Below are 1153433 nucleotides of genomic sequence, written 5' to 3'. Positions count from 1 at the left end.
TACTTAGTTTCAGGTGTACAGCGTAGTGATTCAGTATTTTTACAGCTTACACTCCATTAAAAGTTATTACAAGATAATGGCTAAAATTCCCTGTGCTACACAATATATCCTTGTAGCTTATCTATTTTATACATAGTAGTTTATATCTCTTAATCCCATATCCTCAATTTGCCCCTCCCATTCCCTCTTCCCTTTGATAACCACTAGTTTGTTTTCTATACCTGTGAGTCTGTTTCTGTTCTGCATATACATTCATTGGTATTATTTTTTAGATTCCACATATAAGTGATAACGTACAGTATTTGTTTGGTTTCCACTGCCTGAGGAGACATATCTAGAAAGATATTGCTAAGAACAATGTCAAAGAGCATACTGCCTATGTTTTTTTCTAGGAGTTTTATGGTTCCATGTCTTACATTCTAGTCTTTGATCCATTTTATGTTAATTTTTCTGTACGATATGAGATAGTGGTCTAGTTTCATTTTTTTGTATGCAGCTGTCCAGTTTTCCCAGCACCGTTTATTGAAGAGACTGTTTTTCTCTGTTGTATGTTCTTTGCTCCTTTGTCATAAATTAATTGTCCATATATGCATGGGTTTATTTATGGGCTCTCAATTCTGTTCCATTGATCTATGCATCTATTTTTCTGCCAATACCATGCTGTTTTGATTACTATGGCTTTATTAAATAGCCTGAAGTCAGGCAATGTGATGCCTCCAGCTTTATTCTTTTTTCCTCAGGACTGCTTTTGCTATTTGAGGCCTTACATGGTTCTGTATACATTTTAGAATGTTTTATTCTATTTCTGTGAAAAATGTCCTTGAGATTTTGATAGGGATCACACTGGATCTGTAGATTGCTTTAGGTAATATGGACATTTTGACAATGCTAATTCTTCCAATCCATGAGCATGGAGTATCTTTCCATTTATTTGTGTCTTCTTCAATTTCTTTCAACAATGTCTTATAGTTGTCAGTGTACAGGTCTTTCGCCTCCTTGGTTATATTTATTCCTAGGTATTTTATTCTTTTTATTGTGATTGTAAAAGGGATTGTCTTCTCAGTTTCTCTTTTTGTTAGATCATTGTTAGCATACAGAAATGCAACAGGTTTTTGTATATTGACTGGTGTCCTGCAACTTTGCTGTATTCGTTATTTCTTTTTTTTTAAATTTAGTTTATTTATTTTGGGGTCTTCATTGCTGTGTGAGGGCTTTCTTTAGTCACAGTGAGCAGGGGCTACTCTTCATTGTGGTACGCGGGCTTCTCTTCTCATTGCCGTGGCTGCTCTTGTTGCAGAGCATGGGCTCTAGGCACGCAGGCCTCAGTAGTTGTGGCTCGTGGGCTCTAGAGCACAGGCTCAGTAGTTGTGGCGCACGGGCTTAGTTGCTCCACGGCATGTGGGATCTTCCCACACCAGGGATCAAACCCATGTCCCCTGCATTGGCAGGCGGATTCTTAACCACTGTGCCACCAGGGAAGCCCTCATTCATTATTTCTAATAGCTTTTTGGTGGAGTCTTTAGGGTTTTTGAAAGCTTTTTTTAACAGTGGGTCACTGACTTTCCATTGGAAACACACTTTCCATGGCCTTTTTTAAAACCCTGGACATGACAGAGGCCACAGCCAGAGGCAGGGGATGATAGGCATATTGTCAGCCACTCCCTCCTCCTCCCATGGGCATATCTCCCCAGCTGGAGGAAGGTCAGTGCCAGCTGCCTCAGCACACGGTCCGCTCTCACTCTGTGAGCTCTTCTGCGGCCCTGCTGTGTATTCGTTCCCTGATAAGAGGCTGGTGGTGGCCATTTTGTTAAAGGGCCAACTGGAGACATGGCCCAGACGAGGGAGAAGCGGCAGGGCATCCTCATGACACGCTACCTCATCCAAAGAGAGATGCAGCGTCCTTGCTGTGTGGGTCCATGGGACCTTGCAGAAGGTGGCCGCCTCCCCATGGAACCCCACAGAGCCCTTTCCAACGGGTCCTGCAGCTCATGCTGGCCTCTTCAGTCTCAGTCCTTTGGAACTCACGTGGATACAGCCCCACGGAGTCACTAAAACTGAGGCCAGCTGCCAGCACCCAACGCATAAACAGTCATGATGGCCACCTCCCCTCACACTCCCCAGAGAGCCTAGAGGGGCCTGCCTAAGGCCTCTACCAAGCAAGTCTCTCATCGTTGGCACCCTGATCAATCTTCCCCAGGGGGCCCCAGAGGAGGAGCTGAACCCAGGTGGAGGAAAGAGTGGGCCCCAGTGAGTTACGACGCTGTAATTCCATCAAGGGCTTCTGGAGAGATCATAAACTCACATCCCACATCTCCCCGTCCCCCTGGCCCTTTTTCTCCCCAGCATGATTTACAAGCCTATAATTCTGAGGCGGGACTGCTTCGCATTTCACATAATTCAAATATTTTCCTAAAACAACATCAGGCCTTCTCTTTGCCAAGGAGCAGCAGCAGCGCCCTCTGGTGGCTGGTGGCCCAGGTGGGCTCTTGGGCAGAATTTCCAGAGCTTGTTGGAAACCTGAGTCCTGCCTGAAACCCAGCGGGTATGAAGGGCCTCTCTAGGGTTCACGGTCATGCAGCTGTGGGCCAAGAGGGACTTACAAAGCACTGATTTCTGAGGCTCCACAGATTCAGTTGACAAGCATTTACTGAGCCCCGGCTCATGTGGCACTCCCTACAGACCCCACGAATCACATTGCCAAGCCGAGTCTTCTTTCGGCGCCTGTGTTTTGGCCCTTCACATCCTTTCAAATACTAAAGACTGTGTGTAAATTCCGCCATCGCCACAGCCCCTCCTGGCCCAATGCACCACCCCGAGGCCAGTGGAATGTACCAATACCTCACCTTGTGGTTTATGCTTTCATCATCGGTCTCTCCCATTAGAATATGAGCTCCGTGAAGGCAGGGACCTTCTCTGCTTGGGCTCTGCTGCATCTCCAGCATCTGGGACAGTGCCTGGCCCCGGGCAAGTGCTCTAGAAATGTCTGTTGAGTGAAGCATGAATGAAGGAATGAGGAAATGACTGAACACGTGAGGCAGCTGGATGGCCTACAGCACTGACCCCAATCGATGACAGTGGAAGAGAGGCTGGCCTCAAATCCTAGACCCAAGCTTGAGCACGAAGGCCGGTGGGGCTGACACAGGACCCTTCCTGCCACCTTTCCCTACTGCTAACTTTGCTTTGGGTGGAGGTCCATAGACAGCGGGCTGCATGGTGGCAAAAGAGGGTGACTCTTCTGGAGCTGCCACTGGGACAGGGCCAGAGAGTGGGACCCCTGAAGGGTAACCCACCCTGCTGCTGTGATGAAGGCCTCTTGTCGGCCTGCCTCATGTCCTTCCTGGGCAGCTGCAATGGCGGTATGCCATCACTAGGTTCCCAGGGCATCTGCCTCTGGGATCAAAACAACTTGAAGGCCTCAGCTATGTAAAGTGGTGGCCGCCCCCTCTGGCCCAGATTCCTCTGGGGCCCAGCATCCTCCCCACCTTCCTGACTTCCGCCTGTGCCTGGCTTTTCCCTTTAAAATCTGCTCATGTTCTCCTCGGTGGTAGCCGGTAACTATGGAAACTACAATTAGGCTGTTTTGCTCAGTGTCTCTAAAAATTGCCAAGTGCAGGCAGCAACAGCCCCTGACTTATCAGGGACCCTGCTCAGGCTCTTCCATACGTTCTTTTAGGACACACCCTCTGAGCATTTAAGAAAATGCTCCTCCAGCTACCTGAGATGAAAGGCCACTTTCTCTTTGTAAAAATTTTCATTTCATCGCGGTCCCATGTTTTTATAAAACACGATGAAAACAAATGAGAAAAATGAAAAGAAAAAACAAAAGTACAACTGACAAGACCCAATTTTATAATCGTAAATTCAGTAGTCATAAGAGGACTCTTTCTAATAGCTATGAAAGTTTCTCAACACTTACTCTCAATTTCCATCCTGTATCATCGTGGGTGAGCATCAGTCTGTGGACAGGCTTCAGTCATAGACTATGCTTTGAATAGCTCTGGCCCAGAACGCCACTCAGGGTCTCGCCCCTTCCAGACACATCTCTGACCAACCCTGCTGGCCCTGCTGTCCAGCTTGGGCCCGTACCGAAGGGTGCCTCAGAGTGGAAGGTGGGGCTTCACTGGGAACACTGACAACCCACGGAAATGTCTGCACTTGAACTTGAGCAAATGTGTGTGAGGGAAGCAGGTGCAGAGGACTTGCCATGCCAGGAAATGCTCTCCCAAAGCCAGGAACGGAGGCTTACTCATCCAGCCATGAGAGGTTTTCCATCGCCCTGGATTCTAGCGTGGGATCTGACGGCGCAATCCTGGGGTCGCTCAGAGATCTGGCTGCCCTGCGATTCACCAAATAACCCCACCACTGTCTCCATGCTTGCTCCTGGAATAACCCCACTGCATGGCCTGGATGGACATTCATCATTTTTTTCTACCTGACCTCTGAGCTTCCTTCCCCTTTAAAAAATTGAGCTATGTTTTGTACAGTAAATTACGCATATATCAAGAGTACAGCTGTGAATGTTTACACATGTGTACCAACCAGATCAAGATACAGAACACATGCATCTCCCCCAAAGGTTCCCTCATGTCCCTTGCTAGTAAATACTAACTTTCCTGCACCCCCCTGAGGTAACTACTATTCTACTTTTTATCACCACAGATGAGTTTTATGAGGTCAAACAGTGTATATTCTAGTTTTTTACTTCTTTCACTCAATATAACACCTGTGAGATTCAGCCACGCTGCAGCCTGGTATCATTGGGTTCTTTCTTTTTGCTGCATTGTGTTCCATAGTTGCTGTGAACAGTCTTGGACAGCTTTTCTGTGCACATATATTTCATTGCATTCAGATAAATATTTAATAGGGTAATTGTTGGGTCCTAAAGCAGGCATGTGTTTAGGTTTTTAAGTAGACAGAAAGTTTTCCAAAGCAACTGAACAAATTCATACTTCTGTCAGAAATGTCTAAGAATTCAGGTTGCTCCACCATCTCTGCAAGACTTGGTTTTGCCCTTTTCTTGTTACCCGGTGGGTGCATGATGGTGTCTCATTGTGGTTCGAATCTGCATCCGTCTGATGAATAATGACGTTGAGGACCTTTTCATATGATCACTGACCATCGGGATATCCTCTTTTGTAAAGTACATGTTAACTCTTTCACCCTCTTTTAAAAAATCAGATTTTTAATCAGATGTACAGGCATATGTCGGAGATATTGTGGGTTTGGTTCCAGATCACTGCAATAAAGTGAGTCTCACGGATGTTTGGTTTCCCAGGGCATATGAAAGTTATGTTTACATTATACTGTCATTTATTAAGTATGCAATAGATTAGGTCTAAATACCTTAATTTAAAACACTTTATTGTGGGCTTCTCTGGTGGCACAGTGGTTGAGGGTCCGCCTGCCGGTGCAGGGGACACGGGTTCGTGCCCCGGTCCGGGAAGATCCCACATGCCACGGAGTGGCTGGGCCCGTGAGCCATGGCCGCTGAGCCTGCGCGTCCAGAGCCTGTGCTCCGCAATGGGAGAGGCCACGGCATTGGGAGGCCCGTGTACCACAAAAAACATAAATAAATAAATAAAATAAAATACTTTATTGCTAAAAAATGCTAACCATCACCTGAGCCTTCAGCAAGTTGTAATCTTTTTGCAATAGTAACACCAAACATTAATGATCACAGATCTTAACACATATAATAATAATGAAAAATTCTCAAATACGGCAAAAATTACCCAAATGCGACACAGAGACACAAAGTGAGCAAACGCTGTTAGAAAAAATGGTGCTGACAGACTTGCCTGAGGCAGGGCTGCCACAAACCTTCAATTTGTAAAAATCACAGTATCTGCAAAGTACAGTAAAGCAAGGCACAATTAAACGAGGTTCGCCTGTATTGTGAATATCTTCTTCTCATCCATGGGTTACCTGTTCACTCTCTAAATGATGACTTTGATGGAAAAAGTTCTTATTTTAATGTTGTCCAATGTATTACTCTCCTCTTCCATGATTAGTATTTCTCTGTACTAAGAAAATTTTGTACATCCCCAAAGTCATGAAGATATTATTTGTTTTCTAACAGAAACCTTCTCAGATAATTTGGGGTGGTTGTATTACTGCTGTTGGTTTTCATGTTTTCACAAATGGAATGTTGCTTGCTTGCACTCAGAGGCTCTCTCAGTAAAGGGAAAACAGAACCTCTGAATATACAACTAAGGCAGAAATGACTACCTCATATAAGTCTGGTAGGCCCACTGGAATGAGATGACTTTGGGCCAGGATGGAGCCAGGGATGACCCAAGAGGAGACCCCCATGCCCAGCCTTCCTGCTAAGATGGGACGACATCTCCCTCTTAGCCCTGATCTATGCCACACTTTGGGGGTGATGTAACTGGTTATTAATTATCGTTGTTGTTAACAGGCAAGACTTGTACAATTCAAGAGGCACAAAAGAGCCTCCATCCTTCCCATGTTCCCCGGCCATTAGTTCCCTCCCCCAGGGGTAGCCGCCATTTCTGTCCATGTCTTCCTTTCCCAGAGACAGCCCATGCGAGCTCTGTGATGCAATTATTCAGTTGGATGTTTGCAGGGAACACAGGCTTAAACTCAGTAAACAACAGCATGAGTATCTAAAGGGTCTCTAGCTACATGTCAAAGCTCCAGAAGCAGGGGTTTTGTGGGGTTTTGGGGGGGGGCAGAGGGTAGGTATTTTTTCAAAGGAAAGAATGACAGGGCCATGGGAAAAGAGAGATAAATAAGGCAAGAGAGAGGGAATGCAAGGAGGAGAGAGCCTGCTCTACAATAAAGCAATCCATCTGCCCAGCGCGCTCCAGCCGGGTTCCAGATTCTGAGCCCTCTGCTGGTACCCAGGGATCAACCTGGACTTGGCTGGGATGCATGGAAGCCATCCGTCCACGGCTCAGGCCAGGACCTCCCCTGCTGCTTCAGTGGCTCTTCCTTACTCGTTCGCACTGTGCTCCTGGACACCTTGGACTTGCCTGACAATTTCTTCTTCTTTATTTTTTAAACATAATTATTGTATAGACTGGAATCTCCTTCCTCACAGTTTCATTGAGAGGCTAGCCCTGCCTTCCGGGACCAAGATGAGAGCCTGCACAGAGCAGGGCGGAGATGGAAGGGAGATACAGAACGAAGCCACCTTTCCAGTCACGGATATGTGAAAGCAGGGGAACATGTGGGGAGAGGCAGCACCCCTGGGTTTTGTCCCTGGGAAGTGTGCGAATGCAGGACCAGATATAAGAGGAGCACGTATACGGGCTCATTCAGGCCGGTCCTGCATGTGCTGCCAGCCCTGGACATGCTCCTAACAAAGGCTGTGACCTCAGAGACAGCCACGAAAGGCCACCTTGCTCCCACTCTACTTCTGGTGGTCGTCAGTTCTGCTGGTGGGGAGGAAGTTTGCCCGCACCCACCTCCCCTCCTGGCTGGAATGAGAGTCCCTATGAGTAGACCACGCCACAGGCAGAGTCAGCATCTGCTGTGCCGTCACACAAAATAGATGGTGTTCACGGCTCTGGTCATAGCGCAGAATCCAAGACCATAGAAGGCCTGGTCTTTGCCCTTCAGAGCTTACAGTATAACTAAACAGACCATAAAAGAGAGTAAAACAGATGACTTAACCACACTTTGATGATGGCAGAAAGAAGTGCTACAAGACAGTTCATGACTAATTGGTAAATGAGCAGGGTAAGTATACTTGCCATAGCTCTGTGGATGGAGCAGATGGCAGAGGGGAGCTGAGATTTGAGTTGCACCTTGGAGGGTGGATGAGTGGCAAACAGCTCAGAGGAAGGTCACTGAGGCACATCAGAGAAAATAAGCAGTCAGCCCAGAGCTCAGAGAACTGGTTCCCTGCCCACCCATATACAGTCAGGCCCTCACATCTGGGAGAAGCCGAGACCTTGCCCAAGGTCAAGAGTGGGAGCAGGCCAGGTAGCAGAGCTTCCGGTTCCCTGCGTTGGCCCCAACAATGCCCCCCCTTGCCCTTTCTGCTCAATCACCTACCCCCTGCAGTAGCCTGAGAGGCAGTGGCAGGCGGGGGTTGCAGCAAAGCCCTAGTGTGAACATCTGAGGTCCTCCCGCCCGGTTCCTCTTGGCCATCTGATGGTACCTCACCTTCTCGCTTGCCCATAGCTAAGTGGTATAAACTGCTTTTGCTGTTCCTTTTTTCTTCTTGTTCCCCCGCATTGGGGGAAAAGGGAAAAAAAAAAATCCCAAGACACAGAAGAAAATCGCTGCTAATGTCTCCTCCTCTCCCTCCATTAGAGCTGATGCTTATAAATATTGAAGAGCCGAGCTCCAACAGGCTCGGCGAGTACCGTCGTCTGGTGGCTGTTCCCTCCTCTCCTCCGTCTCCTAGGGCAACACATCCCTGGAGGTAGAGGGAAAGCTCCAGGAGAGTCACGGAGGCAGGCAGGCAGGGGCTGCCTGCATGAGCTGGGCCACAGCGGTGCAGGGGAGTCTAGTGCTATTGGGGTAGCTGGGAGCCCAGAGGGCGGGTGGCCAAAAGAGCTGCAGTCCCCACAGGGACACAGGACAGGGACAGGGACCCTGAAAGGGAACTGGGCTTCTCTGAAGACATGTGGGGAAACAAGTCACTAAAAATAAAAGGGCCCTGATGTAAAGAACAAAACAAAACTTGTTCACACTCACCACGCCCACCGACTCGCAAGTGAGATCCTGGGCTCAGGACTCAGGGTGCCGACGAACTCTGCTATTCTAAAGCTCTGAGGGAGGAAACCTCAATACCTGGGCATGGGGTGCTGAGCTGCTTGACACCCAGGGGTCCTTGACTCATATACCCAAACAGAGAAGCCAGAGCAGGACGGGGCTGTCAGTAGCCATGCCCTCCCCATGCAGAAGGATGGGACGAGGATGGGCAGACCCATGGCAGCTAGACCCCGGCAGCCCCTCAACATGCATCTCAGCGGTTTAACATAACTTTCTAATTATTCCACTCGTGCAAATTTTTCTGCTCAAAAAACCCAATGCCCTCCCCAGGCCCTCTCCAGAAGTGTTCCCGAGCCCAGCTGTGGCCGTCTGGACGGCAGCACATCCTTTGAGGGCAGGTGTGGAGCTGTCAGGACACGCACTGTACACCAATAAATCAGTGGTCCGAGCCCTAGCTTGTGCCCACGTTAGCTTGGAGTGGATTACCATATAAATTAGATTTTACTGCCATTTACGGTTTCCCCTTCCTAATTTCCCTTTTCTACTTCCCTCTGCCCCCGTGAACCTCTCTCTCAAAATTCTTCTATTCCTAGAGGAAAAGAAATCCTTTCTGTCTGGACTCCAAGTCTGCCCCACCCACAGTTTTGCTTTTCTCACCCGTCCGATCCAGAACGGTGATGCCTCTGGTTTGTGCCACAGACTTGATGTGAGTTAGCCTGGCCTGTCATTCTCGATGCCTCTGTATTTTGTAAAGTACACCTGCTGTCTGTTTTAGCATTCACTGCCAACCTACCGAAATCTATCTCCTCAGTGTGGGTGGTCTTCTTGACACAAACCGAAGCGGTTTGGACGCTTCGTTCTATACAGACTCAGGTTACCTAGATGTAGGAACGATCAGTGGGCGGAAGGATTTTTGCCCTCTACCACCTTGGCCTCTCCAGCACTATGCCATCTCACTGCAGCAACCAGCAGTTGCTAGAACCTTCTCTGCTGTAAGGAAAGGAAAATGGCTCTGAGTTGCAGATGGGTGATTGGAGGCTGGCACCAAGAGGCAAATGAGCAAGAAATACAATATAATGAACACGGGGCTCTGATGATTCCCGTTCAATGTCTTATCTTTTCCAAGCTGCCAGGGGCTTTCATTTTCTCCCCCAAAGACTGAAAACTGTCACTCAGACTAAGGCCCACAATTCAACTCATAGAACAAACAAGGGGAGACTTTGCCTATCGCCTACCACCTACCTCTTTCCTATTTCATCAGCTAGAAGATGCTGAACGTTGAGTCTGGGAGTCAAGGTCCACGGAGGAGATTTCAGTCCTGATCAAAAGAATGGCGAGCTCTCAAATGAGCAGTTTTTTTATCTTACTACGTGACAGCCAAGTCAATGCTTCCCTTTTTGCAACAACTCTGACTCTGACTCTGATCAGTTCACAGCTGGTGGACAGAGACATTTTTCTCCTAAAGCCATTTCCATGCTCTTGATTGGGGTTTCTCAGGAAAAGGAGGAGAAGACCCTGACTGCTTGGGGTCTTTCTGGTCTGGCTTCAGAAGTTATGATGGATGGTAAGGTCCCAGGGAAGCCACAGAGCAAAAGGATCTCTAGAAACTGGAGGTTACTATACTCTAGGAGAGAGATTCACCTTCAAACAAGTGGAAGCAAAGAAAGGAGCTTGGAGAAGGAACAGTAACTGAGTGTTTACCATGTGCAAGGTACTGGAAGGCAATTTACACATAGAGCGGGGCCAGAATGTATTAATATATTAATTTACCACCTCTCTCATTCCTCACAGCCTTCTGATCAACCAGACTGGCCTCTGATTACCCCCACCTCCACCTCCTGTGAACACACATACACTCTGAAGGAGAAATCTGCAACAAGATTCTCAGGTCTTTTGATGTAATCAGGAGACTGGGTGGTTAGAATCAAAGAGATTAGATACAGGGGGAAAGCAGGAGAGCTTAGCCCAAAAGATTAAGATCACATTATACACAATTAAAACACTAGAAAAGAAGAAGGCCAGAGAGAGTGAGAAAAGCCTGCAGGAACATGGCTTGAGAGAGAGTTTGGGAGACTGGTGGGTAGGTTCCAAAGAGGCACTAGATAGACAAGAGTAACGGGACAGAGGACGAAGAGCTCTCGAGGGTTGCAATGGGTTTGGGATTTGTATTTTCTTTAACGTTCTTCAAGAGATGCAGGTGAGGCCTGGAATTCCTTTTCAGTTGCCATTTGGCTGGCTTCTTTTTTCTTTCTTTTTGTTTAATTGAACTATAGTCGATTTACACTGGTGTGTTAGTTTCAGGTGTACAGCAAAGTGACATACACCTGAATATATACATCTTTTTCAGATTCTTTTCCATTATAGATTATTACTAGGTATTGAATATAGTTCCCTGTGCTACACAGTAGGTCCTTGCCGTTTGACTGGTTTCTACCTGTACCTCTTTAAATGCAGTTCTATACAAAGACAGAGCTATGAGGGTCCACAAGATTTACTCAGCTTGTATATCAAGACTCATTTTGAATCAAAGATGAAAAATTCAACTACACCTCAAATAACTATCCTAGACTTGAAAAAAGAGCACAGAGCACAACTTCTCCCTGCCTACTCAGCTACCAGAGTCACCCTGCAACGGGGGAGGGGCAGGTGGGTCAGGTATCAACCCGATGGGCAGAGCAGTTGCCCGGAATGAATCTGAACTGATCAGGCATGGACGTCCTCTTACTGCGCAAATATGATTCCAGTTTCTTAAGAAAGTCAATTTATTGAAGTTGGAATAAAGATGAATGTCTCAGCTTCATAGTGGGTTTTTTCTTTTTCTTCTTTTTTTTTTTTTTAAATATCTTAGTTCAGTGCTCTCACGTAATGCCACCTGGTACATCCTGTTCCATACCCTCTGTTCTCCTGTGAATTGCAACGCTGGCTTCATCGTCATCTCCTTGATTTTTCTGACTTCGAGGTTGTACTGAATAACCACAGGGGGTCTTGGGATTTCTTTTGGTTATGGATACCTTTATCCTTTAATGAGATGAAGACACAGTTTTGTCTTTAGTCTATTGTTCGTATTTGATGCTTTAAAATAAAATTGTGGCAACTGACCCTTTTGGATCCAGTGAAGCTGGGATAATTATGAATTAAAAACAGTTTCAGCCATGATACACAAAAATGGAAAAAAAAAAACTATAAAAGGACTTCTCTTTTACCTCAAGCTGCCCTGCCCCATTTTATCCCCACATCTTTTAAATGAAAAAGTCATACCTAATGCAAAGGTGACAATTTTACAGTGAACATACATATACCCCACTAATTTCTTCCATTAACATTTTACCTGACTTGCATTATTATGTTTCTGTCCATCTATCCTCCCTGTATTCATCCATCAACACACTTTATTTTTTATTTTACTACTTTTCTATTTTTATTGAGATAAAATTTGACATATAACCTGTGTAAGTTTAAGGTGTACAATATATTATTTAGTATTTTATATATTGCAATACGATTACCACCACAGCATTAGCTAACATCTCCATCACATCACGTAATTATCATTTCTTTTTAGTGGCTGCAATATTTAAGATCTAGTCTCTTAGCAACGTCGAAGTGTGTAATACAATATCGTTGCCTATAATCACTATGCTATGCATTACATCTCCAGAACTTATTTACCTACTAGTTGCGAGTCTGTACCCTTAAACAACATCTCCCCAATTCCCCCAGCTCCCACCTCCGTTCTACTCATTGTTTATATGAGATCAGGTTTTTTTAGATTCCAAATATAAGTGATACATACAGTTATCTGTCTTTCTCTGCCTGACTTACCTCACTTTGCATTGTGCCCTCAAGTTCTAGCCATGTTATTGCAAATGACAGGATTTCCTTTTCTCATGGCTAAATAACGTTCCATTGTGTGTGTGTGTGTGTGTGTGTGTGTGTGTGTGTGTGTGTATACTATCAATCTATCTTCATTATCCATTCATCCACTGACAGATACCTTGGTTGTTTCCGCATCTTGCATAGTGTAAATAATGCTGCAATGAACACGCGAGTACAGATATCTAATTTGATAGCCTGTTTTTATTTCTTTTGGGTATATACATAGAAGTAGAATCGCTGGATCATATGGTAGTTCTATGTTTAATTTTTTGAAGAAACTCCATACTGTTTTCCATAGTGGCTGAAACAAATTGCATTCCCACCAGCAGTGCATAAGAGAACGAAGAATGACTCAGTGGGTAAAGGATAGTCTCTTCAACAAATGGTGATGGAAAACCTGGATAACCATATGCAGAAAAATGAAATTGGGCCTCTAGCTTACACCACCCACAAAAATTCACTCGAAATGGATTAAAGACTTAAATACAAGGCCTGATAACATCTTATTTTGCATGTGCAACTATAGAATAACTTCTCTAATTTCTCTTATTTTTGATGCATTTCAGAGTAAACTGCAGACTGCAATGCAATTCTCCCTAAATGCTTCAGCATAGATGTCATTAACTAGATTTCAAGATCTGTTCCAGATTTCTTTTACTTTGAGGTAAAATTTACATACAAGGAAATGCACAAATCTTAAGTGTACATTTGCTAAGTTTTGACAAAGGAATACACCTATTGTAACCCTAATCCATATCAAGGTATAGAACTCTGCCTTCAGCCCAGAATGTTCTCTAATGCCCATTTCTCATCAGTTCCCTCACTTCTACCCCTCAAGGCAACGACCGTCCCAATTTTTTTCTGCCATAGATTAGCTTAGTCTGTTCCAGGGCTTCATATAAATGAAAACATACTGTATACTCCCTTCCACTTTAATTGCAAAATAAACTAACCTCTAGCTCCCTTCAGTGCAGGGGAAAACTGGGCATTTTTCCTTGCATGGATCTAGAAAATGGGAACTTTGCTCATTTCAGGGTTCTGTGGGTCATCAGTCCTCATGCCGGACGGTCACTGCGTGTAGAATGAAGTGGTTTAGTAGAACTGTTCAGAACAGGAGAGGCCCATGAAAACACAGACTCTCTACAGGTTGAACAAGCCTTGTGGTGGATTCCCGCAGCCCTTCACTAATCGGCGGGAAACGTTTCATGAGACTTCTTCAGTACCTGGATCTTCCAAAGCTTCACGGGACTGCTTGGGCTGCAGTGGTGCCCAAGGTTGGGAATCAGGGTGTACAATCCACTTGGGCTCTTATAAACCCAGCCTGGGTCTGATTTGCTTCATCTCTTTGGCGCAAGGGATTGCAGGCATCCGATCTTGGGTTCTCGGTCCTGGAATCAGAGCTAAGCTGTGAGGGTTCTGCAGAATTTGTGACACATGAGAAATGTCTTGTATTCCTCATGCTGTCTATGGGAGAGAGCAGCCAGAAGAAGGAGCTGTCTGCATTGCCTGTGGCGTAAGACCACCCGCCAGCACAAAATAGGAAGCAGAGGGAAGTAAACAGACCAAATTCTGAAGTGCGCTCATCAGCACAACCTGTCCTCTGAGCATTTTTGTTTTGTTTCGTTTTGCAGCGAGAGATGGTAGGACGCCACCAAGCGGAAGGAACTCATCAGCCCGCCTCGATGACAGCATTAAAGAGTGGGCAAGGGGCATCCAGACGGCGGTGTGAAGCCCTCACGGGTTCTCAGGGCAGGATGCTCTGCCTCGGATGCAGAGGGCTATCAGCCTCAGTCACACGGCTTCCAGGCACATGGAGGTTTTCCATCGGTCACTACCGCCTGGAGCGCCAGCACGGCGCTGCCGCGCGTCCAGTACTGAACGCGAGGGCGGCACAAACGGAAAATAGATGATGATGACGGTGGTGGTGGTGGTGGTGATGATGATGATGATGTAAAATGAGGCTGTACAGTAAGGATTCTTTTGAACCTCCTCTGCCTGTTTCTCAAAGGGGGGTGAGACTGGATATTCACCACAGAATTGTGCAGAGCTAACCTTGAGAAGACTAAACGTGCGGCCACATGGTCAATGAGGCAGGAGGCGGAGAAGGAAGTAGAGGAGAGATCCCCTCTCCCTGGCGTGGCTAATTCCGAATTCGTCTAATGTTCACCCACATCCTGCCTTAATGGGGCTGCAGGCATGGAGACTGCTGAAGGAGAGAGTCCACGGGTTCAGAGTTTCTGGTTTGGACCAAATAAGACGTAATTAGAGACCGACTGATGACCAAGGATGGATTGAGGAGTGCCATGGGTTGGTCTACATTAAAGCTTGAGGACCATGCGTCCGGGAAGTACGCACCAGACTGTGAAATCCCCAGCTTCTCAGGAGGGGGTGGGGAGGCTCGGGGTCCTGCGCACCCAGCCAGGGAGTGAAACAACTCCACAGCAGGTGGCAGCTGAGGAAGCACCCACAACTTCACCTAGAAGCTAAGGGCCGGCGGGAAAGCAAGAAAGATATTTTTTTCTATGTCTTCCTGCCTGTAAATCCCAATTTTGAGCCGTGGTCCTCCTTGGAAGCCTCATTCAGCAAATACACAATGACCCTATACCCTGTGCCAGAAAGCCCTTTGTCCTTCATGCTCTTGATCTAACTCAGGGGCAGTAGTTTTACCCCGTTTCTACTTCCTCGTCTGCTTCATTTCCTCCTCCCGCCCTGACACAAGAGCGGGAAAGAGAAGGGACCTGAATATTTTAAAAGTAAGGCAAAGGAAGGAGAGAGCAGAAATGAGATTACCCTGCCTCCTGTGCTCTGGATGTAATGAAACACACATGGCTACCACCCTCAAGGGACTTACTATCGAGGGTCAGGCTAAGAAACAAACTGGATGAACCAAAGGTTTTTCAGATGGGGCATCTGAGTTGGGGACTAAGGGACTACTCCAAGTTCCGACAGCAAATGCCAAAGCCAGGACTACTCCAAGTTCCGACAGCAAATGCCAAAGCCGTGATATATATCAAAATTTAAAACCCTCCAGAAAAACTTTCTTGAGAATTGACCCACCTGTTTGCACCTTTCCTCACCCAAGTCCCAGTCTCACGCTGCCTCTACGCTGGCCCCATCTGTCCCCAATCACACCCCTTCCCTTCCCCTGGGTGGTCCAGGACTCTCCTTCCTCCTGGGCCACCCCTTCATCGCACAAAGGGACAGCCTGGAAAAGTGCCCACGTGGTACCTCCCAGGCAGTTCTTTTTATCCCACATAAGAAGTCAGGGGTACCTCCTGACTTCCTACCATCCCAGCTCCAGCCCAGCTGTCCAGCTATCCAGGTGGAGTCCCATCCCAGCAAGAGCCCAGAGTCATCAATGCTTGGATCGCCAGGTGGTACAGCCACATGCCTCAAGGGACAGAGTCATGGGAAATGGCCTAAGCAGGGCTTGGTCCCTCCGGTGCCCCCAGAGGGTCTGCTGCATCGGCTCAGTGAGGGCTGGCCCCAGATGATGCGGCCAAGCTTCCCTTCCCCGGGCCCTCGTGGCCTGACCATCAAACGGCCTGTCAAGTTCATGTTGGTCACCCTGCCCCATCTACCTGTTTGTCTCTCTGTCCCTATTTCATGCTCCCAGAACAGTCATGGAGGCAGAGGTGACTCTGAGTGGGGTCTCCCTGCCCTCCCAGCAGCTGCAGTTCAAACCACCTTGCCTTCCTTGACAATTTAAAGAGCAAGAACTGTCATATCCCAGGTTTCTGTGCTCAGTGAAGCATTGCCCATTAAGTCTCCAGGGAGACTGTGTCTTCGGAGAGCCACTCACAGGAGGGCAGAGCCTCCAGGGCTGAAAACAAGGGGCCCCCATCTGGGGATGCTGAGGGGCCGGCTCCAAAGAAGGTTTCCTCGGGGAGCTGATGTTTTTTCTTGGGCCTTTCCAGAAGCCTGGAGACTAAGGTAAAACTTCCCCCTCTTCCAGGCGTTTGAACCCCTAACCAACCAGCACCTTTCTAACCACACACACACACGCACCCGTTTCTACTGTCCTAGCAGGTACTGTTATCCCCAGTCACACTTCACTACCTGAGACAGTTCACGACAAGACAATTGCCCAACAAAAAGCTACAAAAGAACTTATTTGTAATTCCTCAGTGTGCGACCACGTCTGAGTGAACTTGTCTATTTGCTTGTCCTTGTCAATGCCACCTGTCTACGGAGGATGCTCCTCAAGGGTCCTGACAGAGCTCTGCGCTGGGGACTCGGTGCCCACGCAGGTCCACCGGCAGTGATCCTAACGCAGCAAACAGGGATCCAGTCCTAAAAGGAACATCCCCCAAATCACACTGATTGGATTAAAGGTGGGACAGGATTTGGCACAGAATGTTATACTTAATATGAAAAGGGGTTTCAGTTCCCTGAGTGCACAGTGGCCCTTGGGATGCGGTTTGGGGGAAGGCGAGTGTACACGTGTGCTGCGAGGTGGGAAGGAAGCTGCCCTAGGACCAGGAGAAGCCTCCCGTGAAGGATTTCCCAGGAGGTCGCTGGGGGCTTCCCCCTGGCCTGTGAAGACAGGAGGTCCTGGCTGTGCAGTTTGGGGAACCACAGCAGCAGATCTAGGGGAGACCTCAGAAACGTGCTCTTCCAACCAATCCACACCCAGACGAGGACCCTGAACCCAAGGGGTTAGGACTTGATGGAGGTTACGCATACAAGGGCTGGGTCGGGACTGGCCTCTGCACGCCACACTTGCTGTTGCTTTCCCCACAGCCCACAGACACGTGACAGTGCACGGTTTTGCTCCCAGTAAAACACTTGTGGCAGAGCCTCCCTCAGGGTGACAAGTGGCAAAGGCTGATGAGTCATGTCTCCAACCCTAGGACAGTGAATAGGCTTCTCTGTTCTCCTCTGGACGGGGGGTCCTGGTGGTCACATCTGCACATCCTCTGGGTCCCCAGAAAATCTGTTTCCATAGCCTGCATAGTGTGACTCGTGAGAACGGTAGAAAAGAGAGTCCCTGACTACCCAGACTTGAAGTTATCTGTGCATTTGCCCCATTCTCTCCCACACACCGCCACTGCCACTATCCAAGCCCCACTGGACTGTCAGCTCCTCGAGGTGGGCACCACACACTGTGGTAACTCCAGGGCCCAATCCAGAGAATTCCACACGCAGGAGCCTGACGTATATTGAATCAAGCTGCACTGGACTAGCTGGTAAACAGTGGCTGGCTTTGCTGAGACCTGGATACACCAATGATGGCAGCAGTTCCTGGAGGTGGAGAGACAGCCCTCTGCCAGGTGACAAGGACAGAGAAACAGATTAGAAGGTTGACTCAGTAGTGGGCGGAGTGGCCTCACTTGAGCAACAATGTCAGTTCAAAGGAAATACAATTTAAAGTGCTGATGGGAATGTACAGGATACCTATTTGCCCATGTGTAGTTTAGAAGTGCTGTCGGTTGGATTCCCAAAACATGGCAATGGCCTTGGAGAGTCACGAGGCTTAAATCAAACAGATGCAGATGTGATGCAGATCTTGAAGAAGTTCAAAAATCCAGACATGCTGGGGATGGAGGAACCTCAGGAACCATCTAATCAAACCCTGTCCTTCAGAGGAAGGGACTGTTGGCAGGAAAAGGGCGGCAGATATGGGGTGGCTAATGCCCTAGTCCCAGGCTCCTGCCCCTACATCAGCAGCTCCTCCCCACGCCATCCTGCTGTGTAAGGAAAGGTCCCTGGGATAAGACAGCCACACGACTGAACTGAAGGTAACAGGGCTCAGGGATGGAGTCTGTGGAGGTTTGCCTGGGTTAAAGCCAAGTGGCCAGCTAACAACCCCACAGAATCCGAGCCGGACTTCAGAAGAAAACGCAGAGGACTGGAAAGGCCCAGATCTCTCTTTTCTCCCCAGTGCCTCCGCCTGAACTCCTCCAGCTCGCTGTCCCACTCTCCACCCTTCCACACAAACGGAGAGGAAGCCCGCCGAGCACAGAGGCAGACTGAACAGGAAGAGCAGGCTGAAGCAGGCCCTATAGAAAAGGTTCTCGCGCCAGCGGGGCCGAGCCCTGTGCCCAGGACTGGGGCGGCTGAGAGCAAGAAGGGACCCCCGTGCTGGAAGCTTCACCTGCAGGGCCCCTTAGTCCCTCCTCCTGTCCCCAAGGCAGAACCCTATGTTCTTCCCCAGGGTCCAGCCCACAGGCGCCCGGTGGCGGGGGGAGGACATGCAGCCGGGGGGATGGGGTCCTTAGCATGCCTCCTCCGGATGCAGCCACCGACCTCCATTCTGGTCAGCACAGCTCCGGCCCCTCACTGCAGGCAACACGAGCCCCACCTTAGGGGCCCAGGCAAGGGAGCAGATGGGCCTCCCAGCCGAGGGCAAGGCCCCCAAGGGGCTCACGAAGCATGGAAGAGAGGAGTGGGTTCCTGCTGGCTGGTTATGAGCACGCCTCTCCCCTCTGTGATCTCAGGACCTAAGGGGGTCCTGAGATCACCCTCCCGTCCATTTCCCCTCCAGCCCTCAGAGGATGCAGTAAAATGAAGTAGACAGAGCACTGCACTTGAAACTCCAGGTTGTCATGGGTTCTAATCCCAGCTCTACTCCCTACCAGCTGCTGTGACCTTGGGCAAGGTAGCAAAACTCCTTAAGCCTTTTTAGCTTCATCTGTAAAAGGAAGATAATGCCTCCCCTCTCAGGCTCCCGGTGAGGATAAAGGGAAATACAGAAACAGATGTGCAGATGAGCCCTGGCCCATGGAAGGTGCTTCATTTCCTTTCTTCTTCCTTTAATGGCCACTGGAAGGCTTGGCACCGCTCTCAAGAGCCCCTTTACCAAGCTAAGACATAATGAGAGAGGAAAGAGGGAGCAAATAATAATAATATTTACGGAGAATTTACAACAAGCCGGACACCACACTCACAGGTCATAAGGGTCTCCCACAGCTCTCTGGACACAGCCTGTAAGCAGGGGAGCTACGGCTGTGCTTTCGACCACTAGCAAGAGGAAGGCGATGAAGAAATGGTGCCCAAGGAGGGAGGCAAGTACCGCATGTGGGCTGCTTGGTGCACCCAGCCTTGCGCCTGGACGCTGCATGTGAGCAGAGGGTGGGGGGCAGGGACGCTCGGTTCCAGCCACCTCTGTCCCTCCAGGAGCCGGGCTGAGATTAAGCATGTTTGATGATGGATATTTATTATGGAAATTACCTAATGAGCTACAAGATCGTTATCTAGCACCCAAACAGTATTATCATAACTATTACAAATTAAATTAGGCCACCTTTGCTAAATCAAACAAATAATAAGAGGAAATGAAATGAAACGATAATAAACCAAAGGATTCCAGCCCGCCTGGTTCCTCAACACGTTCTTGTTGATTTATGTATTCACTTTGGACCATGTGGGCTGGAGACGAAAACTGATCCCGTCCTCTGTCAGTCCTGTTGTTTTCATGAAATTCTCCCTAGGAACGAAGTGAATCCGCGTGGGTGATGGGATGTGCAGGTCTGTAAATGAGAGAAGCGACTCTTTGGTTCCAGACTTCAAAGTGATGTCAGGCCTTGGTTCTTCAGCAAAATTACACCATTCTCTGCTTTTACTTGCACACAGAGATGGACTTCATTTTTGACAGTTTTATCCATAGTTTAAGAGAACATTTTCTATTGGGATTGGCTGCATGACCGAGATGGTTTTCTTTTATCATCATTAAAACGTTGAAGTGCTACTTTAATTTATCGCAGAAGAAACTGGTCTTCTCTCTTTCAAATACTGAGCGATCACCCTCTCTCAGTCTTCTCATTCAACCATCAATTGAAATAATCGATATTTTATTTTCGAACAAAAGCACTTAGTTTCATTTTCACCAGCCCAGCATTGATTGGATGGCACTGAAAAACTTTAGTTTTGAACGCACAAACTTTGGTTAAGATGATTCTGCAGAGACTTTGCTCTGTGCTCACTGCTGTTTCCTCTTTCTAAACACCAGGGAGGCTCTGTCTCCCAGGGCCCCTTGCAATAAGGCCGGGGCCACATGAATGAGCTCTGGCCAATGAGATGTGAGCAGAGGTGATGTAACCCACTTCTAGGCCTGAACCTCCACCACAGTGACCTCAGAGGCCAGGTGTGCCAGGTGCAAGATGAAGACCTAAGCGAAAATCTCTGTTGCACTAAACACTAATTACTGATTAACGCAATCGTGCTATGGCAGCTCAGACTCAGCTAGTATCTGTAGACCTTTTCTCATGTTCTGGGTGATCATATATCTGAGGGTGAAAAGCTCTTTGTGTCTATCCTCACCACTAACTCACCTAATCTCTCCAATTCTGATCCCACTTTTTGGTCAAAAAAGCCATCACCTTTTGTTTGTTTTAATAAAACCTCATTAAGAACATGTCCCTCTGGCAGTTCACTTGGCAATAAAGAAATAAAGCTTTTATCTCACATATTAATGAGATGGCAACTGGTGGTTTAGTACATCTCTCACTGTAATCCTCACGACAACCTAACAGATCAAGATTATTATCCCCATTTTACAGATGAGGCTATGGAGGCTCAAAGAAGTTAAATAACTTGTCCGAGGTGACATAATTGGGTTAAAAGAGGAGCCAGGATGTAAACCCAAACCTTTCTGATCTCATGCTTGTTTTTCCTTAAGCGACAATGTCTCTTGACTCTGGAATATTTTTTTTTTTGTTATTATTAACATAAGGTAGAAGAATTCACAACATGACGTGTTGAAGGGTCTCCTTTGTGTCTTCAAGCCAGACAAACGTTAGGCTGAAGATAAAGAAATGCACCTTGAAGGAGCTCACACACGTAAACAGGTCAGATTTGTTTTAAATTAACAGACCTTACTTTTAGAGCATTTTTTAGGATTACAGGAAAAGTGAGTGAAAAGTATAGTGAGTTTCCATACCCCCTCTTGCCCATCTTATTATTAACATCTAAAATTAGTGCGGTACATTTGTCACAATTGATGAGCCGATACTGATACATTATTATTAACTGAAGTCAATGGTTTACATCAGGGTTCACTCTTTGTGTTGTACAATTCTACGGACTTTGACACATGTATAATTACATGTACCCACCACGACAGTACGGTACAGAATAGTTTCAATGGAGCAAGAATCAGGGAAAGGTTCCACAGAAGGAATGGCATGTCGGACTTTTAAAAATAGATAAGATTTTCAGATGGACCAAGAACCCTGAGCAAAGCCAAAAAGGAATGCACAAGGCATTAGTCAAGAGGTCGTCATTAGATGTGGTGTATACATACAATGGAATATTGCTCAGCCATAAAAAATAATGAAATATTGCCATTTGCAGCAACATGGATGGACCCAGAGGTTATCATACTAAGTGAAGTAAGTCAGACAGAGAAAGACAAATATCATATGACATCACTTGTAAGTGGAATCTAAAAAAATGATACAAATGAACTTACTTACAAAACAGAAACAGACACACAGACATAGAGAACAAACATGGTTACCAAAGGGCAAAGGGGAGAAGGGATAAATGAGTTTGAGATTAACAGATACACAATACTATATACAGAATAGATAAATAGTAAGTATCTACTGTATAGCACAGGAAACTATATTCAGTATTTTGTAATAATCTATAATGGAAAAGAATCTGAAAAAGAGCATATATAATATATATATGTGTGTATATATATAATAATAAATTATATATATATATATCTGAATCACTTTGCTGTTCACCTGAAAATAACACAACACTGTAAATCAACTATACTTCAATAATATTAAAATAAAAAATACTTGCTTCAGAAAAAAAAGAGGTAGTGGTTTGATCAGTTTGTCTTAAGCAAAGAGCCCATATTTGGGAAAATAACAACAACAACAAGAATGAACATTTATTTGGCACCATTAGGTGTCAGGCAATCACTAAACATTTTACAGGGATTACATGGGTTACATGACCCACAGAACAATTTATAATATAGGTGCACAACTACCATTTTTTTGATTGTATGTTTTGTTTAATACTTGCATTGTTTCTATAGCGCAATTATAGCAATCTTTAAATTTGCTTTTCATTACAAATATTTGTCAAGGTTTTGTTCAGAAACACTTTTCCTAGTCTCTTGAACATGTACCCAGACACACTACAAAAAACTCATTCATAACCATAACTACCATTTTTAATAAAAGGTGTGCAAATTAAAACATGGAAGTGTTTTTAAAACCCTCCCTGAAGTGACATAATAGGTATTTGGAGGATCTGGTATACAAACTAGGCAGAATGGCTCTAAAAGAAAACCAAAAGAAGATAGCAGATAAATTAGAAAAGGTAATTTGGGGACCATTTGAGATTGACGTGGATGTCAGGCTAAAAAATTGTTCTCTTTCAGCAACAGAGTTTTCAAGATTAGCACATACTAATATTTCCTTTTGGTCACTGAAACCAGGAAAAAAGGACAGGTATGGATCCACAGAATTTGGTCTGCTTCATAACAGCTTATATAAGAAAAACAAAACAAAACAAAACCTCTGTTTAGGAGAACGACAGGATAAAATCATATTTGGGGATGTTATCCTGGAGGTGATATGTGGAGTAGATTGGGGAGAAGACTTAGAGCTAAAGAAGAATTAGTTAGAAGTTGACTGACATCCTTCAGGTGCTGGGCCAGAAAAATTTGGACATGAAATGGCAGCTGTATGAATTCAAATCAAAGGATGATTATGGCAGAAAATGTGAAGGGGGAATTGACCAGTCTTGGGGATGAGGAAGGTGTCTGGAAAATTAAGAGCGACTGGGAGAATGACAGAACTATTTTGAGAAATCCTAAAGGTTAAAGGAGGGGATAGTTTCAGAGGAAGAACACAAGCGTGGATTTCAGCTGACCAGCGGACGCCGTGGTGGATGGTCCAGCAGAGGGTTGGAAATAACGTCTGAAGTTCAGTGAGAGGGTCAGATGTTCAGTGAGAGTTACAGATTTGAGAGTTACCTTCATAATAGAGATGAGAGTGAAGGATGGAGAGGGAGAGACAGAAGGTAAAGAAGAAATGATTGGACCATGCGTGGAGGTAGGAAGACATCTCTGCAGAGACAGCAAGAGGCACTCAGGGAGGCAGCAGAAGAATCAGTAGGGCAGAAGAGTCAGGGTCAGGAGTAAGTGTCAGGGTCAGGAGTAAGAGGGCTTCAGTAGGAAGATGGGGACAAAATTGTCAGATGCTACGCTGAGACCAGAGGTGAACAGGAAAGGGCCTTTGGGGTCCTTCAACACAAACTGGAGAAGGTGGAGGAGAGAAAGAATGGAGAAGCGGATGGCTGGGGAGTGGGGAGCAGGGCCTGGGGATGCTGGAAGCGCAAGAAATACGTGACTTTTCTCTGGCATTGAAGACCCAACAGAGTAGATTTGCTTCAAGCTGTTGTTCAGATGCCAAGGAAACAAGCAACAATATCAGGGCTCAAGCGACTATGAGAAGAGCTGTTTGAAACCAAAACTGAGCAGCTGACTTACGGAGTCTCCGGAATGGTCTGCAGAAAGTACTGCAGTGGCGACATGGAGAGAAATGGGGGAACACGGAGGAAGGGAGACTGAATGATCACTGTATTGTATCTTTCTGAATTCCATACAATCATTACCCATTTGAACAAATTCAGTATTAAAATAATAAAAGGTGGCAGGAAATACTGAATAGGACCAAGAACCAGGAGTAAAAGTAGTCCCTGGGCTCCAGGGCAAACAGGTAAGGGTCAACATCACCATCATCCCCATGAACTAGGCTGCAGCAAGCTGGAGTCCGAGACTCGAAAGTTATACGTAGAAAAGGAGCTTTCCCCTCTGAGCAGAAACTGTGCAATAGGCTTAGGTCCTGAGGTCTGAATCCGCTTTTCATTCCTCCGCTAGTCGTGGCCAGAAACCGAAGCAAAGCTGAGGCTCCTCCCATACCACCTTTTTTGCCTTTTTGTCTTTCTTTCCCTCCAGTTTTTTTTTAAAGGTCTTTTGCATCATATGCAGTGGATTCAACAATGTCTAATAGCTGATTTTATCGTTCATTGGAAAGAAATGTCAGTTTTAACATTAATCCAAGGAGAGAGCCTGATTAGGAAGGCAAATCAGCTCCCGAGAATGATCAAATGGTACATTTCAAGAACACATGGTAATCATTTAGGGATTATCCACTGGCTTCAGATTACTCGTGCGATTGCTCACCTCCATCGGCACCACTAACCATGGTGCCGACGGACTGTGGAATCCACAAAATCCTTTAAAGCAAACGTCCCAGCCATCACCCAAAGCCTAGCTTTCCCCCCATGGGACTGATTTAGGCTGCAATCAGTCGTGTGTGTGCTCAGAGCGGGGGACGTTAGAGTTAGCAATCGCTAACAGCTAATCAAGAGTCCAGGGATATTTTGTTTTGAAACTGATTTTGTTCTCTCTCTCTCTATACATACATGCACACGCACACGCACACGCACACGCACACGCACGCATGCTGCAAATGTGGAGAAACCCAGGCTAACCTCATTGTTGAGTGCTGATGTTAATGATGGGATTACTCTCTTGAAATCCAAGTCTATGTGTTATAGCAGCCCTGGGCCCTGGGCCCTGGGCCCACAGGAAGGGGAAACCACTTCACTTGGTAATGATTAGATGCTAACTCTTTGCTCCTGTAGACATTTCTATTTTAGGTGTCTGATGTCTTCTGAGCTCCAGAGTCAAGTCCTTAAAACAGAAGAAAAAGGCCAGTGATGGAAAAGGCAAGCTATGACCAGGTTCTGCCAGTAGCTCGGAGCTGGGAACCAGGAGCTGGAGTGGAGACAGTATCTAACTCATCGGCTCCGTTTTCTAACCCCATCACGGGAGCCTCCCAAGGCCAAGGCAGGTGAGCTGGCCCTAGTCCTGGGCCAACTGGGGCCAGAGGAGGAGAGGGCAGGAGGCTGAGGTCCAGCTGCCCTTCGGGGTTCCAAAAGACGCCAGGACCAGGCTCCAAGTCAAGTACATGGCTTGTGGTCAGGCAAAGATTTTGTGCATGCTAAGTGTGAAAGACAGTCTTAGAGACACAGTCGTGAGCCACAGATTCCAGAAGTTGAGGGGTATTCTGAAGGTTTGTAAAAACAGTTGAGTAGCCTGTTTGACGATGCTGGCCTATCCCGGGCGCTTCAGGATGTTTGCTCATCCTCTACACCGAATTCACTCCTCACTCACCCCATCTGTATTTGACCTCATGGTTCCTGGGGGAGTTCCTGGCAACAGAGACAGCATCTACCAGTTACCTTTAGAAGTGAGCTCAGAAGCCCAGAAGGAGGCTTGGTCTTGAGAATTAGGCCTTCTTTGGGCAAAATTAGGCTCCTGTGTTTGGACTTATAGGGCTGGGTGTGGGACAGTCTGCTTCTTTGGATGACTCCACCAACTGGCGAGGAACCCAGTACCCTTCCTGACCCTGGGCAGCGGGATTGGGACTCAGGATGCTCTGCACATTCCAAGAGCCCGTGTGGCATAAGAACACTAGAGAGAGAGAATCACTAGTATTAATGTTTAAGATTCTGACATCCAGACAGGATCTTACACTCAGAGAGCTCTGGCCCACCATGAAGTAGACAGCAAGAGAGAAATGGGTCAGAGAGAGGGATTTGTCTCGCTCCCCAAGGAACCTGCAAACATCACTATGCTTATCTCTTGTAGGTGGACCTGGGGCACGAAGAGTTCCAAATTCCAAGATGGCCCCATGCATCAGGCCCAGGAGAAAGGAGCTGCACCAGAAGCACTGGGGTTTCAGCTTAACTGTCCTGCTAAACCTTGTCAGCTGTGTGCTCCCCAGAGGACTGTTTTCTTCTCTGCAAAAGGAAAGAACTAAAGACTCTCCCTCCAGAAAAAGGCTCACGGAGGTGCTTAGCACACACTTCTGCCCTGGCTGCTTGTACCACTGGGGCAAAAGCACCATCCTGCCAGAGGGTGCCTGGCAAGAGGTCAGCAACACATTGCCAGGATCCAGGTGTAGACCCCAGAAGGGCAGAAAAGGCAACCCAAGAGGGTGAGAAGCATCTGGAAGGTTCATGCCTCCCTTGAGGGTGTCAGGGGATAGGAGTTGTACCGTGTGGTGTCAGGCAGCCATGAACTACAAGGCCCTGGTACAGAACTGTCAGCCACTGCTGTACTGAGATGAGGAAGACAGAACCCAGGGATTGAGGGCAGGGGAACCGGCCTGGGAAGAAACCCAGAACCCCAGCCCAGCAGTGAGTACAAATTCAGGGCTTGAACAGACCCGACTAGGGGCCAGCAACTGGGGCCAGGGAATAAAATCAGGTGACTTGATGTTGAGTTGGGTTGGGGAATTATTGGTGTAGACCAAGATTATAACTTAACAGGCAAACACAGCACCAGTGGTGAACATAGAGGTTCATTCTTCTAACAGTCAACAACCTTTCCACACTCTGGGGATATAGATAAACAAGACCATTTCCTGATCTCCAAGGAGCTCATAGCAAGGTGGAGGAATACAGCCCTGTAAACTAGTAATTTTAAAAGAGTAGCTGGAGTGTGCAGCATACCCTCAGGGTACGGAGCATTGGAACTTAAGAGAGAAGAAGGGGTGGGTAGGCTCTCAAAGTGAGCCAAGACCAAGCCAAGGGATGTCTGTAGACCAGGTCTCCCTCTGGACCCAACCCACAGATGATGAGAGGCTACTGAGAGGCTGCTGACATCACTACACAATATTTGGTCATAAGCAACAGAAACCAGTTCTCGCTTAACGCAAGTAAGAAGACACATGTAATGGAAGTATGAAGGCTGCTCACCTACCTGAAGCACAACCAGTAGTTTAGGAAAAGGACTGAAAAAACCAGGGCTGCTCTGGGACTCCAGGGCTTCAGGGAGCTACCAATAGGGCAAATCAACTGTACCCCATTCCACTGGCAAGCCAGAGTCCAGCAAGAATCTGACACCAAGCTGCGGCCACATGCCTGATCCTTAATTGACAGTCCCACCAGCACCAGGCAAGGTGGGTGGCGCTTCCTTAAAGGGGAATCAGGGTTCTAGAGCCAAAGAAGAGGACTGACTCCCGGGTGGCCAAAAATTAATGGATAGCAGGCCTAAAGTGTTTACACTGGGGAGTGACATAAACACATCTACAGTTTGAGCCCTTTCTGTAAAGGGCCAGAGAGTAAACATTTTCAGACTTGTGGGGCCATATGGTGTCTGTTGCATGGACTCAACTCTGATGTGCAGCATAAAAGCAGACAGACAATACCTACGCGAATGGGTGAGCCCGTGCTCCTGTACAGCTGTATTTATAAAAAGAGGCAGTGGGCGCTCTTGACCGTACCGATCCCTGATTTACGCTAAATTAAAGTGAAAAAGAGCTACAGAAGGGGAAAGAAAAGGAAGCAAAGAAAATAAGAAACCGTCCCCTCTATGAAAATATGTCCTAGGCCGTTTTCTAGCTAGGAGCAGTCTATTGGAGAAATTTCTTCTTTGGGGGATAAAACGACCCCTAGGTAAAGAGTCCCTTTGCAAACTTTATTTTCATGAGCATTGTGTTTCCTCTTGTATTTAACTTGTTTCTGACTATTGTTTGGTATCTTTTGTAGCCTTTTTATTGTGGCAAAGGTAGCAGCCATCCCCCTCAGCAGGATACCAGCAATGCACTGCCTTTTCTGCCCCCTTATTATTGTACTGGAACCACGGGTTTCCCAGTGTGGTACACCTGTATTTATTTGAGTCAATTTTTTAAAATACAGCAACACAACCACATCTGCACTTCCTGGGTTGCCGTCTAGCTCACTGCTGGCAACCTCAGAGCCTTCGTCTGTATCACTTCTCAGTCATTACAGCTCAGCCAGGGAGAAGGGGCAGGGGACTTGGACATGGCATGCACAGTCATGGCAAGGCGAAAACCTAGCCCCTCTTTTGTAATCACCTCTTCAGGATGAGGCAATATGCTATGAATTTGTGTGTTCCAGGCCTGGAGTGGTAACATATGGTATATCTCTGCTCATTCGACATTAAATCCTGACATTTTGCAGCTGTCAAGATAAAGCTGTTTATATGAGTAACACTGTAGTTCGTTTATAGGGAAATAACGTGTGGCAAGTTATGATTAATCAAGGTGTCTAAAATCTGCTGGAGGCTTCCAGATAGATTTGTTTTCACTGTCGTGCTTTCTGTCTCCTAAATTAGGGGTTTAGTCACCCCCCCCCCACGCCCTGTGTACCTCACCCACTTCTTGGTCCTGTCTCCCAGGGCCACTGACAGGTTTGGTTGCAGAGGCAAGACAAGACAGGATATTGCATGGGGCTAAGTGACAGGAGGGAGTCACCCAAACTCTTCCGAACCCTAGAAAGCCCTTCGAAGAGCCACTGTCCTCTTCATCCCCATGTTTCTCCTTTGGAACCCAAATCTCCAACTGGACTGTTGTCATGAGAAGCTGTGAGCTTTTCCGGGGTCCGTGAAGTCACGAAGACGTAAGGCAATGTGGATTTCGGGGGGTGGGTATCTCAACTTCTAGAGGTTATTTGATCTCCTTATGCCTATGGTTCCTGGTTCAGATTTCCTCTTTGGAGGAAAACTGGTTAGAACCCACGGCTCTTGAAAGGAAAGATCCCTCACACAGTCTCTCGCTGAACTTTCCTCCAAATGCAAGAATCCTTCAGCTGAGCTGACAGCTGGTCTCAGGCGCTGCCTTCTCCCTCTCGACAGCCGGAGTGAATGAAGCCACTTGTATGACTGTGGGGAGGGTCAAACTGGGGGAGGAATCAGTCATCTGATCCTATTCTTCCTCCATCCTAGTTTCACCCTCAGGAGCAACTTGGAGCTGGCTGATTACTTTTCCACGTGAAAATCCTTCAAGATCTTTGTCAACCGCCACCATCTCCCCTCAGGCCAAAGCTCAGGGCTCCCCAGCAGTGCTTGTAGCACCCAGGCACCTTCCACCCTGGCCACGGTACCCCAGCACTTGCTGGTTTGTCTTTACTCACCCAGAAACACGGGCTCCAGAATGGACCCATCTCCGTGTCCAAGGCGGCAGGAAGCACCAGCTGGGCTTTCTTGCCCTTTCTCCTTCGCTCGCAGCTCACCGTGGGGGTGTGGTCTGACAACACCCTGAGTAACGGAGTCCCAGGAGAGTGATCATTACTATCGTCAGCCCTGACGTTTCTATACAACTTCTTAACATTGTGAAGGACTTTCCTTTTGTTTAGGTACAATTATGTCTTCAAAACAGCATCTCCCCATCAGAGTACCTCTTAGGTACTATGTATAGCTATTCTATGCCTTTGAGCCACATGCACAGGTATTGCTCCAAAATGAATCTCTGCATGCAAGATGCATGCTTGGATACACGCGCACCTGCATCCTTCAGTGCCGGGCATGCAGCGACCCTTGCCCCAGTGCTGGCCAGGTGGAGAGGTGAGAAGCCAGCTGCCACCAAAGAGGCATTCAGCAATCCAAGACACTATGGGGGCAGCTTCATGCAGGGACGAGAAGACGCATAAGCAGAGACACATTCTTGTGTCTCTGTTCGTGGTGCAGCGTTGAGGACCAGCTTCCTCTTTGGTCGTGGAGGCAAAGCCAGCAGTAGCAGCAAAAGGAGGAAGCACGTTGCTGTAGCCTCACAGCCCTGCTGAGTCTCCTGCTTTCCTAGGCATGCAGAAGGCAGCTGGTAGGAAGGCAGGCAGGAGGACAGGCAGGGCAGCTAGGAATTTGCTGCCTGAGGACGGGGCAATTCCACCACCAAGGACAGGACATCGCGTCATCACCAAACTCTTTTTCAGCAAATAGCCCACCCTCCTCCAGATCATTTGCATGTACTTCCAGAAGTGTCCACTGTGAATGTTTATAGACAAAAGTAGATGGCCCAGGCTGGAGTCTGAGGAGATGCCCCAGTTCAGAGTGGAGGGGAAGAAGTGAAGCCATTCAAGGAGTGGCTTGAGCAGGAATGGACCAAGGGGCGGAAGGAGACCATGAGCACAGTTTTAAGGATTAGCTAGGCACAGTCAGTCCAGAGACATGGGTGAACTGACCTTGCCGGGGTCCAGGAACTGAGCTTGCATCCAAAGGTACTGAGTCTAACATCACTGAGCCCTCTCTCCTGGGGTTTGGAGATTACTCCATCTAGTCAGTTTGGAGGTTACTTCATATCCTTAATCGGAGATCTGAGAGACCCCCTCCAGCCTTACCACATGGCAGAGAGAGAGGAGCATCGGGTCTCCTGTTTCACGTGTAAGAGAACACAGGAAGACGGAGTAAAGGGCAGAGCTCATCCAGCCAGGGAGGAAGGCTGAAGGAAGAAGGGATTACTGCAGAAGGTGGGGCCTTCAGAGCAGGCAAATAAAGAACGGAAACCAATCAGAGCCTCGCCGTCTCCCTCCACCACCTCCCCACCTTCCTTTGCCCGCCAGACAACTGATTGAGCCTCTTGTTGGAAATTAACGTCGCAAGGGACAGTTAATCAAAGCCGAACTGCACATCCCGCCACCCCTATGAGCGAGTGGTGCCCAGAGCTGAGCTGACAGCCTGGCAGGTGAAGGAAGAAGTGTTGGCAACCCTCCCCCAGCAGAGTCTATCTATGGGGGGGCGGGGGGGGAGAGGAGTGCAGGAGAAGCACAAAGCCAATTTCTTCCCATAAGAAATGACATGAGGGGAAAAACCGTTTACTGCACATTAGGATCCACGGTTGGGCCATTTGTATGTTTTACTGGGACGGTTATGTCACTAAGTGAAGCCTGAAAAATCCATCATGGGCAGGGAGCCTGACAGTGGCCTGGTCAGGGAGGGGAGTTGGGGAGGGGTAGATGTTGGTATTGTATCACACTCATGGTTAGAGAAAAATGTGACTAAGAAGCTCCTAGAAAGTTGGGGAGCAGGTATCCAGGTATCGAATGGAGTGGAATGCGGCAGGAGGGAGTCTGGGAAGGTCATTTGAGCGGGTGCTGTTAATCAGGTGCCCTGTTAATGAATGCCAGAGCTGGCACCTGAAATGCCAATTCTCACTTCCACAGCCCTCCCGTACCTCTCCCCCTTCCTCTGAGCACAGCGTCCGGCTCTAACAAATGGATCAGCCCCATGCAGTGTAATTCTAGGAATGGGGTGCCTTCCTGGCCTCCTTGCTATACCACTGACCCCCCGCCATGTATGACCCTTGGACTTCAGCGCCAGAAAAGCCAAGAGAATGTCTGACCTGAGCCCTTTGTTATCCAGGGGAGGAAACTGGGGCTGGTACCAGGACAGTTCTCCTAATTCCCAGCCCAGCCCTCCCTGCCCTGCTGCTGCTCTACAGCCGAGTTCTGCAAGCACAGGGAACCCAGAATCGCCAGCAGCCATCTTCTCTGACCACCCACGGTATAACCCCCCACGTCTTAGTCAGAAGCAGCGAGGACATTTGCTTAGAGCGCACAGCGTTCTCATCCCAGCCTCCTGCCCCGCCATCTCACTTTCCCTTTTCGTATCACATTGAGAAATAAGGACACAAACTGTGGGGACTGGTATACTACAAGCAATTCCCAGTGCCTGAAGGAGAAGGGCAGGAATGTCACAGATGCCAGGGGAATAGATGGGCTCCCTGATCCTGGAACCACAAACAGCCACGAGATGGATCCAGGACAAGATGAATGGAACAGTCAGTGAAGGTCCTTGACCATAACTGGAAGCAGAGTGCAGCAGCCGAGTGGACTAGCATGATGCCGATTTTTGTTACAAGTTCATCTGAGGACAAATCAGATGCTTGCATCTACACAGCATTGACTCAGCTCTTCGATTCATCCTTCCAGGTAAAGGAAATGGATGCCAGAAGGAAAAAAATCCCACATGTCGGGCAGCAAAGATGTGTGTTTACTCCTGACACATGCAATTTCCCGTGGAGTGAGAACAAGGCAAGGATCTCCCAAGGACCTGAGCCCCAGAGTAGATGTCCACAGCAGAGGAAAAGGAACCCCGTAGCTAGGAGGCAGCCTGGGACAGCAGGCAGACACGCAAACCCTGGCACGGGGCGGCCTGACTTTTAACGCTTGTTCTGCTAGGCTTACTAGATGTGTAACTTTGAGCAGTTTCATGAACCTCTCTCTGCCTCAGTTTTTCCATCTGTAAAATGGGGAGAATAATAGTGTAAGACAGCCTTGCTAGGCTGTCTAAGAATTTAATAGATTATTACATGCAAGTGTTCAGAATAGTGCGTGGCACGTGGTGAGTGCTATAGAAGTGTTAAGTGAAATAAATGAGTCTAATGTGAACCAAGAAAACCAAGTTTTGAAACAAAAGGCAGAAATATTTCTCAACCAAGGATTTCTCTGTAGGCAAGGCTGGAAGTGAGTGATGGGGACACCCCAAACACACACCCAGTGCCTGACAGGTTGCCCGAGTTTCCCCCAATTCCTGTCCCTTGTGTGCAGGTGTGCTCTGCAGCCTAAGAATGTTGCCTATGAAACAGGTTCCCCATGCATCTTATTTTCTTATTCAATTTCAAGATAAAATTAGGGCTGTGTCCCTTAGGGAGAAAATCTGCCCCCAAATACAAGAAACTTCCTAGAGAAAGCCTGTTAAAATCATGTATTAAAGGGACATCAATATTTTTCTGATGGAGTATTAGTAACAATAAATAAATCGCCCAATAGAACAGCAAACTAGGGAGATTGCTCAGTATTTGAGTGACAGTTGATGTCTCACGGGAAATAGCAGTGACAGCTTCACATATCACCAATGACATGGCCTCGACGGCACAGAACATGAGGGGCTCCTGCTGGGAGTGGGGCAACCCGGGGTGATGACAGCCAGGGCAGGAGAGATCCAGGCTGCAAGGGTGGACTGTCCACTGCAGGGTCACCCTGCAGCCCAGTGCCCTGTGTCCAGGCAGGGGCAGAGGGCAAGGTCCAGGGCTTGGGGCCATGGGGACATATCAAGGCCTCCCCAGCCTGGGGTCAATGACTCAGAAATTGACCTGAGTGGGGAGGGAGGACTAATCCCAGAAACTGCAGCTAGCCCTGGGCAAGGAACCAACAAAGGGGGGTAGAATGTTGGGGTCAAGAGGGGTAGAGCCTGCCCCCTGACATGCAGAGAGGAGAGGAAGAAGCAGGAGTGGGGAGAGAGTCTAGGTGCAGGACACCCAAACAGAAGGCCAAACTGTGGGGCTTGGGTGACGAAGCTGCCATTCTCAGGGAGACCACATCCAGCACAAGGGATACCGGCGGGGGTGGGGGAGGTCAGTAGGATGGTTGCAAACCTTGCCAGGTGGTGGGGCAAGGGCAGAATGAAGAGGGGATAGAGGGGGACTATGCAGTGATTGAACCCTTGGGTCTCGGAGCTTCTACCAGATTTTCATCATGGGCTGATATTATAATAGGGAAGAACAAATCTGACTCCCTTATAGATCTGTTTCTTTAACTTTAACCTTTGTTTTCTATTGCTTTGAGCTAAGAATGTTACCTATGGCCTGATTTTATATACAGGATAGCCCATTCTCAAGGCTCTAACCTTTATGGGTATAACACTTTTCCATTCCCATAGAGATAAAAAGTTGCCGAACAGAGAATAACATTTGGCTCGTGACCTGACCTACATGGACAGCTGCAAGAACAAAGGATTCTGACACCAAGAAGCCTGCAACAATCAACCACACGACCTCTCCTTTTCAGTATACAAGACGCTCTAATTCTGACTGGGGTAAGATGGAGCCATTGTCATAGCCTAAAGCCTGTCTCCAGGGATGCCTGTCTCCTGGAAGCAGCTGCATTTTAGAAGTGAGTAGGTCACCCTGGAGATGCAGAAATCCAGCCCAAGCCAAACATTCCTGACACTGAAGGAAGGAAACAGGTAGAGAGGCACAAACACTGGGACCTGATAGGAGGACACAAACTAAGCAGGGATGCTCTTCCCAACTCACACGGCCCAGGGCACCTGGAAAGGGCTTTCCTATACCACATCGACCAAGCAGGAGCATGTGACTAATCAGCTTATCCCTAGATCCCCAAACCTTGCTTATATAAATTGTTTCAAAATGTCCTGTGGACGTAACACTTGTTAATGGACTTTTGGTTGGGAAAGAAGTGAGGGACTTGATCACAGAGTTCAGGGGACCTTCACCTGTTATATACTTCTTCCATACTTTAAGTTTTAAAATAATCCTACCTTGCTTTTATAGTAAAAAGATATATTAGGGCTTCCCTGGTGGCGCAGCGGTTGAGAGTCCGCCTGCCGACGCAGGGGACAAGGGTTTGTGCCCCGGTCCGGGAAGATCCCACATGCCGTGGAGCGGCTGGGCCCGTGAGCCATGGCCACTGAGCCTGCACGTCCGGAGCCTGTGCTCCGCAACGGGAGAGGCCACAGCAGTGAGGGGCCCGCGTACCGCAAAAAAAAAAAAAAAAAGATATATTAAAGAATGTGATAGGGAAGACATGTAAGATTTTTTACAATAACTTCCGGAAAGCTTCTCTAAGAGTCAGTTTATATGCGTTTCTGGTATCTTCGCACAGTTGAAGCCATTGTGTCCGGAAACAAGGAAATTCTTACCAGTAGGTTATAAGGGGAACTGTACTCTCCCTCTCCCCGTCTTTCTGCCTCACCCCAGGAATTAGGAACTTGTACCCTTGCTGAGCTCTCAGGAAGACCCTTTTCACCCCATTCCATCCTGTCCCTTGAGTAAGCCCCGCCTGCTCTGAAAGAAGAGTGATGTATGACTGGACAGGCAGGCTTCAAACCCCCAGGAGCTGCTTCTCTCTGCCCAGCAGAGTTCACGTGTTAAAGACGGCACACACCTCGGGCCTCTCTGAGCCCCCTGCGGGATCTTTGCCCTTGCCCATGCAACCCTCCCCCAGCGCAAATCCGGGTCTAGAGTTGGGGAGAAATATTTGGAAGAGCGGTTCTTAGGTCCAGTTTTCTTTCCCTAATCCAGCTTTACCAGCAGTAAAGCTGATTTGTTTCATCTTTATCTGACTTTTGGTCTATTTCTGGAAGATTCAGAGCTCACAGAGGGAAGGATGGGATTAAATGCCACTTTTCTAGTTGCTCAAAAGCAAAAAGAAACCATCACTAATGAAGGTTGGCAAGGAAAGCGTCTGATTGGAGGAAAAGGTCAGGAAGATTTCTCACAAATAACAAATCAACACAACTACAATTAACATTTACTTATCGAGCGCTTACCAGAGGCCAGGCACGGTGCTAAGCACTTTACACAGTTTCTGGTTTGGTTTTCATTCGATTCTCACCACCACTTTCCAGATGAGGAAACCGAGGCTGAGGGAGAGCAGGAAGAGGGCTGGTGACAGCAGAGCTGGCGTTCACACCTGGGCTGACCCCACAGGCCACGCTCTTAAGTACCACCCACTATAGCTCTCTACCCTCCTGCCTTGTGGGAGGGCTGTGCATCTGCCTCCCTGGAATGGCTGGGTAGACAGCTGGGGTAGGTGGAGGTCACGATACGGCAGGCAATGCTCAGATGAGCAGAGAGGGTGCAAAGGGGCAAGGGCAGGATAAATAAGGACCAGTACGTGTGTCCAGCTCCCCAAATAGCGGGGCATAAGGTTCAAGACAGTCTGAGGAGCAGGACAGGCCTGCCCCGTTATTCCCAAGAGAATCACACAGAGGCAGCCCTTTGGGAGAGAAATCCCTCAGGGATCCCTCAAGCTTGAAGCTCAGGCTCACCCTGTTGGCTTTACCCATTCCCTACACCAACAAGGTTGTTAAAATACCCTCATTTCTTTTTTCCAGGCTTGGTCATAAAATCATGGACTTTGAACTACTATGAGTCTTAGAGAACTTTTCAACTCTCCAGTTTTAGAGATGAGTGAATGGGCCTGGAGATGTGAATGCATTGGCTGAGGTGACAAAGCCAAGTAGTGAGGGAACCCAGAGGTTCTGACTCCCCTTCCAGTGCTCTTTCCATAATACCACGCTGAGGCTTGGAACTCTGCCCCATATCTGGTCCTACCAACTTTTAGGGAACACCCACTTTGGATTAGGCACTGTGACACCCGAATGTGTGAAAAGCCCAGCGTTGATTTCCAATCTCAGCTGCAGATTTCTAGCACAGCTCATGAGACGGTGGCCGAGTTTTGGGATACCCCAAGTGTATGTTCAGCCCTTCGGACTGATAAACATAAACGTTGCAGGGTATAAACAGATGACAGAAAATGGGACAGAGGAATAGAGGATTGATTTTCTATGTCAAGAGCTACTCCTAATTTTTACAGTCTATAATTGCCAATATTCCATATCTTGAGAGACATCTATTCCAGCAGCTCAAGATATGATCTTATCTCCCTCTTCCCCCTCCCCTTCCCTAAAACACAGCCGTTAGACCGCAAAACGGCCTTTGAGAATTCAATGGTCTTTCCAAGATCACAGAACAAGCCAAGGGCAGGACAGAGAGACAGCACCATGTCTAGACTTCCCAGGTCTCAATGCCGGGCCCCCTCACCTTGCATAGATTTCTGTCACAAAGGAGAAAAGATCACTCAGTCAGGAACTTTATAAGTCACTGGAATAAGGAAAGACAAGGGTCTCATCCCCGGGAGGCCCAACGCAGGCAAACAGCGGTGCTAGGAAGTGTCCTCAGGCCAGGTAGCACCGATTTAACAAAGGTTTTATGGGCAATGACAAAAGAAGACCCCAAACTCCACCTCTCCCCTCAGCTAAGCCTCCCTGCTGTTCTTTTACTAGAAGCATTTTCTCTGCCTACCTCCCCTCCCTCCCAAAAAGCTCACAAATATGGTGTGTGAAATATCAGAACTAATTAGAACAAATGGTGTTCATATCTGTCACTGGTTTTTCTGGGGGAGAGCAGCCTGTGTCATGGAGGGAAATTCTGTTAACTAATTAAGGACAGTGTTTAGGGGAAAGTGTCACGTTGCTGTGGGAAAGAGGGATGGGAGGATTGGAGAGGGTTCTTGGATGGGCTGATTAAGGAAAACCAAGAATAGAGATTAAAACTGCAGTGAACGCAGGGTGACCCGGAAGATGACGTGGGAGAAAGGGAGGCACACGAGCGAGTCGGCCTCGTGGGAAGCCAGTTTCACAGTTCTTCTTATAGTCAAAAGAGGACACGGCTTGTACACAAGTATGAGTGCACTTGACCACACCAATAAACAAATCCGTAAGAAGGAGGCAGTTTGTCCAAAGTTGGTACTTCGCAGTTGTTAATGCTACTAATACACAACCGCAAAGACCACATCTTATTTTCTTTATATTTTCCAACTCTCAGTGCAATATGTGGTGTTGCCCAAAATTTGGACTGGAATGTGGTAAAGGAAGAACAGGAAGCATTTATATGAGTATACTTTGTGCTAGAGACAAACTGAGATCTTTTGATATTTTTGAGATCAAACTAGGACTGATTAGTAGAAGTTATCAGCAGGGGGACTTTGATCCAGGGAAGAACTTTTTAATGATTAGAGCTGCTCAAGAAATGAAATGGGCTGCCGTGTGATGGAGGTGGCACCCATGTTCCTGCGTGTGTGAGGCGAGGTTATATATGGCCTCAGGCAGAGATGTTTGGAAGGGATTCCTGCAGTGGGGCATTGACTTTGGGGTCCCTTAAGCATTGAGCTTCCATGAGTCTGTAGACTTTAAGCTGCAATAGGCTGTATATTTCAGTTGCATACAATGAAGACTATTTTGCATAAGGAAGTAATAGGGCAAGGCCCTGGGAAAGCCTTTGAAACCCTCTTCATACGTAAGTCTTTACAAATGGGAGGATAAACAGGAATCCTTCTGGAAATAGCCAGGTGTGGCATGGCTCAGGCACAAGGTGGGGTTGCAGGCGGACAGGGACATGACTTCAAGAGTTCTTCCCTCCTCTCACTTCCTCTGCAATGCCCACAGTTCCCAGGCAAAGGCATACTTGGGGGAGAAGTGAGGAACTAAAAGGTGTATTTTGTTCAGTTGGTGCTCAGACCCCCAACTGCTTTAACAGTCATCTTGACCCACACCTGTGCTACACGGCTGCCTGGGCAGGTGGTCTCCAGCACGAAAGCAACTACTGACGACTTTTCACTTAGCAGCCTGGAGGACCCACCCAGCTTGAGGAGGGGGCAAGGGGCAGAGGTAGGGGGAAGCAGACAGATGGAGAGGGCAAAAAGGTGAACCCAACCCTGGGCTGGATTCAAATTCTGGCTCTGCCACTCACTGGTTATGTGGGCAAATTTCTTGGCCAGAGCCCCCTTCTGCTCTTAAAAGGGGATGACACCGTACTTAGTTCATAGGATTGTTGTAAGGATCGTGAATTCATACGGCAGGTGGATGCTGAGAACAGAATGTGGGATACAGGAAGCGCTACATGAGTGTCCTGGTCCAGGAGGGCACTTAGTACTCTGCCCTCCAAAACGGCACCACTGCCCTTTGAAGGGACGACAGAGGCCACAGTGATCTGGGGTTCGAGGAAAGCCTCCTCAAGTGGCTAAGACATCATATGTAAAGGACTGTGCTGAGCGTGGAGATGGTGCAAACAAACTAAATTCTGAAGGAAAAAAAAACCAGATCAGGGAGTGAAGAAAGGAAGACCAGAGCAAAATGTTCCCTGGGGACTGGGGCACTGTCTGCATACCATCTCTTGGACCCTAGAGGTCACATGGCCCTCTGCTGGGGGTTGCAAGGGAGGTTTCCTCCAGCAGACAGGCTCCTCCATGGACCCACGCAGGCATCCTCCCACCAGGCTCTCTGCCAGCAATGCTTTTCTCCTAACAACTTGTAAGCACCTCCAAGATAGACTTTGCAACTCACATAACGGATGGGGGACCTGAGACAGGTAGCTGCAGCTCGCTCAGAGTCACAGGGTGAGTCTGTGCTGGGCCTCAGGCCAGAACCCCCTCCTGCTGCTGCTGCCGGGCCCCCTGGACATGGCTCCACTCCCTGCCTGCCTGTCTGCTCCACGCCCCCCACCAGCATCTGTTTAGCTGGTTTAATAACGCTGTCCTGCTCCTTGGATGTGCTTGCTTTAATATAGACAAAGATTACAGCTACATTCAAGAAGCCCAAAAATACCAAAGCAGAACTAAAGCAATTATTATAATGCAGCCTTAACAGCAGCTGTAATGAGACGGAATTAAACATACACCAGCATAAACACAATTCACTGTTCCCAATGACCTTCCAGAACTGCTTCCATTTGGAAAGTAACATCCAGTCCTGAGCTGTCAGATGAAAGGGGAAAATTCAATTGTGTCTCCCAGTGTGGCCTGGTCCCTGGCTACTGGGAGATCCGGCTCTTCTGTACCAAGACATCTGTCCCCTGGCTGACGCTACATGGTCTTATCCATTTGCTTAAGTGGGGGGCAGAGGGAAGGGACACAGGGGGCTGGCTGGCCTTCGGTGGCACACAAGGCTGGCTTCTGCCTCTTCCGTTTGTCACCGGGCCTGCCTGTTCCACCCTGGAGCAAATCCAGGTCTGAGCAGCAGCGTGCCCAGCTCACTGCATGTGCCACATGTTGCTGACAGAGACAACTCGCATTATTTCAGCTGATCCCCACAGTCACCCTGAGAGGCAGCTTCTATGATTTCCCCAACTTATGACCAAGGAAGCAGAGACTCAGGGAAGTGAAGTGACCATTCAAAGCCACGCCAGGTGGGTACCAGAGCCAGGACTCGAATCCTCACCTCCAGGCTCCAGAGCGTGAATCCTCACCCTGACTTCACGGAACTGATGTTCCAACAGAAGCAAAGGAGAAATCTATACAATACTTCATTTTTTTAAAAATATTTATTTATTATCATCTATTTTTGGCTGCATTGGGTATTTGTTGCTGCACACGGGCTTTCTCTAGTCGCGGCGAGCGGGGGCTACTCGTCGTTGCAGTGCACGGGCTTCTCATTGTAGTGCCTTCTCTTGTGGAGCACGGGCTCTAGGCACGCGGGCTTCAGTAATTGTGGCTCGTGGGCTCAGTAGGTGTGGCTCACGGGCTCTAGAGCGCAGGCTCAGTAGTTGTGGCGCATGAGCTTAGCTGCTCTGTGGCATGTGGGATCTTGCCGGACCAGGGCTCGAACCCATGTCCCCTGCATTGACAGGCGGATTCTTAACCACTGCGCCACCAGGGAAGCCCCTACAATACTTCATTTTGACGCAAGGGACCAGGGAGGGGAGGGCGAATGTTGAGGGTGAAAAGATGGAAGGAGACAGAAAGCACACCCAGCAGGAAAGTCTTCCCCAGGGAAGCCACTTCTGATGGATGGGTCAGGAGCATCCACGTAACAGAAGCACTTACTCATCTCTCCTTCCCCGGTTCTGTACGGAGAACTGAAGAAGGCAAAGTGCCAGGAGATAAAGGAGCTGGCAGAGGAGATGGGGGAGGACGCAGAGAAGGTACAGGCTCCTCTCCACAAGGATGCTTAGGAGCAAACACTAAAACGCGATGACATTGCCAAGCCTGCTCCTGACCCCAAACTGAGCTTTCTGGAGCCTCACCAAAGGCAAGCTGACCACTTCCTTCTGAGTATGTTCAGTTTACCCCAGAGAAAGAAGTTACCTGGCTATTCACTTGTGTTTGGTTTTCACAGAACTGCCTTCACATCTGCACATGTGGGATGGCTTGCATCTTGTCACACTGAACCACCAGCAGGCCCAGCAGGATGAATGAGAATGAGGCACCCCTTCCTTATCTTCCTCCCAGCTGAGCCAGCTGTGGTTCCGGGGAACAGTCAGCCCTCCTTCTCTCCCCCAGCCCCAGGCAGGTGGAGCCCTACAGCTTTGGTGCTGGGAAGATATCCTGAGGATTTCATTCCAGAAGACCAACAGCCTTGAACGTCTTCTGACATGTCAAGCATGTGTTGGGCGTACAGAGGGAAGCTCTCCCTCCAGCCTGGGCTTCCCCACGCTGCAACCTCTCCCTGGGGCCCACTCCCATCTGGATGAACTTTGTGAACTTTGCAATTTCCCCACCCTCGGTAAGAAATGGTAACAAAGCACTTTATGATTTGACGACTGCCGAAAAGTTCACTGCCACTTCCAGGAAGCTAGCTCAAAAACGTCATTATCAAGATAAACTATTTGCCACACCAACATTGCTGGTCCCCAGCTCGCCCTGCTTCCTGGGTGGGCAGGACCCCAAAATCAAGCTGCAAATGCTGGCATCATGGCTTGTCTTTGCTGGGAAAAAAAGAGTCCTTGAGAGAAGCCACCTCCTGTCCTTTCCTGTGGGCTGTCATCCCTCTCTCTGTGAAAGTCCCTCCTTCACCCCCAGCCCTATTTTCTGGAAAGAGAAATGACGCAAATAGAGTAGGATAAGGTGCATTAGTTAATGCTGGGGTAGAACAAACTGGGAGGGAAAATCTGGGAGAAGGTGAGAGGGCAGAGTGTCTCCAATACTGGTGGCCAGGTGGGGCTGCTGCTCCTTCATGAGAGGACAGAGGGGACTGTGGCCATGTCACGTCTCACTCCCCACTTCCAGGCCAAGGTGAGCTTTCTTGGAAGGCTGGGAACTTGAGAGTACAAACATGAAGGGATGAGGAAATAAGTGGGGGAGAAAATGAGGGGAATTGCTGAGGATGTGGTGGTCTAATCGCCGGCGTGGACAATGGGGCTTGCCTTCTGGAGGTGAGTGGTGTCCTCACTGTGGCAGTGAGCGGGGGTGTCTGTGAAGAGCACCCCCGACCTCCAGTCAGCAGCGGCCAACTATGGCGAGTCCAAGCCCTGAGGTCAGCAGAAGACACGACTCTGCTCACCTTTTTATTTTAATACTTCACAACAATTTATTTTTGTTTTGCTTTTTAATTTTTATCGGAGTATAGTTGATTTAAAATACTGTCTTAGTTTCTGCTGTACAAGAAATCATATTAAATCCCCAAGGTTCAGAGATGTGGAAGAGGTCTTCAAGCACTGGCTGGTTGGGGAATATCTGACTAAAAAAAAAGTGTCCTGCGCAAAAGGATTCAGGAATCTGATACTTTTTGTAAAAACTGACACACAAGGGAACAAATAAACAAGTCCAGCATCTGAAAGGCCTTTTGGAAGCTGAGCTCTGGGGCACCTCCCACTCCGTCCACCTCAGCTGGCCCGCACTGGCATCAGTCAGTCCGACACTTAGGCGGAGAAAGTGGCTGCCAGCCGCTCTCCTCCCACCTCCAGGCCCTAATGAGATGCAGGGAGGGCCTGCAGCCCCGATGGAGGGGGTGGCAATTTTTGTTGCTGTTGTTCGTGAAGACATCTCTCTCTGGGGCTCTGTTCGCAGCTTATTAGCACATGGCTTTGGAGAGTGAGAAGACTTTAGGCTCGCAAGATGGGGTAATGCCCTGTCTCAGCTTCCGAGGGGGTATTCTCAGGACACTTGTCCACAATGTCCCCAGACAGGTGCACCAGAGTCTCTCCAGCAGCCACTGTCACGTGGGCATCAGTCACCCAGGCCCTGTGTCCAGGGAGCCAGGTTTTAATGCCCACCACGCCCCCGAACCCAAAGTTTCTTTCCCCATCTGCCTTGCAAAGGTGTGAATGGATTTGACAAAGGGTGAGGAAAGAGGAAAAAGAGAAAGAAATTAACCGCACCCTCCTAATATCTCATCACTGTCACCAGACACACACACACACACACACACATACACACACACACACTCATACACAGACAGCCAGACATCTGCCAAAGTACAAAGTAGACTATGGCCAACACACTAAGACCAAGAGGGGAAGCTGGACAAAGCATTCTCAGTATGGTGTATAGTGTCTGTAAAGAGTAAGAAGGTCTGGATTCAGGTCCCAGCTCTGTCAAGAGCTAGCTGACCTTAGACCAGGCACCCGTCATTTCTCTGGACTGCAGTGTCCTTCTCCCCAACTGTTAGTGGTCCATGCTTTTCTAGAAAAGCACTATGATTGTTCCAGACCACCTGTAACAACACCCAGGGCCACAGAGGCTCATTTATTCATACAAGTCACTATAGAGTTGGAATTTGTTACAGATTTGGGGAGAAGAGGAAAACACAGGCTTTTATAGAGATGAGATTTTTGACCTTAGCCACCCAACACCAAGCTCTTAATCTGCCAATCACTGGGGTCCATGCTGTACTGATTTTCTCCCTTTGTTTATAAAGTCCAAGATACATATTTGAGTGTCTCAAACAGTATTTTACTTGTTTCATGCTTCATCGGCCACCCTCCTGTGGGGTCTATCTAAAGCAGTGTGTCCTTTATCCAGAACCCATTTCTGGATCACTTCGCATCAGATCCATTGCCCTCTCGTCTGAATTCCCAACACTTGCTGTTTGAACTTCTCACCTGACACTCATCTCATGCTGCCTTATACTGGATTTGACATTTTAAGGTTCCTCTCAGCTATACTGTTCTCTTTGTCAAAAGGTAATGAGGTGCTTCATTCTGAATTAATGTGGAGGGGTTTTTTTTACCTTAAATATATTTTACTTGCTGTTTATTTTAATGCATCAGTTTTGTTTTGTTTCGTATTTTCACAGTATGCCTTTCTTGCTTGCTACTGCTCTCAAATGTTCTGTATCTGCCTTCCAGAGGTGTGAATGGATTTGACAAAAGATGAGGAAAGAGGGAAAAAGAAGAGAAATTAACCACAACCCCCCCCCCCCCAGTATATCAGCATCACCACCAACACACACACACTCACACACATACACAAATACACACTCATATTATACAGGCAGCCAGATATCTGCTAAAGTAGAGTATGGCCAAAGACCAAGGCAAAAAAAAGCAAGCTATGTTTTAGGTGTTTCTTATGAATTGCATATTTCTTTAGACCCAAACTCAGAAATTCTGTCTTTAAAAAGGCAAATTTAGGCTTCCCTGGTGGCGCAGTGGTTGGGAGTCCGCCTGCCAATGCAGGGGACACGGGCTCGTGCCCCGGTCTGGGAGGATCCCACATGCTGCGGAGTGGCTGGGCCTTTGAGCCATGGCCGCTGGGCCTGCGCGTCCGGAGCCTGTGCTCCGCAACGGGAGAGGCCACAACAGTGAGAGGCCCACGTACCACAAAAAAAAAAAAAAAAATTAAAAAGGCAAATTTAATCAATTTCTGTTTATTGTGATTGCTGGTGTGTTTTAATTCATTTCTTTCATCTTGTTCTGAGTTTGGTAGCTGTAGAGAAAGCACTCTCTGTCTTGTTCCTGCTTCTCCATGTCTTGCTGGGTAAGCCAAGAAAGAAAGGCTCGGACTGCTCATTTCCTGGGTCATTTCTCAGGGTAGTGTTTGCATCAAAAAAATCTTGTAGCATGAGGTTAATGTCTCCCTTTAAGACACAGAGCAAGTTCACTGCCTGATAAGAGATGGATTCCCCAAGCACAGTGTTCCTCAGCTGCAACACAGACGTACCAACCTGCAACATCTATCAAGGTCCCTCTGTGTCCCCTTGCATGGGACTTAGGGACCAAGAGGAACTGAAGCACACGTGATGCTCATGGTGGTTGCCGAATGAGAGGATTAAAGTCCTTTGTCTCTGACCCCCGAGTCTCATGTCTCCCAACAGCATCCATGAAACAGTAACAGCTAAATTATCAGCTTGTAAGTAGGATTAATCAAATCCCAGACACTTCACAGACCTGATAATAATTACCACGGTTATTTTCTCCTACCATGCCTCCTATTGGAGTGATTCTGCTTTATTTCCTTTTTAGCCTCTACTGCTTTGAAAACTGTACATTGTATTCTGCTTTTAGTGGTTCCCCTAAATAACCACTTTTTTAAAATTCCTCAGGTTTAACAATGTTTAAAGGTAATCAACATCTCTATCGCCATCCAGGACAGTAAGTACACTTCCCCACTCCCCACCCCACCCCCATCTTCTGTGCTACTTACTGTTATCCAACATTTTATCCAATATCCAAAAACAATTAAAAACACTGTTTTTAATCTACTTCTTTGTTCCTGGTGTTATTCTAGTCAGTGCTTATTTAGATTGACCAAAATGCTTATCTTTCTATTGTTGTTATTTTTCTCACCATTGCTTCTGGCTTTCTACTCCTTCCATCGGGTTCGGTTCCATCTCACTGAGTTGTACCCTTTAGTTGTTTTTTCAACCAGGATCTGTGAGTCATAAATTCTCTTGGGCTTTGTTTGTATTAAAAACTCCTTTCCCTTCATTTTTGAATGACTTTAGTTAGGATTTGAATTTTAGGGTGCTAGTTATTGCTCTACAGCGATTTGAAGATATACTTCCTAATGTTATCTATTTTTACTGGTGATAAGTCTGCTTTTAGTTGAATTGTAATTCCTTTGTGTAATCTTCCATCTCTGAAACCCTTTAAAGATTTTCTCCTTATGTTTTATTTTCTGTAATTATCTACAAAGTGTCTAGAGGTGCATTTGTTTTTCTTTATTATTGATGGGACCTGATATTCTTCAATTTAAGAATTTAAGTTTATTTAAATTCTGGAAAATTCTCAGCCAATGTCTTTTTAAATGTTACCTCCCTCACATATTCTCTGTTCTCTCTTTCTGGTACTTGACTAGATGTATTCTGACTACACACCTGTTAACTCTCTTTCATATTTTTTATTTCAAATTCATTTCAAAGTTTCAATGTATCTTCCAGGTCACTAATTCTCTCTTTGGCCGTGTCTAATATACGACTTCACACATCTAATAAAATTTTTATTGTAATGACGTAGTTTTTATTTCTAGAAGCACTCTTTGTCTACTTTTAAAATCTATTTCTGTATTGCTCTGTCCTGTTCTTATAATTTTTATTCCTCCTTTTATGTTTTTAAAAAGCTTAAATATACTTAAATTAGAGTCTATTTAAGATTGTTCTATTTCCCCTAGATCTTGGAATGCTAATTATCCTGTTTACTGCTCCTTCCAAGTGTCCCTCATGATAGCTTGTGGCTTTCTGCAGATTCTAATTTTTATTGTGAGTTCATTCATCAATGGCATTAGTTTCCTTACAGAATCTCATGTCCTCTGTATACCAATGGTGGTGGTATCTCTCTACATAATACTGTATGTTTGCCTCTGTTAGCATCCCACTGGCTTTACTAGTTTTGGACCAGCATTTATGTTAGTTTCTAAGCATTACTTATGTGGTATACATTTGTACAAGTATTAGGGGCTTGCGTTTCCAATTACTGGTACCTGACTCTCTTCTACCCAAGGCCTTGGTGGATGGCAAACTTTGTTGAAACTTCCCCCAAACAGATCTGCTGAGTTTTCCTACTCCCCTCAGAAGTTCTACATTTAAGCCAGAAGTTCTCAATCCCTGCCTCTCAACTCACCTAGATTTGAGGTCTTAACTCCTATCCTTGGATGGATGTTAAAATATACACACTACTATACATAAAATAGATAACCAACAAGGATCTACTGTATAGCACAGAGAACTAAACTCAATATCTTGTAATGACCTATAATGGAAGAGAATGTAAAAAAAGAATATTTATATATGTATGTATAACTGAATCACTTTGATGTACACATGAAACTAACACAACATTGCAAATCAACTATATTTCAATAAAAATTAAAAATAAATTCAAACCTTAGGGCGCATGTCTGGGCCTTTACCCCCTTGGACTAACATGGCTTCAGGTTTCACCCAACACTCTGGCTTTGAGCTCCTCCCTCATCACTGACACTGGAAAAGTTCTCTCTCTTTCTTTGGAGTCCTATGTGTAATTTAATTTATTCTGTTATATTGTATGCAGATTTATATATGCGTGGTTGGAAGGAGCACCTTTCCATATCTCCTCAGTCCATCATACTGGCTGGAAGTCCTCAGTTAAATTGTGACTAAGAGCAGAAACCCTGTCTCGCCCTTCTGTGTGTGCCTATCCTATATGAGCCAGGCTTAGAATCATACGCAAAGTCAGAGCTCAAAAGAGGTTTGTAAGAACCTCAGGGTCTAACAATAGGGACTTTGTTAACTGGACCATGGTACAACAATGTAATAGAGTGTGATAAAGATATTTTAAAAGATACGGAAAAAAATTTTTCCATTTTAAAAGATATGGAAAAAAATTTTAAGTGATATGGGAAAACGTCATCATCATTTTTTTAATACTTTTTTTAAAATTAAGCGTACTTTAATTAACTAATTTATTTTTGGCTGTGTTGGGTCTTCATTTCTGTGTGAGGGCTTTCTCTAGTTGTGGCAAGCAGGGGCCACCCTTCATCGTGGTGCGCGGGCCTCTCATTATCGCGGCCTCTCTTGTTGCGGAGCACAGGCTCCAGACGCGCAGGCTCAGTAGTTGTGGCTCACGGGCCTAGTTGCTCCACGGCATGTGGGATCTTCCCAGACCAGGGCTTGAACCCGTGTCCCCTGCATTAGCAGGCAGATTCTCAACCACTGCGCCACCAGGGAAGCCCATCAACATCATTTTTAAGCGCAAAATACAGGTTAGAAAATAGTATGCACTGTCCCATGGTATAGAAAACAGACTGGAAGAAAATATACCAAAATGTTAGCATTATTCGATCGCTGTACAATGAGAGTATGGGCCATTTTTATTTTCTTCTTTTGATTTGTATTTCCTAGTGTTAACATGTATTTCTTATAGAGTAAGTGTGACAAATAAGAATTTAAGTTAAAAGGTAGTAAAACGCCAAATAAGCAGAAAATCTGAGATGCTCTCTTGAGTTCCTTCATCCTCAGAACATTTGTGGGTTTACACTGTCTCACAGGAACGTCCATTTGACATCCACACCAGGAAGTTGCTGCCTTCTGAGCCTATCGAAATGGCCCCAGTTCTCCCTGCCACTGGAGGATGCTCTCGAGCACGGAGCACGGGGCCTCCCCAGACTGGCAACTGTCCATTGGTCCTTTGTCACAATGCTTCCTTGGCTCATGTTCCTGTGGTAGCCCTCATGGAGGACGATCCAAGGGTGCCCCATGCCTGGAGTCCCTCTTCAGTTCCCACTTTCACCTTGGTTACACCCCCGCATACTCCCTGGGGGCACAAGTGCTGTGCCAGGTTGCCGAGTTTCAGCAGGGATTCTGACAGCAGCCACCAGCTACACACAAACCCGCACACCTCTGCCATCCTGGGCTCTTCCTCATTAGCCCATGTTCTTTCTTCCTTCAAGTTGTTTTTTGTTTTTTTTTCTGGACCCTCATTGTTCCCCGCTTCTACCAGGCCTTGATGGGATGCTCTCTATTCTATCTTTAACAGGTTTCCCTGGCTTTGAATTTCAGGAAGCAGGGACTGGGGTGTCTGTCTTCCCTATGCAGAGGGCCCTCTGTGCTCCTTTGGGAAACTAAGTCAACTTCTGCAGTGACCAGCCTTTCTGGTTCCAGTAGAGGCATCCTTGCTTGGGTCACAGGAGGTGTTTTTATACCCTGACTGCAGAAAGATGGCTTCCTACCCTCCATACAATTGCCCAATTAGAAGATAACTCAGATAACTCTATGCTAGACACAGGACAGCATTTCTTATATATATAGTAAGTTATTAAAATAATAGAGAACTGTAAAGTGGCTAGCCAGCATAAGGATTTGTACGGTGTCCCACAGATAAGGGTGGGATTGCAGAATGCAAAACCTATAGCCCAGGAAGAAGCCAGGTGGTGCTGAGGTTCTACCCTGGGAGCTCACCCCTGGCCCAGTTATCAGCCTCACCCACCTGCTCAGTGGAGGCTAACGAGCTATGTAGGAATCGGTAGTTTAGATTCTCCCTGTGGCAGATTCCTTCTTTTCCTAGCTCCATTTTTGGCTGTTTTAGTTCCCTGAAGCACTCTGCAAGCAGGGATCAATTAAAAGCAGGGGTAATGACCACACAGGAAGGACCGGGGAAAAGAGGTCTATCGGAGGCCCTGGAGTCCCTTTGTCTGAGAAATCATTTTTTCCCTACCTATCTCCACTTTCCTCCCACACCCAGTTCTTGCCTCTGGAAGTCAGGGAGGGGCAGACACTGAGCCAGGTGGCCCTGGCGGGTGCCCGAGCTAATCACAGGTTGGACAGGAAGATGTTGTCAGGATATGGGCCGAGGCTACACATGGCCCCGAGTTCCCGGGGACAGGAGGGGAACAGGCAGGAGCAGATGAACTGCTAAGCAACAGGGTTGGTAATTTCAACCAGAGAACTTTCCAGCGATAAGAAATAAGGGAAGGCAGCCAGTGGGGGAGCATGGAAAGGGAGGCAGAGGGACACAGTCGCCTGTCTCTGCACAGTGATGTCTAGACAAATGCAACACCAATAATAAAGAGAGGCACATCTCTGGACTGATGTTTCTGGAACCTACCATATGGCAGAATCTAGGGTTGATCTTTTATGTCTGGTATTTGATTGGACCATCACAAGCATCCTACAGTACTGATTTTACCCTTTATACAGATGAGGAAACTGAGGCTTGGGGAAGTTAATCAGCTTGTCCAAAGTGACATAAATGGTCACTGGCAGAGTGAGATTTCCACCCATGCCTGTCTGACGTCAGGCTGGGTACGGGAGTGGCAGGTGGTGTCCACGTATGTCCTGTTGCTGGGTGGTTACTCTTACCAGACAACTTCATGATAAAAAAGGCCAGAGGAAAGACTCCAAGTGCCAAGGTCCTGGGTGAGAATGTGCCTGGGGTGTTTGAGGAAGAGCCAGGACACAAGGGCAGCTGGGGCAGAGGGAGCTGGGGTGACAGGCAGGAGATGAAACCAGAGGCGGTGGGGCTGGATTCCACAGGGCCTGACCTCCAGGAGAGTTCTGGGAAAGCTCTAGGTTTACGCACCTGCTGATATGCCCATGGCTCAGCATGCTTCCCTCAACCCCTAGGTTTTCATGATATTTCGACACGAACACCCGCCAACTAGAAAGTTCTTCTGTTTCTCTTAGTACAAATCCCCCAGGGTGGCCACCTCATTGGCCGAGCCCAGGCTGGGCACTACATTAATTGAGGTCCTCGTCCCCTCGGCCAGAGGGTTGAGTGGACTGGCTGCCCTGTCCCTGGCTGGGCCTCTGCCTGGTCAGGCTGTGAAGGTATCCCATGAGGGGAAACTATGAATGGGACCTGGAATTATTCATGGGACCCAGGCAGACAATCCAGAGACGGAATCAGGTCCATGGGAGAAAGTCTCTCCTTCTGTTCTCTGTTCTGCTCTCATCCCTTGACAGTGCCTGCGAGAAGGGGCACTGGAAAGGAGCAGAAAGTCCTCTGTACACTGTGGGCAGGTTGATTCTAGTGAAGGATGAGACTAGGCAGGAAGACAATATCTTCATTTATTGATCTGCTTGAAAGTATGATGGGATGAAAAGACACCTTGATGGGCAGGAAAGATTCAGAATTAGATTTGCTGAATCTCTCCAGAACAATTTTTTTCTACTTCTTATCACTTGGTCTCTCGAAAACCTAGTCCCTGAGTTTTCCTCATGTAGCACACAATTATTTTCTAAGTATCAAGGAAAAGCTTCTGTGAACCCTAGGACTGAGTTCTCACCCTAATTTTCTCAGCTGGGAGACGGCACAGCCTCCTGCCTCTCAGATAATGCCAACTGACCCTCAGAAACCTCTACCGGCTGAAAACAAGAGACAGACTCCCAGCATAGAGGAGGGGGCTGGTGAAGGTCGCGCACGAGGCTCAGTCATTCCTGCCATCCCCGGGTCCAGGCCCTGGACAGGGCATCCCTACTCTGAGCCCCCCACAGAGACCACAGAGAAGAGAGCACAGCAGGTCAGCAGAAGGGCAGTTGCCTCATCTGTCCTCCTCCCGACCGGGAGCCCCCCTTGTCAGGCTGTCCCTGGTCTCCCTCCAGCAGTGCGGAAATCCATCACTTGCCACTCTGGTTTTTACCAGATCTTAATTTCCTAGTGTCAGGAAGTCTCGTGTTCTCCATAGCACGTTCACGTCTCCTTTCGTAGAGGGAAAAGGACTCAAGTTCCTCTTTTTCATACAACAGCTGATGTCTCTGCATCCGCTTTCTCCTTCTCCTGAGCACAGAGCCCAGAGGAATCATCATGGAAATGCAGTGCAATATGCAATAACCCCGGCTAAGTCCCACTGTCTAGTTTAAGTACTACTTGTGCTGCCCAGCTCATGTTCTCCCACCCACCTGGGCCCCGAGCCACCCACAGCTCTCCCCTCACTGACTTCTTAGAGTCAAGCCCAGAAGTTGGACCCCCAGCTGCTGAATAAGGAGCACAGTTACAGAATAAGGAGCTGGAGTGGGCAGCTGTCCCCAGGACATGGCAGACCTTTGGGTGCAGTGCCCTGAGTCCGAAAGGCCCAACCCCGGCCAAATGGAAAGACACCTGCCTCCCAAGTCTCTAGCCTAACTCTCCTGCTCTTTTCCTGGCCTCCCCCTCAGAACACGGAAGGTTTTGATACCCGCTGTGACATCCAGCCCTCACCGACTCATCCTCATGTAGCACAGGACTCTCCTGGCTGTTTGCATTTCAGGACATTATTGTCGAGTAGTGGAAGACCTGCTTTGTCTTGTATTAAAGGAATCGCAAGAGAAGTGAGGTAGAGGAGCTACTCTGAAGGAAAATTCTTTCCCCACAGTTACGAATAATTCCTTAAAGAATGCACACACACACACACACACACACACACACACATACACACACACACATAAATACACAGTATATTCATATACACAGAAATACATATATAAGTATAATACTGATTATCTACATAAGATAATTACCGAGAAGTGGAACTGCTGAAAAAAATCGCGTGTACATTTTTCTAAAGTTTTTGACTCATTTTGTCAATATTGTCAATAGTCCTTCAAAACGATTACACAAATTCACCTTCAAAGCAGCAGAATATGACAGTACACTTTCTCTCACAGCCTGCTAACACTGACTATAGTCAATGGAGTGTTTTCTCCTCTGTCTTTAAAAAAGTTTTATTGATGAATAATAATATTTTGCTTTAATGAGAATATCTTTCTTTACTTGTAGAGTTGAACATTTTTCATATATTTGCTGTATTAAATCTCTTTTTAAATCGCCTATTTATTTCCTTTGCTTTTTCTATTAAGATGATTCATCTTTTATTTAAAAATTAATTTTAGGGCTTCCCTGGTGGCACAGTGGTTGAGAGTCCACCTGCCGATGCAGGGGACACGGGTTCGTGTCCCGGTCCGGGAAGATCGCAAGTGCCGCGGAGCGGCTGGGCCCGTGAGCCGTGGCCGCTGGGCCTGCGCGTCGGGAGCCTGTGCTCCACAACGGGAGGGGCTACAGCAGTGAGAGGCCCGCGTACCGTAAAAAAAAAAAATTAATTTTAAGAGATCTTTTTATAGTAAGTATATTCATCCTTTATTTGATATGGATGTTACAAAAATGTTTTTCACTTTACCATTTGCCTCTTTATTTGTTGTTGATATTTCCACATATGCAATACATTTATGTCATCAAATTTATTAGTCATTTTCTTCAGGGTTTCTGCCTTTAGAATTATACTTAGAAAGTCATTCTACACCCTTAGATTATATAACCATATCAATATTTTCTCTTGGGACGTTCACTTTACATTTAAATCTTTAATCCATCTGGAATTTATTATGATAAATTATGCAGACAGAAATCTTATCACACACTAAAATCTGGTACATACATTTGTGACTGTTTCTGGGTTTTCACTGAAATCCACTGATCTGTTGAACTACTAATATGTCAGTATTACAATCCTCTATTTTGATGCTTTGAATAATACATTTTGACATGAGGCGTTACATTTCAAGAATGACAATAATAAACCAGAAAGCACTTAAAAGTGGAGTTAGAAAACCACTGCATACAAAAAATATTTTAAAAACTAAGAAAGTTTAACTTTGAGAAAAGAGGATTCAATTCCTGTCAGAAGTAGGAATTCGGTAAGTAACTGAAGGGGGTTACATCAGAGCTATTTTTCAAATAGTTAAAGATCTGTTATATGCATTGGAATAAATCTGGATGGCTCTAGAGGAAAGAACTAGGGCTAAGGGGTGGAAATTACTAGAGGAAAATTTTGGTTCCACAAGGGACCTTCCGTTGTTCTTCAAGAGAACAGGCCATCTCAAAGGAGGGTGGGGCCCCAGAAGTCAGATCCTCTTCACTGAAAAAGTTAAAACATAGGTAACTAATTTTTCCAGGATGCAATGAAAGGGACATTTGCAACAATAAGTGGCTGGGCTATCTGAAGGACATTCAAACTCTAAAATCCTGGCATCTACAATCGTATTATCCTAAAAAAAAAACCCAACAGCATAACTTTACTGACATCAAGACTCAGTCTCTGAGGAATGAGCATTAAGGGATCCTTAAGGCAGTCCAGCTAAGCCATTGTTTTCCAAAACCTTAGAAGCTGTGGTTCACTTTTTGTCTATGAGGTGGTGTGTGCAGGGCTGGGATTGGGCTGCAGGATATAGAGCAAATAGAAATGTATTACGTCCCCACAGAGCCCTCTTTTTCGTTTGCACTTTTAGGCATGTCCCAGGATGCCCTGGGGTACAAAGGGCCATTTCCCCAAACAACAAAAAAGTGGCTCCAGAACCCTGGGATCTCATTTTCATCCTGATTCTACAGACACCATAGCACCGAGCAGAAGTCTGTTCTGTCCCCTCCTCACCTCCATGCGGGGGTGGGGAAGAAAACTTCCTTTCATGCCTCAGTAAAATATTCTGAGGTCCCAGGAGCTGTCCTATTCAAACGCAGCGGATTTATCTATTATTTATCCCACGGCTTTTGGAGAGGAGATGTCTCAGTCATGCAAAGAAGAGAAGCAGATCTTTGAAGCAGCCCGCTTTGGGCCGTTTCCTTCGGAAGTACGCGGTAGCCCAGAACAGGAGAGCAGAGGTGTCTTCTCTCCGGGGCCAAGCATCCCCGTGTAGGAGATCTCACTGCTGAGGACATGAGCTCAGCAAGTGTCCAGTTACCTAAGTACCCTGGCTGTCATCTTCTGAAGACCAACAGGTTTGTTTGGGGTTTTTTTTAACATCTTTATTGGAGTATAACTGCTTTACAGTGGTGTGTTAGTTTCTGCTTTATAACAAAGTGAATCAGCTATACATATACATATATCCCCATTATCTCCTCCCTCTTGCGTCTCCCTCCCACCCTCCCTATCCCACCCCTCTAGGTGAAGACCCACAGTTTTGACTTCATTAAAGGCATAGGTAGACGGGGAAAGCACTACAGTCCGTCAAGGTCACCAAAGCCTGTCAGCTGCCTAAAGTAAAAATACTTTATGGGCAAAAGAGGCGAGTCATACAAGATGCTACAAACTATTAAGATGGATATAATTAAGCATTAAAGTATAAAGAGAGGAGTATATGGGCCTCATAAACATAATGTTGAGCGAAAAAAGCCAGACACAAAAGTTTTATATTAATCCATTTATATAAGCATGTCAAAACAAACTAATTTATGAAGTCAAGGTCAAATGGTTATCTTTGGGGCGGGGAGATGGTAGTGTCTGGAAGGAGGCACCCAGGGGCTTCTGGGATGCTGGTGATGTTCTGTTTCTTAAATGAAGTGCGGGTTACTTGGATGTCCTCAATTTGTGAAAATCCACTGAGTTATGCATTTATGATTTATGCACGCACTTGGATGTGTTATACCTCAATAAAAAAATTCCGAACAAGAAGGGAGGCAAAAAATAGATAGTTTTTCCGTAGGGTACTGATTAAATTGGCAAATACAACAAAAATGAGGAATTTTTAAAAATAATCCAAAACAAGAGGAAGGCGGTAATTGCCACTTCTCAGCACTGTTCTGAGCGCTCCCGTGGTTTTGTGCCATTTAAATCTCCTAGCAGTGTGAAGGTAGGGATGCTTTCTTCATTTCTGCAGTGAAGGGTACAGAAGCACTGAGCGATTATGTGATAGAGGAGAATCACATGATCTGAGTCTTCTGGACTCAAATCCTAGGCTCAGGTTTTCACTAAATATTTACAATGTAGAGAGCAAAGTTATATGCTCCCAAAACCCAAGGAGAGGAGAGCTCGATTTAGATCCTCTCCAGGCTTAGAAACTGAAATCCAAACACCAAGGAGACCTTGCAAGTCAGGGAAGAGTCCAAGTGCTCCCAGGGACCGACTGCTTAGGCTTGATGCAACACTGGAAATTCACTTTTGGGGGTCCTCTGTCATCAGACCATAACAATCCCTCCAGCTAGAGCAGCAGCTGAGTCATGGTGTTTTACAGACTTCTCCAAAGCCAGAAAAGGGGAAGGGAGTCGGGGAGAGAGGCAGAAAACGCAGGTGGCCTGTCCCAATTCAGACACTTAATCAGATCAGTTAAGCAGAAACATGGGCCTCCAACAAAATTAAATTACGGTTTCTTCATGCCCTAATGGAAAGTTCATTGCCCCAGGCTTCAGGAAACTGTTCCAGCAACTGGCTCTGCCATTAAGTATCTGTTCTAACCTCTCTGGGCTTCATTTTCTTCATCTTATAATGAGAAATTTAAGAGATTTTTCTCTGCATCCCTTCCAGCCCAGACTTATGACCTAAAATACTGGGGTTCAAATATCTGCTTGGGAAAGGATTCTAACCCCAGATCTGAGCACAGGATTTAGAGTTAGGAAACCTGAGATTACATTTTAACTCAAAGTATGGTACTTTGCAATTTCTTTGGCCTCAGTTTCCTATTCTGGAATAGGAAAGGACTGTTACCAAGACTGAATGAGCTAATGAACGGTTCTCAAACTTGACCTTGTACAGAATCAGATGGTGGGGCGGGGGGCAGTGAAGGGACGCTTATTAAAACACAGGTTGCTGGGTCCTACTCCCAGTACTTTTGACTCATTAGGCTTGGGATGGAACTAAGAATCTGCATTTCTATCGCATCCCCAGGTGATGCTGATGATGCTGGTCCTAGGATCACACTTTGAGGACCTCTGAGTTCATGTATTTAAAAGCTCATAATAGAGTGAATCTGAATTGTTTGGGCTTAATCTAAATGGGAAATGGTTTCTCGATGCTAAAAATGCAGCCATGTAGATGATTCATGTTCTTACCCGAGAAGCAGCTGGGATATAAACCAAATGCCCGAGGCTCTACCAGCCTGTGGGTTCTGCTGGGATAGTATTAACACTGATACCCCATTTTACTGTGTGTGCCGACAAATTCCAGACCAGGTATTTGGGAGACTCTGTCGTCTACACATGGATCTCATGTTCTTCTATGAGGTTCTCTCTTTGGTAGTGTTGTTCCTCCCTACACCCCAAACCACTTGATAGTGGTCCCTTGTCACAGCTGGTTTACTCTGGAGGACCACGCTTTCCTGACCAGGGGCTATTCTGCCCACAGTGCTGCAGCTTCAAAACCATGAAAGTGTTACATCTCCTCCAGCCTTCACAGAGGCATCGTTCACAGAAAAGCAAGAATGGCCTTCTGTTCAACCCTGTTGCCCTTGTCACCTGAGCCCTGATGTAACACTGTTTGTATCCTTCATGGAAATATTTCATTACAGAGACCATATTCGGTTCTCACCAAGTCCCTTTCTTTTCCTGTGACTGCATTCCAAGCTTCTCTTGCAATTAAGTTGGGGCCGCGTGACTAGTTCTGGTTTATAAGGGGCAATGATGTATGTGCAACTTCTGGGCCAAATCACTGAAAAGGGGCTGTGATTTCCCCATGCCCTTTGTTCCCTTCTCCAGGGATGTGGGTGCTACATGTTCCAAAGGCATAGTAGACACAAGTGACTTGGATTCCCAAGTCACTTATAGAGAGGAGCAGCCTTGGGGACAGACAGCCGACCCTAACTTGGTGAGAAATAAACCTTTATAATAAGCCACTGAGATTTTCCCCTCAACGCAAGTTAGTCCAACCTAAGACAGAGTTCCTTTAGTTTTGCTTACTAGTCCACGCCTTCTAGGGCTCAGCCTAAAACTAGGAGCGAGGCCAGAGAACAGACACTGTAAACTTCCCATTTTTCCCCTTAATACAATTCCTTCCTACTCTATGTAAATATCACCTACAGATAGTCCCAGGGGAACAGAGTCATAAGCCTACTGCTCAGATTTTAAGTCTGGTAGGAGCTTGGTGGTGGTGGTGATGTATGGGGGAAGAGAGTATTTCCTTGTTATTGGGGGGATGGAGTGATAATAGTACAGCACTGACTATAAACCACTCCCCAGAATATAATGCTGCCAGGTAGACCTGAGAATTGTCTGTGTAGAGAGCATCACCTTTCCCGGGGGGGGTGACTATATGGCTTTCTTTTGGGGATAATCCTACAGGGATAAAAATGTGTTAGTTCCCCTCAATTTGCAGTAATGAGACAAGAAGGGGCACTGAGATTTCTCACGCACCTCATTTCAACATCCTCCAATGGAAATGCCCTTAGAATGTTGCTGGGATCCTGGAACATGTGCCTGGATCCTATTTTGGTTCTCCTCCTAGTTGCTGGGCAAAAAATACACCCAGTTTGACAAATCTTTTGCCAGGTGGTCATACCAGTAGTAAAATGGTCTTCAGAGCACACACAGAAAGAATGCATGGCTCAACAGGAGAAATCTAAACTAAGGAAAGTGCAGCTAGTTATGACCAAGTACCATGGTCCAGTAATGGTGGTAGGGCCAGGAGAGATGTGTTGGAAGGGAGTATAGATTTGCCAGAGCTTGGGCTCACTATGGGTGGGCAAGTTCAACATTTCTGCAAAAGGTTGACAGACAGACCCGTCATAGTTGGGTCATATTTCTGCTCCGTCCTTACGTCAAGGAAGGTGGCAGCATCTATAAGACAGATAAACTTGAACTGCTGACACGTTTGCCTTGGGAATAAAAACTTTTCATCATATACAATGTTTCACCTTTTAAAATCGTGTCCTTCCTTCCCTTCAAACAATTTTTGCATGTCCTTGTTATATCCCATCCTTATAACTATGCTACCTGGTAGATGCAGTAAAAATGAGGGGCAAAACAGGAACCGTTCACCTGGTCTCCAATAATGCCAGGTACTGTGTGTAGGACAAATGGACTCATTTAATCCTCGCCATTTTCTTGTGAGAAATGCCAACTTCGTTGTAAATCAAGAAACTAGGACCCAGAGATGATAACTTTCCCACCGTCACATAGGTAGTAACAGCAGTACCCAGATTCCAAGCCAAGTATATATGAACTCAAAGCTCATCCTCTTTCCGTGGACGTTGTTATATCTGTTAACCAATGTCATATAGCAAATCCACAGTGCAATGAGGCCCAGGAGCGGCTTCTGCTAATTCCCCCTGACGGCTAGTTCTGAGCTTTGTTTGGTAAACCCTAGTGCATAATAGGGCCTGACGGGGCAGGGCAAGCCCCCGCCCACCTCCCACTGCTTCCCCACCCCCAACTCCACACGCTCCCAGTACCTAAGCAAGCTCCAAGGTACAGAACAAAGATAATTTAAGAGCACTTACAAAAAACTGCATCCAGGACCCAACTTTCAAGATTTACCAGTGACGCCCTCCTATTACACTACTGTAGTGCAGAAACAGTAAAATTAGGGACTAAAGTTGCTCTACATTTTTAAGTTAAGTGTTTGTACCCTGAATATTTCCCAGGTTCATTTGAGACAGTTTATGAAATGAAGTACTATATGAAGTAAGATAATGAAAAAAAAAGACATTCAAAAGTCACGTAAATAGGGGTTATCAAGCACTTGAGATGAGTTAATTATCACTGCTGAGCCTGAAATTTAGCTGTATTTCCTAGCAGGTAATGCATAACAAGGAAACATAGTTCTCATTATCTAATGATAATAATTTTTTAAATAATTAGTTTTAAAAAACTATGTATGTGGGCTTCCCTGGTGGCGCAGTGGTTGAGAGTCCGCCTGCCGATGCAAGGGGACATGGGTTCGTGCCCCGGTCCGGGAAGATCCCACATGCCACGGAGCGGCTGGGCCCGTGAGCCATGGCCGCTGAGCCTGCACATCCGGAGCCTGTGCTCTGCAACGGGAGAGGCCACAGCAGTGAGAGGCCCGCATAACACACACACACACACACAAAAATTGATAACTTTTCCATAGGACATCTGGGGTTTTTTTGTAGGAACAATCAAATAGTGTGTAAACAACAATTACATCTCTAAATTTCCAATTCTTATCCTCTCATTTTATTTTTGTTTAATTTCATTTGTTAGAACCTTAAACACAATGTTGCCACTAATGGTGATTGATAGTGGACATTCTTGCCTTTTTCCTTTAATCTATGATCTTTTATAATTAATTATATTTGCTGTAAATAGTAGATGCCAGTATTAGGTTAGGAGGCTACTCCTAATTTGCTGAGATCTTTTTTTAATCATGAATGCGTGTTGAGTTTTATTAAATCCTTTTCTCTGCATATATTAAGATGATCAATTTTTTCCCCACTTCATCATTGAAGAAAACAACTGCTGTAGCCAGGATAAATCATAGAGTATTAGATTATTAGAACTGGAAGCATCTTGAGATATCATCCAGTATTCTCAATGCGACTCCCTTGGCATCTAAGCCGGGGAAATCTTTACTGTTCGAGATTGCCCTACATATTACAGGAGGGCTAACAAGCCTGGTGCCCTTATAGGAACCCAGATGCACTCTTTAAGTCATCTGGAAATCAAAAGCTGTCCCCACATATTTACAAACGTCCTCGAAGGTGCCCCTGCATCACTTTGACACCACAGGGACCCACAGATGCCCAGGGACCTATAGGGACTGTCCTGAAACTGAGAGTTACCAAGTTCTCCCTTCAGACTCGCTTTAGAACTATTTTGACTACCCTGCTCTGAAATCTCCGCTTCTGCGCCCCACCCCCAATCCCTGCTAAAGAGTTGCTGAATGATTCTGACCCCTTCTAATTTCCTTTTGTTCCCGCCCTAAGCAATCCTTTCAGGATCCCTGTTTTCTCTCCCCGTAAGCCGCTCTAAAGACCCATCTCTTTTCCCCACTCCTGCTGGCCCTTCTCTGGACAGTCACACCTGACCTGACACCAACCAGTCCCACCAGAGGTCTTTGGGAATACGGTGGACCTCAGCAGTAAGACAGGAAAGAAGGGGACTTCGTGAGATTGAAGAAACCAATCTTCTGCTGCATTCTGCCCCTCTTCACTTAGCCATGGCCCTTCCAGTAAGAGAGCAGCCTCCAACAGCTCCAAGCTCCCTCCCCACCTTGGGCACACAGCTGGGCTGCAAGGCACAGTGCCAGCAGATACCCAGGGAGGCTCTGCCCAGTCTTCTGCAAGCCTGACCTCTTGTGGGTGTTGGGGGAGCAGCCCGCAGCCTCCTGGGTCCTTGTCATATGGCCTTACTTTCTAAACCACTCCAGCAGGGGACGGGACGTGGAGGCTCTGGGCTGGAGTGTGTGTGTCTGTTTGGGGGATGGTGGTGGTGGCAGGGGTGGATGGACAAAGCTCCGTCCAGAGGACAGACTTCATTGCCTTCCACTTGGAAGGAAAAGTCAAAGCAGCTAGTTCCATTCGGGATCTGAGAGCTTACCAGGAGCCTTGTGAAATCATTCTGTCCTCCCCAACCAAACCATCACATATACGTCAGAAGCATATCTTGGTCTTAATGCATTTTACTCCTGTCACTCAGACATTCAAAACATTTACTGAGTATCTGCTGTGCTCAAAGATAAATAAAGCAGTCCCCAAGCTCAAGTGCTCCCCAGTCAGGTGGGGAGAAACCCAGGAACATTTCAGGAGAGGGTGCCCAGTGTCCCAGCAGAGGTATGAACTAGAGTCTATGGGAGGGGGGCTCAGAAGGCTTCCCTGAGGGGAGTGACGCTTGTCCCTCTGTCTGAGGCTTGTTTCGGGAATAGGCAGGCCAGTACAGTCATCCCAGCAGACATGTGGGTGGGCGGCACCCATTCTACAGCTCTCCCGTTCCCACCACTGCCTGCCCCTCAGGAAGCTTCTGCTCCAGCCACATTGAGGCTCTAGACTCCACCCTTCAGTCAATAAGCAGGCGAGAAAGAGGAGGCGGGAGCAGCGTGACACAATCCCAGACACCTGCACCAGGGAAAGAAGAGGTGTGTGCAGATCTGGCTGGCCAGCTCAGCAATGGACAGCCAGCCAGAGATGGGTTCTGAGTCCAATATGGGCTTCTTTGGGCTCTCAAAATATGTACATTTGAATCACAGATGCAAGCAACTGAAAGACATTTTAGAAATTATTATTCCAATACTTTCTCGCTATAAAAGCTGCCATAACAGTTTCCTAAGTTTCAACTGTTTGATTTTTTGATAGTCACGAAATGAATACTGATTGTTAATGAGGAAGAGTAAAAAACAGAATTCCTAAACCCCTTGCTAATTTATATTTTGATGGACAGCGAAACACAGAGGGCATTCTTCTCCTGCCATTTGTTAGCTGTGTGATCCGATACAAGTCACTTAACCTCTCTAAGCCCTTTACTCATCTATAAAATGAGAATAAGGCTATATACCATGCATGACTGTGGTGAGGACAAAAACAACGTGCATTTGGCAGGTGCTTGATAAATGACAGCTAGTATTATCACTCCTAGGAACCAGCATGGAGATAGCTCCTGTGACTATCATTTCTAAGAATGATTTCTAAGCCAGAGCTGTAGTACAGACCAAACCTAGCAAGGATTACATTCCAGAGTAAATAAAAATGGGGATTCAGTTAACGAAATCTTGCCAGGTCAATAAGGCAGAGGGAAAGGTCACTATCAGTTTCCTTGTTATAGACCTGTCAGGAATCAACAAAGAGGATGTGGTACATATATACAATGGAATATTACTCAGTCATAAAAAAGAACGAAATAATGCCATTTGCAACAACATGGATGGACCTAGAGATTATTATACTAAGCGAAGTCAGTCAGAAAGAGAAAGACACATACTATATGGTATCACTTACATGTGAAATCTAAAATGGCACAAATGAACTTATCTACAAAACAGAAACAGACTCACAGACATAGAGAACAGACTTGTGGTTGCCAAGGGCAGGGCGGAGGTGAGGGAAGATTGAGAGTTTGGGGATTAGCAGATGCAAACTATTATATATAGGATAGATAAACAATAAGGTCCTATTGTATAGCACAGGGAACTATTTTCAATATCCTGTGATAAACCATAATGGAAAAGACTATGAAAAAGAATACTTATGTTTAACTGAGTCACTTTACTGTACAGCAGAAATTAACGCAATATTGTAAATCAAGGGACTTCCTTGTGGCGCAGTGGTTAAGAATCCGTCTGCCAATGCAGGGGACAGGGGTTCGATCCCTGGCCCGGGAAGATCCCACATGCCGCGGAGTAACTAGGCCCGTGCGCCACAACTACTGAACCCGTGTGCTGCAACTACTGAAGCCTTAACGTCTAGATCCACGCTCCGCAACAACAGAAGCCACCGCAATGAAAAGCCTGCACACCGCAATGAAAAGTAGCCCCCTCTCGCCGCAACTAGAGAGAGCCCACACGCAGCGATGAAGACCCAACGCAGCCAAAATATAAGTTTAAAAATTTTTAAAAAGCATTATAATCAACTACATGTCGATAAAATTTAAAAATTAAATAAAATTTTAAAAATAAAATAAAATCAGACCTGTCAGGAGACACACCAGACAACCATCCACCCATCCATCCATTCCAGGCAGGGAATGGCAATAAGAACACACAACTGCTATGAGTTCCTGGAGGTCACAACCATGTCCTATCATGGCGGACATAAACAGGACAGTCAACAAAAAAGAAAGAGAGATGACCTAATAACAAACTTAAAATATTTATTTGGACTTATTAGCAATTTAAAATCTATAAATAAAAAGAATACCAGTTTTTCCACCTAACAATGTAAGAAGTGTATTTAAAATGAGAATTCTTGGTGTTTATACGGGATCTGGAAACTAACACAATATTGTAAAGCAATTATACTCCAATAAAGACGCAAAAAATAAAAGTGATGCTGGGAATCCAGATTGTTGTAACCTTTCCAGTGGGCAGGGGGAAAGGGTGTGGGGGGCGGGGGGAGGTGTAGAGCAGGCGTCTCCTCCCCAACAATGCCTCTGTGGGCTGCCTGCTCCTGCCCCAAAGCAGATCTTCTCACCCCATAACAAATGTGTATTCGCTTTGACCTCACTGCTTCATTTCTAGAAACTTATCCTTGCAGATAACAATGGCATGTGCAAAACATACAGTTATAAAGATGCTCTTCAGAGCTCTGTTTGTAACGTTTAAAAGCCGGAAACAATCTAAGTGCCAGCAACGGATGCCTGGCTGAGGTAGCAACACATCACGGAAGCCAGTCCACTCGGGAGCTGGAGAGACTGCAGTGGGCTTCAAACCCCAGCTCTTCTACAAGCTCCCTGTGTGACCTTGGGCAAAATATTGCCTCCAAACCTGTCTTCTTCTCTATAAAAGGCAGACAGTAATAGTATTTACCTCACAGATTTGTGGCGAGGAATAAATTAGATGATGCGTGCAAAGCTTAGCCCATAGGAGGCATTTTATAAATAGCTGCTATTATTAAATAAATTATGCTATAACCATATGATGAAATTGATTGCAAACATAAAAAAATGCCGTAGAAAACTTTCTAATATGCTGGGAAATGTTTATGGGCATTGTTAAGTGCAAGGAGCAGGTCATATTACTGTATGATATCTGTTTTTGCTAAAAATATATTTTTTCAACATAAATAGACTCACAGACATAGAAGACAAACTTATGGCTACTAAAGAAGGGGGTAGGGATAAATTAGGAGTTCGGGATTAACAGATACACACTACTGTATATAAAATAGATAAACAACAAGGACCCACTGTATAGCACAGGAGACTATATTCAGTATCTTGTAATAACTTTATAATAGAAAAGAATCTGAAAAAGAATATATATATATGGATAGCTAAATCACTTTGCTGTACACCTGAAACTAACACAACATTGTAAATCAACTATACTTCAATTTTTAAAAGTTCTATTTTTTCAGAGGGAAAAAGAGTAAAATAATTTACATCAAAATGCTAACCGTAGTTATTTCTGAGTAATGGGATAGCAGGATATTTTGTTTCCTTATTTGGGCTTTTCTACATTTGCCAATTTTTCCTCAAAAAGGAGGCAGAAGGAGGGTGTCATTGGGAACGTGAATGTGCTTGCTATTCATTTTTTGATGATAAAGATGAACAAGAATTGTTTTTATCTGTAAAGACACTCTAGAAAATGGAGGTAGAGAATGGTGCCCTGCAAAATTCCCAATAAGGTGTCCCTGCCCCGTGCCCTTCCTGGGCAGAAATAGCCTAAGAAACTCCCTAACCCAGAGGGCAGCAGGTCCCCCAGCCTGTGAGCCCATCCTGAGGTGTCTCACCTGAGGCTGTGGGTGCCGCTGACCACCTACCCCCAGTCCACTTACAGCAGGAAGGCAGGTAAAGAAGAGAGTGCGGGGGAGGGGTGGGGACTGGCAAACCAGGTGGGGAGGAGGGGAGGGACCGGGCCAGGGAGGAAGGGGCAATCTCCCCCCTCACTTTACATGCCCCCCCTTCCCCTGGACCGGACCTTGCTATCCCCTTTGACCCAACTTGCACAGGGGCCCCCGTTTCCCCACTGGATAACGTTTTCACGTTTTTCTTGACCACGGGATCTCCCAGGGCAGAGCCAACTTGGCCCCAGTACCATAAGGGAAGGTCCAGGGTAGGTATGGCCATTTCCTGGCTAGGCCCCTTCCAGGTCAGGCCAGGGCAGGGTTGGAGGGGATAAAAGGGGGAAAAAAAGCAAGCCGAGGAACACAGGCATAACCTTTCTGTTGGACCAAAGAAAGAGAAGGTGGGTTTGGAGCGACTCAGAAATCAATTCAACTGGCCTCCACTCCTTTCTGCAAATCTAACCCCCAAGTAAACAACGTGTTCCGAGAGCAGAGATGCGGAACACCCACACCCCCAATACGAATGGATACAGAAGTAGCCTTCAGGTTTCGGTTTTTAGGCTGGAAGCCACGGCAGATGGGGAGTCCCGCTCGGTCCCGCGGGCTTTATCGTTATCATTCAGCATCTGTGCTGCATGGCCACGCCCACAGAGCACCTTCCCATCACATGTCAAAGGTGTTTGTGGAACTGCAGTGGCTTCCCAGCTACCTGCGATGACTCTCCAGCTCTCCTGGGGCTTGGCACACTTTGGGATGGCCTTCTGAGGAGGTTTCCTGGAGGGTTAACCTTTGATTGGGGTGATTTGGGGTGATGCTCCTAGGGTAAGAAAAAGCTTCTCTCCCGTGTCTTAAAATAAAAATGATAGTGATATTTGCTGACTTGCCAAAACCACAGGACTACTGGTGATGGATGAATGGGACTGTCAGAGAAAGACTTGAAGGCCCCCAGGAGAAGAGGTATTTTAACACAGCAAGGCCCAATTCTGTCAGATGGCAAAACCCTGCTCTTAACTGCTCCAGTCTACCATCTTGGGAATAACTGTAGCTTGCAGACTGAGCTGGCTGCCACGTCCCAGGAGACCCCAATTGGAATGACTGCATCATACTCATGGCCTGGACCTTTTCAGTTTTGAAAACTTGAAAGGCCAAAGTATTTCTTTCTGTACCATCTGTAGGCAAGAGCTTTGACTCCCACCTGCCTGATCCTTGGCATTTCTTGATTTCCGGGGAAAAGTGGCAAGGAATGCTATTTGGGGATAAAGATGGAAAAAGGGAAGGCATTCTGAGCAGGGCTACATGGGGCTGGTGGCAGCCATTCCCTTGGTGTGAAAAGCCCTGTCATTCTTCCCCTGCTGCCCACCCACCTTCCCAGCATTGGCTGGAATGCAAAGAGGGCATTACTGCATCCCACCCTTACCCTTGACTAACGCAAGATTTCTTCCGGGCTTCCCTGGTGGCAGTGGTTGAGAGTCTGCCTTCCGATGCAGGGGACATGGGTTCGTGTCCCGGCTGGGCCCGTGAGCCAGGGCCGCTGAGCCTGCGCTTCCGAGCCTGTGCTCCGCAACGGGAGAGGCCACAACAGTGAGAGGCCCGCGCGTACCGCAAAAAAAAGATTTCTTCCCCTGGGTGGGAGCTGTGTCTTTTGTTCCTGAGAGCTTAAGGCATTTTGGAATGCCCAACGGCAATGACAGAACTCTGAATAGCCCTACCTGGGACACTTTAGGAGTGAGTCATAAGCTGTGTTTGCCTAATTGAGTTAGGACCTGTCAGTCATCAGTTATGTTATAAATACACTGAGAGCTAGAAACTCGTCTCAGATAGGAAAATAATGGGCTATGCAAAGTGGATCTGGGGCTTGGAGATGGAACAGGTAAAAAGAGGAGGTAGGCAAACCAGCAGATGCCTGCATGACCTCCAAGGAGGCAGACATACCTACCCATCACCACAAGCCCCTCCTCCCCCTCCCCCTCCCCCTCCCCCTCTCCCTCTCTCTCTCTCTCCCTCTCGTGCACCAAGGTGAGTGCAGGATTCACAGATGAACAGGGACCTGTTCTTGGGCATGTTTGAGTCAAAGTCTTGGCAGATATGAATGGCAGGAATTTCCCATCATCCTCCCTTCCTCTTGTCAACTGCTGGAACTGTCTGAGCTGGAAGGCAGGCTGACAAGGTTAAGGGGAGAGAAGATCTGATATGCTATCATGCTTCTCAGGTCCCTGAGAGGCAGGCTTGTGTGGAGCGGGTCCATGGCCTCCCTCTGCTCCCCTCCCCAAATAACCCTCCAATGTGCCAATCAGAGACAAAGATAAGAAGCTAACTCTCAGTCCTCCTCCCAGAGCCTAAACCTCGAGACAATTATTTATGGGAGCTCTGCAGTGTCTATCAACCAGCCTCAAGCCTGGGGCCTCCTTTCCACGTGGTGCTGCCATGGAAGCTGCCGCAGTAGCGTGGACTGCATTCCGCAGGGGACGGGACGTAGCTCTTACACATACCTGTGAATCATCTTGGTCACCATCACTTGACAATGACAGCCATTGAAAGTTCAGGCCATGTCCATTGCTGAAACTGCCGGCTATGAGACAGACCTGTAATCTATGGACGGGGGTCCACACTCCCCCTGCAGGTCATCTAGACCAGGGCTACTCAAAGTGCGTATCAGGACTAAGCTGCACATTTTTTGTCACTGGTCCATAGTGAGGTAAGTACAGAAATCGAGAGCATTTGAAACCTTTATAGCAATCTGGCAGAGTAATTTAATGTGTTTATTCTAATAATTTAAAAGGGACTTGTATTTTTATCTTTGTTTCAGTTTCCCAGAAATGTATTCTAAAGAATACATTTTTTTAGAAAGATATATAGTATTAAAATATCATTCTGCAAGAAATTATCAAAGAAAAACCCTGTTCCTTCGTCGCAGATAGTTTGAGGAGCACGGATCTAGTTGCATCCGCTGCTGCATCGAAATACGATACGGCATCGAAAACTCCCGGCTGCTAATTATTTGATCTTTCACAGGAATTCTCAAAGTGAGCGAGAGTGAGAGCCTGAGAGAGGGAGACAGGAGGCAGCGGAAGGAGAGGGGTAGGCTGGAGGACGAGAGTGAGAGCCTGAGAGAGGGAGACAAGAGGCAGCGGAAGGAGAGGGGTAGGCTGGAGGACGGAGGGAAAGTGCGTCCTTGCCACCTGAAACATGAAAGTCTGCGCTCCAATAAACGGATGGGATAAATCCCGTCCTTTCTGGCTCTCTTTCCTGAGACGATGGCTGTGGAGCGAGTCAGAAGGAAGGCAGTACACCATAGATGTGGCCTCTCTGGGGGGCTGACCCAGGAAGCCCAGGGCAAGGGGATGCAACACTGGCAGGATGCAGGCGTCCTAAGCAGCAGCGCTCTCCTGGCCCGGCATGGCTGCCCCAAGGCCCTCTAGACTCTGTCTGCCTGTCTGGAGGTCCTCACCTCTACAGAGTACAGGTTGACAAGAACCCCAGCCCTGCCTATCATTTGAGTTGAGCAAAACTTCCTGAAGGAATTTTTCAGCTCAGGCAGGATACCCAGGGATTAAGAACAAAAGCATACAGTCAAACATCCTTGAGCCCGAGTTCTGGCTCCTCTGCTCCCTGCCTATGTGACATTCAGCACACAAGTACTGAGGCCTCGGTGTTTGCATCTACAGCATGGACACAGCAATACCTAGTATCTGTTGACGGTTACACTATATGCTAGATATTGGCTATTGGCTTTATCTGGAATATCTCAAAATCACCCTATGAGATAGATATGTTTATTCCCATTTTCCAGGTGAGCCAACTGAGGCTTAGAGAGGTTAAGAACTTGGCGATTTCACACAGTGAGTCAAAGTCAGGACTCAGTCATCTGCACTCTTCTTCTCAGAGTTACTGTGTTTAATCATGATGGGATACTCAAATCACAGGACTGCTATAAAGATAAACAGTGCATTTATCACAGTGCCTTTCTAAATATGAGTTGCTACTGCTTTTGGCATTATTTTCCCAGGGATATCCCAGGGCCTTTGAATGTCCCCTGGCTTCAAGGCTACAATGTAGGGCAGCAAAAGCTTGGCAAGCTCCAGAAGGAGCCAAGCCAGGGTTTCCTTGGCAGGTGGCCCAGCCTGCACATCCTTTAATAGTCCAGGGTCTCCTAAAAATATGCCAACAGCAAATCAGAGGCTCTGAAGCAAATCACAATAGTCACTCAATTTCAGGCTCTAAAGCATGTTCAGTCTTGCACCTTTCCCATCAGCTAAAATCTTCTTCCAAGCTCCCAGCTCCTGGATCCCTCTATCTCATCTTTCTAAATGCTGAGCCCCTCTCTGCAGAACACTCTAGATAGCAACTATTCAAAGAAGGGTGCAGGGCCAAAGCACAGGGAAGACATTTGGTGAGGTTGCCTGACTCTCTGTAAATATTTATGCCACTTGATGAGTCCGTGTTAGTGCCAGGACCCCCCACCCCCACCCCGAGTTTCCCAAGGAGGAATTTTAGTGCAGGATGAGGGTAAAGCTGAATTCTATCTGATTCTATCCCAGACATGCCCTTGAAAACCTCAGACCCCTGCTAATGGGTACCTTCCGTTGAGGGTTGGCACTGTGCCAGGCAAGGTGTCCTTGGTTATCTCTCATCTGTGCACCACACAGCAGTGTAGGGATTAGTGTTCTCATTTTACAGATATGGAAACTGAGGCTAGAACAGGTAAGTAGCTGGCCTGAGTGATACAGCCAATAAGTGGAGAGCCCAGCTCTGCTTAGCACTAGTATCTGAGCTCTTCCCCTCCAGGAGGCCCTGTGCGTTCTCCCTCTGGGACAGGACCCTGGGTCTCTACTAGGTCTTAGTCGGCTCTCCTCCTTCCCTCTTCCCTGAGCTCTAGGGAGGGCTGCTCCACTACCAGCACGCCGAATGGTCCCTCTACACTGCCCCGCCGGGGGTGGATGTGTACTCTCTTTACCTGGCCCTCTTTGCATCTCACTTGTTTTATTTCCAAGCTGGTGATATGGAGAGGAAGAGATCATCTCCTTTATTGGGCTGATGCAGGGTGATTGGAGCCCTTGCTTATCAGTGCTTAACTGCCTCCTGGTTTATAGGAGGGACTCATGTCAGAGCCCCTGTTGGAGGCCGGCCAGCATAGCTTTGTTCCAGGCTCACAGGTTTCTGGAAACACAGAGTAGAAAAATGTCATAGCCTTTGGCCCCCAAGGGGCAGTGATGGATATTGTCAGAGACACAGTCTAAGCCCCTGGGTGACTGTGTCCCATGGGGATGACGGCACAGTGCCCAAGTGCCACCACATGAGAATCCCACTAGGTGCTTGCTTGTTAAAACACAGACTCTAACTCACAGCACAGTCCGTGACAGAGGCCAGGAATGTTCCTAGGCTCCCGGTGATTCTGATGTTCACAGAAATTGTACAGTCTTTGACTTAGAGCGTTGGGTTTTGGATCAGAACCATTTGGATTCAAATCCCAACTCTGGGCAGGTTGACTAACTTCCTTGAGCTTCAGTCCTCTTCCCATTGTGAAATAATAATAATAGCATCTCCTAAGACACCGGGAAGAGACGGAGAGAAAGTAATTTAGTTTGTGGCAGCCAAAGAGCTCTTCAAAGTTGCCCTGCTTAAGAGTCCTTCCATCCAAAATTTGAGAGGTGGTAAGTATTCAAGAAATAACTTGGACTTGCTCTTGTAAGCCCGGCAAAATTGAGAAAACCCACTGATGAGATCATCACAGGGGAAGGAGAGTGATTAGAACCAAGCTCTTCCTAATTCTAAGCAATCACTCAGCACATCTGTAGTGAGCATCTGCTGGGGTTCAACATCACAGAACAACCAAGTTCTTACTGAGAGCAACTCAAATTTAAGTTAAGGAGATGAGGCAAAAACATACAAGTTTAAGTCAAATAACAAGTTACTAAATGAACAAGACAGTCATCCAAAGATGCCCCATGTTCATTAATTCACTCAGCATGTATATTCTTTCACTGCCTCTGGTGCACCAGGGACTGGACTGGAAACCAGAGATACAAGGTTGAATACTATGGTCCTTCCCTCAAGGTACTGAAAGTCTAGAGAAGGAGACTGAGGAACAAATCAATGCTCATGACTAATTCAGTCTCTTCTGGCTCTGAGTATTGAGAAAGGCCAAGTTTCACAGTATCTGAAATACTTCCTTCGGGGCCTGGGAGATCAGCTCTAATCAGCAGGAAGGTAGTCAAGGTCTGGTGACCCACCTCAGAGCATTCAGAGCTTCAGACCCAATGTCTAGAGACAAATATACTACGCAGACCATTATCAGAGTAATGACGGCAGGCAGTTTTGAAACTCTTGTCTAAACGTAGCTGTGAAGCATTAAAACAGGAGTAAATCATTTCAAAATGGTTAATCACAATCCAAGAGAAAGGGAAATACAGAGACCTCCCAGCCCACCGTTAATAACCCCAATGGTGTGAGGAGGCGCAAACAAAACTAGAGATGAGGGAATCCAATCATGGCCACACTTTCTGCAAAGCTCACAGCTTGGTTCCTTGAGGGGAGGAATAGCACCTGTTTGTTTACCACTAGGTAGCCGGCACCTATCAGAGTGGATACACATTAGGGATCTAATAAACATGTACTGGATTAATGAATGAATGAACAATGAAACTGTCCAGATCTGAGAAAGCAAAGTGGCCAGTATGCAGCCAACCACAAGACCAGTAGATTCGTAGCAGATAGCTCTCTTTAGAGTCCAAGCTTCTCTGAGTTCTAGACCTGTGTATCCAACTGTCTATTTGTCAGCTCCTCTGCAATGACTCCAAGTCACCTCAATCTCCGAAGGGATGAACTTGTGACCTTCCCTTGCTAATGTTTTCCTGCAGCTCCATAGCTCAGTGAATGCCACCACTCTCTGTCTAGTTACACAAACCAGAAACTAAGGACACATCACTTCACAGCCCTCTCCTTATCACCAATCCATCCCTCAGTGCTATCTATTTCCTTCCTAAAATTCCCTCAAACATATCCCCGCCATTTCTCTAATCCAAGCTAGCATCTTTCTCCTGGGCTCGTACAGTTGCCTCCTGGCTCATCCGTCCATGTCTTTGCTCCTTAGCATCTCTCCACCTTGCTGCTCCCTCCACCCTCAACAGCCTTTCTTCCCACGTGCTCATCATTAATACTTTCTCATCCAGTAGATCTCAGAGACACGTGCCCTCTCCTTCTGGACTATGCCATGAACTCTAACACACTTCTCTCCCATGACATGCGTCACAGTTACAATTTTACAGTCTACTGTCCAGAGGCCAGTGGGCGGCTCCTGACCCAGAGTGGCCGAGTATATATTTTATATTCATGCGCCTGGCAACAGGCAGGATGGTAGAAGGGAGACAGTTCCCAGAGTAGGCACTCAGTTTAGGCCAAAGTCTTTCTCCAAGAGAGGGAGAGAGAAAACAGTCATTTCGTGCTGCCAACAGTTTTGAAGGTTAAGAAAGGAGTGGGCCCCTGGCCCCTGGTCTGCTCGGCTTAGGGAAGGTGGTCGGTCCCCTCGATGAGAAAAGCGGGCTCAGGGGAGACAAGAGGAGGGTGGGGCTGGTGCACACAGAAAAGGACGGCCACCTGAAAGGCAGCTCCAGCTGATTTTTGCCCGGTGGGAACACCTGTACGCGGGTCTTATTTTATTTTTCCAAGAGAAGTCTGAAATCCAAATTTTATGTGAAGTCTCTTGATTTTTAAATGCTGGCAACTAATTTAGAAAAACAATTCCAGACCCGAACAAAACACATCTGTGTTCTGGGTTTTGCAGGCAGACTCCGGCTTGCCACCTGTGTGTTAGAGGAGCTCTGTTCTCCCCACCCCAGCCCGACACAGCCTCAGAATTAATTCCTCCGCCATCCTCCAATGACTTCCCGTGAACCAGACCAGCGCCGGCTGCTGGTGAGCACGGCATTAAGCTCCTTCATTTTGTCCTCCGTGGATTCTCCCCACTTGTCCCTCCCTTCCTCTCCCTGATCCTCCCCCACAAACGACGCTCAACTCAGTTCTCAAAGATCAGGCTGGCAGAAGTGAGCCCCCTTGCACCATGAAATTGATATCCGCAAATACCACCACCCGGCCATCCTCTAAACACAGTTGTAAGGGTGCTACTGCTTAGAACAGGGGAGGGTGGGAGCCCAGTGGTGCCCACTTCAGAAAGTGGGAGTTAACAGCAAAAGAAAAACGGGTGAGGCTCCAAACTGCCTGACATTTGTATGTCCTTCAGGCACCTCCCGATTTGCCCCCTCTATGCATTCCAAGGCCCCTGCCTTGTCCTCCTCTCCTCCCCATCTCCCAGGATGGCACCCCCTGTTGCCAATCGGACTCTTTTTTTCCATTACAGTTTATTACAAGATACTGAATATAGTTCTGGGTGCTACCCAGTAAATCCTTGTTGTTTCTTTTATATATAGTAGTGTGTACCTGTTAACCCCAAACTCCTAACTTATCCCTTCCCCTGCTTTTTCTTAGGTAACCTTAAATTTGTTTTCTATGTCTATGAGTCTGTTTCTGTTTTGTAAATAAGTTCATTTGTACTATTTTTTAGATTCCACATATAAGTGATATCATATAATATTTGTCTTTCTCTGACTTACTTCCCTTAGTATGCTAATCTCTAGGTCTATCCATGTTGCTGCAAATGGCATTATTTCATTCTTTTTCATGGCTGAGTAATATTCCATGGTAGCTATATATCACATCTTCTTTATCCTTTCATCTGTTGATGGACACTTAGGTTGCTTCCATGTCTTGGCTATTGTAAATAATGTCCCTATGAACATTGGGGGTACATGTATCTTTTCAAATTAGAGCTTTCATCTTTTTTGGATATATGCCCAGGAGTGGGATTGCCAGATCATATGGTAACTCTAGTTTTAGTTTTTTAAGTAACCTCCATACTGTTCTCCACAGTGGCTATACCAGTTTACATTCCCACCAACAGTGCAGGAGGGTTCCCTTTTCTCCACACCCTCTCCAGCATTTATTTGTAGATTTTTTTGATGATGGCCATTTTGACTGGTATGAGGTGATACCTCATTGTAGTTCTGATTTGCATTCTCTAATAATTAGTGATGCTGAGCATCTTTTCATGTGCCTGTTGGCCATCTGTATGTCTTCTTTGGAGAAATGTCTGTTTATGTCTTCTGCCCATTTTTTTGATTGGGTTGTTTGCTTTTTACTTTTGAGTTGTATGAGAAACCTGACTCTTTTGACAAACCACACTGAAACAGTCACTCAATCACCAAGTCCATGGATTCTATCCTCAGGATCTCCCAAATCCATCTCCTTTTCTCCATCCTCCCACCCAGAGCCATAGTTCAGGCCACGGTACATTCACCTAGACGACTGCTATCATCTTGCAGACGATCTCACTTCCTCCAGTCTTCCCCCCAAATAATCCCCCACGACGCTGTCTGAACAGTCTTCTAAAAACAGAAATCTGATCACAACACTCTGCTCAAAACCCTCCAGTCACTCCCCATCATCTTCCAAAATATAATCCAGACTGCTTAGCATAGCCTGGCCCCATCCTGCCCCAGGGGTCTCACTTCAGGCACATCTCCAGGTGCCCCCCACACTGCAGCCTTACAGGACTGCTGGCATTTCCTCAGAGTACACCCAAGCTCTCTCTTGCCACCACATCATCACACCTGCTATTCCAGCTGCCTCCAAAGTCCTTTCCCTCCCCTCCTTGTCGGCGTGATAATGCCTATTTGTCATTCCATACTCAGTCAAGGTGTCTGAATCTGCAGGAAGTCTTTCGTAACTCCCGACCCCCATCCACCTTTCCCTGCTTCCTTCTTTACAGGGTGACTTTGGATACTGTCATCAGATTACTTATCCCGTGATCCTGCAACACTCTCTTTGTGCATCTCCCACTATAGGCTATGAGGGACTCTAAGGCAGGGAGCGTATCTCAGGCACACGCTGGAAGCTCAGTGCCTAGCACAGAGCAGGCATTTACTGTAGGTGTGCTGAATAATTGAAACATTCCAGCTTCTGCATTGTGCCTGGGGCCGGCTGATCCCAGACAGCCCCTCTCCCAGCATGCACGGCTTATGTTTAGCGTTAGTAGTTTATCTCCGGGGGAAATGTGGTACCAGCTGTGGTCACCTGTCTGATTGCTCTCTGAGCTCTGCCTTTAACTGGAAATGAATTTGGATTACTTAAGCTTTCCTTGCCCAGTGGAGAAACTCCAGCTGGGTAAATCCAAAGCTGCTGGCAATTCTACTTTTTTCTGTTTAATCTCTTTCTCTCATGCGCCAACTCCAATTTTGTGCTTTCTGGCTTCCTCTCCCTCTCAGTGCACGTTTTAAGTCTGCCATCTGTGACCTTTTGCAGATGGTGACTCACCTTGGGTCTTCACCTTCCGACTTGCTCATCCCAGGGAAACTGAGGCCAGTCTTGCCAAGGGAGTCAGCCACATCACTTGGGAGCTCTGGAGCAGCTCTGAGAATGAAAACCAGAAGTGAGATTCCTGAACCCCAGTCCGCTCCCCTCTGAGCCCCAGACCATGCCTCGATGCCGAGGAAGGTCGGGGATCTTAAACACCAGCTCTTCAGCTAGAAGTTCTGACCATCAGCAAAGAGGGCACAGAGAATGGTAAGGAAGGCGGATGAGCACGGAACCTGGCTCTCACCAAGCCGCATTTTTGGTAAGATCGTGTCCTCCCCGACCTGCAGTATCCTAATGGTTTATGCCTAACTGGGAATGCTTCCGCTTCCCAGCTGACCCAAGAACCCTGATTATGCCCAGCTGTCTCATCCTTAAGGCTTTCTTTTCCCTGATCCCCCTCCCCCATCAGCCTCCTGTCCTGTTCTCTTGACAAGAGTCCATTCATACCTCACACAGGCTCCAAAAGCAAGACTGGCATGTCTCTGTTGAGAAAGTTTGCAAAAGGAGGGCTAGGGTAGGGGGGCACCTACTGCTCCCACGTGGGACTGAGAACCTGCCACGCACTTGAGGGAAACCAAGGACAAAAATCCGTGGTGAGTTTTTCAGGGCACTGAAAAGTTAAGGAACTTGCCCCAAAGCACACAGGAACTATAAGCAGAGGAGCCACCACCTCAAGGTTTTACTGTATGAAGAGCGAATGATTTTGTCCACACAAAGTTCATGGCCTCTGCTACATCACCCTGCAGAAAGTTCCTGTAACATGAATGTTCTTATTTAGGGAGAAGGTTCTGCAATGTCAGATCATATCAGAACTCCCTGCTTTGAACAACCAGCAGCTGCAAGACTTCCAGAGGAAGTCACGTGTGGCTACACTTAGGGATTTGACAAAGGTCTCCCCAGCACCTGCCTGAGCAGGGCACATTCTCCATCACAAGGTGCGCCTGCTCTCAGGGAGCTCACAGTCTTGTGGCGAAGATGACAGAGGCATAAATAGAAGTGCGAAATTAATGCAGAAGATTGATCCGTTAAACCAGGTTCCTGGGTGTAAGATTATATATAATTCTTTGGAATTCATAGAAAGGAACCATCAAGCAAATCAGCCACCTTGTCATTTTAACTAAAGTGCCAAAACCAGTTTTAGTTTTGAAAACAGAGAAATTCAAGCTTCATACTTGTCTGTAAGTATGCAAGGCAGTGTGCAATTTACCTTTGGTAGAATTAGCAGCAACAGTCAGAATTTGTAAATTCTCCTTTCATTTACATTTAAAAGAGAGAAATCCAATTTAGTCCAAATTCATTATTCACAAGTACATAAAACGTGCCCCTTGCTCCAATCTAGTTTTTTTGTTGTTGTTGTTTTCTTTTTTGGCTGCATTGGGTCTTCGTTGCTGCGCGCAGGCTTTCTGTAGTTGCGGCGGGCGGCGGCTACTCTTTGTTGCGGCACGCAGGCTTCTCATTGTGGTGGCTTCTCCTGTTGCAGAGCACGGGCTCCAGGTGCACGGACTTCAGTAGTTGTGACACGTGGGCTCAGCAGTTGTGGCACGTGGGCTCTAGAGTGCAGGCTCAGTAGCTGTGGCGCACAGGCATAGTTGCTCCGCAGCATGAGGAGATATGTCAACTGTACTGACCATGAGCTCATATGCAGCAGGAAAATGGAGAGAAAGGGGTCCCTTCTCGCTTGCTGATATATGTCACCATCCTTGCATGCAAACCTAACTATTAGGCAGAGTTCTAATGAGTCCCCATCCCCACGCCCAAAGCTCAGGAGAAACCAATAAACCCCTCCAGCAAACTGTGACAGAAGGAGTAAAAGCTAAGTGATAAAAATGCTAACTTGAATTTGCACATGTGCTGAAGTTCCTTAGAATGTCTTCTTAAAAGGTTGTTTTATCCTGGACCCTTGTGTTCCTGCTCGTCATCCCTTTTCATTTCCAGCCTCTAACTCTTCTGGGTGAAAAGAGGCATTTCTACTGACGGGGTAGATCACTGAACCCAAAAGAGGGTGAAAATCAGTGGCCTCGATTCGGCAACACCTGTTCAATGTTTAAAATGTTCACACCTTTTGACTCCAAAATAACACTTCTAGGAATTTACTCAAAGGAAATAGTTAACAATGAATATAAATATGCATCTGCAAATATTGTTTAAAATAATTTAAAAATGGAAAACAAATGTTCATAGATGCTGGCTTTATGTAAACTGTGATAGGCGTATACATTGAATTGAAAGTGATACAGAAGCTATAACAAGAAAATAATAATAGACTATATAAAAATAGGAACATTTTCTATGGCAAAAAAAAGCATTTACAATGTCAAAAGACAAATGGGTGAATTACTTGCAAGATATATGACAAACTAAATTACTCGAAATAAAAAGAATTCTTTAAAATCAGTAAGAAAAGAAAAACTCAATTTTAGAAAGGCCAACAACCATGTGAAAAGATATTCAACCTCACACAGTGAAAGAAATATAAACTGTATTAGTAGCAAAAGTCAACTTTTCATCTATAATCTAGGCAAAGTCCAATAATAACCCCATTTAGAAAAAAAAAATGTTCTCATTCTTCTTTGGTGGAAATGTAAATTTGAAGGACAATTTGGTAATCTACCAAAATTTTGAATTCTTAAATATTAAATTCTTTAAATTTTTCCTTATGCATATATAAGGGTATTTACAACAGTGTTGTTTGTAATATCAAATACCTGGAACAAAACAGATAAATTATGGTACATCTCTAATGGAACACTATGCTGTTGTTAGACAGAAGGATGTAACTCCATATACACTGATACGGAAAAAACACCCAAGATATACTGATGTACTGAATGCTAAGTGAATCCAGAAAGTTGAAGAATATTAGATATAAATACTGTCATTTATTATATATACATATATTTTTTCACATAAGCATAGAAAATGTCCTGAAAGATATAAACAGCAGAAACTTCTAAAGGATAGAACTTGAAGAGAAGGGAGATTTTATATTTTATTTCATAGCATTCTGACAGTTCGATTTTTTTCTTTTGATGATTATGTATTATTCTTTTTTTTTTTTTTTTTTTGCGGTACGCGGGCCTCCCACTGTTGTGGCCTCTCTCGCCGCGGAGCACAGGCTCCGGATGCGCAGGCTCAGCGGCCATGGCTCACGGGCCCAGCCGCTCCGCGGCATGTGGGATCCTCCCGGACCGGGGCACAAACCCGTGTCCCCTGCATCATCAGGCGGACTTTCAACCACTGCGCCACCAGGGAAGCCCTATGTATTATTCTTATAATTAAAACAAACTAGCTTGAACCATTAGTAGGACCTGATTAATCACCTCCTCTGCTACGGGAATTGTTTAGACACTGGGGCTACAGTGGGGAGTTGATATCTCAAGTCAAGAGATAGTCAAACTAGATTCTCTCTTCTCAAGTAGAAAATAATAACATGAAGTGAAAGAGAACGTTGCAATAAGTGAAGGGAGACCACGATAACAGAAAGAATGTTCTGACCTGAACATCTTTGAGATTCTAAGTCAAGCAGAAAAGGGCCTTACTTTTATAGGAGGAGTAAAGAACTGAGTGTCGCAGAGTAGGAGAGCAGGGGGCTGCATCAGACAGTGGTTGAGGGATGGCTTTTCTCTGGAGTCAGCCTTTTTTTTTTTTTTTTTTTTTTTTTGGTACGCGGGCCTCTCACTGCTGTGGTCTCTCCCGTTGCGGAGCACAGGCTCCGGACGCGCAGGCTCAGCGGCCCTGGCTCACGGGCCCAGCCGCTCCGCGGCATGTGGGATCTTCCCGGACCGGGGCACGAACCCGTGTCCCCTGCATCGGCAGGCGGACTCTCAACCACCGTGCCACCAGGGAAGCCCTGGAGTCAGCCTATTTTCAGGAGGGCTGTGAAGGAGTTCCAATGCCTCCAGTGCTGGTTCAGGCTGCGCATGGGTCAAAGTTCAGGGGGTTGGGAGTGCTAAATAAATTGGCCAAGACAAGTTAGCAAGTTAGCAAGTATTTTGTCCAGGTACCTCAGTGGGAACAAACAGTTCAGCTAATCATTTATGAGACAAAGAACTGGGATTTGGAGGGCCTGTGTCTGCCCTTGTCATAGGAAAACAAGGGGGTCATACCCGAATCTCATCTAAGTCATATTTGTGAGGGTGATTCTTTGCTGTACACCATTTCCATTGCTGTTTTCCAGGAGAACAAGTCTCAGATAAAGTTAAACATTGTCTAAGCCAATCACAGTCCTCAAAGAGCTTTAACTTGGAGGGGATTTAAGAATTAAACAAGCAAATAAGTAAACAAATGAAAGTTATATAACTGTCTCCGGGTGCTTTCTGACAGAAAGTGGCTCTTGGTCCCTGACGGGGACACATCAAGTCCACAGTTAACATCCTTGCTTTGCAGTTTCAAACATTCATCTCTATCTGCCCAGGACCAGACTGAGAGATCACTGTAATTGAACAGATGGCACTGAAATGGACCCAATTATGTACAAAGATGTAAGATTCATTACAGCTCCATGAGGGGATGAAAGGATTACCCAATAAATGTTGTTGGGACAATTATCCAGCAATTTGGAGAAACAGTAATTTTAGAACCTCACTTTATGTTATGTGCTATAATAAATTCCAATTGAGTGGAAGAGTTAAATGTGTTTTTGTTTAACATCAAAATCTCAGAATAATAGAACTGAATATTTTGCCAACCTCTAGAGGAAAAGGTAACTTTATAGGCTTAGAAGCAATACAAGGAATATAAAAGAGTAAGATCTGTAAGTTGGACTACAAAAAGTATAAAGCAGAAAAGCAAACATCAACCAAAACATATTGCAGCAAATGTAGCAAAGAGGCATTATATTTGGTGTTTAAGACGTCGTACTGGTCAGAAAAAAATTAAGACTCAGAGATAGAAGGGCAAAAGATACTTACAGAAGATGCCATGTAACTAGAAAACAATGATTTGAGATGTTCAGTTCCCAGAGAATGTAAATTAAAACAACAAGTTACCATCTCCTTTGTTAAATTAGCATAAATTTTAAAAATAATACCTCTGGGGCTTCTGTTTCTGGTTAGGATGTAGAGAGTCAGGAGTGACTGTGAAGCCTGCCCTAGCAATGAGAATGAGCTAAACCATGATTTCTTGTTTGTTTTTCTTTTGTATCATGATTTTTAAAACCATCAGAGAGCTCAGTATGTAAAGAAACCTAAATAAACTAAATTCCAGAAGCGACCAGCTCTTCCTAGGATCGAAGAGATCCATGGCTGCTTCGATCCATGAAAAAGTGGCAGCAAGGGGAGGAATCTGCCATAAAGTTGGGTGAAGAGCTATCAGCCAAACTTGTAACAACATTTAATGGCTGTTTGTGAGCTAATGTGACAGATTAGAATCCCAAAAAGCCGTAGCCACAGAGCGAGTCTATACCCACCCACCTGCCAAAGCTTTCATATAGTTCTCCATGAAGTACGCAGAAGTTCTAGACCAAAGGCTAAGGACAAAGCAGGAGAGCTGAGAATACCCCTGAGGCACGCAGGATCTTCCCCAAGTGCAAGACCTACTGGAGACTGGGAACAGGACAGAGAGCTGAGAGAAATCCCTTCAAGGACACCGTGCCTCCACCACGTGGAGCAGGGCTGGTTTCCCAAGTTGCAGAAACCTGCGGACAGGACCTAAAACCCAAAGCTGGCTGCTAGCAACAAAGCAGAGAGAGACCTTCCACGGTTCAGAAAGCTGACGACAGGGCTTTCAGACCTCTTTAGTCTCGCTGGTGCTCAGAGACCCAGCCCTGATGAAGGGAGAAATCCTGATACTTTCTCAAAATATTTGAAGCCGGTGGTGAACTGGATCAAACTGAAGCTGCAACAAAGCCCATAACTTGCTCAAATACAGCTTTAATTGTCTCAGACCCTCACATTAGAGGGACCATAAACTTTTCTGTGGGTAAATATTATTTACTTCATACTTCAGTCTCTACTGATCTTTTACACACAATATCCAACATAAGGAAAGAATTGATAGCAAGAAAATGTGATGGGGTTAAGAGAGGAAGAGTAAATAGAAGAAGACCCAGAGATGGCCCAGATGTTAGAATATCTAGATAGTGACTGTAAAATAAACAGAATAAAAGGAGAATATTAGCAGAGAGGCAGAACCCATAAAAAAGATCCAAATGCGAAAGTTATTAACTCTTTAAAAGACTATTAATATTGTTTAAAACAAAAATTATAACAATTGAATTATAGAGTTTACAGCATACATATCAGTAAAATATATGATAACAGGAGTATAGAGGGATGGGGGTGAGATAAATGCAATGATATTGTTGTAGAGTTTTTAACTTTGTTCACGAAATAGTATATTGTTATTTGAAAGTATATGTTCATAAATAAATGATTCATAGGGTAATCTCTAGATAAATCACTAAAAATTACAAATATAGGTATATTTAAAAAGTCAACAGAGGAGATATTAAATGATACAGTAAAATATTTAATTCACCTAAAAGAATACAGAAAAGGGGGAACAGAGGAAAAACAGACAGATGGGTCAAACAGAAAACAAATACCAAAATTCTAGACCTAAACTCAATCATATCAATAATTGTATTAAATGTAAGTCAACTAACTGCTCTAGTTTAAAAGCAGAGATTGTCAGACTCTATAAGAAATCAAGACTTAACTATAGTCATTTATAAAAGACACTTTAAACAAAAAGACACAGACTGGTTAAAAATAAAAGGATGGAAAACATATACCATGTGGCTATATCAATAACAGAGAAAGTCTTCGAGACAAAGATTATTATTGAAGATAAAGACAGCCACTTCATAATGATAAAAGGTAAATTCAACAAAATAACATAACTATCATGAATGTCTATACACCTAATAATGAAGCATTAATATACATGAAGCAGAATGACAGAACTAAAGGGAGAAATAGAGAAATCCAAAGTCATAGTTTAGGATTTTAACATCTCGGTAATTTATAGAATGAGTACACAAAATATTAATAATAATGCACAAAATTTGAAAAACAATTTGATATTTATAGAACACTGGCACCTTCTTGAAAGCTTCTTTCCAAATGGACATGAAATAAACACATAAATAGACCACAAATAACTCTCAGAATAACTCTCAAGCTACTTCTATGGATTGAAATCATACAAAGTATATTATTTGACCACAATAATAGGTTTAAAATCAATAACACTAGGATATTTAGGAGATCTCCAAATATTTTGTAGTTAAACAACACAAGTCTAAAAACACAAGTGTTTTAACTCATGCACAGAGAAGATATCAAAGGGAAATCAGATATATTTTGGACTGAATGGTAATAAAAACACAAAACATCAAAATTTGTGGGATGCAGTTAAAGCAATGCTTAGATAGAAATTTACAGCTTTCAATACCTATATTTGAAAAGAAGATATAAAGCCAATAATTTAAGCTTCCATATTGAGAAGCCTGATGAAGAGCAAAATAAATACAAAGTAGAAAAAAGTAAATAATGAAAATAAGAGTGAAAATCAAAGAATAAGAAAATGAATAAACAATAGAGAAAATTAACAGTCATAATTAGACACTTTGACAAGATTAATAAAATTGATGAATCTCTAGCAAATCTGATGAAAGGAAAAAAAGAGGATACAAATTATCAGGAATGAAAGAAGTGTTATCATTATGGATCTTTTCAAAAATTAAAAGGAAAATAGGAATATTATGAGCACTTTAATGTCAGTAATTTGACAACTGATATGAAAAGGATAATCCCTTGAAAAAATACTATTTTTCAAAACTGACATAAGAAAAAGTAGAAAATCTAAATAGTTCTAAATCTATTCTAAAAATTGAATTAGTGATTTAAAAAAACACACCAAAGAAAACTCCACTGCCACATGGCTTCACTGGTAAATTATGTCAAGCATTTAAGGAGTCATAATGCCAACTTTACACACTTTTAGAAATGTTGAGGAGGACGAAACACTCCCTTTTTTATTTCATAAGGTAAGCAGAACCCTGATACTGAATCCTGAAAAATACTTTACAAAAGAAAAAAAAAATCCTTAAGAAAATATTAGCAAATCAGATCCAACAGCAATGTATAAAAAGAATAAGATACCATGACCAAGTGAGATTTGTCCCAGGAATGCAAGGTTTGTTTACCACTCAAAAAATAATCAATATAATTCACCAAATTAACAGAGTATAAGAGAAAAACTATATGATTCTTTCAATAGATGCAGAAAAAGCATTTGCTAAAATTCAATACCCTGGCATAATTTTTAAAAACATATAATCTCTAGGATTTTTCTTAAAGCTGGGAATATAACAAGTCTTCCTCAATCTAATTTTAGAAAAGCATTTATAAAACCTACAATTAACATCCTACTTAATGGTGAAATAAGATTAGGAACAAAACAATGTCCAGTTTCACTACTACGGAATATTGTACTTGGGTCCTAACCAATGCAATAAGAAAAAGAAAGAAATTTCACACAAATTGTAAAGGAAAAAGTAAAACTATCTTTCACAGATGACATGACTTGTATGTAGAAAACCTTTAAAAATCTACAGAGATACTACAAGAAATAATTAGTAAATTTATTAAGGTTGCAGGATATAAGCTCAATATATAAAAATCAGTCTCTATATTCTCAGTGAACACTCTGGGTGAATAACTGAAAAATAAAATGATTGACATACAAAAAGCAGTGTATATTAATTCTTCCAATCTGTGGACATGGAATGTCTTTCCACTCATTTGTCTTTAAAATTTTTTTTCATCAATGTTTTGTAGTTTTCACCATACAAGTATTTCAGTTCTTAGATTAAGTTTACTCCTAAGTATTTTATTCTTTTTGATGCTAATATAAATGAGATTGTTTTCTTGATTTTCTTTTTGGATATTTCATTGTTAGTGTATAGAAACACAAGTGATTTTTGTATGCTGATTTTGTAACCTGCAACTTACTGAATTCATTTATTAGATCTAACAGTTTTTTCTGTGGAATTGTTAGGATTTTCTACATATAAGATCATGTCATCTGCGAACAGAAATTATTTTACTTCTTCCTTTCCAATTGGAATGCCTGTTATTTCTTTTCCTTGCCTAATTGCTCTGGCTAGGACTTCCAGGACTATGTTCGATAGAGGTGGCAAGAGTGGTCATCTTTACTTTATTCCAGATATTAAAGGAAAAGCTTTCAGTTTGTCACCATTGAATATAATGTTTGCTGTGGGATTTTTATATAATGATCTTTATGTGTTGAGTAAATTCCTTCTATATCTAATTTGTCAAGAGTTTTTATCACGAAAATGTGTTGAATTTTGTCAATTTTTTTTCCTGCATCTATAGAGATTACCATGTGATTTTTTTATCCTTCATTCTTTTTTTTTTTTTTCGGTAGGAGTTTATTAATTAATTAATTAATTAATTTTTGCTGTGTTGGGTCTTCGTTTCTGTGCGAGGGCTTTCTCTAGTTGTGGCAAGCAGGGGCCACTCTTCATCGCGGTGCACGGGGCCTCTCACTATCGCGGCCTCTCTTGTTGCGGAGCACAGGCTGCAGACGCGCAGGCTCAGTAGTTGTGGCTCACGGGCCTAGTTGCTCCACGGCATGTGGGATCCTCCCAGACCAGGGCTCGAACCCTTGTCCCCTGCATTAGCAGGCAGATTCTCAACCACTGCGCCACCAGGGAAGCCTATCCTTCATTCTTTTAATGTGATGTGTAACATTGATTGATTTGCACATATTGAGCCATCCTTGCGTCACAGGGATAAATCCCACTTGGTCATGGTGTATTAGCTTTTTAATGTGCTGTTGAATTCAGTTTGCTAATATTTTATTGAGGATTTTGCAGCTATGTTCATCAGGGATCTTGGCCTATAGTTTTCTTCTTTGTGATGTCTTTGTCTGGTTTTGGTATCAGGAGAATGGTGGCCTCATAAAATGAGTTTGGAAATATTCCCTCTTTATTTGGGGGGAGGAATTTAAGAAGGATTGGTATTGACTGTTCTTTAAATGTTTGGTAGAAGTCACGTGTGAAGCCACCTGGTCCTGCGAATGATAGCCCAAAATTTTAAACAACTCCAATGTTCATCAACGAAAGAATGGACAAACAAGCTGCCATAGTCAGTCAATAGAAAACTACTCGGCAATAGGAAGGAATGAAGAACCACTGTTATGTACAAAAACACGGATGGATCTCAAAAATGTTGTGTTGAACAACAACAAAAGCCAGACAAAAGAGCACTATTATTTACATCTATTTGAACAGGCAAAAAAAATTTCTTGGGTGACAACAATATTCTATTATCTTATTTTGGATGGTGGTTTTAAAGGTGTATGTAATTGTTAAACCTCATCCAACCGAATTCTAAAATACGGCCATTTCATTTCATATACCTTATACCCACTGAAAATTTTTAATAATAACACCTTTGACTGATACTCCTATAAACTGGACAGTGATTTTAGAAACCACTGTGGCAATAATAATCAAGAATTCTAAAAAGTCCAACCGTTTTAATTCAATGATTCATTTATGCAAATCTACTCTTAAGAAATAATTCAAACCAAAATGTAAAAAGCACAAAAATGTTGACCATAGTATTTGTGTAACTGTGTAATCTGAAGCACTTCAAATTTCAACATTGGGTAAAAATTAAACAAAGTGCAGTAAATATATTTTATAGAATATATTGAAGTCACTAACAATTATATTTATTATGACTACATAACAAGTTGAAGACATATTTATGCTACAATCCTTTACATTCTTGTAAAAATATACATATGGGAAAACACTAGAAGGAAATAAACCATAATGATAAATTGTTGTGTTGGGCTTGTGGGAGTTTTTTTTCTTTTCATCTTGGTTATCTGAATTTTTATATTTTTCTTTCCTTGAAAAATATTTTCAATTTACGTGGTTTTTCTTTTTTCTTGATATTTTTGCAATATTGTTCTTTTTATCCAAGAACAAGATATTTTCCTCCAGTTACTCATGTTATCATTTATGTCCTGCTATCATTTTCTTAGTTTAAATTGGTTTTTTATTGCACAAGAAATCCATGGTTACATCTTCATTGTAAAAGGACCTCAGTTTTACCCGATAGTTTCTGATTTCTAGAAAATAAATTTTTTAACTGAACTTTAATTTGTGACTATAACAACTGGTACAGGCCTTTCCAATGACCCAAATACTCATGCCTAATCACACAGAATCATGATATACAGCTAACTATTATGTTATTAGTATAAAACATTAAATATATGGATTTGAAAGTATTTGAAAATATTAGCAGTGGTTAGTCTCTGGGTAGTGAGATAAGGTTAAACATCTTTTTCCTTATCGTCCTTTCCTACAGTGAATATGTATTATTTTGTGATAAAAAGACATGGTAAATTTAAATCCCAATTTCAAGCCCTGGGCCCAATCCTGATCCAAGTCAGTGTCAGGGAATTGCAGAATTCCCTAGGCCAAAGCTTCCCCATCACGCATGTCATCTTGCTATTCATGACCCACTTCTGGTCACTTGACCTTGAACTTCCTCTTCCTGTGCTACCCTCTTATCTTAATAACCTGATGCTCTGGGGCTTCCTATTCTGGCCATTAGCCTTCCTCCTACCAGTCCCACTGTCCTCACCCCACCCACGGGATCAGGAAACCTGCTGAGTAAATGCAGGAAGCAGAAACCCTCAGTCTGGTCTCTCTTGGTCCTCAGATTCCTTGCTGTCAACACAGGCAGCTGCAGCAACAGCTACACCTACCTTCCCTCCCCAAAATCTCCAGCACCAGAGCCTGCTAAGCCATCCTAGCTCCCGTTCCTGCCAGACCTTTATTAAGCATGACAAGGGTTTGGAACACCTACGAAACATCATAATCTCCCCGTCTCCCTGTAGAAACAAATAGAGTTAAAGGAGGCTGTGAGGCTGGAACGGTGGCAGATGCATCCCTGGAGAGCCCAACTCCAGCCTCCCTCACCTGTCTTGTGTCCCCCCCTCCCGGCTCAGACCTTCTCTCAGGAGCCTGGCCAAGCCTGCTGAAGGGGAGCTAAAGAGGTGACTGAAAACTGAAATGAACATCCCGTTGAAAAGAATTCAGAGTGGTGATAAATAGCTTTATGGGCCCCTGGCGTATTGTGGACAGCAGAGGACTCTCTCTCCGCATCCGCCCCTGAGTATAAATTAGAGAGAGGTGTAAGTTCCTGATCGCTCTGTCCTTCGAACCCCTACAGTACTTAGAAAAAGATAGAGTGACCACGCCCAATGAGGAGGGGCACGGAACAGCTCAAATTAGAGGGAACCTTATAAAAGATGTCTCCTCATAGCTATTCAATCACTAATTGACTTTTCTTCCCCACTTCAATTTTGATGCTGGTGTCTTAATTAATAACTCTGTCACCAAAGCGCCAGGGTGCCAGAGCAAGGCTCACCAGGAGTTTATCTCTCTGCGTTCTAGTCAGTTTGACAGGTAGGCTCTCCCTGGCCAGCTCCCTGGGTAATGGCCTGCGCCATCTTGGTCCCTGGAGGAAACAGAGACGCATTGTAATTCTTTAAGCCACAGGGCCCAGCCGGCAGGAAGAGAAGCAGAAAACTCTCCCTCTCTGACAGCATCTTAAATTCCCTTCTCTCTTTCTGCATTCTCATATGTACACAAAGTTCATCACGGAGACTGCGGCCAGTGGGAGAGATGGATCACAAGTGTCGTTTCTAAGCCTCCCAGGAAATCATTTGTTCACTCACTCATTGATTCATACCGGTATTTTACTTGTTTTTGACTGGCCTGTGCTGGACTTGTGTGGGGGGGGGTGTGGTATGGGACAGGGGAGTTCCCAAAGAAGTAAAAATTGTGACATTTATAATTTTAGTTGAAGAGATGTGACATACTCATAAAAATAAAAGCCTGACATTAACACAACATTGTAAATCAACTATACTCCAACAGAAATTTTTAAAAATTAAATAAAATAAATTAAATAAAATAAAAGCCAAGATTTGTTGTTCAAAGAAAATACCCAGGTGGGCAAAGTCAATTGTCCTGGCTAGTATGTTGGTCCCTCCTCACTTCTGGGTCCCTCTGGCATATTTCAAACATGCAGTGAGGAACCACAATGGAACCACCACCAGGTGGACCTTTGGCAGGAGAAGTTAGAAAGTCAAGTTCTCTTCGTACGGCTTTCTCCATCCTCTCTCCTGGGATGGAGGGATGAGGGAGCAGTAGAAGGCACTTAAGAGAAAGGAAGCTCCCATTTCACCCCTCCTCACCACAGAGGAGGAAGATGCGTCTAAACTCATCACTTTGATAGTTTAGACTGGACTACCTGTGAGTAGAGCCACTCTGCCCTAAAGGTGGGCTGAAGGTCTGCAATCTGACCTACACTGCACTGGGAGCTCCCGGACATCTTCTTTCTCTTTTCTCTTCAGCTTGGTGGCAGAAGTGGGATACTGCACCAGGGACCCACCCTTCTCGAGCAAGCCCAACCATCTTACCCTCTTCTCTTTCTCCCTTCCATGCAGGAAAGAAAAAAGATTCATTACCAGGGATAGAATTTTTTTCTTATGAAAGCTTGTGTGGGAGGGGGAAAAAACACAAGCCACAGTTGTTTCTTTTTCCTCCAGCCTCACTTACAAAAGCCTTCTCCCTTCTCCAGGGGTTGGGGTCCACCCTCATTAGCAATGAGGTGCTATTTTATTTTCCACTTACAGATTTCATCACATACATCTTTTTTAGGAGACTCATAGAGAGGAATGCTATGTCTTGGGAAGAATCCCAGTATTCCAGGGTCCCCTGTCCAAAAACCATCAAAGAGTTTCTGATAGCTCTGTAAGTGGAGAGACTAGGAGGCCAGGCTATGCCAAACCATTTCCCCACATGGCTCCTGTAGAGATCCCTGTCCTGATAGTATTTTCAGGACTCTACCCTAATGGAGCTTTACCATGTGCTCACTATCTGGGACATACTTTTCTAGATTACCCTGCTTCTTATATCTCCTGTTTTCGTTCTTGATCTACTTTTTAACCTACCTTGGCAACCAATATTAATACCCTCTGTTTTAAAAAAAAATCCGAGTGACTTCCTATGAGGCAACCTACCTATGTGGTAGGTTGTAATGTTGATCTCAACATCTGCTGCTCGTCTCTGTGGAAGGACTGAACATGCCCAGCCCCAGCAGCATCACATTTAGCCACGTAATGTGCTTTGGCCAATGGAAGTGGCACATCCACTTCCATGCAGATGTTTTAAGGCCATCATATGGTCCTCTACCTTCTCTCTTCCCTCTGCTAGGAGACCAGGAATGTCCCAGAGAGGAGCTGTCCCATCTACCTGAGTCCTGGAGTGAAAAGCATGTGCAGCCAATCCCCAATGGGTATGGAGCATGAGTGAAAAACTTCTTTATTGTATACTACTGAGATTTTGAGGGCCATCTGTCACCATGCAGTTTATGCTAATCTGACTGATACATTCTACAGCGTGATCTGATAACCTCTGACCATTTCTCCAATCTCATGTCCTACCTTCCACCTCCTCTCCCACTACACTCCAAATATTCTGGGCCTCTTTCTCTTCCTTGAACATGCCAAGCTTATTCTGACCTCAAAGACCTTGCATATACTGTTCCCTCTGTCTGGATTGCTTTTCCCTGAAGTTTTCCCATAGCTGTCTCTTCTTCATTATTCATATCTCGGTTTGAATGTTACTTTCTCAATGAATGACTTCCCTGAACCCCTGCCTAACGTAGCCCCCAGTTTCTCTCTATCACATTATCCTGTCTTGCTTTGCATCTGATCACTAGTATATTATTTATTTTCCCTCCTTGGAATGAACATTCCATGAAAGCAGAGACCTTGTCCATCAAGGTATTGCTGCATCTCCAGACACCGGAATGTCACCTGACACACAGCAGACACCGAGGAAGTATTTGTGTCACGAATAAATGAACGTCTCTCCTCAACTTTAAACCCTTTTTCAACCACCAACTGGACACCTCTTCCTGGAGATCCTCAAACTCAACAGAGTTCATAATTCTGTCCTCTCTTTCTTCCCCTCTTCAACCTCCTCATCACCCTCTATTCCCTGATGAACGACACCAGCATTCACCCTGTCACCCAAACCAGAAACCTCAGTGTATTTTCCACTCCCCCTCTCGCTCACGGGCCCCACTCCCAATCAGTTACCAGGCTGAGTCTCTCTAATCCACTTCATCCTCATTCCCATGCATCTGCCCTCACTCAGGCCCTCATCATCGTTGCCTGGATTATCACAATCTTTGCAGAACAGGGTTCCCTGTTTCCAATTTTCTCCCCTCCCATCTGTGCTGCACACTACCACCAGAATTATCTTTCTAAAATCTGATAATGCCACTCCCCTGTTTAGAAGGATTGCAAAGGGGCTGCAAGACAAAGCTTAACTCCTTGGAGGCCATGAGATACCTTGGGGTTCTGGCACCTGCCAAGTGCCCAGGGTCTCTCCTACTACTCCCTGTCAGACCCTCATCCCATCCAGCCATGAGGGACGCACCAGGGCAGCAGCTCCACCAGGGGTCTGCACTCCTGCTCTCTCTCTCGGCCCTGGAATGTCCCCCCCCCATCAAACCTTCCCCCACCCCCAAACACACACACACACACACACACACACACACACACACACACACACACACACACATACAAACACACACACTCACACACACACGCACTGCTATCAGCATCCACCTACTGAGAGCTTTCTCTGCTGCTCTCCCGGTTCCCTCAGTTATGACTCCCTCTGTGTAGCCTGTCCCAGCTCCTCCCTCCCCTCCTCCTGTAAAAATGAAAATAGCTCTAATTATGACCTCCATCCTCTTGCATCCTTTAACACTTGGTGCAAACCTCTATTATAAGACATCGCGTGGCATCCTACGCTTTCTGGGTACAGGTTTGTTTGTGTATTCCTTAAAGGCCCAACAAGCAACCTTTCTTGCTTGAGTCCCCAGCACTTCACACAGTGCCTGATGGACACATAGTATATGCTCAATTAATCTTGTTTCAGTGAACAGATGGTATTGATTACAAAGAGAGAGAATAATAGATGGACTAAGTATATTACAAGCTGGAACCCTTGTTTGCATGCTAGAACCAGGAAACACAATGCAAGTGAGAGTGGAATCAACTCTCAGTCTCAGCTCTGCCCTAATAAAGTTACCTGACATGATGGAGTCTCACCTGGTACAACAGGAAGAGGACCCCGGAATTTAAGGAGCCCTGTGCACTCATGTTTGCTCCAGACCTCACTGTTAGGTTGACTTTAGCTGTGGCTCTTAAATTCCCTGTCCCAGGCCTTCTCATTTACTTCTTACATAGTTTCCTCTCACGTGTATATTACAAGAAAGCGCTTTACTAATGCTGCTCTCATTTTACAGATTCTAAAAGAAGAATTAAGTGATGTCCCCAAACCACACAACTAGTAAGCAGCAGAGTTAGAGCTTGAGCTCAGAGTCTCTGTAAACTCTGTGCCCTCCTCACCCAGCTGGGCTGTCTTGCCCTCAAATAAGAGCCTTAGTACATAGATGATCTCAAATTCTCACCACCTGGAAATGCTTTAATTCAAATACTCTCTTCCCCAGGCTATCTGGAATCGCTCTTCGCACCTAACCTCTCACAGTCCCAAGAGCCGAGCCTCTGGGGAGTGGGCCACGACCACCGGCTCCTCACCCAAGACGGGGAGGCTCCCTTCCGATGGGGAACAGCGAGATTCCCAGCACAGCCAGTCAGAAGCCTGCTGTCATTTTAGAATATTCAGGTTCCAACTTAATACTATTTGAGGCTCAAAATAACCCCTCCGATCTTTCTGCTTATTTCTTAAATGCAGTTCTTAACAGTAATGATGGCACCTGTGGGGGAGGAATAAGAAGGGATTTAGGCTGAGAGCTGGTTTCATGTCCCCTAAAAGGATTATTTTACACCATCAGAAAGATAATTCCCCTCCTAGCGGGGGAAGATGGATTAGGTCTTTACTTCAGATGGTACTTTATGAAAAGATTATTTAAAGATTATAGGACAAAGCAGATACATTTGACAACATCTGCTAGGGTTGGGTTTTTCTGGCTGCCTGAGAAGCCATTGTTATTTATGCAATTAGTAGACTGCTTGCCTTAGCAAGCAGTAGACTGGTGCTAATCTAGAGGCTGTCTGTACACAAAAGTCCACACACTCCTGCTGTGGAGTTTCCTTCCCCTTCTCCTCCCATCTTTCACTGAGAATAACACAAAATGCCACCACCTCCACAAAGTCTTCCCTGATTTCTCCACCCAGAAATGCGAAGTCTTGCCTCCTGACTCCCTCCCCTCTTCAAAGGTCTTATCACAGGCTGCTTTGTGCAGGACCTCTATCGGCCTGTGCCTTCTCCTCCTGGCCCTGAAACGTCTTACACACATTATTACTCAGGCCCCACAAGGCTGTGAGTACAACAGGCAGAGGGAAATGTAAATGCCCCTCTGTGCCCCGGTCTCAGCTGTCCACCCAGGCAGTGCAGGGAAGGAGAGTCTTGGAGGCCTCCAGGGCTCAGGAGGGCACTGGCGTTGCTTGGGGTGGGGTTCCACAGATCTGAATCTCACCATGTTGTTATCTGCACGGGGTGTTAGGAATGATGAGCACGTGGTGGGGTCTGTCATACTGAGGGGCCTCTAGGAGGCACTGCTGTCCAGAGCAGCTTGGTCAGACCCCCCAGGACTCCCTTATTTTATGATGGGGCAGTTTTGAGGAAAGTCCTGAGGAATGATCCTGCAGTACTTTTCTGAACAGCCCTTGGCACCGTATGACAGAAGCCAAGTCTGGGTTCACTCCTGCAGAAGTCTGTCTCCTGAATCTGCAGAAGGCTGTAAACGGCACCTATATTCTTTCAGACCATGCCATCCCCAACTGCTACTGATACTTCCAGCCTCTCTCCCAACACTGCCTCCCACCTGCACTCAACTAATGCCAGTCCTCATGCTTCATACTCGTTCCTGCGTCCAAGAAACACACAGTTTCTTCTGCCTGGACTGCCCTCCCCTCAGCCCTCCTCCATCCCATGAATTCCTCCTCCACTCCTTTAGACCCAGCTCAGACGTCACCTCCTCTATGAAGCCTGCCCTGCTGCCTCTGGTCCATTCAGGGTATCCTTGTTTTCCTAGTATTCATTATCTGAGGTATAGAGAAGCAAAAATCACCAATCTGAAAACATTCACTAATAAATAGACACTTGTCATAAAAACTCAATCAACGGCTATGTATTGAGGGCCCATTGCATACCAGGCACTGACCTCTGCACTTGGAATACAGCCAATGAACATAGCAGACAAATAGCCCCGCCCTTGCAGGGACGTGGCAGGGAGGTGGAGGGGCGGGGGGGGAGGGGGCGGGGGGGTTTGGTCAGGACATCAGTACACAATGAACACAGTAGTAAGTAAATTATATAATATGTTAGCGGTTGATAAGCAAGTGCAAAAAGGAAAAATCAGAGAAGGGTAAAAATGATGGAGAATATTGAGGCAACAAGAGTGTGGGTGGGGCAGGGTTAAGTGGGGAGGTCTTCACAAGTCTCGTGCAGAAGGTGACATTCAACCGAAGACGAGAGAGAGAAAGGCATGGTCCAGAAGATTTCTGTAGGAAGAACATTCCCTGCCCACTGTGACCCCTAGTTCAAATCCAACCTGCCACTTGTTTTTAGATGGCCCACTAACTAAGACGCTTTCTTACATTTTTAAATGGTTGGAAAAAATCAAAAGAAGAGTAATATCTCACGACACATGAAAACGACATGAAATTCAAATTTCGGTGCCCACAAATAAAGCTGCATTGGAACACGGCGACTCTCATTCATTCACGTATTGCCTGTGGCTGTCTGCAGGCTGCGACGCAGAGTTAAACAGCTGTGACAGAGACCCTCAAAGCCTCAAACATTTACTATACAGCCCCTGGCAGGAAAAGTGTACCAACTTCTGAGTTAGAGCAAAGAGCCCAGGGCAGGAGCAGGAATAGGAAGGAGACAGCAGTGCTGGAGTGGGGGGTGGAGGAGTGGGGGGATTAATGAACAGGGAGAATGACACAGGGGGAACAGGCTGGGGGCGGAGTACACATCGTGGAAGGTCTGTTAGGCCATTTGGTTTTAACTTGGGCAGTAGGTAGCCCCTGCAGGATTCTGATTAGAAAAGCCACACAGTCTGACTTGTCTTAAGAGAATGGCTTTAGCGTCTCTATGGAGAACAGACATGTCTTAGCAGGCTACTGCCGTTGTTTATCCTTAACAAAGGATAGTGGCTCAGACTGCAGTGGTAGCACTGAGTGTAGCTGTCAAGAGCCAGCTCAGGGACTTCCCTGGTGGTCCAGTGGGTAAGATTCCATGCTTCCAATGCTGAGGGCCTGAGTTTGATCCCTGGTCGGGGAACTAGATCCCACATGCATGCCATAACTAAGAAACCCACATGCAGCAACTAAAGAGCCTGTGTGCTGCAACTGAGACCTGGCACAGCCTAAATAAATAATAAATATTTTTAAAAAGGGGTGGCTTAATTCTTTTTCTTTTTTTTTTTGAAGTACAGCTGATTTACAGTGTTGTGTTAGTTTCAGGTGTACAGCAAAGTGATTCAGTTACACATATATATTCTTTTTTCAGATTCTTTTCCATTATAGGTTATTACAAGATATTGAACATAGTTTCCTGTCCTATACAGTTGGTCCGTGTTGTTTATCTTTTTAATATATAATAGTGTGTATCTGTTAATCCTAAATTCCAAATTTATCCCTCCTCTTCCGCCCCCTTTCCGTTTTGTCTGTGAGTCTATTTCTGTTTGTAAATAAGTTCATTTGTATCGCTTTTTAAGATTGCACATAAAAGTCATACCATATGATATTTGTCTTTCTCTGACTTACTTCATTTAGAATGATAATCTCTAGGTCTATCCATGTTGCTGCAAATGGCATTATTTCATTCTTTTGAAGAGGTTTCTACAAAGGAGAGAAATGGGACATTGGCGAAAGAGGAAGGATATGTTGATGAGAATAATCTAAGTGAGAGCAAAACACCGATGCTCTGGGAGAGAGGCACCATTTTCGCTAGAGCAGGGGAGACTGGATCAGACCATGGAATGTCCTCGCTCCCCATTGAACTCTAGCGCCCATCCATATTCACCATGGTAGGGACTTTGCCACTCTGTTCTATCTATCTATCTATCTATCTATCTATTTATTTATTTATTTATTATTTATACATCTTTATTGGAGTATAATTGCTTTACAATGATGTGTTAGTTTCTACTGTATAACAAAGTGAATCAGCTATACGTATACATATATCCCCATATCCTCTCCCTCTTGCGTCTCCCTCCCACCCTCCCCATCCCACCCCTCTAGGTGGCCACAAAGCACCAAGCTGACCTCCCTGTGCCATGTGGCCGCTTCCCACTAGCTATCTATTTTACATTTGGTAGTGTGCATATGTCCACGCCATTCTCTCACTTTGTCCCATTACTTATTCATTTATTTATTCATTCAATCAACTTTCACTGAATGCCCTCTACATGCCCGGTTTGGATCTAGGTACTGGGGATACAAAGCAGGGAAGAAGTCCGCTGGGTTCTGCTCTCTTGCAGGTTACGTGCTCATGGGAGATGTCTGTGGAGTAACTGAAAACCCGGAGTTCAACTAAATCAAAAGACCAGGACATTTAATACCTGCTATGGTGAAAGTCCAGATAAATGCTCACAGTTATGCCATTATCACATTCTTAGTCATCACAGACATGCCCTTATTATAGCTTTGATCAAAATGCATCACCATTGACTACTTATCTATGCCCTACTCCGACAGTGATTTTCTTTAAAGAGACAGTATTTACAAACCCAGCACCTACTGCAGCTTCTGACGCAGGGAAGGAATTTTTAAATGTTTGCTGAGTGAATACATAAAACCTGACAGATGGGGGGAAAATCCTGTTTTAAGTTTTTTCCATAAATATTTACCCCTGTGGGTTACCAAGCTACACTTTTCAAAAGCAGAATGTCCCTGTGAAGTCCAACACCTTTGCACAGTCATTCACACAGAAGTATGAATTAGTATCCTTGGATAATTGTAACAGCCAGATACGACCAACTCTCCCTTACCAATAGGATATTTCCATGGAAGGAGATGAAGTGGAGATCTTGGAGGGATAATTTGTAAACTGAGGCACTACCGGGAAACATGAGACTAGTTGTCCTACACAGATGTTGCTCCTGATGACTGCATGAGGACACCAAATACATACCATTAGAGGGGACATTAGGATGAAGAGATGGACAGAAGGGGTACAGAGGGAGAAAAGAGATGAAAGGGCTCATACTACCTGAGGCCTTGCCACTGGGAAGCCCCTTGGCTGACTGTCCTGACCTGCATCCCAAGCCATGGGGGGTGGAGTGGGGTGTTACAGGTACAAGTCAGAGCCCCATCTCCAGATTTCAGGAAACAAACCTTCCAATTTTAAATTTGGTCTTTCCAATTGTTTTAATTAGTAAGCCGTCTATCTCTGATTAATTTTCCATCGTTCCAAATGTTCCATCAGTATTTATATTCAGCCATGAGTGGCATCCTGTTTTCACTCGACAGTCTTAGCCTCGCCCACAATTTTGACTATTGATGGTGAAGGAAACTTGAATGTTATCTACCTCCCTTAATTGCTGTTCTGATGCTGCAGGATAGAGGCGGGTCTGACAAAGATTTTGGAACTTCTTCCAGGCACACTTGTGTGTGAATTTGACCTTATGGTTTCAGATGTCTTAAACTATCATTACAAATACAACACTCCGGCCATGTGAACTGAGAATTTTGTACTCTGGCTTGTGAGGTCATAGTAACAGTAATGACTCAAATTTCAATGGCTAGAGCTTATTCAGAAGCTCAGAAACCTATCAAATGCCTCCAGGCAAATGTTTCTGGAAATCCAGACACACAAGAATCATCCACGTGGACCCCATGTCCCAGAGCCACATGGGGATTTGACTGAAGTGCAAGTGGGGACAATGTCCCTTTGCTCCATTCTGGATACCCGGGGGACCCAAGAAGGACTGTGAGTCCCCCAGCCCCACAGAGTCCTTCGGGAGAACTCCTGTCTACACCTCCATTTTCCACAGTGCACAGACCCCAGTCTGGGGGTCTGGAGAGACCAACTCAAGCTGTCTGCCCGCATCCCCATCTCCTTCTTCTCTGGCCTCTACCCCTCTTCTGCTCTGCCTAATGTGGCTCCCGCCCACCTCCATCCACACTGACCAGTCAGGGATACTACAGTGCAAGGCAGAAGCCAAGGTCACAGGTTCTAGAGTCAAGACAACCTGGGGATCCATGACAACAGCACTAATCACAAACTGTGCACCCTTGGCCAGAGGACTTACCTTCATATGCTTCCACTTCCCCAAGCTCCAACTGGGGATAAGAATACCATCACTACAGACTCATTGGGAGAATTAAAGGAGGTCATGCAGGGAAAGGGTTTGGGATGGCAACTGGCATGTGGCAGGGCTCAATAAATGTTAACTAACCTTACTTTTATACTTTTTTTCTTGCAGTTGCTCCAAGCCTAGTTCCAACCTATTCTCATCACTTTCCAACCTATTCTCATCACTTTCACCATTAATATCTCAGAATAAGTCCCCATCATCTCTTGCCAGGTTACTCTAAGAGCCTCCTTACGTTCATTCCCGCCTCCCTCTGGTGAACTTGCAGACAGCAGAGAGAATGCACCTTTCCCAACATGGGTCAAATCATGTGTATCTTCCACATGAAACTCCCATCGCATTAGAATAAAGCCAGCCTGCTCTCCATGGCGCCTGCCCGTCCCATCTCCCATCCTCCTCTCCGCCCTCCCAACTTCCACCCAGCCTCCATGGCTATCGTGCTTTTCCCAGACACAGTATTACCCACCCTCCCTCATGGCCTTTTCCTTGATATTCCTGCTGCCTGCACAGATCTCCATATCACTTACATTTCTGCTCAAATGTCACCATTTTGTCCTTCTTGTCCACATTATTTCTAATAGACGTCCCTCCCCCAATGGCACTATCAACCCCCTTCCCCACTTTAATTTCTTCATAGTACTCGTTACGATCTGAATGTTTGTGTGTCCCCCAAATTCATATGTTGAAATCCTCATGCCCAGTGTGATGGTATTAGGAGGTGGGGCCTTTGGGAGGTGCTTAGGTCATGAGGATGGAGCCCTCATGAATGGGATTAGTGCCCTTATAAAAGAGACCCCCAGAGAGTTCCCTTGCCCTTCCCACCATGTGAGGGCCAAGCAAGAAGTCAGCAGTATACAGCCCAGAAGAGGGCCTTCACCAGAACCTGACCATGCTGGTGCCATGATTTTGGACTTCTAGCCTCCAGAACCAAGAGAAATAAGTCTCTGTTGTTTGTAAGCCACCCAATTGATGATATTTTGTTATAGTAGTCCAAACAGGCTAAGACAGTACTTTTCACCATATAAACTTAAACCACTTATGCATTTATTTAATGCATACTATTTATTTTGTACAATATTAATAAAATGCATATTTATTGTGTGCAATATTAATTTAATTCATAAAGTAATACCTCCTATCTCTTTATTGTACTTTATTCATCTGAAGAGCACTTATTACCACCTGACATGTTATGTATTTATGTTTTTTTTACCTACTTGTAGCCTGTCTATCTCCATGAGAATGCAGGCTCCCTAAAAGCAGGCATCTTGGTGGTGCCTAAAACAGGGCTGAGTATGGAGCAGGCCTTCAATAAATAGCTGTTGAATCAATGAATAAGTTCACGCTCACTTACAGTCTTCTTTCTGAACCACAAGTCACCTCTCCACATCTCTGTCCTCTGCACCCCAGTTCTCCCAGGATCCCCTCTGTGTTAGCGAGACCCTTCTCATCTCCGGGCACCAGCATCACAGGCTCATTTCAGGTCAATGTGGCCCATTACAGAGCAGCTGGCAAGGAAATTCCCTGCTTGTTCAGTGCTCTGAGTTCAGGGAGTGAAGTCACGGTCATCAGACATGGGCCAACCATGCAGATATGCAGTGTCATATGAGGGGCCCCTGAGGAGACAGCAGCCGCAGGCCAGTGTCCTTTCCTTGGTGTCAGGATCGCTGACTGAGGCAAGAAGGGCATGACAAGGCAGCCTGTGACCTCTCTGGACTCGAGACCAAAATGCCTGGTGCCCCCGTCTGCCCCGCTGCTTCTTGTGTACTTGACAGACTTGCTGTAGGGCTTCCTAGTCAGGTGTACCTGGGGCGGTGGCCTTAACCCCTGGCCAGTTCATCCTCTCCATTTTGAGCTATCAACACAAGGCACTCTCTCAGCCAGCAGGGTCACGCAGTTTGCTGCGTGCAAGTGTGTGTGTGTGTGTGTGTGTGTGTGTGTCTGTGTGTGTGTGTGTGTATCGGTGTCTAAGTGGTAAAACATACATAAGCTTTACCATTTTAACAACTTGAAGTGTACAGTACAGTGGCATTAAGTACAAACTGCTGTACAACCATCTTCACTATCCGTCTGCAGACTCTTTCATTCTCCCAAACTAAAACTCTGTACCCATTAAATAACTCCCACTTTCCCACCTCCCCCCAGCTCCTGGAAACTACCGTACTACTTTCTGTCTCTGTCAGTTTGACTACTGTAGGTACTTCATATCTGTGGAATCATACAATACTTGTCCTTTTGTGTCAGGTTTATTTCACTTAGCGTAATGTTTTCAAGGTTCATCCATGTTGTAGCATGTATCAGAATTTCTTCCTTTTAATAATATTCCAGAATAATATTGGAATAATAATATTATTAATAATAATAATATTGGAATGAATATAATTCCATTCTATGTATATAGCACATTTCCTTTATCTATTCATCCACTGATAGACATTTGGGTTGTTTCCACCTTTTGGCTATTGAGACTGATGGTCCTATAAACACTGATGTACAAATATCTGTTCAAGTCTCTGCTTTCAATACTTTGGGATATATAGCCAGAAACGGAACTGCTTGATCATATTTATAATGCTATGTTTAATTTTCTTTGAGCAACTGCCGTACTGTTTCCCATAGTGGCCACACCACTTTACATTCCCACCAGTGATGCACAAGGGCTCTGATTTCTCCACACCCTCGTCAACACTATTTTCTCAGTTTTTTATAGCAGCCGTCCTAATGGGTGTGAAATGGTGTCTCATTATGGTTTTGATTTGCATTTCCATAATGACTAGGGATGTCGAGCATCTTTTCATGTGCTTATTGGCCATATGAATTGCTGCTTTACTCTTGTAAGAAAAATCTGTGTATAACAAAACTGCTTAAAGTCTAACGAATTACAGAAATACTGAAGAGTCACAGTCTAACTTAGCCCCATTTAAGTCATCTGACTTGATTTTGTTCTCTCTACTTCACAAATCACCCTCTTTTTAACCCAAAGGGGTTTTAAAATAGACCTTCCAGGAAGCCTCAAGTTTCATCACACCAGAGGCAGCCTCCCAACACTTGACTTCGTTGTCACTTCTTTCTTGGTTCCTATAACATAATCCAAAATCTCTTCAAATGTCTTCGTCTAGGGTATCTCATCCAGACCAACCTCTCCCCATTCGTTCCTCAGCTGCCACTGAGGTGCTCTGTCCTTCAGAGGAGGCTGAGTTGGAAAGCACTGGTCCCAGCAGCCACTGCCCAGCATTCACCACAGCAACGACATGGCCCTGGTCTCCCTCTCTCCTGCATCCACTCATCCCTCACCCCGCATGACGATGACATGACAGTGACCGAGTTAGGTAAGATCAATGCCCTCGTCAAAGCAGACGGTGTACAGGTCGGACCTTCCTGGTCTGGCTCACCTGCAAATGCCCTGACCAAGGTCAACATCAGGAGGCTCATCTGCAGTTGGGGTTGGTGGCCACCGGTGCTACACCAGCAGGAAAACCACCCTAATTAGCTATATTTTCTATCTTTGCATTCTGTTCATTTCTTTCAGAGCATGGATTACAATTTGTGTCCAGTTGATCATTTAAAAATAGTTCTTTACACCTTCTTAATGTCAGACACTATGCTAGGCCCGGGGGATACAACTGCGAACAAAATCTGACAGCGTCTATAGTCTCACAGAGCTTTTAGTGTATTGGAGAAAACACATTAATTTCTTTTAAAATCACAACCATGGTTGTATAATATAAAGTGACATGAGTACTATGAAGAAACTTCTATTTCGGAATATAACCAAGAAGCTAGCACTGGACTGGGGTGGGGGTAGACTTCCCCAGAAAAGTGATGCTCCAGCCGGCATCTGAAGGATTAGTTAGGGGTTAACCAGACAAAGGGAAGAGGGTAGCTGTCCAGGCAGAAGGAAGAACATCTGCAAAGACCCTCAGCAAGATGAAGCAAAATGCTAGCAGACTCAGGGTGGCAGCTGCACAGAGAATGAAGTGGGGAGTGGAGCATGATGTGACTGGGAGCTATCAGGGGACCCCCATGCCAGGCCTTGTAGACCATGTGAGAGAACTTGGTTTAATCCCAGGAGGAAAAGGAAGCTGTTCAAGAGTTGTAAGTAGAAGGTAGGTTTGAGGTTGGGAATCACATGATCATATCCAGTTTTGCAGAAGATCATTCTAACGACAGTGTGGAAAATAGTTTGGCAAATGCACGGAAGAGCTGGGAGACCAATCGGTAGGCTTTCATGGCAGTCTGGGGAGAAAGGATGGGAGTGGATTGGAGGGGTGGCCATAGAGGTAGGGAGAAGTGGACAGACTGGGAAGATATTTAAAAATCAAATCGATAGGGATTTGTGATGGATTAAATCTAGACATTGAAGGAGAAGGAAATTTCTGGGAAACCTTCTAGATTTCTGACTTGAGAAAGTGAATGGATTGTGGTACCACTCACTGAAATAGGAAAAACTAAAATACAAACTCAGAAAATTAGACCTGAATCAGGCAGGGGCTCCCAGAGGGAGGGGGATCGTGAGCTTGGTCTTAGACTTGAGTTTGAGGTGCCTTTGAGAAATGCAAGTGGAGATACAGTAGGATTCAGAAAAGCAGTGGCAGAGTACACCTGGGTCAGGAACCCCGTAGAGAGGTATGAGCCATAGATCTAACCAAGGGGATCACTGATGTATATGCAAAGAACTGGATGTTTGCATCCCCCCAAAATTCAAGTATTGAAATTCTAACTCCCAATATGATGGTATTAGGAACTGGGGCCTTGGAGAGGTAATTAGCTCATAGGGTGGAACCCTCATGAATGGAATTAGTGCCCTTATAATTAAGGGTAACTCCATGGTTTTGAGTCTGAGGAACTGAAAGTACAGAGTTTACCTTTAGCTGGGATGGGAGAGTCTGTGGAAGCAGGAAGATTCTGGGTGAAGATCACCAGCTCCGTTCTAGCCTGTTAAGCTGAAGGTACCTTTAGAGCTGTTAAGAGGCTGCTGAAGTAAAGAGTTTTGAAGAGTCAGGGCTGGAGATGGAAAATGTTGAGCCATCAGCCCAGAGATGGTGCTTAAAGCCCATGGGTTCGGACCAGGTCACCACAAGAATGTGTCAAGGTTAAAAAGAGAAGAAGTCTGAGCTCTACGCCCTGGGATATCCCAAGGTTTAGAGGACAGGAAGATGGGAGAAGCCAACACAGGAGCTTGAGAGGGAGAGACCAGTGAGGAAGGAGGAGAGCCAGAAAAAAGGGGTGTTCTCGAAGCCAAGAGAAGAAATGCTTCAAGGAGGAGAGCGTGAACCATTGAATTAAATACAGCTGGTAGGTCCAGTTAGAGGAGAACCAAGGAATGGCCACTAGAATGGCCAGGTGGACATCACTGCTGGTCTTGTAAAGATTAGCCTCCTGAGTCTGGCAAAGGCTCAGGAGAGAATGGCAGGAGAAAGGTCAGAACCAGTAAGCACAGACAACTTAGGAGTTTTGTTGTAAAGCAAAGAAGATAAGTGGGGTGGGAGCTGGCAGGGAGAGTGAAGCCAAAAATGCATTTTAGTTTGTTTTTTTTTTAATGGAAGAAATAGCAACATACGTGAATGCTCATGGGAATGGTCAGCACAGTACAGGAATAAAATGAATAGGAGAGAACAGTGGAAATTGCTGTAAAAATGCTCTTGAGTAGCAGAGAGAGGAGAGCAAGTCCTCAAGTGGAAGGGTTGGTCTAAGGCTGAAGCAGGGACCACTCACCGCAGAGACAGGAAAATGTGGCCACATGACAATTCAGCAGCTCTAAACCCAACCAGCCTTCTGGGCTTGCACCCCGGGCCACCTGGCTCCACCTCCACACCCCCATCCAAGGGTGTGGGTGGATTCTGACATCCATTCCTTTCCCAGAATCACATTTTAGGTACTTCTTACTGTTTACTGTGTGATCACTGGTTGGGGGCACTGTATTAGGTACCACCTGTATTACGACTTGTATTCTTTTACAGTGAAAACACTGCAAAAAGAGTATTTTCACCCCCGTTTTGCAGAACCTGATGCATGGGAAGGTTATAACCTGCCAACATCACACAGCGAGTAACTGACAGGACTGAGACTGGAACCCAGTCTAATCCAAAGTCCTTGCTTTAACTGCCATTACATCACCTCTCAACTTCTTGCTGAAGAGCAGAACAGGAACAACTTCCACTAAAAAAAAACTCATAGTAATTATCATCTCCTTCTCTCACTGAAATTCCCGCAGAGTCAGTTTTCTCTAAGGTGATGTCTCAATCCAGCCTTGACAGGAGAGAAGATCTGCATATGAATAGTAGGTCCAGGCTGGAGATAACCAATTGAAATGCTAATGCTGCCACTGGTGGGAGGGGGAGGTGGGAAGAAAGATGAGGGAGGAGGGAAGTGAGGGACCACCGCTGTGGTCCAGGTGACCACGGTCCAGATGCTGTGTTCAGGACCCAGGTGAGAGAGGTGGAAAACTGGCACTGGAACCTCTGAGAGGGAAGGATGCTCCAGTCTCTTCCTCCAATGAGCTCCGCATTATTGTATTTCCCTAAATGTCTGGTATTTGCTACCCATGTAATAATTTATCTATTGCTTGCAACCTCAACTGAGATCTTGGTCATGATTGTTCCGGCAAAGCGTTCCACTTCTAACTGGTCTTGTCATGGCATGATGGCCACCCAGATCATTCTTCTCAGAACAGACTACTATTCAAAATTATCAAAGAGCACGACACTGAAAAAATAGGACAAAGGAGAGGTACACCTCAGCGGCAGGACTCTGGAGAATCCCAGAAGAGAGCCATGAAGGCAGTGCTTGGCTCTCCCAGGGGCCAAGGCAGGGAGAAAAAGGATTATTGAAATCCAATATTGCTTACTCTTCCCCAATATACATTTCCATGAAAAAAAAATCACATAACCTTTTGTGTAAACATATGCATTCGATTCCTTTTCCTGTTAAACTTAAGCCACACAACCTCAAATTCTATTGTATTTTCCGTAATTTTCTGTATTTCTGAAAATGTCTGCAATAACCATATATTGCATTTATAATGGGGGGGCGGTTAGATTTTCATTTGTTTTTCAAAGACAACCTGGAAATATAATGCCCAAGAAGGTAATGAAATGGTTGGTGTGCAGCAAGAAAGACATGGGCTCTAGCAGAAATGCCTCACCCAGGTTGAATGCCTTCTAGCTGGTGAGTGTGATATAAGAGCAGGTGCTGCAGCAGCAGTTTGGATCATTAGTGGAAATGTGCGGGGGACTGCACTATACTCAGAGCTTGCAGGAAAGGTATTGGGCTGGTCCTGGGGCTCCAGGAAGAGCAATGCCACTCATCTCAGGCTACTTAGCAAGGAGAGAATTAACCCACACAGGGAGGCAGCCTACAAAGGCGTGAATTAGTCCTTCCTGGCTCTCAAGGCTCTCTAAGAAGTTCCTTTTCTTTCAAGGGAAGTGGTAGATTTCCAGGCATCCCAAGGGAATCTTACTGGATTTAAAGAACATATATGCTCCGGATAAGTTGTTCTGGGTAAGTTAAATTTTCATATACCAAATCCTACTTTCCCGTCCTTTTTATTATCATGTTAAGAAACCTTCCTGAGAGAATACAGTCAATCCACTCTTGGAAATATGACACAAGCAAAAGGCAGCGCGCCTTTCTGTAACACGCATTTTTTTAAAAATGGTAAGGCTTATGAAGAACCTAGGGGCAGGACAGGAATAAAGACACAGACGTAGAGAATGGACTTGAGGACACGGTGGGGGGAAGGGGAAGCTGGGACGAAGTGAGAGAGTGGCGTGGACTTATATACACTACCAAATGTAAAATAGATAGCTAGTGGGAAGCAGTCGCATAGCACAGGGAGATCAGCTCAGTGCTTTGTGACCACCTAGAGGGGTGGGAGGGAGACGCAAGAGGGAGGGGATATAGGGATGTATGTATACGTATAGCTGATTCACTTTGTTATACAGCAGAAACTAACACACCGCTGTAAAGCAATTATACTCCTATAAAGATGTTAAATAAAAATAAAAAACGGTAAGACTCTCAAAATACAGCACAAGTGGTACGTTTCTGAAAATAAGTTACAAAGTATGAGCACAAGTAGACAGAAACATTTGTCTCCTTGGCTAGCAGCTTCATGGTCCAGAGGAAACTCCAGAATGATAGCTGAGCTGAATAAAAGACCAGAAGGTCTCTAGAAGGGTCTTCTAAAAAAAATCCAGAGCGTTTCGATATTAAGCTTTGGTCTCTCAGCCTCAAACTTACCCTTCTCTTCTGTGCTTTGTGACAGGAGGGCTGGGGCTCTGAGAACAGCCTTTCACCTTTGCCAGCTAGATCCCATTAGGCTGGGTGACTGGGGGTGCTGGAGGGAGGCTGGGTGGCTGGAGGAGAACGAAGGGACTTGATCCTTCATGCTTGCCGCCTGTCCCTGTCAGGGTCACCCCAGCAATGCTACTCCAGTCAGGAAGTGGCAGCTGGTTCCAATCTCCAGCTCCTTCCATGCTCCCAGAACTAGCTTCATTGTGCCCCCTTACTTGCCATGGTGTGTGGAAGCAAGCTTGCTTAACAGAACTTCAGGAATCTTGTGAACTAATGCTAAGCACGGTTACCCTTACAAATGAAGTTATACAAACCTACTGTATTAGTTTGTAAGGGCTGCGGTAACAGAGCACCACAAACCGAGTACCTTAAACAACAGAAACTTATCGTCTCAGTTCCAAGGTCCAAGATCAAGGTGTCTGCAGGAGTGGTCTGCTGGCGAGGGATGCTATGTTCCGTGCCTGTCTCCTAGCTCCTGGTGGTTTGCTGGCAGTCTTTGGCACTTCTTGGCTTGTAGAAGAATCACACGGATCTCTGCCTTCATGTTCACATGGCATCCTCCCAGGGGTCACATCTGCCTCCAAATCTCCCCTTTTTATAAGGACCCCAGTCATACTGGCTTAGGGCCCACCCTAATGACCTCATTGCAACCTGATTACCTCTGTAGAGACCCTGTCTCCTAATAAGGTCACATTCTGAGATACTAGGGGTGAGGACCCAACATAGCATTTGGCGGGGGGTGGGGGGGGACACAATTCAACCTATAATACTTACAAATAAGCAAACCATATTTAAACTTTAAAGAGGAGAACAGACAATGGTTGCCAGAGACTAGGGAAGGAGAAGGAAGGTGTGGCTATAAAGATGATAAAGAGGCAGCAGGGGGGAGTCTCTTTGTGGTGATGGGACACTTTTGTATCTAGATTGTGGCAGTAGTGGTTATAAAAATCTAAAATATGTGACTAAATGCCACAGAATTATACACGAAGACATAAAAAACAAGTAAACGTAAAAACTGGTAAGATCCAGGCCTGTAATTAAATTAATTATAGCATGCTAATCTACCACCCAGCCTGGATGATGTACAGGTGCCACTGTTGGAGGATGCTGAGAGATGGGCACAGGGGCACTGCTTCTGCAGCTTCTTGTAAGTCTGTAAGTATTTCAAAACAAAGAAGTTTTGACTGACCTAGAGATTATCAGACCAAGTGAAGTAAGTCAGAGAAAGACAAACATCACATGAGATCACTTATATGTGGAATCTAAAACATAGTACAAATGAACTTATTTACAAACAGAAACAGATGCACAGACATAGAGAACAAACTTACGGGTACGAAAGGGGAAAGGGGGAGGAGGGATAAATCGGGAATTCGGGATTAACAGATACACACTACTAGATATAAAATAAACAACAAGGATTTACTGTATAGCACAGGGAACTACATTCAGTATCTTGTAATAAACTATAATGGAAAAGAATTGGGGAAAAAAGAATATATATATGTAGCCAAATCACATTGCTGTACGCCTAAAACTAACACAATATTGTAAATCAACTATATGTCAATTAAAAAACTTTTTAAACCAACAAAGGTAATTAATACCCCAAACTCATTACTCCCTAATTATTGGCATTTTACTATCATCTGTGTGCCTGAGGTCCCAGCTCTGCAGGTCCCTTCTTCCAAGCTTCCAACTCCTTCCCCTGTTCCCCCAGCCCTAGGGATGGCAGCTGTTTCCTGCAGTTATTATCTCTGTGCTACCTCAATGTTCCCATTTTGCTTTTGCAGTTCCCTAACACCTGTTTAAGTAAATCCTTATATTAAATTCTCTCTGTTAAATTATGTTTGTTTTCCTGACTGAGGTACCAGTCAACACAAATATTCTCCAAATGATGCAAATGGCTCACATGATAGTTAGAAGGTAAAGCATTTTCATTTGCTAAAACTACAAAAGGCCCAGACCTACGTGCCTCTTCTGATTATCCCAGGATTTTATTTTGGAAAATTGGCCTTCCCAAAGGATGCTTGGGAAGCAGAGCCTGCTTTGGGCCGGAAGACAGCACAGGTGGTAGCTATCTAAGGAGCCTAGATACGTGATGCTAGAGCAATCTCAGAAAATCAAACTTCATTTTAAAATATTAATAATGATTTCCTTCCTGATTATAAAGGTAATCCATGCTTGTGTAGTACACTACAAAGAGTATAAATAGACACAATCCCAATATCCAGAGATCTATCACTGTTAATATTTTGATGTACTTTCTTCCATAATTCTTGTGGTATATAACATGAACAATCCATATCTGTATATATATACATATATACATATGCTTTTAAATATGCAAAGTGAATTGGGTTCATTTACAGATAATGAACCACAGTTTTGGTTCATCTAGCCAGTTTTTAAGGTAATTATCACTCTGATGAATAAACACAGGCTTTAGGTAAGGATTCCTCTGAGAGGAAGCTCAGAGAACATGGCTGGGGCTTGTGGCCAAACAAGCTTTCTAGTTCACAACCCATTCCCACCTCAGTCTTCAGAATGGGGTTCTCAAGGCAGACACCTCACCAGTCAGCTGCTAGTGGATGATCTGCTGCTCTGAACTCTCTGATCCCCAGAGCAGGGGCACAGCAGACCTTGGAAGGCAGGCCCGGCCCCACCTCCTGTGCACACACCTGGAGCGGGAGCAGAGCACTTCCCACCTGGGGCGGGGGGGGGGGGGGGGGGGGGGGGGGGGCAGACATCCTCCCAGCATCCGGTCTGTCCTTTCTGGGGAGCAGCCACTGTACATTTAAACTCCCCTAAAAGAGGGATGAGGGGCAGTGGGAGTCCGAGCCCATCATCTCACCAGCTAAGAAAACCATTCCTTCGCTTTTGCTGAGAAGCAAGTGAGGAAAAAAACTGGAAAGAAAAACTGAGTGTTTTCTTGCCGAAGTTCCCTCTTAGAAACATGAGTTCCAAGGAATAGGGAAACCCTCATCGACAGTGTTTGTATCTTGTTCTTTTCAGGTAATGCAGATTTGTGAGCATCTATCTGTCATCAAAATATCTTCAAAAACATGATTTTATACTTTTTGGTCTTATTTTGAAACAACAGGGGGACTTCCCTGGTGGTCCAGTGGTTAAGAATCCGCCTTCCAATGTAGGGGATGCGGGTTCGATCCCTGGTCGGGAAACTAAGATCCCACATGCTGCGGGGCAACTAAGCCCGTGTGCCACAACTACTGAGCATGCAAGCCACAACTAGAGAGCCTGTGTGCCGCAACTACGGAGCCCACGTGCTCTGGAGCTCATGCGCGTGCGCCACAACTAGAGAGCCCACGCGCCACAACTAGAGAGAAGCCCACGCACCGTAACGAAAGACCCCCATGCTGCAACGACGACCCCATGTGCTGCAACTAAGATCCGAAGCAGCCAAAAATTTGAAAAGTAAATAAGCAAATATTTTTAAAAATAAAAAATAAAAATATGTAGTCATTGTAGAAATCTGAGAAATAAGGCAGCTAAAGAAGAAAATGAGAAGCAGAGTAATCCTACCATCCAAAATAACTACTGCTAGCATTTCCCTGTAAATCCTTCTAATCTTTGTTCTATGCATACATATGCATTATTTTTTAACTGAATTATACAGTATATATTGTTTAGTAACATGGTTTTCATTTAATGTGTCTAAAACCCCTTTACATATTTACCCACTTCTCTGTTGCTGTGTAACAAACTATATGAAAACCTGGTGGTTTAAAACAATAATTTTATTTTGCTCATGATTTTCTGGATCAGGGCCCAACCACATTCCAGGAAGTGGAGAAATGGTCTCCACCCCTCAAAGGGAAGCTTCAAGGTCACACTGCAGAAGAACCTGTAGGATGGCAGATATTTTTATAGCCATCTTTGGAAAATACAATGTGCTACATATGTTATTAAAGAATCTTCTTCATAACTGTAATGGCTGTATAATATCTATTTTAAAATGTGTCATTATTGATTTAACAAATTTCAATGTTTGCAAATTTTAGAAACAATATTATAAACACTTCCATGATGAACATTCTGATACATAAAACTTTATCTGCATCTCTGAAAATGTGTATTAGGATTAAATACTAGAGGCAGAATTACTGGGGTAAAGCTGCTTGATATAAATGGCCAAAATAATTTCCAGGAAAACACTAATTTAGACGCACTACATTTAAAAATGTTTTACTCTCTGAAAGAAAAATAGTCCCATCAATGCTCTTCTTTAAAAATACTATTGACTATTTTCATCTATTATTTTTCCAGGTTTTTTTTTCAGATGTAAAAGTAATTCCCACTGAAGTTTTCACTGGAGATTAATTAATCCTATAAATGAACCTGGGATGAATGGGCCTCGCTTCAATATGCTGTCTTTTGGTCTGGAAGTCTTACTCTGGTTTTCCTCTATACTCAGGGGAAACTGACAACATTCATTGTTGAATTATTCCTAGCATATTATACTTCTGTAATTGTTTTAAGTAGGATCACTTTCCCAATCATGTATTTAAGCTGATTATTGATATTAAATTGGGAAAGTGCTTATTTTGTATATTTATTCATACTCAGCCATCTTTTTAATCTTTTATTAGTTCTAGTAGTTTATCAATTGATTCTCTTAGGTTTTCTGGGTAGAATATCATATTAGCTTCAAGTAGTGGCACTTTTGACATCCTTTCCAGTAGCCCACTTAATTTCTGTTTCCTATCTTTTTGCATTGGTTAGGATATCCAGGACAATATTAATTAATATAGTGAGACCAGACATTTTTATCTTATTCCTAATTTTAACCAGAATATAGCTGATGTTTTCCTTTAAATATGATATATGCTATTATTTAATCTAAATATTATTTATCATTAAAAAAATCCTCTATTTTTAGTTTACTAAATTTTATTTATTCAGAATTGATACAGAATTTTTCTGAAGTGCCTTCTAGACATCTACTGAGATCATGCATATTTTCTCTTTAGACTTACTAATATCATATTTCATAATATTAAGTGATTTTTGTATTCACAGAATAACCCAATAAAATCATCATGGATTATTTTTCTTATATACTACTAAAATTGATTTGTCAGTACTTTTATTTAGAAATTTTGTGTCTATATATGTGTGTGTGTGTGTGTGTGTATGTATACATAGTGAGAATGTATATATAATGAGAATTGTTTGTATTCTACTTTATGTCATATTTCTCAAAGTCCGTTACAGGATTGTACTTGTTTTGTAAAGTGAAATAGGAAGGTTTAATATTTTTCTCTACTCTAGAACAGTTTAAATGGCATAGAAATTATTTGCTCCTTTAAAAATTAAAAGCAAAATCATCTAAAAATGAAGTATGTTTAGATGTCAATTCTTTTACTTCTTAAGTATTAATCAAATCAGATTATCTAATTTTTCTTGAATTAGTCATTAGTTTCAGGTAGGTTTTTTAATATATTAGTATAAAGTTCTTTTGTTTAATTATTATTTGAAATTATTGGATCTGTTAACACATTTCCTTTGTAATGTAAAAATACATGTGTATTTTATATCTACATTTTCTTTTGCCATGATAATATTAGCAATAAATTGTTTTATGATTTATTAATTAAAAAATCATTTGGATTTGTCTAAACTATTTTTGTTTTAAAATGAATTCATTTTTTAATAAATTTCTAAATACTGATTTCTTTATTTACTGTTATTTTCTAGTTTCTTAAAGGTTATTAATTCTTTTATTTTTTTTTTCTTGTTTAATTTTTAAAAACACATTTTTAAAGCTATGCATTTGCCTTCAATTACAGCTTTGGCTATATCCCACAAATTAAGATAGTGTTTTTATTTTTGAATACTCTTCTCTTTTACCTAGTATTTTTAAATTTTCAAGTGCTTGAAGGATTTATGTGATCTCTGAGATTATTTCATTATAGTAAAGGAATGTGGACTATACAGTGCATGCTTTTACCAGTTTATTGATGTTTATTTATGATCTAATGCTACGTATTTTTTAAATGTTCTCAGCACACCCCTAGAGACAAGGATAAAGCTAGGAAGGCTCCTTTCCACCAGAGTATAAGTCCCTACCCCTCCACTCCCATTCCCTCTTCAGTGCCCACCTTAGAAAGGAAAGCAGATGCACAGGAATAGATGTGAAAGAGCAAACATCTCAAATATCCTGGGTTAAGTTATTAGGGTAGAATTACATTATTATTATGAAAATAATGCCATGTTGTCTTGTCTCCCATCTATTCCACACTTCTAGATGGCCTCAACTCTCTGAGGGAAGGACAGAGAGAGCAGTGGACTGCCTAGATCAATCTGAAGCCTTGAACAGAGGGCCAGGGGAGTGAGCATATGACTTTTCCTCATCCTGGGTTCCGGAGTATCCAGTTTTCTTCCAAGCGACAGCACTTAGAGATATAATAGGGATATACACTTTATATATGTTAAGAACAATAACTTCAACCAAATTCAGAAGAAACAGGTTAGCACTACTCAAAACACTATCTGGACTATATGGATTCTATATAGCATTCTTATACCTGAGCCATATTCTTCCTCTTCATGACATTTTGTTGCTGTTGTTGGTGTTATGTCTTCACTAGACCATTCTCCAAGGTGGAGCTAAGTAAACCACATAGAATCTATTCCTCCTTAGTGTAAAAACCTGTGGCTTTTCTCATCATAATGCCATTTCCTAAAGGCCATGGATACACACAGTATAGTTTGAAGGTGGTGCACAGACTTCTTTCTTGTTAAGACAGCACATGCTCCCTTCAGGATTTGCACCCAATATCCCTTCTGGCCATCAGACCAATATCTGGAGACAAGGCACAACACAACCCTGTCAGTGAAGTGCTGGTTGAGCTCAGAGAAGAAAGGAACTACACCTCACAGTAGTTGCAGGGCCTGATAGAAAGATGGTCTGCTTAATGCTCAGCTGGGGCCCAGCATGGAGACATTACCCTACCAGGAAAGGGTGCTGTGCTTCAGGGTACAGTGTAGACCTTAAATCGGTGATGGCCATATGGTGCTACGAGGTGCTGTAGGGTGCTACTGCAGGCTCTGGCCCACTCAATAACTGAAATACATAACAGTTTTTTGCCAGAGTTCTTAGCACTTTCATAGAGAAGCAGATTTTTGGAGGTTCTTACTCTTCCACTTTGGAAGTCAAAATTTTCTCCACCTTTCCCCCACTTTGTTTGACTGAGATCACTTGAGGATACTGATAATGTGTCTCTTCAGAGAGAATTTATATTAGCTTCTGGCAGGACACATGAGCACTACCAATCCCAGATCACTAGAACCCACTCAGAGACTGAGGTGACTCAAAGCTGGGCTTCAGCCTCTTCCAGACTATTCCTGGTTCACCTTATCCCAGGGATGTGACCATTCATGGCCTTAAGCCAAATCATGGTGCTTTCTCAGAGCTTCCCATCCTTGACAGGCTCCTGGCTCCCTAGGGCTGTTCAATGTTCTGCTTGTCATCTTAGCTCTTCAGCCGCATTTTCTGGAATTGTCAGACACTCTTAGGAGAAAACCGGCCAGAAAATCCAGGCTCACCTCGCCGGGTTTCCCTCTTGTTACAGAACTTGGCCCAATAATTCTTCGTTGACTTGTAATTTCCCTGATACTTTTAAACAGATTTTTAAAGATAGACCTCGTCTACCTTTTCTAGCCATCCTCAGCAGAGGAACGGGTCTGAACTGCCAATCCAGCTGCTACTAGAAACAGCACTGTGTCAGCTATCACATCTGCAGGGAGCATAAGGCAAGAGACATGACAAGAAGGGGTGCACCTCCCAGAGGAGTACGATACTTTGGGCACATCTTCTGGGTGGTCGATGTAACAGTTCTCCTGCTATCTCATTGCCCAGAAGTTAGTCACGTGGCCATGCCTGACTTCAAGGGCAGGAAGAAAATGTAGGCCATTAACATGTCATACTGCCACCCCAAATAAAATCTGGGTTTTAGTATTATGGGAAAAAAGAGAAGAATGGATAGTGGGTAAGCAATACAGTCTTTGCCACATTCCTCATCTATAAAATGGAAGTAATATTAATACCTAACTTATAAAGTTGATGTGAGGATTAAAGGATATAATGAAGGTAAGGTAAACCTCTTAGCACAGTGCCTAGTATATGGTGAACAGTCAATAAATGTTAGCAATCATACTATTTGTTACAGTACAGGGATTTGAATATAATAAATTATCACATGATAAACAGGGAAAAGAACCAATCCTTTGAACTTCATCTCTCTAGTTTCTCATAGTCACCTAAAGACTCTTATAAATTCAGTCAGATAAACTTAGGGGAAAAATTTCCACTACCATTGCTTTGTTTCAAATAGCTGAATATTTGTTTCATTTATAATAGCTGATTACAAATCTAGCCCCTAGGAGGTATTGAGACACGTGTAAGTTCTCCTTATAATTATACTCCGTATTATCCTGGACTGTCCACTTTGTTTTTTACATAGTTTCACTTTTTTCAACCTAACAAATGTATTAATAAATGTTTTTTACTTTTCAAACCTTTGTAAGACCCATCATATTACACAGTAATACAACCCACACTTCAAAACAAATCCTTTTGTCAGGTAAAGGTCCTGATATTTAGTTGCACGTATATATAGTACTCCCCATGTATAGCTTCTCATGATATTTGGGGGTATTTTGACAGTTCTCTGACCTTCTTTCTACTTCTTATGACAACCACACCCAGACTGTCTTATATATATATGGTAATGGATAAATTTTAGGGGTCACAGAACTTATCATCCCAACAAAACAACCACAGAAACGCTGACATCCACCTTCTTCCAGGAATCAGACAGAAGTGAGTGAGTAGGTGTGTGTGTCTGTGTGTGAGTGTGTGTGTTGGAACCCCAGCATGGGAGCAGTGTCACTGTTGGTGATTAGGAGGAGACAAATTACCGGAGTGACACAAATCACTAATTACTTTATTATGCAGTGAGAAGAATAAGAAGCTGGAAGTTGCTTCAGCAAATTCTATTTTTAAGCAAATAATTGTTGGGTTTCCAATGCTCCAAATTAAATAATTCTCCTCAAGACCTTCCTTAAGTCTCCCTCTTTGAACTGCAGTGGCTGGCAAAGAATTGCAGATGCCTCTGGGATGGGCTTCGAATTTCGTTTCTAATTTTTTTTTTTTTTCAAACGTGCTATTCTCAAAATGAGATAGCTTCAGGGGCGTTTTTCTTTCCCCTGTAATTAGGAGTTACTGGGTCATCCACGGCTTTTCCACGCATTCTATAGGGAGGCGGCATTGAGTAATATAAAGATATGGAAAAGAGAAAAAAAGAACTTGGAACCAATTTTAAAACCAGGTGCTGCCCCTTCCCTGACTGTGTGACCTTGGGGCATATCCTGTAACCTTCACTTGTGCTGAAGGAGGTAGGGTGCTTTTTAAACTGAGAAGCGCTGTGCATACTTATGCACTGTTACTAAGATGGCCGAGAATGGCAAGAGCAAGATAGCCGCATAATAAGAATTATAATAGTTCACATTTTTTAGGAGGTTTTGAGGATTTATCATATGCCTGGTGCTGGTCTAAGGGCTTTACGTGCATTAACTCACACACCCTCTCTACTACCCTTGGAAGCAGGTACTAGCGTTTCCCCATTTAACCCATCAGCTGCAGAGAGGGTGAGGAAACTGCCCAAGACTGCAGAGCTAGGGAGTGGCAGAGCCCGGGTTCAAGCCCAGACATCCTAGATCTACGGTCTACGCTCAGCTGTTACACGCCATCGCAGAAGTGACATCGGCCCACAGGCCTACACACGTGGGCTCAGTTCTCAGGCCCTCTGCTTTCCAACCATAGGCCGAGGCATCCTCTTAGGGCATCACAAAGATGTTCTTCAAGCAGTGACAGTTACAAAAGTGGCCAATTTTAGCCGGAGGTAACCGAGATGGAGAGAGAGGGTAGGAGAAATGATGTGCTTAAGTTGCCGGGGTGTGAGGTAGTAATAGTTAGACACTGCGCTGGTAAATAACCATACAGGAGCCCAGGGCTGTTCACTGCCCCCCAAACTCCCATCGATACCCTCAAGAGGGATTCAGGATAATGTACCTCTAATTCTTAGATCCGTTTATCTGGTCACCAGCAGACTCTGAAAGTTCAGAGAAACAGGGTAGGTAAGATTTGATAAGGGCCAGCGGGGAGGGGAATTTCTCAGTGGAGGGACAGACACTGTGGCCAGGCCGGGTTCCCCTGGGGGCAAGTGTGCTGGTCCGTGGGCAGCTCTGTGGTCTGGAGAAGGCCTGTGTGAAACGAAACGAGATCAGGGGATGGCAGCAGGCAGAGCAGACGGATTGAGAGAGCCTGTGTCCGCTCCAGCGTCCTGTCTCCATCAGATCTCAGAATCAGGAGCTACACGATTTCCTTAACAGGAGTCAGTAGATAGCGCCTAGGCCGGGTCGTGTGCAAGGAGGCTGTGAAGAGCCCTGTGGGAGGCACAGAGGAGAGAGCGCGGCCATGCGCACAGGTCTGGGTTAGGGTCTGTAGTTGGCCTTGGGTGCCTCACTCAATTTCAACTTCCCCTCTGTAAACTAAAGATAATTATCCCCGGACTGGCTGTCTGCACGCGGTGCTCATGAGTAGCAGGCGAGACAGCATACTCTGTAAACAGCATCGGGGAGCCCAGAGAAGACACTGACCAAGAGGGACGTGGTGGTCCCCAGTGCCTGGACCCCGGGGGGCAGCATTTCTGCCCAGCCAGACCTTAACCCAGCTGGCAAATTCAAGCTTGAAAGACAGAATAGAGGAACAATCAAGTGAGCAAAGCTGGAACACGTGGAAGATCACCTTGCTTGGATCCCAAAGTCAAGGGAGCAGAAGCCACGCAGTATAGTCCTTGCAACCTCCAGAAATGGGATCTCACTCAAGGTCGGCGTTAAACAGAAGAGGTGTTCCTGGGCCCCAGGCTGCTCAGAACCTTGGCCAGATTGGCAAATATTTCAGCAGGAGATTAGCAAAATTGATGTCAACTTAAACGAGCCTCCTTCGTGGCTCTGCAAAGGTCCGTGTTTGCTCTGCAATATTCTCCGTTGCTGTGTATAGAAGAGTGTCCAGCGCATCAGCAGTGCAGGCTTCAGTTAGCAAGCCCCCGAGACACAGGTGGGCCACGCGCAGAGAGGGGTGCTCTGAGGCAGTGGGAACACAGGTGAAGCTGGTAAACACTGGGAGAGCTGGGGAAACATGTCCAGGCTGGCAGGGCATCACGAGGTTGCACTTTTGCAATAATGTGAGTACCCTCAGCAGAGCAGCAATGCTGCTCAGAATATGAGATGAGGGGTTCCGATCCCAGACTGCCGAGGTTTGCATGAACGTGGGGAAGGCAGCTTCACCTCTCTGAGCCCCATTACCTCATGAATGTCATTAACATAAAAAACTTAATCCTGACCTTAACCCACTTAAAACATTCCTCTGGATAACGTGCAGATTCCTGGATCGTGTGATGATGGAGTGAGATGATGTCATGTGCTACAGCCTATACAGAGGATATGCTCAGTCATTCCTGGTACCCATGCCTGCCCCTGCCCTGACCACCGAGTGCTATCAGAGAGGATTTCTGACCAGTGACCGATGCTCTGACTTGAACAAAGTGGAGATACTCTGGAGGGAGAGGGGTGTGCTTCACACTAGCTTCCCTGGAGAGCCTCGACCCCAGGGGAGAGCTGCTGGCTGGGTGGGTGGGTGGGTGTGCAGGGACTGAGCTCAGCAAGTCCTGAGCCTCTTTCTCTGTGCTGTCAACCCTCTTCCTCAGTCTCAGTCACGAGGCCTGAAGGAGAAATGGAGAAGGACGAGGAGGGTAAGGAGACTCGGACTCTGGGGACCGCCAGAGGTTGGCATCAAGCCTCTGGGGGCTGAGATCTCAAGGGGCTTCTTAGCCAAGTCTCTGTCCTGAGGGCCCCCAGTGTGCAGACAGCCCTGGCCTGGGGTAGTGGAGGGACACACTGTGGAGTAGACACCCAGGCCAGGGACAGGAGACCAAGAGAAGGATCTCCACTTGTCTGCATTTCAAGGACACCCCACTTCCCACAATGTCACATAGCACCTTCACCTCCCATGCACAGTGTGTACTGTTTATAAGTAGCCCGCTCGAGAAAACTGGCAGATCGATGGGAGTGGGGACATGAGAGGGTGAAGGTGTGGACAGATGACTAGAGCTATGTACAGAACGAAACAATTTCTGTAAATGATAGAGCGTAGATGAAAGAGGTCATCGGGTGTATTTACACGGTGTCTATCCGCATCACAGACGTCCTTGGGGACAGGGGTCTGTAGTCCTAGCACCACCATCAGAACTGGAACATAGTAGGTATCAACAGAAAAATTCTTGAAAGAATGAGCGAACAAATGACAGACGCTCCTACAGCCCACTTATGGGTTGTGTGCAAGCTACGAAGCACCTGAACAAGGTTAAAGGTGGAGCAAATGTGGAAAAGGGTCAAAGGAAAGCCAGCCCCTCCAGCCTCTCTCTTTCCCTCCTCCCAGGTCTCAGACCTTCCTGCTCACCACTTCCCTCCACACTCACATGCCTAAAACACCACTTCATTCTGTCTCTCCCTGCTTGACAACCTTCCGTGGCTCCCTATTTCCTTCCATGGCTCTTAAGCCTTCGCATTCCCCTCTTCCTGTTCACTCATTCTGACAAGCCCTTCCCATTGGCCACCGTCCCTCCTGCACCTCCCCCATCGCTTCCTAACCTAACCCAAACAGTCTCTGAGATGCTACTTGTCTAACGGCTCCAGGTGCTAAGAATCTGCCTCGTCTATGAAACCTCCAGGAGTCCATGGTCCCGGCAGCACAATTCACCCGACAGATTGTCAGTCCCTATTCTCTGGGTTAGTCCTCCCTTACCATGGAGACTGGATTCCCAGAGGAGGGGGGAGTGTTCCCACATCTTCTATATCCCACCCCCAGAAGCCAGTTTGCCATTGACTGATAAATCATGTCTGAAATTATAAAATACTTAACAAGCACCTACTGGGCTCCGGGCACTGGGGACTCGCAGATGCGGAAACACCAGCTCCCTGGGGAGAAAGGAGGGACACCAACAGCCAGTTCTAACACGACGGTCAGCGCTCCAGTGGGGTGGGCGCTGAGGGGAAACACCCAGCTCACCCCCCAGAGCTTGAAGAGAATGTTCCTCCCAGGGCGGTGACAGCTGAGGGGACTCAGCAGGAGTTAGCAAGGCAGGACGTCCACAGGCAGGGGCAGGGATGCAAACAGAGCAGTGGCCAGCTGATGCGGTGGTCAGATGCCTCCCCTGTCCCGCCTCGGAGTTTTCACTTTACCCTGAAGCTTATGCGATATTAACAAGGGCAATGCACTCATTGGCAGATACTTGATTTACTCACGACTTGCAGAGGAACACGCCATCTCTTAGGGTTACCAGGAATAGTAACAGGTTTGTGGAAGAATACCCAGAAAAGGGTCTCTGAGCATTCTGTCCTCCAAGAAAGGAGTTTTCTCCCTCTCTAACTGATATTACTTTCTAATCTCAAAGAGCAAGCTTTACAGAAGGCAATCAGTTTTTATACCAAGACTGACCCCCCACCAAAACCGGGAAGTGGCCACAGACTCTCACAGGCCCTCTGGAGCCCCTCACACCACTCATGTCCAGCTCAGCCCCCCATCTCTCCCTCCCTCCCTGACCCAGATCAAAACTCCTACTTCTCCATCCCACAGGTCCGTCCCACAGGTCTAGTGTGGACAACTCGCATCTCCTCTGCTGGATTTGGGCAAGTTGCTTACATTACGGGGTCTCTATGACCTCATTTGTGAAATGATTATGACCAACCCAACCCTCATCTGAATCCTGACCCTAACCCCAGCCCTAACTGTGCTCTGGACAGGATGATGAGCCATTATCAGAATTATGTGATGCAATCCGTACTAACCCATGCCACACTCAGGACATGGAAGTGTCAATCATTATTGGTCCTTTGCCCTTCCCTACTCAGAGGGCAGCCCTGAAGCTCAGGGACCCAGCCTTGTTTAGCTCAGACTGGTGCTCAGTGTTTCTGGAACAAGATGTCCTGAGAGAGAGTTCTCAGCTAAGCAGCTGTTCGAGTAAACTGAGGTCGGTCTGCTTATGGACTGCAATGCCTAAGGCCCAATTAAAAATGTATGTCCAGATACAGATGGCCAACAGGCACATGGAAAGATGCTCAACGTCGCTAATTATTAGAGAAATGCAAATCAAAACTACAATGGGGTAGCACCTCACACCAGTCAGAATGGGCATCATGAAAAGTCTACAAATATCAAAAAAAAAAAAGTCTACAAATAACAAATGCTGGAGAGGAGAAAAGGGACCCCTCCTACACTGTTGGTGGGAATGTAAACTGATACAGTCACTATGGAAAACTGTATGGAGGTTCCTTAAAAAACTAAAAATAGAGTTGCCACATGATCCAGCAATCCCACTCCTGGGCATATATCCAGAGAAAACTCTAATTCAAAAAGATACATGCCTCCCAATAGCATGCACTATTTACAGTATGATAGCCAAGAATGGAAGCAACCTAACAGATGAATGGATGAAGAAAATGTGGCGCATATATATATATATATATATATATATATATATATATATGTATGTATGTATGTATATATATATATACACACACATACATATATATATAATGGAATATTACTCAGCTATAAAAAAGAATAAAATAATGCTATTTGCAGCAACACGGATAGACCTAGAGATTATCATACAAAAGTGAAGTAAGTCAGACAAAGAAAGACAAATACCTGATATCACTTACATGTTGAATCTAAAATATGACACAAATGAACTTATTTATGAAACAGAAACAGACTCACAGACGTAGAAAGTAAACTTATAGTTACCAAAGAGGAAAGGTGGGAGAAGGGATAAATTAGGAGCTTGGGATTAACAGATACACACTACTACATATAAAATAGATAAATAACAAGGACAAGGATAGCACAGGGAACTATATTCAATATCTTGTAATAACCTATAATGGAAAAGAATTTGAAAAAGAATATATAAATATACGTATACATATATATCACTTCGCTGTACACCAGACACTAACACAACTTTGTAAACCAACTATACTTCAATTTAAAAAATATGGGAACATAGAAAAAGAATAAAAAAAAAAAAGTATGTCCAGAAAGGAGAGACAATTAACTGCACACCTGCAGAGATGTCAAGGACTTTATGTAAATATTTTGGTCTAATCCTCCTAAGAATCATGGAAATGGTTATTACCCCCATTTAACAGATGAGGAAAGTGATGTTTATAGAGGTCAAGTGTGCCTCATTCAAGTCACTACGCCTAGCCGGGCTCATTTCGGAGAGTATGTGGTGTGCATATGTGTATACTAGTGGCCTTTCAGTGACCCTCAGGTCACACAGGACGTCACCGTCAATTCTGTCATTTCATGGGTTGGCTGTAAGACTCGGGACAAATTATGTCCCCTCTCTGTGGACCTCAGGGTCTTTCTTTGTTTGTTTTTAAACCTGTAAAATGGTGGAAGTGGAGTTAGATGGGGGGGAGCTTGGGGCAAGGAGGGGTGATATCAGATAAATGACCTCTCTATCAGCACCAACCTTATAGGATTCTCTACAAGATTTCCCCTAATTTTTATACACATCACATTTCTCACTTCCAGAACCAGTTTCTCGAAAGCCATCCTCCAAATCAAGCCCCGAGCCGTATTTCCTGGCTTTGCAGTCCACGCCTTCATTTATAACCCACCAGTGCTGCCCAAGTTTGTCAAGTAGTTCGCTGGTCAGGGCTCACTGCCTTATGACTGACCCCAAGGACAGTCATAAATGTCGAGAAAGGAAACAAAAAAGAGAGCACCAGGGCACACTAGAGCCGGGAGGCACTGCAGGGACCATCTACAATCCCCTCATTTTACAGGTGAGGAGTCGGGGTCATGGAGGAACTAAGATACTCACGTTGGCTGTACCAGCAAAGATGCCGCCCTCACACTTGCTTCTAGGCTTTTAAAGACTAACCATGGATCACAATTACATGGAAATTAGGTGGATCAACAGGCAGTGGGAATTGAATGTAGTGGGCTACAGGCATGGGGGCCGTCGAGAAAGAGACGCTCCACGTGATGGAAGAATGCTTCCTGAAATAAAAGTGTTGTGAAGCAGGCGCTGAAGTGTGAAAGAACATGGAGAAGTTTACTTGAAGGCTTTAAAGCAGAAATATATCTCAGAAGCTGTGGTGTGCCATTGTTTGGTACTAGTTGTCTCTGCCAATGTCTGAGCTCCTCTTCTTCCTTTGAAACAGACTTCCTGATTTTTTGCCGGGCACATGAACATCTGGAATGAAAACTACATTTCCCAGCCTCCTTTGCAGGCAGGTATGGCCAAGTGACTAAGTTTTGGCCAATGAGATCTAAGACAGAAGTGTTGCATGAAACTTCCAGGACTGAGCATAGCCTTTTCTCCTCCTATCTCTGCTGACTAGCACAGATATGATGATTGGTCCTGAGCAGATGTCCTGGACCATGAGGTGGCACGCTAACCATGTCAGAGCAGGTAGTTTTGGACTGCCTACCCCCAACTTCTTTACATTAGAACTTCTATGTTTAAGTCACTTATAATTGACCTTTATCCCCCCAACTGAATCTAATTCTAGCTAATACAGAAAGAGAAGAGAAATAAATTCAGACACCCCTGATAAGATCCAGAGACCTAGGGCTTCCCTGGTGGCACAGTGGTTAAGAATCCACCTGCCAGTGCAGGGGACACAGGTTTGGTCCCTGGTCCGGGAAGATCCCACATGCCACGGAGCAACTAAGCCCGTGCACCACAACTACTGAGCCTGTACTCTAGAGCCCACAAGCCACAACTACTAAGCCTGCATGCCACAACTACTGAGCCCGCATGCCACAACTACTGAAGCCCGTGTGCCTAGAGCCCATGCTCTGCAACGAGAAGCCACCACAATGAGAAGCCCACACACCGCAACAAACAGTAGCCCCCGCTCGCCACAACCAGAGAATGCCCGCGCGCAGCAACAAAGACCCAATGCACCCAAAAATAAATTAAAAAAAAAAAGATCCAGAGACCTAGACAGTGGAGCTAGCCTTGCAGAGTTAAAGTGAATGGAGAAGAATTCTGACACTGACATTCCAGAGGATCTAGTCAATGTTGTAGATAGACCAGTGGTTTTCAAACCCGACTGCATATCAGAATCACCTGGAGAGCTTCCACAGACTGCTGGGCCACACCTCAGAGCTTCTGATTCCGTTAGTTTGGGAAGCGGGGCCTGAAAATTTGCAAGTCTAATGAGTTACCAGGATGCTGATGCTGCCGGTTCAGGGGCCCACACTTTGAGAACCACTGTTCTAGACTTTTCAAAGATGCTCATCCAAACTCAGTATTCTTGGGTGGGTCTCAGCTTTGCATCTCTGACAAGGAGGTGTAATGACTGCCAGCTGCTTTCAAGAAGGAATGTGGGGATGCAGGAGAGCCTGGGTGAGCTGAGCATCCCGTGAAGAGAACATTTGTGATGCAGATGATTTACTGGTGCTCAGCTGGGAGCAGAAGGGATTTCTGTATGGTGAGCCAAATCGAATTCATTACCTGACAATTAGCTCCAAATTAATGCGAGACTGTGCTGCCCGACTGTGCTCTAAGAAAGAGGTTCCCTGACAGCTTCAGATGGGTAGGATCTGAGACCTCAATCTTAGCTGGATGCAGGCAGGGCTTTTCTCCAGTTTACAAGTGTACCCCGAGCTCAGAGGATGGCCAGCACCCGCCTCAGAGGCCCTCTCCAATTTCACCCCCTCCAGACTTGGCCCTTATTAACCCAACTCAACCCCATCCAAAATGGACTTGTCTCCCAATGCCCTTGCGCCTCCAGGTTTGTTCCTCGGGAGATTGCCTTGGGCCTGCACACAGGCTGGCTGCTAATTCTTCAGCAATGAGATGCTGCACGTTGAAGCTCATTATGTTTTAGGGGAGCAAACCGTTGGCATTATGTGAGTATATCTGACCTCCTTAACTGAAGCTGCAAATCCCTGGAGGATAGGAACAATTTTCCTTATTTCTTTTTTATTTTTATTTTTTTTTTGCAGTACGCGGGCCTCTCACTGCTGTGGCCTCTCCCGTTGCGGAACACACGCTCCAGACGTGCAGGCTCAGCAGCCATGGCTCACGGACCCAGCCGCTCCGCGGCATGTGGATCCTCCCGGACCGCGCGTGTGTTTGCACGCCAGCCTCACCTTCCACCCACCTCCACCACCATCATCATCACAACTGTTGAGCCCTCGGATCAAAGAGCTGTCCAGGAGAATAAAAAATATCAGGACCACATGATGTGCTCAAAATAGCATCTGATCAGGCAGTGTTCTCCAGAGAAAGCGAGCCAACAGAAGATACCCATGTAGGTGTGTATACATATGTGTGTATGTGTGTACCTGTGTGTGTGTGTATGTGTATATATATATATATATGTTTTGTTGTTTTGTTTTGTTTTTTTTACAGTTTTTTTACATCTTTATTGGAGTATAATTGCTTTACAATGGTGTGTTAGTTTCTGCTTTATAACAAAGTGAATCAGTTATACATATACATATATCCCCATATCTCTTCCCTCTTGCGTCTCCCTCCCTCCCACCCTCCCTATCCCACCCCTCTAGGTGGTCACAAACCACGGAGCTGATCTCCCTGTGCCATGCAGCTGCTTCCCACTAGCTATCTATTTTACGTTTGGTAGAGTATATATGTCCATGCCACTCTCTCGCTTTGTCACAGCTTACCCTTCCCCCTCCCCGTGTCCTCAAGTCCATTCTCTAGTAGGTCTGTGTCTTACCCCTAGGTTTTTCATGACCATTTCTTTTTATATATATATATGTTTTTTAAAGGAATTAGCCCATGTGATGGTGAGGCTGGTAAGTATGAAATACATCCAGATGAGTATGAATGATGAGCGACATCAGTCTGGTCCATTACATCATCACATCTGCCCAGGTCTGGAAGGTAACACGCTATGACCAGGACCACACTTTCTGGCCAGCAGTCCTCCTGCTGATGTCCCTTGGCATCTACAAGGCCTTTGTCATGGAGGCCTTCATCCCCGTCTGTTCCCTGGGCAACTGGACAGCACTGCTGGTCCGAGCATTGGTAATGGGCCCTATATTGTCAACAGGCACTCCTAGACTTGGTGTCCCGGACATTCACATATCTTTCCCTGTCTCTGGGTTTCACTGAAGTATTTGGGGGAGTACTGGGGGAAAAATTTTGGAAACTCAGGCAGGATTTGATGCTGGGACAATTCTTTTTTTAAGCTTATAAACAACATCAATTTTTTTTTCTCACATTTCTAGAATCTGGGAAGTCCAAGATCAAGGCACATGGTTCTGAGGCAGAATTTCTTCTCCAGAAAACCTCCGTTTTAACTCTTAAGGCCTTCAACTGATTGGACAAGGCTGACCCACATTATTGAGGGTAACATCCTTTAATTAAAGTCAACTGATTTCGGGTGTAGCCACATTTACAAGATGCCCTCACAGCAGAGTCCTGGTGAGTGTTTTATCAAATTAACTGGGTACTAGAAACTCATCAAGATGAGACATACAACTGTCACATAACACAAACCTCTGTCAAAGCCAGAAGAGCTCTGGGGACACAAAAGCACCTCTTCTTACCAGAAACCCAGAGATGGAATATGAAAACAGGGAGAATTCCCCTCTCTGTGACTCAAGGGGAGGGCGGTTACTTTCATCCCATCCTGCCAGGAATCTGACAAGCAGGTTCCTGCCAGGGAGAGGGATCTGGATAAAACTCCCCTTCACATAGCATTGGCCCCTGCACCCTCCCATGGGCGCCCTCATGACAGATATAGAGAAGAGGGGGAGAGACAGCTGCTACCAAATAGACCCAAAGACCCCGAAATCCGCTCACTGCCTAGCCGCCTTCAAATCCTGGAGCACCACTGAGCTAATTCCCCACACTTACCCTCGCCCTCCCGTGAAACAGTCACCCTGGGATTGATCTTCCTGATTAGCTTACTTCTCACATTTGATAAATAACACCTGCCCTGTTCCAGTGCCTTCCTCTGACTCTGTTTATTAACAATGTTCGAGAGATTTTTCTTCTCCCGTGATGGGTACTAAAGGCGCAAGATTCTAACTAATCATGTCGAGGGGAGGGCTCCAGCCATCCGTGGCTTTGCGCCAGGCAGGGACGTTTTATTTGTCAAGGGCTGACCGGGGCAGCGCAGTGTTACTGGAAGAGTTCTGCTTCTGGAGTCTGCTTCAGGGGGTGATCCTGGCCCTGCCTCAAGTGGCCTTGAGCAAGTTGGTAACCTCCTTGAGCTTGGGCTTGAAGATCATGTGAAAAGAGAGTTCTCCTGCCTATAAAGTGGGAATTGTTGATGGGACATTACTACGGAAAAGCACCTTTAAAGTACAAAGTGCTTCATGAACCAAGGGGCTGAGCCACTTCCATCCTCACTGTCCCAGATACCTTCTGAGCCTTGTCACCCACGCGGCCTCAGGCAGCCCTGCTTTGGGGCCGCTACTGGGCTATGTACGTACAACCATAAATGCACTGACATTAGCAAAAAACATTTTCTTATGCTCAAGGATTCTGTTGGTCAGGAATTCAAAAAGAGCCCAGCAAGGATGGCTTTCTTTGCTCCCTGGTGTCTGTGGCCTCAGGTGTAAAGAGTCAAAGACTGGAGTGACTCCTGACTGGGCACTGGAATCATCTGAAGACCTGTTCACTCACAGACCTGCTCTTGGCTGGGCTCACCTGGTACACCTGAACCCTGCATGGGGCTGTTGGGCTTTCTCATAGCATGGTGGCTGGGTCCCAGGAGCACGTGTCCCAAGGGAGCCAGGTGGACACTGTGTTGGCCTAGCCTCAGGAGACACAGCTGCACTTCAGCCGTAATCACACGTCCACTCAGGTTCACGGGTAAGGAATAGAGGCCACCACCTCTAGATGGAAAGTCCCACTGTAAGAACAGTGTGTAGGATGGAAGATATTGTTACAGACGTTTTTAGAAAATTCAGCCTACCAGGGGTCTGATGAATGAAAAAGCTGGCAGGTTAGAATCCTGGACCAGGGATGGAACTTGGCAGACGTAGTACCCCTCTACTCCTGGCCATTTCTGGCTCCAGGCATCCACTGAGACCAGCACAAACTGCACCCATCCCAGGAAACCTGGCCAGCACGAAAATCAAACCAAGAAGTGTCCCAAGGAGGGAGCAGGGCAGACGGCACAACTGCCCTTTCCACCCGCTCCTGACCTCTCTGCTTCCGCCACGGCCTGAGCTAGTCTTGGTATTTACGTCTCCCCATTTCCCAGAATGATCCCAGCCTCCCATTTCACGGGCAGTGCTCCCCAGGGTCGGCCTCTTCAGGGTATTTGTAGTAGACTCTCTCTATGTAAACTCTGTTCCAAGGAGGGCAGCAATGGCATTACCGGGGAACTTACTACAAATACAGAATCTCTGGGCCCACCCTAGATCTAGGGAATCAGAACCTGCATTTTAACAAGATCCCCAAGTGACTGTGATGTGATAAAAGCTGGAATAGCACCAGAACAGGAGAAAGAGAACTTGATTTGAACAACTCAGGCTACTGGGTGTTGCTTCTGGCTTTGCCTATTTAATAGCTGTGCCAACTCAAATTACTGAACCTCTCTGAGCCTCAGTTTCCCTAATATGTAAATTAGGTGTCACAGGCATGTATGTGTGCGTGTGCTTGTGTGACATTATGCCTCCCAGGGCTGGCAGTCAATGAAGTTCAACCCTGAGGGCCAAGCACAGCCATCAGCCCCCCGCCCCCTTCCGCTTGGCCAGGCCTGTCCTGAAGTCTCCCCTCTGCCATGGGGTGTGCGAGGAGCCAGCTGTCAGAGCGGCCCAGCAGCATGGTAGGCATTACAGGGAGGTGTAAAGCTCAGGGAACCCCTCCTGGAGACAGCAGTCTCCTTGAGAGGAGAGGGATGCAGGGCGTCTGCTCTCCTTTGCAGAACTTATTTATTTTTTCCAGCAGACACTGTTTATCGGCCACTTACAGGAGTTCTGACTGGGGCCTCTGTCGCCCTTTAGACTCTGGAAACTAGGTCAATCCCTTCCAGAATTTACTTGCGCTGGGAAACCTGCCTGGCTGTGGCAGCGAGGGGCCCTGACAGGGACCAGGGGCTTCGTGAGGATTCACAGAACCGCGGTCCCTGCACCCAGCGGCAATCCCCAAGGTCACCGAGCTTCTCCCGCTACCGACCTACCAGGCCTACCAGGCTCCCAGTGTGTGTGCAGGGGTGTGTATGGGGGGACTTTACATAGAAATCATGCTTCGGTACGATCTTGGAAAGCAGAAGAAGGGCCGGTAAAAAAATGTTAACAGGATATTCATGTACTCCAAGCCTTTGTTTAAAATGTACATCAAAACGATCCCACCCTTCCCCTATGCTACAAGCTTTCAAACGAAATTTTTAAAATATCATACGTAAAGATTATGAGCAGTCCTCACTCTATCAGTACTGCTAGCTGCAAGTCCTTCTTTAGATCTAACTTCAAGTCCTACTGCTTTAAGTGTCTGCAACTAACTGCTCAGCACCGTGAACACAGTAACTTCTCAGCAAGTACACAGCAGGTGGTTGCTCCGGAAGCCTATGGCCTGAGGCGGGTAGAAAAATCTCTCCATCTCTTTTGATTTCCCGGGAGGTCTGCTTCGCTAGGGTCAGATGGTCCAGGTGTGTTCAGGGTCTTGCTAAGTCCAGCTGGCCTCCTCCCCAACCAAGGGTCTAGACAATCAGCGATGCTCAAATTGCCCTTCAAAGACGGGCACAGTGCTGTGGGGACATTTGACTGTGTTTCGCAAAAGAAATCGGCATTGAGCTTACGTAGTGAAGTAAAATTAAAACTAGGGAAATACTGAACCACAGAGAGCAGGGACTTTCTAGAAGGAATATGTTATGGGAAATGATTCTGCTGCTAGTCAGCGGGATGACCAGGCTTTGGTCTCTCTTCTGGACGTCGGCCTTTATGTCAACATCTAACTGGCCTGTGAGCTGCCCTGTCTAGTTAGGAGGGTCACATCTGCACAATTCTACAGACACTGTCCTCCAAAGTCGTTTATTAGAAGATTTCAAAACATTTCAACTCAATGTGCAAGCGCTACAGACACGTTAATATAATAATTCTCTCACAGCAGAGCCACCAGAATTGAGCACCCTGGGAGGTCACCCGGGGGGTCCGTGGGGCAGGGATGCAGAGGTCCAAGCTCAGCCTTCTCTGACTCACTGTTTGGACAAGGTCCTGCCCCAGCACGGGCCATCCCCGCCCCCACCTGATGGAGACACGCCAGAGACAAAGTGATGTGCTTGGAAGCGGGAGATGCTGACAGCAGATCACACCCTGGCACGGCAGCTGCCCCGCGGGAGAGCCAGGCCTCCTCCACTCCATCTGGCCGATCCACAGCCACATAATCTGGTTAATACAGACGACTTCTGATGACTGGGTCCCCACAGAATCGTGTCAGGGCCAGATCTCCTGGCCAGAAATGGAGAGATCCGTTTCCATGGGAAGGGATCGCTCCCGGCCCTCACAGACGTGGGCCTGGCTTTGGACTTTAAAGGCCAAGGTCGAGGGGTCTCTGATAGTGGAGTAGGGGTTCTCAGGTCCCACTTGTCTCAAGGCAAGATTTGGAGGCCTTGCTAAACTTTCCTCCCAAACCGAGGGCTGATTACGGGCTACAATGTGAATGGATCAAATTGACCCGTGGATGACCAGGTCCCTTACCCAGAACTGCCTCTACCTTCTTGTAAATACATCCCCACTTTCTGACCAGAACTTCACTGCTCAGGGTCTCAGTTCCTTGGAGGAGCGCCATACAACCTTCCAACAAGCCAGCAGCCCTCAAACCTGGCTATGCATCTGCATGTGCCAGTAGGAAAGCCTCTTCTTCCTTCTAAGAGCTTGTCAGAGGCAGACAGGACAGAGAAGAGGACAGTGGGGGAGCCTATAGCATTAAGGACCCAGCGTGCAGTGGCTGGGAGAAGAGAGGAGAGGGATCCATGACAAACCCGGGGAGGTGATGTTTAGGAGGGACGGGGCCTTGCAAGGTGACGCCTGTTTCTCACAGATGCCAGGGCCAGACAGTTCAGGCGTCTGCAAGAGAAGCCGGCTCAGGGAGCCATCCTGAGAGCTAGAAAACCTCAGGCGTCATTTCACGTGTTTGTACATATGGGTCTGCCGAGGGGGCGGCACAGGAGGAAGGAAGTTCACACTGCCCACTACAAGAGCTCCCCTCCAGGATGTGCCCGAGGAGGTTTCTGGAACCCCCAACCTTGCCCACACTCCCGGCTGTGCCCCAGCTCTGCATTCTCCCCACCTCCCAGTCAAAACGCCCAGCCCTAAGTTCTCTGGCTCAGTTTTCACTTGCAGCTCTCCTTGGAGACTTCCTTCCAGGGGTCCCCGTTAGAGCAAGCTCGTGTACACAATAAACGGAGTCCCTCCGCAGCAGCTGGCGAGTGTTTTCAATGAGTTGGAAAATCAGGTTGAATGTATCATTAAATACGGTGCTTACGCCGAAGCCCAGACACGCAGGCTAAGTGCTTTGTCATTAGACCTCCTTTACCCACTCCCCAGCCCCCTTGCCTTCTCTTCACCTTCGTCTCTGCTTCTCCAGGGTTTTTAAAGTTAAAATCTGCCTAAGTATTCTATTAATATGTTTTAAGAGATGCTTCTTCAAGTAAACAGTTCTTTGCCTTAGGGGTCAATGTGATCTTTTGCTAACAGGAGGCACGTTGGCTTGTGTATGTACATGAGCTCATGAGTGTGTCCCTGTGTGTGCGGGGGCTGAATACATGTTAACCGTGGACACCTGCCCATACAAGTGTCATTGTGCCTGTATTTCTGTCCCATGGGCATCTGTGCATCTCACACACACACACACACAGGCTCCCAGAGCTGTAGGTGCTCTAGTTTCAGTTTCTGAATGTCTTGAGAGGCTGGAGTCTGTCTAGATGGATGGACAGAGGGCACTCAGACGGCCACCAAGATGTGTTTTCCTAGCTGACCAGGACCGCCACCCCACCCCCCATAGTCTCAGGACCTTCAGCCCAGGGGGGTCAAGTCTTCAAAGGTCAGCTGCCCGCTTCTGAGCAGGCATAAACCAACCCAGCACAGCCTTCCTCTTTTCCTTCCACCCCTGCCTCTCTGCTGTCCTCCTAATGGTATCTCTTCCCTCCCAGCCTCCTCCGTCTTCACTTCCCTTCTTCAAAAGGCCAGATGTTACACAAGCTTGACAAGGACCCAGAGAGCACAGACGTTGGAATGGGAAAGGCAGGGGAAACCATCTCCAAACTCTCACTTCATGGATAAGCAAACTGAGACTCGGAGGTGCAGAGATTTCTCCCAAGTGCCCAAGGAGGTAATGGGAGAGCCAAAACCAGAGCTCGGATTTTCCCAGCCTTTTCCACAACTCGGCCCTTGAAGGAGAAAAACCATTTCGTGGGCTCGTTTGCCGCCCCCCTCAAGCCCCACCCATGTCAGAGTGTCGGGATAGAGTGAGTGTGACCAGGGAAGGTCCCCAGTAAGGGAAGGAAGTCTGACCTCCTTCCGGGAGGTAAGGACTTCAAAGGGATTCTCTTCCCAGTGAGCGGGAAGGAGGGGGCGCTGAGACACGGAGGCAATGGCCCTGCTGCCATCAGACCTTTGGTGTAACTTTACAGGTGCCGCGTTGGTCCCCACACGCCCCCAGCTCTGCCACGTGGCCATCAGAGTGCTGGCACCGACCGGTATAACCGTGGAAAGAAACGAGAAAGTGCTGACGTGAATCCCAGCTTTTAGCCCTGGAAGGGGCTGGAGAGGCAGACGACCCTCCAGTTCAGTCCCTCGTGTTATGCAGGAACTCTGCACACGGGGACCGAGGACTTGCCCCAGTTCGCTCAGGTAGGTCCAGGGTTGCATCCCTAGAGCACCCTTCTGTTTACAGACCCTTCGCATCCATTCTCCCACTTGGAGCTGGTCCTGATGATGCTCCTATGAGGACAATGCTTGGCAAGCCTTGGATGAGGACACTAATTCGACATAACGTGCCCACATGGCAATAGTGTCCCCACAAGCCCAGCTCAGCTGTCTCTCCTCTGTCTACCACCGCCTACTGTTCCTCTGCTTCCCTGGAGACAGAGCAGAAGACAGAGGCACACGGAGGGAGGAAGCAGAGATCGGGGACACAGGTGTGCCTGGGACTCCCCCCAGAGCACTGCCCTCTGCAAGGCCCCCAAGAAGCCAGGCCGACGCGAAGGCTGAGGAAGGGGCGGGTGTGATTCGTTCTCCAAGGTCAGGGGCGCCCTCTGCTGTTAGCACAGTGAATTGCACGGCCCCAGCTCATGCTCAGAGACTGTCCATTGAAAAACCAGGCAACCGCCCTGCGTCCTGCCAGAGAGAGGAAGGGCTTATAGAACAGGGTCAGTGGAAATGGAACCAGAAGGCCTTCCTCTCCCTGGGTGTCAGAGCTGAGTCTATCCTCTGCGGACTCAGATGGGGAGGGTGTGGGAATAGGGGAGGAGAAAAAATAGGGGGCTGCCTTAATTCTCTGGGACCGGGGAGCCTTTTACTTGGGATTTAGGGCAAAGGTAGATGCCCCTCTCCCCTTCGTCCTCTCCATGCACTGATATTTCCAGAAGCTCCTCTCACTTATTCAAAGACCAAGCTGTGCCAATGGAGTGAAGAGCCCAACAAGGAGCCCAGAGGAGACACAGCATCCGCGAAGATTTTACTCAGTCACCCCCAGCCTAAAAGTTAAAAAACAAATGTCCATTTTGGCAGCTTTGAACCTGGGCCAAAGCGGAGTGTAGCAGCAGGAAGAGCACAGGACTAGGAAACCTGGGATCTGGTTCTATGTCTACCACTTATTACTTATGGTTGACTAAGGCTTGTCTCTCTGTGCCTCAGTTTCCTCTCCTGAAAAATGGGCCTTCTAATACGCTGCCTTACAACTCAGAGATGTGTCCTGGAAAATTCACTTAGGTATACATAGCAGCGTTAGCAAATGGTGCTGATGCTACCTTGCTCTGTTTTCTTTCCCATGAAATGGGCAGTTGTGGTGGGAAGGTGTGGACAGAGCCAGGGCCAACTTCCCTGCCCGGAACTCTTGACTTTGAAATGTCGCTGGTGGTTCCATCTTAGCCCTTAACCATGTCACTGGGCTCCCACCTTAAGGCAAGGCATTGCCAAGGTTGTATAAATAAAAATGCTGTTAGTGGGGCAACACAGTAGCCGAAAACTAGACAATCCCCTTAGCAGTCAGCCTCCTGGAAAGCAGGGGCTGCTCCCAGCTAGGTCCAGAGGATCTAGGACTGGGGGAGGGGAACTCTGCTCAGGAAGGCAACAGAGAGCAGGGGTCAGGTCCCAGCGACAGCATGAGGACCCTAAGATAGGGGCATGGAGGCAGGGAGCGAAAGGACAGCTTTCTCTGAGTTTAGGATCGTCCTGGGACCAGCCCTGAGTTGACTTTACCTGACAGAGAGGTCAGGAGCATTAGTGAGAACTCGCTGTGAGGTGGGGCTCCCTCTGTCCCTGTGCCCGGGACAGATCCTGGACTTCACTGACCTTAGCACCTGCCCCAGTGCAGGCAAATTGCTTCCCCAGGAAGCAGCACCCAGCAGGCGCACATGAAGTATTACTGTTGTTGTTATTGTCTCATCATCATTGTGATAACAGTCCTGGCCCTCTTATTTCCTGCACAATGTTCTCTTATTTGAATTTCCATTTCCTCATCAACAAAAACAAGAATCATCTTTGCCCCTCCTCAGCTCCCGGGGTTGCAGCGCGGAGAGGGAGAGAGGTATCCCAGGTGCATCTGCGGAGGAAGGTTCCAGAGGGACCCCAAATGCTATTATTGAAGGCTGGGTGTTCTGTGGCGAAGAGCTGCTGTAGCATCTCTGCCTGCACTTGATCTGAATGTGCACATTACTGAAATGTCCCAGCGCTGCCGTCAGCACCGGGAAGGCTGAGCTATTTGTAACCACGAGACGCATGAAGATCAAATGGTAGAGGGAAGCTCGTCTGGCTTACCTGAGAAAACAGGGCCGCTGGCTTTGAACACGACTGGCATTGAGGCGTGGCCACCTGCATCACATACCGCTGCCCAGGGCTTCCTGTGGGGAGGGAGGAGAGACGGGGGTGAGGAGACAAAGGCAAGGAGAGCATGCGTCCTCCGGGGGCACCATGAAAGAAAGAGAGAGAGGGAATCCAGTTATAATCCCACCCCCGGTGCCATTACGGACGCTAGAAGTCCTGTCTGCCTCCACCTGTGCTCTGAGAGCACCACCTGCCCTCCACAAAACTTCCTGGGCCCCTCAGAGCTGGGCTGAGTGCCTGGTCCTTGGTTTCAGCTATTCCTCTCCCTGCTCTCTCATCCAGAGCGACAGAGGACCCCAAGGCAGCCAGTCTCCAAGGCTCAAGTTGCAGGGAGGGCATGGCAGTGAGGTGATGCCCTGACTGGACTTGAGAAGCGGCCAGAGGTGGAAACCAATGGGCAGCACAGAATCCTGTTGAGACCCTCACGAATGTCCCCTCAAGGCTATGGCTGCCTTTTAATTATCCCCAGGCCTCTCCCTCCTCATGGTAGGTCCTCCCAACTTTCCCACCACGCCTCCCTCGATGTATATTTGCAACTGTTTCCAGTACTGGGGGGCGGGGAGGGTGGCTGGGAGGGATGTCATCTTGCCTAAACCTTACTCCCCATCGGATGGCCAGACACTCATCCCCCTTTTTCTTTTCCCTCCAGACCCTGGGGAGATCTCTGGGCCTTGGTTTTGTCATCTGTATGGTGGCAGTAGTCGTCAATGCTCTCCGAGGACCCAGGTCATGTCCAGCATTCTCACTGTCCTCATTAGGCCCCCCTCTCCCGACACCACGGGCCAGCAAGGCCTGTGCCCCTCGGCGTAGAGATTCTGCTTGGTCACCTCCTTCTCCCCTTCCCCCATCATACTAGGAATTTCCCCCCAGACCTGCTGCTTCATTTCACCCTTTGGTTATGACAAAACATACACATTTATCATTTTAGCTATTTGTAAGTATACAATTCGATGGCGTTAAGTACACTCACAATGTTTTATACTATTGTCACTATTCATACGCAAAAGTTTGTCATCATCCCCAATATAAACTCTATTCCCATTAAACAATGACTCCCCCCATTCCCCCGCCCTCATCCCAAGTAACCACTATTCTACTTTCTATCTCTATAAATCTGTCTATTCTAGGTGCCTCATATAAGTGAAATTATACAATATTTGTCCTTCTGTCAGACTTGTTTCATTTAGCATATTTCCAAAGTCCATCCATGTTGTAGCACATGTCAAAATTTTATTTCTTTTTATGAGTGAATAATATTCCATTTTATGGATATATACCACATTTTCTTTATCCTCCCATCTGTCCATGGACATTGGGTTGTTTCTACCTCTTGGCAATTGTCAACAGTCGTGTCACACACATGGATGTACAAGTATCTGTTTTGAATTCTCTCGGGTATATACCTAGGAGTGGAATTGCTGGGTCACATGGTAGTTCTCTGTTTAACTTTTTAAGGCGTTGTCAAACTATTTGCCCCAGTGACTGAACCATTTTACATTCCCACCAGCAATGCACGAGGCTTCCAATTTCCCCACATCCCCACCAACCTTGTTATTTTCAAGGTTTTTTTAATCATAACTATCCTAGTAGGTGTTAAGTGGTTTAATTTCACTCTTAAACCCCCTCAACGCCCAGGATGCTTGTAGTTTTGTATGACAATGGTCCTAATCTTGTATTCCATTAGGTATAAATAATCCAGTTTAAGAGGGGAAAGCTCACAGAGGGCAGGAACTGCTATGGTTCCCTCAAGACCACCATTTTCATTTTCATGTCTCACTAGGAGGTGACCAGGGTAGCCTGCAGAGGAAAACAGCTTTCTCCCTTAAGTCCCAGAGTCCAGCTGTGTCCGCCCTTCCCGCTGACAGACGCTGGAATGCCAGAGGCCTCAAGGACAGTCTTTGATGAACCGGGAGAAAAAGAAAGAAAAGAGAATAAGAAAGAGTTGGACGAGCCTGAGATAGAAAGGGCAGGGCCCAAGAGTGAAAGCAGGGAGAGGAGAAAAGACATTGAAGGGGGAGCTAATCACAGCATCCAATCTCCAGAGAAGCGGATTCCGCGGCTCCTTCCCTGCACCTGATTCTTCACCTCACGGATCTGAGCTGGAAAATTACAGAGATTCTGCTGTCGAACTCCCTGCCACCTCAGCCCCTGCCGCTGAGGCCAGAGACAGCCTCAGGTGCCCCCCCAAGGACGCCAGTCAGGGCCCAGGCAGACTGGAGGATCCAGCTGTTGTCAACACAGCTGTTGCTCTGGGCTTTGCCAAGGGACCTGTCATTGCGGGCCTTTGAGGGGTGCAGGTTACTCCAGGAGAGGGAGGGCCCAGGAACGGGGTGGCAGTGGGACCTGTGGGTGCGGTTGACTAGCCAGTGGCTACATCCCTGCTTCTTCTTGTCCAGACATCCATGGAAAGGCAGAAGAGATGCTGAGAGGCTCACTCACCCAAAGGGCAGGATAGGGAGATGCGTGGAAAGGGACGTGAAGAACCCCGGGGAGGCCAGGAGAGCAGGCCGGGGGCAGAGGGAGGCCTGGGACACGTTGATCAAATGTAAATCGACTAAAGTGGAACACTTTCCCCTCTCTCCCCATCTCTCCCCGTCTCTCTCCCAGTTACTATCAAGGCAAAATTTATGAAGGGCTTCAGGCACTGGATATTCCTTGTATTTCAATCTAACTTTTTGCAATCTCAAGTGAACAGCTTGGCTGCTTCTGCCTGTCAGGGAATTTAAATTGCAGATGGAATGGTGAGCCAGCCACCCAGGCAGGAGCAGCCCCTCCAGTGCGCACCATCATTGCCTAGCAACCAGGCTGGGAAGAACCTGACGAAGCTGTAGAAAGTTCCACTCCGGAAAGTGCCCTTGACCCAGGGCACCTCCTGGGAAAAGAGAGGGAGTTTCCCAGAGAGAAGAGACCGCCAGGTAAGAGGTCTGCTCAGTCAAGGAACGCAGCCAGGGAATACAACCAGTGCCACTGGTGTGTCCTTTCTGACATACATTATCTGGCCTCTGCCTGGTTTTTGACATTCCATTGTTTTGGAGATTGTTTTCAAACCGAAGATGCCGTCCTTCTTCTCTGTGTGCCCTTCACACCTCACACATCGACAATGTGTGGAGAGAGACGAGAATGACTAATCCAACACACACACACACACACAATCACATGCAGAGATAGGTAGGTGCTTATGCTGTTAACAACTAACCGTCAGCAAATACCCACAACAGCTAAAAGGAGGAGGAAACCTATTAAGTCTGCTCCCGCTTGGACCTCAGTTCTCCAGATGGAACCGGTATGATTATGGCCTTTGGCCTTGATCAGAGTTAGTGTTAGTAAAGTGTCTGCTACACTTAACATCCCAGGAAAGAGCACCCCAAATGCACTTAAGGCCAGAATCAAAGCATATGCTTTTACTTAAACAATTGGCTTTGAGAATAAAAATGTAAACAGTACCCCAGCGTGTCTGTCAAAGTTTACACATATTGGTGTCCCATCAACTTTGAGGCAAAACAACCCTCCACACACACTCATGGAAAACACACCCACATCACACACACCCTTTTCTACCGTGTGTCCCGGAGATGCCTAATGTATTTTCTGGGTTCTGCTCTGAGTTGAATTGCGTCTTTCCTCCAAAAAAAAGATATGCTGAAGTCCTAATCCCTGGTATCTCAGAATGTGACCTTATTTGGAAATAGAGTCACTGCAGATGTAATTAGTTAAGATGAGGTCATGGTGGATACGGTGTCCATAGGACTGGGGTGTCCTTCTAAGAAGTCACACGGGCCATGGCGAGACACAGAGACACGGGGAGGATGCGATGTAAGGACGAAGGCAGAGACTGGAGAGCTGCAGCTGCAAGCAAGGAGCACCAAGGACTGCAGGCAAACCAGCAGAAGCGACAAGAGGCCAGGAAGGATTCTCCGCTATAGGTTTCCGAGGGAGTGTGGCCCTACGACACTTGATTTTAGACTTTTAGCCTCCGGAACTGTGAGACGGTACATTTCTATTGTTTTAGCCACCCAGTGTGCAGCCCTAGGAAATAATACAGTCTGCTCTCTGTCACTCTGCTGAAGGGGACCAGAAAGGCCCATGTGCTGGCAGTGCCAGCTCGGAGTGAGATACAAGTGGGTCCGCACAGGAACAAGCCTGGGCCCTCTGGATGCAAATGCCGGCGTGGAGTTGAAGGGTTTCAAACTCTTTGAGACTTTGGGCAGAGAGCTGGATATTGGCTTTTTGGCTAAACTGTGATTTTTCATTACGGGTTTGTTCAGTAGACAATCCCATGGCCCTCGAGCATCCCGTGGCGGAGCAGTGTTTTCAGAGTGCTGAGGCCGGTGCCCTGGCCCGCATCTTCTTCACACGTGTCGACCCCACTCACTGGGCACTTCTCCACTGCTGCCTGGCCCTGTCCTTTAGCTTGTCCTGCCCCTCCAGGGGAGCACATCTTCCAGGGCTGGCACTATGCTGTGTCCTTCACTGGGTCATGCAGAGTGCTGTGCACTTAGTAGGTGCTCAATAAATGTGTGGGAATCAATGCACAAGGCATACAAATATGAAACCCATGATTCGCACAAAGACGCCTAGTGAGCCACCACCAGTGGAATTAGTGCACCAACCCATTCATGTCTGAGTTGTTATTATTGCTGTGTTATCAATACCCCATTCATGGTGTCTGATTCAAGTGTATTCCCTTCGGGTACCTATGTCTTCCTGGAAATTCTAGAAGGTAGGTAAAATGGGTGTGATCACCCCATAGGTCAGAGATGAGACAGAGGTAGGATCTGAGTACTGGACCAGTGAGGCAGCTGGACGTGGAGTGGGCCAAGAGTTGGGAGCATATGGTTCTAGACCTGCCCACTGATAGAACAAGTTACTTCACCTCCCCTGACTGAGTATCAGTGTCAGCAATCTGTTAAATGAAGGTAGTCATGCCTTAACCAACCTGCAAATGACTCTTTGGCCTCTGATTTCCCAATCGTGGTAGACACAGAAAAGTGCCACAGGTCCCCTTCTGTGGTCGAGGTCAGCTTCAGCGGAGGGCACTGAGCCCTCAGGGGGATGAGCGAAGAAGTGCGGGTATCAAAGGCCAGGTCCCTTTGCCTGATGAGTAGTCCTTAGGCCAGAGCCCCAGGCTTTGGGGCCCGCACCCCAGATTCAGTCCAACGTCCTCCTCTTCCCAAACCTACCTCCTCCCCCTTCCTTCAGAAGTGTGGGTCCCCAAAGTCACCCTGCAGCCCAAACTCCACTCCAGCATCTGCATCTAGAAGGCCCGACCTGCGGCACCAACTTGCCCCTCTGCAGACTTTTTAAAAATTGTGGTGAAATACACGTAACATTAAATTGATCATTTGAACCATTTTTAAGGGTACAGATCAGTGGCGTTCTGTACATTCCCAGTGCTGTGCAACCACCACCACCATCCATTCCCCCCATCTTTGCTGTCTTCCCCAACTGAAACCCTGCACCCATTCAACACTAACTCCCCATTCTCCCCTCCCCCAGAAACCACCATTTGACTTTTTGTCTCCATGAATTTGACTGCTCTAGGGACCTCATATAAGTGGAAGCACACAGTATGTGTCCTTTCATGTCTGGCTTACGTCACTTAGCATGATATCTCCAAGGTTCCTCCATGTTACAGCATTTGTCAGAATTCCTCCCTTTACGGCTGATTAATATTCCACTGTATGTACAGACCACATTCTGTTCATCCATCCATTCATCTGTCCGTGGACACTTGGGTTGCTTCCACCTCTGGCTATTAAGGATAACGCTGTGCATCTTTATTCCCAGCCTGCCCCTAGGTTCTTCATGACCACTTTTTTTCCAAAGTGAGAGACTGGCATGGACATATACACACTACCAAATGCAAAATCAATAGCAAGTGGGAAGCAGACGCATAGTACAGGGAGATCAGCTCGGTGCTTTGTGACCACCTAGAGGGGTGGGATAGGGAGGGTGGGAGGGAGGAAGATGCAAGAGGGAAAAGATATGGGGATATATGTATATGTATAACTGATTCACTTTGTTTTAAAGCAGAAACTAACACACCATTGTAAAGCAATTATACTCCAATAAAGATGTTAAAAAAATAATATAATACATGTAACATACTGTAAAGAAAAAAAAAGAGAGAGAATAATGCTGTGCAGATATATTTTTATCTCACGCCAGCTTATCTCCATATACAAATGGGCCTTCCTAGCCTCCTTCAGGATGACCAAGAGGTAAGAGGAATGGCAGACATGGTCAGAATTTCCCAATCATGGGGTTAAAAAGGCACAATTTCTCTAGCTCCCCTGGCCTCAAGGATGGTTAGCTGGGCAGTATCCTGGGAAGAGATGCTGGTGTAGACAAACAGACAAGGCAATATCTGTTTTCCATGGTGCAAAAACTGCACAAGGTATGGAAGTGAGGAATGACGGGAAAGCACTGGGGCAGCCCAGAAAGCGTTCATGTCCTCTGTCCTTGCTAGGCTATCTTTCCCTATAACACTGCCTGTGACATTCCCTGCAGAGAAGGAAGTGGGCAAGGGTTCCCCACTCTGCAGTTTGCCTTGCCCAGAACCCCCTATCCACACAGCCAGGGGGAGCCCCGGGAAGATGACTGTATTAGAAATAATAATCCCTGACCTCAAAGAAAAACATGATGGATTGCATTAATTCAGCAACAGCTTCTGAAAGCCCGACTGCACCGGGCACAGTGCTAGGCGTACGTCACTTCGCCACTGAGACCACCCTTCCAAGAGCTCAGGAACCCGTTAACCGGGTCTCCATATATAACAGCAGAATAATGCAACCAAGCACACGAAAACTGCCCTAATGTCTGTCCTCTTTGGGAGGAGACTGTCCCCGCTCCAAAGACCTGGCCCCTTGACCCTTAGGGCAATTCCCAATTCTTCTGCTCCATCTGTTCATTCATCCAGGCATCCCATGGTTGTCTTTTCATCTGCCAGGCACCATGTTGGGGAAGCAGAGGTCAAGAGTGCCTCCCAAGCGGATGAGAGGAGCCCCCGTCCACATACACGCATTGTGAGAAATATCGCTGGGGATGCATATGGGCCCTTCATCGCAAAACCAAAAGAGAGCCTCTGACCCAACTCTGGTACAAATGCAAGCACACTGTCCTCTGCCCACCTGGTCAGTAGTCAGTGGGTTTGGGAACAGCATCTCTGGCAGCTTTCTCTGTCAGAGACCTTGGGCTGATCAACCTTATTCAACCACCAGCAGAGCAGTGGGCCAGCCCTTACCTTCAGAGACCACCCCCCCCCTCCACTGCGTCCTTAATACCCACCTCAGCACCAAGTGGTCCCTGACGAAGCTTCAGGGACCAGCCATTCAAATAGGGACTTGGATGCCGGGTGTCACCTCAGGAAGGAAGGAAAAACCCAAACTGAAGGCACGTGAGCTTCCCCTCTGTGCCAGAAACCCTGCTGCCTGTCACAAGCCAGACATGATGTATAGGAATAATAAGGCCCCTTGAATTACCCATTAAGTACTGTCAGCAAATCACATGATTTCTTTTTTAATATTGCACATATCTGGCCCCTGGAAAATGATGATGATGCTATCTCCGCCGGCTGGATAATAAACAGAGCTCCCCCCGCCCAGCCGCCCCCATCCCCCCTCCCCCCACCGAGCCAGGGAGACACAGCCCCTCCTCCAAAGTCATATCAGACCAAAGGCGAGGAAAGGAAGAAGGAGAGACTCAGCCCACACTCCGGCTCCTGCATCTTGGGCTTCAAGCCAGCACTCTTCTGACCGCCTTCACGGATACAGGAGGGTTCACAAACTTCCCTACATTGTTCCTCCCTCCAGCCAACTTTCCATGGCTTCCCAGGGAGCATGGCTGCTGTGTAGATGTCACTTGCTCAGAGAGTAGCCATCCCTGACTCCCCTGTGTAACTAAACCAGGAACCCTCCACGATTCTCCCACCAAGCGCCTGTGGTTTCACTTCTAGCATCCCACCTGTTTGCTTGTTCAAGGCATCAGTCATGAGACAACATGCCCCGGGAAGGCAGGAACCATGGCTGCCTTGTTCACAATTCAGCCCCACTACTGGCACACAGTAGGACCTCAGGAACCACATGCTGAGTAACTTAGTAGTAAATGCTCAGTAAACCCTGCGTGACTGAACTGGGCCACATTTCCTAGAGCAATCAGCGCATGGCGAACTTTGGTGTGCATCAGAATCACGCCACAGGTTTTCTAAACCACAGACCGCTGGGCCCCATCCCCAGCTTCTGATTCAGCAGGTCTGGGGTGAGGGGAGGGGCGGCCTGCGGATTTGCATTTCCAACCAGCTACGAGCTGATGGCAATGCTGCTGGTCCAGGGACTTTGAGAATCACATCCTGAGAGAATCGCCCATAAATGAAGATACCCGTTTCCTGCCCTTCTGCCTTCTCATCAAATTTACTGGAGCTGTCCACATGAGTACAAGTGACAAGGACAGAAAACAGAGCTCTCTGGATCCAATCTGTCCTATGTAAATAAAATTCTTCTCATCCCTAATAGTGGGAAGGTAAACTGAGGCGAATGGATGCAAAGTGAGGTGGACTGTTCAGCAAGTTGGCACAAACAACACAGAACCCCGCACAGCAGATACACAGCTTCCTGTTCCAATCACTGGGCTGCACTTTTCTGACACCAACTGTAGAAATGAGTTGGCTTCCAAGTGGCTTATTAGAGAACAAATTATTCCCTGTTTTGCTACTCTTTCCATTTGAGTTAATCTGCAAGTCTAAAGTCCAAGCAGGTGCCAGAGTTATTCCTGCAACTGGCACCAAACTGCATTCAGAAGCACAATTAGCACTTCGTTAATGTGCCTCAGGATGGGATAATCTACATATTACCCAAAGGCCGCCTCAGTCCCCACTGCACTTCACCTTAATGTGCCAAAGTGCAGGTTGCCCTGCTCACAGGCCTTTACAAATCCAGCATTTGCCAGGCAGCTGTCCCGAGCTTTTCATTTGAAGAGAGCAGGGAGGACCCCCTGGTGACAGCAGTTAAGAATCCCAGAGGCAACCTCTCTTCTTTCTTCCTATTCTTTTTCTTCCTGAACTATTCAGGCCACAAACAAACGGGGGGTGGGGGGGGGGGTGCTGACGGGGGCGTCCTAGAAAAGTGGGCACCTGCGCCACAGCACTGGGGAGACACAGTGGCCCAGAGCCAAGTGTTGGAGCACAAGTGTGGAGAGGAGGACCCAACCAAGGGACAGCTCAGCTCAGGGTCTGGAGCCTGAACACTGTGAGAGGTTCCTGCATGGGACGAGGGCCACAGGGGGAGCCTGGTGTGGGGTGCTGGAGCTCCAGAGGGTAAGGACGGAGTCCCAGGAGGGGGCAGCCAGGCGAGGGGTATGGGTACCTAAGAGGATTGGGAGGGTCTTCCTCACCAGGTTAGGGGGACAGCCTGGGACAGGCTGGGAGGCCAAGAGGGATGAGGAGGGCATCTGTGCCAGGAAGGGGTGATGGTGGCAATGCAAGATTACATGAGGGGAGATTGATCAAATAAGAAAGATCAACAGGAGTCAGATTTCCCACTGTTAGAGACGGAAGCTACAGGCACAAAAAGGATGAAAACTAAAGTGAATCCTGAGGTGTTAGATTGGAATTTGGGGTATCTATGTGAACTGATGGTTTTTAATATTCAGTTAGATAAACATATAAATACACATGCCATTGTATGTACAGACATACATGCACATATTTCTCCACTCTGTCCACCAAGAGGGTCTGGGAGCCACCCCAGTACCAATGAGCACACCTAGCCCTTAGATCTTGGTTTCTAAATACCATTCTCCACCGAAAGGAATCAGGGCTCCCTGAAACATGGGCTGATTCCAGACAGGGGCAGGGAAAGTACAATACGAATCTGGAATATCTTACTTTACCGTAAGTAAGGAAGCACTCAGAGAATGATGGGGACTTGTGAAAAGGACACTAAAGCTAGCTTGGAGGGATTCCCACCAGGCAACTCTGAGACAATTTCAGCATCAAAAGACATAATAATAATAAGGTACAATCCACTGAATAAAATATGAAACACAAGTTCATCCTGATATAGATAAATGAATAAATTGAAGTTTGATAAGGAATGGGATATTCACCTAATCTCAAAGCATCTCCATACATGGTTACTTACAAAGAGGAAAAGAGTAACTTTGCCGTGGAGAAGGCTGGTGACACCACCTTAAACAAAAGTAATCAAAGTCTGTATCACCAAGTCTGGGACAAATCAGAATCATGGGATGCCTGATAAGGTGCAATAAGAAGGGCACAGCAACACTTCTACGAAACTCCTGCCGAAGACGCACAGCCTGAATCTAATCATGAGGAAACATCAGACAAACCCAATGGGAGGGACATTAATCAAGAGAGTTGGCCTGGAGTCTTCAAAAGTGTCAATGTCTATGGGGCTTCCCTGGTGGCGCAGTGGTTGAGAGTCCGCCTGCTGATGCAGGGAACACGGGTTCGTGCCCCAGTCTGGGAGGATCCCACATGCCGCGGAGCGGCTGGGCCCGTGAGCCATGGCCGCTGAGCCTGCACGTCTGGAGCCTGTGCTCCGCAACGGGAGAGGCCACAGCAGTGAGAGGCCCGCATACCGCAAAAAAAAAAAAAAAAAAAAAAAAAAAAGTGTCAATGTCTGGAAAGTTAAGAAAGGACCGGGAATCTGTTCCAGAGTGAAGGCGATTAGGGAGACACAACAACGAAATGCAGTGTGTGACCCTAGACTGGATCCTTTCACTCTAAAGATCATCACTGGGGCAGCTGGCCACACTTGACTGGGGTCTGAGGATTAAATGTTAGCAATGAATCAGGTCACTTCCTGCCTTCGATGATTGTTTATGGTCACGTAAGAGCACGTCCTTGCTTGTAGAATATACAAACTAAAGTATTCATGGGTGACGGGCATCATGTCAGCAACATACTCTGAAATAGTTGAGGAAGAAAAAGGGTTTTTGCACTGTACTTGCAGCTATTCGGTATAACTGAAGATTGTTTCCAATAAACCATTCAGGAAGCTACAGCAATGATGACAGCAACAGACCTGAGTCTCCTGCAGCCAGCATTATCTGGCCATGCTCTCAATGAGCTCAGTCGGCTTAGAGACACTGCATGAGTCAGCCTCTCGCCACCGGGGTGAGGTCATGGTCGTGCCTGCCATTTTAAACATCCTGAGTGGACGAGTGGCTTGAGGGGAGATCAGTGGACGCTGTGCCCTCCGGGAGCCCTGCACTGATGTTGGAAAGGATCCAGGCCACTCAGATTGGGAAGACGGAAGTCTATCGCTGATGTGAACGCTGGGTCTTTGGGGAGGGGAGCAGTGTCCTGGCTTCCGATTCCAGGTCTGGTCCTCATGGGTACTACTCTCTAGGGCTCTACCCTCAGAGGCTTTGCCTCCTCCACCTTTTCATGCGGAAGGCTGGCTGGGCAGGAGTGTCTATGCCAAAGCCTATCCTGGAAAGCAGATGTGGTCCTCTCGGGGGTCTGACCTGCTCGCCAAGGATGAGAAGCCTCCTTCAGTGTAGACTGGCGTTCACACCTGTGCTCCACAGTGCAAACACAGCAAAGACTAACTAACTGATTCACCCCTAGAACAGGGTGACCAGGTGGTGAAGGGTCTGACAACCACATCATAAGAAGAGAAGACCCAGCAGAGATGGAACATCTGTCTTTAAACGTTTGAGGAGGTGGCCCATGGAGGTGACTGGATTTATGTCACGTAGCTCCAGCTTAACACCTAGAACCAATGGTGGAGGATGAAAGGTAGTGGAGTCCAGCTCCACATAAGGAAGAGACTTTCTAATACTGGATCTAGCCAACGCGGGCCAGGGCCCCTGGGTGGGCTGGGATCTTGGAAGTGGGCAAGCAGACATTGAAAGGCCATCTGGGAGGGGAGCTGCAGCAGTGACCTCGTCAATGTTAGGATGGTTCCAGGGATGACCAGATTACCCTGTATGGCTCTGACTAGGAAAAGAAGCCAGAGCTTTAGTGAGCAGAATGAAGACAGCATTCCTGGGCTTTGCTTAGGCCAGTAGGACAGTTCCACCAAGCCAGAGCACCTCTGTCTCCCCAGCAGCTCACCTTCTGCTACCCGCCCCAACTTTTCCAGCATCTAAGGTGAGTAGATGCAACACAAATCCTGAGGAAGGACCAGGACCTCACGGCTCCTCAACGTTGTGTCTGGGACTCCGTGGCCTCCCAGATGTGTGGCTTCTCCACCACCACCACGGAGGCTGCCTCCCCACCCCGAGTCCAGCTTGGACCATAGTCCCACGTGTTCCCAAAGACCTCTGGCCCCTCCCAAAGGCAAGACGGCTGGCCTGCCTGGTGAGTCTCCTCCTTCCATCACCTGTTTCTCTTCCTTCGACCCTTGAGTCACTGTCCCTACATCACACAGGTGAACAAGCCTCAGGCTTCAGGTTACAAATCCTAAGCGGACCGGAGGGCTGTGCCCTTCCTCCCACTTTACCAAGAGCTGGTGAAGAAGAGGAAAGGTCATCGGAGCCCCCGGAAAGAAAGAGTAGGGTGCTGCAAGATTCATCATTATGCCAGTTCACCTGGAGACAAAGGTTAGGTCAGCGCGGAGAGTTTCCCACGGGCAAAGCCATCACCCACTGACGAGTCCAGCAGATACACATATACTGTACGGTTTCACATTTGTGTTCACTGCTCTGGTTGGATTTATTAAAAGAAAGAGACAGGGCTTCCCTGGTGGCGCAGTGGTTGAGAGTCCGCCTGCCGATGCAGGGGACACGGGTTCGTGCCCCTGTCTGGGAAGATCCCACATGCCGCGGAGCAGCTGGGCCCATGAGCCATGGCCACTGAGCCTGCGCGTCTGGAGCCTGTGCTCCGCAATGGGAGAGGCCACAACAGTGAGAGGCCCGCGTACCACCAAAAAAAAAGAAGAAAGAGACTGATTTTTTAAAAGGCAGAGAAAGGGGATTTACAATAGCACACAGGGATACTGGGTTGTTGCACTGGATGCATTATTCCCCAGGGGCCTGAATAAAGAATTAGAGCAGTGAGACCTTATTTGATGTTTCCATACGCCTGTTGAATTTTCAGCTTGGATGCAATACCAAGCAGACCCAGTAGCCAGCCCCTCCCTTCTCAGCACTGCCACGACAAGTTTTAAGGGAGACCAGTTCAGGCTTATTAGACACTTTTATTATTCAACTTATACCCCACCCAGATCCGTGGGCACAAATCACTTTTACATAACCCATGTATTCACACATATATAGTTAGCAACTTTGTGTCTCGGAGTTTAGCAGCAAACTCAAAGTTGAAAGCAACCGACAGCCAGACTTTTATTTTCACGGTACTGTTGATAACCCTGCTCCACGGGCTCATCTGCCCAGTGAACGTGCCATGGGCAAGAACGGACGGTGGGCTGGCACACCCAAGACCTGGCCTCTGCACTGGCTCTACTGCTAACTTACTGGTAGCCTTCAGAAGGCAGAACCTTCCCTGCCTCTGTGATCATACCGGCTCTATGTACTTCAGAGAGCACTGGGGAAGAGATCATAAGATCATGAAGAGGAAAGTGCTCAGGACAATAGGAAGTGCTTTAAACCTATAAAATTAGGTGCCATGTAGTCAGAATCAGGTTTAAAAAATGGGATCTGCTTTCCGCGCCTGACAGGGGTCCATACGGCTTTGCCCTGGATTCCCGTCGTAACTTAAAGGGAAACTTTCACAATGTCCGGAGCCTTGATGTCCTGCAAATGAAGGAGGAGGATGTCCTCAAATTCCTTGCAGCAGGAACCCACTTAGGCGGCACCAACCTTGACTTCCAAATGGAACAGTACGTCTACAAAAGGAAAAGTGATGGCATCTACATCATAAATCTGAAGAGGACCTGGGAGATGCTTCTGTTGGCAGCTCGTGCCATTGTTGCCATTGAAAACCCAGCTGATGTCAGTGTCGTATCCTCCAGGAATACCGGCCAGCGAGCTGCTGCCACTGGAGCCACTCCTATTGCTGGCTGCTTCTCTCCTGGCATCTTCACTAACCAGATCCAGGCAGGCTTCTGGGAGCCAAGACTTCTGGTCGGTGGTTACTGATCCCAGGGCTGACCACCAGCCTCTCCCAGAGGCCTCTTACGTTAACCTGCCTATCACTGCTCTGTGTAACACAGACTCTCCTCTGCGGTATGTGGACATTGCCATCCCACGCAACAAGAAGGGAGCTCACTCAGTGGGTCTGACGTGGTGGATGCTTGCCCGGGAAGTTCTGCGCATGCGTGGCACCACCTTCCGTGAACACTCATGGGAGGTCATGCCTGATCTCTACTTCTACAGAGATCCTGAAGAGGTTGAAAAGGAAGAGCAGGCGGCAGCTGAGAAGACTGTGACCAAGGAGGAATTTCAGGGCGAATGGACCGCCCCACCTCCTGAGCTCCCCGCTCCTCAGCCTGAGGCAGCGGACTGGTCCGAAGGTGTGCAGGTGCCCTCTGGGCCTGTTCAGCAGTTCCCCGCTGGAGACTGCAGTGCTCGGCCTGCCACTGCTCAGGCCACCGAGTGGGTAGGAACCACCACTGAGTGGTCTTAAACTGTTCTTCCACAAACTCTTAAAACGGAAATAGGTTGATGAAAGATAAACAGTTTCTTAAAAAAAAAAAAAGGGGATCTGAACACAGGGCTGTGAAACATACAGAGGTCTGAGTCATGCTCTGGTCCCACCCCTCATTTCACAGGTAAGAAAGTGGGCACCATGGGCGGCACAGCTACTCGCAGGACAACGGCAAGACCAGTCAGGTTTGGATGAGACAGTTAAGGTGCATCCCGTACTTGAATGCCCACCCAACGGCCACCTAGCCTCTGCTTGATTATCTGCACTGACGAGGAGCTCACTTCCTCAAAGGCAGCGCCTTCACCTCTGAAAGGCTTAGGAGACTTTTCAGAAGCATGAGGAAGGAGAAGCAATTTCTGTGGCCTTTTCTCTATCCATCATTTGGCCCAAGAGATACTAAAGACGCCCCACAGACTGCTTCTGCTCCCTCTTCTGTACAATGCCTGGTCAGTGGGGCTGTTCCCTATGATACTTCTCTCCTTCAGTGTGTGCGTCCCTGCATCACTGGCTCCTTTGTTCACTCCGCACATCAGTCTCTCTGCCGTCCCGGTTACCCTGCAATCAACGTGCTCTCATTTGCCCAGCACTAGCTCCCAGCTCATCTCTTTGGCGCGGCCACCCTGTCCTTGGCAGCTGACGGTCTGAACATTCAGGACCTCTTCGGTCACCTTGTGTCAGAGCAGCTACTGTCAGCAGCTCCTGAAACTGAACAGGAAGCTGAGGGATCAGGCCTGGACAAGCAGAGCTCCACGTGCTCCAGTCCACTGTTGATACCTGGCACAAAAATTAAGGCCTTGAAACAACCCAGAGAGGCGGACACAGAGCCTGCGGCTTGGCTAGGTGCTGGTCAAGGGCCAGTACTCCGGCAAGGAAGCCCCTGCACTACAGAAGATGGCAAGAAAGACCGTTGCCATGGTGACTGTCGGGCAGTCTAGACTGCTGCGGCCGGTGAGGAAAAGGCACTTAGGAAGGATCGTAGTGAGATGCAGGAATTCACCCACAACCACTACCCAACCCACCAGGGGCGTTACCGACTCCAGCTGTGCCTGGGCCGTTTCCCTTGTGGTCCACGAGGAGGAGGGGGCAGGGCTGACATTAATCACCCTATAGGAGAAGGGGAGGTCTTCAGGGGTGTGTGTGTGCATGTGTGTGTGTGATATGTGTATGTGTAATGTGTGTGACTGTGTAGTATCTGTGGTGTGTGTCTTTGGGGGGGGGGTCTGTGTGTGATACGTGATGTGTGTGATATGTGTGATGTATGTGATGTCTGATGTGTGTGTCTATTTGTGTGATGTGTGTGGCTGTGTATGATGCGTGTCTGTGTCTCTATATGATTGCGACGTGTCTGTGATGTCTGTGTGATGTGTGTGTAGTGTGTATCATGTGTGTGTAATATCTGTGATGTGTGTGTCTGTGTGGGGAGGATGTACTCTGTGTAATACGTGATGTGTGTGATGTGTGTGATATATGTGTGATGTGTGTCTGTGTGGTGTGTGTGTGTACGTGATGTGTGTTTGTGTGTGACGTGTGTCTTGTGTATGATTATGGTGTGTGTGTCTGTGAAGTGTGAGGTGTCTGTGTGTGATGTGTGTCTGTGCCTGTGTGTGATGTGTGTCTGTATGTGTTGTATCTGTGTGTGATGTCTTGTATCTGTGTGCTGTATTGTGAATGATGTGTGTGAGGTGTGTCTGTGTGTGTGATGATGCGTTGAGCTGACCAAGCAAGCATCAGTGCCGTCTTGGGCAAAGCCTCTTTCTTTTCAGGCCCAAAAGTACAGGAACTCTTGGAGCAGCTGGAGGGTGGTGACTTGAGGCTGAGCGAGTCACCCCTCCCCCGTGCCCCCGGGAGCAGTATGCATGCTCCTCTATTAGCATTAATTACAATGTGCTCTAATCATTTGTTTACAGGCTGCCTCCCCCACTGAAGGAGGGAGGAGCTCGAGCCCAGGGGCTGCGTCTCCTATTTCTGCCCGAGCGCCAGCACTACTTTGTGTCCTCGGCACATGGTAGACATCCAGTGAGTGTCGCCTGACTGAATGACTCTGACAAGGACAAGATCAGAGCATCTGCACTTCATACAGCAGTGCGCAAGATCAAGCTCATTCAAGGAGCAGCAGTGGGGCTCTCGCTCCGCTGGGCACGGCGCTGTGATGGAGTCTCCTCACCACGGAGTCCACGCAGAGCGAGAGGGACACTCAGACTGTGGCCCTCCTTCTCCTGTGGCAGGGACACAGCGCCAGAGGCAGGCCCACGGTACTGGTCAGTGGCAGCGCTGGAAGAGGTGCCCGGAAGACCTCACCACGCGGGCATCCACTCTGCAGGTTACCAAGGAAGGACTGGTCTTGTTTCACATTTATTTAGTTGCTTTTAATTTACATCCAGTCCACCTGCTCTTTTTGGTGTATAGGTTTACGCGTTTTGGACAAAGGCATAGAATTGTGTAACCACAATGAAGATACAGAAACATTCCCTCACCGATCTCTTTCGTTTTCTTAAGTAACCACCCATCTTTTTTCTGGCCCCGTTTTTATTTCATATCCCCTTTTAGTGGAGACGTGTTAACTGAAAACTGAGTCAGTTCCTTCCAGTAGCCTAGTCAGATCTGCCCCTCCTCTGAGCCCTATTTGACATTTCAAAGCAAAAGAGGGCAACACAGGAAAAAGTAAGGTGGGATGCACACCAACTCATCCTGAGAAAGAAGTATTTTCCTAGAGAATATCCCCCTTGAATCGGAAGGACACACAAGCCAGAGAAGGAACTCTGTGAGGACAGACTGTGCCACACACCACTGGTGCACTCCTGAAAATTAGGATTATACCTAATCCCAATTTGATCAGACAACCTATCGATCTTTGTCTCTGCTGGTCACCAATCCTCGGCTCTATTTCCGTCACCTTCCCACCTATCCACGCATACCCTTGGAGTTTCAGGGAAGCAGAAGATGGATAAAAATCACTTGCTGATAAACTTAAATGTCACTAGAGATTGCTATTATTTAGAAGGAAACTTTAAGAATATTTTTAAAGGAATAAATATTATCCTAGGAGAACGAGCACATGAGAGCATTTTTTAAAACCATAAAAGGCTGGAATCCGTCCGTTCACATTACGTTGCTCTTCGAAGCGGTTCTGTAGGATGCGGCTGACTCCTTTCAAGTTTGCTGTTATTACTCTGAACACTGTTGGAACTTTGCCTCTGAAACTGCCTTCAGAGTCAGCATATGAAGCGTTCAAGAAAACCAGCTTCACTTTTCAAGTCGCGTATGTTTTTGTCAAGTATATTTCCTCCTCCTTGATCCTTGCGAGCTAGTCTCCATTGATTTTCATTAACCTAATGTCCAACCTTGAGGCTGGGAATAGAGTCGTCAAGCATCATTAATTTGGAATCCACCATTTTGGAATAAGAAATAATTCAGACAGTAAACTTCAGCCATCCAATTGCTCTCTTCGAAGGAAGGAAGCTAATCGTATATGTAAATCAGAAGGAAACCATTTAAAGCTCCTTAAAAGAGTAAACTTCTCAAGCATTCTCGAGCACACCTTAGATTAAATCACCCTTTACCCAACATATTTGTAGGCTCATTATAAATTGCCTTTATTAACCAGACATCCCTCCATGGACTTGTAGAGACAGTATTTTTTTGACCTACTTCCTGTTACTGTCAGCGCTGGGGTGCAGGAAGGTTGCATGTCTTTAAAATGAGCTCATAATTCAGACTTTTTTGTGGCACTCCAGCAAATTCAGACCAACCTTCCTCGCATTAGTCTGAATTAACGAAGTTTGACTGTACTGGATTGAACCGTATGAAATCAGCAATATTCAACCATGTTTGACCTTTAAAAATGGTGATTTTATATGGTTCATTCAATGTAACATATTTCTTTTCTGGGACTCCTTTCCAAGGAACCAAAAGCATTCCCCATTTCCATGCTTTCGTCGTATACTTTAAAGATAAAAGTAGGAGAGTGGGATTGAACACTCAGCCCCTAACCGCCTGCCCCTCAGTTCACAAGTACAGAAACTGCGAGAGTAATAGAAGAAAATCACTCAAACCACAACTGCTTCAAAATGGGACGAAAAAAGTACTAAAACAAAAATAAACAACATCAGAGAACTATCACCACTGCTTTCCCATCACCCAAACTCTCGCCCTCTCCTTCAGACCAGTGTTCCCATCTGGAAATCACTTCGGGGACAAAATATACCTTGTCTACCCGTAAGTGTAATCCATTAGAGCCCAAGAGATTCTGACTGTGTGAAGAAAACTCCAATATCAGACTCCTGAAAGGTTTGGGATGAGAGGGGAGCAAATTAAAGTTTAATAGGATGGAACCTCAGGAAATGGACAAATGTAAATTAGGACAGAGAAACAGAAATTATTCTCACTTATACAAGGCTCCTCATTAACTTATTTGATAGCATTCTGAGAATCTGTTTAATAAATGTAGGGGGCTTCCCTGGTGGCACAGTGGTTGAGAGTCCGCCTGCCGATGCAGGGGACACGGGTTCGTGCCCCGGTCCGGGAGGATCCCACATGCCGCGGAGGGGTTAGGCCCGTGAGCCATGGCCACTGAGCCTGCGCGTCCAGAGCCTGTGCTCCGCAACGGGAGAGGCCACAGCAGTGAGAGGCCCACGTACCACCAAAAAAACAAAAAGAAATGCAGGGATGTGCAAACTCAGAAGAGTGTAAGATTGACTCTCTCTGCTTCAGGGCAAGGATTTGCACTGCAGAAAGAAAGGGTTTCTGATGAGTATTAAGAACTTCCTGGATTGTGAAGGCCAGGAGAAGCTGAGGAAGGAGAGGGTGGCAGACTGTGAAATGTCCTTGTCTGGGGGTATTATAGTGGAGGAGCCCCACTTTGCGAGACTGGGGTTGATTCTGTCTTCATTTGACTTGTTTCATCTTCTGCCAGAGCAGACTGGTCCCCCTTGGCCACAGGGTGCCTCTTGAAGGCTCTGTGACCACTGGGGCAAGCCATCAGAGGACCGTTTCCTCTGAGGGCTTGGGGGCTCCTCTAGCCCTCAAGGGAGCTCCTCCAAGACTATCATTCTCCAGCAAAGACCCTATTTGTAGGAGCCACATGAGGCTTGCTGCCACCAAAGCAACAAATTCCTGAAACAGAGAGGGAGAAACAGCTACCTAAGGGAGCATCAACTCTGCACTGAGGGGAGGGGGAGGGGAGCAATTTATGGTTAGCTTATTTTCATTTTTAATTTTTTGTTTTTAAAAAAGATGTAGTGACTGCATCTACTCCTTCATTCAACAGGTTTAACTGGTGTTATTGAGACTCCACAGTGTCATCAAGAGCACTGTTTCTTTCCTGCCCTCCCACAGTGTCACCTTCATCCAAAGGTCAATCCTAATTAAAGTCTCAATACCTCCCAACACTTCTGCAGCTACACGTCCAGACAGAGAGAAGTTGGGTCTCCTCAAGAAACACTCAGAAGGCTAAGAACATTTTTCCTGGTGTGTTTAGCTTATTTTTAACCAAGTGACACACAGGCATGGAGGAGGAGAATTCGAGCTGGGTTTGAAGCTACAACCTTTCCCGGGGGAGCTGCTACAAGAGGCGCTCTCCATGGACCAGCTTGGTCTCATATGCCCCATGTCACAGGAAGGGAGTATTTCCCACTCCTGCAAAGCCAAGCAGACCCACCACTTGAGTCTCCTTCTCCCACTGACTTGGGCACAGAGTGGTAGTTTATGGCAACAATTAATGTGGCTCTAAAGGTAAACTGAAAACGCCAAGAGGAGCAAATTTTCACATGAAAATGCAAATTGTTCCTTATATGGGCTGTTCCACAGACACTATGATTCATCATTGACTGTTCAACTGTATTTCCAAGTAAGATCTCAGTGAGAAGGACAGAAAGGCAGAGCCCAAGCCTGGGGAGATTTATAGCTCCTTTTATCCAGATGTAAAGCACACGGCGTTGCAAGGGAATATTAAACCTATAAAATCTCCATCTATCTTGTAGTCCTTATTTGAGGAGGGGCCAAAGGACACACAAGCATATACTTACATCCTCCAAAATCTGCCCTCTCCAGACATGCACACTCCTTTACTTTCACGCAATTCACCTTTACTTTCCCTTCTTACATGAAGGCAAACTCATCCATCCACCCATCCATCCACCCATCAAGGCTTTACTGCCAGCCACATACACAATTTCTGATGAAGAAAAGGAATCCAAGTGGGTTTTCCGACGTTCTCTTGTGCCAGCATTCGTAAAGGACGCTTATTAAACAGGAAACACCAAACTTGAGAACTGGACCAGGGCTCAGTGTGTGACCCAAAAGCAATCATCTAAAAGCTGGAACTCAAGGAAAGCTGTCCCTTAAGACGGGTCAGGAGGGAACGCTTACACAGCACTCTTGGTGTGCCAGCCCGGCTCTGAGTGCTTTATGAATATTAATTAATTTACTGAGCCCCGTAGATGAGTGTGCCCTGAGTGAAAGCCACTGGCACATCACACTCTACTTCTGGAAACTACCATGGAGAAAAATCACTTAAGCTCAGGGTGCTCGCTCCCTGAGGGGCCACACTCTGGGTCTTGTGTGGAGCTTCTGCACGTCCTATTGTGGGACAAACTAGGACCTGGGTGACTGGGCTGCCGAATGGGTGGTCTTCCCGGCCTCCCCAGGCGCCCAGATATCCTCGTGATTCTCTGTGTGTCTCTTCCTTGTAATGAGAAGCCTGACCAGTAAACAACCATGCAAAACATTATTCAAAAAAAACAAAAACAAAAATGAAAACAAAACAAAATGTTATTCCACAGATAACTTCCTGGGTACCAGGGTTTCAGGCAAAGAGTTCCTGCAGGGGAGGGGCGGAAAGGGAGCTAGAGCCAGCGCCAAGCCCTGTTGGTTTTTGAGAGCTGCTGCAACAAGCTAGGAGACTTAGAACAACAAAAATATGTCTCACAGTTCTGGAGAATTCTGAAATCACGGTGTCACAGGGCACCTAGTCCCTCTGAAGGCACTAGGGAAGAAGGATCTATTCCAGGCCTCTCTCTAGCCCCTAGCAGTTCCTTGGCTTATAGCAGCGTAACTCCGATCATCACATAGCATTCTCCCTGTGTGCATGTCTGTGTCCAAAGTTCCTCTTTTTCTAAGGACACCAGTCATATTGGATTAGGGGCTCACTGTACTCCAGCCTGAGGTCATGTTAACTCATTACATCTGCAACTGCCCTATTTCCAAATAAGGTCACATTCTGAGGTGCTAGGGGTTAGGACAACGACATAATGCAATTCGGGGGCATACAATTCAACCCGCAATACTAGCTAAAGGGTTTGAGCTTTACAAGAGAATGTCTTGGGACTGCAGCCTCCAGTCATGGCGCCCCTGCATTTGAAATTTGGCCTTAAAAATCCTTCTGCCATCCTTCAGCTTTTCGGATGTCTAAAAACATATTGAGGGGCTATGTTAGGGGCCTCCTACCCCAACCACCTGTGAATGTTTCAGCAGGAGAGACGCGACGATCGGCATTCCCACAGCTCAAATGCAGCTGGCAGAGTTGCCTTGTGCATCCCACTTCCCACCCCCAGCCCCATCCCTTTGTTACTCGATTTTAAGAAAGGTATGGAACTTCTCCTTGCCTTAAACTCACTGGCTGTCCTCCCAGCATGAAGTTGCACTGAGGATGAGTTTTTTTATTTTGGGGGGTTTTTTGGCCATGCTGTGTGACTTACGGGATCTTAGTTCCCCGACCAGGGATTGAACCTGGGCCCACGGCAGTGAAAGCACCGAATCTTAATCACTGGACCACCAGGGAATTCCTGAGGATGAGTTTTTGACCATCCTTCTCATGCAGAGATACACACTCCTCCCAGATGTTCTACCTCACTACCACCCACAAGGACCACTCCTCAGATACCCGTATTCTATAGCGCAAGCAATTGAGAGCTGGTTAGACCATCTGTGGAAGTCCATCTATACTTCCCTCAACTTTCTAAACCAGGCAGAGTAAGCACCTAATTTTTTTATCAGCTTTAATGAAGTGTAATTTATATATGAGAAAGTTCACCAAATTTTATATATAATTCAGTGAGTTTTGACAAATATACACAGACTGTAACCACCACAGTCACAATAGAGAATATTTCTGTCACCATAAAATTCCCTTGTGCGTCTTAGTCATCAATCTCCTTCCCCTACCTCTGGCAACCACTGATCTGCTTTGTCTCCACAGTGCTGCCTTGTACAGACGTGATAGAAGTGAAATGATAAAATATGTAGTGTTTTGTGCCTGGCTTTCTTCACCTATAGCACAATGTTTCTGAGACTCTTCATGTTGTTGCTCACTCCTTTTCACTGCTGAATAGTACTCCACTGTATTCATTTGCCAAAATTTGTTTATGCTTTTACCTGCCAACAGACATCTGGGTTTTGTCCAACTTGGGGCAATAAGAATAAAGAATGAAGATTTGAGTGTAAGTCTCTGTGTTGATATAGTATTCATTTGTCTTGGGTAGATAACTAGGAGTGGGGTTTCTGGAAGGAAGAGTAAAAGTATGTTTAACCTTATTAGAATCTGCTAAACCGCTTTCTAACGTGACTGTGCCATGTGCATTCTCAGCAGCAAGGTTCATGTTCATCAAAACTTAAAGTTGTCATTTCCTTAAGTTCTAGTGATACGGGTAGCTCACTGTGGTATTAATTTGCATTTCCCTAATGACTAATAAAGTTAATCATCTTGTCATGCATTCATTTGCTATTTATCTATCTTCTTTGGTTAAGTGTCTGTTTAAATCTTTTGCTTATTTTCTATCAAGGCATTTGTCCTCTTAAGTTTTAAGGATTCTGATCCATGAACATGCTATATATCTCCATTTATTTAAATCTTTAATTTCTTTTGGCAGTGTCTCATAGTTTTCAATGTGAAGGTCTTGCACATATTTTGTTAAACTTTCCATAATTATATCACATTCGTTCTCCATTAATTGTGATGATCCTACAGTTTTTCTTCTTTAGACAATTGATTTTCAAACGTTAAGCCAATCTAGTGTTGCTGGGATAACCTCACGTGGTCATGATATAGTTTTTGTATGTTGAAGGATTTGGATTTGTTAAGATTTTGTTAAGGAAACTGTGTCTACGTTCATGTGGAATATAGTTTTCTGTTCTTACGTCTTTGGTTTTGGTATCCAGGTAATGCTTCATAAAACGTGTTGGGAAGTGCTCTCTTCTATTTTCTGGAAGAGTTTGTGTAGACTTGATATTATTTTTCTTTAAATGATTGATAGAATTAATCAGTGAGACCATCTGGGCCTGGAGTTTTCTTTGTTGAAACAGTTTTTTGCTTTGTTTGTCAAAGATTTTAAACTGTGAATAAATTTCCTTAATAAATATTGGGATACTCAGGTTTTTTCTTTTAAGTGAGCTTTGGTAGTTTGTGTCTTTTCAGGAGTTGGTCCATTTCATCTAAGTTATCAAATTGACTGGTATACAGTTGTTTCTTTCTCTTTATTATCCTTTCAGTGTTTGTAAGATCTGTAGTAATGCCCCATTTCTCATTCCCATTATTGGTAATTCGTATCTTTTCTCTTTTCTCCTTGATCTGTCAGGCTAGAAGTTTATGAATTTTATTCATCTTTGTGAAAAAATAGGTTTTGTTTTCATGGATTTTTCTATGTCGTTTTTCTGTTTTCTGTTCACTGATTTTTGCACTTATCTTCATTATTCCTTCTGCTTACTTTGGGTTTAATTTGCTCTTCTTTTTCTAGTTTCTTAAGATGGAAGCTGGGACCTTTTACATGAAATCTATCTGCTTTTCTAATACAAGAAGTTAATGCTATAAATTTCTCTGTAATCACTCCTTTGGTTGTATCTCACACATCTTCATTTTCATCTTATTCAAAATATTTTTTAATTTTCCTTGTGATTTCTTACTTGATCCTTAAATTACTTAAATTACTTAAAAGCACATTATTGATTTCCAAATATTTGAGGATTTTACATACTTTTTGTGGATTTCTAGTTTAATCGTGTTATGGTCAGAAAAGATACTTTGCTATAATTTTAATCCTCTTAAGTTTATTGAGACTTGTTTTATGTTTCAGAATATAGTCTGCCTTGGTGAATATTCCATGTGCACTTGAAGAGAGTATGTACTCTGCTCTTGTTGGGTAGAATGTTTTTTTTTTTTTTTTTAAGAATAAACACAAGTTGAAGATTTTATTTAACTCATTCATAGAAAACAAGTGAAGTGATACAACTGGGTCAAAGGATATTATCAATAACAGACACAGTTATAGGTCAGGAATATGGAAAAGAACGTACAAATAGAGCCAAAACTGGTTTTTTGACTATTTCTCCCCATATAGAATTTGTTTGCATGTCTATAGACAAGAATTATTTGGCATTCCTGTCCGTTATCTACAGTTTACAGAATCAGAATCAGACAACCCAGGTTTGCTTTAAAATAAACACTTATAAATATTAATTAGGTCAAGTTTGACCTAATAGTGTTCAGGACTTCTAGATCCTTACAGAATTTTTGTCTAATTGTTCTATAAATTTTTGAGAAAGGACCACTGGGGTTTCCAACTGTAATTGTAGGGTTTTCTATTTATCCTTTCTGTCAGCTTTGCCTCAGATATTTTGAAGCCGTATTTTTAGGTGCCTATGCATTGAGGATTGTTATGTTTTCTTGGTGAGTTGACTCTTTCATCATTATGTAATCTTCCTCTTCATTGCTGGTAATTTTCCCTACTCTGAAGTCTGATTTGTCTGATATTATATAATAAAACCACTCCAGCTTTCTTTCAGTCAATGTTATCATAGCACATCTTTTTCCATCCTTTTACTTTTAACCTACCTTTGTCTTTATATTTAACTTGGATTTCTTATACGTGCATATAGTTGAGTTTTGCTTTTATTAATCCAACTGAACAATCCATTTATTTGGAATGTTTAGACTATTTACATGTTATATATGTAATTATTTATATTATTGAGTTTAAAACTACCATCCTATTATTTGTTTTCTATTTGTGCCATCTGTTCTCTTTTTCTTGTTTTTTGTCTTTTTTTTACTAATCCTATTTTTATGACACCATTGTATCTCCAATACTAGCTATAGTTGTTTGTTTTGTTTTGTGGTTGCTTTGGAGTTTGCTAACTTATCTCAGTCTGCTTTGCAATAACATTATGCCTCCCACATATAGAGGAAGAACTTTACAATAGTATACTTCCATTTCTCCCTCCCATCTCTTTTGCTATTAGCATACATTTATTTCAACTAATGCTATAAACTATAAATTATATATTTTTTGCTTATAACAATTGTTATGTAACACATTTTAAAATGAGAACAAATTTATTTTATATCTATTCATATATTTATAACTTGCAGAACTCTTCATTCCTCTGTATAGTCTAAATTTTTTTTTTTTTTTTTTTTTTTTTTTTTTGCGGTACGTGGGCCTCTCACTGTTGCGGCCTCTCCCGCTGTGGAGCACAGGCTCCAGACGCGCAGGCCCAGAGGCCATGGCTCACGGACCCAGCTGCTCCGCGGCATGTGGGATCTTCCCGGACCGGGGCACGAACCCGTGTCCCCTGCATCGGCAGGCGGACTCTCAACCACTGTGCCGCCAGGGAAGCCCTGTATAGTCTAAATTTGTATCTGTTTTCATATTTCTTCTCCCTGAAGAATCTAATTTTTTAAAAAATTCCATCCTGCTGTATTCTCTCACCTTTTTTTGTCTGAAAACGTCTTCATTTCACCTTCACTGTTAAAACATATTTTTTTAGGTTAGATTTCTAGGTTGAGAGTTTATTTTTTTATCATAAGTTTAAAATGTTGCTACATTACCTCTGGTTTGCTTGGTTTATGATAAGAAGTCTGCTATCATTTCTATCTTTGTCCCTTTATACATAATATGCCTTTTTTCCTTTGGCTGATTTTGTGGTTTCCTGATTATCTCTGGCTTTTAGCAATTTGATTATGATGTGCCTTGGTATGATTTTCTTTATATTTCTCCTACTTTGATCTTGTTGAAATTGTTGGATCTATGGGTTCATATTTTTTATTGTACTTTAGAAACTGGCTATTACCTCTTGAAACATTTTTCCTGTCTCACCCTTTCCTCTTTTCCTTCTGTGACACCAGTAACATACAAAAGGCCACTTAATATTGTATCATAGGTCACTGATGCTCTGTTTGTTTTTTTAGTGCTTTTTCTCTGTGCTTAATTTTGAATCACTTTTATACTATTTATTTCAGTCCATTGATCCTTACTTCTACAGTGTCTTAACCACTGTAATTCCATCCAGTATATTTTTTATTTCAGATACTGTTTTTCATCTCTGAAAGTTCCATTTGACCTTCCCTTATATCTCCCATTTCTCTCCTCATGTTCACATTCTCCTATACTTTCTTGAATATATGTATAATTTTTATAATGATGGCTTTAACATCCTTGTCTACTAATTTCATCATTTCTCTCATCTCCTGGTCTATTTCTCTTAATTGATTTTCTCAATTATTCACCTTATTTCCTTTTTTATGTCTTATAATTGTGTGTGTGTGTGTGTGTGTGTGTGTGTGTGTTGGGATTCTGCTCTCATGTATAGTGAAGTTACTTGGAATGCTGGATAATTTTGAGACTTGCTTTAAGCTTTTTAGAGCAGGTCCACAACAACCATTAGTCTAGTGTTTTGGCTCTACTACTGAAAAAATACCTCTTCTGAGGATTCTACCCAATGCCTCATTTATTAGGAGATCTTCCCACTCTAGCTGGTGGGAACATGAATTATTTCTGCCCCTCTCTGTGCTCTAGCAACTGTTCGGTCTACTGCTTTCTAGTGAGTTCCCCCAGTTGTAGTGAGTTTCCTCTCATGCATGTGCACATCAGTACTCAGCCAAAGATGCAAGGGAACTTCTGCAAACCTTCAGAGCGCTCTCTCTCTCTCTGTGCAATTCCATTCCATCCTCTGTGCTACCCGACCCTGCAAATTCCAGGTACCTTGGCCTCCCCAAACTGATATCTGTCTTCTCAAGCGAACAAGGTCACCAAGCTATGTGTGGTTCTCTCCATCCTCACCTCACACTGTGACCTAGAAACTGCCTCAAGGAGCAAGCTGGGACCATCTTAGGGTTCACCTCTCGTTTCCCTTCTCTCAGGGATCACCCTCCTGTGTTACCTTCTGTCCAATGACTGAAAACCACTGTTTCATACATGCTGTTTTGTTTTTTAGCTGTTTAAAGTGAGAACATAAATCTGGTCCCAGTGATTGTATCATGGCTGATGGAAGTCAATACCTATCTTTGAGGAATTTTGAAGGACAGATGTCCACATTTCCTGCACCGATCTATCCTACTGTCCCATTTAACCTCATTATTACCTCTTCTCTCCTGCATATTTTCTCTGGACTCTCTTTGGAACTGCCATATTTTAGACCTACTGGAAAGGACTCAACACAAGTTCCCAGGGTACTGCCAGAGCTTTAGCAACCTCAGGCGTATACTCACCAGGATGTAGAAAAACAGAAACTCAGCTTTAATACAATGGTCCCTTGATCTCCAGAGCGACTTCGCCTCTGTCCACTTTGACAGCCAGCACGGTGTCATCTTCCCCAGCCACCCCCTCAAATATTCCCCATAAATCGCCCCAGCCAACCACAAAGGAACCTTCAGCTACGCCTCAGATCGGCAACCTTACAAAAACCACCAGTGAATCTATTTCCAACCTTTCGGAGGCCGGCTCAATCAAGAAAGGAGAAAGAGAGCTCAAAATTGGAGACCGAGTATTGGAGACGCGGTTTTGATCCCTGGTCCGGGAGCTGAGGTTCCACATGCCGAGGAGCAACCAAGTCCATGCGCTCTGGAGCCTGCGCGCCACAACTAGAGAGAAGACTGCGCCGCAACTAAGACCCGATGCAGCCAAATAAATTATTTTTTTTTAAAAAAAAAGGTGACAGTCGCTCTGTCACCTGTTATTACAGAGACAGGTGAACTTGGTCAGACGAGCTGACCCTAATCAGCGAGGGAGCTGAATGGAGTCCTGGGCTGGAAGCTGAGGAAACCAGGTTCTAGTTCCATTCTGTGGCTTAGCAGCTGTATCCGTTTGGGCATGTCACTGAGTTCAGTTTTCTCATCTGAACATTGAAGGGCTTGAATCAGACGGTCTTTAAGTATCCTTCTAACTTTAAGGTTATGATCCTAGGATCTATCAACAAAGTAAACCTGACCATGGTCCCTTTCTGTTCCCTTGTCCACATGGATAAGTTATGCAAGAACCAGTCATGCCCTGGTTCTAAACACCACCACCCATCAGTTCTCTATAAGGCAGGAGAGGGTCTTCTGGGTTGGGGGACCCCCAGTGCGACCATCCTGCCTCCATGCTCTCATATAAGTGAATGCAGAACCATTATCTAACTGGGCCCACCCTTTATTTTGTTTACTCAGTAAGACATCCATGTGTCATTCCATTTGCCAGCACCTTCCTTCGCATCAACGGTGTACCATATATAAACACGGGTTCCACATCCCTGACAAATCTAGTCTTCACCCCCCTCCCCAAATGCCACAGGGCAGAGGATCCTTCCTTCCCCACTCCATCTGTTCCAACCTTATCAGCCACCCACTGGGTGCTCCAATCGTCACTGCACAACAGCTCTGGGCCCAGCAAGGGGAGTAAAGGAACGGTGGGGAGCCCACAGGGGGTTGCTAAGAGTATTACATCAGCCCAGTCTCCAATGCTCCCAAGGTCTGGGCAGTCAAGTCCTGAGAACACATTTTACTCCCAGAAGAAATCTAGTGCAGGAATCTCAGGAAGCAGATAGTCATCTTCTGGCTCTGGTCACTCCATCCTCTCCATCCTTGGGTGACCTTGGGCAGGCACTTTCCTTCCCTGGACCTTGGTTCCCTCCTATCTAAATGCGGGTACACCATTTCTGGAGCCTCCATGATCTCAGTGTTGTTGATAGGACAAATAAGATCCTAAATAAAAGGACAGAGTTTACTGAATGCAAGGTGGTGGCGGCAGTGCTGAGATAATTAGCTTTCCTGCACTGAGGAGCTGAAAATACACACACACAGGAGCTTTCTTTGCAGGCTTTCAGGCTGTTAAAAGATACTGTGGCTTCCCGTCTCACCCCTAGAGTTTCTCTGTGTTTTCCTGAAGAAAAAGACAGAGGAGGACTTCCCTGGTGGCTCAGTGGTTAAGAATCCGCCTGCCAATGCAGGGGACACAGGTTCGAGCCCTGGTCCGGGAAGATCCCACATGCCGTGGAGCAACTAAGCCCATGCGCCACAACTACTGAGCCCTCGAGCCACAACTACTGAAGCCCGCGCACCTAGAGCCCGTGCTCCGCAACAAGAGAAGCCACTGAAATGAGAAGCCCGCGTACCACAACAAAGAGTAGCCCCCACTCACCACAACTAGAGAAAGCCTGCACACAGCAAAGAAGACTCAACACAGCCAATAAAAAAGACAGGGGAAGGAGGTAGGAGGTTGCAGATTTACTCCACAGTTGCTGTTTTAGTCTCCAGAGGAGCCAGGCTTGTTGATTCAGAGAGACTGTTATCTCTCTTAGGGCTCAATGAAGCTCACCTTCAAACCAGATGCTCCTTTTCTCCTAGTGCTCAGTGCAGGCGGAACCTGGGACAGTAGTGGATCAAGAATGGGTAGGGGCTGCTGTGCAGATGATGCCCTGAGAGCTAAGAACCCAGCTGGGGGGAAGAGGGAAAGGAAATAAGGTGAGAGGGATTTTGAGTGCCACTTCCTGCAGTGGATGTAAGAGATGTCTGGGAGGAATCTGAGAAGTCATTTTTAATAACAATACCCTTGTCTGCCTTGGCTCTCCCTAGGGATACAGGCGGCTAACAGGGAGGGGAGAGTTACACATGGATGTCGTGGACCATTGGGTGCAGCCACTGCCTCAGAGGCGGGGGCTAAGGGAAGGAAGAGAGCCATCCAAAGAATTCCCAAAGACATGATGTTAGCTGCAGGAACAGAGGAGAACGAGGCCATTCAAATACCCATCCAGGCCCCGCTTGGCTCTAGGGAGGGAGGAGCAGTGCAACCCATGAGGGAATGATGGGCCCACAAAGAACAGACTTCCTAGGACAAGATCCGTCATCACCCACTGTAGAGTCCAGACCTGCGTGCCAATACCTTCAGGAAAGAAGAGACCAGGGTGGTGTCGTCCCTAAGGGACAGTCTAAGCCAGGCTCCTCCTCGTTACCCAGCCTTGCCCCTGTCATTCTCCCCCTCCCCACATATCTCTCTGTTCTGCCCTCTCAAGGTTCCCTTGGTGACCCACACGCAACCCTCTGCCAGGACAAATCACAGCGTGCCGGGCTCTTCCGAGCAGGCCTTTCTGGACCATCTCCATGCTCCCTGAGGAGCCTGTGTCTCTGCACAGAGCCAGCCAGCACGCAGAGAGTCCCCAAAGAGAGGGCTTTCTTATTGAAAGCAATGCAGTGTTTCTTTCAAGACCTATTTCAACCTTAAACCTGAGGACTTCTATCTCTGAAGCTCTCAGTGGGTCCAGGGATGGATCACGTTGGGGTGGAGAGTGAGCGTTAGTAAGGATCAATTCCAGTGCACTGGCTTCCATTCACTCCCATTTCTCTGGGCCTGGCCTCTGGGAGCTAAGGGAGAAGCTCGGGTTTTGTTTGTGGTTGTAGTGGCGTGTGTGTGTGTGTGTGTGTGTGTGTGTGTGTGTGTGTGTGTGTGTGTGTGTGTGTGTGTGTGTGTGTGTGTGTGTGTGTGTGTGTGTGTGTCTGTGTGTGTGTCAGTGTGTGTCAGTGTGTGTCTGTGTGTGTGTGTGTCAATGTGTGTGTGTTGGCAAGTATCTGTGTGTGAGCTCAAATTTATGTACTCACCTTGCCCCTTGGGTATCACTGGCCTTTACCCTTGGTACAATAATCTGTCTTTAACTACTCCCACCCCAAGTCAAAAAAGTGTCAATTTGGTTCTCCTTTTGTTAAATCTTAAATCCGTGTGATCCTCTCCTTTCCTTGGCTCGTTCAGTCAAGCTCATGTTTACCTCCCCTCCTTTTCCCACCTCCTCAGCAGGGACACCTGTGCCTGAGCAAAGGCACAGAGACGCTCAAGTGGAGGTTGATGTAGAGCCTTGGGGTTCGGAGAGCAGACTGATGGGGCCGCTAGGCGTCTCCAGTTTTCCCCGACTCTTGGAAACCCTGAGCAAACCAGCTTTCTGTATCACTGAATTCCTTGATTTCCTCAAACTTGCTCTTCAGGTGAGCTGTAATAAAGTGGACAGGCATGGGCATTAAGAAACAGACTCAGCTCCATCACTCGCTAGCCATATGATTTAACTTCTCTGGATCTCAGTTTCCTTATCTGTGCAATGGGCACAGTAACAATATCCTCGCTGCTTACCTAGGAGGGTTAAAGGAGTCAATACATGTAAATGAACATTCTGAACTGGGAAAGAGGCGGACCAATGAGAAGCCTGCAAGGCATGAAGGAACAGTCTGAGCTCTGGAGTCAGAAACTGTGGGTAAGTTACTTAGCTCTCAAGCTTCAGTTTCCCCACACACAAAACCAATGCTCCCTAAGCCTTGGGCTCACTGTAAAGGGTCAAATGAGACAGTGTACGTAAAGCTCTTGGAACACAGAAGGGCATCTCTGAATGTGAGGTCTCTTCCATAGCCACTTTCTCAGCATTCCTCTTGGAAGGGACTCTTGGGATTCCCTGAATTTTTTTTTTTTTTTTGAGTGGTGACCGTCTGAGTGTGCTTCTGGGCACAGGGGTCCTGGGAGTATTCATCAAAACTCAATTCAAGGCAAGTCAATTCATCACTTTTCTTTTGCCAAAGGGTGATGTGGCTTCCCATCAACTGAGTCTTGGAAAACCTGCTTTTGGCGAGTGAGCCTGCCTTCCGGAGGGATTCTCTGGGGGAACTGGGCTGATCCGGATGCAAGTTTCGCGAGTCCTTGGCTGAGAAGCAGGAAGCAGTCTGCTTTCAGCACCGTATGTTGGCAGCTGAGCCCTACACTCGGTGGCTGATGTTCTGTGAGGTCTCCTACGGGCTCTGCATTGTCACCAGGGCTCATTTATCGATACATGATCCCCCATCTAGAGATCAGGGGACGAGGGCTCCCGGCAGGTCCTGACTCACCCAGGCTCACACAACCCCCAAGTGGTGGTGACAGGCTGCCCACCTGTAATGGTACTTGCTTTCTTCACGACAGCATGTATGCCCACGTCTTAAGACTCATTAGCTTCTACACCTGTAACAAGTAGGTAAATGAAGGTTCAGGGGGAGCAGGTAGTTGACTCTGTGTCCCAACAAGGCAAGCCTTTGTGTTCCCTGAGGGGGCATGTGTCCTTCTAGCTCAAAACACTTCAAGACTTTGGTCTCTGTGGCCTAACACATGGTCTTCTCCCCCCAAATTCTAAGGATCGAGGACTTGCCTGTTGCCAAATTACCCTCTAGGATTATGGCTCCTCTAAGCCAACTCCCTAATCCATCTGAAGCTCTCAAATACAAATTGCCTATGGAAGCATCCAAGGCGACTGACTGATAGGCTGTGTCTAAGGCAGCCGATCAGACCAGCTCAGGGATCTGAGAGGCAGCTGTATCCACTTCCCTGAAATGCAAACCCCACCCCGAGCCACTGCAGCCTCCAGATCTGAGCAGCATCAAGTCCCATCAAGCGCTGCCTGATTTGCCTTCAACATCTGAAGGCTGTCAGCAGGGCGCGCGCCACCAATTAGTCCATCAGTGAGCGGGAATCAGATGTAAGGTTGCAATTGCCCTGGGATCCACATAAAAGTGTCAACACTCTAGAAGGAGACTGATGGGCCCAAGAGTTTATAAAGATTCTGGCTCGAAGAGAAACAGCAGTCGCTAGCAGAGAATACATAGTTCTTTAGCTCCTGGATGTCCTGCTATTAAGGAAACGACGTCCTATAAATTCCTTCTCTTAAATTCCTCGCCTCCTTCCCTTTCCCAAGGCTGCCCTGTGGGCTCTTCTCTCTGACTGCGAGAGTCTATCAACAGGCTCCTAAATGCTCAAGAGAGTATTTGACTTCCACGTGCCAACTGGGTGATCCATCCAAATGAAAGTTTGTTTGAAATTCCATCTGCTTAGGGCAGAGGCATGTATACACCCCAGGGAACACATAAGACGCACTGGGGTGTAGAAAGAAAAAAATTAACTTCTGCTAATTTTTCTAAGAACAAATTTAAAGAAATTAAGCTTTACTAATATATAATATTCATCTTGATACTTACACCCCTGCTCAGTCCATAGGGGGAGCAAGCAGGGGAGTGGAGGCCCCACAACTAAGGGGTTGACAGTGGTGTCCTCATTCAATCCTTCACTTTCAGCCTTTTTTGTATAATCAATCCAAGCTGCACTAAATCAGATTAATCATAATCCCGATCCATATAACATTTCATCATTAGACATTAATTCATTTATATATTTATATATTTTTAACAATGCAATAAGCACACATCAATCTACCACCCAACAAGCAGCTAGGACCTCAACAATAATTTCCACCCAGGTATGCAGCCATTCCCCATCCCATCCTCCTGCTGTCCCCACCTAAGGTAGCCACCATCCCGAATCACAGGTCCATTGTTCCTTAATCTTCTAATACAGTGCTAACTCATCTGTATGTATTCCTTAAAGGTGAAGATTTTCATATTAGTTGCTTTTACCACTCTAAAAAAAGGGGGGGCATTGTGCTGTATGTAATCTTCTGAGCCTTTTCTTCCTTCACTTAATATTACTTTGCTAAGATGCATCCATATTACTTCATGTCACAGAGGTTCATTCACTTTCACTGCTGTGTAATATTCCTTTATGTGCCTATACTACACTTTATTCATCCACTCTCCTGTTCGTGGGCATTTGGGCTGTTTTCATTAATAAAGTTAAATTTATTTTAAAATTAAAATGAAATGCAAATAGCCAGACAGTCTTGAATATATATATACGGCATATGTAAATGTATCCTCTGGAAGGACTCATGTACAGAATATGTATCCCTGGAATGTCTAAAAATACTGCTATGCTATTGCTGCCTTCATCAACTAAGATTTGCCTCATTGTTCTAAACCACCTTTTGTTAGTAAAGAGAAACCTAATCACAAGATCTGCTAAGTTAAAGAGGATGTGTACATGTCAAATTGTAGCCAGAGGTATTGCTGGGGATAAACCCACTGCAGATGTAAATTAAATAAAAACACTTAAGATGCAAAGAAAAAATATATATAAAGAATATCAAAATTAAGTAAGAGGGAAGAGACTCAAACACTTCATGAGGAAGAATATCCACGTGACCAATAAATATATGAAAAGATGCTCAACCTCGTTAATCTTCAAAGAAACTCAAAATAAAACCACACTGAGATATGACCTCACACCCAACACAATGATGAAAACTTGAAAGACTGACAACATGAAGTGTTGGCGCGGATGTGGAGAAACTAGAACTCTCACGCCTGCTGACAAGAGCACAGATTGGTACAACCACTTCAGAACACGGCATTGTCTATCAGAGTTGAACATACATATACTCTATAACCCAGCAATTTCACTACCAGATATACAGCCAAGGGAAATGTATACACATGTACACCAAAATATATGTATAAGAATGTTTACAGAAGTATTATTCATCAGTTTAGTACAACTTATAAATGTAAATTCTGCCCCAGAATTTATACATCCTTCAGCATACCTACGACAGGATGTAAGAGAGACTGGAACTTGCCTCTCCCCAAAAGGGTGTGTGATGAGGGTATTCCTGGGTACACTGTGCTATAGAGAGGTACCCCCCTCAACCTCCTTAGAAAAAAGTGACTGTCTTTCTAGAATATCAACTTGGGGATCCAGTACGAAATATCCACTTAACTTCAGTGCCAACATTGTTCCATGCATGGCCTGCTGGTCCACTCATTCATTCATGCATTCATTCATCCATTTTTGTTCATCCAATGCCAAATCTAGAATAATATAAATAACATGTCTGTGTGTTCCTCACCTTGGCTGGCCCTCTCTCAGTGCTCCCCACCTGTGCCAGAGATAACCATCATACTAAATCACCTATATACGTACGCCTTATATTATGTATCTTTTCAGTTTTAATTCTGAAGTTTAGAAAACAGGTATTGTACTCTATACAGCCTTCTAGGACTTGCTTTTTTCCCATTATGTTACTAAGATTCACCTGTGTTGTTACATGCAATTCATTGATTTTCACTGCTATAAAAATCTCCATTTTGTAAAGATATCATCATTCATTTATCCATTCTTCACTCTGTGGGCCTTTGGGTTGTTTCCAAACAGTGCTGCTATGAACACTATTCTTTTTTTTTTTTTTTTTTTTTTTTTTTTGCGGTACGTGGGCCTCTCACTGTTGTGGCCTCTCCCATTGTGGAGCACAGGCTCCGGATGCGCAGGCTCAGCGGCCATGGCTCACGGGCCCAGCCGCTCCACGGCATGTGGGATCCTCCCGGACCGGGGCACGAACCCATGTCCCCTGCATCGGCAGGCGGACTCTCAACCACTGTGCCACCAGGGAAGCCCTATGAACACTCTTATTCCTGTCCTAACACCCACCATTTCTCACACTACTGTTAAGGCTGTATTATGCTTCTGGACTTGTGTTTCTGGAAAGGTGATAATGATAATAATGTGATGATGACAACTAACACTTGTCTGATGTGTTACCCGTTACAAAGCACTCTTATCAATGTGATCTAATTCGACAACTCTAGACACAGGCCAGCCTATCGCAGGGTTGGGAAGTAGCTGAATCCACAGCCGCTGGGTCTTGTTTAATGAATTATTGTGATCCACGTTCAGGCATCAGGACTTAATTACCATTTCTGTCCCTGTAAAGACTAGTTTCAGTGCAATATGCTATTAAAAATGGGCGGGACATTTTATGTCAGTGGGCATTTGAGGAAACTGAGGCATATATTGAATACAAAGGCTATTGGCAAGCAGCCAGAGCTGATACCACCAAAGATTCTTTTCCCCTTCTCCAGCCAAAGGTGAGATGCTCCAGGGCCTGTGAGAGACCTGGGCTGTCTGGGAGGTGGGATTCCTCCTGGAGTCAGCCACCTGGTACCCTTTCTCCCAGGATGAGAGTGAGTTGCCCTTGACCCTTTCCTGGCTGTCTGTCCCTCCCAGTTCCCACATCCACTCCTCTCCTGGGAGGCCAGGCTTGGGAGCAGGATGCCAGCCCTTCTCTGCTCATCCCCTCACTGAATAATGAATACCAGCTAAGTGATGGGCTGGTGCCAGTGACCTCCCAGCAAATCTTCCCCTTGGAACTTGGATCAATAACACTTAGCTGCTCCTTTTCAGCTTGGAAGGTGGGCAGAAGGAAACCTAGCCTGGGCCCTTCCCCTCAGGGAGACACTGCTCTGACAACCCCCAAGCCCACCCTCACAAGGCTCTTACTGATCGCCAACCTCCCACGGGGTGTGAGTGCAGGAGTGAAGCAGTGTGTCCACAAAGGACTGATCACCCTTCTGTCTGCAGCCGAAGTCCCCCATCTCCCATTAGAATGTGAGTGTTATGCTCCATCTCCAGGAAAGGGCTCCTGTCCTGGGAGCTCTGGCCTGGGCAGCCACGGGAGCTCAGGGGAGACTGTGTTCTGGATCCTTTGGGAGCCATCAGCCATCTCATAACCTTGAGCTGCTTGGGTTGGGACTGGGGAGGATGAGAGGGAGAGAGGAGGCGTTTCTACATTGATGGTCAATTCAACAACCTTGGCTGGGCTCCGTGTCTGATCTAGGCACTGTCAGGTCCAGCCTGGATCTGGGAATCATACCCTCTCACACACTGAGAGGTCATGTTGCAGAGTTTGTACGGGTAAGAACAGCCAACACTCACAACGTGCTTCCTTTGTGCAGGCTCTGCTCCAAGCCCTTGGCTTATAACTCTTTGAATCCTCTGTTACCTACAAGGTGCACACTAGCATCTCCACTTCAGAGATGGGGAAACTGAAGTGCAGAGAGATTAAGTGACTTGCCCAGGGTCACAAGGCTAGTGGGCAGTGAAGCCAGAGATTAAATGCAGGCAGTCAAGTTCTAGAGTGCATGGTCTATGCCACTACGCCAAGCCTTCCATGACTCTACCACCTGGGCAAACAGGGGCTCTGGAGGCAGACGTTCCTGACTCTAAGTCCAGCTGTTATTTACCAGTGACATGATGGGCAAGTTTTGCAATCTCTCTATTTCCCTGAGTCTCTCTTTCCTTATGTGAAAAATAGAGATCATGAATACCTCCAAGGGCTGCTGTAAAAATAAAAATGAAATAATGTGCAGAGTAGGTGTTCAACAGGTATTAGTTTTCTGATTCAGAAGCTGGAGTCCCTTGATCCTCTTTGCGGAGGGAGGACTTCTGATCTGGGGCAGGAAGGCCCTGGCCCATGTTTGGGGTCCTGGTATCATAGCTTCTCCTTCTTCTCTGGTTGCTGTTTCCAGGTTCCTCTTCCCGACACCTTCCCAATACCCCAGCCCTCTTCAAGGGTTGGGGGAGGCGGGAAGGGCCTGTCACCACTCCCCTCCCCTGGTCTGCTGGCTCCTGCCCCCCTGCTAACCTCCCTGGCTGCAGCCCATACCTGGTTATGTGGACTTCTGAGGCCACTCTCCATAGTTGTGCCCTTCTCAAGGAAGGTTTGGCCACATCATCTGGGACACACTGCTCTGCTGATGCACAGCTTAGATCTGTGGCCAAAGAAGTTCCTCAAAGCGGCCTCCCCCCTTACCTCTGAATTAAATGTCTCATTCACAGCAGACCTGGTGCATTGGTTATTCAATGCTGTGTAACAAATTATCCCAAACTTAACAACTTCACACACCAGTGATCGTGTATCATCTCATGCTTCTGGTGAGTCAGGAATTTAGACAGGCATGTGGAGGATGCCTTATCTCTGTTCCACAATGTCTGGAGCCTCAGCTGAAGAATTTGGAGGCTGGGTGGCTGGAATCACCTGAAGGCTCGACTGGGGCAGGAGAATCTGCCCTCAAGGTGGTTCACTCATATGACGGATAGTTGGTGCTGCCAGGCTGCTTCCTCTCCACGTGGGCCTCTTCACAAGGTTGCTTGAGTGTTGTATTAGTCTGCTCAGGTTGTCATAGCAAGGACCACAGATTGGGGGCTTAAACAATAGAAATTAATTTTCTCACAATTCTGGAGGGTGTAAGTCCAAGATCAAGGTTTCGACAGAATCAGTTTCTTCTCAGGCCTCTCTCCTTGGCTTGCAGACTGTGCCTTCCCCTGTGTCCTCACAGATCATCCCTCTGGGCATGTCTGTGTCCTAATCTCCTCTTCATATAAGGACACCAGTCATATTGGATTAGGACCTACCCAAAATACCTCATTTTACCTTAATTACCTTTTTAAAGGCTCTATTTCTAAATACAGTCACATGGTGAGGGTCTAGAGGTTAGGACTTCAACATATGAACTGGGCAAGGGGGACACAGTTCAGACCATAACGAGTGTCTCTGTGATGTGGTGACCCCAGAGACCAAGAGGGCAGGAGCCACGTCTTCTATGGCCCGGGCTTAGGAGCCACACAGCATCGTTTCCTCGCTCTGCTGTTGGTCAATGGGTCAGTCCCATTCAGTGTAGGAGGCAAGCGAGGAGAACACAGGCATGAGAATAAGCTTCTGAAGGAGACCTGGAAGGCACACAGTCGCTCTGCCAAAGGCTCCCATCACCCTCAGCGGTCAGGACAGTGGCTCCAGAGAAGGAGTGAAGAGAAAGGGCTGGAAGCGTTCCTCTCAAACCATTACCTCTGGGGTAGTCAGTGTCACTGCCCCTGTGGAAACCTGGGACTGATGTCCCTGGTGTAGAGAGAGGTTCCATCCCGCCCTCTGGTTCATGCCTCCTGCTGTGTAGTGTGTGTACCCTGAGCAGCATCAGCCAAGTCTCGGGATGGAGTGGACACTGCCAGGTGGGCATCAATGAATGAGATTCACGCTGTTTGCAAGGAGCTTGTAACGCAGCACATGGCATAGAACAGGTGACAAAAGACTAACTACCAAGTCAGACTGCATTTGTTCATTCCCAGTTCACACTGGGCCACATCGTGGCTGAGGAGAGGGAGGCTCTACTCCTTTGTCCTGAGTAGACCGGACTTCAAAGCAGAATCGTTATTCTTTCTCCCTTATTTGTTTAATCCACAGAAAAACAGAACTGCTGCCGTCCAGCATCGGCTACATTTTTCCTGGGTCAAAGATCTGTGTCTGGGACACCGGATGATCTGCAGTCCATTTACTGAGTCCTCACTGGGTGTATGTCCATGGAGATATGCAATGAACTTGAGACTGGGTCCCAGCACAACCCTGACTTAGAGCCACTCAGCCCTGATGACCGCTGCCTTGTCCAAGTGGATGTGGACTTGCCACTGACCTGGGGCTGGACTCATAACGTACAGCTCTCAGTCCTGCCTTGGAGTCGGTCCCCCACAGGCCTGCCAGCCTTCCTCCCCCCCCTCGTCATATATCCCTGGGATTTGACACCAAAAGAGTCAATCCTCCCCACCCCACCTCCCCATCACCTTCCTTCTAGGCTAAAATCACCCAGCCCAAGTTCTAGGGGAGAACAGCTCATCCTGCGATAGTGCCTTCCCTTCCTCAGGATCTCTGGACTTGATTCAAACTTCCCACACTCCCCCCCAACCTTATTAGAGAAAGGGAGGATTCCTCCAGCCCCAGCTGGCCACATCCCTCATGCACCTCATCCATCATCCCGACAGATGGTTCCTAGAGAGAAGCCACGAGCAGGACAGGGGTAATTAGGATCCATTAAGGAGATGAGGCTGAGCTGCAGGGGGACCATTCATTGCCCAGCCCCCTCTTCTAAATGGGGTCATCAGCCACCGTGAGCTTGCTCCCCCTGCCCCCCAAGTTCCTGGGGAGGATGGGACGACAGTGGGTAAATGAGCACCTTGAGGACAGAGAGGCCGGGATTTGAGGCAAGGGACCACAGGCCACATTCCGGCAAAGGAAGCAGGACCCCCAGCAGGACCCAATGAAAGGGCTGTTCCTGAGCCAGGGCCTCAGCTTATGAATCCGAACTCTGCAGTCAAGGCTGCTTTCGGCGGCCTCCCCACAGGGCCCGCCTCTGCAGAGGCAAAGGAGAAGGTAGCCCCCAGGTGCCCGGTGGCTCTCGTGGAGCCGTCTGCAGAAGGCCCCCGCCAGCAAGCAAATGTGCTTCACGAGAGAAGGTTATAAATTAAACTCGCAGCGCTTTCATCAAACACCTTCTTCCCGATTCATGTGTCAGACTGGCTGCCTCCCTGAGAGACTGAGAATGCTCACAGCCAGCCCAATTCATTTTTTCTATTTTGATCAGATCAGAAATACGGGGGGGGGGGGGGGGGGGCAATGGCAGATGGTGATGGGGTGGAGAGTAGACAAAGGGGTCAAGTGTGAGAAGCACCCACTGCAGGGGAACCAAGATCCATGATCCCCTTTCTCCTAAACTCAGGCTTGACTCAGTCAGAGGAAGAGGGGGAGCGCTTGTCCCAGGATATGGGGCCAACCCTGGAAAGGACCGGTGGCCCGAAAATGCTCACACACCCCCTGTGCACAGATCATGACTAGAGAGTGGGGCTCCCAATCTTCAGATGGTGCCAGTCACCAGAAGCCCTCAGAACCCTCAGTAATAGTCTGGTTGTCTGGTCCTGGAGGCCCCTCCCTCTGGGGCAGTGAAGACGCACAGGAGAGCATCCACCGTCGAGATGCAGGTGCACAAAGATGAGGCAATGATTCCTAAGTCAAGGTGTGGTGCTCTGCCATCCACGACTGGCCCCATCCTCAAGGTGGTGGTAGCAACATTTGTCTCCATCTTCCCACCAGGAGACAGGCTCAGAGATGCGGAGTGACGTGCCAAGGTCACACAGCTAGTAAACAGCCAAGTCTGGACCTAACCAGCCCCTGTTTTCAGCAGGAAGTCCAGATTCTTAATACATGAAGACCTGTTTATATCACCTAAACCCTGACAAGTCATCCATACTTTCATAATCCAGTTCCTCCTTGGGGATCTGAATTCTTCACTCATTCGTTCATTCATTCAGAGCTGATAAGAAATTGATCCTATATGAGGACGTGGAGAAAAGGGAACCCTCCTACACTGTTGGTGGGAATGTAAGTTGGTACAGCCACTATGGAAAACAGTGTGGAAGTGCCTCAGAATACTAAAAATACAATTACCAAATGATCCAGCAATCCCACGCCTAGGCATATATCCAGACAAAACTCTAATCCAGGGACTTCCCTCGTGTCACAGTGGCTGGGATTCCATGCTCCCAATGCAGGGGGCCCGGGTTCGATCCCTGGTCGGGGAACTAGATCCCACATGCATGCCGCAACTAAGAGTTCACGTGTCAAAACTAAGGAGCTGGTGAGCCGCAACTAAGGAGCCCACCTGCTGCAACTAAGACCGGGTGCAACGAAATAAATTAATAAATAAATTAATTTAAAAACTCTAATCCAAAAAGATACATGCACCCCTATGTTCATAGCAACACTATTCATAATAGCCAAGACATGGAAACAACCTAAATGTCCACTGACAGGTGAATGGATAAAGAAGATGTGGTACATATATACCATGGAATACTACTCAGCCATAAAAAAAGAATGAAATAATGCCATTTGCAGCAACACGGATGCAACTAGGATTATCATACTAAGTAAGTCAGAAAGAGAATGACAAATACCATATGATGTCACTTACATGTGGAATCCAAAATATGACACAAATGAACCTATCTATTGATACAAAACAGAAACAGACACATGGACACAGAGAACAGACTTGTGGTTGCCAAGGGGGAGGGGCTTGGGGGAGGGATGGAGTGGAAAGTTGGAGTTAGCAGATGTCAGCTATTATATATGGAATGGATAAACAACACGGTCCTACTGTATAACAAAGAGAACTATATTCAGTATCCCATGATAAACCATAATGGAAAAGAATATTAAAAAGTATATATAGGTGCAACTGAATCATTTGGCTGTACAGCAGAAATTAACACAACGTTGTAAATCAACTATACTTCAATTTAAAAAAACTTTTTTAATTGGTCCTTGACACCTACATGCCATGCCCTTGGTAACAGTGCTCACGCAGTGGTGGGACAGCTCACAGCCTGAGCCCTGATCTACACCAGGCCATGGAGTTGAGGCAAAGTCTGGTTGACCAGGGCTCCACAGCATCACATTCTGTGGCCCAACAAGAGCCCAGAAACAAAACTTTCCCCCTTTGGTCATGTAGTTGAACCCCATACCTCTTGAGTAAAAAAGCAAGAAGATGTATTTTGAATATAATTCAATTTTTGGTGTAGCATATATGCTTTCTGAAGTGTGTTTGCTGGGTCTTTAGCAGTTTGCTTTTTGTTTGTTTGTTTGTGACATCAAGTTCCATGTCTGCTGAAAGGAGCAAGGAGAAATAGTGGTGCAGGACCACGGAGAGCGGCTCGGGAAACCGCTACCCACTATACCCTTCATCCTGCTGCCCGGGATCTTCTGGAAGGCACTTCTTGGCTTCCTCTTTCCCACGGCCCTTAGAGAACAGAAACGGATGAAACCTGAATCTTGGGGACCTGTGTCTGGCTGAGCTTCCTGCAGGGACTGAGCTACTTTTGCCTTTCTTTGCTGGTTTTAGTCAAGGTAGCAGTTAAGTCCACATGAGACCAGGAAATGGGAGATGACAATTACTAATGTGCTGAGATAGACTAGATGGGGAGATAGATAGATAGGTAGATAGACAGACAGTACTGACGCTTGATATTAAGTATAAGAGAGACTAATAATTCAGACAGGCAGAAACTTTGGAATCCACCTTGAGGCTTCCCAAGGCAGAATGCAGAGACTGGCCACACATCTGCATAATAGCTTTCTCATTGTTCCCTTTGTCCTTTTGTTGCTTTGACTAAATGCTTCTAAGCATCCTGTTATTTCTCTCATTCCTGTGAAAGGACCGAGCCAGGTGATTTGTAAAAAATGGTAACTTTCACCAGCACAATGCTGTCATACATTTGTAAATTTGGGAATATGAATGGACACAAAGCTCTTGATACCGTATGCCAACACATGTATATGGAATTTAAGAAAAAAAATGTCATGAAGAACCTAGGGGTAAGACAGGAATAAAGACACAGACCTACTAGAGAATGGACTTGAGGATATGGGGAGGGGGAAGGGTAAGCTGTGACAAAGTGAGAGAGAGGCATGGACGTACATACACTACCAAACATAAAACAGATAGCTAGTGGGAAGCAGCCCCATAGCACAGGGAGATCAGCTCGGTGCTTTGTGACCACCTAGAGGGGTGGGATAGGGAGGGTGGGAGGGAGGGAGACACAAGAGGGAAGAGATATGGGAACATATGTATATGTATAACTGATTCACTTTGTTATAAAGCAGAAACTAACACACAATTGTAAAGCAATTATACTCCAATAAAGATGCAAAGAAAAAAATAAAAAAGAACACCTTGACTCCAGAAAAAAAAAAAAGATAGTGCAAGGAACCACTCCTTCTGCCCCTCCAGGGAATGGGATATGACAGGTGTGCCACCTCTTCAGCTGTCCCATGCTTAGAAGGGCCCTCTGATTAGAAAGGTCCTATGCTTCCTTTAAAGCAGGGGTCCCCAACCCCCAGGCTATGGACCGATACCAGTCCGTGGCCTGTTAGGAACCGGGCCGCACAGCAGCAAGTGAGCGGCGGGTGAGCGTGCGAAGCTCCGTCTGCCGCTCCCCATCGCTAGCATTACCGCCTGGACCATCCCCACGCCCCACCCCCGTCCCTGAAACCGGTCCCTGGCGCCAAAAACGTCGGGGACCACTGGTTTAAAGCGTGCAGTCACTGTTTAGAATTTCTCTGTCATTTTCTAACAAGGAGCTCCACGTTTTCATTTCATACCTGGCCCTACCAATCATGTATGCTGCTCTCTCTAAGTCAACTTTGGCCGGGATATGGCGGAACTCCAATGGCAAGTGGGCACCATGTGACAAAGCCCCCCAATCAACGATCCACCACAGCATCTCTGCCTCCTCTGGGTCTCACCTAGCTCCCCAGCACCCTCGATGGCCGTGACCCAGAGCAGAGGGGCAAATCCCATTAGCCGGCACTCAGTCTGATGCCAGATTTCCTGAACTCAGCTGTCAGGCTAGCCCGGCTCATTCATGAAGAGATGGAACAAACAGAAGCACAAAGGTTGTTGTCTGGACAGGACTTTTAATAGCTGAAGTCACTTCCTTCGTGCAGAAAACCTGAGTGAGCTGGGAGTGATTCCTCTGGTCCTAGGGCTTCTAATGGTCCCAGTAAGAAGCTCCCAGTAAGGAGCTGCCGTGCTTACGCTGCTCATACCTGCTCCCTCCTCACTTCTGCACTGTTCCAGATAAACGTCATTCACCTGTTCCTAAAATAAGCATTACCAGAGTACTCCAGGCTGTCCTAGGCATTGGGGATCCACGTGTAAACAGAGAGACTCGTTCTATGCCTTGACGATCTTATGGTCTCATCCATCCATATACACATTCACGTGGGAAGGGCCAACTGCCACGTGCCTGCCTTGGAGCCCATTGTTATCCTCACTGGAGTGGCTGCCCCTCTTTTCTGACAGCTCATGCCTAGTGAACTGGATATCCAGAATCCAGCTCAAAACATCCTTCTATGAGGAGTCCTTCTCTGTCCAGCTGCATGCTGGTCACTGCTTTGTGCCGCTCCACTCAGCTGCCTCTGTGCTGCATCCACCTGGAGACCCAAGTGCTTCTGTGTCTCTCTTCAGTTCCTATGAGGATTACAGATTTCCTGGCTTGACAGGAAGTGCACAGATCTGGGGTCTGTTTCCCCGTGTTCCCTCATTACTGTCCCTGATGTAGCAGGTACTGTTTGCTGCCCACATAAACCCATTGCCCTCTTCTGCCTGGACAGTGGACCCCAATTTTGTTTCCATAGTCACACTTTTCTCAAGCCTATCTTGTTGGGAAAGGTGACCTTACCTCTATCCTCCTTCCCTAGGAAGATGAGGCATGAATCTTGATGGGTCTGTGGGGAACCCCTTCTTCTTCCATCATTGGATTCAAATGGGTCATGTGACCTAGTCTTAGCCAATGAGAAAAGATTTTCAATCAATAAAAATAGAATCCTGGGAGGAAATGGCCCCTTCTCTTCAGCTGGATCATGTCATGTCTGCATGGGATGCCTGGAACTATGGCAGCTATCTTGTGACTATGAAGGACAAGACCAACAGGTCGAGGATGACAGTGAACAATGATTGAGAGAAGCTGGGTCCCCAGATGACACAGCTGAACAGATGTTAACCAATCCGGTACCACCCTACCTACTTCCAGGATTCTTGCTATGTAACCTAAAAATTCTCTGTGTCACTTAATACATATTTATTTAGGTTTTCATTCTTTGTAGCTGAACATGCCCTAAATGATAAACAGGGTTTTGCCTGTAATATATGTGCCTTATGGGTTTTCTCTGACTAATTGTTAGGTACAGGGCAGGCAGGCAGGCAGATCTCCTTGGAACTAAGCTAATTAGACTGCTTGCGGGAAATGTGAGTGGCCCATCAGAAAAAGAATAAAGGCTTCCTGGTGTTTCTGAGGTGCAGTTCTCTCTCTGTCCCTGACTGTGACTTTGACAGGATGGAATACAGGAAACTAAGACACTGAGGAGGAAGGTCTTGACCTTGGTTGCACCACAATCTAAAGAAACTCAATTTAGACCACCTGCTTGGAACCAACCCCAAATACAATTGGGGCATGAGAAAAGTTTGTCTTTGGTGAACCAAGATTCTTCTATATAAAACTGCTCAACTCTTTGATGATAAGTTCATCCCAAGTAATTGTTCTATGAACCATTTTCTATCCCTTATTTTATGCTCAAGAAAAAAAAAGGGCCTACCCACAAATAGGAATGTTTGCATTTTAATTGTTTTAGAGATGATTTATAAAGCTGAAAGAATGGATCTCTAATGGTGGAATTTCAGACTTTATCAGTTCTAGATGATCTACTTTTAGACAGATTGATGTCCCTAAAATCCCATTGTATCAGTAGCCACCAATTTCTCCTGCTTGAAGGCAAGCCTTACCCCTGCCTTACTCTGCTATGACAGGTAAGCTTATCTTAGCTGTCTTATCTTAGACAGATTTTGGTTGACCCTACTGGCCAGTGGATATTTTTGTTTGCCCCAATTAAAAAGGTGAAAGGAAAAGAAAGGGGTAAGAAGACCTGCAGGCATGGGTCTGGCAGTCACCCATCCCCTCTCTACCTCTCAGAAGCAGGAAGAAACAACAACAACCACTTTAGCTAAAGCTGTGGAGTGGCCAGAACACTCTGGGCTGCCCCCAGCAGGGTAGAGAAGCTCACAGATAGAGCAACCTTCTTCAGCATTGCCCTGGCTTCAGGGAAAGAAGGTGGTCTTTGGCTACAGGTCCTATTTCTTCTGCATTTCCAAGTCTCACCTTGCTGAGAAAGTCCAGCCTTGAAAAGACCTGGGAGAGGGGTCCACTGAAGGGGCATAACTTCTGCCAAGGAGACAAGAGAACGGTGAGGGAGGGGCCCAGATCCTCTGACCACTGTTGAGCCTTCATAGTGGAAGAAAGGAAGGGAGGGAGAGAGAGGGGATATGGGGATATATGTATGCAAATAGCTGATTCACTTTGTTATACAGCAGAAACTAACACAACATTGTAAAGCAATTATACTCCAATAAAGATGTTTAAAAAAAAAATAAAGGCAGTTGATTTTTTAACTTGCTACTGCTTTATAGCTTTGTATAAAATGTTAATGCCATGTCATTTGTAGAACTATTAGATCATTTTAATGAAAAAGTAAAAAAAAAATTCTCTCTTCTTCTGATGAAAACTCTAATTCAAAAAGATACATACACCCCAATATTCATAGCAATACTATTTATAATAGCCAAGACATGGAAGCAACCTAAATGTCCATCAACAGATGCATGGATAAAGAAGATGTGATACACACACACACACACACACACACACACACACACACACACACACACACACGCAATGGAATACTACTCAGCCATAAAAAAGAATGAAATAATGCCATTTGCAGCTACATGGATGGACCTAGAGAGTATCACACTAAGTGAAGTAAGTCAGAGAAAGACAAACATCATATGATATCACTTATATGCGGAATCTAAAAAATAATACAAATGAACTTATTTACAGAACAGAAACGGACTCAACAGACATAGAAAACAAAGTTAAGGTTACCAAAGGGGAAAGCGGGGGATGGGATAAATTAGGAGTATGGGATTAATAAATACACACTACTATATATAAAATGAACAAGAAGGATTTACTGTATAGCACAGGAAACTATACTGAATATCTGTATAACCTATAATGAAAAAGAATCTGAAAAAGAACATATATATGTGTGTGTATATATATATATATGTAACTGAATCACTCTGCTGTACACCTAAAACTAACACAATATTGTAAAACAACTATACTTCAATTTAATAAATAAATAAATAGACTACGGAAAAAATATGTATAGTCTCTCTTATTCTTAGATTCCTGCCCAGAGCGACTCAGTTACGTGTTCCAGAGTTTCACAAGATCCTCTCCCGTAATCCTCTAGCCAGTGTCTCTGCCTCTCATTGTCCCTCAATCCTCCATCGCGATGGTGAGGGAACGGCAGCCACCGCTGAGTGGGGCACAGTGACCAGTGGTCCAGGCACAAGAAGAAATGTCCAGGCCTCACAGGAACTGGAAGGAAATGCGTCTGTTTCGGTGCTTTCTCAGAGACCCAGACACCTGGGCCTCCGTGGGAGGGCTCAGAGCCTGCACAGACCAGTGTGGACCAAACCACTTCCCACAGAGCAGGCAGGCAGACAGCACCGGGTGATTTTCTGTCTTAGCGCCTTAGAGACAGAAGGCACTTAGAGACAGAAGAGACATGGCCTTAGAGACAGAAGGCACTAAGGTGTAGGAAAAATAAGACTCCAAGCAGATGGAGGATGTGCACAGCTTAATAAAGTCAGGGAGAGTCAGGCATTCTCGTAAGAGGCTGGGGACGACAGGCTTGGGCTGCAGCAGTGGCCCACGAAGGGGCAACCAAGGGGTAGTTATAAGCTGAGAGGTCCGTGAGCTTTCAGTATTTTTAGGCAAAGAGAAAGGATCTGAGGCACCTGGTTCCAAGGCAAGAGTGGAAGCTACTGCAAGACCAGAGGAGCCCTTCCCAATGGCAGGCCCCTCAGAGAGATGCTAAGGTCACCCTTAGGGGACCCGCTCTGTAGCCAGCAATTTCCCTTCTGCGGGGCAAACCTGCCAGCAAGCCTCTCACCAGCACACAGGCCTCCTCCTGCTTCCAGGCTGAGGGACGAAGAAGCAGTGGGACAGTCACAGTCCCTCCTCGGGGATCAGCCAGGTGGGGCCACCCTCACCTTCAGTCTGGTTGCTCTGGGGGGAAGAGAGAAACCTATAGCCATATTGACTATAATAATCAAGGTAATCACAATGATTCTCCCCACCTGCACAGAGCTGTTTAGCTAGCAAGACCCTTGTTTCTTTCTTTACAGTCTTTTTTTAAATTAAATTTTATTTTATTTATTTTTGGCTGTGTTGGGTCTTCGTTGCTGTGAGCAGGCTTTCTCTAGTTGCAGCGAGCGGGGGCTACACTTCGTTGCGGCCTGTGGGCTTCTCATTGCAGTGGCTTCTCTTGTTGTGGAGCACAGGCTCTAGGCACGTGGGCACAGTAGTTGCGGCACGTAGGCTCAGTAGTTGTGGCTCACTGGCTCCAGAGCGCAGGCTCGGTAGTTGTGGCGCACGGGCTTAGCTGCTCCACGGCATGTGGGATCTCCCCAGACCAGGGCTCGAACCCATGTACCCTGCACTGGCAGGCAGATTCTTAACCACTGTGCCACCAGGGAAGCCCAACCCCTTTGTTTCTACTGTCAGCCCCCATGTCCCTGGGTAGCTGGCCGAGGAAGGAGAAGGATCCCCGCTCCATCCCTCATCTGCCCAGACTCGGGCCCACGAGAGGCCGTCCACGCAGGGTCTGGCCCTTGCTTCCACCACTGGCGCTTGTGGCCTTTGCCTGGCTGTGCCCTTCCCATTTTCTGGTGTGCGCCATGCTCCCATGATGGCCCCGCCCTGGAAGGAGGCACTGTCCACACTCCCTGGGGCTGGAGGGACCCTCAGAGGACGTTCAACAGCTGCTCCTGCCTCTGGGAAGGACAGGCAGCTCCTGAGTCATTGCAGGCAGATGGGAGCCCGTCCTATTTTTTTTTTTTTCAAAATATCCACAAGGAATGCCACCATCTGCTTAGGTAGTCAAATGTGTCTGATAATCTGACAAGGCCAAATGGGGAACCGCAACAGCACCATTCACTGCTGGGAATAGCAACCCGAGGAAATGGAAAGAAGCCCTTCTCTCAGAACAGCCATTTTCAAGTTTGCAACGCACTTTTTGGGGAGCTTTGCAGTTTTCGAGGGTCCTACCTATGGAGCTTTTAAAAGAAGCACTTTTTAAATGTGGGTCCCATCCTCAAGACTCGGAATGAGCAGGTCTGGGATGTGATCTGGTCTTTTGTGGTTCTGAAAAGGTCCACAGGTGATTCTCATGCACAGACAAAATTGAGAGCCCCTGGGCTGCATCATCTCATTACCTCCTCAAAGAAACAAAGGCTTCCCTGAAAGACTGGAGACACATAATGTTATTTTCAATTTGTAGATGAGAAAACTGAGGCTCAGGACACCTAAATGGCTGGCCCAGGCTAACACATTTAACTAAGCTTAGATCTAAGAGCAAAATCAGGTCTTGAGTCCGCTGGTCCATGCCTTCCCATCTCACCATGCTGCCCATCAGAAGGGGGAAGGTGAGGATGCTAGGAAGCTCTTCTCGCTCAAGAACGCACCTCCCAGGAGGGTGGAGCCTGTGAGTCACTCACACTTTAGTTAATCTCACAGTGTTCGGTCATGTCAAGTTTCCACATCACTGTGGGGAAACAGAGCAAACCAATGAAACGCAGGTTATCTTTCCCAACTCTGAGCAATGACAATGGAAGACCAGCCCCCCAACCCCCAGGAGTAGTATGTGTGCTCTGAAACTGTTTAAGGCACTTTCCAAACTTATCTGATGCTAAAAATCTCCTGAGACACTGCAAATTCTTTACTTAAAAAAAAAGAAAAACAAAAAGGAACTGAGTCAGAATCTCCACAAAAAGGGATGGAGAAAACAGCTTCCACAAGCTCCCTGGTGACCCTCACGGTCACAGAAGTTGGGGGAAATTGCTCTAAGGTGGTGGTTCTCCACAGCACAGCGTGGTTATTCAAGCATGACAGGACTCCCACTCAGCACTTCCGTCTTTAAAGCTGTCCTTGGGGCCTCTCAGGTGACAGGAAGTTCCATCTAGAGCAGGATTTCTCGACCTTGCACCACTGCCGTCTGGGAGCAGATCGTTCCTTGCTGGGAGGGGCTACCCCGAGCACTGCAGGATGTTTAGCAGCATCCCCGGCCTCTGCCCACTAGATGCCAGGAGCAGCCCCCACCCAGCTGTGCCAACCAAAAACGTCTCCAGACATTGCCAAGTGCCCTGGAGGACAAAGTCTCCCCGAGTTGAGAACCACTGGTCTAGCGGAAAGGGTGGAGGCTAGTGTGTAGACAGCCCAGCTGGTCACGGGCCGCTACTGGCACCGTGTGCACTGAGGTGACAGTTACAACTTCTTAAAGCCTCAGGTCCTCCATCTGTGAACAGGGATGATGTCTGTCTTGCAGCAATGTTGTGAAGACGGATTATGATCCAGAAAATAAGGGTTCTGATTAACTCAGTAAACGTCATCCAAAGGTGGAGGGAATTAGCCATGGGTCCCCTAAAGCATCCAGGATTAACACAGCAGTAAACCCCATAAAGGCCTTATTATGCACTAAAGTGTGCCCCCGCCCTCATAGGTTGAGGTCCTAACCCCCAGTCCCTCAAAGTGTGACTGTATTTGGAGATAGGGCCTTCAAAGAGGTAATTAATTAAAATTAGGCCATTAGGGTGGGCTCTAATCCAATCTGGTGGGTGTCCTTAAAGAAGAGGACATGTGGGGCTTCCCTGGTGGCGCAGTGGTTGAGAGTCCGCCCGCCGATGCAGGGGACACGGGTTCGTGCCCCGGTCCGGGAAGATCCCATATGCCGCAGAGCGGCTGGGCCCGTGAGCCATGGCCGCTGAGCCTGCGCATCCGGAGCCTGTGCTCCGCAACGGGAGAGGCCACAGCAGTGAGAGGCCCACATACCGCCAAAAAAAAAAAAAAGAAGAGGACATGTGGATACACAAAGAGACACCAAGGATGTGTGTGCACAGAGGAAAGACCACATGAGAACACAGCGAGAAAACAGCCATCTGCAAGCCATGGAGAGAGGCCTGGGGAGAAACCCATACTGCTGACAGCTTGATCACGGACTTCCAGCCTCCAGCACTGTGAGATAATAAATTTCTGCTGTTGAGAGCCTCCCAGTCTGTGGCATTTTGTTATGGGAGCTCCAGCAAACTAATCAGGCCTCTTCCTTGATTCTGCTACCAAAGCAGACACCTGCCTGAGCAATGATTCCAGATCCTGCTCTTGGCACATCTTCACCACCTTGTGGGTCATCTCTACTGGACCTCATTTCCCTCCACTCTTCCCTGGGAAGGGGTCAGGGGGTCAGGAGGGAACCACACAGCCCCTCACAAACAAATCCCAGGGTGGTCAAGGAACCTTCTGCGCCCAATACATTCACTCGCTCTCCTGTCCAAAGCCCTTTCGGGGGAGCTTAACAACGGCACACGGGGCTAATCCTCCAGCACAGACTCTGCTAAACACAGGTTTTCAGCTCAGGGTAATAATACTCTACATGCCTACACCACAGTGATAAAAAGCCATCTAGATGAGATGGTGTGCTTTCCCAGTGTTTAATAATCAGCATTGCAGTAGAAATTTGGCTAGAAATTTGATTTTCTGGAGAAGGCACCTGGGGACCAGGCTTCTCTTAATAATTTAAGGGCCATATGCCACATAGGCGACCCTCCACTGACACAGGACATATAAAGATATAGAGCGTGTCCTGATAATAGCTTTAACCTACATCGATCATGCTGGGGATCGGGCACGGTTATAAGTGCTGCACCCACAGGCAACCCTATGAATTGGTACTATTGTTATCTTCATCGTAAATGAGGAAGCTGAGGCACAGAGCCGTTATGCATCTTATTCAAGGCCCATAGCTAGGGAGCGGCCAGACCAGGCAGGAGCCAAAGCCAAGGAGTGTGGACGTCTCGAGGAAAGGAAGTGGTTCCTGTTCATTCGGGCTGCAGCCCCTCCGCACCCCTGCAAGGCCGAGCACAGACATAGCCACTTATGCTACCCAAGCGGTCCCAACACGAGAAGCACTGTGGGGTCATGGAAGGAGCATCAGCTTTGGAGTTCGGTGGACTTGGGGGGGGATCAAACAGCTTTGTGATCCTGGTCAGGCTACTGAGCTCTCTAACCCTGAGTTTCCTCGACTGCCAAAATGTGAAAGCACCTCACACGCTATTTAAAGGAAATATTAAGACAGTCTCTGTCATAAAACGCCTAGCGTGGCACCACGCGCTAGAGCTCCTCAGTCAACATTTGTTCCCTTCCCTCCCCCTCACTTCTTGTCAAAGGACTTTGTCAATGACTCCTCAACTGGGAGAAACCTTCCTCTCGTGTCAGAAATCATCCCTCAAGACCACTGGTGTCTCCAGTTTGTTCAAAGGCAGGCTGACCGGTGCACATAACCAGGGGCTTTTTACTCTCTGCGTTGAACTTGGTCCCCAACCTTCCCTCTACCCATACTGGAGTGTCTACCATGTGCCCGACTGTTCTAAGCCCTTGGATCCTTCAGTGAACAAGACAGAGATGGGCTGCCATCCTTACAGTGCACACATTCCAAACTTACAACGAACTGTGTCTGGTTGCTTGCTTAACTGCGGAGTCCTGTCTACAGGGTCATATTCACCTGGTTCTATCTCGAGGACTGCTCTGGCCCACAGCGAATTTGAGGGAAATTGATAACCACCCTTGGACCCATTCTTGGTTGGGGGATTCTTTTGTATGGTCTGGAGTTAAGCCCTTCTCAGCTGTTAACACCTGGGAGTGAAAGAATTTATCCAAGAAGGAACACCCTGTCTCCCATCTCCCAGCCCAAGCTCTACAACTGTGTCTCCCAAGTGACTGGGAGCAGGCTCACCATTTCTGTCATAAGGCGGAGGAGGACAGGAGAAGGGGGGAAACCAGAACCTTTGGGACCTCTACTCTGAAGTGGGTCTGTGGGGCATCGCTTTGGTGCCTCAGCCTCCACTGCCTTTCCTGGACCAGGTGAGAGCCGGGGCCCAAGCCCTCTCACTGCTGTGAAGCAGACATTTAAATTTAAGTTTTAGAAATGACTTCTTTGGAAACTGCAATGCCTCGCCCTGCTGTCTCCAAGGTCATGGATATGACAGAGAGGAGTCATTCCTTGCCCTGGGGAGAGAGAGAAATTGAATCTAGAGACATCCCATGGATCATCGAAGCGGCATCTCCTACATTAAAAAAAAAAAAAGAGCAAAAAACACCCCACCAAAGAGGCAGCGGCCAAATTAACTGTTTTCCTGATTAACAAAACACAATTAAGCCCCAAATGCTGCCGCTCGGGGGAAGGTTGTTCGCATTTTTTTCTGGGGACCTTTCTAGTCATCGAGCAATGACAGCTTCATTCTGATCCCAGCCAAGAGGGGCCGAGAAAGAAAGAACGCCGCAGACTCATTGCAGCCACGCTAATTCCTCTCCAGGGAAGCGAGACCCAGCCTGAGACGGAGGGACATGAAAGCAGAGGAAGCGCTGTCATTGGGCAGCAGTGATCATGGCCAAGGGGCAGCCAGCAACCCCAGGAGTGGGAGAGGAGGGAGGAGGTGGGTGTGAGCTGGGGCTCTTGGAGGACAGGGACCCTAAGAGTCAGGGGACCCAGAACTGCTCCACGCGGAAACTAGCCTCTCCTTGAATATCTGTTCGGTGGGGAAGGGAAGGAGGGAAGAAGGAAGGGATTGACTGATGTGCCTTTATGAAACCACAGACTGAGGACAATGAAGCATCCTCCCCAGTTCTGAAGGCAGTAATGATAATACTTATTCACTGAGCATCTACTTTGTGCCAAACCCTCTGCTGGAAGCATCCACTGTCTCATTTCACCTTCCCAACAACCCTGCTCATTTTAAATGCAAGCAAACCTAAGCTCACAGAAGTTGAGTAGCTTGTCCAAGACCACACCTGGGAAGCAGACTGACACCCAAGTCTCTGGGACTCAAGCTCACGTGCTGTCAGCCAGAGTCTTAGCAGCGTTTTCTCCTGGAGGCTACCAGCCGAGGCGGGCACCGACACTCTCAGGGGCAGGGCTCAAGGCAGCGGAGTCAGCTGCTCCATCTGCTTCACCAGCCCCTTTCCCCTGGGCCAGGGTTTCCATGGAGCTAAATCACAGCGGCTGGGGAACCCCTCAGGGCCCATGTCTGAAGATACCCTCCACGCTCATGTTGGCTTCTAAAGCTGGAGGTGCCTTTCCACCCACGGATAGGGAGCTAGTGGGGTGAGAGGCAGGGATGAAAGAGGGACGGACAGCCAAGGGCAGAGGAAGGCAGCGAAGCAGGGTGAGCTGGGCAAGCGATGCAGTTTGGGTTTTTGAATCAGCGGGGACCCAGAACATGCCACCAGATCCTGCCACACCACATTCCCTCCGGCCAGGGCTCCAATCCCTTCGGTGGGAGGGCTCAGAGCAGCACATTACTGTCCCCGGGTGCACCCCACCGATCCAGGGCTCACTTATCCAAAGTCCTCAGCCACGTGGAGAACCCCTGAGAGCCAGGTATGGAGCTGACAAAACCTCCCAGGGAGGAAACTATGGAGGTTTAAATAAAGTGAAGAACTCCAGATTCTCAGCTGGAGCTACGTTTCAACAGTGAAAAAGCATCTTAAGCTACGTGACTGTATCTTAGCTCTTCAGATTTTTTATGCATTAAGTAACAGCTAGATCTTAACGAAAGCTCGTTACATAAATTTGGGGAAAACAGCAACAAAAGCACTTCTTGCTTATAACACAAGACATCAGCTCCTTTATCGTTTCATTGCTCTTGGCAGGAAAGCAGGTTACTGAGAGCAAGTACTTCACTGGGCTACATAATTTTGGTATTTTTCACCTTACTATCAGGGCTAGTGACTCCGAAGATCATTTACCGTCAGCAAAGAACAATCCATTTCTGATATCCTTTTTTTCCCCGTCTCTCCATCTCTCTTTTTTTTTTTTTTTTTTTACTGATTCAACACCCATCAACTGATAGCGTGCATTGCTCACCTTTATCCACAGCTCTGGAAAACAACATGTGCTACAAAAATTACTTGGGCCACTAGACTCTAGCCTCATGAAAGTACCACTTAGAAAGTCAAACAAGGGAATTCCCTGGCGGTCAGGTGGTTAGGACTCAGTGCTTTTACTGCCATGGCCCAGGTTCAGTTCCTGGTCAGGGAACTAAGATCCTGCAAGCCACTCAGAGCCGCCAAAAAAAAAAAAAAAGTCAAACAAGGTTTTGTACAAATGCCATCATAAAGAAGCCCCAGGAAATGTACTAATATGTGGGCTCAGGGGGAGCAGTACAGTGTTGTGACTAAAACCCATGATCTGGAGTCAGACTGCTTTGGCTCAAGTCCTGGTTCTACCACTTATTGCTTGTGTTTGAACAGCATTAAAGCATCTTAAGCCACTTGACTTCATCCCAGCTCTTCAGATATTTTATGTATCAGAGAACAGCCAGGTCTTAGTGAAAGCTGTGAACCTGGGGCAAGCATCTTAAACCCAAGCCTCAGTTTCCACATCCAAAAAATGGGGTGGTAATGGTCTCTACCTCAACAAAATGTAGGGATATTAAATTAACCGATCATTGTGAGGCGCTTGGCACAGAAACCTCCTGATAAAAGTAAGTCATCATTATTGGATTTTTATTATGACAAAAAAATTATTGAAAATAACTGGGCTGATCAGTCAGGATTGTAAATGTTTACTGTTGTCATGAAATCCACGGCCAAGGTCAGTGGATAGGCACTGTCATGAATGTAATAAAATTGGCTTCTGCCCCTAAGCCTCCTGTGACATCACTTGACAAGAGCTGCCTCACTCACTCTGGGCCCTGCCCTGTCCCTCCCCCGCAAAGTGGGTTAGACTACCCACTCTCTGAGGGTCCTTCCAGCTCCAATGCTGTGTCCACTGTCGGGGGGAGGGTGACACAGGGAGGATCTACACCATCTGCACTTGGGAGAAGGGGAAAAACTCTGCTTGGAACTGATCTTCTAACCCCTGGCTGGCCAATTTTCATCTGATTTACACTCTCCCTCATGCATGAGGCTGCCCCAACTTCCCCTGGTGGGGCGTGAGTAGCCAGGATGATAGGATGAGGACCCACTGCCCCCTCCCCCCCACACACACACCCGTGCACATGTGCACACACACCTCCTCTTGTGCCCGATGCCTCGGTTGCAAAAGACAGGTTGATTTAAGTCTCCTCTGGGGGCAGTGTCTGCACCAGCTGGTGCCTCCGACAGAAGATGCTACTAAGCCTCCCACAAATGGTCTGGAGTGAGAACAGCTGGCTTCCTGGCAGGAAGAAGAAGAGAAAGCAAGCAGACACCCCACCCCACTGGACCAGCTCTCTTGCTTGGCCTTCTCTAACCCAGGCACTTAGGCCCAATCCAGGCTGATGCCTGCCGGGGCCCAGCTGGGATGGAGGCACGGAGCGTGCAGCACAAGGGCCCCTGACCTGGCAAGGCCCTGTTCCGCCTGGCCACCCTGAGAGATGAGCTGCTCACTCAGGAAGGGAGACTCGAGGGACTGAGTCCCAAACCCTGGCTCACTGCCATTTCAAGCCTCAGTTTCCCTAGTTGGGCTTCAAGCCAGCTGCTCAGGCCCTCCCTGATCACTGGGAGATCAAGACTGAGATACGTACACAGGTGTAAAAATGGTTCAGAGAACCGGCCCAAACCTCAAGATGAGATCAGAACCTGCCATTTCAAAGCCGCAGCACCTGCGGCTAATCCGCCATACTCAGTTACAGGATCTGAAGACAGATGCCTCCCCGGGGCGCTCTGCCTGCCCCATCGCTCCTCTGGGGCTCCCTGGGACGGAACTTCAGACCTTCTCCACAAAGCCTGCCAAGCAGCTCATCAGCATCTCCTTCCCTTCAGACTTGCCGAATCCCCTGCTCTCCACTCCCCATACCCACAGGCGCTGGCCCTCACCCCCTCCCCGGGAGACTGAGGCCAGGGGCTTTCCTACCCCAGGCGCTAAATCATGGGCTCTGATCCCTTGCTTGATAAACAAGCATGGTTGGTTTGTTTCCCATCCACCATAGCCTCCAGGAGCGGGAGCGGGGACCTCAGAATCCCCCATCCAGCAGAGAGAGCTGCGAGTAGTTTCCTGACTCGGGGCCGCCATGTGATCTGGGGTACGTCCTTAATCCCTCTCTGCTTCAGTTCCCACATCTGTAAAACATGGACACTCATCTCCATCCTGCCTAATTTCAAGGGATGTTCTGAGAAGCAAAATGAAGGCACTTTGAGTGGGAAGTAGTATTCAAATGTAAGCTATTTATAAGGGTTTTATAACTCTTTTGTACTACTTTTGTGTGTGATTAGTTGGAAGGGAGGAGAAGACCTCTTTAGGGGTTCTGCTTTCCTACTGGAAGCTGACGAACCAGAGAATAGTAGTAGTAAGACTCGGGGGGAAAACAAAAGCCCCCTCTGGAATCCAGGGACCGAGAGTCTGCGTGCCTCCTCTGGACAAAATTCTTCCTCTCTGGAACACTACCTTCATCACAGGGGAGGCAATGGAACGTAGGGGTCGACATCCTGCCCAACAGTCCCTGTAGGACTCACCCTCCTCCTTCTCATGGAACTCTGCCCACTGGCCTAGAGCTTGAATAAAAAAGCCAAGAAAATAGGAATGTATTAAGTCAAGTCTGTGCCCCCAGGTCTTAAGCATCCACTAAGAAAGCAAAGTCCAAGTGGTTGTTAAAATCCTACACTCTTCGGGACTTCCCTGGTGGTCCAGTGGTAAAGAATCCACCTTACAATGCAGGGGACACAGGTTTGATCCCTGGTCAGGGAACTAAGATCACACATGCCTCGGGACAACTAAGCCCACGGACCACAACTACTGAGCTCGCGCGCCTCAACAAGAGAACAGAACCCACGCGCTCTGGAGCCTGCGCCACAACGAGAGAGAGAAAACCCGAACACCACAACTAGAGAGAAGCCCATGCGCCACAAAGAAGATCCCGCATGCTGCAACTAAGACCCGATACGGCCAAAAAATAAACAAAATAAATAAATAATAAATAAATCTTTTTTTTTTTAAATCCTACGCTCTTCTGAGCTGTGAGCCATATGTCTCTCAAGCTAAAAGGAACTTCCAGAGAAGACGCGGTGTTGATGGTGAGGACAAGCCACTCTCATGACCAACACTTACTGAACAACTCACTTGACCTCTTTTAATGATAAGCTTTACAATCTCCTTGTAAGGTTAATAGTATTATCAGTCAGGGCAACAGTTCTCAAACGTAAGCATGTTCCAGAAGCACCTGGAGGGCCTTGGAACCCAGACTGCTGGGCCCCACCCCCTGAGTTTATCATTCAGTCGGTCTGGAGTAGGGCTCAAAACTTGTATTTCTAACAAATTATCAGATGGTGCCAATGTTGCTGCTTGGGAATCACACTCCAAGAGCCACCAAGTTAGGTGTTCAGGAGAGACTCCATTCAGATGAAGTCCTCTACCTGGGTCATCTATCCACAGCCACACAACCTAAAATACCTGCACTGAGATTCAAACCTAAGTCTACTGATGCCAAATCGTATACCAGCTCCTTGCTGCCTCGCTGTCTCTTGGGACTGAACCCAGCGGGGGTGAAGTGTGCAGGGTTGGCCCTGAAGTTACCTAGTGTCTAAAGCCTTTTGAAGAAGGTCTGAAGGTAGGGCAAGGAAGGCAAGTAGAACCAGATGTGGGAAACTGGGAAGAGGTCTGGCGGCCACTTGGGCCAAATTCTGCAGGAAGGAAAGGTTTACAGAAGTCATTCGGGGATGCTTTATTTCCATGCCCAATTCCACCACTTGCCGGACGTGGTCTTCATGGAGACCGTGTCTAAGATCCCAAGTCAAGTGGTCACCCCGTAAACTTGCTGTGAGGTCGACCTCTAAAACCCAGGCCAATACCATGTGACAGAATCAAAGTTGCCATGAAGCCAGTCCGACAGATGGCTGTGACTCAGTCTCCTTGTTTATTAAAAAGGAAAGTGAGTCCTGTCACCTCAAGGCCGCAGCACAACTGTGTAAACAAGCAGCACTTAAAAACAAATACCCAGCACTAACAGCTCTTCTGCGATGGGTGTTCTCTGAACACCAGCCGACTTTACCGTATCAGTGAAGTGGAGTGCGCTCTGTGAACTGGAAGGTTTGCAAAGCACTTTCCAAATGTGCTCCTCGTTGCTGATGTTGGCACGAGCTTTAAAAGATTCCTGGATAGGGCTTCCCTGGTGGCGCAGTGGTTGAGAGTCTGCCTGCCGATGCAGGGGACACGGGTTCGTGCCCCGGTCCGGGAAGGTCCCACATGCCGTGGAGCGGCTGGGCCTGTGAGCCATGGCCGCGGAGCCTGTGCTCCGTGACAGGAGAGGCCACAGTGGTGGGAGGCCGGCGTACCGCAAAAAAAAAAAAAAAAAGATTCCTGGATAGAAGCATTTCCTGTAGATTTTAACTCAATCCTCTCCCCTAAAATTTTTATTAAAAGAAAAAATAAAAAGACAAGTGTGCTTAGTGGCCATCCCATTTCAACTGCTTGTCTCCTGGACTCAGCACCCCTATGCCTGCTGCCACCAGAGGCCATGTCAAGCATTCATTAAAAAGAAATTGGGTTTTTAAAAATAGTGAGATATCTGCATAGAATGTTGTTTTACCACTACAATTAGGCAAACCGGCTTCTAAATCAAATGTGAAATCATTTCACGAGGATTTATAGTCAGCATAAGACAACAGTGCAAAGCAGGCCCTGGACAGGTCAGCTGCACCCTTGTACATCACCCAGTGAAGCTACTGGAAAGGGAGCATGAGGGGGAACTTGGCAGCAGCATCCCTGCTCTGTCCTCATCGTGTTCACAGTTTCTGTGACTCTGTGTGGGGTGATTCCTGGCTCTTAGAATCCAGCCTGTAGAAGGTAGGATCCTTTCATCTGTGTCCTGGGACCCTTCAAATCTCACCCAACAGGGAAGCACCAGTTTACTCTACCTGTGGGAAGCACCAGCCAGCTGCTTAAATCCTACCCCAGATCCATTCTGCCCCAGGTAAGTTTTCAAAACTCCAAAGGCAGTTTTCAGAGCCAATCGCATAGAAAGAAGGGGTCAGTGATCATTATCTATAAGCGCCTTATCAATGTCTCTTACGTTCATTATCCCCTTAAACAGTTAATATTCCCTTACAAAGAGGCATGCCTTCTTAAATCAGACAGCGAGATCTGCTCACCCATCTATTCCCCTTTTTTGCCATGGCTGCCAGACATCTCAAAACTAAGTTTAATATTCAGCCGCAATCACTTAACTAGCCTAGATTTTTAGTATAATTATCTCTGCTCCTTCTTCTCTACGGTTTTGAGCTTTTATTTTATGTCTTAATGAACACACACCAGGCTCAGAGCTAACATTAACCCTCCCTCTCAGCAGAGATGGAAAGGATCTTACAATGTTTCAGGGAGCTGGAAGTGGCCCAGATTCATTAATGAGCTGAGCCATAGACCAATATTCCTAATCAAGGTTCTTATGGTGTTAGAATGATCCCAAAAGGGAAGTGAAAAGAGAACTCGGATTCTATTTATCAAGTGCCTTCTCTGTCTCAGTCACCTGAAATATCTTATTTCATCTAATCCTCACCATGACCCTATGAAACCGGTTCAATCAGTTTCTATAACCTCAGTTGCCTCATCTGTAATCTGAGAGCAAGTTTCTTCTTCAAGTTCTCATGGTTAATTAATGGGGCTAAGATTAGATGCAAGATACATCTGACTTCAGAGCACACCCCAGCCCAGGCTACAAGGTGCTTTTGTGTAAAACAGAGTAGGACATACCTCTGGGAGGACACAGTCCTACAGTGACAGGGACACTGTCTTCATGCAACTAGTGTATATGCTATAGAAAGGGCCAGGTTTGAAGCCGCTACTTCATTCTCAGAAACAGCCCTGAGAGAGGCAGAGACCTCTAGTTCTCACCAAGATCCTTGTTCTCCTTCTTTTGGGGGCCATATTTCCCAGTCCCGAAACACCTAGGTGGGGCCATGTGACCACACCTGTTGAATAAAATGACAGCAGGCATCATATATGTCACTTCCCGGCTTGACCTGTAAACTCCTAGGCAGTCCCCTACTCTCCGTCAGCCTCCCCGGGCTGAATGGAACACCTTGAGGACAAGGGAAGGACGCAAGCACAAATTGGGTTCCTGAATGACTTTGTGGAGCTGAGCCCATTCCATCTCCTTCAAACTGCATTGGACTATATGATATGAATAAGAAATATAATTTCATTGTGTTTAGGCTTCTGAAATTTTGGGGTTATTTATCATTGGGGGTTATTTGTACTTCACTCACCCTACTGCAAGCCTAACTATCTTGCTTCCTTTTAACATGCTTGACTGAAAAGATTCCAATGACCTAAGTTTAAAAACTTGACCTCCTGATTCAAGAGGATGGAGGTTGTGGGGAGATGATTCCATTTCCTTGTTTCTCTAAGTAAAATTGTCCACAAACCACCCCTACTCGAAGGCCAAGCTTCAAGAACATTTCAAGTTAGTCTCACTTTCTACTCAGAGCTTCAGTCATACCTATGAATCATAGAACGGCAGGGTGTTTGAGCTGAAAGTCACCTTTGAGATAATTACTGCAAATTTGGAAGATAGGAAAACGAAAGGCAAGATGTATGGCTCACCTGGGGTCTCAGAGCTGAGGCTAAAACCCAAGGTTGGTGACTCTGGATCCAGGGCTCTTGCTCTCCCTGCATGGATGGAAGCCAGGCTCAGGCAGCTGAACAGATGAAGTAGCCCAGGCCTGCCTAAAAGCCCTCCTAGGAAAGCAGGGAGTGTTCAGAGGAAGGCTGCGCTATGGATGGAGTCCGCTGGCGCCCTCCACTGGATGGACACAAGTCCTCCACCTCCAGACACGTCCAAATTGCAGGACTCCTAATAAAGAGTGACAGAGCTATGGCAACACTCTCTAGGTGTCCATGGCCACAATCAGCGCTGTGTTAAAAGCCCTTTGAGATTGTGAGCTATTCACTGGCATGTCCCCACGTTTTCCTGTCAATGAATCCTGCCTCCAGTACAAAGGTAATGTCACTTCAGGCAGGGACACTTGAGTCTACTTCTCTTTCACACCAAGCGCAGGGAGCACAGCTTCCCGAATCACAGCCTCCTCTCTTCTTCCCTCTGGTTCACTGACGCTATGAAAACAGAGAATATCCTCCCTCTACGGTCCCTATCTCCTTTTTTAAAAATTTAGTCTCCAGTTCTCCATGAAATTAGCATTTGTCCTCTCATTGTGTTTGTGGCAGCATCGGAATAGGGAAGAAAGGAACCCAAGAGAAAAAGAGGTAATAAAAGCTTCCATCTAAATGACACCTGAGTGGAAAATGAGCAGCGGGACCCAGAGGCCAGTGGGCTTGTTGCAGCCTCTCTGCAGGCTGCTCTGAACAAAAGCTTGCTGGGGATAGAGTGTGGTCTGCAGCGGCCAGCGTGCTGAACAGGGACCCAGAGAGTAATTGTTCTCTATTCAAAAGGCAATTTTCTCAAAGACGGTGACAAGCCTCGGCCTGACACTGTGCCTCAATCTCCCCAGCTCTTTAAAGCAAATGATTAAATAACCGTGGAAAGTCAGACATGACATTTTATCTCACCAGTTCCCTTTGCAGAGGCACAAACCCAGGGCCAGAGAGGGACAGGACTTGCCTAAAATCACCCAGCTGAGAAGATCAGCCCAGAGCTCAGCCCTGCCTCCTCTTCCCTACACATGAAATGCAGCTCTCCGCCTGCCTTGGCACGGTCCTGTCCATCCCCAGAGGGACAGAACAAGCAATATTTTAGAGCACTTTAGCCATGGGATTTTAGGAATCAGGAGTTCTGGTGTACACTGAACATGCAGGAAGGGGCTGATTCTGGATGTCTCGGATGAACCCGGAGATGTAAGTCAGGGGACTCAGGGTTCTAGACAAATCTACCAGTAATACCCTTTGTGGATAATGGGCCTGGCCAGCCCGCTCCATAAGATTAGCATGAAAGATTTGATGAAAGAATATAATCCAAAATTTTATTTTGCTTTGTATCTAGAGAGGAGACCCTTAGAGTGAATCTCATCTGATTCCTTTATTTTCTTTTACAACCATTTTAGAAAAGCAGGACTCAGAGAAGGTACATGAAATGAACTTCAGGACTCTGCTCCCTAAGCCAGCCTGCCCCAGACGCAGGGGTCCACACAGGAAGCTGGAGACCCACAGACTCCAGGACATTCCCAGAGCGTAACAGGAGACTCAGTGCCCATCCCAAGGAGAGCGGGCGTCCAGGCTGCCGCGGGGAGCCACCTTCTCCTTGCCTGTGGCTCAGACGCGTGTTTACCCAAAGCCTCCTCCCGTGCCGATTCCCCTGATGCATCGCAGGCATTTGGCTAAAGTCCTAGTGGTCACTCTAAGATCTACCCCCAAGAACTGTTCACAGACCCCCTGCTCCAGAACCAACGAGGGAGTGTTTTTGCAGCTTTTAAGGCTTTATACCAGAGTCGCTGAATCAAATCTTCAGGAGGGAGGACCAAGAAGTTATGCACATTTATTCCTCCTAAACCAATAGCTTCCCTGCATTTAAAGTAAAATAAAATAAAATCCAAATGCCTTAGCCCCACCTGCAGGGCCCCATGGGATAGTGCCCGACACCCTCACCTCTCTCCACCGCTCTGACCCTCGTTGCAGACACACTGGCCTGCTTTGCGTTCCTCACGCCAAACTCATTCCTGCCTCAGGGCCTTGGCACTTATTTTTTCCTCTGCCTGGAGCAATTCTCTTCCGGATCTATTCATGGCTGCTTCCTCTTCATTATTTATAAAATGACTGTTTACTCAAGTATCATCCTCTCATTATCTAGGTCCCAGGCAGCTCCCTGATGGATGCCTGCCTTCACTATCCCATCTAATACTGCCTCCCGCCCACCAGGTACTTTCCTATCATCAGAATGCCGTGAAAACAGGACCTTTGTCTTTTTCCCTTCTGTATTCCCAGCAATGAGGACATCTAACATGTCACAGGTACTCAATAAATATTTGTGGACTGACTGAATGAATGGCATTACCCTGTTTTGTTCTAAGATTCTCTTCTTTGTCTATCTGTTACTATCCATCCATCTATCACCCATCTCCCCCGCTAGAATGTGAGTTCCCTAAGAGCAGACACCTGTCTGTCTTATTCCTACCATATCCTCAGTGCCTAGAATAATACCTGACCTGTAGTGGGTGCTCAATAAAGAGATGTTGGATGAATGTTGCAGAATCCTTGGACTGGGACTTCCGTTTGGGCTGGGGGACAAGGTGATTGTCTCAATCAACAAATATATCTCCCTCCAGTCACGTGTAAGAAGCTGGGATACTTTTTTTAAAGGTATAAAACATGTACCTTCGCCCCAAATTGCCCACAGATTCATGGGAGAGATAGAGGCCTGAACAAATTATTGCAAGTACCTCAATAAGGTGTGAACAAGATGTTTTGGAGGTACAAAGCAAGAAGCCACCTCTAATTCGGACACCAGGAAGTCTTCACACAGGATGTGATATTTGAATATGGCCTTAAAGTAAAGATGAAGTAAAACAGGGGGGTAGAGAGGTGGAAACAGACATTCAAAGAAGGAAGGGTTTAAAGGCAAATGCATGTTGAAGAAAGAGTCCAGTGAGTGGGGAGTATGGAGGGGATGAGGATAGCATTTCTGGTCCAGGCCAGGTCATGCTGAGAAGTTTAATTTTGGTCTATAGGCCGACAGTTCCCAAACTACTCAAGTGGGAACAGTTGCTCCCCATTTTAAAAGCTCTTCATAAACAAGCTGTGTGAAGATCAAATAATCATTCACACAGAACAAACCTTCAAAGTCCAAAAACCTATGAAGTCCATATTTTTACTCCAGAAACATAAAACAAAGATCAGCAATTACAATTTAAGAAACAAATAACTTCTGTGTTTTACTGGCCAACATTTGATAAGTATATTTTTTAAGTTGTTTAATTAGAAAACAAAGAAATGTGTAACTCTATGACACATGCGAGGCTTTTTAAACGAATTTATTTTGCACTGTGTGGATGGTCACAGCATTTACCTGTATGAAAAATGACACACGTGTCTCCTGGATGTACTGACAGTGCATGGAGTCCATGTGGGTTACTGAGCCCCAGTTCTCCGGCATGTCCTCTATAGATCGGAACCACTGCTAAAGGTAATGGGAAGCCTTAAAAGAATGGTGAGCAGAAGCTTATTTGGATGAGATTTGGGTGTTAGCCAGCAAGCAGCAGTTAACTTGCAGATGGGAGAAGGGTGCACTGGGGTACAGGAAAATCGCTGTCATCATCTGTGAAAGACATGAGTTTCTGAACAGACGCAAAGATCTCACCCCCTTTCTTTCTCCACATCCTACCCCAGCTCTGAAAAACCACCGACAAGTGATGGCCCACAGGTAAAAGTAAACCAAACTGCCCCCTCGTGCTAATTTTCAGCCACTGACCCCTGACCACCAGAAAGGGAGAAAATCTTAAACGAATCGTATGAGTCCTGCAGGCTGGGCCACACACTTCCAAGCACCTAATATTTTGGTGAATTTCCTTTTAGACTTTTCTCTGGGTGTATCAGGATCACACTGCCAGGTATCCCTTTTCTTCCCACTCTCTATATTATTCATACTGCTGTATCATAAAACATTTTTCTAAAAACACGATTTTTAGTTGTCACATAATATTCCACTCAAAGAATGTCCCATAATTTACCACGCTCCCATTGTTGGACACTTAAGAGAGTTTCCAATATTTCACTATTATAAATAGCGCTGTGAGGCACATCCTTGCACATAAATCTCTGTGCACATCTCTGATTATTTCCTTGGGGCAGATTCCTAGGAGTGTGATTGCCGGAATGTTTGCCATCTTGATGGATCTCACGTCGCACTGTTCCCCCTGCCTGGTGTCTTAGTGGCAAAAGATAAATACCCATGAAGGGATGCATGTGGGGAAAAAAATTGAAAAAGGAGCTCTAAGTGAGCGCCGGCTCATGCATCCCAGCAGAAGGGAGAGACTTCCCAAGGACTCATCTGGGTGACAGGCAAGGCTAGTTATTTATTCGTGACATGTAACTGACTCCTTCCGTCCAGAGGGGACTGACCTAGAGGAAGAAGAACTAATATATCGTATGAAAACATCAGGCGGAGTGGGGAAGAGAAGGATGCCAATGGTGCAGTGAGTTAGCTGCCCAAGACCCAAGGAGAATGACAACGGGGGGAATAAGGGGACTTTTCATTGTCTGTCCTCTGCCACGAGGATTGTCCAATAAAATACAACAGGCCCAATTAAATCTGAATTTCCAATAAACAACAAATAATTATTTTAGTGTGTCTCATGAAATATTTGGGACATAATATTACTAAAAATACATATATTGCTCTGAAATTCTAATTTAACAGGCACGCTGGATTTTTGCTGGCTGCATCTGGCAACCCTACCTGCTGCACATTACACAGGAGCTCTTAAGAGCAGCCACCACACCATTCGGAAGGCGAACACGAATTGAGGGGACATACGCGTGGTGCCCAGGAAACTGAGAGCACTAGTTAAAGGAAGCAGGGCTGCAGCTTCTTACCAACGAGGGGATTTACCGGGAGGATCTCAGCTCAAGGATCCCCGCCCCTGAGAAAGCCACAGAGAGATCCAGAGGTACTGAGGCCGCCCTGATTGCAGCCTCTTTGGGGCACAGGGCTCTCGGCGTGCACTAGGATTGCCCGGCAAAGGGGTGGACAGAGCACACCCGACTACGGTGAGGGAAGGCTGTGCCCGTGGCAGTTTTTCCAGGAGGAACAGGGGGGAGGCAGCCGCAAACAGGCTGAGGCTACAGACCCTGAAAAGTAGCTTCTCTCCCTGACCTCACTTCTGCCAGCAAACTGCTTTATTGAGAGAGGAGAAGGGAAAGAAAGCTCCCCCAACACACACACGCCCCTTCCTGTGGCCGTGCCTCAGCAGTCCCTCGCACAATATGCTCTAAATTAATAGCTTCAGGGAGATAATGGTTTATAAAACAGGAGTTTGTATGCAACCAGGGAAAATGCTCTGCCCCTTATTATACAGCTATATTTTTCTTTTGCAGTCAGATTATGGGCAAACAAGGTTAAATGCACACACAGACACACACACACAGAGGCAAACAGGCCTCAATTTTCTGCTCCGTGACCCACTGTCTCAAACGCCCTGCTTCGGCTTGGTTTCGGCTGTTTCTCTTGCTTCCACGTTTCTCCTTGCCCTTACATCCCTCCTTATTTTCTCCTGCTCATTATGTTTGCCCCGTGTTTATTTTCTTTTCCCCTTTTTCTTTTTCTATTTCTGTGCTTTCTTGGTTTTCTTATTCTTCATTCTTCGTCGTTCTCTTTGAGGCAGAAGAATGGCCCAGTCAAAAATAAATTTAAAAGCATAAAATGTAAGAACGAGAGGGTGTCTCAGCAATCATTTTGACACAAGGAAACCAAGGTTCATGAACGTGAAGGGACTTTGTCAAGATAACATGGTCTCTGAGTACTTAGGACTGGGGTCTGATCTCCTCTCTCCAAATTCAGTTCCCTTTCCACTGAATCAAACTTCTCCTGGGTCTGGCACCATTTGGTAAGCTGAGTGGCTTTCTGCTGTGGGGTGAGCGGTGTCCACCAAAATGATCTGTCCACACCCTAACCACTTCTCCCTGCACCTGTGAATGTGACCTTATTTGGAAGTAGGCTTGTAGCCGATGGAATCAAGTTAAGATGCGGTCATACCGGAGGAGGGTAAGTCTTAAATCCGATGACCGGTGTCCTTATAAGAAGGCTATGTGAAGACGCAGGGACACTGAGACACACAAGAAGAAGGCCATGTGACAGCAGAGGCAGCACTGGAGCAAGCCAGCTGCAAGCTAAGGAACACCAAGGGGCCAGCAACGGCCAGAACCTGGGAGAGAGGCGGGAGACAGACCCTCCCTCAGAGCCTCCAGTAGGAGCGAATCCCACCAACACCCTGAGTTTTAACTTCTCGCCTCCAGAATTGTGACAGAATACGTTTCTGTTGTTTAAGCTGACCATTTTGTGATAATCTGTTACAGCATCTGCAGGAACAAATGCACCTTCTCACGTTCACACTCGGCCAACATGGAGTGGACCAGGGTCTACAGTGTGGATCTGCAGCCCCTTGGTCCAGGCTCTCTTCCCTCCACCAAGAGATGCTCATCCAGAGAAAAAGTATCAAAGGAACACCTCCCATGGCAAGAGGCTGGACCATGTTTCCAGATTTGGACACCCCTCAGACCCTCCGGGGATGGCAGAGTTCAGGCCGAGCGGCCCATCATGTGGACACTTCTGTGAGCCAGCAGCTGCCTGAGGCCTGGATACGCAGGCTCAGAGCTGTGTGTCCAGAGGCTCAGGCCCGCCTTCCCACCTACCCCTGCTTGCCCCTGAGGAACCCAAACACTCCCTAGAGATGGCCTTGGCCTGACCAGGGCAAGTGAGGAAGGGTGGGGAGGGGCTTTAGGAGCTGTGAGGGGGGAGTCTCATGCTAGCTGAGGCCCCTCCTTGAACATCCACACACCCCAGGTCTGCATTTGGGCCCAGCCTCTGAGCCCTTTGGAGGTTGCCGTCGGCTCCCAGAACTGCCGAGTGGCTCCCCCAGGCCCAGAGGGGAGCTCTTCTTCCTGTGTGTGTTGGGGGCAGGCAGGGGGGAGAAGCAGGGGGGCGTGGCTCTTCCAAAGCTGACCATGGTGTCCCCAGAGCAGCAGAAAACAGGTGGCAGGACCGAGAGCTCTGGGCCCTGTTCAGTTGTGACTCTGGGTGACTTGCCTGTTCTTGGCTCCCAGCAAATTAAAATGCCTTTTATATTTGTAACAGGGACAATAATCCGCCTTAGGTTTTGAAGTCAAGGCAGAATAGAGTCAATTCTGCTCTCTTGTCAGATACTAATCTGACTCACTGATAATGAAGAAAGAAGAAGGGGATCAGAGGGGAAAACCAGGTTGGTCTGTGTAGTCAGAGGATTTGCAAGGGAAGGGGGACTCTGAATTAAAATTCAATATTAGGAGGTAGGGAAATCAAATGCAGAGAGACTGGCCTGAAAGTGATACAGGAGTTGATGGAGAAAGAGAGAGACAGAAACAGAGACAGAGACAGAGAGATTGAGAGAGAGAGAGGAAGAGAATGACAGCTGTACCAGCTTAGGCAGAAAAGAATTGGAAGAAACACAGTAATAATGCTGTACATCTGAAATCAGATTACAGCTTCCCCTCCTGAATTAACTGTGGGGAGAGTGCTGGGGGCGAGGGGAGGGGGTGCCAGATAACAGTGGGTATGCCACAAGCATTTAATTTTTATTTTAATTTGTCCATTTAGTTTGTGAGTTTAGGCTCTTCTGGGTGGGGAGGGAGGTTGGTAAAGCATTAAGAGCTAAAGGAGAGAAGCAGGGGGAACAAATGGCAACTTCCGTGCGTGGCTCAAGAGAAAGTTCAGAATCAGAGTAGGTTGCTTTTGCCCCAAGTCTTGAATTAAAAGGTTAAACAAAAAAGTAGTGTCTTTATTTTCTTTTCATCCAGAAAATGGAGAGTACAAAAAAAAAATGTTCTGTTCCCAAGTCTGAGTTTACACCTGGCATGTCCCTTTCAGTCAGTGCCATGGGTGTCTTTTTGTTCCTGTTTGGGGGAGGGGGGCAGTACAAGCTCTTTGAGATGCTCTGGAGATCCCCCAAAGTGAGATGTGAGTACATCGCACGCATCTATTTCAAGGCAGACCATCCCAAACATGCTTTCCAAATTTACCGAAAACTCATCTAGCTGTTTTCACGTGTTGTGGGAAAAATAAAAACCAGAAGTAATTTTATTCATATAAGTAAAAGCTGTGATATTGTCAAATGATTCTACTAAGTGTAAGAAAGTGATTCCTTCCACACTGAGCTTCAGCCCCTCACTTCCGCCCATTGGCTGTCATTTTCTAGACGAGAGCTGCTACCCTGCTGCAAGGTGCCTATCTTGCCCTGTACGTTTCTCCACGTTAAATAAAACTGGGTCCCTTGACTCTCCCTCACTGTCTTAGGCAGCTTGGGCGGCTATAACAAAGTACCATAGACTGGGTGACTTATGAACCACAGAAATTATTTCTCATAGTTCTGGAGGCTAGAAGTCCAAGATCAGGGTGCCGCATGGTCGGGTTCTGCTGAAGACCCTCTTCTGAGCTGCAGGCTGACTTCTCCTTGTGTCCTCACATGGTAGAAAGGGGGTGAGAGGCGTATGAGATATAAGTTAGAGCAAGACAAGGTAGGTACCAGCAAGGTTTAGATTGACAATAGATAGCACAGGACCAGGTAGCAGGCACTTTTCTGTCCTACTGGCCCTAGCAATCATCACCCAGCATTATCAATATTTATTTGCCTTTGGTGTTCCCTGCTAGACAGTGAGGCCTTGAGGACGGGGATGCTGTCAGGTAAGCCTCGGGTCCCCAGGATCTACCACCACATCCATCCCCAAGGCAGGAGGATCATGAGAACACACTCCCCAGGACTCGCACTCTGCCTTAGGCTGCTTTGTGCCCTGTTACTCTTTGATGTCTGCCCCACACAAACGATCCCCCCACCCCTCAGCTCAAAAAAAAAAAGTCCTCCCTGGAGAAAGCCCAGCTATTTATTGAGTGCCACCTGCCACATGGGTTAATCCAGGCCCAGACTCTTCCTTTATGGCCAAGCCCAACCCAACCACAGCTGATGTCCCATCTGACCCTTCAGAACTGTTGAGAAATGAGGGGCAATAAATCGCCGTCCACTGGCCCAGCCCTGGCTCACTGCCACCGCCACCACCTCTGCCTCCACACCTCGGAAGAGAGACTTACAGGAGCCACAGATGACGCCGAACTTCAATTAGGCCCTGTTGGCAAATTAGTCACGCAGCGTGACATTTTCCAATCATGGAACATTTAGCATCCTCCCTAATTACCAAATTGTGGAGCTGACATGTTTGGGAGCAAACAAGACCAGAGTTCTCAGCATCTCGAGTGTATGTGCAGAAGCACACGTGCCCAAGTGCGTGCACACACGCAGGCATATGCACGTGGGGCCACGGGGCCACGGGGCCACGGGACCTGCTTCTCCTCCAATGTCATTTGCATTTTGCTTAGAAGGAGAGTGGAAAACAACATGAAGAAAATCCCTAAAGCTCAGGGAGCATTTCTAAGAATTTCACAGATGAAGAGAATTGCAGCAAACAATGGCTGCAGTGCTAAGAGTATTAAAGCAGCCTGAGACGAAACAGTCTGCTCTTTCCATTCAGGCCTAGTAGCCAAGGGCACTCGCTCGGGGCTGAGATGCAGCAGGTTCACTCTGCCACTCGCCTACTCTGTGACTCCGTGGAACTCATTGGACCTAACCTCCCCTCCCTCACCTGTAAGACGGAAACATCTCCTTCTCCGAACTCATTCATTCAACAAAGATTTACTGAGTGTCTACTCATGCCAGGCACTGCTCGAGGCCCTGAAGACAGTGGTGAACGAGGAAGTATAAAGGCATCTGTACACATCTGCATGTGGCAGATGCTCTTACAACTTTAACGTGAGGGTGCCAAGCATCACGGCAGGAACACGTGTTGCCCAGTGGCCAGCAGGTGGCTGATCTGGGTTTTCTCTGGTTGCACGGGCGGCTCTTCCCAGGTCAAGGGTCTGTTCTTAGCAGCTCTCCCTGCTGGACCCTCCCAATTGGTGAGTATTAGATACAGCTTGTGTCACGGAAAAGGAATGAACTTTTAGAGAATGTAAAAAAAATTTAAGTGTATGAATGAGTAGATACAGGCATTTCCATATTAAAGGTGAGGGAAACAGAGAGAGAATAAATGACTGGCACATTATATTTATTATACATCTTTAAGATATATATAATATATTCACATATGTATATATGTGCGTGTTTACATAAATGTGTATGTTTGTGTATGTATATGTGTGTACATGAATGTTTATGTGTGCATGTGTGTATGTTTATATGTATGTGTGTATATATGTGTCTGTGTGTGTTTGTGTTTATAGGTGTGCGTGGATTCATACATCCACTTCACCATTCTATTTCAGAGTTACTTTAAGGTATAACTAAGCATGTTAACTTTCTAGCAAAGGGTCTAGCACACAGTGGAAAGCATTATCTATCAGTCCTCGTGCTGCCATCGCCTTAGGACGATCGGAGTTGATGACGAGCTGGCTCCTCCGTGCTGTACCATCCAGTACTGCACTTCTGAAGAACACACCTGCGCTTGCGGTTCTACTAAAATAAAGCCTCACCCGCACCCCACTTCTTTGTAACACCGCTGCCTGACCAGCCTGGTGATGCCGCCTGCCTCGCTCACAGCCGGATCCACCGTGTCCTGTTTGAGGGTGACACGGTTGGGTCAGTGGGGCAGAGACAGCCACCATCTCACCAGCAAGCCCAGCGCTGCCTCACAGCGAGAGTGGGGAATACAGTTACTCGTTTGGATTTACGCTTTGCACATCCTCCTTCCTCCCATCTGACGTCGCCTCTCTATCCACACTCCATCAGGGCACAAACGATTACGGGAGCTCTGCATGCAGTGGAGCTGGCTCAGGCTCTGGAGCTCCCTGGCCTTGGTGTCCTGTCTACCCACCATTGCTCCAGGCACAGCGGCTCTAGTTACCAGCCAGAGGCAGGACTTCTAGGCCAGTGTGTGTTTGACTTACTGCTCTCTCCCCTTCTGAGCTGCTTCAGAACAAAATATCCCAGAGAGAGCCCGGCCCCCTCCCCATGGCATGCTGCCAGCCATGAAGACATCACTGGAATGTCTCGTCTTTTTTTTTTTTTTTTTTAAATGCTTCTCCTCGTCGCCACAGATTGATCCGCCAGTTAAATATTTAGACGTGCTCATCTGCCTTTGTCATAAAACACCGCTTGACTTTGAACGCTGAACAAGGAGGCACTGGGGCTGTAGCTATTCCCTGCCTGGGACATGGGGAGAGAGGGAGGCTGTGACAGGAGGAGAACACCATTCCCTGCATCTTCACCTCTCTGCCCAAATCCAATTAACCCAACTTCAGCAAGGCCAGCACATCCAACCTCCAGAGCTTAAGAAGGGCCGAGAAGGGGGAGTTCCTATCCGTAGACGGCCAAGTTCCGGGGTTCTGCTCAACCAGATGTGCTGGCCCCTCTCAGTCAGTCTGTCCTGCCCCAGCCCTGCCGACTCTCAAATGGCTTTCGTGTCGGTTAGCTCATGTCATCTTCACAGTATCCCTAAGAAAGCTAAAAGTGCCAGCAATGGCGCACATTATCTCCCTTGTCACAATAATGTCCCGTGAGACTGATTTACTGTCCTGATTTACTACTGAGGCAGCTGAGGCTCACACAGGCTAAATGAATGGTCAGCCAAGGTCACTCAGGAGGGAAAGAGGGGTCTGTGACTAGAACTCAGATACCTCAACTCCCACAGACGTGTTCTTTCCATCAGACATCCACAGGCAGTCACCACCTACACGGACCCTCTAAATTCATGCTTGCCCACCTCAACCGAAAGTCCCCTTCGTTCCTCTGCAACTTCTGCAGAGGCACAAGATCCTTCCTGCGAAATCTGGCTTGTTCCTGTTTAGAGGAAGAAGTCAAAGGCCAAAGAGACTGAACCACTCAGCTCCCAGCTCGGACGTTTAAATTAGAAGGGACATTTCAGAGCCATGGCCATCAAAGCCCTGGGACCCTGCTCTGCGTTGACTGCAATAAAGTGGACTTCAGAAAATAGGGTGGGGTCATTAGAAACTCTTCAAGGGCAGCTCGGGTCTTGGGCAAGGTGGTCCCATGGCGGGCCACAGAGGACAGCACGGCGTGGAGGCTATTTAAATGTTCCTGAGCCCACAGTGCCTCAAGCCCAGTGTTTGCTCTGGTGGCAAAAAAAAAGTTTGCAAAGAAACCCTTCATTTCATTCCCATTTCCAAAACAAGCAGGTGCTCTTTCATCTAAGCAGTCAGCAGAGGAGGGGAAAGGAGGGGAAGGGTGGTTGGAACTGTCTGAGAAGAAGGCTAAGGTGAGTACTGCATGGGATCAAAGGCTCCAAGAAAAGAAGCGACCTCTGCTGCGAGTGTTCACAGGCTCTGCAGTGAATAACCGGATGGAAGGGAATGGATACTGGATCCAACTCTCTCACTTTCCGGATGAGAAAACTGAGGCTTCGAGAGAATTCTAAGTGCCTTACAGAGAATCCTATGCTTGTCAGTAGCAACAATTCAGATTTTCTAACTCCCAGTCCAGCTTGCTAGTTCTCTCTCTCCAATCCTTTCATCTCTCAACTCTGCTCCTCTCTGCGTGTTGACTCCAAGTTCTTTCCTACTGCACATGTTCTTGCATGGAATGGATAGGGGCACAGATGGCCCCATATTACACAACTCCCACTGGTGACATTCAAGAAGGAGGAAGACTTCTTTCTCCCGGTCCACAGACCAGCCTTGCTTGAGCCACATCCATATTTATTCGCTCAGTCAATGCATCCATGATGGGGGAGGCACAAATACCGGAATTAGCAGCCTCTACCAGAAGGACAAGAAATGCAAGAGAGGAAGTTTCCCAAAGGAAATGGCAGAGCCCTCGCCAGAAAAGAAACCAAGACAAATATAGCAGACGCCCACACACAAAAACAACCCAGCCATTCATGCTTCATGAGATTGGTTTTAAAAAAGAGCAGTCTCAGAATTTTCTACAGAATGTTTTCTATTTTAGGTTCAAGGAACAGGGAAGAGGAAGCCAAACTCGTGCCTCTTGTCCAATCTCATATCTTCCAAACTGCATTTTTTCAGAGAAGGCCTGCCTTTGGAGTAATCAGGAGCTTTGCCAAGCCACTACTAAAATGGTATGTTTTCCCATTTGACTACTGTTCCTGTGAACACCTTTCCTCCATCAGGAACCTTGTAGAAGCGGGAACCCTCTGTGCCCCACCACCTGACTATGACCAGTCATCTCTCTCCCTCTTGAACCTGTACTTGTAAAAGCCAGTGGAAATGATCAGGGAAGAAGACAGAGGAGAAGAGAATAAGGATGTGCAGTCAAGAGAGGCTGGCACGTGCTCCTACCTGGGAGGCAGACTCTAAAAGATGCTAGGCCAAGCATCAGGGCTCTTACCCACCACCCGGCCTCCACCCTATCTCTCTGGAAGGCTCTGTATTAGAAGAGTCTCACATTTCTCCGAAGAAGACATCCAGATGGCCAAGCGGCACATGAAAAGATGCTCAATATCGCTAATTATTAGAGAAATGCAAATCAAAACTACAATGAGGTATCACTACACACCGGTCAGAATGGCCATCATCAAGAAGTCTACAAATAACAAATGCTGGAGAGGGTGTGGAGAAAAGGGAGCCCTCCTGCACTCTTGGTGGGAATGTAAGTTGGTGCAACCACTAAAGAAAACAGTATGGAGATTCCTCAGAAAACTAAAAACAGAATTACCATATGATCCAGCAATCCCACTCGTGGGCATATACCCAGACAAAACTCTAATTCAAAAAGATACATGCACCCCTATGTTCATAGCAGCACTATTTACAATAGCCAAGACAAGGAAACAACCTAAATGTCCATCAACAGAGGAATGGATAAAGAAGATGTGGTACATATATACAATAGAATACCATTCAGCCATAAAAAAGAACGAAATATTGTCATTTGCAGCAACATGGATGCAACTAGAGATATCATACTAAGTGAAGTCAGTCAGAAAGAGAAAGACAAATATCATATCACTTATATGTGGAATCTAAAATATCACACAAATGAACCTATCTCTGAAACAGAAACAGACTTAATGGACCTAGAGAACAGGCATGTTGTTGCCAAGGAGGAGGGAGAGGGGTGGACTGGGAATTTGGGGTTAGTAGATGCAAACTATTACATTTAGAATGCATAAACAACAAGGTCCTAATGTATAGCACAGGGAACTATATCCAATCTCCTGGGATAAACCATAATGGAAAAGAATTTTTTAAAAAGAATGCATATATATATATATATATATATATATATATATATATATATACACACCTGAATCACTTTTCTGTACAACAGAAACAGAAATTAACACAACATTGAAAATCAACTACACGTCAATAAAAAAATAAATACATAGAAGAGTCTCAAAGACTACAGCTGATGATGTTGGTAATACTGGACAACAGTGTTAGATAACCCAGGGACCAGTGTTTGTCCCATCACTTTCCAGCTAAATGACCTAGAGCAGGTTACTTGGCAACTGTGATCCTGTTTCCTCATCTGTAAAACAAGAATAGTGTTTGCTACCTACCTCCCAGAGTTGTCTTGAGGAGTAAATGAGGCAATGTCATTAACACACCTGGAGTGGTGTCTGAGGCAACGCAAGCACTCAAAACAGTGTTAGGTGTGTTGTTGTCATTAGCAGTCATGTATCTGTTGAGTCCACAGAAGAAAAATTTTGCCTCAATCAGATATGCACTGTTGCTCAAGTGTGCTCCTTTAATGAATTAACTACAAACTCTTTGAAAACTGGTACTAAATACAGTGTCCCCTACAGTAACTATATGTTTTCTCAATCAGTGAGCGCTCAGAGTACAGCTACTCCCACAGTGAGGCTTCTTCTTTTTTTTCAATTAAAAGAATCCACATACTCAAAATTTTAAAAAAAGGGTGAGAAGTACCAGTACACATCACAGTGTGGTCTTTACAGTAACTTAGATTCTGTGGATGTTATTAACTCAGATCCAAAGCTGAGTACTGGATCTCTATTATTTTCAAAGAATGATGCTCTTTCTCTATTGCCCTTTACCACTATTGCTTACAAAGAAATTAGGTAGAACTCATGGCATCAGCAAGCATTAAATATCCCCATCTGTCCCGCTTACCCTAGGAGTTTTGCTCACCTGGATTTTTCTCTTCTCCCCATGATGGATGGCTAGAAGTCATACTGTCAGATTGACTTCCAACCCATAAATAGCTCTGCCATTTAGATGCCATGGGGATAACATTAATACCAAACACAAAGACTAAATAAAAAGCCTCTAGCAACTGAATGGCCCTTAGATTTCAGAGTTATTGATCCAGTGGAGCCTGCTAAGTTATTATGGCTACAGTTCTGCTCAGAGAAATCTGTTATCCTGAGGAAAGTTAGCAGAAGTCACAGTCACCTTTAACTACAAAGTACAGCAAAGGGACTGTGGGGACAGTTCATTGCCCCATCTCTAATGCTGTATTCCAGGGCCTGAATCCATTCCTCCACGTTCAGAGCCAGCCTGGGGAACAGCTCCATGACTCAGTTTCCTCAAACCAACAAGAACTCAAAATTGACAGCACTTCTGACTTTTGCTTTTCATCTCATAAAACCTCTCCAAGATGGGGTACATATCATTACACCTCTGTATATGAAGAATTTATGGGAGTGACTTAAGTGCTAAGTTTACTGACAGACCTGGGGCAAGAAGGGCAGTTTCTCCCAGGCTATGGAAGCCCCCAGATTGGCTCCTGGATTCAGTACTCATTTGCATCATCTCCTAAAGCCCTACCGGATTGAGAACTCAAGCTCCACCTGGCACTGAGAGTTGCGGTCACTTGGAATTATTGATGCCCCTTTCCCTTAATTATTCCCCCACACTCTAGGCTTGGGCTAAGTTTAACACACTACCTTGGACTTAGGGTCGAGCCAAAGGCTTGAGGTGAGCACCAGCCAGCGTTGCTTGGTGTCGCCTGGAGCTCGTGGAAGAAGGGGCCGGTCTTGCATGGGCCCTGCATTCTCTGAGCATCTTGCACAGAGGCAATGCTGGGGCTGGGCTGGAGACTGATACAGGGCGGGACTGTGCATCAGCAGAGGGACCCACACCCTGAGGTTCTCCTTTAATGGGGCAAGCATGACAGGGACCTTAAAAGTAAGTTAGAACCTGCCTGAATTTGGGTGCCAAATGCTCTCAGTTTGGGTACCAGCTATTCACAAGAGTCGCTGGGAATGCTGGCTGTGGGGCACCTGGACAGTATGGAGGCCGAGGAAGTCAGCTGCACACAGCTCCACCTGCTGATGCAGGAAGGCAGACCTGGCCTCAGCTTGTTACCAAACTACCTGAAGACACCACGGAGACATTCAGTGGCCAATACTGCTTGCTCTGAACACAGGGGATTTTGGACTGTCGAGCTCTCCCTATGGTAGGGGTAGCATAAAGAAGAAAGAGGACAGAAAATGCTTTCTAGGCTCCGGTGACCTTCTCTGTCTCTTCTTCCGGGGACAAGCTCTCCAATAGGCTGTACATCTTGGGCCATGTGATTCGTCATAAAGGCAAAGTAAAGAAACCACAATGGCACAAACACAAAGGGGTGGTGACCCACTCAGAGCGATCCCCCCTTGTCTGGGTGTCGTCCTGGAACATGGAGATTTGACCCTGCACCTGGCCATGGCTGAAGCATCCATTTGTAGACTCGGAAGTATACCTAGGCCAATTATGTTCTCTTTCCACTGGGGATTCATCTTATGGGGTATTCAGATCCCCAGCAGGGAAAGGCGGGCGCTGACTTATACAATGGCAGTGACCAGGGAGGCGGGGGAGGTCCAGGACCCTCATGGGGTCTCCAGACACACCCCAGGTCTTTCCCCTTTCTGGTCTTGGTTGTTTAACATGTTTCTTTGAGCCATGAGATTTCCCATTACCCCTCCAAAAAATTCCCCTTTTGCCTAAACCAGCCAGCACTGATTTCTGTTATTTGAAAACAAACAAGTCTCTTAATTAGTGTGCATGGAATAACTGTTTTCAAGCTCTCCTGTATTGTTCTCATGGGGAAACTATTCTGAAGGGGAAAAAATGGGTTCCTTTCATAAGCCTCTGGGACAAACATTTTAAAAAAATCAAAGACCTTTTTATACTCGGCAGAGAGGCATGATTTTCCAAAATTTCCATTAATGTAAAAGACATGCTGGTAAAGAAAGAGAAAAAAAGTTGCCTGGGAAAGCCCTGTCGTAAGCTCAAAAACTCAGCCTTTGAGGGATTTTTTTTTCTGTTTGCAGTGTGTGGGAGCAACCAAGGGAAGGCAGAGGCAGGGTGCGGGGAGTGGGTAGAGCTCAGGGACAGAGCACAGGGGGCAGACTGGGAGAGCCAGACTCGAATGCAAGCATCCCTCACCGGACTTGATCTGGGGAGGCGCTGTGGGGCATGGACTTGGTTGCCACTACTCAGCTATAAGGTTCTGGGCATCCTTACTGGCAGGCTATAACCTTTTCTACTTATGTCTGGATGCATGTACAGCGCCTGACATCACTGCCCAGTGGTTAAGGACGGGTTCTGAGCGACGCCACCCACATTTAAATCCTGGCTCTGCAAGGACCTTGAACAAGCTACTTCAACTCTCTGAGCCTCTGTATCCTCATCTTTAAAAGGGGAGTAGTAGTAACGTACCTCCCAGGATTTTTGTAATCATTAAATAAGATTTAAAATGTAAAATGCTTAGAAAACTAACTACCAATACGTAAGTGCTCACCAAAATGTTGGCTTCTATTATTATTACATTATATTCTAGCACCACTCTAAATTAGACAGTTAGCTAGACAGAAAGAGAAATAGGACACATTCTAGAAGCAAAACTTAAAGAAATTTTTTTTGTAAAATGGTTTATTTTTCTGAAGAAGCTGCTATTATCCTCTAGAACTAATTAAAGAAGTGATGAAACACTTAACACTTTGCCTCCTCCGATAAAACTTAAGTAGGGTTATTAGACGGATCAGCAGGAGAAGAGTTAGAAGTGATTTTCTGAAAAAACTCTGCACCAGGCTGAGGACATTTTTGACACTTGAACCACCAAAAGGAAGTTAAGTATTCTCCTTGTAGTTGAGTAGGGAGACCAAGATGAGGTTAAAGTGGTAATTAATGGCCTAAGAGGATGAGATGAAAAGGTACTTAATTTGAAGACAGACATTTTTATTTCTCTTAATATTGTTCTATATTGTTCCCCTTGTTTTATCTCATAATTAAGAACTGGTAGTTATATTGACAAAGAGTTATGTTTTTGTAGGAAAATGTACGAGAGGCTTGATCGAACAGTACATTTCTATTTCATTACAGTAACTCATGTGCTGGATCTTGGGGGTAAGCTGCACCGTTCACCTGGTGAAGGCTGATACTTTAGATATTTTATCATTTACTTCATTTCATGCCTTATTTCACTTCATTAGTTCACTTAATACAAACAACTCTCTATGGCAGGTATTACTGTCCTCATTTTACCAGAAGGAGAGCTATAAGGACTTGCATCAATTCACACTAGGAGGGCAGTAATGATAAAATCTAACATTCTAGGGGCTTCCCTGGTGGCGCAGTGGTTGAGAGTCCGCCTGCCGATGCAGGGGACACGGGTTCGTGCCCCGGTCCGGGAAGATCCCACATGCCGCGAAGCGGCTGGGCCCGTGAGCCATGGCCGCTGAGCCTGCGCGTCCGGAGCCTGTGCTCCGCAGTGGGAGAGGCCACAGCAGTGAGAGGCCCGCATACTTAAAAAAAAAAAAAAAAAATCTAACATTCTATTGAGAGCTTTCCATGTGCTAAGCACTGTGCAAAGCATTTTTTCAAATATAATCCCTTTTCATCTTTATAACAACCTATTATTTTTCTCATATTTACTTTTTACAGAAAAAGAAACTAAGGCTTATGTAAGTTCTGTAATGTATCAACTTAACACAGAGGTGGGGGCTGGATTTGAACTTGACTCTTTCATGACTTGATGCCAGTAGGACACGAAGATTCAAGTCCATGTCTTTAGTGGGGACCCTTCTCTCCAACTCCTCTGTGCCTCTCAGGTCCCAGCAGAAACAATCTTTCAGTATATTCTTAGTATTAAAAATGCTACTCTCGGGGACTCCCCTGGTGGAACAGTGGATAAGACTCCACACTCCCAATGCCGGGGGCCCGGGTTCAATCCCTGGTCAGGGAACTAAATCCCACATGCATGTCACAACTAAAAGTTCACAGGCCACAACTAAGGAGCCCACATGCCACAACTAAGGAGCTGGCGAGCTGCAGCTAAGGAGCCCTGGAGCCACAACTAAGGAGCCCACCTGCCACAACTAAGACCCCGTGCAACCAAATAAATAAATATTTTTTAAAAATAATGCTACTCTCATAGTAACTAGACTTATCATGGCAATCATTTTGAAATGTATAGAAATGTCGAATCACTATGTTCTGTACCAGGAACTAACACAGTGTTGCAGGTCAATTATACTTCAAAACCAAACAAAACAAACAAACTCACAGGAAAAAAGAGATCAGATTTGTGGTTACAGAGACAGGGAGTGGGGAAGGGGGAATTGGATGAAAGTAGTAAAAAGGTACAAACTTCCAATCTTAAGATAAACAAGTATTAGGGATGTAATGTACAACATGATAACGATAATTAACATTGCTGTACATTATAAATAAAAGTTAAGAGAGTAAAACCTAAGATTTCTCATCATAAGGAAAAAAATTTGCTTCCTATTTCTTTAATTTGGCATCTATATGAGATGATGGATGTTCACTAAACTAACTGTGGTCATGATTTCATGGTGTACGTTAAGTCAAATCATTATGCTGTACACCTTAAACTTACACAGTGCCGTGTGTCAATATATCTCAATAAAAGTGGAAGAAAAAATGCTATTCTCCAAGTGATGGCAAACAAAGCTGTCTTCAAAACAAAAATATTTCCAGAGTATTTTGTGAGTAGTTCATTCTGTTGCTCAGAGGAGCTTTCAGGGACCCTGAGCAGACCCTGGGCAGTGATTGTACGAAGTCAAGGGTACTTAGCAAGAAGCCCGGTGCTTCCACAGCCATCGAGTCCGCAGATGGGCCCCCACGGGCCTTGCACTTCATTTGCTTCCCCTTCAGGTCACCTGTCCGGCAACTGCAGCTGGAGCCAATCAGAGAATTCGTGTAGATCTGGGCCCCAAGGAAAAGAGCTGAGACTGCCTTTGCAGTTAATAAAAATCTTTAAAGGATGAATACGGAGGTATGAAGCTTTTTACACTTTGAAGCTAAGACCATAACAATAACGATGCTAATAATGCCAGTGTAAACTCAGGCTCTAGCGCAGCATTTAGTAGCGTCCCCCTCCTGAGATCAGCCCCCTTTCACTTGCATTTTCTTCTAATCTTGGCTCTTTATTGTGTCCCCTTATTGCCTCCTATGCCTAAACTAGTGTCCTGTGGCCTTCAACAAAGGGAAATGTTTTATTATCATAATGGTATACAAGTTGAATAGAAAATTAGGAAATGGGGAGGAGGAAACAAGCGTGTTTTACCGTGGATGCTGTTGGTGGGCATTGGTGTGGGCTCTGAGCCTCCGAGAGCTGCAGCAGAAGCCCACCTGTCACTCTGGCTGCCTCATGCTGGGAGTGGACACACCTTGAGAGCTGGCTGAGTGGATGGGAAGGGAGGCTCCCATGTTGGAGACTTTATACCTTCAAGGTCCCGAAGGCTGGATCTGTGGCACTAACTTGTACTTCACTGAGTGGGATGGAGAGACAGTTGTTTTTTTTTTAATTTCTCACTTGTCTGGCAGAAAAGTCCTTTGATCTAAAGGCCAAGGGCCAATGTCAACTGCAGCTGAGGCTACCAGCTATGACCCCAACAGAGTGCTCAGAACAAAGAAAAGCTTCCGCCCAAGATGGGCAGAACTCTGCAGCCCTTCCTCTGTCCCTTATGCAAAAAGGCACAGGCCAGTTAGCGCACCTGAAAACGGAACTGAGCAAGGGACGCATGACCTTCTGGACAGGGCGCTGAGTAGGTTCACAGGACACTGGGGTTCAGGGTCAGGATTTCTCCAGGATCCTGAGAAGCCACCACGTGCAAACCCAGCCTGTCCAGAAGCAGAAGCAACACATCATAGATGAGAGGGGGCGCTGACAGGTTAACGGCAGAGCTCTCCCCAGCACTCCGACACACATACACCCACTCACTCTCGCCCCCTCCCCGCAGGGTCTCTTGCTAATGAGAACAGATTTATAAGGCTGCTCCTGGGAGAGGACTGCTCAGCTGTCAACCTGGCTGCCCCCCAGGTTCTCAATGGGGCCTCCAGTTTCCAGAGCCAAGAGGCAGGGTTTGACTCACTTAACATACGGGAAGTGCTGACATGACCAGATGCTGTGCAGGATTCCCGGGACACCAAGAAGGACAGGTCTAGTCCCTGAGGAGCTCCCAGCTAGTGGGGAATCAGACATGTGCATGAATAACCTTCAGACCCGCCACAGTTGACCTGCCTGCCCCAGGCCGGACAGACATTCCCATGAGGCTGAGGACGTAGGTCCAAATCCCATGAAGGGGCTTCTCGCAAGGGCACCAAGTAAGTGGGCTCCGCTCAGCCCTTCACTGAGCCCCACTCAGATGTGAGCAGTTTGTTCAGCAAGAAACTGGGACGGCGAGACACAAATTAATATGTATAAAATGAATACGCAACAAGGGTATAGTGTACAGCACAGGGAAATACAGCCATTATGTTGTAATAAGTTAAAGGGAGTATAATGTATAAAAATATTGAATCACAATGTTGTATACCTGAAACTAATATAACATGGCAACCCGACTATACTTCAATTTACAAAGAGAGAAAAAAAAGCAATTGGGAGGGTGATGCTTCACATCTGTCCCCAAAGGCTAGTTTTTCAGTTGACACTAAAGCAAAAATTATGTATCAAAAAAGACCTGGTGTAAAACCGTTTCAATCAACTTGAACTAATTCAGATGGACGAGCCTCTACTGGCACTGAAAAATAGTAGGCCTGCACGAAACGATGAGGTCAAAGCAGACCGGTTTCCACACGATTCTCCCCATTTCTCAGAAAGGAGACAAAGGATCCCTGCTGGACCAGCCCCACTTCACTCCTACTCCCATCTCAGCAACTCCACTCCCAGAAGGACCCTCCCCTCCATCGGCCCCTCTCAGACTTAGCAGTGAGCGTGCAGAGATGGTTCTGATGCTAAGGCTGTGGCTTGGCGGAGGATGGAGAGAAGGGGGTAACTGATGTGCTGTGTGTGCATTTCCTGGGAGGGGCGGCGGAGGGGCCCCTGGAGCCCTTACCGGGGCAGAGTGGCAGGTGGAGCGGAGTGTTCAGGAAAGGCAGGCGATCAGTGGAACTGACAGACAGGCCACCGCTCATGGGAAGCAGAGCCTCCCCCATTGCATCGCCCAGACCTCCCTCTACCTGTCTCAACACCTCATATATTCAAGGTAGACATGTCATGCTACCTGGATCACTCACCTGCCACAGCCTTCTTCCAAATTAGGTCAATTAGTTTTCTATCCCATTATCAACTTCACCTTCACAATAACTTGGCTTGACATGTCAGGGAAGGACCACTTTCCTGAGGAGAGAAGTTATCTCATTTTATTGTCACAGCAACCCTGGAGGATGCTGGGCTTTTTGGTAGGTTATTCTCCTCTTCTGGCCAAAGAGGAAATTGAGGCACAAGAGGTTTTAAAAAAATAAAATAAAGGAAATTCCCTGGTGGTCCAGTGGTTGGGACTCGGTGCTTTCACTGCCGTGGCCCAGGTCCAATCCCCTGGTCGGGGAACTAAGATCCCGCAAGCCGTGTGGTGTGGCCAAAAAAATAAATAAAAATAAAATACAGTCAGCCCTCCATATCTGCGAGTTCTGCATCTGTGAATTCAATCAACCACAGATGGAAAATAGTCAGAAAAAAAATTCCAGAAAGTTCCAAAAAGCAAAACTTGAATCTGCCATGCAGAGGCAACTATTTACGTAGCATGTACATAGTGTCAGGTATTATAAGTAATTAAGTATATGGGAGCATGTGTGTAGGTTTTATACAAATACTATGCCATTTTCTATTAAGGGATTTTGGTATTGGGGGTGTGGATACCGAGGGACGACTGTTGAAATGATGTGAAATGAAATATAAAATCAAATAAAAGCAACTTTACAGATGCAGGAGTAGCACCTAGGTCTCCAGACTCCTAGCCCTTTGTGCTTCTCGTGGCCGTCCATGTACAGCCCACTCATGAAGATCATCTTTTACTCCTTTGCCTCTGTCCTCCCCTTGCTGAGCCTCAAGGATGGCTAAAGAAGTGACCCACATACCCCTGTGCCAGGACCCAACTCTTCATGAGGACCTCAAGGCTTTGTTCGAGTTTTTTACACAGACTTGCTGATCACTGTGGGGTATTCTGCATGTGGACGGACCAGGAGAGAAACTAGCACCAGTACCCAGAGGGCAGGACAGTCAAGACTCTGAAGATGGGGGTGAGGGGAAGAGCTGCACAGCACCTGTGGGCTCCCAAACACACCTGGGCCTCGTGGCCAGAAGGGCACGGAGAGGGGCCTGGAGCAGAGCTGCAGGGGTGGGCCAGGAGGCAGTCAGTGGCCCAGAGCAGGCCCTGAAGGGCCTCTCCGCTCTCTTCGGCTGATTTCTGGAAATGTTTGGCTTACAGCCCCCTCTTTGATTTTAGTACCCTATTCTCCCCAAATCCTTAAATGGCTGAGCTCACCAAGTAGGTGGCTCCAGGAGAAAAGAGATGGACGTCATCTGTGTTGCGGACAGAAACAGTCCCCCACAAGGTGGAAAAGACAGGAGAGAGAGGTGGGAGACAGACCTCATGGTGGCAATTCACGGAGAGACCATCCTGTTCCGGGCCTGGGCTGGACCAGGGTGGGACAGTAGTTTTACCTGACACTCAAAGAGTCAGAGACTGGGGACAGGACTGCTATTCCCAGAAAGGAGAAGCAGGTGTCCAGGCAGGACCCCCAGCCTGGAAGAACCAGGATATCTATCAGGAGACCAGCCAGGAGCTCAGCCCCAGAAGAACAAGCCTGGTCAACAGCGACTAGGAAAGGATCCACTCCTGCCAGCAGGACAGAGGGCACATCAGGCTGACCTGCTTAAACGTCTAAGCTCCCGGCCCAGGCTCATTCGGTCCTGGTGAGCAGACCCTGCCAAAGCCCTCCCTGCCCTTGTCCCTTCGACCTTGGCTGGGGGCCCCTGGGGCCAATTCCTGGGCAGCCGAGGCCTTCTCCATCTCCCTGCTGAGAACATCCTGCAGGAGCTTCCTCAGCCCCTTCTGAGGCAAGTGTAAGTGCCAGGGGCTTATGCTTTCCAAGTGACCCTCACCTGAGGAACAGGCACCCCACCTCCTTGCCCCCAGGGATAATTCCAAGGCCTGTGTCCATGGCCTCTCAGAGAATTCCAGAGGGACCGAGACCCCATCACCGACAGTGACAACCCACTCTTTACTGCCCCTTCTCCCTTGCCTGCATCCTGAGATCAGTCCCCAAACAAACTACTCGTGCCAAAATACTACTTGTCTCAGGGTTGGCTTTGCGGGGAATCTAAACAAAGACACCTCTTACGGATTGAACTGTGTCCCCAGAAAAGCTCTGCTGAAGTCCCAACCCCCAGGACATCAGAATGTGACCCTATTTGAAAATAAGCCCATTACACATGCAATTAATTAAGATTAGGTGATACAAGAGTCAGGCGATCCTTAGTCCAATAGGACTGGTGTCCTTATAAGAAGGGGAGAGTGACACAGAGGCAGAAAACAGGCATGTGATGACAAAAGAGCAGATACAGCGATACATCTACGGGCCACGGAATGCCAGCAAACACCAGAAGCTGGAGGAGTCGAGGAAAGATTCTCACCTACAGGTTTCACGGGGAGTGTGGTCCTGCCAACACCTTGATTTTGGATGTCTGGCCTCCAGACATGAGACAATAGTTTTCTGTTGTTTAAGCCACCCAGCCTGTGGTCCTTTGTTAGAGCAGCACCTGATGACAGAGTCTGAGGGGAGGTTAAACCTGAGTGTGGGGTTCAGTGGCTCTCGCTGTGAAGCTCAGAGGGGCACGTGGTCCCCCCGAGATGGTCACCCTCATCTCGGCAGTGTCCCCCTAAGTGTGAGGACAGGAGCTACTGCGCTTGCAACGAGCGGTAAGAAGCAAAGACAGCTACGGCTGTGTATGCAGGGGACTCTGTGGACTGTCTGTACCTCTCCCCGCTCCCACCTCCATCCCCCTTAAGCCTAATACCACAATCCCTTACTGATATTAAAAACTGACAAGGAATTTTGCCATCCGCACTAGCATTTTCATATTGAAAGGTTGTGAAATCTAATAAGAGCTACAAGGAGGTTGATGGGGGTGGCGTTATTTTTTTCCCCCTTTCGAGCTTCAATAGAACTGGGATTCAATAAGCAAATGTGACAGAATGTGTAATTTCCCCTTGATCCACCGCGGCCAGGCATTTCCTGTTTAATAACCTTACGCCAGCATTGTCCCCCCCAGAGGGTCCCCTCACCCCAAGCATCTCTTCCCGCCCTCTTATCAGAATAACCCTTCATTAGCCAGCATTGCCGCCCCCAGAGGGCCCCCTTCCCCCCGAGCATCTCTTCCCGCCCTCTTATCAGAATAACCCTTCATTAGCCAGCATTGCCGCCCCCAGAGGGCCCCCTTCCCCCGAGCATCTCTTCCCGCCCTCTTATCAGAATAACCCTTCATTGGAACGCAGCTCTGACCGGCACTTCGGTGGCACCTTAGCACCGCTTGAAGACACAAAGGGAACACGCTGAAATATTATTTTTCCCCTTTGTGGAAAGGTGTTAATGAGATCTTTCTGCCATCACCCTTCTTGAGATGGAGGGAGATCCCTGATCCCAGCCCTTACTGGTCAGATCCCAGCTTTGAAAACTGTCCATAAAAGAGCGTGTTCCTGGCCCATGCCCTGCCCAGACGAGGGGAGGTCAGGACAGAAAATTTCCGGCTACAAAGTGACAAGCAGTGGTAGAAGCCCACACCTGACCTGGGAGAATAGGCTTTGAGGGTCCCTGTCAGATACACATGTGACAATGACAGCAAGAGAGGGCAGCAGAGGACTCTGGGGAGGGGTCTGGGCAGGCTGACAAGCACAGAGCAAGTGGTACCCCAGGGAGGTGTCCTACAGCCTGCCGGGGCCACCTGCCCCAGTCTCTGAGTGGGGTCCCAGCAGGAGAGCGAGACAGGTGCTGAGCCTCTGCAGGGATGGAAGGAAATCCTTGGTTCCTGTTTCAGTTTTCTGGAGTAAGTGAAAGAGAGCTTTGCTAGTCCTCAGAAAAGAGATTCGAAGTTTAAGAGTGAAAGAGTCACTAACCATCTATTATGGGCTGGATTATGTCTGCCCAAATTTCATGTGTTGAAACCCAAACCCCCAACATGACTATATTTGGAGATAGGGCCCTTAAGGAAGTAACTAACATTAAACGAGGTTCAGTATGATCCAATGATCCAATATGACTGGTGTCCTTATAAGAAGAGGAAGAGACACCAGAGATGCACAGAGGAAAGGCCACGTGAGGACACAGTGAGAAGGAGGCCATGTGCAAGCCAGGAAAAAATGCCTCAGGAAAACCAAACCTTGACCTTGGGCTTCTAGCCTCCAGAACGGAGAGAAAATAAAACTCTGTTGTTTAAGCCACACAGTGTGTGGGATTTTGTTATGGCAGCCTGGGCAGACTAATATGCCATCCTTCATTCTTACTCCAATCCCCTTCCTAAAGCCCAGAGAGGATAAGTTACTTGTCCCAGGTCACACAACTTACTCATAGTAGAACCAGAATGAAAGCCCAGGGCCCAGCTCTCAGTTCCGTGCTAATTCTGCTACACCAGCTTCTCCACAAAAGAACAAAGGACTTGCATTGAAAAGTCAGCACTACCCATTAAACACGAACATACACACTCAAAAGCACCTTAATTTTTAATAAAGGAGTAAAAATCCCTAACCTCCACTGCTCTGAGTACTCCTAGGCAGAAATGATAGAGCTTCTTCATTCTCTGCTACACGAACCACCATGGTGAGGGTTTGGTATTTACTTGGATAAACAATAATCTCCCCTAGAATGGCAGCCAGCTTCTGAAGGTCACCTGACTGATAACATTTGCAGTTGCTATGTTACTCAGCTCCTAATTTGCTGTCATTTGCTACTTGGAGTTCCTGGAATTCCCTGCAAAGCTAAAAGAGGCAGACAGGGAACCACTCTGGCTGGAGTGGGCACTGCCAGGTTCCCAGCCAATTACACTCTGGCCCCGTGAGTGTCCCAGCCAGGGTCCCCAACTCTGATGGACAGCAAGCTTTCCCCACGCTTTCCCTGCTGGATCCCTTCTCCTTGGGCCACAAGGGGAAAGGCCGCTAACGGGTAGGGGAGCCACGGAGGTTGCCCCAGGTAGATAGAACAGAGGTGGGGCAGGGGAGGCAGACCAGAAGGCATCCCCTGAGGATCATCTAATGTTTAACATCAGTAGCCAGAACCTGGAGGCTACGTGGTGAATGGAAAAGAGCACTAGATATGAAGCCCAAAGACCTGGATTCGAATGCAGGCACTACTGAAAATAACCGTTTGCCTTGGGGAAATGTTTAGACCTCTTGGAAATTTGCTTTTCTCGCCTATAATGAGTTTATGGAATAATATAATGCCCAAGGGAGCTTTTAGCAGTGTCTGGTACATGATGGGCTCTAGGTAAATATTTGTTCCTTCTTCTGTGCTACCTGCAGGTGTGCCTTGGATGAGGGGCTGGCCTTCAGCTCTCAGAGGGCTGGGAAGGAAGAGTTAGGGATGATCAAAATGACGGAGGAAAAGAGAGAAGCACAGAAGGACAGAAGTCAACTATAAAGATAGTACCCAGGGGCTTCCCTGGTGGTGCAGTGGTTGGGAGTCTGCCTGCTGATGCAGGGGACGCGGGTTTGTGCCCCGGTCCGGGAGGATCCCACATGCCACGGAGCGGCTGGGCCCGTGAGCCATGACCGCTGAGCCTGCGCGTCCGGACCCTGTGCTCCACAACGGGAGAGGCCGCAACAGTGAGAGGCCCGCGTACCGCAAAAAAAAAAAAAAAAAAATAGCACCCAGCCGGTCCTGGAGTCCCAGGCTTTCTCTCTTCCTTGAAATCCTAGAAGACTCTTTCGAGGCAGAGAGTTTTCAGTTAGAATAATTGCTGGCAGATGCAGTGATAAAGCCAAGTGTGGGAAGTGGATGGGAAAGTGGCAAGGGGCAGATGCAGGCTCAGTTCTCCTCATGGCCTCCCCACTCCAGCCCAGGGGAGGTGTCAGCAGAGGCGTCCTCCAGCCCTGTCCTCCTCATACACCCTCTTCTGCAAATAGCCCTGAGAGCAGGGAGGAGGGATCTGAGGACGGGCTTGGGTGTTGGCATGAAGAATCTTTCTGATCTCCCCTGCCAGCTCTGGTAGAACCAAACTTGGACCAATAATGTGAACTGGCCCAGGTATAGCAAAAAGGCTCCGTGCAATTCTGATAAAGTGGATTACACGGAGCTCTCCTGTAAGGACCTCAATTGTCCACACTTTTCTGCAGAGCCTGTGGGGCTTCTGTCTACATACACATCTATACAAATATTTGGGAATAAGTTCAAGGAAAAGACCCTCCTCCCGGAAGAGTGTTATATTGTTTATAAGGTAATTTACTTTCAAACACTTCCTTATGAACAAGATGGGATGTATGCAAACTCTCTCTCAGTACACTTTAGAGGTGGTGAGCATTCAAGGCACCCTAAAATTAACACTCTAGGGTGGGCTGATCACTGTGGGCAACCAGCACAGAGATGCCCTTATCAGGAACCATCTTCCGCAGAGCTGATTATTGGCGTTTAAAATATCAGCGTCAAAAATCTGCTAAGTCAATTTGCCACATGAAGATTGCCAGAAAGCAGATGAGCCTGGCCATCTGCTTATGTAAGTGCCCATGCCTGGAGCAATAGCTTGCAGACTGGAAAACAGCCAGGTCTGATCAAGGTGACCACAGCAATCCTCGGAATAGGCGTGCAGCTAACGAAGGCTGTGATCTAATCAATGGCTTGGCAGAATGCTGCCATAAAAAGCCATGCTTCCTTTTCTAGATTCTCCACACAGGTATCACATTTCTGTGAACACGTCCCTCCTTCAAGGCTTCTGCCAACACTGACCAGGGGAGAGGGGCTCTGATCATGCCCAGGTGTTCTGGTCCACGTGGTGAGAAGACCATACAGAGATGCTGTAAAGTGTGGTGGTCAGGGACAAGCCCTGGAATCAGACTGGCTGCTTTAAATCCTGCCGCCCGCCCCATTCATCAGCTGTGGCCTTGGGCATGTTGCTTAACCTCTCTGTGCCTCAGTTAATCCAGGTAAAGGGCTTAGAATCATGCTCAGCAAATAGTAAGGGCATCATTAGGCAGCATTATTAATTATCACCCCATAGAGGAGAGTTGAACACCAGGCCGTCCAAGCTCCAAGACACCAGGTTTTACCATGATAATAACAACTAACTTTTAAAGAGAACCTTAGTCACTGTAAGCACACTTTACCAGCTCCTTTACACACATTCTATCAGTTCCTGAATTCTCACAACAGCTCTTTGGGGGTAGCTATTATTATCCCCTTTTTACAGATGATGAAGGTGAAACTTAGGTAAAGTAACTTGCTCCCTGCCACACGGCCCAAAGCAGGGTAACCAGGAAATAAACCAAGTTCATGTGACACCAGAGCCTGGGTTCTTAACCACCACAACCCCCACCTCTCCTAGGAACGCTACCCTCCTTTCTGGGAGTGGTTTTGCTCTCCACGTTGACTTTTCTACCAGGGAGAGAACTCATAGACAGTGGAATGGCTCTCCCGCTTGGCAATTCCATTTCCCACTTCTAACTAATACAGGAGCACGCGGGTGGGGTAGGGGTTCACAGCCCTGGCTGCATATTAGATTTAAAAATCACAACGCTAAGGCCAAACTCTGGACCAATTAAATCCAAATCTCAGGAACTGTGACCCAAGCATCTGTAATTTTACAGCTCCCCAAGTAATGAGGATGCTCCCCAAGGCCATGAACCACTGGATTAGGGTGAAACAGCAAAGCTGAATCTAACAGACTCCCGTTGAATTAAGCACGTGATCCTACAACATCCGGGACTCTCAGTCCAGTCACCATGACAAGGTGCACGCCCACTGACAACAGCACCGCCCTCCCAATGCTCAGAGCGGTGGGGGGGACACGGGACGGGACTGGACACAGGATAAACACTCAGCGCAACATCAAGGCTTTGCCTCCCTCCCCACAGAGAAAAGAATGGTCAATGGGAGCCTGGACTCTCCCTTTACACCCCTCACATCCTCCCCCAGCACCAGCCCCAAGCCCTGCCCTCCAGGCAGCTCACATCAGGCCCTTCACCAGTCTCCCCAACGCAGCCTCAGACACCACATTTGAATCTGGACACTTGATTATTATTCTCGAAATGAAGGATCAGGCTTTGCCTGGGACATAATGAGTTGAATACAATTTTATGGGTCTCTCTGGGAAGACCAGGTGGGGGGCTGGGGCAGAGGGGAGGGAAAGGGGAGGGCAGATGGGTAACAACTCCTGGGTCTCTCTCCAGGGGCAGATAAAAAGCCTAAAGCAGAATCCTCAGAAGATGCAGGCAATCAACGGCATTAGCATACAAACTACCTCCTCTGTCAGCTCCAGGCAGCCAAGGACCCACGGGGCATCAGGCTCTTATCCCTGCAATAAATACTTATGAAAGCTTGCTCATGCCAAACCTCCTGGGAGGCCTGCGGGAGGGGAGAGCGGCCCGGAGCTGAGGACTCGTGATTCGGAAAGGGTCAGAGAGAACCACGGGCTGAGGGTAGAGGGTAGATGGATGGCCATTCGTGGAGAAGCCAAGGCAGATAAGGGAACCATGTTTGCGCCCACGGACGATCTGGCTGAGGTCTGAAGACAACCCTGGCCTGCTGAGGGGCGCAGAGTTTGGTCCACCTCTCAGCACATCTGCTCCATAATGTCCGGGGAGAAAAGCCGCTGCCCCTAAAAAGATGCTAGAGCAGCGCGCCCTAAAGGCCTCACCTCCAACAGCACGTGTCTGAGACAGCCATAATGTTCCCTCTGCTTGGCTAAACTTCAGACAGGTTTCTTCTTGCACGCAACCCCAACCTCCCTTCTCTTAGAGCATTTACTCTAGAAAATGCTGGAAACTTGTAAACTCTTGTCAACTAGAAACCTGTAAATTCTTTCCTTTACCCTTTGAGATGTAAGTCTCCCAACCACCTGCCACTTTTACAAACCAGGAAAGTCTTTCTCAAGGGCCTGGGAGGCATCCTTTGAAATGCTATTTTCTAAAGAGAGAGCGGGCCCCTTTCTCTCAGTCTCCTTGGGACAACTACCTTCAGAAGCAACAACTAGCAGGCTTCCCCGGTGGCGCAGTGGTTGAGAGTCCGCCTGCCAAAGCAGGGGATACAGGTTCGTGCCCCAGTCCAGGAAGATACCACATGCTGCGGAGCGGCTGGGCCAGTGAGCCATGGCCGCTGAGCCTGCGCGTCCAGAGCCTGTGCTCCGCAATGGAAGAAGCCACAACAGTAAGAGGCCCGCGTACCGCAAAAAAAAAAAAAAAAAAAAAAAAAAAAAAAAAGCAACAACTAGCAATCACAGATGTTCCACTAGTTCATCCCAGTGCTTAAAACTCCCCACCTTTTGTTTCAGCAGAGTCAAGTTCAATCTCTCTCCCCTATTGCATTAGTCACGAGTAAAGTTTTCCTTGCCTCTTTAACTCTGTCTGGTGCAATTTTTCTTTGACACAAAGAAAGAAGTCTTTATGAAAAAAGCTGACATACCAGAGACCTTTGAACCCTGGGGATTGTGGTCTGGCCAATTAGCCTCTACAGACGCCTTTGGGGAAATGTGACTGGCCATGGATGTTCCTTCAGCAAAGGAATACGAGCCCTGGACGGTACCTCAGAGATCATCTAATTCAAACCCTACCTTCTTACAAAGGAGAAGGTGAGGTTCAGAGACACAGACCAGCTACACAAGATGCAGGGCCCAGTGCAAAATGAAAATACAGGACCCTTTGTTCAAAGAGCAGGAAAAGCACCATTTTCTTCTGCAGTCTCTTTCTCGGCCTGTCTTGGTTTTTTACGTGCTATTTAATGTCACACTCCCTTGGGCATTAAACACTCATGGGATGAAGACAGACCCTCCCAGTGTTGCGGGGGTATACACACCCAATGGTACCTCTCACTGCGCCCACACTCAGACCCCTATCAGGAGCAGAGGGCAGCAGCAGAGGTCACTGGGCTGGAGGGTAAGCAGGCAGCTGAGAACCAGTCCCAGAGAGGAAAGGACGTGAGGAGGTGGCAGGAGATGGGACTACGTACGAGCCAAGCCCCCAGTGCACACTCCACTGTCCCACAGACTTCACTTACAAAACACAAATTCAAAGAGAAACTTCTTACACATTTCAAGAGGGGGGCCACAGAGCATTAAGCTCCAGGCACAGGGCTCTGTGCTGCTGCGTTAATCACACACCCATGAAACCAGTCCCTCAGAGACCTTCAGTAGATTTGCTCATGGTCACTAAGCTGCTCGTCAGCAGAGCAAAGACTAGAACCAGGTCTCTGACCTCTAGTTCATCGCTGCCAGATCCTTCCCACTCTAGCAGGCAGTGCCTCACGTAGTCCTGGGCAAGCAGAGACTTTTCCCCCAGGCCCCGTGCCTGAGGGGTCCCCACTTTGGGGTGACTGCCTCAAAATTTTCTAAGTGCCCACCTGGGCCTGGTGCCTGGGGCTACTTAGGCCAGCACTACAGTCTGGCCAGGACACTCCGAGCCAGAAGCAGGACCCACATGGACTCCCCTCCCCACTGGTGCTCTGGAACTCATGCCTACAGACTGCTGTGTGACCAGGCCCCTGTTCCAGGAGCCTCCCGTGAGAGAGGCCTGGCAAGCGGACCACTCCTGTTGACAGATGCGACAATTCTTTCACATGATTGTATGAGATTAGGAAGCCAGAACGGTGGACCCTCCTCAGATCATCACAGGATGAGTTCCGGACTCTGGGGCGCCCATAATCTACCACCAAGCCCTGGGATGGAGCTGCATGTGGGGACCTGTGCATCTCCAGTCTGCCCCAGTGGGATGGAGTGACAGCAGGCATCCTTCACCCGGTGTGCCCTCGACACCGAGGGAGGTCCACAGGGGACCCAAGATGGTCCCTCCCCCTCTGCAGACTCCACATTATGTGTTAGGCAGTCCTTAGGCCATGGCAGTGCCCATCTCCTCCCAGGATTTTCAAGAATCCTGCTTCACAACACCAACAAGCCCTTTCTAATGGATGTGCTAATATCATGGTCTACTGGGTCAGCCCTAAGCCCTGCCAAAGCAAGATGGGCATTCTCTGCATGAGTGGCAATGTGGCTGGGGACAAAATAGGGATGGGCACCAGCAACAGGGGTTGCCACCACACCAGCGCCTCAGCTTCAACCCCACAAATCCTACTGCATGAACCGAACCCTCTGCTATTTTTAACTCTAAATTAATGGAAGGGATTTTTCAGGTGCAGCTTACAGATGTGGTCATATGACGTCACTACAATATAATTCTCAGTTATTATACACCAGGGAGAAGGGGTGGGGGGTGGATAAATTAGCAAATGGAGATTAACAGATACACACTACTACATATAAAACAGATAACACAGACCTACCATACAGCACAGGAAACTATATTCAATATCTTGTAATAACCTATAATGGAAAAGAATCTGAATCTCATTACCATATAATTCTCAGTTAATTATTATAGATCAGGGGAAGGGGAAGGGGGAGGGATAAATTCGGAATTTGGGATTAACAGATACACACTACTATTGGGTTGTCCAAAAAAGTTCGTTCGGGTTTTTCCGTAGCCTCTGACGGCCGGGAAAACTCCAACAAACTTTTTGGCCAACCCAATATACATAAAATAGATAAACAACAAGGACCTACCATAGAGCACAGGGAACTATATTCAATATCTTATAATAACTTATAATGGAAAAGAATCTAAAACTGAATCACCTTGCTGTACACCTGAAACACTGTAACTCAACTATCCTTCAATTTAAAATTTTTAATTAAATTAAATGGGAAAAACATTATTAGAGACCATTTTTGCTGAGGTTGGAGTTTTACTCCTCCAGGAGTCCAACTGGATGAAAAAACAAATACCTAGCGTGTTAAGGTATTTAATGAGAGAGTTTGAAACTGATACAATTAAAATAGCAAACTTTGTTTAGCACTTTCTACGTTCCAGCCACTATGCTAAACACCTTACACGGATTATCTCATTTAATGTTTTCAGCAACCCTATGAGGAAGGTACTAATAAAATCTATTATAGAAAAGAAAATTTTTCTTTCTTTTCTTTTCTTTCTTTACTCTTCTTTTAAGAGAAGTTGAGTGATTTGTCCAAGATCACACAATTAAGTGTCAAAGTCTAGATATGAACCCAAACAGCCTGAATTCATAATCGTTACACTCTATTACAATGCTCTACTGTCCCTGTCCCCTAGATTTAATTCATCTCTCCCACCTGAGTCAAACCATCTCTTCTTCTTGGCATCTGTTCATCTTGGGTTGCTTTTGCGAAGAGAATCAGCAGTATATAAAAGGTCCACTGTTTTACTGGACTCATCAAACAGAAGACTATTGGTCTATTGCTGGCATTCATACATTGCTATTACCACTCTCTCCCAAAATATCTTATATCAACTGTCCTATAATACTCTAATGCCCACATGGCTTGGATTTTCCAGAGTAATCCTGAGCTCAATATTGTGACCTATTTTCTAGACAAGCCATAAAAAATTAGAGGAATTATAATATATTCACAACCATAATAGATTCCCCACTCTGTTTCTCAAATCCAAGAGTCTCAAATTCCTTTGTCATCTTTCCTTGGTCAAAATCCTGTGGGTTCTGAAAACACGGCCCTGGCATCATGTTAATGGAGTTTTAGCCCACTCCTTACTCACGGCTGAGGCTATTTACATGTGAGCAAAGCCATTACGCCACGTGGTGTCATCACCACAGCTGAGTCAGAGCGGCTCCCAGCCACAAGCTCTGGTGTTTAATTAGCCTCCCTACATCTACTGACTGCAGTCATCATCACCGAGCCAATTCTTATTCACATGGACTTCTGGTGGTAGTACGACAATTTTCCAGCAGCCTGACTCTCTCCCCTAGAGAACAGACAGCAGACTGTCAAAAAGCACCGAAGCAAGTCCTTACCACTCCCCGTGTCGTGCTGCTGTGCCGGGCACCAAGCCCTGTATAAAGCTGGCCAGGTCTCACAGAGCCCTAATAGGTACCAGGAACACATGTGGTCAGGCATTCTGTTGGTCCTGGAATTTATAGACAGCACACACCCTCACCTACCCACCCATCCCATACACATGTGTTTGTACAACCCTCCTCTGTGTCATGTCCAAGAAACATGGAAAATATCCTTGGCCAAGAGCCATGGCGACCAGTGGTTCCACATTACTGATTCTCAACTGAAGGCAGGTAGAAGGCAGCCATTTGTATCTTCTAACTAACTATAATATAAGCCCTCCAGATAACCCCTTGGCCACTGAGCCTTTAATTGATGTCACCAGCTTCCTGAAAGCTGTCCCACCCTGTTGGATGGAGCACAGTGCTCATGACACAAGGGTCATTGTACGTGTGGCCTAGAGTACCAGCTTCTTTCAGCCACTCTCCAATAACTCATATATTTTGATAGATATGAAATTACTTAGCTCTTCGCTTTTGAAGTAAAGGAAGTTTATATTAAAATATTATCAGCACTTATCAAGGTATTCAATGAAAATCAAAGGCATTCTGTGTTGGAGTTAGAGGAAAACATAGACAGGGTCCAAGTCCTCCAGAGCAAGAGCTAAAAGCCTGGGGAAGGGAGGGTGGAGGGCAGACAAATGGTCTGGGGAGACAACAGATTGAGGCAAGCGTGACTTTATTTGGCCACCACGGATCCATCACACAGCTCAAGCAGGTCCATCTTCTACACACCAGGTGACCTGTATGGCCGCGTAGTAGAGCAAGACCACTACAAGCTGTCAGCACTGAGATGGGAGCAATGAAGGCCAGACCAGAAGGTGAACAGTGTGGTCAGAAACGCAGAGAGCGATAGCAAGATGTTAAAGCAGAGTGAAGTTCAGGGCATGGCCGTGGTTAGACACCGAGAGAGTAAAGCAAGAGACGCTGAATGCAGTAAGGGTGTAAGAGTCAAACCGGCACATCTAAGCAGGAGCTGGGAGGATTGCAAGGTATTATGATGGAATGGAAAGGCAGTCGAAGTCAATTCCCAGAGTCACTCTTGCGGGGGGTGGTCTCTCTCACCCCCCCATAAGCAGCCATTTCAATGTGTTAACGTGCCTCCCTCGATTTGTATATGTCCCTGGAAAATGCACACTGCGGTTTTGTGTGCATGCATTTCTCATGGCTGTGAATGTTACTGTGCTACAGATCTCATTCCCTTTTTCTGAACTCTTCTCCTGAGCACTCTGGGTTTAAGACCCTCCCCGCGCCGCTGTGGGTATATCCAGTCTCTGTTTCTAGCCACTCTGCTTCCAGTCCACGGGGAGTACCTGCCACACTGTGCTCTGCACTCCCCTGATGATGGTAGACGAGACTTCCTCCGACCCCCCACCGCCTCGAAACGATGGGGCTGCGAGCATCCTCACACATGCCACTAGGAACCCATGAAAAGAACTTCTTCGGGATCCGTGCCCGGGAATGAAATCGCTGGGTCATATGGAAAATACATTCTTAATTTAACTAAGTAGTGTGAGATGTCTCTCCAGAATGGTGCACACCCTATGCGTCCAGCAGGGCGAGGCAGTTCCCCTATCTGAGGGTTCTCTTTTGAAGGTCTGCAGCTCTGCCCCTTTCAATTCTTCTCTTTCTGTATCAGGCACCTAATATCAGTCAGACTGAAGCCCCAAACAAGAGGAGTTATCAACTTCTTCCCCAGGTGACCACAAAGTATCCTAAGAGACAATGCATGTTTGCCCGCAGTGATCTAATTCTTCCAGCTCCTCCCTAAATACTCCCTCTTTATTGTCAGGATGTCAAAGCACGAAATAACCAAGGCATATTTTTAGGCAATGTGTTTCTAGCCTGTCCCAAGGCCCTTGACCTACTGGCTCCAACTGCCAACATCAATAGACACCCATAATAAAGTGGCTGTTTAAAACTCTCTACTGCATCAACTATGGCTTTGTTAGTCCAGTAAGACTCAATGCAACACATCGTGCTTTACACTGGCGTTTCACTTAGTGTATTTTATTGTCTTTCTTATAGTGAGTTATCTTCTCGTGTCCTTATTCCGCCTTTGATATTTTTCTTTTATTATTCTACTTTCTTCTAATATATGCATATGTGTATATGAATCATTGCAGGATACGTAGATTTGACTTGGCTTCTGCTGCCAAGACCTTAAGGCATAAAACTATGTCTTAAATCTCGAGTCCTGGGGCATACAGCTTTTTTCTTACCTCTTTTTTTTTTTTAATTTATTTATTTATTCTTGGCTGCGTTGGGTCTTTGTTGCTGCACGTGGGCTTTCTCTAGTTGCGGCGAGCGGGGGCTACTCTTCGTTGCGGTGCGCGAGTTTCTCGTTGCGGTAGTTTCTCTTGTTGCAGAGCACGGGCTCTAGGTGCATGGACTTCAGTAGTTGTGGCTTGCAGGCTCAGCTGCTCCACAGCATGTGGGATCTTCCCGGACCAGGGCTCGAACCTGTGTCCCCTGCATTGGCAGGCAGATTCTTAACCACTGTGCCACCAGGGGAGCCCTCTTACCTCTTTTTATTGTACCTCTCTCTGACTGCATTCCAGCCTGCCTAAAAATGACCACCACCCTGCACAAAGGTGGAGAACCAGTGTTCTGCATTCCTTTTCATGTCTTTATTACAAATGAACTTGTTGCAGAAGCTTCTAGTTGTTCCCCAACAGCCATTCTTCATGTTTTCATGGAAATGGAATTTTTGGCTAGCACATGATAGCCCAGGTGAAGTCTGTACTTCCTAGCTTTCTTGTAGGTCGGTATGGCCCTGTGAAAAAATTACCAACGGGATGTGTATAACATCTAGGTCACATGCTTATAAGGAAGGTGCCTGTGTAACCCTTCCTTTTTGCCCTCCTCACACTGGCTGGAAAGGAGACGTGATGATGAGATCTGGGCACCATCTTGGATGATGAGATGACATCATCTTGGACCATGAGGATGACAGAGAACCCACAGGGAAGGACCCTGGGTCTCCAATGATTACTGAGCTACCCCCCAGAAGACCTGGAAAACTTACCTAGCTGTTCCAATGGGAAAAACAAAGTTTTCTCTTGCGGAAGCCACTATGTTACATATTAACCTGACTAACGCACATATATACCAGGGGCCAGATAGTAAATATTTCAGATTTTGCAGACCATACTATCTTCGTTGCAACTATTCACCTCTGCCTTCGTAGCACAAAAGCAGCCAGAGATAACTATGTGGCTATGTTCCAATAAAACTTTATAAAAATAGGCATTCTTTAATCAGATTTGGCCCACAGGCTACAGTTTGCCACCCCTGATATATAGTAGCATTCACATGTTTTTGGACTTTATGTAAATGGCATCACACTGTATGTATCCTTCTGCTACCTGCTTTCTTTGTTCAACATTATGTTTTTGAGATTTATCCATGTTATATATGTAGATTTAGCTCAATCATTTCTATCACCATGAACTAGAACACTGAATGAATGTTTCACAATTTATTCATTCATTCTTCTGTTGATGTTCATTCAGGTTGTTTCTAATTATGTCATTCTCACAGTGTTACACTGCACATTCATGTAAATGCCCCCTAATGCATGTGAGTTTCTCTAGAATTCACACCTGGGAATGAAATCACTGTATCTACAAGGTATGTGCATTTTCAGTTTTACTAGCTGTTCCCAAACTTTCTCTCCAAGACTGTACCAGTGAAACCTTCCATCAACATATGATGACTTCCCTTGCTCCACATTCTTACCCATACTTGCTATTATGAGATTTCCTAAATTTTGTAAGTGTGACAGGTCAGAAGTGTATCTCACCAGGGCTTTCCTGGTGGCACAGTGGTTGAGAGTCCGCCTGCCGATGCAGGGGACACGGGTTCATGCCCCGGTCCGGGAAGATCCCACATGTCGCAGAGGGGCTGGGCCTGTGAGCCATGGCCGCTGAGCCTGCACGTCCGGAGCCTGTGCTCCGCAATGGGAGAGGCCACAGCAGTGAGAGGCCTGCGTACCGCCAAAAAAAAAAAAGAAAAAAAAAAAGAAATGTATCTCCCCGTGATTTTTAATTTGCAGTTGCCGGTTTACTAATGAGGTTGAGCATTTTCTCATGTAGTCACTGGTCATTTAGATGTCCATTTAATAAAACTCTTCTCTGGTCATATCCTTTGTCTTTTTTTCTGCTACATTATTTGTATTTTTCATATTGATTTGTAAGAGGCTTTCTCATATTCTGGTTACTAATTATTCATCTTTTATAAGCTCTACAAACATCTCTTCCAAGCCTGTAACTTGACTTTTAACTTGTATTTTGATACATGAGTATTTTTAGTTTTCATATAGTCAAATCTATCAAACTTCTCATTTTGGTTATGCTTTTGGCATTTTGTTTAAGAAACCCTTCCTACATCCAAGGTCATGAAGATATTTCCTTGCGACTCCCCCAATATTTTGAAGTTTTCCTTCTCTCATTTAGGTCTTTAAAGGTCCTGGAACGTATTTTAGTATAGGTTTGAAATGGAAATTGAATTTTTTCCATTATGGATTACCAGGTTTCCCACTGCCATTTTTAAAATAGCCTATGCATTCCTAACAGAATTGCAGTGTACCCTGTCAAATATCAAATTCCCATATATTTGTGATTTTATTTCTGAGCTCTCTTTTCTGTTCCTTTGATCTCTTTGTCTTTTTCTGTTCCAAAACCAAACTGCCCTAATCACTTGGGAAATTTTGTAATAAGCCTTGATTTCTGGTAAACTGATGTCCCCAATTCTTGTTCTTTTTCCTCAAAACTATCTCGTGTGTATTCCTGGTCCTTCCTTTGTTCTCCCAGATAAACTTTAGAATCAGCTTACCAGGTTCTATGAAAAAAAAGTTGTTGGAATTTTGCCTTAAATTGTATTCAATTTATGGATTCATCTAGAGATAACTGACATCTTTACAACAGTGAGTCTTCCTAACCACTCTGTCTCTTGCACTCCCACAGCGTCCGATGATAATACTTTGGACAGATTTATGGCCAATTGAACTGCTGTAACCAAAGATTGCTAATTATGGTTCCATGTCAATCCAGAGAAAAGTTTTCACTGCTTTGCTACAGGATTCTGTCCTTGGCCCTGTCCCTTCCAAAATATGTCAATCAATTATTCAGACGACACCAAGCCAGTGGGGAGAGCGCATGCCATAGATGACGTAATCAAAATTCAGCATGATCTCAAGCCTAGAATTCACGCCCCAAGCCAAGAAGATAACATTTAACGAGTATAAATGCACAGCCCAGCGGCAGTCTCTGAAATTCACTTGCACAAACGCAGAATGATTGCAGAGGGAAGAGCGACCTGGCAGCGATTTATGTGAAAAGGATTTTGCGGCACAAGAGAGGCAGTTAGGTAGTCATTGATCACGATCCTAATATGCTGCAATAATGTGATGCGGCCATTTAAAGAGCTAAAGCGAACATACTAAAGTAGAATATCCAGTTCATGTGAATTACGGGCTCCCCGTGCTCTGCTGTAATCTGATCACACTCACAGCACTTGCTTCATCTTTGGATGCCACACCACCATATCTCAGAGCAGCTAAAGAAGGATCAACAAAATGGTGACGCATGTGGAAAGCTTCCCATTCAAGATCTGGATGAAGAGGCATCCGTGCTATGACTGTTCTTGTGGTGAAGCAAGAAAGTAAAAAGCTTCAGCTTTCCAGCCTGTGTAGGAGAAAGCTCTAAACTCACCCTGAAGATATCCCCAACGGTGGAATGGTCAGGTGTGCAGGACATAGTGAGTTTTCGGCTGCTGAAGTCATACTAGCAGATGCTTAGTGGCCATTTCCCAGGCAAGGTGTGGACAGGCCACCTGCACTGGGTGACTTTTCACTCCCTTACATGATCAGTGGCCAGGGCTTTAAGACCTCTCTCTCTCCTTTCTGCCTAGTCCCAAGCAAGCTTCTTAAATCACAGATTTGGGGAAGAAACAATATACATGTAGGCAGTAGGAACATAGAGTAATTACAAAATCCGTTTTTTTTTTGTCCAGATTAGGAAAGATTTCATTACCTTTTTCACTTAAAAGAATGCATCTATGAAATATTTCAAACATACAAAAATCACAGGGAATAATAAGACAAATACCCATGTATCCACCACAGAGAATCAACAACTGCTAAACCTTTCCATACTGCTTGAGATTTTCAAAGAGAAATAAAGCATGACAGGTATGGTTAAAGTCCTCATCCCTACCCTATCCCATTTCCTGTAAGAAACAAGTCTCTGAAATCGGTGTATATCCTTCTCCTCTATGTATCTGAGTCTTACTACACATGTTTCTTTAAAAGTATGTAGCATTATTTTATATGTTTTTTAAATTTATGGAAATAGCTTCATGCTATTTATAATATTCTGCAATTGCTTACTTAGGAGGCCACCAAGAACAAGGCTGAAACAGTCATCTTTGTACACATCTCCTTGTCTACAAAGGACGGTCTCTAGAGGACACACACCTTAGGAGTGGAAATGCTGGATCACAGAGTCTGCAAATCTTAATTTTTCCTAGATACTGCAGATCGGCTGTAACCACCAGCATTGTAAGAGAGTTCCCATTATCCCACATTCTTGCTGGTATTATCAAACTTTTTAATTTTTTGCTAAACTGAAGGATATGAAACGGCATCTCACTGTCGGGTTTTTTTGCTCTCTGGAAACTAGTAAGGTTGAACAGTTTTCATATATTTATTGGCTATTCAGGATTCTTCATCTGTGAATTGCTCCCTCTTTATCCTTTGAACATTTTTAGTGGCTTATCTTTTTCTTACTGATTTGTGGAATTCTTCATGTACTGTTGTCCCTCAGAATCCACGGGGGTTGGTTCCAGGACGCCCTGCAGATAGCAAAACCCACACAGATGCTCAAGTCCCTTACATTAAGTGGTGTAATATCTACAATATAGCCCACGCACATCCTCCTGTACACTTTAAATTATCACTAGATTACTTATAATACCGAATACACTGCAAATGCTATGTAAATAGTTGTAAATACAATGTAAATGCTATGTAAATACTTGCTGATGCAAATTCAAGTTTTACTTCTTGGAACTTTCTGGAATTTTTAAAACATATTTTTGATGGGCTTCCCTGGTGGCACAGTGGTTGAGAGTCCACCTGCCGGTGCAGGGGACACGGGTTCGTGCCCTGGTCCGGGAGGATCCCACATGCCGCAGAGCGGCTGGGCCCATGAGCCATGGCCGCTGAGCCTGCGCTCCGCAACACGAGAGACCACAGCAGGGAGAGGCCCGCGTACCGCAAAAAAAAAAAAAAAAAATTTTTGATTTGCAGTCAGTTAAATCCAGGGATGTGGAACCCATGGGTATGGAGGGCCAAGTATATTCTGGATATTCGTCCTTGATGGGTTTACATGCAGGGAAATATCTTCTCCCACTTATGACTCATTTTCTTTCTAGCTCAGCTCTGATTCTAGTCTCACTCCAAACTGAGCCATTCTTCCCAAGTCACCTGTAATGTCTGCTGTCACTTAGAACGCACAGTTTTACCAAGCAAGTCCTCTGGTGGTTGCCTGTTTTTATCTTTAGCACGAAGCTTGCAATTCTAGTAACTTCCGTAGGGAGTGCTTTTGTTTGTGGTGTGAGAATTCAAGGATTAGGGCATTGAGGGATTTTCCCCCCAAAGCAACCAATTCTGATTCTTCAACACCAATTAGGTGTCCAACAATTCAATTCAATTCCGCCACCAACTACCTGGATTTAGCCTCAAACTTCACAGAGTTAAGAGCTCTGTCCCAAAAGGCTGCCCCCACTTCAGACGCTGACCCTTCTCTCTCTCTGTCTCTCACTCCTACTGCCGCTCACTCCTGGAAACTCGGGGCAAATTTAAATTGTTCAGCACTCTCCCTCACCCTTTGTTTGGGAATCGCTGTCCTGAACCACAGGGTTCTGATGAATATATCTAGCCTGACCCCGATGCTGCCATTTAGGGATGCTCAGTCCTAAGATGCAAAGCCAGGCCCAGGAAGGACAGGGGCCCCCTGGAAATTACCTACTCTTCTATTGTTGTGCTTTGGGTGCCTTCTGTAACAGGCTGCTTTGTCATTTTTCATGGCTCTCCATATATGCTGTTTTTCACGTTACCCAGACATTTTTAAAAGGTCCATGCCATTAGAATATTATTCAGCCTTAAAAAGGAAGGGAATTCTGAATCCTGCTACAACACAGATGAACCTTGAGGATATTATGATAAGTGAAATAAGCAAGACACGGAAAGACAAACACTGTACAATTCCACTTATATGAAGTATCTAGAGTAGCTGGATTCATAGAAACAGAGAGTAGAATGGTGGTTGCCAAGGGCTTCGGGAGGGAGGAAGTGGGGAGCCTGTTGTTTAATGGGTATAGAGTTTCAGTTTTGCAAGGTGAAAATGTTCCGCAAGATCAGTTGTACAACAATGTGAATGTGCTTAACACTACTTAACTATACGCTTAAAAATGGTTAAGATGGTAAATTGTATGTTACGTGCATTTTACATTTTTTTTAAATAAAGGGTCCATGTCATCTATTTCTTTTGTAGATTTCCCCAGTAATGCCTAGCACCATGTACACGAATTGTACCCACTCTTCATCAAAACATTTTTATCAGTCATTGTAGACACTTCCACAGCCATTATCTTATTTCCTGTAATTTAATCCTCACAGTAACCTTGTGAGATAAGTATTTTACCCCAAGAAATAGATAAAGAAAGGGAGGCTTATCAACATTAGGTTACTTGCCCATAGCTAATAGGAAGCAAAACTGGGGGGTGGGGGACTTCCCTGGTGGTGCAGTGGTTAAGAGTCCCCCTGCCAATGCAGTGGACATGGGTTCGAGCCCTGGTCCGGGAAGATCCCACATGCCACGGAGCAGCTAAACCCATGTGCCACAACTACTGAGCGTGTGCTCTAGAGCCCGCAAGCCACAACTACTGAGCCCACATGCCACAACTACTGAAACCCACGTGCCTAGAGCCTGTGCTCTGAAACGAGAGGCCACCACAATGAGAAGACTGTGCACCTCAACGAAGAGCAGCCCCCACTCGACGCAACTAGCTAAAGCCCACGCACAGCACTGAAGACCCAACACAACCAAAAATAAATAAATTAATTAATTAATAAAAATAAATTTTAAAAAAAACTAGGGGGGAACCCAGGTCTCCAACTCCAACTGGGTATTATTTCCACAGTGGTACCTCAGTTTCCTTATTGACCTGGAGATCCAGAACTCAATTCCTCACACTCAGACTCCCAGGCAGTGTTCCAGAAGTTCCTCCAACATCAACAGCTGAGAATACATATTCATATGTCAACCACGGCTCAGGAAGTGACTGCTCATGTGTGCGTGCATGCGTGTGCGTGTGTGTGTGTGTGTGTGTGTGTGTGTGTGTGTTGAATACCACAAGAAAATTACCACTTCACGTGAAGGGAGGGAACACCCAAAAACTCTCAAACACTGAAGAAAGTGCAATAGTTCTCAAACACAGGTGTGACCCAGTCAGAGGAGAAGCGGCCTCAGAATCTGTTGCCATGGGCAACGTAACACAATTCAATCTTGTGTCCTTGGCATATGCGTGGCTTGCTGTCCTCACGCCTCATAGCCTGAAGCAGCTGAGCAAGGACCAGAGAGAGTTCTTCCTCAAGGAGCATCCATCCCACCCTTTTAGCTCAGGATGGAGGCAACTCTGAAGATAAAGCCCTGGAGCAGAGCCCCCTCTAAGAAAGCAGAGGGGAGAGACTGGAAGGCAAGAAGGAAATGGCGGCCGTGGGCCAACAGATCATGCTCGGATGGGCTGGAGTGCACGAGGCTCTGAACACTGGTGGAAGGGATTCTTCTAAGGCAGACAGTTCTGACGGAAACCCTGAGCTCCTGTTGCTGACACAAGAAGGTCACCCAGTCATGCTTCTGGGGCTCAGGCAGGAAATTCTAAAATTCTTCATGAATGGTATCTATTTCAGCATCTTATTTTTCTCTAAATACATAGTATGACTCACTGCCCTCCCCCTTCTCCTGGGCTCTTTCCCCTCCACCTTCCCCAACTCTGATCCTGTCTCCTGTCTCCTGTATCCTGGGAGGAAACCGTGGAGGTAAACTGGAGAGGAGCAAGGAGATGGGCCCCATGAGATGACAGAAGAACAAGGTTCCACCCATCCTGGAATCTTCTAGGCCTTCTCAGAGCCTGCCTTATATCAGAAAAAGTAAAGCAAAACCTCAAGTTTTTCAATTTCCAGGAAAAACCCACAGTCTTCATATCCCATATCCCCGTATCCTAACACGCATCCTCTTCTCTCTCACTCAACAGCGAAACATACGAAATCAGGGAAATATAACAGAACAGCAACGCTGGGATATTTCAATCAATACGCAAATCTCTTTGAAGTCCCTAAGTCCACCCATGAGGTACTTACACTAAGCTCTGGTAGACAGGATTGATGCACAAGAAGTATATCTTGTCCTTGTAACCATGTTATTAATGAGGTGTATCAGTCAGGATCCAATCAGTGACCTTAGGGAAGTCACATGATCTCCCTGAGCCTCAGGTTCCCCATAAATAAAATTGGAGAGGGGGGGGCTTCCCTGGTGGCGCAGTGGTTAAGAATCTGCCTGCCAATGCAGGGGACACGGGTTCGAGCCCTGGTCCGGGAAGATCCCACATGCAGTGGAGCAACTGGGCCTGTGTGCCATGGCTACTGAGCCTGCGCTCTAGAGCCCGTGTGCTACAACTACTGAAGAGCCCATGCTCCACAACAAGAGAAGCCACCGCAACGAGAAGCCCGCGCACCACGACACAGAGTAGCCCTCACTCACGACAACTAGAGAAAGCCCGCGTGCAGCAACAAAGACCCAACACAGCCAAAAATAAATAAATAAATAAATTTATTTAAAAAAAAAAAAAAATTGGAGAGGGGGGTGGAGGTGGAGAAAACTCTCCTCCCTCCCAGCCTGCAAACGCGCGCAGAAGCCCGCCTGGTGAGACCTGTGATCCTCTGTGTTGAGGTAAGGGCCACACAGGAAGGCCAGCCTCACTGCAGACGCACCTGGGGGCTGCAACTTGCCCCCCCTGTTTCGCTGCACTTTATTAAGGAGACCTCGACTGAACCCTCAGAAACGGCTTTTTAGCGGCTATTATTCCAACCAGAGCAGAACGAGGAGGAGGGGGTCTTGTGATACAGCATAAAGGGCCACCTGAAGGAGTGTCAAGCTGCCTGCAAACCTACAGATGTGTCTGAGGCTAGTCTGCAGGGGGTCATTGTAATTCAGGTCAAACAGCTAGTCATTTCTGTTCATCTGCCAGATAAGACTCCTAGGCAAGTCACGCTACCATGTTAGGTTCTGTTTTCTAGATGACAGAGGCATCAGAGTTCCTCACTCCTGGGGATGGAAGGGATGTTCCTGTGTTATTTAATCGTCCCCCCCACCCCTGCACCTGGCCTCTCAATGATGAGAATGGCTTGGGAACTATAGGCCTCAGGCTTTCTACCTGGTGGCACGTTTAGCAATGATCTAGATGAAAAGCTCCCCCCAAAAAGATACCAGTTTTTTACTTTACCTGGCGCTAAAAACAATAATAGCAGCTAACGCTTACACAGCCTTTACCCTGTACCAGGCTTTCTTCTGTTCTTCTTTCCATATGTTAACTACGGAATCCTCACTCCAGACTAAATGATGATTGCCCATTTCAGAGGGGGGGAAACTACTCCAGGATATTTATATTTTAGATTTTCAGAGAGGATTCTATGATCAAGAAGCCCATGAGATCTAAAGGAATAGGCGGCCAAGGGTGGAGTTCCGAGCTCCTTGCTAGGTACAAATGCTGATATATTTCAGGCGAGATGAATGGGGATGCTGAGGTGGGGTTATTCCCGAGCCCCTCCTGTATACTGTGCTGGCCAAAGCTAGCCCTGCCCACCGTGGCGTTTTAGGACTGCAGTGCTTATGCCAACATGGGTTCAAGGACATGTGTGTGCCCTGTGAGGGAACCAGTCCAAATGGCCCCAGAGTAAGGGCTGTCTACCTCTGAAGAGCTTGCTTCTAAGTCTGCACACTACCCACACGAACGTAATTCTTCCTCCGGGTGAACTGGAACAGCTCTTTGGGTTTCCGCTGTTCTGGGCTCACTAAGCTAGAGGAGCTGCTACCACATGTGGGGTGGCAGCCCACAGTACATCCGGGGGGCGGGGGTCATGCCAGCTCCCAGCCTACTGGCCTGTGGGCTGGCCAAAGGTCACTGGGTCAGAGGGGTAGCTGGGCAGAACGGGCAGTCACCCTGCATCCAAAGGAGGAAGGGAAGTTGTATTTCTAGCCTCAGGACCCAAGGTGTTTCTAAACAGGACAGTGTCAGAGACCAAGGGATTAACACAGCCCCGTGCTCTGTAGGCTGTGGACGCAGCAAGATGTGGTTCTCAGCTGGAGATGCACTGACAGCAGCCTGAGGGCTTCTGTTGCTGGTCTCTTTTTTTTTTAAGCTCTAGCACCCACTGCCTGCTCTCCAGACCCTGCCTGACTAGCTGGCTGGCCAGCTGGTCCTGGGGATTGAAAGGGACTTGCTGGGACAGGAACAGGTACCAATCGTGATCAGGGCACTTGGGAACACAGGTTCCCGAACTTACCAGGACTTTAAAACAATCACCCTGGTGTTTGTGTAAACGTGCACTCCCAGATCCTAGCCTCAGAGATCAGAATTCAGTAGGTCTGGAGCAGGGCCAAGGCATCTGCGTGTTAACACATATCCCAGGTGATTCTGATGCAGGCCGTCTGGGGACTCTGGAGGCAGCCTGTTGCCTGAAGGAGAGGGTCCCTCACTCCTCCAACGTGATCCGTGTACAAGCAGCATCTGCATCCATTCAAAAGCCCTGGCCCCACTCCTGTCCTACCGAATCTGCATCTCTGCTTTAGCATGACTCATAGGCACACTGCTGTTTGAGAAGCACGGCTCTGGATTCTCAAACGAGTATGAATCAGAATCACCTGCAGGGCCTGTTAAAATGCAGATTGCTGGGCCTCACCCCCATGGTTTCTGATTCAGAAGGTCTGGGGTGGAGCACAGTAATTTGCACTTTTCCCAGTTTCCCAGGGGATGCTGATGGCTCGGGGAACCACACTCTGAAAACCACTGCCCTAGTCTAGAGCAGTTTTTCTCAGCCTTGTTGCACACTACCATCATCTGGAGACCTCTAAAAGCTACTGCTACCTGGGTCCCACCCCCAGAAGCTCTGGTTTCACTGGGCCATGCCCAGGCATCTGGACACTTAGTAGCTCTCTAGGTGACTTTAATTGGCAGACAAGGTTGAGAACCATGGTTCTGGAGTCAGACAACCTGGATACAAATCCCAGCTCCACCACTAACCAGCCGGTGACCCGAGAAAACTTACCCAGCCTCTTCTGCTGCCCACAGCCCTGCCCCCACTCAGGCTGGTCTGCCTGGAGACGAGCCTCATTACTCTGCCCATGAACCTGGCGGATGGGGATGGCATGCATATTTAATGCACATGCTTCAAAGGGTATCAAACAAGATATCAGCAGGTGAATCTTTTTCCAGGTCCAGTTCATGAATATCTGGTGTCCTGCCTTCTACTTGTGTATCTGCCTGTTTCTCTTGCCAAATTTTAGCTCTGCATATCAAGATAAAAGTGACCCCTGAGCAAGTGCTCACCACGTGGCAAGTGCCTTAAGTGTATCGTCTCATTTAATTTAACCTTTACAACAGCCTTACAGGGTTGATACCATTATGTCCATTTTCCTGGTGAGAAAACTGAGGCTCAAAGAGGTCAAGTGACTTGCCCAAGCCAACATGTCTAGAAAGTAGAGTGTCAGAATGTGAATTTCGGATGGTTAGACTCTAGGGTTGCCTCTGCTGACCATTTACTACACTGTCTCCCCTCCCCAGGGGGTCTGCTGCTTCTCCACCTAGAAGCTTCTGCAAGGGATTGGGCCAGGGAGGTGGAGGTCACCCCCAAGGACACATCCTCCCCTCTCAGGTGAACCTGATGTTTTGAGCGCTCTACCAGCATGCTTGAGACTTGAGTTGATTTATCATCATTACCGGCCCAGGGACACAGTCCCAGACACAAATAAGGTTGCATTTCCCAACAGATACAAATGGATTTTTTTTTAAGACATCGGAACAAAGCTGCTCTGCTAAGCCCTCCATGAAGGTGCAAATTGCTAAAGCTGATCTGAATGTGTCACTGGTTTGCTTGGGCTTCCTCTAAAGGTTCTGATACAAGAGTCAAGGAATAATAAATAAAAGCTTCTGATATGAGTTCTACTCATACTTGAGCTTCAGATGAATTCTTAGTTGTCTGTTATGGGAGCCAATTTCTGTTTTAAAATGGGGTTGGCAAGCAAGACAAGACAGAAATGAACCAATAAAATCAAGAGCAGGAATTAATTAAGGTCCTGGAGTTTGCCGCAGAAGAGGGACAAAGGAAAGATGGTAATAGTGCTTCTTCTAAGAAAGACAAGTTGCATTTTTTTAAATATAGAAGTTCCTGGAGAGATAATTTCATTCTGAGACCATCTCCACAAATCGACTGGGCTTATCTTTCTCCCATGGAGAGTAAAGACTCTGCCCTTTTTCTGGCCAGAGGGGAATCTCATTTCCCCTCTCCTTATCATTTATTAGAAATCAAAATATTGTTTCAAAATGGATGTGTTTAATATTTCAGACTATATAATGTGTCCAGAACAAAAGGGCAACATTGGTAGGCAGGTGACAGAGAGTAGAGAGGAGATGAAAAAGGATTCCAAATTGCATGGCCAACAATTTCTCTCCAATCTCTCCCGCCTCATTCTATGAGGCTTGGCTCGTTGGCCATCTCCTTATTCTTGAACTTCCTTAATCCTGAAAACGGAAAAAATAACATGAGGATTTCCTTCCCCTACTCAACAGTATAGATGTGGTCCAGCAACATTGATTTTTAACATTTCCTGCATAAAACAAATTTCCAATGTCTCCAAATGGTTTTGGTTGTATAGACACCAAGATGTTTCCCACTGAAAACCCCACCCATAAAATAGGTTGAAAATTCTGACAACAAAAACTTATGACCTTGGTCGTATCTATGAGCACTATGAGCAGTATGGTCCACCTGAGTGGCTTATTTGTCCTTTGTGGCCTTGTCTGTATCTCAGAGGTCCCCTTGACCATCAGCTGACGCGTTCCCTCGCCTCCTCTCATATCTAAACATCTGATGGCGCGTCCCCCTAGGGCAGCTCCCCCGTTTGTCCTTTCTGGGTATTAAAAACGCCCGATGGAACCACCCTCCAGCTCTGTGCTTCACAGGTACTGTCGCCACTGAACACCTGATGAGCCCCAGACTCTGTGATCAATAAAATGTCATTCCTCCATGTCAGCAACATGGCAAGTTTAAAACCCAGTGCATCAAGTTTACATATGATGAGAGACACCTTCACTAACCCGCATGACGGGATCAGCATGAGGAATAGTGACAAAGCAGCCAACTCAATTACCAGGCATCCTTAGCGTGCGAAGTGCTATGTGAACGCTAAGTAATAATGTTATGGCTTCATCTGAAAAATGTGCGTGTCACCCAGGAGCGTCCGTAAGTCAGTAACATCATTTGCAATAAGTCATCATTAATTAACGCTAAATGACTAGACCCTGCCTGGGGAAGCCGCGTATTCAATTGACATCAGTATGTGAAGAGTTCATTATGGTTAATGTAACGAGAACACAAACTAAAGGACTTAATAGTGGATTAGAAGGTGTTCACGGGGCTTCCCTGGTGGTGCAGTGGTCAAGAATCCACCCGCCAATGCAGGGGACACGGGTTCGAGCCCTGGTCCGGGGAGATCCCACATGCTGCGGAGCAACTGAGCCCGTGCACCACAACTACTGAGCCTGCACGCCACAACTACTGAAGCCCGCGTGCCTAGAGCCTGTGCTCCACAACAAGAGAAGCCACCGCAGTGAGAAGCCCGTGCACTGCAATGAAGAACAGCCCCTGCTCGCCGCAACTAGAGAAAGCCCGCACAGCAACGAAGACCCAACACAGCCAAAAATAAATCAATTAATTTTTAAAAAAAGAAGGTGTTTATGTCCAGACACCTCAATGTGGGCTCCACAGCTGCTACACACTAGTAAAGATATTGGCTTGTTGCTAAGGAGGAGGATGGGAGACTCGGAGACTTAAGGAGAGGCTCTACCAGCATGGGATCAAGGGGTATTTAAAGTGCTGAAGAAAAAAGAGGAGAGGGAGAGAGCTCACCCACCCTTCTCCTCATCCCTTCTGTCTTTCACACTGTTTCCACCAGAGCCTGGGAGAATGAGACAGAAACAGTGAGCAAAGAGATGCAAGTGGCAAGTGGCACCTAGGGCAGGTGTCACCTGGGGAACAAGACCAGCATGGGTGTCAGGTGAAGGTGGGAGATGGGATATTCGGAAAACTCTTCAGGTGATTCGGTTTTGCCACCCTACGTGCCTACCTCTCCTCCCCTACCCCACCTACTGTCATACAGTGATCTTGCCATGTTTAGTATTGCTGCAAACTTTAAGGCAAAATGATCCTAACTAACGAAAACGTTTGAGGCACATGATCGTAAATCAACACCGCTATACCTAATATAATCACGAATCTATAGATACATTATCATAAAATAAAATGAAAGACTGTACGCGACACGAATGCTGATTCTCCACACTTCAGTAGCCATAAGAGGGATGGCAAGAAAAGAGTTCCTGATCCACACACAGCAGGACGCTGCACACTGTGGCTGCAGCCTCGGGGTCCTCCCCTTAATCCCCCAAAATGAAAGAACCTAGTGGCAAGTGCAGTTTATTCCCAAGTCTCTTTATTCAACCATAATATAAGTGTTTATTTAAAAAGAGGATCATTTCTTTTGCTACTACAAAACAGGAGCGGAAAGACAAAAATTACAAAACCTTTGTCTGAGATCTATTGCTTTTCATGCATTCATTCACTCACAGGCGTTTGAAGGGCACTTTGCTAGCTTTCAAGATACACAAAGGGGAGAGACAAAAGGCTTGCCCTCAAGGCACTTGCATGCTAGAAGGACACAGAGTCTAGGGCACAAATAAGCAAACAGTAACAATGGAGGAGAAGAGGGATCAACAGGTTGTGCAGAGCAGGTAGGGATGGAAGAGGCGAGGAAAGTGGCGAGGGATGGCCTCTCAGAGAAGGATACACGTGGGCTGAGGATCCCCGGCGGAGTCAAGGCCAAGGTCGTTCCAAGCAAAGGGAACAACGTACAAAGAAATACTAAGGCACAAATCCTACTACACCCTGGAGGAGGAAGCCCTTTCTACCACCAGAAATGACTGGACTGGGTGGATTCGAGTCTAGGCAACAAGGGGAGCCCATCGGTTTCCTCTTCTAGGATAACCAGACTAAAGGAACTGCCCGTCCTGAACCTGATAACTCAAGTGTCAAGGCTGCCATGTGGGGACATGCATCCAGAGACACAATCAGAGAAAGGGGTCTCTAGAGAGAAACAGTAGTAGGAAATAAGTGCATAGAGATAGGGAGCCCCAGGGAACTGTGTGATCTCAGAGAGAGAGAGGGAGACAGAGAAAGATGTCTTTCCAGGACCCAGTTCCAGACCTTTGTGAAGTTCAGCCATTCTTATGGGTCTTGAATTCTGTGAAGTACTCTCATTTCCTTTGAATAAAGTCCCTTTAATTTAAGACTGCGGGAGTGGGATTGTGGACAGGGCACATGTGAACAAGAGACACTGAACGGTCCTGGGTGGAAGCGGGCTAGCCTGCCCCCTAGTCTACAGCACTGCCAGGGTGATCGCACGCCCACTCGTGTCAGTCATCGTCACCAGAAGGAAGTCAGAGGACTGCTGGCAAAGGGATCGGATTAGGGACAGAGGGGCTGAGTTCACCAGAAGGTCTTCACACCTACTCATCAGCTTTTTATAAAGATAAAATCTCTGAAGCACTTGCAGTTTCCCTGAAGAAAGACATGAGATATATACAAGTTACTGTTAACAAAAGGGTCTCTCTTCTTTATTATAAAGCCATCAGAAAGGAATTGCTTTTCCAGGCCACAAGGGAGCTGCAGTGCTATCTCATCAGGTAACCTTGAAAATCAGACACAATAGCTGTCCCTTTGCTCAGTTCTTTCTTCCCTTACCCACCATCCCTCCAAAAGCACACTTCTCCATTAATAGCCTTTTTCCTGTAATGAGACTGATAACACCTCATCCTCTGCAGACAGAGCAATCACGGCTGCCAGCGGGGCTGCACCCTGCCCTGCTGTCGGCTCAGAGCCCTGCCCGTCCCAGGCTGCTGCTGGATTCTGGGTGGGAGCATGTGTGGCAGAGGAAGTGAGATTTCTCATCCGTTCTTCCACAAGGACCAGCCTCCTGAGCTAAAGGTTACCTATAGTAGCTTAAGGAATTCCGCTTTTGAAAGCACAGAGGGAAAGTCCCTCCTGTGTCGTATCACTTCTTCACAATTCTTTCTGTGGGGACAGGACGTTGGTGTCAATAAAACTGTACTTAAGTATTTCAACTGTATATTGTCAACCTGTAGACCTACAGATGGACCCAGATGAAGAAGAAGAAAACATCTGGTGTGAAGCAGAGGAGGGTGCCTAAGTGGAAGGCATTGGATACTTGGGCTTCATAGCTGAGGCCAAAGTTCAGGGAGCAGGGAATGGAGACCTGAATTGAAGAGCCCAGCAAGCATGTTCGCAGTATCCAGGATGCTTAGAGAAAACTCCACCCTGGGGCTGTAGCAGCAAGAAACTATCCTCTTGGGACATATTCTCTGACTGTCGACCTGCTCCCCAGTAGGAGAACCTCCTAATAGTTCTGTGCAATCCGTTGGGAAACAGGATTTTGAGGAGTCTTGGTTCATGGAGACCTGCGGAGATGCCCTCCCTGTGAAATAGTTTCAGCGAGTGGCTGGGCCACCTGAATGTTCTCCGGATCTCTAAGCCTAATCATGCCTGCAGCGAGACTTGGTGATGTAACAGTCTCCCGTGTCTGACTTCTCATCCCACGGATATTCCAGAAGACTGAAATATTCCTGAGGATATTCTTCTGGCCCACAGCAGCCACATGGGGCACCAGCCATAGGGGCTTGGCGTCCACAGCACATACTCAGGTTCACTGCCATTTGGAGTTGAGAAGGCCACCCGGATTCTCCAAGTGCAACCCTCTACAAATCCTGGATATAACAGCACAGGTTGAAACATTTGGCTGTCACCTGTGGTTCTCCACAACGGAGTCCTCCCTGTTTGCATTTTATACAGTTAGGCTGTCGCTGTTAGAACCTAACTTCTGTCCAGCTGGCCACATGGGAGACATGGCACTACTGAACTTGAACTTGCCCACCATACTGGAGGAAGCTTGGCCTAAACAAGTTCTCCAGAAGAGCTCCTTGGGTCACACCACCTCTTACACTTTGTTTTGAGGTGAGTCTGGGTTCTGTGCTTCAAAAACAGCATGATTTAGGAGACCATGTACATATTTATTACCTATTGTTGCCAAATTATCCCCAAACTGCATGGCTTAAAACAGTATCTCGCAGCATGTGGGGATCAGGAATCCAGGCATGGCTTCACTGGGTGTTTCTGCCTCAAAGTGTCACACAGGTTATAGTCAAGGTGTCACCTGGGCTGCGGCATCTCAAGGCTCAGCCAGGGAGTATCCCCAGCTTCCCAAGTTGATTCACGTGGTTGGTGGCAAGACTCATTTCCTCCAGACGGTTGGACAGATGCCTCAGCTCCTTGTTGGCTATTGGCCAGAGGCCTCCCCTAGTTTTGAGGCAGGAGATAGATGGGCCCCAGGCTGAGCAGCTGGAGTTGGTCCCCTGTGGACAGATACTCCAAGATGAAAAGGAGGAGGAGATAAGCCCTTTCCAGATAAGAGACCACACAGTTCTCATTCTCGAGGTCGAGGAGAACTTCCCAACTACACACGTGCAGAAAGGCTACTTGGAGGTCAAAAAGGGAGTGATGTCAACCTACCCATAGGCCTCTTGGCTAGAATTCATGTTGGCTAAGAGATGTGCACACACACGAGAGTACCCTGAGATAAACCAAATACAGACTCAGGACCAGGCAAAGCAAGATGATTGGCCAAAGGAAACCTGGAAGAAATGCCCCATATAAGTGATTCAAAATACCCCAAGCGTGCGACTCTCTCTCTCTGAGTCCGCCCATGTGTCTGTCCACACGTATTCTTTTTCCTTCCTAGTAAACATTTTACTTGCTTCACTACTTTCTGTTCTTGTGGGAATTCATTTCTGCAAAGCCATATGGGCCAGGGCCTTGTCACTAGCCATTGGTCCCTGGTGGTCTAGTGACTAGGATTCAGCACTCTCACTGCTGTAGCCTGACTTCAGTCTCTGGCCGGGAACCAAAATCCTGCTTCAGGCCGAGGCCACCCGAGATCAGTTTCTTGCCCACGGGGCCCCCACCAGAGGGCCGCTCACAACGTAGCGTTATTTCTATCAGAGCAAACACATGACAGCCTCGGAGAGGATTCAGGAGAGGGAAACCACAGGCTTTGGTAACCTAACTCAGAAGTGACATCCCATTAGTTGTGTTGTAGCCTGTTTATTAGAAGCCAATTGCTAAGTCCCTCCACGCTCGAGGGGAGGGGATTCACAAGAACACGAATCGCGGGAGACAGGGATCATTATGGGGCCACCATGGAGGGGGTTTACCACGGACCACCTTCCATCATACCATCTTCACTTACATGTCTCAGTTATGGGGATTGGCCAAACAAAAGAAACAAAAATACCTTTGACCAGATTCTGTCTATCTTTGAAGTATGCAGCCACCTCCACTAAGCTTGTGCTCAAGGGGTAGGTAGGCCCTGGTGGCCACGTCTGTATGCTTGACCTCCCTTCACACCACGTCTGCTAGGAAATCTGACCAAAGCTGGGCCAATCAGATTCCTCTCCAGGGAATGAGTCATTTAGATACAGTACGAAGTTAAACTGAATGGTCAAGCAGAAGTAAGGCCAGAGCCAGCAGGACGTACTGAACAAAGCCACGCTCAGACTGCAGTTACAAGAGGGTGGAGACCAGGCCTAAGCAGAAGCCAGCCTGCAAAGGAGAGGCCAGAGAGGCACATGTGCAGATAGGCAGGGGCAAGAGGTCATGAGGCCCAAGGCACAGACAGAAGCAGGGAAACTGCCTCGAGCCTGGCCTCCTTTTACTGTTTCCTATGTATTCAGTCCCTGCAGCATACCCCCGTCCACCCTTCTCCTGGGCCAGCCCGAGTGGGTTTTGTTTCTGAGCAATCAATCTCTGCCTCAGCCAAGCCCTCACCAGTCTGTTGCTTCTTCTGGAAAATGGTTAATATCATCAGTTCAACTTCATCCCAGAAACTGACCTCTGAGATATGAAATTGTGTGCAGATTCCAAGCAAAACACATTTTTATTCAAAGCACAGATGTGATTCCATTCATTTCCATAGGCCTGTATTGAGACAGGGGTTAGAGTTGTCTATGGGAATTAAGGGGGGAAACGTAATTACAGGAATGGGAATTTGACTTCTCCATCAAACTGCACAGGGGTCATTAAACTAGAACTAGAGAGCCACTGCACTTAGCCCTCAACACTCACAGTACTTTACCATGTAAAAATATGCCACATGCTTATACAAATGTGCATCTGTGTGCTCACATACATACCTGGCCACAGACACGCTTTATAAACTAGGAAATGATTCCCAAGCACATAGCAACCTCTCTTCACTTTTTGTGATGTATCACAAGACAATGTGCACCCCTTGAGTCAACTCCCATACGGGTTTGCTTTCCAGAGCACTTTTTCGAAGAATTCAACCGTCTGTCAATAGAGAAACTAACTCATAGAGTAGTTTACAGGACTCCCCCAGGCAATGCACGTAAATATTGCAAACAGCGAGCTTATACTGCCAACTCACTGCAGAAACCCAGAAGAGTAAGATTTTACACATTCTCTTCCCAAAGGAAATCAGACGGAAAACAGTGTTAGTAGCTGCTATGGTACTGCCCCGCTCCATAGATGTAGCCTGAAGAAACATCTTTTATTTTTTTCATACAACTCATGATTTTTTTTAACTCCAAAGATAATATGTGCTCACTGTGGGGAATTTTGAAATTCCATAAAGTACAGAAGAGAAAATAAAGCTGCTTACCACCAAGAGACAGCTGAGGTTTTCTTTTTATATATTTCCTTCTAGTCTTTTTTTCATACATATATGGAAATATACATATTTGAATAATATTTTTTGTTTTGCTTTTTTCCACCTAGTGTCATATTGCATGAGACGCATTGCTAACAGGTACAAGATTCCTTTTGGTGAGATAAAAATATTCTAAAATTAGATTACGTTGATGGTTCCACAAATCTCTAAATATACTAAAAATCACTGAACTATATACTTTAAACAGGTGAACATCATGGTAGGTAAACTACGTGTCAATAAAGCTGGTTTTTAAAAGCCCATAATGAGCTACCACTACATACCTATTAGAATGGCTAGTATTAAAAACAAAAATAGGGCTTCCCTGGTGGCGCAGTGGTTGAGAGTCCGCCTGCCGATGCAGGGGACACAGGTTTGTGCCCCAGTCCGGGAAGATCCCACATGCTGCGGAGCGGCTGGGTCCGTGAGCCATGGCCGCTGAGCCTGCGCGTCCAGAGCCTGTGCTTCGCAACGGGAGAGGCCACAACAGTGAGAGGCCCGCGAACAGCAAAAAAAAAATAAATAAATAAATAAATGAATTTTTTTAAACCCTAGTAAGGATGTGGCATAACTGCAATTCTCGTGGGAATGTTAATGGTGCAGTCACTTTGGAAAAGAGTTTGACAGTTTCTTGCAAAGTTAAATGTGTACCTACTATAAGGCTTGACAATCCTACTCTTAGGTATTTACCCTGAAGAACTGACAGCACATAGCCACACAAAAACCGGTACACAAATGTTCATAACAGCTTCATTCATTTTAACCCCAAACCAGCAAGAACACAAAAGTCCATCAATAGGAGAATGGCTAAACAAATCTGAAATGCTTACTCAATAGAACACTTTGTAGCAATGTAAAAGAGCTACCAAGAGCAGCCAGAGCACAGAGGAATCTCAAAAGCATTATACTGAGTGAGAGAAGCTCTACAGAAAATACAAAATACTGGATTGTTCCATGTATATGAAATTCTAGAAAAAGGAAATCTCATCTATCATGACAGAAAACAGATCAGAGGTTGCCTGGGCCTAAGAGTAAGGAAAAGCAATGGAGGGCAAAGAAGCATGAGGGCATTTGGGGGAGTAATGGAAATATTCTGCATCACAACTGTGGTGGTGGTTACATGACTATACACGTTTTTCCAAACTCATCAAATAGTATACTTAACATCGTTATATTTTATTTTTTAAATGAAATTTTATTTTTTTTGAAATGAAAACTCATCAAACTATACACTTAAAATAAGTGCACTTTTTTATGTAAATGGTACCTCAATAAATTTGAGGGTTTTTCTGTGGTTTTTTTTGGCTGTGCGGCATGTGGGATCTTAGTTCCCCGACCAGGGATGGAACCCACACCCCCTGCATTGGAAGTGCGGAGTCTTAACCACTGGACCCCCAGGGAAGTCCCGAAGTTGAGTTTTTAAAATGGAAAAAAAATGTATTGTGCTCATTTTCATGGGTCATTAAGTACTTTTCAAAAGTACCTTAGTTCTAGTATTATGCAGCGATACTATTCGATGTTATAGACGTGCCACAATTCAATTAGCCAGTCCACTGTAGCTGAATACTTCAGTTACTTTCTTTTCTTTTTGCCACTGAAAAGAACATCAAACATCAGTGTGCATGAAACTTTGTCTGTGTTTTAGATTCCTAGAGAAGGAACGACTGGGTCAAAGAGTAGGAATATTTTCAATGCATTTGGAAGAACATCTTCTTAAATTTGATTCCCTTAACTGTCAGGGTAGGAAGTCACAGTGATGCAGAGGTTGGTCACTTTTTCTACAGCTCCTCTAGCAGTGAAGAGAACTCTACATGGATTCCCAGTGAAAGGAGCATGGGGCTAAAGAGGCCATGGCTCTTTGTCCTGGTCCAGTCACTTGATGTATAACCTTGAGTCATCTTCCCTCTTTGGATACTGTTGATTTAATCTCCAAAATGAGTGTAGTGACTTATGGTAGGTAAATATTTCCTAAACAAAGCAAAAAGAGCACTAAACATAAAATAAATAATTGGTAATTGAAAATAAAAACTTGTGTTTGGGCTTCCCTGGTGGCACAGTGGTTGAGAGTCCGCCTGCCGATGCAGGGGACACGGGTTCGTGCCCTGGTCTGGGAAGATCCCACATGCCGCAGAGCGGCTGGGCCCGTGAGCCATGGCCACTGAGCCTGCGCGTCCGGAGCCTGTGCTCCACAGCGGGAGAGGCCACAACAGTGAGAGGCCCACGTACCGCACAAAAAAAAAAATCTTGTGTTTATGAAAAGACATTATTAAAAGAAAAGACAAACCACAGACTGGAAAAGGTACTCACAAAACATATATTCAACTAAGGACTCGTATCTAGACTTCCTAAAAGCAAGAAGAAGACAAATGAACAGAAAAAAAGTGGACAGAAGAGGTGAACATGCACTTCTCACACACATACACACACACACACACACACACACACGGATACATAACTATTCAAATAGCAAATCATGCAGATGAAAATGCTCGATACTGTTAGTCATATGGGAAATGCAAATTAACACCACACTAGATACCACTATATATCTAATAAAATGGGTAAAATTAAAAAGACTGACGACACCAATGTTTATGAGGAGGTGCAGCAACTAGCGCTCTTTTCCATTGCTGGGGGGAGTGTAAAATGGTACAATCACTTTGGAAAACCAGAAGCACCTGCTAAAATTAAACATCTATATACCCTTGAACTCATCAATCCTACTCCTAAATATGCATTTACTCTACAGAAATCAGTAAATCTGTCACTATAATGCATGTACAAGAAATTTCATAGCAGTTTGATTTCTAATAGCCAAAACCTTGAGAAACCCAAATGTCCATCAACAGGATGACAGATCGATTGTGGCATACCTATATAATAGAATACTACACAGCAAGAAAAAACAAACTTCTGCTCAGTGCAATAACACGGGTAAAGCTCTCAGACACAATGCCAACTGAAAGAAGCCAGACTCCAGAGGACACACATCAACTGTTAAGATCTGTATAAAGTCCAACAGGCAAAACTAATCTCTGGTGGTAAAGTCAGAACACTGGTTACTTCCGGCATGGATGGTGAGGGTGTGGGCTAAGCAGAGCCGCAAGGGAGCCTTCTGCAGCCGGGGTATGTTCTGTGTCCTGTTCCCGGTGGTTCTTACAAAGGTGTAGACGTGTATAAAACATCACTGAGCTGTCTACCCAAGGTGTGTGCACTTTCCTATGATTATGCTATAAGCTCCATAAAAATAAATGAATGCAAATTAAATAAAATGAAAGCATTGGACAAGATGACAGCTAAGGTTTTTCCAACCTTGTAGGGTCTCTTCACACCCTAATCTCTTTCCCTCTTTCCTTCTATTTCCCTCTTTCCCAAACTCCCCTACTCTAAAAGCTTCATCACGCCACCTGGTGAGCCCACGTGTTTGCATTTCTCTAGCAGAGCTCCGGGAAGTGCATTCCCTCTGGATGTGTGTGGCCTGCGCCTGACCCACACCACAACTTAAGCCAAAACAAAACTTAGCCTCGTCCTCCTCAGCCCCCACCAGAGTGGGCGTCAAGCAGTGTGGCTCCCTGGCTCACACTATGTCCCCTTCTCTGGGAACAGCCCTAACATTCAGGGCTGGGCCACCAGAGAGCAAGTCTGTAAGCCATAAATCGAGCCCCAGCCCACAGCTCCTGGCCCAGGAGGACGCATCTCTGCCAAGCTGGGCCAGATCCTCTCTCCTGTGATTTAAAATCTGCACTGACAGGGCTTCCCTGGTGGTGCAGTGGTTAGGAATCCACCTTCCGATGCAGGGGACACGGGTTCAAGCCCTGGTCTGGGAAGATCCCACATGCCGCGGAGCAACTAAGCCCGTGCACCACAACTACTGAGACTGCGTGCCACAACTACTGAAGCCCGTGCGCCTAGAGCCCGTGCGCCGCAACGAGAAGCCACCGCAATGAGAAGCCCGCGCAACGCAACAAAGAATAGCCCCCCCCCACCGCAACTAGAGAAAGCCTGCACACAGCAACAAAGACCCAACTCAGCCATAAATAAAGAAATAAATAAAATCTGCACTGACAGCCTAGAGGTTGCTGAGGCATTGAAGACAATGTCACAAAAGAAAGGTCCACAAATTCCTTTCGCCGATGTGTCAGAAGCTTCCCTCGGTTGTCCTCTTGCGAATGCAGCTCTTCCTGGTGGTTTGAAGGATTCCTACTCTATATTCGTGCATTAAATATCCTTTTTTACTTCAACTAGTTAGTGTCAGTTTCTGTTGCCTGCAATCCAAAGAATTTAACTAGGGCTTCCCTGGTGGCGCAGTAGTTGAGAGTCCACCTGCCGATGCAGAGGACACGGGTTCGTGCCCCAGTCCGGGAAGATCCCACATGCCGCGGAGCGGCTGGGCCCGTGAGCCATGGCCGCTGAGCCTGCGCGTCCAGAGCCTGTGCTCCACAATGGGAGAGGCCACGGCATTGGGAGGCCCGTGTACCGCAAAAAAAAAAAAAAAAAAGAATTTAACTATATACCCTCCCCAAAGCCAACCCTTGTCCTCAGGATTTACTCATGACTTTGCCTTCCTCCTGTTTACCTAGCTGTCAACTTGATTTCCCTCTGTTTCCAGTGAGTCCTATCTGACCCAACCTGCAACCTTTCTCAATTGGTCCTCTCCTTTCCAGGCCTCAAGACTGATGCCTACATTCAGGCCCCTGTCGTTGCTAATCTGAGCTAGTCTGAAGCACACTCCTCTCTGCTGCCTGCAATCCCTGACCTCTCCAACGCATCATTCACAGTTCTGTAAGAGGGAGCTTCCTAAAGCCCAGCTCTGACCATGCCATTTCCTGTTCATCAACCTTGCCAGCTCCCCATCATACACTAGAGAGCACGTGTGTAGGCTCCTTAGTGTGTGGCACAAGCTCTCCGCAACGGCCGCCCCAACTTGCCTTTCTAGTCTCATCTCAGGCTCTGTTATTCCTCCCAAGCCGTATGTGCCACCTTCCAATTGAACTAGACACTCACATACTCCCAACATGCAAATTCACACCTCTGGGCCTTTGCTAACTCTGTTCCCTTAGTTTCAATGTCCTACTGCACCCTTCCTACCCTCACATCCTCTGTGATGGTTGAAACCCCACCCCTTCTTTGAGGCCCAGATAAAACGCAGCGTGTATATGGAGCGTGCCCTTCGTAGACGTCATCATCCAAAGGGCTTTATTCATTCCTCTGTTGTGAGTATGTAATTCCTGACTTGGAGTGACAGCGATTTGCATCTGTGTTTGTCTGTCCCCTCCAGTAGACTTGCTTCTTGTGAGCAGGGACCAGACCTGTTTCCTACTGTAACTCTCCTGCCCACCAACAGTCCCTGGCATGGGGTCAGCGCTCAGTAAATGGGTGTGGAATTGAATTTTCTGAACCTGTGGTGAAAAACAAATGAAAATGGGAGAGGAGGGATATGGGCAGAGGTGTTGGGGACACAGCAACCTGAGAGAAGGAAACAACAGAAGCAGAGGGAGAAAATCCTTTGGAAATGGATCTCTCCTCCAGGACAATTTTATGATCAAAGGGGACCAATGCTGCCCAACTCATCTAGCTCCACCCTGACACAGGTACTAACGGGAGATGAAACAAGGTACAGATGCCAAAACTGAAAACAAAAGCACAGAAGACAGGCAAGGGGCTCCTGTTTCCCTAAGCCTGCCTCAGAAACACCAGGGCCCTGAGGCTAGAAGCACCACTTCAGCTGCTACCTGTCCTGAGGGACTGGTTTGCTCTCCTACGCCCAATGGCAAATCAACCAGCTCTTTTAAAAATCGGCAGGATAAAGCAGAAAGAAATCTTTCCATGGTGTTGCTACCCCTGGCAGAAAAATGACAGAGATAAAAGAAAGAAGAATGAGATGGTAAAGCTAATCTGAATCTCGGTAAAATGCCACGAGGCCTAAGACTTCCAGGTGACGAAGAGTCAGCAAGCACAGTACCAGTCTCCCTGGGAAAGGGGTTACAAAGGGAGAATTAAGAGGGGAGGGAATCGAATGGCTTTTTATAGCCCCTAGTATCTCTCCTGACAGTAGCCCTCAGGGCTTCCATGTGCCAGGACACTGGGAAGATGAATGGATTTGTCTTTCCGTTAAATACCATTACCCGGAGCACTGGGGAAAATGAAGAACAGGTTGCAGACTCACATCCCACCTTCCATCTCTTTTCTTCTAATTAAGGAAGAACTACCAAAACAACTCCCCCCCAACCCATCCCCGCTACCTACAACACACATAACCTCAGGGGAAATAGGTAGCCCACGGAGCTACAAAGTTTGCCTCCCAGTACCAATGCCCAGCACATAGCTGGTCCTGAGGAGCTGAAGCTCAAATCCAGCAAATCAGCATGGTCAGGTCCACACTAGGTCAATAACATACTTCAAGATCCATTAAGTCCCTTTTAGGAGGCTGTTATCTTTAGAGCCCATTAAGACAAATCGCAAGGGTTCCACTTGGCCACAGGTGCAAATGATTCTGCTTGTTGAGGGGACTCTCAGTTACCTGAGTGATCTGAGCCATCCACATACATCACAACAAAGGAAGAAAAACAAATACCATTAGTGGTCCCACCTCCAGCAGGGTTCATGATCAGAGTCTCCCAGACCAGTGGTTCTCAGCCTCACATACACTATCAGATTACCTGAGAAGCTAAAAAGAACACTGGTGCCTGAGCAAAAAATAATTGGAAAAGAAAATGATTTTAAAAGATTATTCACAGTAGCTTAAACAAAAAATACTTAAGGATAAATTTAAAATATGTGCAAGACCCGTACACTGAAAACTATAAATTTCTCACTGCTGTGAGAAATGTAGAAATATCTCATGGCAGGTCATGGAAATAATATGTGAATTTAGCAAGGTCAAAAAATACAAGGTTAATATAAAAAATCAATTGTATTCTTTTATATTAGCATCAATCAACTGGAAAATGAAATTTTAAAATAATCCCATGTAATAATAATAACAATAATCCCATGTAAATAGCACCAAAAACATAAAATACTAGGAATAAAGGAATAAATCTAGTAAAAGTCATCTAAGTCACCCCCCCAACTGAAAATTACAAAATATTGCAAAATAAATTAAATAAGACCTAAATAAATGGAGATGACCCATACTCAGTTTGGAACACTCAATGTTATTTAAGATATCAATTCTCCCCAAACTCGTCTGTAGCGTCAATGCAATCTCAGTAAAAATCCCAGCAGGCTTATTTTGTGGAAATTGTCAAGCTGATCCTAAAATTCACAGGGAAATGCAAAGGATATAAAAGAGCCAAAACAATTCTGAAAAAGAAGAATAAACTTAGAGGTCTTACGCTGACTGATTTCAGTATTTCCCATAAGGCTACAAAATCAAAGTGATGTTTATTAGTGTAAGTATAGATAAATAGATCAGTGGACCAGAAAAGTAAATCCAGAAATAGACCCAGATATATCTGGTCAATTGATTTTTTTTTTTTTTTACAAAGGTAACAACATAATTTAATAGAGAAAGGATGGTCTTTTCATAAATGGCTTGGGACAATTGGATATCCATAGAAAAAAATGAATAAACCTTGACTTGTCCCTCACACCATACACAACCTTGACTTGAAAAGTTAAACTATAAAACATCTGTAAGAAAATATAGGTTAAAACCTTCACGGTTTGGGATAGGCAAAGATTCCTTAGGACACAAAAAGCATGAATCTCAAAAGAAAAAACTGGCAAATTAAACATTATCAAGGTTTTTAACTTCTGCTCTTCGACACTGTTAAGAAAATAACAAGGCAAGCCATAGGAGAAAATATCGGGGCGGGGGCAGTATAAGTGTAAACGGAAATATATACCAGCCAAAGAATAATCAAGAATATGAAAAGAACTCTTGGTACTCAATAATACCAAAACAATTCCATTAAAAGAAAGACATGCCACAAAAGATATATAAATAGGCAATAAGCATATTAAAAGATGCTCAATATCATTAGTCATCAGAGAAAGGCAAATTAAAACCAAAATGTGCTACCACCCCACACCCACTAGAATGGCTAAAATTTTAAAAGCCTGAAAACATAAACTACTGGCAAGAATACAGAGTACTCTCAGACACTGCAGGTGAGAATGTAAAATGAATTAACTACTTTGGAAAATAGGCAGTTTCTTAGCAAGTTAAACTTGTATTTTACTGTATCACCTGTCAATTCCATTCCAAAATACCCGAGAAAACTGAAAATCGATGTTCCCACAGGGTCTAAACAAATGTTGATAGGAGTATATTCCTAATAGCTAAAAACTGGGGAAAACCCCAAATGGCCAACAACAGGTAACTAGCAAACACATGCATACAATGAATACTACTCATCAAGAAGGAGGAATGAACACAGTGAATCTCAAAAACATTTTGCTATACAGAAGACGACAAAGTAAGGTTTCATTTACATGGAATTCTAACAAAGGCAAAACCAATCTAAGGGACAGAACATGGATCAGAGGTTTCCTGGGAGAGGAAGAAGGCGGCCCAGCTGCAATGGGGCATGACGGAATTTTCTGGGGTGATGGAAATGTTCTATCTTGACCATAGTGGTGATGCTTTCACAAGTATATATATTCGTCAAAGGCCAACAAATCATATGCTTAAAAGGATACATTATATTGTATGTAAATTATACCTCAATGAATTAGATTTTTTTTTAAATATTGATATGTGAGTCCCGGTCCCATAGATATTAATTGGTCTGAAATGTGTCCTGGGCATCAAGATTTCTGAAACTTTCCCCCAAAGATTCCAAAGTATAGCCAAAGTTGAGAACCACCGTTCTGTGGGCTAAGGAGAAAAAATGAATGACCTAGTGTTCTAGGACTTAGTATGAGCCAACATTGGTTGGAAGTCACAGACTACCTGCCACTGTCACAGGCCGCTACCAGAGGACCTGTGGCTCCCTTTGGTTCACGGCTGGATAACACAACACTCTCTGCAGAGCCAGGTCGTGCAGTGGCATGGATCCATGGCAGACACTGCCTTCAAAAACCCCTTGTCTTGCCTAAGAAGGCACCCAGGCAAGCATCATGCCAGGTACTGGCTAGCAGTGCACATGCAGGCGTTAACACTGGGCTCCCAGTATGATACCAAACACAGACTGACAAGAAAACATTGGGAGGGCCTCTCAAGGAATGTACCCTGGGGTTCCCTCCTCTCTGACCTGGCAGACAAAGGAAGAAGGACTCCCAGAAGAAACTGGTGCACTGAGTGTTGTATTCGGGTCAACAGTCAGAGGCCAAGCTGGAATCTCCAGACTGGAGCTCACAGAAGTGGCCTTCCCACGTCTCACTTTGCCATCTCTAAAATTAATAGAAATGTCAGTGGCAAGTTCTGGGTATTTTGTTTGTAAACGATCAGTGGCATCTCTAAGGAGGATGACCCTTTTCTCCTGGTGCAGTGGAGACCATCTCAGACTAGAGCCATGGAACTCAGAACAAATCCTTTCTCTCCCCGCTCCCTGCAAATTATAATTTTACCCACCTGTTGACAAAGCCAGAGCTTTTCACCCGCCCACCACTCTCTCTGTAACCACCCAGGTTTGCAGTGGGCCACTTGAGACACTTTAGCCCAATGTCCCACCCTGTATCCCCAAAATAAGCCACCTGTTACTCAGGATGCTTGAGCTAGAATTGGCTTTCTGACTCCTGCTAAAAAAAAAGTCACCAGGTTGGTAAAACCAGTTGCTGAGCTTCAATACCAGCTAAGGAGTGAGCACTATGAAGGAGATACCAAAATGAATACAGTCAGCTGCCTGCCCTCAAGAAGCTCACAGTCTTGTAAGGGAACTGTGAGAAACAGACAAACCTTGTGCCATTGAGTGGATTGAGGTGGCGTGCTTGAGACATTTAGGCCTGAGGGGAAAGCATGCACATCTGCGTCGAGGGCCTTACCTCCTTTGGTGGGGCCCTGTGTCTCCTAGGGTAAAGCCCAGCTTCTTTAGCATGCGACCCAAGGGACTTTGCGACCCTAAGCTTGCTACCCCTCTCTGTGCATGCCACCCCAAACCACCCCCAGGCACCTGGAAATGGCACTCCCTTCCCTCCAGGACTTTGCATACACCTTCTCTCTCCAATAAGGTATTATCAACCTTCTCATCTCTTCTGTGTCACACTCTGAGATGAAACACAGGAGTATCTCACTCGTGAAGTCTGCCCCAATTCTCCCCTCACAGCCCTGCACAGAATCAGGCATTCCCTTCCCTCACTCCCATAACACACATACTTTCTTCTGTTAGGGCAGCCAGTGATCTGGTGCCTTCTAACACATCAGCCACCCCCACCAGACTGCCACCTTCCAATGGCAGTAACTAGGGTTGTCATCCATGTAGTTATTCACTTAGCTACTATTCAACAACTATTTAGTGAGGACCTGCAATGTGCCAGGCACAGTTCCAAGCTCTCAAGAGACCACAGGTCCTTGTTTCTGTGGAGCCTATATTATTGGAGGAGATGAAGATGGGCAGCAGACTTCCAAAAATAAGTTAGTTCTTAAGAAGCATAGAGTGATGAGTACTACGTGGAATATTATTTACAAATACGGTAACCTGAGAGAGAGTGACAGTATGGCTACTTTGTATGGGGTGGTTATGGAAAACTCTCTGAGCAGAGGTGTGAATGATAAGGAGTCACTCATTGGGAAAACTGGGGAAAGAGCTTTCTGGATAGAGTACAGCCAGTGCAAAGGCCCTGCTGTGGACTGAGTTGTATCTGCCCTAAATCATATGTTGAAGTTATGATTCATTACATTATGAATCATAATGTACATTATGGCTGTATTTGGAGTAAGGAAGTAATTAAGTTTAAATGAGGTCATAAGGGTGGAACCCTGACCTGATGAGATTAGTGCCCTTAAGAGGAGGGTACTGATCTCCCATGATGTGCTAGTTCTCTGGCTCCCTTTAGAGAGCAGAGAACGGAGTGGAGACTTGGCCTGAAAAAGAAGATGTAAATCATCTCTTTGTATGAGAGGATGATCCCTCCAGTAGCAGGTGCTCAGGGCCGTTTTCCCAGTAAATTCCCACAGCGCTCCACCTGGCTCTCCCTGCAGCCAGGGATCCACATTCCAAATCCCAGCATTCCAGAGGGAGCATCAGCCTAAGAGGTCTCCTCACCCAAATTTCTTTGACTTGTAGATGAGAACCCTGAGGCCTAGAGCTCCCTTGCAGTAGGAAGCAAAGCCTGTACTTGAAAACAAGGCTCCTAAATTCTGGTCCATTACTGTTCTACAGAACACATGGATCCTTTTTTTGCTTTAAGTACATTCCCATTGTTGTGCAACTATCACCACCATCCATTTCCAGAACCTCTTTCGTCTTGTAAAACTGAAACTATGGCCCCATTAAATGAGAACTCCCCATTACTCCTTACACCTGGTGCCTGGCAACCACAGTTCTTCTTTCCGTCTCTATGAACGTGAATTGCTCTAAGTCCTCATATAAAAGGAATCATACAATATTTTTCTTTTTTTTTTTTGACTGGCTTATTTCACTTAGCATAATGTCCTCAAGGTTCATTCATGTTGTAGCATTTGTCAGAATTTCCTGCCTTTTTAAGGTTGAATGATATTCCATTGCAAGTAGAGACCACATTTTGTTTATCCATTCACTTATCGATGGACACTTGGGCTGCTTGCAAGTTTTGGCTATTGTGAATAATGCTGCTATGAATATGGGTGCAAAAAATGAAAAATAGGTAATTCCCTGGCAGTCCAGCGGTTAAGACTATGCACTTTCACTGCCGAGGGCCCACAAGCAAACAGGATGCACTGAGGAGGAGAGGAGGTGGCTGTGAGACTTGAAAAGGGTGGTGAATTTCATACTATTTCAAGAGTCCAAGTAAGAAGGTCCAAGACCTTGAACTCTTCCAAGAGCAGTGGAGAGGATGGAAAAGAGGATTCGAGAGAAACTGACATGACTCACAACTGAATGGAATAAAGGGGAGAATATAAAACAACACCCACATTTCTGGTTTAAGTTTGTTTACCAGTTGCCACAGCCAAGGCAAAGAATGTAGGAAGTGGAAAAGGTGTGAAGAAAAGATGGTGAGTCTGATTTTAGTCATGGAGTCTAAGGTGTGTATAGGACATACAGAAGGAGATGCACAGTATGCAATTAGAAATATGGATCTGGAGCTAAGGAAAGAAAAATAAATCAGAAAAATAACATGGTAGTAAAAGATATGGGAAAGGATAAGCTCACTGGAGGAGGCTGGTTTGAATGAAAAGGAAGGAAAGCTGATAAAAGAACCTACATTTAAAACGGGAAGTAAGGGACAGGATGAAGCCCCAATAAGGGAGACTTTGAATATGAATGACCAGGGGTTTACCCAAAGTATGCCAGCATTTAGTCAGAATGATCAGACAGTGGGTAGGGCAACAAAACCCTTGCGGTCCAAGCCTTTCAGGGGAACAATGAACTAGAATTTCCTTTACACTTTCTGTAAAGGTAGAAGATTCAGAAGTTCCAATTCTCAGCTCCTAGGGATTTTGTGAACATGAATCAAGCCTCAAGAATCTTTTTGGGGAAAGGCCGACACGCGATGGATATGAATGATCCCAGGAGACAGAAGCCCAGAGGACCCCCAACTGTCTACTTTTCAGCACAAGACCCCAGAGACTCAAACACAGAAATGTTTCCCCTTTAATTCAGGATCAGTACTCACTTTTCCCTCATGGGCCAAATTTCTGTGTATTTTTATTAAAAAGGAAGAAAACTCAGCCCTGAGAACTGTGATTCACCTAAGTGTGAGCTCTGAAGCTTCGGAACCAAGACTAGGAAATTACCACCTCACACGTCTTTAGGCTTGATCACAGGGGCCACGCAGTGTCAGCATTACCGAGATAGTGACAATACCCGATGACCTGTAAAGTGTTGTAAGAATCAAAGTGTGTCCCCCAGTCGGTTATTTTATCTCCCGAATCAGAGAGCAAGCTGGTTAAAGTTCTTGGGAAGGGACAAGCAGGCCATTTTTCAAATGAATGACAGGGCTTCTCTTCTGAACAACTCAATTAAGAGGGTCAGGGAAACAAATGGGAAAAGTGATGAACATGAAACCCTCCTTGGTCCTGATCCAGGTCCTTGAAGGTACTGAGAAACCCCCATGCACACATCACCATGGATGACCTGTCAGAAACATCAGAAGCTGAAATGGAGCAGAATAGATGGGCTTCCCAAAAGAAAAATGGTAATAATAACAATCTCACACTCTATAAATCTGGAGCTAGGCTTTCAAGGAGTAATGTGTGGAGATGATTATTTCCCTGAAAAACACGCATGTGGCATATAGTTGGCCAGACTGGCATTGACATGGATATGATGTAGGATTACATATTTATTTGCAAAACACAATATACTAGAAATGGGCATCATACTTTGCATTTATATAGCAACGATTTCTCCAAGGACCTCAAAGGATTCTGCAGCCATTACTGGATTCATCCTTGTTACATGCTTGTAAAATGAAGGAGAGGCAAGGATTACTCATCCCATTTTATTAAAGAGGAAGCGGATGCCCCGAGAGGATACATGGGCTGGCCAAGGGCATATTGTGACTCATTTATTTGCTCAAAACCACATAGGGACTGAAATTAGTCCCAAATTGTCCTTCTACTTGCTGATTTCTACCTATAGAATTCTGAAGAGGAAATGATTCTGTTTCTCAGCCTTATCTTTGTGACTCAGACCACCAAATGGACAGTGGGGTATGAACTGGGGAAGGGAAGAGGTTAGTAAGCGTTTGACATTCCTCTTTTCTTCAGTGGGCTGCTGCTGGCCATGTTCTATATGGACAGACCCATAGTTCTTGAAACAAAGAGGGGGAAACCTTCCTGCTGTCATTACACTGGAACCAAAAGACACGGCTCCAAACAGTTGACACTTAACGACTGCCCACTATGCACATCTTTAAAGTCCACTCCAACAGATTTTGTCATTTATCGTACAACTGCTATGTAAGCTAGGTGTTATTTCCTTGTAAAGGTGAGAAACGGACTCAGAGAGACTGAATGACTTGTCCATGGTCTTATAACAATGAGCACATTTGTACTAATTTGAATGGCTGTGCACTTCCACCACGTTTTACCGACGTGACTTCACTACTGCACACAATGGGGGTCCTAGACCCATAGCCTGGAAATCTTTAAGAAAACGAGAGCCAACCTGGGGCTCCAGCTCCCCCCACAAATATTCCAAAGGACAGCCCAGGCTGAGTGTTGGTGTCACTCCATTCTCCCTGGACAGACCCACTGGATATGGCCTGGCCTCGGCCACTCTGAGCCCAAGATAGTTTGGGCCTCTCTGGTCCCAGATTCACACCTGTGTCTGCCCCAGACATGAGCCAGTAGCAGAGCAGGCTGGGTTTCATGAGCAGGAGAAGGATGGGAAGACGATAACCTGAAGGCTGCCCCAGTGCACCCTTTTCCCACCCACCCTGAGCACTGCTGCTTGGCATCTGAGAGTTCCAAGCATCACTGGGCAGCATGAGCAGGGTCTGTCTTTCAGGGGCCTCACCTTCTTCACACAGAGAGAAACTGAGGCACAGACTTGTCCCAAGTTACCAAGGAAATCGGAAAGTAAAAAAGCAGCAGGGACCATTCTCCCTGATGTTTTCTCTAGGTTTTGGTCACTAGAACAAGATATTGTAAGTGGTAGAAAAAGCCAGCCTCTGATAACAGGGGCTGGAAGCGAGAGGACCAGTGGCTTTAGTGGGACATCACTCTGCTTTACGCACTTCATACGCATCATCTCATTTATCCCCACAACTCAAGAGCACAGGCACTATTATCCCCATTCCACAGATAAGGAACGAGAAGCTCCAAGTTCAAATAGTGGAACTAATACATAACAACAAAGCCAGGATTCAAACGTGGATCTGCGGGGCTCGTGCCCTTTCCATTACGCCTTACTAACCTCTCAGGACTTTCATGGTATGCCCTTCCCTTGATGGTGGCAGGGAAGGTTCCAGCTCAACATGGAGCAAAAATGTGAGTCACAGATGCAGACAAAGCCAAGTGTGGATGAGACGCCCTCTTTACAAGGCACTGCAGTCACTGGGGGCTAAGACTGAGATGCAGCCTCAATAGCACTGAGACACTCAAGTTTGCTTTCCAGCTGGCAACTGATGGTATAGAACAGTGCTGTCCACAAATACAGGTCACATATACAATGTTAAATATACTGTGAGTCACAGATGCAAGCCACATAGGTAATCCTACAATCCTGGCAGTTACCAAAAATGAGTAAAAAAAAAAAAAAGATGAAGTAAATTATAATTATATATTTTATTTAAAGCAATACATCCAACAGATTATCACTTCAACATGTAATCAATACAAAAATAATAATGAGATATCTCACATTCTTTTTCTTTTTTGTATTAGGGCTTTGAAACCCAGAGCGTATTTTACACTTACAACACACCTCCAGTTGGACAAGCCACACTTCAAGAGCTCAATAGCCACATGTGGTTGGTGGCTGCCACACTGGACCTAACACATAGGTCTAAAAGGAGAATGCATGGATGGAGGCTTTGGGGATGCTTAGATTGTGGGTCCTGATTCTGACCAAACTACCAGGGTTGGACCCTGGAGTCAGACTTGCCTGTCTCTGAACGCCAGTTCCACCACATGCCAGCTATATGTCCTTGGCCAAGTGACTTAGCCTCTACTGCCTCAGTTTCCTCCTCTGTAACATGGAGATGATAACAATGCCTACCTCACAGAGTTCTGTGAGGATGGAACAGGAAGTCCTTACAACAGTAATGGGCACATAGGAAACAACATAAAGGCACTGGCTATTATTATTATTCCCACTGGGACTCACTTTCCTTATCTGTAAAATAAGGATGTTGAAAGTAGATGATTATTACAGTCCCTTCTTGCTCTGTTGTTTAACGGAAAACTGGGGTGGGAATCCAATGCCATGTCTTATCTCTGAGCATCAGTTCTGAAGCCTGCACCGGGTGGGGCCTCAGGTCCGGATTGTTTCTGTAGGGGAGACTTGTGAGATGCTCCTACGGCTGCCAGGGGATGGGGTGGGTAGAAGGACTTGCCGCCTCACTTGTCATCAGCGTTAGAAACTTGATCCCTCCATCCTGGGCACATGCTGACTTGCTCTCTGGACATACTCCACACTCTTCCAGGTGTCCTCCTCTGAACTACAAGAAATCCAAGTTGGCCTTGCAGTTTGGAGCAAAGCCCATCCTTTACCAGGTGCCTCCAGCACCAGCTAATAGAAAAGAATCCCCCAGGGGATGGTGACCCCACAGCTTTGCACCCCAGCTGTCCTTGGGGCTGAGAGATGAATGGGAAGCTGGGTGGTCAAAAGGCCAAACGTTTGAAAAGCTGTGAATGAAGATGCCAAAATCGTAGCAGTAGCTGTCCCAGGAGCTGCAGCTCAGGGAATCTAGCTGTCTGGCTTCTTTCCCCTAGAGACCAAACTGATGAGTTGTAGACATTCAAGGTAGAAACAGCCCGGCAGGTAAGACACCTCATCTCCAGGGAGGCCGGCAGGGCAGAGCGCGTCCCCACACTCATCTCCAGGGATGGTACCAATGCCTCTTGGAGGGACCTGAAAGCTGGCACCTCTGCTACTTCTCCTGGGGGCAGGAATCTGCAGCCTAAACGTATCAGCACCAGGAATTCTTCCTCCCCAGGATACCCAACAGAAGGATGACAGGGCTGCTCATCTCAGAGAAAGAACCACAACCACCAAACCACAGCCCCTCCTGTCGCACAGCGGTTCCTGGCCAGCTGTTCCTGCAGATTTGCTAAGAGTCGCATTCTCCCACATCGGCAAGCCCTCACCAAGACCTCACCCTGGAAAGAGACATGCCAAAGAAGTGGGAATCACAGGCCTACCCGTGGGAAAGGAGTCACGCACGGTCACTGGGCAGCGTAATGAGGACAAAACACCATCCTCAGCCCCAGAGGAAGCAGGAATAGGCCTCCGAGACCCTTGCATTCAGACACCTCTGGCTACTGGGAGCACCAGGACCTGGTCCTCTTCCTTCTCCAGGCTGGACTGAAGGGATTTTTTTGCACCTCTCAGACACATGGACTGAGTCTGAAATATCCCAATATCCTGGGCTGGTTGAGTGCCCTCGACGCCCATTGCTAAGGGGCCACGTTCTCCCTTTGTGACCTGCTGAGAGCACTGTAGCGGCTGAGCTGCACCTGTTAAGACCCCAGAATCCCACCACCTGAATCAGAGGGGCTGGTTCTAGGTTAACAGAGTGGAGTTGCCACCAGGCCTGGATCATATGAGTATCACCATCTCACACCCACCGACCTGGACCCACTTGGAGCATCTCCCAGATGAGCCAGACAGACAGGGCTTCCTAACTGCCACGGTTAAACAATGTTACCCCAAACCGGGCCAGAGGGAGTTTCCTGTCTGCCCCGTGAAAGAAAATGAAGATTCTACGGGACCTGGACCAGGGAGAACTGGAACATGGAGACAGACCACATGGGGTTTTTCCACACGGCAAGAAGAGCAAGAGCTTTCCACTCCGAGGCCACCCGTGGACCCCAGCTTCAGTGCCTCTCCAAGCCTGTTCCCCCGACTTGTGCCAACGCAAGGCAAGACATCAAGGACTGCTTAGCTTTCCCCACTGGCCCTGTCAATCATTCCAACGAAGACCATTCCTGCCATACAGTCAAGAAACGGGCCCCAGCGGGCCAAGGAACAGCTCTGTCCCGTAAATGTATTTACACGGCACAACGCTCGTTCTTCACGTTCGCCAGGAGCTCCTCTCTCCCGAGTGCCCCGGGGAAGTTTTATCACCTGAGAGGGCTCTCAGCTGCTGCTCTCACCAAGTCCCTCCTTGATCATCAGAACAGACAGATAGTCTGGCTGTGCAGAGATGCCGCCTCCCCCGGTGAGCCATCTCCGTGGCTGACAGAAGGTTCTCCAGCCGGCAGGGGCAGGCTGGGAAAGGCGGCCCCCGCAGAACATCCCCTGAATACTCTCTGTGCTCCCCTGGCTGGGCTGCTTCCTCAGGCTGTCTGAGATGCTCTCCTCAAGACGGAGGGAGAAGACGAAAGCTCAGATTACAACAAAGACTTTGTAGAAGGAAAGAGTGAACGAAGGAAGCGCTGCTCTGGGTGGGCCCTGAACTGCCCATGGCTTCCCTTGGTGCCTGTGGGTTTAGAGGTTAAATTCCTCTTCCTCCCTCTGATTACAGCAGATCTGAGCAACACTGACATGACACCTTTGTAAATCAATGTGCAAGTCAAACTGTGTCTCTTCTGCTCCAAACCCTCCAAAGATGGCCCATTTCTTGCACAGTAAAAGCCGCAGTCCTTCCTGCTGAGCCAGCAGGCCCTAGACAATCTTCAGCTTCACTTTCCTTCACCCCTTCCCCCTCACTCAACTCTTCTCCTGATGCGACAGCCTCCTTGCTGCTCCTCAAACATGCCAGGCAATTTCAACCTCAGGGCCTTTGCACCTGCTGTCCTCGTACCTGGAATGCTCTTTCCTCAATTGGCTCCTCCCTCACCTCCTGCAAAACTTTGTTTAAATATCACTTTCTCAATGAAGCCTACACTGGCCACTCTATTTAAAATTGTACCCACCTTGGCACTCCCAACGGTCGCCCTCTTGAACCCCCGCAGAGTATGCATCACCTTCTAACTTACCATGCTCTTCATTTATTTATTGCATTTGTCATATTGCCACATTATTAATTTCTGGTGTTTATTTGTTTATGTATATGGTGAGGGCAGGGACTCGGGTCTGTTTTGTTCACCTAGAACAGAGCCTGACTCACATAGTGAGTGCCTCATAAATATCTGTTGAATAAATGTACATGTTAATGTGGCTCCGTCTTGGGGCAAATTAGAATTGCCAATTAGGAAAGGCAGCTGACAGGAAAGGAATAGGGTAAGAGTCTAAAGTAACCAGCAATAAAGACAGAAGCATCCACGTAAAGTCGGATAGAGAAAACAGGCGTTCTGAGAGAAGACAGAAAATTAATGATCTAAATGTATGCTACACATTTCCCAGCCAGATGAGTAGACACATTCTCTATCTGTTCTACAGGCAAGTGTTATCATCCCAGTCAGTGGACGGGGAAACTAATTCCCAGGAATGGTGAGCCCAGTATCTCATATGGTCTTACTGAATGACTCAGAACTTGGCCCTGGCTCAAGGTCTCATAGCCTGAAAGAAGGCTTGTTTTCCAAACCAGCCACCACTGGGGTGATTGCCCATATTCTTCGACCTACAACTTTCTTTGACGGTGTCCCCTCTCCTGAGCTGCTCTTGTGCTACCCTTTCACCTATGGGTGGGCACTTTTCAAAGTAAGACCACCACGCTGTTGAAAGCAGGACAAAGGACGTAATATGAAAGTGCGTGGTCAGGTCCAGGCAATGTTCCCTTCCACTTATGTGCCTCAACACCCACAACGAAGGGATGTCTAGGTGACAATGGAATCAATTCTCTGTCCCTAAATCAGCTGGAAATGGTCTTTTTCCTCTCCTGCTGAATAATTTGGAAGTGATTTTGAAAATGAAATACAAGGAGGGCAGTCGTTTTTCTTTCTTCTCGCCTTGAAAGTACACACTGCTTCCCAGAGCCTGATTAATGTTAAATATGACCTTTTGCAAAGTTTCTTGGCAGGTTAATTTATGATACTTTCAGATCCTAATGTATCAGGCAGTGGCTGTTTATGTGTTTGATGAAGTATTCTTTGTCTGGAGTTGATATGTTTTACCAGAACTTCTGTAGCTCACTCCCCCTTTCTCTCTCTCGCTCTTGCCATCTCTCTTTTAGTCTAACTTTGGGTTTGGGTATTTAATCAATCTTACTGGGAAGAAAACATGAATATATTTATGAATTCTCAGTCCCTGAGTTGCCATGCTCACTGTATTAGCTTATTACTCTGTCTCCAAGTTAATTCTGCCCTCTCATCTCGCTACACCTGTGCTTTTGAGTTCAGGGACACCTCAGCTCAACCAAAATTACTTTTAATGTTTGGTTTGCTACAAGAGCTGCTTTGAGGGTCTCTGTCTTGAAAAGGTGTATCTTCTCCTTACATCCTTATTGCCTTTGCCTTTGTTCTTCCCTGTCTCAGAAAGAGAAATCTAGTGAATTAGATGGGAGCCCCAAGACATTGATTCAGCCCAAGAATATAACTAAGCTTAATGAGCATATAGATACATTCGTGCATACCAGGGATGGAGGGGACTTGGGAGGCACTCTACCCTTAGAATGGATGTCATGGATGTCAACTATGACTTACGTGGAAGTTCCAGGATATCCAAGATTTTAGCCTTCCCCCTACAGAGCCTAGAACAATGCTCAGCACACAGTAGGCACTTGACTTTCATTGAAAGAAAGAAGGAAGGTGAGATAGCAAGGGAGCAAAGCAGGCAAGAAGATGACGCTCTCTAATACAAAGACCTCAAATCCTTTATCAGAGGGATACGAACAAGAATTTGAGCCCATAAGGCAAGTTTTAGATTTTTATGATAGAGGACCAGGGAACTGCTAGCACCTCCTTGACTGTCACCACCTGAGAAGCTATTATTGATGCTGAGAACGTCCTTCCCCCAGACCTGCAGCTCCCTCTAAGCTGTCAAAGCCAGCATGTGTATTTGGACCAGCATTTCTGAACCCAGCATGGATTTCTTTACTACAACAGTGAAGATGGGAAGGAGCTGGTGACCAGAGCAGAACAAAAGGACCATGCAGCTGCATCAAAGGCCCAGATGAGGCAAGAGGACATGGATTGTGTGTTTTCTCCAGAAATATTCTGCTGCCTGGGGAATGGTTGAGTTTGCCTAAGGTCAAGAGTCAGCCAAGTAAGTGCCACACGGGCTCAAGAGGACAGGAGGCTGGAGCTAGACTGAACACGGGTCCAGGCTGCACAGAGGGGGCAGAAACCAGGGGCTCATGGTCTCACGTATCACTTGGTCCACAGGTTTTAGATTTGGGGATGTACAAATCATGGATGGGAGAGTTTATTTTCTAGCCGTTTTGGCATCCATTACACACATCCAACTTCTTGTCCTCCCAAGCAGAAAATGAAATAGAGCTGGGCCAAGCTTCCATTCACACTACGGACCTTCGGAGGCTGCTTATCCCGTGTGACAGTTCCAGTCCAGGACCCTAGAGCTGATGAGACTCACTTGTGAGAGAAAGAGACAGATGTCACCTCTATTGTGTGATTTGAAGGGCAAGGGGAAAGCTGCAGGACCTCCCTACCCCAAGCCTTCTGTCTGCCTGCCACAGTGCCTGAAATTTCCCTATTATTCACTGCTTAGGTTTACTGTACAGAAATACTAATAAGGTGCAAATTTTATCTGAAGGGAGTCGTGCAGCTGAGATGGTACAAAAAAACTTGAGAAACAGACAAAGCTGGGTTCAGATCCCAATTCTCTCTCTATAGCAGTGTGATATTCTGGCAAACTGCTTAGAATCCAAAGACCCTCTATCCTTATTTATAAAATTGTGAATTCTATCAACCTTGTAGGGCTGTTATAAGGATGGATTGACATGTAGAGAGCAACTAGCATGGAGGGGGACACACAGTGGGGACTCGTTCTTTTTACCTTTATTGCTGCGAAGGTATGGCAGGAAAAGCACTGGACGAGAGTCAGGAGCCATGGGTTCTAGTCCCTGCTTTTCCATTAATGAGCTCTGTGACCTTTTCAGGGTCACTTTACTTCTCTAGGCTTCGGTTTCCAGAGGAGCTTGAATGGATTCATTCATTCAACATTGTTATTGAGCTCCTGACATGTGGCAGGTACTGTTCATCTGCTTGCATGATCAATAAATTAATAAATATGTATGGGACAGGGCTTCCCTGGTGGCGCAGTGGTTGAGAGTCCGCCTGCCGATGCAGGGGACATGGGTTCGTGCCCCGGTCCAGGAAGATCCCGCATGCCGCAGAGCAGCTGGGCCCGTGAGCCATGGCCGCTGGGCCTGTGCATCCGGAGCCTGTGCTCTGCAACGGGAGAGGCCACAACAGTGAGAGGCCAGTGTACCGCAAAATATATATATATATGTATGTGACATAGTGGTAGTAATAAGCAGATCATTAAAATGTAGTCTTATGATGGAGAGGTACGAGTACTTTAGATTAAGTACTCAAGGAAGACCCACACAAGGAGGTGATTTTTTTTTTTTTTTTTTTTTTTGCGGTACGTGGGCATCTCACTGTTGTGGCCCCTCCCATTGCGGAGCACAGGCTCCGGATGCGCAGACTCAGCGGCCATGACTCACGGGCCCAGCCGCTCCGCGGCATGTGGGATCTTTCCAGACCGGGGCACGAACCCGCGTCCCCTGCATCGGCAGGCGGACTCTCAACCACTGCGCCACCAGGGAAGCCCCAAGGAGGTGATTTTTATACTGAGGCTTCCGAAAAGAAGGAGCCAGCCATGGGAGGATCAAGGGGAGGTGCTGAACAAGCAGCAGCAGCACAAAATGTGAAGCTCCCCCAAAGCAGCAAGCTTAGACGGCTTCTAACGTTCTCTTCAGGTCCAATCGTCTTCACCTTATGTTCTCTATGACTTTTGTGTATGACCCTGGGGTAAGTCAAATGACAGTTCTGTGGTGGGCTGATTACTGTCATTAAGAGGTGGAGAGTGATACCGTTAGACTAGCTCTGCTAGGGCCCAATTGAGCAATGGGAAAATTAGAGCCAAGACTGCAAAGAGAAAAGTATGGCTAAAAGGGCAAAGACGTAATTGGGTGGTGGGCTAAAGGGGGTCTTGTGGAGACTGAGGTCAGCTCCTTCAGAAGCAGCCTGCAAGTCCTTATCATAAGACCTAGAAAAACAATGACAGAAGCTGGTTGCTTGGACAGTTGCTTTTTTGAAGCCCCTTCCCTAAAGCTGAAGGAAGATGGAACTCAGTGAGGAAGAAACTCCTTGGATGAACCTAGAAGTAAAGGCCTAGGCTAGGGAAACTGGTCTCAGATGACAGACTAGAGATATTCATTCGTTCACTTACTCATTCACTCATTCAACAAATATTTATTGAGCACTCACTCCTTTAGGCCTTGTTCTAGCTGCTGGGGCTACATCATTGAACAAAGCAGACCAAAATCTCTAGCCTGCATTCCAGTGCGGGAGATAGATGGGTACTGAGAGGCCAAGATCTTTAACATGAACAAATCTGTGCCTAGTGCCAGGTTAGTTGCTGGGCTTTCTGTGGGCATGTGAACACATCATAACACACATTTATAGAGCGTTTCAATGCTCTCAAAGCACTAATCTCCTTTCATCCTCATACCACCCTACAAACTCACAAAAGTAAAGCGGCCTGCTCAGGCTCACCTCACAGAGAGGAGTCCAACCCAAGTCATCTTGTCTGGTGGTCTTCCAGTTATACCCTTTCTTACTTAGGACAGCAGATGTCTCATTCTGTTGAACTAGCCTATATGACCCCTCCCAGACTTTAAACTGGAAGAAGCACTGTGAAGAGGCAGGAGCTGGGAGACCCAATCCTGTTCGCGTATGGCAGCAGCTATCTCCAGTTTCCCAAGGCAGCACCCAGTGCTGGTGATACCTGCAGGGCAATCAGCAGTGGCAGCGCCACCAGTGGCATCTTTGCTGCCTTACTTTTGTTGCATGATCTGCAACATTATTCCCAAGCGTGTAGCCTACAATCCAGGTACTACAGGTCTGAAGTTATTTTTAACTACCCAATGTTCTTTTTAATAAATTCCCTTTCTGCTTAAATTAACGAGATTTGATCCCTGTTGCCTAAAACTAAGAGCTATGACTGCTACACTTACAAAAAAGCTTTGCCCCCATTTACCTACAAGATAGGCTAATTTTCCTTCAGTTGAAATTAAACCCTTCGTGACTTAAAACAACAGTGTTTTCTATCTTGATCACGCTTCTTGTACATCAAGTTGGCTAGATTTTCCCAAGAGAATTTTTTAAATATTTTGAACTGAATGAAGATACACTAACTTATCAAAATTTGTGGAATGAAGCAAAAGCAAGGTTTAGAAAGAAAATTATAACATTGAACGTATATATCAGAAGAGAATAAAGACCTAAAATCAATCACCAAGCTTCCACTTTAGGAAATTTGAGAAAAAAAATAACATAAACCTAAAGAAACAAAATAAAAGAAATAATAAAATCAGAGCAGAAATCAATAAAATTGTAAACAAAAAAACAAGAGAAAATCAACAAAACCAATAGCTGGTTCTTCAAAAGATCAATAAAACTGATAAACCTCTCGTCAGGCTAACCAAGAAAAATAGAAAGAAGACAAGAAGTATTAATATCAGAAATGAAAGAGGTGTTATCTCTACTGATCCTAATAACATTTAAAGCATAATAAAGGAATATTATGAACAATTCTATGCCCACAAATTTGATAACTTATATGAAATGGACCAATTCCTTCAAAGATATAAACTATCAAAACTCATACAAGGAGAAATAGATAACATGCATGGACCTATATATATCAAATAAATTGAATAACCTTCCAAAAAGGAAACTACCAGGACCAGATGGTTTCATTGATGAATTCAACCAAATATTTAAGGAAGAAGTGATACCGGTTCTCTATTATCTCTTCCAGAAAATAAGAGCAGAGGGAAAATTTTCTAACTCGTACTATGAGGTCAGCATTGCCCTAATACCAAAACCAAATATAAACATTACAAGAAAGGAAAACTACAGACAAATTTTACTCATGAACACAGATACAAAAATATTAGAAAATCAAATCCAACAATGTAAGAAAGAATTAGACAGAATGATTAAATGGAATGTATTCCAGATATGTAAGCCTGGTTCAACATTTGAAAATCAATTAATGTAATCAACTAATGTAAATATCAACAGGCTAAAGAAGAAAAATTGTATGATCATATCAACAGACGTAAAAAAAGCATTCGACAAAAATCCAACACCCACTCAAAATAGAAATCCTCAGCAAATTAAGAATAGAGGACAACTTGTTTAACTTGATAAAGAACATCTACAAACACCTACAGTTAATATTATACTTCATAGTGAGAAACTAGATGCTTTCCCCCTAAGATCAGGAACAAGGAAAGGATATCTCCTCTCAACACTCTATTCAGCATCAACCTGAAGTCCTAGCTAATGAAATAAGACAATAAAAGGACATCAAATGTACAGAGAGAGGAAAAGAAAAAATAAAACTGTCTTTGTTTGCAGATGACATGATTGTCTATGTATAAAATTCCAAAGAATTGACCCTACAAAACCCAAAAGACAAAAAAACACCTCTGGAACTAGTAAGCAACCACAGCAAGGTTTCAGGATACCATGTTAAATACAAAAATTGCTTTCCTATATACCAGCAATGAACAATTGAAATTTGAAATTAAAAACAGAATATCATCTAAATAAGCATCAAAAACTTTAAATACTTAGATATAAATCTAACAAAATAAGCACAGAACCCATATGAGGGAAACTATGAAATCCTGATGAAATAAGTCAAAGATCTAAATAAATGGAGATATATTCCACATTCACGGTTTGGGAGACTCGATATTGTTAAGATGTCAATTCTTCCCAACTTGATCTCAGATTTAATGCAATCCTAATCAAAAGTCTAGCAAATTACTTTGTGGATATCAACAAAATAATTATCAGCAAAATGATTCTAAAGTTTATACAGAAACCAAAAGACACAGAATAGTCAACACAATACTCAAGAAGAACAAAGTCAAAAGACTGATGTTACCTGACTTCAAGACTACTCTAAGGTTACGGTAATCAAGGAAGTGTAGCCCCGAAAGAAAAACAAACAAATAAATCAGTGAAATGTAACAGAATTCAGATATACACCCACACAAATATAGGCCACTGGTCTTTGACAAAGGAGCAAAGGAAATTCAATGAAGAAATGACAGTCTTTTCAACAAACGGTACTGGAACAATTAGACATCCTTATGCAAAAATTTAATCTAGATACAGACTTTCTACCTTTCACAAAAATTAATTCAAAATGGATCACAGACCTAAATGTAAAAGGCAAAACTATAAAACTTCTAGAAGATAACATAGAAGAAAATCTAGGTGACCCTGGGTTTGGAGATGAGTTTTCAGATACAACACCAAATGTACAATGCATGAAAGAAAAAAAATTGATGAGTTGGGCTTTACGAATATTAAGAGCTTCTGATCTGCAAAAGGCACTGTTAAGAAATGGAAAGACAAGCCACAGATGGGGAGAATATATTTGCAAAACACCATGTGATAAAGGCCTTGTATCTCAAATGGAAAAAGAGCTCTTAAAACTCAACAGTAAGAAAGCAAGCAACCCAATTTAAAAATGGGTGAAAGATCTAAACAGACATCCTACCAAAGAAGATACGCAGATGACAAACAAGCATATGAATACGTGTTCAACATCATATGTCATTAGGGAACTTCAAGTTAAAACAATGAGATCCCAGTACACACCTACCAGAATGGCTAAAATGTAAAAGAAACCAGAACAGGGAACTGTATTGAACATCTTGTAATAAAGTACAATGGAAAAGAATCTGAAAAAGAATATATATACATATATATATGTGTGTGTGTCTGTGTGTGTGTGTGTGTGTATATATATATATAATTGAATCACTTTTCTGTACACCAGAAACTAACACAACATTGTAAATCAACTACAATAAAATTTTTTTAAAAATCACAATGTAACTTACAAAAGAAAATAAATAAATAAATAAATGTTAGTTTGCTTATCCACCCTGCTCCCCCGCCAAAAAAATAGTACAGCCAATCTGATTAACGGGTTAGCAGTTTCTTACAAAGTTAAACATAGTTTTACCATATGATCCAGCAACTGCACTCCCAGATATTTACCCAATCAAATTGAAAACTTATGTCCAGGGACTTCCCTGGTGGCACGGTGGTTAAGAATCCGCCCGCCAATGCAGGGGACATAGGTTCGATCCCTGGTCCAGGAAGATCCCACATGCCGCAGAGCAACTAAGCCCATGCACCACAACTACTGATCCTGCACTCTAGAGCCCGCAAGCCACAACTACTGAAGCCCGCACACCTAGAGCCCGTGCTCTGCAACAAGAGAAGCCACCGCAATGAGAAACCCACGCACCGCAACGAAGAGTAGCCCCCGCTCGCCGCAACTAGAGAAAGCCCGCGTGCAGCAACAAAGACCCAACGCAGCCAAAAATTAATTAATTTTAAAAACTTATGTCCACACAACACCTGCGCAAGAATATTTACATTTGCCAAAAACTGAAAGCAACCCCGATGTTTTTCAATAGGTGAATGGATAAGCAAACTGCATTCCATATGATGAAATATTACTCAGTGATAAAAATAAGTGAGCTATCAAGACATGAAGGAAAGTTAAATGCATAGTGCTAACTGAAAGAAGCTAGTCTGAAAAGGCCACATACTGTATAATTCCAACTATATGACATTCTGGAAAAGGAAAAACCACACAGACATTAAAAATATCAAGGACTTCCAGGAGTTCAGGGAAAGGGAGCTAGGATAAATAGCTGAAGTATAGGTTTTTTAGGGCTTTAGGAAACTATTCTATATGATAGTAATAATGATGGATGCATGACATGCGTTTGTCAAAACCCATAAAACTGTACAACACGAAGAGTGAATCTTAAGGTAAACGAATAATACATCAGTATTGGTTCATTAATTGTAACAAATATACTACACTAATGTATGGTGCTAGTAACACAGGAAACTGTGAAGGGGTGAGGTTATATGGAACTCTCTGAACTATCTTCTCAGTTGTTTAAATCTAAAAACCGTGCTAAGAAATAAAGTCAACTGATTTTTTTAAAATACCTTAGTGGCTAAAACAACAATGGTTCCCTTTCTGCTCACACTTCATGTCCATACCAAGTTGGCTGCCCTTTTCTCACTGGGGACGGCCTGCTTCGCGGAGCCTGACCATCTTGAGTATCACCAGGTACCATGGCAAGAATAATGCAGAAAATCATGCAATGGCTTTCAGAGCTTTGCCCCGGAATGGGTGCATCAATTCTGCTCATGTTTCACTGTGATCAAGTAATTTAGCCACACTCACCTTCAAAGGGTGGATAATAAACTCTGACCATGTACCCAGAAAAAGAAAAATCAGAATACCAGTCATTAGTCCTACGGACTACCATTTCCTGCTTCCTATTCCTGTCCCCGCCCGATGTCATCAAAGGACACAGAGCAAGACCCCTGTGCACGGGGAACTTCAGGCCAGTGTGTAAGAAAACACTGGTGCTCTGAAACAGAGGCTCCGCCAGCCCTCTCATCCCTGCCGGTGGCATTACTCTACTTCAAGCAGGCTTCACCCACTTAATAGCTCCTTCACTCTGAAACCCCTCCTGAAAAAGCTAGGCCTTTATTACAAAGATCTCCCTCAGTTTCATATCCTCGGTGTCAATTTACAAGAGGGAAAAAGGCCAAAGAGAGACAGAAGGGAGGCTGAGAAAGTGTGTGTTTCAAAAGCCTTTGTAGGTGAGAAGATCAAGAACCTTGGCCCCAGATTTCACTGCACTGAGTCCTGCTCAGCAAGCGGCCTGACCTGTCTCTTCACCTGCCACCACCAAAGCAGATGCCAGGTGACAAAAGGACACATTAGTTGTAAAGAACTGTAAAGTTTGTTCTGTTCATGGTGGCCAAGAATGCCTTAAGCATTCTAAAGCCGAGATAAGTGGAAGAAAGGGTATTACTAAGGACTACTCGATGTGCATGTGACAAAAATTTAATTCCAACCACTTGAAACGAAAAAAGAATGAGCTGGTCTATGTAACCAGGAAGTCCAAAAGACAGGCCTCATTTCAGATATGTCTAGATTCAGGAATTGATTTGAACAATGTCATCAGATTTCTCTCTCTCTCTCTGTCTACTAACTTTGCTTTTCCGTGATTTCATTCTCAGGTAATTTTCCCCCATATGCTACAGAATTGGCCACCTGCACCCCTAAACTTAGGGAGTTCAATATATCTCAGACAGTTCTGTCAGGACAAGAGAGAAACAGAGACAGAGAGACAGGGAAAATACTTCTGCCACTGGTTCCGGCAAAAGTACAAGAAGGATGTTGATTGATCCAGCCTAGGTCATGTGGCCATCCTTGAACCAATTACCATAGCCACTGTATTTTTTTTTTAGACTTAATTTTATTTTTATTGTTTTGGCTATGTTGGGTCTTTTTTGCTGCAAGTGGGCTTTCTCTAGTTGTGGTGAGTAGGGGCTACTCTTCGTTGTGGTGAGAGGGTTTCTCATTGTGGTGGCTTCTCTTGTTGCAGAACACAGGCTCTAGGACACGGACTTTAGCAGCTGTGGCACTCAGACTTCAATAGTTGTGGCTTAAGGGTTCTAGAGCGCAGGCTTCGTAGTTGTGGCCCACGGGCTTAGTTGCTCCGCGGCATTTGGGATCTTTCCAGACCAGGGCTCGAACCCGCGTGCTCTGCACTGGCAGGCAGGTTCTTATCCACTGCGCCACCAGGGAAGTCCCATGGCCACTGTATTTTGATCTCACTGGATTAACATGGAGTAGACTTCTTGTTAGAAAAAGGATTTCACCATTCATAGGAAAGGACAAAAGGAAGAGACTAACGCTACAGCTACCTGAGCCTACCACAGTGGGGAGACGGGCTCAAGAAACACACAAACACCCCCCCACACACACACACACACACACACACGCACACATCCAGGCAGCCCTTCCATCCTCACACTGCCCACCCTGAAAATGGGTGATGGCTCCAGAATCACCTAAGGCTGAAAAAGACAGAATGGCTCCTCCAGAGCGGCAGCCCTGCCCCCATCCTCCATGCAGGTGGGACTAGCCGTGGACACGCTTTCAGCCTTTCCTTGGTTTAAGAGCTCTGACATATGCACACCCACCCCACGCCCCACCAAGAGCCTGTGAGGATCTTGAGGAAAACGCTGGTCTCTATTTTTCTTTGCATTCCAGCAGGTGGCTCAGGAGTAGTCATTCAACCAGTGTTGAATGGATGCCTGGATCTACGGATCCATGGATATACAGAATAAGGAGTTTCTAAGACAGTAGAAGACACGATCCCTGACTCTGATATCCTTTACTTTGTCAAGGACAACTAGAATACCTTTCAACAGAACAGAACAGATTTACAAATAAAAGCGGCAACAAGTGTAAATTAACTCCATGTGATCTGAGTCAGAGAGTGATCAGAGGACGCCTAGTAACAGAGTAAACAAAGGTGGGTTTCCACAGTTATGGAGTTCACTGAGACACAGATTTTGCTTCTTGTCATTTGTGCGCAAAACTTAATCACCTTCAGGGACTTCCCTCCTGGTCCAGTGGTTGGGACTCTGCGCTCCCAATGCAAGGGGGCCTAGGTTCGATCCCTGGTCGGGGAGCTGGATCCCACATCCCGCAACTAAGACCCGGCGCAGACAAATAAATAAATATTTAAAAAAAAAAAAAAAAAACCTTAATCACCTTCAGTAATGTGATCCTCAAGTGAGAGGGACACATGGTGGATGCAGAGAGCAGCTTGGATTTTAAGGGCCCACAGCGCTTTGATTAGTACAGAGGAACAAGCCCTAGGGCTCTAATTCCTGCCCAAGTCTAGAAAAGTCTACGGTACCTCCCTTCCTTGGCCGCTGGTGCCCCACTCATCTTAAACACCTTCCATCTGGGATTAGGAAACTTCTCTATTTGCAGGGAGTCGAAGTCCCTCCAATCCTCTCCTCCTCTGACATATGCAGTCTGCACATTAGCATGGAAATGCCTCATGCCATTAGTGAGTAACGTGCTGAATAATTAGGCTATGAAAATCTAACAGCAGGGATTTTTGTTTTATTAGCAATTTTCCATCCTATTGTGTTAATTTCAACTCATGTCAGCCGGCTTTCTGAGTAAACAATGATCACAGGCAGATATCATTTCCCAGCACATTGTACTGCCATGGGTGACTTAACAGATCAGAAAATGGCTTAAGTTGCCTTTTGTCTTGCAGTCTCTGCCTTCTGCTGATGTCACAGTATCCGTAGCCCCTGGTTTCTTACGGCCCTGGAATATTCATTTCCTTTTCATCAGTGTGTGTCTGCCTCCACCTGTCTGTTCTCAGTCTATCTCCATGCCCCTCCTTGTTTTTATTCTTCCTCTTTCTGCTATCTCCTCTCCCATACCTCTGTATGCCTACCTGTAATGATATTCCACTTGTCTGGAATCTTATTCTATTTAAAGAGTTTTCACATCCATCTTGCATTCTCTCCCTTCCCCCTTCATTTTTTCCATACACCTTCTTTCATTTCTTTCACCTTCCTCCCCAATTCATCTGCTATCTTCTCATCATTCCCTCCTCCTCGTCCCCACTTCCACTGCTCGTTCTACCCAGCTCCTGAAATGCTATCTCTCAGCCTCTCACCCCCTCTCCAACTCATTCTCTCCTTCCTGCTCGCTGAGACTGCTGGGTGACAGATGATTAATATTTGGCCCAGCCATGTTGGGAAGTTTAATGCTTTTTTCTGTGATATCCCCACAGACATCAAACATCTGCAAGTTTCTCCCAGAGCCGAGGAAAAGTCCTGTTACTGAGGACGTCGTTGCCATCCAAGTTACAAAAGCAGCGGCCAAGTCCCTGAGGAAGATGGTGGAGAAAGATACGGGCAGCATTTACCTGGGTCACATGTAGGACGGATCTGACAGGGGAGGGGTCATGCTGATAGGGAGCCCCTCCGCTCTGCTCCTTTCTCTCTGACTCCAGGAGGGTATAAATCTGAATTCCTCCAATGCAGCATAGTGCTAACTGGCTCTACTCAAATATCCAGGTCAAAGAACTAAAACAATGAGGTAGTATCTACTTTCTTTTTAATATGTATTGGAGTATAGTTGGTTTAAAACGTTGTGTTAGTTTCTGTTGTACAGCAAAGTGAATCTGTTATACATATACATATATCCACTCTTTTCTAGATTCTTTTCCCATATAGGTCATTACAGAGTACTGAGAAGAGTGCCCTGTGCTATACAGTAGGCCCTTATTAGTTATCTATTTTGTATATAGTAGTGTGTATATGTCAATCCCAATCTACTTTTTTAAAAAGGTATGGCTAAATGCCAGTTACTCAAGTGCTTGACCTACACATCCATAGAAGACCAATAACCTGACAGACTGCCATCTGGGACAGCAGTTTGAGACAAGCCAAAGTAATTCATGGTTTTCTTAATTAACCCACAAAATGAAACACAGTTACTCTGCCTGCTAAGAAGCACAAATACTATCCTTTTTGTTTTGTCCACCCTTGCATCCTCATCATTCAGCCACATTTTTTTATCCCTCCTCTATAATGCCCAATACATACGTGGCTATTTGACTTCTTAAAAAATCAACTGGCTTAACAGATGAGATTTTAGCCCTACAGAGCCTGGCGTGACTCTTGTGCAAAAGAAATCCAGGAAATGTACAAGGAGCTTTTGAAAGAAACCCAAGACCAAAAAGGATCTAATATTTTTGTGAACCCAGAACTGTGCAGTAAAGGTACAAAAGATATGAAGAATAACTTCTGTGGCCTCAAGAAAATGTCAATTAGACAACAGACTAGGAACAGGTGACTGTTAGACTGTGTGACATAAGCTACACATATAACTGTACTCCAAAAGAGAAATAGGTAATGTGTTTTCAAGAAGTCAACCGTGATTTAAGTCAGGTTTTAAACATTCCTGGATGGAGAAACAAAACAATCAAAGTCAAAGGTGGAAAGGTACATGGTCTGGGATAGCTTTGCTGATGTGAACAGTAATCACTACTGGGCAGTAGGAGGCTGGTGGGTGCCCCAGCTGTGATCCTGCACAGCCACCTAGCAACCGTCCAACCAGGACTGGACCGCTGAGACAATTATGTTTAGTTCACCGTGGACCAATCTTAGAATCAGAAGTGGACTAGCCACCCCGTACTCCTGCCACACCTTCCTTCTTTCAGCTCTCACCACCTGTCCACATCAATATCCTGCGTCAGGCCCACAGACATCCCCCAGGCTGACTGCTGCCCTAGCTAAAAATCACCAGCCACCGACATCCCCCGTGCTCAGCACATCAGCAGTCAGCACCACGGCCAGCGCCTGAGGCAGGCGAAGGGAGAGAAACCCAGAGGGGCAGCCAGGAAACTATAATCTTTCTCTTGCAGTCGGCCATGGGGCCCTCGGTTCCTTCCCTTCGTCTCTGATGCTTCTTCCCTAGTGTCCACTCCGGACCACTGTGTCGGGGTGTCCATAAAGACTGACTGTGTTATGCTAACATGTGCACTGATTAACCAGTAGAGGAAGAGAAGAGAAATCTACGTATATACATAGATCCCTCCCCTCCCTAAGAAGCTGATCGCATTGGGGAAGAGCGGCAAACCCCTCCCCATCCTCTTGCATTTGGTGACCAAGAGAGCAGGCCCTGGAGTCAAGCTGTCTGGACGGAGCTCCTCCATCTTGTAGCTGTACAACCTTGGGCAAGTTACGCAGCCTCCCTCAAGTGCAAAATGGAGATGATAATATTATCTACTTCACCGGATAGAGTGTCTGCAAACCACTTAGCAGAGTTTCAGGAACATAAAAAGTACCCCATAAATGGCTTTGCTGTTATTATTGTTCCTCTTGTTACTATTATCTGGCCACACTGGCCTCCTTGCTCTTGGATTACATACTTCTGCCTCAGAGCCCTTTCAGCTGCTATCTCCTAGGCTTCGAGACTTTCTCCCAAATCTCCACACGGCTTGCACCCTCACCTCTTCAGGTAATCAGTGAGGCCTTCCCTGATCACACCCTATAAAACAGCCCCTCCCTCTCTGCTAGGCCCTACCTTGCATTCCTGCTTTGTTTCTCTAACTAAAATATATCACATTCTGACATATTAAATATTATTTTTATGTTTTTTACTTTCTCCTTCCCTTTTTAGGATATAAGCTCCACAAAGGCACGGATTCTGTTCACTTCTGTATCCTAGAGCCATTAAAGGGTACTGGCATGTCACTGGTGCTCACACCTACTTGCTGAATGCATTATTATTATTAATAGCAAGATGATTATTTAGAGATTTTTTTTTTCTATTTTACATGGGAGCAAACTGAGACATAAAGAGAATGTGGTCCACCTACTAAATGCAAGTCAGTAGAAGACCAGAAGATAATGAGTTGAGAGCCAACCCTTCAATCTATTTCACCAGAACAATCCATAAGCCGACGTGGTGTTCAGACACAGCCCTAGAGGGAGGGCCCCTCACCTCCAGGAGAGTCCTTGGGTAACAGTTCCTCATCTCCACGCACACCCGGAGACCAGCCCAGGACTCCAGGGAGACTGCAGAAGGCTAGCAAAGCTCTAAGGACATCCTGGGAGGCACACTTAAGAATCCCTGCATTGCATGGGTCTGCCTGGCTTCAGACCTTTGACATGAAGACTCGTCTCAAGCTAGACAGGGCTTGGCACCGAGAAGGCCGTGCCAGCAGGGTTCTGATGTATCAGGGTTCATCCTCCCCTCTTCTCCTGCAGCAGACAGCGTCTCCATGAACCCCCGTGTCCATGAACCGAGGTGCTACCCTTCTGCCCTTCTGCCCTCCAAGGAGGAACCGTGGGTGTGAGACCTATGCTCCTCCCTCAGCCGGCAGGTTATCAACATGGAAGGCATAGGGCGGGGATCATTCTGAATCTCCTGCAAAGGAGTTTGCTTCCCAAATGGCCAGAGTCTTCAATGTAACCTGTTTATGTAGTAAGCCCTTGTGTCAGAGCCAAGATCAAAGAGGAGACAGGCCTGACAGGGAGGAACTGCCCTAGCTGACAAGGGACTCAGTGCAGACAGAAAAATCCAAATTTGGGCTGCTACAGCCAGCCTGGGCAGTTACTTTTTCCAAACTCTGAGCCTGGAGGTGAGATAAGAACACTCAGGGCGGGACAGGTCGGGGAAGAGATGAGTGACAGAAGCCCTGGTTCTGCTACGGGAAGGCCTTTAAAACCAGGCACAATCCAGAAAGACTGAGTCCTATGAGGAGCAGAAAGACAAAGTCACAACCCACGTCCCTCCCCCCATGCCACACGAAGGACACCTTCCACTAACGAGGAAGTCGAAGGAGAAGCCCCACGGTCCCAAAGCCAGGGCTCCGCATCACAGGAAGGTATGGCATGCTGCGAATTGCATAGCACCAACTGGAGAGCTTGTTCAAAATGCAGACCAGCTGAATCAGAGTCTCTGGGGATGGGCCCAGAAATGTGCATGTGGGTGCTGCCCAGACAATTCTCATCCTCTGAGTTCTGGAAGCATTGCCATAAATGGTTTGCCCTGTTGAAGCAGAGCAATTCAAATTACCCAGTCAACTCTTTGTGAGGTCTTCCAGGCTCTGGACTCTGTGCCAGCAGCTGACCTTCTTGGTATATGCAGTTTGGGAAGCTGGGGGGATGACTTGTGTGGCCTCCTATCCATACAGTGGTAGGGAGTAGACCTTAATCCGTGAAGCATCAGCTGAGAAGCTGTTGCTTAGTCCAGCAGAGCTGCCTTCCGAGTTAGAAACTGGCCTTGGCCTTGGCGTCAGACTGGAGCTCATCTTCAGTGCGCTGTGAGGGAGGCAGGTGGGTGAGAGGGAGAGGCCGGGTCACCCGGGGAACCTGGTACTGTCCCGCTCCCACATCTCACTGCATACATCACTTTCATACTTACCTCTCCCTTCCTTCCTACTCAACTTTTTTACAGATTCCCAGAAGCACAGACACTCGTGTGTAGAAGGAACATTAGAGGTCATCCAGCTCAGGCCCCACCTGATACAGTCCTGTCGTTCATTTCTCTGCTGTCTTCTTCTCCCTGCTAGATTGTGAGGTCTGCCCAGGGTCATCCCCAAAAGGCACACGCTTGTCTGTATTACATGGCAGCTAAAAGGTTGTTGATCTATATCCCAGAGCCAGTAAGAGCCACAGTGAGGATCTCGTATATCCAAAATCTGGCACTTAAATGGCCGGTAGAGCTGCCTCTACTTCCCCAGGAAGGCCTAAAAAGACTATATGGAAGTCCAGCCTCCCCCAGAGAATACTGGGAGCATGTTGCATCGCCTTACACTATGTTGATGGCATTCGATCTTGCTTTCAAACTTCGCTTCCCAAAAGGCACTAATACTGGAAGTAGAGTTACTTCTGATTCCAGCTCATCACCTCTAACCACCCTCAGGAACCATGGTGTCATAGAAAAGTCACTGCTCATGGCCCTGTTGGGGGGCGGTGCATGGAGAGGCAGTGGTCAGAGATCAAAGCCCGGCCATCTAGTCAACCTTGGTTTTCATCCCAGCAGGTATGTCTGATGTCCAAGTCATGTGCTCTTTCGTTCAGAGCACCCACTCACCAAGGGCAGGACCATATCTGTTGAGGTCATGGTTGGATCCTTTACAAATACTCAAAGAAGCCAATATGCAAGAGCCTAAGAGGTAGAACTTGGCAGTCAGGCGCAGCAAACAGTGCAGAAGCCACAGCTTGGACCAATTTCCCACCTGAGCCATGGAAGAAAGACTGTGAGCCACCAGAGTTGCTTCCACGACCCTCACAGACAACACCATCGTCATCTGGCACCAACAGCAGTTCAGCTCCCACCATGAATGAGAACCATCTGCTGTGCAGTCCCGGTGACACAGGGTCTCTTGAAAGAGGTTTAATTCAAGATTCTATTGAGTTAAGGCATTTCAGTGAAAGAGCAATGGCTTGCAACCAGAAACCTGATTTAGCCATTAACATGCTGTGATCTCCCTGGATTCTGTGTCTGAATCTGAAAAGTGGGGGGCTTAGCAGTGAGGATAAATGAACTCATGCCTTTACTGTTATCAGAGCTTCCTGAAGAAGAAACCTGCATACAAGGTTGTGATATTAATGACATACTCAGGTGCTTCCTAAGGTTTGGAACTAATATTAAAGGGCTGGCTGTTTCAACTCCTCAAGATTACATCAAGCAGAATGTCCTGGCATTAAAGGAATGCCCTGCTCTCATCTTTACCTGGATTTTCACCATTTGCATTGGCTTCCTGACGGCAGGAGCTATCGCTAAGTCACTTGGTCCCAAGGATATTAATTGACTTCCCAGTTTGGTGACGTTCACTTGCGCTCCCTCGCGCGCTCTCTCTCTCTCTCTCTCTCTCTCTCTCTCTCTCTCTCTCCCCCCCCCACCCTGTCCCTCCCCCTCCCCTTCTCCCTCTCCCCCTCCACTCTGTGGAGTTGATACAGGCAACACCTGAACAGCTGTTGCCTCAACTGCCGCAGCAGCAACAGACAACTGCAGCCTCAGCGGCAGAAGAGGCGGCGGCGAGCAGAGCCTCAGAAGCCTTCCCTTCTCTTCACTTCAGCAAGTGAGAAAAGCTACGCCAAGTGATGGGGAGGGGGCTGGCTGCTCTAGAACCTCAGCTCTCCTCCAGGAGCCTGGCACCGGGCACGGGAGTTGCCATGAACACACACACCAGCAGGGCGGCTTCCAGCTGGCGCGGGGAGTGGCACCCTCAGCGTTGTTGGGAGGAGCTGGGAAGGAAGGGGCCAGAGCAGCTTCTGGCTAGAGCTGAGAGGCAGCCATGACAAGAGGGGCGGGGGATCTCAAAGCCATAAGGTAGCACCGTGGAGATGAACACAACCCCTAACAAGGAAATCCATCTGGCTTTGAGACTCAGGAAGGGAGAATCCTTTCCTGAAGGTCACAGGGGAATGGAAAGGCCAAACTTTTCCAAAGGACCCAGGCTCTGCTTCAGAGAGTTGGAAACAGAGACGGTCGGTAAATAAACACAAGACGCCCAAGTAAACAGGTTCTCTCAGCCCTCTGAGCAATGCCAACCTGAGCCATGCTTCTGGACAAAGCACCCAGCCAATAATCCACGTCCTCACAGTACATAACATTTGGGTAAGACATTAGATTTGCAAACGCCTTTTAGACAAGGCTTTACGTGTCAGTACATTTGCTCAGGATTGCAGACCCTGCTCTCCACGGAAGCATCTCCTGTCAGTGGAAGCCCCAGTATCTCTTTGGATCAAACTGCTTCTCCATTCCTTTCCCCTACATCACACCCCTGGGACTTTGGGCTCCAAGAGTGGGAGGCCAGCACCCCCCGCAACCCAATCCAGACCGAGAGGCCTCCTCTCCTCTCCCAGCAGGCACTCGGCTAAAACATCTGAGAAGCAAGCACCCAGAGCAAGTGCAGGGAGGAGAACAGTGAACGCTGCCTCTGATAAACAAGCAAGGGGACCAACGCAGGCAAGAGTTAAAGCAAGCTCTGGACCCAGACGGCCTGGATTCAGAGCTGACTCCGTTCCTACCAGCTACGTATTCCTGCAGGTGTTTTTAACCTCTGCGCCTCAACTTCCCCATCCAGAAAACAAAGATGGTTACAGCAGCACTCACGCCACTGTTGAGGGGCTCGGGCGAAAGAGTACAGGGCGGGGCCTAGTATGTTCCTGGGCCCTAGTGAATGTGTAGTAACAAATGGTACTATAATGGGGCGGTGGGGTCAGGGCAGGTGGCATTTCCACAGGACAGGTGGAGACCTGCAGTCAAGGAGGCAATCTGGAACTGCACGAGGTATAGGAGACACGCCCTTCCTATGCCACTTGGTAAATTTCCGAAAAAGAAATCTGCCTGTGGACACACAACTTGCACTGACTCGAGGTTCCCATCACCTTATTGAAATGTCCCTTCTTCCTCTGGTCACCTTTTTTAAAGTTCCTGAATCCTAGCCCAGAGGGGCCCTCTGTGAGCCCTTCACCCCTGGGCTCCTTGGTGAAATGAGACTCCAAGAAGAGCAAGCGGGAATGGCAGGTGAGTCTCTCCTCTCCCTCACCCCTCCGCCCTCCGCCCTGAGCATCTTCCTCCACCAGGTCCCCGACACCTGTTGCGGTGAATGCCAAGTCTTCCCCAGTGCGCCCCTCCCTCCATCCTGGGATTCCCCCTCCCGAGCCCACACCTGTATTTGTTAATCAAGCCGTGGAGGACGCGGTAATTGCCCAGCAGAAAACACGGGTGCAGATGTTAGGATGCGCCAGGGCAAAAGCACTAAATGAGATTCTTGTTTTCCAAACAGAGCCCGACATTTAATTACAGCCTTTCCCAGTGCTTATTAAAAACCCTTACTTTTTTCCTTATTGTTTTCCTGCATGGCGCATATTGAATCAGCCACTGCTGTTGTCTTGTTTTAGGAACGTTCATAAAAAGAACTGATGTGGAAAATTGCAAACACAGATTGTACCCAAACAATATCTTCTCCCTTTGCCTTTCTTTCTGGTCTTTCTTCCTCTGAATAACAACACCGGAGCTTGTATGCAGCGCACATCCAGGCTCTTTCCCAACAGCCAACAGCCAAACGGGGTCTTTTCGACACGCAGACACCACCCCTGCACCTGCCTGAGAAAAGAGTGTGGAGGCGACTGAGCCTCGCTCTGAGACCAGGAGGGGCAGGAACACACATCCTGTGGGAAAGGCGAGGGGACAGGTGAGAGGGGGGCCTGGAATCACAGACCATCAAAGCCAAAAGGGCCCTCAGCAGGAGTGGCCATTAAGTCCCCAGTCAGGTGTGCAAACAGCTGGCCCACAGAGGGGAAGTGATGGAACGAGGACAAAACCAGTTCTCCTGCCCAAATGGACTGGAGAACTTTCCACTAAAATACACAGCCCCCTCTTGCTTCTTGGGAGACTTGTATCCAGAAAGACCCTTGGACTCTTCTTTTTAACCCACAAAGTTCCTCATCAGAAAAGCGGGGGTGGTTTCTGGATGCCTCCTCAAGTGGAACATCCCACCTTGGGAACCAGCAGCGCTTCCTGCAAGTCCCATCACTGTTCCAAGGGGACCAGGTCCAGGTCACAGCCAGATATAGTGCCACCCAGACGCTCAAAAGCTTAATGGCCCACTCACCTCTGAATGCTGCCGCCTTCTGAAAAACTAGCCTGTTTCCCAGGCCTTTCTGCAAAAGTCTCCAGGGACAAAGTCATAAGGACACACTGGGGAAAGACACTGCATCCCCGGGGGCATTCCCAGGTCTCCACCGGAGCACCCCTGCCACCTTCTCCTGCTTGCCCCACTCGCCACCACTGCGCCACCAACTGGACTAGGAGCCCAGTTTCTGAAGGGGCAGCGTCTCCTCACTCCCCGGCATCTTCCCTCCCTGCTGCTCTCCTGACAGGCGTGGGGAGGGAGGGCACAATTAGTGCCAATTTACAGGAGTGATGTAGGCACGGGGAGGTTTCTCACTGAACAAGGAATAAAATTCTCTTCCTTCTCCTGTCCCCTGTTCCTCCTCATAACTCACCAGCAGCATTCTGGTGAGTTAACTCACCCATCCTCCATTCTCCTCAATATCCCTCTCCTTGTCAGGAACGCAGGGGAGAGCAGGGGGATGGAGCTGGTCCCCGCTGTCCCTGCTCCAGGCAGAACACTGCTGAACTCACACTCTGCCACACTCTGCCCACCAGGACCCTCCCAGCTGAGGAGGGGCCTGTCTGTCCTTAGATAATGGGGCCGAGGCCTCGGCCATGTGACTACAGAAGAGGACTCTTGATTTCCTCCTGAAGTTCCTCCTAAACTTCTCGGTCCTCCAAATCCAATTTTTCAACCTCACACAAGGAGGATAGGAGTTGGGGCAGAAGGAACCACGGAAAGAGAAGGCAACCAGCAGGTTCCTCTCTGACCCTCCCACCCTCACAGAGAGGGGAGGTCAGAAGTAGACCTCAAGGGGCATCCGGACCCAGTGCTCTGGTGTGCACGGCATCTCGTCCCTTTGGGGCTGGGGGCCACCCAGGAGCCCGGGTGAAGTGTGGCAAAGCCAAGAACAACTTCAACAATCTGGTGTCTCTGCTGATAATCTCGCCAGCAGAATCATGAACTTTGGAGCAAAAGGGCTGGGCCAGATGCTCTAATTGATTCTCCATTTCACCTTCTTTCTCCAGAGCTGGCAAAGCTAGAAACTACACTTTCCAGACCATCTTGTAGCTCAGTTCACTTTCAGCCAATTAGATGCATTCCTGCCAGATTCAGAGAGAGGTGCCCGGGGGTCGGCATGTCTCTGCAGAGCTGTGGTCAGACAAGCAGGGCCAGGCAGACACAAGGGCTGGTGATGGCTGGGCTCCAGGGTCCAGGGTCACATGACTGGTTTCAAGGGGGAGGGGGGGTGGCCGTGATGGTGACAGCAGAGGCAACCATGATGGGGCAGTTTCCCTACCCATAGCCTTCAACTTCATTTAGCTCTTCCAGGGATTTTGTAAAGTCCTCATTCTCTGTATAAAATCCCTTTCTGCTTGAAATACCTAGAGTGGTTTCTGTTTCCTGCCTCAAAGACTGACTACAACATTACATACACATAGGGTCTATAGAGGTCTTTGTATCCATTTTGCATCTGAAGCCCAGAGAAGAGAAGTGACTTCCCCAAGGACCCACAGCAACTTACAAGAAGATCTGGGACTGGACTCAACCTTCCCCAGTCTAACCCAGAGCTCATTTCAGCAGCAGGTGACGAGGAAAATAACTGTCCCTTTAAAACAGCCTTTCTTCTCTCCCCTAAGCCCTGTCCTCCCAGCCCCCATGGGTGTGTACGTGTGAGTCCATGTGTAAGTTCACAGGCATAGCCACGTGTGTGCCCGGCACACATTAACGTAGCACACACACCAGTACTGAGGTGTTCTGTCCCTGGTGCCGCCGAAGTCCAAGTGGCTCAGCTGCAACCTCTGGGCTGTGGTTCTGCTAAAGTTCTTTCAGGGAACAAGCTTTCATTTCATGGACAATTCAGAGTCTCCATTCAGAAGAAATGATGTTTTGCCAGACATTTTCCCACTTGAGAGACGGTCAGAATTCACGGTAAGAGCTGATAAAGGCAATGTAAGTCAGCAGCTTAGAACAACAAATACAAATGCTGAACCGATGAGAAAAGTCTCTGAAAGTGATGCAGCCGAAAACGTGTCTCTCCCTGGGGATGCTACTAACAGTCTGTCACCTGGGGCCCAGAGCAGAGATCCACCAGCCAAAGACACACTTACAGACAGGGTTCACATCAACCGGCTCCCCGGAGCTGCGGGCGTGGGTTTTTCAGTTGGGCTCCACTGGGACTTTAGGAAGTTGTGGCCACGCCTTTGGCTTGGGCAGAGCTTCCTTCCAAGAATGGAAAACTCTTGGACCTTAGGGAGATGACAGTGGCCGATGGAACAGCAAACATGGGAAGGGCATGTGGAGGAGGAGGGGGAATGGAAAGAGATCCCCCCGGGGAGCAGTGTACTTGAACTTCAGAGCGTCCATTATTATTCTCCCCCTCTTCCAGCCCTCCTTTTCTGAGTCCAAGATGAGCTGCATTATAAGAATCACTGGCGGGGGGCTTCCCTGGTGGCGCAGTGGTTCAGAGTCCGCCTGCCGATGCAGGGGACGCGGGTTCGTGCCCCAGTCCGGGAAGATCCCACATGCCCGGAGTGAGCCATGGCTGCTGAGCCTGCGCACCTGGAGCCTGGAGAAGATTCCCCAGCTCTACCAGCCCTGGGGGCTAGGGCAGGCCAAGGGATGCCTTCCTGTCGAAGCCCTCCCCCATCCTTCTCTATACCCCACAGCTCGGTGAGCCACAGAGTCCTTTGCCCCAAAGCTGGTCTACAGACCTGGCCCACCCATGGGAATGCTTTTATCAGACTTTATCAAAATGAAAAAATAAAAATAAGGATCATACAGGATATATGTGTGTGTGTGTGTGTGTGTGTGTGTGTGTGTGTGTGTGTGTGTGTGTGTGTGTGTGTGCGCGCGCGCGCGCATGCGCGCACAAGGTTGCCAACTGTCCTTTCTTGGGCAGAGTTACCCTTCGTTCTGAGATTACTCCCTTCCTGGGAAGAGTCCCTTTTTCATGTTAAAACATTGTTTCTTTTACATATTGATAATAATAGTAACGGTAGTTTTGTTGTTGTTGTTGTTAAGTCAGTGTTTCTTATCCTGTTCTTTTTTAACATTCTTGCTTTGACAAAAGAAGTCAGCTCCCTCATGTTAGCCCTGCTTGGTTGGTTTTTTTTTTACTGGTCTGTGCAGTACAGAGGCCAACACCTCACCCCTTCCCTCCCCGTCACCTTTGCAAGACTCAGGCACAGAGGCCCAGCGTAGGCTCTGCCCTCCTCTCCTCTCGGGGGCCCCCCCTTCCAATGCAGCCAAATGAGCATGCAAAATGAGCCAAAGAGAGAACCATTCTTCGGGCACACACACGGGCACGGGCACGCACACACACACACACACACCCATCGCATCATAAACTGCAGCCCCTATCTCTGCAGGCCTCCACTCAGATTGTGCTCCCCCATCACCCCAGGCCACAGGAATGGGCTCTCCATACAGAGGGGCCCCCACTAACCGAGTTTTTTCCACCTTCATCCTGCAGCCAACCACCCCAGCAAGCTGCAGGCTCACCCACTACAAAAGGAGGAAACTGAGGAAGGAGGTGGGTTCCCTGTGGGTTGGGAATGGGAAGAGATTCGGGGACTTTTTTGGGGGGTTCTAGCCACTGTCTGCTTCTTTTCCCCAGGCTTTGAAACACTGTTGGGAAGCCTTCCCACCAGGTTGTCAGCATAGCCGGACAAGGGCCTGATGACCAACAGGGGGAACAAGGGAGAATGACACGGGGAGAAATCCAGCTTCGCCAGCAACCATCACTGTTGGAGCAGAGCAGAGCCGTGCACAAGAACAAAGGGAGACGTGGAGGCTGAGGAGGGAGGGCAGGGAGGACATCTTCGCCAGGACTCCATCCCGGAAGTTTACTAGGGAAGCAGCAGACGATCTGAGGAGACCCCACAGAGTCAGGGGCCCAGGGTGTCACGATGACGTGATCAGTGGGCAGCACTGGGGTGCCCCTCACAAACTCCCCAGCCCCCCCAGAACACTCTCTCCTGGCTCTGGAGACAACGCCTCATCTGTCCAGCACGCGCCTGCTGCCCATCCCTGGGCAGCTTCAGATCTCAGACCACAGGCCGCCCTAATGTACCTGCAGGTCAGGGAGAGCCTGAGCTCACTCTCCATGGAGTCATGCACTTCCGGTTACCATAGTTACCATAACCCCTTCTGACGCCTCCCACGGGTCAGAACTCAGACCCGGCTTCTCCCTCCCCAGCGGCCTGGCCTCCCTGTGGAGCCTGGCAGGTTGTCCTCAGGCATACAGAACAAGTCCCTTCTCCTCGGCCTGTGTTAGGGCAGACTCGGAGCCAAAACTCCTCTGCTCATCACAGCATTTTTGCCTCCATCCCTCACCTTCAATCTGCCAGGTCAAACCCAAACTGGCTCTGGGTTGCCATGGCAACTCATCCCGTAATCACATATGCCCTGACCCCAGAGCTAAGGGACTAGGATCTGTGCTTATAAATCTTTGGGGTGGCCATGGAAGAGGACAGTAGGTGTGGGGACACCGAGGCGACAGCACAGATGGAGGGGCTCTTTCTACAGTAAAAAATGAGCATACGCAGATGAGAAACAAGACGTTTCTTGAATCTGCCTACTTTTCTCTGGTCCTGACTGGCCTTAGCCCAATCCAGGCCACCAACTTCTCTCCCCTGGACTAAACTAGTAGCAAACAGGACCAGAGAAACATGGGAGCAGCCTCCTAGCTGGTCTCCCTGACTCCATGAGAGGCCCCTATAACCCACTCTCTGCCCGCAGCCAAGGGTTGTTTTATAACTAGGAAACGGGTTGTATCAGCCTCTACAAGACAACCTCCAGGGACTGCCTCTTGCCCTCAGGATAAAGTCCCCTCCTGGGGCCAGGCCCTTTGTGATCAGGCTCCAGCCACCACTCTGGTCCCAGCTCTCGTTTCATCCCTGAGCCCTCAAACCCTGCCCTGTTCTCTATGATCCAGTCACCCTGAACTTCCTGTAATTCCCCAAATGGACCTTTCTCTGCCCTCTGAGCCTTTGCATATGCTGTTCCCTCTGTCTAGACTGCTGATCCCCTTTGTCTAGCTAATACCTGTTCAGTCTTCATGGCTTACCTTAGTTACCACTTACTCCAGAAAGCCTTCCCTGATAACCGCACCAACTAAGCTGGGAGCCCCCGCATGTTCTCTCATGGCCCTTTATCCTCCCTCTCTTTGAGGATTATCATACGTATTAGCCAGTCTACCTCCCCACCCAACTAGAAGCTTCCCAAAGGCAGGGATGATTGTCTTTACTCGTATCTGTATCCCTAACACTAAGTCCCTTGCACAACACAAGAGCCAAGGAATTCAATGTGTGAATGAATGAATGAACGAATGAATGACATGAAGATGGGAGGGGAGCTCCTGTGTGTACTGTCAATATATCAATTCAGTTACAGAAAGCTAATGTAAGATATGCTGAATGATACCTCTCCAGTTGCCTTGGCTTGCAGAATCAGAGCTAAGGCCTCAAACCTGAAAATAACAGGCATGAAGTTACTTCCTACCTTCTTACAGAAGCTTCCAGAAACTTACGAGAAGGCTCTATCTCTAACTACTCTCACATCTTCTTCCCCAAACACAGTTTATATGAACAGAAGACAAGAGAGAAGTCAAGATAATTTTCAGAAATCCGGAGTTAAAGCCCTGGGGCAAAGAACACTGTGGACTTTTCCCCCCTTTCCCGTGGGGAGGGGAGGAAGATGCTTCCCTGAATCTGAGTCAAGAGAAGGCAGCTCCAACAGAATCAACTGTAGATGCCGGAAGTGCCTGCAAGAAGGAGATGCTGGATCTCATTCAACCCTAGCAGAAGGGTTGGGTCTGCCCCTGGTCCGTTTGGACACCTCTTTCCCCTCCTCCCCAGCCCCCAGGGCACGGACAGCCCAGAGCCCAGAGCGTATTCCTACTGCACTGCTAAGGACGAAGACTTCTGCTCCTAAGAGAGCAGCCCCAGCCCCTGACTGCATCGAAGCGCCTGGAGGAGAGCAGAGGAGCACTGACTCCGATGGGTAGCGTAGATGAAGGGTACACCAGACCAGACCAGGACCCCTTTATTTCCTCAGGGGGCCGGAAAGCCAGGGCTCTGTCTGAGCTGTCACTAGGGGATGGGAGGGGAGACTCGTCCTGTATCCCTCTTTGTATCCTTCTAAGTCCAGACTGTTCAATAACCCAGTTTCATCAGGAGAGAGGGTAATTTGTGCATTGTTTGGGTCTGGAGAAATAAGGGCACTGGGGAGTATAACCATGAAAGAGTTCTCCCCCAGGGCTGGAGAGGAGCTTCCAGGCTCCCCATTCCCCTGTTATTTCAATTATAAAAGATTCAGTTTCTGGATGAAGGTTGGCATTAAGGTCGGTCATGTAAATGCTGAATCTACACCAAATGCTGCTTCCAGACAGCCGGAGAAGAAGACAGGATGGCTGCAGCACGGGGTCCTGAAGCAAATGCAAAGCAAGCCCAACTCAGCCGCACACATGGCAGCCCCGGCTCTACTCAGCTCTGGACAAGAACAGAACTCACACCTCTGAATCCGGAAATCGCATTTCTTCCAAGCCAGCCCCCATCCAAGAGGAAAACTTCACCCCTTTTGGTTCCTAAAATGATCTGTTCTCCTCTCCCCTCCCCTCTTCCCTGCCTCCAGCTCCTTCGGTCTAAATATTCATGACGTCATGAGTCATTAACATGCCTCCCAGGGTATCTTTAATAAATACGCTGAGGGAGAAAGGCTCCTGCTTGAATATTAGGTATGAAATTTATAAGACAAATAATTCTCCTAATTAAGGTGAATTTAGTCTTGTGCATTAGATTAAGAGAAAGAGAGGGAGAGTAAAAAAGGGAGCAGTGGGCACCAAAAAGCCCAGGGACCCGGCAGCAGAGCTGAGCTCAGCCATTTTAAATTCTAGCAGTGCATCCTCTGCTCCTTGGGACAGACAGCTCTGCAGCATCTCTGGGGCCAGAGCCAGGTAGCCAGGCAGGGCTCAGAAAGTATTCCTTCTTCTACCCCATCCCAGGTCCCTGTACAGAGGCCAGACTCTAATGCTTGATGTCCATCCAGAGAAATGGGACCTCTAGATCATTCTAGAGGGCCTGGCCTTGCAACCCCCAACCCAAGGGTGAGGTTCCCCAGCCCTCAGCCAAGCCATCCTATCCAAGAGCCATCCTCCAGGACATTCATTCTCCATGTTTCCTTCCCACCGGTGTCCCGGGGTGCCTGTGAGTTTCTGTAGCTCTGGGTTGATTTCACGATGAAATTTGCCCAAAGCATTTTCACTGCTGTTACGGGCTGTTCACCCCTGGCCTGTTCATTATCCCCTAAAAAAAAGTCCCTCCCGGGACTTCCCTGGTGGCGCAGTGGTTAAGAATCCACTGGCCAATGAAGGGCACATGGGTTCGATCCCTGGTCCAGGAAGATCCCACATGCCGCAGAGCAACTAAGCCCGTGCGCCATAACTACTGAGCCTGCGCTCTAGAGCCCATGAGCCACAACTACTGAGCCCGTGTGCTGCAACTACTGAAGCCCGCGTGCCTAGAGCCTGTGCTCCTCAACAAGAGAAGCCACCGCAATGAGAAGCCCGTGGGAAGTGGCTGCTAGTATAAGCTAACTTTCACTGGTAATGGGAGAGAAAACAGCCTCTGGCCCTTTCTGCAAAGGAGAAAAGCAGAAAAGTGCTCTGAATTCCAAATGGAAAAACAGATCAAAAGAAGGTGGGGCATCCCTAAGACCAGGAAGAGGATGCTGCCTCTGCTCCCTGCGACACGGGATCCAGGAGATCCTTGCTGCTCAAAGCCAGGCGGGGACAGCACTGCGGCACTCAAGAATAAAACCAGGGAACAGAAGAGCAACAGCCCTCTTGGGGGCAAGTGAGTGCAGGCAGAGCTCAGCCAGATAAGGGCCTGAAGCTGATGAAACCCAAAGAAAATACAGATTTCTCAGTGCAGCAGAGTGATAGGCAGGATCTGATCTGGGATGGGGCTGCCTTAGAAGAGCTGGACCAATGTTCCAGGAGCTGAGGCTTCTCCGCACAAGACTTGCAGAAGGATGCTTCTCACGCACCTGTAATGCCCACCCAAAAGCAGCCTGGGTGAAAAGTGAAATCAAGAGTATGATCACAGCAATGCTTTATAAATATGCACAGAACACACTGGAAAGAAACACAGCTAGTGCTCACAGTGGTTATCTCTAGGTCATAGAATTGTGGGTGATTTTTATGTATCTTCCCATCAGCCTTCCCCCTTAATTACTCTATTATTCTTAAGCATCTGTATGCTATAAATCCTTAAGCCTGCAGGCTCCTGTTGCATTTTAAATAACCAGTCTGAAAGCATGTTGTCAATAACTTCCTACAAGAGGGTAAGGAGCAGACAGACACGGGCTGCAACCGTAGGTAGCAGCTCCAGACAGACCCACAGGAGACGAGAGGCTGGTGGCTGGACACAGGGCCAGCTGGTCAATACCCTTGGAGCCAGGCCCAGAGCTCTATACCTGGAGGATCGCAGGCAGAAATCACATCAAGAACGAGAACGGGGAGAAGCCAAGAAGGCCGAGAAAGCAAAACACTGAGATTAAGGAATTCTGCTTGAGGAGCTGAGCTCAGTCTAGACAGGGAATCTGGTTTGGGAGGGAGGGGAGCAGAGGGTACAGAATTAAAGGGGCACATGCAGAAGAGTAGGGTGCACCTGGCCTTGGTGGGGCACCCAGTAATTAACCCTGGGAAAGGAGAGCAGAATATGGGGGTGGGAAGGCCTGAGGCAGAGCTGGGGCATTCTCAGGTTCATCCATCAGGGTCAGGGACGTGCTCATTTGAGCTGGGCTGCGTGGGCGGCTGGAGAAGCCACCCGAGCCCTTCTGGCATTTCCTCTGGCGTCTGCATCCATTATGTTTGCTGATGTTCTCAGGAATTGGATTTTAGACTCCTGGGAGGGAAAGGACAGGGATAACGGGATTACAGCACTTCCTGGGCTTTCAACACACACACGCCATACAGAGAGTCACAGCAGGAAGGTGAGCTCCGGAAGGAGCTGGCTCAGGGCAGCAGCTGAGCCCCCTTCCCCCAGAGTCACTCCACCGGGGACACGTGAGTGGCCACCCTCCGAAGCTGCTGTGGCCTCTGCAGGCATCCTGCAGGACTTCTGACTCCTCTCAGCGCCCCCGCTCCCAACTTCCACCCCCAGGAAGCAGCTTCAACATACATACGATGGAAGGGGATGGGGGGGATGCCAGAGTGCACCGCCCACATCCACTCAGGACTGCAGGTCTGGCTTGGCTTGGATCCGTGGCACCCGAGAAAGCAAGCTTGCCAACTCCTCCTTCACCGTCAGAGATCACAGGGCAGGTATAAAGCTTTGCATTCCTTCATCCTACAGATTGTTACTGAGTAGCTAGTAGTGGGCCACAGACACAAAATGTCACTGCCCTCACTGAGCCTGCATTCCAGTGGAAGATGGAAAAAAACGAAACAAGCACAGACATGCACAAAATCTTATCTCCCCAACCTCCCCAACCTGGGACTGAGTCCCAGGGCTCAGTCCTTGGACCTCTTCTGTCCTCTCCTGTCCCCTCCTCTCTGCTTCCCTTGTCCTGTCCTCTCCTCCGCTCTCCTCCATCTATACCCACTGATGGCTCGCATATGTACATCTCTAGCCTAGGTGTCTCCCCTGAACTCACACCTATATCCTAATGTCTACTCGATATCTCCACTTGGATATACACATACAACCTTAAATTTAATATATTCAGGACTGAACTTCCAATCTTCCTCTCCCCACTAAATCCCCCATCCCAGTTCATGAGAACACAATCCTTGCACTTGCCCAGGCCTGAAATCTTGAAGTCACCCTTCACTACTCTTCTTTCTCACACCCCATATCCAGTTTGTCAAGAAATCGCATAGGCTCTACCTACAGAATTGACTCAGAATCCAGCTGTTTCTCCCTTTACCTCTACTATCTGAGGTGAACCACCACCACCCCTTCTCACCTGGATCACTGCAATGGACCCTCAGATGGTCTCTGCTTCCAGCCCTAGCCCTAGAGTCACTTCTCAACTCAGCACCCAGAGGGATCCTAGGTGGTGGGCATCACATCTCTGGCATTTCCCAGGCATGGACAGTCACCTGCCGATGGCCAGACAAACCAGGAGGGCTCAGGATCTAACACTAAATCCATCTAATGGGGCACAGCAGTCCCAGGAGAAAGTGCTCCTGTTTTAGGGACCAACAGAAAGAGTCCTTGTGTCCACAGGCAAGCTCCACATCTCAGGGACAAAACAACCTCCGGCAGAAGTCCAAATAACAGCAAGCAAAGGAAAGTCTGAGACAAAGATATGGGACGTTCTAGGGGAAAGAAAGGTACAACAATGGGACACTTGCTCGGGAGATTCTCAGCGGACAGAAAGCAGCGTGGAGTGGAAGAGGGTCCTCCAGAAAACCATCACCCTGAGACTGGAGTTGCTAAGGAAATCCTCTGGGTCTCTTTAATACTGACTTACTCAACACTGAGGGGAACCAAGATGCTCCTTCTGCCTCTGTCTCAAGGAGCCATAATCCAGACTGAGACCAAAGACACTATCAGGCCAAGGGGCTGCCGGGGGGGGGGGGGGGGGTGGGTGGGAATGTGATGTGGGAGGAGGTAGAAGTGAAATTCTGACACTTATTCTTGAGGACACGAGGGTCTGAGCCTCCTGGCCTTTCCTTTAAGATGGTTATCTACACCTGCTCATCCCTCAGCCCACCAAGAGGGCTGGTCATGAAATGGGCCCAGGAATTCCCCCAACTCCTTTTCCCATGCCCCACTCCCTAAAAAACTAAACAGGAAACAAGGTGGGCCAAAGAGAAAGGAGGTGTGAGCAGGAAAGCTTGGGCTTGGATATGAGGGAACCCACACCCACCTAAGGTCGGACTTGATTTCCTAGGACCTGGAGTTCTACAGAGGGGTTTAGGGCCAAATCCCTGTCATAGTGACCAACGGTACGTATTTGTGGGTTATACAGTCAACGTAGCTTTCCCTACTGAACCTGACATCCAGCTAGCTCTCTCGAGAGTTACAACTCATGATTGCAGTATAAGGCATGAAGAGTGTTTGGCGTGCCAGCAATCTGATTAGAAAACTAGATGATGGAGAATGGGTCTGCGGTCTCTTACTGCCTGACAGTCAAGGCCACATGCATTTGCATTGGTTTAAACTTCCCTCTGAAGCACCAAACGCAAATATAGAGACCCTGGAAACCACAGCTCCCGGCAGTATGTCTGCCTCTGTGAGTTAGCAGTAGCCTCCCCATGTCCACACCCAGCACCACCCACAGAGAAAATGCAATGTCCCTTTGCTCCTACTCTCGCCTCCAAGGTTCACCTCCCCTAACCCCCCACCCCCCAATCTCTCCAGCCTCTACTTGCTGCTTCTTGGGTTGCCCGGAGCGACACCATCGCATCCAGAAGCTGCCTCAAAATCTTCAACTCTCGAGCATCCTAGAGAGGACAGGCGGGTAGGGGATTATGTCTGGCAGCTGCCTGCTCTGTTTCCTCTCAAATCTCCACTCTGGCTGTCTTGGAAATTGCTGATTAACTCCCACAGTGGTTGGCAATTAACCAATGAGGCCTGGCAGAGCCTCAGTACTGGATGTTGCCTTGCTCTGCTTGGTGGGGAAGGGAACCCCATAGGAGGAGGGTGCAGGAGGGCAGGACGTCATGCAAGTGCCCACTTCCCAAGGCCTGTGTACACAGCAATGCCTCCCTTCTGGGCATGCAAATGCCTAAAGATAGCTGTAATTACTTTTCCAGAGGGGGAGCACATGTCTAATATACTCTGTGTGTGATCAAATATGTAAGCTCAAGGGTAGAGAAGGGGGCGTGGAACGCTGTTGTTAATACTGTTTGCCATGATCACGTTGCACTGGTATCCAGTCTACAAACAATAATGGAATCAGAATGTCCACATGGAGACTTGGCCCAGGAAAGAGGTCACCAAAATGGAGGGAAATAGCCTTGCTAGCCACCTGATTTTTTACCTATATGCCAACATCAGTTTGGATGTAAGGAAAGCCTTCACACTCACAAAGTCAGAAGAAACTTTTTTGTGGACAAATAAAAGCACTCTAATCAGATGTCTGCTTAAGAATAGTTTTTAGATTGGTTGAGACATTTTATTTATCGACGTTCAAAAGTGAGCACAGTCTTGAAAGAATAGCTAATGACATGCTCTAGATAAACTTCCTATTTCCTCATTTTTGAAACAATTATTGGTACTTTATACCCAGGCATGAGAAATACAAAGATAAATATGATGAGGTCCTTGCCTTCACTATTTTCAGCCTTCAAAAATATCAGTGAAAACTTTTTTTTCAAAGTATTCAAATGAGATATTGGACATCATATAGATGCTCCCTAAAAAAATGACTGAGTTACCATCAATTTCCAGCAACGTGAGAGATGAGAGAGCTGAAAAGCCTCCTGTTAACCAACTACTTAGAAATGCTGGATAAAATAAAACAAAGTGTTTAAATGCTTGGCTGATCTTTTAAGAAAGCAAGGAAAATCTCTAGAGGAAAAAAAAAAAAAGGAAGAGGAAGCTGAAAACCAGAGCGGGAGTGGGGGTGTGGGACATGGTGCTGAGGCTGTGACTGCATGCAGAGCACTTTCTGGTCTTGATTAAAAGAAAAATAAAGCATCCTGGGCTTGAATAGCCATCTAGGTACAAGAGACCAAAGCCATGGGCCGGGATGAAATGGGGAATCACATCTGAAAAACCATAACACTTGGAGGGCTATGGTCTTTGTGCAAGGGTGAACTAGAAAAAAAAAAAAAAAAAATCTATGCACTGTCAAAGGGAAGTGGCACAGAAGCCCGTCTCTCAGGGCCTGGGGGCTGGGTAGCCAAAAAATGTCTTCTTAAAATTTCATAACCACAGGCCCACCTTACACTGACTGCATAGTCTCCGAACCTCTCAACTGAGAAAGTCACATAGAGGGGGCCCCTCCGGCAATGCTCTGAGCCTGTGATGGAAACAAATGTCAACACCCTCCTCTAGAAGGGTACACTCTGATAAACACTGCACAGAATACCACTGACAAAGCTCCATTACATAAAAGCTGACAGACCAAATTACAAAACATGTGAGGAAACAGGATAAAGCAAACAAGAATCATTGGAAACAACAACCGACCCACAGGAGTTTTAGTTCATATAATTATTCGATACAGGCTTTAAAATCAAAAATTCAAATTCATTTGTAATATAAAATAAAGTGTCAGAAACAAGAAAGGAATAAGATAATGTTTTTAAATAGTGTGGAATTTCTATAAATAAATTTTGCAGTCATTAAATTTTAAAACTCAATAAAGTCTACTGTTTCCAGTATAAGAACTTGCAGGATTGTTGGATAGATTTTCCTTCTGAAAAGGAAAGAACTAAATGCTAGATAAGATATTTAAATTTTTCTTTAAGAATCTCAAAGAGCTGACAACTAAGGAACAATCAGGTCAAAAATCTATGTGACAAAGGGAGTCAAGAATTCTGAAGTTACATTTGTCCTGAAGGCATTTGCCAAAGTAAAAGGACTTGAACCTTACGTTTGCTCAGTCTCACAAGGCTTAGAAGACAAAGCCCAAAACCTGCCCAACATGGAAAGTCCAAGAGTGAACCTCCTCCCATAAGTGTGGGAACCCGAAAGGCTATACCCTCAAGATAAGGAGGCATAAGCCCAGCCCACCCTCACGCTCCCAGGAACTACAAGGAAAGTGGCCTTGGGACAAAGGAAAGCAAGAAGGAAAAAAAAAAGAACTGTCACAAGTCAGATTCGTAGCCCACTTGGATTGTCTAAATAAACTCAAACAATTAATTCAGCTTAAATAGCTTAGGACCAGTAGAGCCCACAGGCATATGGAAGAACTAAACAAAATCTTCTCTGGAAGAATGGATCTTTATCCTAGGACTCAGAGAAATGCCACAAATAAGTACCCATAAAAATACTGCAGCTTACAGTCAAAAATAACCAAGTAGGACTTCCCTGGTGGCGCTGCGGTTGGGAACCCGCCTGCCAATGCAGGGGACATAGGTTCGAGCCCTGGTCCGGGAAGATCCCACATGCCGCGGAGCAACTGGGCCCGTGAGCCACGGCTGCTGAACCTGTGCTCTAGAGCCTGTGAGCCACAACTACTGAGCCCTCGCAACCTGGGGCCCGAGCTCCACAACGGAAGAAGACACCGCAGTAAGCCCGCGCACCACAACGAAAGAGTAGCCCCTGCTTGTCACGACTGGAGTGGACCTGCACACAGCAATGAGGACCCAACGCAGCCAAAAATAAATAATAAGTAAAGAAACAAAAATGCTATAATAATTTAAAAAATAACGAACTACACAAGGGAGCAAAGCACCATGAATAAAAATAAGCAGAAACAAAAGGCAGCAGAAACAGACCTGCAAAGGCATCATATATTGAAATTATAGTGTTACATTATAGAAGAAATATGCATTCTTTAATAAAAGCAAGCTTGGGGCTTCCCTGGTGGCGCACTGGTTGAGAGTCCGCCTGCTGATGCAGGGGACACGGGTTCGTGCCCCGGTCCGGGAGGATCCCACATGCCGCAGAGCGGCTGGGCCTGTGAGCCATGGCCGCTGAGCCTGCGCATCCAGAGCCTGTACCCTGCAACGGAAGAGGCCACAACAGTGAGGCCCGCGTACCGCAAAAAATAAAATAAAATAAAAAATAAAATAAAATAAAAGCAAGCTTGAAAAAATCTGCAGGCTAACAGAAAACTATTTTCCAAATGACCAAGCAGATTTGAGAAAGAACCACATTGGGAGTCTAGAATTAAAGGTAAATTTGAATTAAAAACTCAGTGGATGGATTTAACAGCAGTGTAGACAAGCTGAAAAGGCAATGAGTAAAGCAGAAGATACATTAGAAGAAAGCAACTCCATGGAAAAAAGGGATCAAGATATAAACAGTGTACAGAGAAAAAAACAGAAGGACTACAGGATATCCTTTATCTGCCTAGGATACAGAAAGTTGGAAAAAAGCATCATTCCCAAACTTACAATCAAAAATCACCATGCAGGGCTACCCTGGTGGTGTAGTGGTTAAGAATCCGCCTGCCAATGCAGGGGACATGGGTTCGAGCCCTGGTCCAGGAAGATCCCACATGCCGCGGAGCAACTAAGCCCGTGTGCCACAACTTCTGAGCCTGCATGCCTAGAGCCTGCGCTCCACAACAAGAGAAGCCACAGCAATGAGAAGCCCTCACGATTTTTTAAAAATTGCTTAAAAAAAAAAAAATCACCAAGCAATCTGAAAATTGACTATTTTTGTTGAGCCCATCAGAGAGTTGAGGTCACAGGGTACAGGAGGCTTTAGGAAATAGGAAGAGCCTGACAAAAGGGTACAAATTTTCAGTTATAACATGAATAAGATCTGAAGAGCTAATGCATAACATGATGACTATAACTGATAATACTGTATTGTGTAATTGAAATTTGCTAAGAAAGGAGAACTTAAGTATTCTCACCAAAAAAATAAAAAATAAACATGTGAGGTGATAAATTTAGTAATTCACTCAAATGTGGGAATCCTGTCACAATGTATACATATATTAAATATTACAATTTTATTTGTCGATCATATCTCAGTAAAGGTGAAAAAACAAAGTATTTTTAACCAAAATAATTTAAAATGAAAATTGTTTTGACAATGAGAACACTACGAATCGAAAGTTCTGGAAACTGTGCCGGGGGGACATTTCTAGCCTTAAATGCATGTATTAGATAAGAAGAGAGGATGAAAATTTTATAACCACAAAATTGAAAGTCTAAATAAAATGTTTTAGCAAAATGTATAAAAACTGACCCAAGAAAAATAGAATATACACTAATTGTTAAAGTAATTAAATCAGTGGTTAAAACCCATTTTGGGGGTGGGTGAATCCCTGGGTCAGATTGTCTTATAAGCATATTCTACCAAACCCTCAAGAATAAATAATTTCAACCTTATTCAAAAGGTTTTGAACAAGAGAAAAAGGAATAAAACTCATCAACTTATGAGGCTTCCAAAACTTTGATTCCAAAATCAAACAAGGATAATACAAGAAGGAAACATTTCAGGCCAAACTCATTCATAAAAAGAGATGTAAAAATGTTGAATAAAATTTTTTTAACAAACTGAATCAAAATCATAACACATCACAACCATGTAAGATTTATCTCACAAAGGCAAGGAAAATTCAATACTAGAATATCTACCAACATAATAAATCACATTAAGAAAAGGTAGAAAAAGTACATAATGAACAAAATAGAGACATAAATCTTTTGATTAACAAAGCATTAGGTACTTCAAAAATCTTATCAAATAGAAATAGAAGGGACCTTCTTAATAGCCACCAAAAACTTTACCAAACATTGTTCTTACGGTGAAATAGAAGTATTTCTTTTTAAAATCAGGAACAAGGTATAAGAATACCACCTTCATTGTCTCTATTAAGCATTTTACTAGAAGTATAAAACCGTGATTATCCGCAAATAATATGATTTCCATATAGAAGATCCAAGACATTTTAAAAATAATTAAAATTAATAAGAGAATTCAGCTAAGTTGTGGGATATAAAATTATTATACAAAAAACAATCATAATCCTACACATCAACATCAAACAGCTAGAACATTTAATTTTAAAAATACAATTTACAACAGCAAATCAAACTACAAAGTATCTAAGACTAAATCTAAGAAGGTGTGCAAGATCCTTATAGATAAATTATAAAACACTATTTCATGCCATTAAAGATGATCTAAAAAACTGAAAAGTATTCAGTGTTAAAGGATAGGAAGACTAAATACCATAAAGATATTGATTTTCCCCAAACAAAAGTATAATTTAGTGAAATTCCCATCAGAAGTCCATAGAAACTGATAACTTCTAGGAGAAGTAAATGACCAAAAATAGTCAAAAATTTGAAAAAGAGAAATCAGGTGGATAGACTTGACCTCCCTAAAATCAAGACTACTAATAAGGTTATAAGGTTATAGTAATCAAGGTTATAGTAATAAGGTTACAGTAATCAAAACAATGTTGGCATAGGGAGAAACATTAGATTAATTAGGGAGAAGCAAGGGTCCAAAGAGAGACTTACGCATATAAAAATAACTTGATATATGACAGAGGTGGCACTGCAGATCAGCAGGGTAAGAATGGAATATTCAGCCAGTGGTCCTGGGACAACTATCCATATGGAAATATAATTGATCTAGTTGCTACCTCACATCTTACACAAAAAAATCAGTTGCAAGTGCATTAACACCTACACGTGAAAAGCAAAACTCTAAAACCTTTAGAAATATTTAAACTACGGGAAAACACCTTGTGACCTGTAGGCTGGAAAGAAATTTCTTAAGAAGACACAAAAAGCACAGACTGTTGAAGAAAAGACTGATAAATTCAACCAGGTTAAAATTAAAACTTTCAGGGCATCAGATAAAAACACTTAACGTACAAGTCACAGACACAGAGAAGTTACTTGCAATGCACGTAAACAATACAAAAATTCCATCTACAATAAGGAACTTCTACAAATAATAAGACAACCACCCAACAGACAAATGAACAAAGAATATGAGTAGAGCTTCATTAAAGAATATGCCAAAATGCTCAAAAAGCATATTTTTTAACACTCGACAACACCAGAAGACAAGGAACACACATTCAAACCACAATGTAATTCTACTTCATACCCATTAGATTGGCAAAAAATGTGACACTACTGGATGCTGGCAATGATGTGACCCAATAGGAGTTCTCTTAAGGTCCTAGGAAAATTGCTTTGAAGTACAATTGGGCAATACCTGGTAGTGCTGAAGATGCATATAACCATACCCATGGTCCAGCATTTCCAGTCCAAAATATATCCCCTAAAACTCTCCTAGGTGTGATCAAGAAGACTTATTAAAATGACTATTGTAGTATTGGCCATAATAAGGAAAAACTGGAAATACCCTAAATGTCCATCAAAGAAATGGATAATTGTGGCAAATTAATTCAGTAGAATACTACACCATTTTAAATGATTAAACTAAAGCTATGTACACTGATGTGACAAATCTCAAAAGACATATTTCAAGTGAAAAAAGGCAAGTTGTAGGGTAAGCCCAATTTGACAGCATGTATATAGTTCTAAAATATGTAGAACAATATTACACATTATTTAAGGATACATCTATTTATGGTGGAAGTATAAATATGAGGATGATAAACATCAAAATTAGGAGAGTGGTCACTTTAAGGAAGTGAGCAGAGGAAGGGGAATGTGATCTGGCGGCTGGGGGGTATCCATAGGGAGCTCTGTAATGTTTGGGGGCCTCTTTCATGCTGGGTAGCAGGCACACAGCGTTTTCTGTACTGTTCTCTATATCTTTTAGTATGGCTGAAATACTTTCTAGGTTTGCTTTTCTTTAACTTTTAATCTAGAAATAATTACAGATTCACAGGATATTGCAAACATGGTACAGAGAGGTCCCTTGTATTCTACGCTCAGTTTCCCCCGAATGGTTACATGTTACGTAACTAAAATGCAATATCAAAATAAGGATACTGACATTAGTACATGTGTGTTACAGTTCTTTGTCTTACCACATGTGTAGATTCAGGTAACCACCACTGGAATCAAGATACAGAACTATATTATAATCACAAAGATCTCCCTCACACTATCCCTTTAGAATCACACCTTCCCTCCCCACCCTAATCCCCAACATCCCTGACCCCTGACAACCACCAATTTGTTCTCCAATGCCTTACTTTCGTCACTTAGAAATGTTATCCGAATATACATTTTGAAATTGGCTTTTTTCACTCAAAATAAATGCCGTTGAGATCCACCCAAGTTTTTGTGTGTGTAAATAGTTCCTTTTCATTTCTGAGTATTATTCCATGACATATATGTCCACGGTTCATTTAACCATTAGCCTATTGTAGTGTATTTTGGCTGTTTCCAGCTTGGGGCTATTACAAACAAGCTGCTATAAGCAATCATATAGAGGGTTTGTATGGACATAAGTTTTTCATTTCTCTGGAATAAATGCCTAGAAGTGTGTGTGCTGGGTTATATGGTAAGTGTATATTTTTTTCTTTTTTTTTATTCTTTTCCATTATGGATTATTATAGGATATTGAATATAGTTCCCTGTGCTATACAATAGGACCTTATCATTTATCCATTCTATATATAATAGTTTGCATCTGCCAACCCCAAACTCCCAATCCAGGCTTCCAAGCCCCCCTACCACACCCCGCTTGGCAACCACAAGTCTGTTCTCTATGTCTGTGAGCCCGTTTCTATTTTGTAGATAAGTTTATTTGTGTCATATTTTTGATTCCACATATGAGTGATATCACATGATATTTGTCTTTCTCTCTACTTCACTTACTATGATAATCTCTAGGTCCATCCATGTTGCTGCCAATGGCATTATTTCTTTTTATGGCTGAGTAATATTCCATTGCATATATACACTATATCTTCTTTATCCATTCATCTGTCGATGGACATGTGGTTTGTTTCCATGTCTTGGCTGCTGTGAATAGTGCTGCTATGAACATAGGGGTTCATGTATCTTTTCAAATTACAGTTTTTTCCAGACATGTGCCCAGGAATGGGGTTGCTGGATCATATGGCAACTCTATTTTTAGTTTTTTGAGGAACCTCCACACTGTTTTCCATAGTGGCTGCACCAACATATTTACTTTTTTAAGAAATTGTCAAATTATATTCCAGAGTGGCCTTTTTCCTTTCTCACCAGCAATGTATGAAAGACCCAGGTTCTCCACACCCTCAGCAGTGTCTGACCCTGTCATTATTTTTTATTTTAGCTGTCCTGATGGATGTATAGTGATATATCATCATGGTCTTAACTGCATTTCCCTGACAACTACTGATGTTGAACATTTTTTCATGTGCTTATTTGCCATCTCTGCATCCTCTCTGGTGAAATGTCTCTCCATGTCTTTTGTCCATTTTCTAATTCTATTGTTTGGTTTTTCAGTGTTAAGTGTTAAGATTTCTTTATATAGTCTAGATATAAGTTATCTGCCAGACATGGGGTTTGCAAGTATTTTCTCCCAGTCTGTAACTTATCTTTTCATTCTCTTAACAGGATCTTACACAAAGTATAAGATTTTAATTTTGATGAAGTTCAATTTATCAATTTTTTTCTTTTATGTATAATGCTTTTGGTGTCACGTCTAAGAAGTCTTCGCCAGGTCCTATATTTTCTTCTAAATGTTTTATAGTTTTATCTTTTACATTTAAATCTGTATATTCCACTTTCAGTTAATTTTTGTATAAGGTGTAAGATTAGGTCAAGGTTCTATTTTTTTTTTTTTTGCTTGCCTATGGATATCCAATTACCCCAGCACCAGTTGTTGAAAAGACTATACTTCTTCCATTGAAATACTTTTGCACCTTTATCAAAAATCAGTTGGCCATACTTGTGTGGGGCTATTTCTGCGTTCTCTATTCTATTCCATTGATCTATGTGTCTACCCCTCTCCCAACACCACACTGCCTTGGTCACTGTACTATATAGTAAGTCTAAATATTGGGTTAGCCAAAAAAGTTCGTTTGGGTTTTTCTGAAACATCTTACAGAAAAACACAAATGAACTTTTTAGCCAACCCAATATACGCAAGAGTGGTTCAAAATTTAAAAGTCAATCAGTCAATGTAAATAATTCACATACAAACAGACTAAAGAAGGAAAATCACATGATCATATACATTGATTCAGGAAAGACAGTGACAAATTCAACACCTGTTTACGATTAAAAACTTTCAGAAGACTAGGAAGAGAGGGGAATTCCCTTGACATCTACAAAAAGATACAAATAATGTACATAATAATGAAAAACTGAGTGCTTTCCTTCTGAGATCAGGATCAAAGCAAGGCTGACTACTCGCACCACTGCTATTCAACATAATACTGAAATTTTAACCAGCACACTAAGGCAAGAAAAGGAAATAAAAGCCATGCAGACCAGAAAGAAAAAAATTCGGCTGTCCCTATGTGCAGATGACACGATCATCGGGGCAGAAAATTACAGAATCTACCAAAACAACAACAACAACAACAACTAGAACTAATGAGTTCAGCAAGGTCAAAGGATACAAGATCAACATATGAAAATCAACTGTATTTCTATATACCAGCAATGAACACATGGAAACCAAAATTAAAATTACAATGCCATTTACAATCACTCAAAAAGAAATGAAATACTTAGGTATAAATCTTTTAAAAACGTACAAGGGCTTCCCTGGTGGTGCAGTGGTTGAGGGTCCGCCTGCCGATGCAGGAGACGTGGGTTCATGCCCCGGTCCGGGAGGATCCCACATGCCACGGGGCGGCTGGGCCCGTGAGCCATGGCTGCTGGGCCTGCACGTCCGGAGCCTGTGCTCCGCAACGGGAGAGGCCACAGCAGTGAGAGGCCCGCGTACTGGGAAAAAAAAAAACGTACAAAACTTGTATGCTGTAAACTACAAAACACTAGCGAAAGAAATCAAAGAAGATCTAATTAAATGAAGAGACATACTGTGTTCATGGATTGGAAGACTCAATATAGTAAAGATGTCAACTCTCCCCAAATTGATATTCAGGTTTAATACAATTTCTACCAAAATCCCAGCAAGATTTTTTGTCAACGTTTTATAATTTTTAAAATCTTAGATCAACCAGTTTTTATGGATTTCAACTGAAAGAATGAATATCTGTGTGCATGTGTGCACATGTATGTGTATGTGTGTGATTAGGCCTTAGTTCAATTAGCGCAATACAACGCATTGCTGTGCTTGGATATTTATGAAGGGCAGGTGGGAGTGGGAGTCGAAAATGTCCTCCCCAATTAAGTTCAAGTTATATGAAATACAAACTAGAACCACAGGTGAAACAAAAAAGTACATGGACCACTGGATGTTACAGCTTTAGTCCAAAAACACTTTTACTTTGCCTTTTCTTTCTTCACTCTCATCTTAGGCCAAAATGGGAGGTATTTCTCTCCCTCTTGGCTGCCTTTCAGAACAAAGCTGAGCATGACAAGGTCCTCAATAAATTCCAGATTTGAGTCTTCCTGTAGCCACTTTACTGCATCACTTTCCTCTTGGCCTCTGCCAAGCTAAGAGAGATCCAAAATCTACTTGGGCCATTTTAGACCCACACAGCCCTCTTCCTTGCCTGCATCTTGCCCAGCCAGCAATGCCATGTATTCTCTTACCTTCCTCTAACTGTTGTTCTCTGCCTCTACATTCCCACTGGCACACAGGTGTCCCGGTCTCATTATGGAACACTCATTAATATTCACCACAGGTACCCTTGTGGGTGTCCTCCCTACCCACAGATGTGTCTAGACTTCCATGAATATCAGCACTGAGAAAGCAGATTAAAAATCAGTGGTGAGGGGACTTCTCTGATGGCGCAGTGGTTAAGAATCCGCCTGCCAAGGCAGGGCACACGGGTTCGAGCCCTGGTCTGGGAAGATCCCGCATGCCGCGGAGCAACTAAGCCCAGGCGCCACAACTACTGAGCCTGCGTTCTGGAGCCCACGAGGCACAACTACTGAGCCCACGAGCCACAACTACTGAAGCCCACGTGCCTAGAGCCTGTGCTCCTCAACAAGAGAAGCCACCGCAATGAGAAGCCCGCGCACCGCAACGAAGAGCAGCCCCCGCTCGCCGCAACTAGAGAAAGTCCACACGCAGCAACGAAGACCCAACGCAGCCATAAATAAATAAATAAATTTATTTATTTTTTAAAAAAACCAGTGGTGAACCAACAGGGAAGGCACAGAACTCTGAGGTGGGGCCCAGAGCAATGGGGCTGAGGGGGCATCTGTTGTGGCTTGACTATTATGCCACTCACAAATCAGTTTGACAGAAGATCCTACGAGAAAGTCAAATTACATTAAACAACTGCTCTTGGTAGTGCCTGGGAATTTGGTTGGTTGATAATCCAAACATAACTCAGCAGACTTCACTGTTCACACTTCCAATCCAGACATCTTGACGCAATATAAACTTAGCCCTGATTGGACCTCACTGAGTTCAACAACTCTGCTAAATTCAGGGCAAGCTGAAATGCTCTGCAATTGTTCACATGGTATTCATGGCCGAAACAATGGCTATGGCTTCACTGCCAGTGGTGGACAGGGTGACCTACAATTCACAAATCAATGAGTATCTGCTGCCTGAGCACCCTCTAAGTGCCGGGTACCATAATAAGCACATTGGCTGGTAAATGTCAAACCAGCTACGGCCTCTGCTTTCCAGGATCTTACAGTCTAATGGCAGGGAGAAGAGCCATCACATACGAAACTGAGACCTCTTCAATACGGTACTGATGGCTGATTTGCAGGTAGATTAAAAGGGGAGTGGCCAGAATAAACGGAAATATCAAGGAAGAATTCACGGCCAGGGCGAGATTCTTTTCTGGGTCTTGAAGGATGGCTAGTGATTCGGTGTGTGGAGAAGAAAAGAGAAGCTATTTGAAGCAGAAGGAACTCACCAGCCCCACAGAGGGAGCCAGCCAACCAGCTGCTGTGCCCACATCCAGAGCTACTTTGGGTTACCCTTCCACAGTGAGCAGGAAGTACCTGACCCAGATGGATGCCCACCTCACCAGTTCTCCCTGGAACTTAAGGGGACCAGCCACTGACACTTCAGAAAAGCACAACTTAGAGAAACGAAGTCTTGGTCGTAAGACCGACTCAAGTTCAAGCAAATTACTTTTACTCTCTAAACCTCAGTTTCCTTGTGTTCCAAATGGGAACCAAACTCACAGGATTGTTGTGAAGAATAAAATAATGCATGCACATTGCCTGAAACATAATATACACTTCATAAAAAGTAACTCTTGTGATTGTTTTAGTTCTGTATGGTCAGTATTCATGTAGATTTATTTATCTACCCCCTCACTCTTCATTCCTTCCTATATCCCTGTGCTTCCTTCTGGAATCCTTTTCCTTCTGTCCTAAGAATTGTTTTAGTATTTCTTTTAGGATAGGCCTGCATGTGAAGAATTCTCTCTGTTTTTGTTTGCCCAAAGATGCTCTGTTTCACTTTAACTTTTGAAGGGTGTCTTCAATGGGTGTCGAATGCCAGATTAGCAATTATTTTCTTTTAGCACTTTAAAGATAGCCTTACATTGTCTTCTGGCTTTCATCATTTCTGGTGAGAAGCCAGCTGTGGATCTTACTGATGTTTGTTTGAAGGTCACGTATATTTTCCCCTCTTCGGCTGCCTTTAAGATTTTTCTCTTTGTCTTTGTTTCTGGCCATTTTACTCCAAGGAGCCTAGATATATGGGTTTTCTTTGTATTTATCCTGCTTGAGGTTCGTGGTGCTTCTTGGGCCCACAGCTTGATGTCTTTCATCACTTTCATAAAATTCCTGGTTATTATTTCTTTAGATATTGTTTCTGCCCCATTATCTCTCTCCTCTCTTTCTGGGATTCCCAATGCATATATGTTAAACCTTTTCACCATATTCTTTCTCTTATACTCTTTTCTGAATTTTACACTTTTTTCTTTCCTCTGGATATTTTCTTCTACTTCCAGACCACTATTCTCTTCAGGTGTGCCAAACCTACTGTTAAACCCATCCTATGGTGCATTTTTCAGTTCCAGAATTTTTCTCTTTTCTGTTCATAGATTCCAGTTCTCTCTTGAAGTTCTCCATCTTCTCATGTAACTTCCTTTTAATGTCCATTTCTACTCATTCTGAGATCTGTATCTTCTATGGGTTTATTTCTATCGTCTCTTTTTATCCCCATGTTTTTGATCATGTGGTCTTGTTTCCTGAGATGACTCAATTACCTGAAGCCCCACAACTGCACAATTATCTTCCAAACAAGGCCCTCAACTCTACCCATTTCTCTGAATTTGGTTCTTAACCTCTCTCTCTCCTTACCGAGTGGTTCTAGAACTCTAGCAAGTTTATGTCCTGATCCTTTAAACATAGAATAACAATGCTATACTTATCTCCTCAGAGCATCCAAAGTAGTATTTGAGGCCCTCACAAATCAACCTAACTTTCCACCCTTCCCCTCATACATCCTACAATCCAATGAAGTAGAACCAGTTACCACGGCTGTTTCTTTCATTTCTACCCCAGTGCACATTTCAGCTATTTCCAGCAGGATGCCCCTTCGTTCATATCCAAACCCTACTATCTAAGTCCCAGATTAAATGGCATCCCCCATAATTAAACCTTAAATCCTCAGAATCGGTATTAATCTCATCCTTCTCTGAACTCCCAGAGCCTTTTACTGGAGCGTTATTTATGCCCAGGTCCTACCTGCAGCACCAGCTAACTGAGGGTGGTGGACAGTCCGTGTCTGTCTTCTGAGGGTCCACTCTCCCTCCTCATGGCATGGTCACAGGCCCCCTGACTCTCCCCCCAGCAGTCACCTCTCCCCACTCTCAGACCAGGTGGCTCCAGCAGAACTACCGCCCACCTCTGACTCCCAGGGCCTGCGAACTTCAGCCAGGGAACTGGTGTGGAATTTTTTAGGGGGGGGCTGGCTAAGCTGAAAAGATGTCACATGATGTCATTTTTCTGCTTCAAACCCTGAGAAGGCTCCCGTTTCACTTAGAGGACAAGCCGAGAAGGCTCTAGATATATCGTGCCCTCCCCTCGTCCTCTCTGACCTTTTCTCCTGCTGTTCTTCTCCTCGTGTCCACTTCAGCCGCACCGGCTACTCTGATACTCCTCAGACACGCCAGGCTTAATCCTGCCTTAATTCCTTTCTTCCATCTGGTCCTTCCACCCTGCCCACAGACATCAATTTGACCGACCTCAGATGGAGACCTGAAGGAGGCTGTGCAAATCTCACTTTCCTGGCAAGGCTCACCCTGACCCCCATTTACAAGTAGCACCCACCATCCAACACTCCTGATGCCCCTCTCTCTGCTTACTCTCTCCTTTCTCTCCTTCTAACAGACTGTACTTTTTGCTTATTCATACCTTTACTTATGTTTACCCCTCATGTATGTACACACTGGAATCCAAGCTCCCAAGGGCAGGAATCTTTGCCTGCTGGGCTGGTTGATCTCTCTCAAGCCCTAGAGCAGCGTCTGGCTCGGAGCTGGCACTGCGTACATACCCACTGACTGCTGCATCACCTCGGTGTCATCTCATTTCCATAAGCAGCATCCCTGCATGGCGCGCTCCATCTGGATACTGAAAGATGCCGATGCTCAGGTAGGGCGAGTGTTCTGTGAAAATTCCAACTTCAGGGGCGGCTATGTCGGCTCTCACGGGCGGGGACACCCCCCTGCCCTGCAGCCACCCGTGCCCCCCTCCTCACTTGGAGGGAAATTCTATTAATCAGGCAGAGAAATCAAGTCAGGGAAACACAGACTTCATATGGACCCTGGGAAGCAGAGATGGGGCTAAATAGAAACTCTTGGTAGAATAAATCTGTGGACGCACAGGAAAATAAATCTAGGGCCAGAGTATATCAGAGGCTCAGTGCAGCTCACACGGCCTCCTGATATCAAAATGTAAACATTCACCAGGGCTGTCATGCTTTCGCACTTCACAGAGCCTCTCGTATCTATTATTTTACACTCTCTTCAAAACGACTCTAAGAAACAAATCATTCGTTTCTTAGAAGTTGAGGAACTGGTGCTCCAGGAGAAAAGATACCTATAAAGCTGTCCAGCTATGTGGTGATGCTAGAGGACAGGTCTCAGGACTCAGAGAACAGAAATTGGCCTCTGGGGTGTTTGAAGCCCAGAGGGGCATGGGGGTGTGCCCTGGGGGCCTGAGGCCACAACGTAGACATGGCATGTCTCCCCAGAGCATCAATTCTATCCTGAGGTTCATCGAAATAAAAAGCGTTATTCTTACATTAAAACAAATGTGGGTTTTGTATAAAGCACAACGCAAAATATCTGCATGAATTATTAAGATTTTTAAAATTAGAATTAGCACAAATTTCCATATTTACAAAAGTCAGCTTCGAGCTCTGTAGCACCCTCCCCCAACCCCTACCTGCCTCTTACATTAACTAGCGTGTGACTTCGCACAAATGACTTTAACTTATCTGAGCCTAGTTTTTCTCATCTGTAAAATGGAATCATAATGCCTTCCTCATAGGCCAGCTGTTATGAAGATTAAATTAAGATACATACAAGATGCCCTGCAAACAGAGCCTGACACAGGAGGAAAAATGAAAACATTCACTTTTTTATCATTATTATGTTGCAATATTAGATATGAACCAAGGAGCCATCACCCCATTAAAACTCCCCAAACTCCTAATGTGTCCAATTTAAGGTTTCCCTTGAGAAGCAAGAACTGGAAAAGATTTAGAGGACAGAAACTGCAGAAATGATTAGGGATTAAAGAGCAAGAAGCTTGAGGAAAGGTTAAAGGAACCTGATTTTCTTTGAACTTGAGGAGAAAAGAGCTGAAAGAGAGAATCAGAAAGAACCTTCACAAAATAAAGAAAAAAGCTCCACAGCTGTCCACCTTCACCGGGGCTGGAAGGGGATGCCGCTCAGATCTCAGCTGGGGAGGAGGGGAGGGGGAGGGGGAGCGCCTTTAGGCATCAGGGCATCTGTGTGCTTATTAGGAACCTTAGAACCAATGAGAGAAGAGTGGAACCCACTTCCCCAGAGATTTCCTTGGACGTCGTAAAAATGGGGTCCTGATGCATGGATAAGGAGGACAGCTTGGCCATCTACAGGGTGGGGCTTGATGCCCCTTGAGCCCAGATTTCCCCCATTATCCTCCCACTGGCCCTGTCTGGCTGCCTGTGGTCCTGTTTTACTCACTATGTTGCCTTAAGCTATTTATGGCTCCAAAGAATAAACGCTACCTGGAAGGCATCATCCGGAGTCAGTAAGAGTGCTTAACACCAAAACTTATTAAAGTTGCTCCTGACAACCAGGAGAATACTCAGGAAAGGGACACAGAGCTAGTATGTTTTGAAACTTCGATGAGAGAAAGGCAGACAGAGCCTAGCTGAGGACCACCAGGGGAGGGGGCTGGCAGTGGGGAGCTCTGCTTGGAGCAGGGAGGGGCCAGAGGACAAACCTCATTTCGTCACCAACCCTGCACTCATTCTGCTTCTAGCTGGCTCTGGCCACTCAGTGGGAGCTCCCTGAAGGCAGGGGCTTTGCCTGTTGATGCCATTATTCCCAGAGCACCTGGTCACCCACCCCTGCACAGCACACGGACGAGCTGGCCATCAGGGATGCACGCCCCCCACCCCCCGATGCGGGCTGCCAGCCACTGGCGGCCAGCTCTGTGGCTGCAGCTGTGACCTCTAGGCCCCCGGAACCTGGGTCTGAACTGTGCCCCATCAATTCCTACTCAGGGATTCCAGTCCCAAACCTGAACTGCAGACTCTCTCCTGAGACCATGCCATCCTCTCGCCCCACACCCCGGGCCCCTCTACCCAGTGTTCCTCACTGCCTCTCCCCCCAGCCGTGCCCCTTGCCCCCTCCTCCCCGTTCCTGTCTCCTTCCCTCTCCCTGTCCCCAGATCGGCCAACCCATCCATCTTGTCTCCTTCCCCAGTCTGTCCTGCCTCTTACCCTGATCTGTCCTCTTCTCCCCCAACATCTGTCGCATTTCTTCTCCCTCCCAGTTCTGCTTTGCTACATACGAGCCCAGCTCTCTCCCCTGGCTCCGTCCTGCTCACCCCTCTATCCCCACATCTGGAGCCACAGCTGTGTTTCATTAGAAGAGAGCAGGGTGAGACTATTCACGGGGCCTGAAATGGGATCTCAATTCCCCTCCCTAACTTTAAAAAAAAAAAAAAAAGCACTTGGTGCATAGTAGGTGCTCAATAAATACCAATAAACCAGTGAGTGAGTGAATAAATGTTACCGAATGAATAATTTAATAACAGCAACACTGGAAAACATAGGAGTGGAGAAAACAAGACACCGTGACACCCTCATATCAGAATACTCCACAGCACCGAGTATTTCTCAGGTGTAAGTAGACAGTGTGTGATTCCTGCTTTCTGGGGAGATGGGCCCTGTGAGAGAGATCCCCCCATCACCCATGGGAAGCCAAGTGATTGCCAAGGTTCAGGACGTGACTGGCTCTTGTTTCAGATGGAGGAGGGAACAATAACAATGGGAAACACTGACACTACCTGCCTTAAAGCCCACCACCCCCCAGTCCTCAAAAACTCCCTATGGGCAAAACACAACAGATACACAAGAGCTGTGTTATTCTTCTTTCCTCAGAGGCCAGGAGTCCCTAGAAACCCTGGAACAAGTCCCCTGTGGTCAGTAAGCATCATCCTGCGACGTCATCCAAATGTTGGGCGAGGGGGGTAACTGCTGGGAAAGGAACCTGGTACCCACCTTCCACCTCAATGCAGCGGTGCCAGGAATGCAGAGGAGAGGAGGTGGCTGACTGCAGGAACCGGGCCCCCAGGAGCTGGGCCAGGAGGGGCCGGGGCTCATGTCAGGAGTGGAGGGGCCATGGGACTGGCCGCGTCTGGGGCGGGGGGCGGCGGGTAGGCGGGGCCAGCTCGCAGTGGCAGCTGAGGGCAGAGGTCTGGGCAGGGGGCAGGGGCCCAGGCCACCAAGTGACCCACCTGCCTGCTCCCAGCCCATCCTCTGTGCTCAACGGAGCCAACCCCGGGGCCCCTCCCTCGGGACAGGGTGCTCGGTGGACACAAGCAGCCGCTGAGGACGGCGCTGGGGGCCTCACCTCTGGTCAGCATCACCCAGGACAGCACCCCCCGAAGCTCCTGCTCCCCAAGGAAGTCAGCACTTGGTGCCACGTCTGGCTCTCGAGGTGGGCCTGCCACACCCACCGCACACGGCCCAGGTCAGGGGTTCACTCCTGACCTGCCTGCCGCACACACCGCTCGCTGAGGCGGGCTTCTGGCCCCAGTGGGGAAGCACAGGTGAGGGGTCAAGGTGCGGGGTGCTACTGCCCCCTGCTGGCAGCTTCCAGAACATTCCAGGCTGATGTCAAAGAAGACAGCACAGGCCGGAAGGGCGTCCTCCCTTCCTCCACTGGGCGCCACACCACGGAGCCCACTGGGTGGGTGGCTCCCACCGGGGCCGTGGGACTGGCCGCATCCGGGGAGTGCGCGGGGCCAGCTTGCAGGGCGGGCGGGAACAGGCAGCACAGAAATGAGAGGGGGACAGGGAGATGGAGAGCAGAGAGACAGAGCTCGCCAACCTCCCCCAGAGAATAACCATCACAGCAGCTCCACTGACACCCGCCTTCACGGGACACAGAGAGACTCACATACACTAAACGTCACCTCGAATCCAAACCACCTGAAGGGCATGACAGGGCAGCGACGGGTTTCCTGCCACTTCGCAGACGAGAAAGGACGAGGCCCAGGGAGCTGTGACCCTCACCCGTATCACACAGCCAGGTGGGAACTGAGACCCCCAACACGGGGTCTGCCTTCCTGGCCCAGGACTCTGACAGATAATATTAAACAACTGTTTCTGGGCCCCTGTGACAGGTCCCAGAACATCTGCCATCACGAGAGCTCATCGTGACAGACACATGCCCCAGCACCACCAAGACCGGGCTCGTGATCTGGCCACGGTCTGTGCTCTCTGTAAGAGGCTGCAAAGTACATTAATCAGGGATGAGCAAATACCAGAGAAGACAGAAGCATCTTAGAGCCTGGAGACGCCCCCAGCGTAGCGGGTAGACAGCCCGCAGGATGCAGACACGCCGGGCTAGTGGCTGCAAGGCCGGAGCGCCGACAGTCTGCTTGCTGGACAAGATGCTCCTGTTAACAAATGACTAGCACGGCCGTCACCAAGGAGGTGCTGAGCTCCTTAGGTAAAGGTAGCCAGGGCTCTGGGCTCTCCACAGGCCCGTACCCTCTTTGGTTTGGGAACCTTCTTCCTCTCCTCCCCTGGGGGGCAGAGCATCCCCTGGTCAGTGTCCCCAACCTTCTACCCCTCTCCCCCTTCCTCCCTGCTTTTGTCTGGTCTCCTTTGGCCCCTGCCTGAGCCGCTGCCCCGCACTGCCCTCCCCCTCCTCCTGCAACTCTCCCAGCTGCGACCAGGCCAGGGTCAAGGGCAGGGCTGGCCCTTCCAAGCAGGATTAAACCAATTGGAAAGAAACAAGCACATCCCTCATCCTTGTTTCCCCGAGTTGGCCACAAGCAACAGCAAAATGTGTCCCCTGGTCTGGATGGAGGAGCCGGTGACAAGTGGGTAACTTGTTCTTCCTCTGGACTTTTTCTTTTAGCTCAGAGAGGAGAGGAGGAATATTTATTAGTAAGGAAATGGGACTTGTCGGAGCCTGTGAACGCCCCACACACACATCCACTCTCCAGAAAGAAGGAAGACAGGTTGAGGAATCCAGGACGCTTGTGAGCTACGGAGCGGTCTCTCCTGTGCACCCAAGGGGCTGCAATCAAAAGCTCTCGCCAGCTAGAAAGGGGAACGGCCAGAGAAGAAAAGGCAGCCCAGCTCCCAGCACCAGCGGCACTGGGGCTCGTTTCCAGCCCTCGACTGCCTGCCTGGCCTACTTCTGCCATCCCTGACCCCTCCCTGCCACCCCGGGCCACGTGGCGTTACAAATGCGCCCAATCTGCTCTAGGAAAGCTTCCTGTGGGAGGTGCCACCTCCATGGGGACTCTGGAATCTTTATCCTCTGTCCTCAGAACATCCACCGTCTCAGAACAGGTCGGGCCTGGGCAGCAGCCTCTTGGCCTCATCCACTGCCCCACTGCGCCCTGTCCTATAAGGAGCCGGTGCTGACCAGGACGGCACTCACTGCCCACCCCTTCCTCAGGGACCGGCTTCCATCCACAAAAACAGTGCTCAGCCCCACAGAGGCAGAGGGATGGATAAGACCCTGTCCCTGTCCTCACAGAACTTTCATGCCTGAAACAGATGGTCAATGACATAAAATCACATTTCTGTACCACTTAACTGTTCAGAAAAGTGTTTATGCAATTATCTCATTTCAGATTCCTAACAGCGCTGGGTAAGAGCTGGTTTTCTAATCTCTGCTTCTCGGAAGCGAAAACTGAGTCTCAGAGAGATGAGGGGAGGTCCCAGCCAGAGCCTGACCCCAAGACTTCGGCTCAAAGCTCTCCCACTTGACTGCCCACAACTGGATGGCAGGACAGGGTCCTTCCGTGGTTTCCAGGGATGGGGAAGGGTTTGATTGATGCCGTGACAGAGACACGACCCCCCCCACCCCCGAGGTCCTGAGGTGTGGAACTGAGGATGCGGGGATGTCCACCCACACGAGCCTCTCTCACAAACCAGATGTCCTGACGCAGGAGCAACACAGGCCAAGGAGGGGGACAGGTCGTCCCCGCTTCTGAACCGCGGGCTAGGAGCAGAGCAGACAGGCGAGGAGGCCAGAGCCAGGTCCTCGCAGGTGCTGCCTGGAGTCACCTTCTAAATGAACCCTCTGCACGGGGCACCCCGTGTCACAATTTCCACCCAGCTCTGTAGAAGCCAGGGGCTGGGAAATGTCCGCCTAGTGAGTCTTTCTTGGAAAGAAGACTTGGGCCTAGCTTTTCCTCCCCATCCTTTCTCCCCATCTTCCTGACCTCCTAGCCCCTGCAGCCCGTGCTGTCCGAGCCTCATGCATGGGCCTCTCCTGCCCTCTGCTGGAAAGCCTGCAGCAGTGCGACCACATCCCTGTGCAACCCAAACGCAAAAATCACCTTTCCTCCCATCACCTCTCCAGTCTTTGCCCTTTTCCCACAGGATGCTGTGTCTGGGCCCTACACCAGGGCCAGACTGCTGGTGGGAGGGAGCCTCTCTCTCTGTTCCCGCATTCCTATTCCCCTTTCCTCCTCCTGCAGATGAGGACCCCTCCTTTCTGACCCCAGCACTCAGGGATCGTCTGGCTTAGCGTCCAGCTCCTTCCACGGGGCTCTGATACGGGTGGGCTTCGCCCGCACCGTGACCCCTTCTCCCCAGGTCTCCCTGCCTGGATCTCATCTCTTCCATCTGCCTGCCAGTCTGGTCTCCTCACCCACCAAAGGCTCTGACTTCAGATAAGAGCTGACTTGGCCCCAGATGCCCTTCTGTGTCACCATGGACCTCTCTGTGCTGGAAGCATTTGCTTCCTGGTCCATTTCCCTCATTTAACCAGGAGCTCCTTGGGGACAGAGACCATATTCATCTTTGGATTCCCACTGCCTGGTATAGTGTCTGGCATAGGATGGGTCTCCAGGAAATGTCACTGTGCAGGGTTTTCCTTTATCCTTGCTCCCCGAAACCACCCTCTGGCTCCCCCCTACCATCGCCCCACGCAGGTTCCACTGTCTGGGTTGCAGCTGTTAACTGAATCAAAAGCAAAACAAGCCAGCGATGTAAGGCAGCTTCCTGCAGCCGCCCCTCCCCGTGCTCTGACTCAGAAGTGCCACTGTCAGGAGGTAACCGGTTTCTGTATTCTTACTCCCCATTTGGGCAGAAAACAACATGAAGCAAGCTTTCTCAAGGATGGTTAACCTGAAATGTTCTGCGTCTTAAAATTTAAGTCTCCATTTCACAAATGATTCAGCCTTAGATGAAAGAAGACAAATGACACTGTTTGATGGAGAGAAACTTATGAAACACCACACACGTCAAATCTCCATATACCTTTTCCTCCTAATGCAGCAAAATGATACCTGTATCGCCTTTCAATCAAAGGCTTACCGAGGGAGATGCGGCTGTAGCGGTAATCATCGGATGTTTCTGGCAACCCCTCGCACCAATCTACTGCACGGCGTCGCCATTATAAACCCATGAAAGGCTTCCTCAATTTCACTCCTGTCCTCATCAGCCACAACAGAGATTGATTGACCGCCTGTTATACTCAGGACACTTTGCTAGGTGCAGGAAAGGAAAAGTTGGGGAGAGACTTCCGGAGGATTTTGAAAAGGGGCACATCTGTACCTCAGAAGTAAGTTATCTGCCTCTGAGATGAGTTGCATGTAAAAGGAGACAAATGCAGTGGCTTTTATGAAGAAAAATGGTCTAGACCAATGGGCACCGTCAGATTGCTCTGTGTGCAGTTTTGACCGAATGCAGAAAAATGATGCCATCATAATTATTCAGCTGCACGGTAACCAGGTCGATACGCTGCATCCATTTACCTCCTGCAGCCTTGCTCCGGCCCTGCCAGTGTGAGCCAGTGGGCAAAACGGTTTCCGCGATCCTGTTCTCCATTTGGTCACGAAAATGTGAAGACTGAATCTATCACTGTTTTGAAGTCAAGATGATCTGCACTTTTGAGAAGGGCTGCCTGTCTCCAAAATCAGTCACGCTGAGAATTAAAACAAATGTGACGCTTTTAGGGAGAAAAGACAGAACTCTATGGACCCAGAATCTCCACATGCCATTTTTAATGAGCATGAGAAAATGAAAGAAACATCATTGTCCTACAAATGCTCACTGAGTCACTCTGCAATATGAAGCCTTTATCTGTCTTTTCTGAGCATTTCTCAAAATCTCTTTCCACATTCCAATCACCTAGCATCATTATTAGCAAAATATTAAAATTCAACTGTTACTCATTTGTGCAAGAAAATGTGAAGGAAAATTATTCAAGATTTTGAACCATGGGAGTTTATATATTTGACATACACCATTTGTAAATCAAGAGTCTGTGTACTAGAGGGAGGTAGGCCTCTGTCCCCATTTAGAATGCAGAGCCTGGGAGAGACCAAAAAGCAATCTCATCACTCCAAAAGATGAGAAGACTGAGACCCAGGAAGGGGCACAACCATCACAGTCCAAAATGTGATGCAAGGGGCAGGACTGTCATACATTGACCCCAAGGCCCCACTCTGGGTTTCCTGGGCACCAAGGCAGCTGGAAAAGCCCCTCCCTAACTTCTCCCAGTGCAAAGTGCTGCACTCAAGCCCACTTCTCACTGGAATGGTGGGTATCCTCCCTCTCTACTCTCACCCTCTGCAGAGGAGCTGCCACTCCCGAGGAGCCCCAGATCTCCAGGGTCTGAGCAGCTGAAAACTCTCAGCAACAGCTGGAGCTGGAACCCTGCCTGTGCCAGGCAGTGAGGGCTCCCTTCCCTGGTATCAAGTCACTCTCACACTTGCCCCCAAAATGAGGCAGACCCCTGCCACTGGAATGCAAACCCACGCTGTGCATCCAGCAAAGCCCTGCCCTGGCATGGCTCCTTGGAGGGATGACGGGAGGGTAATGCCAACTCTGCTTTGCAGGCTCCCTTTCCCCCCACCACCCACAGAGAAGTCACGCCACGTGACATCGTGGGATGTGTACCAGTCCTGCTGCATAACAGATGGGTGCCTAGATGGGACCTCTCTGTGTGACCATGGTGATACTCACAGGACCACTCTGTGGCATGCAGAACCAGTTGGCAGCAACAGTGGGGAAGAAAATCTAGCACCCATCTCCCAATCTGCTACCTTGTTATAACTTACTTCACAATACTTCTGCACAGATGGCAGTACCTGTATTAGGGTTCTCCAGAGAACCAGAACCAATAGGAGATATATACATACATAGAAAGAGATAGAGAGAGAGAGAGATTTATTACAAGGAATAGGCCCACACGACCATGGGGGCTAAGAAATCCCAAGATCTGCAGGCAAACTGGAGACCCAGCAGATCCTACGGCATAAGTTCCAGTCAAAAGCCAGCAGCCTCAAGACCCAAGAAGAGCCCATTTTTCTGTTCCGGTCTGAAAGCAGGAAAAAAATCACTGTCTCAGTTCAAATAGGCAGAAGTTCCCTCTTTTTGTCAGCCTTTTTGTTCTACTCAGATCCACAACAGATTGGATGAGGCCCACCCACCTTATGGAGGGCAATCTGCTTCACTCAGGCTACTAATTAAATATTCAACCTCATCCAGAAACACCCTCATGGACACACCCAGACACAATGTTCAACCAAATATCTGGGCACCCTGTGGCCCAGTCCAGCTGGCACATAAAATTAACCCCCATAGTCACATATAGCATTGTTATCCATGGATAGCCCAGAGGAGGTTATTTAACCTCTCACGTTCCTTAACGGGGATACACAGTCCAGGCACAGGCAGTTAGCATTTGGAACACTCTCATGAAAATCCCACACCCAACAGGCAGCTACTGACAAGCATTCCAGCCAACTTAATCTCTGATCCACACTAACCACTTCTGTTAATTAGTAGAATGGATGTTAGAAAATATTTTTGTTGCTGAACTGAATGCTGTTCAAGATCCATGGATTGGCTAAAAGATTTCACAGGCATTCTCACCCATGTGTGAACGGAGCAGAAAAATCCACCGAACCCGGTAGCCCACGCCTTTCGGAGTAGCTCCCAGGCCTTAGGATTCCTCCAGCGTTTGTGGAGGTTTGTCACCTGGTTGCAATTAGATGGTTAGCTGAATCCTCTGCTCAAGCATTACTTCATCTACCCCGAGTATGCAAAGTGCAGAGAAGAATGCCCAAGGGACAGGGAGCGGGGACATCACGGAACTTACAAGAGTGCATTTAGTAGTGGGGCGGGGAAACATATCCTTCACCTATCTCTAAATAATAGAAGGGATTGCTATCAAAGAGAAAGAACCTAAAATAGTGATGACCCAATTGGCTTGGATGTCTGCAACACCAGTCACTCACTGCTCTTTCTCCTAAGCCGCCCTGTTCACCTTACACCATCATGCGTTGTGCTCTCCTCCTTAATGAACAGAATCAGGATTCAAAACCACTTGGACAAGCTAGAATATGGACTGTGGGCAACAAAATGAAATTTCACAGAGGTAAATGTAAAGTCCCATGTTCAAGGTTACAAGCTGTCCCCTGCAAAACTGTAACATGGGATGGGAGATGGGGTTTGCAGCCGACTTGCATCATAATCTGTGGATGGTGACTTCACAGAAGTTTACCGAGTCAACAGTGAGGACGCTTAGGAAGAACCAAAGTGTTTAGATGACATCTAAAGATCCAGGGAAAGAGCAATTTCACAGCATTCTGCCCCAGTCAAACCACATCTGGAATACGGCGATACAATCTGGGTACCATATTTTTAAAGTCATTTTGACAAATGAGAATATATCCAGAGGAGAGTGACCAGGAAAATAAGGAGTATTAAAATTATAACTTACGGGCTTCCCTGGTGGCGCAGTGGTTGAGAGTCCGCATGCCGATGCAGGGGACGCGGGTTCGTGCCCCGGTCCGGGAGGATCCCACATGCCGTGGAGCGGCTGGGCCCGTGAGCCATGGCCGCTGAGCCTGCGCGTCTGGGGGGAAAAAAAAATTATAACTTCCATTTAGACAAAGGACTCATGAGATTTATCCTGGAGAAGAGACAATAAAGGGAATAGGTATTTAAACATCAAACAGCTGAAAGCTTGTTATTAGAAAAGTGTTTTGTAGATGAGGGGATGGAAGACAGATGTTTGCCTAAACTAAGAAAGAGCTAAGTGTCCAGCAGTGGCAGGTACTGGCTATGAGATAACTGCTCCCTTATGCAGTAGGTATTGCTACCACCATCATCACCCCCATCACCATCATCATCAACATCACATCCCTGTTTTACACATGAGGTACCAGGACTGAGAAAAGCTAACTCACCCCGTAGCAGGTTGCTCATTTAAAAAGCCATTTCCAACACTACCGTTCTATTATTTTTAATTATCCAAGAAGCAATCTCTTCTCTTCTCTCCCTGACTGAAGAGAAGGGAAGAGGAGTCAGAGGGCCATCCTGAGGCCTCACTTTGCTGCTTTGATGTTAGACAGACTCTTTGGGATTCAGGCCCCAGTTCTACTATGTACCACTCAGGCACCTTTAAAATGTTCTTTGCCCGTCTGGTCTTCAGCACCTCACGTGTGAGATGGAATCAGTGAGAACAAACTCCTCATGGACTTACGTGTGGACTGACTGAGCTAAGGCAGGTGTCAATGTGACGGTAAACACACAATAAATGTTAGCTTATTATCATCCACCTTGAACTTGCTGAGCACCACCCAGACACAGATGTGGTCCCTATTCACAGAGCTTACAATCCAGCTGCAAAGCCCTCTTCTTCCAGGAAGACTTCCCTCAAACAAATGACTGAGGGTCTGGAAAACTCTCCAGGGGGTGCTCAGGCCTGGCAGTCTCAAGGGGAACCGTTTTCCATTCCAGATCCTCAACTTCCAAAAGCCCTCCCCACTAAAGCTGATCTACCTGAAAACACCTGCCGCAGAAGCCTCCCACTCAATTTCTGTTCTCCGACTTTACGAAAGAAAGGCACACCTCCCACCCACCCAGGATCTCAATGTGCCTCTTGATTCCAGGTGTGAAAACCTCTGGGGCGCCAGACCAAAGAGCAAGTTTCCAACATTTGTTTACGTGGTGAGAAAATAAGTGACTCCATTCACTTTTTGCAAGTCATGGTTTTTCAGTTCTTTGCTTGCTAGAAAATCCGAAGGGAACCTAATCAAACTGTTGACTAATAGGTTGTGAAAAAATTTTTTTGATGCTAGATCACCATGTGACCATGTGATTTGGGGCTTAAAAAATTAAAAGAAAATTAAAGAACTGAATAACAGGTAGAACAAAACTCCTTCTTTTCCAAATCCTCTTATTTATGTGAGCAAAGTTGTTCAGTGCTTATATCAATAAAAATCAAACTAAGAGTGGGGCTTCCCTGCTGGTTCAGTGATTAAGAATCCGCCTGCCAATGCAGGGGACATGGGTTCGAGCCCTGGTCCGGGAAGATCCCACATGCCACGGAGCAACTAAGCCCATGCGCGACAACTACTGAGCCTGCGCTCTAGAGCCTGCAAGCCACAACTACTGAGCCTGTGTGCCACAACTACTTAAGCCCACACACCTAGAGACCTTGCTCCACAACAAGAGAAGCCACCACAGTGAGAAGCCCACACACCGCAACGAAGAATAGCCGCAACTAGAGAAAGCCCATGTGCAGCAACAATGCAGCCAAGAATTAAAAATAAAATAAATAAAATGTTTAATTAAAATATGAGTGAAATATACTGACTCCTGTCTCATTTAAGCCACAGTAGTATTTGCCCAGAGAGACTTGACCGTCAAGTCCCCCTCATGAAATATTTCCATTATTTAAGTATTTATCAAATTTTGTAATGTATTTATTTTGAGCCATAGCCTATTCATAATAATTGCAAAAATAACTCAATCCAGAGAAATGTGTTCAACGCTGAAGGAGTTACGATCACAAGAAATAAAATGTAACTTTATGTTGCTTTGTGTTGCTGAGAAGTATAAGACAATTTAAAATACTTTTAAAGGCAAAACATTACATCATAAAATTATTTTAAATGAGTTCAAAGAGAAAATGATGTAAAGTCTCAAACGTTTAAAAAAAAGTTGTAGGGGAATTCCCTGGCAGTCCAGTGGTTAGGACTCCGAGCTCTCACTGCCGAGGGCCTGGGTTCAATCCCCGCTCGAGGAACTAAAATCCCACAAGTCACATGGTGCAGCCCAAAAAAAAAAAAGTTGTATGTGCATTTTGAATAAATGATGGTAGGTATCAAGCCACCAACATTTTAAAAAGTGATATAACTGTTTTTTTAAATGAAAATATTTCAAATACACTGGAGGTTATATCTTTTGCAATTATTTCAACTTAATTTGAAATTATTCATATGGGAACTTAAAAATGTGCTACAGGGCACACTGGTTTTCAAAATTCTTTTAAGTAAAAGAGGGTAAAGGCCACTGGAGTAGATGATATTCACCTGTTCCAAAAAGGCTACTAACACCTTAAAACAACCAATCTGGCACCCCTGGAGTAGATGATATTCACCTGTTCCAAAAAGGCTACAAACACATTAAAACAACCAATCTGGCACCACTGGAGTAGATGATATTCACCTGTTCCAAAAAGGCTACAAACACATTAAAACAACCAATCTGGCACCACTGGAGTAGATGATATTCACCTGTTCCAAAAAGGCTACTAACATATTAAAACAACCAATCTGGCCCTCTCTTCCCTTCTCTCTTATTCAAGAAGCATAACTCCTATTCGGTAGACAGGAGGGCCTAGGAGATTCACATTCCAGCAAGACCAGTAACCAGGACCATCATCTATTCAAGCACAGGAAATGAGACTTATCTGGTACAAGGTGGAAATTTGGAACTAAAATCCCCACATAAAGCCAGAACTCTCAAAGAGATGCAACCTCAATAAAGGGGTGGATGAGAAAAATTCATTCACTAGTACAGGGAGACTGCAAGGAAACTTATCTGTTTCTTCCTACTTTATTAGAATAAAGAAGTCTCTGCTGAGAATTCTAGGCACCAGGGCTATGACTCACAAGGGTTTGGGATCTGAAATTACACTATGGATCTGGGACCCTCCAAGAAGAGAAATTAACATGAAATGGATCCATGACAAGAGATAACCCAGGAAGCCCAGAAGAAGCAAATGCAAAACTTTCCGAAAGGAACGGGTACTTAACCCATAGATCAAGCCCCCTGAAGATGAGAGCTCACAATCCAAAATTACAATTCCGAATTATAAGGAAACAGTCACCTCCAGCAAGAACCAGCAGACAAAACAAACAAGAATACTAGAAAAAAAAATTTTTTCAGATAAAGGAAAAATTGACAAATAAAATCAGAATATTTAAAATAATGAGAGACTATAGAACACACATCCTGAAGATGGCGGAAGCGTAAGACGCGAAGATCACCTTCCTCCCCACAGATACATCAGAAATACATCTACACGTGGAACAACTCCTACAGAACACCTACTGAACGCTGGCAGAAGACCTCAGACCTCCCAAAAGGCAAGAAACCCCCCCCCACGTACCTGGGTAGGGCAAAAGAAAAAAGAATAAACAGAGACAAAAGGATAGGGACGGGTCCTGCACCAGCGGGAGGGAGCTGTGAAGGAGGAAAAGTGTCCACACACTAGGAAGCCCCTTCGCGGGCGGAGACTGCAGGTGGCGGAGGGGGGAAGCTTCAGAGCCGCGGAGGAGAGCGCAGCCACAGGGGTGCAGAGGGAAAAGCGGAGAGATTCCCGCACAGAGGATCAGGGCCGACCGGCACTCACCAGCCCGAGAGGCTTGTCTGCTCCCCGGCCAGGGCGGGCGGGGCCTGGAGTTGAGGCTCGGGCTTCGGTCGGAGCGCAGGGAGAGGACTGGGGTTGGCGGCATGAACACAGCCTGAAGAGGCTAGTGCGCCACAGCTAGCCGGGAGGGAGTCCGGGAAAAGTCCGGAGCTGCCGAAGAGGCAAGAGACTTTCTTCCCTCTTTGTTTCCTGGTGCGCGAGGAAAGCGGATTAAGAGCGCTGCTTAAAGGAGCTCCAGAGACGGGCGCAAGCCGCGGCTAAAAGCGCAGACTCCAGGTACGGGGATGAGACGCTAAGGCTGCTGCTGCCGCCACCAAGAAGCCTGTGTGCGAGCTCAGGTCACTCTCCACACCCCCCTTCCGGGGAGCCTGTGCAGCCCGCCACTGCCAGGGTCCCGGGATCCAGAGACAACTTCCCCGGGAGAACGCACCGCGCGCCTCACGCCGGCCTCTGCCGCGCAGGCACGCCCCGCACTACGTGCCCCTCCCTCCCCACGGCCTGAGTGAGCCAGAGCGCCCGCATCAGCGGCTCCTTTAACCCCGTCCTGTCTGAGCGAAGAACAGACGCCCGCCGGCGACCTACACGCAGAGGCGGGGCCAGATGCAAAGCTGAGCACCTGGGAGCTGTGGGAACAAAGAAGAGAAAGGGAAATCTCTCCCAGCAGCCTCAGGAGCAGCGGATTAAAGCTCCACAATCAATTTGATGTACTGCATCTGTGGAATACCTGAATAGACAACGAATCATCCCAAATTAAGGAGGTGGGCTTTGAGAGGAAGATTTATGATTTTTTCCCCTTTTCCTTTTTGTGAGTGTGTATGTGTATGCTTCTGTGGGAGATTTTCTGTATAGCTTTGCTTCCACCGTTGGTCCTAGGGTTCTATCCGTCCGTTTTTTTAAATTTTTTCTCTCTTAATAATTATTTTTTTATTTTAATAATTTTATTATATTTCATCTTACTTTATTTTATTTTACTTTATCTTCTTTCTTTTTTCCTTCCTTCCCTCCTTCCTTCCTCCTTTCTTTCTTTCTTTCTACTTCTACTAATTCATTCTTTCTACTTTTTCTCCCTTTTATTCTGAGCCGTGTGGATGAAAGGCTCTTGGTGCTGCAGCCAGGAGTCAGTGCTATGCCTCTGAGGTGGGAGAGCCAACTTCAGGACACTGGTCCACAAGAAACTCCCAGCTCCACATAATATCAAATGGCGAAAATCTCCCAGAGGTCTCCATCTCAACACCAGCACCCAGCTTCACTCAACGACCAGCAAGCTACAGTGCTGGACATCCTATGCCAAACAACTAGCAAGACAGGAACACAACCCCACCCATTAGCAGAGAGGCTGCCTAAAATCATAATAAGGCCACAGACACCCCAAAACACACCACCAGATGTGGACCTGCCCACCAGAAAGACAAGATCCAGCCTCACCCACCAGAACACAGGCACTAGTCCCCTCCACCAGGAAGCCTACACAACCCACTGAACCAACTTTAGCCACTGGGGACAGACACCAAAAACAACAGGAACTATGAACCTGCAGCCTGCAAAAAGGAGACCCCAAACACAGTAAGATAAGCAAAATGAGAAGACAGAAAAACACACAGCAGATGAAGGAGCAAGATAAAAACCCACCAGACCTAACAAATGAAGAGGAAATAGGCAGTCTACCTGAAAAAGAATTCAAAATAATGACAGTAAAGATGATCCAAAATCTTGGAAACAGAATAGACAAAATGCAAGAAACATTCAACAAGGACCTAGAAAAACTAAAGATGAAACAAAAAATGATGAACAACACAATAAAGGAAATTAAAAATACTCTAGATGGGATCAATAGCAGAATAACTGAGGCAGAAGAACAGATAAGTGACCTGGAAGATAAAAGAGTGGAAATAACTACTGCAGAGCAGAATAAAGAAAAAAGAATGAAAAGAACTGAGGACAGTCTCAGAGACCTCTGGGACAACATTAAATGCACCAACATTCGAATTATAGGGGTTCCAGAAGAAGAAGAGAAAAAAGAAAGGGACTGAGAAAATATTTGAAGAGATTATAGTTGAAAACTTCCCTAATATGGGAAAGGAAATAGTTAATCAAGTCCAGGAAGCAATGAGAGTCCCATACAGGATAAATCCAAGGAGAAACAGGCCAAGACACATATTAATCAAACTGTCAAAAATTAAATACAAAGACAACATATTAAAAGCAACAAGGGAAAAACAACAAATAACACACAAGGGAATCCCCATAAGGTTAACAGCTGATCTTTCAGCAGAAACTCTGCAAGCCAGAAGGGACTGGCAGGACATATTTAAAGTGATGAAGGAGAAAAACCTGCAACTAAGATTACTCTACCCAGCAAGGATCTCATTCAGATTTGATGGAGATATTAAAACCTTTACAGACAAGCAAAAGCTGAGAGAGTTCAGCACCACCAAACCAGCTTTACAACAACTGCTAAAGGAACTTCTCTAGGCAAGGAACACAAGAGAAGGAAAAGACCTACAATAACGAACCCAAAACAATTAAGAAAATGGGAATAGGAACATACATATCGATAATTACCTTAAATGTAAATGGAGTAAATGCTCCCACCAAAAGACACAGACTGTCTGAATGGATACAAAAAGAAGATCCATATATTTGCTGTCTACAAGAGACCCACTTCAGACCTACAGACACATACAGACTGAAAGTAAGGGGATGGAAAAAGATATTTCATGCAAATGGAAACCAAAAGAAAGCTGGAGTAGCAATTCTCATATCAGACAAAACAGACTTTAAAATAAAGACTATTACAAGAGACAAAGAAGGACACTACATAATGATCAAGGGATCGATCCAAGAAGAAGATATAACAATTGTAAATATTTATGCACCCAACATAGGAGCACCTCAATACATAAGGCAAATACTAACAGCCATAAAAGGGGAAATCGACAGTAACACATTTATAGTAGGGGACTTTAACACCCCACTTTCACCAATGGACAGATCAACCAAAATGAAAATAAATAAGGAAACACAAGCTTTAAATGATACATTAAACAAGAAGGACTTAATTGATATTTATAGGACATTCCATCCAAAAACAACAGAATACACATTTTTCTCAAGTGCTCATGGAACATTCTCCAGGATAGATCATATCTTGGGTCACAAATCAAGCCTTGGTAAATTTAAGAAAATTGAATAGGGAGGGTGGGAGGGAGGGAGACGCAACAGGGAAGACATATGGGAACATATGTTTATGTATGACTGATTCACTTTGTTATAAAGCAGAAACTAACACACCATTGTAAAGCAATTATACCCCAATAAAGATGTTAAAAAAAAAAAATAAAAAATAAAAAAAAATAAAAAATAAAAAAAAAAAAGAAAATTGAAATTATATCAAGTATCTTTTCCGACCACATCGCTATGAGACTAGATATCAATTACAGGAAAAGATCTGTAAAAACTACAAACACATGGAGGCTAAACAATACACTACTTAATAACGAAGTGATCACTGAAGAAATCAAAGAGGAAATAAAAACATACCTAGAAACAAATGACAATGGAGACACGACGACCCAAAATCTATGGGATGCAACAAAAGCAGTTCTAAGAGGGAAGTTTATAGCAATACAATCCTACCTTAAGAAACAGGAAACATCACGAATAAACCACCTAACCTTGCACCTAAAGCAATTAGAGAAAGAACAAGAAAACCCCTAAGTTAGAAAAAGGAAAGAAATCATAAAAATCAGATCAGGAATAAATGAAAAAGAAATGAAGGAAACGATAGCAAAGATCAATAAAACTAAAAGCTGGTTCTTTGAGAAGATAAACAAAATTGATAAACCATTAGCCAGACTCATCCAGAAAAAAAGGGAGAAGACTCAAATCAATAGAATTAGAAATGAAAAAGGAGAAGTAACAACTGACACTACAGAAATACAAAAGGTCATGAGAGATTACTACAAGCAACTCTATGCCAATAAAATGGACAACCTGGAAGAAATGGACAAATTCTTAGAAATGCACAACCTGCCAAGACTGAGTCAGGAAGAAATAGAAAATATGAACAGACCAATCACAAGCACTGAAATTGAAACTGTGATTTAAAATATTCCAACAAACAAAAGCCCAGGACCAGATGGCTTCACAGGCGAATTCTATCAAACATTTAGAGAAGAGCTAACACCTATCCTTCTCAAACTCTTCCAAAATATAGCAGAGGGAGGAACACTCCCAAACTCATTCTATGAGGCCACCATCACCCTGATACCAAAACCAGACAAGGATGTCACAAAGAAAGAAAACTATAGGCCAATATCACTGATGAACATAGATGCAAAAATCCTCAACAAAATAATAGCAAACAGAATCCAACAGCACATTAAACTGATCATACATCATGATCAAGTGTGGTTTATTCCAGGAATACAAGGATTCTTCAATATACGCAAATCAATCAACGTGATACACCATATTAACAAACTGAAGGAGAAAAACCGTATGATCAACTCAATAGATGCAGAGAAAGCTTTTGACAAAATTCAACACACATTTATGATAAAAACCTTGCAGAAAGTAGGCATAGAGGGAACTTTCCTCAACATAATAAAGGCCATATATGACAAACCCACAGCCAACGTCGTCCTCAATGGTGAAAAACGGAAAGCATTTCCACTAAGATTAGGAACAAGACAGGTTGCCCACTCTCACCACTCTTATTCAACATAGTTTTGGAAGTTTTAGCCACAGCAATCAGAGAAGAAAAGGAAATAAAAGGAATCCAAATCAGAAAAGAAGAAGTAAAGTTGTCACTGTTTGCAGATGACATGATACTATACATAGAAAATCCTGAAGATGCTACCAGAAAACTACTAGAGCTAATCAATGAATTTGGTAAAGTAGCAGGATACAAAATTAATGCACAGAAATCTCTGGCATTCCTATACACTAATGATGCAAAATCTGAAAGTGAAATCAAGAAAACACTCCCATTTACAATTGCAACAAAAAGAATAAAATACCTAGGAATAAACCTACCTAAGGAGACAAAAGACCTGTATGCAGAAAATTATAAGACACTGATGAAAGAAATTAAAGATGATACAAATAAATGGAGAGATATACCATGTTCTTGGATTGGAAGAATTGACATTGTGAAAATGACTCTAATACCCAGAGCAATCTAGAGATTCAATGCAATCCCTATCAATCTACCACTGGCATTTTTTACAGAACTAGAAAAAAATTTTCACGTTTTGTATGGAAACACAAAAGACTCCGAATAGCCAAAGCAATCTTGAGAACGAAAAACGGAGCTGGAGGAATCAGGCTCCCTGACTTCAGACTATACTACAAAGCTACAGTAATCAAGACAGTATGGTACTGGCACAAAGACAGAAAGATAGATCAATGGAACAGGATAGAAAGCCCAGAGATAAACCCACCCACATATGGTCACCTTATCTTTGATAAAGGAGGCAGGAATGTACAGTGGAGAAAGGACAGCCTCTTCAATAAGTGGTGCTGGGAAAACTGGACAGGTACATGTAAAAGTATGAGATTAGATCACTCCCTAACACCATACACAAAAATAAGCTCAAAAAGGATTAAAGACCTAAATGTAAGGCCAGAAACTATCAAACTCTTAGGGGAAAACATAGGCAGAACACTCTATGACATAAATCACAGCAAGATCCTTTTTGACCCACCTCCTAGGGAAGTGGAAATAAAAACAAACAAATGGGACCTAATGAAACTTCAAAGCTTTTGCACAACAAAGAAAACCATAAACAAGACCAAAAGACAACCCTCAGAATGGGAGAAAATATTTGCAAATGAAGCAACTGACAAAGGATTAATCGCCAAAATTTATAAGCAGCTCATGCAGCTTAATAACAAACAACCCAATCCAAAAATGGGCAGAAGACCTAAACAGACATTTCTCCAAAGAAGATATACAGACTGCCAACAAACACATGAAAGAATGCTCAACATCATTAATCATTAGAGAAATGCAAATCAAAATTACAATGAGATATCATCTCACACCAGTCAGAATGGCCATCATCAAAAAATCTAGAAACAATAAATGCTGGAGAGGGTGTGGAGAAAAGGGAACACTCTTGCACTGCTGGTGGGAATGTGAATTGGTTCAGCCACTATGGAGAACAGTATGGAGGTTCCTTAAAAAACTACAAATAGAACTACCATATGACCCAGCAATCCCACTACTGGGCATATACCCTGAGAAGAACAAAATTCAAAAGAGTCATGTACCAAAATGTTCATTGCAGCTCTATTCACAATAGCCCGGAGATGGAAACAACCTAAGTACCCATCATCGGATGAATGGATAAAGAAGATGTGGCACATATATACAATGGAATATTACTCAGCCATAAAAAGAAATGAAATTGAGCTATTTGTAATGAGGTGGATAGACCTAGAGTCTGTCATACAGAGTGAAGTAAGTCAGAAAGAAAAAGACAAATACCGTATGCTAACACATATATATGGGACTTAAGAAAAAAAAAATGTCATGAAGAACCTAGGGGTAAGAAAGGAATAAAGACACAGACCTACTAGAGAATGGACTTGAGGATATGGGGAGGGGGAAGGGTGAGCTGTGACAAGGCAAGAGAGAGGCATGGACATATATACACTAACAAACGTAAGGTAGCTAGCGAGTGGGAAGCAGCTGCATGGCACAGGGATATCAGCTCGGTGCTTTGTGACCACCTAGAAGGGTGGGATAGGGAGGGTGGGAGAGAGGGAGACGCAAGAGGGAAGAGATATGGGAACATATGTATATGTATAACTGATTCACTTTGTTATAAAGCAGAAACCAACACACCATTGTAAAGCAATTATATCCCAATAAAGATGTTAAAAAAAAAAAAGAAACATGGAATGTCTTGAAATAATAAGAAATGTTTCTAATTCTTTTTTTCTTTTATGACCTCAATAAAATTTTAGAGATATCTTAAAAAAAAAATTCTAGAAACAATAAATGCTGGAGAGGGTGTGGAGAAAAGGGAACCCTCTTGCACTGCTGGTGGGAATGTAAATTGATACAGCCACTGTAGAGAACAGTATGGAGGTTCCTTAAAAAACTACAAATAGAACTACCATATGACCCAGCAATCCCACTACTGGGCATATACCCTGAGAAAACCATAATTCAAAAAGAGTCACGTAGGGCTTCCCCGGTGGCGCGGTGGTTGAGAGTCCGCCTGCCGATGCAGGGGACACGGGTTCGTGCCCCAGTCCGGGAGGATCCCACATGCCGCAGAGCGGCTGGGCCTGTGAGCCATGGCCGCTGAGCCTGCGTGTCCGGAGCCTGTGCTCTGCAACAGGAGGGGCCACAACAGTGAGAGTCCCATCCCATGCAAAAAAAAAAAAAAAAGAGTCATGTACCAAAATGTTCATTGCAGCTCTATTTACAATAGCCCGGAGATGGAAACAACCTAAGTGTCCATCATCGGATGAATGGATAAAGAAGATGTGGCACATATATACAATGGAATATTACTCAGCCATAAAAAGAAACGAAATTGAGCTATTTGTATGAAGTGGACAGACCTAGAGTCTGTCATACAGAGTGAAGTAAGTCAGAAAGAAAAAGACAAATACTGTATGCTAACACATATATATGGAATTTAAGGGAAAAAAATGTCATGAAGAACCTACGGGTAAGACAGGAATAAAGACACAGACCTACTAGAGAATGGACTTGAGGATATGCGGAGGGGGAAGGGTGAGCTGTGACAAAGCGACAGAAAGGCATGGACATATATACACTACCAAACGTAAGATAGCTAATGGGAAGCAGCCGCATAGCACAGGGAGATCAGCTCGGTGCTCTGTGACCGCCTGGAGGGGTGGGATGGGGAGGGGGGGAGGAAGGGAGACGCAAGAGGGAAGAGATATGGGAACATATGTATATGTATAACTGATTCACTTCGTTATAAAGCAGAAACTAACACACCATTGTAAAGCAATTATACTCCAATAAAGATGTTAAAAAAAAAAAAAGACACATGCACCCCAGTGTTCATTGCAGCACTATTTACAATAGCCAGGTCATGGAAGCAACCTAAATGCCCATCTACAGACGACTGGATAAAGAAGAAGTGGTACATATATACAATGGAATATTACTCAGCCATAAAAAGGAACGATACTGGGTCATTTGTAGAGACATGGATGGATCCAGAAAGTGTCATACACAGTGAAATAAGTCAGAAAGAGAAAAACAAATATCATATATTAATGCATATATGTGGAACATAGAAAAATGGTACAGATGAACTGGTTTGCAGGGCAGAAATAGAGACACAAATGTAGAAAACAAACGTATGGACACCAAGTGGGGAACATGGCCGGGGAGTGGTGGTGGTGGGATGAATTGGGAAATCGGGATTGACGTGTATACACTAATATGTATAAAATAGATCACTAATAAGAACCTGCTGTATGAAAAAAAATAAAAAATAAATAATGAGACATAAACAAAATAGTTAAAAGTATAAAGGCAACACATACCACAAAAGAAAAATGAGAATGAGCTATTTTGGAAAAGATTCCAAAGAAAACTCATGCCGGAATGATGGGAAGTGCCTGCACACTGCCTGGCAACTGTTAGGGCCCGCAGTCGGATAAGACCTGCAGAGGGTCTAGAGAATGTCCAGCCAAGCAAGGGAAAAGCCAAATTGTTGCAAGCTTGTTTGTGCCGTGTAGATACCAGGGTGCACCAAGGCTGCCCCCCGGAATACATCCATCACTCTGCACTTTGGAGCAAAGCCTGGTTCCATCTAATGACCCGTCAGCAGTCCCTTCCTAGGTTACCTCTGTTGTTTGCAGAGTTAATAAGAAAAGCTGTGGCTTGTTGTTTTGCCTTGTTCTTAAGATGAATTGTGGGGCACACAGATTAGTTATCAGGATAGAGAGCCACAGTGCTGAGCCAGCAAAACACCGAGACTGAGAAAACTGTTCTGCAGTGCAGAATCTGCAGAGAAAACTTACAGACTCACCACGTGACAAGGGATCTTGGAGATCATCTTCTTCAACCTTTGTTTTCCATGAAAGGAAGCAGGCCCAGAAAGAAGTAACCTTCTCCAGGCTCTGCACCCAGTTTGTGAAAGAGCTGAAGCTCAGACTTGGGCTTTCCATCTCCGAGGCCACAGCAGAGCTGGCCGAGAGCAGTCTTGTGCCAATGGCCAACTTGCCCTTTCTGCTGGCTCCCTCTGGTGAAGTCCCTCCTTGACCTCTCTCAACTCAGAGCCCTGATGCTCTCTTCCTCCATCAGTGCAGCCATCTAAGGGGAGAGGAGGGGGTGACATGGGCAGGAGGGAAGAATTACCCTACACTGTAGTAGAATCATATGAGAATTCTGTGCATGTTTTTCAAATATGCTGTCTTCAGGGGAAAATCTGATAAAGTGTACTGATAAGACTTTACTTCGAGTTGCATTCCAGTAAAAGAACTAACCTCTAATGGTAAAACTTCCTAGGGACAAGAAGAGACGAAAGAGAAATCGGAGCACCCACCACCACCATCTTTCAGCCCACATTTAGCCTCTCAGCAAGCTAGCTCTAGTGAAAGAACCTAAGAGGGAGGGCTGGAAAGAGGAGGAAGGGGCAAAACAACACCCAGGAGATGAGGCAGTCAGGCAGCCTGCAGCAAGCCCACAGAGGATCTGGAAAAGAATGAGGCTAATTTAGGCTCTGAACATGACTCGAAGCCACCAGGAGCAGCTGTTACCCTGCTCTGCACCCTCCTCCTCTCCTGCCTTGCCTATCATTCACTCCCCCAGGGTCTGCAAAAGATTCTGTCTGCACCACGGGACCTGCTGGCTCCCGAGTAAGGGAGCAGCTCCTCTTCCCTTGGTGACACTTCCGTGTAGGTCGCTAATCATTCGTTTCAACATGCCATGCAGTACTGGGAAAAAAGAGGGTAAGGCTTGTTCCATGAGGACTGTGGTCCCACATGAGAGAGGAGGTGAACCAGAAACTGGACCAGAGATAGGTCCCACCCTATGCAAATGATCTAGGGATTGCAAAGGGGACTTGAAGGGCAATGATGTGGGACTGAAGGACACCTGTTCCACTAACGAGAACAGATGCAGTGCCGTGGTTAGCAGCAAGGGCTCTACAGATGGACAGACTTTCTGCTCATGTGGCCTCTGGTAAATGAATCATCTCTCTAAGCCCCAGGTTTCTATCATCCATAAAACAGGAACACGAACAGCAACCCCAAAGGGGTACTAAGAGGATTAAATGAGATAGTGCATATAAAGCACCCAGTGTGCCTGCATGCAGTAGGTACTTCATAAATGTTACTTCCCTTCCCTCTCCTTCTCCCCCAGGGGCCAGGTACCAGTGAAGATTTAAAGAATAAAAAAATGGTGACTGCAGAGAAAAGTTATCTGCAGAGGAGAAACACTGCAGCCCCAAATGAGGATTGGGCCAGATGGGTCAAAGAAGGAATAGCAGCTAGACAGGACCAATCTCAGCCCCTTTCACTAAAGCCCGGATAAACCTCAAAAGCATAACCGCAAGTGAAAAGGGCAATTTGCAGAATACGTGATGCTATTTGTGTAAATTTTTAAACATATACAGCATTGTTATACTACTGTTGATGGAAATATACCTAACTGCTTAGTTGGACGAGCAGGGCACATGGGTATGATCAGAAAGCAACTTTACTGTTGTCTATTAATGTTCCTTTAAGTTTAGTTGGTTAGGCATGGTCTCCTCCCACCCCAGAATGAACTCTAGGCAGTTCTAGTCAATAAAGAATGTCCTCCAGTCAACAGGGAATGTCTACCTTAGTGTAATCATCACAGTTCTCAACTTTATTTGGTAACTTCTTTTGTCAACTGCTGTCATAATGATGCCACATAATAAACCAGGCCAAAGCTCCGTGACACACAGAAATAGGCGTCTGTTTCTAGCTCGTAAGTAGGGGGCGGTTTGCTGATCCCAGTCAGGCTTGCTCCAGGCCGTGAGCACTGTTTGGGACTGTTCCACGTCTTTCATCCCTTAGGAAGTGCACTCTACCTGGGCCATGTTCTCCTGATGAGGACAGAAATGCAAGAGGAAAGTCCTCAGTGCAAGCATACTGCAAGCCTTTATTCACGTGACATTTGCTAACATCCCACTGGCAAGTCACGTGGCCAAGCCCAATACCAGCCCAGTGGGGAAATACACTCCACCACTGTGGGCAGGTGGCGGGTGGCAGGGGGATGTTTACAGAATCAGAGCCACTCTCCCCAGTGCCACAGTCGAGCCATCCAGTGGGGAACAAGGCTGGCTTCTTCCCCCCCGTCCCTCCCTGGTACTTTTGCCCCTCCTCCCTCACTTCGCCAGTCCTGGTTCCTGACCCCTCCGGGCCCAAGAAAAGGGAAGCAGGAGGAGAAAGGGGCAGGAGAGTTCTCAATTTATATGGGCATCACAGTCTCTGAGCCAAGAAACATTCCAAGGTGACCTTCACGAACACTCCCCAGAGTTCAGGGATCTAGAGTTCTAGGGCTCCTGGTGACAGCCAACACGTCTCATCTGGCTGTCACCTGCTCCTTCAGCCTCTGGGCATCTGGAGATGTCCCAGCTTCTATCTGCAGAAGACTCTTTCCCCCCTTCTCCCCAAGGCTCTCCTCTTGGCAGGTTTGGAGGAGCCCATGCACCTCTCCTGCACTTGCGGCTCCAACTGGGCTCATGTTCTTCACACCAACAAACTACGGGAGTGCAGGTAGCCCCCAGTGAAGCCACCTCTCCTTTGCTCCAACTTCAAAGCAACTGGTCATCACTACCTCCCTCACACCCTTTAGATTTCTCAAGTGAGAGGCTATCACCAGTCTACCAAGCACCCCAAAGTGCAGAGGACACTCAGCAAAGCTTGAGGTGAGATGCAGTCACCTCCCACCCCTCCCTTTGGAGTAGGGGAATGACTAGATGAGACTAACATGTAAATCAAGAGACTTTGAGGAAAGCAGATTGCCCTCCATAGGGTGGGTGGGTCTTGTCCAATCAGTTGAAGACCTTAATAGAAAAACACTGCCCTCCCACTATGAAGAGGGAATTCTGCCAGCCGACTGCCTTTGGACTTGAACTACAACATCGGCTCTGCCGTGGGTCTCCAGCCCGCCGGCCCACCCTGCACATTTTGGACTTGCCAAACCTCCACGATTGCATGAGCCAATTCCTTAATATAAATAAATAAATAAACACATACATACACATCCTTTTTTTTCTGTTTCTCTGGAGAACCCCAATACCAGGACTTCTCTGCAGATGGGCGAGATGAGCATCATAGTTGGGGGGAGTTTTCTCTTTTTCTTTGAAAACCTGCCGGTGCAGTTCCTGCCTTTTGCCACAGTGCATATTATCTCGGGGTCAAGTTGTGTTGCTTTTGGCCAAAGACCACTTGGAGACAAATGCATTCCTGGAAACTACGTTGTAAATCCAATTGTCAAAAAGTAAACTGGACTTTCCCATGGAAATAATGTTACATTGAATAGTAACTGCAGGGATAATACTCTGCACTTGTGTAGAACTTCCTACAGCACATACCCCGCTGCATTTAGTCCTGGAAGGCAGGCTCTGTGTTCTCTTCATTGCACAGATGGATAAATGAAACTCAGAGAAGTGTTTTGCTCAGGGTCACAGACTATTAGGGACAGAGCTGGGACTTGATCCTAATTCAGTAGCTTCTCCAGCATCTCCTTAACCAAGTAAGGTCTCAGCCTCAAGCGAATCAAACACACAACAAAAAGTTCTCCAAATGCAAAAACTCCAAAACTCTAGCCTCCACAATTGTTTAAAATTATAAAATGTTGCTCTGAAGTCACATAAAACAGGCAAATGGGGGCTTCCGTGGTGGCGCAGTGGTTAAGAATCCGCCTGCCAATGCAGGGGACCTGGGTTCAAGCCCTAGTTCGGGAAGATCCCACATGCCACGCAGCAACTAAGCCCGTGCGCCACAACTACTGAGCCTGCGCTCTAGAGCCCGCGAGCCACAACTACCGAAGCCCGCGTGCCACAACTACTGAAGCCCGCGCGCCTAGAGCCTGTGCTCCGCAACAAGAGAAGCCACCGCAATGAGAAGCCCGTGCACCGCAACAAAGAGTAGCCCCCGCTCTCAGCAACTAGAGAAAACCCGCGTACAGCAGCGAAGACCCACTGCAGCCAAAAATTAAATAAATGAATAAATTAATTCATTAAAAAAAACAGGCAAATGAGCGTAATGATTACTCAAGAGACCCCCAAACTTTAAAGCAGACATGTAACACGTAAATAATCATCACTATCACCAAGCTGCTAACCCGAGACTCCCACGCATCACCATTCACGGAAACACCTCCTGAGCGATCGTTCACGTAATTGAACAAATGTAACGAAACGCAAGGTTGCACAGGGGCCACCTGAATCTCGTTTTTCCAGTCTCTCCTTAGTGCCCTTTGTGTTATTTTGATCTTCCTGAAAACAGAATTAAAATTCGCAAACGGTGTGGCATGGGTCTGTCCGGGTTCGGGTGGAGCCAGCAGGGGCCAACCTGGTTAGATAAGGGCTGGGCTAAAGGCACCATCAAGTAGAGGCAGAGAGGATGTGGCTGGTGGAGCTGGGAAGAGGGGAAGGCCAGGCGGACCACCACCACCCCTCCGCTGGGGCTGGAGGGCTCCTGCCTTCCACCTCTAGCACTGCTTCCAGCCCCTTCAGGAAACATCCCTGATAGCTCCGTCTGCTCTGCCCTGTCTCAGCAGGGCTGCTTCGCTGGACCTGCCTGGCTTCCTCCCCTGTCACCTCTCCCTTGGCCCCTTGCCACGTCTGCAGATTCAGCCGGGTGCCAAGCTCTGGAGCACCCCTGTCCCTGGTGGGCCGGAAATAAACAAGACCCTCTGGAAGCTCAGCATCCATCAGTCTTGCTTCCCCCACCACTTCCCTCTGCAGGCTCCACTCCCAGTTCTGGTTCCTGCTGTGCCTCCGCGTGGAAGGAATGGCTGTGGAAGCCAGCTGGACTCTGGTGCTCCCAGACCTGGGGCCAGCGGCTCTCACTGCCTAGGGGAGCCTACAGTGGCCCTTGGCCTGCCACCTCCTGCAGAGACCATAAGTCACGGGACCGGGACTCCAACTCATCCGTGTTCCTGGTCCGGGAGCTGCCCAGGCTCTCTGCACCCCCAGCTCCGGATGGCCCCCCTGAAGCTAACTGCCTATGGGCGATAAGCCATCGGCACCCCCTCAGGCCACTGAGCTCACCCCCATGGGCTCCTTCCATCCTCACCTCCCTGTGACCCTAGGGCTGCCAGCACAGGCTGAGGGGTCAGGCACGGAGCTCCACACATCATACTCTGAAGGCATCTGAGACCCAAAATACCTGGGCAGTGACTCAGGAAAGCAGCAAGAAGGGAAGGAGGGACTCCGGTGGCTGGAGCTACAGAAGACCTAAAAACGATGCACGTAAAAATCAGATTTAAACCACCAGCCCCCAACCCAAGCCCACGGCTAAGGGAATAGAACTGCCTGGACTCTCAAATGGCCTCAAATTCTTGTCCTTATGTCCACGTGAATTTCATACATCCTGACACACGGAAGGGGGAACTCGGCACCTAGCGAAGGGGGTCACCTGGACGATCTCCTCCAGCCCTGGACGGTGAGGGCTAATTCCAGCATGTCTGGGATTCACCTGGTCTGTGCCTGTGAAATCAGCCACGTCCTCAGGACTGATCCTGGTCGAGGCGTGAAGCACACTGATTCATAGTGCTGCTTTGTAACAACACCCCAGAGGAGCTGGGGTGCTGTGGACCAGCTTGTCGACTTTGTGCTTTGGTAGCAATGAAACTGATGGTTTGCACCTGGTCTCGGGGAGACCCTGGAGGCTGTGCCACTGGGGGAGGTTGTGGAGTGAGGATTTGCCTGCATGCCAGCAGGTGTAAGAAACCCGGAAAGAGGCTCCCTCTTGGGGCTCAGAAGTGTCCTGTGCACACGTCAGAGGTTCCTGATTTGAGAAAGAGCACATCTTGCGCAGCCACTCACAGAGGGAGGCAGTAGGGACCAGTAGGGACCAGGATTTAGTTTCTCCAGACCCCTGCCATGAGCAGCCTTTGGCTGTGATGATATCTCCACTTTGATGTTATTGCTGTAATAAACTGTAGGTTTGCAAGCACCATCATTTTGGGCCTCTGAGCCTTCTTTAGTCATTGAACCTGTTTAGCTGCTACTGTTAGCGCATCCCCACTGTTATGGATTGAATTGGGCCTCCTCAAAATTCACATGTTCAAGTCCTAACCCCCAGTACATGTGACCTTATTTGGAAATAAGGTCCTTGCAGATGTAATTAGTTAAGATGAGACATTACTAGAGCAGGCATGGCCCCTAACCCAATATGACTGTCATCTTCTCTTTTTTTAAATAAATTTATTTACTTATTTATTTTTGGCTGCATTGGGTCTCTGTTGCTGCACGTGCGGGCTTTCTCTAGTTGCGGCGAGCGGGGGCTACTCTTTGTTGCGGTGCACGGGCTTCTCATTGTGGTGGCTTCTCTTGTTGCAGAGCACAGGCTCTAGGCTCATAGGCTTCAGTAGTTGTGGCACACGGGCTCAGCAGCTGTGGCTCACCGGCTCTAGAGCGCAGGCTCAGTAGTTGTGGTGCACGGGCTTAGCTGTTCCGCGGCATGTGGGATCCTCCCGGACCAGGGCTCGAACCCATGTCCCCCGCACTGGCAGGCGGATTCTTAACCACTGTGCCACCAGGGAAGCCCACGACTGTCATCTTTATAAAAAGGGACATTTGAACACAGGGAGAACTCCATGTAAAGACTGGAGCTAGGCTGCCACAACCAAGGAATTATCAGAAGCTTGGAGAAAGGCCTGGAACAGATCCTTCTCTAGTGCCTTCAGAGGAAGCATGGTCCCATACACCTTGATCTCAGGCGTCTAGCCTCCAAATAAATTTCTGTTGTTTAAGCCACCCAGTCCGTGATGCTCTGTGATGGCAGCCTTAGCAACCCAGTACACTTCTGAAAGGCTTTATTCCCTCCCTCTCCCACCTGCAACAAATGCTGTAGTCAACTCAGGTGCCCCGAGATCTTCCCCGTCCATATGGGACCTTAAGACTTTCATTCTCTTATCCTTAAGCAAATGTGTTCTCTTTTTAGCCACAGGATAGAAAGAGTCTGTCCATAACGCGGGGGAGTGCTTGCCCGGAGCCCTGCATACTCTGCAGTCCAACAAGACTAGAGAGCCAGGTTCAGAATCAAAGTTTCAGGGGGCTTCCCTGGTGGCGTAGTGGTTAAGAATCCGCCTGCCAATGCAGGGGACACGGGTTTGAGCCCTGGCCCGGGAAGATCCCACATGCCGCAGAGAAACTAAGCCCGTGCGCCACAACTACTGAGCCTGCGCTCTAGAGCCCGTGAGTCACAACTACTGAGTCCATGTGCCACAACTACTGAAGCCCGCGTGCCTAGAGCCTGTGCTCCGCAACGAGGAGCCACCGCAATGAGAAGCCCGTGCACCACAATGAAGAGTAGCCCCTGCCCGGCTCAACTAGAGAAAGCCCGCGTGTAGCAATGAAAACTCAATGCAGTCAAAAATAAATTAAAATATGTAAATTTATTTAAAAAAAAAAAGAAAGTTTCAGACGAGCCAGGGGCCTTAGGAGTCAGGTCATAAGCCTTAGAATTTACAGGTGAGGATGAGGAAAGAAGAGTAATTTAGGGTCTCACACACTGCTCATTACTAGGAGTGCTGTGATAACAGCCCAGGAATCCTGGTGCTCAATCCAGTGCACTTCTCATCAGTTCAATCCTAGATTTCTTCCCCAGGGAGGACTTTTGTCACCAGCTGCCCCACACCGTGGCTGTCTTGCTCATTAGAAGTTAACTGCGTTTAGAAGAGGGACCTTGCTGGAGGCATCTTGGTAACTTCTGTCCTCCAGTGTGAAGGTGTTGAATAAATATTTTCATTGGACTGATCAGAACACACTTTTCTGGGAACTCGCTGGTGGTCCAGTGGTTAGGACTCCATGCTTCCACTGCAGGGGGCACGGGTTCTATCCCTGGTCTAGGGTCTAAGATCCCGCAAGCCGAGGCCTCTGCTGACTTAGCTTTAAGTGATGCATTTGCAGCCTCCACTGCAGACAGAGCACTGAGGATTTCTGGGGGTGAGGCGGGAAGAGCTTTAAAATCCAAGATGCCTCGGCCCCGCCCTGACAGTCTAAGGTACTTGGTCTGAGTGCAGCTTAGGCCTGGGGATTTTTAAGAACTCCCCCAGGTGATGCTCTGTGCAGGGAGGCTTGCACCCATGGCTCTAAAGCTTTAAGAGACTTAAGCATCTTGCGTTAAGAAGAGGGTGACCGACTAGTGAGTTTGCATAGGACTTCCCCACTTTGAAAACTCAAAGTTCCGTGCCCCCTTCAGTTCCCGAAACACTGGGACTGTTGGTCACCCTAATAAAGACTTGCATCTGCATGCAACTGAAGATCAACGGGGATCAACGGGGCACAGATACGCCGTATTAAGCCTAAAGCAAAGCACTGAGGCTAGTGTTCCCCAGTTAGGAGCCCCCTCCCAACCCCACCCGAACTCCAGCTTCCCCATCCAGTTCCTTCCACGGAGAGGCCTCACGGGAGCTGTAGTACTGCTGCAGGGTGTGGCTGCCCCCGACGCTAGTCCTGGTTTCCTGATAACTCAGAAAGCATTTCCCTGTTGGCCTGCAGTTTCTGTTTCCTGTTCTCTCCCACACTATTTTTAGGCGCGGCAGACACTTCCTGCCTGGGCCTGCCCCACCCACCTCGGTGTCGATCCCAGCCCCCGGTGTCCAGCAGGGGGCGCCTGCAAGATGAAGGCTCTGATCCTGGGGCTCTGGGGCCCTGCTGTCCAAGGGGGCAGTGGAGTGCCCAGCAGGTGGTACTGCAGCCACCCCCACGGCCGGCTCTGACTTGGTGGGGTGCCCCCAGGCTAAACTGCTTTTCTTGTTGATCTTACAAGCTTTAAAATAGCATTTTCCCATTTCCCTTTCCTTAGGACTGGCTGTTGCAAGCTTCATACATCTTTATGCATCAGTCTACAGCCTAAAGGCAGAGAAACCCTACAGGAGGGCATAGGGGCTAACCCTGCTGCAGTCACTCAGGCTGGACAGCAAAGTTTCAGGCCCGAAGGGCTGTCTTGAGTCTCCGTTTGCCAAACACTTCCTGCGTGTTAGGCACTGTGCTCATCTTAGAGTTCACAGCAATCTCATGAGATGGTAAGAATCTCTGAATCTCTATTTCTGGGTCAGGAACCTGAGGTTCAGAGAGGTAGACAACTTACCGCAGGTCACACAGTGGCAGAACTGTCCCCTGACTCCAGTGTGGCTGACTGACAGTCTGCATGCCAGCATTTCCCAAACTTTTTTCATTACTGCCCTTCTAAGGAGACTTTTTAGTCATTTTTTTCCCCTAATCACTCCCATGAAATTTTAATACCACAGATATACTGTGTATCTATTTATGTACTATATGGCTATCTGTGCATAATACACAGAGGAAGATTTGCTTTCCTCTTCAAGAACCATTTCATCCCCTCGGGGGTGATATCACTCCTGCTAAGAATACCAGCAGGGGGACTTCCCTGGAGGTCCAGTGGTTAAGACTTCGCCTTCCACTGCATGGGGTGCGGGTTCAATCCCTGGTAGGGGAGCTAAGATCCCACATGCCTGGGGTCAAAAAAGCAAAACATAAAACAGAAGCAATATTGTAATAAATTCAATAAAGACTTTTAAAAAAAAAGAATACCAGCAGGGTCTCACGTCTGACTGATTCGTTCCCTTAGTATTGGATGTAAGTGGAGAAGAAGAAGGGTAAACCGGTAAAGAGGGTTCTCCCAAACTAATGTTCCCCAGAACTCTAGTGTGAAGAGAAGAGCTGGTTCACAAAAAGAGCTCGATGCCAAACATGACTGGAAAAGGCTGAACGCAGCATCACTCCGCCTCCTGGAAAGTCATCTTATCAAAATCTCTGAGTAGCTACTTAAAAAACACCAGTTTAATTATTTTTACACCAATACACATTAACGTAAAGTTGATCACAAACGTCTCCTCTCTCTCTCTCTCTGCATTTGAAATTCATCTTTACACATTAATATTTATAAATTTTTTCGCGTGTGCTTTTTTTTTCCTTTGGCTGTGCCGCGCAGCTTGTGGGATCTTATATGCCCAACCAGGGATTAAACCCAGGCCCTCAGCAGTGAAAGCGCAGAGTCCTAACCACTGGACCTCCAGGGAATTCCCTTATAAATTATTTTGAATTCATATTTCTAGAACATACTTTTGGAAATGCTGCCATAGATGCAGCGTTGCCTTCTTTCCTGAAGTGACTCTTTCTGGTGATGTTTGGCCCAGAAGGTCAACAGCTTTTTCTGTGATTCAGTCAAGCCAGGACAGCCGGTCCACAGAGCTCTGACCATCAGTTCCGAGAACACACAGTGCAGACCCAGACCTCTGTGCTGAATCTAGGCAGGAGCAGGCGACAGAAAGACATTACGATAAGGTCATCAAATCCTCGTTTATTTGACACAAACATGCAGCCCACTTACTTTGTGCCAGAGGACAGAGCTGCCATGGGCGGGGGCCCCACCATCTGTGTGGTGGTGGCTGCGTCCTGGTGTCACAGTGCCTGGCACATGGCGTGGGCACACTGAGCCTCCCAGAGGCAGGTCCAGCTCTGCATCACTGAGCTACCAGATCTTGAATGCCACCGCCCATGCCAGAACCCTATGGGGACCACAGCAGGGCTACAGCCTGGTCGGAGCACTTCTCCTCAAGTGGCCTCTCGGCTTGCTGGTCAAGACCCTCGGGGGCAGGTGTGTGTTTATTTATCTTGCTGTTCTCTGTGTCTAGCATGGTGCCAAGTGTGTTCTGAGCACTTAATAAATACTTGTTGCATCAGTAACCAGATGCACACACGAGTGAAAGAATCACCACCTGAGCAGGGCAGACACCAAGCCATTCAGCCAGCTGTGTCCAAAGGACCAGGACAGCTCTGTAGTGAGCAGGGAGCAGTAGTTAAAACCAGAACAACACCTGTATAGCACACCTGCCGTTAGTCACGGTGTTTAATTGTCTAGTAAATCTGCACTAGGTAATTTTGTTAGTCTCGAATAATTCCATTGTTTTTAAAATCCTTATCAGGAAGAATAAAGCAGCTGGGTATCACACGGAAATGTCTGCACCCCGTGACCCCTGTCACCCAGGCAATGCCCAAAGTGATGGAAATTCCACTGGGGTCCTGGAGGGACTGTTCCACAAACGGCCACCGGGAAGGCTGGGTCGCACGCTGGTGTCACACTGATTCACCCGGGGCCCCTCCATCCACAAAGTCCTTTCACGGCACCCACCGCCCATCATCCGTCTCATCCTCACATGGCGCTGGGAAGCAGGCAACTTTGAAGTTATCACCCTCACTTATGCTTGAGAAGTTTGGGAAACCTGGGGAGAAACCCAGACGCCTTGGGTACAGAGGCGGGGGAAAAGGAAGGAGAGGAGGCAGAGAACAGAGGCAGGCAGAGCAGAGCAAGAACGGGTCGGGGAGGGGGGGTGGGGGGGGTGGGCAGCGTGCCGGAACCACAGCCCATCACCCTGCCACACTCAGCCACCAGGGGGCAGGCCCAGGCCAACTGAGCTGACACGGTTGCCGGGTAGCCGCCAGCCCGGAGGGCAGCCTGAGCAGAGGCAGAGGGAAAGGGGTGGGGAAGAAGCCAAAGGACACACCACACACATCACACACACACACCCCACACACACACACACACCCCACACACACACCACACTCTGTGTACACATACACACACACACCCCCCACACCTACACACACACACACCACACACAGCACACATACACCACACTCTGTGTACACATACAGACACACCCCACACCTACACACACACCACACACAGTACACATACACCACTCTGTGTACACATACACACAGCACACACAGCACACACCAGTGTACACATACACACACACACCCCACACCTACACAACACACACGCCACACATACATCACACTCTGTGTACACATACACACACACCTACACACACACACACCACACACAGCACACATACACCACACTCTGTGTACCCATATACACACACCCCACACCTACACACATACACACAGCACACATACACCACACTCTGTGTACACATACACACACACCACACATACACCACACTGTGTACCCATATACACACACCACACACCTACACACATACACCACACAGCACACATATACCACACTCTGTGTACACATACACACACACACCACACACAGCACACACCACAGTGTACACATACACACACACCCCACACCTACACACACACACATACCACGCACAGCACACATACACCACACTGTGTACATGTACACACACACACCTACACACACACACCACACTCTGTGTACACATACACACAAACACACCTCACACCTACACACACCACACACACAGCACACATACACCACTGTGTACACATACACACACACACCCCACACCTACACACACAAACACCACACACACAGCACACATACACCACACTGTGTACACACACACACCTACACACACACACCACTCTGTGTACACATACACACCTCATACCTACACACACACACACCACACACAGCACACATGCACCACACTGTGTACACATACACACACCACACCTATACTACACACACTGCATACATACCACACATGCACAAACCACTTAGCACACACACACACCACACACCTATGCAACACACATACTATACACACCACACATGCATACACCTCTTGCCACACACACACACACACACACTATACCACATACCACCTACATAACACACACACTGACCACACACTGCACACACCACCGCTCACACCATTTGGTAGGTGCTAGCGTCTACTTTTTCCAGCTCTTCTACCCTCTTCTCCTCCCCCTTCCTCCTCAGTGTCTACAAATTCCAAACTTCTCGTCATTACCTTTTCCCAAACACTGCTGTCTTGTGCCTTTCTCTCCCCCATCCGCTCCCCAAGAGCAACATTCTCCTGCTCTCCACCACCCATTCCTCAGAGGTAAAACGAAGCCTCCCACCAGCAGAACATTTTCTGCTTTGTCAAGTGCTTTCTCACCTGCTCTCTCCTCTGCCTCAACCCTCCTACGAGGTCAATATTATTATTGCCATTGCAGAACCAGGAAAGAGAGCTTGAGGGCCAACTGCTCAAACTCCTCGGGTGTCCTTTGGCCTCTGCAACTCCCACAGCTGACACCCCATATTCTCACCTACCCCGCACCCACCTCCTGACACCCGGAAAGCCTGCCCTCCATGCGGAGATGGAGGGTCTCTGCCCCACAGGACCCCGCTCATTCGCAGGAGGGGAGGCTCCACTGAGAGAGGCCAAGAGAGGCCAGGCCTGCTTCTCCAGAGCCTGCACCCTCCCAAGGGCCGAGCTCAACTCTCTGGGGCCCATCATGGACGAAAGTAGAGAAGACCGAGAAGGTCACCTGAAACTTCAAATATGGGTGTTGCTGTTGAAACGTGTCCCGTGTGTTTATGCCTCAGCACAGAGGTCCCAGCGCACCCTGGCCACACAGCACAGAGGCCGAGACCTCCATCCCCAATTCCTGGCTTCAAGCTGTTGTCAATGCAACAGAGGGGCCCAAGCCTCCTTTTGGAAGCACGAGGCATCTGCATAAGCCCTGCCTGGACACGGGTTTCCTCGTCTGCATCTGTAGACCTTCAGGTGGCACCTCGCAGGGACGCTGAGAAGCAGGAATCCACACTGAACACCTGAGACGAGGACAGGCAGAGAATGGGGTCGACAGGCAACACTGCAGGTCTCAGGGCTCTGCCTCTCTCAGGAAGCCCGGCTTTCCAGGAGCCCGGCCTCCAGGGGCTTCCCCACTTCCAACCCAAGCCCCTCACAGGGTGAGCCCCTTCAGGGTGGCTCTCAGACCTTAGGGTGCAGACGGCTGTTCCTGGCCTTGGGGAGGCCTCTCTCAGGCTAGGCCTTCATCCCAGGGCCGGGGCTAGAGTGGGATGGGCAAGGCACCCAGGGCACAAACGTAGGGGTGCTCCCTCTGGGTGGGTGCTCGCTTCGGGCACCTCTCTTACGTCACCCTAGTCCCAGCCGAGCCCCAGCCTCACAGCCATCCTCTCGCCTTCCCAACCTTCCTCCTCCTGATCTGATCTCACTACTTCTATTTCCGTCTGAAAAATACGAGGCACAAATTTCACACGGTTGGTACGAGGACCAAATGAGACAAAGCTGAAGCTTCCAAGCCTTTTTTGGCTATAAAATTCATTGTTTGTTTTTTATTATTTTTATCTTTTGGAACATTTATCAAAGCACTACAGGTTCATGGCTGAATCCTTTGAGAGGCTGCTCTGGTGACACAATAGGGTTCTTAAGGGTCAGGAAAGTAAGAAAGAACAAAGACCCTACTTGTGTCCCTCTTCAGTGGACGTTCCCGAAAGCGAGTGAGAATTTCTTAATGATGGGCGTCCCACATGCTAACAGAGCCCTCACAGCACAGGGTGGGCACTCAGTAATGGCCAGTTAGATCGGAATCAGAATCTGAGCTGAATACTCCAGCGACAGAGGAATGGATAAACAACATGTGGTATATCCATACGACAGAATATTATTCAGCCTCTTAAAATGGACAACCAGTCACACACAGCAACGTGGGTGAAGCTTGACGACATCATACGAAGTGAAATACGCCAGTCGCAAGAAGACAAATACCGTCCGAGTCTACTCGTAAGAGGTCCCTGGAGCAGTCAAGTTCACGGAGACAGACAGCAGAATGGTGGTTGCCAGGGGCTGGGAGGAGGGGGCAGTGGGAAGTTGATGTTTAATGGGTACAGAGTTTCAGTTCTGCAAGGCAAAAATGTTCTAGAGACCTGTTGCACAGCAATGTGGAGATGCTTACTACTGAAGTGTATGGTTAAAATGGTCCCTTTTATGTGTTTAACCACAATTAAAAATGAACAAATAAAAATAAAAGAATCCAAGTCAAACAGGGGCCAAGAGAGTGCTGGGTTAGAAATCTAAGACAGTGCAGCCAGAAGCAGCCCCCATGCCCACCCCCCAGTCTCACCCAGCAGAAACCAAATTTCTAGAGACCACCACGCCAGCTTCAAAGGGAAAAGGAAGTCACAGAGCGCACTGTGGAGGAGGTGGAAGGGAGTTCGCTCACGGGATGCTTGAGAGAATTTATGAGTTAACGGTCTGTTATGTGGGTTGAAGGCCAGTTTAAATATCAGCTGAGCAAGTCCCTCCTTCCCAGCCTCCAAACTGCAGACATCAGCTCGGTGCTGGTAGACCTCCATCTAATGATTGTCTGGATCCCTGGTTCCTTGCCCTGTGCAAGCCTGGGGTGCACAGCCAGGGCTCCCCAACACACTTCCAGGGCCAGAGCTCCCGGCGCAGCAGCTACCCAGGGAGCCCCAGACTGTTGGCAGCCAGATGGCGCCCCCTGGTGACTGCCCTCAAATGTGAGCATGATGACCTGGCTTTGGGAGAGCAAGTACCCTGGCCAGGTGGGAGCAGAGTGGACCTATCGGGGAGACAAGTGGTAAAGACATTTCTGACCCCTTGGGCAAAGAGCCCATGCATAAGCTTGGAGAGGCGAGCCCATCATGGTAGTCAGTGTCTGGAGATGGAAGCCAAGCACCATCACCAACAGTCCTGGTTCTACCACTTAAGAAGGAAATGTTGGGCCTTCCCTGGTGGCGCAGTGGTTGAGAGTCCGCCTGCCGACGCAGGGGACGCGGGTTCGTGCCCCGGCCCGGGAGGATCCCACATGCCGCGGAGCGGCTGGGCCCGTGAGCCATGGCCGCTGAGCCTGCGCGTCTGGAGCCTGTGCTCCGCAACAGGAGAGGCCAACAGCGGTGAGACGCCCGCGTACCGCAAAAAAAAAAAAAAAAAAAAAAGAAGGAAATGCTTCCTGAGCTCATGATGTATGGCGGACACTTGACTCAGCTGATCTTAGTTAGACCTCATAACACCCTAACAGGTGGCTGCCAATACTCCATCTCTTAGAAATGGAGAGGAAGGCCCCAAGACCCTGAGAGTCACACAGTCAAGGGGGCACGGAGGAGGGACTGGAAATCGGGTGTGCCTCTGAAGTCTCGGCACCGTGGTCCTCCACTCCCCACCCCGGACTCGGGCAACCAGCCGCCACGGTGATCCAGAGCCTCGACACAGTGACTTCACCAACTCGGCTTCTCCGGCCAGGTAAGGCTCGGCTCAGGAACGGCATCCTCCAACCACCGAGCAGAACAGAGTGTTAGGGTGAGAGGGTGGCGACCAGGCTCTCTCACACCTGCTCCCTAACTCCCTACCTTTCCCAGAGGCCAGCTGGTTTCCAAACCTTTTCTTCCTGCCCTTGTAACCTCAGATCCCCGCCCCCCCAACCCCCCCTAACCCCGGGTCTTAGGGGAAAAATGACCCCACACGTTGTGTCCTGACCTGCTGGCCTGTCTCTTCTGCTCCAGCCCTGTTTCTCCCCTTCGCCAGCCTCTCCTTACCAAACTGTAGGGCTATTTTGTAATCCTGAGCAATCTTCCTACTAGGAACATATTTATCCTCCTCCATCTCTCATTTGCACAGAAGAAAAACACAAAACAAAGCAGCGCAACTACCACAAACAGAGACAGAGGATTCCTGGGCTGGAATCCTCCCAGGGGTGGGCTTGCGTGAGGGAAGGAGACATTCCTGGGTTGGGGGCAGGGAGTCAAGGGTTATCTCTGAGCTGATTGCACTTAAAAGTGGTGCCTCACTTCAAAGGGGCTTTTAGTGCTCGTTGTGGGTTCTGGCAATCAGAGCCTGTCCCCTGAGTGGGCAGAAAATCTGTGAGAAGGAACAGAGCCTGAGGCCCCAACACACCAGCCACTGCAGGTCCCACGCACAGAAATGAGGCTTTCGGGACAGATTTCAGAGCTATTTCCAGTCATGATAGGTACTCTGTCCTCTTCCCAGGGTAGCCCCTTTTGTGACAAAGGGAGAAACTGAGGCAGAGGACAGGTGGTGCCCAGTGCTCACGGAGCAATGAGGAGACCCCTGGGACACCTGGGCCTATCGCCCTGCTCTTCCCACCCTCAAGGTCCTTGCCTCCTTTACAGGCTCTCGCCTCCCTGGCCAGAGGGACAGTGCTGATAGGAAGTGTTTCCGGGGGGGACCCAGCATCCAACAGGGATACAAGCAGCACACGTGGTCCTTCACACATGCCTCCTCAGGACCTGCACTTTGGGCCCATTCTCTAGGATAAATTAGAAAGAATAATAATTGATAGCCTTTACTGAGCACTTACACCAAGGATTTTCCATACATTTTTCTCCTTTAATCCTCCTGGCCACCCTGTGAGGTCGGTGTTACACCCATCTAAAAATGAGGAAAATGTCCCAACATCAGTAATCATTAGGGAAATGCTAATCAAAACCACGACGACATACCATTTCATGCCCTTAGGATGGCTACTATCAAAACAAAACAGAAAATAAGGGTTCGAAAGAATGCAGAGAAATTGGGACGCTTCGGCACTATTGGTGGGAACGTGAAATGGTACCACCACTGAAAGAAAACAGTACCGTGGTTCCTCAAACAGCTAAAAATAGAATTACCATATGATCCAGCAATCCCACTTCTGGGCGTACACCCAAAAGAACTGAAAGCAGGGTCTTGAAGAGATATTTGTACAGCCATGTTCATAGCAGCATTGACAACAGCCAAAAAGTAGAAGCAATCTAAGTGTCCATCAACAGATGACTGGATAAATCATGGTATACACATATAATAGTATATTATTCAGCCATTAGGAGGGAGGAAATTCTGACATCTCCTACAATAGTCACAAAAAGATAAATATTGTTGGTCAATTAATCTACGACAAAGGAGGCAAAAATATACAAGGGGAAAAGACAATCTCTTCAACAAGTGGTGCTGAGAAAACTGGACAGCTACATGTAAAACAATGAGATTAGAACATTTCCTCACACTATATACAAAAATAAGCCTCAAAATGGATTAAAGACCTAAATGTGAGACATAAAACCATAAAACTCCTGAGAGAGAACATAGGCAGAACACTCTTTGACATAAATTGCAGCAACATTTTTTTTATCTGTCCCCTGAGGTAAAAGAAATAAAAGCAAAAATAAACAAATAGGACCTAATTAATTAAACCTAATTAAACTTAAAACCTTTTGCACAGCAAGAGAAACCACTGACAAAATGAAAACACAACCTACAGAACAGGAGAAAATATTTGCAGGCGATATGACCAACAAGGCATTAATATCCAAAAATCTATGAACAGCTCATACAACTCAATATCAAAAAGCCAAACAACCCAAATGAAAAATGGGCAGAAGGCCTGAACAGAAATTTTTCCAAGGAAGACATACAGATGGCCAACAGGCACGTGAAAACATTCTCACATCACTAATTATTAGAGAAATGCACGTCAAAACAACAGTGAGATATCACCTCCCATCTATCAGAATGGCCATCATCAAAAAATGTACAAAGAATAAATGCTGGAGAGGGTGTGGAGAAAAGGGAACACTTGTGCACTGTTGATGAGAATGTAAATTAACACAGCCACTATGGAAAACGGTATGGAGGCCTCCTCAAACAACTAAAAACAGAACTACTGTATGATTCAGCAATTCGACTCCTGGGTATAAACCCAGAAAAAAACAAAAACACTAATTTGAAAAGATACATGCAACCCAATGTTCACAGCAGCACTATTTTACAATAGCCAAGACATGGAAACAACCTACATGCTCATCAACAGATAATGGATAAAGAAGATGTGGTACATATACACACATACATACATATTAGGAATTCCCTGGCGGTCCAGTGGTTAGGACTCCATGCTTTCACTGCCAAGGGTGCAGGGTCGATCCCTGGTCAGAGAACTAAGATTCCCGCAAGCCACACAGTGTGGCAAAAAAAAAAAAAAAAAGAAAGAAAGTTTAAAAATGAGGAAAATGAAGTATCCAGAATTAGGAGACTCTCCCAAGAGGCAAACTGAGATTTTGAGCTCACATCTACCAGGGACCAAAACTTGTGCTTTTAACCACGCAACCTCCTAAAGCCAAAGGCTTCTATAGAGTCAGCCACACTCTCCTGCTTGGCGCTTGGTGACCAAAAGCACTCTTGTCCTAGGTGATACCCCAGCTCGTGACACAGTCAGTGTCGGGCATATGCGCCCGTAATGAGCATGTCTTTGCTGAGCGCCTGTGCTCCAGGCTCTGTACCGGGCACAAGGGCATAATGGTGAATAAGATAGTCCCCGTCTTCCCAGCACTTACATCCTAGGGAGGGGAGCCAGATGGTAGGTACATAAACAGATAAATGTCTGAGAAAATTACAGACAGTGGTAAGAACTGTTAAGGAAATAATCATGAATATGAAGGAAAATAATTAGGGATAGGAGGAAAGAATGGGTAGCTTGAGTTAGACCTGTCAGGGAAGGACTCCCAGGGGAGAGGACATCTTAGCTGGGTCCTATAGATTGACCTGGGGCAGGGGGATATTCCAACCAGAGGACACAGTTTATACAAAGACCTTGAGCCGGGAGCAAGCTGAGAAGTTGAGAAACAGATGGCCAGAGTGGCTGGCACAGAGGGAAAGAGGCCAAAGGAGGCAGAGACAGGGCTGGGTCGCCAGGGCCCCCGTAGGGCTTGCTGCACAGCTTGGGTTATCTAAGGGCCAGAGGAAGCAACTGGAGGGTTGCAAGCAGCGGGGTGAGGGGTTTGATTTTTTGCTTTAGAGATAACTCATGGATGTCTTCTATGGAAGTTAATTTTTCCTTGGGGTCATCTAGCCTCTGCTCCATCAACCAGCAGAGCTCAGGGCTCAGACCAGGACCTCTCAGAGTGACGTGCTCACACTGCCCGGCTCTTCTGCACATCTGCCCCCTGAGGGCAAAGTGACACTTCTTTCCATTTTCTCTTGGAAAGAAGAGGGGCTTGGACACAGCACCACCACCCCAGAGCAGCGGAGAACTGCTCTGAGCCAGCACAGCGGGGTCCTCCTTCTGTCTGCTCCCAGCCTTGGCTTCCTCTATCTATAATATGGAGTCAGCGTGAATGAATTCTCCGGATTGCTCACCTCTGACCAATGATGATTCAAGGAGGGACACGGGCATTGATTTCCCTAAGCTACAAAGTGCGCTTTCACTGAAATGTAGACTTTTTAGCATGGTCAGCTTGAGTTTCCTAAGAGGCTCAGGAGAGTCGGGAGCTGTTTACACAAGAGCCAGCTGGATGCAGAGATGAAGTTTCTGAAGACCCTGACCCCTGACAGGATCACAGAGAGACCACAAGGGTGTCAGCCCGGGGTCCCCTGTGCCCACCTCGTCCGTGGGCAGGAGCCCGGACTCCCGGGATCCGAAGACTCGTGATTATCACGCCTGCTGCCTTCTGAGGACTTTCTAAACTCTTCACCAGCTCCTAGGCCTGACATAACACCTCTCTCCATCTGCCCAAGAGGTCAGAACTCCATGGGGAGAAGCGATGCTTCCAGTCAGGGGGCGTTGATCAAGCTCGCTGTGTGCTCGGACTGGGCCGATCCTTCGCTCTTCTCTGAGCCTCAGGGACCCCGTCTGCGCTCTCCTCTCTCTGACCCCCAGCCCTCCTGCCAACCCCATTCTCTGGTTCCTACAATGGCTGCCCTTAAAAGCTGGCGTATGGAAGGCTCCCTCTTCAGCCCACCAGTCCCCTCGCCCTACACCCCCCTCGGGTGTAACGCTCACCCCTCTGCTGATGGAGCCCAGAACACACCTCCAGCCCTCATCTAGTTCCTCCTGGTCAGAGAATGTCCTGCAGACACCTCAAGCTTGCCTGACATGAAAGTAATCATTTCCCGGGAATTCCCTGACCGCCCAGTGGTTAGGACTCCGCGCTTCCACCGCAGGGGGGCACGGGTTCTACCCTGGTCGGGGAACAAGGGTCCCGCAAGCCGTGAGGTGCAGCCAACAAAAAAAGTAATTATTTCCTTCCCCAAACTGGCTCCTCCTCCTGGGTTCCCTATCTCCCTGAGAAACCACGTCAGGTGGCAGCCAGACATCCATCACCTTGGACTTCACCCCTGCTCACTTCCGTGAGACATTATCAGTTTTACTTCCAATACGTCTCTCACCTCTATCCTTTCCTCACCATCCCCACCACCATGATCCTCTCTCAGGTTTTCATCATCTGTCACCTGGATTACTACAGTATATCCCAAATGGCCCCTGAACTCCCAAGCCCCCCCGAACACCTACCACCAGGGGTATTTTTCCAAAACACAGGTCTGGTCATGTTACTCCCTTACTCCAAAATCATTCCTGGTTCTCCATAGCCTTCACGCCCTTCCTAATCCAACCTCAACCACCATTCAGTGTCCTCTCTCAGCACTCTCCAAAAGCACCCTACTCTGGGCTTCCCTGGTGGCGCAGTGGTTGAGAGTCCGCCTGGCGATGCAGGGGACACGGGTTTATGCCCCGGTCCGGGAAGATCCCACATGCCGCGGAGCAGCTGGGCCCGTGAACCATGGCCTGTGAGCCTGCGCGTCCGGAGCCTGTGCTCCGCAATGGGAGAGGCCACAACAGTGAGAGGCCCGCGTACCGCAAAAATAAATAAATAAATAAAATAAAAATAAAATAAATAAAATAAAATAAAAAGCACCCTACTCTTCAGCAAGTCCACACTAGTCTTTCCCTAAACACGCCATGCACTTTTCAGGCATAGTGGTCCCTCTTTCCTCTGGACTCTCTTCACCTTGTCCCTGCCCTTCAGCAGACTTGGTCCTGGTCCCTTTGTGGTGGCCTGCTCCACCAGCCTGGGAGCTCCTTATCAAGGCAGGTCCCGCCTCTGCAGCCCCAGCCCCTCTCACGGTGTTGAGCGCGTCAGATGTTCAAACACCGACAGAATTCGATTGATTCATTCATACATTCACTTATTCAGTCAATAAATGTTTATTTAGACTTAGCTCCGGGCAAAGCATAGTTTTAAGCCCCGGGAGGAGGGAGGCGTGCAAGACGCTTGACCCGGAATACACCTGGCAGCTAGGATGTGTACGCTCGTACCTGTGCTTCGGACAACATGTGAGAAGGGCCGTGGAAAGGCTGCAAAGAGCACAGGGGCTCCCTAGAGGGAAATGTCCCAGCGCAGCTGCAGCCTTCACCCTAACAATCCAAGTGGCCCACTGGGACCCGGGCAGGGGTGGCTGGCAGCCAGTGCTGAATACCAGGCATCACCAAGCTTTCCAGTTCAATTCTGGTGAATTCGCTGGGCACTGTGCTGGGAGGCTCACAAAGCTGCCTCAGCTCCCACCACCCAGGTCCCAGATCCGTGACCTTTGAGAATTCCTCCCTGCCGGCCCCAGGCCACGTGGACTCTCACTCCCGCAGATTCCGGGCGCACACACTCTGCTGCCGCAGGTGCAATTCTGCTGCACTGGTTATTTTCTACTGGTCATTCTATTTGTATCAGTCAGCACCTCAGCAGTAAACAAAGAGCACGCTCTCACTAGGCTAACTGGGCGAGAGCTTTTTAAATAAAGGTTCTATTTACAAAGGTGTGGGCAGGCTCGAGAGGCACCAGAAGAGATAGGGCTCTACCCCAGGGCCACCAAAGGACACCTGTCACACCCTACCTGAAGTGGGGAGGGGAAAGACCATCACTGCACCCTGGAAGAAGAAGGTCAAATAGGATCCCACACAGGCAGAGCTGGCTTTCCTAGCCAGCATCCAGGCTCCATTGCCACCATCTTCTCCTCATCTCCCACCCCCACAGCATCTATCTGTGTCCAATGTCCTGCACCTTCAGAGCCAGAGAGGTGAGCTGGAGCTGGAGCTACTTCCTGCAAATGCCAGTGCTAACCCAGACCCTGAGGCTCATCGAGAGGGGCCCGGCCACCCAATGCCAAGACCCAGCGCTGGCCACGCACATGTGTTTGAATTTATCGTCTTCGTCCCCTAACTCACGTACACACTCTGGGGTCTCCCCCCAAGACTGCCCCAATGCCTGGCTGTGGGATACAGAGGCCATGTTCCCCCTTTCTGGAAGTGCCCGTGTTTCTCTTTCCATGAGAGTACATCACCTGGCTTGTATATGTCCAGAGAGGGAGGCTGGGGCAAAGGGGCCGCCGGAATTCCAGGGCTCCTTACCAACACCATTTGACATCACTCCCCAGGTTGTACCAGGAACGGGGAAGCCCGTAAGTCCGCTTGAAACTTCTCTAAACAGCAGAGTTCTGGATGCAAGGCAGCTCTGGCCGCAGCCCTCACATGGGATCTTGCAAGGGGCCTGGGGCTTTGCCCTTCATCATCATGTCAGCCTGCTGAGAGCCCAGCCTCTGCAGAACCATAAACAGGGAGCGGGAGTGGAGGTGGAGGGGATGATGGACTGCTTTTTCGGCAGCACAGCCAATTAATAAGGAAGTTTAAAGGGTCATTGTGTTATTCCACTTACGAAAAGAATGTGACCTGGGGCCACGGTTCCAGGTACCTGCTCTCAGCGGCTCTGGTGTTGCTCTGGGTGATAAGGGCGGCTGGGGGAGTGAGCATCTGTCTGGTCTCCTGCGAATGGTTATGCTGAGCAGCCCGCGGAGCCCACGACAAGGAAACTGTAGTCAGCAGGTTCATCTGAGGCTCTCCCCAAGCCCTCTGCTATTCCCCACAAGCCCCAGGCTGCCCCTTACAGGCCAAGCCCCCTGCCCCAGCAGGATTCCCAGGCCTCTGTGGCACGTCGCCTCCTGTCTACTCTGGGTCCTGTTCTCTGTCCTCTAAGATACGACCAAGCCCCATCTGGCTCCCAGCCTGTGCAGATATGGCCATGCCAGGCATGAGGTTTGAATGGATGGGCTACACTACACCAGCATCAGCACCTGTGCCAACATCAGTACAGGACTGGGCAGTTGCTTGAAGGCACTGGAGAAAGAACACTCTCACATACTGGCCAATGCCTGAAATTCCACCCTTAGACATTCATTCCTTTAACTTAAACACTGAATCTTCAGGAGTCTCTGTTCTGGGAGAGAGGAGTGACCCTGCCACCCCTTCCTGCCAGGAGGCCACACGTTCATTCCAATGGCAGTTTTCCAGAGACAATGGCCTTGTCCTTGCCTGGAGTACCTAAGTCCAGGCACAGAGGGGGTGTGGCCTGCTAGGGAGGAAACGCTGCCATAGGCTGGCCCTGTTGAGACCAAATGATTCCACAGAAAGAGCAGTGGCCCAAGAATCAGCAACTGTGGATCCTCAGCTATGTGAGCTTGAGAAGGTCACTTCTCTCCGAGTCTCAGTTTTCCCAACTCTAAAATGAGGAGGAGGATGAGTGGTCCCCAAGCTTCCTCCCAGCTCAGAAATACTCGGCCGTGGGCTTCCCTGGTGGCGCAGTGGTTGAGAGTCCACCTGCCGATGCAGGGGACACGGGTTCAAGCCCTGGTCTGGGAGGATCCCACATGCCGGAGCAACTGGGCCCGTGAGCCACAACTACTGAGCCTGTGCGTCTGGAGCCTGTGCTCTGCAACGGGAGAGGCCGCGATAGTGAGAGGCCCGCGCACCGCGATGAAGAGTGGCCCCCGCTTGCCACAACTAGAGAAAGCCCTCGCACAGAAACGAAGACCCAACACAGCAAAAATTAATGAATTAAATAATAAACTCCTACCCCCAACATCTAAAAAAAAAAAAACACAGATGCGATGCCTCTTAATCAAATATATGAATTTATTTAGATCTTTCTTCCTTCCCTCCTTCCTTCTTCCCTTCCTTCCCTCCTTCCTTCTTCCTTTCCTTCCTTATTTAATCTGTCCAAACAAGGAGGCTATGATCAACAACCCAGCTAGCTGGTTCTCCAAATTCCAGAGCACCAGTAGGAAGCTTAGAAAGAGGTAAGAACAGGAAAGAAAACACCACTTGAGCCATCAACACTCTGAAAGGACAGTTCCAGGTAGGTATATAAATTGGTACCAAAAGTTTAGGATAAAATCATAGATAGTCTATCCGTAGTGGGATATTAAGAGCAAAATGGCCCGTGGAGGATAAGTCCCTGATCTTAAGGGTGACATCGGGGAGAATGATCACCCGCAAACCCAGGGTGCTCCTATGGGACACACAGCCCCTCAGCTCAGCGGACCACAGACTCAAGCCAGGGCAGTCTTTCCTACGTCCTCAATGACACCTAGAGACCCTCCAGCCTGATGCAGCCAGAAAGCCCCCCTTCCAAACAGCTGAATATCCACCAGATGCCTCCGCCCGGGCCTGACCGTCAGAGCACGGAGGGTGGTATTTTTTAATCTCGTTGCTTTTCTGTCTCTTTTTCCTTCCCTATGCCTCATTGTCTCGACACGTCTTTAACAACTGAGCAGGCCTGGAACAATCCTCCTCTTCTCCCACATGGGTTCTTGCCACCCCCCCTGTGGAGGGGGACTGCTGGAGTCCCAAGCTGCCCCGAGTACCTCCTGCCAGGGCAGCTGGCTCGCAGCCCCCGGGAGAGCACCGGGAAGCGGGGGTCCTGGAGCCACCACGGAATCCATCAGCCACAGGAAATGAGACTGTAGCAGAAAACAAGGTCTGTCCGCCAACACTTCTGCCCTGCCCTGTGCAGGCAAGCACACACGTACACACACATGCATGCACACACATGTGCACACACATGTGCGCACACACACACACACACACAAGTACACCCATGACTCCTCCAGCTAGCAACGCCTGAGTCATTGTGTCCCACAAGTTGCTGAGGGGTTTTGAGGGAGGCGTTCTAGGTTGGAACACGCCAAATGAGGCGTTTTCCTACAGCTCAGGATGACGCTGAGAACACATCCCCACGGACAGGATATTACTTACACGAACAAAGAGTCCCCAGCTGGTCAACATTCAAGTGGCAACTATAGCATAGAACATTCCAGATCTCCCGAATGCTTCCCAAACCATCAGGTTTCCTGACAGTCCAGGTGCGGGGAAGGGAGGTTGGTATGGTTGAGCCCACAGATGGGACACTGTGCTGGGAGGGCGGCACCAAGGAGGAAGCTGGGCCCCACCCCGAGGGGCACCCATACTTTCAGAGGGGCCACTGCATACTCAGCAGGCTGCCAGCGGGGCCCTAACAAACTAAATCCTGTGAGAGCACCAACAAGGCGCTGGGGGAGGTATCCCAAAGGCGGTGGCACTGGAGTGGAGCCTTAAACTCTGAGCGGCATCTAAGTTCTCTGCTACTGCGGCAGGCACAGGAGTGCAAGCCCAGGGTATGACTGGCCTGGCTGGGAGCGGGCCAGAGCAGCTGGACCACAAACTACTCGAGGGCTGATGAGGCTAGAAGAAAAAAGCAGGGCCGGGTCACAGAAGACTTGAATGTTGTGGTGAGAGTTTGAATTTCATTTGCTCTAGGAAATGCGTTTTCAGCAAAGGTTTTCTAGGAAAGCACAGACCCCAGAGGCTGACTGCCTGGGCTCAAGTCCTAGCTTTGCCACTTACTAGGTATGTGACCTTGGGAAAGATGTTTAACCTCTCTGTGCCTCGGTTTTCTCATCCGTCAGATGGGATAACATACTTCATCAATCACAAATGCACCTTTTTTTTTTCACATTTTAAAGCATCTAAAGTCATCTTAGAATCACTGGCTAGGTGGGCAATAATGGCACAGCTGTCTTCAGCTCTGTGTGCATATCCAATATTGCAGAATCTACGCCAGTCATTTGAAAGAAGATGCACACTTTTAAGCAATCCTGCCTCACTCTTAACGGCACAGAGAAATTATGTGAGAAAAAAACATAGATACTCATGACTCTGAGCTTAAAAACAGTTCAGAAGGGTGGAACTCTGAAGATGAGGAATTTTTAACAATATCTAATTTATTTCACTTACAAACTTCTTAAGTATGCACAGGAGCTCTTTCATTAAACATAAAAGAAAAACTCTAAGTAATAAGAATACATGGCGTCATAATTTTTCTTTTTTGGTGCTACAAAAATAAGATGCATCTTACAATTAATGGCATCTTCAAGTCTGTGAGATATGGTTATAACCATACATACCTCCTAAGATTGTTAGGAGGATAAAATGAGTTAATATTTATAAAGCACTTAGAATGGTGCCTGGTCCATAATGATTCCAATATACATGCTGTCCAGTAAATAATCTGATTTGTGTTTTAGAAACGTTCCTGGAAGGGTTGTACTTTAAAGGAGGACACCAGGAGCACAGGGCAGGAGACCCCTGCAGTGGTCTGGGAGAGAGATGGTGGGAGCCCATGTTCATCATGGCCATGTGGGTAGAGAGAAGTGATGGGCGGACTGGAAGAGTTTTGAAGGTGGTCCTCACACATCCTTTACAGGACGTGTGTATATGAGGAAGAGGGAGGAGGTTAAAACAACACCAGAGGTTTCTGGCTGGGGCCACGGAGCGATGCTTTCAGCTGAGACGGGACATTAAGAGAAGCAGGTATGGGGAACAAAAGACTGAGGTGTGGGGGACAGGTTGGGCGGGGACAGCCTGGTGGAAGTATCCGGCAAGAAGCTGGAAATTAAGGCTCAGTGCCCAAAGGGCAAGTCCAAGACCGTGGAAAAAGCGAAGGAAGGGAGGGAGGTAAGGAGAGAGGAAGAAAGGAGGAAGGGAGAGAGGGAGGGAGGAAGGAACGAACCAGTGAACGTGCCAACCAAGCAACCAACCAAAAAACGAAGGAAAGAAGCGGAGTTGAGCCAAGTCCCACCCACAATACATGGCTTAGGTCACTGTCACGGCTGGAGCCCTCACCCCATTCTCTTTAATACCTGAGTTACTTGTACAGTCGTCAGTCTCCCCGATGCAACAGTGAGCTGAGCGCAGGGACCATGTCTCCTCCTGTCTGTAACTCAGCGCTCAGCCCGGCCCCAGCACATGCTGGCTCTTCCATGGGTATCTGTGGGTACCACACCCTGCAAGGGGAGAAGCCTAGAAGCCTCGTCCTCTGGTTCATTTGCCCTTCACTCTGCTCCCTCAAACCGTGCTTGGCGACTACGAGACAAAACTGGTTGGGAACCAAAATGGATCAGGAGGAAAAATGCAGGCTTCTTGCCAGCATGCATGCCCAACAGGACGAGGAGGGAGGAGAGAGACCCAACCAGAGAGGAGAAGACAACACAAGACCAGTTGGGTGAACACAGATGACGGGAGAGAAATGAGAACGTTCCAAGGGTTGGCCCGTCCATCCATCTGCCAGGAGTCCCTAATTGCTGTCCCCTGCGGTGACCTCAGTGTCCCAACACCCGGAAACCCCACCTCCCGGCTCCCAGCTCAAGTGCTTCACCCCCCAGGCACTGTCTCAAGGTGGGTGGAAAGAGCCATGACCAGGAGCTTAGCTGCAGGGCCGCTGGCCCCCCGCTGCGGCTGGGACATCAAGACCCGAGCCCCTCACCCCACCGGGTGGGCTCGGTTTCCTCGTCTGGGCAGCGAGGGGTGGACGGAGTGGGGGCCGGCTCCTCCGTGACTCCGAGTCTCTGATTCTCTCTGCCCTCTCCTCTGCATCCGTCCAGCACTCAGGGGGAGCTGGTTGCACCTCACCAAGTCGCCTTCCCCCAGGTGCTTCGCCAGCACTTTCCAGAGATGCCCTGTGCCTGGGGACTGGCCATCCTCTCCCGGCCACTGTGTCTCTAACATGTTTCCTTGTATCCACCGCCCCCCTCTAGGCTCAGCAGCCCAAACCTCAGCTCGGCGTCATAGGGGTCAACACGCTGAGGCCTTTCCTGAGTGCTCCAGGGCAACCCCCCACCCCATGACCCAGAGGCCTGGCCGTCAGCCCCAGGCATGCCCCTGTGATCACGTCACTGTTCTGGGTGAATCGCTGTCCAGTTCAAGGAGAAGGTCTGAAAGGGAAGTTTGAGGCCACCCCCTGGTACACACCCTCCAGCAGAATGGGCTTTCTGACGAGCCCCGACTCTTAGGGGACAGTCAAGCCTGCCCTGCCTGCACCCTGGGGCTCAGACTGACAACATCGGCAGAGAAAGGAGCAGCCCGCAGCAGGAAGTGAGCCCTGATAAACGTTCAATGACAAAAAAGGCGGCGGGGCGGCCCTGAACGGGCGGGGGGTGGGGTGGGGGAGGCAAAGGAAAACAGACGCTGGATGAGATCAGGGAAATGGCGTCCCACCCTGCTCCACACCAGCACTTTCCGTGGGTGCCCCAGGATGGATCCAGGTCTATTTTTGGTCACTGCCCACCCCCTTCCCGTCCCAGGCCCATTCCAGAAATGCTGGGTCTGCTCCCCAGGCGGGCACTCCACCCCTGACCCAGAAAGCAGCAAGACCTTCCAGAACCCCGTGGCGTGTTCCACCGACCCCTCTCTACTTTGCTTGCCCCCACCAGCTGAGAGGGCGCAAAGCCACCTTACTTCATCAGAGCTGGAAAGGAGGGGACACCTGAGGTCACTGGAAGCCCACGGAAGGCCGGGGCCTGGGAAGCATGGGGTTGGGCCTGGCAAATGGTGGCCGCTGGCAGCCGTGACAGTCCCCAGAGAACTAAGGGGCTTTACAAAGAGACCATGGAGCAGAATTCGAGCTGGAGGGACATTCATAGGAGGGTGGAGCAGGCCGGAAGCTCCACAGAGACATTCAGGAAGCCAAAGGTTGTAACACAGAGTTTCCTAGAGAGGTGGAGGGGAAAAGCATGAATGGTGGGTCTGAGGAATGAAAACCCCACGAGGCCCTGAGATTTGCGAGAAGGGCTCCTTGCAGAGCAAGGTGGGCAAGCCTGCCCAAGCACCAGTTACTCCAAGGTGAAAACCTTGGGGGGACCCAGAAGAAATGAAAGAAAAACAGTCCAGACTTTGGAAATGGGGCAGAGGGACTAGGCCACACGTGGGTTCAGCTCAGGGAGACAAACATTAGCAGAAGTTGATTTTTTGATGCACTTTGTCTTGGCGCTTGGTTTATCCAGTTGCCAAGATGTCACCTCACCCAGGTGTGCTCCTTGCGGGCAGAGAGAACAGCTTTTGTTCATCCTTGTTTCTAGCAGTGTGATAACTTGACATATGTAAAAACCCGTCAGAAGAGCTATCGGCCAGCACACCACACCCAGGACCACTGGCTGGGTGTGTACCCTAATCAGGAAAGGACGCGTGTGAGCACCAAGTTCATGAAAGAAAAGAGCAGTTTTGTCAAGTCACGGGATTGACTTGGGGACTCAAGTGACTTTCTTCTCCCCGAACTATGGTCCTAATGAGGGCTCTGGGCTGGCACCCAGGTGGAGGGCACTGTCCTGGCTGCCGGCTGCTTCCTGCCCACTGGCGAGCTGACCCTCCACGGGGGAGGCCCAAAGGGAGCAGCTGGGCCCCGCTGTGTTTTCAGAACTCAGGATGGCCTCCAGCGTCAGCAAATAGCACCAGAAGGTTTCATCAGAAAATCAGAAACCAGGGACTAAATAAAGCAAGCAAGAAGCAACAGCTGCCTGCCATCACTCTAATTAAAGACAATACGCCGTCCACCCTGGTCATGCTGCTCCCTGATACACGCACGCACGCACACACACACACACAGGCCACCTGCAGACAGACCGAGGTCATAGCCTGGGGACAGGGGAGGCTCCTCAGCCCCAAGTGTGGCCACAGCTCCTATGCACCCTCTCCCCCTTCACCCCATCAGCACTGGTTTTCATGCTCTTTCTAGAACCTGCCAGACTGGGTCTCTTACCTCGGAGCCTCCACGCCTGCTGTTCTCAGTGGCTGAAAAGCTCTCCTGTTGCTCTCCTGTCGCTCTCCTGCTCTCACCGGTCACTCCTTGACTCCATTCAAACGCTGCTCCAAGATCACCCCTTAGAAAGGCCTTCCCTACAGGCCCAATCTAAAATAGCACCTGTGCGGCCTGCCACCCTCTTCATTCTATTTTCATTTTCTTCAAAGCACCCGTCTCTATGTGAAGTTATATCCTCCTGTTTGGCTGGCTTGTTATCGGTTCCCACCCAGCCCCCCAACTCATCCCCACGCCCACCTTCACCCCCCAGCCCCGCGCACCTGAACACCCTAAGGACAGGGACTCTCTTGCTCACTGCTGTCTGCCAGGCTGCTTGAACAGTATCTGGTACACAGCAAGCTTTCAACAGACAGGTATTTACTGAATGGACTGGTATTCCTTCCATGCCAAGACGCCCCAGCTGACTTACCATCAGAGTTTGAGCTGCTGCTTCCAGTGAAGAGAGTTCCTACCCATTGTTGTCACAAGGCCACCTACCAGACGGCAGCACTGGAAGGGACATCATGCTAGTTTCCTTGTGCCAGGCCCTCTGCTAGCTTCTCTATGTGTATCAGGTCTTTTATTCCTCACGATAACCTCATGGATTCAGCATTTTTAGCTCCATTTAACAGGTGAGAAGCCCAGGGCTCAGGGAAGGAACTTGAAGTTGCCCAAGCTCACTGGGGTACTCCATGAAAGAGCCTGGACTCAAACTCAGATCTGCTGGACTCCAAAGCTCAGCCACAAAGAAGCTTTTTCCTGGGACAAAACTAGAGCAATTGAAGCACCTTACTGAAAATGCTCCCTCCCTCTAGCCCTGCGTCAATGAGTCCCGGCCTGCCCAGGCCCAAGGAAGAGCACTTTTCCCCCTTCCCTTCCCACAGCACCCAGGGCGCTGAAGGGGTTAATGAGGCTTGTCCAGCTTCACACCGAAACTCCCAACAGGTGGAGGCTGAATGATCTCTTGTCTAAGAATTGTCTGCCAGATATCCCGGGGCAGGGGGCCGCTCAGACCCTCCACCCTTTCCCTGAAGCCGATAGGCATCTCCCGAACTTATCTAAGTCAGAGGAGGAAAACTGTCAGCCCAACGTCAGCCCAGCACAGCTGGGCTCCACAGAGCCCGCCTAGGACAATGGGGCGGGGTTTCCGGCCAGGGCGGCTGCAAGATGGGGGGAAAAGCAGGGCCCCAGGCCGGCCAGAGGAAGGCAGAAACTCAGTGCACCGGCAGGGAGACGGCCTGGCCTTCGAGGGCTGAGCTGTGGACTCACTGCAGCTCTCAGGGACAAGTCACTTCCCCAGGGGGCACCTTTGTCTCAAAGGGAAGGAGCCAGGAAAGGTGGTTTCTCAGCGTTAATGAGTTTCCCGAGCCCAGCGCTCTCTCGGGGCACTTTCTAAATATCATCTCAGCAAGACCTTCACTACACTCTGTGAAGTAGGTACTTCTCTTGTTCCCATTTTACAGATGAGGAAACTAAAGTTCAGAGGGGTCAGACAACTCACCCCCCACCCCCACCCGTCACTTCTATGCTTCATTTCTTTTTTTTGCATTTCTAATTTTAAGGAGAATGAGCTCAGTTCTGCCATCTCACATGCTTTCCCCTTCCCATCAACACAAGCAGGGGCCCCGAGCTCTCCGGAACCTTCCCCAGGAGAATGACGACATCTGTGTTGTCTACAAGGCCCGCTCGGCCACGTGCAGCACGGCAGCTGCACAAACATATGGAGATGTTGTCCTTTCCAACCCTAGTTATACACCTCGTGCTTTACACAGCCTCCCATTTCTGGAGACTCTGGAGTCTTTGGGCACGGCCATCTCACCACCCACATCTCACTCCGCGGGGATGGATGGGCTGGGGATCTGGAGATCGGAATTTCAGGCTCCGTCCTGCTGCTCCCAGTGGTGCGATCTCTATGTGTCAGATGTTGAGAAACCTGCTCACTTAGGGGTCCTGAAAAGGCCCACGGTGAGCTAGAGACCCCGCCCCCCCCCACCAGGGCCACTGTGTGTAAGGTGCCCAGTGCTGAGTTGCTGGAAGGGCAGTAGAAAGAAGAACACTCTCCAGAGGGTGAGGGAGGACATGTGCGATGCCAACACTGGCTCAGCGTCATCCTACTGGGGACGCTGAGGCAGAACAAGTCATCCTGGGGTCCAGTCTACCCAAACATAAGTTATGCCATCAATTCCTTGCTCCCTCTGGTACACTCTCCTTGACCAAGCAGACACTTTATTTGATCTTCGTATGCCCCAGAATCTATCTTATCAGCCAAAGAGGCTCAGAAAACACAGAGAAACCTCCAGGACTGCTTCCAGCAGAAGGAACAAAATCACCTTCCTGTAAGACAACATCACCTTTAGAACACTGTCTGTCAAGAACCTGTGAGGACACATTCCAGGGGTCATTGTTGAGGCTGAAAGCTCAAGTGTCGGTGCATCCAGACCAAAGATCCAGTTGATTTTTGTAGGTGCGACCCTGGTACCTCAGCAGACCCTTTGAGGTTCCTGTCAACTCTATTTTTGTCCCTGCGTCTGGGAAAACTGACTAAATTTCCTTTTATTTGGAACCAAGCCCAACTCTGAAGTTGGGTGGATGCAGCCACACTTCCGCACCCAAGTTTCCGTAGGTTTGAAAACAACGCTGGGTGTTGCAGGGAACAGCTGTGCTAACAAGCACAGCTCTTATCTGTCCCAGCCTAGTCCTGCCGGGGTGTCCTGGAGAGCCAGGGCACTGACTGAAGAGCAGCCGGCCACACCCGCCAGGGCCAGAGCTACAAAGAGGCTGGGTCATCAGATAAGGGCCTCAGAGAAAACCCTTAGAAAATGACCACAAGAGTCACTTCACCAGTGGGAGGGGTTCTCCCCCCAAAACTGCCTCCAGAACTCCTACCAGAAAGACTGGCCTGATCATCCTCACACCACCCAGATCACGTCCCCCCTCAGCATTTCAACACCCAGGTCTGAACTGGCACAGGCTGGACACGGTGGGCTTCACTCTCAGTGCCCCCGTCCCTCTGCGCACAGGTTCTGGCTTTCTCATCCACTACAAGCCCCCGGAGGGCAGGTACCTATGTGTGGAGTCAGCTGCATGTTCTCCTCCATAGCGTCTAGTACAAATCCACGCTGGCCCCTTTGTCAACGCTGGGGCCTCTGTGCCTCTGCCCGGCTGCCCCAGTGGTCCTTGACCCTGGCCGCACATCACAGGATCCGGGGAGCCTTAGAAACTACCCCTGCTGTGGGCTCCCCCAGAGGTTCCGATGCAACTGGGGCAGGATGCAACTCAGACCCTGGCATTTTTTAAGTGTGCAGCCAGGGCTGAGGATCTCCCCTCTAGAGTGTGGACACCAACTTGGAGGCAGAGATTGCTAACTCTAAGGGCTGGGAGGTTGAAACAGATAACCCAGGAGGGAAGTGATAGAACCTCCTCACGTAGCATCTTTGGAGGAGCAAAGAGATTGATACAGTAGATCGTCAGACTGGCGCTGCTGGCTTGGGGAAGGGTATTGGTCCCACATTAGAATCTTCCTCCCTTGCAAGGAAGAGATTATGACTTCTGGGCGGGGAGAGATTAAACTATTTATCAATGCATGTGGCATTAGAACTGATCAGTCAAAACAGGTCACTGACCACCAGGATGGACGCCTGCTGAAAGCCAGCCCAGCTCTGAGCCTCGTGTACTCATCCTTTCAAACTCTTCTCCACAGTCACTGCTCAACAAAACAGTCAGTAAACATTTGATTTTTTCTTCTTTTTTGAGAATGTAAAAGTAATGTTTGCTCGTGGTAGGAAACCATGGAAGCAGGGAAGCATAACAAGAAAACCAAAATCGTCCATAGTCCACTATGTGGAGACAATCACCATGAACACACAGGGTGCCTCTCTCCCTTGTGCTCAGGAAGCCCACCTATGTCTCCCTCTGCTCTGGCTGGTGCCGCCATTGACAGGCCAAGCGTCCTACCTGCAGTCAGAGGAAGAAAGTCCCGATGGCCCCCGAAGCCTCTCCAGGTCACTCCCCATCACTCATTCCCCCTGAGGAAGTAGGAAAGGTCAGGAAATCTTAGTGCCCTTTGAAGAGAAAGGGAAAAGTGAGTAACCGGGGTGGGATGGGACCGCCCAAGGGCAGACTGAGTCAATCAGCAAATATTCCTGGAGGGCAAGGAATCTGGGGGATACAAAGGCATGACACTCCAGTCCACGCCCTCGAGAACGTCACTGTATACTTAAAGCAACCAGACAGTGCCCCCTCCAACCACTGAGGTTAAATGAGCTAATAACTATAAAGTACTTAGAACAGTACCTAGAACATAGTTAAGTGCTCTCTAAATGTTTGCTTAGAGTCTTCTTTTTATTACCCAAGACATTTGGCATGTACCTTCCAAGAGAGTGATAAAGATCAAAAGAGCTCTTTGTTTAGAGGGAAGAAAGACTGCTGAGGGTTTGTGGGGGCGGGTATGGATTCCCAGATCCTGAGAGTGGGCAAAGACCCCAGCCCTGAGCTTCCCTGGTGGCGCAGTGGTTAAGAATCCGCCTGCCAGTGCAGGGGACACGGGTTCGGGCCCTCGTCCAGGAAGATCCCACATGCCGCGGAACAACTAAGCCTGCGCTCTAGAGCCCGTGAGCCACAACTACTACTGAAGCCCACCTACCTAGAGCCCATGCTCCGCAACAAGAGAAGCCACCACAATGAGAAGCCCACGCACCGCAACAAAGAGTAGCCCCCGCTCACCACAACTAGAGAACGCCCGCACAGCCACAAAGACCCAACGCAGGCAAAAATAAAATAAATAAAATAAGTAAATTAAAAAAAAAAAAAAAAAAGACCCCAGCCCTGAGCTTTGGAAACACCCCAGGAGCAAAGCCAGGGCGCACAAGAACTTGGGCAACCTACAACGGGTCTCTCTTCCTCAGGCTCTTTTCTTCTTCAGCAGTGGTGGGATGAAGCAGGCAGGGTGCGCCCAGGAAGGTTTAAGAGACTCCAGGCAGTCACAGTGCCCCTTGTTTGCTGGGTGAAAGCTGCTGTCTGCACACTGAAGGGGAATCCCCAGGAGGCCTGCGGGGAGGATCCGGAAAAGGTCCCACTGCCCTGGAGAGCAGAGGGTTCTTTAGAGTCTGAACAAGGAGCTGCAAGGGAAGAGGGCATTGGCAGCCCGGGTACAGGGATGCAGAGAGGGCCAGGATGTCTACTGGGCAGGGAAGCCTGACGCTGTTCTGCTGGGTGATCGGTGTGTGACCTCTAGAGAACCTCCCGGAGAATCCACACTTCCCCCAGGGCTCAGGGGCTGTGACGAAGTGCTGGCTGACCCCAAGCCTGGCACAGGCGGTCACAGGTCCCCCAGGGCTCTTACTGAGGCTCACAGAAGCTGCTCTTGGTGTTCATTTCAAGCCAGTCTGGGCTCTAAGGGATAAACCAGCAGAGGAAGCAGATGGCCTGCGGCGGGTGTAAGACCCAACGCCAGCGGGGTAGGGGGCTATGCAGCCGAGGTACTCGGGCTGGTCCACACACAAGATGTTTATGAAAAGGACTTCAAAAGGAAACAAAAAATCCCCTCCACGTACATATATTATCTGTCTTGTCACTGCAGCCACTCGCTGGGTGGTGGATCCTGGAAATTGTGCTGAATGAGGGACGGGCCTGCAAGCAGTGCCTTTGATCAGTCCTTATCTACCCTACAGGGACGTGAGGCCCAGGCCCCCCGCTCAGCCCCTCACCTATAACTCATACACTCTGGCCTCCTGGCTTTGGAGAGGCTTTGGTGGTGAAACCACAGTCCTAGCCTGTACCAGCCCCGCCCTCCAGCCAAGCCCTGGGGATTAGGGCATGCGGGACTCCTGCATTCCTGTGGGCCACCTCACCTCCAACCCCCTGCCTGTGGGGGGCCTCTTGGGCTTCTGTGCGCCCTGATGGCCCCCAAGGCAGGTCGCATAGCATTTCAGCTAGAGAAGTGAGGAAGTGAGATTGTTTCTCCCCTGGAACCTCAGGCCCTCCTCTGAGACAAGCCCTTTCCCGGGGCCTCCACCTCGTACAGCTGTGAGTCAACCCCAGTGCCTGGAGCCAGGAAGCACCCTCCTCAGTGCCTGGCAGACCTGCCTCAGCAGCTCCAGGAGAAAAAGAACCAGGCAGCAGCCCTGGGACAGGCCTGCCACCCACTCCCTGTGTCCCCAACAAACCTCAGCTATCACTGCTCCCCAGCAAGGCAGGGTCCTCGCCCAGGATAAGGGCATCCATTCTATCTCTGGTTCAACCCTAAGTTCAACTAAAAGCCGTGCCTTTAGTCCTTATATCCCCAGCTTGGGCAAAGGTCTCCACAGGGAAGGGACATGAGCATCGCCAGGCTGCTTTCTGCTCAGGGCCTATCTCTTTCGTTTGCTGTTGGCCGAAGGAGAACCTGTCCTGGGACCAGAGCTGATCTGGGAATCGGAATTCCTGGGTCTAACCCGTCCCGCCCTCTGCATCACCTGCCCCGTGGGCCAACCCCACACTGGGGATAGTGGTGGAAGATGGGCTGGCCCCTCGGCTGCCCAGCACACCCCACACCTGCTGGAGGTGTTGCTTTCCGAAGCCGAGGAGACAGGCCAGCTCCACAGTCAAAGGGCTGCCTCCCTTGAAGCGGATCCCAGTTAACATTTCCTCTCTCTAGGAGACGGACTGCGCTGGCGACATCAGTGAGGCCAGCCAGGGCTCAGAGCTAGGGCTGCTCAGGGCTCCTCTGAATTCCTGTTTGTGCTTTGGTGTTTCGCTATCAGTAACATCAATGCTTACAACCTGGAGAGGTGAAAAGGGCAGGTACTACTGTCTCTATTTCGTCCACGAGAAGATGGGAGACGGACAAGAGTTTCGTGGTTTCCCCAAGATCACAGGGCCACCATGTGACAGCCAAATTAACCTGCCAGCTCCCAGCTCTTGTCCGTGAACGGCAGGCGCTAGGGAAGTGAGGTTGCCGGACACAGGTCTCTTCTCTGGCTCCCCGGGCCGCTTGGGGCAGGAGGGAGGGCACAGCTGCTCCATGGACCCTCAAGGATGCGGGGGCGCCCCACACCCACACCTCCCGACAATAAGCCATTCGTTCACTCATCGAACACTAACTAAGCACCTACCTGGTACCAAGTACTGTGCCAAGAGCTGGCGGCGGAGACGCTGCTACTTTTGAGAGGGACGTGTGAAAAGATTTCCACCCAAAATGGAAGCGGAGGATAGAAAATGGAGAATCTCACGCATGCGCACTCGGAAAAAATTCGGAACTAGGAAATCGTAAATGCCTGATTTACCAAAGCACGAGGCTTATCTCCTGACCAATGAGCATCCGCCAAAATCTCTCCCCATCCTCAAGCCAATGAACTCGCTGCTGGGACTCTGACTGGACCGCCCCCTTTTTGTGCTCCTTGCCTATAAATAAAGTCCCCCGAACCCTCCACTGACTGACGGTAGCTTCCTGCAGACGGCGTTTTGCAGATTGCGAGTCCTCTGCTATTCCCGAATAGAACAAACTCGCTTTCTAGTCATTTGAGCTTGCCTCAGTTTACCTCTTTATTTAGACTGATGGAAGAGACAAACGTCAAATAGCTAATGCCAATAAAGCCTTCGCTATGGGAGTCTGGTCTAGGAGCCGGGGAAGGATTCTGGGAAGAAGTCCATTTCAGGAGACACCCGAAGGGTGAATAAGAGTTACCAGCCCATGAGGAAGAGTACAAAGTACACAGTATTCATCATCCAGGTTGAGATCTTTAGCAGACCGTTGGATGGGAGAGGGATCTAGGCTGCATATAGAGACTTGAAAATTATTAGCCTAGTGATAGATGATATTAGCCTTTCCATGCCCCAAATCCAACAATCTCCCCAAAGAAACGGACCCTAAGTAAGAGTAGCATGCAAACAGTTTTTTAATAAGTTCCCCGTTTCTGTTACTGACTTGGGTTCTTGGACTCCTTAATCAATAGAAATTGATGGGAGGCCAGACAAGAAATGGAGGAAAGGCTTTATTTGCACTCCTGCTGCAGCAGGAGGGAGCGAAAACAAGTAACGGTTTCCCTGGTTCACTCCCTGAGGGGACGGCAAGCTGGTCCTTTAAGTAGGGTGAGGGTAGGGGTGGGTTCATGGGTCAGGCCGGATGGGTGGCTTGGGCAGCGGTCTGCCCACCCCCGTGGTGACGCTGTGTGCAGGAATCATGCGCAACTCCCTGCTTTTGCTCCTGGCACCTGAGAAGTGGCAGTTGGATTTTAGCCTTTTTGTATCTTCTTGTTCATAATTTATCCTAACTGTGTATGCATGCAGTTATTTTCAGTCCCTTATAGTTTCTTTTTTTTTTTAATTTTATATTGGAGTATAGTTGATTAACCGTGTTGTGTTAGATTCAGGTGTACAGCAAAGTGATTTAGCTATACATATACACATATCTATTCTTTTTCAAATTCTTTTCCCATTTAGGTTATCACAGAATGCCAAGCAGCATTCCCTGCGCTAAACAGTAGGTCCTTGTTGGTTATCTGTTTTAAATATAGCAGCGTGTACATGTCAATCCCATACTCCCAATCTATCCCTCCCCCCACCCTTCCCCCCTGGTAACCATTAGTTCCTTCGCTAAACTTGTGAGTTTGTTCTGTTTTATAAATAAGTTCATTTGTATCTTTTTTTTTTCTTTTTAAGTTTCTTTGTATTCTGTTGCTTGAGGAGACCTTTGTCCAGGTGTGAGCACTGCAGCAAAGGGTCCCAGGTCCCAGCCTATCTCATTTCTATTTCCGATCAGCTGGCCCTACTAAGCCCTTTTCATAGGGAAATTCTAGATCTAGTGGCCCCTATCTCCAAGGCCAACATTCTGCCTGGAGTCCACCTTCTCCCCTTGCTGCCCTTATCTCCAAACCCAGACTAGGTTTGCCTCTGTCATCCTCTGGTTTACCCTCACATCAGTATAAGAACCTCCCGTCGTAAGCCGACTTTTCTCATCCTTGTGGCTCCCTTGAGCCAGCATCCAGGTTCTCTCCTTCCTTTTCTGAGCCAGGCATGTGCCTATTGCCCTCAGATCCACGTGTAGCCTTCCCTGCTCTCCTCTGCTCTGTGTTGCAGTGGGACTGAGTCCTGCAAACTATGTTTTCTGAGGTCTGTTAAGAACTTACAGACCTGGTTGTCCAGTGAAATTGGAGAACAAGACAGAAGAAAGAAAGAAACAAGGGGTGGGGTGTCCAGCAGGGGCTGTGCCTTATTACTATTTTCAGCTCCCATCAGGCAGTCCTGTTAGCCAAAAAAGCCAGGTTTGCCTCTTGGTGGGTGTCTAAAGACACAACCAAGTCAAAGATCAGAAGGATGGATTTATTACTTGCAGTAAGTAAGGAGAACACAGGGATCTTTCCAACAGCAGTGTCCCCCTAAACAGCAAAATTAGGGAAGTTTTAAGCTAAGAGTACAGGCATATCTATGAAGGGGCTTGAGCAGAGGAGAATTCAGCATAGAATCAGAACAAAGACCCACAGAGTCCAAGCTTTAGTCGGTTGTTGAAGTCACGAGGGTCAGAAAAGGTCAACACCATCATCCCTTAGGTTCCAGTAAATCTGGTGGTTAAGCTCTTCAGGCTAATCTTTACCATTGAAACAGAGCTGGGAGTCTTTACAACTGATACATTATCTTTGCTATTGTTACTTCTCTTGCCTGATAACAGTCGTTGGTTCCTGCATTCTTTTGTTCCCTTAAGATCATTAATTACTGAGACTATTCAAGAGCAAGCATTGTGGCCAGACTCAGATCACAAAATGGCTTAGGCCCAGAATGGCTTCTCTTATGTCAAGAAAGCCATGCCTGGCTCTCTTTCTCCAGGGACCCCCTTCCATAACTGCTTACAGCCCCTGACATGATTCCAGTTCCCACTAGGTATCCCTAACTCTGAGCTCTAATTCTGCCAGATGGTCCCCCTTCATGATGTGGGGTCCCAAAAGGAAGCTCTGGCTCACGGCCGCTGGAACACCACCCCCGTGCCTGTTCTTCCAGTCTCCAGGGCAGGTGCAGCTCCCAGTGAAGCCACCCTCCCGTTTCCTCACCACCAACTGCTTGGCCTTTCTGCAATTCCAGCGATCTTGTGACTGGCTCCCTGCGTTATGTTCCTTCTATTGCAGTGTTTTAGGATCTCTTTACATTCTTTTTGTTTTCTTTTTAATAAATTTATTTATTTATTTTTGGCTGTGTTGGGTCTTCGTTGCTGCGCGCAGGCTTTCTCTAGTTGCGGCGAGCGGGGGCTACTCTTCATTGCGGTGCATGGGCTTCGCATCATGGTGGCTTCTCTTGTTGCAGAGCACAGGCTCTAGGCGCGCGGGCTTCAGTAATTGTGGCATGTGGGCTCAGTAGTTGTGGCCCGCGGGCTCTAGGGCGCAGGCTCAGTAGCTGTGGTACACGGGCTTAGTTGCTCCGTGGCATGTGGGATCGTCCCAGCCCAGGGCTCGAGCCCATGTCCCCTGTATTGGCAGGCAGATTCCTAACCACTGTGCCACCGGGGAAGCCCTGATCTCTTTACATTCTTAAATATCTTTTGTGATCTTGTACTTTATAATAAATATATATTTGTTTTTCATTCCCGATTCCGGGCACAGAGCTTGGAATTTCCTATTGAAGAGAGTGCTAAAGGTATCTTTTGTTATGGTAATGAGATGACTTTTGGAAAACCCCTAAGGATGGGGGCTGGTTGCTAAGTTTTGCTAGCGGTCCAGGTAGGAAGGCTATGCCAAACCATAAATACCACGCACAGCCTAATGAGCGTCAGGGGGTTCTACTGGGCACTTCTAGGCTACTTCCAACTTGCGAGGCTGTCGCCTTAAATATGATCTAAGAGGATGGAGCGTGGACAATACCACATCAATTCTGCCCACATCCCACTGATCACTTCTATGGCCCAAACCTAGCAGCAAGGGTGTCTGGGAAACGTAGTCTGGCTATAAGCCTAGGAAGAGAAGCCTTAGCAAGACTGTGAACACATTGTATTGTCTCTACCGCGCCAACATATAAGTGTTCCCAATGAGATACTAGGCTATTTGCTCCTTACAGATATGGGTTGTCTAGTATATTTCTATCCCTCTCCTAGAAAGCACTAATCACATTTTAACTGACTCTTCAATTCTGGACCCACAGGAAAAGACCATCCTCTGTTACTTCATGCTGCAGGGTGACTAGCACATGATATCATCTCTCTGTCCTGGTCTCCTCTCTAATTTTGTAATATGTTTCCTAGACCCAGGAAAGGATTGGGTCATCTACTGACTTTAGACTTTACATGTGGATACAAACTTTGACCTTTAAACAGCGGATGCTGTTCAGACAGAGAACGGAGCTACGGGGAAGTCTGAGAGGCAGAAGAGTAGAGCAGAAATAGTCCTGGACTGGGAGTCAAGACAGAGGTCTTTTAATTTAGGGAGCCGAGATGTATTGCAGTGGCCAGAAACACAGGAATCGGGGTCTTATTAGCTGAGTAGTCTTCACATGAAAAATGAAGACTTACTTCATAGGTTTGTTGTAAGCGTTAAATTAAATAGTACAAATAAAGCAATTAGTACAATACTTGTTGCAATGTAAAAGACTAACAAGTGGTAGTTATTTTTGTTGTTAATTCTGTTACATTGATTTAATTTTCCTGTTTTGTACAGTGATGTACCTCCAGTGCCTTGGAAAAGTGCTGGCACGTACTAGGGGCTCAATAAATACGTGTCCAATGAATGAATAAATGAACTCTCAGCCCTGTCAAGGACAGACAATGCGATCCTGAACAAATGACTTCATTTGTTCTGTCTGGGCCTCAGACTGTCCTGCCGTAAATCAGAGCACGAGCACAGCATGATCCGGTCCCTCACAGGACCAGATACCCTGTCAGCAGAGGAGTCCTGCCCACCAAACAGGCAGCACTGAGGGACAGAAGGAGAAATGAGCTCCGTGCTCCGGACCAAAGGAGGGTGGGCATTGGGGGAGGACTCGAGAGACAACGCCGAGACTGCGGCAAGAGGGTCTGCACATCTCTCCTTAGAAGGTAAGGCAAGCATTAGGGCCTGAGCCCAGTGCTTTGCACCCCCAAACCTCCTTCTGCTTCTGTGGCTCCCCCAGGGTTAAAAGAGGTGGTTGCAGAACTGCAGTGGGCTTTCCCCAGCCCCAGGTTCCTGGCTGGCTGTCCAGGAAACCTCCAAACACAGAGCTTGGGCACTGCCCAGCGCTAAGTCACCAGAGCCCGGGGCATGAGACCGAATATGTGACCTCATTCATTCACTCATTAACTATGATGAACTGGGCACCTTTCTGAGCGCTGGGGCATAATTAGCCGTAAACATAATAGCCTGTGCCCTCCTTCCATTCAAGTCTGGGAAACAAACACAAACAAATAATAGCCTGTGCCCTCCTTCCATTCAAGTCTGGGAAACAAACACAAACCAGGTGATCAATTTCAGGCGGTAATAACTGCCACAAAGAAAGACAAAGCAGCCGGGGTAGTTAAGGGAGACTTGTCCACCGGCGCGTCATCCTCTCCTGGGCTAAGATTCAGGGAGGGACTGCCAACTGGGGAGGAGAGAGAAGGGGAAAAGGAAGAGAGAAAGTAGTTCGCAGAGTGGGGCGGGGGGAGGCCGTGGGGTCCCAGCACGGGCGGCGGCAGCCTGCTCTGGTTGGCCGAGCCCTGGCAGTGGCCAGGAGCTGCTGCTTCCCTGGGGCTCACCTGGGGGTCATCCGCTCTGCCTCCTGGCTTTTACCCAGGGCGCCTCCTGCCCTGAGCCTGTGACCTTGTGAGAGTCTGCCTCAGAGGCCTGGGGAGGCCTCTGAAGGAGAGAGATGGACGCCCCAAGGGTGACAGCTGGACATGAGCCCACCAGTGTCCCGAGATGACCTGGTTGGGATTATTGGTTTGCTTCTGATGAAAGAGTGAAAACACAACAGCATTTCCCCTGGAAATCGAGCCCCCGCCTCCACCCCACCCCGGTCACTTTGAGAGGACTCAGCACGCGGCTCCCCAGCACTCCCAGGCCTGCCTGTCAATGAGCTCAGGAAAAGGCCTGAACTCCAGGGGTCGGTGAGTCACCGCTGCACGACACCAGCCCTGAGAGGGCAGACATGGAGGAGGACTGACGCCGGGCTGCTCTGGAGGCGCGGTGGGTGGGGTGGGGAGGACGGATGGAGGCCAGAAGGAACGGGCCGTGGCTCTAGCTGGGGTCACGTAGCTCATCCCAGAAGGCCACCTGCTGCTCCATCTCCACCTCATGTACCTAAGTCAACCTTTCAGGCTCCTTTGTCTTGAATTCTTCCCAGATTCTCTCACCTGGATGGGAATAATTTGCTCTTTTGTTCACTTATCAGCAAACATTTATTGCACCTTCCATGTAGCGATGGATACAGAAAACTAAAACAATCCTTTCTTTAAGAGGATCACAGGGCTTCCCTGGTGGCGCAGTGGTTGAGAGTCCGCCTGCTGATGCAGGGGACGCGGATTCGTGCCCCGGGCCGGGAAGATCCCACGTGCCGCGGAGCGGCTGGGCCCGTGAGCCATGGCTGCTGAGCCTGCGTGTCCGGAGCCTGTGCTCCGCAACGGGAGAGGCCGCAGCAGTGAGAGGCCCGCGTACCGCAGGAAAAAAAAAAAAAAAAAGCATCACATTCTAGTGGAGCAGGTAAGGAAAAGAGCTTGAAGGGTGTTATATGCACGTATGTACGTATGTATGTCTATACATCTCACATATGATATTGGGAGCACATGGGAGGCCACATCATGCAGCCTGGGCTGTTTTGAGGAATGATGGGACCTGCCAGGCAGAGGGCAAGAATCCTTACAAAGGAATAAAGAGACAGGGACGAGCGTGTCCACAAGAGCGAAAATGGAGAAAGCACGGCCACCTCCTCAATCTAATGTGTTCTAAATAAACAATCAGCCATCACTTGCTTCCCCATTTTACCTTAACCGAGGGCTTCAACATATCCACCATACCCACGTCCAGTACACCATCAACCATGACTGCAAGTGGCAAAATAGACGCCTATCCCCTTGTTTTCAATCTCCATCTGATTATCAAATTTTAGTGGGGGAGGGGTAGGAGATAAGTATAGGAAGCTTTTTATTTTCTTTTGGCTGTGTTGGGTCTTTGTTGCTGCATGCAGGCTTTCTCTAGTTGTGGCAAGCAGGGGCTACTCTTCGTTGCAGTGCATGGGCTTCGATTGTGGTGGCTTCTCTTGTTGCGGAGCACGGGCTCTAGGCACGGGGGCTCAGTAGTTGTGGCTCGCGAGCTCTAGAGCGCAGGCTCAGTAGTTGTGGCACACGGGCTTAGTTGCTCTGGGGTGTGTGGGATATTCCTGGACCAGGGCTCGAACCCGTGTCCCCTGCACTGGCAGACGGATTCTTAACCACTGCGCCACAGAGGAGGTCCCAGAAGTTTCAAATGTAGTAGAAGGTATCAAAGATGGAAGTAGGGTGACCAACTGTCCCAGTTTTAGCCCTGAAAGTCCCACATCCCTGGAAATCCTTTGGTCCTGGGTAAACCAGAACCGTTGGTCACCCTAGAAAAGGAGACAGGAGAAGAGAGGAGAGAGAGCCAGGGCGAACTGATGTACTGAGCTCCTCCTTGAGGTGAAGGCCGGCTGTAGGTAGACAGAGAGAGGGTGTGTTTATATATGGGGAGGGAGACTCTTTTCCTTTGGAAGCATTAAACCCACCATGCCCCCAGCCCCACTGTCACCGCCGTCCTGATTCCTCCTGGGCAGTTGTCATCTGTCACTGACTTGTAGCCTCCAAACAGGCCCCCAGCAAGGCTGCACTTTTTCCTTTCCTCCCACTGAACCCTTGGAGGGCACGCTGGGATTCCACGCCCTTTGGATGGATAGAGTGCCTCTGGCATCTCCTCCCCGTTCTTGTAGCACAGGCCCCCGTGGAGTTGTCTCCAAGCAGCTGTCTTTAACCCGTTCCCGTTCAGCATGCCAGCCCACTCTCTGCACGCAGCACCCCCTTTGCTCACCTCCTGCCCCACCCCCCATTGCAGCCTTGAATGCTGAGAGGGGTGCAGGGCAGCTTACACTACGGACAACGTGACTCTGCGTCTTCCCTTCTGAGAGGAGACCTCTAACAGCCCACCCCAGCCAAGGCAGGGGCAGGAGGAGTAGCAATGCTGTTCCACTGATGCCACGCGTCCGCCAGACCCCACGTCTGCCCGCGCGCCACCAGTCACGCTCAATGCCGCCTCTATTGCGAGGTTGCTCGTGAAAAGCCCCTGTGTTGTGGCTCCCAGCTCCAGCGAGGTCCCCGATACAAGGTCTCCATTCATGTCAGGCTGGCCCTCCTCGGCCACACAGGGAGCCCCTGCTCCCTGAGGAAAGCTGCCCGGGGTAGGGGTACAGGGTGCATCTTCCCCCCCCCCCATTTCCACAAAGGCCCAGCACACACTGCCCAGGTTCCCCCCCTCCCTCTGCTGCCACCTGCCATCACCACCTGGGAAATCCTCAGGGCAGCAGGGCCCAGGAGCACACACCAGCCAGTGGGCCTCTGGGGAGCCCATCCCTCTCTGTCAGCAGCCATCCAATCTCCGGGCAGCCACGACATGTCAAGGAAAGGATGGGCACAACAGAGCATACAGAAGCAACTTCCTTTTTTCCTCTTCCAATGAGCAAAGAGAAGAGAAACTGCTGTCTGCAAGGTACCTACCCCTACAGACCGAATGGAGTCAGTCAGATCTGAGGAATGGGGTTGCTGGTCGGGGCCATATCAGTTAGGGAGCCAGCTGATGGGTTTTTGAAGCTCATGCAGCGTGGTGAATCCCGTACTACTGAAACCAAGCAGAGGCTGTGAGGCCCTCCAGGGTACAAAAGCCTTTCCGTGTCCCCTGTTTCTTGTTTGTAGGAAAAAAGCTCCAGCTTCCTAGACTTTCCCTGAATTCCAAAAGGCAGATTCAAACAGTTACTAATTAGGGGAGGGAAGAAACGTACAAACGAAGGAAAAGTTGTCAGGAAACAATCATGCAGCTTGGGGCAGGGTCCTGGTTCCTCCTCAAGAGATATACAGGATGATCTGATACAAACATCTCTGAGTTCTTCTACGGGAACTACGGCCCCCAACCAGGTGGAGGGTGATAACTTTAGGCTGAGCGCAAGCACACGGACCCCAGACTAGTCGGAACCAGAAGGCTGATGATGAGATTCCTGGAACATCACCCTGGTACCTACCCACCAACCAATCTGAAGAGTCACACCACCTGCAGCCCTCATTCCAAATCTGTCTTTAAAAACTCTTCCCTGAAACCCATGAGGGAGTTTGGGTCTTCTGAGCATGAGCTGCCCGTTCTCCTTGCTTGGTCCTTGCAATAAACCTTTCTCTGCTCCAAATTCCGACTTTTTGGTGGGCCTCACTCACTGTGTGTCAGGCACATGAACTTGGGTTCCACAACATTACACTGCAGAGCATTCATGCCGTGGTTCTCAAACTGGAGCGTGCATCAGAATTTTCTAGAGGCCATGTTATAACACAGATTGCCAGGCCGGCCTCCGGTCCCTGGCGTGTTAGGATGGGGGTGGGGCTTGGGCATCTGCATTCCTAACAAGTTCCCAGGCAATGCTGATGCTATGGTCAGGGACCTCACTTTGAGAACTATTGGGAGAGGGTTTCCCCTGACCTCAAGGAAGTTACCAATAATTTGAGGCCAATATACACCTGAGTTCCCAAAGACAATTCCAAAGCCAAAACTACCATGAATACAATGCAGGGCTCTGAGGCGGGGTCTGTCTGACACCAAGTAGGGAGGTGGGGCTGGTCAAAGAAGCTTCCTAGGGAAAAGTGACTCAAGCGAGATGGTGAATGTGATAGCGGTGAAGAAGGAGCAGGGAGTCTGTGAAGTACCATATTGAAATGGGAGTTGGGGGGAGGAGAGGAAGGGAGGTGTCCTCCATGTTGGACGGGATAAGAGTCAAGGGGTGAGAGCACTGTTTAGGGCGATGGGTGGGATAAAGGGTGGGCGAGGGCAGCCATGTTGAAGGACAATGGGCGGGGTGAGTTGTAGAGGCTAGGAAGAGGGGACTCTTGAGTGCCATGCCAAGACCCCCGGGCCAGGTACTGTGGCCAGAGAGTGCTGCTGTGGGTCTTAAAGTTGCCATTGGCATGACCAAGCCAGTGCTTGAGGAAACTTATTCTGGCACCCAGCAGGGAGCAAGGGGAGCCTGGGCAAGTCTACCAAGTTGGTAGGTCAAGGCAAGCAATGAGTGAGGTAATTTCGCTTATCGTGTCATGTGATAACTGGTGTGGTCCTACGTGGGTTGTGTAATCCAAAGTGTTATCACTACCAACCCTTCCTCCAACAGTTATCTGTGGGTTGTTATTTTTTCTGTTTTTTTCTCACTTTCTGAGGGATCGCAGTGACCCCCAAAGAACCCAGCATCCTACCAGGGAGGGAGGCGAGGTTGGTGTTAAATAAACAGGTAGTGAGGGCTGGCAGGCGGTCGCCCAAACTTCCGGGGTCCCCAGAGCATTGACTATCACGCTCTGTCTCAAAGATGTTTTAAAATGAGAGCTCCCTGGGCTCCTTCCCAGTTTTCTTTACTCCCTGTAATGTTCTGGAAGCTTATTCCCATCCATTCAGCCTCCAGAGAGGAAGGAGAAAAGAGCCCGATCCAAATGAGGGTTCCTCTTAAAGGCCTCGGTCAGAAAGTGAAAATGTTCCCATTGCCCTGGAGTGGGTGGGGTGCGTCGTCCCTTCGACCCGCCATTAAGGTGGCTATGGACGAGGGGGGCGGCCAGGCAGACACTGGTCTGCCCAGTGGAAGCCACTCCCCAGGCCCATCCTACCATCTGGGTTCACAGAGGTATCTTCTTACAGGAGCATGAGAACAGGAGGCTGAGCAGGGAGATTCATAATTTCCTTTCTCCTCAGATACAAGCTTTTAGTGAGTGGGCCGCAGGCCAGGAGGAGAAAGCCGCCATCCCCATCAGCAGTGCCCGTGGAGCTGAGCCAGAGGGTGGGGGAGATGCTGTTTGAAGGAGACGCTTTGGAAATTCCTCACATTTTTTGGCCTTTGTCTCTGGGCATTGAGATGAAGATCCATGTTTGACTCTGAAAGAGCTCCCAGTCTCTCCTTTGCATTCAAAAGGAAGATCCTAGCAGAGAGCAGAAAGAATTCGGTGGCTGTTTTCTCATCTCAAAGACCACCTGAGTCATTTGGGGGTAGGGGGTACAGCGGGGGAGACCGGTTTTATTTTGCTGCTTCTTCACCTCATTTTCCTCTCACACCTCTGGCCCCGGCCCCAAGCCGAGGTCATCAGTGATGTCAGTATATGGTGCTACTTTCTGAGAATAGCTGTCCTCCAGTACTCTGGGTTCTCAGGGAGCATCAAAGGCACCTGTGCGCTGGCAGAGAAGACTGGGAGACAGGATGCCTGGGTCCTGACGGCTCTGTCAGACCTCAAGCGAACCATTGTGGACTTGATGTCACATTTCTCCCACCTCCCAACACAGAGAAGAGTTTGGCCTTGTCCTCCCACTTCCCATCCCCAGAGTGGTGAGGGCACCAACGGGGCCAGTCAGACCACGTTCAGTGTAAGAACAGCATTCGCAAGGGACAGGGACACGATGGCTAGGCTCCATCAAGAGATTAGCCGGAAGCCCCCTTTGGCCCGTGATTTCAGACTCCACGTACGGAGGTCCAGCACGGTTTTGGTAGTTGTGAACAAGATCCCTCTGTTATCAGTTCGAGATCTGTGTCCTTTCATTCCTCCACTGAACTGGCGCCCCTCTCCCACCAGATGCTTTTGCATCCAAATGAACTGATTCACAAGCAGCTGGGGAGGAGAGGAGAGGGGGGCTCCGTGCTGTGACTCATCCCAGCGCCCCTGAACGCCATCACTTGCCTTTCTCCGCTCACTTCTTTCCTGATTCCAGGACTCCAGATCGCCTATGCTCTGAAGCACTTGAGTCACCATACCCCTTTTGTGACCAAAATGAAGGCTTCATCAAGGGACAGCTGGCCCAGAAGGAGGGGAGACTCTGCAGATAAAATGAAGCAGAAATTTCTTTGACAGTATTTTCTCAACCAACCCCTCTCAGAGACCCCTGGACCTGTTGTCAGGTTTTGTCCTCACCAGCCCTCCCCCACAGACCTGGTCTTCCTCTAAGAGGGAAAAAACAAAACCTAAGTTAAGGGCAGCAGCTGTTGGTAAATGAGTTTGTCAGGTCACCACCAACTCACTGCATGACCCCAGGCAAATCACTTAATCTCTGAGCTTGCATTTTCTCCTGTAAAAAATAAAGGGTTGGACAAGACGACCTCCAAGATCCCTTCCAGACATGACAGCCCAAGTGTGAGCTCCACATCTTACCACAGGGACAACTCATCCTCTTCCCCCTTCCGCTGTTCAGGTGCTGGGCCTCCCTCCAGGACTGGCTGTGGCTGGAATCCAGTATCTAATTCCTTCATGATCTCGGTCCCTATATGGGTGGCTGCATAGTGAGAACCACGGGCAGAGGACAGCCGCCCTTCTGTGCAACGTGGGCTCCCTAACCAAACTGACAATTTCTCCAGACACTGAAGGTATCACAGTGTTCCGCAAGGGGGTCCCTTTCTGAGCGCTGGGGCCACAGACTAAACAGACACTTGGAACTCACCTGAATTCTGGCAACTTCTCCAAAAGCCTGTCTACACCTGCTTTTTGGGGCTCTATGTCTGTCCGTGTGTACAGATGATCCTGATACTTCAGTAGATTGATCCTATTTTCTCCTTCCATTGGCCGCCGAACTTCTCACGTTTTTCTATAGGTAACAGATTGTGGCTGGGCCCCCGGGGGGCAGCTTCTGTTCTAAATCTGTCTTCCTGGAGGTCAGAGTGAGCACAGCCAACCTTCAAAAACACATGTCTAGAGGGTGAGGGGGAGGAATTGGGAGCTTCGGACTGACACACATGCACGATTGGGACTATGTATAAAATAGATAACTAAATGAGAACATGCTGTAGAGCACAGGGAACTCTAGTTACTGCACTGTGGTGACCTAAATGGGAAGGAAATCCAAAAAAGAGGGGATATAGGTATACGTATAGCTGACTCATTTTGCTGTGCCGTAGAAACTAACACAACATTGTAAAGCAACTACACTCCAATAAGAATTAATAAAACAAAAAACAAAAAAACACATGTCTAACACCAGAAGCATTGGTGAGCGATGTACATTTCACCAAAATCTCAGTGGGATGACAGAGATTATATCACACATCACAACACACCACAAAATTCGATCAAGCCTCCTCATTAGACATCTCTAGACATCTTGTTCTCTCCCCAGAACTCTTCTGAAAGCATCACTTTATCGTGTAGCTCACACTGGGCGGATGAACAGGCCTCCGAAGACCTCCTATAACTGCAGCTCCTTTTAAAGATGCCATGTTGCACCACATGAGCTATGGTAGGTGGGCTACAGCTGATTGGACCCAAGGGTGAGCACCTGACCAGGGGCTGCCTCTCTATTGGTCAGCCAGTTGTCTTATGAGCTAGCTTAGGCTTAGAGCCAGTGATACTTGAACCAATCAAATGCATCAGCTTAGGGAGTTCAGATGCGACACAGAGGGGGAGCCAAGTGGTTGTCTGTGAGAGAAGTGGAATGACAAAGAAAAGCAAGGAGCGAGAGAGAAATCATTCCGTCAGTGGCAGCGGAGCAGAGTCAGATCAATGCTCCTGCTGGTAAGAAGCTGCAGCTCCAGGGCTGTGCACACTGTGTCCCCAGTACCTACCTCACAGGCCCTCAAGCCACAGTGGTTTCCTGATAAAGCTCGTTAAATGGGGCTGTATGTGCTCCTGAAACACCTCTGCGCCCTGAACCACATCCCATGTGTCTTCGCACAGGTTAGGTGTGCTGCTCGTGGGATTTCAGGTACCCTTCCTAGAGTCGCAGTCTGTGAAATTGAGGCCCCGAGGGAAGTGTGATTTCCAGATCTGAGGCTGGGAGGGAACATAACTGAGAGGCTTTCCTTTCCCACCAGGCCCATCTCAGACCCTCAGTGAGGACAGTTATCGCCCCTGGTGCCCCGTCAAGAGAAATCCCAGCTCTCTCTTTCTCTCTCTTTGGGTGATGAGGACCATTCTCAAGTACCCATTATTTTGTTGGGTCCCCTGAGTCCACTCCACCCAATGTGCTCTGCTCCGACAGGGCCATACAGTTCGAGGGGAGTGAAACTGGAGAAGAATGTGTGGAAGTTTGTGGCTTTCATCTCTTAAACAAATAGCAAATTCCTTGGGCTGCTGCTGCTGGAATCAAACAATGATGTATTGGGGGGAGGCTCTACAGCGTTACCTTAGCAACACCCAGGCTGTTTTCAGGCAAGGTCTAGTAAAAGAGGAAGGAGAACAAGAATAATAAAGGGACGAGTCTGGATGGGGTCCAGGAATGGGGGTCTTTTGGCTGAATGTGTTTTGTGATCTGCCGTGTTCACAGGCCTGCTTTCAGCTAAGTTTCCTCTGGGCTCCCCCAGTGCATTCCACCGTCAGTGAGGCTGTCCACTAGAATACTAATGTGAGGCTAAGAAAAGACAGCATGCCACGTGAGGAGGGGGTTAGGAAGGGAAAGACATCACAGCTGGGACCACCTAAGTGGGAAGTGACACGTGTGAAGCCCTCCAGGCTGGCTCTTGAAATCATGAAGGTCATGGGAGAAAGAGGGCGAGGTTCTTCAAAGGTGACCAACGCTTGGGCCTTAGGCAGAGCAGAGGCCTGTATGCTGGCAATCCATCAGACCCTTGCTACTCACAGCGTGGGCCATGGACCAGCGGTAGAGGCGTTACCTGGGAGTTTGACAGAAATGCAGAACATAGGGCTGCCCCAGGCCTACTGACAAGGGTCTGCCTTTTTACAAGCCCCAGGTGGTTCATGTGTTCACTGCTGTTTGAGAAGCGCCAAGCGGGACCTAAGTCTTGTCTCTCCCAGGTTCCTGCAAATCTGTCACTGCCTTTGTCATGTCACAGCAGACTACCACCCACACAAAAACAGGCATATCCAGTTTGCTAATAATGCATTTTGGTGGGTTTTTTTTTTCATGACAGATCCATTTGAGATCTAGAAAGCACTTTAATACTCTATCCTTCTTCAAATGATCAAGGGAAATAGCAAGTCCTGTATTTACAAAACTGATGAAAATCACCATGTAATAATCAGTGGGTGCAGAACAACCGCACAGATCCGTGTTTCCAACTTTTTCCACCAAGATTCTCCATCAAGGTAAAAAAAGGCTCGTACAAATCCCAGAAGGACGTAGAGGTGGCGGCACAACTGCCAGAGATGGTACAACGACTTACCACTGAAGCTGGTGATGGGACAGAAGGGAAAGGAGGGGCAGAGTCCTCGAGAAAACAACCCTGTTTAACGCAGGCGGCTCTAGTCCGTGGTCGACCTCTTGTACCGAAACCGCGCCCCGAAGTCGTTGCTGCAGGTCACAAAGCCGGGGTTGGTGGGCGAGTGCATGATACAGTGCACGATGTTGTTGTGGCCCAGGGAGAGCAGGTTCCGGCGCTCAGCCATTCTTTTTTTTTTTTTTTTTTTTTTTTTTTTTTGTGGTACACGGGCCTCTCACTGCTGTGGCCTCTCCCGTGGCGGAGCACAGGCTCCGGACGCGCAGGCTCAGCGGCCATGGCTCACGGGCCCAGCCGCTCCGCGGCATGTGGGATCCTCCCGGACCGGGGCACGAACCCGCGTCCCCTGCATCGGCAGGCGGACTCTCAACCACTGCGCCACCAGGGAAGCCCGCTCAGCCATTCTTGAGTCCCAGCAGCAGAGGCTGATGGTCCTCTAGTCAGGCAGCAGCACGCAGTCCTCCGTGTGGTTGAAGACGGACTACATCCGGTGCACCTGCTGTCTGCTCAAGCCAGCACCTGTGTATCTGACAAGGGTTCGCCCTGTTGATAGTTCTCAAAGTTTAGCTACAGTCTTCTTCACTTGACAGAATGTATTTTGAATTTTTGGAAAAAATGGCAAAACAAACTTCAGCATTATCGTGTGCTTTCTCAAAAGTTGTGATGCATCGATTTGAAACACCATCCCATAATTTGATGCAGCCGTCCTTGCTACCAGTCACATACATATTGGCACTAGGATTGTAATTAACGGAACATATGGCATCAGTGTATTGATCTTGAGGACTGCAAGAGACAAAGCACTGACATGTGTTGATATCATAAAGTCGAGGAGTAGGCTGCTGAGCCCCAACAAGTGAAGTCTCTAGAAGGATGGAAGGAGATGGAGCATAACGTTTCAGCCTCCTGAATGTATCTGAAGGCTCTTTTTGCAGCTGGTTTGGAATAATCAAATAATTTAAGAGTATAATCCCTTTAACCAGAGGCGAGGATCTGTTCTGTTGGGTGGAAAGCGAGACACGTGAATTCATCCACGTGGTCGTAAAGAGTTGGAATCACTGGGTGGTTTTCCATGTTCTGCTGTGCAGTCTCGTTCATCATGCCCTCTATTGGCATGGCACTTTTGGCCAACATTCTTTCTGTGTCAAGTATTTTTATGGAAGCATCAGCAGATCCAGTAGCTATTAATTGCCCATCTCTATTATAGGTAGCTACACGACATGGTCCTCTACGGGATGTGACATAGCATGTTCCGTACTCCGAGGCCTCTGGGGACATAATCTGGACATCTGCATCAAACTCCAGGTAAATTCCTGTGCCGGGGCAACTGTATCTGACGGACCAATTGCATAGTGAACTGCAGTATCATCGTTTTCCATTCCTTGTATTATATCACCTAGAGATACTGTTAACATGGTGGTATGAATTCTTCTGGACCTTTCTCCATGCACACAGTCGTTTCATTTCTAGTTTGATGAATGCAGGAGCTGCTCCGAGGGTGCACAGACAGACTGAGGCTTGATTTCATTGATGAGGCCATTAGCAGTGTTGATGTAGCCGTCATAGAGCAGCTGGCTAACGATCAGCTTGTAGAGCTTCTGGCGATCCTCCAAGCCCACTTTGGTTCTGTGCATCGGGGAGAAGAGGAAGATAATTTCCCTGCCAAGGGCGCGTTCTAGAGATTCGTTCACCTCCTCCGACTTTATCTCCTACGCGACAACCCTGACGCCAAGGAACTGCTGCCTCACGGACAAATGTTAGATCCGGAGAGCACCGCGGGTCTGGCGGCAGGTTGGCGCCACCACTTCCGGGGCCTTACGGAGCAAGTGCGCCTGCGCACCGTCTCCGCTGGGGCGTGACTCAAGCCGTGGTGTTTGTTTTTTAACCCTGAGTTTTTCGTGATGATAATGACAATGATGATGCTGATGATGAAGATGACATTTGATACTGTTAGGGGTTGAATTGTGTCCCCCGAAAAGGATATATTCAAGTCCTAACCCCCAGTACCTGTGACTATGACCTTATTTGGAAATAGGGTCTTTGCAGATGAGATCTAGTTAAGATGAGGTCATTAGGGTTGCCCTAATCCAATGACTAGAGGAACAGATTCTTCCTCTGAGCCCCTAAGGAGGAACCAACCTACTAACACCTTGATTTCAGACTTCTGGCCTCCAGAACTGTGAGACACGAAATTTCTACTGTTTGAAGCCACCCAGTTTGTGATACTTTGTTACAGCAGACCTAGAAAACATAGAGAGAATTTCATCTTTTTTTTTTTTTTTCTGAAACTTTCCTTTCTTCAAGCCCTTTCACAAACAGTATCTTGTGAAAGCAGAGGCAGGCTAGGCATGTTATTCAGTTTTTCAAAGAAGAAAGTCCATTTGTTACATGAAGTGGTCACAGGAGTGAGGCGGTGCTACAGCTGCACCTGGCGGGCCTGTGAAAAAGAGCTCAGGCACCGGGGATGTGGGCCTCTGCATCTGTCCCTGGGCCTGGACAGCTGCCACCGCCCCCGAGGACACTGAATAAGAGGGAAGACTAGTGCCACGGGGCTCACCCCTCACCATCTCCACCATCTCCATCCCATGGGCTCAGAGATGCCGTCAGCAGGGTGTGTCCCAGCCCCGAGGTGGACGTGGCCCAAGTATACATCTTTCTTATCCTGAAGTTTGTATCTGAGTTGTCAAATGTCACCTCCTTTCTCAACCCCCCCCCCAGTTTTATGTTCCTCACAACACTTAACACCATCCATAATGCTGCAGCTTATTTATTTAATTACTTTTATACCTCCTGTCTCCTTTATTAGAATGTACATTCTGGTCCCCAGAATATAGCCTTGCCCGTGACAGTTTCTCAATAAATAATAGGAAGAGAACCTGTTCAAAATATCATATCATGTGCAAGTACTGACATTTAAAAGGGTGAGCCGGGTCCATACACAGTCCACGGAAAGGTGGCCGTGATATTATTGAGGTGAGGGAGCAATTGGCACAGGGATACACATCGTATGCTTCTGGCTTTGAATATATATCACAAATACATACCGCTGTTAGCTGTGGCTACCTGTTGGAGGTGGGGTTGGAGGGGAGGGGTGAGAGCCGGGAGCCTGGGACCAGGGCCAGCTGAAGGAGGTGGGCCATAAGGCAGTTGCTTGTGGGGACAGAAAATTTGCTGAAGCCACAGGAGAGACATGCAGGAGGGAGACCAAGGACAAGTCATACCTCCAATGCCAAGGGCCAAGGGCCACCTGGGCCACAGGCCAAGGGCTCTCTCCTCTCTTCCATTCCTGGTGCCATTGAATTGTGAGAGCCCGGGGAGGGTGGCAGCTGGTAGGAATCTACAGAGAGAACAACCCTTCTGCTCCTACGTGACGCAATAGAGGAGTCCCCAAGGACTGTTAGACTGTTTGCTGAAAACCAATAATGGAAGTGATGATGAGTGGGTGGAGCTGCCCCTTGAGCTGTGGGGTGAGGGTAGTCTGGTAGGTGGGTTAGAATAGGAGAGAGAGTGTAACCAGGGGATATGCTGAAAGGGCCAGCCAGGAGTGGCCACCACCCTGGCTTATCTTTCTACCCACCACATCCACGATGAAGGGCACACACACACCCATGCACAAGGCCGGGAGTGGGCAGGGGGCGGGGGGAGGTGTCTCTCTGCTTCTCTGTCACACAAAGAAGGAGAAGCAGAGGTTCCTGCCCTCAAGGAGACTGCAGTGTGACAGGGGCTTTAAAAGTCCAACGCAAGCTCCCCCACCCACTGCCAACTAGTTGTAGAAAAAAAAATCACCCCTGCTGCCTTCTCCTCCCCTCACCCCTCTCCAAATGGCAACTCTTTTAGGAGTGCCACCCACAAATTTTCGACACTTAGCCAAACTGCTCTTCCTTATACAAGCCCAGGCTCTCCTGCCTCTGGGCCTTTGTTCAGCTTCTAGCCGTTTCCTCTGAGTAAAGGACACCTCCCTCCTGCTTCCCGCTGGTCTCCGTGGTCCAGACAGAAGCAGCTGGGGCTCCCCCTTCAGCCAGCCCTGAGGAGGCCTGTGCATAGCGCCAGCCTGGATTCTGACCTTAGCTCTGTTGCACTGGTCCCTAAACCTCTCAGCCTCCATGTCATCATGCATAAAGCGTTAGCACGGGGCTCCCACTAGGATTAAAGGCATCGGCACATGTAGAGACCACCCCTGGTGCCAGGAGCAGAAAGGGCGGGGTTGTTATAGCAGCACACTGGGCATCGTGGAGAAAATAAAGACGAATGAACCGAGGTTGCACCCACCTACCAGAAGCCAGCTGTCTGCTTGAAGAAGTGAGACAGGCCTGCAGGGAGAGAAACCAGGAGCAAACATTAGTAACGACTCCGGGCAGCACCTTGGCCTCACGTGCCCTCCGCCCAGACCCAGCCTTGGCTGCAGCACCAGCCTTGCCCAGGTGGCATCTGACAGCACCTGTCAGAGGCACCTGTGACCATTCTGCCCCAGGGCTCCTCTGTGACCAGGGCAGGCCCTCCGGACACTCACACAGGTGAGAAGCTAAGCTTGGCCACAATGGGGGAGGGGAGCTGCTTGATAAATGCTGTCCTCTTGCTCCTGGGGATAATTTGGAGTCCCATTCCGTGTGCTCCTCGGAGGCTCCCAGCAGGACGGAGCCCCCGCTGCCACAGCAGGGACCAGCCTGAAAACTCATCCTTGGATTGGCCTGTCCTCATTCCCCATTCACTCTTTTCAATCCCCCACTCCTGTGCTCTGAGATCACTTCCCAAAATGCACCACCCAGCTCCAGGTCTCAGGCTTTCCCAGAGGGACTGAGGTTAAGATAACAGTGCAGCGGCTCAGGGCACAGCTCGGGGCTGCGAGCTGGGGCAGCTTCTCCCCTTTCCCCAGGAATGGCCCCTGTTCATCTTGTCTCAGTGTATTAGTCAGGATGTCCAGAGAAATGGAACCAATAGGATATAGGACGTAAATGGAAGAGGAGATTTATTATACGAATTGGCTCAAGCCATGATGGAGGCCGAGAAGCCCCATGATCTTCTGTCTGCAAACTGCAGAACCAGGAAAGCTGGTGGGTAATTTAGCCTGAGGCCGAAGGTCTGAGAATGGGGGTGGGCGGATACAGATGGCCCAAGTCCTGGTCTTAGTCTGAAAGCCTGAGAAGCGGGAGCGCCCATGTCCTGTGTCCAAGGGCAGGAGAAGATGGATGTCTCAGCTCAAGCAGAGACAGCAAATCCGCCACCTTTTTGCTCTCTCCAGGTCCTCAGATGGATTGGGTGATCTCCACCCACACTGGTGAAGGCATTTTCTTTTACTGAGTCTACTGACTCAAATACTAACCTGCCAATCTCTTCCAGAGACATCCTCACGGGCACACACCGAAATACAGTTTTACTAGCTCTCTGAGCATGCCTCAGCCCAGTCACTCTGCTACATAAAATTAACTACCACACTAGGGGTTGCTGTGAAGGTCACATTAGACAGATGGGTTAGCGTAGAGGTTGAGGACACAGTCTCTGGAGCCAGGCTCTCAGATTCTTCAACTTGTGTGTTACTTAGAAGTTACTTAACCTCTCAGTACCTCGGTCTCCTCAAATGTAACGTGAGGATGGTAATAATTGTGCTCACCTCCTATGTTGTGAGGATCCACGGAAGTAATACATGCAAAGTATCTAAAACAGTCTCTACCTATTAAGATAGTGTCTCCAAAGCGAGAGAGAGGCATGGACATATATACACTACCAAACGTAAGGTAGATAGCTAGTGGGAAGCAGCTGCATAGCACAGGGAGATCAGCTCGGTGCTTTGAGACCACCTGGAGGGGTGGGATAGGGAGGGTGGGAGGAAGACGCAAGAGGGAAGAGATATGGGAACATGTGTATATGTATAACTGATTCACTTTGTTATAAAGCAGAAACTAACACACCATTGTAAAGCAATTATACTCCAATAAAGATGTAAAAAAAAAAAAAAAGATAATGTCTCCAAAGTACTTGGCAGAGTGCCTGTCACTTTGGAAAATGCTAGATAAAGATAAGTAAGTTTAAGTTTAGTACAAGAAAACCTAGGAAAATGTTTTTGTGACTTAGAAACCGGAAAGGACATCTTAAAACTTCAAAAGCACACACCAGAATTTAAAAGGTTGGTTTTGATCTTGACGGCATCAAAATGAAGGATTCATTGCCATTGAAGGATACCAGGAACAAAATTCGTAGATGGAGGACAGAATGGGAGGAGGTCTAAAACTGACATAGATTTTATTCTAATTCTAGGTATCCTCTGATATCAACAATATACAAAGGACTTCTAGAAAGTGAGGAGGGGGCTGCAGTCCCACCAGGAAACAGGCAAAAGTGTGGACAAACTATACAGAAAAGGAAACCCCCAAAGTTCAGAAGCACATGAAGCATGCAGTGGCGGGTAACAGAGACACACAAGCCGGGAATTCGAGTGGGGCCGCCCTTCTGGAGGGCAGTGTGGCAGTGCACGGCAGGCCCTGGGCTCGGGCTGCTGGGAATCCAGCCCAAAGGAGATCTCACCCAGGTCTGTGGGGTGCCACACTGACCGCTCACTGCAGTGTTCTCCCCTGCAGGGCGAAGGGGCGGGAAGGGCTGGATTGATCCTCCTGTTGACTAAGTCTATACCATGCTTTGTCAGTATTTGCTGCTGCTCCTGCGGTCTAATCCAGAGGCACAAAAAAAACCCTGCAGTGGAGAGGGAGGGGGAAGGAGCAGAGCACACGCGGTCGGTGCCTGGGGGCAGGGCAGGCGGAGGAGGCCCGGTTTTGAAGCCCGGGTGCAGGGGGCATGGCGGTGCCCTCAGGAAAGTCGAGAACCGGGGCACGAGGCCTAGTGTGACCATGTGGGTGTGAGGTCCTGTCAAGACGGGGGTGGAGGACTGCGTGATGACTGGGGTCAGCAACACTGTAGCGCACACTTGAAAGCTGCCAGGGGAGTGAATCCTACAGGTTACCTGGCTAAAGTGATGGATGGTAACTAGACTTACTGTGGCGATCATTTCACAGTGTATACAAATACCTGAATTGTTACCTTGGACACCTGAAACCAATATACCATTATATGTCAATTACACCTCAATTAAAATGTTAAAAAAGACAGCCCTAGGAAAATGTGTCTGCAGCAGTTCAGACCAGGGAGTGAGGGCCCTGCGGGATGGAACTCAGGCCTCTGGGGAAGCCCAGAGAGGACTCCTAGGGTGAGCGTGCAGAGCCTGGGCCCGGCGCCCCATGCTCGTCCTAGGGGCGTTTCAGTGCGATGGTGGCAGCCCAGACCACACCGGCCTCCTCCCGTGATGAGCTGTGAGGGGGCATCCTTGCACGATGGGCAGCTCTGGGGTGTGAGCTGGTGGAGGGCAGCGGGCAGAGGGCGTGGGCGAGGATGGCTCCAGCCAAACGTCCCGCTCAGCGTCTGGGAGCTGATCCTTCAAGGACGAAGGTGCTTTCTGAGGTGGAGAGGATGGGCAGGCCCTTCCACAGAGAGGAAACTGTCTGAACGGGGACTCAGAGACAGGAAAACCCACGCCTGTCAGAAGAGACGGGAGGTCCCTGGGAGGGCAGGCTGGCCAAGGGGGCTCGAAGGGCTTGAGCTGAATCCTGAAGGCCTCCCAGGACATCTTGAGGAGTCTGGACCACGTCCCGTGGAGCTGAGAGCCTCTGCCCCCATAGGGCGGTGGCTCTGCTGCGCTTTCACGAGGATGGGGAGTGGGGCGAGGCCAGGCCAGGAGACGGCTCCACTCGCACCTCGAGCACGCGCTGCGGCACACCCGTGCACTGCACACACCACCCCCAGACCCGCACTGGACACACACACTCACGTGCATCACACCCACGCGTCACACTCACTCCACACCCACAGCCACACAGCACCCACACGACACACCACGCGGGCACTGTGCCTCCAGTAAATGCAGGTGGGCACCTGACTCTTGAACAACCTGAAAGAGTAAAACGTAAAAAGCCTGCCGTCTCTGGGGCTGTCGTCGGGCATTCAGACCCTGAATAAGGTCTGGAGCTCCTGAAGTTGGGGTGACCTCAGGGAACTCCGGTCTCCATCTCCCATCTGAGCCAGAGGGACTTCTGTCTGCCGCCCAGGGAGAGGCTGGGCCGGGCCGTGAGGTGCCCCCCGCTGGAGCGCGGCCGCTGGCCCTTCCCACCCCCGTTCTCCCTCTGATGCACTTCGGCACCTTCCCGTCTCAGAGGACGCGGTCCCCAGGGCCCTCTCTCGCCAGCCTCTCAGATAAGCCGGATTATCTGTCCATCTGCTGGCCACTGACCTCTCTTTCTTCTTAGGGCTCTCCTCCTGAAATAACCCGGGGTTATCTTGGCTGCCAGAGCACGCAGGCCTCCTCACAGCCCCCCTCCCAGGGAGAGTGGCCGCTCGTCCCGGGCAGCTTTCAACGCCTCTCATCCAGGCCTGAATTCCACACACTATTAGGCCAGGCTGCAGACCTTCTGGGAACGGCCGGCACATCCGCCCCCATCAGACACCACGACTGCAGCCCCTGCTCGCGAGAGCACAGGTGGCGTCTCCCTCCCCCCGGGGGAGGGGGTGGCCCTGCTGCTCCTTGGTTCTCTCACCCCAGCCCCCCGGGCAGCTGGACCCTTGTCCTTGTAACCCCAGTCATCTGCTCAGAATTGGCAGACCCAAGGCGAAGCTCATCCTCTGCTTAAATCCAAACCTCCCATCTCTGCCACATTTCCATCCACTCAGTCATGGCAAAACTTCCTGAGACTCCTGGATTAAAATCTCAGGCGCAGTCCAGCACCCTTCCCATCCTGGCGGCACCCCTCACCAGCACCACAGCCCCAGCCCCGGCCCGCTGCCCTCGCAGGCTGGAGTCCTCGGACAGCTCCCCTGGGTTCTGGGTTCCAGGACCCCTCCACGCAGCTGCCAGACTGACGTCTTCACTTAGCATTTCACCCTGGCACTGCCCTGCTCGAGATCCTTCCGTGGCTCCCTAGTAACGGCTGCCTCAAATCTAACATATTTGTCTGGCTCAAGGTACACCTCCCCTTACCTAACAGCACAGCCCGCTACTCTGGTTAGGGTTGTCTCTGCTCCTGAGAAGAGGCCAGCCCCCCCAGCACCGTCACACACAGGCTCTTCTGGGCCTCCATGTCTCTGCCCCAGCTGACCTGCTGACCAGCAACACCCTTCCGTAGCTCCTCCCCCTCGGCAAGACCCTCCCAGTCCCATTTTCACCAAGTCCTCTTCAATGCTTTCCAGTCATTCATTTATTCAACCAACGTTAACTGAGCCCTTACCTCAAACAAGGCTTTCGCTGACCGGCCTCCCCTCTGAGCTCTAACAGCACAAGTAACATCTGCCCCACGCCTCTGCACAGAATCCCCTGAGGTCGTGCAGGGCATCGCCATTACAAGCCTGTAGCCCTCCACCAAGTCGTGGGCTCCTTGAAGGCAGCGCCCAGTGTCCTGCTCCTTGCAAGTGCCCTAGACCGTGGCTCATAGACTTGGGCACATTACAAGCTGCAGGTGGTGGGTTTTTTGGTTTCTGTTTGGAGGGCTAGCACAGGATTGTCAGCTTTTTGTTTCATCAGATAAAAATGTCTTTTAATTTCCGTGATGTCATACACAAAAGCACATTTTAACACTCACAAAGTAGCACTAGGAAAGTAGGAAGAACATTATCCCAGAATAAAGGACAATCCTAGCAGTATGGAAAAATTCACCGCATTTTTCTTCTTCATTTCAGAAATAATCTCAGAATAAAAGGACAGTCCTTTCAAAGGAAGACATTTAGGAAGCTGAAAAATTCATTGTTTCTTTTTCTTCAGTTCACAGGGGACGGATGACTACTTTATCAATGTCCGTTCCAGTGTTTGGGAGCCCCTGTCTACAGCCCCTCACCCGGGGAGCACAGCTCAAGTGAGTGGAGTGAGGGGTTGATGTCTTTGCTTGGTTGGTGCCTGGAGAAGCCTCCGTGAGTCTCCTCTCACAAGATCCAGGCTGGGAGCCAGGGACATGGCTGGTCGGGCAGTGGTAACCCCAGGCCTTCAGTTCTGTCTCAGACACAGTGCCTGAATTTTTGCTCCTCTGTAGGCAGACAGGTATTCTTGACACTGATTACATGGGCAATAAAATCCTGGAACCTCAGGGGAGGCAGATGGGATGGGAGCATCTGGGGTGCTGGATAGGAGAAAAAACCAATAGGTCATAGAAACAGTCACCCACCCAATGACCTCATGGTTCCAAGCTGGTCAGGAGCAGTGCTGGGGTGAGGCCCCAGAGCCTCTGGCCTCACAGGCCTGGGATCCTGACCTCTCCCTGCCCTGTCCGAGCCGGGCTTCTTCAAGAGAGAAATACAGCCGAAACTTTCCATTTCTCAGCCCGGGACCCTCCCACTCCCACCCCGGCCACTTCCATAAAAAGCCATTGCTGCCTCGAGGGGAGAGAGAGAGAATTTTTCCAAAGGATGCCTGTGTGTATTGTCGGGAGCAGCAAGCGTTTCGGTGAACTCCAGGTCACGGCACAGCCTGACAAATGGCAGGAAGTTCGGGACTTGGGCCTGACATTTTTCGCACAAAGGCCCTACGGCCCAGCCAGGTGAGCTGGGCCTGGGGACGGACACGGGGCCACCGCCCAGCATTTCCTGCCCTTTGTTGGCCCATGTGACAGCCTTCCCGGCGCTTGAAAGGGCCTTTCTTTTGTGCCTGACTCCTGTTCTTTATTTATGGAGAGGAGCGTCTCGATATAGAAACGGGTGGGCCCCGAGTCGGCAGCAGGATGTGGGAATGCAGACTGGCAGGATGCCCACCAACAGGGACAGGACCGTCGAGTTAAAATAATGTGGCCACATACTCCCAGTAATAAGCCTGGCTGGTATTTATATGCCTGATGAGGTGTTGCACAGGCTCCGCTGGCACGTTTCGGGGGGATTAGGAGTCTGCCCGTCCATTAGCCCGCCTGTCGGCACCACACTTTGGCTCTCCTGCCTGGGCTGCCCTCGCTGATCGTGAGTCAGTTCTGCCTGGCCAGACCCTCCAAGTCAGTGTGGGCTCCTGGAAGGAAGGGACCCTTCCTTGTCCCCACAGGAAAACCGTTACTGTCAGCTTCATCGGGATTAGACTCTTCCCCAGATAGCTGGCAGTGTGTCTGTGGGCATCGGTTCCCCAGGGCACCTCCGTAAGCAGCCGACTTTTTCTTCATTGTCATCATTTACGATGGAATTCTTTCTAAAAGGAATCACGCACTCCTGGTGCGTCAGAAGACTTGGAACAGAATGAGTTTTTCTTGGGAACTCGGGGTCTCGGTTAGGAACCCTGTGTGAGCAGGAGAAAGGACCCCGGGCCAGGTAGGACCAGGAGAGCTGGGTGCCGTTCCTCACCCTGCCCGGCTAGCTGTGCAACCTTAAGCAAGTTCCTTCACCTCTCTGGCTCTCGGAGGTTGGCCTGATGACACCAAGTGTTCAGCTTAATTCTCATGTTCTGTGGTTCCATTTGTGTTGTACCACGTGGTCATACAGTGACGTCAATATAAAAGTTACTGAGAAACATAAGGCCATTTATCCCACACAGGAAATCATAGCTGACTTTGAGTTCTTATCACCATTTTTGGTAGATTTCTTTCTGGTCTACCTTGTTTGAAAAAAAAAAAAGGAGGGGACTTCCCTGGCAGCCCAGTGGTTAAGACTCCATGCTTTCACTGCAGGGGGCATGGGTTCGATCCCTGGTCGGGGAACTAAGATCCCGCATCCTGTGTGGGGTGGCCAAAAAAAAAAAAAAAAGGTAGCCTAAAGGCTAATTTTAGACCACTGTTTACAGACCCACCAGTAGCAGCAACTCTTTCCCTTTCAAGTTCATGACTTCTTAATCTGCTAGAACTATGTGCAAATGAAGAATTAAGAGGCTCAGAGTAAATATACAAATGCATATGTGTACTTTATGGCATGTTTCTGATAATCAGTGACTTTTTTTTCCTTCCTTGACTATTCCAGAGGGATGAAGTTATCAGAAAGGTGAAACCTGGAACAGTGAGGTGCATCTGTGCCTTTCCGTATATTCCTATGGTGCCTTCAGGGAACATAGCAGAAGTTCAATAAATTCTTGTTGAACCAGATAACCTCCCCTTCTACTCAAAATTCACCTAGAATAAAAGTCTGCCTACTCCAAGTTTCTTTCTTTTTTTTTTTTTTTGCGGTACGCGGGCCTCTCACTGTTGTGGCCTCTCCCATTGCGGAGCACAGGCTCCAGACGCGCAGGCTCAGCGACCATGGCTCACGGGCCCAGCCGCTCCGCGGCATATGGCATCTTCCGGGACCGGGGCACGAACCCGCATCCCCTGCATCGGCAGGCGGACTCTCAACCACTGTGCCACCAGGGAAGCCCCATCCAAGTTTATTTCTGAGCTAAGGTGTGGGGGGCAAACTGGCCTGGCCTGGCTTCATGTTTGTTTGACAAAATCCTACTCCCCCTGCTTCCTACAAAACAGAGTGTCCCCTCTCTTCCTCATGGCCTCCTTCTTCCTCTTACGTGGACCCCATCCCATCACTCCCCCAGAAGGAAAGGCATGAGGCACTAATTAGATTTTGCCCCTCCTCAGAGTGAGATTTGGAAAATCTGGACATTTCTAGATGCCACGCAGAGAACCTCTAGGGAGGCAGAGCTCTAAAAATGATAATAATTAACATTTGCATAGACTTCGAAATGTACAGAGCACTTTTCCATACAATATCCCTTAGTCAGCCCTCCAGTCCTGAGGTGGTATCGCCTGCGTGTGGCAGATTAACTGAGACCAGCTGCAGCTGAGTGATTTTGCAGGATTAACTAGGAAGCCCGGGGCTTTTCCCAGTGTATCCAAACTTTTTGGTGGAAGGGCTACAGGGATGGTGAGAGTTGGCGTTGGGGGTCACCCTCTTCCAAGGGGGGAAAGACGGTTTATCTTTGAGTAGAGAGGGAGGTGAGGAGAAGGTGGGAGTGGGGGAGCACATGTCCCAAGGAAGACAAGAGCTTCCCCACTAGAATAAGGCAGTTTCTGGAGGATTCAGCACATTTCTTTGCCCTCAGGGTACACTGGGAAGAACCCGGGCTTTGGGATCAGAAGATCAGAAGACATGCGCAGGACCTTGAACTCTTCCCTTCACAGGGAAAATTAAACTCTCTGATCTCCCTGTCAATTCTGTCCTCCGCAAAAGGAGAACAATAAGAATAACAACAACACCCCTACCGGTGCAACAGCGGCGGGGAGAATACCTGCTCCCGTCCCTCCTCACAAGGTATACATGAGGATCGAGGTGAGCTGAGCACGTGGAGATGCTCTTACAACATAAACCAGAATATTCTGGCGGGTTGTCTTGCTTTCGTTCCTTGCACGGATATTTATTGAACATCTACCATGCTCTGGGCTCTAAAGTAAGCCCTGAGGATTCAATGATGAAAAAAATAATGGTATGCATGACACGTGTCCCTGTGGGTCTGTCTACTGTACCCCTTACTGCCCCTGGTCCTGCTAGCTATGGAACAGTGCAGGCTGCCTCTTTAGGCATCAGGGTCCTTATCTGATGTAGGAATTAAGTGACTTCATTTATATGAAGCATCTCCACAGAAGGAGCGAACACTCTATAATCATTTTCTCCAGAAGTGCCCTTTAATGTCACACCTCTCTCTAAACAAGATTAGGATTCTTGTGCCCTGAGCTGAGTCACCAGCTAAAAGACCTCCCTTTGCCCACACCACCGCCCCCAGCCCCATCAATGCAAGTGAAGGCAGCCCTCGGAACTCTGATGCATTCGTTCAGTCTTGGGTGTGTGTGTGTGTGTGTGTGTGTGTGTGTGTGTGTGTGTGTTCTTTGTGCCTTACCGCTCCAAATAGAACACGGTTCCTGGCAGGTAGGGACTCACTCACCAGCCTCTTCTCCTCCCCCACCGGGGAACCGGAAGTGACAGGCAAGCTGTCCATCGTACCAAGTCAGTGAGAAATCCCTCCCAACTCTAGTTCTATCGACTTTCTTTCTGGCTCACTACTGAAGTGTGAAGTGTTCTGACAGCACAGCAAGGAAGTGTCAGGAAGTTCCTGCGACACTGAAGGTGAACGCAGGATAATTTAATAATCTAAGGAACATCCGCGACTCTGTTTTCTCAGACACAATGCGTCCAGGGGTAAAAATGGGCCACAGAGACTATAAACGGGCCAGTATTTTCCTGGCTCCCCGCTCCCAGGACCCACCCTCCTGGAGTCCCAGTCTATAACTAGGGAGCGTGCCATGTGAGAACACAGCTCTCCAGTCTGGCCACCCAACGTCCTTACCACCTGCCCTGGTGCCGGCCCAGATGGCACCTTTGTGCTAATTAGGAGAGGGCCCTCATGTTCTGGGCAGGTCACGCCCACACCGGCTTAACGTCCCAGGCTACACGGTAGCCCTCCGGGTTCCTGCCGTGATGGCCGCTACTCCATGCTGTTGATGCTGCTGCAGACCGTGCTGCTCTCTGCCCGGATGGAGCCTCTGGCCATCGCAGCCTGGGCCACCGATGCTTCCTGCTCTCTCGGTGCCTAGCGTCTCTTTTTGCCTTTCTTTTCTTTGTGATTCAGCCCCCTCGGTATGGGAGCTGGGCCACAGCACAGCCTTGGAAACAGATATTTGTTGGCCTCAGAATTGAAACTTCTCTCTGGCCTTGGCCCGTTGTTCTAGAACCTGAGAGATGTGCATGATTCTATCCTTCCTTAGGACGAGTTTCCTGCCAGGAGGCTCCCGGACTCTCACGCAGGTAAAGGCCTCTCTTTATTCAACCTGGGTCCTAGTGGAGACCCAGTCTGACTACCGGCAAAGCCAGGCTCAGAGTCGCTAGGGCTTTAGTCTAACTGCCTTCCATGCCTGCAGACCCACCTGTAGTGCCTCTGTTGAATCCCTACTGTGATAGATAGGTCCTCCTGGGGGCATCCATAGGATCTTTTAAATTGCTTTCACTGCTAGAAAGTTCTTCCTGTGTTCATTTGACAAATCTTTATAGAAGCCATTCCTAAGTCCCAGGCCCAGCCCTTTATTCTGGGGACAGGCCAGGTGGGGTCTCTGCTCACACAGAGCTTAAGTTTAAGTTGGGTGGGGGGGGGGGGGGAGGTAGAAAACACAAAGCATACAAATGATAATGAGATGGTTGAAGAAAACCGAGCTCCACAATGAGGAAACTCCAGGGGGCAGAGGGTGGTGCCTCTGAGGATCTTCAGGGTAGAGACCTGGGGACCAGAGGGGTCAGCCACGGAGATGGTGAGGGCAGAGGCTCCCAGGGCAGAGCAAGGCTGGGAAAGAAGGCCAGTGGGGCTGGAGCAGGCACTGGGAATGGACCTTTGCCTCCACTACACGAAGGAGGTAGGAGAGGTGGAAGGAAAGAAATGGGGACTCAGTCCTCACTTTACAAGGAATCCTTCCTTTTTAGAGCAAAAGCTGCCACCACCTCTACCAGCAACACAAACCTTCCATCATCACCCCAACTCCCTCACGTGCAGCCGCTTCTCACCTCTCACCTGCTGATCCGTCTGCCCAGCACGCCCTTCCACCCCACCCCTCAGGCCCTGGAAAACTCCTCCTTAACCGATGAGACCCCGCTCAGAATTTCCTTCCTCTGAGAAACTTTCCCAGACTCCCGCCTGCAGGCCGAGGTGACAGCTCTTGCCCGTCCTCCGAGGAGCTTTGTCCCCTCTGCCGGATGCTGAGACAGTGGGCTCAAGAGGCAGACCCAGCCAGCTTCCACCACACCAGCTGTGTGATGTGGGGTATTCATTTCCTAGGGATGCTCTCACAGAGGACCACAGACTGGGTGGCTTATTTTTATTTATTGTCTCTCAGTTCTGGAGGCCGGAAGTCTGAAATCAGGGTGTTGGCAATGCTGATTCTTTCTGGGGACTCTAGGGAAAACCTGTCCATGCCTCTCAACTAGCTTCCGGTGATGGCTGGTGGCCTTGGCCTTCCTTGGCTGGTAGACACATGACTCCAGTCTCTGCCTCTGTCTTCACCTGCCGTCTTCTCCCTGTGTGTCTATCTTCACCAGGTGCTCTCCTCTTCTTAAAAGTATACCAGCCATATGGGCTTAAGGGCCCACCTATTCCAGTGTGAACTCATTTTAACTTACCTACATCTGCAACGACCCTATTTCCAAATAATGTTCCATTCTCAGATACTGGAGATTAGGACTTCAACATATCTTTTGGGGGAACATAATTCAACCTATAACACCTGGGTTAAGTTTAAACTGTTTCCTCCTCTCTAAAACACATTAAAAAAGGATCTTCTGGGTGGGCTTCCCTGGTGTCACAGTGGTTGAGAGTCCGCCTGCCGATGCAGGGGACACGGGTTTGTGCCCCGGTCCGGGAGGATCCCACATGCTGCGGAGTGACTGGGCCTGTGAGCCATGGCCGCTGAGCCTGCGCGTCCGGAGCCTGTGCTCCGCAGCAGGAGAGGCCACAACAGTGAGAGGCCCGTGTACCGCAAAAAAAAAAAAAAAAAAACCCATCTTCTGGGGCTTCCCTGGTGGCACAGTGGTTAAGAATCCACCTGCCAATGCAGGGCACACGGGTTCGAGCCCTGGTCTGGGAAGATCCAACATGCCACGGAGCAACTAAGCCCATGAGCCACAACTACTGAGCCCGCGTGCCACAACTACTGAAGCCCACGCGCCTAGAGCCCGTGCTCCGCAACAAGAGAAGCCACTGAAATGAGAAGCCCGTGCACTGCGATAAAGAGTAGACCCCGCTCACCGCAACTAGAGAAAGCCCGCGTGCAGCAGCAAAGACCCAACGCAGCCAAACATAAATAAATAAAATAAATAAAATTATTTTAAAAAAAAGAAAAGGATCTTCCTTCTAACGTGAGGATTAAATGAGCTAATGGGTATCTAAGGCTTGTCATGGCACATAATAAACCTTCAAAAAGGTAGCTGCTAATGTTAATAATAGCTGGCCGGTCCATTATGAGTTCTTCCAGGTAGACGTCATGTCTTATCCCTTTTCCTTTTCAACCCTCAGTATCTAGCACAAAGTTTGTGCTCAAAAATTTTTGCTGTCTGAATGAGCTGCTGCCATTTTAAAGGCAATGTTAAGATCAAGGGAGTGATTTTGAACATCTCTGTCCCCATCAAAGAAAATGTATTGGGAGCATTAGGCAATGGTTCAAACTTTCTTGGATGAGTTTTCAATGAGCTCTGGATACCTAAAAGTCATCTCAAATTTTATTATATTATTAAATCAAAAAAATGCCTCCAAATGATTACCTCAGAATATCTTCACATTATTCTCAAAAAGCCTTTTAAAAAAAATTCTGAGGGGCAGAAAGAAATATGTTAATTAATCTTTTAATTAATGCTTATCATACACAATATATGTCCTAGGGAAAACTTATGACGTAGCAATGCTGTTTTTTATGTGCTGCCTGTACATTTTATGGTTCACTCGGGCCCTTTGTGTAATCGATATGATCGGTGCATTCATGCACATTTGTAAAACGCTTTGGAGCACAACTTTATTGTTTTAAGTGATTATAAAGGTTTATGGTTCTTTGCTCTTATGACATCTCCAGTCATATCTGTCTTTTGAGGCCAAGTCTATTTCAGAATGTAACCTCCAACTGCAGCATTATTTTTATGGAGAAAATGTGATCTGCTTTACAATGACTCACTTTATGGTCAGTTTCCAGGGACAGAAAGTAGAGAAAAGTGAAGAATTCTCTTTTAAAACTTACTTAAGGGCTTCCCTGGTGGTGCAGTGGTTGAGAGTCCGCCTGCCGTTGCAGGGGACACGGGTTCGTGCCCCGGTCTGGGAAGATCCCACATGCCGCGGAGCGGCTGGGCCCGTGAGCCATGGCCGCTGAGCCTGCGCGTCCGGAGCCTGTGCTCCGCAACGGGAGAGGCCACAGCGGTGAGAGGCCCGCGTACCACAAAAAAAACAAAACAAACAAAAAAAACAAAACTTCCTTAAGTCCACCCCACCTGCTCCCTTCACCTCCCTATCCCTCACTCCCCACCCCAGCCTGTCTCTGGGCGCAGGCTGGGTTAAGTGAAAGAGGATGCATCTCAACCCTAGGCCGAGTGGGAGCTCTTTCTGAGCAGGATTGAAGGTTTCTGTTATATTCATCTTGAGGTCCAGTTTCTATCACATAGTGGGCTTAGTAAATGTTGGGTTTTAATTTATAAAAGCCTGCTATATTATTGAATATCCCAGGCAAAGTCAATTCATAAAAAACATATATAATACATATTATGCCTATATTACATAATATAGCTATGATATATACATAGCTAATATATTTGTATAGCTAATATATACTTAATGCATATACACATATATGTAATATATATTATAGCGAAAACATGTTATTTTTTTCTTGCATAAAATATCTCTGGAAAAATACAAAAGAAAGGAATAGCATTGGTGATCTGTGGGGAGGAGCGTGAGTGGCTGGCGGACTGGGTGAGGGGAGTAGTCACTATATTCCATTTAGACTTTTTTTTTTTTAACAGAGAACAGGAGTATTTATTTATTTATTTATTTTTAAAATTTATTTATTTATTTTGGGCTGTGTTGGGTCTTCGTTTCTGTGCGAGGGCTTTCTCTAGTTGTGGCAAGCGGGGGCCACTCTTCATCGCGGTGTGCAGGCCTCTCACTATCACAGCCTCTCTTGTTGCGGAGCACAGGCTCCAGGCGCGCAGGCTCAGTAGTTGTGGCTCACAGGCCTAGTTGCTCCGTGGCATGTAGGATCTTCCCAGACCAGGGCTCTAACCCATGTCCCCTGCATTAGCAGGCAGATTCTCAACCACTGCGCCACCAGGGAAGCCCCTAGACTTTTTGAATCATGTGAATTGTTACCTATTCCAAAAAATGTTTTAAGTTCATCTATGTCCAGAATCGATAGCTAGATATGCATTAAAAATATATTTATTTATTTGGCTGCCCCAGGTCTTAGTTGCGGCATGCAGGATATTCGTTGCCGCGTGTGGGATCTTCATTGCTGCGGGCGGGACCTTTAGTTGCAGCATGCGTGCGGGATCTAGTTCCCTGACCAGGGATCGAACCCAGGCCCCCTGCATTGGGAGCACGGAATCTTAACCACTGGACCACCAGGGAAGTTCCTAGATATGCATTTTTTGCCCTTGCTGATGTGTCTCTTCATAAAGCCATATGTTAAGGGTGCACAGAGGATTTCCCAGTTATATCATAAACGTCTAAAAGTCTAGGATTACCACTGTCACTCATTCTTTATCCTCCAAGAACCCAACTAAGTGTGCTTCTCGCCCTGGTCCCCAGAACTGCTTCAGACAGAAGCCACCACCAGGTGTGTTCATCATTGTTTCTATCAGTGAACATTCGTGGAGGCTCTTCTAGGAGATGGGGAGGCGGCAATGGATATAAGGTGACATCCTCCCTCTAAAGCAAGGGCAGAGGTGCGGGCGTGGGTGGGATGGACTCAGGTGCCACCATTTACCATAGTTTGGCAAAAGCCCAACAACGGTGTGAATGAAGTACCACAGGGGAGAAGAACTCAGAACACAGGCTTCATAGATGGGGCGCTTTTGAGCCTTGAAGTATAGAGGATGGTCAGGTAGAAACAGCTTTCACTGGAGGGGCGCATCTCTTCCCACTAGCTGAGCAGAACGGTTAAGAGCACGTGCAATTGACGGCTCGGGGTTTTGAAGCCAAGCCCTGTCACTTACTAGCTGACTGCCTCTGGGCAAGTTATTAATGTTGTTTTCTTAAATGTAAAATAGGAAGAAAATAGTTCCTTCCTCACACGTTTGTTGCAAAACATTAAATTATAGGTTACTTGCAAAGTACTTCAAACACGGCTTGGCACAAAGTAAGTGCTCAGCAAACCTTAGTTATATAATTGTAATTATTGAGTTTACCTGGTGCAGGAAGAAGATATCTTCAAGGACTGAGTTCCGGGTTAGAAATCTGGGCAGTTCCAGGCTCACTGACTCTCAGTGGCCAGGGGAGTCCCCATGTCATCAGTGCCTCATAGTTCCTAAGGAAAACCTCGCTGCCTTGGGGGGATTTTTGTTTTCAAAAGTGGAGAGGAAAATGTTGATGGGTTACTGGAGGAAAATGAGGAGACTGAGCTTGGGGGTGGTCCTCAGTGTTGAGGCCTGAGGCTTGGGAATGTGGGGCACTGGGCAGAAGGGGGAAGCCTAGGGGCCTAGGTCTGTGTATTCAGTAACAGTTAGAACAGAGCACACAACAGCTGCAGAGACAATGCAGTCTTTTGATCCTGTACGAGGTGATTGCTATTAGAAAGGCCCGCTTAGTCATCAAAAGGTGAAAGGGTATGATTTTTGTGAAAGATGGACCCCAGAGAGATGTTCTGACTAACCTTGGACCCAGGCTTTCCTCTGAAGAATCTGAAGTATTTTACCCAGTAAGCTCACAGCCTAGATAGAGCTCAGAGGCCAGGACTCCTTGGACACAGCGACTATGAGAGCCTTCCTGAGAGGTGAGGGAAGCTGTGACATTCACTCTCCTGGGACTCCCTGTGAAAGAAAGGAGAGAAAGCTGCTTCATTCAGAAGCAACTAGGTACAGTCCTACCTTGAGACAGAGGGACGAACCTCCGGGTCTTGGCCCTCACACCCTCCTACATCCGTCACTGTCTCTGGGTCTAGGGGTTGGACCCAGGGCTCTGCTAAAAACAGCACAGAAAGTGCATCTATAAACTGTCCCCCAAGGGTTCAAAGGTTTAAAACAATCTTGAGGCGCTCTGTGATATAACATGGAGTGTTCATTCCTGGAGTTAAAATGATTTGCCACATCAACCTGTGCAAAGTCCAGGAAAGACTGATTAAATAATAATAATGAGAAATAGCTACAAAGAGGTTTGTATTTTAATGAGAAATAGCTACAAAGGTTTGTATTTTTCAAACTGCAACAACTTTTGCCTCCAGAGTTTTGAAGCAACTCTGAAAAGGAGTTAGGGCTGATTTTTTCCTCCCATTTTGCAGATAAGGAAACTAACACTTCCTGATCAGAGAGTTTCCTGATATCATGAGCTCGTTGATGATAAAACAAACAATAGAAATACAATTTCTGTTTTAAAATTACCTCTGGAATTTGATTCATTTACCCAACCAGTCTTTATTGAGTACCTACTATGGCCAGGCACCGTGCTAGGCGCTGGGATGTAAGAGTGATCACAAAGAGTGCAGCTAGGGAGCCCAGAGCCGCACACAGAGACATAAATCTAGAAATGCACGAAGCACCCCTGCTGTGAAGGAAGAGGACTCAGGGGAGTACTCTCTAAACTCTAGGATTCTCTGAACGTGGGATCTTATTCAAGCCTCCGAATAAATGATTGTCAGGATTCTTTCCAATTTGAGCAGAGGGATTTGCGCTGTCTCCCTGCTGCACGGGTCAGGCCCTACAACCCCGGCTGTGCACTCTGAGTGTGTAAGTGTTATCAGAATGCTCTGGTAACAGGGGAAGAACAATGCTTCAGAGGTTGATGAGGTCATGGGAACCTCCAGAGCTACATCCCAGCCCCGCCGTTCGTCCATATCTGGCCAGCTTGTTTATCTTTGCAGGTCTGCAACCCTGTCCCTGTAGTTTTAGTCATCTCTTTAGCAAGGAAGAAGGACACCTGGGCTAGATACCTTTTCCCTAGACCTAAGTCCCTGTAAATGGAGTGCGTCCCCCGAGAGCAGGAGTAATAATGGGGTTGGATAAACCTGGGTTTTATGAATCAAGCTACCAGGAAGAGTGGATAAAAACCTTTAACAAATACCAACCAGTTAAAGCAGTTTAGAAGATCCTTCGGAATGAGAAAGAGAGAGTTGGGGAGCAGTGGTATAAAAACACTGTGGGCGGCACAGCAGTTCTGACTCTTGCAGATGGAGCAAGCAGCCCAGAGACGTGAAGAATCTGGTGATTAAATGAAAAGTTCTTGCACATGTTTAACTTAAATGCAGGGCGTGGTCTACGGCTCATGTGTATCGTATAATGGGGTTTCAGTAACTGAAAACTGTAAGGCTAAATCCATGCCAATTTTTATTTGAATTGGGCAGGCTTTCTGGGGATACAGGGAGTGTGGGTTTTTTTTTTTGTTTTTTTTTTTGTGGTACGCGGGCCTCTCACTGTTGTGGCCTCTCCCGTTGCGGAGCACAGGCTCCGGACGCGCAGCCTCAGCGGCCATGGCTCACGGGCCCAGCCGCTCCGCGGCACGTGGGATCTTCCCGGACTGGGGCACGAACCCGTGTCCCCTGCATCGGCAGGCGGACTCTCAACCACTGCGCCACGAGGGAAGCCCGGGAGTGTGGGTTTTGACAAGTGCAGGAGGGGTCGCGTGGTGAACCAATCATTTCCTGAATTGAGAAAAACACTGCACTGTATGTTTTAGATTGCTCCTAGGACAGATATTTCATCTTAACAATGTTTATGAGACACAGCAGGCAAAATTATAGTGCAATAAATATCACTATTCATTCACGTATGTATTCACTCTCTGAATAGTGTGATGGTTTTAGGAGTCAGGCTGCTGGATTTGAATCCTGACTCCACTACTTAATATCTGTGTGATTTTAGACCAGTTACTTAATTTCCGTGAACGCCTCAGTTTCCTTATCAATACAATGGGATACATAACGGCACCTCACGAGGTTGCTGAAAAGACTAAATGAGGCTGTGCATGTGAAACCCCTAGCTCAGTGCTAGCACGTGTGGTAAGGATCAACAAACTCTAGATATTACTCACATTGTTTTTATTATCAAAAGCCAGCTTCAGCCATGCTGAGTATAGCATTGACACACAAAGTGAGGTTCTTGCCCTCAAAGAAAAAACTCATGGTGTATGTGTATATAGCTCACAAAAAACATGTGAAATTAGACAGTGAATTAAGGTACTAACTCCAGGCCAGGGGAACAAAGAGGAGGAAGTGATTATGACTTGAGAGGTAGGGAACAGATCTGAATTTCCTGCACCACATCTGAGCCTTCAAACACTGACAGGTCGGGCTTCCCTGGTGGCGCAGTGGTTGAGAGTCCGCCTGCCGATGCAGGGGACACGGGTTCGTGCCCCGGTCTGGGAGGATCCCGCGTGCCGCGGAGCGGCTGGGCCCGTGAGCCATGGCCGCTGAGCCTGCGCGTCCGGAGCCTGTGCTCCGCAGCGGGAGAGGCCACAGCAGTGAGAGGCCCGCATACCGCAAAAAAAAAAACACTGACAGGTGGAAAGTAGGTTAATTCCAGGCACCAGGAGAAGCAAAGGCAGAGACTTGAGCATGACAGCGAGTGTCACAGTTGAATCTGAAGAGCCTTCTCCCTCTCGGTGGGAGAAGATGGGAAGGTTAGCTGGGGCCAGAATTTGGAGGCCTTGGATGCTGGGTTTAGGAATTTGGGCAACAGGAAAGCAGACAAGAGCTTGAACAGGTGAGGGACAGGATCTATGACAACTGATTCCAAGGATAACACTCTGGTGGCAGGTGGAGGGAAGGCAGGAGAGGAGGGAGGAGATAAGATGCTGAACCGGGGACCGCCAAGGGTACAAAGCAGAACCAGACACAGCTCCTTCCTCCAGGAGCTCGGGGCTTACGGGGGAAATTAGACACATACAGGTCAACATCCTGAGAGGAGGGACACGAAAAAAGCGACGTCTACCTTCAGGTGGTTGCAGGGAAATAAGGTGTTTATTTCCTCATCTGCAAAATGGATTAACGGTAATATATTTACCTCTCCGCATTGTATGAGGATTAAATCATGTGAGGAGAGTAGTGTTAGCACATGCCCAGAATTCAGGCAGAGCTCCATGCAGTCCTACTCAAGCACACATTCTGGCCCTGGTCAGCCTCCAGGTAGAAGTTAACTGCGTGCTGTTTTATTGCACCAAGCAGAGGAATTAGCAGGAGGGGGAAGGATGGTCAGGGGGTAAGTGGGAGGTGTGACTGGAAAGCAGATTGGGCACACGGATCAGGAAGAGTGAGCCAAAACCCATGCCCCGGGCTGCTTTGATTTCAACTTAATTAGGAATTGATTCTCATCTCCCTCCCCCAGCCCCATCTCCTCGGCACATCACCTTTTGTTCCTGCCATGGGACCTGTGGCTTTTTGACCCAGCTGCGTGAGTGTGGATACTTCATGCCCAGGCCATGGGCTATGTTAGAGCAGTGGCTGGAGTTCTAGACAGGATCTGGAACCAATGCTGTTTACCAGCTGTGTGAGCGGGAACACGTGAGCTCAACTCTCCAGGACTCAGTTCTCTTCCCGTGTGATGAGGGTGTTGGGCCCATGATCTGGACCATCCACTGAGCCCCAGGCTGTCTCTGAATCTGAGGTGTTTGGGAATCCCGAAGATCATGGTTAGGTGCTAAGCCCTGTCTTGAGGGCCCCTCGTACAAGCAGCTCCATTGCATTTGATGAGGAGAGACACCCCGATTTTGTGACCCCCAGCCCTGGCCTGCGTGGAGGCAGCCATGGTGGGAAAACCTGCTGTTCTGGGGCACAACCTGCTTTTCTGCTCCAGAATGAGGGCTTCTGAGCGGGGAAATGTCTGCTAAAGAGCAGCAACAGGACAGAGCACAGAGTAATTGTCCTGTTGCCCCTGCTCTTCCCAGGAGAGGCGGGCAGTGGAGCAGCTCTTTCGTGGACACAAGGCCATGACCCTCCATTTATTGAGTGTCATGAGGCATTATGCACTCCCTCACATTCTCACGGTGATTCTGCAAGATTCATGCTATTATTTGTTTTATAGAGGAGGAGGCTCCGACTCAGAGAGGTTAAGTAAAAGCCCAAGGTCACACAGCTATTAAATCACAGCACAGATTCAAATTCCAGCTGACTCACTCCAAGGCCATTTGTCATCTGCTGTGACAGAGAGTGTCCCAATCCCCCAGCTTCAGCAACGAAGTTCCTTTGTCTGAGATCAGTCCTTCCATCTCTGCTTCACATCCCGTCTCCTGTAACTTCTCCCTTTCGACTGGCTTCTTCTCTCAGCTCACACTCATGGGCATCTCTCCAATGTTACAATGAACCAATACACACAAACCTTTCCCTCGACCTTATGTGTTCCCTCCTTCCTTTCACACCCACACTCAATGCCTCTCTCTCCTCATCTCCAAAGATTCCCCCAAGTTATTTCACGTCATTAAAATCACTCTGGGTGAAATTCCCAGTGACCCTCTCATTGCCAGATTCAATCAGTAGATTTCAGTTTTTGCAGCAGGTGACACTAGACCACCTTCTTCTTACTAAAACATCCTCCTCCCTCTGTTTCCATGGCACCCTTCTCTCTTGGTTACCTCCTAGGCAGCTCCTCATTCCCCGTCTCCACTTCCTCAGCCCGTTCTGTGAATTTTGCAAGGCTCTGCCTCCAGCCTCTTCTCACTGCCCAGCATCCCAGGCTAATCATCCTCTTTCATGGCTACAACCCCTGCCTGCACAGGGATGGCTCTCCAATCTCTATTTTCTGTCCTGACCTCAGATCTGAGCTTCAATGTCACAGATATAACTTCTAGACCTGGCCCCGGAGCGCCCCATGGGTCTTCAGAGTCAACACGTTCAAAGTGGGACTCATCATTTTCTACTTCCAAACTTGCTTCTATGTTCTCCAGCTCAGTTAGTGACATTCAACCTTGGCACTCAGATAATCCACGCAGTAACCCAAGTGGGAAGCCTAGACCCCTAGACTCCTTCCACGGCTCCATGCCTTCAACACACTACACACGCCACGTGACACAGCACGTCCACATCCAGCGTGTCACTAAGTCCTATCAATTCTGACCACCAAATACCTCTTGTATCAGGCCCTGTAACCGAACGCACAACAGCCAATAAATTGAGGGGCAAGCTTTGCAGAGAAGAAAGATGCTTTATTCAGAAAAGCTGGCAATCTGGGGAGAAAGTGGACTTGTATCCAGAGACCAACTCCAAAGATTCTGTCCAGCCATGACAATTTTTAAAGGGGAAACAATCTCAGTTAATCATTAAGGCAGAAGGTCAGATTCTCCGTCACATTTCCATTGCACGCAGGCCTGCTGGCTTCTCCACATCTTCCTTGGGACTGTCTTGCCCACGTGATCCGTCTGCAATTGGATGTTCTCTTGCCCTCGTGGTCCACCTGCAAATTTACTAAGGGGAAGCTGGGGGTAGAGAGTCAGTCATTCTTTAACTACTTAATTCTTCATTCTTATTCCTTCTAATCCAGGAAAGGAATCAACAGGTTACGTAAGGCCTTGTGTATGTTTAGAAAAGCAGAAATCAGGAACTTAGTCAAATGTTGCCTAACGATCTCATCTTTATGATTAAGGTCTAACGAAAATAAGGGATGAACAAACAAAAAAGAGGCAAAGGAGCTGCTTACAGCCCCTCCTCTTTTTTCCCACTGCCATTGTCTGAGCTCAGGCCCTTCAGGGACAGGTGCCTTAGCCTCCCAAAGCGCTGTGCTCACCTCCAGTCTCGCATCTGCCCCCTGAGCCTTCAGTCCACGACAGCTAGAATGATCCTGCTCACTGGAAAGCTGGTCTTGTCTCTTCCAGCTTATGACCCTTTGGGGATTCTCCACTGTCTAAGGATCTCACCTCACCTACCTCTCCAGCCTCATCTTCCATCCCTGCCTGCAAACCCTGCACTCTCCTTAGGGCAAAACACCTGCCTACAGTTCTCAGGTCCCCTCTTCACTTTCACATGTTGCTCCACCTGCCCAAAGTGCTGTCGCTTTTGTTCTTCCCCTGGTGAAGTCCTACTCCTTCTCCAAGACCCTGTTTCCTCCTCAGGAGTGTCCCTGACCTCCCCAGGTGGAGCTGAGCCTGTCCTGCTCTCTGCCTCCCATATGCCTGCTCATGATACTTGTTACAGCCTCTACTGCACCTCAGTTATGTTTGTGTACAGGTGTTGCTTCTCCCCTGAGAGAGTGGAAGCTATAGCATCCGCGTTTGCATTCTCAGCACTGTGTACAGGGCCTGGCATTCTGTGCTGTCAGAGTAGATGCTGTTGAATAATAATAGGTAAGTGTAAAAATAATAATAATAATAATAATAATTATAGGTAAGTGTATGACTTTGGGGAGAGGTGCCCAATTTGAACCTCAGCTGATATTCATAGAATCACAAAACTTGGCAGTCAGAGATGAAGCCCAGCGTCGGAGATAAAATTCAACCACTTATTTATCTATTCAGCCTTTGGGTATGGAGCACCTTCTTGGGGGCGAGCACCACTGTACTGGGCACTGAGATTCCAAGATGAAAGAAATGCCATCCTGGGCCCCCAAGGAACTCAGAGGTCAGAGATTAGAAAACCAAAGTAAGAGCATCCTTGCCACCTTATGAACAGTGATGTGGCCCCAGGATGGATACGTGGGCTTTTATTTTTTATTGGGGGATGTGGTGCCTGGAGGCTCTGTCCCACCCCTAGATGTAGATGTTGTGGTTGGAGATTAAAGTTATTCAGGATGAGAGTCAGGAGAACTTTATCAAACCTGCATTTAAGGATGAGTCAGCAACATCACCAGATTGCAGGTGAGGCCAAGTATCATGACTGCTCGCTCTGATTGACAGCGACCAGGGGAAAAACCACGGTTTTGAAACCTGTGCCATAGATTCCCGTGTAATACCTACCAGTTGGCATTCATGTTTGCATTCAGTATCTACATCTGTATCTGTATCTATATGATGTGATGTGATGTTCCGGGTGGTCTGAGGAAGTAGGTGAATAAGAGAGACCCCACATTAAGAAGTTGAAAGCATCTGTCAATGTCATAAAAGACAGAGCTGAGGAACTGTCATCAACTGTAGAAGAAAGTGGACAGGAAAACTAAATGCAATGTGGGATCCTGGATGACTTCCTGGGCCTGAAAAAGTACGTGAGAAAAAAAGGTTACAAAATTTGATTGAGGTCTTAAATTAGTAAATAGTATTGAATTGATGTTAATTTTTAAAATGTTGGTCATTGTGTCATGTTTTCTTCAGATGCTAACCTTAAAGGAAGCCATGTAAAGGGTATATAGGAACTCTCGTAGTCTTCTTGCAACTCTCTGTAAATCTAAAATTATTTCAAAATAATATGTTAATAAATATAATTGTCTAAAGCAAAAAAAAAGTTGGAAGTCTCCTAGGGGAGCTAATGCATGCATACATATAAGCAAAATGTAACAAATCTCAGAAGGACTGTGGACTAGCATCTACAAAGTGCTTTGAGTTTTGACTATAAACTCAGGTGTTCTGGGCCAGTGAACTAGCTAGTGGGAGTGCTATGTTAAAGGGGGTCCAGGGCACAGGCCAGGTACCTGGGGCAGTTCTGCTCACTGACCACAGGTGATCTCTAAGCCTGGCCAGCCTCATTCCTGAAAGCTCCATCTGCCTCAGGTGGGAGGATGATGGGGTGCTGCTGGCTACGGGGGAGGGTCCAGCGCATCTCTGATTCTGCTAAGTCGCCAGCTACAAAGAGCTGCCCCTTTCTATGCTTGGATGTCTGCTCTCATTTTAATTTTGCACAATCTGGTAATGGGACCAACCCCAAATCATGTGAATTTGAAGTATACACTCTCCCCTTGCAAAGTTAACATGATCATTTCTAGATTTTTGGAGCAGTTGATTGAGTGCAAAACACTTTAAATCAGAGAGCACACAATACAAAAAATTTTAAATCCCAATTTTTTAAGCGTATTGCTTGGTTTCAGAAAGAGAAACAAGCCCTCTTGTTGGCATGGATATTTAGAACAGTATCAATAGTCACACACACATACATCCCACAGTATTTATAGGGAACACACTGTCTTTCCCATATGCGGCACGGAAAACGGGGCCAGAATGATCCTGCAGAAACTTCCTGATGAAAACAGGCAAGTCAGCCATTCCCAAGCCTGAGCCTGCTGCCGCGGAACCCCAACCAGGGCACCAGCGCTTCCTTCGCTGCTCCAAAGATGCTGTGCCTTTCCGGCAGCGCCAGCGTGTAGCCCACTTAAGGGGCTCAAGGATTCCACGGTCTCTGACAAGGGGCTGGGTCCTGAAGACGCCCCTTCTTTCCCCCCACCCCGACCCATCTGGCAGAAAGACTCCAAATTATCAACGCAGGAGTCACGTGAGAGCCAAATCCTGGCGCCCCCCCCAAGAGTTAATCACCCCTCCCCCCTCTGGGTCTGCTTCCCTTTCTCCGGCGCCACCCTTGCGCCTCCTCCGCAGGGGGTTCCAGGCTCTGCATCCTTCCAGCAGCTTTTGAAAAACAAAACAAAACAAAACGAAAAACAGAGGGGTACTTCTTTGTTCTTTCACCGGGTTTCCTCGGTTTACGGAATTCAATTCCCACCCCCATCTCAGGTCGGCAAATTTCCCCTTCCAGTACTGGGAGCGCGGGCCGCTTCATTCCCGGACACTTTCTATGTTCCTGGTCCTGTGCTAAGCGCTCGTCCTGCATTTTATCTTAGTTAACTCTCATAGCAACCCTCTGAGGTAGGTGTTGTTACCCCTATTTTACAGACGGAAAGAGCTGAGGTACGTGGAGTCACTTGCCCAGGGTTTTACAACTAATAGATGAGCACAGCTAGGTTTTGAGCTCAAGTCGGTTTTGATCCCGACGCCCTAAATCCTTATTGCTATTCTTGATAGAGCGAGAGTCAGAACAACAGCTAATACTTACTGAGCGATTACTACACGTCAGGCACTGCGCCAAGTATGTCTCCAAATTATTGATACTTTCAGAAGCAGGCCTGACAGTTAGCAGTTATGTGATCTCGAGCAAGTTTCTTAAACCTCTTTTTCAGTCAGTTGCCTGCCTGCAAAATGAAGCCGAAAACATGGCTGTTGCGGAGAGTAAATGAATTAATATACGCAAAGCACTTAGAACTCAAAGTGGCACATATTAATCCCTCAAAAATTTGTCTTTTTTTTTAACCACCACCTCCATTCCCAGGTGAGGTCGGTTCAGAGAGGTTAAGCCACTAATTAGTCCAGATTGCAGGGTGCAGACCCTACGGCGCAGACCTGCTCAGAAGGCCCGCCCGCAGGTGAGTTGCACCTGGCAAGTGGGAGACGTGCTTCTCAGGCTTTGCAGCAAAACGCCCTGCAGCCGGGAGGCCTGGAATGCTCCTGGGGGCCTCCTAGCTCCGTATCTGGGCGAAGAGGACTCCGGCAGTGAGGGGGGTCCCGCCAGAGCCCCTCAGAAGAACGGCGGGCGACACTTGCGCTCCCGGCGGGCGGCCCCGCGGGCAGGGGGCAATCCGGCGCCGGGAGCCCCCTAGCTACCCCTCCTACCGGCGCTCACTCTCACACCCCCGCCCGCGCGGGGGCCGCCCGCCGGGAGCCCGGAGCCCGCCGCCCGCCGCCCGCCGCGCTCCCCCGCCCGCCGCGCGCCAGGGCGGAGTTTCCTCCTCTGCTCATTGTTCTCCGCCCAGCACCGCCCCGCCCGGCCCCGCCACCCCGCCCGCGCGGTCCTGGGGGAGGGGAGGGGGCGGGGGCCGGCGCGGACGGGACCGGAGTCGCAGCAGCCGCCGGCAGGGCCGCAGCCGCGCAGACACCGCCCGCGACGCAGCCACCCGCCGCTCCTCTGCCGCCTGGCTCCGCGCCTCGGCCCGGCTCTGCCGCAGCGGCCGCGAGGAGGGGCCTGCGGAGCGCGACTCGGGAGTCTCGGGTCAGCGCCCGGCCGTCCGAGCCACCGCCAGGCCTCCCCGAGAGGCGCCCACGCTCCTGCCGCCCGGCCGCCCGGACCCTCCGCCAAGCCCGCAGCCACCTGCTCCGGGTCTGAGGCCAGGACACGATGCGCTTCGCGCTGGTGCTCTCAGCGTTTCTGCTGCTGCTGCCGCTGTCGCTCTCCCAGGATGGTGAGTGGTGGCTCGGGCTCCGCCAGGACCCGTGTCGTGCCCATGCGCCCCCGGCCGGGCCCGCCGCTGGGAAACCCGCCGCTCCTCGTGGCGGGACCGGGAGCAGCTCCTACGCGCACCACTAGCTGGGGCCACACGCGGAGCCCTGACCTTGCACCATCCAAGCCCCTTCCTACCCCGAGAACGCCGCAGGTGCCGGGCTCCGAGCGTGGGTCGTCCGGGGCTCCCTGGGGTGGAGTGGCCGTGGATTGTGTTGGGGCAAACAGGGGCGCGCGGGCGCTGATTGGCTTTGCGGTCCTAGAGCGGGGACTTAGGGCACTGCGAGGCTCCACGCTTCCTCTGGACCCCCAGGGTCTGATCGTTCTTTTTCTCCGTGTTTGTCCCCGAAGCAGGTGACAAGCCTCCAGTAACAGCCCTCGTGGCTATGTGTTTCGCGTTCGCAGAGAGGTTTTTCCAAGCATTGTGTGCCGGCTTAGCTCACCCGAGCCTGTGCTGGAGCAGGTGGAGAGGGGGAGGGAGTAGGTCATCCACAATCCCAGACTCACCTGAGTGGGGGTCCCTGCCTCCATGTCACCAAAGGAACAGCTCCCTTCTCAGTGCCTGGCCAGGAAGGTGAGGTTCCCTTCCAGCCCCTTTGTAGAAGCAAGAACTTCTCTCATGAAACAGGCTTGGGCTGTGCCTTAGAAACATCTCCCATATTTCTTATAAAGGTGAAAATCTGGGGGGACAGGTAGCGTCCCAAAGCGCCTAGGAACAGCTGCAGTCTCAGCCCCAGGAGAGAGATGCATTTCTTTCTTGCCCACCTGAGCAGGTGTCTGCAGGGAGAAAGAGTGATGTTTCCATTCTAGGGTCAGGAGGACTGTGGTGACAGCCCAGACAGGGAAGGGACCCTGCTGCTGGTAGGTGCTGCTGTTTGGGACTAAAGTCTTAGGGGAAGGATGGGGTGGGATGGCAGGACAGTCTCTTCTCTGTATCATGGGGAACTTTGCTGATGGGAAGGGGCTGGAGCTCAGAGTGAGTAGGTTTGGGCATCCTCCGGTGGGCGGCCCTGTTACTTCACAGCCTGGTCTGAAAGGGATGGGCACAGCCAGTGGGTGAAGGGTGTGCACCCCTGGAGGAGGGGTCGCAGTGTGAGGAACGGTCGGGACAGCTCCGAGGATGGCAGCCACCGCGGATTTGCACAGCCTGCGGGGCTGAGAAGATGCTGGATTGTGGCTGCTCTCCTCAGCCGGCTCCCAGGAGGGCAGACTTCATGGGCTCTGAGAACCATCGAGAAGGGAGATGGGCTGTGTCAGGAGGGATGTGCTATAGTTCCCAGTGCTTCTGAGCTTCAAGAGGCTGAGCTTGGAGGAGAGGGTGGAGGTTGTGGGACAGGAGTCCTGCTGTTTTGTCCTAAGAGAAGAGACTCCGGAGCCACCCACGGGAAAAGCTCCAAGCCCATCTCCCTGCTGGCTTCAAGGCTGGGACTGTCTTCCCTGGCATCTGCGTGCTGCCCCCAAACTCCGTCTCTTCCACAATCCCTCCTCAACACTAGCATGGGGCATGGCGCACGGTAGGAGCTTGGTATGTAGTAAACAAACACAGTAAAGAAAAAAGGAACCATAACCCTGCTTCTGCCCCCACCAGCAAGTCACCTGAGCCCAGGTGCCCAGTTTCTAAAATGCTATGACAATATGCAGTGATAAAGGGAAGTGCTCTGAAGAGTGTAAACCGGCAAGGGAGTATTACCGTTATTATTATTTGCATATATTGCGGCCAGAAAAGGCTGAAGGGCACAGGCTCGCTGTTTAGTGGCTATGGTAGATTTCACACTCTCCTACAGGGACCCAGTAAGGACTGCTCCATCTCTGCCCTTCTGTAGGTTGCAGGCATCTGGGATGATGAAACCCAAAACTGCTGGAATCCTGTGATTTAGTTTTAAGCAAGGTTTATAGTGGAGTAAAGGAATTATCCCCGACGGGGCCCTGGGAGCTTACCTGCTCCTAGAGGTGGATCACACAGCCTACAGCATCAGCAGCATTCAAACCAGGGCCAACAGCCCATTAGACCCCTTTTCAGTGCTTTTTGGTTTGATATACATTTGGTCAAACCATATGGCAAGTCGTACCTCTGAACCTGTCTCCTTATCTGTAAGATAGAAAGGGCAGAGGGACCTCTAGTTTCACTGTTATAACATTTCTGGGCTTTTGCTCGAAAGGACAGGCTGACTGAGTACTCTGTCTTCTATGGGTCTGATCGAGTCATTTGATGGATGGATGAATCCTAGGCAAGGGAAAGGCAGCTTGAGGTGGTGGAAAACACTCAAACTTGGGATCAGACAGACCTGCATGACTGTAGACCAGACAGTGAACCTCTCTGAGTCTGTAAAAAGTGACACATCTCCACCTTGCAGGTTGCTCTGAAAATGAGAGATAACATACTAATGAGTTTGCCACTGTGCACAACTCCATGGTCAGAGCTCAGAAGATCCTAGCTCTTATGATTAGTAAGTCATATGTGACTGATCAGGATTCTGCTACTGTTTGTGGGTGTCAGTTAATTGCTAGGTAGTGATGAAAACTGAAGCTTAAGTGCCACACGATGGGGGAAAGGGAGGCATGTGTGAGAAAGCCGTAAGGTTTGGGAAGGGGCGATCTGGACGAGGAGAGGTGGGGTTATGCAGGGATTTTAAAATAAAAGGGTCAGTGTGGAGTAGGAGACCCTTCCTGGGGTGGCCGAGGCGGAATGAATTCCAGGGTGTAGCGAAGACACAGGTCATAAGCTCGGGGCGTGATGGGGGTTCTTCAGATGGGGGTCAGTGAGCTGCAGGGGGACTTCGGGGAGGAGGTGAACTTTCAGAGCCTGGAAAGAACATTCCATGGGATGGGGTTAGGGGACGGTGGGTGCTCCTAGCGTGGTGCTGCTTGGGCATGGCTTTGAGGCAGGAGTGAGTAAGACATAGTGGGGCGGTACCAGGAGCAGACAGGTTTAAGCAGGCTGAGAAGAGGAGGAGAGGACGGGCTGGGAAGGATGAGCGAAGACTCCGAGAGACACCAGGTGGCAGCTTGGGCCAGAGCTGCAGGGTGTGGCCACCCAGGGAGGGGCAGAGGAGCGGAGCTCGGTGAGCCCGGGGAGGGTCCTCTGGGGGTCGCCCTGGACCTAGAGAAGGCAGGGCGCCGAGGTAGGGGGAGAGGCAGCCCCCGCATCTGCTTTCCCCTCAGGAATCTAGGTTGAAACGGAGAGGAGGGGCCCCTGCTGAGTGCGGTTTGGATATCTCTGCCCTTTGGAAGCTGGGAGAGGAAGGGGACTCCACCTGGTTTGAATTCCCCTGGGCCAGCGGGGGTGGGAGCTGGAGAGTTAACTCTGTCCGTCCTCAGGTATCTTCTTTGCTGAGAAGCCTTCCCAGGTTTCCTAGATGGAACCCAGTTATGTTCCACAGTCTGTGTGGGTGTCTCCCCGAGTGCTGAGTGGTAAGCCCCTCAGGGCAGGGCCAGCACAGCACTGGGCACTGAGCAGTTGCTCAGGAGATGTTATCTGGACCGCGGTTCTCGGGGGGAACTGGCCCTAGCCCCTGGCTTCAGGCTCTCCGGAAGTGGGGCACGAGGCCAGCTCACACCCTGGCAGTGATGCTGGCCCCTGGGCTCCTTCTGCAGCAGCCAATAGCCAGTAGGAGCACTGCAGAGGGTCGGGGCTTCTGGGCTTGGGAACCTGGATCAGACTGGCGGCTGCTGTGAGGACAGCTCAGCTCGTCGCCCTCTGCTACTAAGGGAAGTGGGAGGAACCCTTCGGACAGCTCTCTGCACTTGTTGGGAGGAGCGACGGGATTTAGGTGACCCCTACCCCGGGAAGGGCCGGCTTCTTCACACCCCGGGGGCCCTGTGCAGGTCTGCTGAGTGCAAGCTCGAGCTCAAGCCGGAACGGACATCCTCCCACATCACTGGAGAATGGGAGTGACCGCCCTCTGCCGACCCCCTGCCCAGCAGCCCGAGCCTGCCTGGAGGCTTCATTAGACCGAGAGGCCGGGAGCTCCGTCCTCAGCTCTGGGCTGGCTTCCTATTTGTGCCCATGGGCTACGATGCAGGGCAGGGAGCTCAGCTGGGTGTGTGTGTGTCCTGTTTTGTCCCATTCCCAGGAACACCGGTGCAGTTGTGCGGGTCTCTCCTTGTCTTGTGTCCTGTCCACTTTGTGGGGCTGTTAGAAGATCAGATCAGGTGGCAGATCTGGGACTGTGACTCTTCGGGCCATACTAGCCTCACGACTGTAAGGCAAGCCTTCGAGAAAATCTACGCAGAGGATCCACTACAAGGAGCCTCTTTATATTTGCGACAGCATTGACCGTGAGATTCCTTTAAGTAGGCAGCCCGCTGGCTGTTCAAAACAGAATTCAGTTGACAAAGGGTCGTTTCCACACCACTTCTAAATAACCCGGAAAATCAGAGAACACAATTTTAGAGCTGGGAGTGTTCTGGAAATGATCTAATACACCCCTCCCCCCCGTTTTTCAGACGAGGGGATGCAGACCAGGGGGTTCACTTGCTCAGGTTCTCTGGGACTCCTGTTGGCGGCTTCCCGGGGACGTGTGTGCACGTGTCCGCAGCCGTAGTACTAGTAACTGGACTCGGCCTCAAGGCTCATTCTTCCTTGGGCATCGAAGAAACTCACTTCAACCCTGTTAAGAAAGGGTTGCGTGGTGGTGACAACTCTGTAGTGTGCCCAGATTCTCTCCCCCCCCCTCCACCGTCAGGGTAAATTGAGGCTTGGAGTCACTTTGCTTCTCAAGAGTTAGGCTCCCCGAGTACCATGTCACAGCGCTGGCCCCGTGCGTCGTGACTGTGTGTCTTGTCTGCCGTTGCCTGTGAGCCTCTGGTGTCCACAGCATGCAGTCAGAATCTGGACCAAGGGTGGTGCGAACCGCTTGTTGGAGGACCCGTGCAAAGGCAGCAGCATCTGCAGGTTCAGGAGCGGCCCCTCCCCACGTGTCCCCACCGCATGCCCTCCTATGGCGCTGAGCCCCGCCCTGGACCACTCCAGCAGCGGCCAGCACAGGTCCCCAGCTTAGCTCGGCCTCCCAGCCACCCATCCTCCTGCCGGCCCCGCCCCTCTCCCTGAGCGCACCACCACCACCCTCTCTTCCTTTGTAGCCTTATCCCCCTCGGGTCAGCCACCTCCAACTTCCCTAGGGCCAGGGCGCAGGGTGGCACCCCGTCCGCCAATTGTCACGGCCGGAAGGCTGTGGGCCTCAGCCCAGCGGGGAGAGAATGCGGAGGAACGGCTGCGCGTGGCTTGCCATGCAGTTCCGGGTTGGGGCGCAGGGAGCCCTCCCAGAGCCAGGCCCCTGGAGGCGCGTGGGCTGACCCAGGAGCCATCAGTTGTCTGACCTCTAACCTTCCAGCTCCCTGACCCAGGTCAGCGTGGAAGGGACAGTGGGAAGGTGAGGAAATAGGGACACTTTTTAATTCTTCAACTAAGGGTGAGCTAGGTGTGAGCCGAAGCCACGCCCCCTTCGTAGCAGAAATTCGCGAGCTCTGTCCGATCGGTCCCTCTGCCCCCATCCGGTCAGACTCCTGTGCTAACCTACTCTGAACGTGCTGATTGGGGCCAGTGTCTCCAGCCAGGGTAGCACGAGGTTACCTGTGGACAGCCTTTATCTCACAGACCATTCCAGAGAGGGGGGAACAGAGGCCTGGGTGCCAAGGGCCACGGTGAAGAGCAGCTCTTCTCCCAGATGTCCACACGCCTCACCCCTCGTTTCCTGCGGCTCTCTGCTGGAATGCCACCTTCTCAGAGAGGCCTTCTGGGCCTCCACACCCTGGACACGCCTCCCCCGATCATTTTCTCTGTAGCATGTACCCCCTGATGGGCACTCATTTCTTTGTCTCGCTCCCGAGCGACTGTAAGCTTCATGAGGGCAGGGACTTCTGTTGGTCAGCGCTGTAGCTGCAGCACCTAGAACAGTACCTGGCACACAGTAGATGGTCCGTAAATATTTGCTGAATGAGTGAAAGAGCAAGTAGGTGGCAGAGCAAGCTGGTTTAGAATCCGAAGTCTTGTCTGCCAGTGCTGGGCTCTCCAACTGCAAGGCTCCAAACCTGATTCCGGAAGAGAGGCAAGTGGCAGGGGGGCTGGCCCCGTGCGTGGAGGAGTGGACACAGAGGCATGAGGGGAGCTGCCTTGTGGTCCAAGGTGGCTGCTCAGACTCCAGCTGTCAGGACAAAAAGAACAAGAAGGCTGCAGCTCCTCTTCTGAGGTTACCTGCCAGAAACCAGACACACCCTGTCCCGTTACGTTTTGTTGAATGGAACTTAGTCCTGTGGCCACACATAGCTGCAAGAGAAGCAGGGAAGAGTACTTCCTTAGGGAAGAGTGATCTTTATTTCAGGCGCTCACATGCCGAACCAAAAAAGAGTGGTTCGGCTGTGAGGAAGTGAAGGATGGATATTGGAAGAGGTCCCTGGCACATGCTACCATAGTCCTGGTCCCTGATTTTCTCTGTCCTCGTTCTCACCTTGCCAGTAAGATGGACTTTGCATCTGCACGAGTGAAACAAGGAGTTGTCCCCTGTGGCCCGAGGCCCTGCCACCTTCTGGCTCAGCCAGGTCCAGCTTGGCCCTTGTTTTTTGTGGCTCCAGCCTTTTGGTGCTGATGGAGGAGCTCCTTGTGATGCTCAGGGAAACTGGGGTCCCTCCCTTTCCGGTCCCTCAGCCGTGAGCTGCACCAGTGAGCCAGGTGCCCAGGAGACCTCCCACGAGCAGGGCCTCAGCCAGGGCAAGCATAGGGGAACCTGCTGTCCCCCACTTGTTTCTGGATGAGAAAGAAGAATCTCTGCGCCCCATCCTCCTCTTCGCACCTCAGCAGGGCAAGTACAGGGCAGAGGGAGATACTGTTCTTGGGAGTTTGGTCCATGGACACTTGTGAGAGCAGCAGCTGGTGGCCAGTGGCTTTTAAACCCAGTGGAGGTGTTCTGTGAGCTGTCTTAGGGGCCACCGAGAGCTTGGGGTGGGTGCACACCTGGAGGGGAAAACTAAGAGTAGGCCAGTTTGCGGGGAGGGGGTGGGCAATTCACATCCCCTGCACTTTGTGCCGCTCTGCCTTTACCTGTTCTGTATGGCAGGTAGGTCTCCACAAAAGAATTCCTTTGAGAGAAAAGTTCTGTCAAAGAGGAGAGAAGAAAAATTGAAATCTCTTGGCACGATGCCCCAGGCTTCAAAGTTATTCGGTCCAAGCTTTGTCACTTACCACCCTTGTGATTTCAGACTTGTTCCCTGGCCTCTGTTTCTCCATCTATAAAGTGGGCACCACGCCTTCCTCAACAGTGAGGGTTAAATATGAGCATGTAGGTGGTGTGCCTGACACATTTTAGTTTTATTTCTTTGCTTGGCTTCAGTTCTAGCCCACTACGAGGTGTGATGAAACAGACCCTGCTACTGCCCCCTCCCAAGCTGCCGCTCCTTGCTGGCCTGAGCTTTCTCCTCCATGGCCCTTTCACGTTTAGTCACTGCCCCACAGCCAGGCCACTCGGGAGGAGGGCCCTAGTTCTGGGAGGTTAGTTCTACACCGTAGTCCCGGATGAGGGTGGTTAGCGTGGGCTCAGCTGAGAAGGGGCTCCGATGGCTGGGCCCACACCTTCCTGGTTCCCACCCAGGTGCTTCTCACCCCACCCCCTAGGGGCCCTGCCCTTCGCTTTGGGGCTTCAAGTCAAAACAGGCTTTCCTGAAGCCACCTCCGGACCCTGATCCTGGCAGCCCCTGAGGTTCTGCCCATCACGCTGGGAAATGGAGTTTCCCATCCCACAGATCTTTCTCTTTTTTTTCTTCTTTTTTTAAAAAAATTATTTAACTATAGTTGATTTACAATATTGTGTTAGTTTCAGGTGTACAGAGTCTTTTCCATTATAGGTTATTATAGAATACTGAATATAGTTCCCTGTGCTATATATAGTAAATCCTTGTTGTTTATCTATTTTATATATAGTAGTGTGTACCTGTTAATCCCAAACTCCTAATTTATCCTTTCCTCCCCGCCCCCTTCCCCTTTGGTAACCATAAGTTTGTTTTCTATGTCTTTGAGGCTGTTTTGTAAATAAGTTGATTTGTATTATTATTTTAGATTCCACATATAAGTGATATCATATAGTATTTGTCTTTCTCTTTCTGGCTTACTTCACTTAGTATGATAATCTCTAGGTCCATCCATGTTGCTGCAGATGGCATTATTTCATTCTTTTTTGTGGCTGAGTAGTATTCCATTGTGTGTGGATGTGTTTATATATATATATACACGCACACACACACACATACACACACACACACACATACACACACATACCACATTTCCTTTATCCATTCGCCTGCTGATGGAAACTTAGGTTGCTTCCATGTCTTGGTTTTTGTGAATAGTCCACAGCTCTTTTCTACCTGGATAAGTGCTCCTCTGACCGCCGCTGCTACACTGGCCACCCCTGCTGCACTACCCCTGTCCAGCATGTGGGTCTGAGTCTCCCCCTCTAAATAGCTTCCTTTCTCCTCATCCAACCTCACCCTGACTCTGCAGCAAATTCCCAGTGACACCATCCAAGCCAGGCAGCGAAGCATGCTGCTGGCCATTTCACAGCCACCTCTACATTTTCTTTCTCCGAGAAGGAAGGAGGGGAGAGGAGGCACATGAGGTTACAATCTAGCGTCTAACGTAAACCAGGGAACTGAATATTTCCTCACGAAGTGAGATGTAGGGGGAAGACAGGAACTCCTCACAGAGCTGCCTTTGGTTTTCTGCACAATAAACGCCAGTGGGGTATTGCCCTGTGCCTCAGTTTACCCAAATGGTAAATCTGAGCTAGCACCATATGGGTTTTTTTTCTTTTACAACTCAGTGAAATGAGCTGTGTCCCAAACAGTCCAAAGAGAACACGAGTAGTCCTCGAGATATTAATAGCTTTGCTCTCAGTAAATGTATGATAAATGAATAAAAAATTGTTTTATGAATAAGAGGGAACCATGATCCAGAAAATTTGGGAAATGCTACCGACTTTTTTCCCCTTCTTGGAAAGTCAGCACACGTTAGGCTTTTCAGTGGTCTGAGCTGGCCCTCATTACCGTTGTCCAGCCCCGCACTCCCCAGATGTACTTTAACTGGGGAACCTTTTCCTTTTCTCTTTTTGATGGAGCAATCTATTGGGGAGCTGCTGATGTAAACATAATGACCGACTGTCCCAGTTTGCCCAAGACTGAGAGATATTCAGGGATGTGTGACTTTCAGAACTAAAACCCAGACAGTCCTATGGAAGGACCTGGACCAGGATGTAAAAACATCCAATGTAAAAATACAACCGGATGCATCTGCAGCATTGCTAAGCGAGATATTCTTGACGTGGTGATGTAGCAGTAGCAGGCCCTCCTTCCTTAGGGGCTTTATAGGAAACTGCCTGGAAGGTTGTGGCCGCTAGGAAAGCTGCTCGTACCTGAGTGTGGGCAGGAATGAGTGACATTCGAGGCTAGTGGCCCCTCTTGGGTGCTTCACAGTAAAAGTGCTTCTCCCATGGAAGTTGGAGCCGTCATGAGCAGAACTGCGGCTATGTGTGTGTTTCTGACGGTTGGTCTTTCGGCTCCGATGGGAGCAAACATGGTTTGCTGGTTGCTTCTGGCTTCTTTCCTGTTGTGCCTCCGCCCCTGCTGCTTTGAGTCCCTGATCCTGACGGCATTGCATGTCTGTTTTAAATTCAGTCTTGAGTCTGTCATCCTGCCCCAGGCCTTAGAGAAGGGGATTCCAGAGCCAGCACCCCGCAGTGGCTCACCAGACGCTGTGGTGTTGGGGGCTTTCTCCTTAGCGCTAGATAAGCAGGGTGCGCTGAGATACATGGATCTCATCCACCCTCAGGCTGTCATTTTCCTGGGATTCAGGGAGCCAAACGGCGAAAGGGGTGCATCTTGTTTGCTGAGTCACCAGCTTGCCCGTGCTTCCCAAGCTGCCACTGGTAGGTAAGGCACCTACCTTCTCCCAGGCAGATCCGTGAGCCGGGGTCTCCTTGCTTAGGCAGACATAGTCCTGCACCCCAGCTCTAGGGGACACTGCCTGCCAGCTGCCCTGTGCTGTCAGCCCACTCCCCAATATGCCGCTTTACCAGAAGACCCCCAGAACACCACACAAGGTTGCTTCCCGCCCTCAGGTCATCCTGGTGTCAACTTCTCTGTAGCTACAGTGGGCCAGGGCACTAGAGAGCTTGTGCCATGGACAGCTGGCTCTGGGGAGAGGCAGGTGGGAGCTGGTCCGCAGGCTCTTGTTCCCCCCTTGGCATCCTGGAGGTTGCAAGTAGGTGGAGAAACACTTTGGCTTTGCTCCCGAGCCTGGGGGGAATCTGGAAGTCCGATCCTGACCACACAGATTCGCATCTCTGAATTCCCTGGGCACTTCTGGGCAATTGTTTCTACACACCGGCTATAACTGGTCCTGGGGTCTCCTGATAAGTAAGCTTTGGGTCTCTGTGTATGTGTGTATGTGTATGGGGCGGGGGGCGGCAGGCGTGGAGCACATGCCCAGCAGGCTCTGTCTGAGTTCGGTGTTGAATAAAGAGCAGGGAGGAACAGAAAACAGGTTTGCAAGGGAAGAGGCTCCATGCACTCGGGGCCAGCCATCCTCCCCGTGGGCCTCAGTTTTCTCATCTGTGAGTGAGGGCCTGCTACTTAGTACTTCTCAGTGGTCTGAAAGGCCTGACTTGCCTGATGAGCTCGGCCCCAGAACTGCCGGCCTAATGGGAATGGATTCAAGTTTGTGGATCCATCCAGGAGGGCCTAGGGGAGTGGGGAGACTGGGGGGAGCCTAGACTTGACAGCGTGATGCTTTGAGCCAGCAGGGATGGCTGGGGGCGGGGGAAGCTGTTCTCATCCCAGCTGGCTGCTGTGGACGGCCAGTGACACCGTGAATTCCTGGAAAATGTGAGCCCCTCTCTGCTCTTCATCTCACTGCAGGTCAGATGCCTCCCCCTCCCTATCTAAAGGCAAGGAGGGGAAGCAGGAGCTGGAGCCAGGAGCATATGGGCACATACCCCCCAGGATAGACAGCCGCACTGGCAGCTGGACCACAGAGTCCTAGATACCAAAGGAGGTGTGACCTGGTGCCCGGACTCTGACCATCTGTTTGCCCATCTCTCCCTTGTTGGAGGGGGATCCGCGATGTCTAGGGTCCTTCTGGTTCTGACATTATGACCCAGGGATGCAGAGGAAAGTGACGTCTGCGTGGCTTCTGGAACAGGGGGACGTACCCAGACTAGTCATGGAGGGCTGTGTACTGAGCCACATCCGGTTCTGGCCGCTCAGTAGCTCTCTGCCTCTCTCTGACCCCTGCTTCCCCAGCCTGAGGGGTGGGCATCAGCTCCTCTTGCCGCATCTTTAGGCATGATGCTACCCCTATAGAAGCAAAGACCAGTCTGTAAGGGACCAGCATCTTTGAAATCCTGTGGCCCCGGGTGTGCCACGTCCAGAGCACTGCACCCACTTTGCAGATGGGAAATCCAAGGCAGGAGGATCGTGGTGGTTTACGCAGAGTCTAGTCTTCCACTTGAGCACTTCCGCCTTAGTGCCCGGAGCATAGGGGTGGCCAGATACACTTGGTCCAGATATCTGGGCTTCTGCACCCACTCGGAGGGTAGTGAGATGCAGTGAAGAGAGTGGGGAAAGGTAGGGACAGGAGCATGTGAGGCCGAGGATAAGAGGTGGTGCCTCCCCTTCTCCAGCCAGGAGAAGGAGCCCTGGGTCTGACTTCAGAATCAATCTCGTGTGATCCAGGCAACACTGACAACCTGTCCTGACCTGCAGAACCTCAGAGGGAAACACTTCATTTTGCTTCTAGTTTCTTCTGAAGAGTTGTGAAATCACTGTGTGTGTGTGAGTGTGCGTGTGTGTGTTTTCACACCTTCTGTTGCCCACTTCAGGTGACACGGAGCCTCCTCGACTACTTTTAGGGGGTGACTTTTCAGCCATTCGGACACCTGGCTCCGGCCGGGCCTGGCCCTGGGATTCCTGATTCACTTCCCTAGGCGGAGCCCGTAGGAAACGGAGCTTCCTCCACTGGCTCTGAGGACCAAACATGAGGACCACTTAGCTTTGTTTAAAAGGAACATGGCTTTTAACTTTCCCTGCAGGCCTTGGTGGGGGGACAAGGGAGCCAGCCCTCAGTTGTTTGGCCATATTCATTTAGGAGGTTTGTTTGCTCTTTTTAAGCAACACCCTGACGAGACCCCCAGTCCCCACCAGCAAGCAGGGCTCCCCTGTCCTCAAACACCAGAGAAATCCAGATTCCCTGATCTGCAGGGAGCAGACTGACAGCCTCAGTTCCCACCTGTCCCCCTCCCCGAGCGCACACACATTTAGTCTCCTAAGGTGGATTATTCTGCAGCAAGGAGGATGCAGGTGTTATTCCTGGAAGGGGAGACTTCTCTCCAGGACAGAAAAAAAATGTTTGGAAATTTGGAAAGCTGAGCTTGGGGCCTTAACCTTCAGCTTCCAGCAGGCGGAAACCGCTCATTGCCTGGGAAAATCGCAGGCCGCGTTTCACAGAGCTTTCTCCCGGCGGCCACCATCTCACCGTCTGTGCGGGACTTCCCTCTGGCTCCTGGCCCTTGTTTGTTTTCGGCCGGGATTGGCGACTGGTCCCTGGCAGAGGTTTCTAGGGGCAGCCGAGAAACCCGTACACATCTGGCGATTTTCACGGCTTCGGGAGGGGGAGGGTGGTGTGGGAGTGACAACGTGCTCCTGCGGAAAAATATTTACCGAGGCTGTTTTTGAACCGGCTGCTAAGGGACGAGCGGGAGGCCAGACGTGCTCCCGCGTTGGCTGCAGCTGTGCGAGCTTCCTGGGACTTCCCAGAAGCAGGTGCGCCTGGGGGAGGGATGCAGCCGCCAGGAGTTGTGCCGGCAGGTGGTTGGTTGGTGCTGGGAGTGGGGCAGCCACTTCCACCGACAGCCCCCCCCAACTAAAGTCCTGCCCCCCAGTCTGTGCCTGTGTCTCCCCAGCCCAGCGTCATGAGGGCACCTCCCCCCAGAGGGTGTGGGAGACCCAAATGCGATCCTGGGTAAAGCTGGCAGCTCAGTGTCTGGCCGACAGGACAGACCTCAGTAGTGCTACTTATAAGCTTAAGAGTAATGAGGATAAACTGTTTCTGATCGGTGGTTGGTAGAAAACTGCACCGTGAGAAGAGAGAGGAAACACATACCCACCTGTGCCCTTGGCCTCAGACCTGACACAGGTGCAGCGGGACACGCAGCGCCTGCCCTCCTTTCCGGAGCCCTTGGCCCAGACATCGGCGTCTCCAGCTCACAGCAGGGTGTTGGCAGGGTTGTCAGCCCACCTTCCCGTGGAACAGACCTGCCCCTCTGAAGTTTTGGAGTATTTCGACATTTTCCCCCAACACTTACACATTTTTAAAAATGTTCATTTTGTTCTAAGGTAGATATTTCTCTTTCCCCTGACTCGCAGGGAGACCGAAGCCCCAGGAGGCCCCAGGCTCACGCAGGACCCAGGTTTCCCACCCCCAAATCTCGTTCTTCCTGTGGAGGCCGCCTATACATCACACAGGTGGTCCTTGAAACAGATCTTAACGATGAGCTGAAGGCTCTCTGCCTCCTTCCCAGGGTGCTGTCCTGTCGCCCTGACCTTTGTGTGAGAGTCCTTCCCGGCGGGCGACTTTGTACGGGAGTCCTTCCTGGCGGGCGAGGTGAGCGGAGTCAGCCGGGCATCACCCCGCCCACCCGTAGGCCAGGGGCGGGCATCACCCCGCCCACCCGTAGGCCAGGGGCTTGGCCGCTGCTGGGCTCACTGCCGGCTCAGACAGATCCGGATTCACATGGTCGGCAGCAGGCGGAAGGATTAGGAGGCCCGGGGAGGGTGTTGTTTCCAGGGGGTTAGTCCGTCTTTCCAGGACGGGGAGCGCGACACACCCGTCCCCAACCTCAGGTCAGCATGTGCACGCGCCTCTCATTAGGCATAGCAGCGACAGGTGGCTCAGAGGCGGGAGGCTGGTCCAGGACACGCACGTCCTTGTGGGTGGGGGGAGGAACCAGGGCAGGGGCCGCAGGGGGCTCGGGCAGAGGCAGGGCCGAGATCCTGGGTGGCTCAGTTGATGAATTCCAAGCTCTCCTCTTACCTCTCTGCCTTCAGCGACAGAATTATGACAATGAGTAATCCAAAGAATGTATTTAGAAGCTTCCTGTTTCAGGGTGGGGCGGGTTCTGCCCTCTGACCCCACCTGGAGAGCTGGTGGGGGGCAGTGTGCAGCCGACTCTGGCCCGAGACTGTCACTAGGAGGGATTGCAGAGCTCCTTGGAGCCCCCTGTGAAGGCCCCGCCCCTGCCGGCCCGGGGGAGGGGGTGGGGCAGGGCTGGCGAGCGCGGCCCCTCCTCCTCTTCCAGGTATGTCGTCTTTGGAAAAATGTCTATTTAGGTCTTCTGGTCAGTACTTTTTTTTAAAATTTAATTTAATTTATTTATTGTTTCTGGCTGTGTCGGGTCTTCGTTGCTGCACGCTGGCTTTCTCTAGTTGCGGCGAGCGGGGGCTACTCTTTGTTGCGGTGCGAGGGCTTCTCATTGCGGCGGCTTCTCTTGTGGAGCACGGGCTCTAGGCGCGTGGGCTCAGTAGTTGTGGCTCGCAGGCTCTAGAGCACAGGCTCAGTAGTTGTGGCACAGGGGCTTAGTTACTCCGTGGCATATGGGATCTTCCTGGACCAGGGCTTGAACCCGTGTCCCCTGCACTGCCGGGTGGATTCTTAACCACTGCACCACCAGGGAAGCCCTGGTCAGTACATTTCAATACAAGAGTTTCCCCACCTTCTTCACCCAGAGTCAGACACTTAATCAGATTCTTTCATCTTCACCCACACCCCTCAGGGTGGGATGGGGAAGGACGCAGAAGTGAGGTAGCTTCGTTTCACCGCGGAGAAAGCCCAGACTGAGAGGGAGGGGCACGTACCCAGCATCCCCTCCTGGGTCCCCCCACCATGTGGTCCCTACCACCACTCCCTGGTCACGGAGCCCAGCAGGCCTTAAGCAGCTCTCACAGAAGGGAAGCTCAGGCTGCCCAGGCTTTCCCTGCTGACACTGAGGTCTGGGGTCACTGGGCTGCCCCCAGGAGAGCCCCTCCCTCCTTCCCTCCTCTCCCCGCCTCTGCTCCATGTCTCCCCCAGGCTTCTCTGAGTTGGTGAGGAAACACTTCCTGGAGCCAGGCTCCACCCAGGCCTCCGGTTCCTCTTCCTTCCCCAGGAAGATTCTGGCTTACCCCCCTGTCTGGGAATTCGCTTGGCTACAGTCACCCTGGTGCTGATCTCCCCCACCCTCTCCCATGCGGCCATGCCTCACTGGGGAACCTGGGAAGAGCCTCATGTGCCCCCTCCCCTGCATCAAGGCCTGTACAGATGTGAGCATCCCAGAGGAAGAGGCGAGTTTCCGCATGGCTCTCTGATGGGAAGATGCGGCAGGGACCCGACTCGGGGCTGGCATGGAGAAAGCCTTACTTACCCTCTCCCTTGGAATATAATCTTGGGTAACGTTACCTGAACCTGAGCACTTTCTGTGTGCGCTCACTGCTCTGAGTGCTTAAAGGTGTGAGTTAGTTACTGTTATTACCGGCCTCTTCACTTTGACGGAAGCAGAAACTGAGGCATAGAGTGAAGATCCTTGCCTGGCACATGACCAGCGCGTGGTGGGACGGGGCTTGAACCCAGGTGGTTGGGCTCCCGAGTGCGCGCTCTTAACCCCTACCCTGTCCTGCTTTTGTGGAGAGGGACGGGGGTGGGGCAGGAGAAGGGGTCACACGTGGGACTGACTGGGCAGGGATGTGTGCACATCAGATCCGCGTACCTCGGGCTCTGGGCCACACTCCGGGTGTAGGGGACAGGAAAGAAGGATGAATTGCTGGCCTGGAGAAGAAGGGGTGGGGCAAGGTCCTCTGTGGGGAGGAAGGTGCCCAGGTGAAGCCTGCCTTTCTCTGTGGCTGGGAGATACCCGTGCTGGACGGTGGCAGCCCTCTCCCGCCCAGGGAAACCGCCGGACAGGGCCCTGCCCTGGGAGCAAGTGTCGGGCAGACCAGCTGCAACAAGCTGATAAGGGCAGAACAATTCCAGATTTGAAGAATGCCCAGAACGATCTCCCCCGAGGGGGCCGTTCTGGGCTCCTCTGGGAGAGGCGATGCCCGGGAGCTGGGCCTGACAACCCCCTGGGGTGCTGTTCTCATGTCCAGAGGCACCAGGAGGGCAGAGCTGCCAGGCCCTGGGGAAGGGACAGGGCGGCTGGAGCATGACCAGACCTGTGGCCACACTTGTCTGCCTGACCGCTCGGCCTGACGGGCGGCAGTGAGGGCAGTTTGGGACCCTGCCCTTCCGCAGACACTGGAGCTGTCCTTCCTGCCATTTCTCTTCTCGTTATTAACCTCCACCTTGGGTGCCTCAGTCAGCTCGAGCTGCTACAACAAAATACCACAGACGGGGTGGCCTAAACAGCAGACGTTCCTGTCTCACAGCTCCAGGGGCTGAGAGTTCTGAGATCAGGGCAGCAGCAGGGTCGGGTTCTGGTGACCCTCTGCCATCTTCCCGTGTGTCCTCACGTGGCTGAGAGAGAGAGGAAGCTCTGGGGACTCTTCCTTCTTCTAAGGACACTAATCCCAACATGGGGCCCCAACTCCTAACACTGTCACACTGGGGGCTAGGGCTTCAACACATGGATTGGTGGGGATCCAGACTTTCAGTCTGTAACTCCGCTTATGCCAGGAAAGTTGACCAGGCGCATCTCTGGGGCCCTCGGCCCGAGCAGGGGGCTGTTGGGAGGGGTATAGAGAGCAGTCGCAGAAGTCACAGTCCCCGTTCTTTTAGATGCGGACCACGGCAGGCTGGAATAGACACCCCTCCCCCCTCCCAAAGATATGTACAGTAAATCCCTGAAGCTGATTATCCCCTTATTTGGACAGAGGGTCTTTGCCAGTGTAACTGAGCCAAGGATCTTGAGATGAGGTCATCCTGGATTATCTCGATGGGCCCTAAATTCAGTGACAAGTTTCCTCAAGAGACACAGAGAGGAGGCAGCGATGTGGCCCCGGTGCCAGAGACGGCAGTGATGCTGCTGCCAGCTGAGGAATGCCAACCGCTGCCAGAAGCCAGAAGAGGCGAGGAAGGGCTCCCCTTGGAGCCTCCAAATGGAGTGTAGTCCTGGCCACACTTTGATTTCAGACTCCTGGCCTCTGGAGCTCTGAGAGAATCCGTTTCTGTTGGTGTAAGTCACCCAGTTTTTGTTATGGCAGCCTGAGGACATAGGACATAGGACCCAAGGCACAGAGAGGGTCCAGGCTCTACCCAAGCCCAGGGCAGCCCTGGGAGAGTGCCGTAGCCGGTTGGTAGAGGTGAGGCGAGTTGGCCTCCCTGTACCTCTCCCCAGGCGCCCAGCCCTGACCCCTTTTCCCAGCTGCTGTCCTTTGATGCTGTCCGCCCAGATCAGGCTCCTGCAGCCTCCCTGTGCCCACCAGTGCCTGCTTAGGACCTGTTTTGGGGAGTGGGGTGAGGGCAGCTGGCTTTCTTAAAGCCACAAGGGACAGGCGTTTACAAGGGATGGGTGTAGGACTAGTGAGGTACCCAGAGCAGAACCCCAGAGCAAACAGCCTCCAAGGACAGGACCCACACTGAGGCAGAGGGGGGTCCAGCAGGGCTTCTGGGTGGAAGGCCTGGAGTGCTCAGCTGTGCAGGAGAGAGGTAGGTGGGGAGGATGGCCAGACTCTGCTGGGGTGTGGGACTTGTAAAGACCCCCCTGGAATGAGGGGTGCGGCTCTCTGTTCCTGGGAGGGAAGAGGCTCGAGAAGCAGACATCACGTACTGGGAAAATGAGTTTCAAGGTTGGGCGGCTGATTTAATAAAACCCAAGAAGCACGGAGGCGGGGACATTACGTGGGGCGGGGGCATCACATTTTTCAAAATCAAGGGAAGAGGGAGAGTGAGGGGACTGAATGCAGGGTAAAGAGAGGACATCTGATATATTGGCCCTGGGGAAAAGTCCTGGCCAGGCCAGCAGTGGGCCTGCAGCCCCTCTCTGCTCCTAGGGCAGCCCCAGTTCCCTTGCTGACCCAGGAGTTTGGGGCCTGCATCCTTCCAAAGCTCCCCCATCCTGCCCTGCCCCACTGTAATTAATACCCAGCTGCCATCCAGAAGCCTGGCAATAAATGGGCCAGTTTGAGATGGGCAACAGGATTTGGGGGCCGAGAAGGGTGGGCCCTAGACAGCTGGGAGGGGCTCAGATTTCCACCAGGCTGAAGCTGAGGCAGCATCACCTGGCACCCTTCCCCATGACGCGCAGAACCTGCTCTTGGGAGGTAAGAGGCTCTTGAAGTGGATGTCACATGCTGGATGTCACATGCTGGGAGAATGAGTTTCGAGGTCTGTCAGCTCTTGGAAAGGAGGCCCAGAGCAAGGCCTCTGAAGTGACTGTTGTCACAGCAAAAGCAGACTTACCTGTGTTCACAGCGTCATGCTTGGGAAAGTGTCAGTACATCCTCGGGGACCTTAGAAGTCACCTAGCCCATTTCGCAGATGTTTCAAGAGGACCAAGGACTTGGCCGAGCCCTCGAGGACAGAACCAGGACTAGAAGGCTCCGCTCTGTCTTCGCGCCTGCCTTTATCTCTTGACCTTTTTCCATCTCTACGTCATTCAGTTATTCCCATTTCACACCCTGAACTTTATCACCCACATACCATTCACCGCCTCTGCAATCTTAAGTATTTCATTCCTTGATCACTGTTTGTCCACCTTCCAATTCATTTGCTCAAGTACACCTAGACTATACTGCTTGAACTCAAGGCAGCCAGTCTAATCACCCATCGCTTCACTGTTGCCTATCAGCCCCCCGTCTGTCTTAATCCGTCCTGTACTTCACTATCTACCATTGTAATCCCGACCTCACAAGTATCCTCACGTCTCTTGCACCCTCTCCCACCATCATAACTCACCTAGCAAAACCCCTTCCTCAGGTGAACCCTGCCTCCACTGCTCCCATGCCTACCGGCAAGCAGCAGAAAGGAACACTGCTAAACTGGCCCAGTTTGGCACCAGATAACTAATTGGCAGTCATCCTTTATTTCTCTAGTAGAGTGGTTCTGAAAGTGCGGTCCTCAGACCAACAGCATCAGAGTCATTTGGGAACTTGTTAGAAATGCAAATTCTCGTGCTCCATCCCAGACCAGCTGAATCAGAAACTTGGGCTGAGTTCGTAAATGGTGTTTTAACAAGCCCCCCAGGTGATTCTGATGCTTGCTAGAGTTTGAGAACCACTTTTCTAGTAGGCTCCCTTTCCCGTTTCCAAGATAAGTATTTCATACATTCGCCTTCCACACAACTCCTCCTCTCTTATTTCATCTCTGTAGGGTACTGCTGATTTCATCTAGACTTGGCTGAGGGAACTGAGGCTGTCAAATGGAAACTTGTCTTCCCGTTACCACTGTTACCAATGTACGAGTGTCTGTGTCCACCTTCTTCCTTCCAGTTTCAAAGGCAGGTGTATCCTACTGCCTAACATGGGTATCTCCCTCTGTATCTTAAGGAGAGGGAACAAAACAAAAGGAGCATTCTTAACAGCTCTAGCATCTCCCACCTTCAGAAAGAAAAGCAGAACTTTCTTGACTACGGCAGCTCCCTCCAGCGACTGCCATATTTCCTCTGCTTCTTTTTATAGCTAGTATTTGAAAAAGTTATTTACACACACAAGCTCACTTCCCAACCGTTCACTCATCTTCTATCAGCCTGAGTTAGGCTTCCACCTGCACTGTTCCCATGGAAACTGCGAGTTGAGGTTGATAGGAACGTCATTGTTGCAAATCTCATCATCTAGCACCATCAGCCACTCCCTCCTTGGGGGAAAGAAAAATCAGAAGCCCCTGTTGCATCTCCCTATTTCCCCCTAGAAGTAGCTGTTATCCTAAACTTAGTATTAAATTCTCTATATAATGTAAATAATGTTTTCTACGTTTCTATCTCTAAAACTATATTGTTTAGTTTTGTAGATTTTTAAACCCTGTAAATAAAACCGTATAAACTTTTGGTTTTGTTTTTATTGTTCAGTATTATTTTTAGATGAATTCATGTTAATACGTGTCTTATAATACATAATATGTATATTACATACATATAAATATATATAACAATATAAAACTTGTTCACTGATTTTCAGTGCTGTGTGGTATTCTAGTATGTGAATATACCATAACTTATTTATCACATCAGTTTTAACAGACGTTTGCTTGTTACCTATACTAACCCATGTATGCACACAAGTCTATACATTTCTTTATGTCTGTGTATGTGTATATTTATATACATTTCTTTATATGTGTGTGTATGTGTATATTTATACACATACATGAATTCATACTGGTATCTCTCTCTCATCAAGTATCACAGGGTTCATTTAGCCTCATCCCCACACACCTTATTTATTTGTAACTTCTTTCTCCAACAGTGAGAACTCTGGCTCATGTTATTTATAATTTATTTACTTATTTGACCAACCCTAGTACACAAGTAAAGTAGATTTAAAATTGATAACCCGTACCCTTGTGAGAAACAAATTTACCACTTAGAGTACACTGTTTATTATATAGAGTTCTTTTTTTGTTGTTACCCTTACACTATCCAGTCAGAAAACTCTTTTCCAGTTACTTTGGTCAACTTCTTTCCCCCATCCCTCCAGTGAGGTAACTTGTAACATAGTTTATTTTCATAGTCCCTGTTACCTCCTGGGATTTTCCTGAACATCTCAGTTTTCTTTTTTTTTTTTTTTTCTTTCTAAGTTTGCAAAAAATAAAGTTAATTCTTTGGTGGGGGGGTACTGTGGATTTCAACAAATGCGGAATCTTGTATCCATCATCCCAGCACCATATCTAACAGTTTCATTGTCCTAAAAGTCAGTTCCTCCTCCTTCCCTCAACCCCTGGTAACCACTGATCTGTTTTCTATCCCTATAGTTTTGCCTTTTCCATAAAATCATATAAATGAAATAAGATACTGTGTATAGCCTTTTGGCTTTTTTCACCTAAGATGTCTTTAAGATTCATCCATGTTACATGAATCAGGAGTTCATTCCTTTTTATTTCTTAGTCACTGCATGGATATATAACAGTTTGTTTATCCATTCACTTGTTGAAGGATATCTTGGTTGTTTTCAGTTTTTGGTGATTATGAATAAAGCTGCTATGGACATTCGCCTATCAGTTTTTGTGTGACCACAAGTTTTCAGTTGTTTTGGGTAAATATACAAGAATGGAATTGTTGGATCATATGGTATTGTAATGCTTAACTTTAAAATGAACTGCTAAACTGTTTTCCAAGTCAGGTGACTGGTGCTATTTTGCATTCCCACTAGCAGTGTATGAGAATTTCTCTTTAGCATTTGCTGTTGCAGGTGGTTTGGGGCCATTCTAATAGATGTGTATTGATATTGCATTGTAGCTTTAATTTGCATTTGCCTAATGACTAAAGATGTTGAGTATCTTTTCACATGCTTTTTAGCCACCTGTATATCTTCTTTGGCAATTTTTCCTTGTAGATCTTTTGCCTATTTTAACAAATTGGTTTATCTTTTTATTGTTGTTTTAAGAAATGTTTTTCCCTCCTTAATGAGCTGGCTAGAATTTCTAGTACAAAGTTCAAAAGGAGTGGTGAGAAGAGGACATGCTTGCTGTGTTCTCAAAATTAATGGCAACACATTCAGTCTCTATTAAGTATGATGTTAGCTGTAGGTTTATGTGGAGATATCATTTATTAGGTTAGAATTCCCTCTATTCCAAGTTTGCTAAGAACATTTTTTTTTTCTTTTTTTTTTTTGTGGTACGTGGGCCTCTCACTGTTGTGGCCTCTCCCGTTGGGGAGCACAGGCTCCGGATGCGCAGGCTCAGCGGCCATGGCTCACGGGCCCAGGCGCTCCGCGGCATGTGGGATCTTCCCGGACCGGGGCACGAACCCGTGTCCCCTGCATCGGCAGGCAGACTCCCAACCACTGCACCACCAGGGAAGCCCTGAGAACATTTTTAAAATCATGAATGAATGATGAATTTTGTCAAGTGAATTTTCTGCATATATTGAGATGATTGTATTTTCTTATTTCACTGTTAAGATGAATTGCATTGATTGATTTTCATATACTGAACTAGCCATGAGATGAACCTCACTTGATCATGATGTAGTACTCTTTTTTATATTTTATATATATATATTCCATTAGTCATTAAGGAAATGCAAATTAAACCACAGTGAGATACTTCATGCCCACTAAATAACTGTAATGAAAGAGACAATAACACTTGTTGGTGAGGATGTAGAGAAACTGGAACCCTTACACTCTGCTGGTGGGCATGTAATATGGTACAGCTGCTTTGGAAAACAGTTCGGCAATTAATTCCTCAAAATGCTAAATACAGAGTTACCATGTGACCCAGAAATTCCACTCCTAGGTATATACCCAAGAGAAATGAAAGCTATCCACACAAAAACTTGTACACAAGTGTTCATAGCAGCACTATTTATAATAGTTACAAAGTGGAAACAACCTGAATGTTCATCAGCTGATGAGTGGATAAACCAAATGTGGTCTATCCCTACAATGGAATATCATTCAGCAATAAAAAGAAATAAAGAACTGACACGTGCTACAACATGGATGAACTCTTAACAATATTTAAATTAAGTGAAAGAAGCCCCACATTGTACGATTCCACTTGTGTGAAATGTCCAGAATAGGCAAAATCCGTAGCGACAGAGATTAGATCAGTGGTTGCCTAAAGCATGGCTTTTCTTCTGTGTCTTCATTGTGAGGATTTGTGTTAATCTAGTCAAGAGCTGGTCTGGGTTTAAAACTTGATGCTGCACCGGGGGCTGCGGGTTTCTCAGGTGAGACCTTTGTTTGCGTCCCTGCTTGCCTGTGGGGCTTCCCTTTCTGCTGCTCCCTGTGAGCCAGTCTTTGGCAGCCGCTACCCCCAGCTATATTCCATTTATTTTTCCTTCACACTTGCTAGCATTTTGAGTTAAAGGCAGGGTAGAAGGACGTTCTCTGATGTTTTGCACAGGCACTGGAACCTGGGGCTTGGGGGTGTGGCCTTCGCTAGTGTTCCTGTCTCTTTTCTAGAAGTTATGCTAGACTTAGAGCACATATTCCTGCCCTCTGCCAGGGGTAAAGAGCTGTTTTATTTGTCTGTTCCCTTTCCCAGCTGCAATGGATTTCCACCACTTCCTTCAGGCTATCCTTTTTTACCTTTCTCCTGCAGCTGAATGCTTTTGTTTCCTAGCAGAAATAGGGGAGATGGATCTAGGCAACATTTCACTGGTGTTTCATTGGTGGCTGTCTTTTTCCTTCCTCAGCTGTGGTGGGGTTTCTACCAGTGCCCTCAGGCTATGGGTTTTGTTGACTTCCACTGAAAAGTCAGGCTTTTTTTCCAGGGGATCTGGGGCTATGTAGAGTTTCAGCAGTCACTGCTGTTTCCTTCCCCCAGCCAGCCCCAAGGGGGGAACCTTTCTCAAGGCTCTCCCCAGGCAACCTTAGGAACCACAGGTGGGGTTCCTGGGGGGAAAAGTCTACACAAGGGTCTGAACCTTTCAATTTCCGCAATTTTCAGGTCTCCATGCTTTCACATTAGCCCATGTTCAGCCTTTAGCAATTCACTGAACATTTTAACTTTAATCTTCTTACCGAACTCTGCCCCACATAAGCAAATGCTTGAGTCCAGTTTCTCCTTGTGGTGGACTGTCTCCAGTTTTCAGGCGAGTTGTTTGCTCATGACCTCAGTTCTCCAGTGGGTTCAAGAAAAGTCATCAGTTTTCCGCTTCTCCAGCTTTTTTCTTGCTGTGAGGGTAGGACATACGTTCTTTCCAGCTCTTTATTCTCATTGGCTGAAACTAGAAGTCCTGTGGTTTCTTTTGATAAACATATGTTCTTTTTTTTTTTTTTTTTTTTTGCAGTACACAGGCCTCTCACTGTTGTGGCCTCTCCCGTTGTGGGGCACAGGCTCCGGACGCACAGGCTCAGTGGCCATGGCTCACGGGCCTAGCCGCTCCGCGGCATGTGGGATCTTCCTGGACCGGGGCACGAACCCGCGTCCCCTGCATCGGCAGGTGGACTCGCAACCACTGTGCCACCAGGGAAGCCCTGTTCTTAATTTTGATGGAACCAAACCTATCAGGCTTTTTCATTGGTTTGTACTTTTCATGTTTTGTTGATTGACAATTGTATATGAACTGATTTTTTTTTTTTCTTTGGCTGCGTTGGGTCTTCGTTGCTGTGCACGGGCTTCTCATTGCGGTGCCTTTCCTTGCTGCGGAGCGCGGGTTCCAGTAGTTGCAGCACATGGGCTTCAGTAGTTGTGGCTCACGGGCTCTAGAGCGCAGGCTCAGTAGTTGTGGCGCAGGGCTTAGCTGCTCCGCGGCATGTGGGATGTTCCTGGACCAGGGATCGAACCCGTGTCCCCTACGTTGGCAGGCGGATTCTTAACCACTTCGCTGTCAGGGAAGTCCCGAACTAATTCTTTTTACAGACACATATTATGGCAGAACAGACTATGCTATAGAAAGTTCATGTAAAGCTAGAATTATTTGATCCTTGAATTCATGTTTGGATTTTCTTTATGAGAAAAGTATTAACGACTAATTCAATTTCTTTATGAATGTGGGACAAATTATTATTTCTATTTCTTCTTGAGTCACTCTGTTAAGTTGTATTTTCTTAGGAATTTGTCCATCTCATCAGCTTCAAATTTATTCGCATTTGCTCATAATGGCCTATATTATAAATATCTGTTATTGTTTTTATACCTCATACTTTACATTTATGCCTTCTGGGTTATTTTTCCCTTTGGTCATCCTCACTTAAGGCTTTACTATTTTATTAGCCTTTTTGAAATATCAATTTTTGCCTTTGTTGATATTTGCTGTTGTCCTTTGGTTTCTATTTCATTGATTTCTGCTTTTATCCTTATTATTTCACTCCTCCTATTTTTCTTTGGGTTTATTTCTCAGCTTTCCATTATCAAATTGAAGAGTATATAGAGAACCAGATCTGAGCAGATCCTAGAGAGATGCATGTCAATAGCAACGTGGCTCACACCCTCAGCACACCTGTTCATGCCACACCACCACCTTCCAGCCAGCTCATACCTAAAGGGCTTCAAGTGAGTTAGTTTTCTGTGATCTGTTGTCTGAGGCATGAAAAAGCCAAGTTATGTTCATGTATATAACATGCTGGAGCCAGGCCAGAGTGGACTGCTGTGGGATAATAGCCCTTTTTAGGGGAGACCCTGAAGGATAGTATAGAAAGAAAGTTCTTCCAATGAGCAGAACTTGAATAGTACCTTTCATGGTCTCCTTTGTGTGTGTGTGTGGAGGGGGGAAGGTGAGCTACACAGAGGTGAGGCTCTGACCGGATTCTTAGGCAGTAGCTAATGATTTTTAGGAACTTAGAAGAAACAAGAATGAAGAATCAGTGCAAGGAATTTTATGGAAGAGGCATGTGGATGAGCTTCTTGGGGTGATCTGGAGTATGAGAATTTTTGTCTCACATATTAATCAAGTGGACAAGATGACCCATTGTGCCCATCGGTTAGTTTCTCTCTCCCTCCACCTAGTGACTGCTCTGTGGGCTCATGAACAAGTGGCCATGGTGTAGGCAGGGTGCTAAAACAGACACATTCTGGGTTTGAATGTGTTTTCTCAGCTGCCACGATCTGTCAGCAACTCTACTCATGGACTTATAGAACGCCTTCTTCACCATGATGATATTCCACAGAGCACAGGGCTGCACCAAGGCACTCACTCGAATGCAAAATAAGTAGAGCATTAACCTTAAAAGATTTACGCATCTTACTGTGGTGCCTTCATGCTGCTGCATAATGAGGCCGAGGGAGGAAGATGGATGGGGCCCAGGGATTCCCTGTGGTGCCTCCTACTACTCTTATGTCCAGTCGTAAAAGTAGATGCAAGGAACTGACAGCATCCCTAAAGACTCAGATCTCTCAGAAATGAAATCCAATATCCAGGACTACTGGTGTCAGTGGTGCAAAGTGAAGCAGTCCTTGCTCATTGGTGGTGGAAATGATGTACCCATCAGAGGAGTTCAGGAGAAGGGTTCTGGGTGCTGTTTCTGACTTAAACCTGATGCTCTAGCCATCTCAAGTGATTTTACTAGCTAACTGATTATCTTTCTAATAAATTCACTTCCCGTTTAAAGCAGAGAGGATTGATTTCTAATATTTGAAAAGAAGAACCCTCGTTTTTATAGTGGAACAAGTGGAGGCGGGGGAGCAGATTAGGAGGTTGAATTGTGTCCTCCTCACAAGACATGTTCCAGTCTTAATCCCCAATACCTGGTACTTGTGGATGTGACCTTATTTGGAAATAGGGTCTTTGCAGATGTAACCAAGTTAAGATGAGATCATACTGGATTAGGGTGGGCCCTAAGTCCAAGGACTGGTGTCCTTATGAGAGGAGAGACACAGACACACACAGGGAAGAAGGCCACGTGCTGATGGAGCCAGAGACTGCAGTGATTGTAACTACAAGCCAAGGAACACTAACAATTGCTAGGAAGAAGCAAAGAAAAATTCTTCCTTAGTACCTTCAGAGGGAGTATGCCTTTGCAGATTTCAGATTTCTAGCCTCTAGAACCATGAGAGAATAATACATTTATGTTGTTTGAAGCCACACAGTCTGTGGTCATCTGTTACAGCCACCTTGGGAAACTAATACACACTTCATTCAAGGTACCCTGAGTCTGTGAAAAGATTCAGTCCTGGGAATTGGATGAGTGGCTGGCTGTGTTCTCTACTGTGGTGATTCAACCCAGGTCTCAGTTTGCCGGGCTTATCGGTAGGACTTCAGTGGACCACCCATCAGTTTTGATCCTAAAAAAACACATGATAATTAGCCACTGTCCAGAATTACCCTCGTTTGACTATTCTGATTACCATGCTGCTCCTGCTGCCTGGGGTATCGCACCCACCTTTCTTCCTGGAAATGAAATTCTGCTCATGCCCTACTGCCCAACGAACCTGCTGTCCATTCCCACTGAAATCGGCAGCATCTCCCACCAGCGTACCTGGCTGATGAAGAACAGCCAGAACAATCCCTTAGAACGTGCTCCGAGTGCCCTCAACAACATAGCAAGTTTAAGCAAAATCCAAAGCACCAAATAATCCAAAATAAGATGCACTATTATTATTATTATTATTTTTTTTTGCGGTACGCGGGCCTCTCACTGTTGTGGCCTCTCCCTCTGTGGAGCACAGGCTCCGGACGCGCAGGCTCAGCGGCCATGGCTCACGGGCCCAGCCGCTCCGCGGCATGTGGGATCTTCCCGGACCGGGGCACGAACCTGTGTCCCCTGCATCGGCGGGCAGCCTCTCAACCACTGCGCCACCAGGGAAGCCCAAGATGCACTATTATTTTATGAACTACTTGGGTAAAAAAAAAAAAAGGCACCGTCAAAGTGTGACTTATGATAATTTATAATACATCCTCATCTCAGAGACATGAAAAGATGTGCATCTTAGAACTCCTGAAATACAGTATTTCTCAAAGCCTTGGTGAAGGGAGTGTCATTTGAGCTTTCTTAAGGAACAAAGAGTGTGAACAAGCAGACCGTACGTGATAAACCACTCGGACACTTCTATCTCTCTAAGACTTTGGATTTCTTCCAAGGAATTTCTGGCAACTTAACTTTGTTTAATATGTGGGCTACCACTGAGTCCAGGTTTCAGTCAACCAACTAAGAAAACAATTAGAACGACTTCTGGCTGCTTGAGGCAGCATATTGATCCAAATCCCTGTATGCACACCCACATTGATAAATTCAGCCTGATAGAAAACTCTGATTGTCTCTCTTTGATCTAGCACCCTCATATTCTGTTAGCCATACATATTTGCTAGAGTTTTTGCAGATACTTTTTAGGGTGGAAGCCTTCTTCTGGGTCAGACTCAATTGTATTTGTCCTCGTGGGCATCTGACTGTTATTACAGGTTTGAAAAAAATGAAGAGTGGTGGAGGTGATGAAGGGGTATGGCTTTCTGTGTCACCAAGCTCCAGTGAGGTTATTGAGAGTTTTCAAGCAAGGTGGGAACTGCGTCATCAGACAGGAGAAGAGTGGTTGAGTCTTCCGACAAGCGAGTTCCATTGCGGATTGAGCTTTATCGATACTCTGACTCACCTGCACCCTCTCATGTGTAACCGCTGCACTTCTCAAGGTCCTATTTTCAAATAAGAGACCTGGTGAGGCTATGAATCACACTAACGCTGTAATTTCGCAACTCCTGGGATCAGACCTGTAAGTTTGTCTTTTGGTCTTCTCAGCATTTTAGCTGCAAGCAATAAGAGATTCCTTTACTGTAGCCTTAGAAAATCTCTGATTTTCCAGTCTCTGCTTTGATAGGAGGATTGAGGAATTAGAATTTGTTATTGTCTCCCTTTAAGCCAGTAGTTTTCACTGGTAGTGATTTTTGTCTCCCTCAGGGGACATTTGGCAATATCTGGAGACATTTTTGGTTGTCACAACTGGGAGGGATGTATGTGTCTTCCTTGCATCTAGTGGATAGAGACCAGGGGTGTTGTTAAACGTCCCATAATGCATAGGACAATCTCCCGTAACAAAGAAGTACCCAGCCCAAAACGTCAGCAGTTTTGGGGCTGAGAAGCCCTGTTTTCAGCTCTTTGCTGTTGTAGGAAGTAACCACGCCACCCAACCTCCCTTGCTGACATTCCCCTTTGCAATCTCACTTTTTACCAGAAAGATACTCTGACATGATCAGTTATAAGAAGTACCATTATTTTATGAACTACTAAGAAGGAAAAATCACCATCAAATTGATTTTTATTTATTTATTTATTTTTGCGGTACGTGGGCCTCTCACCGCTGTGGCCTCTCCCGTTGCGGAGCACAGGCTCCAGACGCGCAGGCTCAGTGGCCACGGCTCACAGGCCCAGCCGCTCTGCGGCATGTGGGATCCTCCTGGACCGGGGCACGAACCCGTGTCCCTGCATCGGCAGGCGGACTCTCAACCACCGCGCCACCAGGGAAGCCCTATCAAATTGATTTTTAACACACGTCCTTTTATGTGTGCTCGTCATATTCTTCTATGGCAGTAGCCACTCAGTCCTGCCAAAGCCACTTTATGGGCACTTAATTCTAGATGGCAGGTGCTACTGTGACTGCTTCTCCATGAGATGCTGTAGGATAGTAAAGTCATTTCCCTTCATACTTGCAGAATTCCAGTTACCTTTAACCCCAATAAAGTCCAATAACTAACCCTCGAATTTCTGTTGCCTGCAATCACGCCTGATTCTCATTAGCAAAATGTGTGTGTGTGTGTGTGTGCACTGTCTAGCTTATGGAGGAGCTGGGCTTGCTGAAGACCACATTCAGGGCTACCTTTAATATCATCCGAGTCAGGCTTATGGAACTTGTGTGAAGAGGTCAGTACTGCTCACCAATGCCAGGCTCCAGGTGCTGTAGCTTTGGCTGTGGACACTCGCTCTAGCATCACCTCCACGGCTGCTCACACTTGAGCGTAGTTCCACTGCTCCTGCCTCAGAGTTCCCCATAGTCTACTGCCTCTTTACTCACTGGCTGGGGTGGAGGTGTCTCATTCATGGCAGTTTAGTGCATGCTTGTGCTCCGGTCACAAGGGAGGCTGGCATTTTCAGCATCTATAATAAGAGGCAAATCCTGCTTCCATCAGTCTTGCTGTGTGGGGAATTCCCCAAGCATAGAAAAATGTTACAGATTCTGATTGGCTACGAAGAATGGCCAAAGTCCCCTGCGCCGATTCCCGCCATTCTCTCCCTTCTGCTCAAAACAGAAAACCAGGAATCATCCTGGCCTCTCCTCTTCCCCTCCCTTAGTACATCAGCAAGTAGTTGATTCTACCTCCAAAATATAGTCTTGAATCCATCCTCTTTTTGGCTCCTGTGTCAATGACTTAATACAGCTGACTATTATCCACTTCATCTGGATTACTGTAACAGCCTCTTTTCTTCCCATCTCCATATCCATGTTCCCCAAAGCAGCAAGAGGATGTTTCTTCGTAAATCACCCTATAAAAACTTGTTTGCTTTAAAGCCTTCAGTGGCTTTTTTTTTTTTATCCCCACTTAAAATAAAATCCCCTATCCTTATTTTGGTCTAAGGAGGGTGATCTTTCGTCTCGTTTTACATAGGATACAATTTTTAAGAGAGCTTCCTTTTTATTCTCAAAAGGGTATGGTTTACTGTGTTGGTTTTTTTTTTTTAACGATACGCAGGCCTCTCACTCTTGTGGCCTCTCCCGTTGCGGAGCACAGGCTCCGGACGCGCAGGCTCAGCGGCCATGGCTCATGGGCCTAGCCGCTCCGCGGCATGTGGGATCTTCCCGGACCGGGGCACAAACCCGTGTCCCCTGCATCGGCAGGCGGACTCTCAACCACTGCGCCACCAGGGAAGCCCAAGGGTATGGTTTAGATAGCACGTTAGTGTCAGTTTACCTATGAGGCCCTGAGTTTTCTGAGCCCTGCGCGTTCCCCCCCTCACTCACTGAACTGCTCTCAGACTTGTCTTCTCTGAGCGCTTGTCCCTCCTTTGGGGCCTTGCAGGTTCTTTCCTTCTTCCTGGCACACTTTTCCTCACATTCTTCACACAGCTCTCACCTTGTTGTCCTTCAAGTCTTAGCTAAGTGGTCATCTCTGAGAAGTCCTTCCTTACCTCTCTAACACCCCCTGTTCTCTGTATCATTTCCTTCTTCATTTCCTCCATAGAGTCACCAGAATTTGACATTGAGTTGTCTGTCTATTGTTTAATCTCTGTCTCTCACACTAGAATGTAAGCTCCCTGAGGGTGTGGATTACATGTGTCTTACCCTTGTATCCCAGGGCCCGAACCTGTCACTTAATGGTTCCTTCAATCAATCAATAAAAGGCCTTCCCTCCCTGACCCCTTGACAAGGTTTGAGCTCCCGTGCTAGACACAGTCAGAGCACTGTGTACTTTTCTCCCTCAACGCGTCTCACAGTTGTACTTAAATGGTAATTTGTGTAATTTCACTTTACCAGTTTCTCCTTCTAGATGCATGTCCAGGGGAACAGAGGCACGTTCCTCTTGCCATGCTGAGAACAGGGCACTCCAGTACGTGTGAGTCTGTTGAGTCTTCTGCAAGCTCATGGGTCTGGGAGAAGATGGTTCTCTGCTGGGGTAGGGAAACCTTGAAGGGCGAGTGCCTGGGGCCGGATGGGAGAGCAGAGCATCCAGTGCAGGCTCCCACACGCAGCGGGACTAGCTGCTTAGTCTTTCTCTTGAGCGTAATTTCCCTGGACTTCCTCTGCTTCCCTCTCAGTCTCCCTCTTAGAGGCTTCTTGAACCCCAGAAAAATCTGGGCACATCAAGGACCCAGACCCTTCAGCCAAAACAAATGGCAGGGATGGGAGCAAAGCCTCTGGATCCTGGGGAAGAGTTGGAGAAACGGGGAGAGAAAGACTTCCAGCTAATACCTTAGTTGATTCTGTGTTGTCTTTGTAAACAGAAGTCAAGCCTAGTGGTCAAACAGCTGCCGAAGAAAGCAAGCCAGACACACTTCCACCATCCAGTGTTCAAGACACAGTCAAACAAAGCACAGCCCCACCATCCACTGACAAAACTGTGACTGCACTGGAGACCAAGGGAAGCACAGCCACAACGCCTAACACCTCAAGGGCAGTGCCAGCCTCAGCCCAGCAAAGCACAACTGCAGCAGCCAGTGGCAAAGATGAGAAACCAGCCACGGGCAGCCCTGCTATAACTACTGAAGACCCAAAGGATTCTACAACCACACCAACCACTGTCTCGACAAAGCCTGAAACCACAAGCAGCCAGAGTGGAATTAAAAGCAGTTCAGCTAAATCTGGAACCCAGAGTAGCCACAGTGTGACCACAAGCAGTGTGATCACTAAGGAAGGAAATCAGGCAGCCTCTGACCTTCCAAATCCGGGTAACACCTCAGTCATCACGCCTGCTCTTCCTTCCGTGCCCACTCCGGCAAGCACTCACCGGCCTAGCACCGTCCCTGTGACTTTGGTCCCTGTGACTTCAGAGCCTGCAGGGAGCTCCGAGGGACCAAACAAAATTACAGCAGCTACAAGTTTAGGCACAATGGCGGGTCCCACCGTCACGACGCAGGGGACACTGACCACACTAAGTAAGTAATGCCTTTCTTTTTTCAAGCAAAAAGAAGCTTTCAAATGCTTATGTTCTGTATCTCCAGCGATTCATGCATATTCATATTCATGAATATGCGCCACCTTCACCCAGCCGGTTGGTTTCCCATTTCAGTGATGAGCAGCGGCCGGCAGAGCTGTGTGTTCTGGTGAGAGCTCAGGGTTTTGACCTGCCTAGTGGAGCATTTACTTTTTTTTTTCTTAAGTGCTGGTCTTAACCCAGTAAATTAATTTCAAAACTCACTGATGGATCGTGAGCCTCAAGATCATGACCCAGGTCAGATCTGTTGAATCAGAATTTCTAGGCGTGAACCTGAGCATCTGCGTTTTGAGGAAACCTCCACTCCTCAGCCCCGCAGGTAATTTGGGTGTGTGGTGAAGAACTAGATAGCCACACCACAAGAGCACGGTCGCCTCCTGCGTAAGAGCCGGTGCTCTGAGTTGGATACATCAGGATGCCAATCCCTGCTATGCCACTTGTTAGCGTGTGACGTTGGGCGATTCATCGAGTTCCTCTGAGACTCAGTTTCCTTGTTTATAGAATAGGGATAATTACAGTACCTTCCGCATAGAGTTGTGAGGATTGAAAAAGAAAGTACCTTTGAAGCACTTAGGAAGGAACCTCACAGGGAGTAAGTACTCAGTTAACGTTAGCTTTGCTGCTGGCATTGTCACTGCTGTTGATACTTCTTCTGTCGGGTTCCTACACTGGCTCATCCAATCTGCTCATCCTGTAATAGGTTATGCGAATTGACTTCATCTGCCTGCCTCTGCCTCCCCATAGCCTGCCTCCTTCTGCTTGTGGTCTAGGTGGGGGGATAAGACCAAAGAACCTCAGAAAACTAGGAACAAAAAAGCCTATCTTTTTGTGTTAAAGGTACCACTCCCCTTTTCTCATAAACTTTGTTTTCCCAATTATAGCACCATGGGTTACCTCACAAGGAACTCAACACACCTCCAGCAAGACGCCAGCTGTCACTGGCACCTCTGAGGCTCTGCAGCCTACAGGCTCTTCATCGGGACCTGGGACCACATCTCCTGCCAGGGGACCCACAAGCTCCGACACTCATTTGGAGTCAACTGTCCCCCAAGGCTCCAGTATCCCTTCTCCCACCTCAGTAATTCCAGCAGGTGTGGGACAGGTGAGAGAGCCCAGAGTCGGAGAGAAGGGACTCCAGGAAGAGCATTTCTACTCTTCCCTCCTCAGGGCACCTGGGGGTGCTGTGAGGAGCTGCCATCGTTCACTCACCCTCTCTGGCTTTGCTGGACTCTGGCGTAGACAGCAGGATAGCCAGTAACACACCTGGCTCTCCAACTCCAGCCGGCCACACTCCCAGCTTGCCCGCAACTCCTTATTTGGTGTCACCCACCCAAGGGAGGGAGGGAGAAGGCAAAGACAAGACCTTGTCAGGCTCAGCCTGACCCTTAATCCCAGTGGCTTCTTCCAGATACAGTGCGATTCTCCCGAAAAGCTGAATGAGAAGATGCTCGTCCTGAACGTCTCGAAAACTGATGTCTCGAAAACCAACATCTGTGTGAGTACCTTGCTCACCTGAGCCCCGCTCTGATCTACATCCCCAAAATGCGGTTTAGCAGCAGGGTCACGGAAGGTGGAAGGGAATGAAGTGTTCCTTCCAGAAAGGAGCAGAGAGATGTTTTCATTTTCCGGCTCTTGTTTTTTCCTAGTAGGACAGGACATGGTCCCTTCCCATCTTATGGAGGGTCAGAGCCAGGCTCAGACTTCTCTAAGGGAAGCCCCGCCCTCAGGGCTGCTGCAGGGCCAGAAATCTGGGCTTTCACTTCTGAGAGTCTGGAGACCCCAATCCTGGTTCCTGTTTGCTTCTAGTTCAGGATGTGACTTTAAGTCGATCTCTTTGGGCTTCAGAGGCCTCAGTTGAAAATGACAGGCTTAGTCTGCCTAACTCTCCCTGTTCTAATAGTCTGTGGTTTTATATTTCCTGGTCCATGTGTTTGTTATCTGATGGCCACCCTCTAACCTAGGGGAGCTGTTGCCCGACAGTTGTCCTTCCCTTCAGGGGGAGTTGTTTGTGTATTGTTTGGGGGAGGTGGCGTCAGCACGTGTGTGAGTAAGTTTGCATGTGTAGCAGTGTGTCCACTGCCTTCAGACTGCCAGTCTCCCTAGGATTAAGGGCTTTAGTCTGGGGATGTCTGCCGCAGAGTTTAGTCAGTAGCTGAGGCCTGAGTGAGGGCTGGAGATGGATGGCTCACTGCTGCCCTCTCCTGGTCAGTGGCTATTTTGGCAAACACCCCTGGGAACTAGAATAGGATGGAAAACTTGGGTTTACAGTACTTTTATACCACCGATTTTCTGCAGTTGTTTCCTTTTGGGTGTCCATTTTGCTGGAATTTTCCAAGTGAACTATAGAAAAGCTAGAGTTTTAAAAGGGAGCAGTGTTCCCCTAGGGTTGGGCTTATTGGAGAAGGTAAGAATCACAGATGCTTGCTCGGCCTTTCCTTCGGCTCTCTTTTTGGCTGAAACTTGGCAGGGGCATGTCTGGTGGTAAGAAGCGTTCTTTTCCTTTGCTGTGAATGGAAAGAGGAAACCCTGGATCTTTACCTGGTAGCAGGTTGGGGAATTGGCAAGCCTAAGGAAATTCCAGGTAGAAACCCAAGGGATGGTTTGTGGGACAAGCCAGATGGAGTCCTTTTCTTCATCTCCGTACCCCTATTCCAAACTCTGGTCAGAGACACATCAGTTTGGGGTGTCTCTGGATGATGTGGCCGCGCTGGGTAAAAGCTGCCCACACTTTGCTTCCTCACCCTCAGCCCTAAAGCCAGCCAGCCACACTCTTTCTGCTGAGAAATGCAGAAGACTCCCGTCTAAGACGTCCTCGTGCATCTTCAAGATACTCCCAATTTCCCCTGTGCAGTGATGGCCTCGCCTTTCTCCCGTCAGCCTGTTTATGGTTTCAGGGTCTTAGCCTAGGGAACGGGCACATGTGTTTCGACTTTGGGACGGATAACCTTGAGCTGAGAGCCAGGGCTTCCCCTCCTGAGGTCTTTGAACTCAGCATCAAGGGCTGGCAAATGGTAGGTTCAGAGAGGACTGGCCTCTTCCCCACTGGCAGTGCCTCCTCAGGTCCTTCTGGGGAGAGCGATGATGGGGGACAGGAGGTCGTGATCCTTAAGGAGCACTGAGGGAGAAAGCGGCACTAGGGCGAATGGTATTGCTCCACCACGACGAGATAAACAGGATAAGGAGACTAGGGGGAGAGCTCCACGTGAGGCAGAGAAGGCAGGGGCTGGCCCAGGAGGACAGCACATAACTCACCACTCCTGGCAGGCCTGGGAATGGCACCAGCTGTGGCTGGAGAAGGGAGTAAGTTCACAGCCGGCAACAGTGTTCTCCTGACCTTAGCTTCAAAGGGTGGCTCCACAACCTAGGCCGCTGTCACGATCCCTGAGGAATTACCTGCGGTCTCTCCACAACAGAATGCGACCGCTTTGAACGACAAACTGATCACACTTTTGTGCCGAGCAGCAAAAGCCTCCTTCAACCCAGCGCAAGATCAGTGCCATATACAGCTGGCACCTGTTCCAGAAATCCAGGCAGTGGCGATCAAACAAATCACTATCTGCAGTGAGTTGAGGGCGGGCGGTGGGGGGTGGGGGTTGAGGCCTGTGTCGGGTGGGAATGGGGCAGGAGGTGCAAGAGCACAAGGATGGGTCAGTTGTCAACCCCTGGCCACCCGAGAGAGACACCACTCAGGGGACTGAGATTCAGGATGTCCTCCTTTGTCCCTTACCACGTCACCCTGAGCTAGACCACTGAAGCGGCATCTCTCCGTCTCCCCCTCAGCAAAACTCTTTCCCACGGACGTTTATGAATTGCTGAAAGACAAATGGGATGACCTAAAAGAGGTAAGTGGATGCCCCCCATGTGCTGGGACAGACTGGGTCAGGAGCCTGTCCCTTGGAAGCCCACGGTTCCCCGGGTCCACTGTCTCTCATTGTCGAGGAACCTCTGATTTGCAAGCATCTAGAAGATAGGAGGATAAGAGGGGACAGCAGGGCGGTAGAATGGGTTCCCCCCCAAACCCCAAGTGGAAGAGCTCATAAGTGAATGGGAGTTCTGAGAGAGGGTGACCCAGAACCTGTTTTCTGCCACGTAACTTTCTCCTTCCTGGCCAGGTGGGAGTCAATGACATGCAGTTTGAGGGTCAAGGACCACCAGAAGAGACCGAGGACCGGTTCAGCATGCCCCTCATCATCACTATTGTCTGCATGGCATCCTTCTTGCTCCTGGTCGCGGCCCTTTATGGCTGCTGCCACCAGCGCCTCTCCCAGAGGAAGGACCAGGTGAGGACTTCATTCCACTAGCCGGGAAGCAGTCCAGTTCGCTGGATGACCCTCACCCCGTTATTCCCATATTAGAGAAAAGCGAGGGGGCCATGGGCCCTTTCTGATAGGCAGAGGTCATCCCTTATAGGAAGTGGAAACTTGTCTGGAAAATTAAAGAGGCAGCGTGGTGAAAGGGAAGAGCATGGGCTTTGGAGTCAGGAAGACTTGGGTTAAGCCCTAGCTCTGCCTCCCATTATCTGGGTGACCTTGAGCCAAGTCATAATCTCTGAGCGTCAGGTTTCTCATCTGCATAGTGGGCATAATATGCGCCTTGCAGAGTTGCTCTGAGGATCCACTGCTATAAATGGGCTGAGGCATACCTATCTAACCAGAAGTTCTTTCATTTACCTTAATAGAATTCCCTCATTACGGTTCCACCCTGACCCATGGTTCTCAACCCCGGCTGCACACTGTGGAGAGTTTTAGAAAAAAAAAAAATACCCATGCTTAGCTTCCTCACATACCAACTGAAACAGAATTTCTGGATCAGTATATTTGTTAAAAGCTTCCTGGGGGACTGTCTTGTGCCACCTACGTTGTATCTTAGGTAAAAATGGAGAGAAAGTACTATCTCTAGATAGTTCCCATCTGCAGCAGAGATAGCTAGAAGCTGTGCTGTACCCATCTTGCTCAGGCTTAGAGGAGAGGTCCTCAGTCACTCGGCCAGAGGACAGTCATTTTCTTACAGTTGGTTCCAGTTCAATGCAGCAGGGTGAGGAGGGTCCTGGAGAGGAAGGTTTGGTGGGGAAGGAATGGAGGAAAGAGGAGACTGGAGGACTCTGGAGGACAAAGTCCATCTCCACTGATGTCATGGATTTGCCACCAGGGCAAAGGTGAAGCGAGCTGGGCATTTTAGGATGTGGGGCAAGTTCTTATCTCAGACTAGCCCCGAGGCAGGCCAGTAGTCAGGAAGGCCTCCAGGACCACCTGTTGTTCACCTTAGCCAAATCGGGGTTCCTGGATTATAGGGGTACAGGGGTAATATTAAGGCTACAGCAAGGCTAACAGCCCTCAAAAATTACCCCTTTTTCTTGGGTCATCTCCCTTACTCTAGCAACGACTAACAGAGGAGCTACAGACGGTGGAGAATGGTTACCACGACAATCCAACCTTGGAAGTGATGGAGACCTCCTCAGAGATGCAGGAGAAAAAGGTGGTCAGCCTTAATGGGGAGCTGGGGGACAGCTGGATCGTCCCCCTGGACAACCTGACCAAGGATGACCTAGAGGAGGAGGAAGACACACACCTCTAATCAGGTCTGCTGGCGGCCTCCGACAGGGCACAGAGCTCCAGCCCAAGCGCCTCAAGTGCCATGTGGACAGGGGAGGAAAATCCTTCCCCTTCGAGGGAAAGACTGGGGAGGGAGAGCAGACTCGGAGGGTTCCCTCCCCCCAATCCCCACAGGCCTTAATTTTTCCCTTTTCAAGCTGAACAAATCACATTCTGTGTAGAATCCTCTTGTAAAATAACCCACTAGTGCCTGAGCTCAGTGCTGCTGGGAGATCAGGAGAGAGCCATCCAGGGGACTTTAGAGACCATCTAATAGAATCCCTTCATTTCACAGATGAGATGACTGAGGCCTAAAGAAGGTAAAGTCAAGGTCACACAGCCACTGGGTGACAGAGTCAGGATGAAAACAGAGATCCTTCATTCAGTGCAGGCCCATTGCCACCATGCCACGCTGCCGTGATCACCTATGCCCTCCCTCCAGAGCTGCCCTGGGCAGGGGGGACGAAGCTGCCAGTCAGTGGATGGGATGGAGGGGAAAGCAGGGCCAGACCCTGTCGCAGTGGGATCTGATTACTTCAAAGGATAGGTCCCGTTTTCTGTCTGTCTCCTACGCCAGCCTTGTCTGCCAGTGTTCCTGTCCTCTTTGTTCTCCCCCCTCCCTTCACTCAGTTTTCACTCCCACTCTGTCCCAGGGCCCCTGGAGTCTAGTTTCCTGACATGTGCTTATGAGATTGGGACTAACACAGCACACAAGGCTCCCAGTATGAACAGGTCTGCACATGGGTCCATCTACAGGTAAAGAGAGAAAGGGAAGCCTTTCCTCCCAGGGTGGGTCCCAGCCCACCTCCAAGGCACTCCTTGAATAGACTCCCCGAGTGCTGCTTTGGTCTCCCATTCCCACCGGGGACTAAGGTCTGCAGCAGCTATTGAAGGCCAGGTGTTCCTATTTCGTTGTCACTGCCCAGCCGATGCGATGGGGTGAAGACCCCAGCTCGGTCATCCCCGAGATCCAGTGTGAAGGAGCAGCTTTAGGACAGAGCTTCCTGGTGCCCAGTCAGCAGAGAGGTGTCTGAATAGACAATCGATTGAAACAGCAGGAAGGATAGGCTTCACTTGCCATATCATAGGAAATTCAGGGGCTTTGCAGGTTGCTGAGAGTTTTGTCTTCTTTGTTTTTTAATCCAGAACTCTGCTGCCAAAGGCCAAAGCTCACATCGTTGAGACATTTTCAGTTAGATTCCATTCTTCTGTGCACAGGGCAAGAAAGGCCTAGATGCATGGTGCACTGCAAGGTGCATAAGGGGCAGCCGGGGGTCCTGGCCTTCTATTCCCAGTGACCTCTTACTGTCGGGGCACGGAGCTAGTTAGGTCTTGCTGTGTCCCCTCCTCTGTATTCCTAGTGGGGCTGGCTGCCCAGCGCTCCTGTAGGTTCTGGTGGCATCTCAGGGAAACAAAATGCTGACTGTTGCCCAGTGGAGGGGTTTTGAGGGAGCTCAGCAGGTAGCTGCTACGTAGACTGCAACTGAGGACTGGGCATAGTGAGGTTTCATCTGATTTTCTGAGAAGAAGGAATCCTGTGTGGAATTTTGAACTCTGCCCATGTTCTCTATTGTTCCTGGTCATAAATTCCCTGGAACCTACTAGGAAGATACTTAGGAGAATGAAAATGGTCACTTCAGGGCAAAAAGCCAGACCCCTAGAACCTAGGGGCAGTCTAAGCTGCAACAGTTCCGATAAAATAGGCTATCTGGTTTGGGATAGCTTATTTTTTTTAAAGGAGAGGATCTCAAGAGGAAGATCTATGTCCTTCCTTTGCTGCCTAATTCCCTCTTCATAGCCTTTAGCCATTTGATACCTAGGAGAAAAGGAAGGCCAGAGGTTCAAGTAGGACCCGTGAGTTTCCCAAGAGATAGAAAGATGCTAAGCTAACAAGGGTCCTAAAGTATTTGCCCTGATTCTCTACTATTTGGAGGTTGGCAGGATGGAGAATACCAGTTTGAGAGAAAATAGAAGAAATACTGTTTCACTGGGAAAAGATCTGTTTGCTTCTTTCCTACCCAGCATTTGGTTCTTTCTACCCATTCTATTGTGGCCACTGTGGGAGAGGCCAGACTAGATTGCTCCTTTGCTGATTCTGGGTCACATTCCAGCAGCTAGGTTTAGACAGAGAGAGCAAATATGTCTCTGCAAACCAATCAAAAGCCACAACCCCCAGGCCTCTTGGGGAGACAGATGGTGACTGGCAAGGACCAGAGAGTAAAAATTATGCTTGGTCAAGAGGAATAAATGTGGCTCTGTCCAGAGAGAACCTTGAAAAGCTTTGGGCTGGTCCAAAGGTTCCTTCTTTTGATGCATCCAAATTGTATTGCTCCAGCCTTTTAGGGCAACTTGCTTTGGCTTGCTCTTGACACTAGCTAGACATCTATATCAAAGACTGTTATCACCATGTATCTGTAAAGGTCATCTTCTTCCCACATCTTTACTGGGTTCTGATGCTATCTGGTAATTCAGATTCTGGGGCTGAGAAGAAGAGAAGAGAACCAGGAACTCAGCATGACTTGAAACAAGTTACACCAGAGAGAGATTATAAACTCTATCTCAGTGGCACACTGGTTTCCCTGAACTTCATAAAAGACCAGAAGCCATGAATCTGATGACTGGACAAAGTCCAGTGAGAAGCACACTGTTATGTGAGTGGGGAGAGACACAGCAATGCTTATGAATGGGGTACAGAATATTCTTTGCATCGTAGGACAAAACACAGGTTTAATCTAGTCTAGACACAAGATTCTTCTTTCTCCTCTTGATAAGGAAAGCTAGCAGAAAGTTTTATTTAAACCACTTCTTGAGCTTTATCTTTTAGATAATATACTGGAGAAACTTTGGAAAACAAGTTCAAGCTGATATACATATACGTATTTTTTGATAATGTAAATACAACAGCCAAATGTTAATCCACCCTGCACTGCTCTGAGCGAATATACTTTGAAAAAACATTTGTTAGCTAAGAGAGAAGGCTTTTTTTCCCTCTAAACAGGAATGTAAATGTCTATTTTACTGGAAATAAATTTCTGTTATTCTTTGATGAAAAATGAAATATAAGACAGGCTGATGACAAAGCGTCTGTCTTGCAGATTGGGCATTTTTATTTTTAAATATGATCCTCATCCCCTCTCCGTAAAGTCCCAGCATGTTACAGTAAGGGTTGGAGTCAATATGCACTGGTTGGAAAGTGACTCTCTAGTCATAGGGAGAGGGGTTTTAGAACCCAGTCCAATCTTTTTTTAAAAAAAAAAACAGAAAAAGAGCCTGAAGCCCAGAAAAATAAAGTGACGGCCAAAATCACGTCTAGTGACAGAAACAGGCTTAAAACCTGGGTTGGAAGACCGTCCAGTGCTGTGTGCCTCAGGAAGAATCAACAAATTAAGGACTGCTAATTAAGGGCAGGCACCAGAATGCTAGAAAGGACAGAATTCCCTTCTGGAATCTGCAGCAAGGCTAGGGAGAGCATGAAGACAAAAATAGGAACCTTACTGGTCTTCTGTACTTCTGAGTTATTTAGGTCTAAGACTTAAATGAACAATTCTTTTCTGCTAAGAAATAAGTTTTGAATGAGCTTTTACATATAGATCTTCTGAGTAGGACTAAGGATCAAAGGGAACAAGACAGGGGGAAGGCAGGGGGGCAAAAGTAAAGCAATGTCTTTCATCACTGTCATTAGCTGATTCACTCAGGTTTGGTGAAAACCCAACACTGAGTGAAAGGAGGGGATTACTATTTGCTCTGGGTCTTTTTTAAAATTAGTGAATGTTAAACAGTTTGCCCAGGAGGCTGGGGGAGCATGTGTCTTAGTGGACAGGGGTCTAAAGTACACTGGAATTTACTGAGAAACTTGTTTGTAAAGACTGTACTTAATTATTGCCGTTTTCTTACAAAAATATATTTTGGAAAATTGTATACTGTCAATTAAAGTGCTTTTGTCTAAGCTGGTTCAAGTCCTAGTATTTTGCTCTGATTGGCTTCCATTCTTCACTTGTGCACGAGGCTCATCATTGAAGCCCCTGAGGACACAGTGCAGCAACCTCTGCTCTTAGTTATGCCTCTTAACTATGCAGGTCCAGACACAAAAAGAGAAGGACGAAAGCTGAAAGGAAAAAGGGGATCTACAAGTTCTCCAGATTATCTCAGGCTGCTCTAGTGATCGTAACTGAAAGGGCCTCATTTTCCCTCACAACAGTTTTACCAATGCTTTACCCTCTTCCTTCCCTGTACTTTTGCCTCAGATAAAATTGTGACTCACCCACCACCAAAGATCCCAAGGGGGCTGCTGAACCCTGATCAGGTATGAAAACACTGGTGTAGAGACAAGGCAAATAAAAATACAAAAAATAAACGATTCTGTTCTGGCCCTGTTATGCGAATAAAAGGATCTGTTTACTTGTCAGAAGAAGCCTCTGCGTGTCCCTTACCTACAGACATAGTGAAGACGAAGGAGGTTCAAGAAAGGAATTGCTCAGAGACGATTCTGATTCTCTTCATCTCCTGGGGTGGTATTATCTATTGACATGTTTCTGCACTGCAAGAAGAAAACTTTATCATTCCCGACCTGCAGAAGGGAAACCGTCAGGTGAATCTGGTCCACATTCATAGTTGGTATACAACAGTCTCTTCTTGCCTGGCATCTTACAGTTCACAAAATATTTTTACACATCTTATTTAGGAATTGTCACCACTCTACCAATGGGGAAATTGGGCACAGAGATTAAGGATTCTCTTTGAGATCACACAGCTACTTAAATGGTACTGCTAGGCCTTGAATCTACATCTTTTCCCTCTTGAGTCCTACATTCTGTTCTCAACACCACATTAATGCTCGAGTTCCATTAACAACAAAGTACGTTTATAGAATGCAACTACTGTTACAATATGATTTTCCTTTTATACAGCAGTTCTGAAAGCAGTTAACATCCTTAAGGGTGGGCCAGAGGTATTTTGAGGTTAACTTCAAGAGTATGCCAAGGATACAGAAAGGAGTACAAGTACCAGGAACTCAGGCAGGCCTCTGGCCATGCTCGAGGCACACTGTTCTAAGAAGAGAATGACTCACAGTTTATCATGGTCACAAAGACCTAAGACTCCATTCTTTTCCTGAATAGGTCATTCCCCCTGCTCCCTGCCCTGCCAACCAAGAGGCACTCTCAGTTGTCATTTTTAATTTGTTATGCCTCTGTCACTCATAACCCCCCATTTTACAAGCTCCCTCCCAAACCACATATTTATTTTGAACTCCAAGGTCAAAAGATAAAGAATAGGACTGGCTACTATAATTAACAGGAATGATACTGAGATGGCTAGTTATTTTTCAATGACCTTGGCATTTTATAGATTAAAAAGTCACTGGGATCCTAGCAAACAGGATCTGCTGCCAACACTTACTTAAAATTGAGAGAAAGGCACAGGGGTTGAGACTGTGCCCAATGCTACACAGAAGTCACTGGTGGATGTGGAAATAAGCCTAGGATTCCTGACTCCTGCCCTGGGTTACCCATCCTTAAAGCCCAAGTTCAGAGGGCAGGTATACAACATGTGCTATAGACATTACCAAGTGTTCTAATCTCCCCTTTTAGGTTTTGCCAAACATCAAACTTACTAGCACAGCGGTGGCCAGACCACTTCTCCTATAGCTTTTCTCTCTTTCTTCCTTGTAATGTTTCGGGAAAAGATATAACTGACCGCCTTTGCTTTTCCTAGGTGAGAGTCCAATGGGAGGAAAGTCACACTCACTTGACGTGGGAGCAGCTGGCATCTCAACTGTGTTAAATACAAAGCCCTCTTTGCTTATCGCTCCCTTCCCACCAGATGACAAATACATCAAGGGAGAGGAGGTGATGACCCACATTTCCATCCTTTTGAGTTAATTCTCTGGAGGATTAACCCAGGAAAGGCCAATTCCTTACCTTATCACTGCACATCATTTTCCTGTTTTGAACACAAAGAAATGTTACTTGTGGGCCATGCTCAAAGCACACTCTAGAAATGAAAGCTATGCGGTAAGATGGATTATTTGATTTGTAAAGTGAGAAAACGTAATCCCTACTTTGAATAAAATCATTTGACAACTAACTTACTGCAGAATGCAGGGTCACACACAAAGCCAAGAATATGTAAATCAGATCAGGAGATGAAAAGGGCCAAGAGGAGAGCTCCTTGTTATTGAGAGTCGGTCTGGAAAGCTCACACAACTCAACCCGGACAATCAATTATCTTTGTTTGGCATATTTCTGAGTTTATTTTTTTCAAGGTTCAGCCCTTACAATTTCTTTCCTTCTTTGGGGACAGGGATCCAGAATTTTCCCAATCTCTGCAACACCTCCAGGTTCTCTCTACTATCTTTTCTACAATTAATTTTCTATTTCAGTTGTTTTTTCTTCTAGTTCCTAACCTACAAGGTATGTCCCCCCTCAAAGAAAACCTGGGAAACACAAGTCCAAATTTACAAAACAGATAAAATAGGACTGGTCATTAATAGCAGATTAAGAAAACACCATTTTATGAAGTCACTTACCAGTGCTCTTTAAAAATGGAAACTTCTCCTAGAAACTTTGTAAGATCCACCAGAACTTCTTTATTTCAACACTGTCTCAAAGAAAACAAAGTCTTTCTACAGTACATATTGTTTGCCTGAATAAAAGTCACGATTTTTTGAGGGAAAAATATTAACTGCAAAGTATGTAAACATTTAAAAAGCTGACTTCAAAAGTAGTTTTATGAAACACAAGGGACATCTTGTAGTGTCCATATGTAACTTTTTATTAAGAAAATGAACAAAATACATTCTTTCTCCATATGTACATTACATACAACGTAATTCTACAACTGCAATTGTTCAGCAGATCACTTATTTATTCACAAAGCAGTGTTAACACATTCACCAAACCTGGGATCAGAACATTACTTGTACTAAGAAACAAAACAAACAAAACCCTAAAAAGTCCATACAGATAGGGCAAAAGTAAGATAAAACAGAGAGGATCATGAGGGGAATGGGGAAGATTATGGAACACACTCAACACAGCCCAACGATGACTTAGAACAATAATGATGTTAGGGGACACCTGATGCCCCAAAACATTTCTGTTTAAAAACTACAACTAGCTTATGCCAGCTGTTTCAGATTTCCCTCATGATTTCCTTTCTGATTTAGGTACTTGAGGATACAGAAGAGGAGGGTAAAGGAAGGAGTAGAACCCTGAAAGGTTGCAGTTTTTTCCTTCACATATTAAGAAAAGGATTCTCATGAAATATAAAACTCTAAATCTTAGCTGGTAACCAGAGAAATACATTTTTTGGAGCGACATTTGCTAAGCACAGTAAGGGAACTCTTGTTTCAAGGACTCCTTATTTATATACTTACGTTCATTTCATCTGTTTTACTTTGCTCTTCTCTGCTTTTCCTTTGGCCTTTGAAAAGTACCTCATCCTTTTTAGGTGTGAGTTTAATTACGGTTATATTAAAAAGTCCATCTAAACAGAAAGCTCTTCATGGGTATGAATATGCTCCAAATGTCTATAATGGTGCATAAAGGGCTTAAAAATTCAAATTAATCTTAGAGATAAAATTTCCAATGACCTGAACAAGGCAGATCCCTATAGCTTTTGGGTAGTATCTTACATGTATAGTTTAGGCTTAAGAGATACATATCAACAGAATTATTTTCAGACTGTTTGTCTAGAAAAGGGCAATGCTTTAAAGGAATATAGTAAAGGTAGAGAAAAATGCTTGCAGACAATGAGGAATGGCTGTGTCAAAATTTTTTTTTTTTTTTTTTACTTTTTCTGGCCTTTACCATGTTGGATAACAGAAGGAAGACAGGAAAAATAAAATGAGTAAGTCTCACCGGTTAAATATTAGTGGCGTTCCTTCTTCACAGTTAGTAATTTCCTAAATTTCTATGATAAACATATAATCACAAAAATCAATAAATGTTATTATTTATTTAAAAGTCCCATAAAAGATGTTTAACACTCTCCAACTTTCAGATGAGCTGGTTGCTATAACACCATGTTTCCAGTCCAGGGGATGTTCTAACAGAAGGAGCTATCCATAGCGTTAATAAGCAGACCCAGAAGGACAGACGGATTCTATTGGCTATGAATGGAGCTGTACCTTCCTCCTCAACCTAATTTGCAGTCCAACTTTGGTTTTGAGGATCTATCTCTACCTAAAGGGATCTCAATTTCAGGCCAATAAGTACACACACACACACACACACACACACACACACACACACACACACACACACACACACACACACACACACACACACACACAGACCCACCCCATCTTTCCACTGAAAAGGTGGAATCATGTTTGTTGCCAAGAACAACACAAGAAAAGGAGGCCCTAAGCTTTCCTGTACTCTTTTTCTGAGGCTGCACACTCAGCTGTACATAGATTTTGAAGTGGTGACAGGGAAGAAATCTCATTAAAAAGAAAAACCTATCTCTATAAAAGAATCTGCTCATAGAAAAATATCATTATTTTGCAATTTCTAAATTGAGCTATACATAAAATAAAATTAATACTATACTATTTAATTCATTCAATTCAAAAGACATTTTATGACAAGTCAAAAAAGCAAGCTGGCTTGAATAACACAATCACAGCATATCCTGGTCAGGCTAAATGTAATGCTTAAGAAAGTGAGTCTGGGCTTCCCTGGTGGCGCAGTGGTTGGGGGTCCGCCTTCTAATGCAGGGGACACGGGTTCGTGCCCCGGTCCGGGAGGATCCCACATGCTGCACAGCGGCTAAGCCCGTGGGCCATGGCCGCTGAGCCTGCGCGTCTGGAGCCTGTGCTCCGCAGCGGGAGAGGCCACAGCAGTGAGAGGCCCGTGGACCGAAAAAAAAAAAAAAAAAAAGAAAGAAAGAAAGTGAGTCCACTTTTATTTCTCTAAATGGGTAGTTTACAATTGAGGGAGAAATCAGTTTACAACTGGTCACCAAAATCATTTTTCTGGGAAAGGAAAAAATATCTCAAAAAGGAGACCATGTGCATGACTTTTAAAAACATATACCTTCCCCATAGAAGACTACTTGCATTTAAACTTTTGGACTTTGATATCCTACTATCAAATTTGGGGTTGGGTAGACAATTACTTTAATATGTCATAACTTTGTATTCAGTGCTCTTACAAGTATAGTTAATCTGTATGGGTAAAATTAAGCTAAGCCTTTATAAAGGTGCAAGTACCCTAAGACTTCTAAAGTAGACAATTTAAAAAATGTAAAGTTAGTATGCTAACACATATATATGGAATCTAAAAAAAAAAATGGTTCTGATGAACCTAAGGACAGGACAGGAATAAGGATGCAGATGTAGAGAATGGACTTGAGGACACAGGGAGGGGGAAGGGTAAGTTGGGACGAAGTAAGAGAGTAACATTGATATATATACACTACCAAATGTAAAACAGATAGCTAGTGGGAAGCAGCCACATGGCACAGGGAGGTCAGCTTGGTGCTTTGTGACCACCTAGAGGGGTGGGATAGGGAGGGTGGGAGGGAGGTGCAAGAGGGAGAGGATATGGGGATACAAGTATACATATAGCTGATTCACTTTGTTATACAGCAGAAACATAACATTGTAAAGCAATTATACTCCAATAAAGATGTTAAACAAAAAGATAAATATAAAAAATAAAAAATGTAAAGTTATACATCTCTGTCCTCAGTTTTCCCCCTTTTATCTTAAGAAGGAAAAAATAGCAAACTACAAGGCAATGTGATAAAACAGTCACTTGCCAAAATCTGATGGCATGGTCCTGATGGTATAAGATCCTCTCCTTTGTTGCAAAACGAATTTATAAAGTTCTGCCAGTTGCAATGGAATTGAACTTATTCTAAATAACTTCTCTAATTAATCACTTCACAGATGTGGAGGAAACCTAAAGAATAAGCCAAAATTATTAAATACTTCTACTGCCAAGCCCAGAACTCATGTATTTCCTAGAAAAGTAGAATAAACAGAGACCCTTTGGATTATGTGTAATTAATTTATTTTAAAACATGGAAACTAAATTGATGTCAGTTCAATTCTGTACGGGTTAGAAGTTAAACACGAAATGACAATTTTCTTCCTATTTTAAAGGGTTAGAAAATGAACACCAACCAAATGACACTAGCTAAATTGTAACAAAGGCTTTCTTGAGATTCGTTAATAAAGGAGAGAAATTAAGCTCAAAATTGGCTACTTAACTCCTTAATCATGCACACAGGCCTGTTCAGTATATCACACAGTGTTTTTCCTTCCTGCCAATTAATTTGACATTCATTAAGCACTGAGTGAAACTGAAGGATGATGATCTCCTTGGGCTAGTATTTGCGTGGCAGACAGCTCAGATATCCAAACTAACCGCTGTGAATGCTAGCATCCCAGATGGTACAGAGCTGTGTTGCAGCAAGAGCTTAAACTCCATGAAAAAGCAAGTCCCCTGGGAGCCCCAAAACTGCATGTTAAAATGTTTTATTGCTGGTTTTCCCTCTGAATCCTTATCAAGGAATTGGCTGTACGTAAGAAACTGCTCACCTAGTTTAAGAGCTAGAGCCCATTACACTGGGTTTTCTATTTCCAGATCTCTATCAGCTACTTGGGAGACAGTGAGGAAAGCAACTAACCAAGAAATGCTGCTTTCCAAAGACTATTCAGAACTGAGCTTTGATCCCTCTTGATAGTTTTCTCAGCACTGCTTTAAATTAATTGAGGGTTAGAAATGAAGAGCTTTCTTTCTCATTTAGATCTGTGGACCTTCAAATCCATGAGCAAAAAGCTCCTATTTTTCCTTCTCTAACAGACCCTCATTCTCCTCACTAGCTCTGTTCCTGAGGTTCAATACCTCGAAGTGAAAATGCCACAGACAGGCAAAACAGAACATTGTGTACAAATGTCTAATATTGTGTACAATAATTCATTGAGACTAAACAGCAGATAAAAAGGTAAAAAAGAAGACAAATTAGTTCATAATTACAAGTGATGTCTTACAACTGGTCTACTTCCCTACTAAACATTTCCCCCCTTTTTTGTTGTTGACCCTATAGCTCTCAGATAACATCCACATAACATTCTGTTTTCAATCAAGCTAGGCAGTGTTTGAGGACATGACAGTATATATTTGTAAATCTTATTTCCAAATAATGACTATTGTGGAAGATAAACTAGAACTACCCTTTGATTTTCAGGTTTTTAAGTTCTGAATTGGGATCCAGTTCAAGATCTATAACTTTAGAGTTCTACCTAACAGAAAACACATAGTGATATGGTTTCCCACAAGGGCATCTCTCTCTGCCCCACGAGAAAACCTGGTTTACCATAACCTCTAATGACTCCTTAGGTTAAGTGCTATAAATCTATTGTCAGAGGATTTAGCTAAGAAAAATAAAAAAATAATGGAAACAATTCACAGTATTTGTGGGATAGGAAGAAATCAAGGTTTAAAAATTATGTATAAATAAAATCTCTTAAGATAGCAGTTTTTCTGAAAGATAAAAAGAGCATCTTGTGAAGAAATCAATAAACTACAATCATGAGTCCTCCCCATCAAAACAAACGGTGGCAACATCATTCAGCTGATCTAGGTGGCTCCTAACTATTTCAACAAACTTTGAAACTTCCATCTTCAGCTGAAACACCTCTAGACTAGAAGTTTTGGGCAGCCAATGTCATTTCAGCATTAATACAAATCACAGGGAGATGTAGGCCAGAGTGAAAAATCACAAAAGAATAATGTTATTTGACTAATAAGGAATACAAAAATTTTGAGTGAAAGAACCCAAAGATCTAATCTACAACTACTGTCATATGCAGACCCTCTATGATTACCCCTCTAATAACTATGAACTTTTCCTGAGGGAGCCTGCATATCTTAGATTAAGGACTATCTTAAGAATTTAAAACAGTGAAAGTTCAGGCCAGAATTTCTGCAAAAGGACGAAATTACATATGAACATGTATTTTTTAAGAAAAGAAGGGTTACAAAGGGTATATTTTTTACAGCTAGATGACGTTGCTTAAAGTACACATTGTAATGATCCTCTCTCATAGAAATCACTTCAAACCATAATTCTCAACTGCTTTGCAACATTCAATCAGCTAGAGTTAACACAACATTCACCCAGGAAAAAATTAAATGACCCACAATTACCCAATGAATTTCATATTGTGTTAAGAATAATTATAGGGTAACTCCTTCCATGACACTGAGTTTAATTCAGAAAATAAAATCAGAAACATACTCCTTTCTAAGTGCTTTTTGATTCATTAAACATCATTCTCAATCTCTCACCAATAATTAAGTACCTCAAACTAGTTTTTGTTTATAGATTTTAAAACGGTTTTATTACATGGAACTGTTAATGTATCTCTAAATAGCACTTTTAAGGCAGATGTGAAAAGATCCACTACCAAGATAAGCTAGCAAACCATTTATATTCAAGACATAATTCACCAAAGAATGCAGTTTACAATCTTAAACAAATCACTGAGCTCTAAAGCCAACAAGCTTTTCTTTGATAAATCAGTGTATTAACTTTCTAATGTTTTCTATCAGTTTTTACTTATTAGACATAGATAAGTCAGTTTTAATGAAAACCAGGTCTGAAAAGACAATCTTGCTAAAGGTTAATACTGTCAGCTTTAGCACAGAGTTAGGCACCCAAATCTGAATTCTTTTGCTTCACAGATTGATATATGTGAATTAATCAAGCTGGCCACATGAGGTCTCTGTCATTCCACAAAATGCAACTGCATTTTCAAAGTATCTTGCAAATCAGATAATTAATTTCTCATGAGGTATAAGCACTGAAAATGTTAGAGATCTAGTTTACTTCTAGTTTAAATTATTTCTAGTTTATTATTCTGGAATAATATATTCCACTGGAAAAACGAGAAATGGGGATGAAACTGAAGCTAGGGATAATGACACTGAGCAAATTGTACCCCACTAACTAATGCATCTAAAACCAGGTGTTTCAATCTGGGGCTCACTAAGCTAGAATGAAATAATTTTTAAGTAGTAAAGCATAGATATTTGGCTACTTAAACAATGTATATAAATACCAAATTAAATTATAATATAGTGCTGGAATACTTGGAAATACATGTAGCTCCTCACTAAATATATAAACAAGTTTCATATCAGGGTTCTGATGTCGAAAGTGGGCAATGTGTCAATCTTGGTCACGGATAAAATGAAGCCTATATTCTCCTGCAATCATTACCAGCAGTGCCTCATTAAAGCCCCAGGGTACAAATTTTGATTTACCTAGTCAATAACTTCCTAAATACAGTCTATGTCACTTAAGCAACACTAAACAGTTTGCTATGACTCAACCCCATTTAAACATGTTAGTGAAAAAAAAAATTCTGTAAGTGAAGAAAAGGGAAAAGGTTCCACTTAAAGTGAGGAAAGATGAAATTAGAACAAGCATGTTTAGAAAACAACCAGTAGAGAGTCAGAGAAAAATAAGAACAAACAAAATCACTGAGCTCAAGAACTGAGTTTCCTCCAAATATGGAATCTAAGGAACGGAAAAAAATGACCCAAAAAAGCACTATAAAAATAAATGGTGGGACTTCCCTGGTGGCGCAGTGGTTGAGAGTCCACCTGCCGATGCAGGGGACACGGGTTCGTGCCCTGGTCCGGGAGGATCCCACATGCCGCGGAGCGGCTGGGCCCGTGAGCCATGGCCGCTGAGCCTGCACGTCCGGAGCCTGTGCTCCACAACGGGAGAGGCCACAACAGTGAGAGGCCCACGTACCGTGAGAAAAAAAAAAAAAAAAATGGTGGAGGGAAGCAGAATTTCATTTGGTTATGGTTTTTGAAGGGCCAGAATTCACAGTGAGCAAAACTAGAGCTTTTACATTTAGAAACTCTTATCAAGTTCTTTCCTATCAACCTGTTTCCATGAAATGAGTTCAATAGGCTATAATATTAGCGATATTAATATTTTATGTTCTTGACTGTCAAGGAAATCTTTTAATGAAACTGCCTAAGTATGTAGGTAGATTCTATTTGCTCACTTGTAAAAGTCAACTGGTTATTCTGCAGCTACACAACTTGGTACTTACTGAATTATGTACTATATCTTTCACAAGGTAAGAAACAAATTTAATTGTTTAATAAATCACTACTGATCGATTTGGGATGCTTGGAAAGCCAAGCAGCCCAAGATTCAAGCCTAGAAGTAGGACAAATATACTTCTGTCCTTCCCCCAAAGACGAGAAACCATGCAATAATGACAGACTGAAGAGGGACCTCAAAGTCTCATTCCTATACATGAGACTTTTCAAAAGTGCAATTCAATTTCTTCTTTCTTTGGTAAGGCCTAATCTTGCTACTCGGGGACACAGTAAATTCTCTGAAGTCATTCACTTGGAAGAGCCACTGGACTGATGGACATTTATTATACTTAGCCTGCTTTAAGCATGGTGGGTATCAGTTGCATACAGCACACTTTTTGAGCAAATGTAAGCACTGGACAGGTTTAAATTTCCTATGCTGCATTCCACAGCACCTCATGGAACAATACATACCACCACTCCTCACAAAAAAAGGAACAGTGGAAAAGCCCATCTGCCTTTCTTTTAGTTTAGTAAAAAATATTTGCACCATTATTTTTCTTTTTCTCCATTAAAAAAGCCTGGTCTATTTGTTTAATGAAATGCCTGTCAGCTGTATTCCACTGGAAAACTACAAACCATTATTCTTTAAAATATCAGTATATAGAAGCAGATGTAGGGAGCTAATGTGTATGAAAATAAACAAAAACGTAGCTCTGGAACCCATCCTCCCAAATGAAAATGCTACAAACAGATAGCACACGGAAGAAATTGAAGACCTGGTCCTGCACAGCTCTAGCAGGGGAAAGAGTCATTTTCTTCCAAAATTACTACAAAGATATCAATGAACATGCTAATCACAACTAGAATCCTCCTGCTGGTAATTTTGAGAGTGGCTCTTAAAGGTTCTGAACTATATTCTCTCCTCAGTTTAAGGTTTCTGTGACTCAAAGCTCTGTAATATCCACTATAAAATATATCATTATAGAAATACTATATACCAATCTCAGATAAGTGTGGGGATCAATGTCAGGTTTCACTTTTTAGTTCTATGACAAGGAGCGTAAATTAGAGCCCTCTGTTCCTCCTACTGTTTAATGTAATACAAGACCCTAGTCAACAGAGACACATATATCACTTAAACATACATCAATTGCCCTACAGAACTACATACTGTTAAGAATGAAGAGGTAAACAAATGATACATATCACTTACAAGCAGCTGTGTGATTCAAGATAAAGTGAAATGGGAAGAAAGGAGAAAGAAGAAAGGCCAAACAACCCAACAACAAAATTCCAATTCTTGTAGCACTGAGTCTGTGAACAGTGCTTACTTGCCCCAATTTTATAAAAATGAAATAAAAATCAGAAAAGGGTAGACTGCCTGATTTTTTCTTTTATACTCATGAATTCTTAAAAGTTAAAGTAATAAAATATATATATATATATATATATATTTAAATGGAAAGTATACCAATTTCACTTTATTAGCCTAATTTCGGAATGGGATGAGGACTATGGGGTTGAGGTCAGGTGTGAAGGACGAGGGTTAAAATTTGTGACAGCAAAGATCCCTTCAAAATTCTGGTGCAGTCCTCAGTCACTGCAGCCTAATTGTCAGTCAATAGAGTTGAAATCCAGAATACTGAAAGCAGACTCCTGTGCTCCATTTCTGTCCAGGTACTCTTCGGTCACAGTGTGATGAGGTCCACCAGGTTGCCTTTAGGAGGAGTCATGCTGTCAGGAAAGAAATTTACTAAGGTGTCAAAGAGCTGAGTTCTTTGAGCATAGGTGTGATCCACATCGGAAAAGCCTGGTGAAGGAGAGATATAAAGAAACTCATCCACTGTGTTTAAAACTCAACATGTAACAGAAAACCTAGTTGAGAAAAGCAGCAATGTATAATGGAAAAACCAAAACCAAATCAGGCTTTGAAACCAGACAGACATGGGTCCTGATCCCAGTTCTACTACCTAGCAATGGTATGATCTTAGGTAGGGTAATCAGCCTTTCTGCAACTGTTTCCTCAGCTATAAATCTGTGATAATCCTGTTCATGTCATAGGTTTACGGTGCAGATTAAATGCAATTATGTGAAAACCACCTAAGTACTTTAGTAATTAATACTGATTTCTCTTCTTTTCCTTATAAGCATTTTCCTCTTCTAGTCCACTGAGGAATTTTCATTCCTCTTTTCTGACTTTTTAATGCTTTTGAGCAGTAAAAATTTTTTGATAATAAAAATATAATCAAAATGGAAGAGGTCTTTAGAAAGTAGTCTAAAATCATTAAGCCCCGGAGAGCTGCAAGAAGTCTCAGAGAACTGAGTGAAAATACAGACAGCTGAGGTTAAGAAATACATCTGTAATACACAGAACGATACCTGGCACATAGGAAATACCATGTATTTATGGTACTATGCATCAGGCTCTATGCTAGGCACACATCATGTGAAAAATAGAGAGCAATGTACTCCTTTTATCTAGATGAATGTTCTAGTAAAAGACATTCTAAAAAGGCTAAGATGGTTGAACTGTAAGATATTTTTCCCCCTTAATATCTAGTAAACCCTTAATTTTCAAGTTTACTCCAGCCAAGGAAATATTCAGTGAGATGACTCTTTCCTTTAGTCAGCCAGTAATAGTATTGCTCCCCCAGCTGCTTCAAATTTTTTATGTACATATGAAGAATGAAAATGAAAAAATAAACAAAGTAGTCTATTGATTTTCCCCATTCCTGAGATGGCTAACTGAATATGAGAGGCCTACTGAATGCCATCAGAAACAGAAATAGTGCCAGAAAGTTCTTTATGCCATGATAATCAGTGAAGACTATTTCAAATTGGACTGATTTTCAGTTAACTTAGAATACAGTTTTAGATGCAATCTGCCTTTTAATCTTGTAAAGAACATGAACAGAACAGAAAGAACATTGCCAAGGATACCAGTTTCCTGGAAGGAAAATAAACAATGCCTCAAGAAAGGTACATTCCTCCTTATTAAAAAAAAAAAATTATTACTATTTTAAGTGTGAGGGCAAATGTTTACTACTTTGAGATGAGTTTTAGATTTAACAAAGCCTACTACTATATCACAGAAATGAATGGAAGGAAATACTCCAAAATGTAAACAAAGGTTACCTCTGAATGGTGAGATTATATTTTTTCTATTTTATGTTTTTCTGAGTTTTCTAAATTGCTTTATTTTCGACTTATTTTGAAAAATTTCAAACTCACAGAAAAGTTTCAAGAATAGTACAACAAACATTCATGTACATATATCCTTACCTAGATTAACCAATTGTTAACATTTTGCCACATATTTTTTCATTCTCTCTTGTTCTCTAAGTGTGTTTGTATACCCCACTCATACTTTTTTTGTGGAACTACTTGGGAGTAAATTGTAGACATCTTCACCCCTAAATACTTGAGTTCATTTCACCTAAGAACAAGAACATTCACTTAAATAACTACTATATATTAAATTTAGGAAATTTAACATTTATGTCTCAAAATTCTTTTTTATAGTCATTTTCCCCACTAATCTAAAATTCAAGATCGAACACTATATTTAGTTATCCAATGTCTTTAGCCTGGAACAGTTCCTCAACCTCTCTGTTTTTTTGTTTGTTTGTTTGTGACACTGTTATAAAAAAAACAAAGAGCAGTAATATAGTAGAATGTATTAAATTTGGGGTGTCTGGTTGCTTCCTTATGATCAGATTCAGTTTATGAAGTTGGCAAGAACACTACACAGAGATGCTGTGTCCTTCTCAATGCATCATCTTAGGAGGCATGTGGTATCTATCAGTTTGTCCCAATACTGAGGATGTTAACTATGATCATCCGGTTAAACTGGTGTATGCCAGATTTCTCCAATGTAAATGTGTACTTTTCTACCTTTGCAGTTAATAAAATATTGATGAGAAGATAGTTTGAAACTGTGCAAATATCCTGTTCTTCAACAGATCTGCACCCAATGATTTTAGCATTAACTGATGATTCTTGCCAAAACAATTATTATGTATATGATGGTGATTTCCTAATTCGACAATTCCTTCTAGATTCATTGGATGACATTAATTGCAAAGAAGAGTTTTCCTTTTCCTTCCTTCATTTTATTTCTCTATTTGCATTAGTATATACTCATGAATCATTTTCTTGTTCAATAGGTTATATCCATTCCTGTCATTATTCATTTTAATACTCATATGTTCTCCCTCTGTATCTTTTTGAAATGTCCCCATTACTTTTTGAGTACATCCTTACTTTCTGGCACAGTAAGATCTCCAAGCTTATATTTACACAGCTCTGGAGTCCGCCATTTTCCCCAGGAACCCTAATTCCTTTTAGTGGCAAATGATATTTAGAAACCAAGATCAGTTGTGCTAATTGCCCAGGGTGGTGTTGTTTCTAGGCCTATACATATATGCACACATATTATACACTCATCTATTTAAAAAAAAACAAAATCATTAGTCCATGCTTTTATTGCTAATTCAGTTTTTTAAGAACCTCACAGAGTTCTTCCTCTCCTTATTCCATTCCATGTTTATAGCTCCTTTCTCCTACTAGGAAAACCTACTCCCAGCAATATTTATTCATTTGTTAAACCTAAAACACACAAAACAAGTTCCAGAATTACCATAACCAAACCATTACCAGTAAAATTCAAGATTTCCTTGCTTTTATTGTTTTTAGAATATACTTCACTGATAGTATATAGTCTAAGCTGTATTTAAAAAGGTTTAATTCTCTTTTTTCCCCTACTGTGCAATTATGTTACCAACTTGATAAACATGTCTGTTTGTTCCTGTTCGTATTCAACTTTAGGGCTTTTCACATCTTTTATTTTATTTTCTTTACTTGTAAAAATGCTGTGGTACATTATATTTTTAAGAGAAGCTACTGATTCTGTGATAGTACTCTATAAAATAATACCATTTTCATGAGATCAAATGATTTAGGAGGGAAGGAACAAACACTGAGTCTCTACTACATGCTAGTTTCTTGACGTATGACATTTCATTGTCACAAAAATAACCCAACAAAGCAGTTACCATAAACTCCAATTTCAGATGCAACACTTAAGAGAGTCAGTCATTTAATAAGGCATCACAGTTGGTGAGGAAAGAGAATGGAGCGTGAACCCAGGTCTGACTCCAAGGCCCATTTATTTTTATTAACTGAGTGCTTATTAAATTGTAGGCAATGTGCTAAATTCATTTAATCCTCAAAAAAAACCTTTTATTTTTATTCACCTTTTACCAATAAGGAACTTGAAATTTACACTCTCATTAGATGAATGGTTAAATTATGGTAGATCCCTATTATGGAATATTGTGTATCACTTACAAATACAATAAATCTAGTACAGTTTCATGTAAGCACCTCCAAGCCACATCATTAAATTTTAAAAAGTTATGTGGAGAATACATGTTTTTATATTATGTAATAAATAAAACCAGAAAACATAAAACCATACATCTATGTGTGTGTGTGTGTGTGTGTGTGTGTGTACATATATATGGTTGATCCTCATTATTCACAGATTCCATATTTGTACATTTGCTTACTTGCTAAAATTTGTAACCCCCAAATCAGCATTTGTGCCACTTTTGTGGTTACTCACAGACATACACAGGGTGGCAAAAATTTGAGTCACCACATGTAAATATATGTTCTCAACTGAGGTCAACTAGGTAATGCTCTGCCTTCTTGTTTTAGCTCTCATACTATAAACAAGTGTCCTTTTCACAGTCTACTTGGTGTCATGTTCTTCAAATTCTGTGTTTTTTGTTGGTGACTTCACCGCTGAAAATGGCCCCCAAGTGTGGTGCTGAAGTGCTGGCTAGTGTTCCTAAGTGCAAGAAGGCTGCAATGTGCCTTATGAAGAAAATACAGGTTAGATAAGCTTCGTTCAGGAATGAGTTATAGTGCTCTTGGTGTGAGTTCAATGTTAATGAATCAACAGTATAAATACACAAGTAAGGTGTGTTCCTGTTGAAAGAAAGCAACATTATATTATTAATCAATTGACAAAAAGTCTGTGACAAGAGGCTTACAGGAACCTATCTCTGTATTTTCCATAGGAGCAAAGGGTCAGTATTCACCAGTTCAGTGTTATAGGTGACTTCATAGACTATTACTGTGAATAATGGGAATCAACTCTACCTGTATGTCGGTGTATAAGATCTGCCAAATACAAGTGGTTACACTTGAGGGAAGCAGGCAGGGACTGAGGGAAGTTGTTCAAAGAGAATCTTAATATTTTTAAAAAATGCATTAAAAATGGGTGGGGCACCAGGAAACTCATCAACAGCAACATGACTACTTAAATGGTAGAGACAGGACAAAAAAGGTTGTATTGATTTTAAATCTCATACTCCTAATTACTGTTTCTCTTATTTTCACCATACAGTGGAATGAGGAACTTATTGCTCAGAGTAGTGGAAACTGGTAAAGCTCAATGAGAGGTAGTACAGTTAGTGATTTAGTTCTGAAGCCAAACTACTAAGGTGTGAATCCTGGATTTGCTACTCACTAGCACTATTCCTGGGCGACTTACTTTAGCCTCTCTGTGTTCCAGTTTCTTCACATATAATAAAAGGGGATCATACTAGTGCTACTTCATAGGGTTATTACGAAGATTAAGTGAGTTATGACATGTAAAGTGTTTAGAATAGTACCTGGTCCCACAGTAAGTGCTCAATAAATAATAGCTATCACTTTATCATTACTATTGTGACTGAAGACAATGACTGCTCTAAAAGAAAGTGACCTATTAGAAATATACTTTTTAAAAAATTTTTTTCAAAAATTTATTTTTTCATTTTTTTGGGCTGCATTGGGTCTTCATTGCTGCGCACAGGCTTTCTCTAGTTGTGGCAAGCGAGGTCTAATCTTTGTTGTGGTGTACGGGCTTCTCACTGCAATGGCTTCTCTTGTTGCAGAGCACGGGCTCTAGGTGCGCGGGCTTCAGCAGTTGTGGCACGTGGGCTCAGTAGTTGTGGCTTGCAGGCTCTAGAGCGCAGGCTCAGTAGTTGTGGTGCATGGGCTTAGTAGCTCTGTGGCATGTGGGATCTTCCTGGCCCAGGGCTTGAACCCGTATCCCCTGTGTTTGCAGGTGGATTCTTAACCACTGTGCCACCAGGGAAGCCCCAGGAATATACTTTTAAGTTAACATCCTATACAGGCTAGGTAGCTTTTCCTATTTATGGTAATAAGGAAGAAATAGCAAGAATTCTCATTTTTCTCCTAGATAGAAGTTTCTTTGTGTTTACGTTTCTTATTTCTAAAATAAACTCATTATTATATAAAAATCACCTGTAAACATGTGGGCTAAAGACAGGAGGTTGAAGAAAGTCTCTTGCTGAAATCTAAGTTTGGTGGATTTAGTACAAGTATGAAGGCTAAAAGGGCACAGTAAATGCTGTGAAACCCCTAAGGCTCCTCATTCACAAATGTCAACACACTGCCAAAAAGCACTGTACTTTAGACATAAAATATTTTAAACAGCTGTCTGAATTCATACTTGCACATCGCATACAGACTATAAAACTTCTAAAGAAAGGTGTGAAGACCAAGAAAGGCAATATGCTTCTACAGACCAGATTTTCCCTGTCACATACCTTGCTGAAAATATGCTCTTAAAATTAGCAGAAAGCCCAAGTTCAAGCTTCAAAGTGCCCACAGCCACAGACACAGACACAGTAGCTCTAAGCTAAAGATCCCCAAAGGTTATTTTTCTCCGAAGTCAGTCATTTTTCAAAACTAAGATAATGCCAGCTGTTTGCAAATCATTTTCCATCTTTCTAAATCTTTAAATTACATATAACATTAGTAAATACTAAGAGGTTAAGATAAACTGGATGAATTCTGAAGGAAGTCAGACAGTTTGGTTGAGCCAGTTTTGGCAGGACATAATTTAGAAAACAAAATATTCAGTCATCTATACATGAAAAGTGTATACATCTATACATAAAATAACCCATTAGATTTCAATTCTAAGTGGCATAAAGGTAAAACAATCAGACAGAAAATGAATGAGAACCACGAACTCTAAATAGGCATGAAACCTTATGAAAGGTACTTTTCGTTTATAAATAATATATCAAATTTCTCCTTATTAAAATTAGCATATAACCTGAATTTGCTCCTCATCCAAATTCACCAGTGTTACAAAGATGACATTTATAAAGAAGGTAGTAATACGAGTACCTGAATGGAGCACTTACTAAGTATTTCATTTTGTTGTTTTTCATAATTACTTAGTTCTCTCAACAACTTGAGGTAAGTACTCTGCTTACCTCCATTTTATAGATGAAGAACTTAATGCTTAGAAAGGTGAATTGTTCAAAGTCACTTTTAAAATTAGCAAGTGGCAGAGCTGATAGCTAAACCTAGATTCTGACCCTTAACCACTATACTACACTCTTATCTCTTAACTACTAAACTGCCTCCCTTCAGACAGGTAGGAAGAAACAAAACCCCACAGAAAATTTCCCTTTTTGTATTTTTTTCTGTTGTGTTTGTACGGATCTCAGTGTACCTGAAATTTAGAATCCAACTAAAACAAACTGTTCCTGGCAAAATATATTAGCTGACAGTGAATAGGGCAGAGAAAGAAGAAAAGAGTTAAGCTAAAAGTAAAACATTCGCTGACACCAGTCTAACATATTCAAATGATTGCCAAAAAATTCTTGTTCTAAAGGCTAAATATAAGTCAGTCAGAGATATTTCAGTGCTGTCCACCATTAAAATAAAAATAATGGCTCTGGGCTGCAGTACCCATACCTAACAAGGCACACATTTATTCAAAGTGAATATCTATATGCAAGGCTCTCAGTTCCTGTATCACTAAACCTGTTTCAAATGATAAAATTCAAAAGGGCGTGAACTTTCCAAAATAATGCCTATAACTAGACTCTCCATCTTAGGGCTGAGATTTCTAACAACCTGAAAACATTTTTTAAAAGCCCTTTGAGTGTATGGGATAGTGGTAAACAATTACATAAATTTTTAGGAGAACCTACTGGAGTTATGTTTTATAGCAGTCTTCTTGCCCTGTGGAATCCTACATATTCTGGAATTATAACTCAGGACTGCAGTTGCCTTGTATCAGTATAGTAGCCTCAATTACTCATTAAGGAAAAACAAAACAAAGGGCAAGACCCCAAGAAACACTACTACTATTTCCATCCCAGTGAGAAACATCATCATTGTATGTCTCTGTTTTTTTTTTCATTTGAGGTATGTTTCACCTTTAAGAGACAAAAGGTCAGACAATGAAGAAATTAAACTGATATTACAAAGTGTTATTTAATTCCAAAGATAAAGAGAAGTATTTATATTACATACGCTGGAAAATTTCGATACTATTGCTGGACTCTAAGGCAAATTAAAAATAGCACCAGCATTAATGAGATTAATATGCATTCACTGTGTGACTGCATAATGACAAGAGGAAAGTTGGAAATTCCCATACTTCAAAAGGCTACTATCTTGTTGAAAAACTGAAGCTATAATGACTTATCCTAACTAAAAGATCCTTGAAAATTCACCTGACTAAAGCTCTGGATTCTGGAACTTCTAGACTCCCCACTTTACTACAATCTAGTTTAACTACTTTAATAATTCATTAATACTAAATGAGAGTACTACTAAGTGAAAACTGATGCCCATATCTGGGATGCTTGAGAAACACTTGGAACAATTAAGATACCAACATACAAAAATGTCCATTTTCAGGAAAGAGGTAATTCGTTCTGCTCCCAAACATTTATTTCATTGCCCACTCCATCACCATTCTGTTGACACCACACAATTTCACAAAGAACAAACAGGAAAACCATTCAACCAGCAAGTGTTAACTCATGGTAAGTATATCAGTAATACAGTCTGCATTCCAAAACAACGTTATACAAATTAATTTAGTTTGATCAGGCTTCTATTGCCATCTGTTTGCATAATAACCCTGCAATTGGTGTAATAGGAACTGCAAACTGATCCATGAACTGGGGACTGATACCTGGAAAATAACCTTGTAGCAGGTTATTAGAAATTTTGCATGCTACCTTGAAACTTGCTTCATTTGTTTGGATGACATCTCATCTGATGTTTCATTTAAAAGAAATCAAAGTCCAACCTCCCAAATTCTAGGGCATATGGCTGGATAAATTACATTGGAATACTTACCTAGAGCTGTGAAATCTGAACCAGATTTAAACAGAGCTGAAGCCAGGAGCTGAAACTGTGGGGTGGGGGGGGAGAGAAAAAAGCAAATTAGCTAGGTAAGCACATTGGAGAAAAAACTCCTATAATTTCGACCATTCATTAGCCACTGGATGTCTCCGCACATGTTGCATAAGTCTATTCACCAAAAAGTGGCAAGAAGAACACCGTATTTAGATTAAACAACATGCTGACTTTTCTGGTGGACTACTATTATCATTTTCCAAAATACTAGACCAAGTCCTGGAATTATTTTATTTTAAAAATATATTAAAGTATGTATTTATTAAGGAACAATAGGTCAACTGAAATATAAAATATTACTCACTACCATATGATCCAGCAATTCCACTCTTGAGTATACATCCAAAGAAAATGAAAACACTAATTTGAAAAGATACATGCACTCCAATGTTCACAGCAGCATTATTTACAATAGTCTGATATGGAAGCAACCTAACTGTCCATCAACAGATGAATGGATAAAGAAGATGTGGTATATATATACAATGGAACACTACTCAGCCATAAAAAAGAATGAAATAATGCCATTTGCAACAACATGGATGGACCTAGAGGGTATTATGCTAAGTGAAATAAGTCAGACAGAGAAAGACAAATACCAGATGTTACCACTTATACGTGGAACCTAAAGAATAAATGAATGAATAAAACAAAACAGAAAGACTCACAGATAGAACAAACTAGTGGTTACCAATGGGAAGATGGAAAGGGGTAGGGGCAGGACAGAGATAAGAGGTACAAACTACTATGTATAAAATAAATAAGCTACAAAGATACATTGTACAGCACAGGGAATATAGCCAGTATTTTATAATAACTTTAAATGGGATATAATCTATAAAAGTATTGAATCACTATTTTACACACCTGAAACTAATATAATATTGTAAATCAACTATACTTCGATTAAAGAAAAAGAAAATTAGGGGCTTCCCTGGTGGCACAGTGGTTGAGAATCTGCCTGCTAATGCAGGGGACACAGGTTCGAGCCCTGGTCTGGGAAGATCCCACATGCCACGGAGCAACTAGGCCCGTGAGCCACAACTACTGAGCCTGCGCGTCTGGAGCCTGTGCTCCGCAACAAGAGAGGCCACAATAGTGAGAGGCCCATGCACCGCAATGAAGAGTGGCCCCCGCTTGCCGCAACTGGAGAAAGCCCTCGCACAGAAACAAAGACCCAACACAGCCAAAAATAAATAAACAAACCAATGAACCGACATTAAAAAAAAAGAACGTATGATGTAGAAGTAGCACCACCCTTCAAGGTGGAGAAGAATTCACTTATCTACCACTACCCCTTCTTCCTTTAAAAAAAAAAAAAAAGAAAAATTACTCATTTGGGAATCTATCACATATAGAGAGACTGATGCCCTGTATATTAGTAAATATGAATTCTCACTTCAAAAATAAATGCATGCTACTGTAAAACACCTGATGTCTCTGTGTAAATCAAACTCTGAGAAAAAAAGCATGGTTATTATGCATAAGCCATCCCTAAATTACAACTTAGATTGGTATTCCATGGTCATATATAATTGTATTGTTATATAATTATAAAGGCTCAAAGGTCTTTTTTACATTGAAAAAATGTTTTAAGTGTTGATTAGATTCCCAGGCTAGCCAGAGTTAGTTTAAATCAGACAATGCAACTGAACAATGACAAAATAAGATAAAACTATTGCATCACTTGTACTTTAACAAATTGGTAAAGAAATAAAAATTTAGGAGAACTATTCACATTTATCTTGAATGAGGATGCTGGAAAACAGGTCAGTTAAAGGAAGGAATAAGAGTATACAAATGAGTTGAATCTCAATGGAGTTTACTTGGCACTTTGCAAGACTTGAGCAGTTCATACCACTGATTCTTCAGGACGTATTTCACACTTGTACTTGTAGCCTTTAAAATTTCAGGTATCAGTCACCTGATTAATCATCCTTTCAATGTAAGAAACTGGACAAATTAGTTAGGAAAAAAGGGGATAAAAGGAAGAGCTAAAAATATATGAAACTTCTTCATACATTCTGGGTATCAGTCCTCTGTCAGACATATCTACTGCAGATATTATTTGGTCTGAGGCTTGTCTATTTTTATTTTTATTTTTAATTTTTGGCCGCATGGTGTGGCCTGTGGGATCTTAGTTCCCCGACCAGGTATCGAACCCAGGCCCTCTGCCGTGAAACCGTGAAGTCCCAATCACTGGACCATCAAGGAATTCCCTCATCTATTTTTTTTTGATAATGTCTTTTAATGAGTAGAAATTTTAATTTTGTTGAAGTCCAATTTGTCAACTTTTTCTTTTATGATTAGTGCCTTTTGTGTCATGTCCAAGAAAGCTTTGCTTATCCCAAAGTTGTGAAGATAATCTGTTTTCTTCTTAAAGGTTCATTGTTTTGGGTTTTATACTTAGATCCATAATCCATCTTAATTTTTGTGTTAAGAGTGAAATAGGGGTCGACGGGCTTCCCTGGTGGCGCAGTGGTTGAGAGTCCACCTGCCGTTGCAGGGGACACGGGTTCGTGCCCCGGTCTGGGAAGATCCCACATGCCACGTAGCGGCTAGGCCCGTGAGCCATGGCCGCTGAGCCTGTGCGTCCGGAGCCTGTGCTCCGCAATGGGAGAGGCCACAACAGTGAGAGGCCCACGTACCGCAAAAAAAAAAAAAAAAAAAAAAGAGTGAAATAGGGGATGAGATATCCAGTTATTTAGCACTATTTGTTTAAAAAACCTTTCTTTTACTTACTGGACTTGGTGCTCTGGTCAAAAAAATAAACTGACTGCATATATATGAGTCTGTTTCTGAACTCTATTCTGTTCTATTGATCTATTTGTCTATCCTTAAGCCAGTACCACACCACCTTGATTACTATGGCTCTATACAGAGTCCTGAAATCAGGTAGTAAGTATGAGACCTCCAACTTTTTCTTTTTTCAAGATTGTCCAGAGCCTTTGCATTTTGACTAAATTTTAGAATAAGTTTGTCTATCTCCTCAACAACAAAGAAACCCAAACTGACTGGAATATTGACAGTTTTTTTAGAAACTGCATTAAATTATAAACCGATTTGGGGAGAATGGACATTTCAACACTTTTTAGTCTTTCAAACCACAAATGTGATTTATTTCTCCATCTATTTAGGTATTCTTTAATTTGTCATCTAAAAATGCAAACAATTTTACTTCCTCCTTTCAAATCTATATGCTGTTTATTTCTTTTTCTTACCATATCGTACTAGCTAGGACTTCTGGTACAATGCTAAATAGAGGTGTTGAAGCAGACAACCTTTCCTTGTCATAATCTTAGGGGAAAGGGTTTAATGTTTTACAATTAACTATGGTACTAGCTGTATGTTTTTCACAGATGCCCTTTATGAGATTTATGATGTTTCCTTTATTCCTGGTTTGTTAAGAATTTTTACCATCAATGGGTTTTGCATTCTGTCAAATGATTTTCTTCACTTATTGAGACGATCTGTGGTTTTTCTCTTTCATTCTGCCAATGTGGTGAAATATACTGATTTTCAAATGTGAAACCAACCTTGTACTCCTAGCATAACCCCCCTCTTGGCTATTGTGCATTAACCTTTTTATATATTGCTGGATTCAATTAACTAAAATTTTCTTAAGAATTTTGTACCTACATTCACAGGGCTATTGGTCTGTAATTTTCTTTGCTTGTAATGTCTTTTTTGGGTTTTTACATCAGAGTTAAGCTGCTTCATAAAAGGATTTAGAAGGTGTTCTGTCTTATTCTGATTTCTACAAATCTATACCAAATTGGCATTTTTTTCTTCCTTAAAGGGTTGATAGAATTTACTGATATAGCCATCCAGGCCTAGTATTTTCTCTCTTGGAAAGTTTTCAATTACAAATTCAATCTCTGTAATTGATATGGAGTTCCCTAAGATTTTCTAATTCTTCTTGTGTTAGTTTTGGTAAGTTGTATCTTTCAAGAAATTTGTCCATTTCATCAAGTTGCTGAATTTGTTGACAAACTTGTTCATAATATCTCGTTAGTACACTTTTAATGTAGGTAGGGTTGTAATGATCTCCCCTTTTCATTTGTGATGCTGGTAATTTATGTTTTCATTATTTGTTTCCTTGATAAGTCTTGCTAGAGGTTGACCAATTTTAGTCACTTTTTCAAAGAACAAACTTTTCACTTTTTATATTTTTTCTACTGTTTCCTATTTTACTAATTTCCTATATTCTAGTGAATACTTATTTGGGTTAATTTGTTGCTCTTTTCTAACTTCTAAGATGAAAGATAAACTTCACTGGTTCTAAACAGAAGGATGGGGAGAAAACTGTTACTTTAACCATCCAATTAAATAAGTGGCACTGCTATGTACTGGCCTAGAGTTTTAACAGGTACTGAGTAAATAGTACACAATCTGAATAAAGTCAGTCCTCTCTCCCCAGCTTCAGACTTGAACATCCAACTATCACTTCAACATCTCAAGCCGGCTGTTTCACAGACAACTCAAACTGAACATATGCAAAATTAAACTCCTGATTCCAGCCAGGAGGCTCCACCTTCTCATTTCAGTTGACAGTAACTCCATCCTTCTAGCTTTTCAGGCTCAAAACTTTGGAGTCATTTCCTTCAAACCCTACATCCAATCATAAAATTCCGTTGGTTCTACCTTTAAAATATACTGAGGGGACTTCCCTGGTGGTGAAGTGGTTAAGAATCTGCCTGTCAATGCAGGGGACATGGGTTCCATCCCTGGTCCAGGAAGATTCCACATGCCGCAGAGCAACTAAAAGCCCGTGCACCGCAACTACTGAGCCTGCACTCTAGAGCCCGCATGCCACAACTACCGAGTTCACACACTGCAACTACTGAAGCCTGTGTGCCTAGAGCCCATGCTCCGCAGCAAGAGAAGCCACCTGATGAGAAGCCCGCGCACCGCAACGAAAAGTAAACCCCGCTCGCTGCAACTAGAGCAAGTCTGCGTGCAGCAACGAAGACTCAATGCAGCCAAAAAAGTATATACATACATACATACATATATATATATATAAATATATACATATATATAGAGAGAGAGGGAGGGAGGGAGGGAGGGAGGGAGGGAGAGAGAGAGAATCTGATCTATTTTACTTCTCACCATTTCTATTGCTACTACTTTGCTCTGAGCAACAATCCCCCTTGCTTAGATTTCTACACCTCCCTCATAGTTCTCTTTGCCTCCATCCTTGTTCCCTTTTAGTCTATTCTCAATACAGCAGTCAGAGTGACCTAATTAAAACATAAAGCAGATGATATCACTCCTCTGCATGGACAATACCCTGAACCAGCTCCCTATTCAGAGTAAGAGCCAAAGTCCTAATAATGACTTATGAAGTCATTCATAACCTGTTCTGCCAATCCCTGCTCTTACCTCTTGGACCTCATCTCTGACTGCTTTCACTCTCCTTACCTCTACTCCAGCCAGGAGTGTCTCCTTGCTGTTCTAAACAAAGCCAAATACTCTCCATCCCAGGGGTCTCTGTTCTAGCCCTCCCTTTGCTAAGAATTATCTTCCCCAAATTATCTACTTAGATCACTCCCTCATATTCTTCAAGTCCTTGTGCAAATCTGACTTCCAAAGGAGGTCTATTATGATTATTCTATTTAATACTGCAACTGCCCAATTCTTACCCCATATATATATACATATATATATATATGTATATATATATATTTTTTAAACGTAGATTTTATTTATTTTTGCCTGCGTTGGGTCTTCGTTGCTGCGCGCAGGCTTTCTCTAGTTGCGGCAAGCAGGGGCTACTCTTTGTTGCAGTGTGCAGGCTTCTCATTGCGGTGGCTTCTCTTGTGGCAGAGCACGGGCTCTAGGCACGCAGGCTTCCATAGGTGTGGCTCGAGGGCTTCAGTAGTTGTGGCTCGTGGGCTCTAGAGCGCAGGCTCAGTAGTTGTGGCGCACAGGCTTAGTTGCTCCGTGGCATGTTGGATCTTCCCGAACTAGGGCTTGAACCCAGGTCCCCTGCATTGGCAGGCGGATTCTTAACCACTGCGCCACCAGGGAAGTCCCCTTATATTTTTGATCTCTTTTTAACTTTCCTATAATACTTATCAAATTCTAATGCACGGTATAATTTATTTAATATGTTTATTGTCCCCCCCCCACTAGTATGTAAGTACCTCCTGGGCAAGTATCTTGTTTGGTTCACTGGTATATCTATTGTACCTAGAAGAATGCCTGGCATATTGTAGGAACTCTACACAATATTTTAAATAAATGACATCAGTACTTTGGAAGCTCAGTAGAAAGACAATTAATACAAAGTGTGCAATACTGGCTGAAAACTTGTTTTTCTTGTTCCTTCTCTATTATAGAATCCTCTCTGAAAATGGCAGAATCAGTTTAAGCATCCTTTTCTTGGCCCTTTTCTAGAAAAAAATACAATGTTCATAAGCTTTATTATAAGCTCATCACCAATTTAGAACCCATGCTCTGGAGACTGGAAGAAAGCAAAGAACCATTATTAGTTGATAGTCCACCAGCATTTTGCGACTAAAAGACACAATGATGACCCGAAAAAGGGGGAGAAAAATCTAAAAACCACTTCTGGTTGCTGATAAAATCATTTAATATAATGAAAAATTTGTAAAACATACATAGAGAACAAAACCAAGCTACTACAGAAAATGAAGAGCAGTAAGGCCTTTCTCAAAAAGGGGAATGATTTCTTACAATGAAAAGCGAAGATCTATATGCCTCACTAACAGATACTGTAAGTACATATATATACTGGAGCTGTCCCCAAGGGATTTCTTTCCCCAAACGAAATCTCTTCACACGTTTTTAAACAAAAGAATAACCTTACAGACCTGTAATTCTCAATTTTTTAGGTGTGCTTTCAGTTTTCCATTGTAAAAGAGCAGACAGAGGAGACTCTTAGGGTGAGGGTATTGTTCTGAAAAAGCTTCTAAAGTGATTCTGATGCTGACATACACATGAATAACATCATTTTTACTAACTTCTACTAGGGTTAAACAACTCTTGATAGATACAGCTTTTCAGAAATGGAGTGGAAGTCTGTGGCATACAAAATCACAATTTGATACTCTTCAGGAAAAGAGAAACCCACTACCAAAATTCTTAAAATGACTGTTTGAACTTGAGATACCTCCCTGTCCTGGACTTTCCTACTAGCTTAGCTTTAAGAGCAAACTGTCTGTTTTCTTTGGCCTACTTGCAACTCACACAGCTGAAATTATTTACTTTGAAATATTTTGTTTTGGTTTGGTTTTAAAAAATAAAAGAAAAATGAATGTTCCGGATTACAGCCATTTTAGACAGACTATGGTGAAAACACAAGAAAATCCATTTATAACTCTCAAATGCATGGTCTAACAAAATGAACATTAACAGACTCTTCACAACTATGTTCAGTTTATAAGCCATAACAGATTAAACCAAATATATTCTGCTACTTGGCAAAATCGTGACAGTTCTCCCTATTTCAAATAGTATCATGAATTGACTGAAGACTCAAGAAAAGACAATTAACTGTCCTTTTTCAGGGGGTTTTAAAATGTGTTCTGCTGATTCTCCACCTACTGAAGGGTTGTAACCAATACTGAGTGAGAGAACTAGGGCTTATTTTCACAGTAGGCAACTATGAAAGAGTATTTCTTTGTTTTGGTGCCAAGGACATGCAGGCTCTTCTGCTTGAAAGTACAATGAACCTGGTACCTGAAAGTCATTCAGTCTGATGCCTGTGTCAATGCTGAACAGAGGAAAACACTGCTTGATGTCGCTATTACAAAGCCAAAGCACAGCAACAGCTAACAGGGAAATAGATGTAAGGAACAGAACTACATATAATCACCAATTCTGAGAATGGAAGGTAAAATGGATTGCAGTTCAGATGTTGCCAGATGAACTATGAACAAGAATAGTTAGCAAAAGGAAGAAGTGACAAAAGGAATCTTAGAAGTTGGAAGAGAGGTTGTAAGACCATGAAACTCATTGCAGGTATATTCACACATTGTGGATATGCAAATATGCCCTAAGAATATTAAATCCTAGAAACAGCTGTTTCCATCCCATGTTATGTATCATAAAAACTGAAAAGTAATGATCTGTTACTAAGTTCTCAAGCTTCGGGGCTACTGATAAACGAAGTTAGTAGCCTATGGTAAAATTGTACAGCTACAACATTCATATAACTAAATATCAAGCCAGCAAAGATTCTACTCCCAACAACCTCTCTTCACTTTCTCCTTACAATAAAGGAGAGTTTTCTTTCTTCTTTTAGGGGGATTTTCGAGTATCAGTAGAAAAAGTTTATACTGAACTTTATGTAACCCTTAAGTAAAGGAAGTATGGAACTATGGCAGAAGTAAAATTTTTCTATTTCCTTTCCAGTACAAAATCTAATGACTACTTAAAACTTTATACCTGAGAATCCTTTTCTGAGTGGATCACAGGTTTTTGTGTGACTTGAATCTTAGATTACCACATGAAAATATGTCTACTCAATTTTTATTTCATCTGCTCTGTACCATTTTTAAGATTTTTAGTGTCATCATATTTTCCTCACTTTCCTTTAAACATCCAAGAGCAAAGTCAACAAATACAAGTTAGAAAGACAATTTTTTAAACGTTCAATTTCTGAAGTTTATTGCCACCTTTACCTCTTTTGTCTCTTCTGGGTCTGAATGATCCACAGTTATATAAAGATCATTTTGTAGATATTTCAGAGCACTAAGGGGATCCATTTGGGCCTTCTCTTCAAACCTAGAAAATGTAAACAAGAATAATTGTCTAGAGTTATGAAAAAACATCAGAAATGTCTTTTAAACCCCGAGTGGAATACTCTGTATCTGAGAAGATACTGTGGATATCTAAAAATCCTGTGCTTAAGAATCCAGAAGTAAGAATACTGACACATATATAAATAGCGTACATGTGGAGTCCCTGGAGATGTAATGGTAATGTCAGGCTGTGGTGCTAGAGACTGGATAAGAGCATTTCCAACCCTCCTCTTAAAACTATAAGCTAAGATTAAATCAACTACAAAACATAGCGAATATGTCAAATATTTTATATAACAGAAGTGCAAAATACCCAAATATGTTTCATAAAAAAACAAGTAGAGATAAAATAAAAATAATTTCCTAGATTTGTGTCATATACTCTCCACTGGAGGTGTTTAACAGATACTTCAGAAAGTGAAATTAGTTTCTTCTTTTTTTTTTTTGCGGTACACGGGCCTCTCACTGTTGTGGCCTCTCCTGCTGCGGAGCACAGGCTCCGGATGCGCAGGCCCAGCGGCCATGGATCACGGGCCCAGCCGCTCCACGGCATGTGGGATCTGCCCGGACCGGGGTACGAACCTGTGTTCCCTGCATTGGCAGGAGGACACTCAACCACTGCGCCACCAGGGAAGCCTGAGTATAGTTTCTTTTAATGAGTATCATTAACACTGATTAGATATTTTTAATGAGACTATTTCCATGTCTCAGTAATAACAAAAACTGTAGCAATCATTTATCAATCGTTTGTTTTGTGCTAGACACTGTATCAAGTATCTTACATATATCATTTCATGTATCCTCCCATAACTCTATGATGAGAAGTTTATCATCATTTAAAAAAAAACAAACAGATGAGGAACTGAGCCTAGTAAATGAACTTGGCCAAGCTAAGACCTAGTAAGTGGCAGAAGTAGAATTAAACTCAAGTGTCTCTGATTCCAAAGCTGAAAGGAAACAAAGGATTTTCTTAAATTAAAAAAGTCTGCTTGGGACTATATATCTATTTAAATAATGATAATTCCTTTTTAATAGCATAATTAGATATGTATTTATTTCTAATAAACTGGTATGCTTTTCAAAATATTATACAGAAAGAAGACATTTAATTTCATTTGGGAAAGGAAAATAGTGAAGAGCCTTTCATAACTGTGTTCAGCTGATGGCATCAATAATTTCCTGTCTTTAGAGCTAATCTCAGTGATAGGGTACCTGGAGGGGCAACGACTGGCAAAATATTACAGTTTTCTTGTACCAGATAGTACCCTGATTGTCAGCCAGCCTTACAACCCTCAGATGAGAGTCTTAGGTCCATGTTACTCTACCATCTTGTCCACAATGAATTAGACCAGAGTTCTGGCACCTGAGCCAAAAGCAATCGTCTTGAGCTTGGTGAGCAATTTTTAAAGTGGCCTGGCAGAATTCTTTCCAATAGGGATACGCTCTCTAGGGAACTTTCTGTAAGAAGATACTCTCTTAGAGAATCTGAATGTGAGATACACAAGGACACAAAAAACATACAAAACACAGAAGGCAATAAGCAGAAGATATGAGATGACATATTCCTTCTCTTCCTATCCTTCTCTCCCTTCCTTCCTACTACCTAGCTACCTAGCCACCTACCGAAGCCATAAGAGAAAGCAGAGTCAGGAAGTAGAACAGGAAAAGCAGACAGAAAGAAGCAGAAAGAGAGAGGCTCAGTTACAAGGAAAGCTACTTCAGTAGCTTCTAGCTATTAGAATTGTCTCAGTATCCTAAACAATTCTCCACCAGGCCTCACTGTTCCAGTGCTGAGGAAGCACCTTAATTCTCTGGATATTCTCATAATAAATTCTTTTTCAGTGAGATATCCTAAGTATGTCTTTATCCTTGTAACCTGATAACTTAACCAACACACACCTACTGTACTATTAAATAAATCCAGCAAAGGGATCCATTTTCCTGGAAGGTGTGTTCTCTCTTTCCTTTTTTAAGCTTTTTTGTTAGCCCACAAAAACTTATTACTGGACTTGTGTCTGCAGTCTAAAATTATATTTCAGCCAACAATTCTGCCCTCTACCTAAAGGAACAAGGAACTAATCATATTTAAATTTTTTTCTTTTGCCCCTTTCCACCCCCAAATCATCAATATATTTGGAAACTTGAATGCTATACGAAAAAACAGTGGCATTTTATTTTCTGTATTATGTGGCACCATTAAGAACAAAGACACTTTCTTGGCATTCAATATACTTCTCTCCCTTCAAATTTATATTTTAACTAAAATTTATACTTTAAAATTTATATTTTAACTAAATAGTAGCAAATTTCAAAGGTTGATTATTTGCCCAATCACACAAACTTGCTACCTTTCAACTTCAGTCACTTTATTTCATGAATCATTCTCACACTCACAAGATTTGCTAGTCTTTCATAATGTAATTAAAAATTTAAATAATTTGTTACTGATTATTTTCCTTATCCACTTTCATTTTTCACTTTGTGCCTTTCCTAGCACAAGTCACTAATGATGTTTTGTACTTAAAACATGAAACTTAAAACATGCCATTATATATATTTCAGATTCCCATAAACTGTCATTTCACCTGTCCACTGACAGATTTTTAAAGGAGAAAAATGACTACCAAAGATCAAAAATAATACTTCTTAGGATAGGCTGGTTGTGGGAAAATGAATAATTCTACTTACTTCCAGAAGGAATGAAAATTAACTTTCTGGAGGGCAACGTATAATTCATCAAGTCTATCGTTATCCTACAGAAATTTTGATAGGGGTGCATATGGAAGTATATAATAATATTAACTACAGTGTTATTTATAATTGCAAATAAGTTGGAAATAACCTAAATATTCAACAAAAGGAGACTAGTTAAGTAAATTACACAGAATAGAACACTATGTAGCCATTATAATTATGATTTTTATTTTTTAACATGGTAATAAGATGTTTATAATACATCACTCATTAAAAGACACCAGATTCAAAGCAAGATGATCCTTATTTTTTAAACAAAAATTCTATTTGTGCACATAAAATTCAAGGGATACACACCAAAATATTATTTTTGAATGGTGGGATGAGGGATGATTCAATTCTTTGTGGTGGGGAGAGAGGACTTTTTTTTTCTTTATTAACCATGGATTACTTTTCTAATTAAAAGCCAGAGGAAAGGGCTTCCCTGGTGGCGCAGTGGTTGGGAGTCCGCCTGCTGATGCAGGGGACATGGGTTCGTGCCCCGGTCTGGGAGGATCCCACATGCCGCAGAGCGGCTGGGCCCGTGAGCCATGGCGCTGAGCCTGCGCGTCCGGAGCCTGTGCTCCGCAACGGGAGAGGCCGCAGCGGTGAGAGGCCCGCGTACCGCAAAAAAAAAAAAAAAAAAAAAAAAAAAAGCCAGAGGGAAGTGTTTATAAAGTAAGTTCGAATTCTTTACACACAGCACTGGACAACCTTCTTTAATCTCTAGTGGACTTTTGGTCAGGAAATTTTTTTTGAAAGCTCAACTCAACATTCTAACTATAGTTGTTGTATCTGAAGTAGGAAAAAAAAAAAATCATGATTTCCCCGAATTTGTCTTATTTGTCTTAACCTTTTAAAACAAAGTTTAAAGTTTTTTTAAACTTTTAAAAACAAACTTTAACATTAAGTACCAAGGAATAATATTTTAGCAACGTAAACATTAGCTGAAGGTACCTCAAGCTTAAATCTTGTTAATAAGACAGAATTTATCTCTTGCCATCCAGCCAACGTGACGATTCAGACCTTTTCTCCTATAGATTCTATAGAAAATACTCTTTAATTATTCATAGTAATAACAAAGTAACAGAAGCAACTAGCTTTTGTTATCAATTTATCTCTCAAGCACAACTTGTGAAAGCAGAGAGAGAAATAACAAGCAAACATGATATGATAAAGGAACACAAATCTAACATACACCTACACAGAGATTTTTATTTATTTATATTCTATATAAAATATAATACGTAATTATATACTAAACATATAAACACACATGTGTGCATGTCTGTGTATATACCGATGTGTACGGGGTAGTGGTGGTGGTGGTGAAGTGGTAACTCTGGAGTCAGAATACACAGCATCAAAGCCCGGCTCTGTCACTTACAGCTGAACAACCTTAGGTCAGTTATACAACCCACTTAAAAACGCTTCCATTTCTTCTTTTATAAGAGAGTAGTAATAACAGTACCTACTCCACTGTCTTATTGTGAGAATAATATGCAGGATCTAGCACACAAAATTGCTCATAAATGGTACCTATTATCATCATTAAAAGCTAAACTTCCCTCCCTCCAAATTGTAAATTTTTATTACGATCTAACACTACCAGTAACCAAAGGGATAGATGTATTTTTCTACATTTTTCAGCTTATCACCTGCTAAGGCTAAAAAGCAAACATGACTGAGGAGACATATGAAAATGTTTGATTACTTGATTTTGCAATTAAATGGCAAAAGTAATGATGTAAAGCTATAATCATATTTGAAGTTGTGTTCTGAAATATCAAATTACAAAGAGATTATTTACTCAACCATATCATCACATTCACTGTTAAGAGAGTTATCAACAGGTCAGTCACATGCCAATAATCTTCATATGCCAATCATCTAGAACTGATATAATCTGTAGTGGTTAGGCCTTGAGTTACTTGAAGGTAGGTTCATCACGTTCATAGAAACTTTTTCCATTAACAGCTGCAAAATATCCTTGCTCTATCTTTAATAATTTTTAGCATCAAGATCTATCTTCACTTTGTACCATCCTTTGAAAGAAGAAAGCAAAAATAAGGAGAACAGGGCATTTACAAAAGTCATGATCTTCATAGTACTTCCAGTGTCATGTTACTAAATTGCCAAAGACAGAGTCACATCTCCAAAGCTTAGCTGATAATGCTAAATAAAATAAAACCAACAACAGCTGATAATGCTAAATAAAAGTTTTCAGTGATTTATTTTTATACCTGTGTTTTCTTATGAGGTACTTGCAATGCCTCAGTAAGTAATCTTTTGAAGGCCTACACAATTTCAGTGACCAGAAGTCATCTAATCTCATCTTTGGGGAGCAAGATTTTCCTGGATTCCCACCAAATAAATAATGAACCTGTAATAAATAAAACAAACCAGATTTTAAAAACATGCATGCATACTCAAGAAACTACGAAAGTCAAAGTAAAATTTCTTCATTTTGGTAGTAGTGTGTAACAAGTAACTTCTTTAGCTTTACTAAAGACTAAAACATTATTACATGTCTACTAAAGGCTGCTTCTGCTTTTTCTCAAGTTTCCATTTTACTTTAAAGTACTGTGACTACTTCCTTAAATTACATTTTCTATTAAAATAAGTTGTATCGCCACAGTTACACTGACAATGGAAGACATAAAACAAAAGCAATGATAGTAAGAAGCTATTCCAAGATACTGAGTTTGCTTAGGGCAACAAATAATGGGGATTATCAAGTTAATCAAGTGTTGATCGTAATAAAAAATGATATCTTTTAAAAAACTGACACACAAGTTGAATCACTGAAGGTCAACAGTAACTAGAAACTTTAAAAATTTTAGCATCTTACTTTTGCTTTAGCCTTAATGCTGAATATTTTTAAATGGCATATACGATTTGTGAAATAACTTTTAAAATATTTTTCTATTATTCAATAAATATCAAATAAGAAATGTAAAAGGAATACTACAATGATTTCACTATTATAATTACAGCTTTAGTAATATTCTGTACTCAAAGTGTTAAAGCAGTTCTTGAAAATTTTGAAAACATTTATAACCAGTAGTGTTATACAACAGAGATATTATTTATTTCTGTCCTATAGATGGAAATTCACTTATCCTTTAATTTGGGAGACTCTCAGAGAAAGGGCTTTTATTTACTCCCATGGTATCTTTTACCTAAAGTTCTCAAATGATAGAGGATTTAAATAATCATCTATGGCCTAAACAGAAAGAATACAGGTTCTGTCAGTAATTTACTATGTAATCTGAGCCCAATCATTAAACATGTAAAATTTAAGGGAGAAATAGCTAAAGAAACCACTCTGAACACTTAGGGACACTAAAACTTCAGAATTCAGGACTGTTTTCATAGGCTGATGGAACAGATTATGTCAATCATAGATTGGAAAAATAAAGATAAAAAGACTTCTTACACAATGGGAAAATCTAAGATCAGGAAGTTATATATACCTTTTCATATCATGGAAAAAGGTATACAAGTGCTGAAAACTGTACATCTTCTACTTGAATATTCATATTGTATTGACAGAAACAACAGGCCATGCTATGTATCAGATCTATGCAGCTAAGAAGCAGCAACCACTGACCATTTTCATAAGAAAAGTGTCAGGAACTGTGGACTATGCAAAAATGTTTATTCTCTTAAGGAATTTTAGGGACAAGGTGATATCAAATGTCTGCTACGTATTCTAGTAAATGTCAGTCATTTTTATTCAAATCTACTTAAAAATAATCAGAAACATATATTTTGAGATTCTTTCCAATTGTACATCACAGAAAGTTTACAGGTCAATGTAGTTAGTATACCTTGTGTAACTCATCATATACAAGCTGATGGGCAAATCTTGGACATGGTTCTTCCTCCTGAAGACTTTTACTTGGATTATCCTTTGCAGCTTGATCATTCTTATAGACACAAGACCTGAAAGACATTGCTTTTAAGGCATTCTATCTTAGAAAACTAGCAGCACACATAATGTTAATACAATTGTAGCAAGCAAATTAACGCAATGTCTAATTACAAACAAAAAATTATAAATTTGTTCACATCAAATCTTAAAAGTTCTGGTCACCCTCATAAAATAATCTGAATTTGTTAGAACTGAGTTCTGAAGTTCTTTAATGTCCATCAAAAATCTCACTCAAGAACAAACTACTTCGTGTTATGAAACAGGATCAGCATATATGAAGGCTTAAACCAACGGCTGAAAGAGATGATATCACATTTATCTATTCACAATAAAAAAGCTCACAACAGACTTCTTTCATTCTTACTGTAAATAAATGTCTTATTTAGAAAATAATAAATTCCTTAGCTGCTGAGCACCACCCTCCATTACTGAATGGAGGAAGTTCTCTGAAGTTCCTCTGTTTTGGAGAATATTCACTTATGTAGTAATCACAGAACATTAGAGCTGGATCCTCTAGGTCAGTGTTTTTTGTTTGTTTTTTCTCCGGTACACGGGCCTCTCACTGCTGTGGCCTCTCCTGTTGCGGAGCACAGGCTCTGGACGCGCAGGCTCAGCAGCCATGGCCCACGAGCCCGGCTGCTCCGCGGCATGTGGGATCCCCCCGGACCGGGGCACGAACCCGTGTTCCCTGCATCGGCAGGCAGACTCTCAACCACTGCGCCACCAGGGAAGCCCTAGGTCAGTGTTTTTCAAAGCAAAATGTTCAGCAGTTCTGTGAGATGCTCTGTGACAAAAGGGTCCTAGTTTGAAAATGCTAAATAATAATGCTCCCCACCTTGCTCTAGTCAAACTGCTTCATTTTATAAAAACTAAGAAAAGACCTGGGAACATTAAAAATACATGGTTCTCAAGTTTACACAACTACTTGGTAGCAAAAGCTAGACTAAAATACAATTCTCTTGACTCTCAGACAAAGAAACATCTACTAATTGAAATAATTCAGCGGTAAAATCCATTTGCTGAACATCACTGTATACACAGGCACCAGTACTGACTTTTCCACTCCCCAATATTGATATTAAAATGTATGACATCACAAATTAACATAAGCCATCCATCTCTCTCTTCTTTTGAATAAACCAACAACCTCAAATAAATGTTACACTGTGACTGCAGTACAGACAAGAGCTACTTACCAACTATTCCTTACAATGTCATAAATCCAGAATGAATTTCTGACATTTTCTTCCCTCTTTTCCTTGTCTTTGCTGAGTCCAGATAAGACATGTATTTCATTCAGTTCTGGATCAATGGTTGCTCTCTGTGTGAATCCTGTCATTGGAACTATAAATTGAAAGAGAAAATAAGATGACAGTATTAACATTACTTAACAGGTTAGTACTACTCTATAAAAGATTACTTCATCCTTACCCTACCCTGCTCTACTTGTGTCCACAGCACTTACCTTCTAACAGACTACATAATTTTTATATTAAACAATAATCAGTTGTTTCTTGCCTTCTCCCCACTCAAACGTAAACTCTATAAGGGCAAAGGTTGTTTGGTTCACTGTTTTGTTCCCAGTGCCTAAAACAATTGCCTGGCATATAATAGTTACCCAACTATTTGCTGAAATAAATGAATGCTAACTACCAGAATGGAGTTAGAAGGAGGAAAGAGATAGAAAGAGGTATGCAATGTAATCATTTTTATTGAGGAAAAGGGCAATGCTTTATTTAACTGATTTATTATCTGGGTCAGCTCTAATTTAATAGCAGAGACAAAATATTCAAATCTCGACCAAGAAAAACAAAAATTTGACACGCCGGTTTGTTCAATAAGGTCAAAGTCATCTAAAATACCTGTTCAAGACCTACAATGAAATGACATAATTTCCAAGAAAAATAAAATAAAATAAAATATTTGGGGCTAAAATATGCCATTTTGTTTTCCTGAGTGGCTCGAATTCCCCAGAGTTAATTTTCTGAGAAAATATTTTATTTCCTGAGAAATCCATTAAATGAGTGATGGTCATTCGGCATTATCCAGTAATTTGTAAAACACTGATATAGCAAATGCAAATTTTCTCACTATTATTACTTGGAAATATTAGTTGAAATATAATTTTATGATTCACAACATACTTGCCACAGATCTAAAAACAATGCCACTGTTTCAACACTACATTTCTTTTATACACGAACAATTATCATATACTGAAAAAGCTACACAAACATCAGATTGAAGTAAAACATTTCAATCAATCCAGAATACTATGGGAGGAGATGCTAACCACATTGATATTTATTCATCTTTACCTACTTTAGCAGGGCCAAATGATGCAATATGTATTTTTTCCTAGTTTAATTCATGGGTCCTTTCACATTCATATTCAATAAATTTGTCTGGAACATTTTAGAGACTATCCAAATGCATCCCACAGTAAATATATTAAAAAATTATACACACATATATAACACAATACATAATTTGTATGCATCCATACACAAATACATTTATCTTTATACACACACATCAACCTAATCTTAACAATAACCTCAACCCTCATAATACATAGTCTTTAGTGGTTATGTAAAGCCTGGTATTTTCTAATTAAGTCTTGGTAAACTTTCAAAAGTACCCAGGTTCTGACCTCTGTTCCTGAGATAACCTTGGAAGAAAGATAAAACAGTAAAGAAATGAAATCGTTTTCATTAGTTGTAGAAGTGGAGGACATAACTGCCTAAATTTATTGCACTTAAATTTCTTCATCCCATGTAGAATTCTATAACATGGGTTGACAAACTATGGATTGATCTGACCTGCCTAGGGTCAAATCAGGCCTCAGTCATTCATTTACATTTTGTCTGTGGCTGATTTCACCCCACAATAGCAAGGCTGAGTAGTTGCAACGACAATAATTACATCTGGCTCTTCATAGAAAAAAATTGCTAACCCCTATTCTATAATCTTTTAAAATGCAAATATGAGAGACGTATGACTTATTATAAATGAATGCAACAAACTGCTTACCTAAAATAAGCTTTAATACCTTTAAATACCTTAAATAAGGAACCGGAAATTTCTGAGTGGAATGGAAATCCGTGCAGAGGGAAAGAGATTTTTGAATTCTATAAAACGGGGCTGGGTCACTGAGAGGAGAATAAAGGAGTACTGGGCTAGGGGAGGCATGTGAGAATGTTACATGCTTTCTCTTCCATACTGTCACATTTTACCTAGAAGCAGCTTTGTAGCAGAAGAGAAAAATGACAAGTGTTGCTTCTCAAAAATGAAAGCAGTGGGCAGGTTTACAATACTCAGGGAGGTAAGACTACCATGTTTATAACATCTGTACTATAAGAATTATAAAAAATTACTTTGATTATAAAGCGGATTAGAAAGTATACACTTCCCATTTCTTTGATCTTTCATATACAATATGCCTTTTACTCTGCGTAATGTTGACTTTTGCCTCAAAGTTACACATTTAAGTCTTTTATCGGCTTTTCAAACAGCTTTACAGAATATCATTCACATACCATATAATTCACCTATTTAAAGCATACGGCTTGGGTTTTTTTTAGTATATCCACTATAAAACCATCATCACAATCTAATTTTAGAATATTTTCATTACTCCAAAAAGAAACCCTGTACCCATTAGCAGTCATTCCCCATCCCCTTTCACATCTCCCCACAGGGTCACTGCATCATTTGACATGTCTATCAACAATGCAGCATAGACAGGCAAAGTGAGAGGCTTGTGAGATACATAGATCAATTAGGAGGCTGTTAACAGTGCAATGGTGTGGACTGGACGAAGGCAGTAAGGAAATATTAATAAAGAAGCACGATTTCCATTAGCAAAAAAAGGGAGGAGATGTTATGTCAAAAGTACAAAAATCTCTGGACTGGCTTAACAGAGACCAAGCTTGGAGCAGAAACTTGTGAAAAATAAGAGTAAAAATGTTTCACTGGGGGGCTTCCCTGGTGGCACAGTTGTTGAGAGTACGCCTGCCAATGCAAGGGACACGGGTTTGTGCCCCGGTCCGGGAAGATCCCACATGCCATGGAGCGGCTGGGCCCGTGAGCCATGGCTGCTGAGCCTGCGTGTCTGGAGCCTGTGCTCCACAATGGGAGAGGCCACAACAGTGAGAGGCCCGTGTACCGCAAAAAAAAAAAAAAAAAAAAAAGTTTCACTGAAACTTTTTCGAGGTATCCAAATATTTTACTCTAAGAATATTCAAATGTACAATCTCTCAGGACAGAATTTTTATTACTCCTTAAGTTTACATACCCTTACAAATATAATTTTTATTGCATACTAATGACAAGGAAAAACGTTTATATATATGTGTGTACGTGAATTGAAGAAACATAAAAGAACATACACCAAAAGATAAATAATAGTTATTGGAGAGGGGGAGGTTAGGACATTTTAACTTTCTATTATAGAATATGAAAAGTTTCAATATATATTGATTTTATAGTTACAAGAAAAGAAGAAAAATCTAAACCAAAATACAGAAAAAAAATACATCTGGGTCTAAATACTGGGGACTATTAGTAATAAGTGAAAAATTCTCACACATCCTCCCAAATTTCTCATGAACAAAATTTTACATTAATATTTGGAATGCTGTTATTTAGATGGAAAGGGAATTCATAAAATTGTCAAAAGACAGTTTTACTGGCACTAAAAACATTTTTAAATCATTTAGTTGCAAAACTAAAACTAGGTATTAAAAAGTATTTTTGATTTTTTTCTCTAAAATATAAAAATGAAAACTTACATCTGAAGAGTTCCTAAAGATCAGGGGGTTAATTCAAACTTACACTGAATGTATCCATGTTAATGGCCTTCTGTGTAAATTTTACAAATTGGACTTAAGTTTAATTCCTATTTCTACTCCATTCCACATACAGTAACAATTTAAAAAACATTTCAATACAAAAACCAATAAAAATAATTTTTTCCTCTGATTTGAAAAGATACATGCACCCCAATGTTCACAGCAGCACTATTTACAATAGTGAAGACATGGAAGCAACCTAAATGTGCATCAACAGACGGAAGGATAAAGAAGACATGGTGTGTGTGTGTGTGTGTGTGTGTGTGTGTGTGTGTGTGTGTGTGTGTGTGTAAAATGGAATACTACTCAGCCATAAAAAGAATGAAATAATGTCATTTGCAGCAACATGGATGGACCTAGAGATTACCACTAAGTGAAGTCAGAAAGAGGAAGACAAATATCATACATCATCACTTATACGTGGAATCTAAAATAAGATACAAATGAACTTATTTACAGAACAGAAACGGACTCACAGACATAGAAAACAAACTTATGGTTACCAAAGGAGAAGGCAGGTGTGGATAAATTAGGTGCTTGGGATTTGCAGATACAAACTACTATATACAAAATAAACAACAAGGTCCTACTGTATGGCACAGGAAACTATATTCAGTATCTTATAATAATCTATAATGGAATCACTTTGCTGTACCAGAAACTAACACAACATTGTAAATCAACAGTACTTCAATAAAAAAATAATAAAGTTTTTCATATCTACCTTCAAAAGCAGTCTGGATTTCTCCAAGAAACTATTAAAAATGTCCATTTTCTGTAATACTCTAAATCTAATGTGTTATCTCCTTTGTAAACAGAAGGAAAAAAAACCCATTTTTCACTTTAAATGAAGATTTTATGCATTCTTATTAAAGAAAATTAAAATGTAAAAAATTACATGTACACATGCATCAAAGAATTATGGTCTAGCCCTAGTAGGCATTTTAGACTTGAATTTTTACTACTGACAGAAGCTGCTTATGAAATCTAAAGGTTGGGGCTTTTGGTTTTAGACAGAAAACTAAACATTAACTACATTACCCCTCTTTCCCATCATCCCGCTTGAATTGGCAGAAACAATATTCTAGCAAAAAGAAAAACAAAAAAAAAGGTCTAGAGAAGAAGAAAGTATGTCAAGAAAGTATCAATAGATAAGAAATTTTGAGGAATCTTGAGAAATAGCAGTTGGGGTTATACTGACAGGAAATCACAGCCAAGGAAAAGAGAGCCCAACTCACCAGAGATAAAAGATGGAAAATTTCAGAATAAGTCATCAAATACAAAAAGCATGAGTAGACCTTGAGAAGCACTCCTGTGGGAGAGCTTCTAATAAGGACACAGGGTTCTATTCTCAGTTTACGCATCCTATAAAAAAGCCTGCATGTACCATGCATTTATACAAAACCCTCAGTCAGTGTCTGATTTAAGGGAGAAGGCCACTGGGAAAAAGAGACATACAATGCACAGGAAACCACTGTCAACTACCTTTCTTAAGTGATACATAAACTTATTCATAAATTTTAATATTTAGACAGGAATCACGTGACAATATGAGAAAAAAATCAGCAATGTAAGGAGGGACCTAGATGAACAAACAGAACAACAGGAAAAGATAAATCATAGAAAAGAACAGAACTTAGAAGAACGCAAACTCATTATCCTTGTAGAGAGTGAAGAGAACATTACATGTGTAAAACAAAAATAAGCTTCCTTAAAAAGAAGCAGAGTATGGAAAGATATTAAAAAACTATGACAAAAAAATGAAATAACAAAATGAAAATAAAATGTGCACAGTTAAAAACAAAGTCAGTCATCTCAAGATAAAATTGATAAATTATCAGAATATATAGCATAAAGATATAGAAATTATGATAGAAATGTTAAGAGATACAGAGGATAAAGCCGTTGAAGTAAAAACTTTGTCTGAAAAGAGCACCAGAAGGAGAAATGAAATAACGTAGAAGAAGGAAATAAAGAAAATTTCCCTGAATGGAAGAAAAACAGTGGGTGTCCTGTTTGAAAGAGCCTGGGGCACTAAGCACATTTTATTAAAAAAAAAAAAAGGTGGGGGGGCTTCCCTGGTGGCACAGTGGTTGAGAATCTGCCTGCCAATGCAGGGGACACGGGTTCGAGCCCTGGTCTGGGAAGACCCCACATGTCACGGAGCAACTAGGCCAGTGAGCCACCAACTACTGAGCCTGCGCGTCTGGAGCCTGTGCCCCGCAACAAGGGAGGCTGCAACAGTGAAAGGCCCACACACCGCGATGAAGAGTGGCCCCCGCTTGCCACAACTAGAGAAAGCCCTCGCACAGAAACGAAGACCCAACACAGCCAAAAATAAATAAATAATAAATTAATTAAAAAACAAAAAACAACTAGCTTGGCTATTAAAAAAAAAAGAAGACTTTATATACATATCTCCTAGTGAAACTTCAAAAGTTCAGGAATTAAAAGAAAATTCTAAAAGCTTCTATGGAGGGGAAAAGTAGGTTATTATATACAGAGGAATAAGTATCTAACTAACATTAGACCTTTTATCAGTAACAAAGAATGCTAGAATACAAAATGGAATAATAACTTTAAAATTCCTTGGAATATAAAAAGATATGGAACTAAAATTCTATTTCCTGTTAAACTAGCAACCCCAACAATGAGGTCAACATAAAAGAACTTTTGGATCAGCAGAAATATTAAAGTTCATATCAATGACTGCATCTGAAAAGATTCTTTCAGGAGCTATTCCAACAAACAAAAATGAATCCAAGGTAAAGAATGACCTGGGATGTAAGAAATACTGGCAGTGATATATGACACAGGAAAAGAAAAGGAAGTTTGAAAGAAAATAAAGACCCATTAGGTCTTAAGCCTTGTATAAGACATTTTGGAATGAAAAAGTTTTAATAATGCAGAACATGTTCTTCTCTGTAAGTCCAATCACAACACCTGAATTTATACGGTGCCCCATTCCCCTCCCCCATCATATTTTCACTGCTTAGAATTTTGTTTGTCTTCAGTCAACAATAAACTTCCTCAAGGTAATTTGATCACCACCTCTCACTTCTAGATTTCTCATGAATCTTGCTTTCAAATGGGTTTCCAATATGGGTTTTCATATTGAAAGCTTCGAGGCAAAAATACCTGATAATATTTTATTTTATCCTTGTATGAAAGTTAGGAGGATAAAAATTGCTTGGTTCAAAGACATTTTCCTTGAGTATTTTTAAAGTTTACTATTTTCTTCCATTCACTATTGCTGTTGAGCTGATACCTAGCTCTCTATCTTCTTGTTCCCTGCAGGTCATCTGCTCTTTGTCTCTGAAATCTTTCAGAATTTCCTTTATGTCTTTATTATTCTTAATTTTACTTTAATAAATATGCCTAGGTACGTGTTTCTCCTTATTTTTCCCATTTAGCATACTACACGCCCTTTCACCAGTCTGAAGCCTTTCACCTTTTCTGAATTCTAGGAAATTTACCTCTTATTTCATCAATTATTTCAACTTCTTAAATTTTCATTTTTGTCTTCTCCTGGAATTGCTGTTACGACGCGCAGGCTCAGCGGCCATGGCTCACGGGCCTAGGCGCTCCACGGCATGTGGGATCTTCTGGGACCGGGACACGAACCAGTGTCCCCTGCATCGGCAGGCGGACTCTCAACCACTGCGCCACCAGGGAAACCCAATGATTCTTTGTTTTCTGATATTGAGTTGTATGAGCTGTTTGTATGCTTTGGATATGTATGCTTCTCCATATCCTTTTCTTTTTTTCTTTTTTTTTACATATACAAGTATCTATTCTCTTTCAAATTCTCTTCCCATTTAGGTTATTACAGAATATTGAGCAGAGTTCCCTGTGCTAAACAGTAGGTCCTTGTTGGTTATCTATTTTAAATATAGCAGTGTGTACATGTCAATCCTAAACTCCCAATCTATCCCTCCCCACCACCCTTCCCCCCTGGTAACCGTAAGTTCATTCTCTAAGTCTGTGAGTCTGTTTCTGTTTTGTATATAGATTCACTTGTATTATTTTTTAGATTCCACATATAAGTGATATCATATAGTATTTGTCTTTGTCTGACATTTCACTAATCATTATATTCTCTAAGTCCATCCACGTTGCTGCAAATGGCAATAATTCATTCTTTTTTATGGCTGAGTAATACATACACATACACACACACACACACACACACACACACACACACATCTTCTTAGGCCAATCATATGTTGACAGGCACTTGGGTTGCTTCTATGTCTTGACTATTATAAATAGTGTTGCTATGAACATTGGGGTACATGCATCTTTTCATATTAAAGTTTTTGCTTTTTCCAGATATATACCCAGGAGTGGGATTGCTGGATCCTATGACAGTCCTATTTTTAGTTTTTTAAGGAACCTCCATACTGTTTTACATAGTGGCTGCACCAGTTTACATTTCGCCAACAGTGCATGAGGGTTCCCTTTTCTCCACATCCCCTCCAACGTTTGTTATTTGTAGACTTTTTGATGATAGCCATTCTGACAGGTGTGAGGGGATACCTCATTGTGGTTTTGATTTGCATTTCTCTAATAATTAGCAATGCTGAGCATCTTCTCATGTGCCTGTTAGTCATCAGTATGTCTTCTTTGGAAAAATGTCCATTCAGGTCTTCTGCCCATTTTTTGACTGTTTTTTTTTTTTTTTGCGGTACGCGGGCCTCTCACTGTTGTAGCCTCTCCCGTTGTGGAGCACAGGCTCCAGACGCGCAGGCTCAGCGGCCATGGCTCACGGGCCCAGCCGCTCTGCGGCATGTGGGATCTTCCCGGACCGGGGCACGAATCCGTGTCCCCTGCATCAGCAGGCGGACTCTCAACCACTGCGCCACCAGGGAAACCCAATGATTGTTTGTTTTTTGATATTGAGTTGTATGAGCCGTTTGTATGCTTTGGATATTAACCTCTTGTTGGTTGCATCATTTGCAAATGTTTTCTCCCATTCCGTAGGTCGTCTTTTCGTTTTGTTGATGGTTTCCTTTGCTGTGCAAAAGCTTTTAAGCTTGATTAGGTCCCATTTGTTTATTTTTGCTTTTATTTCTTTTGCCTTGGGAGATTGATCTAAGAAAATATTGCTACGATTTATGTCAAAGAGTGTTCCACCTATGTTTTCTTCTTGGAGTTTTACGGTGTCATCTTACATTTAGGTCTTTAAACCATTTTAGTTTATTTTTGTATATAGATGAGTTTGAGTTTATTTTTGTATGAGGCAATGTTCTAATGTCATTATTTTACATGTAGCTGTCCAACTTTCCCAACACCACTTGTTGAAGAGACTGTTTTTTCTCCATTGTATATTCTTGCCTCTTTCCTTGTAGATTAATTGACCATTAAGTACGTGGGTTTATTTCTGGGCTCCCTATTCTGTTCCATTGATCTATATGTCTGTTTTGTGCTAATACCATGCTCTTTTGATTACTGCAGCTTTGTAGTATAGTCTGAGGTCTGGAAGGGTTATACCCTCCAGCTTTGTCCTTCTTTCTCAGGATTGCTTTTGCAATTCTGGGTCTTCTGTGGTTCCATATAAATTTTAGGATTAGTTTAGAGCTTCTATTATTTTACCTGAACCTGGGTTTCTACCACTCATTATTTGCTTTTTGTAAAATTCCAACTAGCTTTTGACACTCAGTGATGTAGTACTTACTGATCTATCTCAGTTACATTAAGCCACAAAGAATTCATCTCACTGAATAGATCAACCACAATTTATTTAACTGGTTACCTATTGGTGGATAATTAAAGTTGTTTCCAGATTTTTAAATTTTGCAAACAATACCACAATAAGTATCTCTGTACAACTTATTTTTTATGCATCTGTACAAGTATGTAAGTAGGATAAATTCCTTGAAAAAAATGCTTGGTCAAAGAGTATATGTATTTTATATTTTACTAGATATCAACATTCAATGAGTGACCTTTTAATTTACATTTAAAAAATTTTTAAAACGAATGAAGCTGAGCGTCTATATAGAAGTAAGTTTGCCAGCTATTTGAATTTTTTTTTTCTTTGAACTACCTAGTTATGTCGTTTGCCATTGTTCTACTAGAAAATTACTCCTTTTTTTATTGATTTGTAAGAGTTTTTTGTTTATATAGTAGGATATTAACCTTTGTCTCAGTTGCTATTTTGTCATTTATTATTTGACATTTAAGTATTTTTCCATATAAAATCTTTTAATTTGCAAAAAATCAAACTAAATCTCTTTCTTTATAACTTCTGGGTTTTGTGTCATATTTGGAAAGGTCTCCCAATCCTAAATTATTCAAAACAATTAGACTTATTATTATTTTTGTGGTACGCGGGCCTCTCACTGTTGCGGCCCCTCCCGTTGCGGAGCACAGGCACTAGATGCACAGGCCCAGCGGCCATGGCTCATGGGCCCAGCCACTCCGCGGCATGTGGGATCCTCCCGGACCGGGGCACGAACCCGCGTCCCCTGTATTGGCAGGCAGACTGTCAACCACTGCGCCACCAGGGAAGCCCTAGACTTATATTTTTATTTCTTAAGTATAAAACTTGAGTCTACCTAGAATTTTTTGTGATAAATAGACATCAATTAGAGTCAGGGTTTTACTTTTTGCTTATTGCCAGGTCTTAAGTGACATTTCAGTGTCATTTATTGCATAATCTATTTTCCTTCTCTGACTGGAAATGCCACTTTACCATATACTAAATTCTCATATGTACTTAGGGATATTTTATATTATCTGTTGTATTCCATTCCATTAATCTGTACAAAATTGTAGCTTTATAAATATTTAGTAGTATTACATTACCTTTCATTTTCAAAATTGTCTTTAGTGTTCTCAAATGTTTGTTTTTACAGGTGAATTTTAATTCACATTTACTATCGAATAACCCAAATTTTATATTAAAAATGTGAGATACTTTTATAGGCTTATAACTAGCAAAAACACCCCTGTGAGAGTGAAAGGTGGAAGTTATGGAAAGTTATTATTACCAGTAACGTTGAGAAGAAAAAAAGTACATAATCCAATTTATCAGAATAATGGCACACCTAATATAAAAGATTCTAAATAGAAAGCAATGAAGCCTAGTTACATTAAAAATAAGCACTACCATTTCCTAGCTCAGTAACTAATCTTTATTAATGATAGCAAATCATTAGCTTCAGAGTCTTCTATGTATTGCTGAATTGGCCTTACTTACAGTTAACTCATAGAAGTCTAAAAGGGTCAAAAACATAACTTATCTCTCTCTCTCTCACTTTCTTTTTAAGAAAAAGAAAAACAAAAAAAACTCAATGTCAATAAGCACAATAAGGACATTCCCAGGGCTGAAATGAAAATCAGTAAGATTCTGCTTTTAAGGTTTTCACGAAAATATGTTTATAGATAAATCATATCTTGCAGACATAACTAACATAGCCCTCATTTGTTATTTTCACAGCCTGATAACAGCAAAAAGGAATGAAATTTAACTGTCAAAATTCTGGAGCCAGATGAGGCCTTAAGATCAACTGGTCTAATCCCCTCATTTTCAGATGAATAATCAAGTCCAGAGCAGTTATACAACTTTGCCAAAGCTACTGAAGGATGAGTGGCAGACCCAGATGAAGAGAGACCAAATCTTCTGACTCTGAATTCACTATTCTTTCAATTATATCAATCTGCCACTATGCTCAGGACAGAATGGAATAAACAGTGGCAGATGTGGGAAAATACAGTCGACAGGATTTAAGGAACACAACAAGTAAACACATTAACTACTATAGAACAGGGATTAGACTGTAAGAGCTCTGTATCATCACTGCCCAACTTAGTATCTGGCAAATGTTGAAGACACAATATATGTTTGTTATCTTGAATAATACAGATATGAGAAAGTAATCCCAGTATAATAGACTGAGTTTCTTTAGCAAACCATAAAGTTCTGGTGGTGTGACAGACCTTCTAAACATAATTTTCAACTAGTGTTAAACAGAGCTTACATATGGAGAGTCTGCTAAACCCCTTGTGTTCACATACTTATTGCCAAAAGTTATTCAGAAATAAACCCAAATTTTAGATGTGCTGAATTTTGATGTAATTATGTATGTGTTAGACACAATACTAATAAATCCCTTCTTTCCAAGCAGCTGTCAATCCACTGATTTAAATTAGTCTCTTTCTAAGGGGAACATAAAACTGTTACACTCTAGTTAAAAAAATGAGAGTTGAAAAAAAAATAAGAGTTGATGTTTTTTCAGATCTTAAAATGTTAAATCTGAGATAATTCATTTAAGTAATTATAAAGAGCAATCATTTAAGATTTTACAGTATCTGACTCAATAAAAAATTATAACAAGCAGCAGCAATTTTATAATTAGATATACCATCTCTAATTGGTCTCAACAGTTCACACAAATTTCTTCTAAGATTGCAAACAATCCAATTTGAAACTCACATAAAAGCAGTTTTAATCAAGTAACCCACATTACTGAACTGCAGATAAACATAGTAATTATGTGTTAAGTCCATTTCAAATTATAGTAATTAACTGTAATAAAACAGGTTTAGAAGAACAGTTAATAAATAGAATGTTTAAATAAGCTAGAGCATCCATATAATAAAATTGGTATTTTCTCAGAATACTTAATAATGTAGAGGTTTAAATAGTACCCTGTCTTGTCCTTAAAAGGATTTTGAATGGCTTACATAATAAGTAATAATCTAGTAAGATAAAATTAAAATTTAAACAGACTTAAAAATCAGGTAAAAGTAACTCTATGGGAAGACAATACATATACCATAGTTCTGACATGAGGTTTTCTGATTTGTCTAACTTAATCCAGTGAAAAAACTTTTAGATCTAGAGTACTGAAAAGACTGAATGTTCTTTAGAAATCCTGAATAAAGTCTGTGTATTTCAGTTGAGCTTTTTTACAGGTTTTGAAAAGCAGAGTCAAAATTATACTGCCAGATGAATATTCAGAATCGTGCTAACAATTAAGGTTAGAACCATATGCTCTAATTCCTAACTTGGGTTTGAGGAGTTAAACAATTTCAGGAGACAATGATCTATAAGCTAAGATCTGAAAGATGAGCGCAAGTTAGCTACATTTTGGAGGTAGGAGGAAAGAGTGACTCAGGTAGGGAAAAGAGTATGGGCAAAAACCCAAAGGCATGAAAAAATATGCTATCGATAGAGAATTAATATTCAGTGGTCATAAAACAAAGAATTGGTGGCAAGCTGAGGGCGGACACCAAGAATGGGGAACTACCTAAGCTGAGGCATATCATAAAGGAATCTGAGTCAGGCTGAGTTTAGACTTAATCATGAGGGCAAAGAGGAACGATAAAAAGAGTTTAAGCAAGGGAGAAGAAAAATCATCAGGTTTATATTTTTTAAAAGATATTTTCTGGGAATTCCCTGGCGGTCCAGTGGTTAGGACTTGGCGCTTTCACTGCCGGAGGTCTGGGTTTGATCCCTGGTTGGGGAACTAAGATCACATAAGCCTCGCAGCAGGGTCAAAAAAAATTTTTTTTCTTATCTTAGTACTAAATCAAAAGGTAAGGTGTCAATCTACTTTTTTTTCCTCCCTATACACAACTGTAAGATCCATGAAGTTAGAGCTTTTATTCACAGTTGTAACCCTAGTGCTTAGATTATTATCTGGCACCTAGTAGGTGACCAAGAAGTATCTGTTGAATAAATGTTGAAGTGTATGGTTCTGTACTTAATTGGTAACGCAGAACAGCTGTATTCTGCTCAAAGTGTGGAGAATGGGTTGGGTGAGGGATGGGGTACACAGGAAGAAGACGACTAGAAACAGAGGCCAAACAGGTGTTGGCAGTCCAAACTAGTGAAATAGCAATGGGAATAGAGAGAAGATGGGAGGTAAAATTAACATGACTTGAATACTGGATAGATCAACCTGTAGGCAGTATTGACATATACTTGTGAAAACTGATATACCCAACAATGACACCAGCCCAAACTAGAGAGTCAAACCATCTCTACTCCTAGAGTAGCCATAAGTGAGATACAATTTTACTTAAAATATAATTTGGGTCACTTACAGACATGCAAAATAAGGTGAGACATTAAGTAACTTGCCATGGGTTATTTGATCAAGGACTGAGATAGGCTCTGGAGAGCTAGAACAGTGATCCTCTATCCTGGCCACTGTTCAGAAACCCGTGGGGTAGGAGTGGAGGGTGCACAGGAAAGACAGAGAACAGGAGGCTTAAAGAAGAGAGCAGAGAAGGGAAAAATGGGAAGGAAGAGAGGGAGGAAGAGAGAAGAGTAAAGGAAGGAGGGATGGAAGTGACTTATGGGAAGGAGAGAGGGAGAGAGAAAAAAATAAGAAAGAAAAATGAAAAGAAAGTAATTTCAGTTTCACTCTAATATGCCAACAGAGCCACTGAGGTTCCACAATTCTAAGTAATAATGGCAACATTTTTAGGCAGGAAAATTTTCCGAGTAGTTCTAACCAGATACTCAATTCTGCCATAAAAATCCTCAGTGGTTGTACATATAGGCTTTGGACAATGCAACTTACAGGCATACTGTCAAAATTAACCACTTGGAAAATGTACATTTAGACAAAAGTGATACTTTCAAAACTTTAATCAGATCAAAACCCTAGCATTCATTTGCAGCAACATGGATGGACATTCTAAGTGAAGTAAGTCAGCCAGAGAAAGACAAATATCATACGATACTACTTACATGTGGAACCTCATGTAACAGACTCACAGACATAGAAAACAAACTTATGGTTACCAAAGGGGAAGGGGGGTCAGAGGGATAAATTAAGAATTTGGGATTATCAGATATAAACTACTATATATAAAATAGATAAACAACAAGGTCCTACTGTATAGCACAGCGTACTTTATTCAATATCTTGTAATAAAGTATAATGGAAAAGAATCTGAAAAACAGTATATATACACACATATATGTATTGGGTTGGCCAAACTGTTTGTTCGTTTTTTCCCATATGATGGTTCTAGCAGCAGTTAGTTGTCTTTAACTTCATTTGAAACAATTTTGTTAGATTGTGACAGCTGTCATATCAGCGTGCATTTAAAAAAAGACATCAAAACTGGTGAATTTCTGTGTAGCCATTTTAATATTTAAGATGGAAGAAAAAAGCACCATTTTCGGCATATTATTTCAAGAAAGGTAAAAACACAACTGGAATGCAAAAAAAGACTTGTGCAGCATATGGAGAAGGTGCTGTGACTGATCGAACATGTCAAAAGTGGTTTGCGAAGTTTTGTGCTGCAGATTCTTACTGGACGATGCTCCACGGTCGGGTAGACCAGTTAAAGTTGACAGCAATCAAATTGAGACATTAATTGAGAACAATCAACGTTATACCACACAGGAGATAGCCGACATATTCAAAATATCCAAATCAAGCACTGAAACTCATTTGCACAAGCTTGGTTATGTTCATCGCTTTGATGTTTGGGTTCCATGTAAGCTAAGTGGAAAAAGCCTTCTTGACTGTATTTCCGCATGCGATTCTCTACTTAAATGTAATAAAAACGTTCCGTTTTTAAAACAATTTGTGATGGGAGATGAAAAGTAATAATATGGAAGGGAAGAGATGGTGGGGCAAGCGAAATGAACCACTACCAACCACACCAAAGGCCGGTCTTCAGCCAAAGAAGGTGATGTTGTGTATATGGTGGGATTGGAAGGGAGTCCCCTATTACGAGCTCCTTCCGGAAAACCAAATGATTAATTCCAATAAGTACTGCTCCCAATTAGACCAACTTGAAAGCAGCACTCGATGAAAAGCGCCCAGAATTAGTCAACAGAAAAGGCATAATCTTCCATCAGGATAACGTTAAGACCTCATGTTTCTTTGATGACCAGGCAAAAGCTGTTACAGCTTGGCTGGGAAGTTCTGATTCATCCGCCGTATTCACCAGACATTGCACATCTGATTTCCATCTATTTCGGTCTTTACAAAATTCTCTTAACGGAAAATATTTCAATTCCCTGGAAGACTGTAAAAGGCACCTGGAAGAGTTCTTTGCTCAAAAAGATAAAAAGTTCTGGCAAAATGGAATTACGAAGTTGCCTGAAAGATGGCAGAAGGTAGTGGAACAAAAGGGTGACTGCATTGTTCAATAAAGTTCTTGGTGAAAATGAAAAATGTGTCTTTTATTTTTACTTAAAAACCTAAGGCACTTATTGGCCAACCCAATATATATACATACTACAGAAAACTGAAACACTGCTGTACCCCAGAAACCTACATAACATTGTAAATCAATTATACTTCAATTAAAAGAAAAGAAAAGAAAAGAAAAAACCACCTAGCATTAAACCTTTCAATAACCTTCTATGTTATTCGCGGGGGGGAAATCCAAATTTCTTGTATTTGTATTGTACAAAGCACTGAATAACTACTTCTCTAACCTCATTGTTCACATCAACTTGCCTCACCCTTGATCTGCACTAGCACCCCCTGTTTCTGGAACACATTAAATTCTTTCCTGCTTTGATATCTTTGTACATGCATTTCTCTCAGTTTTTAACATGGTTCTTCCTAATTCTCTACTTCTTTTCTTAAATCTTAAAGATTACGTCCTCAGAGATGGTTTCCCAACCTACTCTACCTAAATGGGACCTTCCATGATACTCATTATTATAGCATCCAATTTTTTTCTTCACAGTACTTAGAAGGCAAGTGCAGGCAAGTGAGTCCTTTGAGAGAAGGGATCTTGTCCCCTAGGTCCATAGCTATGGATCTAAACATACTTGGCATATACAAAGCGCTGAAATATATTGGGAGAAAAGAAGGGAGAAGGTCAAACTTAGATGCTAGTAGGTGACCAAAAAATACTATTAAATTAACCAACGAACTTGTCTGCATTGTGGGATAAATTACCATATCAATTAAAAATTAAAAAACACATAGCAAAATTGGTGATTCTGATTTTATAAAAGTTGATTATAGCAGTAATTAAGGAATGAATCCACTTGTCTTAGTAATAAAACCACAGTGATGAAAAAAATTATCACAATTTAAGTTTAAAAATAGCAGAATATAAAATTGTGCTAAATTTTATAGAATAAATACATTTAAAAGACCAGAAGGAAATACATTAAAATGTTAACAGATTATGTCTGGATGGTTTGATATATTTTCTTTTTTGCATCTTTCTGTATTTTTCAAATTCTCTACAATGAGCATATTATTACTCTTAAAATCAAAACAAAATTGAACAAAAAGAGCAATTATCATACTATGCTGGCTCTAAAGCTATCCATAGCCATGAATGAAACATACTGACCAATTCTGCAAATTACTAAATAATATCTCATTTTTTAAAATCTTCAAATGACAGTCATTAAAGTCTACTTATTATTATAGTGCATTTTTTGCTAAATCTTTACCACTATCACTCTGCCACTTTTTCCTTTTAATCTTGGAAGTAGTTTAGTATGGTCAAAAACAAAGCAAAACAAACCAAAAAAAACCTTCTTTGCACTCCAACTTCTAAATCCCAGCTCTATCATTATCTAGTTATGTATTACTGAGATACTACTTCACTGAGTTCAATTTTTCTCATCTGGTAAATGAGAATAATACCACCAATTAGAACTATTTATAAAGCTCCATGCTTAGTGACTGGCTTTTAGTACGGTCTAAATAAAGAATAGCTACTATAATCCATCAGAATATTACCTAGTAGATAGATTATAAGCACTCTGAGAGACCATGACCATCTAGCTCCACTGTATCCCTCCCTAGTCTAGCACTGAGCCAGTATGTAGGAGTTTTCAACACATACTTGTCAAACCAATTACTATCTTCACTACCTTTTTCAGGTAGAGCTGCATTAGGATTGTAGGGGATTATTACCTCCATCTGCCTAGTTATTTTAATGGAAAATTAGACTAAATCTTAAAAACTAGAGGAAATCAAAGATTAAATCATATACCTCCACATTATCCTATGGTAGTAGAAAATAAATGAGTAAACAAATAAGACAGAATTTTAGATAGGATAAGTAATATTATTAGCCATTTCTTATAATATTTCTTTCCATAGTTTTACATAACATCACTACCTACTGAGCTCCTGTTATAGTAGATGAAGAACTTTATCAATACCACATTGACGCTATCCTCCCACTAAATTTTATCCCAATTTTTGGTTAAATTGATTGTAGTTTTTGTATTATTATGATTAGGAAAATACTGCTCACTGTAGAGCCAAGAAATGTACTATGATGATGCCTGATTTTTAAAAATTTTTCTTTTCCTACTATGTTCGTATCCTTACTCTTTTACATCAGGTATTATTTACTGATTAACACCTTTTCATTCCAATTGCTCAAACATATCTATTTAGTCTACTTTTATCTGGAAACCTCACTTTTGGTGAGGAAGAGAGGTCTACTTTCCTGTGTCCTCCTGCTCCAATCTGAACTGGATGCTCATAGCTTTGCTGTGCAGGTATCATCTTGGGATGGCCCTTCACTGCTTTCCTGTGTTAGATTCTCTTTTCCTCAGCTCTTAGCATGTTTTCTTTTTAACTACTTTTACTCCCTTTTGTTAGTGTATATGGTGTACTTTTTAACTACTTTTACTCCCTTTTGTTAGTGTATATGGTGTACTAACTTCCTAAAACAGAGTGCATAAAAGATCTATCATTTTTTTAACCTGTGTGGCAGACACTCTTAATTACACGATCCAACAGCCATTTCCAAACCCCTTCCCCTATGTACTATATAAAGGCTGGAAAAGCTAATCGCTTGCTTTCCCAGACTCTCTTGAAGCCAGGTTTCACAGTTCTAGTCAACAAAATGTAAGTAGGGAGCTTTCTGTGTACGTTTTGCTCTCCTTCCTTTTTTCCTATCTGGAATGAAGACATGTTTGAGGTACTTCAGCCAACTTGCCACCATGAGGCTACAGCGAGTTAAAAATAGAAAAACAAAGACTAAAAAGAACCTGAGGGCCTTCATGACATTTCTTGAGTCACTACATCAGTCCCAGATTATCTACATCTGGATTTCTTGTCCAGTGAGAGAAAAGAGTCCCGATTTTTTAAGCCATTCTTCTCTTGGTTTTCTATTACTTGCAAACAAACACATACCCCACCAATAAACCTGTTATATCTGAAAATACTATTTCTTCCTTCTTGGCTAGGAACAGAATTCCAGGTTGATGATAATTTTCCTTCAGAATTTTTAAGACCTTGTTTCCCCTTATCAGCTTCCAATGTTGCTGAAAATTCCTATCATTCTAAGATCTGTTCCTTTGAATCTAACCTTATTTTACAGTGGCAGCTTCTTAGATATTCTTTTTATGGCTGGTATGTAAAATTCCACAACGAACAATGATGTGCCTTCCGACTGAGAAGGTTTTTTTTTTTCCCTAAATTCAATGTACTGACTTCCAAAGGGGGCCATTTATAATTTGCAGACCAATACTTTCCAGTTTAGGAAAATTTTCTGTTAATTCTTTGTTTTATAATCTAGTCTCCTCCATTTCCTTGTTCTCCATAGTTGGAGAAACTGTTATGAGTTCAACACTGGACCTCCTATATCGATTTTCTAATATCCTTATTTTCTCCAATTTCTATCTCTGTCTCTTTGTCTATTTTTAGGGAGACAGATGTCTTACAACTCTCCTACTTTTTATTTTAACAAAAGTTATTTCCAAAAGTCTCTGATCTTTCATTACATCCTATTATTGTTTTATGGATGCAGTACCCTTTTCTCTACCAAAAGTGATCTTGATCATTATTATTTTCATGTACTTGTGTTCAGTGCACCACTCCAGATTTCTGTTTTCAGGTTTGTTTTGTTTTTGTCTCTCTCTTTCATAGGGAAGGTCCTAATACAGAAGATACTTAACCGACAGTTCATTAAGAGTGAAGAAATAGGGGCTTCCCTAGTGGCGCAGTGGTTGAGAGTCCTCCTGCTGATGCAGGGGACACGGGTTCATGCCCCGGTCCGGGAAGATATCACATGCCGCGGAGTGGCTGGGTCCGTGAGCCATGGCCGCTGAGCCTGTGCGTCCGGAGCCTGTGCTCCGCAACGGGAGAGGCCACAACAGTGAGAGGCCTGTGTACCGCAAAAAAAAAAAAAAGAAGGAAATGCTTCCTGAGCTCATGATGTATGGCAGACACTTGACTCAGCTGATCTTAGTTAGACCTCATAACACCCTAACAGGTGGCTACCAATACTCCAAAAAAAAAAAGAGTGAAGAAATAAAATTTAATTGAAAACAGTATGTGTACAACTGTAGGCAACACAGTAGGGGGACTGGGCCACGAAAGTAGCCACTGTACTGGCGGCCAACAGGCAAGATTAGACATTTTATGGGCAGGCGGGGGGGGGGGGGGGGAGCATATCCCCAAACAACAGTATCTGGAAATCTTTTTTATGAGGCCATATTTTTCTCCAGAGAAAGTGATACTAATCTTTTGTAGGAGACACATGCCTAGCGTCATGAGAGCAGGGAAATGGTTAGAAGTTCCACTGTTCAGTACCTGGACTTAATTCTATTTTCTGCCCTGTTCCCTCTGCCTCCACAGAGCCTCTATTTCCCTCAGAAAATAAAGCTCTAGCCTCTGCCCAGTAGGAAGTATGGGAGAAAGATCCTGAGGGTCAAACTACTTCACATGCATTTTTTTACAATGGTGCTATCTTGTTTTTTAAAAAAATTCCTCCTAAATATAAACAACTATTTTAAAATATATATATATATATTTATAAATAATAGATAAAAGGAAAAGCAAGCTGATCTAATTTCTCACCCTTTGCTCTAATTAGGCATTTTAAACCACTGGGTCTTAAACAAATACCATTCTTCTGTGTATACCAATCACAAGCAAAGTGACTACTAAGCAGGGTAACTATGTAAATTATCCAAAATAAGACACTTTTGAGAGTGAATGGGGCACTATTAATAATTATACATGAACTGGCATTATCTCAGGCAAACTAGTTACCCTATCACCAGGAGAATAACTTCCTGGATGCAGAGCTTGTAAAGCTATATGGCATTACCAATGAATTATGTGAAGTCTTCCCTCAGAACAAAGACATACTCTACTATATGTTCCTAATATACAAGTCACTTTAGTGAGGTGGAAAGAATTAGCAAATACAGGATAATACAGTTTTTAAGTTATTAATTCTTACAATCACCCATTACAAGCACACACATAATTCCTTTAGAAATTCACACATTGTCTTTCTGCTCAAAGGAAATCACAATAATAATTCATATAGTATTTTTAAACAGGTTGAATTAAATAGTTTAGCTGGTAGAGGGTTTTCTTCCTTTTAGAATCACTTCAGTTAAACAAATGGGAAAAGGATAAAGAATGGTTAGAAAGAAAAGAAAATGGGATATAGTCTTCTACCTAAAGTAATTAAGACATGAGAGAAGAATCACTAAATGCCTTTACCCATTCCAGAGTCTTTCTTGGTACCATCTGATATTATGTCTACATGATCAGAATCCACATCATAACTAAAGAAATCATTCAAATAGGTCTTTGATCGCTGGCCACCAAATACATATAAGCAACGATTTTTCTGAAAAATAAGAAAAAAAGGGCAAAGAAGGAAAAAAAGTCATTTCCACGAAGAATTCAGAATGATCCTTTTAAAATTTAAAACTCTAAAAAAGTAATTTCATGAGAGATTCCATGCAATGGAGTACTATACTGGTACAAAGCAGAATGAGGAAGCTCTCTATATACTGCTAACAGGTAATCTCTAAGATATCCTATTAAAGTAAAAAAAGAGCAAGGTGCAGAATAATGGCTATAGGGTGCTGCCTTTGTGTAAGAAAGGAGAAACAGTAATGTGTGTTGTGTTTGTTTCTTTCTTCAAAAAGAAACAAAGGAAACTAATAAAGGACAGCTATAGGGGAAGTGACAGAACAGGAAGACAGGGATAAAAACCATATATCTCCAAAAGGATACTGACTTACGGTTTTGCCTTTAGAACTATGTATATGTTTTTACTTAATTAGAAAACAAAATTAACTTAAAAGAAAAAATAATCTTTGAAAAAAAGTGAAACAAATAAGCCTATATACAAAGCCTGTATACAAAGATATGATCACACAGAGACACGTGATCACACAGAGAAGTAGTATTTCTAGTGATTTTAATTCTTGTTTTTGACTCCCATCCCTAGTAGGCAATATCTTAAACAGAAAAATAATCAGAAAGCAATCTTAAACAGCACTCAGTGATTTTGTTGTTAGTTTTGCTATTCTGTAAACTATTATAGAAAGACAGAGCAAGTAACATATCGTCATTAGGAAGTAGGATTTTAACCTTAAAAGATACACAAAAACAAAATCAAAGATATTAAATTTTAAAACTCTATGATCTTAAATTTGACTTGGACATATCAGTATGAACTCATGATTTTTCTCTTACTAAAAAAGACATACATACATATATGCGCGTGTCCATATATGCAAAGGTATACTGGGAGGTGGGCACTCCCACTGGCTGAAGATAGAGAAAAATTAAGGGATCAAAAGGAATAATGGGGCTTCCCTGGTGGCGCAGTGGTTGAGAGTCTGCCTGCCGATGCAGGGGACACGGGTTCGTACCCCGGTCTGGGAAGATCCCACATGCCGCGGAGTGGCTGGGCCCGTGAGCCATGGCCACTGAGCCTGCGCGTCCAGAGCCTGTTCTCCACAGGGAGAGGCCACAACAGCGAGAGGCCCGCATACCGCAAAAAAAAAAAAAAAAGAATAATGACAGCATTGGATTAAACACATAAAATAAATAAAATTCCCAAGTTCATAATAATAATTAAAAAAAACCAAAAACATTGGTAAACTCTAGAGCCTCAGCTCATTAACATGAAAAGGTGACAGAGGAAAAGAATCAAATTTATATTACATATCCTGTGCGGTTTACATATTAGGGTAGCCAGTTAGTTAACGAGGATAAGCTTTTATAGTACAATCACAGTTAATAAATGAAGAAACTATGTGATTAGAAAAATGACCATTTTTCAAACCCTACTAAAATCTATGACTATAGATTAGTCTATGACTATAGTCACTATAGTCTGTGACTATCAGTGGCTGCTAAACCCATCAGATAACAAGTTGACAGGAAACTTTATAATTGATCAATCAGGCTGTTAACACCTAAACCCACCAGAACAATTTTAACATCACCAAAAGTATGACAACTACACATTAAATGTCTCTTTATATCTTGCAATTAGACCAGCTGTGAAGTATTCTTGCAACTCCCCTTTTGGCCTGCCCTAAAAAGCAGAGTGAATCTAAACTAAATTCAAGCCTCTGGATCTACACACCAGCTCACAGGAAATACCGAAGATAGAGGATCATGTTAAATGACACCATGAGTATAAAATCGGTCAAACAGAGAAAATGGGAAATTCTAGATTTACTTGCTTTAACAAATAAGTGGTATACGGAGGGAAAAAAATAGGAGAGGGGAGTACTGTTATGGATTAGAAGAAATTTAAGAGCTTTAACAACCAAATGCAATATACATAGACCTTTTCTGGATCCTGACTTGGATAAAACAACTATGAAAAGGTATTTTTCAGAATTTTAGGGAAAAAATGAATGCAATATTAAATGATATAAAGAAATCATTTTTGTCAATACTTTGGTTGGGTTTAATAATGATACTATAATTATGTTTTTAAAACGTCCTTACCTGTTAGTGATACAATACGGTATTTATAGGTGTAATGATACAATGTCTGGAATTTGCTTCAAAATACCCCAACACAATAAAATTTAAGAATAAACTTAAAAATCAAAGAAACATTAAAAAAAAGATATAAGTGGGTTAGATATATGAAAAATGAACAGTCGAATAATGCTAACTGTTGAAACTGATAAATAAGTACATGGGAATTTATTATATTCTTCTCTCTACTTTGGTATATGTTAAAAATATTCCACAGTGTATTTTTAAAGTTATGTTCACAGCAAGAAGCCCAAGTTTTCACTATAGCACATAAAAAGGTTAAAGAGGGCTTCCCTGGTGGCGCAGTGGTTGAGAGTCCGCCTGCTGATGCAGGGGACACGGGTTCGTGCCCCGGTCTGGGAGGATCCCACATGCCGCGGAGTGGCTGGGCCCATGAAACATAGCTGCTGAGCCTGTGTGTCTGGAGCCTGTGCTCTGCAGTGGGAGAGGCCACAATGGTGAGAGGCCCGCGTACCGCAAAAAAAAAAAGAAAAAAAAAAAGGTTAAAGAAATGTCTGTATGCTGGTTTTTGCTGATAAATTTTAATTCTATTAAGTCAATTCTTAACCCTTTGCACTTAATGGAGAGTAGCAGAGGGAAAAATAAGAACAGATAAGAAAATTGATCTTCTAGACACTAAGAGAAAACAGTAAGTAGAAAGGTATATAAGAAAGAGAAATAGCTACTACATATAAGCAGTGAAGTTAGTCATTAAAGTGCCTAGATTAGTACTCAGCTGATAACTACTTAGGAATTATTAGGTTGACAGAAGAATCTTATAATTAGCAAACAGTTCCGTGTTAAAGGTAGCTTTGTTTTTGTCTATCATTGCCAACACATTTATTTCTAATGAAAAATTTACTCTTACTGAAGAATTAGATTTCACCACTTCTTTTCCTATTGAGAGATACATGACACAATAACATAAGACAATGTACAGAATATTCTTACTGAGTGGAATAGCATGCAGTGTCCTATACGAGACTGGATGTCCTCAGGCCCAGCATTACAGGAGTCCTCTCGAAGAAGTTTCCAGGTTTGACACTGACAGTTGAAAGCAAACAATCCACTGAATTGTGGTTCACTGGCTCTGCTGTCGTCTACACTGCCATTACACGTCAAAATTCTACCACCAAAGGTGTAGATCATATGTTTTTCTGAGTCCATACACATCTATAGAACAAGGCAAAGATTGAATAGTTTTAGATTGTTCCTATCATATGTGCTAAAATGAAACCAATGTGTGCGGTTTTAGAATCTCAAAGAAAGTGAACATTGTCTTAATAACACCAAATACCATCCCTGATTATCATATGCACTTATTAAAATACTGCTCAACACCTGGCAGAGATTCAGGATGGATTTCTAAATACCTTTTCAGGTTTCCATTTTTTTTCCAGTGAGAATAAAATATGCTGGGTTAAGGAGCTTTATGCTTTCTTGAAGCTGCGTAATTTTTACCAAATCAACCAATAATACATTAGGTACTGACTTATAACTAAGAGTAAACACTGATCATACTCTGTGGGCAAACAGTGATCACATCCTCCTTATAAAAACTCCCTTCTCTCCATTCTAGGCAAGCATTCCTCTTGCTACCATTTAATAAGAGAGAAAATATGTGAATAAGAGTGATGCAGCTTAATTCACTCTGCATTTATTTTACAAAATTCTTCAAATTATGTTGTTACCAGATAGCAAAACAAACACAAGAAAAGACATTTGCAGCAATCAGTCTCCAGGTGAAACAAATTCTATTTCGAAGAATACGTAAGTTCAAGTTGGTAATTAGATGCTGAATACAAGTGGCATTTATGTTTAAAGAATAAAGTGTATGTAAAACACCTATTTTTTTATTGTTGTTGCTAAAGCACAAATACTAGCCATATGTTCAATTCTCTCCTCCCATCAATTTACTCCTGCTACTTATCTATTTTTTGTATTGTTTTTAATAAGAAACTGTTAAAATAATTGTAAAGCTTATTTTAAAATTAATATTAAATATTAAAAAGAAAGGATTCTAGAGCCTCCTAATCTTTCTTTACCTACCACTAAAAAGATTCACTCACTTGCCATTTCCCAGGTTTCTGGCAGACTTCCATAAATTAAGATGAAAATCTACAGTTCCTTAAGGGTGAAATCTTCGGGAACATGGTTGAAAAACTGAGATGTCAAAGCTTTCATGTCCCTGGCACTACAAAGAAAAGTGATCCTACCCTTTAATCTTAAATGATTATATCATGAAAAGCAATCCATACATTGTTGAGGGACACACATAATGTGAGTGTATTTACATTTTCGTAAGTTCATAGATTCATACTAATTTGGTTCAATCTCTGTTATCTAGCCCCTACGGTTCTACTTTATATGGCTACAAAGGGAGCTTCTCTTTCCTTTTGGGGATATTTAAATTTCATTTTGATATAGCTATTCTCATTTGTTATCAGGGGAGAGGCATAAACATCTTTATCTTAGTAGCTCTTTCTTGCATAGCAGACCAAACCAACCCAAAAAGGGAGGGACAAAGATACTGTTTAGCTTGATTCTTCCCCATATCTTAGAACAATGACACAAAACAGAAACAATTTTATTCCTTCAGCTTGGTTCTTCCCTGAATAAGATAGGTAGTTTCAATGAGGGTCAATTATCAAATAACAAGTTTTTGTTTGTTTGTTTGTTTTTGGTTTTTTTTTGCGGGTACGCGGGCCTCTCACTGTTGTGGCCTTTCCCGTTGCAGAGCACAGGCTCCGTTGCAGAGCACAGGCTCCGGACGTGCAGGCCCAGCGGCCATGGCTCACGGGCCCAGCCGCTCCGCTGCATGTGGGATCTTCCCGGACCAGGGCACGAACCCGTGTCCCCTGCATTGGCAGGCGGACTCTCAACCACTGCGCCACCAGGGAAGCCCCAAATAACAAGTTTTAATCACTCTAGGAAACTTTATGTTGTTCATAACAAGTTTTAATCACTCTAGGAAACTTTATGTTGTTCATCAGTTTATGGTTTCCTTTTAATTTTTAATCTCTGAAAAATGTTTGAAAATCCAATGGCTTATTAAACTCTGTGAGATCATAGAATCTTTTCCCTCAAGACTTGAAGAAATCTTTTAAGTCTACTCTGTCAGGTTAGGTATATTTAATTTCTAAAAGCAAATAAACAGGACTTCCCTGGTGGCGCAGCAGTTAAGAATCTGCCTGCCAATGCAGGGGACACAGGTTCCAGCCCTGGTCCCGGAAGATCCCACATGCTGTGGAGCAACTAAGCCCGTGGGCCACAACTACAAAGCCTGCGCTCTAGAGCCCGCAAGCCACAACTACTGAAGCCTGCACGCCTAGAGCCCGTGCTCTGCAACAAGAGAAGCCACCACAATGAGACGCCCACACACCGCAACAAAAGAGTAGCCCCGCTCACCGCAACTAGAAAAAGCCCGCGCAGCAACAAAGACGCAACACAGCCATAAATAAATAAATAAGTAAATAATAAATAAATTAAAATAAAATAAAAGCAAATAAATAATGGATAGCCACTTATTCCCCACCCCATCCCCAACTGCTTTTTAATTTAAAACCATCTATTTATTTTACTTTATCACATGAAGACAGAATTGGCTAGGGTTAGGTTGGGTTCAAGATAATTTCCTCCTCACAAAATTTGAAGCTATTGCTATAAAGCCTTCTAAGTAGTATTGTCCAACCCACTACCCTACCTCCCGCCAACCTCCAAAAATGCCTCACGTTAATCTGATCCTTGCTTACCTACAAAGGTAACCAGTTTTCTCTGTAGCTTTTAGAGTTTTCTCTTCCTCCTTGGTTCTGAAATTTCATTAAGGAAGTATCTAGGTAGGGATATTCTTTTTTCATTCATTCTGATCTGCACTTGGAATTTCTTTCATTCTGAAAACGATCTTTCTTCAGCTCTGAGAATTTTCTTCATTTTTACCTTGAGTGGTTTGTTCTTGTTGTTGTTGTTGTTTTGGCCTCCATTCTCTTTCTAGAACTCCTATAAGGTGGATGTTGGAACTTCAGACCCTTTTCTCTGTTTAACTTTTCTCTCATAATCTTACCTCACTAATTTAGTAACCATTTAGAGGTATGTCCACACTGCTTTTTAATCTATTTACTGAGATTTTAATTTCACTATCGAATCTTTAATTTATAATTTTTCTATATATTTCCTTTTCATGAATGCAATAGCCTCCTGAATTGCTCTAAGAAATCACTTAAATTTATCTTAAAGACTTCTTCAATTTACACTACAAACCGTTCTTCTTTGTTGATTCTTAATCTGTTGAGTTCAGTACCTCATATCTCATAGTATTAATTATCTTCAAATATTTGGATTTGGGGGTTATTGTTTTAGTCTTCTTTGTATCTGAGAATCCCTATTCATCTGCCTGTTGCATATACAGTAGTCTATCTCAAGGGACTGGGTAAGGCAAGATGAGACATGATGCTGTGAAAGGTTCTGCAGCAGCTCTCCAGTGCCTCTTAGGAGTATTGCTCTATCTGTCCAGCTCCAATGACCACACTGAACACTTGACCTATTAATAATTATCACAGTTCAATGCTACTCAGTCAAACTGGAAAATGTCCTGCTGTTTCATCTCCAACTGATCATCTACTGTTTGCCCCAACTACATGCTTTGAGACTCAAGTTGCTGCTATCTTATAGGTTGTGGTTTCTTCTGGTTGGATCTGATCCTACCTGCTTTCTATTTGAGAAATTCCCTCAAATATTTTAAATTCCCTAAGGGCATTCTTTCTTCTTTTTCTACACTATTACTAATATATTCTCGTCATTTCACAGGATGTTGGGCAGGAGGAGGGTAAAAATATATGTTCAGCCTGCCAATGATCCACAATGACCCAGGGAGAATGCCAATGAGCTGAGATCTCCAATACTGTGGTTAAAGTTTCTCCTGTCATTTCTTGATTAGCTCACATTCCATTTTCTAGCAATTTCCTCAAAATGTGCTTATATTTGAAGGACAGTTTGGCTAGATATAAAACCCTTGGCTCACACTGTCTTTTCTTTGAATACCTTCTAGATATTGCTCTATTGTCTCTTGGCACTGAATACAGCTGTAGAGAAATCTGATATCAGTCTCATTTTACTTCTGGATCATTTCATCTAGTTGCCCACCAAATGGCCTCTTTGAAATTCAGTGTTAGTAATATATATATCTTAGAGTTGAATGCCTAGGTCAATTTTCCCTGAATTTATCAATATCAGGTCCTCTTATACTACGTGGAATAGGCTTCCTTCTTGAGGAAAGTCTTCTTGAATTTTATGTATAAATATTTCTTCTGTTCCATTGTTTTGGTTTTCTTCTTTAATGTCTCCAATTATGTGTACGTTGGCTCTCTTTTGCCTGCCTTCTCTATCTGTAATTTTCTGGCTAGCCCTTACATCTATATTTGTTTTCTTTACCTGCCTTTCTTATTTCTTATGACCCTAACCTATTCTTCTTTATGTTCCTTGTAAACTAGTCTTCATTTTTTGAAGTGTTACTATATTTTTCTTCAATTTCTTTCTTGAGATTTACCAGGTCCAGTTATTTACCAGGTCCTATGATTTGGCCATCTCATCTGCATTCTTGAATGTATGCCTTGTAGTTTTCTTCAGAGTTTCAAGCTTCATTAAGTCAGTTAATTCATGTTAGAATACTGGAATATAATTTTCATCTGCTGTTGCATGAAAGAAAGTTTTTGCTATTCTTTTTCCTTTTATTGTTTTTCTTTAGAGTACTTCTCTAAAGATTTGGTGTTTACTGCTTTTTAGTTTTTCATATTTAAAATGAGCTGAATTCCCCTGGACCAGATAATACAAGGTCCCTGTGGAAGTGTGACATTCTTGCTCAAGGACTTCCTCCTCTATTGCTACTGAACTGAATGGCTTCTTCAAAATATGGCGCTTCTGTGAAGCCATCTTCTCTAACCTTGAACCTCATCTGGTTTAGAGGGCTTCTATCTTGAGCCTTGAGCTCCCTCAGTTCCTTCAATGGACATGCATAAAGAGCCACTGTCCCCACTTGTCATAGTGTTTCCTTTGCTTTTGGAAGATGGTGCTTTCTGATATCTACCACTTATGGGCCTTGCTAGGCACTTTCCACATGGTATTTAACTGACTCCCCCAGTGGCTGCACTGGGTTCAATTTCTGCTCTGCTCATGACACTTCCATTACGATGTACTTCTGCTAAGCTTCCTCTACATTCCCAGTTCTCCCCATTACATTGCTGTGAGTTTCAATACAGGTTCTGGGTATTCCAGTTGTTTTTGGCTAAACTTACAAGGAATTGGGAGTTGTGGGTTTTCTTTGGCTTCTGGTTTTGCTGAATATGTGACTTGTGTTTTTTTAAAATCTTTTTGTTTGGTTCTCATTGTTCCTGAAAGATCACACAAAGCAACAACATGGAAAGCTTCAGAACTAAGCTGCCACTGTGTCCTTAGGAAATACAAATGTCTTTGAATTTTTTTTTTTTTTGTCTTTGAATTTTAATTGTTTTAATATGTTAAAATTCAAAATGGCAAAGTAACTTTTAACCATATCTTCAGGCCTCTAACTTTCTCACGTTCCTCTCAAATTTGAATGTTAAGTGTCAAATCTTAAAGTGTCACAAACAACTCCAAGTAATTTTTGGAGTAGGTTCCAACTTATAACTTTATTTTCATGAAACAGAACAGAAAATGGAGGCTTATACATTGTGTTAATTGTTCAAGGTCACAGAAGCAGCTGGTGGCTGAATTAGCACTGAAATCCTGGCTTCTTCACCCCTAGTGTTCTGTTAATAACACCTAATGAGTTGAAAACCAAGCATTATTGAACCTAGGCTTCAGGGAACATTCTGTTTTACCAAAGTCAAGAGAAACAAAGGCCCCCACACAAGGACAGCATATGTGCTATACTCAGACTACCCCTAAGTTATTCTTTTTTTCAACCTGTAGAAACATAAGCCTCTTTTGGAAAAGAAATTTGTAACCAGTTGGAGGCAAGAAAATAAACTGTTTCCCTAACAACGTTATCTGCTGATATTCTGTTTTTAAAAGATCAGAAGTCGTCTAACTTTTTTGGGAGTTCTTATTTTCCACATGAACAACACTGAGGATGTCAGCAGAGAAGTGCAAAGCTTTACAGAGCTCGGTTACGTACAGCCAGCACAAGTTCCAAATTCAATCTAGGGAGTACTCTGAAGACTAATGTTTTTGATTTTCCACCCACCACATACTCAATAGACATATAAGCCACTCCTCTTTTCCTTACCATTCTCCTATTAAAACTACTTGTTAGTATAAATATGGCAGGAGGAAAGTTTTAAAGCAAAGAATTAACAAAAACTGGTAAAGAAACAATAAATAAAGACTTGGGTTTTAATGCCTAGATATTAGGCATAAGCTAGATTCTGTCATAAATTCTAGCACCACTCCCCATTTCTCAAGTAATACATAATGCTTTGTTCATCAATAGTGTTACAGATTTTTTAAAAGTCTTTTTCTTCCCCATACTCCAAAAACCTTTGGATATGGGTTAAGCAAAGCAAAACTGCCTACAGAATTCAAAGTGGCTACTCTTTTGTTTGAGGTAGTACTGACCTGTACTGAACTGATATAAGTTTTCAAAGACAGATAACAATGATAATGGGGATGATGATATGACAGCTACATACATATTAATATTTAAATGGTTTAAGAGATTGCTGTATGTAGTCTTCTTGTCTACAACATCATTCTATGACTTCTATTGGTGCTGAATTTAAACTTCATCTAGTACACGCCAAATTCTTACCTGTTTTATACTGAGTTTGTGATTATACACAAAAGTAAATATATTTCACTCGCATTGGAAGAAAAACTCTACATTTCCAATTCTTGACCTCATTATAAAATAATTTAAAATTTTCCAGGAATGTAGAATAAAAAGTTTTAAAAGGGCAAGTTATTATTGGTATGATTTATGAATATCATAAAACTAAGTCTGTTTTTCCTAATATGTATTGCTCCATCTACTCTCTATAAATTTTTTATAAATTAACAACTGTGTTTTGAGATCTTAGTATTTTATTCTGCACCAAACAAGAGAAAATAACTTTTAAAGAATAACTTTGTATCTACTGAAACAGTAATTCTTTTTATTATCTGTCATAGGTATTTGTAGTAGAAACCACCAATAGAAAACTCAGCATAACATGTGAAATAAACTCTAAGAGCAACAGTCACTGAGCACTAATTAATTCCACCATACAGTTATCTGTGCACCAAACCTGATGATCAAACACCAGTTTCGGTCCTCCATCAGCAGCAGTATCCTCACTGAGTAACATCCATGTGTTTGTGTCAATGTCATAACGATAGAAATCACTTTTCAGAGATTTGCTGTTCCTCACAGAGGAATCCAAATAACGCCCCAGTGTGTAGATTTGCCTTCGTTGAATGTCAATGCACATTTTATGACATGATCTAGCACTAGGACCATTCTGTGGAGAGCAAAAAAAAGAATGAAAAGAAAAAAATTCAAAGAATAAATAACAGAAGACAAAATTAAATGCCGTATTTTGTTTACTTTCATGAAAAGGTTTGCTCAGAATCTTGTATCAAGTCCAACTAATATATATGTCCAATACTAGGCTTAAATCTCTAGGGGAAAATAAAAGAAGCAGTAGGAGACACAAATCTTACTTAGAAAAGCTTAAACTCTACCAGGAAAGATGAGATGAACTATTCTCTATTCTATGGCACTCTGTTTATAACACTTATATGGCTTTTACTATATACTCCATTACATTTTAGTCATTTGTGTATAGACCTTAATTCTTTTGTACATGTCAATCTACTTAAAGACACATTTGGTTTTTCAAAATATTTTTGTACGCTTCATCAGAATCTAGCATAAAACAGGCACTCCTAGAATATTTAGAATTTCATAATTGGTAGGAACCTTAATAAAAGTGTTTAATGATCTCCTTTTAAAGATGAGGAGATAAGCTCAAAGAGGAATGATATCATCCTGAAAGCTAGTAAGCTAGTGACAGAAGCAGAATGAGAATCCAAGTCTTGACTTCTTCATCCAGCCTTTACATTATATAAAATTGACTCTCCTGACAATAAATGACTCAGCTGCATTAAACAACTAGGGAACAAAATGAAGAACAATATATTATCAATAAAAATTAATTAGTTGAGATCACTTGTATCACAGGACAGAATAAAAGGTAAAAAAAGAAAACAAACAACAAAAAACTGTAGTATAAGGCCCAAAAAAGGAGTTCATGAAAAAATAAAAAAAAGGAACTTCAATTGGGTAGGACTGGATTATCTGAAAGAGGGAAAAGGAAAGAGAACTAATATTTGTTAAATATCTACTAAATTCTGTCTATATTATTACTATGTATGTGTGTATATATTTCATTTATCCTTGTAACAACTCCATAAAGAAATAATACCACCATTTCACAAAGTCTAAGTAATCTGTCTATAGTCACAAAACTAAGATAGAGAATCTAAGCCCCAGTGTAACCAAGCCAAACACTGTGTTCTTTCCACTCTTCCAGATTGTTTTCTCCCGAAGATAAGAGAAACAAAAGCAAAAATACACTAAATACAACGTGTGGGGTCATGACTGAGATAAAGAATTCCTGCCACAGAAATAACAGAGTTGAAGTATAAGGTAGAAATAGAAAGCCTGTGAATGACTGACAGAGGAGAACTGAATGTAATCTTGCAAGCATTAAAAAATTATTATAGGTTTCTAGAGAAGGATATAAAATAAAAAAGCAGTATTATAGGAAGAGTAATCCAGCATTATTTAGATTAAATGAAGGAATAAAAATATTAGACAGGAAGAACAGTTTGACATTAGTGTTATTAATCCAGATATTAAGTTGATTTAAATCTGCAATTTAGTGTTCACACTAATTACTATTTTAAAAATTATTTTTAGAGATTTTTGTGAAGGGAAATCTTCAGCAGATAAGGTAGAAATGTTACTTAAGAAAGAATTTCCGCTCCAGCGGCCATCTTGCGTCCCTGTGTGTGTGCTCCTAACCTCAGCTGGTCTGCCCGAGAACCCCTAAGTGCCAACCCTAGTCCCCTACACGGCCCCATTTCCACTGCAACAAGATGAAAGAAACTATCATGAACCAGGAGAAACCTCGCCAAACTGCAGGCACAAATGCACAGTGGTGGGAAAGGAACTGCTTGCAGAAAGAAGGTGGTTCACAGAACAGCCACAGCAAACGACAAAAAACTTCAGTTCTCCTTAAAGAAGTTACGGGTAAACAATATCTCTGGTATTGAAGAAGTGAATATGTTCACAAACCAAGGGACAGTGATCCACTTTAACAACCCTAAAGTTCAGGCATCTCTGGCAGCAAACATTTTCACCATTACAGGCCATGCTGAGACAAAGCAGCTGACAGAAATGCTACCCAGCACCTTAAACCACCTTGGTGCAGACAGGCCGACCAGTTTAAGGAGACTGGCTGAAGCTCTGCCCAAATAACCTGCGGATGGAAAAGCACCACTGCCACTGGAGAGGATGACAATGATGAAGTTCCAGATCTTGTGGAGAATTTTGATGAGGCTTCCAAGAACGAAGCAAACTGAACTGAGTTAACTTCTGAAGAAGAAAAATCTTGAAGAAGTTACTGGGAGCTGCTATTTTATATGACTGCTTTTTAAAAGTTTGTTTATGGATCTGATAAAATCTAGATCTCTAATATTTTTAAGCTCAAGCCTCTGGACACTGTGGCTCTTTTCGGTTTGTGCTTATATACAATTCATTCTTTGCAGCTAATTAAGCTGAAGAAGCCTGGGAATAAAGTTTAAAAAAGGTTAATAAAGTTCTTTACTTAGTAAAAAAAAAAAAAAAAAAAAAGAAAGAAAGAAAGAAAGAATTTCCTCTGTAATTAAATAATCTGAAAAACAAGTATCAGGTAAGATATAATGTATCGATGCCATATTTCCTAGAGTGTAAAATCTGAAGTTTTAATAGGAGAATAACAGAATTCCTTGCTTCAGCTTAATTAGCACAAGTGCTATTAAAATGATGAGCAAATTACTCATCAAATTACAAATTAACTAAGGAGAAAAAAGGGAATAAAGATAAGACTAGAAACCAAGAGACTACAGAACAGACAAAAAAAATAGAGAAAATTAATAAAGTTTTTTTTGAAACATTCATAGAATTATAAACCACTAGCAAGACTAATTTTTTTTAAAGGGAGAAAATACAAATTGCCAGTATCAGAAATGAAAGCAATACTATCAATAGAAATTAAAAACAAAATAAGGAACTATCATTGAAAAACATAGTAGAATTTGACCATGTAGATAAAATGCACATATTCCTTGGACAAAATATAACTTATTAAAATTGACACAAGATGAAAGAGAAAATCTGAAAACTTGGATTCATAATTTTAAATCTTTCCACAAAGAGAAGGCCAGCCACAGATGCCTACACTCGTAAAATTTATCAAATACTTAAGGAAAAAAATAGTATAAATTTTACACAAAATTTTTCAGAAAACAGAGGAAGAAAAAGACCTCCTTTTTTAAACTTGTATTCTATTCATTCCTAACTTACATATTTTACGAGGACAACATAACACTGAAACCAAATAACAATATTACAAAGGAGGAAGAGCAGAAGTGACATACGGGTAGCTAGTATACCTCATGAATACAGAAATAAAACTAATCTTTAACAAGATATCAAATAGAATACAGCAATATATAAGAATAATATTTCATAACTACAAGGGTTTTATTTCACAAATGCAAAGTCAATTTTACATTTGAAAATCAATCAAGGTAATTTTCCACATTGAAAGAGTAAAGGGGGAATTCCCTGGTGGTCCAGTAGTTAGGACTCTGTGCTTTCACTGCCGGGGCCTGGGTTCAATCCCTGGTCAGGGAACTAAGATCCTGCAAGCCGTGTGGCATGGCCAAAAAAAAAAAGTAAAAGAATAAAGGGGAAAAATACACAATCTTACCAATATATATATTGTAGAACAAGCACTTGATAAACCCAACAAATATGCATCAGGAAGAACTCACAGCAAACTAGGAATAGAAATGAACTTCCTCAATCTGATAAAGAATGTATGAAAATCCTAAATGTAATTTTCCCTTTAATGGTGAAATACAGAATGCTTTCCTGCTAAGACTTGAAACAAAATAAGGATGTCTATTCTCATCTCTTCTATTTAATACTGTACTGGAAGTCCAAATCAGTGCAATAAGGCATTAAAAAATAAAATTAAAAGTTATGACAGAAAAAGAGAGTGGAAAGAAAGAAGTTAAAATTGTCTCTATTCAGAGATGACAGGACTATTTGTTTAAAACATCCTAAGAAATCAACATATAACAGAAGAGAAACCGTTAGAAATAATAAATGGACTTAGAAAAGTGACATGATACAAACAAGTTGAAAATTAAAAATGTTTAAGTTTCATTTACAGTAGCATGGAAAAACAAAATACACTGGGATCCATTTAATAAAAATAAAAAGGACCTCTAATCTGCAAACTCCGAGTGCTGGGAGGTAACGAATAAGACTGAAATAAATGGAAATTTAACCCTGTTCATGGATTAGAAGGCTCAGTATCATTAAGACATCAATTATCTCCAAATTGATTTATAGACTGAATACATTTCCAATCATAAGTCCAACAGTTTTAGAAACTGACATATGATTCTAAAATTTATATGAAGATGTAAAGGACCTAGAAGAGTCAAAATAATTTTTAAAAAGAACGAAAGTGTCTTACATTACTTGACCTGAAGGAGTGTCATACTGGAATATGAATAGACCAAAAGATCATGGAGCAGATTAGAGTGTCCAAAGAGAGACATATACTTATATGCTCAACTGATTTTTGAGAAAGGTGCCAAAGCAGTTCAACAGGGAAAGAAGACAGGGAGCGACCAGAACTCTCATAAATTTCTGGAAGGAATATAAAATAGTACAACCACTTTGGGAAAAGCTTTAACAGTTTCATCAATGGATGCTAGAAGGGCAAAAGTTTGATGAGTAACAGAATATTTTCATAGTCTCAAAATGTCTCCTCACAAATTACTTATTAATATGGAGAGGGAAATCTGGTGAGCACCCTTCTTAACCAAGTGATCAAAGCTAACATCAGACAAACTGACATGATGTGCCTGTCTCCTGACAGGACATACTTAGGAGGACCCGATGTCCTCCACATGGCATTCCTGCTAAAAATGCTTAACCTATATCCAATCCTGGGGAAACATCAGACAGATCAAATTGAAGGATAGTCTACAAAACAATTGCCCTGTATTCTTCAAAAATGCCAAGGTCAAGAAAGACAAAGAGAAGTCAAGGAACTGTTCCAGACTAAAGGACACTAAAGAAACATGACACTGAAATGTACTGCATGATCATGAATTGAGTCCTGGGTCAGGGATAGAGGTTGGGGGTAACAGTAAGATACCTATAAAGGACATTACTAAGGCATTATTTGGGTAACTGTTTATATGTGAAAAGGGAATGTGGATTAAAGCAGCAGTTCTCAGTGCAGTCTGGGGTCTTCAGGGATTCTACAAAGTCAAAGTTATTTTCATAACAATACTAAGATAAAAAAATGTGTCTTTTCACTCTTACTCTTATAAGTGTATGTGATATTTTCCAGAGGCTACATGACTTTTGATATAACAACAGACTGAATGCAGAAGCAGATATGAATCTGGCTGCCTTCTATTAAGTCACAATTAAAGAGATTTAGAAAACTATAAAACAGTGCTACTTGATATATGATGGTTGTCTCAAGGAAAAGCATTTTATGCAATTGTTTGAGCTGCAAGCTGACGTAGCTGCTTTTTCCAGGAAACATGATATTTACTCAAAAGAAAACTAACAATCCAAGTACGGTTATTCAGACATTTTCTGAAAAATAAATGAAGTAAGTATGTTATCCTTGAAGAAAAACAACTGATAAAATTTGTTGCCAATAATAAAATGCACATTTTTAAGCAAATTTAGAATTTTAGAAAACTTCTACCTGACACTGCGATCTTGACACCTTCCCAACACTTAAAAGATTTTTCTAATGAGAGTGATCATATGTGGTTTGGGGGATACTGTATAATAATATGTCAACATTTGAAGACCTGCATAACTCAGGGAACCAATATTTTTCAGGTGACCAACACACTGAGCAAAAAGCAAGCATGGGTAAAAGATCCATTCAAAGAGCAACACAGATCAGTGGATTTTAATGTAACAGAATTACAAAACATTAGCTGATATGGTTTCAGAGACTACAGTGCAATTATTTTTAAGAAGCAAACAACTTGTCAATTTGGGGTATAAGATCAAAAAAGTACATGTGCTATTATATAAAAAGGCTACTATCAAAATAATAGTTTCCTTTCCAAGAATGTATCAATGTGAGGTCCAATCTTCTTCATATATCTCACATAAAACAACGTGTTGCAAAAGATTAAATGCAAAAGCACATAAGAGAATCTAGCTGTCTTCCACTAAGCTAGATATTAAAGAGATTTATAAAAATGCAAAATTAAAAATACAATTTGTCTTGAACTGATAAAAACTTACATGCATATCTACATGAACTTTTAAAATAATTATTCTAAAAACTGAGCCATTCTATTATCTTTCAATCTACTACATGAGCTATTAGATACATTATTTAGTCTAAGTAAATTAAAGTGAATTAAATTAATTTTGGTTTTTCTGTGTGATTCGGTATTTTTATAGATTATACTCCATTTAAAGTGAGTATCAAATAATGGTTGTATTTCCCTGTGCTGTACAATATATCCTTGTTGCTTAATTATTTTATACATAGTAATTTTGCTTTTTAATTGCATATCATACTTTTAAAACATATGCACTGGGGTATCATCAAACAATAAAACTTGTACTTACTGGTGTAAAAAACAAAATGAAACTGTTCAATTTTGGAAGGAATGAGCATTTTGCTGGAGCCATATATCCTCATTCACTTCACTGCTGGATCAACAAAAGATTTTTAGGTGTTTAAATGAAGAAAGTAGTAATAAATTATAATAAATCTGAATTCCAGTACTGGATCACCACTTTACTTATCTCTATGGACTTCAAAATAACAGAAAAAAGTATTCTCATCAAAATAATTTCTGTATGTTCCCAGTACTAGTTTTAAATAATTATTAATTGCATTCTAAATATAACTTAGAATATTACATTAACATTACTTTTGAGGACCCCTGTAATCCATCGCCCTTTCCTGCCAAAACAGCCACTCTCCTGAATTTTGTATTTGTCATTCCTTTGCTTTTCTCCAGCATTAATTTTTTATTTAACTTATCTGAACTATTTACTCACTAAAGAGTAAGCATATGATCCACACCTTAAGGAATTCAGAGTCTCCATAGGGAAACAGAAATGTAAACCAATCATTATAGTAACCCATTCAAGGAATGTAAGGGGTTAAGTGTTCACACCTAAGGAAGCTTCTAATTCTGGTTAGGGAAGTCAAGAAAGGCTTCACAGAGGACTGAAGTCTGAACTGTGTTTTAAAGAGTAAGTAGGCATACACTACATAAAAGCTGGGTGCACGGGAGGAGCAGCCTCTGTTAATTCCAAACTGGGAAAACACTATTACAAAGAACACAGGTGAGAACGTTGAATAATTCTAGCAACTATAAGTATGGCTAGCACATAAAGTCAAAAAATGAGGCTAGAAAAGTAGATGGGGACCAAATTATGATGAGAAATTTGAAGTTTTTACTCTAAGCAAAAGGAACTAAGGTAGATAAACTTCATTATTGTTGTTGCTGTTATTACTCACACTTCCCTGTATCTATGCCCTTGGATAGTGCTGCCCATCACCCAATAACTGTGGATTTGGTCACATGACTTCTTTGGGGAAAATGGGACAATAATATATCTAATTGAGCGCTCATGTCTACTTCATCCTCCTTGCAGCCCTGCCCCTACACGAGAACAAGACTCATGCTAGCCAACAGGAAGGTGAGTGGCTATGTAGAACAGAGCCAAGTAGTCTCGGAAGCTAATCTAGACTAGCTGACAGTCAGCTGACTCCCAGCACATGAGTGAGCCCAACCAATCTACAGACTTGTGAACAAAATAAATGCTTATTACTATATGTCACTAAAGTTTTGTGGGTGCTTGTAATGTAATATATGGAATGCAGTAGATAACAGAAACAGGGACTGAAGCTAACCATAGGGTTTAAGCAGAGGTGTCACATGGCCAAATGTTTTTTTTTTTTTAAAGACTGTGCTAATGAATGGACAATAGACCTGGAGATCAACAATGGAAGCAAAAACGTTTAAGAAAGAAACCACAAAGTTGGAATTAGTGCCAAAAGGAATAGAGAGGAAGAAACATCTGAAACTCAATACTGAGTGCTAGAACCGGTGGAACTTTAGGCCCTAATTAGATACCCTCAATGAAGAAGAGGGAGGATTTCAGGATGAACTGTAGGCTTCTTGCAAGAATAATTACAAATACAACTAAGATTTAAAATAGTTTAAGAGAAATCAGATATGTATTCTTTTAAGATCTGTCTTTATTTTTGTTGAGGATAAAAATAATCATTTCAGAAAATGGTACTTTAATATTGAAAAGGCAAAGGCCATTTTCACAGGGATAATAAATAGAAATCAGAATTTTAAGATCTCTTTAAAAAGATAAAAACTACCCAAATGATTAACAAAGGAACACACCAAGTAAACAAGAATCTTATTTCCTAAGATTAAAGACATAGCACCAGATTTTAAAAAAATGGCCTTTCTAGATTAAAATCAGTGGTTTTGAATTAGGTCTTTTCCTCCCCTTTTCATTTGCTGCTACTACTGTTTTGTTTTAGTTTATTTTTCACCTTGTAATCTGAAATTGCTTAGAGGGAAAAGTACAATAAAAAATTCTATAATGATTTAAAAAATAATATATGAATATGTGCTTTATATCAGGGTATAATTAATTATGCACTTACATAATTCAAAAAATTTAATAAAAGAATGCCATAAATCCAAGACATCCTATTCACTATGGAAAAGCTTTATGTATATATGTATCAATAGACAGACTCACACATGAATACATACATACAAGTTTAGTTAAAAATAAAATATACATCATTTGTCAAAACTGATAAGATAGTCAAATAGTGAGGGGCCAAAATAGTAAGACAGTGAGGAACCAAAAGCACATTTTTCCAGAGGAAATGAAAATAAGATAAATGTTCAAAATAAGAGTAGAGGTGACAAGAACATAAGAAAAATAATAGTTACACAGTTACATTTTAACTAAAGTGGTTAACAACTAAATTACATTAGATACCCATTTCTATTTATCTCTGTAAAATAGATTTGTTCATGTACCAATAGTTGAAGAACCAGGTATAGAAGCTGGAATGCAAGAATACTTAAACCAAACTTGTCACCACAAATTCTTCTGCTATCACTGCTGATAGACATTTACAAAGAATACAAATCATTCAGAAAAAGAAGTGTACGATCACACCCCTATCGTAATACAGATGGATGAAAAGTCTGAGAACTTGCCTCTTTCTCAGTGTCTCTAGAGATACATGTCCATTGGTTCTCTTTCACACTGTACGCCCAGAAGTCAGCAAGATCTTGTGTTCCATCCCAGCCACCAAACAAATAAACAGTCTCTGTGAAAATTAGAAAAATATGTGCAAAAAAAATAAACTTAAGAACAAAATTTAAGTATAGGCACCCAGATAAAGCCATTGCTTCTAAGATCATTTAAGAAGGTACATAAAAGTGAGATTTTTAAACTGGTTAACATTCCAAAATAAATATTAGTATTTCCTAAATATAGGCATACGGAAGGGCTGCTGCAGAACCACTATCTTGAGAGATTTATAAATACAAAGATAACTAGGAGGCATCCCCTAAGATTCAGATTCCATAGGTCCTCAGTGGGTAAAAAGAGTCAGTACTTTTAAAGTGTCCAGGGGGAATCCTGATGTGCAGCCAGTTTAGGAGTTTCTATGTCAGGCCACAAAAAATTTACATTTACCAGCTTCTTAACAAAGCAGCTTCAGATAGTTAAAAAAAAAAAGGGGGGGGGGGCTTCCCTGGTGGCACAGTGGTTGAGAGTCCGCCTGCCGATGCAGGGGACACGGGTTTGTGCCCCGGTCTGGGAAGATCCCACATGCTGTGGAGCGGCTAGGCCCATGAGCCTGCGTGTCCAGAGCCTGTGCTCCGCAGCGGGAGAGGCCACAACAATGAGAGGCCCGCATACCGCAAAAAAAAAAAACAAAAAGGGAAAAGAAAAAAAAGAAATCCCGAAGAAATATACAGTGCACAATATAATATAAAGCTATCTAGCTACTTCTGAAAAAACTTCACATTAAAACTGTTTTCTATTACAATACAAAAAACAATGGTTAAAACTAGCTGTGAGTTAAAGTTAGATATCTTAAGAATAAAGTGATGCATAGCCTTGATATTCCCACGGAAACTGGGGGAAATTTTTCCAAATATATTATGGTGGATTTAACTCCTCAGAAATCAACTTTTAAGTCATTCCAGGTACCTTGAGAATTTGGTTTCTTCTAATTCTGAAATGTCTATTATACCTATGGACTTTATCATGTGATAAACATTTGCTCCGTGACCAGTGAAAATTTTTACCTTTCTTTATAAAATAATAGTGCCTTTCCTTTCTTCAAATATTTCTTCCCTTTGTAAATATCTTATGTCTACTTGTTATAATGCCTACCATTTTTTTAAGTTAAATATAATACATTACAGGAAAACTATAAAGCCATCTACTCTCTGACATGCCCTAGGCCAATATATGCGGAGACTGTCATCTAAATTACATCCCATCATAAAGGGTTGAAATGCACCTGGAAATATTGTAACACTACTTAAGAAAATTCTTGCCATTCATAGAGATGTCTTATAAGAGATTTTTGTCATATTTTCATATAATTTCAAACTCTAAGTGAATTTTCTAAGTGAAAGAACCTAGGGGAAATTAAAACAATGCTTCTGGATAAGAACAGACCACTGGAACAATTCTAGTGCTAACTGGGTAATCAGGTATAGGTCACTTAACTTGCCTGGGTCCTGATTTTTCATTTACAAACTCTCAGTGTGGTGGTAAAGTTCTTCATATATAAGTTACATGAAAACATTCTGAAGGGTGTCAAGCATGAACAGCATTTCTACCTTTAAAACATGCACATATACACAAAATACTTTGTAGTTACTAAGTACCACTGATGCAATTAAAACAGTATTATTGTATGTTTCCGTGTCTAACCCAGTACCTAGAACACTTTTGGCTCTATATAAATGTGAAATAATGGAAACTATTAGAAAACTGCCATCTCTCAGAAGTATAAAACAATCCATTATCATTAGTTAAGTAACATTCTGTTTCCCAAATGGCACACAGTAATGCCCAGATACTGAGAATTCTACAGGAAAAAAATTAAAGAATTTTCATCTGACTTAAAAATTATTTGCCAAGGCCTCACTATAAATGCAATTAACCCCATTAAATTCTGAAGCCTGGAGAGGGAGGGGGTATATAACTAAAATAGCAATAGCAATTGACCTTTTGTTTTACAGTGTTTCTGGGCACCCTTTGGATAAGGTTACCCTGGTTCACTAACTTTAATAACCCTTCCTCTTGGGATCTGGGTTCTCAATGTTCTTTCTGAAAAGCAGGTCTCTTTGTACGCATAAATTCTCACAGCAAAGAAAACCCACATTTCCACAACAGCCTCATTGATAGCTGAGCAAAATAAAATCTGGCACAGAGCAAGCATCCCAATGGAATTAATCCAAGATGTCATTCTTGTTCGTGAATGCTCTGTGGTCCCAGTTAAAGTTTAATAGTAAAACTGAATGAATCAGATGGTAACAGGACCTTTTGACATACCTGAATGAAATGTGTAAGAAAATTTTAATCATTTAAGTTAAATCATTCAGGAATGAAATATTATCCAAACACCAGCAAAAATATTATTTAATGCATAAAGGATATCAAAAACTTTTAAAGATTATAGAAATAATCAGACAAAACTGTAGTGAGAAGAAAGTAGAAAAAAGAAAATGCTATTATTTGCAACATGGCAGTAGCTTGGTTTACGATGTCCACTCTCATGCTTATAGGTTATATAACAATTCAGGCACATCCCTAGGGCAGTATAATCCTCCTCATGCAGCAGCCCTTTCTCTGTATTTTTTTTTAAAGGAGCACAGGCTACAGAGGCTATTTCCCTCAGACTCACTGAAATGTTCACTCAACATGTTTTGAGTACTAATCTGAATTGGCAAGGCACTTTAGAGAATAAAAATAAAGAAGACATCATCCCTACCCTCAAGGAGCTTACAATTTAGTGAAGAATATAAAACAAGTACATTAATCACCACAATGCAATGTAGACTAAGTGTCGTAAGAAAGGTAAAAAAGCACCACGGGGGTTCAAAAAAGGGAAGAGAATATACCAGATTGAGGGGACTCAGGAAGATTTCATGGTGACAGTGGTATCTGACCTATGCATCAGAAAGTGGCTTTGCTGGTAGAATGAAGGAAAGAGAAGAGGACTTTTCAAGCAGGGTAAAAAGTAAAACAAGGGTACAGAGACAGAAAAACACACAAAAAAGTGTTTTAAAAGACACAGAATCTAAAGTCAGGCAGATCTTGGATGGAACTGCAGCTCTATCATCATAGCTGTGTGACCAACACCAAATTCCTTAACCACTGGTTTCCTCAGCTCTAAAATGGCACAGAGTACCTATCTCCTAAAGCTACCATGAGAATTAAATAATGCATGCACAGTGGTGAAAACTGTGTGGTGAATAAATGCACTGTTCATTTTAAAAGAACAAAAAAAAGTAGTGGAGTGGAGGTAAGTTAAAAAGACAGGTAGTGGCCACATAATGAGATGGGTTAAATGACAATATAAAGGTTTTGAACTCGACTCCACAGACAGTACAGTATTAAATAGCAACAGAAGATTTTAAGCAGAGATGTGACATGGTCAGATCTGAACTTGCAGCATATAGGACTTACTGAAAAGGAGGAGCCAGGGAAACAGAAAGATCGGAAATAAAGTGACCAATAATAGCCTGTGTTCAAGATATCAAACCAATTTCATTCTCAGAGACTAAATGAATCAATCACCAATCAATCAATCAGTTATTGCTCAGGCCACAAAAGCTAAAATGCAACCAGTCTTTTTTACAGGTCTTTTTTCGTATCAGTACTAAATAACCCCTACAACTACTTACTACCAATAGTACTAATCTATAAATCTTATATACGCTAAGAAAAAGGTAGAAATGTTAACGCAGCAGTATCTTCACACCATTTTGCACAAAGAAGCAGGCTTTTTATTTTATAAGCCCAACTGCAATATCTATCCTCCTCCTCTGATCCTTAGGGGTAAGTCAGACTATGCTGATTGCATAATCCTCCACAAGATGGCACACTATTTTCGTAATTAAATCCATCTTTCCACTTTGAAATAGTATAGAATGCATATACTATGCACTGACATAACATGGGCCGAACCTTAGATAAAATTCAAGTGTCAAAAAGAAGAGGTAGGTGGAGGGTTACTAGGCTTGTAAAAGAGGTTAGCTTAATTCCTAGTTTAATGTAGACACTAAGAGAAAAACAAATGAAATTAAAAAAAAAAACTTTTAAGAAACACAAATTTATATTCAAAATAAAAATGAACCCTGTCAGGACATTTAGTTTAAGAGTTTAATCCTTCTGAAAGTGTAGTTAATAGGACATTAGATTGACATTAGAATTTTTGAAGGGAAGAATAAGTTAGAAGGGGAAAGATATTTTATATGCTCTTTAACCTTACCTTCTTTAGCCATTCCCTTGAACTCTCAAAACCCAGCAGATTATCAACTGGATTCATCTGTCTCTCTTTTTAAAAAGAGCTATATTTCTTTCTTTTTTTTTTAATTGGTGAATTTTTGTGTAGCCTTTTTTTTTTTTTAGTTAATTTATTTATTTTTGGCTGCATTGGGTCTTTGTTGCTGCGCGCGGGCTTCCTCTAGTTGCCCTGAGCGGGGACTACTCTTCCTTGCAGCACACGTGCTTCTCATCGCCGTGGCTTCTCTTGTTGCGGAGCACGGGCTCTAGGCGTGAGGCACGCAGGCTCAGTAGTTGTGGCTCATGGGCTCTAGAGCGCAGGCTCAGTAGTTGTAGCACACGAGCTTAGTTGCTCCGTGGCATGTGCGATCTTCCTGGACCAGGTCTCGAACCTGTGTCCCCTGTATTGGCAGGCGTATTCTTAACCACTGTGCCACCAGGGAAGTCCCGAGAGCTATATTTCTTACATAAGGCTATGATTACAAAACTAGAGACTGATCTTTTGGGTGAATTCAACATATGGTTGTAATTTCCCTGCTAAAAGGTTGTATTTTCTGCCTATGACAGGCAGAAATATTTTAGAAATATTTAGGGCTATATTTTAGAATTCCTTTCTGATAACAGTATGAAAGAAAAAAATTCGTGTCATACGTAGCTACAGAAATACAGCCATATGAATATATTTGTATTTAAAAACTAAAACCCATGTTTACCTACTTTCTTCAATAGCTTCTTTAAAGAATATCAAGGAAAACCATTATGTGGCATTAAAAAAAAAATGAAAGCACGTTACATATAATTGGTACAGTCAGAGAGGTTCAGATTTCCACAGAACGGTTCTTTCAAGTGACAAGCAACTTCTTTTATAGATACCAAACACTGGGATTTTGCCTAAATCTTACTACCTATTCTGCTTGAGAGAGAGAAAAAGGCTGGTACCGTAGGTTCTTAAAATTCAATGAGAGTTGAACAAAGAATTGCCTGGTACCATGGATATTTTAAGTTTTCATCTGGACAGACTTCCACACTGAAGCAAAACAGACATGCCTTTTTCTCTATTTGCCTTATTTTACCCAGAGTTGAAACCCAATTCAGAGTTGAATAACCTAAGTAGAGAAATGCCAGTTATAGGAATAAATCAATAAATCAATAAAATTGACATACACTCCCAAGTAGAACAAAATACTACATTCCTTCTCTACTACATTCAATACAATACTACATTCTTCTCTGGTAAGAATAATAGAATTCACTTAGGATAGAAGAAAGCTTTGAAAAATCAGAGTAAAATTTATGCCACCATGTACTTTTTAAAATGGTGAGTCTATCCTTAAAACTGTAGCAAAATGAAAAAAATATCTACAGACTGAAAAAGGAAAAGAAAATTCAGGGACTATTAATTTTTAATATTTAAGAAAACAAGATAAACGAAACACTGGGAAGCAATAATTGCTTCGAAATATAAGTCACTTTAAAAGAAGCTGAAATGAGCTCTATGAAGTTTCAGTCTAGTGAAATACCTGGCACATTGGAAGCACTCAATAAATGTTAGCAATTATTAGGTCAGCTATTGTTCCTCACTCTTTATATCTACAATAGCTTTTAATAAGGATGTAAAGGAATCAACTATGTTTTTCAATTTCACTTTATGGTATTTTATAAGTGAAGTGATATGCTTTATTAGTATTTATGTATTTAAAATTTGCTGAGGTCTCAGGACTTAGCCCTCACAATCTACTGTATTTTCTGTTTTCACCTATCATACCTGAGATTTTCACTGTATCTTCTGCATTAGAAAACTAAGAACCACTATAGTAACAGCAGCAAAAACATGGGCTTTGGAGCCAGACAGTCCTACAGACCTGTGTTCAAATCCCAGCTCCACAGCCCTGGACACAGCAAGACCTATTCTGTAAAATGAAGGTATCTACCTTTTCAGTTGTAAATGAAACGTATGAACATATAAAAGTGCTAATCGCAACCTCTACATGTAGTAGGTATTTAATAAATACTATTACTCCTCAGGTTAAAAATAAAAAGTTTTAGTCTAGTGAAGATGTTCTTAACTCGATGATCTGAATTCATGGATTCTCTTCCAGAAAAATGTACATACAAAGAAAATTTTGTATATAACTTCAACAGATTAAGAACCCTTGCTTAGGAAACCTTCAAATTGCATATTTAAAATAAGGACTGGGCTTCTCTAAACTGTATTTCACTACTTAGGCACCAACCTTATAAAGACAGAACTTCTAGTTTCTTCAAATTCTACTTGGGGAAAGTCACTCTACTACTAAATTAACCTAATCCTTAACGAAAACGTTCTTAAAATGAATTTTAATATTTTTTCCTAAAAATCTAAAAGTATATTTATCCTTTCCTTTGTAAAACATCAATAAGGGCAATATATACAAAAGATGAAACAATTATACCAAAATACTATTGGTTAGTTAGAACGTGGAATTATGAGTGAGATATTTTTTCCCTCAACACAGCACTGCTTTTCATGTTGTTTTAAATTGCTTTTCAAAAATTTTTAAATTGTTTAAAAATATTTCCACTGTGAGATTCTGTCAAAAAAACAAACACAAAAGAAAGATCTCTAAATTTGCATCAAATTCTCTCAGCAGAACTAATCAGTATATATTTGTAGATTAATATGTTGCATATAAAAATACATATTATATAAATAATATATATTGATACTTACATATAAGACATTATTTCATTTAACTCTCACAGCAACTTAATTTATTATTCCTGTTTTTATTGTCATTATAACTCATTCAAGATCAAACAAAAAGTCGGTGGTAAAGTCAGGATTGAAATCCAGATATGTCTCTCTCTCTCTCTCTCTCACACACACACACTTCTTTCCCACACACTCAACCTCCAACCACTATACTTAATTGTTATATCAGTAAGTCTGGACTAGAAAAGGTTCTTTCAGAGACTTAACAAGAAATACAACTTTGAAGATAATTAAAATCAACCTGATGATAGCAGTTATAAGACTCTGGTACATAAATGATAAAATAAAAGTATATGAAACCACCTTGGTAAATTATGCTATTAATAATTTTACAATAGAAGTACAATTTCTAGAGGAAAAAATCCCAAAGATATCCCAGATTCTGCTCCTACACCCAAATTAAATTCAGAAAGCACCAACTGTTACCCTAAAAAAATGCAAAGTCTACATAACCTTTAATTTTTCTACCTAGATTCCAAGGTAATAAGAACTACAGCTTTAAGGAAATATAGTCTATATACTAGAAAAGAACAAACAGAATCACCAGAAAATTTAAATATATTAGAGTATAACCAATAACATAAATTCACCTCAGAAAAATATTAGCATTTACAACAAATGACATCATGACACAATCCAGTCATCAAGGTTTAAAGCAATATCAGAGTGTAGTTTCCAAGTAAATATTTTTCTTTCAACTCGAAGGAAAATGGATTTTAAAATTTTGATTTAGTTCAACAAATATTCAGTACACACTTACTCCATACCAGGCTTTGCGGCCATAAAAATAAATAATGCAAGATTCTTGTTTTTCCCCTGTCAATAAGAATATTGGGGATGGGAGGTAGAAAGGAGAAAGCTGAATAGAGAGGAATGGGATACATAACACCTACACAAGCAACTCTAAAACAATCTGGAAATCATTATAGTAAAAATAATAGTATGCACAAAGTGCTATGTAAATACAGAAAGGGAAATGATTATTCTGCCTGGACCTGTCTTCCTGAACCCCAAACAATATATCTAACCGCTTACTTGACGTATCTATATACTTGAATGTCTAACTGGCATCTCAACCTGTCTAAAAACAAGTTGCTGAACAACCCAACATATTTAATCCACTTGTTTTACCCATCTTAGGGAAAGGCTATATACTATTTTCCCAACTACTCAGGTCAAAACCTTGAGTCATTCATTACTTGTTTCACTCACACTTCATATCCAATCCATCAGTAAATCCTGTCAGCTGTATGTGACATCTTCAAAATACATCCCAAATCTGACCAATTCTCAACACTGTGATCACCACTCTAGTAAAAGCCAATGCTATCATCACTTCTCTGGTAAGTAACTGCCTCGTTAAAGGTCGCTCTGCTTCTGCCCTTCACCTAATTTGTTTTTTGTTAAAATGCAAAGTCAGTAACATTTCTCAAAACCCAACAATATTTTCCTTTAATCATCTCACTATGAGTAAAGGTTAAAGTTCTTACAAAAGAACTCAACACAACTGCCCCTCACTACCTCTCTGACTTTATCACCTTTACTCTCTTCCTCACCCACCTTATATCTAGCAACAAATAATCTGGGAAAAAAACAAGAGTAGAGGAAAGGTGGGCAAGAGTTTACTTTGGAAACACTATTATTTCAACAATGAATACCACTTACACAGAGCAAGGAATTTCATTTGAAATTTTATATGAATACCAGCAGTATTTACTTACCATGTAATGTCAAAACTTAATAGAAATATTTAACCCTTTAAAAAATATATAGGTAATGAATCTTCCCAATAAACTCCACAAAGGCAGACAAAAATATTACATACCATTTCAAGAGTATCATGGGCCTCCTTAAAGCCCATTCATGAAGCCTCATCTAAGAAAACAAGGAAATACTAAAAAGGATAGAGCATGGTGATAGCAAGGAATATAGACAGCAACGGTTAACTGAAACAAGAGTCGGAATGCCAGGGTATGGCAGTTACTAGACTTTTGAATGGCATTTTAAAAATTCCTTTTGTTTTCTCTTGATATATCAGATTCCTGGATTACCCACCCTCACAACCAGACACGTGTTTAAACTTAACCTAAACCACTGTTCTAGAGTCTTATGAAAGTTCAAAGCTTTTTCTGACTTGGTTGACTCCTAGGGCATCTTTCCTTACACTTCTCTCCGCTTCCAGACACCTGAATCCTCAGAAGCTGCATTTCTCCTCTATCTCAATCTGGATCCCAACCCTAATTGCATCACCAGTTCATTTATATATATTTATAAAGAATTCCATACCAATACGTTTTACACACCATCCCTATAACCCATACTCCCTATTACTCATATAAAGGATCATCTGAATGTGGTTAAACCCCTTCAACTTCACTGTTCACACAGTACTGTTTCCACACTATAAGTGGTAATGGTAACATATTGACCATCAAGCTCACTTGAGTTATGGACAACTTTATATTAACTATCATGATTATTTAGTTTTATCAGACTTTAAATTTTTGGTTCCTGTTAAAGGCTCAAAATCTCATTTAATCATCACACATGGACCTAAATAAAGCTTGACCCAGCATTCAGAAAGTTTGGGGGGGGTGGAAAAAAAGCACTGAAACAGACACAAAATGGCTCTAAATAAAAATTCCTCTATTGATGGCTAAGTCCCTAAATTTCCTATAGTAGAAATATTTGCTTAAAAATATATTCACAAAGTACTTTTATTACATTTTTATCAACTAGTGCTCATACAGAAGTATGGATACTGATCAATTTTTCATTGTAGACCTTTGTCAACCTATAATAAAGCCTCAGAAACTATGAGAGATTATGCCTTTAATGATTCCATCTGGAATATATCCCATGCCCATAATAAGTCATTCTTACTTATTTACAATGACTTACTTTAAGTCATTGCTTTCTTATAATTATTGTTTCTAAAGCAAACCAAGTAAATACTGAAACAACCCTTTTCCTCTCCTTGAAATATTTTTTTAAAGGGAATGGGGATAAGGACCTTGAGTCTGCTGAAACCCTGCCCTTAATGCATAAAACCAAGATATTACAGAAAAATATGTGGACCTTTATCACTATATGCTGTATTTTACTTAAAGGATCTCTGACCTGAAAAGTCAGCATTTAATCGTCAATGACTCTGCTCACACAAAGTTCTGTCAGGATATTTGCCTATCACTTGAATCTTCTCATTTTCCATTCTCAAATATCATGGATTACAAAAAAAGAGAAAAACTTCCTCTTTTCTTACACTTTTACCTATTTTATACAGTCCATATTCCATAATAAGCAACACAGTAAGCACTATGAAAATTCCTTCTGCTCCCTGATAAGGTGAACTTTAAATATTAAAGTAAACCACATTACTTTTGCATTTAAGGAAAACAGCATTTTGTCTAGAAAATTAAAGTAGCTTTTCAACACTCTTTTTTAGTATTTTATTAGCAATTAAAAAAAGAATTTAATAATATTTTCATCATGACTGAGAAAAAGAAGAACAGCATTATAAATTCCACTGTATGTTCAAAAGAGGAGAAATGCTACTGTAGACAATCTAAACACAAATTTTCAACTCTTTTTTTATACCGTATTTAATTTTGGATTAAAAAAACCAATTTCTGTATAGATCTGGTTCTTTGAGAAATAAGCATGTGCGTATTTACTGAACTCTCAGGTAGTAAAAAAGATGCTTAGGACTCTACAGCTGAGTCAAGCCTATTTTTGTGGGAAGGAAGGGGTCTGGGAAGAGGGGCCAAGATAAGGAAAGCAAATTCCTATGCCTCAAAATGAACCTTTTCCAAAGAGACGCTAATAATACTCCCAAACAAACTCATAGGTTACTACACAAATTTAGCAGTTAATTGTAAATATTATAATTCCTCCTTTTACTTATAAAACATTTGTGAAAATACATTAATGCCTAGATGATTATTATCTGCACTGCAATAATCTTAGTAATTATAATGAGTCAAAAAAACCTTATTCCTGAAGCACTATTGTCAGCATAATACAATAATAGAACAGAGTTTTTATTACACTTGGAAAAAGTAAAATATTATTTGGGTGGATACTGGCATTGTATGTGGTAAAGTTTTCTAAAACCAAATAAAATAAAATTATACAAAATTCTTGGTATTATTTGCTTTTCAAGACGGTAGTTTGAAACCTATTATAATTTTAGCATTAACCTCTAAATATAATGGTATTTAAGCTGTTCTAGGCTGTAGAAACCTAAGCAAAATTTTCAGTATCAAGTTGCAGAATAAAATTAAAAAGAAGACTAAAACAAATTATTTATAGGCTTGTGGACAGTGTTTAGCAATTTATGCACCTACCAACACTTAGGCTACTTAATTTTATATTCTCTCCCTCTAAAATATATCTTAATTCTCTTTTACTGCAACAATTCCCATATTACGGCATTAAAATATAAATGCACTAAAAATCCAGAAATACTCCACAGTATACTATGGAAATCAAACACATATAAAACTACACACACACACACACACACACACACACACACACACACACACGGCTCTAAGGGGCTGCACGTTACATTTCTTTTAGGTTATCTAATTTCATTTGTGCAGCAGCCTCCCCTCCCTGACGTGCCATTGCCTAGTTTAGGTTATTACCTGTAGATAATGGCTATTTTCTTTGCTACTTGGTTATGGCCAATGACATTTAACTTGGTAAGGAATGGAAAGAAGTACATTTATGAGTACCTGATATTTAAATGTATAATTTTTTTTAAAGAATTTGCTTTCCATTCCAAGTAGTCCTCACCTGTTTGAACATCAATAACCATCTGATGGCCTCCTCTCATTCCTGGTCGGTTATCTTCTCCATCACCTGAAGTAGAAACAATATTTTCTTTAAAGAAATACCACAGAACAACTGCATATCCAGAGTAACTTCATTCATAAGTCTGTAATGAGTAGTGAGAATAACACACACTTATTCTTTCAATATTAAGAATAAGAGGACTCGTAAGAGACATAATATGACATAACTAAGTTTATAATAATTATCTTGCTCTTTTTTTCTAATTGCTTTCAGGCTCTTAATGCAACTGGAAGCTACTTTCAACTTATTTAGGACCAATGCCATAAATCAGCAAAGACACAGGATATTCCACAAAAACGTAAAATCTCTAAACTAGTGAAGTGACAAAGTGAAGATGAAAACAATCACAGAACTAGATCACAGGTCTATAACTCCAGGCATGGTTTATTAGTATAATGAGCAGTTTTAAAGTTCATAAAACCAGCTACTGAAAACTAAGATGCTATCAAGTTTTACATTAATGATAATTTCATCACTGTATTAATTTTGTGCCAATATTTCAAAAATCATCTCCCACATAATCTACCAGCTATTTTATTTGAGTAGTACTGTCTGACAAAATGTAAGATTTGCTTCCCTTTGATTCTTATTTACATCACAAAGCTTAATAGGCAGGTTTAAATATAATCAGTGAAAACTTTAAACCTCTGAAGAAAGAAACTATTGTTTAACTTATATTTATCTTATTTTATATCAGATCTTTTATATATAACTTAATTTCAATGGTTCAAAAGGTTATAGGATTCTAATGCCTTACTTGATGTAAACCAGAAAACCTGAGGTTTTCTTTGTAACTCTCCCATTAACTGAAATACATTACTTTAGGTAATAACTTTCCCTGTATCAGCTTTCTCCTATGTAAAATAGGGAACATCCAATTTTTTTTTAAATTGTGTTTTTTAGGTAAAAGGCATTTTTATTTTTTATTTATGTATTTTTTGGCCACGCCATGTGGCATGCGGGATCTTAGTTCCCCAGCCAGGGATCAAACCCATGCCCCCTGCACTGGGAACCCAGAGTCTTAACCACTGGACTGCCAGGGAAGTGCCGGGAACATCCAAGTTTTTACTAATCCCACAGGGGTATTATGAAAAAGACTGAAATATCAGTTTTTGTATATTATAAATAAGATGCAAAACTGAAGCCATATTCAAGCACTAATCATTCAGAAGTTTCCTGCAAATTCTTTCTCCTTTTTAATAGCTAGGTTTAGAATTTATAGCTCATTATTGTTGAAGTTTCACCCTTTTTTTCCTTCTTCCCCCAATTAGTAAAGTCAGTATTCCCACTTTCAAGAACAGATTAAGAGGGAATTCCCTGGTGGCACAGTGGTTAAGAATCCGCCTGCCAATACAGGGGGACACAGGTTCAATCCCTGGTCTGGGAAGATCCCACATGCCGCGGAGCAACTAAGCCCGTGCGCCACAACTACTGAAGCCCGTGTGCCACAACTACTGAAGCCTGTGTGCTCTAGGGCCCGCATGCTGCAACTACTGAAGCCTGAGCGCCTAGAGCCCATGCTCTGCAACGAGAAGCTACCGCAATGAGAAGCCCGTGCACTGCAACGAAGAGTAGCCCCTGCTCACTGCAACTAGAGAAAGCCTGTGTGCTGCAATGAAGACCCAATGCAGCCAAAAAAAATAAATAAATTTAAAAAATAGGGACTTCCCTTGTGGTGCAGTGGTTAAGAATCCAGCTGCCAATGCGGGCGACACGGGTTCGAGCCCTGGTCTGGGAAGATCCCACATGCCGCAGAGCAACTAAGCCCATGTGCCACAACTGCTGAGCCAGCTGCACTCTAGAGCCCGCAAGCCACAACTACTGAGCCCATGCGCCGCAACTACTGAAGCCCGCGCACCTAGAGCCCATGCTGCACAACGAGAGAAGCCACCGCAATGAGAAGCCCGTGCACTGCAACAAAGAGGAGCCCCCACTTGCCATAACTACAGAAAGCCCGCGCGCAGCAAGACCCAACGCAGCCAAAAATAAATAAGTAAAATAAAAATTTTAAATAAATAAATAAAGAAGACAGATATTTGATCATTAAAAAAAAGAACAGATTGTCAGTATGTTTGCCTTTTATATATTTAATCCATTAGTTTTCAAATATAATAGTCTGCTACAACATGCACTTCTGAAGAAAATTACCTCATATATGACTGATAAAGCAGGAAAATGATGCTTATATAATTCAGAAATCATGGAGGTTCATAAGCAATTTTCTCCAGTATATTAATGTTTAACACTATTTGAGGAAAGCTTTCTCACACTTAAAATGAAGGCTTTAGCAATGTATGAAGACCACAGGAGGTGGTCTTCAGCTTGAGGGTCTACAGCTCAAAGAAAGAAGCATGAGCCCCAGGGTTTAAAGCTCCAAAATCACTGTGATGCTCAATATAAATGCCTATATTTAACTGTACTAGTATTTATTTTTATTAGAATTGTTATTTTTTATTATTAGTATCTGGTTATATTATTAGTTTTTATCATTAGTTTTTATTATTAGTATCTGATTATAAAGTTCCACAGATTTAGAATGGTATGTCCCATTTCTACTTCTCTCATAAGCCCTATTAGCTTTTGTGAGCAATTCTGCAGAACTTAAGGTTTTTCAGGGACACGTTTGGGATTACAACACAATAGCCTATAATTTTATAGTGTCTCTATAAAAGCAGTTTATGATGGTATTCTGTGTAAAAAATGCCCAACCTTCTGTTACAGCAATAAAACAAAAAGGTTTAAAAGAAAAATTTAATATAGTAAACTTCCTCTGCCATCTAGTTGAGGAACCTATATCTTGTTTTAAACACCTGCTTTTCGTTAATAGGGTACAGTGAAACTTGAGCTACCTTCGGATACATGAAACTGGAACATTAAAGGAAAAGCACCCACAACCTAGAAGGTAGGACTTACCTTTGGTACTTTTGGGAATGATTTGACTCCATCGTGGCTTATATTCCTGTTGACTGATATACTGATTGAACAAGCCATCTGCAAATATCAAAGAAAGAGAGAATTACACCCTAACAGCTTACACTTTTTATTACAGCAAAAAAGACCAAAATGTAGAAGCCTACATTAAAGAAAATTACTAATATGTCACTAATACAATAGCACATTTTCATAAAATATGTGTCAGTTCAGTTTTTATGCTACCTCAAATATAAATAGCAAAGTATTAGTTGACACAACCATGTAAACGAATTGTTTTAGTGGCAGCTCATACTAAGCTTACTAAGTTTCCCCCATTTTTGTACTACTATACAAAAAAGCTAGAGAAGGAAATGGGAGCTCCAACAACTTTGGTCTAGGCCCTTGTATTTTCAGGAAAAAAAACAACTAATCCTTTAAAGTGAAAATACCATTTTTAGAGTTTTCTTTGAGTACAAAACTACATAGACATAAAAGCACCAGTAATAGTAATAGTATATTTATTGAATACTAAATGTTAGAATCTGTGCTATCTTACTTATCTGATTTAATTCTAAAAAACAGCCTTATGAATTGGGCATTATCATCTTCATTTTACAGATGTGGAAATGCATATTTAGAGAAATTAATGAATTTAACCCAAATCACACAGCTCTTGAGTGGTGGGGCTGGGACTCATGTTTCACTATGCTTTACTTACTTCATTAATAAATTCTAAATCTCCTTCTTAAGAGGAGTTGTTACAGTACAGTAACTAGTTGTTACACTAGGTACTACTATGGTCATGGGGACTGAACTCCCCACATATATCCATTCTACCCCAAATTATTATCAAGTCCTAATCCTGTGCCCCTCAACAAAGATTAGTTTAAGAATGGTATGAAACCCAATTCTGGCTAATGAAACATGAGGTGTCATGGTGGGGGGTGTGGGGGGGGCCTTCAAGGAAATGTTTCCTTACTTTCAAATGACTTTACAGAGAAGAAGAATGTACTTTTGTTCCTCTGGAAATGTTCAGAATCTGTATGCAAATGTACATTCCTGCTATAGCCCATTTGTAGAGGTCTGATAATGAAATCAACTCTATAATGATGACAGGGCAGAGAGAGATTAAGAAACTGGGTCACTGAATTGACTAACTATGAAATTTACCTTATCTCTGGACTTCTTGTTATATGATAAAGTAACATTTCCTTACTTTTTAAACTAGGGTTTTCTTTGACATGAACCCAAACAGATTATAATTTATAGAGTTACCCTTACTATAAATTCTGTCATTTGACTCTGATTTCAATCTGAATAAAGGATTCCCTTTTGCTTCATTTAGTCACTGAAAGCAAATACTTTTCCAAAGAATTTATAAGTAAAACTGTCTGTTCTCTGTGACTTGTATACTTGCCAGAGACTGCGTAATTTACAAAAACCTCCCTAATCTCTTTCTTTTCTGGGTAATTATGAAACTCAGTGGTAACCACACCCTTCAGCTTTCAAGTCTTTCCAGATGGCTTTAACTGAAAACCTCTATCCCATAAACTCATCTAGTTTTTTTCTTTGCCCGTGGGACTTAAAAAAATTCTTGCAAAAAGAAAGTTCTCTCCTCTTAAATTAGCACTCACAAATTAGCATTTATGTTTTAATTGTTAAAGTAAGGGGAACAAATGGATTCACAACTTATTTTAGTGAGAGTGTTTCTCTCTTATCACCTACTCCCCCATGGGCTTTTCTGACAATTCTTGCCCCATCCAGCCTACTCTGGCCAATACTGGTTTCCCATTACAAGAGCTGGAAATCTTTTCTTTTTTCACATCAAATGTTGTGGGGCTCCTATTAATAGTAATGATAAGATGATAATAAAATATTAATCATAAATTTAGTATTATGTAGAAGTAAAACACAGTAATTAAATTTTATTCCATTTTGTGAAAGGCACATAAAAGTTAAATGATCCTTTTTAAAAACCTTAAACAGAGAAGATAAAATTAATCAATATAAACAATGATTTTAAAATATTAATTCCACATAATGGCTAACTGAAGAGGAGAGAGAGAAAAAAGTAAAGATGGGAGTATATGGAGATAGGTAGAAAACTGAGGGAGATAAGAAAACTCAAGACATGAAAAATACAAAGCAAAAATAGACACAATTAGAAAAGTAATAAATTTCATACTTTTTAATAGTGCCCAACTGCCATATTACTAAAGTGTCCCATACTAGTTAGTTACACGACTTTTGATAAGTCAAGCAAGTTCCTCATCTGCAAAACTGGTGTTTAAGAGTTGGATAGGGCCTGAGGTTCCTTCCATACTGTGGCATACTAGGGTCCCACCACTGTTAGAAACAATATATTTACTCGAACTGTGTGTGTCTGGCTGATCCCACCTATGTTCATCTTAGAAAAGTCTCCATCTCCTCTTTCTCCTTAAGTCTTCTGTGACTATTCTGAAAAAGAAATCACAATCCACTGGGGGAAATTCTTCTAAGAGCTCTTAAGGCAGTAATCACAGGAAATAATCTGATGGATGACCCCATTCCTGATCTTTAAAGTCATTCTGAACACTGCAGGTAAAATTAAATTCTCTAATTGTTTCTTCAACTAATCCTTCTATCCCCACTCTTAACTAACCTGAAAAACTTACAAATACTCTACCCATCACGAGCTTCAAAGTTTCTCTTCTATCAAACACAACTGTCCTATGAAAATATTGTCAGGAATTTTCAAGTAAAGAAAGCAAACTCTCAAACATTATACCATTTTTGTAAAATCATTTTGTAAACACACACACACAGATGAAAAGAAAAAACACTGACATACATCAAAAAGTTAAAAGTGATTTTCTTTGGTTGGCAGGATTAGGATGATCGTGATTTTTGGTTTTGGTTTTTGCCTTTGTACTTTTTTGTTTTCCCAATTTTTTTTGCATTGAACTCTATTATTACCGGAAGAAAGGTCACAAAACAACTAGATATGTGGAATTCTTTTCTAAACTTTGGAAAAACTTCGTAACATATTGTTATTACCAATATAAACCATTTTCACATACTTTGTTACCCCTTAAAGGTCTCTTCTTCACAGGTCACTAGACACATTCACGTTTCTACAAGCAGTGCTTTGTACACTGACATTAGCTTGTTTTAACAAGGACAAAGAGAGCTAAATATGCACAAAGGATTTATGATCAAGCATGCAGAGGAAATTACTCCCAAAATTTAAACATTAAGTAATCCAAACTTAAAATATTAGAAATTATGATGATTTTACACTAGATACAATTAATCCTCTCTTGAATAATGACAGTTAATAGCATAACATCAGAGATGCTCAGTATATAATAAATGCTTAGAATGGAAAAAAGAGCAGGGGGTGGAGGGACTTTCCCAGCCACATGGTTGACATTTCCTTTGAGTCATCTTAATCTTACTAAGTTCCTTACATTACAACAAACTGTACATAAAACTTCTACCTCCGATAAAGCACCAATCTTGTACAGTAGTCAAGCAAACATTAAAAAAAAACTGCTTGGCGAACTTTTTGCCTCCTTCTGTCTCAAGTAAATTCCTTTTATCTTCACTAGTCTAAAGTTCACACAATTCTCTTTGATATCTCTTACTTTTCCTTGGAGACTATTAGAAAACCTGAAGAAAATTATTTCAATATAGCATTATCAAATCTGGAAGTAACTCTCTAAAAAGATCTTACCAAAGAAGAAAGAGTTGACTTTTATTGCACACTTACTGTGTGCAAGACATCACAAAGGTTAATTCATTTACTCCTTAAAATAAATCTACACAATGGTCATTATTAATTATTGCAAAGATTAGAAAATCAAGGTTCAGAGAAATTAATATCATGCCCAAAGACTCTAAACAAAAGGTATAAAACCCAATTCCAAAGTCTAAAATCTTTTCAACTCTTCATAGAATGCATGTAAATAAATATAAACACACAAATAATAGTTTTTAAATTACAATCTAAGATTACACACTATAATAACAGACAGTAAAATTTACCTATTCAACAGCACTTCAACAGACAGCAAAATTTACCTATTCAAAAGGAAGACTGGGAAACATAACTCACCATACCAGATCATTCTACTGCAATATTAAACTGATTATAATAAAAGAGGGATAAAACTAAAACAGTTGAAATATATTGTAGTTAATTATAATTTAAAGGAAAAAATGTAATCTCCCTCTTAAATAAAGATCTACTGGTAACTGTGGCTAAAGTTTACTTTTTATGTTTCGTTTCTTCTCTGGAACACTGGTTTGTCACTACTCCAGATCACTTTCTTACCTTAAGTATTCATTCATCTGGAAGTTGTTCCAGACAACAAATGGCTAGTTTGAGAAGCTAGCTGTTCTACCAAAAACCAAAATAAAAACAAAAACAAAACAAAACACCTCTTTTGGAGAAATCCTGGCTTACCATAAGACACAAAAGCTAGAAACATAAATTCCAGCCCTCTCACACCTCTCTCTACACTACTATTCAACTCTATTTAATTAACTTCTTGATACTTTCATTTTATAATATTAAACCATCTAATCACTCAAAATAAAAAATGACTTAAAAAACTATGTTGCACTTTGCAGAGAAACATGATAAATTAAAGATTACCCTCATTTATTCTATTACAATACATATTTTATTGCCTCTTGCCAGGGAAACTGGGTTGTCAATAAATAGTCCAGATCAGATCTGGAGCAAGTTATATTTAGTAGCTATTTTCAATGAAATAACATGCTTAAGAATCTTCTTTCACGCTCTCAAACAGAAAAGTAGTAATATAATGTTTATTAATATAATGTTTTCTTGGTGAACAGTCATTTCAAGTGCTAAAGAAACTTTATTTTTTAATAGAACAAATTAAATTTTTCAAAATCAAACAGTCATAAGCTTGAAATCCTTGAGGTGATCAATAAAAATGCTACAAACATTAAAGCAGGGTAAAGATTTTTTTTAAATACATTGCTTTCAGTTCCTTGTTTTAATGTTAAAGAACTCCCTTTCAAGACCTAAAAACAAATGAAAAGCTGACACCTCTGCAGCCAAAATAATCTCGCCATGTTCCTTATATTTCTAATTCTTGAAAGGTCGCCTTTTGTTTGGTATGCTTACTTGCATATATTCTATATGATTCAGCAAAAAATCTGAGCTTCCTATTGAAACAATGACATTCTCATCTACAAAAATATGAAAACACCTCTTAACACTGTTTTAAAAGTCTCAAAAGCAAAAAAGTAAGGCATTTAAATGTTTATGAACTGTTTTAAAAAATTACTTCTGTATTTTAAGAATTCAGGCAGTTGCTAATATTTCTATATGTCTACTTTTGACAAAAATCTAAAGCAGAAAATCAGAAGTGTCTGCCAAAAGTAAAACTATCCAAAAGAACTGAAAATATGACTTAGGAGAAATCACACTAAGACCCAGTTGCTAAGAATTTTCAAACTACTGAAAGGCTCCCGGTCCAATACCATCTCATTTTTCCCCTATGATTATGACTATAATAACTAAACACGTTTCATACAGTCCTAATTAGGCACAAGCTGTTCTTGTCTCTAATGGTGAAAGTACATAATTTTTTTTAAAAGAAAAAAAATATATTCAAGCCTCATCCAAGATTAAAAAAGAAAACAGCACAGAATACAGTACTGCTGCCTACATTGAAACTTTTATCAAACTGATTTTTCACCAACACAGAGATTTTTTTTAAAGAAAAAACTAAAAATTCACTTACAGGTACAGCATAAAAAAGTTTTTATAGTTCAAGAATAATAATGGCTGGGTAAAAGAGATTTTTTAAAAAAATTATGCATTTCAGCAGTTTGATTAAATTCTGAAAAGAGAAATACATGAAATATAACAATTTATGTTACAACAATAAATATTGGGGAAACTGAACCAGTAAATATTTACTTGGATGGTAAAGCATGGTGGTAAGATGAATAGATTCAAATTTTAGCTCTGCCACTTACCAGCTATGCTGTCTTAGGCAAATTACTTAATCACTGACATTTATTAAATTGAAATAACAATAATACTTACCTAGAAAGCAGGTACAAGAATTGAATTAACTCATATATAGTGTTTATTAGAGTAGATGGCATATTGGCCTTTGAATACATGAATAGTTATAATAATGAAGTAATATTTGGAACTATACTTGGCAAAAAACTAATAATTTTTTATGCACAAAATGAGAAATATGGTACAAAGGCAAATAGGAATTAAGAGAAGGAGGAGCAACTGAGGTGCAAGAATAATTTTTAAAAACTAGCTTGAAAGAGCTAGCCTTGAATAATGAGTTTCAAGTGAATGGTGATAAAAAGGAAAAGTAATCAGGGAAGGGAATACAACATAAACAAAAGCACAAAGGCATGACCTAAATGGGAAGGAAATCCAAAAAAGAGCATATATGTATATGTATAGCCGATGTACTTTGCTGTACAGCAGAACCAAAAACAACATTGTAAAGCAACTATACTCCAATTAAAAAAAACAAAAAAAAAGCACAAAGGCATGAATGAACAGGAATTAGGGAAAGAAGCCATCTTTCAGGAAGCAGTCTGATGAAAAACAAAAAAGAGAGATTTTGTATTAGGAGCACTGCTGAGAAGAAAGTGTCCCGAGAGAAAAGCAATACCATAAGGAAAAATCTTGCTGTTCTAGAACACAGTCTTAAGAACCTATTTAAAACAGGAAAAACTCATTTCATTCAAAGATTAATAAAACTCAAAAACAACCAACTCAGAATTCATATAAAGATATAAAAAGGAAAAGAAAAAAAATTTTAAGTGGCAAAAGAATCTGATTCAACAGAAAAATGTAGTCATGTAATTGATGAAAATGGCCAAATACTTTTCCATGAATATAAAAGTTAAGTAAGAAACTCTCTTTATAAAAGATGAGCACAAATTAGAGATACAGTTAGAAAACAGAGATATAAATAGTTGGAAGAGATATGGTATGACAACAAAGATAAATAAAACATGAATGTCAGAGTTGAAGGAAAAGAGGAAGAAAAACAAAATGAATACATAACAGAAATGAAGACCAAAATAAGAAGGAAAGAAAACACTACTAACAATATAGTAATGGAAAAGAGAGAAAGAATTTAGAGAAGGTTGAAAAATTCAACATAAATGTGCAATTAAAATGAGAAAATAAAAGATATACATCTAACTGAAAGAAAACAAAAATACATAATAGTTAATTGACAGTGTCACCACACTGGAGTTGTCCTGTTTATAGAACTACAAAATAATCTAAAACAAAGATATGTTTAATATATTTAAATATTTAAACAGCCATAGGCAAAAAGAGAGATTGCATTCAAAAGAGCAATAGTTGAAACTGGCAACAATGGAAACTGGTTAACAGTGAAATGACACTGAAAATGTATTTGGAGAAGATAATTGTCAATCTAGAATTCTATACCCAGTGAAAATATCCTTCAAGAAAAGAGACAAATTTTCAAGCAAACAAAAACTGAGAGAATTAATCTGCATTAGAAGAAATTCTAAAGGATGTGCTTAAGGCAGAAGGAATATGATCTTAGGTATAAAATCAAAGACTCAAATAGTAGTGAAGAGCAAAAAAATTAGTAAATATTTGGGTAAAATTAATGGACACTGTATAAAACAAGAACAGTAATATCTTCTAGGGTCTCTGAATATGGTATCAAAATAAAGAACAACAATAGCATATGAGTTGGAAGGTAAGTAGATGGGAGTTCAAAGTGCACTAAGTCCTTGTACTGATAAATTTTGTTAAGTATGTATATTTGTGGTTATTTATGGACTCACCATAAATAAAATACAGAGTGTGCTACTTCCAAATAAAAAAATGAAAAGATTAAAAAGTTTAAAAAGGTAAGAGACAACAACCAAAAACAAGAAATAAAGGACATGACAAAATATATTAAGTAAAATGGTAGGTTTGAACCCATATATTTACCAGTAATTCAATCATGTAAATGAAATAAATGTTCAAATCAAAAGAAGGCAGAGTTTTTAAAAAACAACTAAATTTACAAGAGATACTTCTTTGAAAAAAGGATACAGAAAGCTTGAAATTAAAAGATGGAAAAGATATGTAAATATTTACCAAATGAAAGCAGACATATTAATGTAAGACAATTTATAACTTAAGGCAACAACATTAGTAGAGATAAAAACACACTTAAAGATAAAAGATTTCATTCAAAATGAAAGAATTTAAAATTTGTATGCATCTAGAAACATAGCTTCAAAATATACAAAGCAAAAACTGACAGAATTATAAGAAGAGACAATTCCATAATCAGAGTAGGAAGTGTTAACACATTTTTCTTAGTAATTGAGAGAATCAGACAGAAAACATTATTGGTAAAGCAGATTTATGCAACATGATTAGCAAACTGGACCAACTGGACATATATAGAATATTGCAGTAACAACTAAAGAACTGGATTTCTGTCCAAGTGTACCTAATATGTTTATAAAAATTGAACAAAGTGGGCCATATGGTAAGTCTTATCAAATTTCAAAGAATTGGAATAGTACAAAATATGTACTCTGACCGCTATGCATTTATGCCAGAAATCAGTAATGAGGAAAAGAGCCAGAAAATCTTTACGTATTTGGAAATTAAAAACTGTATTTCTATATAACTATGACTCACAAAAGAGCAATATCATTTCCTAATGAAATTACTGAACTGGACAAAAATGAAAACACTTCATAGCACAACTGAAAAAGAAGAAGAAGGAAATTTATATCCTTAAATGCATATATGGGGAAATAACAAAGTCTGAAAATTAATAAGCTAAGCATCAATCTCAATAAATTATAAAACGCATATTCATCTCAAAGAGGGAAAGAAGACAACGTTAAATAAAGAGCATAAGCCAAGGACATAAAAGTTAACATAAAGAATCAACAAACCAGAAGTTGGTTCCCTCAAAAGATCACTGAACTTGCTAAGCTTATGGTGAAGGCAATAGATTGGGGGGACTTCCCTGGTGGAGCAGTGGTTAAGAATCTGCCTGCCAATGCAGGGGGCATGGGTTCGATCCCTGGTCCTGGAAGATCCCACATGCCACGGAGCAACTAAGCGCATGTGTCACAACTACTGAGCCTGCGCTCTAGAGCCCGCGAGCCACAACTACTGAAGCCCACATGCCTAGAGCCCGTGCTCTGCAACAAGAGAAGCCACCGCAATGAGAAGCCCGCGCACCGCAACGAAGAGTAGCCCCGCTCACCGCAACGAACACCCAACACAGCCAAGAATAAATAAATAAAATAAATTTATTTTAAAAAAAAAGAAAGTAATGGATTAGGGAGGGAGAAAGAATTCATAAATAACCAATATAAGGAATGAAAAAAAGAGACATCTCAAGAAATTCTACAAACATTAAACAGATAATAAGGGGATATTAGGTACGGTTTCACATCCATAAGCTTGAAATTTTAGATGAAACTAAAACAAACTACTAGAAAAGTGTAATTTGTTAAAGCTCAATCAACCAATCAAACAACTCTGAATAGTCCTACGAAGTTTCAAGAAACTGAATTGGTAAGCTAAAAATATTCCTGCAAGCAAATCTCAAGCACAGATAGCTCAATGGTAAATTCAACCAAGCATTTAAGAAAGAAATAATTCACATCTTACATTTATTCAGAAAATAGGAAGAAAAGGTTAACTCCTCAACACATTATGTGAAATTAGCCTAATAATGATACTAAACCTGAACAGGAAGATATGAGAAAGAAAAGCTACAAGGTCAACCTTACTAACAAAAATAGTTGGAAGAATTCTAACAAAACATTAGTCAATCTAAACCCAAAATAAATTTAAAAAATACAAAACAAAGTTAAGTATATATGAGGTTTAACATTAGAAAATCAGTTACTATGATTTCATATATTAATAGGGTAGGAAAATCATACCACAAAAGGTAGAGAAAAAGTGGCAAAATCCAATATCCATTTATGACACAAACTCTTAGGAATCTTGGAATCTGATACAGAATCTCCAAAAACCCCAGATCAAAAATATATTTAACAATGAAATGTAAAAAGCATTTCTTCTGGGATCATGAACTACACAGGGTTATCCACTATAATTATGCCATGGCAATCTTTTTCTAAAGATCCTGGCAGAGATTAAACACAAGGGGGAAAAAGTTATCAGGGTTGTAAAGAAAAATGTGTCATTATGCCTAAGTACAGCTGACCCTTGAACAAGACAGGTTGGAACTGCACATGTCCACCTATATGTGGATGTTTTTTCCAATAAATATATTAGAAATTTTTTTGGAGATTTTCAACAGTTTGAAAAAACTCGCAGATGAACCACACAGCCTAGAAATGTCAAGAAAATTAAGAAAAGGTGAGGTAAGTCATGAATGCATAAAATATGTAGGTACTACTCTATCCATATTTATACAGGCATAAGGTGAGTGCTATTTAATATAAAATTAATAATTTGGTTTTCCTACTGTTTTATAACTTTGCTTTCAAAGAATTACATTACTGTACAGTATGCCCCCCTCCCACCCTCTCTCAACTGGAGAAACTATCAGCCTATCATCAGAGGTAAATAGTTTTTAGAAAATATAACAATGTTTCCAATACTGTATTATAAATACGACTAGAACTGTATGCCATAAAAATTTTATAACAATTCATTCATTAGCATAAAGACTAAGCTATTGTGAAGCAATTGTATCAATTACACTAGACTACTGTAAAGCAATCATATTGCTGCTGCTTCATTACCAATGCATGAATTGTTAGACCTGTAAACAAATATGAATTTCTTTTTCCACATTAACTTTCATCTTTGATGTCTAGTGTTAGTAATACATATAATACATACAGTGTTTTGTATCACTAAGACAATATTGACACAGGTACTGACAATTTATCTTGTAAACAGATAATGTAAACTTACGATATTAATAAACATAGTACACACTGTAAATGTTTTCTCTTCCTTATGATTTTCTTAACAACATTTTCTTTACTCTATTTTATTGTCGGAATATAGTACATATATGTAACATATAAATTATGTGTTAATTGACTATTCATGTTATCGGTAAGGCTTCCAGTCAACAGTAGGCTACTAGTAGTTAAGTTCTGGGGGAATCAGTTACACGTGGATTTTCAACTGTGCAAGCGGTAGGACAGGGGAGGGAGAGCTGGCGCCCCTAACCCCCACGCTGTTTAAGGGTCAACTGTATTTTAAACTGAATGAAAATGAAAACAACATAGCAAAATTTGTGAGATACAACTAAAGCAGTGCTTAAGGGAAATTCTTAACACCAAATGCTTACATTAGAAAAGAAGAATCTCTAATGGCTTCAGCTTTCATATTAAGAAACTAGGAAAAGAAGAGCAAATTGAAACCAAAGTATGTGGAAAAAAGGAAATAATAAAGATACAGAAATCAATGAAATAGAGAGAAAAGATAAAACAAAGAAACCAAGAGCTGTTTTCTTAAAATAAAACTGATAGATCTCTAGCCAGACTACCAAGAAATGAAAGACAAAAATTACCAATATCAAGAACATGATATGACATAAAGGACAATAATGGAATATAAACAACTTTATGCCAGTAAATTCATCAATTTAGATGAAATGGGCATATTCCTCAAAAGACACAAACTACCAATATTCCCTCAATAAGAAACAGAATATAAATAGCCCGATATCTATCAACAATACTAAATTTGTAGTTAAAAACCTTGCCACAAAAGTAACTCCAACAAGATTTGAGATCTCAAAAAAATTCTAAGGAGAGGGAAACAGGCCTACCATATAATTAACAACTATGGCATAAACCAAGGTATGGGAAGGGAGAGATACAGGGTGGGGTATGGGTGGGCAGGAGTGTGGGGTGGAGTAGAGAAAAAAGAAAGGAGGAGGGGAAGAGGGAAGAAGGGAGGGAGAGAGATAAAGACCTCAAGTTTAAACTTTAGGACTACTTTATTAAACTTTAAACTTTATCTCCCCCTTGTCTCACAAAAGCAAACTTTTATTTCATTAACAAATAAGATAAACACTGCAAAGGGAGGTTTTCTTTAAGTATTTTCTGTTCCTGGGTGATTACTTTTGCCTATCATCATTGGATTCTACCTTTTTTCCCTGGCATTGTCAAAGAGGAAGTAGCAATGATTGGTTCAGGCATCACCTCTAATGAAATTAAACGTAAATGTAGGGATGTTTCTAGGCAAATAGGAAGCCTATTAGAGAAATAAATACAGCCTAACACTTTCTTAAAATATAGACCATACTTGAAGAAGAGCATACTAATATACCAAATACACTAAAAGTAGCTTTTGTTTCCTCCACTGTAAGAAATTTGAAAGATGCTTCTGATTCCCTAGACTTTCTTATTTACCAGGCAGGAACTTCTTACCCTTCTCTTCTATGTTTTTAACAGAGCAGAAGCCAAAAAACTTTGCAGTGTTTACTTCCTTATTTGTCCAACAAATCATCATCAGTGCAGTCAGCAGCAAACTGAACAACCCTGGAAGGAATGTTTATTAACTAAACACTGTTCCAAGCCAGTGAGGAGTATAAAAAGTATGACTTGGCTGTTAAGTCTCAAGAATAGTTACTATCAATTTTCCTAAACTTGGTTTCTTCCTAGAGTCAGAAGGATAAGTTAAGTCTCTGCAGTAGCAGAGTTGCACATGATGTTAACAGCTTCTCGTAAATGAGTATATTGCTAAAGAGACAATTTTAAAACCTGTTTTTAGCTAACTAATTACACAAAATTGCTGGTGGTTCTGTTGTTTACTTTACCTTAACAAAATATTAAATGCCTTAAAGATTTAAAACAAAACAAAAAAACCATAAAATTACTTGTGCCTTCTTCATCCTATAGTTAAAAAATACAGAATTCATTCTCAGAAATGGCATACACACACACACACACACACACACACACACATATACTTTCATTAGTGGCATTTTGATGGTTTGGTAAGAGATTATTATATATGTTCCATTTCGGTATACTCCAAAGTATATTCTATTTCAAACGTAGTAATCATTTATTTGCAAGTATCATCATCAATTAAATAAACAGTAACAATATACAAGGCTGAGAGGCAGGTTTGTTATTATAACACAATGGAGCTGCAAGCAGTTCATTTTGAGTTAACTTTAAATTTATAAACTCAAAGAAGGCAGTACTGGTTCTGTTTAGCTGTAAAATATTCAACCAATATCTGATAAATGAGTAACTAATAATAATAAATGATAGTGATAAGACTAAAATATACGAAAACAGAGCACTGAGAAAGTCTATTATTCTTTATTTCTTTCCGTAAAAAGAATAGAATTTCTATACAACTTTGTATCATTCCACAAGTTTCATAATTCAGCATTAAGGTGTTTTCACTCACAATGCTTCTTACTCCAAATGTGTGGGTCTTCTCCTTACACCAACCATTTCTCCAATTCTCTGACTCCAACTTGGTATCCAACCGAGAATCAATTCAATTCTGACACTATCTACCTGGAGTCAGTGTCAGATCTCACAAGTTAAAGGGCTCAGTTCCACAAGACTATTCCCACTTCAGATGCCAATCGCAAATCCCAAGCCACTGGTACTTCTGACTTACCAGCTATAAATTGGGGGTTCCTACAACCCCCACTCAGGTTCGATAATGCTAGAGTAACCACAGATTTCAGGAAAGCACTTTACTTACTATCACTGGTCTATTATAAAGAATACAAGTCTGAAACAGCCAAATGGAAGAAAGATGTAGGGCAAGGTACAGGGTGTGTGTGTGTGTGTGTGTGTGTGTGTGTGTGTGTGTGTGTGTGTGTGTGTGTGTGTGTGTGTGTGTGTGTGTGTGTGTGTGTGTGTGTGTGTGTAAGGTACAGGGGTGTGTGTGTGTGTGTGTGTGTCAAGCTCTAGGCCTTTTTTAGAGGTTCCATTATGTAGGCATGATTGATTAAAACATGGTTTTAGGTGACTGAACACCATCTCTGACCCTGCTCCTCTCCCCAGAGGTCAGGGGTGGGGTTGAAAGTTTCAGCCCTCTAATCACATGGTTTGATCTTTCTGGAGATCTGAAGCTATCTAGGGACTCCAGCCACCAGTCATCTCAGCATACAAAAGACACTCATCACCCCGCAGATCCCAAGGGTTTTAGGAGCTGTGTGCCAGGAAAGAGAAAAGACCAAATATTTACTTTTTATTATACCACAGCACCTACTCTGTTCTTTGTTACTATGAAAGTGTAGGTTTTTTTTTAAAGGATGCTACTCTATACAGCAACAACAGAGTTCCTTATTTTAAATAACAAAACATACCAGACCTTAAATATTCAATTGGTGTCATCCTCCAAAACAATTACTTTGGGAGATTATATTATGTTCCAATATTCACATTTCTTTCAGAGCCAGAATACAGGCTACCCAAGAAAATCAGCAATTATGTAGCATCCACATCACACAGATGATGTTTCCAATACAAATCTCCTCATTCATTATTAATTGTATAATAATAAAATTTTTTGACTTATCCAAGCACTCCTCACCCTCAAATTACACTATTAAAAAAAATGACAATCTGCTACCAACAAAAATATGTAAAGGAATAGGTCACTGATACTGAAGGTAACATTAAAAGACTTTTTCTAAGTGGTTCAGTATTAATCAATGTTAGCATTTGTAAGTGCATGGTTTTCCAAGATGACAACTTAAATTTAGGTATGTGAGTTCAAGTATGTTACTTTCTTATTTTTCAAGTCTCATTATTACATTATGGACCTGTCTTACATAAAATAAGTCCTTAATTCAAAGAGCTAACACCTTTACAGGGTAAAGAGATGGGGGGGAAAAAAGAAAGAAAGAAACTAAGAACTGGCATAAACCTATATTCTTTTAAAACACCTGCTTCTTGTATATACTTAAAATCACCCTAATAACCAATCTAAGTTTACATGTTTATGACATACCATTTACAGCTTTTTCAATCAATTCTTCACAAGCATCAAAATCACCCTTCAGTACCAATTTATCGTGCAGATCTGTTAACATGGGATGTTCCAGGGCAATCTTGGTTTTCTTTTGCAGTGATTCAAAGGCCTCTGTATAGTTATGTTGTCTGAAGTGTTTTAGGCAAAGGCGAATAGCTTCCTGTTCACGGTACTACTGGAACACAAGAGAAGGTATGAAAAGAAGAGATTTGGTTAGTTATTACTGTAGGAAACAATAAGTGATAATTACTAACGTAAAGTGAGCATTTACTAAGCATTAACTAAGTATACTAAGCATAACTAAGCACTGTACTAACCCTATTCATTAGTATCATTATTATATCCACTATTAAATGGCAAAACTGAAGCTTAGTCAATTGTAATAACTCACCAAAGGTCACAAAGTATATAGCAGAAAGATATTAAAGAGATGAACGTATACGATATATCAGGCATATACTTCATGAAGATAAAAGATATTAAAAGATGAAACCAGGCCTAATTCTAGAGCCTGAACTTTGAAGAAAAGAACCAGAAAAACTATTTATCAAAGCTTACTTAAGATGGTAAAAATGATAACTTCCAAGGCTTTTACTAATCAGATAACAATGTTGGTACTGAATGCACAGAAACCATTAAATAATATACATAAATGTTTATGCTCTTTGTTCTTGGTTCTTAGTAATAAGTTATTACTTGAATGACAAATATTATCAAATGTTCATGAATTTCAAATTCACAAACAGGTTTTATGATTCAAAATCATCAGAAATAGACTATTTAAAGTTTTATAATTTTTTTTCTAAACCTGGGCTACCTCATCGATTAAACAGCTATAAAGTAAAAATCTCAATTAATTACAATCCCAAAAGAAATATTCAATTTACTAAATCTCCCCCAGAAAAGGATGCCAAAGAATGCCAAAAAACAAGCTCATATAAAGAATTTAAAAGAAAATTTAATTCAAGAATATGTTATTTCAAAAAAAAAAAAAAAAAAAGAATATGTTATTTCTACAATTTCCTAAATAAGAATTAATAAACTAAACTGATGACACAGAAGCCTTACTCTTTAATAGGCAGGAAAATTTACAAGACTTGAAACACTAATCACTTTATAGTCTCTGATTTTTTATTAATAAAAGGTGATCAAAACATTTTTCCTTAAACACTCTAGTTAACTAATATTTTCCTTCATCAAATAACAAAAGAATGATTCTATATCCAAACTAACTTCACATTAATAGTTTCTTATGCTTAGCCTCTGAATAAAGATTTATCCTAACTATCTGGAACCATATTAAACAATAATACCTTTTTATCATGCTGACTGTAGGAGTATGAATCACATCCACATTTTAAATTTTCTATCAGGCTGCATACAGATACACAGTAGGAGAGGATTTATGAAACAAAATTATAATGCTTTGAAAAAGGATTGAAATTCAAAGAGGGTGAAGACTTTAATTTCTAGAGGTTCACAATAAGTAGAGAGAACTTGACAAGTCAATGACTGAACAATTTTAAGTTCTCAAATATAATCTGTCCATAGTGTTGGGGAAAAAAGGTGAAATTTGCAGCTTCCTACAATATCAAGAGATTTGTGAGTATATTAAAGAAGACACATGTACACATCATAGACTAAAGAGAAAAAAAAATTTTTAAGTATCAGAAAAGCTTACTCATTATTTTTTTAAGAAGAACCAACAATTTAGAAGATTATAAGTATATACTAAGCACTATTATGTGTATAACACTGTAAAGGTGATTTTTAATGTTTAAAAATATCATCTCTACCTTGAAAGAATTTACAATATTACAGGTAATCCAAGAATATATAAAAAACATACAGAAAATACAAAAAGCCAGCATCTATTTTAAATTGAATATAACCGAATGCCAAAAATAAATCAAACAGAAAGTTCCTCAATTAAGCTGACCAGAAAAGGGCTGAAATTCTATATAAAAAAAACCTTAGGAAGAACCTATATTGCTTCCCAATCGCCTATGAGTTGACAATTCAGCCCTATCTGCAAATAAAGATATCAGGAAATAGTGATTAGACTAAAGCTTTATCATTCCCCTAACAAGAAATAGTCCTCCCCCCACAAAAACATAGCCAAAAGAGTCAAATAGATATACATCAGAAACAAAGGTGAAGCATTAAAGGTGTTCAAAAAAATCAAAGACCTATTACTTAATCATTTAAATTCACATTTTTCAGGCTGCATTTATTGTATAAAATGACCTATGAATAAAATTATTAAATATCACCTTTATACTCCTTATAAGCATAAGATCATAATATTTATAGAAACTATTTGAAATTTTAGTTAAAAGGAAAAGTAAATATTCCTATTTTACTCAACACAAACACAATGGAGGAATATATAATATAAGCAATCTGGAACCAAAACTACCCCACTAAAAACTATGTTTAAATGTTTCTATCAATATAGGTTAAAAACAAAATTCAGAGACAGATGGGTATAATAATGTAATAGCAGACTCTGGTGCCAGACTGAGTTGATATACTGCCCTGAGCACTTTACAACTGTGTGGCCTTAGGCAAAATACTTAACCTGTGTTTCACTTCATCACCCGTAAAATATGGATAATAACTGTACCTATTTCATAGAGTGGCAATGAGTAAATAAGTGATAAAGAAGCTTAGAACCTGGCAAAACGTAAATGCTTAGTAAATGTTGATTAATCTTTGTAACTATTATTACTATTCTCAATATTTTAAATTATTCTCAATTAAGAGAAGAGAGTGACACAATTCTCTCTTTATTATAGGCACTTGAAGCATGAAATCAGGATTTTAAAATACAGTCCTACCTTACTATACCAGTTGAGACAGGGTTGTACTACATCGGGATCATCAATGCCACTAAGTTCAACATACCAGATGCTAAAGTTAAAGCTGGGTCCCCACGATAAGAGTGGAACTTTGAGGAGAAAAATAAGAAAGAAAAAGAAAAAAAATTAACATAGTTCAAATAAAACTTCAGCAAAGTAAAATCACTATTCAAACTTATTAGGATTCATTCAACAAATTTACTGAATACTTTCTATATCCCCAGCACTGCACTATTGGGTGCTGGGGCCACAGTAGCAAAAAGAAACCTATGATCCATGCCATCATGAGGTTGCTTTAATTATAAAGACACTGAAGATAAACTCAAAGTGGTCATTTATCTATCCCCCAAAAAACAGGACCAGGGTTAGATGATTTAGCAGGTGAATTTTACCAAACCACAGGAAACAAATAATTACTATATAATTTAAACTGTATCACAGCACAGAAAGAGACTGAAAGTTCAATTACTTATCAAAGTGGCATAACCTGGAAAACAAAACCGGAAGAGAAAGGTTTTAAGGACAATCTCAGCTATGAGTATATATTCAAAATTTTAAAAAATAATAAATTTTTTAAAAGGCTGAAAAAAAATTCTACCAGATTTTCACTGTAACTAAATAGAGTTCATTCCAGGAATGGAAGGTTGGTTCAACAGGAGCAACATTAATGTAATTCACTATGTTAACAAAGTAAAAGAGAAACACATCTGATTACTTCAACAGATGCTAAGAGCAAACTAATAAAATTTACTTAAAAAAAAAAAACCTCAATATATAAGGAATAGAAGGCAAAAGAAAACTTTGTTACCTAGATTTTTTTTTAAGTATCAAAAACCTCAAAAAAACCCAAAAAACCAAAACCAAAACTAATGGAGAAACATTAAGTACTCACACTCAAGTCAGGAACAAGACAAAGAGGCCCAATATCTGTACTACTCAACGCTATGTGGGAGATCTTAGCTAATGCAATCAGGAAAAAAATTTGCAAATTAAGAAAAAATATTATCACTTGAAGATGGTATAGCTTATCTATCTAAAAGATTCAAGAGATTTAACTGAAAAACTTTTAAAGTTTGTATGCAAGGTAAACATGAAAATCAACTTTCCCTGTATCTAGAAAACCCAACTAGAAAATGTAATGAAAAGTCTCCTTTGTAATAGCAAAAAAAGCTTAAAATATCTTAGAATAAAGTTTAAAATATGCAAGAAAATAAAATTTTAAAACATAAAAATTTTACTTAATATGTTCCTAGATGGGAAAACTCAATTGTAAACATATTAATTCCCCTCAAATTAATTATAAATTTAATGTAGTCTCATAATCCTAATGGTATATATCCAACTTTTTTCTTGACATGTAACCAGACAAGCTGATCTGAAAAAAATCAGTAACACAAAATATCTAAAATAATACAAATAATAAGAAAATAAACATACTAAAAGATACAGTAATTATAAGTTTGATATTAGCAAAGGAAAACGAAGTAAAATCACTGGAGCAGAAGAGTGTATCCAAAAATCTCTCAAGGATCCAGAGGAATTTAACATAGGATGAAGATAACATTTCATACCAGCAATGACAGGACAGAGTAGAGGTTTTTAACCTGTGATCCATGGGCTCCTGGGGATCCCCACAACCCTTTTAGGAGGTCCCATGTGGTCAAAACTATTTTTCATAATAAGACTAGGGCTTTATAGCCTTTTTTTTTTAAACTGTACTGACATTTGCACTCATGGTGCAAAGGCAATGCTGAATAAAACTGTTGGCATCTTGGTAGTGCCACAAAAAGTAGCATGAAAGTGTCCCAGTATTTCTTAATACAGTATGAATTGAACTGTATTCCTTACCATCACACACCTGCAGTTAAAAAACAAAAAGACAATTCATTTAAGAATGTCTCTGATGATGTGTAAGAATAAATTTTAATAAATTCCTATCATTAAGTACACATCACTTTAATATTCTGTGTGATACAATGGAAAGTACACATAAAGTACTTTTGCTGCATACCAAAGCATGAAGGCTGTCTCAAGAAAAAGAACCTGTGTAAGCTGAGTTGTGAGCTGAAATAACCACTGAAATAGCCCTTAAAAGAAAAACTGACCATCTATGATTATTTAGATTTGGGTATTTGACAGATGTTTACCTGTCATTTCAAGGATAACAAATGACAGTTTTCTTGCCAAGGATAAAATTCAAACTTTTGAGAAAAATTAGAATTTTGGAAAATTAGTATTCACCATTGTGAACTTAGCTACTACCCAGTACTTTTCTGATGAGATTGGTGGTGATAATAACGTTGTGATTTAAAAAAAAATATTATATAATGAAATGTTCCAACATTTGAAAGATGTGCATAACTTAGGGAATCACATTTTCTAAATGACCAATGAATGATTTTACAAAACCATGCATGGATGAGAGACTGATTCAAAGTACAAGACAGGCCAATGGATTTTAATATAACATTGACATGGTTCAGGCTGAGTAATGCAACTACCTTTAAGAAACTAACACTTGCCAATTTTTGATTAAGTATCAAAACAGAATATCCACAATATCTGATATCAGGTCTTCTTATTTCCAAGTCCACTGCTCTTTTCTAGCATATCAGACTCAGTGAAGAGCTAAGATGTACTAAGTCAGATGCTTTTCTATTCTGTCCTCTAAAGGAAGCTGTGTGAGTCAAGACAGAAGCAACAGGAACCAGTCATTAGGATATATGCAGGACTCCCGGGATGGTTAACATGGCCTTCAGTTTATATGTGCAAACAACACAAATTTCAAAAAGGTTTATACCAACGAATACTGAATTATCATCACTGTTTTGGTGTTCATTTCTTCATGTAGCAGTACCATTTAAAAAGTGTACTACTGTATCACTGCAATAACCATTAAGTAATATAAAAGTCAGAATAAAACAGGATTCGAAACTCCAGGCCCCAAGAACACAGTCTATAACTGTGACCAGAGACATATAACATTAGTTAGTGATCTGAAATCCATTCTCAAGTTCCAGGTCCAAGTTCAATAAAATTAGGAGGAAAAAAAATCTTCCTACTATATCTATTCAAGAAAGTAAAACGTTCTTTTATTAATTCCTTTGAAGCAATTGTGGGAGGGAGGTTAAGTAGGCAGTCATCTCACAAGATCATATATTAGATGAATGAAGACTATAGTTAATTTTTAACAGACTGAAGGCATATATACAGAATGAGCAGAATGATATACACCCATTTCAAATTTTACCAATGATTTTTGATGGCATTAACAACACTAATACTGCATATTAGACATACTCCATATTATATATCAGAAACCTAAATGTGAATTGGAGCTCCAAGCACACCTTCTTCGCTCCGTAATGAAAGATGCCTTTGCTCTCACCTCAAAAAAAAAGATTAGCAACTCCTAATACACATCCCAAGGCTAAGAGTTTGTATCCTAAGAATTCAACCACCAGTTTTTCCAATGCGATAATCAGACAAGGACATGATCAGGATCAGTGCCTCTCATACGTTTTCCATAAAATGGCATGTATAGAAAATGATAAGGTATTTAGTACACAAGCATACTAGGCTGCAGGATTTGGTGACTGTATGATTGGTGGGGGTCAACATCTCAACACAATTAAACATATATGTGGTACATTCAATATGCTTTGGTATTATCACTTGGGAAGCTACTGTCTAGACAGCTAAACAGCTCTTAGAAGATGCTAGTACTTTTAAGATCAGCTTCTGGAAGATCTTAAAAATTTAAGATTAACCACTCTGAAAGAGTGCATCTATTCTACTTACAGATTAATAAGTACACAAAGCACTTAGCACAGTAGCTGGCACATGGTAAGTGCTCAATAAATGTTAGCTATTATTATTAGCTCTTATTACTATATTAATTTTCTTCCTTTTTAAATTTATTTTTTTATTGGAGTATAACTGCTTTACAATGTTGTGTTAGTTTCTGCTGTACAATGAATACACTGTATGTATACTTATATCCCCTCCCTCTTGCACCTCCCTCCCTGTCCCCCATCCCACCCATCTAGGTCATCACAGAGCACTGAGCTGAGCTTCCTGTGCTTTATATTTATAGCATGTTCCCACTAGCTATAATTTTAAAATGTTACCTTTCCACATGCTCTCATGAAGGCCACCATCAGGGCACCTTCCCGCCGCCCCACCCCTACCCCCACCCCCAGAAGACAGGGTACTTATCCAGCCAAAGCTTCTCTGAAGCTCCCACACCCATCCAGGCTGCAAAAATCCAAAAAATTCATAGAAATCCAAGTCATCCCTCTACCAAAAACCAGGACTCCTCCAGAATCCTTCCAAGAATCAGTACCTCCTTCTGCCTTCAAATCACCTTCTTATTTCCTGATATAACTGTTATCTTGGCTATGAATCAAGATATAAACCTTTCTAGTCATCTATAACCAATACTCTCAATCCATTCAACTTTATGTTTTCAGTCATCTGATCTAATCTCCAACTGAGGTTTTCCCTTCCAAACGTTTAACTTGCTCTCTTGAATCTGGCCTCCCAATCAACAACTCTCCTTCTTTACTAAATTTTCTTTTTACTCACAAACCTTACTCAAAACCAAGCTTCTTCCTAAGGCCAACTCTCAACTTCCACACTAAGCCCTATCAAAGATTTCACTCCAGCATGGGCTCTTTGGCTTTTTTGTGTGGTGAACTCCCTTTGGCTAGTCAGTGAACCCTGTGACCCAATCCCTCTCAGATTTAAATGTAAAATGAAAAATACATAAGATTATAGAGTAAGCAAACTGTATTGAAATATAGTCATAAAAATAATGAAGATAGAAAATTATGATATAGAAATATATATGCTTTTTTATTAACACATTAGATAAGAAGATCTAGTGGCAGGTCTAATAATTATCATAATTTCAAAGTTATGATGATATTTGCCATGGTGTAATGTGATGGGAAATATTTATAACTTCTATCTGTGACAAGTCACAGGTATTGCTAATACTATGAGTTATTGCCTATATTCATAATTGAAGGAAATGCTCAGTACATTTGTTAGAGGTTAGACACCATAAAGATGTAACTTTTCCTCCATTAAGTTCACACAGCCATTGATTAATCCCTATAAATTTCTGTACAATAAACTCAAAAAGTATATATACGATGTCTCTAGTGAGGCAAGCAGTTTGCTTGTTGCTTCTGAAATCTGAGGAGTCTGAAGACAGCTGCTATCCCCTAGGATTTTACAATCTACCTGAGGAAACAAAACTTACATATATCACACAGTAAAAGAACTCAACATTCGTAAAAAGACAGACTTAAGTTTGTATACCATCTCTACGTTCTACTACCTGTAAGGTCTTGGCCTAATCATTTAATTTACCTCTAAACTTCAGTTTCCTCATCTGTAAAGTGAGTGTAAAAATACCTATTTCACAGAGTGTTAGGCAGATGCTTCATAAACAATATCTATTATACTACTTTAAAGCAATACAAACACATATCCAAAAGCATATACCAAATGCTATGTCTTTGATCCATCACTTACTAGCTATGTACCCTGGGACACATCATTTGACTTCTACTCTCATTTTCCTTAACCAAAAAAGGAAAGATTTTTATCTTCCAGTATAGTGCTCAAATGAGATACCACATATGAAAGCACTTACAAACGCAAAACAATAAAAACATGTAAGAAGTTCTAAATAATGATTGCTGAAATGACATGATGGTTCAAATTATATTTGTGTATGTACTTTTTCTATAGTACTTAAAATACTACATGTAAAAAGACATGTAATCAAGAGCTCTATGAATATAAATATATAAAAAAGAGACATTCAAAATGAAAATATTTCCTTCATAAATATGATCTTAAATTAAAATTTATAAGACTACCACTCATCCACAAACTACAAAAGAACTCAAGAAAATGTCCAATATAGCGACCTATCCTATCATTAGACAGAGAAAGTATTATCATACTCATTTTATACAAAAGGTAACTTAAGAAAGGAAAGTAAAATTTACTTAAAGGTCAGTTCAGCTATGCCGGCACTGTGGATTATCCACAACAGATCTTAAAAACCTAACCCCTGCCATGCAGTAAAAATGAAGGCTTACTTTCCTTGTTAATTTGTAAACAAACTTACTTAAATTGGGTCTAAGCCAAATTTAATGAATAAGCTATACTCTTTATACATGCAAATTATCATATTTAGATGTCAGTGCATGATTTGGAGATTATCCGCCATTGAGTTAAGCCTTGCTTCTGTTCCCCTCCATTACTATGAATAACTGAAGTCTGATTATATTTAGAAATTGTGTTGTTTAAGAATAAACTTTTTTTTTAAATAAAGCAAGATCTTTCAAACATATCATTATACAACATAAATGTGAAGTATTCAAAAACATTTTTTCTTTTAAGAAGAATTCCAACAATTTATCCCAGCCAGGTAAACAAGTATCTGTGTGAATCACCACCAAAAGAAAGCTACACATCACTTAAGTGTTTTATCGAAATTATTTTTAAAGAAAACATCAAACTAAAAAAACTAGTTTAAAAACATCAAACTATAAAAAGCCTAACACAGGCTTTAAGTTTCACATTTTCCTTATATTATTTTAAAAAAACAAAACTTATCAAGAGAATGTGGGGAAAAGGTTGAAAAGCAAAAACAATGCAGATCACTATTAATATTTTTTAACAGAAAAGTGAGAAATATGAAGTTATATAAATATTAATACCCTAAATATCAAATGAGTTAATAAGTGTCTTCAATTATTTGGAAAGCTCTAGTTAACATTTTGCCTGAATACCATAAAACTAACCCACCAGGGTCAAGTAAAAAATATCATCATGCCCTACAACTAGAAGGCTGATAGAAAGGGCTGGAAAGAGGTCCAACTTCTTGTTTTCAGGCATCTGAATGTCTAACTGATCCATAAGAGACCTCTGTTGTCCTATAAATTTTTTAAGGGAAGAAACTATTCAAAATCTTTAAACAGACTTTTATTCACAGTTCTAATGGGAAAAAAAAGCCAAAAAGAGAACATTTCATTTTGCATGACTAAGCAATTAGAGGTTGAATAAGTACTTCAAAATTATAAAATCTAAATTTACTACATGAAAATGTAAGATATTTTCACTGCTTCTACATTTGGAATGTAAGATCATAGAATTGTTCAAGCTATGCAAGAATCTATAAGAAATGGGTGGTCTGCATACTGAGGAAAGAATTACTCATTAGCATGAAAGAAGAAACAATCAAGAATTTATTTTAAAAATCTGCTTGTTCCTAAATTCTCATAGGTAAACAGGATACAGGTTTTTTATTTACAATTAATTATAACAACAAAAACTATATTTATAAAAGAAAGTAACACACCAAACAGCCCAATGATTCTAAAAATAGTTTCCCCTCTATAAGTAGTCTTTATAGATCTCAGATATTCTTTTCATCTAATGGAACTATTTGACTCAATGAAATGAACAGGCCAACTCTTGATAGACTGGGAAACAATGACTATGGAGCTGGTCCTTCCAAAAGAGGAATTTTCTCCCAAATCAAAACATGGGATTCTGGCCTTTATTATCATTCTTAAAGGGATATGACTCACCTTAATCTCAATTTTAACATAATATTTTCAAAGGTATGAAATATAGATGGAAACTAAGAGTCAAGTCCTCAACCTTCCTACCTTCTAACTAATCCATCTTATAGATAAACAAAATAATCCTAAAAACACTAGTTTTGAGGAGGCATTACACATACTTTCTTAACCAAAAACACTTGCTAAATAAACACAATAAATGCTTAGGTAGCATTTTTCAAACATTACTTTGAAACTTATTAATGGGTTATGAAATTAGTTTTATGAGTTTGACCAACATTATCACACACACAAAAAATGAAATATAAAAGAATAGAAAATAACCATAATATATGGCCTTAAGGAATACGGCAATATTTGGTTTTAGAACGATATAACTTCAGAACTGATAAACCTTCCATAAAACAATCAAGGCAATCAAATCCATATATCTCATAAAATGAGAAAGTATTTAGAAAAGGTTCTAAGAAACTTTCAAATGAGAAAGTAGAAAAGTTTCCATTTGAAATAACTGTCACTTAGTTACAGATTTATAAAGTAGGGGGTCAGCCAAATAGTAAACATTTTGGGCTTTGTGGGCTAGGTGGTCTCTTGCAACTACTCAACTTTGCCATGTAGTGCAAAAGCAGACAAAGACACTATGTGAACAAGTGGCATGGCAGTGTTGCCATAAAATTTTATTTTAAAATAAAAACAGGGAACCTGCAGGATTTGGCCCACAGGCTGTAGTTTAGTTTGATGACTGATGGTATAAAGAATTTATTTCTACTCCAGAATGCTGAAAACCTTACCTATTTTAATGAATCGACAAGGAAACATCTGTTCATCAATTTTATGCTTCAAGGTAAATGTTTCTTTGTTATAATCATTCTTTAAGCCACTGTGAAAAAAAATAACGTTATCAAATCTGATTTCATAATTTAGTAAATGCACTAAAACAGAGATTAATATCATACTCTGATTTTAAGGTCAACGAATGCTCAGAATATATGACAGGGACAATGTAACGAAGTAGTTGAACATGAGAATATAGGACAAAACTTGTACATTCACATCAACTGCACTATACTGTATTCTCTTAATTAAATGAGGGCTAATGAAAAAATGTTGTGTTAATTAAAGAATGTGACTACAATACATGAAAATGTGTGACAAGACCTAGTGTCCCTAATGTATAACTAAATACAATATAAAATATTCAAGCAGTAAGAAGAAAATTTAAAAACAATTCATACTCATATCTTACAACTTAAACAGAGCCAAATATTAGAATCTGTCAAAGAATTAAGTTATTAAATTCTGACTAAGATGCCAATGTTCCTTTTATAGCTGAATAAATTTTCAAAGACAACCTTACTCTGTTGGTTTAATAGCATCCGCTTTATCCTACATAAAAATAAACCCGTATCACTTCTCTACTCAAACAACTTGGGCTGACTCAAGTATTTATGGGAAAGTCACTAAGTCAGGTTGCCTTATATTCTGATATACTTTCATGACTTAAATCAAATGTAGTCTAGGCATAATACATACTTATATATTGTGCTAAAGGGACACACCATGTCACAAATATATTCTAAAACTGCATGGCTTTATTTGTCCACTCCATCTTCTATCCCATTTTTCATCATCTAAAGGGCAAATTAACATTCATTCCTGGTGATCTATGTTGTCAAAACTCAAATTTACTGAGCTCCTTCCAAGAGGTAGGCACTGCAGTAGGTGCAGTCACATACTTTTACTCTGTTTAGTTTCCAATTTATACTAAACTCCCAGAATATTACTTCCAGATTAGGGCACTCAATCTTAATGTTCTGGACAGATTCCATATTTTTACATCAAGGATTACAGCAAAGATTTTTATTACAGCTGAGAAGTATATGTGAAGTCATTAACAATTCAAAAATAAGATTGAAAAATAAGAAGTAGAAAAATACCCCCAAATTTTATTCTTTCTGCTTTGGTAACAATATTAATTAGTATCTGGTGGGAAAAAGCTAACTAAAGCACAATATTAAAATAAGGCACTAGAAATAAAATAGTAGAAATACTCTTTTCTCCTTTGCAAGAAAAAACAAACCATGCAGATTTAGCTACAAAGAGACTAAACTAAGACTGCAGATTGTTTAGAAACTCTTTCCTCCCCATAATCATAACCCACCTGGACAATAGCTCTGTCATGTTTTCTTCATTCATTCCACCAAAGACTTTAAATTTCTTCAAATTGCAGACATGAGTTTTCTCATATTTTCCAAACGTGATATTCTGGACTATAGCAGGCCTTTCAAGCTTCAGAATCAAGTACTACAAAAAGGAACAACCAAATTATATCCTCCTCCATTTAAAACAAATCGGTAGACAACATGAATAGTTAAAATTTTGGCCAGTTAACTCAAGAACGTATAATGTTCATCCTACACTGGCAGATTTTTTTATTTTTATTTTTTATGCTAAAGGATAGTATACAACAGTCAAGCTACCATAACATCACCACTTTCTCCCAGGAAACTACATCATTCTCAACAATATAGATGAAGGAGGGAAAAAAGGACTAGTTAGATAACTTCTAATCAAGGAATGACATTCAGTAAGATATAACAGACTATGAATAATGAAATAAAACAAAATTAGAATGCAAAAGTAACAATTACATATTCTCACTGACTACACTTCAATAATAAATTCAATGTTCAAAATCAGTGGTAAAATTTTAAACCTAGAAAAAAACAGATTTACTATTCACCCCTGCCTATTTTATAAATTAAAAAACTCAGACCTACCATAGATATATCTAATATAGCTCAAGTTTTGCTATTATACACAGGATAAAATGGCGTCAGTTCATTAGGGAACACATTTTACATTATGCAGGCTGTCTTCAATAATAAAAATTAAGAAGGAAACTACTACTTGTCAAGTACATCGGGAAAAAGCTATTTAGAAAACAACTCATGTTACATGTTGGAGTGGCTTCATGCTTCATAATAATGGGTAATACTCATGATAAAGGAGAACAGAATGAAGTTGGTGGTCCCACTTTGTACCATACACAAAAATTAACTCAAAATGTATCAAAAGTGATCCAAAATCGAACCAATACAATCAAACCTAAGACATAAAAGTAAGAGGTAAAACTATAAAATTCTTAAGATGAAAACAGGGGTATATCTTCATGACTCTGGATTTGCCAATGGATTCTTAGATATGACTCCAAAGTACAAGCAACAAAATATAAAATAAACTGGACTTCATCAAAATTAAAGTTTTGTGCATCAAAGGACACTATCGAGAAAGTGAAAAGACAACCTATAGAGTGGGAGAAAATGCTTGCAGAAATGTATCTGATGAGGGTTTAGTACCTAGAATATATAAGGAATTTGTACAACAAGAAAAAGACAGACAACCTAATTTAAAAATGGGCAAAGGACCTCAATAGCCCTTTCTCCAAAGAAGATAAACAAATGGCCATCAGGCACATGAAAAGGTGTTCAACATCATTAGTCATCAGGAAAATGCAAATCAAAACCACAATGAAATATAACTTCACACATACTAGGATGGCTATAACCAAAAAAAACAAAATAACAAGTGTTGGCAAGGATGTGAGGAAACCAGAACTCTTATACATGGTGCAGACAATGTGGAACACAGTTTGGTGGTTCCTCAAAAAGTTAAACATAGAATTACTACATGACCCAAAAGTTCTACTCCTAGTTAGTTATATAATAAAAATAAATGAAAAAGGTATTCAAACAAACACCTGTACATGAATGTTTCGAGCAGAACTATTCACAATGGCCAAAAGATATATACAACCCAAATGTCCATCAACTGATGAAAGGACAAACAAAAAGAGAGTATGTCTGCACAATGAAATATTATTTAGCCATGAAAAGGAATGCAGTACTGATACATGCTACAACACAGATAAACCTCAAAAACATGTTAAGTGAAAGAGGTCAAATGCAAAAGTCCATATATTGTTATGACTCTATTTACATAAAATATTCAGGTAAATTCATAGACGCAGAAAGCAGGTAAATTCATAGAGGCAGAAAGCAGATTACTGGTTGCCAGGAGCTGGGTTAAGGGTGAAAGGAGAAACTGCTTAATTGGTACCAGGTTTTCTTATGGGGTAATGAAATAACTAGATAGAAGTGATGGCTGTACAACATTGTGAATGTACTAAATGACACTTAATTGTACACTTTAAAATGGTTAGTTTTATGCTATGTGAATTTTACCTCAATAAAATAAAAGAATGAAGCTGGTGGTAACATAAAAGATGATATAATTAATATCTTGTGAGTACTAACTCCCTTGTCTGACAAATTACTCAGATTTTTATGTGTATTATCTCGTTTTAATAGGACTAGGAGGAACAGGAGTAGTATTTTAATAACAATAATCATCCTCTTCTTCCTCATTTTAAAAATTCTGGCTTAGAAAGGCTAAATAACTTACTACAGTTATACAGCTAAAAAATGGCAGAGCTTAGATTAAAAATCAGTCAATCTGCAAAGGAGGCAAGAATATACAATGGAGAAAAAAGACAGTCTCTTCAATAAGTGGTGCTGGGAAAACTGGACGGCTATATGTAAAAGAACCTAAATTTAAGACCGGATACTGTAAAACTCCTGAAAGAAAACATAGGCAGCACACTCTTTGACATAAATCACAGCAGTATCTTTTTTGGATCAATCTCCTACAGTAATGGAAATATAAACAAAAATAAACAAATGGGACCTAATGAAACGTAAAAGCTTTGCACAGCAAAGGAAACCATAAACAAAACAAAAAGACAATCTACAGAAAGGGAAAAAGTATTTACAAACAATGAGACCAACAAGGGGTTAATTTCCAAACAGCTCATACAGCTCAACATAAAAAACCAAACAACCCAACCAAAAACTGCACAGAAGATCTAAATAGACATTTCTCCAAAGAAAACATACAGATGGCCAACAGGCACATGAAAAAATGCTCAACATCTCTAATTACTAGAGAAATGCAAATCAAAACTGCAATGAGGTATCACCTCACACTAGTCAGAATGGCCAACATCAAAAAGTCTACAAATAATAAATGCTAGAGAGGGTATGGAGAAAAAGGAATGTTGGTGGGAATGTAAATTGGTACAGCCACTACAGAGAACCGTATGTGGTTCATTACAAAAAATAAAAATAGAGTTACCATATGATCTAGAAATCCCACTCCTGGGCATACATTCGGAGAAAACTATAATTTGAAAAGATACATGCACCTCAGTGTTCACAGCAGCACTATTTACAATAGACAAGACATGGAAGCAACCTCAATGTCCATCGACAGATGAATGGATAAAGAAGATGGTGTGTGTGTGTGTGTGTGTGTGTGTGTGTGTGTGCGCGCGTGCGCATGCGTGTGTGTGTGTATATATATATGTAATGAAATATTACACATCCATAATAAAGAACGAAATAATGCCATTTGCAGCAACATGGACAGACCTAGAGATTATCATAAAGTGAAGTAAGCCAGACAAAGACAAATAACATATGTTATCCCTTATATGTGGAATCTTAAAAAAAAATGATACAAATGAACTTATTTACAAAACAGAAATAGACCCACAGACATAGAAAACAAACTTATGGTTACCAAAGGGGAAAGGATGGGGAGGGATAAATTAGGAGTTTGGGATTAACATATACACACTACTATATATAAAATACATAAACAACAAGGACCTACTGTATAGCACAGGGAACTACACTCAATATTTTGTAATAATCTATTAAGGGAAAAGAATCTGAAAAAGAATATATATATATAACTGAATCACTGTGCTCCACATCTGAAACTAACACAACACTGTAAATCAACTATAGTTCAATTAAAAAAAATTTTTTTAATCAATCTGATTTTGTCTGATACTGTTGGTTGGCTGACCCAACCTCCATTCTCAATCCAGTTCTTCCTAGCCACCTTCTGGCCAAAAACAGATACATGGTAAAATTCTGGTCAGTGAGATAAGCAGAAGTTCGTTGTGGGATAAGTTTTGCTTTTTGAAACAAATGCTACCTCTTTACTATCTGAACAGTTACAGCTGTAACATCCACTGTGCAACAATGAAGAAAAAGATTAAGAGAATCTCACAGATAGCCATCTCTGAGCCACTCAACTTTCAACAGTAACTGCCTAACTCTAGTTTCCATGTGTGTGGCAGGGAAAGAGATGGGGTGATGGCGGGAAAGAAACTCTATTTGTTTAACCCACTGTTATAGGACCTTCTATTATTTGGTGCTAAAAGCATTCCTACTGATTCACTAACCCCACAGTCAAAACTTTATTTAATGACTACACAATAACAACTGTTTAGGTTTATATGAGGTTTACATTCTAGGCAGCTATTAAGATTTCTTTACTATAGAAATTGCCATAGGAAAATTGAGATTGCTATTCTTAAGTTATTAATCCTTTTTATCCATATCAAATTAATAGGTGTGGTAATATGATTTTTGGTAACTGAGTTTCTTAAGAATACAGCTGTATATTAGAGAACAGACTACACAGCTAGGCAAGGGACTATTTACATCTCATTGTCTTTCTCATGAACTCCCACTTCCTCCCATCCCTTCCTCCTCCTTTCTCTCTTTGGTCATTCTTTAAAGTCTCAGTTTACAAGTCAGTTTTCTCTGATAACTGGTTAGTTAGATACAATGTTGTAACTAGTAAAAATGGATCTTTATACAATCTGTTGTACACCATCCATCATCCCACATCACCTCTGAATACAACCGAAAGCATTTGTCTATATAAAATTTTATTTATAACCAAATAGGATTTTGTCATTAAAAATTACATAAGTAAAATGTAAATTCTCTAACTGAAGTAAAGCACAATGATCTGACAAATACATTTTAGGTAAAATTTTTAATGTTTAATCACATTATTGATAAATTTTACAACTATTTTTCAAACTCTTGGGCATCAATGCTGAGTACTGTTACTATTAAACAGTGTTATCCCATAGTTAAAGAAGTTTCCATGACTTTTAATTTGGAGAAATAACTGCTGTAGATTTAGTAATAGAAACTGTAAAAAAAAAAAAAAGTCATTAAGAATGAACATTTTAGAAAAACTATTTTAGATCCTTTATTATCAACCTTTAAATTCTGTATATGTGAATATTAATAAATTAATTTTAAAATAAAACAATGACTCACAATCTCTTTATCAAAGCAGAGGGTAGGCTCATAGAGGATCAAAGAACTATCTATCACATGGTCCTTAATTTAGCCATAGAATTAAGGAAACAATGAAAAAAATTTAATGTTCAAAACTGTTCACAATTTCAGCCCAAAGAGATTTTTTTCACCATGAAAAACAATTTAAAAATCATTTTTAATCATATGGATGTTAACAATTTATAAGAAATAAAGATGATATAAAGGAGAAATGATGATCTATCAGCATCCATTAGATTAGATGGATCTATCAGCAAAAGTATATCCCAGGAGGTGAGTTTTAAAGGATGAGACACAGTGCATTAGTTTCCTGAGGCTGCCATAACATATTACCACAAACTTGGTGGTTTAAAACAATGGAAATTTATTCTCTCACAGTTCTGGAGGCCAGGAGTCTGAAATCAAGATGTTAGGAGGACCATGTTCCCTCCAAAGGCTCTAAGAGAGGATCCTTCTTTGCCACTACCCGTTATCCAGTGGCTCCTGGTGTTCCTTGCTTGTGGCAGCATAACTCGAATCTCTGCCTCCATCTTCACATGACCTTCTTCCTTGTGTCCCTCTGTATTTTCTCCTTTTCTGTGTCTAATAAAAACACTTGTAATTGGATTTAGGGCTCACCCTAATCCAGGATGATCTCACTCTAAGATCTTTATCATAATCACATCTGCTAAAACCTTTATTTCAAATAAGGTTACATTCTGAGGTTGCACATATCTTTTTTGGGAGGGAGGGGCACTAATAACCTACTACACGGAGCTAGCCAGGCAAAAAGGCTTATGAAAAATGAGTTATAGAAGCTGTTAAAAGGCCAGCATGGTTGGAGCCCAATAAGCAAGGTGGAGGATGGTAATGTTGAGATTGAAGAGGTAAGCAGTTACCATATCATGCATTATAAATTATAAATGCAATGGAATCCATTAAGCACAATGGAAAGCCAAGATCTGATTAACATCACACACACACACACACACACACACGCACACACAGAGTCTGCCTTGTACAGAATGGATTGGAGGGACTGGCAGATGAGTTAGGATAGTTACAATAATTCTGACAAGAGATGACATGAAGGAGACTTGAACTAAGGTGGTGCAGAGATAGAGAGGATTAGACAGTTTTGACATATATTTTGGAGATAGAATGAATGGGGTTAAGTGATAGCTGGATATAGGGAGGGGAGAAGGAGGTATCAAGATGATGATTTAGTTTCTGACTAGAATAACAGGGTTAGTTGAAATATCATTTACTCTGATGTGAAGGACTGACAAAGAAACAGGCAGCATTAGAACAGGAAATAACACTAGAAAAGTCCAGACTGTATATCTATGTAAATCTCAGACTGTGTAATAAATCACCCAGTGTCTTAAAACAATAGTGATTTATGATTTCTCATGATTCTGTGGGTTCAATGGATAGTTCTTCCATGATATCTCCTGGACTTATTCATGTAGCTGTATCAGCTGGTGGGACTGGACTTAGTTGGGGTAGAGAGTGGGGAAGCTGGACTTAGCTGGGATGACTGGGTCCCTCCATAGGCTTTTATCCTCAAGGAGGCTAGATGGGCTTTCTTCAGAGCAAGTGGTCTCAGAGTTCAAGATACAGAGAACAGAAGCTACAAGGCCTTTTGAGGCCTTGCTTAGAAGTTGCAATAACAATTCCATAGAATTTTCTGTTGGTTAAAGCAAGTGACAAGGCCAGCCAAGATTTATAAGGTAGGGGAACAGACTGCACCTCTTACTGGAAGGAGCTGTAATATGTGACCATATTAAGAAATTTGGACTCTATTCTAGGAGAAGTAGAGAAACATAAAAGTGTTTTAAGATATGGGAAACAATAAAATTCAATACCCATTCAGGATTAGAAATTCTCAGAAAACTACAAATAGAAGAAAATTTTCTCAAACTGACATAGGACATCTATAAAATATCCACAGCCAGCATCATACTTAATGAAAATTCTCCCTAGTACTGGGACATAAGAAAAGTTGAGGCTGGGGAGCCATAGAAGGGGAGGAAATATTTGCAAACCATGTATCTGATAAAGGACTTATACACAAAACATACAAAGGCTCTCAAAATTCAATAATAAGAAAGTAAACAAACAAATGCTAAAATGGACAAACCTTTTGAATAGACATGTCACCAAAGAACATTTAGAGAGGCAAACAAGCATATGAAAAGATGGTCAACATCAATAATCATTTTTAAAATGCAAATTAAAAACCACAAAGACTTGTTCATTAATTTTCAATGCATCTTTATTTGTAATTGCCAAAAGCTGGAAAACAATCCAGTGTCCATCAACAGATAAGTACATAAACAAACTGTGATATGTCCATATGAGAGAATTCAGTTGGGCAACAAAAATGAATGAATTATTGATGCAAACTACAACATGGATGAATCTCAAAATAATCACTTTGAGTGAAATAAGTCAGACAAAAAATGCATATCATATTTCTCCACTTATATAAAACCCTAGAAAATGCAAATGAATCTACAGTGAAAGAAGCGTGGTACCTGGAGATGGGGGATGGAGGTGAGTGGAAGGGATTAAAAGAAGACATGGAAAACTTTGGTGGTAATACTCATGTTTAGTATTTCAGGAGTGGTGGTATTTTCAAGAGCGTACACATATGTTCAAACGTATCACACTGTACAGTAAAAATATAAAGTTTATTGTATGTCCATTATACTTTAATAGCTGTTTAAAAATAATAAAAGTTAGTGTTAAAGAAATGAATAAGCAAGTCACAGACTGGGAGAAAATATTCACAATACATAACTTACAAGGAACTTATACCCAGAATATATATAAACAACTTCTACAACTCAGTAATAAAAAAAGAAAACAACCCCACTTTTTTAAAGGAGTAAAAGAATTCACAAGAAAGATAAATGAACAGCCATAAGCAAATGGAAAGAAGTGCTTAATATAAAGAGTCATCAGGGAATTATAAATTAAAACCATTTTACACCACCAATAAACACTAAAATTAAAATGTGTGTCAATGCCAAATGTTGGTGAGGCTATGAAGCAACTAGCAGTCTGATAATTTCATACAAAGTAATGTACAGCTGACCCTGAATAACATGGGTTTGAACTGCACAGGTACACTTACATGCAACATTTTTGCAGTAAATACCTTGGAAAATTTTTTGGATATTTGCAACAATCTGAAAAGACCTAGAAATTTGAAAAAAACTGAAAAACAGACAATTTGGAAAAAGCCTAGAAATAACAAAAAAATTAAGAAAAAGGTATGCAATGAATGCATAAAATATATGTAGATACTAGTCTATTTTATCATTTACTACCATAAAATATATACAAATCTATTATAAAAAGTTAAAATTTATTAAAACTTACACACACAAACCCTTACAAACTGTATATGGTGCCATCTGCAGTGAGGTGAAATGTAAACAAAGTTGCAATATTAAATCATAACTGCATAAAATTAACTGCAATATATACTATACTACTGTAATAATTTCATAGCCACCTTCTGTTGCTATTGTGGTGAGCTCAAGTGTTGAGAGCATCTGCCTAAAATGCCATGTGATGCTTATCATCTCCATGTGAGCAGCTGTCTCTCCAGTAAATTGCATATCACAATAAGAAGTGATCTCTCGCAGTTCTCACGTATTTTTCACTGTTTAGTGCAATACTGTGAACCACGAATAAAACCATGAAACCCATACAAAGCGCCACTCGTAATGCTGGAAGTGCTCCCAAGAAGCAAAGAAAAGTCATGACATTATAAGAAAAAGTTGAATTACTTAATATCTACCACAGATTGGTGTCCGCAGCTGCAGATACCCACCATTTCAAGATAAATGAATCCCAAGTAAGGCCCATTGTAATAAAAGAAAAAGAAATCCATGAAGCCATTGCTACAGCTATGCCAGAAGGCACAAAAACCTTGCAGTTTTCGTGAAATACCTTTTAATCTTATTTTGAAAATGTAGCTTTTATGTGGGTGCAGGATTGCTATAAGAAAGGCATTACCTACAGACTCTAATGATTCGAGAAAAAGCAAAGTCATTACATGACAACTTAAAGCAAAAGGAATGTGAAAGATCTAAAGCTGGAGAATTTAATGCTAGCAAAGGATGGTTTGATAATTTTACAATAGAAAAAGGTTTGGCTTAAAAAATGTCAAGGTAGGGCCTCCCTGGTGGCACAGTGGTTAAGAATCTGCCTGCCAATGCAAGGGACAAGGGTTCGAGCCCTGGCCCAGGAAGATCCCACATGCCGCGGAGCAACTAAGCCCATGAGCCACAACTACTGAGCCTGAGCTCTAGCCCGCAAGCCACAACTACTGAAGCCTGTGCGCCTAGAGCCAGTGCTCCGCAACGAGAAACCACGACAATGAGAAGCCCGTGCACCACAACACAGCTCGCCACAACTAGAGAAAGCCCATGCACAGCAATGAAGACCCAACACAGCCAAAAATTAATTAATTAATTTAAAAAAATGTCAAGGTATCAGGGGAATCAGTGCACCAGCCAACCTAGAGGCAGCATATGAGTTTCCAAATGCCATTAACAAAATCATTGAGGAGAAAAAATAGCTGCCTGAACAAGTTTTTAATGTGCCATATCCTGGGGAAAAAATTCCACAAAGGATATTTAAGAAAGGAAGTGAGCACCAGGATTTAAGGCAGGAAGGGATAGGCTGACTCTACTATTTTGTGTAAATGCAGTCGGGTTTATGATCGGGACTGCCCTTTTCTATAAGGTTGTAAAACAAGAAGGCCTGGGCAAAAACCCTTTTTCTGGATTGGTTCCACTGATGCTTTGTCCTTGAAGACAGGAAGCGCTTTGCCAGTAAGGGACTACCTTTTAAAGTTCTTTTGATATTGGACAATACCTCTGGCTACTCAGAACCCCATGAGTGCAATGTCAAAGGCATCAAAGTGGTCTACTTGCCCCCAAATACAATGTCTCTAACTCAACCTCTAGATTAGGGAGTCATAAGGACCTTTAAGGTTCATTACACACAGTACTCCATGGGAAGGACTGCCAACGCTATGGAAGAAAACTCTGGTAGAACATCATGGAAGTCTGGAAGGATTTCACCACTGAATATGCCATGGTTATTGTAGAAAAAGCTGTGAAAGTCATTAAGCCCAAAACAACAAATTCCTGCTGAGGAAAACTGTGTCTAGATTTGTGTATGATTTCACAGGATTTATGACAATCAAGGAAATCCTGAAAGAGATAGTTGATATGGCAAAAAAGGTAGGGGGTGAAGGGTTTCAAAACATGGATCTTGGAGAAATTCAAGAGCTAACAGACACCACACCAGAGGAATTAACAGAAGACAACTTGATGGAGATGAGTGCTTCCAAACCAGTGCCAGACGATGAGGAAGAAGACACAGAAGAAGCAGTGCCGGAAAACAAACTGACATTAGACAATCTGGCAGAAAGAAGGATTCCAATTATTCAATACTGCTTTTGACTTCTTTTACAACATGGACCTTCTATGACATGGGCACTAAAACTAAAGCAAACAGTGGAAGAAGGATTGGTACTGTATAGAAACATTTTTAGAGAAATGGAAAAGCAAAAAAGTCAGAAATTACAGTGTATTTATGTAAGGTTACACCAAGTATGCCTGCCTCTCCTGCCTCCTCTTGGAACTCCTCTACCTCTTCCACCGAGGCCACTCCTGAGACAGCAAGACCAACCCCTCATCTTCCTCCTCCTCCTCAACCTACTCAACATGAAGATAACAAGGATGAAGACCTTTATGATGACCCACTTCCACTTAATGAATAGTAAATAATCATCATGCTGTACAATTAATAAACCTCTCTGCTGTATGTATGTGTGCGTCTTCATGTGAAAATTTAGTAAGTGTACAGCAAGAACTATATGAAACGTTTCTGTGTCATCATCATTGCCTAAGTATTCATTGTGTAGAACACCATGTACAAGACTTGTATTGAAGTGGATAGCCTATCCTTACATAGGCATAAGGTGACTGACATTTTATACAAAATTAACAATGTTAGTTTTCTTACTGTTTGATAACTTTGTTTTCAAATGATTACATTATCATACAGTATGCTCCCCTCTCTCTAGTAACTGGAAAAACCAAGTGTCAGCCTATCATCACAGGTAAGTAGTTTTTGAGAAAATGTTAACAATGTTTCCAAAACTGTATTATGAATATGACTATAATACTGTATACCATAAAAATTTTATAACAACTCATTCATTAGTGTATAGGGTAGGGTACTGTGAAGCAACTGTATCAATTACACTAGGCTACCAGAAATCTACCATACTGCTGCTTCTTCATTATCAATGCATGAATAGCTATACCTGTAAATAAATATGAATTTCTTTCCCACATTTTACCTTTTCATTTTTAGTGTCTAGTGTTAGTAATACATGTAACATCTACAGTGTTTTGTATCATGTGAGACGATATTGATGTAGGTACCGACACACAATTCATCTTGTACACAGACAACATACACTTATGATATTGATAAACATAGTACAGTACAGTAAATGTACTTTCTCTTCCTTATGATTTTCTTAATAACATTTTCTTTTCTCTAGCTTACTTTATTGTAAGATATAGTATATAATACATATAACGTACAAAATACGTGTTAACCGACAATATATCTTATCAATAAGCTTCGGATCAACAGTAGGCTATCGGTAATATTTGGGGGAGTCAAAAGTTACATGCAGATTTTCAACTGCATGGGGGTTGCCACCTCTTCACATTGTTAAAGGGTCAACTCCATCTCTACCTTATGATGCAGCAATTCTATCTCTAGATATTTACCCCCAAATAAGCGAAAATATGTATTATTTTTTAAATCTTATAAAAGAATGTTTATATAAGCTTTATTCATAATCACCCCAAACTGAAATATTGCAAATGTCCATAAACAGGAAAATGGATAAACAAATCTTGGCATGTCCATAGAACAGAATGGTATTCTGTAATGAAAAGATATGAAATATTGATGCACATAAGACATGGACAAGCATCCCCCCACCCCAAAATTCTGAGTATAAAAAGCCATATATAAAAGAGTATATACTCATTTCTATTAATTTTAGAACTGGTAAAACTAATCTACAGCAAAAGAAATCCAAACAGTGGTTGCCTCTGGGTAGAGGGTGAGAGAGTTAAGGATTCACTGGTAAGGGACAGAAAGGATCTTCCTGACCCGATGAAAACATTTTTTATCTTGATAGGGGTGTAAATTATATTAGTGTGTGCATTTTTCAAAACGGATACTATACACTTAAGGTTCATGCATTTCACTATATGGAAATCATATTAAATAAAAATGTATTATTCAAAACATACAATGTTCTTTTCACACACTTGGGCAAAATACCATAAAGAAGCTTCATAAATTTACTGGTATCCTGTTTCCACAGATAGAAATTACATTGAAATGCATATATTTTCTCCTTACTTTGCAAGTAACTCTTATTCCTATAATATTCTTGTTATGGTTCATCAAACAGAGAAAGAATAATGTCAGTGTACTGCAAAAGCTGTAACACACACACACATACACCCAACTGTATTAAGTAATCACTAAAGTTTTTTTTGACCTGCAAAAGCAGAATGCCTGCAGTTTGTTAAACAACTTTAACTACTCTCTCTCTAGCCCCAGAAAGCAAAGAATATTACCTAATACCATACTTTTATTTAAACTACCTAATACCATACTTTTATTTAAACTAAGTTCCTTAGAAGGAACTTATAATTGTAGTAGAAGAATTATGATCTAATCTTTCTTAAAGCAATTATCAAGACATATGTAACTGCCTGTACATTTCAACCAACCCTAGGGTATTCCCCAGTCAACTTGAAAGACATATTTTCCATGGCAGTATCAGTAACTTCTATAAAACATATCTGATGTGGGAGAAGGGTGAAATTACTATCTTAAAGTATTTATAGGGTTTTCATTCATGCTACATTTACTCCCTCCCAGTACAGAGAGAGAATCCAGAATCAACAGCAATGTTTTCTCATTAGGTCTAAAAATATTTGCTCCCTACCACAATGAAAATGGCTTTCATTTTTTTCTGTTTATATAAATTATAAATATAAATTGAAAATGAGAATCAAAAGAGATAAAAGTATAAAACTGAAAAGAAATTTAAAATTACCTAAATGCCATTATCCTGACACAACCACCACCATTTTGATGACGATTCATTTGAACTCTATGCACACACTCACACAGACACATACTTTACATAAGTCGAATATCAAATATTTTGACGGGAATAACTTTTAAAAATAATTGTTTTCTCTCTTTTTCCTATCTCATCTCCTCCTCTCTTAAATAACCAATGCCAACAACCAGATGTATATCCTATCATATCTTTATCTGGGCTCACTGTATCAAATAAAAATATACACATGTACATACACATATAGTGGTGAGGGAGGGAGAGTTGTTATTCAGGTAACAACAGTAGGATCTTATTATAGATGTTTCTCTGCATCATGCTTTTCTCATTTTATAGTGGAAATTCCTCCAAGTCAACTGGTATGAAGCCAGTTCATTTCATTTAAACGGCTGACAATATTCCATGAAAAATGTATTCAAGCATTCCCCAGTAGATGGGTTCTCTTTTTTTCTCCTGCGTCAAAATCTGACCCTCACTAACAGGGTGAAATAATAAATGTTTGTTTTTAACTGCTAAATTCTGCGGCCATTTGTTACACAGCAATTGATGACTAATACAGCACTCAAGGTCAAAAGAAATATCAACAGTTCTATTTCTTAAGTAGTTAGGTCCAAACAATAAGTATAATACTTATGCCCTGACAATTTAGTAGCCATCCAAAGAAAAATAATCAACATATATTACAAGAAAAATATTTGTATTTTTACCTACCCCACTCATAACCCAACACAAGCTCTCGAGAGAAGTGTTTAGGGTTCATTCACTCTCAAAACATGCCATACGTCCTAGCATTCATGTACACACTTATAGTTTTTTCTCATTATGGGAAAAAAAGGAGTAGCTGAGAGGCTTTGATTTTGTTTTCCACCCCTCTCTAGATAACTGCACCATTAACTTCCTTATCTGCTTAAGCTGCATATACTAAACATAATTACAATTTCTTACTGACGGAGTCAAGCGCTGTGAGCATCAAACAGTATATCCGAATAACAGCAATGCCTTAGATCTGTGCAGTCTAATACACAGCTACTAGCCACCTGGGGCTATTTAATCTAAAATAATTAAAATTAAATAAAATTTAAAATTGCATTCCTTAGATGCACTAGCCTCATTTCAAGTACTCAATAGCCAGCCACCTGTGGTTAGCAGCTGCCATATTATACAGTGCAGATTATAGAGTATTTTCATCACTGCAGAAAGTTTACTAGAAACACTATCCTAGAGGTTAATGAAATACAGAGTATTCTTGCACTAAAGACCCCCTATATGTTATACTTTTGGTTTTCTATTTGTTACTTAGATTTTTCTGTCTTCCCCCTTATGACACTTGGTCAGTTGTCAACTTGCTGTTAATGTGCCTATCTTTCACAGCTACGCCCCCCATGCACAAAGCTGCTTCCAGTTGCTGAAACCGAAAGAAACAATCAACCAAACAGAATAACATTATATCCAAAGTGGATTCTTAAGAAAAGGCCCTTAGAACCTACAATCTCATCACAATGCTTTTGATTTTTCAGAGTCCTCTTTTCCTTTCTTTCTAATTCTCAGACCTGTTCAAGATATGGTAAATGAATTGTTAGTTACAGTATAGTTGTTCCTCACTATTCATGGGTTTTGCACTTGCATATTCATCTAATCACTAAAATTTATTTTTAACATCAAATCAATACTCTCAGTCATTCCTGGACATGCACAGAGCAGCAAAAAATTTAAGTTGCCAGAAGCACACTCTCCCAGCTAAGGTCAAACAATGGACCCTATGCCTTCTTGTTTTAGCTCTCATACTACAAACAAGTTTCCTTTTCATGGTCTATTTAGGCACATTTAAAAATATTTCTGTGTTTTCTGTTGGTGTTTCACTGTCTAAAATGATCCCCAAGTATAGTGCTGAAGTGCTGTCTAGTGTTTCTAAATGCAAGAAGGCTGCAATGTGCCTTACAGAGAAAATATGTGTTATTGGATAAGCTTCATTCAGGCAAGAGTTATAGTGCTAATGGCTGTGAGTCCAATGCTAATGAATAAACAGTATACACAAAGTAAGGTGTCTTTAAACAGAAATGCATATAAAGCAACATTATGTATTGACTGGTTGATGAAAATCTGTAACAAGAGGCTAGCAGGAACTTAACTCTGAGTTACAGTGAAAGATCCACCAGACTGGTAAAATCTAAAAATCATCCATAGAAGTGATGGGAAGAACACAATGCACAACTACTTTCATACACTGCCAGTCAGAGTATAAATTATACATCTATTTTGTAAAAACAGTTTTGCATTACCAGATAAAAGTTGAACACACATATCCTCTATGATCCAGCAATTGTACACCAAGGTATATACCCTAAAGAAACTCTTGTATGTGTGCACCAGGAAAAAACATAGAAGACTATTCATAGCATCTTGTTCCTAAGAGCAAAAACTATAAAAAACTCAAAAGTCTATCAACTGAAAAATGGATAGATATATTTTGGCATACTTATATACTGGAACACTAAACAGTAGTGAAAACTAACAAACTATAATTATACTCGGCAACATTAATATCGTAATGTTAAGCAAACAAACAAAAAGCTAGCCAAAGAAGATGTATAATGAGTGATTCAATATATATTATATTTATATAAAGCCAAAGCCAGACAAAACTTAAATCACAGGAATTTATAAACATATACATATATAATACTATGAGAATATGCTTAACAAAATATGAAATAATAATTACTGGGGTGGGATTAGAGGATAGATATAAGATGGGGCTCACAGGAAGCTTCAAAGGTTGTAGCAGTTTTCTATTTCTAAAGATGGTTGACAAGTAAACAGGTATTTGCTTTATTATCCTTTATATTTTATATATAAATGTGTGTGTATTCTTTGGCTATATATTTTGCAATTAAACACTTAAAACACCAGGTGATCCAAAAAGGTTTGTAAACTAAAAAAACAATTGAAAAGGAAAAATAAGTAGAGACTAGGTTTCCAAGAATTACACTAGAATAAAAAAAAAATAAAGTAAGTTTTATTTACCCATCTTCTTTACCTATGAGAGCATTAATTTCCTCAAGGATGTGGACATAAGTGCTAATGCTGAAAGTGTAATATAACTGAAAAATGATTATTTTTTAATTCAGATGACATCGGACACCACTTGTCAAGGAAACAATTTAGCTCATGGTCCTGATGTCATCTAAATATACTAGTTTAGTAAAATAACAAACTATATTAAGCTTATTTTGCCTAAAAGGCAGTTACTGAATCACTGAGTCAAAGTTGAATTTACTAACATCTCCTTAAATATTTACAGAATGACTTGAGTTTAAGTGCAGAAGTCACAACCTCTGCTCAGATCAGTACTCTGATCAATTACTACTCAGAACACTAACAGCACCTTAACCAGTTCTTTTTAGTTAACATTTTCCTCAAAACGTAACAAGAAACTTAGTTTTGCATCATTAGTAATCCAGAAAAATCATAAATTATATTTTAAATGTTCCAGTAGAGAGAAGTATAAAGTCTATGCTTCATCAAATTCCACACTGTATTTGCCTATGAAATAAAAATTCTTCCAAAATGTAAACAAACAAAAAAAGAGGAAATAAAAATTTACCTCTGGGACTTCCCTGGTGGTCCAGTGGTTAAGACTCTGCGCTCCCAATGCAGGGGGCCCGGGTTTGATCCCGGGTCAGGGAACTATATTCTGCATGCTGCAACTAAAAGAGCCCAAGAGCCCGCATGCCGCAACTAAGGCCTCACACAGCCAGATAAATAAATTAAAAACAAAAAAAAATTTACCTCACAATTTCAAAGACTGAATAAACTATTAATGGAATCTAGATAACTGATCAGTTAAGTGCATGCCTATTTAAAATCTGACTTCTGAATGGTATCAAGAGCTACACATAATCTTACCTGGGGAGGGTAGTTGCTCTCTGAAGACCACCGTGAAGACTGGTCATTTGGCTTATCCACTAAAATGTTCCTGAAATAAAGAAATTAAAATTATAGCAATTAATTAAAAGAATAAGTGAACAGGCATATGCAAAAAGAGAAATAATCTACCAGATGCTAAAATTATCACAAAGTTATATAATACCTGGAACTTGAATAAGAAGAGAAAATTAAACAGAATAAGAAATACAGAAAATGTCTAGTAATTTACAAATTTTAAAATATGATAAAGGTAGCATTTTAAACAATTGAAAAAAGTACTATATACATATGCATATATGTGTGTGTGTGTGTGTGTGTGTGTGTGTGTGTGTGTGTATAGCTCTACTTCACATCAAGTGACAAAATGAACTATAGTTGTTTTTAGGAATTTAAGGTAAATAAAGTAATAAAATATCTAATAATTAATAAAATACTCTCTCCTTCTCCCTCTCTCTCTCCCTCTCTCTCTCTCCTCCCTCCCTCCCTCCCTCTTCCTCCCTCTCTCACCCCCTCTCTCTCTCTCTCTCTCACTCTCTATTTATATATATATATATATATATATATATATATATATATATATGTATATGTATATAAAATTAATCTTTGGATCAAAAAGGTCTTTTAAGCCCAGCACCAAAAACAGAACTGTGAAAAAAGGAACTGATATAAGTAACTTTGGAAGACAGTGCTCTCACTGGAAACTGTAAAGTTAAAGACAAATAGAACCATACACAAAAACTGTATTTTACAGACTTCCCTGGTGGCGCAGTGGTTAAGAATCCGCCTGCCAATGCACGGGACACGGGTTCGAGCCCTGGTCCAGGAAGATCCCACATGCCATGGAGCAGCTAAGCCTGTGCGCCACAACCACGGAGCCCACGCTCTAGAGCCTGCATGCCACAACTACTGAGCCCACGTGCTGCAACTACTGAAGCCCGCACGCCTAGAGCCTGTGCTTCGCAACAAGGGAAGCCACCACAATGAGAAGCCCGCACACCGCAACAAAGAGTAGCCCTCACTTACCGCTACTATAGAAAAGCCCGCACACAGCAACAAAGACCCAACGCAGCCAAAATTAAATTAATTAATTAAAAAAACTGTACTTTATTTGATAAAGTTATTTCTCGGAGGGATATGGGTTAATTCTGAAACACTTTACATGTATACTGGGGTCAAACAAATAAGTAAATGAACGGTAGATGATGGGAGTCAAGCTTCTCACTTCGAGTGGGAAGCTACAGAAAAGCAAGGGCATGGAGGTTGGAATGATCCTGATGGTACTGAAATAGAGTCAGAGACATCAGTGTGAACTCATATTTAGGTTTATATAGATACAGATTCAGAAGTAATTATATGTGAATGTGCGTACATATACCCATGCACACTGACACAAATAGTATTCCTAGCTCTGTTCACTAATAGAGACTAGAAGCAGTGACACCCCCAGTAGCAGTGAGTACACCAATGCCGAATCTTGGTTTCTACATACCACAGTCCAATAGAAGGAAACAGGGATTCTTGGGGAGGTAGCTGATTCTAGGATTAGAGCAGGGAATCCAGAAGATTAGCCTAGAGCATGTTGTAGTGCTCAAAACAACAACAGCAAAAGGAAGGTGGGGGCATGTCAAAGGGACACAGAGGAGCCAACATGAAAGAATGAATGGCCAAAGCTAAAATAAACAACAAAATAAATAACATAGTATTGGATTAGAACCCAAAGTATAAATATCCCTGAGTCCATACTGATATAAATAACCCCAGTCTAACAATCAGAAAAACACCAGACGGATTCAAATTGAGGAACATTCAACAAAATACATGACCAGTACTCCTCAAAACTCTCAATATATTGAAAAACAAGGAAAGACTGAAAAACTGTCACAGAGCAGAGGAGAGTAAAGAGACAAGACAACTAAAAGTAATGGTATCTTGGATGGGATCCTGGATCAGAAAGAAAACGGTGGAAAAACTAATGAAATCCAAATAAAATGTGGTATTTAGGTAATAGTAATGTATCAGTGTTGGTATCTTGGTCATGACAACTGTACCATGGTAATATAAGATGTTAGCAATAGGAGAAACTAGGTGAGGGGCATATGGGAACTTCGTACTATCTCTGCAACTTTTCTGTAAATCTAAAATCATTCTAAAATAATGTGCCTTCTCAAAGGCCCATTTATTTATCTATCTTAAAATATAGATCTATACCTGTCACAGAGAAAGTTATTCTTTTTGACTTAATAAATGTCAAAAAAAATAACTTTTTTTAAAAGGCAATACTATAAGGAAAAGAATTTTCTTTACATACACATCTCACAAAGGTAAAACATTAATATATAAAATAACCTCAAACAATACTAAAAGGTAAAAACCAACTAGAAAAATATAGGCAACATAAAACACAAAAGGCTAATTAAAATATGAATGAAGAGCACTTAAACATAAATACCCCATATGAAAATAGGTAAAACCCAAACATTCGAAATCAATAACCAAAAATTAGAGATTAAAACAAATATATATATTAACCCTATAAAATTGGGCCTACACTCTCAAAACAACATGTGTTTTAATCATAATTGCAGCTGTTGGCCAGAGCTGGTAAAATGCCACTCTCATATTTTGCTGGTAGAAATGCAAATTGATACAACTTTTCAAGAGAGAATTTTAATATTATATTAAAAAATCATTTCAAATATGCATATGCTTTTAAATAAAAATGATAATGACGTCAGCCACGATGACAGTGATGATGTTTGCATCTAACATTTCTGAGCTTTTATGACATCTCAGACACTGGTCTAAGTGCTTTCCATACATAAGCTATTACCGTCAAAGCACAGATTAAGAAACTGAGAGAGATAAATTAATTTGCCTAAGCATACACACCTAAGAAATAATAATTTGAACCCAAGGCAGTCTGACTCTAAAGCCAACGCTCCTAATCACCAAACTATACAGCCTCAGAATTATTCCACTTCTTGGAACTTAACCTAAAAAATAATCCAGGGGATTTAAATCATCCACATTCATCACAATACAATTTATAATAACAAACTGTGAACAACCTAATTGTCTAACAACAGAGGATGCGTTAAAACAAATTATGAAATATCTGTTACAAAATACCATGTAATCATAATGTATTCTACAGCCTGACTTTAATATTGTTGGAAAATGTCCACTACATAGTGAGTGAAGGGAAAAGGTAGTTTATATACTGTAAATCAAGTGTTGTAAGTAATAATAATATTCATGCATGAAGAGAAAAGACAAAGAAGATATACTAAATTGTTAATGTAGTTCTCAATGGTGAGATTTCAGTGACTTTCTTCCTTCTTTGTGCTTTTCTGTACTTTTCAAATATTCTAAAATTAACACATCTGACACATTATCAGAAAAAAAGGTGTGTTTTATTAAGAATGAATTACAAAGCAAAGATGAGAACTCTATGAAAACACTGCAGTACAGTTAAAAGCTAAAGCTAAAAAACTAGGAAAAAAATCACTCTGACATGAATGTTATAAAGCATGAAAGAAAACCTAATATATTATAACTATGATAAATTGGGACCACAAAAATCACAAAGTATAATAAATTGGAGGAGGGGAGATCAAATGCAATGTGAGTTAATTTCATCATTTTTCATAGCTCCTAAGAATAATGTTTCTGAAATTAAGAAAAAGAGACTCAAGCATACTTGTTTAGAATAAAAACATACTACATATCTTACAAATTATTTGAGACAGAATATCAACAACAAAAAATAGCAAAAAGAAGGAAATAAAAGATTAAATGAAAGCAGGACACATTAAAAACAGAAAATTTTAAATAAAATGACAATATTAATACCAAGCATCTAGTACAGTCATACATATAAATGGTCTAAAATAACATAGTAAGATACCCTTTGGACTGGGTGAATAGTAGTAACATTACTATTACATGAAGGCACACACAATAACAGTGACTCATGACAGAAAGATATATAAGGCAGACACAATCTTTGTAAAACTAGGAGGAAGTTAAAGAAAAGTATTAACTGGGATTAAAGGGGTCAAAGGTAGAGATTTAAAAATACAATTTAAAAAAGTATGAACTGGATGAAAACAATAACTATAAAATAATAGTTCAAGCCAAGATTGTGAGTCTTAATGAATTAAACGAAAACAAAAATAAAGCAAAACACAGTAAATATCAGAAGAAACTGATAAAAAAACAGTAGCAGGAAATTAAAGTCTCTCAGCATCTAGAAAATTAATAAACAAACAACTATATAATGTCAAAGTAGTGGTAAGGATTAATAGTACTATGAAGAAAAATAAAGCAAAGTAGAAGAGAAACAGACCTGAACAATATGAGGGAGCTAGCCATGTCATAATCTGAAAATTGAGCAGATGGATCACTAAACGCAAAGTTAAGGGGGCAAACAGTTACAATATGTTATGGTCTTGTGAATTTTTTTTTTCCTGTGGTACGCGGGCCTCTCACTGTTGTGGCCTCTCCCGTTGCGGAGCACAGGCTCCGGACACGCAGGCTCAGCGGCCATGTTTCACGGGCCCAGCCACTCCGCGGCATGTAGGATCTTCCCGGACCGGGGCACAAACCCATGTCCCCTGCATTGGCAGGCGGACTCTCAACCACTGCGCCACCAGGGAAGCCCGGTCTTGTGAATTTTGAAATGCCTATTAAACAGCCCATTAGAGATCCAGCAGTTGGATTATCTGAAGCTGAAATTCAAGGAAAATGCCAGAGCTGAAAAAAATATAGAGAAACATCAGTATATCAAATGCTAAAATATTTAGAGCTATGACACTGAGTGAAATGACTCAGGGGATAAAAGAGAGCTAGAAAAGAAGCTGAAGGACTGATTAAGCTCTGGGGGCCCATTATTTAGGGGGTCCAGAAGAGAAAGATCAAGCAAAGGAGACCGAGAAGGGCCAAAGGTGAAGAAGATGAAAACCTAGAAACTGTAGATGCCAACTGAAGAAAGTATTTTGAGAACAAATATGTGAAAACTATGTAAAATGCTGCTAAGAAGACAGGGTCTGGGAGGTATTCACCCTCATATGCCTAACTCGAAACTTAAATGCTGCCAAACAGAAAGTGCCTAATAAATATTTGATAGATATGAACAAATAAATAAACAGTACTAAAAGGAAAAAAATTAAAGTGGTTCCATCAAAGCATAGAGTATATGAATCCTTATTATCTGTAATTTAAAGTTTATACTAAGATAAAAGAGAAATATGTATACTTGAAACTAATATAATATTGTGTATCAACTATACAATTAAGAAAAAAGAGAAATATGATACAGACCAGAAACAAGGTGCAGCCTAAGGGGGCTTGGAAAGATGGAAGCTTGAAGATATTCCTCATGATCTCCAGCCCAACACTAAGACAACTACTAAGTACCTCTCTTAAGCCCAGAAGGTGACAGAGGCCAGAACCAGAACTTTAAGAATTACCACAAAAGCTTGGCCCTAAGAGGACCATGAGATCCATGGATGCCTCTTTCCCCAAGAAAAAGGCATCAACTAAATGAGCATTCCTGGGACAACTGGCTGTCTCCCTGGCCCACAAAGATCTTCAGGAGAGCTTTAGCCCTCTAGATGAGAATGTACTTGCCCTCTTAGCTGAGGACATCTAGTTGCTGAGAGGTCTCTCCTGGTGACCTACAGAGAACTAACAATATAGGATATGGTATATCAAAAGCCACAAGACAAAGACTGCCAGACTGCCCACTCTCTCTGAGGTATCGGAAGCCTCACCCAAAAAGTACACAGTACAAAAAAGTTTGTAAAGAAAATTGTACAAAAAAAGCCAAGAAAATTTATGAAAAAGAATAGTGAGAGCTTCCCTGGTGGCGCAGTGGTTGAGAGTCCGCCTGCCGATGCAGGGGACACGGGTTCATGCCCCGGTCCGGGAAGATCCCACATGCCACGGAGCAGCTGGGCCCGTGAGCCATGGCCGCTGAGCCTGTGCATCCGGAGCCTGTGCTCCGCAACGGGAGAGGCCACAACAGTGAGAGGCCTGCATACCGCAAAAAACAAAAACAAACAAAAAAAACAGTAGTGATTGGTATAGGAATAGATCAATAGCTAAGAAACAAAAATCCAGAAATTGAGCCCTGTGTGGATGAGAATTTAATATTTGATGAAGGTGATATTTTATTTCAATGGGAAATGACAGTTCATATTTAAGAGACGCTTATACAACTGAATATCCACTGGAAGAAAATAAGTTAACCCCTATCTAATATCATATACAAAATTCCAATTAAAAATTTAAACATACATAAACATATTAGAAAAAAATTTGAGGGCCAATATGTACAACCAAAAGCGTTAGTGAGATCTCAGAAGCTTTAAAACGAAAAAGTTATTTGATTACAAAAAACTTTTGAATTTTGTATTGTAAAAAACACCATAAAGAAAGATAGGAAACAAGCAATAGTTTAGGGAAAAGTGTTTGCAACCCATAAGACTAATAAAGTATTCCTACCGAAGATATGCAAAACACTTTCACATTGTGAATAAGATGAACAACAAAATGAAAAATGAGCAGAATGCATGTCACTGAAGAGTCATTAAAATGGCTAGTAAACAGCAACAAAATTTTTTTTTTCTAAATCCCTGTGTATTGTTTGTGTCAGGGAAAACAAATTAACATAGTAAGGTATCTTTTTTCACCCATCAAATTGATGAAATTAAATCCCTACTTAACAGGAGATCAGGGAGAAACTGTGGACATGTCCATTACTCCAACCTTGATGGAAAGTCAATTTGCAACATCTATCAAAATTCTAAATGTACATATTCTTTCACCTGGCACTCTCAGAATCTATCCCATAAAAATAAGACCATCAGTACATAAAGATCTACGTATAGAGACTCAAAAATGAGTCTGTCTAATGCAGCGTTTTTTGTAGTAGCAGGGAAATGATTAAATCATAAAACACATATATCATGGAACACTATACTGCCATTATAAAGAATACTTCAGATCTATGACAGGTAACTTGGAGGGATTTTTGCAATGTAAGATACAAAGAAGCATGTATGATTTCATTGTTAAAAATCACTATTATTTATATATATTTGTATACAATTATATTAACAACCATGTGTGATATGATCTAATTTATATTAAATTATATAAAGCAAGCACACATATAAGCCAAAAATGAAGCATAAATATCATTAAGGGGTTTAGCTTATCTTCTTATAATTGTTGTATTCAGATTTTTATAATAAACATTATTTATATAACATTAAATTATTTTAAAAATGTTACGGTTGAGATGACAACAAGCTTTCCATATTTATGGAAAACTGACTACATTGTCATCAGATGATCAAATCAGGCTCAACTTTTCTTTCTTTTTAAAGACATAGGAGATGGAGAAGCAATTAATAAAGGCTTACTGCCTCTTAAAATTTTTAAGTGACAGATGATCTCTCAAAGCTTAATCAGCTGTAGACTGTTTTTAATTCTCCCTCCCAGATGTTCCTTCCTGAAATCCATTTCCATTCTCCTGGAAAGCAAATGAGAAACTAGTTGAGGGCAGTGACTATTAACGTTAGCCCTTCATCAACAGAAACACAGCCAGTATGGTAGCATTCTATAAAACATGTTCTTCTTTACTATCCTTCCTCATACTTCCCAAAGACCTATAAGGACCACCATCATTACTGGTATAGCTTTTCCTTCTTCTAACTCTCAGTAGAGACATTAACCTCTTTTACTACATATTGTTAATCATGATACTAGTTCACTATCCCTGACCTCTAGTTCACTATCCCTGATCTCTAACAGGGGAAATATCCCATCCACAGCCTCTGCTGAAGGAGCAATCATAGACACTGATGTTTTGTACTTGTGACTCTCCCTTACAACTATCTCAATGACAGCTAACCTAGGTTAGCTAATGACCTATGACGGGAGATGGAATGGGCCAGCACGAAATAAAATTATAAGACAGAAAAATGTATAAGTAAACAGAACCAATGAAACAGAGAAAAGATATACAAAATAAGTATAAGAGATACAAGAGAAAGAATAAGCCGGTCAGTAGTAAGATAAGACTGTAGGAGACATAAAACAGCAGAGACTCCAAGGAATAACAGAGAATAGAAATTAATGGCTTTTTAGTTCTAGCTGCCAGGAGGCTCTGTTTCTGGCAACCAAAAGAATGTGATCAAAATACCCTTCTAGGTACTCCATGACTAATTTTAACCATTGTCTGGGAAAATAAATGATAAGCAAAAAAAAAATGTTACAGAAGACACAATTCATATAGTTTCATATAGAAACTATATGATCCAAATAACAAAGATTAATCTACTAAGATTAACCTCAATATATGCCATTGTAAAATATATTTAAAATGCAAATAATAACTAATGGAGAACTGGTCAATGAGAACTAATAAAAGAGATGGGCTGAGGACTAAAACGGTTTCCTTTTTTCATCAGTGTTAATTTAATTTTAAAAAGGTACATTTTTATTCCTACCAATGCAGTATGAAAACCGAAGGTAATAAAAATGAGCCACATTAAGTCTCTTGAACATAGATAGACTACAAAGGCAAGGCTGTAATTAATTTTTTCAATTAGGACTATAAAAATTTATAGTGAAACACATGGACAATTGAAATATGGAATACAATGTTAACTTTTTCCAAGTTACATGTCTCTATTTTGCAAAATTTTTAATGTAGTATATCTATATAAACTACCAAATGTCAGGAACAAACTATTAAAATTCATCATGAGAAGAAAATTTATTGAACATTTTCGGTTCAAGTCAGCAAATTAAAAATCGTTTTTTTTTATTAAACATGCTCAAATCCTAAGTCTGCTTGGCAATATCTTTTAAACTTCTGCTCTTAAGAATACTTAAAATAAACATAAAAAGCAGCACTTGAGCAAAAAAAATGGAGCACTTAACTTTTTTTCTGCTAATGGATGCTAAAGATACTTAACAGTAAATCCAGTTAATTTTAAATCGAGAGTTTTGGATACTCAAAAGCTACCTCTAATTTTGATGTGAAGAAGTCAGTCAAGCAGAGTATGTAAAAGAGTGTGGAAGGATTCAATCTGTGAATATCTTCCTTTTGGTAGTTTTAAAACACCCTACTAAAACCTGTGCCCTTCTGTTGAATGACGTGATAAAATGCATCTAGAAGAAATCAGCTTTGACTAAGAATCATAAGACCCTGGAGCTTGGTCACTAATTGGTTGGATAACCTTAAGCACATCATGTAATCTCGTAGGACTTTAATTCCTTTATCTGTAGTGTAAAAGGAAACGTTGAATTCCTTGATCTCAAGTTTCTTCCAGCTCTAATCAGGGCACTGCATTGCACAACTCTAGGAAACACCATTCATGAGGCCATGTTAACATTCTACAATTCCATGAAAAGATTTCACATCCTTCATTCAACGTATCATGTAAAATCCTCCTCCTACACAGCAGTCAATAACAACACACAATGCATTGATTATAATACAGCTTCCATTATCTGTAAACACTCTTCCGGGGTAACACCACAAAAGTACAAGAATGGGTACCTGTGGCCAAGGGGATTATGATCTATTTTTAATAAATAATAAATGTACTTAGCATAAAATTTATGACACAAAAACATATACAATAAAAAGCCAATTCAAAATGCAAAATAGAAATCAACTCAAATCAATTCTGAATAGTCACAGCTGTACTGTGTTAAAGAGTATACTATAAAAAGTATAGCTTCTCCAAAAATCACTTGTACACTCACTTTCAAATACTTCCCAATCTTCACACCAAATACTTCCAAATTTTCACACAGGAGCATGGTAAAGAGAGGGTCCTACCATAAGCTGGAGTTATTCAACGAATATTTACTGATCCCTATATGCCAGACATTGTGCTAGGCTCTGGGAATACACTGGTATTTAAGATAGAAAAGATCCCCACTTGCGATGCTAACGTTCAAATGAGAAGCAGCAGAAAGTTAACAGGTACAGCTGCAAACAAGGTAATTACAGATTGTGATAAATGCTATAAAAGAAATAAAAAGGGAGCTGCGCTAGGACAGAGGAGTTCTTTTACTTGAAGTGGTCCCCAAAATGCTAATTATGCTAATTAGAAGGATCCACTCATGGAAAAATAAAGGAAAAGTCAATTCTTCACAAAGAAACCAACACGCTCAAAATCACAGCAACAGGAAATAATCTGACCATGGAAATCTGAGAACTGGATAAAGTCAGATAATGTCCTCACAGGTCCCAAGATAAGGTAAAGCAAAGAAAGCATGAAATCTCTAAGGGGGCCTGAGAACATTCATAAAATGCTGAGTCTAGACCCTAAGAGGATTTCAGAACTATCCTGCAAATATTTTCTTACTTTTAGAAGGACAGAAACCCACTCTGAAGAGAAACTGCAGGGAATAGAAAATAAATTAAGCAAAGCATAAAGAATGACAACCCCCAGGAAAAGTAAGATTCATATTCTAGGTGGGCAAAGGTCCAAGCGATACAGAACTCAAAACATATCACACAGCAAAATACATTTAAAGGTTCCTCTCCAGAAAGCAAAATACTTGCAAAGCATAGATATAAAGGTGAAAAGCTTTACTACATCTCAGAAGTCCAAATTTAAAAAATATTTCACAAAGTAGAGAGATCTTGAGCCCCAAAAGCTCAGAACTACACTTGTCCATCCCTTCTGCCTAGAGTTCTTCCTTCTAAAATTACTGGAAGGGAATTCCCTGGCAGTCCAGTGGTTAGGACTCCTCGCTTTCACTGCTGAGGCTACAGGTTCAATCCCTGGTTGGGGAACTAAATCCCACAAACCGCACTGCGCGGCCAAATAAATAAATAAATAAAATAAAACTACTGGAAACCCGTACTTGCTTAAACACTAGAAACTTAAAATGAAAGCACACACTAAGAAATTATAGGAAAAATAATATATGTGAAATAAATAATATTCTAACAGATAATAAAAACACATGAGAAAAATGTGGCCACAAAAAAAAGATGAACATTATTAACTATTATTTCAATATGAACTAAAAGAAATTAAGAAAATAGCTGAAGGGCTTCCCTGGTGGCGCAGTGGTTGAGAGTCCGCCTGCCGATATAGGGGACGCGGCTTCGTGCCCCGGTTCGGGAGGATCCCACGTGCCGCGGAGCGGCTGGGCCCGTGAGCCATGGCCACTGAGCCTGCGCTTCCGGAGCCTGTGCTCCTTAACGGGAGAGGCCACAACGGTGAGAGGCCCGCGTACCGCAAAAAAAAAAAAAAGAAAAGAAAATAGCTGAAGCTTTATTAAGCAGTAATAAATCAAAATTACAACGGTTCAGCGCTTCCCTGGTGGCGCAGTGGTTGAGAGTCCGCCTGCCGATGCAGGAGATGCGGGTTCGTGCCCCGGTCTGGGAAGATCCCACATGCCGCAAAGCGGCTGGGCCTGTGAGCCATGGCCGCTGGGCCCGCGCGTCCGGAGCCTGTGCTCTGCAGCGGGGGAGGCCACAGCAGTGAGAGGCCCTCGTACCGCAAAAAAAAAAAAAAAAAAAATTACAATAGTTCAGAAATAATATGACTAGACAGTAGGAAGAGCTAGTAAGACTCAAATGAGGGAAAATAGGTTTTTTCAGAAAACAGACTAAATTAGAAAGAACTAATTAGACTAGACTGTTAACTAGACTTATTGTGGTAACCATTACATAATATATACAAATATCAAACATGCTGCACACCTGCAATTAATATAATGTTGTATGTCATCCCTACCTCAACTAAAACACACACACACACAAAGAATATACTCCCTCCTCCCCCAACCCTGCCCAAAAAAGCCCAATGAAGAAAAAACAGATTAGAAAGTGAGTAAAAATAATGAAACACACAAAAGAAAGCAACAGTAAGTAGGTGATCCAATAAATATGTAATTGGAACCAGACAGTATTTCAAACTGTGCTGCAAGCAAATCTTCCTAAAATAAGACCTGAATCTACATACTGAAAGGATACATGGTATATTAGGGAAATTCAACTGAGAATATTCCTACTATAAACTATTAGATTTTAAAGACTTTAAGCATCCAGGTAGAAAGACCAAGTCTCTTATAAGAAAAAGAAAATTATAGTTTCAAGAAACTTCACAACAGCTGTTTTGTACACAAAACAATGAAACAAAAAGTAGTAAGATCCTCAAGCACAAAAAGATGTGAGCCTGGGACTTTACATACAGTCAAACTGTCCTTCAAGTTTACAGGCATAGATAGTTAACAACATATAAACGTTCCTTGAGCCCTTCCTGAGACCTACTAAAGAACAAACTATACATATTCAAGAAATGACTTGAAAAGTTTCAAAGTAAAATCAACTATAGAACTAAAACTAACCATGAAGATACGGATGACCTAACAATATGTAAGTATGTTCTACAGCAATGTAGGATAGATCTATGAAAAATGGGAGAAGAATGTAGAGAATAAGTAGAAGTCAGAATATGCTTCACAAATACTAACCTTTAGAAGGAAAGATCATCATTTACAATTAGATGCTGGGATAGAGGGAAGAAAGAAGAGGAGGTTCCCAGCTAAGTTCCTCAGGGAGACTTAAGTGTTACATAAAAAGATACTGGATTGAAGGAAACCAAAAAACAAAAAATGCAAGGCACCCTAAATGCCAAAAGAAACTTGTTTTAATAAGAAAAAGATCAAAGAAAAAAGACAACATAGTGAAAGATTTTGCATGTGCGCACATTTCTGTAAAATATGCCACAAAACATTAGAATAGAATTGACATCAAACGTATCAATAAACATAAATGTCCTTAACACATTTTTTCTTAATTTTTAAGAAAAAAGTTAACAAGGCAAAAATCCAATTCTGTAACATATATAAGAGACATAAGTAAAACAAAGTGATTCCAGAAGTTATATATTTTTAAAGGATTAGCAAAGACACATCAAGCAAATGCAAGTAATAATAAAGCAGGGTTCAAATTTAATTTCACATAAGATGAAATTCAGAGCCTTAAGCAAAAATAGAAGAGTACTTTATAATAAAATACTATATTTTATAATACATATTAATGGTAGCTATTACTAACAAAAATTTTTTTAAAACACTGAAATGAAAAAACACCCCTTCAACTGAAAATAAAATTTCTATTAAAAATTATTGGGTCAATGGGACTTCTCTGGCAGTCCAGCAGTTAAGACTCCAAGTATGCTTTCACTGCAGGGGGCATGGGTTTGATCCCTGGTCAGGGAACTAAGATCCCACATGCTGTGAGAAGCTGCCAAAAAAAAAATTATTGGGTCAAAGGAGAAATACAAAGCAAACTGCAAAATTTCTACAAAATAATGCTAACAGCAATGTGACATATACTGTCGTATAGCAGCAGTTTCCAAGAGAACTTTCTGTGATGATGGAAATATTCTGTATCTACACTGTCCAATCCAATAGCCACTAGACACGTGGCTACTGAGTACTTAAAATGTGGCTAATGTGACTAAGGAACTGAACTTTTAAATTTAATTTAAAATCCATTTTAAGTTGCTACACGTATCTAGTAATTATCATATGGAACAGTGTAGCTCTCTACAGTACACCAAAAATTCATAAAATTTATTAACTGTCAGTATGAACTAAAAATTAAATATTTGAAAAAATTAAAGTGAAAAAAACAGGGAGTAAAATCCAGTATCAAAAAAAATAAAAATAAAAAAACCCTGCTAGGCAGAGACTATTTTAAGAATCACACAGCTATTCTGCAAAAGTCTATGGAGATAAATTTGAAAACTTAGATGAAATGTATAACTTTCTGTGGGAAAAAAATGTACCAACTGACCCTAGTAGACACAGAACTGTGAAACAGAGAAATTTTCCTAGAAGAAAAAAAGTTATCAGAACCCAACCATCAAAAAACACTAGGTAGGTACAAATATTCCCAGCAAGGAAATCTTACGAAAACATTTAATGATGAATGTACTTGCCAGTACGATTTGAAAAAGGAAAGCAAAGGGACTTCCAGATTCAGCTCCAAAATGTTAAGAGCTCAGAAGCTGTCTCTCACTCTCATCTAGACAACAAGATGAAAGCTGAACAAAGTGAAAATCAACAAGTTTCCTTATATCCCTCAAAGAGCTGAGGTTACTGGAGAAACAATCACCCTGTAATCTGGTGAGATGGGCAACAGACAGAGAATCAAAGCTGAGGTCACCTTACCTGAGGCAGAAACCACTAGAGCCAATAATCGGTAGGAAAAATTATAAGGTCATTTTGACAAATTTCTGGAGACTGAAAGTGGACTAGCTTGAGAGTTAGATACTCCTGGGGGCATAGTTTTAGGGATCCCCCATATTTCTGTGGGTTTTACTTCCAGTAAAAGAAGATGAAAGGAAAAAACCCTGCCTGAAACAGGGTAGGGGAAAAGCAACCATTTTTCAATATCCACAGAGCATTCTTCATAATGAAAGCCAGCCTTCTAAAGGCAACTTCTTTACCAGAGCCTTATCCTACGTGGGAAGTAATAAGCCAACCCCAGCCCCCTCTAGCCTTCCTTTCTCACATTAGAGGAGAAAAAGAAGGGCTAAAAAACACTCTGCAAAGTAAGAGTACAGGGACTCAGACCCAGTAAAAACTGAGATTTCATCATAAGATTAAAGAATGCTTCCCCTCCTTCACATCTAGCCACCACAACTGGGGTAATGTATTATTACAGTAGACTACAACTGAGAGCTTCAAGACACAAACTATTTAAGAACTTCTTAAGGACCAGCCCCCCAGCCCAAAAAAAGAAGAGAGAGAAAAAACATGGACACTAAAGGAAATGAAGCCTCTAGCACCTTGGGCTACATCAAACACTAAACAGCCCAACTTCTAACCTGATGAACATAAAACTTCAAACTAAAAAGCCTAATTGATTACCTCTCTTCCTATGATCTAATACATCCTAGCTGGCTTCCAACAAAAAACTTCAGCATGCTGAAAAACAAGAAAAAACACAGTCTGAAGAGATAAAGCAAGCATCAAAAGCAGACTCAAATACAAAACAGATTTTGGAATTATCAGATAGGGAACTTAAAATAACTATGATAAACATCTTAAGGACACTAATGAAAGATAGATGGGTGATGTACCAGGGCAAGAATCAGGGAGCTTGAAGTTAAGTTAGCAGACAGTTCCCAAACTGAAAGAGAAAAAAAATTTTAAGGAAAAGAATATCAAACAACTGTGAGAAAATTATAAAAGCTATTACATATGCATAATTGTAATAACAGAAGGAGAAGAGAGTAAGGAGCAGAAGAAATATTTGAAGTAATAATGACTGGAAATTTTCAAAAATTAATGACAAACACCAAACCACAAATCCAGGAAGCTCAGACAAAACCAAACAGGATTTATGCCAAAAAATCTACACAGAGGTATTATCATATTCAAACTCCAGAAAACCAAATAAAAAAATATTTGAGCAAAGCCAGTGGAAAAACTCCTTACCTACAGAAGAACAAGGATAAGAATTATGTCAGGGTTCTCCCCAGAAACCATACAGTCAAGAAAGAGTAGAACAAAATACTTAGAAGTGTAGAAAGAAAAACTACCAACCTAAAATTCTGTATCCAATGAAACTATTTTTCAAATGTGAAGGAAAAATAAAATACCTCCTAAAACAAAAACTGAGAAAATCTGCCACCAGTAGATCTGCCTTGCATTAATGTTAAAATAATTTCTTTGAAGGAAAATGACACAGGTCAGAAACTTGCATCAACACAAAAAGGAACAGAAAAGGACTATATGAAGCCAACGTAAAACACTGTATTTTCTTATTCCTAACTGAGCTAAGAGATACCTGTTCAAAGAAATAAAAGCAGTAATGTATTGGGTGATTATAGCATATGGAAAAGCGAAATGAATGAGAGCAATGTTATAAGGGAGGGAGGAATTAGAAATACTTTGGTATAAGGTACTTGAACCACCCATCAAGCAGTATACTGTCATTTAAAGCTGGATTAGATTAGTTGTAAATGTAGTATTGCAAACTCTGGGACAACCACTAAAAACATGTTGAAAAGAAGTAAAGCTGACATTCTAAAAGGAGAGAAAATAAAAGCATACTAAATGTTCATTTCAAATCAGAGAAGGCAGAGAAAAAGGAGAAAATAAGAAAACTAAAGAAAAAGTGCAAAGAATGGAAAACACAAACAAGGTAGATGTCAATAATCAATTTAAATGTGAATGATCTTAATAACCCAATTGAAAGACTGAGACTGTCAGAGTGGATTAAAAAAACAAGGCCTGAATGTGTTGTCTACAAGAAACCCACCATAAATATAAAGACATAGATAGATGAAAAGTAAAGAAATAGAGAAAGATATACCATGCTTTCAAAAGAAAACTGAAGAAGCTATATTAACACCAAGCAAAAGATTTAAGAACAATGAAAATCATCAGGGATAAGGAAGGGCATTACATAATGAAAAAAGTGTCAATTCTCCTAGACATAACAATCTTTAATGTGTCTGTATCCCAAAAAAAGAGTGTCAAAATACTTGAGGAAAAAACTGACAGAAATGCAGGAAGAAAAAGACAAATCCACTATTATAATTGAAGACATCAACAACTCTCTATTAGTAATTGACAGATCCAGGAGGCAGAAACTCAGCAAGAATATATTTCAATTGAACAGCTCCATCAATCAACTGGATCTAATTAACATTTATAGACTATTTTACCCAACACAGCAGAATACACATTCTCCTCAAGCTCACATTGGAACATTCACCAAGATAGACCATAAAATACATGTTAATAAATGTAAAAGAAGAGAAAATTATACAAAGTACAACCTCAGGCCACAATGGAATTAAACCTAATTGAACTTAATGAGTAAAATTAAACTTAGTAACAAAAAGATAGGTGGACAATCCCAAAATATTTGGAGTAAACAACACTATTCTAAATAATACATTGGTCAAGTCATAATATAAATTTTAAATTATAGTGAACTAAATGATAATGAAAACAAAAAACCAAAATTTGTATGATGCAGCCAAACCAAAGCATTGAATATAGCACTGAATGCCACATATTAGAAGAGAAGATAGATCTAAAATCAATCACCTAAACTTCCACTTTAGGAAACTAGAGAAAGAAGAACAATTAAGTATAAAGCAAACAGAGAAGATAAATAATAAAAAAGCAAAAATTAATCAAACTGAAAACAGGAAATGAAAAGAGAAAAATCAATAAAACCAAAAGCTGGCTATTTGAAAAAACAGTACAAGTGACAAACTTCTAGCTATGCAATCCAGAAAAAAAACAGAGAGACACAAATTACTAACATCAGATATGAAAGAGGGGTCATCACTACAGATCACCTGGATACTAAAAGCTTAATAAAATAAATATCATACACCATTCTATTTCTACAACTTTGTAAGAGATGAAATGCACCAATTCCTTGCAAGACACAAACTACCAACACTCAAAGAGAAATAGATCTTCTGAATAGGCTCACAGCTACTAATGAAATTAAATCAATAATTAATAATCCTCTAAAAAAGAAAGCACCAGGTCCAGATGGTTTCCCTGCTGAATTCCAGCAAACATTTAAAGAAAACCACTTTCAATACCACTTCTCTGCGACTTCTTCCAGAAAGTAAAAGCAAAGTGAAAACTTCCTAACTCTGTATGAGGCCAGCATTACTCAAATATCAAAACCAGATGATATTACAAGAAAGAAAAACTCCAGCCCATCTTATGAATATACATGCAAAAATTCCCAACCAGTAGGGAGGGAACACAGCCCCACCCATCAGCAGACAAGGGGATTAAAGTTTTACTGAGCTCTGCCCATCAGAGCAACACTCAGCTCTACCCACCACCAGTCCCTCCCATCAGGAAGCTTGCACAAGCCTCTCATATACCCTCACCCACCAGAAGACAGACAGCAGAAGCAAAAACTACGATCCTGCAGCCTGTGGAATGAAAACCACATTCACAGAAAGACAGACAAAATGAAAAGACAGAGAACTATGTACCAGATGAAGGAACAAGATAAAACCCCAGAAAAACAACTAAATGGAGATAGGAAACCTTCCAGAAAAAGAATTCAGAATGATGATAGTGAAAATGATCCAGGACCTCAGAAAAAGAATGGAGGCAAAGACGGAGAAGATGCAAGAAATATTTAACAAAGACCTAGAAGAAAGAAAAAACAAACAAAGATGAACAATACAATTGAAATGAAAAATACATTATTAGGAATCAATAGCAGAATAACTGAGGCAGAACAGATAAGTGACCTGGAACAGAATGGTGGAATTCACTGCTGTGGAACAGAATAAAGAAAAAAGAATGAAAAGAAATGAAGACAGCCTAAGAGAACGCTGTGACAACATTAAACGCACCAACATTAGCATTTATAGGGGTCCCAGAAGGAGAAAAGAGAGAGGAAGGACCCGAGATAATATCTGAAGAGATTATAGTCGAAAACTTCCCTAACATGGGAAAGGAAATAGCCACCCAAGTCCAGGAAGCACAGAGAGTCCCAGGCAGGATGAACCCAAGGAGAAACACACTGAGACAGACAGTAATCAAACTGACAAAAATTAAACACAAAGAAAAATTATTAAAAGCAACAAGGGAAAAACAACAAATAACATACAAGGGAACTCCCATAAGGTTAACTAACAGCTGATTTCTCAGGAGAAACTCTACAAGCCAGAAGGGACTGGCATGATATATTTAAAGTGATCAAAGGGAAGAAGCTACAACCAAGATTACTACATCCGGCAAGGGTTCATTCAGATTCGATGGAGAAATCAAAAGCTTTACAGACAAGCAAAAGCTACTAGAATTCAGCAACACCAAACCAACTCTACAACAAATGCTTAAGGACCTTCTCTAAGTGGGAAATGCAAGAGAAGAAAAGGACCTACAAAAACAAACTCAAAACAATTAAGAAAATGGTAATAGGAACATACATATTGATAATTACCTTAAATGTGAAAGGATTAAATGCTCCAACCAAAAGACACAGGCTCACTGAGTGGACACAAAAACAAGACCCATATATATGCTGTCTAGAAGAGACCCACTTCGGACAAAGGGACACATACAGACTGAAAATGAGGGGATGGAAAAGATATTCCATGCAAATGGAAATCAAAAGAAAGCTGGAGTAGCAAAACTCGTATCAGATAAAATAGACTTTAAAATAAAGAATGTTACAAGAGACAAGAAAGGACACTACATAACGATCAAGGGAACAATCTAAGAAGAAGATATAGCAATTATAAATATATATGCAACCAACAGAAGAACACCTCAATACATACAGCAAATGCTAACAGCTATAAAAGAGGAAATCAATAGTAACACAATAATAGTGGGGGACTTTAACACCTCACTTACACCAATGGAAAGATCATCCAGACAGAAAATTAATAAGGAAACACAAAACTTAAATGACAGCATAGACCAAATGGATTTAATTGAAATTTATAGGATAGTCCATCCAAAAACAGCAGATTACACTTTCTTCTCAAGTGCACCTGGAACATTCTCCAGGACAGATCACACCTTGGGTCACAAATCAAGCCTCAGTAAATTTAAGAAAATTGAAATCATATCAAGGATCTTTTCTGACCACAACACTCTCAGATTAGAAATAAATTACATGGGAAAAAAACGTAAAGAACCCAAACACATGGAGCCTAAACAATACATTACTAAATAATCAGGAGATCACAGAGAAATCAAAGAGGAAATCAAAAAATACCTAGAGACAAATAACAATGAAAACACGATCCAAAACCTATGGGATGCAGCAAAAGCAGTTCTAAGAGGAAGTTTATAGCAATACAATCCTACCTCAAGAAATAAGAAAAATCTCAAACAATTTAACCTTACACCTAAAGGAACTAGAGAAAAAAGAACAAACAAAACTCAAAGTTAGTAGAAGGAAAGAAATCATAAAGATCAAAGCAGAAATAAATGAAATAGAAACAAAGAAAACAATAGCAAAGATCAATAAAACTAAAAGCTGGTTCTTTGAGAAGATAAACAAAACTGATAAACCTTTAACCAGACTCATCAAGATAAAGAGGGAGAGGACTCATATCAATAAAATTAGAAATGAAAAAGTAACAACGGACACTGTAGAGATACAAAGCATCATAAGAGACTACTACAAGCAACTCTTTGCCAATAAAATGGACAACCTGGAAGAAATGGACAAATTCTTAGAAAGGTATAACCTTCCAAGACTGAACCAAGAAGAAACAGAAAATATGAACAAACCAATCACAAGTAATGAAATTGAAACTGTGATTAAAAATGTTCCAACAGGGCTCCCTGGTGGCACAGTGGTTGAGAGTCCGCCTGCGGATGCAGGGGACATGGGTTCGTGGCCCGGTCCGGGAAGATCCCACATGCCACAGAGTGGCTGGGCCTGTGAGCCATGGCTGCTGAGCCTGCGCGTCCAGAGCCTGTGCTCCGCAACGGAAGAGGCCACAACAGTGAGAGGCCTGCGTACTGCAAAAAAAAAAAAAAAAATGTTCCAACAAACCAAAGTCCAGGACCACATGGCTTCACAGCTGAATTCTATCAAACGTTTAGAGAAAAGCTAACACCCATCCTTCTCAAACTCTTCCAAAAAATTGCAGAGGAAGGAACACTCCCAAACTCATTCTACGAGGCCACCATCACCCTGATACCAAAACCAAAGATACTACAAAAAAAGAAAATTACAGACCAATATCACTGATGAATATAGTTGCAAAAATCCTCAATAAAATACTAGCAATCAGAATCCAACAACACATTAAAAGGATCATACACCATGATCAAGTGGGATTTATCCCAGGGATGCAAGCATTCTTCAATATATGCAAATCAGTCAATGTGATACACCATATTAACAAAATGAAGAATAAAAACCATCTCAATAGATGCAGAAAAAGCTTTTGACAAAATTCAACACCCATTTATGATAAAAACTCTCCAGAAAGTGGGCACAGAGGGAACCTACCTCAACATAATAAAGGCCATATATGACAAACCCATATACAGCAAACATCATTCTCAATGGTGAAAAACTGAAAGCATTTCCTCTAAGATCAGGAACAAGACAACGATGTCCACTCTCACCACTATTATTCAAATAGTTCTGAAGTCCTAGCCACAGCAATCAGAGAAGAAAAAGAAGTAAAAGGACTACAAATTGGAAAAGATGAAGTAAAACTGTCACTGTTTGCAGATGACAAGATACTATACATATATAATCCTAAAAATGCCACCAGAAAACTACTAGAGCTAATCAATGAATTTGGTAAAGTTGCAGGATACAAAATTAATGCACAGAAATCTCTTGCATTCCTATACACTAACAATGAAAGATAAGAAAGAGAAATTAAGGAAACAATCCCATTCACCATTGCAACAAAAAGAATAAAATACCTGGAAATAAACCTACCTAAGGAGGTCAAAGACCTGTACTCAGAAAACTATAAGACCTGATGAAAGAAATCAAAGATGACACAAACAGGTGGAGAGATACACCATGTTCTTGGATTGAAGAATCAATATTGTGAAAATGACTATTCTACCCAAAGCAATCTACAGATTCAATGCAATCCCTGTCAAATTACCAATGGCATTTTTTTACAGAACTAGAACAAAAAGTCTTAAAATGTGTATGGAGACACAAAAGGTCCCGAATAGCTAAAGTGGTCTTGGGGGAAAAAAAGGGAGCTGGAGGAATCAGGCTCCCTAACTTCAGACTATACTACAAAGCTGCAGTAATCAAGACAATATGGTACTGGCACAAAAACAGAAACATAGATCAATGGAACAGGATAGAAAGCCCAGAGATAAACCCACACAACTATGGTCAACTAATCTATGACAAAGGAAACGAGGATATACAATGGAGAAAAGACAGTCTCTTCAATAAATGGTGCTGGGAAAACTGGACAGCTATATGTAAAAGAATAAAATTAGAACACTCCCTAACACCATCCACAAAAATAAACTCAAAATGGATTCAAGACCTAAATGTAAGACCAGACACTATAAAACTCTCAGAGGAAAACATAGGAAGAACACTCTTTGACATAAATCACAGCAAGGTCTTTTTTGACCCACCTCCTAGAGTAATGGAAATAAGAACAAAAATAAACAAATGGGACCTAATGAAACTTAAAAGCTTTTGCACAACAAAGAAAACTATAAACAATATGAAAAAACAACCCTCAGAATGGGAGAAAATATTTGCAAACAAATCAACCAACAAAGGATTAATCTCCAAAATATATAAACAGCTCATGCAGCTCAACATTAAAAAAAAAAAACAACCCAATCCAAAAATGGGCAGAAGACCTAAATAGACATTTCTCCAAAGAACACATACAGATGGCCAAGAGGCATATGAAAAGCTGCTCAACATCACTAATTATTAGAGAAATGCAAATCAAAACTACAATGAGGTATCACCTCACACTGGTTAGAATGGGCATCATCAGAAAATCTACAAACAACAAATGCTGGAGAGAGTGTGGAGAAAAGGGAACCCTCTTGCACTGTTGGTGGGAATGTAAATTGATACAGCCACTATGGAGAACAGTATGGAGGTTCCTTAAAAACCTAAAAATAGAATTACCATATGACCCAGCAACCCCACTACTGGGCATATACCCAGAGAAAACCATAATTCAAAAAGACACATGCACCCCAATGTTCACACTGCAGCACTATTTACAATAGCCAGGTCATGGGAAGCAACCTAAATGCCCATCGACAGACGAATGGATAAAGAAGATGTGGTACATATATACAATAGAATATTACTCAGCCATTAAAATAGAACGAAATTGGGTCATTTGTAGAGACGTGGATGGACCTAGAGACTATCATACAGAGTGAAGTAAGTCAGAAAGAGAAAAACAAATATCATATATTAACGCATATATATGGAATCTACAAAAATGGTACAGATGAACCAGTTTGCAGAGCAGAAATAGAGACACAGATGTAGAGAACAAACATGTGGATGCCAAGGGAGGAAAGTAGCGGGGGGCGGGGCGCGATTGGTGTTGGGAGATTGGGATTGACATATATACACTAATATGTAAAAAACAGATAACTAGTAAGAAGCTGCTGTATAAGAAATAAATAAAATTTTAAAATATCAAGGAAATTCATCACATCAACAAGCAAAGGAAGAAAAGTCATGTATCAACAGATAGAGAAAAAGCATTTCACAAAATCCAACAATGATTCAAAATTAAAAATCTCTGCAAACTAGAAGTAGAAAGGACCTTCCTCAAATTGATAAAGAACACCTAAAAACACCTATGGCTAACATAACGGTGAGAAATTATATGCTTTCTCCTTAACATCAGGAACAAAGCACTCCTATTCAACATCATACTGGAAGTTCTAGCTAATGTAATTAAACTAAAAAAGGCAATAAAAGGTATACAGATTGAAAAGAAAGAAAACTGGCATTGTTCACAGGTGACATGATTGTCTATATAGAAAATCCCAAAGAATCAACAAAAAACCTCCTGAAACTAATATGCAATTATAGCAAGGTTGAAGGACAGAAGGTTAATATACAAGAGTCAACTGATTCCCTATATCCCAGCAATAAGCAATTGGAATTTAAAAGTAAAAACACAGGACTTCCCTGGTGGCGCAGTGGTTAAGAATCCACCTGCCAATGCACCAGACACCGGTTCGAGCCCTGGCTCGGGAAGATCCCACATGCTGCGGAGCAACTAAGCCCGTGTTCCACAACTACTGAGCCTGCATGCTGCAACTACTGAAACTGGCGAGCCTAGAGCCCATGCTCCACAACAAGAGAAGCCACCACAGTGAGAAGCCCGCACACTGCAACGAAGACCCAACGCAGCCAAAAATAAATTAATTTAAAAAAAAGTAAAAACACAATACCATTTACATTAGCACTAAAAATAATAAAATATTTAAGAATAAGCCTAACAAAATATGTATAAGATTTACATAAGGAAAACTATAACTACTAATGAAAGAAATCAAAGAAAATCTAAATAAATAATGGAGAGATAGTCCACGTTCATGGATATAGGGCTCAATATTGTTAAGACACTAGTTTTTCCAAGTTGATCTATACATACAATCCAATCCCAAACAAATCCCAGCAAGCTATTTTGTGGATATCAACAAACTGATTCTAAAGTTTATATGGAAACACAAAAGACCCAGAATAGCCAACACAATACTAAAGAAGCACAAAGTTGAGGAATGACATTACCTGCCTTTAGGACTTACTTAGAGCTAAAGTAACCAAGACAGTGAGGTAATGGTGAAAGAACATAGACCAATGGCAAAGAATACAGAGTTCAGAAATAAACCCAAACAAATAATCAACTATCTTTGACAAAAGAGCAAAGGCAATTCAATGGAGAAAAGAGAATCCTTTCAACAAAAAGTGCTGTAACAAATGGGCATACACATAGTAAAAAAAAAAAAAAAAAAAAATGAAGACCATACACCATTCACAAAAATTAACTCAAAATGAATCTTAGAGCTAAATGTAAAACACAAAACTATAAAACTCCTAAAAGATAATACAGGAGACAATTAGGTGACTTGGGTTTGACAATGACCTTAAACACCAAAAGCACAATCCATGAAAGAAAAAAATTGGTAAGTCGGACTTTATTAAAATTAAAAACTTCTGCTCTGCAAAAGACACTGTTAAGAGAAATGAACAACAGACCACAGATGGGGAGAAAATATTTGCAAAACCCGCATATGGTAAAGGTCTGTATCCAAAGCCTACAAAGAACTCTTAAAACTCAGCAATAAGAAAACGAACAACCGGGGCTTCCCTGGTGGCGCAGTGGTTGAGAGTCCGCCTGCTGATGCAGGGGACATGGGTTCGTGCCCCGGTCTGGGAAGATCCCATATGCCGTGGAGCGGCTAGGCCCGTGAGCCGTGGCCGCTGAACCTGCCCGTCTGGAGCCTGTGCTCCACAACGGGAGAGGCCACAACAGTGAGAGGCCCGCATACCGCAAAAAAAAAAAAGAAAACGAACAACCGAATTTAAAAACAAACAAAAGATGTGAGCAGACATCTGTATATAGATGGAAAATAAACATATGAAAATATGCTCAACATCACATGCCATTAGAGAATTACAAATTAAAACAGTAATGAGGGACCCTGGCAGTCCAGTGATTAAGACTGCAATTCCAATGCAGGGGGCACAGGTGCGATCCCTGGTCAGGGAACTACAACCTGCATGCTGCAACTAAAAGAGCCCTCAAGATCTGCATGCCGCATGGCGCGCCCCCCCAAAAAAACAGTAATGAGATTATCACTACACACCTATTGGAATGCTAAAATCAAAAAAAACCTGACAGTACTCGCTCATATGTGGAATCTAGAAAAATGATACAGATGAACTTATTTGCAAAGCCGAAACAGACACAAAGACGTAGAGAACGTACGTACGTATGGATACCAGGGAGGGAAGGGGGGTGTGGGATGAATTGGGAGATTGGGATTGACACATATACACTATGTATAAAACAGATAACTAATGAGAACCTTTTGTATAGCACAGGGAACTCTACTCAATGCTCTATGGTGACCTAACAGGAAGGAAATCCAAGAAAGAAGGGATAGGGCTTCCCTGGTGGCGCAGTGGTTGGGAGTCCGCCTGCCGATGCAGGGGACACGGGTTCGTGCCCCGGTTCGGGAGGATCCCACATGCCGCGGAGCGGCTGGGCCCGTGAGCCGTGGCCTTTGAGCCTGCGAATCCGGAGCCTGTGCTCCGCAGCAGGAGAGGCTGCAGTGGTGAGAGGCCCGCATACCGAAAATAAAAAAAGAAAGAAGGGATATATGTATACATATAGCTGATTCACTTTGCTGTACAGCAGAAACTAACACAACATTGTAAAACAACTATACTCCAATAAATTTTTTTTTTTAAATCTGACAGTATCAAATAGAACTGAGGATTCAATTCCCACAGCTGGTGGGAATGCCAAATGGTAGAGTGATCGTATCTCACCATACGATCCAGCAATCAGACTCCTAGGTATTTACTCAAACGAGTTGAAAACTTACATCCAAACCAAAACCTTCACATGAATGTTTATAGCAGCTTTTACTCATAACTGCCCAAAACTGAAAGCAATCAGTATGTCCTTCAATAGGTGAAAGGATAAACTGTGGTATGTCCATAAAATGGAATATTATTTCTAAATAAAAAGAAATGAGCCATCAAGCCATGAAAAGACATGAAGGAATCATAAATGAATGTTGCTAAACTAAAAAATGATACGAACATCTGGACATGAAGGAATCATAAATGAATGCTGCTAAATTAAAAAATTATATGAACATCTGGAAAAGACAAAACTATAGGCAGTAAAAAGATTAGTTTGCAAAGGGTTAAGGGGGAGAAGGGAAGGAACAAACAGGTGAAACACAGGATTTTTTAGGGTGGTGAAACTATTCTGTATGGTTCTGTAAATGGCGGATATATAACATTATACATTTGTCAAAACCTATGGAACTCTACAACATTAAGAATAAACCTTAACACATGCAAGTTAAAAAAAAAAATTAGGAAGTTAGAGGCTTCCATGAAAGAATGCAAACTGCGACAAGAAAATCTAACTATATTTCAAATGTATGAAACAACGCCACTTAAGGCAATGGGGAAAAGGTACTGACCTAAGTAACTCTAAATGAATGGAGTATGTAAGACTAAAGGCAGAAGAAACTGTACATGAGTTCAGTTAATAAACTTGAGTCCTACAAGGTACAGATAAACAATTCTGATACTGCTATACATGTATACTAGAACTGAAAAATTAAGATGCTTTGCAAATGGTTAGAGCCAGGTTTATAACTACTGGAGTGGAAATTTACAGATCAGCAAAGGGAGTAGTCTATAATTATCCATGTAGTAATGGAATAGAGTAGGAGACATCAGTAGAAACTCATGTTTAATTTAATATAGATACAAATAGTTACATACAGAAATATTTTTAGATATGTGCATATAAATAAATTTGTATTACTATACATGAATTTATTGCTTCACTTTGTCAGCTGAGAGTTACTAAAATAAACAACACCCCAGAAGCAAGGAGCTTACCTAATACCCAAATCTTAGTTTCTGATATGATTTTCCAATAAAAGGAACCAGAGCTCCGTGAAGAAATGGGGGTACGAAATATACAAGATGAGTCTGGAGCATCTTGTAGTACCAGAAAGTAAACAAGTGCTTAAAAAGAAATCAACTGATGGGGGTTATGTCAAAAGAGCACAAGAGGGCTTTCCTGGTGGCGCAGTGGTTGAGAGTCCGCCTGCTGATGCAGGGGACACGGGTTCGTGCCCTGGTCCGGGAAGATCCCACATGCCGCGGAGCGGCTAGGCCCATGAGCCATGGCCGCCGAGCCTGTGCGTCCGGAGCCTGTGCTCCGCAACGGGAGAGGCCACAACAGTGAGAGGCCCGTGTACCGCAAAAAAAAAAAAAGTGGGGGGGCACAAGAGCCAAATCTGGAACAATTTCAGCAACAAAATAAACTAGTATTAGATTATAACCCAAAGGACAAAATAAGTATACATGAAGTCCAAATTGATATAATTTACTGAATAAATTAATAAATGGCAGAGACTAAGCTCCCATGCAAAATTCTGAATAAATTACATAGGTATTCTACCCTAAAGGAGGAGAGTGTAATTCCCCACTCTATGTGTGGGCTCTACAGTGGGTTACACATAGTAATTTCCTTCCAAAGAGTACAGTATGGAAAGAAGAAAAAGAAATAACTTTACAGTAGAGAAACTTGACAAACACTATCTCGACTAGGTAATCAAAGTCAAAATCAATAGTGAAAAATCATGATAATAGTTATGCACATAAAGTGATGAAAATGGCACTTTATCTCTTTGATTTTTCTCCCAAAACACCATAACTCATCTTAATCAGGAGGGGAAAAAAGAAAAATCACACAAACTCCGAGAGGGGCACCCTGCAATACACCTGACCAGTCCTCCTCAAACTATAAAAGTCATCAAAAACAAAGTCTGAGAAATTGTCACAGCCAAGAGGAGCCTGGGAGACATGACAATTAAATACAATCCTGGATGAGATCCTGGAACAGAAAAAGCACATTAGATAAAAACTGACAAACTCTGAATAAACTATGGACTACAGTAATAATAATGTATCAATGTTGGTTTATCAATTGTAATAATATAGTATGTAATCATAATATTAGTTATATAATTAATAATAGTAAAACTGCTGGTGAGTATATGGGAACTCTCTGTACTATCTGCTTCATATTTATGTAAATCTAAAACTGCTCTAAAAACTAAAAGTCTATAACTTAGTAAAAAACAGGCAAAGTGATTACAGCATACATATTAGAAAGGAAAATGAAAAATTACTTGTTTGCAGATAAAATTACATTATCTAGATAACACCAAAGAATCAATGGAAAAAAAATACTACAAATTTAGTTTGAAAGAAATATATCAAGTTAAAATACAGAGCCTTCAAACTTAAAAGCAAAAAGCAGTTAGAAGACATAATGGAAGAAAAGACCCCACTTACAACAGGAACAAAATAAAATACTAGGCATAAACTTAAAAATGAAGTGTGTAAAACCTATGAAGAAAAATTTTAAACAATCCTAAAAGGCACATAAGTAAGCCTAAAATAAACTCAAAGGCATAGTATGTCCCTATACAGGAAGACTCATCATCATAAGGATGTCAATTCTCTCCACATTAATTTATAATTTAATTATACCCAAAAATAAGAACAAGTATTTCCCTGAAACTAGACAATAAAGGTGATTCATGCAGCTCGATATAAAAAAAAAAAACCCAAAAACCCAATCAAAAAATGGGCAGAAGATCTAAATAGACATTTCTCCAAAGAAGACAAACACATAGCCAAAAAGCACATGAAAAGATGCTCATCATCACAAATCAGTAGAGAAATACAAATCAAAACTACAACGAGGTATCACCTCATACCGGTCAAAATGGCCATCATCAAAAAATCTACAAACAATAAATGCTGGAGAGGTTGTGGAGAAAAGGGAACTCTTCTACACTGTTGGTGGGAATGTAAATTGGTACAGCCACTATGGAGAACAGTATGGAGGTTCCTTAAAAAACTAAAAATAGAACTACCATATGACCCAGCAATCCCACTCTTGGGCATATACCCAGAGAAAACCATAATTCGAAAAGATACATGCACCCCAAAGTTCACTATAACATTATTTACAGTAGCCACGACATGAAAGCAACCTAAATGTCCATCAACAGCCGAATGGATAAAGAAGATGTGGTACACATATACAATGGAATATTACTCAGCCATAAAAAAAGAACAAAATAATGCCATTTGCATCAACATGGATGGACCCAGAGACTGCCATACTGAGTGAAGTAAGTCAGACACAGAAAAAAAATATCATATGATAAAACTTATATGTGGAATCTAAAACAAAGGGTACAAATGAACTTATTTACAAAACAAAAGTAGAGTCACAGATGTAGAAAACAAACTTATGGTTACTAGGGGATAAGTGGGGGGAGGGATAAATTGGGAGACTGGGATTGACATACACACACTACTATATATAAAATAGATAACTAACAAGTAATGGCCAAAAGAATCTTAAAAAAAAAAAAAGAGTTGATACATGTATAACTGATTCACGTTGCTGTATACCTGAAACTAACACAACATTGTAAATCAACTATACTCTAATAAAAATTTTTTAAAAGGGTGATATAATTCACATAGTTAATAAAGTTTATATAAAAAATTAAGCCAGCCCCAAAACCCTGAAAAAGAACAAAAGAGCAACAAGGGAGGACTAGACCCTACAAGATGTTAAAGCAGATTATGAAGTCTTTATGATTAAAACAGTGGAGGATTTTTTTTTTTTTTCTCTCCTTTTGCGGTACGCGGGCCTCTCACTGTTGTGGCCTCTCCCGTTGCGGAGCACAGGCTCCGGACGCGCAGGCTCAGCGGCCATGGCTCATGGGCCCAGACGCTCCGCGGCATGTGGGATCCTCTCCGAGCGGGGCACGAACCCACGTCCCCTGCATCAGCAGGCAGACTAAACCACTGCACCACCAGGGAAGCCCAACAGTGGAGGATTTTATACATAAATAGACATTTGGGAACAAAAGAGAAATTATCAAAATAAAAGTTCATAAAAGTCAATAAATGAGCAAGGTAGCATCACAAGTCAGTGGGGAAAATATGAAATTCATAATAAGTGATGTTGAAATAACTGGACAGCCATTTGGAAACATGATTAAATTTATACCTCACTCTTGTATATCAGATTAAATTTCAAATGGATCAGAAAATTAAATATAAAGTACAAAAACATAAGTACTAGAAGAAAACACATGTAAATCCATTACAACTTGACACTGAGAACACATCCCCTATATATCAATTCAAAATCCAGAAAAAAAAGAAAAAAAAGTAAAACCTAACAATTGAACTAAACAGAAATACAACTTTCAGAAAAAAAAAATGAAACTGTCCGTATTTGCAGATGGCATGATTTGTCACATGGAAAACCCCAAGGAATTTACCAAAAACAAACAAACAACAAACAGAAAAAACTTCCTAGAACTTGAGTTCAGCAATGTCACAGGATACAAGATCAATAACAGTCAACTGCATTTCTACATTCTAACAATAAATAAGTGGAACCCAAAATTAAAACCACAAAACCATTTACAATGGTTTCAAAGGAAATAAATATAAATATAGCAAAACATGTAAGGAGGCTCTCTGCCCTAAAAGTTACAAAATGCTAATGAAAGAAATTAAAGACAAGCTAAATAAATGGGAAGATATATCATATTCATGGACTGAAAGACTCAACATAGTAAAGATGACATAGTAAAAAATAATAGAATTGTAAAATTATGGAAGTTACAATCCATCCCATAAATCAAATTTGAACTGGAAATAGCAGTATGAACTCAAGATATTTTTCTCTTAAAAAAATATTTATTTCCTAGCTATGTCCCCTAAAAGGGTCTAAAAGAAATGACAATCCAGTAACAACACGCATTCCTAGTTTCCAGTTGTGAACTCTAAACATCAATCCCTCATCAGGGCATGATAAACAAAGGATACCCTGCCATACCAAAAAGCAAGAAAACAAAGATTAATGAGGTCATGTCAAAAGAACACAGGAGCGGCAAGCCTGAAGGGGCTCCCATTTGCCAAAGACGGAACAATCTGGCACCAAAAAGAATGACTACTGAAATTTTTAAAAATACAATGAATACATAAAAAGTCTAAGGTTCATAAATGCTTTTCTTTTTAAAAAAGAAAAAGTCAGACACCTGGAGGTATATATCAACACATTACTTTGAAAATTGGTCATTACAAGGAATAAAGCATTTATCTTGCTTTTCCAATAAAACTATTTCAGAGCAACCAAAAAGCTCTAATGAATGAAGGAGAATTCTATACAAAAAAAATTCCAGCTAATAAATGTGAAAGGAATGGCAGACTCAAGAAAAATCCAATATTGGTAACTTTAACGAACTAGCTTATTCTAACAATGGTTATTTTGGAGATTAAAACCATTAATGAAAGGTGGATGGGAAACTCTACCATAAAGGGATCAAGCTGTCACCCCCAGACTTTGCGTCTCTTGAAGTGATACAAAATCAAAGTACGTGGCACCACCTAGGGAAGAGTCTTTAAAAAAAGAAAAAAATGACCCAAAATCTAAAGAAGTCTTTCCGTATTAACTCCCAATCAATACAAAGTATGACAGAGGAATTAGTCAAATGCTACTACGAAGAAGCAACTGGACATATCCAGAATGTGGGAGCCTCTTCAGAACAAACGACCTGGTTTCTTCAACAAATCAATGGATGAAAGAAAAATTGTTGGAGAATAGTAAGAATAGTTAAGACTATTCTTGATGAAAATAATTTTAAAGGGCTATAACAAAAAATACAATGAGTGGATCCTGATTCAGATAAACTATAAGAAGTCATTTTTTTAACAGAGAAAACTGAAAATGGACTAGGTATTAGGTATTACTAAAGAACTATTGCTAAATGTGTTAGGTAAAATAAAGGCATTGTGGTTCTAAGAAAAATTGTCTCTAGCAGGGAAATTCAAAGATGGCCCCAAATGACCCCTACCTCCTGGTATTCCATGCCCTTGTGTAATCCCTAGTAACTTGCTTCTAACCAACAGAATATGCAGCAAAAGTAATGGGATATCATTTCTGGGACTAGGCTACAGAAAACTGTGACTTTCATCTGTTAGCATACTCTTCCTACTCTCTCCCTTGCTGGCTTTGATGAAGCAAAACACCACTTTGTGGAGGCCCACATGGCAATGAAAAGAGGCAGCCTCTGGCCAACTGTTTTCAAGAAAATGAATTCTACCAATAATCACATAAACTTGGAAACAGATTCTTCCCCACTCAAGATAACAGATGAAACCCCAACCCTGGTCAACACTTTGACTTAGGAGCCATATAAGAAACCTGAAGCAGAGGGTTCATCTAAGCTATTATTGAAATCTTGACCCTATGAACTATGAAATAATAAATGTATTGTTTGAAGCTGCTAAGTTTGCGGTACTTTGTTAGGGAGCAATCAATAACTAACATAATGTCCTCTTTTTAATGCATACCAAAATATTTAAGAATTAAATGACATAACATATTTATCATAAAATACACCAGAAGAAAGAAAAAGAGGTGGTGGAAAGAGACTGAAGAAAAAAAAAAAGGCAAGCAAAATGTTGGTAATTGTTGAAGGTGGGAACATTAGAATTCACTTTTCTCTACTGCTGGGTATGCTGGGGAAATGTTCATTGAAAGGTTTTTTGAGGGCTTCCCTGGTGGCGCAGTGGTTGGGAGTCCGCCTGCCGATGCAGGGGACACGGGTTCGTGCCCCGGTCCAGGAAGATCCCACATGCCGCGGAGCGGCTAGGCCCGTGAGCCATGGCCGCTGAGCCTGCGTGTCTGGAGCCTGTGCTCCGCAAAGGGAGAGGCCACAACAGTGAGAGGCCTGCGTACCACAAAAAAAAAAAAAAAAAAAAAAAGGTTTTTTGAAAGAATGAATGAGGTAGCCGTGACAGCAAATATACCCAACTCTTTGGAGTTTAGCTGTGTAGAGAAGCAGATAAATGGGAGATGTGGGGTTAACACAAAGTTTTTAAAAGATTGGTGAAAGATGGTCTGATGGACACTTAATTATGGGCAGGGGTAGGAACTGAGTGGTTGATAATATAGGAAAGAAGAGTTAACTGAATGAACAAAATGAGAACAGGATCTAAAGTATAAGAGAAAAAACTAATCTAAAATGATCTCTCCCATTTTAACAGATAAAAAGATGGAGAAAATAACAGATCAATTTTATAGCACTAAGTATAACCTGGACATATAATAATTTCACTTTCATTGACAACAAATTTATAGTAAGTCTAAATGAGATCTAAAATTGTCTCACATTGTTAATATGCTCCAGTCATGTAGAGAATATGACTGAATTTATAAAGATGTGGATTTTAAACTCAGTTCTAATGCTTACTTCATAAATGACCTTGATTAAGCTATTACACTCTTATTGGCCTTAAATTGCATTTATAAGTTAATACCTACACTACACTTTGAAGAGTCATTGTTGAGAATTATAGGATGTCAATGATCTAGTAAATGGTAGGCCATCTGCTTACCATCACTCAGAGAAAAACTCTACTCTGCTTATTATTACCAAGCACTTGAAAATGTCTGAGACTATAGTAGTTACCTCTAAGGACTCAAAGCACATAGGGAACATATACCTACATACACGCTCTACACAAAGAACTGCGGCAACCATGGGGGAAAAGAGAACGGGAATGAAATAAACAAACATTCCTATATGGAAGAATGGTAAACTAGGAAACTCTCACTGGCCAAAAATCAACTTGGAAAGCTAGCAAATGTGGTTTGGTGTCTGCACCCACCCCCCAAAACAAAAAAATTTGCTGAGACATTCATATAAAAATAGTTCTCATTTGCTGAATATCTGAGAAGGCTGACTCATCAATCGTTTCTGAAATTAAACATTAGCACCTTCAGAATACATTTCAAGACTAAGAACGGCCCCTTTCTACCTAACACAAAGACTATTAAAGTTGGACATGATCTGGGAAAGGTTTACTGCTGCTTAATATGCACGCTCTTCAAATCTCAGACAAAATAACAATATACCCACAAAGGAATCAGAAAGATGTAAGATATCAAACTGTTTGCAAGCACCTTCAAAGGTTTCATTTATATGTAAATAATTTTATGGAAATAATCACTATCATCTTCTGATAAATGAAGTCCTCAAAGTATCTTTGCTGGGCAACAATTTAGTTTAATTTGAGTCACTTCATGTGTCATTCATTTTTAAAAACTATTCTGTAATACTCCATGCTATCCTGTGCAAAAAAAGACCTTAAGCATCTAATCCTCTTGGTTTGTATGAAAATAAAAGGCTAGAGAAACTAATGACTGATCCAAAAATAGCAATTAATTGATGACAGAACTGGGATTAGAGCCCCAATCTCCTGTCCTTGTTCACTGTTCTCTCTATACTACACTATTTCAATTTTCTTCATGTTTTCCTTTGTACCAGATCTAACTTTCCCCCCCAGCTTAATGTAGTGATTTAAACTGTACTAATGGTGAGAGGTCAAACCAATATTAACTAATCCAAAACTTCATTTTGTGAGAATTCTCCCCTTATCCTCATAACAGGTTAACTTTGACCAAGGCCTAAGTCCTATGGCAAAGCATTTTTCAAACTCTGTTCCTCAGAGAGACTCTACAGGAGCTGAGCTTTATAAAAATATTTTTTAAATATTTTACACTAATCTTAAAACTATTAAAAAATTCAAAAATATTATAGGCCAAATATTACTACAATGGATACCACCCTCCACAAAAACTTGCCTACCTTGTTTTTGTGCCAACTTTAGAGTAAAATTTCTCCTGACATCTCTGTATCTCTAGAACTTTTCAAAGTACGTCACTGATTAATACTGCTGTAATTGTATGCCAGTCTTTTAAAAATTCAGTTCTACGTATGTCTGTTCATGTAAAATTCACAAATAAATTAACAACTATAACATAATTAATAACTGAACAAGGTTCAGAACTGACTGGTTTTTATGCTTTCCTCAAGGATTAGTAAGACGTCATATGGCAAGTCTCATTACAGACCACTGTAGCACAGAATTTGAATTAGAATGCTGTTCTGACTTTATAAAATTATTATATGGAATGTGAGCAGTTTGATGGTATTAACTTTGAAAACAAGTTTATTACAAGTGATAATCAACTTTCCTTATTTAATTTTCAGATGACCCACACTTTTGTATCTTATATGCTTAGAGCTCTGTCTTTCCTTTATCAAATTCAGAATGCTCATCAGTTGATCCAACCAATAGTTCAAGCTATTGTGCCAGCCGATATAACGCATGCCGACATGCCCCATATGCCAGCCAGCATTTGTTTCCAAAGCACTGCCATCTTTATAGTTCAGTGTCCATTTTTACAATCTTTCAAATATTTTACTGCGTTTCTCCTATTATTTTATAAGAATGGAAAATGAAAATACAAAAGTCTACTAGTAACATTAATTCAACCGAAACAATAATGGGCATCATAAGGTAATCTAAATGAAGAAAACTTCAGACACTAAGTAGACGCAGCTAGCTTAAAAATGAAGGAAATGCTGAGAACAACAGTTAAAAGATCGTATCAAAAGCTGAAGTATAGGTGTGCCAATTATGGATTTACTCACTCTCACTTCGAAACTCATCCTTTTTGCCTTTTCTTGGAAATGGATATGGGCTCTTTAAGTATTTTTCCTTGGTCAGCTGGCACAACGTTAAGTTTTGTCAGTAGAGTGGGGGCAGGAGAGTCATCTCAGGACACAGTGGGTGTCTTTGTGACAGCGAACTGAGGGGTGTTTTTGTTTCCTAGTTCAGGTATCCTTGCCCAAAAGACTCCCTCAGCACATGTAGCTTTCTCCAGCTCTCAGTTTCTACAGTACAGATGCTTCTCTAGCATCCTACTCCTAGAGTATACACGGCTCCCCCAAAGCCAGCTGATGTATGCATGCAAGCAGCTTCTCTAGCACCAAGTTCCTACATCAGAATGTATATTACTTGTGGGTACTTTTTTTAGTCTCTTCACATTTAGTAGGCCTTTTCAAACTAATGAATGACTTGAACCCTTCTTGAGCACAGAAATTTTTTCTTTTCTTTTTTTTAATTTCTTCTCTATTTCTTCTGGTATCTTTCTAGACTTATTAGGTAGAGGTGCTGGGCTGCTGTATCACGTTGTACTTTGCACAAGATCCCACTGAGGAGGAAAAGCTGAAATCCAGCCTGAGTCCCACTTACCAAGTCCTGCATCCTGATTAAAAACCATCACTTTCTCACTAAGCCATGTGTTGTGAAAATGAACAAGTGGACCTTCTGGATCAAGGCTAACCTCCACGTCTCAAATTTTAACTATTTTCCTTATCTTTTTCCTTTTGTTCTAGATTTCAGATCACTTGCTATGTGTATATATGTAATTACTGAAAAAAAACAGATGTGTATGTACATAACTATAGAAAAATTACCATTTTTGTGGGAGCTTCATCGTAAGTCTAGTATCTTGGGCCTAGGCCCAAAAGAATAGATTGTTTTATGACCTGGGGGCCTCAGGATTTTTTAAAGCTCCCCAACTAATTTGAATGTGCAAACAAGATTGGGATCTACTGCTGTCAGTTAATGGTACTCAAGCTTTTTTGCTCAAATATTCCCTAAAATAATTTTGAAAATCTATGCATATTCTTACCATTTTTAAGTTGGCAAGCAAAATTTTTCATAGCTTATAATGATTATAAAACTTGTATTTTCCGGTGTACTCTAAATATTGTCATTTTAAATAAAGCTATTATGTTTGTTCTTTCAACAGTACCAACAGAATAAAAACATCATCTATTTTTTAAAAGTACAGCTTCTTCCCATACAGTCAAAAATTTATATTATTCTTGCTTTTCCTTAAACTTTCCCTACAGAATTTTAACTAATGTAGTAATTCTTTTATGCTGCAGGGTCTTTTATATTTCACTCTATATGACCTCTCTGGAAAAAAGTATAAATTAAACTTTTTTGGCTTTGATCAAGGAAGTTAAAAAATTTCTTTTGGATGCTATTAGAAGTACACTATTGACCAAAACAATATAAACATATTATGCACTTCGACAGATAATGATTAAATATGGAGCAAAATGGTATTAATAGTGATTCTCAAAGATATGGGCAGGATTTTTTCTGTTTTTTACAATTATTTCATGTATATACAGATGAATATCACTGTTAGAATAAAAATGAGATTCAGCATCAAGTCTATATCTGTTTTTATAGATGTATGCATTGAAAACCTTGCTTATACAAATACATGGGAACAGAAGGAATTTCTGCTAGTACTATTTATTTTTTGACTACCTTCTGAATTATACGTCAAAAAATCACATAGGGCTTCCCTGGTGGCGCAGTGGTTGACAGTCCGCCTGCCGATGCAGGGGACACGGGTTTGTGCCCGGGTCTGGGAAGATCCCACATACCGGGAGCGGCTGGGCCGGTGAGCCATGGCCGCTGAGCCTGCGCATTGGAGCCTGTGCTCCGCAACGGGAGAGACCACAACAGTGAGAGGCCCGCGTACCGCAAAAAAAAAAAAAAAAAAAAATCACATAATGAGCTATCATTAAAAATTACTTTTTATGATCTACCAACAGACAAGTTGATTACGTCTTCCGTTTCCTCTAAAAAGAAAGAATTGAGGACACCGCTGGTGGTCCAGTGGTTAATACTCCGTGCTTCCAATGCAAGAGGCACAGGCTCAATCCCTGGTTGGGGAACTGGGATCCCACATGCCGTGTGGTGTGGCCAAAAAAATAAATAAAAAAGAACTTGAGAGCCACCTATTTTACAAGAGGATTTTTGTTTTGCCAGTCATTCACTTTCTCAATTTCAATACCAACTTTTATAACAGTCCTTTGGCACTCTGAAGATTTTTACACTCCATGGAATAGATGAGAGGCATGCCTCTTTTGCAATCATGAAATAGGATATGGGACAGCTAGAAGTCTTCAAAGTGCAGGCAAATCACCTGGAGTTCTTGTTAAAAATGCAGATTATGACTCAGTAGGTCTGGGGTGGGTCTGAGATTCTGCATTTCTAACAAGCAACTAGTAAAGGCATTCCTGCTGGTGAGTGGGCCTCACTTTTGAGTAGCAACGGCCTAAACCACAGGCAAGTTCTCAGGCTGATCAATTTTTAAGAGAGAATATACAATAACAATAGATCAGGAAATCGAATCCTTTAAAACTATTTTTACCTATGTATTCCTTGGAAAGTGTACATGAACTCCCTGGGGTAAGCATGCCCCAATGTTAAGACTGCTGCTCAAAATTAAATACTAAAAATGGAAATTATTGGCTCTTAAGAATGTTTAAAAAGGGCTCCCCTGGTGGCGCAGTGGTTGAGAGTCCGCCTGCCGATGCAGGGGACACGGGTTTGTGTCCCGGTCCGGGAAGATCCCACATGCCGCCGAGCGGCTGGGCCCGTGAGCCATGGCCGCTGAGCCGGCGCGTCCGGAGCCTGTGCTCCGCAACGGGAGAGGCCACAACAGTGAGAGGCCCGCGTACCGCAAAAAAAAAAAAAAAAAAAAGAAAAAGAATGTTAAAAAAAATTTTTTTTAGTTTAATTGAAGTATAGTTGATTTACAATGTTGTGTTTAATTTCTGCTGTAAAGTAACTCAGTTATACATATATATATTCTTTTTCATATTCTCTTCCATTATGGTTTATCACAGGATACTGAATATAGTTCCCTGTGCTATACAGTAGGACCTTGTTGTTTATCAAGAGTGTTTAAATTTTAAACCACTGACTTTAGTCACATCACTTTTCCACTTAAAATTATTTGATGGCTCCTCACTTTCCAAAAAATAAAATTCAAACTCACTAACATGGGGTTAAGATCCTTTAATTTGTGTTTATAAACGAACAAGCAAATCACATGCACTCACACACAACCTCTACTTTTGTTGTTGTTGTTTAAATGTATTAATTTGTTAAAATAAAAAAATTTAAAACTTTGGGCAATGTCCAGAGAAAAGCCATTAAAAAATAGAAATCAACACAATTACTACATCCCAAAGATAATCACTGTTAAGACTTTAGTAAATTTCTTTGCAGTTTTTTCTATATGCATAAGCATATAAAAGGGGGTGTGTGTGTGTGTTTAAAGGTAAATCAGAGCAACCCATTTAATAAGGCATTGGTTTTTTTTTTGATCTGTGGGTCTTTTACATGCTATTATATCTGGAAAATTTTCTCTACATAATTAAAAAATATTCTAAAACTTACTTTTTTTTTTTTCTTGCGGTACGCGGGCCTCTCACTGTTGTGGCCTCTCTCGTTGCAGAGCTAAGGCTCCGGACGCACAGGCTCAGCGGCCATGGCTCACGGGCCTACCCGCTCCACAGCATGTGGCATCTTCCCGGACCAGGGCACGAACCCGTGTCCCCTGCATCGGCAGGCGGACTCTCAACCACTGCGCCACCAATGAAGCCCTAAAACTTACTTTTTAATAGCAGCCTAATAGCCCATCATAATTCAAGGACATCTCAAAAACATTGTTCTACTAAATCTAGAAAATCTAATGGCAATAGTAACATTGCTATCAATAGTATTAGATACTTGCTAGAGGATTAATTTGCAATTCATGCATTACATTTTGGATAAATATAAACATAATCACTGCCCTAAATGCACTGGAAAAGCAGGTTAGAATACCGTAAAAAATTCATAATATTTTACTAAATTTCCTCAAAAGAATAAAATAAAATTCAAAGAGTTCTGTTTTCATTACACTTAAATTTCTGCAATAGGGAGCGGCAAATCTCCTAAATGTACATTGATAAGTTAATGCTTATTTCTCCTAATATGCAAAATCATAAAGTATAAATAAATAGAGGGGAGGAGTTCACTGTCAAATAATGGGTAGGATAACTGTTAGCTGTTCAGAGAGGAATAGAATATAGCAAGTGACTTTGGAACACCACCAGCCAAGCCACCTTCAGTAAACAGTATCTTTTGTAACTGTATGTATGAAACAAACCTGAATAAAAAGAAAAAGATTTACTTAAAGTACTACAAACTGGTGATTCTGGAGAGAAATATGGGCAGGGACACCAGTCCACATATATAATATATAAGGAAGAAGTACCTGACCAATGATCCAGCCTGTATCAACTGCCCTGTATACTGTCTGGGAAAAGTCTACCTCCAAGCATCTTCCTGGTTCTGATATGCTCACTAACTCAACAAATGCCAAATGTTAACCCAATTTCCCAAATAGTTGTTGAATATGCACAAGGGTAAAGATAAATTCCTGCGTTCAAGAAACACGAAGAATGGTGAAATAAATTAGATCTGTACACAAAGGAAATCATAGCTCATTTACCTCTTCCAAAAAGTCTGTCCTCAAGCCCATGCCAACAGTAGAAGTTCCATTCTCTGAATCTCACCTCTAATTTCAGTAGCATTTACTGCTTTTATCACTCACCTGAACTTAGCTTTTCCTACCTTCTATTGTCCTATTATAGGTACAGATAGTTCATCACCAGAAATTCTCTCTCATAACTTCAAATAGGCTTGGCTATTATTCAGGAGTTAGAGGCACCCAATAATTTGTTTATGGCACAGATAGCCAAAAATGTGAAAAGCCATAATTGTGACTCAAATACCACAATGTAGCAATAAAAATAAAAAACAAAGTTTTCTTTAACCTGTCACCCATAGTAGCATTTTAGGTTGTAGAAAATGGAGATGATAGATGTCAAGACTTAAACTTTCAGACCTAGATATGTGAATTTTCTAATCATCTAAAATTCTAAATTCTAGAAGAAACTATTCTGTCATACTTGAAGTTATTTTCAGCTCTTTTAAAATCTATGCCTCAGTTTGTTTAAGGAAAGAATTCATAAACAAGTTTCATAAATATCTTCCAGTCAATACTTCACATGTTAACTATATAAATTTTAGAAAAAAATATACCAACTTTCAACTAACATCCCCACCATGAACTACTTACCAAAGTATGTGTGAATGTATGTATGTCTCCATGTAAGTATGTACACTGATAGGCAGGTAAATAACTTAAAAGATGAAGACATGGAGCCAGTCCATATACATGCATTCTGAACAAAAATAAAAGAAGATAAAAGACTAGCTCAACTGTCACAGAAAGTTCTCAAAGTAAAAGACTTGAAGTCAAGTGATTTGCTATCTAATTCCAGGTGGTCACTTTCCTTACAGGGCTTCAATTCATATGCACTCATCAGTTTGATACTACCTCAGTAACAGAGTGGGGGGAAAAAATATCAACCAAGAACAGCCTGACAGTTCCTTAAACAGTTAAACATAGAATTACTATATGACCCAGAAATTCCACTCCTAGGCATTTACCCAAAAGATATGAAAACATATAACCACACAAAAAACTTGTACACAAATGTTTACAGCAGCCAAAAAAGGGGATACAACCTAGATGCCCATCTACTAATGAATGGATAAAAATGTGGTATACCCATATAATAGAATATTACCTGCCATAAAAAGGATGTAGTATTGCTAAATGCTACAACATAAATAACCTTAAAAACACTATGCTAAATGAAAGGAGCCAATCACAAAGATTACATATTCTATGACTTCATTTATACGAAATGTCCAGAATCTATAGAGACAGAAAGTAAATCAGTGGTTGCTCAGGGATCAGAAAGTAAGCAGATCATAACAAAGGGTATAGTTTCTTTTTGAGATTATGAAAATGTTCTAAAATTGACTGCAGTGATGGTTGCACATATCCATGAACATACTAAAAACCACTGAACTACACTTTTTAAGTAGCTGAATGCATGGGATGCAAATTACCAAACCAAAAACATTACTATGTTAAAAAGTCAACTAACTTTTTATATTACTTTTCCTATTTTCTATTAAATACTTATATTTAAGGAATTGGAGGAAATGATCCTTATCCTAAAATTAATCAAAATATTGGCAATATACTCTAAAACTATTAAAAGCTATTAGCCAAATCAGATTCTGTAATAAACTAAGCTTTAAAGTTCTCGAGGTCTCATTAGAAAAACTGCCCATAATAATATAAATAACCTTAATAATAAAAACTTTTTAAAATAGCAAGATAGATAAGAAGCTTTCTCTTCCAAGTTCTTCCAAATGCAATATCCCCACCCCAAGATAACCAATTTCACTTAAAATATTCTCTGAAATTGCTAAAAACTATGAAAACCATGAAAGTTTATAGCACGGATTTAAAACTTATTATTAAAACTAAATATTTTAATATTTTTAACATGGCCAGTATATGACTCCATCTAACCCAAAAACAAAACTCTATTAAAAGAAGAAAAGTAGTCTAAATGCTTAATTAACTCATGTATGCATTTAATAAACACTATGCTGAACTACAATGATGAGGGGGGAAATTTTCATAGTCCTTATGGAGCTTGTGGTCTAGCTGGGGGGGACAGCTATTAAGCAAACAATTATACAAATAAATTCATAATTATAAACTATATAAAGTGATATATGAGAAGGGTATATATTTGTATGAAAGCATTTAACTGTAGGGGTGGAGAAGGGGTGCCAGACTTCTTTGGTGGGACAGGGGTAAGTCAGACTTTGCTGTGAGTGACATTCTAGCTGATAGCTGAAGAATAAGTAGGAATTAGGTTTTAGGGCTCTTCTGATCAAACTACTTAGATCAAAAGGGAAGAAAAGGGACAATGAGAGGAAGGGGAAAGGGGACATACTCAAGGATGCTTAAAATAACTTAACATTTCTATTTATACAAAACAACATGCCCTAACAAGTACATAGGTGATAACTATAATAAATACCAGTCATATTGAAGAAATATAAGGATATTTAAAAAGTATTAAATACTAACAGTATTTACAAACCAAAAAATTTACATTACACCCAAGTATCTTCCTTCTGAACAATGCCTTCACATAAATATTCCCATGCAAGTTCTAAAAAAAAAAAAAAAGGTAAATAATATAAAAATCACATTATAGGAAGGGAAAATAACTATATACTATGACAAAGATAAAACTCTCAATTTCTGGACCTCATAAACAAGTCTCAAAAGAGAATTATGAATCATCAATAAAACCAAGAATAAATCAAATTTTAGTCAGTATTTAAAACAATTGCTAACAAATAATGTTATTCATAGTCCCTAATTCTTCCCATCAGATATTAGGAATAAGCAGTTAAGGTGTCAAAAGGCAAAATGAAGGAAAACACTGCGCAAAAAAATCTGGGGCCCAAGTGTTAGGATAGTACATTAACATAACCATGAGGAATTCATAAGCCTAGAAAATATAAGTCTATTTCATAAGAACTAAACACAGAAAGATTTCTGCGTTTTCTGCAATTTGACAGAATAGCCTGCAGCAGACCAACACATTACCTCTTACAACTAGAAAAGCTGTTTAAAATAGAAAAAAAAAGTTCTTAAGGTATCAGAGACTTTCTGAGGCAGTAAGGATTTGAGATGCCAAAGAACTTGTTAAAGGGAGCCCCGCATTCTGGGCAGCTTTCCCTCTCAGGACGTTCCACCTATTTCTTTAATGGCACAGGAAAGGAGCTGAGAAGCCAGGAAAAAAAAGCTACTAAAGGTCAGAAAAGTCAGCAGAGCTTTTGGCAATTTCAAGGGGGTAGCGGGACAAAACTTGGTAACTGGGTGTTGCCATGACATCCAAGACCTGAGGGGTTAAGGTCCTATAGAAAAGGTAGGTACAGAAGAACAAACCTGACACTGCATACTGATTTTCCTCTTAAAGCATCTGTCGATTCTTAAACTGCAAAAAGCAAGAGGCTAAAAAGCCAGCAGTAAGCAACTGAAAGCAAGGAGCTCCTCCTTTTAGGAGTCTCATGCTGCTGGAAAGGCAAAAATAGGAGAGGCCCTAGAAACACCTAGTCTCTCAGTTGGGTTCCCTGGAGGGCTACCAAAGTTGTGCAAACTAGATGTTCACAAAACCCAAAACTCGGCCTCAAGTCAGCTCAGTTCCTGACTATTGAGGTGATCTGCCTCTATTTTATCTGCCTGCCAGAAGATGGGTGAATCCTCTCTAGAGAAATGCTACAACATTAGGCAACTAACTGTAATTTGTAATTGTATCTAAAATTCTAAATATAATGTGTGGTATTCAGAAAAAGTTACTCCCCAAAATAATGGTAATAGTGATAATAATAATAATTATTATTACCAGACACACCAAGATAAAATGTGTGATAAAAGACAAGAGAAATAGACCTACAAGAGATCCAGATATTGCAGTTTTCAGACACAGACTTTTTATTAGCAGCTTGATTGATGTCACAATGTGGAGATTTTCACTAGAGAATTAGAATCTATTTTTAAAGAGAGAGAGAGAAAATCAAATGAAAAGTCTAGCACTAAAAAATAGTTGAACCCAAGAATAAAAAAGATGGGATTAAAAGCTGACTGGACATACCAGAATAAAGAATCAGTGAACTGGAACACAGGCAAGTAAAGCCTATCCAGAATGAAATAAGGAGAGAAAAAAAATGATAAAAAAAGACAGAAAAAAGCATAAAGGACATATGGGACAGGACAAAAGGTAGAGAATGGATTTAATTGAAGTCAGAGAGGAAAGAAGAAAAAGAAGGGTGTAGAAAGAATATTTGAAGACTATCAAAATTTTTTCAGAACTGATGGGAGTCATGCTATAAATTCGAGAGGTGCCAGAAATCCCAAACAGAGTAAATACAAAGAAAACCATTCTTAGGTGCTAATAGCTACATCTCTAAAATTAAAATCTAGAAAATCTCTCATATTTCCAAAGATGACTTCTGAATGACTGATATATATATAGCAAAGTCAGATCACCACAAACAGCTGAAATGCATCTTATCAATGGCAGAACATCACACAGTCCCTGTATCAGTCTCAAAGAAAGTTAATGCAAATAGAGCTATCTGCCTATCTTCCAAAAAAAAAAAAGAAGAAAAAGAAAAATTAAACATAATACTAAACCTCCCAACATATGATCAAGATAAAAAGTATTTCTACACAGAAGGAAAGTGATAATACTCAGAGAAGAATCATAACTTGGTAAAGTTCACAAAGATCCAATCCTAGGAGCCAGCTCCACAGATTCAATCTCTAGTCCTAGACCCACCTCAAGCTCTTCCTCTATCCTGGGTATCTTTATTTTCCTAAAGTTCTAATATCATCAGACTGAAAATATCAGTCTTAGAACTTTCACTGGCCAGTAAGGTTCCCAAGCCAGGCCAGTACTAACCTTAGTTTAGGGAAAGGGAAAAAAGGGAAGGAAAGAAACAGAATGACAGTCTCCAGTCTCCAGGGCGTTGAATACCTCCAACTAGTGAAACTAGTGACTCACAACTTCTGGGTTTCAGATGTCTTTGGGATTGTAAAAATCCTCAAATTCATATGCATAGTAATCACTGTCTATACACCAAATAAATAATAAATCTCACAAATGTGTTCTATTTTTCAAATGTATGTGATTAATAAAATAAAAATCCATTTAAAATCTAAAATGGGGGGGGGGAAGAAATGATAAGGAACAATGTCACTTTTGAATTATGTAAGCACTCTCCAGACATCTCTAAGGACCTATCTGACCAAAACCACATTCTTAATCCCGAATTACTAAGGATAATACCAAAGTAAACCCAGGGTACACAGAAACAGAGTTCCCTACACAGACAGTAGGAAAATAAATTGATACCTTTAATCCAACAATTCAGCATCTTAGAACTCATCATAAATGAGTTCAAGATTTGTTTGTGTAAGGCAGAATGTCTCATTACTAATGAGACATTAGTATACTTGTCAAATTATATCACTTTTACTCCATGTTGTTCTAATGGCCGAAGAACAGCAAAAATAAAACAAACCCAGAAAGACTAAATGTCCCAAAATAGGGGGCCGATTAAATAAAATGCCATAAAATCATTATATGGATTATAATGTATCCAGAACAAATGATAATATAGAAAAATATTTAATAACATGAGGAAATATTTATCATATATTAAGAAGGAAAAAGAATACAGAACAGCAAACAGGACAATATCAAATTGGAAAATAGATATAGACACAACAGAATATCTGGAATGATATATATCACAGGCTGATTAGTTATCTTTTGGTGGTGGGATTAAGGGTAATTTAAATTTTGCTTCTGTGGGTCTATATTTTGCAAATATTCCTCAAGTAACTTAGGGTGGGGTTTTTTGGCAATTAGAAAAAATATATATTCACTTTTAAATGTGGAATTTTACAACAGTTGAAATAGGTTCACCTCCTAACCTACTTGTCAAATTATATCACTTTTACTCTGAACCATGAATCACATATTCACAAAGGTACAGTTTTAATTAATGTCTGATTTTAAGTAATAAAGTAGACTAACAGGAAAAAGGTAAACACTTAAAAATGCATCCAATTTTACTATCTAAACTAATGAAGTCTTTCACTAACATGTAAACAAAAGAAGGATCATTCTACAACAATAAAATTACCTAATGTGTAAATATACTTTCAAAGGTCCTCCCAATTTTTATATTAATACATTAAAACCTTAAAGGTCGAGATAAAATATATCTAAATATCTTTCCCTCTCTCCATTCTCACCTTATAGCACTTTTTATCTGTATTCCCAATTAGGAACATATTACAGCCATGTAAAATACTGAAGCAGCAATATTCTTCTTTGATAACAGAAGTCAGGAGGTCCAACATCAGAGTCCTATCTCCTACCCTTTCAACTCTTAGACCTGGACAATTTAACTTACCTCTCTGAACCTCAGTTTCCCTAGCTGTAAAAGTGAATGATAATATTTATCACAGAGTTTTTATAAATATGAAATCAAAAGAACACAATCTAAGTCCTAAGCATAGTGCCTGACAAATAGAAGGTACTCAAGCGGTGGTTGTTACTAGAGGCACACGCAAGAGTTTTTAAGTCCGAGAACTTGCCAAGCCTCCTGAAAACTAAATGACCTTGGGTAAGTTACTTAACCTATATGGACCTCAGTTTCCTCGTATACAAAATAGATACAATACCTATCTTGTAAGGATTAGGTAAAACTATATACAAAAATCATCTTGCACACAGTAGGTGCTCCATAAATTGTAGTTAGTATCACTATTAGCTAGAGTAATAAACATTTGAGTATAGAGATTAGCAGTTTAAAAAATATTTTTACATATAAGACTGCATGTAATTCTAAGAATTGATCATCATTTACATAGACACATTTCTCTTAATTCCCAAATTAATTGTAAACTTCAGAAAAAAGTAAAATACAAGCAAACTTTTTTAACCACACTGAAAAATAAAAGGCCACTTCATTAGTTTCAAAATAAAAATGTGTTATCTATAACTTGATCTGCTTTAACATTTTTAAAGTCCAAATAAATCTAAAAGGGTTAGAAGGGAAAATGTTCTTTTCTGACTTTGAGAGAAGGAAAACGTTTTTTAAGTCTGCAGGAGAAAAAAATAGAGATCCGAATTTTTCTTTTTTTCATGACTTCATGTCTTTCACAACTAAAATGTAAGTGCCTTTAACACAAGAACTCTTTCAAATCTCTGAATTCTTGTCTCCACCTTTGTGCAGAAGCAGATCAGCTCTACAGTTAAGACCACAGAATCTGGAGTCAGACTACCTGGGTTCAATTCCTGATTCCATCCAGCAGTGTGACCTGAGGCAAGTTTTAACATCTCCCTGTCTCTTCAGCTGGAAAATGAAGATTACTCATATAATTGTTTTGAGAATTAAATGAGATAATACACTTAAGTGTTCATAAGAGAGCCTAGCAAATGGAAGGCACATTATAAATGTTTCCCATTGTTGTTACTGCTTTATTATTATCCCCTCAAAATGCCTTGATCAGTGACTTGTAATCAATAAATATTTGCTATTCTGTAGACAATTTCAACAAAAGGCTTTACTTAAAATTACACCTGTTTATGAAGTACTTTAAGGACTTCCCTGGTGGCGCAGTGGTTAAGAATCCGCCTGCCAATGCTGGGGACACTGGTTTGATCCCTGGTGCTGGAAGATCCCACATGCTGTGGAGCAACTAGGCCCTTGTGCCACAACTACTGAAGCCCGCGTGCCTAGAGCCTGTGCTCCACAGCAAGAGAAGCCACTGCAATGAGAAGCCCGCGCACCGCAAAGAAGCATAGCCCCCGCTCGGCTTAACTAGAGAAAGCCCGCGCGCAGCAACAAAGAGCCAAATGCAGCCAAAAATAAATTAAAAAAAAAAAAAAAAAGTACTTTAACATGACTGTCACTGCCAGTAAAGATAGAGCAATTGCTGTTGGGATTTTAGGGCAAAAGTAAGTAAAGTCAATCCCTTTCTCACACTTCCTATTATACAAAGTTATAACATCCTCACTTGCTAATAGAAGTTCAGTGCCATCCTTACTTGCAATTAGAAGTCCAGGCACGGCACACACCAATCCAGCAGACACAAAACTCTCAAACTCAAGCTCCATAATACTCAACTATACTCCTTCAAAGAAAAAGTTCAGATTACTCCTCTATTATAATAGTTTAGTGCTTTAAAATAAAAACTATACTGGATAAGTCAACAGAATATTATAAAGACTAAAAACACTGTATATGAAAGTGTTTGAGAGTTAAATATGCACTAAATGCTAGTTTACAAATATATTTGAGAAAACCGTAACAACAGATTTCTCCTATTTCAAACGGCTGCCTTCTAACTCCAAAACTAGAATGCTGCCCACTTCAAATCTAGCGCCAGGATAACGAGACATAAGTCAAAGTAAAGCTGCCTCTTTATTCCTGTCCTGCCCCTATGTTCATCAGAACCTTTTTTTTTTTTTTTAGATTCCATATATATGTGTTAGCATATGGTATTTGTTTTTCTCTTTCTGACTTACTCCACTCTGTATGACAGACTCTAGGTCCATCCACCTCACTACAAATAACTCAATTTCGTTTCTTTTTATGGCCAAGTAATATTCCACTGTATATATGTGCCACATCTTCTTTATCCACTGTATATATGTGCCACATCTTCTTTATCCATTCATCCCAGGACACTGGGAGGCGGAAGGGTAAGCTGGGACGAAGTGAGAGAGTAGCACTGACACATATACACTACCAAATGTAAAATAGATAGCTAGTGGGAAGCAGCCACATAGCACAGGGAGATCAGTTCGGTGCTTTGTGACCACCTAGAGGGGTGGGATAGGGAGGGTGGGAGGGAGACGCAAGAGGGAGGAGATATGGGGATACATGTATACATATAGCTGATTCAGTTTGTTATACAGCAGAAACTAACACAACATTGTAAAGCAATTATACTCCGATAAAGATGTTAAAAAAAAAAAGTAAAGTCGCCATCCCACTAAATCATTTCCTGCTTGAAATGTACTTTTTCTTTTTTATTCATAACTCGGATGGGACTTGTGATATCCAAGTCTCACCCCTACGACAGAAATTTAAGAAGTGAAACCCTGGAAGTAGTCTAACTTAAGACCAGGAAAATATCTCCAGAGTTATTAGATCAAACAATGCCCTTCCAGTTCCCAACTATCTGTGATCCTAACCTGGGTACAGAAAAATTCTGATTACCTTCAGACTCAATTTGTTAAGCCCTGAAAATCAGAAGTCAAGTACCTAGGGCCACATTTCAACTCCAGCTGAGGGCTAATGTTTACCTGGTTCACTCTCACATTAAAAGCTGGATGCCAGCATCAATCAGGGACACAGCCATACAGCAGCCATCAACAGGCCACACAGGCCAGATTAGGTCACAGGTCACCTGGCACCCCTCACTGAACCACATCCTACTGAAGGCCTGATTGCCAACCCTTGACCTGGAGAATAGGACAATGGGCCGGCAGTCAAGAGAGTTAGATTCTCCTAGTCACAGCTCCAATTTTAGATTTGACTGATTTGACCAGAGAAATCAAATTGGAGAAAATGTGAAGACTTTTTGAAATATAAGTGGAAGACTTTTGAGTATTCGTCACGTATCTAGTCACTTTGTTCAGTAACAAAAGTATATTATTTGTAACTTGTTTTGTTCATAAAATCATTCCTGGACTTGTAAAATGACGGTCCGGGGGACAGCTAGCACTTTTTTTCAGGGTCTGCACAGATCTTAAACCTTTACTAAGCCATCTCTATCAGTATGCAAAAGCGGAGTTCGATCTGCTCCTTCTCTCAGACATAAGCAAATACTGAATGAAAGTACTGTCAGCATTTCAGAAGCAATCTGCTACAGAAAAACGCACGGTTTTTCTGTAACGCACTGGAACTCTTTTCAACACCTAAATTGGGGATCCAGACCAAACGAGTGTTGGAAGTCAGATTCATTAAAGTCATACTTTTCTGTCTATATCTGAGTTTCTGGGCTGGGAAACTGGTCTGGGTCTACGTAAATCCATGCTCTGAGCCCTCATACAGAGGAACTCCTCTGTAATGTCCCTCCTGCCCACTCTCTTTTTCAGAACTACCAGCCGGAAAAGATACCCTCCGCAAATCCTACAACGTCTCCCCACTTGCACAGATAGGTTCCACAACTCTTCAGCCGTCCGTGACTTTCACCACTCCCCTGGACCTAATCGCTGTTAATGACCACCACCCCCTCCCCCAGGAACAGTCACTCTTCTCAGCTTTACACTTTGTCCCGGCAGCAATCGACTTAACCGTCCCCCGTCTCCCACCACCTAGGACGCCCTTAGACATCCTCACCAGTTTGCCCGCCGTCCGGTCCCGAAAGCCCCAACTCCTGCTCCACCTTCATGAGCCGCCCGCCCCCAAGCCCTTCTCAACCCCCAAACCCGGCCGCCGCATCACCTGGCTCCCCGTTGTCCTACGCGCCTCGGCCCCGCCACACACCTTGCCCTTCCACCCGAATCTCGCACTCTGGATCCTAACCCCTCCCGGAGGCGGGGGCGGGCAACGCTCTCGGCTGCTGCACTGAGACTCCGGAGGCCGCGCGTCCCCCTCACCAGGCCCCGCCTGGGCCTCTCGACGCGGTTGCCCTCCACAGCCCCCCTGGCCCAGCCGTGCTTACGCCGAGGAGTAGGGCAGCCCGAGCCCAGGGCCAAGCACTTACTCAGGAAGGTAGGTGGAGGAGAAGGAGCTCCACTTGTGTAGCGCGTAGGGCAGAAGCCGGCACTCGGGCGTCGCAGAGACAGCCCCGCCAGCCGCCATCTTGTCAGCACCGTAGCGCCCGCCGCCGACCGCCAGCCGCGCCGGGAGGGGGAGGGGCGGGGCCTGCTCTTAAAGGAGCCGCGGCCCGCCTGGGCCGTCAGCTCTCCCGGTCTCGCGTCGTTACCCCTGCGTGAAGCGATAAGTCGCGCGCGGGTCGGAGATTCACTGTGGGGGTCTCCGCCGCTGAGCCCTCCTGAAAGACTGACTGGCGGAAACTGGGACTGGAGTGTGAGCATCTGAGGGGCTCTCCAGTGGGGCTTGGAGAGGAATGTCTCAAATGACTTTTCTTGAAAGCTGAGGTAAGGGGAAAGCCAAAAACATTATGAAAAAAATAAATTGTAGTTATGGGACAGGAAGGGAAAATGAGAAGAAGTTGGAGAAGGGACGCCTTTGAGACTTTGGAAACCACTGCTCTCTCCAGTTTCTAAATTCTGTAAGGAAACAGCATTGAAGGGAATTGCAGTGGAATAGCTAATGGCCTTTCCTTCTGGAGTTGTCCTGGTTTTAAACGTCTTGTGTCCCTCCCCCCCCCCCCCCCCACCGTTCCAGAGTCACATGGAGACAGGAAAAGGAAATGCTTGTGTGTCCTCTCATCCTGTTCAGTTTTCAGTCTGGGATGCCCTTCGTTGTAAGCATTTGTTGAGAGCTCTCTCATACCCATCTCGCGCGATTGGTTTGCTCAGTAATGACATTCACCCACAGACCAGAAAAATCCTAAAGGAGTTGGGAAGCTGGGTGTCGTCATTCTTACAGCTGGTAAATCTACCTATTTTTAACCGACAGATATTTAGCCCCCAAATTCTGAAAGAGCAAGAGACAGAGAGTTTCAGGCTTCCCTGGCGGCGCAGTGGTTGAGCGTCTGCCTGCTAGTGCAGGGGACACGGGTTCGAGCCCTGGTCTGGGAGGATCCCACATGCCGCGGAGTAACTAGGCTCGTGAGCCACAACTACTGAGCCTGCGCGTCTGGAGCCTGTCCTCCGCAACAAGAGAGGCCGCGATAGTGAGGGGCCTGCGCACCGCGATGAAGAGTGGCCCCCGCTTGCCACAACGAGAGAAAGCCCTCGCACAGAAACGAAGACCCAACACAGCCAAAAATAAATAAATAAACAAATGTGGGGTTTAAAAAAAGAATATTATTTTAAAAAAAAAGAGATAGTTTCAAGAAAATGACCACAGAGGGAATAACAGCCCATGTGCTCTGAATGCTATATGGGCATCATACCAGCTCCTTATCTAAAAATGAACACTTGCTCTAAATATCTAGCAGCTTTAGATAATGTTCCCATCAAATACCTGTAGGTCAGCGTTGTGCATGTTTATTCCTTGGCTTAGCCACTGCGTTACCAAGTACCCTTCTCTCACTGTCTAAGTGGTTCTATCCCTGGAAGCCTGCACAGCGTCTTCATCTCCACCTGACCAACGGAAAAACTCAAGCAAAGGGTTTTTAGTGAATGACCAAGTGAGTTGAAACACCTCAGTACTACAATTGTATTCTTTTCCCATTATAATCATTAACCTGCCCAAACTTCCTCAAATCCTTTCCTGACTTCCTGTTTCCACAGAGAAAAACTTAGTAGTAGCCTCCACTAGCATATCAGATGGAGAATGCCAAATAGAAAGGTCACAATATGTTAGCCTTTAAAATCACATGTGCTTTGTGTGTTGCAGCATACTGGGAAAGTATTTGTTCCTTGAGGGAATGCTATAATCCCAGCAATGAAGTTAGGAGTCCAGAGACAGTGAAGAGGCCAGAGAAGGTTGATTACTTCCAAAGATGATTAGTGGTTATTTGGGGGGGAAAGAGATACTTTTAAGGGGAAAAGATTAAGATGGTGACTCAGTTCAATTAGTTTGGGGCTCCAAATTTGCTAATTACACCTCTTACCCGAATGTGAGTCCTTGTTCTTTTCCAGACACAGAGTTATGGTCCCTGAGTGATCTTTTTTAAAAAAACACATAAGTCAGTTCTTCCTAAGATGACTCTGTCAGACTTTCTATTCCCTTTGGGTAACACTGAAAGTCCTTAGCATAGGCCTTTCATATCCTGCCTTGATTACCTCTCTAGCTTTTCTCTTCTCTTTCTCCTCTGCACTCCCTACTCCAGGCACACTAAACTAACACACTGAATTGGCTCCTGTAAATTCTGTGCTCTCTCTGGTCTCCAGGGCTTAGTGTAAACCAAGCCAGGAATACTCTCCCCCATTCTTCACCTGGCTAACTTCTGCTTGTTTTTCAGATTATTTCATTCTGGAAAATCAGTCCTCATCACCTATTTCGGGGTTAGGTGCCTTTTTTTTTTACATTTTGTCACCCTGAGTTTCCTTCCTTATCTTAGCAAACATCACAATATATGTTTTTTAATTTTTTTTTTTTTAAGATTTTATTTATTTTTGGCTGCATTGGGTCTGTTGCTGCGTGCAGGCTTTCTCCAGTTGCGGCCATTGGGGGCTATTCTTCGTTGCGGTGCGTGGGCTTCTCATCGCGGTGGCTTCTCTTGTTGCGGAACACGGGCTCTAGGTGCATGGGCTTCAGTAGCTGCAACACGCGTGCTCAGTATTTGTGGCTCGCAGGCTCTAGAGCACAGGCTCAGTAGTTGTGGCTCGCGGGCTCTGGAGCACAGGCTCAGTGGTTGTGGCTCACGGGCTCTAGAGCACAGGCTCAGTAGTTGTGGCTCGTGGGCTCTAGAGCGCAGGCTCAGTAGTTGTGGTGCATGGGCTTAGTTGCTCCGCAGCATTTGGGATCTTCCCAGACCAGGGCTTAAACCCGTGTCCCCTGCATTGGCAGGAAGATTCTTAACCACTGTGCCACCAGGGAAGTCCCACAATATATTTTTATTTCCTCTTGTTTTCTCATTCTCTCTCCCTAAACTGTAACTCCCATGAAGGTAGGAGTCATGCATATCTTGTTCACAGTTGTATCCTTAGTCCTTTTAGAGTGTCTTGCATATAGTGGATGTTCAATAAATATTTACTGAAGAATGAATTAATTGTGCTAAAAGAGTACTTGGGTTGCAAAGGAAAAAAAATGCCAGAACTTCTCAGACTACAAAAATGTATCCCTGAGGTATGATTGCCACAGAGAATGTAAAGACCCCGGAAAGTGTGGCTTTCCTGCAGCACAGATTTTACAAATGGTAAAATAATTTAAAGCATTCGTATGTTAACATAAATACAGATAGATATGTTAACATACAAATGCTTTAAATTCGTAGATATATTATGATACTGAACCCCAAATTTGTATAAATGTTAAGATAAAATAGAAGACTAAAGAAATTTTAAAATCTTCAGGAGTCTGCCGTACCTCAGATCTCCTACAGGTACACATTTACCTCCACTGCCTCTGGGGCATTGCGTTCATCTATGGGGTTTATTGTAAGGATACATGGGGAAGGTCTGGAGATTGTCAGCAGCCATTTAATCTCTCTAGTTCCCCTACATTACTATATTGATGGCCTCATGGAGAACTGGACAATGGATCATCATTTTTCAGGGATCAACAGCTCTAGTAATCCAGTTATCTTGTCATCTAAAAGAAACCGTCTTTTACTCTCTGATGATGTCTCAACATGCTTCTCATAGTAAACACTTCCCAGAGAGAGTAACTGATTATATTCGGCTTGTCCCCATTCACTATCTTTTCCTGCAATAAAAGATTTATTGAGAGGCTGTGATATGCCAGGCCCTGTTCTGGATGCTAGGGAGGCAGGGACAAACAGAAAAGCCAGACAAGGGCCCTGCTTTCAGGGAACTTACATTCTGGCAGGGCAACATATAATAAATATAATAAGTCAACTAGATAATTTTAGTCTGTGCATTTTAGGTGCTAGGAAGAGACTACACTGGAGTAATATTGGATGGTAAAGGAAAGTGTCTCTAAGAAGGTAATATTTGCGCCTGTGCAGTGAAAAAGTGCCAACCATGCAAAGGCTGGACAAAAAACATTCTGGGAAGAGAGAATAAGCAAGTGCAATGGGCCTGAGGCAGGGAAGGGGTTGTTAAAGAAAAGAAAGAAGAGAGTGTGGTGGGAGCGTAGTGATGAAGAGAGAGACTGGAGTCAGAACAAGTAGGGCCCTAACAGTCATGGTAAGGAGTCGTGACATGGAAATGTTAAGGGGAGACTTGTGCGAGGATTCAAGCTAAGGAGTAGCGTGATCCATTTTACATTTTGTAAAGATCACTCTGCAAAACAGAAAATGGGTTGCAGAGAGGTAAGAGTGGAAGGGATGAGACTCTACAGGAGGTTAAGCCAGGCGAGAAATGATGGTGGCTTGTACTAACAGGAGATGGAGAGGAATGGTTGAATTGGGCTGTATTTGGAAGTAAAGTCAGCTAGACTTGCTGATGAGGGAGGGAAGGCAGGAGGAAACGGAAAGAATTAAGGATAACTCTTGGGTTTTGTGTTTGCACCACTGAGTAGCTAGTGATGCTTTTATTAAAAGGAGAAGATTTGGGGTTAGAACAGTTTTGAGGTAGAAGAAATCAAGAATTCCGACTTCAGTGTGGTATATAGGGGATACCTAATAGATATCCAGGTGGATTGTCAAGCATCTGATATGGGGATCTATATTGGTCAGAGACTTAAATCAAACCACCTCATAGGCATTTGACCTTCTTCATATATAACCAATCAGTGCTTTTTTTTTTTTTTTGGCTTAAGCACTGATTCCTGGGCCAATCAGTTTTCCTCTAAACAGCAGAGTCAGCGTTGCTCTGGGTATGGCAGCTCTAGAAAGAAGAAACCATCTGTGGCAGCCTTCTGCAGAAGGGGATCAAGGGGTACAGAACAGTCTAGGGAAAGAAACCCAGAGTATACTCAAAAATCTTGTTTGCAGTCCCAGTTCTAATACTTTTCTAGCTATGAGACCTTGGGAAAGTCACTTAACTTCTCAGCGTCTCATTTTCTACAGCTGTAAAGTGGTTTTAATAAAATCTGTCTACTTCACAGTGGGGTTTTGAAGATCAAGTGAAGGAAGAGGGCCTAGCTCGTCTGCTCTAAGTTCTCATTTAGCTCTCACAAAAACTCTGAGAGAGAAATATTATTATTCCCTTTTTCACAAATGAGAAAAATAAGACTCAGAAAGGTTAAATAATTGTTTGTTATCTTTGTTTTGTCCCTCCAGATACATGGGAGGGAAGAGTGTGAGGTTGGGTATCCCTTCCTCAGACTCCCTGCCTGTATACACAGTGGGCTGACTGGCCCTTTCAACCAAAGGTCACAAGTCCTCCCAAGTGGCCTCTCCACACTACTCTCTCTGGTTCTGGGTTCCAGTAACCACTCCCTCCCCTGCTCCCTGTGGTTTCCCAGTATGTTCTCATATCTTTAGAAATAGTCTCTTTATTAAACCTCTCAAATTGCCCAATTTGAGAATGCCATCTGTTTCCAGCTGGGACCCTAACTGTTACAGTAACTTATCCAAGGCAGTATAGCTAGTCAGTAACAGAGCCAGAATCTCTCCGTTTCAAAAGCCCATCCTGTTGGATTGCATCCCATTCCTCTCAGGTGGGAAGAGACTTAGTAAACTGCAAAGTGCTATTCAAATATAAGATATGGTCAAACAATAGTTAAAAAGCAAAGCAAATCCAGCCGATTTTATTTATTTCCAGGCAAAGGAACATACCAATTGACTGCGGGAGAAATGAAGGTGTTTTTAATTTTTAGGAAGGGGTATCATGGCGTGTTACACTAATTAAAGATTAAACAAATACTCTAAATAGGCTGGAATATATCCACAGCTTTGTATATGATTGCTTAAAACAAGCCCCATACTTCATTGGTCAGGAAAAAAAGTCCTCAGGTAGGTCCTGTAAGGGTCTTGCCTTAGCTCATTCAAAGGATCATTCAAAGTTCATGGTTTCTTTAACAACTTACAGCTGGTTAGGAGAGTTGAAGCACAACGCAGTACTCAATGTGCTATGTCCTAGGCAAGTTCTGCTGTAAAAAGAATTTCCCTTCACAATATTATTATGCAACAGATGAAGAAACTAATATCCAAATATGTCCGATGTCACATCTAAGGTCATTTGTACAACTGGGCTGTTTGCAGATCTGAATCTAGAACCTAAGTACCTAATTCTCAGTCACTTTTTCCCGTAACGTAATTAATGGAAACTTTTTAGGTCTATACCTACATCATTCTTCTTTAAATCCTCTATAACTAGCACATAGTAAATACTCCAGAAATATTTCCTGAATTGAATCTCTTAGTTCCTCCTGAATTTCTTCTCACTCACTGTCTTAGTCAGTTTAGGCTGTTTTAACAAAAATACCATAGACTGGGTGGCTTAAACCACACACATTTCTTTCTCACAGTTCTGGAGGCTGGGAAGTCCAAGATCAAGACATCAGTAGATTTGGTATCTGGTGAGGGCCCTCTTCCTTGTTTGTAGACAGCCAGCTTGTACTTTCACCCCTGGCCCCCATAATGCATGTCCTCACAGACAAAATACATACAAAATACATACATACTAACCCTAACCCATTCCATCCCAGCAGCCCCAAATGTCTTAACTTATTCCAGCATCAACTCTAAAGTCTAGTCTCATCTAAATCAGATATGAGTGAGACTCATTCTGAGGCAAAATTCCTCTCTAGCTATGAACCTGTGAAACCAAACAGACTAGGATAGACATTCCCATTTCGAAAGGGAGAAAGAGGAAAGAAGGAAGGAATAATGAGTCCCAAGCAAGTCTAAAACCTAGCAAAGGAAACTCCATGAGATCTTAAGGCTAGAGAATAATCCCTTTGGCATGATGCTCTGCCTTCTGGACGCCCCTGGAGTAGTCCTGCCCCAGGAGCTCTGCCAGGCCAGAGACACACCCACCCAGGGCTCTGCCAGGCGGTGGTCACACCTTGTAGGCTCCAGGTAGCCTCACTCCCAAGACTTTGGTTGGAGGCTGTCTGGCCTGTTGAAACTGATGTGATTCCTCCCCACACACCTCACCTTTTGAAACCCTGATTTCTGAGTTGCCTTCAGGGTCATTCTTTCCTTGTCTTGAAGAATAGCTTATGTGCCAACTGAATAGCTCTATGTAAAATCCAAGAAGTCCGTCAGTCATGCTTTCTCATTTTTAGTAGTATGGACAGGCTGAGAATTTTCCAAATCTTTAAGTTCTGGTTTCTTTTTGCTCAACAGTTCCATCATCAATTCATTTCTCTCTTCTTACATTTTGCTATGCAAGCAGTCAGGAGGAACCAAACAGCTCCTTCAACACTTTGCTTAGGAATCTCCTCAGCTAGATATACAGTTTCATCACTTGCAAGTTCTTACCTTCCACAAAATGCTAGAACATGAACATAATTCAGCCAAGTTTTCGACACTTTATAACAAGAATCATCTTGCCTCCAGTTTCCAATAACATGTTCCTCTTTTCTGTCTGAGACCAAAATGGCCTTTACTGTCCATATTTCTACCAACATTCTGTTCATGGTTATTTTTATTTTCTGAGAAGATGGAAGCAGTCTCTCCAGCTCTCCTCTTCCTGAGATCTCACCAGAATTGCCTCTAGGAGTCCCTTCATAGCAATACGGACTTTGTCTAGCAGGCACCTCAGAAAGCTTCCGCCTCTGCCCGTTACCCAGTTCCAAGGCTGCTTCCATAGTTTTAGGTGTTTGTTACAGCAGCACCGCCACTCCTACATACCAATTTGTGTCTTAGTCAACTTGGGCCGCTCTAACAAAAATATCATAAACTGGGAAGTTTAAACAACAGACATTTATTCCTCACACTATTCCTCAGGTGAACACTGAGACTAGCTTCAGGTATGACGCTCTGGCCTGTCTTCCCCCAGAAGGTGGCAGCAGCAGCCTCAGCTTGCTGGAGAAATCAGAATTCATCCTTTTGCCTGTTGGCATCCAAACCTAGAAATTCCTGGTTCCAGAGACCACTTTATCCTTCCCTTGGTTTGCTGAGCTTGGTTGAAGCCAGGGCACAGGGAGTGCAGGAACTGGCAATGAATCCTCTCATAAGTGCCTAGTTTTTTTGTAAACACTTTGGTCTGGGCTGTGACCTTGAAGCATGTGTGAAGGAGGACCCGGAAGTCTCTGGTCAGGGAAAAGAGCTTCAGAAAGAAACAAATAGTAACTTAAACACTTACATCCACACAGGCATAAATCCAGAGGACTCCAGCTCACAGTTTGGTGCCACACAAAGAATACAGATTCTAGACCCGGCCTCCCAGCTACCAGCAACTGACCTTGTCATTGAATCTGTCAGAGCTGCAATTTCCTCTTCCACCAAATGTGGACTAGATGATCTTTAAGCACCTGCTAGTTTTTAAATTATGAGTTAGTATACTTTCATTTTTTGGATTAAGTATGGTTGGACCTTCACCCTTTCAGAGTTTTAAAAATCCCAGACACAACAAAGCACTACTGGTTCCAAGTTAATCCCAGGTGAGCACAGATCCTGGCGAACACTGCCAACTGCCTAGGCGGTGGGCAGGAATCCCAGGAAATGTCTGAACACCACACAGCTATGGATGAACTGCCAACTGCTGGGGGTTGCTTTGCAAATTACCACATCTAAACGAAGCTGACAAAATAATATTCCAAAAAGCAATTAACACTGATTCCTAGTGTATTTGGAACCAAACGGCCTTTTGGGAAAAGTGAAAGTGGCTCAAAAAAGAAGTATCCCAGCCCTCTGGGTAGAAACATTTGAAGTTAAGGGGGTTCATCAAGTCAGAATCTTTCAGTGCATTTGTCCCATCACCACTGTCGGGGCTCAACCTGGTCTTTGTAAAGGAGGAGACAGAACTTGCTCCTCTCATTTTCCCCCTGCTTCATCCTGCCTGCTCTCACTTTCATTGCCTGTACTGCTTAAACTTTCATCCATCCATTCAGTAAACACTTGGGCACCTCCTATGTGCCAGGTGCTGGCATACACCTAGCTATTAAGGAGCTCACAACCAAGTAATCAGATATTAAACAGGTTAATCCACAAAGCATTCAGAAAGAATTAGCCTATAAAATATAAGGTCATAATGATGGTCATAGTCGTGGTTAGCAGTAGCATTATCTCTGTAAGGCCAAAGGCCAAATACCATATTTCCTTATTAAAGCTATCTCCAGAACATAGTAGAATCATCTAGAGGTAATCCCATAGGTCTAAAGGCGTTGGCTCCTGTGGGTTTTCTTTCTATTTCACATGAAAGTCATCCTATTAGAATCCCTTCCTAGGTTAGAAAGCTTTGGCTCCAGAAGGACACTGTAAATGGAAATATATCTATGTTACCTGGCATGAAAGGATGGGGCTGATTGGGGATGTCCAGCTTCCTCTACCTTTTCTTTTTTTTAATACATTTATTTATTTATTTTATTTTTGGCTGTGTTGGGTCTGTTGTTGCGTGCCAGCTTTCTCTAGTTGAGGTGAGCGGGGGCTACTCTTCGTTGCGGTGCACGGGCTTCTCATAGTGGTGGCTTGTCTTTGCTGCGGAGCACAGGCTCTAGGCACACAGGCTTCAATAGTTGCGGCATGCGGGGGCTCAGTAGTTGTGGTTCGCGAGCTCTAGAGCGCAGGCTCAGTAGTTGTGGCTCACAGGCTTAGTTGCTCCACGGCATGTGGGATCTTCCCGGACCAGGGCTCGAACCCGTGTCCCCTGCATTGGCAGGTGGATTCTTTGCCACTGTGCCACCAGGGAAGTCCCTACCTTTTCTCCTTAAGAATATTAGCATAGGTGATGGGCAGGTTAAATAAGTTCCAGTGTTACTGAAACAAAGAGAACTGGACAGAGGGAACTGGGGAATAACGGAAATAGGAGAACATGGTGATAGCAAATTCTAGGTGGCTCCACACTAGAAAAGAGAACCCGAACAAGCCAAAAAGTAAGAGAGCACAGGGATGTCCAGCGGGACAAGGGACTGAACTGAGCTATATCATAGAACAAATGAGCATAAAAGAAGCAAACTATTTCTCCTGGTTCCCAATCTGAGATCCATCTGAGGATATCAACTGAAGTTTGTCTTCAAAGAGACACCAGATGTTGGAATCAGGTCAAAGTATTTCTCAAATGTAAATTTTTATAGAGACTTTCTTACCATGTTGATCATTTTGATTTATTTTCTTCCAGTATATTTCCAAATAAGTTCAAAATGATCTCCTTCTCCCCCCACTTCCACAACCAATTTTTAGCAATGCCACTTACTAAATATATAGTACAAAGTTTGAGAACCTCTGGCCTTTGGCCTAATTTTATCTGATTTATTGTTGGAGACACTGCTCTCGTAGCCCAAAAAATAACCAGCCTTACAATGGGATTCTCTGATGAGCACATTTCTATGGTTGAGAACTTTTTCCCCTTAAATCTTAGGAGAGTGGCAGGCAAGAAGCTGTCTATAACTGACAGCTGAGCTCTCTCCTCCCTTTGGAATTTCTCCTGAGAAGTCAGTCTCCAAAAACCAGATACTGCAATGGCAGCTAGCTTGGACATCCACTTTGTAACGTTTCCATTTCAATTTTCCCACCTTATCCACCAGGTCTACAATTAAAATGATTTTAGTGCTTAGAGTTGTGAACAATAGTGAATCAGCATTTCAAAGAGAATTGGTAACAGGTGATGGTGGTATAAATGCCACATTCTAGAGGTCCCACATTCATTTTAAAAACAAATCTAAATGCTTTTTTTAAAACCCCTACACTCTCAGTCTGTCGTCCCCTTTGTTTATTCATGTTTCTCCTCCCCTTCCTCTCTCTTCCTGCCTAGCTATCTCCTTCACCTGTTCTCCCACCTTATTACTGTCTTTCTGTCTTATTCCTCTTACCCCTTGTTTATCTGTCTTGGCCCTCTGCATCTTCCTGTTCCTTCTCCATCTGATTCCATTTTTTTTACTCTGTACTGTCTCCCGCTTACCCACAACACATACTTCTCTCCTCTATTTCACCATCTTTCCCACTTCTGGCTCCTTAGTTGACTACGCTATAGAACAAAACCATTGTCAGATATTTATAATTATTAAATAAGATATTTTGTTAACTTTAAAAGCAGATAAGTTCTGAAAATGCTATATTTTTTTCCTCCAAGGAGAAAAAATTTTCTTGCTCATGGTTAGCAATCCTTACATGCTAACTATAATAATTATTTTTCTTATAACTTCCTGTGTTGGCCCCAGATTACTTTTTTCTTGTAGTTCGGTGACCCTCAATAGAAAAATGGTTCTCTGTTCTTCAGTAATCCTGACAACAGCAGCTGACATCAATGTAGAAAGAAAAGCAAGCTAAAAACAGTAGTTGAGTGTATGCATCCTGAATTGCATATTCAGTTGCAAAATCATCATCATCATTATTATTATAATTGCAGAGGGGAGGCATTTAAATAATTGTTCAAAGTGTCTTCTTGAGGAAGTAACTATATCAGGGCCAGCTGTCACAAACCAACCTACAATAATAATCCTGTATGTGCATCTTCAGTATTCATGGCAACTGTTCAATAACAAATTTAAGCATTCATCTAATGTCCTTAAACAACCTAGAAAATAACAAACAAACCTTGATCAGACCCAGTGTCTCACTTGGTAGTGACCTGTGTTTTTTTTTTTTTTTGCGGTACACGGGCCTCTCACTGTTGTGGCCTCTCCCGTTGCGGAGCACAGGATTCGGACGCGCAGGCTCAGCGGCCATGGCTCACGGGCCCAGCCTCTCCGCGGCATGTGGGATCTTTCCGGACCGGGGCACGAACCTGTGTCCCCTGCATCGGCAGGCGGACTCTCAACCACTGTGCCACCAGGGAAGCCCCGGTAGTGACCTGTGTTTTTAAGCAGTGTCCCAGAACAACCTTAGAGTCATAAACCACACACACAAAAAATTGCACCATCAATTCAATGGCAAACTGGGGGGATGGGCCCAGCATCCACCTGCTATGTTACGGCAATAAATCTAGGCACACAAGTAGAGTGGAAATCAGATAGGTACATCAGCAGAGAAATATCCACAAAGGTAGACATGTTTTATTGACTTTAAATTTGTAAATAAATGGGAACTGTGAGAAAAGAGGGACGGTTTTATTTTTAGTTTACTTGTGAAATCACCCAGAAGTATTTGAGATTTTTCTCTTCCCAAGATACAGCTATGAAATGACTAATAGGAATTAAGTGAGCCTGCACCAGGAACTGAATGTGCCACTTCACTGGGAACAGAAAATGTTCCCCTGATAGAGGCTGTCCTCTCAGATTAGTACCTGGGGTGTTTTAAAAAGAGACTCAGCCAGACGCGAATGTGGAGCATTTATAAACAGCAAGAATCATCCAAATGCCTTTGCAAATTTTCCCCATATCTAGTACTTTAGAGTCATGTTTATATCTTAACTTCTACGTTCCTGAAAAAACTCAGGAGAGAGGGAGAAAAAATTTCCTGTCACATTGTTTTTTTCTTGCTGGCTACGGTGGCTTTCCAACAGCAGTCTTGCTAATGGCTTGACCTGAGCAATTTTAGAAAGGTGAATGACCCAAGACTGCCTAAGAAAGTTGCTAACTGCTCTGATCCAGCCTAACTAGGTTCTAAAACTCATATACCTAGTTGCAGTGGCTCAATACTATTTGCATCCCCAGCTAAAATCAACTTGCCTATACACGGCCTCATCCTGTTTCAGTAATTTAAATATTTTCTACAGAAGTATCAGAAGGGGCACTGATTGACATTTTAAAGGTTGTTTCAAGGCACAATCTATGTATAGTTTTTTAATTGTAAAAGTAAAACACCACCATAATGAAAATAAATTCGAACTTCAAAAAGGCTTAAAATGGAAAGAAAAATCTTTCCACTTTTATCCCAACGTAAACACTGTTAACTATTTCTTGTGTATTTTTTCCACATAGGCATATATAATATATATACACCATTTTCCCACAAAGCAGATCATATAATAAACAGTGTCCTATTGTGAGATAATATAAAATAAATACATTGAACTGTGCCACAGTTCCAGCACAGAGCTCCTAAAACCCTTGTAAAGCCTAAGTGATAAGAACACTGGGAGCATCTTTTGTTCTCATAGTTGGTCTTTGACCCTGCTTCCTGACACAGAGTTCCTAAATCTCTTTGAATTTTCTGGGGGTTTGTAGCCTCTTTTGTTCTAGTGAGGTGAGCTATTGGATGGCTCCTGGATGAGGGCTGGCCCCAGAAAGACCAAGCCAGGATTAGAAGCTTGGAATTTTCAGCCCCACCACCCATTCTCCAGAGAGGGAAAAAGGAATAGCAGTAGTATTAATAATCGATCATGTCTATGTGATGAAGCCTCTATAAAAATCCCAGGGGCTTCCCTGATGGCACAGTGGTTAAGAATCCGCCTGCCAATGTAGGGGACATGGGTTCGAGCCCCGGTCTGGGAAGATCCCACATGCCGCGGAGCAACTAAGCCCATGGGCCACAACTACTGAAGCCTGCACTCTAGAGCCCACGTACCACAACTACTGAGCCCACGTGCCACAGTTACTGAAGCCTGTGTGCCTAGAGCCTGTGCTCTGCAACAAGAGAAGCCACCACAATGAGAAGCCCGCTCACTGCAACAAAGAGTAGCCCCTGCTTGCCACAACTAGAGAAACCCCACGCACAGCAACAAAGCCCCAATGCAGCCAAAAATAAAAATAAATAAATAAATAACTTTAAAAAAAATCCCAAATAGCAGAATAACTGAGGCAGAAGAACGGATAAGTGACCTGGAAGATAAAATAGTGGAAATAACTACTGCAGAGCAGAATAAAGAAAAAAGAATGAAAAGAACTGAGGACAGTCTCAGAGACCTCTGGGACAACATTAAATGCACCAACATTCGAATTATAGGGGTTCCAGAAGAAGAAGATAAAAAGAAAGGGACTGAGAAAATATTTGAAGAGATTATAGTTGAAAACTTCCCTAATATGGGAAAGGAAATAGTTAACCAAGTCCAGGAAGCACAGAGAGTCCCATACAGGATAAATACAAGGAGAAATACGCCAAGACACATATTAATCAAACTGTCAAAAATTAAATACAAAGAAAGCATATTAAAAGCAGCAAGGGAAAAACAACAAATAACACACAAGGGAATCCCCATAAGGTTAACAGCTGATCTTTCAGCAGAAACTCTGCAAGCCAGAAGGTAGTGGCAGGACATATTGAAAGTGTTGAAGGAGAAAAACCTGCAACCAAGACTACTCTACCCAGCAAGGCTCTCATTCAGATTTGATGGAGAAATTAAAACCTTTACAGACAAGCAAAAGCTGAGAGAGTTTAGCACCACCAAACCAGCTTTACAACAAATGCTAAAGGAACTTCTCAAGGCAAGAAACACAAGAGAAGGAAAAGACCTACAATAACGAACCCAAAACAACTTAGAAAATGGGAATAGGAACATACATATTGATAATTACCTTAAATGTAAATGGACTAAATGCTCCCACCAAAAGACACAGATTGGCTGAATGGATACAAAAACAAGACCCTTATATATGCTGTCTACAAGAGACCCACTTCAGACCTACAGACACATACAGACTGAAAGTAAGGGGATGGAAAAAGATATTCCATGCAAATAGAAACCAAAAGAAAGCTGGAGTAGCAATTCTCATATCAGACAAAATAGACTTTAAAATAAGGACTATTAAAAGAGACAAAAAAGGACACTACATAATGATCAAGGGATCAATCCAAGAAGAAGATATAACAATTGTAAATATTTATGCACCCAACGTAGGAGCACCTCAATACATAAGGCAAATACTAACAGCCATAAAAGGGGAAACCGACAGTAACACATTCATAGTAGGGGACTTAAACACCCCACTTTCACCCATGGACAGATCATCCAAAATGAAAATAAATAAGGAAACACAAGCTTTAAATGATACATTAAACAAGATGGACTTAATTGATATTTATAGGATACTCCATCCAAAAACAACAGAATACACATTTTTCTCAAGTGCTCATGGAACATTCTCCAGGATAGATCATATCTTGGGTCACAAATCAAGCCTTGGTAAATTTAAGAAAATTGAAATTGTGTCAAGTATCTTTTCTGACCACAATGCCATGAGACTAGATATCAATTACAGGAAAAGATCTGTAAAAAATACAAACACATGGAGGCTAAACAATACACTACTTAATAATGAAGTGATCACTGAAGAAATCAAAGAGGAAATTAAAAAATACCTAGAAACAAATGACAATGGAGACACAACGACCCAAAACCTATGGGATGCAGCAAAAGCAGTTCTAAGGGGAAAGTTTATAGCAATACCAGCCCACCTTAAGAAGCAGGAAACATCTCGAATAAACAACCTAACCTTGCACCTCAAGCAATTAGAGAAAGAAGAACAAAAAACCCCAAAGTTAGCAGAAGGAAAGAAATCATAAAAATCAGATCAGAAATAAATGAAAAAGAAATGAAGGAAACAATAGCAAAGATCAATAAAACTAAAAGCTGGTTCTTTGAGAAGATAAACAAAATAGATAAACCACTAGCCAGACTCATCAAGAAAAAAAGGGAGAAGACTCAAATCAATAGAATTAGAAATGAAAAAGGAGAGGTAACAACTGACACTGCAGAAATAAAAAAGATCATGAGAGATTACTACAAGCAACTCTATGCCAATAAAGTGGACAATCTGGATGAAATCAAGAAAACACTCCCATTTACCATTGCAACAAAAAGAATAAAATATCTAGGAATAAACCTACCTAAGGAGACAAAAGACCTGTATGCAGAAAATTATAAGACACTGATGAAAGAAATTAAAGATGATACAAATAGATGGAGAGATATACCATGTTCTTGGATTGGAAGAATTGACATTGTGAAAATGACTCTACTACCCAAAGCAATCTATAGATTCAATGCAATCCCTATCAAACTACCACTGGCATTTTTCACAGAACTAGAACAAAAAATTTCACAATTTCTATGGAAACACAAAAGACTCTGAATAGCCAAAGCAATCCTGAGAACGAAAAAAGGAGCTGGAGGAATCAGGCTCCCTGACTTCAGACTATACTACAAAGCTACAGTAATCAAGACAGTATGGTACTGGCACAAAAACAGAAAGATAGATCAGTGGAACAGGATAGAAAGCCCAGAGATAAACCCACGCACATATGGACACCTTATCTTTGATAAAGGTGGCAGGAATGCACAGTGGAGAAAGGACAGCCTCTTCAATAAGTGGTGCTGGGAAAACTGGACAGGTACATGTAAAAGTATGAGATTAGATCACTCCCTAACACCATACACAAAAATAAGCTCAAAATGGATTAAAGACCTAAATGTAAGGCCAGAAACTATCAAACTCTTAGAGGAAAACATAGGCAGAACACTCTATGACATAAATCACAGCAAGATCCTTTCTGACCCACCTCCTAGAGTAATGGAAATAAAAACAAAAATAAACAAATGGGACCTAATGAAACTTCAAAGCTTTTGCACAGCAAAGGAAACCATAAACAAGACCAAAAGACAACCCTCAGAATGGGAGAAAATATTTGCAAATGAAGCAACCGACAAAGGATTAATCTCCAAAATTTACAAGCAGCTCATCCAGCTCAATAACAAAAAAACAAACAACCCAATCCAAAAATGGGCAGAAGACCTAAATAGACATTTCTCCAAAGAAGATATACAGACTGCCAACAAACACATGAATGAATGCTCAACATCATTAATCATTAGAGAAATGCAAATCAAACCTACAATGAGATATCATCTCACACCAGTCAGAATGGCTATCATCAAAAATTCTAGAAACAATAAATGCTGGAGAGGGTGTGGAGAAAAGGGAACACTCTTGCACTGCTGGTGGGAATGTGAATTGGTTCAGCCACTATGGAGAACAGTATGGAGGTTCCTTAAAAAACTACAAATAGAACTACCATATGACCCAGCAATCCCACTACTGGGCATATACCCTGAGAAAAACAAAATTCAAAAGGAGTCATGTACCAAAATGTTCATTGCAGCTCTATTTACAATAGCCCGGAGATGGAAACAACCTAAGTGCCCATCATCAGATGAATGGATAAAGAAGGTGTGGCACATATATACAATGGAATATTACTCAGCCATAAAAAGAAACGAAATTGAGCTATTTGTAATGAGGTGGATAGACCTAGAGTCTGTCATACAGAGTGAAGTAAGTCAGAAAGAAAAAGACAAATACCATATGCTAACACATATATATGGAATTTAAGAAAAAAAAATGTCATGAAGAACCTAGGGGTAAGGCAGGAATAAAGACGCAGACCTACTAGAGAACGGACTTGAGGTTATGGGGAGGGGGAAGGGTGAGCTGTGACAGGGCGAGAGAGAGTCATGGACATATACACACTAACAAACGTAGTAAGGTAGATAGCTAGTGGGAAGCAGCCGCATGGCACAGGGATATTGGCTCAGTGCTTCGTGACAGCCTGGAGGGGTGGGATAGGGAGGGTGGGAGGGAGGGAGACGCAAGAGGGAAGACATATGGGAACATATGTATATGTATAACTGATTCACTTTGTTATAAAGCAGAAACTAACACACCATTGTAAAACAATTATACCCCAATAAAGATGTTAAAAAAAAAAATCCCAATAGTATGGGGTTCGGAGAGCTTCCAGATAGGTGAACACAACCACGTAATTGGAGGGTGAAGCACTCCTGCCCTCGGACCCTCCCAGACTTTGCCCTGTGTATCTCTTCTTCTGGCTGTTCATCCGTATCCTTTACATTGCAATTTATCAGGTAATAAACTGATAAACTAAGTGTTTCTCTGAGTTCTGTGAGCTGTTTTAGCAAACAATTCAATCCAAGGGGTAGGAAGTCATGGGACCTTCCAGTTTGTAGGCAAGTCAGACAGAAGTTGTGGGTGAGCTGGGAACCTACTGCTTGAGACTGGCATCTGAAGTGGGGGGGGCTATCTTGTGGGACTGAGCCCTTAACCTGTGGGATAGTGTCCAGGTAGATAGTGTCAAGATTGAATTAAATTGTAGGACACCCAGCTGATGTCACAGAGAATTGCTTGGTTTGGGGAAAAGTCCCATATCTGGTGTCAGAAATGGTGTAAGTGTGGTAGTGTGAGAGTGAAGGAGAGACACACAGGAGGAAGAGTGAGTTTTTCCTAAACACCTATACCTTGCTTTATTCATTTAATAATATATCAGAAATATTTCCATGTCAGCATATATAGATCTTCCAAGATCTTTTAATCATTGGATGTGCCATAATTTATTTAACCATTGATGAACATTTAAATCATTTCCACTTTTTATTATAAACAGTGTTTCCATGAACATCTTTATATGTGTCATTGGGAATTTGTATGGCTCTATCTTAGGAAAAATTCCTATAAATGAAATTGCTGGGTCAACGTATATATATATACATTTAAAAATCAGGTTAGATGTTGCCAAATTGTAATCTCCAAATAGTTGTTCCATGTCTGTCAACAGTATAAGTTCACTTATACCCTTGTCAAAACTGAGTTTTATCAAACTTTCAACCTTTTGTCAATCTGATAGATAAAAATGGTATCACATTGTTAGGATTTGCATTTTTCTAAGCACTAATGAAGTTGTATTTTTTTCCAAGTAGTTCTTGCCATTCTTATTTTCTTTATGAAATATCTGTTCATATTCTTTGCCCTTTTTCTGTTTATTTTTTTCCTTGTAAAACTGTAAGATCTCTTTATATAATAAACACTTTTTCTGTTGGGTTACAACTAATTTTTTTCTTCTGTGCCATTTGTCTTTTGGCTCAATTTATGGTATTTTCTTGTTGTTGTTGTCATATTTGTTTTTACCATTAAAAAATTTTAAGTGTTTTACACTAAAGCATTTATCAGCATTTTCCTTTTTGGTTTCTGAGTTTTGTCTATGTTTTAAATTTTAGCTCTCTTACAAGATTGGTCTCTTTACAGTTGCCTAAACTTTAATGCAGCAGGGCATGATTTGAATTTCACTACATCATAGGTACAGGTTCAAAAATTTAGATTTTACTTTGGAAAAACTTACAAAGTCAAGGTCTTTAAGAGAAGGGAGGGCTGAGAGACCCCTTCCTCTTAGTGTCCCTGGCTGACCTGTTGGCCTTACAGAATGGTTTTCTAGAGAAGGGAATTCTGCCCCTCTTTTGGTCTCCTTCTAGTATACAGCAAGTTTGAGAGTAGCCTTAACAGTGAAAGGAATAACCAGACTCTCTTGGCACCAGGCAGCCTGGATTTTGGTGCCAGCTCTTTACCAAAGTTGTCTGGGAAACACACACAAGCTGCCTACCACCTAGACTTTTGGTCCCATGGGATGTTACACAAGCGAAAGGAAGCCAGTGGTCCCATGAGAAGCTGAGCTTGTGTACAGTTCCTCAGGCTAGGAGAAGCCCCTTCCTCAGCTTCAACCCCTCATACCCTGGTTTGAACTAACTTATTGTCCAGGCAACACAGAATGAGCACCCAGATTCATTTAGAACAAGCCTGCTCTTTGTATCATATTAAGTCAGTAAAGAGTCAGGCAGTGGAGGTGAGACTAACACTTTTCACCCCCAACGTTTTATTTAGAAAAATTTCAAACCTACAAAGCTTAAAAGAATGATACAATAAATGCCCCTATACTCTTCAACTAGATTCACAAATTGTTAACATTTTGTCACCTTTGCTTTATCTCTTTCTATAAAAATACATTTTTATCCATTGAAGAATTTGAAAGTAAGTTGAATACTTTATGAAGTTTCACTCAGATTAAGCGTACATCTCCTAAGGATAAAGGCATCCTCCTACATAACTGCAATACTATTTTTAGATCTGGGAAAATTAATGATTCAATATATTTAATTCCACATTCAAATTCTTATAATCATCCAAAATGTCTTTTATAAACATCTTTTTTTGTTTGATCCAAGATCTTAACAAGGTCCATACATTGCATTTGATTCTGTCTCTCAAGTCCAGTGCCCCAAGGTGGACATTTAGCAATGCCTGGAGATACTTTTGATTGTCATAACTATGAGTGCTACCGGCATCAAGTGGACAGAGGCCAGGGATGCTACTAAACATCCTAAAATACACAGGACAACCCCCCACAACAAAGAAGTATTTATTCCAAAATGTCAGTTAGTGCTGAGATTGAAAACCCTTGTTCTAATCTATCTAGAAGTCTCCTCACTTTTTTGTTGTTGTTTTTCATGATACTGACTTGTAGTATTCAGACCAGCTGTAACGTAGAATGTTCCACACTCTAGGTTTTTCTGATTCTTTCCTCATGATTAGTTTTCCATTTAAACATATTTAGCAAGGATATAACATAGATCATTTTAACAGTTAGTTATTACTGCATAGCAACCCACCCCCAAACTCAGTGGCATAGGTATTTCAGCTGATCTGGGCTAGGCTGGGTTCAGCTGATTTTGGTTACACTCATTCATGGATCTGCAGGCATTTGACAGATTGACTGGGGGCTGGTGGTCTAAGATGACCTTAGCTGGGGTGACTGGGCCTAGCCCCATTCATCTGTCACACTTAGCAGGCTAGCACTGGCCTGTTCTCACGGAAGAGGCAAGGGTCTGAAAGACAGTGGAAGTGTGCAAGTTCTTTTGAGGCTTAGAACTGGCACTCTATCACTTCAATGGCATTATGTTGGCCAAAGAAGGTAACAAAGCCAGCCTAGACTCAAGTGGTAGAGAAAGAAACTCGACCTCTTCATGGGAGTTGCTGCAAAGTCACATTGCAAGGGATGTGCCTGTTGCACTATCAAATTGATATTGTGTACCTCTAATTGCATGATATCAGGGGGTGTATACGTCAGGTTGTCCCACTGGTAGTGATGTTAAGTTTGATACTCGATGTTAAGTTTGATACTCGATTAAGTGGTAACTGACAGAGTTCTCCTTTGGACAGCTCTATTTTTCATATATGCAAGGTGATACTCTGGTGCACTGTGTCTATCCTGCTTGCCATTGTATTAGTTTCCTAGGGCTGCTGTAACAAAGTACCCACAAATTGGCTAGCTTAAACCAACAGGAATTTATTCTCACAGTCTGGAGACTAGAAGTATGAAAACAATGTGTTGGTAGGCTCCCTCTGAAACCGTAGGGGAGAATTCTTCCTTGCCTCTTCCAGTTTCTGTTAGCCCAGACATTCCTTGGCTTGTAGCTGCAGCACTTCAATTCAGCCTCCATCGTCACATAGCATTCTCCATATGTATCTGTATCTTCACATGACTGTCTTCTTACAAGGACACCAGTCATATTGGATTAGGATCCCACCCTTCTGCAGTATGACCTCATCTTAACTAATTACATCTGCAATGAACCTATTTCCAAATAAGATCACATTCTGGGAGCCTGGGGGGGAGGCTCCATTTTTTGAGAAACATAATTCAACCAATGACACCCATCAACCCTTCACCAAAAGGTTTTATCATCCACTGATAGTCCTTGATTGAATCAGTTATTACACTGAGGATTGTACAACAGTGTTTCTCTTAAGCCTCATCATTTATTCAACGTTTATTAGCTGACATTTTTCTGTAATGAAGGTTTTGTTTTCCTTTTTCTCCCCTATCTCTTCTTTCCTCCCTCCCACTTTTTAAATCACTTTCAATGTGTGACTTTTTTTACAACCATCATTTTTATACAACCATACAAACAATATTTTGGTGATCAAATTGTCTCAAATTTGGCTAATTAGAGCCCATAAAGTCAACTCTTAACAAATAAAAGTACAATAAGTATTTAAACTTGTATTAAAATTTAAATTCTTCTTTTTTAAAATGTGGCTACTCCCACTAATCTATCCCATAGGACCTACTTCTGATGTCCAAATAAATTGGGGCCCATATTTTTCTCCGTGGAGAGGCTATGTGATTGTTCTCCATGGGAAAATTCTCATCATCATTCCCAAAGTATAGCCATTTTTAAAAGCTGTCATTTATTGAGTGCCTTGCATTACATATGTTATTTTCATTGTCATAATAACTGTGCCTTAGTAATGTTACTACATATTACAAATGAGAAATCTGAGGTTCAAAGTGAGATACTAGAAAGAGCATGGATTTTGCAAGCTCATAGTTTGAATGCTGGCTCTATCACCTATTAGGTATGTGATCTGGGGCCTCTGTAGGCCTTGGTTTGTTTATCTATACTATGGGGATGATGACACTTTACTCACAGATTTGACCCAGCAGCTCAGCTAACCTAGAGCAGGTGTTTATTAGTTCTCTTCTTTCCATATCCTGATGATGGGCCATGACTTCTAGGTCATGTTGGATAAATGACTGTGCCACAGAGTCCACTAGCGATTAATGAGGAGTTGATCAATTTTATTAATTCAGAATATGCTCATTACTAATTAGATAGCTTTACCTAAGTTCCAGCTAAAGTTTACCTTTAAATATCTTTGGGGAAATAAAAAACAATTGCTTAAATAATATTGTGGGAAGGAGATCATATCTATTCAACTTAAGAGAACAACTTTGGGGGAGATCTTTTGCATTTGCATAGGAATCTTATTTACAAATCAGTATCATTTACAAATCAATTTTCAAACTATGTAGGCTCAACTTTCTTTTTGAAAACAGTGCATTCATTCATTCCACAAATAGTATTGAGCATCTGCTATGGCCCATGCAATGGTCTAGGCATTTGGGATACATCAAAGAATAAAATAAATATTTCTGCCCTTGTTTACCTTCAATTTGGGGGAGATAGGTGAAAAGCAAATAAATTTGAAAATTGTACAGAGTATTAAAAGTAGGTAAGTGCTAATGAGAAAAATAAAGCAGGGGTGTACAGGAGGGGATTGCTATGTTAAGTAGGGTTGTCATCATTTAAAAGGTGAGAGCTGAGCGAAGACTTGAAGGAGGTGAGGAAATTGGGCATGTGGCCATCTGGGAGAACAACAAACGCAAAGGTCCTGAGCAGGAGTGCGCTTGACCTGCTGGAAGCACAGTAAGGAGGCCAGTGCGGCCAGAGTGCAGTGAATGAAAGGAAGTATTTTATGCAGCTAACACTTAGATAGCCCTTACTCGTAGCACTATGTTAAGCACTTAAAAATATTAACTGGGGCTTCCCTGGTGGCGCAGTGGTTGAGAGTCCGCCTGCCGATGCAGGGGACACGGGTTCGTGCCCCGGTTCCGGGAAGATCCCACATGCCGCGGAGCAGCTGGGCCCATGAGCCATGGCCGCTGAGCCTGCGCGTCCGGAGCCTGTGCCCCGCAACGGGAGAGGCCACAACAGTGAGAGGCCCGCGTACCGCAAAAAAAAAAAAAAAATTAACTAATCCTCAACAACTATGTGATGTGGGTACTGTTTTTTCTCTTTTCCAGATGAGGAAACTGAGGCACAGGAGGGTTAAATAACTGCCTCCAAATCACATAACTAGCAAATGATAGAGGTTGAACTGGAGCTCAGGTAGTCGGTCTCTAGAGACTTTTGGTACTCTTGAGTACCCAAGTATGCTATCCTGCCTCCTAGTTCCTAAGAGGTGAGGTCCAATAACTGGAGACTAGATCCCCAAGGTCATTAAAGGCCATTGAGAATTTGAATTTTTATTCTGAGTGATACAGATTTTGAACAAAAGAGTGATATGTCTGTTTTTGTCATTGTTCCAGGAATTTCCAAAGTAGTTACATACTTTAGGTATGTGTTACTCTGGGCATTTAATATGCCTATGTAAAGTCAAAAGGATTTCAATTTATGGGAAGAAAGAAATTTTGATATGTATAATTTAGAGATGATATCCCATCAAATACCATTTGTGTAAGAGTGATCTCTCCTGTTTTTAAAGTCTTACAGGAACCTCTTTATTGTATGGATCTAGCAATACTTATGTATTTGGCTGTGCTTTCTTGGGGCACCAAGGCAAAATTTTGACCAAAAAGCTTTGTTTTTCTATTTTGAAGGGGAAAAAATTTATAGGAGCAAATGGTTATTTAAGATATGTCCTATCTACATACCAAAGGTGATGGGTTAGTGGTGCTGACTTCTTGGGACTTAATGGGTCAGCACCCTGTAGGGGGCCACCCACCTTCTCTGGGGTTTCATGACCTCAAGTGTGGAGTACTCTAGAGGCAACTGCCCCTGAGAGTAACTAAAGGACGCAGGCTTGAGCCACCCAACCTGCTCAAGATAGATTTAGGAGCAGCACATGGCAGAGTCAGCCTGGAGAAAAGAAAGCATTGGGAAGATTACACAGTCATCCAAGAATGATATTAATGATGGTAATTGCCATAATGTATTTAGCGTTTACTGTATGCCTAGCATCATGCCAAATGCTTTACAAACACGAGCTATATAGTATCATCATCCCCATGTTGTGAGTAAAGAAGCTAAGGCTTAAAGAGATTAAGTAAATTGCCTAAAATCATATACAGCTGTGACTTAAGCTCAGCTCTGCCTGTCTCCAAAGCCCATGTTCATACTCATTTATTCTATGCTGTGTAGGAGTATAATTCTCTATGGTTATTCCTTCTGTAACCCTCAGAACACTGTCTTCCTGGAGGTGGTTCTGTCTCAGCCACTACTGCAGCTGACTTGCTTTGTTTGGGCACATGTAGTCCTGCTACCTGGGGCTGGAGCTTATCTACCACTTTCCCAGCCTGGCCTTCCCCCTGATTGCCACTGAGCAACTAGGCTCATCAGCCACACTCCATGAATTTCTGGCTTCTCTCTCTACTCCCCAACTAGGACTAAAGGCCATACCATAGAGCCTTGGCTGTGGCTTGCTAAGAAACTAACAATGGCAACATATGATGACATAATGTAGAAGTATGAGGAAAGAAACTACTGGTGTGATAAATTTTGATCAGTGGGGAATAGGAGATGGGAAAGAACCATGAAGGTAGATTACTTTTCCTTTCTCCTTCCCAAGAATTTACCTGAGCATGTTTTCACCATGCAGCATGTCTGGAGATATGCTGCATGCACATGCAGGTGTACCTACTGTCTCTGTAGGCTGTTCAAACATCACCTTGCGTTGCTTCACCTCTTTCTTGGTCTCTCTTCCCTTTTTCTCTCACTCTTACTGCCCTGGGATTACATCTCCTAAATAAAATATTAGCCTTAATTCTTGGTTTGAGTTCTATTTTTCTAGAAAACATAGGCTAAGACAGGGGTCCCTAACCCCACCCCTCCCACCCCGGGCCACACAGCAGGAGGTGAGTGGCAGGCAGGTGAGTGAGGGAAGCTTCATCTGCCGCCCCCCATCACTCTCATTATCGCCTGAACCACCATCACCACTACCCCCTTCCGTGGAAAAGCTGTCTTCCACGAAACCGGTCCCTGGTGCCAAAAAGGTTGGGGACCACTCGGCTAAGATATTCAGACCCAATTTCTCTCAATGGAGCCACCACTGCCTACATTCCCTTGGCTCAGAGCCAAGCTTCCAAAAATGTATTCCAAAAGATAATAGCTGGTAATAATATTGTCAGTCTTATTAGTATGCCTGATAGAATTCATGTATTCCTCCAAAAAGGTGTCATTTATTTGGAAGAAAATAAAAAATAATTAAAAGGATCCTTGGTGGTAAAAAGATTCTAAACCAGTAGCTCAAAACTAGCCTCAATCCTAAATCCACTTATGCTCTGAGGTTCTCACAACTAGCTTTCCCTTCCTTTCTAGTCTTGCCCTGGATTGGGTCCCCATTATCCTCTCTTAGACTATTATAACACCTTCCTAATTTGTCTTTCTGTTTCCACATTTTCCTACTTCTGATCCAATCTGAATACCACTGCCATCAGTTAAATAGCCCTAAAAGCTGATTTTATCTTGCTCTTCCACGTTCAGAAACCTTCAGTAACTTCTCACTGCCCATAAAATAATGTCTAAAGTTCCTTCTAAAACATATCTTCACTCAAGGCCCTCCACAAACTGTCGTGACCTACATTTCCAGCTTTAATACCAATGTTAGTGTTTCTCTATTCGAATTATACCACCAGCTATTCTGGGCTGCTTGCTTTTCCCAAACATGTGTTTTGCTTTTCTGAGACCGCCATGCCTCTGCAATTGAACTGGATAACAGAAGTACTTGTGGGTTTTGATAAACCCCCTGGGAAGTATCAGAATGCTTGCCACACCCATAAGCACTTCCCAGGAATTTCTAATTGACAGGACACCAAATTATGTATCAACTTATTCTGCCATTCCAAACAAAACCATTTAGTCCAGGAGCAGGCACCTACCCTAGGGCAATAAACTTATGCTCATATGATGACTTGTCAAAGGAAGCTCTGCCTAACTGCCTGTACTTGATGGTGAGCAGCCAAACCAGTCAGGCCCTTTGGAGGGGTTGAATATGAAATACAAAAAGATAGTCAGGAGTTAGCAATGGGGAGAAAACTAAAAGATCCACAGAGGGAAGAAAGCTGACATCACATAGCAGAAACCATGAAGCAATAGAAGCTGTGAGATAGAGAAAAGAACAGAAAATACTTAGTAGGAAGGGCAACAGAAGCAGAGTCACAATAACAGCAGATAATTAGAGTACAAAGCAACAGATACTTACTGCCAAGAGCCTGCAAGATAACCCAGCTGCTATGGCTATATTGTGTGCTGAATCACCTTCCAGTCCCCACTGGTCATTACTTAAACTTAGATCGAGGCAACCTGAGTCTATCTCTGTTCTGGAAATTAAATTTTTGCCTCTCAGTGTCTGTATCAGTCAAGATTGTGGCTGGAAACTGAAGGCACACTCAGCTGGGATTTTGAACATAATTTGATGAAGACACTATTTACAAGGATGTAGGCGGGTTTCTGGAACTTAAAAGTATCGAGGCACCCAAGGACTAGCAAGAATGGAAGCCAGGGCTGAAGAGACAAAGCACGGAAATGGTGTTATGGGAGTCCCGAAGGAGCTCGAGCTGTGAAAGGGCATAGCTACTGCCAGAACCCGGCACTAAAGCAGAAAACTAAGAAGAAATACCCCCAAACTTCTTTTTCTCCTGCCCTCTGATACTTGCTGATACCTCCCATTGGCCAAACCCAACAGTAAGCCAGAGGGCAGTGGGCCCAGGTGAGTCATCTGTGGATAACAGCCTCACGGGGCACAGAGCAGGGCAGAGGAGGATAGGAGGCTGTCGCGGACTACCTAGTGGCACCTCAAAAAAAAAAAAAAAATGTCCACAGGCTACTGCCTGGAACCTGAGAAAATTATATTATACGGCAAAAGATGTGATTAAGTTCAGCATCTTGAGTGGAGGAGCGTATCCTAGTTTTTGTGGGTGGCCCCTAAATGCAATCACATATATCCTAATAAAAGAGAAGCAGGGGAGTTCTGAGAGAGAAGAGGAGAAAGCAGTGTGTCCATAGAATCAGGATTGGAGTGAAGTGGCCACAAGCCAGGGAAGCCTGGAGCCATCAGAAGCTGGAAGAGACAAGGAACAGATTTCACCCCTAGCGCCTTCGGAGGGATCCTGGCCCTGCCAAAACCTTGATTTCAGACTTCTGGCCTCCAGAACTTTGAGAAAATAAAATTTTGTTGTTTTAAGCCACCCAGTTTCGTAATTTGTTACAGCAGTCACAGGAAACAAATACAGGAGCCAAATGGAGAATAACCAGCACAAAATCTATTCATCTCAAGTGCCATGTTGACCACAATGATATCCCTGATCACCTTGGCTGAAAATTCTTTTGCCTACCTTCTGTATTCCCTATGGTACTTCTTTTTGGACCACTCATATAATTCAAATAAAATGCTCCCAAGTTATAGTTACTTTTGCATACAAATATCTTTTCCTCCTAACCAGATTATAACATTCTCCTTTAGAACACGAAACTTGTCTTGCACATCTTTGTATCCCATGAAAATCCTAGCACAGTACTTTGAACAGAGTGCACATTCTGTAATTGGTAAATGAGCAAGAAAGCCTCCATTTGTCCATCTGTAAATGGAAAATAACAATGTCCACTGACTTGCCTTTCAGAGATAATAATGGCAGTGTTCCCTGGAAACAATTTCTGTACCTGTAACAGAATGATATATCTGAAACACCCATTCCTGCTGGAGCAATTCCTTTAAAAAAAAAAAAAAAGTTTGGTTTTAGTGTGTCCTCTGTTCCATGTGGAGCTAAAAAGGCTTGGAGTTTCACCCCAAGGAGGAAAAGGCAGGGGATAATTAAGAAAATATAAAAGCTCAGTATTGGTGTTTTCTCAGGAACTTTGATTCCTCCAGTAAATATTTATCGAAGGACTATTATGTTTGGGGCTTCCCTGGTGACGCAGTGGTTAAGGGACATGGGTTCGAGGCCCAGTCCGGGAAGATCCCACATGCCGCGGAGCAACAAAGCCTGTGCACCACAACTACTGAAGCCTGCGCACCTAGAGCCCGTGCTCCGCAACAAAAGAAAGCCCATGTGCAACAGCGAAGACACAACGCGGCCAAAAAAAAAAAGGACTATTATGTTAAAGTACAGTCCATAAATGCTGGGGAGACACACACACACACACAAGCACATAGAATAAGACGTAATTCCAAGTTAGTAGTTGTCACACAACATGATTAATGCTTTTTATAAAAACTTGATGCTGTGGGACCAGAAGGAAGGGAATGATTAACTCTATTGATAGAAGGTTTCACCAAAAAACATCACATTCAAGCTGGTCTTTTAGGACTTTATCAGGCAGAGCAAAGTCAAGAGCATTTGGGGACCAGGAGAAGTAACTTTGCTTGAGCTGTTGCCAAGCAAACCACACCCTCAGTTCAGCCCTATTGTATCCACAAAGACCTATTTTTATTCATTATCCTCCTAGCTACTTTTTAAGAGAGGAAGAGAATGCCGAGTACTTCCCTATTTTGCACCTAGATATTTTTTGTAATAATTTAATTTATTTAATTTTTGGCTTCGTCGGGTCTTCCTTGTTGTGCGCCAGCTTTTCTCTCTAGTTGCCATGAGCGGGGGCTACTGTTGGTTGTGGTGCGCGGTGCGCGGGCTTCTCATTGCAGTGGCTTCTCTTGTTGCAGAGCACGGGCTCTAGGTGCGTGGGCTTCAGTAGTTGCAGCACATGGGCTCAGTAGTTGTGGCTCATAGGCTCTAGCGTACAGGCTCAGTAGTTGTGGTGCACGGGCTTAGTTGTTCCACGGCATGTGGGATCTTCCCAGACCAGGCGGGTTCTTAACCACTGCACCACCAGGGAAGTCCTACAGCTAGATATTTTATATGTCACTGACAGGAGATTATCAGGAGGGAAAGCAGAGGTTGACTTCTGACAGGCCCAATAATGATAAGTCCAAGTAGCCATCCAATAATGAGTTAATGAAAACTCTTACCTTTACCTGAGCTTCTCCCTCATTTCTGAAAATTGAGGCAGGCCATGCTGTGAGAGTGTGTGATACCAGGGCATGAATAGCTCTGAGGAAAGCAGGTGAGGAATGAGAGCACTCCCTGGTCTTACTGCCCCAAACCAGGAGGCACTTCTTTGTGGCAAAGCCCCCTTGAATGGGGATTATGGCTGAAGCCCTTTGTCCTCCCCTAGGCTGACCTTCAGATGGCTCCTTGAGGAACAGCTCTGTCTGGGGCATGGCCCAACTTCTCTCCCAGCCCAGCCCTGCTGGGCCTCTGAGACCTCATCCTCACCCTGCAGCTTCCACTGGAAAATTAGGAAGCTGGGCAACCAGAAGTACACATCACTTGTCCTTGTTTCCTCAAGAAGCCCTTCACCCTCCAGACCTTGCCAGGAAGCTGGCGGCATTTTCATGAAGCAGTAATAACAAGGACAGAGCGTTCTAGCCTGCTGGAGCCTGCTGGCTGGTCACTCTTTCCACTGCCTTTTGTTTTCATGCAGCATTCCCTCACTTGCTTATCAGATTCCTCAGGGCTTTGAAAAAGCCACAAGTGCTCCATACAGTGACACCACCCAGCGGGCTGGCAGACGTCGCTGACACGCACCCTGCCATAAGCAATGGCACGCAGGCAAGTCCCGACTATTGGCACCCAGCCAAGCACCTAGGAAGAGGCAAGACAGCTCCCAGAAAGTCAGCATTGTCCCCCATCAGCCCAGCTGGCAAAGGTGGGACTTTAGATTAAGTACCAGCCAGTGGACTGGTCAATCACATACCCCTGTTTGATTCAAAACGCATCTGCAAGGTATGTTAGGCGGTTGGTACTTCTCTACCTATCTTCAAGGATCTAAATGCAGCCAACATAGATGTTACCAACAAAGTGCTAGGGCACTTTCACCATACCAACTCACATACCAATGTATTAGATTGTGTATACATACATACGAGCTGATGATCTCAATGATATGAATTCATTCATAATCCCCATTCATTTGTGTTTCAGTATCACCTGTGGCCTGTTTCAAACCACACTCCAGAGCTACCCTAACAGGATCTATGAAAATAGGACCCAGATATGTATATTTTTTTAAAAACTTGACAGTGTTGGTTAGAATATAGGATGAGAGAAATTCTCACATATCATTGATGGGAGTAAAAAGTAGTTCAGCTACTGCGGAGTGTAGAGAGCAATCTAGTAAAGTTGAGAATGTGCACATTCTATTCCCTAACAATTTCTGTTCTAGATATATTCCCTAGCAGAACTCTCGAACATGCGCCCAAGGAAGCATACACCAGAATATTAATTACATCATGATTTGAAATAGCAAAGAACTAGACATATCAAATATCCATCCATAGAATAGATTCTAGAATATTTATGCTATTGGTCTATTGCAGTACTATATAGTATACTATTACTATATTATAGAATGGACTAGCTCTACAAGTGTCACATGGATAAATCTTAAAAACATGATGTTGAAAAAAAAGTTTCAGAAAAATACGTACACTATTTATATACATGTTCAAACATCCAAAACATATTGTCTAGTAAAAATATAAAAGCATATGTGGGAAGGATTTCCACCATCTTCAAGAGATTGGTTATCTCTGAGGAAAGATGGGATGGAAGGGCTTTTTTTTGTAACTAAAATGTTTTACCAACAGTCCCCTACATATGAACGAGTTCTGTTTCAAGAGCGTGTTTGTAAGTCCAAGTTGTTCGTAAACCCAACAAAGTTAGCCTAGGTACTCAACTAACACAATCGGTTATATAGTACTGTACTGTCATAGGTTTATAATACTTTTCACACAAATAATGCATTAAAAAACCACAAAAAATATAGAAAACATTTTTAACCTTATAGTACAGTACCTTGAAAAGTACAGTAGTATAGTACAACAGCTGGCACACGGGCTGGCATCGAGTGAACAGGCAAGGAGACTTACTGACTGGAGGAGGGAGAGGAGGGGGGAGATGGCAGAGCTGAAGGATCGTCAGCAATAGGAGACGGAGGGCAAGCTGCAATTTCACTCACTCCTGATGTTGATGGCACAGGTTCTGGTTCCTTGCTGGATTCAATTCTTTCTACTCTCTTGAAAAAACAATCCAGTGATGTCTGGGTCGTAGCTCTTTTTTTCTCATCATAGATGACATGGTAGCACTGGATTGCATTCTGAACGGCTGCTTCAACCTTGTCCCGTTCTACGTTCCAGTCCTGTGTCTCAAAAATTAACATTGCCTCCTCAAATAAAGACCCTTGCCATTTCCTGTGCCATGAATCTCTTCAGTTCTTCAGTTACTTCTTCTTCCTCTTGTCTCTCTTCATCCTTTCTCTGGGCCTCCAATTTCTGACGCTTCTTAGCAGTACGAGCTACATCACTGCTGCTTTTACGCTTGCTTCCGGACATCCTGGGCTTGAAATAAAGATATTGTACTACTGTACACTATACAATACTGTACAGTAAAGTACACAAAAGCACAACCACTTGTAGAGGATGCACACACATGACAATGTACGCCAGACATGTGAACTAACTTACGTGATCGGACATGTGAATGCGTGATCGCGTCTTTGAAAGTTCGCAACTTGAAGGTTCGTATGTAGGGGACTTACTGTATTTATAGTTTAATTTAAGCAAATATGGCAAGTTGTTATAATTTATTAAATCTGGATAGTGCATATATGTTCCACTGGTAACTCAGAGGGTCATCCATAGCAGAAGGATCTCTTGAGATTTTTAGGGTTACTGAAATTAAAAGTTTGTTTATGGGAATGGCTCATATCAGTGAGCCTTCAGATCCTTTCTACTCTGTTTTTTCCGGACCTCTCCAACTTTTAATTGTCTCTCTACCCCCTGAACTTTGCTAGAGCTCTAATTATCTGTAGTGTTCACTTGGCAATTCTGTACTTTGCTGTACGTTGCTGAAACAGGCTATTATTCACTCAGTAGGTTTATGTCTTATTTCTTGAATTAGGCTATAAGCTTCTTCAGAACAGGGACCATATCTTGTTCATTTTTGTATTTTCTATAATATCTAACACACAGAGTAAGCAGTAAAGCATCGTGATTAAGAAAATAAGATAAAACGAGTTCAGAAATGTGGCAGGATATAAGAGCAATATACAAAAATCGGTTGTATTTCTATACACTAGCAATGAAAATTCAGAAAATGAAATTCAAGGCAATCCTATCCAGATCCTATCGCTCTTTCTACCTTTCTTTTTTGCATAAATTGACAAGCTGATGCTACATTTTATATGGAAATGTAACCCAGAATAACCAAAACACTTTTGAAGAGGAAGAACAAATTTGGAAGATGCTCATTTCCTGATTTCATAATCTACAATGAAACTACAGTAATCAAGGTCTAAGGCATAAGGATACATGTTTAGACCACTGGAATAGAATTGAGTGTCCAGAAGTAAACCCTCACGTATATGGTCAGTTGATTTTTTGACAAGGGACCCAAGACAATTCAATAGGGAAAGAGTAGTTTTTTCAATAAATGGTGCTGAGACAACTGGCTATCCACATGCAAAAGAATGAAGTTGGGCTACACCTTACACCATACAAATACATTAACTCAAAATGGATCATAGACCTAAATTAAGAGCTAAACTACAAAACTCCTAGGAGAAAACATAGTAAATGTTTATGACCTTGGATATGGCAATGGTTTCTTAGATATGTTGCCAAAAGCAGATGTGACAAAAGAAAAACATAGATAAATTGAACTTTAAAAACTTTTGGGGGGTTTCCCTGGTGGCGCAGTGGTTGAGAGTCCGCCTGCCGATGCAGGGGACACGGGTTCGTGCCCCGGTCCGGGAAGATCCCACATGCCGCCGAGCGGCTGGGCCCGTGAGCCATGGCCCTTGAGCCTGCGCGTCCGGAGCCTGTGCTCTGTAACGGGAGAGGCCACAGCGGTGAGAGGCCCGCGTACCGCAAAAAAAAAAAAAAAATTAAAAACTTTTGTGCTTCACAGGACACCATCAAGAAAGTAAGAAGACTACCCACAGAATGGGAGAAAATTTGCAAATTGTATATTGACAAGGAACTTATATCCAGAATATATAAAAAGATATTACGACTCAATAATAAAAAGACAACACAGTTAAATCATGGGCAAGGAATTTGAATAAACATTCCTCAAAAAAATTTGTACAAATTGCCAATATGCACAAGAAGAGATACTCAACATCACTAGTCATTAGGGAAATGCAAGTCAAAGCCACGATGAGATACCTCTTCATACCCACAAGGATGGCTATAATAAAAACAGACAATAACAGGTGTTGGTAAGGATATAGAGAAATTGGAACCCTCATATATTGTTGGTGGGCATGTAATGACGCATGTAAAACTTTGGAAAATAGTTTGTTAGTTTCTCAAAATTCTAAACATGGAATTACCATAACACTCATCAATTCCACTCCTAGGCATCTACTCAAGAGAAATGAAAACATACCTCCACACAAAAGCTTATACATGAACATTCATAGCAGTATTATTTACAGTGGTTAAAAGTGGAGACAACCCATGTCTATAAGTTGATGAATGGATAAACAAAATGTGGTATATCCATACAATGGAATATTTTCAGCCATGAAAAAAATGAAGTATTGATGTATGCTACAACATGGATGAACCTTGAAAACATTATGCTAAGTGAAAGAAGCTGTTCATGAAAGACTATATATTGTAGATAAGGTCTTTAAAGAGGTTAAGTTAAAATGAGGTCTTTAAGGTGGGCCCTAATTCAACATACCCAGCGAGACACCAGGATCAGCCATGCCCAGAGTAAAGAACATCTGAGGACACAGCAAGAAGGCAGCCACATGCATGCTAAGGAGAGAGGCCTCAGAGAAACCAGACCTGCTGACACCTTGATCTTGGACTTTTAGCCTCCAGCACTGTGAGAAAATAAATTTCTGTTGTTTAAACCACCCAGTCTGTGGTATTTTGTTATGGCAGCCATAGCAAAATAATACAGTGGTTCTTTTGAGTGTGTAACAATGTGTTGTATAAGAAAGGCGTATGCTTTGAATTATTATATTTTGCAGGGTGGCATCTTCTGATCAATCATGTCATCAATTGCTAGAAATATGAGAACTCTCCAGAAGATCAAGTACCGTGTAGTAGTTACCATGCACAGGCCCCACAGAGCCCTGGCCTTGGAGAATGCCCTATTCACCAACCCAAAAGAAGGTAAACATTTAGAAGATTCCTCCAGACCCACGGGATTTTCATAAATTGGTAGAGATTGATCCAGATGTGCTTAAAACCAGGGTAAATGTCATTTTAAATGATGTTAATTACTGAGAACTTTTAATAACATGGGGAAATGATTATATTATAATATTAAGTTAAAAATTCTGCATGCAAATTTAACAAGTATAGATAAAATCACCTTATCTGTATAACGATATGCATAGAAGAAAGATTGAATAGAAATATAGCTAAAGTTAATATTAGTTTTTCTTTGTGATGAGATTTGGGGTTATTTTTGGTTTTTTCTTTATATCTCTCTGTATTTCTGAATTTTCCAAAGTGAGCATGTATTAATTTTATAATCACAAGATATGCTTATATTTTAAAGATTAAAAATTGAGGTAGGGCTTCCCTGGTGGCGCAGTGGTTGAGAGTCCGCCTGCCGATGCAGGGGTCACGGGTTCGTGCCCTGGTCCGGGAAGATCCCACATGCCGCGGAGCGGCTGGGCCCGTGAGCCATGGCTGCTGAGCCTGTGCATCCCGAGCTTGTGCCGCAACGGGAGAGGCCACAACAGTGAGAGGCCCACGTACCACAAAAAAAAAAAAAAAAAAAAAATTGAGGTAGAGGGTATATAACCCAATGCTAGGATTGAGAGTCATCTCCAGGAGATGTGGTTCCAGGATTCAGAGGTCAGATATGTTGGAACCCTGATGCCTACTTGTCCTCTTGGGATCTGGCCATAGTGTGTTGCCCCACCCCTAGAAATTCTGATTATGCTCCTGCAGTGCCTTCCTGTCTAGTTCAGGTCTCTGAACACTGATCCTCCCTCCCTTCAGACCTCTAACTCCTGACTCTGAACTTAGACTTTTCTTTCTGGATTTATGTGGCCACCCCTCTTTCTCTACTAATGACTCAACACAACCTCTCCCTCCCTCTCCCACACCTTTCTCCCAACCTTTTGTATTCTGAGGCTACCCACAGTACTGACAGCTGTGTCCTTCATAAGCAGGGTGGCTAAAAAGTAGCAGCACAAAATGAGAGGAGGGGGACAAGAGAAGGGAAATGCTGAGGGAGATGCTTCTGAGGTTTCCTTCTTTGTGGGCGTTTGGCACTTCTGGCATCTGTCTGCTTCTCTTATTCCTCTGCCTTAGCGGAGGGGCTTAATCTGCTTTGAGAATTGAGAAGTACACAGGGCAGGCTCAGTTTAGCTCCTTCTTTCTTCCACTTAGGTATCACCTGCCCACAGTGAGGGTGTCACCTTGGTCTGCTCCTCTGGGAGCAGGGTCCCCTTCCTACTCCCACTCCTCCCAGCGTGAGAAGTCCTGTCCTGGTCAAATGTTACTTGTGACTGGGTGAACAAGTCAACCTAATTCTGAAACTCATTTAGTATTTAGTATCTCTCACAATAAACAGACTTTATCAGCAATCAACGTGGTATTTCGGTCTGCATCTGCTCACTCTTTTGTTTCATTTCACATCTTGACCAGAAACCAGGATAGGGATTGAGGAAAAGAATAGGAACTTCTCAGAGACCTGAAAAGGAAATAACACTTGTTAAGAGCCAACTGTGTGCCCAGCACCAAGACAGAAGCTTTATGTATGTTCATTCATTTAATCCCTACAACCACCTTCATAGTTTGCATTATTTTCCCATTTCACATAAAAGGAAACTGAGGCTCAGAGATGTTAAGAACTTGCCCAAAGTCTCACAGTTAGAGAGTGGCTGATGTCTCTTTGACTTCAAAGCCCAAGCACTTTCCACTGCATTAGACGTTGTCTTTGGGAGCCACCAAGGCACTCCTCAGGGACTGAGGCAGCAGTCTCATCTTTGTTAATACTTCATCCCAACCATCTGCGCTATCAACTGAGCAGCATGCAAGGGAGAAAACCAGGATACATCCAAAGGATGAGGAGTGAGGAGATTATAAAATGCTAGACAAAAAAACATCAAGAAATGTATTTTTCCCCAGATTTCTTGGGGACTTTTGGATAAATGACCTCCCCTGCCCCCCAACCTGTGCTCTGGCTTCCTCAGTTGTAAAATAATTCAATATTACCCAGTCCTCCTTAAGTCAGGCCACATGTCATGCTTTCCTAAGACTGGCCTCAGCACAGTTGTCCTTTTGCCCCCACTTGCTATTAAAAAGCAAATGTATGTCATATGTCTCTGGGTGGCACAAGGAGTAAAAATAATGATAATGAATAATGAATCAGCTTAACAATATATGAAAACCAGAGGTAATGAACTGATGAACAGAAAATGATATTAAAATGCCAGCCGTAGGGGCTGACCTTTTAAAGAGACAAGCTGACGAAGATGTTTTGATGTGACCCCTGAAGGACAGTCAGCTGGCTGGCTAAACCAGAGTCACTGAGAGGGCCAACAACTCCCCAGATGCCTAGGGACCAGGAACATTTCCAGGAGCTCAAACCACTGCTACCTTCTTCTCCTCCTCCCCGCAAAAAGCTCAGAAAGTGCAAGGGCACCCTACAGGCCACTAAGCACATTCCCAATTGTCCTCTAGGGAAATCTGATGCTGAAAAATGGACCTTGTCCAAAATAGTGGTTCAAGCCAGATAAGGAATTACAGAGAAGACAACCTTCCATGGTAAATACCCTGCCTCCAAATCCCCAATGTCTTCATTAGGGAACTGAAAACACAGGCACACCAGCTGGTCTCAACTGCTTTGAAGCACTGTGGCACAGTGGAAAGAGCAATGCTGTAGGGCTGGCAATAAGAGACTAGCCTTCTAGTCCCCAGCTCTGCCCAGTTTTAGCTGGGTGACCTTGGCAAAGGTACTTAACTTCTCTGGACCTCACTTTCCTCATTTGTTAAATGAGGTTTGACTAAACCATGATGTCTTCTGGTTCTGAAATCCTATCTTTCATCTTTGGATTCGCATCTTACATTTAAAGAAAATTAAAGCAGCTTCTTGGGTGTTGTGTTTCTCAGAGATCTTGCCTCTCACCTTTTAAATGTTCTTCATTGGCTTTCCTATCACAAGATTAAACCTGAATTCTTCAGCGTGACATTCAAGGTTCTTTGAGATCAACCCATGCCTATCTATTGTGCCACCCTCCTCTCACTCCCACCAATCATGTATTTTATACTCTGGCTATAATGGACTATTTGTACTCCCCCATAACACTTTTCCTGCAATTTCAAATACTTACTGAGTATGCACTCTGTGCTAGACCTTACATCAGTAAGCCTTTGCACATAATGTTCACTTTGCTTGAACTGCCTTATATTAATTAAGGTAGAGCTCACTCTTGTAACAAGCGAGTTATATAATATCAGTACATTAAAGCGCTAGAATGTTATTTCTTAGTCATATAACAGATCAGTCTGGCAAGCTGCCTTCCACCCAGGGTCCTTCTATTTTGCAGCTCTGCCATTCTCTAAGCTTTAGAGTCCTTTATTTCCAGAGCTAACAGCTGGGAAAGAGAAGGAAAAAAAGGCACACCTACTTCTTTTTTGTGGCTGCGTTGGGTCTTCGTTGCTATGTGCAGGCTTTCTCTAGTTGCGGTGAGTGGGGTCTACCGTTCATTGCAGTGCACAGGCTTCTCATTGTGGTGGCTTCTCTTGTTGTGGAGCACGGGCTCTCAGTGCGTGAGCTTCAGTAGTTGTGGCTCATGGGCTCTAGAGCGCAGGCTCAGTAGTTGTGGCGCACAGGCTTAGTTGCTTTGCAGCATGTGGGATCTTCCAGGACCAGGGCTCGAACCCGTGCCCCCTGCATTGGCAGGCGGATTCTTAACCAGTGCACCACCAGGGAAGTCAAAGGCATACCTACTTCTTAACCTGGTCTAGAAATGATGTACATCACTTCTGCTCACATCCCATTAATGAGAACGGATCACCTAGTTCCACCTAGATGTATAGGGGATTGGAAATTTGTTGGGCCAATTCCCAGAAAAAGTTGATGCTATGGAAGGAGAGCATGAGTCTCTGATGGTCAACTAGCCATCTCATGCCCTTCCTTGATTTGTCTTCTTAGCAAAGTCTTATTCACCCTTAAACCTCAGTCCAAGTGCTACCTCCTTTGTGAAGTCTTCTCTGACCTATGTAGGCAGATCTAGGTCCTCCTCTTCCTATGCCTCACTGCACTTTTCCCATTTCCCCATTATGACAATTAACATAATGTACTCTGTGGTTTGCATGTCAGTCTGGACGATGAGCCCTGAGGGCAAGGATATTGTCTTTTCTTTTTTTTTTTTTTTTTTTTTGTGGTACGTGGGCCTCTCACTGCTGTGGCCTCTCCCGTTGCGGAGCACAGGCTCCGGACGTGCAGGCTCAGCGGCCATGGCTCATGGGCCCAGCCGCTCCGCGGCATGTGGGATCTTCCCGGACCAGGGCACGAACCCGCATCCCTTGCATCGGCAGGCGGACTCTCAACCACTGTGCCACCAGGGAAGCCCGTCTTTTCATTTTTGTATTTGGAAATCTTAGCATAGTACCTGGTAAATAGTAGTTTTACGATAATATTTAATGAATTGATGAATATTATCAGTGAATGAATGACTGTTACCCTAAGGAAAATAAGCGGGTTTTTACAGAGGAACAAAGACTTCAGTTTTAAAAAAAAACAAACAAAAATTATTGGTGATTCAAGATTATCCATAATGCTAAAAGGAAAATAAGTTTTCCATACAAATGTTACAATTATAATTAATATTTTGCATTATTATTTACTTAGAGTCTGTCTCTTGCATAAGCTCCGTGAGAGTAGGGACCTTATACGTATTGTTCTTTGCTCTGACTCCAGCATTTAGCACACTATCTGGCACACAGTAGGTACTCAGTAATTATTTCAGAAAGAATGAATGGATAAATAAATGAATGAAGACTGCACCCTTAATCCCATGAGCCATATAATAAGTGCATGTCTTACATTGCAAGAGGAAAGTGTCGATGGGTGGTGAAAACTTACACTACAACTAGAAAAGCAGAACAGAATCAGGACTTTACCATCATTACCTTGTACAATCTATGTCATCATCCTCTTTATATAAAAAGATAGGGCTTCCCTGGTGGCGCAGTGGTTGAGAGTCCGCCTGCCGATGCAGGGGACACGGGTTCGTGTCACGGTCTGGGAAGATCCCACATGCCGCAGAGCGGCTGGGCCCGTGAGCCTTGGCCGCTGAGCCTGCGCGTCCGGAGCCTGCGCTCCGCAACGGGAGAGGCCACAACAGTGAGAGGTCCACATACCGCGCAAAAAAAAAATAACTAAAGATGAACAGGTCTTCCCTGGTGGCGCAGTGGTTAAGAATCCGCCTGCCAATGCAGGGGACACGGGTTCGAGCCCTGGTCCGGGAAGATCCCACATGCTGCGGAGCAACTAAGCCCGTGTGCCACAACTACTGAGCCTGTGCTCTAGAGCCTGCAAGCCGCAACTACAGAAGCCCATACACCTAGAGCCTGTGCTCCGCAACAAGAGAAGCCACTGCAATGGGAAGCCTGCGCACCACAACGAAGAGTAGCCCCCGCTCACTGCAACTAGAGAAAGCCCGCATGCAGCAACGAAGACCCAACACAGCCAAAACTAAAACTAAAATAAAATAAAATAAATAAATTTATTTTTTTTAAAAAAAGATGAACAAACATTATTGGAGGAAACTAAAATCTCAACGGCAATAGTTGCCTGTGAGTAAATGAGGAGAAATGGATGTCTCCAAAATGGTTGCACTATGAAATAGCCTTTGTAAATTGGTTAATGAGAGAAGCAGGAAGCAAGAGTGCAGACAATTACAGAGTCGTGACAACTGAAAAATACACTGATTGAGAAGAGACAAAAACATGTTTTTTATAGTTTTTGAAGAGGTATGGAGACACTTTTTCAAATGTTTATAACACATTTATTCTCCTCATAGGTCCCATGTGACAAAGTTTGGATTAGACATTACAAATGGCTTCCAATGGACTACTTGCCAGACTTTATCATGGAACCATCTGACGAGCAGAACGAAGTGCAAGTGCATAAGCAACTTCCAATGAGGACCTCTGTATGGGCTTGGCCCAGGTATCTTGAAACCCTGGGAAGACCTAAATATAAACAAGTAAGTTTGCAGTGTGGACTGATTTGTGGTGGTACCAAGGTTGATGCTGATCTTGACAGGTGGACTTTTTCTAGGAACTGACCAAGATGTTAATGGTAGGTATAGGCATTAAGTGACCTAAAAATAGGATGGTACACTTATTTTGCAGACCTTTGATGATATACAAGCATGGAACCATTGGCCTGCCCTGAGGAGCTGTCTGTCTCCTCTTGTGGCAGAAACTGCTATGAGCTCAGCACACAGCTAGACTAAACTTCCTAGCCTCTCTTGAAGTTGGGCAGAGCCATGTGCCAGAGTTCTGGCTAATAGGATGTGGATGGAAGTGATGGGTGCCAGTTCCAGGTCTGGTGCATGAAAAGCCTTCTGTGCAATACACGGCAGGCTCTTTCCCCACCCACTGGCTGAATGGAGAGGATTCTGAAAACCTAGAGGAAGCTAGAGCATGTCTTGGAAGAAGACCGTGAAATACTGCATAGGATTGACCTCTACATTCCATACATCCCCACCCCTCCCAATCTATATCGTACTATGACAAGAACGATATATTTTTATTGGGCCAAACCATTATATTGAAGTCATTTGTTATAACAATTAGCCTATCTTGACTAACACAACCCTATTTCCCAACTTTTTTCCTGGTCACAAGTAGGAAGAGAGACTAGGGTGAATTTCGGGAGTCTCAGTCCACAGCTACAGAGGATCAAGACAAAGGAAGGTATCAGAGACAAAGCTCAGCATCAGGGAATATCACATTTAGTGGGATTCTGGAGTTAATTTTAAAACTTAGACATTCCCACAGAGCTGAAGCCATGCATGTGAGCCTCTGCTTATCTAACCAGTCCCTTCTGGACGTTTTCAAACTCTTGGGAGAACAGTGAATAACCATTTCCCGACCATAGTTAACATGAACCCCCAATATAGTCTGTTTGATTTTATATGCTTAGGGTCTAGTCAGATAATACCACATTTAAAACCTGTTTTACTTTTGCTTTTTGCTAAACATGGTAATTAAGAAGAAGAAGAAAAAATCAATTAGTAACTGTGTTTGAAGGTGTATATATATATATATATATATTTTTTTTTTTTCTTTTTTTTTTCAGTACGTGGGTCTCTCACTGTTGTGGCCTCTCCCATTGCGGAGCACAGGCTCCGGACGCGCAGGCTCAGTGGCCATGGCTCACGGGCCCAGCCGCTCTGTGGCATGTGGGATCTTCCCAGACCGGGGCATGAACCCTGTCCCCTGCATCGGCAGGCAGACTCTCAACCACTGCGCCACCAGGGAAGCCCGAAGGTATATTTTTTATGTGATTATGCAAGGTTTGGTTGAGCCCAATACTAATGGACAATTATGGGGGAGCCAACCAAGCACTGTGGCAAAAAATGAGGTCTTTTGGTGCTTGCCTGAAGATGTTATTGGGAAACTTTTGTTTACTTATCAGACTTTGGAGATTAAATCCTTCTTCAAGTAGCCTCGGGTCTTAAGGACAATAAGTAAAGATGTGCTGACTGAAAACATTTTAAAAAAACAACTTGTTATAGCTTTTAAAATAACAAGGGATAAATTCAGCTTAAACCAGGGTATTCCAAAGTCATTTGGCCTGCTCAACAGAAACACCAAGCTTAAAAGCTGGATTCTATAGTTCATCTTTGTGCAGATGCTGTACCAAGTGAAACTTAGCAGGGGCCTGGGACAAGAGTCCTAGAAAATGCTAGATAGCTTCTACCTGTAAACCGAATCCCATTATAGGAAAGAGGCAATTGATCTCCCTATCCTGGGAGTGCAGAGAGAGAGGGATGAACTGGGAGAGAGTTAGGGCCCAGGGGGATGAAGAAGTAAGAGATTTAGGAGAAAGTCTCATTTTTTGTAAGAGTCCCTTAGGGCTGAGATGAAAGAATCGGTCTTGGGATAGTACTTTTCTTTTCAAGAAATATATTCTACTGCCCTATTTTCAAGGGATGCAAACTAAGCTATGATGATCCTCATCTCTTCCTGAAACTTCATCTTTTATCCATCTTCCCAAGGCGCTCCGTTCCTTTGTCTTCCCACCTAAAACCCCTGGCTACAGTGAGATAGCCATGAGCAGACCTGGTACTTCTTGAAGCTCATCACCAGAGCTATGTCAAAATCACGTAGGAATCCAGCAGACAAACAGGTGGGCTTAAGGAAATGTTGCTAAGGTATGGTTAGGCAACTGAGTATCCCCCTCAAGACAGGATCTGTTGATTAACACAAAGGATGTGCGACCTCCTTGTATATCCCCTAATCAGAGCCCTCAGGACTTGGCAGGAGTTCTTAAGGGATCTGTGTGGCCATGTAGAACTATGTTATATGAGTGCTTCCCAGCCTCTTCTGTCAGTGATCTCATTTTTTCCCCCAAAGCTATATGCTTTGAAAGATTTTTAACTACTAAATAAATCACATTTATAAAGAAAATATATTAACTTTTTATTAGGTACCAGGAATTGCATTAATGAGTGCTTTACATAGATCATCTAAAATCCTCAAAGAGTCTGAAAAATAGAAACGAATAGCCCCATTTTACAGATGAGTAAACTGAGGTTCAGAGATGTTAAATAAATAGCTCAAGTCTTATTGCTAGAAACTCAAATTTTTTTTGGCCATACTGCACGGCTTGTGGGATCTCAGTTCCCTGACCAGGGACTAAACCTGGGCCATGACAATGAAAGGCTGGAATCCTAACCACTAGGCCACCAGGGAACTCCCTAGAGACTAAACTCTGATTGGTCTTACCTCCATACCCACATTCTTTCCAACAGACTTTCTCTACCCTACAGACAACACACACAACCAACCAGAACTTCTTACTGTGAAGATACAGTCTTTACAATGAGTTAGTGTGGCATAATCTCCCCCATCTTCCAACCCCCTGCTCCCCCCAAGAATAAAGAAGCTTTGCATTACTTAGTCAATCTGTTCAGGCTTTATTGTGAATAAATACACAATGTCTTTAGACTTCCCTGGTGGTCCAGTGGTTAAGAATCCACCTTCCAATGCAGGGGATGTGGGTTTGATCCCTGGTGGGGGAACTAAGATCCCACATGCTGCGGGGCAACTAAGCCCACAGGCCACAATTACTGAGCCCTCACACTCTGGAGCCCGTGGGCCACAACTAAAGAGCCCACACGCCACAATGAAGACCCAGCGTAGCCAAATATAAATAAATTTTTTAAAAAAGTATATATATATACATATATATATATGTGTATATATATATATATATATATACATATATATATATATGTCTTCTAGGCTTTTTGGAAGTATTGGACATGGTTCAAGTAATTTCATTACTATCCTTATAGAGCTCTGAGATCCCAGAAAACCAGAATGGAAACTGGAGCTGGCAGTTCAAAACAAATGGAAATTGGACAGAGGGAGTTCAGAACACAGATCCAGGCAAAGACCTCCTCTTCTGGGATTCTCCCACCCCTTTGATTCTATTGAGTATTCAGTGACATACCACTGGCTGGTGTGAAGCAGGGAATCCTTCGGGAACACAAAATTTGGTGGGAACGGGGGAGTCATTAAAGTATGCCAATCTAGAATGAGTGGCAAAAGAAGGGAAGAAAAAAGAAGAATGAGTGAAGAGGGAGAGGGACATGGAGAGAGGCAGAAGGAGGAGGAGGAAGGAAGAGAAACGAAGTAAAGAAGGGAGGATATGTATAAAGAGGAGGGAAAAAAAGAAGAGAAAGGGAAAAGAATGGATGACCGTTTACATTGTCTTTTCTTGTGGCTAGTGGTGAGGTCTTCATCACCAAATATAGTAACCCCCAATGGAGGTAATAGGCAAGGGTTGCTAGGTCCACCAGCAGTGCTATTGTGGAAGAACTATTTCCTCAAGGGGACCTTTACCACCTCCCCTACCCAACTGGTAACTTGGAAGCCAGAATCTTTGAAAATTACAGTATAAATGGAGAAAAAGGATATTACTAATTCCAGTAGTAAAATGAAAACTGTTAGGGCTTCCCTGGTGGCGCAGTGGTTGAGAGTCTGCCTGCCGATGCAGGGGACATGGGTTCGTGCCCCGGTCCGGGAGGGTCCCACATGCCGCGGAGCGGCTGGGCCCGTGAGCCGTGGCCGCTGAGCCTGCGCGTCCGGAGCCTGTGCACTGCAATGGGAGAGGCCACAACAGTGAGAGGCCCGCATACCCCCCAAAAAAAAAAAAAAAATGAAAACTGTTAGTCCAGTATCCTAAGGTTAAGCTCTGTCCTGCTATGCAGAAAATTCACAACAACTCCCTTGTCTTTGTGATAGCTTAAAAACAAAAAAACAAACATGAAAAACAAACAAGCAATAATAACAAAAAAAAAACCCCTCTGGGTATCCAGAAATACAAGGCAACCTTGAGCAAAGTTTAACTGACTTGGGTACTTAATTGCTGTAAAATGAGAGTGTCTATTTGGAGATTTAAAAAATAACTCATTTTCCTTAGAAACCCAAATTCTTATTTTTAATAATGAAATCCTTTAACCTAGTTGCTTATATTTTCAATGGATTATTTAGTTTACTGTAGCTAAAAGATAAGAGTTAAACGTCAACCAAAGAGAATAGATGCATACTTTTTCCTCACTCTAGAATTTAAACAGTACTCAAGAAACATCTAAAGATCCGTCTATTCTGCATCCAAAGAAAATGCTCTTCCTTAATTTTTTACTCTAGAGTTTAAAGTGGGTTTTTTTTTTTTTTGGCGGGGGGCGGCGGAGAATAGAAGGTGAAGGGAGAGTTATTTTAAAATGCCATAAAAAAAAAAAAAAAATGGGGCTTCCCTGGTGGTGCAGTGGTTGAGAGTCCGCCTGCCAACGCAGGGGACACGGGTTCGTGCCCCGTTCTGGGAAGATCCCACATGTCGCGTAGCGGCTGGGCCTGTGAGCCATGGCCGCTGAGCCTGCACGTCCGGAGCCTGTGCTCCGCAATGGGAGAGGCCACGACAGTGAGAGGCCCGTGTACCGCAAAAAAAAAAAAAAAAAAAAAAAAAAAAAAAAAAAAAGCCATAAAAGAGTCTTCCGTATTTGAACTCCCAAAATGTTCTGACTGTCTTTAAGAAGTGTTAGCAAAAAGATCTGTCTATTCATAGTTAAATTCTGGCTAATGACTAGTTTCAGAGTACCTTCTTCTGGGCCCAGTCTCTGCTAGACTTCATATTCCAGAACGTTCTGCCCTGATTGACCTCCCTCAGAGATAAACATGAACTCCTGCATCTACTCCCTAAAGAGGACAAAGCCTCAGTCTTAATCCTCTTATCCTTTACACAGGATAAATGTTGTCTCCTAGGTACCAGGCAACAACTCAGAGCCCCTTTATCTGAACCTTCAAAGTAGGGATAATCATTTTAAAACAGTGCAAGTAGTCAAGTTCCCATTTAAAAAAACCCATTTTTAAATAGGCTGTCATCACCTTCACCCAGTGATCAGTATTACTCTCTTCATTAGTAGTGAGACAACCAGACATTACGTAGGACCTAATACGAGGCAGTAGGAAGTATACGGCATTACCCTATGAAGAATTCTTACCAAAATGTTTAACCTGATTCCTATCAAGCCTTGATCTAACTTTGAGCTTACAAGAAATACAGAGGACAGAAGAACAAGTTTAACAACACCATGAGAAAACAGACAAATCCCGCAGGTGGGACATTCTGCAGAACAATTAGCCCAGAATCGTCAAAAAGTCAATGTCAATGGGGGGTGGGGGGGTTGGGAGGTGGTGGGATGAACTGGGAGATTGGGATTGACATATATACACTAATATGTACAAAATAGATAACTAATAAGAACCTGCTGTATAAAAAATAAATAAAATTCAAAAACCCAAAAAAAAAAGATTACTTAGAGATAATGGAGATAAATCCAAAATACAGTCAGCTAAAAGAGTTGAAAATGGATGCCTCTGCAAAAGTGGAAATGGGGGAACAGGTAGTGGACTGCCTTCTGTTTTCATAGAAAACCTTATAATACTTGTTATTTCTTTAAACCATGCATATGTATAACTTTTGTTTTTAAAAGAATATAAGTTTCCTGATGGCAGGGACCATGAGAGTCTTGTTCTATTAAAATCCCCTGTGCTCCACCTGAAGTAGGTGTTCAAAAAGTATTTGTTATTCAAGTAACTGAAGTCACTGTTCTTGAAGCTCTAAATGGCTCCTTGTAAGGCACAGCATTGAGATCACAATGCTCGTGATGCCTCCAGGGACTGCAGGCAGGGTCTGGCCCCTGCAAACTCCTCGCCCTGACTCTTCCTCTAGTGCCTCTTTCAGGTGCTCACATGCACATTGTTCCTTCCTGCCTCAGGAAATTTGCACATGCTGTTCCTTCTACCTAAAAAAGCTCTTCACCACCATCCCCTAGTTCTCTCCATAAATCGGTTAGACTTCAGCTCAGATGTCACTTCCTCCAGGGGATCCTCCCTGTCTCCTGTCTCCCTCTCTTCACCAGCCTGATGGGGCCATGGTAGGCCTATCCCAGGATCCCCTTGTAGGTTATGGACCTTGTAGGTTAAGGACCTTGTAGGTTATGTTAAGGCATTTACTCTTCTATCTAGAAGAGAATAGGGAGCCACCAAAGTGTTGCCAGCCAGGAAAGATAAGATCAAATATGCTGGTAGGTCTGGGGCTCAGAGAATTGTGAACAGCAGCAGGCAGCTTACCTGGGACACAGATGACTTTTGCTCAACAAACAGTGGCCTCATCCTACCTCCCCAGGGTACCTCCAGTAATTCCCTATGGTAGTATTTTCCAGAATGGGGCACGACTATCACCGGGGGCTCTAGGGATAATTTTAGTGGCATATAACCAAATATTTTTCAAAGATTAACATATTTATTTCAATGGGGATTCAAAAATAAAACTTGCATTCTAACCGCTGCCCCCCAAAAAAGAAGTCAATGTCATGAAAATAAAATGCATGTGGGTATGGTGTGAGGAGACAGGTCTAGATTAGGAGCCTTAAGAAACATAACAACCAAATAAAATATGTTTGAATTAACCATCTTTAAAAGTCATTTGGGAGGAGGGGGAAATGGAGAGTTATTCTTAAAGGGTATAGAGTTTGTTCGGCATAACGAAAAGGTTCTGGAAATAGTGGTGGTGATTACACAATATTGTGAATAGACAATGCCACTGAACTGGACACTTAAAATGGAAAATTTTACAATATGCATATTTTACCACATGTTTTTAAAAAAGAGATTATGGGAACAAGTAGGGAATATTTGAATGTGGGTGGATATTACATGCTATTGAGAAATTGTAGGAATCATGTGAAGTGTGAGAATGGAATTGTATTTACCTGATAAAGATGTGTTTATTATTTAGAGATAAATGTTGAAATATTTAGGGGGGAAACATATATGTTTCTGTAACTTGCTTTAAATTACTTCAGCAAAAAAAAAAAAAAAAGAAGAAAAAGGAAAAATGGAGAATATATGGAAAAATTTTAGCAATTGTTTGATCTAGATGGTAGATATTGGATGTTCATTATACTGATTATTCTGATTCTTCCTATGTATTAGAATTTTGCAAAGGAGAAGGGAATCATGAACAAATCACCGTTCTATAAGACACCACAAACGATGACTGGAGATCTGAATTGGAAATGTAAGTTACTCTAAGGTGATGCTCTCTGGTAGGCCAGACTTTCCAGGGTAAGGAGGTGGGTGGCACAGGAAGAGTGTTGGTGGTCAGAGTCACATAACCCTAATAGAGGTGTTACATATGAAAAGCAGTTGAAGAGAAAGTTCAAAAGGATGAAGAAAAAGTTTCAACCCAAAATGGGAGGGCAGGAAGTCTGCACAGAGAATCATTGCTCTCAGCTGTAACTGGCTTTCCTGTTACCCCTGTGTCCTTCCTTGGGGTTTGGGCTGCTTAATTGCAATGAAAGGTCAAACTGTTGCAGTTATGGGAGCTAAACAGAGAGGAAAAGGATTGTTTTCACCAAAGACACTGCAGGTCATTTTCCTTCTACAAAACTATGCACCATAAAGCAAGTCACTAGGTTGTATCTCTTCTATACAGTTTTGAAGTTCATCTCCATCCTCATTTTTCTTCGTGAACAGAACTTTAGTGTACCCTGACTAGAAATGCATTCAGAAGAGAAGGGAAGAAGACTTTGAAAAAAGAACCACGCAAGGCACTAATACAGTAAATGCATGGCTTCCCCTGCCTAAAATACCTGATAACATCTGCAAAGCACTTCATTTATACCAACAATTGTAACCTTGCCATAAAACACAAATTGCTTTAATAACTCTGCAATTTCCTTATGGGTTAAAATCTTACTCAGCTTCTTCTAATGGGTCTTTGATTTTCATGGAACTGTGACACATTCTTACTCACCAAGGCATTCTGCTCAGGTTTGGTTTGACCCTGTCTTCTCCACTACCTACATCTCTATAGGTATCTCTGTCAGGAATCTTCCTCTGACTACAAGCTTCAAGGACAGGAATATCAACCTTCTCTCTTCCTATTCTGCAAGAGGAGACAGTACTCTAATTGCAGGCAGAGATCCACATTTACGGTGAGTAGGGTCACTGGGCCTTTCGCATCCCCCTTCTTCTCCCCCATCCCTTTCCTTCCCTCTCTTTCCTCCTTCGTGGTGGCCTCAGTGTTAGGAGGGCAATTCTCCCTCACACCATGAAGTTCAGCTATTTGGTTAGCCTACATTCTCTCAAGTGCTCTCGACTGCTCTCTTATTACACACCCAGTGGAGGGTGATAAAATTGCAAGACGCAGGTTTGGGCTTAGGGCAAGGAAAAATGCCCCCTAAATCTTCTATCTTGGCTATGAGATCTAGGCCAGTTTAACAGAGAGCTCTGCATTAGCATTTTAGGTGCAACCTGATTAACAAAATGTTACATTATTATTGACTTAACTGTCAGGGCTAACAGTGGTACCTGGGCTAAGCCTGGGTTTAGGCATTCTTTTATCCCTTGTCCTAATAATGCCTTTATCTATCTATCTATCGATCCATCCATTTATCCATCTATCTATCATCCATCTTTCTATATATATCTAACAGCTTTATTGAGATATACATCACATACTATACAATTCACCCATTTAAAGTATACAGCTCAAAATTTTTTAGTATTTTTAGAGTTGTGCAAACATAACCACAATCAATTTTAGAATATTTTGTCACCCCCAAAAAGAAACCTTGTACCCATTAGCAGTCACTCCCCATTTCCTCCTAACCTCCTCTATCAAACCTCAGCAGTTAGGCAATTGCTACTCTATTTTCTGTCTCTATAGATTTGCTTTTCTGGACATTTCATATAAATGGAATCAGGCCTTTTTCACATAGCATAATGTTTTCAAGGTTTATATCCATGTTGCAGTACTTCATTCCTTTTCATCGCCAAATAACATCTATTGTATGGATATACCATATTTTATTTAACCAGTCATTAGCTGATAGACATTTGGGTTGTTTTCTCTCTTTCTCTCTCTCTCTCTCTCTCTTTTTTTTTTTTTTTTTTTTTGAGACTGGAACAGCACAATCTTTATTCAATGGCCAAAGAATGGAGAAGCAGGAACGTAGTTTGCAAATCAACTTCTCCAGACTGTTTCTAATTTTAGACTATTACTATTATGACTACTGCTGCTATGACCATTCATGTGCAGTTTTTGTGTGGACATATATTTTCATTTCTTTTGGTTGTATATGTAGGAGAGGGGTTGCTGGGTTATATAGTAACTCTATGTTATAGTCTTTTGAGGAGCTGCCAGACAGATTTCCAAAGTGGTGTATCATTTTACATTCCTACGAGGAATGTATGAAGATTCCAATTTCTCCACATCTTCACCAACCCTTAATACTAAACAAAGCCCCTATTTTGACATTTTTAAATGTACAATTCGGTGGCATTAAGTATATACATAATTTTGTGTAACCGTTACCACTATCTCTTTCCAAAACTTTACCATCATCCAAAACAAAAACTCTATAACCATTAAGCAATGATTCCCTATTGGGCCCCAAATGTTTTTTAACAACTTTATCGTGCTGTGAAAACTCTGCCTACCAGTCAGGACAATAGTTTGGCTGCTGCAAGTAAGAAAACTAGCTCTATCTTGGTTTGGTCAGTCGTTTTCAATTTAGATCTGGGGTTTTTTGGCCAAAGAGTTCTCGCCCTGTGGGTGAGCTTGTTAAACCTAATATCTGGAGGGAGACCAATTTTAACCACCTTAATGACTGATGGGACTTACTAATCTTGATCTCCAAGGTATTCAAATGGCTTGTGGCAGGCTTATTAAGAAGTCAGTAAAAAGTAAGTCAGGGCCACAGGCCCTTGTAAAGATCTTATTGGAGGCAAACTTTGTTCCAAAGATAGCTGGAAGATGAATTGTCTAGGAACAACTTCATTTTAAGTGACCAAAAATAATAGTGCCTGGGGAGGATGAGACATGATTCTGGCTTGGAACAGTAGACTAGGACCAAAAGATCAGAGCCGGAAATTCCAAGTTTCCTACTGCCTTTTCTTTCACAAATTAAAACATTTAGTGAGGGTAGGGATAAACTTTGTGATTTCCTTTCTTCATCCAACAAGTTCAAGGTGTTTAGAACATGATGCTTATTAGACGAGACTCAATCTGCAGTTCACAAATCCAAAGTAGCAATAACTCTCAAAGCCCAGGCAGATACTTCCCAGATGTATGATGTCAGTCACAGGATGGAAAAAGAATAGGGAAGATTTAGTGAAAATCACTCCACCATAAATACAATCTAAACTACATGCCCTATTTGGGGACCAGCGGTGAGACAAATACTTGAACACAATATGCTATTCCAGGGAACTGGGGCCCAGAAGAGGCTGACTGGCTTACGCTGAAATCCAAGAAGAGAGCTAAGATTTAGTACCCTTGTTTCCTGATACCTGGTTTAGTGGTTTATTTTTATCAGTATCTGCTGGTATTCTGTGCTTGGAGTGCATAAGGGAGATGGTTCTCAGAGATTCTCTATGAAGTTTTCATCTGGTCAGGGGTGATCTATCAGTACCTTTACCTCAAATTCACCTCCAATTTAGTCTTCATATCATACTTGTTCAGAACCCAAATTCTGAACAGTTCAGAAGAATGAGGGGATCAGTATCCAGACCTGCTATAATATATTATCTAAAATGTCCAGTTTTCAACAAAAAAATTATGAGACATTCAAAGAAACAGGAAAGTATGATGTGACCCATACACAGGAGGAAAAAAGCCATCAACAGAAACTCCCTGTGAGAGGGCCCAGATATCCAACTTAGCAGACAAAGACTTCAAAGCAGCTATCATAAATATATTGAAAGAACTGAAGAAAACCATGCTTAAAGAATCAAAAGAAGGTAGGGTAACAATCTCTCATAAGATAATCAATAAAGAGATGGAAATTATTATTGTTTTTAAAAGAACCTAATGGATATCCTGAACTTGAAAACTGTGATAATAGAAAAAAAATTCACTAGAGGGGCTCAGCAGTATATTTGAACTGGTAGAAGAAAGAAGCAGCAAACTTGAAGATAGAAAGATAGATGATAGATAGATATTATTTGATCTCAAAAACAGAGAGAAAAGAGGATGAAGAAATATGAACAGAACTTCAGAGGAATGTGAGAATCATTAAGCACATCAACACATGCACAATGGGAGTACCAGAAGGAGAAAGAGAAAGAGAGGAGCAGAAAAATATTTAAAGAAATAATGGCTGAGGGCTTCCCTGGTGGTGCAGTGGTTGAGAGTCCGCCTGCCGATGCAGGGGACGCGGGTTCATGCCCCGGTCTGGGAAGATCCCACGTGCCGCGGAGCGGCTGGGCCCGTGAGCCATGGCCGCTGAGCTTGCGCGTTCGGAGCCTGTGCTCCGCAACAGGAGAGGCCACAACAGTGAGAGTCCCGCGTACCGCAAAAAAAAAAAAAGAAGAAGAAGAAGAAATAATGGCTGAAAACTTCTGAAATTTGATGAAAAACATTAATCTACACATCCAAGAAGCTCAACTAATCCCAAGTAAAATAAACACAAAGAGATCCACATTCAGACACATAGTAAAAATGTTGAAAGTGAATATCTAGAAAACAGCAAGAAAAAAACCCAACACATCACAAACAAGGGAACCCAAATAAGACTAATAACTGACTTCTCACCAGAAACAATGGAGGCTAGAAAGCAGTGAGATGCCATATTCAAAATGCTGAGGGGAAAATCCCTGTCAAATAGGAATCTTTTATCCAGTAAACTATTTCTCAAAAATGAAAGTGAAACAGAGACAATCCCAGATAAACAAAATCTGAGAGAATTCACTGCTAGCTAGAGTTACAAGAAACAAGGAAGTTCTTCAAGCTGACTCAAATCCACACAAAAAACCAAAGAGCACTAGTAAATATAATTATATAATTATAAAACACAGTATATCAATATATATTTTTCTCCCTTTTTTCTCTTAAATGATCTAGAAAGCAGTTGTATAAAAGAACATATTTGATAATGACAGCACAATGGAGGTGGGTGGGAACAAAGCTGTAGTGGAATAAGAAATGAGTTACAAGATGGTAACTCAAATCTGCAGGAACAAACGAAGAGAACCATAATTGGTAAATAAGAAGGTGATATAAAAAAACTCTAAATGTAACTTGCTTTCCTTTCTTTTCTCAACCTTAAAAAATGACATAAGATTATATTAATGAATAATTATGACAGTGTATTATTCAGTTTGTAACAAAACTATAAACCAGTTAGACCTAACAGACATCTATAAAATGCTCCAACCACCAACAGCAAAATACACATTCTTCTCAGATGAATATGGACTATTCTCCAGGATAGGTTATATTCTAGATTATAAGACAAGCCCTAATAAATATAAAGGATTTGAAGTTATACAAAACATGACTTCTGACCACAATGGAAATAAATCAGAATCAGTAGGACAAGGAAATTTGGTAAATTCACAAATATGTGGATATTAAACAATTCACTCCTGATAACTGATAGGTCAAAAAAGAGATTACAAAGGAAATTAGAACATACTTTGTGATGAATGAAAATGGAAGCAAAACATACCAAAATTTATGGAATGTACCAAAGTAGTACCTAGAAAGAAATTTATAGCTGTAGATGCCTATATTGAAGATAAAAAAAAAAAGAAAAAGATCTCAAATCAATAACCTATTCTTCCATTTTCAGAAACTAGAAAAAGAAGAGCAAACTAAACCCAAATCAAGCAGATGGAAGGAAATAGATTAGAGTGGAAATTAATGGAACAAAGGATAGGAAAAACAATAGAGAAAATGAACAAAACCAAAAGCCACTTCTTTGAAAAGATCTACAAAATGACAAAACTTTAGCTAGACTGACCTAGCTAAAGAGAGAAGATCCAAAATCCAAAAGAGAGAAGATCCAAATTACTAAAATCAGAAATAAAAGAGGACACTACTACCAACTCCACAAAAATAAAAAGGATAAAAGAGCGAATACTATCAACAACTGTATGCCAATAAATTAGATAACTTGGATAAAATGGACCAATTCTTTGAAAGACAGAAACTACAGACTTCCCTGGTGGCCAGTGGTTAAGAATCCACCTGCCAATGTAGGGGACACGGGTTCGAGCCCTGGTCCAAGAAGATTCCACATGCCGCGGAGCAACTAAGCCCATGCACCACAACTACTGAGCCTGTGCTCTGGAGCCCATGAGCCACAACTACTGAAGCCCGCGTGCCTAGAGCCTGTGCTCCGCAACAAGAGAAGCCACCTCAATGAGAAGCCGTGCACCACAACGAAGAGTAGCCCCCGCTCCACTCAACTAGAGAAAAGCCTGTGCCAGCAGCGAAGACCCAATGCAGCCAAAAATAAATACATTAAAAAAAAAAAAGACTACACAAACTATGCAAGAAGAACAGAAAATCATAATAAACCTGTAACAAATAAATTGATTGAGTTAGGAATTTAAGACTTCCCACAAAGAATAGGTTAGGCCCAGATGAGGTCACTGTTGAATTTTACCAAAATTTAAAGAAATAATACAAAATTTTCACAAACTCTTCCAAAAAATAGAAGAGGAAGTAACACTTCCAACTCATTCTTTGAGGCTGGTGTTACCCTGATTCCAAAGCCAGACATCACAGGAAAAGTACAGAACAATATCTCTTATGAATAAAAATTGTCAACACTATACTAGCAAACTGAATCCAGCAACATATAAAAGTGACTATACACTTAGAAGAAAACAGGACAGAGCTTTACAACTTTGGATTTGTCAGTGATCTCTTGGATATAATACCAAAGGCATAGGTAACAAAAGAAAACATAGATTATGTCTAGAAATATAGAAAGAACACTTACAACTCAATAATAAGACAAATAACCCAATTTTAAAATGGACAGGGAACCCTCCTACCCTGTTGGTGGGAATGTAAATTGGTATAACCATTATGGAGAACAGTATGGAAGTTCCTTAAAAAACTAAATACAGGACTACCATATGATCCAGCAATCCCACTCCTGGGCATATATCTAGAGAAAACTATAATTCAAAAAGACACATGCACCCCAGTGTTCACTGCAGCACTGTTTACAATAGCCAAGACATGGAAGCAACCTAAATGTCCATCGACAGATGAATGGATAAAGAAGATGTGGCATATATATACAATGGAATTACTCAGCCATAAAAAAGAACGAAATAATGCTATTTGCAGCAACATGGATGGACCTAGAGATTACTATACTAAGTGAAGTAAGTCAGACAGAAAGACAAATATCATATGATATCACTTATATGTGGAATCTAATAAAAAATGATATAAATGAACTTTTTTACAAAACAGAAACAGACTCACAGATCTTGAAATCAAACTTACGGTTACCAAAAGGGGAACGTAGGGAAAGTGATAAATTAGGCAATTGGGATTAACATATACACAGTGCTATATATAAAATAGATAACTAAAAAGGACCTACTGTATAGCACAGAGAACTCTACTCAATATTCTGTAATAACCTATATGGGAAACGAATCTGAAAAAGAATGGAGATACACACACACACACACACACACACACACACACACACACACACCCCTGAAACTAACACAACATTGAAAATCAACTATACTCCAGGGAAAATTTTAAAAAGCAAATAAGTAAATAAAGCCATGTGAACAAATCTTAGGACCACATCAGGCATGCCCTACAAAAGCAACCTGGTTTCCTCCCAAAATGGATATACCCTGAAGACCCTAAATTGCTTATAAAAACAATTAAAGCCAATCACATTTGATACCCTAAAAAATAAAATGGACAAAGAATTTGAATAAACATTCCTTCAAGGAAGATATACAAAAGGCCAGTCAATAAGCACATGAACAGGTGCTTAACATCATTAGCTGTCAGGGAAATACAAATCAAAACTAAAATGAGGGCTCCCCTGGTGGCACAGTGGTTGAGAGTCCGCCTGCCGATGCAGGGGACACGGGTTCGTGCCCCGGTCCGGGAAGATCCCACATGCCGCGGAGCGGCTGGGCCCGTGAGCCATGGCCGCTGAGCCTATGCGTCCGCAGCCTGTGCTCCACAATGGGAGAGGCCACAACAGTGAGAGGCCCGCGTACTGCAAAAACAAAACAAAACTAAACTAAACTAAAACTAAAATGAGATACCTCTTAATACCCCCTAGGATAGCTATAGTCAAAAAGGCTTTGCGTACCGCAAAAAAAAAAAAAAAAAAGGTCCAAATAGTCAATTTCATGTTATGTATATTCTACCACACACACACACACACACACACACACACACCCCTTGGGGCCCCACCGCTGCTGGCTCTCTGTCCAGAATGTTCCTCAAATTGTTTAATAATAACATCTAATCTGAGGCTTTGCCAGCACCTGAGGTTCCTGAAGAGCTCCAAAGATTTCCTGAGTATTACTGCCAACAGCATGGCAAATGGAAAAAAAATTAACTTCCCATATCTCTGCCTGTTTCCCCAGAAACTTGGAAATAATCTGTAGCTACTTAGAGTCCAGGGGTGCAGAAAGGCTTAAGAAGGGTGTATGGACATTTGGAGTTAGTCTGAGTTGGCATCCACTTCTGTGTACCCTCATTAAGTGGTACCTGAAATAACTAGCAGGATCATTAAGTGGCTTACCCTAATCCTTCTAAATTGTTAGACTTAATCTAGAATTATGATGCTATAACCCCAACTAACTGCCAATAGTTTTGAACATCCTTTTCTGATTGACTATGTCTTTTTCCTGTTTATCTGTCAGGCCACTGCAGCCTTGTGACCCAAGGCTCTGGAATGGATCAGCCCTCCTACTCACTCCCTCCTGCACACACCGTGTCTCCATGGAAACAGCTTGTCAGGCCCTGTTTGGCTGCAGGTTCTGAAGACCTCTCATCTGCAGCCCCAGTCCTGCACAGATTCAGTCTTAATAAGCCAGGCTTCTAAGGAGGAACTTGTACTAGGAGGCCCATCCTCTCTAGCTGGTGGGGTCTTAAGTCTTAAGGACTTAAGTCCTTAAGTCTCCTTTGGTGTATACGTGGGGAGTCCTGAATGCCACTGAGTTGCCCTGACCTTCCAACACTGATATTCAGGTCAATGGCAGGGTTTCCATCCTGGGTTTCTGCTTCAACCTGAACTCATCATCTCCTTCTAGCAAGCCTTCTGCTCCCATCATCGCTCCCTACCCACCAAAGGTGAAAGTCATTTTGAGCTCTACAGGCCTCACCTGTGGCTAATCACCAAGGTCAGTTGGTAACTACTTTTGTATCACTCAACCTCATCTTTCTTGCATCCCTATTGCCTCTGCTATAGTTCAGGCCCACGTTATTTTCTTCTTCAATTACTGCAAGATCCTCCAACCTGGTCCTCCTACTTCTACGCTTGCTTTCCTTACATCCAATCTCCATATTACAACCGGTGAGAAAACTTCCTAAAAAAACAGATCTGACACGTCCTTCTCCCACAGAACGTCAGTGGTTCCCATTGCCCTCAGGATAGAACTCAGACCCTCTTACATACATACAAGATTACACCTTTAATCTGACCCCTGCTCACCTCTCCAGGATCATCTCTTGCCCCTTCCCCTGCATATTCTGATCTTGGCCACACCAAACCACTTACCTTCTCCAATGAACCACCTGTTCTCTCTTGCCTCTGTGACTTTGCGCTGTTTCCTCCTTCATCTGGAGTGTCCATTCTCCATGCCCTACCCCACCCCCCATAAACCTTTCACATTCTTGGGGAAGCTTTTCCAACTGTCAAATCTTAAGTGCCTCTTCTATGTTCTCTTAGAGCTCCTATGTTTACTCCCTTTCTGCTGAACTGTCAACTCCCTGAGGTCAAGGAATATGCCAACCTCTAGTTCAGTGCCTAATATATTCACTCAAATGTCTGTTGTATATGTGAAAGAATAACGACTAAGCCTCTGGAATAAAAATGCCACCCCATGCTAATTACAAGTATCCTTTTCCAGAGTCTTCTGTTGTCGGGCATCATTCATCCATCAGATCGGATCAGGCATTTGCTACACTGCCAGGACACTGCGACTTGGACTGCTGGCCACTGTCCTTGGGGGTACATCTACAAATGGGTCAGTTGCCCCAGTGCACTCTGGCTAGTCTGGTTGCCTCTTTTTTGTCAGTCACTGGGGAGGTCCCTGCCGGCCTCGTGGCTGAACCCTTGTGGCCTCAGTCAGCAGCTGGAGAGCCATTCCTAAGAGCTGAGATAGTGACTCAGCCCTTCTCTCATTACCGAGGGAAGATTCCTTTCTCACTGGTTATGCAATGTCACCCAGGCTATGTTTTCATTAGTGGAGTCCAAAATTTGGAATCGTGGTAAGAGGAGAAAATGGCAGTTAATCTCAGGAATAGATAAGATCTGTCATTTTCTTTTTTTCTCTTTTTGTTTTTGGTGGGTCATGGGTGGGTGAAGGAAGTGGTAAGGAAGCTGTGTTCATATATAATGAAATAAATCAAAGGAGGAGTTGGATGTATACGATGCTTTTGCTCGGAGAGTTCAATGGATTATCTGGGAAAGAAGCCAGAAAAAGAGAGACTTCTCATCAGAGGTAGGTGCCCACCCATGTATGTAAAAGAGCATTTAGACCTCAGCCCTGTTCCATTCATTTTTTCCTAAATCAACACATCTCTCATCTCCCAGAAATGAGAAACCAGTCAACTTTTTGCTGTGGACCTGGATGAAATGAAAAAAAAGAATGGATTTTGCTTCAAACTGGGTTCCCTTGCTTGCAGTGTAAGGCTTACACAGAAGAGTAAGGACACTAGGAAGAGGAAGTAGCAAAGCAAAGGCACAATCTCACCTTCTCCCCTGCAGTAAGAAAGCAAAAGATCCATTAGATGAGAAAATGTATGTGAAAGCACTTAGCACAGTGCTTGGCGAATGGATGGGATTCAATAATATTGACTCTTTGTTTTATCTATGCTCAGTGTAGAGACTCATAAGGCAGATTATGTGTAGGAAGAATATAGGGGGAACCAGTGGGAGTGAGGGAGTATGCTCTACCTCGATGATAGTTAAAATTTTGCTGTTAGAGTTTCTTTCCTTTGACTGTATCAAAAAACAAACTCCAACTAGAGGCAAAAGACATTGTCTTCAGACATTTCTATTTCTATTTTACTATTAATGGTTCGTTATTTTCTTTCTCTCTTGTCTGTCTGTTTCTTTTTTTTTTTTTTTTCAGGCAGTAATGGAGAGAACTTAAAGGCATTAAACATCATAGATGAGGGTGGAAGTACACGTTTTCTGTTTCTTTAAGCTAGACAAAAACCTAACAGTCTGAATTGGAATACTATCACTCATAACTTCTACTATATAAATAAATAATTTTAACAAGTATAACGTCCTAGTAGACATGAGACAGTTAATGTAGAGACCAAGGAACAACTGGGTCATTTGCCTCAGTACTGAGGTAGTTTCTTAATTGGACGTGTTAAGAGTGGTAGAAGATCTCATCTGTTGACAACTTAGAAAGTTGCAGTTGAGGAGGCAAAAGGAAAACAGAAATCATAAGCACTTTTACACATATGAAGTTGTTAATAGGCAGCTTCTAACTCTATGTATGTTCGTATTACTAAAACCTAGAACAGCACTCAGAGTACTTGTAAGTGCTCAACAACTGTTTGTTTAACCAAAACGAAACTAAAAGAAAAACAAAACGAAACAAACAAAACTGGTACTTGTTAACATCAGTCAGCTATGTCCCACTCTAGGTTCATAATACTATCAGATTAATAAAAACTCTGAAACCAAAGTAACCATGTCCTGTGATTGTATAGCATCATCCCACATGTATTTCCTTTTCATACTCAACAGTTCTATACTCAACATATACTCAATATGTAGTCTTTATTGTCTCCATTTACAGGTAAAGGAACCATGTCATAACAGGTAAAGGGGCTTGCTCAGATAAGCAAGAAAATTAATGTTAACCTAGAGTCTAAGATTCTTAACTCCAAAATGAATAGACAAAATTAAAAGACAAAAAAATCCTTTATTAGGGGCAAAGAGATCCTCCTTAATATTTTAATAAAGAGCTATCACAACTCAATAATTAAAAGACAAAGACCCTAAAAGAAAAATTGGCAAAGTATACAAACTAACAAATCATAAAAGGAGATCTCTGTAGTAATCAAAGAAATACTTTATTGTTAATCAGGCTCTGCTTAAAATGTGAGTTCAGAGATCGCTGGTAAAATGGCCTAGACTAGATTTCAGAACAAAGGTTAAAGATAAATGGGGCTTGGGGCTTCCCTGCTGGCACAGTGGTTAAGAACCTGCCTGCCAACACAGGGGACATGGGTTCGAGCCCTGGTCTGGGAAGATCCCACATGCTGCAGAGCAACTAAGCCAGTGCACTACAACTACTGAGCCTGCGCTCTAGAGCCCGCGAGCCACAACTACTGAAACCCGCGTGCCCAGAGCCCATGCTCTGCAACAAGAGAAGCCACCGCAACGAGAAGCCTGTGCACTGCAACAAAGAGTAGCCCCTGCTCACCACAACTAGAGAAAGCCCGCGTGCACAGCAACAGAGACTCAATGCAGCCAAAAATAAATAAATAAATAAATTTATAATAAATAAATAAATGGGCCTTGGACTTCCCTGGTGGTGCAGGGGTTAAGAATCCGCCTGCCAATGCAGGGGACACGAGTTCGAGCCCTGGTCCGGGAAGATCCCACATGCTGCAGAGCCACTAAGCCCATGCACCACAACTACTGAGCCTGAGCTCTAGAGCCCACAAGCCACAACTGCTGAGCCCGCGTGCTACAACTACTGAAGCCCGAGCTCCTAGAGCCCATGCTCCACAACAAGAGAAGCCACCATGATGAAAAGCCCATGCACCGCAACGAAGAGTAGCCCCCGCTTGCTGCAAGTAGAGAAAACCCACACGTAGCAACAAAGACCCAACACAACCAAAAATAAATAAATAAATAAATTTATAATAAATAAATGAGCCTTTTCCTTGCCCAAATCCCAATTTGAGTTTTGCAATTTTAATACCTTCCACAGGGAGTGAAGACATGAGAAAGCCAAAAGCATTGCGAAGAACAGATCAGCATTGTCTGGACCTCACAGATAATTATCAGCAGCTGAGGAGAAGGAATTCATAGGGCAGCATCCCAGAGCCTGTGGGCCCCCAATGTTCCTCAGGGACAGAGTCAAGCCTTGTCTGGCTCTATGAAGAGCCCTGTAGTCTTGCTCCTCAAACTGTGGTTCGTAGGCAGCAGCGGGGATATCTCCAGGGAGCTTACGGAAATGCCGAACGAGCCCTGACTCCAGGCATCTTGAATCAGAATCTGCATTTTAGCAAGTTTCCCAGGTAACACACACACACAGTGAAGCTTGAAAAGCATTGCGGTGGGGGGCGTGGCTCAGGGTCTGCTCATTGCAGGTGCTCAGTAAATGCATGCCCACTGAATGAAAGACTGGACAGGGTGATCTCTGCAGTCCCTTTCAAAAGTAAATCATCTGGGCTTCCCTGGTGGCGCAGTGGTTGAGAGTCCGCCTGCCGATGCAGGGGACACGGATTCGTGTCCCGGTCCGGGAAGATCCCACATGCCGCGGAGCGGCTAGGCCCGTGAGCCATGGCCGCTGAGCCTGCGCGTCCGGAGCCTGTGCTCCGCAACGGGAGAGGCCACAACAGTGAGAGGCACGCGTACCGCAAAAAAAAAAGTAAATCATCTGATTTACTGAAAACTAGTCACTATCCAGTTGAGTGAAGTATCAACCATTTTACAAAGGGCTTTAAGTAAGATTAATGAATTAATACTGGTGTTTTGGTGTTGAAGTTTTCTACAGTGAATTCAGAGTTTATTATCAGTATCATTTCACTAGGCTTCTTTATATGCCCAGGATGCATCAGCAAGGCATAAATCCTTCTCTTTTGTCTTCTCTGGTCTACCTCTCACAAAAAGGAAAGAAGTGGGAATGTAAAACAGAATGAGTAGAAATGAGAGCAGGTCTGAAAATGCTGAAGAAAAGAATGCCCACCAATGTAAGGACATTGCTTTTTTATCTGCCTTTCCAGTGAGTGGAGTCTCTAAGCTTTCACCTTGTACCATATGGGCATGCGTGTGGAGGAAGTGGTGGTGAGGAGGGAAAGAAGAGACAAGGAAGAGAAAGAAGAGACCAAGAATTAAGGACCCCTCTGCTGTCCAATGAGCTGACACAGGCAAAGGTACCAAATCTGGCCGTTAAAGTGCATCTGAAGCAACTGTGTGCACCATCATTATTATTGTCATTATCATCATTTTTAGTTCTACTTGCTGTCTGCCAACCTCTTCACAGAGCAGACCATTTTAATAGTGACCCAGCCCATACCTTCAAGGTTGTCCACAGACCTGATGCTGCCAGAAAACCAGTTACAAGAAGGGAGACGAAAGGGATCCAGAGAATGGAGAGGCATTCTGAGTTCCATTAATGAGTGAGGTGACTCACAGCTGACTCAGACGAACGAAGACAAGCCTGGAGAGGGGAGACGGTGGGGGGCAGACCTCAAAGGAGCCCTGCCAAAATGTTCAAATGGGAGCTAGGAGGCCAGGGACACGGTGTTATTTAGAGAGCAGCCTGCAGCTCTGGTGTTGAAGGGAGGAGCGGATCTGAAAACAGAGGGAGAAAATTGCATTTGAGGCCAAAAACTGAGTTGTGAATCTGTAGCTTTCTGTGCTTTGACAAATGTGTAACATTCTCTGGTGACATTGACCTGCTCCTTGGTAAATCTTAGAATATTAACTCAATAGGAATTAATTGTCATCAGTTTCCTGGGGAGTAGACGTAAATCAGGTTCCACTCTCATTTTTCTAATGATCTCAGTGAGAAAAATAAGCCTCTTTCTTTAGTATTTTACATTTGGAGAACATTGTGATCCGACCTGTGCTTATAGATGATAGATTTTTTAAAAACTTGAACATATGACTAAGCATCTTCTCTCTGATTAATGGCTAATTGAGGTTTCAGTTTGAAGATTCCAAAGTTAGATACTGTTATGAAGGTTCACAACTGCATTTTCCTATATGCACTGTACTGAAATGATATGTCCCATCACACACTATATCTAGGTCCCCTAAAGCAGGCATCCCCAACCCTGCCAGTACTGGTCTGCAGCCTGCTAGGAACTGGGCCACACAGCAGGAGGTAAGTGGCGGGCAAAGCTTCATCTGCTGCTCCCCATTGCTCCCCATCACTCGCATTACCACCTGAAACATCTGCCCCCCCTGCCCCCGTCTGTCAAAAAATTGTCTTCCACGAAACCAGTATGGTGCCAAAAATGTTTGGGACCATTGTCCTCAAGATCATGCATTTGCGAGATGGCTAGATGGAGGTATAGACTACTTGGGTGACATGGTTTTTCTCTGTGTACTAAAAAACCCACACAGAGATCAAACCCATGACCTCAGCCTCATTAAGACAATGCAAACCAACTGAGCTATCTAAAAATAATTTTGGTCGATTACATATTTATATATGATTTGATGACTATTGTCTCAAATGTACTTCACCAGAATGGCACGATGGTGGAAGAGACAGGGGTTCTTTGCCAGCTTGCCCACCCGTGAACTTTCACTAAGGTGAAAAATAAGTTGCTCCAAACGCAAAACTTTTCAACTTTGCCCGCCCCCAACAGGCGGCAATGGCAATTGGACGCGGTTGTTTTAGTCTTGGCCAACTAGTTTTCTACTATCAGCAGGTTTACTGTATTTAGTTTGGGGTGTTTTGCAACATTATTAAGCCCAGTATGTCTGACAATTGCAAAAGCAATGAGAATGTTGAATGTGCTATTAAGAGGCTTATGATTATGATGAAAATCAAAATGAAAATGAAAGAGATTAACAAAATGAATATTAGGAATGGTAAGAAAAATCACCAGTGTTGCATGTGGGTAAGAGATAGATCATTAGTCAATAGGGGTGATTATGAAAGACAAAGAGAGCTTCAAAACATGTGAAAAACGCTGGCTGGGTCAATGCAATGAACATCACAATCAGCAAGAAATGAGGAAAAGTAATCCAAGCAATGGAAACAATTTGGAGTTTGTGATTAGAGACCTGGCATCAGCTTTGAATACCTATAATCCAAATATTAATTCAGGTAAGGGCTAAAAAATATGTTCAAGCATTTAAAACCCAGGTGTGGTAAAAGTTCTCATTCTGGGGCTTCCCTGGTGGCGCAGTGGTTGAGAGTCCGCCTGCCGATGCAGGGGACACAGGTTCGTGCCCCGGTCTGGGAAGATCCCACATGCCACAGAGCGGCTGGACCCGTGAGCCATGGCCGCTGAGCCTGCGCGTCCAGAGCCTGTGCTCCGCAACGGGAGAGGCCATAACAGTGAGAGGCCCGCGTACCACAAAAAAAAAAAAAAAGTTCTCATTCTGGATCCTTTGCTGAAAACCAGTGATAGTTCCATAGATTCAAGATCTGTTAGTTCTACACAACATTAAATTCCCTATGGAAGCTGAGAAGGAGTTTTATGACACTTGGCAAAGCCCACCAAAGCCTGCCTTGACCGCCTTTCAATTTATGTGGACTGGTCTATTTTGGATAAAGAAGCCCAGTAGGATGGCTATCAGCAAGGAGATTAGAATGCTCTCTAGTCTTAAAGCTTTGAAGGACCATCAAGCCCCTTTTTGGCAGAAACATGTCTTCCTAAGCTTAAATCACTGACAGCCAGTTTTGTCTTACTACAGTTTTTCAGAATTCACCTGTTTATAAGATATATAAATGTGTGTATACATTCCTCTGTACACTTTTTGGATCTTGCTTCTTTATTTAACATTGGACAGTGGGATTTTCCTTTAGCTTTTAGCTAATTGTTTAACATGGTCTTTCAATGGAAGCTTGGTATTCCATTTCCTTACTGTCATTTGATCCACCTTTTGCTGAGTTCATAAGAATGCTATGATATTAATATCATTTGGCATAAATTGTTACGTTTCTCTGATTATTTCATGAGGATAAATTAGTAGAATAAAGTTACTAGGTCATAGTGTTATGAATATGTTTAAAGTTTTAATATATTTCTAAATTTTCCTTCAAAAAGATTTTGCCAACTGATATCCCTTCAAGAAAAATATCAATGTTCCTGTTTCCATGTACCTTTGTCAGTATTAGATACTATTTTTCTTTTGCCTCTACTCATTTTGAGGAGAAAACATTTTTTAATGTTTATTTATTTGTTATTGAGACCTCTTTCTATGATTTTTAATGCATGTCCTTCGCCAATTTTTCTACGGGAACACTTTCCTTTTAATTATTGATTTGTAATCGTTCTTTATATATTAACCAATTTTTTATTTGCCTTTTAACTTTATAATAGTCACCACCATTGTTTTTCATCTCTAAAGGTAATACCAGTTGCAGTTAATTCACATGGCTGATGGGAAAACTGAATGAGAAAATATTTGTGAAAATGCTATAAAACATAAAGGATTTTAATCACATACTTCTAGTGTTGATGCTATCCAGAAATCAAGAGGACTGGACTACAAATCTAACATGAATTTGTAGACAAACTACAAGTCTAACATGAATTTGTAGACAGTCTAACATGAATTTGTAGACAGTCTAACATGAATTTGTAGACAAACTCCTATTCTTGACTCTGACAGTATCTTACGAAATAAGAATTATATGTTTTGTAGCATAGTTATTAGGAATGCCATAAAAATAAACAAAGATATCAGCTATCAAAACACTCTGAGGGACTTCCCTGGTGGCGCAGTGGTTAAGAATCCTCCTGCCAACGCAGGGGACGTGGGTTCGAGCCCTGGTCTGGGAAGATCCCACATGCCACGGAGCAACTAAGCCCATGCCCACAACTACTGAGCCTGCGCTCTAGAGCCTGCAAGCCACAACTACTGAGCCCATGTGCCACAACTACTGAAGCCTGTGTGCCTAGAACCCATGCTCCACAACAAGAGGAGCCACTGCAATGAGAAGCCCACCCACCACAATGAGAAGCCTGCACACTGCAACAAAGAGTAGCCCCCGCTTGCAGCAACTAGAGAAACCCACTTGCAGCAACAAAGACCCAATGCAGCCAAAAATAAATAAATAAAGTAATTTTTTAAAAAAAGAACAACAACACTCTGAGACTTTTAGATGAATCCATAAAACCAAGCTGTTGCACTATTTTACTTTCTTTTGAAAAAGTTAATTAATCCAGTATAGGCCCACTGTAACAGGAAAGACACCATAGTCATCACTATTGTTACCGCAGGTTCATAAGTTATGCCTGCTCACCTTTCCAAATGGTCCTTTTCTCAAGTTGTTTTTTTTTTTTTAAATATTTATTTGGTTGCACCGGGTGTTAGTTGCAGAAGGTGGGCTCCTTAGTTGTGGCACATGGGCTCCTTAGTTGTGGTAGGTGGGCTTTTTAGCATGTAGCTTGAGGGCTCATTAGTTGTGGCATGCGAACTCTTAGTTGCGGCATGCACGTGGGATCTAGTTCCCTGACCAAGGATCGAACTCGGGTCCCCTGGCATTGGGAATGCAGAGGCTTAACCACTGCACCACCAGGGAAGTCTCTCAAGTTTTGTTTTTTTAACGTGAAAACAAAAAGAGATTAATCAGAGAAAAACTCTTCTCCAACAGAAAGATTTTTAAAAACTATATAGTTTTATAATTAATGAAGTAAACAATATTTAAAGGCATACATGGAGAAGCTCTCTCCCAGTGATGTCACCATCCTCCCTCTGCCCACACCCTCGTCCTTATGGCTTCTTGTGTATCTTGCCAGTGTTTCTGTATACATATGCAAGCAAATACAAATAAATATTGTCATTATAATTCCTCTTTTCATTCACAAAAGTAGCATACCATATACATTGCTGTCTACCTTGCTTTTTAACTTAATATATTTTGAATAGGAGGCCTCAATAGGAAGACATTTAATGTAAACATGAGACATGATATTGGCATTAAACAAGAAAATTTTTAAATTCCTGTCTTGGTTCTGTCACCATAATTATATAAGCTCAGAGTTGGACAGTGTGCTGGAAGATTTGCTAGTCAGTCATCAAACCATTTTCCTCATTTTCCTGGGCACAGGACTGCCTCCCCTGCAGTTAGGTGTGGCCATGTGACTGAATTCTACTGGATAGAAAGAATGCGAGCAGAGCTGACATGTACCACTTCTAGGTCCATCCCCTAAAAACCTCCCCACACAATCCTCCACAATCTTTCCCTGTCTGTCAGCAGGATGTCAATGCCTAAAGCAACCTTATAACAGCATGTTGAAGATGGCAGAATTATGAGATGGAAGGGCCTGGTTCTTTGAACTACCACTTGGAAGAGAGCCACCCACCATCAGGATCACCCATTTTGGATGTTATATGAGTGAGAAATAAATTTCCTGTCATGTCTGAGCCATGAGACAGTTTTAGGTTTGATACACAGATTTAATACAGCAGCTAGTATTGCCTTAAATAACCCAGATGACAACCTCAAAGTCCTTTTAGTCCAATGACTGGCATATAGCAGGCACTCAATAAATGTATTTGGATGCATGAATGAACATTTGAACACCTCTGGAGATAGTTAATTCACTATCCCATTGGTCAGTTTAATACATTTGGATCAGCTTGAATGATTGGAAAATTACTTATATGAAGCTAAAACCTATCAGCTTCTAACTTGTACCAATTTGTAACTGCCCTTCACAATCACACAAAATAAGTCTGAGCCCTCTTCAAAACAGCCTTTGAGCTATTTGACAATACCTCCTTCTATGCTCTCTGTGACACATCCTCTGGTCTCCAAGCTGAGGAACCTAATGTTTTAAGTTTTTCTTCTTAGGTTATACAGTAGTTACTAAAGCTCTTAATACCATCTTTACCCTCCTCTGGGCACATTTGGGTTTGTCATTCTTCCCTGTTCAATGGGTACTCAGGACAGAATGTCATATTCTTGGCAACACTGACCAGCCTGTGTGGGTACCAATTGCCCCTTTTAGTCAGGACTCCATACCTCAATTAATGCAGCTTAATATCATAACAGTCTCTTGGGTGGCCATATCACCTATTGACCCATTTTGAGCTTGCGGTCAAGCTTCCCACCTCTCTTCTCTCCTCTTCCTGGCCCCCAGCATACACACTAATTCACTAGATGACCTTAAACAAATCACCTCTCTGGGACTCATTTCTCATGTGAAAAATGAGGGGGTTGGACCAGGTGATTTCTGAGTTGTTTTTCTTTCCTGTTCTAATATTCTTTGAGTCTAAAACAGGAAGTTCCAGGAGAGCTCACGTTGTACTTTTACGTAGACTCTTTCACCCATAGCAGCATGAGAGTATAAATCTGCCTGGAAACATTAAGCTTGTCAAACAACTTGAAGCTCCACAGGTACTTTTTCTCAGCTGCATTAAGCTTATATTCATATGCTTATATAAGATATGTGGACAGTGTGTGGTAGATTGTATTTATACACTAAGGCAATGGACTCTGCTGAACTGTAGTAGTGAGGGAGGGAGAAAATAAGGCTCAGGCAGAAAAAAAACTGAGAGCATGAGGGCAAACAAGGTGTGGTTTTCTCTGATGGAACTCTCCATAACTATTTTAAGGGAGAGAGACCATGAAAAAGAGGATATACATTTCACTCAGCTGAAAGCCTGGTGTGATGTCTTGTCAGTTTCCTCATCTCACTTCACACACTGTCCTAACGTACAAAAAAAAAAAAAATTACTCTCAGCCAACTGGCAAATAAATGTGTTTGCTGTTTGGGGTAATCAAACTATATCTCCATACCCCTTGCCCTTGGCCAATTTCTTATAAAGCAGACATTTTTCATGATTTTAGCTGACTAATTCCTCCTGGTATTTCTGCCTGACAGTCCTCGATCCATGCCTAAGAGGTTGGATCCACTTCCTACCCTAGACTAAGATTCTACCCATTATTATTTGACCTCTTTTGAAAAACTCATTGCCAGCTTTATAACCTGATCTGGGCATACTCCCCATTGGGGCCTGCATTTCCTGTGGATGATGCATTGGTTTCCTAGGTGACGGCAGGAAGGAACAGACCTGTTAGCTTGTGGCTTCTGACTCACTTGCTGCAATGGACGTCACAGAATCGTGGCTAAACAAGTGGATGCTGATAAAAGCATGTGCTTAAGCGGGGCACTGGTGGTTAAAAACCATCCCATTGTACCAGCTCTCCCTCCCACTAAGCAAGCCGACAGACTGACATAAATACCAGATGTGAAAAAACAGTCAACAGATTTGGAACCTCTCTGAACTCCCAGTCCTATAGAAGTGCACAGTGGAGACCTATTTACAACCCCAATGTTTTGTTCCTTTCCCTGTTTAGAATTTCCTCTTCTTTTCTGGAATGTGTAAGTACCAGGATTCTCTAATGAAATGTCTGATGGAGGCTGAAGAGGGGGAGGTGGAGACAAGCCAAAAACTCACCAGAAGCCTGTTTACTAAGGTGACATCTCCTTTTGATCTTTCACATTTGTTCCCTGAGAGGGGAAGTAAACTCACAATGAACTAACAAATTATCAGAGTCCAGAATAAAAAACACGTTCTGTTGGGCAAATTTCATGAAGCCTAGAGACAAGGAGAGACACGCATGCGCGTGCACACAGACACACACGCACACACATACAGAGATTAACTTTCTAGTTACCTCTTTTGCTATCAACTGATCCCAGCAACGTACAAGTCAAAGAAGACTGCCTGGGATAAAAAACACAAAGAGCTCCTTTGTCCTTCACAACCGAACTACTGAAGACTGAATGGATTCTTTCGATTCTTGAATTCCTTAAATGACCAACAAACCTAAAGTTTCCCTACCGGGAATAATGCCTCTTGTTTTCCATGGAGCCTTAAGGGATGCTTTAAATAGCATCAGCAAGCATCCGAATGAATTAAGACAGCAAATGTAGGTTAGCTTTATTTAGACAGATAAAGACAAGCAGAGAAAGTTGTCTGGTTCAAGGGCAGTGCAGCCTGACAGGACAGCATTTCTCAGAGGAGGGGAAATTGCTTTCGGAGAGAGATATTTCGGGCAAAGAGCAAAGATCCTTGGATCACCATGGGAAGTGATGCTAAATTCTTCCATACAGAGGAAAAGGAATTAAGAATGACTTGCCACTTGTTGAAGGAAAGATCTATGGATTTAAAATGTAAAACAGAACTTGGCATCCTCTTCTCTCTTTCCCATTCCTTAGGCAGACCATCAGAAAGGAATGTTTCCCAGAACATAAGCTGGGATAGGGATTTTATGAGACTACTTCAGACGGGGATTTGAGAGCCTTAGCAAGTTCTGAGTCAGAAAATGCATCCAGTTGGAGGGGTCCCTGGAGATGTGGAAGCCCAGAAAGCAGGGAAACTGTCAGATATGGGGGCATTCACTTACTAAACAAAAATGTAGATGCTTGGAAAAAAGTTGCAGTCAATGGCCATTATCTTGTAATAACTTTTAAAGGAGTATAATCTGTACACTGAATCATAATGCAGTATACCTGAAACTAATATAATATTGTAAATCAACTATACTTCACTTAAAAAAAAGTTGCAGTCAGTGAGTTTTGTTTATTTTATTCTTCCTTTGCCCACAACCCTTAGATTATTTCCTGAAAATAAACTCCTTATGGAAAGAAGTGGGTCTAGAAAAAAATATAAGTTTCTGTGATGTTTATGGTTTCTTCACTTTCTAAATATTTGCTGGTTTCTTCTCGACTGAAAAAGCCAAATGAGGGACTTCCCTGGTAGTCCAGTGGTTGGGAATTTGCCTTCCAATGCGGGGTGTGGGGGTGTGTGGGTTCCATCCCTGGTCAGGGAGCTCAGATCCCACATGCCTTGAAGCCAAAAAAAAAAAAAAAAATCCTAAAAGCGTAAAACAGAAGCAATATTGTTTTGTGAATAAACCAATTTATACATAATACATTATTATGTTCCTAAAGTAACACTGAATTTAGACTTGTAAAAAAAATTCAGAAAATCTAAAAGTTTAGATATGCATTGATTTCTATTTCCCCCACATCTGATTTTTAGATGTTTTCTTTCTCAAGGGTCTCAGAACTTCTAAAAATTATACATCTTTATATATCACCAAGACAGGTATCATAGTGGAAATATGTTATAACCCTGTCACAAAGCAAAATTTAAATTTCATTTTGAATTAGGTGTTTATGCCACTTTCTTTATACTTACTATTCATTCACTCATTTCATTCTTTCCTTCCTTCAACAATTATTTACTGACTACCTACTATGTGCAAACAGAGTGAGCATCAGTCTTACTTGCTTTGCTTCTTCTTCACCAGGTACTTTTCTTTCCCTAGTCAATTCTTCTCAATTCTGTCCGCCCCAAATCCATTCACTAGTTACCTGGTAAAATAGCATATGGACTAATAGTTCATCCAGTTGGGAAGTACTGTTTCACACTATAACCAAAGCACACACAATTTCCCTAGTTCACTGCCCAAAACTGCACATGCCTTTTTTTTTTTTTGAGGTTGAGGTACGGTTGATGTTTGATATTATCCAAGTTTCAGGTGTACAACATAGTGTTCACAATTTTTAAAGATTATATTCCATTTATAGTTATTATAAAATGTTGGCTATATTCTCTGTGTTATACAATATATCCTTGTAGCTTATTTATTTTATACATAGTAGTTTGTTTCTCTCCATATGCTTTTAACTCTTTGTGAGACTGGAAAATCAGTTAATCATTTGAAGCCGTTATAATTCTAAGAAGGTGATGGAAAGCCAGTTCCTTTATTTATAAAGTAATAAATTCAAAAGATTCATATGAGATCTGATGCCAAGCTTATTTCAGTATTATATTAACTTCTTATAAAACCTCCTCACCTAAAGCCAATTCTATAAATTTTTCATTTGTATGGTTACAAGAATCTAATCAAAAGGAAAACTACTCTTTCACTTCTTTTTGGTAAAGAGACTAACATGAATGGAAACGAAAAACTTAACATCTCTGGGATCTACATTTCTTGCTCTGACACCTTTAGTCACTTAACTATTATTAGAGTATCTTTATCAAAATAGTGTGATTTGTGCTAATAATGAGACTTTTAAAATGTTCTTCAGTAAGTCAATCTCAGAACTTGTTTTTAATATTTTTTAAGTGCTAAAGGAAAAAAACCAACTCATATATGGAAGTAGAAGGCAAAGTTATAAGCAATCACTGATCCAAATAAATAAGATACTATGAATATAACTTTAAAAAATTACAGCAATTTGTGTTTTCCTGTATTCTCCATGTTTGCTGCACTAAATATTACTATTTCTGTAATTTTAACAATGCTCTATAAAGAAGAAAACATTGTAATAGTATTTGACTAAGTAAAATAAGAATCCCACATTTTATTTTTATTTTGTGACATTTGTGGCTCTTCAGCATGAAGCTGGCATTTTTCCTCTTCTGATGTAACTTCCTTCTCTGTTTCATTTTGTTTTGGTCGGGGTTATTTCAACCTCTCCCTTCTTTGAGCGGTCTTTCAGCTGTCTGTGAGATCCCAAGCTGTCACTTTGCTTCCTGAATATCCACTTCTGTTTTCTGTGGCAACACCTGCAGATAAATATCTAGCCGGCCATCCAGGTGGACACACACCTCCACACTCTCAAATTCAGACACAGGTATACGCATGCGTGCTCAACTCCCCCACCCTCCCCCAGGGAGCTCAAACTACTCTAGCTGGTTTTTGGCCTTGGCAACAAAAGCAGCAGCAAAGCTTCTAATGTCAGTTCTCTGATCAGAACCAGTACTAATAATGTTGTTGCTGCCAAGGAAGAACTTAAGTCCCCTAGACCAAGGAGAAGACAACTGTATAGGGTAAAGATGGTAGAGCCAGATGCGTCAGGCTGCATACAGTGATCAGAGGGAGAGGAACAAGAGTTGGGGTTCCTCTACCTGAAGTGCTCTGCCTTCATTGTTGACAGCCATGTACTGATTTTTCAAGACTCAGCTCAAGTATCACCTCTTTCTGAAGCTTTTCCTGACTGGTTGACTGTCCTTTCCTCTGTTCCCATACAATCCTTGTTTGGTTAGATGCTTATCTTCTCCCCTATTCCCCCAAAACCCATTAGATTGAAACTTTTAAAGGCATGGACCTTGGCTGATTCATCTCAGTACCTGACACATAGCAGGCATTCAATAAATGTTGTATGGGTGAACAGAGTCCACTGCTCCCCTCCCATGGGTGAAAGTAGCAACTGACTTTTGGTGGAGGGGGAAAGAAAAGGTTGTCCTAATGGTGTGTTTTCTCCTCTTTAAAGTTAACATTGGAAGTAAAGAGGGCAGCGTGATGCTGTGAGGATGACCCTCCACGTATGAAAATAACTGAGCAACGAGCAGAGCAGCTGTCTCATCACTGTCCCTATCACTGGGATTTCTTCAGATGACCAATAGATAAGTCCAATCCTACTTACAAGGTAAGCCTTTGAAAAACTTGCAAGTGTGAATGAGAAGAAAGTGTTGTATCAAGGAAGGTTGTATTAGGAATGGGAAAATATGGCCCATATACGTTAAATTGATGAATATGTTTCATGTTCCAGAGTAAAATGTTGGAACATTTTAAATGTTTTAACATCAAGGAAGGGTAAGGATAAGACAGAACTGTGTTGGGTTCTTTACTTGCCTGATCTCATTTTAAGCCTCACAAAGAGATCTTATTGTCTTTGTTTTATAAGTGAAGAAAGTGAGGCTTGGAATGGATTAAAATTGGGAAGCCACCTCAGTACTAATACTTAGCAGAGCTTAGATTAGAACCCAAATTTGTCTGACTCCAAAATCCTTCTTACTGTTGGTTCCTCTCAAGAGCTATTTTTTTAAATTATTTTTTCTTTTTTTTTAAATTAAAAAAAAATTTTTTTCTTTCTAACTAAATTTTTTAAAATTATTTATTTATTTATTTTTGGCTGCGTTGGGTCTTCGTTGCTGTGTGTGGGCTTTTTCTCTAGTTGCGGAGAGCGGGGGCTACTCGTCATTGCAGTGCACAGCCTTCTCATTGAGGTGGCTTCTCTTGCTGCAGACTACGGGCTCTAGGTGCGCAGGCTTCAGTAGTTGTGACACTTGGGCTCTAGAGTTGACTTTAAGTTTTCAGAGAGGTTGAAAAATATATGTATTGAGCACTGACGATAGGCCACACACAAGGCAGGGCAGCATGAGGGTATAATAAACCATCCTCTGCTCAAGGAGCTGAGTAGCTAGTGCAGGAAGCTGACACATAAACATGGGCTGAACAATAGTTGATGAAATCAGGGCTACTGTGAAGGGAGGTGTCACGAGCTGCTTGAGAACTGGGGGAAGGAGTGGTTGGTCCTGGTCACGCGTGGAGGGCGAGGAATGTTCTACAAACCACGGGAAGATGGCATTTTGAGGAGGCCAGGGAGGACTCAGCAAGTATTGGGGTGCTGCAGAGTAAGGAAGGGAACATATAACAGGAGTGGAGTGACAAGTTCAGTGAGGTCGGCGTACAGGGGTGTATGGTTGGAATAATGGAGGGTGAAGGTTGGTTGGACCCAGACCGTGGAAGGCTTTGAATAGGAGTCTGAACTTGAAATGAAGAGTTACTGAAGGTTTTGAAATAGGGGAAGCCAAGGATCCAACCAAATCCTTGACTAAAACATCCGAAAGTATTGCTGAATCCATCCTGACACCAAATCACAAGTACAAAAAGTACACAAAACAGAAAAATATAGAAAATCAATATTCTTAATCAAGACTCAACAAAGTGGCCTGCTTACTTCTGCGGAAACAGCAAATGAAGGGATATGTGACCGAATCACCAGCTCAAACCCCACCTGCCCTCTTCCTTCTGCTTTGGCCAAAGGTGGTCCCGTTCTCTTGATTCCTAAGACTACCTCATCAACAAGAAGACCTGGGGCAACAAATACAATCCCTTCCTCACCCCAAAAGGAAAAATTCCCACAGGGAAATGAAAATTCCCCTCACTTCCTTCCTTTCTTCAGAAGTCAGCCCGTGAAGATTGCTTAACTGTTCTGTCACCTCAATACACCAGACAAACATCCTAGAATGGGAACTGGATCCTGATGGCTTAATTGAGTTAAAAGGAAAAGGGTAGATCTTCTAAAAGCCTCTCAATGGTTTCAGAGTGCCTCTCACGTCTCTGAAAGCCCAGTGGTGGTTCTCAGTTCCTCAGCAAGAGTGAATGAATTTCCTAGCACAGAATTCAAAAGCACTGGAAGTCAGCAGTTCTGAAAGACTGCAGAAAGGTCTTGTTTACATTTTTCTCTTGGGCTGAAACCCATCTATTTAAACTTTAACTAGAGGCAATCATAAAACCGTGGTGAGGGACTACTTCCCTGGTGGTGCAGTGGTTAAGAATCCGCCTGCCAATGCAGGGGACATGGGTTCGAGCCCTGGTCCGGGAAGATCCCACATGCCACAGAGCAACGAAGCCCGTGCGCCAAAACTACTGAGCCTGCGCTCTAGAGCCTGAGAGCCACAACTACTGAGCCCGTGTGCCACAACTACTGAAGCCTGTGCACCTAGAGCCCGTGTTCCGCGACAAGAGAAGCCACCGCAATGAGATGCCCACGCACTGCAACGAAGAGTAGCCCCCGCTCACCGCAACTAGAGAAAGCCCACGTGCAGCAACGAAGACCCAACGCAGCCAAAAAAATAATTAATTAATTAAAAAATAAAAATAAAACCTTGATGAGCCGGAGATGGGCAGCCTGCACAAGATGGGGAGACAGATGCCAACAGACTGGCATTGAAGGAGGAAAGAGAGGGAATATTTTGAGAAAGGAGTCAAGGAAGAACTACAAAGAAGGTTTTGGAAACAAAAGGTATCACCTAGGAAGCTGCTTTTCAGGAGAATAGGGAGAGAAGTAGTGGGCGAGGGGAGGGAAGAAGGCAGGAGAGTGGGCAGGGAAGACAGGTAGGTGGGTAGGGCTAAGGTTGTCACGATCCCACCAGTTCACAAGTGCCACGCTGTAAGAGCTGACTGCTGGAGCTCCTACTCTTTATACCTTTTTTTTCCCTCTTGGGTCAAAAGTTCATTAACCCAGGGCATCAGTGGGTCTGAGAGGCCTGCCTGGAGCAGACATGCCCGGCTGCCAGGACACAGGCTCTCTTCCCCGAAGGCCAAGCCTCCTCTTCGATTCAGGTTTTCCTGGCAAAGACCCACCTTGGAGTTGATGAGCAGTCCAGTGACGTCAGAGGAAATACCCCACTTGACAAAGGACCCTGCTCCAGCTGCCAATAAACTGAACTCGTTAGCATGCCCTGATCTGGGCCCTAAGATTTGGTGAGCCCGAAGAACAAACTCAGAGAGAAATAGCTGTTGCTCCAAAGTGAATGTTTTTATTCTGGATTTGAGGATGTCTGTGGACCTGACATTGACACTAGGGCCAGTTTTAGATGCATACACTAATATGGGGAGATCTACAAGACACAAGCACCCCACCACCACCCCATCAAGCTCTCTGTGTAGAGGAGCCTGACATTCTACCCCTAGATATTCACTCCTTTGAGTTTCCTAACTTTTTGGTTTTGAATGTCCTTATTAACATGCAAACGCAGTACACAGAAGAGAGCCCTTGTCTGAGATGTAATCAGCTAATTTTTTAGCAGGAATTCACTTTTTATCAATTCCATCCAGATTAGAACTAGGGCTCTGTGGGAGGAAGATCCAGACAAGCATCGTGGAGATGGAGAATGGGCAGAGGCCTCGGAAATTATAAGCAGGGAAGCTGGCAGGCATCACAGAAGATGCCAGAGACAACTGAGACCGGCACCTCAACATAAGTCAGCAGCTGAAAGCCAAGCTCATCTTAATGTTTTGTGAAACTTTCTTCTCTGCTAACCCAGCTCTTAGCAGGGAAAGCCATTTGGGGCACAGCCAGAGGATGACAGGGAAGGTCAGAGGATTTGCAGATATTCGGGGCCAGGGCAGGGTCTCCCAGGGCACAGAGGCCAAGGTCGTGGGCTTCTCTCCAGACTAGCTTGCTACTCTCACAAGAAGATCTGTCCTACAGCTCTGAGCTGTACCCCCAAGTCCAGCCAACCATCTAAAAATATCATGATGCTGTTTGTAAGGGCCTGGGTGGAGAATGTGGGGATGGCTCCCTGCAAGCTCACTCAGATTCGGGACAGACAGATCCCAGGGTAAGATTCTTGGTTATGTGTGTGTGGGTATGAGGGGAGACTTCATAAGAGGACTATTGATATTTTATTGTATTAAACATACACTGAAATTTTATTTCTTAAAATTTGTATGAGTAGAAGTTGCTTTTTTGCACCCTTATCCCTAGAGAGAGAAAGTCTGCTTCTGATGTCGTATTCAGGAGGTAGCCTGTGAACGACTGCTAGCAGATATCCCAAGAGCTGCACAGAAATTTCCAAGGGATATACACATTGCCCAGCACCTACCAGAGGGTGTTATACCTTGGAGAAGATATTTTGTAAAATCACACATGAGATTGTCAAGGGAAATCCTGGGGGACCATACATAAAACCAGACAGGAAACATAGTATAGTGGTAAAAAACACAGATTCAGGAGCCAGGCTGGCTGGGTTCAGATCCTGCCAGTACCACTTAGCTCTGTGACCTTGGACAAGTCACCTAACCTCTGTGGGCCTTAGTTTTCTTATCCATAAAATTCAGATAATAGTAGTTCTCAGTTCACAGGGTTGTTATAAGGATTAAATAAGTTAATGTTTAAAGGGTTAAATGAGTTAATATTTAAAAGCACTTAGAACAGTGTTTGTCATAGCAAGAACTATTTAAGTGTTACATGTGAAAAGTAACAAATCAAATCTCCAGGCCTGGAAACCTCACTTGGTTCTATGATTGACCCTGTCTCCAAGAAGGCCTTTGGTTGGCTCTGGCCTGCACTTAACCTCCCACCATACCAGCATGAGGAGACAGAAGAAAGATACCCTGGAACCTTTCACCTCCAGGCTTCCCCTCAAGCACTAGGCAAGGCACTTGTGTCCTACTCTGAAGCCTCGCAATGTGCATGCCCAGGGCTGAGGCCAAGCCAGAACCACCAACGGGGAGTTCTGTCTGGTGCCTGGGCCAGAAATGGGAGTTCCTTATTGCAAACCCCTCAAGCCCTTGGCAACCTCCTTGCTTGTGCTGTCACTAAATGCTGCCCCAAGCCAGGGTTACAGAACACAAGGAAAAGCCCTAATTGAGAAAGGTAGAAAAGCAGAGAAACGAGCAGGTGGCAGGAAGAAGGATCAGGGAAGAGGAGACCTAACACACACGGAAAAAAGTAGAAAAGCTCTAGTAAGTGCAAGGAAACTTTTTTTGTCTATTTTTGATCAAGTGAAAAACACAAACACAAGAGAATAAACTGAGCAACTAGAATCAGACTGAGCCAGTGAAGGGAGGGAAGAGGCAGCAGAACTGCAAATACATGCTAATTACCTCACCCTTCCTCAGGGACCTGCAAGCATGGCCCCAGAGCCATTTGTACCACAGCCTAATAATGATTTCATTTCACGGACTTGCTTCCACTTTTTTTCTTAACAAAGTCCATCACAACTCTGTTTTGGGAAGTAGAAACAGTATCTATCTTTAGGAAACTTAACTGCCAAAAAAGCTCGGATAAGCATAATTAAGAAGTAAAGAATAGTTGGATAGTTGGTGTGACTAGGACAAATACCAAATCACAAATATTTTAAATTCTTCCCCTTCTGGGCCCTAAGCAGAGAGGTGCCTTTGTTTGCTGAATTGGCTCACAGATGACTTGGCTTTTGTGTGTTGTGTAGGATGTTGAATGGGGAGGAGAAACCAGAGGAAGGTCAAATATTTGTCAAGTGCCTACTATGTATCAGGCATTCTGCTAGATGCTAGAAATTCAAGAGTGAACAAAACAGGCAGGTCCCTGTCCTCATTAAGCTAACACTTTTTTTTTTAATCGTAGTAAATTACACATAACATGAAATTTACCATCTTAACTCTTTTTAAGTGTATAGTTCAATAGTGTTAAGTATGTTTACACTGTGGTGTAAATACTCTCTAGAATTTTTCCATCTTGCAAAACTAAGACTCTATGCCCATTAAACAATCCCATTTCCCCTTCCCCCTAGGCTGGGGCGACCAACATTCTACTTTCTGTTTCTATGAATTTGATTAACCTAGATTTCTCATAGAAGTGGAATCATATAACATTTGCCTTTTTGTGACTGGCTTATTTCATAATATCCTCAGGGTTCATCCATGTTTAGCATGTGTTGAAATTTCATTCCTTTCTAAGGCTGAATAATATTCCATTGTATGTATAGACCTCATTTTGTGTATTCATTCATCTGTTGATGGACACTTGGATTGCTTCCACCTCTTGGCTATTGTGAATAATGCTGCTATGAACATGGGTGTAAAATATGTCTCACTCTTTTAAGGAGCTTATCCCATCATATTTGGATTATTTATTTGCCCATTAGTTGGGCCAACTAGATGGGTATCTGCACAAGGACCTAGGTTATTTATCTTTACATTCCAACTTCCTGTATAGTGCTGGCACATAGTAGGAACTCAATAAATATTTCTTGAACAAAATAATTTATTTTTACACTTCTTAGTCACTACTGCGGCAGCTGGCTGTTTTACATATCTTAATAAATCAGTTTTGCAATTTTTTTTTTTTTTTTTGGTACGCGGGCCTCTCCCTGCTGTGGTCTCTTCCGTTGCGGAGCACAGGCTCCGGACATGCAGGCTCAGCGGCCATGGCTCACGGGCCTAGCCGCTCCGTGGCATGTGGGATCTTCCCGGACCGGGGCACAAACCCGTGTCCCCTGCATCGGCAGGCGGACTCTCAACCACTGTGCCACCAGGGAAGCCCTAAGTTTTGCAATTTTAATGAATGCTATTTTGATTATATTTACATACTAAGCTAGTTTATGTAAGGGGATTAGTATTAAAAAATCTAAATCTCAATCAAAATTCACTTTTTAGATGAAATGCTACTGATAATTCCTTCCCACTCACTTTGGTTAAAATCAACTCTTGCTGCTCTTATTTTTCTCCTTCCTTTTTTTTCTTTTCCTCAAGTCATAGCATTGCATAGATCTAGAGGACTTCATTATGGGTCTCCTTAATTCAGGGGACATCCTGATGAATAGAGCTAGGCATGGGCCTAGAGTTTGGTTTTCTCAGCTCAAAACCTTGCATTGAGGGTCATTTTCTACAAGGCACAACATGAACAAAGCACAGCCCTACCTCTGGAGGAATCTATCTTATTCTTGGCCACAATTAAGTAAGAGGCCTCAGTTTTCTCGGGTGTAGAAAATAGTATTTACCTCCATTCCCCATTACCCACGTGACAAACACAGACACAACTCTAACATTTACAAAACACAAGGAGCTGAAAGACATTGTGAAAATTCTGAGTAGCACTGTATTTGATGATAATTACTATAAATAGTATCATCAGTTTTAGAAGCTAGCTCTGTAAATCCTTTACAAAATAGACATTTAGAACTATGATTTCTAGTCAAGGTAGCATTGTTGTACAAATCTTTGGGGTACTTATTCAGCTCCAAACATAAAGCAATGGTTTTTAAAATGTAAAAGAGAAAAACGAAAGACACAGTTGGCCCCAAGTATAAACTTTTCTATGGGTCAGAAATGCAAAGCAACGAATAAGAGGGAAGACATGGGCCTGTTGGCCTCCAGGTATGAAAGGAGGTAGAAAATGCTCTAAAGGGGCTTCTGCAGGGGAAGTGAGACTAAAAGTGATCTTCATGGGGTGAGGGAAGTGGATGGGAACCAGACCAGATTCACTGCTTGAAACTATGGACTACACTGTGAACTTTCATTCCCATACTCACAAACTAGCTTGTTAAAGAGCTGACCACTGCCTAATGATGGGCCTTTCATGAGGGAATGATGAGGCAGGAAGACAGGACACATGATAGGAAACTGGATCAAGCAACCACAGACCTCCATGACTGACTTATGACATCTCCATCAACACAGTAAGGGAAAAAATAGATAAACTCTCTTCATAGATAATATGATTGTCTATAAAGAAAATCAAACAGACTATACTGAAAAAAATATTATAACTAAAAAGACAATTCAGCAAGGTTGCTGGGTATAAGATCAACATACAAAATTCAGTTGCAATCCTATACCTCAGTATTTATCCAAGACAATATTTAATAGCAAAACAGGACACTATTCTTAATACTAATAAACAATAAAGTGCTTAGGAATAACAAAAACATAAAGTGTGGATTTATATATAAAAAACTTTTATGGAAAAAGTTAACTACGATTTAAATAAGTAGATATGTATCATATTCATGAATTCAAATATTCATTATAATGAAGATGTCAGTTCTCCTAAAGTTAACATTTAATTTCAATGCAAACCCAATTTTAAAAATCCCAGGGACTTCCCTGGTGGCACATTGGTTAAGAATCCACCTGCCAAGGCAGGGGACACAGGTTTAAGCCCTGGTCCGGGAAGATACCACATGCTGCGGAGCAACTAAGCCTGTGCGCCACAACTACTGAGTCTGCGCTCTAGAGCCTGTGAGCCACAACTACTGAAGCCCGCGTGCCTACGGCCCATGCTCCGCAACAAGAGAAGCCACCACAATGAGAAGCCCGTGCAGCGCAATGAAGAGTAGTCCCCGTTCGCCACAGCTAGAGAAAGCCTGCACACAGCAACGAAGACCCAGCGCAGCCAAAAATAAATAAATAAAATAAAATAAATAAATTTATAAAAAAAAATCCCAACCTGCTTTAGTAACATGGAACAATGATCACAAAATTCATGTGGAAGAGTATAGGGTCAAACTTATTATAGTAGTTGGGGATTCCTTTGGCTGCAAGTAAAAGAATGTAAAACTTAAAGTGGCTTAAATAATAAGGTTTATTATTTTACATCTCAGGATGTCGACTGATAAGTGGTTTCAGTATTGGATAATTCAGCAGCACAATGACATCATGGGAACCTGTGACCTTTTCATCTGTCTGCTTAGCCATTCTTGGTGTGCTGGACTACACTCCTCCCTTCAGAGTGGCAAGATGGCTGCCACAGTTGCAGACATTACATTTTCCTCCAAATCTCTAAAAAGAGAGGCAGGGCAAGTCTGTTCCTTATGTACATTTTAAAAATACTTATTTATTTATTTACTTACTTACTTTTGGCTGCGTTGGGTCTTCGTTGCCATATGCGGGCTCTCTCTCGTTGCGGTGAGCGGGGGCTCCTCTTCGTTGTGGTGCGCGGGCTTCTCATTGCGGTGGTTTCTCTTGTTGTGGAGCACGGGCTCTATGTGCGCGGGCTTCAGTAGTTGTGGCTCGCAGGCTCAGTAGTTGTGGCTCACAGGCCCTAGAGCACAGGCTCAGTAGTTGTGGTGCATGAGCTTAGTTGCCCCACAGCATGTGGGATCTTCCCAGACCAGGGATCGAACCATGTCCCCTGCATTGGCAGACGGATTTTTTTTTTTTTTTTTTTGCGGTACGTGGGCCTCTCACTGTTGTGGCCTCTGCCGTTGCGGAGCACAGGCTCTGGACGCGCAGGCTCAGTGGCCATGGCTCACGGGCATGTGGGATCTTCCGGCACCGGGGCACGAACCCGTGTCCCCTGCATCCGCAGGCAGACTCTCAACCACTGCACCACCAGGGAAGCCCGGGCAGATGGATTCTTAACCACTGTGCCACCAGGGAAGTCCTCTTATGTACGTTTTTAAGTGAGAAGAAAACTTACCTATCCCATCCCATCTCCACTCTAGTGCAATTCCACTTAGGTCTCATTGGCAAGAGATGCAACATATGCTTATGGCCAAACCAATCCCAATGGAATGAAATTACTTTAATGGGCTTAGACTGAGTACTATAAGATAAGGTTCATGGACACCTGAAAACAACTTAGGTTCAAGTTAGAAAGGAGAAAGAGACAATATTCTTTGGTCAGATAACCAACCGCAATACCCAAGGCAATTTTGAAAAGGAATAAGTCAGGGGGGTTGCCTTACCAAATATCAAATTTTTAAGAAAATTTTTTTATTGGAATATAGTTACTTTAAATGTTGTGTTAGTTTCTGCTATACAGAAAAGTGAATCAGTTATATGTATACATATATCCCCTCCCTTCTTTTTTAGATTTCCTTCCCATTTAGGTCACCACAGAGCATTGAGTAGAGCTCCCTGTGCTATACAGTAGGTTCTCATTAGTTATCTATTTTATACATAGTACTCTCTATATGTCAATCCCGATCTCCCAGTTCAAGTCCCCTTCCCCCTCAAATATCAAAATTTAAAACCAGAGGTGGTATAACAAACCAGGGGTGAAAAGATGAACTATTTAGGAAATATGTGTTGGAATAATTATACATGTATTTTCTCTTTCATATCACAAGAAGTTTAAGTTGGTTTAAAGACCTAAATGTGAATTGTCAATTTTTATACTTCTAGAAAAAATATAAGAGATTATCTTTACACCCTTGGGATAGAAAAATTTATTAAATAAAGCATAAAATATAAAGGAAAAGATTGATACATTTTACTGATTTAAACTAAGAAGAATTCATCAGCAAAGTGAAAAGACAGTCTTAGACTGGGAAAACATATTTTCCCAGACATAAAACAATCAAGGTATTAGTATTCAAAAATTATAAAGAACTCCTACAAAGCAAAAAGAAAAAGAAACACCTAGAAAGAAAAATTGGCAAAGGATATGAATAGGCCAATTAACAGAAGAAAAACCCTAATGGTCAACAGACATACAAGAAGATGTGAAATCTCAGTAGAAATTAAGGGAAAATGAAATAAAATAATAAAAAGTTACTATTTCATATCCATAAGTAGGCAAAAATTTTAATTCTGAAAAAACCAAAAGTTAGCGTCATGTGGGAAAACAATACTCTTAGAAAGCAAAATGATGATCTATGTTAGTAGAAATCGTAAGACCCAGCTGTTCCTCTTAGGTATATTGCCTATATTAGTGCTTCTCAGCCAGCAGCGATTCTGCAGTGTTTGAGGACGTTTCTGGTTTTCACACCTGTGTGTGTGTGTGTGTGTGGGGGGGGGTGCTACTAGTAACTAGTGGGTAGAGGTGAGGGAAGCTGCTTAATACCCTACTCCACAACATAGAATTATTCAGCCTAAGAGTTCAATAATGCCAAGGTTGAAAAATCCTGGCCTAGAAAAACTTTCCTATGGTGTTTGTACACCAGCAGGCTGCTATTTAAGCGTTAACTCCAGCATTGTTTGTTACAGCAAACAACAATAACAAACTAAAAACAACCTACATGTCAATAATGCAGGAGGATGGATAAGGAACTTGTGCATATTCTAACAAGGGAATAATGTACAACAGTTATAATTAATGAGTTAGTTCTTCAGGTTGCAACATGAGTAAGTCTAAAAAATAATGATAACTAAAAAAGCATTGCAGAATGTTATGTACAGCATGATATAGTATTCCTTTACATTTTACAAATACAAAGCAATACCATGTTTGTTTATGAATATAAACATATAACAGAAAAGTATAAAAACATGCATAGGAATGATTTATAGTAACTTCATGATAGTGATTACTTTGGGGAAAAGAGGAAAGGAGAAAAAACGGAGAAAAACAGAGAAATGAATGGGATCAGGCTTCAAGTTGTACTTAAACCTTTTACAAAAATACAAACAAAAAACCCTAAAGCAAATAAGTCAAATATTGATTTGTTGAGTGTTGTATACTCAAATGTTTGTTAAACTATGTTCACTATTTTTCTGTTTGTTTGAAATATTTTATAATGACAACATTTTAAAGTATTTTATGAGCTGCATTTGCAAGAATGAGTATTCTTTGTGTGTCTCAGGAGCATGGAGATGGTAGAGGGAGCCAGTGTTTCCAGAAGAAACTGTGTCGCTCCAAAGGAAAATTAGAGAAGGGGAAAGTGACCCTTGAATAAAAACGAGTCTATTCATCTAAAGACCCCTCCCAGGGATTCTTGGCAGGATGAGAGCTGGCTTTCCTGCTGCGCCAGTGATTGGTAGGCTATACCTCTGTCCATGGTCCTATTCCTCTCCCTCAAACAACCTTAGAAGAATTTAGAGGGAGGTTCAAATTTGCCTTGTAGGAAGACATTAAAGTGTTCTAGATAAAGCTAAGAAGCTGAGAGAAGAGGAAATATTGTGGGTACAGCAGATCTTGAGTATTTGGAAAAAAGTTCTGACAGTCTGCCATAGATGCTACCAGCAGAGGGAATCCTGCTAGACAGCCATTCTTTGTAACAATGATGAAAAGCATTTATCAGAGGAGTGAGCTCCGCTCACGCTGAGGTCTGCTCAATAAGGATGATACTGTCATCTCCCTAGCATTTCATATTTTTAAAGAAAGTTTCTTATTCCTAACGTTTTTCGTAATTTCTTTCCAATACTACTGTAAGACCAGTCGATATCCACCTCTTGCTTTTACAGAGATGGGGAGAGACTAGAAAAGCTTCTCCAAAGACTTAGGTTCTTTCTAGTAACCAATATTTTTACCTAAGCCACTAGGGATGAATAAACAGTGAGAGTAACTCAACTGAGAAAGATATTTTATGGGCATCCCAGAGTAATCACCTATCTTTTAAAAAGAAACAACATTTCTTGAGATCCCAGGAGGTGTCTGGCACTACACAAAGTGATATGAGTGTGAGAGTGCAGAACATAATGTTTGGGAACATAATGTTCCTCCGGGGACTTAAAAATTAATGCAGATCCAAAACCGTTAAAAAATACAAGGGTTTGTTGTAATAAATTATGGAAAAACATAATGAAAGGTGTAGGGGCAAAAATCCCAAGCACAGTGATAAACTGGGGAACATGAAAGCAGAATATGATGGGCCAACTAACCTCAGGAAAACATAGACTCCCAGTATGGGCAGAATAGAAGATACCCTGTGAAGTCCATTTTGCAGACTTGGTTACTTGTCCATACACACAAAATCAATAGCTGTTTTTGATGGGCCACTGGCAAAAAAAAATGTACTCTTCTCTTCTATAGATGGGAGTCCAAACCATCCAGCATACAGTAAAATGTTTAGGAAAAAAAATATGTGGGTTGGTAAACTTTTAATCTACAAAACTATATGTCTAGTGGTGGATGATAGCACTAATGGAAATACGTGCAATTGGGTTTGTAGATGCTGATTTTTAGCAGCAACCAGAAACTGTGCTAAAAGCTCAATTTGGCCTACTTTACATTCCCTGGGTAAGTGAGTGGGGAAATTTTCATGAGGCTATGTGTTATATTCAGTAGAGGGAATAAAGAAATACATGAACACTGTGATATAGAGGTAAGAAAGTATCTTAATAGAAATATGTACTCTAGTCTAGGACGTTTCTCCACCAAAGTGATGGAAAGTACTTGGAAATGCAGGGACCTAACTGGTCCTGAAACTGAACTTTCTCCATCACCCCAGCTTTCCTGTTTAAACAACTTCTACCTTGTTAACCTATTAATGCTACGAGTCAGTTTTATATATTGATAGTCAGCTTTTGATTTGAGCCCCCACATGGTCACTGCAACTTTGTTCACTTTTATACTTATCCTTTCACATTTTCTAGTATTACAGTAATATGAAAAGATAAAAATGTCTAGAAATTTTTATCCCTTGTATTAGGCAAGAAATTACACAGTCACATCCACATGGATATCTGATAGACATCTCAAACTGAAAATAGCCAAAAGAGAACTCTTGATTTTTTTCCCTTAATCTTCTTATATCAAATAACAAGAGGCTTAAACAGAATTTTACTTTTCTCATAAACAAGATGTCTGGCACTAGATGATTGCTGGTGTTGGTTCAGCTGCTCAACGCTACCATCAAGGACCCAGGCAATTTCTATTTTTTCCCTGCTTCACCATCTTTAACATCATCAGGTCTTTTGTCTTGTACTCATAAGAAGCCTGCTGTGTCTCCAGGCATTGTGATGGTGTTCAAGATAGCCATATCTATTCCCAGAAGGCTTTCACTTAGGTCTCATTAGCCAGAAGTGAATCACCCCTAGCTGCAAAGAAGATGGGGGAATTGAATATCTAGCAAAAGAAAATGTGATTATTATGACTGAGTTACACCACTCATGATTCATCACTTGGGGCTGGACATCTTGTCTCCTCAACCAAGTCAGGGCTCTGTTAGCAAAGAGGAAGAGAGGAATGGCTATTGGGGAGGGAATTAACAGTCTGCCACACTTCTCATTCCCAGCCTACCTGTCTCACTAAGTAGCATCACCATCTACCAAGTGCCCAAGCCAATAATGGAGGAGAGAACTTTGATTCCTTTCTTTCTTTGATGTGTCACGTACAAACCACCAGAAAGCTCTGTTGACTCCACCTCCCATATATACCCCCAATCCACTGTATTCTCCCATTCACTGCTACCATCCTAGTCCAAGTCACCACTGTTCACCTGAATTAGTGCAGTTTCCTCCTAAAGATCTCTGTGCTTTCATTCTTGCCCTGTACAATTCATTGCCCATACAGAAAAACACTGCCTTGCTTGAAACCTCCTATTGGCTTCCCATCTCACCTAAAATCCAAATTCCTTCCTTTGATCTTCCATGCCTAAAAGGTCTAAGCTCTACCTGTCCAACTGCATCTTTTTGTTTTTAAATTTATTTATCTTATTTTATTTTTGGCTGCATTGGGTCTTCATTGCTGCATGCGGGGCTTTCTCTAGTTGCAGTGAGAGGGGGCTACTCTTCCTTGCCATGCCCGGGCGGCTTCTCTTGCTGTGGAGCACAGACTCTAGGCGCACAGTCTTTGGTAGTTGTGGCTTGCAGGTTCTAGAGCGCAGACTCAGTAGTTGTGGCACGCGGGCTCAGTAGTTGTGGCTCACGGGCTCTAGAGCACAGGCTCAGTAGTCGTGGCACATGGGCTTAATTGCTCTGCAGCATGTGGGATCTTCCCGGACCAGGGCTCAAACCCGTGTCCCCTGTGTTGGCAGGCGGATTCTCAACCACTGCGCCACCAGGGAAGCCCCCAACTGCATCTTGTAGCCACTTATCTGTCTGCCACTAAGTTCCAGCCACTTAAGCTTTCTTTCTCTTCCTCAAACTCAAATTCATTACCATCTTGGGGACTTCTGAACCAACTATTCTCTCCATCTAGGATGCTCTTCATTCTGATCTTTTCACCACCAGTTCCTCCTTGTCATTTATTATTTTTATTTTTTTATTGTTTTTTTGGCCATGCAGTATGTGGAACTTCCTCAACCAGGGATGGAACCTGTGCCCCCTGCATTGGAAGCACGGAATCTTAACCACTGGACCACCAGGGAAGTCCTCCTCCTTGTCATTTAATCACTGTTCAAATGTCATCTTTTCAGAGAAGTCTTCCCTGGACATGAAAACTAAAATAGTCCTCTAGGCATCCATCACTTCATCCTATTTTGTTTCTCTGTAACGCACCTATCACTGTCTAACATTATCTTGTTTATCTCTTTATGTATCGTGTCATGAAATACAACTATTTCTTTATTTTCCAACTCCTCCACACTAGAATATAAGCTTTATGAGAGCAGACACCTTGTCTATTGTGTTCACTGCTATAGTCCTAGCACCTAGATCAAGGTACATGGTAGACTCTCACTGACTATTTCTGAATGAATGAATAAATGAAGGGAAAGATTTATAAGTGGAAACTTTAGCAATAAAAACAACATCTGTAACATCAACATCCTGAGAGTTATTCTTTATAGAGCAAAATCACTTTGTTAGTTAAAGAATATAAAATGTGTTATGCTTTAAAGAGATCACAATTAATAAGCAACACTAATTTCTCCCACCCAGCCTCTTTCCTCCTGTGTCTTCCTTTCAAAAGCTAAACACACCACATGTACTCTTAACTTAGCACTCTATCAATGCATTTATTGAATACCTTCTCCCCGACTTCTTTCCTTTTGCCTAATAATATGATTACATTTTCTCACTATTTTCTGAAGGTCTGGGACAATTTAAAAGAAACATTTGGGGAACATCCTTCTCTCCTTTAATTTTGGCCAAGATTTCAAGAAGGGAAAAACCCAAATGTTCTTGGAAAAAGAGAGAAATACTTAGCATCTGAAATTTCTGCCTTCTTCTGATGTTTTTACATTTCTGTATGTGTTCTTTCTAAAGGCTAAAATCATTTCCACTCCCTTCACTAGAAGACCAGATTTTTCATCAGGCTGTCCTCCAGGTAAAATGCTAAAGTCAGAGAAATTAATACGCAATCCTCCTTCATCTCCCTTTCTATGATCCACTCAGCCCTTTCCACACCATCTCAATCCCGAGGTGACCCTTTGCAGGTGTAGGCTTCTGGATCAGCAGCTGGCTGGGCCCAAGGCTCAGCCTGCATTCTAGGCCTCCTGTGCATCTGGCAGGCCGTGGCACATTGAAATTGTGCAACAAAGACTTCGGGACATTCACATTTACACTAGGGACACAGCATCTTAGTGAGGCTGATCCAGTATATTCCAAAATGCCCCTGTGTTTAGAAATATCTTCAAATACTGCTCATAAATTACACACAAAGAATCCCTGGGTTTTTGAACTTCCAGACTTGTCAACAGAAAGTAACAAAAGGATTCTCATCTTCAAAGTTCTTCAGTGAATATATTAAAAACAGGAATAGGGACTTCCCTGGTGGTCCAGTGGTTAAGAATCGGTCCTGCAACTCATGGGACACCAGTTGGATCCCGGGTGGGGGAACTAAGATCCCACATGCTGTGGGGAAACTAAGCCCATGCACTGCAACTAAAGAGCCCACGTGCTCTGGAGCCCACATGCCACAACCAGAGAGCCCGTGGGCCGCAACTAATGACCCTGTGCGCCACAATTAGAGGGAAGCCCGCACACTGCAACAAAAGATCCCGAGTGCCACAACTAAGACCTGATGCAGCCAAAAAATAAATAAATAAATATATTTTTTAAAAAAACAGGAATAAACTGGTCCTCTATACTCACTGCAGCCTCAGCCCCTCCCGCTTCCTCACCTACCATCACCATCCCCCACCCCACACCCATGTCCAGCTCCACGTCTACACATTACAATCTCTTGAACATTGACAGGCTCCTGAAACACATGTCCCCAAACAGCCTTGCAACATTTTTGATCATGCATCAGTAAAAAATGTGGGGATGTGTAGCACCAAAATATGTAATTAAAAAATAAACCATATTCATATATATATATTTTTTTTTTAAGGAAGGAATAAAATAAAAAATAAATTCTTTGACTCGATACTGTTGGGAACCTATATCCGGATCATATCTCAGGTTAACTGGGAAACTCTATTTCCTCATGGTTATCTGAATTCTAAAGATATCTTCCCAAGATTACCAGGCCTGGTTATTCAGTCAAACACTAATCTAAATACTGCTGTGAAGAGATTTTGCAGATGTAAAGTCCCAAGTCAGTTTACTTTAAAATATGATAATCCAAGTGGGCCTGGCCCAATGAGGGGAGCCCTTTAAGAGAACTGTTTTCCTCAGTAGGTAGCAGAAGAGGAAGTCAAAGAGATCTGAAACATGAGAACGATTCCAAGGTGATTGCTGGCTTTGAAGACAGAGCAAACCAGTGAGAAGGAATGTGTGGGGCCTCTAGGGGCCAGAGGAAACAGGGACCTCAGTGCTCCAGGCATAAGGAACTGGGTTCTGCCAGCGGTCTGAGTGAGCTTGAAATCAGACTCTTGCCCAGAGCCTCCAGATAAGAGTCCAGCCTGACTAACACCTTGATTTCCGCCCAGTGGGACCCCAGGCAGAGAACCCAGCCAAACCTACCGGGTCTTCTGACCTACAGCTGTTGCTCCAACCCCGAAGTTTCTGGTAATTTTCTATAGAGCAGTAGAAAACTAACACATCCCTTTGGTTTTCACATCTCTAAATAAAAGTAATAATGTCTGGCTAGTCCAAGAAGCACTCAGAAAACAAATATTAATAAGATTAATTAATATGTTTTAAGTTGAAAAGAAATATATTGAATTATTTCCAAGAGGCTATGATTTTTTAACTAATTATAACACCCATTGAGGTTCAATCCAGGGCAGTTGGACTCTTTCATAGTAGTTAGGTTTGTTTTCTCATATTCATTGCAGTTGCAGGACAGGGCTAACTTTAGAAGCCATGTCATATGGGTTTAGAGCGTGGAATTGTAGCTTCATGGGGACAAGATTGAACCTGCAGTGTTTTCATTTCACAGAACAAAGTGCTGCATTTTATAGATGCTCTACTGGATACCACATCTACATGTCGAATATAGGGATTTTTTTTTTTTTTTTAAGCTGTAGTTCCCTTTCTAAAAAGCTTGACCTCCACCTTGACAAATACGATGAAATTCAGCAAACTATATTCTGATCCTGAGAAAATTGTAAGAGAAGAGGCAAATGATGATCATACTTGTTTTAATAAAATTGATCCCTGAGATGAAAGAAAACCAAAAAGTGGGGCAAGAACATTCTGACCACATAATCATGCCGTAAGTAAACAGAGATACGAATGGTGCTAAGCCTGCCAACCCAGATTTCTCCTCTTGAGAATCATAGGTAACCGTGGAGTTCTCTGCTGAGCACAACCCCATGACCAGATCTAATTTAAACAAAGTGATCTGGAGAAGAGGAAGAGGAAGGGAGTCATAGTTAAGTAAGTGAGAGGCTGTGTGCAGGGTAAGGACATTCCAGTCTGCGGGGGAGACTTTATATACAAAATGAGAAGTATAGCTTGGTAACTAAAAGCCAGAATAGCTTGATAATTAAAAGCTGCACAACCCTAGGCAAGTTACTTAAATTCCCTGAGCCTCAGGTTCCTCATGTCTAGGTCAGGATAGTTTTTCAATGTTCTTAGCACCTGGCCTAGGACATGGAGTCCTCAATAAATGATGGCTGCATTAAGATCATGCAATCTCATCTTTCCGCCCTTGTCCAAAAATCCTGGATAATCATCTCTATTCTAATGGACGCTAATAGCCCTGCTGGCTAGTCCGAAGCATCACGTTCAAAGGGAAAGACTATAGGCCAGTGTCCAGGCCAGAAGTCTAATGCAAACACTCCCTTAGGGCAGGGAGGGACAGAGACAGTGGGTCTGGCTAGGGGAAGCTGATTCCCAAGGCAAGGGCAGGGTATTTATTAGAGCCACAGAAGGAAGGACTGGTAGGCAAATATCCACAAATAAAAATCTTTTTCTAAACAATTTTCTGGCCAATCAGTTGACAATGACTTGGCCATTGAAGATCATATTTTTCCAACATGGTCCATTCTCTTGGCTTTCCTAGGTCATTAATTATGACCATGTTTTCCCCAACGTGGAAATTCCCCTTGTACAGATGCCGCTGCTGGCCAATCCTTCTTTCCTGAGAAGTCTCCACAGCACAAAAATATTTTTGTTTTCCCCATTTGCCCACAGGGAAAATTTCCTCACTCTTTTTTTTCTCTCCTCCCTTAAAGCCCTCTGGCAATTTCCAGGAATCTAAGTAAACCGGAATCACTTAGATCACAAGAGAGCCTTTGAGATGTTCTAATTCCAACATAGAAAAAAAAAAATTCCTGAACTTTAAATTTAACATTATTAAACCAATCTTAAATTAAGAGTTTTGTCTTTTTTTTTTTTTTTTGGTTTTAATAACCAAAGCGATGCCACTGAAATCAAAATACCTCCCACTCCTGCCTGAGAATATGTTCTGGGACTTGGAAGCTTGAATTATAAACAGAGGTGATTATTTTTGTATCTGGATCAAATGCCATTATGTAAAATGTGCTTCACACACATTAAAGCCCTATACAAATGTAGGCATTTGGCACCAAAGTGGGGATATGATGTGAATAGGGAGTGATTATTCAAATAATAAAAATTCGTTAGATGATTTGCGCTGGTTACCTATTCATCTTCTGGGTTTACCAAAGTGGTTTGTGCAGGGCTGACAACAGTATAGGTACTCCGGAGATATTTTGTTCTTTACAGAACATTCATCAGGAAGCATTTCTATGCCAGAAACTAAAGTTAGTTGGTGGGGAGAGGGCGGTAGAGTGATGAATCAGACTGGGTCTCTGCCCTCAAGGTCTTTATAATCTAGTAAAGAAGGTATAAAGTACATACTAGCTCGGTGGTTCTCAACCAGGGACAATGTTGCCTCCCCCCTCCCCCCCCAAACCCACCCCTGGGATATGTGGCAATGTCTGGAGACGTTTTTGATGACCAGAACTAGAAATGGGGGTGCTACTGGCATCTAATGAAAAGAGGCGAAGGGTGCTGCTAAACATCCTACAATGTACAGGACAACCTCACACCACAAGAATTATCTGATCCAAAATGCTAACAGTGCCAAGCTTGAGAAACTCTCAACTAGCTAAATTACCTAGAACAAAGGGCTGGTTGATTGACTGATTGATTGATTGATGATTGTTGGTGTTGGTCCACATGGTAAATGACTTTCACCCTAACAACCCCAGTCATTTTGAATTTGTGCCTGTGCCTAACCCATTATAACTGTTCAATGTCTTTTGAATGAATGAGTAAATTTAGACAGGTGGTGAATAAAGCATGAGATACAGTGTCACTAGGCAAAATGAATGATAATTTACAGTGAACTGTTAACTCAAGAGGACAAAATTTTTCTAGCATGACGCCAAGCATATAGTAACTGCTCAGTGAATGTGAACTGAACGTATTCAGATAACCTAGCAACACTCATTTGCTTAAAGCTTAAAGTGTATAATACTGAGGAATCTTATCTTTAAAGCAGTCCTAGCAGTAGCTTTTCTTCTTGGAAATACTTCACTACAGATGGCTTGAGTGGCATATTGTACCATAAAAGGATAAAACTATGTATTTTTATAATGCAGCATTCAAATTTTTCACTAATTCAAATTGGTCCTTTCTCTAATGTGCCTAATCAGCTAATGTTAATGAAGTATGAAATTTCAAACATCCAAACATTGAGGAGACCACTTAATGAATTTAGGGAAGGAGGAAGAGTTTTGAAATATGGCCTTAACTCCTACATAGAATGTGGCTCCTGCTCTTTCTATACAGTAAAAGTAAAAACAAATGGCATAGGCATGGACTTTGAGCCTACTGCTTGATTTACACAAGTATCAATAGTAAAAGAATGGTGAAGTGCCACTCTCAATTAAAATGAAATTATATCTTTAAATTAGAATATGTCAGTGAAAAAAATATTTAATGTACTAAAACTGTTGACACTTTTTTTTCTGGAAAATGGATCAGGTAGTCTTATATTCTAGTGTTTATGAGATAAACAGAGCTATTACTAGATGAAAAAATCTGTACTTTTGATTAAGCAATTACCTTCAATTGTGATATGCGGGTTACCAAGGAAATATATTGGCTTTCCTCTTCCACCTATTTGACCTGCATTTTCTCAATGTAAGTTGGTAAGTCAGGAAATGGCATCTAATTCTGTATTAGCATTAGTCAAATGTAAGTAGGAGGGCAGTGCTAGCATAAAAATTTTAAATAAAAATAACTGGGATAATCTGCCATTTGGATAATCAGCATCAATGTTCCCTGAATTTAACACACATAATGGAGACCACAATGTCCCTGCTTTTTGCAACATAAAGGAACAAAATTTCCTTCAAATTTGAAAATTTCCAGCTAAGTCTTTGCCCAAATGTGAGTTTAATGAGGTAGTTTAGGAGTAGGGGAGGAGGAATTTTACTCCTCCCTTTCCATAAAGAAACAAATAAAAGTTACTTCAGCTCTGCAAGAGAAGGAATCTTATGGGATACGTTCACTAATAGATGAAGTTAACAGTGACACATGTAAAAAAAAAAATCAAAGATGAGACAATTAAAAGAATAAACCTTGGGGCTTCCCTGGTGGTGCAGTGGTTGAGAGTCCGCCTGCCGATGCAGGGGACACGGGTTTGTGCCCCGGTCCGGGAAGATCCCACATGCCGCGGAGCAGCTGGGCCCGTGAGCCATGGCCGCTGAGCCTGCGCGTCTGCAGCCTGTGCTCCGCAACGGGAGAGGCCACAACAGTGAGAGGCCCGCGTACTGCAAAATAAATAAATAAATAAACCTTGGCTCAGGGAAATATTTAGTATGCTTAGAGAAAGAGGCATAACCAGTAAAAATGGGCCTTGATGTGACATATAAAGGTCTCCCCATTATTGAATAGTTTTACTTATAATGAAAAGCAATCCATTCTTTATTCTTCCTGTAGGGGAAGGAGGGTTGGCTAAGCAAGAATAATATTCTTAGAAGGGTTCTAGATCAGAACCCTTCTAAGGAGTTCTAAGCAGAGTAGGAGGATATTGAGCTCACCTTCTCCCTTGGACACACCAAAACTACAACTACACAAAGACCAACTATCTCTGAAAATGACCTGAAAACCAGAAGAACAGATTTTCTACAGCTAAGGATATAAAGAAAAGGCCACATTAAGATGGGTAGGAGGGACAGAGATGCACTCTAGTCAGAACCCACTCCCCTCGTATGGCGACCCACCATCAGGAGGGAAATCACAAGTCACAGAGTTCCCTCCCTAAGGAGGGAGGAAGCCAAGCCCCCGGGGGACCTCCACCAGGAAGATGGGCCCCCATAATGTCTGGCTTTGAAAACCAGCGGGGCTTAATCCGGGAGAGGCAGAGGGCTGTGGCTCTCTAATACATGACTATTATTATTATCCAGCTATAAAAAAAAGAATGAAATCTTGCCATCTGCAACAACTTGAATGGACCTAGAGAGTATTTTACTAAGTGAAACAAGTCAGACAGAGAAAGGCAAATACCATTTGATTTCACTTATATGTGGAATCTAAAAAACAAAACAAATGAACAAACAAAACAAAAGAGAAACAGACTTATAGATACAGACAACAAACTGGTAGTTGTCAGAGGGCAGGCAGGTAGGGGGTTGGGTGAAAAAGGTGAAGGGGATTAAAAGGTACAGACTTCCAGTTAAGAAACAAATGAGGGGTGGAGTGATTGGGAATCCCTGGTGGCACAGTGATTGGGAATCCGCCTGCCAATGAAGGGGACAAGGGTTCGAGCCCTGGTCTGGGAAGATCCCACATGCCGCAGAGCAACCAAGCCCGTGCGCCACAACTACTGAGCCTGTGCTCTAGAGCCCGCGTGCCGCAACTACTGAAGCCCGCACGTCTAGAGCCCGTGCTCCGCAACAAGAGAAGCCACCACAATGAGAAGAGAAGCCTGTGCACCACAACGAAGAGTAGCCCCTGCTTGCCACAACTAGAGAAAGTCCGCAAGCAGCAATGAAGATGTAACACAGCCAAAAAAAAAGAGTCATGGGGATGTAATGTACAACATAGGGAATATAGTCAATAATATTGTAGGAACTTTGCATGGTGACAGATGGTTAACTAGGCTTATCGTGGTGATCAATTCACAATGTTTATAAATGTTGAACCCCTGTGTTGTATACCTGAAACTAATATAATATTGTTTGTCAACTGTATTTCAGTTAAAAAAAATATTCTCAGGTGAATATTGAAGTGGTGGGTTTGGATTGAAGAGTGTGTATGTGTATTTGCCTTTACTGATGAGCAGGAACTTAACTATAAGAGCAGGCAGAATCTCCTGTGCCAGGAATAATGTGATTTCCATAAATCTTGGCACCTGCTGGATTGAGCTCCTGCTACAGCCTTTCTGGCCTGAAGCAAAGACAAAATGACTGGTCCCTCACCTGGGAAGACCAAGGTGCTGTGCATCTGCCTTTTCTTTTCCCCACCCCTGCCCCATGGAAAGCTGTTTTCATGGGAATGAAATATATTGCCAAGATATGGAAATATATTTGTGTATTCAAAGAACCACAAGTAGATGGTTTTGCTGGAGTATTTGCTACAAGGGAAAGAATGGTGAGAGTGTAGGCATCAGATGATAAATAAGTAGAGGTGTTTTTCAAACTATAAAGTGCTAGACAAGATTTTAGGTTTGCCTATCATTTCCTATTCCAAAGGTGATGTTCAAAATTTTTAATAACTGGTAGACCGCCAGCACTGGACAATCAAAATAGATGTCCAATTAAGCAGAATGGACACTTTGCCATAAACAACTGGAATGGCCAAACTAATACGTACCAGCTTAGTATTAACTCTGATTATTTTATATGGTCATGAGAGTCAGCGTAATGTTGATTTGTAAACTGAAAGCATTATGGAAACATATCTTGTTGTAATATGTTTTAGATGCAGCCAGATTGAGGGTCAGATCACAGATATATAGATGAAATAAAAGTATCTGCTTATTTCTATTGAACTCACATTATTATAATTGCTTATGGACTGATCATTCTTCCTCACTTCACTTCTCATCACTTTTCAGATGAACTAGACATTTTTAAAAATCAGGTTTGGGGTCTTTTTAGACCATCATCAATAAGACCATGTTTAGCTGCCTGAGTGCAAGTTGCTTTTTAAAATTCTAAGATATCTCTTATTCCCATATCTGGAATAATATTCCTGTAACATTTGTGACAGTTATTTTTAGGTGGTGGGGTGTGGGGTGGTTTTTGTTTTCTTTCTTGTATTTTTTTGTGTGGTTTGAAATTTTTCATAGTTTTTCTTTACAATTCATTAAAATAATAATCATTAAAAGAAACCTCTCCATTCTATTTACTTAGCCAAAATTATAGTTCACAGTCTTCTATCCTATTAGCTAATTGATTTTCTAAATTTGCTTCCCTAAAACTCAACAGCATTTTCACCATTGCAATTCAGCTTAAAAGACTCTCGCATATGGCCAATGTAAAAAGGCAGGATATCTGTTTCTGGAGGGCACACTATCTTTGAAGGATTTTCTTTTGTTATTTTTGTTCTTTGTGTTGTCACACCTAGTTGTTTCAGAATACTGCTGAACTCTCCAATTTCCTTTGAAAAGAATACCATTATATGGTACAATTTAGGCAACTTGGGAACACATTTCTCAACTGAGATAGTATTTGTAAATTTTGGAAAGATCCCTCAGTAAGGTAATCTGAGGAACTTTCTTTTGTTGTATGGGTGTCTGAGTGACAAAAGGGGATGAATTAGGAAGAGACTCGGGAAACACTGTGCTACTGAGGCTTATACATTTTTTTTTTAATTGGGGTATTGTTGTGAGGCTTATAAGTTCTTTACACAATTTTCCTTTTCAAGGTCTAACTCTTATGGTGTGATTGATACCGTGGACAAATAAAATCTCCAAAATGTCTTTAAGCCAAATGGTTCAGCCTCTCTTTACATTCCTCGTGGACCCTAAAGGGTTATATTTACTTGAGACTGGGGGGTCCTGGATCAGTAACAGAAATTTAAAAATAGTTGATATTTTAAAGGGTGGCAGGATTAGGAATAATTCTTTTTCTTTTTTTCCTTTTTGGCCTTGCGGTTGAATGCTTTTTGTGCCCTAACTACTCATCTATTGGTATAAAAATGAAGAAAGACATTTTCGATATTGGAAAATTTCAAGGGCAGGCTGGATGACTATCAGTTATGCTCTGCAAGAGACACATACATTTAAAGAAAACTTGATTAATGTGTCCTCTTAAGTTCCTTTCATCTTTAAATTCTGTGCTCTGAAGTTCACCCTTTAAACTTAGGGTGTTGATGCGCCATATGGAAAGGACAGGAGTCTCCTCCGGCCACCTTCCTCACTTTGTCTTGAACCAGCAGCTTCTCAGAAGGTGGCAGCTCTGAGAATTAAACAGGAGATGAAGTGGGTGGGAAAATATTCCTAAGAGACTCGGAGCTGTCCAGCAGTCAAAGGACTAACTAATGAGGTTTAATAGCAATTTGGAGCAGAGATTCAGCTATGTGTACATGTATTCAGTATGCTTACATGTATGTAGAAGTATATGCCTACCCAGCCCCATCCTGAGGAGATTTTTCCTGCTTTCTATATTGCTTTTCATTTTAGATGAGGTCGGTTGTCTTTTAAATTGTGTAGGAAAAAGGAAAGTAATAATGTACAGGGCAAGATAGAAGTGTTGAAGAGGAAGGCAGGCAAAAATAGGACTATCACGCTGTACAAGCAGTCTTTCAGCTGTTAATTTAAGCTCTTTAGACACACACACACACAATATGTAAACATGCATTATAGTATTGAACCCAATAGATGGGTTCAATTCTATAGCAGCTTCATTATTTATATTTTGCAATCAGTAATACAGGCATTGTATCACACCATTTGAAAAAAAAATATGTCGAGTTTTAGCTTACAAAGACTTTCCAGAGTGTATAACTTAAAAAAAATCTTAAATAACGTAAATTTGGCTTAAAAAGGTTGCCTTCTTTTTCTCTTTGCAAGTGGCAGATGCATTCACTTTGATGAATTCCCACTTGATGGAGGTTTTGAAGACTTATTAAAAAAAAATCTTTAAGCATGTTTATAATTTTCTTATAAGTGGCTGGATACTATTCCTCTTTTATATTTTCTTCTGAAAGGAGGAATCAGTGTCTCCACAGACATCCCAGATTTGAGAAGAAAGGGTGTTGGGAAAACATCTCATCCGATTCCCATATGTTAGGCAATTAAAAAGTAACCCAATTTGGGGACTTCCCTGGTGGCGCAGTGGTTGGGAGTCCGCCTGCCGATGCAGGGGACACGCGTTCGTGCCCCGTTCCGGGAAGATCCCACGTGCCGCGGAGCGGCTGGGCCCGTGAGCCATGGCCGCTGGGCCTGCGCGCCCGGAGCCTGTGCTCCACGGCGGGAGAGGCCACAACAGTGAGAGGCCCGCGTACCGCAAAAAAAAAAAAAAAAGTAACCCAATTTTATAGGTAAAATAACTGAATGTGGAGAGGCTAACTGTTCCATAATAATTTGTAATAATTTTTAAATTTACAGAGTAATACATATTCATTGTAGAAGATTTGAGAAATACAAAACAAAAAAAGAAAATCAAAATCATCCTGGCGTAACTATTCAGATTCTGATGTACAGCCTCCTAAATACACATGTATGGTCATATACACATTTCATGCTCAGTATTTCTTTAAGAGAAAAAAGAAAAGGCAAAGTGAAAGAGCTGTTTGTCCATCTGATCCTAACCTGAAATTATCATCCACATATTCTAACCATCTTCTCGATCATGTCTCCTCTACCCTTGGGCTCAATCTGACATTAGATTTAAATCAAGCGCCAGATTTCCTATTTAGAAAATAGCAGTAGGCTTGTAGGCAACTCCTTACCTTTCTTTTCCTGAATAGAGACCCAAGAAATTGTAAAGGAAATATGATACTGCAAAAATGATTTTATTTTTGTGAGGTAACATTGGAGGTCCCCAGGTTGACAGCTGCAAAGGCAGTCACATGTTTAACAGAGAGAAGAGCCCTGCAAGGGAAAAGTTAACTTTAGCTTTAAAAATCCATTTATCCTCCATGATTTCGATGGCTTTAAATTTGTCACCTGAATGCGATATTAACATAATCGTCTGCATTTCAGCTAATGAATGCACCTGCTTCTAAGACTTTATTTTAGCAGTTTTAATGAGCTCTTCAAAAGAATTTGCCTGGACTTACTGCACTGCTAGAGAAATAGCAGCTGTAAGCAACTAACAACACATTCAGTATCTGAATCAAGCTCTGTGAAGTTGTTAAACTTGAGAAGGAGTATCTATCCATCTGTCTGTGATAAGGGAAATGAAGCTGAGATGTAGCTGTGGCATTTGGAAAAAGCACTAGAGTAACTGGGTTTGGCCAGAGACCCTGTTTGGCCATAACGTATGGATCCCAAGCAATTCATTTAAGCTCTCTCAATCCCAGTTTCTCATCTATATAACAATGGTACCCATCTTATAAGCTTGTTGTAAGGATCAAATGCCTCACTTGTTGTAAGTACTCCATAATATTAAATTTTATTATAATTATTGTGTTTGTTAAGTAGATGTGACTTTAGGTGGATCAAGCAAGTTCTATTTGATTGGCTATAGGTTGTAAGATGACTCTTAGGTGAATAATTGCTCATTGAGATCAATAGTAAGAAAAAATCAAAACTGATCTCTTTTGCTTAATTAGGAAACCTGTTTCAATGCTGAATCATCATACCTTAACCCCACAGTGAAGATTTTTTTAAATCTCCTAGAAATTCTAAAAGTCCAAATCCTTAAATAATCCTATAAGCCATTTAGAATATATAAATATTATGTAATGATAGGATACTAGCATAGGTATTTACTTTTAATATATATTTTAATACTTTTTAATATCAAATTCATTTCATGCCTGTTATACTCTGATTTCAACACTACATTTTCATGATGGTAATCTCCCTCCTCTTTTTTCCCCATATGCTCCTGTGTACTTCATTTGAAAAGTAAGTAGTAATAACCCATCCAAAACTCAATTGAATGGAAAATGAAAAATAGGACAAATGTTGCTTTAAAGATACACACAGCAGATACATTACAGCTCAACTGGAGGTAACACCCTGGAATAAAGATTCCAGATCTCTCTCTCTCTCAGTCTCTCTCTCGGTCTCTCTTTCTCTGGCTCTTTCTGGAAAATAGGTAGCACAAAGGTGAAAATTCTCCTATTCCCACTTTATTTTATTTCAATTAAAAGTGAGACAATTACTCTGGCTGGGATGGATGTAATTTATTTTACAGATTCCTTTCCCCCATTATACCCTTCTGGCCAACAGTATTCCCTCAGTAATTGCAGCTAGTTCATCTATGTTTCACCCCATATGCCACAATGCTGGAGAATCACTCAGGAGACAGGACCAGCTTAGGGATCTTAACCACCTTCTTATAGGGATTTCTCTGGAAAGGCACTGAGTTCCAGAAACCACCAGCTTGAACCTGCTGGAGTAAGTAGGTTTCTGGTAACTGCTTGCATCCCCACACTTTCAAAAGATCCACTTTATCCAGACTTGCATGAAGCATCTTTCCAGAAGACATTCAGTTCTTCTCTTAGACCGTAGCTTTGTAATCTGAGAAAACAACCCCAAGGGAGCTCACTTCCAGCTGTCCTTTGACTGTGTTTTGCTACGGAAGGCAAGTTGGCCTCACACTGATGAGGACCTGTTGTCTATGGTCTGGCTACTCACAGAGTGGTCCTTAGAAGGGCACCACTGAAGGGCAGCAACAGCATCACCTGGGAACCAGTTAGAACCATAGAGTCTCGGGTCCCATCCCAGATCTACTGAATCAGAATCTACAGCTTAACGAGATTTCCAGGTGAGTCATATGCACTTTTAGGTTTAAGAAGCAGTGGTCGAAGAGATCTGCCTGATATTGTTTTTTTCAGCAACAGGACTCACCATCTCCTGTTCAAAGCTCTCTCCATTCACTTTCCACTTCAAGTTTCTAAACAGATTTCTCTGCAGTGCTACTGGGCAAGCTATCTCTATTTTGGATGAGTTCCCAACCAGTGGGTCTTGTAGCAATCTGCATTTCTATGGTTCAGGTGGTCAAACGCCTATATAGCACAGCCTCCCACTAACCAAACCATATCCATTCCCCTCCAAGTCATCTTGCCCTCCCTATTCCCACAGCTGTAGTGTTACCATGTTCATAAATTATTGTTAAAGAAGGAAATTACCAAAAGAAAAAAACTGTCTCTATAAACCTGCATAGTTTAGAGCTAAAGAATATGTTAAAATTTTCCATTGTGGAAATTTCCCAGCTACTGGGCTCTTTAGATTTTTTTTTTTTTTTTTTTTCAGAGCTGCAAGCAAAGAATGGAAATTTCCAATTGCAGCATCAAGGGCTGCTGTTCTGCTGACTGTCTTGCTCAGTCGGGGTCATCTGTTTCTCTAAGACATCAAGGAATGCCAAGGTAGGTCTGAGAGAACACACACACTTCCTCTGCAGGAAGGAAGGAATGTCTTTGTGCTGCCTCCAGGCTGTGATGAGGAGAGGGGTAGGAAAGGTGACATGCCCTGCTCCGTCTACCTGAGTGTGAATTTTGTTGATTGTTAACCACCTATCAGCAGCTTATCCTATCGTTCCAATGGCAGCTGGCTGGCAGGTCGTTTTTTAAGAAATCTCTCAGGTGGAGGGGAGATACAGAGAGAGCAAAGGAACCAACATTTGTTGAGATCTACTTTTCTAAGTACCCTGCCAGGTATTTAATATATTATATCAATTAACCTTTTTGTGGCCCGCCCAAGGTTAACTTCTGACTTTCTGCACACCAAATTTTGAAAGCTCCATCTGTCCTTCCTGAGACAGCCTTACCTCTCCCAGACCCGCCCAGAGGCTGGTTATCTTCAAGCATGCTGAAAGTTTCGTCCCTATCTCTTCAATAATGTCAACAGCTCGGTTCTTTTTCACTGTATCTAAGTTGAAATAGATTTCCCTTCACAGCTGGTCCTGATGTCTGAGTCAACCGGCATCTAATAGCTCCCTAAATTCTGTCGTGTACCTCCCCATGCACAACTGTTGCTACAACAGAAGTCTGATGGTGGCAGCTCCATGGAAGGCCACGTGTAAAGGTGTCAGCTTCTTGTGAACAAGGCTTAAGCACGCTGACTGGCTCTAGGCCAGAGAGAATATTCCCAAACCTAGGTTGTGTGGCTTTGTCTGAAAGGGTTTGGGAGTTTGAGTTTTGTTTTTAAGGCTTTGCCTTTTATTTTTTTTGGAGCTTTGGGATATTATGAGTAGAGTCCAAATAGACTCCAAGGATTTAGGGTTACCTCTGTTCTCTTCTTACTGACAGCCCATGGTACCAGGAAAAGAAACATTAAGGCAGATTCCTGACATCACTATTGCTATTTATATTTAACATTATTTATTAAGGCAACTTTGGTAATAATGAAGATATTCCAGCAATAAATTTTTAAAAATCAACACATGGCTAGTGAGATATTTTTTATTTTTACCTTTTTTTAAAATTTAAAAAAAAATTTTATATCTTTATTGGAGTGTAATTGCTTTACAATGTTGTGTTAGTTTCTGCTGTACAACAAAGTGAATCAGCTATATGTATACATATATCCCCATATCCCCTCCCACCCTTCCTATCCCACCCCTCTAGGTCGTCACAAAGCATGAAGCTGATCTCCCTGTGCTATGCAGCAGCTTCCAGGCTAGTGAGTTTTAAAAAGACTGTTTATTCCATCTTTTCAATCATATCCATATCCATAGATAGCAATGTTGTCTTTGACCAATTTTAAAACCACCTGATAATGGAAGTGGAGGGGCATAGGAATGGTCAGCAAGAATACTGTAGGTCTGTAGTCTCAAAGGCTGTTTGGTTTAGCCATTGGTTACTTCTGTGATAACGATTTTCCTTACCCCCTTAACTTATTAAAACTGAGTCTGATTCCGTGGTGAAATTCATCAAGACGGTATTTTAATATGGGCCTGGGTCTCATATGGTATGTGCCACATTTCTGACAGGCTTCTTTCCACTCCTCTGCATCTGTCATTAGCAAGAAGATATTGGTCCGCTTAGTTAAAGACAATGATGATTCATATCTGTGGGTGGGGCTGAATAGACATATGATGAATACTCCTTTCCACTTTAGACCACAGAGACAACTTTGTCTTTTTTTAATTTATGGTTGGAATACATGCGGGCTAAGATGCCGATCGATTTTAATCATGGCCTCAGTTCTCGCCCTTCTGTTCCCCTCCCCCTTGCAATGTGACTTTGCAGCCCCTCCCTTCAAGAGTTAGAGTCTATTTCCCCACCCCTTGAATCTGGGCCATTTGACTTGCTTTGGCCACTGGAATGCAAAACCAGTTAAAATGTGCCAGTTCCTGGCTAAGCCTCAAGTGTGCAGTACTATTTTCTTTCTTTCTTGGAAACTGCCACTGCTGTGTGAACAAGCCCCAGCTAGGCTGCTGGAGGATGAGAGATCATATGGGGTAGAGAGGAGTCATCCTACCTGAGACCATCCCAGACCAGCCAGTCCAGAGCTAACACCAGCTGATCACAAATGCATGAGCAAGCCCACCAGGATCAGCCAGGCCCCTGCTAGATTAACAGAACCATTCAGCCAACCCATGAGAAATAGTAAATGGTGGCTATTTTAAGCCACTAAGTCTTAAGCAATAAGTTACGAAGCAGTAAGTAACTAATACAGATAACCAATTCCATTCTTTTTTTTTTTCCTGACTGCCAGGAAGCTCAGAGTCAAATTTGAAGACCAGTCACAGAATCTATGTTCATTGATTTATTCATGTTTATCGTACCCTTTATGGCTAAATGCAATCTTCTCTCTCCTTGGTAGTGAATTTAAAAAATTTAATAACCTGTTGTTTGCCATGTTGGTTCTAAATCCAAATCAATCCCCTGTTTTAAATATTTAGGTGGTTTTTATTTATCAGATTAGAAGAGATGACTCTAGAGCAGGGCTGGCAAACATTTTCTGTAAAGAGCCAACCAGTAAATATTTTAGGCTTCGCAGGCCATGTAGTCTCTTTCACAACAACTCAACTCTGCCGTGTAGTGCTAAAGCAGCTCTAGGCTACATGTAAACAAATAGGCATGGCTGTGTTCCAAAAAAGCTTAATTATAAAAACAGGCAGTGGATAGGATTTGACCCTTAGGCCACAGCTTGTTAACCCCTGATCTAGAGCTATCTATGTTACTATGCAAAAACATCTTCACCTACACCATGATCCCATCAACTTTATTGTAATTCATCTCAACTACTTTGAAAACAACAGGTAAATTAAGTGACTTTACTTCCTCTATCGGAAGACAAGAAGGGGCTGACAATAAAGCAATGCTGTATAGACTAACAGCATTTGTACCAGGGGAAGGACTATACTGAACAACTTAAAATTCCCTAGCCACTTAGTCCATAACTGGTTATTTAGCTAATGCTAAAGGCCAGGGTGACACAAGTGATGTCTCACTTGTTTTGTTTCATTTCCCAGCCTCTAATCTCAAATACTCATTTAACAAATGCACACTGTATGGGGCTCCAGTCGTACTTGCCTACTCGGAGCTCCCTGAATGTATTGTGCTATTTCACGCCTCTCTAGCTCTGCACACAATGTTCCTTCTGCCGGGAACACACTTAGCCCTCTTCTCTTACTGGCTAACGCCCACTCACTGATCAAAACTCAGCTCAGTGATACTGCCTCTTGGAAGACTTCCCTGAGCGCACCTCCACCTCCTCACCCTCAGCCTCCAGTCCGCACACTCAGTCTCAGCATTTATTCTACTAAATTAATAATTTAAATAGTTTATAATGCATATATGTTACCAGGCACTTTCTATGTGCCAGACACTGTTAAAGTCATTTAACTGAAACTAGTGGTATACTTGCCTGTTTCCCCAATCCAATCATACATTCAAAAACATATATTGAGTACCTCACAGTTCTTGTGCTAGGCACAAAAAGATAAATAAAACACAAGCCTATACTATAGAGTAGAAGCCCACTGAAAGCACACTGTGTCTTCTTTGTTTTTACTTCTCAACACCTAACAGTGTCCAGAGCAGAGATTTTAAATTAATATTAGATGAACGAATGAAAATAGCTAACACTTATGCAGTAGCTAATATGTGCCAGGCAATGTTCTAGGCTCTTTACATGTCTAAACTCATTTAATTTTTAAAACGACTTATGGGGTGGCTAGTATAATTACCACCCTTTCACACATGGGGAATTGGAGTCATAGAGAATTTTTAAGTAACTTGCCCAAGGTCACACAGCTAGCACGTGACAGAGCTGGTTCCAGAGTCCACGCTCACAACCACTGGACGAAGTGAAAGCTTGAGTGACTCAGCATAAATCCATTGCCATTCCTGGAAAAGGAATTCAAAGGGTACACGTTTGATGACATGGATGGTCCGGTGGTAGCAGTTATGTGCTTGGACCTAGCAGTCAGATAGAATTGTGTTCACATTTGCCCCCAGGTGCTCAGCGTAAGTGACCAGTGCTGTTGGAGGTGCTGGTGGTGCCTCCAAAGCACACCCTCACATTCACACACAAAACGTTACAGCTACATCCTGAACTCCAAGCTGATTTCTCCCACCGCCTCTCCTCCTCTGAGTGGGCAAGCGTTGATGCTTGAGGGATGACTCCAGTACAGCTCTGCCAGCACGTGACTGCTGTTTTGACTTTCCCTGTGGCTAGCAGGATTATAAAGTATAGGGTTGGCCAAAAAGTCCCTTCAGATTTTAAGTAAAAGCAAGACACATTTTTCATTTTCACCAAGAACTTTATTGACCAATATATTCACCCCTTTGTTCCACTACCTTCTGCCATTTTTCAGGCAACTCCATAATTCCATCTTCCCAAAACTTTTTATCTTTTTGAGCAAAGAACTGTTCCAGGTGCCTTTTACAGTCTTCTAGGGAATTGAAATTTTTTCCATTAAGAGAATTTTGTAAAGACAGAAAAAAACGGAAATCCGAAGGTGCAATGTCTGCTGAATCGGTGGATGAATCAGAACTTCCCAGCCAAGCTGTAACAGTTTTTGCCCGGTCATCAAAGAAACATGCGGTCTTGCATTACCTGATGGAAGATTATGCATTTTCTGTTGACTAATTCCGGATGCTTTTTGTCGAGTGCTACTTTCAGTTGGTCTAATTGGGAGCAGTACTTGTTGGAATTAGTCGTTTCGTTTTCCAGAAGGGGCTTATGATAGAGGACTTCCTTCCAATCCCACAATATACACATCACCTTCTTTGGATGAAGACTGGCCTATGGTGTGGTTGGTGGTGGTTCATTTCGCTTACCCCACAATCTCTTCCATTCCACATTATTGTACAGTATCCACTTCTCATCGCCCATCACAATTTGTTTTAAAAATGGAACGTTTTCATTACATTTCAGTAGTGAATCACATACGGAAATACAGTCAAGAAGGTTTTTTTCGCTTAACTTATGTGGAACCCAAACATCAAAGCGATTAACATAACCAAGGTGGTACAAATGATTTTTCAATGCTTGATTTGGATATTTTGAATATGTTGGCTATCTCCCACGTGGTGTAATGTTGATTGTTCTCAGTTAATGTCTCGATTTGATTGCTATCAACTTCAACTGGTCTACCTGACTGTGGAGCATCGTCCAGTGAGAAATCGCCAGCAGGAAGCTTCACAAACCACTTTTGACACATTCAATCGGTCACAGCACCTTCTCCATACACTGCACGAATCTTTTTCTGCGTCTCAGTTGCATTTTTACCTTCTTGAAATAATAAAGCATAATATGCCAAAAATGTTGCTTTTCTTTTTCCATCTTCAATATTAAAGTGGCTACACAGGTCTTCCCTGGTGGCACAGTGGTTGAGAGTCCGCCTGCTGAAGCAGGGGACACGGGTTCGTGCCCCGATCCGGGAAGATCCCACATGCCGCGGAGTGGCTGGGCCCATGAGCCGTGGCCGCTGAGCCTGCGCGTCCAGAGCCTGTTCTCCGCAATGGGAGAGGCCACAACAGTGAGAGGCCCGTGTACCGCAAAAAAAAAAAAAAAAAAAAGAATCTGCCTGGCATTGCAGAGGACATGGCTTCAAGTCCTGGTCCGGGAATATCCCATATGCCACAGACCAACTAAGCCCGTGCGCCACAGCTACTGAGCCTGTGCTCTAGAGCCCACGAGCCACAACTACTGAGCCCGTGTGCCACAACTACTGAAGCCCGCACGCCTAGAGCCCGTGCTCCGGAACAAGAGAAGCCACCGCAATGAGAAGCCTGCACACTGCAACGAAGAGTAGCCCCCACTCACTGCAACTAGAGAAAGCCCGTGCGCAGCAACCAAGACCCAACGCAGCCATAAATAATAAATAAATAAATATTTAAAAAAAATAGAATCCAAATGTTACTGTATTTATAGCCCATTTCATACAATTTAACACTTAGTTCTCTGTTTGTTTCATTATGTAAAACTTGCATGTTTCCAATCTAGATCATAAACTCACTGAGGGCAGGGATCTTTACTTCTTTTGAATCCCCCACAGGACCAAACACAGGATGGAGGAGCGCAATACTGGTGGTCAGTGGAAAATGACTACAGAACCATGTTTGGAGGCCTGGGTAGCTTCTCTGCCCCTGCACATTTCAGCTGGGAATAAGGGCTGCAGGAAGCACATAAGCCTCTGAGATGTAATTTCCTCATCTTAAGATTGCCCTGCTTACCTTACCAGTTTGTTGGGAGGATCAAATAAGATAACGTATGTGAAAGTATTTTGTAAACCAAGATTTGCTAGCTACAGAAATGTAAGAAATCTTCAGAAGAGGCACTTAGTAAATATCTGATTCATTTTTAATGATAAGGCATTGTCTTCCCTTCTTCCCTACATTCTGTTCCTTTAGGGGGTTATTTCTCAGGATTTATTTTTATTTGAGTGGCAAAGCCACTCCACATCTTCATGAAGCTGTGTGAAATGTCCCTTACTGCATCTCACCCCACAGTTACCTTAAAATTTGATTGAAGTCTAAGCAAACCAACCAAAAAGGTCACAAAGCATGCCATGGTCACATCTATCACACAGAGCTCCAGGAGATCAATGCATTTGTAACCCACTAGGGTTTCAGAGACTTCCTTGTGCTATATCGGCTCACTCAAATTGTACCCAAGGCAAGGATTATGTATATTTCTATATTCTCGCACATAATTGATACAGGTGACTGGCAGATCATTGCTCTAAGCCCAGGGCAGCTGAGAAGAAAATGAAAAACATGACACCTTGTATGAGAAATTTTACAAAGAAATGACACTATGAAACAGACTTTTAGAATTATTCATTCATTTATAGTCTTTATTTTCTATTTATTCTTAGCAGAGGAAACAATCTCCTTGTAGTAATAGAATTCTATATGATACATTAGAAAAATCTTTTTTTTAAAACATCGTTATTCCTCAAATACTTCTGGAAGATATAAAGTTTAGTTGTGGGGTTTCTTCTCTAAATGAGAACCGAGGGAAAAACGGAGATGCTAAGACAGAAAATAAGTTGTATATTCTAGGGATTAGCTTATATAGATTTCTGATTCCCTATCTAATACTCTGGATCCACATAATGTGAAAGTAAAAATAACTAGAGAACTGATGACTTGTTTCTGGTAAGCGTTGTCATCTCTTACTGACATTTTAAAATTTTATTATCTTCAATTAATTCATGAAAGCTATGCAAGCCTGTTTTTTTCCAGGTTCAGTCATGGAGTGTCAACTGTAGGACTTACATACAGGGTTGAAGCATTTTATTGGCATATTGAATCCAGACCAGTTCTGAACTCCAATGATGAAGATATTTATGATGCCCTTTTTATGCAGCATAAAAAGAGGAATCTCTTTTTCAGAACTAACCAATCTAGAAAAGTTTTCTGAAACCTTATTTTCTGTCCAAATGTTTTTATTATGGAAAGTTTCAAACATAAACAAGGTAGAAAGAAGAGTAAAAATGCACCCAACTTCCATTCTTCTGAACCCATCATCCAGCTTCAACATATGATCAATCTTGTGAAGCCTGATGTTCACTCCACATTAGTAGCCAGTAAAATTAAACTCACTTTATATGCCAATAAATTTTAATGCTCAGATACAATAACATGTTTATTTACATATATTTTCCTAAAATAATTTTATTTTCATCACACATTTTTCTTTCTCACTCTTAAGTTTCTCTCACTTCCCCAGGGCTGAAGTGAGGCCAGCCCCTTCCATAGTCAATACTGGAGGAAAAATACTTAAGAAGAGAAAGAAGTGGTAGATTTTAAGTGTATTAATCTGTTACTTATTCTCTTCCTGTGACACCACGCCTTGCTCCCCTTGCCTAAAATGTTACAGGAAAATAGTGATGATGGAAAGGAAGCACTTCCAACAACAGAACTGATACTTTGTCACTTTGCTCCATCACTATATAACAAGTGACAGAATGAGGGGGTCATTCCATTCTTGATACTGAAGGGAGTGAGAGCCTCGGGGGCAAATATTACAACCCAAGTGTTTCAAGGTAGAGAGTTTGTTGTACCTAACAGGTTACTTATTTATTTGATTATATGTATAAATAAATTTTTGCAGAATACAAATAGTTTGCTCTATAGAATTATTATTCTAAGATTTATCAAAATGTATACAATTTGTAGCCAAATCATATCCATAGGGAAACTAAAATAATATTTTTTTAAAAAAGACATAAATTAGAGAGGGCAGACAGCAGAAGCAAGAAGAATTACAATTCTGCAGCCTGTGGAAGGAAAACCACATGCACAGGAAGATAGACAAAATGAAAAGGCAGAGGACTTTGTACCAGATGAAGGAACAAAATAAAACCCCAGAAAAACAACTAAATGAAGTGGAGATAGGCAACCTTCCAGAAAAAGAATTCAGAATAATGATAGTGAAGATGATCCAGGACCTCGGAAAAAGAATGGAGGCAAAGATTGAGAAGTGGCGAGAAATGTTTAACAAAGACCTAGAAGAATTAAAGAACAAACACCTAGAAGAATTAAAGAACAAACAAAGAGAGATGAACAGTACAATAACTGAAATGAAAAATACACTAGAAGGAATCAATAGCAGAATAACTGAGGCAGAAGATCAGATAAGTGACCTGGAACAGAATGGTGGAATTCACTGCCATGGAACAGAATAAAGAAAAAAGAATGAAAAGAAATGAAGAAAGCCTAAGAGACCTCTGGGACAACATTAAACGCAACAACATTCACATTATAGGGGTCCCAGAAGGAGAAGAGAGAGAGAAAGGACCCAAGAAAATATTTGAAGAGATTATAGTTGAAAACTTCCCTAACATGGGAAAGGAAATAGCCACCCAAGTCCAGGAAGCACAGAGAGTCCCAGGCAGGATAAATCCAAGGAGAAACACGCTGAGACACATAGTAATCAAATTGATAAAAATTAAAGACAAAGAAAAATTATTGAAAGCAACAAGGGAAAAAAAACAAATAACATACAAGGGAACTCCCATAAGGTTAACAGCTGATTTCTCAGCAGAAACTCTACAAGCCAGAAGGGAGTGGCACGATATATTTAAAGTGATGAAAGGAAAGAACTACAACAAAGATTACTCTACCCAGCAACGATCTCATTCAGATTTGACAGAGAAATCAAAAGCTTTACAGACAAGCAAAAGCTAAGAGAATTCAGCACCACCAAACCAGCTCTACAACAAATGCTAAAGGAACTTCTCTAAGTGGGAAACACAAGAGAAGAAAAGGACCTACAAAAACAAACCCATAACAATTGAGAAAATGGTAATAGGAACATACATATTGATAATTACCTTAAACATGAATGGATTAAATGCTCCAACCAAAAGACACAGTCTCACTGAATGGATACAAAAACAAGACCCATATATATATGCTGCCTACAAGAGACCCACTTCAGACCTAGGGACACATACAGACTGAAAGTAGGGGGATGGAAAAAGATATTCCATGCAAATGGAAATCAAAAGAAAGCTGGAGTAGCAATTCTCATATCAGAAAAAATAGACTTTAAAATAAAGAATGTTACAAGAGACAAGGAAGGATACTACATAATGATCAAGGGATCAATCCAAAAAGAAGATATAACAGAGTTATAAATATATATACACCCAATATAGGAGCACCTCAACACATAAGGCAACCACTAACAGCTATAAAAGAGGAAATCGACAGTAACACAATAATAGTGGGGGGCTTTAACACCTCACTTACACCAATTGACAGGTCATCCAGGCAGAAAATTAATAAGGAAATACAAGCTTTAAATGACACAATAGAACAGATAGATTTAATTGATATTTATAGGACATTCCATCCAAAAACAGCAGATTACACTTCCTTCTCAAGTGCACACAGAACATTCTCCAGGATAGATCACATCTTGGCTCACAAATCAAGACTCAGTAAATATAAGAAAACTGAAATCATATCAAGCATCTTTTCCGACCAAAATGCTATGAGATTAGAAATCAACTACAGGGAAAAAAATGTAAAAAACACAAACACATGGAGGCTAAACAATAAGTTACTAAAGAACAAAGAGATCACTGGAGAAATCAAAGAGGAAATAAAAAAATACCTAGAGAGAAATGACAATGAAAACACGACAATCAAAAACCTATGGGATGCAGCAAAAGCAGTTCTAAGAGGGAAGTTTATAGCAATACAAGCCTACCTCAAGAAACAAGAAAAATCTCAAATAAACAATCTAACCTTACACTTAAAGGAACTAGAGAAAGAAGAACAAACAAAACCCAAAGTTAGTAGAAGGAAAGAAATCATAAAGATCAGAGCAGAAATAAATGAAATAGAAACAAAGAAAACAATAGCAAAGATCAATAAAACTAAAAGCTGGTTCTTTGAGAAGATAAACAAAACTGATAAACCTTTAGCCAGACTCATCAAGAAAAAGAGGGAGAGGACTCAAATCAATGAAATTAGAAATGAAAAATGAGACGTTACAACAGACACCGCAGAAATACAAAGCAACATAAGAGACTACTACAAGCAACTCTATGTCAATAAAATGGACAACGTGGGGCTTCCCTGATGGTGCAGTGGTTGAGAGTCCGCCTGCCGATGCAGGGGACATGGGTTCATGTCCCGGTCCGGGAGGATCCCACATGCTGCGGAGTGGCTGGGCCCGTAAGCCATGGCCGCTGAGCCTGCACGTCTGGGGCCTGTGCTCCGCAACGGGAGAGGCCACAATGGTGAGGGGCCCACATACCTCAAAAAAGAAAAGAAAAAAAAAAAAAGGACAACCTGGAAGAAATGGACAAATTCTTAGAAAGGTGTAACCTTCCCAGACTGAATCAGGAAGAAATAGAAAATATGAACATACCAATCACAAGTAGTGAAATTGAAACTGTGATTAAAAATCTTCCAAAAAAACAGAAGTCCAGGACCAGATGGCTTCACAGGTGAATTCTATCAAACATTTTGAGAAGAGCTAACACCAATCTTTCTCAAACTCTTCCAAAAAACTGCAGAGGAAGGAACACTCCCAAACTTATTCTATGAGGCCACCATCACACTGATACCAAAACCAGACAAAGATGCTACAAAAAAAGAAAATTACAGACCAATATCACTGATGAATATAGATGCAAACATCCTCAACAAAATACTAGCAAACAGAATCCAACAACACATTAAAAGGATCATACACCATGATCAAGTGGGATTTACCCCAGGGATGCAAGGATTCTTCAATATATGCAAATCAATCAATGTGATCCACCATATTAACAAATTGAAGAATAAAAACCATATGATCTTCTCAATAGATGCAGAAAAAGCTTTTGACAAAATTCAACATCCATTTATGATAAAAAACTCTCCAGAACGTGGGCACAGAGGGAACCTACTTCAACATAATAAAGGCCATATATGACAAACCCACAGCAAACATCATTCTCAATGGTGAAAAACTGAAAGCATTTCCTCTAAGATCAGGAACAAGACAAGCATATCCACTCTCACCACTATTATTCAACATAGTTTTGGAAGTCCTAGCCATGGCAATCAGAGAAGAAAAAGATATAAAAGGAATATAAATTGGAAAAGAAGGAGTAAAACTGTCACTGTTTACAGATGACATGATACTATACATAGAGAATCCTAAAGATGCCACCAGAAAACTACTAGAGCTAATCAATGAATTTGGTAAAGTTGCAGGATAGAAAATTAATGCACAGAAATCTCTTACATTCCTATACGCTAATGATGAAAAATGTGAAAGAGAAATTAAGGGAACACTCCCATTTACTACTGCAACAAAAAAAATAAAATACCTAGGAATAAACCTACCTAAGGAGACAAACGACCTGTATGCAGAAAACTATAAGACACTGATGAAAGAAACTAAAGATGATACAAACAGATGGAGAGATATACCATGTTCTTGAATTGGAAGAATCAATATTGTGAAAATGACTATACTACCCAAAGCAATCTACATATTCAGTGCAATCCCTATCAAATTACCAATGGAATTTTTTACAGAACTAGAACAAAAAATCTTAAAATTTGTATGGAGACACAAAAGACCCCAAATAGCAAAAGCAGTCTTGAGGGAAAAAAAACAGAGCTGGAGGAATCAGACTCCCTAACTTCAGACTATACTACAAAGCTACAGTAATCAGGACAATATGGTACTGGCACAAAAACAGAAATATAGATCAATGGAACAGGATAGAAAGCCCAGAGATAAACCCACACATCTATGGTCAACTAATCTATGACAAAGGAGACAAGGATATACAGTGGAGAAAAGACAGTCTCTTCAATAAGTGGTGCTGGGAAAACTGGACAGCTACATGTAAAAGAATGAAATTAGAACACTCCCTAACACCATACACAAAAATAAACTCAAAATGGATTAGAGACCTAAATGTAAGACTGGACACTGTAAAACTCTCAGAGGAAAACATAGGAAGAACACTCTTTGACATAAATTACAGCAAGATTTTTTTTGACCCACCTCCTAGGGTAATGGAAATAGAAACAAAAATAAGCAAATGGGACCTAATGAAACTTCTTTTGCACAACAAAGGAAACTATAAACAAGATGAAAAGACAACCCTCAGAGTGGGAGAAAATATTTGCAAATGAATCAACGGACAAAGGATTAATCAAAATATATAAACAGCTCGTGCAGGTCAATATTAAAAAAACAAACAACCCAATCAAAAAATGGGCAGAAGACCTAAATGTCTTCCAAAGAAATCATACAGATGGCCAAGAAGCACATGAAAAGCTGCTCAACATCACTAATTATTAGAAAAATGCAAATCAAAACTACCATGAGGTATCACCTCACACCAGTTAGAATGGGCATCATCAGAAAATCTACAAACAACAAGTGCTGGAGAGGGTGTGGAGAAAAGGGAACCCTCTTGCACTGTTGGTGGGAATGTAAATTGATACAGGCACTATGGAGAACAGTATGGAGCTTCCTTAAAAAACTAAAAATAGAACTACCATATGACCCAGCAATCCCACACTGGGCATATACCCAGAGAAAACCATAATTCAAAAAGACACATGCACCCCACTGTTCATTGCAGCACTATTTACAATAGCCAGGTCATGGAAGCAACCTAAATGCCCAACGACAGATGAATGGATAAAGAAGAGTGGTACATATATACAATGGAATATTACTCAACCATAAGAAGGAACGAAATTGCGTCATTTGTAGAGACATGGTTGGATCTAGAGACTGACATACAAAGTGAAGTAAGTCAGAAAGAGAAAAACAAATATCGTATAGTAACACATATATGTGGAACCTAGAAAAATGGTACAGATGAACCGGTGTGCAGGGCAGAAATAGACACAGATGTAGAGAACAAACGTATGGACACCAAGGGGGGGAAACTGGCAGGGGTGGTGGTGGTGGTGGTGGGATGAATTGGGAGAGTGGGATTGACATATATACACTAATATGTATAAAATAGATAACTAATAAGAACCTGCTGTATAAAAAAATAAATTTCAAAATTTCAAAGAAAAAAGACATAAATTATAATGATGAAGTTAGGTAGAAGTTATATGGTTTTAACAAAACTTTGGTTTCTTCTTTTATACTGTTCCCATGGTAAAAACAGCAAAATTCCTACCTCGATGGTAACACATACCATTCGTTCAATTTTAAGATCCTCGATTGCTCTTGGGAACAAGTATACTGCTGTGGCATGAAGTGGAAGGTATAATTTGGAGCCAGATGAGAGAAAGAAGACTCCTTTCAGAGGTAATATATTCAGGTAAACGTAAAAGTTATCAAAAAAGACTTAATAATCTTACCAAGTAATCTAAAGCTAAATTTCATAGACAAGTTCCTTATAGAACTACCACAAACTTTGTAGAACTCAAGCCTTCCATGGTAAAAGGTTTTAAAACTTCTTTTAAAACAAATGCAATGGGTTTAATCTGTTTTGGTTTTATTTTATTTATTTATTTTTAATGCTTTTTTTTTAAACATCTTTATTGGAGTATAATTGCTTTACAATGTTGTGTTAGTTTCTGCTTTATAACAAAGTAAATCAGCTATACATATACATACATCCGCATATCTCTTACCTCTTGTGTCTCCCTCCCTCCCACTCTCCCTATCCCACCCCTCTAGATGGTCACAAAGCACCGAGCTGATCTCCCTGTGCTATGCAGCTGCTTCCCACTAGCTATCAGTTTTACATTTGGTAGTGTATATATGTACATGCCACTCTCTCACTTTGTCCCAGCTTACCCTTCCCCCTCCCCATGTCCTCAAAAAAACAAACAAACAAACAAATGCAATGGGGATAGCAAGCCACAAAGTGTAGTGCAATGTTACTTATTATTGTTTGCTTTATCACCCACGGTAACTTGTTTTGCATCTAGCAAAGACCCAGAAAAATGTAAGGATGAATACTTATCATAATTCATTCCCATGTGGACTTTTAGAATCCAGGAAGACAGCTTTCCTTTCTGTTTCAATAGTTAGACTGAAAGGAATCTGGAAAGTGCTGCACACAGGAGTGGCTCTCAGTCGAAACTGGGCTCATCTCCAGCTCTGCTTAAGAGAGTTCATTGCTGTCTACATGTGATATTGAAGGGAATGAGGAAAACAAACTTCCTTAATTAGTGTATGGTACCAATGACCTTACTTCACTATGGAAGAAATAAATTGCATTTCTTCCTCAGCATATTCTCAGTGAATATCTGAGATACAGGGAGATATGGTTACTTAGTCAGAAACGAGCATTTATTTATTTAAGAGAAATAAGCAATTCAAAGGAAAACTTTCAACTTAACAGAGGGAGAAAAAAACTTTATAAAAAGGGTCATGCTGGTAAACTTAAAGAAAGCAAAGGGAGTGAGGAAGAAACAACGAGGTATAATAAGTAATAAAAATAAAAAGAAATGGATGAAAATAAATATATCAATTACCACTAAAAATTTGAATGAGTTGCATTTCCCTTTCAAAAGACAAACTTTCAGATTGGGCTCAAAAACACCCAAAATTAAACTATGTATAAGAAATTCACTTCAAATAAAGGGACAAAGGAGGTTTGAAAATAAATGGTTGGGCAAATCCAAAAGCATGAATGGCAATATTAATAACAAATTCAAGGCCAAAAGCATTAAGTAGGAACAAGAGAATGGAATGATCAAAGGCACTATGGCAGAGATTACTAGATGCCTATGTCCATTCCTTGTCACCCTTGCTAACAAAACCTCATTTTAATTTGTTACAGCAATCTGTCTTGATACAAATTATTTTTCCCATCCTCTTTTACAATTGAGCGTGGGCAATAAGTTGTAAGCAGAGGTTAATGGGTGGGGCCTGTTGAAGTCTAACTCAGCTGGAAGCTATTCCTTTCTGCCTTCTTCTTTTTCCTCCTTCTTGACTGGAATATGTATGTGATGGCTGGAGCTTCAGGAACCATCTTGCAACGATGACTTGGAGATGAGCACCACTTACTAAAGGTGGCAGAGCAGAAAGACACACAGAGCTTGCATTCCAGATGACCACGAAGCCCTGCTACCAGCCCTGGACTTCTTTTTACCATCAGGTATCTTCCATGTTTGAGAAAAACACATTTCTATTTATTTAAGCCACTATTATTTGGGTATCATTTTATATGCAGCCAGCTCAATTTCCTGCAGTACAGATATAAACATGAAAAAAATATAATAGTTTCGGCTATGAAGAACTAAAAAATGTACAAAATTAAAAAAAAAATCAAAACTGCTAGAAAGACAAGCATTATTTGATGAGATGACAACTATAGCAGTAGATACCTCTTTCAAAATTTGATATAATATGAAGTCAAAAACAAGTGAGAATGTAGAAGACTATAACCTATAAGTTTATCATACATGCATGTATATATGAGTATATGTGTGTGGTTGGTATACAGTAAAAAACTATAAATTTTTACCTTACAAAAAGAGAATATGCAATCTTTTCATATGTGTATGGAACGCTTACAAAATCAATCATGTATTTGGCCATAAAAGGTGAAACCATATTGTGGTTTGGGTGCAGAAGATGTTGGAACCAGACAGTCTGTCCTACAGCTTGCTGGCAGAGTGACCTTGGGCAAGATACTTGACCTTGCTGGGCTTTCTGTCTTTATCTATAGAGTAAGACTCTTAATAGCTAGAAATGTTATCTTCTATAATTATTATCCCTCCTGGCCTAGCATTTTCCAGGTTGATGTCCATTTACCTACATAAAGCTGCTAGTGTTGTTTATAACCAACTCTTGGTAGGGGTGCCAGGCCATCAGATGGCTGTCATTGGTCACAGTTTCCACTGGGAGGGTCAGGGCAGGATAGAAGGTTAACATTTCTCCATTTGGCTTCAACTGAACAGTGAACACAATGCTGTCTAGCACAGAATTCAAGAGCACCAAAAGAATGTTAAATGGATGAATTGTTACTTGCAGGAAAAGAAACAGGCACCATGTTTCCAATTATTCTTCATTTCAGACAACAACTAGCTGTTTCCATTGGCTGGCACAGTAGCTGAATGGGGAACACTATTGAGTAAACTCTACTGAAAAAGGATGAATGTGGTCCAGTGAATTTTTTTGACACAGTCCCAGCTTTATTTTTGCCTATTACTGGCAAGCTAATATGGAGGACATTAGGAACAATCGACAAAAACTTCGTAAATAAAGCTTAAAAGACAAGAATTATCTATGGCCCCCAATACATAAACTTTTTGTACCAACAAGGATCATTTGTGACATAAGGCAGAATCTCTAAATTTAGCTACTAGATACAAAAAGAAAAAACACATATCAATCTTTTTTTTTAAACCCACCAAATAAAACATTTTTTAATCACAAAAGCAAAATATGGAAGTATTTATAATATTTTAAAATTGATCAAGAAAATATAGTATTTTCATGAGCAAGTACAGTAATATATGAAAATAAGAACACTATTATAAATACAACAGAGAAAATACTATTAATTGTATATTATAATAATTATTTCATAGAAGTAAATATAAACATATAGGCTATGTTATAAATGATAAGTGTTGAATATGTTTATATATTTTTAATAAAATTAAATTTAATGAAAAATATTATATAAATAAGGAACTTCAAAGTTTTATCCCTGAGCTTAGAGGGAAAGCAAAAATGAACTGAAGATAGTAAGTTTATTTTAGGTCTCAAACCACTGATAAACTGATGTCAACTGGGAATGAATGGGGCATTTGTTCCTTTGCTTTTGGGGACCTGTAATACCATCATCAGAGTGGTGTTTATGTTTTTGCATATTTTCCATGTTTCCTCTCAAATATGTTGATGTATAAATAGATAAACTGAGGGTGGTTAATTTTTTGGTCCAAAGTATTTCCTAACTCTCTGGCTGGTGCTAATTTCTCTCAGCATTATCTAGTGTATCAGTTCTTCACCAATCCCCACTCCTTCCTCTCTTTAACAAAGGTTTTGTGTGATTACAAAATCAGCTCCCATTTTTCTGCTTAGAATGACCTTCTCGCCAACTCTCGCACTCATAAATATCCTTTCTCCGCCTCTGCTTAAGCTGTTGTCATTCACAGAAGCTCCATCTTCTTTCCATGTGTAAGAGAACATCAAACTCAGGAAGCAATTTCTTCCACCTATGGGGTTTCAGACTTACTCAGATACAATTCAAACAGTGCATTGCTTCCCAGATGAAGATACATATAGGGTGCCCATCTATCAGGGAGGAAGACAGATTGGGGCGAGAGACAGAGAGAAATTGAAACAGAGAGGAGAGAGGCAGAGAACAGACTTCCTCTGTCTGAATTGTACTAGAGGCTGAGATTCTGTACTCCTTCTGTAACCCTGTTGATTAGCACAATTCTATCAGGACTACATGAATTTTTAAAAATTCAACTTGGCAGATAGTAGTACATATTTACCGGATTAAATTGATAAAATCAATGTTAAGAACTACATCAAAATGATGGGAAGATTTTTTTTCTAGTCTAGAAGATATTTTGTAAGGATTTTTTTTTAATTCCAAAAATTGTCTTCCTAAAATTTGTATGAGTCTATCTAATCATGAAAGGCACGGGATCATCTTGCATTTCTGCCTGCTCCCAACACATAGAGGTCAGATACCTTGTGCTGCCCTCATCCTCATGATGGGAAGAGATGCCACAAAATAATTTTAAAGGATAAAGAAGGATTAAGAAAAAACAGAGAAGAGGTTCTGACGAAAATGCAACCAACATATGAAATCAGGAATCTTTCTTTCCACGGAATTTATAAAGCTTCTTTGGACCATTCTTGTCCCCTGGTACTTGTGTTCCCTTCACCAGACAGGGAAACTCAAATTTGCCTATTAAGAATGCCATCTGCAGGCTTCCCTGGTGGCGCAGTGGTTAAGAATCTGCCTGCCAATGCAAGGGACACGGGTTCGAGCCCTGGCCCAGGAAGATCCCACATGCCATGGAGCAACTAAGCCCGTGCGCCACAACTACTGAGCCTGAGCTCTAGAGCCTGCAAACCACAACTACTGAGCCTACGTGCCACAACTACTGAAGCCTGCACGCCTAGAGCCTGTGCTCCGCAACAAGAGAAGGCAGGACAGTGAGAAGCCCGCGCACCGCAACGAAGAGTAGCCCCACTAACCGCAACTAGAGAAAGCCCGCGCACAGCAACGAAGACCCAACACAGCCAAAAATTAATAAATAAATAAAGTTATTAAAAAAAAAAAGAATGCCATCTGCCTCTCTAAAAAAGGACAGACTGAGTGGGGTGGAGATGGTGAGGGGAAAGATGAGGGATTAAAAGTCTATAAAGTTTGAAGAAGGAGGAAAGTGAAAATTGAAAAAACTAAATTTAATTGTCAGTTTCTTCTTCAAACATCACTTCTGGTTACAAGATAATTTGCAGTAGATTAAGACCATGTTTTTACAAACCTAACTCACATCATCATTCTAGTCTCTGATATATCTCTCTTCCATTTATTGGTCAATAAAGAAATTCATCTCACCCAGAATCCAATCATTTAAAATAAGTCACAATGCATGACTCAAGATTCAACTAGCAACAGTATTTTTCCTCATATTAGATTTAATGTTTCCTTAAGGATTGGCTTGTAGGTTAGTTTATTCTCCACTCCCAGGTAGCTATAGATTTTTGTTACACTGTGTCTGTTGTATAAATATGTTCGTGTGTGTGTGAGTGTGTGTATGAATAAAATATAATGTGTACATATATAGTGTTTGAATAGTATTATAATTATAAACACATGTTTACAGAAAATATTGATTTCTCCAATTCACCCAAGGAAAGGACAAACTAAATAAAACAAATGCCATATTATAGAATACATCTGACTTTCTTTTTTTTTTTTTTTTTTTTTTTGCGGTATGCGGGCCTCTCACTGTTGTGGCCTCTCCCGCTGCGGAGCACAGGCTCCAGACGCGCAGGCTCAGCGGCCATGGCTCACGGGCCTAGCCGCTCCGCGGCATGTGGGATCCTCCCGGATCGGGGCACGAACCCGTGTTCCCTGCATCGGCAGGCGTACTCTCAACCACTGCGCCACCAGGGAAGCCCCTGACTTTCATTTTTAAAATCAAGTAATTTTTACTCAAATTTTACAAATCTGACTCAGTCATTTCTCATATGCTAGGGATCGAAATCTCCCTCATACATTTGAATTATTCATCATAGATGTCAAACATTACACAAAGATTTATGGTGAAATTAATACTGTGGATCAAGTATAAGTGGCTGCTCCCCAGTTGCATTTGACAGCATTTCTATCTTTCAATGGTTCCTGAAAAGTCTAACAACAGGTTTGCAGAAGTCAGAGCCTTTCTCGCTACAGTTACTGTAGGAGACATTTTCATGGCCATTCATGATGTGCAAGATAGGCAGACTTGAATTCATACTATCTAACTTTCTGTCATCAATTATGCTTATTGTTAAATTAATCCTTGTACAGCTATATTAATCAACCCCAAACCAAATCCTTCAAAGGTTCTTCATTGCTTCTGGTCAAAGGTGAAAGGCTCATACTCCTAGGTCTTGCATTCATAGCCTTTCTCCACTTGCCTACTCACCGTTCGCCAAATGTACCCTGTACCTTTCCACCTTCAGGCATTAACTCAAGCTGTTCTTCTCATCTGGAATATCTTCTTTCTTTTGCTCTACAAACCCAAGACTACTCATTTGCTTTGTAAATTTTGTGCATTTTAATTAAACAAAATAATGCATGGCAACATTCTTTTTAGGAAAATATTCAAACAATATAGAAGTATACGTACAGCAAAAACTGAAAGTCCCTATGAATTCTAGCCCTTCCTTCACCTCCCCCATCACCTGCTGACTGCACTCCCACCTCCCAATTTGCTGGTATCTTTCCAACAATTTCTCTCTGCATTTAATACACATATAGTTTTTGTTTATTTCATTTTTGGGTAAGTGCAGTTAAACTACATACTCTGGTGGCTAGCTTCCTCCTCTTCAAGAACTATATTAAGTTTCCTCTCTCCCCTGGAGCCCCCCTCACTGCTTTAGCATCCTCCCCCATCCCTCATTACCCTGTTTTGAACTTTTAACTCTTGGTATCCATGGCACTCTTCTGATACGTCTCTTTATGATACTGGGTTTTTAAACTATATTTATTAAATGTAAGTCTTATCACTGGAATGTAAAATCTTTGAGGGAAGGAACTTACCTTCATCTTTTGTGGTGTTTAGAACTGTATTATGTAGGTATTCAAAACTATTTTCTTGACGTAAGTGAACTTTAGGTTCCCCATTTCCTGACCTAAGGTGGGAAAGCTCTGCTTAAGTGGAGAGAAAAATAAAAATGTACTGTAATGAAGTACTTTAGAGTTTTCATGGTCTCTCCTAAGAATTCTCCCAATCTGTTCTACATGATGGGTTGGCAGGTTTCTACAAATCAACTGAGAAGCCCAGGAACTTTGTGAGAAGTCAGAGACCCCGGGCAAAATATTTCTTCTCTGATCTTTCAGACCAAGGACAGCTCCACCAGCAAAAAAACCTCAGAGATGAAAACATTCTTATAGTGAAGGGGCATTTTCAGCACAGGCTGATGGGGGAAAGAGTTATAAGGGAAGCACAGACTATCCAAGGAAAACACACTCTCTCAGACTTTTAGATCTAAAATTTCAACTCTCGCTGAACCACTTCTCCAATGGAATTAATCACTGGCATAACAGCCACAGCAATTCAAAACAAGCCTTTCACTCTTCCTTTTAACGTAAAAGCTGTAAAGTCACACTTGACATTCCTTTTAAAAATGTTATTCTCTCAGATCACAGAGAAGGCAAAATAACCAGTACAACGGATTTTCTCTTTTATTTTCAAATACTGTTTCTTCAACAAGTTACTTAATACTTCTATGCCTCAGTTTCCTTATCTATAAAATGGATATAGTGCCTACTTTATTGGATACTGAACATTAAAATGAGATAATCAAGTGTAGTATGCAGCAAAGTCTGGCTCATAGTAAGTCCTCAAAAATATTAGCAATGATGAGGATGATGATGTTATGACTTCTCACATCTATGTCAGGAGCTGAAAGGGTTTTCTACAAGGGACTTCAGCCAAAGAAGGCAGACAAGGGAGAACACTGCTGAGATATTATTATAATGGTGAACATTATGAGTGACATTTCTTGGAAAATTCTATTCAGTTCCTTCAATCTCATTACAACAAATTTGCTTAGAATCTTTATTAAACTGACTGTTGCTTGAAATAAATGGGTTATTAAATGGAAAATCTCTTTTTGTTAAAGTTTCCTCTGAAATAGTATTAGTCATAACTGGATTTTATATTCCTTTTGACATCTTACATGTCTTCTATTAATAGTCTCAATTCTTTAGTCCAAATAACCAATTGAAAACATCTAACTTAATATTTAATAACCAAAGATTTTATTTTATCAAAAAAAGTTGCTATTGGTCCCAAAAGAGAGCTTCTAAATCCTCCAATGGAGGCCATTAATCAAATCACATAAAATTATTTTGGTTAATATGTAAATGCTTAGAATACTGCAGATATCCAAAATACTTCAAATTGATAATTTTAGGGTCTCTAATAGTTATTGAGACACTGTGGACATACACAGAGAAAATCTAAAGCAATGAGCTGGTTAATTTAGACATAAAGATTCTCAACGTCAATTAATTGAGAGTTTCAGTTTGAATTACTCAATTATTCAATTGCTTACTTCACCTGGGCAATGTGTATATAATAAATTAACTTAGGCTATCTTAATAATTAATGTGTGTTCATCGATGTACAGGCTAAGGGCATAAGATTTGAGGTCAGAAAGATGAGGGTTTAAATTTCAACTTGGTAACCTCCTAGATCAGTGAACTTGGGCAAATTGTTTAACCTAAGCCTCAGTTTTTTCATCCCTAAAATATGAGAAACATTTATTTTGCTGATTTATAAGGATAAAATGAGGAAATACATATGAGGAATAAAATGAGGAAAGAGCTTAACTGACACTTACTAGGTTGACATGGTATTATTTCTTTTTTCTTTTTTTAACCACTTCAGTTTCTAAACTGTGATAATAAACAAGTAAATACATAATATATCAGATGGTGATAAACTCTGTATAGAAGAGCAAAATAGGAACCCTAAAGGTCTACCGTTGGGGGAAGTGGTAGTTAAAGAAAGAAAAAATCGAAGGAGACATAGATCAGGTGACTTAGCCTCACTCCATGCATATAAACATCAAGAAGCAAAGGGCAAGTTATGTTCTTTCCGCCTTTGTTGTTTCATGACTGTGATCGTCATAACCAGGAGGATACAGGCTAAAATTATGCAGGCAAGTGGAGAAGAGGAAGAAGTCGGGAGTGAGGAGGTGGGGGAGCTGAGAAGCTCAGACTTCCCGTTGATACCCGACAATGCAGTCGAGAGGATGAGTTGACTTGTACCAGCTCAGTTTCTTTTGATCATTAAAAAAATGATTATTTAAAAAATAACATAACCACATTACAGAAAGGATATAGCCTAAATACAGAAAATCTGAGATTTAGAAAAAGAAATAAGCCTATAATCCCATTAGCCTAATGTATTTGATATCAGCACTTGCGTTCATTTCCTCCTAGTCTTTTTTCATAAGCATATTTTTAATACATCTTTTTTGGAGTATAATTGCTTCACATTGCTGTGCTAGTTTCTGTTGTACAACAAAGTGAATCAGCCATATACATACATATATCCCCATATCCCCTTCCTCTTGAGTCTCCCTCCCACCCTCCCTATCCCACCCCTCTAGGTGGTCGCAAAGCACCGAGCTGATCTCCCTGTGCTATGCTGTTGCTTCCCACTAGCTATCTATTTTACATTTGGTAGTATATGGTACTGAGGAACCGAGTGGTAGGGCAGGAATAAAAACAAAGACATAGAGAATGGATTTGAGGGCACGGGGTGAGGTGGGGGAGGGGAAGCTGGGGCCAAGTGAGAGTAGCATTGACATACATACACTACCAAATGTAAAACTGTATGCATATTTAAAGAGAGCTGATCATACTGTATACAATTGTGGATCCTGTTCCTTTAAATATAACATTGTTTCATAAGCATTTTCCTTGTTGCTAACCAGCTTTTTATAACTATCTTTTTAACAGTGAATAATATATCATTTAGTAAATGAACAGTAATTTACTTAATTTAACTATCTCCTTATATTGTTAGATGTTTAGAATCTTTCCAGTTTCTTGATACTATAAATATTGTATCCATATACATTTTCCTGCCTATTTTCTTTTCCATATATTATCTCCTTAGAATTGATTTTCAGAATTTCCAAAACGTAAAATGTTCCAGGACATCACCATTTTTTGACTCTTTATATTTATTGCCAAATTGCTTTTCAAAGGGATTATATCAATACGCAGTCCTAAAAATAGTGGGTGAGAGTACCAAACCTCACTGCACCCTTGAAAACATTGGATTGTTTCATTATTAGTTTGTTTTTACTGCTTCAGTTTCCAGGCTATGATAATAAACTAGTAAATACATAGAATGTCAGGTAGTGATAAGAGGGTTGGAGAACAGCAAAGTGGTGAGAGGGAAAGTGCCAAGGAGGGGAGAAGAGTTGGTGGGAACCCAACCCTATTTTTTAGGGTTTTCTATAGGATGATCAGGAAAGGGCTTTGTATAGGATGATCAGGATTTTATATAGGATGATCAGGAAAGGCCTTGAGGGTTCCTACTTTACTCTTCTACACAGGTATTTGAGTAAAAGCTGAAGAAGGTGAGGGAGTAAGGTATGAGAATGGTCTGAGGAAAGAGGGTTTCAGGCAGAGAAAACACCAAGAAAGGCCCTAAGGAGAATTCACGCTGGGTAGTCTTGGAGGGACAGCAAGAGGGCTAGTGTGGCTCCTGTGTATTGAGAAGAGGGGGGTGGGGAAGGAGATGAGATCAAAGGGAAAGTGGGCAGCCAGGACGTGTACAGCTTTATCAGACATTGTGAGGATTTTTCTTTTATTTTGAGTAGGATGGGAAGGCATTGAAGGGTTTTGGAAAGAGGTGAGTCAGGAATTGATTTGTGTTTTGTATGATTAGCTGATTTGTTCGGAATGGATTAAATATGCTCAAAACCAAACAACATCTTTCCTAGCAAACCTCCTACATTCTCAGCATCTCCATCAGTGCTCTCACCCATCAGCGCTCAAAACCGCAGTCATCTTTCGCATCTCAAAACCAATCATGACCAACCCCTGTCAATTCTGCCTCCAAAATGTCTCTTGCACCTGCCTTCTCTATCCATTCCCATTACCTGAACCCCACCATGACAGTTTATAACTCATCCCCCAGCCTACTATTCTTCTGCTCACCACTCGTACTACCCATGCTATCAGAGCAATCATCCTAGCAAAGCTGATCATTCATTGGTCTACTCTTTATCTTTCCGCCCCCACCCCCTGCCCAAATAAAGTCCAGATTCTGCAGAATGGAATTCGAGCCCTACCACAATCTGATACTAATCTAGTGGTCAAAGATTATCTCCCGTTATTATTCAGAATTAACTGTGCCTTCCCGTCTGACAAGTTTCCTGAACCAGCTCTGCACTTTCTTACCTACACCTTTGCTTACATTGTCTCCCCTTCCCTGCACCTTCTGTTTAAAGCACCCTTCCCTTCCAGCCCCCATCCAGAAATCCTAGCCATACTTCCAGGACCACCCCAGTCATCACCTTCTTCATCCCCAAACTCCTTGGCTAGAATTATGCTTATTTCCTCTGTGCTCCCATAAATTCTACTCCATTATCCACACATTCAGTATCATATAATACCATAGTTTTGTGAATATGCTTTCTTTCCTACTAGATGGTAAGTTCCATGTCTTGTTTATCCTTGTAACTCCTACAGCGCTTATTACAATGCCTTGACCTTAGTAGGTGTCCATTAAATGTTGTGGAACTTAAATACCTAAAAGCCTTGTTGTTGAAACAGAACTAGAATTCAGGTCATCTGATTCCCAGCTCCATATTCCTTTCCCAATACCATTCTATCTTTCAGACTTCTCTATGGTTCATTGTCATCCCATCTGAAGTACATTTGAAACCGCTAAGGAATTTTAAGGAAGGATGACTAAACAGAAAACAAATGCTGAAATTTATTTTCCATGTAGCTATTTAAGCCAAAGTGAATCTAATTTAGAGGCACTAAAATTTTGACTCTGAATTAAAAAACAAAACAAAACATGGTGCATACAGATCTAGAGACTTTTTTTAGCTTCTTAGGGTTTGATTTTTGAGCTGTGCTTAATATTTTAGGAGTCAAGTTGCCATGTTTCTTGGTATGCTATAAATTTGTAGTCTTGGAACAAAAGAAAAAAGTGTGTGTGATTTTGCTTAATGGATGACAGCAACATTTCTAGCCCCTAAAAATATGAGAGGGTTTAAATATTTGGGGCGAGACCCTGAGACGAAGCATAATTCCTAACTATCCCAATCCTTCCCTTGCCTTCCCATCTTGAAAAAATATTTTAAGGAACTAGTGTTCTAAACTGGGCTTCCCCTTTGGTATTTGAAATTAAATAAGTGAATTATACTCATGATACATGTTATACACAAGTATATGTAAAATGAGAGTAAAATTAAGTTATAGTATTCACAATATAGCAATAGCTAGTATTAATATGAACACATGAAAATTATTTTTGAGTGATGAACACTGATGTCTTAAGAAAAGGAAGATTTGACTGAGTTAAAACACATATGTTAGAGAATGGTTTAAGGTGGGGGTGAGGGGAAGGAAATGGAGTGACTCTTTCTCTCCTAAACTAAGAAGGTGTTTTGCCACCTTCTCGTCATTGTAACTTAGAAGGCGGTAGCATTGCTATGAAGAATGTCCCATTGAGGTTTTCACAAATTCAAATGAAATGGGATAAAATTAAAGCCTTACATTTTACAGGAAATAAAGGATGAAACTGAAGCACTAATTCATCTCCCTCTACTCCATCTCACTCGGAGCCTTACAGCAGTGACTGACCTGTGCATCTGACATGAATTGTAATATAGGATCATAGAAATGAAAGTAACCTCTGAAGTAGTTTCATCTACCTTCTATCCTTGGCAAGTAAGCCCCAAACTGTTACAAACAAAGAACTAGTATTTCAGAAACTTTCCCATAGGCAATTTTCCCCAGCTACAACCTGAATTCTACCTTACAGAATGGCACGGACAATTTTTCTTGTGCTCCACAATGGAGACGTGAAAACAGCTTTTTGCCATAGCTAATGATCATGACCATTTCTGTATCACATGGGTTATATTTCTGGACTCCGGGGAGACAGCACAGAATAATGGGTAAGAATTCAGGCTTAGAGACAGATTAGTGCTTAAGCTACGGCTGTATCACAGGCAATTTACTTAAGTTCTCTAAGCCTCCATTTCCTCACCCATAATGTGGGGATGATAATACAGTCCAGCTGATCAAATCACTATGAAGAACAGTCTAGAACAAGTGGTATCCAATAGAAATAAAGCACAAGCTGCAAATGTGAGTCGTATATGTAATTTTAAATTTCCTAGGAGCCCCGTTAAGAAAGGTAAAAGGAAACAGGTGAAATTGATTTTAGTAATGCACTTTACTCAACGCATCCAAAATATCATCTCAACATGGAAAAAATATCAGTGAGGGGCTTCCCTGGTGGCGCAGTGGTTGACAGTCCGCTGGCCGATGCAGGGGACGCGGGTTCGTGCCCCGGTCCGGGAAGATCCCACATGCCGCGGAGCGGCTGGGCCCGTGAGCCATGGCCGCTGACCATGCGCGTCCGGAGCTTGTGCTCCACAACGGGAGAGGCCACAGCAGTGAGAGGCCCGCGTACCACAAAAATAAATAAATAAATAAATAAATAAATTAGTGAGATATTTTATATTCCCTTTTTTGTACTAAGTCATCAAAATCCAATGTGTGTGTGGTTTTTTTTAATTTATTTATTTTTGGCTGTGATGGGTCTTCATTGCGGTGCCTGGACTTCTCATTGTGGTGGCTTCTCTTGTTGCGTAGCACGGGCTCTAGGCATGCGGGCTCAGTAGCCGTGGCACGCGGGCTCGGTAGTTGTGGTGCATGGGCTTAGTTGCTCCGTGGCATGTGGGATCTTCCCAGACCTGGGCTCGAACCCGTGTTCCCTGCATTGGCAGGCATATTCTTAACCACTGCGCCACCAGAGAAGCCCACCAATGTGTATTTCACGTGTACGGTTTGACTCAACTCAAACTCACCATATTTTAAGCCCTTGATAGCCACCTGTGGCCAGTGGCTACCACGGTGGAAAGTTCAGGTCTAGAAAAAAGCTGTAAAGCACTTAGCATTATGCTAGGAATGTAGTGAATGCTAAAGTGTTGGGGCTTCCTTTATTATCCTTAATGTTCTTAGAGAACTTTGTAATCTTCCCAAAGCCTTCATTTCTCCAGGAGAGACTGGACCTGGCTATGATGCTCTTAGGAGTACCTGGATGGACTAGGTTACTCAAGCTGAGCCTTTCAGTTACTTCAAAGACCACTTCCTCATGGCCACCCCCAACTATTGTCAGGAGAGGGCCACAAAAAGTGGGATCTACATGGAGAATATATCCACTGAGTGCCAATGACCTTTAGATACTGACACATTAAACCCCAAGAAATAGGCACCATCACTAATCTGCCACCTTCTCATATAAATGGGACAGGATAGGACATTTGCTAAAGCAACCACTTGCTCCTATAATTTTCCCCTTATAAGGAGGTGCTATGCAATACACTGTGCTCAAAAGTTGGTTTGATAAATTAAACCTACAGTTGGAATATGACCCATCAATTCCACTGGTATACCCAAGAGAATTGCAAACATGTTGACACAAAACTTGTAAACAAATGTACACGGCAGCATTATTCATAACAGCCAAGAAGTGGAAACAACCCAAATGTCCAACAACTGATGAATGGATAAACAAAATGTGATAAATCCATACAATGGAATATTATTTGGTAATAAAAAGGAATGAGGTACTAATTCAAGCTATAGCATGGTTGAACCATGAAAACATGATGCTCAGTGAAAGCCAGACTCAAAAAGCCACATATTGCATGATTCTATTTACATGAAACACCCATAATGGGCAAATCCATAGAGACAGAAAATAGATGAGTGGTTTCCAGGGGCTGTGGGGAGGGGAGAATTGAGTGACTGCTAACAGGTATGGAGTTTCTTTTGGGATGCTGGAAATATCCTGGAATTGGATAATGGCAATGGTTGTACAGCACTGTGAACATACTGAAAACCACTGAATTGTTAAAAAAAGAAAGTTGATTTGTTGTCCTAGGGAAGCACGGTCAGATGCACAAGTACTGCCAAATCCCCAGAATACAGAAGTATTTGTAAGACTTTAGAAATAGAAGAGATCACCTGTGCCCAAAGTATTATTTGATAGGATATCATCTTTAACTACAGCACACGTAATATCGTCTTCTCTCCTTCCTCTTACATTAAAATTGTTTTACATTTTAACATTAAGCATATTAACTACTAAGAGAGCACAAACCTCAAGGACACACACACATGTACATATAAATGCATGTACATATGTCAGAATTTTCTGAAAGAATGTTACCTGTCACTCTTGTGTTCAAGGCTCTCCCATCACCCCCATCTCACCCTCAGGATGGCCCCACACGTCTCCAGTGCCACCTGCCTACCGTGTGGCAGGAGAGTGCAGCAGTTAAGACATGAGCCAGCCTGTGTAAAAGTCCAGGTCTCACTACTCACTAGCTTTATGACCTGGGCAACTTTCCTAACTCTTCTGTGGCTCAGTTCCCCTTTACAGTGAGGATGATAAGAGTGCCTGGGCTTGTGGCGAGGATTAACAGAATTAACATATATAAAGTGCTCAGGAGAATGCCTGACCTGTGGTAGATACTTTATAAGTGTTTTATAAATAAAAGTAAATAAATATTTAAAACCCGGTCCCGACAGCATGCCAACCTTGCTATAGAGCGTGCTTTCCCTCTGTCTGGAATATTCCTCATGATAGCTCCTTCCCTCTTTCCTTGTGCAAATATCACTCTATCCCTCTCCCTTGCTTGTTTCTGTTTGCAGCATTTATCACTTTCTAATATTCTATATGATAATTTGCTTTTGTATCTTCTTTGTGGCCCATCAACTCCTACTAGAAGGCAGGGATCTTACCTGTCTGTTTGCTACTCGGCCCTAAGCATCCAGGACAGTGTCTGCTGCAGAGAAGGCACTCCACCATGTTTTCTGAATGAATGAATGGACAGTGGTTACTTCTGGGCCGTGGCACTGGGGACGGGGATGGGAATGAGATATACTTTTCACTGAACATAAGCAAAAGGGTGCTTATGTTGTTGTCATAACAATGAAAAGTGTGAAATAAAATACTGAAAAATAAAGAGTACGTGGACCTGAGGAGAAGCTGGTAGCATAAAACAGGAAGACTTCAGGTATCTGTGATCTGTGTAAGGATGCTCCTGCTAGCCACCTTTAGACCTTACCCCTCAGTAAAAAGTGGAATGACACCTCAGAACTGGCGTTCAGCCCTAGGCTTGAAGCACAGCATGCACACAGGTTAGGAAGAAGTCTTAATAAGATGTTCCGTATTGCGTAATATGTACCCTGTACCTATGGGTACAGTGAGAAAACTTTCCATGGCAAAGGGCCTGTTTCCAGGCACAGTAAACAGAGAATTCGTTAAAGGTTGTTTGCCCTCTTCCCCCGCTGCAGCCTGGACAGGCAGGTGGCCATGGTGCGTGGGACTCCTCGGGCAGCGACGGCCTGTCTCCACGGCCTGGGAATAGTGGTCTTCTCCACTCCCTAACAGACCCTCTGGAAACCTGATAAGGATTACAGGATCCCACAGAAGAGCACTGGACTTCAAATGAACTGTTCTGTAAACTTATCCCAACTAGCTGGAGGTAAAACTGTCTTCAGGGTCTCCCACCTCTCTTTTCCATATCTCCTTTTCCTTCCCTGAGCTTTACTACCTCTGCTCTCTCCTGTCAGGAGAAAAACAACCAATGAGTCACTAGCCCCTTGAATAATGTATTACCCCTTCTGTAGGATTTTACATTTAAAAAGTGGTCAATAGGAAAGAAATTATGATGATAATGTTAATAATGATATTAATAATATTGATGATGGCAATGATAGCTGATGATAGCAGATATTGCTTATTGAATATTTACTGTGAGCCAGGTATTCTACTAAAAAGTGGATACAATTTATCTTATTTAATCCTCCAATAATCCAGTGAGGTAGATATTGTCATACCGACATTATAGATGAGGAATGAAAAGTCACATAGTTATCAAGTGGCAGACAAGGGGTTTAGAACTGTCTCTAAAAATTTTTGCCCTAAGGAATTCCATCATGTTATTCAAACACATGGATTTCTAAGGTGGAAACTTTGACCCTATAAGGAGAGAGCTGGGGAGAGTCAGACAATCACAGCACCCCTTAGTAGCAATGAAATTGACCACTGAGGCTTGAAACTGCAAGCAATCCACTGTGTCTGTGGCTGCTCGGGTTCAAATCCTGACCCTGACACTCACGAGATTACCTGGGGCAAGTCGTATAACCTCTGCACTTGAGATAATAGTTAGAATTCAATGAGATAATGCCATTGAAGTGCTTGCAAGAGTGTGTGTGTGTGTGTGTGTGTGTGTGTGTGTGTGTGTGTATAGCATTCATATACTGTGTATGTTGATTGTTATAAATCCCTACAATTAGAATAATTTATTTCTAGCTTCCAAATAACAGAAGTTCTCTTTCACCTGATTTTATAATGTAGTTGTTGGTCTATTTTCTATAGATTTTTTTAATTGAAAAGGTAGTGTTACAGTAGAATTTCAAAGGACAATACCTCAAATGCCATTTCCCTAACACAACAATTATTTTAATTTTGCATATTGCCTTCAAGTTTTGCTAATTCTGAGAAGCTACATGGAGAGGGCACTATATCGAATCAGATTTGGATTTTTATCTTACTCTTTCACAAATTCGCTGTATAACCTCAGGGAAGTTACATAACTGCCCTTTGCCTTAGTTTCCCAAAATATAAAGTGAAGCAGTTAGACCAGATCACCTTTAAGATCCTTCTAGCTCTAACAGTCTGTTTTTTTAATCTGTAATCTACTTTTTTTTTTTTTGCTGTCATGATTTACATGAAACTGTATACATAAGATACATGTAAGTAATGTTTGCAAGTTACTTAACTTTCTAAACTATATCAGGGAAATAAAACTTTATGTATAATGAGTTCTGCAAAGGTAAGGTTATAACTAAAGACCCCAGAAATTTTAAAAGTAGCTACCAAATTACCAAAAAGCTATAAAAATTAATATTCAGTCATTATATGTATGTTTGCAACTAAAGTATTACCAATTCCACACGTTAATTTATAAGTAATACATTTAGTTTGATAAAGCCATTCTAATATTTGTTGATATATAGTTATTAATTCATAATATAAATATGAAAATGTTACATTAGTGTAGTTTTTCCATGAGGTATTCTTTTTTATTTTAATAAATTTATTTAGTTTATTTATTTATTTTTGGCTGTGTTGGGTCTTCGTTGCTGCGCGCAGGCTCTCTCAAGTTGCGGCGAGCGGGGGCTACTCTTCGTTGCAGTGCGCGGGCTTCTCATTGCAGTGGCTTCTCTTGTTGTGGAGCACGCGCTCTAGGCGCGCAGGCTTCAGTAGTTGTGGCACGCGGGCTCAGTAGCTGTGGCTCACGGGCTCTAGAGCACAGGCTAAGTAGTTGTGGCGCACGGGCTTAGTTGCTCCGTGACATGTGGGATCTTCCCGGACAAGGGATCGAACTCGTGTCCCCTGCATTGGCAGGCGGATTCTCAACCACTGCGCAACCAGGGAAGCCCCAACCATGAGGTATTCTTAATTTTTAAAGTTTCTCTACCAAAGAGGGAAAAACAAAGAAAAAACAGGAGTGACTCTACCTGACTTAGATCATACTGGCAGAAACATGTCAATGTGAATGTCTATAACTAGTCACGGGATGAAGCAGCCACTCTCCTGCACTGCTGCTTGGTGTGTAACCTGGTATAACCTTTCTAGAGACGACCGGACAATACTAATCAAGAGCTTAACTATGTTCCTACCCTCTGGCCAGGTAATTCCACTTATAGGAATTTGTACCAAAGAAATAATAATATGAGCACAAATGCTTTGTTGCAGTATTATACATAACTATAAAGACCTAGCCTAGACCATCTTATTATACCAACTAGTAGAGGCACTATCAAAGACTCCTAGGGTCATGTCAAAATTAGTCAGGAGCTAATTTGAAGATGCTGTCACAGGCCAAATAAAGGTTAATTTCAGCATTAATAAGAATAATAAATAAGATGTGTTGAAACAAATTAAATATGTTTCAATTAATGAGTTTGAATGATAATTTAAAGACAAACAAACATAAAAAGCAAACCATTGGCACATACCAGAAAATCAACTCAAGGAATAATAGGATTAAAAATATAGCCATTTTGCAATCCTTAATAAACTAATGACTCCAGGTAACAACATAAAAGAAGAGATTATTACACATTATGCACCTCTTAATGGCAAAACACATTACCTATGAAGCAGTCTTGCCAAAAAAAATAAAGAAATCACAACTGAATCTGTTAAACCCTGTAGATAGTTGCAGGTAATATAGAGGACAGAGGAACACGTTAAACTATACCATGAAGATGCAATGAGAGAAATCTAGGCTGTGGGAAGTTCTACAGGACAAACAACTTGGTTTCTTCAACAACTAAAGTGGAAGGAAAAAAATATTTCAGTGGAAACCCATTTATATTTCAAGAGATTTAACAGACATATCAACCTTTAACAGACATATCAACCAATCTCATCATGTGAACCTTATTTGGATCCTGCTTCAAACAACCTATAAAAATAACACTATGGTGTTTCCCTGGTGGCACAGTGGTTTAGAGTCCCCCTGCCAATGCAGGGGACACGAGTTTGATCCCTTGTCCGGGAAGATCCCACATGCTGCGGAGCACCTAAGCCCAGTACACCACAACTACTGAGCCTGTGCTCTAGAGCCCGCAAGCCACAACTACTGAGCCCACATGCTGCAACTACTGAAGCCCGCGCGCCTAGAGCCCGTGCTCTGAGCAAGAGAAGCCACCGCAATGAGAAGCCCGCGCACTGCAACGAAGAGTAACCCTCACTCACCGCAACTAGAGAAAGCCCGTGCGCAGAAACGAACACCCAGCACAGCCGAAAATAAATAAATTTATTTTTAAAAAATTATGACATTCATGAGACAATTGAAATTCTGAACAATGACTTATTTCATATTAGTAACATATCATTGTTAATTAGTTTAGATGTGATAATGGTTGTTTTAAAAGGCCTTATCTTTTAAAGATCCATATTGAAATATTTGTGGATGAGATGATACAATTTCTGGAATTTGCTTTAAAACAGAATAAGTGGGAAAGAAGAAGAGGGAATTGATGGGTTGGTTTGGTCATCATAGGTTGATAGGTACATAAGGTTCATTATGCTCTCTGTCTACTTTTGTTTATGTTTTAAATTTTCTATAATAACATTAATATACATTTACATATAATGGGTTTGCGTGTGTGTGTGTGTGTGTGTGTGTTTGTGTGTGTGAACACCCATTAAGGGATACAGCAAAATATTGATGGTGATTACCTCTGGATGATAGAATTGTGGGTGGTTCGGTGATTTTTATCTTTTTGTTTTTACTCTACTGTATATTCTATAGTTTTACACTGCACTTATATTCTATATAATCAGGAAAAAATTATTTTAAAAGAAAATGTTTTAAATTGTTTAACAATACCGTTTTTACCATTCAACTAGAATTCACTTCTGATGTAATGAATAAAATAACTTTGTACTTTTAAAATATAATTGGCCAGGCAAATTACTTAATATTTAATTACAGTTAGTTTTGAGAGGGTACAGAAAATAGTTCATGAAAATATAAGGCTAAAGTAAAGTTTGAGGTCTGGAAATTCTCTCATTTGGTGTAATAGGGTAATCTTAAATTTATAGCTTAGGAGGAAACAGTTAATTTTTTTTCTCCTTCTTACATAACACAAAAACAACTGATCCAGTTTGGCACAAACTTTCACCTCCAAAGTCACCTTTGTGCTGAAATTCAGCACCTCAGGTTTCAGTCAAACAACTTGCAGATGAGAAGAGGTTTCTTAACAAAATTTTCTTGTCATTTTACTATCGTGTTGGTTCCTGGGAACTCGGGAGAGTCCTTTTTTCATAGTTAAGTGGGTCGGGGGAATGCTTCTTTCTCCTACTTTCTAATATGCAGAAGAGCAAGCAGTTTAAATCATTCCTTTTGTATCGCTTAAATAAATGTAAGTCCAAGACAGTAGTTGCAATTAAGAAAAAGATAGTTAATGGGTATTTTTAGCACATTAATAGTTAATACGAGGTACTGCAGAGTTTGTCATTCAATTATGAGAAAAATCAGTCCTTTAAGATCAGAAAAAAAATTTAAAAACTAACATAAATACAATTATATTTTGTAATTACATGTAGACTTACAATAATTATACCATGATCTGAATGTTCTATAATCAGATAATTGTCTCTTCTTCATTTATTTTGAAATAAAGACTTTTCATTTATCTAATTTTCCTTCTTCCTTTTGTTCACATGTAATTTTCTGCTACAAAAATCATAGTCAGAGCCTGTTATGAAATATATTAACAGATTATCACTTAAATAACATTTTGTTCTGAATGTAGGCTTTAAAGCAAAGTCATTGGTAGATGTAGTTTATTCATTTGGAAGTGAAATTTTCTGACTTAAAACTGGCTAGAGACAGATAATGTCAGTTTGGGTTCATTTGTCCATTTGAGGTTCCACGGGTAGTTAATTATATGCTTCACATAAATTCAGCCTTCACTTGCAACTATGTGCCAGGCTTTGCACTAAGTATTTTCATATTTACAATCTCAATTATTTACTATAATAACACTGTGAAATAGTTACTTTGGAGAGAGGTTAAGTTGTTTGCTCCAGGTCAGACAGTAATCTAATTGATTGCAAATATTTTTTTTTTTTTTTTTTTTTTTTATTTGCGGTAAGCGGGCCTCTCACTGTTGTGGCCTCTCCCGTCGTGGAGCACAGGCTCCGGACGCGCAGGCTCAGCGGCCATGGCTCACGGGCCCAGCCGCTCCGCGGCATGTGGGACCTTCCCGGACCGGGGCACGAACCCATGTCCCCTGCATCGGCAGGCGGGCTCTCAACCACTGCGCCACCAGGGAAGCCCTTGATTGCAAAGCTTATGTTACTACTTTTAAGTTATGAACATTGGTGATTGAGAGCATTTGTAGCAGTCTTTGGTCCCTAGTATGGAGCCTTAAACTAAAAAGTATGTCAAGTCAGTTCGAAAGCTGATATTCACCCGTCTCATTGTAAAAACAGAGTTCTCTACCTCCCCCCACACCCAGACCCACTCCGGGGGATGTGCGGGAGATGCAATGTGCTTCATACTGCTTCATGCATGGAACCAGCTAAGATGGACCATCTCTCATGAAGAAGAGGCATCAAGAAGAAGGGAGAGGGCAACCTGTTCACAGCAGCAAAGCAGTGCTAGCTTTCTGCCTTGATCTTTTAACGAATTTAACAAGGTACAGACATCTTTAAGCCTGGGAATACACAATGTTTTGATTCGTTGACCAACAAACTAAAGGTCAACCTGAGAAAGTTGATTCTTGACATATTTCCACCAAGGGTCACTTGTTTCCATCCCAATGGACTCAAAGTTAAGAATTAAAAACCTCAACGTTAGTAAATTATATGTTTGGAATACTGAGACTTCTAATTAGACGTACATCCCCAGTGCCAGTAGAGCCCACTCTGTTCGTTTACTCATTACTCATAACCTCATGTAAAACTGTTTGTTTGGGATGTGGTTTTTTTAAAAAGCCTTCAGGCTTAGTTAAAGAATGGAATATGTGAGAAAAGAATTTTCCAACTTTTGTTGACTCAGTGATGAAAAGGAAAAATATGTTTATAAGAATTTGGCTGCTTGGTAACTCAAAAATAATTGATGTAAGAAACTTGAAATTTCACATGTTAAGTGCTAAATCCAATTATACATTTCAAACACAATTTTTCAAAGCATATCCTTGTTCTAGCTTATTAATATTACAGAATCATTCTGATGGACATCAAATTATTAACTGTTTTTATAAGAGTGTACTAGAAATTACTACTAGGAATATTTTATTTGTGGAAACATAAATACAGGTTATGTAACACCTTGTAAGTGGACTTGAACTAAAGGATCTTAAAAATAAATAGGAACAACAAAAATAAAACATGACTAACTCTCTAGCCACCATCAAAACAAATGTTTCCAAGGACCTGAAGCCAAGAAAATAGAAATCTATAAACACAAAGGCTAAGATAAATCAGTTGCATCTCCTAGGTCTCCATACATGACAAAACAAAACACTGAAAACCAACGGAAACCAAAAAACCCCACTTGCTGTGAAGGAAAGAATGTTGAAGAACATTGACCTTTTCTGCCCTCTGCCTACCACAGAAATCCCCACCCACTGCTGATTTTTATTTTTTATTTATTTTTGGCTGTGTTGGGTCTTTGTTGCTGCGCACGGGCTTTCTCTAGTTGCAGCGAGCAGTGGCTACTCTTTGTTGTGGTCCTTGGGCTTCTCATTGCGGTGGCTTCTCTTCGTTGCAGAGCGCAGGCTCTAGGCACACGGGCTTCAGCAGTTGTGGCATGCGGTCTCAGTAGTTGTGGCTCACGGGCTTAGAGCGCAGGCTCAGCAGTGTGGCGCACGGGCTTAGTTGGTCCGCGGCATGTGGGATCTTCCTAGACCAGGGTTCGAACCCATGTTCCCTGAATTGGTGGGCAGATTCTTAACCACTGCGCCACCAGGGAAGCCCCACTGCTGATTTTTAAATTATTGAATCTCCAAAAATTATGGGAGATGGATGTCTTAAAAATGCAGTAGATTCAATCACATAGGTCATATCATTAGCTGAAGTAGTAATTACTGAGGGGAGGCTAATCTACTTCATTCATTTTAATAACCAATTCTTTCTCAGATTTACCACAGAGCCAAATCAACCTAATTATTAAGGTACAGTAATATTGTATTGAACTATTTTTCAATCCAAGAATTTTTATTATGGAGAGAAAACTTGGATAATTTTAGCAATTATGTGCTTCATTTCTCCTTTTCTATACCTCCATTCTTGCTTATATATAAGGTACTGAATTTAACTTACTTCATTCTTGATGTTTCACATCTTGTCATTTTCTTTTAGAAAAATTTAAACTAAAGTTTAAAAGGCTACAGGGTAAGTGTTGGTGTCTAGTTCCTATGTTTAACAAATCATAGTCCCTAGAGCCCAGACTGCTGCCCTGGAGAACAAGAGGCCAAATTCTGGCTGCCCTGAAAAACCCCGCATATACAACTAATGCATATTCTAAATCTTACCATACCTCTCCCAAAACACTTTCAGGGATGCCTGACCTACACAACCTCTCCTTGCAGCCAGGCACACACCATTTCTCTTATTTGGATGTAATATTGCTAAAGAGCAAGGTCACTTGAAAGAAAGCTGAACTTGCAATCAGAATCTAAGTGTGAGTTCCAGCTCTTTAGGGGACCAGTTACAGGTAATTTAGTGCACTGGGTAAGTGCGTGCCTGCTAAAGCCAGAATGGGTTGGTGCAAATCCTGGTTTTTCCACTTTCTAGCTCTGTGACTCTAGGCAAATTATTTAAATCTTGTGCCTCAGTTTTCTCATTTGTAAAGTGGTAATAATATTAATAATTACCTCGTAGAGTTGTGAAAATGAAACATCTTAATATGGCTTAGAACAGAACATCAGGTAGCCTAAGCACTCAATAAATGTCAGCAATTATTATTGCTAGCTGCATGACCTTGGGGAGCTCACCTAACCTCTGTGATACTCTATTTGATCTTATGTCCAAAAAGGGATCATGACTTCATATGGTCTTTATGAAGACCAAATAAACTCATGCAACGTATGTGACAGTCATTTTGAAAACATAATCAAGTATTGGACAACTCCTTCAAACAAGCAGAATCAGTTCCTTTCCACTCTGTCCCTGTAATACTTCAAACATATGCATACACCTGCTAAGCACTTGTCACACTGTATCATAAGAATTTGCTTACCTGTCCATCTCCCCCACTAACAGTGCATCCTCTGATTCACCTCTGCACCCTCAGCACGTTGGACATACCTGGCACAGGACAGGTACTCAATACATATTTGTTTAAATGAATATTGTCCAAACAACTGAGTAGGAATTCACGAGGCCTCTGCCAGGAATGATGGGTGATCACTTTTTGCCAAGTATCCTCAGTAGACCACCCAGAAATGTGCTTGTTTTTCCTCAGACACCATATACTGAGATTCTGTCATTTCTAATGCAGCTTGTGTGTTTGCATTCACTCATTCTTTTCCCTTAATAAATACGCTGGGCTCCATACAGTGTACCGCAAGTGGCAACTGCCCAGGTTAATTTAGCACCACGTACTATGCAGAAAGAACCTATTTAGTATAGAATCATTTACAACTGGAGATGACAAGCTCCTCGGTTTGATATCTTCATTAGAGTGGTAGAATCTCAGGGTGGGAAAGAATGGTTTTTTAGAAGTGGGAGTCCTTATAGAACAATAAGTTAAAGTTGGGGATCTGACTGCCTAAGTTAAAATCCTTGCTCTGCTATGTACAAGGTGTAAGACCTTGGGCAAGTTACTTAACCCCTCTAAGCCTCAGTTTTCTCATCTGTAAGATGGAGCTAGTAAGATTGATACATTAAAAATAATAACCCAGGGACTTCCCTGGTGGCTCAGTGGTTGGGAATCCGCCTGCCAATGCAGGGGACATGGGTTCGAGCCCTGGTCCGGGAGGATCGCACATGCTGCAAGCAGCTAAGCCTGTGCGCCACAACTACTGAGCCTGTGCTGTAGAGCCCACAAGCCACAACCTACTGAAGCCCGCGCGCCTAGAGCCTGTGCTCGGCAACAACAGAAGCCACCACAATGAGACACCCACGCACCACAACAAAAGTGTTGCCCCCGCTCGCCGCAACTAGAGAAAGCCTGTGCGCAGCAACGAACACCCAACGCAGCCAAAAAATAACCCACATTAATCACTTTTTATGGTACCTACCATAGAGTAAGCACTTAGTATGAGTTTGCTATTGTGATTAACCCAATCCCTCACTGCAGTGTTTGAACTTCTATCACAAGTGTATTCAGGACATGAGGCATGAGTGCCCAGCTTTTGCCTGAATACCACCAGGGTCAGGGAACTTACAACCTCCACCAGTTGTCCACTTGATTACTGGGCAAAACAGAATTGTTGATAAATTCTAACAGGTTGTAATATACATACTTACATCTTCTACTCAAGGGTCTTCCATCTGTCATTTGGGATTACCCAGACGAAATCTAATCTCTTCTTGCAGGACAGCCCTTTTAACTTTGGAAGGCAGCTACATGTGCTAGCTATCACCGTCCTCCTCACACACCCACACCGACTCTTAGATCCTTTAATCATTTCTGATATGACACTGATTACAAGATCTCATCTTACCCTTTTTACTCTTCTTGAATAACCTTTTATTTATCAATGTCTTTCTTAAAGGCTGAAGATCAGAATTCATAAAACAGAGCAAATGTGACCTGATCACTAGTGAGAACTAGAGAACTACTCCCCGACTTGAACACTGTATTTCTCTTAATACAACAAAAGATTGATTTTTGTTTTGTGGAAGTTACATCACACTGTGTTGACTCATCATCTACTCACAGTCAACAGAAGGCTCTAAATCTTCCGACGTGAGCTATTGTAAGTCACCTTGTCCCCAACCTGTACTTGTACAGTTGAATTTGGAGATCTTTGAGTACTTTATATTTGTCCCTGGTAAACTTTATATTGTTAGATGTGATTCATTGTTATATTTTTTCAGGATTTGATAAGGGGGACGAGAATCCTGATTGCATCATCCAACTTATTTGTTATCTTTTCTAGCTGTGCATCATCTGTAAATTCCTTCAGCACCCGGTCAATGTTATCATCTTAGCCATCAATCAAAGTGTTAAGGGCAACAAAGCTGAAACCAGATTTGCATTAGATCCCTAGAGGCCTGGGTGTGCATCAGCCTCTTAAAATTTTTTTTAAAAGACACCATTCATTCATCAACAATATCTATTGAGTGCCTACCATGTACCAGTTATTGTTCCAAGTGCTGAGCATATATAGTGGTGAACCAAAAAAATATCCCTGTCCTCATAAAGCTTACATTCTAGTTAGGGGATAAGCAATAAATAAATATGAAGATAAATAAATAATAATAAGTCTTTTTTAAATGAAAAACTAAAGCAGGGAGGGGGTTCACGAATGTTGACAGTGGAGGTGGAGTGAGCAGTTACCCATATGCAGTGTGGCTAAAGCAGAGTTGTTTTTGAAGTTTGACTGCACTGCTCATGCCCTGCATTCTTACTGTGCATCTGGCCCAAAAGGTGTCCCCGAGTGGGAAGCAAGTCTTTCTGGTTTCTCAAAACTCACTTTTTTCTGTGTGGAATCATATTAGGAAAAATCAATAGAACGATGATAAAGAATTTAGATAGCCATGAAATAAAAAAGAAAATATGAAAGGACATAATACCTCAAGAGACTTTGCAACATTTCTTCATATGCATAGGATATTCAAACATTGTGAGGCCAGCTAGACTAGCAGGGGAGCTGGTCATACCTCCTGATCAAGACTCCAGAGAGAGACTAAAAATTGTTACTCTACAAGTATAGCATATGGTTGAAAATGAAATAATAGAGGAAAAAACAGAAAAGCTAACACTTACCTTATTCCTATCCCCATGTTCTGAAGTATGGAGTGCGTTATGAATCCAAAAGTTTATGGGAAGTCAGGAGGATGGAATGCTTGGGTGACCCCAAAACATGGCTCAGACAGTCTGGATATTGAACTCTAGAAAAGAAGCCCATAAAGGACAGATTTGAAATCTACCTCTATTAACTACTCTCTGCTCATGATTCTAATGCTGATAAATTCTTCTGAATAGTTTTAGATAATCTTCATCCCTTTGATGTTAGAGGGACTTGATAAATCTTTGTTTTCTAAAATCCTAATTGCAACCTCTGATTGGAAATTTATTTTCTACTCTCACAGTGATACTTCTAATATTTATTTTCATTCACTGAGCGTCTATTTTGTACCAGATACTTTGTTGGTGCTACGAGTACAAAGGTGAATAGGATAAACATGTTTCCTGCTTACAGAAACCTTCCAGTAGAGCTTGCAGTAGAGGGCAAGGTAGAAACTGGAAAGGCAGCTCTGATAAAGCAGTGTGTTATGAAGAGAAGAGTACCAAGAGCTCTAGGAGGGACATCTAACCCAGAATTTGCGAGAATTGGAAGTTAGTAACTTCTACGTGGAGACTTCCAAGGTACGAGGAGTTAGTCAAATAAAGAGGTGGGGCAGATCTGTTTCAGTGGAGGAAGATCTGTTTCAGTGAAGGATGCACGTTTTGAAGGTGACAGAAATCACTGATTATCTGAATACTGAAAACAGTTCAGGATAGCTGAGACAGCGTGGTCAGAGATGAGACTGGAAAGGTAAACAGAACCAATTTATACAGAGCCTTACAAGCCATGTCATAGAGGAGGTACAATCTACTGAAATCTCTGATTGCTTAAATGCTGGAGTTTTGAAGGGAAGAAGTCAAAACTGCCACTCAGGTTTTTGACTTGAACAGCTGGGTGGACAGTGACATCACTCACTAAGACACTTACTAAAGGGATGAGACCAGTCGTGGTCATGTTTGATTTGTAATGCCTGGGGAATACTCTCCGGGCACGAGTAGGCAGGTTGATTTTGAAGTCTGAGAATACAGGCTTAGGAAGCATCAGTACACGGTAGGCAACAATAGAATCCAAGGGGATGAAAGCGATACACAGGGAGAGTGTCACCGAAGAGAAAAGGGCTCAGAAGAGAACCCAGAGGAGCACCAAAACTTAAAACATGGGCAGAGAGGGACTTCCCTGGTGGTGCAGTGGTTAAGAATTGCCTGCCAAGGCAGGGGACATGGGTTCGATCCCTGGTCTGGGAAGATCCCACATGCCGCAGAGCGACGAAGCCCGTGAACCACAACTACTGAGCCCATGAGCCACAACTACTGAAGCCTGCATGCCTAGAGCCCATGATCCGCAACAAGAGAAGCCACCGCAATGAGAAGCCTGCGTACCTCAACGAAGAGTAGCCCCCGCTCACCACAGCTAGAGAAAGCCTGCGCGTAGCAACGAAGACCCAACGCAGCCAAAAAATAAATTAATTAATTAATTAAAAAAATATATATGGGCAGAGAAAGGATCCCTGAAAAAAGTACAGCCAGAGGGTACAAAAAGAGTGAGATATCATAGAGAACAAGGGAAAAGCACATTTCAACAAGTAGGTTATGGTCAACAAAGGTAAATGCTGTCAAGAGATCAAGTAGGAAAAGTCTGAGGAGCACCTATGGAGGGAGCACCAAGGAGGTGTTTGACCAGCTGGGTGAGAGCGGGGTCAGTGGAGGCAGAAGGCAGGTCACAGCAAGCTGAGGAATAAATGGAACCTGAATGTAGACAACTGTTTTAAACAATTTGCTTTAAAAGTAGAAGATATAGGGCTTCCCTGGTGGCGCAGTGGTTGAGAGTCCGCCTGCCGATGCAGGGGACACGGGTTCGTGCCCCGGTCCAGGAAGATCCCACATGACGCGGAGCGGCTGGGCCCGTGAGCCATGGCCGCTGAGCCTGTGCATCCAGAGCCTGTGCTCCACAACGGGAGAGGCCACAACAGTGAGAGGCCCGCGTACCGCAAAAAAAAAAAAAGTAGAAGATATAATCCCTAGATTTTCTTCCCAAAGGTAGGGAAATGGTGCCACTACGAAGGCTCCCTCACCACTTTTTTTGTTTGTATGTTTGTTTTTGCAGTACGCGCGCCTCTCACTGTTGTGGCCTCTCCCGTTGCGGAGCACAGGCTCCGGATGCGCAGGCTCAGCGGCCATGGCTCACGGGCCCAGCCGCCCCACGGCATGTGGGATCTTCCCGGACCGGGGCACGAACCCGCGTCCCCTAGCATCGGCAGGCGGACTCTCAACCACTGCGCCACCAGGGAAGCCCTCCCTCACCACTTTTACATTAGCTCAGTTACCACATGGAGATGCTCTTGGTAGGCATGGCCTTTGTGTTGGGCTGGGGTCTTGCAACTGGTGCTGGAAGTGGCTAAAACTGTCCAGTAAACCAAATCTGCCTTTCGTACTCTTCTTCTGCACCTGCCCCTTCTCTAGGCCTCTAAACTTCACACAGGCTTCCTGGGCTCTGACCTCTCTGAGCAGCCCACCAATGAAATGACCTTCATGGGTATTGATAAAAACCTGATCAGACACAACTGTCACACCTATTGCCATAGCTCATGTATTGGGACCAGTCAGAGGGAGGGGAGAGGAGTCTGGTCACCTTAGAGCAGATAGCTGGCCCACAGCTGGCTAGGCAGGGGTCATCTCTGAGAGCAAAATCCAGAAGCCAAAATCTCTGAATTTGGGTTGGGGGAAAACAGATAATCACAACTACCAGCAGTGCTGAGGTTGGTCCTAGGGAGTGAACGTGAGCCTAGATACAATGGGTGAACACCATAAGGGGTTTGGATGAGAGAGGAGGAGCAGGGAGCAGTCAGAGAACAGGGACCAGGAACTAGAAGTAGGCTGGAGCTATTATGCACAGAGAGGCCAGGCATAGCTGTGTTGGACAGGTGGCCCTATCACCACCAGCTCTGTTATCCTGAATCCTCCATTGCGTTGTTTCAGTTCTCGCCCCTTCATGACAACGAAGTGACATTTCTGACATTCACGACGACTCCCAAAATCTTATACCCTCAACCCCTCTTAGTAACCTGTATTCCAAGGAGAAGATAAGGAAGCTCTGGCCTGGATGGTGCAAACAGGGAGCGCACAGAGGCAATGGCAGTAACTAACCCGAAAAGGTTGCAGTGATAGCTACCCCAAACCTAAGAACTAGTAGCTGAATTAGCCCTAAATCAATAGCAAAACTGGCCGCACGGCTTGATTAAATGAAACATTATTTCTCAATTGTAATCATTCCAGGATATCTGTGTTCTCTAAAATGCACACTATGACTGAACTGAAAGGCTTAACTGTCTTCAGTTTGTGATTACGGCACAGAGAGGAGATAAAAAGCAGTGGTAAACATCAGATAAAGACAATATTTTTGTCTTGTGCACAGACCAGCTAAGCCGCACAAACTGACTTTTCAGCTGAAGATTTTTTTTTTCATTTTACTCGACTCAATAATCATTTTCCCACTGGATATTGCTTAAGGGGCAGAGTTTTCATCTAATTCTCATTTAACGAGATTGAAAAGGAAAAACTAAATAATAATATGCCATTTGTGTATAGTGCTTGTCTTTCAAAGAAGACATCATAACCCATTTTATACTATCTAATTTACATTAACAGCCCTTTTATAGTGTAAATACTAGTAAGGGCTATTATCATTTATTATTATCATGCATACAAAGTATGCATAGAAGAAACTGAGGCATGCGGGAATGAAATGACTAGTTCAATGTAACTTCCATTTTAAAGGTGTAATAGCTGGTTTTTCCTTTTTTTTGTTTTGTTTTACAATGAAGCCATGCTTTAGATAAACAAGCTTATTAAGGTGTACCTTGCCCTTAAATTTTAAGATGAAAAATACCTTGCTTAAAAGAAATCACAAGGGGTTTCCCTGGTGGCGCAATGGTTAAGAATCTGCCTGCCAATGCAAGGGACACGGGTTCGAGCTCTGGTTGGGGAAGATCCCACATGCTGTGGAGCAACTAAGCCCGTGCACCACAACTACTGAGCCTGTGCTCTAGAGCCGCGAGCCACGAGTACTGAGCCCACGTGCTGCAACTACTGAAGCCCACGCGCCTAGAGCCCATGCTCCGCAACAAGAGAAGCCGCCACAATGAGAAGCCTGTGCACCGCTAGCCCCTGCTCACCGCAACTAGAGAAAGCCTGCACGCAGCAACAAAGACCCAATGCAGCCAAAAATAAAATAAATAAAATAAAATAAAATAAGAAAGAAAAAAAGAAATCACATGGGCCAAAATGTTCATTCTGTTCCACAGATCAAATCTCTCTCCCAAGTCTAGATGAAAACCAATCAATTCCTATCACGCAACTCATTTTATTTATTATTATTATTATTATTTTTTGCAGTACACGGGCCTCTCACTGTTGTGGCCTCTCCCGTTGCGGAGCACAGGCTCCAGACGTGCAGGCTCAGTGGCCATGGCTCACGGGCCCAGCCGCTCCTTGGCATGTGGGATCTTCCCGGACCGGGGAACGAACCTGTGTCCCCTGCATCGGCAGGCGGACTCTCAACCACTGCACCACCAGGGAAGCCCACCCAGCTCATTTTAATCAGCACAGTGCTCAGCACCTTGCGCCACACACATTACTAGTCGTTTGTATGTATCACTCTCCTCTTTACATGCATTATGCTACAGTAATCTTGTCATCTCAATTGTACTTGGAAAGTACCATTCCATGCACTAATTCTGTGTATATGTAAAGTCATTGACACTTTCATGTTTGTATGAGCTTCCATCTGTGGGGTAACATTTTTCTAATCTTTTCATGTATTCATCCACTCACTCATTCATTTATTCATACTCTCAAGCACTCATGCATCCATTCAACAAATATGGATTGTGTGTCCAAAATGTGCAAACACTACTCTAGATGTAAAAGATAGAAGAGGAAGACAAAATCACTGACTTCAGGAAACTCAGCCCAGTGAGGGAGCCAGAAGAGTAAACAGCTGTAGTTAAGTGTGGTTGGTGTAGAGATGGAGTGACACATGAAAGTAGTGTGGGGACAACAGAGAGGGGATTGATCTCTCTCTGAGAGGGTGAGAAAGGCCTCTTAGATCTGAGCATGCCAGGAAGAAGGGGATTTGGGTATCCCAGGTAGAGGGCACAGCACAAGCAAAGGCACATATAAGACCATCCTGTGCGTTTGGGGAACCACAGGAAACATGGTATAACAGGAGGTTCTTCAATATTCTATAACTGGTTCTATTCCATAATCCAGGCCCTAGATGTCAACATAAATAATTGTATAAAGGGAAATATATGGTCCATGGGTTCTCTTCAGTCATGTAAGTAAAAACACATTCTACATGGGATCTGTATCAAACTACTTTTTGAAACTCTAACAGTTTGAAAAATGTCACACAGGTAACAGCACAAAATCAAAGCTTGGGTCTGGTCTACCCAAAGTTTGTATTCTCCATATTTCATCTCTAGGAGGCAGCAGGTAAGAACAGCCTACCTATTCATCAAATATAGGTAGGTGAATACTTAGTCCACCTCCATTATGATTTCAGTATAAAATTTTTATATAGAAATACTTCCAAATACAGCATTTGCAAATGCACTACATTGTGTGAGTCAGATATTTCCTGTTTACCTCTTCCCAACCATTCAGCCTTGGTGCTGCCCAGCCTCCAAAAGCATGAGAGCCAGCCTTATAGACCTATCAGCACCTCTATACACCAGCAGGAGGTGTTGGAAATAGTCTCTGAAAATTCTACACCCAAGTGCCTGCAGGGACAGCTCTTCCCTGAAGCTTCTGAGAAGTCCTGCATGAAGGCCTTTGTGAACCAGGTCTGTAATAGATAAAATGCAACCATTACAGAGAACTCACATAGAAACTTCCCTAGACTAACCCTACTGCCTTGGTAATCCTACTCTGAATTCCCTTGTCACTTAAGAAAAACTTTGCACCACCAAATTGCATCCTTGTTTCTATTTGGAAACTTTTCAGAGACTCTAAGAGTTCAAAATAACTAATCTATTTTGGTTCCTGACCAATTATAGAATCCTCTCTAAGATATCTTTTTTTTTGTTTTAACTTGGCCACGCCACGCGGCTTGTAGGATATTAGTTCCCCGAACAGGGATCGAGCCTGCGCTCCCTGCATTGGAAGCATGGAGTCTTAACCACTGGACTGCCAGGGAAGTCCCTCTAAGACATTATTTCTTCATTCATCTACTACTTCACCCATTCAAAGAACATCAACTTCCTCATTTCAGACTCTCCTGAAGCCAATCCAGTCAGCCTTTGTCCCCCATTCTACTACTGCAAACACACCTGTGAAGGTTGCAGTGACCTCTCTGTTGTCAAATCCAGTGGTCAGTTGTCCATCCTCACCTTACAGCAGCTACTTGGCACTAACGATTAGTTCCTTTCTGTTGAAACATTTTCTTCACTTTGCTTCCAGCACACCACACTGGCTTTCCTTCTACTTCATTGTTTATTCCTTCTCAGTTTCTTTTGGTGGGTCCTTCCTGATTTCTGAATGCTGGGAGTCCCCTTGGGCTTAGTCATCTGCAATTTCCCATACAGTCCATTGCTTTGTTTTATTTTATTTCTTAAATTTTTATTGGAGTATAGTTGCTTCACAATGTTGTGTTAGTTTCAGGTGTACAGCAAATTGAATCAGTTATACATATACATATATCCACTCTTTTTTAGATTCTTTTCCCATATAGGCCATTACAGAGTATTGAGTAGAGTTCCCTGGGCTATACAGTAGGTCCTTATTAGTTATCTATTTTATATATAGTAGTGTGTATATGTCAATCCCAATCTCCCAATTTATCCCCCCGCCACTTACCCCCTGAAAACCTTAAGTTTGATTTCTACATCTGTAACTCTATTTCTGTTTTGTAGATAAGTTCATTTGTACCCTTTTTTTCAGATTCCACATATAAGCGGTATCATATGATCCACTGATTTAAATACCATATCTTTTGTCCTAATGTCTGACTTGGAAGCTGCAGAGGGGGTTTCTTTTCCTAGAGGCAGTGAAGTTTGGGTTGGGCACTGAAGGAGGAAATGAGTTGGCTGAGGAGAGAAGATACTTAGGGGAATAGGATGGGGAAAGGCACAAAAGTGTGCAAAGGCAAACTGTGTTCAGAGAAGAGAGGGAAGTCTTGTGTGGGCTGAAAATAACTGGTAAGGTAGGATGTAGCCATATTGAGAAGAACCTTGATTTACAGCTAAGGAACTTGGACTCTCCCCTGAAGACAATAAGTATGAAAGGTATCAGAGGTTCCTAAATAGGGAAGGGATGTGATTATTCATATTAAAAATAAATACATAAAAATTTAGTAGCAAGATGACGGCTGAACTAGAGTAAGGGTAGACTGGAGCCAAGAAAGCCAATTAGAAGGTCACTGTAATAGTCTAAGGAAAGGATTATGGTCTGAATCACCATAGCAGCAACAGGATGAAAAGTAGTGACAAATCCAAGGGAGATTTAGAAGTAGCATTGAGGACATAGTTATTGATTAGATAGGCATTTGGGAGTAGGGGAGAGAGGCCAAGGTTGAAGTGTAATGATATTAACTAAGCTAAATAAGAGAAGGAGAGCAAGAAGGTGGGGGGAGGAGGATGAGTAGCATATTAAATTTGCAGTGATTATAGGACATCCAATGGCAAATGAAAGACACGTCTGCAGATCGGGAGAGAAGTTTGGACTGAATATATAGGTTCAGAAGTCAGTGTCCACTGGTAGTTAAGTCCTCAGAACGGATGGGATACCCTGAGGAGGGCATACAGTGAGAAGAGTGCCAAGACCTTGAAAAAAAAAAGCATGCAGGCAGCTGTCAGAGGAAGAGGAGCCAGAGGAGGAGACTGGGAAGGAGCAGAGAGATAGCGTAAGAACGGGACAGAGGTCTGCAAGTAAAGGGAGAAGAGACCTTCAAAGAGGAAATGATCAACAGTTCTCTCTGGGGTAGGATGAGTGATAAGGTTTGGTAATTAGATCTGATGAACACAGTTTCTACAGCATTAGAAGGCAGATTGGAATGGATCAAGTGAAGACTCCTCTTGGAAGTTTGGCTGTAAGGGAAGCAGGTAATGGCTGGGAAGAAAATGGAGTTGGGCAAGGTACAGAAGTTTTTTTTATGAAATGGAAGTCTTTAGTATAACAGCCAGCCAGCTAGTTTCTGCTTAGACAACTCTTGTGAGCTCACTACCCCACAAGACAACCTTGTTACATTTTTAACTAGCAATTGATCATCCTAAACAGTTCACCATATATTTGTTGAGTGCCTGCTCTGTCTAGAGCATTGGGCTTGGCATTTCAGTGCCTAAAAAGATATTCACGACATGGTCACTTACTGAAGTGGATTTAAAATATTCAAAACTCATGAAGAAGAAAATCAATTGTAAGTCCACTATTGAGATATTACCACTAACAATATTTTTCTGTGTATCCATCCAGTCTTTTTTTCTGAGCAGATATATTTAAAAATAAATTACCAACATTTTCTGATATCATGACATCTTCCATAATCTTCTTTTCACTGGATGCATAGATTTCATCAAAGGAATATATTACAATTTATAGAATACTTCTTTTTGGACCCTTAGGTTATCTCCAAGTGTTCAATATTATAAAGAAGGCATGCTCTACTAAATATTCTTCTACATTAAATTTTGTGAGTGTTTCTGGTTATTTTCTTAGGATGAAGTCTTAAAAATGAAATTACTGTGTTAAATAGTTTGCACACATTAAAATTTTTTTATACACAATGCCAAATTGCTCTCTAGAATGCTTGAACCAATTTACATGCCCCATATTGTATAAGCATGTATATTGTATAAGTGTGTTTATTTCCCTGAATCTTTATTCATGGAAGTTATCATTTTAAAGTTCTTGACAATTTGTTAGGTACAAAGCCATCTGGTTTTACTTTATATTTCTACTTATGGAGTCTTCACTTGATCCATTCCAGTCTGCCTTTAATTACTACTAAGACTGGACCAATCGAACTCCTTTTTTTCTTTTTGCCTTTTCATGTTCTTTACCCACATGGCTTTCGTGTTCTTTACCCACACTTCTTTTGAAATGTTGTATTATTCTTATAAATTTGTAAGATTTTGCTCTTTGCTCAAATTTGTAAAATTTGCTCTTTGTCACATATATATCTAGTTGCAAAAGTTCTAGCTCTCATTTATATTTTAATTTTGTTTGTGGTACTGTTTCATCTACATAAACTAAAAAGTTTTAAGTAGTCAAATCTATAAATGTTTTTCTTTTACAAACCATAAACCTTTATTTTTTCACTCAGATTTTTACCACTCTAAGGTCAAGAAATGCTTACACCACTTTCATCTTTTCAAGACATATCACTTCTCTTGTATGGGTCATTTTTCATATTTAACTCTTTAATCCATCGGAAATTTATTCCATTCCTTCTTTTTTTTTCCTTATAAATTTCATTTAGTTATTTATTTATTTTTGGCTGCAGTGGGTCTTCGTTGCTGCGCACAGGCTTTCTCTAGTTGTGGAGAGCGGGTGCCACTCTTTGTTGCTGTGCATGGGCTTTCTCTAGTTGCAGAGAGCAGGGGCTACTCTTTGTTGCTGTGCACAGGCTTCTCATTGCGGTGGCTTCTCTTTGTTGTGGAGCACCGGCTGTAGGCACGCAGGCTTCAGTAGTTGTGGCACTTGGGCTCCGTAGTTGTGACTTGTGGGCTCTAGAGCACAGGCTCAGTAGTTGTGGCACACGGGCTTAGTTGCTCCATGGTATGTGGGATTCTCCTGGACCAGGGCTTGAAGTCGTGTCCCCTGCATTGGCAGGCGGATTCTTTTTTTTTTTTTTTGCGGTACGCGGGCCTCTCACTGTTGCGGCCTCTCCCGTTGCAGAGCACAGGCTCTGAATGCACAGGCTCAGCAGCCATGGCTCACGGGCCCAGCCGCTCCATGGCATGTGGGGTCCTCCCGGACTGGGGCATGAACCCGTGTCCCCTGCATTGGCAGGCGGACTCTCAACCACTGCACCACCAGGGAAGCCCTGGCAGGCGGATTCTTAACCACTGCACCACGAGGGAAGTCCCCCATTCCTTCTTAATCATGTTTGTTCTATCCTTTTGAATCAGAGATGATGCTTTGGTTTCAAGAAAGAGAAATCTAACTCAAATTGACTTAAACAAAATATTGAATTTATTGCCTCCTGTTAGTAGAAAAGTTCAAAGGCTTCAGGGCCATGTATGGTTAGGTGGCTCACACAATGTGGAGAGGACCTGATGGTTCCCTCTTCATTTCTTTGCTTTAGTCCCTGGTGACAGCTCCATTCTCAGTAGACTCTCCCAAGAGACTCTCCCCTCCTGGTCCCTAGATGGTGTCCAAGAACTCCCAGGTTACATGCTTCTGCATTCACTTCTAGAGGAAAGTGTCTTTGCCTTAGCAGAAAAATCCTGACATTCTCTTTCGTTGATTGGACTGACTTAGGTTACATGCCCATACATGAAGTGGTCACTGGGGCCAAGGGGATGAAATTCACTCATTGACTTAGTCTGGACCACATGCGCTATCTTCTGGTGATAAAGGTGGAGTCAGCTTTCTCAAAACTACATGGATGTCCTACAGAAAGGGCAGCTGAGAAAGAGGGATTCATGCGAGAAGACAACTAAGGTAAGGACTACATCTTTAAGTATCAAGATCATTGCTTTTGATAGAAAACGACAAATCCTCTGCCATTTGAAAACATTTGTTCTACCACCATTAATGCAATAGAAACTAGAGTTAAAATCATGAAAGGACATGGTCCCTTCCTTAGGTACTAAACCCCTTACATTCCAGTTGCATAGGGACCACCTGGGCACATCACAGTTTCTAAAAGTCTAATCATATGTGACTGGGACAATTTCCTCCATGGCCAACTAATCTATGGGTTCTCTGAATTCCTTCTTTTAAACAGGTTACATAGACTTAGTAGAAGAAATAAGACCATAGCTCCAATTCTCCCCTGAATTCATTCTGGCAAAGTCTCTGTCTCCTGGCTACTTTGATTTCTGGTTACTTATTTGGACCATTCCTGTCTTTTTTTTTTTTTTGTAATCTAGAAGTCTTATACCACTTTGCAATGTCTTTTCCTGGTTTGTGACCTGAGACCTATATCTTGACCTAAATATCTTCTTAGAGGAGCCCTCCAAGGGCTAACTATAGCTAACTAAGTTGGACTTTGGAGCACTGGGGCTTTATGTCGACTACAGCAGGGATTCAGAAGAGGCAGGACACAATAGTACTCATGTGCTGTGTGCCAGGCACAGTTCAAAATGTCCTGCCCAGGGCAAGCCATTATCTGACCCCATGAATGGGATTAGTGCCCTTATAAGGAGAGATGATCTCTCTCTCTCTCTGTGTGGATACAAGAAGGTGCTCATCTGCATCAGATACCAAATCAGCTGGCACCTTGAGCTTGGACTTACTAGCCTTCAGAACAGAGAAATAAATGCTTTTTGTACAAGTCTATGGTATTGGTTATAGTAGCTCCAACTGACAAAGACATCATTCTCCCTGCCTCTGTGACATACCTGTACAGTGACTTGGCTTCTGTGGGCCCAGAGAAGTCTCTTTTTACCCTTTCTTAGAGGTTTTGACCACAGTTTTCCTCTCTTGTCTCAGTCCTGTCTCTAGTACTTGCTGCTCTTCTATTCTTCAACTCCTTGTATGATACACCATCACTTACTGTTTTTAGAGCCTTCCCCACAAAACACTACCACGTTAAATACATCTATTGAAGACACTTTCTCATTTTAGAATTATTAAAAATGTGTGGGAAAAGCCTTGTACCTTAGCATCTAGTAAATGCTATAATTGAATGATTTTGGTTTTTAGCTACCTATTAACATCAGACAGTCTGCCCCATTCAGTAGTTGGGTTGTGCTACCCCTTCTCTATTATTATTCTTACTATATCCCTAAGCAAAAAACAAACAAAAATTGTCTTCAGTACTTTTCCCAGAGTCTAGTTTTCTCTGGCCTTTAAGTCCTCTGACATTATTTTCACATTATTTCCTTCTTTAGAGTGAGGCCTCCCCCTCCTGCTATCTATTTGTGTACATGTCCTTTAAAAATACAAGCTAATCAGAACACTTCTTGAGCAGCCACATTGATCTTTTTTAGATGCTCCCTTTTCTTTATTGAAATCACTGGCTTCATAAGAATTTAAATTTCAAGTCACTTTACTCCTCTTGAGCTTTCTTTCCTAGTTCCTGGCCAGATAGAGCCTTATGTCCATATATTCTCTTAACTTGCTCAAGTTTTCTTTGTATCCGGTTAGCAAGTGAAGAATTGCCTTCTCTGGCTACTACAAATTCAAGGATACTGTGGTCACTTTAAGTTGTCTGTCACTTCCACTTCACCAACACATTCTTCTTAGCTGGTTAGAATTAAGCATAGAATAGTACCTTTTCAATAAGCAATTAGTTTAAATTTAAGTCATGCCAACTTTGACGTTCACTTTTCAGCAGAATGAGCTTGTCAGTAGATGTTGAAGTTCTCCATTACCCCTACATTGTGGCCCTGTGCTATTAATTCTGTCATTTGTATTGGGAAAGCATTATTGATGTGGCCATAACAGGATCACAAAGCATGCTAGAACTAGCTGACAACACATGGCCAGTGGAGAGACAGCATGAGCCCCGAAGGGAGTGGAGAGCTCTCCTCAGGGCATGGGCTGTGAATACAGAAGCCGGCTTGGATTAGGGCAGCTGGGCTGTTCAAGACCTGATGTCTCTTACCAAGGTGAAGTTCAAGAAGCTATTAATACTAAGAAGTCCAGCATGAAGGCTGAGGCACGGGTGTATCATAGTTTAAGGAGATCACGGCAGGGGTGTGAACAGCAGAATACAGCCCTCTGTATTCTGTATTTAATACAGCCCTCTGTATTAAACAAGACATCAGAATCATGGTCAAAAAGACCAGGGTTCAAGAGAGTGTCCCAAATCTACAGGAAGCCTGGATGCAAGGCAGAATGAGCAGAGACTGAAGGTGTGGAGGTTAGGGTGGAAGCCCAGAATTGGACAAACATGGAGTGGGAGGCATAATAGGAGGGACCTGCAGATATCCAAAGCTCACAGCTGACCTGGCTAGAAGGAAGCACGACGCTGGGGCTGATACTGATGACACACTTTCTCCCTAGTCAAAACTGGCATTTAAGTCTTGGGGAACTTGGAGAATTAGACCTATAGGCAGAGCTCCTTAGACAATCCAGCAGCTGGCAAAGGCAAGACAACTAGCCAGCTGCCTTATTGTAAGCTCCTGTGACAATGTCACTTCTGCTTTTATTTTCACCCAAATCTTCTCTACCAGGCATCAAGCTTCAGGTTTGTGGGTTTTCATTTGTATTCGCAAGTTCTTGACTCACAGGGCTACTCTACTTTGCCTTTGGTGCTCCTTTAGAACAAATTACGCACCTTCATATTGGTGTAATACAACAGCTATTGTTTACTGATTACCTATCATGTACAGGTACCATGCTAGCTGATCTACATACACTATGTCTTATTTAATTCCCACAGCTCCTCCTTGGGAGGTGGGTATTATTATGCCCATTTTAAAAAGAGGAAACTGAAGCTTATATGGTTTATGTAATCAGCTCAAGGTCACACATCAGGGAAACAAAAGAGCTCGGATTTAAATTTAGTTTTGTCTAACTACCTAACTGTGGCTTAAATGACTACATTTATACTGTAATACAATTACTGTCAAACAAGTCTCACTGACACCTATCAGCCACTAGATTTTTCATCTATCTATCTATCTATCTATCTATCTATCTATCTATCTATCTTCTAACCTCTTTTATCTCTAACTCTCTAACACTCAGTACTGCACTATGTAAAAATGATTATTAATAAGTACTTACTGAGAGGTGGAGTAAAGATGGTGTACTAGGAGGACCTGGAATTCGCGTCTCCTCACAACTAGGGCACCTACCAGGCACCAGTGGGGGACCATGGACACTTAAGGGGACAGGAGGAGCCCCCAGAGACCAGGTAGGATGTGGGGTGTGGGGGGAGTGAAGGGGGAGAAGTGGAGGCGGGACGGGACTGGCACCCCTGAGGGGCGGCTAGTGGAGGGGAAGGGATCCCACGCCTGAGGGGAGAAATTGGGGAACCATTGGGAGGACAGAGGATCAAAAGGGAGCGTGGCCAGGTTTCCCCTACCCACTTGGACTCCCAGGAACCTGTTGAGATCCCCGGCCTGATCCTCTGTCCACCCCCTCCAGCCATGTGGGTCCTGAGGAGAGTGGGAGGGAGAGAAGGGGGAGCAAAAGTAAAGGCTGGACCTCCGGGACCAGCACCCCTAAGGGGTGGCTAGGGGAGGGAAGGAGTTCCTGCACCCAGCGGGACCCACCCATGGTTAGGGGTCCAGTGGCTAGGGGTCCAGCAGGGATGGGAGAGACCCTGGGGGGAGATGGGGGGGGCACAAAGGAACAGAAGGAAATGGGGCCAGCGCTTTCACTGTCCACTTAGGCACTGGGGAGCCTGTCCGGCTCCAAGGCCTAATCCTCTGCCCTCAGAGCCTCCCTCCTGCAGCACAGAGCTCAAGCCCTGCCCCTGCAAATCCTCTGCCCTCAGAGCCTCCCTCCTGCAGCACAGAGCTCAAGCCCTGCCCCTGCAAACCCACCCAGGTTACACTCGGAGACCCCCTCCAATGCACTGGGCCTAAACCCTACCCACACACCCACACGCAGGGCCTTATCTCCAAACTCCGGAACTCCACACTCCAGAGGCCCTCCTTTCCACATGCTGCCTCTCCCCTTTGGGCCAGTCCTAAGCAGAGGCCCCGCCCCATGCTCAAACGTCACCCCCCCAGGTCCTGCCCCATCCTAAACCTCGCCCCTGCCTAAGTTCCACCCCCCACCTAAACTCCACCCCCATAGCCAAGGCTTTTTTTTTTTCTTTTTCTTTTCGTTTTTCCTCTTTTAGATTAGGTTCTGTTTTAGCTTGTTGATTCATTGTTGTTGATTCTTTTATATTTTTATTTTTCCTGATAAATCTTTTATTTTTCTAATTTTATTTTATTCTTTATACTTTGTTAGTGATCTCTCCTTTTGGCCTGTTTCCCCCCCCTCACCTTTTTTTTCTTTTTTCTGTTGTGATTTTATTTTACCTTGTTGCAGTTGTTTCAAATATAGTTTTATTATTCATAAAATATTTTTTATTCTTTGATATTATACTGCTCCTTTTTTTCTTTCTTTCTTTTTTTTTAACCACACCACAAAGTTTGTGGGATCTTGGTTCCCAGGCCAGAGGTTGGGCCCAAGCTCCTGTGGTGGGAGCTCTGAGTCCAAACTGCTGGACTAACACAGAACCTCAGACCCCAGGGAATATCAATCAGAGTGAGGTTTCCTGGAGGTCCTCATCTAAGCACCAAGACCCAGGTCTATCCAACTGCCTGCAAACTCCAGTGCTGGACGTCTCAGGCCAAACAACCAGTAAGACAGGAATACAGCACCACCCATCCAAAAAAAAAAAAAAAATGAAACGACAAAAAATATATTACAGACGAAGGAGCAAGGTAAAAAACTACAAGACCAAATAAATGAAGATGAAATAGGCAACCAACTTGAAAAAGAATTCAGAGTAATGAGAGTAAAGATGATCCAAAATCTCGGAAACAGAATGGAGAAAATACGAGAAACATTTAACATGGATCTAGAAGCACTAAAGAGCAAACAGTGATGAAGAGCACAATTACTGAAATTAAAAATACTCTAGAGGGAATCAGTAACAGAATAACTGAGGAAGAAGAACGGATAAGTGAGCTGGAAGATAAAATGGTGGAAATAACTGCCAGGGAGCAGAATAAAAAAAAAAAGGAATGAAAAGAATTGAGGACAGTCTCAGAGACCTCTGGGATAACATTAAATGCACCAACATTCGAATTATAGGGGTTCCAGAAGAAGAGAAAAAGAAAGGGTCTGAGAAAATATTTGAAAAGATTATAGTCGAAAACTTCCCTAACGTGGGAAAGGAAATAGTCAATCAAGTCCAGGAAACACAGAGAGTTCCATACAGGAAAAACCCAAAGAGAAACACACCAAGACACATATTAATCAAACTATCAAAAATTAAATACAAAGAAAAAATATTAAAAGCAGTAAGGGAAAAGCAACAAATAACATACAAGGGAATCCCCATAAGGTTAACAGCTGATTTTTCAGCAGGAACTCTGCAAGCCAGAAGGGAGTGGCAGGACATATTGAAAGTGATGAAGGAGAAAAACCTGCAACCAAGATTACTCTACCCAGCAAGGATCTCATTCAGATTTGAGGGAGAAATTAAAACCTTTACAGATAAGCAAAAGTTAAGAGAATTCAGCATCACCAAACCAGCTTTACAACAAATGCTAAAGGAACTTCTCTAGGCAGGAAACACAAGACAAGGAAAAGACCTACAAAAAACAAACTCAAAACAATTAAGAAAATGGTAATAGGAACATACATATCAATAATTACCTTCAATGTAAATGGATTAAATGCTCCAACCAAAAGACATAGACTGGCTGAATGGATACAACAACAAGACCCATATATATGCTGTCTACAAGAGACCCACTTCAGACCTAGGGACACATACAGACTGAAAGATGGAAAAAGATATTCCAGGCAAATGGAAATCAAAAGAAAGCTGGAGGAGCAATTCTCATATCAGACAAAATAGACTTTAAAATAAAGACTATTACAAGAGACAAAGAAGGACACTAAATAATGATCAAGGGATCAATCCAAGAAGAAGATATAACAACTGTAAATATTTATGCACCCAACATAGGAGTACCTCAATATATAAGGCAAATGCTAACATCCATAAAAGGGGAAATAGACAGTAACACAATAATAGTAGGGGACTTCAACACCCCACTTTCACCAATGGACAGATCATCTGAAATGAAAATAAATAAGGAAACACAAGCTTTAAATGACACATTAAACAAGATGGACTTAGTTGATATTTATAGGACATTCCATCCCAAAACAACAGAATACACTTTCTTCTCAAGTGCTCATGGAACATTCTCCAGGATAGATCATATCTTGGGTCCCAAATCAAGCCTTGGTAAGTTTAAGAAAATGGAAATCGTATCAAGTATCTTTTCTGACCACAACGCTACCAGACTAGATATTAATTACAGGAAAAAAACTGTAAAAAATACAAACAAGTGGAGGCTAAACAGTACACTACTAAATAAACAAGAAATCACTGAAGAAATCAAAGAGGAAATCAAAAAATATCTAGAGACAAATGACAATGAAAACATGATAACCCAAAATTAGAGAAAGAAGAACAAAGAAACCCCAAAGTTAGCAGAAGGAAAGAAATAATAAAGATCAGATAAGAAATAAATGAAAAAGAAAGGAAGGAAACAATAGCAAAGATCTATAAAAGTAAAAGCTGGTTCTTTGAGAAGATAAACAAAATTGATAAACCAGTAGCCAGACTCATCAAGAAAAAAGGGAGAAAACTCAAATCAACAGAATGAAATGAAAAACGAGGAGTAACAACTGACACCGCAGAAGCACAAAGGATCATGAGAGATTACTACAAGGAACTATATGCCAATAAAATGGACAACTGGAAGAAATGGACAAATTCTTAGAAAAGCACAATGTTCTGAGACGGAACCAGGAAGATATAGAAAATATAAAGACCAATCACAAGCACTGAAATTGAAACTGTGATTAAAAATCTTCCAACAAACAAAAGCCCAGGACCAGATGGCTTCACAGGCGAATTCTATCAAACATTTAGAGAAGCGCTAATGCCTATCCTTCTCAAACTCTTCCAAAATACAGCAGAGGAAGGAACACTCCCAAACTCATTCTATGAGGCCACCATCACCCCGATACCAAAACCAGACAAAGATGTCGCAAAAACTATAGGCCAATATCTCTGATGAACATAGATGCAAAGGTCCTCAACAAAATACTAGCAAACAGAATCCAGCAGCACATTAAAAGGATCATACACCATGATCAAGTGGGGTTTATCCCAGGAATGCAAGGATTCTTCAATATACGCAAATCAATCAATGTGATACACCATATTACCAAATTGGAGGAGAAAAACCGTATGATAATCTCAATAGATGCAGAAAAAGCTTTTGAAAAAATTCAACACCCATTTATGATAAAAACTCTCCAGAAAGTGGGCATAGAGGGAACTTACCTCAACATAATAAAGGCCATATATGACAAACCCACAGCCAACATTGTTCTCAATGGTGAAAAAGTGAAACCATTTCCACTAAGATCAGGAACAAGACAAGGCTGCTCACTCTCACCACTGTTATTCAACATAGTTTTGGAAGTTTTAGCCACGGCAATCAGAGAAGAAAAAGATATAAAAGGAATCCAAATCGGAAAAGAAGTAAAACTGTCACTGTTTGCAGATGACATGATACTATACATAGAGAATCCTAAAGATGCTACCAGAAAACTACTAGAGCTAATCAATGAATTTGGTAAAGTAGCAGGATACAAAATTAATGCACAGAAATCTCTTACATTCCTATACACTAATGATGAAAAATCTGAAAGAGAAGTTAAGGGAACACTCCCATTTACCACTGCAACAAAAAGAATAAAATACCTAGGAATAAACCTACCTAAGGAGACAAAAAACCTGTATGCAGAAAACTATAAGACACTGATGAAAGAAATTAAAGATGATACAAACAGATGGAGAGATATGCTGTGTCCTTGGATTGGAAAAATCAACATTGTGAAAATGACTATACTACCCAAAGCAATCTACAGATTCAATGCAAACCCTATAAAACTACCAATGGCATTTTTCACAGAACTAGAACAAAAAAATTTCACAATTTGTATGGAAACACAAAAGACCCCAAATAGCCAAAACAATCTTGAGAAAGAAAAATGGAGCTGGAGAAATCAGGCTCCTGGACTTCAGACTATACTATAAAGCTACAGTAATCAAGACAGTATTGTACTGGCACAAAAACAGAAATATAGATCAATGGAACAGGATGGAAAGCCCAGAGACAAATCCACGCACATATGGTCACCTTATCTTTGACAAAGGAGGCAAGAATATACAATGGAGAAAAGACAGCCTCTTCAATAAGTGGTGCTGGGAAAACTGGACAGCTACATGTAAAAGAATGAAATTAGAACACTCCCTAACACCGTACACAAAAATATGGATTAAAGACCTAAATGTAAGGTCAGACGCTATAAAACTCTTAGAGGAAAACATAGGCGGAACACTGTTTGACACAAATCACAGCAAGCTCCTTTTTGACCCACCTCCTAGAGAAATGGAAATAAAAGCAAAAATAAACAAATGGGACCTAATGAAACTTAAAAGCTTCTGCACAGCAAAGGAAACCATAAACAAGACAAAATGACAACCCTCAGAATGGGAGAAAATATTTGCAAATGAAGCAACTGACAAAGGATTAATCTCCAAAATATATAAGCAGCTCATGCAGCTCAATATCAAAAAAACAAACAACCCAATCCAAAAATGGGCAGAAGACCTAAATAGACATTTCTCCAAAGAAGATATACAGACTGCCAACAAACGCATGAAAAGATGCTCAACATCACTAATCGTTAGAGAAATCCAAATCAAAACTACAATGAGGTATCACCTCACACTAGTCAGAATGGCCATCATCAAAAATTCTACAAACAATAAATGCTGGAGAGGGTGTGGAGAAGAGGGAACCCTCTTGCACTGTTGGTGGGAATGTAATTTGGTACAGTGACTATGGAGAACAGTATGGAGGTTCCTTAAATAACTAAAAATAGAACCAGCATATGAACCAGCAATCCCAGTACTGGGCATATACCCTGAGAAAAACATAATTCAAAAAGAGTCATATACCACAATATGCATTGCAGCACTATTTACGATAGCCAGGAAATGGAAACAACCTCAGTGTCCATCGACAGATGAATGGATAAAGAAGATGTGGCACATATATACAATGGAATATTACTCAGTCATAAAAAGAAACGAAATTGAGTTATTTGTAGTGAGGTGGATGGACCTAGAGTCTGTCATACAGAGTGAAGTAAGTCAGAAAGAGAAAAACAAATAACGTATGCTAACATATATATATATGGAATCTAAATTAAAAAAGGTTCTGATGAACCTGGGGGAAGGACAGGAATAAAGACACAGGCGTAGAGAATGGACTTGAGGACATGGGGAGGGGGAAGGGTAAGCTGGGAAGAAGTGAGAGAGTTGCATGGACATATATACACTACCAAATGTAAAACAGATAGCTAGTGGGAAGCAGCCGCATAGCACAGGGAGATCAGCTCCGTGCTTTGCGACCACCTAGAGGGGTGGGATAAGGAGGGTGGGAGGAAGATGTAAGAGGGAGGGGATATGGGGATATACATACGCATATCCGTGATTCACTTTGTTATATAGCAGAAACTAACACAACACTGTAAAGCAATTATACTCCAATAAAGATGTTAAAAAAAAGTAAGTACTTACTGAATGAATTAATACAGTTAAAAAATGTGATTAGAATGACTATATCCTCTCTTGGTTTGGGTATTTACATAGTCAAGCGGTAAGAATTCTTCAGTTTGCTCTATAGAAACACTACATTCATGCACGTTGAATCGTTACATGGATGAGAAGGGGCCAAGTGTTCAATGAATACTGAACTGAGGAGACATACTTTATTCCCAACTAAGTCAGATGTAGGCAAATGTGTTTATACGTTCAAATAAATTTGAGAAGTTAAAGTAAAGTTAAAGTTAAGTAAAGTTAAAGAAACAGATTATTTTCTCCAGAACTCTGAATCTGAAAATCTTTCTCACGACATGATCTTCTTGTTTGTCTGAATCAGAGGTTGCCAAACTAGTGTCCGTGGGCCAAATACAGCCCACCCCTGTTTTCACGTGGCCTGTGAGCTAAAAAATGTTTTTCATATTGTTAAGTAGCTGAAAATGATCAAAAGAAGAATGATCCTTCATGACATGTGAAAATTATATGAAATGCACATCTCATTTTCCATAAATAAAGTTTAATTGGAAACATAGCCAAGGTCATTCGTTTACTTATTGTCTGTGGCTGCTTTAGCACTACCATGGCAGAGCTGAGTAGTTGGGACAGAGACTGTGTGGCCCACAAAGCCTAAAATATTTCCTTTTACAGAAAAATTTGCTAGCCTCTGGTCTAACTAAATAATACAGGATGTCATAATATTTTAAATATTGTTTAAATGACATCTATTATTTTGGTTTCTGACTAAAGGACACTGGACTCAAAAGTCATGACATCTCTTGTGCTGTGTAGAAGGTTTCCATGTTCTCAGGACAAAGTCAAACCCTCTCCTCCTTTGGTATCCTCTATATTCTCTCCTGATAGCAGTAGCACCTTTCTGCAAAAACAATAACAGACTGAGAAGCTGGTGGTTTCTCTAAGAGGTGATATGTCTCTTCCTGCCCAAAGTCATCTTTCTCTTTGATGGGAAACTGGGGCTGGGCATCCTTATCAGTGGTTACAGTGTATTACAGAACTGTAGTGGCCCCGAAATGGATTCTCCAGACTCCATCAACTGCTTCAAGGTGGTATGATGGAGTCACATAGGTGAGGAAAAGCAAATTGCTCTTTTTGTCATCATCCAGGACCTAAATAAAGACAAAAATGACTCAGAATGACGAGACACTGGTGAATATTACTTATCAAAATGTTTTCAGGAGGCTCTTAACATCCCAGCAATGTGGGATTTTGAGCACTCAATCAATGTGTTAGCTCAGGAGTAAAAGCAAGGGAGTAGAACTTCTTACTTTTCCTAAGATCAGGTTTGGTTTGCAGAACAGTTCAAGGGAATATGCCTTACTTATTTTTCGAGACACAAAGACACATTCTGTTGTCTTTTTGTATCTCTTTCTGTCTCTCTCTCTCTCTCTGTATCTTTGTCTCTCTATCCAATTTAACACAAATGTACTGATCATTGATTATATGTGTGAGGCACAGTACAAGCCCTGAGGATACAAAAATAAATCAAATAATCCCAACTTTCAAGGAGCTTAGGGTTTATGAAAGAAACAAGTTAAAACGATCTTCCGGGACTTTTTGGAAGCATTTAACATGAGTTGATCCTCCTTAATATATTCCTCTCTTGGTTCCTTTGGCTCCATAGCCTCCTGGTTTTATTTTTCTAGTTTCTGATTCTCGGTCTCCATTGCCAGCTCTTTTTTTTTTTTTTTCTATCCAATTTCTAAATGATCAGAGTTTAGTCGTGGGCTTGCTTTTCTTTTGATTATGTCCACCCGCCTTAGGCAATCTTCTCCGAAATTTATAAATCCAGTTCTAGCAACTCTTCTGAGCTTCTAATCCATATCACAGATCTGCAGTAGGCATCTCCCCTGAGACAGAACTTCTGATCTTCCCCTGCGTTTCTGATACTATCCCAGGATTCTCCATCTCAGTAATTGACATCTCTGCTCATGCATCGGATCTTGGAAGAAATCTCAAGTCAATCATGATATTACCTCCTTCGCCATAACTCACCGTTTCCATTGAAATGTCAAGTTCTTTAAAATAACTCTTGACTCTGATCATTTCTCTTCCTGAGCATGCTACCACCCTAGACCAGGAAACCATCATCTCTCACATGAATCACTGAAATACCTTCCCAGTTTGTCTCTCCACATTTATTCTTGCCCTGCTTTATTTTATCTTCTCACAGTTAATGTTTTTCAGGCAAAAAACCAAAAATGTGGGCTTCCCTGGTGGCACAGTGGTTGAGAGTCCTCCTGCCGATGCAGCGGACACGGGTTCGTGCCCCGGTCTGGGAAGATCCCACATGCCGCACAGCAGCTAGGCCCGTGAGCCATGGCCGCTGAGCCTGCGTGTCCGGAGCCTGTGCTCTGCAACGGGAGAGGCCACAACAGTGAGCGGCCCGCGTACCGCAAAAAAAAAAAAAAAAAAAAACAACCAAAAATGTAAATAGTCTTTAGAAAGAAACACAGTGCTAGCAAAATCCACATGTTATTCTTCATCCTAATCTTTTTTTTTACTTAGTAATTTATCATGAAGATCTTTTCACATCAGAACACCTAGAACTGCCTCACAAATTTAGCAGCTAACTACCATTCACTTGTATAACTGTACCATAATTTATTTAACCATTTCTCTATTGATGGACACATAGGTTGTTTTCAGTCTTTATCTACCATAAATAATGCTTCAGTGATGATACTAGAAGAGTCATTCTTCAATATGGGTGAGTACATCTATTGGATAAATATAGAAAAATGGAGTTTCTAGGTCAAAGGCTTTGTACATTTAGAAATTTGATAAATACTGCCAGGTTGCCCTCCTCAGAAGCTGTACCAATTTTCAGGCTATTGACAATGTAAAAAAGTGCCTGCTCCCCAGCCTGGCAAACCAAGTATGCTAATTAAACTTTCTGATTTGTGTCAACCCGATATGTAAAAAGTATATCTCATTGCAGTTGTAATTTGCGTATCTCTTGTTATGAGAAAGGGTGGGTATTCTTGCATATTTTTAAGGCCCATTTGTATTTCCTTAACTGCTATCTATTTGTCATACCCTTTGCCCAATCTCCCAGAGTTTTTGATGTTTTTCTTATTGATTTGTAGGAGTGCTGTGATTTCTTATTAAATAATCTAGTTACCAGATTCTTTCAGAATCCTGGTATTTTAAAAAGTCACAATTTTGTCAAATTTTCCCTAATAATAAGTAATCCTCAAATGTTAACTCCATTATAGGGGAGCCCACATGAAAAGCTCAATGTAGAGGTTATGAATCGATTTGCAGAAGTCCAGACTCCCTGAAAATAGACTGACAAGACTGCCTTATACCTATACCTGTATTATTTCATTTAATTTTCCTAACAGCCCTGTGAGGCATGTATTATTATTAACTAGAAAGTAAAGCTCAGAGAATGTGAATGTCCAGGGTCCCACAGCTAATAACTCTTCCACTTCTGGAACCTTGAAAGCCTAGTAATCCATCATCACTGGCCATTCTTCAGCCATACCAGGCTCTGATCCTTGATAGCTCTGATTTCTAAAAATCAATTGCTCTTCTCTTTTGCTTTCTACAAACATCCAATGAACATTTTTAAGTGCCTACCATGTGCCAGGAATTCTCATGGGGTTTACATTTTAGAGGGGTTCACATTTATAAGCAATAAAAAAAAACAGTCATAAAGTTTTACTACTATGAAAAATATATATAAGATTGGTAGGAAGGGGCAAGGAAGGATACTTTCAGCAGGCGGGGCAGGAAGGGCCTCTTTGAGGAGGTGACATTTCAAAAGAGATCAGAATAATCAAAAGAGTATTCCAGGAAAAGGAAATATCTAGGGTAAGTCCTTTAAAAACAAGAGCAAATCCAATGTGTTTCAGGAATAGAAAAAAGACCACTGCAACTGGAGCCAGGGGAGAGTGGTGGGAGACCACCATCCCAGAGGTGGTCTGGGATGCCACATAAGGCTTTCTGGCCAGCAAAGGAGTCTGGACTTTATTCAAAGTGCAATCAGAAGGCACGGAAGGATTCTAAGATGGGAGCAATATGATCTGATTTATTTTTTATGATTTATGTCACTCTAGCTGTGCTGTGGAGAAAGGAGGCAAAAGTGGAAACAGAAAAACCAATTAGAATCTATTACAGGGGCCCAGAAGATGATGTTTGTATTAGGGTGATGGCACTGGAGATAGAAAGAGACAGATTGTGGAAATGTTTTGAAGGTTAAAGTTGACCTGAATTCTTCATGGAGTAGACATGAGAACTGAGGAAAAGAGAAGAATCATGAACATCTACATGCTTTTTGGCTTGAGCAAATGGTAGATGGTGATGCCATTCAATTTGAAGAAGGCTAAAAGAATCCAGAACTTTGTATTACTATATTATTTCTTTCTTCCCCTATGCATCCTTAACCTCACAGATCATGATTTTCTCTTCCCAATACTTTCATTTTCCTTCCCTACTTGGACTTTAGTCCTTCTTATCCAGAAGAACTTCCTCTATATACCTCCTCTACTCCTATCCATTCCTCAATCCACTGCAATCTAGTTACTATCCCCATTATCCCAATAATCTCCTTCTTGCTAAACACAACATTGACCTTGCTGATGAAACCAAGGAATTTCAGTCTATTTTTCTTGGCCTTTCTCTAGCATTTAATAGTATTGACAATTCCTCCTTGGCTTCTCTGAAACTACTTGTTCCTGGTCCTCCTACATCTCTGGATGTTCTTTCCTGTATCTTTGTTTCCTCACCTTTTAAATGTTTGCATTTTCATAAGGTTCCAGAGTAGGTCCTTTTCTCTTCTTACTCTATACCTTTTCTCTTGGGGATTCCATCTACCTCCAGGGACTGTCACTCACTCTGATGATTCCAGCATAAATCTCTCTCCTGAGCTCTAGACTCCCCTGTGCATTTATATAGTAGAAAGCTTCATTTTGATATCCCATGGACACTTCAAACTCAACATGTTTCAAATTAAACTAATTACCTTCCCTCCTCAACCTACATCTCCTCCTGAAGTCCCCAACCTAGTGAATGGTAACACCATCTTCCCATTTACCTGAGCCATAAATCTCCTCCTATTCCTTAATTCTGCAGATATAAACAATAATAAAATTCAGTTGGTTCTGTGTCCCTAATATTTCTTGAATCCTTCTCCTCTCTCCATTTCCATTCTTGTTGCCTTAGTTTAGACGTCCATCATTTCTTTCCCCATAATGCTGAAACAGCCTCCTAACTAGAGTGTTGCGCACACTAATAAATTCTCCAAACTGGAGTGATCTTTATAAAATGGACATTTGATTGCTTCACTATGCTCCTTAAAATTCATCAGTAGTTCTCCACTGGCCTTAGGATAAGTTGAAACTTCTTAGGAAGACATAAAAGACTTTTCATAATACAAGACCTTGCTGAGCCTTCTGGGTTCCACCATGCATTCACACAAGACAGAAGCTACTACTTGCTGGGCACTGTCCTTCACCTTCAACTCTATGGGCCCACTTTTTTACCCCCAGGACTTTACATATAGGACTTTCTTCGCCTGGACTACATTTCTCTTTAACTTTCTCACTTGTCTGGATTATTTTACTTATGCTTCAGAACTCCTCTCTGAATTCATCTTCTATGGTTAGGGACCCTGACTATGCCCAGTCAAGGTTAAGTACCTTTCCAATGAGCTCCCCTGTTGCTAGCATCTCACTGTTGTGTGATCAACTATGTACTCCTCTGTCTCCTCATTAAACTATAAGATCCTTCAGAGCAGACTCTCTTATTCATCTTTGTATTCCCAGTGCCTTGCTCAGTACCTGACACACAGCAAGCACTCAATAATGAATAAATAAAGTGGAAGAGTTGGGTTTCAAAGTCAGATGTTCTCTCTCTGGCACAAATCTCACATTTCTTTATCCTACTTCTTAACATCTTGAATCTGAAAATTTCAAGAATCCATGCTACATTTTTGCCTATCACTAATTAAAATACAGGCAAATAGATTACTAACTCCATGAGGGTTCAGTTAACCATGGATTTCTTGAATAGCCCTTATTCATCATTCCACCGTTTTGCTCATCAAAGTACTTTGGGTTATCTATATCTAAAATGACTGAAAGATCTTTCAATACACTTTTATATCCTTTCTATCTTTTATCCTGTTACTTCCACAGCACCGAAAAGCAAGCAGAGAGTAAATACATTGGGAGTCAGGTCGATTTTATTTGTCTGGCAACTGACACTAAAAAGTGATGTGTCAACAGCAAACCATTTCCCATTATCATTTCCTCCAAGGTTTCTATGGGTATTAAAGTTTCAGTGTGAAAATTTAACATTGCAAAATTCAGCTAAAATTGAAATTTTTATGTAGTGAGTTCAATATAATCACAGAGTTTTGTAAATGGAAGGAATCTTAAGAAATCCTTTAGCCCGGCACTTTTGTTAAGCTTCCATGAGGTAACAGACACGAGAAGACCTGTAATAGCTCACCCAAGGTCATCCAGTCTATAGAATTTCCTAACTTTCAGTTGGCCGATCTTTCCTCAATGCCATAGATACCCTATTATTTTCCATCTAAACAAATTATCTACATCGGAACCTATCTAACTATTTACATAGTGCTTATCTTTATGATATTGCCTTTGTCATATCCTTGTTATAAAGAGGAAGGAACTGAAAAATAAGCAAGGCTGTCTTATCCAGGAACATAAGAGAATTGGTAAAAGAGACAATTAGTACAAAGAAATGGGCTCCTATTTGTAGTGTAGCCTTGTAATCACACTCTGTTCTCTGAGTGCCCCAATGCTAAACCAAGCTTATTTGTGCTTCTGGGGCCTGGATTCTATTCAGTTCTATGCCTTATTTAGTCTAAATGATTTCCTCAGCTTCAATGTGTATTTTTTTTAGCTTTATTTTATAAATATCATACTTAATCTCCTCTCGAATTGGGTTTGTTTTAGTTCTAATGCTGAGGAATCAAGATTCTCAGTAAGAGAAATAAAGATGATGGGTTTTTCTAGGCTTTACATTTCAAGGATGGTTTTCTCAAATGGCAACTGGCAGTCTACTTTATTCCTCAAATGATGACGTTTTCCATGGGAATTAGAATTTAATTGGGATAATTTGTTTCCACGGAAAGCACAGATTTCTTTCCAAGAGGATCAGTTTGATAATGTTTTACCAGCTAAAGCTACGAGACCAAATATAAACCAGTTCTGAGAAACAGGAAGTGAACCTAACTGGTCTAGTCTGCGTGTCCCTGGCAGTGACGCACATACAGAAATCAAATTAGGAAAACAAGATATGTGGGTGTGAGGCAATCGATAATAATCCAGGATGCTACAACACAAGCGAGAACGCCTTTAACCAAATGCCATTCATTTTAATAACACCCTGAGAAGTTTGATTTCCACATAACATGCTAGTGATTAGAGAGCAGGATGAGCTTGAGTTCCCTAGCAACAGCATGTGCTTTTGAGACAGTCATTAGCCTTTCAGTTAATCCCGCCAACCCCTTACTGCTAATGTATGACTGACATTAAAGAGAAGAAAAAAGAAAAAAAGCTGTTGCAGAAAGTGCTTTGAAATTTCCAGGAGCAAAATGGAAAAGAATAATAATTTTTTAAAAAGTTGTCCTGAGAATTGCACTCAGGTAAAAGAAGTAATGTTCCTATATGCCCAGCCTGCCCCCTTGTTCACTGCTTTCAGTTCTAGATCTCTGAATCCCCTCCCGGTAAAGGGCAGCAGAGGTGAAACTGTGCAGAGGTGAAATTGTTCAGAGTTTAAGGCAGTCCCCTTAACCAACATAAATCACAGTCTGAAAGTGGAGTGCATAGTGGGGTGGGCAGTTTGGGTAGGACCGAGGCTGACGGAGGTGGGGCTGGGTGGGCGGAGGGAACGTAAGGCAGTTTTCTTTCTCCTTTAAGCAGAGTAAATTACCCTGGTTGAAGCTGCTTGGGGAAGGAGGGTGGTGAAGGGAATGAAGCTATTTTTCCTATTGATTGTTTAATTGCACCAGAGGCTGTTTGTCCAAGGCCACTGGCCAAGAGCATTATGTTCGTGGCTAAAGTGAGGTTGGGCAGGTTTCCATAGCCTTTCCTAGTGTTAAACAAGACAACCCGTAAAGCTCAGCCAGGCTATAGGAATATGGTGTATGTTGACTTTTGCTAGCCAGCTGTACCCTAAAGCGCCACGGCTGATGGGATGATGGTTGTCTAACTCTGAATCATTGCCTCTAGCTCGGTCCTTAGCTCAGGATGCACAACTCCTCTGTGTAGCCTGGGTCAACTGCGGGGCGTTATTCGAACGGTAACTATTGCCGCGGGTCATCCTTATCGTGGCCTGGGTCCCTTTCAGCTGGACACTGGACTCCTTCAGTTTGGCTGGGGTGATTCCTAGTTCTCCCCGCCTCCCCACCTAAACCCCCTGCGCACTCCCTTCCCAAGGCGACCACCTGCGCCGCCCCACTTACCATCTGCCCCGCGGGGAGGGCTCCCCGGGGTAGCGGAACCCTCCCTGCTCCCGGGCGGCTCTGGGGGAACTCGGTGTTTGCCTCCAGCCCTTCGCTGCTGGAGAGATCAGGTTCCTCCCCTCCTCCCCCTCCAGCTCCGGCCGCCGCCGCCGCCGCCTCCTTCTTGCATGACACAGCAGAACCGCAGCTGCCGCAGCAAGTCCCAACCATCCGCCCAGGAAGCGCCGCAACCCGGGCTCGGGAGGGGCGGAGAGGGAACCAGCCTGGGGCCACCGCCGAGGGGGATTCTTGCCCCCACTTTGCGCCACACACTCTTTTCCCAGCTCAGGGGCAAGGGAACAAAATCAGGCTGAAACCGACCAGGCCAAGCCCTTGAGGGAAGCTCGGGTTCGGCGTTCTCAGGGATGGGACCAGAGAGAAGGGTGTGAAGGAGACCCCAGTTGAGGCAGGACACTGCAGGTAAAGAAGGGGAAGAAGAGGCCGAGAAGTCGAGGGCCAGACTGTGAAGGAGAATAAAGGAGGTCAAAGAGAGGTAAGGAGGTAGAGTTGCTGAGAAGGGAGAGCGAGCAGGGAAGGGGAGGAGGGGACCTGCTGGGGAAGGAGGATTGGGAGGGAATATATGGGGAGGCTTGAGCTAAGTATCCAGGCAGCACAGGGCTGAATTGGGAGGCAAAGGCAGAAAAGCGGAAAGGGATAGAAGAAGTAGGCTTTAGATAGGAAGGTAAATATTGGGGGACATATTAAGGAATCAGAAAGGATGTAGTGGAGATCATGCATCATGGCTGATGAGGGAAACTGATGAGCTGGAAAGAGATACAGTCAAGGCAAAGCCGAAAAGAAAGCATGATCTTCCGTTCCATTCTTCAGTTTCCTATAAAGTTTTTCATAATTCTGCCAAACCAACAGGGAGTTTTCCTTACAAATGGAAAAGCATGAACTAAAACATAGAAAAAGCCATTTAGCTTAGATTTACAGGATAAAATCTCATGGTCCACCCAATCTTTAAGGCAGAGATTTAGGATTGGGGGTTGTGATTCAATAACACTGAAGGCACTCAAAGCTGATATTACAGTTTCCACATCACTGGACTTAAGTCTTTCAAAGTTTTTGTTAAATGCTTCAGTTAAATGCTAGAAATGATGACAAAATCATTGGTTCAAAATGTCATAAAAAGGCATACACTTTCCTTTTTCTCTACACACACATATGCATGTATATGTAAATCTATATGTAATTTCTAGTGTCTAGCATGTCCGCAATGATTAAGGGGAAAATGTGTTTTTCTGATTATTTGATTTCCCACCAAACATACACTACGCATTTTACAGCAGATCAGCTGCTTCTCACCATTTTAAAGAATGTGGTCAGAAAAGTAATGCAAAAACTGCCACTGTGGTTTTGTCTGTACCTTCCAGGTCATATCGTCGTACCTCACTTCCTGACACAAACAAGTTTTTACTGTTGTCAGCAACAAAGCCCTAATATAGCTGCGGAAGAGAAAAACTGCATTGCATTTGCCTCCTGCAAGCATCATCAACACAGTTACCGGAGGAATGTAATTCCAGAAAAGCTTTAAAGCTGGTGTGATGGTAATTATGTATCAAATGCCTGATTCTATTTCTGTTATTATTTTGTCATTTCTGATCTACTCAACAGCAGGCTGAACTCGCAGAGGGACAAATCCAGTTTTTCTTTTTCCCTTGGTAAAATTTAATCGGACCTGATACAAAACTCATTGCTCTTGGGGAAAATAAAGTAGGAGCCACGAAATGTAATTTTAACAGAGCGTGGGTTTTGTGACTGTAGGAAAGGATTTAAGGACGCTCCTTCTGTTCGGTTTCCTATGTAATGAGAAAAGGCTACACGCACGCACAGACGCCACAGCTCCCGGATGCTGTGGCTCACTCATCTGGGCTTCTGCAGCGCCAGAAGCCCCTCCGGGATGCTGCGAGGGGCTCTCGGTGGGTGGTGGTACAAACGCTGCGGCCGCTGCCGCCAGTCCTGCCGCTGCTGTTGTTGCTGCTGCAGTCACGTGGGAGGCCCTTTAAGTTTCCATAGAGAGGCCTCTCCGGTGTCACATGATGGACATGATATAATGAAACAACATTGTGGAGAGGAAAGCATTAGGGGAGCCCACGGCTACAAAAACAAGTGAGTGAGAAGAGGTGGGAGGAAGAGAAACTACGCCACCTCCCCTGCAGCCGAGCTGCACGCAGCAGCAGCCCGCGGGAAGTGGGCGACGCCGGGGGGGAAGGGAGACCCGGTCCCCAGCCCCGGCCCGGGGACCCTGCTGCCCACCGCAAAGAGAACAACTTTTAGCCGGCAGCCTCGGCCAGCACTGCACCTGTCTCCGGAGCCTCCATCGCTCGTGATGATCAAAGGGGCATTCTAGAAGAATATGTTCTACAAATATACATGCGCATCATTTCCCCCCTTGCGTCTCGCTCCGGAGGAAGGAAAGAGAAAGGGATTTAAGCAGCAGCGTGTGTTCAGCCCCAAGGTAAGTTCTGGAGGGTGGGGAAAGCCGGCCCAGCAGGACTTTGGTATGGGAATTTTGTTCTCCGTTTGGACCTCTCGAGGTGAACGAGGCATCCTCTCGCTGCTGGCGAGGCGGAGGGTTCGATGGTCCAGCAGAAACATTTCCACTGTGGACTCTGTTATTTCCTCTTTTCGCACGCCCGGCGGTCCCACCCTGGGACTCCCCGGGGTCCCTCGCCTCTCCCCGGAAGGGGCCGCAGGTCCCGGCCGGGATGTTGGCGAGCCGCGCGAGGGAAGGTAGGGGTTGTGGCGTTATCCGGGAATGCCGAGGCGATTTCGCCATGTTTGTGTTGCTAAGAGCACTTTTTTCCCCTTTGAGGTGGCTTGATGCCACATGGCTCCTCCGGAGCTGCTGCCGGTTTGAGAGAGTGTGTGTGTGGTTTTTTTTTTTTTTTCAATGTCCGCATTCCAGCTAATGTTGCGCAGATAAAATTCAAACTTGAGGTAAACAGAAGAGGAGGAGGAGGGGAGGGAGGGGGGAGACTGTTTCCATTTCGAGATCCCACCTCTTCACTCCGCGGAGACTAACATCCCGAACCTCGAGAGCACTCGCTCCTTTCTCCCACCTACCCTACCTTTGCTGTCGACCAGAAATAAGGCGGCGGCGGCGGGGGGCGGGGTGGGGGTGAGTGCTCGTAGAGGACGCGGTGTCTGGGTTCTAAAGGCAAAAACAGCCCCTGGCACCCAGGCCTTTGGCCACCTCCCTCGTTCCGCCGAGAGGGACGGAGGATGCAGTGCTGTGCTCTGGAGCTGGGGGACCGGAGGACCACTCTCCCGGGCGGGGCCGGGGTGCCTGATTCCCCTCTCACTCCTTCTTACTTTAGGGAACTGGACGGCGTCGCTTCCAACACACCCCCGCCCCCCGGCGCAGGTTCCAGAAGGCGGGCTGGGTGGGTCTCCAGGTTTCCAGAGAGCGAGTGGCGTAGCAGGTGTGTGGTGGGCATTTGTATTCTACAAGTCTTGCATTTGGTGGGACGACGTGGGGAGTCTTAAAGCGAGTGGATGGTCAGAGCTGCGTCTTTTTTTTTTTCCCGACTAGGGAGAAAAATCAAGACCACCCTCCACCCCGTTTTAAATATCTGATTCAGCTCGAAGCTAGGCTGAAGGGTGAGTGGAGATGTATAAGGGTGAGGGGTGAGCTTCGTCATGTGGAAAACTAGGCTTCTGACAGCTTGTGGCTACCCCCGCCCCCGGGGCGGAAGATGTGGGTTGGGGGGGTCCGAGAGGGGTGATGTCCCTCGGGGTGGGAGCAGCTCGGGGTCCCGAAGTGCGCCAGGGTCCGCAGCCCAGTCGTGGGGGAGTGCCGGGGCTGGGAGGAGGCGGCCACGTGAGGAGGGTCTGCGGAAGCGCCGGAGCTGAGAGATGGGGGTGAAGTGCGTAGCAGAGTCGTGACCGGGGCTGACACGAAGCAGCCGTGGGCGGCAGGCCGAGGAGGAGCGGAGACTCGCGCGGGCCCGACCCCAGCGCCGTGGCGACGGTTTTATTCCGAGCCGCGGCCGGAGCCTCCCACGCAGGGCCGGCACCCCGTCCGCGGGTGGGTGCGCACGCCAGGGCCTTTTCCCGGGAGACCGTTTCCGGGCGGGGTCCCGGGCCCGGAGCGACGGCTGTAAACAGGGTGGCGCCCTCTGCCCTCCCGCCCCCGGCCGGCCGGGGCGCGCGGCCGGCGGCGCCGGGGGCGGCGGAGGCGCGGTCGCGGCGCCGGGCAGTGGCGGCGGGGGCGCGCCCGCTTACCGCGCGCCCCCGCTGCCCGGCCGGCCAGCCCTCTCTGTTTTTGTTTTGATGGAGCCCGCGTGCAGCTGGCGCGTGTCGAGTCACGTGCCGTGGGCGGGAGGGGGCTGGGGCGCGGGAGGCGAGGGCGTGGTGACGCACGCGTCTGGAGGGCCGGCAGCCCGCGGGGGCCGTCGCCAAAGGGGCGAGGGGGCGTGTGCCCCAGACAGATACCGACCGCGCCGAGTGTCAAGGCCGCATCTGGTGGAGTTTGTGGGAGTTGATCCTCGGTGAGCAGTATGCGGACGTGGGTGTAAGTCCCACCGCCCTTTAAGTTCGTCGTCACAGCATCTAGGCGATCCTGGTCCGTTCGGGCTGGGGGGCGGGCCTGCGCTGATTCAGTTAGATATCGAACAGTGTGTCGGTGTGTGTATCGGTGGGCATACAGAGATCTCTATGTGGTTCTCAATCCAGGCTGCACGTTATAAGCAACCGGAGCGCTTTAGAAAGAACTCCGATTCCCGGCCCAATCGAAACCAAATCCAAATAGGTCCTAAACATAGTGTATTGAAAAAAAAAATCTCCCTAAGTATTTTTGATGCACGGTGAGGGATGAGAACTTACAGAGGTAACTAGCTTGCTGGATGGAATAGATAGCTGCGAAACCATCCGTCTTTAGAGATGAAATAGCTAACGTATTGATCTGTCACTAGATAGGCTAACTCTGTGCCGATGTGTGGGGACATACTTGATGAAACATTGTAACCTGTTTTACAGTTGGCGAAATGGAAGCTCAGGAGGTTAAGTAAGAGTTGGTCAGTGATAACCCAGAACTAGTACCCAGGGAGGCTGACTCCAGAACCCATTCTTTCAATCATTATATATGCTGCACTGGAAATCTCCCTTTACCTAAGGGCCACGTGTTCGTGCGAATAGGAATATTTTGTGTTTGCCTAAGGACCAGCCAGTTTATCTACATATATTTGTATATGTATTTTTATCTGCAAAGTCTTGCTTGTACCAAAGGGAGGAGAATCGCTTGGTAAATTCGTTAAGGCCTCTAGGCTGCTAACATTTTCTAGAAGTTTATTGTGAAGAGAGGAGAGAGGATCCCAGTAATTTGAAGAGAACTGATTCTGTGGAAGTTTTTGGTTTTGTTTTGAGACTTGAACATACGGGTAAAGTGAAGGGGAGTGTCCAGAAGATGCAGATAATTTCCAGGGATTTACACGAGCAGCCACAGAAGTCCTTTAGGTTGCTGGACATGATATAATTTTGTTGGTCATAGGCTGGTTGTAGCAGAAAGTGCAAGGCAGTATACAGAGTAGCAGAAGTTTTGCTATGAAAATTTGGGAGGAAAAAGCAACTACTCTGGTCTGGAGTACAGAAGTGTTGCTTCTCCATCCTCCTTCTTTTATTTATTTCATTTGCTTCTCTGTCAGATAAACTCTTATTGGGAATATTTAGATGCAGAGGTAATCCATCTGTTTTGAAAATGTGTTCATTGATATATACTCTAAGGATATTCCAAATAAAACAGGCAACAGAGGTTTTTCCCTGAAAACAAAGAGTTCCAATTACAATGTTTTTGTGACCGATACGTATTATTAAATGGTACTGTGTAACAAAGAGACATGTCTTTATTCCTACTAATGATTGTTGTCTAATATTGTTAGCTGTATGGCAGACATAGGCAAATTACCTATCAAGTTTTTGAGATTGGTTTTCATGTTACTTGCAGTTTTGGTGAGGAAAGCTTATAGACCCACCAGGGCAAGCTTGACATAACTGCGAGTGGTCACGTTCTGGCATGGAAATAGCTCTCTAACCCCATCTCCCTCCCTCAGTTGTCGTCTCCATCCCTGTTGACCACCAAAGATACTTTAATCCAGCATTGCCAAACTACTTGTGGTTCCTTTGCACAGCTTTGTCTTCTGCTCCTAGGGTGCCTCCTTTAGAAATTTTCCCCTGATTTCTCCTCGAAAGACATTTAAAAATATCCTCCTGTGTCACCTTTATGCCTTGCACGTACTTGTCTCAGTGCACTTTTCACAGCATATATTGTTTTTATTTATACGTTGGACACCTCTACTAAATTGACTTCATAAAAGGTTGAAATGGTGATTGTTTATTTGTGTATCACTGGCACACAGTAGGCACTCAAGTTTGTTGCGTCAGTCTAAATTGAATTTGAGTTGCATTATTTGGGTTGATCACCCATCTTCATTCTTAACTGTCCTCACGTCTGCTAGCTACTAGGCTAAAAGCACACGTCCTTGCACAGAGAATTCAGAGTACCACCAACACATTCTAGTAAAAGGAATAGGAAGCAAGGGGCTAAATGTAGTCAGGTTTTCACTTGTTTCCTAATTTTATTCTCAATTCGCCAATTGTTTACTCATGTACACTGGGAGAGATGTTCAACATTATCATTTTTCAACTTATTTAGGAAGAAAGAAGTGGCACTATATTACCGATGAACATGCTTTTTATGTGTACTAGCAGAATACGGATGCATCATCACATTTTATTACACTGTAATTTTCAGATTTAGTATTGCAGAGGTATTTGTAGAACAGCACTGTCCCACAGAACTTCTGGGATGATAGAAAGGACTTACAATGATATATTTATAATGACTTATAAGTGGTAGCCACTAAGCATTTGAGGCTAGTGAGCCACTTTAAATGTGGCTAGTGTGCCATAGAAACTGAACTTCTCATTGATTTAAATGCAAATAGCCCCAAGTGGCGGGTGGCTACTGCATTGGACAGCACAGTTATAGAGGATTTGCTTAGCTTTAAGTCTAGTGTTTGATAGGTAAACATTAGCTTACAGTGTTCTGCCTTTAAAAGAAAAATTTTAATTCATTTTGTAGGGCATAGCAACATGCTTCCCATTCATAGATTATAAGGTGTTTCCAGGGTGATATTTTTGACCTTTGTAAGGCCTTCGTATTGTAGAAGGTTTCTGTGTTCTGTGGCCTTTTCATGTGGCTCATGTGGTCTCCCATTTTTAGGAGCAGAGTGGAGTGATTATGAGTCACTATGATTTTGAGTAATTATTTGAAAAATCAAATGGAATTGAGCCCTTGGTGTATAAATGGATTGGAAGTCCCGTGAGCTTAATCAGCACTTCCCTAAAAAAACCTAACACTTCCCTAAGATGTTTTTTGAAGAGCAGGTGCTACGTTTGTCTTGCTGGCCATATATTTCCAATGTCCTTGTATAGTACCTGACACATAGCAAGTGCTGAGAAATATTTGTTAAATGAAGGAACCTTCAAATAATTTAACCCCTCTAATTTAGCCTCAGAGGGTGTGTTGTGGAGCTGAAGAGGAGGCCTAGAGTCAATAACTACACTGTAATTTGCAGTTCTTCCGAGGAATGAATGCAGTCTCTCCAGGGGCACTCTCCTTAACTCAGTGACTTTGATTCCTCTTCTGTAAGTATATATATAGCAGGAATTGTTACCCCTAATTAATGACAGAGAAAAATAAAGTCACAAGAAGATTTGGTGCTCAGGTCACACAGAGGGGGTTGGAAGTGTAAATCAAATCAAAGTAGTTGTTTCTGTTGCTTTGTGTGCTTGTCTGTGATTCTTCCTCAAAGAAATAGTCATGCGCTGAGCCATGTTAGTTGGTTTGTGAAATCGAAGGTAATTACATATGTTAATAGAGTCTGAAAAGAGGACTGAAAATAGCTCTTGTATGGCATGACATTGAGAAAACAGCTTCTATATGAGAAACAGGAATGGAAACCTTTAAACCTCTAAATCTCAGTCTGTGGTAATCCTAACACCCAAGTGATAAACGTCTCGAAGAGGATATTTTAAAATGTAAATAGAAACAGATGTTTAGTTGTTCAGATAACCACTACTAGACTTCGAAATATTTATATAAAAAGGTATGAGATACATCAAACATCTGTTTAGAGCGAGAGCCCTAAGCGGAAAATTGTAGATTTCATTTCACGTGGTAGATGCTATATTGGTGGGTTGATGACGCAGCCCCATATGTGGCCTGGTACTTGTAGAAGATGATACAGACTCTCCTCTCAGTGCTGTGCGTCATACTTACCTAGCTTATGGGGTTATGTGTGGCTGGATTATAGGCCTGTCATCATTCCTGGGACACAGGCTAGGTTCCTATCATTCTGCCACTATGTGTTGCACATATGAAAACTAATTTTAAACTAGGGTAAGTAAAGCATAATTGAAAATATAAATCTGTTGTCTCAAAAAAATCATATGATACATTCCAAAATAAAATGTAAAGTTTTTTGAGGGGGATCTTTTAGCAGTTTCTGGCCTCTTAATCCGTTATGACTGCTTTCAAACGCCTTTGGTGTGTGAACCTCTTTGGTGGTGGTAGTGGGGAGCCCCCAAACCAAAAACAGACTATCAACCATGTGTCCCATAAATTCCTACTGTTGCCCTCAAAACGGAACCAAACACAACCATAACAAAACAAAACCCACCACTGCTGTCAGCAACAAAAGTTAGCCCACCCAATCAAACGAACAAATAAGAAAGCCTGTGAGATTTGAGTTGTTGCTTTTGTGGAGAGGCCAATAATGTGAAGCCTCTTTTTAGGTATTAAATGTGAATTACTCGTGACAAAAAAAATCTATATCTGCCTGTCTAAGTATTTAGCAGTGATATAAGAATTCCTGCTTGTGGTAGATCAAGATGTAGTCAGCCTAGAAGATCCTGTGTGGCTACTTGGATTTAGGTGTATAGTTTAAGAATCGTTTTGAAGGTTTATTGAGAACTGTCTTTAAGTGACCTCGGCCACTAACTTTGGTATAAGAATTGAAGGAAGTTGCTGGCTTCATTTCTTTCTCATCAGTGGGGTGGTGGGATTGGGTCAGTGGTTCTCAAACTTCAGTGTGTGTAGAATCACGGAGGGCTTGTTAAAACCGAGATTGCTGGAACCCACCCCAGAGTTTGTGACTCAGTAGGTCTAGGGTGGGCCTAATGATCTGCGTTTCTTACAAGTTCCCAGGTAAGGCTGATGTTGCTGGTCAGAGTGTAGGATTTGATCATCTCTTCTGAAGTTCTATGATTCTATGCCTGTTTTTTCTACCTTTTCAAGTTGTAGCACCTACCCTTGGACTTCTGCAAAATTATTTCATTTAAAGATTGCTATATGGCAAACTGAGGTTTAAAAGTTTAAAATGGATTAAATTAATTTTATTTTGAGAGTTTCTTCAGAATCCCATATATTTTGCAAAAACTCTGCGTCTGTTAAAACTCACATTGGGATTCTTACCCAATAGTGGAAGCCTCCAGTTAAAACGTATTGAAATATTACTGATGTTATTAAATGACAAAACTGTTTGCTGCTCCCTAAACCTAAATGTTTAGGTATCAAATCTAACCAAGTGCCTCTTAATATACAGCTATGGAGCATGATCTATCACATTAGATAATTGTGAACTTACTAAATAAATGGTTTTTATGAGATGCAGTTCTTTTCCTAGTTAAAGCTAGTCTGTGGGTCCATAGTGGGTTCTGATAGCATTAACCTGGGCATTGTCCTCTGAAGATAACTGCCTCATAGAAGACTCCTGGTTGCAGGAATGAGATACGCATCAGGAGATAAAGAGTAAGCCAGGGCACGGCCCTTCCCTATTTTGAGGACTTTGGGGAAGAGTGGAGGCTTTGCAGTTTCTCAGTGAAGGGGCTCTGGGGCTGGAATCTGGTAGGAAGGCAGTGGAGATGCCAGGAGATGTCTTAAAGCAGCCCTTGCAGAGCAAGCACACTGTTCTCACCCAGAGTATATGTTTATTTTGCTAGGCTGGGGTCAGGGTGGAGGGGGAAGAAGGGGAGGATTGACGGGGAGGACTTCAGGGAGGGCTTCATGGAGATGCCAAGGCATTCTAACAGGTGGTGCTCTGGAAGCATTCCAGATTAAACTAGACTCCCAGAGTCAGAATGATTCAAGGCTGAAGTGACTGGAAGTGAGGTTTGACAGTACATTTTAATATGAGTGAATTTATTGGAGAAGAAAGAGTAAGATTTGGAGGAAAATATAATCTTATCTGAGAGCAAGGAAATAAAAAAGAAGAAATGGGTAAGGAGTAAGGAATGGGAGGATGACAATGAAAGGTTTTAAGTATTAAATGTTCTAAACCTTTTTGTGGGTATGTCAAGGCTAGGTAATAGCACAGGTTTCTTTTGTTAGAAAATAAATTAATGAGTTTTCCTTTTCATTTCCGGTGAATCCTTCAAATTATCACCAGATGCTATTACTTGACTTAAATCAAATGCCTTTGCAAAGTTATGCCCAGAATTCACGCAGTGCTTACATTTTTAGATTGCTTTATGGTCGTTAACTAGTTTAAATCAAATTCCTGGAAGGCACACGTGGTGCTTATTATGGATGTGTTTTATGGATTAGGAAACATCATTTGTGTAGCACAGGCCACAAAGCTGGGCTGAGGCCACGAAATCTCCCTGCTTTGCACATCTAGCAGTTTAATTTTTTTCTTGAAATTCTTTATTTTCTGACTTCTTTTATAAAATGGTTGCATATTAAATCAGAGTTGATTTAGCATCCATATAATTGATTTTAAACTATATTTCATGGATGCAGCCTTAGATTTTGATCTACTGCTGATTTCTTTGAAAAGAACTGCATGTGATTTGTTATTTAGATCTGCAGTCATTTCTTGACTGGAATATCTGTGGTATAATCTTCGTAACTAAATCTGTGAAGCAGTTTTGGATTCTTTAGACTTGGCAGTTTGAGGCTGGGATTGGCGGTCTACATGACAAGAGTGCTGGGGAAGGCCCATGGGCCCGTTTTCACTGAGCAGCCAGAGGGAGGGAGGTGCAGCTGTGTAATCCCCACCCTCCAGCTCTCTTCGTTGGTTCTCCACCCGCATCCCCACCCCCAGTACCTTTGAAAAACTTCCTCTGCTTTAGGGAGTTAAGACACAACACACTAGCGCTTGGCAACATCTGTCTGTGTCTTCCCACATCTCTTGAGGTTCCTGTCTTCCAGCTTCTGACATTACTGTTTCTCTGACAGCCAGGTGCCTGGCCTCTAGTTGACCAGAGTCACCCATGGATGTCCTTTATGGCCCTACCTCTACGTGCTTCTTCCTTTTCCTTCTAGGTCTGTGCTGTGGCTGATCTTATTTAGTTTGGTGGAAAGAGTATTGAGGTTAGAATAATGTTACTATCTCTAATAATAATTAGTGTGTACCTGCCTATTTGGATGCTGTGCTAGGGGCTCTATATTCTTTCCACTAGGGTCTAGTTCCCACTCGCTACAGAACTTGGGAGAGTGTCCAAGTCTGTGCCACAGGCTGCTTGTCTGTAAAATGAGGGCTTGGTGGAATGTGGAGTAAGGTGTTCTGGCCCTAAAGTGCTGTGATTGAGTTTTTTCCCATTGTAGTGGGATGGTAAACCCTCACAGGAGTACTTTAGCTTTTTGAAAGATCCATGTTAATCAAGACTGGCCTCAGTGTAGGGGCGTTGCTTCTGAGTCCCAGGATCAGGAGATCAGGGACTCCTTGAAGTTAGGGATGGGTCTCAAGGGCACCCTTCTCCATACTTGTACTATCTACATCAGAACACCTGGAAATTAATTGAACCTGAACACTCCAGTTTGGAAGGGTTGTTGACCCCCAATTTGGAATATTCTTCTGCTGCTTTTCATCTCCATGATAGAGGCACTGGGCGATATCTAGACCACTAGGGGAGTTTCTGGGAACCTGCTTAATACTTCTGTTAATTCTTGTACAACTCATTAAAAAAATGCTACCCCAGGTCTTTCTCTTGCAAAATTGTACATGGTCTGTGACCTTGAGTGCTTGTTTCCTATTTGCAGGGGAATTTTTGTTAGTACTGAATCTTTTCATAATGTTCACAACCACACTTATCTGCTCATTGTCAAGGCCATTGACAACTGTTTTGCTTTCTGCTTTTATACTGATGTATCATGCATTCATTGCACATATTGTCCATTTTCTAAAAACCTACGATTATCTGTTTTTGTTTCTCTGTGTTTCCAGAGAGATTAATCATTGTTAGCTATGCTAGGAACACTTACTTTGTTAGCTTTGTCCTTAGTGTCACTAATATTTCTTCAGCTTTTTCTAATTTTTAGCTTTTCAAAACTGTGTAATACCTACTTTTTATAGGCTCTGCCCCAAAAGAATTTGTGAGGGCTCTTCAGTCTTTAGCGATTATTGCCTGAAAATGCAGGTACTTGATAGCAACAGGTGAAAAGTATTTTTAAATAAAATGCCATTCATAGCCTTTCTTTGGATTTCATCTTTGAAATCTGTTGTCTGTTTTATGCCTTGTAGTTGTCGAAGTTACTATGCAGGCTTCTCCTATTTTTATGGAAAAAGATACCAAAATCATCCTTTGCTCCAACTTTTAAAGCGTTCAAAATTAAGATTCCTTCTGCTATTAATTTAATTCTTCTGAAAAGGAACAGAGGAGTTTGTTCTTTGCCGTGTGTATATCTTTGTTACTACCTAACTAGCAGTTTGGAACAAAGACTTCGTTAACTTTGTGAATCAATAATCTGTTTAGTCATTTCATGTCAACTGCAGAGTATTTTGAAGATACATATTTTTCGTAATAGAAGATCATTTGAGATCCTAAAAAACAAATATTTCCGACAACAGATTTGCTTTAAAAAGATTTTTAAAGTGATCATCTGTAGAAGAAACCATGCCTTATAATAGCTGTGTTTTCTTGTGTGTGGGGGGCATGATGGTGGCCTGATATCCTAGGCTCCTTCTGTGTCCGAGGTCCCAGCCCTTTGATTGAGGAAGGGGCTCGTGTGGTTGAGGGACGGCTGCAGTGGCATCCAGAGGATATGACTGGAAATGCCCTCCTTCGGACTGTATTTCGTTGTTGTCTCTGGACAGCACCAGTTGAAAGCACTGAATTGCATTTGTATAAATACACATAGTACTTGGTAAAACATCTTTTTGGATCATTGTGGTCTTTCAGAGTTGAGATACAAGCTCTGGAAAAATGACTCATCAGAACATGTCAGGTCCTGGACATTCCTGGTAAACAGTGTAGTGTATTGTGGATCATGGCTTCTTCTCTGTTACTGTTCATGCATTGGAATCCTAATCCTCGACGTGGAGACTAGGAGCAGGCGCAAGTAAACGTCTTCTCTGGGCAGACCTTCTGTCCAGAACTGCACGAAAGGCAACGAACGAACAAGAACACTTAAAGGTGTCTGCAGTCTGTCTGAAGGCTTGTGGATACTGGCACCCCGTGTCCTTGGGGTACTGACAAGCCATTTGGGCCATTCCTCTCCTTGTTTATCTCCTTTCTTTCTGTCTTCCCATGTTCTTTACTCTCTTGATTTCCTTCCTTTTTTTTTTTTTCCCTTCTTGGGTTCTTTTCTGTTTCTTTTGTTCTTCTTCCTTTCCCTTTTGTCTTTCCCATTCACCGTATGAATAGCCAATAACAGCTGACAGTTCCCACAGGCACTTTTTTAGCCTGACTAAATGGCAGCTCAGAGCCAAAGACAGGTTTTACTATGACAAGATGCTGGTGCAGACTTTCTAAAGATTTGAGTATGTTTATACAGCGGATGCCATGCTGAATGGAAAATACATGTGAAATGTATGACTTCCCAAACTCTTTAGGATATTTAAATAGGCATTCAAATAGGTTTTAGCTTGAAGTTTAAATTTTGTGCTAAAGGACATGCTGCCAAAATTCAGGTAATAGTAATCATATAGATAATGAATTTCAGGATTCTTTGTATTTTTGTAATTTTTGGTAAACAAAGATGTGGTTTGGGTTACAATAATGTTTTTAAATTGCTTAAGCTGTAACTAAGTTTGGTATAAAAAATGTGACTGCATCAGATTTGTGTTAAATACACAACTATTACTTATGCCACTGTCAAGGATCAGAGTATATTCTAGCTCTGTGGGGGCTTCAGAGCTCATTTAATTTAGTCTTCTTATTCTGTAGATGAGACAGTTTACTTAATTTTACACACCTGGTTAGTGGCATCGCTGACCACAGTTAGGCCTTCCACTTCCCTATCCACTCTGTTTTTTTGGACAGAAAGTTAAATTTATGAAATTTAGACGTAAAATGGACAGAGAAGCCTGGGAAGAGTATATGAGTTCTAAACCTAGCTTGACTTTCATTTGCTAGTGATGGGGTGTTGGACTGGGTGTTTAACCTCTCTGGATCTCGTTTTTTTGGAGGGTTGAACTTAAAGATCTCTTGCAGGTCTGTGACTTGTACTCAGGTGAGAAAAACGAAATAGACTTAGAATCTTCCTATTTTACATTTGTAAAATTTCAATTTGTGCAATTTCAATTTGAGTCTTATTTCAAGAAGAAGCACTCCTATTTTTTAGTAGGTATCATTTGTATGTTTTCCTATTATCAACTTTTCCAGAGTGTATTGTTGTCAGACACAGGTTGTTGTCTTAGTCAACATGATAGCTGCCTCTGGCATCACCTTGATTAACTGAAGTAAATACACATTCAGAGGCTGGTCTCCCTTAGTTTCAAACTGGTGGGAGATTACCATGCAGGAATATTCCATAGACAGATGACTGAGAGGTGCTTTTTTTTTTTTCCAAATTGTTGACAGTTTATTACAGCGTTAGAGAGTAATGTCAAATAAATAAAATGTAAGAGAATTGGCTACTCTAACTTCTAGAGTTGCTTTATTTGGGATTGCGGAACAGGTTTTTCCGTTCTCAGTAGGATAATCTGTCGTTGTGTCGGCGTAGACAGTTGTGGCAATCTGAAAGGACAGGAAAGATGAGATGGGTTTTCATGACATATTGGAGAAAAAGCTGAGGAGACTGGAGAAGCTTTTCTAAGAAGACTGAGCTTTGAGACCTTTCCCTCATTGCTTAGCCGTGCTTCCCTTGCCCTTCTTTGTTTGGAGAAACCTATTCTTTCAATAAACACTTTTTGAGCTGGGTGCTGTGGGAATTACAAAAGGATTATTCATCCAGAGCTTCATCCTTCATTAAGATAGAAGGAGGAAGCTCATCCTCTAGGTATTTACTCTCTCGCTGGGTTCCCAATGGTTAGGCCCAGAAAAGATGCAGTAAATGTCTGAGTGCCCCAAAGAGTGGCTACACAAGGAGAGAGAAGGGAGAAAGGACTCAAGCAGTAGGGGAAGACCCCAAGGAGCCATGACATTTGAGCAGTTTGAGTTAAGAATAGCTAAAGAACTTGTTTTAATTTTCTTTTGGAAGAGAGTACGAGGGATGAGATTGGTTTAGGTTAGGACATAGGCCTGGGAGTTGGGAAATGACAATTTTATGTTTTAAGGTAGCAGATGAGGGGACCCTATTGGAGTACCAGAGCCTTTTTACTCCCTTTTTATTTTGAAGATGTCAAACCTTTAGGAAAACAGTACTATGACCACCTGTTTACTCTTCTTCTAGATTAATCAGTTGTTAACATTTTGCCACACTTGCCTCATGTTCTGTGTATGCATGTTTTTGAATCAAATGTGGTGTATACATTTGTATTATTTTGCTTAACCACTTGAATATAAGTTACAGATACTATGACATTTCACCTCTAAATACCTGCTAAAGAGGACATTCTTCTGTATAACTACAATACAATTATCGAACCCAACAAGTTTTGCATTGATATAACAACATGGTCTAGTATATAGAAAATATTTACATTTGGGGGTGGAATGTGTATTTATTTAAAATCAGGTGGACTTGTCAGGCACTATGCATATTTAATGAATTTGTGGGCTGAGAGAATAGGGCCATAGAAACTGGTTTCTACATATTTTAAAATTCCTGTATAGCCATTAAGATAGAAGGAGGAAGCTCATTGTACTCTGTTATGATAGATCCTTGAAGATACAATCTTAGATAAGAACAAGGCATAGAAGAGCGTAAAGAAGAATTTATAAACAGCTGTGAATGGATGGATGGATAGATAGATAGAAAGAAAGAACATCTCTGGAAGGATAAAAAATGAACTATAACATTTCATGCCTTTAGGAGAAGGAAGTAGGTAGCTGGAGGACAGGGAGACTTTTCCCTGAATACTCTTTTTTACCTTTTGAACTTTGAACATATTATTTATTCAAAAATAAATAGTAAGTAAGCATAGACTTACATTGGTACTGTTATTAACCTTGTAGGGTGTAGGGACAATACTTCTCTTTATGTCTTAAAGAAATTTGGAGAATGAGACCTGATGGAGGAAACTTTTTATCTTTTAAATTTTGAAGTTTGATGTTTGTGTCACTTAATGGAAAAAGATGTTCCTGGTGTAAGAATATATTTTTTTCAGGAACTGCTGGTGTGGAGAGAAGGGGACTTGGTGGGGGTCTGGTATCTAGAAAGTCTGGGAATTCCGTACAGGAAACACCAAGGAAGATGTAGAAGGAGTTTGTTTATTACTCTTGAATAATTTTTTCCTCCTCTAAGAATGAGAAACAAGAAGAGAATTTTGTAGTTTGTTTCAGTAGAAAAGTACAGAAGATGGCAAAGCGGACGCAGAATTTACATTGCATATATATTCATGCCCGCCTTTGATGATGAAAGAAGGTAAGTACATTAAAAAAGCTGCTAAGAGAAAATGAACATTTAGGAATAAGGGCTGGCTATTTTCTTTATTTTTAAAAGAGATTCTTGGGTTTCACTGAAGATTATATGAAGATTAAAAGAAAGCCGTACTGAATAAGTCCTAGAAATCTATGTTATTAGTAAATTATTTCCATTTGATAGTAATTTGATTATTTCGTGTGATCGTTTTGATGTAATTATATGGTGAATTTGTGTGATATTTATGCTTAAAAATTACTTTCGAAGCATTTTGAAATATGTTGCATGAAAGTTTAAATTTGATTTGAGTTAACTCAGCCACAATTTTTTTTTCTGTTTTTGAATGATTAACACAAAGGTATCGGTTGGTACTCAGTGCTGTTTCTCTTGAAGGCCAATATTTATTAATCAGTGAGTGTTGAATTGCTCCCAGTGTCCATTAGGCATCCTGTGGTTAATGGAGACAGATGGTCCACCCTTGATAGATGCTTCTGGAAAGTTAACATGTTAACAGTGGTAGTTACATTCCTGTCAGGGAGGGAAGCCGCTGACTGCTCAGGCAGGCCTTCAGGAGGAGGGAAACTGCGTGGTTTGTTTGGGTGTCTAGGGTGTGACCTTGCAGGTGAAGAATTTTGATTTTTATCAATTCATTCAGAGTTGATGAGGACTGTGAGACTGAACGATGTGATGAGTAAGCTGAGCAAGCTTACAGGCTTACAGGAGATTGGATATCCCAGGGAGGTCACTTGCCAAGGGAGGTGTACTGTGGTCAGCTGTAGACTGGTCGAAAGGGTAAAATTTGGATCATAACTTTATTGGGAAACATAGAAATAAGATGGGGAAGAATGGGATCTTTTCAACTGATACTTTCATCAAGTCATGAGAATTTGATAGAGGACTTTTTTTCGCTCCAGGGGCTGTTCTACCTTAAAAACTGGGCCTTAAAGTCAGAGCATCTTTATTGTGTGGTGCTGGATAAAAACGAATTCTTCTCTGGTGTTCTTTGTAATTAGTTACCAAAAGCCCCATTACCCTGTGGCAGATATGTTACAATACAAAGGAGAGATAATAGTAATGATGATAATGAGGGCTTACCATGTGTTGGGCACTTTGCTAAAATGTGGTGTTGTTGTTTTTTCCTATTATTCCATTAATTGCACAACAGCCCTAGGAAATAGATAGTATCATCATTCCCACTTTATAGAAAATCAAAGCTTAGGAAAGCCAGGGCTTGGAGCCCAAGTTCAGAGCCAGGTAGCCTGACTCTAGAGAAGCTTATGATCTTAGCCACATGTGATAGAATTTCTTTTGCACGTTTCAGCTTCTTTCCAGTTGTGTTTTCCTTAGGATGTAACATGGCCATTTGGAGACTCCTTATCTCTCAAGTGAACACTTAGGAAATACAGTTATTGTTAAAATATTTAAGCAGTAACTGTTAGCGTAGTTTCTTTTTGAAGATTGCTGGTCTTTATTTTATGGTAATTCTGAGTAGTAGTTTCATTTAGAGGATGAACCATTAAAAATGAAGAAGGTTGGAAAAAAAACAAGGATAATGCAAAGAAAAACTATTTTTACTTAGATTCATTTACTGTTAACATTTCCCGCATTTACTTTATCATTTGTGTATATTTTCTTGCTGTGTATTTTTGTATGTATATGTGTGTATGTGTATATTTTTTTCTGAATCATTTGAGAATGTTACATATATCGTGGCCCTTTACCCATATTTTAGTGTGTATTTCCTAAGAACAGGAATTTTCACTTACACAACAGTAACTATTTTATAAATTTGTGTTAAAATATTTTCATCTGATCTGCTATCCATATCACAGTTGACCTAATACTGTCCTTTATAACATTTTTTCCCCTGTGGTATAAGATCCAGTCTAGGGTTATATATTACATTTACTTGTCATATCTGTTTACTGTCCTTTCTTCTAGAATATTTCTACAGTTTGTCTTTTATCAGATCGACATTTTTTGAAGAATATAGTGCCTTTTTTTTGGGAAATAGTAGAAAATTCCTCCTTTTGTGTTTGTCTGAAGTTTCCTCATCGTTAGATGCAGGTTATGCGTTCTCAGCCAAATTTTCCTTTTCTTTCTCCTTATTTATTAAGTTTATTCTTTTTCAAAATCAGGAAATTACCACTGATACAATAATATTATCTAAATATAGGTCTTAGTCAGATTCCATCAGTTATTCCCCAAATGTCTTTATAGGAAGAAAATCCTGGGCCATACATTGCATCTGGTCGCCTTTCATCTGGAACAGTTTCTCAGTCTTTCTTTGTGTTTCATGGCCTTGACAGTTTTGAAGAGTGCTAGCCAATTATTATTAGCATATCCTTCAATTTTGGTTTGTTTGAAGTTTCGTCATGTTTAGATTCAGGTTTTGCATTTCTGGCAGAAATGCTGCACAGGGGACGTTGTGTTCTTCTCAGTTCATCATATTCAGAGGCACACAGTGTCTGTTTGTCCTACTTCTGGGCATGTTGACTTTGATCCTTTGGTTAAGGCCCAGCCTGCCAGGTTTGACCAGTGTTACTCTTTCCCCCTTTTCAGACGATAACTATCTTGTGGAGTGATGTTTTTCATTAATAACCTGTTACTCCTCAGATTTTTACTTGTAGGCTTAAGAATCCATGGATGGTTCTTGCCCGACTCAGTTAGCCTTGTAATGGTTGCCCAATCGGATTTAAAATTGCATCATTCCCTCTTCATTTATTCATTGGCTTACTTCCACAAAGAGTGCTCCCTTATCTCTCATTTATTTATTTTTTAAAAATATCAGTTTAGACTCATGAATTCTTCCTTTACCTTATGATCCTTACTTATTTTGAAGCTCAAATTGTCCCAGCTTTGGCCAGTGGGAGCCTCTTCAAGCTGGCTCCTGTGTCCTTTTGGCATACCCCCACCGTGCTTTGACACATCCTTACTTTACTGACACGGAATGATCCTCCTTGTCTATTTTCTCTGCCTCAGCCCTGGAAGCGGCCATTTCTCCCAGGAGCTCTGCGTGAGAGTGCCTAGTTCTCCATATCCTGGCCAAGGGTGACATTTCACACTGTTTAATTTTTGCCAATCTGATAGGTCGGAAATAACATGTCAGTGTAGTTTTGATTCGTATTTCTTTTATAAGTGAAATTTAATATCTTTTCATGTGTTCATATACGTGTGTGTATCTGTAATGTGTATACATGTGTACGTGTCTGTATATGTATGTGTGTGTATATTCATGTCCTTTGCCTATTTTTCTGTCAAGTTACTAGTCTTTTATTTCCTCAATTTTAAGTGTTTTTTATTTATTGTGGATATCTGTGATATGATGCAAATATTTTCTCCTATTTTATCTATTGTCTTTGGTTAATGATTTTTTTGCCATGCAGAAAAAAATTGTTAAACATTTTTATGTAATCAAATTATCAGTCTTTTATTCTTCCTGATTTTGAGTCATAGTTAGCACGCCCTTCCTTATATCAAGGTTGGAGAAGAATTCACCATTTCCCCACCTCTGGTACTTGTATGACTTCATTGTTTTACATTTAGATCCCTCATTCATTTGGAGCATATTCTTTTGTATGGTATGAAGAATGGATCTAATTTTATCTTTTTCCAAATGGCTAATCAACTGCTTTAACCATTTATTAAAAAGTCAGCTTTTGCCCCAGTGATTTTTAGACGCCCCCTTTATCATACACAGTACTAAAGTTCTATCTGTACTTCAGTCTGTTTTTGAACTTTCCATGCTACTCCACTGATTTGTCTGTCTGCTTGTGGGCTAGTAGCACACTTTTCATTGACAGGCTTTATAGTATAATTTAATGTCTAGTAGGACTAGTCCTCCCCTCTCCCGTTTGGTGTATTCCTGGCTGTTCTTGCACATGTAGTTTTAATACGCGGTTCAGTATCAATTTTCCAGCTTCAGTAAAAAGAATTATTGGTATATTTATGGGGATCGCATTACATTGATAAATTAATTTACAACGAACTGACATTTTTATGATGTTGGCTTGTTCTCTTCCAAAATAAGAAATGTCTTCCTATTTGTTAAAGTCTTCATGTGTGTCTTTTTTAGGAATGTTTTAAAGTTTTCCTCAGATGGATTTTATACATTTGTTGTCAAATTTATTCTTAAATATTTTATTTTCTTTGTGAAATTTGAAACTTGCCTTTTTTTCACTTATTGTATCATGGCAATTTGAACAGGTCAGTACATGTAGACATATTTGATTTTTTGAAATGGATCTATGGTAGTCTGTTGTACCCTAATTTAATTTTTTCCCTGTTGATGTTTTTTATGTTGCTCCTGAGTTTTCCCTTTTATAAACAATGCTGTGGAAAATATCTTTGTACTTTTGTTTTTGCTTACTTGTATAATTATATCTATAAAATAGATTCTTGGAAATGGAATTGCTTATCCATAAGCCATGTAGATTTTTTTGGTAATATATTCTACCAAATTATCGTCTCAAACTATTTGACACTTTTTAAAGTTTAAACTTTATTGTGTATGTCCTGTCTTTTTTTTTTTTTTTTTTTTTTTTTTTGCGGTACGCGGGCCTCTCACTGTCGTGGCCTCTCCCGTTGCGGAGCACAGGCTCCGGATGCGCAGGCTCAGCGGCCATGGCTCATGGACCTAGCCGCTCCATGACATGTGGGATCTTCCCAGACCGGGGCACGAACCCGTGTGCCCTGCATTGGCAGGCAGACTCTCAACCACTGCGCCACCAGGGAAGCCCCCATATGTCCTGTCTTAAAAGACATTCAAAACTTTTTTTTTGAAGGAAAGGTCATGAAAGTTAATTCTAAACAAAAAGTATATCTATGTATCCATTAATATGGGGAATATAAAGATAGCAAAGTCATGATTTCTCCCTTAAATAACTTACAGTTTTGGAAATCAGATATATGTTTATTTATATGCATTAGAAAACAGAAAAATTTCTTTGGTGGGTGGACTTTGAACTGAGCCTAAAAGGAAAGTGTTGAATTTAGATTAGTAGGCAGGGACTTCCCTGGTGGCACAGTGGTTAAGAATCCGCCTGCCAGTGCAGGGGACACGGGTTCAATCCCTGGTCCGGGAAGATCCCACATGCCGCAGAGCAGCTAAGCCTGTGCACCACAACTACTGAGCCTGTACTCTAGAGCCCGTGAGCCACAACTGCTGAAGCCCACACACCTAGAGCCCATGGTCCATAACGAGACGCCACTGCGATAAGAAGCCCGCGCACCACACGAAGAGTAGCCGCCTCTCGCCACAACTAGAGAAAGCCCGTGTGCAACAACGAAGACCCAACGCAGCCAAAAATAAATAAATAAATAAATTTATAAATTAGTAGGCAGAATCAAAGAAGGACGTTTCATGTGAGACTAGCATAGGCTAAAGAAGCAGAATTTTACCATGTCATGTGAAGTCAGTGAAATAACTGGCCTTAGACTGAAGCAGGTGTTTGTATTTAAAGATAAAGTCAGTTACTGGAAGACCTTGGGTGCCCAGAGAGTTTGGATTTGATCCACTTGGCAGCAGAAAGGCTTTCTGAATTAATAATCTATTGCCATGTAACAAATTACCCCTAAATTTAGTGGCTAAGAACACCAACAAGCATTTACAATCTCTTAACAATTTCTGTGGGTCAGGGATTTGGGAGCAGTGAGCTCTCTTGCGACATTCTATTCCTTAGAAGCAAGCCAGTAAGTTCAGCACGCGTTCAAGGGGGGGGAGGGGCATTAGCTTCCACCTTTTAAGGAGAGGTGTGTCAAAGAGTCTGGGAGCATTTTAAAACCACCACACCATCTGTCTTCTGAAGAAGAAGAATGGCGGTATGATTTTGAAAAAGAATACCATGGCAGAAGATTAATCTGGTAGCAGTGGCAAAGATGAATTGAAGGAAGGGAGAAATAGGAGGTAGACCCGAGTGCAGTAATCCAGCGGTAGAGTACTGATGGAGTTAGTCGGGGGAGACGAGAGGGGAGAAAGTAAGATGCTCATGAGGGGTGCAGCACAACGAGAGAGAGGAAGATGTGAGTCAAAACAAATGCCTGCAGGATGATCAGGCATGTAATAACTGGTAAGAGAAACCAATTTTGAGGAGATAAAGGTGCTCGTCTGGTTTTAGACGTTCAAGGGGAAATTCTTAAGCAGTTGCAACATGAACCAGGGCTCATGTTGAAATGTCTAGCCAAAGAGGGAAACTTCACATTTGTCATCCCAGAAGTGAGGGTTAAATTCTTCAAGGGATGCGTATGCAGGGAGGCAGGCCAGAGCACTGAGGACCAAGCCTCAGGGGGAAAGCGTGGTTTGGAGTACAGTTAGCAAGAGGGGCTAGATCTATAGCGTTAGAGAAAGAGCCCTCTGTATTCCTGGCAGGAACAAAAAAGGTAAAGTGATCGAGAGCTTCAGATATCGCAGAATCTGAAGAGAATGATGTTTGAAATGAATGCATTTGCCTGTAAGATTATTAGAGGTGACAGCAGTTTAAGTGGAGTAGAACAATTTTGGAAATTGGATTATAACATTTAATTCGATGATTAACTTTTTTTTAAAAAGCGCCTGAAGTGGGAGGATGAATGGCTGGCGTGCCTTTCATCACTTAGATTTTGAGATCTCACATCCTTCTTGCCTCCTTTTAGCACCACCAGGCCTCCCTGGAAGGGAACTTCTGCTCAGTTCTTGGACTGAGGGATGGAATAGGATTTTACTTCACTTGTTTTCAGGGACTCTTAACTGTGAGTGAAATCAACTTACTTTATAATTTTTTTACTTCACACGCTGTTTTTAACTATTCTCATCTGTGCTCTTCGCCCTCCTGCCTTCCTTTCCCTTCCCCCTGTTTGTATGACTTCAAGATCAGAACCAAGACAAGGGATCATGTTTTCCCTCCTCCTTACCTCCCAACTTTAAGTGCAGTTCTATTATTCATAGGTTTGTTTTTGTTTTTGTTTTTTGTTTTTGTTTGCGGTACGCGGGCCTCTCACTATTGTGGCCTCTCCCGCTGCGGAGCACAGGCTCCGGACGCGCAGGCTTAGCGCAGGCTTAGCGGCCGTGGCTCACGGGCCCAGCCGCTCCACAGCATGTGGGATCCTCCCGGACCGGGGCACGAACCCATGTCCCCTGCATCGGCAGGAGGACTCTTATCCACTGCGCCACCAGGGAAGCCCTATTCATAGGTTTTGTTAACTGAACTTGCAGGGATGATTAGTAAATATGATTAAGATAGCTGCTGACAAATGTAAATAGTAACTTGAAAGATGATTTTGTGTTCTTTTATGTTACGTTTCTGTACATGTATTTAATCAGTTTTCAAATTAGTAAAAATAATTGTCAATAAGATGGAACAAAAACGTGAAAATATTTTAAAAATTACTTTATGTGAGATAGTATATATCAAGATTTCTATAAGGATTTGAGATCAGATGGACCAAGGAATTATGTAGTAAAACACCGACATAGCCAGAAATGAAATCTGAGTTTTCTCTGCTTGTATAGCAGAGAAATGTGTGATGATGATTATTTGTTTTTTTTTCTGATAGGGCTCTTTTTCCTTTAAGAATAACTTTGGGTCTTCTAAAGAACCAAAGAAACGAAACCAGTGTATCAATAGTAACTGTGCTTCTAAATTAAAGTGTAGACTTTATGCTATGAAAAAAAGTATTGATAAATTCTTTTTAGCACAAAAAGATCTGACTGACATGGTAACGTCATATTTGAATAAATAGGGCAACATTAAATGATGTATCCTAGTTCTGCATTGTGCGTGGAAGGTGGTGAGCACAGGAAGAGCTGAAAGGGTCAGGGAGTTGGGGAGAAGGCCAGCAGGAGTGAGGGAAGTCTGAGAAACTTTGGCATGGAGAGCACAGATAAGAAGTGACTATTGAAGCGGCCATGAAAACATGGGCTCTAAACATGTCAATACTGCCATGACCGGTCTTACATATATTTTTCATTACATGTATTAAGTATTCCTTGTGTCAGTGGGTATGAGAGAGAGGGACAGACAAAAAGGGAGTGAGAAAGAGTGTCCTGGGAGGTTGACAATTTTGTTGTTTATTTTCACAATTAAATGTCTGGATATATTTGCGAGGACTGTCTTGTGACTTTTACTGCTTGTACTTGGGCAGTGGACAAAAAGTTAGTGTGGTTAATTGCTGTATTTTCCTTCTCCTGTCTCCCACCTGTCCTATCCCTTCCTCTTTCCCTAATGTTCTCTGAGACTCACTTCGGGCACCATCAGTCCCAGAAGCTTCATCCAGTGGCCTCTCTCATACCCAGTTCCCCCCACTTGCTGGGTTCATTGTCCTCCTCTGGGCCCCTCCACTCCAGAATGTCCTGGGAATCACTCTGTCACTGGGCTCCTCCAACATGTCATATAAATGTCTGTTTATGTGTTTGTTTTCCCTACTAGAGCATGAACTCCTTAGTGGAAGGTGTCAAGTCTTACTCATCTGTGTATCCCCATGTCTAAAAAGTGTTAGTGGAATGAACAAATGAATGATTTCCACGCCTTGTAGTAGACACACTCACCATGGTACATCAGCATGGCAGTGGAGTCGCTGCGCTTTGATGGTCAGGAGATCCGTTGACTAGGGAGACAGACCATGCGAGCCATAGAGAATCTGGGGTGGACGGAAAAACGAGTGGGGTGTGGAGTTCCTGATCTTGAGGTGCTCCATCAAGTAGGTTTCAGTGATGGCTTGGGAGCAAGAGCAGAGTAAATGAGATGCTGTGTGTTAAGTGTTGCAGCAGAGGCCTCACAGACAGACCAGAAGCCTGTGATCACTTCGGCCTGGGGAGGTTGGGAAGTGGATATGTAGCTGCTCACCATGTGTAGAAGAAGGAGGAGCATGTACCAGCCATAGAGGTCCGAGGATCATTTCTTGAGACGTTGAAAAGGAGCTTGAGGCTTATGGGAGTTGGGGAGTGGGCACGTGGTGGGAAATGAGATTGGAAGGAGCTGTGTCTGTAGTCCTAGTATCTGGTGTTGGCCCCCTTGACTGTGGGGAGCCATTGGAGGTTTTAAAATCAGAGGAATGGCACAGATTCACATTTTAGAAGAATGTCCTGGCAGCAGTGTGAAAATTGGACTGGAAGGGAGAAAACTGAAGAGAATAGACTGGTTAGGAGATTGGTGCAGTGAGCAGCGGTCCAGATGAGCGAGATGAAGGGCCTGGATTAGGGCCCTGACAGTGGCGATGAGCAGGGGGAGGCAATGTGGAGTGTGCTTTGGGAAGTAGAGTTTGTGAGGCTTATTGACTGGAGCTCCATATAGCAGTTGTGAGAGAGATGGAAGAATAGCAAATGGCTATAGATTTTTTTAATCCTCTAGCCATTGGATGAGAGAGTAGAAAGGAAGCTTGGATTTGGTTTTGGACATCCAAGAAGGGGGCATCTAAATGGCAACAACTAGCAGACCGTTGGAAACGTGACTCCAAAGTTTAGGAGAGAAAGATGTGGAGGGTGGAGTCATATGTGTGTGAATGGGTGAGATTACAAAAGGGGAGCTACCTGAGCGGACCAAGCAGAGGACCTCTGGACATTGCAGCATTAAGAGGGCAGGAAAAGCCCATCGAAGAACAGATTCAAAAAGGGAAGTACTCAGTATCAGATGACACTATAAGAGGTCAAGTTGGGATGAGAAGTAGAATGATGCCATTGGATTTGGTCAAGTCAGAGGCTCTCAGTGATAAAAATTGTAATACTGGCATTAGAAACTTCGTTCCAGTGGCTAAGTGCAGTGGGCATTAATGAGTACAGGCAGTGAGTATGTATAGGCCATCTTAAAAAACAATTTGAAATAGGAGGTAGATTACGGAAAAAGGGTAGAGGGAGGGTCTTTATTTTGGCATAAGGTAGTATAGGTATACTTTGACAGTCTGAATGTCTGCACATGCTTGGAACAGCAATTGTAGGAATCAAGAGATAGCTGACTAGGGACAGGTTGTGGAGTATCGCCCAGCAGCGAGGGCCTGGCTGAAGTGGAAAGCAAGTTTTTCCACCCAATGGGAGAGGTGCTTGAGTTTCCTCCCATAGTGCTCTCCTTAGCCTGGGAGCTGGAACATGTAAACTACAACATGACTATTTATTTAACTATAAATAATTCTTTTGTCTAAAGAACTTATTATAAGGTTCTTTTAAATAACAAGTACTTTTCAGTAGTCTCTGTGTGGTAAAATATATATAGAATTGATCATTTTAACCATTTTTAAGTGTACAGTTTTGTGACATTAAGAACATGTAGATTGTTTTGCAACTGTCACCACCATCCATCACCAGAACCTTTTTGTCTTCCCCACTGAAACCCATTAAACACCAACTCATTTCCCCCTGCCCCCAGCCCCGGGCAGCCACTGTTGTACTTACTATCTCTATGAATTTAACTGCTCTAGGGACCTGATATCAGAGGAATCATACAGTATTTGTCCTTTTGTGACTGGCTTATTCCACTTAGCATAATGTCTTCAAGCTTCATCCACGTTGTGTCAACATCCCCATCAGTATCCTTAAAATATGATTTAAACACTTTTTTTTTTTTTAAAGAATGCAACTATTCCACGGCCATTCTCAGTTCTCAAGACCCGCCGCCTTGGTTTTACAGGGGAGAGGCAGGCAGAAGAACGGAATGCGTCGCATTTACCGTGTGTCAGGTGCTGTACTGGTTGCAAATGCTTTGTCTGACTCAGTCTTCCCAACAGCTCTGGGAGGTGGGTACTCCTGTTACTCTGCAGCTGAAGAAACTGAATTTCAGAGAGCTGAAGAAGCTTGGCCGAGGACACACAGCTGGCGCGTAACTGAGCCAGGATTCAAATCCTGGTCCTCCTGATGCCAGGCTCCGTGCTCTTTTTAAAACCCTGCAGTCTCTCTGTAGTCCTGTCTCCACTTCTATTATTCTGAAGGAGTCAAATCTCTTTGCTTTGAACTGAATGAAGATGTGCTTTTTAAAGTTTTCCTGGTGTTCAGCAAATGTCCTTGGCTCCTCGTAACATTAAACTCCCGCTGTTTTGTATTTAAGCTTTTAAGAACAGAATCAAACATTTGCCCAAAGTGGAGAATCACTGGTATAATTAATATAAATAACAGTTATTTATTGATGTTATCTGGTGTATTTGTCCAACTTGGAATTTATCTGAGGTAGTTTACAGAACTAAGTTGATAGATTTATAGCGTAGATTTTTGAAGGAAAATACTTTTTTGGACTGAATTTATATTTCAACCCTAATCACAAGTAGGAAATGAGAAAATTTTTATTTGAAAATGAAAAATGTATAACCATTCATTTTTAAGGATCTCACAAAACATTATTCAAGAAATCTGAATACAGTATTTGTTGCTGAAAGCCACAATCTGATACATGCCTTGAAGATATTTTCTTTTAACCTATGAATGTTTCTCTGAATTCTTGAATCTTCTGTGCCAGTGAAAGACGTTTTTTTTAAAGATCTAAGCACTGATGGTGACATACCAAGGTTGTTTGAGTGGATGATCCTGACAAAGTAAAAAAAGTCATTTACAGAACGGTAATTTCTAGAACTCGGGAGCTTCATGGAAGTAAGCCAGTGGGCTTCAGTGTCATTTGAAGGCTGTGCTTATTTCTGCATCTTTTTTTTTTTTTTTTACATCTTTATTAGAGTATAATTGCTTTACAATGGTGTGTTAGTTTCTGCTTTATAACAGTGAATCAGTTACACATATACATATGTTCCCATATCTCTTCCCTCTTGCGTCTCCCTCCCTCCCACCCTCCCTATCCCACCCCTCTAGGTGGTCACAAAGCACCGGAACTGATCTCCTGTGCCATGCGGCTGCTTCCCACTAGCTATCTATTTTACGTTTGGTAGTGTATATATGTCCATGCCACTCTCTCACTTTGTCACAGCTTACCCTTCCCCCTCCCCATATCCTCAAGTTCATTGTCTAGTAGGTCTGTGTCTTTATTCCCTTCTTACCCCTAGGTTCTTCATGACATTTTTTTCCCCTTAAATTCCATATATACGTGTGGGCATACGGTATTTGTCTTTCTCTTTCTGACTTAACTTCACTCTATTTCTGCATCTTTGTTCATTGTTTTGCTTTGAAAACTTTGAGAGCACCACTGAGTTTTTGAGTTTCATCTGCATTCTGTGACCAGTTGTTATAGAGACCCGAAGTCTGAAGTTTGTGTTGACTTTAGAAGTCATTCTCTGAAGCCCATTTTTGGAGTGAGTTTAAAGAAAGAGGAGTACCAAAGCCAGGTTCAGTCTTATAGTGGATGCTTGGAAAAGGATAAGTGGTTCCCTGGGACTATTAGAGTGGATCAAATTACCTTCTAAAGTAATGATGAAAACAAAGAATAAGTCAGAGGGACTATCAAACACTCTAAGTTCTTCCTTCAGGCAAATGATACCAAATCATCAAAGACAGATAATTGTTTTCTCTCCATTTTATTTTTTATTTTTTTCTTGAAGATTGACAGAATTAGAAATTTTACAACCCCCATCAGTGGTACATTTAAGTGTTTTAGTATCCAGGTGATTAAGAAGTACCCGATCTCTTCTGCTTTATTTCAAGGCTATTCTCTTGTTCTGACTGCATACATTTAAAAGCAACTAATTAATACCTGTAGCAAAAACTTTCTCATCGTAAAAGTCACGGATAAAGCGAGCACTTCCCTACCTAGAGTCAGGGACTTAAACTGTAGTCACATGTTCATGCCTTACTGTTTTGTTCAGATGTAAAAGAAAACAATGCTCAAGATATAGAAAAATCTTCAAAGTATGCAATTGGTGTGACCCTTGCTGAGTCAGGTGAGTGCGTGATGCTGGGAGGAGAGAGTTGTAGAAAAAACCGACTTCTAGCAAGGACCCCGGGCTAAAGAGAACAGGAGTGGGGCTGAGAATATGCTCAAGGAGAAGGAATTCTTTGGAAGGGGGACACCCGAGTGGTTAGGTGGTTGGGTCCAGTGGCTGAGGAGAAAGCTTTTGAACTGAGAGGACTAGATCTGGGGCCCAGAGGGAAAAGGACTCACTCTCTTTACCTCGGGGCTTGAGAGGAGAGCTCAGGCTGCGTCTGGGAGTGGAGGTAGATGGCCTAACAGGGAGTACTGACTCCAGGGAATTGCCGCCCAGAGAAAAGGGAATATCGTGGAAGGCCTAGGAGAGTCTTTTTTTTTTTTTTTTTTTTTAGGAGTGTCTTTTTAATGTTCTAAACCTACCATGAAATTACATACTGTGAGACTGTTGTGCTTAAAACTTAATCCAAATGGATAGCATTTGTATTCCCGAGATACACACGTAGTAAATATTTTTGGTGTATTTGAACAAACTCTCAAGTCTGTTATTCACTACGGAGTACCAAGTAGGGGATTCCTGTTAGCAGACAAGAGAGAGCAGGATATGATGTCTTCACAGAACAGAACTCCGATACATTTAATTCAGGTAAGGTGACAAAACCCAAGTGTGAAATCTCAGGGGGGCAGAAAAGTACCCTTTTTTTTGTATAGCATTTGATCCTTAAAAATTATTCTCTAATTATCATCTCTCAGAACATGGCTGGATTTGGCCCACTTAAACTGCCATAGGTCCAGGAAGGGTAGAGATCTGGAGTAGATCTGATCTAGAGATCTGGAGTTTATTCATTCATTTGGGAAGGAACCCCAGTAGGAAACATGGACTGTAGAACCTGGAGATATGATAATATAACATGATTGTCCTTAGTGTAGGTGAAATCCTAAACACTGGGATAAGTTTGAGGTATGGAGGTTACATGACTTTAGTTTATTATCCTCTGGTTTTTGTCTTCATTGTCTGCACTGTTGTTATGTTTTATGAAACTTAGTAGAGCATTCTCTAATTTGGAGCAGGAATTATTCTTTGATATCAGGCAACACCTTAGCTAACTTCCTCAATCAGGATATGTTTAGTCAACAGATAACTCTTTTTTTTTTTTAAATAAATTTTATTTATTTATTTGGGCTGCGTTGGGTCTTCGTTGCTGCACGTGACCTTTCTCTAGTTGTGGCGAGCGGGAGCTACTCTTCGTTGCGGTGCATGGGCTTCTCGTTGCGGTGGCTTCTCTTGTTGAGGAGCACGGGCTCTAGGCACATGGGCTTCAGTAGCTGTGGCATGTGGGCTCAGGAGTTGTGGCACACAGGCCCTAGAGCACAGGCTCAGTAGTTGTGGCGCACGGGCTTAGTTGCTCCGCGGCATGTGGGATCTTCCCGCACCAGGGCTCAAACCTGTGTCCCTTGCATTGGCAGACGGATTCTTAACCATTGCGCCACCAGGGAAGCCCCAACAGATAACTCTTGACACAAACTAAATACAAGTGCGTTGCCTGCTTTGGGTGGATACTACGATGAAATCAGAGGCAGACATTATTCTCAAGTTGATCTAGTGGAAGGGGAGAATGGACTGAGGGTTGGGAACTTGGGTTCTGCAGTCAGACCCAACCTGGGTTCAGATCCTGGTTTTGACATGTTCTAGATACATAACCTTGGAAAAAGCTGCTCGATTTCTTTAAGCCTTCCAAGGTTACACACCTAGTACATGTCAACAGCAGGATCTGTGTAGTAGTACCTATTTCATAGGAGTGCTGGAGATAATAGTTTGTAAACTCAGGAACTTAGGAAGTCCTCTGTAAACACTGGCAACACACACAGTTGAACAGAATGCTGCCCTGTGGGTCTAGGGCATTATGACTTTGCTGGAAGTTCAGTGTTAGAGATAGGACTTGGGGAGTTATCTATATGGAAGCAATCATCCAGACTGTATCACTTTGAATGACATTGTCAGAGATAAGCACAAGAAATAACAGGACAGAACACAGAATCTTATTTTTTTTTTAATCCACAAAAGTGGACTAGCAATTATATTTATCTTCTTTGATGTTTTGTTTTATTACCTTGTGATAACTCAGATGCTACGAGAGTTGAATCAGACTGATACCAATATGAAAATGACTTAACTCATCAACTCTTTTTAACTCACAGTTATTGAGCCTGTTGTATACATCTGTCATGGGTTCTAGCACTAGATCTACTTTTTCAGTTCTGAAAACAAAACAGACTAAGAAGCCATCTGGGTGGTTAGCTGTCAAACTCAGGAGTTTGGCTGACTATTAAAGATAGGTGGCTTTAGATGTTGGAGAGTTTTCATGCACAGTGAATGAAACTGCTAAATAATAATTTGGTAAATAATAAAGAAGTGGTGGAGATGGATTTCTTAGCTCACTATTTTGTTCAGACATTGTGGTCTCAGCTTATTTAAATATCTGTAAATGTTTAATGTCACTGATTGTCCTGTCTCGTGCTTTATTCTTTAAAAAAAGTTACATAATATTTGATACATGCAAAAGGTTATATACATCTATAAATTAGTAGAACATTATCAATACATTGAAGCTACTGTGTGAGGAGGAGCTTAACTCGTTTACTGCATTATTACAGCTTACTAAACATTATTGGTCAATAATTAAATATTTCCAGAATGCCACCTCTCTGTCTCCTGCCAAGCATCTGGTGTGGGCCTGGGGTCTTTGTTGGTCAGTCAGTTTAGTGTTTGGGAAAAACAGATGGACACGGACCAGAGGGGTGTGAGGACGAGCTGGCATCGGTGTCTGTCACCACATCTAACCAAGAAGAGAGAATCAGCGGCTGCCGCAGTTCCTCCTCCTCCTCCTCCGTCTGAAGTGAATTCCTCTTTTGGCCAACTCTGCCTGGAGCCATTTGTGGCCAGGGATTCTGGGAAATGTAGTTCCACCTAAGTCGAGTTGATACAGTACAAACCAGCACAGGTTCCTGTACTTGTTTGTTGTATTGTAAACAAGAGAGACATTCAGAATTATTTCTGCTTAGAAGATATCAGAAGAGTTATTTAAGATACCAGAATAGTTTAAAAATAGAGTTTAACTTGATTTATATCATTGTTTCCTTTTCCATTAAACTATATTTTCAAAGCCATGAGATAACTTAAAACAGTAATATAATCTTACCTTCTTCTCTTGAAAGAATTCTTTTAATTTGATAAGTACAGTGCCATCTAGTGATAAATAATTTCCTTTCTGGTTGAAGATCACTACTACATTTTACTTCTTGATAAATCCAGAACTTCTTTTTTTTTTTGGCTGCGTTGGGTCTTTATTGTGGTGCGCGGGCTTCTCGTTGCTGTGGCTTCTCTTGTTGCAGAGCACAGGCTCTAGGCATGTGGGCTTCAGTAGTTGTGGCTCTCAGGCTTCAGTAGTTGCAGTGCGTGGGCTCAGTAGTTGTGGCTTGCGGGCTCTAGAGCGCAAGCTCAGTAGTTGTGGCGCATGGGCTTAGTTGCTCCGTGGCATGTGGGATCTTCCTGGACCAGGGATGGAACCTGTGTCGCCTGCATTGACAGGTGGATTCTCAACCACTGTACCACCAGGGAAGTCCCAAGAACTTCATTTTTAATCATGCCAAATAATTTACTTTCTGGTTGCAGATCGCTACTACATTTTACTTCTTGATAAATCAAGAACTTCATTTTTAATCATGCCTAACTCCTAAGACATATTAGGGGACTATTCTTAAATAAACCAAATATTTGCAAATAATTAAAAATAACCAGGAAAAAAAAGAGCTAGGGGGCTTCCCTGGTGGCGCAGTGGTTGAGAGTCCGTCTGCCGATGCAGGGGATGTGGGTTCATGCCCCAGTCCGGGAAGATCCCACATGCCGCGGAGCAGCTGGGCCCGTGAGCCATGGCCGCTGAGCCTGCACGTCCAGATCCTGTGCTCCACAATGGGAGAGCCCACAACAGTGAGAGGCCCGCGTACTGCAAAAAAAAAAAAAAAAAAAAGCTAGGGAAGTTCTTTTATTCTACACCTACATCTGCATATGTAATGAGTCACAATTTGTCCATTTACTGGATACCATTTGGAGGAGGAAAAATTTTTTGCTTTTGAAAAGAATAGGATTATTTTAGAAGCGTGATGTAGTGGAATGAACGTGGGCTTTAAAATCAGGCAGGCAAAGGTTTGTCTTTTGACCTTATTTTTCTTATGATCTGCCAGGCAGTGTTCCAAGAACTTTATATGTACTGAATCATTAAATATTCACAAAAACCTGATGAGGCGTTTTGCAAATGAGGAAACCAAGGCTCACAGAACAGTTAAGTGTTACGGTGCTTATCTCATTGCTTTTGGGTTATTTGTGTGTTTGTTTCTCTAAAACAGAGTGACTCTTTGCAGGGAAGGTCTTATTAGTATTTGTTTTCCCAGCACCTAGTACAGGTTCATATGCCTCCAATTCAGCTGGTGAATATTTGATTTATTGATTTTTTTTTTCCATAAAATGAAGACACAATAGTCACAACAAGACAATATAAAATTAAATTGTTTAGTTAAAATATCAGTGTTTTCTCTGTTTTCTTTGAGTGAAAAAAATACATAATTTTAAAAAAGTTACACAGTGAGAAATCCTAGGTTCTAGTCTCTAGATTTAATTTTAATCTCAGTTATACATGCACAGAATTCAAAGAGTCCAGGGGTTGTACAAGGCTTGTTACAAAACTCAGCAGTCTCCCAACTCTTACCCCCACCCCAGTCCCTGCTCTCTGAAGTTCAACTCTGAGACCTAATTGTTTTGTTATTTACCTCCAGATCTCCAAATAGCATGTTGCTCTTTTTCCAGTTTTAAATTTTCAGTCTTAGGCATTACCTTTGACTTCTCATGATAGGGGAAGAGGTTTTATCTTCCTTATGCACCCTCACTCTATATGCAGAACCCTCCTACCTTCTCGTTATAATTAAATTTTGAATAATAATCAGTGTTTACATTATTATGACCATGGAAACATTATTCACAGCTGAGGCATATAATCCGTGGTTACTTTTTCTTTCCAACACAGCTTTTTGTTTTCCCTGGTGTTAATAATTGTCTTTTTTTGGAGAGAAGACGTTTGCTTACTTAGAGTTTATGTATTTGTCACTTATTCCTCCCTAAACTCTTCCCCAGATGTCTAAATATAGTTAGGGTATGTGACCTTGACCTTGTTGTTTAGCTCTTCAGCTAAAATATTTTGTCGTTTATGGTGTGAAAGGTCCAGACGACATGAAGACTTACGCTACTCGTATCTTTAAAACTTTATGGTTGCATGAAACAGACATCTGGATATTTTGTGCTGATCACATCCTTAGTGGACAGCACTGCCAGCCAGCACACAGTCCTCCTATCTGACCTTGGTGGTCTTTTCTTGGGTAGCTGGAGCGTCTCTACCCCAGGGCGGCATGGGACTCAAGGTCTGGCTGGAAGTGGAGCCCCACTTGTATGTGACCAAGACTGCTAGTGAGCAAAAGCTGTGTCAAGCATGCATCACAAGCTAGCAATACCCTCAGTCCATCCAGAAGATCAGAGATTCTTTGATTAGGGAAATTTACTTGAGTCTTTTGACAGGTGGAAGCACTGGTTATCTTTTATAGTGAATAGTCATAGAAGGAGAGTGGATACATAAAGTTGCCAGGGTGAAATACAGAATAAATGGCATAGAAGATATGAGCAGACATTAATTAAAATTTTGTTTGTAACAAAAATAAAACAGAAAAAACCCTTGGCAGTAGCTTCTCGGAGATTGTTGGAAGAAATAATGTTGGAGACCTAAGCATGAATGATCCAGTGACTCTAAGCTTTGTGGATGTTTTGTTTACCTCCATCATAGACCTGGTATGCTTGTGAATAGTGTCTGAGATGTTATTTGGGAGGATGTCATAATTACTTTATCTATGTGTAGAAGAAAAACTAGAGGACAGAATGAGTCTGTCCTGTTTTCATGGAGAATTTGCTACAGAAGCTGTCATTATCGACGGCCAGCACTAGGAGGCCACAGAGACCGTGATTCTGAAGGACTCAGGTTCATGCATCTTTCCTGTTGGAGTTGAAAAAGAAACCTAGGGTAAAAAGCCCAGTTGATGTGCTGTAAAAACTTAAAATTTAGGAACAGATAAACTAGATCATCATCCTAGTTTTCATAATGCAGTGATAAATGAGTTGAAAATATGCAACGCTGCTTCTTTATATGCTTGTGACGTTGTTTGTAAATAAAGTAAGCGAAGTGTATTCTTACTAATGCACTTTTTAAAATTGTACTTCTGGTTTTTAGTTCTTGAACCTCTGGATCCAGGCCCTGACTACCTTAGGCTTGGATGATTTCAGTGGCTTCTTAATTGATGACACTTTTGGTCTCATTTTCCTCCAGTCCATTCTATTTATTGAAAACTAGAGTTTTCATCAGAAATAGTTTTGGTCACGTGTGTCCTCTGACTAGAAACCTTTTTTTTCAAACCCAAAAGACCCAGACACATGTTCATGGTTTGGAAGACTCAATATTGTTAAGATGCCCATTTCTTCCCAACTTGATCTATATACATTGAAGACCATCCTAATCAAAATCCTAACATGCCTTTTCTAGGAATTGACAAGATCATGCTTAAATGCTTATATTTATGTCAAAATGTATTGATCCTAGAAGAGCTAAAACAGTCTTGAAAAAGAAAAATAAAGTTAGATGAGTTACACCCACCTAATGTCAAGACAATATAAAGCCACAGTAAACAACATGGTGTTTATGTAAGGAGAAGCATAGAGCAACATAACAGAAGAAAGAGTACAGAAACAGAGCTATACATATGTAAGCTATTGATTTTTAACAAACTCTAAGGTAATTCAATGGCAAAGAGCTTTATATTTTTAATAAATGCTCCTGGAACAAGTAGACATCCTATACCAAAAACTAATAAACAAACAAAAATCCTCCTCCCCCATGCCAGACATAAAATTTAATTAAAATATACCATAGACCTAAACATAAGGGCAAAATCATAAAAATTCTAGAAGGAAACAGGAGAACATCCTTGTGGGCTTTGAATAGGCACACTTTTTGCAGAATACCAAAAACACTGAATATTAAGCCTAATTTATATTTTGGTCAGGATTAAAATCATCTGTTCTTCAAAAAGCTGTTAAGAGAATTAAAAGATAAGCCATGAACTAGGAGAAAATATTTGCAATATATTTATCTGATAAAAATACTGTATCCAAAAATAACCTATATAATGCCTTAACTCTAACCTAAGGAGAAATAATTTTAAATAAATAATTAATTTAAAATGACGTGTTACAATGCATAACTGATGTTGTAAGATGCTTACAATTAGAGAGAGAATTATTCTGAAGGGGACAGCTGGGAATTCAGAATGATACCAGGGAGAAGGTTGTTGTCTATAACGTGAAGGATTGTTGTAAGTCTCGGAACAGAACTATTTTGTTTTCATGGTTTTTGAATATATATTAAAACTATGCAAAATGTAAAAAAAAAAAAAAGAATAAGGTGGTCTTTTATTTCTCTGCCTTTCCTGTTAGTGCTAAATATAATATTCTAAAAAGGGAAATGTTACCTTAATGACTGTAGCACATCCTACTGGCTGCTTTCCCTGCGACCTTTCACCACTCTCTTCTTTTCTAACAGAATCTCTGTTTGGGGATTTTCTTTGATTTGCAGACAGAGGTATTTGGCTAACTCCTCCCGCTTCAGTCTCAGTTTAGATTCTCCACTCTCTCACAGCTCCATGTACATCTCCTGTCATGGACTTGCTATACTGTGCTGTGATGGATCACTGTTGGTACCACAATTGACCACAAGCTCTGAGAGAGCAGGAACTTTCTCTTACTCACAGTTGTGCTCTTAGGAACTAGCCTGGTGCCTGGTGACTGATAAGTTTTTAATATCTATATTTGTTCATATTACCCTGAAAGTAGACACAGGGTTTCTGAGGCAGGGATAGATTATTACTTACGTCAGTAACCTGAGACAAGAGGCTCTGAGTTTGTAACTCTGGAATGTCTCCATGACCCTGGTTTCATCATCCTTCTGAAATGTGAACACATACCTCAGGGAAGATCAATCTTTTACTATCTATTTAGTCATTTTTTAAGTTTTAAGGCTTGTCCTTTAACCCAGGTCCCAGTAAATTTTCGCAGAAATCTCTAACTGTGCAGAAGTACAAAAATACTCGCTTCATGACAGTGATAGAATAGGTGCTCAATGAACTATTTGTTAAGTGTTGAACAATTTAAAAGAATAAATTCAACCCAGTGATCTCAACTGGGGCAGGGATTGGGGGCTTTAGTGGTGGGATGTGGGGAAAGTGTAGCAGAATCATGTGGGGGAATTTTTTCTCAACAATATACTTCCTACCCCCAGATTCTGACCTGCTCCTGTTAACTGTCATATGCCTTAGGCATTTGGTTTTTTTGTGGCCAAAAAGGAGTTGAGAACCCCGACATAGCCTGCCCTGTGTTTGAATCCCTTCTGTGTAGCCTTTCCTATTAAGGTTAGTAATGGAACCATTTGTCTTCACACCTGATCCCAAGGCTGCTGTGTCAGTGTTTACATTTATTCCAAATGATTCTTCTATTTCATGTTTTTTACGTGGATTTGGTGGGATTTCTTAAAGGGTGTTTCTTTTATTGATAGCTTGCCTTTCTTCAGAGAGAGTCTGAGGCAACTCTACAGCAAAAATACATAAAATGAAAAAGCATGTAACAGAAAATCAGAACTAAGAAAAAGGTGAGAAACATGCTGATTGATTTAAATTCAGATTTGGTTCTGGTTTTTTTTTTTGAGGTATAATTGACAGACATTATATTAATTTCAGGTGTACAACATAATGATTTGATATTTGCATGTATTGGGAAGTGATCACAACAGTAAGTCGCATTAGCATCTGTCACCATACAGATTCTTTTTTCTTGTGATGAGAACTTTTAAGATTTACTTTCGTAGCAACTTTCAAATATGCACTGCGATATTATTAACTGTGGTTGTCATGCTGTACATTATCGATACATCTTCAGTGCTTATTTATTTTAAAACTGGAAGTTTGTACCTTTTGGCCCCCTTTACCCATTTTGCCCACCCGCTGCCCCTCACCTCTGGCAGCCACCAATCTGTTCTCCGTGTCTGTGAGCTTGGTGTTTGTTTTTTTAGATTGCACATGTATGTGAGGTCATGCAGTATTTGTCTTTCTCTGTCTGACTTATTTCACTTAGCATAATGCCCTCGAGGTCCATCCATGTTGTCATAAAATTTCACTCTTTTTCATGGCTGAATAATATTACATTGTGTGTATATACTGTTTATTTATTTTCTTTATCCATTTATTCATCAGTGGACACTTAGGTTGTTTCCATATCTTGGCTGCTGTAAATAATGCTGCAGTGAACCCAGGAGTACATCTATCTTTCTGAGTTGGTATTTTCATTTTCTTCAGATGGTACCCAATGGTTCTGTTTTTTTATTGTCTCCTGCTGGAAAATGGCAGATATCATCAATTATGTTCGTGGTTCTTAACATTTTAAGTCACAGACCCCTTTGATGAAATCTGTGGCTTCTCTTCTGAGAAGAGTGAACGCACACACAAACTCAATTTTGCTATAATTTCAGGCCCATCCTTCCCTATGGAACCTTTTGTTATCAAAGAAGACAAACTATACCCATTCCTTAAAAAGGAAGAAAGTATTCTTCGTATTTATTAGGTTCTAAAAAATTTGTTTCTGTAATAACACATTTCAAACATACAGAAAAATAAATAGAAAATAAAAAATCAAATAGCAGTTATAATATTTGCTTTAGTTTTTTTAAGTAATAAAATATCACAGACAAAATAGAAACTTCCTGTTTAGCATTTTTGACCCTATTCTCCTCTCTTCCTCCTTAGTAGAAACCACTATCTTGAATTTAGTGTTTAACATTTCCACACGTATTTTATACTCTTACTGCCTTTGTATACAACTGTATACATACATACATATAATATTTTATATGATTTCAAACATTTTTTCTTTATTGTGGTAAAAAACATGTAACATGAGATCTTCTTTCTTAACAGATTTTTAAGTGTATGGTACATTATTGTTAACTCAGCGCAATGTTGTCCAGCAGAGCTCTAGAACTTCTTCATCTTGCATGACTGAAACTCTATACCCACTGAACAGCAACTCCCATCTCCCCCTCCCCTCCAGTCCCTGGCAACCACTGTTCTACTTTCTACTTCTATGAGTTTGACTGCTTTAGCTACCTTATTATATAAGTGGAATCATGCACTATTTGTCCTTCTGTATCTAGCTTATTTCACTTAGCATAATGTCCTCACGGTTCATCCATGTCACATATGACAAGACTTCCTTCTTTTTATGGCTGAATAATATTCCGTTGTATGTTTACACCCCATTTTCTTTATCCATTCACCTGTTGATGGACATTTAGGTTGTTTCCACCTCTTGGCTGTTGTGAATAATGTGGCAGTGAACATGGGAGTGCAGATATCTCTATGAGATCCCAATTTCAATTCTTTTGAATAAAGATCCACAGGTGGGATTGCTGGATCATATGGTAGTTCTATTTTTAATTTTTTAAAGGAGCAACGATTACTGTTTTCCACAGCAACTGTCCTATTTTACATTCCCACCATGCACACAAGGATTCCAGTTTATACGCATACTTGTCAGCACTTGTTAATTTCTGTTTTTTAAAAATAATGCCCAGCCTAATGGGTGCGAGCTGATATTTCATTGTGATTTTGATTTACATTTCCTTCAGTAGTGTTGAACATCTTTTCATATACCTGTTGTCCGTTTGTATGTCTTCTTTAAGGAAAAGTCTTTAAATAGGGGGTTACGTGATTTTTCTTTTTGCTACTGAGTTGTAGAAGATACTTATATAGTTGGGATTTTAACGCCTTATCAGATATATATATGCAAATATTTTCTCTTACTCTGGGTTGCCTTTTCAATCTGTTGACTATTTCTTCGGCTGTGCAGAAACTAACATTGCCTTTTTTGGTAGCATTTATTTATCTTTGGTATTTGTAGCTGTCCTTGATTCTTTTAAATATATGTAGTATTTCGTTATAAGCCTATATCACCATATGTTTATCTGTTCTCCTGTTAATTCATGTTTGAGTTGTTTCCAGTTTTTTGCTGTTACAAACAGTGATAACAAATGCTCTTACATATGCCTCCTCATGGACATGTGCCAGTTTTTTCTCCAGTGCACATATTCAGGAGTGGAATTGCTTGGTCATAGATATGAGCTTCTTTACCTTTATTTATTTATTTAAAGACGATGTTGGGGGTAGGAGTTTATTAATTTATTATTTTTGCTGTGTTGGGTCTTCGTTTCTGTGCGAGGGCTTTCTCTAGTTGTGGCAAGCGGGGGCCACTTTTCATCGCGGTGTGTGGACCTCTCACTATCGCGGGCTCTCTTTTTGCGGAGCACAGGCTCCAGACGTTCAGGCTCAGTAGTTGTGGATCATGGGCCTAGTTGCTCGGCGGCATGTGGGATCCTCCCAGACCAGGGCTCGAACCCATGTCCCCTCCATTAGCAGGTAGATTCTCAACCACTGCGCCACCAGGGAAGCCCTACCTTTATTAAATATTGCCAAATTGCTCTCCAAAGTGGCTGAATATATTAAAATTTTTTTATTACTATATGATATTTTGCTAGTCTGGTATGATATTGTATCTCATTGTAGTGTTAAATTGCATTGTACTGAGTGTGGACATCTTGTGTTTATTTTCCACTTAGATTTCCTTTCCATTAGTTGGCTGCCCACAGTTTTTCTCTATTTTATTAATTCAGTTGTTTATGTTTACTTCTTGATTTTTAGGAGTTTTTCTGGTATTCTGTAAATTAACTTTGTTGATTATTAAACTATCTTTTCTCAGTCGATGGCTTGATTTTTCATTTTGTTTAAAGAATCTTTTATTGTTTAGAATTTTTAAAAATTTTAACATAGTAATATTAGTCTTTTACCTTATAATTTCTACTTTTGTATCTTATTTTTTAAAATTTAATTAATCTATTTATTTTTAATTTTTGGCTGTGTTGGGTCTTCGTTTCTGTGCGAGGGCTTTCTCTAGTTGCGGCAAGCGGGGGCCACTCTTCATCGCGGAGCGTGGGCCTCTCGCTATCGCGGGCTCTCTTGTTGCGGAGCACAGGCTCAAGACACGCAGGCTCAGTAATTGTAGCTCACGGGCCTAGTTGCTCCGCGGCATGTGGGATCTTCCCAGACCAGGGCTTGAACCCATGTCCCCTGCATTGGCAGGCAGATTCTCAACCACTGTGCCACCAGGGAAGCCCTGTATCTTATTTTTTAAAGCCCTCATTATAGCAAGGATTTTTTTTCTAAAAGTTTTCAAAATTTTTTTCACATTTATGTCTTTAATTAGCCTGATAATGTTTCTCAATGGTGTGAAACGGGGATTTAATTGTACTTCCTTACAGATAACCTATGTCTTAGCACCACTGTTCAATAGTTCATTCTTTCCCCTGATTTACAGTACTATCCCTATTACATATCAAATTTCCAAACATACATGTCTTTTTCTGGGTGTTCTGTTGCTTTCATTTGTCTGTACTGTGTTACCGTGGTTTAACATGTCTTAACATTTTGGAGGGCATGTTGCCTGTGTTCTTCAAGTTTGTCAAGGCTATTCTTGGCTGTCTTTTTCTTAAGAAGGACCCTGTAGAGAGTTTTATTAGAATCAGATTGAAATCCCACTCCATTTAAGAATATTTATCAGGTCTTCCATCCACAAACATGGTTTGTTTTTTCATTTACTCAACTTTGTAATTTTCTCTGTAAAGTGCTTGAAACTTTCTTGTTAGAGTTATTACTAGAAATTTATTACTAGCTTATAGCTTTTAATTGCCTTCTTTCTCTCTCCTTTTCTTTTCTTTCTTCTCTTTCTTTTTTCTTTCTTTCTCTCTTTTTTATTGAAGCATAGTTGACATAACATTATATTTGTTTCAGGTGTACAATGTAATGATTTTCATTTTTTATGTATTGGAAAATGACCACCACAATAAGTTCAGTTGACATCTATCGCCATACATAATTACACAGTTCTTTTTCGTGATGACAACTTTCAAGATCCATTCTCTTACTTTCAAATATGCAACACAGTATTATTAACTGTAGTCACCATGCTATACATTACATCCCCATGACATTCATTTTATACCTGGAAATTTGTACTTTTTGATTACCTTCACCCGTTTTGCACCCTGCTTCCCCCCGCCCCTATACCACATGCAGCCACCAGGTCTGTTTGCTCTATCCATGAACTTAGGGGTTTTTTTAAGTTTCTATTTATTTATTTTATACATATGTTTTATTTATTTATGGCTGAGTTGGGTCTTCGTTGCTGCATGCGGGCTTTCTCTAGTTGCTCTGAGCAGGGCCTCCTCTTGGTTGCTGTGCACGGGCTTCTCATTGCGGTGGCTTCTCTTGTTGCGGAACATGGGTTCTAGGCGCGCAGGCTTCAGTAGTTGTGGCGCGTGGGATCAGTAGTTGTGGCTCACGGGCTTTAGAGCGCAGGGTCAGTAGCTGTGGTGCATGGGCTTAGTTGCTCCGCGGCATGTGGGATCTTCCCAGACCAAGGCTTGAACCCGTGTCCCCTGTATTGGCAGGCAGATTCTTAACCACTGTGCCACCAGGGAAGTCCTGCCATTTTAAATGGTAGCTTTTCCTAATTAAATTACAAAGTGGTGTTTTTTGACTTCTAGGAATTACATTCATTTCTGTGTATTGACCTTATATCCAGCAACATTGATGAACTTGTTTTTATATTACTGTTAATAGCTTGCCTTCATAATTCTCTTTATAAATAATTATCACTTGGAGAAATTTTGTCACTTAATTTAAAATTTTATATCTCATTTTTATTTCTTTTACTACATTGACGACCTCTATGCTGTTGAATAGAAGCGATAGTTGTCTTCTTGGTCTAATTTCCTGGCTTTTAAAGGAAATACTTTATTTAATCATTAAGTATGGTATTGTTATAGGTTTTTGGTGAAATTAAGAAAGTTCTTTCTATTCTTGATATGCTAGGATTATTATTTTTTTAATCAGGAAGGTGGGTAAAGAATTAAACAAACCATTCTCATTCTGTAAGGACAAACCTGACCTTGGATGAACTTTCTACTTAATTTCTCTGAATCCCGATAAGGGGGAAAGTCAACTATGTTACTAGGCAACACTGCTTATGGTAAAAATGATCTTTATTTGGTAAATATATTTGGACTGGGAGGAACTATGCATGAACTCTAAATTCTTGGTTAGAAGCAGTAGCTTTGAGCTTCCCTGGGGCACTTTTCAGAGATGGGTATGAACTTCATGGGGACCCTGGAAGCTGTGGCTGGGTGGTTATTTGAGGTATTGGTTTCTGTTTGAGACATAGGCTTCTAAGCCAGTGTGACTCTGCACTTACCCTGTGATTCTCATTTCCTTGCACCTGAGCTGTCATCTGAATGCCCAAGAGAATAGCTCCTGGTTGGCCATGTGGACTCTTAGGTGGACTCTGCCCGTGAGGAGGAATACCTGGAACTGCCTTGCTGGCATGCTGTGTTTTCTTCTTATGCTTTCTGAGTAGATGGCTGCTACTTGTGGCCTTTGGTAAGTGGGTAGCTCAGAATGTGTAGAGAGAAGTCCCACATGGGCAGTGCACAGTGCATCCAAGCAAAATACAGAAGGAAGTGTTTACTGGGGCTGATCTGAGTTTATTACTCTCACTTATAACCTTCAATTTCTAGTTTTCACCCATTGGAAAACTCATATTCACATTGACTACAAATTAATATTATAAATTTGAACTTATAATAATAAATATATAGAATATACATTTTAATTTTTTATGTATTAGGTTTGGTTTATGTTTGCCAACTCAGAAATGGTTCTGCTACTAAAAAAAGTTTGATAACTAATGTTTTAGACCTGTATGGTCCAATGGGTAGGTATTTGCCCTTCTAATATAGCTTTTAAAATTAAAAAAAATTTTTTAAAATTATAAGTAAATATAGTTAAGAATTCAGTTCCTTGGTTGTACTGGCCTTGTTTGAAATGCTCAGTAGCCACATGTGGCTAGTGACTCACATACTGGACAGTATAGGTTTAGAATGTTTTCGTCATCACAGAAAGTTCTGTTACGACAGACTTTCTAGCTATTATTTTTTACTCATTCAGATTACCTGAGAGCTTTATATTTTTACTGTGTATGTTATTTGCTTTAAGAAACTGCCGGATGAATCAGTCAAGGTATCTATCAGGGACAGTATTGAAGACCCCAGTATATTACTGTATAATGATCTGCTAGAGACATCTTTCTCAGATTGCATAGCAGGACAAATTCTGTTTCTCCTGAGACTTACCATTGCATCATGGCTAGTGGGAATTTTGTAATTGATTGGCTTTCACTTTCTGCTTTATCAACCAGATGGTGTAAGCCCACATTTATGGCCTACGTAACTGCATGCTTTTTTCTCTTATTTGAATTTTTATATTTGTAAAATACAATTTTATTGTAATGGCTGCATCTTTGTAGATTGTAACAAATGCTTTGAGAAAAGAGGTAGAGTATAAAAATAGTAATAAATAAGTACCTTCAAGATTTCGATGGACACTTTTGTCACTTATTCCTTTATTGACTCATTAGGAGCCACTTGTTACTGAACCTCAGGACGGAAAAGACGTGAAGGAGCTAAAAACAGTTATTGGCTGATTACGATTACAGTGTGTGCACATGTAATCTGGACTGCTTTACGGATGAGGTGACTTAGAATGTACACCTGTCATAAACCCAGTTTAATTCACTTTTCTAAAACGTTTTTATTTTTCAAAATAATGTTTGAAGAACTGTCTTACTAAAATACTTCATAAAAATTTCAGACTTTTTAATACTGCTAGGGAGGTTCAACCAAGAACCTATCTGAGTATTCAAACTGGTTAACCGGGCTTAAACAGAGACTAGAGGACTGTTTTATTTCTTTGTGGAGTCTTCTATATCTTTTAGATAACAGAGAATTTAATTCTGGGCCTTTGTGGCTTCTCAGTGTACTTTTCTCTTTTTTTAAAAATGTCTTCTGGAACTTATAAGCAGGTCAACATTAGATACGTCTTTACTGTTTTAAACATTTTGCAACTTTCCTTGCTTCTGCAAACACTTAAAGCAACTTACAAATTTCAGGCCAAAAGTAGAGTAACTTGATATAAAAATAAAACCAATCTCACCTTTAAAGAAGTTGAAGGATTAAGTATTCCCATCCGTCAATGTTGAGAGATTTGGACAATATATTTGATTTCACATTTTCTAGTTGCTCAAGTAAGAAAAAGAAACACAGAATTCTATCGTTTTCATGTACTGACAACCGGAAGCATACAAACATCTGCAGAAACCAAACATTTCCTGGAACTAACTCGGGCAGAAATTTATCACGTGAATCATTGTTTAAAGAACCTTGCGGAAAAATATCCTCAACCACAGTTATGTGAAAGACCCAGGGGTGCAGCTCATGTGGACTGGGCTATCCAGAGTCTGAGGAGGCTGCGGGAACCAGGGCTGGGAGGTGCGTGCGCCACAGGGCTGGGGGCGGTGGCTTTGGGAACGCGGAATCCAGCACCTCTGCCGTGGGGAAACGCCAGTAAGGAAGGGGCTTAAGAAATCTCGATCGTCAGTAGCACCCTTCTGTTGTTTGTTTCTCTAAATATTTGGTGTCGTCAGCGTGGATTTTGTATCAGTGCTGATTTTATTCTCTTGGTCCTCAAGTTCTCAGACAAATGCTTTCAGTAGAGATGTTTTATTCTGTAGATTCATGTGACGTTTTTAAGCTTTGAAGGACGCAAGTGGCATTTCTTACGGAATTTCAAGAGCTGGGCTTGTATTTTTGACCATTCAGAAGTCTAGTTCACTTCAGAGTGAAGGTCAACAAGGGAATCCTTTTTTTTTCTGTTTTCCTCAAGGAGCTTCTGCTCATTAATATAACTTTTCAACAGTAATTTGTGACTTCGCAACTTATGTGACATGGAAGAAACAGCTTTTGCCTGAAATATTTAAGGGCCAGATATAACAAACTATTCATCTTTTCCATGAAAAACTTCAGTATCGTCATCATAGTGCAATTTCTTTAAAGAATGCTTGTATCCCTTGGATCTGCTAGGGTGAATTAACTGAAAAAATTTTAAAGCACTTAAGCCTGTCCTGTAGGTTATAAGGTGACCTTTACATGTTTACCAGATACAATAGTTTTAATATAGATGTTGATTATTAGCTGCTCATTTTGGTAAAAACTGACCAATGCTTCTTAAGATTGAGTCACAAACGTCTGGCACATAAGAAGGTGTGGTACTGGGCTTTAGGAAGGCGTCTGGGGGGCGGGGTTTGAAGTCTGGTGATATATACCTATCATACAAGGCTATTATAAGGATTACATGTGATAATGTGGATAAAATGCCTGGTACGTAGTAAGTACTTAATAAATGTTAGTTCATCATCCTCTCATGTTATTGATGATGGCCATACGTTAAAGTTCTTCCAGAATTTTTATGCTGGATCATAATAAATATATATTTTTAGGCATGTTGGGATCTATCCTGATTTTAGCAGTGTTGTTTTATATTGATACTTAAGAAAGCACTAATAACATGTGTTGAAAATGTATAGTCTCTCATTAAATTATAGAATGATGATAATTTAAAAAATAATGCAAATGGTTTTGAATTTCTTGGTGGAATGAGACAAGGTTTAACAGTGTTCGAGAGTAGAATAATTGTATCAGAATTCAACTTGCTCCAGGTTTATCTGTGAAATATAATTTATCACATAAAGATACTGCATTGATAAAATATTCTTACGTAGAGTCCAGTAAGAACCAAGAGGAGGTTGGAGTCTGGGGATTGGAAATGGAAGTGTGTGCAGGCTGATACAGCCTGTAGGAGTCATAGAACTCTTGGAAGACAGGCTTACTCATGAAAAGGACCTTGGAAACATTTGGCTATCGGCTGAGAAATGCCTTTGAGAGAGTTAAAGCGTTAATAGATACACCCCAGAAGTTCAAGAAGAACTTTGTAAAAAGGAAGCAGCCAGAGCTGGGCTCTCAGTCACTGTTCTTCCTGCCATCCAATCTAAGCCCCCGCATGGCTGTGAGGTCCCCCTACAGACGGTGCAGCAAATAACGTAATAGTGAGAGCTCCAGAGCAACAATGCTCACACAATGCACAGCATTAATAAGTAAGCACACACCTCCCCGGAGGAGGGAGCGGCTGGGTAGTTGCAGTGTAAGTTGAGGGAGCTGGTGTTCATAGTTGAGACCCAGATGTCATATTTTAAGATGTTCTGCTTAAGTTTTAAAGTTAGTAACATTCATATAATATAGGAAACTAAAATTTCAGTGGGAAATACAACATATCAATGATGAAATTATATTAAGACTTTGTGTGCAAGTTACTGTGCAAAATTTAATTGTAACTGCGTGGTCCTTGCTCTCCAAGAGCTTGCTGTTAAGAGCAGTAGAGTCTGGAGATTTAGTTAAATTGCCTATCCATGATATTGTTTTCACCCATTTTTTTATTCAGTAAATATATATTGGAGACCTGTTAGGTGCCAGGCATTTTCATGCCACTGGAGGGATACAGTATTGAACAAAACAAAAAATTTTCCCCTTAAGAAGCTTAAATTCTACAGGCGGAAGAGAAAAAAAGAAAAATGATTTTTATTCTGATGAGAAGGGAAACGGTGGGTTTTGGGGAGTGGCATGATCTGATTTTTTTTTTTTTTAATCTATATGACTCTGCCCTTTTGTTTTGAGAATAGTATGCAGTGAGGCAAGGAAAGAATCCACTGGGGGACTCTTGCAGTAATCTAGATAGGGATGGTGGAGGCTTAGATGGCAGTAGTGGTGGTGGAAGTAGGGAGAAGTAGGCAGAATTTAGATATATTTTTAAGGTAGAGCCAATGGGATTCGCTGATGGCTTGGTTACAGGGTGTTAGGGAAAGAGAAAAGTCAGGGATGACTTGGAGGGTTGAGTTGTCATTTACTAACGTGGGGGATCCTGTGGGAGCATCAGCCTTAGGGGGGAACATCAGGAATTTGTCACGAGGTGACGTTAAGTGTGAGATGTCTATTAGACATCTGGGAGTGATGTCAAGCAGGCAGCTGAAAATACGAGGCTTGAGTTCAGGGAAGAGGTTTGGGCTCTTGTAGGTGGTATTTAAAGTGATGAGACCCATTGAGACGACCAAGGGGAGGGAGTATAGCTAGAAAAGAAGACGGAGAACTGAGAGCCTTGGGTCACTCTAACAACAAGAGGCTGAGATAATGAGAAGTCTAAGAAGGAGTGGCCAGTGAAGGAGGAGAGGCAGCAGTGTGGTGTCCTGTCCTGGAAACCAAACAAGAAAGTGTTTAAAAAAAGAGAGGATCCTCTCCCTGGGGATAGCAAATGGTACCTGCCTCAGAGGTGGCTGTGATGAACTGTTTAAATGGATGAGAGAATTCATTAAAGTGCCTGCCTCAGTACCTGGCTACTGGGTGGTTCAAGGTGGAAGTCATTGGTGACTTAACAAGAGCAGTTTCAGGGAAGCGGTGGGGATAAAAGCCTGGTTGGAATGGGTTCAAGTAAGAATGGGAGGAAAGAACTGGAGGCAGCAGATATAGTCAGCTCTTCTGAGTATGCCTATGAAATTGCATTAGAGAAATGAGGAATTGATTCATGGGAATGTGGGGTCAGGAGAAAGGTGTGTGTGTGTGTGTGTATGTGTGTGTCTGTCTCTTTTAGGTTGGGAGAAAGTACAGACTGTTAAATGCTGATGAGAATAATGCTGTATAGGGGGAAAGCTTGATGATGTAGTTGGATTTAAGATAATGAGTTGTTTTGACCATAGGTAACAGGTTGGTGGAAATAACTAGATTGTCCTTTGTCTCTTTACCTTCTCTTCTCAGTCTTTCATTCATTCATTTATCAAATATTTACTGAAGGTTCACAAGGTGCCAAAGATCAAGCCAGGGGCTGGGTAAAAAACAGTTGATTAAGGGGTGAATCAAACAATCTATATACACTCTCTGGTGGAGTTTTTACTGTCTGGTGGAGATAGGCTTCCTAAAAACACACAAATAAATAAATACAGATTTCAATGAATGCTTCGTAGGAAAAGTATGGAGTACTTTTGAGAGAGAGAGAATGCCTTGGTGTACTTTAGATTGGGTGGCATTCGAAGGCCTCTCAGATAGGAAAGATGGTCCTAGGAGAAAAGATGGACTGAAAAGAAAAGCATTCCAAGCAGAGGGAACAGAGCATGCAAAGCCCTGGAGCAGGGGAGAACTTGGGGCTTTGGAGGATTTGAGAGGTCATCAGTGTGGCCTGAGAGGTAGGAAGGGACCAGGTTGTGCAGGACTTTGGAGGCCTTCTAAGATTTGGGATTATATCCTAATAGCAACGGGAAGCTGTTGAAAAGTTTTTAGGTGGGAAGTGACATGATAAGTTTGCATTGGTGGAAAAAACTACCTGTGCTGCACTGTCATGGTGAATGGATTGGAGGCAGCAAGAGTGGGAAAAAAGAACTCCAATTTAGGCAAAAAGAGAGTATCTGTAAAATAGTGAGACTGAGATATTTACAGTTTTCTTATAAAAAAAATAGAATTGAGAATATCCTCTACTTAGCAGAATTTGCTTTGAGCTTACCAGGTTTCTCAGCACATGCAAAGAGAGCATTTTCTTGTTAAAAATAATATCAACACAGAAGAGGCAGATGAAGATGTCAGTGATTTGAGATTGCTTAACACAAAATGAAACTTTAAAAAAGATTGCAGTAACTTGGTGAAAAATTTCAAATAATAAACTTTTTTTTCCGGAAAAAATACCAGTGACACAATATTAGAGACAGACTCTTTAAGAAAATGGATTAAAGTACTGAATATACACCAAGAATACTTAATCTACTTATGATATTTTAAGTGTTCATATAATATAAAGAAACCTTAAATTTTTTGCTTTAATGTAGCAGATGTACATTATTTTTACTTTTTTTTTAGGAAAAAAACCTGTATAATAAAAACAGTTTATTGATTAATAAATAAATATTTCAAAAGTTCCCCTTGGGCTTCCCTGGTGGCGCAGTGGTTGAGAGTCCGCCTGCTGATGCAGGGGACATGGCTCCAGGAGGATCCCACATGCCTTGGAGCGGCTGGGCCCGTGAGCCATGGCCGCTGAGCCAGCGCGTCCGGAGCCTGTGCTCCGCAACGGGAGAGGCCACAACAGTGAGAGGCCTGCGTACCGCAAAAAAAAAAAAAAAGTTCCCCTTTTCACTTTCAAAAGTATCTTAGTGTTTTGATAAATTATGTGATTAGAGATAGAGGATCTCTCCAGTTGAAGGGTCAGACTGGTAAAAAAGCCATCAAGTTATAGTACAGGATGCATATTTTATTGCGCTAATTTAGACTTCCTCCCAAAGAGATTTCTTAAAACAGAAGGGCAGTTGTAATACCAAGTATCGCTATATCAGGTCACCCACAACTCCAGGGTCATGAATTAACTTGTTGTGAGCTCTCACTTAAAAAAAAAAAAAGAAGAAAAGAAAAGAAGAAACAGAAGTTACTCCCTATCTAGACAAGCCACTCCTGAGAGTTCTATCTTGGTTGTAACTCGAGTTTTCTTTCTCACACTGACATTTTATTTATGCTTTTCAGGGTGAAAAGAGTTGGGATATTTTATCATCTGGAGTTTCTCTGCCTCGCTGATGATCTAAGCTCAAACCTGCCAGTTTATGGGAGATGATAGAAAGCACCCTCTAACATCTGAGTAAGTAGATGCTGCGGTGTGTTTTGATTTACTGCTTAAAAAAAAGAAAAAGTATAATTTTATGACTTTAAAGTTTTAAATTATCAGGTACTTTAATTGGGATCTTTAAATTTTGTTGTTGAATAGTGATGTCAATTATTATAATTCCAATAAGTGAATATTTTTAAAGGGATTCTGGAAGAAATTAATCACCTGATGATAAAAAAAAAAAAGTTAATGAAAACATTTTCCATTAGCTTTTAAGGAACATATTGAGGACCTAAATGTATATATTAAAAATTTAAGAGCACTCTCCTTAGTGCTTTATTTCACTTTTATATTATGAATGCAAAAATATTGGTAAGACAACTGTTAAGAATTTTTTAAATGCAACTCTATATAAAAATTGTATTTTAATACGGAGTGTATTTTGGCTAACTTGAAATAAATACTGGTTTGTTTCTTGGAAGTAGAATTTTAAAAGTTCTTTCTATTTGAAAATAAAGATTTTTTCTCCTTCTAATACAGATAAGATTACAAAATTTCTCTGGATTTTGACTTTGTTTCTTAATTAAAGAGACTGAGAAAGAAAGGCATTCATTCTTTCTAATTAAAACTTCTGAGTGAAGTTTAAAGAGTTGAGCCAGTCATTTTGATATAAACTGTTTTTCAGAATGAAAGCTGCTAGTTCTCTTATATCCATTGAATCTCTTTTGACAAAACTAGGAAACTATGAGGCTGTACCAGGGCCTTTTTTGGAATGCTGAGGTGAATACAATTAATAGATACACAAGATTGCTTCCCACTACAATGGGGTTATTTAATTTTGGTCTGTATCTGAGCTGTTCAGTATAGTAGCCAATAGTAGCTATTGACATTTGAAATGTGGCTGGTCCCAGTTGAGATGTGCTGTGCATAAAATACACACCACATTTCAAGACTTAGTATGAAAAAAAGACTAAATATTTTATTAATAATTTTTGTATGAATCATGTTGAAATGATAATATTTTGGATATATTGCGTGAAACAAAATGTTATTAAAATTAATTTCACTTGTTTTCTTTTACTTTTTTTTTTTTAATGTGGCTGCTAGATAATTGTAAATTACTTGTGGCTTACATTATATTTCCAGTGAACAGAACTGGCCTGTTGTATATGATCAACATGCTTAGTCATCCATTACTCAACATTCTGTAAGCCTTGACCCTTCTGGGCTGTGTATGGATCAATTAATATAAATCTATATTGTTTTAAGAATATGATTCTTTGATTCATCAAATATTTACTGAGTACCTGCTATATGCCAGACAGTCCTCTAGGTACTGGTGTTACAGTAGTGAACAAAATAAAGAAAACTTCCTGCCTTCATGGAGTTAACATTCCATTAGTAAAACTAGACTAAAAACATAAATAAGTAAAATATATAATCTATTTGAAGGCTTTGGAGAAAATGCAAGGAGAGGGGTTCAATTCTAAATAGATTGTTCAGGGAAGGCCTCACTGAATAGGTGTTATTTGAGCAAAGACTTGAAGAAAGTGAGAGAAAGAGCCCTATAGATATTTGGGGGAAGAGTGTTCTAGGCAGAGGGAATAGCAGGATTGTGCCTGGCTTGTTTGAATTGTAGGAGGCGAGGTGATTGATTGGAGGGAAGTGAGTGATGGGGAGAGAAGATGAAAGGTAATGGATGGTAACATCATGTGAGCACTGGTTATTGTCTATGCAGACACAGAGGTAACCTCTAGGGAACCAGGCCAGAAAACAGAAATAGGAATTTTAAAAACAAAGCAAAGGTATCAGAGGCTACACTTCATGGGGGGTAGACAGATTCTACAGCTTAAGTGCAAGCTACTTACTAAAAGAACCATCAACCCTTAGAAAACTGAGATCTGTCAACTGATGACTGGATGAATAAAATGCAGTATATCCACGTAATGGAATACTACTGGGCAGTAAAAATGAATGAAGTACTGATGCATACTGCAACGTGCATGAGCCTTGAAAACATACTAAGTGAAAGAAGACAGTCACAAAAGGTCACATATTGTATGATTCCATTTATATGAAATGCCAAGAATATACAAGTCCATTCATATAGCATCCAAAAAACCAAAATACTTTGGAATAAATTTAACAAGAGAACTGTAAGTCCTACATACTGAAAACTACAAAATTTTGTTGAGAGAAATTAAAGTATCCCTAAATAAGTGGGAATAAATGGAAGATTCTGTATTGGTGATGTGGCAGTTTTCTCCAAATTGATCTGGAGATTCAACAAAGTCATTGCCAAAGTCTCAGACAGGATTTTTGTAGAAATATATTTATAGAAATTGGCAAACAGATTCTAAAATTTATATGGAAATGCAGAAGATCTGGAATAGTCAAAGTAACTTCAAAAAAGCAGGAAGTTGGGAAAAAAAGAAGAAAGTTGGAGGACCTATATTACCTGTTTTCAAAACTTATCATAAAGCTATAATAATAAGAACAGTGTAGTATTTGCATACGGATAAACATGTAGATCAGTGGAACAAAATATCTAGAAATAGATACATATGTGGTCAGTTGCTTTTCAGCAAAGGTACTAAGGTAATCCTATAGGGACAGCATAGTCCTTTCAATAAACAGCGCTGCAGCAATTGAATTGCCACGTGAAATAAAATGTACCTTGACATTTACCTTACAATATACACAAAAATAACTTAAAATGGATCATAGACCAACATGTAAAGAAGCAAACATAGCAGAAAGTCTTGTGTCCTGGGTTAGACAAAGATTTAGTCAATAGGATATAAAAAGCATGAAGTATTAAAAAAATGATAAATTGGACTTCATCAGAATTAAAGTTTTACTTTTCAGAAGATACCATTCTTAAGAAAATGAAAAGTCAAGCCACATAACTAGGAGAAAATATTTACAAAATGTATGTCTGATAAAGGATTTGTATGTGGAAAAAAAATAAAGAACTCTTAAAATTCAGTCATAAGACAGCAATCCGATTTAAATATGTACAAAAGATTTGAAGAGTCATTTCACCAAAAAAGATATATGAATGGCAAATAAACACAAGGAAAGAGTTTCAACATCATTAGTCATTAGGGAAATGCAAATTAAAGCCATAATGATATATTGCTGCACACCCACTATAATGGCTAAAATTAAAAAGACTAACAATCCGTGTGTTGGCAAGGATGTGGAGAAACCAGAATCCTCACCCACTGCTGACTGGAATATAAAGTGGTACAGGTATGTTGCAAAGCAGTTCGGCAGTTGCTTAAAAAGTTCAACATACACTTAACAAATTATCTAGCAATTCCATTCCTATAAATACATTGTCAGGAGAGATAACAGCATATGTCCATACAAAGACTTGTATACAGTGTTCATAGAAGCTTTATTTGTGATTGCCAAAAACTGGAAATAATGTAAGCATCCATCAGCAGATGAATATATAAATCCATACACTGGAATGCCGTTCAACAATGAAAAGGATTGGACTATTCATATATACAATGGCATGGATGAATCTCAAAATAATTATGCAGTATGAAAAAAAGCCAGATTCCCCCCGCCCCCAAGTGCCATACTGTCTGATTCCATTTAATTGAAATTCTAGAAAATGCAAACTAATCTATAGTGACAGAGAGCAGATCCATGGTTGCCTGAGGATGGCTCAGGAGAGGAGGGAGAGAAGGATTCCAAAGGAAGGGGCACAATGAAACCCTGGGGTGATGTATATATTCATTATCTTGATTATGCATAGTAACTTCATGGGTGTATACATACATCAGAATTCATCAAATTGTATACTTAAATATGTGCAGTTTATTGTATATCAATTACAACTCAATAAGGTTGTAAAAAAATTATGTCCATTCAAAAACCAAGCATACAGAAACTAACACACCATTGTAAAGCAATTATACCCCAATAAAGATGTTAAAAAAAAAAAAAAACCAAGCATATGTTCATAGCAGCTTATTCACAGTAGACAAAAACTGAAAACAATCCAAATCCATCAGCTGGTGAATGGATAAACAAAATGTGTGATATCCACACAATGGAATATTATTCAGTCCTGAAAAAGAATGAACTCCTAATTCATGCTACATAGTACAACATGGATGAACCTCAAGAACATTATGCCGGTTGAAAGAAGCCAGAAACAAAGGACTGTATGTTGTATAATGCTATTTATATGAAATTGTAAGAAAAGTCAAAATCATAAATTAGATCAGTGGTTGCCTGGGGCCAGAGGTGGAAGCAGAGTTTGGCTGTAAACAGGTAGGAGGGAGCTGTTGGGATGATGGAAGTATTCTTATTGGCAGTCGTGCGGCTGTTTATGTATAAACTTACTGAAACTCTTCTGATTGTACCATTAAAATGGATGACTTTCATGGCATATAAATTATACCTCAATAAAGCCATTAAAAATAGGTGGCCACTCAAAATTTTAAATGCTCTTTAAGTGGACCGTTCAAGAAATGGGACAGTATTTCTGATTTCATTGAACTCTAGTGCTTTGGAATACTTTGGTGAGACCTATTGAATTAATTTCTATGTCAGATGTTCTTTGAATTCTAATTGTGAAACAGAAATCATTATTAGTTGTCTTTCCCAGAATTTAGTGACCAGTAACAGCTGCATTTCCCTTGCATGTGAACATTGGTTTAGAATGATTGGCTTTATGTTTAACAACGATTAACACCACCACCCCCCCCTCCCCGGCCAGAAGAAATGGTAGTTTCTTAGATTGATACTCTATTTGTGCACAGTAGTTCAAAAGTGTAGGTTATCCTCCACCTCTCAGTTCTTCACAAAGGAAACTGATGACAGCTTAACACCTTTGCATTTTTTAGATGCAGAGAGGCACACCCTTCTAGGTGCCCACCCACCTGTCCCCAACACCATATATGTGGAGACAGCAAGTAATCTGGACATAAGGTCCTTGGGAATGGGAGGTAGAGTGCAACCGAGAGAGCTCCCCTGGAGCACTTTGCAGCTGGGTCTGGCCATGTTCTGCACCAGAGTACGAATCAAGATCTCTGGGGAGACTGAATTTTACTTCCTTAGATAAAATCAGAAAATGACCTAATTTTAATGAAAAAATTAACAACTCTAGAACATCTTGCCTGTGATTCTGCCTAAGTCTATTAAAATAGAAAAAATTTATTCTGGAAACAACCCAGTTCTTTACCTGAAATTCATTCAGCCATTTTCCCAAATAAAGTACCAGTTATTTAACCAAATTTTTCTTTTTCTTTTTTTTCCTCCCCCCCTCCAAAACAAATCCTTTATTCGGCAAAGATTTATGGAACACTCATCTTTGTCAAGCACACCAAAGATAAGACATACCTACAAGGATAAAAGAAGCATGGAATTGAGGGTGGGGGCCTGATGATATGTAACCTGCCTCCTTGGAAGGAGGGGCGTTCAGAGAGAGGTTGGGGAAGCTTTGGAGCAGGGAACTTAGAAAGCTGAGATTTGGAGGATGAACAGGACTTGGCTGTTAGCCAGGTTGTCGGCTGTGGGGCGGGGGAGTTGCGAGGACCTTAAAGCTGTGGCATTGGGTTTAAAGAAGAGAGAATAGGGTCAAGAGATGCAGTGAGTCCGAGTGACTTGACTTTGTGACTGGCAGAATTTGAAGAATGTAGGAGAAAAAGACATCAAGGATTAGTTCAACTTTGCCCTTGGCCATCTCAACAAGTGGTGATACCATTCACACCGGGTGAGAATACAAGACACCCAGGAGGTTTATTTGTTTTGATTGTTGCTTTGGGAAACCAATAATTCCCTCTAGAGGTTTTATCAGAGGAGTGCAGCTATTTGCATACACCTGACTGAACTTTAAAGGTGCCCCTCTGTGACCCATCATCCCCTGGGTGAACACACATGGAGCATTAGGAAGGAAAGTGAAAACTGACGTGGTCTTGGGGGTGTCTGTGTTTGTTCATTATCTCGGGCTTTAGTGGATCTCATGTTTACAGGTAAAATCACTGTTGAAAACTTCAGGGCAATTACAGAGAGGAATAATGCTTGGAGATGAAAACCTATTATGTTTAAGAATTTAGTAATTCCTTTTTATTACTTTTATCTACTTGACCTCTTGTCTCCACATTTTTATCATATATAAAGTACATTCTTTATACTTCTTTGGTCCAAAGAAGGTTAAAAGGGTAAATTTTAGAAAAGACTGCTCCATCCTTTATATGTATTAGCTCATTTAACTTTTAAAATAACCCTGTAAAGGAGGTACTTTTAATCCTATTAATTCTTGATAAAGATTAATAATAAAAGTATTTGGAAATCAACGGGTTTAAAATTTTTTGATATGCCTAAACACAAAGCATAAATTCTTATTCATATCCATTGACATTAGCATGTAAATGAGGATGACAAATTATTATTTTGGAAATTCTAATCATTTCTACCTTGTCCTTTTGAAAGAAGTACACTGGTAACAAATAGATCCATGATACACAAAATAATACTCTATACTTTTTGAGAATATTGAAAACTAATTTGGAAAATAACTCCTCTTCTTTCTGAAAATTTTTGCCCACTCTGCACTTTCCTGTCTTTTTTAATCATGAATATGTTACATTAAGCCAAAGATACTATGTAAACGGTTGCTTTGAAACTACATAAAACAGAAGTTAAAATTAGGTTTTACTTACTGCTTCCAACTTATCTTTTAATAATATGTGGTCAGATCCTGCTTTAAATGTACTCTTGGTTGAGGTACCTTGAGGAAGTAAGTTGCTTGACCTCAGTTAGGCTGTTTCCTTGTCTATAAAAACACAGGCAATGAAGTACATGCTCCAGTGCTCTGAAACTCAGAAATAACTTCTTGGGCATGAGTGCCAATGTAAGCAGGCAGTTTTCTTTTGTGCCACAAGAGGGCGTGCCTGTGTTGTTGCTAACCGGAGCTGAGGCCTGAATTCCTTTGCAAGACGTGGCTGAAAAGTTAGGGACAAGTAGATTGCTGGGAAAATGTGAAAGAAAAAGATTATTTTGACAGTGTCAAGGGAAAGAGGTACTCGAAACATAAAGTGATGTGAAGGGAAGGATTGTGAGTAAGATCCCTTCAAGATGTGAAAACTTTCGCGACATAGATCATTACAGATTTCCATTGCCAGTCAACAACCTTTTTTTTTTTTTGCCTATATCTGAGAAGTTTTATGAATTTTGTTTTCCTCCTCCTTTGCAAATGTGTTTATAAATCGGTTATATCAAACAAATATAGGACCCAAAGTTTAGTTTCTTAGTCGTGGTCTTGAGTGATTAATGTTGGTTAAAGTTAAGTTGGATTGTTTGTTCTCAGTGCCTTGGATATGTACAAAATCTGTTGCCCCAAATTAGGACCATTTGAATGCTTTCATCCTGCCTCCCTCCATGCGCTTTTTTCCCTTTGTTGGAGTTTCTGAGTTCTTTGATGTTTTGCTGTCATACATAGCTCAGAAAGTTGGGTGGGGGACAAGGAAGAACATTGTTCTGTGAACCAACCCTAGGGACGTGGAACTAATTTTAATATACAGTGAAATCTTTACAATTGACAAGATCAGAGCTGTACAAATACAGTGGCACTGGCAGTTGTGGAATTATTCTGATAAATTTAGGGAAATCATTTCATCTCAGCTATGTGACTGTTTCATGTGAATGTGTTCTTTAATTTAAATTATCCAGGCAACCCCTTTATTTTGCTAGTATTTTTTATTATAAATACAAAAATCATGAGCATGTTGTGTTTTACGTAACTGTAATTGTACTTTTAACACGTTTTGTATTGGAAAATGTTCTGAATTTAGAAAGAATGATCCATAGGCACCTCCTTTCACTCTGAATCCTACTTTTAGAAGTTTTCTCTGGGGTTTGTTCCTGGTAATAAACGCTATCCAAGTTCAGAGGCAGACTGCCCAGGTTCAAATTATCGTGCTGCTGTGTTTGAAATGTGACAAAAGCAAAGTTAGCCTAATAATTTCTCTCTCATTTGAATCTGATAGTTTCTTGAGCAGGAGAAAGAGAAGTGGAAACACTGTAGAAAATTACGCACTTTATCTGTGTGGCAGCCAATTTCAAACCATCTTCCTGGTACACTCTAAGGAGTTAAAAACATGTTAAATACTTTGAGATTGCAACATTTTAAAGAGAAAGAATATAAAAGAAAAAAGAACTCTGTAGCTCCGTTTTCTTTGCTTTCACCATGAAATGTGATCTTGTTTCAAAATATGGGAACACCCCGTGATAAACTCTTGTCCACATGAATGTCATCTGTCTTCTTTATTTTGGTAAAAAGAAGGTAGAGAATAGCTGATAGAGGGGCAAGCTGTTCCTTTAAAGTTACTTTTAAAAATTATGGAATATTTCAAGCATATAAAGAAAGCATAAGGAATAGTATATAATTAAAGTGTTATGTAATTAGTAAAACACTATGTGTGTCCTTCCTAAGCCTGTCTCCTTTTCTACCTTACAGAGGTAACTACCCTGAATTTGGTTTTTATCATTCTCTTGAATGTTTTTACGCTTCTGTTAAATATGGATGTATTCCTAAACGTAGATAGAATTGTGGTACCTGTATTTTTTTTTTTACACTCTTAACAAATTTCTTAAGTGTTCAGTACATTATTAACTGTAACTACTGTGTTGTCCAGCAGAGCTCTAGAACTTTTTCGTCTTGCACAACTGAAACTATACACACTAAAACAGCAACTCCCATTTCCCCTGACAGCCATCATGCTACTTTGAACTTCTGTGAGTTTGCGTACCTTAGGTGCCGCATACAAATGGAAACCATGCAGTATTTGTCTTTCTATGACTGGCTTATTTCACTTAGCATAATGTCCTCAAGGTCTATCCATGTTGTCCCATATGACAGGATTTCCTTCTTTTTTAGGGTTGATTAATATTTTATTACACATATTCTTTATCCCTTCATCCATCAATGGACATTTAGATTGTTTCCACCTGTTAGCTGTAGTAAATATGGGAGTGCAGATATCTCTTTGAGATCCTGATTTCAGTTGTTTTGGATAAATATCCAGATGTGGAATTGCTGGATCATATGGTAGTTCTATTTTTAATATTTTAAGAACTCTCCATACTGTTTTCCATACCAGCTGCACCATTTTACGCTCCCAGCAACAGTGCACGAGGGTTCCAATTTCTTCACATCCTTACCAACATTTGCTTTTTTTGGGGGGTGTGTGTGTGTGTGTTTAATAATAGCTATTCTGACAGGTGAAAGGTGACATCTCATTGTGCATTTGCATTTCCCTGAAGATTAGTGATGTTGAGCATCTTTTCATCTACCTGTTGGCCATGTGTATGTCTTCTTTGGGGAAAAGCCTATTCAAGTCCTTTGCACATTTTTAATCATTTAACTTACTTATTTATCTATTTGTGTATCTATTTATTTATGCTGTTGAGTTGTAACAGCCCTTAAATATCATGGATATTAACCCTTTATCAGATATGTGATCTGTAAATATTTTCCCTCATACTGTAGGTACTCCTTTTCACTCTGTTAGATTGTTCGCTATGCAAAAGCTTTTTAGTTTAATATACAGATATTTGTCTATTTTGGGTTTTGTTGCAAGACCAGTGTCGTGAAGCTTTTCCCCTATGTTTTCTCCTAGGAGTTTTACAGTTTTGGGTCTTGATGTTTAAGTCTAATCCATTTTGAGTCGACTTTTGTATATAGCATAAGATAAGCGTCCAATTTCATTCTTTTGCATGTGGATATCCAGTTTTCCCAACATCATTTATTGAAGAGATTGTCTTTTTCCCTTTTGTGTATTCTTGGCAGCCTTATTGACGATCTACTGACCTATATGCATGGATTTATATCTGGAGTCTTTCTTCTGTTCCGTTTGCCAATGTGTCTGTCTTTATGCCAGTACCAGTTTGAGAAGAATTAGCTTTAATACTTCTTTAACTACTTGATAGAATTCACCAGTGACCGTTGGTCCTGTGCTTTTCTTTGTTGGGAAGTTTTTTTTTTTTTTTTTTTTTCGGTACGCTGGCCTCTCACTGTTGTGGCCTCTCCCGTTGCAGAGCACAGGCTCCGGACGTGCAGGCTCAGCGGCCATGGCTCACGGGCCCAGCCGCTCTGCGGCACGTGGGATCTCCCCGGACCGGGGCACGAACCCGTGTCCCCTGCATCGGCAGGCGGACTCTCAACCACTGCGCCACTAGGGAAGCCCTGTTGGGAAGTTTTTGACTACTGATTCAGTCTCCTTAACACTCTTCAGATTTGGTCTTCTTCATGATTTGGTCTTCGTGGGTTGTAGGTTTCTTGGAATTTTTCTGTTTCTTCTGTGTTATCCAGTTTGTTGATATATAATTATTCATTGCGGTCTCTTAACAATCCTTTTTGTTTCTGCAGTATCAGTTGTTAACGTTTCCTCTTTCATTTCTGATTTTATTTGAGTTTTCTTCTTTTCTTAGTCTAGCTAAATGTTTTGTCAGTTTTGCTGATTTTTTTCAAAAAGCCAACTCTTTCGTTAATTTTTCCCTATTGTTTTTCTACTCTCTATTTTGTTTATTTCTGCTCTAATCTTTATTATTTCCTTCCTTCTGCCAACTTTGGGCTTAGTTTGTTCTTGTTTTTCTAGTTCCCTGAGGTATATGGGATCTTTCTTCTTTTCTAATGTAGGTGTTTACCAGTATAAACTTCCCTCTTAGTATTGATTTTATTATATCCCATAAATTTCAGTACGTTGTGTTTTCCTTTTCGTTTGTCTCAAGATAGTTCTAATTTCCCCTTTGATCTCTTCTGTGACCCGTTGGCTGTTCAAGACTGTGTTAATTTCCACATGCTTGTGGATTTTCCAGTTTTTCTTCTGCTATTGATTTCTAGTTTTGTTCCATTGTGGTCAGAACAAATACTTGGTATGATTTCAATCTTCTTAAATTTGTGTGGTACATGTTTTCAAACAAGATATAAATTGTACCTGTTGAAAGGAGAGCTCCAAGGAAAGCAGACTCTGAGAAGGAGATTAACAGGCAGGAGGCTTATTAGGGATATTTTAGGATTAACACCTGTGAGAGAGAAGGACGTGGGATTGGGCAGAGAGAGAGAAATTAGGCTGCAGTGCAGTCACAAGAAAGGCTTTAGCCAATGCCAGAGGGAGCCCTGGAGGTGGGACAGCCCTTCAGAATTGTCCTAAGTTGGGGCGAGGAGCCAAGCATTCACAGCCTCGCTGTGACCAGTTATCAGGCATCGGCTGCCCCCCGAGAGGGGACCTGACTTTGACAAGGTGACTCTTTTCAGCTGAGGGCTGTCAGCCTGCAGCACTCCCAGTAGCTGGGGGAACAAGCCCTTCATCCATGGAGGGAGACCTGAGCAGCACATCTCAGCATCCATCACTTAGTACCTATCGTGTGCATCATCACAGCTTGCCTTTTTGGTCCAATATTATGTTTCTGAGATTTACTCATGCTAATATCTATAGCTGTAGTCACTCATTTTATTTGTTTTTACAGTATTCTGTTTCATAAACACGTCACCTTTTTAAAATACATTTTCCTGTCGAGAGACATTTTAAGTTTTGCAGTTTTTTCACTATTGAAAAATGTGGCTGTAAGCATTTTTTTGTATCTCCTTAGTGCATGTACTTAGTTCATCTGGGGTATATAACCAGAAAATTCCTGGATCTTAGAATGTGCACCACTTCAAACTGAGTAACTGTAATGAAACTGCTCCCTGCAGTGCTTGTACCTTGCTCCGTATCCTCACAAACACTTGGCATTGTCAGATTTTAATTTTGCCATTTGATGGGTATAAAATGGTATCTCACTGTGGTTTTAATAAAAATTTTGTTGATTACTAGTGAGATTGAGAATGTAGCTACTTGAGTGTCTTCAGTGAAGTGTGTATGCCAGTCATGTGCCCCCTTTTCCTATTGGTTTCCTTTTCTTATTAATTTAAACAATCTTTCTTACCCCTCCTTTGCTGTCTGTGTGTGTACAGTTATCTTCTCCTGGTTTTGGGCTTGATTATTCACTTTTTAAATAATGCGGCATGGCTCACGGGCCCAGCCGCTCCATGGCATGTAGGATCTTCCCGGACCGGGGCACGAACCCGTGTCCCCTGCATCAGCAGGTGGACTCTCAACCACTGCGCCACCAGGGAAGCCCAGGAGTTTCCTTTTATGCAGTCGAATTTAATCAGTCCTTTTTGCATTGTTTCTTTGTGTCTTATTTGAAAAATTCTTCCTTAGGCTGAGGTCATATAAAAGTATTCTCCTCTGTTTCCTACTAAAAGTTTTAAAGTTTTGCTTTTCACAGGTTCACCTGCAATCCATCTAAAATGGAGTTGTGTGTATATTGTGAGTTGTAGTTACCTCATTTTATTTTCCCATGGACAGCCAGTTTTCCTAGCAGCATTTATCAGTGGTGCATCTTTTCTCTACTGATGTGCAGTGCCATCTTGCCACGTCAAGTTTCCATCTATGTAGGTCTTTTTTGTTTTATTGGGGTTTTTTTCTTGCTTCAGTTCTACACTTTCTTTATGATATCTTTATTTCTTTATTGTATCTTATTGTCTGGTAGGGTAAATCCTCCCTTCTTGTTCTTCTTTAAAATTGTCCCTACTTTTTGCCTTTTGTCTGACATGCATTTTAGACTTAGATTACAAGAAGAATCTTCCTTGGATTGAGTTCATGCGTTGACTTTATAGATTAATTTGAGGAGTCTTGACATCTTTGCAGAATAGATGTTTCCTGTCAATGTCATCTTTAATATCTATAGGTATTTGTACTGCACACATAATTTTTATACCTTACCTTTTTACTAAATACTGACATTTTGCATGTTAATAAATACATTTCTTAATCAACAGTTTAAGGTCTACGTAACCATCCATTTATTTAATCATGCCCCTATTGACAGATTAACACAGTTCACAATGATTTTTCTTGAACTTACATCTTTCCCATCACTAAATTATGTATAAATATTCACCTGTGTTTTATTCTAGTAATGCTAGGCTGTTATATAATTAAACATTTATCTGGAATAGATTCAGAGGTAAGATGTGAGAAAAACATCTAACTTACCCCATGGGGTTGGCCGTATTCACATACTTTGTCCTTTTGGTCTGACTTTGCCTTTTTTGTTTCACTGTCAAGGAACCATCAGCAGTGTGCATACCGTGATAGACGTTTGCGTAAATGAACCAATTTTTAATATTTGTTGTATTTTCGGGCATGTGACTCTTCCATGGGTCCGTCTGTTGATTCCAGATACATACCACACTGTCTTAAGTACGGGAGCTGTTAGAACACCCTACTTCAGCAGCAGCAGCAGCATATTACTAATTTTTAGATTTGTCTGGGATATTTCTACATCATTTCTCTTTCAGATAAACTTTAAATAGTTGGTCACTTTCCCTCTAGAACTGTTACGATTTTGACTGACAGTGTGTTAGTTTTCTGAAAAAAATTTAGTCATTTGTATTTTAATTTCCTGGCCTAACGAGTACTGCATATTCATCCAGCTTATGAATTCTGGAACTTTTTGGTTAGAGAAGATAAATCCCCAGATTTCTTTTTCGATTAAAATTCAAGGCAATGAAGGAAATCCATCGCAGCAAACGGAGTCATGCCACATGTTTATTCTGTAGACAAGTGTCTTTCTACATTGAGCAGCACTTCAGGGGCTTCACCTCCCCCCTGCAGAACATGGCTCACACGGTACCATGTGCCCTGGCTGGACAGATTTTTGAAACTAGAGTTGTGTACTCCTTGGCCAGAAAAGTCTTTTAATGGTCTTCCTCCTACAAATCTTTAAGGGACTTCTGTGCCTCCCCTTCTCTGATTTACCTTTTTTATGGTAAGGAAATAGGACACAGAGCCTGCAGGGTATGGGAGGGAAGGCTGCATAACTCTTTTTCACACCTGCTTGGATTCTGGCAGTGCTACTTGCTAAGTGAAGGCTAGAGGCTGGTTTGTCGTGTGTTTTCACAGAGCACTGGTGGCTCCAGGCCAACGCATTTAGGCTTTGTCTTTTTTTTCTTGCATAAAATTGCCTATTTTTCACTTCAAATGGGGGTGTTAGGCACTCAGAGATGTCTGTTCCTGTTTCACATGCACACCATCTGTGGTCCCTGGCATCTTAGGTTCCCAAATTGGCCGAAGTCGGTCAGCATACAGAGTGGCCGGGGTCCTCGCCTGTGTTTGTCCCTGTTGGTGCAAGCCAGTGTTGCAGCACCCACCTGAAGCACCAGGCATTGGTGCCGTGGACGGAGTTTTTAAAAGTTTGAATAAACTATTTATTTAGAATACTTTCAGAAAAGTTGCAAAGATAGTACAGAGAGTTCCCATACGTCCCCCACCCAGTTACCCCAGTTGATAACTCTTACCTTATCATATTTGTCACAATTAAGGAACAAACATTGGTACATTAGTATTAACTAATTAAAATCCACATTTTATTCAAACTTCACTAGTTTTTCCATAATACCGTTTTTCTGTTCCAGGATCCACCCAGGATATCACATTACATCTTGTCATCGTGTCTTCTTAAGTTCCTCTGGTCTGTGACACTTTCTTAGATTTTCCTTGTTTTTGATGATGTCCGTTTTGAGGAATACTGGTAAGATGTTCTGTAGAACGTTCCTCAGTTCAGATATCTCTCATGTTTTTCTGATTATTAGCCTGGGGTTGTGGGGTTTTAAGAGGAAGACCACAGAGGTGAAGTGACATTCTTATCACGTTGTGTGCAGGGAACATGCCATCATCACGACTTCTCCCTGATGTTGCTGACCTTGGTCACCTGGCCAGGGTAGTGTTTGCAAGGTTCCTCCGCTGTAAACGTATTCTCTCCACCCCACCCCACCCCTTAGCATACTCTACTCTTTGGAAGCAAGTCAGTAAGCAGAGTGTAGTCCTAATTTAAGAGACTTGTTAATTGTCCTATCTGTCTGGACCCTGTTATATTTAAACCATGCCTATTATTTTCTGTCCTTTGTGTTTAAAGCCTTAAGAATAAATAAAAACTGCCTAGGCCTAAAAAGGACTTGAAGTAGTTAGTAACTATGTTTCTCCCAGTCTTTGTATATTTGCTTTATTGGTTTTATTTAAAAATCTTCATATCCTGTGTGCTACATCCTCGTACCACGTGGGCTCCTCCGTTCAGACCTTAGGAGTTCACATTACAGATTGCTTGTTGTGTTGTTTGTGGGGTGAAATTCTCAATTAATTTGATTTTTTTTGTCTGATTAGTTTTTTGAACTCAAATGACTTTACATTTTCACTTCAAGTCCATTTCTAAAGAAGAATGAAAGAAGAAGAATATTTTATTGTTTTGGCATATAATAGGAACATTCTTGAAATGATATATATAAAAATTGTTTTTGTTCATCAAATCATCATTGTATGTGCTCTTAAGGAACCTGCTATTTCAAAAAAACGCTGTAATAAGTTTGTGATGCCGAAAATGACCGACTTTGCAAATCCACATTTGCAGACACTTCATTTCATCCATAGGTGCGCACGTTTCATTAAGGTGGACTGGTTAAAGTGTGTTTTCAGAACATTAGAACTTCATGTTCCTTCTTCTTACGATTGTGAACTTACTTAAGAAATTGTTTTTAGTGTGTCAGAGGATTTTGTCTGTAAGTCCATCTTAGAATCCAGTACTAGAAGAGAAAGTTCAAAAAGTACATTTTAAGGGGGCTTTTGTTCACTTCATGGTCAACTCGGTATGACAACTCAAAAACAGAATAATGTTTTTAATCAACGGCAGGGGAAGTCCCTTCCCTGGCCCCTCAATTCTACTTTCAGTCAGTCAAAAGAGGCTTAGATTCATGTGGGGAATTCCCACGTGTTCTATAATAAGTCTCTTTAGAAGCTTTCATATATGTGTGGAATGGAGGACAGTACGGCATACGTTTTCTATCTGTTGTGTGAGTGCTGTTCAGCATACTGGTACTGTGTTTTAATATTACTCATTCTTTTTTCTAAGTATAGATGTGCAAGAATGAGAAAGGCTGAGCTTTATAAAATGAAATAGAAAAAATTAATTTGTTCTCAGGTCGGTTAAAGGCCCGTTAAATGTAAGATCTTTGGATATATGCTGGCTCTTTTTTCTGCAGTAAGTAAAGAAAACTCTAGAGAGCTTTGGAGACAGGAGGCCCTGTCAGCTGCCTTTCGCTGCACGAACCGGCCCCTCTCTGCTTAGCTGCAGGCTCTCCTGTCCTTCATGCTCAGAGTCAGGCAGAGTTTTACTGCTCAGATCTGGCAGATGTGTGTCCTGCACTCACCGTCAGGTCAGATTCCTAAGGACTAGAAGTGCTCTTCAAAAAGATATTAAATGTTGAGCCATTTTGGGGAAACTATACCAGGTTGAAGATCCGTGACATACCATAGGTAATTGGTATACTCGGAAGAAGGCAGTCAGAGAACGTGTGTGTGGACCACCTGCGCTGTGCTGCACTTTCCCGAGCTGCGTGGGCGAAGCCATGGCTTCTGGGGGACAGGGTTATGTTTACACTCCCGTTGACTCCGTTACCTTGTCCCGCCAGGGACATGTGAGAACCCCAGCAGCAAACAGGAAGCGGCCGTCCACTCTACTACTCTGCACGCGCATTTGCAAAAACAACTTAGTACCGAATGGAAGTTGTCTTCCATGAGAGGAAATCTCATAATTGGTACACAGGAGGCAGGGTGCCTGGGCATCCTCTGCCTCGTCCTCCATGCCATGCCCAGGCCTCGGTGGGGTTTGTTGTTGGGGAAAGAGATATGGAGTATTGGGAGAGGTGGGCATGGAACAGAGGCTGTCTTTCCCTTAAGGCATTTACAAGTCCTCCCAGCCCCATCCAAAAGCCAACCAGGAGTAAAAAACAACAACAACAAAAGATTCTCTTGAGTTTTCCTGGTGCTTCCGCAGGTCTTTATATCTCAAAACCCTACTTAACATATTTTCACGAAAAACTAAATTTTGGTGTTCCTATGCCAGGAAGATTCCATCTGTGAGGGTACCTTGAAACTGTTACCCATCTTCTATTGCCCCCCTTTTTATGTTGCTTCTCCTCTAAGATCCCCCCTGGTTTTCATCTGGTTGCAAAGCTTCAGGGAATTGTACATTTGAACCACCTCCTGCTGAGCTGTCTGTGCTCTCCAGTGGACTTGGGACAGTCCTTACGGGGTCTTTATGTGCCTGCTCTGAGCCGGTCTGCTGGAGAGCGCTGCGTGGGCTGCCTTGTGGAGTCCAGCCCCCCTCAGTCCAGAACCACACTGCATCTCAGGGGCGGGTTTGAAGCTGCACAGTGAATACCTCATGCAGTAAAAAATTTTTTCAGCTTCATCTCTCTCCTACATTCATTCATTCAACAAACATTTATTACGTGCTCATTTTGAACCAGGCTCTGTGATAAGGTGAGAGATAACAGAAATAAAAAGGCCCAGCACTGTCTTCAGTAAGCTTCCAGTCTAGGGAGATAAATAGAGTGCAGTGTGGTAACAGCTCTGATACAGAAGCGCCTGGGAAGGCCTGCAGTCCAGACACTCATGGCAGATGGTTCCGGAGAAACTGATAGATGACCTAGGTTTGGGAGGCTGGAAGATGGGGGAGAAGAGGGGGGTTACGGTAAAGGAAGGAGAGTGAGAGCCAGGGGATATGTAGGCTTTGGAGGTGCTCCTGGGGGAGGTTGCTGCCTATTCAAAGGCCTGTACAGTCTAGAGACTGAGGAACATGCTGGAAACCGCAGGGTGTCAGGACCTGGTTGAGGTTAGTGTTTGTTAAAGAAAACTTCTCAGACAGTTGAGTTATGAGCACGTGCCAGCGTTTTATTACAGTTTTGCGACGCAAGGGAAGAGGCCCATGGTAGGTGTATTCAGAGAGTCAGTCTTGGTAGGAAGAATGATTAAATCATCATTGAAAAGAATGTCTGGTTATAAATCCTTAGACTCTGATAGTTGACAAGTCAACTGGGTGGGTGGTAGTGAGTTCCCAGAACAAACAATCTTTTTCAAGTTCATTAGAAAGTTGCTTAGAAAAAAGCATTTTATCTGGAATGCTGTTGATGTCTTTTCACTAGGATGTTGTGAATTTTAACAGTAGGCAATTTGGTTCTGTACCAGACCAGGTTTGGGGCAGTTTTTCTTTTATAGGTTCAAGGTCACAGTGGAGTGCACGTGAGTTTTCAGGGATCTGCTGGTGAAGAGCTTTGTAACCCAAGCTGAGGAGAGTTTGGATTTTTATCCTGAGGGCAGTAGGGAGTCACTGAGGAATCTTCAACCCCACCCATACGTGTGGGGAGGGGATTAGCTGCAGTGTGAGGCTGCAGCAGCAGGGGTGGAAGTTAGTAGAATATTTTAACTCTCCAGGGGAAAAATGAGAGCTTTGAGTTCAGTCTGTCTCCTCCTTTGCCCCCTTCCTCCCCAGCCCCTCCACCTGGAGCAGCTCTGAGACAGAAGCATAGCTGCGGGGGTGGAGGTGGGAATTAGCAGTTGCTTTTCCTCCAGAAGAGTCGGTTTTAACTTTTTAAATTTAAATGAAAATTCTTCTTGCCACAATAAAAGAAAAGATGGTTATGTTAGGATGAAGGTGAAAAGATTTTAGAGGAAGAGCTCAGGGAGGAGAGCCAAGACCCTTCCAGTGGGCGCTGGGCCCCCTCTGCCTCCAGCCCTGGGCCTGGTCCCCCACCCTCTCCTTCCAGGCGTGGTCCGTCTCTGTCCTGAGACACCAGAAGCAGTGTCAGAACCCAGGGTATCACCTGGATGTGGCCTCGGCCTTGAGGCTGTCCTCAGCATCTCTGCCCTAATATGCTGTAATTACGTAAGGTTCTGTCCTCCCTCAGAAATCTGCAGGCTGAACCTACTACTCCAGGCTGCTTCAGTGCATCTGCTGCGGTTAAAATAGAACCTTCAGAAGTGCCCTTGCCCCAGGTTGCATACCTGTTGGCATGTGACGATCTGCGCTGTGTTTTCTTGTCACTATTTAACGATGTCATGGTGTCATTCTGTGCACAGGTGTAGCTAGGTTACAAGAATTCTCAGGGAACCTGGACTCGGGCTAGGTCTCAGTGGTTTGTGGGGTTGTACCCCTGTAACCGGATTCTTCTTTGGCAGGTGTCTCTGTGGTCTTACTGTTCCAGTGTTTTCTCTGTTCCCTCATTATAATGTTTAATCACTGTCTTGTTAACATACTGCCATAAAAATAACCCTCCATAACTACCTGCTATAAATTGTACGGGCATATTTGAGAATACGCACTTCTCTTCTAAACTTGATGTGAATAGGGACTTGCCCTTAACTTCTATTACTCTTAGAAACATATATTCAAAATAAATAATCATTCTCCTTTTTTAAAATTGTCATCCAGGTTGCAGAAATATGTGCCTCTAAGAACTCAGGAGGACCTACTTTGTGGGAGCAAAGGTAGTGAGTCATACCTGCAAGCTTGGAAACGAGAGTTCACTTGTGCCTCTTCATCCAGTCGGGACATTTCCTCGGCAACCATTTATGCAGCAATTAAAAGATGAGGAGTTGAGAGGTATGTACTTGGACATTTTAATCCTCAGATGCAATCCCTGTCATATTGAAAACCTCAGTTTTCATTTAAAATAAGTAAATAAAAATGCTTCATACTTAATTATAGAAAAACACACTATTAAGGTATGTGTATGTTTTGTGCTGTCTTTTTTTTTAACATCTTTATTGAAGTATAATTGCTTTACAATGGTGTGTTAGTTTGTGCTGTATAACAAAGTGAGTCAGCTATACATAAACATATATCCCCATATCTCCTCCCTCTTGTGTCTCCCTCCCTCCCACCCTCCCTATCCCACCCCTCTAGGTGGTCACAAAGCACCGAGCTGATCTCCCTGTGCTATGCGGCTGCTTCCCACTATATCTATTTGACATTTAATAGTGTAAATCTGTCAATTGTGCTGTATCTTCTTGATGCTCTTTCTCTGATGGGAGTGTTTGTATATATTAATGCTGGCTTATTTGGGAAAGCAGAATAGAAGATTACTGCTTGAAGTGATTTCATTTAGCTGTGAAGTTATTTGGAAACGCAGATAATCTTCTCACATGCCTGTATTTGAGTTTTGTTATTATCAGAATATCAGCATGGGGACCAGGGAAATCTGTTAATCATTTGTTTCATCTTTCAGTGTTCACACTTAAATTTATATCTCTCCTTATGTGTTAGTTGTTTCAGTCTCCCTTAGATGGTTGCTGAAGTGTAATGCTCTGTGGCTTGAGGGAAAATGTGGAAGGGAGTGAGGGACTCTTCCACCAAGTAGACACAACCTCGGTTTGCTAAAGGTTTTCCTCCAACTCTTCACTCTCATCCTTCTTAAATAGGTTTCTACTTGGATGTCCATGAGGATATGATAAACATTTCTCTTCCTCTGTGAAACACTAATGCTCCCAGACTTTCTTTAACATGGACTTGCACTAATCAAAACTACAATGAGATATTGTCTCACACTGATCAGAATGGCCATCATCAAAAAATCTACAAACAATAAATGCCAGAGAGGGTGTGGAAAAAAGGGAACCCTCTTGCACTGTTGAGGGGAATGTAAATTGATACAGCCACTGTGGAGAACAGTATGGAGGTTCCTTAAAAAACTAAAAATAGAGCTACCATATGACCCAGCAATCCCACTACTGGGCACATACCCTGAAAAAAACATAATTCAAAAAGAGTCATGTACCACAGTGTTCATTGCAGCACTATTTACAATAGCCATGGAAGGACATGGAAGCAACCTAAGTGTCCACTGACAGATGAATGGATAAAGAAGATGTGGCACATATATACAATGGAATATTACTCAGTCATAAAAAGCAACGAAACTGAGTTATTTGTAGTGAGGTGGATGGACCTAGCATCTGTCATACAGAGTGAAGTAAGTCAGAAAGAGAAAAACAAATACCATTTGTGTGCTAACACATATGTATGGAATCTAAAAAAAAAAAAAAGGTTCTGAAGAACCTAGGGGCAGGACAGGAATAAAGACGCAGAATGGACGAGGACACGGGGAGGGGGAAGGGTAAGCTGGGACAAAGTGAGATAGTCACGTGGACATGAATACATTACCAAATGTAAAATAGGTAGCTAGTGGGAAGCAGCCGCATAGTACAGGGAGATCAGCTCAGTGCTTTGTGACCACCTAGAGGGGTGGGATAGGGAGGGTGGGAGGGAGGGAGATGCAAGAGGGAGGAGATATGGGGATGTATGTATATGTATAGCTGATTCACTTTGTTATAAAGCAGAAACTGACACACCATTGTAAAGCAGTTATACTCTAATAAAGATGTTAAAATAAAAATTAAAAACAAAAACGAAAACAAAACATGGACTTGCACTAAATTCCATCTTAATGAATAAGGTGTCTTCTTTTCATGCGCCAGTGAAAGAGAAAAGTCCTACTAGTTACATGACAGGCTTGTTTTCAATAGTGTCAGAGATAATCTGAAGAGAACCATAATATTAAATCATTAGTGGTGCTAATTTTAAATAGGGCTATGCTGTGATCCTAGATCAGGTATTCTGTAGAAATGTTAAACCCAAGGTGAAATCTAGCGATTGGCTGTTTTCTAACTGGAGACTGAGAGAAGCCACCTCCCCACTCTGAGGGCCTGAGGGCTTCATGAACGTTTTCAACTTTTAGCCACAATCATTTGAATTTTCTTTTGGATACCTCAGTCGATTCCCTTCTGTCGCCAGCAACTTTGAGACTTTTACTGCAGAAATGTGACAGATTAAGTAGGTGAACTTTGTTGTTATGGTTTTTTATCTCTTCCCTGGGTACCTAGATCTGTGGAAGAAATTATAACAAATCCCTGGTCTAGAGTCAAGCCTCTGGACTCTTTTTTTTCCCTATAGTGAAAGTGAAAATTTACTAATTCTTAGAGTCAAAATGTATCTAAGCTACTTAATTCTTAAGTCCATTTTGACAATGACCTTTTAGTGGTACTGATGATGCAATTCTACCCTTAATTTTAACTTCTTTCATTTAATTACATATTTGAAATGTCAGGCTGTAGTTCACGAACTTCCTTAAGTTATTTTTACACTGGGGTTATAAATAAGATAATAATTTGGCTTATTATTTTTAATATCTGTGACTTTTTTTGTGAAATAAAAATTGATTTATCAATTGATTCATGCATTCATTCACTGAATGTCTCCTATTTGCCAGTCACTGTATTAGGTGCTGGAGATACAAAGATTAAGACCTAGTCTCTTACTTTAAAGGTGCTAACAAGTACACAAGGAGAGGCGCATAAATAAATATTGTTATAAGAATAGCAAACACTTCTGTAGTACTTACTATATGCCAGGCACTGTTCTAAGTGCTTCCTAGGCATTAACTTTAACTCATGAATTGATAAAAAAGCCCTATGATGTTCTTACTATTATTTTCTCTATTTTACATAAAAACAAATTAGGGCCCGGAGAGGTTAAGCACTTGTCCAAGGTCATAAAGCTTGTTTTGGTTGACAGTCGAATGTAGTTAAGTGCAGAAACAGAGCTGCCTATGGAATGCTCTGGCAGAACAGGGGAGCATCCAGCTGGGGAAATGGGGAATGGAGATGTCGTATCAGTGACATCTTCCCGAAGGAGACAATCCCTGAACAAGTGGGGTGGAAGAGGCAGATTTCTCTTTGAAATATTTATTAACATAAATGCCGCATCATAAATGAGTTCATAGGTCAAATCAGTGACAAATACCAGAAGATGAGGAGATAGTAAATATATGCCAGATCCCTGCATCTTCAATTTAAACGACAAGGAAAAAGATTTCCAATTTTGAGGCAAACACTTACTTTCAATTGGTATAAAGTACGGTAAAAACTTGGCATTTGAAAAAATCTAATAGAAATGTTAATTTACTTATACTCTGTAAGCATGTGGGATAAATGTGTGATCCTTTGGAAGATTCTAAAATGAATGCCCAGTCACTGAAGATTTTATCTTGGGAAACCTGTAGTAATCTAATAGTCTACTACTAGTATTTATTTGTGTAAACGCAGGGGAAAGATTGGTTAACATCTTTCAGATTAAAATTTGGCAGAACTACCTGATTAGGTAAGTTAGTTTCATCATTACAGAGATGAAAAACTATTCAGAAGGTGGGCTGGTGGCACCCATGCCTGGCCTGGCTGCGCTGGGTCTTTGCTTTTCCACCTTCCTGTCCATCCCCTACTTTTTTGAGCATCGGCCGTGTATTTAACCACCCTTTTGCCCCCCACCCCCCTATAAGTCTTCTCTGCTGACTTCCTCATTACTCCCACTCATCACTGATGACTGCCTCATTGCTCTCCACCCTGCCCCAGCTTCACGGGATGACCCACCTCCTTCCCTGACGGCATGGGTTTTGGGGCTTGTCTTCACCAGTGATCTCCCCAACTCCCCTCAGTTCCCCACTTCCTAGACCTTGTCTACTCATGGCTCAGATCAGTAAGTCAGAAATTCCCTCCTTGACCACATCCTCTTGTCCATCCACCTTGTCCCACAGAGTTACACCCGCTGCCTCTCCTTTGATCTCACTGAGACCTCCCTAATCGGTGGACTCCTTTGCTCTGTACTTAGCCATTAGTTCCTTCCTGTCTTTATTTCCCTCCTTGTCCATGTAGAATCCGTGGTCCAGGTTTTAAGTCACTCTCTTGCCAAAAGCTTACACCTCCTGACCTTTTTGTCCTTTTGCTTGCATCCAGGCTGCTGAGCAGTGTTGGAGCGAATCCTACGAGGAGGTAGATTGGTACCTGTTTGCATAAGTTGAAGTGTTGCCCAACACTGCACAGCACTTGCATGATTCTGGTTAACTGTCCTACTCGTTCTTCATGGTGCCTGTTACTAAGCTAGTCCAATCCTCAAACTCATGATCCTTCTTCTCCCCACTTACTCTCATCAGCCGAGTTCCTGCAGTGGAACTCTCTGTCCCACCTGCCACGGAGCCTTCTCTGGTCCTGATGACCTCCTGGTTTTTCATCCACCTTTTATACTGTCTTAATTGTCTTTGTAGGTTTCATTTCCATCAAACTGACTTCTGTTATAAGACGAGTACAGACATCTGTTTTCTCTCCTAAGTACAGTAAAACATTTTTGTGCTTCTGTCCTTTGCCTTCTGCTGGAATTTATTGGAGGGTGGCAGGCCCCTGGCTTTCTTGTGCTGTGTGTGTGAGCACTCACGTGGGCCGCAGACCTTCATTCTGTGACCTTAGCCAGGTGCAGTGCCAAGCCTTACACAGGAGCCACCTCCCTCGGCTGCTGGATAGTCCTGTGCTCTGCAGAGATAGTCCCCTAGGGTTTATTCTGCATACGTGCAGTAGAAAATTTGATTGGCATCTTTCAGATTAGAAATGGGCAGGAATTTCGTAGATAGATCAGTTTTATTATTACAGTGTTCTAAAAGCGTTGTCTTCAGCATGGCTCACCTTTGCAGATTATCGAGGTGCACTGAGGTGAGAGATTTGGCCCCCACTTCTGCCAAGTCAGCCTCAGCTCTGTTCTCGTCTACACCTCTGTGTGCTGATTCTCTGATCCGCTGTTGGAGGATTGCTGCCCACTCCTGCTGCTCCCCCGTGCTCCTGCTCCCCCTTGCTGCTGCTCCTCATAAATGCTGCTGCTCCCCCATGCTGCTGTTCCCCCATGCTGCTGCTCCCCCGTGCTGCTGCTGCTTGTAAATGCTGCTGCTCCCCCGTGCTGCTGCTGCTTGTAAATGCTGCTGCTCCCCCATGCTGCTGTTCCCCTGTGCTGCTGCTCCGCACTTCTCTCATTTTCTCCCCCTTCTCTTCTTTTGTCTTATCTGTTTGGTTGGCTTTCACATAAAAACGGGAACGTTTAGTAGACATTATTCACTGATTTATTAATTATTTCATTCCAGAGCTGGGCATTCAGGGATGCAAAGATTATGAGCATGACATAGTACTGCCCTTGTGGTGATCGTAGGGAGAAACATCTGACTGTGACATTCCAGTATATTATAATAAAGACTGTTAAAGTCTGTGCTGAGCATTATATTTATGTAATTTCATACAGTCTTTTAAAAAATCCTGTTTTTTTCATACCACCTTTATTCAGTTTATGGTGCATTTGTTATCACTGTGATTCTCATGCGTAACGTATTCTCACCAAAGTATTTTATTTGCCCCTCTGTTACCGTCTAAGGCCAACTTCAGACTTATGCCTTGGCATACTTCACCACAAGCCTGATATCTTCAGATAGGTTGTCGCAGAGGGTATATCACAACCCCTTTGAGATGACTGAAGATGATAGTTCAGTCCAGTTTTATGCGTCACGGGCAGCTGGAAACTAGCCCTCTGCACCCTGCTGAGGAGCCCGAGCTGCTTCTGTCCTGTGCATGGTTGTGCCCTGACCTTCACTTCTTTGCGGAGGGCTCCTGTGTCCCGACGTCATAGTTCCTACCCTCTGTCCCAACTCAACTCCTTTTGTTTTTATTATTTTACTCTAGAGAAGCAACTCACTGATTATTCTGAGACACTGTTCTGTAAGAACTAGTTATTAATTTGATCAGTAGACGTTTATTGAGCATTACTACCAGCCAGGTACCACTCTTGAGTGCTGGGAACAGATAAGGGCACAAAGTAACACCTCTGCCCACTTGGAGCTTTTGTTCTGGTGTGGGAGCCTCCCAGGAAACCAATAAACATGCGTTGCGAAGCCAGATGGTGGTCGATCCTGGGAAGAAAGTAAAGCCGGGTAAAGGGGTGGGAGACACGGGCGGGGTGTGTGTGCTGCTGTATTCATTACATCCCAGGCCTCTCTGAGGAGCTGACAGTTAACCACGGACCTGAGTGTCTTGGTCAGTTTGGGCTGCTGTAACAAATAAAACATATATGGGCGGCTTAACGACAGACATTTGTTTTTCACACTTCTGGAGGCTGGAAGTCTGAGATCAGGAGGCCAACACGGGCAGGTACTTGGTGAGGACTCTTCCTGGTTTCAGACAGCTGCCTTCTTGCTGTATCCTCACAGGGCAGAGAGAAAGATCATTTCTCTTGTGTCTCTTCCTATAAGGGCCCTAATCCCAATCATGGGGGCTCCGCCCTCATGACCTAATCACCTCCCAGGGGCACCACCTCCAAATACCATCACAGTGGGGATTAGGGCTTCAACATATGAATTCTGGGAGAGGCAAGCATTCAGTCCACAGCACTGAGTGAAGTGAGGAAGAGCATTCCAGGCACAGGGAATCGCAAATTCGTAGGCCCTGGCATGAGACTGGGCTTGGCTTGTCAGAGGGATAGCCCTGTCAGAGCAGAACAGGCAGGAAAGGAAACAGCATTTGGAAATGAAGTTGGACAGAGATCGAGGTCCAGTCCACGTCAGGCTAATAGCTGTGGTGGGCAGTTTAGATTTGATTCCCAGGCATGAGGAGTCTTTCTGAAAAGGGGAAAGATGTGTTAGGACTTAGAATTTTAAAAGGTCACTTTGGATGCTGTGGGGTTGAGGGTCAAAAGTAGAAACTGGGGTGGTTTAGGGGAGAGCTGGTGTGCCTGAGATGGGCTGGTAGCTCAGTCTGGATTGGGGAAGAGGTTCTTGGATTGGGGACATTGAAGGTAGAGCTGGTACATTTTGCTGATAGATCATTTGTGGGGTATGAATGAAAGAAGAGCCAAGGAGAACCCTCAGATTTTTATACTGAGCAACTAGGTGGAGGAAGGTGCCCTTTACTGAGATGGGGAAAGTGAGGGTTGATAGTGAAGGATGTTGGTGTGAAAAAGGATCTCACAGTCAAATACGTTTTGGAAAAATGGTTCTAGAGCATGATCAGGAGAGCTGGAGCAGGTACGACAGAATACAGGGGAGAGACTAAAGAAAACCATTTTTCTTTATTTCCCTATTTTTTCCTCCTAACTCTCCATATTCCCACCAACAGTTACTGAATGTTGGTGTGGTACCTAGAAAAAAAACCAGTTAATTCAGTCCAACCATTTGTCAGTTTATTCAGACAACTGATTTGACATTTTAATTAACCACAACCATAATGATTGTACTGATTGTTCAGATAGAGTCAACCACTGTGTTTGGTTGAAGCCAGAGCAATCAAGAGTGCAGTCAAAGTTTCCTGAGGAATCTTCTTGCCACTACAGAACAGGAAGATGGCATTTGCCCTCAATGTTAGATTCTGGTAGAATGCTGAGTGGGAGGCCCTTAGGGAATACGGGTAGGCAACAGCAGAACAAGATGAAAAAATACCAACAGGGAATAACCTGAGAGCAGCAGATAGATCAGTGAGTTAGAATGCAGAGTGTTGGAGAGGATGCACTTAGACTCTCCAGCGAGGTGCGTTTCCTCATGGGCCTTCCCCGGGTTTAGGGCACATTCTGCAGTGTCAGTGAGCATGGATGAAGGACAAAGCTTTGTTGGGGGAAGGGAGAGCTCACAAGGCTTGGTTGAAAACGGAAGGGAAGGGAGGTCCACCACTGCCCATCGTCCCACAGAGAGGTGTGCGGGGCCGGTGCGCCCTCAGTGTAGTGTAGGTCTGTGTTTGAGTGATGGGATGGTGCCCCCTTCCTATGTTTTTAAAAATAGATTTTGGTTATTTTTTTGTTTGTTTTTGTAGGTGAAGTTCATAACATAAGGTGAGCCATTTCCAAGTGAAAAGTGGCATTTAATCCATTAGCGTTGTGCAACCACCACCTCTGTCTAGTTCCAAAACATCTTCATCACCTCAAAAGAAACCTCTCTGTGTCCGTTGAGCAGTCACTCCTTATTTCCCCCTCTTTCTAGCCCTGGCAAACATCTTCACATCTTCACGTTTTTTATGGGGCACAAGAAAGCACCTTTAATGGTGGGTGAATACACAGGCTGCTTCGGACCAGGGAGCCCAGATTTGGGACACCTGCTATTTACAGGCATTGTTTGGGAACACCAGCTGCCCCCCCCCCACCCCGACCCCATACCTGGAGACCTTGGGACCTGTGGGAAGCTGCAGAAGTTCCCCAAAACTCAGAGAGGAAAAGGCACTGGGCCTGTGCGAAGCTGAGTTTGACTCTGTCCTCTCCCCTGCAAAAAAGTACCTTCCCAGCAAATGATCTGGGAAAAACGAGTGTGTTGAGGTGACCCAGAGGGTTTAAGGCAGTTGTGCTCATTCTGGCACAACTATGAACAAGCACGGTTAAAGGTAACATGTGAAGTGTCCTTTCCAACTTTGCCTGTCATACATCTGGCACCACCATTCAGCTGTTGAGGGCATCAAGAAATTACATAAAGAGATGAGAACATTGAATCATTAATGTGTTCTTTCAAATGGGAATTTGTAAGATCTTAAGGTCTTGAGACAGACTGGCCACACTCTTCTCAGTTGAAAATGTCGTTGTCCCAGCTGTTCAAGAACCAGATGTCGGAAACCTAATAGTACAGATTCTAGGGCACCTGCTGAGCTAAGTGAATGGAGTAGAGAGATGCAAAAAGTAGAAGGAATTTTTCATTCTTCCCTGTGTCCTTCTGTTATGGACTGTATGTTTGTGTTCCCCAGATTCATACATTGAAGGTCTAATAACCCCCAGTGTTTGGTATTCAGAGGTAGGGCCTTGGGGAGATAACAGGTTTAGAGAGTGGTGTCCCCATGAGGGATTAGTTTGCTTGTAAGAAGAGGACGACCAGAGCTTGCTCCCCCCGACCCTCGCTCCCCCGTAAGGACACAGTGAAAAGGGGGCTGTCCCCGAGCCAGGAAGAGAGCGCTCACCAGAGCCCGACCATCTGGCACCCTCACATTGGACCTAACAGCCTCCAGAACTGTAAGAGAAAATTTTCTGTTGTTTAAGCCACCCAGCCTGTGGAATTTGTTACGGAGGCCCGAGCTAATGAGACACCTTCCCTTCGTATTTATTCATTTGATGAGCTATACGTGCCAGTTGTACAAAACTAGATAATTAAATCCAAACACTACAGTGGTGTATAAAGTTTAAGTAAAACTCTATCTTCTTCCCTCCGATCATAAGACCTTTTGAAGTAGGCTTTGAACAGTTTGGGGTTTATTCTTCTAGACCCACGCCATCTAACAAAGTTGCCGTTTGCCACCTGTGGCAATTTAAATTTCTCTGTTTTAAGACTTTTTTGATGTGGGCCATTTTTAAAGTCTTCATTGAATTTGTTAACATATTGCTTCTGTTTTATGTTTTGGTTTTTTGGCCGCGAGGCATGTGGGATCATGTGGGATCTTAGCTCCCCGACCAGGCATTGAACCCACAGCCCCTGTGTTGGAAGGCGAAGTCTTAACCACGAGACCACCAGGGAAGTCACTGTGGCTATTTAAATTTAAATTAATTAAAATTAAATATAAGTAAACGTCCAGTTCCTCAGTCATACTGGCCATCTTTCACATGCTCAGTAGCTGTGTATGACGAGTTGCTACCATGTTGGACAGGGTAGGTGGAGAGCATTTCCATCATCACAGGATGTGCTGTTGAACAGCACCGTTTTAGATAAGTTCTATTCCTACACAAACATGTATATCTATATATAAATATATATATGCATATATATATATGTGTGCAGTTGGCATAATATGGTACATATGCTTCTGCAATTTGTTTTTTCCACCTAACGGAGAAACTGTTAATTTAGTGTGATGCACACGTAACATCATGCCAGGAAAATTATAAAACAGAGTGCATCATCGAACATAGAGTTTCAGTAAATTAAAACTCTTTTCAATTTCAGATCTTAAAGGTAGTTGCAGCATAGCTTTAAGGCCTTTTCCAACTTTAACTAAAGAAATTATTTTTTGAAATAGTCCACTCAGCCTTGGGTACGTAAAGAAAGACGATTCAGGAGATGTAGCTTGAGCTTAATCTACCATGCTTGCCATACATATTCATACACACACGTTTCTTTCTGTCCCTGTTTCATAACAGGGATTGTAATCTTTTTCTGTTTATCCACTATTTGGTAGACCAGGACTGTCCAAAATGGTAGCCACTAGGCACCTGTGGTTATTTAAACTAAATTAAACTAAAAATTCAGTTCCTCAGTTGTACTAGGCACGTTTCAAGTATCCATCTAGCCACATGTGGCTGGTGGATACGGGTGTTAGGCATCGTGGATATAGAGGATTGCTAGTTTGCAGAACGTTCATGTGGACAGTGTTGCACTAGAAGATATTCTTCAGATATCTTTCTCCTTAAATTCAGTGAGTTCTCCACAGGTGATGGATGGGGGACTCTGCCCAGGGGGACATGCAGAATTTCTGGGGGTGGGTGGAGAGCTTGCACTTCCATGCCCTTCCCGTTCAAGATTTTTTTAATTCCTCCCTCTGAAGACGCATGTTCTTCCAGCTATTTGTTGAGAATTAGTGTTCCATGGAAGTTAATTGTGGGAAAGAAAATTGGTACCAAGAGCTTTTCAAGGTTAGACTATTTGTGATAATTGGTGGTGCACACACACTGTTAAATAGCACCTGTATATACAGTAAACGTCACTGTTCAGTTTAGAATAGAAAGTAAATTACAGTGAGTGCTGACAAAAAAATATGTTTAAGCTTTTTAAAATGAGAAAAGAATAGAATATTGGAAATGCAAAACAGAATGTGTTTATGTTGACATTTATGTTAGAAAATACATAATTTGGACAAATTAACAGGAAACAGGAAGAATAGTTCCCTTTGGGAAGGGAAATGGTGTAAGGGAAACAGGGATAGAACAGAGTGGCTTTTTCACTGTATATTCTTTTCTTAATGTACCTTGTAACTATGTGCTTGTTAGTAAAAAAAAAAAAAAATCAATAAAGTAATTAAGGAAAAAATAAAACACATCCTTAAAATGTGCAGGATGGAGAACAGATTGTTTAGGAGGTAATAAGGGTCACTTAAGATAGAAAAAATTAAATAGTTGAATGAGAGCAGAGGGCTGGCCAGAGCTTTCACAGCACACCAGGACCTAGGGTTGGTGCACCATTTCTTACAGGCTGGTTATTTTACAGCAATTAAAGCTATTTTAAACTGTTTCTTAAATACATTTTAGAAGGAAAAATATTCGTAATACTGAATTTTTTTTTTTCTTCCATGCAAGTTTTCTTGACACCTGTAGAACACAGCTTAGGATTTAAACTCTTGGAAATTATTATCCCAGAAAGATCTGGTCTGGGGCACTCTGCTTCAGCTCCAGTTTTTCAAGAAGATGAATACTGGTGTTAACTGGGTGTAAGTGGAATGGTGAATGGGGTACAGTTTCTTCAGCACATGCTGCCCGCATATGTCACATGTGCACTGAGTAGGGATTTAATAGCCTGCACTGCTCCTTCTCCTTTTCATCCTTTGCTTACAACTACTGTCAGTGACCAGGAGGTGACAGGCCCGGCGGCGGGGGCGGGGGCGGGGCATGGGCAGTGGGGATGGCACTGCTTTCTTCCACCATCAAGTCCCTGTATTTCAGTCCTTAGCGGACTACGACATCAAAAATGGAGTGCCCACCATACACAACAATGAACTCAAAATGGATTAAAGACCTAAATGTAAGGCCAGACACCATCAAACTCTTAGAGGAAAACATAGGGAGGACACTCTATGACATAAAGCACAGCGAGATCCTTTTTGACCCACCTCCTAGAGAAATGGAAATAAAAACAAAAATAAAGAAATGGGACCTAATGAAACTTGAAAGCCTTTGCATAGCAAAGGAAACCATACACAATACGAAAAGACAGCCCTCAGAATGGGAGAAAATATTTGCAAATGAAGCAACTGACAAAGGATTAATCTCCAAAATTTACAAGCAGCTCATGCAGCTCAATATCAAAAAAACAAACAACGCAATCCAAAAATGGGCAGAATACATAAATAGACATTTCTCCAAAGAAGATGTACAGATTGCCAGCAAACACATGAAAGAATGCTCAACATCATTAATCATTAGAGAAATGCAAATCAAAACTACAGTGAGGTATCACCTCACACCAGTCAGAATGGCCATCATCAAAAAATCTACAAACAATAAATGCTGGAGAGGGTGTGGAGAAAAGGGAACCCTCTTGCACTGTTGAGGGGAATGTAAATTGATACAGCCACTGTGGAGAACAGTATGGAGGTTCCTTAAAAAACTAAAAATAGAGCTACCATATGACTGAGCAGTCCCACTACTGGGCATATACCCTGAAAAAAACATAATTCAAAAAGAGTCATGTACCACAGTGTTCATTGCAGCACTATTTACAATAGCCATGGAAGGACATGGAAGCAACCTAAGTGTCCACTGACAGATGAATGGATAAAGAAAGTGTGGCACATATATACAATGGAATATTACTCAGCCATAAAAAGAAATGAAATTGAGTTATTTGTAGTGAGGTGGATGGGCCTAGCGTCTGTCATACAGAGTGAAGTAAGTCAGAAACAGAAAAACAAATACCGTATGCTAACACATATATATGGAATCAAAAAAAAAAAAATGGTCATGAAGAACCTAGGGGCAGGACTGGAATAAAGACACAGACCTACTAGAGAATGGACTTGAGGACACGGGGAGGGGGAAGGGTAAGCTGTGACAAAGTGAGAGAGTGGCATGGACATATATACACTACCAAACGTAAGGTAGATAGCTAGTAGAAAGCAGCCGCATAGCACAGGGAGATCAGCTCGGTGCTTTGTGACCACCTAGAGGGGTGGGATAAGGAGGGTGGGAGGGAGACGCAAGAGGGAGGAGATATGGGAATATATGTATATGTATAGCTGATTCACTTTGTTATAAAGCAGAAACTAACACACCATTGTAAAGCAATTATACTCCAATAAAGATGTTAAGAACTCTATCATTCAGCAAAATTGATCTTTTTCTATTAAAGCAAGTTGCTAGGATCTGCGCTTTTTCAGGAAAGAAAACTAAGGGTAAAATAACTAGTTTGGGGAAAATTATGTCCTAAACTGCATATGTTACAAAGGAAATCCTTGTTGTGGAGTTTTAAGGCACAGCTTCCCAAAGGCAAGGGTAATTTTCAAAGTAGTTAACAATCAGTACGGCATGGGAATCCAGACATTCAGAATGGATGCCAATCTTAACTGGTGTGGCTGTACCCACGTGTACAGGCTGGATGTAACTCCTGCCGAAAGGTGAAGCCATTTGAGATGGGAGATGAGCTGTTCCTGGGTTTTGGGGCAGAGGCTGCTGGCTGTCCCCCAGTATCCATGACCCCCCTCTTTATAGAATCACTGGAACCTACTTCACAACTGGAGCGTTTGGCAGCTTTATGGCCATGAGACTAAATTCTGGTTAATTGGAAGTGTGTTACTATGTGATCCTTTCCAGAACCTTCTTTAAGGGACAATATGTGCCCCTCTTGCCCTCTCTTTATTTATATCTTTCCCAGTCTGCTGTCTGGAATTTAGATGCCACCATCTTGGACCATAAAGTTGGGTCACACGTGATAGAACAGCAAAACAGATGGAGTGCCCCACTTGCCTTCCTGGACGTTTTCCTGAGAGAGAAAGAAACCTCTCTTGTTTAAGCCGCTGATACTTTGAGCTTCCTGTCATTCTCAGCCAAACCTAATTCTAAGTAATGTAGCAGGTCCGTAACCTGCTAGGAAGATTCAGTTTTATCTTACTTAAAACTCCTAATTAAAAACAAAAAAAACCTCCTAATTATCCTGTGAGCTTGGTATTCTTGTTCTCATTTAATGGGTTAGGAGTCTAAGGTGAAATAAAAATTAAGTAGCTTGCCCAAATACACCCACGTAGAGCCAGCATTTGAATCCATGTCCTGACATCAAACCACCAAAAGCTTAATCCTTGTTTTAGTAATTCATACGAAACATAGAGAAGGGCACGTGGTGTATGGTTTTGTAACATTCACGTTTTGGCACAGACCCAGTTTTGTGGATTTTTTAAATAGACGTTCGGTTTTTCAGAGAAATTCATTTGCGGCTTTTTGAATGTGACAAACATGTCAACAGTTTTTCGGTCAATAATACTTATCAGAAAAGCTTTTTTTTTTTTTTTTAATTCAAAGAAACCTGTGTTGTTCCTCTAATTACCAGTATTTGCTTAATTGTAATTTGCTAATTGGGACATTTCTGTGAAAAGAGAATAGTTCGAAAAGAGATTTGTAGTTCGTTTTCTTTAGTTATGTCTATGTGGAAGAAAATTGGGGATTTTTTAGAATTCTTCTTACTCTGCAGCAACTCTAGACCATTCCCCCATATTTTTTATGTGAGAATGTAGAAATTAGGATGACGGTGGAATGAAGGTTACAGGTTCTCTAGGTGATGACATGGAGGCAGCCTCTGCAGCCGGCATTTTCTGCAGTGTAGGTACAGAACAGAGACCTGGGATGGCTGCATGCCGAGCTGCTCCAGGCTGGGCTGGAGTGGGCAGGTCGGCAGCTGATGCCTGGAGGGCAGGTGGGGCCCAGCGGGTCTGGGGAGGCTGGTGAACTGGGTCCAGTGCAAACAACCGCTTGGCAGCAGAACCTGCTGTAGAGACAGGAATTTTGACCTGCTGCCCAGGCTCCTGTTGGTGCCCTGGGTGCCGCTCCAAGTTCATTCACTCATCGCAGGGCAGACATTTAATTGGTTCAGAACAGCAATCTCTTGAGTGTATTCCTGGGAACACTGGATCTGCAGGATTTGCTGTATAGAAGAGGATTCTGTGGCAAATAAGTTTGAGAAAATGCTGTGTTCTGATAGCTCTCCTGGAAACTCACAGTGCACGTGTGGCATATCAAAGTCTAAGACGTTGAGAAATCTGTTGACCTTTACAGAGTTTCTGAAACTTACTTGAAAATAGAAATTGTATCTTAAAATTTAATGTCCTGTGTAACCTACTTCATGATTCTTTTAATAAGCAATTAATAGTGGTTTTGGAAGTTGCTGTTTGAGTGGGCTGAGTCCCTGAGAAAATACAAGATTTGAATCAAACAACATGGGGCTTTTCTTGGTGTCCTGTCTGCTCTCATCTGCCAGGCCATATTCCTTAAAGTTCAGTGCATCTGTGCTTGTGTATATTTCACAGAAGCAAAACTTTAATGCTTGAAAGGCCCTTTGAGGTCGTCTAATTTGGCCTCTTCATTTGCTAGTTGAAGAAAGTAGGATTTAGAAAGATTAAGTCACTTGCCAAAGGCTAAACGGCTAATAAATCAGTGAGGATGCCGGGGGCCAAGATCTCTTAATGCACCATTAGTCAGTTCCTGGTGGAAATTACTTGAGGTAGGTAGTTCCTTACTTTCAAGACTTTTTTAGTGATATCTTTGGATTAGGATGGGAGAAGACCAAAAGAGTGGATGTTTGCTTTCCTGTCAAGGCTTGGGAGAGGTCAAGTGAGCAAAAGAGGGGGCAAGCCCGTGGAGGCAGAGATGGAGCTCAGTAAAAGAAGCCCTGCAGGGGAAAGCAAGAGCCCGGCTCAGGAGTGTTCTGAAAAATTATCCTATTTGTGTGGCTGAGAATGACTTAAAATAAGCTCTCTTTTCAAGTTACCTCCACGTGGCTCCTAAGCAATAAACAGATGAGCGACTCAACAGACAGTATTGCCGCTATTGTCCTATTTTATAGGGTGGCAGCTGCCTTGAGCCCATCAGGAAATGCTCATCGGCTGCCAGAGGTAACACTCGTCTGTTTTTCATGGAGTTAAGGATTTGGAAAGAATGACTTTTGGAAATTTTTTTTCTAACAAGGCCTAGGGTATTGACATCATTAGGGTCCAAATTATTTTGCTTTGATTTAGATTTTCTTTCTTTCGTGGTGAAGTTAGTAGACCCTGAAATTGAATCCTTTATTGCTGTGCGAGGTTCTTTTTCTGTTCTATTTATTAAGTATCAGAATGTCACCTGTCATTAATTTTTGTGGAGTTCATCTTGAGTATTTTTCTTATGTTTTATGAAATGCTATCTCTAGTCCTACAGTGAAACAACACTATCTTATCTGTTATAACCAAAGCTTTCTGTTTACATGTCCCCTTTGGAAGGTGCTACATTCAGAATAAAAGCTGCACATCTGACCTCAAACTGTAAGGATATTAAATTTTCTTCCTGACAGCCCGGGCAAAGAAAAGAATCCTAAGACTGTAGCATTGCTGTGTTTCTGTTAAACAAGTCAGGAAAATTCCCTATAATGCCAAACTCTGGGACACAATTTCTAAAGTCTCTAGTCCCTGTTGCAGCCTCTCCTCTCCTGTAAAGAACTGAAAGAGAAGATTTGCCTCAGTAAAAAGAGGCAGTAGCTATCAATATTTATTGAAACTCTGAGAATAAGTTTAAATTGAACCAGACATGCAGAAGATAACAGAATAAGTCTTATTTCTAAAAGTATTAGTTTTCTTCCCATGGCTATAGATCTGATGGATTTTAACAAGTAATAATGAACATTTATGATTATATATGAATTTATCTTAGAGCAGTTTTGGGAACCAAGATTTCCCATATACCCCATACATCCCCTCTCCCCAGGCACAGGTCCCCCCCATTATCATCCCCCACCAGAGCAGTACGTTTGTTACGGTTGATGACCTACAAGGGCAGATCTTAATCACCTGAAGTCTTGACGGTGTACGTTCTTTGGGTTTGGACCAATGCATAATGACGGGTATCCCTCATTACAGTATCACGTAGAGTACTTTAACCACCCTGAAAATTCTCTGTGCTCCACCTGTTCATCCCCCTGCCCCTGCAACTCTCGCAACCACTGATCTTTTAACTGTGTCCATAGTTTTATGTCATATGGTTGGGATCATATGGTGTGTAGCCAGTAACTGTATTTCGAGTCAGACAATTTTTCTCTTATTTATGCTTCAAGGATAATACATGAGGGCCCAGCATTTTAGAGGCTTTTTTGAAGCAGAAAACTTGTCTGATTTCTTTTTTTTCTGTCAAGTGATTCTTGTGAGGATTTTACAATTTGGAGGGAAAAGTTATTCTTTTACACATGAGTATTGATTTTACATCTGTTGAACGGGAGCCCGGGCCTGATGGACACACAGAGCTGCTTTCGCCTCTCCTTTTTCACAGGCTGGCCCCTCTACCTGGTGTGCTCTCTCTCTCACTCCTGGAATGCCTAGTCAACTCTCCTAGACATCTATTGAAAACCTTGTTCCAACAATACCTGCTTGGGAAACCTTATTTGACCCTTTTCCGTCCGGACGGACTTCCGCTAGTGTCTTTGTTCACAGTTTAATGACCACACTTTTTGACCCTAACGTAATTATTGACTTACATGTCTGTCTCCCTTTTCTAGACACTGAGTTTTCTGGAGACAGGGCCTGGGTCATCTTCATGTCTGGAACCTAGTAGGTCTTCAATAATTATTTCTGGAACTGAACTTCACGTAATAAAATTGTGTTTTAGAATTTCTTTTCATTATATCAAAGTGATTTTATCTTTTTGAATTAGGATGAACTCACTATCCAAATTGAAAAAATGCATGATAGTATTCTACTGAATTACTTTTATGAGTCCAGTGGACTCTTTGGTCATCACAAAACCACTGATATTTTATCTTAATATTAGATAAATATCTCTAGATTGTGTGTTGCTAATTCTGTGATAAACCCGAGACTCTGAAGTTTATTTATCTGTTGCAAGGAGATTTAAGAAGAAACTAAGAGAAGACCCTTCTGTGCTTTGTAAACATGTCTCTTCAGGTCCTCGTGGTATGAGGTATTTTCTTAGATTGAGTTCCCCTGAGAGAGACATGGATGCCTGTACCTGTAGTTTATTTGCAAGGTGAGGAAAATACCAGAAGCACCAATAGTGTGTTACCAAGCCAGTTCCCACAGTGGGCAGCTGGAGCCCAGCTTTGCTGGGCCTCTGGGAGGCAGACTGAGGACCCTGCCTCACTGGATCCCACCTGAGGGTGAGGTCACCTGAGGGTGTAGAAGCTGGATCATTCACACATCCGCTCTGGTCAGCCCCTGTTTGAGGGCAGGAGGAGGGTGTTGCCATTCATTTCCAGTACTCTCCCTGCCCTGCGGGCCCCCTGTGCACGCATGTGGCACAGCCCTCGGGCGGAGAGGTGCAGTGATGGGCCAGCAGTGGCAGGCGTAGCAGGGAGCCCAGAGGAGAAGCCCCTCTGGGGAGTGTGGATGGGGGCAAGTGGTGCCTGGTGCAGACAGAGCCGTGTGGCTGCTTATTTGACAGTTCAGTCCTTTGCATCATGACATATCCAGATGGAGAGAGAAAAATAATTAAGCACAGTATTTTCTCCTGTTTGAACTAGGATAGTTCTATGGAAGGGAGATTTATGAAAAATCCTTTAGATTGAGTAGGCCTTACAACCCCCTGCTTGAACTTTGGTACCTAACTGCTTCTTCTGTCTTTGGATTGCTCTAATTATTATATATAAAGTTCTTCTTTATACTCAGTAGGCGTCTGTCTGATGGTGACTTTGGCCCGTGTTCCCGGTTTTGGAGCAAGGCGCAAAGCCCCACTACATCTGCTTGTTCCGTACATTCTCATTGAATCTTCAGAAGAAGCCTGGCAGGTGGGTGTCATTTACCTCCCTTTTGCAGATGAGGCGACTGAGATTTAGCAACTGGAGATCCTCAGTGTTTTTAGAAACGAAATGATTTGCCAGGGTCATGTTGTAACAAGTAATGCTGACTGTCTACAGTGGCCCTTCGGCAGGGGGAAGGGGAGCAGGATGACACTTGACAGAACAAGTTCCAGAATCCTCAGCGCTGCACAGAAAACCTACTCTTCATCTCCCTTAATCCAACATATACCTTGAAATAGGGCGGGAGGTAGGGACAGGAAGGTTGCCTGCTTATCATACGCATACCTGCTCCCTTCCTCCTCTTCTCCGAAAATGTCACCGACTTCAGACTGGAGTTTCTTACGGCTGGTTAATTGTAATCTGTTCATTGAGGCCTCTTGGTATAGAGCACTCATTGAGTCTATGTAGGGAAAGCAAATGATACTCAGACTCTGCACATACACATGTATGTTGGGTCTCTGTGCATTGCACAGAGTAAAGACTTAATAAATGTTTGCTGACTTCTGAAGTAGCAGGCAGTGGTCTTTGAAACTGGGAAATAGGGGGTAACTGTAGGAGTGCCTTTCACACACCATGCACTGGCTGTGTGGCGAAAGGGTCCTGAGGCTGGATTGGATGGAGACAGCATAGCTGGAGTAGTACCTAGTGATCGATGATCAAAAAGTCATGTAAAGTCATACAGTAAAAGCCAGGCCGAGTGTTAAGTACGAAGGACAAAACTATAAATGGGATAGGGGAGGTAAAGTCAGAGACCAACAGGGATTGGAATTAAGAGTAGATTCCAATGCAAGAAGCCATTCTGGACCAGAGACATAGACCAAGGCGTGACAGTAAGGTTAAATCTGGGCAAACCCCATATCTAGCCTTTCCACTTACAGGAATATACCCTAGAGAAACTTTGGAACGTGTATAAAGAGACAAGTGCAGGAAGACACCACTATTTAACTTTTGTGGATGCAGAAATAAGTGGCAAAAATATGAAGACATCCATGGATCGATACACCCTAAATTTAGAATAGTAGTTTGAGCTGAGCCCATTTTTTCTTGCTAATATATGATTTAATGGTCCTCAATCATCTTTAGAGGTGACACTGTCTAGCATCCTATTCTCAGTAATAGGTATGGGTTTTGGGTTTTGAGTGTGTGCTTGTTTTATTGGCTAATAGGGCTGATAGAAACTGGCAGGTGGGGCTGGAAGGACTAATCTCCCTTTGTCAGCCGAGGCGACTGGGAGGCAGGGGTGGAAATCCCGTGGCTGGTGATGGGACTGAGAATAAGAATCAGGATTTTCTGACTGCTTGCTCAGTACTCCCTGCACCACACCGTGTGTCCTCCCCTAATGAAGGCTCTTTTCTGTAGATTTATGTCACTGCTACCATGTCCTTAACCCTTTTTGGTGTCCTCCATTAGAGCACTTCAGAGGACTCTGGTGCTTTAAGGTATCATTATTAAACCATGGCAGTTGCATAGATCATCAAACCTTAGTGCATTTTTCTTTTGTTAAAATATATTAGGGTCCACCCACATTTACTTTTTTTCCCTCCAAGGTGTTTTATAAGTCGGCCTCAACATTATGTGGGTCATTTGTTCTGAAAAATCGTCGTAGGATAAATTCTTAAAAGTTGTCCAGGGCTTCCCTGGTGGCGCAGTGGTTGAGAGTCCGCCTGCCGATGCAGGGGACGCGGGTTCGTGCCCCGGTCCGAGAGGATCCCACATGCCGCGGAGCGGCTAGGCGTGTGAGCCGTGGCTGCTGGGTCTACGCGTCCGGAGCCTGCGCTCCGCAGCGGGAGAGGCCACAACAGTGAGAGGCCCGCGTACCGCAAAAAAAAAAAAAAAAAGTTGTTCAGTGGTTAAGACTCACCTTCCAGTGCAGGGGGTGTGGGTTCAGTCCCTGGTTGGGGAGCTAAGACCCCACATGCCTCGAGGCCAAAAAACCAAAACATAAAACAGAAACAATATTGTAACAAATTCAATAAAGACTTTAAAATATGGTCCCCATCAAAAAAATCTCTAAAAAAAAATTGTCAATAATTAAATAATTTCAATAGGAAAAGTGTTAGTGATCCTAAGCCCTCAAGCTGACATCCATTTATACTAACACAGCACTACATTCGGTTAGAAACTGACATAACTGCTTCAAGGAGTAGCATAGTTACCATGACATGAGGTAAAAAGACATTATGTTCCCTGTAATATGACTCTTTGTCCACTGTTTTTGAGCTGTTGTAGCCTCTGTACACAGAGTTTAAGACCACAATCAAAAACAAAAAATACCATGATCCGGTAACAAAATATCTTTTTTAAAAATAACTTTATTTATTTATATTTGGCTGCATTGGGTCTTCATTGCTGTGCACTAGTTGACGCGAGCGGGGGCTACTATTCATTGCGGTGTGAGGGCTTCTCTTGTTGCGGAGCACGGACTCTAGGCGCACCGGCTTCAGTATAGTTGTGGCACACGGGCTCAGTAGTTGTGGCACGCGGGCTCAATAGTTGTGGCTCATGGCTCTAGAGCGTAGGCTCAGTAGTTGTGGCACACGGGCTTAGTTGCTCCGCGGCATGTGGCATCTTCCCGGACCAGGGCTCAAACCCGTGTCCCCTGCATTGGCAGGCGGTCTCCTAAGCACTGCGCCACCAGGGAAGTCCCCAAAATATCTCTTAAATTCTGTTTAATGCAAAACAATCAAAGAGTATATAGACAAATCAATGGAAACCATGTATTTTTGAAGGTTAAATGCCTAAAGTTATCAGTGTAGTGAACTAACAAACCCCAAGTATTGTGAAATGAGAACTTACGGACAGCATGCTCCAGCTCTAAAACCACAGTGATGTCCACTGGGTACTTTCGTCCTTTGGTGTGTAGCTGGCCTTCAGATGCTCCATATACAAATACATAGTAGTACTTCTTAAATGCTAAGAAATGCCGCATACCAAAAATTGGGGTATTGAAAGAAACTGCCTGTCAAGCTGAGATGTCTTATTTCAGCTGGGAGTATGGGTGTATTTGAAATAGAAACAGGTAGAGGGTGTGTATGTGTGTGTCTGTGTATTTGAAATGGAAACAGGTAGAGGGTGTATGTGTGTGTGTGTGTGTGTGTGTGTGTGTATTTGAAATGGAAACAGGTAGAGGGTGTGTATGTGTGTGTGTGTGTATTTGAAATGGAAACGGGTAGAGGGTGTGTGTGTGTGTGTGTGTGTGTGTGTGTGTGTGTGTGTATGTGTGTGTGGTGGCCAGGTTAATTGAAAAAAGAAAAGAAAACCAGTTTGTTACAATTTCTTAAAGGTGTACATGCGGGTAAACCCCTCTTTCCCTTTCTCCTTTCTCCTCAGCTCTGAGACTTATCGTTTAGTTTTAATTTTATTCACAGCCACTGAGCTTTTACTTCTTATAATTTGTTATACCTTTTTGTAGCATAGAATGGGTAATTGATATATTGCTTAGCTAGCTTGTAATCAGTGGTGAATAATGTTCAACATCCTATTTGTAGAGAATGATCATCCTTTAGTAATCTGTAGTCTTCTGCTGTTACAGGTGTGCTTAAAATTTAGATGACTGCTTCTAACCAAAGAAATCATCCCTTAGCTGACTCTGCCTGGAAAAGCTGAAATATATCATTGGGGTATTTCTAGTTCATTCAGTGTTAATACTCCTCTGATGCCTAAAATAGTTTCGGGTGTAGTTCTGTCTGCACTCGAGGAATCGTGGTCTTTATAATTTGTTTTAGTAGTAACAGTGAATTTTTAGGACATGAACTTTACAACAGTAAAAAAAAATATTCCACATATTTTCATAGTAACATTTTCTGTTTCATTGTTTCATGAGGATGACTGGAAAACTCATTTGACATTTTTTCAAACACACTAATCAGTGGTGCTCTCAAATTTCTCTCCCTTTTTTTCTCCCTTTTGCCAGCAGATGGCGTCTTACTGTTTCCTATCTCTTTTCCACTTTCTTTTCCTTCTTATTCCTTTCCTTCCTCCCTGCCCCCCTTGGCAAACATTTGTCACAAGAATGGATGCTGTTATTTTAAAAAGTCTGACTGTGACATGTTGTCTTTTCAAAAAGACAAGAAGGAAATGAAACAGGTTTTCATTGCTTAAGGCAATAATACAACTGGTTAATTTTCTCTGCCAACATATCCTTTAGAAGCAGATGCTACCTTTAAGTTTGGCTTTGTAATTCTATTATGTTGCTTTGCATGTAGATGGCTCCTCTTTTCTCTTTTAGGTAGATGGGTACCTTTTGTTAATTTTTACCTTTTTTTAAGTATTAGGCTATTTTCCAAAGAAAAATTCTTTGATGTACAGATAAATAGATTAAAATACATTTGTGCTTAGTTTTGGGAGTAAAACTGATAACAGTGATTTGGGCTAGTCATTGTGAATATGAAGTACCCATAAAGACTTATGATCGGGTAGAAAACATATACAACTTAGTGAAAGATTGTTAATGACTGGAATAGGATTTAATTAATATGTATTATAAAACCAGACTGCATGTGGGACAGTGTGTCTGAGTTAATTAAATATTCTAAGGAATAGTACAAACCCCACACCCCTTATCCCTTTTCCTGTCCTTTCTCCATCACTAAATAGTTATTAAATGTTTCCAGAATGAATATTACAGAAAAAAACAAGTATATGACATTGTCTTTGCCGTCAAGGATACAATCTTACTGAATGTAATTTGTTAGTCCACTTTCCTGCTATAGGAAGAATATTAGGGTGAGCTCATTTCCTCTTTGACATACTATTACCTCTCATCTCTGCTTGTCTAAATCCAGGTTTCAGGTCTGCCATATTCTTCATGATTATCTTAATTCTCCCCCCAGCCCTCTCCACTTACCTGCTCCACCTCCAAAAACAGTGGTCTCACACTCCTCTGAACATCCTTAATGTTTATGTAAACCCTTTTCTTGGCCTTGTTACTTACTACTTTGTAGTATAGTTACTTACAGTTGCTGAACTTAAAGCATCTTGATTCTCAGTAGTTCTCAGCACAATACCCTGCATAGAAATGCTTTTCATTAAGTGATTTACTGAATGCTTGTTGGATATTAACTTTATAAGTGCATGGGCTTTTAGAATCAATCAGACCTGGGTTTGAAACTCAGCTCTGTGATTTTGGCCAAGCCTTAACCTCTCTGAATTTCAGTTTTTTCATCTGCAAGCTGGGGCTGATAAGGACTACTTGATAGAGATGTTGTTCAGATAAAAACCAATGGTGTAGGTAAAACACAGTGCCTGGGACGTAGTAGCTGCTCAGTAAATCTTGGTGTGTGTCCACGTGTCCTCCCAAGACATACACACATATATACATACACGCATGGTGTATGTGCAAGATGCTGGGCACTAGAAGAAAGTCAGAACCATACAGGTCCTATGTCCATTGTGCTTAAAGAGGAAATAAAGCCATGCAGGTAGAAAACGATGGTGCTATTGGGACATTAGAGACAGAGCACCGTGGGAGTTCACTCCTTTCTCCCCGAGAAGAATGGATATGGTTTATGGAAAGTTTCGATACAAAAGGTGGCAATTGTGCAGAAAGTAAAAGAATGGGTAGGGCTTGAATGGGTGGAGCTGGAGTCTAGAGTGGTAGATAAATATTTTAAAAGGTGTGTCTTTTCAAAAACTATTGTTGTGCAGTAGAACTTTCTGGTCGAAGACTGAGATTGGAGATGGATATCCCTACTGATCTGCAAATAGTTTTCTTAGAAACTTGCCAAGTGCCTATGTGTGTTCTCAGATGGCCTATTCTTTTTGGTTCAGGTGTGGTAGTTACTACCAGGAATGTTGGAAATGATAAAATAGCTTGGCAGCAACTTCGCTAGTACTGTAGCTTTGGTATTTTATGGTGCTACATTGGGCATATTACCCATGGATGTGGAGAAGAAGAAATTAACTTGGTGACTGTCCCTAAAGAGCTGCGTGGTTCACCCCTCTCCTTTTCCTCAACCCCTGCTTAGCTCTGCTGCTCCAAGGAGAACCTGCAGGAGCTGGAGGGGGTGCTGCACTGCCACTGGGGGTGCAAGAGAGGATGTTAAACCCATCTGCTCTAGAGCTATACAATAGATGAGAGATTTCTGTATAGAAATGTGTTTAGCAGAAACTGCATTTGAGGACAGGCACTTCTTTGGAATTGGCAGGTGGCTGATGTATCTTATATAAAGTAATGAGGTTCCACTGACCTGTGGCCAGGAAGGGGCTGGTCTCTCCTGGCCAGTCACCTTTCTTTCCCCCACCTTCAAATGCTCTCCATTTCTTCTACTGTTTAAATAGGAAATCAAGGTGCTAGAATCCCCCAGGGTTATGGGTATGAAGGTTGTGGGCGTGTGAATGGGTCAGGGCTCTGCCCTTCATGGACCCTAACCCTTTCCTCTCCCAGTTTTGGAGAAATCATCCCCAACGGTTTTTTCATCCCTTTTTCAAGACCACAAGGCCACAACCTTCATACCCATAGCACTGGGGAATATTCTAGCACCTAATTCCTTTTGTCCCCAGTTTAAGAATGCAAAGGTTTTCCAGAGTAGTCTACCCCATACCTGGAGAATTCTCTTTTGTTCTAAAACTCTAGCCAAAAAAAATGTGTTTACAACTGCTAACATTTATTGTGTACTTACTTGGAGTCAGATGCTTTTCCAGAAGACCATTAAGTATCTTCATTTTAATATACCTAACAACCCTGGAAGATATAATTCCCATTTTAATATCTAAGTAAATTGTGGCTTATGGGGTTTGACCAAGACGCCTGCAGCTAGTGAGTAGAAGAATCTGAATGTGAACTTAGATCTTTGATTACTAAACTGTGGAAGGTGGATGCTGAGTTCTCACTTTGCCAATGACTGTTTCCTCTTGGGTATGTTTCTTAAATGTATTTCCTTATCTTAAGAAAAATCAGTGTAGTAGAGTAGTTACATTCCAAAGTATCCTTCTGTGTAAAAAAAAGTCTGTGATCTTACTGACTGCTGCTTTACTTCCAATCTTTTCCAGCAAGAAAAATGATGCTGAAATTGTAAAGTGTACAGAACTGCAGCAGTGTCTTGGGAAGTGTAGCTCAGTGTGGAGGAGATAGCCAGTGATGACTGTTATAAATTAGTGGTTCTCAAACTCTCTAGTTTGCTGAAGGAGCTTGCAAATATCTCAGAAGACCTCAGTGTTTACTAACTGTTGACAAATCATACAGAATTTAAAAGGGATTGAAGACAGGAGAAGAACAACCTTTTTCCAAATTTTAAATAAAGCAAGAGGTTCTGGAGGCCAAATGCATGCTCTGGCTATTGATCACCAACGAAACATAGAGTTCAATAGATGATGTGTGAACGTTTTGAAAAGTATATGGTATTAGTAGGTCCAGTATGAGTTCACTAAAGGACAAATAATATAAAACTAACTTTGTTTCCTTCTGTGAAAACGTTCACATATTAAGGGTACGTTGTTGACTTGTTTTGTCTTGATTTTACTGAAGCATTTGACCAAAAATTCTATGAAGACAGTTATGTGTTGATTAGATCAGTGGTTTCCTTTTTATCCCCCCTCCCCGCTCCCGCCCTGCTTCCCCACCCCTTGCCATATTCTCAGCTCACTTCATGCCTATCCGAAGGGAACTACTGAGAAAAGAGCCCAGGTAAAAAAGCTCATCCAGGTCTGCTGCAGCCGCTCCCTAGACTGGGATTTGAGAAAAACTAACAGACGTTTTCCAACTTTTGCGGGGGCAGGGAATCCTTTCATCAAATGAAATGAAACTCTACCATATAAAACAGATAAAGTGTGGGCTTCCCCGGTGGCGCAGTGGTTGAGAGTCCACCTGCCGATGCAGGGGACACGGGTTCGTGCCCCGGTCCGGGAGGATCCCACATGCCGCGGAGCGGCTGGGCCCGTGAGCCATGGCCGCTGAGCCTGCGCGTCCGGAGCCTGTGCTCCGCAACGGGAGAGGCCACAACAGTGAGAGGCCCGCGCACCGCAAAAAAAAAAAAAAATTAAAAAAAAGAAAACAGATAAAGTGACATTTCCTAGTACTATAAATTTTTTTGGAGTTTACATTTATAATGTTTACTGAAGAGTCAGCAAGAGCAATGAAGCTCTTAAGATATAGCGAAACACTAAAAAGTCTGGTGTTGATAATTGTATAATAATAGCTGTATTCACATGATCAGCTGTGTTTAATAAACTTATATACTTTGCTTTAAATGCATCATATTTTAAAAAAAAATCTGTTCTCACAGATAATTACTTGCAAATTGTAACAAGAGTTTTTTGTTTTTGTTTTGTTTTTAAATAACTTGCCTTGGGATCCCAGGATGTTTTTCAATTCAACCAATCTAAGGTAGGGAATATTTGTTTCAAAATCGTAACCCTGTAACTAAACGTATGGAAACAACAGGTCACATTCCTTATCATAAATCTAAAGTCATACAGGAAACATCTAATTCTTAGAATAAATATTTACCCTCTCTCAAGTAGGGTATTATCACAAAGGACTTTCTACTGCGATGAAAGCAAGGCCGACCAGATGCCCCCTGTGCCTCACCTGCATTTAATGGCAGCCGACACTGGGGTGCGGTCTGTATTCATGTGCTTACTTGAACAACCTCTTGAGAGCGAGCAGACTGTGCACACAGTATTTTTCACACGACCGGGTGGAGCTACAGCTTCCCTTCCCAGTGTCACACTTACAAGAAGTCCACATGTGCACGTGGAGGTGGCAGGGGAGCCTACCACAGGGATCGCCTGCATCTCCCAGATAGGATCTTTGACACGTGATGCTGTGTGTCCGCAGTCGGTGAGAAGCTTGCGTATAAACCATTTCAGTGTCATTAAAAAAAAATTACAGTTTTTAAAATATCTAAAATGTATTTGAACACTAGAAACAGATGGTGGTGTATCCTTGGAGGGTTTCCATAGTAGAGTCTTTTTAAAAACATTAGTCTGATGTCGACTGGATGCTGATTATGTTAGGAAAAATGTTTGGTTCCCTGTGGAATATGGAGATAGAGTTGGGGACAGCCAGGTAGTGCAGGTGAGAAAAATACAACAATTCAGGAAGTGCATTTATGTACACAAAAGAAAGAACAAAGTAACTTTGAGTAGAAAGCAGGGGATGACCTCTTCTTGCCAGGAGCACAGGGAAGGGTTCCTGGAATAAAAGACATTTGTGGAGGCCCTTGAGAACACATACAGGACTTGGGTATGAGAATATTAAGGAGAAGAGATGTTGTTCTAGGGCACCACATCTTTTGGGAAAGTGTAATTGTAGAGAAAGATGATGTAGATATCACTATCCTCTTAGATTACCTTCTTCATTAATAAATTAGCTCTATATACATTTAAAAATATAATCCATTCTCAATAAATTCAAAGAGAGATCCTTTTCATATATTTATATATGCCTGGGGTTTCTTTCAAAGTCATTACTGTGAGACAGTGATTTACTTGTTCTTTAGACCTTTCCAGTGATACTTTGCCCAACCTGGCTTCCACTTTAAGACCTACCTGCATCATAAATGTGCCCTAAAACTGACCTCTGCAAGAGTTATAGCCATTCATTTGTTCAGTTGTTCACCCACGCTGGTATATTGAACAACTGTTAACGTGCCAGGTCCTGGAGAGTTCTAGGCACCCAGCAGTGAACAGGTCCAAACTGGACAGGTGGATTGGATGCCTGGAAACCACCTGAAGTTCTTATCATTAAACTTACCATTAAAAAGATAACAGTGCAACTTTCACTACAAACTGATAACAGCATAAAGAGTACACCTCCCAGAGCTTTTACATTTTAACAGGGATCAAAGCTTTGCTTCGAACTGCTTCTAATCAGGCAGCGTGTAAGGGGAGTTGTGGTTTGAGCTCTGGGACTTTTCCGGCTTATATGGCTTTTTTGAGCAGCAGGGTTAAAGGTGGGGACTGGCTCTGATAGTATTCCTCCCAGAAAAGGAGCTTAAAGAAAGCCCTACTGCGCAGGGAAAATCAGTTAGATATCCCATAATGGAACAGAGCTCTTGTTATAATTTTGCCTTTTGGGGGTGCCAGAGAGCCGAACACAGAGAAGGGAGGAGTATAGCATAGGGCAGGTGCACAGGGTGCCCTGCTGTCGGTAGCCGGGCAAGTCACTTACCCTCTGGATGCAGCTATAAATAGGGCTAATAACGACGATAGTACCCACCTCAAAGAATTGTTGAGGGTCAAATAAGTTAATATATACAGAGCATTTAGAATTGTGCTTGCCATAGAGTGTAAGCATTATATTAAAGTTAGCTGTTATTTCTTTTAGCTATGTGTTTTGGCAGTTGGTTGGTTTTCTGAGAACATATGAGAGATACGCAGTAAGAGTGGATAAGAAGATAGTTCCAGTGAGGATGGTTAATTCCTTCCTTCCCCCCCTCCTACTCCACAGACCCTAGAGTTACTTGTTTTGTGAGGTAGTAACATCATATTTGAATGTATGACCTTGAAAAATTATGATTAAGTAGTTCTGGGCAAAGCTCTAGTGGTTGGAAAATAAATCAGGCCTCCCACACATACCTGCACAGCCAAGAATTCGTTTGCCCCGGGAGCCGTGGGCGGGCGGGAATGGAGGCAAGCGCACACCCGGGCTTACGTGAACTCTCTGTTCTGGCTTGAGACCGTGGTGTCACCTTCTTCCTCCGCTCACCAGTGCTTTCTGGTCATTTCTCTTCATTCTCAATTCTAGAGAAACAAATATTTTAATTCTTTTAAAAATGCTTTTCTCTCTCTCCTTTCCCCGACTCCAGGGAACTTCCACCCCGCCCCCCGCCCCCTTCCTGCTTGTTTGTTCGCTAAAGTTTGGGTCTTTATTTGTCCCTTGGTATTGCACTTGTGCAGCTTTCTCCCAAGCCCAGGAAGGCAACATGCAGCGTAAGATGATGAACTGTAGGGCTCCCTGCATGGATCCCGAGTTTCAGGGTCTGGGGCAAGGCCCTCTAGAAATGTCCTGGAATTTTCTGTTAGTTCTTGTAACCAGGGATAGAGGCCCCCTGCCTTTGCACTGGGGCATATCCCAGGTCCTCCTGCAGGCTGTCTCTTGTCTGTATCCTGGGGAGACTGGTGAGGGGTTTTTCCGCACAGCACTGCAGAGAGGGGCTTGTTTTCCCGTTCCTGTGAAGTGCGCCACATCGGGACATGTGGTCTGCGAGACCTTCAGTTATTCCTGGCTTGGTTCATGTTTTTATTGTTAGCCTGTTTAGCCTTCAGTCCTATTGTCCTAGTTAAGTCCTGTCATTAGAGCAGGTGTGTTCTCTTTCTGAGTGTGAGAGGGGGCCTGTTTCGGGGCCTACCCTGGAGGAGGCATCCTGGGAGAGGGTGGCAAGAGGCCTCTCAGGCCTTGGGAAATCTCCTTGGTGGGAGCTAAGCTTAGAAAGTTACTTAACCTTTCTGAGCCTACATACTCACACCTCCCGTCCATTTAAATCTACCCATGGGTTGTTCTAAAGGTGAACATGGGGACTTCTCTGGTGGTCCAGTGGAAAAGAATCTGCCTTCCAATGCAGGGGACTCGGGTTCGATCCCTGGTCAGAGAACTAAGATCCCACATGCTGCAGGGCAACTAAGCCTGCGTGCCACAACTACTGAGCCTGCGCGCCTCAACTAGAGAGCCCACGTGCCACAAACTACAGAGCCCACACACCCTCAAGCCTGCACGCCACAACTAGAGAGAAGCCTGGGCGCTGCAACCAAAGATCCCTCATACTGCAGCTAAGACCTGACACAGCCACACATACATACACACATACATACATACATAAACAAACAAACTTTTAATAAATAAATAAAAGGTGAATGTGAAACTGTGTGGGATGTAGCCAGCTCTCAGTAACGGCCCCTTTCCCTCCATTTCCTTGTTGGACTATGGAACCCAGGTTTATTGTGGGGATAGTAGGTATTGGGCAGATTCTTCCTAATGACCTGACCAGGTGTCAGGATGGGAGACTGATATTTGGGGGGCCTTTGCCCTTCAGTCAGGGTCCAGGTGGGTCTTCCTGAAAGAAGCATCCTTCTCCCTCGTGGCCGGCTGAGGAGTTGGAGCAGGGGGCGGGCCGCAAAAATCCACTTTGAATTTTGCCACTTTATTTCCCCACTGGTTTGCTCAGATATAGGGAGGAACTGGCAAAATTAAAAATAAAAAAGGTTTTGTTTTGAAAATTCTACTCTATTGACAAACAGCCTCAGATCAAGAGTAACCACCAGACATCCTGTTCCTCAGCATGTTTGCTGGTCGCTCCTGGGGCAGCCGCCCTGCTCGGGTGTTGCTGTGCTCAGGGCTCTGCACGGGCATTTTTCACCTTGAAGCATATCCGTGTCCTCTGTCACTCAGCCCAGGCCACCTCTTACTGCCACTGTAAAACCTGTAGGCTGAAAAGAAATCAATATGATCAAAGCTGCATCTGGCCAGTCTGTTGCACCATCCTGCCCTTTTCCATTTTACAAATCTAGCATTTTTTTTGGTAAAAAGATATGCTAATATAAGTTTATCGATAGTATGACTTGATGTTAGGCCAGAACACTTCTGCTGTCCTCTGAAATACATATATATCTCAAAGCTATTTTTTTAAGTCTCATGAAGTGCAATAAAGACTTCATTCACTCCTAGAGACTTCCCTGGTGGTGCAGTGGTTGAGAATCCACCTGCCAATGCAGGGGACACGGATTCGATCCCTGGTCCGGGAAGATCCCACATGCCACGGAGCAGCTAAGCCCATGCACCACAACTACTGAGCCTGTGCTCTAGAGCCCGTGAGCCACAACTACTGAGCCCATGGCGCCGCAACTACTGAAGCCCGTGTGCCTAGAGCCTGTGCTCCGCAACAAAAGCCACCGCAATGAGATGCCCGCGCACCGCAATGAAAAGTAGCCCACGTTCACCGCAACTAGAGAAAGCCTGCGCACTGCAATGAAGACCTGACGCAGCCATAAATAAATAAATAAATAAATAAAAAGACTTCATTCACTCCTAGACTAACGTTCTCATGGAGACAGTTTACCGTGCCTCCCTCTGTAAAAAGGAAACAGGGCAGCAGTTCATATGCAGATAACCCGCCACCCACTGCGAGGAGGTCAGCATCCTCCTCAGCCTTGCCCCATAGCCGCGGGAATTGGCCAGGTGGGTGCCCACAGAGCCCAGACCCGTTCTGTTGCCACCCAGGGCAGCAGCATGGGAAAGAAGGTGGGACTTAAGGAAGCGGGCTGTGCGGAAGGCAAGGGTGGCAACGTGTTCATAGTCATCTGTCGGGGGAAGACGTTGGCGCTGATGCAGAGCCAGGCTCTGGCAGACAGTTTTCTGGTCTCAGGTGTGGGTTCACCTGTCGTCATCTGTTCTTTGGGAAGGGTGCTGGTGCGGTTTATAGAAATCCTCCCAAAGAGTAATCATGGTCATTAGCAATGGTTCTGTAGTTCCCAGATGTATTCACCTGCCCGTCACTGCCCTGTCACTCCCCGAGGCCATCAGAATGGCCCTTCACATGCTCGTCGTGTTTTGAGAATTGCCACTGGTGGTGTGCAGAGCAGATTAATCGGGTGTAGATGCTTAGGAAAGCAAGAACTGCTGGTAAAGCCTTGCATGAATCAGGAAAAGTTTGAAGACAGAGTTCTGTTTCTGGTATGCAGAGTTTCAGCATAAAGGCTTACAAAGTATTGCTGGGGTCTTTTGGCAGTAGTGGCGCTGTACTTGCTTTAGTGATATACTTATTCCAAACTTGAGGAAAATGCCATGGGCGCATTTTCTGCAGGCTTCCCGGTAACTATGGAAGATTTTTTAAAAATATTTTTTAAACTTTTGGGAAAATTATTTGTATTATTAAATAGCATAGTAAATATGTGTATTTAGATACATAAATAAAAGCAAAATATTGGGACTGTTTCTAAACAGCTATTAATAATTAGATCAAAACATACCTAAAATGATAAACCTTAAAGCCACAGTAATTCATGTCTTTCTGTGTAGAAAATGTTCATTCAAATTAACTTCTCTCCCAATGTCAGAATTCCTTCTGCAATGTGCATAAGATGTGATTTTTTTTTTTTTTTTTTTTTTTTTTTGCGGTACGCCGGCCTCTCACTGTTGTGGCCTCTCCCGTTGCGGAGCACAGGCTCTGGACGCGCAGGCTCAGTGGCCATGGCTCACGGGCCCAGGCGCTCCACGGCACGTGGGATCTTCCCTGACCGGGGCACGAACCCGTGTCCCCTGCATCGGCAGGCGGACTCTCAACCACTGCGCCACCAGGGAAGCCCAAAGATGTGAAAATTTAGGCATCATCTTCTTTCTCTTCACTTCCCTCCTCTCCTCTTCCTTCCTTCACCTTCCAGCTGATGCTGTGTCCAGGTCACTATGGCAGGCACTGCAGATACACAGGTAAGTACTCATGACCCCTCCCTCAGGGGCCTCCCAGTCTAAAAGTATGTACAACTGGATGAGGATGTGCAGGGAGGAGGCGTGTGAGGTTACCTGGGTGAGGGGCCCGCTCTCAGCCTGTTTGGAGGAAGAGAGACAGCATACGATTCACAGAGGTTATGTGGAAGCTGAGATTTCAAGCCTGAAGGGGTGGCCTAGAAATGAAAAGGCATCCCAGGCATGGTACTTGTGTGAGAGTCGTGAAACCACGTTTGGGGAGCGGCATGCAGCCTGGCATAGCTGTGGTGCTTGATGCTGGGGAGGAGCAGGGTAGCAGGATGAGGCTGTCTCAGCAGTGATGGCAGCTCACCGCTTTGCAAAAAAAAAAAAAGAAAGAAAAATTGTTCTCTGGCTGAGAACTGTATTTTGTTAGAAAGTGTTTCCTTGTATTGTGCCAAGTCTGTCTCCTTTTCTGTTTTACCTTTGAGTTCAAGCCGCAGGAGCAGCCCAGAATGAGCCTGCCTCCTCTTTGCCACCTGCCTTTATGTGTAAGTGGTGTTTTGCTTCTTTAAATCTTGCCCCAGGCTGTGTATACCTTTGTCCTTCTTAATAGGTTTTGGTTAATAGTTTGTTTCCTTAATATAACCCAATGATAATTCCAGTTGGTCCTTTTAGAATCTACAGACAATTGATTGTGATTGCCTAGATTGATCTCACAGATCTCCAAAGCAGCTGTTGCTGCTGTACTCTCTTGTCTGTCGGCCTGTTTCTGCCAGGTTCCTCCCTCTGTGGTTTCACAGGATCCCAGAGGGCAGGAAGCAATCAGAGGTGTTAGTCCAGCGTCTCCCCCGCTTCTTCCCCACCACAGCATTTCCTTTTGGTCATCTTATGGCTTTAGAGAAACAAAAAGTAGACCTTTCTCACACATATGCCGGGGATCCTTGTCCTGGAGGAACAGTATTTTTCTTTACAATCTTAAAACTATTATCTTTTACTTTAGAAGCAAACTAAGAAAGAAATACGTACCTGTGAAATGTTAATAAAAATTAATTAGGATTGAACTAAAATAGCTTAGAAGTTAAGGGTTGAGAGAGGCATGTTAAAGCTCAGGTTACATTTTCACATGAATTAACTGTAATTTGAAAATATCAGTTATGTTCTGAATGAGAGATTTGGCCATGTGTGTAATGTGAGACCCCTGTGTCTGAAAGTGCAGGGTTTGGGTGGGTCCTAGAGAGAGATTCTCAAAGCCTGTTTGTTGATGGCAGCCGGTAATGTCGGTACCTGTAAGCAATCATTCGTCAACCACTCTTAACCCCTTGATAAAAATTCTGTACTTTTCCAAGCCGGTGCCATGGTTGTCTGTGGATTATCCTCTTTACAAAAAAAGGACGAGATGGAAAAGGTTCAGTAATTTTGGTTCTTTCACACCCTCACCTAGTGCTGAAGCCAGGAGCTTACCCTATAGCTGTGATCCTCTGTGCGAACCATTCTTCCATGTGGGGAAAGGATGAGTGAAGAAGAGGGAGAATAAAAAGAAAACCATATGTGGTTGCTCAAGTAGAAGTTTCAGATCTAATCAGTTAGCTGAGGATGCCCCAGAAGAGACTGTTTGCTTATTGCTGGGATTTAAGTGTCCTACGCCGTGGAGGGCAAATTCTTATTTTTAATGTAAGAGTAAGAAAACAGTTAGTCTTCAGTGCAGTAGTTTCAGTCTCCGTCAGTGGTACTTATCGAGGGAATAGTAGGGAGAGGGGAAGGAGGGAGGATAATAAATATTCTACCACTGTGTACTCAAATGGTGGTCCATAGACCGGTGGCAGCAGCATCACCAGGGAGCCTACTAGAAATGCAGAGTCTCAAGCCCCAACCCAGTGCTTCTGAATCAGAATCTGCATTTTAACAGACCCCCTGGCAATTCCTGTGCACACTGAAGTTTGAGAAGGACTGCTCTAGTGGGTGATGACAGTACCTGATTCACCATGAGCGATTTACCTGTCTTAGCACACTTTGAGAAAAGCTGAACAAATAAGGCATATCCGCCCAAAGTATTAAATGTTGAGAATCAGAGTTTAATTTTGTTTGTCACGGTTGACTAAACAGCAAATCCTGTTTAGGGGAGGACGGGGTTCTGTGTACTGCACAGATGACGTGCCCCATGGCTTGGATAGCAAGTGAAGAGCTGCTTCCCTGCCCTAGAGTGGAATTGTTTCCATGACAACAGTTACGAGCTGTGATCTCCCCCTACCTCCCCCCCACCCCATTAACCAACAGAGCAGAGAATAAAAAGAATACTTAAAAATGTTTTTTTAGAATTCGTCATGTCCATTTTTTACATCATGTTATCATCATGGGTTTCTCAGGGGAAAAGTCTGTGCAGAAAAGCGTAGCTTCCTCAGTGATGTGCCCCTTCTGGGCTAAGCTCAAACGGGCACAGCTGACAAATGTCAGCGTTGGACCATGTTGGCCTAAGCCTGATTTTAAGAAGAATACTTGTGTTTGGTGTTTATCCTGCTGTACATCAACAGATCTTCAAGTGGAAAATCTTCATGTTAAATAGTCATTAACTCCCATGGCCACATGTATTCAATGATCTTTCTCTTCACTTCGAGGAGCCTTTTATTTTCAGAGTAAACGAAAAATGCTAATACATAGTGGTGACCAGTGTCACAAGTACTTGAATATTCAATTATTTTGTAATGTGATGTGACGATGTTTTTGCCTGTTCGGTCTTTTCCACTGTCTGTGATTATCATATATTACTTCTTCATAGCTAAAAATCCACTAAGTTTTCTTTTATAAAAGTAATCATTGAAAAAAAAAACCCTTTAGTGATAAAAAGATTGACTGCTAAAATCAGCCATTAAATGAGTTAGAGCTAATCCTAGGGTATTGTCTTAAAGTTTCATGAAGAATCTGTCAGCTTTTTAGCAGCACTGCTGTGTGGCACTGCTGCACTCCAGTCCAAGCCCCTGTAATTTCCTGCCTGGGCTGTTTCAGAAGCTTAATAACTGATCTTGCTGCTCCCTCCCTTGCTCCTGCTTCAGTCTGTTCTCAACGCAGTAGCCAGATCATGTTTGCCTCTGCCCCAAACACCTCTGTTGCATTGCAGGGCCCTCAAAATAAAAGCCAAAGGCCTTTGGGTACCCTAACAAGGTCACTGTTTACCTCTCTGACCCCACATCCTACTACTGTCTCCCATGCATGCCGCAGGTCATACAGGCCACACTTCTGTCTCAGGGCCTTTGCACTTGCTGATCCTCTGTCTGGAACTGTCTTTCCCAAGATGTCTACATGACTCTTTTCCAAAAGAGTCATGGTCTTTGTTCATGTGTCAGTTTCTCAGTGAGGCGTTCCTTGACCATCCTATTTAAAATTTAACACCCCCCCCAACATATTTTACATTTTACAAGCATACCTCATTTGATTGTACTTTGCTTTATTGCATTTTGCTTTATTGTGCTTTGCAAAGGTTGTCTTTTTACAAATTGAATGTTTCTGGCAACTCTGTGTGAGATGATGGTTAGCATTTTATTGCAATAAAGAATTTTTAAATTAAAGTAGGTATGTTGTTGTTTTTTTTAGACATAATGCTATTGCACACTTAATAGACTACAGTCTAGTGTAAGCATAACTTCTGTATTCACTGGGAAACCAAAAATGTGTGTGACTTGCTTTATTGAGGTCTGGAACCAGACCTGCACTGTCTCCAAGGTATACCTGTACTTAACATATGTTCACTGTTTGTCTCCTCCTAGAACGTTACCTCCTTGAGAAGCAGGGGTTTTGTCTTGTTCATTCTGTGTCCACAGCACCTAGAACCATGCCTGGCTTATTCAGGTGCATGCTGTTTGTTGAATGAGTGAGTGAAGTTGGCCCTTTCTAGCCCCCGATGACTAGATGTGAATGTAGAGTCAAGGGCACTGTTTTGTTCGGTTTTGTTCTCATTCTCATTACATAAGAGGACTGCAATGTTAGAACATCTTTAAAGTGTAAACCACAGCTGTGAGCCATTTAAAACATTCTGTGCAGCGAGTTAGGAAATGTCGATTAGTTGTTGATTTGTAAGATAAATGGGAGAATGACACAGTCAGTACACACCAGGTCTCCTGTGTGCCACATGTGCAGAGTCAGGCCCCAGGGACAGGAGGAGGTGCCGTGTGTGGAGCCTCCTTCAGAGAGCTGCACACTTTGCTGCTGTCGGCCCCGTAGTCGTGGAGGCATCCCACAGCAAACTCAAAGCCTTTCACGCCCCCCTCCGAGGACCACTGCTTTGGGTGCTTGTGCACATGCGTGCATGTATATTTATTTGTTTTCCAGTGTGGTCTCAGCAAGGGTTTCCTTTGGCCGCAATTTATGTTTTCCTTTTTGCTTATAGTGTTTCTGAGTAGCCCACTGCTACAAGTCCTGTCTGCAGAGGTGCTACTCAAATGTATCTTGAACTTTGTGCCGTTTCTCTTTTAGTATCTTAAGATTTATTTTGGCTACGGAAGGCTAGGAAACAGTAAAGTTACGGAAGTGAGTTAGACCGTGCCCATCTAATTATTGACCCCCCCAGGGGCAGGACACATCAGGGAGGATGGAGCCCATTCAGGAAAGCCATATGGTCTGCCTGGCAAAACGATCCCTGTTTTGGCGATGGATGCAGCAGGTTCTAACGGTCCAAAGCCATCATTCATTCATGAAAATATCTCTTGAGTGTCCACTGTTGTGGAACATGCTAATAAAATGAGCACAGTACTCACCTTTATGGAGCATCTTACAGTCTAGTGAGAGACATAAACGTAAATTAAATAATCACATAAATGTGTAATTATAAACGGTAGTAAGTGCTACAACGGAGAAGATCAAGATGCTATGGGAGCTTAAGATAAGGGAACGTCCTAGTCTGGGGTCCTGTGACATATGAGCTAGGAGCTGCAGATGACTAGGCACGTATGTGCTTTGTGGGGAAGGTGCAGAGTATGTGCATTCGTTTCTAGCCAGAGGAAACAAGGTGTGCAAAATCTCTGAAGTGTTGAGGGATCTGTGCATTTAAGAGAGTAAAAGGAGACCAGTGTGGCTGAAATGTGAGGGAGATGGGAAGAGTGTGCACAGAGGAGGCTGGAGGGGTGAGCTGGGCCAGACCAAGGCTTGAGAGTCAGCTCTCGGGTATTTATCATCAGACCCATGCAGAGCATTAAAGGAGTCGAAGTAGGGCTGAGCCATGACCTGTTTTCTATTTTTAAATGTTTACTCTGGACACTTTGTGGATAATAGATTGGAAGGGAGGAAGCGGAAGCTGGGAAAATAGCAAGAAGTGTTTTGTGTTTGTCCAGGAAATGAACGATAGCAGCTTCGACTAGGATGGTGGTAGTGGAGGAGATAGGAGAACACTTGTCTGGAGAGAGAATATTGGAGGCCACTGGCATCTGGACTGTGATTGCTCTGACATGCTCACCCAACCATCTGCTGTTAATTTGGCTTCATCTGCCTGTATGGTACCCACACCTGGGATTTCAGGAAGTATTTATTGACCAAAGAAATGTGAGTATGTTGGTCAAGCTGGATGGAGCAAGTGTCCAGCTGTCTGATGACATATTTTTCATGGGAAATGAATCCATAGGCTTTGTGGCTTATCCGTCAATCTTTTATGAGCTTTGTTAACGTGAATCAGTATTGATAAACATGATCATTTTTGGCACCTTAGTGAGATAGACTTTTGGAGCCAGCAGAGGGAGGGACAGAACCTGGACAGTTGTGAGTTCCCCGAGGTAAATGTCCCCTGGTGGAGACTCTCTGAACTGCTCCCTTTCCTAAGCAACACCCTCTTTTTTGATGGATGCTTTTCCATTATCATTTTTAAGTAAATCTGTACTATCAATAGCTGTATTCACCAATTGTTTCTATCTTTAGAACAGAAATTATTTCACCCAGTGGGGAAGGGTGCTGCCACCTAAAAAAGAATTTCAGAGGGAACGTAGTTTGGAAAGGCATATTAAATGTAGAATGATTCAGAGTCAAGGAGAATCTTACCCTACATCGTTTCCCTATGCATCTATCTTTTTATTATTATGCCATGTTGATTTCTTTTGAAATCATAAAATATTTGTTTTTCAAATCTCCTTTTATCGATACATGTAATGATACTGTCTTAATGGTTTTATTTAGGAACTCAGTAAAGTTAGGCAGTTGAAATAATTCACTAAAGTTTAACGAAGCCCTGTTGGTACTCTCAAGTCTGGAAGATATCAAACAATGATATAAAACATTATGTGTGCATTTGTGACCACTCACTAACAATATTTTCCTCATCTTTTGCAGGAGAAAATGGAAAAAACGGAGGTACTTTTAATGGAACAGAATAAACCACTGAACAGGTAACTACATTATCAGGGGTTGTGTACACATTAATTAGAGTTAATATTTGTGAAGTCCTTAGAAGGTTACCTGGCACGCAGTAAATAACTACATGAGTGTTTGCTACTATTAAGTTCCTTTAGCTGTACCTGAGCCTAAACTAAACCAGTCATACATCCAAAAACTACCCAGCAAAAACAAACCATTTGCCCCTAAAGCAAGTGTGAACATCACATGGTCTCTGTGTGACCTGTTACAGTGGCCTGAGAAACTTAATTTCTTAATCTTTGAGCACTCTAAGTAGTTGAATACCCATTCACTTTTGGTTTTGAGCACTCAATTCGTGATGACCTTGTGTCAGATCAGTTTGTTTTTTGAAACAAAACAAGCTTCTTTACAGTTCTTGAAGAGCTTATCATTTGTGGAGATGGCTTACGTTTACAGGTAGCCACTGAAATGGCTTGTGGATAGTTAGTAAAGATGGAGAGCATGGCCTTAAGAACAGAACTCACATTTTCTGATGATGCCGAGATTACTTGGAGTAAGAAGTTTCAGACTATTGACGCTGCCCAGGCACTGCCTTCACATCACAAAACTGTCGGTGTTATTAAGACCTACTGACACATTCAGCAAACATTGATAAGGGGCCTATTACGTGCCTAGTGCTGTGCTTGGCCTTGAGATTGCAAAGTTGAACATGTCACCTTTCTCCTCACCCACCCTGTACTGGTTCCTGCCTTCTTTACCTCGCTGGGGGGGAGACTGGGGTCTCCTGGCCAGAGTGATGCTCTAGAGCCCACCTTCCCTCCCACCTTCAGCTCTTCTGTCTCCCCCGGCTCCACTCCCTCCACTCTTTATTCAGGGTGGGGAGAAAAACTCTGGGAGTGGAGGCCCCGCAGGCTGCTTTGGTAGTGTTAGATGTTTCTCTAGAAGGCTTGCTTTCCCTGGACTTCTGTGTCATAGTTCACATAGTTCATTTTAAATATTCCGTGGTTTTGTGTTTTGCCATGCTTCCCCTCTGGCATTTGGGGATATTATTATCTTTGGAAGTTACTTTTCTATTCAGAAGTGTGACATTATTAACTTGAGGGAGGCGGGCACTAGTGGTGTGCTCCATGTGTCAGTGGTTCTCATAACCTTTTTTTTTTTTTTAATTTTAATTTTCGGTACGCGGGCCTCTCACTGTTGCAGCCTCTCCTGTTGCGGAGCACAGGCTCCGGACGCGCAGGCCCAGCGGCCATGGCTCATGGGCCCAGCCGCTCCGCGGCATGTGGGATCTTCCCGGACCAGGGCACAAACCCATGTCCCCTGCATCGGCAGGCGGACTCTCAACCACTGCGCCACCAGGGAAGCCCTCTCATACCTTTTTATTGGAACCCACAGGAAGAAATACGTGTCACGTTAGGACCCAGTGCACGCACTTGCACACGTGGATGTATGGTTTCCCGATACATCTTCACTATATGTGAGTGTGATAGAATTTTCTAGTCTATTGTATTCTCTATCACTTTTTCTTTTTCTCTTTTTTCTCTCTTCATTTAAACGTTCCTCATAACCTACCAAATGGGTTTCATAACCTACTAGTCAATAGTGCTTTGACAGACTTGCTGTATTTTTGTGCTATGGTAGGGGCACCCGCTTTCTTGCCTTTCTGTCCACATTCTGTGGTAAGGTGTGTGTATCTTTTATCCCTAAACACCCCGCCCCCGAACTTGCCTTAACTTAGTTCTTTATGTGTGAAACTCTCCCTCGTTTGTAATTTAGCTTATGTTTCTGTTTTGTCACATACCATTCACTCCTCAACTTTCTTTGTTTGAACTTTGACATTCCTCTCCTGACCAATAGACAAGAATTACTATTTCAAATGAAATAGATACCTCTGTGCTATTCGATCTTGCATATTAAATATAATTTTTAAAAAGTAACACATGTATTTTTCATTAATTTCAGTGTTTACTAAACTTTCATAGTGTGCAGGAAAGCTCGTATATTGGAATGCATTGAAGTTACCCACTTTAATCACTTAATCTCCTTAAGCATTTTTAGGATTTCTGGCTCAGCATCTCATAAACTGAAAGCGTTCATGCTATATCACTCAGTCAGGGAGCTGATATGCAATGAGGGAAAAGAATTTCATGGTAAAACTTGATTCCTTACCTTCATGTGTTCTTTCTTAATGGGACTATATAAAATGATAGTTTAGTAAAGCACCCAACAAGCCAGGATCTATTCAAAACTTTTGGAAATGATAATTCACTCTTCCAAGATAGTTAAGAACTTCATTTTAAATGTTGTAGGTTTGCGGCTTGATTTGTTAGATGAGAGATACATTTGGTTCTAGTTTTAAGGCTAGTGCTGGAAAATCAAGAAGCTAAAATCTATTGCTTAATCTGTTTTGAACCCTTATCACAATATCGTGGTGACTTCTGTGCAGTGCTAGCAAAATTCTCACTGATTTCAGAGACAAGTTTATTTATAAAGGAATCATAATTATATACATCTGAGATTACTCAGTATGTACAATAAGTTTTAATGGTTATAATGTGCAGAATGGTTCTTTTAACCTAAGATAAACCAGTATTCACCTGTCTTTGAAGATTATTTCTAAGGTTTATAGGCAATAAATGAGACAGAATATCCCAGTTTGCTGAGTTAAAAGATCTCATTTGAGTAGTCATAGGAGTTTCTAAATATTTTGTTATTGAAGCCAAGCCAAAGTTCATTTGGTTCTTTGAGTGTTCAGTCATGATTAATGAGGCCTTTCCATATAATTATAAATATAGCATATTTGCCAAAATTTAGCCAAATTATTATATTGTATTATTTTATATTATTATAATATTACTTAGCCAAGTATTATAGGTGAACACATTCCTATACTTCACAATGATTTTAAATGCCATATAGCACAATTTGGATTGCTTTGTTTTGCCCTATCTAGGGTTTGAAAGTATTGTGAGAAGAGAATAAAGCAGACTTTGACAGCTAGTAGATGTTAAGGTATATTTACCAAAATCCTTTGACAAAAATCATTATCTAGGATTCCATTTTGATTTCCCTTTTTTTTTTACTTTCTAAGGCAAGTTTTTTTTTTTTTTTTTATGCGGCACGCGGGCCTCTCACTGTTGTGGCCTCTCCTGTTGCGGAGCACAGGCTCCGGACGCGCAGGCTCAGTGGCCATGGCTCACGGGCCCAGCCGCTCTGCGGCATGTGGGATCTTCCCAGACCGGGGCACGAACCCGTGTCCCCTGCATCGGCAGGCGGACTCTCAACCACTGCGCCACCAGGGAAGCCCTCTATGGCAATTTTAAATGAATCATAAAGTATTTTTTCCATTAAATAAATAGAGCATGCAAACAATAAAATTTTCTGATGTTTTCTTCTTAGTCTTAATTAATTAAGGTACACTAACTTCTTCCTGGACGACTGTTCCTCAGATATATTCTTCCTTCTTTTACTCACTAATTTCTTTGAAGATTGATTGAATCGGTGCAGTATTCTACAGCCATGTGCATTTATATCATTTGGGCTAGGACACAATTAATGCATCATCTCTGCATGGAAGAGGACCTAGGAAGGTGCAGGTGATGCAGTGGTACCTTTCTGGCAGTCATATCGTCTCCAGGCAGTTGAAGGCCAGTCCTAGGAAGATGCCAGAGGGGCTGGACTGGTAGGTGATCCAGAGCCCTCTCTAAATTGAGGAAAAACAAAAGGGAATGTGCATAGAGCTAATGGAAGAGCCTATCTCAGAAGAACTGAGTAAGCAGCTCATATATAAATAAACCATGAGGACAAATCCTTCCAGCCTCTCCCAAGATGGCAGTCAGTGCTCTGTAGTTCCCTCTTCACATCCCCATCGCCACCGAGACTGCGTCAACCTCGGTCTTGTGTTTACCGTTAGAGGGGGTTATTTTCATTCCTTTCCATTCTCTGTCCTCTTGCCTTTTGAGACACCTACTACATGTTCTCTTACCTCCCCGATGATTTCTTCCAAGTAACCTTATAAGCGATCCTAAAACTTTGGTGTGAGCCCTGGGTCTTCCCTTTGTCCTGTTCCGTTCCTGACCAGTGAGCTCACAGCATTAGCACAGCATAGGCAGGGGCAGGTGCTAGAAGGTAGTGAAAGAGAGAGTGCAAATAAATACTTCAAAACTACTTCGCTTGAATCCCTACTTTTTGAAAAAAATTAAGAAACCATAAAAGGCCTTTAACTAGGAAAAAACTTTTTGTTAAGAATGAATTCTAGTCTGTTTCCTAGCCTGCTCTTGTTTAGTCCTAGTGCACCGTACATGCCTGGAAATCAGTAGAAAAGCACCAGAATGTGTATTTGTTAGTCCCTTTAACCAGCAGCTTTGAGAGTATACAGAAGCAGGAGTTGATCCTTGCCCCCTGCCTGGCTCCGTTCGTAGGCATTTGTGCTGCCCCCCGCCCTGCCCTACGCCCCCATTTCAGAAGGTAAACCACGTTACCATCGGACAAGGTTTTACTGGCTTCAGAGAATGGCACAGCTGAAAAGGATATTATTGATGGTTCAAGGGGACAGATTATGGCAGAAATCTGAACAGTATTTGGGAACATAAACTACCGTGAGTTTGATAACCCCCAAACAAGAACAACATGTATTTTTTTAAAAGTATTTATTTCGTACTTGTCCAGTTTTTTGGGCCGTTTTCCTTTATTCATTTTCTGTGAGGGGAAACTGAAGTGAAAATGGAAATTATTTTTATCCCCTTTATTAAGGCACCTAGATTGATTGTGAAAAGCATGAGAAATCGCGTCAGGTAGCCAAGCACTTGTTTTAAAAGCATGAATAAAAGAAAAAAGAAGACAGTAAATAGCAAGATATGATATAGTGTGTTATGGGTTGCTAGTTTTGAACTTCAGTCCTTCATAGCACAAGAGCCTAAGTATTTATGTTGTCAAGAAATAAAGTAAGTGTGGACTTCCCTGGCGGTCCAGTGGTTAAGACGCTGTGCTCCCAGTGTAGGGGGCACCGGTTCAATCCCTGGACGGGGAACTAAGATCCCACATGCCATATGGTGTGGCCAAATAAAAAAATAACAACAAAAATAAAGTAAGTGAAATGCTAGGTTCCTTCTAAGTGCTAAAGGCGTGCAGCTGATATTGTTGACACATACAGAGATGCTCAGTGGTGCTCTCAGGACATTCTTTTAGTCGTGTTTCCTATAGTTCAGGATGGGTTTGTTTTGATCTGTCCTATTTTTTTGTGATAATTTGTATGGCAAAGAAAACAGATTAATAGCCTTTATTATTTCCTACGTGCTAAGCATTGGGTGATGAGTGTGAGGGGAGATACTGCCACCATCCCAGTTTTACAGAATGTGTTTGATGACAGAAGGTTCTAGTCAGTTCCCAGCAGAGACCATAGTCTCATCAGAACCAAATGGTAGCTGGCTTTAAGTAATGTTGCAGCAATAGTTAAAGGCTTAAAAAGCTTCTTTACATTGTTGATTATCTGTGATAGCCACACAGGGAAAATACTCATTAAAAGAGGGGGTTTTCACAGAGTAAAAAAGTAACTCAGATTTTCCTAAGTTTGTAGCATTACTTTCATATTCTTGAGGTTAAAGATTTTTAAGTTAATATTTGCAATTTACAATCTATTGTTTAGTCCTCAGGGATAGAATAGTGTAATATAAGAAAATTGAAAGTAATATTCCCTTTTTAAATGTATATAATCAACATGTTTCATGTATTTCCTGAATATTTGCTATTTTCAGTTGTACATGATACATCTTGTGATTTCAGTAGGAAGTGGACCTTTTAGGCAGACAGATTCTGAAGGATTTCCATTTTGGGGGTATGTTATGTCCACGTCAATAATTGGAAGAAAATAAATCCAATACCTCTGATTGAAGAGGCAAATAAATATATATGTAAAATCAATTTTCAGTTTACCACCTTAATGGAAGGGAACATTAGCATGGCTAATGAAAAGTTTTCAGCAGCTGTTTTTGTGTAACAAGGAACTGGCAACTCAGCCAGCTGTTTTTGTGTAACAAGGAAATAAAGGCTTACTTCTCTTTAAAAAAAAAAAAAAAGTTTTCTTTTCACAGTAACTGCTTGTTTAGTTTTGCTTTGGGTTCTTTGCTTCCTGGAACGCACAGCAGACAGCAGTGGATTTGGAAGTGGCTCAACATATATTTGTAAAATAGAGGAATATCCCTATAATCTAAGATAAATTGTAAATATTGTGAAAAGTTTAAACTAATACACAATTAAATTATGGATTTTATTACATTTCCATTGTAGATTCAAATTCATTTGCCTATTCTTAAAACTATAAATGTCCAGGGTAAAACAGGTTAATTAACACTTGAATCTATCTTAACAAGCCCTCCTGTCTCCCATCCCCCACTATTCCTATCTTTTTAAAGGTGAAATTAGTATAGAATGAAGATCAAAGATATTTGAAGGGGAGAATAAGTCACAGAATAATTTAAATGTAACCATTTGAATTTGGAATAGGAAGGAAGGCTAGAAGTCATTTAACCTTTTCAATTTACAGACAAGGAAACTGAGTTTCTGAGAGCTGATAGGACTGCACAAAGCCACGGAATTATTAAAGGGCAGAACTAATACTGACAGGTAGATAGCACTTCTTCAACCGGGACTTTTAATGATTTTTTTCAGCTTTATTGAGGTATAATTGACAGATGATATTATAAAATGTTTAAAATGTACAACATCATGATTGATGAACATATACCTTGTGAAAGGATCCCCTTCACTTGAATAATTTTCAGAAATTAATAGTAAACCACAGTCTTTTTTGTCTTTGCTTTTTGTTCTTTAACACACTACTTGGAAAGTGTGTGTCTTAGGAAAAGGTAGTGGAAAGCAAAGCCCACTCATACCGTGGGTACTGTTTTTTCCACTCTGCTCGATTGGGGGCAGCCTGATGGGTACAGATAGGAAAGGAAGAGAGAGGCCTAATCGTCACTTCAATGACAATGAAGGTTTTATGCGATAATTTTTAAACCTGGAACCACCTGCTTTTCTAGAAATAGTTGCTCCCTGAGAAGTTCCATGTCTTTCTCAGCTACTTGTGCCCCTGTCCAACCCAGAAAACACCACCCCCTAATTCCTGCATTCTAGGGAGGTCTCTGGCAGATCCCCTCCTGTTGAGAATATTATTACCTGTATGATTTTTTACCGGTAGAAAGGCAGGTTTAGTGTTGTCAGTTAACTTACTGTGTTAGTGCGCTGAGTTTGCTGAGACTACAGATTTATGTTGGACTTCTTTCCCCCTACCCCGTAAATAATTTTGCTTCCCAATTTAGAAAAGTCGAATTCTTAGAACCAGGTACTACTATCATTTGCATGGGACCAAATGAATGCTCTTGGTTCCAAGTACAGTTAATGAGACAGGGTAAATGGGGCAGGAAAATGAGCACCATCACCAAAAAAAACCCCCATGTGTGACACCACTAGTCAAAAGTGTCATGTTTGTCGAGTGCAGACCTTACCACTCTTTTATCCAAAAGTGTATCTTTCTTAGAAGCTGACTGACTAGATTGGTATATACTTGACTCATCCTTTTTATTTAAACTACAGCAAATGTACCCTCTGACCCATGTGAAAAGTATTGGTTTTAGACACAATACCTGGTAGAAGTAAACAGTTTAATCCGACCTGGAAAAGAAGTCACCTAAATATACCTAAAATTAACCTAAAAATTGTGCTAGTGGTAAATAGTAAAATCATATCTCCAGCTTCTAGTATTATATTGACACTGGCATATACACAGTTATTATTCAGTTAGAAATTTTATTTTGACAGCACTCTACCTCATATGTGTTTTTCAAAAGGGTGTTAAACCACTGCCTTACTTTTGACAGACTCCTTAGAGAATGTCTGTGTAGCAAAGTGTGGTAGATCGTTGTCACAGTACACTGAAGCCTCAGAGTTTGTCTTAGTTATCTGAGTATTTCACTGCATTTTGAAAGAATCCTGAATTATTCTAATAATTTGATCCTCCACATCACAATGTACAGTGCTTCATTATGCATTCATTTTTTTATAACTTCTTTACGTTTGAAAGATAATGATGTTTGTTTTGTCACAAGATGCTTTCATGAGAGGTTTCAAATTGTGTGGCCAGGTGTAGTTGTCAGACAGAGACCTAAATGTTGTCTCGCTTTTGTTCCGGAATTCATTTGCACTGGCTGTTTTAATTCAGATTAAATGCGAGGAGGAATAGTACTGCCTTCTCCTGTCAACATGTGGAAGCATATAGTGTTTACTCAGCATTTAAACGGTGCTGTTTTGGGTTCTGAGGTAGCTGAGGAAGGGTAACCATGCTACCAGGAATTATGTTGATTTTTACTTATTTTATTATCTGTTTAGGCCCTACCTATAGGGCTTAGTATATAACCGGAAGATGAGGGTGGGTAGACGGGAGGAAAAGAAATCTTTAGTACATCATCCTTTCATATTTTTCTGAAACACGATGGTTCGCTTGCCACAGTGTGTATTACACCTGCAGTTTCTTTGGATCTTATTTGAAAACCGGTGAGGGGAGTAACACAAGTGGGTGCAAAGAAAGAGGTACCCCCACGAGCTCTGTATCACCCAGACTGGCGGTGCTCACTGCAGCTACAGGATTCACTGGTTCGTGGAGATAAGACACGGGAGATGTGTCAGAAATGTTTGGCTAATAGAAAAGTTTAAGTGCCAGCACCTGAGAATGAAGTCTTTTTAGCTTTTAAATAAATGAGAGTTAGATTCATTACAGAAACGTAGGGACCTACTCATTCGCATTCTTACATTTTTTCTAGGGAAGGAAGAAAGGATGGAGTTTGAACTGATTTGCTGGGAATCACGTTCAGAATGGATCCAGGATATTGAAGTGTAAAAGAGGTGAGCTGCCTGCCTCTGGCCTAGACTGTGGCTTGTACTTTAATAGCAGGAGAAATGAGGACAGACAGCAAAGCCTGGGCAGTAGTGTTAACGGCATAAGTTTGCCCCTGGGCTCCCGTTTCCCCAGTGCCACAGTCGGACTCTCAATTATGGGTGATTGTGCTCTTAACTGTTAGGGATTCTGTACATTAAGAGTGAGGAGTCTGGATCCAGACTTCTTGGGCTCAGATACTGGCTTCGCCTCTTAGGCAACTGACTTAATTTCTCAGATTCTTCATTTGTAAAAAAAAAAAACCAGGGATAATATTAGTACTTACCTTTCTGGGGTTATTAAGAGGATCAGATGAGTTAATGATGTGTAAAGTGCTTAGAACACTATGAGGCACACAATAAGCGCTGGGTATGTGTTAGCTGTTGTTACAATATGTGACCCTATTTAATTTTTACAATTTCATCCTCTCTCCATAACCCTTATGTAGGGAGAGTAGACACTTAACTGGGTGAATGAGTGAGTAATGACTTGCCTGGTATCTTTAGAATTATTGATTGGTAACATAAATGCATTTTGTAAACTAACTTGGTTAGTTTTCAACATAAGGCCGTGTAGGCACCGCACTGATTAAATTACATCCAAGCATGATCCTCCCACCTCATCTCAACCATGGTGCTTTATCTTCTTTCTAATAAACCATTTTCTTTCCTGGAACTCACGAAAAGGATTGTGTTTTACATCATGAAGAAGTACACACAACACACGTACATGAAGCAGTTAACTTTATGAAACAATAGTTACACTAAGTTGAGTGAGCTCTTGTTTTCTGTTTTATTCTCTTGTTTCATTTTTGTAAAAGTGCTGCTTGCAATGCATTGAAATTATTTCACAACCCACTAATGAATTACCCCACAGTTTGAAGAACACTGCATTAAACCTGTTTGACTCTTGTCTAGAACCAAAGTGGGGATACCTTTGATTATAACCAATACTCCCTTCCTTTTCATTCTCTTTCCTAACTTCCCCTGAGAGTGGAGCTGGGATTCACCAGCTTTAAACAACCCCCCGCCCCCCCCCATATGTTTAAATGCCACCAACCTATTTAGCAAGGGCAAAGTTTGTATTGTCATTTAAAAGGACTTTAAGTATTACTGTATTTCAGATTCACTTTCAGCACATTTGTAATATTAAAAATACATAGCGCTCATATCACTATAAGATAGGATCCAATAATCATTTTCAGGAAGGTGTTTAAGGTTAGGTATGACAAGAGTAACAGATTTTTCAGATTGTGATACCTAACTTCTCTGTCCCACTCCTCCCCAGTTAAATAAGGCATTAAGAACATCACGCAGAAAAGTAACTTTATTGGTAGAACAGAGAGCTCTTGAGAGCTGTTGGCGTCCTGAGCTGTCCGTAGTCTCCAGTGTGTTCGGCCAGCACCGATGGTTGGTTACTTACTGTTTAGAGCTGCTCATGCCCTGTGACCATGAAGCTGAACAGACGCCACTGCCCCTGCTGAGCCCTGATTCTCTGTTCTCACCAACTGAGCCACCAGCCAGACCAAACAACTGTTGATACTTCTTTGAAAGATTGACAACCAGATTCGGACCAAGGTTACCACACAAGGCCTTACACGTGACCAACTGCACGTTGCCTTTGGTCAGCCTCCCACACCCCTGCTCCACACAGCAGCCAAGCTGTCCTGGCTCAGGTGCTGTGTCTAATCCAGCACTTTTTCCATCGAACTTGGTGAAAGTCTGAATATTACATTCTCTTCTTTTTCTGCCCACCCCCCTTTAGGTCATAGTCTTTGTTATTAAATCCATACATCTTTATCATATTTCAAGTAAATCTCTAAGATTTTTTTCTTTCTTCCCTCTGTTTGATTTTGGAGAGCCCCCAGTGGTGCTAGTCATAGCTGATACGTCAGGAGTGGGGATATAATCATTATCAAGAGGAAAGAGCGTAGTATATTTGGAGGTAGAGTAAAGCATAATAGTCAGTGTCATTAACTTTCAGATCTCTTAAGTGTCTTAGTCTGGTTCATCCTCTTCTGATTATACCTTCTTACACACTTGCATAGAGAAATAAACATCATTCTTAGTTTATTTTATTCCTCATATAATTGTTAGTATTGCAGCACAGTTGCAGTATACATCTTATTTCAGATGTGTGTGTGTGTGTATATATATATGTATACGTATATTTATATAGTATTGTATTACAGATACATTATGAGTGAAATAAGTTTCTGTGGAATGACCTCTGGGTACTAACTTTCATTAGCAGCATCAATCCTAAGGGAAAAGTGGCACCAGTTCTAACCCACCAACGTTAAGTACATTTTGGGTATGTAACCAGGTCTTACTAAATGTCTTTATTTCTCTTAGCCATGCTTCTGTTCATGGAAAAAGGTTGCCTATCTTAAAATCACCTAAGTACTACTAGAGTAGTATGAGTAGAGTAACTTCCATAATTATTTTCAATAACAACTTAAAATGGAAATCATAGGAAAATTTAGAGTATTCTGAAAATAGGAATATGTTTAAGCATGGATTTTGAAATGACAAATCACTTTTATCACTTCTGTGTATGTAAGTGTTTATGACACTCTCTTGTACATAAAAGTTTACTACTTTCAAACACTACGTTTATTCTGAGGGGCAGTTGAATGAAGAACATTGGGGCCTTTCCCCAGTTCAAGTTGGTGGTCCCAGGTGACTCAGGACAGCCCCTTCACTTTGGCCTCTTTCTCACATGTACACTTGAAATGTGATGGCTGTGGCTGATGAAACACATTATCTTTTTGAAGACTTGGAAACAGCAGTCAGAAAATGTTTAAAAAGAAAAGGCTAGTACACTTTCCTATCAGTAGAATTTTTGAAGTTTTGAGTCTTCATGAAGGCATTTCAATCTTTGTTCTCTCTGCCGACCTGGTATTATACCTTTCAAAATAATGGTTACCAAACAACTCTTCAAATTCATTATTCATTATTAATCTCAGGGTAATATTTTTCTTTTGCTTGAGTTTTAGTATATAGTCTGAAACTTACTGTACTGTAGGTAGCAAGCTAAAAGCCACTGGTGAAAGTGAAATCATGGCAAGGGGTCTTGTACATCATGAATATGTTCTCATTCATTGAAGATGCATTATCTTGACACAATTTTGTGTTTATAAAATGACCTTGAACTTGCAGATATGCTAAGAGTATTGTTGACAAAGAGATACCGTTAGAGATTGTAATCTCTCTGTTTGGGTCCACACAAGCCAAATACGCAACAGAATTCCTGAGCTTAATGTAGTGAATAAGCAGCATTTGGACTTATGGCTTTCAACAATTTTGATATATGCCCAACTTTGAGACATAAAGGCATCCATAGAATAAAATAATAAAGTATACATTTTTAAAAATCATCGAGGTCTGAGAAAAGATAAAACAGAGCCCTTGGGGTTTGGCATTGTTGCCACGGTAGCCACGCTGAGGGGTGAGATGAGTCAGCAGGCCCAGATCAGCAGGGCTTTGCATCCTCTAGCCCACCACATCAACCGAGGATGCTCTGCTTTCATCTGGTGCCTCTATTGGGCTTTCACCTAAGATTTCATTTGGGGGAGGGCTTCCAGTGCTAATGTACAGTTTGAGAACCGGTGCTCTGACAGATGCAGGTTTTACCTATTAGGCAAAATAGTTGGAACGCCAAAGACACTAGACCAACTCACGGTAAAATTAAAGATAGCAAGTCGGCTTCCTTATAGCCCTGTCTGTGTTAGGATGTCAGAGTGTGCAGTCATCCTGAGACGCAGCGGGGGGCACTTGGAAAAGCTTGTTCGTAAGCACACTGTTTTCTAAGTTGGGCTCTCCTCATCCAGAAAGTTTCCTTAGAAACTTTATGCACGTTGGAGGAACAGGTAAACCCTTTTTATTTAGTGAAACATAATTGTTATACTCAAATCACACTTCTCTATGCACGTTGTAATGATGGTGCTTCCCCACCGCCACCCTGCCGCCCGGCACTTTGGACTGAAGTGAACTGACTGCTTAAAGTGGAGCACAGCTTGATGGAAAAGGACTGTGAGTTTTCTGCAAGTTCACACAGTCTTGTGGTGGATAAAGAAGGAACCGAGAACAAGACATATGGACAGACGATATCATTTTAAGTGCATTTCTGACAATGTTGCTCAGTTTCCTTTTTAAAAATCCTTTATGTTCAGAGGGTAATGGGGGTGGAGGTGGGCATACAGGGCCAACGGGAAGTCTGGCGTAGAGAATGCGTTGCCGGTGGGTCCCCTTGCGAAGCAGGCTTTTTTGTTTTTGTTTCGGTGAGACTTCTGTGGCAAGGAAAACGGTCTGTAACGTTCTTGATGTGGTGCCTGGAAAATCGTGAGCAGTCAGTAAACGTTAGTGTCCTCTCTCCTCATTTTCCTCCTCTTGTTTTCAGCAGCGTGTTTTATTCTGGTAACATCTTTTCATGTAACGTTCACCTTCAGCATCAAGTACTGTGTTCTTCAGCTCCCACAGCTTGAGCTTTTGTCTCTCAGGTAGAGAGGTGGTGGGGAGGAGAGGCCAGGTGAACCCAGGCAGGCTCTCCTCTCCCCTGGAGTGAAAGCCTCAGGACTGAGGTGGCTTTAGCGCCCTTATCGCTCCTGATTTCAGCAGGAGTCAAAGACAAAATAACTGAATGAAAGGGAAGATGGCAGCAGCTGTAATCAACTGTTCAGTTCCACTGACAGGAAAAAATCATCTTCCAACTTTAAAGGATTTAAAAATAACCTGGAATGCTTCTTAACATGCAGATCCCTGGGCTCCACCCCAGAGTTCTGAGTCAACTTTAGGTCATTCTGATGCACGTGGTCCAAGAGCTGCGTGTTGAAAACCCCTAATTCTAAGATCAGTTACACCACTGCTCCATTCTTCGTTGATCATCAGTGTAGCATAAAGACTAAATTTCTTTTGAGAATTTTTACCACTTCTTGGTAATTCTGAGCCCCAAAACCATGGCTTAGAATTCTTGGCTTAAAAATATGTGGACCGTGCCTATACTTACGTGTAACTCTTAGGCAGCTGCATAACACAGAAAACTTTGGCAGTGGCATGAGATTTATTTTTAAATTGCAGCGTCGACATAATTCTTTCTTCATCGACTTTGCCTGATGAGGGAGTCCTATCTCACTGTGGTTTGTTCTCCCGGTGGTTTCCGTAGGGTTAGGGAGAATGCTACAGAAAAAAACGAACCCTGTCTAGTTTTGACTCACTCAGACGTGGTGTGTCTTTCGTCTTTCTGAGTTGGGATATGAGAGGCATGCCCCAAAGGTGGCAAATCAGACTTCCACACTCGTTGCCTTCACTTAGCCAATAGCTTGCTCAGAACGTGTATATTACGATGTGCAGATTCACTAATCGGCGATTTCGGACTCCAGCAGGAAACAGCCTTGAGTCTTGGGAGACTTCTGGGCTTTGCGCTTGGCACTGACTCCTCCACAGAAGCAAGGGGTGCATCTGGCTGTTAGAAGAATTAATGGGCATCCAGGTAAGGGTAGATTGGAGAAATCGTTCCTTGTTTTCCTTTGGGTGGATTTGAGATTTTAGAAAAATTAGTCCTCTGAGAAGAGCTCAGAACTGTTTGTCTTAAGTTTTTCCCTCTGAGTTGCTTTTTTGGGATTACCCTGTATGTCATCATTCCCTCTGATGTGAAATCCACCCTCTTCAAAATGTAGTTTCATTTTCAAATCTTTTAAGCATAGGATTCCATTTCTCTTTCTGTGCATGAAATTTTTAAATAATAATTAATATTAAAATAAAATAACTCTAGCTGCTAAGATGCTAACGTAGGTTACTAGTTCGTAACTTAAGTCTCATGTTTTTTTAGGGAGTAGGCTTTAAAAGTTGGGCGGGGAAAATCGGTGTTTGCATATGATTTATGAAACAATGATGTTACAAATGTGTCAGACTTTTCCCTATGTTAAAGGCCAAATTTTGAGGCATACTGCTTAATCTGTTCTGAGGAAGGAGCCGTGAGACCTCTCCCCCTGGCACTCCCCCACGCTTACTCCTGGTGGGTCCAGCTCCAGTTCTCTCCTCACGCAGGGGGTTCCAACTGTGGATGTTCAGTGCAGTGGCATTTTTCTTGAAGAAGTGACTAAGCCTTCTTAGATGAATTTTCTCTTTGAGAGAGGTGGTAGAATTGCATCAGAAAGGCATTTACGGTAAATGGCTCCCTCCCCCCTTCCTGTAATGACCACATATGAAAGAATGCATTAATTCTTGTTTTGAGGAAATGAGAGTGGTAGAGTTCTATGGAAAACTCCCTGTTCATCATTAATTAACTAGATTTGAAAGTTAAAAATTGTAAAGCCAGAATCACTTCGTGCTATCTAAATAAATGTCACAGAGGTAACAGCTTTTCATTCCATATTCTATATGAAGTAACTAGTTATCTTGAATTCAAATAGAGGAAATAGTGTTGAGTATGGCTATAGTTAATGGCATAAACCTAAACGAATTTCTTCATAGTCATTTTCCTTATTAAATTAATATTTTTCTTAGGTATGTTACTGATTTTGTTCTTTAGGATTCCATTCTCTGTGGTAGAATATGAAGGCTGGAAGGAAAACTCCCATAGGTTATCAGCCAGGGGTTCTCATGGCAACAGTGCTGCCCCCTAGAGGACATAGTATAAATTTGGTACGTTGTTTGGTTCTGCAGTGAAGGGCCTTGAATCAGAGATTTTAAATGTCCCACAGTGGAAAAGACAGAAAGGACTGCCCTGTGTCCCACATGAGTTTCAACTATCCTGTCGGATATTCATGCAGTGAAAATTAGTTTATAATTATCCGATCTTAGACCTAAATTCATTTTACATAAAAGCACAAGATAACCTTGGCATACTTTAAATACACACAGGATATACTCATTTTCATTCACCTGTACCTCTCCTCTTTTGTTTTCCTGTACTTTTAATATGGAAAGCTTCTGATCTGACTTCTATTAATCCAGGTATTCTTTATAAGTAAGTGATAAGCATCTACTTCATTACATAGTTAATGGGACCTGAAAGTTATGTACATATTGAAATATGTCATGTTTTTATTATAAATTGTTTTGCTTTTAGGCTCTCCTTTACGTTACATTTAAGGTATTATATTGATGTTTTAAAAATATGTGTATACCAGGTAATGTTTACCAATGAATTTCATTTTAGAATAGCAAATATAAATAGGGCATTACAGAATTTTTTGGTTATAAAAAGAAAGCTTTGGGACTAGTGGGGTTTTGAACCAGTGATTCAGTTCCTCTCTGTAGTTCCGGGAAGGACAGTATGCAGATCACCCAGATGGGAGGGATGTTTATCTTCTATGTGAAGATCTCCAGGGAAGATTTCACATGTACTACATTAATATGTTTTAGTATCTTGAGGTCTTCACGTTAAGCTAGTTCTTATTAATACTTTCCAGGAGTCTTTATTAGGTCCCTCTAAAAACACCACCTTTGGTTTCTCCCTTCCTGTAGGAAAGGACAGACAAGTATGGAGAGAAGCTTACAGGTCATCTTGCAAACGAGCAGAGGAGTTAAAAACAGACTCAGATTTCTTTGAACAAGGGGGCTTTGTGTCACTGTCTTCTTCCCAGGAACATGTTCTGCATGTGCCATTTTAGACTTCTGACTGTGTGCTGTAAATATAGTGCATCTTAGGTAAGGTATGGTCTGTGACACAGGATTATATCGTCAGAGTCACAGCTGTGAGGTCAGGGTACCCAGGCACATGCATGCAGCGCTCACTGATACTTCTTGTTTGGGGCCACATTTTTAATTCTGTAGACCTTTTTCTTGGATTGCTATTTCTTGTGCATTTTTTGGTTGTTGTTATTCTTATGTGGATGTAATTATCGCTTCTCAGATTTTTTTAGGGACACTAATAAAAGTTGTTTTGAGGGTTCTTGACGAAATATCTTCGCTCTTTTGAATTTTCTGTTTCTTCCAGGGCCTTTTTGTTGTGTATCTTGGTATTCCACTTTGACATGGCAGGCTTTCTTTAATTGTATATTTATGCTTAACTCTTCACTCGTATAGAGATGAGGTGGCCTTAAGGCTGCCAGGGCTCCTTATGTTGGGTGCATCTTGCGTCCCTCTGGTGGCACAGAGCCAGCCCTCGTGTGGAGAGTGACTCAGTATCAGAGTGAAGAGGGCTTGACTTTGGGGTTTTCAGAACCACACTGGCTGTTTAGTTCTCACCAGACATTGTGTTTAATTTCTTTTGAGACTCATTTCCCTTTTTTAATTTTTAGTTTTTGCCTGGGTGGGGGGCTATAAGGTTTGTTGTTTCTCATAAAGATAGGAATTAGGCACGGAAGTAACAGTTGTTGGTCCTTAGACTTTTCAGTTAGTCTCCTTTCTACCCTTTTTGTCATCTCTGGCCCATACGGTCCTTGCTTTTTCTGAGTCTAGAGCCGCTTTGAGGTTTCACTGGGTTATTGCCTTAGCAGCAGCAGCCGCCGTCTCAGAGAACCTCTGGGGCTGTGAGCTGCCTCTGCTCAGCTTCATCCGTCAGGACTTCATCATTTTATGGCTTCCAGATGGTGGTTGAAATCTCTCAGGCCCATGATAGTCTTTTAACTGTGGTGGGTATGTATACTTTTTTTTTATAACTGTAACGGGATCTTTCATGTGCCCTGACCACCATTTTGAAACGGTAACTTAGTTCGGGCTTCTGTAACGAAGTACCATAGACTGGGTGGCTTATAAACAACGGAAATTTATTCCTCACAGTTCGGGAGGCTGGTTTATAGAAAGCTGTCTTCTCGTTGTGTCCTCACATAGTAGAAGGGGCAGGAGAGCTCTCTGGGGTCTCTTATAAGAGCGCTGATCCCATTCATGAAGGCTTCCCCTTCGTGACTTAATCACCTCACCAGAGCCCCACCTCCTAAAGGCATCATATTAAGATTTCAACATGTGAATTTGGGGGGGAGAACAAACATTCAGTCCATAACAAATGAGAAGTCCTTTCATTTGTTGATTTGTCAGAAGCACATCTGAAGAATTAAGTCAGAAATGCATTTAGCCAGGAAAACGTTTAAATGAGGGCGTGATGACTGCAGTGGGTATTGGGGTTTGGAAAAACTAACCCTCAAAATAAATTGGCTGGGAGGGATAAATTGGGAGATTGGAATTGACATACATACACTACTATATGTAAAATAGATAACTGATAAGGACCTATTGTATAGCACAGGGAACTCTATTCAATACTCTGTAATGACCTACATGGGAGAAGAATCTAAAAAAGAGTGGATATATTATATGTGTAACTGATTCACTTTGCTGTACAGCAGAAACTAACGCAGCATTGCAAATCAACTGTACTCCAATAAAAATTTTAAAAAAGTGACTTGGCTGGGAAGAAACAGTGAGCTGACATTATTACACAAAGACATGCTTTCCAGCTCTGGAGGCTACAGTCATTCCTCACAGAACACCCCAAGACACTCTTCTAGCTTTATTGCTAGAAGAAAAGATGCATCTTGTGAAACATGCAACTTAGTCATTAAAAAAAAAATATATATATATATATATATATATATATATATATATATATATATAGAAGTAGTGGTAGTTGTTCCTGATCTTTAATACAAGTATAAATGTGCGTATGCTTACTTTTTAATTTCTTGTCTGCCCTTAAACTTAGGAATTTTGGAAAGAATCTCCTGTTCCTTCGTTTCTATAACTTTTATTCCTTAGCAGATAGACCCTCATACTTCTCCCTGTTCTTGTAAGAAGCATCTCATATTCTCCCTTTCCATTTCCTTTGTGAAAAAAAGCTCCAAATTCTTATTGGTCATCCCTTTCTCGTACTTGTCCCATAGTTCCTGAAAATGCCTAGTGGATACCATGAAGATGGGAAAAATCGGATATTAACTAATTAGTCCTTTAACTTCTCTCACACAAGGGGTATCCATTTGTATCTCAGAAGAAACTCTGAACTGATGTTTCCAGTCTTACCGTTCCCTCATTTTACTCGGAAAAAGCAGCTGTTTCCCTGTGACGAATCCCTGGAGATCTTCCCCAGAGGTCCCCAGAGTTAGGGCCAGTTGCTCCCATGTGATTGAACCTAACACAGAATCTTCTCGCTCTATCCTGATCTCTAGTACAATACTGGAAGCCCCAAATCTTTCTTGAGAATTTGCAAAGTAGTACTGTTGCATATTAATTATCCTTTGTGTAACGGCTTAGACGTAATTGAGGATAGTAAAGATCCTCTGGTATCTGACCTCTGTATTCTGTAAGTTGTTTACCAGTTTAGAGCCTCTGGACTGTTCTAGATCAAAGAGCAGGCCCTGTGAGGCCATGCCCTAGAAACAGATGTGGAGAGTGCTGAAATGTCCTGAGCGCCGAGGATGCAAGCTCCCAGAACGCGCTTGTAATTTATTTCTGGTATTGGCCAGAACAAACATCATCAGCTTGTTCCACGTGCCCTTCTGTCCCTATCCACTTGGAATGTGTTGAGTGCGGCTTGTCAGTAGTCTACTGAAAAATGATGGGCCTAAAAGGACACTATGACTGAGAATTTAGAGCACCGTCACACTGGTTCTGGGACCTGTCATATCAGTTGACTGCTACTGTTGGATGAGAGAAAAATCAGCAAGTTTTATCTTTTCCTCTGGAGGAAATACCTTGTATGGATGGTCCCAAAGAAATGAGACGACCACGGTGCAATGCTGGTGGCGTTAAGTACACTCACGTAACCCAATGCTGGTTAACACGTAGAACATTTCTTCACCTAGGTTTTCTCATGCCCCATCCAATCAGCCTCCACCCCCACTGGCAAACACTTTCTGATTTATATCACTGTTTTTTCCTGTTCTTGAACTTCATCTAAATGGGATCACAGAGCATGCACTTTTTCGTGTCTGGCTTCCTTCACACACAAGTTTCATGTTGTTGTGTGCACCCTAGTTCATTCTTCCTTTATTGCTGGGTAGTGTTCTGTTGTATGAATGGACCCAATTCTTTGATCCATTCTCCTGGTGATGGACATTTGGATTGTTTTCACCTTTTTGGCTGTTATGAACATTAAGCCACTATGAACAAGTCCTCTCTCTCTCAGTCTCATTCCTTTTTGGATTTAGGCTTAGTTGGTGGACCAGACAGTAGGTCTGTGTTTACCATTATAAGAAACTTCCAAACAATTTTCCAAATAATTATACCATTTTATACTCCAGCCAGCAGTGGATGAGTGTTCCAGATGCTCCAATTCCTTCTTAACAATTGTTTATTGTCGGTTTTTCTAATTTTAGCCATTCTCCTGGATGGCAAGTGGTATCTCTTTGTGACTTTTCATGTGCATTTCCTTGATGACTAACATGTTCTTATTGGCCACTTGTATACCTTCGTTCAGTCTTTCACCCATTTTTATTTTTCTTGTGGCCATTTTAAAATTGGATGATGGGGACTTCCCTGGTGGCGCAGTGGTTAAGAATCCGCCTGCCAATGCAGGGGACATGGGTTCGAGCCCTGGTCGTGGAAGATCCCACATGCCACGGAGCAGCTAAGCCCGTGCACCACAACTACTGAGCCTGTGCTCTAGAGCCCACGTGCCACAACTACTGAAGCCCGCGCGCCTAGAGCCCTTGCTCCACAGCAAGAGAAGCCACCGCAGTGAGAAGCCCGTGCACTGCAATGAAGAGTAGCCCACGCTCAGCAACGAAGACCCAACACAGCCAATAAATAAATAAATAAATTTCTAAAAATTGGATGATGACGATGATGATGATTGCATGGCATGCGGGATCCTAGTTCCCCAACCAGGGAATCGAACTCATGCCCCCTGCAGTGGGAGCTCAGAATCTTAACCACTGGACCCCCAGGGAAGTCCTTATTATTATTGATAGGAAGGAGTTTTTTTTCCTATGTATACTCTGAATAAAATTATTTTGTCAGAAACTTGTAATGCAGATATAGTCTCCCAGTCTGTATCATTTTCTTAAAAATGTCTTTTGATGAGCAGAAGGTTTTAATTTTGAAGTAACTTAATTAATCAAATTTCCTCATATATTATCAGTACTTTTTGTTTCCTAAGTAATCTGCCTCTTCAAGATTGTAAAGATATCCTTCTGTGTTTTCCTTTAGAAGCCTTATAGTTTTAGCTTTTATACTCTGGTCTATGATCCATCTCAGATTAATTTTTGTGTATTGGGTAAGGTAGAGGTTAAGGCTCATTCTTTTGCATATGTTTCTTCAGTTGTTCCAACATGATTTGTAGACAAGACTTCCCTTTCCTCATTGAATTGCTTTGGCACCTGTATTGATAATTGGTTATCCATATATGTGTGAGTCTATTTCAAAGGAACCCTAAAGAATGTTTGTGCAGACCACATGTGGCATGCACTTAAGTCTATGAAGTAACCGTTCACACTGGTTACTTCATAGACTTAAGTCTATGAAGTAACCGTTCAACCTTAATAAGCCTCAAGTGACTGGCAGCCTTGAACTTACATCTCATGGAACATTTGTGTCAAAGGTCACTAACAGCAACTTTGCAGGGGCCATTTCGGGGGCCATTTTTTGTTTGCTTTATAAAGCCAACCCAGCTGAGGCCTCTAGAAGTTCCAGCATTCCCACACTGAAGGTCAGGTGCTTATCTGCGCAGAAGTATACCATCAAATCTGTGCGATCCAACCTGAGCCTGCAGGCCGCTTCAAAGAGAACAAAATATTTGAACTTCAGTTTTCTTATTTGAAAACTTGGATATGCGTGGATTCAAAATGACTGATTTTGGAACTCATTATAATTAAGTGTGGGTCAGACAAAAAAATAACGACTCTTAAGAAAATTTTTCATTAACGTAAAGAAACTTGTGACGAAAAAATTGTTTTGCTGGTTTGTGCATATTGTACACAAAAAATAGATCTGCTGACTTTAAATAAGTCTTGTCTACGAGTAGAATCTCTGCTTGGAACAGGTTTTCGTGAACAGTTTTATCTAGCGTTTTTACTTGAATATGGTTAAAAACCATCTTCTTTTCAGAGAGTCCTGGATTTGAAAACCGAAGGATGAATAGAGTAGGAAACACACCGCATTATTCCATTAGAGGGGTAGAATCAATGTTGCTTATCTCTTTTTGACACCCTGAATTTTCGAGTGTTAGAATTCGTGTTTTCATGGTATGGCAGCGCAGAAAAGCGGTTGAGTGCAGGACTCTGACGCTGGACGGCCTGGGTTGGAACACCAGCTCTGCGGGTCCCCATCGGCGAAGGAGTCAGCCCCTCTCTGCTTCTCCCTAAAACGGGCAGAAGCAGAGCGCCTTCCTCAAGTTCAAGGAAGGCAGGAGGCTCAGAGCTGTGCCTGAGTCATAGTGAGCACCATGGGGACTGTTGGCCGGTAGTAACATTATATTACTTTTATAATAAAGGTGCACAAGAAAAGGAAATCTTTTTAAAAAGAAGAAACTAAAAAGCAAAAGTACATTACTTTCCTAGGGTCCAGATATCTCACTATTTGTAGCACACTCCCCAGTCGATTGAACTGGTCAGGTTTTACTGTTCATTTCAGTTCTCCCCCGCAAAGGATGCTGAATGAAAGGTTTTTCTTTTGAGCTTCTTGGGAGGTGTACGCCCTGGAAATACAAGAGGTGCTGCACACTAATTACTAGAATTCCTTTTGTTGCTACAAAGAGACTTTACAGGGAAAGATATTCTTTGAGTCCGCATCTTCCTCTCCTCCTACTTGGCTCTGAGCTCAAGTAAAACACAACAGTTGCTCACTTGAAATACCACCTCCCCAGCCTGTGTTTGGACTTGTACCGCTGTGCTCAGTTCCTGGCCCCTGTTTTTGCTTCTCTAGCAATTTCCTGGCCAGAGCAAGAACTAGAGCCGAGTCTGGGAGAAGCGACTGTGACAGGACTGTTTTCCCACCCGTGCTTCCCCGCACGACTCTGGAAGGAGGGGCGTGTCCGACCCTCCCTGTAATCCGTGTGCCCATTTAGCAGGGTTGGAGATGCCCGAAAGCAAAATCCAGCTCAGACCAAACACGAAGGTTGCTAATGCGCTGTTAATGGTGTTGAAATATGACGTTTTGGTTACACATCCAGACCGAGTTTGACTGTAGACTGAAGGTGAGCTTTCCACACATTGTCACAGGAAGGCCGTCATACGCCTTGGAAGCATCTGTCTTCGTTTTACTGTACGTGGTTAAGGCCTGAGGAAGACTGATGTTACTACAGCTGACTTACCCGACCCTACTGTACTGAAAGGTGGGCCTCTCACGAGGTCCACTCGGTGTCGTCGGGTTTTTGTTTATGTTCCCAGCGTTGTTTGGTAAGTGCCGCAGAGGCGCAGAGCGCTGGCATGTGGCTGTCATGATGTGATGTCCGGAGGTCACTTTCTGCTGAGCGTGGCTGCTCCCTGCCGCCCCAGGCCCCTGTCATCTCTCGGCAGCCCTCTCCCTGGAGCTCGTTCTCACTCCTCGGTCTCTGTAGCTCTCCCAGCCTCCCGGGCATAGAGAAAACAGACACCAGAAGGTGAGCTCACTCAGGTTCTGGCCCCAGTCGACACTTCCTCTGCACCCGCCTTGCTTTCCCTGCCTCCTGCTCCACTGGAAGAGGAGCCCTTCCCCGTGTCCACGCTCTGGACCTTATCCCCTCTCACCTCCTCAGAGACTTTCTCTCTCTGACCTTTACCTGCCAGCCGCCACTGACTTTCTCTCATGAGGGAGTAGACCTACTCAAGGCTTACCAATTGAAAACAAAACCACCGGCCTTCATATTGCCTTCCCTTGCGCTTACTTCTCCGTTCACTTCCCCTGCCAGGGCCGAATTTCTTGGAGGAATTGTGTGAATTTGCTTCCTTCATTTCCTCACCCTTGCTACCTCCTCGGGCTCCTCCAGTCTGGCTTCTGCACCTGTGACCAAGTTGATATTGCTCTGGCCAAAGCTGATGGTTGTCTACCTATCCTTCTGTTGCCGCATTCGCCAGATATATTTAGCATTGTATCTTCCGTGACCTGTTTGATGTCCTCTCCTCTCTGGCTTGCCCTGCCCCTCTGCCTTTTTCTCCTCCTTGCCCTCTGCAGGTTCTTTCTATCCACCTCTGAGCGCCAGGCTTTGTATTCAGATGCCAACTGGACATTCCCACTTGATACCTTGCTAGCGCCTCATAGCCAACAGATTCCAAACTGATCCCAGTTACCCAAGCTTGAAACCTGTGATTTACTGCGCCTTTTCTTTCCTCATCTTCCAAATCCACAAAGAAACAAAATCGGGTCAAAATTCCACATCTCAGCCATTCTCAAATCCATCTACTCTGTCTCCAGTGTGTCCGTCTTGGTTACCATCACCTTTGACCTAAATTATTGCATTTTAGCATCCCTCTCCCTGCTTATTGATGTTCGTCCCCAATCCATTCTCCCGACTGCATTCAGAGTGATGCTTCTGAAAAGCAGCCTCATCGTGTCACTTCTCTTCTTAACTGTCACCCGATTCTGTGATATCCTGTACCCAACTTGATCGGGGCCCTATAGAGTATGTGTCCTCGTAAACAAATCATCAAACACTAGGATTCACAGGGGGACGCAGAGGAGATTTACTTCCCCCTCCACATAGCAGAACCTAATGAAAATCCCGACTGGACATCACTCACCGCTGCCCTCCAAGGTTCCTGATCGTGGGCTTCATGTTCCTCCCACCCTCCCCCACTCACCTGGTCATGCCTCCCAGCCCCATCCGCTCCTACCTGTCGTATTCCTACTCCATTTACCACCCCCGTATTCAGAGAGCTCAGCTCTTTGCTGAATGTTCTGATCCTCGAGTTTCATCCCTGTCTTATCTTAGTTTGGGTTCCCCTCAGGGCAGATTCTGAAAAGGATACAGTCTGGTCTGACCCCACTATGTAAGAACTGGGTGACCTCTCTGTGCCTCAATTTTCTCATCTATAAAATTCCACTTTATAAGATTTAATTTCCACTTTATAGTGAAAATTAATTTGTGCATGGAGAGTGCTTTTAAAAGTCTATCTGAAGTGAGAGAGTGGCATGGACGTATATACACTACCAAACGTAAAATAGATAGCTAGTGGGAAGCAACCGCATAGCACAGGGAGATCAGCTCGGTGCTTTGTGACCACCTAGAGGGGTGGGATAGGGAGGGTGGGAGGGAGGGAGACACAAGAGGGAAGAGATATGGGAACATATGTATATGTATAACTGATTCACTTTGTTATACAGCAGAAACTAACACACCATTGTAAAGCAATTATACTCCAATAAAGATGTTAAAAAAAAAAAACCCAAAAACTCTATCTGACCCATAGTAGTCAATCAAGGTTGCAACAATGATAATAATGATTACTACTGTTATTAAAAATGTCACTTCATACAGGTTTCCATTCTTAACCTATCTAGACCAGATGGGAGCCCCCTCTTAGGTGTACCAATAGCATCCTATGCCTCTTTTAAATCATCATTGCTAGCTTGGTGAAGGAAGGATGATGGCATCCTGTTCACCATTCAGCGCTTAGCCCAGTGCCTGGTATTATAGTGTACGGTATGTACTGTGTGCTTAATAAATATTTGCTGAATGGAATTAATCAAATGGCTTGTAAAAAGAGTATTCCAAATATTCTATACCTCTTACCTTTAATAAGCTGCCTTTAAAATACAGAGCATGCCTGTTAAAAAATACAACATGACAAAGAAAACATAACTGTGCTCCAGGGGTTTGTCTTTAAATCCAGCATCACCGAGTGAGCCCGGGCAAGCTCTCTGGGTGTCGGTGTCTCTGGAGCAGCTCTGCCTGAGAGCCTTTGTCCAGTTCCAGAATTCTTCAATCCTCTGATAACAGGGCGCAGTAAGGATAGAGTACGTTTTTAGGACACTCAGGGTTTCCCTCATAGTTATGTTTTTTCCTGTTAGCTGGTGGGAAAATGTCATCTTGTTTCTTGGGCTTGCAGGTTCTTTCCTAGTCCTGGGGAATTTTTCAAGCTGGCTATAATGAGAGGGTCTCAGAGAACCACAGAGAGGTCTGATATGTTCTTTTCAAGTTAAACATAATGTCCCTTCTGATTTTCACTTCTGATCGTCTCTGTTTCTGAGCTGACTTCTGTAATTGTATTTAAAGATGTATCAGAAATAAGGTCTATTTTATTTTGACGCCTGCACCCTTGACATCCTTTAAACTGTGTTTCCTGCCAAGTCAAAAGCCTTCTTCAGAACTACTAACGCTAATGACTTCTTTCTTTCTTTATTCTTTTCTCTCTTTCTTTTTTCCTTTAATGGTATGTGTACACACACACACACACACACACACACACACACACACACATATATTATTAAATTGTGGTAGAATACATACAATGTAAAATTTACGATCTTAACCATTTTTAAGTGTAATGGCATTAAGTACATTCACATTATTGAACAGCCATCACCATCCTCTATCTCCAGAACCCTCTCGTCTTGCAAAACTGAAACTACATTCCCATGAAACACCAACTCACCATTCTCCCTTCTCCTCAGCCCCTGGCAAGCATAGTTCTTTCTGTCTCTGTGAATTAGACTACTCCAGGAACCTCATATAAGTCGACTCAGACAGTATTTGTCTTTTTTGGACTGGCTTATTTCACTTAGCATGATATCCTCAAGGTTCAACCATGTTGTACCATGTATCAGAATTTCCTTCCTTTTTAAGGCTGAGTAACATTCTGTTGCTCGTATAGACCGCATTTTTGTTTATCCATTCATTGGATGTTTGGGTTGCTTCCACCTTCTGGCTATTGTGAATAATGCTGCTATGAACATAGGTATACAAATAATTCTTTGAGTCCCGTCTTTTAATTATTTTGGATCTAATGATTTCTTGAAGCTTCTTTCTTGATGCTTCTGTTGTTTTCACGAACTCTTGCCTTCCTCTTTTGGCCATTTACCACCCCTCGCCCATCAATCTGCTCTGCCATTTTGCTAATAACGAACGTCCTACCGTCGAGATTCTCATGCTTCAGTGTGGCCCTCACAGAGCTGCTGCTATGTGGAGAAAACAGTTTGGCAACTAAGAAATATTATTCGTTCCCACCTCCTGGACACCCACCAATTCCTGCTATTTTCTGAAGACATACCAGTGGTTCCTAAATTTTTTTAAAAAGACACCTTAGTGACAGGGCAGATTTTTGTGGCTATTGACCTTCTATATTTTGAAATTTAACTGTTAATAGTAGCATCTTCTTGATGTATCAGTCCTATAGTTGTGATATTGATATCTATCTATTTTTCCTCCTGAAAACAATATATATGACAATCATAGAAAACCTGTATAGAAAAACTGTTACACACAATAGCACTGTCAAAAAGCAGCCACTGTTAACATCTTGATGCATATTCTTCTGGTCTTTTTAATGTGAATTTTTATCTATTTAAGGTCATATTGTCTTGTACTTCTTTTTTGCACTTAAAGTGTAAGCATTCTCTTGTTAGGTCTTTGTAAATAGTTTAATTATTTTATATGACAGAGATATTTACAGGGTGTTCATTAGGTTAAATAACATTTTTCTAATTATAAAAATAATGTTTCTCATACGAAATGTCAGATATCTCAGTTTTACAAAGAAGTAATGAAAATCTAAGTTCTCTGCCCACCCCCTCTCAAGCTTTTTAAATGTATCCTTTTCCAGTCTCTCTTTGAGATTAGCTTCTCTACACCCCCGCGCCCCCCACCGTTTGTCTGTCCCTCTCTCCACTGATATCATATTTATGTACAATTTTATATCCAGCATGTTTACCTAACATTATATTTTGTGATTTCCAATGTCGTTAAGTATTCTCCAAAAACCATGATTTAAACATATGAATTTGCTGATTTATTTAGTCACATGCTTTCCTCCAATTTTTGATGTTTATGTTGTTTCCCGTTTTATGTTATTGTAAGTTATTGTATGTGTGTCCTTGTATAGTTATCTTCCTGTGTATCTGTGATTGTTTCTTCAGGAGATATTTATAGACATGTTAATCAGTCAAAACAGTTTGAGGGTTTGTAAAAAGATATTGCTGATTTCCTGAAATGATCGTCTCACCTCACCTCACCTGCTTTGCTCTTTTTGTTGTGCATTTTTGTGAATCTGATTGATGAAAAAAATCTTGGTGTTTGCTAGTGAAATTCCATACTTTTTCGTGTTGACATTTTATATTTTGGGGTGAATTGTTAATATCTTTTACCTTTTACCTTTATAATAATATAAAATATATTATCCTCTTGCAAGTATTTTATTTTTTGTTTACCTTGCAGTTTTGTCTGCTGGTTTTGAAGCTACAGATTTTCATATTTTAATGTTGTCAGATTGAGTTGATTACCTTGCCTTTTGTTGCTTTTTCTCCATTGCTTTTGTAAAGCTAAGACTTTTTTTCCTATCTCAAATTCAGAAATACATTCTTCTAATTGTTCTTTTTCTCTGCTTTTACATTTAACTCTTTAATCTCCACAAAATTAATTCTGATGAAGGTTATAAAGTGGGAGCTAATTTTATATTTTCAAGAATATTATCTTGTTCTCATGTTTGTCCAAAATCCCAGTAAAATTGTGATGTGAACCAAAACAAGTGCTTTTTCTTATTTTAGTGCCTTGATTTTCCCACTGAGAAAAATGAGGAGGCTGCGATATACCTGTGGACAGGATCAGTAGCTTCACTTCTCAGCTCAGAACTTGCCATGTCTCTTTCCGGCTCGGGAAGTATGATGCTCCGCACAGGTTGGTGGGGGACAGAGACGGCAGCGGTAATAAGGGATGGGGGCCCATGAGCTAGGGACTAAGTAGCCCAGAGTGAGCCTCTCGAAGTCTTGACCCCATTTCAGTTTCCCTGGACTAAGATAAGCTACCAGGGCTCCGCTCATTGGAGGCTTACTTGAACCTCAGGTTATAGCTGTAAGGTGGCACGTGGTGAAAAAAGAGTCCTAGCCTAGGAAAGTCAGAGAGCTTGGGTCCAGTTTCAGCTGTCAGTCAACTACCTGTATAACATCGGAAAGTCTCTTAATTTCTCTAATTTCCTGATTTATAGAATAAGTCTGAGATTTAGTCTCAATAAGTTATGGTCTAGGCAAGTGGCAGAGCTAGGTTGTGCTATGACTTTTTGGGGGAACATTTCTTGGTAACTAGTTCATCTTTCCTTATTAATCCAGTCAGCCAGTATGATACCAAGTTTAGGAAGAATATCACAGTATCACGTAATACTCCACCTTGGGGCGTTTCTGCTTCTTACCATTCCGGATCGTTCCTAGTCTATTTCAAGCTTCCCTTCTGAGAGTCTTCTGTCTTCCCTAATAATTTCTTCTCCAGCTACCTCTTGTGTTTAAGAATTTAAAAAGATGAGCCTAGTAATCAGGAAACACTCAGAACTGATGTTTGTCACCGACCTTGCCCTGCCACTTGCCTGGGGTATGAATTTTTTTAAAAAGCTGAAATAAAGATATGAAAAGCATTTTGAAAAATGTGAAGCATTAGGTGATAAAAGTAATAGTTATGAGGTACAAATACCTGCTGTCAACCATGTTAATTGTTTTTATTGGTATTAATAAATTATTATTTATTAACAAATTAATAACAGAAATTGCATTGAAAAACAAAACAGTCACAGGCCAAACCTTTTGAATTTCAAATATGTTTATGTTAACATACTCTGTTTTAGACAACCAGCACAGAGACTATGGTCAAGTAGTTTTTATATGATGAAGTCATGTATCAGTCAATCCATTACACTTTTTAAGGTGTTTTAATGTTTATCTCCCACTTTTTGGTTTCCAGAGTGAAATAACCTCAGATGAAAATTTCTATGGTGTTGATGTTTTCCTCTTGAGAATGTGTTTGCTGTAATAAAATACAGTAACCACTTGAAATCTATAAAACTTGTGTGAAGTCTGGATAAACCCAAACAGTTTTTTCTTTGTGCTCCAGGAGCACACAGCACTATATATTAAATAAAGCACAAATATCTATACATAGCTGCAACTATGTTTCGTTTCATTACAATTATGTCTTGCCTGATCTTCAAATAACATGAAAAATCATCTTTAAAATAAACCTTGAATGGTTATGATCTTCATAGAAACAGTTTCTTTATTGATTAAACTTTTGTTTTTCATAGTGCATTGCTTTGATCTCGTAATATTTTTTAAAACGTCCTGAGGGTTTATTTTCAAGGCTTCCAAATGAATTTTTATTTCTTAAAAGCCGTAATATATTCATGGCTCAGTGAATCCCAAAGACAGTATTTTTAAACTCCTGTTAAGTTTATTTTTCTTAGCATGCTAGTCTGCTGCATAATTTTCTTTGCTCTATGGGTCATGTGATTCCTCCCGTCCATAACACACGCACTTAAAAATTTCACTTCCTGATTGAGCCATCAAGATTATGTAAAATGTAAATCAGTCTAAATACCTAAGAGCAGGAATTTTAAGGGAAAAATGCTGTTTTCTTTTTCTGTTTCATTATTGATGCCTAGAAAATCAGAGTGTGTGTTTGCCTATTTGTATTTGGAAACTAGAGACTGTTAGGGTGGTTTTTTGTTTTTGTTTTTGTTTTTTCTTTTGTCCCTTCCCTTTCAGATTGCATCAGAGTTTGCTTTCATTATAAAAATAAAGTACCAAGTAGATAGAACGTAGGAGTGGTGTAGTTGCAGGACTGAAATCAAAATGGTTCCGATTACTGAGAGAGCTGTTCACTTACTCATTCTTTTCATGATCTGAATGGAGAGTGCAGCATCTCTCAAAAGGTAACGATTTGATATTTCAGAGTTGTAAATGGCCATTTAACCTTTCTGCTGCCTGATATAAATGAAAGTAATTTCTAGCAGGCTGGATGACACTTGGTTTATCATGAATCTAAAAATCCCTCACATTTTCTCAAAGCAATTTTGAAGTTGTCATAGTAACGGCATGATATTTGGAGGGTCTTTTTAGTAGTTCTTTAGCTAGAGTTAATTAATTTTATTAACCCTGGACGTTTTTCTTTTTATTCTTCTCTGACAAACAAGGGCCATAATTGCTCAAGTATGTATTTGGTGTTTTTTATTTCTTGGTGACTATAGTTTGAGGGCTTGATGTTTTGCAAACTGTTTCAGGAAAGGAACGGGAATGTTAGCAGTTGATTTCAGATAGTTTAAACTTGGGTTTTTAAATACTTCTCTGTAAAATTGCACTACCATCGTAGGACCAGAATTTAGTTTTATTTAAAGAGATGGATTATGGGAGATGTTCGCTCAAATTTTACTGTGACTTACACAATTAAATTGTGTTGCAACTATCCTCTTTTTTTTTTTTTTTTTTTAGTTCTGCTAGATCCAGAGTAAGAATTGAAGAACACAGAAGGGAAATGTCAGCCTTACAGGAGAAAATTATTTCTTTAAAAATGTAACTGTCAGATACAATACCAAAATCATGTTCCACAAAAGAAAAAGAAATGGATAAATCTGACTTTATCAGAATTGAAAATGCAGCAACAATGCTCTTTGAAACTCTAAAATACGCTAAAATAAATTAGCCTCTAGGAAAGTTTGTGGGAATTTTTTTATTGGGAGAAAGTAGGTCAGGATCTTCTGTTAGTAAAGCTCTGTGGCAGAAATTCTTGCCAATATGGCGATCGGTGAGGAAAGAAGCCCCTCTCTTGGGCAAGGAGAGGGTCAGAAGAAAGAATGGTCTGTACCAGGTCTGGATGCTGGGACTTGAAAAAGTATCAGATGTTGGATGCTTTTGTTTTCTTGTAAAAGTGATCAGAGAGATGTGACACTTACAAAAGGTATCATGTGAGTTCTGTGGGCTTAATGCTAATGCCAGTATCCCTAGTGTTGTGTGGAGTATTTGTTCAACCAGAGGTGGTTCAAGACAGTCAGGGTAGCAGCATGTGCAGCCAACAGCAGTAAAGGTGCTAATACATGTCCAGTGATGTCAGGAGTTACGAGACAGCAGTTTCAAAACACTGCAGTAAACAAGGTCATAGTGTCCCGTTTTGCTGGAAGAAGGTTTGTTTTTATGAGCTGGACAGTACATGGATGAAGTAATTTTTCAAAGCAAACATCAAATTTATATGTTGGGTTTTTCTTCCTACTTTTTGGATTTAAAAAAAAATTAACCAGATGAGATTTAGTAAGGGTTACATTTTTAAGCAGAATTATACTTTTTTCCTGTTTTGTTTTGTTTTTTTAATTGATTCTCTGTAGTTTCCACAGAGGAAATGAAAATACTTCTGATCTAGGATTCTTAAATGCAGTTTTAGAGAGCAAGGTATGACCCAGCACACGGCAAATGCCAATCACCATCACCAGTAAAACACTCCTTCTAATTTTGTACCTTTCGCACTTATTTAGACAGGCATCTACGTGCGAGAAAGTTAATGGCGCAGAATGCTGCTGACTGCATGGTTCTCGTCTTAATACATTTTCCAACCTTGAACCTGAGAATGCCAGAGGCTCAAGTCTCTGAACGCTCGTCTGAGCCGTTATCTGCTGGTGGCCTGGTTCCTGACCTAACAAGTGGGTGTCCCAGGCGTGCGTGTGGTAATAGCAGCAGTGGTGCCACGTGGCGCCCAGAGGTCGCCTTGGTCTGCCCTGGAGATTCCTGGTCCTTGGTGAAGCTTCTGAGTTGAACTGTGAACTTGGGGCATCCTGAGACGCGCAGGCATTTTGGAGTTCCACAGCAAACCTGGATGTTAAGTGTAAACACAGCTTATAAAGTGAAAGCAGGGGCCTTGAGGAAGGGAACCCTCATCTCGATCCGGACCTGCTTACTGTGCTGGAAAACAAAGTAAGTTTTGTTTGTTTTTAGTCAGTCTCTCCTACATGTTTTTCTTGCTAACATTATTAAACACTCAGTATCTGGCAAATGCCAAGGTTTTTTTTTTTTCCTTTTCATTGGGAAGTAGGAGATGAAGTTTGTTAAATAGCTGATTGCTTCTTTTATCTTTTCTGTCTCTCTTCCTGTATCTAGCTGCTGGCTGGCTTGTTAAGAGGTAAAAAGAGACTGAAATTTATCATCAGGGAGAAAACAAAAAGTTCTCTTTTTTTCTCTTTTTAAATGGTTCAAGAACTTTGCCATTAATTAAATGACGGTGGGTGACACAGACAAGGCTTTTTATGAGCTGCAGCCAGGAGCATATCTAGCAAAACAGCCCCAGTTCACTGCCCTTATTTCCATTGGGAAGCAGGAAGGGTGCGTGTACAAGACAGGTATGAGGACGGGGGTGTCTGCACGTGGGAACTGCAGACACTAGGTGGGAATGGCTGTTGGATAAAAGGCTGTAATTTTAAAGCCTGTCAGGAAATGGAAAGGACCTGAAGAATACAAGTTATTTAATGATGTTGGGAAAATAAATTAATATAAAAATGGGATAAAATGTCTAAAGTCCTAACCGAATTTTTCCTTCATGTTAGAAAGTTTCGTGCCTTGTAGATTTATAGAAAATATGTTTAATAACTTTAAAAAATAATAATTAAGAGGCTTCATCTCCTACACAGAAGATTCTGTGACATCAGCCTGATTCTGACACTTGGCCCATCTTACATTTTTGTTTGTTTGTTTTTTATGCTGATCCTGTCTCCAAAGATGTTACATGGCTTGATAAATTTTTAATACAAAGTTCTGTGGTTTTGAAAATGCAAAACGAATAGAAATGCAGAGTGGTTTGTAATTAAAATTATCCTTATAAAATGGACTGCTTTTACCGGAGAATTTTCTTGACTTCTCTGAACTTAAACAGTGACACTTTGAAGGTAGAAGGGGGCAGCATGTCTGTACTGTAGCGTTGGAAAGCAGAAGTCAGGGGTCTTAGCTTCTGCCTCTAGTGTGGAATACAGTGTGAATTTAAGTTCGGGCTTCTGTGCCGTGGGAGTTCCCATTTTATCTCAAAGTGGTGATGGTAGGACTTGAGGTGTCTGTATTTCATTTGAAACACTCCAGGCTCCCTATATGAATGTCTGTGAATTATTAATTCAGCAAACATCTTTAAGTACCTTCTTTCTGAAGGTACTCTCAGTGTTGTGCTCAGAGCTATAGTTTTTCACAATTAAATTTACAGAGATTTGGTTTATAAATCAAAGATTGAGAACAGTTTGAAACAAGGGTGAATGAGCAGAGCATTACCATCGAAACGGTTTGTTAAAGATGGTGCCAAGTGAGCAGGGCTGTCCCCTCTGAGCTGCCCCTCCTAATTAAAGGGGAAGGTGGCTGCCATCTGTCTTCTTTCATTCAAGGCAGTAGGGGGTCTGGGGTGGAAGGAAGCAACCCCCCCTCTTATTTTTCTCCCACTCTTTTTTTATAGTCGGCTTTCTCCCTAGTCAGTGACCCAGAAGGTCATTGATGATCTGTCTATCTCAGAATGAATAGTAACATAAGCATGCAAGGCACTTGCAAAAAAAAAAAAAAAGTTTATAACATGAATTTATCCATTTAGAATTCTGCTTGAATTCTGTCTGAGAGTATCGTAATCCCTTTGTTGGTGTCATTGCCCCTTTTGTTGCTGAGGGCACTACTGGCAGAAAAAGTGGGGGTTTCTACTTTTATTGATTTTGTTTTTTTCATGAAAAATTGTTTACACTCCACCGGGCATAATGTAGAAGATGGCAGCACGTAGCTGTCCAGTGAGGATGTACAGGAATATTATTCTTATCAAAACCAAGGACACCTGTTAATTATTATTATATATATATATACCTGTATATATATAATCTCAAGGGAGATTGTGGACAAAGAGGTTAACAGGTCTCCAAGATACTCAGTGGTCTGCTGGTCTACTGCAGCTTTTTTGGTCCAGTCATTGAAATAACTTGCATTGATTATCCTTCAGTTAAGCAAAAAGCCTTTTAAACCTTTTCTCATGAGAATAGGCTATTGGAGAGTTTAGTTGTATTTTGGGGTCATGGCTTTAACTGCTTTTGAAGCATAGAGTATTCTAACAAAATGATTGAGCCTTCTTGCCTCAGTTTCCACACCTTTAAATGGAAGAAATATGTGCTGCTTTTAAAAATATTAAAGAGAATATGAAATAATACTTTCTGTCTTTGATAGAAAATTTATTATAACTGAAAAGTTCTAAACTCTTTGGTTATTTTTGTTTTCAGTTTTCATATACAAAACCTAGCAACGTGCCAGCAGTTATCTAAAAAGATTTGGTCCTTAACACACTCTGTTAAGCCTCCCCAAGCAGTAGATAATGGACTCCGCAGAATATGCTGATTTTTGGAACTCTCTGTGACGTGGAAATGTGTTTCTTAAACCCATAGCAGTATGTTTGGAAAGCCCAAATGTCAGAGTCATTGTCTGTAATTTTATTTAGAGTATTTTTTCAAATTTGTCATCAACCTGTAATGAGGTTTCTTGGAAACTAAGATGTGCTTATGTTGTTGAATGTTGGGAAGAGCAGTCTGTAGATTCTGGAGACACTGACAACAGTTTGGATTGGATGATACCTGAAAAGTAGCTCATTTCCTAATCACTGAAGGGTACACGGTGCTGAGCGGGCGGGTCTTTTTGGCTTTCTCATGTAATTTGGACATTGATGCTTCCTCACTTCCTCACTTCCTCACTTCTGCTTCCCTCACTATCTTTTTAAAGTTGTGATTTACACTAATTTGTTTTTACCCATCAGTATATATTTCAGGGCAACTAAATAAACTAATTAAATGAAGCACATGTACAAGGTGTGACTCTAAAGTAATGCAGTTAATATTTTAACTCACAGAGCAAAAGACACATAGACGTGCAAATGGATGTTGCCTCCTTAAAGTACTGTGTTAGCTGGGAAGAATTTAAACTTCTCCTACAGCGATGCCATCTTTGCCAAGGACACATTCAAAACTTTTTTTCGCCATTGCCTTAAAAACCTCCCATCCTTTTTTATTATCCACAGTGATGGGAATTCTCTGGCCTTGGAGGGTAGGAAGGAGCCAGTAGTTAGGTCTGATGAAAAGGTTTATGATCCATTAACTGATTTGAGTCATTGATTCATGTAAACATTTTACTGAGCCACCGACTACATTCCAGCAGTCAGCACTGCGGATTCAGAAACTGGCATGTCAGGGGCCTGCCTCCAGGAGGACAGTTGAGTGGGATAAATGACATATAAAGAGGTAACATCACAGATTGACAAGTACTGTAACAGAGATACACGTGGTGCATGGTGTTGTTGCCAGAGCCCGGTGGGGTTGGAGGGGGGCAGTTAAAACTTGATGGAGGGCTTCCCTGGTGGCGCAGTGGTTGAGAGTCCGCCTGCCGACGCAGGGGACGTGGGTTCGTGCCCCGGTCCGGGAAGATCCCACGTGCCGCGGAGTGGCTGGGCCCGTGAGCCATGGCCGCTGAGCCTGCGCATCCGGAGCCTGTGCTCAGCAACGGGGGAGGCCACGACAGTGAGGGGCCCGCGTACCGCAAAAAAAAAAAAAAAAACTTCATGGAAAAATGAGGATTGTTGTGTACGTGATTTATAAAGTGGCTTACATAATAGAATTTTGGAAATGAAAGCCCTGAAAAACACCTTCTACTTTAAGGATAAGGAGATGGGACTTTTATTTCTGAAATTCTTTAATTCTCAGCTAGTTGAAAGCCTTATGAGAAAAGGTGTTCATTCTGTAATAGACATCTTTTTAAAAAAAAAAAAAAAACAAAGAAGTTATGGCTATATAAAAGGTGAGGTCTGGAAAAGATTTTGGACATTGTTAGAATAACTCTGTGTTCTCCAAAGGAGACTATTTTTGAGGAATGATTCTTACTTACATGTTAAAATTGAGTACTTTTGACACATTAAATATACCAAAGCGTTACATGCCATACTGATTGCTGAGAGTAGCTGTCTAGCTTTCGGGAGACAGTGAACTTGAAGCTGGCCTGCATCCTAAGTATATGGTGGGAGAGAAAAGGCTTCCTCAGGTCTTCTTTTGTGTTTTATTCCGCGGGGACAGAATTTCTGTCCCACAGCCAATAGGCGATCTCCCTGTGGATAAGTTCATTTAACAGTTATTTGTGGAGTGCCGCTCTATGCCAGGCACTGTTCTAGGAGCTGAGCAGAAGCTTGACAATTGCAGCCCCCCAGGTGCTGGTACATCCTCAGCAGGACCCTGTGGGTGTGCACATTCAGCTGCTGTTTCCTGGGTGCCTTTCCTGAGCATGACAGTGTGGGCCCGGACGTCATGCTGCCTGTGGAGAGCTTGGAGCTAAGGTTCAGTGCACAGATAAACATAGAGAAGAGAGATAAAATGTATAAAAGAAAAGAGATAAATCAAACACACTACACATTTGTAGAAAAGATTTTTCTCAGGCTGGGCCATCAAGAAATGCATCATGGATCGAAGAGGCTTTGGCCGGACCAAGAAAGTTGGTGTTGGACTTGAGGACTGCGAGGGTCTGAGTCCAAGGACACATGAGCAGAGACATATAGAAAGGGATGGGAAGAACTGGTGCGCAGAGTGGGCAGTGACTAATGTGTTGTTGCTGGGCAACAGTGTGTGTATAAGTGACTAACGGGAACAGAAGGCAGCAAAGGTCAGTTGAGGCCGGCCCAGGAGGGCTGTGAAGGCTTATGACTGAACGATTTAGACTGGATACTAAGTCACGGGAACAGTTGAAGAATTTCGGTCAGGTGAATGACAATAGGATCTTCTGGAATCAGTGTGTGGGGTGGCCTGGACAGTGAGAGAACCATAGCCAGGGAAGCCCAGCAGAGCTGCTGTGATAGTCCAGGAGGGAGGTGCAGGGGGCCTAAGTGAGGGGGCACGACTGGAATGGGCCTGGATGAGAGGGGTTGCCTGGCGGGGAGGAGGATAGAAGCGGAATTACTCCAGATTTTTAAAAAAAATATTCATTGTTTATTTATTTTAGCTGCACTAGGTCTTCGTGGTAGCATGCAGGTTCTTTAGTTGTGGCATGCATGTGGGATCTAGTTCCCTGACCAGGGAGGAAACCCAGGCCCCGTGCACTGGGAGTGCGGAGCCTTAACCACTGGACCACCAGGGAAGCCCCTACTCCAGATTTTTGAACTCAGGTGCCATTTGTTATTTCTATGTCATTTGCCAGGCATTTCACATACATCATCTCATTCAATCTTAGACTAATCCTATGAGGTTGGTATTTTTGCCCTCATTTCAGAGATGAGAAGACTAAGGCTCGGAGAAAGATTTGTCTAAAGCTGCCCAGCTAATAGGATATAGAGCAGCATATTCCAGGCATCCCTGATTTCCATACCTGTTCTCTTTCTACTGTACTAGGTTTTGAAGAGAGCAGATGTGAGAGAGAAGATGATCCCCATGCACTCTGTACATGTTCAGATTAGATACTGGTAAGACATCCATCAGGCAACTGGAGTTGTGGAGCTGAATCTCAAGGACAAAGTTAAGAGGATCGGAGACAGGGATTTAAGAATCAGCTGCGTGCTCCTTTATTCAACACATACTTGTTGAGTGTCCTTATGGACGAGCACTGCATGGCAGTGGGAGTACAGTGCTGAATGAGAGAGCCATAGTCTTACCCTACAGAACAGGCTGGCGAGGGAGACTCCATACTGTGGGGTGACTGTAATGTGGAGGGGGGGCAGTGCAGATTTGCTACAGGAACACCGACCCAGGGCACCTAACCAAGTCTGGGGACCAGGAAGTCTCTGAAGGAAGTTACAGTACTTAACATGACACTCGCATGATGAGTGCCAAGGTAAAAAGGAAGAAAAAGGCATATTCCGGGTAGGGGAACTAGAATCTACCAAGACCCCAGAGGCAAGAGAGAAGCATGATACATCTGAAGAACTGGAAATTATGTGGTGCTGAAACGGAGAAAACAGGAGATAAGGCCAGGGGGGTGGGCAGCAGCTAGATCAAGAAATGCCCCAGAAGCTGTATTAGGCGATCTATCTGATCATCTCGTTAAGGACATGAGAAGTATTCATGGGTTTTAAGCACTGGGGTGATGTGATTAGACTCATGTTTTAGAAGGACCATTCTGTCTGCTGGAGAATAGATTTTAGGGAAGCAAGTACCAGAAGCAGGAAAACTGGTCACGAGTTCATTGGAGAGAGGATTCTAGATGAGAGGTGAGGGTGATCCGGATAGAGAGACTCTGGTTGATGTTTAAGAATGGTAGACATATGGAGTTTGCGGGGTTGTTGGATGTGGGGGATGAGGGAGAGAGAAGGATAAAAGTTAACATGTAAGTTTCTTAACTGGGCAGCTGGGTTGTTGCTGGTACTTTCCTAGGGGACACGGTGGAAGGATCAGATGTGGGGTTTAGGATTATTAGGTTTGGTTATCCTACGTAACCAACTGGTATCCTAAATAATTAGTAAAGGGAGCTGAAGGAGAGGGGATCGTGGTCAGAGAGAGGGACATCAGCATGTACTAGTTCAGAAGTGAAGCAGTTCAAGTGATAGTAATAGAGCAAGGTCGTTGGAGTGGACAGGTCCAGAGGAGGGGAGAGCTGGCCGTGGATATGAGGAGGTTAAGGAGCTAACAGACCCATGCTGGACGGGTGTTCGTGTGCAGGTTAAAGTCGCACAGGTTGCTGGCAGGACTTGGAGGGGAGAGGGTCAGCGTGTAGGTCGGTCACTACCTGCTGCGTAGGTATGGAGGTTGGGCACTGAGGTGTGTGAGTTGAAAACGTGATTTCCACGGACTGTGTGCACAGCGTCAGAGCGAGGAGAGGAGCTTGAGGAGAGAGTGAACGGGCCCTAGGACTCACCTCTGGGGTGGGGGGTGGGGGTAAGGGGTGGGAGGAGACCGCGGAGGAGCTTCCAAAGGGGAAAACGGGGAACTTCAGAGCCTTAGAAGGCCAGTGGACGTTGGTGCTGCGGAGAGGAACTGTTGGGGTAAGGACGGGGGTACTGTGAGAGGCCTTTGGATTGCTGAGCCCAGAGTCATGAGTGCCTTTAAGGGAGAGGCTCATGGAGTGGTGGGGGCGGGGCGTGCAAGCTGTGGAGGAGTGAGTGGGAGTCAGTGGGTACCGGCAGCAAGCATCACCTACACTTGCGACAAATTTTAGGTTGAAAGAAAAGACAGAGAATCTTCTGGTAGCTGGAGGGATAGACTCTATTGTAGCATCTAATAGTCCTGTTGTTTTATATCTTTTGACAATCTTCTAGTATTCTCTGCTGTGTGTCTTTGGTCAAATTATTTACCCTTTCCCTGCTTCATTTGTAGAATGAGTACCTGCCTCGTGGGGTTGTTGTGAGGATTAAATGAGTTGCAAAGTAGTGCCTTGCACATAGTAAGTGCCTTATAAATGGTGGTTAATAAAAGCAAAGTCGGAAGCATGTATATCAACCGTCACATTTGGGGCACTTTTCCCTGAGTGTTCACAATAATTCTGTAGTGTAAGTGGCAGTGACCTCATTCTACAAACAAAACAGAGGCCTGGAGAGTTTTAAGGAACTTATTCTAGGTCATGCTGCTAATGAGTGGTGGAAGAGAGAGACGGGGCTCCTTTGACCTGCCGGAAAGTCGATTGTCCTTCCACAGGCTCCTGCTTGTGTGTGTCCTCGGGCTGTTGCAGAAAGAAAGCTGGACTTGGAGCCTTCCTCGGCCAGAAGCTGGGGAGCAGTTTTACACGGGGTGTGCACTGTGTATTCTGCATGTCCCCCACCCTGTTCGTTTCACTCATTTGTCTTATCTGTCTGGCCCGTACAGGTACTGAGTTTGCAGCCTTTGTTCTAAAAGCTTGTCCTTTCTGTGGACTGGAGTACATTCTCCTGACTCTTCCTACTTACTATTCAGATACCATCCTCTATGTCTGCTTTCAAGGTTTTTCTTCAGCCTTAGAATTCATCTCTAAAGAAATGGGTGCCTCATCTGAATTTCTTGCCTCTAATCTGGTCTCAGAAAGTGAAGTTGCTGTGCATTCTTAGAGGTTTTTCCTGCAGCAAAGAATCATCTGGACACCATCTCTTCTGAAAGGATAGTGTGATGGTTAATTTTATGTGTCAACTTGGCGAGGTCACAGTACCCAGGTATTTGGTGAAACACCAGTCAAGAAGGTGAATAAAAATACCTGTTGAAGGTATTTTTAGCTGAGATCATTTAAATCAGGGGTGTTGAGTAAAGCTGAGATCAACATTTAAATCAGGGGTGCTGAGTAAAGCAAACATTTAAATCAGGGGTGTTGAGAAAAGCAAATTATCCTCCATAAGGTATGTGGGCCTCATTCAATCCATTGATGGCCTTTAGAGGGAAAGATTGTTGTCCCCCAGGGATGAAGGAATTCTGCCTCCAGACTGCCTGCCGGCTTGAGACCACAGCATCATCTCTTCCCTGGGTCACCAGCCTGCCCTGCAGATTTCGGATTTGTCAAACCCCAGTGGAACTGGCCTAAGCATTTCCTTAAAATTCCATCTCTTGATCTCTGTCTCTTTCTCCCCCGCCCCCTCCACACCACATCCTATTGACTCTCTTTCTCTGGAAAACTCTGACTAATATAGACAGGAAGATACAGAAATTTAAACTGTTCAGCTGCTGTTGATATTAGCAAAAAACGGCATCAGGCCTCTCTAGGCATTCCTGGTGGAGATGTATATTGCTTGTCGTGTAGGTGAGGAGAGTGAATTACAGAAGGGATGTGGTGCACCCAGTGTGATGCAGAAAGAAGATGTGAGAGCCAAGGAGAGGACTCCCGACTCCTCGGGTGTGGTTCAGTTGCTCTCTTGCTATTTGGCTCTCACATGCTTATTAGCAGCATAATAAAGTTACTGGGTTTGCCAGGCATAATTATTGCTAACATTTATAGACTATTTTTCTAGGGCTCAGGTCTATCATAATTGCTTCACAGATGTTAGTGATTTTAATTCTTACAACTACCCAATGAGATAGGGACTGATATTAACCCCCTGTGACCGATTTTAAACACCGAGCCCCAGTGAGCCGCATGGTCATTGCTGCACAGCAGGTGAGTGAGAGAGCCAGGCGTGGGGCCCAGGCAGCCTGGCTCCAGAGCCTGTGCTCCTAACCCTTCTGCTCTACTGCCTCTCAGTCTAAGATGTCCTGAATGTAGCCTCTCATCTGTCCCTTTGGAACCATCATCTAGAACCTTCATCATGGTTAGTGGTGCTTTCGTAGGGTTTTTGTTTTGTTTTGTTTTGTTTTGTTTTTTTGTGGTATGCGGGCCTCTCACTGTTGTGGCCTCTCCCGTTGCGGAGCACAGGCTCCGGACGCGCAGGCTCAGCGGCCATGGCTCACGGGCCCAGCCGCTTCGCGGCACGTGGGATCTTCCCGGACCGGGGCACGAACCCGTGTCCCCTGCATCGGCAGGCCGACTTTCAACCACTGCACCACCAGGGAAGCCCAGGGCTTGTTTTAAAAGAGAAATGCTCTAAGTGATTTTTCAAGAGGCCTTCCAGTGATACTCTCTTGCTACCTCCTTGAGAAACAGAAAACATTCCCATTATAGCAACAGTATGGGGTATATTCTTGCTGGGGTATATTTTTAGCCACTAGACTTTCCTGTCTAGCTCAGTGACACTGTTGGCTACCTGATTTGCCAAAAGTCATACAGAAATGTGATCAAGTGGTGATGTGGCTTAGTTCCTTGTCCAACAATTTGGGGTGTGTTCTGGGGAAGAAGATGGCAAACTTCTTTGTGGGTGGCCTTCAGTTCTCTGAGGAAGTAACCCTCGTAACTGTCATTTATGGGGCCTTTAGTGTGCCAGGGACTGTTTTAAGTGCTTTACAAACATGATCTCCTGGAATCTTCTCAACATTATCATCCCATTTTACATATAAAGAAAGCAATAATTAGGGAGTTAAACGGTGTTTTCCAGGGCAGGATTTAAACCTCATCTAATGACCCCAGCCGTGTTCTCAGTCACTCTGCTGTACCTCTGCCGCCAGCTCCCTGGTGTCCATGAGGGCAGGAACTTTGTTTTTCACTGAGTTCATCATCATATTTCTGCATCTACCAAGTGCAGTACCTGACACGTAGTAGGTTCTTATACATATATGTTGAGTGACTGACGGACTCACTCTGTTCTCTGAGATCACTCCCAAATAGCCATGGGGATGGGGAGAGAGGGTATTACAGACGCATGTGGATTTAGCCCTCAGGCACCTATTTGAGGATGTTTTCTCCTCAAGATGAGCCTATCAGCCTGGGCTTCAGTCAGTGCTACATGGCTCTGTCAGTAGCTCTCCTTCCCAAAAGAAATCTGCATGGTACTGTATACATCCCTGTCATTAGCATTCAGGACCGACTTTTCATAGCTGGTATGCCACACTGGTCTAGGGCAACATCTAAGGAATTCTGGTGCTTTTAAGGAATCATCAATTATGTATTTTTAAAACATTCCTTAAACTCCCTGTTTCTTTAATTATTCCAGGTTCCTCTTTGTCTCTCCTTCTGTCTGTGTCTCTCTCATGCTTTCTTGGTCTTGCACACATGCACACACATACCCCTTAGTTTGTCACCTACCTATCTCACAAACGTATATGTCTCCTTTCTTTTTCAGTGAAATACGCGGTATACTTGGAAAAGCACTTTGTAAAATGAAGCTGTATGATTTGTATTTATATTTTGTCTCACTTTTTCCTCAAAATTCCTTTCCTTTGCTTCTCATAAATGAACACTAGATACTGTATTCAGTACCATTTATATAAGCTTATTTTTCCTCTTGGAAACAGTAAGTTATGATGATGTTGACTGAAAACTTACTGTTAATGTAAGAAGCCTTAGAATTTACATCCAGCTCAAGGCCATGCAGAAATGCAGATTCACTCAGTAAGCGCTCACTGACAGCCTGCTTTGTGCCAGACTTCACCTCCTCTTAGCTTTGGAAAGCTTCAGAGTGGGGCAGTTTATGTTTGGGAATGACCAGTTAAAATAGCAAGACAGGTAGGCAAGAATCTAACTTTCAGAAATTTAAATGGGGTGGGGGGGCGGAAGCATGTATCAAAACAGATCACAGTCTTATCTTATTGGAGCTCCAGAATCAATAAGTATATTTGAAAGATGTACTCTGTCAACCTTAACAGAATTTTTGCTGGCACTCCTCTTTTTGAATCTCTGTTCTGAATCGTTTATTCTTTCTTTTTAGTAAGGAGGAAGAAAAAGTTCTCCTTAAGAATTCACTAGAAATTAACATTAATCTCAGCATTTAGTGTTCTTCAGAATATGATGATAAAGACTGATCTGAAAGGGCAGTGCTTAGTTTGATCAGCCATGGAAAAGGAGGACAGGCCATGGTCCTGGCCAGCGAATCTTCGCCATGGTGGAAAAATGGTGTTGCTTTAATTGTAATTCCTTCATTCCCTTCCTTGCCAAGCCCACTGGCTTCTGTTATAACATGTGGGGACTTCTCCCTTGGAGACTGACTCAGTCCAAGTTGCCATAATATTTAGGACCAGTTACAAAGACATTTCTTCCCCTAAAGCCATGCCAAATCTAAATCAAACTGTCTTCTCCTCCCTGGCCATTCAGATAGATCCAGTTCCTATTTGAAAAGCACAAGAAATACACAGGCCTCTTTTTGTTTCATTGCCTGTTCGAACAGATAAATAAACAAGGCACATCATGCCTAGTGCTGCTTTGAGCTTGGTCACTTCCTTCGAAAATAGACTCTGATGCTGTGTTCATTTTAAGAATTGCAACTTAGATGCTCTAGAAAAAAGAAAGCGTATATTTTAAGTCTGTCTACAATAAACTGCCGCTATCAGTGCTGACGGGGGAGAGAAGGGTAACTCCACAATCACGGGCCTTCACCAGGTGAGGTGCTGGGCTTCTCCTGGAAGAAGAGCCTTGAGAGACCCAAGCCCGGGCAGGACAGGGAGATGTTCTCATCCTTAGCAGCCTTGGATCGTCCACCTGCTAAACAGGGAACACTAAACAAGTAATATCAATCAATCCATTTTGTTTTTAAGAAAGAAAGCCTAGCAAAAAAAGATCCCCGATAAGTAAATATGTTCTGACCTCTAAACCTAGTCATTTTTTTCCCTTGGCATTTGATCCATGTATTACATATGTGTTTTATTCATCCTTGTAAAAATAATTATATTCTATAACCCAACTTTATTAGTATACATTAATTTCTTCATATTTTTAGCAAGATTTACTCTCCTTCACTGCTTAGTTTGTTTTAAAGTATAACGTTCAGCACAGTTCATTTTTACAGGTTGTATTTCTGTCTTTTTAATTTGTTGATTATTTGATATATACAAAAGATTATGCATAACATACACGTAAGCTCTAAAGCACAGTGTTAAAAAATGTACTCCAGTGACCCACCACCTACTTTAAGAACTAGAACATTACAGATGCTTCTGGATCTCTCTGTGAACTTCCTTCCCACTATTCTCCACCTTCCTTGCAATTCTGAAATTTGTGTTTTTAATCCTCTCGATTTATTTTAAACAAACATATAAATCTTATCACACAAATGTGCGTTGCTAAAGGTATTTTGAGATACGTAAAAAATGGTGTCACACCATGTGTAGTTTTTTGTAGCTTATGTTTTTCCCCCATATTATGTTTATAAAAGTCACCCATGTTGTTGGGAGTATAGCTGCAGTTCCTCTGTATACATTGCTGCAGTGTTCCAGAGGTGTGACTGTATCACAGTTCACCCATTATCTTGTTGATGGGGAGAGGGGAGAAAAAGAAGGAGCTCTGTTTTAGTCATGTTGACTTTGAGATGCTTGTTGCAATTCCGGTGGAGATGTTGACTTGGCAAGTGGATAATCAAGTTTGTATTTCAGGGGAGAGGTCTCAGATGGAGATACCAGCATGCAGATGGCCTTTAAAGCATTATTTCTCCAGCCGTTTCTGGAATGCTATTGAACCTATGGATTGAGATTTTTATTTAAAAAAAAGTTTTCATCTTTCTTTTTGCTTCTGGTCTTTCCAGTCTGCCTGGTCACTTTGCTGAAGTGTGACTTGTAAAAGAATAAATGAGGAGAATATGAACCTCAAAGAAAACAGGGGAAAGTGTCTTGCAAACTCTAAAGGGGTGTAGAAGGTTAGGTATTTTATTATTACCTCTCTCATGGAGTTTCATTCATTCCAACTGGAACTCTCTATAAATCTGCTTTGGAAGCTGAAAAAATATATACTTAATAAATTATTACATTTGATTTTAATACCTTGTTAACTTTTAGCTAATAGCTAATGTTCACCTAGTGTTTACTTTACAAGAATTAATGCATCTAATCCTCACAAGAGCCTGTGACAGGTAGATGGTATTTATTCATACCTTACAGACGAGAAAACTAAAGCTTGAAAATGGTAGACTCAGGATTCGAATCCACAGAGTTGGCTCCTAAAAGCTGTGCTCTTACCTAATATGTGGGACTGCCCCTCATTTCAAGGACAGGTTTCAACCAGTTCCTTCAGCTTCAAGCTTTCAAAAATTTTATGGTCACATTTCAGCATGGCCACCTTGAGCCAGCTGCAAAACAGCACTCAAGGCCCTGGGCCCTGGCAAAGGGCCTCGTCTGCACTGACTTAGTTGCGCCACTGGACCAGCCTCAGACCTCACAGGACACTGCCCACATGCCAAGTGTCCACTCTGTGCCCGTTTCAAATGATGCACTTGATTTAAGTTCCCTGCCTGAAGCCACCCAGTGAATCAGTAGTGGGCCAGGGACTGTGATCCGGGTCTCCTGCCTTTCAGGCACTGCATTTGTTTTCTGTTAATAAACCGTATTTCTCCAGGGGATCTGGCAGAAATTTGAAAGTGCTTAATTTTACTGCACTAAATACTGAGAATCCTTTTTAAAGCATAGAAACCAAGCCCCAGGCAGGGAAAACGTAATTTGCTCTCAGGGCCTTTGACAAGCTCACCTTGGCACTGGGATTAGATCATAGATCGCTGGCCTTGATTCCATCTCCCAGTGGAGCTGGCTGAAGGGGTCAGGACCTCTGCTGTGGCCACAAGGCGGCAGCTGGACCTGGAAATACTCTTGCAAATGAAGCTGGAACGCATGACGTCCTACCCACAGAATCAGCATGTCACGGCTGCTTGCCATCGGGGGTGTGATGGGGAAGGTTACATTCCTGGGACATTGGTGATACAGGTCAGGACCCGGGTGAATTAGCCCAGCAGTCAGAGCTAACACCTTTCTTGCCTTTCTTGCTCTGTGATGGGTGCCGTGCAGTTAACTCCCTACGGTTGTGAACGTGCCATGTTTTCTAAACCCTAGTCAGTCAAGAAGAAATTATAGGCATCCAGAAGGGAGAACAAAATCTGAATCATAAAGTACTTGAGTGCAGAGGGTACAGGGAGTGATTTTTTTTATTTTGTCATCAGAAGAATGCTAGATGTATTGTAGACCCTCAACCGATAACACTTATGATAAATTGATAGAGAAAAACTGAGAGAAAGGATTGAACAAGATGAAAGCTGACTTGCCAAGGCTGGTCTGGTTGTGTTCACATGGGAGCTGGGTTTGAATGTAGTTTTCGCAGGAGACCCACAGCGTTAAGGTGCACAAGGGCATGCGTTATTTCTTTTAATTCTCGTAATTCCCACGGCGGCCACAGATGATGGGAGTCGAGGTTCGTCTCTTCCCTGAAAGAAGGGCTTTAGGCATTCGTGGCAAAAACGGACCTGATTAGGTCTGCGCTTGGCTCAGCAGGTTAACTTTCCTGTCGGTAACTGTTCCTAGACAAGATGCTTCAAAACTATGATGATCGGTTTGGGCTTGTCTGTGTTCACACTTTCTCTGTGGTGCAGATGATTTTGTTGCCACTTCCTGCGGCCCTGCCGGTTCAGAGCCTGCGCAGTGAGCAGCCTGGCGGCCAGATGAGGCAGCAGATGCGGCCTTTAAGACCTGGGGCTGCATCCTGACTCTGTCAGTCACAGGCTGTGTAAACTCAGGCGAGCCCTCCACAGTCCTGTGTTGATGACCGTGCCCGTCACACCCTCACAGGACGTGCTGCGTGGGGAAAGGACTCCTTGGATTGCTCCCCCTGGAGCCAGGTGACGGGAGGGGTCTCGAGCATCCTCTTAGTGACACTACCTGCCTTCCTAGCTGTCAGGTCTGATGTTGTCCTCTGCCCCCAGTGACCCTGCTTATTATTGGTAAATGATTTCTTCATTGAGAGGAATCCTTTACCAGAAGCTACATTTCTATGTAGGTGGTAAAAATGAGAAGAGTTGCTTGAGAGCTAGTTCTGCCTTCACATGGATATATCCAAAGTTAAAATCGGGCTTTGTGTTTCCAAGAGATGTTGAATGAATAAAAAGGGCAGAAGTACTGGACCTTGGTCACAGTTCTTAAACTGTTCACTTAAGAAACATAGCTCTGTATTTACAAACAGATAAGCTGAGAAGTCAGTGAGCAGAGCTACCTGCTGTAGTGGCTGTTGTACAGATAAAACATGAAAGATCTAGGAGCTAATTATTCCTTATTTTTGTGCCTCCGTGTCACATACATAATAATTTTAATTTCATGCCAAAAGAAGTACTCCTTGTCTTTGCTAAAACCAGTGTAGCTGCTGTTGCAACTCTTGTCTTCCTTTCCTTCCCTCCCTCCCTTCTTCCTCTTACTACTTCTTTCTTCTTCCCTCCCCACCCCTTCCCCACCCTCCACCCTCCTTCCATCCATCCCACGGTGTTTATATAAGGAAAACACAGACACTAATCCTGCCTTCATGGAATTTACAGACTAGTGGAAGAAACAGGCAGTGTACAGATGCACAAAGGCAACTGCAGGTTATGATGTGCTATGAAGAAAAGAAGCATGTACAGTAAGAGTCTCAATAAAACCTTGTGTTTGCCTCTCCGTGTACATATTAGAAATTAAGGAGAGTGACGGAGCTGTTCTGTTGTCACCTATTGGAGGGTAGATTTATAAGCATAAAGACTGGTTTTAGAGACTTCCCTGGTGGTCCAGTGGTTAAGACTCCGTGCTTCCACTGCAGGGGCACAGGTTCCATCCCCAGTTGGGGAAGATCCCACATGCCACGAGGCATGGCCAAAAAAAAGGGGGGGGGGACTGGTTTTATAAAGCTACCTACTACGGAATCACTGTTGGAGATTAGTATTATGAGTTTGTTTCCATATAGGTAAAGAATAGATAGATAGATAGATAGATAGATAGATAGATAGATAGATAGATAGATAGATAGATAGAAAGTTAGTTTTTCCTAACAAGCACAAAAGACAATTTGTGAAAACCGATGTCTCATGTGTGCATTATAGGGTTGGCTGATGACTGTTGGTTGAGTTGTAATAACCTGGAGGAGAAGCTTTTATTTTATTTTATTTTATTTGTTACAAATAAGTTTAGAACAAGGCTGTACATATTCTCTGCCGCTTTCAGAGGAATTTGGAAAGGGAGAGCTCATTTCTGTGGTATTTATGATAGCTGTCTGTTCCTAAAGATGATTTCATGGAAAATTCCCATCAGTGTCCTTAGACTGAAATCAGGGATCGGGTCTGCTGTTCATGTAAGACTCAGTGGGCAAGAGAGCGTGGAAGGAAAGCCACCGCCCCGCTGAGGGTGGCCACCCTGGCCAGCAGGTCGGCCAGCTCAGGCTTAACTTCTGAACGTGGATACCTCTGCACATGTGCTGGGAGCTGAACGTGGATATCTCTGCACATGTGCTGGGAGCTGCTGGGGTCAGTGCACTTCGTACTTCCTGTCACCTGAAGAGAGGGCTCTGGAGCTCGGGTCCTTCCCAAGTCTCACCACTAAAGCGAGCAAAGACAGTGCTTTCAGTTCAGGTAACATGTCCAGGGTTTAAATTCTCACAATCCATCTTTGAGTCCCCTCGGGACAGACCTTGTCTCTTCTTCTTTGGCCCTTCTGACTAAAAGCAGCCAGGATTTTTAAACCGACTAACCTTTAAAGATTTCCGAACAGAGGAGAAAATTAGAGCAGAAACCTATTAAAGCTGAAGGTTATCTTTAAAATTACCTTTTCTCATTAGGAGTAGAACACTAGATCATTGAAAGTTTGTTCATGTTTGTGACTGATTGTATATTTAAATAATTTAAAAATCAGTACCTCATTTTAATGTTGAGTTCACTTCATGTCCATATCACCACCATCATTTCCATGAGGTTCTAGGTCTTTTGTAAACAAGTTAAACACAGTACTTTCTTTATGACATGAATTAAATCTAGATCCCAATGATATTTGGCACCTTCTAAATACCCAGATGGGCACAGCGTTTGCCTTGAAGTGAAGACGTGCATGGGGTTTTAATCACATCATGTTTTATTTTTTCTCCTTTAAATATCGCCTTTTCAATAGTTGCTTCTTAATGAATGACTGGTTGTTTACTGTGGTTTAGAACCAAGAATTTGAACATTAAAAAATTCTAATCAAAATACAGATGGAAAAAATTTTCCCTTTCAGTCTCTCATCTTTTATATTAGAATAAAAATAATTTGTCTTCCTTTTGGAAACTTAATAGTTTAAGAAATCCCATCATTCTCTTCTTGAAAACTTAAGTTTAATAAATCAGTTCTGAGGAAATTTAATTACAGTTCTTAAACTATAAAAAGCTCTTATAAAATAAAAACAAGGGTAAGGCTAGAATAAGTTTCACCTCTTGAGCATAACCGTCATTTGAAAGAAAATGCAGTTAACAAATAATTTTTGCTGTATCTTCTCCATTGTTTAATCACTGAAGATACTTGGATTTTTTTTTAAACAGCAGAAACAAGGCATGGAATTTGTTCTCTACCCAGGTAAAGATCATTTGAGTCCAAAGACCAGATTGCAAAACAGGCCTCAGATACTTACAGAGGTTGAGAGATGTTCAAGACAACCTGAAGGCGAGAAGGGGTGTGTTCTGTTGTAGGAGGTCTTAAAGGAGAATTTTATATCAGAATTATACCCTCTTTTATCTTTGAAAGTGAGTATATCTTCATGGCAGATTATTCTCTTGAAACAAGACGATCCGATGACCCACAGGGAAGTTATGCTTTGGGAGTGCTCATCAAATTAAGAAAAGAGGGACTTCCCTGGTGGTCCAGTGGTTAAGATTCCATGCTCCCAGTGCAGAGGGCCCGGGTTCGATCCCTGGTCAGGGAACTAGATCCCACATGCTGCAACTAAGAGCATGCATGCGCATGCTGCCAACTAAGACCTGGTGCAGCCAAATAAATAAATATTAAAAAAAAAATCAAGAAAAGAAAGAGCTTATAAAGGGGGCCAAGTAGCTCAGAGGCGTTGTTCCTTCTGCTGAACTTCTAAATACGAGCACAGACGTCATAAGAGCAGGTGTTTCCATTGCCCTCTGTGTGTTGTGCTGCTACAACACACACACCTCAAAGACGTCCCATCAGCTCCTGGTTTTCGAGCTTCGGCTGTCCCAAAGGACCCCGAGCACTGTGGGTTTTAGGCTAGGGTTGGGGTTTGGTGAAAGTTGTTATTGCTTCAAAGGCAGAGGGCTGAACTTGGGTAAACATGTGGCAACCGAAAGCTGTTCTCTGTTCCATGAAAGCAGTGGCATGATGCTTTCAGATCCTGCCTGCAGACTGCCCGGTATGTCTACAGTTAGCATTGCATTTATAATGGAAATAAGTGATCCGACACTCACGTAGCTAAATATAATTTATAATTTTGAGGTAAGGTTGAAACATGAAAGATCATGCTTTTCAAACTGCTGTGATGACTTAGACAGACAACTCATTTTAGATAATGGTGAATTAAGCCTGCCTGCCAGCCATCTGAACATTTTTCACCCATTTGTTCAAACACCTGCAGTTGGGTGCTAAACGTGCATGTTTAATTGCTTGAACTTAAATTATAAAATCCCTAAAGGATGTTTTTATATAGAAGAAAATAAGTCTCTTGCAAAAACTGTCTGCCTGCTCTCCTGAGCTCCTTGCCTCTCTCAGGACGTTTGTGGCAGTCCCTCTTAGAAGAGGTCCGCTTTGAAATACAGGAAGTTCAGCTCTTCGGGGAAAATGCAGAGGTCTGAACCGTGAACAACATCACTCCAGGCATTCCCTGGGGAGTCCACTTGGTCAGAAACAAGCTTCATGCAAGAGCTGAAGTTCATCCAGGTTTCTTGAAGGTGATGATTAACATGGTCAAAGGTCTGTTTTATCAGCCCAGAGCCCGCCTCTGTTTTTAAGCTCCAGCCATTCACCTCTGCTCTTGCTGACTCTCTGCAGCCACAGAAGATACCAGAACGGGATGAAAATGGCCCTGCAACAGAGCAGGGCACTCTTGGCTTGAGCCTTTTTATTTGTCCCTCCAGCGGTTCCTAGCTGTTGTGACGTCAAGGCTGCCATTTAAAGCAGAGAAAAAGGAAACCGTGGCCTCTCTTCGCATCAGTAGCCTGGACAAGCCGTTGTTTCTCAGGCATCCACAACGCTCTCTGTCTGGCAGAGCTGTGCATTCCATGCCTGGGTGACCTGGTTAAATGGAGGAAACCAAATGCTCTCCGTTGAATGCTCTCCAAAGCAAGCATTCCACCCTGAGCTTCTGAAGCCCAGGCTTCACTGCGCCCGAGGACTGTAAATGGAGCTGCAGCATTGCTCTGCATTATCTGCTTGCTTATGCAGCTTCTGTGTAGTCTTAAAAGAGAGCATATCGTTCACAATGGCCTTCATTAACGTACACTGCAACAGCGGCATTATGTGCTGCCTTTGGCCTTTGGGGTCAGTGCTACAAAACCCTTTTTGGAAAACCAGTGCTGTGTTAAAAATCTTCCGGAATCACAGTCAGAAGTTCAAAACCGCTGAACTGCCACTGGTTCTTCCTATCCCACTTCTGCTCACCCTGTTCCCCAATTTCAGATTTCTGAATTCTAGAAAGCTCTTGTATTTACTTACATATTCACTTCTCACGGTGCATTTTTGTGCTTGTATAGCCTCTGCATGTATATGAAAAAGAATCTCTACTATAAGGTGTAGATCGCAGGCTCTGGATTTTTCCTTATGAAGAGTAACACCTCTTGCTTTTCAGAGAGAAGGAGCTATTTCAAAGTATCACAAAACCGCTCTCTGTTTAGTAACAAGCCAAGATCCCTACAGCAGACAACAATCTTGCAAGGCCAAAAGCTCACTAATAACGTTCTGATCGCTTACTTACATGCCTCAGAATTCACCGACTTAAGACTCAGTCTCCCTAGGGCGTGCCTTCTTGGGTTTCTCTGGCATCAGAGACAAATTATTTTATTAGATTCTTGGAGGCGGACATGACAGTTACGAGAAAAAGCACAGCAATCACATTTTGTATTCCAGCGTTGTCTTGGTTAAGTCAATAATACGCTTTTGAGGTTTTATGTTACAAATCCCATTAAATCTTTCTCAAAACAACCCTTCTCTGAACGCTTGATTGAAGGATATTTGCAGAAACCAAAACCATTTAATTTTATACAGAGGTGTATATACACGTGTCAGGCGGGATCTTGATACACGTTGAGGCCTTTATAACTTGAATTATCATAAGACAAAATTCTTCCAGTTTATAAACTCTTGTCTTCTGGGGAAAAAACTAGAGATCTTCAGGTAACTAGATAAAGATAGAATAGGTGGAGTGGATCTTGTAAAGTTAGAATTTACACAGTTTACTAGACTGCGGTCTAGTTTTGCCTAGACAATCAGACTTGCCCAGAGGCTAGCCTGATGCCATATGAATGCCGTATCTATGCCACCATAGATACAGTGGTGGGACCGGGGCATGGAGCTGATGAGCAGGTCTTCTTTATGGGTGCTTTGGGCTGGGTAAGCCTGAGAATCTTGAAATGAGAGGAAACCTAGGGCATTACTTCCCATTTGTGGGCTGGAGAATTAGTTCTCTTATTGTTCACTACTATCTGCATATCAGTAATTCTTTTATTCTTCCTTTTTCTGTTATTCCCATTTCAAGAGGTCCTTGTTATCTGAAGATAACCGCTCCGAGAAAACTGTTACTTTTAGACAATTGACTTAAAACTGAATCAGATATTTTAAACAAACAGTAAAATTTTAAAAAAGATTTTATTGGGATTAAGTCTTGAAAAGTTTAAAAAAAGTTGAATCTCAGTTTGTTTTACATTATATAACAGAAATTTGGACTATGATGAAACAATAGGCTATTTTTTAGACCAAAGATTGTTCACTTCTGTGACAGAATCATAAAGAGGGTGATTTTTGTTAGAAGCATTTAATTTCCCCAAGGACCTCGCTTAATCTTTTGACACACAAGCCATTCTCTTGAAGAGCCTACCTCTCGTGTAATCATATCTGTTGACTTTTGCTTCCTCAGTTGTTAACTGTTCAAACTCCCTTTGATCCTTATTTGTCAGTGACTGTGTGTGACTCACGCAGTTCCCCAGCATCACTTTTATCAGCTATGTGTAAAACTGCAGTTTCTGTTACAAGTGAACTACACTGTATTTGCATTTTTATTCTGTAGTACTGAGCAGCCAAGAAAGTGAGCAGGAATAGATACTGATGTTAACACTAAGTGATCACTTTGTCATTGTTGTTTATATTCTGATGATCGGTGCTTCCTTTTGCATCCTGGTAACTACAGGGACTCAGAGAATGATCATTCAAGTAGTTACATGGTACATTTAAAGCACTCAGTATGGCTTAGTGGGCTTCATAATCAACCACATGTAGATTTGTATGCCATTCCTGGCACTTAATAGATTTTATAACCTTGGGTGAGTTATTCGCAGAACCTCAGATCCTTGGTGTGTAATGTAGAGTCATAAAACCAACCTTGTGGAGTGGTCATGGGGATTAGAGCCCACATATACAAAATTCCTGGGTCATGCATAGTGCATGTAGCTCAGGAAATGATCCCTGTTAGGGTCACTGTTGCAGTTGTGTGGTGCCGTACGTTTTATGAGACTTTCACGTTCAGTTCAGGCTGAAGAACTTAAACTTTAGCCAAGTCACTGAACATTTTTAAGGTGTGCATTTACCTGAGGAAACTAAGTTTCAGAAGGTCATATTTGGTGACTGGGTGTGTCCCAGATTAGATCATATCATTTGATAACCATTTTCTTCATGCTGTAGATGAGAACACCACGTTCCAAGGAAACCACATAACTTTCTCAGGACCACATGGTCTGCATCTGGCGGAGGCCAACCCAGAGCCCAATCTTCCTGCTCTTTACTGTGTTCTTCTGCCGCGCAGTTGCTCGTTGGCAAGTGAACAATTAAAAAGGCTGTCATAGTTGTCCAGGAACAAAGTGATAAAGGTCCGACATATTTTTTTGAATCGGGAATGGGCGGGAGAGGACAAAGGCAGCAGTCACTGGAAACAAGCGCTGATTAGACTTGGCGACCGATGGGCTCAGCTCTGCTCCCTGAAGAAGGGTTAGGGTCCAAGTTCTCAAGCGTGGTCCTGTGGCCGTACAATTAATTAAGCTAAGACAAATAGACGTTGTTGGTTTTGTTGTTTCCTGATGAGTTTGAAAGGACCACCCTGTCCAGATGGAAGTATGTAGGATTGAAGGTAGGAGAAGACGCCTGTGTGAAGAAATAACTTTGAGATTCTAACGCCAAAGAAGGACCGTTGAAACCATCGTGCCGTAGAGAAGTATACACACCTCTGCGTGCGTGCGCGCGCATGCGTGTGTTAAACTGGATTTTCTGACATATTCCCCATTCAGGACTAAGCCACATTCTAACTTACGGCTCAGTTATAATTACAGACTGTTATACCTTCATCAGAAAGAAGAGCTATTCTCATAGATTCTTCTGTGTCTGTGTGTTTGTTTTGTTGGATGCATCCTGCTGTGGCATGGAGAGACAGACTTTGCTGGGCCCTGTTTTGTAAACAAATCTGCTCACACACACTCTCTTCTATCATTGTGTGTGTACACGGGCTCTGCTTTTCCCACCAGACACACGGAAGCCTAGGAATTCAGAAGCTTGTTTTCTTTTAGAAATATGCAGCCATCAAAGAAAAATGTGGGCATGCATTTAAAATGTGCGCATCTACCCAGTGTGAGTTTTTGACTCTTCACGATTCTAACTCTGGGCCATGAACTCCTCAAGAACATTGCAGCCCGAGGCACATACAGTACCCCTGGGAGGCATCCTGAAGCCACCTTAAAACTATTGATTGAGCTCAGCAAATAGAGAAAGCTTTCTACCCTCCAAGATCATTCTGTGGGATTAGTCAGCCAAGATGATAAAGTATAATACTAGTTTTTCCAAGAAGAGGTGATTCGTCCCTTTCTTAGATTGGACTATGAACTTAGCATAATATATATTTATACAGTCACTTCCTACCTGTAGTTTTTTGCATGTTTTATTTAATATTCCAGCCAAGTTCAAGTTTTTATGACAGGAAGTATGTGAATGGTTATGACAGGAGTAAATAACGTTTGATTTTATGATTACAGGAAGTAACTTTTCATGCCAAATAAATCTTTGGGGGGAAAAGTGCCGGCTTATAAATGTAACGTACATAAATTTCCCAGAATCTTTGCTCTCTGAAGGGGAAATAAAAGCAGAATGTGGTCTTACTTCTTTCTCTTCTTAACTTTTCTTGTCAACAGATGTCTTTGTTTTAGGATGAGGTATTTTCGGGTATTTCGTTGTGACCCAATATGACACGGAACCATTAAAAAAACTCTGCGTGAATATAATAAGGCCAAACGTTATAGAATAAATAGCATGAAAAGTTTGAATACCCTAAGTAGGAAATTACTTTTTCCTTCAAGAGTAAATGACCAAATTATCAATCACCATCGAAGCCAAGGAGGCCCCAGCTTCCAATTCCTCTGGTTTCCACGTTCCGTAAGCACATGGGAAAGAGAGTTTGTTTAACATCAGGTCTGCATATGAGCAAGTTTACAAAGAAAAGAAAGAATTGGATAGAACTTCAGTTATGTTCATCATAGGAGAACTTTGATAGAGGCTTTGTGTTTCTCTGACTTAAAAAAAGAAGAAGAAAAAATAGGACGTAAAGATTGATTTCCCTCATCTTTCTCTTTTCTTCTTAAAGCCTGAGGGGCGTGTAGTGAGAAGAAAATGTCTGACACATTTCTGAGGACTGATGTTACACATGCACGCGTCACATGAGTGAATGAATGCCTGACAGATCAAAATAATACTCAAGAAGTGCTTCCCGGTTCCGGGCGGCTGTGAGGCAATGGTGCAGCACCTTGTGATGGAGGGGCAAACCTTGCCTCTGTGCCGGGGATCCTCACTCCACCATTCTGATCGAAGGGATCTCTAGATCCCTTCTGCCTCAAAAACTCAGTGTCACAAATTTTGCAAAGAGGTAGTTTGCAAATTATATGAAGCTGTTCTCAGAGAACAAACTGATGTGTTAGAGTTAGCGGTACTTAGTTGTCATTAGTTTTCTTTCAGTTCTGCGGAGAATATATTTGCATGTGACATGAGTAAAAATCTGCCTCGAGTAGTAGTTTTCAGGGCGGCTTTACTTAACACGCATCACAGCCTGGCGTGGCGGGCGGGCGTGCTGATGGAAGGCTCTGAGCAGAGTGATCAAGGTGAGGCTCCCTGGCTTTGAACCCTGGCTCCACCACCTGCCGACTGTGTGACTGTGGTCAAACCCGTAAAGCCCCTGAGGCTGTGTCCTTATCTGTAGGATGGGAATAATCCGAAGAACTGAGCTTGTAGGGTTGCTGTGAGGATCGAATGAGTAGATCCGTGTAGGTGCCTAAACCGGCCCTTGTAGTCAGGTTGCTGTCACCATGGACACACTGGCTGAAAGAGGCTGGGTGATCTGGACCAGAGCAGAGCATCACCGGGGGAAGAGGCGGAACCCCACGCGAGGCCTCCTGACTTCCCGCGTTGGGTCTGGTGCCCTTCCTGTGTGAGGCCACACCCCAACGTTTCTATAAAAGGGCCGCTAAAGAGTGCACTCCTTTCCGTTGTTTAAAAGGAAACTTTGAGTAAACGTTAACTGTGAAGAACCTTTGTGACAGGGTTTTGTTTTGTTTGCGGGGGATGGGGGGACAATGGGCCCAGAGGTCTGGAGAGCAAACACTGATTCTGTGAACTTGGGCTTGCAGGATATCCACAGCGTAGCAAATTAGAGCAGGACCTGGATAGCCCCTGTAGCTTAATCACATTCTGAATACCCACCCTTAGAAATAGTCCCCTCAGCCTCCCCCACTTACAGGAGTTCCTAGAGGGCGACAGCTTCTCAGCAGTGGCCACGTGGGTTGGGTTCATATTCTCCATACTGTCCCCGCATGTATTTTTATGATCTTTATTCTGTTTTGTTCTACTTTTCCTTTCTCTTTTTGAAACCTCTGCATTGGCCACCCAGGACTTAAGAGGAACTTTCATAAGGCACAGTCTGAAACAGGAACAAACTGCACAGAAGCTTTGAGAACTTGGAGCATGTGTATGAACGTGACACAGTGGGAGGGGAAATTAGATATTCTAACATTTGAGTAAGTGTCTGGCCTCTAATCATTCACCAAGCTCAGTATCAATAGGAGTTTGTTTTTTTTTGTTTTTTTTTTTTTTTGCGGTACGCGGGCCTCTCACTGTTGTGGCCTCTCCCGTTGCGGAGCACAGGCTCCGGACGCGCAGGCTCAGCGGCCATGGCTCACGGGCGCAGCCGCTCCGCGGCATGTGGGATCTTCCCGGACCGGGGCACGAACCCGTGTCCCCTGCATCGGCAGGCGGACTCTCGACCACTGCGCCACCAGGGAAGCCCTCAATAGGAGTTTTTTAAGCTGTAGATATTTAAAATTGCACTCCCTCTAGGGTTCCTGTTCTTTAGACATCATACAGAGAGGTCCTCTTTACATTGAGCAAGTTCATGATGAGGTCTTGGGAGTGAGGCCAGAGGGATGACTGTTGTGTAGTGTTGTTGGTTTGAATCAAATCCTTAAGGACATCTCTTGGTGCTGTTTTTTACTCATCCTCAATTTGAAGGTTGTATTCACACCATGCATATGGTTTCCATACTCTTCTTTTTAAAGTATCAGTTTTGGTAAAATTGTGAAAACATTTCACATTCGTGAAAATTTCCTTCCAGAGTATAAAACACAGACGGTTTTATTAAAATTTTTCACATGTATTCTTTATGTTTATCTTGAATGTTCAAAAATGAGCAATACAGGAGCTGGGGTAGAAGGTATCACCACGTTAGAAATTGAGGGCTGAGCGGTGCCGTGTAACAAATAACGTGAACACGTTGGATCTGTTTGTTTTTATTCTTCAGTCCCATTAAGTGGAAGCTCGTGTTTTTCTCTTTCTGCCTGCACGAACTCCTCTGCTCCCGTACCCCACCATTCCCACCCAAGACAGAAGCACATAAACAGCCTGAAAATAAAGGACAGGTTTTTTTTTTTAAGCTCCTCATTTAGCAAAGTGTCTACAAGTCTCTTCAGAAAATGAGCTGTGTCACACTGCTGCTCCTTAAGATGGGATAAAAGCAATTTTTCTTAGTTTGCCCAGTTATCAAGAAATTCTACTCTTCTCTAAGTGATCAGGTTTGGTTAAAGCCAAGAGAAATACAAAAGGCCACATCTTAGCCCTTCGTGGTCGGTTTTCAAGGGGCGCTTTGGTGCGAAAATCACGTGGTCACTGTTAATGTGAGGGGGTGTTAGAAATAGGTGTTTTTCTGCCCCCATCACAGACAAATCTGAAAATGTTCCCTCTTCTCCCAAACCCCGGGGATGGCACTCAGAGGCTGTGTCTTCAGTGTCTCAGCACCCAGTGGGGAAGATGATTTCCATATTTGAAATGTAGGGACAAACGAAAATAGCTCTTTTTCCTTGAAGGGTTAATGTTCTAAACAGCTTCAGATTGGTTCACTTGAATCTTAAAATTACTTTTCTGGTCACGCGCACTGAAGGTCTAAGCATTTGTGAAATGTCTTTTTTTTTTTTCTTTCTCCTGATGCTGTTCTCTCTTGGCTGTCTTAATTACACAGGGGTTGAAAAACCAAATTAAAATTAGGCGTGGCTGGTAAACAGTGATCACGTTGCATGCTTTTAGCTTTGAATGCTTGTTGGAGTTACTTCTCCTCCCTGTATTGCTTTCCTCCCCACTTTTTTTTTTCCAAAGGAAATATCATAAGCTCTTTTAGAAGTACTCACAGGAAGTGAGTATCCGTATGCTGGTTACTCGCCAGCAACTGAGCGCTGACAGGTTGACAGTGCTGCTGCCCTCCTCCCAGATTTATTTGAACCTTTCTGCCAGAGTCCGGGAATATTCAGCGTGTACAGACCAAAGGGTTTTTGTGTACTGAGGGAGTTAGAAGAGGAAACTGGTCATGGCGCGTCATCTCGGTGGATGGTGATTCAGGGAGCTGTGACGGGGGGTCAGCGAGGCACGTGGCTGCCGCCGTTTCTGAGGTTTCTGCTCACTTCTCAGAGGGCGGGCTGTCTTCTAAAAATTAGTGCTCCCTCCGCCGCCAACGACGATTCTTTTGCAATGAATCACTTCCAGAAATGAATAGCCACAGTTTTTTGGAATGAAGGTTGTGAAATCCCTCGTTCATAATGGCAGGTTTTCAGTTGGTGGTTTTATCAGAGAGAATTTCTCAAGATCAAAACGAAACTTCCTCTTTAAAAGGAAAGAAAGTACTCTCAATACAGAAAGCAAAAGTATTTCCAGTCTCCTCCTGACGCACTGTCACAGAAGATCTCTGTACTTGTATTTAGAGATACACATCCATATACTTGCCTGAACGTGTGAGTCCTTGGAATTACGGATTCGTTGCCGGTAGCTGGTGATCTCCTACGCAGAAGGTCGCTAACTACAAGAAATGTTACGTGCGGTGAGTAGGTGGTAGATTCTGAAGATTATTGCTAACCCCATGCTCGTCCTCTTGAGTCATGGATTCAGAGGACTGCTAGCAAGCTCTTAAATACTTCTGCTTTGTATGATTTAATGGATGGAGCTGCTGGACTCATGGAAGCCTGTGAAAGGTTTTTCAGAGCATGGGTTAATTGCATAATCATTGAATCTTTTGAATATATTAGTCCTTTGGAGGGAGAAAAGATGTTTTACAGAAGGAAGCAGTTTGTGGGGGGCTTTTAGAGATGCAGTTACTTCTCTTCTGTGTTTTAAGTATCACTCCATCTTCTTGTGTGAAAGAAAGAAATGACTACACGGTTTCAACAGAGAAAAAGTTACGCCAACTCTTTTTAAGTGAAGAAATTTCATCCACGTGTTACTCCTAACTGGATTTTTGTCCTCCTGACTATTCACAAGGGGAAACTACCCCATGAAAAAGACTGACCTTCTGGCAGTATCTGCGATGTGTCTCACCCAGAACCCGGTGGGCTTTCCATGGATTATTGGCAGCACTTTTATCGAGGGGGCAAAGAGAGGGAATCCAGTTACTGGAAACAGTGAGTGCAGCTTCAGAAATTGTTCTCTCTCCTGAGCGGAGAAGTTGTTTGACCTACTGACTCATTTCATAGGAATTGGGGAAAACAACCTAGTGTGGTTTTCATTGTTAGTCCTGGAGGATTCCAAAGTCTGTGTGTCTGCAAATAAGATGAGCTGGAGAAAGGTAGTGTTGCCCCTTGCTGTTTCTACTTGCTTGTTCTCCTGATGGAATTCAATCCCTTGCTTCCAGGACAAGTCTAGCCTGTGCTTGGAGATCCTTTGTGTGGCTGTTCAGTGGTGAGTACGGATGACAGCAGTTTCTGATTTTTACTAGTGTTTGCTTCTCAATTTCTGAAGGGCATTTAATCCAAGTAAACGCTTTAAAGAGCATTTTTTCCTGGCACGTTTATGCTACGTTTTATGTTGACCTGTAGAAAATACACTAGGTGCAGTGATAGTTAGAAAAGATAGCATAACCCGTAGACAGCAATGAAAGTTAAGATTTAAGATATATTTTGACAGAATAGATTTTTGCAACTTAATGACATGAAGGCAGTTTCGATTTTGACATAATTAAGTGATTTTTTGGGTAATGTTATTTAAAACACAAGTATGGAAGGTAGCAGTATATTCTAGCAAAAATAATATAATTACTAATAGTTCATGAAAGGCATATATTTTTGGCTACTAACAGAATATTTATGTGCAGAGAAACTTTTGATTCTTGATGTTTTGGTTTTAAAGTAAGTTTTATTGAATCAGCTAAAGGTATCAAAAGAGGACAAAGTAAGTATACTGTACTTGGATAAAGGCAGAAGCTGAGGGTGTTTGAAGTGATTGGTATTTAAAGTGTTAGATTACGGCCTCTGCATAATTTCATATACGATGGGTCCACCAAATCACACCCTCAAGTTCTGTTCTTCACTAATGCAACAGATGCTTAGTGCATAATTATTACAGAGTTGCGCATTCTCTTTGGAGATGGATGAGGAGAGAGTTGATTCGGTCATGCTGGCGCTGTTTATCCAATTTACTGCTTTATGTCTGAGTGCCTTAGGGTGGGGCTCTCACCCTTTCCAGGGTGTTGGACCCCTTTGAGGTTGTGATGGACGCCACGACTCCTCTTCCCACACTCATACGCAGACACTTGCCCGCATTTTCGGCGCTTCTGCAGCCACAGTGGGGCTCATCCGCGGGCCCCGCTTAAGGGCCCCGCCAAGAGCAAGACCTCACCATGACTCTGCCATTCCCTAGCTTCCCAGCAAACACTAGAATTTAAAAGAGGAGCCATCCAAGTCGGAAAGAAGTCATTCTCTGTGGTTGCTGGGGGGGGATGAATATAAGGTAGTTTAGCTGAGTACACAAAAAAACGCCGTTAAAAAGAAAATGTAGCCCTTATAGGCCGTCAACTAAATTTAAGTCAGTACTGTAATGCTGTTGTGGAAAAAAATAGACATGATTCTTGAGTGTATTAAAAGGAGTATGACATAAAAGGGTAAGAAAATAAGACTTGCATTAGTCAGACTCATTATTATGTCCAATCTGAGTCACATTTGAAAAAAGATTTTGGGTAATTGTGAAGAGCTCCGATATACAAGCAACAGAAAGTTATATACCCTTCTAGCAAAAGAGAAAGTAACCAGAGGTTTTAGTCCCCAAAAGGCTAAAGGATTTCTTGCTAAAGGTTCTTAAGTAGTAACAGTCTGACTTATCTTTGTAACACACTGCCTGCTTTCAGCAAATTGCAGTCCTTTAAATGGCTGTCCTGTGTAGGGACACTTGTAACACTTCTGTGATAGCTTTGGCAAGAGCAAATAAATTCAAATAAAACCAAAGAGATGTCGTCAAGACATAAAGTATATAATAAATACACTTCTTTGTTGATTAATAGATAAGAAAATCTCGATTGCCAAGATGATAAAGTAAACGGGTGGCTGAGAGAAGTTATGAAATCTCTGGGATCTCTTTCAAGATGAGAATAGGGAATTCTGTTTTAGACGGTGGAAACATTTATTAATTCCTTCTACAAGCTCTGAGGGCCTCCTTTGCTAGATGCTCATGATCTGATAGAGGAGGCAAAGGTACAAAAACAGATTCGCAGTGTATGATTAGTGCTCTGGCGGCGAGAAAACAGCACATGCCGCAGGACCTCATAACACTCAGCCACCATCCGTGAGTCTTCCCAGCGGAGGCGGTGTCTGAATTCACCCGTAAGGGACAGCCTTCAAGGAGTTAGCTGGACCAGGAAGGCAGACGTGGTGGTGAGGGCTTCAGGCAGGAGGAACAGTGTAGGCACAGGCTCAGAGCAATAGGTGGTATGGTGGAGGCTGTGGGGAAAGGAATGATGAGAGAAGGTGAAGCAGAAGCAATCACTGATAGAGGGGTCTAATGCGCTGTGCCGTGTTTGCCTGAAGGTGTCCACCTAGGAGGGTAACGAGGCCAGATGTACTCTTCAGAAAGATCACAGGGCTGCCCTGGACGGACACCGATGGCTGTGGAGTCCAGAGAGATTAGCGAGGTGAAGATGGGGAAAATGTGAAGTAAGGTTAGTGGCTTAGGTTATTAGGTGGTATCGATCACCACAGAATGAAATCCGAGAGGAAAAAAGGTTTGGAGGGGAAGACAAGGCGACATGGATGGAGCAGGCCGAGGTGTAAGAGCCCACGCGGGCCGGAAGGCGGTTTTTATGGGTGTGGACCTTGCAATGTAGGTTAGCAGCAACAATTCGAAGTCGGTGGTGGCCTTGACTTGTGTGGAGACCTGTTGCTAAAGCAGTGGGGTCACTCTTCCAAATTGTTTATATGGTATTTAAATTTTTTTCTGACTAACTTGTAATGAAACTTTTTAAAAAAAGTAGAATAAGATGAAGATGAAATAAAAATTACCTCTGATTCCATCACCCAAAGCTCTGTTAATATTTATGTATATTGATTTCCTTCCAGTATTTTCCTGAATATGCACACACACACACACACACACACACACACACACAGTTGCAAGATCAGCATCATTCTGTATAGGCAATTTTATATCTTAACATTAAATGCACATCTTCTCCACATGCTTTAAACTGCTTTAAAAACATTTTAAAATGTTTTTAAATAATGGTGCATTATTCTCTAATTTGGGGGTGTTCAGTTTGCTTCCATTTTTTTAAAAGCTATTTTTACATTACAATAATTATCCTTTTTTTTTTTAGTATAAAACTTTTAATTGTATTTTGGCTAGAATTTTCCTGAGAAGTTTTTTTTTTTAATTGATTTACAATATTATATTAGTTTCAGGTGTAGAGCATAGTCATTCAACATTTTTATAGATTATACTTCATTTAAAGTTATTACAAAATAATTTTATAAAAGGTAGTTTGTATCTCTTAATCCCATACCCCTGTTTTACCCCTCCCCCCCATTCCCTCTCCCCACTGGTACTCAGTAGTTTGTTTTCTAAATCTGTGAGTCTGTTTCTTTTTTGTTACATACATTCATTTATTTTTTTAAAACTTATTATTATTTTTAAAATTTATTTATTTATTTTGGCTGCTCCGGGTCTTAGTTGCGGCATGCGGGATCTTTTAAGCGTGGCATGCATGCAGGATCTAGTTCCCCAAGCAGGGATCAAACCCATGCCCCTTGCATTGGGAGCTCAGATTCCTACCCACTGGACCACCAGGGAAGTCCCTACATTTGTTTGTTTCATTGTTTTAGATTCCACTAACATACAGTATTTGTCTTTCTCTGTCTGACTTATCTCACTCAGCATGATACTCTCTAGGTCCATCCACGTTGTCACAAATGGCGGAATTCCACTCTTTTTCATGGCTGAGTAATATTCAATTGTGTGTGTGTGTGTGTGTGTGTGCGTGCGCACGTGTGCATGTGTATGTATACATATATATGTGTATGTATACACACACACACACACACACACACACACACACACACCACATCTTCTTTATCCACTCACCTGTTGATAGACATGGGTTGCTTCCATATCTTGGCTTTTGTAAATAGTGCTGCTATGAACATTGGGGTGCATGTATCTTCTTCAGTTAGTTTTTATTTTTTATTTTTTTGGATATATACCCAGGAGTGGAATTGCTGGATCATATGGTAGTATTTTTAGTTTTTTTGTGACACCTTCATACTGTTTTCCATAGCGGTTGCACCGATTTACATTTCCAGCAGTGTACAAGGGTTCCCTTTTCTCCACATCCTTGCCAAAATTTGCTATTTGTAGATTTTTTGGTAATACCTGTTCTGACAGGTGTGAGGTTATACCTCATTGTGGTTTTGATTTGCATTTCTCTAGTAATTAGTGTGTTGAATATCTTTTCATGTGCCTATTGGCCATCTGTATGTCTTCTCTGGGAAAATGTCTATTTAGGTCTTCTACCCATTTTTTAAACTGGATTGTTTGTCTTTTTGATGTTGAGTTATATGAGCTGTTTATATATTTTGGATATTAATCCATTATCAGTCATACCATTTTCAAATATTTTCTCCCACTCAGTAGATTGTCTTTTCGTTTTGTCCCATTCAGTAGGTTGTCTTTTTGTTTTGTTGAAGGTTTCCTTTGCTGTGACAGTAATTAACCTTTTAAATACATGCGTCTTGGACTTTTTTTTTTTTTTTTTTTGTGGTACACAGGCCTCTCACTGTTGTGGCCTCTCCCGTTGCAGAGCACAGGCTCCGGACGCACAGGCTCAGCGGCCATGGCTCACGGGCCCAGCTACTCCGCGGCATGTGGGATCTTCCCAGACCAGGGCACGAACCCCTGTCCCCTGCATCAGCAGGTGGACTCTCAACCACTGCGCCACCAGGGAAGCCCTATTTTTGGTTGATTTATTCAACAGCTGTTTGATGAGTACCCACTCTGTGACAGGCGTGTGGCATTTTTTAATGGCTGTCAGTAAAGTTTAACTTCTTTATGTGTTTATTAGTCCATTGTTTCCTTTTATAAATGTTCTGTTCATGTCCATTACTGACTTTTCTGTTGGGGTGTAATTATTCTATAATGTATTTGAACTGTTCTGTAATTTATGTAGTCTTTGTGTGTGTGTGTGTGTGTGTGTGTGTGTGTGTGTGTGCGCGCGTGCGCACGTGTGCGTGTGATATTTGCAACAAATATTTTCCCCAGCTTCTTGGATTTTTAATTTTGCTTATGATTTTTTGAGATATAGAACCTTTATATTTTATTTAGCTGAAAATGAAATGATTTTTGTCTGTTTTTTTTTTTCTTTGTGACTTCTGTTACTTTGGGCTTAGGAATTCCTTCCCACCCAGAAGTTGGAAAATATTCATCTAATTAAAAATTTAGAGAAACATTTTTTATGTAAAATCCACCAAATTAGAAGTGAAGTGTGAGAAAAAGATCCAAATTTTTTTTTTTTCCCACAAAGTAGATCCCTCAACGTTGTGTGCTGAGTCATCTGCATTTACCCAGTTAATCTTTGGTGCTTCTCTTATATTTCAAGACCTTGTACTGTTATATCTAGCTGTAGGAGTCCATGAGTTTTGGTGGATATTAGCACCCGAGCGGAGATATGAAAATACTTTTTTTCCAACATCTTGTTATAAAAAATCTCAAGCACACAGCAAAGTTGAAAGAATTTTACAGTGAACCCCCATATATACACCTATTAGATTCTGCAATTAATGTTTTAGCACTTTTTCCTTTATCATTTATCTATTTATGTGATACCTTTTAAACCTCCTGAATCATTTGAATTCAAAACTGGGCTCAAAGACATTTTCCTTCATTCTGTTTTTTCTCTAACTTGTAGGCTTGATTTCCAGGAAACTTTTAGCAATTTATATTAATACAGTAAAATAGTGAACATCCTAATAGATACCAAAAGAAACTGCTTGGTTTCTCTTAATTTCATGGATATGGCTTGATTGGTCAGCGTTATGATGATGATTCACATCACGATGGGTTTGTTTTTCAAACATCATTCTCTATTAAGGGCTCCGTCCTCCACTACAGTACAGTTGCTTTTTGTTCTTTTCGGATGGAACTGAAGAGGACATTGAAGAAAGGGATAGAAAGGCTACTCAGTAGACACCGAGATGCTTGTGTAAGTCTGTGGTGGGTGGGCCTTGCCAGAGCTGGCAAGGGGGCTGGCTGGGCCGCAGTGGGCTTTGAGAGAAGGCTTTTGCCGGAGTCAGCCACGTTCCCGAGTGGCTGCCATAAGGCTCTGCCGCCGGAGCCCTCAGCATGAAGGCTGATTTGCCCAGGGCAGCCTGTCCCAGACCTGCCCTGCTAAACGTTTGGCTTTGAATGGCCTTGGTTCACAGCGAGTGATCAGGACAAATAAACCTTAGGTCAAGGAGCTTAGTCACCTCTTTCCAGCCTAAATGATGAGCACCCTAAATTCCCATGAGTTTTTGGTGCTTGAAAGCATCTCAGCTTAGAGATGGGTTTGCAGCCATGTCTTAACAGCAGACCGACCTACCGCGTCTGCCTCTTGGTGCAGCATACAAGTAGATGATGGAAGAAGGCACAACCTGCGTTAAAAGACTCACCCGTGGTCACCGCTAGAAATTAACCGTGGTTTAATTTTTGTACTTTTTTCCCCCCATCCAAGCCTCAATTTCCTATATGCAGAATAAGTTGATTTCATTAGATGATATAGAGGATTTTTTTTCTTTATCCTAAACTTTTGATTTTAATCTAGAGCATTAAATATAGTCAGTATTCACCCCTTCCTCAGAAATCTGGGAAGACAGTTTGTTTGTTTGGATGGTTTTTTCCCCCAGTTTCTTTGAATAATACTTTCCAGGCTGTTAAGACCATCGATGAAGCTCACCAGACTCTGGATCTAGGGCTAGAATTGTAAAGCCGTTACTTCCTTGTGAAAGGAATGAGAGGGCATTCCTGAGACGGCGCAGAGGGGGAAGCCTTACTCACAGGAAGCGTATTAGCTGACTAGCTGCCTGCAGAGCATGTTCCCTCCTCGACCTCCGGGAGACTCATCCTGTGGTCCAGTGTCACCTTTGTTCTAAATATTCTGCTCGTAGCGGATGATGATGCGATAGTATTTTAGAAGTCTAGCCAACCAGTGCTTTGAAATGGAAGGATAGCTATACCGGAAAAATTTAACATAATCTAAATTGATACTCTAGTAATATCAGTATTCAGAAGAGGCATCCTATTTGAGGGATTTTCAGGAAAAAGAAAAGTTCAAGAACCTGAGTTTTTCCCATGCCGCTGTCCCCTCTCGCCTTTACACTCCAGCAAGACTCAGCTTGTTGCTTCCCAAACCCGCCGGGCCATTTCCTGTTACCCTCCCTCTGAACATGCAGCGCCTCCAGCCTTACCCCTCTGCCCACCTCCCGAGCACCATCACGCCCCACCCAGCCCAGTGCTGCCTTTCACTCTGCAGATACACAAATACTAAAGTGTGGAGTTTATTTGGCTTTCATTAATTTGCCAGAAGCAAGGAGAGGGTAGTTACAAAGCACTACTCTATAACCTGTTATTTTCCACGCTATTAGAATGTAAAGCAGACTGATGTAAGAGCCGGCTGTCCCCACCAGTCACCACCATGCTGTGCATAGTGTTTACGAATCGTCTTCTAAATCCACAGCTAGTTTTAAAATCTGGCTTCCGGGCTAGGTCTGCAGGAAATACGACTGTGAGATCATAAATGCTATGGAGTGAGTATGAAGTTATTTACCAGGTCCTGTTATGTTAGCACTTGGGAATCGTACGAAAGCTGCTTTGTAAGCTGGGTTGTACCTGTTTGGAACCTAGTATCTCCAAAGGGGTTAACATGTTAGAAATATAAATGGCTTTAAAATGAGTTTAAATTAAATCATAAAGTTTTTAAATATAAAATAAGGTTTGGGGTACATTCACAGGCAGTGGGATTATTTAACAGGTTTGTAAGGAAAATAAGATATGTGAGGTACGTCGTTAACTTTTAAGATAGATGTCTTGAAGAGAAAACTCTAACGAAATACCCTATGGTGTTACTCTCAGGGATTTAAAAAAAACAACAGAGGGCACAGAAACAATGTTTTAGGTAGATGGGGGATATTTTCCAGTAAGGAACCTTTCATGTACTGATTTAATTGAGAGCCCTCTCATTTGAAACTCAAGTATGAATATCATCACCACTGTGGTGATAACAGTGTCAGTTAGCTGTGACCTAATCTGTACCAACCATGACTAACCAAGGGTTCCAGGTCACTTCGGTTGCATTTCCTGTGGCCTCGCTGTTCCGGGGGCAGGATTAACAAGGAATAACTCATTTCTGTGTTCAGGCCTCTAATTTTTCATTCATGTAAACAATAGGTGAGAATAGACCTGACCCAACACAGGTGCAAGAGATTAGTAATGCTAACAACAGTAGGTAACACTTTGAGCTGGGCCCCCATATGTCAGGCACTGGGCCGAGTACTTTACTTGGTTGTCTGTTTTAATAAACAATCCTGTGTGGCAGGTGCTATTATTATACCCATTTTACAGCTAGGAAACTGAGGCACAGAGAAGTTAAGTTTTTTCTCCCAAGATTACACAGCTAGTAAGTGGAGGAGCCAGGATCAAATCACAGAAGTCTGGCTCCTAAACCCAAGCTCTTAATTTGTATTCTATTCAGTTTCCATAAATGACTCATTTATTGGAGGTATTTTTATCCTTTGGGGCCGCTCAGTTTCATTTAGTCAGTTATCTCTTGGAGTGGTTTTAATGTATTAGGGAGGATGGATGCAGGCCCCAAAGCTGCGCATCATCGTGCCTTACCTTGCTCTGGATCTTCACCTGGTTACAGCTTGTCATTAACGACGCACGTTACCACAACCTGCCCCCACGGCTCCGGCCAACGCGCTTTTGGTAATAAGAGAGTAGTATGTCCAAAAAAGGTAATTAACAAAGCAACTATCCCACCTACCAAAAAAGCGATGAGGTGTGGCCCATGATGGAATCCCCTTTTCATTTATTACTGGAAATGAATAGAAACTCATTAATATTGTGCCTTCCAGTAAGTTCAGGCCCTATAATTTAAGCACACTGTCAGGACCCAGAAATCTCATCTTGTGAGACTATTATTGCTTGGTAGACTGACTACATAATGCCTCGGTCAGGAAGAGCGGGTTTTCCAGTGATATGGAACAAAGGCCCTTCGTGCGTTGGTCTCATCTTTTGGCATTACCCCATCCTTACCCCTATTCCATGGTCTCTGGTCCAGCCAGATGAAGCTGGTCATGTTTGCCCTCCACGTGGAATCTCTTTCCTTCCCTCTCTTCCTAGCCAACCACTACTGTTCCCTTCAGATGAAACCTCCTCCAGGCAGCCTTCCCTGACTGCTCAGGACCAGGTCAAGTGCCCCACATGCTTCCACAGCACCCTCTGCTTACCCCTGTGTACACACATCATACCAAGTTCTAACTTCCTGTTTCTTGTCTGTCTTCCCTGACTTGCACTGGCCCTTTAAGAGCCAGGATAGGTATTGTTTACCTTTGGATAAACACCCTGACACACAAGACAGTGCCTGACACGTGGCAGGTACTCAACAAATGTTCGAATGAGAGAGAGGTAGAAATGACATACTTGGTGACAAGGGAAACTAATATATGAAATATCCAGTGTTGACAGATCCTGAGGTACATTCATGATATTACCTGACTGAATCCTCACCGCAACTCTGGGAAGTCAATTTCTTTCACCCCATTGCACTGACATGGAAACATCAGCTTACCCCGGTGCATATACACAGTTTGTAGGTGGGAAAGCCAGGACTTGAGCTTAGGTCTCTGACCCCAGGTCTTACGTCCTGACATACCATGTGAATATTCCAAGGCCGGTCTTAGTTCAGGTATTAGACTCTGTAACAAAGCAGTGTGTCATTCTTGTCCTCACCAAGTAGGTCCAGAGGGAGAATCAACAGGTTTTAATTTCTCTCCCTTTTAATGTCTTCCTTGGCATCCTCCTACCCCCCATCCCCACCCACGTTTCTAGTGAAAGCCTTACAGTGACCTGTGATGGATCCTGTCCAAGTTCCTAGGTGTTGACGGTGAATCTTCTGTAGGCAGACCAAGCTGGCTGCTGCTCTTATTTGGGGGAGAGGAGTAGTAGAGCTTTGGGAAAAATGGAGACCTGCGGGGGTTCTGGTAAAGGTCTTGAGCAAATTGAGTAAGATCCTGCTGTATTAGGGAGTACGAAAGGAGCAGGGTGGCAGGTGTGTGTGTCTGGGCGCCGAGAAAGGGAGCAAGAGGATGTAAGTCGGGGGGCTGGTTCGGTTGACAAGTAAGAGGCTGTTGAGAGGTTGCTGGCTGTGTAATTGACCAGTTGAATAGATCTTAATATCAGACTGGGGTGTTCTCCACGGGCCTGCTGGCGGGGGCAGGCTGGGGCGGGTGGCAGGGCAAGCTAGTGAGCCGGCAGCGTCTTGGACACACAGAGCTAGGTATGACGGACTCACCTGGAATGCAGGGCCTGTCGTCATTTCCGTAAGCAGGTAACCTGCGGAATACAGAGTCAGGCAGAGAGAGATTGGGGCAACGTTTCCTAAACTTTAAAAGTTCAGGATTTAATACTCAGCCCTGCTCTGTTCTAGGTACTCCTGGGAATGTTGTCAAAGGGAGGAATTTTTAATTTCACACAGGAATTAATTTTGCCACCACGATAGAACGTTAGACAAAGTTCATAAATTTCTCCAGCGGTGGTTTGGAGTGTCAGTTATGGACGTCTCCTTTTGTACCTGGTTATCCACAGTAAGAAGCCATCCCAGCATTTTATTATGGTTTAACTGGGGCGTGGGCAAGGTCAGGATGAAATGGCGATGCAGTTAGAAGTACCTTCTACAGGACAGTCACAGATCAGAGTGACTCAGGGAGGTCAAGGCAGGCTGGCGTCATTGTTCATTCAGTCCACAAAGATTTCTTGAGCAGCTGCTGTGTGCCAGGCACTGGTCAGCGCTGAGACGATGATGACAGTGATCTCTGTCACCATGGCACTTGAGTAAATGCACAGAAGAGCAGTCTATTAAAACTCAGGCTCCATGAGACGTGGGGAAAGGTGCCCTCTGATGAAAGAGGGCCTTCCTTTCAAGTGGTTCTGTGAGGAGGTGACTTCCAAGGTTAGAGCTGCAGGATGGGAAGGAGTATATGGGCGGAGGAGTTGGGGGGAAGGTTCCAAGCACCAAGAACCGCACGTTTAAGAGGCTCTGGAGGGCTTCCCTGGTGGCGCAGTGGTTGAGAGTCCGCCTGCTGATGCAGGGGACACGGGTTCGTGCCCCGGTCCGGGAAGATCTCACATGCCGCGGAGCGGCTGGGCCCGTGAGCCATGGCCGCTGAGCCTGCGCGTCCGGAGCCTGTGCTCCGCAACGGGAGAGGCCACAACAGTGAGAGGCCCGCGTACCGCAAAAAAAGAAAGAAAAAAAAAGAGGCTCTGGAGTGGGAAATGAGTCTGGCCTTTGAGGATCAGGAAGAAGGCAGGTGTGGCCCAGGTGAGGGAGGGGCAAGCAGGTGCGGCCCCTCAGAGGCCTTCAGCTTGGTCCCTCCCTGCTCTGGAAGGTGTCCATCCCAGAGGTCTCAGGGACATGCTCGATGATCCCCGGAAGTGTCCGCGGCCTAGGCACCCAGGCTCTTAGGAGAGCTCTTGTCCCCAGGAGGCTGCCTGCCACTTTCCTCTCCTGATACTGTCACTTGTTGAGGGGAATAAATAAGGATATACAGCAAAAGCAGATTTTAGTGAAACCAGTAGTCATACCAGGTGCCCCAAAGTGTGAGAATATGCCCACAGGGACTACACAGTGACTTTAAATGGAACTGGTTTTACACCGATGATCTGCCCGCTGTACCGTGGGTCACACGTGCCAGTCTTGTGAGCGGGAACACAGCCAGGCCGGCAGGATTTAAACAAAAACCCCAGTCAGGGCTGCCAAGTGGAACCTGCGTTCTTGGCCCCCGAGGTTCTGGTGGTCCACGGAGCGGGCGGGGTGGGAGAGGCCCTCTTCTGACGTTAAACCTCCTCCAGTCTGGGCCTCCCCAGCGGGCAGCCTGGCGGCCTCCTGCTTGGCGAGTCCCTCCCGAGTCCTGAGTCCCGTGTCCCGTGTGTCCCCTGCGCTGCCCGTGAGGTCGGGGCAGGCCTCTGGCCACGCGTCCCTCCTCTTTGGCCGCGCACCCTCGCTCTTCGAATCACCTCGCCCCCATTTTAGAAGAAATGAACTTCGAAGCCGGGGGGTGGGGTGAGGCCAGGAGGAAGAGAGTGCCGGGACATGTTGTGTAAACACTGCTCCTGATCCTTTCTGGTCTTTTACTACCTGTAGGGGCAGGTGGACACGGAGAAGCTGCTGGCAGGAAGGGCTGATTGTTCTCAAGGTTATGGGTTATGCAACAGAGCAGAAGAGCTTTGAGGATGCAGGAGGTCAGAGCAGCTTGTCCACAGGCATTTTACGCAGAAGTTTCCCTTCATATAAGATCTTATTTGCTTGACACTGTCATTAAGAATTCCTGTGCCAGCATTTAGCTGGATCTCTGGGGTGAGTCATCGTTGCCAGTCTGCAGTTAAAGTAAGTGATTTCCTTTAAAGGACTCCACTTCCAAAGTTTTCCTGAGATGCCAGGCTGAAGCAGGTACCCCTGGCGCCTGTTTTTGAATAGAATGTCATTATATCCTAGTCTGTACATTTGTACTCGAGTCCATGAGAAAGAAAAAAAAGGAGACTATTCCGCCTTCTTTATCCAGTTACGAAGTGCAGGTAGACGGTGATGTAATAGATTCTGTGGACCAGGCTGTGCTGAGCTTGCGTCTGGGACAGTGACCAGACGGATGAGAGGAGAAGCAGGAGATATTTTTAGTCTGTCAGGGCTGCTCTGAGACATGGGTTCTTCCCCTACCGCAATACTTCCCAGCGGGAAGCTCAGTGCCAGGCGCACTTGCTCTGGTTCACTTCACTTCTCTATTATGCTTTCAAATATTGATGAGGCCTGGTGGGCTGCCGATTTGCTGAAGCAGCTTTGAAGCCCACACAATTCAGCTCGAGTCTGTGACATTGCTTCGAGGGCCTCTCAGAGGGCTCTGTGTCCCACCCAGGGACCAGTGCCTTCCCTCTGAGGTGTGGTTTTCTCTGGAAATCGGGGCCTGGGGACATAGTTCACGCTTTTTCTCTTTTCCTACATTGAGGTGATTCAGGCATGCGTGGGAGTTCTGATGCTGACATGACCCCTCTACACGTAGGTTCTTAAAATTTGGGGTGAGCCGATTTAAACCAATGGTAAATCAATTGAAAACTTCAGTGAGGTTATAAGCCAAGTACAGCTTGTGAAAAGTGATAAAAGGAAGGGATCCTGTCTGGAATATACCAGCGGTCTCTAGAATCACTTTTGCAAGCTGGAGGGCTTCTGTCTGTGGTAAGAAAAGTGTAGGTCAATTTCCATACAGGGGTTTTTGCCTCTTTGGTAAACTTCTGCTTGGCCGGTCGTTGTTTTGATTGAGGGCCGGTCCGTCTCTCTGGCCCTCTGAGCAAGTGGTGTCAGTAAGAGCGTAGAAGGCACCACGTACTGTGTGGAGGAAGCACTGGGTGGGATTAGGAGGCCGGATCCCTGTCTCTTCCATCCAGTTCCCGCCCCATCCCCAATATCCGTGCCAGCCCGTGAGCACCAGGGACCCTGGGAGGTTCCCGGGCCTCTCCCTCCCCCTGTTGATGAGACAGGATATAACCTACAGGCCCTGAAGTCAGGCCACCTGGGTCTGCAACCCGCTTCTGCCACTTGCTGGCTGTGTGACTCTGGGCACGTTAACATTGCTTAATGTCTTGGTGCCTCAGTTTCCTAGTCTGTCAAATGGGAGTAGTACCCACCTCACAGGCTGCTGTGAGGCCTGAATGGGTTAAAGCGTGTGCAGTGCCTGCAAGGTGGTTTGCCTTTCTTGGGAAGGCTCACAAACGCTGGTTCCAGTGATGGAGTCTCTGTTACTTTCTCCTACCTCTTCAGGCAAATGGACCTGTGTGGTCACGAGAGCCAGTCAGAGCAAGTGACAACCCAGGAAGCCCGAGGGGCCCTGGGCTGGGGTCTTGGCGCCCTCTCTGTGCCTGCCTTCCTCCCCAGCTGCTTACACAGCAGCCCTTGCCTCCCCAGGAAAGGCTCAGCCCCACGCAGAGCACAGGCTCCAGCAGCCCCCGCAGATAACTGTGCAGGGGGACACGGGGCCTCAGGTGGGCAGTGTTGTTGACCTGGGGACGGTGCCCCTGGGCCTGTCGAGGTCCTGGCAGCATGTTTCAAGGATCATTGTCAGACTGGGTCATGGGGCCAAGCTCTTTACTAGCTGGTTCTCCTTGGTGAAAACTTACAGAAAACTTTTCCTTCTCAGTCTGCATTTTCAGACGCGTGACACACTTCTCTGAGGGCTTGGCTGGCTACCCTTCAGATAGCCCAGTGAGAGACAAGACCACCGGTTTTCATGCAGCTCGTACCTCTCCACCTGATACTCCATGCTTTCTACAGAGGTTCTCAGTGGGAGAAAAGTTATGTTTATGGGGCAAGTTCAGAGAGCTTGTGTCTCCTTTCCAGAATTTACTTGGTGGCTTCGCCCTATGCGGTGGAGAACCCCGTTCTCTTAAGTTTGGGTGGTTCCATCCAGCCTCCACCAGGAATTACATCTTTAAAGACTGCCTGGGTAGGAGAGTCCAGGACTCCCTTGGGGATTGGCGAGGGGCATCTATGAATCCAAGGGGGGGAGCTGAAGAGGTGAGTAATCCGGGAAGAGAAAGCCAGGTCGAGGGCAGATGAAGTTGCGCTGATTGCCTGTAAGTCACAAACCTGAAGTTTTGTTAGATCTCTGGGTAAGGAGAGAACCACCCTGAATAGATAAGTGTCTTAAATCAACTTTACAAGGAACTAAGCTGAGAATGGTAGATATTCTTCATCACTCAAAATTGTTAGTCCAAAAGGCCTAGAAAAGGCTAGCCACTTCTGGTGGTTAAAACCAAGCGCTCCCAGTTTTCTGCACAAAAAACCTGGAAATTCTCTCCCTACAATCCTGGAGGGTCTGGCCATGGAATGGCTGTGTGAGGCTGCCCACTTGTGGCCAGCATCAGCAGTGCGTGTGTAACCTGTTGCTGGAGGCTCTCTGAAATGCAGTCGTTTTAAAGGTCTTTTTTAAAAGACTTTTCTCAGTCACTCTCTCTCTACATGTGTCACTCCATATCCAGGGCTTAATCATTCTGCTTTGTTATCTTTCTAATCCGTACTTTGCTCTCTTTGGACTCCAAGGTCACTACTTTCCAGTAAGTTCTTCCACTGGCCTCCCAACTGATCTTTTTAAAATGTAAATCTGCTTGTCTTTCTCTTACTCAAAGCCCTTTAATAGCTCCTCCTTTTCCAGGTTCCAGTGCCTCTCTCAGAAGATCCCTGAGGCCCGCTTCTCTGCCCTGGACCGCGTCTTTACTCGTGTTCCTCTCTTTTCCTCATCCATTCATCTGCTGACACATGTGCATTCTTAGGAGTCGTCTCAGGTACCACCTCCTCCAGGGAGCCCTCTGGATTACATTAGATAATGTGATGTAATGTAATAAGGGGGGGGAGGGAGAAAACGTGAGCACACCGCGTTATAACCAAGTGCTTTTCTTCCCCTCCCGCAAGACATAAGCTACCTGAAAGGGGAGACTTGTTTTCTCTGTGTCACAGTGTCTGGCATATCACTGTTGCTCACCACTATAGAGGGAATAAAGGGAGACAGGATAAAAGCAGGCGAAGACCCAGATCACCGACTGATTCCTCTTGGGCGTGATGGAGCTCGGGAAAGAACTAAGCTAAGCTCCAGGCCCAAGAGTAAAGGCACAGCCAGTCAGCGCGGGCGAAGAGAAGTCCATCACGGCACGGAGCTGGCCAGCTAAGCCCTCCTTCCAGCCCGCCCTCCTGCTCCTCTCAGAATGCTTCTGTGGACCCACCCGCCTGTATTGCACACCTTTTTGATATGTGCCCTAAGTCCCGTCCAGAGTCTAGGTCTCAAGAAGTATTTGCTGATGGACTTAATTACTTATTTGACAGGCGGCAAGAGCACATCCTGAAGTGTCAATTAAGACCTGTGTTAAATCAACTGTACTTCGATTTTTAAAAACAGAACAGGGAAGGAAAAGAAAAATGGCGTGTGTTTCTGACCGTCTGTGGGTATGAGGCACTGCGCTGGCCACTGTGGGCCAGCAGAGAGAAGGCATTGTTCTGTGCCTGCAAGGAGCTGACCGTCTAGCTGGGGAGAAGACAGAGCATGCAGGCCACGTTAGGGAACGAGATAGCAGATGTGAACGTGTCACAAGGCAGTGTGTGATTAATTGGCAGACAAGGAGCTCAAGAATGTGGTGGGGATTGAGCCAGATAATGTATGTCCAAGTGCCTCAGCCCTTCAGCACTCCTGACCCCAGCCAGCCCTGCCGTCCGCCTCTCTCACACCCTGTTGATCCACCTCATACAATGAAGGTACTCAGCCAGTGCAAAGCCCCACATGCCCAGGCCCCAGCCCACCTCCCAGCCCCGTGTGCCCCCCAGCCCTTCAACCCAAAGCTGCAGAGATACCGAAGTGAACTCCCGTCTTACTTCTGTAGCGCCCACCTTCCTTCCTTGTCCAACCTTGTCCCTCCGTTAAAACCTTCCTTTTCCTTTAAAATTCAGCCTAGAGTTCCTCCGTAAAGCCTGCTGAGTCTGCAGGCAGAGCTCCTTCCACGTGCTAGGCGGCAATGCTTGTGTGCTTCTGTCCTGCGAGGGATGTAAACTCCTGCCGCAGGGACAGTGACTTTTCCCTTCATACTTGGAGCACCTGACATGCTGTCTGACATGGAGCACATGTCCCTTAAGTGTTTGTCATTGACTGAAAGGACTTAACACATTGGAAGGACTGAGTAAACATCGGTTGGCTTTGCACGGTTAAGACATAAGTGCTATGAGTGCAGGAGAGGGTGACATGCCCGAGTGGTCCAGGGAGGCTCCGTAGAGCGAGAAGGGAATATTGAACTGAACCTTAGCGGTTTTGTACACCTAAAACGGGCAAGGAATGAGAAGGATCCCGGGTGGAGTAGCTCAGTGTCTGTGGCTGCTGGCAACCCAACTGGCCTCTCAAAACAGAAAAACAGACCAGCGGGAGGGAGCCCCGCAGAGTGGGGCGGTGGAGGCAGCCAATTTTAGTTGGAGCAGAGGGTTTACCTAAAGGAAGTCGAGAGAATGCCCTGGAGGAAGTTTGGACTTAGGTGGAGGAAAGACCTCAAAAGCAATGGGCTATCTTGCTGGCAGCGGACGCCCTTTGTTACTTTTGAAAACCATGGTGACTTGATCAAAGTGGTGTTGAAAGTGGGAGCTGCCCTGTGGCCCTGCCTTCATTTTATACCGCAGCCAGAGGCCCAGGTGGTGACCAAGATGCTTAGCCTCCAGGTGTGAAGCCCCTCTGCTACGCAGAGCCTCACCTGGAAAGGCTGGACTTTCTATAAACAAAGGTTTTCCTTCTGACGCTGCCCTTGACCTGGCTCTGAGCTGTTGATTCTTTGGGTCCATTCAGCTCTGTCCTGTCCTTCTACCCTCGTGACTGGCAATGACCCGGAGAGTGGCAGCACCCCTGCAGCAGGTGGCCTCCAGAGCTGAGTCACCGCCCTGGGAACCGTGCCCTGGCAAACCGGGAGCTCTCCACTTCACCCGGCTCTGCAAGGCTCTCAGGGCACCGCCAGAGCTGCGGAGAAAGCTTTATGCATCTAGAGTGTCACCAAGCTGATAGGAAAGTGAAATAAAGGCAATTGAAGACCAAAAAGGAAACTGTCCTAATGGTAGTTTCTAGCTGGTATCTTTGGCAAAATACAAAGAGTTTTTTTCACAATTATACTTAACGGGCCGTGGTGGTTTTATTTGAACATACCCAAATTATCCATTTACGGGTATCTTTAAGAATGGAATGAAGAGGATTTTAAAACGATGGTTTAAGATTCTGTTAGACCTTGTAAATTAAGAGAGCTTAAGGAATAAAATGATATGAAGAGATACCTTAAGCTGTCAGTATTCTCGGAAATGAGCAAATGAGGTTTAGGGTTTTTTTAAGTTTTTCTTTATCATTCACAGATACTGTGATGGCTGTGGTTTTTAAAAAATTATGGTGCTTTTAGTTCATCCCAGAGAAGATAAAAATGTAGTGTTGTTCTTGAAAGGAGGGTTGTTTTTTTTTTTGTTGTTGTTGTTGTTGATGTTTTTTTGTTTTGTTTAAGTCTGGCTTGTTTACTACACCAGTGAATAGAGACGACCTCAGTCTAAAAAAACAAGTTAAGTCTCTCCTCGCCTGGCAAAATAAGCCTTTTTCAAGTAGCAAAAGAATCGCAAGTTTGATCACCAAGTCGTCATTTTAGCTGATTAGATTTTACAGAAGACAAAACAGGAGGCTCTCTACATTTTCACAACTGAATAGCTCTTAGGAAGTACTCCCAGCTTATTCAGTTCCTATAAGGCCGTAACAAGTCTGGTGACAATTAATCAGACAGTTGCCTGAATGCGAATGCTCTGTGTGGTTAACTGTGCTGTGGCCACTGTGAGCTTTCAGAATCGGAGAAAACGGCATCACATCTCTTGCTTTTTGAGTATGCAATTCTTTAACTTAAAAAAAAAAAAGCTTCATTTTTTTTTTTAAACTTCACACATCATGTGCCCAGCTATTCTCTGCAGCTGAAGTGTCCCTGAAGGCAAAAACCGCAGTCATTTTCTTGGGCAAATGGTCTTGAGCGCTGGGTTTTTTCACATGCTCTGACCACCCTGGCGCAGTGTTCAGCAGGGCCGGGGAACTCACTACTTAGTTGCCAAAGATGCTGTGAGCTGTGACCAGGAAGTTGGGTTTTCTCTGTTATCATCTTGTTTACTTTCCGTGAGCCACACAAAACTATGGACGGTCCAAAGTGTTCCCAGTTTCTCGAAGGCAGGAAGAATTAATGCAGCTTCTACCAGCAACCAGAGCCATATCCTGATTCCTACAACCTTTATGATCTCAGATCAATAAAGGCCAAATTGAAATGCATTTGGAAGTTAGAGGTCAGTTGATTCTAGAATCCATGCCAGTCGAAAGAATCTCTAGACTCACTGGTTTGGGCGTGCAGTTTGGAGAGAGGATTTTAAAAGGAGGGCAGCTCTATTCTTTGTTTTTTGACCTGTGCTGGGAGGGAGAACTAATCTGCTTTGGGAGTAGAAGTTGCAAAAAAGCCAATCCCAGTGACCATACAGAAAGATTAATGAGCACTCGCCCTGGACTCGGCATGCCCGCCTGCACGGAAGCCGGCAAAGGGTGCCAGCCGGACAGCATTGAAGCATCAGAGCGTCAGAAGGCTCTTGAGAAGCACTCGGGCCCTGAGGGGTTAAAAAGGCAGAGACAGCCAGTCAGCAGGTGCCCGCCGGGCATGGATTTGTGCATCCTGCCCTTCTGAAGTCAGAGCCAAGCAACGTTCTTCGTGGTTTTGAGTGATTCACGATGTCTCTCTCTTGTCAGGGCCACTTTCCACTCATGGGCTTACGACTGAAGCCCCTTAGGAGCAGGCCAGAGTGGAGCCCAGCCTCACACCTCATGTCACATCGGAGAATCATTTTAGAGCACAGGGGAAACTGTCACAGACAGCTGCTTGTTTCAGAGATGAGACTGAAGCAGGGGCCGTGGTCGGCCGGAGGTCACGGTGCGGGGAGCAGAGGTCGGTGGGAGCCGGGCCGCCCTCCTCTGACCACACAGCTCCTGCCCCAGCCTGGTGGGAGAAGCTGCTGCCCTTGGACGATGCTTAGAAAATGGCTTAGGTCAGAAAGGAGAACCTCATCTGTACAGAATGAAACAAATCAGTTACTTGTGTAGACAGCTTCCGCCCAGCCTCCTTTGTCAGCCTGGTGAATTTATTAGCTCCTGGGCTTCCAGAAATAAGAATAATAGTATTTCTATCTGTGTGCCGAAATGGGAGACTCGATAGACCCTCTCTCTCTTTTTCTTTTTTTTGGATGAGAATTAGCTTATTTCACGCTAGTTCTTAATAAAACAAACGTCGACTCCTTCCCACAGGAGACAGAATTGAGCAATGTTCTGAGAGCACACTGTGCTCCTCGAGGCACTGAGTGAATGTCATGTTTAGAAGATGCTCTAGAAGCTTGCACGTGTCTCCTGGGTATAGAGTGAAGGGCAGTGGAGACAGGGCAGAGAAGCCGCCGCTGGAGGAGCAGTGACTCACCTTTTCTGCTTGGCCAAGGACTGCAGGCCGGGCCTCGAGAAGCCCACGGGAAAGGACTCGGTTCCCCGTGAGCCCCGGCATGAACCAGTGACCCCTGCTGGGCCCACGTGCCACCATGTCCTCCGACACCCCCCCCCCACCCACTTCCGTGTCCACAAGAGCTGCAGAGAAGGACATGCCAGGTCCCTAGCTCTCTGCCAGCGGCTTCCCTGATCCCCTAGGAGGACGATGTCACGTGTCTTTGTATAAGGACAACACCCTGAACCAAGAGATGGATAGAGTTACTCATCTGAGGAGGAAAACCCAGTCAAAGGAAGTTTCCCACCCAAGGCCTCGGTGGTGGTGGGGGAGGGGGGGCGGGGCGGGCAAGGGGAAAGTGCTGCAGGGTCCTTTCAGGTGGCACGGAGGCAGCTGTTACGGATCGCTTTGTTGTGTTAACTGCGCGATGCTTTCGTTAACTAAACATGTCAGAAGTATCAATGAAGCATGCCCGACAAGATATTTTCGTGGGAGGAGCTGTCCCGTAGTGCCAATAACAGTAAGTACCACCTTCCGTCCTCCCAGCCCTGGGAGACAGGGCGGAGGGCAGTCAGCTTGTGTTTAGCTTCTGAGCATGATTTTATGGGACGAATAACAACGTTTTCCTCCCCATCACCTATATTGTCTTCATCCTTAAGGTAGACAATTTATTTTAAAAAGAGGCGGGAAGAAGCGTTGGGCCGTGTCCCTGCCAGCTTTCCCGGGCATCGCACTCCAGGGCGCTGGGCCATCCCTCCATGTGCTGCACACAGAGCTGGCCCCAGGGAAGGCCTGGACGGTTGTTTAACTTACGTCTGCCTCGGATTTTTTAAATACTGGCTTTATTTGTATGGGCTTAAAAAATTATAATCTAGCAAATGTTTCAAATTTAAGCCGTGGGTAAAGTTTTCCTAGCAGAAGATTACACGGTAAGCTGGAGAAACGGAATAGAAAGCCGCATGGGGTTCTCCTTAAGGTTTTTGTATTCTCATGGGACTCGAAGGCGCCTCGGGCCTCCAGAGACGAAGGGACTGGGGCGGAGGGTGTGGAGCTGCCCCTCCCCGAGCGTCCTGCGCACCTGCAGAGGGCAGCATCTGAGCTGCGCAAGCGCTGCATCTCCAGCTGATGTAACCCAGCGCCCCAGATGCCTGCATTCCCCACAGACAGGGGTACCCGTATACCCTATTCATCAAGGCATTCTGAGAAAGGGGCTCCCAGTCTCTCTGGGGAACCCAGGAGGAACCGACCACCCCAGTATATTCTTGCCCACCCCTCTGCGGACGTGGAGGAAGCTAGGAGGCCCTGGGAAAGCTTATTATCCTGACCCCAAAATCTGGTGCCTCACCTGTGGGCCCCATAGCCCCTAGAGTTTCCCCTGTCCTAGAACCTAACCCACTGCCTGCTTGTCTGGACGCCTGCTAGCCTGCTGAGGCCGTGAGGACTGGCGCCCTGTCTTGTTCACTTTGTGTCTCCAGCATAGTGCTTCCCATCTAGCAAACATCTGTTTCTTCTGTTCTTCATAAATTTCATGTGTTTTCTCATCTCCTGCCACCTCAGATCTCAGTTAACTTTCAATACTGTGTGAGGGTGCGTGCGCGAGGAATACATACGTGAGCTCACGCCCACACACACACACACACACACCCCGACTGCAGTCCTGCGTTGCCTCAAATCCCTGCCAGTCTAATTTCCCAAAGGCCCCAAATGCAGTGGCATTCCCCTGTTCTCACTGATTTCACCTCCCTGCTACGTTTAACAATGCTAGCATCCCCTCCCGGAAACCCCCTGTTCTTCCACTTGCCCATGTCACACCTGTGGAGCCCAGCTCAGGCCCCTTTCCTCTTTGAACCACCCCCGCCCCCGCCCCGGCCAGCCCCACACTCATCCAGCCCTAAATGACTGCTGTGCTCTCCTCTGCGTGCACCCTGCAGCAGCTTACCTGTTCTGTGTGTTAGACGTCGTTCCACAGTTAGACTGTAAGGTCGTGTGCAAGTGCATAAGCTTGCATCATCTCCTTACCTGGTTTTCTAGTGTCTAGCCCAGTGCCGGGCTCTTAGGAGGCAATCAGTGAGTGCCTGCTGATTGATTTTGAAGCACCTGTCTTTATCATTAGTACTGAGAAGTGACTCGTGGCTCTGTAGCACTGCTGTTGTTAATCAACCTCAATGAAAGACATGACTGTCCCAGCCCCTCCCTCGGACGTGGCCCTAAATTCGCCCCCATACAAGCCGTTTTCCTGTGGAGCCCTTGTTCCATCCTATCGTTATCTGTTTATTTGTTTACTTGCACTGGACTCACCTGCCTTGCTTGCTCTCGTGTCCTCTGAGCCTCATTCAGCTCCTGCTACGTTGGAATCTCGGTGAATCTGTGATGCGTGAATAGATGGCGGGACATGGTTAGAATAGCCTCGTCCCAGTGTCAGATTGTATCTGTCTTCTCTTCTCTTGGACTCCCGACTCCTTGCTGCAGCATCCCTTGGCTTACGTGCTACCCTTTCCCGCCAGAGAAGCCCCCAGCCCCACAGGTTCTGTGTACTGATGGCCAATATTATTTCAGTCTTTCACACCAACTTTAACATATTGATTATGATGCCTTAGGAACTGTTATCCAGAATGTTAGATGAGCCATCCCCTCCTGGGGAAACTTGGGGGTGATGGGGTTAGTTGACATTTATTGAAGGTCTGTGTACCTACCGTGTGTCTTATTTGAGTTAGTTATATTTTCACAACTCTGAGAATTAACATTATTATTTTCACTTTATAAATAAAGAAACTAAAGCTCAAAAGGGTTAAACAGTGTGTCCAAGCTGTGTAACAGGTGACAGAGGGAGAATCTGAATCCTGGTCTTTCTGATCTCAAAGCTCATACTGCTCGTCTCTCTGTTCCCAGTTAAATGGGCCACTAAATGGGAGGTTGCTTAATAGTACTTTAGGGTAAAAAGGCAGTGCCTAAGTGCTAACCTCAGATAAGCTAATGCTCATGAGGAAAGTCAGAGATAAGGGAAAGATACTCATTGGCAGGTTGATTCTAAGCAGGGATTGACAGAGGTCAGCTTCTAACACCTTAAAAGTTCAAAAGGGTGACCGCTGAGCACCTAAGAAGACCACCTTTGGGGGCTCTGTGACAGGGGGCTGTCAGTGGAGAGTGTAGGTTGACCCCTGACAGCCCCCGCCAAGGAAGCAGCAGGAATCCCGTTAGTGAAGCGAGCTCACTGGCTCTCGCTCTCCCCTTCGGTGATGGGCTCAGTACAAGCCTCAGCGCCATACTTAGATGAGAGCAGCCGTAGAAGGCACAGACTTCCAGTGCTCCTGGGAAGTTATGGGAAGCTGAAAATGCCTCTGTCAAGCCTATATCCTCATAATTAAGAAACCTTAGCACCAACTCATAGTTTTCTTGACCACACCTTTTTTGTGCTCTGGTCTCCCCAACTGCAGATGATGTCCGTGCATCTAAGTCTTAAGAGGCTGCAGGCACAGGTCCCAAGTTCCTCAGAGAAGTGACAGCAAGGATGGAAGAAGCATAGTGCAGAATTAGGCTTTATCACATGCTTTTACAAGAAAAGGTTAATTGAAGGAGGACTTCCCAGCAGCTTAAATGAACTATTGCAAAGACTTTTCCAAAGACTGAAAAGCTCCCAGAACACAGCAGACTGGCATTCCCCACAGTCTGATGCACGTCTCAGCCACTGTCAAAAAGGGAAAGAGCTCCTCTCTGACTTGGGTTCTATCCTCATTTTTATGATCAGACAATTTTGGAAACACGCTATCATTTTATAACGTTGTTTAAATATTCCAGAATTGTGTGTGACTCCACATCGGCTTGAATTGTGTGTGTTTACCCTGATAGATCTCCCTTCCCATGTGTACTTCTCCACTTGCTTGATTTTTTTTAGATTGATTTTTCTGTTGTAAGACAGTACTGAATATACCTGTTGCTTTTCTCAACCGTTTCTCTTACTGGTCAAGATCCTCTTGAATTTCAATCCCAACTCTGAAGAATCTTCCTAACATAGTACGGCCCTGTTTTGACGGCATCTTGAAGCGCCTGAGCACAGTCCCGCTCAGTAGCACTCGGCTGAAAGGTCACACCTGTAAAACCAGGTCTGACGCGTCCGCTGATGAGCAAGCCTGCTCTCTGGCCTTGGCGGTGTTTAAGTTCCTCCTCCGAGGGGTTGTAATCATTAACTTAGACATTTCAATAGGCAGTCACTTGACAGGACAGACTTTCCTGCATGGCACTGCTGAGTCACTCAGCCTCTCGCTGGCAGAAACGTGAGCGTTTGAGAGCCAGGCCTCCCTAAGAAACCTTCCTTGGAGCTGCTCCGAAGCCCTCCCAGGAGCTGGGCAGGCCCCGTGTGCGGAAGACTCGAGCGTTCCCTCGAACAACCAGTTTTCAGGAACGAAGACCTCGACGACGTGGGCTCCCGCTCCTGTGATGTGGTGAAAGGTGCTTTCCACCTTTAAAGTTAGACCACATAGGAGAGAGTCACCCGGATCCTTTTCTAGATTGTCCTCCGCCTGATTCCCAAGCAGGAAAAGGGCAAATTTACAGACTCGTGCTGCCCTCTGCTGGCCCTCTGGAGTCTGTGCTGCTGCAGCAGGAGGTTGCAAAACCAGTTTGGGAAATAGAAGCCTCGTGTGCAGGCTGCTTTCATGCCTTTCTCCGTGACTGGAGGTATAGGGTCCATACAGTGCTTTATTTCACAAGACGTCTAGCTGAACACACCTTAAGGGGCTGTGAAACGCACGCAGCCACACCAGCTTCACACAGAGAGAACTCCAGCTTGAGGGGGTGTGTGCCGCTCGCTGGGCAGGAACTTTCCCAGCCTGTGTGTCTTAAGCAGGAAAGAGAAGGTGCTCCTTTTTCCTTCTAAAAAATTCATCTCTTTATCACACTGGTGGAGTAACGAGAGAAAAAACTGACTTTGTTTCCTCTGTCAACTCTGGGATGTTTCCTAAGGGCTCATATACTGTCTTTTAAATTCCAGGTGCTGACCTTCTGAACAAATGCCCCCTGAGGATTTCTGTGCCTGGAAAATATCTGTCTGCAGATTTCTTTGACACCCTATGTAAGTAGAGGCTTGTGCTCAACACTCAGTCTCACGGGAGCTTTGTTTTATTTTGTTCCTGGAGGATCCCCCAGTGAGTTTTTTTAGGTGGTCATCAGTGTTTGATCTCGGTTTTTTTTCTCTAAAACACTCAACTTCCAATTTAGTATCAGAAAAAGTATAACACGAACTTCTGCTTAAAATCAAGGGTATGGATCCCATATTCAGGTCTCAGAATGGGAAGAGGAGAAGGCAGAAAATATTAAAACCACTCACTTTGGTCAGTTCAGTTGGAGATGCCATTTGTAGATCTGAGGGCATCTTTTCAGGGTTTAGTATTCGTCAGACTCCTCTGTGGTTAGCGACTGTGGAATGTGCCCCGTACAGCTCAGGGTGTGGGCGCGGGATCCGGGAGCCCTTCCGTTTGGGAGCCGTGACAGATCTCTCAGCCACATCTCTGCTTATAACAGGCTGAAGGAAAACCGATATCTTATTTTTATCATTGTAACCGGCATTTATTGAATGTGTACATGTGCTATTTCTAGTTCCACTTGCTTCTCCTTCTCTGTCTTAATTCTCACAACAACCTTACGTGGTAGGTCTTGTTATTACCCTGATTTCACAGATGAGGAGACTGAGGCACAGAGAGTCAAGTAACTTCCCCCAGTTTGTGCGGGGAGTGAGTTCCAGAACTTGACGTTCCAGCCCCAGAAGTCTGCGTTGGACCATCCCACCAAACTGCCCCATAGAAACGGGCAGCTTTGGAGGACGAGCTGGCGGGCTGTATTTGGAGACAGTGTTTTAGCACTGCCACAGGCCCATGCAGGAGGGGGCTGCTGGACTTAAAAAGGCTTGAGCTTGCTTAAGACTAGTAGGAGAACAAGGCTTTAGAGACGATGTGACTTGCTTATGGTCACTCCGCAAGTCAGAGTGTGGCGGAGGGTCTGGGACCAAATCCTACCGGTTTCCAAGTTTTCTCCTTCCTCTGGGTTGTTAGGTGCCGCTTCTGCTGTTCGGGACCAAAGCTGGTTTCAGTGGTTTGCTCATGTGCTTATTGACGAAACCCTGCACCTCAGAGCCCGTTTATGTTCAGAGGTCCACGTGGCCATGTGAAGATTGGCCGTTACAGTATCTGTAAAGCACCAAGCAGCGAAGAATGGTGAGTAAGAGCCTGAGCCTGGAATCAAGCGGAGTAGAGTCTGAATCCTGGTCTTGCCATTCCTAAACTTTGTGACCAAGAGCAAGTGCTGTACCCTCGCTATGTCTCTGTTCCTTCACCTGAAAAATGGAAGTAACGCCACTAGCCTTGTAGGTGGTTGTGAATGATGAGAAAATGCATAGAAAGCACGTAGCACAGTGTTTGGCACAGAGTAAGTCTTCCAAAAATGGAAGCTGTTATTATTTATCAGAGTACCTTCCCGTCCGCTCCACAGTTCATGTCGGCCTTCGCTCTGAAACGGCACTGCAGCGTCCTGATCCATCTAATAAAACAATGTTTGTGTGTAGTGCTTTTTTAAAAATGACAGTTGTTGCCATACACGGAATTCCATATGCCTCTAAGAACCAGTGCAGGATAGGAATTTGTGTCTCCGTCCTCTAGATCGGCATGCTGAGGCTCGGCAAAATTAAATGATTGCCCAAGATCCCGCAGCCAGTCAACAGCACAGCCAGCGCTTCAGCTTGGAGCCAGAACTCCAGATCCTGCGCTACTTATTCATCTGCTTCCCGTAAGAAAGTATTCATTAAAGGCACGTAAGTCAACAGAGAACTACTCCCCACCGTACGGTCCAGCACCTTCCAACCGATAACAGTTGCATCTTTAGTCTGGCCTGAATATTTGGGTTAGGACTCTTGTATCCTGAAGTCTGTAACGTTCTGAAGCTACCTTCTTTAAAGACGCGTCATAGTCAGATACTGTCTCCTTGTGAAATATCCTCACGCCCCAGGGGACGTTATCTTAATCCAGTTTGCTCGTGCAAGAACAGACTGGCATTTCACTTCAAGGAAAGACAACGTGTTTCCACTGTTCCGCTTTTGCCACACAGGAGTTACCGGTGTGGCTTATTGATTCACATCTCAGGCTCTAACTTTCCTATCAGATCTGGAAGAAAAAAAAAAAAGAAAGAATGGCAGCTTGCTCCAGAACAGCATGAAGTAAGGAATCGCAGGTGGGATTTTGAAATAGAAACACATTCTTGTAGCCCCTGTGCTGAGAGACACCAAGGAGGGATTTTGTTCTTGAAACGTGAGCACTTTAATGTGGAGGTGGAGAGTTTAACAATGTTAAGTGTGTGTTCTGTGTGTAAGAAAGAGTTGTTAAAAAATAACATTCCTTTCAAACGATGCAGTACCTTAAAACTGTCAATGGTTAAAATAGAGACACCCTGAGTTACAGAAGTTCAGCCCTGCCGTCTCCTGCCCTGAAAATACAGAACAATCAGGTTGATTGTTGGAGGTTGGAGGATGGGGAGGAGTGGAAACATGCTGATGTTTACTGAGTAAGATCTTTCCTTGCAGTTGACTGTCACTGAAAGACTCAACAAAGTAAGCAGAGGGCTTCCCTGGTGGCGCAGTGGTTGAGAGTACGCCTGCCGATGCAGGGGACGCGGGTTCGTGCCCCCGTCTGGGAAGATCCCACGTGCCGCGGAGCGGCTGGGCCCGTGAGCCATGGCCGCTGAGCCTGCGCGTCCGGAGCCTGTGCTCCGCAACGGGAGAGGCCACAACAGTGAGAGGCCCGCGTACCGCAAAAAAAAAAAAAAAAAAAAAAAAAAAGTAAGCAGATACCACGTGCTGTCATCCTGTTTACCTATGTACGTCCTGGAAAGAGAATGAACGAGCCCCTGTTAATTTATCAACTGTTTTTTTCTTTTTCACTTCCTTACTAGTGAACAATGCGATTTTTTTTCTCTGTGTTAATTTGATAGCCAGTCTGCCCACGCAGACCGCTTTGCAGGAAACCGACCTCTTGCTGGACGATTAAACACAAACAGAGGCCCAACTCAAGATCTCTACTTCACTGTATTTTGTTTAAGTCATTTCACAGTCACCAACTAAATACCTCAGTTTCCCCCCAAGGGCTTACAGACTTCAGAGAAGTATACTACGTGACTGATCCCTGTGCTAGTAATTACTCTTTGTCTGCTGAAAATGCCTCCTCGTGTGAAGAGACATACATGGGAAAGAATATATCCACCTTCGTTCTTCTGAATTTTTTGAAAAACATACTTAAAGGATAATACAGAAAACTTACCATATCTCTTTGTTTCTGCTCAGGTAACAGAACGGTATGGTTGTATATATGTATGTGTGTGTGTGTGTGTGTGCACGCATATATGTGCATGCGTGGGTGTGACATATATTTGATGTATAAGATATGTATGATCTTATCAGTCATAAGTAAAAGGAAGAAATTCACTCTGCAGGGAAACAAACAAACAAAAAAAACAACAAAACGAAAAAACTTCTAAGTGGCAGTAAGCAAAAGCTGTAACTAGTCATTTGTAAAAAGTAAGCAGACCTTTTAGTTCTGGATTTTGAATTTTTTAACTAATGAGAACAATCTGGCTGCATCTTGCGTACTTCAGTCATTGTTATTATCAATTACAATAGCATATCCAGAAGGATACAGGGGACCCCTAAATTAATCACAAAATTCGTGAAATAGTTATTTGAGAGTGCCAGTGATTCTTGGCACTTCCTCAATTTTAAATGCTTGAATTTACTATTCAGTTGAAATATTTAACTGCCTGTCACTTGACAAAATATGTGCATTTCTTTGCAGTTAGTGAGCTACTTTGATGAAGTTAGTGATTGCTACCCAGCAATGATTGCTGCTGCAGCCCATAGTGTTCTATTTCCTTATTTAAAGAGATGAAAAAACTAGCCTCGTAGTGGCAGGCACGTGCAGTGATGCTTTTCCATTGTGAAGGGTGAGTCTGCGTTGGGATCTCCTATTGAGGGGTAAGTGGCCAAGCCTGTCAAGGGTAAAAATGGGAATCAGACCTGAGCTGAAGCCTCTGTTCCTCCTGGCTTATATTAACATCCTGCTGAACCCACCTGAAATCCTCAACCACAGGCACATTGTAATTGGCTGTTCTTCCCACAGTCATTTGATGTATGAGGAAAGTTAAAAAGAAAAGCTAAGTTTCTGTTAATTTATTTAAGCAAAGAAAGCAGAATAAATGAACGGTACAGCCAAGAGTAGAACCATTCTCACAAGGTGACGCTATCATGATAAAACCAAAAAAGGGTGGGGAAATGTTTTAGGTAAAAGAAACCAAAGAGTCTTAATGAGTGAACCTCAACGGGATTTGGGGTTGAAAACAAGCCAAAACCACAAAAGAAATTTTTTTGGAGAAAGTGGGAAAAATTGGATATAGGCTACATGTTAGATGATGCTAAGAAATTGTTAATTTTCTTAGGTATGAATAAGATACTGTAACGATATAGAAGAATGGCCTTATATTTTTAGACCTGCTCAAGAAGTTGGGAAAACAATGTCAGGATGGTTGTTGATTTACTTTCAAATGATTTAGCAAAAAGTAGACATATGTTGTACATGTAGATAACATCACTAAAGCAAAAGTGGCAAAAATGAACAGTTATTGAATTTAGGTGGAAGAAATTTAGGAATACATTTATTGTCATTCAAAGTTAATGTATGTGTGAAATTTTTTTCATAACCATTAAAAAAAAAAGAATGCACATCTCTTTAGTTAGGTGTCCCAGATACAGTAAGTATCTTCTTGAATCCCTAGAACCCTGAAGGGAACGGCAGTAGGCTTCCTAATAAAATGATATCAAGAACCACGATGGGAAGGAGAACAGAACTGCAGCAAAAAATAATTTAAGGAGAAGGGAGTGCAGTGAGTGGAGGGGAGCAGAATCTTAAGTAAAGCCAACAAAAATCCTTTGCTCATAGGTGCAATCTGAGGAATTCCATTCTGGAAAAAACATTAGGATCTCATTAGCATCAATATATTACTTTGCCTCTGAGCTATTCCATTGTCCTCCTTAGACCCCCAAATCATAGTCATCCTTTGAATCAAACAAAATTATCTTCAAACGAAAGCACCAGGTTTAGGGAAGCGTTTTCTTGAACGCGTACCAGAGCGCCTGCTTACTTGGTACCATTTACATGTATGTTGTAGCACTTTGACTTATCCTGCACCTGGGCACTCTGATCTGGGCAGCTCAAGAATAAAGAGCCACAGGCACACGCACACGCACACACACGCACACACACACACGCACAGACACACACACACCCCCCACCCCGCATCAGATTTGGTGAGAGCAGCACGTGCACAGAGATTTGCTAAAGCTCGATTTAGACCACAAAGTAAATACCTCACAGCGGAGCTTCAACCTTTTCCTTTCTAGCTTGTCTTATTTATTCACTCTGAAGGAAGACCAGATCCTAAAGCTTCTTCAGGAAGCTGGTTTCACATGGTGGTTTAGATTTAAATAGTGATTGTCTAGCACCATTTGAAATCAGTGTTCTTGGGGGAGACCAGCTGCGCTGCCAGGGGCAAAAGGAACGAATGGGACCAGCCCTGAAGACTTTGAAAGCAAAGACCAGCCGGTGAGGGGAGCCCACCTGGCGCTGCCGCTGCAGCTGATCCATCCTCCCCGCCGTCACCCCCACCCCCACCCCGCCCAGCTCCCTGCCGCCCGCGGTGAGCAGTGGTGTTACAAACAACAGGTTAATTATGCGACGTCTCACTGCTAGAACTTCACACTCATTTGTACAATAAACCTTCTATAGTACTTTTCCTGTAATACAGACTCTGTCGTGCATGGGTTAAAAGGCTGAGTGTGTGGCGGATTTATTAATCTTTGGGCCCTTCCCAACCCTCGCATCCTCCTATGACCCCTTAGAGGATGACTGATTTCTTTTGGTGTTCAGAGTCAATATAATTTTCTAGCACCATCTGAAATCGGTTATAATGATTGGGGAAGAGCACCGTGCCACCGATTAAGAGGAGAAAATGTATTGGTGACCTTTGGAGCCGTGAATAAGAAACAAGAAAACAAATACCAAGGTGGTTTTTCTTCTTTCAGTTTTTGAGTTTCATTGCCCTGAATTACGTGTGTTTTTAGTGCTAATAAATGGTTAATAGCATATTGCTAATGGTTGTATTTTAGAGGAATCCCACAGAATTTGTGGGGATATTTGTTTTGATGCTGGATACCTAGGAAAAAGTGGGTGAAGTGATGCCTCGGGTCACTTGAAAGGCGTAGAGCGGGAGCATATCCCGCTGCGAGCTTGTAGACCTCACCTTCAAACGCTCCCCTGCCTCCGTGGAGTAGAGTGGATCCCGTGGTCCGCCAGGCCCTTTTCTTACAGGGCAGCGCCAGGCTCAGGTGGGCTGGAAGCTAAATCTGACAAGGCGCGGGAGGGAAGATGGCACGGACGACTAGGTTTCTGTGTCCAGGACACGACAAAGTTAACGTTTCCATTCGGTTTGGAAAGCAAGGTTGAAGAAGGCCCCAGGTCACACTTGAACTACTTTCCTGAATTTTACCTTCTTACCCTGGAAGGGAAGTTGTTAGACCGAAAACAACGCCGGGTTTTCTAGGTCCTAGCAGTGGGGTGAAAAGGCGCGGGAGGAGGCTTCCCTGGTGGCGCAGTGGTTGAGAGTCCGCCTGCCGATGCAGGGGACATGGGTTCGTGCCCCGGTCCAGGAAGATCCCACATGCTGCAGAGCGGCTGGGCCTGTGAGCCATGGCCGCTGAGCCTGCGCGTCCGGAACAACGGGAGAGTCCACAACAGTGAGAGACCCGCGTACCGCAAAAAAAAAAAAAAAAAAAAAAAAAAAAATGCGTGGGAGGGAGCTGTCAGCCGCCCACCTCCCAGGGCTCCTCTGCCGCTTCTTTCTGCCCCAGGTACTGATTTAGCCGAAGGTCAGCCAGCCACGCCACCAGCTGTCTCCACGTGCCATCCTGCTGCATGGAAGGGGTCCCTTGGCAAAGTCCAGGCCTTGTCCTTCCGCTTTCCCTCTGGCCTGGAGCAGCTCCGCAGCCTGACGTCAGGTGACAGCTCGCCCTGCTTCCCAAAGCTCAGGCCTCCACCTTCCTACCCTTCCCACACCCGCCCTGCCTCTCCCCACTCCTGCTTATAAGTTGTCCGGGAAAGGCCTTTCACCTCAGGGCTAGGGCTTGGAATTTCTGTCTGCCACGCAAATCAAATGAGACCATTTCGCTTCCTTTTCCGTCCTGTGGTTATTATTTCCCCAGAACTCTGTCTTTTCCTTTCTTACTCTGTTTTCCCTGAGTAACCTTACTTACTCCCCTGTTTCCAGATAGACCTGCTACGTGATGACTTTCCCCACCTAGAGCTCCAGCCACAGATATTTTCCACAACTCCTTGTTTCCATATTTCTAGTTTTTTCATACAAAATCTTTAAGTTTTAAAAGAAAGGATCACGTGTCCATTCAGACAGCGTTACCAGACTTGGCCACCCAATAAGTCACACACGCACACGGGTATTCGGAAGATAATTTGCATGACTCTTCAGCTGGTCAGGTCGGGACCAAGCAGCCACTTTCCCCGCAACCTTCTTCCACGAGGACGCCTTACTCAGGACAGGCTATGGGGCAGCTGTACTTGAACCTTGCCTCCAGAGGGTACAGATAGCTTAACCTGCGGTTCTAAACCTCTTTCAATCATTGTGCCAAAGCTGTGCTCATTTTCATTGCCCAAAACCAGCTCTCGCCGTGGTTAAAGCTGACCGCCTCCCCTGCCCCGGCCTCACCCACACTCTCCAAGCCTTGCCTCTCTTCTGTCTTAACTTCTTCAAAATCCACCCCTTTCTCTGCACCCTCGGCAGCCTCCTAGGTGGCTTTCTTGCCCCACCTCTTAACCTTTAGTCCAGCTTTTGTGTTTTGTCCAGTTATTCTTCTACTGACACGTGACTTTGCTCCCTCTCTGTCTTTCGTGGGTCTCACCCCTGCCTAGGTGGCCACCCTCTTCTCCAGATACCCACCCCCCCCTCCCCTAGTTAGGGCCTGGCTTCTGAGCTCACCCAGCTGCTGCTGCTGCTGACCTGCAGGCACCTGCACATTTCCAAGCGTGTGTGTAATATTCCCTCTGCCCACATCTTCCTCCTCCTTCTCAGCCTGAGAACTCCAGCAATTCTTCAGCGTCAGGCTCAAGTGACTCTAAATCAGATAAGAAACAACAACAATGATGACAATAGTAACAGCTACCACTGAGCTTTTATTTTGTGCTAGGCACTTGCTCAGCATTTTACCTGAATTATCTCACTTAATCTAACTTGCAAAATAGTCCCGTGAAGTAGGTATTAATTCAAATTTCTGCACGTGAGAGAACAAACAGAAGAATTAAATAATTTGTCCAAGATCATGTAACTGTAAGGTTTTTGCGTAGGAGTACAAACCCAGATCGCTCTGATTCCAGTGCCTGTCTCTTGATCAGGGCTGTTCTCTTCATTGTGGATGTAATCATGGGGCTGCTCGTTTGGTAGACGCCTCTCAGAGAGCCCCCACTGATCCCCACCTATGGGTATTCATGACCTGTGTAGTCCCCTCCTCTTGAGCGTGGGCCGGACCTAGTGACTTGCTTCTTGCCGATAAAATGCAGCAGAAGTGGATGTCCCTTTTGAGATTAGGTTACAAATGGACTGTGATTCTTTCATGTTTTTGCATGTGCTGTCTGTCTCTCTCTCTCTAAGGAAAGACACCTGCCACGTTGGGATCTGCCCAGTGGAGAGGCACATCTGGCAAGGAATTGATGGCTTCAGACAGTAGCTCATGAGGACCCGAGGCCTTCCAAGAGCCACATGAGTCAACTTGAAAATGAATCCCCCTGCAACCAGCCTGGGGATGACTGCAACTGCAGCCAAACCCTTGACTGTAGCCTATGAGAGACCCTGAGCCGGAGGACCCAGTTAAAATGTGCCCGGATTCCTGACCCACAGAAATTGTGACATAATACATGTTTGTTGTTTTAAGCCACTGCATTTTGGGGTTATTTGTTATGCAGCAGTAGATAACTATACAACTCAAAGTACTCATGTCTAGACTCAAACTTTCTGCTTACAGTACCTAACTTTTTAGATAAACTTTTTGTTGGAATAACTTTAAAGAAAAGATGTACAAAGAAGTTTTCTATCTCTCACCCTCTGTTACATTGTATGTAATCATGGTACATTGTCAATACTAACAAACCAACATTGGTACCTTATTGTTAACTAAATTTCAGACTTGATTCACATCTCACTAGTTTTTCCACTAAGGTCCTTTTCCTATTCCAGGATTGGGGTCATATTTGTAATAGCCTAATAGATATCACACCCGATAACTCTTTGTGTAGAGAAAGAGAGATGAAATATATATGTGTTTGCTAAAATTTGGGAGACCTACCCATAGATAAGAAAAGAATATTACCAAAGTCTTTAATCAGGGATCTTCTTTATAATTATTTGGAAAAATAACCATTACATTACTTAACTGAAAACTATTATGTGAAGTTACTGAGGGGAGAGGTGGGAGTGGCTCCAAGTAATAAGTGATAAGGCCCTAACAAGTCACAAATACTTTAAAAAAATAAAATATACCTTTCTAAAAAGCAATAATATTTTAATAAACTAAAACTTTTAGAGTTTTCATTTATTAATAAGCATGTCAAACACTACAAGATTCACCAATGCTTCATTTGCCTTATGATGTTTGTATAAATTAATTTTTATTTATATAATATGCAAATACCTAATTTGCTTGTAACTATTTAAATGGCAACTATTCAACTAAAAGTACTAATCTGCGTTTTTCTTCATTCCTGTGCAGTGTGATACTGGCAAGTCACTTGGTCTTTCTGGGTTTTTCTTTGGAATGAATTTATATTGCTAGAATTTTACCACAAATCAGTCATGCACTACAACCACTTAGTAGCTGTAAACATTTTGCAAACAAAACTCTGTGTACAAAGTTTAATAAAACTAACCACTCTCTAATTGCTTAAACATTTAGCTGCATTATTTTGTAGCATTGTTCCAAGTGATTCTTAAAGAACAATCCACATAAAAGTAAAACTTTTAGGAAAGAATGAGTGATGTTACTTAAAGGAGAAAAGACATCCCATTTTTACATACACTCTCATGGTTGAGTTTTTTTAGTAGGGTGTATAAATGAGGACATCAAGTGACTTAGGAGAAAATAACAAGCACAGCGAAGCTTTGGATAGATCCTAAAAAGCTATTAAGTGAGATAGGATTTTTCAGATCTTCTTGGCGACCTACCAAAAACCCAAATAAACAAACCACTAAAAAATAACAACAGAAACAAATTTGAACTCTGAAAATAATGCACTCATGAGACCCCAAGTCTTAGTGGCCAAGGTTTGTTTCTTGGCTTGTCTCTTAAGGATCAAGCTCTTCTTTGTGGCCAGAATGACTTACCTGATTTTCAGTAATTGACTATTGAATAAAACAGACAATAGAAGATGTTGCAGAAGGACGGGATGCCAAAGAATGAGAAATAAATATGATTGGGAAAAAAAGGAGCAGAATACAGTGTAACCTCATTCACAAGCCGTCACTTCCCAGAACTCTGAATTCATTAAGTTTTCCGCACTTCTCTACTCTGAAAGTGTCAGATGACAAGAAAGCAAGCTGTTAAGTTTACTGAAGAACTGCATGCATAAATATTTCTAATATTATATTTTGAGGTTAGTACATAATTCATTTCTGTCTAATGTGCCTAAAGTGTAATCTTGGCTATGCAGGGTGATGACTGATCCTCAGAAACCGTGGAAACCATAAATCATCGAAGGCTTCAATCATATTCATCGTCCTATGCTTACTAAAGCCAGAAGGATGTAGAAATATGTTGCAGAGACTTTGTAAACAACTCTCCTTTAGCCAAAAATAAAATCTGTATGCTCTATAGACAGAATCCATATTCTTTATATTTTATTACTGAGATACAAGTCACCTAACATAAAGTTCACCATTTTAACCACTTAAAGTGTACAATTCAGTGGCTTTTTGTACATTCACGACGTTGTGCAGCCTTTACCACTATCTAATTCAAGAACATTTTCATCACCCCCAAAAGAAACTCCGTAGCCATTAAGTAGGCGCGCCTCGGTGCCCCTCTGCCACCGGTCTGCTTTCGGCGGATTTGCCTGTTCTGGGCATTGATCCAAATGGATTCGCACAATATGTGCGCCTGGCTCCGCTCAGTTGGCATCATGTTTTCGAGGCTCTTCCATGTTGTAGCAGTGTCTGTACTTCATTGCTTTTGTGGCTGAATCACATTCCGCTGTATGGGTAGACCACATTTTGTTTATTTGCCATCAGTTTGATGGGCATTTGGCTTGTTCTTTACATTTTTATTTCTATCAATGGCATACATGTCTATAGACTATCAAGTCAGATGGTGCTAGTCCCACGATAACAATGAGCCATCCTCTGCCCTCCCACAAGCAACCACTTTCAGCCCATTTGTTTCTTTTTTTTTTTTCTTTTTTTTTTTTTTGCGGTACACAGGCCTCTCACTGCTGCGGCCTCTCCCGCTGCGGAGCACAGGCTCCGGACGCGCAGGCTCAGCGGCCATGGCTCACGGGCCCAGCCGCTCCGCGGCACGTGGGATCTTCCCAGACCAGGGCACGAACCCATGTCCCCTGCATCGGCAGGCAGACTCTCAACCACTGCGCCACCAGGGAAGCCCTCTTGCTTTACTTTTAACTCTCATCCTCTCCCCCCCCCTTTTTTTTTGTGCCCATCCTTCAGTAGTTTCCTAAGAAAGGATGACCAGGAGGTAATTTTTTGAGGCTTTTCATTTTACTCTTATATTTTATTGATAATTTGACTGGAATTCCTGATTGGAAAACAGACGTTTGTTTTCTAGCCCCCCGTGTTGCTGATTAGCCTGATACAATGCTGATTTCTGGCTCCTTTTCTCTGGAAGTTTTCAGGAGATTCTGTTTCTCCCTTGTGTTGTTTAAATTTCATCATGTGTATGATAGAGGTTTTGTTCATTTATTTGACCAGGTATTTAATATCCCTTTCATTCTGGAGGTTTATTCTTTCAACTCTCAAAAATATTTCTGTTATTTCTTAGGTAATTTCCTTTATTCATTTTCACTATTCTTTCTAGAACTGTTATTTTTCCTATACTGGACCTCCTGGACTAACCCTGTGATTTTTCTTATTTTTTCCTTTCCAGTGTCCTACCTTTCTGATCTTGTTCTACTTTCTGGGAAAATTCCCACCTGTATTTTCAAAACTTAATACAGAACTCTTATTTCTGCTAACGTGTTTAATATCTGAGAGTTTTTGTCTGTATTTTTTTAGCCTTTTGTTCCTATTTTGAGGATTCACAGATGCCTCTGAAGATGTTAAATGGTTATTCCCCTGCCCCCTTTTTAAAGGTTTCTGCTCCCTGCATTGTTGCTGTTTATTCAGGTTCTTTGCGTTTTAATTTTTGGTTTTGTCTTTCATGTTAGAGGCTTGCTCAGATGTCTTGTGATCCTTGACTATCCGTTCATATTTAACGATGGGGATCTTAAAACTGTTAGAAACTCTCTATACGTTGCCAGGACTTCCCAACTGGTGGGCTCACCTTAGGGTGGGTGATAGGCAGAATAATGATCTTCCAAAGATATCCACATCCTAAGCCCCAGAACCTGTGGAAATGTTACCTCACATGGCAAAAGGGACTTTGTAGATGAGATTCAGGTTGAGGCCCTTGAGATGGGGAGCGCAGCCTGCATTACCCAGGTGGGATCAATCTAATCACAGGAGTTCTTAAAAGCAGAGAACCTTTCTCAGCTGTGGTCGGAGCCCGTGACTACGGAAGAAAGGTCAGAGAGAGCCCGTGACTACGGAAGAAAGGTCAGAGAGGTGCCTCGTTGCGAGTTTTGAAGGTGGAGGAAGGAAGCCATGAGCCAGGAATACGGTCAGCCTCTGGAAGCTGGAGAAGGCGAGGAAAGAGAATCTCCTCTAGAGCTTCCGGAAGGGAACGCAGCTCTACTGACACTGCTTTTACCCCAGTGAGACCTGTATCAGACTTCTGGCCTCCAGAATGGTATGGTCATAAATTCGCGTTGTTTTAAGCCACTAAGTTTGTAATGATTTGTAACAGCAGCAATAGAAAACTAATATAAGGTGATTGGAAGGACAGTCAGTCAGCTGCTTCACTGAGGATTCCCAGTGTCGTTATTTATAAAGTTTGGGGTGGTTTTTTTTTTTTTCCTCTCTTGGTCTGGTCAATTTCCTCAGAAACGAACCCTTCATTCTCCTGCTGGGGGTCTATCAGTTAGACTGGGTCAAACAGAATCACCGTAGGTTTCACTAGAATAAATTAAGGCATTAGGGCCTTCACAAATGTGGGAGGAGGCTGCTGAGGAAGGGAAGGGCTTGAAAGCTGCGGCTAGAGAATTAGTGAAACTGTCCCTGAAGACTTGAGCCTGCGGCACTGGGGTGGGAGAAGCTGGAGGTACCAGGAAATTCCAAGAAGCCACAGCATCTACCAAAAGAGGCCGCGAAATGGGAGCTTGTGGGGAGAGATCCGTGAACCCGCCACAGCTGACCGTTGGAATGATGGCGTTCTCTCCTCTCAGCCGCCCGAGTCTTACGCACGTTCCTCTCACTGGCAGGTTGAGCCTGGAATCATGCCGGGAAAGGGGTTCTGGGAAGCCTGGTTCCCAGCCATAGACAGGCATGGTGATGGCCGTGAGTTGACTGACGGTAGACAGCCCAGCCGGAGGTACATTGTAAGCCAGGCTGCCAGGTTCTGGAAGCTGAACTAAAGAAAACGGCTGGAAGCTGAACAATGAGGAAAGCTCACTGTTCACAAGGTGGACTTAAATCTAACCCTCTTTGTAGTAAGGCACCTAATCCTCCCTTGGCTGCGCCTGAGATTCCTAAGTCCAGAGCTTCTCCAGAGAATGGAATTCGTGTTGGGAGGACGGGAGAGAAGACTGGAGTTTAACTGAGCCCTTACCCAGACTCCCAGTGAGACTGGTTTTCGGTCCCCGTCTTCAGAGGTGGCTGGCTGCAACTCCGACTTTCCCCCGATCTGCACAGGAATCAGATTGCTTCTTGTGGACTTTCTTCTCTGGGGTCTTAGGTTTCGGCCTAAGTTTCCTTACCACAAATCTGTCCCTTCTCTAAGATTTTGTTGACAGCCTCACGGGCTGCTGTCTACTCTCACATTTTCTTTTTCCTTGTTGCTTCATACTTATTTTACCCTTTATCATCATATTAGTGGGATTTCAGAAGGAAGTCAACAAGCCCATGAGTTCACTGTGTTTAACTTGAACGTCTATAAGTTTTTTAAGGAAAATTGTATAATATCGTGCAAAGAGCTCAAAGCCAAGTGGCCTAGGTCTACTTCCAGCTATTTTACCATTTTAAGGAACCACGTTTTCTCATCTCTAAAACAAGGCGGTCCCAGGACTTCCCTGGTGGTGCAGTGGTTAAGAATCTCCCGGCCAATGCAGGGGACACGGGTTCGATCCCTGGTCCGGGAAGATCCCACATGCCACGGAGTAGCTAAGCCTGTGCGCCACAACTACTGAGCCTGCGCTCTAGAGCCTGCGAGCCACAACTACTGAAGCCCATGTGCCTAGAGCCTGTGCTCCGCAACAAGAGAAGTCACTGCAATGAGAAGCCCGTGCACCGCAACAAAGAGTAGACCCGCTCACCGCAACTAGAGAAAGCCTGCGCACAGCAACAAAGACCCTATGCAGCCAAAAATAAATTTATAAAAAATTTAGAAAATAAGGTGGTCCCATCGAGGTCTTTTTTTAAGGCTCTAATGACAGCTGTGGCCCCTCTCCCTTAGAAGAAAAATAGTACACATGCACAAACACAAAAAATTGAGTATATTTTAGAAGGGTCACAGGTCTCTGAGGCCCTTCCAAGAAGCCTCCAAGGTTATTAACCCCCAAGTTTAGAACGCCTGGCTCAGATCACCTCCGAGGTCACCTGACATTCTGATTTTTCAAAGCTGTAAGGTTTAAATGTAGTATATTTCAAAGGTGATATTTCAAGGCCTTTTTAAGAGTTAATGAAATAGTTTTCAATGCACTATTTATCAGGAAACCAAAAAATCTGGAGTCCAAGTATTAGTCTGAATTCAGTTCAGAGAGGTCAAGCGGCTTTATCTGCAGCAACATGGATGGACCTAGAGATGATCATACTAAGTGAAGTAAGAAAGAGAAAGACATATACCATATGATACCACTTATATGTGAAGTCTAAAATACAACACAAATGAACACATCTATGAAACAAAAACAAGTATAGAGAACAGACTTGTGGTTGCCAAAGCGGGGAGTGGGGGAAGGATTGGGAGTGTGGGATTAGCAGATGCAAACTCTTGGGTTGGCCAAAAAGTTTGTTCAGGGTTTTCCGTAAGGTGTTATGAAAAACGCAAACAAACATTTTGGCCAACCCGATATATAGGATGGATACACAAAAACATCCTACTGTATAGCACTGGGAACTATATTCAATATCCTGTGATAAACCATAATGGAAAAATATGAAAAAGAATATATGTATAACTGAGTCACTTTGCTGTACAGCAGAAATTAAACAACATTGTAAATCAATTATACATCAATAAAAAAAATTTTTTTTAAGTAAATTAAAAAGGGGGCTTAGAGTTTAAGTGGCTTGTGGACTTATAGATGGTTAGTCGGCATGGCTGGTGGAAGAGGGGGGTCCAGAATCTCTCACTTGCTCCTCACGAAAAACGCCATGGAATCATGGTGAGAAATTTCAGCAGAGGCTTTGCCAGCAGCCACTGGGGTAGTCCAGGTTCCACCAGCAATGGCAGCTCTGACCGTGCACTCGTATGGCACACAGTTTTTAATAATGATGTCAAGAAAACAGGCTCAACTGAACTACAGACTAGGTAAAACTCCAGATGGTAGGTAATAGCATCACTATGTACCCAAACGACTCTATATTAGTTTCGATCTTTTTTTTTTTTTTTTTTTTTGCAATACGCGGGCCTCTCACTGTTGTGGCCTCTCCGGTTGCGGAGCACAGGCTCCGGACGCGCGCAGGCTCAGCGGCCATGGCTCACGGGCCCAGCCGCTCCGCGGCATGTAGGATCCTCCCGGACCGGGGCATGCACCCGTGTCCCTTGCATCAGCAGGCAGACTCTCAACCACTGCGCCACCAGGGAAGCCCTAGTTTTGATCTTTATTTCCAGCTCTTTAGGACCTCAAGGGCAGCATAGCTCCTGGGATTCTGTGCACGTTATGCTATGTGTGGATAAGGAGCAAGATGATTTGTTTGGGGCTGCACGTTAAGTGGCTGACAGAACTGTTTTTCTGCATTTCTGAGAAAGATGAAAGGAATGAGGGCAGTTTTTGCCTCGGTCAGGAGGAATTGTGAAGGGAAGGATATCTACTAACTGTCCTCCAAGAAATCAGAGCAACGTTGCAGTTACAGTTCTGCATCTCTGGACCCGACACGAGCTTAGACCAGCCCTGCAAGGCTTAATGTCTTCAATTGTTACCTGATTGAGGCTACTTGGAAACCCAGGTGTATGGCCACAATAGGATTTTTAGTGAGTGGATGGATGCCACACACCTGTAACCTTGGTGCCATGTTCCTTTGCCTTAGTAGTTTTGTTCACCCTCTTTCTTTTGCGTGCTGTAAGTTTTAGAAAGTTGAGTCTGCAGAATACAAGTTAAGTTTGATCATTTCATACAGCATATAGTTAAAGCAGTAGCTCTACCAGCCAATCATTCCTTTTTTTAAAAAGACTTTGAAATGAGTTTTAACAGTATTTACCCCATTCTACAGTTGGTAAAACAGAGGTATCCAAAGGGACAACCGTTGTCTCAGTACCCACATGGTGGGTCAATGGGGGATGGGAAGAGGCACTAGCATCCCCTTTGTTCTATGCTATCTAGGCACAATGGCCACCCATGGCCATGAGTTTTGATTCTCCTGAGACTGGATCTTAGAACCCCATTGAAATTGTTTTAAGTTGATGAAAGGATTTTTTGGCATTGATTTTTAATTCCCATGACCTGATTCTAGAGAAGTTCTGACCTCCGTGCCCCTCATTCACTCTTTCTCAAGGCCAAGGAACAAACTGTAGCCAACTGCTTTGGACCCACCCTGCTTTGAAAAGGTTCGTTCCACCCAGGTGGCCTTAGTACCCAATGGCCAACCCTGCCCACTGGGTGGAAACAATAGATAATTGCCTTAGCTGGCACTGCCCTGGTATGTGGGTGCGGTTGCGAAGCCTCGTGGCCAAACTGTGCAGATTTGCTGTCTCACGATTAGCACTTTCTAAAGCTAGAGAAGAGATGAGTGCCGGTAGACACATAATTCTTCCTTCTGGGAGATAAGAGGATCTGTAGGTGGACAGGGAGCTTGTACATCAAAAGTCCTAGGAGGAAGTCAAAGAGGAGGAGGACGGAAGGGCGATGGTACATCTACTGCTTTTACAAATCATGTCTGCAGGATTTGTATCAACCTGTATCAACCCTGATACATGTTGGATACCACCCGCCATGGTTTAGGCAGAGATGGTACAGGCCTGGCAGAGGTTGGGTAGCCAGTCCTCTGCCAAAGGCTTGATGCGGCAGGAGGTGACAGAACAAAGGTACTGGAGTGTGCCAGTTGGGCGCCAGCCTTCTTAGCTGTCAGAACTGGTCTCGGAAAAAAGCACAGCCCTTGGGTATATACTTTTGAAAGAGGCATTTTTACTCTATGAAAACAGCTGCCCCTCCCTTCAGGCTTCCTTCCTGTGACTGAACAGGCCAGAGGGGAAGGTCAAGGGGCAGGCAGGAGGCCAAGGGCAAAGGAATAAGGTGTGGATTGTACATGGAGCCATTTTCTCATCCCACCTCACTGACTGACTTCCTGCAAAAAATAGAGTTGGGTAGGGAAAAGGCTGGGAGAAATATAGATGAGCAGAAATTCAACAACAAAACAATGAACAGTTACGAGATTCTTGGGAGGACCCCACCCGTGAATGACTTTGAAATGACCTTGGAAAAGGTCCTGTTTCCACACTGATGGACTGAAAGAAACCACTAGCCCCATTTTTCGTATCTAGAAGGTAGGGTCAATAGCAATACGTCACTGAGATATCCTGAAAATGAAAGTGGCAATGGCCATAAAGGGAAAAAGAGGGATTGTGGACATGCATATTGGCCTTTTTTATCTGAAGATGATGTGGCCGGCTGAGATGGGCCAGATTCCAGGTCCCTGGGTGAGCTTTTCCTGGGTTCATGCCTCTCGTCCCAGCAGCAAGAGTTCTCCTCGGTGCTGTAGAATGTGAGGATTATGGTCTGCTGGGTTGTGGGAGTGTCTCAAAGGTCCAGAACACACGACTTCTTCCTGTTTGTCTACTGGAACACAACACTGGCCCTGGGAAGCAGTGGGCCCCCCATTCCTTTAGTATCTCAGCAGCAATTCAGTTGAATAAAGATTTGTTGAGCACCTACAATGTTCTAAGCACTGTCTAGGCCTTGAGAGGTGAGTTCCTCTGTAACATGCCCAGAACTCTACTTCTCAGGCCATTTCCACCTCAAGGTATTGGTAAACTGACTGCAAGTACCATCTATAATGCAGTTAAAATCCCATGTACTGCTCTCCCCATGCCGTCCCCCCAGCATGCCGCAACTTTCTCTCTGAAGTACTTTTCTTAAGTCCTGAGAAGGAGACCTAAAGAAGGGCAACAGGAAAACCTGCTCCTTAATCAGGTGAAAGACACTGTAATCCTGTTGCTGACCAGGGTCCTCCCAAATCAGTGGAGGAGAGTCTGATCGTGTGGTTTATCCTTGCTGAACAAATTCCTGTGTGGCCCTTTGTTTACACCACCTCCGCACACTAATCTCTGCCTTGTCTGTTTGCAGAGAGCTGTGGAGACGGAGCTGCAGTTTGTGTCCATGGAGCAGATTAAACACTATCTGTTCCAACCTGCCTGAGACTATCCGCTCCCTGGTTGGCAGTACTTGAAGGAAAAAAGGCAATCCACCCAAGCTCCCAGCGAGCGGGAGTCCCAAGAGTCATGACCAGGATCTCGTAGCAAAGTGGAATGCATCTCTAACAGGAAATTTATGGCTGACCGGACTTCGTCAATTCAGGTACATCTGCCCCTGGCCTGGAATGGAGGGTAAGTGGAAGGTCAAGACCAGAGCTCAGGACTCTGGAGAACTCTCTGCTTAGGTTTTACATCAGGAAGGATCACTGTCCTGTCACAATTCTTCTAACACATGGTGTCTCTGTTAAATCACATAGTACATTCTGCCTTCCATTAGCATCACCCACATTCATGTTTTTCTCACCTAATAGACTGTAAGCTTCTTGATGTCAGGGTCCACACTTCCCAGCACACGTTTAGCACAGTGTAGGCACTCAGCATTGAAATGAATTGGCATGAAAAGTGCTATTTCCCGCAGATTCTATCTTTAGAGGATTAACCTACGATAAAGCTTTACATAAACAAAAATTTGCTGCATGTCAGCAAGGCAGCACCACACTGAAGTTGGGAATCCCCACTCTGAGAAGCAGAAGCCTCTCTGTGGTCATTGTCTTAGGAGCTATGGCATAGCTATTGTTATTCCATTAGAAATTGAGGGGAAATACTGGACTTGACCTGCATTCCATTTATTTTGGCACTGGTTGGTTTCCTGTTTAAAAACTTTATTTCTACTCATGGGACTTCCCTGGTGGCTCAGTGGTTAAGAATCCGCCTGCCAGTGCAGGGGACACGGGTTCAATCCCTGGTCCGGGAAGATCCCACATGCCACGGAGCAGCTAAGCCCTGTGCGCCACAACTACTGAGCCTGTGCTCTAGAGCCTACAAGCCACAACTACTGAGCCCACATGCCACAACTACTGAAGCCTGCATGCCTAGAGCCTGTGCTCTGCAATAAAAGCCACTGCAATGAGAAGCCCACGCACCGCAACGAAGAGTAGCCCCCGCTCACCACAACTAGAGAAAGCCTGCACGCAGCTACAAAGACCCAGTGCGGCCAAAAATAAACAAACAAACAAACAAAACCTTCTACTCATATTCAGATGGAGTTCAGGAACTGGGAGCATCCTAATCTGTAAATTTTAACCAGAAATTCTCCCCAAATCTTATATTCCTTAAAAGGAGCTCAAGGGAGCAGGTGAACTCTACAGCTTAAATACAAGGCTTTAGGAGGGGCACATGCTTCCTTATACCACTTTTAATGCATCCCACAGCTGTTGAGAGTGTGAATCTACTACCATTGTAGGAGCTGAATTTGCAAGATCAGAGGATTCAGCACCATGGTCAGAGCCAAAGAGATAACAAATTTGGGCGTGAAGTAAATACTCTCTGTAGGAGGAAAATAAAGGGAATCTTTACCTGAAGAATTCTCCTTCTAAACAACGATGGGATACCGCTATATACACCTATTAGAATGGCCAAAATTCAGAACGCTGACAAAACCAAACACCAACAAGGATGTGATGCAACAAGTATTTTCATTCATCGCTGGCGGGAATGCAAACTGGTACACACAGCCACTCTGGAAGATAGTTTGGCAGTGTCTTACAAAACTAAACATACTCTCACTATACGGTCCAGCAATTGTGCCGCTTGTATTTACTCAAAGGAGTCGACAACTTCTGTCCACATAAAAACCTGTGCATGGATGTTTACAACAACTTTATTCATAATTGCCCCAACTTGGAGACAACCAAGATGTCCTTCAATAGGTGAATGGATAAATGGTGGTACATCCAGACAATGGAATATTATTCAGTGCTAAAAAATGAGCTATCAAACTTTGAAAAGGAGACTTAAGTGTGTATTAGTAAGTGAAAGAAGCCAATCCAAAAAGGCTACATACTGCATGATTCTAACTTTATGACTTTCTGGAAAAGGCAAAACTATGGAGACAAGAAAAAGACCAGTGGTCACCAGAGATTAGGTGGGGAGGGAGGGGTAAATAGGCAGAACACAGGGGATTTTCAGGACAGTGAAAATACTCTGTGTGATACTGTAGTGGTGGATACATGCCATTATAGATTTGTCCAAACTGATAGAATGTACACCACCAACAGCGAACCCTAATGTAAACTAAGGACTTTAGGTGATAACAATGTGTCACTGTAGATTCATCAGTTGTAACAAATGTACACTCTGGTGGGGGATATTGCAATGGGAGAGGCTGTGCGTGTGTGGGGATGGGGTTACATGGGAAACCTCTGAATCTTCCTATCAATCTTGCTATAATCCTAAAACAAATCTAAAAAAATAAAGTCTTTTTTTTTCAAGAAAAGAATTCATTCACCTTCTTCCCGGACTCTAATGGCCAGTCAAGCCAATGCTCGGGTCAGCAAGAGAAAAGACACTTGACGCCCCAGTGCTGTGCTCTTATGGGCACCACTCTGTCCTCAGATGTTGCCTGGACGGTGACCTATACCCGCAGGTCTCAATCTGAATTTACTCCATTAAGTGTCATTCTGACTTTGGAGGTAGCTGCTTTCCCCCTGTTGATTTTTCGGTGTCTGCTAATCTGTGAAACGGAAAGAGCCATTGTTTCTCTTAGCTCTGTTAATCCAGATGTCTGAGGGGTCCTCCAAAACATAAAGTAGGAGCTGACCTCAAGGGCCCCCCAACAAGGGCCTCCCCAGAGATTCTGGGGAGGAGGACCTGTCCCCAGAACCAGTCCTTTGCCCCTCCTAATGGCTCTTCAAAGGGAAAAGCTAAACCTATGCAAGTACAGACAAACTTAGAATGCAGATGACCCTGAAGGACAGAGGGGACAGGAACTAAAACCTACTCATCATCCCCTGTGTGCCAGGTGTGAAATGGAAACTACCTCCATCCTCACAGCAGCCTGATGCAGATGTGAGTCTCAAACTTCCTTTCACAGGAACCGGCGCACAAGCATGGGTGCCACACACAGCCGTGGTGGAGAAAACCATTCTTGTTAATAACCTGTGTGCCTTGCATTATGTGATGTATGCACTTCTGAAGAGGCATGTGAGTTCAGCTTCACATACGCATTGTGTTGTCTTAGATCAGAGAGCACATCATTCAGGTTTTTTTTTTCTTATTTCAGAAAGTTTTAAATCCAGAACTAGAATTGAAATCCTTCCAGTGGGAATATAAAATGTTAAATGAAACACTTGGTAGTAGATGACTAATTGCTTCTCTGATCTATTCTAGAATGTATAAAATTGAACAATGTAGAATATAGAAAATTGAGACCTCAGTAAATGAATATTAGAGTAACATGGACACACAGGTACACCCACCCTCTTTAGGTCCTAATGGTGATACACTGCAGGTACCATCTCGATAACAGGTGTCCTGGTTATCCATTTTAAATATAACCAACAAGAACCTACTGTCTAGCACAGGGAGCTCTGCTCAATGTTATGTAACAACCTAAATGGGAAAATGTATAACTGAATCACTTTGGTGTACACCTGAGACTATCACAACATTGTTAATCAACTAGACTCCAATATAAAATAGAAAGTTAAAAAAAAAAAATAACAGGTGTCCTGGGAAGTGGAGCGATGATTACATTCCACAGCTCAGCCTTTCTTCACAGGACTTAGTAGTTAATTACTGTTAGTTGAGTGCCTAGATGCTTCCTTCGAGATCTCCTTCAAATTCTCACTTTTTATTCTTTTTGCAAGTTCTAAAACCAGATGCTTCTTTTATGCAAAAGTCTAATTGCTGTGGAATCTAATGTATTTCCTCCATTCATATCCAAATATCCTCCTTCCTGTTTAATTTACAACCCTCCCATGATTCACCTTTTGGTAATGGTCTATAAGGAACCACACCTTTTTTGGTCCTGCCTACACATATTGCTAAGAGTCTTCAACGTTGGGAAAAAGCATTCCTGAGTTATGTTAATAATATGAGACATTAAAAGGGACTTGTCTGCAAACACAAAACGATAATGACAAATCAGAATTTTTAGGCCCCATGTGCTTTTTTCTCATACCCCACAACCTATACCTATAAAATTTCTGCACTTTTATGGCATGAGGCTTGCCTAGAAAACTCATCATAAGATAGCATGTGCCTGGTTAAATATTAAATTCTTTCTGAATTAGTGAAAAGAGACAAAGGGAAGTGAAACCTAGATACTTAATGGGCAGTGTAAAATGAACAAAACAGTGATGAATAAGGCAATGAAAACTGTTTGTTCTGTTTTTTTTGGATAGTAGAAATTTCTGAACAAGTTCCCAGCATTTACCCAATTTGATGATACTAGGAAAAAATAATGCATGTAAAATCCACATTCAAATAACTTGTGGCATGCATCACCCTTCTTTTCCCATCCTAACAGAATGCCAGTTTTGTTCAGAGGATGAGACATAATGTATCCCCCACTAAAAATACTTGCCTACCACATGAGATGGTACTGTGACAGTTCTGGTCAATGATACTAACAAAAGTCCTCTCGGTATTTATGTGAAAGCCCTCGTTTTCCTGAACTGGGCACTGCTCCTTCCTCCCGCCTTGAGTGGTGATGTGAAGCCAGGTACTGCAACAGCTATCTTGCAACCATGAAGTGATGAGTATGAGAATAAGAGGCCACGGGCTAAGGATGGCAGAGAAATATGGTGGGAATCTGAGTCCAGGATGGCCTATTGCCTCCTTTACCAGCCCTGAATTTCTTATTGCTTGAAATAAATATTTGCTACACTTGTTTAAGCCACTGTTAATGTGGTTCTTCGCTGCTTGCAGCCAAATGCAATACTAACCAATACACCTTTGCACACACATCTTAGCTTCTCTTTCTAAATCTCCAAATTGAAGTTTTACATTTCTTTTAAATTCATAGAGAAGCCAAGTGGCGACATTCCCTAGTTTTGAGCTTTGAAGCTCTACAATAACCTATTGTATTTATTATCATCACTAAAGATAAATATCAGAGTTAAGTGTATAAAAAATAGGAAACGATAAATATATAAGTAATTACATATAAATAGGTGCTGGATCTCAGGATGAAGGACAACTATGTATGAAATCATTGGAATTTTACTTTTAGGCCCTCATTGAAAAGTCTACAAATAATAAATGCTGGAGAGGGTGTGGAGAAAAGGGAACACTCCTGCACTGTTGGTGGGAATATAAGTTGGTGCAGCCACTATGGAGAACAGTATGGAGGTTCCTCAGAAAACTAAAAATAGAACTACCATATGATCCAGCAGTCCCACTCCTGGGCATATATCCAAACAAAACTCTAATTCAAACAGATACGTGAGGACTTCCCTAGTGGCGCAGTGGTTAAGAATCCGCCTGCCAATGCAGGGGACACGGGTTCGAGCCCTAGTCTGGGGAGATCCCACATGCCGCAGAGCAACCGAGCCTGTGCACCACAACTACTGAGCCTGTGCTCTAGAGCCTGCAAGCCACAACTACAGAGCCTGCCTGTCACAAATACTGAAGTCCAGGCCCCTAGATGTGGTCCGCAACAAGAGAAGCCACCACAGTGAGAAGCCCGCGCACCTCAACGAAGCGTAGCCCCCTCTTGCTGCAACTAGAGAAAGCCGTGCACAGCAACGAAGAACCAAAAACAGGGAAAAATAAATAAATTTTTATATATATATAAAAAAGATACGTGCGGGCTTCCCTGATGGCGCAGTGGTTGAGAGTCCGCCTGCCGATGCAAGGGACACAGGTTCGTGCCCCGGTCCGGGAAGATCCCACATGCCGCGGAGTGGCTGGGCCCGTGAGCCATGGCCGCTGAGCCTGCGCGTCCGGAGCCTGTGCTCTGCAACGGGAGAGGCCACAACAGAGCCTGCGCTCTGCAACGGGAGAGGCCGCGTACCGCAAAAAAAAAAAAAAAAAAAAAAAAATACATGCACCCCTATGTTCATAGCAGCACTATTCACAATAGCCAAGACATGGAAACAACCTAAATGTCCATCGACAGATGAATGGATAAAGAAGATGTGGCACATATACACAATGGAAGCCATAAAAAAGAACAAAATAATGCCATTTGCAGCAACATGGATGCAGCTAGAGATTATCATACTAAGTTAAGTAAGTCAGAAAGAGACAAATACCATATGATATCACTTATATGTGGAATCTAAAATATGACACAAATGAACCCACCTACGAAGCAGAAACAGAATCATGGATGTAGAGAACAAGCTGGTGGCTGCCGAGGGGGTTGGGGGAGGGATGGAGTGGGAGGTTGGGGTGAGCAGATGTAAGCTATTACATACAGGATGGATAAACAACAAGGTACTACTGTATAGCACAGGGAACTATAGTCAATATCCTATGATAAACCATAATGGAAAAGAATATGAAAAAAGAATGTGTATGCGTATAACTGAATCACTTTGCTGTAGAGCAGAAATTAACACAACACTGTAAATCAACTATGCTTCAAAAATATATTGAAATCAATGGAATTTTACCCTTTAGAATGGCAAAAATCACCATCTGACAGCACCAGTATCAGCAAGGTTGTGGGGAAGTGGGATCTCTCATATACCACCCGTGAGTGGGTGAACTGGTGCTGCTACTAAGGGGAGCAGTTTTCCATGTCTAGTAAAGCTGATGATGAACATACCTGGTGACCCAGAAAATCTTGCACATGTGCACGAGAGAGATGTAGAAGGGTGCTTGCTGTGGTGCTGCTTTATAACAATGAAAACCTGGAGACAATCTACGTGTCTGTCAGCAAGTGAATGGATAGAAACATCATGACACAGTCTTACAATATTAAAATGAAGAACAAAACCAGAGCCCAGATCTACACATGGATATGGAAAATTTAGTGGAATGCTGCGGCCGGGTCTCAAGAGCTGATTGTTAAAATTTCAGGAATTTTGCGAGCTGGTTGATATTACATCAGTACTTTGAGATCAGCCATGTTAGGAGTATTTACAACATTGGAATTAGAAAAAGCTACAAATCACACCCCCTTTCCCCCCACAGAAGAGCTGGTAGTTATTTACCAGCACATCACTAGATAGACTTTCAAAAACAGCGTTTATTTTAAAAGGCAAGTTGCAGAATATGTGGTGGCATATATTTAGAACTCAAAAACATATAGAGGGCTTCCCTGGTGGCGCAGTGGTTGAGAGTCCGCCTGCCGATGCAGGGGACGCGGGTTCGTGCCCCGGTCCGGGAGGATCCCACGTGCCGCGGAGTGGCTGGGCCCGTGAGCCATGGCCGCTGAGCCTGCGCGTCCGGAGGCTGTGCCCCGCAACGGGAGAGGCCGCAACAGTGAGAGGCCCGCGTACCGCAAAAAAAAAAAAAAAAAAAAAAACATATAGAAATGTTATATATTTATAATATTTATCAATGGTAATAAAATGTAACATAGAAGGATAAATGCCAAATTTATGGTAACAATTGTCTCTGGAGAGGGGGGTCATGTAATAGGTGTGGTGAAGGGGAAAGGGGGGGCTTGAACTCTTTATCTGTTATGTTCTATTTATTTTTTTTAAATATCTAAAGTCAAAAAGTGAACAGAAAGTTAATTTTTGTCAATTATGGGTGCTAAGTATAAAAATGCTTATTCTATGTGCTTATCGCTGTTATTTAGATTTTAAGATAAAAAGGCAGAAAATCAGAGTCCAAAGAAAATTTGCATATCATATTTCATTGACTCCATGACACTGACTAAAAGATGCACTATTACTTGTTGGTAAGGGCATGCAGAATCATACATTGCTGGTATGAATGTAAAATGGTGCAGCCAATGTAAAAAACAGCTCAACAGTTCTTCAGAAATTTACACAGAATTACATATGACCCAATAATTCCACTCCTAGGTATATACCCAAGAGAACTAAGAATGTATGTCCAAGCAATAACATGTACACGAATGTTCATAGCAGCATTATTCCTAATAGATAAAAGGTACAAACACTGCTGGTACATTGCTGGCGGGAATGTAAAATGGTACAACCACTTTTGTAAAATAGTTTGGCAGTCCCTCAAAAAGTTAAAAATAAAGTGACCATATGACCCAGATATTCCACTTGCCAGTATATAGTCAAGAAAATGAGAACACACGTCCTCAAAAAAGATTCTACGCCAACATTCATAGCAGCATCATTCATATAGCCAGAAAGTGGGAACAACCCAAACACGCATGCATACCTGAGGAAAGGATAAACAAAATGTGGTACAGCCAAACGATGGAATATCAGCCATAAAAAGAAATGAAGAACTGATATGTACTACAACATGGATCAACCTTGACATTATGCTAAGCAAAATAGGCCAGACCCAAAAGGCCACATGCTGTATGATTCCATTTATATGAAATGTCCAGAACAGGCAAATCCACAGAGCCAGAAATCAGGTTAGTGGTTGCCAGAGACTGGGAGGGAGGGGAGATGGGGAGTGATACTTAACAGGTACAGGGTTTCCTGTTCTGGAACTAGATGTGGTGGTGGCACAGCATTGTGAATGTACTAAAAACAGCTGAATTGTACACTTTATTTTTAAAATTTTTGGGGGGGGGTGGGTTGGGCACTATACCACACAGCTTGTGAGATCTTAGTTCCCCAACCAGGGATTGAACACATGCCCCCTGCCCTGGAAGCGCAGAGTCCTAACCACTGGACGGCCAGGGCATTCCCTGAATTCCCTGAACTGTACACTTTAAAATGGTGACTTTTATGTTACGTGAATTTCACCTCAAAAAAAGTCATTTAAACTGTCTTTCATTTTAAGATGATAGTGATTTGAGACACTGCATTGTAGAAACAAAAGCAAACGTGTCTTAGAGTTGATGAAATGTGGTATATTATGTAGAAATTTGCAGGCTCTATCCAAATAGCGTTGTATCAGTTAGGATATGTTTTGTGCCTAACAGCATAATAACTGTGCTTAAACAGGTTAGAAGTTTATTTTCGTTTCACATAGATGAAGTCGTGATGTGGACAGCCCAGGGCCCATAAACTATCTCCATGGTTTGCTCAGACACCCAGATTTCCTATATGTCGTCTTGTATTCAATATTTGGCTTCCATTTTCAAAGTTACAGCAGTCCAAGATGGCTGCTGGAGTGCCAGCCATTATTTCACATTTCTAGGTGTACAGCTGGAAGAGGGAGAGGGCAAAATGCCTTCCTCCCAACTCAGCTCTCTTTGAGCAGAGGAAATGTGTGCTTAAGTACATGTTCATATGTCCATAAAATGGGAAAGTCTCTATGAATGCAAGACTCCTGCTATTTTTACCAGTGCATCCCCAGCACAAGGCAGAGCACATTGAAGGCACTAAAAAACATGTGAAAAGAATGGATACATGCATGGAAATGGATAAATTCATCATAACCATTTAAATATTTTCATAAGTAAGAAACAGGGAAATGTTGAGTACAATATAATATGTGAAAACAGACTATAGTGTAATCCTAATTCTACTGAAAATGTATAGTATGCCTAGAAAAAAGAAATATACTAACCTACTAACAGATTTTCTAAATATATGGTAAAATTTCTCTGATTTTTAATAATTTTTTCATACTTTTATAAATTTTCTAAATGTATGCAATAAGCCAGAATATTTTTCTAATTAGAAAATAAATCAATAAGCTTAAAAACCAACCAATCAGTCAATCAAGAAGAAGACCACTTCAGTCTAAGTGTTAAAACCAGATAGTGAGTTTATAAACCAAAGAAAGTAACCAACAGCCACATATGCTGTGGAGAGTCCAACAATCCTGCTTCTCTCATCCAACAGCTTTGTTTTACAATTGGGGGAAGGAGATGTTGACATCTGCAGATGATGCCCTTGTGGAACCATGCCTATCCTACATTTGGGGTAGCAAATTGATTCCCTATCCCATATCTCAGTTTTTTCAATCTAATAGTTAGCATATAAACACTCATTTTTTAAATGGGAAGACCATTTTAAAGCTTACCACAGGGAAGTTATCCATCCATCAAAGTAAACTCATTATCTGCTTCCAGGTCCACCCCGATCACTTGGAAATGATTAAATCGAACTCAGCATTTCTCAGCACAATGGAAAGTCACCACCACCCCTGAATTTTCTTGTGTTTTCCCACTATTATGGGCTAAATTGCCCCTTCCCCCTCAGATTTCATGTGTTGAAGTCCTAAATCCCAATGCCCCAGAATGTGACTATTTGGAGATAGTCTTTATTTTTAAAATATTTTAAGGTTTTTTTTTGATGTGGACCATTTTTTTAAAAGTCTTTATTGAATTTGTTACAACATTGCTTCTGTTTTATGGTTTTTTGGCCATGAGGCTGTGGGATCCTAGCTCCCTGACCAGGGATCGAACCTGCACCCTCTGCATTGGAAGATGAAGTCTTAACCACTGGACTACCAGGGAAGTCCCTGGAGATAGTCTTTAAAGAAGTAATTACATCACAGTGAGGTCACAGGGTGGACCCTAATCCAATATGACTGTTGTCCTTAGAAGAAGAGGAAATTAGGACACAGATCTGTACAAAGGGAAGACAGTGGTAAGACACAGAAAGAAGACAGTCATCTACAAGCTAAGGAGAGAGGCCCCAGAAGAAACCAAGCCTGCTGACACCTTGACCTCAAACTTCTAGCCTCCAGGATTGTAAGAAAATACATTTCTGTTGTGTAAGCCACCCAGTCTGTAGTACTTGTTACGGCAGCTCTAGCAAATACACCCACTCATCATGTTAATTACATGTTTGGTGACTGCAATGGTTAAGTTTATGTGGCAACTTGGCTAGGCTATGGTATCTAGTTGATCAGATATCAGTCTGGATGTTGCTGTGAAGGTACTTTTTAGATGTGATGGACATTTAAGTCAGTAGACTTAGACTCTCCATAATATGGGTGGGTTTCATGCTATCAGTTGAACGTCTTAAATAGGACGACTGAGATCCCCCAAAGAGGAAGGAGTTCTGACTCCAGGCTGTCTTTGGACTCAAGATTGCAGCATGAACTCTGGCCAGAAGTTCCAGTCTGCCTTCCCTGCATATACCAGACTTGCCAGCCCCACAATTACATGAGCCTATTTTAAAAATACACTCCCGGGCTTCCCTGGTGGCGCAGTGGTTGAGAGACCGCCTGCTGGTGCAGGGGACACGGGTTCGTGCCCCGGTCCGGGAAGATCCCACATGCCGCGGAGCGGCTGCGCCCGTGAGCCATGGCCGCTGAGCCTGTGCTCCACAACGGGAGAGGCCACAACAGTGAGAGGCCCAAAAATACACTCCCACCACCCACACACATACATCTACATGCATCCTGTTGGTTCCGATGCTCTGGAGAACCCTAATAACAGTGAATAAGGACTGATATTCCATGTACTTAACTCCATGCTCTTGCACTTGTTTTATGCAAAATATCTATTTACTTCCAAATTTGTGACTGGAAGAGCTAGTCAAATACTTGCAAATTAATTCATCAGTGTGCTGTTCTTTCTTTTTAAAGATGACATTGAGCTTTGCTAGAGGATGTCATCAGAGAGCCAGAAGGAATGAAGGACGATCACTCATCAAAATGCCTAACAATTTACACCCACAGTGTGCTGACAGCCAGTAAATTCCGATAGGATGAACAATTATGGTTATAACTTTTAAACTGCCTTTGTTATGAGCATCCTGCTCTTGCCTTTTGATCCTGCCTAATCTTGTTCTACCCTGTACATTTGCAACCTCACTTCTTTTCTCAGAAATGACAAGTTTTCTTTCTGCTCTGTTAAGTACATAAACTGAGCTACTTATCCAGAGAGAAATCGGATAAGATAAATTGGATAAATGCGGAGGGTTTGGCCAGGGAAGAAACAAAGATGTGAGACAAGGAAGTCTGAGGAACGTCGGGGAGCAAGAAGTGCCTGGAGGGCAGGGCACCTGGGGGAGAGGGGATGGTGAGGAATGACCCCATGCTCACCAGTAGCCAGGAATGCTTATTTGTGACACCAGCCAACAGAAGATAGCTGGGTGACCAGGCGGATCAAGAGCTAAATAAAGCCGACAGAACTACACAGGTGGCACTCATGAGACTGGCATTCTTGTCGCCTTGCTCTGAAAAGTCATTGCCCAAAAGTTTCCTTTCCTAATACACCTGTGAATTAAATTGGAAGAGGATTTCTGTGGAGGTGAGGGAATGCAGAAACAAACAAGAGGCACCTTGGCCCTCATGAAGAGTGATATGCGTGGGGTAGAGCCAATTAGAGGCTGGGCTTTGAGAGATCTGAAACAGTCCATGAGGAAAACAGCAAAACCATTTGGGAAACCTTGCTCACCAGGGCACTAAGAAGCAGCCCTGTCCAGTAGGACTTTCTGCAGTGATGGAAGTATTCTACATCTGCACCATCCGATGGGGTGGCTACAGAGCACTCAAAATGTTGCTGATGAGACTAAGCAACTGAATTTTATGTTTTATGTAATTAACATGTAAATAGCCACATGTGGCTAGTGACTACCATATTGGATAACACAGCCATGTGGTCCTCATAACACATTGATTGACGTGTCTCCCAACACATCAACACATCAACAGTTTGGGAAAGGATTGTTCCAAACAAATGAACTCAGTGATCCTCTTGCTACTGAGTGCTCCATATTTAAATTACTAGCAATCTGAAGAGTTGGGGGGGGGGGGAGCAAAGAGAATGATGGTGCCTCCTAAAGACCCTAAACCACTGGTTAGCCACCAGGCAGGATCTAATCTGGTAAACAGTGAATTAGAGCATCTTCTGCAGGAAACACTAGTATTTATGTTCGCCCAATGTGTACAGGATAAGCCCCTGCCTAGTAGTCATTTATAACTAAAAGAAACAGAGCTAGAATTTCCCACCTTTGGTTTCCTTCCAAAGGTGGGATTTATCTTTAAATTTACTTCAATTTGTGGGAGATTTGGAAGAAAAATCCTTCCAGCTATTAGGGAGCTTTCTAAATAGGAGAAATAACATTTGTCAAGCTTGTCTTAGGAGAGTTTTTGTTCAAGTGATTACAAATGAAATGAACTTGGAATGTTGAAATTTCTCATGTTTGACATGATGGCAGAAGAATATTGAGCAAGAAAATAATTTGGCATTTCGTCCCCAGCATGAGTTCGTACACGCAACCCCATTAAATCATATTAGGAAGGAAATGTGCTTTACTGGGAAATGTGCTGGGCTAAACCAGAGACTCCAAAGTTCTGGGGCAACAGCGTGACTTCCCCTCCTTAATGACTGGGGGACACTCAGCCTTGATGGACCTCTTCTCCTTCATCTACAAGGATGGGAAAAAATGCTTTCTCAGGATTTCTTCAAGGAAGAAGACTAGAACCATAAATCATTTTGACAAATGCAAAGTACCCCTCAATACAAATTATTTACAGAGATGTTATTTATTTGATTTCCTTTTGGGGGGAAATGAAGCATTAGTTGGGTATAATATGGAAGTGGTTCAATAGCACCATTACAAGTGAGTTTTTTAAAGAGTAGGGGACTTCACAAAATGATCTCAAGGTATGAAAAGTACTGTTTGGTTTCATATGCAAGTTTTTAAAAGAATTATTACAGATTGAGAGGGAAGGAAGTGGCTGCAGTATACACTGTGACCAACTTTCAAATAATGATTGTGACTTGAGTCATTTCTCAGAAATAAGTAAACAAATTCTTTTACTTTGATGCTGAATGATATTGATCAAGTCCATCTGCTTGTACCCATTAGAAGGCACCATCTCACATTATTTTGGAAATGGTCATCCTGAGTCAGACTAAGTAGTCATAGTTAATACATTTGATTTCCCTCTCATTTGTTTTTTGCTCCATCCTCTGTATCTACCCAAATTTAATCGTCTTCCCTCAGAGCCACTTGACCGCGTGAGTATCATCCTTAATCCTAAAGAGCAAGAAGGGAATTTCCATGTTAGTAGAGGAACTCAACAAAGAGTAGAATGCTGCATAATATATTGTCCAAACTGAGATGTTAAAGAACAAAGGGAGGCCTTTTAATAATTATGCTGGAATGAAAAATATAAACCAATCACCCTAATTAAAAAAATAAACAGAAAACATATGTAAAGGTCAGCCTCATTTGTATCAAAGCAAAAATAAAATGAGACCATCGTAGACCCACCAGATTGACAAAAATGAAAAAGTTCAACAATCCTAAATGTTGGTAAAGACATGGAACAACTGGAACTCATAGTGTTGGGAGTACATTTTACAACACTTTTGAAAACAATTTGACATTATCTAGTAAAAATGAACATGTACGTATCCTATAATTTGGCAAATCCACTCCCACAATATATGTACTTGAGGGGGACTGGCCAAGATGGTGGAGGAGGAAGACCCTGAGCTCACCTCCAAATTTAGACACACCAGACACACCAAAATTACAGCTATTTACAGAGCAACAAGCAATGAGAATGACTTGAAGACTAGCAGAAAAGATCTTCTACAACTAAAGATATAAAGAAGGACCCACAACAAGATGGATAGTAGAGCCAGAGATGCAGTATATCCAACATCCATACCCCTGGGTAGGCAACCCACAAATTGGAGGATAATTACTATTGCAGAGGTTCTCCCTAAGGAACAAGGGGTCCAAACCCCACATCGGGTTCCCCAGCATGAGGGTCCTGCACCCAGAAGATGAGCCACCAGAACATTTGTCGTTGAAGGCCCCTGGGGCTTACTTTCAGGAGAGGCAGAGGGCTGTGGGAAATAAAGCCTCCATTTTTAAACGGCACACACAAAATCTCACACACCCAAGACCCAGAGCACAAGCAGTAATTTGAAAGAAGCCTGGGTCAGACCCACTTGCTAATCTTAGAGAGCCTCCCAGAGAAGCAGGAGGCAACTGAGAATCATCTTGGAGACAGGTGCTGGCAGCTGCATTTTGGGGAGCTCATCCTACCATGAGGATGCTAATGTTGCAAGTGCCATTTTGGGATCCTCCCTCTAGTTTATTAATGCTGGGACCCAGCCTGTCCACCAGCCAGTCAGCATCAGTCCTGGGACACCCCAAGTCAAGCAGCTGTCCAGGCAGGGACACAGCCCCACCTATAAGCAGGTTGGCTGCCACAGGACCCCTGAACCACAAGCTGCCCCAGGACATGGCCCCACCCACCAGTGAGCCAGCACTAGCCTCAGGACACCCAGGGCCCTGAGCCAGCCCTCAGGACCTGACCCTGCCCCCCAGCAGGCTGACACCAGCCACAGGATCCCCTGGGCCCAGACCCCACCCACCAGCAGCTGGCAGCATTCACACTAGGCAAGGCCTGACAACCAACCTGACCAGGGGCTATCCACACCTACAGGCACACCCACAGTAGTCAGCCCACTGCAACAGAAGGGCACATGCAGCACACATAGAGGGCACCCCCAGAGCATATAGCTCTGGTGGCCAGAGGGGAGTATCCTCCTGGGGCCTATAGGACATCTCTTACATAAAGCCACATCTCCAAGATCAGGAAATATAACTAACTTACCCAATGCAGAGAAATATAGAGAATTAGGCAAAATGAGGAGACAGAAAAATATGTTCTAAGCAAAAGAAGATAAAACTCTAGAAGAAGAACTAAGTGGAGATAGGCAATCTACCCAATAAAGAATTCAAGGTATAATTGTAAAGATGGTCAGAAGAACTCAGAAGAAGAATGGATGAACACAATGAGAAGATAGAAGTTTCTAACAAAGAGAAAATAGAAAGAGGAACCAAACAGAGCCGAGGAATACAATAACTAAAGTGAAAAATACACTAGTAGATTAGAAGATAAGAGAAACAGATTAGCAATCTGGAAGACAGAATAGTGAAAATCACTGAAGGTGAACAGAAGAACGTAGAAGAATTAGAAAAAATGAGGACAGTTTAATAGACCTCTGAAGCAACATCAGGAATATGATCATTTACATTATAGGAGTCCCAGAAGAAGAGAGAAAGGGGCAGAGAACATATTTAAGACATAATAGCTGAAAATTTTCCTAACTTGGGAAAGGAAACAGACATCCAGGTCCAGGAAGCACAGAGAGTCCCAAAGAAGATGAACTCAAAGACAACCACACCAAGACACATTGCATTTAAAATGACAAAAAAATTAAAGATAAAGAGAGAATATTAAAAGCAACAAGGGAGGGGACTTCCCTGGTGGCGCAGTGGTTGAGAGTCCGCCTGCTGATGCAGGGGACACAGGTTCGTGCCCCGGTCCAGGAGGATCCCACATGCCATGGAACGGCTGGACCTGTGGGCCATGGCCGCTGAGCCTGCATGTTCGGAGCCAGTGCTCCACAAAGGGAGAGGCCACAACAGTGAGAGGCCCGCATACTGCAAAAATAAATAAATAAAAGCAACAAGGGAAAAGCAACTAGTTACATAGAATCGAATGCCCATAAGACTATCAGGCTAGAAGGGAGTGGCACAATATATTTAAAGTGATAAAAGGAAAAAATCTACAACCAAGAATACTCTACCTGGCAAGGCTATCATTCAGATTTGAAGGAGAAATAGTTTTACAGACAAGCAAAAGCTAAAAGACTTCAGCACCATGAAACCACCTTTACAAGCAATGTTAAAGGGACTTCTCTAAGTGTGAAGGAAAAGGCCACAACTAAAAATATGAAAATTACAAAAGGAAAAATCTCATTGGTAAAGACATATACAGCAAAGGTAGTATATCAATGACCCATAAAACTAGTAGGAAGGTTAAAAGACAAAAGGAGTAAAAATCATCTATATCCACACTAAGTAGTTAAGAGATACACAAAACAAAAAAATGTAAAATGTAACATGAGAAACATTAAATGTGTGTGAGAGGGAGTAAAAATGCAAGGTTCTTAGAATGTGTTCAAACTTAAGAGATCATCAACTAAAATAATCACATATATAGTTAATATGAACATCATGGTAACCACAAACCAAAAATCTACAATAGATACACAAAAAAGAGAAATGAATGCAAACATAACACTAAAGATAGTTATCAAATCACAAGTGAAGAGAACAAAAGAAGAAAGGAGTGCACAAGAGAACTACAAAAACAACCCCAAAACTATGAACAAAATGGCAATGTACATATCTACCAATAATTAGTTTAAATGTAAATGGACTAAATGGTCTAATCAAAATATATGGAGTGGCTGAATGGATACAAAAACAATACCCATATATATGTTGCTGACAATGGACTCACTTCAGATCCAGAGACAACACAGACTGAAAGTGAGAGGATGGATAAAGGTATTTCATGAAAATGGAAATGAAAAGAAAGCTGGGGTAGCAATACTTAGAGCAGACAAAATAGACTTTAAAACAAAGACTGTCACAAGAGACAAAAAAGAACATTACATAAAGATAAAGGGTTCAATCCAAGAAGAAGATATAACAATTGTAAACATACATGCACCCAACATAGGAGCACGTAAATACATAAAGCAAATACTAATAGACATAAAGGGAGAAATTGACAGTAACACAATAATAGTAGGGGGCTTTAACACCCAACTTACATCAATGGACAGATCATCCAGACAGAAAATCAATAAGGAAATCCTGCCTTAAATGACACATTAGACCAAATAGAATATATATATAAACATTGCATGCAAAGGCAGCAGAATACACATTCTTTTCAAGTGCACATAGAACATTCTCTAGGGTAGATCACATGATCACATGCTAATAAGCCATCAAACAAGTATCAGTAAATTTAAGAAAATTGAAATCATATCAAGCATCTTTTCTTACCACAGTGCTATGAGACTAGAAATACACTACAAGAAAAAAAAAAAACTGCAAAAAATGCAAACACATGGAGGCTAAACAACATGCTACTAAACAATCAATGGATCACTGAAGAAACCAAAGAAGAAATAAATAGATACCTGGAGACAAATGAAAATGAAAACAAGAATCCAAAATCTATGGACATCAGTAAAAGCAGTTCTAAGAGAGAAGTTTATAGCAATACAAGCCTGCCTCAGGAAATAAGAAATATCTCTAACAACCTAATTTCACATTTAAAGGAACTAGATAAAGAAGAACAAACAAAACCTGATATTAGTACATGGAAAGAAATCATAAAGATCAGAGCAGAAACAAATGAAATGGAGACTTTTAAAAAATAGAAAAGATCAGTAAAACTAAAAGCTGGTTTGTTAAGAAAAGATAAACAAAATTGATAAACCTTTAGCCAGACTCATCAAGAAAAAAAGAGATAGGGCCCAAATAAAATCAGAAATGAAAGAGAAGTTACAATTGACACCACAGAAATACAAAGGCTCATAGGTATTACTATGAACAATTATATACCAATAAAATTGACAACCTAGAAGAAATGAACAAATTCCTAGACATGTACAATCTCCCAAGACTGAATCAAGAAGAAATAGAAAATATGAATAGACCAGTTACCAGTAATGAAATTGAATCAGTAATAGAAAACCTACCAACAAATAAAAGTCCAGGACTAGATGGCTTCACAGGTGAATTCTACCAAACATTTAGAGAAGAGTTAACATCTATCCTCTCAAACTATTCCAAAAATTGAAGAGGAAAGAATGCTTCCAAACTAATTCTACAAGGCCAGCATCACCCTGTTACCAAAAACAGACAAAGATAGCACACAAAAAAGAAAATTACAAGCCAATATCACTGATGAACATAGATGCAAAAATCCTCAATAAAATATTAGCAAACCAAATTCAACAATACATTAATAGGATCATACACCATGATCAAGTGGGATGTATCCCAGGAATGCAAGGGTGGTTCAATATCTGCAAATCAATCAATGTGATACACCACATTGACAAACTGAAGAATAAAAATCATATGATCATCTCAACAGATGCTGAAAAAGCTTTTGACAAAACATCCATCTACAATAAAAACTCTCAACAAAGGGGTATGGAGGGAACATACCTCAACATAATAAAGGCCATATATGACAAGCCCACAGGTAACATCATACTCAGCAGTGAAAAATGGAAAGCATTTCCTTTAAGATCAGGAACAAGGCAAGGATGGTCACTCTCACCACTTTTATTCAGCATAGTATTGGAAGTCCTCGCCACAGCAATCAGACAAGAAAAAGAAATAAAAGGAATCCAGATTGGAAGAAAGTAAAACTGTCACTATTTACAGATGACATGATACTATACATAGAATATTCTAAAGATGCCACCAAAAAATTACTAGAACTCATCAATGAATTCACAATGAATTCAGTAGAATTATAGGATACAAAATTAATATATAGAAATCTTTTACATTGCTATACACTAACAATGAACTATTAGAAGAGAAATTAAGAAAACAATCCCATTTACACTCACATCTAAAGAATGAAGTACCTAGGAATAAATCTAACTAAGGAGGTAAAAGACCTATACTCAGAAAACTATAAGACCCTGATAAAAGAAACTGAAGATGACACAAACAATTGGAAAGCTATACCATATTCGTAGACTGGAAGACTTAATATTGTTAAAATGACTATATTCCCCAAGGCAATCTACAGAGTAAATACAATGCATATAAAAATACCAATGGTGGGCTTCCCTTGTGGCGCAGTGGTTGAGAGTCCGCCTGCCGATGCAGGGGACACGGGTTCGTGCCCCAGTCCGGGAAGGTCCCACATGCCGCAGAGCGGCTGGACCCGTGAGCCATGGCCACTGAACCTGCACGTCCGGAGCCTGTGTTCTGCAATGGGAGAGGCCACAACAGTGAGAGGCCCATGTACCACAAAAAAAAACAAAAAACAAAAAAACAAAAAACAAAAACCAATGGCATTTTTCACACAACTAGAATAAGTAATTCTAAAATGTGTATGGAAACACAAAAGACCACAAATAGCCAAAACAATCTTCAGAAAGGAGAACAAATCTGGAGGTATCATGTGTCCTGATTTCACACTATACTACAAAGCTACAGTAAGCAAAACAGTATGGTAATGGCACAAAGACGGACACAAATCAGTGGAACAGAATAGAGAGCCCAGAAATAAACCCATGCACTTATGGTCGATTAATCTATGACAGAGAAGGCAAGAATATACAATGGGAAATACAACCTCTTCAATAAATGAAGGTGGGAAAACGGGACTATTTTCTCACACCATATAAACAATAAACTTAATATGGGTTAAAGACTTAAATGTAAGAGCTGAAACCATAAAATTCTAAAAAACAGGCAGTATGCTCTTGACATCTGACTTAGAAATATTTTGTATATGTCTCCTCAGGCAAGGGCAACAAAATAAAAAATAAACAAATGGGACTACATCAAAGTAAAAAACTTTTGGACAGTGAAGGAAACTGTCAATGAAAAGGCCGCCTACTAGGAGAAGATATTTGCAAACCATATATTTGATAAGGGGTTTATATCCAAAATATACAAAGAACTAATGAAATTCAACATAAAAAAATAGATTTAAAAAAATGGGCAGAGTCAAAACTACAAGATATCACCTCACACCTGTCAGAATGGCTATCATCAGAAAGTCTGCAAATAAATACTGGATAGGATGGGAAGAAAGGGACCCCTTGTACACAGTTAGTGGTAATGTAAATTGATACAACCACTATGAAAAACAATATGGAGGTTCCTCAAAAAACAGAACTACCATATGATCCTGCAATCCCACTCCTGGGTATTTATCTGAAGAAAATGAAAACACTAATTTGAAAAGATATATTCACCCCCTATGTTCACTGCAGCGTTATTTAAAATAGCCAAGATATGGAAGCAACCTAAATTCCCATTAATATATGAATGGATAAAGAAGATGTGATATATGTACACACACACACAATGGAATATTACTCAGCCATAAAAAGAATGAAACCTTGTCATTTGTGACAACTTGGATGGACCTAGAGGGTATTATGATAAGTGAAATAAATCAGACAGAGAAAAACAAATACTTCATTATTTCACTTATATGGGGAATCTAAAAAACAAAACAAATGAACAAACATAACAAAACAAACATAGTCATAGATACAGAGAAAAAACAGGTGGTTGCCAGAGGAAAGGGGGGTGGGTGGAGGAGAGAAATAGGTGAGGGGGATTAAGAGGTAGAAAATTCCAGTTACACAATAAATGAGTTATGGGTATGACATGTACAGTGTGGGGAATACAGTCAATCATTATGTAATATCTTTGTATGGTGACAGATGGTAACTGGACGTATTGTGGTGATCATTTTGAAACGTATACAGGGACTTTCCTGGTGATCCAGTGGTTAAGACTCCACACTTCCACTGCAGGGGGCAGGGGTTCAATCCCCTGGTCGGGGAACCAAGATCCTGCATACCACATGGTACAGCCAAAACAAATAAATAAAAAAAATTTTTTAAGTTAATTTTTTTAAATGTATAGAAATATCGAATCACTATGTTGTGTACTGGGAACTAACACAGTGTTATAGGTCAACTATACTTCAAAACCAAATAAACAAACTCAGAAAAAGAGATCAGATTCGTGGTTACCAGAGGTAGGAGATGAATATTGAATAAAGGCAGTCAAAAGGTACAAACTTCCAGTTTTAAGATAAATAAGTGCTAGGGATGTAATGTACAACATTATATATATATATATATATATATATATATATATATATATATATATTACATGTGTGTATGTACATATATATGTGTGTGTATATATATATATAATTAATACTGCTGTATGTTGTATATGAAAGTTATTAAGAGAGTAAATCCTAAGAGTTCTCATCACAAGGGAAATTGTTTTCAATTTCTTTAATTGTTTTATGAAGTGTAGTTGATTTACAACATTGTGTTAATTTCAGGTGTACAGCTAAGTGATTCAGTTATATATATATATGTTTTCAGATTCTTTTCTATTATGGTTATTGAATATAGTTCCCTATGCTACACAGTCAGTCCTTTTGTTTATCTATTTTATATATAGTAGTGTGTATTGCTAATCCCAAACTCCTCATTTATCCCTCCCCCCACTTTCCCCTTTACTTTTGTATCTATATGAGATGACAGAGGTTCACTAAACTTATCATGGTAGTCATTTCATGATGTATGTAAGTCAAATTATTATGCTGTTTACCTTAAGCTTATACAGTGCTGTATGTCAATTATATCTCAATAAAACAGGAAAAAATAAAGATATGTACTAGAATATTCATAGAAACATTGTTTATAAAAGCCTAAAGGTAGAAAAAACAAATATGCCTAAACATAAAAATGGATACATTGGACTTCCCTGGTGGCACAGTGGTTAAGAATCTGCCTGCCAATGCAGGGGACACGGGTTCGAGCCCTGGTCCGGGAAGATCCCACATGCTGCGGAGCAACTAAGCCCGTGTGCCACAACTACTGAGCCTGCACTCTAGAGCCCACAGGCCACAAATACTCAGCCCGTGTGGCACAACTACTGAAGCCGCACGCCTAGAGCCCATACTCCACAACAAGAGAAGCCACCGCAATGAGAAGCCTGCGCATGGCAACGAAGAGTAGCCCCCGCTCACCTCAACTAGAGATAGCCCGTGGGCAGCAATGAAGACCCAACACAGCCAAAAATAAATAAATAAATAATTTTAAAAATGGATACATTTAAATAATAACTACATTCATCAATAGAGATTAACTTTACAAATGTTACAGTTATTGAAAGAAACAACTCCAACTATATATGGCCATCTATATAAGTCCTAAATAGCCAAAACTAAACAAGGATACATGCTTATATAGTAAAACTATAAATAAAAGCATGGATATTATTAACCCAAAGGTTAGGATGGAAGGTGGCTCCTTGAAGAGCACATTAAGGAGGGGTGTCTAAGGTCTTGGAATTATTTATTTCTTAACCTGGGTGATAGATACATAGAGATTTATTTATTATCCCTCACACTTTACATTATGTAATGTTCATTCTTTTTTGTTGACATATAACTGACATATAACATTATGTAAGTTTAAGGTGTACAACATGTTGATTTGATCCATTTATATATTGCAGTAAGATTGCTACCATAGCATTAGCTAACACTCTGTTATGTTATGTAATTGTCGTTTCTTTTTTGTGGTGAGAACAATTAATATCTAGTCTTTTAACAACTTTGAAGTTTATAATACAGTATTGTTGACTATGATCACTATGCTGTACATTAGCTCTCCAGGACTTATTCATCTACTATTGCCCAGTTTATACCCTTGAACAACATATCCCCACTTCTCCACCCCCCACCTCTGGTAAACACCACTCTACTCCATTTTTTACAAGTTTGTCTTTTTTAGATTCCACATATAAGAGAGATCATATAGTATTTGTCTTTCTCTGACTTGTTTCACTTAGCACAATGCCCTTGAGGTCCATCCATGTTGTTGCAAATGGCAACACTCCATTCTTTTTGTAGCTGAGTAATATTCCAGTGTGTGTGTGTGTGTGTGTGTGTGTGTGTGTGTGTGTGTATAACATCTTATATATTGGGTTGGCCAAAATGTTCATTCAAAATCCAAATGAACATTTTGGCCAATCTCCCCAAAAATATATGTATATATCTCACAATTTCTTTATCCATTTATCCACTGATGGACACTTAGATTGTTTCCATATCTTGGCTATTGTAAATAATGCTGTAATGAACATGGTCTTTTTGAATTAATGTTTTCATTTCCTTCAGATAAATCCCAGAAGTGGAAATGCTGGATCATATGGTAGTTCTATTCTTAGTTTTTTGAGGCACCTCCATACTGTTTTTCATAGTGGCCACACCAGTTTACATTCCCACCAATGGTGCACAAGGGTTCCCTTTTCTCCACATCCTCGCCAACAGCTGTTGTTTCTAGTCTTTTTGATGATAGCCATTCTAACAGGTGTGAGGTGATATCTCACTGTGGTTTTGATTTGCATTTCTCTAATAATTAGTGATGTTGAGCATCTTTTCATGTGCCTGTTAGTCATCTGTATGTCTTCTTTGGGAAAATGTCTATTCAGATCTTCTGCCTGTTTTTAATTGAATTGTTTATATTTCTGCTATTGAGTTGTATGAGTTCTTTACATATTTTGTATATGAACCCATTATCAGATGTATGATTTGCAAATATTTTCTCCCATTCGATAGGTTGCCTTTTTATTTTGTTGGTGGTTTCCTTTACTGTGCAGCTTTTTTTTTTGTGTGTGTGTGTGTGTCTGTGGTACACGTGCCTCTCACTGTTGTGGCCTCTCCCGTTGTGGAGCACGGGCTCCGGATGCGCAGGCTCGGTGGCCATGGCTCACGGGCCCAGCCGCTCCGCGGCATGTGGGATCTTCCCAGACCGGGGCACGAACCCGTGTCCCCTGCATCGGCAGGTGGACTCTCAACCACTGCGCCACCGGGGAAGCCCTGTGCAGCTTTTTTGTTTGATCTAGTCCCACTTGTTTATTTTTGCTTTTCTTGCTTTTACTTTTGGTGTCAGATTAAAAAATTTATCACTATGACCTATGTCAAGGAGTTACCACCTATGTTTTCTCCTAGGAACTTTATGGTTTTGGGTCTTACATTCAAGTGTTTAATTCATTTTGAGTTAATTTTTGTGTACAGTGTAAGATAGTCCGATTTTATTTTTTCATGTGGCTGTCCAGTTTTCCCAACACCGTTTATTGAAGAGACTGTCCTTTCTCCATTGTATATTCTTGGCTCCTTTGTTGTAAATTAATTGACCATATATGCGTAGGTTTACTTCTGGGCTCTATTCTGTTCCATTGGTCTATGTGTTTATTTTTATGCCAGTACCATACTGTTTCAGGAATTGTGATACCTTCGACTTTGTTCTTCTTTCTCAAGGTTGCTTTGACTATTCAGGGTCTTCTGTGGTTCCATACAAACTTTAGGATTTTTTCCTATTTCTATGAAAAATGCCACTGGAATCTTGGTAGGGATTGCATTGAATCTATAGATGGCTTTGGGTAGTATAAACATTTTAACGATATTAATTGTTCCAATTCATGAACACGAGATATCTTTCCATTTGTGTCTTCTTCAGTTTCTTTTATTAATGTCTTATAGTTTTCATTGTATAGGTCTTTCATCTCCTTGGTTAATTTATTTCAAGTATTTTATTGTTTTTGATGCTACTGAATCAAAATGATTGGTTACTTCTTTTTCAGATGTTTTGTTGTTAGTGTATAGAAATAATTGATTTTTGTATGCTGATTTTATATCCTGCGACTTTACTGAATTTGTTGATTAGTTCCAACAAACAGTGTTTTGGTTGAGTCTTTAGGGTTTTCTATATATAGGATCATGCCATCTGCAAATAGTGACAGTTTTACTTTTTGCTGTCTGATTTGGATGACTTTCATATCTTTGTCTGGCCTAGTTGCTCCTAAGTAGGACTTCCAGTACCATATTGAATAAGAGTGGTGAGAGTGGGCACCCTTGTCTTATTCCTGATCTTAGAGGAAAAGCTTTCAACTTTTCACTGATGAGTACAGTGTAAGCTGTGGGTTGATCATATTTGCCTTTATGATGCTGAGGTATGGTCTTTCTATACCAAATTTGTTGAGGGTTCTAATGATGAAAGGATGTATTTTGTCAAAAGCCTTTTCTGCATCTATTGAGATTATCATATGATTTTTATCTTTCATTCTTTTAATATGGTATATCACATTTGCATATGTTGAACCATCCTTGCATCCCAGAGACAAATCCCTCTTGGTCATGATATATAACCCTTTTTTTTTTTTTTTTGGCATATGGAAATTTATTACTATCATGTTTTCATCATCAAAACTTATGATCTAGGTCTTTCCTTCCTGCCTTTGTATAAGGCCAAAAGAGAGACATTGGCTACTTTGACAACCTTAAAGCGGACTCCAGGAATGTCACCAACAGCATGACCTTTGCGACCAAATCCAGCAACCAGAACTTCATCATTTTCCTCAGTAAAATTCAAACAACCATCATAGGGTACAAAGGCTGTGATTTTTTTTTTTTGCCATTCTTGATGAGCTGAATCCTGACACCCTTCCTGATGGCAGAATTTGGCCGTTTGGCTTCAACCCTACTTTTTCAAACACAGTTCCCTTGGCATGAGAAGCGCCTCCAAAAGGGCTGGCCTTCAGGGCTGTGCCCACATGGGCTTTCTTGTACTGTTTATCATGCCACTTCTGGTCTCGTCGGTGGCTACAGAGCTTCCTCGCAGTACGAAGACCGTAACACTTGCCCATCCTGCCGGTGCCACGGGCCTGAACGAAAGAGTATAACCCTTTTAATGTGTTTCTGCTCTAGGTTTTTGCTTTGTGGTTACCATGAGGCTTACACAAGACATCTCAGAGGTAACACAGTGCATTTTAATTTGATAGCAGCTTGACTTCTGTCATCTATGAAAGTTTCACCCTTTTACTTCTCAGTTTTTATATTTTCGATGTTGTATTTTTATATTGCATATTCATTAACACATTATGGTAGCTATTATTACTTTTAATACTCTCTTCCTTTTACCTTTATGCTAAAATTAAGTGGTTAACAAACTATCCTATTACAGATTTAGTTTCTAGGTCTGATTGTATATTTATCTTTACCAGTGTGTTATATACTCTTGTATTTTTTTGTCACTGATTAGCTTCTTTTCATTTCAGCTCAAAGAACTCCTTTCAGCATTTCTTGCAAGGCAGGTCTAGTGGCGATGAACTCTCTCAGCTTTTGTCTAGAAAAGGCTTTATTTCTTCTTCATATCTGAAGGATAACTTCGCTAGATAGACCATTCATGGCTAGCAAGTTTATTCTTTCAACCCTTTGAATATGCCATTCCACACTCTTGGCCTGTAGGGTTTCTGCTGAAAAACCCATTGATAGCCTAATGGGTGTTCCTTTGTAGGTTACAATCCTTTTTTCCCTAGCTGCTTTTAGAATTCTTTCTATATCCTGAGAAATATCAAAAATATAAAAAGGGAGAAGTAAAAGGGTAAAACTTTTGTAGATGACTGAAGTCAAGCTGCTATCAAATTAAAATGTACCGTGTTATCTGTTAGATGTCTTGTGTAAGCCTCATGGTAACTGCAAAACAAAAACCTAGAGCAGATACACATTAAAAGTGTTATACATCATGACCAATAGGATGATCTATTAGCATGTATTTGGGTGCCCAATTCTCTCCTCAGGTTTAGGAAATTCACAGCTATTATTTCTTTAAATAAATTTTCTGCTCCCATCTCCCTCTCTCTCTTTCTGGAACCCCAGTTATTATATTTGTCCTTTTGATAGAATACCATAGACCACGTAGGCTTTTTTCCACTCTTTTTGATACTTGTTTTGTTTTGTTTATTTGCCTCTAATTGGGTTATTTCCAAATTCCTAATCTCTAACACACTTGTTCTGTCTTCCATTTGCTCTGCTCTACTGCAGATTTGACTGCATTTTTCATTTCATATATTGAGTTCTTCAGCTCCAGAATCTCTGTTTGGTTCATTTCTATCTCTTTTGGGAAATTTTCATTTTGATCTTGTTTTTTTTTTTTGAGATTTCATCAAACTGTCTTTGAGTTTTCTTGCAGCTTGTTGAGTTTCTTCAAGACAGCTATTCTGAATTCTTTTTTGGCTAGATCACAAAATTCTGTACCTTTGAGCTTTGTTGCTGGAGAATCATTATTTTCTTTTTGTAATGGTATGTTTCCTTGATCTTAAATGTTCCTTGTAGTTTTGCATTACTGCTCTCACATTTGAAATTAAGGAGATGCCACCTCAAACCTTTGTTAGTTGGTTTCTGATGGAGTATGCTGTTCAATGGTGTCGTTATTACCTGGGGTTTTATCTGTCTTTGTATCGGTACTCTTACTCCACTTCTCTTGCTCCCTCGTGTGGCAGGATTCTTAAGCTTTTAGGTCTTCTCTGATGCTTACAAGTCACCAGGCAGGCTCCTGGAAACCTCTCTTTTGTTTTCCAGAAGGTGGTGCTATAGCTTCAGTTTGTGGTTTCTCCCTTGTCCACATTATGTGGCCTGTTTCTGAGTGTGCTTCCTAGCCACAGGAGCTTGCTTTCACTACTGCAGTAGGAAGCGTGCACATGGAGATGCCACAAACTAGGGCGAGATGTGGGTTTAGCACTGGCCCATGGATCTAGTAGGGAGATCCTCAGGTGTGGTACTCTCAGGGGTTTGTGGGTGGACTTCCTGCTGAGTGCAATCAGCAGGAAAGGCATCCCTTCTCTGCCTCTTACCCCATCTCCAGTCATGAAAGACCAACCTCAGTACTCTGGGTGCTATTGGAGAGAAACAGGTTTGTCCCACACAACTGAGGTAGCTGGGTACTCACCCCAAACTATCCTCCCCTACCCCTAAGGAGGGACAGGGTGCCGCCACTGGATACATCAGCCTGGTGCAGTGTTTCCTTGGGGGAGGGGACACTGGGAAAGTTCCTCTTACCACCCCCTCTTCTGTGACCAAAATTGTTTTGCTGTTGTTGTTTCTAGAATGGTGTGCTGGAATCTCCAATCAGGAAGGCTCAACTTCTGCGAATTCCCTCTCATGCATAAGTATCTGACCAGGTCAGTACTCTCCAGTTTCGGTATATATTTTTTTCCAATCATAGCAAGAGGGGGTTCTGGGCAGGTTCACTGGCTCCCCTGATTCTGCAGCCTATATGGAAATCTGTCTGTCTATTACTGGATGCACAGGTAGGTGAGACTCCTGGATCCCACAGCTCCCACAAAGGTGCTTTGGTTTGTGGATGGATGTCTATTCTGTTGTTTTAAAAAGGGGACAAAAAAGAGGAATGTTTTATGCCGCCATGATGCTGACATCACTCCCCTGATGTAATGTTCATTCTTTATGACATATTTCATAACTGGAAAAATATTGTGTAAACAACATGATATGATAAGGAGTTGATAGCTATCAGAGCTGCCACCTTCTGGGTACACAATGGGATTATCCTCTGGCTCTTTGTGGTTGGGCAAGGGCTAAAGCATATAAAAATTGTAGACTACGGTGCAGAGTTTGGACTTTAGTACAAGGCAGCCACTGGTGGGTTTAGGAGAATGATGTGATGCGGATCACATTTTAAAGGGATCATTCTTGCTGCTGCATGGAGGATGTATTGTTGGGGGCAAGTGTGGAAACACAGAGCCCAGTTAGAGAACTGGTAATGGTGAGATGATGGTGACTTAAACTTCACTGATTACAGGCAAAATAGAAGTGGAATTTTTTGGAATGCATTTTGCAGGTGTATCTGAAAGGACTTACAGAAAAGTGGGGAATAGGGGTTGAAGGAAAGAGGGGGATTGTAGATGATCACTGTTTTGGGTTGAACAACTGAATATATGGTAGGGCCATTTACCATAATGGGAGCAAATGAAGGATTAACAGGTGTGAAGAGAGGGAATGGAGCTTATTGTTCTCTGTATTAGCTTTAGACAGCTATGTGCACATGTTAAATAAACCACTAGAGAGACAACCCCATCCCTCAAGGGAACGCCCAGAGCCAAAGATGTATATGTTTGGGAGTCAGTAGCATACAAATGATATTTAATTCAAAGGACTAGATTAGATCATTCAGAGAGAATATACATAGAATAAAAGAGTGAAGACAGGAGAAAAACCAGGTTAGTATGCAGTCATAGAAGCCGAAAGAAGAAAGCATGTTTTGAATGCTGTTGAGAGGCTGAGTGAGATATTAAATGATAGTATTTGACAAATGGAGCTAACTGGCAGCTTTGACAAGGGAAGTTTCGACGGAGTTCTGTGTGGTGGTGGGGAACGGGGGAGGCAGATGGAGAGGGTCGAGGAGAAAGTGGAAGAAAATGGAGAAAGAGAATGAAGGGAATTTTGGTAAGTTTCCCTCTGAAGGGGAGCCAAACTGGGCTTGGAGGAGGTATGTGGTGAAGGCAGATTTTCTTTTTTTAGGATAGGGGATACTAGAGTGTGTTTGTTTGCTGATGGTGATTCAGGAGTGAGGAAGAAGCTAGTGATGCAGGAGACGAAGAGGTTAATACACCGGGGAAGAGAGGGTTCTGATCCAGGGCACAATGGAGGGGCTGTCCTTTCACTAGAAGAGAGATCCTCCATCCAAGGATGGAAAGGCAGGTAGATGTTGGTTTTAATGATGAAACTACGAGGTAGGGAGTGCTCCTTGATTGTGGCTCTTTTCATTGAGTTATGAGCAAAATAAGTGGAATAATATTTGATGGAACTGAATAAAGACCCCACTGCACATCAAAAAGATTCCCATGAAACAATAAATTAATGAAAATCAATCAACCCCTATATATTTCTTGGTTAATCTTAAGATTTAAGGGTAAAGAATGAATTCTATAAGCATGTAAGTAGAAAATAAAATTACAAACAAAGCAAAAAGGCAGGTTGTACTTCTGGTCCAGCCATGATGGAATAGCTAATATCAGATGAATTCTCCTGCTGAAAACAACTATAAAAGATGTACAATGTACATTTAAAAACTGTTTAAAATATTTAAAGAATATGTAACTCAGGCAGGACTTGAGGGGCTACAATATGTGAAACAAAGGAAACATAGTGAGGTGGACTTCATATTTCCCCTGGCTTTTCCCTTGAGGGCATTTGCTATTTCACAGTAAAGCAGGGGAAAAGAATCCTAGTAGAAAACAGCAGATAGAATGTTTAATTCAGAGATGACACAATCATATATACAGAAAAGAATCATTTATCATAATTAATAAATGCATTAACAAGGTCACTAGATACAAGATGGATATTAAAAAATCAATTGTCTTTCTATATACCAGCAACAAAAAATTAGACAATGGAATTTCGGAAGATGTACTGGCTTTGACTCACAGATATAGAAAACATACCAGGGGCTACCAGTGGTGAGAGGGGAAAGGGGGAGGGGCACTTTAGGAGTGAGGGGGGAAGGGGTTATTCTGGGGTTATATGAAATCGTGTGTGAAACTTCTCAAAATTGTAAAGCACTGTAGAATTTAAAGACTCTTTCATTTAATTTAAAAAATGGGCTGACTTCATATTATGACCAATATGTGATGTCAGAAAATAAAACATTGTCTAACAAGTTTTGAGGGGAAATGTTATTTATTTATTTATTTTTGGCTGCGTTTTGGGTCTTCGTTGCTCTGCGTGGGCTTTCTCTAGTTGCGGCGAGCAGGGACTACTCTTTGTTGCGGTGCACAGGCTTCTCATTGCTGTGGCTTCTCTTGTTGTGGAGCACGGGCTCTAGGCCTGTGGGTTTCAGTAGTTGTGGCACGCGGGCTCTGTAGTTGTGGAGCACGGGCTCTAGGCACACGAGTTTCAGTAGTTGTGGCACGTGGGCTCAGTAGTTGTGGCACGCGGGCTCAGTAGTTGTGGCTCACGGGCTTAGTTGCTCCGCGGCATGTGGGATCTTCCCGGACCAGGGCTCGAACCCGTGTCCCCCGCATTGGCAGGCGGATTCTTAACCACTGCGCCACCAGGGAAGCCCGAGGGGAAATGATTATGATGTGCCGAATTTTCTTTTTCTTTGAAGCAACAGAAAGACAATCTTAAATATGCAAGGCTGTGCTAGTTTTAATGGTGAAACTATGAAGGAGTGCTATTTTCCACTAAAAACTATTTGATTTTGTACTTCAGCTGCAAGATGAATCAAGACAGAGAATTCATGAATGCTAAAGACATAGTTTGAGAAAAACTGGCAGTGAGCATCAAATGATCTAAAAACAAGTAACTTTAAGATGCCATTAAGTGTATTCATAAAATATACCTTTTAGGCATATATGGACAAAACAACTGGACAAAAATAGTAGGTAGGTTATAACAAAAGTGGAAGATAGAAGATAATTTTCTCAAACATACTACCATTTCATTATTGACATTAGTCTTTAGAGAATTATAGACTTAAGTATATTTTAGCTTTTTATTGAAGTGTAATATGCATATATAAATATGTACATATCATAAGTATACAGCTCACTGAATTTTCTCTAGGTGAACACACCTTGCAACTATCCCAGACATCAAGAAATAAAAACCTTGTTAGAAGCTCAGGAAGTTAAGCATATTTTTAAAAATAACTAGTAATAACTGGTAGAACAAAATGAAAGACACCAACCTACCCTCCAAAAAGTGTAATTATTAAAGGAACTACAATTTACTAAATAAACAGAAGAGGGCGCACGTGAACTGTGAAATACAGTAAGCTGTCAAATCCTTATCCTTGCCTGTTATTGCTAGTCCAAGAAAAAACAGAACATTTCCAAATGAATGGCAAATGGAAGATAACATAGAAACAAAGCCAACATATAAAGGTAACATAGAATAAAAATCATAACATTTCAGCCAATAAAAAATCCCTCCCAAAAATGAAGCAGAAGGAAACATGCACAATAACCAAACTGAATTCAACATTGTTAAACATTTGCGGATACGAAAAACACCTAGTTGCAAATTCAAAAACTCAATCCCTCCCCCCCCAAAACAAAACAAAACAAAACCAAACCCAGGATAACATAAAATGAGAGTCTTGCAATAATGGTGGAAGAGTTTGTTTGGGCCAATCCTCCTACAAATAAGAGCTATGAAATTCCTATCAAAATATAAAAACAACCACTTGAAGGCACTAGAGAACAACCAAAAGGAAGAAGAAACAAGAGGGGGGGTTGACACTTGGGAAAAGAGATCAGACTGGGTAAGTTTTCTCTTTTGATGGCTTTTAGACTAAGGGAAGCCCATAGTCCTCCTCCAAGGGAGCTACTAAAACTTAGATGGAGGTCCAGCGGTTAAGAGTCAGCGGTTGAGACTCCACGCTTCCACTGCAGGGGCCGCAGGCTCAGTCCCTGGTCAGGGAACTAAGATCCCACATGCCATGCCATGCGGCCAAAAAGCAAACAAAACTTAGATGGAATCTCACAATCTTAATAGCTTGAAGAATCACAGGACAGAGTTTGAGGCACCACAGCAGATATTAAGATGGGAGTTGTTATTGTTGAGTTGTGTTTCCCCAAAATTCAAATGTTGAAGTCCTAATCCACAGTGTTTCGGAATGCGACCTTACTTGGAAATAGGGTCATTGCAGGTGCATTTAGTTAAAATGAAGTCATACTGGAGAAGGGTGGGCCCCAATTTGATAGGACTGGTATCCATACAAAAGGGCGAAACTTGGACACAAACACACACAGGCAGAGTGACACGTGAACATTGGAAGGTAACTGCAAGAACAGATTTTCAAATTTTTCTGAGCATCAAAAAAATTTTAAAGAGAAAAGGAAACATACTACACAGAGAAAGGAACATATTAAATAAAACAAAATGCACAGTAAATATAACATTAAAATAGATATTAAATCAAATCTGTCACTCATTTCAATGCGTGTAAATGGAAACTTACCTATTAAAAAGATTTTCAGATTGATTCACAAAGCACAACCCTACTCTGTGCTCAGGAGATACAACTAAATCAAAGTGATTCAAAATGGCTAGAACGAGGGAGATGTGTAAAGGTATAGCAGGCAAATAAGACAATAAGAAAGCAGAGACTGTGATCATGATATCAGAAAATGTTGAATCTGGACAAAAAGCATTAAATGAGACAGCAGAATACTTGATAATGCCAAGAGCTTAATTCACAATGATAATACATCAGTTGTGAATATATGTAACACAAATAGCACAGAAACTATCTGTATAAATCAGAAAGTTAAGGATATACATACATAAAACCGCAGCAAAACTAGGAGATAGCACTTTTGGTCCAACACAGGACACAGGTCAAATGGACAAAAAATAAGATTATAGAAAATCTAACCAGCATAATCAATATATAGAATACATATATCATGTTAACAGGGTCCCACCTCAAGGGCATGCCAGGCGTTTCTGCTTTTCTGCCTCAGAGCCTTCTGAAAGGCACTGAAATCTGCTGATATGGACTGAATGCTTGTATATTCCACCAAATCCATAGGCTGAAGCCCTAACCCTCAGTTTCATGGTATTTGGAGGTGGGGCCTCCAGAGGTAATTAGGTTTGGATGAGGTCAGGATGGTGGGGTCCTCATGATGGGATTAGCGACTTTATAAAAGAGAAACCGGAGAGCTTGTGCCCTCCCTCCCTCTCTCTCTCTCTCTCTCTCTTTACTGTGAGATGACGCAGTGAGAAGTTGGCTCCCCGCAAGTCAGCAAGACAGTCTCCACCAGAACCTGACCATGCTGGCACTCTATCCTCAGACTTCCAGCCTCTAGAACTTGAGAAAATACTTTTCTATTGTTTAAGCCACCTAGTCTATGATATTTTGTTATTGAGTTGACTAATATACCTGCTCAGCACATGAGCTAGCCTAGAAGAATGGAGAAGAGAATTAATGCCCCAGTGCCTTTCATCAACCATGGTGGATGAGAGCTGGTGGATAAAAGTGAGAGTTACAGAGTTGCAGAGGCTAAATTCCTGGGGAGTATGGCTGAGAGGTCAGGGCACCCTTCCTCCACCCAGCCCAGGCTCATAGTATAGAGGCTCTACCACAAGCACAGCCAGTGAAGAATATCGGAGTCCCAAGTGCCCTTGCTCCAGCTTGCTCACAGGGCAGACTCTCCATGCCAAGAGAGGCAAGCTACCTACCCAGCTCCCTGTACCTAAAGCAGGGTGTCTCTCCAAAAGAAGCCAGTTCCAGAGGTTTTGCCAAGAGGGAAAGACAGTCTACAGGATTAGAGAGCATCCAAGCTCTCCCCAAAAGAACTGACTTTATTTGAAACAGTGCGAGAACATTCAAGCCTAAGGACACTCTCAAAAACAATGGAGATTTTTTTTTTTTTTTTTTTTTTTTTTTTTTTTGCAGTACGCGGGCCTCTCACTGTTGTGGCCTCTCCTGTTGCGGAGCACAGGCTCCGGACGCGCAGGCTCAGCGGCCATGGCTCACGGGCCCAGCTGCTCCGCGGCATGTAGGATCCTCCCGGACCAGGGCACGAACCCACGTCCCCTGCATCGGCAGGCGGACTCTCAACCACTGCGCCACCAGGGAAGCCCATCAATGGAGATTTTGTTGGTGAGCAACTAAGAGGAGGCTGGTAGCTTCATTAGAGCAACATACTAAATCGTGGGCCAGCTAGCCTAACCATAAAAAAATGAGGGAAAGAGACAGCTACAAAAAACACTTCTGAAGTCAGAACAAACCTCAAAGACCTGCCTCAAAAACAACCCCTGCAAAGTGGCCTGATGTAATCAGGTCAGACTGAGGAGTAATGTATACCCCAGGGCATTGAAAGCAATAGACCAATCAGCTGACAGTAAGTGAGCCTAACAGCTGGTGAGATAGAGACAGTCCAAGGGAGTCCTGCAAAAGCCATGGTCAGACCAGGATGACCATGCACATGCCCAAGGCTGCACCCACTGAGAAGCAACATCAGAGGCTTCACACTGTGGGAATAATAGACTTCACTAAAATATTGCAGCCAGTCATTAAACAAATGAGCGGACAAAAAGCCCCAGCATGGGAGGAAATCAGTAGCCAGAGTTGCTACAAGATATTCCAAAATGTACAACTTTCAACACATAATTATAAGACATGCAGAGAGACAGGAAAGACCATACACAGGAAAGGAGCAGGCAACAGACTGCCTATGAAAGGGCCCAACTGTTGAATTTAACAGATAAAGATTTCACAGCAATCCTTAGAACTATGCTTAAAGAGGTAACGGAAACAGTTCTTAAAGAAGTAAAGGAAGAAAGCAATTATACTCCAATAAAGGTGTTTAAAAAAAAAGAAGTAAAGGAAGGAATGATGACAGTGTCTCAGAAAATAGAAAATATCAATATAATAAAGAGATAGAAACTACAAAAAAGAACCAAATGGAAATTCTGGAGTCAAAAAGTATAACAGAAATGAAAAAATCACAAGAGGGTTCAATATTACATTTGAGCAGGCAAAAGATAGAGTCGACAATTTAAAAAATAAATTTATAGAGATGATGTAATCTGAAGACCAGAGGAAAAAATGAAGTGAACAGAAGCTCAAAGAAACGTAGGACACCATTAAGCACATCAATATACTCATAATGGGAAGGAGAGGAGAGAGAGAAGGGAGGAGAAATAATGGCTGAAAACTCAAGAAGCTCAACAAGCTCTTAGCAAAATAAACACAAATGCTGAAAGTCAAAGATAAAGAGAAAAATTTGAAAGCAGCAAGAAAAAGGTGACTCATCATTTACAAAAGGATCCCAATAAGATTAACACCTGACTTTCCATTAGAAACAGCAGAGGCATTGGGGTGGCATATTACAAAGTACAGAAAGAAAGAAAAATTGCAGGGAGAGATATACAATTCAACAATAATATCTGGAGACTTAAACACCTCGTTTTCAATAATGGATAGACTATATGTATATAACATTTTCTCCTATCATAGGACCCAGCAATCCCTTTCCTAAGTATATTCCCAAGAGAATTGACAATCTTCACAAAACAACTTATACACAAATATATGTAGCAGCTTTATTCATAATATCCCAAACCTGAAAATACCCACATGTTTAACAGGAGAATGGACACATTGTGATACAGCCTCACAATGGAAAACTACTCAGCAATAAAAAGGAAGAGATTACTTTCCTAGGCAACAGCATGTAGGCAACAGCATGTAGGCAACAGAAACATATGCTTAAGGAAGCCGTCAAACACAAAGGAATATATATGTACTTCATTATTTCATTTATATGAAGTTCAAAAATAGCAAACTCATCTATGGTGATAAAAATCAGAATACCAGTTGCCTCTAGTGGGGGAGTATTTACTGGAAAGTGACACAAGGGAATTTGGGAGGGTTATGAAAGTGTTTTATATCTTCATTTGGGTGTTATTTTCATGGGTGCCTACTGAGTTAGAGAAAGCTACAGGTCTCCTCCTGTGTAGGGAGAAACCCAGTCTTTCCCTTTTGAGTTTCTCCTGTGTGTCTCCTCTACTCTCACACTACTACCACGTTCACACAGAACACCAGTTCTGATACTTCTGGTCACCAAATGTGTGGGAGTTTTTCCTACGCCAAGCAATTCTCCATGACACTGGCTGTCCTACAATTTAACTCAGTTCTAACTCAATCTACCTGGAGATAGTGTCAGAACCCACAGGTTAAGACTGCTCCCACACCACTTCAAATGCCAATTGCAAGAAGTAGGTTCCCAGGTTCCCCACAACTTCTGTCCGACGTGGCTATACATCGGAGGGTCCCATGACCCCCTCCTCAGTGTGATTAATTTGCTAGAGTAGCTCACAGAACTTAGGGCCCTGTGGAGGTGGGGTGTGTCACCCTCCCAGTGCGGATGTGTTTGAACCTGGAAGTTCTCTGAACCCTGTGCTATTGAAATTTTTATGGAGACGTCCTTACATAGGTATGATCAATTATTGACTGGGGCTAAAATTCCAAGCTTCTAATCATGTCTTGGTCTTTCTGGTAACCAGCTCCTACCAGAAGCCATCCAGGAGCCCACCCATAGTCACTTCAATAGAACAAAAGATGTTCCTAGTGCTCATCACTTGGGAATACACAAGGGTTTTAGAGCTCTGTGTCAGGAACCGGGGGCAGAGACCAATATATATATTTTCTATTATCTCATACATACATTTGTCAAGTGTATGTATAATTAAGATATCTGTATATATAGTATATGTAAACTGTATCTCAATAAAACTGAGTAAAAAAGGAAATTCATAGAACTAAAACTGAAATTCAGAAATAAAATCTCTGATTATTAAATAAGCCAAAAATTTAAATTTATTTTTTTTCTGACATCCTTCTGCTCTAGTTTCAGAGAGAACGCCTCTAACCAGGGGCCAATGTGGGTCTTGTGGGGCCTGAAATGTATGTAATTTTGGAGATCTGTTGTGAGCAAGAGAACACAAATGTACAAATATAAAATTAGGCAGGAATGAGAATGTTCATTTAAAGTGATAAAACAGTCATAGCAAATTTAAAAATTGTAAACATATGACAAATACCACAAACATCATAAATCGAATTCAATGTTTTTATTGACTTATTGCCTGACAAACCTCTATGATATGTTTTGTACATATTTTGGCTGCATACTCTTTGATCACCTGTGTATATGAGAGTGACTTTATAATATTTCCTATAGAAAGATATTTCTTTCCTCTAGTATGGTCTTATATATATATTTTATTATATATAGTGCATATACTTACTGCATATAAATGTATCTTTTATGATTGTTTGTAGGGATTCATAAAAGGTGCAACTTCATCCATAGAAGTTACTGTTTGTGGTTGTAGGCTCATGCCCTGGCAATATTCTTTTGTGTGATTTGCCTAAAAATGTTTGGTGTATTTATAATTGGATATGCTACATTATCAAATATATTCCTGATAAGAGTACTTCTATTTTGACCAGGCATCTATAAGAACCAAATCCTGTGCTTATAATTTTACATGTCTAATGATTGTAAAAATTCTCTGTGGACTAGCTTCTGTGTCCATACATTCCAAATCTTGTTCTTCCACCACGACTGACATAATTTGGGGGTTTTTTTGTTTTGTTTTGCTTTTTTATTGTAGTATAATTGCTTTACAATGTTGTGTTAGTTTCTGCTGTACAATGAAGTGAATCAGCTATATGTACACCTATATCCCCTCCCTCTTGGACCTCCCTCCCACCCACCCCACCATCCCAGCCATCTAGGTCGTCACAGAGTACCAAGCTGAGCTTCCTGTGCTTTATAGAAGGTTCACACTAGCTATCTATTTTACACATGGCAGTGTATATATGTCAATCCTGATCTCCCAATTCGTCCCACCCTCCCCTTCCACCCTGTGTCCACATGTGCATTCTCTACATCAACGTCTCTATTCCTGCCCTGCAAATAGGTTCATCTATACTATTTTTCTAGGTTCCACATACACGCGTTAATATACGATATTTGTTTTTCTCTTTCTGGCTTACTTCACTCTGTATGACCGACTCTAGGTCCATCCACATCTCTACAAATGACCCAATTTCGTTCCTTCTTATGGCTGAGTGATATTCCATCATACATATGTACCACATCTTCTTTATCCATTCATCTGTCGTTAAACATTTAGGTTGTTTCTATATCCTGGCTATTGTAAATAGTGCTGCAATGAACATTGGGTACATGTATCCTTTTGAATTATGGTTTTCTCAGGGTATATGCCCAGTAGTGGGATTGCTGGGTCATATGATAGTTCTATTTTTAGTTTTTTAAGGAACCTCCATATGGTTCTCCACAGTGGCTGTATCAATTTACATTCCCACCAACACGACTGACATAATTTTGGTGCTGGGCACACATTCCTATTCCTATAGGACCACTGGCCCACACTTTCATGTCATGATAATTGGGTAAGTTGGCTCTGTGGGTGATAGCAGTGCTCTTAGAAGCCATTCCAGCACCAGGGCACCTAGCAGTAACTTAACTCTACAGAAATAACTGCAAATCCCATAAAAAATATTCTATTAACCCCAAACTGAATGCAGCCCCAGCTCCACTTGGCCTTAGCCAGGTCCAAGTCATGCTGAGGCCACCCAGAAGGACTGGATCTAGGGAGGCATGTGACCAAGAGAAAGCTGAGGTAGGAATAGCAACCTTAACTGACTGTGGTTAAAATAAATACCACGTTTTGCAAATTTTACAGAAACATATGACTGAACACAAATGCTGGACCTCTTTCTGGGACCTTGGAGAGGGCTGTGCGGGTGGGTGGTCCTGAAGCTTAGTTTTCATTAACTGTGTTCATGTAAATCTGTTTCTGTCTCTAATTCTTTGTTAGATGGACACTTGTTGAGGGCACTCTCCTCTCATTCAAATTATGCAGAAACCTCAGCTGTTTCCTTTTCCTCCAAGAAAATCAGGTTTTTGTGTTTGATTTGTGTTTGAGTTGTCCAGTTCCTACAAAAGTTGATCCTAAATTTATACTGCAATCCATCATTCAGAGGAGGCAAAAGGAAGAAAGCCAAGTGGGAACTCGTTAGGGAAGCGCTAACCAGAACCACAGTGCCCCCTTTGGGAACTGGAGATCTTTCTCCAGACAAGGTGGTTGGTGAGGAAACCATTTTGGTGGAATTGGATCTCAAAGGTTTTGTTCATTATCTCCCATTATGGTGAGAGCTAAAAGGGGAAATAACTAGAGGGAAATTTCAAAAGGTATAGAAAGAAAGATGTAGGGATAGAATCTGGAAAAATTCAGTCAGACTTTCTGTGAAAGACTTGCATAGAAAACTGAGTCAGTTATTTTCTACATGAGAAAGATGAGTTAGTAATATACCCATGGAAAGAGAGTTTAGACCGACTGGCCACTTGAAATTATTTATGGACCAAAGATATAATGGGTATGTACATAAATTAATGAATAGTACATAAATAAAAATCTGAAACCCTCCCTTGATCTACTCATCTCTGCTTTACCCTGAGAGGCAGTGTGGTAAAATGGAAAGTGCACCCAGTGTCAAACATACCCAGATTCTAGTCTCTGTTCTGTCACTCACTACCTTTGTAACTGAGCTTCAGTTTCTCATCTGTAAAATATTAATAATAGTACCTACCTCATCAGGTTGTTGTGATGATTAAATGAGATAATCCATGGAAAGCAGGTGGAATAATGCCTGTCATAGTAAATACTCAATATATGTTAACTATTGTGGTGGTTGTTATTACATGGTTTGGAATCCTTGCTCTGCCACTTACTAGCCATGAAATCTTGGGCGAATTATGTAACCTTTCCAAGCCTCTGTTTCCTCATCAATAATATGCAATTCTACTTCACAGGATTTCTTTTTTTTAAAATAAATTTATTTATTTATGTATTTAATTTTGGTTGCATTGGGTCTTTGTTGCTGCGTGCAGGCTTTCTCTAGTTGCAGTGAGCGGGGGGCTACTCTTTGTTGCGGTGCGTGGGCTTCTCATTGCAGTGGCTTCTCTTGTTGTGGAGCACAGGCTCTAGGTGCATGGGTTTCAGTAGTTGTGGCACATGGGCTTCAATAGTTGTGGCTCGTGGGCTCTAGAGTGCAGGCTCAGTAGTTGTGGTGCATGGGCTTAGTTGCTCTGTGGCGTGTGGGATCTTCCCAGACCAGGGCTCGAACCTGTGTCCCCTGCATTGGCAAGCAGATTCTTAACCACTGCCCCACCAGGGAAGTCCTCACAGGATTTCTATTAGGACTGGAGATAATGTATCTACAGTTAACACAGTGGCGATTCTTAAAAGTGGAAACTGTTATACTTGAGAGCAGACAGATCAGTAAGAAATAATGTTATGTTAGAAAATGATTTCCAAATCATATCACCTTTGTTCAAGTAGGACATCATTTAGGATTGAAAATGAGCTGTGAAATATATCTGGGACTAGCCAATGAAAGGACATAAGTACACAGATGTCAGTTTTGCTACATTAGCAGCTGAATCCAGTTGAAGGTATTTGACATAGGAGAAGATGTCAGGTGTAATAGGACACACATTTTTGAAGATGTATGTGGTAGCCAGCCTCTAAGAGTCCCAAATGCTCCCTACCTCCTGGTATTCACATGCTTGTGTCCCTTCTCACACTGTATCATGGTTGGTCTCTGTGACCAATATATTCTGTGAAGTATGTCACTTTTTATATTGAGATATAATTTACACATATAAAAGCCATCCTTTTAAAGTATGATTTGGTGATTTTTAGTATATTCACCAAGTTGTGCAACCATCACCACTAATTCCAGAATATCCCCCAAAGAAGCCCTGTACCCATTAACAGTCTCTTCCCACTTGCTGGTCTCCCCCAGCCACTGGCACCCCAACCTACTTTCCATCCATTGTATAGATAACCACATTTTGTTTATACATTCATGAGTGGATAGACATATGGGCTATTTCTACCTTTGGCCAAATAGTGCTGCTATGAACTTTATTTTTATTCTTTGTTGTTCATCTATTTTAGTATTTATGACTGTGGATTTTCTAGATTGTGATACTCATTTCTAGCTTTATTGTACTATGACTGGAATCTGTGATATTGCTTTTTACATTGGGTTGATATTTTCTTTGTGGCTAGTACATGGTCAATTTTTTTTTTTTTTTTGCGGTATGCGGGCCTCTCACTGTTGTGGCCTCTCCTGTTGCGGAGCACAGGCTCCGGACACGCAGGTTCAGCGGCCATGGCTCACGGGCCCAGCCGCTCCGCGGCATGTGGGATCTTCCCGGACCGGGGCACGAACCCGTGTCCCCTGCATCGGCAGGCGGACTCGCAACCACTGCGCCACCAGAGAAGCCCTACGTGGTCAATTTTAGAAAATTTTCCTGGGCACTTGAAAACCAGATGTGTGGTTTTCAGGTGTGGAGTTTTTTATATCCCAATTAGATATACTTAATTATCTTATTTATCTTATTAATTATCTGAGACGTACTTGACTGAAAGCCAGAGGTAGGGTGAGCCTCAAGTTGACTTACCCAGAGGCTACAGCACCAGATCATTTCCCATGATTCTCTTGAGCTAAACCCTCTTGTTTGTCAGTGCTTTGTAAAGATGGCTGAGTAGCGCCAGAACTCACATTCCTACACAACAGCATTCTGAAGACAGATGACCATGTTTCTTTTTTTTGTAGAATGCGGAAATTTTGCCTAGAAGCCCAGCGAATTTTCCAACTCTTTGGCCTAAATTGGGTTATTTGCCCATGTCCATTCCTAAGTAATCACAGGCAAGGGGCATACTGCACAGTGACGGCATAGGCCTGGTTTGCTGAAACCATCACTGGCAGGCCTGACAAGATGGTCCTGATTAGGTTAAAACAATGAGGTGCTAACCCTGAATTCTAGACGGGGTTAATTCCCTCTATCACCATTACCCGCACTCCAAGTGCACCTCATGCTTCTATTCAATGGGGGAGAGGTAAAAGAATTCCTGGGAGGCGTCCACAGCTCCCACTACAGTTTTAAAATCTATTGATCTATCATGAGTAGCAAAAATAATTTGTGTGTTCCTCCAGATTTTCTTTGTTTTATTTGGTGTGCAAATGTGCATGACTGTTATGTCATGAATGTGGAATGGCATGTTTATCTCATTTGGTGAACTTTAATTTGTCTTTAATTTGCCATTGTCTGATATTAAGATCTCCACTTTCACAGATGAATGGCTAAAGAAGCTGTGGCACATATATACAGTGGAATATTTCTCAGCCATAAAAAGAAACGAAATTCAGCTATTTGTAGTGAGGTGGATGGACCTAGAGTCTGTCATACAGAGTAAAGTAAATCAGAAAGAGAAAAACAAATACCGTGTGCTAACACATATATATGGAATCTATTTAAAAAAAAAAATGGTTCTGATGAACCTAGGGGCAGGACAGGAATAAAGACGCAGATGTAGAGAATGGACTTGAGGACACAGGGACGGGGAAGGGTAAGCTGGGACGAAGTGGGAGAGTAGCATTGACATAAATACACTACCAAACGTAAAACAGATAGCTAGTTGGAAGCAGCTGCGTAGCACAGGGAGATCAGCTCGGTGCTTTGTGACCACCTAGAGGGGTGGGACAGGGAGTGTGGGAGGGTGGGAGGGAGACGCTCAAGAGGGAGGGGATATGGGAATATATGTATACATATAGCTGATTCACTTTGTTATATAGCAGAAACTAACACAACACTGTAAAGCAATTACACTCCAATAAAGATGTTTGAAAAAAAAATCTCTGGGGCTTCCCTGGTGGCGCAGTGGTTGCGAGTCCGCCTGCCGATGCAGGGGACACGGGTTCGTGCCCCGGTCCGGGAAGATCCCACATGTCGTGGAGCTGCTAGGCCGTGAGCCATGGCCGCTGAGCCTGCGCGTCCGGAGCGTGTGCTCCGTAACGGGAGAGGCCACAACAGTGAGAAGCCTGTGTACCGCAAAAAAAAAAAAAAAAAATCTCTGCTTTCTTTTTATTTAATTTGCCTTGTATGACTCTTCCTATCCTCTTATTTTTCTAATTGAAGTATAGTTGATTTACAATGTTAATTTCTGCTGTACAGCAGTGATTCAGTTATACATATATACATTCTTTTTTTATATATTCTTTTCCATTATGGTTTATCATAGGATATTGAATATAGTTCTCTGTGCTATACAGTAGGGCCTAGTTGTTCCTATCCTCTTATTTTTGAACTTTCCGAGTCACTTTGTTTTAGTTGTATCCTTTATAAATGGTTTTGCTTTCTGACCCAATGTATTGTTTTCTTATAATAGCAAAATTAATCCCCCAGGTTTTAAATATTGATACAATATACTAAATCTTCTTTTACTTTACAATCAGATTTATATTGGATTCTCACTTGAAAAATGAGGAAATAGGTTTAATTCTACATTTCACTGCACCATCCTCCCCTTCACACTCAAATCTGACTACTCAATATTACTGTTATACTGTTAAATAATATACTAATAGTTCTCATATTAATTTATCAACTCTGAAAGGCATCTACTAACTCATCATAGACCATGAGCAAATTGACATATTTACACTGTCTTCCACAGTTTCTCCTCTTCCATCTCCTGGCTTTAGATAAATCATTTTTCTACCTTAAGAGTAAACACTTACCTGCAATTTTCTAACTATTCTCTCATTTGTTAAATCTTAGTTTTGCATCCAATGGATTCAATGCCATCAGTTGTTTTTTGCCCCGAAACTTTTCCATTCAACATTTGATTCACAGAAGTTCAACTTCTAATACTTTGTTCGAGAAATACACGAGGAAACTGTATTTGAAAATATCTGCCTTCGAACTTGGATAAAAATTTGGTAAAAATATTCACCACTTTTTTCACTAAGAATACTGAATATTGCCAGGTAGAAGTATGAGGCCAAACTGATTCTCCTTTAAAAGTGTCTTATTTTTTTTGCCTGATGCCCAGGAGGTTCATTACGCATGTTTAACTTTATATTATATAGAATATGCTAACCAGAATATGTCTTGTGTGTATTAGCATATGTAGTATTTTCTTAAGATATAGTGTGTACTCTCAATCTGTAGATTATCGTCTATTTTAAGACCTAGTCCTTAATTTCATCTTTGAATGTTTTTTTTCTTGTTCTTATGTTCTTTTCTTTTTTCTATGGTCACTAATTTTGAGTATGTTAACTCAGCTCTCTCTTTTCAAAGCTATCATCTTCTATCCAATCCATTTGCATTCTTTGTTCATTTCCACTTAATAGTATTCAATTTTTTAAAGATTTTATCCCATGACCCCAGGTGTGTATATTCAGCAGTATATATTCTACTCATTGCTGATTTAACAGTGATTTTAATTTTCATGATTTTAATTTTTCTCCTCTTTCGCTTTCTAGATCTCTGCTAACTTATTTTTATTTTCCTGTACTGTCCTATCATTTCTTTCTTGAGCCTCTATATATCTTATTTGAACTTACTTTTCATGGAGAGCATTTCCTCATTAAATTATTTGATTTCATAAAGAATTCTTTGATCGCAAGTTTTACTGGATCATGAGGTAAATTTTCTAGTGTGTGTATTTTTTCCTGTCTTTTATTTATCATGGCTCTTTTCTTTTTTTCTCATGCATTTTTACATAGGTTCCATTGTGGGGGTTTGTTTTGTTTTGTTTTATTGTTCTTGTTTGTTTGGTTGGTTTTTTGGTAGTTGTTACCCATCTTGAAGTGAAGGGAATTATTATTGGTCCAGCTATTTGGAGAAGGATAGTATAGGGGCGGGTCCAGGGGCAAGAATTGGAATACGCAGGAGCTTGAGTGTTTGTTTGTTTTCGTAAGTATACAATTCAATTTTTTTTTTAGTAAATTTATTGATATATCAATTTAACTATCACCTAATTTATAATATTTCCATCAGCCCCCAAATTCCCTTATGCCTATTTGAAGTAAATCCTCACTTTCAGTCTCTACAGATTTGCCCTTTCTGGACATTTTATATAGATGGAATAATAATTATGTGATATTTTATGTCTATTTTTTCACTTAGCATAATATTTTTGAGATTACCCATGTTGTAGCATTTATCAATAGTTCATTCCCTTTTATTGCTGAGTAATATACGAATATGTACACTTGTTTATCCATTCACCAGTTGATTAACATTTGGATTGTTTCCAGTTTTTGTCTATTGTAAATTATACTGCTATGAACATTCACTTAAAATCTTTGAGTAGACATATATTTACATTTATGGTAGACAGATATGTAGGAGTACAATTGCTTCATTGTATCGTAAGTTTACACCTAACTTTTTCTTTTTTTAATAAATTTTATTTATTTATTTATTTATTTATTTTTGGCTGCATTGGGTCTTCATTGCAGTGTGCAGACTTCTCATTGCAGTGACTTCTCTTGTTGCGGAGCACAGGCTCTAGGTGCACAGGCTTCAGTAGTTGTGGCTCGCGGGGTCTAGAGCGCAGGCTCAGTAGTTGCAGCACACAGGCTTAGTTGCTCTGCGGCCTGTGGGATCTTCCTGGACCAGGGCTCAAACCTGTGTCTCCTGCATTGGCAGGAGGATTCTTAACCACTGCGCCACCAGGGAAGTCCTACACCTAACTTTTTAAGAAACTGCCAAAACGTTTTCCCAAGTGGCTGGACCATTTTACATTCCCACTAGCAACGTATGAGGTTACTGTTTATCCACATCCTCACCAACACTTGGTATTGTTTTATTTTTAATTATAGCGTTCCAATAGGCATGTAATAGTGTCTCATTGTAGTCTTAAATTGCATCTAAGGTGTTGGGCATCTCTTCATTTGCTTATTAGCTATTCATATTTTTTTTTGGTGAAATGGGTATTCAAATCTATTGCCTATTATTTAATTGTATGTTTGTCTTATGGAGTTAAAGGAGCTCTTTATATATTCTGGATATAAGTCCTTTATCAGATATGTGATTTGCAAATATTTTTACCAGTTTGTGGTTTGACTTTTAATTTACTTAATGTTATCTTTTGAAGAGCAACAGTCTTAAATTTTGATGAAGTCTATTTGATCAATTTGTTCTGTAATGGATCATGGTTTGGGTATCATATCATATTAAGCAAAGAAATCTTTGCTGAATCCAAGGTCACAAAGATTTTCTTCAATGTGTTCTTCTAGAATTTTATAGTTTCACTTCTTATATTTAGCTCTGTCATCTCATTTTAAGTTGACTTCTGTGTGCTGTGGGTTAAGAGTGTTTTTCTCTTTTCCCTCGGGACCACTTGTTGTTGAAAAAACTATTCTTTCCCCTATTCTGTTGCCTGGGCACCTCTGTGGAAAATCAATTAACCATAATATAAGGATTTATTTCTTAATTCTAACCCTCAACCCTGCTTCATTGATATCTATAGCCTTACACTAAAACCACCCAAGCTGTCCCTTTATAGTAAGTTTTAAAATCAAGTACATAAAATCGTGTTCTTACTTTACAAAATCGTTTTGGCTATTTCAGGCTCTTTGCATTCGCTAATACATTTTGGGAACAGCTTGCCAATTTCTATTAGAATGCTTCCTAGGATTTGGATAGGGATTGCATTGAACCTATAGATCATTTGGGGGACAATTGCCACCTGTTAATTCTGAGTCTTCCAATTCATGAACATAAAATGTCTCTCCACTTGTGTAGTCCTTCTTTCTTATCTTAGCAGTGCTTTCTAATTTTCAGTGTACTTGTCTTTTATTAAATTTATTCCTATGTATTTTATTCATTTCAATACTACTGTGAAAAGAATTTTTAAATTTTGGTTTTGGATTATTTGTTGCTGACATATAGAAATACAATTGATTTTTATCTTGATCTTGTATTCTGCATACATGCTAAACTCACTTATTAGTTCTAGCAAGTTTTTTTGTTGACCCTTTAGGATTTTCTCCATATAGGATTATGTCATCTGGGAATAAAGACTCTAACATCTTCCTTTCAACCTGTATGCCTTTAAATTTATTTTTCTGGCGTTATTCCATTTCTCCAGTACAATGTTGAATAGGGGTGGCGAGAGCAGATGTTCTTGCCTTATCTCTTATATTAGAGAGAAAGCATTCATTCTTTCATCATTAAAAATAACGTTAGCTGTAGCTTTTTTGTAGATGCCTGTTTTATAAGGCTGAGGATGTTCCCTTCTATTCCTATTTTGTTGAGAGTTTTTATCATAAATAGTTTTTGGCTGTTGTCAAATGTTTGTTTTTTTGTTTCTATTTAAGTGATTATGTGGGTTTTGTCCTCTATTCTATTAGTATGGTGTATTATTACATAAATTGATTTTTGGATGTTAGATCCACCTTCATTCCTGGAATAAATCACACCTGGTCATGGTGTATAATACTTTTCATAGGTTTTTGGATTTGGTTTGCTGATAGTTTGTTAAGGAATTTTATGTCTGTTTTAATTAAGGATATTGTTCTGTGGTTTTCTTTTCTTATCATGTCTTTTTCTGGCTTTGTTATTGAGGTAATACTAGACTCAGAATGTGTTGGAAAGTGTTTCCTCCTCCTCTATTTGCTGGAAGAGTTTGTGTGAGATTGACATTATTCCATCTTTAGATATTTGATAGAATCCACCAGCGAAGCCATCTGGGCCTAAGCTTTGTTTGTAGGAAGATTTTTAATTACAAATTTAGTATCTTTGTTATAGGTCTGTTCAGCCTTTCTGTTTATCTGTTAGTCAATTTTGATAGTTTGTGTCCTTCTAGAAATTTACCGTTTCATGAAATTAAGTTATCTAATTGTTGGTACAAAGTTGTCCAGAACATTCCCTTATAATCCTTGTTATTTTTGTAGGGTTGACATTGATGATCCTTTTTTTAAACTCCTGATTTTGGTAATCTTGGTCTTTTTTTTTTTTTTCTTAGTCTAGCTAAAGTTTATCAATTTTGTTGAGCTTTTCAAAGAAACAACTTTTGTATCTACTGACTTTTTTCTAATTTTTTTTTCTGTTTTCTGTTTCACTGATCTCCACTCAAATCTTTATTATATCCTTATGCTTGCTTTAGGTTGACTTTACTTGTCTTTTTTCAGTTTACTAAAATTGAAGCTTAGATTATTGATTTGAGACCTTCCTTTTTAATACAGGTGTTTAAAGTTACCAATTTCCTCCAGATATTAATATAGCTAGCTATTCCAGCTTTCTTATGATTCCTGTTTGCATAGTATATATTTTTCTATTATATTTCTTTCAAGCCATTTGTGTCTTTGAATCTGAAGTGTGATTTTATAGTCAGAACATAGTTACATCTTGCTATTTTATCCATTCTGACAATACCTGCCTTTTGACTGCAGTATTTAGTCCATTCACATTTAATGTAATTATTGATGTGGTTGGATTTACACCTGGTATTTTTCTATTTGTTATCTGCATGTCTAAACCTTTTCTGTTACTCTGTTCCTCCTTATTGTCTTCTTTTATGTTAAGTAAAAATCTTAGCGCACCCTTTTAATTGTTCTGTTGATTTAACTATACATTTTGAATTATCTTCTTAGTGGTTTCTGTAGGGATTACAGTATGCATTTTAATTGATCACAATCTACTTCAGATTAATATTTTGGTTATTCTGGTAAAACAGAAGCTTTGCTACACTATAGCTCCATTTCCTTCTCCCTCCTTACATCTGTATATCTATAGATGCTGTTTATATATTTATATTTAATATATTTACATTTTATATATTTATAGTTTATAACATATATAGATATAGATATAGCATATAAATATGCTATTACATCTATATATGTTATAAACCCCAAAACACAATGTTAGTTATTGCTTTAAACAATCTTATGTCTCTTAAATAAAGAGAAAAAAGAAAAAGAAAAATGTATACAATTATTTACATTTACCCACAGATTTATCACTTTTTGTGTTCTTCATTCCTTCCTTTGGATTTGAATTTCTGTCTGGCATCATTTCTTTTCAGCTTGAAGGACTTCCTTAGTATTAGTATAAGGCAGTTCTAATATCAATTCTCTCAGGCTCTGTTTATCTGGGAATCACTTTATTTCATTTTCAGTTTTGAAGGACACTATGGTGATTAATTTTATGTGTCAACTTGACTGTGCCATGAAGTGCCCAGATTAAACATTATTGCTGAGTCTGTCTGTGAGGATGTTTCCAGATGAAATTAGCATTTGAATTGGTGGGCTCACTAAAGTAGATTGCCTTCCCCAATGTAGGTGGGTATCCTTTAATCCACTGAAAGCCCAAACAGAACAAAAGGTAGAGAAAGGAAGAACTCACCCCTCTTTCTTCCTGCCTGCCTGCTGAGCTGGGACATTGGTCTTCTCCTGCCCTTTGACTGGGATTTTCACCATTGGCTCTCCAGGTTCTCACTCAGACTGGAATTATACCATCAGCTTTCCTGGGCCTCCAGCTTGCTTTTGGTATATCATGAGACTTCTCAACCTCTGTTACTGAGTGAGCCAATTCCTCATAATAAATGTCTCTAGATATAGATATAGATATAGATATAGATATAGATATATAGAGCTCTGTGTCTCTCTAGCTCTCTCTCTGTGGCACTTATAATGTACCACTTCAATGAGTTCCTTTCATACCTGGTACTCAGATGAAGCAGGCATGCTTACCAGAATCTACCCACACTAATTAAAACAAGTGCATGACTTAAAAGAAAAAAAAAGATCTTGTAGTTCCAACGGATATCATGGCAGGTAAGTTCTTCCATCAGACAGACCCATGCAGGACCTTTCAAAAAGGCGTCTCTTTATCTTGACATTGCCAGCTGAAATGTGTAATGAAGAGAACTTCTCCTTGACCACAGAACTGAAAAATTATTGAAGAGTTAGGCTGGCACTGATTGTAACAGAAACCACAGTGTCCTCGGATTGACAGATATATTATTTAGAATTTACATAAAAGAGCTGCAGAATGCTTTCTTTTAGTAAGAAGATTCCAAAGACCTGTTGCGTGCATATTATTATTATTTTTAGTATTGACACCGGCAGTGCAATACTAGCATACTTTAAGGATTAAAAACGTCACGTAAACACTTCTCGATATCAGAGCTAGGTGATATAGATTAGACAGCAACAAAGTGCCTGCATTCAGATCATGCCAGTTCAAACTCAGCCTTGGATTTGGCTATGTGTTTCATAAACTTGCCTTGCCTGAATATAAACAGAGTACCAGGCAGCAGTGAAATTTCCACACCATTTTCCCTCTTTTTGTTCCATTTACATCAAGAAGCATTTATTTTTCCCTGCAGGCACATATTTATGTGTTCTGCTCAGCAGGGGAAGCTCACACTACCAGAGTGAGTTTATTTTAAACATGCAAATGATGCTTGTATATGTATAGAAAGAGAACTACCTAATAATCACATCAAGGAGGAGAATTGGGGTAGATACTGACTGAGCATAGTGGCTGCATTGAAAGCATGAGGGCTCTTACTAGGTGAAGAGAAACTCTCGTAACCTCAAGTCAAGTTGTAGGGGAAGGAACTTGAGAGAGTATTGTTTCCAGTTAAAAATGCCTTAGATACCTTCCCTGGAGTAATATTAGTGCTGAATTTGCTCCCCTACCTGGCTCACCTGCGTGCCACTATTGTGCTTATAATACAAGGCTTCAACTTTAGGACTGCCTTTCTATCCGCCAATGACCACCATGAGTCGTTCAGGATGGGATGACAATTTAAAGCTATATATATACGATTTATAATATTATATTAGTTTCAAGTGTACAACACAGTGATTCAAAATTTTTATAGATTATACTTCATTTAAAGTTATTATCAAATATTGGCTATATTCCCTGTGCTATACAATATATCCTCGTAGCTTAATTATTTTATACATAGTAGTTTGTACCTCTTAATCCCATACCCCTACGTTTCCCCTCCCTCTTCCCTCTCCACATTGATAACCACTAGTTTGTTATCTATATCTGTGAGTCCTTTTCTGTTATATTCATTCATTCTATTTTTTAGATAACATACAGTATTTGCCTTTCTCTGTCTGACTTATTTCACTAAGCATAATATTCTCTAGGTCCATCCATGTTGTTGCAAATGGCAAATTTTCATTCTTTTTTATGGCTGAGTAGTATTCTACTGTATGTATATACCACTTCTTCTTTATCCATTCATCTGTTGATGGACACTTAGATTGCTTCCATATCTTGGTTACTGTAAATAGTGCTGCTATGAACATTGGGGTGCAAGTATCTTTTTGAATTAGAGTTTTTGTTTTCTTTGGATATATACCCAAGGAGTGGGATTGCTGGATCATATGGTAGTTCTATTTTTAGTTTTCTTAGGAAACTCCATACCACAGTTGCTGCACCAATTTACCAAAAGTGTACGTGGGTTCCCTTTTCTCCACATCCCTGCTAACATTTTTATTTGTGGTCTTATTGATTATAGCCATTCTGACAGATGTGAGGTGATATCTCATTGTGGTTTTGATTTGCATTTCTCTGATGATTAGCAATGTTGAGCATCTTTTCATGTGCCTATTGGCCATCTGTATGTCTTCTTTGGGAAAATGTCTTTTCAGTCCTTTTTCCCATTTTTTAGCGGTTGTTTGTCTTTTTGATATTCAGTTGTATGAGCTGTTTATATATTTTGGATATTAACCCCTTATCGGTGATATCATTTGCAAATATTTTCTCCCATTCAGTAGGCTTTTTGTTTTGTCAATGGTTTCCTTTGCTGTGCAAAAGCCTTTAAGTTTAATTTGGTCCCATTTGTTTATTTTTGCTTTTGTTTCCTTTGCCTTAGGAGACAGATCTAAAAAAATATTACTATGACTTATGTCAAAGAGTGTTGAAATCAATATTTTTAAAGTAACTCAAATAAATCTAGTCTTAATGTATGTTGGCTGGGCCATGGGCCCAGATATAGCAACTTAATCCATCTTCCCAGATGGGAGTCAGGTTGAGACCCTGACTACCTTCCTAGTATCCTCTGGCTGTGAGCTGACTTTGAATGTGAAAACTCCTAAAGGGTTTATGATTTAGTTAAAATTTATGAGCATTTTCTTTGCCTTAGTTTTCTATCTTAAGTTTCCTAATGTATTCAACAATAACTATAATGTGGGGTTAAACTCAGTTATTTTGGTATGGTATATTCTATTCTCAATAAAAAGAAGCCTCTAGATTTATGGGTATCTTGCTTTGACAGAAGTCCATCTAGTGTTACAACAACATAGCTACTATTTTCTTTGAAATACTGTGTTTTTCCTTAGTTCCCCCTGCACTTTGAGGCTAGTAAGGAAGTACAAAAGTTGTTAGGCACTAAAATGTATTTATTTGATTTATTCCCTGACCCATTCTCCCTGACAATGGAAACAGACCATCTCCAATAAGGAATTAAATCATTCAAATATGTCTTTGTAACTGCAGATGAATTAGCTCTTTTATAATAAGCTGCATCTATATATCTGGAAAATATAGAGTCACTACTTTGGGAAGCTGAAAGAAAACCCATTAGAAAGTCTGGGAAAGGACACAGCTGTCTACCCAGGATTCTTTACACTGTGAACATAAAATAAGGCATGAGAGGTAAAAGTCTTGAGAAAGGTGCTTAATACGTAGGACAAAACAAATGTTTTCTAGCTGATTTATTATCTCCCCTTCTCTCACAAGCAGCAAAGAGCACCAATATAAACTGTAAAATGGAGAATAATCTGAAGGGCCACCAGACAACCATCTGTTATATGACCCAGATTATTTACTGCAGTGGTTCTCAAAGTGTGTCCCTGGACCAGCAACATCAGCATCACCTGGAAACATGCCAGATCCTCAGGCCTTACCTCAGACCTACTTCTGGTGTGTTTTCCAATACCACCAAACAATCCTCCAATTCTAGGGGACACAGACTGTGTGTCCTATAAATTTACCTCAATTCTGACACCATCTACCTAGAGACACTGTCAGACTCCACGGGTTAAGGGCTCAGTCCAGACTTCAGACACCGATTACAGACACCAATTACAAGTCCAGGTTATCACCTGTGCTTCTGACCAACTGGCTATAAATCTGAGTTCCTGCAACCCCCTCCTTGGGTTTGATAATTGCCTCGACTGGCTCACAAAGCCCAGGGAAACATTTTCTTACATTTACCGGTTTATTATAAAGGATATTATATAGGATGCAGATGAACATCCAGATGAAGGGGTACACAGGTGAGGTCTGAGAGGGTCCCTAATGCAGAGCTTCTGTCCCATGGAGGTGGGGTGCACCTCCCTCCTAGCATGTGGATGGGTCCACCAGTCTGGAAGCTCATCAAATCTTCTTGTTCAAGAGTTTGTATGCAGCTTAATCTGTAGCTCCTCCCCCCACCCGTACTTCCCAGAGGTCAGTGGATGGGGCTGAAAGTTCCAGCCCTCTAATTGCTTGATCTTTCTGGTGACCAGCCCCATCCTGAGGCTACGTAGGGGCCCCATCCTATCACCTCACTAGCATAAATGCTGGTGTACTCAACAGGGGCTCCTTACAAAAAACGCAAGACACTCCTACCGCTCAGGAAACTCCAGGGGTTTTAGGAGCTCTGTGCCAGGAACTAGGGACAATGACCACATATGTCTCTTATTATACCACATACTGAATCAGAAACTCTGGGGATGGGCCCAGCAGTCCTTGTCCTAACAAGTTCTCTAGATGACCCCATTGCCCACTAAAGTTTGGGTACCACTGCTCTACGATATTTTTTTTCTAATTCTGGGGCCTGGGTTTGTAAATTTGCCACATCTCAAAAAGACAGCAGTGGGAAAGTCAGTTTTAATAGAAAAACCATTTCAAACAGAGGAAATAACAGAATAAAGACTGAAGGCCATTGGCTTGCTGCAGAATAAGCTAATGCATTTACTTTTAGACCTCATCAGTTATTTTTTATTTATTTCCTTTCAATCCCAATATCTTGGAATTAGGTTTTATTGTACCAAAAAGGGCTAATATTCACCCAGAATGTACTAGAACATCATACAAGTCAGCATCTGGTATGACTGGCTGCTGCTCATACCGTACAAGGCTTTAAATAAATCTCTTCAAAAGGCACATGGTAGAAAACACAAACACATGGAATAACTGTTCTTAGAACTACATTCGTGATTAATGGAAACACACGGAATAACTGTTCTTATTACTACATTCGCAATTAATAGAAAATACAAATGAAAGAACATAATATGAATGTATCAGGGCAGGATCTCGGCAGAAAGAAGAATTCACTCCAGATGGTTCAAATGAAGAGACCGGAGTGAGGGGGAGATTTTAGAGCGGTGGGCAGGGTTACAGGAACAAATGAAGCAAAGCCAGGGCCCCAGAGACTAGCAGCAGCATGGAGCCACTAGAATCCCTCGGAAGGAAGAGACAAAGGGAGAAAACAATGTCACTGGGGAAGAAGTTCACCCAGTGGGAAATGTTTTCATGGAAGGATCCACTTACTGCCCAAGATGTGACTCCAAAACAAGGAAGGAAGGGGGAAGAAGTATCCAGACTTTTCCTTCCTGCCCCACAATCTCTTGCTTCCCATTTGCCAAAGTCAACCAGAAGCTGTTGCAGAGGAGCTTGGTGACGCAATCACAGAGTCCAGCTCTCAGGTCATGGTGCAAAGCAGAGAAGAAAGAGAATAAATGGGTGCAGTGAGGTAATAGAGAATAATGAGAAAAACAGATCAGTTAGGACTCTGAGACTTTGACTCTCATTTAATTCTATTTTTATGGGAATCAGTACATTATTTCTCTTTTAGGACAGATAACTTTAATGCTGAACTCCCATTTTTATAAGGTCTTTAAATAAGTATTTACTGTCTCAATGTTGCATTAACTCTAAAGGTATCAGCAACTATCACCAAATTAATAACCAGAATTATCACGGATTTTTAGGACTTTTGATCCAGAAATGTCATTGGAACAATTTGTGTAGGTAAACAGCTTTAAAACACTATTGATATTCCACAAGAACTACTCAAAAGACATTAGCATACTTTAATTAACTTTTTTTTTTTTTTTTTGCGGTACGCGGGCCTCTCACTGCTGTGGCCTCTCCCGTTGCGGAGCACAGGCTCCGGACGCACAGGCTCAGCGGCCATGGCTCACGGGCCCAGCCGCTCCGTGGCATGTGGGATCTTCCCGGACCGGGGCACCAACCTGTGTCCCCTGCATCGGCAGGCAGACTCTCAACCACTGCGCCACCAGGGAAGCCCAATTAACATGTTTTGGTAGTAAAATTATATTTATATTACATTTTGTTATCCTCCTAATAACTTTACAAGTAATTTTCAGACACATTTGAAACCCTGCCAGAGGGTTTTATTTAATATAAAACAACCAAAGAATTTCACAACATCTATGGAAAGTTTTGATTAACACCCAAATTTCCAAAGCACATCAAGCTCCAGTTTTGCATTCTGTGGTGAATGTGTAATCAGTGGAGGGGGAGGGACACAGAATCACCTTATTATAGTTGTCTTTGCTTTATGGATGAGGACAAACCAGACTCCTGAGTTAGGGCAGACTCAGTGGTGGGCTGCGGCTGGATGATACTGGCCCAAGAGGGTCACTGCTCTGTATCTGCAGTGACTTCACATTGATAGTTCGAAACCTGCCATGATGGGAGTATCTATGGAGATACCACAGAAATCGACAACAAGTACAAATAAGGGCTTCCTCCCTCCCTCTCTCCCTCCCTCCCTTCCTTCCTTCCTCCCTCCTTCTCCTCCATTTATTCATTCATTCATTCATCCATCCATTTATTTATTTAAGCACAGAGGCCCACCAGGTTCAGCTTCTGGCTAGGACCTGGTTGAGGCCCCTAATTTATTTTTGCTGTCTGGCATTTGCAGGGGATAGCCCCTGCCTATATAATTCCCACTTGAAATAGTTTATTCACTATTAAAATCTTTGTTTGGGGTGATAATACTGGAAGTTTCCACCTCGTATACCAGTTAGTACCTGCATTGCGATGGGGGAGACACCGCCGTCTGGGGCCTTCAGTGTCACTCTACTCTAGGCCTTTAAACTCTCCAGCTCCAGGAGAGGAAGCCTCTTTGAGGACACTGGCCCCCCTCCGGTTTGCCTAGGAGGAGAGCTGAGCCAACTCCTAGCGACTTTCCCGTGAGCCAGCATCCCCCTCCTCCACTTGGGATCCGCCTCTGTCTCACCAACCATCTTCTACTTCCTGTTTCTTTCGGTGTCCCCTGCAGCATGCCTAGGCCCCTCCAGGGACCTGGTAATTGAGGTCCTGATTTTGCTCATTTTAATAATATGCACTTTTCCTTTGATTAGTACCATCCCTTTCCCTTCTCCTCACACACTCGTTTTACTAAAGGAAGGAGGTGGAGTGAAATTCAGCTCATCCCTCCCCCGCTCTCAGTTCAGAAGCTATATAAGCCGTGGCCACCAGCCAAGATCCCAAATTAACCTAAACCATAATTTTTCTCCTAATACTTGAAGGGTTGGCAAGTTCTGGGCATAATGCCAGATGCTTTCTATCCCAGGCTATGAAGACCATCACTACCTAAATAAAATTGTACCTGAAATAGAAAAGTCAGCTAAGTCAGCTTTTTAACCCTTTAGTGACATTTTCTTTAAGCCATTGGGATTTACTATCCTTGGGAGCTATGGAGCACCCTCATAACAATGACGTTTCTATTCAACACTTTCTTACTTGTATTTAACTCAAATATTACATGGTTTTACCAGACTCACATAACAGGCAAATAGAAGTTTAAAGAATAAATTACTTTCTGTACTCTTGACCAAGAGAAGGTCTATGTCTGGGTGAATATGAGCAACGGCCCACCTCTGCAAGTTAGTTTCCCCATTTGCAAAATGGGAACCACAGTGGTGCCCACCCAGTAAGGCTCAGGTAAGACCTAAAATAAAGCTTGCACAGAGCAAGCATTCAAGCATATTCATCATCTTCTTCATTATTACTGTTAGTGTGAAAGTCCATGTATCTCCTTCCATCTAAATTTTAACTTACTTTGAGTACATAGGATCTTTCTGAGTTCAAAAATAGAACTCTGGGAATTCCCTGGCAGTCCAGTGATTAGGACTCCATGCTCTCACTGCTAACGGCCCGGGTTCGATTCCTGGTCGGGGAACTAGGATCCCAAAAGCTGCGTGGCCAAAACAAAACAAAACAAAACACCTCACGATAGAACTCAAGGGCTTCCCTGGTGGCGCAGTGGCTGAGAGTCCGCCTGCCGATGCAGGGGACGCGGGTTCGTGCCCCGGCCCGGGAGGATCCCACATGCCGCGGAGCGGCTGGGCCTGTGAGCCATGGCCGCTGAGCCTGCATGTCCGGAGCCTGTGCTCCGCAACGGGAGAGGCCACAGCAGTGAGAGGCCCGCGTACCGCAAAAAAAAAAAAAAAAAAAAAAAAAAAAAGAATTACTCAAATTTTTCAAAAACTCAATGTTTTTAAATTTCTCTATCTAGAATAGTTAGGGGGTTTTGTTGTTATTTAGTTTTCTTCTGTGAAGAGAAATAATATAAAGGGGCAACACGATTAATTAAAAGTAATTTTCTTATTACTGTTTGGTAAAGGCCTATTGTGCATATAAAAGTTGTTTGGGGACATGATCCAGTCTGCTTTTCTAGGTAGAGTTCCAAACACATTGCAGAAACTGGCACCTGAGAAGCAGGGAGAAGAGTCACGAGTTTAATGTGGGGTAGAGAGAAACATAGCCATGGAGAGGATTTTATAATGAGACAAAATTTATCACTCTTGATTCTGGTCTTGTCCTCCCTCTGTAGGATTCTCTTTTTCTCATAGCAAAATAACATAAATGGTTTGGTGTAATCAGAGAGAGCTCTCAAAGCAGAATATGCAGAGGCTGGGGGAGGGAGGGATGTTTCTCTAACTGAGGAATGCACTTTATTGGTAGTGCTTCATCTAGTATCCATTTTATTATCCTGCAAAATCTAGTGTATTATTTTGTAAACATTTAAAATTCCTCGAAGTATTTATGCACTTAACAAAAAATAAAAAACAAATAAATATGAAAATAAGAGCTCCACAGATACTTAAATGTTGATTACAACTTACATTTTTCAACATCTAATATATCAGATTCTTTAACACCCTTTAAGAATAGGTATAGAGCAACACAATAATTACAGAACAGATGCATTCGTGTACGCTCTCACTGGTTATACAAGTGTTAAAATTGTCCTTATCTCTTTACTCCAATAGGGAGATTTGTATCGTAAAAGCCTGGAATGTTACTCACCTGAACTCTCATCTTCTCAAATCTAAAACCTTGGCATCCATCCAATTTTACTTGCTGGATTAGGGTTCTTAATCATTTAAGACCTTTTCGTGTTTTAAAGCTGAAATGAGGATTACTAGTTCATCTCTATTTTTATTATAAGTAATGCATTTAGTTACAGAATAATCGAAGGTTTGCGACTCCTAAGCCTTTCAGATAGAAACAGATTTGCCTGAATTTAATAATCTAGTAAGGAGAATTATCATTTAGAATTATCCTGGATAAAGAAATACCAATTAGCCAAGTAAAAATTGCTGGTGTGACTGTGCCAGTGTCTCATACTCAGGGCTCTTATTCCCTCTTTTTTCTTAATCTTTCTTCCCCCCAAATCAAACTCTACTAAGAGTATAATTCTTGACTATAAGCGAGATTAGAATATAAAGGTATAGAATGTGTTTTGGAACAACTTCTTCCCTTCACCATACAGATGGCACCCTCAACATGCTACAATTCCTGTTCCCAGGAAGGACGGTCCCTCTTTGGAGATCTGGGCTTATACGTACCTAACCTCAGCCTATAAAGATCATCTTGCCAAACTCCTGATGAAATGGCCTGTTTGAAGCAGAGGGAGCTATTACCCAGGATGCAAATGAACCAGGTGTGCTTTTCAGGAACTACCAGAACAATCAGAAACTAAAGTGACCAGGATCACAGGGTCTGGACAGATGCTGGTGCAGGGCAACTCTCTCTGGCAGGTGGACCCAAACAGAGCTTTTAACTGCTGACCATGAGTGGGTGGGGAACCACTCCTCACCCACTCTGCCAGCTGTTGCAGAATCCAGACTGTACTCGAACATGCAAATGAGTATATCATCTGGGGTTATTTACAAGAGCAAAAGAAGGCCCTCCTTTGGTGAGAGGATTCCAAAGAGTGATTAAACACATCACCATTAGTAATGAAAGAACAGTGTACTTTAAGGGTGAAGAACCCATGAAAACATTTTTGGCTATCAATGCAGATGTGAAGACTTTTTGCTTTTAGATTAAAAACTACTGAAATGGAAATTTTCAGGACAAAATGGAACAGCAGGCAAGGATCACCAACTTTGAGGAAAATATGCAACCTGGAAGGAAATGACCAGAATTAACAGGAAAAAAGTCCCCAGAAGAAACAAATAATAAAGTGAAAAATCTAGAACTGGAAAAGAACATCTGGCATTTCAGAGAGATTGAGGGGATATTTAATCCATGAAACAAAAAGAGGATCCCATAAAAAAGAGACATCAGAGAACATGAAAGAACATTCAGTAAATAAAAATGTGATTGTCGAAAAAAGAAAGTGGATATATGTATATGTATAACTGATTCACTTTGCTGTACACCTGAAACCAACACAACATTGTAAATCAACTATGCTCCAATAAAAATTTTTTTTAAAATGTGATTGTCAAAATGGAAAAAAAAATCAGTGTAAAACATGAAAAGTACAGTCTAGGAATTCTAAGCAAAAGTAAAACAAAAAGTCAAGAAACTGGAACATGTGAAAAGAAAACCAGTAAAAAGCATCAAGATGAGTTAGGGGGCTTCCTTGGTGGCACAGTGGTTGAGGGTCCACCTGGCGATGCGGGGGACGTGGGTTCGTGCCCCGGTCCGGGAGGATCCCACGTGCCGCGGAGCGGCTGGGCCCGTGGGCCATGGTCGCTGGGCCTGCGCGTCCGGAGCCTGTGCTCCGCAGCAGGAGCGGCCGCGGCAGTGAGAGGCCTAAGTACCGCAAAAAAAAAAAAAAAAAAAAAAAATGAGTTAGGGAGGCCCACATTTGACAAACAATATTCTAATAAGAGAGAGCAGAGAAAGGGAAGGAAGGAGAGCCTTAAAAACCACAAAACAAATAACAAAGGAAACAGTTTCCCCAGACAGAAGGATATTGGGCTTCATGTTGGAAGGACTCACCAAGTGTGCTTAACCAAAAAGCACCCAGGCTAAGACTGATCTCACGTCACTAGTCCGAACTGGCATTCCCTACTGTGTCCTCCCTCCCCAGATGCAAGGCCTCTCTAGGTTTTCAAAATAGAATTCCACCACACACAGAAAAACTAACAATAAGAAACTATTTTAAAACTATATATATATAAAATATAATATATATATATGCTATATATATATAGTTTATATATATATAACATATATATACATACATAAAATTCTAAAGTGCCTTGAAAAGATGTACGGAGTACAGTGGGAAGAGAATTGAGGGCATGTGTGGCTGAAATTCAGATACAACTTTCCTGAATGAACCATGGCATGGGAAGCACCATGGAAAACCAATCACTTACCAACAGACCAATTACTGTAATACAGGCTCGAGAACTAGATATTTCTGAAATAAAGCCTATGGCTGCTTTTACAATTTTATACCAGAAAGCATACTCTTACAACAGCTCCACGATGTTCTCAAAAGTTTCAATTATTAAGACTCATCGTCCCCGTTTCATACCAGGTAGCTGTTACCACTCTGACATTTCCTTGTTTACTGCTTGTTTCTTTGTGTGTTGCAGGTTCCACAAAAGCTGGGGCTTTGCATGTCTTGTCCATTTCTCTATTCCCACTGCCTAAAACTGTGCCTGGCACACTGTAGGTGCAATCTTAATGTTGAATGAATGAATGAACAAAACTTCCTGGGATGCAGTTTTCTCTGTGCCTCAGGAGACTCTTACAGTCCAGCCTGTCATAGTTGGTGTTGATAATGAAGGTTCTCCTCAATGCTCATCCTGGGTCCCAATTCAAGGACTTCTAAAGAGAGCTTCTTTCAAAAAATGTCTTTCCTGGGACTTCCCTGGTGGCACAGTGGTTGAGACTCTGTCTGCCAATGCAGGGGACACGGGTTTGATGCCTGGTCCGGGAAGATCCCAAATGCTGCGGAGCAACTGGGCCCGTGTGCCACAACTACTGAAGCCCGTGCACCTAGAGCCCGTGCTCCACAACAAGAGAAGCCACTGCAGTGAGAGGCCCGCGCACCGCAACGAGGAGTGGCCCCCACTTGCCGCAACTAGAGAAAGCCTGCGCGCAGCAATAAAGACTCAACACAGCCAAAAATAAACAAATAAAACAAATAAATTAAAAAAAAAAGTCTTTCCTGTTGTTGTCAACCCCATTAGCATAGGTACAAAAAGTAAATGTGGAAAAGGCAATATTTGTTGTGACAAAACATAAATGTCCATCAGTGGGGAATGGAGAAATGTTGGAATTTGAGGTGGGCAAAAAATGATACTGCTCTCTCCCTCTTGAGAGAGAAGTTTTTTCTTTTTCTTTTCTTTTAAGGAAAAGTCATAATTCAAAGTCCACATTGAGCTTATCTGGGGAATGTGACTGAAATGTGAGGCCACAGGTGAGCCTTCTTGTCTCCACTCTCCAAGAGTGGCCCACCTAGGACTTCAGTCTCATGCCTGCTGGAGCAGAGGCCCCCTGGTAGGTTCAATGGGGGAGGAGGCCACATGTGAGCATCTCCCAGGCCAGCCCAGAAAGGGTGAGGCCGCTTATGCCCAGTGAGATAAACCACTCTGAGTCTCATCAGTGAGATTAACCACTCCTACCTAGGGGGTGGAATCATTCATACTGTTACCCTGGGAGTGGAAATTCCCTCATGAAACAGGAAGGGGAGGAATAAGATTTCCTACCAGGTAAATCATTGGTGGAACACCCAATGTTATAATATGCATCCATTTACAAAAATAAAGTGAGATCTGCTTACACTGACACAAGAAATGCTCCAAAGGATATTAAAAGTGAAGGAAAAAATCACAATGCTATGCATGACATTTTTGTAAAAATAAATGAATAATTCTAACAGATATTAGCATATGAGTAAATAAGGAAAAAAAGAAGACTGTGTATCAAACTTACTGACGGTTATCTTAGGAGGGAGAATTATAAGGGATGTTATTATTGTATTATAATTCGATGATACCTGAGTTTTGTATAATGGAAAAGCATTTCTTCTACAATTAAAAAAAAGAGTAGAAAAAAGGGAATTAAATCAGTGAGTAGAAGACTTTTCTTTTTTTCCTCCCTAAAATTGCCTAGAGAGCAAGAGTAAGAGACAAATTAAATGGGTATCTCTAAAATAATTGGCTCAGCAGATGGCCTTGCCCATGGGTGCCAGCACAAATGGTGAGGGTAGGGAGTTCCAGCCCTCCTGTGCCCTCAAGGCCTCTCCATGCTGTTGTCCCCAGGGTGGGCTTCCCGCTGCCTAGTCCCCACTCCTTCCTGATACACTGGGACAGGAAACGACAGTCTGGGGCCTGGACATTACTGCCTCTGAGGGCACAGAGGAACAAGCATGGCCTTTGGCAGTAGGTACTAGTGCTGCCATGTCCTCAGTGTTTGGGTTTGGGCAAATGACATAACCACCAAAATTCATCAAACTGCACAGTTAAAATGGGTGCCTTTTATTGTATGTAAATTCTGTCTCAATGAAGTTTTTTTTATTAAAAACAAACAAAAAAAGTCAGATCACATCACTCCTCTGCTCAAAACCTTGCCATGATCTCCCTTTCACTCAGAGTAAAGGCCTTTCCCTGGCCTCCAAGGCCCTTCACAGTCAGCACCTTCTCTTACCACAATCCAACCTCGTCTCCTCAGTGTTCTCCAAACAAGCCAGCACACTCACACTGCTACCTCAGAGCCTTTGCACTGGCTGTTCTCTCTGCCTGGAATGCTCTCCCCCAGATAGCCACATACGCCTTCTTTTCCTTAGACTCAAATTCCATCTTCTCAGTAAGATCCATCCTGACAATCCTATTTAAAATTGTACCGTCTGGGCTTCTCTGGTGGTGCAGTGGTTAGAATCTGCCTGCCAGTGCAGGGGACACGGGTTCGAGCCCTGGTCTGGGAAGATCCCACATGCTGCGGAGCAACTAAGCCCGTGCGCCACAACTACTGAGCCTGTGCTCTAGAGTCTACAGGCCACAACTACTGAGCCCGCACACCACAACTACTGAAGCCCGCATGCCTAGAGTCTGTGCTCCGCAACAAGAGAAGCCACCGCAATGAGAAACCCACGTACCGCAACAAAGAGTAGCCCCCACTCGCCACAACTAGAGGAAGCCCGTGCGCAGCAATGAAGACCCAATGCAGCCAAAAATAAATAAATAAAATAAAATAATTTATTTAAAAAATATTGTACCGTCTTTCTCCATTTTATTCATTTTCATCAATGTGCTCATCCTTCCCTAACTGCTGGTGGTATTATAAATTGGTATAGCCACTTGGAGGGACAATTTGGCATTGCTTATTGAAATATAAGATGGGCTTATCCTAATACTCAGTAATTACACTCCTCTGTTTCTATCCTAGATAAACAACTGCATATGTGCATGAGGAGGCAAGTATTAGGATAGTCACTGCAGTGGAGTCTAAAATAGTGGATAAATGAAAATAATTTAAAAGTCCATTAGTAGGGGGGTGGTTAAATATACTAAGATGTATTTGTACTATGAAGTTATATTCAGCATTTAAACAGAATTAGGTATATGTATTAACGTGGGTGGATCTCCAAGACATATTGTTGAGTGGAGGAAATTAAAATTTTTATCAAAAAATCAAAGAATGGGTGTGACCATAAAGAGCAGCACCAGGAATCTTTGTGGTGATGGAACAGTTCTGTATCTTGACTGTGATATGATTACATAGAGCTATACACACACAACTGAGTGCATGTAAAACTGGTGAAATCTGGGTAAGTTCTATGGATTGCACCAATGTCAATGTCCTGGTTTTGATAGTGTACTATAGGTATGTAAGATGTTACTTTTGGGGGAGGCTGGGTGAAGGGTATACAGGGTCTCTTGTACTATATTTGCAACTTCCCATGAATCTATAATTATTTAACAAAAAAGTTAAAAAAGAATAAAAAATAAATATTGATGTATTAGAAGACTCAATTTGATGGTATCAGTTCTCCATAAATTGGCTAGAGTCAATGCAATCTCAAAACTTTTTTAAAGTAACTTGACAAACTGATTCCAAAATTTATAAGGAAATGCAAAGAACCAAGAATCACAAAAACATTCTTGAAGAACAAAGGAAGAGAATTTGCTCTATCAGGCATGAAGATTTATGATAAAACTATGGTAATAAGGAAGTATGGTATTGCTAAAAAGATAAGCAATTTGATCAATGGAACAGAATAGAGCATCTGGATATGGGGATAGGGAACCATGAATGTAAGATTGCTTGATTAATGACTAAGCTGGCACTCTAAAATAAAGAGAAAGGATGTACTTTTCAGTGAAAAAGTGCTGGGAAATCTGGCTATTTGTACATAAAAAATAAAATTAGATCCTTTCTTCACACCTAACACAAAAATCAACTGAGACATCATATAACTGCTTCAATGAGAAGTTAATGCAAATTAAAAACGATTCAGAAAACATATATAAAGAAGAATTGAATGGCAGTTTTACAGAAAAATGCAGTAACCTAAGTTTTAAAACTCAACAGATGGTCTTAATAGCAGAATGAAGAGGACAGAGGAAAGAATCAGTGAACTTGAAACAGAATTCTACCAGTTGTTTAAAGAGGAGTTAATACTATGCTCTTCCAGAAAATAAAAGAGGAGGAAATACTTCTCAACTCAAATTTTGAGGCCAGTATTGCCCTGATGTCAAAACCTGACAGAGACAGCACGCACTCACGCATGCACACACACGTACACAGAGAGAGAAAACTACAAATTAATATCCTTCATGAGTATAGATGCAAATTTTAAAACAAAATATCAGCAAATGGAACTCAATAATATATAAAAAGACATACATCATGACCAAGTAGGGTTTATTCCAAGGATGCAGGGCCAGTTCAATAATTAAAAATCAATGTATTCCACCATATTAATAGGCTAAAAAATAAAATTCACATAATCATATCAATTGATTCAGAAAAAATATCTGACAAAACTCAACACCCACTCATGGTAAAAACTGTAAGAAAGCTTGAAATAGAGGAAAATTTCCTCGACTTGATGAAGATCATATTTAATAGTGAAAGACTGAACACCTTCTCACTAAGGTTGGGAATAAGGCAGGAAGCCCACTCTCATCACTGACTCAACATAGTACTGGAAGACCTAGCCAGTGCAATGAAGACAGAAAAGGAAATAAATGACAGATGAACTTTATATGTATGTATGTGTGTATATATATATATATATATATATATATATATATATATATATATATATATATATATACACACACACACATACACACACATACACCCCAAAACAGCGGAATATACATTCTTTTTAGGTGCATGGGGAACATTCTCCAGGATAGATCACATGCCAGGCCACAAAAGAAGTCTGAATAAATTTAAGAAAACTGAAGTCATATCAAGGATCTTTCCTGACCACAATGGTTGGAGATTAGAAATTGACTACAATGAAAAAAAGAAAAACAACAGCAGAAAACACAAACACATGGAGGCTAAACAGTATGTTACTAAACAACCAATGGATCACTGAACAAGTCAAAGAGGAAATTAAAAAATACCTGGAGACAAATTAAAATGAAAACACAACAATCCAAAAATCTATGAGATTTAGCAAAAGCAGTTCTAAGAGGGAAGTTTATAGCAAAACAATCCTACCTCAGGAAACAAGAAATATGTCAAACAACCTAACCTTCTATATAAAGGGGATAGAAAAAGAAGAACAAACATACCCAAAGTTAATAGAAGGAAAGAAATAATAAAGATCAGGGCAGAAATAAATAAAAACTAAAAAAAAAAAAAAAAAGATCAGTGAAACTAAGAGCTGGTTCTTTGAAAAGATAAACAAAATTGATAAACCTTTAGCAAGATTGATCAATGAAAAGGGAGGACCCAAATAAATAAAATAAAAAATGAAAGAGGAAAAGTTACAACTGACACCATGGAAATACAAAGGATCATAAGAGATTACTATGAACAATTATATGCTAATAAAATGGACAACCTAGAAGAAATGAACAAATTTCTAGAAATGTACAATCTCCTAAGACTGAATCAGGAAGAAATAGAAAATATGAACAGACCAATTACCAGTAATAAAATTGAATCAGTAATAAAAAAACTTACAACAAATATAAGTCCCGGGCCAGATGGTTTCACAGGTGAATTCTACTGAACATTTAGAGAAGAGTTGATGCCTATCCTTCTCAAACTATTCCAAATAACTGAAGAGGATGGAATGCTTCTGAACTAATTCTACAAGGCCAGCATCACCCTGATACCAAAATCAGACAAAGATATCACACAAAAAAGGAAATTACAGGTCAATATCACTGATGAACATAGATGCAAAAATCCTCAACAAAATATTAACAAACTTAATTCAACAATATACTAAAAGGATCATACAGGGAATTCCCTGGCTGTTCAGTGGTTAGGGCTCTGCACTTCCACTGCAGGGGGAACGGGTTCAATACCTGGTTGGGGAACTAAGATTCTGCATGCCACGTGGCGTGACCAGGAAAAAAAACTCATACACCTTCATCAACTGGGATTTATCCCAGTGAGGCAAGGATGGTTCAATACTCGCAAATTAATCATATGATACACTACATTCACAAAATAAAGGATAAAAGTCATGTGATCATCTCAATAGATGCAGAAAAAGCTTCTGACAAAATTCTGCATCTATTTGTGATAAAAAAATTCTCAACAGAGGGTATAGAGGAAGCATAGCTTAACATAATAAAGGCCATATGTAACAAGCCCACAGCTAACATCACACTCAATGGTGAAAAGCTGAAAGCATTTCTTCTAAGATCAGTAACAAGACAAGGAAGACAACTCTCACCACTTTTATCAAGCACAGTACTGGAAGTCATAGCCACAGCAATCAGATAATAAAAGGAATCCAAATTAGAAAGGAAGAAGTAAAACTGTCACTGTTTCCAGATGACATGATACTATACATAGAAAATCCTAAAGACACTACTAGACTCAAAGTTTAGACACTACTAAACACTACAAACACTACTAGAACTCATCAATGAATTCAGTATAGTTGCAGGATACAAAAATGCAGATGTGGAAATCTGTTGCATTTCAATACACTAACAATGAACTATCAGAGAAATTAAGAAAACAATCCCATTTCTAATTGCATCAAAAAGAATAATACACCTAGACAGAAATCTAACTAAGGAGGTAAAAGACCTGTACCCGGAAAGCTATAAGATATTGATGAAAGAAACTGAAGACAACACAAACAGAAAGATATACTATGCTCATGAATTAGGAGAATTAATAGTTAAAATGACCATATTCCCCAAGGCAATCCACAGATTCAATGCATTCCCTATCAAAATGCCAACAGAATTATTCACAGAACTACAGCAAATAATTCTAAAATTTGTATGGAAACACAAAAGTCCCTGAACGGCCAAAACAATCTTGAGAATGAACACATATATGGTCAATTCATCTATGACAAAGGAGACAAGAATATACAATGGGGAAAGGACAGCCTCTTCAATAATTGGTGTTGGGAAAACAGCTATTTACAAAAGAATCAAACCTGACTACTTTCTTACATCATAAACAAAAATAAACTCAAAATGGATTACAGACTTAAATGTAACACCTGAAACCATAAAACTCCTAGAAGAAAACATAGGCAGTATGTTCTTTGATATTGGTCTTAGCAATATTTTTTTGATATATTTCCTCAGGCAAGGGCAACAAAAGCAAAAATAAACAAATGGGACTACATCAAACTAAAAATGTTTTGTACAGTGAAGGAAACTACCAACAAAACAAAAATGTAGACTACTGAATGGGAGATAACTGCAAATGATATATCCAATAAGGGGTTACTATCCAAAATACACAAAGAAGTCATATAACTCAACATCAAAAAAACAAGCAACCTGATTGAAAAATGGGCAGAGGACCTGAATAGACATTTTTCCAAGGAAGATATACAGATGGCCAACAGACACATGAAAAGATGCTCAACATCACTAATCAATAGGGAAATGCAAATCAAAATCACAATGAGCTATCACTTCACACCTGTCAATGGCTAGTAACAAAAAGAGAACAGGTAACAGGTGTAGGCAAGGATGTGTATAAAAGGGAACGCTTGTGCACTGTTGGTAGGAATATAAATTGGAAAAGCCACTATGGAAAACAGTATGAAGGTTCCTCAAAAAAATTAAAAATAGAACTACCATATGATCCAGCAATTCCACTTCTGGGTATTTATCTGAAGAAAATAAAAAAAACTAATTTGAAAAGATATATTCACCCCCTATATTCACTGTAGCATTATTTACAATAACCAAGATATGGAAGCAACCTAAGTGTCCATTGATAGATGAATGGATAAAAAGTGGTATAAAAAAGAATGAAATCTTGCCATTTATGACAACATGGATGACCTAGAGGGTATTATGCTAAATGAAATAAGTCAGACAGAGAAAGACAAATACCATGTGATTTCACTTATATGTGGAATCTAAAAACAAAACAAATGAACAAACATAACAACACAGAAACAGATGCATAGATGCAGAGAACAAATAGGTGATTTCCAGAGGGGAGGGGAGGGGGAAGGGGGATGAGTGAAATAGGTGAGGGAGATTAAGAGGTATAAACTTCCAATTACAAAATAAATGAGTCACAGGGATAAAATGTACAGCATGGGGAATATAGTCAACAATATTGTAATAACTTTGTATGGTGACAGATGGTAACTAAACTTATGGTAGTTATTTTGTAATATCAAATTACTATGTTGTGCACCTAGAAATAACATAGTGTTGTAAGTCAATTATACTTCTATTTAAAAAATGAATAAAGTAAAAACCCAGACAAGGGTCCTCATGTGATTGAATATAGTTATGGATGTTCCTCTCAATGCAATAAGAAACATGAAAGAAGATTAGTTATTGGGAAGGTATTGGCAAAAATGGTCATTATTTCAGGTGTTGTGACTGTCCATATGGAAACTCAAAGCAATCAGCTAAAAAAAAAAAAAGGGTAAAATTCATACATCAGTAAGGTTGCAAATATTTAAAAATCAGCTGCATTCTATGCCTACACCCATAATAATTACTTAGAAAAATAATGAGTTGAGAAAGATCTAAATGCTAATGCAATTATTTAGAGGTTAATGCAACCTCTAAATAAAGGTTTAGAAATCTTTAAATTGAGATGCTAGACACTAATGATGAAAATTATAACATTTAATTGAGGGAACATAAAAGAAAATCCAAACAGATGGAGAGATCTACAATATTTCTGGATCTAATATTTCTAAACTCAATATGATAAAGCCATAAACTCTCCCCAAATAAATCTCTATATTTCCCACAATCTAAATACCGGTGAGATTTTAAAAACTGAACATAATTATTCTAAAGAACATCTGAAAAAATAAAAGTGGGAAAATAACCAATATTATTTTGAAAAAGAGTAATAATGTTGCATTAGTATATATAGTAAGAAAAATTTCAAAATATATTAACTTGTTTATGGCAGATTGAAAATGGCAATTACATTTACAATGTAGCAGATTACAAAATGTTATGAGTATAGTCTGTTAAAAAAATAAATTATGCATAAAAAGGGGAGTGGAGTAGATATGGCAAAATATTGTAAGTGGTTGTCTTTGGGTGATGGAATAATGTGTAATTCTTTTTCTTACCTCATCTGCATTTCCTAAATTTTCTACAACAAACATATATAGATACTCTAAAGAGTAAAATGTAGCATTTATTTCATCAAGTCTCAGATCACATCTTTACTCCTTCAGGAAGTCTTCTCTTATTTAACCCCATCCCTCCTGATCTGGGCTAGGTAGTTTCACATTGTTATTTTTATTTGTAGATATAGTGTATCATAATTCTTTGGCTTTCTCTCTTCTAGCCTTGTGAGCTTTTGAAAAATGAAACTGTGTCTTTTATCTGTTTATCTATAATACAGAACCTAATATATAGCAGGTCCTCATTAAATATTTGTTGACTGAATGAATAAATAAGGAAAAAAAGAGAAATATACAATAAAGAAAATTTGCAACTCCTTCTAGCACCACTAGAGGGAACTATGTCCCCACCAAGATTATTCTTGGAGCTAATGGATTTTTTTCTTTTTTCTTTTTCTTCTTCTCTTTTTTCTTTTTAATAAACAAGGCTATTCAAATCTGAGAAACCTTCCAGACCATATGATCGAGCCCACCCAAGGGGACTGAATTTAAACCATTCCTAAGAGTGAAATATGTCTTCTGTGATTAGATAGTCCCAAGATATCCCATCTTATCCAAACTCACTGTACTTCATATCTGCTCCATTCAGTCTGACACTGATCAAAAGCAGTTTTATTGGTTATCAAAGCATATCCTGTGTCTGTGTCTTGTCTCCACAACAAGCGAGCAAGCTCATGTTTAAGCTCATTTCTCTCTAATTAGCCAGCTCAGTTCTAATCACTAAAGGTGTGCAAAAATATTTTTTAATTGAATGAAAAGGTCAACATTCTCCCTTGAATCATGTGCTACTCTAAGAAAATCTAATATGCGAAATTCCAAATGTATAAAACACAAAAATTATGTGCTTATAAGAACATTCTCAGATTTATAGAGGAGTTCAACACAAAGTTACAATAGAAAGCCTCTCCTGATATACTTAAAATACGATCTTGTTTTTAGAATTAAAGTGCAGCCACTTTTACATGGGACAGTTATGATTTAGATAGTGACAGGCTTTTGCTGATTAGACTTGAGGGGTAGACAAGCCCACTGAAGATGGGCAGAGGTGCTTCCTGAGGAAGGCGTGACTGGAATGCGTTTGATGTTTAAAAAAAAGAAAAAACAACAATGGTGAGGGATCTACTTAGTTGCAGAGCTGCTGTGTCATAGAGGCTATGACACATACAAGTCGAAAGAAAGGCAGCAGTGGGCAATAGCTTCTCAGCCTCCAGCAGTGCCCATGAGAGGCATGGTGGCTGCTAGAACTCAAATCCCAGCTCCACCACTTGCTAACTGTGTGACGCTGAATAAGTTACTCAACCTCTCAATGCCTCTGTTGCTCCATATGCAAAATGGGGATGATAATTAGAACCACCTGCTCAGATTCTTATGAAGATTAAATGATACAGTATATGAAATAGTACCTGGTACACGGAAAAGCACAAACTAGTCACTATTACTCATAAGCTCATTCAACAAATTACACAGAAAATTGTCAACAAATTGCACCTAGCACAGAGTAGATACTAGGGTAAGTGCAGGCTGTTATCATATGAGAGCAGGACACCCAACAGCCCATAAGTGTTTTGATCCTCATGGAAGGTGTGTTCCCATCACATGTAGGTGGTCATGAGACTACACTATAGCTTGATAGCACCAGCTGTAACGATTATGCTGGTACCTCTATTCTGATTCATTTCAATACGCAACTTTTTGATAGTAAGTTAGCATTCTATGTAAACATTTTGCTAAGGAGAAAATGTACTGATGAGCTGGTGCTAATATAACTAATATGCCATATGTTATCAGTTTAGGATACAAAATAAGGGTATATTTCCTTTAATGTTCAATTTTGGACTCTAAGTCCCTTCATGACCAAATTAACAGGAATTAAGACTTTCCAGGGAGCTTTCCCTGTAAATATTCTTAAGGAAACAGGGTTCATTCAATTCAATCAACAAGTATTTATTAAGCACCTGCTATGTGGTAGGCACTACTGAACACTGTAGTTAAAGCAGTAAATAAAACAGCCCTTCAGAATCCCTGCTTTCATTAGGCTCACTGTGAATTTTAGGGACTCAAATGTTCCCCAATCTGGGTCTCCACAGCTGCTTACCCCAGGCCATCTCTCCTGCTGAACTCACAGGCATCAGGGATATACCACAACTGCCAGGACCCCTTCTCCCACATGCAGATTCACCCTCTTCATCCTAGAAGTCCTCGCGCCCTGTATCCCCTGCTACTGTTGCCTGTGACAAAGATGATGAAAGCAAGTGGACCCATGTGCCACATCCTCCCCCCCACACCTCTCTGGCCTCCTCATAACTCTCAGTTGGGTCCAGTGACCACAGAACATCCCTCCCTCTCTTGCTTTCAACCACAGAATTAGCCACCTCCTAAGATGACAGGCAGAAAGGTCTTCGTGGCCCAAAGAGATAATCCCCAAATGAAATACTTCCACACTGATCTGATGCCTAGGGTCTGGGGTAGTCCATCTCAGCCACAGGCACCTTCTTATATGAGGATTCTGACCCTGATGTCAGCCAGCTTTTTCTGTAAAGGGCCAGGTAGTAAATTAAATATTTCAGGTTTGTGAGCCACATAGATTTCTGTCCCATATTCTTATTTTTGTTTTACAATCCATTAAAAAAAACTTTTTTAAGGTTTCTAGCTCATGGACTGTACACAAACAGACCACAGGTCATAGTTTGGCAATCCCTGTTCCGATCCCTTTGCTGGTTACCAACATTAAAATTAATAGATTTTCCCCTTGGTTTATCAGTCTTTTGTTGATTTATTTTTGTTGGTTCATTTAACAGGATACAGTTATCTGCTTCATCAGGTAACGTATCATTTGTAAGACCTGATACACAGTAGGCATTCACTTTGTTGCAGGGTGAAAAAAAAACTGTATTATTTGAATGGCAGGTATCGAAGTTCCTGGTGAGGAGGCAATGGTCTTCTTTGAGAGGAACTTGATAGATCCCCTTGGATGTGGAGGGTGACACTCCACGACCATGGCTGGGAGGGAGACTGTGATACAGAGTTACACTGCTCTGTAGGAGGCATCAGTGAGCAAACGAATGTTGGGGGGGAAGTATAATAGATGAGATGAAAGGGGGAGGGAGAAAACGGAGGTTGGACAACATGTGAAGTAACCGAAGCCCATGAGGAAATGTGGACAGAGACACAGTCCTGTGGTGGAGTGGCCAAAAGACTGTTTTTTTTCAATCAGCAAGGCTGAATAATAGCTCATCTTAAGTTATTTGTATTGCTGTCATATAAACTCCTTCCAGATTCCAGGCCTCCAGTTTACGTTTTTTCTTTTTTCTTCACAAGCAGGAATGTGGCTAACTTCAAAACAGGATTTATTTGACGATATAGAACAGATCAAAGATCTGGGCTTAGCAAGCAGTACTGGTGATCTGACCAGCCTGTCACTCTTGAGCCCGGCAGCAGCCACTCCATTCCAGATTCAAAGTTCAGGGAGCCAACTTCTGACTGGCCTGGCTTGGTAGGACACTACATAGCCCCTGTATCTGTTTCCACTAGGGGAGGGGTAACTCCCCAAAGCAGATCAGGGTACTATGACCAGGAAGATGGGGACTGTTGGACAGGCAAAACAACAGATGTCTGCTACACCCGCATCTCCTGTGAGTGGTATTTGAGGAATGAGGGAAGAGAGCAGAGACACACATTCTGGTCATGTGCAGTATGAGGAAGGGAACAGCAGCAGATGAGAGCTCAGGGGAGACAGGAGCTCAGAACCAAAGGTGTCCCTGAGAACATAAATCCTAGGGAGGTCATTGGGATTTCCCCAGGATGTTGAAGGGGCTTGAGCCAATTTTATGAAAAATCTAAATTGCGTATTATTTCCCTCACACCATAACTCAATTTGTGGCTCTACTGAGCCTGGGAGATTAAGGATCTGGCTTGATATATGGGACAGGGACAGGGACAGCACCTCCAAGATCATTCCCTGAGCAGCCAACCAGCTTCTCCCATTTAAATGTAAAAAAGGGTCCATTATTTAACAACCCTTGTATCAGGAAGTCCTTCAATACATGAATCCTAGGATTTTGGAATTAAGAAAGGGTCTTTTGAGATCTTCCATTCACTCATTTTATTTACCTGCTTATTGGGGTTCTAAGCCAGAGGTCCTCCAGTGTGGTTCCCAGACCAGCGGCATCAGTATCAACCTGGGAACTTGTTAAAAATGCTAATTCTAAGGCCCATCCCTGATCTACTGAGTCAAAAATTCTGGGGGAGGGGAAGCAATCAGTATTTTAACAAGCCCTCCAGGCGCTTCTGATGCAGGCTTAACTTTGAAAACCAGCAGTCTATGGGATTTGCCACTAACTGTTACAGACAGTTAGTGAAAGAGTCAAGAGAAGATTTCCAGTCCATGTATCTTTTATGTCTCATTCAAATCTCTCTACTGAAATCTGGTCATTTCCTTGCTTTATGCACTAAGTAGTAATATTTCGTTCCAATTAACCCTGCATCTGTGCCCCAGAGTAGTAGACTTTGACACTCTGCCTCTAGAATTTTGTCACTGTGGGAAAGATTTCTTTTTCTTTATTTCCACAAAGTCACCCCTGACTTATTTCCTCTGAGGTTATGAGGGGGGACATCAGTCAGGATCCAGTTTCTTCCCCAACCACTCTCTTGCCAGTAACTTTGATTCCCCTGTCCCTACTGGCATGAGTTCCAGGACACCTCTTAAATTTCAGTGCTTCAAGGTCATTCAGAGAAGGACCTAGGGACATTTTCCGGCCTCGTGATGCTGCCCAGCATCATGGAAGAGGCAATGTATCACCTCAAGCTTAGCCCAAAGGAGTGCATGCTGACCTAGGTTTAGATCAATCAAGTCATTTCTTCCATTGCAATATCTTCTCAATTTTCTCCGAGTTTATTCCCTTCCCAGCACTGTGACAACCCAATCCCCATGAGAAGCAATGAAGATGTTATAGGAGAGACAGAATGAATAAGCCTTCCAACCGGACCTCCAGGACTAATGCAGATATTTGTCCTCAAAGGAATCCACAGTCATCTTGTTCTTGTTGGATTTGGCCACCTTGTGACATACAGCACTTTCCTATGATCCAACTTAAACGCTTCTAGGTCAATCTGGTCCCTCCTAATATCTTGGCACCCCTCAGGGGATATCCTACAACATTCATAATGGAGCCAAATACCAAAATCACACAAATCATAGGGAAAATGTGATGGCTCACTGTGGTAGATACCAGTCTCAGGAAAAGTGATTACAAGCTATCACCAGGCACCCCTGTTAAGGGAACAAAGAAATCCAGGCTGCTAGAAAGCTGAGAAACAAAGGGAAGAGAGATGTCAGCCAAAGCTGGTTTAAAGATAGAGCTGTCCAACCCTCAGGCAGAATACCCAGTATTATGTCCTTGCGTGTGGTCAAGTGTCCTGTTTTAGGACTGCTTCACAGCCTGTTTGTCTTTCCTCCACACCACACCTGCAAGGGACAGCCCTGACACTGTGATCCTGCCAGTCCTTTTCCTCCTTTTTATAAAAGTTTACAACAATTTGAGCTCATACAGTATTTACAGAATATGTTCTTCCCTTCACAATTTATCTATAACACATTCCATGTCACTGTATATTTATTATTGCCCACATAGAGTTTCACTGTAAATAAATAGGTACCATAATATAACCAACCAATTCTCTATTTGGAGACATTTACATTCTTGACTGTATTGCCTTTGTAGCACATTCTATCATTTATCAGTATAAAATTAATTATATTTATTCCATTTACTGTTCTGGTCCTGAATCCTATTTTGTATGATTTTAAGCTTAGCACATATGACTGTGTTCCCTTTGGTTACATTTGTCTCTGATATTTCTGCCCATCCCATTACTTCTCAACTTTCTCTGTCATTTTCACTTTGTGTTTATTCATTTATTTATATCTATTATATGATATCTATAAGATATATTTATTTTATAAACAGCTTATGGCCAAATTTCTTTTTTTTCCCCACTTAATCTGAGAGTCTTTTGTCTTTTGATAGAGATCTTAAAGCCATTCATGTCTATCATGACAACAGTTTTACCTGGTCTTTGTTCTGTCAATTTATTTTATGACTTTTATTTTTAATGCTTCCTGGTTCTTTTTTTTTCTCACTATAATAGACAAGTTTACCTTCTTTTACCACTGATGATTTGGAAACTACATACTTTTGTGTTTTCTACTTGGGCTTATTGAATTTAAAATGTATAGATATATTTGAATTATACCTCTTTGTTTCATTAATTAAAAAAAAACTATACAAGTAGAACATAGATACATTTGCATTTCAAAAGTTCAAATAAGACCAGAGAATGTAAAGTGAAAAGCAAGTTCCCCCAATCTCATTGCTTTCCCCACAGAGAACCACTACCCTGACTCTGTTGTGTATTTCTCCAGACCTTTCTCTGTGCATGCGTATGTGTTTATGTGTACAGAATTGTAGATTTTTAAAAAATACAAATAGGAACACTATACATTCATTACTACTTGCTTTTTTCATTTAATAATGCATTTCTTTGTAAATAAATATACAGTGCTATATCAGTACTCACATATGTGTCATTTGTCATAACAGTCCATTATATCAATTAACCTCGTTATTTAACCACTCCTCTGCCCACAGACGTTCAAATTGGTTCCTATTTTTCACTATTACAAACAAGGCTCTAATAAAAAATTATTTCATATACATCTTTGTTCACCTGTGGAAGTAGTGCTATAGTATTAATACCTAGAAGTGACATTACTGAGTCAAAAAAATATGCACATTTAAGTTTTTGATAGCTATGCCCAAATTATCCTTCACAATGTACCGTTATATGCTCTTAAAAACTCCACAGGAGTATGTGTAGCCTCACATCCTTAGTAATGCTGGGTTTTAACAATCTTTCAAAGATCTGCTTATCTGACGGCTGAAATGTTATTATAGTATTACTTTAATTGATAGCTCACTGAGTGACAGTGAGGTGTGAATCTTTTCATGTTTATTGACCATTTGGTTCTTTCTTTGAGCTCCCTGTATTTTGCCCTGTACTTACGTACTTTGCCCATTTGTCTTTTATAATATTTATCTTTCTTCATATTAATTTGTAGGTATTAATCCTTGGTCTGTTACGTATGCTGAAAATATATATTCTCTAAGTCTGTGGCCTGATTTTTAAATTTATGATGATGTTTGTCCTTTAAAAGTTTAATATTTTGTAGTAATCATATCTGTGAGTCTTTTCCTTCAAAGGTTCCTTCCCTATTGCACAACAGTTTTAATAAATTCATACAGCCAAGTAACCACCACCACAAAAAAGATATGGAACAGTTCTATAAACCGCCAAATTCCATTATTCCCTTCTTCTCACACTCCACCCATGGCAACTGTGGATCTGTTTTCAAGGATTTCTCATACAAATGGAATCATAAAGTCCATAGCCTCTTACCTGACTTCTTTCACTTAGCATAATGCATATGGAATTCATCCATGTTGTGTGTATTAGCTGTCTATTTCATGTATTGCTGAATAGTACTCTATTGTACGGAAGTACATTCATCCCTCAGTGACAGCGGGGGATTGGTTCCAGGACAGCCCAATACCAAAATCCAGGGATGCTCAAGAACCTTATATAAAATGGTGTAGTATGTGCATATAACCTACGCACACCCTCTCCTATGCTTTAAATAATTTCTAGATTACTCATAATACCTAATACAATGTAAGTGCTATGTAAATAGTTGCCAGTACATGTCAATTCAAGTTTTGGTTTTTGAAATTTTCTGGAATTTTTTTCTTGAGTATTTTTGGTCCTCAGTTGGTTGAATCTGCAGATGCAGAGCCTATGGCTACACAGGGCCAACTGTACCACAGTTTGTTGATCCATTCACCAGCCAAAGGACATCTGGGTTGTTTCTGGGTTTTGGCTATCATGAATAAAAATATTATGAACATTCACATGAAGGTCTTTGGGTGAATATAAATTTTCATCTCTCTTGGCTAAATACCAGGAGAGGGATTACTGGATCATGTGTTAAGTGTATGCTTAACTTTATAAGCTATCAAATTGTCTTCCAAAGTGACTAAACTATTTTGCATTCCCACCTGCAATATATGAGAGTTCCAGTTGCTCTGCACTTAGTATTGTCAGGTTTCTAAAAAGCATTCAAATAAGTGAATAGTTGTACCTCATTTCGGTTTTAATTTGCATTTCCCTAACAACGATGTTGCGTATCTTTTGGTATATTTGCCATCCGTATGTCTTCTTTGGTGAAGTGTCTCCTTAAATCATTTGTCTATTTTAAAAACTATATTTTTTTTTAGTATTGAATTTTAAAAGTTCTTTATATTTTTTCAATACAAGTCCTTCGTCAGATATGTAACATGCAAATATTTCTCCCAGTCTGGGTCTTGTTTTCTCATTCCTTTCATAGTGTCTTCTGCAGAGAAATTTTTAATTTTGTTGAAGTCCAATTTACAATTTTTTTTCTCATGGCCTATGCTTTTGGTATTGTATCTAAGAAATCTTTGCCTAACCAAAGTTCACAAAGATTTTGTTTTTCTAGAAATCTTATGGTTTGGGATTTTACATTTAGGTCCATGATCCATTTTTAGTTAATTCTGTATAATGTGAAAGGTCTGGATTGAGGTTGTTTTTGCATATGGACTTTGAATTGTTTGAGCACCAACTGTTGAAAATGCTATTCTTTCAATAGTAGAAATACTATTGATTTTTATATCCTACAATCTTATTAAAATTACTCATTAGCTCTGGTAACTTTTTGGTAGAGTCCTTGGAACTTTCTAAATAGACAATCATGTCTGAAAATAGACAGCTTTATTTCTTCCTTTCCAAGCTGTATGACTTTCCTTGCCTTACTGTGCTAACTAAATCCTCCAGTATAATGCTAAATAGAAGTAAGAGAGTGAAAATCCTTGGCTTGTTTCCAATCTCAGGAAGATCATTTGGTCTTTCATCATTAAGTACAATGTAGGGTTTTTTGTAGACGCCCTTTATCAAATTAAGGATATTCTTTTCTATTGCTAGTTTTCTAAGAGTTTTTAATCACCAACAGATTTTGAATTTTGTCAAGAACTTATTCTACCTCTATTGAGATTATTATCCCAGTAATTTTAATTTTATTTTGATGCTTAGATCTCTAATCCACCTAGAATTTATTCTTTATATTGTATGTGGAAGTGACTGAACTTTATTTTGCCCTAAATGATTAACTAATTGTTGAAACCCTTTAATAAATTGTCTATCATTTCCCCACTCATTTGAAATGTCACATTTTCATACACGGAGCTCTCATAAACAGCTCTGTTTCTGGACCATCTCTTTTGTTCCATCAATTTATTGGTTTACTCCTATGCCAATCTACACTGAATCAATTACTAAACTTGATGATGTGTTTTAATATCTGCTAGAAAAATGTTATTCCTGTCATTTTACTCTTCCAGATTCGAATCAGCTTGCCAAATTCCATACACAAACCTGTTGATATATTGTCTGGGATAACATTAAATTTATAAATTGGGGGGAATAATTACCTTATAGCACTGAGCTTTTCTGATAAGAAACAAATGTGTTTCTCCATTTATTCAGGCCTTGATTTGTGAACTTCATTCTCTTGTATACTTTCCTTCATGAAGACCTTCATATAGTCACCTTACCAATATCTTACTAGTTCTAAAGTTTCTGACACTTTTCTTTGATTTTTCCAGGTAGATGGAAATATTTGCCCAAAGTGACAGTTTTGTATCTTCCTTTCCAACATTTATATATCTTATTCTTCTCCCCCTCCCTTTTTTTCATTATTGCATTAAACCAGGACATCAAGTTCAATGCTAAATGGTGGTGGTAGGGGCTACACCTGGATTGTTCCTCATTTTAATGGGAATGCTTCTAGTATTTCATGAATTAAACATTACGTTTGTTGTAGATTTTTGGTAGAAACACCTTTTCAAATGTAGGACGCTTTCTTCAATCACCTGTTTGCAAAGATCTCCTTTTTAAAACTAGGAATATGTATTGCATTTTACCAACTACTCTTTTTTTTTTTTTTTTTGGCACCTGTTGAGATAATCATCTTTTTTTCTCTTCAGTGAATACAATGAATTCTATTAATGTAGTTTTTATTTTCCAACTACTCTTTCTCCCCTGGGATAAGCTCAATTTGGACAAGATGCAGTATTCTTTTAATACCCTGCTAGATTTCAAATGCTAACAGTTTATTTAGAAATGTATGTATGTTCATAAATGAGATCAACTTCTTCTCTTAGTCCTATGTTCATCTGATTTCCGAACTAGAGTAATATCTACCTCTTAAATGAACTGGAAAGCTTCCAATCTGTTTTATGGGCTAGAACCACATAAATATAACATGAGAAATATATGCTCCTTCATTTTGGTAGCTCTAGATTGCAAAACTACCTGGGTCTGATGCTTTTTTGGCGGGGGAGAGGGTAAATTTTAAATTATTTTTCCATTCATTTTAGGTGATGGTCCATAGTTTTTCTCCTTCTTATTGAACCAACTTTGGTGATTTGTACTTCTATGGATCAAACATTTCATCTTAATTTTAAATTGCATTTATATAAAGTTGTACATAACAATCATTCCGTTTTTTCCACATTTCTTGTTCCTTACATTATTTATATCTTTTTTTTCCCCTTAATCCAATTGACCAAGAATTTATCTACTCGATTGGTCTTCTCAAAGAGTAGTAATGGGCTTTAGTAATGAAGCCCAATTATTTAAAATTTTCATTAATTTCTAGTTTTATTCTTATTCTTCTCTTTCATTTTATTTCTTTGGGTTTATTTTTCCTGTTCTTTTTCTAGCTCTTCAGTCAAATGCTTAGTTTGTTTATTTTCACAATTTCTTTTTTCTACAAGGACTTGAAGCTGGAAACCTTTCCATTTGGACCACTTTGGCAGCACTCACAGATTTTGAAATGTAATGTGCTCATGTGCTCATTTCCAAGTAGTTTTTAATTTCAATTTTAATTCCTCTTTAATCCAAGTTAATTAGAAGTGTGCTTTCCCATTTTCAAGAGGATAGTTTTTGTCTGTTTGTCATTTTTACTATTTTTGTTGTTGTTGTTTCATAGTTTTATGCATGTGGTCAGTGAATGTAGGTTTGAATGATTTCTACTTTTTTTGAATCTATTGAAATTTTCTTTGTAAATATTCATGTAAGTTTAAAAGATATGTATATCTCCCCATTATTTCTTGAGTATAAAGCTTCTTAACAATTGAATCTCCCATATCCTTATTTTTTTTTCCTACTTGAAATGTTAATTTGGTTATCTTTGTTCTGTCTGTTCTATTACTTAATTCTAAATTACTGGGTCATTTTGTTTTAGGTATTTTAGGTAGCCAGCATATAGCTCTTTAGGGCTTGGGGTCTTTTCTTTCTTTCTTTCTTTTCCAATCTGTGGGACTCTGTCTTTTCATACGGTTACTAAATCCATTCACATTGTGATTACTGACACTTCTGGACTAATTTTTGCATCTTGTTTTGTGTATTCTGTTTACAATACTTTGTTATTGTTTCTCCTTTTTTTCTCATTTCCCCTTTTGTTGAAAGGATGGTGTTTTCCTATTTAATTTTTTTTTCTTTTAATGGCTAGGAAGTTAGATATCCTATTTCAATTTTTCCAGTGTTTATTTCTTAAGCATGTACTTAAACTTGTTTTATAAAATCAATATATTCAATTACTGAATATAACTAGTTTCTCTCCGAACAAGTCAAGAACCTCTTCTTGCTTTTATTTTTCTCCTTTGCCCCTGCTACCTCCCAAGTAAAGATCATTAGGGATTTTAATTCCACATTGCTTGCTCTTTCTCTCTCTCTTTCTGCACTCTCCTCAAATCAATAATGATTTTAAATTTTGCCACAAGTTTTGCTGCATTTTGTCACCAGATTTTGTGTTCCTCACACCTCCTCTTTGATTCATTTTTCATTTTCCTGAAATACATTGTTTAGTTATTCTTCCAGAGAGGTTGCTTGAGTGGTATATTTTCTGAACCCTTACATTTCTGAAAGTGTTTTTATTTTGCTCTCACACTTGAATGATGGGTTCACCTGGGTATAGAATTCTAAGTTCAAAATAATTTCCCCTCAGAACCTTGAAAGCTTTGCTCTACTGTCTCCCTAAATCCACTATTGCTGAAGAGAAGCTTTCCCTCCTAATGGCCACATACCCCACTGCTCTCCTCAGGGACTAGAAAGCAGAATAAAAGGGGAGTCCAACTGGATGTTCCCTGAGCTGCTTCCCCAACCCATGCCACTTCTTAATCACTCATTCATTCAGCAATTATTTCTTGTGCATGTAATGTTCCAGGCTCTGTATTGGGATTTTTTAAATAAAATACTTCATGCACATAGAAAAGTATAGAGAATAAATAACACAGCAAACAGCAGCGTACGCACCACCCATATTGACAAATCTTACCATTTTGCCTTATTTAATTCAGATTTAAAATAAATAAATAAAACACTAAAGAATCTGTTGAAATCTCATTCCCTTTCCTCCCTCAACAGAGATAACTACTGCCTAAAATTTGTTGTTTATCCCACCCATTAATGGATTTTATTTTTAATATGTGGATGTATATGATGGATAATATATGGGTAAACAAAAATTAATAACTAATATTGTGCTTACTACCTGCCTACGGATGGTCTGATCACCTTACACATATTAACTGGTTGTCATTACAACCCAATGAAGTAGGTATTATTATTATCTCCTTTTTATAAATGAGGAGTAACTTAATAAAGGTCACATAGCTGGTGAGCAGCTAAGTGACGGCACCAGAACCTGGCAGCCTGGCTGCAGAGTTTGTGCTATTAACAACTATAACATGTTAATTTAGAAGCAATTTCCATGTACTTAACCTTCATGTACAGGCTATCATGCCTTGCATTTTTATGAATATTTAGCTTGCTTCAAAAATTTGCAGCAAATGTTGCACTGAACATATTTGTAGCTGTCTCCTAGGGCTAAAGACAAGAGTTTCTCTAAGGTATATGCCAAGGCATGAAATTTCTAAGTCACAGGGTACTTACATCGTCATCTTCACAAATTATTGTCAAATTGCTGCACCAACTTATATTCCTCCTTGTTTAAGGGGAGGGTCCTATTGTCTTGTGCTGGGATTTGAATCTGACTTGTTAGTCTCCACACATATTGCTGAACTATTGGGCCATTATACTATAGAACCTTCTATCACCTACTCTTTTCTGTCTTAATATAGACACCTCAGTCAAGCCTTTGCTCTCAGTCTCATTATGTAAAAATATTTACTGATTATTTACTATGTGCTAATTCTTCATGTCACTGGTTATTTTTTAAAGCTCACAACAGTACAGGCACTGAAAAGTATTTGAAATTAGTCAAATAAAGGCTCACCTGTTTTTCATAAGGTTATGTATACTTAGCTTAGGCTTGTAAATTAACATGAGCCTGAATGTAACATGAAAGAAGTTCAGCTGGATCTAAAATCTAAAAGAAACTGACAGCTAAGAACATAGGGGTTTTATTAAGAATTGAAATTGAATCTAAAACATTCGATTTAAATTATTAGATTATATCAAATAGAAAGCATTCAATGTTTATAACTTAATATAAACTGTTAGTTTAAAAATACTTTGATAATGACTTATTATCATTATACTAAAAATACTAAATAAAATAATTATATATGGCATTTGAGAAACTACCAAGAGTTGGAATTCCTGTCCTCCAGGAATATACCTATAAAAATATATAACACTTTTTAAAAAATCCTTTTATCCTGTTGCTCAGCCAGGAATGCAGGCCAAACTGCAAAAGCATCAGACTCATACATCCAAATGCCTATTCAGCATCTCTACCATGTATGTCTACAAGGCACCTAAAAGTCTCCAAATACAAACCCTCACTTTCCACCTCCTATATCCTGCTTCTTCTCAAGTCTTCCTCATCTCAAAATACAAAGTATATTCTTCCAGTTGTTGGGCTGAAATCTTAGAGTCATTAGTGAGTCCTCACCATCTCTCCTACCCTATGTCCAACACATCAGCAAGCAGACATCCCTCACTCTAATGCAAAAGACATTCAGACTTGGACCACATCTCACCACCTTCACTGCCACCACTCTGGTCTAAAGTACCACCATCTTTTGCTTGGATTTCTGCAGTGGCTAACTAACCTGTCACCTGCTTCCAGTATCGCCCACACTCTAGTCTATTCTCCACACAGCAATCAGGGTGAACCTCTAAAAAGTAAGTCAGATCATATCACTGCTCAAAATCCTGCCTAAAACTTACCATATCATTTTTTATACTGGTTTTCAAGGTCCTACATGACCTGCCTCCCACTCACCCAGATCTCAGAACTCATTTAACTCTTACCATGCTCTTGTCATCTCTTCCTCTTCACTTACTCTGCATCAGCCTTGTGTTGGCAGAATAATGGCTCCCCAAAGATGTCCAAATACCCAGAACCCATGACTATGTTACGCTATTATAGTAGTTAGACCAAAAGATGATGGAGGTTTGGATTAGGACACTGGAGGGAAAATAGACAATTGAATGGTCAAGGTACATTTTGAAGGTAGAATTAACCAAACATTAGGATGAGTTAGATGTGGGGGCTGATGGAGACGGAGGTGTCAAGAATGACACCTGGTTTCCTGGCTTGAGGAACAGGATGTATGAAAGTGCTATTTGCCGAGACAGAGAAAAATACAGGAAGATTAGATTTGGGGGTAATAACCAATAAGTCAGCTTTTGAATATATTAAGTTTGAGACATCTATGAGACATCTCAGGAGGACTGGGTAGTTGTCAAGTAGTCATAGGGATACAAAACTACCTGACATCTCTGGAAAATATATCTGGTGTAAAGATTATAAGTTCATAAATTGTTGGTATATAGGTGTACCTAAGTCATGGAAAATGTTAAAAGTGGGTAGAGAGAATGGGTAGAATTGAGAGAAGAGGGCATTGTACAGAATTCTGCAGAACTTAAAATTTTAAAGGTTAGGTAAAGGAAGATAAATGAACAGTTAAGACTGAAAAGGAACAGTTAGAAAGACGGAAGAAAGCCCAAAAGAATGTAGTGCCACAGGAGCCAAAAGTGTCTCAAGGATGACTCAACTGCTCTGAAAGATCTATTAATTTGAAGATTCGATTTAGCAACATGGGCCAATGTTGATCTTTTTTTTTTTTTTCTTTTTGAGAAAAGAGATTTTTTACTGTGATAAAATATACGTAACAAAATTTACCATTTTTAGGTATACAGTTCAGTGGCATTAAGTACATTCACATCGTTGTGAATCAATATTGATCTTAACAAAAAGAATTTCTGTAGCAAAGTAAGGGCTAAATATTGGAGCGATTTTAATAATACATGAGGGTATGGCAATGGTGACAGAGGACAGATAAGATATCCATCTCTTGAGAAATTTGGCTTTAAAGGGGAATATGGCTATGTGACAGTAGCTAGAGGAGATGGAGAGTCAAGGGGGGAGTTTTTTTAAATTGGAGATATTAGTCCATGATTGAATGTTGATTGAAATTATTCTGTAGAGAAGGAAAGACAGAAGATGATGGAGAGAGAAGAGATATGTTATCATTTGTGGACCTTGAGAAACAAGAAGTAATGGGGCTATAACTCATGAGAATGGACTGGCCTTTGCCAAAAGTGGGGAAGGAGACTGGTACAGATGCAATGGGTTTGCAATATTTCTGGGAATGTTGAATGTCTATTTGAGATTGGTAATCATGAATGGTGATACTAATCTGTCAGTTTATATATTCCTATTCATTTATTCCATATATATTTATAGAATGCCTACTATGTGCCTCCTTTGAACCACTTGTGACCAAAGGGGTAGACAGGTCATCCTTTCCAGGCTTTCAGGAACATCTCTTTGACGTTGCTCCTGGAAGCTTCTGAATAAGCTTGGGAGAGGTAACATTTACTTCAAGCTGCAGTAAACACTACATTGAGGAATTACCCTTATTCTACTTTCCATTTCAAATAATCCTCCATTACTTCCAGAGCAAATTCCTAAAAGGTTACATAATATGCACTGGTTACAGATCAGCTCAAGTGATAGAACACCACCTATATAGAGACCCCAAAGTCTTCTCATCAACTTAAACAACTGATGCTCTGTCCATTATCCAGCGAATTCCTCAACCCCAAGAAACAAGAAAACTCCCCTCCCTATCCAGAGAAACTACCTATGTATAAGGCATCTCTTCCCTGCCACTTCCTCCAACTATGCTTCTTTTCATACAGAGGAATCTCTTGGGAGGCCCTTCCCAGCAGTTGAACACTGTGTGTCTTCCACTGGAACTGGAAGAGCTCCTTCAGCAACCTCCAAATCAGTATTAGTGCCCCAACCCCAAGCCCCTCGTTTGCACTGCTTTTCCAAATTTCAAGAGGATCATCTAGACAATTTGCAGTGTAAGCGCCACATCCACAAATTAAGAAAAACATAAGCAAACACTTACATTAAACACAGAGGCACTTCCTTTTTTTCAGAAAGAGCTTCCCTTAGGTGATCACCTACACAAAAGTAAATGTTACTTTTTCTGTACTGTTGGTAGGACAGATCCTGTCATCTATGGAAAGCACCCTTCTGAAAATTTAGTGTCTAAGAAGTCACAACGGAATTATGACGTAGGACTGAATGACAATGGAAGCACTATTTTGAAACCTGTGGAATAGAGATAAAGCTTGGGAAATTTCTCTTCAAGGGGAATTTATAGCCCTAAGTTATATTTTTAAAAAAATAAGAAAAGGACTTCGCTTGTGGCGCAGTGGTTAAGAATCTTCCTGCCAGTGGAGGGGACACAGGTTCGAGCCCTGGTCCGGGAAGATTCCCACATGCTGCGGAGCAACTAAGCCCATGTGCCACAACTACTGAAACCCACGAGCCTAGAGCCTGTGAGCCACAACTACTGAGCCCACGTGCCACAACTACTGAAGCCTGTGCGCCTAGAGCCTGTTCTCTGTAACAAAGAGAAGCCATCGCAATGAGAAGCCTGCACACCGCAAGGAAGAGTAGCCCCCACTCGCCGCAGCTAGAGAAAGCCGGCGCACAGCAATGAAGACCCAACGCAGCCATAAATAAATAAATAAATTTATTCAAAAAGAAAAAAGAAAGATTGGAAATTAATGTGTTAGGTATTTAAGTTGAAAAACTTTTTTTAAAAAAGGTGTAACATGCTAAACTAGACAAAAGTGTGAGAGATTAATAAAAATAAATATAGAAATTAAATATATTTTAAAAGAAATGGATATGATCAGCAAAAGCTGACTATTTGAAAAGATTATAGACACACTTCTATAGGTTTGTCTTAAAGTGTAGACAAACCTCTGTTGTCTACATTTTAAGACAAACCTGTTAAGACAAAAAGAAAAAAAGAGAATTCACAAGTATGTAATATCAGGAATGAAAAGGAGGATATAACTACAGATACTGTAGAGAATTTTTAAATAATGAGGGAATGCTGTGAACTACATACCAAAATTTTAGAGGCTTAAATGTAATACCTAATTTTTAAGGAAAAAAAAGTGAATTAACAAAGTTGACTCAAGAAGAAATAGAAAATCCAAATAAACTAATAATCATGAGAGAAACTGAACTGAATTTTCAAAATATAATTGTTTCACAGATGAGACTTACCAAACATTCAAGGAACAAATAATACCTATCTCATACAAATCGTTACAGAAAGTAGAAAAAGGGAAACCTCTAAATGCATTTTATGAGAGTGGTATAAACATGGACAAAGTTAGCACAAGAAATGAAGATCATAAGCCAATATCATTTAGGAACATAGATCCTAAAATAAAAAGCACTTGCAAATTGCATGAAGTAGTGTATTAAAAAATAATAGTACATTATGGCAAAACAAGGTTTATGTCAAAGAATGCAAGGATAAATCTACGTTAGAAAAATCTATCAAAGTGACCCGTTACTTTAACATATCAAAGACAAAACCAATAATCATCTCAAAAGTTTTAGAAAAAGCACTTAACAAAATTCAATGTTCATTTCATGGTTTTAAAATAGTCCTACTTCAAACTCAACTGGGATAGAAGGGAACTCCCTAACCTTATAAAGCGTTTCTACCAAAAACTTATAGCAACTACCATAAATAATGATGACACATTAGAAACATTCTCAACGAGATAGAAATAGGAAAACAATGCTTGCTCTCATTCGTGCTATTTGATGTTATATTGGAGGTCCCAGCCCATCCAATGACGTAAGAAAAGGAGAAAGTATTAAGAGTATTATTTAAGGATAATATTATCTACATAAAATACAAGAGAATTTACAAATAAACAGTAAGAAAGTTCAGCATATTTGCTAAAACAGGATTATTCCATGAGAATTCCCTGGCGGTCCAGTGGTTAGGACACTGCGCTCTTACTGCCAAGGGCCCGGGTTCAATTCCCAGTTGGGGAACTAAGATCCCACAAGCCACGTGGCACAGCCAAAAAACCCAGGATTATTCCAAAATCAGTAACTTTTCCAAACAGCAGCACTAACCAGTTTAAAAATTTTTTAAAGGCTCCCACTTGAAAAAGCAACAAAAACTGTAAGGTACTGAGGAATAAATCTAACAAAGAGGTACAAGCATTTTATACGCAAAGTATAAAATGTTATGGAAGGATATGAGGAAATCAGAATAATATTAATGTATTGGATGACTCAGTTTTATAAAGATGTCATATCTCCCAAAATTTAACCTACAAATTTAACTCAGCAAAATACTGAGAAGATTTTTCAGTGGAAGTTGACAAACTGATACTAAAGTTAACATGGAAGAGCAGAAGTCCAAAAAATAGCTGGTACAGTTTTTTTAATGAACAAATGGAGGAAATGCCCTTCTATAGGTGAAGACTTATAATAAAGCCATAATAATTAAAACTTTGTAGTACCGTCTCAGAATTGGTTTGATCAGTAGAAAAGGACAAAGTAGGAATATATCCATGAATGTATGGAAATTTAATTTATAATCACAGTGGCATTACACATTAATGGGAGGAATGAAAGACTGTTTAGTAAATCAGGTCATGACAACAGGTTTTCCATGTGGAGGGAGGGAGAATAAAATTAAATTCCTACTTCACACCATTCCAAAAAATAAGTCCTGGATGGATCAATTTTACAAGTGTGGAAAACAAAACTTTAAAACATTAAGGGAAAAAACATAGGAGGCTATCTTTGTGGCATCACGTGTGGAGAGTTGTCTTTAATATGACATAAATGACACAAACTATAAAGAAGATCAGTGAATGACTACTTTTTAAATTTTCTATAGTTCAAAAGTTATTGGAAGTTAAAAGAGAAGTCACAGAATGAGACAGTATAATGGTAATATATGTGAACTCCTACAAATCAAGAGGGAAAAAGATGAAAACATACACAGCCCACTGGATAAACGGATGAAGACTATGAAAAAACAAACCACAGACTCAGAAACCTTAATAACCAGTAAATATATGCTCAACCTCGTTGGCAGTGAAGGAAATCCAAATAAAGCGATGAGATACTGAGCTTTAAAAAAAAAAATCAAATTGTCAGAAATAAGAAAAGTCTGAATCTAGAAAGTAAGGGAAGGTCATGTGAGGGAAACAAGAACTCTCATACACCGCTGATGGGTGTATAAATTGGAGAACCATTTGGCAGTCTCTAATAAACTGCAAATGTGTGTGTAACCTAGCAATTCCCCATATAGGTAGACAGAGAAATTCTACCTACCTATAGAAGACACATGTACACATATGTTCATATTAGCATTGCCCTTAATACCAAAATATTGGCAGCAGCTTAAATATTCATCAATAGGGGAATGAATAAACCCAGCACGTTCACATGCATGGATCTACAGTACAGCAATTAAAATGAATGCACTGGATTTATATTTATCAACATGGAAAGAATGAAAACATACCATGAAGGGAAAAAAAAAACAAGTCACAGAATATGCATAGTCCAACACCACACCTGTGCATTTAAAAAATCAAAACAGTACTCTGTATTTGTATGGGTTCATATGTAGTAAAAGTATAAAGGCTAGATTTAAAAGTTACATACCAAATTCGTGATAATGTTTGCCTTTGGAGAAAAGGGTGGAGAATGGTTTTGGGGAGGAGTGCAAAGGGACTTCAATTTTATCAGAAAGTTGAATAGTTCAATTAAAAAAAAAAAACAGACCTGAAGCAGATATGGCAAAATGCTAACATTTACCAATTACATGAGATAGGTGCATGGGTGCCTGTAATACTCTCTCTGCATTTTAAAATAGCTTTAGATTTTTTCTAAATAATAATATTTTTAAAAAACAGCTAGTAAAGAATTCTATCTGACAGAATTTTAATATGTGTAGATAAAGAGTTAATTGTCTAAAATTTTGAAGCAAGCAGCTTTATAATAATTATCTGTTTTAGAATAGAATCTCCATAAAGATAACAAAGCTGACAAGATCATAAAACTACTGAAATGAATAAAGCAGAGTCTATAAGTGTCAACATGGATAGTTCTCAAAATCATACTGAGGGGAAAAAGTAAGTTGCAAAATGATATGTACACTACTGTACCATTTATAAAGAAAATTTAAAATATATAAGCATGGACATATATATTTACATATAATATATATAGGTAATTAGGTAATAAAGAATAATAACAATGCTGGAAGAATACACACTTTATGATACTGATTACCTAGGCAAGTAAGGAGAGAGAAAGGTGAATGGAACTGGGGAGGAAAATAAGGTGACATTCAACTCTATCTGGAATTTTTAATAAAAATAAAAAACCTGAAGCAAATGTGACAAATATTTCACATTTGATTACCCTAAGAAGTAATACATGAATATTTGTTATTCTTGAGATATATGTATTTTTAATGTTCAAAAGAATAAGTACTGAAGAATTGCAAATAAACTGCACATAATTCAAAAATATGTAAGTGAAGCTTGTATACATCAAAAACGATACGCTATGACTATTTTTAGAAATTATCCTGTTTGCTTTTCTGTGTTTTTAATTTTTTAAAATTCAAAAGAAGAAAAAAATGAAAGCAGTGAAGAAATGTAAACATATACATACATATATCTGATTATATAAAGAGAAAAACCTCCACAATCACAAAACGCCATATGAGCAATTCTATATAAATTGCTGCATTTTCTTATTTTTAATTTTTGTCAAGAGAAAAATAAAAGATGTTGCCTAATTGGAAACGTGACTTTCTATTATTAAAATTGTGGGAATCCATTTTTAATGTGTTTATCTCGCTGCTAGTCTATAATTTATATTACAGCGTGGAAATTTGTTTGTATGCCTGTGACAGGTTAAAGCAGTTTAAACATGCATTTTTCTTTCGTTGGTTGAATAGTTAAATCGTTACTCAAAGGATTTTAAGTTTCAATTTCAACCATGAGAGGATTCTTTGCTTTTTTTCAAGGTTAAAAATGTTTCTGGTTCAAAATGCTATTAATTAATGGCTACGTAGTGGCTCTATTTAGGGAATTGGTACGGACCCTGGGTTAGCAGTGGAACTGTTAGATGAGAAAACTTTTTTGATGAAGACTCGGGGATATTTTAAATTCGATCTGACAGCGGTAACAGAAGTGAAATGTAATTCCAGCCCGCTTAACTAACAATCGTAATTATGAATCGAAAGACATGTCAGGTATAAGCATTTTTTTCCCTTAAAAAAAAAGTTTCTCGGACTCCGCCGGACACCCAGCTGGCGGAGGACCAGCGGGCGAAGGGGGAGCGAAGCCGGCAGGCTGCCCAGAAGTTACGATCGGGGAGTTTTCTCTTTATTAAAATTACCTGGCTCACCAGCAGAGGCAAGAACGCGAAGACAAGATAATTTCTTAGGCTGTTAAAAATGACTTAGCCCGGTGGGCCGCGCGTTCCGAGGGGGTGTCCTGCGGCCGGGGCGGGTCCCGCCGCCCCCGCGGGCTCCGGTGCGTCAGGGGCGCGTCAGGCGGGGCGGGCGCCGCGCGGGCGGCGGCGGCGGCGGCGGCTGCGGCGGCGGCGGCGGGTGGCGGGCGGCGCGCACCGGGCCTCCTGCTTCTCGCTCCGAGGCTGCGGGACGGACGTTCCCGAGAACTCTCTCGCCCGCGGCCGGCCGCGCTCGGACGGCGCGCGCCGGCGGCCCGGCGGTGCCAGCATGTCGGCTGCCGTGGCGTGCCTGGACTACTTCGCCGCCGAGTGCTTGGTGTCCATGTCCGCGGGTGCCGTGGTTCACCGCCGCCTGCCGGACCCCGAGGGCGCGGGCGGAGCGGCAAGCTCGGAGGTGGGTGCGGCGCCGCCGGAGTCCGCTCTGCCGGGTCCGGGGCCACCGGGGCCCGTGTCGGTCCCCCCGTTCCCCCAGGTCCCCGCCCCCAGCCCCGGCGCGGGCGGCGCCGCGCCCCACCTGCTGGCTGCAAGCGTCTTGGCTGACTTGCGCGGCGGCTCTGGGGGGTGCTTTGGAGAGTACTCGGGGGAAGCTCTGCGCGCCTCGTCCGGTTCCTCCGACCCGACCCCGTGCTCCGGCCCGACCCTGTGCTCCAAGCCGATCCCGGCCACCAGCGCGGCCGAGGTCTCCGGACCCGTGCACTCCTCCCGCGCGCTCGCGGTCCCTGGCGCGCCAGCCATCCCGGGAGTGCCTGCGCACCCTGGCGCGGTCTCCGACGTGGCCCCTGGGGCGGGCCCGGCCCCCGCCACGGGTCCAGGCCCCCGTCGGAGGCCAGTCACACCTGCTGCCAAGCGCCACCGCTGCCCCTTCCCGGGCTGCAACAAAGCTTATTACAAGTCATCACATCTGAAGTCCCACCAGCGCACCCACACGGGTGAGCGCCCTTTCTCCTGCGACTGGCTCGACTGCGACAAGAAGTTCACGCGCTCCGACGAGCTGGCCCGCCACTACAGGACGCACACGGGCGAGAAGCGCTTCTCCTGCCCCCTCTGCCCCAAGCAGTTCTCCCGGAGCGACCACCTGACCAAGCACGCCCGCCGCCACCCAGCCTATCATCCCGACATGATCGAGTACCGGGGGCGCCGTCGCACTCCCCGCGTCGACTCGCAACCCGCCAACCTGGTGGACAGCTCCGGCTCCGTCCCCGGGCAGGTGCTCAGCTTTACCACCTGCTTGTCTGACAGTCATTGCTGTTAGTTTTCCCCTCAAGGACGATCCCCCAGACCATTGTCCTTGCTTTCTTTCTGCCCATCCCTCTTTCCCAGAGTGATTAGACCAAGGCACAGACTGGCTTCTCCGCTCTGAGAGTGGGTCCAGGCAGGCACGTTGGACTCTGGGGAGGGACTGTGGGCCCGAAAATAGCAGGAATGCTTACAACACGTATATCATCCAAAAAAGGGGGGTTTGCCTCAAGACAGCCCCCAGGAACTGATAAGAAGGGATGAACCCCGGTACTCTCCAGAGTCCTGAAGAGTCTCCCTTCCATGGGAACCAGAGATGTGAAACTGGAATTCTCAGGTGCCTGAGGAGCTCTCAGTCTCAAAGGACTCTAGTGTCTTACCCACCCACCAGGGCGGACCTTGGAGAGGGTGTCAGGGGTGGCAGTCTTGGAAATGTCCAAGACTGGGATGGTGAGAGGCCTTTGGAAACAGAAATGATTTCTATTTCTGTAAACAGCAATGTTTACTAATGTATTTTTAGTGTATTTTAAACAGGGATCACAGGTTGATAGGAGATTGTTATCCCCCACTCCCCACTGCCCCAGCTACCTCTGCTAGGAGAGGCCACATAAGAGTCCATGTGGATGTATGGCTGGGAGATGCTTCTTGGTGTCTGGGGGGTGGTGCGAGCCTGTTTGCAGGTCCTGTTGCAAGGGTTGGAACCCTGCACTTGTGTCGTAGCTTTTCTTCTAATTTGAAGTGCTACTTGGGGAAGTAACTTCCTGGCTCACTCGCAATGATATTGGCTTAAAAATTTGGAAACAATCATAAACGCACCAGAAATAAAAGGGTGATCCAGGCTAGTTCCCACTTCACCAAGAGGGCAAACCCAAGTGACGGTGGGTGAGATAGGTCCAAACCAAGACCTTTCAGAACCATTGTTAACGTTCAGGGAAATAGGGGTTTTGGGTCCCAGCTGGCCACACTCCCAAGTAACCTCAGGTGTGGTAGATTCTGTTCATTTCTTAGTGGCTAGCTAGGGGGTTATTTCCCTTGGGGTCTGTGCATTTTTGTTTCTGCAACAGGTGAGTTGGTGGTTTGGGGAGGGGAAGGTGGGAGTGGCTTCTTTCAAACAGCTAGCTGCTCTGGATTTGGGGAAGGGACAGCAAGGTGAAAGTTACTGTCAAATAGGAGGACCCTTCTCCCCTGACCTTGGAGCCCCTCCAAGTTACATCCTCAGGACCCCTCTCCCCCAGTGCAGGAACTGAGCATCACCAGTATTTATTTTTCTCTGTAAGTGTTTCTGCTGCTATGGATGAAATTGTTGGCCACTCTGCTTATGTATGTGTGAATGTGTATACATGTGACCCTTTCATTAGAGATGGGGCTGAAAGGCATTTCCTGCTCTGGTAAAGCCCTCTTTAGCCCCCTCCTGAATATCTTGTCATAGTCCACCAATCACGTTTGTGGAGGATGCCAGACTCTCAAAGGACCATAATAGGCATCTAGTTAAACAAACCTCTTTCCCCTGTTTTGCAGATGAAGGTACTGAAGGCCAGGTAAGCTCGAAGTCACATGCTGAGATGCTGGCAAAAGCCATGACTAGAACTTAGTTATCTGGCCTTCTGAGTGACTCTTTCCCTCATGCTTAGTTACCCCATCTGGGCCCTTAGTCAAAGGGCACCACTCTCCTTTACTACCACCAGGATCCCCTCCTTCCCTATTCCCTATCATTTCTACGTTCCTTCATCTGTCCAGTCCCTGCTGAACCCTTTGCCTGTTGTGTTTAACCCCAAAGCCCTTTTCTTAGCAGGTTGAGTCCATTCCCTCCTTCCACACCATGTGGACTTAAAGTGGGAATGCCTCTTTAGCATCTTGGGAGAGACTTTACCTTTTGATCTGGTAGATAAATTTTCAATGCTAGTTTCTAGTCCTGGGCACTCTATCTTCCTTGAGAGAGTAAGTGATGTGAACACTGGGACTCTAATAAGTGCCCCTACACTAAGTGAAGGAAGGGTATTTAGGAAGGACTCAAAGGGTATGAAGAGGTTCAGTGTTTCCTGATGAGGACTAAGCAGGGTAGGTGGAGCTTTCCTTGAGTTACTTGTGGGAATAGGAGGCCCACAATTGTGAAGGTGGGTTTTGGTGGTGGAAAGAGTCCTCCCTTTGTTCGGTTTGTCTCCTCAGCTGGGACTTGATAGGAAGGGAACTCTGGGGCCCCCTTGAGGACTGTGATTTCCCTTTTGTCCCCTTCAGTAGAAGATCTGCCATTGGGTAGGTGGACCAATGAAGCTAACAGGAGAGAGACTCCCACTGACCATTCTGGAATTGGGCTCGAGAAAGCGTGACTTTTCCAATCACCCTCTGATAAATAACTTTTGATTTTCAATCTCCCAAGTAGTGTCCTTATTTGAGTTTTTGTACCTTGGGGACTTTTGTCTGGGAAAGGCCTCTGACAAGCTAAATGTAGCATGTCTTTCAGTGACTTCTCCAAGAACTTGGGGTGGTGGGAAGGGAGACAGACAATGGGGGTAATATTAGTAGGCTGATCTTTCTTAGCTTTGGTTATTGTTGTTACCCTTTTCACTCCAGTGGCCAGACAGCTCTTGAGGACCTGTTATTAGTGAAATACCTTGAAAGGGTCTTCCGAGTTTTATTAGTGTTTCTTTTGCTTCTTTTTGTTCATCAGATGGAGCTCAGCAAGTGAGTATGTCTGGGGTTTGGTTGTGGTCAATCTGAACCTCTGGGCTCTTGCCCGACTCCCACCATCCTGAGTTCTGATGTAGGAATGACCTAGTAACAGAATCTTTTAATAGAACTCTTCCCGAAATCTGGGTTGGGAGCTGGGATTGAATTCCAGGTCAGACCTTGGGCATGAGAGAATTGGATCCCCTGCCCCTGCTGGGAGGGGATGAAGAGTACAGGCCTTGCCCCACCCACAGGGACAAGAATCTCTCATTTGTCCCTATTTCCCTATTCTCCTCCAAGTAGGAAACTGTATTGGAATATCACTCTTGGCCTCTGTCTCTACCTCTTACTTAATCTCCAAAGGAAGATTGTGTTCTCTGATGGAGACATACAGAAGAGGGTCATCATGTACACACACACACACACACACACACACACACACTCTCTCTCTCTCTCTCTCTCTCTCTCTCTCTCTCTCTCTCTTTCTTTCTTTCTAAGCTCTCTTCTCTCTTTTGTACCTCTGTCTGCAATATGTACCCACTCCACTCGGATCCAGCTTTCATATGGTAAGCACACCTCCTGAGGCCCAGGCCTGCTTTCCAGAGGCAGGTCTGAAGAGCACTTCTCTGTGTCTCCACTTTTGGAACAGCCATTCCCCCTTGCAGCTCCCCAGGTAAGTGTTTTCTTTCTATATTCTTTGGGTGAGTAATACCAATAGGAGGAATTGGGAAGGGTGGGAAAGGCAGTGGAGGGTTGGTATTAGAAAGCCCAATTTTGGCTATAGGTACAGCCTCATCAACAAAATACTGATATTTTGATCCTCATTGGTCTGATTCTTGTATCTGTTACCTAGTTGATTGAGAACTTAGAAAGGAAATGGATATGATTAATTTTCCCCCTTAAGCCCCAACACATGCAGATATGCATTGGCTATTAAGTCTTGAGAAATAGGCACTCTGGCTGGAATTAGGGGACCAAAATAAGATGTGTAGAGATGGAACATCTGGTTTGCAAGGGCACAGGTTTAGTGCTGTAGTGATCTTGGGCCTTTTAGTTCTTTGGCCTTTTCAAGTTCTAGCAGCTTATGGTAGCTAACGTCCATAGGCAAGTCATTATTCTTTTAGAGGTACTGGACATAGAGCTTTGCAAAAGTACAGGTCACTGTGGCTGATCTTGATTCACATAGATACAGTTGAGACAGGCTTGCTGCAGAAGGGAAAGGCGCTATTGAATGGAAAAATTTGTGCTGCCATTTATTCTCAGCCAGAATTGCAGATGAGGACTTTAAGGAACTTAATGGCATAAGTTCCATGTGTACTTACAACAAACTTGGGAGAGTCTAGCCCTTAAATTGTGCTGGAGATTAGCAGGTGGCATTAGGTTAGTTTCACCCAATTTGGGCTAATCTTGATGGAAGGGGCCAACTTCTTTAATTCACATGGGTATTCAGAGTCACCTTGCATTTATGTCCCAAGTGCCTGATGTGTTGACTATATGAGCCCTGACGGGAATTTCAAGAACTCAAGTTGTGTGTTCAATCACAGAGGAATGGTGGATTTTAATCATAAACGTAAAAAGAGAAATGCAAATGTTTGTTATATGGGGGTTTGGGGTAGAGAGAAGCAATGCTATTGTAATTCCAAAGGCTAGGAAGAGTATTAAAAAGTGTTGTGCCTGGATTCTTCTCTTCCTAGGAAGTAGGTCTCTTCAGGAAATCAAGTAAGAATTGTATTTGTTTCAAATATATGTTCAGGCCTTGAAGTCAAAATAGAAGCAGTGGGAGGGTGAAAAGTGAAGGAAGACAGGCCAGTTGATCTGGAGGAAGAAAAGGATTTCTTTAGAAGAAAGGTTGTGTTCTTAAAGGGCACAAAAAATTGACAATACAAATGGGAAAATGAAAATGACGCAGAGCCAAATGATCTTACGATGGGACTAAAGAAGAGGGTGGTAATTTAGTCATTCCTTAATTAGAGGAGGTAATTAGAGCCCAAAGAGATATAACAGAAGAATGGAAGCAAGCTCTCAGAGAGAAAACAGAAATGCCCACTTCCACCAGGGATCTCAGATCCAGGGAAATATTGAGAGGTACCTACCTGAATCTGTAGAGAAAGCAATGGGAAATCATCCCATCAACCCTAAGATGGGTATATTAGAAGGTTAAAGAAAATATAGATGTATTACTTCTAACATTTTTAGCTTAGTCTCAGTGATATTATCATTGTAAATGGGAACACAAATATGCCTTGGAGAATGTACAGAGTTAGGCCTCTAAGGGAAAGCATAGGGTAGATGAGACACATGAAATATATTAAAGTAATTAATCAAATTAATAGAAATTAGGAAGAAAAAAGCACGATCATCTCAATTGGTTCCAAAACAAGTATTTGTTAAAACTCAACACCAATTTGTGATTTAATTTAAAAACACCTTAGCATGCTGTACAGCAGTAATTAACACACCATTGTAAATCAACTATACTTCAATAAAAGAATAATTAAAAATAAGTAAAAACACCTTAGCAAACTGGTAACAAAAATAATTCTTAAATTGATAAAAAGTGTCTACCAAAAGCCTACAGAAAACATCAAACTTTGAAAGATTGCAGGAATTTCAGTTGGCCATGTGGTAAGATAGAAAGTTTCAACAAATTCCAGGTAGGCAGTCACATAAAAATACAATAAAAATCTTACCCAAAAATCCATGTATGGGGAAATATAAAAGCAAGCCCCTACATAACTCAGATAAAAGTGGCCATTACAAAAATTTAGAACTGAATGAAAACCAAAAGCACAAAACAGCAAAACTTCTGTGATGCAAGCAAACAGCACTGGGGGAGAAAGTACAGTTTATAGCCTTCAATTTTTTACTTAAAAAAAATTGGAAGTGAACGAACAAGCTTTCAACTCAGAAGAAAAGGAAAATAAATAACCCCAAAGAAAGTAGAAACAGACATTACCATGGGCAATGCATTCTCAGTAGAAAAGATATTGCCCCCAAGGGAGCGAAAATCGGTTCTTGAGGGCTGAAAAAAATGTTAGCTATTACAATGGTTGTGGCTCTTCAAAAGACCATACTACATAAACAGATACGTACTGTATGTGTGGTTTAAGGTTGTGGGTTGCAGGGGGAAGAAAGTAGTGATTAAGGGAAAAGGGGTCTAAAAAGTTTCCTAGAGGGGTAATAATGAAAAAAGTTTGAAAAAACACTGCCATGGATAAAGGCAGAAGTTAGTGAAACAGAAAAAGAAAGTGAGTAGAGTGGTCTGAAACACTTTTTAAGAGCCTACTAAAAATAGATTTCTTTGGCAAATATTAAGAAAAAGGAGAGAAGGCACAAAAATTTATCAGGTATAAAAAAGGACATAAAATCATAATGCATGAGCAGATTTTCCTAATCATAAGAGAATAATACAAACAACTTTATATCAATAGAGTTGAAAAATATATGGCTAATTTTACAGGAATATATAAAATTTCAAAATAGTCTAAGAAGATATAGAAAAGCTGAAACAGTAGTAAAAGATCTATCCCCAAAAAAGGCACTAGGTCTAGGTGGTTATATAGGCAAGTTCTCTAAACCTTCAAGAAACAGGTAACTTCCATATTTTATAAATTGCTTTAAATCATGGAAAGAGAAAGTTATCCAATTTACTTCATGTTATATAGTTAAGCTAACCTTAATACCAAAACAAGCTATATAAAAGATAAGAAAATAATACACCACTTTTTATTTATAAAGATGGATGCAAAAATCCCAAGTACAATAAAATACTAGAAATTGTATTTCAGCAGCAAATGAAAATAATAATGCAACATGATAATGTTAAATTTATCTCAGAAATGCAAGATAATTCAATAATGGGCTCTGTTGATATAATTCACTACATTAATTGAAGAAAGGAGAAAATCAATGACTTTCCTATATGCCAGCAATCATCAATCAGAAAATGTAATAGACTAAGTGATTCCATCCATATACAGTAGCAATGAATAACATAAAGAACCTTTATAGACAAGACTATAGAATTTTGCTGAATGATGTAAAAGAAAATATGACTAAATGGGGATAAATAATGTTCCTGTAGATGGTAAAACTCAATACTATAAAGATGTCCATCCTTGGGACTTCCCTGGTGGTGCAGTGGTTAAGAATCTGCCTGCCGATGCAGGGGACACGGGTTTGATCCCTGGTCCAGGAAGATGCCACATGCCATGGAGCAACTAAGCCCATGTGCCACAACTACTGAGCCTGCGCTCTAGAGCCTGCAAGCCACAGCTACTGAGCCCACGTGCCACAATTACTGAAGCCCGTGCTCTGCAGCAAGACAAGCCACTGCAATGAGAAGCCCGCACACCGCAACGTAGAGTAGCCCCCACTCACTGCAACTAGAGAAAGCCCACATGCAGCACTGAAGACCCAACACAGCCCCCCCCACAAAATTAATGAATTACTTAATTTTTAAAAAGATGTCCATCCTTTTATCAAATTTATGTATTTAATGAAATTCCAATCAAAACAGCAAAAAGATTTTTCATGAAACTTTTTCAAGGAAATATTACAGAAGATCATGGGAGGTGGGGGGGGGAGAGGGAGGGAGGGAGAGTTGATCTGCCAGATGTCAAAATACTACAAAGCTATGGTCATTAAAACAGTGTGGTAATGTGCAGGAATAGACAAATAAGTGGATTGAATAAAGAACCCAGAAATAGACTTGTGACTATAGAAGCTGACATATAAGCGATAAGGCACTTCACATCAGTGTGGAAAAGATAAACTAGTCAGTAAATTTTATTGAGACAATTGGCTCTTCAGTTAAATAAATCAGCAAAATAAAACACAGGATTACATTCTATCCCAAATCTTTCAGAAAAATAAATCCCAGATGGTAAAGACCTAAACATTTTTAACCTATAAAAGCTTATAAAAAAGCTGGAAGCTATAATCATTGGATAAAGACCTTCTTGTTTAGGACACAACAATTTTAAAAACAAAAATTTAAAGAAGGAAAAGACAGATTTGACTGCATCCAAATTCTAAAATGTTTTACATCTGAAAACCTAATCAAAGTTAAATATCAAGCTACACTCTGAAAAAAAAATTAACAGGCACAGGATTAATATCCAGAATATATAAAGAATCAACAATTTAAGATATAAGGACAAAAAAAAAAAGTGGTCAAAGGATAGTAACAGGCAGCTTAAAGAAAGAACCAAGGTTGTGAAACAGTCAGTGGATCTTTAGCCTTGTACATATAATGCTTTTTCTCTTTTAAAGTGAGGATATCTCCATGTATTGCTTGCCTACATTTAAAAAATTGAAAGATATTTTAAAGGAGGGGGAAAATACTATTGATTAAAAAACAAAAGCAGATGGTAGGGTAGGAAAGGATATACCAAGTAAATGTTAATTAAAGCAAGCAGGTATGACAAGATTAATATCAGAGTCAAAATAAAATTCAAAGTATAATACATTAGTGGGACAAATATAGATTATTTTATATTGAGAAAAGGTATAGTACCCTAAGAATCTAAAGTAATTAAAACCCTTTTGGCCCATATATTAGAGATGTCAGCTCAGGAGCTCTAATGCCTATTCCAGGATTTGGACAGGGGTTTCTTCTCCTATCCCTCTCTAGAAATTCAGAGACCCGTCCCCATTTTCTAAGCTCATAGCAGGGGTGGGAGGGTGGGGGTGTGGTGCCAACAAAGGTTAAATCACGTAGGAACTGAGCCCAATCTAAATTCCCTCAGGAAGGTCTCTCCACCTCCCCAGGTCTTCCTTCCTTTCTCCTCTTCCAGAATACTCTTTGTTCCTCTCATTTTTTTTTTACAAAAAGCTCTTGATGATTCAGAGCTTGTCCCAGAATACTAGTTCCCCTTTCAAAATATTTAGTTTAGTAAAGGGGAAGAAAAGAAAACCAGTCAAAAACGTGCAAACATTTACAGAATGATAGCATCCTGTATTATCTATAGCTAATTGTATCTTACTAGCAAGCTCCCACTCCTGTTAATGACAGAGGAGAAATTTTAGGTTTGTCAAACTCTCTCTCAGGGCTGTCTCCTTCCAAGTGTCTCTCCGATCCTTCCCACCATGGTTTCTGAATGCCAGGAACCCATGGCAGAAGGGAAAACAGTCTCAGTGCTGTGTGCAGTGCTGTTCTCTGGGTCCTCACTCATTTTCCATGCTGTGCGGCTATTCTAGGGATCTCTGGGCATATAGTTCTTATGCCCAATGAGTTAACAACAGGTCCTGTCTGGTTCTTTGGCTGCCTTTCTCATTTCCCTGCTGGAGCCAATGGTCCTGCTATAACCTCTAGTTCTGAGGTCTCTGTTGAATGCAACTTTCTCATCCCAAATGCAGACTTCTTCTGGACCTTGGGTTCTCTCAGCGTTTTGGCACCCTCTTGCCAAGACATAAATTATATTCTGGTCCCTCTCCATATCTCACCAAGGCCATAAGACACTGGGTTACACACACAGGTCCATCTGCCTAGATATCTCTCAGCCATTTCAGAATTACTTCTTGATGGTACCATGTTGCCCTAGCACTACGCTGAGCTTGCAGTGGAAGTGGAGGGTGAGCCCAGAAGTTCCAAATTCTACTTCAACTTATTTGGGTTCCTGATGTCATGTCCATCTTCCCCTTTCTGGGCCAAGACCCAAGGAATGAGGAGACTGATGGGTTCCTTCTCAGGGATACAAGCACCAGCAAGTCTTGTCTCAACCCCACTGACCTTCCCCTTATCCTAGGCTCTTCCAGCTGGAAGAACACTTCACTTCCTCTCTCAGTAGGTGACAACTTCCCACTGTCGTACACTAAGTTTGCTTCACCTATGATTATAGTGAAACTTTTTGTCCAGGCTTCATGCTTTGCTTTTAGTATTTAAGAGTATTTGAAATTTGGAGCTTCTTTTACTTTCCCAACAAAGCTTTCAAGATTACTATTTAGTTATAGGCTTCAAAAGCTGAAATAGAGTCATTGTTTACCTTTGCATTCCTGCTATAAATATCATGATGTTTTTTGAGGCAAATGGATGCCTTTGGTTAAAAAGGTAATGGTCGCATGGAAGAAAATAAGAAAAAAAATCACATTAATATTTTTCAAAGCATATCTCCCTCTCACCAATTTTTAGTCTGGTTAAAGATTAAGTTATTAGTTCTTGGGAATTCCCTGGCAGTCCAGTGGTTAGGACTCCATGCTTTCACTTCTGAGGGTCTGGGTTCAATCCCTGGTTGGGGAACTAAGATCCCAGAAGCTATGTGATACAGCCAAAAAAAGAAAAAACAAAAAGATTAAGTTATTAGTTCTGAAGGTGTAACTAAGAGCAACCACTCCCATCCCCAACTAATGGGGTCCTTACAAAAGAACAAACTTATTAAATATAAGTAAAACAAAAGGAAGCTAAAGTCTATCTTCTGCAGACCCCTGGAATCAGGAAAAGTCCAAGGAAAAGGAAGGATTATAGTTATTACTGCTCCAAGCAGGATGTGTTTATGGCACAAATAGATGGCAGAGAGGGTATCAGCAGCATCCTGTCACCCAAAGAGTTTTGAGTCCACTTGTTCAGTCAAGGGTGGGACAGCAACTTGGTCAGTGGGTTCCAGCAGGGGTCAGCAATGGATTGGACTGGAATGCATCTAGCAGCCCCAGAGGCAGTGCTAGAGGCTTTCCTTCTGGGGCTGTGTGTATTCATGGCTTTTACCTAAAAGAACGAGGCTTTCATGGACCAGGACATACATTTCAACAAATATTTATTGAGCACTTAGAATGTGTCAGGCACTGTTATAGGCACTTAGGATACAAAGTGAATAAAACAAAGATCCCTGCCCTTATGATCTCATATTTTAGCAGGGATATAGAAAATAATAAGTATATAGTGTGTTAAGTAATAAAAGATATGGCGTTAACAAAAAGTAGAGCAGGCTAGGTAGGATCAGGAGTGCTGGGTGGGAGTAGGGGTTAGACTGAGGTAATAAACAGGGTGATCTGGATAGGCTTCATTGTACAAATAGGATATGAACAAAGACTTGAAGGAGGTGAGAAAGTTAGTTGGGAGCTATCTGAGGGGAAATTGTCCAGACAGAGGGAACAGGTAAAGAAACAACCCTAGAGGATGAGATCAAGAAACAGAAAGGAGAACAGGATGGCTGGAGCAGAATTATGATCAGAAGGAAGAGGGGATGCCAGATCATGTGGGTATTATAGCCTACAACTTTGGCTTTTTCTCTGGGTAAAATGGAAAGTCATTGAGGACTTTGAGCAGAAGCATGATATGATCTGCCTTATGCTTAAAAGGATCATTCTGACTGTTATGTTAAAGGGGCTCAAACAAGATGATATGTTAGGAAGCAGTTTCGTTAATCTAGATGATGGTGGCTTGGACCAGAGTGATGGTAGAGGAGGTGGTGAGAAGTGGTCAGATTCTAATACATTTTACAGGAAAAGCCAATAGACTTTCCTAAAAGGTTGGCTACAGGGAGTGAGAATATGAGAAGAGTCAGAGTGATTCAAATTGCTTTGGCCTGAGCAGCTAGGAGAACGGAGTTACCATAAACTGAGTTGAGGAAGTCTAGATATGTGGACAGGTTTGTAGGGGAAGAACAAGTGTTTAGTTTTGGACATGTTGAGTTTGAGATGTATGTTAGACAACCCAGTGGAAATTTTGAAATAAATCTGGAGTTTGGGAGAAAGGTCTTGGACTAGAGATTAAAAAGATGGGGGTTAACTGCATATTTAAAGCTCATAGTCTGAATCAGATCAACAAGATCAACAAGAGAATGAGTGTAGAGGGAGAAGAGAAGAAAGGCTAAGGCTGATCCCCGGGACAGTCTTAAAGTGAAGAACTGAGGGAGTTGAGGAGGAACCAGAAAAGGAGCTGAGAAGGCGTGACCAGTGAGGTAGGAAGAAAGCCAACAGCGTGATGCCTAATAAAGAAAGTATCCAAAAGGGGAGTGGTCCACTTTGTCAGACGATCATGCTAAGTCAAGTAGGATGAAGGCTGGGGAGCTGGCCATTGGCTCCCGCCACTTGGCGGTCATTGGTGACCTTGATAAGAGCAGTCGTGGTAGAGTGGTAGGGGTCAATGCCAGATTGCAGTGGATTTAGGAAAGAACAGGAGGAAAGAACCTGGAGACCATGAGTACAGGGAACTATTTGAGACATTTTTCTGTAAATGGGGAAATTGGTAGGGGAAAATGGGGTCAAGAGAACTGATTGCTTTTTTTTTAGATGGAAAAACAAACAACGAACCCAGCCTGTTTATATGCTAATGAAAATGTTCCAAGAGGGAGTAAAAACTTGCTAATGCAAGACAGAGATAAGGGAGAACTTCAGGAGCGATATCCTTGAGGAGGCGAAGGCAATGGGATCTAGTGCACAAGCGGAGGGATTGATTTTAGCTAGGAACATGAATATGTAATCTGTGAAGCAGTTGGATATTCAGATCTCTTCCCTAGTAAGGCCTGCTCCACATTATAGTGACCATTTAATTACTTAATTACCAGCACAAAATCTATGATGGGACATTTGCTTCCCCGATGAATTTTCAGGTTGGACAGTAAAAAGGAAAGTGTCCACCTAGAGTTTTGAGGTGTTAAATTCTTAGTTTCAAATCATACATACCTTTTTCCTTAGATTGCTAATATCACATA

General features: G+C 42.7%; 4 protein-coding genes, 1 long non-coding RNA gene and 4 pseudogenes across 12 annotated transcripts in view; 6 read left to right on the top strand and 3 right to left on the bottom strand.

The window, feature by feature from the left end:
• Positions 1 to 147616: 147616 nt before the first annotated feature.
• LOC309966242 (small ribosomal subunit protein uS2B-like) lies at positions 147617 to 148743 on the top strand (annotated as a pseudogene). The gene has a single exon. The product of its transcript is annotated as a small ribosomal subunit protein uS2B-like (transcript).
• Positions 148744 to 396876: 248133 nt separating this feature from the next.
• LOC309966132 (cleavage stimulation factor subunit 1-like) lies at positions 396877 to 398542 on the bottom strand (annotated as a pseudogene). Its single transcript has 3 exons — positions 398389 to 398542; positions 397303 to 398304; positions 396877 to 397068 (listed from the first exon to the last, which is right to left on the bottom strand). The product of its transcript is annotated as a cleavage stimulation factor subunit 1-like (transcript).
• Positions 398543 to 427540: 28998 nt separating this feature from the next.
• PODXL (podocalyxin like) lies at positions 427541 to 469383 on the top strand. The gene is made up of 8 exons (XM_082846342.1): positions 427541 to 427628; positions 459143 to 459793; positions 460734 to 460954; positions 461261 to 461347; positions 463266 to 463413; positions 463633 to 463694; positions 463965 to 464132; positions 465229 to 469383. The coding sequence occupies exons 1-8, from the start codon at positions 427565 to 427567 to the stop codon at positions 465424 to 465426; spliced, it is 1599 nt and encodes a 532-aa protein (XP_082702468.1). The 5' UTR covers positions 427541 to 427564; the 3' UTR covers positions 465427 to 469383.
• A 2821-nt stretch (positions 469384 to 472204) lies between these two features.
• On the bottom strand, positions 472205 to 831655 carry MKLN1 (muskelin 1). 2 transcript variants are annotated; one of them, XM_082846006.1, is made up of 19 exons: positions 831557 to 831655; positions 802542 to 802666; positions 607003 to 607072; positions 589835 to 589977; positions 588465 to 588553; positions 580043 to 580152; positions 577182 to 577374; positions 562193 to 562270; positions 559220 to 559285; positions 547350 to 547462; positions 538049 to 538261; positions 530745 to 530966; positions 527499 to 527628; positions 506413 to 506560; positions 505113 to 505227; positions 503523 to 503662; positions 498427 to 498529; positions 489716 to 489770; positions 472205 to 481334 (listed from the first exon to the last, which is right to left on the bottom strand). In XM_082846006.1, exons 2-19 carry the CDS (start codon positions 802556 to 802558, stop codon positions 481213 to 481215), a joined length of 2127 nt encoding a protein of 708 aa, XP_082702132.1. In that variant the 5' UTR covers positions 802559 to 802666; positions 831557 to 831655; the 3' UTR covers positions 472205 to 481212. The 2 variants fall into 2 exon arrangements, with proteins under 2 accessions (XP_082702132.1, XP_082702131.1); XM_082846005.1 differs by lacking the exons at positions 802542 to 802666; positions 831557 to 831655 and adding an exon at positions 658353 to 658472.
• Positions 539776 to 540899, top strand: LOC309966109 (transcription factor BTF3-like; annotated as a pseudogene). Its single transcript has one exon. The product of its transcript is annotated as a transcription factor BTF3-like (transcript).
• Positions 831656 to 833521: 1866 nt separating the features above from the next.
• LOC309966089 lies at positions 833522 to 1032120 on the top strand. Of its 3 annotated transcripts, XR_014326431.1 has the most exons (12): positions 833522 to 834056; positions 834919 to 835023; positions 835134 to 835201; positions 882850 to 882961; positions 902264 to 902434; positions 905935 to 905989; positions 941986 to 942041; positions 950823 to 950904; positions 953189 to 956425; positions 970489 to 974661; positions 998721 to 1003339; positions 1028208 to 1032120. It is a non-coding gene; the product is annotated as an uncharacterized lncRNA (long non-coding RNA). The 3 variants fall into 3 exon arrangements; XR_014326429.1 differs by lacking the exons at positions 905935 to 905989; positions 998721 to 1003339 and having other exon boundaries at positions 1028208 to 1028288; positions 1029265 to 1032120; XR_014326430.1 differs by lacking the exons at positions 905935 to 905989; positions 998721 to 1003339.
• Positions 1032121 to 1072672: 40552 nt separating this feature from the next.
• LOC309966051 (small ribosomal subunit protein uS12-like) lies at positions 1072673 to 1073335 on the bottom strand (annotated as a pseudogene). Its single transcript has one exon. The product of its transcript is annotated as a small ribosomal subunit protein uS12-like (transcript).
• A 66813-nt stretch (positions 1073336 to 1140148) lies between these two features.
• On the top strand, positions 1140149 to 1141132 carry KLF14 (KLF transcription factor 14; the record flags this gene model as incomplete). Its single annotated transcript, XM_082846218.1, has 1 exon — positions 1140149 to 1141132. One exon carries the CDS (start codon positions 1140149 to 1140151, stop codon positions 1141130 to 1141132), a length of 984 nt encoding a protein of 327 aa, XP_082702344.1.
• An 11642-nt stretch (positions 1141133 to 1152774) lies between these two features.
• The window catches only part of TSGA13 (testis specific 13), a gene marked incomplete at both ends in the record, with an annotated part of 52309 nt that continues 51650 nt past the window's right edge, over positions 1152775 to 1153433 (top strand). Inside the window, one exon of the mRNA XM_082846238.1 lies at positions 1152775 to 1152855. Within this exon, the coding sequence (XP_082702364.1) occupies positions 1152775 to 1152855 (81 nt within the window). The remainder of the gene's footprint in view (positions 1152856 to 1153433) is intronic.

This window comes from Leucopleurus acutus, assembly GCF_964270905.1.
Source record: "Leucopleurus acutus genome assembly, chromosome: 9".
Taxonomy (NCBI): domain Eukaryota; kingdom Metazoa; phylum Chordata; class Mammalia; order Artiodactyla; family Delphinidae; genus Leucopleurus; species Leucopleurus acutus.
This window is presented reverse-complemented; position numbering and strand designations above follow the sequence as displayed.

What these genes read in the sequence shown, in the direction of transcription:
- MKLN1 (XM_082846005.1), bottom strand. Translation starts at nt 658,450, where the DNA reads ATGGCGGCTGGCGGGGCTGTCTCTGCGACGCCCGAGTGCCGGCTTCTG. An exon ending in CATTCCCAAAAGTACCAAAG is followed by an intron (nt 559,286 to 562,192) that starts GTAAGTCCTACC and finishes TTTCTACTTCAG; the next exon opens with GTGATGGAGAAGATAACCGA. An exon ending in TTCAGATTTCACAGCTCTAG is followed by an intron (nt 481,335 to 489,715) that starts GTAAGTATTCCA and finishes CTCCTTCACCAG; the next exon opens with GCTTTTCCGATGTGGATCAC.
- PODXL (XM_082846342.1), top strand. Translation starts at nt 427,565, where the DNA reads ATGCGCTTCGCGCTGGTGCTCTCAGCGTTTCTGCTGCTGCTGCCGCTG. An exon ending in AATGGGATGACCTAAAAGAG is followed by an intron (nt 463,695 to 463,964) that starts GTAAGTGGATGC and finishes CTTCCTGGCCAG; the next exon opens with GTGGGAGTCAATGACATGCA. An exon ending in TCTCCCAGAGGAAGGACCAG is followed by an intron (nt 464,133 to 465,228) that starts GTGAGGACTTCA and finishes CCCTTACTCTAG; the next exon opens with CAACGACTAACAGAGGAGCT.